This window comes from Bubalus bubalis, chromosome 8 (assembly GCF_019923935.1).
Source record: "Bubalus bubalis isolate 160015118507 breed Murrah chromosome 8, NDDB_SH_1, whole genome shotgun sequence".
Taxonomy (NCBI): Eukaryota; Metazoa; Chordata; class Mammalia; order Artiodactyla; family Bovidae; genus Bubalus; species Bubalus bubalis.
In genome coordinates, this window is record NC_059164.1 from 7,420,452 (window position 1) to 8,573,884 (window position 1,153,433).

The 1,153,433-nt window shown below is 41.7% G+C and overlaps 6 protein-coding genes, 3 long non-coding RNA genes, 2 other non-coding genes and 1 pseudogene across 26 annotated transcripts; 6 read left to right on the forward strand and 6 right to left on the reverse strand.

Annotated features, from left to right (window-relative positions):
- Window positions 1–7,058: 7,058 nt before the first annotated feature.
- Window positions 7,059–36,512, reverse strand: C8H7orf57 (chromosome 8 C7orf57 homolog). Of its 2 annotated transcripts, XM_006074683.4 has the most exons (9): window positions 36,370–36,510; window positions 35,977–36,144; window positions 27,958–28,140; window positions 26,045–26,153; window positions 25,449–25,605; window positions 12,772–12,869; window positions 11,025–11,224; window positions 10,031–10,045; window positions 7,059–7,942 (listed from the first exon to the last, which is right to left on the reverse strand). In XM_006074683.4, exons 2-9 carry the CDS (start codon window positions 36,029–36,031, stop codon window positions 7,896–7,898), a joined length of 864 nt encoding a protein of 287 aa, XP_006074745.3. In that variant the 5' UTR covers window positions 36,032–36,144; window positions 36,370–36,510; the 3' UTR covers window positions 7,059–7,895. The 2 variants fall into 2 exon arrangements, with proteins under 2 accessions (XP_006074745.3, XP_006074746.3); XM_006074684.4 differs by lacking the exon at window positions 10,031–10,045 and having other exon boundaries at window positions 36,370–36,512.
- Window positions 36,513–36,617: 105 nt separating this feature from the next.
- SUN3 (Sad1 and UNC84 domain containing 3) lies at window positions 36,618–83,735 on the forward strand. 3 transcript variants are annotated; one of them, XM_044946418.2, is made up of 10 exons: window positions 36,618–36,783; window positions 48,319–48,380; window positions 58,003–58,106; window positions 68,052–68,092; window positions 69,619–69,790; window positions 71,067–71,151; window positions 73,616–73,731; window positions 76,156–76,323; window positions 81,534–81,626; window positions 82,824–83,734. In XM_044946418.2, the coding sequence occupies exons 2-10, from the start codon at window positions 48,344–48,346 to the stop codon at window positions 82,941–82,943; spliced, it is 936 nt and encodes a 311-aa protein (XP_044802353.2). In that variant the 5' UTR covers window positions 36,618–36,783; window positions 48,319–48,343; the 3' UTR covers window positions 82,944–83,734. The 3 variants fall into 3 exon arrangements, with proteins under 3 accessions (XP_044802353.2, XP_044802352.2, XP_006074744.3); XM_044946417.2 differs by lacking the exon at window positions 36,618–36,783 and adding an exon at window positions 38,618–38,677; XM_006074682.4 differs by lacking the exon at window positions 36,618–36,783 and adding an exon at window positions 42,927–43,257 and having other exon boundaries at window positions 82,824–83,735.
- On the forward strand, window positions 65,633–65,736 carry LOC112586680. Its single transcript, XR_003111176.1, has one exon. It is a non-coding gene; the product is annotated as a U6 spliceosomal RNA (small nuclear RNA).
- Window positions 83,736–100,142: 16,407 nt separating the features above from the next.
- On the forward strand, window positions 100,143–114,293 carry CLDN12 (claudin 12). Its single transcript, XM_006074681.4, has 3 exons — window positions 100,143–100,280; window positions 101,763–101,850; window positions 110,936–114,293. The coding sequence occupies exon 3, from the start codon at window positions 110,973–110,975 to the stop codon at window positions 111,705–111,707; it is 735 nt and encodes a 244-aa protein (XP_006074743.1). The 5' UTR covers window positions 100,143–100,280; window positions 101,763–101,850; window positions 110,936–110,972; the 3' UTR covers window positions 111,708–114,293.
- A 37,248-nt stretch (window positions 114,294–151,541) lies between these two features.
- On the forward strand, window positions 151,542–240,504 carry PTTG1IP2 (PTTG1IP family member 2). The gene is made up of 7 exons (XM_045166344.1): window positions 151,542–151,848; window positions 158,495–158,541; window positions 165,895–165,988; window positions 167,547–167,640; window positions 171,344–171,405; window positions 173,749–173,814; window positions 240,400–240,504. The coding sequence occupies exons 1-6, from the start codon at window positions 151,701–151,703 to the stop codon at window positions 173,760–173,762; spliced, it is 459 nt and encodes a 152-aa protein (XP_045022279.1). The 5' UTR covers window positions 151,542–151,700; the 3' UTR covers window positions 173,763–173,814; window positions 240,400–240,504.
- On the reverse strand, window positions 203,000–203,098 carry LOC112586683 (annotated as a pseudogene).
- Window positions 240,505–281,032: 40,528 nt separating the features above from the next.
- CDK14 (cyclin dependent kinase 14) lies at window positions 281,033–943,038 on the forward strand. 12 transcript variants are annotated; one of them, XM_044946419.2, is made up of 16 exons: window positions 281,038–281,422; window positions 287,045–287,076; window positions 432,763–433,011; window positions 449,484–449,578; window positions 488,689–488,768; window positions 547,196–547,290; window positions 582,140–582,202; window positions 604,112–604,235; window positions 649,878–649,998; window positions 682,877–682,970; window positions 738,820–739,038; window positions 754,440–754,503; window positions 786,990–787,038; window positions 831,251–831,390; window positions 839,835–839,976; window positions 939,657–943,038. In XM_044946419.2, the coding sequence occupies exons 1-15, from the start codon at window positions 281,332–281,334 to the stop codon at window positions 839,948–839,950; spliced, it is 1,632 nt and encodes a 543-aa protein (XP_044802354.1). In that variant the 5' UTR covers window positions 281,038–281,331; the 3' UTR covers window positions 839,951–839,976; window positions 939,657–943,038. The 12 variants fall into 12 exon arrangements, 11 of the variants coding, with proteins under 11 accessions (XP_044802360.1, XP_044802358.1, XP_044802359.1 ...); XM_044946420.2 differs by lacking the exon at window positions 939,657–943,038 and adding an exon at window positions 895,937–897,713; XM_044946425.2 differs by lacking the exon at window positions 432,763–433,011 and having other exon boundaries at window positions 281,033–281,422.
- Window positions 407,713–411,517, reverse strand: LOC123334631. The gene is made up of 3 exons (XR_006552615.2): window positions 411,260–411,517; window positions 407,974–408,151; window positions 407,713–407,843 (listed from the first exon to the last, which is right to left on the reverse strand). It is a non-coding gene; the product is annotated as an uncharacterized LOC123334631 (long non-coding RNA).
- On the reverse strand, window positions 880,664–880,736 carry TRNAY-AUA. Its single transcript has one exon. It is a non-coding gene; the product is annotated as a tRNA-Tyr (tRNA).
- On the reverse strand, window positions 890,878–905,492 carry LOC123334632. Its single transcript, XR_006552616.1, has 3 exons — window positions 905,442–905,492; window positions 891,468–891,498; window positions 890,878–890,984 (listed from the first exon to the last, which is right to left on the reverse strand). It is a non-coding gene; the product is annotated as an uncharacterized LOC123334632 (long non-coding RNA).
- A 46,962-nt stretch (window positions 943,039–990,000) lies between the features above and the next one.
- On the reverse strand, window positions 990,001–1,056,848 carry LOC123334634. Of its 2 annotated transcripts, XR_006641301.1 has the most exons (4): window positions 1,055,542–1,056,848; window positions 1,053,222–1,053,353; window positions 990,297–990,402; window positions 990,001–990,134 (listed from the first exon to the last, which is right to left on the reverse strand). It is a non-coding gene; the product is annotated as an uncharacterized LOC123334634 (long non-coding RNA). The 2 variants fall into 2 exon arrangements; XR_006552617.2 differs by lacking the exons at window positions 1,053,222–1,053,353; window positions 1,055,542–1,056,848 and adding an exon at window positions 1,017,050–1,017,239.
- Window positions 992,936–997,120, forward strand: FZD1 (frizzled class receptor 1). The gene has a single exon (XM_006078358.4). The coding sequence runs from the start codon at window positions 993,424–993,426 to the stop codon at window positions 995,359–995,361; it is 1,938 nt and encodes a 645-aa protein (XP_006078420.1). The 5' UTR covers window positions 992,936–993,423; the 3' UTR covers window positions 995,362–997,120.
- Window positions 1,056,849–1,153,433: the final 96,585 nt, after the last annotated feature.

The following is a 1,153,433-nucleotide window of genomic DNA, read 5'->3' on the forward strand; positions in this document are numbered from 1 at the left end:
ATGTTATTTCATTGTTTCAGCCATTCTAATCCTCGTGCCATGATACCTTATTGTGGTTTTAATTTGCATTTATTGATGGCTAATGGTATTGAGTGTCTTTCATTTGTATCCTCTTAGAAATTGTTGTTCATGTCTTTTCCTTACTTTCAAATTGCTTGTTTTTTTCTTTTCCCTATTCATGTTGAGTTGTGAGAGTTCTTTGTATGTACTAGACACAAGTTCTCTTGGAGATACCATTTACAGTTTCTCGAAGTCTGTAGCTTGTCTGTTTATCCTCTTGGTATAGATTTCACAGGGCAGCTTTTTTTTTCTAATTTTGATGAGATTTTTATCCGTTTTCCCTTTTACAGGTCATGCTTTTGCTGTCAAGTCTTAAAAACTCTTGGCTGCATCATAAATCCTGGGGATTTCCTCTTTTGTTGTTGTTGTTTTCCTAAAAATGTTACAGTTTTAAGGTAAAACTCATGTTTATGATCCCTTTTTAGATGTGATGGTTGGGTGAAGTTTTTTGGGTTTTGATTTTTGGAGTTATTTTTGGTGGGGCTCCAGTACCACTTGTTGAGAAGGCTGTATTTCCTGCACTGAATAACCTCAGCCTCTTTGTCAGAAGCTGGTTGGTCATGTTTTTGTAGGCATTTGGGGCTTCCTATTCTATAGAAGCTGTGGTCATCTATGTGTCAACATTGCCTATTCTGATTACTGTAATGACCTAGAGGCTTTTCTACTGGGTAGAGTGAGTCAGGATCCTGAGTCTTCCTCCCGACCAGGCACCACCGTGGGCTTGGCCTGCTCGTTCCAGGTTTAGCAGGAATCCTGATGAGTCAATTTAGTGAGAATTCCCCACCCTTGGTGTTAGGGACTGTTTACGTCACCCAAGTTCCTCTGTTGAAGCTCTAACCCCTAATGTGATGTGTTAGGAGATAGGGCCTTTGGGAGGTTGTTGTGATTGTTCACTCTATAAATCATATCCAACTCTTTGCAACCCCATCAACTGCAGCACACCAGGCTCCTCTGTCCTCCACTATCTCCTGGAGCTTCCTCAAATTCATGTCCATTGAGTTGGTGATGCTGTCTAACACATCTCATCCTCTGCTGCCCACCTCCTGCCCTCAATCTTTCCAAGCATCAGGGTCTTTTCCAATGAGTCAGCAGTTCACATCAGGTGGCCAAAGTATTGGAGCTTCAGCATCAGTCCTTCCAATGAATATTCAGGGTTGATTTCCTTTAAGATGGACTCGTTTGATATCCTTGCAGTCCAAGGGATTCTCAAGAGTCTTCTCTAGCACCACAGTTCAAAACCATCAATTTTTTGGCACTCAGCCTTCTTTATGGTCCAATTCTTAAATCCATACATGACTACTGTCAAAACCATAGCTTTAACTACTGGACTTTTGCAAAGTGATGTCTTTGCTTTCTAATATGCTGTCTAGGTTTGTCATAGATTTTCCTCCAAGGACCAAGCATCTTTTCATTTCATGACTGCAGTTACCATCTGCAGTGATTTTGAAGCCCAAGAAGATAAACTCTGTCACTGTTTCCACTTTTCCCCTTCTATTTGCCATGAAGTTATGGGACCAGATGCCATGATCTTAGTTTTTTGAATGTTGAGTTTTAAGCCAGCTTTTTCACTCTCCTCTTTGGAATTTGCTACATAGAAAATCATGTTATTTGCAAATAGACTGGTGTATTTCTCCCTTTCCCATCTGTGTATCTTATATGAGTCAATTCTGGTTGACTTCCACATGACTCCTGGGTGGGACTTGTCACCAGAATGATTAAGCTATGAAGATGGCTGAACATTTCCCTCCCACCTCCTATCCTCCAGATAGGGGAGGGAGGTTGAAAATGGAGTTAAGGCCTAAGTGATGAAGCCTGCATAAAAGTGCCTGAAGAACCAGGTCCAGACATCCTCCAAGTTGGTGGACACATGGAGGTGCTAGGAGGCTGATGTGTCCAGATAGAGAGGACTACTCTGGTGTTCCCCTATGCATACCTTGCTTCGTATATCTCTTCCACCTGGATGCTTATCTGTATCTTTTATCACATTCTTTTATAACAAATGGGTTTCCTGGAGTTCTGTGAGCCATTCTAGGAAATTATGAAATCTAAGAAGGGGATCATGGGAGCCCCAATTTATAGCAGTTTGACCAAGAGTAGAGGTGACAACTTAGACTTGTGATTGGGGGCATGGGGTGGGTGCTGGAGGCAGGCAGTTCTGTGGGACTGAGCCCTTGACCTGTGGGATCTGACACTATTTCCAGATAAGATAGGATCAGAATTAAGTTAATTTGTAAGACACCACCTGCCATTGCAGAGAATTGCTTGTTGGGGGATAAACACACAGTTTATGACCAGAAGTATGGGAAGTGAAGCATTCTGTGTGGGTTGTAAGGGAGCAGGAGAGAAGTGAGTACTTCCACCACATTTAGGGCAGTTTTAGTTTCATAGAAAAATCGAGTGACAAGTGTAGAGAGTTTTGTGTATCCCATGCCTCCTGACATGCACAGCCTTCCCCACAAGTGACATCCCACACCAGATGGTACATTTGATACAATTAACAAACGTGTATTAACACATCATAATCACCTAGAGTCCACAGTTTTAAATTAGGGTTCACTTTCAGTAATGTACATTTCTATGAGTTTTGACAAATATTTAATAACATGTATCCACCATTATGGGCTTCCTCAGTGGCTCAGGGGTAAAGGAATTTGCCTGCAATGCAGGAGACACAGGTTCAATCCCTGGGTCAGGAAGATCCCCTGGAGATGGGAATGACTACCCACTCAAGTATTCTTGCCTGGAGAATCCCATGGACAGAGGAGCTCGATTGGCTACAGTCCATGGGGTCACAAAGAGTCATATACGACTGAGTGTTTGAGTATATCCAGCACTATCATTCAGAGTAGTTTTGCTGCCCTGAAAATCCTCTGTGCTCCACCTACTCACCCACCCTCCCCAACCTCTGGATATCTCTGATTTTTTAGTGTCCCTGTAATTTTGTGTTTTTCCAGAATGTCATAGTTAGAATCATATAGTTTGGAGCCTTTTAGACTGGCTTCTTTTCTTAGTCACACATGTCTAAGGCTCCTCTGTGTCCTTTCAAGTCTTGATAACTCATCTCTTTTTAGCACTGAGTGATAGTTCATTGTATACATGGACCACAGTTTATTTGTCCACTCACATACTGATGAAGAATTTGGTTACTTCTAAGGTTTGATGATTAGGAATAAAGCTTCCATAAATAACCAGTGCAGGTACATGCGTAGACAAGTTTTGGACTCATTTGGGTAAATACCAAGGAGTCTGAACACTGGATCCTATGACAAGAGTATGTTTAGTTTTGTGAGAAATTGCCAAAGTGCCTTTCAAAGTGGCTGCACCATTTACATTCCCACAGCAATGAAACAGTTGTTCCTATAGCTCCATATTCTCCCCAGAATTTGGTGTGGTCAATGTGGGATTTTGTCCATCCGTATAGGTGGTATCTCATCTTAATTTGCATTTCCCTAATGACATCTGACATGAAACACCTTTTCATGTGCTTATTTTCCCTCTGCATATCTTCTTTGGTGAGGTGTCTATCAAGGTCCATTTTTCAATCAGGTTGTTTGTTTTCTTGTTATTGAGCTCTAATATTTCTTTGTATGTTTTAGATAACAGTCCTATATCCGATTCATCTTTTGCAAATATTTTCTCCTAGTCTTTGTTTTGTCTTATCATTTTCTTAACAATGTCTTTCCCAGAGCAGAAGTTTTTCATTTTAATGAAGCCCAACTTATCAATTATTTCTCTCACACCTTATTCCTTTGGTGTTATATCTCAGTTCAGTCGCTGAGTCGTGTCTGACTCTTTGCAACCCCATGGACTGCAGCACACCAGGCCTCCCTGTCCATCACCAACTCCCAGAGATTACTCAAACTCATGTCCATTGAGTTAGTGATACCGATCAACCATCTCATCCTCTGTCATCCCCTTCTCCTCCTGCCTTCAATCTTTCCCAGCATCAGAGTCTTTTCAAATGAGTCAGTTCTTCACATCAGATGTCCAGAGTATTGGAGCTTCAGCGTCAACATCAGTCCTTCCAATGAACCCCCAGGACTAATCTCCTTTAGGATGGATGGACTGTTTGGATCTCCTTGCAGTCCAAGGGACTCTCAAGAGTCTTCTCCAACACCACAGTTCAAAAGCATCAATTCTTTGATGCTCAGCTTTCTTTATAGTCCAACTCTCACATACATCCATGTATGACTCCTGGAGAAACCATAGCCTTGACTAGACAGATCTTTGTTGGCAAAGTATAATGTCTCTGCTTTTTAATATTCTGTCTAAGTGTATTAATTATTATTGTTGGGGGGAGTTTGTAATTTCCTCAGTTCTGCCTTGCCGTAGCAAAAATCTGAAGTGATGAATGGATTCATCTAAGTTACAGCTAAGTTTTATTTGGCAAGCAAAGGAAAATACATCCTCAAGGCATGAGGGCAGGTTGACCCAAAAGAAGCACAGAGTGGAGAGGAGAAGCCTGAGGCTCAATTTTGGCTCCTCTTTTTGTTTTTTCTCCTCCTCCTGAGCCTGCCCTATGTAAATTGGGCTAGCCATGAGGGCTGTTTGTTTCACCTGAGGTTCTCACTCTGGTGCTTGGACCTTTCTTTGTTCAATTTTCATGGGCTTTTCTTTTCTTTATCTTTTAGCCTCATGGGAGGCATAATTCTTTGGGAATATGGGTGTCAAGGTCTTTCTGGCTACTGCTTCCTGCTGAGCTGGGATGGTGAGGGGCATTGGGCCTCCCCGTCTTGCTAGTCTCAAGCCTCAGAGTCCTTATAGCGGTGTCCATCTAAGGGTGAGTAATATTTTCCAGCAAATTTGGAAAACTCAGCAGTGGCCACAGGACTGGAAAAGGTCAGTTTTCATTCCAATCCCAAAGAAAGGCAATGCCAAAGAATGCTCAAACTACCGCACAATTGCACTCATCTCACACGCTAGTAAAGGAATGCTCAAAATTCTCCAAGGCAGGCTTCAGCAATACGTGAACCGTGAATCTCAAGCTGGTTTTAGAAAAGGCAGAGGAACCAGAGATCAAATTGCCAGCATTTGCTGGATCACATGAGATCTTCCCCTGTGGCATATGAACTCTTAGTTGCTGCAGGCAGCATCTGGGCTCTGGTTCCCTTACCAAAGATCTAACCTGAGTCTCCACATTGGGAACATGGAATCTTAGCCACTGGATCACCAGGGAAGTCCCTATTTTAGGATTTAACTCGCTAATATTTTGTTAGAGATTTTTGCAACTATGTTCATGAGAGATATTTTAATTTGCATCCATAATTTTCTTGTAATGTCTGTCTGAATTTAGTATCCAGATAATGATGATCTCATGAATGATTTAGGACTTATTCTTTCTGCTTCTATCTTCTGGAAGAGATTGTAGAATTAGTATAATTATAATTTATTCATATAATTACAGATTATAATTATATATTTATAATTGTTTATATTATATATTAATCATAAATTTTAATTATAATTATTTATAATTATAAACAATTACATATAATTGTTTTATATATTATATAATTATAATTAAATTATAATTTCTTCAATGTTTGGTACAATTCGCCAATGAATCCATCTGGACTTTCTTTTGCTTTTTAAGGTACAGTCTGGCCAATTTTTTAAACTGTTTCTTGGACTCAGGTTAAGCCCATCGAGGGGTTCAGAGCCTCATTCTCTTCCATCATCATGTCTGCTCTAACTCCTGACACTCACTTCCGCTTTCTCTCCATGCTGCCTCACAGTTGCTTTTGTTCTGCATTCTCCTCCTTGAAGCGCTTCTCTGGTCTTTTCACTTTTCCACTAATTTCTGCTTTGCTTTCCATGGGCCCATTTCAGGCAGTTCTCAAGGCTGTGTATAAACGGAAAGTAAACCAGTTGACAGAGGTAGGAATCACAGCTTTTTCCAGGGACGCAGGTTTTCCTTTGTGAGTCTGGGGCTCCCTTCATTGGTAAGCTGACCACCAAACGGAGCACTGGATCTGAAAGCTGAGAGAATGATTGAGTACTGTGTCAGATGTTGTGTCAGGAACCTCGTTGAACCTTATTTTGGTTAATCCTCACAACAGCCTTTGGATAGGACGTATCTCTTTTTGAGAAAGAAGGACACCGAGGCTCGGAGCTAAGCTCTGAGAGCAGTCTGTGGTGAGCTGAGGTTGCCAGATGCTTGTCACAAAAGCATGAGGACCTGGAAGGGTGTGTTTGCCCATGTCTGCATGCACATGTGTGTAAAAGAAGTATTTCATTAAACACTTTTTTTGCTGGTTGAAGCTGACAATTTTTCCTTAGAATGATTTTTCTGTATTTTCTTACTTTTGGCAAAAGCCCTTTGCTTCAAAATAATTGGATGGAATGTGCAAAACTTCTGTTTTCATAAAGTCTGTTGTTTATTACCAAGCAGAAAGTTAACTGCAGGTTTGTTTTTTACCAGTAACAAACACCAGAGACCCTGCATGGAACCAGGGTCTGGTCATAGGTCTCTGCTCCAAACTCTGTCCTCTCCCTAAACCACAGGTTTCTGTACTCTAATACCCTCAAAAGAGAATTAAACAGTCATAAGCTACTGTTTGGGGCTTCCCTGGTGGTTCAGACAGTAAAGAATCCGCCTGCCATGCAGGATACCCAGGTTTGATCCCTGGATCGGGAAGATCCCCTGGAGAAGGGATCTTCTCCCACTCCAGTATTCCTGCCTGGAGAATCCCCATGGAGCCTGGTGGGCAACAATCCATAGGGTCACAAAGAGTTGGACACGACAGAGCAACTAACACTAAGCTACTGTATCTGTTCCTGATGGTTTTTTCTTGAGGAGGGAAGGGTGAGGATGGGGTAGGTTTTAAAGAAGAGGAAGAAAAAGGTGACAAAGGAAAGAAAGTTGGCACCTTCCCCTAAAGCGAACTCTCTCTGTTCGGCGCACACACCACTCACAATCTCCCTATGGCTGATTCAAGGATACAGATCAATGTGCTGAACTCAGTGTCCTTAAATGAAGAATTAACTGAAAACCTCAATTTGAGGTGAGCAAGTACATGATAAGTTTATTCTGGGAAAGAAGCTAAAATATCTCTGGCTTTACTTGGCTGTCTGAAAATCTTCCAGCAGAAAATTATTATTTTATTAATGAATTAAATGTACAAAATGTAAAACTACATTTTATGCTAATTACTTACATTTAAATGGCAATGAAATTTATAAAATGAGAGCACTGTCTCTGTATTAAAACATTTTTGTTAAGAATACTAAATTAAGTATTTAAACATTTTTATTTAATGCAAAACAATAAATGTTCGCTACTATGAATTTCAGTTGATGCAAAAAATATTATCAAACATTTAAAACTAGAAAATGCTGCAATGTTTTTATATTAAATGTTTAAAACTTCAAGGTATAACAAATCAATCTTTTTCTTAATATAAACTGTATCACAATATTCTGGAATTAAATGCTGTTTTGTAACAGAAAAATTATTTCTACAAAAATTTCAGGACCAAAACAGTGAAAAAGCTTTTGGGTGAGTTTTTTCCAGTTAAGCATCTAAACCGCTGATTTCAAAAGAGGTAGGGCCCACAGAGGCTCACACAGCAGGAGGTGACGTGCTATCTGCTGAGGATGGGGAGGAAGCGGCCCTGAGACATCCCAGGCCAGCAAGGCGCAGCAGGGCAAAGGCCACTTGCCTGCCATCCCAGAGAGACGCAAGAAACAAAACCCAACACCAGCACCGCCATGCAGCAGGGAGTTCACATCTGTTCTAAGACGGGTCACTCTGTAAAATCTGTGTTAATAAACTATAACAGGGGACTTGTGACTATAGCCGTAACATAGATCCAGGATGCCCTTTACGTCCGGGTTTATTTGAGCTCCACGGGCGTTGAGTCAGGTGGAGGTGCTGCTGAACCTGCAATGTAAAACAAAGAGTTGACGAGAAAGATATTAAGATGGCCTGTTTAATAAATTTAAAAATCTAACCTATTAATTGTATTTTTTTTTTGCAAGCTAATTTTTTTTAATGTGTACCATCTTTTGGGTTTTTTTTTGATAGGTAAGAAGTGGGTTTATTTAGAGAGAAACAGGGTCCCCAGACAGAGTGTGGGCCATGTCAGAAGGTTGAGAGGCTCATGTGTACCATTTTTTAGTCTTGACTGAATTTGTTACAATATTGTTTCTGTTTCATGTTTTGTTTTTTGGGGGGCCAGGAGGCAGGTGGCATCTTAGCTTCCTGATCAGAGATCAAAGTTGCAACCCCTGCATAGGAAGGGGAAATCGACCCCTGGACTGTCAGGGAAGTCCCTAACTTATTAATTTATTTTAAATAAAAGAAAAGAAATGTCTCTGTACTGATTTACTAAAGTAGTAAGCCTATTTACCGGATTATAACTGTAGTCTACATAAAATTCCAGTGTACTGTCCTACCCACAAGGACTAATCACGTGTCAGAAACACCGGCTTCCAAGTCGCAGGCAGCTGGTGGTCCCTGAGTCAGTCCCGCATGTGCTGAGAAGGCTCTGCTGACCAAAAATGCTCAACACAGTGCCGCTCACCTAAAGGCAGCTGCCTGGCAGTGTCAGAAACACCTAGAGTGGCTGCAAAAATTGCAGTGAAAAACAGTAATTCTGTGTCTAGTTGAGGGAGAACACATTCAAGAAGCCTTGATAAGGTCTAGGCTTGCAGCGGCTGGCTGTGGTGGAGGGCAGGTGGTGCTTTCCATGGAAAGAAAAGACATGCTCCGGGTGGGCAACTGCTGTTTATCAAGTGAAAAGCCGATATGGACAGGAGAACCAGGAGGCCTTGGGCAGTGTGGCCGAGGTCAGCCGCAGCACCCAGCAGATCAGAAGTCTTGGTGAGGGAGGGTCGGCACCAGGTAGGGATGCTCAGCGACCCAGGAAATGCTCAGAGGCCGGTTGGCTCAACTGCATGGTGATTCTGCCAAGTTACAGGGCCTTTCCTGCCAACTCGGTCTTCCACTAATTTTTTTTTTTTATTTTATTTTATTTTTAAACTTTACATAATTGTATTAGTTTTGCCAAATATCAAAATGAATCCACCACAGGTATACATGTGTTCCCCATCCTGAACCCTCCTCCCTCCTCCCTCCCCATACCATCCCTCTGGGTCGTCCCAGTGCACCAGCCCCAAGCACTAATTTTGAACTGTGAAAAATTTCCTCTGAGGTTCAGAGGGTCTTGCTGCAATTCAAACACATGGATATTATATAACACGTGCAATGATTTATTTCCCAGTTGGAAGTATATAACCTTAGACTAATGTTCTTTAACCAGATAAGATATTTTGGTGGTGGTTAAGTAAATTCTATCTACTTCAGACGATGCAGAAAAACGACAATAAAACCCCTTGGAGACCGTAGGCGGGCCTTGGTGCCTGCCACATCTGTATTTAAGTTGGGGCCCTCTCGTGGCCTTTCATTCTTTGTGCTCAGTTGCCAAGTCGTATCTGACTCTTTTGTGACCCCATGGACTGTAGCCTGCCAGGCTCCTCTGTCCATGGGATTCTCCAGACAAGAATACTGGAGTGGGTTGCCAGTCCCTTCTCCAGGGGATCTTCCTGACCCAGAGGCTGAATCTGTGTCTCCTGACTGATTCTTTACCGCTGAGTCATCTTGGAAGCCCCTTTCACTTCTTTACCATTATTTAAACCCACATCTCTCACACAGTGCCTAATAAAATGTAGGTCTCTAAAGTGAACTGAACTATGCTTTATCTTGTGTGATGTGCATAAAAGACTAATCTTATTGTAATAACGTAAGTGCTCCTTCTTTTGCTGTCCCCAGACCCTGTTGCTAGAACTCGATTTTTAAAGGGGTAGATGGCACCAGCTTTCGTAGTTAGGACACCAGCAGTTTGGAGAGGGATCTCACAGGCTTCTGAGATACATCAGCTTCAGGTTCGAGAACTATGTCCATCAACTGTTCTGTGTGTCTGAGACACGTTTTCTATTTGGACGCAGGTCAGTTTCTAAAAATACTCACTCGGAGGAGCAGACTCTGGAATAAAGAACAAGTATGTTAGTTTTTCAATTCAATAAGAGAGGCTAATTTTAAAAGAATTACTTTTAATAATTACTTAAAAATTAGTAAAAGGTTGTATGACTTAAGATGGCATCACGGTGACAGTGGAGACAGCGTGTCATTAAGACAGTGGCTGGGGCAGTGAGGTGCCCACTGGACAGGAAGGTGCACAGAGATCACACTTATATATAAAATCTCACATAAAACACTTGAGATGCTTGGAGAGACATAACACAGTTCCTGCCTCCTTAATCGAAGAACTGAAGCCTCAGGGTGAAAATATGTTTCCTAAAGGTAAACAGTCAATAATTCCTAGAGCTACCTACTCTGGGAGACAGTGAAGGACAGGCAAGCCTCGCCTACTGCAGTCCATGGAGTCGCGGAGCTGGACATGACTTGGCGACTGAATAACAGAAACTAAGCATAGTACTCGATAGACTTGAAGACGGACATGGCCAAAAAATAAGACCAACTGTCCCTGTGACTGCGATTGTTAAAAATCAAATAGAGTTTCTGGGTAGCAAATTTCAGGGAAAGGACTAAACTGTTGACATGTAAAGTTTAACGACAAAGTGTAAGAAGTGCTGAGAATGGCACGACTTCAACGTGAACTGCTGGTGCTTCTCAGAAACCATGGCTTTTCCTGAAGCTGCCCCAGAGAAGGCCGATCATTGCTTGGGTCAGAACCTTTTGGATCCAGGAGACTAAAATCGATATTATGGGTGTGGTACAACACAAGAAGCGTCGGAATTTTCAACAACTAAAAGAAAATGTAAAGCTACAGAAATAATGACTTTTGCTATTCATCCAAATAAAGAGGGGAAAAAATAAAATACATATTATCCTCATGTGTGCCTGTAACCTCGATACTTCTGTAGGTTTTTTATGTGGCTTTTGGATCGCTCATTATGATACAGTGAATGAGACAAGGGGCCTCGGTGGCCACGCTCCTCACCTGCGGCTTCCGTGGTGTCTCCGGGAGCCTCTGGGTCTGCGGGCGGCTCAGCGTCCAGTGGGGACGGAGATGAGACAGAGGACTGAGGGGTCTGCAGGGCCCTCTTGTCTGAGTCCGCTTGCTGCTGTAACCACTCATCCTTATATCCATTGCTAATCAGTTTCGAAAAGTTTGTAGGTGAACTGGGTCTTTGACCAGGTCTCAAAAAGAGAAAAATTAAGTACTTAAGTAAAAAGGTGAATGAAAATCCAGAAGCAAACATATCCATGGTAAATTACATGTGTTATTGTTCCTAAAGACATAATAGAGACGGTTCTCTTCTCTCCCTGCCTCTCTCCACCTCTTTCTCAATCTCTCTCCACTTTTAAACATAAAGAAGTGACCAGCAAGCACGCCCTGGACACTTATACTTGGTTCAGCTCACACTTAGTTCAGCTTCCAAAAGCTTTTCTTCAGAACAGCCAATGAGAAGAAGCAGAATTCCAGTATTCTCCGGAAAGCTTTCTCCTGAAAGCACTGCCCTGTCCCTGGGGAAGGATGAGTAACTCAGACTCTACCAATTTGCAACAAATTATTATTTTCTTAGTGAGTTCTGCCCAGTTCACATTACAGATTATCTTCTGCTTCTTTGCACAGCTTTGCCTTCTCTCCATTTACCTCTGTGGCTGTATATTTACAGACCTATCACAACCTGCGTTCGGAGAGGCAAGGAGATCGACATGGCCAAAGCAGCACTGACTCAGGTGTCAAACAGGGCACCTACATCACCTGTTCCCTCTGAGCCTCAGGCTCTGACTTGTGAATCAGTCTGTTGTTATTAGGGGTCTTCCTAATGGCTCTGAATGGCTCTCCCTGTTTCTGTGTATAGACAGAGAGATAGACATGGAAATATAGATATAGATAGATGATAGACAGATGGGGGTATGGATGGGTAGAGAGGACAGAAAGATGGATGACAGATAGATGATAGATGATAGGGGAATATATAGAAGGACAAATGGATAGACAGAGAGATGGACAGTTAGGTAGATGATAGAATTTTTTTTCCCTCATAGTCTGAGTGCAGCGCTCTCATGACATTTGTCACACATAATGTAACTGATTGATCGCTCCCCTTCCCCTCCGCCCACTAGCGGAGAAGCCATTTGAAGAATTAGTCAGACAATTAATGGCATTAGTTCTGGCACTAAAATGGGATTCTGGGAAAGTGAAGAGAAATAGAAGGCATCAGGGGCCCTCTCTCCAGCCGGGCAACTACCCACACGTCAGGGCACCTAATGGATGCTCCAGCGGAATGCAGAGTTGGGGGCTCACTTGCATGGACCCCGGAGGCCAGGCCCCAGGGACAGAAGGCGGCAGGACTGAGCAGCACACACGTATTAGGCCGAGTGGTCCCAGGTTGACAGGGTGAGCCTGGGTGAGGGGGTTCCTGAGAGGGGGAAGGCAGCACTCGGGCTGATGGAGGAGAGAACTCAGCCTGCGCTCACAGGCGCATGAGACGACAAGGGGACAGAGGGGGCCACAGGGTCCGGGGGCGTCAGGAGGGAAGGGGAGATGGGAGAAGAGGCCAGTGGACAGGCCGGGCCGTGGGAGGTTGTGCAACTGCAGGGACACCCCTGAAGCCTGCTGCTGGGAGGTGAATAGCCTTAGGCAGCATCTGCCTGTGGTGTGGGAGGGTGCCTGTCACCTGGACCAAAGACCAAACCCACACCGAATCCAGACTGCGCTGCCCAGCCCATGCACTTACATGGGTGGAAAGGACAGTTTGCTTCCTGAAGGCTCTCTGTGGCCAAGAGGGGTCCCCACTTTGCTTGGATACTTGGACTTGATGGCTGGCAGCCTCACCTGTGGAGAAGGGAATGGCAAACCACTTCAGTATTCTTGCCTTGAGAATCCCATGAACAGTATGAAAAGGCAAAAAGATGGGACGCTGAAAGATTAACTCCCTGGGTCGGTAGGTGCCCAATATGCTACTGGAGAAGAGTGGAGAATTAACTCTCAAAAGAATGAAGACACAGAGGTGGATGAAACTGGAGCCTATTATACAGTGAAGTAAGTCAGAAAGAAAAACACCAATACAGTATACTAACACATATATATGGAATTTAGAAAGATGGTAATGATGACCCTACATCCAAGACAGCAAAAGAGACACAGATGTAAAGAACAGTCTTTTGGACTCTGTGGGAGACGGCGAGAGCGGGATGATATGGGAGAATGGCATTGAAACATGTAAAATATCATATGTGAAAGGAATCGCCAGTTCAGGTTTGACTCATGACACAGGGTGCTCGGGGCTGGCGCACTGGGATAATCCAGAGGGATGGGATGGGGAGGGAGGTGGGAGGGGGGTTCAGAATGGGGAACACGTGTACACTCATGGCGGATTCAAGTCAAAGTATGGCAAAACCAATACAATATTGTAAAGTTAAATAAATAATTAAATAAATAAAACTTAAAAAAAAAAAAAAAAAAAGAATGAAGAGACGGAGCCAAAGCAAAAACTACGCCCAGTTGAGGATGTGACTGGTGAATGAGAAGTGGCCAAACCAGAGATGGCAAGAGTGAACACTGACATTTTAGGAATCAGTGAACTAAAATGGACTGGAATGGGTGAATTTAATTCAGATGACCATTATATCTACTACTGTGGGCAAGAATCCTTTAGAAGAAATGGAGTAGCCATCATAGTCAACAAAAGAGTCTGAAATGCAGTACTTGGGTGCATTGTCAAAAATGACAGAATGATCTCTGTTTGTTTCCAAGGCAAACCAATATCACAGTAATCCAAGTCTATGCCCCAACCAGTAATGCTGAAGAAGCTGAAGTTGAATGGTTCTAAGGAGACCTACAAGACATTCTAGAACTGACACCCAAAAACCCCCCAGTAATGTCCTTTTCATCATAAGGGGACTGGGATGCAAAACTAGGAAGTCAAGAGATACCTGGAGTAGCAGGCAAATTTGGAGTTGGAGTATAAAATGAAGCAGGGCAAAGGCTAACAGAGTTTTCCCTAGAGAATGTACTGGTCATAGCAAACGCCCTCTTCCAACAACACAGGACACAACTCGACACATGGACATTCACCAGATGGTCAATACCAGAATCAGATTGATTATATTCTTTGCAGCCAAAGATGGAGAAGCTCTATATAGTCACCAAAACCAGGACTGGGAACTTACTGTGGCTCAGATCATGAACTCCTTATTGCCAAATTCAGGCTTAAATTGAAGAAAGTAGGGAAAACCACTAGACCACTCAGGTATGACCTAAATCAAATCCTTCATGATTATACAGTGGAAGTGACAAATAGGCTCAAGGGATTAGATCTGATAGACAGAATGCCTGATGAACTATGGACAGAGGTTTGTGACACTGTACAGAAATCAAGACCATCCCCAAGAAAAAGAAATGGAAAAGGGCAAAAAGGTTGTCTGAGGAGGCCTTACAAATAGCTGAGAAAAGAAGAGAAGCGAAAGGCAAAGGAGAAAAGGAAAGATATACCTATTTGAATGCAGAGTTCCAAAGTAAAGCAAGGAGAGATAAGAAAGCCTTACTCAGTGATCCATGCCAAAAAAAAAAAAAAAAGAAAAGAAATAGGAAAACAATAGAATGGGAAAGACTAGAGATCTTTTCCAGAAAATCAGAGATACCAAGGGAACATTTTATGCAAAGACAGGCACAATAGAGGACAGGAATGGTATGGACCTAACAGAAGCAGAAGATATTAAGAAGAGGTGGCAAGAACACATAGAAGACCTATACAAAAAATATCTTCACAACCCAGATAATCATAATGGTATGATCACTCATCTTGAGCCACACATCCTGGAATGCAAAGTCAAGTGGGCCTTAGAAAGCATCACTATGAACAAAGCTAGTGGAAGTGATGGAATTCTAGTTGAGCTATTTCAAATCCTAAAAGATGATGCTGTGAAAGTGCTGCACTCAATATGCCAGCAAATCTGGAGAACTTAGCACTGGCCACGGGACTGGAAAAGGTCAATTTTCATTCCAATTCCAATGAAGGGCAATGCCAAAGAATGCTCAAACTACCACATGATTGCACTCATTTCACACACTAGTAAAGTCATGCTCAAAATTCTCCAAGCCAGGCTTAAACAGTACATGAACTGTGAACTTCCAGATGTTTGAGCTGGATTTAGAAAACGCACAGGAAACAGAGATCAAATTGCCAACATCTGTTGAATCATAGAAAAAGCAAAAAAAGAAAAAGCATAGAAAAAAACATGGAAAGAGATGGGAGTACCAGACCACCTGACCTGCCTCCTGAGAAACCTGTATGCAGGTGAAGAAGCAACAGTTAGAACCAAACATGAAACCACAGACTAGTTCCAAATTGGGAAAGGAGTACATCAATGCTGTATATTGTCACCCTGCTTATTTAGCTTATATGCAGAGTACATCATGTGAAATGCTGGGCTGGATGAAGCACAGCTGGAATCAAGATTGCCAGGAGAAATATCAATAACCTCAGATACGCAGATGACACCACCCTTATGGCAAAAAGTGAAGAGGAACGAAAGAGCCTCTTGATGACAGTGAAAGAGGAATGAAAATGCTGACTTTAACTCAACATTCAGAAAACTAAGATCATGGGATCCAGTCCCATCACTCCATGGCAAATAGATGGAGAAACAATGGAAACAGTGAGAGACTTTATTTTCTTGTGCTCCAAAATCACTATAGATGGTGACTGCAGCCATGAAATTAAAAGATGCTTGCTCCTCGGAAGAAAAGCTATGACCAACCTAGACAGCATATTAAAAAGCAGAGACATTACTTTGCCAACAAAGGCCCACCTAGTCAAAGCCATTGTTTTTCCAGTAGTCATGTATGGATGTGACAGTTGGACTATAAAGAAAGCTGAGTGCCAAAGAACTGATGCTTTTGAACTATGGTGTTGGAGAAGACTCTTGAAGAATCCCATGGACTGCAAGGAGATCAAACCAGTCAGTCCTAAAGAAAATCAGTCCTGAATATTCATTGGAAGGACTGATGCTGAAGCTGAAACTCCAATACTTTGGCCACCTGATGTGAAGAACTAACTCATTGGAAAAGACCTTGATGCTGGGAAAGATTGAAGGCAGGAGGAGAAGGGGACGACAGAAGAGATGGTTGGATGACATCATCGATGGACATGAGTTTGAGCAAGCTCCAGGAGTTGGTGATGGACAGGGAAGCCTGGGGTGTTGCAGTCCATGGGGTTGCAAAGAGTTGGACATGAGTGAGCAACTGAACTGAACTGAGCCTCACCTGTGCAGAGAAACACAGGATAGAATGGGCTTGCTCCCCACACTTTCTCAGCCCTGCACTTTCTCAGCCCCTGGATGACCCTGTCCATGGTTTGGGGGCAATGCAGCATTTCAGCCTTTAACAGGGCATGTGCACCGACCCTGTTTACCATCTATCCGAAGGCTCTGGGTATTTCTGGGAGGTGTTGCCAGGAACATGCATGTTCCTGAGAGCAGCTCATTCAGTGATTCTGCAAATGCCAAGACGCAGGTTCAGGGCTGGGACTGGGTGTCTTGGGGGCAAACAGCCAGCTAAATATAGGCAGCTGACCCTGCACATGGGGCTCAATTTTCCAAGCCCCAAAATAAACTTCCAAGGGTTCTCCTCCAACTAGACACTGGGAAGTGGGCCGCAAGGCTACTCCCTGGCAAGGCAGGGTTGTTGTTGTGTGTGTGTGTGTGTGTGTGTGAGTGTGACGGTGGCAAGGCTGGCTCATCACCAGGACACGGCTGCTAGTTTTAACATGAACATCGCCAGCTCACCCACAGATCCCCACGTCCCGGGAGCTGTGACCAATGGCCTCTGAACTGAAACACCACCATAAAGCCACCAACCAGGGATGGCCTTCCATGGCTCCCGTGAAACAAAAATGCCTTGAAAGTGTGTCACCCTGGAGCCAGCATTCCTTCAAGGTCAAATACACCTGCAGGGTTTGTGCAGCTGCGAAGCACTGTCTCCTCTTCCCTTCCTGTCCACACAGTATTCTGGGGAATTTTACCTTAAACCGTCAAACAGAATGGGCTCGTTCAGGAACTGGATAACGCCCTTCCTATCTGGGCAGATGAGAAGTGGTGGCCAACTTTCCCCATGTCAGCTCCTTAAACAAAAGGCAGTCTCACCTCACAGGTTTGATGTTCATAAAGAGAAAAGGGGCGGGCGGTCCTGAGATGGCGGAGGAATAGGATGGGTAGACCACTTTCTCCCCCACAGATTCATCAAAAGAACATTTAAACGCTGAGTAAATTCCACAAAACAACTTCTGAATGCTGGCAGAGGACATCAGGCACCCAGAAAAGCAGCCCATTGTCTTTGAAAGGAGGTAGGAAAAAATATAAAAGACAAAAAGAGAGACAAAAGAGGTAGGGATGGAGCTCTGTCCTGGGAAGGGAGTTTTTAAAAGAGAGAAGTTTCCAAACACCAGGAGACACTCTCACTGCCGAGTCTGTCATGAGCCTTGGAACCACAGAGGGCAACATAACTGGGAGGAAAAATAAATAAATAATTAAAACCCACAGATTACATGTCCAGCGGTAACTCCCCCAGTGGAGAAGCAGCGCAGACGCCTGCACCTGCCACTAGCAAGCAGGGGCTGGGCAAGGAGGCGCGGGCTGCATTGCTTAGAGTAAGGACCAGGCCTGAATGCCCCGAGGGCAATCTGAGGGAACTAACTTGCCCTAGCAAACCAGACTGCCCGAGAGCTACCACGCCCAAAGCCCTAACCTAAGACACCGTCAGGCCCGCTCACAGAACAAAGGACTAAACAGAGCTAGCCGGCTGCAGACCATCCCCCTCCAGTGACAGGCAGCCAGAGCTGGAAGGGGGCAATCACGGCCCCAGAGTGGCATTATCTACCAAACTGCAAGCAGGCTTCTTCACTAACTAAGACTTCTTGGGATTCTGGATGGTCAACATCCGCCTGAGAAGGTGTGCTGGTTGTACACCCAGAAAACCGAGCGGCAGGGATGGGGAAGGAGATAAGTTGCAGCAACCGCACTCGCCAAACACCTGGTCACCTGAGCTGCTCAGACCTGGGACAGGCACAAAATGCAGGCCCAACAGAGTCCGTGCCTCTGAGGACTACCCGAGTGCCTGAACCTGAGCAGCTTAGACCTGGGAGGTGCATGCAGCCCAGGGCCGGCCTCAGACGGTTCCCGGTGAAGCAACCTAGAGCCTGAGCAGTGTGGGCAGGGAGGGCACACGCACCATGAGTGGGGGCAGGCCCAGTGTGGCTGAGACACTGCGAGCACATGCCAGTGTTATTTGTTAGCAGTGTCCCTCCCTCCCCACAGCACGACTGAACAAGTGAGCCTAAAAAAGTGTCCACCACCGCCCCCTTGTGTCAGTGTGGAAATCAGACACTGAAGAGACCAGCAAACAGAAGCTAAAACTAGGGAACCGCCTTGGAAATGACAGGTGCAATAGATTAAAACCCTGTAGTTAGTACTGACTACATAGGAAGGGGCCTATAGATCTTGAGAAATATAAGCCAGACCAAGGAACTATCCGAAAATGAACTGACCCCACACTGCCCACAACAACACCAGAGAAAGTCTTAGATATATTTTTACTATTTTTACTATCATTTTTTTAAATTTTAAAAAATTTTAAGTCCTCTATTACACCTTTAATTTTCATTTTTATAACCTATTATTACTTTGCAAAAAAAAAGAGATCCTATTTTTTAAAAGCAAACTTCATATATATATATACTTTTTTAATAATTTTTGTGACTTTTTTTTCTTTTCTTTAATATTGTATTTTTGAAAATCCAACCTCTACTCTATATTTTTAATCTTTGCTTTTTGGTATTTGATATCAATTTTGTACCTTTAAGAACCCAATCTTCAGTACCCATTTTTACTTGGGAGCAAGATTACTGGCTTGACTGCTCTCCCTCTTTGGACTCTCCTTTTTCTCCACCAGGTCGCCTCTATCTCCTCCCTCCCCCTTCTCTTCTCTACCCAACTCTGTGAATCTCTTTGTGTGTTCCAGATGGTAGAGAAAACTTGGGGAACTGATTACTGGCTGGATCTGTCTCTCTCCTTTTGATTCCCCCCTTTTTTCCTCCTGGCCACCTCTGTCTCCTTCCTCCCTCTTCTCTTCTCTGTATAACTCTGTGAACATCTCTGAGGGATCCAGACTGTGGAGTACACATAAGGAAGTGATGACTGACTAGCTTGCTCTCTCCTCTTTTTATTCCACTTCATCTCATTCAGGTCACCTCTAACTCCCTCCTCCCCCTTCTCTTCTCCATGTAACTCTGTGAACCTCTCTGGGTGTCCCTCACTGTGGAGAAGCTTTTCATCTTTAACCTAGATGTTTTATCAATGGTGCTGTATAGATGAAGAAGTCTTGAGGCCACTGTAAAATTAAGACTGAAAACCAGAAGCAGGAGGCTTAAGTCCAAATCCTGAGAACACCAGAGAACCCCTGACTCCAGAGAACATTAATCAACAGGAGTTCATCAAACGCCTCCATACCTACACTGAAACCAAGCACCACCCAAGGGCCAACAAGTTCCAGAGCAAGACATACCATGCAAATTTTCCAGCAACACAGGAACACAGTCCTGAGCTTCAATATACAGGCTGCCCAAAGTCACTCCAAACCCAATGACATCTCATAACTCATTACTGAACACTTCATTGCACTCCAGAGAGAAGAAATTCAGCTGCACCCACCAGAACACCGACACAAGCTTCCCTAACCAGGAAACTTTGACAAGCCACCCATACAACCTCCCCACAGTGAGGAAACTCCACAATAAAGAGAACTCTACAAACTGCCAGAATACATAAAGGCCACCCAAACACAGCAATATAAACAGGATGAAGAGACAGAGGAATACCCAGAAGGTAAAGGAACAGGATAAATGCCCACCAAACCAAACAAAAGAGGAAGAGATAGGGAATCTACATGATAAAGAATTCTGAATAATGATAGTGAAAATGATCCAAAATCTTGAAATCAAAATGGAATCACAGATAAATAGCCTGGAGACAAGGATTGAGAAAATGCAAGAAAGGCTTAACAAGGACCTAGAAGAAATAAAAAGAGTCAGTATATAATGAATAATGCAATATATGAGATCAAAAACACTCTGGAGGCAACAAATAGTAGAATAACAGAGGCAGAAGATAGGATTAGTGAAATAGAAGATAGAATGGTAGAAATAAATGAATCATTGAGGAAAAAAGAAAAATGAATTAAAAGAAATGAGGACAATCTCAGAGACCTCCAGGACCAATGTTAAACATCCCAACATTCGAATCATAGGAGTCCCAGAAGAAGAAGACAAAAAGAAAGACCCTGAGAAAATACTTGAGAAGATAATAGTTGAAAACTTCCCTAAAATGGGGAAGGAAATAATCACCCAAGTCCAAGAAACCCAGAGAGTCCTATACAGGATAAACCCAAGGCAAAACACCCCAAGACACATATTAATCAAATTAACAAAGATCAAACACAAAGAACAAATATTAAAAGCAGCAAGGGAAAAACAACAAATAACACAAAGGGGATTCCCATAAGGATAACAGCTGATCTTTCAATAGAAACTCTTCAGGCCAGAAGGGAATGGCAGGACATACTTAAAGTGATGAAAGAAAATAACCTACAGCCCAGATTACTGTACCCAGCAAGGATCTCATTCAAATATGAAGGAGAAATCAAAAGCTTTACAGACAAGCAAAAGCTGAAAGAATTCAGCACCACCAAACCAGCTCTCCAACAAATGCTAAAGGATCTTCTCTAGACAGGAAACACAAAAAGGGTGTATAAACTTGAACCCAAAACAATAAAGTAAATGGCAACAGGATCATACTTATCAATAATTACCTTAAATGTAAACGGGTTGAATGCTCCAACCAAAAGACAAAGACAGGCTGAATGAATACAAAAACAAGACCCCTACATATGTTGTCTACAAGAGACCCACCTCAAAACAGGGGACACATACAGACTGAAAGTGAAGGGCTGGAAAAAGATATTCCATGCAAATAGAGACCAAAAGAAAGCAGGAGTAGCAATACTCATATCAGATAAAATAGACTTTAAAACAAAGGCTATGAAAAGAGACAAAGAAGGACACTACATAATGATCAAAGGATCAATCCAAGAAGAAGATATAACAATTATAAATATATATGCACCCAAGATAGGAGCACCGCAATATGTAAGACAAATGCTAACAAGTATGAAAGGGGAAATTAACAATAACACAATAATAGTGGAAGACTTTAATAACCCACTCACACCTATGGATAAATCAACTAAACAGAAAATCAACAAGGAAACACAAACTTTAAATGATACAATAGACCAGTTAGACCTAATTGATATCTATAAGACATTTCACCCTAAAACAATGAATTTCACCTTTTTCTCAAGCACACATGGAACCATCTCCAGGATAGATCACATCCTGGGCCATAAATCTAGCCTTGGTAAATTCAAAAAAATTGAAATCATTCCAAGCATTTTTTCTGACCACAATGCAGTAAGATTAGATATCAATTACAGGAGAAAAACTATTAAAAATTCCAACATATGGAGGCTGAACAACACGCTGCTGAATAACCAACAAATCACAGGAGAAATAAAAAAAGAAATCAGAATATGCATAGAAATGAATGAAAATGAAAACACAACAACCCAAAACCTGTGGAACACTGTAAAAGCAGTGCTAAGGGGGAGGTTCATAGCAATACAGGCACACCTCAAGAAACACGAAAAAAGTCAAATAAATAACCTAACTCTACACCTAAAGCAACTAGAAAAGGAAGAAATGAAGAACCCCAGGGTTAGTAGAAGGAAAGAAATCTTAAAACATAGGGCAGAAATAAATGCAAAAGAAACAAAAGAGACCATAGCAAAAATCAACAAAACCAAAAGCTGGTTCTTTGAGAAGATAAATAAAACTGACAAACCATTAGCCAGACTCATCAAGAAACAAAGGGAGAAAAATCAAATCAATAAAATTCAAAATGAAAATGGAGAGATCACAACAGACAACACAGAAATACAAAGGATCATAAGAGACTACTATCAGCAATTATATGCCAATAAAATGGACAACGTGGAAGAAATGGACAAATTCTTAGACAAGTACAACTTTTCAAAACTGAACCAGGAAGAAAAACAAAATCTTAACAGACCCATGACAAGCACAGAAATTGAAACTATAATCAGAAATCTTCCAGCAAACAAAAGCCCAGGTCCAGATGGCTTCACAGCTGAATGCTACCAAAAATTTAGAGAAGAGCTAACACCTATCCTACTCAAACTCTTCCAGAAAGTTGTAGAGGAAGGTAAACTTCCAAACTCATTCTATGAGGCCACCATCACCCTAATACCAAAACCTGACAAAGATGCCACAAAAAAAGAAAACTACAGGCCAATATCACTGATGAACATTGATGTAAAAATCCTTAACAAAATTCTAGCAACCAGAAACCAACAACACATTAAAAAGATCATGCACCATGACCAAGTGGGCTTTATCCCAGGGATGCAAGGATTCTTCAATATCCGCAAATCAAGCAATGTAATACACCACATTAACAAATTGAAAAATAAAAGCCATATGATTGTCTCAATAGATGCAGAGGAAGCCTTTGACAAAATTCAACATCCATTTATGATAAAAACTCTCCAGAAAGCAAGAATAGAAGGAACACACCTCAACATCATAATAGCTATATATGACAAACCCACAGCAAACATTATCCTCAATGATGAAAAATTGAAAACATTTCCCCTAAAGTCAGGAACAAGACAAGGGTGCCCACTTTCACCACTACTATTCAACATAGCTTTGGAAGTTTTGGTCACAGCAATCAGAGCAGAAAAAGAAATAAAAGGAATCCAAATTGGAAAAGAAGAAGTAAAACTTTCACTGTTTGCAGATGACATGATCCTCTACATAGAAAACCCTAAAGACTCCAGAAAATTACTAGAACTAATCAATGAATATAGTAAAGTTGCAGGATATAAAATCAATACACAGAAATCCCTTGCATTCCTATGCACTAATAATGAGAAAATAGAAAGAGAAATTAAGGAAACAATTCCATTCACACTGCAATGAAAAGAATAAAATACTTAGGAATATATCTACCTAGAGAAACAAAAGACCTATATATAGAAAAGTATAAAACACTGGTGAAAGAAATCAAAGAGGACACTAATAGATGGAGAAATATACCATGTTCATGGATTGGAAGAATCAATATAGTGAAAATGAGTATACTACCCAAAGCAATCTATAGATTCAATGCAATCCCTATCAAGATACCAACGGTATTTTTCACAGAGCTAGAACAAATAATTTCACAATTTGTATGGAAATACAAAAAAAACCTTGAATAGCCAAAGCAATCTTGAGAAAGAAGAATGGAACTGGAGGAATCAACCTGCCTGACTTCAGTCTCTACTACAAAGCCATAGTCATCAAGACAGTATAGTACTGGCACAAAGACAGAAATATAGATCAATGGAACAAAATAGAAAGCCCAGAGATAAATCCACGCACCTATGGACACCTTATCTTTGACAAAGGAGGCAAGAATATACAATGGAGAAAAGACAATCTCTTTAACAAGTGGTGCTGGGAAAACTGGTCAACCACTTGTAAACAAATGAAACTAGAACACTTTCTAACACCATACACAAAAATAAACTCAAAATGGATTAAAGATCTAAACATAAGACCAGAAACTATAAAACTCCTAGAGGAGAACATAGGTAAATCACTCTCCGACATAAATCACAGCAGGATCCTCTATGACCCACCTCCCAAAATATTGGAAATAAAAGCAAAAATAAACAAATGTGACTTAATTAAAATTAAAAGCTTCTGCACAACAAAGGAAACTATAAGCAAGGTGAAAAGATAGCCTTCAGAATGGGAGAAAATAATAGCAAATGAAGCAACTGACAAAGAACTAATCTCAAAAATATACAAGCAACTCCTGCAGCTCAATTCCAGAAAAATAAACGACCCAATCAAAAAATGGGCCAAAGAACTAAACAGACATTTCTCCAAAGAAGACATACAGATGGCTAACAAACACATGAAAAAATGTTCAACATCACTCATTATCAGAGAAATGCAAATCAAAACCACAATGAGGTACCATTTCATGCCAGTCAGAATGGCTACGATCCAAAAGTCTACAAGCAATAAATGCTGGAGAGGGTGTGGAGAAAAGGGAACTCTCTTACACTGTTGGTGAGAATACAAACTAGTACAGCCACTATGGAGAACAGTGTGGAGATTCCTTAAAAAACTGGAAATAGAACTGTCTTATAACCCAGCAATCCCACTACTGGGCATACATACCAAGGAAACCAGAACTGAAAGAGACATGTGTACCCCCAATGTTCATCGCAGCATTGTTTATATAGCCAGGACATGGAAGCAACCTAGATGTCCATCAGCAGATGAATGGATAAGAAAGCTGTGGTACATATGCACAATGGAGTATTACTCAGCCATTAAAAAGAATACATTTGAATCAGTTCTAATGAGGTGGATGAAACTGGAGCCTATTATACAGAGTGAAGTAAGCCAGTAAGAAAAACAACAATACAGTATACTAACGCATATATATGGAATTTAGAAAGATGGTAATGATAACCCTATATGCAAGATAGCAAAAGAGACACAGATGTATAGAACAGTCTTTTGGACTCTGTGCGAGAGGGAGACAGTGGGATGATTTGGGAGAATGGCATTGAAACATGTATAATATCATATATGAAACGAATCACCAGTCCAAGTTTGATGCATGATACAGGATGCTTGGGGCTGGTGCACTGGGATGACCCAGAGGGATGGTATGGGGAGGGAGGTGGGAGGGGGGTTCAGGATTGGGAACACGTGTATACCCATGGCGGATTCATGTTGATGTATGGCAAAACCAATACAATATTGTAAAGTAATTAGCCTCCAATTAAAATAAATAAATCTATATTTAAAAAATGTTATTATAAAAAAAAAGGAGAAAAGGAAGTTAATTTATTTTGGCCTCTGACCTTTGTATTTTCCAATACTTTGGCTATCTGATGCGAAGAGCCAACTCACTGGAAAAGACTCTGATTCTGGGAAAGTTTGAAGGCAGGAGGAGAAGGGGATGACAGAGGATCAGATGGTTGGATGGCATCACCGACTCAATGGACATGAGTTTGAGCAAACTCTGGGAGATGGTGACAGACAGGGAAGATTAGTATGCTGCAGTCCATGGGGTTGCAAAGAGTGGGATATGACTGAGCGACTGAACAACAACTGGCCTTTGAAAAAATCAAACTTAAAAGGCAGATTCCAGGGCCACGAGACACACACAGCTGACAAGCAATGCCATGCTATCTATCTGGTGCTCCTGTCACCTTTTTTTTCTTCTTTTCAAGTTCCTCGGCCTCTCTTTGCCAAATCGTCTTCATGTCAAAGTCAAAGGGACCCATTCTGGACTCGAAGTTGCCAGTGGCCTGATCTGGGTTAAACTCTTCATAAACCATGTAGTCAGGTATGGACACAGCAGGGACCCTGCAGAAACAAAGGGAAGGGCCCCGGCCAGCTGCTTAGGACCACCTCCGGATTCCCCCTCCCCTGCTTCCCCAACTCCAGCACCCGGTACTGACCTTCTCCAGGCCCCACCCACCTCCCCCACCCCTCATTTTCTTGGCTCCTCATTCAGCTAGGATAAACTTCCAACTCTTAGCTGGGGGAAAGGAGGAAGGGAAGGGGAAGAGTTGAGAGGGGGAGGGAAGGGAAGGAAGAAGGGAGGGAAAAGACAGCAGGGAAGGGGGAAGCCTCCGGGATGCAGGGCCCAGGAGAAGCTGGGCAGCCAACAGAGTGCCAGGAAGGGTGAGAGAGAAAAGGGCTGCAGGGGCAAGGAGGCTGCAGGCGGAGTGGCCGGGAGCGAAGTCAGAGGCTGAGGGTGCCGGGCTGGGCGGTGGCTGCAACGTGGGGTCAGGACACTCACTGTCTCTGGTCTGCTGTCGGCGGCTTGCTGTGGTGGATGTACCAGTCTGGCAAGGAGTAGGCCACCGGGGAGCCCTTCATGGTCCCAGGGGCAAAGTGCTTCAACAGATCTCGAAGGCAAAAAGATGCGGCGGTGAGCATCACCACCCCCATCCGAGCCTGAGCATCACCAGCCAGCAGGTCCCTGCTGCTGACAAGGGAACTGGGCTTCCTCCTGGGCTTCTCTGACTGGGGTCGGGGGGCGGGGGGCGGATGTCAGGGTGTCCCTGGTTCTCACCTGCCAGTGCTGCCTGGTGCCCAGAGAACAGCCCCTCCCTCTGCCCCGCCACCTCCTCCTCCCATCCAAGTGTCCCTGGAGGAGGTGGGGGGTGTCGTTGCTCCAGGCCAACGACTGTGGAGACAAAACTCATTGGGCCGGGGGCCAGGGGGCGGCTTGCTGTCTCCTCTCTCAGCCCAGGAGGGTCTGTTCTGTGTCCCTACTCCTTCACACCCGGGGCATTTCTGGGGGTAAGCCTCCAGGTTTCTGATGAGAAGCGGGCACCAGCCCCTCTAAATCATGAGAGTAGGGGTCCTGTTAACCAGTGTCCCCTTCAGAGCCAGGCTGAGAGGCACAGAGACTCACTCCAGCTCCCAACCCACCCACTTGCTGCCAGGTCTTCGTCCCCCTCCCCCAGGCTGGAGGCTTTTCACAGGGGCGGCTCAGGCAGGGGGTCGACAGGCCCCAGCTGGGAGTGACTGGTTTGCCTGCTAAGCAGGTTTTGCCTGCTAAGCGGGGCAGTGGCCGATACTATTAGTAGACATTTGAAACTTTTTTATTATTTGAACTTTCATTTTTTAAATATTTAAAATGTAGACAAAAGTTCCCTCAAATGGTATGAATTCCGCTATACCTGTCACCCAGATTCCCCAAACACCATGCTTCGTTTCCCATTTGCTCGTTCTTTCTCTCTCTCCCCCATTAGCATTGTCACTGTCTGTTGCTCTTTGGGGGACCACGTCGGGTGTTTCCAGTGACAGTTATGACATAATCACAGCGCAGTGATCAAAATCAGGAAGTCAGTGTGATGCAATCCTTTTATCCAATTACAGATCTTATTCAGATTTCGCCAGCTGTCCCACTGATGTTCTTTTAGCCCGAGGCTCAGAGTGAGGAGGGGACCCTGCTTCTGTGCTTCACACACAACGAGTCACACAGTCTGTTCTGGGCTTGGTAGCATCACGGCCCAGATGCCACCATCTGCCACATAGCCCACCTTCTCCGCGACAACCTTCACGGAAGGAACGGCGGCCAGAAAGAGAAAGGTCAGCGTTTCTCAGGGTTGCTCTCCACAAAGGCCCGGCAGAAGGTGTTCCAGACGTGACTCCTAACCTGAGCAGCAACCTGAGTTAGCACAACTGAGCAAGACTTTCTCAGCGAAATCGTGGATAAAGGTCGGATGTTGGTCAGCGTCACCGCTGACACTCATCAGTCTCTACCATGCAGAACATATTAATACACCCCTGAGGGAAGAGGAGACCGAGCAACAGGAAGCAAAGACGCTTCACGGGCAACTGATGAAGGGGCAACGCCTTCTTACCCCCCGAAGGGTGACCTCAGTCAGTGCAGAGACCACGACTCTGCAGTTAGACAGTGAGGCTGGCGTGGGAGTCACCCCAGGGTGGTGCTCAGGAGAAATCCAAAGAAAATCCCAGTCTGGTGAATGCACAGTCCAGCCGGTCTTTCCCATAAACGGCAGTATGTCCCTGAAGAGTCTGCACCCTGGGCTGTGACAGGTGACCTGGATGTCCTATGACCTCAGGCAAAATTCCTACACTTGACAGTAACATGTGTCCAGATCACAGTTGGCATCTGGATGTCCAGACGACAAGGTCACACCACCTGCCCACCGCCCCCACACACACAAAAGCACTCACCAGGGCGGCCACCTTGCTTGGCCAGCTTCACGTACTCCGAGTCTGTCTCCTTCACCCAGTACCTCCGCAGCCCAAGCGTGTGCCCAGGGGCTTCCCTCGGGTCGCTGAGGCCAGGAATCTGTGATGCTGGCGGGGCGTCCACGGCCTTCTCTGACTGCTTCACAGGAAGGTGGTAATACCAGTCTAGGGAAGAGGAGGCCCAGGGTCGGGATGTTACTCACAGAACCCAAGCTGGCTTGGTCCCCTGCCCAGGAGACATCAAGGAGGCTGTCTCACCCTCCCCAGGACACAGGCAAAGGAGAAATTGCCCTCTTCTGAACACCTGTTACCTGACGCGTCTCCCTGCGGTCATGTAGTCGGCAGATCCTAAAGGCCACCAGCAGCAGCCACAGTGCCCAGCAGGAGAACACCCTCGAGGGGGCCGGCTGGCCTCTGCGCCCAGCTGCCCCGCTGTCCCAAAGCAGTGAGACCAGAGCCCTTCCCTGGGAGTCTTAGCCTCCCAGTGAGGTTTCCAAATTCCCTAATTGTCTATCTCTCTTCTCCTTCAATCTTCCCTGAATTGGGACTTGACTGCATTTCTGGATATGCCAGGGAGTATGCATTCCTGATGGAGCAAGAAATGGCAACCCACTCCAGTATTCTTGCCTGTAAATCCCATGGACCCAGATGGGCTATACAGTCTATGGGGTCGCAAAGAGTCAGACACGACTGAGCATGCATCATGTACCCACACATTCCAGAAAGATCCAAAATCACTTAAACATGGGCAAGTCTCTGGACTATGTGGCCAAAAGTTGGCCAAGATTTGATCAACTTAGACTTTTAAAACACTGAGATTTCATGATTAAAAACTCTCACCAAAGTGGGCACAGAGGGACCTATTTCAACATAATAAAAAGCTACTATGACAAACACACAGCCAGCATAATACTCAATGGTAAAAAGCTGAAAACCTCCCCACTAAACACTGGAACAAGACAGTGATGCCCATTCTTACCACTTCTATTCAACATAGTACTGGAGTCCTAGGCAGAGCAGTCAACAAAGAAAAATAAATAAAATGTATTCAAATTGGTCGGAAAGAGGTAAAATTGTTATTATACACAGTGACATGATACTACATACAGAAAACCCTAAAGACTCCAAACAAAAACTACCAAAAATGATAAATGAATTTAACCACATAGCAGGATACAAGATTAGCATACAGAAATCTGTTGCCTTTCTTTATACTAATAATGAAATATCACAAAGTAAAAAAAAAAATCCCTTTTAAAATAGCATCAAAAATAAATAAATAAAATAAAATACTTAGGAATAAATCTGATCAAGGAGGCAGAAGACACATATGCTGCTAATTGTAAGGGAAATTGAAGATGATTTAAAGAAATGGAAAGATATCCCATGCTCCTAGGTTGGAAGAATTAATACTGTTAAAAAGACCATACTACCCAAAGCAATTTACAGCTGTAACGTGATCCCTATCAAATTACCCATGACATTTTTCACAGAACTAGAACAAATAATCCTAAAATTTACATGGAATATTAAAAGATCCAGAATTTTCAACCAATCTTGAGGAAAAAGGAAAAGCTGGAGACATAATTCTCCCAGACTTCAGACAATACTACAAACCTACAGTAATCAAAAACAGTGTGGTACTGGCATAAAAACAGACAAACCAATCAATGGGCTAGAATAAAGAGCCCTGAAATAAACCCACACACCTGTGGTCAACTAACCTTTGACGAAGGAGGCAAGACTATACAAGGGGGAAAAGACAGTCTCTTCAGCAAGTGGTATTGGGAAATCTGGACAGTCACATTTAAATCAATGAATCTAGAACACACTTTCTCACCACACACAAAAATAAACTCAGAATGGCTGAGAGAAAAATATGACATGACACCATAAAGCTCCTAGAAGACAGCACAGGCAAAACATTCTCTGACATAAACCATAACAATGTCTTCTTAGGTCAGTTTCCAAAGGCAATAGAAATAAAAACAAAAAGAAACAAAGGGGACTAATCAAACTTACAAGCTTTTGCACAGCCAAGGAAACCTAAGCAACATGAAAAGACAAACTATGGACTGGGAGAAAATACTTGCAAACTATGTGATGGACAAAGGCTTCTGTCCAAAATACACAAACAGCTCATATAATGCAATAACAACAACAAAAACCCCCAAAAAACCCAATCAAAAAATGGTCAGAAAAGCTAGACATTTCTCCAAAGGAGACATACAGATGGCCAATAGGCACATGAAAATACACTCAACATCATCAATTATTGTTGTTGTTCAGTCACTAAGCCATGTCCGACTCTGTGACCCCACGGACTGCAGCATGTCACACACCCCTGTCCTTCACTGTCTTCCAGAGTTTGCTCAAGTTCACATTCATTGAGTTGGTGATGCCATCCAACCACCTCATCCTCTGTCACACCTTTCTCCTCCTGCCTTCAATCTTTCCCAGCATCAGCGTCTTTTCCAATGAGTCAGCTCTTTGAATCAAGTAGCCAAAGTATTGAAGCTTTAGCTTCAGCACCAGTCCTTCCAATGAATATTCAGGGTTGATTTCCTTTAGGACTGACTGCTTTAATCTCCTTGCTGTCCAAGGGACTCTCAAGAGTCTCCTCCAGTGCCGCAGTTTGAAAGCATCAGTTCTTTGGTGCTCAGCCTTCTTTATGGTCCAACTCTCACATCTGTACATGACTCTTGGAAACACCATAGCTTTGGCTTTTTTGGCCTTTGTCAGCAAAGTAATGTCTCTGCTTTTGAATATGCTGTCTAGGTCTGTCATAGCTTTCTTTCCAAGGATCAAGTGTCTTTGAATTTCATGGCTGCAGTCACCGTCTACAGTGATTTTGGAGCCCAAGAAAATAAAACCTGTCACTACTTCCACTTTTTCTCCTTCTATTTGCCATGAAGTGATGGGACTGGATCTCATTATTTTAGTTTTTTGAATGTTGAGTTTTAAGCCAGCTTTTTCACCTTCATCAAGAGGCTCTTTAGTTCCTCTTCACTTTCTGCCATTACAGTGGTGTTATCTGAGGTTACTGATATTTCTCCTGGCAATCTTGATTCCAGCTTGTGCTTCATCCAGCCTGGCATTTAGCATGATGTACTCTGCATATAAATAAAATAAGCAGAGTGACAATATACAGCCTGACGTACTCCTTTCTCAATTTTGAACCAGTCTGCTGTTCCATGTCCAGTTCTAACTGTTGCTTCTTGACCTGCATACAGTTTTCTCAGGAGGCAAGTCAGGTGGTCTGGTATTCCCATCTCTTTAAGAATTTTCCAGTTTGTTGTGATCCACACAGTCAAAGGTGTTAGCGTAGTCAATGAAACAGAAGTAGATGTTTTTTTGAATTCTCTTGCTTTTTCTATGATCCAACGAATCATCTGATCTCTGATCTTTTGCCTTTTCTAAATCCAGCTTGTACATCTGGAGGTTCTCAGTTCATGTATTGCTGAAGCCTAGCTTGAAGGATTTCAGCATAACCTTTCTAGCAGGTAAAATGAGCACAACTGCACTGCAGTTTGAGCATTCTTTGGCATTGCCTTTCTTTGGGATTGGAATGAAAATTGACCTTTTCCAGTTTTGTGGCCACTGCTGAGTTTTCCAAATTTGCTGGCATATTGAGTGCAGCAGACAGACACACATCAAAACTACAGTGAGGTCATCGTAGTTTTGTAGAATGGTCATCATCAAAAAGTCTACAAACAAAAAATGCTGTGGGTGGGGAGGAAAGGGAACCCTCCTACACTGCTGGTGGGAATGTAAATTGGTGCAGCCATTATGGAGAATACTATGGTGCTTTCTTATGAAACCAAAATAGAGCTTCCATACAATCCTACAATCCCACTCTTGGGCATATATCTAGAAAAGAAGAAAACTCTAATTCAAAAAGATACATGCACCCCAATGTTCATAGCAGCACTATTTAAAATAGTCAGGATATGAAGACAACCTAAATGTCCATCAACAGATGAATGGATAAAGAAGATGTGGTGCATATGGAATACTACATAGCCATAAAAAAGAATGAACTAATGCCATTGCAGCAACATGGATGGATAAATGATACAAATAAACTTAATTACAAAACAGAAATAGACTCACAGACATAGAAAACAGACTTAATGATTACCAAAGGGGAAAGATGAGGGGAGGCATAAATTAGAAGGTTGTGATTTACATGTACACACTGCTATATATAAAACAGATACTCAATAAGGACCCACTGTATAGCACAGGGAATTATACTCAGTATCTTTTAATAACCTATAATGGAAAGAATTTGAAAAAGAATGTATATATATGTGTGTGTGTAACTGAATAACTTTGCTGTACATCTGAAACTAGCACAAACCACATTGCAAATCAGCTGTATACTTCAATTAAAAAAACATACTGAGACAGAAGTCACAGCTTTAGTGAACGTGTTTGCTAATTTGACAGGAGCAGGACCGAGTGCCACCTCAGGAAGGCTGGATGGTGAACAACCTGACCTGACACCCACCCCCCAGGGGGGCATCCTGGCAGGCCCTCCTCCTAGACGCTGGTCGCACCCTCTCCACACAAGCCCCTCAGCTTTCCTTTTGCTCGAGGCGGGAAGCAGGACATCCCGAGAGGTCAGACAGAAAAGGGGCGAAGCACCCTGAAGAGTTGCTGAACAGAGAGGCAGGGGCTTTGCCCTGCCCTCTCAGGCTGCAGACTGATTGGGGGCTGAGTATGGTTCCCGTGGAAACATCCAGTTGGGTCCCGCAAAACTGACGTGCGATGAGTACAGATAAAGGGTGTGTCCAGTGGTTAAAAATCCGTCTGCCAATGCAGGGGATGTGAGTTCGATCCCTGGTCTGGAAAGATCCCTTGTGCAATCTTGGAGCAACTAAGACCACGCACCACACTACTGAGGCCACGCGCTGCGACTCCTGAAGCCTGTGTGCCCTAGAGCCTGCGCTCTGCCGACAGGAGAAGCCACTGCAGTGAGACGCCTGCTTACCACAACTGGGGAAGGTCCGTGCAAGCAGCGAAGAGACAGTGCAGCCAAAATAAACAAATACGTTTTAAACAGTGTGTGAGATTTCTAGGATCTGAGATCGGATAAAGACGAGGGTGGGAGGGCAAAGGGGGGTAAGAGAAGGCCAGCTTACTCTCTCACCTCCCTCCCCATTGATCTGTTGATCCCTACCTCCCCCAGAGAGTGGTCATGGGTGGTGAGTAGAACGGGCCTTGCAGAGCCCTGAGGCCCCTCAGTGGGCACCCAGGACAGAACCCTGCAGGTGGCTTTGGTGACCACCTGTGAGGGTCTCTGCCAGGAGCAAGAGGTGTCAGCAGAAGCCCAGGGACCTGCAGTTATCAGGTCCACTCATAATCCCACAGAGAGAAGACACTCGGGCTGTTGGTGTTCTGGTAACACTTTGCATCTGAAAACGATGAACCCACGTGTCCAAATATAAGAACAGACATCACAGCTGACTGAGAACTAGGGGAACAAAATCTAGGAGGGATGTGAAATTAAAAAGATGCCACTACCATGGCACAAGTGTCTCTAGAATTTAAGAGCTTACTGGAACCAGCTGTCCAAAATGTATGGCAGTCAGGGTCTAACACAGGACCAGCTCCTGGCAGGTGCGATGGGTGATTTCCTGCATCCACTTGGCTAGGCCACAGTTCCCAGACTGAGGTCTCCTGAGAAGGAAGGAATTCTGCCCCCAGACGGCCTTCCAACCCAGGACTGTAGCATCAGCTCCTTCTTGGCCTGCTCCACAACTGTGTGAGCCAGTTCCTTAAAATAAATCAATGTCTCAGTCAATCTCCCTTTCTCTTTCTACACACACACACACACACACACACATATACACACAGGCACAGATGTTGTTGGGCTCTGGAGAATTCGAGTGATACAGCAGGATCACAGGAAAACAGGCTGAATAAGATGGCTTTACACAAGCACACACGGATCCCAGGAACAAGAAGTCACCTTCTTCCATAGCTAAAAGTTAGCCACACAATTTCTACTTAGAACTAAAGCTGAGTTCACTGCGTAAAAAATGAATGTTCATGGAAAAATCTTTAAAATATCTAAACAACAGTAATGAGATGAAAACTATAGCGAAAACACAATAGAGGGAAAAGGAGAAAAGAGAAAGGGGGTGGGGGAAAAACCCAACAGGAAAGCTTTCAAGAAGTTTGCCTGAGCTCACAGAGTTACTTTTAGAACCAGGAGGAAGGGCTTAGGAGCATCATATCTGATTGTCTTCAGCTCAAGTATTTTCTTTCAGAGGGAAAGCATTCAGTTCTTGCTTTATTTTTCCTCTCTGTGTTTTGATTACTAATTAATCCACAGAGAACAGTTTCTACATCTCATTACTGGAAGCTTCGGGCAGGAACTGAGCTCTAATTTGGTTGGCAGTTTATGATGGCGTGCCCTGCAGAGAGTCAGCACATGAGTCACTGTGAACCAACTGTCTCACAAACACACGTGTGCACACACATGCACACACACACACACATGGTTGAAGGAGTGAGAATTATCTTGTTCTCAACGGAGAAGGCAATGGCACCCCACTCCAGTACTCTTGCCTGGAAAATCCCATGGATGGAGGAGCCTGGTGGGCTGCAATCCATGGGGTCGCTAAGAGTCGAATACGACTGAGAGACTTCACTTTCACTTTTCACTTTCATGCATTGGAGAAGGCAATGGCAACCCACTCCAGTGTTCTTGCCTGGAGAATCCCAGGGATGGGGCAGCCTCGTGGGCTGCCTTCTATGGGGTCGCACAGAGTCGGACACGACTGAAGCGACTTAGCAGTAGCAGCAACCGTGATTAGTACCTGTCTGGCACCGGATCACTCACGACCGTGTAGATTTCTTTACCCGCTCCCCTGTCTCCTCCTGGCTTCCTTTATCTACAAGGAGCCCGGCTCAGAGATGACTGTAGGGTGACTCAATCCTGCAGTTCTCTGGTCTTTGAGCCACGAGAGGCAACCCAAAGGCAGGATCCTGGCAACCAGCCTCAGCCTTGGAGAACAGGGCAGCTTTTTGAAACTCTAAGCCTCAGGTTTCTCATCTGCAAACCAGAGCTAACAACCCCTCAGCAGGCTGTCCTGAAGTTCAGTGTTAGTGTGACAGTGTTTAGCACACAGGGGGGGCTACGCAGTAGGGTGCTGAGACACCAGAAAACCAGGCTGAGAGCCCACAGTGGAAACTGGGACCCAGGCCTCCTGTGCCCCTTCCCCTCCATTCCAGCACAGCCACAGCCTCATCAGTAGCGGCCACAGTAGAGCTCTGGGCAAGAAGCACGGGGAGACTGTGAAGGCCACACTCGGGCCCCGCTGCCTGCAGTCCAACCCCTACCCTGCCTCTTCCAACAGAGCTTCAGGACCCTCTTCTCCATCCTCCTACTCCAGCCCTTCACGAGATGCGGAAGAATAAAAACAAAGTCAAAATCAGACCGCAGCAGCTAGGTCTTCTTCTTTCCCTTCTTCCAACTTCACAATGAGAAGCCCACTGCAGTGCCAACCTCCACTGGAGGCTTAATTCCTGTGTTCATCCACTTAAAGCAGGAGACAGTTACCCTGGTTGGAGTCTAAATTAGGAGCAAGAGATAGGTGATCAATGAAATACATAAGGATGCAGCTGAAAATGAAAGTGTCCAAGTCAACACATGGTTACTGATACAGAGAAATTTTCAGAGATGCTATTGCTCCAAGAACTGAGTAGCTCTAACAGCAGTGGGCCGGTACCCTGGCTTTCTTTTGTTTAAAATAAGGAAACAAACGAAAAAACCCCAGAAGTCAAGCTCCCCTCTACCCCTAGATCCCCACCTTACTTTTAAGCCTTACTTCCACCCTGGGGCACAGGGGCAGTGTGTAGCTTTCTTTGATGGTACCCCATGTTAGTCCTGTCCCCTCCCCACCGCCTTCTCCACATAAGCATGCAGAATACAGGTGAGCCTGTCCAGTAGCAGAACAAAGGCAAATCTTCTCTCCTCTGGTCACTCACCGCAGGGAGCATAGCGGCTCGCGGCCCCATGCAGCTCCTTGCTGGTATTCCTCATGCCCTGAGACACGCTGGGCCGGGTGTTCACGGGTGAGCCAGGAACCGTTGCCGGGGCTGAGCTGCAGAGGCTGGGGCTGGGTCCGCACCCCTACTCGGTCCGTCCTCCTCCACCTGACAGGTATGCAGGAGTCTCACCATTCAGGTAGTGCGCGCATGCCCAGGCAAGCCATCAACAGGGGCGCGTCCAGCCAGGGTATATGCATCATGGGCACACACGCAGAGTAGCCAGCAGGAGACAACAGGTTCCGAAGTCCCGCCCCAGCCCGGTGCTTCCCCATTTCAGGAGCCAGGGGTCCCTCCCGGTCCCGACCCCACTGGCCGTCTGACCCCGCTCACCTGCCGACCTAGGGTCTGGGTGGGTGCCACCTGCAAAGTCTGAGACCAGTCTGTTCCCGCTGGCGGCTGAGACCAATCCCAAATTCCCAGAGAGGCGCGGAACTACAGCAACCCGCGTCGCCAGGGCAACGGCCTGGGCCAACCGGCGGCCGCAGAAGGAGCACAGGCAGCCAATCGGCGCAGTGTGAGGGCAGGCCAATCGCGTCAGGGGCGTGGCTTGGGCGCCTACAGTCAACTGCCCGGGGCTTGGGGGTTGTCGAGGTGGAGGCGCCGGCTTGGCAGCGTGGCTGCTGGGGAGTGCCAGCCTCAGAGTTCTCCTGGTGAGACCTCCGCCCACCTGACGTCCTGGAAAACCCAACAGCGGTTTTCTTGTCCATCTCCGGTTTATTTAATACATTGTTAAAAAGAGGACGAGTAAGTACCTGGGAAAACTCAAAAGACAGCCATTTTTGCCAGTTGTGTATTAGTAGGAAAATTACTATGCACACGTCTTTCCTCATACGTTATTTTTTCAGTATTTCTGGTTTGGAAACTTGGTTTATAGTCCTCCTGTGATTCCACCAGCCCAGGCAGCAGTTGGAGCTAGGGTTGTCTTTTGCTAAAATAGAAAAATCACAATGTCTTAACGGTGGTCATTTGGCAACTTTAAACAAGGCGCTGCTTTTGCTACTACACAAGTTAAGCATTAGAAATCTAGCAGAAGAGAGGTGATGTAACCATTTGGTAGGGAGAAGAGAATTCTTGTGATGGGAATTTACTCTCACTGTGAGTTATCCAGCTCTCATATAATATTTTCAGGATCCTCAGCTGACCCAGTTTTGAAAGTAAGCAAGACGTCACTTCTCAATGTCAAATGTTTGTCCCATTGCAGGTAGACATGTAGACTCTCACTAAGTATAACAGGGTTTCCTTTTGCATAAGTCAGGGCATTGTTTACCCAGGGAACTGTGCGCCAAGAGAAGGTGATTTTTTAAAACAGTGTATCCTACTGATTGAAGCCATCCTGCCTAAAGAATATCTTTCTCTCTTTCTGAGCTTGGTTAACAGAAGAGAAGGAAACTTACTCAAGTTGACAGCCCTCTTTACTAGTTGAAATCATGATTTGAGTTATAATGAAGAGTGATCATTCCTCAGAATAAAGTTCTGACTTTTGGAATTTGACTGAAATCACAAGTATTTGCAGATGCCAAATCAAATAAGAACGTAAGTGAGCTGCTATACAAATGAAAACATGGCACAAGAAAAATCTATTGTGAAGATTTCTCTGTTTATTTGCTATACTTTAACACATATGATCTTTCTTTCATACAATAGCCCAGAGTTTTTAGAAGGATCCAGCCTTTCCTCATATACAATCTCACTTCATGTACAGATTTAGTCAGCAGTTTATGGAGAAAAAATATTCAATTATTTGTAGATGTTTGTTTAAAGTATATCTCTATTTTATATATGGATAAATTCTTAGAGATTTATATCTTACATAGATATTGTATATGATTATAAACTGTTTATGAGTTTTTGGGGAAGAGGAAAACATGTATTTGAGTATAAATTCCGATTTTTTAACAGCCCTCAGACCCTTCCTTCTTGCCTGCTCTTGGTTTGCTCATGTTGTTGACTGAAGCTAATATTTCTAAACTCCTAAGACACATCTTCAGGCTCAAGCCCATCCTTGTTTCATCTTCCAACCCAGTAGATAAATTCCTTTCCCTAAACATCATTCCCAGGAGACTCAATCCTCCATAATATGCAGCACATTCCTTAGACTACGGTTTCATAAAATGGGGGGGATTTCCAAATTTGGTGTTTTCTGTTTGATGATAATCTAATCATTTCAAGACAAATGCTTCCTTTTTGACACATTTATGTATTTCAGTATTAGGTAGCATTTTGGGTTTTCAGTCCAGTTGAAAACCGAGATTATCATCTATGGAAACAAGATTATCATCTATGGTTGGCACAGAATGAGACAGGATTTCTTTGTGTCCTTACCAGCATCTCCCCTCCATTATGCATTAAAGTGATAATGATCTTTCTCTTTGGTAGAAAAACTTCACATTTTATGATAAATTTAAACAGATTACCTTTCTTAAGATGTAACAGTAAAATGTTTTGAAAAAGTGACAGAGTAAAAAAATATATGAAAGTAACAGAACAGTTTAAATCGTTTTAATTTAAATTCCTATAATGCAGGAGTTGGTGATGGACAGGGAGGCCTGGCGTGCTGCGATTCATGGGGTCGCAAAGAGTCGGACACCACTGAGCAACTGAACTGAACTGAATGCAACAATTTATATATAATGCTAAGGTAATTGTATTAGTTTTGAAGAAATACTTCATATTTGAAAAATAGTAAGACCATTTATCATGTATGATTTATTATTGATAAAGCTAAGTTGTTACAGGCTATCAGAAACCAATGTTTTTTTAATTTTTTTGGCCATGCCACTTGGCTTTCAGGAGGAACTCCCTGGACCAGGGGTCGAACCCACAGCCCCTGCAGTGGAAGTACAGCCTTAGTCACTGGAACGTTAGGGATTTCCTGGACATCTGTCTCCATGTGCTGCCTGCATTCACTGCCAGCCCTACTGTATGAGACAACTCCCAATTTTTTCTGCCAGTTACAATGGGTTTGATCACTGGTGGGAGAACTAAGATCACAAGTGGAGCAACTGAGCCTACATGCTGCAACTGCTGACCTGTAGACCTGCACGGTGTGATGAAGGTCCTGCATGCTGTGACCAAGACCAGCCAAATAGATAAATAAATATTTTTTAAAATAAATAGTTACAAATAGGTTGGGGTCTTCTGCCAAATATAAGCTTTGGGGTTGTGGTCTCCAGTTCAGTTCGGTTAGTCTCTCAGTCATGTCCAACTCTTTGCGACCCCATGAATTACAACACACCAGGCCTGCCTGTCCATCATCAACTCCTGGAGTTCACCCAAACTCATGTCCATCGAGTCGGTGACGCCATCCAGCCATCTCATCCTCTGTCGTCCCCTTCTCCTCCTGCCCCCAATCCCTCCCAGCATCAGAGTCTTTTCCAATGAGTCAACTCTTCGCATCAGGTGGCCAAAGTATTGGAGTCTGAGCTTTAGCATCAGTCCTTCCAATGAACACCCAGGACTGATCTCCTTTAGAATGGACTGGTTGGATCTCCTTGCAGTCCAAGGGACTCTCAAGAGTCTTCTCCAACACCACAGTTCAAAAGCATCAATTCTTCAGCACTCAGCTTTCTTCACAGTCCAACTCTCACATCCATACATGACCACTGGAAAAACCATAGCCTTGACTAGACGGACCTTTGTTGGCAAAGTAATGGCTCTGCTTTTGAATATGCTATCTAGGTTGGTCATAACTTTCCTTCCGAGGTCTCAAGTACCTCCTGTTTCCAAACTTATAATGGCAGTAGATGAAATGCAAATAGAAAATAATTTACATCTCTGGAAGTCATGGGAGGCCAATAAACACAGAGGATCAGAGACGAAGCAGAGTGAAAATAGGAAACTCTTCACTCAAAATAAGTCTGCCGTGCACAACCCTAAGTCACTGTGGAGACAAGCCGTGGAAAGATGGTGACTCATCAGAAAATAAGTACTCTCCAGACAGATTTTATTTTTAATTCAGTTGCTTGAAAAGGGCTTTTAAAATAAGTACATACTTAAAGAAATAACTATACACTTCAAGACATAAATGAGGGCTTCCCTGGTGGTTCAGTGGTTGGGAGACCACCTACCAATGCAGGGGACACGGGTTTGACCCCTGGTCTGGGAGTATCCCACATGCAAGCGAAGCAGCTAAGCTTGTGCGCCCCAACTGCTGAGCGCCAGTGCCACAGCTGCCAGGGTCCATGGGCCTTGGAGCCCAGGCTGTACAGCAGCAGAAGCCACTGCAATGAGAGGCCCACACACTGCAGCTGGAGAGTGGCCACCCCCACCCCGGCTCCTGGCAACGAGAGAAAGCCCACGCACAGCAACGAAGACCCAGCACGGCCAAAAAGAAATAAAAATTTAAAAAACAAAGACCTAAGTGAAAGAATGATAATGAATTTAAAAATACATTTCCAAGCAAAAGAAACAAAGCAAAAACAGGTAAACAAGAAAAGCAGAACCCAGGAGAATGTGGGTCTTAACCACGTGGGGGGAAAAGCTCAAACTCACTCATCAGAATGCAAAAAGAAACTCTCCTGAGGTACCGTTTTTACAAAGCTATTCAATTGGCAAAGATTAAAAGGTTGATAATACACCATGTTGGTGAATAAGAGGAAAATATCATAAATTCCAGTGGAAACTTAGCTGGCAGAGTCTCTGGAGAGGACAAAGGCAACATTTATCAAAATGACAGACACGGAGAGACGTGGACCCAGCTGTTCTTCCTCTGGCTATGCGTTCTTGCAGATGCACTCAAACATGCAGAATAACTGCAGCATGTGGTTAGTATTGCACACTGAATGCAATATAGAAACGCTCATCAGGGTAAACAGATTGGTGCACATTCGTACACCGAAACCCTAGGCAGCCGTGAAAGAAAAAGATCAACTCAGGGTGAGTCAGAAAAACTTCCAAGGACCTTCTTTGGGGGCCCAGTGGCTAGGGCTTCGTGCTTCCAATGCAGGGGCCCAGATTCGATCCTTGGTCAGGGAACTAGATTCCACTTGCTGAAATGGAAGATCTGTGTCTATGCCACAACAAAGACCTAGTACAACCAAACAAAGCAAAACAAAACCCAAGATATATTTTTTCCTAGTATGAATTAATTTATTATGCTTGGCAGATTTTACAATATGTTTTTAAAAGATTAAAAACTCTTTGGAACTTTCATAAAACATTTACTGAGAGAGAAAAGTTACTACCGTAAAATCAAAGCTATTTGATCAAACAGCTTTGATAATCAAATTATTTAAAATTTCTTTTTTTCATCACCACCACCACCACCATCTTGGTCACCAAGATATATTTTTACCTGAAAACAGCAAGGTGTAGAACATGGTTTCTAACAAGTTTCCTTTTACTTTCAACAAAGTGAAGAGATGGATATATAGAGATAGACAGATGCACACATAAATTTGTACATAAGTACATATATTTTACATAAATATATGCTGGGAGGGATTGGGGGCAGGAGGGGAAGGGGACGACAGAGGATGAGATGGCTGGATGGCATCACTGACTCGATGGACATGAGTTTGGGTGAACTCCGGGAAGATTAGGTAGGATTTTTATCCCCAACAGCCAAGTCCAAGACTATGAATAGCATCTTCAAAAGACTCAGAGGAAAATAACTGTCAGCCTGCAGTTTTATGCCCCAAGTAAGCATGCTCATCATTCCAGCAATTCCATTCCGGAGGTTCACCCAGGGAAGCCCTTGTGGTGTGCAGGAGACAAAGGCAGGCATTGAACTTTGATCGTGTTGCTAAAAAACCAAAAGCAACTGATAAAAGACTGGGAGAGTGAATTGTGATGTGTTGCCTGCCATTCCAGTAAAGAAGGAATGCTGCCTGACCATCAGGCCACTGCCAACAAGACTCACAGTGGAGAAAAGCAGGATGCTAGCCCTATAGAGTTAAGGTCTATGTCAAAGGCATGATTTCAATAAGCCCAGGCTCTTGCATCTTCCCATTAATGGAGAAGCATTAATCCATTAATTCAGATGTGTGATTAGCAGTCATCTTTCGATATTCTACTGCATGTTAGTCTGTTTGATTTTCAGCAAAATCCCCTATATATCTTAGCTCCTTCCTTTTTTTTTTTTTTTTTTTTTTTCTCCTTCCTTACCTCTTCTGGACAGTTCCTCAGAGCTACCTGAGAAATTTTGTGTTGGTCTAGTCCTCAGGGCATTTGAGCTCAGTCACTTCAGTCGTGGATGATTCTTTGCAACCCTGTGGACTGTAGCCTGCCACTCTCCTCTGTCCATTGCATTCTCCAGGCAAGAATACTGGAGCATGTTGCCATGCCCTCCTCCAGGGGATCTTCCAGACCCAGAGATCAGACCCATTTCTCCTGTGTCTCCAGCATTGCAGGCTGATTCTTTACCACTGAGCCACTGGGAAAGCCCAGCCCTTAAAAAGGCCACTGAAAAAAACTTTCAGATTGTGAATTTGTCTGTCATCGACAGATGTATATGTGATAAAATACTATACAGCAGTTAAAATGAGTAATCTGAAGTGAGTATTTCTCAAGACCAGTAATCTAAGAAAGCTGAGAGTAGCTTATCATTTGAATTCACAGCATGAAAACATTTATGGATACATATTTATGTGGAAAAATATCAAAAACGTTTTGTATATCAATTTTCATTTTTCTGCAGGAAAGAAAGGAGGGGAGTGGTGTTCTAGGGTCTTCCCAGAACATAATATGTTCGTGATATTTAATTTTTTGAAAAAGTACTGAAGCAAGCACAGTGAAACAGAGATTTCTTGTGGCAGAAGCGTGGGGCCTGGGGGACCCTGGCATTTCGCGGTGTGTCTGGGAGCCGCTGCCGTGAAGCCTTGTGATACACGCTCGGGCTGGGTGCTGGCTGGTGGGGAGGCCGCGTGCCCTCTGCCTGGGCGTCCAGCCATTGTGATGTGTCACAGAAGGTGATGCAACAGAAGAGCCGGGGCGCCTCCTCCAAGGTTAGTTCACTCACAGTTTCCGCCTCGAAGGAGAAACAGCCGAGAAGGAAGAAGGCAAAACCCCAAGCCAATCCCAAACCATTTTGTATCACCTCATGTTTTCCATCAAGTAGCAAAGAGGCTGCCAGCAATCAGCTGCTCGGCTGGGGGGGATGAGTGGGAGACCCAACTCCAGGGGGAGCTCCAGGCTCTTCAGGGCTCCCTCTGAGGACGCCAGCAGCGGCTCCAGTGGGAGCGCTGTGCTCCCACAGCAGGAAAACCCCGACGCCAGCGGGTACGTAACTGCAGGGTGATCTCCTTAAGATTTGATAGTGTACATGTCATGTATCACGTGTGCTCGTCCCCCTGGAAAATAACCTTCCTTTATAGAGAGAAACTTTGAAGATTTCTCTGGATCCCAGTACTTTCTGCTCTGTTGTCTCCTTCTGTGGTAGGGGTTAAGGTTAATTACAGCAAGTGGGAGGGAAGATCTCCTGGAGGAGGGCATGGCAACCCACTCTAGTATTCTTCCCTGGGGAATCCCCATGGACAGAGGAGCCTGGTGGGCTACAGTCCACAGGAACACAAAAAGTCGGACATGACTGAGCAACTAGGCACAGCACACACAGCAAGTGGGGGACGAAGTTTGTGGAAGAGAAGACATTCTTTTTAAAGGAATGAGTCTCACCGGCAGTGTGAAGTTATGACTGCAACCTGCAGCCTCATGGGTCGATCATTTGTCAGTGGCCTCCTGCTCAGTCTCTGCCAGGTGCAAGGTCCAGCACCATGCTTTACAAGTCTTTACATGGAGGGCGCTTGTTACATCCCTGGGTGAGAACTGGCTACACGGGCTGTTAGTGGGTGTACGTTTTGAGCTAACAACTGTGCCTCCTCTAACTGGAAGAAGGGGAGACAGCAGGAAATCTTGGACCACTTGGATGGCCCCAAAACCCAAGCCCCATCAACTTTGCCCTTGGCACTGCCTGCTGGTCAAACAAAGCAGAGAGTAAAGAAATAACCACCCCACAGATAACAGCTAAGGTTTAATGAAAAAGCTTAGTGAACCTTTGGTTAATGTTCATTTAAGCCAGTCCCTTGGGAGGATCTTATGACCTTTGAGTAACTCTCTTTAGACAGTGGATCCCTCATGTGACCAGTGAGATGTGAAGGATGGTGGTTTCAAGATTTCGTGTCCCTTCAGAGGAGACTCTTGGGAAGACCTTCTTCTCTGTTGCTTTTAGCACATGTCTACAACAAACCAAGACAGTGTATTAAAAAGCAGAGATATCACTTTACCGACGAAGCCCATATAGTCAAAGGTATGTGTTGAAGCAGTCCAAGCTGGGATTGGAAAAGGATTTCCAGAGTATTGCAGAAAGGAGAGTTTATTAAGAACAAAGAGCAGAGATAATGTGGGCACTGCAAGCGCAGCAGGCCAACCTCCTGACAGACCAGGGAGGGTTGACAGTTGTTGTGGGTTAATAGCCAATTTTTATAGCCTCAAGGCAAAGAAAATTCCTACAGGAAAGCTGACACTAGTTGATTGGTTGGGCATCTTTGCCTAATTGGGAATCAGGAAGCTTGTTAGTGATTGTTAGGGGGCTTTTGGCAACGGTTACAAAGGGGGTTAGTCAGCTTCAGAGGTGACCTTGATTCTGGGCTCTGCTTCTGTGGTTTTGGTGCAAAGCCTCCCACCTATGGCCTGGGGGACAGGACTCAACACTATGATTTTTCCACTAGTCATGTACAGATGTGAGTGTTGGACCATAGAGAAGGCCAAGTGCTGAAGAATTGGTGTTTTCGAACTGTGGTGCTGGAGAAGTCTCTTGAGAGCCCCTTGGACTGCAAGATCAGACTACTCAATCCTAAAAGAAATCAACCCTGAATATTCATTGGAGGGACTGATGCTGAAGCTGAAGCTCCAATACTTTGCCCACCTGATGTGATGTGAGGAGCCAACTCATTGGAAAAGACCCTGATCCTGGGAAAGATTGAAGGCAGGAGAAGAAGGGAACAACAGAGGATGAGATGGTTGGATGGCATCACTGACTCAATGGACATGAGTTTGAGCAAACTCTGGGAGATGAAGAAGGACAGGAAATCCTGGCGTGCTGCAGTTCATGGAGTCACAGAGTCAGACACAACTTAGCGACTGAACAACAATAACAATAACACATTGGACAGACAATGGGCACTATTGCTTTCTGTAAGTGGATGAGCTACTTAGAGATTCCGTACTGGGTGAAATTAGGTGGCTTGTGCTTCAGTTCAGTCACTCAATCGTGTCCGACTCTTTGTGACCCCATGAACCACAGCACACCAGGCCTCCCTGTCCATCACCAACTCCCTGAGTCCACCCAAACCCATGTCCATTCAGTCAGTGATGCCATCCAACCATCTTATCCTCTGTCGTCCCCTTCTCCTCCTACCCTCAATCTTTCCCGGGATCAGGGTCTTTTCAAATGAGTCAACTCTTCGCATCAGGTGGCCAAAGTATTGGAGTTTTAGCTTCAACATCAGTCCTTCTAATAAACATCCATGACTGATCTCCTTTAGGATGGACTGGTTGGATCTCCTTGCAGTCCAAGGGACTCTCAAGAGTCTTCTCCAATACCACAATTCAAAAGCTTCAATTCTTCAGCGCTCAGCTTTCTTCACAGTCCAACTCTCACATCCATACATGACCACTGGAAAAACCATAGCCTTGACTAGATGGACCTTTGTTGACAAAGTAATGTCTCTGCTTTTTAAAATGCTGTCTAGGGTGCTCATAACTTTCCTTCCAAGGAGTAAGCGTCTGTTAATTTCATGGTTGCAATCACCATCTGCAGTGATTTTGGAGCCCCTAAAAAGAAAGTCTGACACTGTTTCCACTGTTTCCCCAATCTATTTGCCATGAAGTGATGGGACCAGACACCATGATCTTCGTCTTCTGAATGTTGAGCTTTAAGCCAACTTTTTCACTCCTCTTTCACTTTCATCAAGAGGCTCTTTAGTTCTTCTTCACTTTCTGCCATAAGGGTAGTATCATCTACATATCTGAGGTTATTGATATTTCTCCTGGCAATCTTGATTCCAGCTTGTGCTTCCTCCAGCCCAGAATTTCTCAGGATGTACTCTGCATATAAGTTAAATAAACAGGGTGACAATATACAGCCTTGATGAACTCCTTTTCCTATTTGGAACCAGTCTGTTGTTCCATGTCCAGTTCTAACTGTTGCTTCCTGACCTGCATACAAATTTCTCAAGAGGCATATCATGTGGTCTGGTATTCCCATCTCTTTCAGAATTTTCTACAGTTTATTGTGATCCACACAATCAAAGGCTTTGGCATAGTCAATAAAGCAGAAATACATGTTTTTCTGGAACTCTCGCTTTTTTCGTTGATCCAGTGGATGTTGGCAATTTGATCTCTGGTTCCTCTGCCTTTTCTAAAACCAACTTGAACATCTGGAAGTTCAAAGTTCACGTATTGCTGAAGCCTATGTTGGAGAATTTTGAGCATCACTTTACTAGCCTGTGAGATGAGTGCAGTTGTGCGGAAGTTTGAGCATTCTTTGGCATTGCCTTTCTTTGGGATTGGAATGAAAACTGACCTTTTCCAGTCCCATGGCCACTGCTGAGTTGTCCAAATTTGCTGGCATATTGAGTACAGCACTTTCACAGCATCATCTTTCAGGATATGAAATAGCTCAACTGGAATTCCATCACCTCCACTAGCTTTGCTCGTAATGATGCTTCCTAACAAAATTTGCCCCCCATCATGCAATAAAACTTTCTCTGCTCCAAACTCCACCTTTCTGTATGGTCTGGCCTCATTGTGTGACCGGCACAGTCGGTGACAGCTTCACCCCCTTTTCTGAGCTGTGACCCAGTGCTTCTCCTGCTACATCAAGGTGCCTTCTGTAATTAAATGAATGACTCATCATCAACTGGTTTTTATATGTTTTAAATAGAAATTTCAATTTGCTATCTTAGAGTACTTTGTCCCAAAGCTCCTAGCCTTCTGTTTCAGTGAGATTAGTCTATTTTAGCCATTTTCTTTTTTTTTTTTCTCCTTTAAAAAAAAAAAATCTTTAAAGTTGGATGTGGAAATGTCACTGCAATCACTTTGTAAAACTCTTTAGAAAGATCTGCTGAGACCGGATATGCACAAACCCAGCAATTTCTGGTCCAACAGAGCAGGACCCCATGGTGCTTGTCCCAATGCCCCTTGTCCTCCGCCTACCTTTTGTCTGTGGAAAACTTGAGTCAAAGAATAAGTTTAATCAGGGAAATGAGAAATACAGAAACAAAGGAAAACGAAGGAGCCCAGATAATAATGTAGTCATTAAGCATAGTCAAGGACCTTTTAGTTCCTTCTCTTTTAGTTCCTAATATTCTGAGCCATATCCTGTGAGCTGTCTTATAGATAATGAAACCTCAGATAGAAGGAGTTAACTGCATAATGACCAGACTTTCCAAGGCGAACCCATGACTTAAACTGCCGAAATTCTGAGAACTGACCTCAAAGACATGGGAAAAAATGGACCCTGAAATTGAAGATTAACTGTACCTAAAACAATCAGGATGATGCTGGTCAGACCACCCGTGACCAATCTGAAGACAACTGTCGGAGCTGACTGCTGTTTCTGCATGGAGCCGCTGCCTCCTGTCTACAAAAGCTCTTGTCCCCCTGGTTGCCAGTGGGAGGGTGGAGTTGACCTTTGGATCCACTGAGCTGTGCCATGATCTGTGCTTTTTTCTTTATGTATGTTGTATTTCAATAAAAAGTGAGGGAAAGGGTTAGGATTGCTTTAGAGAATTTTATCAGAATTTTATGTTCATTGACATAGTTCTCTGGACTTCCCAGCTGGCTCAGCAGTAAAGAATCAGCCTGCCAGAGCAGGAGACACAGGTTCGATCCCTGGGTGGGGAAGATCCCCTGGAGTAAGAAATGGCAACCCATTTCAGTATTCTTGCCTGGAGAATACCATAGACAGAGGAGCCTGGTTGGCTCAGTCCAGACTCTTTTTTCTTTTTTCTTCTGGGCTCATGATACATTGCAGACCTCTAGGATAACCTCTTTTGCTTTCTTCTTCATAAGCATTTATAGGCATAAAAACCTGCAACAACAGGGCAGTAATATGTGTGAAAGAGAGGGCTGTATGTGTATGGTGTATGTATGTGTGAATATGTATATATACCACTCTGAATACTGTTTTCCCTCAGTTTCTCAGTGGATTAGGAACTAAATTAACTCACATGCTCAGCCTAGTCATGTCTGTCGACTTGGTTGTAGAGGTTAAAGTTCAAATTAAAGGTTAAGAGTGGTGTATTGCTAAATTCTTTTTGCTGTTATTTTTCTTCTTTTTAGGTTAACTCGATCATGGAAGGCTGTCATGGGTATGGTGTTTATACTGACCTTACTTCTTCTAGGTGAGTCTTACTAAGCAACGATCCTTGAAGCCATTTCGCAGGGTGTGTGTGTGATGAGAGAGATGGCAGGGGAATGACTCACATTTGCAATAAATGCCCCAGAAACCTGGAAGTGACTGCATGCTCTTGAACCATTCCTTCCCCCTGCTCAACATTTATTTATTAATCTGTTTGGCTGCATCAGATCTTAGTTGCGGCATGAAGAGTCTTCGTTGCATCATGCAGGATCTTCCTTGTGGCTTGTGGGCTCAGTGGTTGCAGCACTCAGGTTCTCTTGTAAAAGTGATTTGGGTTTCCTTGTTGAAAACTTAGGCGGATTCGTTTTGATGTTTGGCAAAACTAATACAGTGTTTGGGGTTTAAAAATAAAATAAAATTAAAAAAAAAAAAAAAGAAAACTTAGTGAGAACTTTATTTCTCTTAGAATTGTTACCAGGCCTAAGCTCGTTCTGTTTGACACAGAACAGGTCAATAAATCGGGAGGCAGGGTATCAAGGCAAGAAATAGAGACTTTATTCAGAAAGCTGGGCATCCGAGAAGATGGTGGATGAGAGTCCTGGAGTACTATGTTACGGGTCTGGATGCCAGTTTCTTTTACAGCACAGAGGAGGAGGAGGAAAGGAAGTAAAGTAAAAAGACCATGAAGTGAGAGTGTAAGTCACTCGGTCCTGCAGTGCCGGAGTAGTAGCAGTAGCGGTCGTGTTAGTCACTCAGTCGTGTCCCACTCTTTGAGACCCCATGGACTGTAGCCCACCAGGCTCCTCTGTCCATAGAATTCTCCAGGCAGGAATACTGGAGTGGGTTGCCAATCCCTTCTTTCTCCAGGGGATCTTCCCAACCCAGGGATTGAACCCAGGTCTCCTGCCTTGCAGTCTACTCCAGTATTCTTGCCTGGAGAATCCCATGGACAGAGGAGCCTGGCAGGCCACAGTCCATGGGGTCGCAAAGAGTCAAACATGACTGAGCGACTAACACGACCACTACTCCTGCTTTGCAGGCAAATTCTTTACCATCTGAGCCGTCTGAGAAATCAAAAGGCCGTAAGTGTTGCAAAATACCTCCTGGTTTGGCCATCCTCAGGGAAGGGATGCATTCATTTCTTTTTCCTGCTGTCATTCACAAGTTGGGCAGGGTCAGAATATCTCCCAGTGAGCTGAACAAAGACACTTTAGTTTAACATTCATGCAGTAGGGAGGGGTTCCCCAAGGCAAGCCATTATGTATAGACAATATCTTTTTAATGGACAAAAGCCATGGGAAGCAATGATTAAAGTAAAAGAAACAGATCCAATATGGAGTCAGATTTTTTTCTTCCCTGTTACAGAATCATGGTTCAAAATAAGAGAAGTTGCTTTGAAGTTAGGAATCCTTGATATTTTTACTGCAAATACACAGAATTGATCTTTTCTAAATCTGGGTGACTCATCTTGAAGGATTTTGACAACCAGAGACTGACTCATCACGGGGTTCTTGAAGAAATGCTAGAACACATGCTTTGCCATTTTCTGGCTGTAAATATCACACACCATGAATCCTAGTACAATGAGGAATTGTTCTGTGGTACGTGGACACCTTGAATTGCACAGTGTCCAGGGAAGTCAGAGTTTCACCCAGCTATCGCCACAAAATGCCGTTTTACGCAGCAATGGGGGCTGTTCAGTTGGGCTTGCACGTGGATACCTGGACTGAGGGCTCTCTGAAGTCTGTGCCAGTCTTCCATCAGCTGCATCTTAGTGCCCTGAGCACCCATCCCATCTCAGCAGACCTCGAAACTTCATCTTGAAGTTTCCAGTTCTACTGAGAACTGCACGCTGTCTGGCTCTGTTGCTTCCATCTGGCCTTCACCTCTGCTGATTTCAGCCTGTGAGCTGCAGGAGCCCTCCCTGGACCCCGTCGCTGCTGCCGGCTCCCGACTCCCGAGCCCTCTGCCCTTGAGACTTCCTGCAGCCCTACCCCAGCCCTGAGTCCAGTGATGCATGCCTGCTCTTCTGAGGCTCCACCGCCCTGCCTGTATCAGGAACACGCCCTGTGAACAGTAGAACTGTTTGTGCTCAGAATTTTCCTTGTTTTGGAAACGAATGCCCTATATCCCTTAGACTTTTTTTTTTTTTTGATGATTTTTGTTGATGTGGACCATTTTTAAAGTCTTTATTGAATTTGTTACAATATTGCTTCTGTTTTACTTTTTTTTTTTTTTTTTTTTTTTTTTGGTTGAGAGGCATGTGGGATCTTATTTTCCAACCAGGGACTGAACCTGCAATCCCTTCATTGGAAAGGAAAGTTTTAACCACTGGCCTGCCAGCGAAGTCTCTCCTTTGACATCTTTTAAGATTGAAATATATACATCTTCTTAGTGTGTACAAACTGCTTCTTTGTCTTTCCCCACTCAGGTTCAATCGCTGGGTTGGGAAGATCCCCTGGAGAAGGCATGGCAACCCACTCCAGTACTCTTGCCTGGAGAATCCTATGGACGGAGGAGCCTGGTAGGCTACAGTCCATGGGATCACAAAGAGTCGGACACGACTGAGCGACTTCACTTTCACTTTTCACTTTCACTGTAAGGTTACTCATTTGCTCACAAAAGTGCCAGATCCTTTTTAGCCACCACTGATGTGTTAATGATTTCAATGGAATTAAACTGAACTTGCATCCATTTTTATTTGCTAGGGTGAAATCCACATAATATAAAACGAACCATTTTGACATGAACAACTCAGTGGAATTTAGTGCATTCACAATGTTGTGCAAGTACTACTTCTATTTCCAAAATATTTTCATCAACGCCAAAAGAAACCCCACACCCCTTAGTCAATCCCAGCCCCACCTCCCCCCACCCTCTGGCAACAACCACCAATATGCTTTCTGTTTCTAAGGACACACGTGTTCTGAGTGTGTCATATAAATGGAATCATACAATGTAAGGCCATTTTTGTTGGGCTTCTTTCACTAAGCTTATGTTTTTGAGGCTCATCCCTGTTGTAGACGGATCATTCCTTTTTGTAGCTGAATAAAATTGCAATGTATGGATAGACCACAGTTTGTTTATCCATTCAGCTACGGATGAACATCCACTGTGTCCACCCTTTGAGTGTTGTGTATAGAACTGTGTGTACATGTATTTGTTTCAATCAGTTCAGTTTAGTCACTCTGTTGTATCCGACTTGTTGCAACCCCATGAACCACAGCACACCAGGCCTCCCTGTCCATCACCAACTGCAGGAGTCCACACAAACTCATGTCCATCAAGGCCGTGATGCCATCCAACAATCTCCTCCTGCCCTCAATATTTCCCAGCATCAGGGTCTTTGCAAATGAGTCAGCTCTTCGCATCATGTGGCCAAAGTATTGGAGTTTCAGCATCAGTCCTTCCAATGAATATTCAGGACTGATCTCCTTTAGGATGGACTGGTTGGATCTCCTTGCAGACCAAGGGACTCTCAAGACTCTTCTCCAACACCACAGTCCAAAAGCATCAAATCTTCGGTGCTCAGCTTTCTTTATAGTCCAACTCTCACATCCATACATGACCACTGGAAAAACCATAGCCTTGACTAGACGGACCTTTGTTGACAAAGTGATGTCTCTGCTTTTTAATATGCTGTCTAGGTTGGTCATAACTTTCCTTCCAAGGAGTAAGCGTTTTTTAATTTCATGGCTGCAGCCACCATCTGCAGTGATTTTGGAGCCCCCCAAAATGAAGTCTGCCACTGTTTCCACTGTTTCCCCATCTTTTTGCCATGAAGTGATGGGACCGGATGCCATGATCTTTGTTTTCTGAATGTTGAGCTTTAAGCCAACTTTTTCACTCTCCTCTTTCACTTTCATCAAGAGGCTCTTTAATTCTTCTTCACTTTCTGCCATAAGGATACTGTCATCTGCATATCTGAGGTTACTGATATTTCTCCTGGCAATCTTGATTCCAGCTTGTGCTTCTTCCAGCCCAGTGTTTCTCATGATGTGCTCTGCATATAAGTTAAATAAGCAGGGTGACAATATACAGCCTAGATGTACTCCTTTTCCTATTTGGAACATGTCTGTTGTTCCGTGTCCAGTTCTAACTGTTGCTTCCTGACTTGCATACAGGCTTCTCAAGAGGCAGGTCAGGTGGTCTGGTATTCCCATCTCTTTCAGAATTTTCCACAGTTTATTGTGATCCACACCATCAAAGACTTTGGCATAGTCAATAAACCAGAAGTAGATGTTTTTCTGGAATGCTCTTGCTTTTTTGATGATCCAACAGATGTTGGCAATTTGATCTCTGGTTCCTCTGCCTTTTCTAAATCCAGCTTGAATATCTGGAAGTTCACCATTCACGTATTGCTGAAGCCTATGTTGGAGAATTTTGAGCATTACTTTACTAGCGTGTGAGATGAGTGCAATTGTGCAGTAGTTGGAGCATTCTTTGCAATTGCCTTTCTTTGGGATTGGAATGAAAACTGACCTTTTCCAGTCCTGTGGCCACTACTAAGTTGTCCAAATTTGCTGGGATATTGACTGCAGCACTTTCACAGCATCATTTTTCAGGATTTGTAATAGCTCAACTGGAATTCCATCACCTCTACTAGCTTTGTTCATAGTGATGCTTCCTAAGGCCCACTTGACTTCACATTCTAGGATGTCTGGCTCTAGGTAAGTGATCACAGCATCATGATTATCTGAGTTGTGAAGACCTTTTTTGTACAGTTCTGTGTATTCTTGCCACCTCTTCTTAATATCTTCTGCTTCTTTAAGGTCCATACCATTTCTGTCCTTTATTGAGCCCATCTTTGCATGAAATGCTCCCTTGGTATCTCTTAATTTTCTTGACAAGATCTCTAGTCTTTCCCATTCTATTGTTTTCCTCTATTTCTTTGCTTTGATCACTGAGGGAGGCTTTGTTATTTCTTCTTGCTATTCTTTGGAACTCTGCATTCAAATGGATATATCTTTCCTTTTTTCCTTTGCTTTTCACTTCTCTTCTTTTCACAGCTATTTGTAAGGCCTCCTCAGACAGCCATTTTGCCTTTTTGCATTTCTTTTTCTTGGGGATGTTCTTGATTCCTGTCTCCTGTACAATGTCACGAACCTCCATCCATAGTTCATCAGGCACTCTATCAGATCTAGTCCCTTAAATCTATTTCTCACTCCCACTGTATAGTCATAAAGGATTTGTTAGGTCATACCTGAATAGTCTAGTGGTTTTCCCCACTTTCTTCAATATCAGTCTGAATTTGGCAATAAGGAGTTCGTGATCTGAGCCACAGTCAGCTCCCAGTCTTGTTTTTGCTGGCTGTATAGAGCTTCTTCATCTTTGGCTGCAAAGAATATAATCAATCTGATTTCAGTGTTAACCATCTGGTGATGTGCATGTGTAGAGTCTTCTCTTGTGTTGTTGGCAGAGGGTGTTTGCTATGACCAGTGCATTCTCTTGGCAGAACTCTATTGACCTTTGCCCTGCTTCATTCTGTACTCCAAGGCCAAATTTGCCTCTTTTTCCAGGTGTTTCTTGACTTCCTACTTTTGTATTCCAGTCCCCTATAATGAGAAGGACACCTTTGGGGTTGTTATTTTAGAAAGGCTTGTAGGTCTTCATAGAACCGTTCAACTTCAGCTTCTTCAGCATTACTGGTTGGGGCATAGACTTGGATTACTGTGATATTGAATGGTTTGCCTTGGAAACGAACAGAGATCATTCTGTCATTTATGAGATTGCATCCAAGTACTGCATTTCAGACTCTTTCATTGACTATGATGGCTACTCCATTTCTTCTAAGGGATTCTTGCCCACAGTAGTAGATATAATGGTCATCTGAGTTAAATTCACGCATTCCGGTCCATTTTAGTTCGCTGATTCCTAGAATGTCAATGTTCACTCTTGCCATCTCCTGTTTGACCACTTCCAATTTGCCTTGATTCATGGACCTAACATTCCAAGTTCCTATGCAATATTGCTCTTTACAGCATCGGACCTTGCTTCCATCACCAGTCCCATCCACAATTAGGTATTGTTTTTACTTTGGCTCCATCCCTTCATTCTTTCTGGGGTTATTTCTCTACTGATCTCCAGTGGCATATTGGGCACCTACCGACCTGGGAGTTCATCTTTCAGTGTCCTATCCTTTTGCCTTTTCATACTGTTCATGGGGTTCTCAAGGCAAGAATACTGAAGTGGTTTGCCATTCCCTTCTCCAGTGGACCACATTCTGTCAGACCTCTCCACCATGACCCATCCATCTTGGGTGGCCCCACACAGCATGGCTTAGTTTCATTGAGTAAGACAAGGCTGTGGTCTGTGTGATCAGATTGGCTAGTTGTCTGTGATTATGGTTTCAGTCTGTCTCCCCTCTGATGTCCTCTCTCAGTACCTACCGTCTTACTTGGGTTTCTCTTACCTTGGGTGTGGAGTATCTCTTCAAAGCTGCTCCAGCAAAGCACAGCTGCCGCCCCTGACCTTGGACGTGGAGTAGTTCCTCTAGGCCACCATCCCGACCTTGGACATGGGGTAGCTCCTCTCGGCCACTCCTGCTCCATCGCAGCCGCTGCTCCTTTGTTTGAATACCTGTTTTCAATTCTATGGGTTATACACCTACTAGTAAATTGCTAGGGAAGAATTGCCACTGTTTTTTGGAAAAACTGCACCATGTTATTTTCCCACTAGCAGTGTGTGATGGTCGCAGTTTTCCCACATCCTCAACCAACACTTGCTATTCGTTTTTTTACAACTGTAGCCATCCTGGTGGATGTGAAGTGCTGTCTCACTGGGATTTTGTATTTTTTATTCTGTACTTTATATTTCCCTAATGACTGGTATCTAGAGAAGGACATAGCAACCCACTCCAATATTCTTGCCAGGGAAATTCTGTGGACAGAGGAGCCTGGCAGGCTACAGTCCATGGGGTTGCAAGAGTCGGACATGAGTTAGTGACTAAACCACCACCACCACCAATGAATGATATAAACTAATATTGAGCAACTTTTTACATACTTGTTTGCCATTTATACCTCTTCTTTGGAGAAAATTTCTTCTAATCTTTTGCCCATTTAATTGGGTTTTTGTCTTTTTGTTGTTGACTTGTAAGAGTTTTTTAAAAATATATTCTGAATACTAGACTCTTCTCAGATACATAATATTTCCCTTTATTCAATAGATTGTCCTTTCACTTTTTAAGTAATGTCCTTTGATGCATAAAAGGTTTCAATTTTAATGATGTCATATCTAAGAATCCATTACTAAATTCTAGGTCATGATGGCTTACCCCCGTGTTTTTTCTGAGAACTTTATGATTTTTACTGTTATGTTTAGCTAATCAATCCATTTTGAGTTATTTTTTATATATAATATGAATTTTTAAATTTCATATTTTTAGCAAATGAATTTAAAATGAACCAAATTCATTTTTTAGCAAATGGATATCTTGTTGTCTCAGCATCATTTGTTGGAAAAGATATTTTCCCCCATTGAATGGTCTTGTTACCCTTGTCAAAAAATTCAATCAGCTGTAGATGTATAGGCCTAACTCTGGATTTGCAAGTCTCCTCTTTCTCATCACACTTGATAATCTCAGTTGTTCTATTTTTGAGTTCACTGAATCTCTCTGTTGCCCGCTAATATCTGCTGTTGAGCTTATTTAGTGAATTTTTTCATTTCAGCTATTGTACTTTACGTCTCCAGAATTTGTACTTGTTTCCTTTTGTAATTTTTCTATTGATATTCTCACTTCATTCATACTTCATTTCTTTGGTTTTCTTTAGTTCTTTGTCTATGGTTTCCTTTAGTTTTTGAGCATATTTAAGACAGTTGATTTGTAAAGTTTTTGTTCAGTGAGTTCAAAGTTTGAGCTTCCTCAGAGATGTAAGTCAAATTTTTTTCCCTTTAATGAGCTATACTTTTCTTTGTATGCTTTGTAATTTTGTGTTGTAAACCAGACATTTCAGTTTTATAATGCAGTAACTCTAGGAATTGGCATTTCCCCTTTTCCAAAGGTTGCTTTATTACTTGTTGAGGGCTGTAGTCATTTGTTTGTTTAGTGATGGTCACTTTTCTGATATCACAGTGGTCAACCAACGTCCTGACAGGTTTCCTAGGATCAATGAATAAGAAAGAGAGAGCAAGGATGTGAGAACCACTCTCCCAGTCTGGGCTGTTTGGCTCTAAGCTGGGACACTATTTCAAGGCCAAACTGGGCCACCCACAACTCTGTCATAATCTTCACTTCCTGTTTGCATGCAGCCCACAGATCCACCTAAGGTGCAAGCCTGGGGTCTTCTCTGGGATCTTTCTTGAGCATGTGTCCAGTCCTGGACACTCACACCACACTCTCCCTTCCCTTCCAAGCCCTTGTTCCCACATGAGCCTTCATCCTCTGCCTTCTCTCTCCCATAATGTTGGATCTGTCTGCCACTTTCTCCATTCACAGTCCCTTGCTCAGATGATCATGGCCAGTTTATGTCTTCAATTCTTTCAACAGTCATTATACCCTCCCAGAAGATTTTTCTAGTGCATGGGAGTGGATAGAAATGAAGATTGGCCTCTGCACTAGACAATCAGGGCAACACCAGGCAGATAAGCACATAGAGTCAAAGTAGTTGAAGAATAAGGTCTGTGTTAGATCCCTGGCACAAGCAAGCTGCATCAGAAATATTGGCTGCCACCCACAAAGCCACTGCCACCATTCTGGGAGATAGTATGCAAGTGAGTGATAATGCCACACTGCTCTCTTGCCAAAAATAATCTGCCCTTTCCTTCAGTCCTCTGGTTGATGCAAGCTTGTGATTAGGTTTTGGAATTCCAATAAAGTTGATCTTGATAGTCTTTGCCAGCTGATGATTGTGTCAATGGAGAAACAATTTTTTGAGCACCTTTTGCTGCCATTGAAAATTATTGTCCCTCAAGAACCTGACATAGGACTTCCCTGATGGTCAAGTGATAAACAATCTGCCTGCCAATGCAGGGGACATGGGTTTGATCCCTGGCCCGGGAAGATCCCACATGCTGAGGAGCAACTAAGCCTGTGAGCCTCAACTACTGAAGCGTGTGCACCGTAGAGCCTATGCTCTACAACAACAGGAGCCACTGCGGCGAGAAGCCTGAGCACTGCAACTGGACAGGAGCCCCTTTGGTCTCAACTAGAGAAAATCCCCCACAGCACCGAAGACCCAACACAATGAAAAATTAAAAAAAAAAACTAACTTGCTATAGCTTCCCGCCTTAGAGAAATTTCTATTAGTATATGTTGTCAACAAAAATTCAACTAACAATCAAGTTAAGAAGAAAAAAGAGGAATTTTATCCAAGCTAAACTGACAATTATATCCCACGAGACAGACTCTTAGAAGCTCTGAGACCTGTTCCATGTGTTAGAAGTTGAAGGCACAGTCATATACATTTTTGAGACAAAGGCTCATATGTTAAAATGACATACTGATATTTATATAAAGTTCATCCCCATCTTTGAGGCACTCTGATTAATGGTTAATGTGCATGCACACCACACATCAAGGAGGGAGGGACGAGGCCTGAATGGACACAGAGAAGGAACTTTTATTTTTTTCTTGGGCTGCCTAAAAATATAAATTGTTTCATCAATGTAAAATATAAGTATTTCCAGATAAACTCTTTAATCAAATTTGATCTTTTCTTTAACAGGATTTATAAATCACATGAAGTTTAAAGAGAAAGCGTTTCCTCAGAAATCCAGACAAATTTATGCTGTAATTGCAGAATATGGTTCACGGCTTTACAATTACCAGGTGATGTTTCCTTAAATCATTTTGTCTGTTACTCATTTAAAATTTAATGTGCTACAAAGAGAGTCCAACTAGACATGTGTTATATTGGTTTTGCATGTGAATATCTAATAAAACATCTAATAGGTGTTCAAGCTGGATTTAGAAAGGCACAGGAACCAGAGATCAAATTGCCAACGTCCACTGGATCATTGAAAAAGCAAGAGAGTTCTAGAAAAACATCTACTTCTGCTTTATTGACTATGCCAAAGCCTTTGACTCTGTGGATCACAACAAACTGGAAAATTCTTCAATTGATGGGAATACCAGACCACCTGACCTGCTTCCTGAGAAACCTGTATGCGGGACAGGAAGCAACAGTTAGAACTGGACATGGAACAACAGACTGGTTCCAAATAGGAAAAGGAGTACGTCAAGGCTGCATATTGTCACCCTGCTTATTTAACTTATATGCAGAGTACATCATAAGAAATGCTGGGATGGAAGAAGCACGAGCTGAAATCAAGATTGCCTGGAGAAATATCAATAACCTCAGATATGCAGATGACACCACCCTTATGGCAGAAAGCAAAGAAGAACTAAAGAGCCTCTTGATGAAAGTGAAAGAGGAGAGTGAAAAAGCTGGGTTAAAACTCAACATTTGGAAAACTGAGATCATGCATCTGGTTCTACCTCTTCATGGCAAATAGATGGAGAAACAATAGAAACAGTGAGAGACTTAATTTTTCTGGGCTCCAAAATCACTGCAGATGGTGGTTGCAGCCATGAAATTAAAAGACGCTTGCTCCTTGGAAGAAAGTTATGACCAACCTAGACAGCACTTTAAAAAGCAGAGACATTGCTTTGCCAATGAAGTTCCATCTAGTCAAGGCTATGGTTTTTCCAGTAGTCATGTATGGATGTGAGAGTTGGACTACAAAGAAAGCTGAGCACCAAAGAATTGATGCTTTTGAACTGTGGTGTTAGAGAAGACTCTTGAGAGTCCCTTGGACTGCAAGGAGATCCAACCAGTCCATCCTAAAAGAATCAGTCCTGAATATTCATTGGAAGGACTGATGCTGAAGCTAAAACTCCAATACTTTGGCCACCTGATGTGAAGAACTGACTCATTTGAAGACCCTGATGCTGGGAAAGATTGAAGACAGGAGGAGAAGGGGACGACAGGATGAGATTCTTGGATGGTATCACCAACTTGATGGACTTGAGTTTGAACAAGCTCTATGAGTTGCTAATGGACAGTGAAGCCTGGCATGCTGCAGTCCATGGGGTTGCAAAGAGTCGTACACAACTGAGCAACTGAACTGACTGAGTGGTAAAGAATCCACCTGCCAATGAAGGAGGTGTAAGAGACGCTGGTTCGATCCCTGGGTCAGAACAATCCCCTGGAGGAGGACATGGCAACCCACGCCAGTATTCTTGCCTGGAGAATCCCATGGACAGAGGAGGCTGGCGGGCTACAGTCCATAGGGTCTCAACTGAAGTGACTTAGCATGCATGGATATGTATAACTGCTTCACTTTGCTGTACTCCAGAAACTAACATAGCATTGTAAATCATCTGTACTCCAATAATTTTTTTTTAAATAAATAATGTTGGGACTGGAGATCTACTAAGTGGTTTTATGACTGCTGCTGCTGCTGCTGCTAAGTCGCTTCAGTCATGTCCGACTCTGTGCAACCCCATAGACGGCAGCCCACCAGGCTCCCCCGTCCCTGGGATTCTCCAGGCAAGAACACTGGAGTGGGTTACCATTTCCTTCTCCAATGCAGGAAAGTGAAAAGTGAAAGTGAAGTTGCTCAGTTGTGTCCAACTCTTTACGACCCCATGGACTGAAGCCTACCAGGCCCCTCCGCCCATGGGATTTTCCAGGCAAGAGTACTGGAGTGGTTTGCCATTTCCTTCTCCGGTTTTGTGACTAAGAGACTCTAAAAATCCTCCACAGTCTCCAATCCCTGTAAACTCCTGCCACAGATTGGATGTTTCTGATCCATCAATTTTTCTGCTTCCCAGTTTCTCCCTTTTGCGATGGGAATGTCTATAGTATGCTGATCCCACTACTGTATTTTGAAAGTACACAATTTGTTTGATTTCACAGCATCTTAGCTGGAGGGGAGGTTGCTTTGGATGGATTGTATGCGGGGTCTCATCCGTATCTGACTTGGATGATATTTAGTTGAGGCATTGAACTTTAGACATAAGTTGATGCTGGAATGAATGAAGGCTTTGGGGTCTGTTGGGATAAAAGGATGTATTTTGCATGCAGGAGCATTAATTTGGGGGGCGAGAGTTAGAAGGTCATAGACTGATTGCTGTGTCACCTCCAAAATTCATATGTTGAAACCTAATCCAAGGCATTGGAGAAGGAAATGGCAACCCACTCCAGTGTTCTTGCCTGGAGAATCCCAGGGATGGGGGAGCCTGGTGGGCTGCCGTCTATGGGGTTGCATAGAGTCAGACACGACTGAAGTGACTTAGCAGCAGTAGCAGCAGCAATCCAAGTATTAAGGCTTCCCTATTGGCTTAGTGGTAAAGAGTTCACCCGCCAATGCAGGAGACTCAGGTTCGATCTCTGGGTCAGGAAGATCCCCTGAAAAGGAAGTGGCAACCCACTCTGGTATTCTTGCTTGGAGAATTGTGTGGACAGAGGAGCTGGCGACCTACAGTCTGTGAGGGTCAAAAAAGAGTTGGGCATGACTTAGCAGCTAACCAACAACAACAAACCCCAGGTATTAGGAGGTGGGTCCTTTGGGAAGTTATTAGGTCATAAGGGTGGAGCCCCCTGACTGGGATTAGTACTATAAAGAAAGAGAACCCAGGACTTCCCTGGTGGTCCAGTGGTTAAAAATCCACCTGCCAATGCAGGGGACAGGGGTTTGATCCCTGGTCTGGGAGGATTCCACATGCCAAGGAGCAACTAAGCCCGTGCCCCACAACTACTGAAGCCCGTGAGCCTAGAGCCTGTGCTCCGTAACAAGAGGAGCCAGCCCACTCACCACCGTGCAGAGTAGCTCCCCTTTGCTGCAGCTAGAGACCTGTGCACAGCAGTGAAGACCCAGTGCAGTCAAATGAATGAATGAATCAATACAACGTAAAAGAGAGAGAGACCACAGAGGGTATGTCTCTGCCATGTGAGGACACAGTGAGGAGACGCTGTCTGTGGACCAGAAGTGGTTCTCATCAGACACCAGTTCTGCTGGTGTGCTGGTGTCTTGATCGTGAAATTGCAGCTCCAGAGCTGTGAGAAATCAACTGTTCTTCACAAGCTGACCAGTCTCTGGTGTTCTGGTGCAACCCAAACAAACTAAGCTGGCACCCCAAGGAAGCCCTGGCAGATAGAACTTCAGTTAACCCCTGCCTGGAGCTCTGGACAGAATGGCTTGTGTCGGTCCTGGAGCTAGCTAGAGGAGAATGGACCAGACACGGGTGTTTGCTCTCTGGTGCATGCCCTGACTCTCCAGTGTGCCAGGAGGAGCCTTGTCCATCCTACACTTTGGCCTCTGAAGACAAGAGAGGGGAAGAAAGGCAGGAGCTTCAATCAAGTCAACCACTGCTCTGTCGGAGGAAGGGACAGATCAATGAACTCACCCCGTCAGCAAACTTGACCTGAGTTCCCTTGGGGCTTTTGAAATTCTCTGTTTCCTGGTTCATCCAGCAATTTCTGAATCTTAGGGTGCTTGTCATGAGGAGCCCCTAAAGGGGAAGATGGAGCGCGTGTGGTCCCTGCAGCTTTCCAGCCTAGTGAGGATCATTCCTCGGGGAGTTCACAGGTCACACAGAAAGCACCCACAAGCTCAAGGAGGCTGCTCATTTTGCCCACACTGAGAATCTGTGAGAATCAGGTCCCAGATGGAAGGGCATCTCCTTGTGGGTTTGTGGAAACCCAAGATAACTCTAGTCTAGATGTTACTCCGAAGGTATATTTAAAGTAAGTTTAACATTTAAATTAGTAGACTTTGAGTAAAACCGATTATCCTCCATATGGTGGGTGGGCCTCGTCTAATCAGTCGAAGGTTTTAGGAGAAAAAGACTAAGTTCTCCTAAAAAGGAAGACATTCCACCTCCAGATGCCTTCAGACCTGCGCTGCAACATCAGCTCTCCTCTGAGTCATGGACCTGCTGGGCTGCCCCACGGATGTTAGACTCCCAGCCTCCACAATCACATGAGCCAGTTCCTTAAAGTAAGTCTGTGTAAATACACACATCCTGCTCTGTTTTTCTGAAGGACCCTGACTAATACACTCCCTCTGCCTATGATATTCTGCCCCAGATCTTTGCAGGAGTACCTCCTCTCTGGCATTTCAGCCCAGCTCACGGGTCACCTGGGAGAGGCTTCTGTGGCCAGCCGCCTACTGGTGACAGTCCCTGTACCTCAGTCTCTACTTCACCGTGGACTCGTTGGAATGAGCAGAGAGCTTGTGCAAGCCTGACACCGTTCCCGGAATGCGGAGGCTCCACAGACACCAGCAGGAGTGGATGAAGGAGTGAATGAGAGTGCTATCATTTTTAAAGGTCTCCTTCCTCTCCACTTCGCAGGTTTAGATGGATCAGCACACTCAACAGTGCCTTCTCCTTAATTTCTAAGGCTGAGCATATAAAGCCGGTATTTTTCACGCGGGTAGCGTTTTACTGGGTCTCCCTGGTGGCTCAATGGTATAGAATCCGCCTTCCAATACAGGACACACAGGTTCCGTCCCCTGCTGGGGAAGATCCCCTGGAGAAGGAAATGGCAACCCAGTCCGGTATTCTTAACTGGAAAATCCCATGGACAGAGGATATCCGGCAGGCTTGGGGTCTCAAAACAGGTAAACTCGACTTAGCAACTAAACAACAACATCAGCGTTTTACTATGATCAGTGACCAATGGTTAACCTGTTTTTCACACAGAAGAGAGTTCTGTTAGAAATCATATGAATCTGTGACTCATTTCCATGTGACTTCTTTATAGATCCCAAGCTACATGCAATAGAAGCTGTTTCTCAGCCTTTTTTAAAATTCAACTAACAATAGATTTGAAGATGTTCCCCTGTCTTTAGACATTATTATTTTAAAAAATATTTATTTATTTGGCTGTGCTGGGTCTCAGTTGTAGCATGCAAGATCTAGTTCCCTGATCAGAGATAGAACCAGGGCCCCGCACTGGGAGCGTGGAGTCTTGGCTACTAAGCCACCAGGGGAGTCCTTAGATATTACTTTTAACAGCATTTGATTGCTAACTAATATTCCTATGGATAAATAATATATTTAACAAATACTTATTTCTCAACAATCGAATTGTTTTCAACTTTTCAATATAAATGTCATTGTTGCTGAATCTTTTCACTCATTCTTGATTTTTTACTTAGGATAAACTAAAAGAAGGATACAGGAAGGATATTCACAATTTTAGGTGAATCTTTTAATCTTTTAATAGTGAATCTTAATTAATCAATATTGCTTTTTTTGCCACAAGGCATATAGTATTTTAGTTCCCTGACAAGGGATCGAACGCATGCCCCCTGCAGTGGAAGCATGGAGTCCTAACCACTGAACCACCAGGAAAGTCCCAATACTGCTTTTCAGAAAGTTAGATGTACCCCACCCCCCAGTCTCCCACCATGGAGAACAGGAGGATAATGCGCCAGAAGTTATTGTAAGTACATTAAATACAGGTATCACTTTATCCTCCAATGGGAGTGAATCTATTTATAGATCAGGATGCTGGATCAGAACAATTGAGGGAATTTCTGTGTGTGCCTAAAGCCACACAGCTATAAATTCCAGAGATGAAAGACAAACTCCAGCTCTGCCGCGCGTGGCCATTGGCCTGTCCTGTTTACTTACGCTAAGGACACAGTTCAGCTGTCACACACGGTACAGTCTCAGTGACCATATACTCACCATCACAATGAAGGGCTTAAGACCAATGATTGCAAATTACTTGCTCCAAATATTTAATTGGTTTAGATCTAAAACTCTATGTAAAGCAGCAAGCTTAATGATCTAACTGCAGGTGCAATCTGCAATCATTGTATTAGGCTAGCCAAAAAGTTCCTTTGATTTTTAGGTGAATTTTCATTTTCACCAAGAACTTTATTGAATGTATTCATCGTTTTGTTCCACTATCTTTTGCCATTTTTCAGGCAACTTCATAATTCCATTTTCCCAAAATGTTTTTGAAACTTTTTCCATTAAGAGAATTTTATAAAGACTGAAATAAATGGAAATCCAAAGATGCAGTGTTTGGCGAATAGAGCAGATGAATCAGAACTTCCCAGCCAAGCTGCAATAGTTTTTGCCTGGTTATCAAAGAAACATGCTGTCTTGCATTATCATGATGGAAGATTACGGGCTTTCTGTTGACTGATTCTAGACACTATTTATTGAGTACTAACTTCAGTTGGTCTAGTTGAGAGCAGTACATATTCATTTGGTGTGGCTGGTGGTGGTTCATTTCACTTGCCCCACAGTCTCTTCAGCTTTTCATTGTTCATCACAATTTGTTTTAAAAACAGACCACTTTCATTATGTTTCAATAGAGAATCACAGGTGGAAATATGGTCAAGAAGGCTTTATGTGGAACCCTAACATCAAAGCGATTAACATAACCAAGTTGGTGCAAATGATTTTCAACACTTGATTCGGATATTTTGAATATGGTGGCTATCTCCCACATGATGTAACATTGAGTAATCTCACTTCATGTCGCGATTTAATCCCTGTCAACTGGTCTACCCAAACGTGGAGCATCGTTCAGCCAGAAATCTCCAGCGCAAAACTTCACAAACCACTTTTGACATGTTCAATCACTCACAGCAGCTTCTCCACAAATCTTTGTGTTTCAGTTGCATTTTTATCTTTCTTGATATATTAAATATGCCCAAAATGGTATATGCATATTATGCCAAACATAATATGCCAGAAATGTTCCTTTTTTCTTCTGTCTTCAGTATTAAAATGGCCACACAAAAATTCACCAATTTGATAAATTTTTTATAAATGCACACTGATATATCAGCAGTTACAATACAACCTAACAAAATTGTTTAAAACAAAGTTAAAGACAGCTAAACACTACTAGAGCCATTTTACAGGAAAAAAACTGAACGAACTTTTGGCCAATCCGATAGCTTCCAGGATTCACCTGGAAGTTACAGGGTTTAAAATTAGATAACTTGCATGCATGCTCAGTTGTTCAGTCCTGTCTGACTCTGTGACGTAAGGACTGAGCCTGCCAGGCTCCTCTGTCCATGGGATTCTCCAGGGAAGAATATTAGAGTGAGTTGCCATGTCCTCCTCCAGGGGATCTTCCGGATCCAGGGATCCAGTCGCGTCTCTTCTGTTGTCTGCATTGGCAGGCAGATTCTTTATCACTAGCGCCATCTGGGAAGCCCTAACTTGTGACAGTTTTGTCTAAAAAAAGAAAGAAGTACTGGCCACGTGAGGCATTTGTGAGCTCTTGCATCCAGTCTGTCCTAGCTCTAAGTGTCGGAGCCACAGTCTAAGACATAAAGTTTTGGATCTCAATCAACCTTACCTGAAAAAACAAAACAGCGCTCAGCTTGGCAGCTCATATACAAAAACTGGAACAATGCAGAGATCAGCTCAGCCCCCAAACAAGGACGACTTGCAGATTTGTGAAGGCTTCCATATTTTTAAAAATCGTTATTTATTTTTAATTGATAAGTCTTCCATGTTTTTAAGGGTAAAACAATGAAACAGCAAGAAGAAGCAAGGCTGTGGCCCTGCCCACAGCTGTTCCTTTGCGTTCTCTCCTTCACCTTGTCATTTCTCAGGAGGCTGCCAATTCTACACCCATTCAACTGACTGCAGATGCCCACTGGTCCTCCTTTAATGGGCATGTTTAGGGTTGGCCAGCAGGTGCTTTGTTGGAGTTGCTGCAGAGTCTTAATGAAGACTTTGGACAGCTGTCCTAACCTTCCATGGGGCTCTGCCCACCTGCCAGGAAGGAAGCCCTGGGAAAGTTCTTAGGAGACACCCAGCGCGTTCTTATCACAGGAGCCTCATGGAAGGGATGGATTACCAGCCATAGGCAAAGCAGCCTCTGCCACATCTTTGAGGTTTTCTTTTTTTCCCTGTGGACCGCTGCCAACTCTTGTCTCCCCCATTCCCTCCCACCCACACCTAATTCCGCTGTTAGAATGTTAGGAACAGATGTAGGGCCACAGCTGAGAACTCCAGGAATTGAAGTCACACCCATCTTTCACATGTTTTCGTCCTTTTCCAGTCCTTGTTTTCTATTCACTTTCATTGCCTCACTTTTTTGTTCAAAGACTTTTTATTCTATGTTTGTTCATAAAGTGGAAGCCACCTGAAGTCCTTTTGGGAATGAGGCAAATGCTTTTAAAAATTAGGAAAATGTTAGCTTTCAAAGAACTCTGAAATTCATTTATCAGCAAATTAGTGAAGGCATACTTTCTATATGTTCTTTTAAGGGTAAAACAGAAAAAAAGTAACAGAAATGCAAAACACTGTCCCTAGTGAGAGGAAACCTATTCAAACAGCAACTGAAACACTGGAAATAAGAATTTATCCCTACCAAAAATCAGCTCCCAACTCCACATCTCTGTACAAAGAAAAATATTGAGGAAAGCCTGTAATAAGTTAAATTGCTCACTAATGAGAACCTACTGTATAGAACAGGGAAGTCTACTCAGTGCTCTGTGGGGACCTAAATGGGAAGGAAATCCAAAAAAGAGGAGATACATGTATACAGGTAGCTGATTCACTTTGCTGTACAGCAGAAACTAACGCAACGTCATAAAGCAACGATACTCCAATAAAAATTTTTAAAATGAAATTAAAATGCTCAGCAGGAAAAAAAGAAAGTGAGGTAATTGTTTTCTGTATGGCACACAGTGGCATGGATAAGATGTTCCTCGTGCCTTGAACCATTTTAACAGCACACTGATGGGAAGCCAGAGTTTTTGAAACATGGAAGCAGGCTTGTCGGCTGAGAGGATGGGCCTTGTTTGTCAGAGAACACATGGATGGTCCCTGCGGTGAAAGTGAGCCCCGAGAAGCTATTTCATGGCCCAACCCCCAGAACCCGCCCACAGGACCTTTATTTGGAGAAAGAGTCTGCAGACATAATTGGGGATCCTAAGATGAAGTTGTCTCCCTCTCCCAGATGGTCTCTCAAGCGCACTGAGACGTGTCCTCATGAGAGATACACAGAGGAGAAGCAGCCGGGGGCGAAGGGCCCGTGGGGACGAGGCAGAGGCCTGGGTGGTACCGCGCCAGCCAGGAAGCCCAGGGCCGCCGGAAGGTGGAAGAAGCAAGAAACAGACTCTCTCTGGAGTCTCAGCAAAGTACAGCCCTGCCCACAGCCTGCCTTTGGACTTTCGGCCTTCAGGCCCATGAGAGAATTCACCTCTGTCAGTTTAAACTGCTAGCTTTTCAGCTATTTCTGGGGGATCCAGGAACCAGAGTGGCATGTGGAGCCTCCCACACAGAGGAGCTGGTGGGGGGAACTGGAGTGGGAGCGGGAAACGGCAGCCTGAGCAGACCCTCGGTCCACTGTCCCTGTGTGGACTGCCTCCACTGAGACCCTGTACATCCTCGACATCAGAAGCATCGTCAGCCTGGCTGGGGCACCACCTGTTCAAACACAAGACGGTCCTTCTGAGACCCCCTGTCGGTGTTAGATAAGCGTCTGTGATCCTCCTGATGTCATGGCTAATGGACTCCAGCAGCCAGCTTCCTCATGTACAAAGGGATGCTCCTCACTGTTTACAGGGACAAGCCTCAGGGCTGGATGTCTCTGCATCTCCTCTAAACATCACTCTTTGCAGGAAGATGCAGGTGTCTTAGAGACTCTGGGTCCTGCTGGCCAGGGGTGTCTATGAAGGGTGGTCCTTGATTTCCTTCCCCTCCACAAATAAGAAAAACAACTCCACCCGAGTAGGCAGGATTTGGAATGATTTGGTTTTGCTCTGTTTTATTTTCCAGGCCAGGCTTCGAATGCCAAAAGAGCAACTGGAACTTTTAAAGTGAGTGAGATGTTCTCGTGTGTGTGACTTTCTGGCGTGTGTCCAAACACTGAAATGCTTTTGTAAAATTATAAAACTAATTTCTACTTCTGTGGATCCTTCTTGAAGGGAACGTACTCTGGGAGGTGCTTTCAGTATTATTTATTATTTTTTTTAATGGGATAAAATTAGAAAAATAGACCAGGGTTTAAATACCTGGAATGGAGAATTATGAAGCCATTAAAATAATTTAAAAATATATTTGGTTATCTGAGAAGTGTAGTGGGACACAAAATTATTTTGTTATTTAATACAACTTTTTTGCATGGGATAAAAACTTTTACAAAAACTATTAACAGTTTCTATTTCTTCAGCAGTTTTGTATTTTCCAAATTGTGAACATATATTGATTCATAAGTTTTTGGTTTTTTGTTTGTTGTTTTTAGTCACTAAGTCATGTCTGACTCTTTGCAACCCCATGGACTGTAGCCCACCAGGCTCCTCTGTCTATGGGATTTCCCAGGCAAAAATGCTAGAACGAGTTGTCTCTTCCTTCTCCAGGGGATCTTCCCGACCTAAGGATTGAACCTGCATCCCCTGCATTGGCAGGAAGATTCTTTACCACTGAGCCATGAGGGAAGCCCATTTCATAAACTGGGGGGAAAGAAGTGGCTTCCCTGGTAAAGGGAAGGCCAGCGGTAAAGAATCTGCCTGCTAATGCAGGAGACATGAGTTCAGTCCCTGGATGGAGAAGATCCCCTGGAGGAGGAAAGGACAACCCACTCCAGTGTTCTTGCCTGGAAACTCCCATGGACAGAGGAGCCTGGCAGGCTACAGTCCATGGGGGTCACAAAGAGTCAGGCACAACTTAGTGACTAAACACACACACACACACACACAATAAGTATTAACAGTACTTACATTTTTTCAACATAAAGAAATACCCATTGGTTTGACATTTTCTTATTCTCTCTATCAGTAACTCTCAAACTGTACAAGTAGCAGAGCCGATTCTTGGGAAGTAAAATCTTGCACCCTTGAGCTGGTGAAAGGCAGCTGCCCCACCCCCACCCCATTCCCCTAAGCCCCCACCCCTGGGCCCCTGAATCTTTCAGTCACTCGTCTCTAAAGGCTGTTTCACAGAATTTCAGGGCTTGGTTGGCATCCCCCTGCTCCGTACCCCACTCAAAGTGCAAGGTGCCCTGCCCCTAAGGTGGTGAGAGGGGGTTTGGGGCACTATTAAGTTGCTCAAGTCAGCTTGGCCTCAATCCCCGAGGGAAGAATGGGATGAGTGAAGGCCTTTGAGCCCCCCTTCCCTGCACAGAGCACAGCCCATGCCTGCGATGCCCTCAGGAGTGCTTCCCGAAATGTCTTTGCTCCTCATGCACAGCGCAGGGCCGTTCTCTAGGAAAGGGGGCACCCCTCACTCAGGGTTCTCTCTTCTGCAAGGTAAAGCACTGCTTGGTTTTGCTGACCCTGAAGCCCAGCATGGGGCTGGCAGGGAGTCCACTGCTTCCTCCTTTCACAGTGAAGGTCTCCATTCACAGGAAGGAGAGCCAGACTTTGGAAAACAACTTCCGGGAAATTCTCCTTTTAATTGAACAAATAGATGTTCTAAAGGCATTGCTTAGAGACATGAGGGATGGTCTGCACAATTATAGCTGGAATGCCGACATAGACCCCGCTGAAGGCTGGAACCACACCGAGGTCATCAATGAGGTAAGTGAGCCTGGGAGGAAGGCAGGGGCGTGTCCACTTCCAGAAAGTGGACAACTTATGTGATGGGGAAATGTAATGATGGCTGGGATGTGTGGTCTGTCTTCTTTCTTCTTGAAAATTCCTTTTCTACATTAGCTTGTAAAGTGAAGTGTTAGTTGTTCAGTCATGTCTGACTCTTGCAACCCCTTGGACTGCAACCCGCCAGACTCCTCTGTCCTTGGAATTCTCCAGGCAAGAATACTGGAGTGGCTAGCCATTCCCTTCGCCACAGGATCTTCCCAACCCAGGGATCGAACCTGGGTCTCCTACATTGCAGGCAAACTCTTTACCATCTGAGCCACCAGGGAAGCCCCTACTTTACTTTTACTAAGGCTCACCCCTAGAAGCACACTTTTTCATAATGGCTGTGTCACAGGGAAGATTTTGTATTGCAGTAAGACTGACTTTCCACCCAAATAAGTAACTGACTCTGTTTTATTTTGCAGTTAAAAAAAAAAAAAAAAAGACTGCTCATTCACAAATGGCAGTCTCTGAATGTTTATACACAAATACTTAAATAGTAAAATATTTTTATTCAGGGACCTAACGCTAGTGTATCTGACTGGATGAGCACCAGATCAGGCAACATGATGATGAAGACCAAGAGCTTGGTTTTACTTCTTCTCCTTCTCTTAGCACTGGCTTTGTTTCTTTTTCCTGAGATTCTGTTTTTTGAAGCACACATTCTGCTGACGCTGACCACCACTGCCTCCAAGCCCCCATCCTCACGGCCCTGGGACAAAGTGCTTTGTTATTTAGAACTCAGACCGTTACATTCTCTCAGGATGCTTGGTTTCTTAAGACTGAGAACATCCTTATAACCCAATATTGATTTAAAAGAGGAATAATTTCTAACACAAGCAATCATGTGCTCTGTGTAAACTGCCTTCGATTCCCAAACAGCTACAGAACACTCCAGTCTTCATTGCTAAGCAGGGGGGCCCAGCAGGTCGCACACATAACCTCACTGGGCTGTGCGAGCATTTTGGGGTGCTCCTCAGGGGACTGACATCCAGCCTTCCTCCATGACCTTGGCGAGTGGCCCAGCACCTCTCAGCTCCCTGATACCTCAGCTGCCTGTGAAACACGGATCCCACTGATCTGTGGAGGGGAGAGGAAGAACCTGTGTGTGTTTGGCCGATTAGCAAACGTAGGTCCGAATCAATAGAGTAAATTGTCAAGACTCAAGAAGGTGATGGAGATTCTTAACAGGAAACTCTTTTTACAATTTGTATAGGAAATGTCCAACTTGGTGAATTACATACTGAAAAAGCTGAGAGAAGATCAAGTCCAGATGGCTGATTATGCCCTTAAGTCGGCAGGTGAGTAAAGAAACGTTAAGCTCGATGTAAAAAGTCAGGACTTCAGAACGATCTCCGTTCACTAGCGTCTGTGAAGAGGACCACAGAGAAAGCCTGCCTGCCACAGCAAGTTTGCGTAAGCATCACAAACTTCGTTGCATTTTGTCTTCTACATACAAAAATGACTGCTAATAACTAGTCTCAATGCACCATTAGTGATTAAGTGATAGTGTCTCAACTCTATGTAACGTCCTTTTTTAAAAAAAAAAAAAAAAAAATACTGGTCTGCACTGGGTCTTTGCTGCTGTGCCAAGTTTTCTCCAGTTGCGGTGGGCGGGGACTACTCTCTGTTGAGGTGCACGGGCTTCTCATTCTGTTGGCTTCTCTTGTTGAGGCGCACAGGCCTGCGGGCTTCCCTAGTCGCAGCACGTGCGCTTCGGTAATTGCAGCACGTGGGCTCGTAGTTGTGGTGCACAGGCTTAGCTGCTCCGTGACTTGTGAACCTGGACCCCCTGCCTTTGGAGTGCAGAGTCTTAGCCGCTGGACTGTCAGGGAAGTCCCTGATGGGGTTTTAATACATGTAGATGTGACAAGTCTTGAGGGAAGGTCAATGGGTGAGGTTAAACTCTATGGATATAAAATTTTGAATTTTACACATATTGGTAAGGTATTAACTGTAAACTGACTTTGAAAAGTTAGTTATGTGTATTAACATTGCCAGAGCAATCACTAAAAAGAACACAAAGTATATAGAGGGAACCTACCTCAACATAGTAAAGGCATCTATGACAAGTCCACAGCTAACATCGTACTCAGTGTGAAAAGCTGAACGCTTTTTCCTCTAAGATCGGAATCTGGACAAGGATGCCTGCTCTCACCACTTTTGTACTTTTGTTCAGCATTGTATTGGAAATCCAAGACATAGCAATCAGAGAGGAAAAGAAGTAAAAGGCATCCAAATGGCAGAAAAAGAAGTAAAACGATCGTGTCAATTTGCAGATGACACGATACCATATATAGCCATAAAGACTCTGCCAAATAATTATTACTTACATAGAGATTTACATAGAGAATCATCAAAACTCTATTAGAATAAGTGAAATTAGTAAGTTCAACTGTGTATATTTCATTTTTAAATGCTCATGATCAGAAATTGGGAAAAGAAAATTTAAAAACAGTCTTATTCACAATGACAGTGAAAGACATGAAATTCTCGGGTGTAAATTTAATAAAATTTTCATAGGATCTGTGTGCTAAAAACTGGACAGATGAACAAACAAAACCCACAAATGGAAGAAATAACAGAAGACCTAAATGCTGGACAGATCTTCCATGTTTGTCGATTAAAAGTTTCAATATTTTTAAGATGGCAATTCTCTAACTAGTTTGTTGATTCAATACAATCCTGATCAAAATCCCAGCACAACTGTTTGTAGACGTCTACAAACTGTCTCTAAAATAGCTGAAGCAGTTTTGAAAGAAGAACAAATTTGGAGGATTCCCTGATGTTAAGCTACAATATTATAAAGCTGCAGTAATGAGAGTTTGAAATCAATGGAACATAATAGGAAGTCCAGAAATAATCCCACACTAATTAACTTTTGACAGTAGGGAAAAAGCAAGTTGATGGTGCTCAAAGAGTTGGACATACAGTTCCAAAAGGAAAAGAATGGATAATTTGGGCTTCATCCAAATTTAAAACTTCTGCTTGGCAAGAAGATATTGAAAAGAATGAAAAGACAAGTCATGGGCTGGGAGACAGTATTACAAACCACATTGTTGACAAAGGCCTTTCATCCGGAATTTGTAAACACTCTCAAACTTCACTATTAAAATCCTGCCTCAGAAAAAGCACTGGTGATTTGATATTCACTCATACTTGTGTTTTTTTAATGCTGTATTTTGATACCCAGATGGAATTTAAGGAAGTGATTTGCATTTTATTTCTTAAAACACCTTTTACTTCTAAAATGAAGTAATTTGAAGGGATAATATTTGATGAGTATATTTTTTATTTCGATTAAAATTAAAGCTCAATGAATCTGAAGAAAGGCCATTATAAATACAACTTGTTAGTATATTTATGACACTGTTGGTTTTTCTGCTTTTGTTTTTGAGTGAATCGGGTTTATTTATCACAAAAGCTGTTAAAATGTGGGGATCTAGATGTTTCTTTAGGTAATAAACACAATCCACCTACTAGTTCCATGTCTAAATCAGTGGCTCCAGATTTATTTTTTTTTTATCATAATGTCAGTTCCAGAAATTTTGTGAAACCACAGAACAAACATGATTTTCTCAAAGTGACAATATTTCAGTGGTAATGAAAGCTGAAAATCATACTTTTACCACCAATTTCCTGGTATGAGTTTTACCTCATCTGTAAGTTGCCCAGTAATAGTTTTCCAGCACCATTAAAATCTAAATGGTGTTTTGAATTGTGTGATTTTTTTTTTTAATTTAAAAAACGATTTTATCTTATCAGGAGCCTCTGTTGTTGAAGCTGGGACCTCAGAAAGTTACAAAAATAATAAAGCAAAACTGTACTGGCATGGGATCGGCTTCTTAAATTATGAAATGCCTCCAGACATCATTCTCCAGGTAAGAGTTAGATTAAAAATAACCTGTTTATATTTTAGGATCTTGTTCCTATTATTTATCATGAAAATATTAATGTCTGAAAGAGACACAGCTCTGAACTTGTCAGAGAACCTGAAACCATCTCCTTGCATTTTTATAGCCATCAAAATACATTATGTCTTATTTTATGGGCAGAAAACTATGATTAGCTAATTGATTCTTATTTTAAGGTCAGTGAACTAGACTATGTACTTCTCAAATAGGACATACACATTCCATATCTTCTCTTAAAGCTGATTCTGTAGTCTTCCTTTTCCACCAAAAACCTCAGTCACTTGACAAATACCTGTTGAAGGTGCATGACCCCTGACTGCAAGTAGTGTACTTTGTGCTCTTCAGGTCACCACATTTTTATAAAGCCCGATTTTAACAGCAGAAATTTCCAAGTAAGATTTTCTTTTTGTTTGTTTGTTTGTTTGTTTGTTTTTAATTTTATTTTATTTTTAAACTTTACATAATTGTATTAGTTTTGCCAAATATCAAAATGAATCCGCCACAGGTATACATGTGTTCCCCATCCTGAACCCTCCTCCCTCCTCCCTCCCCATTCCATCCCTCTGGGTCGTCCCAGTGCACCAGCCCCAAGCATCCAGTATCGTGCATCGAACCTGGACTGGCAACTCGTTTCGTACATGATATTTTACATGTTTCAATGCCATTCTCCCAAATCTTCCCACCCTCTCCCTCTCTCACAGAGTCCATAAGACTGTTCTATACATCAGTGTCTCTTTTGCTGTCTCGTACACAGGGTTATTGTTACCATCTTTCTATCCAAGTAAGATTTTCATTAACATTTCAGTTCAATTCAAAAGGCCTTTGATACCAACTGACAGTAGAGCTCTTAACCATAATTACACACCTGAATTTATTTCTAATTTAGAAATACCTTCAGGGGCAAACCTATAAATCTCAGTCCAGAGTACAGTCTAGATCTAGAAAATGATGGACATCATTTTTCTTCCTTAGCACCAGTGCCAGGATCACTGTCACCACCGTTATCACCTCTATTATCTCTATTATCATCAGCACCACCATCACCACCATCACCACCATCATCACCAACCACCATCATCATCATCATCACCCATCGCCACCACCATCACCACTACTGTTATCACCACCACCACCACCACCACCACCATCACCACCACCATCACATTAACCATCATCACCATTACCCATCACCATCACCACCACCACCACCATCACCATCACCACCACCATCACCACCACCATCACCACCAACCACCACCACCATCATCATCACCCATCACCACCACCATCACCTACCATCACCACCATCACCAGTACCGATACCACTATCACCACCACCATCACCAACCATCACCATCACCATCATCACCCATCACCACCACCATCACCACTATTATCACCACTATCACCTACCATCACCACCATCACCAGCACTGGTACCACTATCACCACCATCATCACCAACCATCATCATTATCACCCATCACCACCACCACCACCACCACCATCACATTAACCATCATCACCATCACCATCACCGTCACCACCACCATCACATTAACCATCATCACCGTCACCATCACCACCACCACCACCATCACATTAACCATCATCACCATCACCATCACCACCACCACCACCATCACATTAACCATCATCACCGTCACCATCACCACCACCACCACCATCACATTAACCATCATCACCGTCACCATCACCACCACCATCACATTAACCATCATCACCGTCACCATCACCACCACCACCACCATCACATTAACCATCATCACCATCACCATCACCACCACCACCATCACATTAACCATCATCACCATCACCATCACCGTCACCACCACCATCACATTAACCATCATCACCGTCACCATCACCACCACCACCATCACATTAACCATCATCATCATCACCACCACCACCACCACCACCATCACATTAACCATCATCACCGTCACCATCACCATCACCACCACCACCACCATCACATTAACCATCATCACCGTCACCATCACCACCACCACCACCATCACATTAACCACCATCACCGTCACCTGCCGTCATTGTCACCTCTCTCTTCATTACCACCACCAGCACTGTCTTCACCAGTGCTATCACCACTCATACCAACCGGCTGCATCTAGCAGCCTACAGTCTTAAGTAGAGCAACAAAAGAAAACATACTCATGAAATAAAGGTTCTGATTGACGTCAGCACACCTGTGGGAATCTGGAAGCTTTGCTGTTTGATACGTCTCACACAGTGCCTTCATATTATAGGCATAAGCAAGATCTATCGTCAGTGGTGCTTAGCTGGCCAACCTTGTAGGAGTGGATATATATAAGCAAGTCAGGGATTGATGCAGTGCTTTCTTTCCAGCCGGACGTCCACCCTGGGAAGTGCTGGGCCTTTCCAGGCTCCCAGGGTCATGCCCTAATCAAGCTTGCCAGGAAGATCATACCAACTGCTGTTACCATGGAGCACATCTCAGAGAAGGTGTCCCCCTCAGGAAACATCTCCAGCGCACCCAAGGAATTTTCTGTCTATGTGAGGAGCTGTCTAAATCTTCCTTCAGAAGGGGTTATAGGAGGTGATCAGCTAGGAACTGGGAGCTGGGGTCTCATCTGAGCTGTGCAGCTAAACATTTCTATTTCTGTGTATTACTTCTAGTATCTCAGCTTTGTCATCTACAATGTGAGAGGGTTGGACCAGATGATTACTACTACTTAATGCTATTTTTAAAAATTTTATCCAAGTTATACGTGTACAATTCCCATAGATGAAAATGAAACAAGATTTTCCCTTGTCCCACTTCTCCCACCAATTTTTACTCCCTGGAAGCTTTCACTTGCCAGAGTTTGGGCTGCTCATGTGGATACTGCCTTCATATTTGCTTTTACTATTATTCCTTGATTTTTCAGTTTTGATTGTTACTGTTGACTTCCTTGAATGGATAATGGAGATTAGTTCTCTTCCATGCCTCTCCCAATTCTCCCAAAATGTTTATGTCTTAACTTAAAAGAAAAAAAAAAAAAAAAAACAGGTTTATTGAGATATAATTCACACATCAGCAATTCAGTCAGGTACTAAGTGTACACTTGGTAACTCTTGGTATATTCACAGAGTTGTGTAACCATGATCATGATCAATTTTAGAGTATTTTTACTATTCTCCAGAGAAACCCTGCACCCCTTATCTGTCACTTCTCATCCCCCACCTCACTGCCCTAGCCACTGACAACCACTAGTCTCTTTTGTATCTATAGATTTGCCTCTTTCAAATGTTGTCATTGTTGTTTAGTCACGAAGTCATGTCTGACCCTTTGCAGCCCTTTGGACTACAGCCTGCCAGGCTTCTCTGTCCATGGGATTTTCCAGGCAAGAATACTGCTCCAATACGGGTTGCCATTTCCTTCTCCAGGGGATCTTCCCAATCCAGGGATAGATCCCATGTCTCTGCTTAGCAGGCAGATTCTTTACCACTGAGCCACCTGGGAAGCCCTATTTTGGATAGTTCCTATAAAATGGAATCATATTATATGTGAATGGTTTTTGTGAATGGCTTGTTTCACTCAGCATAATGTTTTCAAGGTCTGTGTAGGCTAAAATATGTCAATATTTCATTTTTAATTGCTGAATAATACTTTACTATATGGATAGACCCCTTTTTATTTATCCATTCAGCAGTTGCTGGACATTTGAGTGGATCCCACTCTTCTGACTGCTATGAACAATGAACAGTGCTGCTGTGAGGCGCTGGGTACAAAGCTTTCTGTGGACCTCGGTTTTCATTTCTCTTGAGTTTGTGCCTCGGAGCGGAGTTTCTAGATCACATGATAAATCTGTGTTTCATGTGTGAGACACTGGCAGATGGCATATCTCAGCTTCAGTATACATCCAATGTGTTCATTGTGACTCTGTGAACAGTATTGTTCTTAGCTGAGTCATACAATGACCTTGAATACATTTTCTTTTTTTTAAACCTTTTAATTTTGTATTGGGGTGAAAGGTTGTTGTTGAGTCACGCGAATACACTGGGATTCTTGGCCCCCGGAGGAGAAGAATTCAATCCAGGGCCAGAGACGAGGCTTGATCGCTCAGAGCTTTTGTGTAATAAAGTTTTATTAAAGTATAAAGGAGATAGAGAAAGCTTCTGACATAGGCATCAGAAGGGGGCAAAAAGAGTACCCGCTTGCTAGTGTTAACAATGAGGTTATATAATCCAAAGAATGTCTGGAGGTTGTAAAGACCTCATCAGACCTACTCCCATAATTTACATTTTAAGGTAACACTTTCCTCAGGCAAGATACATCCTTGTAAAGACCAGGTCTACTCCCATAATTAACATTTTAAGATAACAAAAGGTTGAATCCAAAGACTGTCCTTAGGCAGGATACATTATTGTTAAATAATCCTAAGGAATGTGGAGAAAGAAAAAAAGCTTGTCCGTTCTTCCTCCTTGAGGATTCCAGACCCCTCTCTCCTTGGGGACCTCTAGACTCCCTATCAACTTGCCTAGGAACTGACTCTCTCAGGGGTATAGCCTATTAATAATGTGATAGTTTCAAGTGAGCAGCAAAGGGACTCAGCCGTACATATACGCGTATCCATTCTCCCCAAACTCCCCTCCCAACCAGGCTGCCACATCACTGAGCAGAGTTCTTTCTATGTGCTCTACAGCAGATCCTTGTTGGTTATCCACTTTAAATGTATCAGGGTGTACGTATCCATCCCAAACTCCATAATTATCCCTTCCCTGCATCCTTCCCATGGATCGAACCCATGTCCCCTGCATTGCAATGCAGACTCTTCACCACTAGACCACCAGAGAAGTTCCTTTATTTTTTAAAGATATCCCTCAGGAGCACTCTGCTCCTATCTCTTCCCACCTGGTGCCTGGTCAGGCCTGCTGCACAGCTGTTATCAGGGGATTTCAGCTCCACTCTCTAAGGATTTGACTTGTTTTAAATCTGTTGTTTTAAAAATGTTTTTAATCTTATGTTTCTTCTTTGGTTTTCTGTTTTACTGTTTGGAATATCTAATCAATTTATATTTTAAACCTAATTTTGAATATTTAAATTCTGCTGTCATGATTATTCTGATTTTTTTTTTTTTTTTGGCAAATGCTCCCTTTTCTAGAATCTAAATATCTTCCTTTGTGGTTCTAATACCTTCCCTCCAACGTCTGAAGATATGAGCAGATGTAGATTTGTTCCATGTTTTCAGCTCCTTCACATACTCCCAAGTACCTCCCTTGCTATTTATAATATGGGCTCCATCTTCCTTGCTAAGTGCTTTCCTCGTGTATTTGGTGATGCTTGTCTGTCTCATTTAAGAGCTGAACAGTCAAAAGCTGGCTTTTTCTGCACACATTATGGGCAAGTTGACAGCAAGCTTCACAGCTCGATGGTCTGGTTGGAGACCCCAGAGTGTGGTTTCTAGAAGGTTGACCCCAGGAATCCTACAACCTTGTGCCCAGGGGTTTTCAGCTCTGCCCACACCCTGGGTGTGGCAGGGCACAGCCCATCATTCTTGATAGGATCTACCGTCCCCTGTTATTTCTGCAGGATGCTCTTGAGGTCAGTTGTCCTGGAGGTGGGAAGAAAACGACAGTTCTTTTCTGCACCAGGACAGGAGTGATGGTAGGCTCTAAATGCTCCTTAAAAAGACAATCAGAGGAAATTCCCTGGTAGTACAGCTGATGGGAGTCTGCCTGCCAATGCAGGGGACACGGGTTCAATCCCTGGTCTGGGAAGATTCCACTTGCCAAGGGCAACTAAAGCCCACACACCACAGGTACTGACCTGCACACTGCAACTACTGAAGCCTGTGTGCCTGGAGCCCATGCCCTGCAACAAGAGACGCCACCGCCGTGAGAAGCCCGTGCGCAGAAACTAGAGAGTGGCTCCTGCTCGCTGCAACTAGACAAAGCTCTCACACAGCGAAGACCCGGTGCGATGAAAACTTAATCAGTTTTTAAAAAGATCATCAGCCCACCCTCAGATGAGGGGACTCCCAGCTTCATGCTTGGCTTCCACACCATGGCCCCACCTCTGGCCCTTTCTGAACTCGGAGTCAGCACCAGCTCCAGCGTGCTGCTGGTTGCCCCCTGCAGCCGGAGCGACTTGAGTTTCCTCTAGGCCAGCGCACCAGCCACCATTTGGCCCTCTCCAGGTGCTTTTCTCTTCGGGTCTGCGCCCATGTTTCCCTCAGAGGTTTATGCCTTACTCCATCCCCTTGGGGTCCCTCTCTGAAGGGGACTCAGCGTTAAACACGGCGCTTACCTGCCTTGTGTGTCGTTGGAACACCTTTAGGTGCTGTGGGTCTCAAGTTATAAAACAGACTGCCGTCCTTAGATGCGAGCCTGCTGGCACTCACAGTCGGTTTCTACAGACACTTGTAGTTGAGTTATACTGGATTGGAGCAGGTCAAACCCTGTCTCCAAAAAGTGCACACAGTTGCTCATTAGAGAGGAATTATGAGTGAATCCTTCAGGCAAGAATCCTTTAAGAAATTGACCATATTTAAAGAGTGAAAAAAAAAAATCCTTTTAGTAAGACAAAATACTTGTCACTGTTTTTCTCAATATTAGCACATTTATGAACCAAGTGAAATTAAAACAGGATCATAAAGAAGGTTTGAAATAAAACTAGCATGCCTCTCTGAACAGGCTAAAGGAACTATATGAGATGAGATATATATATATATGTCAAATATGAAATATGTATGTTTATATATGTCAATATATAGATGAAAAGTATATATAACTGTGGGGCATTATTTAATCATGATGTATCCAGTTCTTTTAGTTATCCATTTATTTCTGGCTGCACAGGGTCTTCTCTGCTGCATGTGGGCTTTCTCTAGTTGCAATAAGCAGGAGCTACTCTGTTGCGGACTGTGGGCTCTGGGCTTGCGGGCCTCGGTAGCTGTGCGCACAGGCTTGGTAGCCTCAGCTCGCGAGCTCTGGAGCAAGGGCCCAGTAGTTGTGGCCCACAGGCTTAGTTGCCCTGTGGCGTGTGGGGTCTTCTCAGATGAGAAGTCCAACCCGCATCCCCTGCGTTGGCAGGCAGAGATCTTAACCACTAGATAACCAGGGAAGTCCCAATTCTTTTATAAAATTGACTCATAGTTTAAATATTACGATTTTCATTACAAAATGATTGAACTCATGAAACTTTATTTTTTGTTGTGGTGCTGCGATTCAAAGACTCTAACCATAAACTTTAGATTTGCAAGATAAATTAATGTCCACCAGTGTGCTCTCTCTCTGCTCAAAAATCTTCAGCTTTAAAGGGTAGAGAAGAAAGGTCAAAAGCACAAGGGAAATTGCATACACATATCAACAAAAGCTTACTTTTTGGATGGAGCTATTTGTGTGATCAAAGTTCAGCAAACTGGTGAAGTTTAACGCATTTTGGGTCGATGTTGGGGCTCATTTTTTGGTTTATTTTACCCAAAGCGTAGTAAATACAGTTAGGAGGTCAAAGTCAGTGCTGACATGGGCTGTCATCTGTCTCTTCATCCTGTCTGTCTGTCTCTCTCCATCTTAGTCTGTTCAGCCCTTTGATTAGGCTGGTTCTTGCCTCACAATCCTCCCCCCGGCCCATACCCAGTACTGACATGCAGCGCAGCAACGTGTCCCTGGTGGACACCCAAAGATGTCTGGGGAATTGTTACTTATCAGACAGTTGACTCCGTTTATTTTAACAGAACACACATTCATTACAACCTCCCTGTCTGTTGCTTTCTTTATAGGGCATCTTGAAACACTGTGAAGGAGAAGAAATTTTTCTAGGTCAGTTTGTATATAACAAAACAGGGACCACCATCCAAACATTTGCACTCCAGGTAATGAGAGCCTTGGGAGAAGGTGCGGTATCCATGCTTCGTCCCCAGGAGGGATTTGTGGGGTTGCTTGATGTAAAGTGGTGGGAGAAGGTGCGGTATCCATGCTTCGTCCCCAGGAGGGATTTGTGGGGTTGCTTGATGTAAAGTGGTGGGAGAAGGTGCGGTATCCATGCTTCGTCCCCAGGAGGGATTTGTGGGGTTGCTTGATGTAAAGTGGTGGGAGAAGGTGCGGTATCCATGCTTCGTCCCCAGGAGGGATTTGTGGGGTTGCTTGATGTCAAGTGGTGTGTGAGAATGACTGTGACAAAAGTGTGAGATAAGCAAGCCTTGTCTGAATTCCAGTTCTTAGCTCCAATCATGTTCATAAGTTTTAAAGCAAAAAAACAGGCAAATATAATACAAAAGTTGTTTCCGAGACAAATTTTTTTATTATTTGCCATTACTTTTATACACACACACACACACACACACACATACTCTTCCTCAGTCCTTATTTGTCAGATTCCCTTGATAATATTTAATCTGACAGTCACTATTGTCTTCCTTGGGTAGAGGGGGTGGGGATGATGGTACAAAACAAGATGATTGGAGGCAGAGAGGAACTCAGAGAGAATAGATATTTCACACCAGATAAGAAAAACTTCTTAGCCTAACTCAAAGGGGAAAGAATACCAGTTGGTAACTTATAAATCCCTAAAAGTCAGTAAGGGATAAGAAATGTATTTCACTAGTTCTCATTAGTCACAGGAACTAGCGAAAAGACATAGAAGGCACCTCAAGCCATGTAAACACAAGTGTGTTACGCCTCTTGGCCAGTGGTGAGAAAATCTAAGCTGAAAGCAATGTATGTGTCAGAAATGAATGCCCTTACCGAGTTTTACAGTCAACTGTACATCCACGTCGCTCCCTGGCCCCTCCCTGGGGCAGCCAGTCAGGACCACCACGGAGGCAGGAGAAGGCAGAGAGGTCCCCGGTGTGCAGACCACCGTGCTATCTACCTTCCCCGTGTCTGCCTTTTTATCAGCTCTTTCCTGATGGTAGACCAGGATGTCATCCATTAGACTGGTGCTTGAAAGTACGTGAGTTAAGAAGGAAAGAAAGTGTTCTAATTTTTTTCATTTATATCAGCATTACTTGAGATTCTTTGAGATAGTTCATTTGATAAGACGTTAATTTTAATCTTTTCTATTTTTTCAGCATGAAGCTCCTGAATTCTTGTTATGTGTGAAACTTAAAATTCTCAGCAATTGGGGACACCCAAACTATACTTGTTTATATAGATTCAGGGTTCATGGCACCCCAAGAGATGACAGCTAGAAGAACTGGTGCAGGCAGCCATGATCACAAGTCCAAAATAGTCAGGTACTCCAATTCCCTTTGATTATATCACATCCATAGGAATCAAAAATCAGAAGTGGGAGAGAAACCTTAAAGTGGTTCTTACCTGCAGTAAAAAGTGAATGAATTTTACTATTGAAAGTATGAAAATAAATTCAATCTCTGCATTAGTGTGGCTTCTGAGGATGAATCATGTTGTTGAAGCACTGAAAAACGAGTTTGCATTTAGAAGAAGATGGTAATTCTCAACACTCTTTCTCGTAATAGCATATTTGCTTTCATTTATTAATTCATCCATACCAGGCATGGATATCTCCTGTTACCACTATTACTTAACACTGATCTGGACACACTCTGTAATTAGAGAAGCTAAAGAAATTAGAGGTAAAATTTAAGAAGGCCAACTATAATTCATTTGCAGATGACTTGATGAATTCCTTCAAAAGCAATAAAATCAATGAAAAATACATTATAAACAAAGATGGATACAAAATTATCATATATAAATCAAAATAAAAAATATAAACCACAACCAGTAAGAGGATATAATTTACAAAAGCCTCAATGGAAATTTAAAAAAAATCAAATGAAAGAATTAAACTGTATGAAGACCCAATAAAACAGCAGTGGACAATGAAAAGACCTAAAAAAATAGAAAGACATAACCTGTCTGTGGATACAAAAACTTCACTGTCAAGAAGTCGATTCTGTCTAAACTGATCTACAAATTCAGTTAAATCTTAATTAAAACCCAGAAAAAAAAAATTCTGGTATTTGGGCCATATGTGAGGGCTTGTGGACTGCCTCAAATAGTGACAGGATTTCAGAGGCCTGTTTAGTATCTTTATTGTTTGAGGTTAGAAGCCACCTTTCTTTCCAGATTGCCCAGTGAACCTGTCCCACAGAGAATGCATAGTGGGAGCCCGTGTATATATCAGCCAGGAGCTGATTTCTGCCTTCTGAGCTGAGCTCCCTGGGGGCAGGGCTTTTGCTTTAATAATCCCTTTAAGTGTTACCACTGCATACCCAGGGGCTTCCCTGGTAGCTCAGCTGGTGAAGAATAAGCCTGCAATGCAGGAGATCACAGTTCGATCCCTGGGTTGGGAAGATCCCCTGGAGGAGGACATGAATTTGAATTAACGCCCCAAGGCTTATACCCTATCTCTCATGTATATACAGTTTGAAATGCTTTTTAAAGTCTGGGAGTGCTAAAGCTGGGGTTGAGAGTAACTTTATTAACATTTTTATTGTTTCACAGACCGTTTGGCACTCTTTAGTCCCAAACAGGGGTTCAAGATCACGTCCCTTCAGTGCCCCGTAGAGGGGTTTTCGCTGTGAGCCTGTAGTTTGGGATCTAAATCCGACAGAACCCTGCCATTTCCAGAAACCCTCTCAGTTGGCTGTGGGTCTTGCTGCAGCTGCTGCTAAGTCGCTTCAGTCGTGTCTGACTCTGCGAGCCCACAGGTGTTCCCAGTTCTGCAATTGCTTGCTTCCTATGAGGCCAAAGACCCCCGCTGTCCTTCCGAGAGAGCAAAGCCTGGATACTTGCTCTTTGCATATCTGGGCCTTTTTCTGGGAGGCCTTATATCCACAATTGGCCAAACAGTTCAGGGTCCTGATGGTATTTTGTACACATTTGTCACCTGTAGGACTCGCTGTGAGCAAGTCATGCACATATGGGAGTAAGAGTCCTTCATCCAATCTTAAATTTCTAAAGACTCTAGCTGGCATCTCCCCAAACAAGGTAGGGAAATTCCTAAATCCTTGAGGCAGAACTGTACAACAATACTGTTGGACTACCTGTGTTTCTGGGTCCTGCTATTAAAAAGTAAATAGATGGCTGTGATTTTTCTGTAATTGGAATGTAGAAGAAAGCATCTTTTAAGTCCAGGACTGAGAACCAGCCATATTCTCCTGCAATAGTTGTAAGCAGGGTACATAGGGCTTCCCTTGTAGCTCATTCGATAAAGAATCTGTCTGCAATGCAGGAGATCTGGGTTTGATTCCTGGGTCGGGAAGATCCCTTGGAGATGAAAATGGCAACCCACTCCAGTATTCTTGCCTGGAGAATCCCATGGACAGAGGAGCCTAGCAGGCTATAGTCCATGGGGTTGCCAGTCAGACACGACTTAGTGACTAGACCACCATGGATTAGGTTCCACAGGGTATAAGACTTAATTAACAGCCCTCGAGTCCTGGACAGACTGATAGTCTGTCAAGTCTGGCTTCTTGACCAGGAGGATTGCTGCTGCTGCTAAATCGCTTCAGTCGTGTCCGACTCTGTGCTACCCCGTAGACGGCAGCCCACCAGGCTCCCCCGTCCCTGGGATTCTCCAGGCAAGAACACTGGAGTGGGTTGCCATTTGTTATATGCAGACCTGCAAGGTTTAATCAGTCCTATTTTCAGAAACTTTTCCAGAGTTGGCTGTATTCCCTTTTGGGCTTCTTATCTCAGAGGATATTATTTTAGATTAGGTGTCCCAGAATCCCTTTTTGATGGGATTTGTATTGGTCTTGCTTTTTTGGCCTTCCTCAGAGTGCTATCAGTAGGTGAAGAATCTGCCTGCAATGCAGGAGACACAGGAGATGCAGGTTCAATCTATGAGTTGGGAAGATGTCCTAGAGAAGAAAATGGCAACCCACTCCAGTATTTTTGCCTGAAAATCCCATGGAGAGAGGAGCCTAAAAGGGGTCTAAAAGGGTCGCAAAGACTCAGAAATGACTGAGAGACCGAGCACACACACAGTGCTGTCAGCCCACACTTCTGGCCTTACCTTTTCACAGACCTCGGTGGGGAAGAGCTCTGTCTCCTCTGGGGTTTTCATGAGCATCATTTGTAGGCTCAGCACATGCTCCAGTGGGACCCTGGTGTCAAGCTGTTCTTGGTGGAAAAAGTTACTTGAGCATTTAATTTACAAAGGAGATCTCATCCCCAAGGGGGCGCTAGGGCGCTCTGACACATAAGTTGTGTTTCAGGCTGAGATCCCCTAGTTGGCATTATAGAGGTTGTTAAAATGAATGGTTTACTACTTGTCCAGAACTCCCAAGACTGGGATACACTGGGATGTTTTCTGTGCCACCGTGGTGTTCACTGCAGAATATGTGGCACCTGTATCTATTAGAAAGCCCATCAATTTGTTCCCCTCTGGCAGAGTCACCCAGGGCTCCTGTGGCGAAATTAGAATCAGATGCATGAAGTCTAAGGGAGCCCTGGGACTTTTCATTCATTATCAGAATATCCCCCTCTTTCTACTACCATATGAGAGGCTCCTGTCCTCCTGATATACTTTAGGGCCATCATTTTTCCAGTGCCCATCCTCCTTGCAGTAAGCACACTGTTCCTCCCCCAGTGGTGGTGGCTTACCTCATTTAGGTTATTCGGCTTCTGGGAATCCAGTACTGCTGCCAGAAAAGCTGCCTTCTGGTTTCCATCTTTCTTGCTTCTGCTCTTGTTCGCTGTGGTTGAATACTCTAAAAGCAACATCTACTAATTGAGAAGGGCTCATTCTAAACACATCATCTAATTTTTGTAATTTTCTTCTTATGTCTGAGGCACTTTGCCCAATAAAGGTCATATTTACCATCCTTACATTCTCAGGGGCCTCAGGGTCTGTATCCAACACCATGCACCTCTTGATATGATGCAATGAGAAGGTCAGATCATTGCTTTTGTCCTACTTCCACTAAAAACATCGCTTGAAACTCATCTTGAAGAATCGTGTAGCTTATCAGTTGTGCTTTTGTTTTTGCTTCCTTCTCTACCTCTCCTGATCTTACATTTACACAGTAGTGCCTATAAGTTTGATGAATCCTTTCCAGAAATTCTGATGGATCTTCATTTGGTTTTTGTTTTACCTTCTGGATTTTGTTCAAGCTCCTTTGTTCAGGTATCCCCTTTTCAGATCAGATCAGTCGCTCAGTCATGTCTGACTCTTTGCGACCCCATGAATTGCAGCACACCAGGCCTCCCTGTCCATCACCAACTCCCGGAGTTCACTGAGACTCGCATCCATCGAGTCAGTGATGCCATCCAGCCATCTCATCCTCTGTCGTCCCCTTCTCCTCCTGCCCCCAATCCCTCCCAGCATCAGAGACTTTTCCAATGAGTCAACGCTTCACATGAGGTGGCCAAAGTACTGGAGTTTCAGCTTTAGCATCATTCCTTCCAAAGAAATCCCAGGGATGATCTCCTTCAGAATGGACTGGTTGGATCTCCTTGCAGTCCAAGGGACTCTCAAGAGTCTTCTCCAACACCACGGTTCAAAAGCATCAATCCTTGGGCACTCAGCCTTATTCACAATCCAATTCTCACATCCATACATGACCACTGGAAAAACCATAACCTTGACTAGACGAACCTTTGTTGGCAAAGTAATGTCTCTGCTTTTGAATATGCTATCTAGGTTGGTCATAACTTTCCTTCCAAGGAGTAAGCGTCTTTTAATTTCATGGCTTCCGTCACCATCTGTAGTGATTTTGGAGCCCAGAAAAATAAAGTCTGACACTGTTTCCACTGTTTCCCCAACTATTTCCCATGAAGTGATGGGACTGGATGCCATGATCTTCGTTTTCTGAATGTTGAGCTTTAAACCAACTTTTTCACTCTCCTCTTTTACCTTCATCAAGAGGCTCTTTAGTTCTTCTTCACTTTCTGCCATAAGGATGGTGTCATCTGCATATTTGAGGTTATTGATATTTCTCCTGGCAATCTTGATTCCAGTTTGTGTTTCTTCCAGTCCAGCGTTTCTCATGATGTACTCTGCATATAAGTTAAATAAACAGGGTGACAATATACAGCCTTGACGAACTCCTTTTCCTATTTGGAACCAGTCTGTTGTTCTATGTCCAGTTCTAACTGTTGCTTCCTGACCTGCATACAAATTTCTCAAGAGGCAGATCAGGTGGTCTGGTATTCCCATCTCTTTCAGAATTTTCCACAGTTTATGGTGATCCATACAGTCAAAGGCTTTGGCATAGTCAATAAAGCAGAAATAGATGTTTTTCTGGACCTCTCTTGTTTTTTCGATGATCCAGCTGATATTGGCAATTTGATCTCTGGTTCCTCTGCCTTTTCTAAAACCAGCTTGAACATCAGGAAGTTCACGGTTCACATATTGCTGAAGCCTGGCTTGGAGAATTTTGAGCATTACTTTACTAGCATGTGAGATGAGTGCAATTGTGTGGTAGTTTGAGCATTCTTTGGCATTGCCTTTCTTTGGGATTGGAATGAAAACTGACCTTTTCCAGTCCTGTGGCCACTGCTGAGTTTTCCAAATGTGCTGCCATATTGAGTGCAGCACTTTCACAGCATCATCTTTCAGGATTTGGAATAGCTCAACTGGAATTCCATCACCTCCACTAGCTTTGTTCATAGTGATGCTTTCTAAGGCCCACTTGACTTCACATTCCAGGATGTCTGGCTCTAGGTGAGTGATCACACCATCGTGATTATCTGGGTCATGAAGATCTTTTTTGTACAGTTCTTCTGTGTATTCTTGCCATCTCTTCTTAATATCTTCTGCTTCTGTTAGGTCCATACCATTTCTGTCCTTTATCGAGCCCATCTTTGCATGAAATGTTCCTTTGGTATCTCTGATTTTCTTGAAGAGATCCCTAGTCTTTCCCATTCTGTTGTTTTCCTCTATTTCTTTGCATTGATCTCTGAAGAAGGCTTTCTTATCTCTTCTTGCTATTCTTTGGAACTCTGCATTCAGATGTTTATATCTTTTCTTTTCTCCTTTGCTTTTCACTTCTCTTCTTTTCACAGCTATTTGTAAGGCCTCCCCAGACAGCCATTTTGCTTTTTTGCATTTCTTTTTCATGGGAATGGTCTTGATCCCTGTCTGCTGTACAATGTCATGAACCTCATTCCATAGTTCATCAGGCACTCTATCTATCAGATCTAGGCCCTTAAATCTATTTCTCACTTGCACTGTATAAGGGATTTGATTTAGATCATACCTGAATGGTCTAGTGGTTTTCCCTACTTTCTTCAATATAAGTCTGAATTTGGCAATAAGGAGTTCATGGTCTGAGCCACAGTCAGCTCCTGGTCTTGTTTTTGCTGACTGTATAGAGCTTCTCCATCTTTGGCTGCAAAGAATAGAATCAATCTGATTTCCGTGTTGACCATCTGGTGATGTCCATGTATAGAGTCTTCTCTTGTGTTGTTGGAAGATGGTGTTTGTTATGACCAGTGCATTTTCTTGGCAAAACTCTATTAGTCTTTGCCCTGCTTCATTCCATATTCCAAGGCCAAATTTGCCTGTTACTCCAGGTGTTTCTTGACTTCCTACTTTTGCATTCCAGTCCCCTAAAATGAAAAGGACATCTTTTTGGGTGTTAGTTCTAAAAGGTCTTGTAGGTCTTCATAGAACCGTTCAACTTCAGCTTCTTCAGCATTACTGGTCAGGGCATAGACTTGGATTACTGTGATATTGAATGGTTTGCCTTGGAAACGAACAGAGATCATCTGTTGTTTTTGAGATTGCATCCCCTTTTGAAGACCCGTTAAGATACATCTCCTGCAGTGTTCTAAAAGTGGAATGCCTCCATTATTAGGATCCCAGTAAGGCTCCACAATCGGAGAAGGCAATGGCACCCACTCCAGTCCTCTTGCCTGGAAAATCCGTGGGTGGAGGAGCCTGGTAGGCTGCAGTCCATGGGGGCGCTAAGAGTCGGACACAACTGAGCGACTTCACTTTCACTTTTCACTTTCATGCATTGAAGAAGGAAATGGCAACCCACTCCAGTGTTCTTGCCTGGAGAATCCCAGGGACGGGGGAGCCTGGTGGGCTGCCATCTTTGGGGTCGCACAGAGTCGGACACAACTGAAGCGACTTAGCAGCAGTAGCAGCAAGGCTCCACAATAGGGACTGCAAGATTTTCCTTCTGGAGTTCCATTTGGATCCGCTAGATGGTGCTGGTGCACTTTCTCTCCAACCTTGTTAGTGACCATCCTCCTTTCATCCCTGCTACTGCTGCTGCTGCTGCTGCTGCTGCTGCTTCTCCGCCTTTCATCCCTAGTAAGCATTATATTTATAAAGGGGTCAATGTCTGCCCAAGTGGAGTCAGTTCAGTTCAGTCGCTCAATCGTGTCCAACTCTTCGCGACCCCATGGACTGCGGCTCGCCAGGCCTCCCTGTCCATCACCAACTCCCGGAGTTTACTCAAACTCATGCCCATGGAGTCGGTGATGCCATCCAACCATCTCATCCTCTGTTGTCCCCTTCTCCTCCTGCCTTTCATCTTTCCCAGCATCAGGGTCTTTTCAAATGAGTCAGTTCTTCGCATCAGGTGGCCAAAGGATTGGAGTTTCAGCTGCAACATCAGTCCTTCCAATGAATAATCAGGACTGATTTCCTTTAGGATGGGCTGGTTGGATCTCCTTGCAGTCCAAGGGGCTCTCAAGAGTCTTCTCCAACACCACAGTTCAAAAGCATCAATTCTTCAGTGCTCAGCTTTCTTCACAGTCCAACTGTCACATCCGTACATGACCACTGGAAAAACCATAGCCTTGACTAGATGAACCTTTGTTGGCAAAGTAATGTCTCTGCTTTTTAATGTGCTGTCTAGTTTGGTCATAACTTTCCTTCCAAGGAGTAAGCGTCTTTTAATTTCGTGACTGCAGTCACCATCTGCAATGATTTTGGAGCCTCCCAAAATAAAGTCAGCCACTATTTCCACTGTTTCCCCATCTATTTGCCATGAAGTGATGGGACCGGATGCCATGATTTTCGTTTTCTGAATGTTGAGCTTTAAGCCAACTTTTTCACTCTCTTCTTTCACTTCTTCAAGAGGCTCTTTAGTTCCTCTTCACTTTCTGCCATAAGGGTGATGTCATCTGCATATCTGAGGTTATTGACATTTCTCCCGGCAATCTTGATTCCAGTTGTGCTTCCTCTAGTCCAGCGTTTCTCATGATGTACTCTGCATATACGTTAAACAATCAGGGTGACAATATACAGCCTTGATGTACTCCTTTCCCTATTTGGAGCCAGTCTCTTGTTCCATGTCCAGTTCTAACCGTTGCTTCCTGACCTGCATACAGATTTCTCAAGAGGCAGGTCAGGTGGTCTGGTATTCCCAAGTGGGACGGTGGCTGGCCAATACGGAGGTGAAGAGTTCAGTGGTACAGAGTGGGTCCTCTTGGCAGGCAGGGTTGTGGTTTCCCCTTGGTTTCCTTTCAGCAGTTGCACCACAAAGTGGCGGTCCTGTGAGTCCTCTTCCTCCTGATGTGAGCGCATAAATGCTTCTGCATACGAAATCTTATCTCTTTTTCCTGCTCTTTTGCAAAACACTTCCAACTGCGAGATCGTAAAATAACTGAAAGAGCCGTTCAGGGGCCATCACTCTTCTGATCCTCATACACATTGTGTACAAATTCCATTATAATAGTATATCCCGTCTTTCTTAGTCATAGGCTCATGGATCTGTCTGGCCCATTTATCTAATATACACCACAAAAGGCTCTCCTTCAGGACAGATGGAGTGTTTACTATTTTTATGTTTGGTAGCACCAAGCAGATCCAACATGGAATCGGGTCTTCTATGTAACAGGAGGATCAATAAAAAGGTTTGGCCATTAAATGATCACTGAATTTAGGTACTGGTTCACAAGGTTTCAGTTAATACTATTCTGTCTACATTTATATATGTTTAACATTTTCCATTTTAGCAAGTTTTTAAAAGATTAAAACACATATACATAGAAAACCAAAGGGATGTGTTTTCAACCAAATTGACTCTAAAATTTCAATGGAAATATAAACTCAGTGGGAAGCTGGAGAAGGTGTCACCAAAGAATGAGACCGTTAGACATCAATAGCATCACTGACTCAATGGACATGAATTTGAGCAAACTCTAGGAGATAGTGGAGGACAGAGGAGCCTGGCATGCTGCAGTCCATGGGGTCACAAACGGTTGGGCAGACTTAAATGACTGAACAACAACAAAAATAAACCTTGAAAAAAATGACAACAAAGGGAAACAGCTGTATGACTATTATACTGTGATTTACAGTAAGAAATATGCATTTGGTTTTCTTCCCAGTTTATGGGCTTCCCTTGTGGCTCAGTTGGTAAAGAATCCACCTGCAATGCAGGAGACCTGGGTTCGATTCCTGGGTTGGGAAGATCCTCTGGAGAAGGGAAAGGCTCCCCACTCCAGTATTCTGGCCTAGAGAATTCCATGGACTGTACAGTCCATGGGGTTGCAAAAAGTCAGACATGACTAAGTGACTTTCACTTTCACTTCACTGCGATGCAGAGCTCCGAAAATCCTTGGAATTTCCAAAGCCATAAGAGTGATCAAGGTGTCTTTTATTGTGTCAATGAGGTACCTTTGGAAAGGATGGGGGATTGTTTCCAGGAGAAGCAACCACTGATTAGAGGATTGGGACTTTCAATCTCAGCCCCCAATGTCTGGGGACTGGAGAGGAGATGGAGGCTGAATGGAATGCCAATGGCCAGTGATTGAATCAAACCGATCACACTTATGTAAAGGCACCTTCATAAAAATCCGAAAGGTTGAGGTTTGGAGAGCTTCCACACTGGTGAACCTTTGGAGATTAGGGAATGCTGGCCAGTTCTGAGGGATAATGGAAGCAGTGAGCCCCTTCATCACACCTTACTCTATTCATCTCTTACATTTGGCTGCTTCTGAGTTACTTCCTTTTGTAGGAAGTAAGTAAAATGTTTCTCTTGAGTTCCGTGAGTGGCTCTGGCAAAATATTCAAATCCAAAGAGGGGATCATGGTACCCCAGTTTACAGCCCGTGGATCAGAAGGATAGGACTGTGACGGGGGGGAGCTGAATGAGGGGGCAGTCTTGTGGGACCTGTGGGGTGTGTCAGACTTGATTCATAGGACACCCGGCTGGTGTTGGAGTATTTCTTCTGGTGGGAGGAAAAAAATCCACACATTGGACTGGTTTTCCAGAATTATTAGTGACATAGATATAAATAATTTAAGTTGTGTGGCACTGGAACGCTGACAAATCAATGGAACAAACAAAAAATTCTATTTCTGATATTTAGAAATAGATTGATATCTACATCAAAATGTAATATTTACATGATAAACGTGGCACTTTTAAAAGGATAGGGAAAAACAAATGGCTTGGAACAATTACCTTGTCTTTAAGAAAAGAGCATTCCATTCATACTTCTCAGTTGGTGAAAGAAAAGAAAGAAAATGAAAGTGGAGTCGCTCAGTCATGTCTGACTCTTCTCGATCCTATGGACTGTAGCCCTCCATGCTTCTCTGTTCATGGGATTTCCCAGGCAAGAATACCGGAGTGGGTTGCCATTTCCTTCTCCAGGGGATCTTCCAGATCCAGGGATCAAACTCAGTTCTCCCAAATTGCAGGCAGACTCTTTACTGTCTGAGCCACCAGGGAATCCAGTTGGTAACATGTTGAATTCCTAATATGGTAAAAAATTTACAGGTGCAACAGAATCAAAACATACTATAAAATTATAACAGGAAAACTTGGAAGAACTCTTGTATGACATTGGATAGAGGAAGACCTTTGTAAATATGACTCAGACTTCAGAAGTCACAAAAGGGGAAAAAAGGTTCTAATACATCAAAATGAAACATAGCAGGCACCCAACAAGGCTTCCCTGGTGGCTTAGTGGTAGAGAATCTGCCTGCCAAGACAGGAGATGGGGGGTTGATCCCTTGGTCAGGAAGATCCCCTGGAGAAGGATATGTCAACCCACTCTAGTATTCTTGCCTGGGCAATCCCATGGACAGAGGAGCCTGGTGGGCTACAGTTCATGGGGTCCCAAAGAATCAGACACAACTTACCAACCAAACAGCAACAGGCACCCAACGAACACTGGACATCAGTTCTCCTGGGTGGAGGGGCTCCTTCCTCAGAGCCCCAGCCCCCAGCACTGTACCTAACACTTCTAATGGGCTCCAAAGATGGTAAGGTTCTAAAGAATTATGAAATGCATTGATGTATTTTTCCTTTAACATCTAAATGATGAAGAAGAATTTCTGAAGAGTTGTTTAAGCAAAATCTATCATTAAAGTAGTAAAAGAGTAAAGAGGCAGAAGATATTAAGAAGAGGTGGCAAGAATACACAGGAGAACTATACAGAAAAGATCTTCATGTCCCAGATAACCATGATGGTTTAATCATTCACCTAGAGCCAGACATCCTGGAATGAGAAGTCAAGTGGGCCTTAGGAAGCATCACTACAAACAAAGCTAGTGGAGGTGATGGAATTCTAGTTGAGCTCTTTCAAATCCTAAAAGATGATGCTGTGAAAGTGCTGTAAACAATATGCCAGCAAATTTGGAAAACTCAGCAGTGGCCACAGGACTGGAAAAGTTCCATTTTCATTCCAATCCCAAAGAAAGGCAATGCCAAAGAATGTTCAACTTTCTGCACAAATGCACTCATCTCACACGCTAGCAAAGTAATGCTCAAAATTCTCCAAGCCAGGCTTCAACAGTACATGAACCATGAAGTTCCAGATGTTCAAGCTAGATTTAGAAAAGGCAGAGGAACCAGAGATCAAATTTCCAACATCCACTGGATCATCAAAAAAGCAAGAGAGTTCCAGAAAAACATCTATTTCTGCTTTTTTGACTATGCCAAAGCATTTGACTGTGTGAATCATAACACACTGTGGAAAATTCTTCAAGAGATGAGAATACCAGACCATCTTATCTGCATTCTGAGAAATCTGTATGCAGGTCAAGAAGCAACAGTTAGAACTGGACATGCAACAACAGACTGGCTCCAAATTGGGAAAGGAGTCTGTCAAGGCTATTGTCACCCTGCTTGTTTAACTTATATGCAGAGTACATCATGAGAAACACTGAGCTGGAAGAAGCACAAGCTGGAATCAAGATTGCCGGGAGAAATATCAATAACCTCAGATACGCAGATGACACCACCCTTATGGCAGAAAGCGAAGAACTAAAGAGCCTCTTGATGAAAGTGAAAGAGGAGAGTGAAAAATTTGGCTTAAAACTCAACATTCAGAAAACGAAGATCATGGCATCTGGTCCCACCACTTCATGGCAAATAGACGGGGAAACAGTGACAGACTTTAATTTTTTGGGCTCCAAAATCACTGCAGATGGTGACTGAAGCCATGAAATTAAAAGATGCTTGCTCCTTGGAAGAAAAGCTATGACCAACCTAGACAGCATATTGAAAAGCAGAGACATTACCTTGCCGACAAAGGTCCATCTAGCCAAAGCTATAGCTTTTCCAGTAGTCATGTATGGATGTGAGAGTTGGACTATAAAGAAACCTGAGTGGCAAAGAATTGATGCCTTTGAACTGTGGTGTTGGAGAAGACTCTTGAGAGTCCCTTGGACTGCAAGATGAAACCAGTCAATCCTAAAGGAAATTAGTCCTGAATATTCATTGGAAGGACTGATGCTGAAACTCCAATACTTTGGCTACCTGATGTGACTGACTCATTGGAAAAGACCCTGATGCTGGGAAAGATTGAAGGCAGGAGGAGAAGGGGACGACAGAGGATGAGTTGTTTGGATGGCATCACCGACTCGGTGGACTTGAGTTTGAGCGAGCTCTGGGAGTTGGTGATGGATAGGGAAGCCTGGGGTGCTGCAGTCCATGGGGTCGCAAAGAGTCAGACACGACTGAACTGAACTGAAAGTAGTATAATTCTCAAAAGACGTTCACTCATGCCACTTCTGCAGTACACTTTCCCTCATTTTACAGTTTTCTCATGTAATAGGAAAAAATAAAGACAAATGCTGCCCATCAGGATTGCCACAGTACCTCTCAGCTATGTCAGTCTTTCCCCTTGGGTAATTTTTCCGACATTAACTGGTAACTACAGGTCTGCAAATAGCCTTCCTCAGGAGACTGGGGACTGAAGTGAGGAAGCAGGTGCCTGACAGACACTGGTACAGCTTTTGGTAAGAGCTAATAAATACATGGGCTTCCCTGGTGGCTCAGATGGTAAAGAATCCACCTTCAATGCAGGAGACCCAGGTTTGGTCCCTGAGTAGGGAAGATCCCTTGGAGAAGGGAATGACAACCCACTCCAGTATTCTTTCCTGGAGAATTCCATGGACAGAGGGGCCTGGTGGGCTACAGTCCAGGGGTCGCAAAGAGTCGGGTGCAACTGAGCGCAAAGCACGCACATAATAAATAGTTATCCAGGTAGAGTTTACTATCCTGCAATTATGAAAAGGTTAGTTCCTTACTTCCAACTCCACACCCAAACTGTTCTTCACTCTAATTGATGACTCTAATCACTCTATGCTTCACTCTAATTGCATTTCCGATCAGGGTATTTCCTTGCACAATAAATAAACATAATGAGTAGCGTCCACACTGCTCCCCAGCTCATTTAATCATCTACACGGGAAAACTATGTATTAGATAGACCAGAAACAATGTGAATATGTTGTAGGAAGGGGGGCCCCTTCCAGGGCCTGAGAGTGGGTTCTTGTCTAACACTTAGAAATGAATTGTCTGAGGAAATACATGTGCTGACAAAGCAAGAGATTTTATTGGAAAGGGGTGCCAGGGCGGAGAGTGGCAGGGCAAGGGAACCCAGAGGAACTGCTCTGCCACATGGCTCCCAGTCTCGGGTCTTACAGTGGGTGATGGGACGAGTTTCTGGGCTGTCTCTGCCCACTGATTCTGACTCAGGGTCCTTCCTGTGCTACACGCATTGCTCAGCCAAGAAGGATTTCAGCAAGGAGGATTCTGGAAGGTAGTAGGACATATGACATCTCCTTTCATTCTTTCCCTAATTCTTCTGGTTGGTGTTGGCTTATTAGTTCTGTATTTCTTACCAGGACCTCCTGTCGTAAAATAACTTATGCAAACATTCACTACAGAGCCTAGTCACTGTGGTTCCCGTAACACTAGGGCATGTAAATATTTCATCTTTTCTGTACCGAAGGCAAGCTAACCATAGACCTGCACTTGATTAATAAGTCTAGAAACAGAGTTGTCTTCGCTTCTGTTTGTAGCTTAAAAAAAAAACTGCTATCAGCTACATATACATCCCAGCTAAAGTCTGCTGCTGCTGCTAAGTCGCTTCAGTCGTGTCCGACTCTGTGCGACCCCATAGACAGCAGCCCACCAGGCTCCCCTGTCCCTAGGACTCTCCAGGCAAGAACACTGGAGTGGGTTGCCATTTCCTTCTCCAATGCATGAAAGTGAAAAGTGAAAGTGAAGTTGCTCAGTCGTGTCCGACTCTTGGAGACCCCATAGACTGCAGCCCACCAGGCTCCTCCGTCCATGGGATTTTCCAGGCAAGAGTACTGGAGTGGGTTGCCATTGCCTTCTCCGAAAGTCTGCTAACCAGATTTAACTAATCATCAATGATTGCAGAAAAAATATATATAAAATGATTTTTGTACACAGTTATCTGCTTCAGTTCCATTGTCTACATTAGAGAACTGAAGTTCAGAGCAAAGAATCCTGTGTCGTATTGTTCTTGCCCGTCTGCTATTACCAGAGCTGGCCTGCAGCCCAGACACTTTCTGTTCCCAGAGTTTCTTTACTATCTAATGCTGCCCTCTTTCTCACTGCTACATCTCTTGGCCTGGCTTTGGGGTCAGATTGCTTCTGGTTTTTAATCATCTTGCATTCTCTGAAGCAGTGTGGCAGATGAGAAAGTGGTAGCAGTGCACAGATAGTGGCTTTTTCCATAACTAATAAATAGTCCCGTTGTTACTAAAGCAACAGAAAAATGGTAATAGCAAACACGTACAGTCCTTATTGTGTGCTAGACACTATTGCAAACTTTTCTGTGTTATAGCAACTCATTTAATCCTCACTGCAGTTTTTTATATAAATAATTATTACAGATGAGATTCTGAGGTACAAACAGGTTCCTTACTTTGCCCAAGGTCATACAGCGGCAAAGTGGGATAGGAATGGATGCCATCCTTTACTTTTATTTACAACTATGAAGCTTTTTCTCAAACTTTTTATTTTGAAAAATTTCAAAAGTATGGAGAATTTTAATAGTACAATGAACACCCGCATACGTAACTCTCTCTCGATTTAACAGTTACGAACGTTTGCCACACTTACTCTATCTGCATTTATGTGTGTGATCATGACACTTCAACATCTGTCCTGGGCAGGTCACCCCCAAATATGCCTCAATGGCATACCCGTTGTTTTGAAGTAAATTTACTTCAGAAACAGCAGGTGGGGAAAAAATGATATACTTGGGATGGACATGTACACCCTGCTATAATGAAAATGAATAATCAACAAGAACCTACTCTACAATACATGGAACTCTGCTCAATGTTATGTGGCAGCCTGGATGGGAGGGGAGTTTGGGGTGAATGGATCCGCATATATGTATGGCTGAGTCCCTTGCTGTTTACCTGAAACTATCACAGCATTGTTAATGGGCCATGAACGTGAAAGTGTTAGTGCTCAGTCCAGTGGGACTCTCAGTGACCCCATAGACTCGTGGCCCACCTGCCAGGATCCTCTGTCCATGGGATTTCCCAGGCAAGAATACTGGACTGGGTTGCCATTCTCTTCTCCAGGGGATCTTCCCAGCCCAGGGATCGCACCCAAGACTCCTGCATTACAGGTGGATTTTTTACCATCTCAGCTACCAGGGAAGCCCAATAATGGGCTATCAGATCAGATCAGATCAGTCGGTCAGTCATGTCTGACTCTTTGCGACCCCATGAATCGCAGCACGCCAGGCCTCCTGTCCATCACCAACTCCCAGAGTTTACTCAGACTCACGTCCATTGAGTCAGTGATACCATCCAGCCATCTCATCCTCTGTCATCCCCTTCTCCTCTTGCCCCCAATCCCTCCCAGCATCAGAGTCTTTTCCAATGAGTCAACTCTTCACATGAGGTGGCCAAAGTATTGGAGTTTCAGCTTTAGCATCATTCCTTCCAAAGAAATCCCAGGACTGATCTCCTTTAGAATGGACTGGTTGGATCTCCTTGCAGTCCAAGGGACTCTCAAGAGTCTTCTCCAACACCACAGTTCAAAAGCATCCATTCTTCAGTGCTCAGCCTTTTTCACAGTCCAACTCTCACATCCATACACGACCACAGGAAAAACCATAGCCTTGACTAGAGGAATCTTTGTTGGCAAAGTAATGTCTCTGCTTTTGAATATGCTATCTAGGTTCATCATAACTTTCCTTCCAAGGAGTAAGTGTCCTTTAATTTCATGGCTGCAGTCACCATCTGTAGTGATTTTGGAACCCAGAAAAATAGTCTGACACTGTTTCCACTGTTTCCCCATCTATTTCCCATGAAGTGATGGGACCGGATGCCATGATCTTCATTTTCCAAATGTTGAGCTTTAAGCCAACTTTTTCACTCTCCACTTTCACTTTCATCAAGAGGCTTTTTAGTTCCTCTTCACTTTCTGCCATAAGGGTGGTGTCATCTGCATGTCTGAGGTTATTGATATTTCTCCTGGCAATCTTGATTCCAGCTTGTGCTTCCTCCAGCCCAGTGTTTCTCATGATGTACTCTACATATAAGTTAAATAAACAGGGTGAAAATATACAGCCTTGACGTACTCCTTTTCCTATTTGGAACCAGTCTGTTGTTCCATGTCCAGTTCTAACTGTTGCTTCCTGACCTTCGTACAAATTTCTCAAGAGGCAGATCAGGTGGTCTGGTATTCCCATCTCTTTCAGAATTTTCCACAGTTTATTGTGATCCACACAGTCAAAGGCTTTGGCATAGTGAATAAAGCAGAAATAGATGTTTTTCTGGAACTCTCTTGCTTTTTCCATGATCCAGCGGATGTTGGCAATTTGATCTCTGGTTCCTCTGCCTTTTCTAAAACCAGCTTGAACATCAGGAAGTTCACGGTTCACATATTGCCAAAATAAAAAGTTTAAAAGCAAATAAATAACACTCTGACCCCCCACCCCCACCCCACCTCCGCAGTGGGGCGGGGTAAATAAAAAGTGGTAAATAAATTACTTACTGGGAAATATTTATTTGGGTACCCAACTCAAAATTATTTTTAGCTCTGTTCCCTCTAACTGTTTTGTAGACCTATAACCCAAATCTAAACGTAAGTTAAGGTGTTAAAGGAATGGGGGAGGTGGGAAGCAGAGCAGAAAGGCGGGAGGTGGTCGCAGGATATTGCCTGGGACTGCCAGCTCAGTGGATTTTGGGAATTGTAGTCTGCCAGTCATCCAGGGCATTCCTGTTTAGGGAACCTGACTACGAGTCCCAGAAGCCTTTGGAGCGGCTCTCTGGGAACGCACTTCCTGGGACGCCGAGAGGAAGACGCTCTGAGAGGCTCCTCAGTGTGGGCGAGTGAAAATGCCCTGGATGTGAGAAACAGGTAGGTGTGGGCAAGAATGTTCTGGTTTCTGGGTCTTTTGCATAAGTAGTTGAGGATTTTGTGTAAGGTTGCTTAAACGAGGAGAGTCACTCAGCATTGGAACGTGCTGACCACCTTTGTGGACATGAATGCTGAATGAGGAGGTGTTTGATGAAGCTCTCAAAATTACTTTGGACCCAGTAGTATGAAAATGTCGACGTGTCTGGCCAGGACTAGGGACTTGGCTGGCCAGGTGTGTGCTGTGGAGGTGCAGGTTGCTATTTTTGAATCACTAGCTCATGCTGGTTGTGTAATGGTGACCTGCTCTCTGTTCAAACCCACTTAGTGGTGCAGGGATGAGCTTGTTCCGACAGCGTTCAGTCACTGTTGCTGTCTCTTTCCACTGGCTCTAACCAGGAAAGCTCTCTCTCTCTCTCTTTTTTTCCAACCTCCTCTGTCTTTCTACCAACTCTGATGCTCCTGAGGACACAGCTCAAAGGGAGCGCAGAGAGGGTAGTGGGGAGGCGGGCTTCTCTGGAAGCCCACTTTGCTTTTCTCTGAAGCCCCAGTTCTGTGTTACAGGCTTTGCAAGGGGCCCGTCGTGACGTTAGAAGGCCAGACTTGGTGACCTGACTTTAAAAGGATTGCTCAGAGATCCTATTGTGTGTTTATATTACGAAAACTTAACTTTGAAGTAAGTAAGCAACTGTGATTGAAACCAACCAGACATGTATTTAGAAAAGAAAAAAAAAAAAAAAAATCTGGTTGAAATCCCTTTCCTGCAGACTGTTGGGAACATCATTCTACTTTATGATCATTGTAGGGCTAGCAGTATATATGTATATATATATACATATATATACGTGTATATATCTGTATATACACGCCTTGAACCAGGAAGTTCTTAGGCATTACAAGTTTTCCTTCTCATCCTTCTACTTGAGGTAATTAGTGTTTGAAGAGGAAGTTGTTGATGCTTAAGAAAGACATATGAAAACATTTAAATGGTGGGTTGAGCTGTTGGTGGAACTATAAACTGAAGAGAAATTCTAGTTGCAAATTTTAGGGGGCATGGTAAAACCAAGCAACTTTGACTAGTTTTGTTGTCAGTATCCTTTTAAAAGGAATAAAAGAAACCTCAGGAATGTGTTTTATGCCAAGACAACTAATTACAGAGTGCTTCATCAGCCCTCCTTATTCTTTCACTGTAGTTATGAAAAGATTTCCAAAACAGTGAAGTGATTTTCATCCTTGTTTTTCCTATCTTCTTAAGTCACAAAATGAGAGTTAGTTTTTTCTTCTGTAGCTCACAAATAGATATTGTGTGAATTTAAGAATAAACTACTTTTTTTTTTTTTTTTTAACTTACTGCCCACCTTTTTTTGGCTTAAGATTTCTTTGGTTTTAGATGATTGGTAATTATTTTTCCTAGTTCCATATGAATTCAAATTGAGTTTTTAAAGAAGTGCTATATTAATTTGGAGTGCTTTTCCTGTTCTTTAGGTCCAGGCCATCTTGACTGTGTTCAAATGTGCATACATTTCTTCTAAGTTGATTAAAGTTGTTTTGGAACTATCAAGTACCTCAAAGAGTAAGTACATGTCCTGATTTTATTTCTTCCTTTTACTTCCATATATATGACACTTTTTTCTCTTAACAAAATAAAGTTATAGGATAGATCTCCATTCCAGGTGCTATGTTGATGATCTATATCTTCTAAGAAAACCCTTCTAAGGGAGACAGTACCTTCTAAGGTAGAAGGGACTGCTAGTGTTACTACCGAGGATTAATGTAGCTGCTATTACAGATGTGTTCTCATGTAGCTATTCCTTAGAATTGTCTCTGAAAAAAATACAATAATGGATCTGAGAATTCTTAAACCTCTTCGACATTATTCCTGCTCCAAACTTCTTTGATCTCATTCAGACCTACAGGAAAGATATTCTTTGAAAAATATTTTTATTTGAAATATCTTTGATAACCTTTAATTGTGTACCATCTCCTCTGCAAGTCATTGTGGAACAGTCAGATGTGAAGTGGGTGTTTCGAACAGAGGCCTTATCTGATTTGGTCAGTAGCTATTCTCAAAGAGAATGCTCTCAAATAAACCTACCAATAATCGTCACAGACTTAAATTTCCCACCCTATTCTGTTTTACGAAGGGTTTTACTGTTTATGATCTCACAACTATCTTGGGGGACATTTGAGAAATTTGAGATGCAGAGGGCATAGGACTTGCTCGGTTTGCAAATGGTGGTTTGTGACCGGCGTTTGAGTCTTGGGTCACCTGGGCTACAATACCACGCTGCCTCCCAGATGGAAACAGCAGGCCCACACATCTGTATATACAACTCAGCTCAAGACCTGTCGCCCAGCTAGTGTTCGTGGGTGCTCCTCAGATTGTTAAAGTGTATTCTTAGCCTTGCACATCTGCTGCAGTTGCTAATAAGGGGCTTTCAAATGGCAAAAAGATGTTTATTTTTTTTCCTCATTGGGAGAAATATTTTAAAAAGGAATAGAAATACAAGTATAAAAAATTGTTTAACTTTGATAAGCAAACATTAATTCAGTATATGAACCAGTAGTCTTAAAGGCACATCCTGTATGTAACATACCTATTAAGTTGAAAACACGAGAATCAACTGTCGTAATTGATTGTCTAGCCACGGTGGGAATTAACCAGTGTCGCTAAACTTATATATGTTCCTAGAAGCAGAGGCTGCATATAAATAACCTGGGAATGGCCTCATCTTTCTTAGGAGATTTCTGGGGGAAGAAAATGAACTTCATTTTTAAAAATGAGAGAGACTTTGGCCAGTAAAGAGTGGAAAGCAGGGGCACATTCTAGAAGCAGTTTGGAGGCTTCAGAACACAGAGTATGAATGACTGTAATGAGTAGAACTGATCCTGGAGCAAATGGATAACTCTCTGTGTCCTCACCGTACTCATATGAACCTTCTATTTGTTTTTTTGTTCATTCATTAAACAAATAATTGAGTGCCTTCTACGTGCCAGTGTTGGACACAGTGAATAAAACAGAAGGCTCTCTGTCCTCCTGGAATTTACAGTCTGGTGAGACGGATAAACACTGAACAGAGAATATAAGCAAATTTACTGCTATCAAAGAAAAATTACAAAGGTGCAACCAGGGCGTGTAACTAGGGATACGGGAAGGGGGAAGGGTTGGAGAGGAGAGGGGAGGTTTAGGTCCAGCCTCCCTGGAAACTAGAAAGTTAAGTACATGTCAGCTAAGCAAAGAATACGATGTGATTAAGAAAGTTTTAGGAGGAAACACAGCATGAGAAAAAGCCCACATTGAAAAAAAAAATTTGAAAAGTTAAAAGAAAAGCATTATGGCTACATAGACTAATATGTAAGGTAGGAAACTGACTCAGTAAGGAGACTAATATACTGGCAGGAATCAGACGGTGGGAAGTAAAACTTTGGAAATTATGGGAAAGATATGAAACTTTGGAAACTTTATTCTGAGGAAACTATTCAATAGAAAGCTGCTACTGCTGCTAAGTCGCTTCAGTCGTGTCCGACTCTGTGTGACCCCATAGACGGCAGCCCACCAGGCTCCCCGTCCCTGGGATTCTCTGGGCAAGAACACTGGAGTGGGCTGCCATTTCCTTCTCCAGTGCATGAAAGTGAAACGTGAAAGTGAAACGTGAAAGTGAAGCCGCTCACTTGTGTCCGACTCTTCGCGACCCCATGGACTGCAGCCCACCAGGCTCCTCCATCCATGGGATTTTCTAGGCAAGAGTACTGGAGTGGGGTGCCACTGCCTTCTCCCAATAGAAAGCTATTGAATGGTGAAATATACTGAAATGATCAGATTTGCAATTGCAAAAATAATGCATGGTTTCAAATTAATTGGTAGAGCTCCAAGAGTCAGCATATCTTTCAGTTTTAAATCATTGAACATATTCCTTCTCTCACTATCCCTATAAGATGTTACTTTATCCCTCTATGGGATATACTGGTGCTGCTGCTGCTGCTAAGTCACTTCAGTCGTGTCCAACTCTGTGCTTTGTATCAAATCATACACATGTAGAGTTATGAGCAGGGTATAAAATGTAAAGCAGCCAAAGAAAGTTACAAACAGTGAGGACATTAATTCCAGCACCGAGATTGAAATTCAGTTAAATTAAGGTTCATAATATTTCCCTTCTGAAAAATGCCATATACTTGTTCAGTTCAGTTCAGTTGTTCAGTCGTGTCCGACTCTTTGCAACCCCATGGACTGCAAAACACCAGACCTCCCTGTCCATTATCAACTCCCATAGTTTACCCAAACTCATGTCCATTGAGTCAGTGATGCCATCCAACAATCTCTTCCTCTGTCGTCCCCTTCTCCTCCTGCCTTCAATCTTTCCCAGCATCAGGGTCTTTTAAAATGAGTCAGATCTTCGCATCAGGTGGCCAAAATATTGGAGTTTCAGCTGCAACATCAGTCCTTCCAATGAACATTCAGTACTGATCTCCTTTAGGATGGACTGGTTGGATGTCCTTGCAGTCCAAGGGACTCTCAAGAGTCTTCTCCAACACCACAGTTCAAAAGCATCAATTCTTTGGTGCTCAGTTTTCTTTATAGTCCAACTCTCACATCCATACATGACCACTGGAAAAACCATAGCCTTGACTAGATGGACCTTTGTTGGCAAAGAAATATCTCTGCTTTTTAATGTGCTGTCTACGTTGGTCATAACTTTCCTTCCAAGGAGTAAGTGTCTTTTAATTTCACAGTTGGAGTCACCATCTGCAGTGATTTTGGAGCCTTCAAAAATAAAGTCTGCCAGTGTTTCCACTGTTTCCCATCTATTTCTCATGAAGTGATGGGACCAGATGCCATGATCATAGTTTTCTGAATGTTGAGTTTTAAGCCAACTTTTTCACTTTCCTCTTTCACTTTCATCAAGAGGCTCGTTAGTTCTTCTTCACTTTCTGCCATAAGAGTGGTGTCATCTACGTATCTGAGGTTATTGGTATTTCTCCTGGCAATCTTGATTCCAGCTTGTGCTTCCTCCAGCCCATTGTTTCTCATGATGTACTCTGCATGTAACTTAAATAAGCAGGGTGACAATCTACAGCCTCGACATACTCCTTTCCCTATTTGGAACCAGTCTGTTGTTCCATGTCCAGTTCTAACTGTTGCTTCTTGACTTGCATACACATTTCTCAAGGGGCAGGTCAGGTGGTCGGGTATTCCCATCTCTTTCAGAATTTTCCAGTTTATTGTGATCCACACAGTCAAAGGCTTTGGCATAGTCAATAAAGCAGAAATAGATGTTTTTCTGGAACTCTCTTGCTTTTTTGGTGATCCAGCGGATGTTGGCAATTTGATCTCTGGTTCCTCTGCCTTTTCTAAAACCAACTTGAACATCTTAAAGTTCACAGAAGCCTGGCTTGGAGAATTTTGAGGATTACTTTGCTAGCCTGTGAGATGAGTGCAATTGCGTGGTAGTTTGAACTTTCTTTGGCATTGCCTTTCTTTGGGATTGGAATGAAAACTGGCCTTTTCCAGTCCTGTGGCCACTGCTGAGTTTTCCAAATTTGCTGGCATATTGAGTGCAGCACTTTCACAGCATCGTCTTTTAGGATTTGAAATAGCTCAACTGGAAGTCCATCACCTCCACTAGCTTTGTTTGTAGTGATGCTTTCTAAGACCCACTTGACTTCACATTCCAGGATGTCTTGCTCTAGGTGAGTGATCACACCATCGTGATTATCTGGGTCGTGAAGATCTTTTTTGTACAGTTCTTCTGTGTATTCTTGCCACCTCTTCTTAATATCTTCTGCTTCTGTTAGGTCCATACCATTTCTGTCCTTCAATGAGCCCATCTTTGCATGAAATGTTCCCTTGATATCTCTAATCTTCTTGAAGAAATCTCTAGTCTTCCCATTCCATTGTTTTCTCTATTTCTTTGCATTGATCCCTGAAGAAGGCTTTCTTATCTGTCCTTGTTATTCTTTGGAACTCTGCATTCTAATGGGTATATCTTTCCTTTTCTCCTTTGCTTTTCGATTCTCTTTTCACAGCTATTTGTAAGGCCGCCTCAGACAACCATTTTGCTATTTTACATTTCTTTTTCTTGGGGATGGTCTTGATCCTTGTCTCCTGTACAACATCATGAACCTCTGTCCATAGTTCATCAGGCAGATCTAGTCCCTTAAATCTATTTCTCACTTCCACTCTATAATCGTAAAGGATTTGATTTAGGTCATACCTGAATGATCTAGTGGTTTCCCTACTTTCTTCAATTTAAGTCTGAATTTGGCAATAAGGAGTTCATGATCTGAGCGAAAGTCAGCTCCTGGTCTTGTTTTTGCTGACTGTATATAGCTTCTCCATCTTTGGCTGCAAAGAATATAATCAATCTGATTTCAGTGTTGGCCATCTGGTGATGTCCATGTATAGAGTCTTCTCTTGTGTTGTTGGAAGAGGGTGTTTGCTATGACCAGTGCATTCTCTTGGCAAAACTCTTATTAGCCTTTGCCCTGCTTCATTCTGTACTCCAAGGCCAAATTTGCCTCTTTTTCCAGGTGTTTCTTGACTTCCTACTTTTGCATTCCAGTCCCCTAAATGAAAAGGACATCTTTTTTGGGTGTTAGTTCTAAAAGGTCTTGTAGGTCTTCATAGAACCATTCAACTTCAGCTTCTTCAGCATTACTGGTAGGGGCATAGGCTTGGATTACCATGATATTGAATGATTTGCCTTGGAAACAAACTGAGATCATTCTGTTGTTTTTGAGATTGCATCCAAATACTGCATTTTGGACTCTTTTGTTGACTATGATGGCTACTCCATTTCTTCTAAGGCATTCTTGCCCACAGTAGTAGATATAATGGTCATCTGAGTTAAATTCACCCATTCCAGTCCGTTTTAGTTCGCTGATTCCTAAAATATTGATCTTCACTCTTGCATCTCCTGTTTGACCACTTCCAATTTGCCTTGATTCAGGGACCTAACATTCCAGCTTCCTATGCAATATTGCTCTTCACAGCATCAGACCTTGCTTCCATCACCAGTCCCATTCACAATTGGGTGTTGTTTTTGCCTTGGCTCCATCTCTTCCTTCTTTCTGGAGTTATTTCTCCACTGATCTCCAGTAGCATATTGGGCACCTACCAACCTGGGGAATTCATCTTTCAGTGTCCTATCTTTTTGCCTTTTCATACTGTTCATGGGGTTCTCAAGGCAAGAATACTAAAGTAGTTTGCCATTCCCTCCAGTGGACCACATTTTGTCAGACCTCTCCTCCATGACCTCTCTGTCTTGGGTGGCCCTACACGCATGGCTTAGTTTCATTGAGTTAGACCAGGCTGTGATCCATGGTGTGGTCCATGTGATCAGGTAGGTTAGTTTTCTCTGATTGTGGTTTCAGTCTGTCTGCCCTCTGATGCCCTCTCTCAGCACCTACTATCTTACTGGGCTTTCTCTTACTTTGGACATGGGGTATGTCTTCACGGCTGCGCCAGCAAAATGCAGCCGCCACTCCTGACCTTGGATGTGGGGTAGCTCCTCTTGGCTGCTTGCCGCGCAGCCGCTGCTCCAGGTATACTTGTTGGCTCTCTAAAAATATGACTTTTAGTTAGTTTCTGAGATCTGAGCCAAGTATAATTGAGCAGAAGCCAATTCAGGGGACTGATCCAACATCTGGATTGATATGATTCGTGATAAATTTGAACACACTTAAAACTGAAATAGATTTTAAGTATTGATCCAGCTGTGTTTATTAGTGTCATTTGATAATCCATAGGCTAAGAACTACAAAAATTTATTTCTTAGTAATAAAATTCATTCTGATCTTGTTTCTCATTTCGTTTGTAGGAATCAGGGGTACAGGGGAGCTTGAATGGAAAAAACTCAATTATACTGATAATCCAAGTATTTGTCCCCTACCTCTGAAAACAGGAAGGAATTGTGATTGGGTTAGGACTTAGCAGTGGTGATCTGAAGGCGTTCTGAAGCTTTGAAAGGAATTGAGGGAAACTTTTTTTACATCTTCACAATGTTGATTAAGTCTTCTTTCTTTTCATTGCTCAGTTTTTCTCTAACCCTGAATTATTCATTTTTATGAACTTGTATATCTTATTTGGTTGATACCTAACAATGATCACTTAATATGTAGTTATCAGATGCCTTTTTCATTATCAGCACTTTGAGTTTTGATAAAACAGCATATTCTTTGCCTCAGTCTGGTGGTTAACATATTGGGGCAAAGTCCAGATCTTTATGGCCTTGGTGTGCCTCAAGGACCTAACAGCGTGTTTTGCGTGTGCTGAGTAGTAAATCCCTGCTGAATGAATGATGCTTAGTAATGGCTACTTCCTTGTCCAGTTCTATATCATTAAGAGCCTACCTTTTTAAGCTCCTGTGGTCTTGGGTCAGAGCCTAGTATTTATTTATTCAAATATTTCTAAAATGACTTGTGTGCAAGTTGCTCTCAGTATACTGGGGAGAAGATACATGAGCAGAAACCAACAGGAAGCTGGGTTCTGGAGACTGACAAAACTAGTGGCGTTTTCCAGTGTAAACGTCCTCACACCTGCACCAGTTTCCATTGTTGGACTCGGGCTTGGTTGGTTGCTAAAATCAGGCATTTAAAATTCGCAGGAAAAAAAAAAATTACGACCATAATTCCTCCAAGTATTTTCATCCATAACATTTTTTTAAAAACAATTACTACTTTTGGTGATATTGACAGAAGACAACATGATAAACAAATAGTAAACTAAGAACAGAAAAACTTACAACTAGTTATTCTTGAGGACTTTAAAAAATGGTCACTTTTATATTTTACAATATAAAAATCACTTAAACTGATTTTTATATTGTACACTTACATATGTGTGTGTGTATAAGTATGTTCAGTTCAGTTCAGTCGCTCAGTCGTGTCTGACTCTTTGCGACCCCATGAATTGCAGCACGCCAGGCCTCCTTGTCCATCACCAACTCCCAGAGTTCACTCAGACTCACGTCCATTGAGTCAGTGATGCCATCCAGCCATCTCATCCTCTGTCGTCCCCTTCTCCTCCTGCCCCCACTCCCTCCCAGCATCAGGGTCTTTTCCAGTGAGTCAACTCTTCGCATGAGGTAGCCAAAGTATTGGAGTTTCAGCCTCAGCATCAGTCCTTCCAATGAACACCCAGGACTGATCTCCTTTAGGATGGACTGGTTGAAACTCCTTGCAGACCAAGGGACTCAAGAGTCTTCTCCAACACCACAATTCAAAAGCATCAATTCTTCAGCGCTCAGCTTTCTTCACAGTCCAACTCTCACATCCATACATGACTACTGGAAAAACCATAGCCTTGACTAAAAATTATTCCCAGTTTTTGTGATTGGACTAAATATATAGTAAATTAAAGCAGTCTGTTCTGTTGCCTTGCAGGAGACATGATAGAAAGTAGAAAAAATACATTTGAGTGGTGTTTGGAGAGTGAGTTTCAAACTCCTGAAGAAATAAAGCTGAATAACATACTGTGTTTTTTTTTTATAATATGTCATATACAGATAAAGAGTCTAGCCTTTTAATTTGAGATGAAGGGTCTTGCTAGCATTAATAGAGATAGGTTGTCATCTCAGAAATATATGAGCTGTAATAGTAGACTAGCCAATAGTAGTATGTCAGTTTTATAACCAATAACCAATAGTTTAATCTGAAAAACATGCCAGCCATAGTGAATCAGCGAGGAAGTGATGACGCAGAATAATGTCAGGGACCTTTTTCCTGTCTTTTTGCTTTGACTAACTCATTGGAGAGGAGTCTATTTACATTTTGTGTTTTCTGGTATGCCTAGTACATAGGAATGAGCTGTCTGCTTTTTCTTATTTAACATTTACTCCACAAATGTTCTTTGAACTGCTCCATGATGCCAAGCACTGAGCTGATCACTGAGTGCTTAGAATAGTTGACACTCACATCGCACTTCCAAGGCGCCAGGTATAATTTTAAGCACTTGATGTCATATTAATTCATTGAATACCTAGAAAAGCTGTGAGTTAGGCACTGTTACTTTCCCCATCTTGCAGATGAGGAAGGTGAGGCGCACAGAAGTAGTGTTGCTGATCCAAAGCCACTTGGATCACTTGGCTAGTAACTGAGGAAGCAGGGATTTGATTTCAAGCCGTCTAGCTCAGCGTCTGCCTTTAGCTACTCCGCTGCCCTCTCTTCTCACACCTTTGCCTGTTTTGCTAGTCTCCTTTTACATCTGTGTGAGCATCGGAGGCCGAATTTGTGTTTGGAGTTGATGGTGTTGTGTTTGTGGATGGTGCTGTGCCCTGCATATTTGAGTATCTGACACACCTAAGTGCTTGATAACGCGGGTGTCGAATGAGTGATTTTTGAAAACTGAGAGAATTTTGGATGTGACGTTAAGTGAATTTGGAATTATGTTGGTTGTTCCTCTGATTCACCGGATAGAAAAATGCTCGTGTGTGAAGACTCTGGTTGCTGTATGAGCAGTTATTAGTGAGCAGGGGTGTGCATGTACGCCTGTGCTCTGCGGTCATGGCACGTGTGCTCATATCCGTTCCTATTGCATATGGAGACAAGGGACAGAATTCCCCTGATTCCACATCCCTGGTTGTGTTCGCAGACAGCCCCATCCTTCCTGCTCTGCTCTCCCGGGGTCCCCTCATGATCTCTCCTCTTCTGTGTCCCCCTAGTCTGACTGGCAGTACTGTACACGCCTGCCTGCCTGCCATGGGCTGTCGGGATGTCCACGCGGCCACTGTGCTGTCCTTCCTGTGTGGAATCGCCTCGGTAGCAGGCCTCTTTGCGGGCACACTGCTTCCCAACTGGAGGAAGTTACGACTGATCACGTTCAACAGAAACGAGAAGAACCTGACCGTCTACACAGGCCTGTGGGTGAAGTGCGCCCGCTATGACGGGGGCAATGACTGCCTGATGTACGACGCTGCCTGGTACTCCTCCGTGGACCAGCTGGACCTGCGGGTCCTCCAGTTTGCCCTGCCGCTCAGCATCCTGATCGCGATGGGCGCCCTGCTGCTCTGCCTGATCGGAATGTGTAACACGGCCTTCAGGTCCTCCGTGCCCAACATCAAGCTGGCTAAGTGCCTGGTCAATAGTGCGGGCTGCCATCTGGTGGCTGGGCTGCTGTTTTTCCTGGCGGGTACTGTGAGCCTCTCCCCGTCCATCTGGGTCATCTTTTACAACATCCACCTGAACAGGAAGTTCGAGCCAGTCTTTGCGTTTGACTATGCTGTGTACGTCACTGTGGCTAGTGCTGGGGGCTTGTTTATGACGGCCCTGCTACTATTTATTTGGTACTGTGCATGCAAGTCCTTGCCCTCTCCTTTCTGGCAGCCCCTGTACTCCCACCCTCCCGGTATGCACACGTACTCACAGCCCTATTCAGCCCGTTCCCGCCTCTCTGCCATTGAAATCGACATTCCAGTAGTTTCCCACACCACCTAATGGGGAAGTCGTTGTTCAAGAAACCTTCTAGCCTCACATTTCCCTCGTGAAGAAGCTGTTTTGGACCTATATCCATTTTCCTCGGTTCCTGATCAGTCAGTGAAGCCAAATCTGTATGTCTTGGTAGGATGAAGTGCTGCTAGTTTTTATGAAAAGTACAATATTTTAAATGTGAATCATTCCTTTTATCTTGCTTCTTGTGCTCAAAGCATTTTTAACCTCCATATTGATATCTGATCAGTTATTTAGGTAGAAAGGACCTGTGTCTCAATTGAGGTGATTTAGAGCCACATAGTAAAAAATGATTATTAAGAGGAGCTGTTATATGCGATCCTTAGAAATATTTCAGAATGTCAGAATGTGTATCGCCCTTTTTCTATAATACCTTAAATTGGTGGGAAAAAATGGACAATTTCAAATTAAGATTTTTTTTTTTCAGGTAAGGGTAATAGTTTATCAGTAGCCAGTCTACCAGCTTAGGCTGTAACTTTTCTTACTTCTTTCTCGGGGCTAATTGTATTGAATAGAGTTTGGTATTTTGAAGATGACTTTCTTTTGTGAGTTCTTATCTTCTACCTCATGCCTACGTTTAAAAATAAAATGTATCTTAAGTGATGTCAGAATAAGCCTAACCTTTAAAATATCTATTAGTATGGATAACATTTAACCTAATTATAAAAGTTAATGGTTCTATAAGTTGTATTATTAGAGTTAAACTGTGCCATGTGATGGGTTGGTGCTTCCTTTGAGGCAAAAAAAAACACCTTTTCTTTTTCCCAGATATCATCAACCAGGTGGCACTCAGGCCCACATGTAATCTCTTAGTGACCAAGAGAAAGAAAGAGGCCCGAGTGGTTAGTTCTGCTTCAGATAGTGGCAGGGGACAAGCATCTGTTCTTCGGTGACAGCTGCAGAGATTCATCGGGGTGACTGCCTTTTGGGTGATGGGTGGAGTGAGGCATGGCCTCCCCATGACCAGGTTCCCTCTTGATTCAGTTCCCACCCCATCACCGATTATTTCTGTGAGCGTATATCTTTGCCCAGCACGTTACTAGGTGCTGTAGAGAATACATGGAAAGTATGAGATCTCATCCCATCTACTAAGAAATTTTACTTCAAGATAGAAGATCATACGGTTAACTGACCTCAGTGGCAGCTGGTCTTCACTCAATCATTGTTCCTGGAGTACATTTCACCCAAAGACATGGCTTTCTGACAGTCAGGCTTATTGTAAATACCAGCAATATTTGGATCCAGAAATTCAGTTTGTTGGACCCTTTAGAGCACCTACCTTTAGTCTTGATGCTGTGATAACAGGGTATCAGATTCATGAGAACTGGATGGGCCACAGTGGTAAAAAAAACAACCAAAACAAAACCCACCAATTGTTCCCTTTTCACCTCTAAAAATATGATGGCATATCAAAGAGGGAGAAGTATCTAAATCTCTCTTCTAATGAGATAATGCTTAGAGGAAACCATGTTAACACCGAGATGAATGCTTATAGATTCAGGGATATTGGGTCTTTACCCTTAGGAATTTGAGCTGCTTGCTTATTTGATGTCATTTGCTCCACATCAGTGCTGTGTTCATGGGGAATTTGTTCTATTACCCGTTACAAATCTCACATACAACTAGTTGCATGATTGACACGTTATTGTGCCTCTTTTGCAAATCTGAGTATGCTTCTGGTACTTCTGTGTATAAAGCAGTACTTTCGTTTCTAATTCCAAACACTGGTTTATGTAAATAGCAAGTACATCCAGTTGTATAATTTTTAAATGCCTTCAGTTAAAAGCATGCAAAACTCTGGTTTTTAAGCAATAGCTTCTGATTTCCTTCAGTTCTTTTTACTCTTCTTGGATGTAGCTGAGTTTTGATCATTCCAAGACAACAGCAGGTAAAATTTTAAGATTAATATTAATTTTCCTTTTACTAATTAATTTCTGTTCCCATTTTCACTGACTTTGTCCAGAAGTGTCAAGAATTCCACCATTCTTTGTATAAGTAATGTTAAAAGCAGACCAAGCCATTAATATTCTAGACAGTTTTTAGTCCATGGGACCATATATATAAATATATATAAACTGTTGAACTTTTACTACAAGCATTTTTTGGATTATTTTCATAACCTGTGGCCTCAAATTAGTGTTTATTATGGATTCACATGGCAATAGAAACAGGTGTTTCCCTTATTGTCATTAATATTTCAGATTTGCTGTCAGAAACTATTCTTATTCTTCAAAGCCATCAAAGGAATCCATATATTTATAATTTTTAAAATAACTTTTGAGCATTCATCAGGCTATCATTGTGATGGGGGATATCTTTCTTTTGTTGTTGCAAGTCTCTTCATGTTAAAGGCCTTTTACAGAAGCTTGGGAAACAGTTTGGAAGACCTTAAATGTAGTCTGATGCACCAGTTTTGGTTTATCCAACCACGGGAGGAAAAAACGCCTGAGTTTACTTTACTTGTAAATAAGTATACACTATAATAGATAATATGTTTGCTGTAAACTGCAGTGTAAAACTTCGATAAAACTGCACTGTACTTCTTGATGTTTATTAAAAGATGTATTTTTACAATTTTCTGTTTCTGTCCTCATTTTCATCAGTGCTTTAAGGTAAAATATTTTGAGAAATGTTTCTCAAATATGTGCAAATTGTAAAAGACACAACCCCTTTTAAACCCCTGTAGAATAGCAGTTGGAATCAGAAAACTTGGCATTATTGTTTCAGAAGCATCAAGACCCTTCATTTCTAAGAATGGTCTTAGGAGTTCACTGGACTATTTCAACATTCCACAGAAAAACAACAAATAAAGTCAAATAGGCCAGACTTGCCTCATCAGTGTAGTTTTCCAGCCACCTGTGCTCTTGGCGATTGCGAGTTCACAAATGGTTAAGTGGGAGGACCTTTCTTCATTCTTCAGAACTCAAGGTTGCCAGGAAAAGTGGTCCTAATAGGTAAGCACCTCAAAATTTCCAGGACCTGGAATGAGCTTTTAGTTTTTGGCCTCCCAGTGATAGCATTCACAAGCACCCCTCACTGAACCCATGGCTCTGATGGGACATTGGATGCCAGAGCTCTTGCACTAGAAGTGTGAAGCCATTTCAGGATGGCCATCCCCATAGCTGATTATACTAACACACTACAGTCTGGAGTCTGCCCCCAAGTTGCACAAGCTCCCTGAGGGTGGCCAAAATGCTGGAGAAACTCTTCATGCTAACCAAATTCACAAGTGATTTACCAACCAGAAGTGAAAAATATAGATGGCTTGCAATCACTATCCAAGACCAATTTTTAAAAATATCCCCTACACAGAGCTCTTTGGAGAAAAAGACTGATTCCAGTCCTGGGGTAGGAAAAGTGCAAGATGAGCCCAGCACATTGTCTTCTGCAAAAAGAAATGCTCGAAGAAGGATGGGGACTTAAATTACACAGGACCCGGCTTAAAGAGGTTCCCACTGGTTCAATCTGGGACAATCTAAGCATCAAAATAACATGGAATCTATTGAATAAAGCAAAAAGCCATGCATCCCTACCGATAGAAATAGGAAAAAAGAAAAGTTGCTTCTTCAGTAAACTACCAAATGATCAGTATAGAAAAATAGATGGAGTTGGGGAAACATCAATGGAATTAAAACTGGTGAAAGTTTGACAAAAAATAGGATATTTACATAATCTCAAAATACTGCTCCACAAATTACTAGTTTCTGAAGGGAAAATAGTAACAATGGATCAACTTGGTAGTCGCAGCTTTAACCAGGTGAATAAATTTATCACCAATGTTAAACCAACACCATGCTCCTCTTGATATGATGCAATGAGAAGGTCAAATCATGGCTTTTGTGATAGTTCCACTAAGACCATCGCTTAAGACTCATCTTGAGGAAACATGTAGCTTGTCAGTTCTGCTTTTGCTTTTTGCTTCCTTCTCTACCTCTCCTGATCTCACACCTCTTCATTTTTATAAAAAAGCAGAAAAACTTACAGTCAAAATTATCTCTAAAATATTTCATGTTTAGGAAAGAATTTGAAGAGCTTGCGTCAGGTTTCTCTGGAAAAAATAAAAAGGTCCTTGCAGAAGAGATATAAATCAAAGTGACAGAACCACAGGACTCAAGGGATCTGAATTAGCTGTCCCATTTCACTGATTATCAATAACTGCAATCCTGAAGCAGACTGACAGGTTAGCCTAAGGGCTGTCCCCTCCCCTCCCCTCCCCCACACTGGAGAACTTTTCTAGGAGACAGTCATTCTCCCTGTCCCTGCTGGGTGTCTCACCACCCTCCAGCCAGGAAGGTTCTGTGTCAGTGCCATAGCGTGCCAGAGCCCTTTAAAACCTCACGGTAGGACTGGAACTCTGCAAGAAAAAGGCCATTGTTGGGCCTTTTTCTTATTCTTATACAAGTCTGCGATTAACAGGGAATTTAGGGTTTTTTCACTTTGTTTGGAAATGGGCCAGCCTTCCACGCTGTTCTGTGAAACAAATGCTTCAGCAAATTTTAATGAAGACAATGAGATGGTGGATGAGGAAATTTTTTATTTTCACATTGTGAAAAACCCAGTGTGACTGGGTCCTATTAGTAATAATGTAGTAATCATAGTTTTGAGTGGTCCTTGTTCACTTAAATCCTCTATAGAAAAAAATATATATGTAGATTCATGTCTCCAGGGTTATGCTTTATAGAAAAAGGTAACAGCTTCTCATTAAGAGAAAAGGCATAGTAATACTTTAACTGCATTATATATCTAGTGGTGTTGCTCCACAATTCATTCTTAATAGTTTGAAAGGCTGTGTGTGCTGTGCTTAGTTGCTCAGTCATGTCTGACTCTTTGCGACCATGTGGACTGTAGCCTGCCAGGCTCAATCTGTCCATGGGGATTCCCCAGGCAAGAATACTGGAGTGGGTTACCATGCCCTCCTCCAGGGGATCTTCCCAACCTAGGGATTGAACCCAGGTCTCCTTCATTGCAGGTGGATTCTTTCCCATCTGAGCCACCAGGGAAGACCATGAATACTGGAGTGGGTAGACTATCCCTTCTGCAGGGGATCTTCCTGACCCAGGAATCAAACTGGGGTCTCCTGCATTGCAGGCAGATTCTTTACCAGTTGAGCTACCAGTAAACGAATACAGATAATTCACTTAAATTTAAAAATACTTTTTGCCCCTATGCCCATGTCCTTTTTCTTGTCCTTACTCTTAGGCTAATTCTATGGTCTGGATAGTCCAGGTTGGGAGTTGAGTACCAGGATGTTTCTGAAGAGAGTGAGGAAACTGGCTCCTGACTGATCCCTTCTGGGGTGAGCAGGTGCCTAAGAAGTCTGTCTTCCCCCTTGCTGGCCATGTGAGTGAGGACTTTGGGTCATGTTCTGACCTACTGACCTGCTCCTGGATGCTTCTGCTTAAAGAGCTTGAAGGTAGCAGTGGGTGCTGGAGCCTGGTGGTATCAGCCAGGTGTACACATCTCTTCCCAGCTCCTTGTCCAGTGAGATCATGTTTGTAGTTTGCAGTTGGCCATGGTGAAAGTATTGATGCCACAGAAATTAGCAGATACTACAGAGTTTTATCTTTTCCCTTTTTGTCTTCTTTCCTCCCCTCCCTCCCTCCTTCCTTTCCTTCCTTCTTTCCTTCTTCTCGTTCCCCACCCTCCTCAGCTGTTATTAAACACTAAATCAGCACATACCATTGCTCAGGTGAGATTAATTTGCTGAGCTTCAACTTAGTTAATGAAGGAGCTGGGAATTATAACAAGTGTAACACTTTATCTGTGATAAAGGGACGCTCTGAAACAGACTTTTAATGGGCCTATTTCCAGTATTGCTCTTTCTTCCTCCCCACCACCAACCCATCCCGTATACTGACAACAGAAGGAACCTAATAAAATCCAAACATGACCTTGTCTCTCCTCAGCTTTATTCAGCAGTTAGTTACCTCTCAGAACAGAATCTGCATTCTTGCTCTGAGACTGAGTGGTAGGTCTTGCGCAGCAGTAAACAGAGGAGCACATCATGGAACATGGAGCCAGGAAAAGCACACTGCCTGGCATAGCACAGCCACACACATTATCTGGAGAGGTTGTTTTTTTCATTGTGCCCATCATTGATCAGACTTTTGGCAATTATTGACACTAACAATATCTTAAAAGTTAGGGTTAGTTATTGAATGCAAATTCAATAATAAATAATAGCGACTATCCCTTCTCGGGGACCTTTGGATTGGTCACATACCAATGCAAATTGGTCACAAGAGAGAGAGGCCTCACTCTCTCTTGGATCATGTCCTCTGGGGCAAAGCCAGCTTCCATGTTGTAAGGATGTACACAGCCCTACAGTTAATTTAGGAAGAACTGAGACCCCCTACCAGTTTTCCAACCATGTAGGAAAGCCACGTTGGAAACAAGGAATTTCTGATTCCTTTATGATGGAAAGAGTGGCATAATGAATGTGATAGCTAGCCTTTAAGATGGTCTGCAGTGATCCTTGCCCCCTGGGATTCACATCCTTATGCAGTCCTGCTCCCATACTGAATATACAGAGTCCAAGCTCTCTCTGCTCGCAGCATGACAGGCCAATAAACTTGGAGATGAGGTGTTGAAACAATGAATACAACTTCATTCGGAAAACCAACTGACAGAGAAGGTGGCAGACTAATATCTCAAAATAACCATCTTATCTGGATCTAGATGTTAGGGGGTGAGGAAGTAAAGTAAAAAGGCCATTTATCCTGCAACATAGGAGGGGATGTGTTCATTTCTTTCCTGCAGCCATTCACAGGTGGGCTGGAATGCCCACCTCTGCATTCCATTCAAGTTGTCTCTCTGTGAGCTGAACAAAGGCACTTATAGTCAGGCAGAGGGGCAGGGTCCCCAAGGTAGGCCATTACGTATGATTATAATAATAAAGTAACGAAAAGCAAACCAAAGAAACAGATCCAACTAGGAGTCACAATTGGCTCTTCCCTGCAGCAGGGCTGACATGTGTTACCAGTAAGACTTTGCAGAAATGATAGCTTGTGACTTCTGAGGTTATAGGTCATAAAAGATGTAGCTTCTGCCTCTCTCTCTTGGATCACTTCTGCTGGGGTGAAGCCAGCTGCCGTGTTGTAAGGACATACACAGCCCCTAGAGTTAATTTAGGAAGAACTGAGGCCCCCTACCAATTTGCCAGCCATGTTGGAAACAGGTACCAGATTACTGCAGCCTTGGCCAAAATTCTCAATTGCAACCTGACTGAAAGGTCCCAAGCCAGAATCTCCTGGCTAAGCTGCCTCAAGTTCCTGCCCCACACATCCTATGTGAAATAGTGCTTACTGTTGTTTCAAGATGGTATGTGTGGAGCTGTCAACTTAAAAAAATAATCACAACCTAAAAGTTGAGGGTTGTGTTTCATTCAGTGGGAATTTTCAGGACTTCAAGCCCAGGAGGCAGCATCTCAAGTAATCCTGAGAGAACTGCTCCGAGGCGGTGCGGGGAGGAGGCAGCTTATATAGAAGTTTGCAACAAGGGGCAGGTAGTCTGAACATCATAGGTATGTGGTGAATTAAAGAAAACCAGACATCTCAGGTTAAGGGATTTAGTGCTTTTCTGTATATGGGAAGATTCGAGAGTCTGAGCTCACTGGCATCATTCCTTTGACATGCACCTCAGCTATCTGGGGCCAGTATCCTGCTTTGTTCACATCCTTAGTTCTCATTGATCACTGTAGGGAGTGGCTGTGACCTGGTGGCTGCCAATGATGCAGGCATCGTTCTGCCTCCTGAGTGCCTCTAGGGCTCAGGAATTCACGTTTGGAGAGCCAGAATCACTGATGACTGTGACATCCTTGTTTACTGATATGGCAGGAAATACTCCGTTTCTCAGGGGCAGTTTGTTATATGGCAGTAGATGACCTATACAAAGAGCATAAAGCAAACGCGGGGGTAACCTTGAGGAATGTTTGTCTTTACGCTATGAAGAGGTATTGTGAGCTTTCCTGGCTCCATGTCAGAAAAAAATCTCTCTCATGATCCCAGATTCCCTTAGAAAATGCTGAATATTTATTACCAAAATGTGGTAAAACAGCCTAATCTGGGTGGGAGGTGAGAAATACCTGGGTTTAGGTTGGGAGCAGAGTCCTTTCTAATTCTGGTTAGGTTATAAGTGACTGCCTCTGTTACCAGGGAAATAAACTGAAGAATAAACACTCATGGGATTTGGAATAGATGTTAAATCGTGCGTTTACAGTCAAACTACTATGATATATAGGAGAAGGCAATGGCAACCCACTCCAGTGTTCTTGCCTGGAGAATCCCAGGGACGGGGGAGCCTGGTGGGCTGCCGTCTATGGGGCCGCACAGAGTCGGACACGACTGAAGCGACTTAGCAGCAGCAGCACTATGATATATAAGAAGTGGAATATTTCCTGCCGTATCAGTAAACAAGGGAGGTCACAGTTATCAGCAATCGCAACCATCACAGTGGAGAGCTGGTGAGCCCTGAGGGAACTCAGGAAGGAAGGAGTACCTGCCCTCTATCATAGCAGCCATCAGACTACAGTCACCTCCTGCGGTGAGCCCTGAGGAAACGCAGGATGTGGAAACACAGGATACAGGCCCCAGACAGCTGAGGTGCATACCAAAGGAATGATTTCAGTGAGCCCGGACTCTTGCATCTACCCATACAGCCATCCAGGCAAACCACCACCATGGCTCACTGGTGGTGCAATAGCTTGTCAGCGGTCTCCAGGATCCCACCCTTTTCCTGTATCATTAATTCTCTGCCCAGCAGTCAGTGGTGGGGTGGTTTAGTTGCTAAGCTGTGTCTGACTCTGTGCAACCCAGTGGACTGTAGATCACCAGACTCCTCTGCCCATGGCATTTCCCAGGCAAGAATACTGGAGTGGGTTGCTATTTCCTTCTCCAGGGGATCTTCCTAACCCAGGGATAGAATCCTGTTCTCCTGCATTGCATGCAGGAGGATTCTTTACTGACTGAGCTACCAGGGAAGCCCTCCCATACATAGAAAAGCGCTAAATTCCTTAACTTGGGTTATCTGGTTTTCTCTAATTAACAATAATCTCTTGATGTTCAGCTTACCTGAAATTTTTCTGCAAAACTTCTATATAATCTGGCTCCTCCCCTCGCCTCTTGTGAACAGTTCTCTTAGGGTCTCTTGAGATACTGTCTCCTGGGTTTGAAGTCCTAAAAATCGCTGCCGAATAAAATGTAACTCTCAACTTTTAGGCTGTGAATTTAAGTCCACATATACATAGTGGTTGGGGCTTCCCAGGTCACACTAGTAGTAAAGAACCCACCTGCCAATACTGGAGAAGTAAGAGACTCAGGTTCTATCCTTCAGGAAGATCCCCTGGAGGAGGATATGGCAACCCACTCCAGTATTCTTCCCTGGAGAATCCATGGACAGAGGAGCCTGGTGGGCTACAGAGGAGCCTGGTGGGCTACAGTGCATAGTGTTGCAAAGACATGGACGTGACTGAAGCGACTTAGCACAGCACACATACATAGTGTTATGTTGGTCTATGGTTATCAGGAACAAATAAACCATCCCTTAAAAAAATATATCGTTTGTTTTTATCTAATGGTCAATTATTTCTGGGGTCAGCCTTTCAGGAAGAAAAATAAAGCTGATAGTTTCCTAGGTAGAGGAGGAAATAGCTGATTCTAAGATTCACCAGGCAGTTGAGTTGACAAGCAAAACCTTCCTTTGGTAGAACAAATGGCAAGATAAAATCCTGTGGCAGAGACTTCCCTGACAGTCCAGTGGTTAAGACTTCGCACTTCCAGTGCAGGGAGTGGGGGTTTGATCCCTGGCTGGGGAGCTAAGATCCATATGCTGTGCAGCCAAAAGAAAAATTAAAAACTTGGTGGCAGCAATTGTGAGATCAGCATTAGGAGCGGGAAGCTGAATTGTATTGGTATTTCAGTACAGTGAAGTTAATCTGATTGCTTTCCTAATACTTAGCCTGAAAAGGGCACAAGCTAGGTAGCTTAGGACTCCCAGAGCGGGGAGCCAAAGGACACTGAATTCCTCTGTTGGGGAATAAAAGAGACTGAAAGAAAATGTGACCTGAGAGGTGGGGGTGGGGGTGGGGGAGAATGGCTCAGCCAAAGAATGGAAAGCATCAAAAGCCAACTGTCCCTACCCTTCTTAGACTGCTTCTCTCTCCACCAGCCGGTACAACTTTGGCAGGCACAGAGGGAGAAAAAGCCATTAATGCTAATAACATGGAGTTAGGCAGTGTGTGTGTGTGTGTGTGTGTGTGTGTGTGTGTGTGTGTTCAGTTGTTCAGTTGTGTCTGACTCAACCCCATGGACTGGAGCCCGCCAGGCTCCTCTGTCCATGGAATTCTCCAGGCAAGAATACTGGAGTGAGTTTGCCATTGCCTACTTCAGGGGATCTTCCGGACCCAGGAATGGAACCCTGTCTCTTGCATCTTCTGCACTGGCAGGCAGATTCTTTACTACTGGGAAGCCTAGAGTTAGGGAGAGACTGATAAATTTCCCCTAAAGCAGAACCACCATGACCAGGAACAGAGCAAAAATTAAGGAAGACCTAACACTGAAAAGTGGAAATTATCTAAAGTTCTAAAGTTCAACTCAAGTGAAATTCTTGCTTTTAGAAGTGGTACCATGAAAGGATGATGAATAGAAATTCAGTTTATTCAAAGGACAAAAGTATGATTGTTAAGGAAGTAAAGGAATCAAAATTTAGGATGCTCCAATGAGAAAAATGGCAAAGAAAAAAGAAAATCATCTTACCCTGATGTTTTACTTGGGAGCCCTGCTATCAACAGTCACCCTTCAAGGGACTGGCAGCCTTTTTTCCTGTGTTTATGTATTTGTTTTTGTTTCTACAGATGCCTCTGAATTTTTTGTTGGAAGTAAAGTCACTCTCCCTGCCAAGAGAAATTAGCAATTCTTTTACTGTGGCATATGCACAAGCTGTACCATGGACACATAAGAAGCACTCCCCGGGCCCCCCGAGACCCAGCTGGATCTGTGCTTTGGGAAGGCACTGTGTCATGAGAGCAGGGCTTTGTGGGACCCGTGCAGGCACATGAGGTCCTGGGTTCAGAAGGGCTCTGCCCTTGGTTTAATAGTCTGGATGCCGTCTGGAAATTCTCTCTTTCTGTATTCTTTTCTGGCTGTGCTGGCTCTTCATTGCTGCTCAGGCTTTCCTCTGGTTGTGGCAGGTGGAGGGGGGGGCGGGGGGGGGTGTGGGGAACACTCTCCAGCCACCGTGTTCATGCTTCTCATCACCGTGGCTTCTCTTGTGGCGGAGCACGGGCTCCAGGATGTGTAGGCTTCAGTGGCTGCAGCTCAGGGGCTCGGCTGCTGTGGCACATGGGCAGAGTTGCCCCGCAGCATGTGGAATTTTTCCAGACCAGGGATGGAACCCGTATCCCCTGCGTCGCCAAGGCAGATTCTTAACCACTGGACCACCGGGGAAACCTTGCCTTGAAATTCTTAATTTGTTTCAGTGGGAGGCAGCAGAGGAGCCCTGGGTGTGGAGTCAAGAGCACTGAGATCCCTGTAGTTCCGGGTCTCCTCTCACTAAGTAGGCGATGGGCAGGTGTCTGAGAATCCCAGCTCCTGTTTCTCAGTTTCTACATCTGCACCTTGACACAGTATTAACCACTTTAGTAGTAGTCTTAGTCATCCAATCGTGTACTACTCTTTGCAACCCCATGGACTATAGCCCACCAGGCTCCTCTGTCCATGGAATTCTCCAGAAGAATACTGGAGTTGGTAGCCATTCCCTTCTCCAGGGAATCTTCCTGACCCAGGGCTCAAACCCCAGTCTCCTGCATTGCAGGCAGATTCTTTATTGTCCTAGCCACCAAAGAAGGCTAATAGCCACCACACTTCTTTTCAAAGATGGTTGTGAGGGTGCAACGGACTTTCCTTAAGTTCTGTTTGTGTGTGTGTGTTCGGTCACTAAGTCATGTCCGACTAATCCAACCATCCCATCCTCTGCTGGCCCCCTCTGCTTTTGCCCTCAATCTTTCCTAGCTTTGGTGTCTTTTCCAATGAGTCGGCTCTTCGCATCAGGTGGCCAAAGGATCAGAGCTTCAGCTTCAGCATCAGTCCTTCCAATGAATATTCTGGGTTGATTTCCTTTAGAATCGACTGGTTTGATCTCCATGTTATCCAAAGGACTTTCAAGAGTCTTCTTCAGCACCATAATTTGAAAGTATCCATTCCTCAGCACTTAGCCTTCTTTATGGTCCAACTCTCACATCTGTCTGTACATGACTACTGGAAAAACAATAGCCTTGACTATATGGATCTTTGTCGACAAAGTAATGTCTCTGTTTTTTAATGTGCTGTCTAGGTTTGCCATAGCTTTCCTTCCAAGGAGCAAGCATCTTTTAATTTCATAGCTGCAGTCAGTGTCTTCAGTTATTTTGGAGCCCAAGAAAATCTGTCACTACTTCCACTTTTCCCCCTTCTATTTGCCATGAAGTGATGGGACCAGATACCACAATCCTAGTTTTTTAAATATTGAGTTTTAAGCCAGCTCTTTTCACTCTCCTCTTTTACCCTCATTAAGAGGCTCTTTAGTTCCTCTTCACTTCCTGCCATGAGAGTGGTATCATCTGCATATCTGAGGTTGTTGATATTTGTCTTGGTAATTTTGTTTCCAGCTTGTTTCCAGATTCATCCAGCCCAGCATTTCGCATGGTGTACTCTGCATAGAAGTTAAATAAACAGGATAACAATATACAGCCTAGACTTACTCCTTTCCCAATTTTGAACCAGTCTGTTGTTCCATATCTGATTCTAACTGTTGCTTCCTGATCCACATACAAGTTTCTCAGGAAGGTTATGTGGTCTGGTATTCCCATCTCTTTAAGAATTGTTCACAGTTTGTTGTGATCCACACAATCAAAGATGTTAGTGTAGTCGGTGAAGCAGATGTTTTTCTGGAATTCTCTTGTTTTTTCTATCATTCAACGAATGTTGTCAATTTGATCTCTGGTTCGTCTACCTTTTCTAAATTCAGATAGTACATTTAGAAGTTCTCAGTTCCTGTACTGTTGAGGCCTAACTAGAAGGACTTTGATCATAACTTTGCTAGCATGTAAAATGAGTGCAGTTGTACAGAAGTTTGAACATTCTTTGGCATTGTCCTTCTTTGGGATTGGAATGAAAATTGACCATTCCCAGTCCTGTGGCCAGCACTGAGTTTTCCAGGTTTGCTGACATATTAAGTGCAGAACTTTTAACGGCATCATCTTTTAGAATTTTAAATAGCTCAGCTGGAATTCCATCACCTCCACTAGCTTTGTTTGTAGTAATGCTTCCTAAAGCCCACTTGACTCCACCTCTAGGATGTCTGGCTCTAGGTGAGTGACCACACCTAATATTGGAGCTGAGGATGAAAAAGGTGATGCAAGGTAGCATGTTGCATATCAGAATCTTCCTTTACAGATGCTTGTCCAGAAAGAACGGTAGTGCGCTCCATGATGATATTTGAATTTAGATGATGAGAATCGAGCATGTTCAGTCACTTCAGTCATGTCCAACTCTTTGTGACCCCACAGCCCCCCAGGCCCCTCTGTCCATGGGAGTTTCCCAGCAAGAATGCTGGAGTGGGTAGCTATTTCCTACTCCAGGGGCTCTTCCTGACCCAGAGATTGAATCCGTGTCTTCTGCATTGCAGGTGAATTCTTTACCATGAGCCATGACAGAGGCCCAGATGAGTATGACCCTATTCAAAATGCATTACAAGGACTTCCCCGCTGGTCCAATGGTTAAGAATCCACCTTGCAGGGAACATGGGTTTGATCCCTGGTGTGGGAAGTTTCCACTTGCCTTTGGGCAGTGAAGCCCATGTGCCACAATCACTGAGCCCATGTGCCTAGAGCCTGTGCTCTGCAAGAAGAGAAGCCACCACAGTGAAGCCTGGGCACCACAAGCAGAGAATAGCCCCGCTCACCACAACTAGGGAGAGCCCACGTGCAGCAACGGAGACCCAGCGCAGCCATAAATAAATAAACAGAATTTTTAAAATAACCTCAAAACAAAATAAAAAAAAAACCCAAAATGCATTACAAGTTTAAAGAAACACAGTATCACACTTCAGCTTTTTCTCGTTAAACTAGCCTTCTTAAATAAGTCAAAGTAATTGAGCCAAGAGTTATGAGACCCACCTCTCCCCTTTTGCTATGATTTTTAGGGGGGAATACAAGAATGAGAAACTAATTAACTCGGGGAAGGGCCCAGTGGAAAGTTGATGCTGCTATTATGCACAGGAGTTTGAGTGGGTGGAGGAGACACTATAAAGGATTCAGTCGTTGGTGCTGGTTACACAACATTCGGAATGTATTTAATACCACCGCACACTTAAACATGATTTAGAGAGTAAATTTTATGTTTGTGTATTTTATCTCAATAAAAAAATTTTTAAGGAAAGATAAACAAGTGGTGGGCTGGGTTTGGCTGGGTTGGATTTTGTGGATCGCTGCCCTGATGGATCATAATGGCTGCATCCATGCTTAGAAGACCCCTGGTCTACAAAACTGTGTGTTTGCACAGTTCTCCAATAATATGACCTAAGATAAACTGGGTGGGGGAAAAGACCCAGCCCTTAACCAGTTTAGAGCTACCACACTGCTCTTCCATCATGTTAGGATAAAGATGTAACCCTTACCATTTAGTTCAAGGATAAGAAAAAATGGATGATGGCATGGTGAAGGAAAAGGTATTACTACTTATTCAGTTACAAACCATGGAGAAGGAAATGGCAACCCCCTCCAGTATTCTTGCCTGGAGAATTCCATGGACAGAGGAGTCTGGCAGGCTATAGTCCATGGATCGTAGAGTTGGACACGACTGAACAACTGACATCATAAACCATGTCCATTTGAAAAAGACATGAATGAGCTAGAGCTGTGAGGCCAGGGGAGGTAGTTAGGGGACTGGGTACTGATGTCATCTCTAGCTTTAAAAAATTTTGCCCACAAGCAATCAGTTCAGTTCAGTTCAGTCGCTCAGTCATGTCTGACTCTTTGCCACCCCATGAATCGCAGCACTCCAGGCCTCCCTGTCCATCACCAACTCCCGGAGTTCACTTAGATTCACGTCCATCGAGTCAGTCATGTCATCCAGCCATCTCCTCCTCTGTCGTCCCCTTCTCCTCCTGCCCCCAATCCCTCCCAGCATCAGGGTCTTTTCCAATGAGTCAACTCTTCGCATGAGGTGGCCACAAGCAATAGGCAGACTTATTTTCCTCTTTCTGAAATGCCTAAGGTTAAAGATATTTAATTCAGTTGGACCTATAGGTTGGATGGAGAAAATTAATTATAGGCTGATAGTACTTTTTATATCAATCCAAAAAAGTCATTCTATAGGAGAAAATCAAAGAAAGTATGAAAATCTGCTTTGAAAATTGTAGACAGTACCATGGACTAAAAGTATTAATATGGAGCTGACTAATATCTAACACTAAATATACTTACATATATCACTTTGTTAATATTGTAACAAATGTTGTAATTCATTACAAATGAAAAACTTTCAAAAAGCACCTGAATCTTCAGGTTTGATATTCTGTTTTGCTTTGCCAAAGTGAGACCTTCTCAGCCCTTTCATTACCGATTGTATTTTATATCTGATATAAAACTAGTGAGCAACTATTTGTAAAAGTTATCACCTAACACTGTTGATTTGCTTTCCTATTCAGTTTGCACCTCCTGCTTCTGTATTTGATGAAGAAATCCTGATTTTAAAGCCAAACGTTTATTTAGCCTTCTGTCTGTGTGCAGTTGCTTTTATTTGGAACTTCTTAATCGAAAACTAAATATGGGCTTGGTTTCAACATTTGCTTTGACTATTAGTTTCTGAGTACAGAAACAAATAAATGATATGTATTTCCTAATATATTTGTGTGTATTTACTTTAGATCAGCATCAAATATGCACTTGATATAAGGGAAATAAGGGTGACATTAGGAAAGCGTTGTGAGAATACAGGTTTTGATAAGCCCCATGTTATCTAGGGTCTTAGGGTCCCCAAAGTACTCGCACTTCTCAGAAGTAGATCTCAGTGAGTTGTGTCACGCCTAGCGTAAAGGCCGACCAGGTAGGCATGCAAAGCCCAGCCGGAGCCGCTTTCCAGCATGCTGGCACCCCGCCCCACCTCGTCTCCTGGGCACTCATTTTACGTTTCTTTCGCAGTGGGCTTTGTTCTTGTTTAAAGCTCAATAAATCTTCAAAACTATTCAGTAATAGTGCTCAAAGGGTCACCTCATTCAGAGATATTTTACAGTTAACACTTCTAAAGATTGGAAACTCTTAAACTCCTCAACATTAATCTTCCATAGCGAAATTTTAGGAATTATACATGTTTGTGGTGAGATTCTTTGAAGCCTGAGTTCCTCCTGGAAGCTCCCAAATCACACCACAAAAGCCTACTCCATTTTAGTGCATTTTAGAATAAAGTTTTATAAAAGCATATAAAAACCCACTGAGACTTCTTTGTGATAAATTTTTTTTAATTTTTTCTTATTTTTAATTGAAGGATAATTACAATGTTGTGTTGGTTTCTGCCACACATCATCATGGATCAGTCGTAGTTATGTATACATATGTCCCCTCCCTCTAGAGCATCCCTCTCACCTCCCTCCCCATCCCACCCCTCTAGATTGCTGCAGAGCCCTGGTTTAAGTTCCTTGATATGAGAAAAACATTTTTTAAAAAGAGAATTTGAAGATCAGTTTGTGAAATACTGTTTTACAAAGTACTTCGTGATGTAAATTGTCCTTGTTGAAGAGTTGGGTGGCCTGGATAAGCACCAGTTATCTTGAAGTGAAAGCCTATATGGGGGCTTCCCAGGTGGCTCAGTGGTAAAGAGTCCACCTGCTAATGCAGGAAGCACAGGAGACGCTGGTTCCATCCCTGGGTTGGGAAGATTCCCCTGGAGGAGGAAACGGCAACCTACTCCAGTATTCTCGCCTGGAAAATAACATGGACAGAGGAGCCTGACAGGCTACAGTCCATGGTGTTGCAGAGTCTGACATGACTGAGCACGCACACATGAAGGACTGTATATACAAAGTTCTTTATTACCTTCAAATTTGTTGACTTTGGCTATAGCTTTATTTTTGTGCAACAATTGTGACATCTAGTGGTTATTCTAAGTAATTCTAAGGAATGGTTTCATGTGTTTTCATTAAATGCATTCAAATATGAGAATTTGCTATTTAAATAACACTATAACAAATATCCTTATAGACACCCTTTTACATACTTAATTATATGGGATAAAGACCAAGGAACAAGCTAGTGGTGGTGGTGGTTTAGTCTCTAAGTCGTGTCTGACTCTTGTGATCCCACGGACTGTAGCCTACCAGGCTCCTCTGTCCATGGGATGCTCCAAGCAAGAATACTGGAGTGGGTTGCCATTTCCTTCTCCAGAGGATCTTCCTGACCCAGGAATCAAACCTGGGTCTCCTGCATTGCAGGGAGATTCTTTACCAACTGAGCTATGAGGGAAGCCTAGTGGAGGTGACGAAATTCCAGCTGAGTTATTTAAAATCCTAAAAGATGGAGCTGTTAAAGTGCTGCACTCAATATGTCAGCAAATTTGGAAAACTCAGCAGTGGCCACAGGACTGGAAAAGGTCAGTTTTCATTACAATCCTAAAGAAGGGCAATGCCAAAGAAGGTTCAAAGTGCCATACAGTTGTGATCGCCTCACATGCTAACTAAGTTATGCTCAAAATCCTTCAAGCTAGGATTTGACAGTACACGAACCGACAACTTCAGATGTACAGGCTGGGCTAAGGAAAAGCAGAGGAACCAGAGATCAAATTGCCAACATTCATTAGATCATGGAGAAAGCAAAGGAGTTCCAGGAAAACATCTACTTGTGCTTCATTGACTATGCTAAAACCTTCGACTGTGTGGATGACAACAAACTGTGGAAAATTATTAAAGAGATGAGAATACCAGACCACCTTACTTGTCTCCTGAGAAACCTGCGCGTGGATCAAGAAGCCACAGTTGGAACCGTATGTGGAACAACAGACTAATTCCAAATAGGGAAAGGAGTATGTCAAGGCTGTATATTGTCATTCTGCTTCTTAAACTTATATACAGAGTACATCATGCAAAATGCCAGGCTGGATGACTCACAAACTGTAATCAAGATTGCCAGGGGAAATATCAATAACCTCAGATATGCAAATGATACCACTCTAAGGTCAGAAAGTAAAGAGCCTCCGGATGAGGGTGAAAGAGAAGACAGAAAAAGCTGGCTTAAAACTCAACGTTCATAAAACTAAGGTCATGGCATCTGGTTCGATCACTTCATGGCAAATAGGAGAAAAAGCAGAAGCAGTGACAGATTTTATTTTCTTGGGCTCCAAAATCACCAACGATGCTGACTGCAGCCATGAAAGTGAAAGATGTTTGCTCCTTGGAAGAAAAGCTATAACAACTAGACAATACATTTATAACCAGAGACATCACTTTGCCGACAAAGGTCCATATAGTCAAAGTTATGGTTTTTCCAGTAATCACGTATGGATGTGAGAGTTGGACCATAAAGAAGGCTGAGTACCAAAGAGTAGATGCTTTCGAACTGTGGTGTTGCAGAAGACTCTTAAGAGTCCCTTGAACTGCAAGACCATCAAACCAGTCAATTCTAAAGGAAATCAACCCTAAATACTCACTGGAAGGTCTGGTACTGAAACTGAAGCTCCAATACTTTGGCCACCTGATGGGAAGGGTTGACTGATTGGAAAAGACCCTGATGCTGGGAAAGATTGAGGGCAAGCTGAGAAGTGGGTGACAGAGGATGAGATGGTTGGATGATATCACCGACTCAATGGACATGGGTTTGAGCAAACTCTGGGAGATAGTGAAGGACAGGGAAGCCTGGTATGCTACAGTCCATGGGGTCACAAAGAGTTGGACATCACTTAGAGACAAATTACAACAACAAAACTGAGGAGTGGAATTTCTGAGTTAAAAGATGTATTTAGAATGTTGGTATTGTCAATTCACCCTCCAAAGAAGATTGTACCAGTTTATACTTCTGCAACTGTAAGTACAGAGTTCTTTGCATCTAACCAACGATGACAGTTACCAAATGCATTCATCTTTATTTGATTTTCATTTCTTTATGAATGGGCATTTCACCTTTTTATGGCTGTTTTTCCTTTTTCTTTCTTTTGTTTTTATTTTGTTTGGCTACTTATTTTTCTTTATCCCTGAAATGCCAACACACACTGAGGAAATTAGTCATTTATCTATAATTTGCACTGAAAATATCATTCTCAGATTTTCATTTATTATTTATACCTAGTGATTTTTGTTTGTTTGTTTCACTTTGCAAATGTTTGAGATTTATGTAGTCAGGGATATCAGATTTTTCCTTTATAATTTTTACTTTATGTCATATTTCAAAAGGCTGTCTCCCAGGGGATAAAAATTAAAAGTTATATATCTTTATTTATGTAACATTTATAGTGTTTAAATTTACATGATTATGTTACATAAATATATTACTATAAATAACACTATATATATAACATATATTACCAAGAACATGTATTATGTATGTTACAAAAATTATTTTATTTAACACTATAAATTTAAATTATTTTATTTAACACTATAAATGTTACATAATTTATAATTTAAATTTATAGTGTTATTTACTTAGTAAATATATATATGTTACATTTATAGTGTTTTAGTATTTTTACTAAATAAATAAAATAATTTTTGTAAATACATAATACATGTTCTTGATACTATATTCAAATAGTAGAGCGCCATATGGAGACACAAGTCAAATCCCACTTATCCCACCAGTGTCTCACGGGCGCTCCCTGGACGTGCCCACTGCAATAGTTCAGTGTGTGCATGTGTGTGTGTATGTGTGTGTACATCCTTTCAGATATTGTCTGGGCCTTTGCAGGGAAATTATTTTTCTACATAAAAGGAATCATATTATCAATATTACTCTACCCTTTACATATTTTTGACATCTTTTCTCATCAGTATGGAGACCTACCTCAATTCTCTTAAGAGCTATAGTTCCATTTACCAACCTCCTTTACGCATGCACACATTGAAATATTGCAGTGGGCACTTCTAGGGAGTGCCCGTGAGACGCTGGTGGGATGAGTGGGATTTGACTTGTGTCTCCATACGGCGCTCTACTATTTGCATATATTACCAAGAACATGTATTATGTATGTTACAAAAATTATTTTAAAGTAATAGTTAATAATATGGGAAGATATTTAGGATCTGTAGTTAACTGAAAAAGCAAGTTATAAACAATAAGTAAAATATGATCCCATTTTAGAAAACAGAAGACTGTCTGTGTCAATAGAAAAGACTACATGGATATACACCAAACTGTTAACAATGATCTCAGAGTTGATCTCAGATTTGGGTCATGTGTATTGCTTTCTTTTGTAGTAACCTCTTTTTCCCAAATACTTTACAGTGGACACACATTTCATTGTGATTATAAAAAGTAAATATATATTTGTATATATACACACACACACACACGTATATATACTAGAATTGATTAATTCTTGTAAGATACATGAACTGTACTTTCACATAGCTTATGGTTTACTTGGACTTCCCAAGTTGCGATAGTGGTAAAGAACCCACCTGCTAATGCAAGAGATGCAGGTTTGATCCCTGAGTCCGGAAGATTCCCTGGAGAAGGAAATGGCAACCCACTGCAGTATTCTTGCCTGGAGAATCCCATGGACAGAGGAGCCTGGTGGGCTACAGTCCACGGGGTCATGAAGCGTCTGACACAACCGAGTGACTGAGCACACAGCACATGATTTACTCACCAAAAGCCCTAGCACTGTCCGCTCCTTCTTCCCCACTCCAGTAACCTATTTTATCATTAAGAAGTTTGATTTGATGTTTGATCAGACATTTCTTATAAAATAAGATGATATGCTCTTTGATACTTTTAAAGGGAGAAGTTTCTGGTTCATGGAGCCAGAAGATAATTGAATACAAAAATATCTGACATGAAGGTTATTTCTTCCCCCAAATTTCAGTCATGCAAGACTGCTTAATCCTAGGGTTTCTCCTCCACACTTGACTGATTTCATCTATATTTTATGTGGAGTAAGTAGCAAATACTTTTGACGTTCTTCGAATTCTTTTAAAATTATTTATATAATTTTACTCAGTCTCGTTCCAGAAAGGATTTAAAGTCCTTACTAAAAAAATACACAAGTTTTAAAAATAAGTAAAGTGTAACCAGAGAAAGGAAAATGTGAAATAAGTGGGTGGAGAAATCAAGATAAAACAGGACAGAAAGAAAGAGAAAATGAAATCACAAGTTGAAATCTATCCCTTAAGAGCCATTTTTTCTAAATAGCTCCCTCACCCTAAAAGAAGGAGATCAGAGTTGGGGAGGCTCAAACTGTTCTGAGATTGAGGCCAAAGGGAAACGAGTCAGTGCGTGAGGTTGATATAGGACAGTAACAGTGGCCACAGCTTCTACTCAGGCTCCCTGTGGCTCAGAAACCAGGCTAAGCTCTGTAACTCATTTTTTTTTTTAATTGATGTGTTGGTTTGTGCCATACATCAACACAAATCAGCCACAGGTAAACACATGTCCCCTCCCTCTTGAACCTCCTTCCCATCTCCCACCCCATCCCACCCCTCTAGGTTATCACAGAGCACCAGGGTGAGCTCCCTGTGCTATACAGCACTTCCCATTAGCTTTCTCTTTTACACATGGTTATGCGTATATTTCGATGCTACTCTCTCAGTCTGTCCCTTAGCGGTATATGCCCAGTAGTGGGATTGCTGGGTCACGGGCAGTTTTATTTCCAGTTTTTAAAGAAATGTCTGTACTGTCCTCCATAGTGGCTCTATCAATTTACATTCCCACTAACAGTGCAAGAGGGTTCCTTTTTCTCCGCACCCTTTCCAGCATTTATTGTTTGTAGATTTTTTGATGATGGTCATGCTCACTGTTGTGAGGTGATTTCTCACTGTTGTGAGGTGATACCTCACTGTAGTTTTGGTTTACATTTCTCTAATAGTAAGCGACCTTGAGAATTTTTTCTGTGCTTATTAGCCATCTGGATGTCTTCTTTGGAGAAATGTCTGTTTAGGTCTTCTGCCCATGTTTCGATTAGGTGGTTTGTTTTTCTAATGTTGAGCTGCATGAGCTGCTTGTATATTTTGGAGATTAATCTTTTGTCAGTTGCTTCATTTGCAGTTATTTTCTCCCATTCTGAAGGTTGTCTTTTCATCTTGTTTATGGTTTCCTTAGCTGTGCAAAAACTTTTAAGTTTAATTAGGTCCCACTTGTTTATTTTTGTTTTTATTTCCATTACTCTGGAAAAGGTCAGTTTTCATTCCAATCCCAAAGAAAGGCAATACCAAAGAATGCTCAAACTACCACACAATTGCACTCATCTCACATGCTAGTAAAGTAATGCTCAAAATTCTCCAACCCAGGCTTCAGCAATATGTGAACTGTGAACTTCCTGATGTTCAAGCTGGTTTTAGAAAAGGCAGAGGAACCAGAGATCAAATTGCCAACATCCACTGGATCATGGAAAAAGCAAGAGAGTTCCAGAAAAACATCTATTTCTGCTTTATTGACTACGCCAAAGCCTTTGACTGTGTGGATCACAATAAACTGTGGGAAATTCTGAAAGAGATGGCAATACCAGACCACCTGACCTGCCTCTTGAGAAACCAATATGCAGGTCAGGAAGCAACAGTTAGAACTGGACATGGAACAACAGACTGGTTCCAAATAGGAAAAGGAGTACGTCAAGGCTGTATATTGTCACCCTGCTTATTTAACTTATAGGCAGAATACATCATGAGAAACGCTGGGCTGGTAGCACAAGTTGGAATCAAGATTACCAAGAGAAATATCAATAACTTCAGATATGCAGATGACACCACCCTTATGGCAGAAAGTGAAGAGGAACTAAAAAGCCTCTTGATGAAAGTGAAAGAGGAGAGTGAAAAAGTTGGCTTAAAGCTCAACATTCAGAAAACGAAGATCATGGCATCCGGTCCCATCACTTCATGATGGGGAAACAGTGGAAACAGTGTCAGACTTTATTTTGTTGGGCTCCCAAATCACTTCAGATGGTGACTGCAGCCATGAAAGTAAAAGATGCTTACTCCTTGGAAGGAAAGTTATGACCAACCTAGATAGCATATTCAAAAGCGGAGACATTACTTTGCCAACAAAGGTCCGTCTAGTCAAGGCTATGGTTTTTCCAGTGGTCATGTATGGATGTGAGTGTTGGACTGTGAAGAAAGCTGAGTGCCAAAGAATTGATGCTTTTGAACTGTGGTGTTGGAGAACTCTTGAGAGTCCCTTGGGCTGCATGAGATCCAACCAGTGCATTCTGAAGGAGATCAGCCCTGGGATTTCTTTGGAAGGAATGATGCTAAATCTGAAACTCCAGTACTTTGGCCACCTTATGTGAAGAGTTGACTCATTAGAAAAGACTCTGATGCTGAGAGGGATTGGGGGAAGGAGGAGAAGGGGACGACAGAGGATGAGATGGCTGGATGGTATCACCGACTCGATGGACGTGAGTCTGAGTGAATTCTGGGAGTTGGTGATGGACAGGGAGGCCTGGCATGCTGCAATTCATGGGGTCACAAAGAGCCGGACACGACTGAGTGACTCAACTGAACTGAACTGTGGGTCACAGAAGTTCTTGCTGTGATTTATGACAAATGTTCTGCCTATGTTTTTTTTTTTTTTTCCCTAAGAGTTCTATAGTTTGTGGTCTTACGTTTAGATCTTTAATCCATTTCAAGTTTTATCTTTGTATATGGTGTTAGGAAGTGTTCCAATTTGATTCTTTAACACGTAGCTGTCCCATTTTCCCAGCACCACTTATTGAAGAGACTATCTTTTTCTCCATTGTATAGTCTTGCCTCTTTTGTCAAAGGTAAGATGCCCGTAGGTGTGTGGGTTTATCTCTGGGCTTTCTGCCTTGTTCCATTGGCCTATATTCCTGTTTTTATGCCAGTACCATACTGTCTTGATGACTGTAGCTTTGTAGTATTGTCTGAAGTCAGGAAGGTTGATTCCTCCAGCTCCATTCTGCAAGTCATGGTTCTCCTTCACCTTTACAATAAAACCATTCTTAGTGGGGAACTTTTTTTTCCCTATTTACTGTGTTTCTTCTCCACTCTCCAGGTCACTTTGGGAGTGACTTGTTGGGCTACATAATCTTCTCCTGTGTAACTCCTTCCTCCTCAGGATGAACTTGGGAGAGTTGGTGGTTTAAGAGATGGGAAAGAAGCTGCAGCTTATTCCCTGGGGAGGCTGTGCCCCAGCCTAGGGGATTCTCAGTCCCTCTGTACACACTCAGAACCCTGCCCCTGTACTTCTGGGGTTCTGATGTGTTCCCCAATTCAGCTTTATTTGTAATGTACCTGACACTACACAATTCCTTATCTGAAGTTCCTGGGACCTGGTGGGTTTCAAATTTGAGAAGTTTTCAGACTTCAGAAAAGTTATATGTCTTACTTACAGGTTCTGAGACAACTCCCCATTATCAAACACTTTGTTATTTATGCAATAAAAGGTATGAATGTTCATGCACAGTTGGATAAATTAATGAGACAAAGTTGGATAAATTAATGAGACTATGTCTCATTAAGTCAGACCAGATTTTATTGTCAAATGAATTCAAAGATTTTGGATTTTGCTGCCAAATGAATTACAAAAACTCTTTTGGGTTTTAAAACTTTTTGGATTTCAAATTGTAGATAAAGGATTGTTTGGCTGTATTTTGATCTCCAACGGTGTCTACTTTCTCAGTTGGTTCCTGGTTTGGAGAATAGAGAAATGTAGAAGTAGATAAGGGCTTCACAGGTACCATTCAGTTCAGTCACTCAGTCGTGTCCGACTCTTTGCAACCCCATGAATTGCAGCACGCCAGGCCTCCCTGTCCATCACCAACTCCCGGAGTTCACTGAGACTCACGTCCATCGAGTCAGTGATGCCATCCAGCCATCTCATCCTCTGTCGTCCCCTTCTCCTCCTGCCCTCAATCCCTCCCAGCATCAGAGTCTTTTCCAATGAGTCAACTCTTCACATGAGGTGGCCAAAGTACTGGAGTTTCTGCTTTAGCATCATTCCTACCAAAGAACACCCAGGACTGATCTCCTTTAGGATGGACTGGTTGGTTCTTCTTACAGTCCAAGGGACTCTCAAGAGTCTTCTCCAACACCACAGTTCAAAAGCATCAACTCTTCGGCGCTCAGCTTCCTTCACGTCCAACTCTCACATCCATACATGACTACTGGAAAAGCCATAGCCTTGACTAGACAGACCTTTGTTGGCAAAGTAATGTCTCCGCTTTTGAAAATGCTATCTAGGTTGGTCATAACTTTCCTTCCAAGGAGTAAGCATCTTTTACTTTCATGGCTGCAGTCACCATCTGAAGTGATTTGGGAGCCCAACAAAATAAAGTCTGACACTGTTTCCACTGTTTCCCTATCTATCTGCCATGAGTGATGGGACCAGATGCCCTGATCTTCGTTTTCTGAATGTTGAGCTTTAAGCCAACTTTTTCACTCTCCTCTTTCACTTTCATCAAGAGGCTTTTTAGTTCCTCTTCACTTTCTGCCATAAGGGTGGTGTCATCTGCATATCTGAGGTTATTGATATTTCTCCTGGAAATCTTGATTCCAGCTTGTGCTTCCAGCGCAGCGTTTCTCATGATGTATTCTGCATATAAGTTGAATAAGCAGGGTGACAATATATAGCCTTGATGTACTCCTTTTCCTATTTGGAACCAGTCTGTTGTTCCATGTCCAGTTCTAACTGTTGCTTCTGGACCTGCATGCAGGTTTCTCAAGAGGCAGGTCAGGTGGTCTGGTATTGCCATCTCTTTCAGAATTTCCCACAGTTTATTGTGATCCACGCAGTCAAAGGCTTTGGCATAGTCAGTAAAGCAGAAATAGATGTTTTTCTGGAACTCTCTTGCTTTTTCCATGATCCAGCGGATGTTGGCAATTTGATCTCTGGTTCCTCTGCTTTTTCTAAAATCAGTTTGAACATCTGGAAGTTCACGGTTCATGTATTGCTGAAGCCTGGGTTGGAGAATTTTGAGCATTACTTTACTAGCATGTGAGATGAGTGCAATTGTGTGGTAGTTTGAGCCTTCTTTGGCATTGCCTTTCTTTGGGATCGGAATGAAAACTGACCTTTTCCAGTCCTGTGGCCACTGCTGAGTTTTCCAAATGTGCTGGCATATTGAGTGCAGCACTTTCACAGCATTATCTTTCAGGATTTGAAAAAGCTCAACTGGAATTCCATCACCTCCACTAGCTTTGTTCGTAGTGATGCATTCTAAGGCCCACTTGACTTCACATTCCAGGATGTCTGGCTCTAGGTGAGTGATCACACAATCGTGATTATCTTGGTCATGAAGATCTTTTTTGTACAGTTCTGTGTATTCTTGCCACCTCTTCTTAATATCTCTGCTTCTGTTAGGTCCATACCATTTCTGTCCTTTATCGAGCCCATCTTTGCATGAAATGTTCCCTTGGTATCTCTAATAATCTTGAAGAGATCTCTAGTCTTTCCCATTCTGTTGTTTTCCTCTATTTCTTTGCATTGATCATTGAGGAAGGCTTTCTTATATCTCCTTGCTATTCTTTGGAACTCTGCATTCAGATGGGAATATCTTTCCTTTTCCCAGGTACCATTAATGATAAAGAACCCACCTGCCAATGCAGGAGACATAAGAGACGCAGGTTCAATCCCTGGGTTGGGAAGATCCCCTGGAGGAGGGCATGGCAAACCACTCCTGTATTCTTGCCTGGAGAATCCCATAGGTAGAGGAAACTGGCAGGCTATGATACATAGGATCGCAAAGAGTCAGATATGCCTGAACCCTTCACTGGCCTTATAACTTTGTATTTATAATTTTATATTCTTTCTCTTTTTTAATTTAAATTGATTTATTTTAATTGGAGGCTCATTACTTTACAATATTGTATTGGTTTATATTCTTTCTCTTAAAGAGATCCCTAAAAAATACAAGCTTCAGACCCCATAAAACCTAGGGCCACCCCTGGGGAGAGCTATGATCGCCTTCTCTAAGACCCAGTAGCCTAAAGTTAGGTACCATCATCATCATCGTTTTTCTTAGGAAGAGACTGAGGCAAAGAGGTTAATAAGTTGGCATCAATTATAAGTAGCAGAGTCTGGAGTCAAACTCAGTCAGTGGAGCTAATGAGTCTGTGCTTTTAACCACTGAGTTTCTACATCTGTGGATAAAAAATAGTTGACAGTCTCTTTTCAGTTAAAGTCAATCCTGGAGGATAGCCCTTGTCCCACAAAAATAACCTAAGGCATCTTAATTGCTACCAAACAACTCAGCCTGATAAGAGAAGACGGAAATTCTTCAAATAATGTCCTCTAGTAATGTAGAGGGAAAAAAGCACGAAAATTAACATCTCTGTACATGTTCTTCTAAAGAGAATCCTTGGGATTAAATTCTGTTCATGCATGATTATTCCCCTGATATTGTGCCTTTGATATCAGGCAGAGTTTATTCTTTTTCCCCCCAAAGTGATTGTCTTTGCACTCCCCTGACGTCTTAACTACACTTGCTTTTTATAACGTTCAGCCTGAAAATCAGTGAAAATCATGTACATAGGATCCTCTGTCACATTTGCATCACTCCATTTACTCTGCACAGCAAGCCTGTGCGAAGGGGAAGCAGGGAATACCCACGTGTTACAAATGAAGAGACTGAGGACAGGAGAAAGGAGCTTCTCCGAAGACACCAAGTAGTGGCACAGCTGGCCCCCAGACTCAGGACATTTTCCTCCCTAGTCCAGGGCCACTGAAACCATGTCTGTTTCATAAAAGCTGGAGGGATAATTTTCTCCTTTAGGGGAACTGTAGGAGGTTGTTTTTCTAAAGCATCAACTCTGGTCATGTAGGTTCCGACTTATTGCATGTTTCATCTCTGGCTAACTTGTTGGCGAATTGCCTAAGAAAAACAGAACTGTTCACTCATTCAGACTGATTCTTATTTCACACTCAGATCCTCCACTTGGTATAAGAGAACAATAAAAAAAAAATCTTTTTGTGCCATTCCTTACAATTACAATGGCATTTAAACACATTTTTATGAAATATAAGTAGTTATAGAAAATAATGATGATCCCTTGAAGAAAACAATGATATTCACCACACAGCTACAATACACATGATCATTTTACCATATGTTTGCTTCAGATTTTTTTTTTAAGTAATAAAGTCCCAGTGAATGTTTCTCCAATTCCATTCTTTACTTGCACCTTCCAGAAGTAACCAGCAACCTAAAATTTTTATATTAACCCATAAATGTTTATATAGTACTTTAGCATGTAAATTTTTAATGCCAGTTTTGTACTTATATAAAAAGATAAATTTATCAATTTATATGAATATCTATCCTGTATCTACCATGCTGTAGTTCGTTTTTTACATTCAATGTTATTTCTGAAATTATGTTGATATTTAAAGCTAATATATTTATATCTTTAGCTTTTATGATATTGTAGATGGGACCTTTGTTTCGATTACATTTTCCAATTGGTTTTGACTAGCGTATGAGAACATTGATTTGAAATCAAGAAAACTCTTTGAACTCATTAATTCTCATAACTTATAGATTCTCTTGGATTTCCCATGTGAGCAATCATCTGAAAATAAGAAGAGGCAAGCATTTTTAGAAGGATCATATTTCTCAGTGTGACCTGCTGTTTTACAGAATAGCAAGCTAAAGCTGAAACTCCAGTACTTTGGCCACCTCATGTGAAGAGTTGACTCATTGGAAAAGACCCTGATGCTGGAAGGGATTGGGGGCAGGAGAAGGGGACGACAGAGGATGAGATGGCTGGAAGGCATCACTGACTCGATGGACATGAGTTTGAGTGAACTCCGGGAGTTGGTGATGGACAGGGAGGCCTGGCGTGCTGCAATTCATGGGGTCGCAAAGACTTGGACACGACTGAGCAACTGAACTGAACTGAACTGAAGGTTATCCGATTTCTGAAATAAAATCAGTATCCAGTATCTACAAGCATATGTTCCAGCGATATTCAGGATATCCCAAATGTTTCTAGAAGTATATTAAGGGCTTCCCTGGTGGCTCTGATGGGAAATAAGCCGCCTGCAATGCAGGAGACCTGGGTGCAATCCCTGGGTTGGGAAGATCCCCTGGAGGAGGGCACGGCAACCCACTCCAGTATTCTTGCCTGGAGAATCCCCATGGACAGAATATCCTGGGGATTACCGTCCATGGGGTCACAATGAGTCGGACACAACTGAGTGACTACGCACAGTACACACATATGAATATTTATAATCATGTTCTTTTCTTGCTCTGTTGCTCAAAGCCTCTATTCTTTGGTGTGACTTCAAATGGACCAGCACAAAACCAAAGAATTGGAAGCAAATGGGTGATACTCAGAAGAGTATAGTAGCCCACTTAATATCTGTGATTTAAAAAAAAAACTATTTATTTGACTGCACTAGGTCTTAGCTATGATACTCAAGATCTTTGATCTTTGTTGTGGCATGTGAAACCTTTTAACTGAGACATATGGGATATTGTTCCTGACCAGGGATGGAACTTGGGCCCCCTGCATTGGGACTGTGGAGTCTTGGCCACTGGACCACCAGGGAAATCCAATACCTGTGATTTTTTTAAAGAACAGAAATCTTCGTGGAGAAATAGTCTTTAGATTTATGTAGCTCCTAATCATATTTCTCTGTAAATAGAATGATACAAAGCAGTTCTCTCTTTGTTGATTGGTAAAAACAATTTGGAGGAGAGATGTGAAGTCAGCATCATCTGTTCCCTTTGAGAAGTAACATAATGTCATATAATGAAAGTCAAGGTCAAAGACCCATTATCTTTGTGACCATTTATTCTGACCACCTGTCAGTGCTAGGCAAAATGATCAGTAGTCTTAATAAAGCAAGAGTCTCCTGGGAGAGCATAGTCTGGTTTCCATGTGAACTTGAAGCCACAGATTTACTGCATGTCCTTTCTTATTATTTTCAACTGACATTGTTAAGGGACATTTCCCCCAGATTCTGCTCAATAGAAAACATTATTGGACCTCCCTGGTGGTCCAGTGGTTAGGAATCTGCCTGCCAATGCAGAGGACATGGATTCGACCCCTGGTCCGGGAAGATTCTACATGCAGAGGGTCAACTAAGCCTGTGCGTCTCAACAAGAGAAGCCAGGCACCAAAGCTAGAGAAAGCCCATGTGCACCAACAAAGAGGAGCCAAAATCAAAATACATAAAGTTTTGAAAGAAGATAAAAACATGACATTATCAAATAAACTCTATATGTCAATTAGAATTCTTTGGATGAAAACAATAGGAACTAACTTCGCCTTTATAGATTGGTGCAGTTATCCTTGATTTTATTCCATGGTGCTTGCCAGATCACGTAACTTTGAATTCCAATCTATGAGCATGAAAATGTGTGTGCATGCATTGAATGAGAGAATGAGGAGGTTCTAATATTTACTGAATGTTGCACGTCAGATACTTTGCTAGGTTTATTTATTTATTTATTTTTGGGGGGTAACAAACAAAAGCTAAGATTTTTCTGAAAAAGATTTTCAAAGCTAGATGCAAACATTTCTCTCAGAACTGCAAACATTCTGCTGAAAGAAGGGGCAATTCAGCCATCCTCCTGAGAAATTTGAGCCTCATTTAAGACTGAAGCAAGGATTTAGATTTAATTTTCCTGTTAGGAATAGGTAAATTCTCTGCCAAAGACATGACCTTCAGTTTCCCACCTCCCCCTCCAAAACAATGTCTTTCAGAGCCTGCAAAACAAATTCAGCTCACATGAGAATGTAAATCAAGTTAGGATATGAAATCACATATGCTGCTTCCAGGCTCCATGGAAGTTTGACAGTAGAATTTAGGTTGCAACAAGTTTCGAGGTATCTGAGAAAACCTTTCATTTCAGGGCTTAAAATGATTAGATGCTTCAAATTGCTCTTTAATAATTAAACATGCCATCTGTATAAGGCAGAGTGTGACCTTTCACCCAAGGTCTCTCAGACTGTTCTAGAATTTCTGCAGTTGGCACATATGGTATCAGAAATCCATTGCTAGTCTTCCTTTGAAATATTAGAGGAGCAGACTTAGAGCAGCTGTTTTTGTGCTGCCAGGTTTCATTGAAATGTGGGTTTTAAAAGCCCTTGGCTTGTCATTTTGAGTTAGCTTACCTTAATCACAAATTTCACCATAATATAATCCAACTGATGCCTGAAACTCAGTATCACAGAACATTTGATGAACAATGCATTTAACAACAGTGTCCAGCCAGAATGTACATTCTCTACTGAAATGTTCTTTTCATGTTATACGTGCCCTCAGAAATGTCCAACAAATCATAAACATTCCTTTTTTCTGTAAAAACAAAATACCAAGAAAACAATCCCCACTGTGCTTTCTTTCCACTGGTTGGGAATGTAAAAAGAATGTGAAGTCTAGAGAAATGTCTACTGTATTACCGAAGCACTGCTTAAAACTGGCGCAACCCTGTCACTGAGCCAACAGCAGTACTAGACAGTAAGTAATGGGTCCAATTGCACGTTTGCCTTAAACGTCATCTCACGCAACTTTCAAGGCTCAGTGACCCACAGGTGAAAAAGGAACATCAGTCACCAAAACACAATTTCTCTATACTTTGGAGGGGAAGGGACATCGATACCAACTTTAACAGTATTCACTAATTATTCCAGTAGTATCCTGGAGACTTTTCACCTGCTTGCCTTCGATAAGCAGTTTAGTTATCAAGGTTTGGCTGTTAGACAACATTTGAATGCTTTAAATTTTCACTTTAGTGCTTCTTTTGGCGATAAACTCAATTTTTCACTTCCATTAGTAACCTATATTGGAAAAAAATCTGAAAAATAAAATATTTGTATGACTGAATCACCTTGCTGTACATCTGAAACTAACACAGCATTATAAATCAACTTTTCTCCAGTATAAAATTTAAAAATTAAATTCAAAATAAGAAACAAAAATGTGGACTTTCAAAGCCAAAACCAAAGATAAATAAGCTAGTCTTATTTTTATAAATAATGGGAAATTAATTTTTAAAAGCAAATTGTGGTATAAATTCTTAGATTCTGCTGTGTGTTTCTCATGTCTGCATATAGCCAGCAATCAGGAACAATTATCCTGTTTTTGTTATTGACATCTTTATTAGGAGCCAGATGGAATTCATTGGTCATTAAAATGTAACACAAAATTAGTGTACATTTTCCCTTATTCCCCCAGCAAAATTTTAAGCCATGGAGACAGACAATAAGTATTCATTCATTTAGCTATTCAAAAATTATTTATTTATTAATTTCTCCTATAATGGGTACTGGCATACTTAACACCATGAATGAGGCATGTAAGAACTGAGTCTTGATTTAGTAGAGGGAGCCAAACACATAAAATGAAAATTCATAATACAGCATGATTTTATATACAAATACATATTTGAGTATAAGTATATATCAGAGGAGAGGGCTATTTGTTTTGTGAAGTAAAGGTATAGATTATTCACCAGCTAAACTTTCAAACCCATTCTCCACCCTCCTCTGCACTGCCCTGACATCCATCGATTGGATTGCATTATTACCTGAGTTTCTTTGCCTCTTTGGCTTTGGGAGGCTTGTTGTTGTTCAGTCGCTCAGTCATGTCCTACTCTTTGTGACCCCATGGACTGCAGCATGCCAGGCTTTCCTGTCCTTCACCATCTCCTGGAGTTTGCTCAAACTCACGTCCATTGAGTTGGTGATGCCATCCAACCATCTCATCCTCTGTCGTCCCCTTCTCCTCCTGCCTTCAAGCTTTCCCAGCATGAGGGTCTTTTCAAATGAGTCAGTTCTTCGCATCAGGTGGCCGAAGTATTGGAGTTTCAGCTTCAACATCAGTCCTTCTAATGAACACCCAGGACTGATCTCCTTTAGGATGGACTGGTTGGATCTCCTGCAGTCCAAGGGACTCTCAAGAGTCTTCTCCAACACCACAGTTTAAAAGCATCAATTCTTTGGTGCTCAGCTTTCTTTATAGTCTAACTCTCACATCCATACATGACTACTGGAAAAACCACAGCCTTGACTAGATGGACCTTTGTTGGCCAAGTAATGTCTCTGCTTTTTAATATGCTGTCTAGGTTAGTCATAACTTTCCTTCCAAGGAGTAAGCGTCTTTTAATTTCATCTGCAGTCACCATCTGCAGTGATTTTGGAGCCTTCAAAAATAAAGTCTGCCACTGTTTCCACTGTTTCCCCATCTATTTGCCATGAAGTGACAGGAACAGATGCCATGATCTTAGTTTTCTGAATGTTGAGCTTTAAGGGAACTTTTTCACTCTCCTCTTTCACTTTCATCAAGAGGCTCTTTAGTTCTTCTTCACTTTCTGCCATAAGGGTGGTGTCATTCTGTATATCTGAGGTTATTGATATTTCTCCTGGCAATCTTGATTCCAGCTTGTGATATATAAGATACATATATACATATTTGGTCTTCATCCTATTTCTGGCATAGAGCTCCTAAAACTCGGAATTTCCTTCAGCCATTATTTTGTGATAAGTGTCAATGGAGTACAATCTGTAAAAATATTGACTCACTATGCTGTACTCCTGAAACTAGTATACTATTATAAATCAACTATACTTCAACCAAACAGTCCCTTGGAATTTCTAAGTAAGGACCATGATGGCTGCGTGCGTGAATGCTCAGTGACTTCAGTTGTGTCCGCCCTTTGCGATTCTGTGGAATGTACCCTGCCAGGCTGCTCTGTCCAGGAGATTCTCCAGGCAAGAATACTGGAGATGGTTCCTTACTGCTGAGCCACCAGGGAAGACCCAGGACCCTGATAAAGGTGCCTTTTTAATGTAAATGAAGTGACTTTTGGAGCCTCACCTAAGTATGGGAGCTGATTGCCAATCATCCCCTCTTCCCTCCTTTTCCAGCCCCGCCACTCCCCTCCACTCAAGAGAGGCTAGAGGTTGAATCAGTTGCTTATGGTCAGTGACTTAATCAAACACACCTCTGTAATGAAGCCTCCATAAAAACCACAGAGGAGTGGGAGTGAAGAGCTTCCCAGTTGGTGACACGGGGAAATGGGAGAGTGGTGGGGCTGGAGAGCACGTGGAAGCTGCTCAGCCTTTCCCCATACCTTGTCTTACATATCTCTTCCATCTAGCTGCCCCGGAGTCGTGTCCCTTTATAATAAACTGATGACTTTTAAGCACAGCGTTTCTCGGTGCTCTGTGAGCCACTCTAGTAAATTAACTGAACCAGAGCAGGATGTTGTGGGAACCTCAAAAGCACAGGTGATAGCATGGACTTGTTCTGACTTGTGTCTAAAGTGTGTTGGGGTAGGGGTGCAGTCTTGTGTTATGGAACCCTTCCCTGAAGAATCTGATGCCACCTTTGGATAGACAGCATTGGAATTTAGTTGAATTGTAGGGCACCCAGCTGTTGTCCAGAGCACTGTGGGGGAAATATCCCCCAACATGTTGAAATTGGTGCCCCAAACCTAAAAGAGTTGTGTTTTTTTCCCCATATTTTACAAACAATTCTCTCTACCCAATAAACACGAAAGCAGGGAAAGTACTGAAAACCATTTTCGTAGACGCACATTTGCTTTTGATAAAGGCAAGAATACAGATGAGCTGGAAAAAATGTAAACGAGGGAAAACAAAGTTTGCATGTGCACAAGGAATGAATTTTTTGACAGGAATAATTCTGAAGGACAAAGAGTGAATCTCAGGATGAGGGGAAAGTGCTATGTCTGACTGTTAGGGACAGAATATGCCCCTCAGATTTATATGTCTACGGGATTTCTCAGGCAAGAATACTGGAGCGGGTTGCCAGGCCCTCTTCTGGGGATCTTCCCGACCCAGGGGTTGAACGTGCCTTGGCAGGTGGATTCTCTACCACTGAGCCACCGGGGAAGCCCACGCACACCCAGAGGAAAGGCCACATGAGAACACAGGATGAAGGCCTCGGGAGAAACAAATGCTGCCAGCACCTTGAACTTGGACTTCCAGCCTCCAGAACTGGGAGAAATTAACTGTTTAAGCCACCAGTCTGGTATATTGTTATGGCAGCCCAAGCAGACTTATGCACTAATCAATGGAAAACAATCCACAAGAGACCAGGACAAGTGACTAAAGCAATTAAAAAATGTTTGTGTATGTGGCTAAAGGACTGTGATTAATATCAAATGACTGTTAGCCTTTGGAAAGGGCTAGGCATTTGTCCCAAAATTAAAGCTGAGGAGTGACTCTGAGGTTTCCCTCTTAGGTGATTGGATGGATATTGGTGCTGTGAATCAAACTGGGAAGACAGGAGGAAGGAAAAATTTGATGGGAAAAAATGAGACTGACCTTGGGCATACTGGGCATACTGAGACATCTGAAGGATGTTCAGGTAGAGATTTCTTGCAGTATAAGACCAGAGCTAAGATGATGAATGCTTTGGGATATAGATTCAGTTTGAAAAATTGAGCTTGTACTATGTGCTAGGCATTCTTCTAATGTTTGCATTGTTATCGGTAAACAAAAGAGACGGAAATCCTCACTCTGTGGAGTTTGTATTTCCAGTGGACAGGAGAAAGGAAAAAAGCAGTAACATAAGAAGCAAATTTTATAGTATTTTAGAAGTTAATACAAAGCCTAAAGACAACAGAACATGCTAAGGGGATTGGGAGGACCGCTATAAGCGGGTGTGGCTTGCAATATTCTCCAAGGGGGTTCAGGTGAAGCCTCGCTGAGCAGATGCCATTTAATCAGAGACTTGAAGGAGCTGAGTGAGTTAACCAAGGGGCTATCTAAAGGAAGTGCGCTCCAGGCAGAGGGAACACCCATTGTAAAACCCTGTGCTGACAGCATAGTGAGTATATTCTAGAAACAGCAGAGATGCCAGCATGGCAGGAGCCTAATCACACGAGGAGAGAAAGAGAGTAGCTGGTGCCAGAGGGGCCAGGCAGGGAAGTGTCAGACCACACAGTCATCAGCTTTCTGTAAGGAGCTCGAGTATTACACTCAGATGGAAGTTTCCAAGTAGAGATGTTACCTGGTCTGACTCTTAACAGAGTTACTCAGTTCAGTTCAGTTCAGTTCAGTCCCTCAGTCATGTCCAATTCTTTGCAACCCCATGAATCACAGCACGCCAGGCCTCCCTGTCCATCATCATCTCCCAGAGTTCACTCACACTCACGTCCATCGAGTCGGTGATGCCATCCAGCCATCTCATCCTCTGTCATCCCCTTCTCTTCCTGCCCCCAATCCCTCCCAGCATCAGAGTCTTTTCCAATGAGTCAACTCTTCACATGAGGTGGCCAAAGTACTGGAGTTTCAGCTTTAGCATCAGTCCTTCCAAAGCTGCTGTGTTACTGACAGGCTGGGAGAGTAGGGCAGGACAAGGTTGTGAGCAAAGAATAACAGAAGAGGAGGGAGAGGTTTATTCATCTGAAGACAAGAGGTAATCTGCTAATGAATTTGGGTGCAGAGTTTCAGAAAATAAAACAACAAGGATGACTTTAAGGTTTGGGGACTGAAAAATTAGAAGGATAGGAACATGGATGGAAGATCATAAATTTTGACTGTCTAGAGATAAGATGTTGTTTGAAGCTGTTGAATAGGCATTTTGATATATTTGTCTGGAGTTTAGGAGAGAGGTCCAAGTTGAAAATAGAAATTTAGGAGTCAGCAGCACATTGGATGATATTGGCCATGATATTTAAAACCATATCACTAGATGAATAAATGTATTTAGAAAAGAAAACCAAGGATTCACTCTAGACTATGCAAATATGAACAGGTCTTGGAGAAAAGTAGCATCAAAAAAAAAAAAAAAAAAAAAAACAAGCAGGAATAACCTGAGGGGTATAACATTCAAGAGAGCTTGGTGACCTAGAAATGAAGTGAGAGGGGGTATCAAGGAAGATGGTGCGAGCAACAATGCCAGTTGTTGGCCATCAGTCAGGGAAAAGGAAGGTTGAGATCTGATCATTGGATTTAGTACATGGAGATCATTAGTGTCCTTGACAAGAAGCTTTTTGGTGGAGTTGGGGTTGGGGAATATGATTAGAGAGAGTTTAGGAGACAATTTGGACTTTTTTGGGAAAAGACCCTGATGCTGGGGAAGATTGAAGGCAGAAGGATAAGAGGGTGACAGAGGATGAGATGGTTGAATGGCATCACCGATTCAATGGACATGAACTTGGGCAAACTCCAGGAGATGGTGAGGGACAGGGAGGCCTGACGTGCTGCAGTCCATGGGGTCACAAACATGAGTTGGTGACTGAACAATAACAACAACAAGAGACAATAATGGATGAAAATTGAAGTCACTAAGTATAGGCTCCTCCTGAGAAATGAGGTGATACCTAATAAAAGAAGTAGAGTTAGGACAAAGTTTGTATATGATTTTAAAGACAGAATCAATAAGAGCATGTTGTATACTATTGAGAATGAACCAATAGAGACTGAAAAACAAATAATGCAGAATAAAAAGAGGAGAGTTGGTGGAGCAATGCTATGGGAGAGACATAGAGGGTGAAATCTAGCCCCCTGGAGCAGCTTTGCCTTTGAACAGAAGCACAAACAATTTCTCTATGGTTACAAACAGGAAAGCAGAGAATGTGAGTGCAGATGCTGGGCTAAGTGTGGAAGTGGAATCTAGGTAAATTTCCTTTGGACTGGTTCCATTTTCTCTGGTGTAGTAAACAAGGCCATCGGCTACAAGTGGAAGGCGATGAGTAAGTGGCAGTTGTTATGTCGGAGTATATGAGGCTGGTTTCAGTTCAGCCAGAGTTGGGGCAACCTCTCTGGGCATGATGGTACTTGTGATGAGGCAATAAAACCTAACTCGTGAAGTGCCAAGAGACTGAGGTCAGTCCAAGAGTTTTAGGCGTGCTGGGTGATCACATCACATTCTCATCCCTCTGCCTGAAGTGGGATGCTGCAGTTATCTGAATAGATTCAGGGACTTCAGAGCTGCTGAGGTCCACATCAGGACAGGGAAGGCATTAAGTAGGCACAGGAGAGAGATACCATGGGAGAGTGTCCTGACCAGGAGCTACGGTTCTGCTCTAGAAATTAGGGGTCTCCTGTGACAATCACAATGTTCTGTTCTGAATGTGGGACTATATAGAAGTGGTACCTTTATCTTGTATGTATTTGGATAGATAATTTTGCTTATTTGGATAGGTAATTTTGTATGTGTATGTACATATGCAAATGAGTGTATACATATGTACATATGGAAATGTGTATGTAGATAGAAAGAGCAAGAGCGCAAGCTTCATTTATGAACAAAAGGAGCTTCATACATGGGATCTGTCGAGTTACAGATTCCCTTTCCTCGTTGCAGATATTCACATCAACTCCAGGAAGGAGCACAGGGACTTTGCAGTTTAAAAATAAAATTAAAAAAAAAAAAAAAAAAAAAAAAAAAGAACAGTGTCACAAATCTGTAACCACCGCTTTTCCTTCCTAGGAGGAGTCTTGATATGTTGCTGTTGAGGAATGCTCAAAAAGACAGAAAACATAACTCAAATTGGCTTAAGCAAAAGGAGACTTATTGAGTCAGATGATCGAACAATTTGATTCCAGGGATTGTCTGATTCAGTGTCCAAAGGATCAGCAGGGACTTATTTCTTCTTCTGAAATGACTATTGTTTTTCCTTCTGTCCTTATCTTGTCAGTTTATGTGCATTTTTCATATTATATTAACAGCTCTATCTGTCCTCTGCATTACAAAGAGGTGAGGAAAAGAGACTCCGTGCTGGTCCCGTTCACCATCTGTATTGTCAATACTGGATTCATCGTCCTCAGCGTGGTCTAGATCAATGTGTCAAGGAGGCCATGGGACAGCTCCATCATTCAGCTTTAAAAAACAAGAGACTTCCTGGGTGATCCAGCAGTTAAGACTTCACATTCCAAGGCAGGGGTTTCAGTTTGATCCCTGGATAAGGACCTAAGATCCCACATGCCTTGGGGCCATGAAACCAAAACAAAAAAAGATGCAGTATTGTAACAAATTCAATAAAGACTTAAGAAACAACAAGATAGACCCTGATCAAGCAGAGGCCTCTATACCCTGTTCCTTCCCACCATACCCCTGGGCACTGGGGCAATATTGCTTAAGTTTCAGTCATTCTGGAACCACCTTCACAAATTTTGCCTTATCCTTTAAATCATACTACTTATATTTCTGAAATGTGACATTTTTACCTAGATTATTTTAAAAGAATAGCATATATTGTTGCCAGTATATCATTATGACTTTGTCGTTGTTCAGACTTTGTTGTTCAGTCGCTCAGTCGTGTCCGACTCTTTGCTACCCCATGGACTGCAGCACACCAGACAGGCTCCTCTGTCCTCTGCTGTCTCTGAGTTTGCTCAGATTTGTATTCATTGAGTTGGTGATGCTATCTAACCATCTCATCCTCTGCTGGCCCCTTCTCCTTTTGCCTTTAATCTTTCCCAGCATCAGCATCTTAACTACTAGTTATATTTTCCCCATCACTTTAAAAATAAAAACTAATAACCAGGTGAAGAAAGCTGCTACTGCTTTCTAGCTATTGAATGGTGGAGCTTAGAATTCAGGACTTCTTCAAAAGCAACAACCCAGCAGGGAAATGCTGTGGGTTTGGGAGGGTAATGGACTTCGATCGAGACCAGTGACAAAGTGTAGGTGGTGACCATGGCAGGCCAGTGTTGCATGATAAACATTCTGCATTCTGGCTGGAACATTAGTGGTACTAAAATTCTGTGAATTTTGCTGGAGTCCAAGGCTCTGAAAGAGCTGCCTCGGAAGGGACTGCTGGGACGGCTCATGGTCCGTGAGTGGGCCCGCAGGTCCAAATAAGTACCTGATGACTATCACAGTCCCTCTGGCCAGCAACTGGTGGCACCCAGGTCCGAGGAGCTATGTGCTGCCTGCGGTCGTGGAGCCAAATCCTCCTGCCAGTTTTTATCTCTCTCTTTCTCATCCAACTGTTTATCAGCTTCTCAGAAAATAGCTTTCCCCAAATCTCCAGATACAAGAACAAGCACAGACCAAAAGCTATGGATGATGGTAGGTAAGCCGTCCTGAGCCCAGAGGTGTGCCATGGCTTTTATATTTGAGCCTTCCTGGAAGGCTGAAATTTTCACCTCTAAAGTTGCCTTTGGGTGTTGACAGTGTTGACTAAAAAGATGCACAACATGTGAGATACTAATGAAGTTTTTGAGGGGCAAAATAAGGACTGCAGCCTGGGAGACAGCACCTCAGATAGCTCTGAGAGACCGCTCCAAAGAGGCAGTGGGGAAGGTCAATATATAAGGTTTTGGTGAAGGGGGAGCTCAATGCAATCAAATGCTTTCTTTACAAGAGGTTTTCTGCCAGTCACCAGGAGCTGATGTCACCATGAAGGGATTTAGTGATTTTTCTATATATGAAGAGATGTAAGGATTAGGATTATGAAATCAGTTTGTGAAAATATCTAACTATCTAAAGACCTGTCCCACCAGATTCCTTGGAGCACAGAGTGCCTCACTCCACCCTGAACTCCTTCAGGGGTGTTGAAGTTCAACAGCCGCAGCACAGGGTTCAGTCTCCTCAGAGGCAGACGGCAAATGCCCTTGGCAAGTGCCAATTTGTAGTTGACAATGGGAAGACATTTGTAAAAGATCTTCATGTTTTTGGTGAAATCCAGTTAAATTGGGGTCTTCCCAGGTGGCTCTGGTAAATGGTAAAGAATCCACCTGTAATGCAGGAGACAATTCTTGGGTTGGGAAGATTCCCTAGAGTAGAAAATTGGAACCCACTCCAGTATTCTTGCCTGGAGAATCCCCATGGACAGAGGAGCCTGGAGGGCTACAGTCCACGGGGTCACAGAGTCAGACAAGACTAAGCACGCACACAGTCTTTTTTTAGTGTTTTAAGGTCTTAACTAATACATTCTTAGTTTGGGTTTTATCAAGTCAGTACTTTGGTTTAGAGACTTCCCTTGATTCCCCTCCCCAACAGAAGAAACGCTGAAATGTTAAAAGCCTTACTGAGTTAAATTTATGAACCTGGAGATGAAGTCTCCAGTATCCTAAACTGGAATTGTATAGATAGAATAAGGATGAGATTTGAACTACTTGGAAAATGCCCTATAAAGCCAAGGTTGCCATTTTTATGAAGACTCTGAGACAGAATAATTACTGCTTTCTGGTTTTCAGAGCCAAAAAGATAGTATCTATAACCAAGTTTGTCTTCCTTCCTAAAACCGAACCGAAAGCTCTTAGCTTTGCCCTGAAATGAGAAGTTCCTTTGAGAGGGTGGGGGTTGGGGGCGGCTGAACCGGAAGACCTGGCTTGCTTCCTTGGGTTTCATCTCTCCTGTACATGTTTCTCTCACTTAACCTCGCAATCATTCCTATACATATTTTAAGTGAAACAATGTTCTCTTACCACACCTGCCACATTCTCCCCACAAAGAGTGCCTAAAAACATAGGCTGAACGTAGAAACAAATCTTTCCCTTTGTCGCTTAGCAAATTGGAGTCATACTAGAATTTTTTAGAAAACCATGTTAAAATACTGAGGAAGAACAAAAAGGAGGAAACAAAAATAAATCAAGAATCATAGATGACAGCCATGAAATTAAAAGAATGCTCCTTGGAAGAAAAGCTATGACAAACCTAGACAGCATATTAAGAAGCAGCGACATTACTTTGCCAACAAAGGTCTGTCTAGTCAAAGCTATGGGTTTTTCCAGTAGTCATGTATGGATGTGAGAGTTGGACTATAAAGAAAGCTGAGCACTGAAGAATTGATGCTTTTGAACTGTGTTGGAGAAGACTCTTGAGAGTCCCCTGGTCTGCAAGGAGATCAAACGAGTCAATCCTCAAGGAGATCAGTCCTGGGTGTTCATTGGAAGGACTGACGCTGAAGCTGAAGCTCCAATACATTGGCCACCTGATGTGAAGAGCTGACTCAATTAGAAAAGACCCTGATGCTGGGAAAGCTTGAAGGCAGGAGGAGAAGGGGATAACAGAAGATGAGATGGTTGCGTGGCATCACCAACTCAATAGACAGGAGTTGGAACAAGCTCCAGGAGATGGTGAAGGACAGGGAAATCTGGTGTGCTGCAGTCCATGGGGTCACAAATAGTTGGAAATGACTGAGTAACTGAACAAATCGATAACAGAGTCTGGTCTTCTGCCAGCTTGGTTCTGGGGCTGACCAATCTTGGTCAGTGTTTCTAAGAAAACAACTTCTCTTTTGAAGGGAAGACCTGGTTCAGCCTATTTCTGAGCCTCTCCTGAGTGTTGGCTTCTTAGCGTGGGGTAATTTCCCCTTTGAGCTCACATTCAACCTTCCCCTTTTATAAGCATGTGGTTTCTTAGACATGATACTTTCACTTCCAAAACCTCTTCTAACCTCTCACAGGAGATTTCCACCTCTATCATTTCTTTTTTTTTTTTTTTTTTAATTTTTTTTTTTTTTTAAACTTTACATAACTGTATTAGTTTTGCCAAATATCAAAATGAATCCGCCACCTCTATCATTTCTAACACTCCGAGTGATAGACCTTCCCACAAGTACCCACAGGACTCTGTGAATGATCCCACATCAAGTGAGATCTCCTACTAAGTGGGTTACTTTGATCCCCAGAGCTTTTAACCCTGATGTTCACTTACATTTGAGAGTTTAGTAAGCAATATCTGAAGAAGTTCTAGTTTACTCTTGGTACTTTGAATTAAGAATCTTCTTCTCCAATACCTAATGAGTGAACAAAAAAATACTAAACTGTAGAGAAGTTCTCTTACTGGGAGCAATCAGACAACAAAGGGCAAACATGGAAAGAAATAGAAGACTCTGGATCAGAAGAGAACAGCACAGCATGGCCACACTCCAAATGCCACCATCACCCCTTAGAAATGACCCAGTCACTAAATTCCAAAAATGTTCATTAGTACTCCCGGATCTAGAGAGATGCAAACTGATTGGGTGTCCTATTTTTCACCCTGTTCTGAAGAACAGAGAAATAGTTACAGAGAAGAAATAAGGAAAACAGAGAAATTGAACAATGGATCTGACTCTGATGGAAACACAAGTTCCTGGGCTATACACTGGATTTAGGGAGCAGATCAACAATTCAAAGATATCCCCTGTTTGGAAATTAGCAATTTTAGCAATTAGCTAGAGTGAACCCTGGCAGTGGAAAAATGACAAAAGCTCAGAAGAGAGTATAGAGTCCAGATACCATAACAAAGTCTGGTGGCACAGACTCACATGAGTTCTCTCCCTTTGTCAAATGCTTAGAACGGCCAAGTGAAAAGAATGTGCTGTTGTGTGTGTGCTCAGTCATTCAGTCGTGTCTAACTCTTGGCAACCTCATGGACAATAGTCCACCAGGCTCCTCTGTCCATGGAATTTTTCAGGCAAGAACACTGAAATGGGTTGCCATTTCCTACTCCAGGGGTTCTTCCTGACCCTGGAATCAAACCTGCGTCTCTTGCATCTCCTGCATTCGCAGGCGGACTTTTTACCACTAGCGCCACCATAAAATATGGTAAAACTAGTTTGTCAGAAGAAAATTTCCAAGGACAGTGGTAAGGTGGCCAAGATGTCACTTATACTATGTCAGCACACATGGAAGTTCTGAAAGAAGCTGTCAAAGCATTAGTAAGGTGAAAATGGACAATATAGAACCTAAGCAAACACTGCACAGCTAACAGTAAATAGTGAAGGACTACATGATCATGTGGGCTTCCCAGGTGGCTCAACGGCAAAGAACCCGCCTACCGATGCAGGAGATGTGGGTTTGAGTCCTCGGTTGGGAAGATCCCCTGGAAGAGGAAATGGCAACCGGTTCTCTAGTATTCTTGCCTGGAAAATTCCATGGACAGAGGAGCACGGTGGGGTACAGTCCATGAGGTCGCAAACAGTCAGACACAGCTGAGTGACTGAGCACACACATACGGCCACATGCAGAAAAACAGATAAACTGCCCTAGAAGAAAGCAAAACTCAAGGAACAGATGACAGTCTCCCCCACAAGGGCTGAGCTAGGAAACCACCAAAGCAGAAACAGATTCGGTGAAACATATCTCAAAGTCAGAATGAGATGACAAGTCAGGCCTCTCTCCAAGGAAATAAAATGAAGGCTACATATTTGAAAGGGAGGCAAGGCTTGCAGGTTTTCTCTTTATTTCTATAGTATATATTTGTTTATTTCTGCTAATGGTGAATGCACCAAGAATATCTGTCATGCAGACTCTACATATACTTATTATATTGGATTCTGGTAGCTGCCTCCTTCCTCTGCTCTCTAGCATAGCATGTACTGATATCTGGGGTGAGCTGGGTCTTCACTGTCTTCCTCCTGGTAGATTTCTCAATCTTTTCTATCACCTGGGTACCTCATTCCTATGTATAACCTATGTTATATGTAATCAGAGTGACTTCTGTCACTCTACAGACCCTCTCTGAGAAACGTGTGCTCAGGGATATTGTTCAGCAAAATGAAAATGAACTAAGGGGAAATGTGGGGTTCAAAAAAGAGTAGTAAGCAAAGAAACCAGTGAAACAGAATTAATTATAAGTGATTGATTGCAAGTTGATAGCAATGTAAATGCACTGATAGTCTAATAATAATTGATAACTAATAATTATTAAAATTCCAGATGACTTCTTCCTGGGGAGTGGTGTGGGAAGGGAAAGGAAGAAAGTTAAAGCACATTAAGATCCTTGTATAGGTGGAGAATGTAGATCTTGATGAATCAATGATAGAAAGAAGAATATAAAACATATCTCAAAAACTTTTAAGGAAACAGAAACCGGTGTGACTGCAGGGTGTGACTAGAGGAAATAAAGGAACAAACAATAAATTGATGAAATAATATATACACTGCAAATGCTAATGAAAAATAAAGCAAGTGTAGCAACATAGTTAGATAAAAACAGAATTTAAATAAAAAATATTTAAGGAGAATAATAAGCAATATTCCATACTGACATACAAACAGCTCAATACATGGAGATGACATTATGAACCTAACAATATAATTTTGAAATATAAACTGTGAAATAGAACTACTTTCTAGCCAAAGCTGATAGAAACTTTAAAAAGCACTTAACAAATTAAAAAGCCCATGGACTCAATTTACATGCCTATATGAGAAATCAATAAAGTAAATAAAATATAAAGAGGTGGTCTAGAGAATAGTAATATATGAAATCTTATTATCCATTGCCTAAATTTTTCTCTTACCTGTTTATCAAAAAATTTTGATTCCAAAAATATTTTTACTCATCCTAGATAAACTTGTCAGATTCAGTTGTTCAATCTTTTAGTTATTAATTATTTGCAATGCCAATCAAAAATAAAGCTTTTGCTTTGATATGGGGTATAATATATTTTGATGCCTGGCGTCTCTAGGTATTTGAAATTGTGATCCCTCATGGAAGAAGAGAAGAAGACCAAGGATGGAACTTTATGGAATAGCAACATTTTAGGCATAATTAGAGCAAATGGAACCAACCAAAAAACTCAAAAAGAATGGCCAGAAACATTCCAAGAGAACTAGGAGAGAGTGATGCTGCAGGTATTAGGAAAATTATTCAGGAGGACAGAAGTGATTAGATAGAAAACAAATATACACAAAAATCAGTCTTTAGAGTACAGGGAGAATCTGGCCCTGAGAATGCTGTGGAAATAGCTGGTGTCTCTTTCTTCAGGCACAGAGGAAAAGAAGGAAAGAACTCATTGCTTCATGTAGCCGATGGTCATGTAGGTCAGCTGCCCTTCACTGGTTTTTCAGTAATAGGAAGAAAGACTACAAGAAGGACCACTGGTTAGTTCTACAAAGACTTAGTCTAAATCTCTAAGATGGACCCAGATCAGCTCATTCCCTGACCTGAAGTGCAGGCTGCAGAGAAAGGAATGAGGCCATAAGGAGCAAATAGATTTGGAAAACGATGGAAATGTCATGAAAAGTAAAAGTCTGAGTCATGCCAAAATGCGAACGAGAGGAAAGGAGAGACGATTCTAGTCTCTGACTAGATTTAAGATTTTTAAGTATTCAAAAATTTAAGATTTAATGGTTGCAGTCCTCTGTAATGATGGCAAAATTCAAATTTAGATCATGGTAATAATTTGTTTAAAATAAGATGAAGCATCAGAATTTCTCTGGATGGTGAAATTTCAGCTGACTTTTGATTTTTATGTATCCTTATTTCTTATATTGAATATGTATCACTTTTATAATTACACAAAGATAAAAATCGTATTTAAAATTTTGAAGAGTTAGAGACCCCTAACCTTCAAGTTCCAATCTGTAAATCATGGAAGGAGGCTTCTGATTGGTCTGACTTGGTCAGATTCCTTCTCCCTGGATCGGTGAGTGCGGTATGGGATTAGTCCAATTTGCTTCAGAGGTGTAGCCTTCGATGTCTGGTGGGACCAGGGAGTTAGTGTAGGAGAGGGAGGTTGTTTTTTTGAACTTTACTTGTCTCATCGAAGTCGGATGATGCTATCTCATTTTTTTCTGAGTTTAAGAGGAGAAAGTAAGAAGGAGTTAGGGTTTAAATAGTATCAATGAGAAAGTGTCTAGACTTACGAAAATAATAAAGGAAAATGCTCCAGGTATGGATACATTTGCCATGAAACAGGAATGACTTAACAAAATGCATTTTATCTAAAATCGAGCAATAAAAATATTTATATTTTTGTACTTAATTTTTTTTTCAGAATGTGCTGCAGAGAATGATTGTCAATCATGTATAAACAGAAAGAAAGTAAGTTAACTTTTATATGAAGAAATTGTCTTGGGAGTATTATAAAGTCATGTAATTTACAGTTGTAGTCTAAAAGGTAGTCCAAACTTCATTTTACACAGTTCTTTAATAATAGGAAGGACTGGTCACAGTTATTAAGATGTATTTCTGCATTTCACACCATTCCTTGAGAACCTAGAAATAAAAGAAAAACTTAGTGTGAACATGTACTTCCTTCTAGAAAATTATACTTCAAAAACAAAATAATTTTTTGTTTGAAAAAATTATAATTCAATTTTTTATTATTATTTTTAAATATAAATTTATTTATTTTAATTGGAAGCTAATTACTTTACAATACTGTAGTGGTTTTGCCATACATTGACATGACTCCGTCATGGGGGACATGTGTTCCCCATCCTGAACCCCCCTCCCACCTCCCTCCCCATCCCATCCCTCAGAGTCTCCCAGTGCACCAGCCCCAAGCATCCTGTATCATGCATCGGCCTGGACTGGTGGTCTGTTTCACTTATGATAATATACATGTTTCAATGCCATTCTCCCAAATCATCCCACCCTCACCCTCTCCCACAGAGTATAATTCAATTTTTAAAAAGAAAAGAAAAAACACACTCTGTAGTCTGGTTCAAAGTCCATCTCCACTTGAGAAAAGTTTGCCTTTCCCAATAATCCCACAAAATCCCATGATGACAAGTCTCACTCCTACCACTGTGGAAGCCTGTTCTTGTGTATACATGACTTTACTGGTTTGTCTTTGGCTGTGCTGGGCCTCCGTTGCTGCTTGGGCTTCTCTTTGGTTGTGGAGCGCACGGGCTACGGTCTCGTGGTGGCGCTCAGGCTTCACCCTATGCTGGCTTCTCCTGTTGTGGAGCACAGGCTCCAGGGCGTTGGGGCTCTCAGCGGTTGTGGCACATGGGCTCTGCAGAGCCCATGACGCTGTGAGCTCTAGGCTCCCGGGCTCAGCAGTTGTGGTGCAGGGGCTTAGTTGCTCTCAGGCATGTGGGATCTTCCTGGATCAGAGATCGAACCTGTGTTTCCTGCACAGGCAGGCAAATTCTTTACCACTGAACCACCGGGGAAGCCTGAAACCTGTTCTTTTTTTTATTATTATTAATTGGAGGCTAATTACTTTACAATAGTGTAGTGGGTTTTGCCAGACATCAACATGAATCAGCCACGGACTAACTTGTGTTCCCTATCCAGAATCCCCTTCCCACCTCCCTCCCCATCCCATCCTCTAGGGAGCCCTGAGTACCCTGTCTCAATGCATAGAACCTGCACCGGTGATCCGCCTCACATATGATAATATACACGTTTCAACACTACCCTCTCAAATCATCCCACCCTCGCCCTCTCCTACAGAGTCCAAAAGACTGTTCTTTGCATCTGTGTGTCTTTTGCTGTCTCACATATAGGGTCATCGTTACCATCTTTCTAAATTCCATATATATGCGTTAGTGTATTGTATTGGTGTTTTTCTTTCTGGCTTACTTCACTCTGTATAATAGGCTCCAGTTTCATCCACCTCATCAGAACTGATTCAAATGCATTCTTTTTAATGGCTGAGTAATATTCCATTGTGTATATGTACCACAGCTTTCTCATCCATTCGTCTGGTGATGGACATCTAGCTTGCTTCCATGTCCTGGCTATTGTAAATAGTGCTGCGATGAACATTGGGGTACATGTGTCTCTTTCAATTCTGGTTTCCTCGGTGTGTATGCCCAGCAGTGGGATTGCTGGGTCGTATGGTGGTTCTATTTCCAGTTTTTTAAGGAATCTCCACACTGTTCTCCATAGTGGTTGTACTAGTTTGCATTCCCACCAACAGTGTAAGAGGGTTCCTTTTTCTCTGCACCCTCTCCAGTATTTATTGCTGAAACCTGTTCTTTATTCTACTATAGCTTCTGTGTCTAAAGCCCTCCCTTCCTATATAGATTTTTACCTATTCTTCAAAACTCAGACAAATTCTTCCTATTTTCTGAAAGAAATCTTATATAGTTAATCAACTAGGAGTGAGTACTTTCTCTTATGAACTACTATCACATTTATTATCTGTTCCACTCCTTTCAAAATTATATTTTTCCACTTAGAGACTTTTTTTTTTAAATAGAGTGGACATATTGTATCTGCTAGTTAAATTTTCAGCCTCTAGAAAACAATACTTTAGGGCTTCCTTGCTAGCCCGCAGTGGTAAAGAATATGCCTGCCTATGCAGGAGACACCCAGGTTCAATCCCTGATGCAGGAAGATCCCACATGCCACGGAGCAACAAACCCCCTGCACCACAACTATTGAGCCTGCACTCTAGAGCCTGGGAGCCACGATTACTGAGCCCACGCGCCCCCAGAGACTGTGAAAAGTCACCACAAGGAGAAACCTGAGCACTGCCACTGGAGTAGCTCCCGTTCGCCAAAACTGAAGAAAAGCCTATGCAGCAATAAAGACCCAGTACAGTCAAAGTAAATAAATGAATAAAATTATAGAAAACAATGCTATTTATATCAGTGTAACCTAACCTCTATTATCTCTAACACTTGGCCTTAAATAATTAGTAAATACTCTTTATCCTCTCTATGTCCACTACTATAAAATCCCTCTTTGCACAATAAGTACCTTCCTCCTCTCTGCATTTTTTTCCATTCTAATGATACTATCCATCAGTCTAAAGTCTGTTAGCTGACTTCTCACTTGTCAGTCTCTGAAGGGTCTCTGGTTGGCATGGCTTTGTGTTTATACAGGTCATCTTCCTTAGCTACAAGAAAAAAAAATCCTGTAATTTGTCTTAAATTATGCATTAGTAATTTAGAGAGATTGAATATATTCTACAGTTCTTCTGGGTAATTTGAAGTTCTGTTCTTTGAAGACTTTTTAGCCTCAGTTAAGGAATTAGATCTCTTTGTGGTAAGTGACAGACACCCAGCTCAAACTAATTTAATCAAAAGAGAATATATTGACTCACAAAACTGGTAAGTCCAGGATGGCCTTGACTTCACACACAGCTGAGTCTAAAAGGCTGTTATTCACATTTCCTCTCTTTCTTTTTATCTCCCAGCTCTGCCTCCCTCTGGATGTACTCAGTCGCTTCAATCATGTCTGACTCTGCCATGCTATGGACTGTAGCCCACCAGGCTCCTCTGTCCATGGGAGTCTCCAGGCAAGAATACTGGTTTGGGTTGCCATGCCCTCCTCCAGGGGATCTTCCCAACCCAGGAATCGAACCCAAGTCTCCTGTGTCTCCTGCACTGCAGGCGGATTCTTTACCGCTGAGCCACTGACCTCATTGTGTTCTATGGTGAATGAACATTCCACAGAGCCGGGGAAGAGGCAGGCTCTTAGCAGATCTCTCCCAATGTCTATACAATTCCCCGGAAGATTCTGATCGACCCTACTTGTCTCTCCTGTCCAGTTCAGCACTAGTTACTGGGCCAGAGGAACGGGCTGCTCTGGGTGCCATCACCCACATCCGGTGATTCCAGTAGGAAGAAAGTGCTGGAGCGGAGCTGGCTGATTGCTGTAGCACCCCAGAAAGTTGGGGAAGAGCTCCACAAAGGAAAGAGGGTACGGTTACCAGAGGAGGCAGGGTGGTGAAGAAGGCTAGGCAGACAGAGAAGAAACAAAGAAACTACCTTAGGCGCCTGTTTCATCCTTTGACCTTTAGGAGGCACATATTCTATCTTCCTCATCCCTACATTTTAAAAAATGCTCCTGGCAAAATAATGCATCTAGCCCTCAAGTAAAATTGGAATTATTCAGAATCATTGTCAGTTATTGCCTCCCACTCCCACCCGGCTATAACTTTGGAATCTCAGGGAAATGTGCAGATATTCCCTGACCAGGCAGTAAGTTATTGATCACCCAGTCTGGCTGCCGCCCACCCCGCCACCCCCGACCCCCTGGCTCAACCTGCAAAGCAGGTCCCTCTTCCACTGTTCCCTAAGCTCCTATCAAAGAGAGGGGCAGGGGAGAACGTCTCTTCTGGGGGCTGCACTGCCTTAGACGCTCACATGCTGTGAACCTGGTGTCCTGGGCCAGGGCACCAGTCTGGTGCTGAGTGACCACAAGCTCCTCTCTGACAGGTTCAGGTTTTTCCTGGCAACTCATCTCCCATAAAACCCTGCTAGAGCTGCCCCGATGGTCCAGCATTTAAGAATCTGCCTGACAATGCAGGAGACGTGGGTTCGATCCCTGGTCCAGGAAGATCCCACATGCCGCAGAGGAAATAAGCCCCTGTGCTACAACTGCTAAGTTGCCCTGGAACCCGTGCACCACAAGAGAAGCCACCGCAATGAGAAACCTGTGCACCATGATGAAGACCCAGCACAGCCAAAAACAAAACAAAAAACCCCTGCTAGATGGCATGAACTTGATTCTTAGAAACTTCAAGATCTAATAACCAAGGCCTGAAGTCTCCACGGTGTAATCTTTGATCTTAGCCCTTGACTTTGAAGTTCCAGTCTTTAAGCAAAAGTCCAAGAGGACAGGACCCATTTAGCCTAAATGATTTCAATCTGAAACTTACCTTCACTTGACCTTTGATCTTGGCTAACACAAAACGAAAGCTGACCTGTGATGTATCTCTTGTTCTCAGGAAGTGTCTGAAAAGTGTTAGTTGTTCAGTTGTGTCCTACTCTTTGTAAGTCCATGGAGTGTAGCCCTCCAGGCTCCTCTGTCCATGGGATTTCCCAGGCAAGAATACTGGAGTGGGTTGCCATCTAAGGAGTGACTTTTTACATTGGAATGTATATCCTGCTGGTCTCAGGATATCCAGCAGGAGGAGATTGGGAGGGGTCTGGGAGCAGTCTCATAGGATTGGTTACCAGCATAGAATCAGATTGGTTGCATTAGAACCTACGCTTCCCTATTTACTAGATGTGTGACTTCATGCGCGTTGCTGGACTGCTCTGCGCCACATTCTGCTCCTCTATAAAGTGGACATAACAGTCCATAGCTTATAGGGTTGTCATGAGTGTGAAGTGACTTAATACATATACAGGGCTCAGAATAGTGCCTGTCACGTGGTGAGCCTTATGTAAGTGACAGCCATTTTTACCACTCTGCTGTCCTTATCTTTTTTTTTCTTTTTATTCGTCTAGATTCTGGTCTTATCTCCCATCAGTGGTTGCCACCGTTATACCTTGCTTTTACTTACTTCAACAAGGGACTTAGAATTCAGCTTTCCTATTTACGAGTGATCATCAACCACCAGAGAACAAAAAGGGGAAGGGGGCAAGGCACGGCTGGTTGACAGCACCTCCAGGCCCATGTATAGTAGAAGAGGAACCCCCAGAGGAAAGTGAGAGTGCTGCAGACAAGGGGAATAGGAAAGAGTGTTCGAGGGAGGGACCAAAAAGCAACCTATCTACTGAAATCCTTATTAATGGTCTGTGAAGTAACGTGTTAGTTCACTAGGGCTTCCCAGGTGGCTCAGTGGTAAAAATCCATGTGCCAATCAATGCAAGAGACACAAGAGACTCAGGTTCGATCTGTGGGTTGGGAAGACGCCCTGGAGGAGAAAATGGCATTCCAGTATTCTTGCCTGGAGAATCCCATGGACAGAGGAGCCTGGTGGGCTACAGTTCATGGGGTCAAAAGGAGTCGGACATGACTGAGTACACTCACACAATCTAACAACCGCAGAGCCTGAGAAAGAATCCAGGAACATGTGATTCCTTGAGTGACTGCTGTTCAGCAAAATTATTAATATGAAGGAGTAAGGGACTCAGAGAAACTAAGGGACAAGAGCCAAGCTAAGATGTGATCTCGTCCAAAGCCTACAACTTGGCCTGAACCCTGGGCAGCCCTGGGGCAAAAGGTTATATAGCAGATTGGTGCCTGCCTTGAGGCAAGCAAACCCATCATTCAGAACCCCGTATACCTGTCAGTTGGCAATGCACAGTGGCTCAAGTGATGAGGAATCCACCTGCCAATGCAGGAGATGCAGAAGACATGAATTTGATCCCTGGGTCGGGAAGATCCCCTGGAGAAGAGAATGGCAACCCATTCCAGTATTCTTGCCTGGAGAATTCCATGGACAGAGGAGGCTGGAAGGCTACAGTCCATCATGTCAGAAAGAGTCAGACGCGACTGAATGACTAACAGTACTTTAATCTCTAGATTGGTAAACTATTAGGCCACTAGCTTATTTTTTTCCTTTATCTCTAAACTCATTCCCAGGAGGTATCTCAACAGAAAAAAAAAAAAAAAGATCCTTCAGGCTACTGTTTCTGTACAAATACAAATAGTGGGTAGCGGGGACGGTTTATTGTTTGAGTTTCAAGAGTTCCTTATCAAAAAGACAAGCAACATTTGCTGGGAAATCAGATCTCCAGCACTTGGAAACTTTATCTCCTCTCAATACTATTTAACTTATCAGCCTGGTGTACCTGAAAAATGAAACCAGAGGGCAGAAGATGAAGTAGGAGCCTAGGGGTTCCCCATTCATACTAAATACACAAAGTGTCACTCACTCATATCAGCTCTTTGCAACAAACAATTATGAATTCAATTTACCTGATGGTATCTGAAGAAAACATGGGTTTGTGAGAAAAATTTGTAATCTTTCACTTTAATTAAAAAAAATACAATATTACAGATATAATTTAAAGATTCTTTGATGATTGAGATGAGTTTAGTTCTAGGGAATCATTCTTTTTGATTGGCAATTCTCAGTATTAAACACATTAGCTGAGAAAATATAAATTATAATAACACCACTGGGCTCAGTATGTCCTCATCCCCAGGATTAGCTTATAAGAAACTCCTGGAGTTCCTGAAGCAACTTAAGAACACAACCCTCCTTTCACTGGATTATAATCATTGTAAATAGGAGTATTTTAGAGATGAAATCTGAAGTATTTAACAATCGGTAAGGTAAGGCACCCACCAATCAGAATAAAGGTTGACCTAGTTTGGAAGCTAGTTTGGAGAAGGAAATGGCAACCCACTCCAGTATTCTTACCTGGAGAATCCCATGGACAGAAGAGCCTGACAGGCTATAGTTCATGGGGTCACAAAGAGTTGGATGTGACTGAGCACACCCATGCAACAACACAACATACCTGTCAGTTACTGATGGAGGTGGAAGTAACCTCAGAGGCAAGCTGGTACCTATCCATGAGGACAATGCAAGAAAAAGGGCAGCTTGAGCCACTGTCTGTCACACACTGCAGCTGGGTTTGTGTGCGTGGGCCTGGTAAAGCAGATCTGAGCAGACCACCAGCAGCATCAACTACAAATAATAATAATATGATGATGATGATGATGGCTATTATAAATTGAATACTTATCAAACTAGTACCAGAGACTTACTGAGATTGTGATTATTATACTTTTTTTTTCCTTCCAACACAGTGTTTTTGGTGCAGTGAAGAAAAGGCTTGCAAAAAAATTTGTTTTCCAAATTCTGAGTGTCCTGTCAGTTGTTCATTTTGGTTAAACTGTCAAGGTGAGTTGTCCTTATTTGAATTTTTATGCACTTTTTAATAACAGACTTGCAAACACTAGTGATTTGCTACAGTTGAAAAATTATTACCTGCAGAAAAAAAAAAGAAAAATTATTATATTTACTTTATTAAAATACAGCAAATCTGTTCATTTCTGTTTCCCCTGATTGCTTCCAACCAGCTTCCAAATTGCTGCTGCTAAGTCGCTTCAGTCGTGTCCGACTCTGTGCGACCCCATAGACGGCAGCCCACCAGGCTCCCCTGTCCCTGGGATTCTCCAGGCAAGAACACTGGAGTGGGTTGCCATTTCCTTCTCCAAACTAGCTTCCAAACTAGGTCAACCTTTATTCTGATTGGTGGGTGCCTTACCTTACCGATTGTTAAATACTTCAGATTTCATCTCTAAAATACTCCTATTTACAATGATTATAATCCAGTGAAAGGAGGGTTGTGTTCTTAAGTTGCTTCAGGAACTCCAGGAGTTTCTTATAAGCTAATCCTGGGGATGAGGACATACTGAGCCCAGTGGTGTTATTATAATTTATATTTTCTCAGCTAATGTGTTTAATACTGAGAATTGCCAATCAAAAAGAATGATTCCCTAGAACTAAACTCATCTCAATCATCAAAGAATCTTTAAATTATATCTGTAATATTGTATTTTTTTTAATTAAAGTGAAAGATTACAAATTTTTCTCACAAACCCATGTTTTCTTCAGATACCATCAGGTAAATTGAATTCATAATTGTTTGTTGCAAAGAGCTGATATGAGTGAGTGACACTTTGTGTATTTAGTATGAATGGGGAACCCCTAGGCTCCTACTTCATCTTCTGCCCTCTGGTTTCATTTTTCAGGTACACCAGGCTGATAAGTTAAATAGTATTGAGAGGAGATAAAGTTTCCAAGTGCTGGAGATCTGATTTCCCAGCAAATGTTGCTTGTCTTTTTGATAAGGAACTCTTGAAACTCAAACAATAAACCGTCCCCGCTACCCACTATTTGTATTTGTACAGAAACAGTAGCCTGAAGGATCTTTTTTTTTTTTTTCTGTTGAGATACCTCCTGGGAATGAGTTTAGAGATAAAGGAAAAAAATAAGCTAGTGGCCTAATAGTTTACCAATCTAGAGATTAAAGTACTGTTAGTCATTCAGTCGCGTCTGACTCTTTCTGACATGATGGACTGTAGCCTTCCAGCCTCCTCTGTCCATGGAATTCTCCAGGCAAGAATACTGGAATGGGTTGCCATTCTCTTCTCCAGGGAATCTTCCCAACCCTGGGATCAAACCAGGTGTCCTGCATTGCAGGCTGATTCTTTACTGTCTGAGCCACCAGGGAGACAAAGAACATTTTTTAGCAACCCAGATTATTTTCAGATGTTAGTGACGATTGCGTTAAAGATGGTTTTATTGGAGTGTATAATGTACGTTACTGTATAATTTTTAACAATGACCTGTGAATTTGTATTTAAGAATCAGACTGCATGGTAGTAGAAATGATGAAACTATGAGAAATTAACCTTCTATCAGCTTAAAATATAGTTCTTTTCATTCATTTCAGTTGACATGTTTGGATTCCTGATGCTTCTACTTCTTGCAATCATGGTTATAGCGTTCATTTGTCAATTCTGCATTTATCAATATTACCTACAGAGGTATGTTCATTTTATTCTTAGTAAGAAAACACTTTGGAATAATATCACTGAAGAGAATGAGCTAGTAATCAAGGAATGGTTTACCTTTTTCATGTAATAAAAATAATACATGTATCCATATGATAAGGGCACATCACTTTTTCGAAAAGTACAGAAAATTGTCAAATAAAAAGTTTAATTTTCCCACTCCCCACTCCACCTCTGACACCTCCTCTCCAAAAGCGATCCTTTTAGTATGATTCTATTTGTGGTTCTTCTTTTGGTTAACTCCAAGTCTTTGAACAATATGGCTTTTTCTCTTTTTCATGATTTATTGGCTTTAGATATTATCTATCTGCTCCCCATCATGAAAACTGAAAAATGTATCTTGCACGATCCATATTTGTTTTTGTTTTTCCCTGTTACAGGATATTATTACTTTGCTATTTTAGAATTGTAACTATCCTTGTTCACTACTAGCTGTTAAGATGCCTAACATTTCTTCTGTTGGCCATCCTTTTCACTTTGAGGAATCTATTCAGCCCTCTATTTCTCTGCCTACCAATACTTTTCCTGTTAATTAAGATCAGAAAATCTGGAAACCTGTTTCCTTCTATTTGTCTTCTTCTCTCTCTAACTCCTGAATTCAGTAAGCTTTCTCACTCATTTGACTTTTTTCAGTGTATAGTATTTGCATTCTGTTCTGTAACTTTATTTATATCTTGAAATATTTACTCTATAATTTGAATCTAAATTTTTTTAACTATTAAAAAGAATAAAACACATTATGATTGTGTAAATAATGTTTAGGAAAGAACGGAAGTGGAAATATGCTATGCTATGCTAAGTCACTTCAGTCGTGTCCGACTCTGTGTGACCCCATGGACGGCAGCCCACCAGGCTTCCCCGTCCCTGGGATTCTCCAGGCAAGAACACTGGAGTGGGTTGCCATTTCCTTCTCCAATGCATGAAAGTGAAAAGTGAAAGTAAAGTCACTCAGTCAAAAGGTAGTTCTATGTCACAAACCTGTATTGCTTAACAAAGAATTACCTAGTGTTCCAACCAAAGAGTCTCTTTCTTTACTCTCCATTTCTCAAAATCCTGATACATTTCAGCTTGTTTCATGTTTACATTGTAACTTTCTTATACAGCTTTTGGATTTCCGGGAGTTTTAGCTACCTTTATTATTTCTTGACAAAAAGGACACAGGACACGTGTATCTTTATTCCTAACACTGTGATTACTCATTTCAGTCACTTCAGTTCAGTTCAGTTGCTCAGTCATGTCCGACTTCTTTGCGACCCCATGAATCACAGCACGCCAAGCCTCCCTGTCTATCACCAACTCCCGGAGTTCACCCAGACTCATGTCCATCGAGTCAGTGATGCCATCCAGCCATCTCATCCTCTGTCGTCCCCTTCTCCTCCTGCCCCCAATCCCTCCCAGCATCAGAGTCTTTTCCAATGAGTCAACTCTTCGCATGAGGTGGCCAAAGTACTGGAGTTTCAGCTTTAGCATCATTCCTTCCAAAGAAATCCCAGGGCTGATGTCCTTCAGAATGGACTGGTTTACTCATTTCGTATTTGGTAAAATATGTTCATTTTCTTCTTATAAATATTCTTTTAAAAGTCCTCTGACTTCCTGTTATAATTTACAAAAATTAGTTTCTTTTCACTGCTCTACTGAGTTAGAAGAACTTTTTGAATCCCATATCTTCCTTTTTTTAGAATTCATTATTTTTTTCTTTTGCTGCTGTGTATTTTCAAGTAACTTTTTCAAAAGGAGTTCACAAACGGTATGGAAAATATTTTCATAGTCCATACACTTTGAGAAGCTTTTCTCCATTCTCCTTCAAGCCAACACAATATTATTTTCTTTCTTCAGTTTGTGTGCCTTTTTCAAGAAGAACCCATAGACAAGATAGAAAGATCCATAGATTAGGCAGAGGTTCATTAATAGGCCCATCTGTAAGTAAAATGTGCCTGTATGAAAAAATAAGTGTTGGCCAAATGTTCTGTTCGCTTACTTAAGACCACTAATTTGTCCAGGACTTTGTATTTTTCTGGCTATGAGGCTTTTTATCCTCTTCTTATTAACATATAAGGAGAAAAGAAACAGTAAGATAGAAGATAATTCCTTATTCTTTACATCTCATCACAAAAATATACCCAGAAGGAAGAACCAAAAAGTGTACATTACATTTGTGGCAAGAGGCTGTAACAAACTTGTTGCTTTTTAAAAAAATACCTATATTTTCCCCTAGGGCCCCGGTCTTCTATAAGTGTCATCACTTTTTTGCATAGCTGCTTATCAGTGAAGTGGCTGATTGTTCCCACACGAGAAGAGGGGCCCGAGCAAATATCCATCACTGAAGCTTCTGCAGTTTGAATGGAAAGCTCTGAAACCCCTGCAACTATGGGCCAACAACTGCCCTCATTCTGGTTTTGCTCTGCTATACACCTGCTATCTATCTCTTCTTTTTTCGTTTTCATTTAGAGATCTGTTGTTGTACAGTCACTAAGTCGTGTCTGACTCTTTGTGACCCCGTGGACTGCAGCACACCAGGCTTTCCTGTCGTTCACCATCTCCCGGAGCTTGAGCAAACTCAGGTCCATTGAGTCGGTGATGCCATCCAACCGTCTCATCCTCTGTCTCCCCCTTTTCCTCTTGTCCTCAATCTTTCCCAGCCTCAGGATCTTTACCAATGAGTTGGCTCTTTGCAGCAGGTGGCCAAAGTATTGGAGTTTCTGTTTTAGCATCAATCCTTCCAATGCATATTCAGGGTTGATTTCCTTTAGGATTGACTGGTTTGATTTCCTTTCTATCCAAGGGACTCTCAAGAGTCTTCTCCAGCACCACACTTCAAAAGCATCATTCTTCGGTGCTCAGTCTTCTTTATGGTCTAATTTTCACATCCGTGCATGACTACTGGAAAAACAACAGCTTTAACTACACAGACCTTTGTCAGCAAAGTGATATCTCTGCTTTTTAACACACTGTCTAGATTTGTCATAGCTTTTCTTCCAAGCATCTTTTAATTTTGGAAATCTTATTAATTCCATGAGAACTGCATCCTCTTAGGGAAATTTGTGTTAAGGACTTATTGTGCTTCATAATACAAAGATTCTTCTTGGGTTCCAGAAACATCCATTTTTCAATTAAAAAATGAATGAGTAATGGGGCATTAAAATATTGATTATTACATCTGATCTAATGGTCTTATTATCTAGCAGATATGCTTCTAAGTTAAAGCACTTTTTAAACTTCCAAATGTCAGATAACATAAATGTTTAACTGTTCATGTACTCAATGCCTCCTTGACTCTCATCTGTTTCAGTAAATATTTACTGAGTATTTATTATGCCTTATGTAACGTGGTTGTCACTAGGGACATAATTATAGCAAGAAAAGATAAATCCTTGCCTTCACAGAGTTTACATCCTACTGAGAGAAGATGTGGAGAAGTAAATTAGCAGTTGTTAATTCTATTGCTAACTTACTGAAATTTTAAATGACATTTCATTAATTTTAATTCCATTACCATATCCTTAATCAAACACTTTAAGTCTCCTGATGGATAAATATAAGGAGAATTTAATATGTGATAAAACAATGGCAATAGAACATTACATAAATGTAATCTAATGAAATAAAATAACTCCAATGATAAATTTATTTTCAAAATAAGCCTCACTAATTTCAAATTTATCATCCTTTTGAACAGAACTCCTGTCTATATTGGTGGAAGACCACACACAGTTTACATGCCTCATGGGGGTGATCCTGGCAAGTATTTTAATTTATTGGATGAAATGCCCCATACTCTTTCAGTAACTCACAATTGAAATTCTTCCCCTTACTTATTCCAGGCATCAAAATTAAAGTATGAATATTAAATACTGTTCTCATTTCTAAAACATATTCTTATAACCTCAATAGCTAATCTAAGATGGGTAAAAACCATCATATTGATAGAGAAGACTAAAATTTCCAGTCAGAGTTGGGTATTAATAGCTTTCCCAGTTCCCCCTACTCCCACTCCACAAAAAGAACTCAACAGAAAATTAACTTTGCTTTAAGAAATCCTTGAAGACTTTTCCCAAAACAATTTGCCTTGCTTAGTCGACTGACCCTGTCTCTACTTTTTTTCAGCTTGATTCTTTAAGCCTTCCCCTACTTACAAGATTCCTCCTTACCCAGAACTCAAATCTTAGCTTCCTTCCACTAAACCTGGACAGCTCTGGGTAGGTTCTCACATGCTTGCACCCATGCCTGGACCCTGGAAAGGGAAAGTGAAAGTCGCTCAGTCATGTCCGAGTCTTTGCGACCCCATCAACTGTCCATGGAATTCTCCAGGCCAGAATACTGTGAGTAGCCTTTCCCTTCTCCAGGGGATCTTCCCCAACCCAAGGATTGAACCCAGGTCTCCTGCATTGCAGGCAGATTCTTTACCAGCTGAGCCACAAGGGAAGCCCAAGAATACTGGAGTGGGTAGCCTATCCTTTCTCCAGGGGATCTTCACGACCCAGGAATCGAACCAGGGTCTCCCGCATTGCAGGCGGATTCTTTACCAACTGAGCTATCAGGGAAGCCCCTAGATCCTGGAAGCCCAACTAAAGTCAGAACCATAGCACCCTTGTTCACCTGGATGACTGAACCATAAAATATTGACTGATGAAAGGGTACTGCAAGGTCCTTTATAATTTCCATTAAAAATAATGTCGGGATATCCAGGTTATTGTGCTGTTTTGGGCCTCTGGGACATGATACCATATCTGAATGAGAAGCAGGGTAAAATTTGTATGGTTTAAGGATCAACTGTCAAGCATGTATAGACTCCATTGCTAACCCCTAGCTCTTGTTACATAGAAATTGTTTCGATGGTAACAGGATCATGAACTATTTGGAAAAGCTATTTAAGAGAGTAGCATTAAAACATATACATTACCATATGTAAAACAGATAGCCAGTGGAAATGTACTGTATGATGCAGGCAGCTCAAAGCTGGTGCTCTGTGACAACCTAGAGGGGTGGCATGGGGGGTGGGAGGCGGGAGGGAGGTTCAAGAGGGAGGGGATATATGTATGCCTATGGCTGATTCATCTTGATATGTGGCAGAAACCAACACAACATTGTAAAGCAATTATCCTCCAGTTAAAAATAAAAAAAAAAAAAAAAAAAAGCTGTTTAAGGAGAGGAGCTGAAGTGCTGCTTCCTAGGATTGAAATCAAACCAGAGGACTGCAGAGAACGATGTGGCATTTCAACTTGTGTCTATCCACGTTCAATTCCATAGCAACTGGGCCAGGAGAAATGCTTTGAAAAGAGCACAGGGTTGTATGTATGTGGCTGAGTTGCTTTGCTGTGCACCTAAAACTGTCACATTGTTAATTGGCAGTACTCCAATACAAAATAAAAGGTTGGTATTTTTTTACAAAAGAGCACAAGTTTGGATATTTATTCATTTTAGGTAGAAGCAGTTATGTATTCACATTTTGAGAACAGTTAGTTACAGGAGATTCATTGTAAGAATATAATGTAATCAAATTCACAAAGCAGCTTTACTTTTACCCAGAAGAAACTTCTCAGGCTTAAGGGACTGCCTGTATTAAAAGGTTGAATAAAGGAAACAAGACTCTTCAAAAGGAATTCATTGAGCATCCACAGGCTGTCATCAGAGACAAGTCGTCTTGTGGTCACCACCAGATATTTGGCCTTTTTCTCTTTGTTTAACTCCCACCCAATTTGATAATACCTTACGTCATTTCAGTCTTAAATATTAAAATAGCAGTTGGGTGGCTCAGCAGTAAATAATCTGCCTGCAATGCAGGAGACGTGGGTTTGATCCCTGGGTCAGGAAGATCCCCTGGAGGAGGAAACAGCAACCCATCCCAGTAATCTTGCCTGGAGAATTCCAATGACAGAGGAGCCTGGTGGGTTATAGTCTGTGGGGTCGCAAAGAGTTGAATACAACCTTGTGACTAAACAACAATATAAAAATCTCAGAATAGAAATCATATGATATTCATAAATATTTTATGTTTAGCATTTTTTTTGAAAATTAGGTAAGTCATCATTGACTTTGCCTAGGAAGACTTTGAAAAGGTAAACTGATTGTCTCTTCTCACAGTGTATAATGAATAGATAACTGAAAAGCTGGATTGCCCAGATAGAGAAGAAGGAAGTTTCTTCAATGGTAAGCTTTCAAATTATATTGCATGAATTTTCTGCATGACTTCCCTCCCTTCTATAATGAAGCTTTTCAGAAATGTAATCAGAGTGGTTCAGAAAGTAAATGGAAATAAAATCTGTGAAATGTAAAGTGATTTTCAGTGCCTGAAACATGAACCAGAAAATGGAGCTATAACAGCTCCTAAGTCAGGAGTTGAAATCTGGGCTCCATTTACTAAGTATGTCATACTAGACCACTAACTTGGCCTGTCTGTGTCTTAGTTTGCTTATTCATTAATACTCTCTAGTAATTGTGACTAAATTAGTCATTTTGTCTGAAGACAAAATGAGATTTTTATGGGCAAAATTTTCAGAATTTCCCTCATGCTCAGTAAGCCCTTAATAGATGTTCACTGTTTCTAGGGGAGTCACAGAACCTCAGCCCTTGGAGACCAATAAAGGTCGCCCTGCTCAGCTCCTGCTCCAGTGCTAGGACCCTCTTGCCAATATCGCTGGCATGTTGGATGGTGAACAGCTGGGGGCTGTCACTTGGATTTAAACAATTAGTCATGTGGCTTTGTGTGGTGTGTGTGCATATACGTTGTGTGCACACACAGGTGCTTGACTTTCAACAGGATGAACACACAGGCATACTTTTATTGTTACCTCCTACATCCAGCATCCGCGTACAGAGAGAGGGAGTCCCTACCTAGAGGCATGCTGCTCCATGAGTCTATGACTCTGCCGTTGTCAGTGCAGGTGAATAAGGAAGGGGGGAAAGAGAATGCAGGTAACTCCCAGAAGCCTGTAGGCCCCCTAGAAGCCAGGATGGTCTCCAGGAGAAAAACTAGAGTTTAAAGGACCGATGACACCTGGATGACCGTCTGTCATCCAAACCATTTTGAAAGTAAAAGTGGTAGTACTACCAAGTACGCTGGGAGGACAGGTATACACCAGGAGTCTCGTGCACAGGTGAGCGCGTGCAGCCGCGCTGGCTGGTGCCCACCGCTGCGAGGGACACGCGCCTGTCTGTTTGCTGTCGGAGGGGCTGGGTATCTCTACAAACTTTAAAAAAGGAAATCTGACAATATCTGTCGAAACCTTTTTGAGTTACTCTATGACTTGGTAATTCTGTTATTAGTTAATGGAGATGTTTCCCCTTATGAATCGCCAAAATTATACGTATTAGTTGAATCATTTGAAATTTCTAGATTTGTCCATTTGTGACATATTAAAGGAGCAATTGCATATAGTTTAATAAAATGATCCGGAGTTGATCTTGGTGGTGTGGGGTCTGAAACTTATGGAATTTGGAGACCTTCCTAAAAATTGTTTTTATATCATCCTTTTCTTAATTTTACAAAAATGTTTGATAACACATATTCCCAGGGTCATGAAAGGCCTAGGGCAACTGAGGGCTCCTAAAGCTTACTCTCTACCACACACATATTTTATTAAATGTTTTAAAAAATAGGACACAGTTCTTGTCCAGGCTTGAATAAGAATGGAACTGACATATACTACATTTGGGAATATAATTTAGTAGAAGAGTTCTAAAAATCAGTTTGCTAATATGAATCAAGAACCTTAATCTTTTTTACTCTTTAAATCCCAATAATGTCACTTTTGGGAATTTATCCTTTGAAAATAATCTGAAATAGTTTCATTTTTTAACATTTAGCTCTATGATCCATTTGGAATTAGGCATAATATATGATGTGAGATTCAGTTCAAGTTTTGTCTTTTTCCAAATGGCTATCCAACACAATTTATTTTAAAAGTCCATCTTTACATCAGTGATGAGATGGAATCTTTTTCATACATTAAATTTCCATACATATTTGAGTGTATTTTTGTATATCTATTGACTGCCATTGGTTTGTCTGGCTCTTCATTCCCTAACACCTTAATTAATTATGGAGGATATGTAAATTATTTTAATATCTGGAGATGGTGTTAAGCTTTTCTTCCCACCTCACATAACTTTTTGTTTCCATTTTTTTCTTAATTTTAAGTTCAAGCGTAATAAAGATGAGTTGTTTATTCTAACTTGCATGAATGCTGGAAATTTCAAAAAATTAAACATTTGGTATCTGGAAAAGATAATCTTTCTAGAACTTCAGAGGTTCTGCACGTAAAGTAACTCATGATTTTACAGTAATTTCCTCTTGATTTGTTTGAACTTGGTTGTCCTTTCCTGTCCTGTCTTTCTTCCTCTTCCTCTTTTTCTCTTCTTCTTGCTCTCTTTTCTTTTTCCTCCAACCTTCATTTTTTCCTTTCAGAGCAGACTTACCAAAGAAAAATTTGATGATATTAGTATATCTTTTAAATTTAGGTCTTCTTATGCTGCCTTGCTGTCCAACTTTTGTAGCAGAGCAGTTTGTTTTGAATAAATAGCTATTGCAGAGGGAAAATGTTGTTTCAGAAGAGGTTTTACTATGCATTTGACCATATAATCATCATAGAAATACTTTCAAATGCATAATATAAAAGTTACAATTTTTAATGCTTTTTGGTTAGATATTATGTTAACAAATAAAACTGTTGAAACATTTAAAAAATAGACATGATATTCCAGCCCCAAATTGTCTTCTATAAGGCAATATTTTGAGATCTTAAAATAAGACATAAAAATATACTAGCACAAATTATAGAACTACTTTTCAATTCTTGTTCATATCTAACCAGTAAATTTGAAGAAAAGGTAATGAATTCTATTGAGAGGAAAAGAATTGACCCAGGATTGTGAGCAATCAGGACTTTTGAGCAGAGAGGAATAAAGAACTAGAAAGACTGAGATTCAGGGAAGCCTTTGAGTGATGAGAATGGAATGAGAGAAAGAGGATTAGAAGAGGGAGCTATCTTAAATTGGGATAGGCTCCAAGGCAGAGTTTTTCCTATAAGAATTTATTGGAGAATGCTCTTAGGAATAACTCATGTGTGGGAGACAGAGAAGGAGACTTGGGCAGGGGGAAAATAGTCATAGAATCACAATAGAGACCTCAGTCAATTTTACGGAGAGTTCTGGAACCTGGTAGGCCTCTCTAATTGAGACAAAGGGGCTCAAGCCTCTGTTTCAACTGTCATTAAATGTGGAATGCTCTTCAAAAGGAGACTTAACTTTGAGTGGGGCAGCTCCCTTTGACTGAGGGCAATTACCAAAGAGAGCCTGGCCGCTGGAGGAATGAGTACCCTGCTCTGGAAAGGGAGGTCCAGGCATCGGCCACAGCAGCTGTCATTGATTTGGGGGGATATTGAGATTAGCAATGCTGGGAAGATAGGATTTGAAATGTTCTTCTTGTTGTTCAGTCACTAAGTCATGTCCGACTCTTTGCAACCCCATGGACTGCAGCATGCCAGGCTCCTCTGTCCTCCACTATCTTCTGGAGTTTGCTCAAATTCATGTCCATTGAGCCAGTGATGCTCTCTAACCATCTCATCCTCTGTGGCCCCCTTTCCCTTTTGCCTTCAACCTTTCCCAGTATCATGATCTTTTTCAGTGAGTCAGCTTTTCACATCAGGTGGCCAAAGTATTGGAGCTTCAGCATCTGTCCTTCGAATGAAATATTCAGGGTTGATTTCCTTTAGGATTGACTGGTGTGACTTCCTTGGTGTCCAAGGGACTCTCAAGAGGTCTATTACTCTTTAAAAGCACACTCCTCCATTTAAACTTTTACATTTTCTTTACAACCCAAAGGAATATGAACATTTCTTTCAATTATATCTTTCCATTACTGTTATTTTGATTGACCTTATGCAGAGATTGGGCCACATGTGACTATATTTAAATAAATTTTGGAATAGACTTAATTGTGATACCGAGAAGGGAAAACTATGTAAGCAGAAGATGGTAGATTTACTAGGAAAAGAAGGAGATTGAAAAATGGTTGTCTTGGAGAAGTAGAAATAAAAACAGATCTAATGGGACAGAGAGTGGGGTTGTAGGTTTGTCACCAGGGATTACAGTGTCTTCTAGAACACTAAGAGATGGGACAGTTTAGGAATTAACAAACTTTTTCCATACAGGGCCAGATAGCAAATACTTTAGGCTTTGGGCGTTTTCTGGTCTACTCAACTTCCCTACCATTCTGCTACATCAGCCATAGACAATATATAATTGAATGTATGTAACTGTGTTCCAGTAACATTTTATTTGCAAAAACACAAGAGGGTCAGGTTTGGTTTACCAGCCACAGTTCATGGATTTCTGGCTTAGATGATGAGAAAGACCATTGCCTATCTCATTACATTGACTTGTAACAAATATTTTCAAAGATTCCAAATAAAATAGACAAAAGAAGACACAAAAGGAAAGCCCAAATAGGGTAGCCATTATGTAACTAATGATCCCATCAATTTTGTTACATGGTTAATATTGTATACACAGGCTTTCATTTCATGATTTATTAATGTTTCATCTTCCATTTTTATATTCTTACTTCTAAATACTGAGTTTTCTGAGATAGAAGCAAAAATTAATCCAGTCAATATATGCCACCCTGATAAATTCAGACAGGGTTTGGCAAACACATCTTGCTGCTGCTGCTGCTAAGTCGCTTCAGTCGTGTCCGACTCTGTGCAACACCATAGACGGCAGCCCACCAGGATCCCCCCTCCCTGGGATTCTACAGGCAAGAACACTGGAGTGGGTTGCCATTTCCTTCTCCAACGCATGAAAGTGAAAAGTGAAAGTGAAGTCGCTCAGTCGTGTCCGACTCTTAGCGACCTCATGGACTGCAGCCTACCAGTCTCCTCCGTCCATGGGATTTTCCAGGCAAGAGTACTGGAGTGGGGTGCCATTGCCTTCTCTGAAACACATCTTAAAAAGTAGCTAATCTCATAAGAAATGTAGCAGTAATCCAAAAGTAATAAATTAGACTTCTGAAATATACATGTGATAGGTGTCTTTCCACTTAATTTGTGTGATTCTTGACAAATCTTTTACCTTCTGTACTTTATTATTCAACTGTCCAATAAAAACACCTTTGATACTTTTCCAGAGTTTTGAAATCTACATGACAAATTTTAAACTACTTTGAAAAGGATGTTCAATGCCTTTTTGGAATAAGGCAGTATTTTCCACATTCAAGTTGCTGCCTGGCCAAATCCACAAACAGGAATGTTATTAAAGAAAGTCTTCGTTGGATTGTAGGTGAGATGAGATGACCATAATCATCGCAACTGTGCAACCAATAGAAATTTACTCCAAACTTTCACTTATTCTTATAAATTGGGCCCTCAAATAATAAAAAGGGAGAATAAAAAGAGATGCCTTTATGTCACTTCTGTTTTTTTTGTTTTTGTTTTTTTTTTTGGTAAACATATGCTGTTGAATTACCTGTCAAGCGTGCCAGAGCCTCATGAGCAAATTTGTGACTGAAAATCATGGAGGTAGATTTAACTTTCTGTTTCTGCTGGTAGAAGAGAGCCGACAGTTAAAAGGCTGAGGGTGAGTGGCAGACAACAATAGCTTTGTTAACCTGACTCTGTAGATTAGATGATCATTGCCCGAAATGCAAACTTCTGGTTGGCTATAAGAAAATGCCTTTTTTTCATTTCACTCACCAGCCTTCTCTCCCCCATTTAAATGGTAATTATACATTTATAATGCATTGCAAATATGTCCAGTTTTCCTCAGAATCTTCTAGAAGCTCTGGAATCTGGTGCTTTCATAATGAAGGTTACTATAACTCCACTCTTTTGGAGTTATTCTTTGCTTGGGAAGATCTGGGTTCTATTAATTTTCTTCTACTTTCACTTGCCCGTTGTTTCCCCCCCAAACTAGTAGGATATTTCCAATCAAATAGTGAGCGCTGGCAAAAGGGAATAATGATATTCAAGTCATGTAACTTTAAGTAATATCTTCTAAGTATCTTTTGATCAACTTGGAAGTTGCTGCATATTTACTTGGTATTATTGCTTTCCCATAAATAAGTCAGACTAATTTCCAGTAAAATCACCCCCGCCTCAAGTTTTTCCTTTTCAACGTTGTATTCTTATAAACTCTTAAATAAATCTAGTGTTTGACTCTGATCCTGCATCTTTCCTTTTCCCTTTCTTCTTTCTTTGCTTGGCATTTAGTTCAAGATCTATTTTGGTATTCATATCAGTGCCTATTGTTTAGGTTTAGTATTTTATCTTGACCTTCCAAATAACTTGAATATAATAGAAATACAGCACAACCCAATTATCTGGTGAAATTAATAATGACAAGTACTAAGTGTAAATCTCTCAACATATGCCTGACCTAGTATTTACTATTTTTTATATCAATGTAAGTGTATATAGTGATACTTTCTGTCAAAAGGGTGTCTAAATCATTTTATATCAATAACTTTTTCTGACATCAAGGTCGTTTTTATGTAAATTTCTATCAAATTCTTTGGGGAACAATCATTTTTCTGCCAAGTTATTTATAATAGGCAGGATTAATAGTTGATATATAAAGATAAAAGTTGATAAAATATAATGCAGGGATTGACTTTTTTCTATTCAATATAAATGTATATAGTGATACTTTCTGTCAAAAGGGTGTCTAAATGAAATATAACAACCTAAATGAGACTCTGGGAAGGCAGTAACATTTTTCTAAAAGGACTCTCCTAAAATGTGACAAGGCTTTTGGGAAAATGGGGGAGTTCAGAGGTCAGATTTACAAGATGTGTCTGGAATTTATTCACTGTAAGATCTCAGGTAAATTGCTGAGCCTTGATTTCTTCATGCATATAGAAATAATGGGCTTCCCCAGTGACTCAGCAGTAAAGAATCTCCCTGTAATGCAGGAGACACAGGTTCGATCCCTGGGTTGGGAAAATCCCCTGAGGGAGCACATGGCAACCCACTCCAGTATTCTTGCCTGGAGAATCCCATGGACAGAGGAGCCTGGTGGGTTGCAGTCCCTGGGGTTGCACAGAGTCAGACATGACTGAAGCAACTGGGCACATCAATTCAGTTCAGTTGCTCAGTCGTGTCCAACTCTTTGTGACCCCATGGACTGCAGCCCTCCAGGCTTCCCTGTCCATCACCAAACCATAGAGCTTGCTCAAACTCATGTCCATCGAGTCAGTGATGACATCCAACCATCTCATCCTCTATTGTCCCCTTCTCCTCGTGCCCTCAATCTTTCCCAGCATCAGGGTCTTTTCAAATGAGTCAGTTCTTCACATCAGGTGGCCAAAGCATTGGAGTTTCAGCTTCAGCATCAGTCCTTCCAATGAATATTCAGGACTGATTTCCTTTAGGATAAGAATAATAATAACTATTTTACAAGGAAATTGAGGGAAAATGTAGGAGAAGCTCTTAGAATATAATATACACTCAGTAAGTGGTAGCTACTGGGCAAGAGAAAGAGCCTGGCAAGATACTACCATGAAGTAGTCTAGTCCCTGAACCAACAGGATCCTAGGTTCTCATCTCAGCCCAACACTTTTGGGCTGTTTGCTTGCACTCTCAGTCATGTCTGACTCTTTGCGACTCTTTGGACTGTAGCTCACCAGGCTCTTCTCTCCATGGGATTTTCAGGCAGGAATACTGGAGTGGATTGCCATTTCATCCTCCAGGGGATCTTCCTGACCCAGGGATCGAACCCACATCTTCTGTCTCCTATGTCTTCTGCACTGAAGGCAGATTCTTAACCCGCTGAGCCACTGGAGAAGGCTTTTGAGCTGTTTAATGCTAAGCAAGTTATTTATTTATTTTTCGGTGTTCACTTTGGTCTTTATTGTAGATTTTACTATAGAGTAATAAAAATTGGATAATTAGAGAGACTGATTATAACGATTTTAATATATTATTAAAAACCCAACATGAATCAGCCATAGGTAAAAACCCAATTAAATGATAGAATATTATTAGTAGTAACTAAAAACAATTCTTAACACCCAAATGTTTACAGTGTTTGTTTTGCAGTGGTGGGATTCAGAACAATTTCACTTTTTTCATTTTCTAAATTTCCTCAAAAATATTTACTATTTCATAATAAAAAATGAAGTATACTTCAAAAATTATAATAAAACTCTCATAAACTTAAATTCATGAATTTTAAAGTTGAATTAGATTTTTTGCTTGCTTGTTAAGCAAATTATTTAAATACTAAGTCATTCTACAGGAAAGGGAAATAGCAATACTAAAAATGTTGTTGTGAGAAGTAATGTTTGTAGTGCCTGGCATATAGTAGATACTCAATAAGTGGTTCTGTTACTGCCTGTTATGTCCCTGTATGTCTGTAGGTGCTGTAGAAACATATGGAAGAACCTTACAGGTTACCTTTAGACACTTAAAACCTTTTGAGGAGGACAAGGTCTTAAGATATACAAGTTTTAGTTTAGATAGTACAAATAGTAGTAAAGTCAAGTTCCACAACAGGGGTCCATAGGTGCCCCGGAGTCGAGTTAAAGTCTAGATAGCTCATATTTGTAGGCGTCAAGTAAGTCCTTCATGGCCACAATCATGGCAGCTCAGTTGAGTTTGAAGGGGGCACCCGCAGAGATTAGAGCTGCTAGGGGACAGAGTTTGGGGGAAAGAAATCAGAAGGATTGATGAGTGCCATGAAGGTGGAAAAGCACAATTATACATGAATAAACTAGTAAGCCAATTCTGTTTCTTTAATGTATAAGGAGCAGGGAAGGGGCGTGATTAACCGCTGAAGGTTGCTGGGCACTCACTGCCCTGAGGGCTGTGATTCATTGAATCCTCACAGCAGCCCCATGAGAAAAGCCTTGGTACTAGCTGCACTAAGTGTGAAAGGGACCAGAACCGTAACGGTGCCTCTACGTGAAACGGAAAGTGGTGTCCCTTCTTCTGAGCCTGTAGAAGCCCTGTTCTGAGGCATAGCTGGGTGAGTGGAGGGCTACACTTCTACCCCTGCTCACACCTCGCCCTCAGTCACTCGGGACACCTCAGCCTACACGAATGCAGGCAGCAGTCCTTCTTAGTGGCTCAAAGCTGGGCGCTCTGGCTCTAGGGTCTGAGCTTTTAATCATGATACTATGTAATGAGAAAGGCATCTGGTCCTTTTTCCTGGAGCAGCTTGAAATCCCCACTTAGGAATTTGAGCTTCATTTTTAAAGTAAAAAGAGATACTGACTTTATTTTGAAGAAACGTAGAAGCATGCTTTGGCAAAGGTGAAGAATAGCAATCACATTTGCAAGGAAATATATCTCAATAGTATCACTGAGGGGAGCAGGACAGGAGATGGGGTGAATGGATGATTTAGAGAGGGGAGATTGAGGCAGGAAGACAATTTAGGAGAGTGTCAGTCATTCAAGTGAGCACAGCTGACAGCATGAAATGGGGAGGAGACTTGAATGACATTTTAGATTAGAATTCACAAACCTCCTTGATCATTTCGGGCTTCCCTGGTGGCCCAGATCGTAAGGAATCCGCCTGCAATGCAGGAGACCTGTATTCAATCCCTGGGTTGGGAAGATCCCCTGGAGAAGGGAATGGCTACCCACTCCAGTATTCTTGCCTGGGAAATTCCATGGACAGAGGGGCCTGCTGGGCTACAGTCCTTGGGGATGACAAAGAGTTGGACACAATTGAGCAACCGAGCATAGGAGGAACTCAGGCTTCAAAGAATATCATCACTACCATGCATAATACCTAAAATTCCACCACAGAAGATTAATTTACATTCCCAGCTGGCTCAGAGGTAAAGAATCCACATATGGGGAACCCAAGAGATGCGAGTTCAATCCCCGGGTCAGGAAGATCCCCTGGAGGTGGAAATGACAGGCCACTCCAGTATTCTTGCCTGGGAAATCCAATGGACAGAGGAGCCTGGCGGGCTACAGTAATGCGGTGGCAAAGAGTTGGACATGACTTAGCGACTAAGCAACAAAAAACCAACAAAGTATTGTTAAACTACTACAATTCTGTAAACATCAGATCCTAGTTTATCATATACGTCAATTTTTTTAAGAATGCAAATGACCCCTCATGATTTTGTAGCACAGTTTTCCAATGAGGCTTGTAAAATGAAGGCTGAGTGTGAGGCACTCTAGAGTGCATGAATGAAGACAAATTATATGCATTCAATAGGATAAATTAGGGAGAATCACCCCACACCTTCAAGTCGGTTGGTTCCTAATACAAGCATTAGAGTGGGTGTGTGTGTGGGTGTGTGTGTGTGTGTGTGTTGTTCGGGACTTTAGATAAAGGTTATGATGGGAGAGTGGTGAGAATATGTGAAGAAACTGAAGGTGATTGGTTTTTACAAAAAGTGCAAGAAAAGTTATTTAAATTTCTCCAGTCAAGAACTTTGATTATAGAAAGCCCTAGATAGGGAACATAAAAAAATGGATGCTGCGTTGGATTATTCACTGAGAAGAATTCATAGTAAGTACATTAATAAAATTTTAGATGAGACTCTTTGCTGTTCTATGTAAATAACTGTTGCAAAGAAGCTTTTATTCTATAAGTGTTCTTTATCATAGAAATTTACTGTTCTTAGTCTTAAAAAAGTTGTCCATAAACACTTTTGGAAAATGTCATTGTAATTTAAATACCTATTGGAGTTAATTTTTAAAATAATTTTGCCTTATGGAATTCTAGAGCTCTAGCCCTTTGTATTAATATTTCTTCTAACATATCTGCTGTACTACATAAATTTACACAAATCAATGCATCTCTCTGTCAAAATATAACTCCTTAAGGGCAAGGGTGGTAAGTTATCATTGACATCACTATGTGTAATGCCTCTCCCTGGTCTCTCTGACTTTTCTTCTCGTCCACTGACGTTTTCAAGAGTCAACTTTTATAACCCCGCTGATGAAGGTGTAAGACAAAGGTTGTTGTTGTTTAATCGCTAAGTCGTGTCCAATCCTTTTGCAATCCCATGGACAGAGGAGCCTGGTGGGCTACCTGCATCTTCTGCATTGCAGGTGGATTCTTTACTGCTGAGCCGCCAAGAAATCCCGTAAGACAAGGGTACAAGCCATCAAAAAACTTAAAATCCAGTTGATGAGAGAACAGTTACTAGAAATAGGTATTGAACAAGGGAGTAACTTTTAACTTACAGAATAGGTCCAGGTAACTGATATTTTAAAACACGGATTACATTTTCATTCTTTCTTTAGCCATACGTAAATTCCCTGGTGGCTCAGATGGTAAAGCACATGCCTGCAATAAGGGAGACCTAGGTTCAATCCCTGGGTTGGGAAGATCCCCTGGAGAAGGAAATGGCAACCCACTCCAGTACTCTTGCCTGGAAAATCCCATGGATGGAGGAGCCTGGTAGGCTACAGTCCATGTGGTCGCAAAGAGTGGGACAGAACTGAGCAACTTCACTTTCACTTTCAAATTCTCAATGATGTAGGCAAAGACATACACAATTGGGTTCAAAAGATGGGACAACATATAGTAACTCTCCTATTACTATTTCCTGTGCCTGCTTGCTGTCTCTTTCCCTGTATTTTTGTTCTCACTAAGTTTTTTTCTGATGTGGACCCTTTATACCAACTCCTCATATTCATTTGTCAAAATGCTTTTTTTTTTTTTTTTTTTCAAATTTTGTCTTAAATGCCACCTTCAAACACAGTTTCCTGGTCTCCCTTAAGCAACTGTTATCTCTTCCCTTTGCATTTGCAGATCACTTTCGTTTTCCCTCTCCGTCGGTGGAAATTCTGTTTTATTGGATAGAATACAGAATTTCAGTTTTATCACAGTTTATGATATCTGGAACACATATTAACCTCTTTCTGTCTCAGCTGCCTCATCTTTCAAATAGGGATAAAACTAGTTTTTTACATAGTTATGGGGATATAACGTGATATCACAGGTAAAATACTTCTGGCACGTAATGAATACTCAGTAAACAGTGGCTGTCATGGCTGCACCTTACAGTCGCTGCATACATTAATAATAGGTGTGTGTGTTGCCTTGAATAATAATGATATTTGAATAAATGACAAGTTAATTTTGCTCTGAGTCCAATACGAACAAAGGGAGTTAGAAAAAGAGCAGGATAGGATGAATGGCACCCGACTCCAGCACTCTTGCCTGGAAAATCTCATGGACGGAGGAGCCTGGTGGGCCGCAGTCCATGGGGTCGCTAAGAGTCAGACAAGACTCAGCGACTTCACTTTCACTTTTCACTTTCATGCATTGGAGAAGGAAATGGCAACCCACTCCAGTGTTCTTGCCTGGAGAATCCCAGGGACGGGGGAGCCTTGTGGGCTGCCGTCTATGGGGTTGCACAGAGTTGGACACGACTGAAGCGACTTAGCAGCAGCAGCAGGATGAATTTGATTGAATAAGCATTTTTTGCATTTTGCTTTGTGGCCGGTCACTGGGCATACCTTGTAAACAAGACAGACAACATCAGGGCAAAGGGGGGCTGTTGGTTAAAGGGTACAAACTTCCAGTTACAACAGTAAGTTCTGATGATCTAAGGTGCAGCATGGTGATTATAGCTAATAATATCACATTATATACTGAAAAGTTACAAACAGAGCAGATCTGTAATGTTCTTACCCCAAGAAAAGAATGATGTTTATGCAAGGTGATGGATGTAATAGCTAGGGTCATCATTTTGCAATATATAAGAGTATCAAATAAATGCATTGTATACCTTAAACTTATGCACTGTTTTATATCAATTATATCTCAATAAAGCTGGGGAAAAAAAAAAACAACCATGATCCCAGGATAAGTACAAAAGAAGTGAGGAGCAAACAAAAATAATTGAAAAATTGTGACACTGCTGGAAAGAACGAAAGGGCTGAAATTGAGGGAAATTAAGGTGGTGAATGTACTTGCGATAAATAGCAAAGGCACCAGGGGAGCGGAGTTTAAACAGGGACCCAGACATGATGAGGAGCAGTTGGGGCAGGAGGAACAGCCCAGGTGGAGACTCCAGAGTGAGCCAGAGCTCGGGGTTTTGGGGAAACTGAAGTTCAGTGTGGTTGGAGTGAGCAAGGGTTAAGCTGGAAACATAGGCAGGGATCAGATTATGTGGGAATTTATAGGGTATGGACCTAGCAGAAACAGAAGATATTAAGAAGAGGTGGCAAGAATACACAGAAGAACTATACAAAGAAGATTTTCATGATCCAGATAACCACGATGGTGTGATCACTCACCTAGAACCAGACATCCTGGAATGTGAAGTCAAGTGGGCCTTAGAAACAGCACTACGAACACAGCTAGTGGAGGTGATGGAATTCCAGTTGAGCTATTTCAAATCCTAAAAGATGATGCTGTGAAAGTGCTGCACTCAATATGCCAGCAAATTTGGACAACTCAGCAGTGGCCACAAGACTGGAAAAGGTCAGTTTTTATTCCAATCCCAAAGAAAGGCAATGCCAAAGAATGCTCAAACTACTGCACAATTGCACTCATCTCACAGGCTAGCAAAGTAATCCTCAAAATTCTCCAAGCCAGGCTTAACCATGAACTTCCAGATGTTCAAGCTGGTTTTAGAAATGGCAGAGGAACCAGAGATCAAATTTCCAACATCTGCTGTATTATATAGAAAAAGCAAGAGAGTTCCAGAAAAACATTTATTTCTGCTTTATTGACTACGCCAAAGGCTTTGACTGTGTGGATCACAACAAACCGTGGAAAATTCTAAAAGAGATGAGAATACCAGACCACCTGACCTGCCTCCTGAGAAATCTGTATGCAGGTCAGGAAGCAACAGTTAGAACTCGACATGGAACAACAGACTGGTTCCAAATCGGGAAGGAGTACATCAAGGCTGTATATTGTCACCCTGTTTATTTAACTTATATGCAGAGTGCATCATGAGAAATGCTTGGCTGGATGAAGCACAAGCTGGAATCAAAATTCCCAGGAGAAATATCAATAAACTCAGATATGCAGATGACACCATATCTTTTTTATGGCAGAAAACAAAGAAGAACTAAAGAACCTCTTGATGAAAATGAAAGAGGAGCATGAAAAAGTTGGCTTAAAAAAAAGAAAAGAAAAAGTTGGCTTAAAACTCAACATTAAGAAAACAAAGATCATGGCATCCAGTCCCATCACTTCATGGAAAATAGATGGGGAGAAAATGGAAACAATGAGAGACTTTATTTTGGGGGGCTCCAAAATCACTGCAGATGGTGATTGCAGCCATGAAATTAAAAGATACTTGCTTCTTGGAAGAAAAGTTATGACCAACCTAGACAGCATACTAAAAAGCAGAAACATTACTTTGCCAACAAAGGTCCATCTAGTCAAAGCTATGGTTTTTCCAGTAGTCATGTACAGACGTAAGAGTTGGACTATAAAGTAAGCTGAGCACCGAAAAATTGATGCTTTTGAACTGTGGTGTTGGAGAAGACTCTTGAGAGTCCCTTGGACTGCAAGGAGATCCAACCAGTCCATCCTAAAGGAAATGAGTCCTGAATATTCATTGGAAGGACTGATGCTGAAGCTGAAACTCCAATACTTTGGCCACCTGATGCGAAGAACTGACTCATTTGGGAAAGACCCTGGTTCTGGGAAAGATTGAAGGCAGGACGAGACGGAGACAACAGAGGATGAGATGGTTGGATGTCATCACTGACTCGATGGACATGAGTTTGAGTAAACTCTGGGAGTTGGTGATGGACAGGGAAGCCTGGTGTGCTGTAGTCCATGGGGTTGCAAAGAGTCAGACACGACTGAAAGACTGAACTGAACTGAACTGAAGAGCTTCCCAGGTGGCATTACTAGTAAAGAACCTGTCTGCCAATGCAGGAGACATTAGAGACACAGGTTCAATCCCTAGGTATGGAAGATCCCCTGGAGGAGTGCATGGAAACCCACTCCAGTATTCTTATCTGAAAAATCCCATGGACCCAGGAGCCTGGCTGGCTATAGTCCATGAGGTTGCAGAGTAGGACACAACTGAATTGACTTAGCAGCAGCAGCAGCTTAGGTCATTAAAAGGAATTTGGGTTGTGTTAGACATAACTGAGAGGATCGGATTTTGTTGACTTTGTTGTTGTTTAGTCACTCAGTCATGTCCAACTCTTTGCAACCCCATGGACTGTAGCCTGCCTCCTCCATCCATGGGACTTTCCAGACAAGAATACTGGAATGGGCTGCCAATTCCTCCTCCAGTCAGCTCACTTTAAGACTATGTAAAATGTAGAGAAATATTTGGGATTAGGCGTTTGAGATGGAAGAGCAAAGCCATGAGGTTGTGAGGAAGAATGGTGTCAGGAGATGAAATAGTCTGAAGTGGAGGAGTTGCACTGGGGATTATGAGAAACTACTCTCTTTTGGAGGCTATCAGTCTACAGAGCAGCTGCTGCCTTACAATAATGGACTGGACAGGATTTTTATCACAGCAGATGAAAAGTCGAGCCGACGTGGTAACCTTTTGGAATAGATGGTTTCTTTTCTGCCAAGTCAAACCTTTTCTGGGAGTATTTGTGCTGAGTAAGCTCCCTGACCTTAGAGCAGGGCGGATAAATGCTATCCTTCCTGAACATTCAACCCTTTTCCTTTCATGTCAGCAGAAGGAAATAAATCACTTATGTTAGTTTGAGTAATTGAAGGAGCTTTTCATTTCCAATTTACCCTGGTGTGTGTGTGACTAATTTGAGTTGATAATCACTATTACCCATGCACAGCTTTTCAAGGGAAGGACCATGAGTTGGAGAACATTATATTTCTATGAAAATTGGTGTAATGGCCTTGAACTTAAGCTTTCTAGTCTAACGTGAAACCTGAGAGTTAACATTGTATTACATTTCCAGTAATGACTGTGTCCTTTTTCTTTCAGGCTTCCTTTAGGGTTTTAATCATCCATACAGCCTCTATGAGAATGGTTGAACTTCCAAATTCCCTTAAGTTAAAAATTTAAATTCTATTGAACACTTTTGTAGAGTATTTCATTACTTTTACATTATGACTTGTGAAGTAATTTGTGATTCTAAGGGTTGAAAAAACTCTTGAAACAAGATTTTATGGTTAGTTTAAAAAATTTTTTTTAAACTTTTGAGTAATCTCCTTCCTCACTAGCTTTATAATCTTAATATTCTTCCCTTTGCATATAACATGGAATAAATATAGAATGTATGAGCACCTGACATGTAAATCTATGCATGGCAGAAAGATTAGTGGCTACACTCTCTGTTTATATGGGCTTCCCCAATGGCTCAGCGATAGAGAATCCACCTGCAATGCAGGAGATGTGAGTTCCATCCCTGAGTCAAGATCTCCTGGAGGAGGAAATGACAAGCCACTCGAGTATCCTTGCTGGGAAAATTCATGGACAAAGGAGCCTGGTGGGCTCTGGTCCATGGGATCGCAAAGAGTCAGCCATGACTGTGCACGCAGCACCTATGTTTGTGTCTGACGTTGCTGTGATGACCAGACAATAAATAAAGATTCTGATCTTGCTTACATTTGTCATTACAAAAATGCTCCACTAGTCAAATCTTCCCTACAGTAGTAAATTTTAAGTAATGATCAATGTTATTAGAATCTGTGTTGATGAATATATATCAATGATAATATATTTTTAATGCTATAGATAGTTTAAAAATAAAAGAGATAATGTGATTGCCAGGGGGAAGGATGGGGTGGGGGATAGTTAGGGAGTTTGGGGTGGACATGTACTCTCTGCTATATTTAAAGTGGATAACCAACAAGGACCTCCTGTACAGCACATGGAACACTGCTCAATGTTATGTGCCAGCTTGGATGGGGGTTAGTTTGGGAGAGAACAGATACATGTGTATGTATGGCTGAGTCCCTTCACTGTTCACCTGAAATTATTACAACATTGTTAATTGGCTATACCCGAATACAAAATCAGAGGGTTTTTTTCTTAAAAAAAAAGAGATAATGACTCTTAACAATGTAAGAAAAATACTAGAGGATTTTTTAATAGAACAAAATTATGCCAGTCTTGTTTCAATACCAAATAGTTTCTTCACTAAAATTCAGTAATGCTCTGAAATATTCATTAAGTGGGTTTCACCAACATTTTTTTTAAACTTTACCTATTAGGCAGAATTTGGAAAAAAGAAGGCATAAACTTATATTTGATAGTTTTGCTACTTGCAGTACTTTCATGTAAACTAACATGGCTTCAGTCAAACTGGGAGTGGGGGATGTGATATAAAGAATTGTGAAGAAAACAATTATCATTATAGAGTGAATAAAACTTGATTCTGTATATATTTAGAAGCACTTCTCGAAGCTATCAAGGCTGGAATAACTTGAGCGAGGAAAAAACAAATTTAAGTTGATGTGGCTGTAACTCCAGCAAAACAGATCTTTCACTGGATCAAAGATTGATTTCTATGCTAGGCAGAGACTCCATCTGCAATCGCCGCGGGTTGGATCCCTAGGTTGGGAAGATCCCCTGCAGGAGGGCGTGCTACCAATTCCAGTATTCTTGCCTGGAGAATCCCTTGGACAGGGGAGCCTGGTGGGTTACAGTTCATGTGGTTGCAAAGAGCTGGACACCACCGAAGCAACTGAGCATGCAGTGAACTGTAACAGCAATGCAGAAGTAAGTAACTCTTTGTTCCACCAAAATCTGAGAAGTGAAAGTCATTCAGTCGTGTTTGACTCTTTGTGACCCCAAGGATTCTACAGTCCATGGAATTCTCTAGGCCAGAATACTGGAGTGGGTAGCCATTCCCTTCTCCAGGGGATCTTTACAACCCAGGGATCGAACCCAGGTCTCCCTCTTTGTGGACAGATTCTTTACCGGCTGAGCCACCAGGGAAGCCCAAGAATACTGGAGTGGGTAGCCTTTCCCTCCTTCAGAGGATCTTCCTGACCCAGGAATCAAACTGAGGTCTCTTGCCTTGCAGGCAGATTCTTTACCAGCTGAGCTACTAGGGAAGCCCAAAATATGAGAACTTCCTGTCTTTTTCCCTCATGAAGTAACAACCCTGACCTTGCTCCTCTCTGTCTCTCTTTTTGCTTTTGCTTGTTTCCCAATGCTTGTCCTCACTTTAGTTCCTTTGACCTAGCTTTGCTGAGGTATAATTGACAAATAAAATTACATATATAGGGAATTGCCTGCTGGGCCAGCGGCTAAGACTCTGCACTTTCACTGCTGAGGCCCCGGGTTCAATCCCTGGTTGGGGAACCAAGGTCCTACAAGCCACACGGTGTGGTGAAAAAGCAAATCACATATATAAAACAGTACAGCATGATGATTGATATGCATATATATTGTGAAATGAGTACCATAACCAAGTTAATTCCTACATCCATCACTTCACATACTGATGTGTGAACGTGTATATGTGACGGGAAAGTTTAAGACTATGCTTTAATTTCAAGTGTAAGGTACAGCATTATTAACTACAGTCACTATATTGTGCATTATATCTGCAGAATTTATTCATCTGATGACCGAAGGTTTGTATCAGTTACCCCCAGCCTCTGGTAACCACCATTCTACTCTGTTTCTATGAGTTTGACCTTATTTTTTTTTTTTAATATTCTACATGTAAGTGATATAACACACTATAATGTTTGTCTTTGTCTGGCTTATTTTAGATAGGATAGTATCTTCCAGGTTCATCTATGTTGTCACAAATGGCAGGATTTCCTTCTTTCTCGTGACTGAATAATATTTTGCTGTTATGTATACATATTGGAGTAGGAAATGGCTCCAGTATTCTTGCCTGGGAAATTCCATGGACAGAGGAGCCCGGTGGGCTACAGTCCATAGGGTCGCAAAGAGTGAGATGCAACTGAAGCAACTTAGCATGCATGCACATATACACATAACATACATATACATATGCAACATATGTTGACTATTTATACAATTACCATTGCCAGATTGAAATATATCCTTTTTATTAGAGGAATTCATATCTCAATAGCATGCTAACTTTCAGAATGTTAAAAATACATTCATGATTAAGTCGCTCAGTCGTGTCCAATTCTTTGTGACCGCGTGGACTGTAGCCCACCAGGCTCCTCCATCCATGGAATTTTCTAGGCAAGAGTACTGGAGTGGGTTGCCATTTCCTTCTCCAGGGGATCTTCCCAACCCAGGGATCGAACCCAGGTTTCCCGCATTGTGGGCAGACACTTTACCGTCTGAGCCACCAGGGAATCCAAAAATTAACACAAAAATACATTCATTTTGTGTTAATACAACATTTTAAAATCTTTCAAAATCTCATTAATTAATATTTGGAGGGAGTTTCTTTTTTGTTTGTTTCACCAAGATAAATTCCAATTTAGGTTCTTAGTTCAAAACAATTAGGTATAGGCTATATTATCTTCTGTAGAATGTCATGTCATTTCTACTAAATTGTGAAAAAAAATCATCTTCCAGTTGTATAATCTGAGTATGGCTCTTGATTTTCAGTTATCTAAAAGAGGGCTTCTATAAATACCAAAGAAAATAATAAAATATTAAGCCATACTTATTTTATTTAATAGACTTTTTCAATTAATTTTTTCATGACTGTTCCTAATTAATTCATTTTAAAATTCACTATAATTCTATATTTATAAAAATGATTTACTAAATATTTTAGAAGTTTTTTTCTCAATCACTTACTTTATATAGTCAGATTGAATAATTATCAATATATCATGATTCCAAATTGAATACTATATTTTTTTAACAATACTATATTTAAAGGATTAATGACTTTGAAGTTGTTTGGCATTAAGTGAAATTATGAATAACCTTGCTCTCTGTGCTCTGTTTGACATTTTCATTTCATCACCTATCAGGGAATCTATAAAAAAGTAAAGTGCAACTCAGCTGGATGTCTTTGAAGAATAATAATTTGAGATGAGAGTAAGTTGATAGTGTAGTAATGGTCTGGTGATAGCTTTCCCAGGAGACATCTTATGCAAAAATGATGGAGACCTGCCCATCACAGCACACGGAGTGCTGACGTTCTTGACTTTAATAGGAAAGCTTTTATCTTTTGCACCTGCTCCAGGACATGAATAGCTGTCATGCTCTCCATCAAGAGAGAGGAGAACTGTCACTATGATTTACAAAATATGCATTGGTGTAAGAAAAAGCAAAATATTTTGAGCACTTAGAATTTACTTTTCTTGCTCTATTAAGCCTGGTTTCTACAGTGAATTATTTAAATTATGTTTAATAGTATTAGAATTTTCCTATTGAGTTCATCAGTATGACTTCATCATTATAGAAAGCTCTTTGAATTATTAAAGAGACCCTGTGTGTGTGCATCAGGAGTAAAAGATTGTGCATTTATGATTACCGGATTTTCAGTAGTATATAACAAAATGAAGTACCTAGATAAAATGTAAATGTAGTCTTCACAAGTTTATCAGTAAGACAAAATTTCCTTATAAAGTTTTAAAACTTATTCCTAAAAGTTCATTAATTTAAATGAGTAAAATAAGGGAGTAAAATGCACACTGAAATTGATTTATTGGAAAAACAGAAGGTTTTCTTAAAGGCTTTTAGATTTCTGACAACTTGACAATGGAACCAGAGCCTTTAAATGTGTTAAAATACTGCAATATTACTGCTTTTCTGCAACACTTTTGTTTCTAAATATTACTGCTTTACTGGGTGAAATTATGAAGGAAGGCTGTCAGATCTTTTTTACATTTATGTTTTCCCAGCAGGTGTTTCCTCCCATGGCATTTTACATGCTGATTTTTCTTCTCTTGCTGTCTTTCAATTTTAACTTTCCTTTTTAAAATACACAAGAGATTTCAAGATGATGTACATGAACACGCAGTGTGTGTATGTGTGTGTATATATTTAAGGTATAGCTATAATTTAATCTGAATCATCTTTTAATACTAAAATTAAGAACCAAAATTAATTTTCTCCCTTGAGGATATTCACTATTTGAAATTATTCACGTATTTCACTTCTGATGTTACTTGAAATGTCTTTAAAAACCTGCAGAACATATAAAAAAACATCTTCAGTGGTGGCAAGTCATCATATTTTAAGGATGGTTAAGAGATGGGAACAAAGAATTTGTTTTTGAAATAGCAGATAGGCATTCATACCCATATGTGATGAGGACAGGTAACTGATCGCTTTAGAAAATCCATTTTTGGTCCAAGTCAGGGATAAGCTATGAAAAACTTGGAAAAATGAAAAGACAGGGAGGAAAGGGAGGGGCTGAAATTGATTATGATAGGATAGCAATTTGAAAAGAAAAATTCAGAACAATTTCAGCAGTTGTTGAAAAAACTTTGAATTTTCAATGGTGACTGTTTGGAAAGGATGCAAACATTTGGAAGTAGTGGTGGCGCATGAAGTGCTGAAATTTTCTATGATTTTAATTTGTACTTCTGAGTTCATATCTATATTGGGATTCAGAGTAAACAGCATATAAATCAAAACTGAATCCGATTAGTTCTTCCCAAGGCTCTTCCATTCACCTGGCATCAATCTGGACCAAAGCCTAATTCTCCAGCTTGCACCAGCCTGTTTGATTCTTACTAGGAAGACATCTTAGCCTTCTTAAGTTTCTGAAAACTCGAGTTGCATCAGTGCAGTTCAGTTCAGTTCAGTCACTCAGTTGTGTCTGACTCTCGGCAACCCCATGGACTGCAGCACGCCAGGCTTCCCTGTCATCGCTAACTTGAGTTGCATAGATGATGCTGAATCAAGGTGACTCCAGAAAACATTAGCTTTGATGAGAGGAAGCAAAGTAATTTTATAAAGGAGGAAAGGAATTTAGATTCAGAGAGAGAGAGTCTCCATTCCAAATCAGAACTTTGGTTTACCTTGAAGAGTGAAAATGCTAGTTGCCCAGTCGTGTCTGACTCTTTGCGACCCCATGGACTATAGCCCACCAGGCTCCTCAGTCCATGGAATTTTCCAGACAAGAATACTGGAGTGGGTTGCTATTCCCTTCTCCAAGGGATCTTCCTGACCCAGGGATCAAAGACTCGGGGTCTCCTGCTTGCAGGTGGATTCTTAACCAAATGAGTCACCAGGGAAACCCATGGTTTTCACCTTAGAAAGATATAATCTGCAGAGGGATCAAAAATGATCATTTTGATACAAGCTGCTAGCTGAAATTTCATACTGATTATTCAACTTTCTCTGTCTTAACCTCATGAGATTGAGTGGTATGCTTGGAAGAGGTGTTCAAATTTCAGATTTAGGACACCTGGTCCTAATTTCAATTTTTTTTTAATTGGAGGAAAATTTCTTTACAGTGTTGTGTTGTTTTCTGTAGCACAATACAAATCAGCCGTAATTATACATATATCCTCTCTCTTTTAAGCCTCCCTCTCCTCCCCTCATGTGATCCCCTAATTTTGATCCTGACCCCAAATTATTTGTGGTCAAGACAAATTAATTCAAGAAAATGGTGTTTTTCTCATTTTCTAAATGGCTATTTTGAATTAGACAGGTACTAGTGCCTCTATTTTATAAATAAGGTATTTAAACAAGCAAGGCTCTTCTGTCTGTGGGATTCCCCAGGTAAGAATATTACAGTGGGTAGCCATTCCCTGCTCCAGGGGATCTTCCCAAGCCAGGGATCAAACCTGGATCTCGTGAATTGCACCTGCATTGCGTCTGAGCCACCAGGGAAGTCCCTTAAACAAGCCAGCCACAGCAAAATGAGTTGTCCAACATCATAATGGGTTTAAGACGTGAAGGTAGGCTTGGAAGGACACAGCTTTTGTCACGTAAAAAGCTGCTTCTCAGTGAGATAATACCGCAAAAAATTTCTTTCCATTTTTCTAAAATCATGCAAAAAAAAGGTTATTGTGCTATTAAATAGAAAAGACTTTCCTCTCAGTGAAACTGAACAATTCTAGAGGAAAATGCCTTTTCAACTCTACAAGAGTAAACCAGAAAACTTGACGCTTAGTTTTGAAGTGAAGGACTGGTATGCTTTTTATTACCCTTTAGTTGGTTCAAACACTTCCACTGACTTACAGCTCAAATGTTTACTTTGTTCATCATGGTGAAAATTCTAAATTTCCAAAGATTATATTAAAGACAGTCTTCTAGCCATCTGGAAATCATATACTAAAACCTTAGTGAAACAGGTTCCATTTTGGGGAATAGTTTTGTGCCCAGTGTTTAATCCTAACAACATTTGAGGCCCTGCTCTGTACAAAGCATTATAGGTTGTTCATAATAATTGCAATAACAGTGCTGCATATAAAGTATGACATAATGCCCCAGACGTCACTCACTGAAGATACAGATTCTAGCTAGTAGGATGTTTTCATGTTTGCTTGCATGCTCTAAACTTCATGCTCTAGACAATAGACAGGTTATTTCATCTTAAAACATAATTACACATAGAAAAAAAATCCGTGGAATATACACAAACATCAGCAATTGCCAATATTTTTTCTAAGTCTATGTATTTTTTCAGTCAGTAATAAAGATATTTTATCACATATAACTCCCTTTTTTTGTTCCAAAATCTTCTTGACTTGATTTTCTTACTTGAAAATTCTTCTAACATTTTCCTTAAAAAAGAAAACAACAGATAAGGACTGTGGATAGTCTCAGTCTTTCCACAGCTAGAATGCTTTTTTCCTAATCTTGTATCAATCCTCTATGTTGAGAAATGTGAGTTAAACAAGATTTTTTAAAACAGATACACACTACCATATATAAAATAGGTAACAGCAAGGACCTACTCTATTAGCACTGGGAACTATAGTCAGTATCTTGTAACCTATTACATATTATGACCTATAATGTATATATAAGTATATATTATAACCTGTAATGGAAAAGAATCTGAAAAAGGATATGTATATGTGTGTATAACTGAATCACTTTGCTGTACACCTGAAACTAACGTAAAATGGTGAATCAACTATACTTCAATTTTTTTTAAAAGCAAGGGGAAAAATGATTTTTTAAAAATCCAATATTTGTTTTGTCTTTTATAAAAAGAGGACAGAAAAACAAAAAATCTATACTTCAAAATGCATGATACTAATAAGTATCTTTTAGTCTCTTCAGCTGTCTCAAAGGTGACTGGCAGACTTTCTCCAAAGAGCCCTAAGCATTCTATAATCTTACACGTTCTGGCTTGTTGCACTATGGAAAAAAGAAAGGCTAGAATTGATTTAGGAAGAAGAACTACTTACAACGTCTATGAAATTGAGCCCTTTTAAGTGCAGTGTTATGAGATAGTACATTTTACTATTTCGTATATACCGTGTTGTTGTTTATTTTATTTTTTTTAATTTTATTTTATTTTTAAACTTTACATAAGTGTATTAGTTTTGCCAAATTAGTCACTACGTTGTGTCCAGCTCTTCTGTAACCCCGTGGACTGTGGCCCGCCAGGCTCCTCTGTCCCTGGGATTTCCCAGGTAAGAATACGGGAGTGGGTTGCCATTCCCTTCTCCAGGGGACCCTCCTGACTCAGGGGTTAAACCTGCATCCCCTGCACTGGCAGCAGATTCATTACCTGTGAGCCACCAGGGAAGCCCTATGCACTATCTAAACCGTTTGATATATATTATGTGTGTGTGTGTGTGTGTGTGTAAATTTTAAACATAGCAGTTTGCTAACTTTCATAAAAATTTTGAATCTGGGATCCCTTAATCAAGAATGTAACATTTACCATATTTTTCTTTGGGGAAAAAATCAACTTGAATTATTCTTACTAGCTTATATAACAAAATAAAATTTTATACAACTTTATGTTAACAAGCATTGCCAATGAAGGGCTTTTTTTCTTCTTTGTCTACATCACTCTCCCTTTCTCTCCTTCATTCTTCCTTCCTCCACTCCCCCAGTTTTTTGACATTTAGTTAACATGTAACATTGTTTTAGATATTCTGTATAATTATTTGATACATATGTGTATATGTACATATGTACATATATAGCAAAATGATGACCACATAACTATAATTTTGGGGGGTTTGCTATAGAGTTGTAACAATTTTTTATATTTTTTGAATATAAACTGTGGGAAATTCTGAAGGAGATGGGAATACCAGACCACCTGACCTGCCTCTTGAGAAACCTGTATGCAGGTCAGAAAGCAACAGTTAGAACTGGACATGGAACAACAGACTGGCTCCAAATAGGAAAATGACCACATCAAAGCTGTATATTGTCACTCTGCTTATTTAACTTATATGCAGAGTACATCATGAGAAACGCTGGGCCGGAGGAAGCACAAGCTGGAATCAAGATTGCCGGGAGAAATATCAATAACCTCAGATATGCAGATGACACCACCCTTTTGGCAAAAAGTGAAGAAGAACTAAAGAGCCTCTTGATGAAGGTGAAAGAGGAGAGTGAAAAAGTTGGCTTAAAGCTCAACATTCAGAAAACGAAGATCATGGCATCCAGTCCCATCACTTCATGGCAAGTAGATGGGGAAACAGTGGAAACAGTGTCAGACTTTATTTTTTTGGGGCTCCAAAATCACTGCAGATGGTGATTGCAGCCATGAAATTAAAAGACGCTTACTCCTTGGAAGGAAAGTTATGACCAATTTAGACAGCATATTGAAAAGCAGAGACATTACTTTGCCAACAAAGGTCCGTCTAGTCAAGGCTATGGTTTTTCCAGTAGTCGTGTATGGATGTGAGAGTTGGACTATAAAGAATGCTGAGTGCTGAAGAATTGATGCTTTTGAACTGTGGTGTTGGAGAAGACTCTTGAGAGGCCCATGGACTGCAAGGAGATCCAACCAGTCTATCCTAAAGGAGTTCGGTCCCGGGTGTTCATTGGAAGGTTGATGTTGAAGCTGAAACTCCAATACTTTGGCCACCTGATGCGAAGAGCTAACTCATTGGAAAAGACCCTGATGCTGGGAGGGATTGGGGGCAGGAGGAGAAGGGGATGACAGAGGATGAGATGGTTGGATGGCATCACCAAATCAATGGACATGGGTTTGGGTAGACTCCGGGAGTTGGTGATGGACAGGAAGGCCTGGTGTGCTGCAGTCCATGGGGTCACAAAGAGTCGGATACAATTGAGCGACTGAACTGAACTAAACTGAACACTTCATCAGACCTATGATTTGTGAATATTTTCTTTCATTCCACAGGTTGCCTTTTCACTTTGTTAATGATTTCTTTTGTTGTTCAGAAGCTTTTTGTTTTCATATAGTCTCACTTATTTTTGCTTTTGTTATCTTTGTTTTTGGTGTCAAGTTAAAAAAATCATTACCAAGACTGATATCAAGGCACTTTCTGCCTATGTTTTCTTCTAGAAATTTTATGGTTCAAGTCTTGCTTTCAAGTCTTTAATCCATTTTGAGTTGATTTTTGAATATGGTTCAAGATAAGGGTCCAGTTTTATTCTTTTGTATACAGCCTGTTCAATTTTCCCAATACCACTTATTTCCTCAATGTATATTCTTGGCTCCTTTCTTGTAAATTAATTCACCATATGTGCATGGGTTATTTTCTGGGCTCTCTCTATTCTGTTTGATTGGATTATGTGTCTCTTTATGCCGATACCATACAGCTTTGGTTACTGTAGATTTGTAATATAGTTTGAAATCAGAGGGCATGGTGCCTCCAGCTTTGTTTTTTCTCTCAAGATTGCTTTGATTATTCAGGGTCTTTTGTGGGCCCATACAAATTTTAGGATTATTTGTTCTACTGCTGTGAAAGATACCACTGGAATTTTGACAAGGGTTGCATTGAGTCTAGATTCAGTGTCTTGGGTAGCATGGACATTTTAACAGTATTAATTCTTCCAGTCAATGAACTCAAAATATCTTTCCACTAATTCATGGCTTCTTAAGTTTCTTTCATCAATGTCATAATTTTCAGTGTATAGGTCTTTCACTTCTATTGTTACATTTATTCCTATGTTTTTTATTCTTTTTTAGATTTAAATTTATTTCCTTTTAATTGGAGGATAATTGATTTACATTATTTGTTTGTTTCTGTTATATATCAACTATTTTATTCTCTTTGATGCAATTAGAAATGGAATTGTTTTCTTAATTTCTCTTTCTTATAGTTTGTTATTAGTGTATAAACATGTAACTGATTTTTTAATATTGCTTTTGTATCCTGCAACTTTACTGAATGCATTTATTATTTCTAACAGTTTTTGGCAGACTCTTTAGCATTTTCTTTATGTAAAGTTATGACATCTGCAAATAGAGACAATTCTGACTTTTTTTCTTCTTTCTTTTTTGACTACCTGTTGTGGCTTGGACTTCTGGTACTGTGTTGAATAAAAGTGGCAAAAGTTTCAGATCTTAGTAGAAAATCTTTCAGTTTTTCACCGTTGCACATTTTAGCTATGGGCTTGTCATACATGTTGTATCACATACACCATGTTCAAGTGGGCTTTATTCCAGGGGTATAAGGATGTTTCAGCATCCACAAAGCAAACCTTCATTTGTCTTTGTTTAGGCCACCATATGTCCCAATTTGCCTGGGACACTTTTACTTTATGCTTGTATTCTTAGTGTAATTAAAAATAGTGCCCCCTCAGATAAGCTCATGAAAACATGTTCAACATCATTAGTCATTAGGAAAATGCAAATTAAAACCAAAATAAGATACACAGTCACTAGAATGGCTAACGTAAAAAACATTAATCATAACAATTGTTGGTGAGCATATGGAGAAAGTATAATTTTAATACAGGGCTATGTGACATTAAAGTGTTAGTCACTCAGTCGTGTCCATCTGACTCTTTGCAACCCTTGGGACTGTAGCCCACCAGGCTCCTCTTTCCATGGGATTTCCCAGGCAAGAATACTGGAGTGGGCTGCCATGCACTCCTCCAGGGGGTCTTCCTGACTCAGGGATCAAACCAGTCTCCTACGTCTCCTGCCTTGGAAGCCAAGTTCTTTACCACTAGCACAACCTGGAAAGCTCTCCAATAGCTTCTTAAAAACTGAAATGCATCTACCATATCACCCAGCCATTCCACATGTAGATGCTTATATAAGAATGAATACATATGTTTGTACCAAAACTTTTACAACAATGTTCATAGCAGCTTTATTTATGATAACTCCAAACTGGAAACCCAAACATCCAACAATAGAATGAATAAACAATCATGATTTAGCCATACAATGGAATATTGCTCAGAAATCCATATGAAAAAAATTGTTGATACATAACATACAATGTTTAAGAATCACTATGTGGAAAAAAGTCAAACAAAAAAGAATGTAGTGTATGATTCTTGAAACAACACATTAACAAAATGAATTTTAAAAGCATATTATCATCTCAATAGATGCAGAAAAGACCGTTGACAACATCCAACCTCCATTCATGATAAAACTCTCAGCAAACAGTATATGCTGCTGCTAAGTCACTTCAGTCGTGTCCGACTCTGTGTGACGCCATGGACTGCAGCCTACCAGGCTTCTCTGTCCATGGGATTCTCCAGGCAAGAACACTGGAGTGGGTTGCCATTTCCTTCTCCAATGCATGAAAGTGAAAAGTGAAAGGGAAGATGCTCAGTCATGTCCGACTCTTCACGACCCCATGGACTGCAGCCTACCAGGCTCCTCCATCATGGGATTTGCCAGGCAAGAGTACTGGAGTGGGGTGCCATCGCCTTCTCTGATGCTATTCAGAGCTTACATTTAAAATAATAAATGACTGCCTTTTGCAATAGACATAAATCTAACAATTATTTCCTATTTATGTAACATTAGTTCATGTATCAAGTAAGCTTCCCTAGTTTTAATTTGCTAATACATGTGGCCATTCCATTTTCTGACCCATAGTCCTTCAATTCTCACTTTGCTGCTGCTAAGTCATGTCAGTCGTGTCCGACTCTGTGCGACCCCATAGACAGCAGCCCACCAGGCTCCCCCATCCCTGGGATTCTCCAGGCAAGAACACTGGAGTGGGTTGCCATTTCCTTCTCCAATGCATGAAAGTGAAGTCGCTTAGTCGTGTCTGACTCTTAGCGACCCCATGGACTGCAGCCTACAAGGCTCCTCCATCCATGGGATTTTCCAGGCAAGAGTACTGGAGTGGGGTGCCATTGCCTTCTCCCAAACAGTGTATAGAGGAAACATATTCAACATAATAAAGGCCATATATGACAAGCCCATAGGTAAAATGTGCAGTGGTGAAAAACTGAAAGCTTTTCTACTAAGATCTGATTCTGTCAATATAAAATTCTATAAAACACAAATGTGACAGAAACCAGATGAGTGGTTGTCTGAAGATAGGGATGGTGGGGGTGAAAGGAGAAGTTACAAAGAGATACAAGGAAACTTTTTGAGATAGTGAATATTTTTATTATTTTGTGGTGAATAGTTTCACAGGTATATGCCAAAACTCATCAAACTGTAAATTTATTTTTTTATGATTATTTTATTATTTTTAAAATATGGAGTGCTCCACAAATTCATGTCATGCCTACACAGGGCTCATGCTAATCCTTTCTGTACAATTTTAGTATATGTGCTGCTGAAAGGAGGACAAACTGTAAATTTAAATATGCACAGTTTATTGTATATCAATATACCTCAACTGGCTATTAAAAAATAATGCCACCTTTCATTCTCAAAAATGTTTTGGTTTAGGGAATTCCCTGGTAATCCAATGCTTAGGATTTGATACTCTTACTGCTGGAGCCCCAGTTTGATCCCTGGTTGGGAAACTAAGATCTCAGGTGCTGTGCCAAATACATTAAAAAAAAAAAAAAAACATATCTGAGCTTTGTTGGTCATACTCTATTCCTTAGTCTGGGTACTGATTTTATAGATTTTTAAATCTGGTTATTTCATAATAAATCTATTTCATAGATATATTCAGTTTTTGAAAATCCACTTATGATCCACTTTTCTATATATGTATTAAACTTCAAGCCAAACTTCCCGCATAAAAGGACCTGAAAGAATGTCTGAGGGAAACATGCAGAAAGTGTCCCAGCTGGACAATAAGTTATAGGCTGACCCTATGCTTTGCCTGGAGAAGGAAATGGCAACCCACTCCAATATTCTGGCCTGGAGAACTCCACAGACAGAGGAGCCTGGCAGGCTACAGTCCATGGGGTCGCAAGAGTTGGACACGATTTAGCAACTAGAGAGAGAGAGAGAGAAAGAGATTCTTTGTATTTTTATTTTTTCTACTGTAGAGAAAAGAAAAGTAAGATTTAGGAACAGCTTTCAAAAGGCCACAGAAATAGTCAATATCTCAGTGTAGACTTCAGCTAGGTTTTTGTTTCCTGAAAAATCTAGGTGCTTTTCTGTGCCTTTTAGCTCAGTGAAAGAACTGGCTTATCTTTAACGAAGGTTTGTTATGTTAAATAATAATTAGCCTAATTTTTTTATAGTCACTACTTATATACATTTATATCATAATGCTTGATGATTTACGTTTTATTCCTTCAGAGCTGAAGAATAATACTCATTTCCATTTTTATAGCAGGTTTTGGAACACAAAGCAACTGATGCCTTGTTAGTTAGTACGACAGCACCGATATGGTTGTCAAGACAAGGAACTGTAATTTTAAAAGATTTTAAGGAAATGAGAGAACTCCCTACTAGAGGAGAAGGTAATTCTGATTATAGAATGAAATGACTAGTAGAGAAAATAATACATTCACTAGCATTTCGAGGTACAGTGAATACTTAAGGAAAAACTCCCTGCACTGATGTGGATTCTTATGTGTCTTGGTGGCACCACGTGTGTGCTCAGTCATGTCTGACTCTTTGCGACCCTTTGGACTGTAGCCCGCCAGGCTCCTCTGTCCATGCGACTCTCCAGGCAAGATTCCTGGAGTGGGTTGCCGTTTCCTCCTCCAGGGGGTCTTCCTGATGCAGGGATTGAAGTCTCCTGTATCTCCTGCATCACAGGCAGATTCTTTACCCGCTGAGTCATTGGGGAGACCCTTTTGGTGGCTGCAACTCGGTGTAAATCTTTTGGAAGATCTGTGATTACCAGGGTGAAAAAAAAAAGAAACAAACAAACAAACAAGTTTTGGTATCAAATAGCAATTTCATTACTATTATAAAATAATTAAACTGACTTAAAGAATATGGTTTATAGTGTTGTAACAAACACACCCCAAAGATTGTTATATTAGTGTGATGCTTTGCATACGGTAGACCCTGAAAGTCGTATACGCTAGTTTTAGTTCACAACCAGTTTGGGGAAAACGTTGGGAAGGAGAAAGTGGTGAGGCAGAAAGAAGGAAAAAGAATTATTTGGTTATTTTTGGCTGTCCTGGGTCTTCACTGCTTTGGTCGGGCTTTCTCTAGTTGTGTCGAGTGGGGGCTACTCTGTTTGTGGTGTGTGGGCTTCTCACTGCGGTGGCTTCTGTTGTTGAGCATGGGCTCTAGGTGCGTGGGCTCCGTAGTTGTGGTGAATGGGCTTAGTTGCCCAGTGGCATGTGGGATCCTCCTAGACCAGGGATCGAACTCATGTCCCCTGCATTGTCAAGTGGATACTTAACCACTGGACCACTAGGGAAGTCCGAAGAGGAAAACTTTAGGTGTAACAAGGCAAGAGACAGCAAAGAAATGCTCTGCAGGTTCTAAAATAAATCATTTCCAGTGATCTTCAGCTGTTGCTTGAGGCTTGGGGTGCCTAATAGATTTTAGAAGATTTTTTTGGTTGCCTACTCAATATTTATTTCTCTGCACACTTGTGCTAAAATGACCCAGGTTTTGTTCAAAGAGCTACCCTCCTCCATGTGACCACCTACTAGTAGGAGGCTGGCCCTATTCTAGCCCAAGAAGGTAAATCATAATGGTTCAATGACACTCTGATTTTATTTGCCATTGGTTTAGGAAGGATACATGACCCACTTCTGACCAATCAGAAATGAGAAATCTGCTGGACTCCTCTAAGAAAGGCTTTCTTACTATTAAAGACACCTTCCTCGTTTTCAGTTGGGCAATATTATATCTAGCTGTGATTCCCAGAGCTGCTCCACATACTTTCCCAATCATTGAGATAAACATGTGGAAAAAGTGAATACCTTGAAGGAGGCAGAACTGAAACTGGAAAGAACCCAGGTCTTCAGGGATGTCATTGAGCCACTCATTTACCCATCCTTGGGGTTGCTACCAACCAGCCAAGGGATCTGGGCCTCAGCTTCCTCAACTATAAAATGAGGAAGATGATTTTTCAACCCATCCATCTGGGACCTTTCTGCTGAATCATAATTCCATGCTTTTTGCAATCCACTAACCATGAAACTGAAGTTAACTGTGTCCCTCTTGCTGGTGAAAATACATAACCTGGAGAATGAAAACATCATTGAGCTCTAATATGATTTTCTGTGTAGTTTCTAGAAGCATGAGTTTTAAAAGTTGCCTAGGGCTAAGTTATTAAAAGATTTCCAGGCATTTCAAAAGTTGATATGTGCCCCATGTTGATATAATGTGAGAAATAATTGGTAAGAACGTTGAGTAGGTGCCGAGCAGCAAAATCTAGACTGGGAGTCCCAGCATCCCAATACTGGCCTGTCTCTTTTGCTTTCAGTGGTATTGCTGCTGCTCCTGTTGACTTACATCCAGTATTTCAAAGCCATTTTCTCCTTGTTAATGATGTTTCAAAATTGCCTAACCTTGCAATAACTTTCAAGGCAATAAAAAAAGGATTCTTGCATCACATTGGGTTTTAAGCCAACTGATCTCCAAGGCCTTGTCCCATTCTTGAGAGTTCCTGAGAAGTAAACATTTTCTCCAGTGGAATTTTTTCTATTTTCAAAACAACTATTAACATGTCTCAGTTATTGATAGAAAAAGCAATTTTTTAAGTTTTAACCCATCTCAAGCCAGTTTTATATGTAGACAAAGAAGTGATTTTCAGGTCTTTCAGGATATTCCCATTATCTAGTACTTGCCTTTGAAATGCCTGTGTAGAGCAGTTAACTATCTGAAGATTTCTCCTCCTCTGTAAAGAAAAGATGGACAAGAGAGCTTTCCAAATATTCTTCTAGGCTCAAGTTTCTATGAGTCAGTATGATATGAATTAGGACATTACTAATCTATCTTACTTCCTTCTATCTATATAAATATATGATTTATAAATTATATATTTGATAATTATATATATGATAAATATATGATTTATATGGAAGAAAGTCTATCTTACTTTCTTCCATATAAATCATATATTTGATTAGTCCCCATAATATACGAGTTGTGCGTTTGTGCTGAGTCTCTCAGTCATGTCTGAATCTTTCTAAAACCATGGCCTGTAGCCTGCCAAGCTCCTCTGTCCATGGAGATTCTCATGGACTGGGTGGGTTGCCATGCCCTCCTCCAGGGGATCGTCCCAATCCAGGAATTGAACCCAGGTCCCCTGCATTGCAGGTGGATTCCTTACCATTTGAGCCACCAGGGAAGTCCATGAATACTGGAGTAGGTAGCCTATCCCTTCTCCAGGGGATCTTCCTGACCCAGGAATTGAACCGGGGTCTCCTGCATTGCAGACAGATTCTTTACCAGCTGAGCCACCAGGGAAGCCCAATATATGAGTTACTATAATTTTATTTTGGGCTTCCCCAGTGACTCAGCAGTAAAGAATTTGCCTGCAATGCAGGAGACGCAGATTCAATCCCTGGGTCCGGAAGATCTCCTGGAGGAGGGCATGACAACTCACTTTAGTATTCTTGCTTGGTGAATCACATGGACAGAGGAGCCTGACAGGCTACAGTCCATAAGGTTGCAAAAAGTTGGACACAACTGAAGCAACATAGCTCGTAGGCACACAACCAGAAAATTAACCCAAAAGAAATGGAAATACCCTTAGAAATCCTCAACAAAGAAAGCAAATGATAGGGAAGGAGTTGGGAGTAAATCCTGCAGTATGTGGATTAAATTTAGTTGTACTTTAGTTCCCCTTCTATGTAATGATAATAAATTGAATATATTTGATTATTAATAAAAACCACCTGTGTATAAAGGGCTTAGAATTTTATGAATTATGGCAAAGCGAGCATAAACATGACTTGGGGATCTTAAGACTAATAATATTCTCATCTAATGCCTTTTTTATAAGTGTACAAATTCTGTTTTGGTCATAATGATTCTAACATTGCAAATAACATACTCAAGAGACCAGCTTTTCTTTGAAGAGTATTCTCTCTGGAAGTAATGTCAGGGAAAGCCAGCCTGGTTTCCTCCCTCTGACTCACCATCCTTTCTTTGTATTTTCCACAGATGTCATCTACTCACAGACACAGTTTCACCCATATGCTATGTCCAAGCATAGACTCCCAGACTATCTGCAAGCCTTTCAGAATTAATTGATCATACCAGACTTGGTGTGTTGTGGATGCCTGGGCACTCCTGATCTAGAGCTTTCTTCCTTATCTCCCCGCTGAGTAGTTCCGTCCTTCCCCTGGTTGGTTTGTCCATGGATACAAGTCTGCCTCTAGTTGCCCTGTCTGCCTTCTCACCTTCCTTACTAAGAGTGGTGTCCCTCCTCCTAGGAGCCACCAGTTCCTGCCAGGCCATCCTCTGAAACAAGCCATCAACATATTACAATTGAGAACCAGATACAATTTCCCAGTATCATGGCTGGCCTTCTAGCTTAAACACACATCCCTCTCTCTAGCAACAGTTCCAGCTTTTGCTTGAGATTCAGCCTTCACCCATTTTAGTCTGAGTAGACTAGGTGGACCTCAGTTCTAAGTCCTAGGCAGTTTGGGAGCCAAGATATCCTATTTGAAAACAGTGATTGGTTCAGAGATGGGAATGTGACCTAAAAAAGACAAGCAGAGAAAACGTCAGGACTTCCTCTGAAAGTTGTAGGATAGTTGGCCCATCTTCTTTGATTAAATTTAAACCTGAAAGGTTATAACCTAAACAGATAATATGTGGAAGTCACAGAGCAAGGAAACAAGAGGAGGCTTATGTTCTAAGCATAGAACCATGTGCTTAAATATGTAAAATCTCACACAATGTTAAATACTAATTGTTCTTTTGCTCTATTTCTCTGGTGGCTCAGGCGGTAAAGAATCCGCTCACAATGCAGGAAACCCAGGTTCGATTCCTGGGTCAGGAAGATCTCCCGAAGAAGGGAATGGCAACCCACTCCAGTATTCTTGCCTGGGAAATCCCACAGACAGAGGAGCCTGGTGGGCTACATCCCTGGGGTCACAAAGAGTTGGACATGACTGAGTGACTAATACTTTGACTTTTGGACAAATATACTTTCATAATGACCTTGAAGGCAAGGTTCAAATCCTCAGACTCTTCAGATTTCTACTCTGAAACACAGCTGGATGAAAAGATCTGCACACCATGGTCCAACTGCTTCTCTTCTTACTCCTGCCTCAATTCTGTGCCAGAAGGGGACTCATAAGACATGTAAGAGAACCCCATCCTGCTCATCTAAATTCCATATGCATCATCTGCAAGCAGCTCACTCTTGAGCCTGAAGATGTGCAAGTTGTCAGTTTCGCTCGCCTTCAGGGGGATGGACTAAAGCAGAGTTCCACTCAGGACTGAGAGCTAGCTTGCAGATTTGGGGCAGGGAATCCTTGGGTCCGTGGTACCCAGAGTGTGACCTAGAGGGATGTGAGAAGCTTCTAGGGGAGTGTGTGCCTTTGGCTTCTGAGGCTCTTTGCCCCATAGGGAAGGGCATGGCTGAAGGAGATCCAGAGAAGAACTCCCTAGAGTACAGGGTCCTGTGAGCTGGGGCTGGGGGGTGGGGGTCCCGTTTCAATTGGACTGAAGGATGGCACTGCTTCAGGAAGCTGTCTCACAACCATAAGGGTAGGATGTATCGTAAATCCAACACATCAGAGACTTCCGTGGTGTCTTAATCTTAATCTTGGTTAAGATTTGGCCTTCTAATGCAGGGGGCATGGGTTCAATCCCTGGTTGGGGAGATAAGATCCTACATGCCTTACAGCCAAAAAAATATAAGAGAAGCAATATTGTAACATTCAATGAAGACCTTTGAAAAATGGTCCACACCCCCCCCCAAATTTTTTAAATCCTACGTATCAGAGAAGAACCAAGCCAAACCAAGAGATGGAGAGAACTGGATTATGGTTATATCATGTAAATTTCCACATAAGCCACACCTACACTCTCCTGGGACTGTCCAGTTTATGAGCTAATTCATCTGGGTTTTGCTCAAACCAATTTGGGGTGAGGTTTCTATTACTTGCGACTAAAAGAATCATGTCTGGTAGATTTCTTGATGGTATTGCATGAATGACTCATGTCTGGTCTGCTCTGTTTGCTAAGGCTGTGGATTAACCTCGATCCATACAATCTCTGCAAATGAGAGAACTCCCCCATCTAGCTCCCATGCACCTTGGTAGAACAGGGTTCTACATCCAGTGTAAATCCTCTTCCTCATCAGCTCTATTCTGTCTTGGTACCAACCTGCCTCATACATATGTCCTCCTAGTTTCCAAGGGGAATGAGCTATAAGCTGCCAAACAATGATCCACTCTTAAAAGTATTGGTAAATTTATAACCCCCAACAGATGGGCCAATTGAAAATATGCTACAGTGTGATAGATGTCAGAGAGAGACTCAAATAATTTCATGAACTCTGTGTTCTTGAAAGCATCAATTCTTCATCATCAGCTTCTTCAGAAAAAGTACTCTAAACATGTGGGATAGAAATATACCTACTTTGAAAACTGGTTCTTCTGTTTATTGACAACTGTTGTTTAAGATGTATATATGAGTGCAGGGCTTCCAATGGGGCATTAGTGTAAAGACTCTACCTGCCAATGCAGGAGACCCAGGAGATGTGAGTTCTATCTTTGGGTTGGGAAGATCTGTTGGAGTAGGAAATGGCACCCCACTCCAGTAGTCTTGCCTGGAAAATTCCATGGGCAAAGGGACCTGGCAGGCTACAGTCCACAGGGCTGCTAAAGAGTCAGACACGACTGAGCAGCTGAGCACACACACACACACACACACACACATATGAAAGAACTCTGCTTCTCATTCCCCATTGCCAATGGTCTGTTTTATTTCAGTACCAATCAATAAAGGTTCAGCTCAGAATTTTGGTACCTTAGGGCTTTCCTGGTGGCTCAGTTGGTAAAGAATCCACCTGCTATGCAGGAGACCCAGGTTCTATCCCTGAGTTGGAAAATCCCCTGCAGAAAGAAATGGCAACCCACTCTGGTATTCTTGCCTGGAGAATCCCATGGACAGAGGAGCTTGGTGGACTACAGTCCATGGGTTGCAAGAGTCGGACATGACTTAGCAACTAAACCATCACCAGCAGAGACTTTAAATCTCAGAAATTAACTTGAGGTCACAGGGAACACTACATGAAAACAGAGCTTTATCAACTTCAGTTGACTTTGTTCTCTAGGAAATCATACCCTAATCATCATCATACCCTAATGAATGTGTGATTTTTTTTTAAGGTTAAATGTTGTTAGCTTTAAACAATTAAAGCTTAAAAAAAAAAAGAACAAATAAATCGGTATGAAATTTCATTAGTCTTCTCAGTGAAGTTGTAAAAATACAGTGCCACTTAGTCTTATAAACTCTTGAACCTGTCTAGAAGTTCACACGTAGTATTACATAAAAATGCACAATGAGATGTCTTTAAATGCACAATGAGATGATTTTTAAAAAATAAAACCACCTCATAAATAAAATTGCCTTGAGAAAATTTTCTAAATATAGATTCTTAAGTGGAGTCTAAATAAGACTTCACTTTTTCTTTTCTAAAAGGAAGATAGTATTTTCCCCATGTGTTGCCTGCAGGCATTGTAGACTGCCTTCTCCCACCTTCTATGTTTTTTTGTTTTTTTAAAACTCTCTCAGAACAGTCAGTAAGATTTTACCCTCTTCAGGTTATATCTTTTTTAAACTTTTTATTTCATGTTGGAGTATATCTGATTAACAATGTTGTGATAGTATTAGGTGAACAGCAGAGGGACTCAGCCATACATATACTTGTATCCATTTTCCCCCAAACTCCCCTTCCATCCAGGCTGCCACATAACATTGAGCAGAGTTCCCTGTGCGTACAAGTAAGTCCTTGTTGGTTATCCATTTTAAGTGTAGCAGTGTGTATGTATCCATCCCTAACTCCCTAACTATGTCACCTTCTGTTTTTGATCTAAGTTAACAGAACTGCAAGCTCAATTCATTTTTCTTCAATTTAATTTTTTTGTGTGTGTATGATAAAATTATGGATTTGTAAGCAAGATCTTTTAGAATGCCCAGCTCATGTTCATTTTGTTTCAAAATCACAATTTATTAAAAAAATTAGGAAGACGATGTGAATTTTTAAAAGTATTTATATTCAGCTACCAGAAGTGTGTGATTTTTCTGACAAAGAAAAATGTCAAGGATGAGAATGCATACATGTGGATTTTTTTAAGTGAACGTGAGAACATAACCTTTTGAGGGTATTAGCCCAATCACAGATCATCTCCAGTTCTCCAAGAATCAAGGTCCCCTGCTCCTGTAGGTGGAGGGTACGTCTGCTCTGTGTATACAACGTGCCTTACAGCTACCACTTCCACCTTTGACCACAGAAAGCAAGAGAGGAGGGAGGGGATTGGAGTGGAAACAAAGCTGAATAAAGGAACAGAGACGAGACAGCAAGGGAGTCCAGAGAGAGACATACACCACGAAAGAGTAATGGTGAAGATCGCGGTCACCAGAGGCCACATTTAGTTTCTCCCTGTTTATTCTGAGAAACTCCCTGTAACTTTCCAGTAAAATATGTTTTTTGTATACTCTTTAGGTTTGTACTGCTTTAAGTGAAAGTTCTTAACAAACACCTACTTTATAAAAGTCCGTCTTCTAACTGGAGTACAGTCGTGGATTTTTAGCTCATTAAACTCTAAAGCAAATCTGAAGAGTGACTTTTTTGGTCTGGGCACATCCTGAAGTGCCACGATTACTGTTACTTGAGTGAGGATTTGCTCCTCTGCTACATAAGAAAGTTCTATTTAAAGCAGTCATTTTTACCCTGGATAATATGAGTGGTGCAATTTGCAATGTTCTCGAGGATTTTAAAATAAAGATCTTTCCTCTAAACATCTCAGTGGTAATTAGATTTCTGATCAATTGCTAGGTCCACAAGTGACTCAAGTGACTCAAATCTTCGGCAAACTTGAAACTATTGAACTTTACCTTTTAGTTTTAATGGTCTGTTTTTACTTTTTAGTTAAGTGATTCTAGCACACATTGAAACTGTCCTTGAGTAAAAGAAGAGAAAAGTTCTCTATCTACCTGTTTTTGCTAACCTTGATTAATGCTCCAGGCCTTCTTTTATTTAAAAAAAAAAAACTTTTATGAAAATCTCTCTATGATTTAAGCATTTGTATTAGTTGGCTGGTGCTGCCATAACAAAGAACCACAGACTGGATGGCTTAAACAACAAAAATAAGTTTTCTCTAAATTCTGGAGGCTAGAAGTCTGAAATCAAGGTGTCAGTGGGGTCGGTTTTTTCTGAGGCTTGTCTCCTTTGCTTGTAGGCAGGATAGATGGCTGTTCTCTCCGTAGGTCTTTATATGGTCTTTCCACTGTGCTTGTGTCCAAATGGCCTCTTACAATGACCATCAGTCATTTTGGATCAAAGCTCACCCTAATGACCTCATTTAATGTTAACTATCTCTTTAAAGACTCTTGTCTCCAAACACAGCCACTTTCTGCAGCACTTGAGGGTTAGGACCTCAACATAATAATTTTGGGAGGACACAATTCAGCTAATAACAGCATTTAACCAATATATTTTGAGTGCAAAATATAAGCTGCTCTGAAGATTGGGGACAACTATGAAAAAGAAAAATCTTCCCACCCACCCTTGTAAAGGTCCGCTCTTGAAGGGTACGTTCTATCTACAATGCCGTGTAAGCCTCTGTGACAGACCCCAGAGTGGAAGAGATGGAACTTTCTCTCCACACTGGAGTCCTGAGTGGGACAGCTAAGCCCGCAAGACGGTTGTGTCATCTTGACTTGACTTCCCCTTTGGTCACAGGGCAGCTTCCTGGCTCTCAACCTATGCGGTACGGTGGAAAGGGAAAGGCACACTCCTGTTAAGAGTCTGACCTAGAATTTTTACTTAACTATTTCTGGTCAAAAGAAAGTCATAAATCCACAGGTGGCAGCAAGGAAGGCTGAAAATGTAGTGTATATCTAAGTGGTTATGCCAGCGTGGGCGCTCAGTTGCTTCAGTCCTATCTGACTCTTTTACAACCCCATGGACCATAGCATGCCAGGCTTCTCTGTCCACGGGGTTTCCAAGGCAAGAATAATGGATGGGGTTGCCATTTCCTCCTCCAGGGGATCTTCCTGACTCAGGGATCAAATCTGTATCTGCAGCATTGCAGGTGGATTCTTTACCCATTGCACCACTTGGGAAGCCCCTAAGTAGTCAAGAGTCCAGCTAAACATGATTTCCTGCAGATACAAGGGAAAATGGATATTAGAAGCCGATTACTGAGGACAGAGACGATGACACGGGCAATGATTCCCTCGAGTATAGTAAGTGAGAAAGGGCTAGTATGTACAGAAGCAGAAAAGGCTGTTATAAAGAAAGAGATGGGAAAAGCCAGAGAAGTCCAGAAAAGTGGACACCAGAGACCAAAGACCAGCGAGGGCAAATGAGAAGTCGTCTGGGTGCCCAGGGCTTTATTAGATTCTGGTTCTTATCCCTTATATTGTAGGAACACTTTCTTGTTCCTTATATTTTTTAATTTTAATTTGCATTTTTCTGATTACTAGGCAGTGATTCGTTACATGTTTACTAGCCATTTGCTTTTTTTTCTTCTGAATGGCCTACTCATAGTCTTTGTCCAATTAAAAAAAATTATTTATTTGTTTGCTTGTTTACTTTATCTGTGGTTGTGCTGGGTCTTCCCTGCTGTGCGAGGGCCTTCTCTCGTGATGAGCGGGGCTGCTCTGGTTGCAGAGCACAGGCTCACTGTGGTGGCCGCTCTTGTTGTGGAGCACGGCCTCCAGGGCAGACAGACTTCAGCAGCTGTGGTTCACAGACTTGGTTGCCCCTCAGCATGTGGAATCTTCCTGGACCAGGGATCAAACTGCTGTCCCTTGAATTGCAAAGAGGATTCTTAACCACTGGACAGACAACTAGGGAAGCCCTGTTTCTTATTTTTCAGTCCTAACTTCCTTATAAATTCAGGTTTTAATTTCTTTTCATAGTGGCTTTCCTGTTTACAATGCCCGGTTAGCTGCCAAACAAGTACTTTCAACCAACAAGTCAGAAAACTAGGTCTCATTGCTTATTCGTACTGGAGAGTAATTGCCAAAATAGAAAATGGGAAAGGAGTCAGCTCCACAATTCCTTGATAATATGTACTGGTATTTTAACTTAGTAATAGTAACCACAAAATATATATAATATATATAAAATATATAACCACATAATATATAACCACTTTAGTCAAGATTTAATATATATATATAACCACAAAAGAAGATATGTATAGTTTTTAAAAAGCATATATAAAAGATTCTGAAAATTATTGGTAGGGCTTTCTGTTAAACCCTTGTATTTTTTAGTAAGACATTGTTTTAATGACATAGTCCTTTTAGAAAAGGTTTCACGCATGTTAAAAATTGCTACTCCAGGATTGTATAGGTTTTTAAGCAATAAGGCTTTCCTATATGGGATAACAAATACCTGTAATACATCCCAATCAAAAGTCTTGATCTACTAGTGGTTGTTGAAAGCCATAAAGCTCAGATAATATTACACAATTTTAAAAGGGAAATTCACTTATGTATTTCCAAGATAGGTTTATAAATGGTGGTTTGTAGAATACTTGTAGCTAAAAAGAAATATGACATTGCAATATTACTCAGCCATAAAAACGTATTTGAGTCAGTTCTAATGAGGTGGATGAACCTAGAGCCTATTATGTAGGATGAAGTGAGTCAGAAGGAGAAAGACAAATATTGTATATTAATACATATATATGGAGTCTAGAAAGATGGTACTGGCACCATTGGAGACGCAGATGAAACAGACTTGTAGACACAGTGTGAAAAGGAGAGGGTGGGATGAGTAGAGGGAATAGCATGGAAACATATGCATTGCCATGTGTAAAACAGACAGCCAGTGGGAATTTGCTGTATGGTGCAGGGAGCTCAACCCCAGTGCTCTGTGACAACCTAAAGGGGTGAGATAAGGAGGGAGGTGGGAGGGAGGTGTAAGAGGGAGGGCACATATGTATACCTGATATATGGCTGATTCATGTTGATGTATGGCCGGAACCAACACAACATTGTAAAGCAATTATCCTCCAATTAAAAATAAATTAATTGTAAAAAGGAATTATGAGATTCCAAAATACGTTCAGTCCGTAATCAGTATCAGTGAAAATTCACTGAAGGCTGTTAGATTTTGCCTATAGATATTCAGACATTGGGCACCCAATATTCAAGAAGCACTGGGGTGCTTACCAACTCTTCAGTCTCCCTTGGGAGATGACTCCCTCTGCTTTGGAAATACTTCTGGTAAGATGATAAATTCAAGTGCCTTCCCTCCCTCTATGGAAAGAAAGGGGCCTCTGGATGCTCTTTCACCCAGATCCTTTCATTCAGTAAGCATATGAAACTAGAGGCCAGCACTCCATGTAGGCTAGGTCAATTTCAGGCTCAGTCCTGGGAATTTAAATCTTGACTAGAGTGTTAATGAAACTGACATGGTTGGAATTTACTCATTCTTGCACCAGCACTCTGACCACTGAACTGAGACCTAGGCTACTGCAGATTTGCATAAATTCCACAAGTTCCCATTTTCCTTTATTCTAGTACATTTGATTTCTCTTTGTTTTAAGATTTTTTTTCATGTGGACCCATTGAAAGTCTCTACTAAATTTGTTAAAACATTGCTTCTGTTTTATGTTTTGCTTTGTTTTGTCTTTGCCATGAAGCATGTGGGATCTGAGTTCCCTGACCAAGGATCAAACTCACACTCACTGCATTGCAAGGTGAAGCCTTAACCTCTGGGCTGCTAGGAGAGTCCCTACTGGTTTTCATCTAAAGGCCCTAACTGATTCACTTTTATGTACTGACTTATAATTTGACCATATTGAACTATGATGTAAGACTAGAACATACACACACACATACCACCACTAACAACAACCTGTAATCTGTAATATGAAGGAATTTAGGCAGGGAATGTCAAGATGGACAAAAGGGGAGAAGTATGAATAAGCTGGTGATGGACAGGGAAGCCTGGTGTGCTGCAGCCCATGGGATTGCAAAGAGTTAGACACAACTGAGTCACTGAAGTGAACTAAACTAACTGTTCTCAAAATTTTCGAACATCTTTACAAACAGGGCAACTAGGCCTAGTAGAAAAGAAAAGAGGAAGTATCAGAGTATCACAGAAAGTATTACATACACCAGAGGGTCTACATCATTACTAATCAAAGAGAAGAAAATGAAGCTAGATATCAACTTTCCCCCACAAAATTCAAAGTGACCCCAAATAGCAATGCTGTTGAGATGGTGATAAGATGGGCATTTTCATAAACTTCTGGTGAGTCTATAACTAGTTATGAGTTATCAGGAACACAATCTGGGGATGTGTAGCAAGAACCATTAGGATGCTCATATCCTGGACTAGTCAGGCAAGCAGAACTATGAAGGCTACGGAGCCTGGGACTGGTTACATGAAGAGATCTTACGTGACTGTGGGGAAAGCTGGGGGAGTGAAGCCCTGACAGGGGTTTGAGTCAGAGAGACACTAACCAATCCACGGGGGTGGGCGAGCATGGCAGAGCAGATCCTGCAGATCCAGCACGGACACTGCTGTGGACATTCAAGGGCGGGTTTGGACCTGTCAGGAGATCTCTGGGAGGCCACTGTTTTGGGGACCCACAGCCAGGATTTGGGCAGCCAGTCTAGAACCCCTGTCCATCCACAGGGCCAGACGTCAGGAAAAAGGACTGATGCCAAGAGAAGAGTGAGGACAACCTGGAACTCAATGGGCAGCTCAGCTTCCGACGACAAAGACCTCTGAAGAGGAAGCAAAGCTGCTGCCAAACCCCACGCTGAGTTCCTCTCTCAGCCAGTTCTACCTCCAAGCGTGCAGGGAAAGGAATTCTGGGGACCGCAGTTCCCAGCACCACCAAGTTGAAATTAGAATAATCTGGCACTCATATCTTTTGATCCTATAGTTTCATTCCCCATAAAGGAATGGATCCTAATAAGGTGGGAAATGCCGCCAAAGATCCAATAAAACTAACTATAGTCGCCACAGGTAAAATAGAGAACACTGGAAATAAGTTAAATTCCCAATAATAGGATGGGACACTACCTAGCGAGTGAACAACAACAAAAATAGGAGAATGGTGAAATAAACTAAGGTAAGACACAGAGAAGAGTTTCTTGTTTAATTGCTAACTCATGTCCAACTCTTTGTGACCTCATAAACTGTAGCCCGCCAGGCTCCTCTGTCTGTGGGATTTCCCAAGCAAGAATACTGGAGTGGGTTGCCATGCCCTCCTCCAGGAAATCTTCCTGACTCAGGGATTGAACCCAGGTCTCCCGCATTGCAGGCAGATTCTTTACCATCTGAGCCACCAGGGAAGCCCCAAGCATTTCATGCATTCACTTAAAAGTTGTTTCTTATAACTCTTAATGATAGAATTATATCCTTGTGATGTGGAATGAAAAAAGCAGACCCAAAAGTGTACCTGCATTAGAAAGATGATTTTGGTAACACATTCATAGGTTTGATTTTCTTTTTAATACTTTCATATACCCTTCCCTATTCATTCTTCACAAAGAAGCCCAAGTCATCTTTTTTTAAGAAAAAATTTTATCGAAATACTTGTAGTTAATTTACAATGTTGTGTTAGTTTCAAGTATAAAGCAAAGTGATTCAGATATATATATGTATTCTGTTTTATTATAGGTTATTATAAGATATTTAGTACAGTCCCGTGTGCTATACAGAGGGTCCTTATAAGTTATCTATTTTATATATAGCCCCACTCCAGTACTCTTGCTTGGAAAATCCCATGGACGGAGGAGCCTGGTAGGCTGCAGTCCATGGGGTCGCTAAGAGTCAGACATAACTGAGCGACTTCACTTTCACCTTTCACTTTCATGCATTGGAGAAGGAAATGGTAACCCACTCTGGTGTTCTTGCCTGGAGAATCCCAGGGATGGCTGAGCCTGGCGGGCTGCCGTCTATGGGGTCGCACAGAGTCGGACACGACTGAAGCGACTTAGCAGCAGCAGCAGCAGAGCATATATTTTAATTCCAAACTCCAAAGTTATACCCTCTCAGTTCCCCAAAGTCATCCTTTAAGAATGTGGACCAGACTTCCTTGGTGGTTCAGTGACTGAGAATCTGCCTGCCGATGCAGGGGACATGGGTTCCGTCTCTGGTTTGGGAAGACTCCACGTGCTGCAGGGCAGTTAAGCCCAGGCACCACAACTTACTGAAGCCTGCACATCTAAAGCCTGTGCTCCACAACAAGAGAAGCCGCCGCAATGACAAGCCCGTGAAACTGGAGAGTAGCCCCCACTCTCCCCAACTAAAGAAAGCCCACGAGCAGCACAAAGACCCAGTACACCCGAAAATAAATAAATCTTTAAAAATACATGGTGTTTAAGAAAATGTGGACGAATGACATGTCTTCCCTGCCTAAAATTCCAACTTGGCTTTCGGTCGCCCTGGGAACAAAATGCTAATCTGTGCCACCATCTGCAGGGTCTTTCCTCATCCTGCCTTTGCCAACTGTGCAGACTGAATCTCCAGCAGCTCTTTGCTTGGCTCATTCAGCCCCAGCCCACCAGGCTGTGGCCAGTTCCTAGCCTTGGCTAAGGTCTCTCCCACTCTTAAGGGCTTGGCAAATATCACTTTCAGGGTGTCCCCAGTGGTTCAGTGGTAAATAATCCACCTGCCAATGCAGGAGACACAGAGATATGGGTTCGATCCCTGAGTTGGGAAGATTCCCTGGAGAAGGAAATGGCAACCCACTCCAGTATTCTTGCCTGGGAAACCCTGTTGCCAGAGGAGCCTGGTGGGCTGGAGTCCTTGGGGTTGCAGAGTTGGACACGACTGAGCAACTGAACAACAAGTATTACTTTCACTTAACATGCCCTTCTCCCAGTTCTGATTGATGTGTTCTCATTATTCAGATCTCAGCTTAGCTGTCATCTCTTCTAGGACTTTTTCTAAGCACCACATCTGCTGTGTCTCCATTTCACACCCCGCCCAGCAGTCAATCTCCATCTCGCTGCTAAGGAATGATAAGGAATCATTTTTTCCTTAATTACTGTATTACACTTTTGACTTAGCAGTCTCCCTCACTAGTAAGCCTGGAACTTTCTGTGTCATATTTGCTGTTGTATCCTTGTGACTCCAACAAAGCCACCAAGGCTTTGTGTTTTCACTGAAGGAAGGGGTAAATGGATGGGTCGGTTTCCCAAATTTTCAGTGAGCATTTCCCTTTCAGTAGTAACTAAAAGATATTTAGAAGGAATATCTTGCTTGAAGGGCATTCTTGTTATCAGGAAGGATTTTTACCTGTTATATAACTTGTTCAGATGCTCAGTTGTATCCGACTCTTTGTGACCCCATGGACTGCAGCACAGCTTCCCTGTGCTTCACTATCTCCTGGAGTTTGTCCATCGGGTCAGTGATACCATCCAACCATCTCATCCTCTGTTGTTCCCTTCTCCTCCTGGCCTCAATCTTTCCCAGCATCAGGGTCTTTTCCAGTGAGTCAGCTCTTCACATCAGGTGGCCAAAGTACTGGAGCTTCAGCTTCAGCATCAGTCCTTCCAATCAATATTCAGGGTTGATTTCCTTTAGGATTGACTTCATTTCAGTTCAGTTCAGTCACTCAGTCATGTCCGACTCTTTGCGACCCCATGAACTGCAGCACGCCAGGCCTCCCTGTCCATCACCAACTCCCGGAGTCCACCCAAACCCATGTCCATGGAGTTGGTGATGCCATCCAACCATCTCATCCTCTGTTGTCCCCTTCTCCTGCCCTCAATCTTTCCCAGTATCAGGGTCTTTTAAAATGAGTCAGGTCTTCGCATCAGGTGGCCAAAGTATTGGAGTTTCAGCTTCAACATCAGTCCTTCCAGTGAACACCCAGGACTGATCTCCTTTTGAACCACAGTTCAAAAGCATCAATTTTTCAGTGCTCAGCTTTCTTTATAGTCCAACTCTCACATTAATACATGACTATTGGGAAAAACATAGCCTTGACTAGATGGGCCTTTGTTGGCAAAGTAATGTCTCTGCTTTTGCATATGCTGTCTAGGTTGGTCATAACTTTCCTTCCAAGGAGCAAGCGTCTTTTAATTTCATGGCTGCAATCATAATCTGCAGTGATTTTGGAGCCCAGAAAAGTAAAGTCAGCCACTGTTTCCACTCTTTCCCCATCTATTTGCCATGAAGTGATGGGACCAGATGCCATTATCTTAGTTTTCTGAATGTTGAGTTTTAAGCCAACTTTTTCACTCTCCTCTTTCACTTTCATCAAGAGGCTCTTTAGTTCTTCACTTTCTGCCATAAGGCTGGTGCCATCTGCATATCTGAGGTTATTGATATTTCTCCTGGCAATCTTGATTCCAGCTTGTGCTTCTTCCAGCCCAGCGTTTCTCATGATGTACTCTGCATATAAGTCAAATAAGAAGGGTGACAATACACAGCCTTGACGTAGTCCTTTTCCTTTTGGAACCAGTCTGTCGTTCCATGTCCAGTTCTAACTGTTGCTTCCTGACCTGCATACAGGTTTCTCAAGAGGCAGGTCAGGTGGTCTGGTATTCCCATCTCTTTCAGAATTTTCCACAGTTTATTGTGATCCACACAGTCAAAGGCTTTGGCACAGTCAATAAAGCAGAAATAGATGTTCACTTAATCTCTCTCAGTTGTCGTATCTAGTGATTATTCAGGCCTACTGTTGTTGTTTTCAGTATTTATTTGGCCATGCTGGGTCTTAGTTGTGACAGGTGGGATCTTTTTCCCCAGCCAGGGATGGAATCCAGGCCCCCTGCACTGAGAGCTTGAAGTCTTAGCCACTGGACCACCAGGGAAGTTCCCAGGCCTATTTTGGTTGCTCTGTTCTTCTTACTGGGCTTCCCTGGTGGCTCAGCTGGTAAAGAATCCACCTGCAATGCAGGAGACCTGGATTCGATCTCTGGGTTGGGAAGATCCCCTGGAGGAGGGCCCACTCCAGTGTTCTTGCCTGGAGAATCCCCACGGACAGAGGAGGCTGACGGGCTACAGTCCATGGGGTTGCAAAGCATTGGACATGACTGAATGACTAAGCACAGCACATTCTTCTTACAAAATCTAGGTAGAGGTCTCCACTCTACAGAAGAGAAGTGACTATATCTCTGTAAAAACCACAAGAATCTGGAAAGCTTTCTCCCATATAAATCATGTCATGCATATCAGTTAGTGGGTAAAAGCCATTATATCATGATAACCCTGTAAAACTCCCGGAGAGCATGGGTTCAGTCCCATTTAGGGCTACAGCTGCCTCCCCTTCCAGCTCAGGGGTTCCTCCACCCTCAGCACCTCAGCACTTCGGGTCTGCTTCATCAACACCACCCACCCACGGACCACTCTACCCTCTTCACATCCCTCAGGCCCTGATGCCCCCATCTGCCCCCGTCAGGATCCATGTGTCAGCCATGCTTACTGGCTAATCCTTACCTCCTTGTTTCACTGCCTTTCTTTCGCTGCCTGAGAAACTCTCAACTCTGGAGAAATCCAACAGCCCATCTTCTCTCCATGTTGGTATCTTGGCTTTAAGTGGTCTCTGGTTTAGGAAAATTTTATCTCCTGCCTTACGATGCCTCCTTATGTTCCCGTCTTTGGATGTCCTTTGTTCACTAAATGCTTGACTCTAAAACAACAGGTGAGTCAAGGCTGAGTGATACGGAGCCTGAATATTTTCACTTTTTCAATATTGAAACATTTTCAACATTTCACTTTCATGATCCAGCAACACATGCACACACAGGTGAGAGAGAGGGCTGTGTGTGTCAGTTTTTATCAAAGCCTTCCCTTCACTGATGCAGTGGCCAAGCATTCACCAGGCGTGGTGCACTCACTTGGCAGAGAACAAAAGGCTGATAGCTACTCCCTGTCTCCAGACAGGCCTCCGGTCTAGGGAAAATTTCTCATTCTTCTTACAATAGGGCTAGTTCTTCTTCTTCTTTTTTTTTTTCCCCCATTCTTGACTTCATTTATTTATTTATTTTTAAATTTTATGTATTTATTTATTGATTTTTGGTTGTGCTGGGTCTTCATTGCTTTGTAGGCTTTTCTCCCTTTTCTCCCTTTGTGGCAAGCACACTCCCCAGCTGCAATGTACCTGCCTCTCACTGACGTGGCTTCCTCTGTTTTGGAGCATGGGCTCTAGGGCATGCAGACTTCAGTAGCTGCAGCTCACAGGCTTAGTTGCTCCAAGGCGTGTGGGATCTTCCTGGACCATGGATTGAACCTGTGTCTCCTGCATTGGCAGGTGGACTCTTTGCTGCTGAGCCACCAGGGAAGCCCAGAAAAGGACTAGTTTTATATATAAGAAATGAAAGCATCAGAGTAGAGCTTTAATTAGGTTTTATTAAAAAGGTGAAGTTAACAGGTGAAACTATTTCTCAAAAATTTGTTTTGGGGACTTTTCATTAAAAACAAAAGATCTTCTCCAAAGTAATCAATGAGGAGTTTCTAACACTCGCCTGTTGTTGGTGGATTTAACTATCTTTAGCAAGCATGAATTCCAGTGAAGGCAGACGAATAGACAACTTTATGGCATATAACTTAGGAACCCGGCCTATTTTGTGCTAACCTGACTCTCCATGAATTTGGCGGCAAATGAAACTGTGACAGATTCCTTTTTTAGACCCTGACACTGACAGCTGCTTGGTTCAATTTTATGGTTATATAAATTTTGGTGTCAGCTTCAGCAATTTTTCATGCTTTCCATGTCACCCTAAGGGAAAGTGGGCAATCATCAGAAAGTAGCCATGGAGAACTTTCTCTTCCCTTTACTAAGTGTTGCTGGAGAAAAATCACCTTCTGGGCAGATTGATTTGGCTATAAATTTGTGGATACCCTCTTCAGCTGGGCTCGTAACATTCCTACTCAGTCCTCTGTTTCCTGGCTCACTTCTTTATCTTATACTCAACAGGGATTGTTTCAAAGCATCTGTACTATCAAAACTCCAATTTCCTCTTGTTTCATTTAAAAAAAAAATAGACCATGTGTCTTACTTGGCATAGAAAATAGAAGCCATCTGAACAGAAATCTCTCCATTCTCACTACAATTATCTGAAACTACCCAAATCTAGATCCGACTCTTCCCCCTTCATTCTTTATCAGGGAAGAGGTCTCCCTTTTTTCTTGATAGTTTATTACTCTGGTAGCTCAGACGGTAAAGCATCTGCCTACAATGTGGGAGACCCAGGTTCGATCCCTGGGTTGGAAAGATCCCCTGGAGAAAGAAATGGCAACCTATTCCAGTACTCTTGCCTGGAAAATCCCATGGATGGAGGAGCCTGGTAGGCTACAGTCCATGGGGTTGCAAAGAGTCAGACACGACTGAGCAACTAAACGAAACTATTACTTTGTGACTGGCAGTCTGTAAACTGGCTCCAGTGGCCCCTACTTAGCGATATTCATCAGCTTCCCTGGAGGCTCAGGAGTAAAGAATCCACCTGCCAATGCAGGAGACACAGGAGATGTGGGTTCCAATCTCTGGGTCGGGAAGATCCCCTGGAGGAGGAAATGGCAACCCAATCCAGTATTCTTGCCTGGAGAATCCCATGGACAGAGGAGCCTGGCTAGCTATAGTCCATGCAGTCGTAAGAGAGTTGGACATGACTGAGTAACTGAGCATGCATGCATACAGCCATAGTCATGCTCTGTAAACCCCTCTCCACTCAAATGACAGTCAGACATAGGTAACTTCTTCCCTAAAATAGAATACAGTCAAAGTCATAGAGTGCCTCTTCTATGGCTAGGTTAATAAAAATATTATGACTTCTGTCTTGGGTACTCTCTAGCTCTCTCTTCCTCTCTCACTGACTGATCTTGGAGAAAGTCAGCTGCTATATTGTGAGGTGCCCTCTGGAGAGGTTCATGGGCCAAGGAAGGCCTCTGGCTGACAGGCAACAAGGAACTGAGGCCGTAGCTCAGCAGCCTCTGAGGAACTGAATGCTGAAGATAATACGTAAGTACAGAAGCAGATCCTCTTCCCTCCTCCCCCTGCTACTGTTGAGTCATCTGATTAGACCACAGACCAAGCAAGTAGCCTGACAACAACTTCATAAGAGACCTTGAGCCCTAGATGTGCCCTGGTTTCTGACACACAGGAATTGTGAGATAGTAAATATTTACTGTTTTATGCTGCTAAATTTAGGGATAAGTTATTATGCAGCAATAACTAATCAACCTTCATCTGTGCTCTGAATCCTTCTCACTTGCTTCTCTTTTTCCACATCTTCAAATCTTCTCTATCTACCTTCTCCTTCTAACAAGCAACTACCAATGGAAAAACGATTTAAAACAAAAGAAACCTTCAATTCCAATTTCCCTTCCAGCTACAGCTACATTCCTCCCCTCCTCTTCAGAGCCAAACTTGTTGATTATCCCCACTCAATTTCTCTTCCCCTCATTCCCTTCTCTTCTCTTTCATTCCATTTACCTCCTGTTCATTCCCTTGCTGTGCAGTCATTAGCTCCAAGAAAATAGAAAAAGTTCTCTCACAGTGTGGCCAATGAATGTAGTGGGGATGTTCAGACCTCATCTTACTTGACATTTCTTAATCATTCAGTATACACTTCAGTTCTCTCAAAAATGTTTTCCTTCCTTCTTCCTTTTATGTCATAGCAAATGACACACTACCCGAGTAATACTAGCTCATGCCAGAAGAGTGATCGACTGGACTCCCATCTGTTCATGTACCAAATTGTTTCTCTTTTCTTAATAGTTCACAGTTCTGTCTACTTTTCTCCATGCACAATGCCACAACTCTAGGACACCACTGTCTCTCACCTGTAACAGCCTTCTAACTGGTCTTCAATTCATTATTCTCTCTGAAGTCTTAAAGGATTGTTTCAAAACTCTTTAACAATGTCAATTCTCTGCTTAAAATTCATCAGTCTCAAAAATAATCATCAATCTCTTCCCATTTGGAAAAAGTCAAAGTTTTGCCTGTAGGAAGTATGGCCATTTAATTTATTGTCCAAACAGGACACTTTGGAGAGTGAAAGGAAGTGCTGTTAATAATTATGAAGGAACAAGTGTGTATTCTGAGATTGTCTGAGAAAATGGCCTAAGAGGTCACCCTATTTATAAAGCCCTGTGACATCTGGTCCCTGACAACCTCACTGCCCATCTCCTGTGTTACCACACACTCCAGTCATTCTGAGCTTCATTCAGTTTTCTGAACTCACCGTAACTCTCTTATTTTGGGGGTTTGGGACATATTGTTGTATTTCCCTGGGAAACCTTCTGCCCTTCCTGTTCTGAAAAACTCCTATTCATCCATATGGACTCATCTTAAATGTCCCCTGTCTGGGAAGATCTTTCTTGACCTTTAGATTCCTCTGCTGTGGGTTCCTAAAACACACAGTACACCTCATATCATGCCTCTTATTGCTCTGTATTTATAATTTACTTGAGGAATGATTTTCCAGCTGAACTCTAAACTCTTTAAAGGAAGATACTCTCTCTGTTTTGTTCATAGGAAAGACGTTTATGGAGGTAAAACATTCAAAGTCCCAGTGTGGGATCTGAGAAAAACACATTCTGGGAAATTGCAGTAGAGAAGCAACAGTTAGAACTGGACATGGAACAACAGACTGGTTCCAAATAGGAAAAGGAGTACGTCAAGGCTGTATATTGTCACCCTGCTTATTTAATTTTTATGCAGAGTATATCATGAGAAATGCTGGGCTGGATGAAGCACAAGCTGGAATCAAGATTGCCGGGAGAAATATCAATAACCTCAGGTATACAGATGATACCACACTTACGGCAGAAAACAAAGAAGAACTAAAGAGCCTCTTGATGAAAGTGAAAGAGGAGAGTGAAAAAGTTGGCTTAAAGCTCAACATTCAGAAAAAAAAGATCATGGCATCTGGTCCCATCTCTTTATGGGAAATAGATGGGGAAACAGTGTCAGACTTTATTTTTTGGGGGCTCCAAAATCACTGCAGATGGTGACTGCAGCCATGAAATAAAAGATGCTTACTCCTTGGAAGAAAAACTATGACCAATCTAGACAGCATATTGAAAAGCAGAGACATTACTTTGCCAACAAAGGTCCGTCTAGTCAAGGCTATGGTTTTTCCAGGGGTCATGTATAGATGTGAGAGTTGGACTATAAAGAAAGCTGAGCGCTGAAGAATTGATGCTTTTGAACTGTGGTGTTGGAGAAGACTCCTGAGAGCCCCTTGGACTGCAAGGAGATCCAACCAGTCCATCCTAAAGGATATCAGTCCTGGATGTTCATTGGAAGGACTGATGTTGCAGCTGAAACTCCAATACTTTGGCCACCTGATGCGAAGAGCTGACTCACTGGAAAAGACCCTGATGCTGGGAAAGATTGAGGGCAGGAGGAGAAGGGGATGACAGAGGATGAGATGGTTGGATGACATCAGTGACTCCATGGACATGAGTTTGAGTAGGCTCTGGAGTTGGTGATAGCATGCTGCAGTCCATGGGGTCACAAAGAGTTGAACACGACTGAGTGACTGAACTGAACTGAACCCAATCTTCTATTTCTTCTTCTTCTGGTCTCCATAGCCTAAGACAAGCGCAGGAGGAATTTTTGAGGATTAAGATTTCAGCCCCAGAATTTCTGACTCAGTTGGTCTCGTGTGGGCTCAAGAAACAGTACTTTAAAAAGTCTCACAGGCTTCCCTGGTGGTCCAGTGGTTAAGAATCACCTTCCAATGCAGGAGACACAGGTTCTATCCCTGGTCATGGAACTCAGATCCCAAATGCCGAAGGACAATGAAGACCCCACATGCCACAACTAAGACCTGATGCTGCTAAAAATATAACAGATACTTAAAAAAATACAGACTCTTAGGTCCCATACCAGTTTGACTGAGTCAGAATCCACATTTTAACAAAATCTTCAGATTATTTGTATGAACATTAAAGTTTTTTTTTTAATTTACCAAGGTATAGTTGACATGTATTAATTTCAGAATGAACATTAAAATTTGAGAAGCACTCACTTACATGGTTTTGTGTAAATCAGACAGTTCCAAGGTTGCCTTGTGAATACTTTTGTGCTGTAGAATTACTCTCATACCTTCATTTAGCTTTTGCCTTTCAAGCTGCTTTTTTAAAAAAGAGTCAAATCATGTGTGACCCTACTCTTTGCTTCATTAATTAATTCTCTAGATCTAAATTTTCTTCCTGAAAACACAGAAATCCTCAAAATAGATACATGATGCCTCACAAGAGATGGAATATGTTACATCTAAACCAGACACTTGGTATTATTGTCTGTGGTTTATATTCTGCTAGCAAAGCTTTGCAGCTTATTCTTCAAACTTTTCACAGGTTACCTTTCTTGAGGTTGCTTCCTGCTGCCCTTTCAATTTCACTCCAAGCTGAGACACTTCTCCCTTTTGAACTTAAGGCAATGGCACCCCACTCCAGTACTCTTGCCTGGAAAATGCTATGGACGGAGTGCCTGGTGGGCTGCAGTCCATGGGGTCGGACACGGCTGAGCGACTTCACTTTCACTTTTCACTTTCATGCATTGGAGAAGGAAAGGTCAACCCACTCCAGTGTTCTTGCCTGGAGAATCCCAGGGACGGGGGAGCCTGGTGGGCTGCCGTCTATGGGGTTGCACAGAGTCGGACACAACTGAAGCGACTTAGCAGCAGCAGCAAGCAATATCTAGCTATAACTTTACCAAGAACTTAAGAGTCTATGGAATGGAAACACAGGCAGAAAACTAGCCACTGGAAAAGGGTGCTTCTGGGGCTCACAGCTAAACCTTTCTCAAGGAGTCCGACCTTTGATTTTATTACTGTGCTTAGTTGCTCAGTTGTGTCCGACTCTTTGCGACCCTTTGGATTCTAGCCCATCAGGCTCTTCTGGCCATGGGATTTTCCAGGCAAGAATACTGGAGTGAGTTGCTGTTTTCTCCTCCAGAGATCTTCCCAACCCAGGGATTGAACCCAGATCTCCTGTGTCTCCTGTATTTTAGGCAAATTCTTTACCCACTGAGCCACTGGGCAAGTCTTCACATTGCTAAAATGCTGCTCACCTACCCGCCCTCCCCACCCCTTGACCCCTGACTTCTACCCCATATTTGTGCCTCCTCCAAAGTACTGCCAACCCAGAGCACAAACCCCCATCTCATCTGAGGGCCAATGACAGAGAAAAACCTAGTTTCCCTCCCTTGCCCTGATGGAAAGCCTGTCCCGGTCCACCTTGTGCCACCATGCAGTCTAGTTCCGAGAAATCCTTAAAACTCCAATTTAGAAGAGACTTGAGCTTTATTTTTTCAGAGCCAAAAGATCCACTTAAGCCCACCCCTGCCTCCAAAATATTTAACTAGCTTCACAGGCACTTAGTGAAATAGAAAGATGCTGCAAGTTTTCAAACAAGTCAGGATTCTGCTGCAGATAGAGCACACTTTCCATATAAAATAGCTTTGTTAGTTCATTCAGAGGAATAGCACTGTCAGAAATGCAAATGTGTGGCTGTATTTTTTTTTTAATATCGAAACTTCCCTGACAGCTCAGTGGATGATGATGACTTCATTATCCAGTGCAAGGGGAATGGGCTTGATCCCTGGTCCGGGAGCTAAGCTCCCACATGCCTCCAGGCCAAAAAACCAAAATATAAAACAGAAACAACAATGTAACAAATTCAATAAAGGATTTAAAAATAGTCCACATCAAAAAACCTTAAAAAAAAATTAGTGGTCTTTTGTGCATGTTTGTTATATGAGTTCAAAGAATGACTTAAGTATGAGTCAAGTGCCCTCTTTACTCTTAATTTCCCTTTTTTCAGGAATCATTTAAAATTGTCCTGTTTCTTGATGTAATTTCAGTGAAGTTAATCTTGAATAAAGTAATTTCATCAGACAGTGCTGAAACAACTAGATATTCATGGGGGAAAAAAATGGAATTCACTTCATACCTCATCCCATACACAAAAATTAATTCAACATGGATTATAGCCCTAAACATAAATTCTAAAACAATAAAGATTCTAGAAGAGATCATAGGACAATATCTTTGCAGTACTGGGGAAGGCAAAGATTTCCTGAGGGAAAGGGAGAGCACTGACTACAAAAGGAGAAAAAAAAAAAAAAACATTAAATTGGACTTCATCAAAGTTAAACACTTTCAAAAGACAATGTTACTAGAATGAATAGATAAACCACAGACTGGGAGAATACGTTTATAGCACATGTGTCTGACCAAACATTTGTACCCACCCCAAAAACCCCCCTACAATTTAATAATATAAAAAATCTAATCTTAAAATTAGGCAAAAAAGTTTGAACAGTCATTTCACAAAAAAGATACATAAATGGCCAATAGGCACTTGAAAACTGCTCAACATCTTTAAGGTCTTATAAAAATACAATTTTAAACCACAGTGATACAATGCACACCCACTGCTGCTGCTGCTAAGTCACATCAGTCGTGTCCGACTCTGTGCGACCCCACAGACAGCAGCCCACCAGGCTCCTCTATCCCTGGGATTCTCCAGGCAAGAACACTGGAGTGGGTTGCCAATTCCTTCTCCAGCACACCCACTAGAATGGCTTAAAAGAAAAACTCCAAACTCTTCATGTTTTGCAAATAAAAGTATAAAATGATATAACCATTCTGGGAAATTGTTTGGCAGTTTCCTGTAAAGTTAAACATATATTTATGGGGCTTCCCTGGTAGCTCAGTGGTAAAGAATCCATCTGCAAATGCAGGAGACACAGGTTCAATTCCTGATCAGGGAAGACCCCACATGCTTCAGGCCCATGTGCCCCAACTACTGAGTCTGTGCTCTAAAGCCCAGAAGCCACAACTACTGAAGCCCAAACGCTCTAGAGCCGATGCTGCACAAGAGAGGCCACCACAATGAGAAGCCTGAACGCCACAACGAGGAGTAATGCCTGCTCACCATGGCTAGAGTGAAGCCCGCACATCAACGGAGACCCAGCACAGCCACATAAGCAAATAAGTGACATTTTAAAAAGATACATACTTATCACGCAAGTCAGCAGTCCCACTCCTAAATACGTGTCCTGGAGAGATGAAAAGATGATTACACATCGAGGAACCCAGAATTGAAAGAGACATGTGTACCTCAATGTTCATCGCAGCACTGTTTATATAGCCAGGACATGGAAGCAACCTAGATGTCCATCAGCAGATGAATGGATAAGAAAGCTGTGGTACATATACACAATGGAGTATTACTCAGCCATTAAAAAGAATACATTTGAATCAGTTCTAATGAGGAGGATGAAACTGGAGCCTATTATACAGAGTGAAGTAAGCCAGAAAGAAAAGCACCAATACAGTATACTAATGCATATATATGGAATTTAGAAAGATGGTAATGATAACCCTGTATGCGAGACAGCAAAAGAGACACAGATGTATAGAACAGTCTTTTGGACTCTGTGGGAGAGGACAAGGGTGAGATGATTTGGGAGAATGGCATTGAAACATGTTTAATATCATACATGAAACGAATTGCCAGTCCAGGTTTGATGCAGGATACAGGATGCTTGGGGCTGGTGCACTGGGATGACTCAGAGGGATGGTAGGGGGAGGGAGGTGGAAGGGGGGCTCAGGATGGGGAACATGTGTATACCTGTGGCGGATTCATGTTGATGTATGGCAAAACCAATACAATATTGTAAAGTAATTAGCCTCCAATTAAAATAAATTTAAATTAAAAAAAAGATGATTACACAAAAACCTATACATAAATGTTCATAGCAGCTTCATTCCTGGTGGCCTTCACTTAGAACCAGTCCAGGTATCCACAAACAGGACAAGAGATAATCTGTGATATAATCTTACAGTAATACAACGCAGTGATAAAAAGGGACTCTCATACAACCACAGGGATGAGTCTTACATACATTGTGCTTGAGTAAAAGAACCCAGATTAAAAAAGAGTACATATTATACTATTTAGTATGAAGTTCAAGAACAGGCAAAACTAATCTATGGTTGCAGAAATCAGAATAGCTGTTGCCTGGGGGTAAAGGTGATGGGCATAACCGGAAATGAGCTGAGAGAAATTCTGCTGTGTTAGAACATTCTTTATCTTGATAAAAGTGTGGATGAGTGCAGGTGCCAGAACTGAAGCCTGTTGGGAATTTTGTTAAAACTGACAGGACTATACACATAAGATCTGTGCATTCTCACTGTTTAAATGATATCTCAATCCTTAAAAACTTGAGCAGTTTAAAATAATATAATAATTGCATATAGTCTCTGTCATAACCAATGATTCATAGATCCTACTAATTCTATTGCTGCTGCTACTACTAAGTTGCTTCAGTCATGTCCGACTCTGTGCGACCCCATAGACGGCAGCCCACCAGGCTCCCCCGTCCCTGGGATTCTCCAGGCAAGAACTCTGGAGTGGGTTGCCATTTCCTTCTCCAATGCATGAAAGTGAAAAGTGAAAGTGAAGTCGCTCAGTCGTGTCTGACCCTCAGTGACCCCATGGACTGCAGCCTTCCAGGGTCCTCCATCCATGGGATTTTCCAGGCAAGAGTACTGGAGTGGGGTGCCATTGCCTTCTCCTAACAATGGTCAATTACTCAATGTTGCTGATGAATAACAGTTCATATGTTATCTAAGTAGGTTAAACTATTGTTGACTTGGGCTTCCCTGGTGGCTCAGGGGTAAAGAATCTTCAAGCCAATGCAGGAGACATAGGAGACACAGTGTCGAGAAGATCCCCTGGAGAAGGAACTCGCAACTCACTATTCTTGCCTGGGAAACCCTATGGACAGAGGAGCCTGGTGGGCTACAGTCCATGGGGTCACAGAAGAGTTGGACATGACTTAGCAACTAAACAACAACATTTGAATCTTCTGAATTTTGCAAAACATAGCTGCACATGTATTTCTGTTTCTACTACAACGTCTTGTATATTTGTTCTAGAAGATGACTGATTTTCAGCTCAGTTCTCTTAGTGCTTTACACAAACATGCAATCCACTTACATCTTTTTGTTCATCTTTATTTTCTGATCTGAAATGTTTTCAACAATAGATTCTTTGCCACCAAAATACCATCAATCTATCACAGCCCAATTCAAGTGCCATTTCCTCTATGAGGCTTTCATTCCCCGCTGTAGCTAATGTAGCTCTTAATTCTTTCCTGAACCATTGGAACACTTTTCCTCTCAAGTCCTAATTCTCATGATGTTGCAACCGCTTAAAATGTATTTGGAACTTCTTTTCCAGAAATGGCCATCTTTTCTAGAGTGCAGACTACACAGCGTTAGGCACACAGAAGGTACTCAAATACTTAACTAAATATTTGAACTTAAAAATGTTTAATGTAAATCTTAGGTAATGAGGATCTCCTTTCCCTCTACAGAAGAGTATACATGTAAGACAAATAATTTAATGTGTCCAAATAGAACTTGCCTTTTTCTAAAAAGAATAATAATAAAATTTGAATAGTACTCCACCTTTTAAACTCTTACAGCTAAAATGTATCGTTTTTGTAATCACAGTCATTTTGTACATTACAGTCATTATACTAGAGAAAGTTCAACAAAATAAAACAAAAGTGACTATTTCCTTTTTATTATCAAAAGACAAGAGGCTGGTTTGACTAGAAGTATGTTTTCAACAGGTACATCCTGTTTATCTTTGGCTGGAAGTTAAAAAACAGCTCTATAAAATTATATGGAGCAGTGACAAACGTAGCCAATTCATTAATGAGAATATTTTATTATTGTGTGATATGAGAGCCTTTAGCACGTATTAGGGACCATTACTTAATAAATGTATTCTAGCTTTCATGCAGTTTCGATTGTTATATTCTGCATTTTATGATTAAAGCTTGTATCAGTCATTCTTGTATTGTCATGATAATAAGAGAAACAATGGTAATAACTGATGATTTGTTATACGGGATGTACAAACTTAGATTCATGAATTATCATATTGTTTTCACCATTTCTGGACACGAGGAAGTGTCCATTCTTCTCAAATGAATAAATATTTCAAAGCCCCTGCCAAATAAGTACATTTAGAAAATATGAATTAATACGGTATTGAATAAACCACAATACCTTAAAGTATTACTTCACATCAGATACTAAGGTAGTTCAAGATATTTACTAAATTAAAAGCCACCAGAGGGCAGCTTAATACAATAGTGATGCAATACTTTTAAGTATGGTAGCAGTATTTTTAAAATAATTCCAAGAGCTAGATATTACAGATACAGAAAGTGAAAAGAGACATATTTAATAAAATATTTTAAAATTTCAATTATAATAAATGTTTCTGAGTTTTATATATTTGTACTATATTTTATATATGGTGCACTTTTTAAGTTGATCTTCAAATGCAACTGTGAATTAAATTTACCCCCTCACTTCTTTTTTGGAAGCACTGAGAGTAGCCATGAAGTCAAGCAATTTGGTCAATATGAACATTTTAAAATATGATCTTAGGTTACCCTCTCTCTATGGTGACTGGTGTTCCTCCTATAAGAAGGAATTGGAGAAGGGAATGACAAACCACTTCAGTATTCTTGCCTTGAGAACCCCATGAACAGTATGAAAAGGCAAAAAGATAGGACACTGAAAGATGAACTCCCCAGGTCGGTAGGTGCCCAATATGCTACTGGAGATCAATGGAGGTATAGATCCACAAAGAATGAAGAGACGGAGTCAAAGCGAAAACAACACCAGTTGTGGATGGGACTGGTGATGGAAGCAAGGTCTGATGCTGTAAAAAGCAGTATTGCATAGGAACCTGGAATGTTAGGTTCATGAATCAAGGCAAATTGCAAGTGGTTAAACAGGAGATGGCAAGAGTGAACATCGACATTTTAGGAATCAGCTAACTAAAATGGACTGGAATGGGTGAATTTAACTCAGATGACCATCATATCTACTACCATGGGCAAGAACCCCTTAGAAGAAATGGAGTAGCCATCATAGTCAACAAAAGATTCTGAAATGCAGTACTTAGATGTGATCTCAGAAACAACAGAATGATCTCTGTTCATTTTCCAAGGCAAACCAGTAAATATAACGGTAATCTAAGTCTATGCCCTGATCAGTAATGCCAAAGAAGCTGAAGTTGGATGGTTCTATGAAGACCTACAAGACCTTTTAGAACTAACACCCCCAAAAATATCATTTTCCTTATAAGGACTGGAATGCAAAAGTAGGTAGTCAATAAACACCTGGAGTACCAGGCAAATTTGGCCTTGGAGTACAGAATGAAGCAGGGCAAAGGCTAACAGAGTTTTACCAAGAGAATGCACTAGTCATAGCAAACACCCTCTTCCAACAACACAAGAGAAGACTCTACACATGGACATCACCAGATGGCCAACACTGAAATCAGATTGATTATGTTCTTTGCAGCCAAAGAAGGAGAAGCTGTATACAGTCAGTAAAAACAAGACCGGGAGCTGACTGTGGCTCAGATCATGACCTCCTTATTGCCAAATTCAGAATTAAATCAAAGAAAGTAGGGAAAATGACTATACCATTCAGGTATGACCTGAATCAAATTCTTTATACAGTGGAAGTGAGATATAGATTTAAGGGACTAGATATGATAGACCGAGTGCCTGATGAACTATGGATGGAGCTTCATGACATTGTGCAGCAGACAGGGATCAAGACCATCCCCAAGAAAAAGAAAGGTAAAAAAGAAAAATGGTTGTCTGAGGAGGCCTTACAAATAACTGTGAAAGAAGAGAAGCTAAAAGCAAAGGAGAAAAGGAAAGATAAACCCATTTGAATGCAGAGTTCCAAAGAATAGCAAGGAGAGATAAGAAAGCTTTTCTCAATGATCAGTGCAAAGAAATAATGGAAAACAATAGAATGGGAAAGACTAGAGATCTCTTCAAGAAAATTAGAGATACCAAGGGAACATTTCATGCAAAGATGGGCTCCATAAAGGACAGAAATGGTATGGACCTATCAGAAGCAGAAGATATTAAGAAGAGGTGGCAAGAATACACAGAAGAACTATACAGAAAAAATCTTTACGACCCAGATAATCACGATGGTGTGATCATTCACCTAGAGCCAGACATCCTAGAATGTGAAGTCAAGTGGGCCTTAGAAATAGCACTACGAACAAAGGTAGTGGAGGTGATGGAATTCCAATTGAGCTATTTCAAATCCTTTAGGATGATGCTGTGAAAGTGCTGCACTCAATATGGCAGCAAATTTGGACAACTCAGCAGTGGTCACAGGACTGGAAAAGGTCAGTTTTCATTCCAATCCCAAAGAAAGGAAATGCCAAAGAATATTCAAACCACTGCACAATTGCACTCATCTCACAAGCTGGTAAAGTAATGCTCAAAATTCTCCAAGCCAGGCTTCAGCAATGTGTGAACTGTGAACTTCCAGATGTTCAAGCTGGATTTAGAAAAGGCAGAGAAACCAGAGATCAAATTGCAAACATCCGTTGGATCATCAAAAAAGCAAGAGAGTTCCAGAAAAACATGTATTTCTGCTTTATTGACTATGCCAAAGCCTTTGACTGTGTGGATCACCACAAACTGGAAAATTCTGAAAGAGATGGGAATATCAGACCACCTGACCTGCCTCTTGAGAAATCTGTATGCAGGTCAGGAAGCAACAGTTAGAACTGGACATGGAACAACAGACTGGTTCCAAATAGGAAAAGGAGTACGTCAAGCCTGTATATTGTCACCCTGCTTATTTAACATATATGCAGAGTCCATCATGAGAAATGTTGGGCTGGAAGAAACACAAGCTGGAATCAAGATTGCCTGAAGAAATTTCAATAACCTCAGATATGCAGATGACACCACCCTTATGGCAGAAAGTGAAGAGGAACTAAAAAGCCTCTTGATGAAAGTGAAAGAGGAGAGTGAAAAAGTTGGCTTAAAGCTCAACATTCAGAAAATGAAGATCATGGCATCTGGTCCCATCACTTCGTGGGAAATAGATGGGGAAACAGTGGAAACAGTGTCAGACTTTATTTTTCTGGGCTCCAAAATCACTGCAGATGGTGACTGCAGCCATGAAATTAAAAGACACTTACTCCTTGGAAGGAAAGTTATGACCAACCTAGATAGCATATTCAAAAGCAGAGCCATTACTTTGCCAACAAAGGTCCATCTAGTCAAGGCTATGGTTTTTCCAGCAGTCATGTATGGATGTGAGAGTTGGACTGTGAAGAAAGCTGAATACCGAAGAATTGATGCTTTTGAACTGTGGTGTTGGAGAAGACTCTTGAGAGTCCCTTGGACTGCAAGGAGATCCAGCCAGTCCATCCTAAAGGAGATCAGTCCTGGGTGTTCATTGGAAGGACTGATGATGAAACCGAAACTCCAATACTTTGGCCACCTCATGAGAAGAGTTGATTTATTGGAAAAGACGCTGATGCTGGGAGGTGTTAAGGGCAGGAGGAGAAGGGGATGACAGAGGATGAGATGGCTGGATGGCATTACCGACTCGAGCAACATGAGTTTGAGTTAACTTGGGAGTTGGTGATGGACTGGGAAACCTGGCGTGCTGCGATTCACGGGGTTGCAAAGATTGGACACAACTGAGCAACTGAACTGAACTGATAGTGTTGAGAAATGGCATATTTCCTGCCATATTAGTAAACAAGGGTGATTACAGCCCTCCACTTTGAGCTGGTGAGCCCTGAGAGCACTCAGGAAGGAAGGAATACGGGCTCTCTAGCAGCCACCAGACTGCAGCCACTCCCCATGCTGAGCCCTGAGGAAACTCGGGATGTGGAAACACGGGATACTGCCCCCAGACAGAGGACCTCATACTAAAGGATTGATTTCAGTGAGCCCTTTGTATGTATGTACCTTTCCATACATAGGAAAGTGCTAAATTCCTTAACTTGAGATATCTGGTGTTTAGACTACCCATAATTTGCTTCAAAACTTCTGTATAACCTGTCTCTTCCCCTCACCTCCTCAGCGCAGTTCTCTCACGGTTAATTGAAACTCTGCCTCCTGGGCTTAAGTCCTAAAAATTTCCACCTAATAAAACATAACTCAACGTTTAGATTGTGAATATTTTTTTAAGTCGACAGTATGTAGATCCTCTTTCAGAAGAGAAATTTTTGATTAAAAATTATGTTGTTTTAGAGACTTCCCTGATGGTCCAGTAGTTAAGACTCGCGCTTCCAGTACAGAAAGTGTGAGTTCAATCCCCAGTCAGAGAACTAAGACTTCATAAGCTGTGTGGCGAGGCCAAAATACATTTTTTTCAAGTTATTTTAGTCTGTAATTATATGGTCACTTGGGAGATGAATAAACCTCTCTATTGAGGATACCAATAATTTATCATATGATTTATCATATCATACTAAAAATTTTATCTTATTTTCCCCACTTTGGTATTTTATCAGGTACCAAACTCATCTGTGAGTACAACAAAGTGTCATGGATATATAAACATGCCAGTAATGACAAAAACCAATAATTGTGTGTGTGTGGGGGGGGTGCATGTGTGAATGTACATGGTGTGTGTAGCCAAACGTTTTATGCAAGTGTAAAGAATTCTTTTTTACACTTCAAAAAGTTAACCATAGTCCAGAATAGGAAAATCTACAGAGACAGAGAGTAAATTAGTGGTTGCCAGAAGCTAAGGGGAGGGGAGAATGGGGAATGACCGCTAAAGGGTAGAGATTTCTTTTGGGCATGATGAAAATGTTCTGGAATTAGTCAGTGGTATGATTGCACAACTTTGTGAAACTGCTATAAGCCACTAAATTGTACAGTTTTAAGTGGGTGAATTTTATGGTATGTGAGTTACATCTCAGTAAGTCCATTATTTTAGAAAGTCAATAAGCTTATTTCTCGAATAACCACTTGAAATTTCAATTTTAATAAAAATGACAATGTGTTTTAAATCATTTTCCCAAGGCAAAAGAAGGAGCAGAGGCATGTAGGCTTACGGATCCAACCGTAATTCAAGGGTAAAGGGTACAGGATTTCTATTTGAGGTTATGAAATTCTTCTAGAATTAGATGTTGATGATGGTTGCTTAGCCTTGTGTGGATACTAAAACCCAGTAAAATGCACACTTCAAAATGGTGGGTTTTATGGTATGTGAATTATATCTTAAGTTTTTAAAAGTTTATTTAAAAGGTTGCAAGTGCTACTATTTGGCCCAGCCATTCCACTCCTAGATATTCAAGATGGGACTTCCCTGGTGGTCCAGTGGCTAAGACACATGCTCCCAATGCAGGAGCCTGGGTTTGACCCCTGTTCAAGAAACTAGATCCCCCTCACACATGAAAAAAAGAAACTAGATCTCACGTGCTGCAACCAAGACCCAGCATAGCACCCTCTCCCCAGAAGATATGCACTCAGGAGAAATGGGTATGTATGCCCACACAAGAACTTGCACATGAGTGTTCATAGCAGCAGTATTCAAAATAGCCCTGAAATGAAAAGCACCCAAATGTCCATAGCTTGATGAAAGAATTAATAAAATGTGGTGTAGTCACACATTGGAATATTAACTCAGCAACAAAGAGAAGTGAAACATAGATGCATGCTGCAATAAAATGAACCTTGAAAACACTATGTAAGTGAGAGAAGCCAGTCACAAAAGACCACATATTACATGATTCCCTTGTGTGAAATGTCCAGAACAGGCAAATTTATAGATGTTAAGAGAGTAAATTAATGGTCTTCCTAGGAGAAGGATGGGAAATGAGGGGTAACTGCTAATAGGCAAGGGCTTCTTTTAGGGGTGATGAAAATGTTCTGGAATTAAATGGTGGTAATGGTTGTAACAATCCTGTGAATATTCTAAAAAATTTGAATTGTATACTCTACTTGGGTGAATTACATGGTATGTGAGAACTGTAGCTCAGTTAAACTGTTTAAAGAAAGAAAAAAATGCTAACAAATAGTTACAAAATGTTGAGATAAATGTTGAAGAAAAACAGATGGTAAAAGATGGTCTCTGCTAATATAATGTTAAAAAAAAAAAGAAACAAAACACACACAAAAAAATCCCTTTTTCACTTTCTCAGCCTTCTCTATGAATTATAGAAAACAGTTGCCAATATCTTGAATCTATAATGATGCTTTATACTCTTTTCTCCTTTCTCATTCCCTGCGGGGGTTCACTGTTCACATTGCAAATGTCCTTCTTACTCAGAGTTTATGAAACCCACATGCAATTTTTTTTTTTTTTTTGGCTAACATTATTCTGTGCTATGACTCGATTAAGACTTTAATACCATCTTCAATTTTTTACTTTTACCGTGAACTTTTTTTTTTTTAATAGAAATTCTAAATAGTGTTAATGTTATACATTCATGCCAGATAGTCACCAGCATGGCTGAGTCTGCCAAGAGAACAGCATTTCCCATGGGCCTCTGATTCTTGTTATTATTCAACTCTTTCTTGAAGAAAATTATGTTTCCTTAGTAATTGAGTTGTTTTAACTATTGTTTTGACTTTTAGTAGCCTTAGAAGTAGAATTGTGTCAAATGTTTTAAATTATAGAACTTGCAAATTCATTCAGCAAATATTTATTGAGTACCTGTTATTGACCAGGCACCATTTACTTACATTTATTTATAACGAACACTAGAGAACACTAGTTGGTTAATCAAGTATGATTTTTTTTTTCCTTACAGATACTGGTAAGAGCACTCAAAAGATGTGAATCAGTTTAATTCAGGGCTGTTGCTTCTAGCAGATAAGCCAGCCTACCTGCTGTTGAATGACGTGCAAAAAAGAAGGTGGGTAAGAAGAAAGTCATTTGAGTAAATTCTTTTTGCATTTGTAGAGCGCTTTTGTTTTTTGGGATTTTTTTTTTTAAAACAATAACATTAAAAAAAAAAAAATCCTCACGAGAACCTTAGGAGTGGTGCTGGGCAGCACTTCCCACGTGATTCTTCCATGAGAGAGGTTATGTGATGGTCTTGCTTGGATACACACAGTGAGAAATGGAATGTTTCCCGTCCTATCAGTAAACAGAGAAGTCACAGTCATCAGCAGTTGCGGCCACTACAGTGGTGAGCCGGTGAGCCCTGCGGACACTCAGGATGGAAACAATACCTGCCCTCTAGCAGCCATCAGACTGCAGCCACTCCCCACGCTGAGCCCTGAGGAAACTCAGGATGTGGAAACACGGGATCCTGGCCCCAGACAGCTGAGCTGCATACCAACGGAATGATTTCAGGGAGCCTGGACTCTTGTATCTTCCCAGACAGAGAACAGCACTAAATTCCTTAACTTGGATTATCTGGTTTTCTTTAATTAACAGTAATCTTTGGATGATCAGGCTACCTGATCTTTTTGGTAAAATTTCTATCTAACCTGGCTCCCTACCCCACCCCCCTGCCCAGTCTTGGAGCAGTTCTGTCAAGGTTGCTTGAGATGCTGTCTCCTGCTCTTGAAGTCCTAAAAGTTCCCACCAAATAAAGCATAACTCTCAACTTCAGAGAGGCACCCTGGTGGCTCAGATGGTAAAGCGTCTGTCTACAATGCAGGAGACCCAGGTTCAATCCCTGGGTTGGGAAGATCCCCTGGAGAAGGAAATGGCAATCCACTCCAGGACTCTGATCAGTCGCTCAGTCGTGTCCAACTCTTTGCGACCCCAGGAATCGCAGCACGTCAGGCCTCCCTGTCCATCACCAACTCCCGGAGTTCACTCAGACTCATGTGCATCGAGTCAGTGATGCCATCCAGCCATCTCATCCTCTGTCGTCCCCTTCTCCTCTTGCCCTCTATCCCTCCCAGCATCAGAGTCTTTTCCAATGAGTCAACTCTTCGCATGAGGTGTCCAAAGTGCTGGAGTTTCAGCTTTAGCATCATTCCTTCCAAAGAAATCCCAGGGCTGATCTCCTTTAGAATGGACTGGTTGGATCTCCTCGCAGTCCAAGGGACTCTCAAGAGTCTTCTCCAACACCACAGTTCAAAAGCATCAATTCCTCGGCATTCAGCTTTCTTCACAGTCCAACTCTCACATCCATACATGACCACAGGAAAAATCATAGCCTTGACTAGACGAACATTTGTTGGCAAAGTAATGTCTCTGCTTTTCAATATGCTATCTAGGTTGGTCATAACTTTCCTTCCAAGGAGTAAGCGTCTTTTAATTTCATGGCTGCAGTCACCATCTGCAGTGATTTTGGAGCCCCAAAAAATAAAGTCTGACACTGTTTCCACTGTTTCCCCATCTATTTCCCGTGAAGTGATGGGACCGGATGCCATGATCTTCGTTTTCTGAATGTTGAGCTTTAAGCCAACTTTTTCACTCTCCACTTTCACTTTCATCAAGAGGCTTTTGAGTTCCTCTTCACTTTCTGCCATAAGGGTGGTGTCATCTGCATATCTGAGGTTATTGATATTTCTCCCGGCAATCTTGATTCCAGCTTGTGTTTCTTCCAGTCCAGCGTTTCTCATGAGGTACTCTGCATATAAGTTAAATAAACAGGGTGACAATATACAGCCTTGATGTACTCCTTTTCCTATTTGGAACCAGTCTGTTGTTCCATGTCCAGTTCTAACTATTGCTTCCTGATCTGCATACAAATTTCTCAAGAGGCAGATCAGGTGGTCTGGTATTCCCATCTCTTTCAGAATTTTCACAGTTTATTTTGATCCACACAGTAAAAGGCTTTGGCATAGTCAATAAGCAGAAATAGATGTTTTTCTGGAATTCTCTTGCTTTTTCCATGATGCAGCGGATGTTGGCAATTTGATCTCTGGTTCCTCTGCCTTTTCTAAATCCAGCTTGAACATCAGGAAGTTCACGGTTCACATATTGCTGAAGAAATCAGATTAATTATATTCTTTGCAGCCAAAGATGGAGAAGCTCTATACAGTCAGCAAAAACAAGACCAGGAGCTGACTGTGGCTCAGACCATGAACTCCTTATTGCCAAATTCAGACTTAAATTGAAGAAAGTAGGGAAAACCACTAGACCATTCAAATATGACCTAAATCAAATCCCTTATGATTATACAGTGGAAGTGAGAAATAGATTTAAGGGCCTAGATCTGATAGATAGAGTGCCTGATGAGCTATGGAATGAGGTTCGTGACATTGTACAGGAGACAGGGATCAAAACCATTCCCATAGAAAAGAAATGCAAAAAAGCAAAATGGCTGTCTGGGGAGGCCTTACAAATAACTGTGAAAAGAAGAGAAGTGAAAAGCAAAGGAGAAAAGGAAAGATATAAGCTACTGAATGCAGAGTTCCAAAGAATAGCAATAAGAGATAAGAAAGCCTTCTTCAGTGATCAATGCAAAGAAATAGAGGAAAACAACAGAATGGGAAAGACTAGAGATCTCTTCAAGAAAATCAGAGATACCAAAGGAACATTTCATGTGAAGATGGGCTTGATAAAGGACAGAAATGGTAGGAACTAACATAAGCAGAAGATATTAAGAAGAGATGGCAAGAATACACAGAAGAACTGTACAAAAAAGATCTTCATGACCCAGATGATCACGATGGTGTGATCACTGACCTAGAGCCAGACATCCTGGAATGAGAAGTCAAGTGGGCCTTAGAAAGCATCACTACGAACAAAGCTAGTGGAGGTGATAGAATTCCAGTTGAGCTATTTCAAATCCTGAAAGATGATGCTGTGAAAGTGCTGCACTCAATATGCCAGCAAATTTGGATAACTCAGCAGTGGCCACAGGACTGGAAAAGGTCTGTTTTCATTTCAATCCCAAAGAAAGGCAATGCCAAAGAATGCTCAAACTACCGCACAAAAACTACTGCACAATTGCACTCCAGGACTATTGCCTGGAGAATCCCATGGACAGAGGAGCCTGGTAGGCTACAGTCCATGGGGTCGCAAAGAGTCGGACACGACTGAGCAACTTCACTTTCTTTCTTTCTTTCTCGACTTCAAGGTTGTGAGTAATTTTTAAGTCAACAACAGGAATCCAGAAAGTCTGGCTCTTACAGTTTTATTTCAGCTTGACCTCTAGAAGCAAGAAAGACTGATGATCAAGCTGCCCTAATTTTTTCTAAACTGTTTATTTTATTCAAGCTTGATTCTAATCTGAAGTTGCCTTTAATGAGAAAAGAGCCCCTCCTAGCTTTTGCCCAGTGGGATCTGGTATTCCATCTAATCTCCTCAGGTTAGTGTGTAAATGGACCAAGGTTAAAGAGAAAACAAAATCTTTCATCAATGTCTGGGGATTGTGGAGTAGGACAATTTATCTGTAAAGCAAAAAAATAGTAAACTGTACCTCTGCTTTTTGGTAAGAAAAATTCTGAAGTGATTGTGTTTTGTTAATGAAAACTTCACAGTACTTCACAGTACTTACCTTTGGCTAGAGATTAAACATGGAAAAATCCATTCACTCAAAATCATAATTTTTATAAAATTATACGTAGTGAAAATGCATGGATCTTATTCTTCACCGGTTGCTGAAATGTTACAGCTTCAAACGTTGTGTCTAAATGCTTTATTTGGAGTCATTTCATACTGTCTTACTTGTACCAGGTACTAATTGTGTGCTGCTGCTGCTAAGTCGCTTCAGTCGTATCCGACTCTGTGTGACCCCATAGACGGCAGCCCACCAGGCTCTCCGTCCCTGGGATTCTCCAGGCAAGAACACTGGAGTGGGTTGCCATTTCCTTCTCCAATGCAGGAAAGTGAAAAGTGAAAGTGAAGTCGCTCAGTCGTGTCCGACTCCTAGAGACCCCATGGACTGCAGCCCACCAGGCCCCTCCGTCCATGGGATTTTCCAGGCAAGAGTACTGGAGTGGGTTGCCACTGCCTTCTCCGACTAATTGTGTAGAGAAAATCTAAACTGCCCCTGTGTATCTCTTTTACTCTCACACTACTACCACACTCACCACACTGCTGACACCAGCTATGTGGGTTTTTTCCCCACAATATGCAGTCCTACGACACCAGCTTCATGTCCTACAATTTAACTCAATTCTGACACCGTTTGCTTGGAGATAGCACCAGATCCCACATGTTAAAGGCTCAGTCCTACAGGACTGCCCCTGCCCTCCACCACTTTAGATGCCACTCACAAGTAGTATTGTTGCAGGAAGGGGGACCCCTTCCAGGGCCCGAGAGTACTCTCTTGTCTAACACTTGGAAATGAGTTGTGTGGGGAGACATATGCTGAGAAAGCGAGAGACTTTATTGGAAAGGAGTGCCTAGACAGAGAGGATCAGGGTACGAGAACCCAGGAGAATGACTCTGCCCTGTGGTTCGTGGGCTTTATGGTGATGAGATTGGTTTCTGGCTGTCTCTGGCCAATCATTCTGACTCAGGGCCCTTCCTGTGGTGCAGACAATGCTCAGGCAAGACAGATTCCATCAAGGACTGTGGGAGGTGGTAGGAGATGTGGGATCTCCTTTGGGCCTTTCCCGAATTCTTCCGGTTGGGCGTGGCTTGTCAGTTCTGTGTTCCTTACCGGGACCTCCTATCATAAAATAACTCACGCAAATCGTGAGTGTGGTGCCTGGCCGGGTGGGCAGTTCTGGTCAGTGTGTTTCCCCTGGCAGTAAGCGCTCAGGTTACCCACAGCCTGCGTCTAACTTGGCTACAAATCAAATGTTCTCAAGAACTCCTCCCCTTTGGATTTGATTATTTTCTAGAACGGCTGACAGAACTCAGGAAAACACATTTACCAGTTTATTAAAGGGCATGATAAAGGATACTGCTGAACATCCAGATGGAAGAGATCTGAAGGGCAAAGAACGTGGGAAGGGGTGCAGAGCTTCCACGCTCACTCTCCCAGCACCTCCATGTCTTCCACAACCTACACTAGAAGCTCCTAGAACATACCTCAGGGATTTTTTTTTTTTTTAGGCTTCATCATGTAGGCATGATGGATCTTTAACTCCCTTTCCAGCCCTTTTCCCTCCTCTAGAGAATGGGATGTGGGTTGAAAACGCCACACTTCTAATCATGCCTTGGTCTTTTTTGGTGACCAGCCCCCATTTGAGAGCCCACCAAGAGTCACCTTATTAGAACAACGATATTGCTATCCCTCAGGAAATTCCAAAGGATTTAGGAGATTGGTGTCAGGAACTAGGACCAAAGACCAAATAGTAGAACAAAAGATGCTCGGAGAAGGCAATGGCACCCCACTCCAGTACTCTTGCCTGGAAAATCCCATGGACGGAGGGCCTGGTGGGCTGCAGTCCATGGGGTCTCTAAGAGTCGGACACGACTGAGTGACTTCACTTTCACTTTTCACTTTCATGCATTGGAGAAGGAAATGGCAACCCACTCCAGTGTTCTTTCCTGGAGAATCCCAGGGACGGGGGAGCCTCGTGGGCTGCCGTCTATTGGGTCGCACAGAGTCGGACACGACTGAAGCAACAGCAGCAGAGCTCTTATCACTTAGGAAATTAAAAGGGTTTTAGGAGCTCTGTACCAGGGACTAGGGGTAGAGTCCAGTATATGTATATTTTCTATTATCTCACATTTACTAACACCTATTATAAGTGGTTTATAACTATTAACTTCTCTAATTCTCACACAACACAAGAGCTTCATATGACGAAACTGAGGCACAAAAAGAATGAGTTTCTTGATCAAAGTCTCATAGCTATTAAACATTAAAATTTGAACCCAGCACTTAAGCACTACCTTCTTCCATCTTATTTAGATCAAATACTCTCATGTTAAGCACATATTCTTAGTTCAGATATTAGCAGTCTTCCCTGTACTCAGCAGCTTCCCTGGTGGCTCAGATGGTAAAGAATTCTTCTGCAATGCAGGAGACTCAGGTTTGATCCCTGGGATCACAAAGAGAGGGACACAACTTAGCAACTGAACAACAATAACAACCTTACTTATCAAAAGCAAATAGCTCACCAACACCAGGCTTTTAGTAAAATTTGAAATCTTTCTTCAGCATGTTTCCATTTCCCTGCATTTGCCCATGATTTCCCTTCTTCTGTCCTCATCTACCCCTTTCCCTCTTCCCATGGGCTTCTCCCAAGCCCTGGCCCCACAGCCCCATTGAGGGCAGCCTTTCCAACAAACTGACCTGAATATTTTTTCTGAATCTAAATTGCCTCCGCTATTGCTTCAACTATTATGAAGAAAGCCCAGTAGTATTTTATGTCTACAGAGGAACCTGTTGCTTAGGCCAGGGCAACAAAGTCTGGTCAGAACTTGAAGGTGACTGGGACTTCCCTGGTGGTCCAGTGGTTAAGACTCGAGCTTCCATGATCCCTGGTCGGGGAACTAAGATCTCACATGCTGTGAGGAGCAGCTAAAAAAAAAAAAAGAAAAAGAATTTGAAGGTGATTGAAAACAGTGAGTTAGTGAGTTCCTTAAGGTCATTTTCCCTATGGCTTATTCCAACCTGGTCAGAGAACAGTGCAGAGGGTAGACGAGACATTGTGGATGCAGAGGAGTGGCCACGACTGTCCACTACCTTCTCAGTTCCCTACATAATGTAAGACTCGATGGGATTTCCTAACTACAGTGAAACAGCAGTAGAGCCGAGGAGCCCCACACAGGGGCCCACTGCCCGTGCTGTGTGCGGTGGGGAAGAGGTCACATCACAGCTCGAGGGCCTGCCCTTTCCACCGGCTTGCAGATGCTCGCTGCTCTCACACTCATGCTCAGTCGCTTCAGTCGTGACCGACTCTTTGCGACCCCATGGACTATAGCCCACCAGGCTCTTCTGTCCATGGGATTCTCCAGGCAAGAATATGGGAGTAGGCTGCCGTGCCCTCCTCCAGGGGATCTTGCCAGCACAGGGATTGAACCCCTGTTTCCTGTGTCTTTTGCATTGCAGGCAGATTCTTTTCCCACTGAGCCCTGGGGAAAGCCTGCTTGCTACTCTACAGTCATTTAATTCTATGTTCTAAGTTTCAGGGCCTACAGAAAAATTGACAGTAAAGCTAATAACATTTAAACCTCAGGACTCCTCACATCCCAGGCCCCTGAGAGTGGTGGGAGTTGCTTGGAGTTGTAGAAGGTTCCAGGTGGGGAGGGGAAGCTGGTGCAGTCAAGAAGCATACCTCTGAAGGTATAGTTCCCTAGAGACCTCAGAAGAAAGGGACTTGAATTTCCTAAGCTCCAGGATTTTACTGTGATTTCTCATTCTAAGTAAATAGCCAGCTTTGTACCAAATTTATATTTGTGATTCTGCTTTATTTGTTTGTTTGTTTTATAGAGGGCTCACAAAATTGCATCAGGATCGGGGCCCACAAAAATGTGGAGTCACACCTGGGGCCTGCCTGGTCCTTACTGTTTTATCAGAACTGAAAAGGAACCAAGTTTGCTGAAAAGGGATTTGGGAGCAAGCTGCCTGGGCTTTTCTGATGGCTCAGATGGTAAAGAATCTGCCTGCAATGTGGGAGACCCGGGTTTGACCCCTGGGTTGGGAAGATCCCCTGGGGAAGGAACTGGCAACCCACTCCAGTATTCTTGTCTAGATAATCCCATGGACAGAGGAATCTGGCGCCAAGAGCCGAGTCAGAATGTTTGAATCCACCGCCAATGTTATGTATGGATTATGAAATACAAATTGTATCATTTTGTGATTCTTCATCCAAGTTAAATGCTCTTATACTGCATTTAAAATTGACGCTGCACAATGTAAGTGGTAAAGTTTGTACTAATCACTTAAACTTTTAATGTTTTCTTTATTTAAAATGGTGTGAAATAGAAAAAAATTTAAAACATGACCCATCAAGTGAAAGGGAATGAGAGATGGTGAAAGAAAAGCTCAAGTTTTAGATTTCAAGATCTTCAATTACTTTTTTTTTTTTTGATTTTTCAGTTTGCACTGGGCTTCACAAATTTATGTACTGGTTCATAGTTAATGATTCTTCCACCCAAGGCTGCAGTTCCTGATGGAGGCCCTTCCCTGCCACAGGCCTCCCTGGGCGCCCAGAGATGATCCCTCTCCCTTGCACCTTCAAGCCCACCGCTGGTAGTACCTGCCACTACTGCCAGTCTGGTGGGGAGAGGTGGGGAAGGAGATAGCACCTTCCCTGATTTTCCTTTACCCTCTGCCCAGACCTTTAAATGTAAATCACTTTCACTAGTCCTTCTTCCCTGGTAGCTCAGACATAAAGAATCCGCCTGCCAATGTAGGAGATGGGGGTTCGATCCCTGCATCGGGAAGATCCCCTGGAGATGGACATGGCAACCCACTCCAGTATTCTTGCCTGGGAAATCACACGGACAAAGGCGCCTGGCTGGCTTCAGTCCAGCAAAAGAGCTGGACGCAAGTGAGTGGCTGAACAAGACCCTCTTTTCCATGCTTCCATTTTCATATATCTTAGGATAGTCTATTTCAAACACAGACGAAAAAAGAGAAATTAGTATAATGGATGCCCGCATACTCACTACCCAGGGTCAATGATACTTCTTTCATTTCTTTGGCGAGTGCCATCTGTTTCTGGCTGGGATCCTGACTGATGTAGGGCCTCCCTATGCACTTGAATTACTATTCAGAGTCATTAAACCTCTCTCTTCAACTAGGACAGACTATTTCTGAGAAGAACCAAATGGACGTTATCCCACAGGTTAAAATAGGGCAAGTGGCTTTACACATATTTCCTGCCTGTTCAATGCAACTTGGCTCCCTAACTCTGCCCCACCGCTTCCCCGCCCCAGGCATCCTGGCTCATCCAGGCTTTGTTTTGTACCCAAAGCTGCAAAGAGAGGGCATACTTGGTGCCATTCAAAAGAAGTGAAAGATACTAATCAACAGTATATTTATTCCCACAGATTAATACATGCTTGTCATTTCACTCAGAAGAGAATAGGAAACACTTGGAAGAAATTTTTCTTTGTGATGTGGTCCTCTTTGTGAATAGTTTGTGGGGCTGCAAAGAATCTGACGTGACTGAGCGCACATGCGCAAGCCTCTTTGCGAGAGGATTGATTAGGCGGTCATAGGTCGGCAATATATTTGTCTTCCACAATTTCAGGAAAATAATTTTGTCATTAATGAGATTTGCTTGTAAAGCAGAAAAGTCATATCCACAAGGATAGAGTCATCTGTAATATGAGACCTGTGTCTCTTAGCAAGAAAAAAGAATCACTTCAGATTTAGTCTGTTTATTAATAGACACAATAAAAGTAATATACTCATCTATACGTGGGTATTTGGAATTAGACTCTTGTTCATCACACCCCATCAGGGATACCATAGAATTGCTTGAATCGATAGGAAGCTATAGAAGGAAGGAGTGAGGAAAGAACTAATATTTACTGAATGCCTTCTTTGTGCTATAAGTGCCCTCAGGTTTATTATCCACCTAATCCTCATGGCAGTCCTAAGAGGTAGATGTTATTATTCCTGTGTTATGGAGGAGGAAAGTGAGGCTCATGGCAGATAGGTTGCCCAAGGGCCATAGTTACATGGTAATTAAAATAGCCACTATTTATGTATGGCTATGTTTGACTCTGGCTTCCCTTGTGGTGCTAGCATAAAGAACCCACCTGCCAACACAGGAGATGTAAGAGACGCGGGTTTGATCTTAGCCTGTGTGCCACAACTCCTGAAGCCCACATGCCCTCGAGCCCATGCCTGGCAACAAGAGAAGCCGCCAAGTGAGAAGCCTGCACACTGCGACTAGAGAGTAGCTCCCGCTCCCTGCAGCTAGAGAACCTGTAACCCGGCCTCTCACCACCCTGTAAGAGAGCAGGGTCAGCGTGGCAACCCACTCCAGTATCCCTGTCTGGAGAATCCCATGGATAGAGGAGCCTGTCGGGCTGCAGTCCATAGGGTCCCAAAGAGTTGGACACTGAGCGACTTAGCATGTGTGCATGCATGCTTGACTCTATGCAAAGCACTTTACACTGAATGTGTGAAACTGAACCCTGTGTGGTAAATCATTCTATGCCCATTATACAGATGAGGGGGGTTAAGCATCTTGCCATGGTCGAGTCAATAATACTGTCAGAATCAGAATTCTGAGTCAGTTCTGGCTGACTCAAATCCTTGTTACTTCTCCTGGCTTCCAAAGGAAATGCGTACACTGCTACAACTTTTTTCCCATCTTTTTAAAAACTATGTATTTACTTGCTTTTGGCTGTGCTGGGTCTTCACTGCTATGTGGGCTTTCTCTGGCCGCAGGGAGCGGGAGCTACTCTCCAGTTGCAGAGCGCAGGCCTCTCACTGTGGCGGCTCCTCTTGTTGCCAGGCATGGGCTCTAGGGCATGCGGGCTTCAGTAGCTGTGGCGCACAGGCTAAGCTGCTCCGTGGCATGAGGGATCATCCTGGACCAGGGACTGATCCTGTGTCCCCTGAATTACAAGGCGGATTCTTAGCCACTGGACCACCAAGGAACCCCTTCTTTTTCCATCTAGGGCTTCTCTTCCTCTTTACCAACATCCATTCCATCATTCTTGTTAGATCTTTCTCTCTGATAAAGGACATGAAAGAAATGTGAAGAGACAGGTCCTTTGTCATCATATTTCATTGTGCAATCGGTCTCAATAGCAGGCCTGTTCTTCCCTTCATCATTTTCTTATCTAACATAATTTTCTCCTTTCGTTGTTTCTGGATGTGTCCACTAAAGTACTCCTAAAATATTTTAAGATGCAATACATTCCTCACCACATTTTTAAGTTGATGCCTAGAATTTTTACCATATCGAGCTACAAATATATATGTACAAATATATATATACAAATATATATATATATATCCCAGCACACTATAAATAATGACATTTAAAAATATTTTTATTAAATATTAAATATCACTATTTAATATCTATCCAGTTGAATCTAAATAATATAGCAATTTGATGACCCATCATACGTTTAAAATACACATAATTTCACAATTTGTATGGAAATACAAAAAACCTCGAATAGCCAAAGCGATCTTGAGAAAGAAGAATGGAACTGGAGGAATCAACCTGCCTGACTTCAGGCTCTACTACAAAGCCACAGTTATCAAGACAGTATGGTACTGGCACAAAGACAGAAATATAGATCAATGGAACAAAATAGAAAGCCCAGAGATAAATCCAAGCACATATGGACACCTTATCTTTGACAAAGGAGGCAAGAATATACAATGGATTAAAGACAATCTCTTTAACAAGTGGTGCTGGGAAATCTGGTCAACCACCTGTAAAATAATGAAACTAGAACACTTTCTAACACCATACACAAAAATAAACTCAAAATGGATTAAAGATCTCAACGTAAGACCAGAAACTATAAAACTCCTAGAGGAGAACATAGGCAAAACACTCTCTGACATACATCACAGCAGGATCCTCTATGACCCAACTCCCAGAATATTGGAAATAAAAGCAAAAATAAACAAATGGGACCTAATTAACCTTAAAAGCTTCTGCACATCAAAGGAAACTATTAGCAAGGTGAAAAGGCAGCCTTCAGAATGGGAGAAGATAATAGCAAATGAAGCAACTGACAAACAACTAATCTCAAGAATATACAAACAACTCCTACAGCTCAACTCCAGAAAAATAAATGACCCAATCAAAAAATGGGCCAAAGAACTAAATAGACATTTCTCCAAAGAAGCATACGGATGACTAACAAACACATGAAAAGATGCTCAACGTCACTCATTATCAGAGAAATGCAAATCAAAACCACAATGAGGTACCATTTCACACCAGTCAGAATGGCTGTGATCCAAAAGTCTACAAGTAATAAATGCTGGAGAGGGTGTGGAGAAAAGGGAACCCTCTTAAACTGTTGGTGAAATGCAAACTAGTACAGCCACTATGGAGAACAGCGTGGAGATTCCTTAAAAACTGGAAATAGAACTGCCTTATGATCCAGCAATCCCACTGCTGGTCATACACACTGAGGAAACCAGAAGGGAAAGAGACATGTGTACCCCAATGTTCATCGCAGCACTGTTTATAATAGCCAGGACATGGAAGCAACCTAGATGTCCATCAGCAGATGAATGGATAAGAAAGCTATGGTACATATACACAATGGAGTATTACTCAGCCATTAAAAAGAATACATTTGAATCAGTTCTAATGAGGTGGATGAAACTGGAGCCTATTATACAGTGTGAAGTAAGCCAGAAAGAAAAACACCAATACAGTATACTAACGCATATATATGGAATTTAGAAAGATGGTAACAATAACCCTGTGTACGAGACAGCAAAAGAGACACTGATGTATAAAACAGTCTTATGGACTCTGTGGGAGAGGGAGAGGGTGGGAAGATTTGGGAGAATGGCATTTAAACATGTAAAATATCATGTATGAAACGAGTTGCCAGTCCAGGTTCAATGCACGATACTGGATGCTTGGGGCTGGTGCACTGGGACGACCCAGAGGGATGGTATGGGGAGGGAGGAGGGAGGAGGGTTCAGAATGGGGAACACATGTATACCTGTGGCGGATTCATTTTGATATTTGGCAAAACTAATACAATTATGTAAAGTTTAAAATTAAAATAAAATTAAAAAAAATAAAAATAAAAAATAAAATACACATAAATAAGTTCTTATTTGTTGCTGTTGTTCAGTCGCTCAGACATGTCCGACTCTTTGCAACCCCATGGACTGGAGCAGGCCAGGTCTCCCTGTCCTTCAGCTCCTGGAGTTTGCTCAGACTCAGGTCCATTGAGTTGGTGATGCCATCCAACCATCTTGTCCTCTGTTGTCCCCTTCTTCTCCTGCAAATGATACAACAATTTGATGCCCCATCATACTTTTAAGATACACAGAAATAAGTTCTTCTTAACCCATCAGAAATTTTCTTTGTTTTTCTTCTTGATATTGTATTTCCATTCTATTTCCTAATATATTTTATACTTTAAAGTATTTCATGAATAACATACTTCTATGCATGTTAAAAACATGGAAACATGGAAAAAATGGGAATAATTTAAAATGTCTATGTGATCATAAGATTCTGAGTGTTAGAAACCTCTACACAATTTCTCAGAACAGCATAAATATATTGCAAATATTGATGAACCATTAGTAAACCTAAAATGTAAAATTGCAATGGAATTCCAGCTCTTCATGAGACAAGTAAAGCCTTTCTGCCCATGTATCCAGGGATAAATATACAGGAGTCAGCATCAATGCTGAATGCGTGGTTTGGCAGATAGTTGCTAAGAAGCTCTTCACCCAAAAAAGTAAATGGGAGCAATAGAGTTTTATTATAGAACAGGACTCAATTCTTTGGATTCTTCTCAGTTATATACCCCAAATTACATGGTAATACATCATCAAGATTATTTTTAGTAATCTGTCATCTCGACAACTTAATTAGGTGTCTTTCCTCTTTGTGGAAAGCAGAGAATTGTAGTCCACTTGAGTAGCACAGGATTAAGTACCCTATTATTAGAGTCATTCGACTCTCCTTTCTTCAGCACCCTAGAGGCTTTTACACTCCAGGCAATGCCTAGACAGCATATTAAAAAGCAGAGACATCACTTTGCCGGCAAAGGCCCGTATAGTCAAAGGTATGGTTTTTCCTGTAGTCATGTACAGATGTGAGAGTCAGACCATAAAGAAGGCTGAGATCCCAAGAATTTATGCTTTCGAACTGTGGTGCTGGAGAAGACTCTAGACAGTCCCTTGGACTGCAAGGAGACCACACTAGTCAGTCCTAAAGGAAATCAACCCTGAATATTCATTGGAAGGACTGGTGCTGAAGCTGAAGCTCCAATACTTTGGTCACCTGATGCTGGGAAAGACTGAGGGCAGGAGGAGAAGGGGGTGACAGAGGATGAGATGATTTGATGGCATCACTGACTCAATGGACATGAGTTTAAGCAAACTCTGGAAGCTAGTGAAGGACAGGGAAGCTTCGTGTGCTGCAGTCCCTGGGGTTGCAAAGAATCATGACTTGGTGACTGAACAACAATAACAATGCCTTAGTAGGTTTGGGGTGAGTGTGAGGTATGTCTTTCTATGATCAATTGATAAAAGAAATTGAGCAGAAAAGATGGGAAAGGAGAAACAGCCTGAAGTCTGGACACAGGAGCTTTCTTGGGTCAATCCATTCTAGGAAAGCTTATCTGAAAACGAATTCCCTTGAAACAATTTGTGCCCACTTACCCATTGGTTATTCTTCCTGTATCTCCCCTCCTCTAGTTGAAGACCTTGGTGTCTAGCATTTGTTTTTCTAAGCTTTAGTTCATTTGGCACTTTAGCATCCTAGCATTGCTGATAAGCTCTATGGTTAGTCTTTTATATTTGTCCTGTGAAGAGGGCCTTTTTTTCTCCCCATCTCTTGTACCTATTTTCTGAAACTTTAAGGTCTTCTGAAAGCTCCTATAAGGTCTTATAAGTAAGGCAACTCTATGAACACAGATATTTAACTATCCCGGGCAATCTAATAGAAAGAAAGAAAAAATAGAGAGGGAGGGAGAAAGAAAGAGAGGAGGAGGGGGCTTCCCTGATGGTCCAGTTGTTAAGAATCCACCTGCCAATGCAGGGGACATGGGTTCGATCCCCGGTCCGGGAAGATCCCACATGCCGTGGGGCAGCTAAGACCATGTGCCACAATTGCTGAGCCTGTGTGCCCTACAGCCCATGCTCAGCAATAAGAGAAGCCTCTGCAATGAGAAGCCCGAACACCACAATTATGGAGTAGCCCCTGCTTGCTGCAACTAGAGAAAGCCCAAGGAAGCAACGAAGACCCAGTGCAGCCAAAAATAAATAAGTAAATAAATTTTCTTTTTTTAAGAGAGAGGAGGGATGGAAGATCACAAATACTGTTGAAGATACAGATGGGATTTTAAATTATAAGAGTCTGATTCCATATAGCAGGGCTATGCATCAGGCTGCAGTTATTCAGGATTCTCAGGCTCACACAGACTTTGATTGGATGTCTCCATTCAACAGCTCTTCCTCCTTTTGAAACTGAGCAGGGCAGTGCAGGGCTCGCAAGTGCGAAGGCCTTTCTTTCTCCCATTTCTTGTAGGCAAGACTCCAGCCATTATGACCTTCCCTGAGTTTCAAAGGGCAGATCTGAACAGTTGCTAACCAAGGGAGGGGCAGCGGAAAAACCAGCTGAGCCGAGATTAAAGGGGCCAGAGACGCTCCTCAAGATGAGGAAACCCCCTGAGACCCTGCTCACATGCTAGTCTTGTCAGGGACCCCTGTTAACAGTTGACTCACTGTTATAAAACCCTCAAGTTCTTTGGAGTGAAGACACACGGCTTTTTGAGGCAGAAGCCCAGTGAGTCCCCCTTTGCCTGGCAAAGCAAGCAAACTATTCTTTTCTCCTTCACAAAAAACTTCATCTCCGGGATTTGATTCAGCACCAGCTTACAGAGAGGCCTAGCTTTCGGTAACACTTCCCCCCAGTGCAAGTTCCCCCAACTCATTCTCAGTCACAAGGGTTGGTGACTGATCCCATCTTAGCCCTGTGGTTCTGACGTGGTCATTGACCTAGGCCAGTGTATCCCATATTCTGTAGGAATTGATTGGTCTGAGAGAGCACATAATTCAATCCAGGAGATTTTCCCCAGGCTTCTAGGGAGAAAGAAAACATAAAAAATTCAAATATATGTTTTGGCAGAAGCTGCTGGCAGAGATGCTTCCTTTGCTTTTGGACATGAATGACGAGAACAAGCCCCAAGCATCTCCAGTAGCCGTCTTGCAAGCACGATGGCTATTGTTGTTATTCTGTTGTAAGTTGTGTCCAACTCTTTGCGACTTCCTGGAATGTAGAATGCCAGGCTCCTCTGTCCACGAGGGCAGAAGTCTTTTAAAAACAGATCCAACACTATTTGTTTGTAGTACAATTTTTTTTCTTTTTAATTGAAGGATAACGTTGCTTTACCATGTTGTGCTGGCTTCTGTCAAAGAACAGCGTTAATCAGCCCTAAATAGGTATATATCACCTCCCTCTTGAGCCTCCTTCCCCCACTCCTCTTCCTCCATCTGTCCCTCTAGGTCATCACGGAGTGTAACAGGAGGGAAAGGGGCAGGGCGCAACTTTTGAAAGAACGGCATAGGCCAAGCACACAACATAAACCAATCAGAATCAAATGGAGCCAAGATGGCAGACAAGGCTAGACCTTGATCCTCAATTAGCAAGTGAAATGACACACCCAGAGGTGCCATGACAGTTCCAGTTCAGTTCAGATCAGGCGCTCAGTCGTGTCCAACTCTTTGTGACCCCATGGACTGCAGCACGCCAGGCCTCCCTGTCCATCACCAACTCCCAGAGTTTACCCAAACTCAAGTGCATTGAGTCGGTGATGCCATCCAACCATCTCATCCTCTGTCGTCCCCTTCTCCTCCTGTCTTCAATCTTTCCCAGCATCAGGGTCTTTTCCAATGAGTCAGTTCCAAGGCACTGTTAAAAGTCTAAGGAGTGGGCAGTGGCCCAAGTCCTGGAAATCTCCACCCCTTCCCCAAAATAGTTGGAATAGTCCTCCCACTCATTAGCATATGAAATTACCCAGCCTATAAAAACTAACCAGACCACATTTCAAGGCCACAATCGCCCTCTGCAATGGCCCACAATCTGTCTGTGGAGTGTGCTTCTCTCTGAATAAATCCACTTCTTACCTATCACTTTGTCTCTCACTGAATTCCTTCACTGATGAGACATCAAGAACCTGAGCTTTATTAGGCCCTGAAACCAGGTACTGTGTGTGTTGGCTGGGTTTGAGTCCCAGCACAAGGGTTCGAGTCCCGATCTGAGGTAAAGGGTTTCAAGAGCACTGGACTGAGATCCCTGGAAGTTATACAGCAGCGTCCCACTAGCTATCTATCTCATGAATGTGGGTGTATATATGTCAATGCTATTATCTCATTTCGTCCCAGACTCTCCTTCCCGCCCTATGTCCACAAGTACAATTTCTTTTTCCATCTTGAGCTTCTCAGAGCTCTTGGCAGAAACCAGAACTCCTCAGAGTCATTTAATCTGGGACCATCCTCTCCCAGATACATATAAATTCCCAAATTCTGTCATGTGACCTAATGAATTTTTCTCATTGCTTGCTAATCTGAGTTGAGTTTCCTGTTACTTGCTACATTAAAGTGATAGTTAATATAATCACTACTGTAACCAGGACATGTCTGCATTTATTTTGTTAGGGTTTTTTTTTTTTTTTTCTATTCCCATGTATTGGGACTAACATACATGGTTAAAAGAAAGGATATCATGCTTAAGACAATTGAAAAGACACAGACCTAGATTTTCATAAATTTTAGGGAAGAGGTATTGGTGTTTATATGGGTCAGTATATACAGTATATAGTATGTTCTCTTTTCTTTACCTGGTCTCCAAAGACAGTGGGCTCCAGTTCAAAATGTTAGTCTTCTTACAGATGGAGCTGTGTGGTCATTGCTTAGCTTATGCTTGGAGCAAGTTTCCTAATACTTTGGGCCTGAACTTCACACTCAGCCACAGGCTATGCTGAACCAGCACACACCGGTCTTACGAAACTCCTGACAAGGGTGCCTAGGCAGATATATACTCAGTAGACAGGCTAGCTTCAGGAGAAGGGGAGAAGACGAGGCATGGCTGCAGCACCCAGTGGCTAACCCCAACCAGTTTGTCAGCCCTCTTACCAGGGATGAGATGAGTGGGAGGCAGGGGCTGAGAGTCCAGAAGGCAGATCTACTAAAAGACCTGGTTGGAATTGTGGCTCATACCAGGAAGGAAACAAACAAAGCCTTGTGAAAAAACTGAATGGACAAGGATCCTTTCAAAGGGGTAAGTAATCTGGCAAGGCTCTGTGAGATGACATCTGAAGTGAGACTTGAAAGATGAAAAGAAGCCTGTCGTTCAGATGAGGGGACAAGATGGGGGCTTTCTTGGTAGAAAGTGAGCAAGCAGAAAAGCCGTAAGGTGTAGAAGAATGGGGATGGTGGGGATGGGAAGTGGCACAGGATGAAGCTAGAGAATTAGGCGAGGGCCGGACCACGTGGAGCTCGTGAAAGATGGTCACGTGTTTGAGCTCCCAAGTGCAATGGGAAGTGGTCAAGCCACTAAATAGTTTAAATAGGAGAGTGACATGAACTGATATATGATTTTAAAAGATCCCTTTGGTTGTTCTGAAAATGAGGTGAGCAGATACAAGTGCAGAGACAGTACTAACCCAGAGGCTTCCCTGGTGGCTCAGATGGTAAAGAGTCTGCCTGCAGTGTGGGAGACCAGGGTTTGATCCCTGGGTCAGGAAGATCCCCTGGAGAAGGAAATGGCAACCCACTCCAGTATCCTTGCATGGAAAATCCCACGGATGGAGGAGTCTGTCAGGCTACAGTCCATGGGGTCGCAAAGAGTTGGACACGACTTCACTTACGGTAGTAACCCAGGTTACTACTGGCAGTAACCCAGGAAGGATGTAGTAGTAACCCAGAGAGAACGATTTCCTGATCTAGAGCAGTAGCAGTGGAGATAAGCAGAAAGTGAAGGGTTTGAGACACATTTTGGAGCTGGTCTATACAATTTGCTGATGGATTAAATATGGGAATATGGGAAGTAAGAAGCATCTTATTTTTGCTTGGAGCAAAAATATAATATGTCCTTTCTTCTTTCTTTCTTTCCCCTTTCTTCTCCTTCTACTCCTCTTCTTTATCTTTTTTATTTTTTTGGCCATACCTCACAGCATGTGGGATTGTGGTTCCTCAACCAGGGATCAAACCCACGTCCCTTGCAGTGGAAGCACTGAGTCCTAATACCCTGCACTATCAGGGAATTTCCTCCTCTTCTTTTATCATCTTTTTTCTTATTTCTCTTTGTATGGGAGGAATACACCAATATTTTCTTTGTAGACATGTTAAACTTAAGGTACACAGTTGAGATTCAACTATATGGATCTATTAGTCTGGAGTTTGCATTTGCGATATACATTTGGAATTATCAGTGATTAGATGGCATTTAAAGCTATGGGAATTGAGAGCGCCACCTGATGCAAAGAGCCAACTCATTAGAAAAGACCCTGATGCTGGGAAAGATTGAAGGCAGGAGGAGAAGGGGACGACAGAGGATGAGATGGTTGGATGGCATCACCGACTCAATGGGCATGAGTTTGAGCAAGCTCCAGGAGATGGTGAAGGACAGGGAAGGCTGGCGTGCTGCAACCTATGGGATCACAAAAAGTCAGACACGACTGAGAGACTGAACAATGAACAACAACAAGGGAAGAAGAAGATAAAGAGAAGAGTCTAAGGAATCAGAGGATCCCCTATGTTTAGAGGTCTGATGGAAACCAAGAAGTAGGGGGAGGGGAAAATTGAGAATGAGCAGCCAATTAGTTAGGAGCAAAACAAGAGTATCGCCGAGAAGCGTAGAGAAGGGAGTATCCCAGGACTGCAAGAACACTCTTAAGATGAAAACAGAGGTCTTCTGTATTTGGCCCCAGGAGGTCTTAGCTGGCTCAACAAGAGCAATTTCTGTGGGGGAGGGAAATCCAATTGTCCTACAGTTGAAGAATGAATGGGAGAAGAAGTGGAAACAGAGTTATCAGCAATGCTTTTGAAAGACATTTTTGCGAAGAGGAATAGAGAAGGTTACAAAGAGAAGGGAACGGGGGCCACGGAAGATTGTGTGTGTGTGTGTGTGTGTGTGTGTGTGAATGATGGGAGGTTTTAGAGCCATTTGCTGATGGAGATGATCCAGTAGGGCGATGGTGACATGCAGGGGAGAAGGGCGAGGGGAAGCAGTGAGGTCCTTGGGGAAGAGCATGACTCCAGAGCATAAGAACAGAGGTTGAACATTGAGAGGGAAGGCCTATCATCTACCTAATAGAACAGGGAAAAGGAGCGGGGACCAGACACGAGTGGTCAGAGAAGATGAGGGAGGTTCTCTGTCTGATTCTTCTGTTTTCTTTCTGGTGTTCAAGGCCTAGGACAGAGTAATATAGTTACATCATCCCCAGTAATTCCAACATCTTATCGTAATATTATGTTAGCTGTAAATCAAAATATGATTTAATTTATAACACTGTGAGACTTTCCATAGATAGAAATTCACAAAGAAAAACAAATTTCTTGATCAGGATATGTGTGCAAATTTTTTCACTATAAATAGCACATTCTAATTGACCATATTTAGAATTAAATATAAAAGAGCCAAGAGTATCCTATAATTATGATTACAGATATAATCCCTGACATTTGGAATCCGCTTGCTTGAGTAGACCAGATAATTAGAATATCATGTTAAATATTCTGAGGTGCAAACATGTACAAGACTGAATGCTTTGCACAGAGAAAAAATTTCATGGCTAGAGAACTGCATTCTTAACCTGGGCCAGGTATTTAGAAAACATGCTGTTTTGGTTATAAGGGAGTACAGGGAGTGGGTGGAATGCGTGGGGAAACACTACAGAAGCTTTTGTGCAAACTCATCTGCATTGTTGGATAAACAACACAAAACCACGACCAATTCAGTAACATTATCTTTGGCCTCTAAAGAACAGTACATGTTTTGGCTGACTGTCATCCTCAAAAATTTATCTTGTTGTTATATAATATGTTTCCTTAAGAAAACTCAAAGAACCCTACACAAGTTATGTCATTTGTCTTTATAACATTCTGAAGCTGAAAACAGAAGGGAAGTTGTCTAGACCAGTGCAGTCCAATAGAAATATAACACGAGCCAAATAGAAAGTAACTAGAATTTTTCTAGTAACTACATTAAAAAAAAAGTAAAAAAAAAAAGTTAAAAAGGTGAAATTACTTTGAATATTATAATTAACCCAATATATCTAAAATATTATCATCTCAACATATAACAAAGATAAAAAGTTGGCCGTGAGTTCTATTCCGTTCTTTTGCTGGTACTGAGTCTTTGGAATCTGGTGTGCATGTCACACTAAGCACATCTCAGTTTGGACTGGTCACATTTCAAGGGCTCTGTAGTCATGTGTTAAGTCACTTCAGCCGTGTCCGACTCAATGCAACCCCATGGACTGTATCCACCAGACTCCTCTGTCCATGCGATTCTCCAGGCAAGAATATTGGAGTGGGTTGCCGTGCCCTCCTGCAAGGGATCTTCCTGACCCAGGGATTGAACCTGCATCTCCTTCTTGCATTGGCAGGCAGGTTCTTTACCACTAGTGCCACCTGGGAAGCCCCGGTAACATCTCAGTTCTAGAGAAAAGTGGAAAGGGTGATGGTCACAGAATCCAAAGTCTGGACTTGATTGCAAGCTAATGCAGTGTGAGTCAGAGTTTGTCGTCGTCCTGCTCAAAATCCTCCCAGCTTCTCACCACTCCCCACTTTTGCGAGGCAGAGCGTGCTATGGCGCTGCCTCCCTTGGCCACCATCTGGCTTACCAATCCCCCCCCTCATTCTGTGTGCCCTCTGCTCCCGCCCCCATCTCAGGATTGTGCCGCTTCCTCCTTCAGCTTGGAATGCATCTTCTCCTGGCTCCATCCCTGAGTTCATTTAGCTTTTTGCTCAAATATCATTTCAGGAAGGCCTGTGATCTAAAATATAGCTCTCCTCGCTAGCCACTCTCCAGCTATTTACCTTGATTTCTTGGTATTCGTGACACTAAATACTGAGAGTACACAAGCTGTTCAAAATTTTGTTTACCATCTATGTCCTCCAGTAGAAAGTAGGATTTGTGAGGTCAGGGCGTTGTTACGTACACTGCTGGATTACCAACACCTGGAGTAATGCCTGGCACACAGTACGTTTGTTGAATGGACAAGGGAATAGTATTATTTTTGGCAGATTGTTTAGAGGGTATAGTGAGTGCAGTGTTGAAGACTGTACAATCTGGAGTCAGACAATCTCTTTTTGAGATCAAATTCCAGCCAGTCTGTTTATCATCTCTATTCTTTTGAGTAATTGCTTAATTTCTTTAAACTTCAGGATCTTTATCTGAAAAATGGGGGTGTTAACAATAGTATGTATTTCGTAGAGATGATGTTGTTTTGGAAATTAAATGAGCTAAAGGATGTAATGTACCTAAGTCAGCATGTTGCCATAATAAGCACTCAAGAGAATTTCCTATTATCTTTTAAACAGTGATGAAAATGAGTGTCCTGACTCACAAGTATTCTTCAGCCTGCCTACCTGCTCCGCAGACAGGGCTCTTATCAAGGGTATTTACTTTCCCTCCTCTTTTCCTCTCCAGCGTACTGCGGTGTTCCCTTTCAGCTCCTTGGATATGGCTGAACATTCTCTTCCCTGACTTCCTGATGTACAGAGACCTTGCTATTGCGTCTGCACCTATTCCCTTTTCCTCCCCTTTGCCAACTCCTCTTCCCTGTTTGTATTCGTTCAGGCTTTGTCTTTGGTGCTGGTTACTCTAGCCTACTCCCTGAACAGTCTCTCACTCCCAGGACCTCAGGGCTATTCCTATGCCGCTGATGCCAGATCTCCATCACCAGCGGGGCTTTCTCTCCTGAGCCTGAGTATATCCGATACTAAAGTCATTCTATTTCCTTCAAACCTGCTCCTCTTTTGGATTTTCTGGATGATCCCCTGGAGGAGGGCATGGCAACCCACTCCAATATTCTTGACTAGAGAATCCCATGGACAGAGGAACCTGGGGGGTTACAGTCCATAGGGCTGAAAATTCAGACATGACTGAAGCAATTGTAAAACAAGTTGACAATGTTGTTTCTGTTTGATGTTTTGGATTCTTGACCATGAGGCATGTGGGATCTTATTTCCCCAGCTCAGTTCAGTTCATTCGCTCAGTCGTGTCCTACTCTTTGCGACCCCATGAAGCATGCCAGGCCTCCCTGTCCATCACCAACTCCCAGAGTTTACTCAAACTCATGTCCATCGAGTTGGTGATGCCATCCAGCCATCTCATCCTCTGTCGTCCCCTTCTCCTCCTGCCCCCAATCCCTCCCAGCATCAGAGTCTTTTCCAATGAGTCAACTCTTCGCATAAGGTGGCCAAAGTATTGGAGTTACAGCTTCAGCATCAATCCTTCCAATGAACACCCAGGACTGATCTCCTTTAGGATAGACTGGTTGGATCTCCTTGTAGTCCAAGGCACTCTCCAGAGTCTTCTCCAACACCACAGTTCAAAAGCATCAATTCTTCGGCACTCAGCTTTCTTCACAGTCCAACTTTCACATCCATACATAACCACTGGAGAAACCATAGCCTTGACTAGATGGACCTTTGCTGACAAAGTAATGTCTCTGCTTTTCAATATGCTATCTAGGTTGGTCATAACTTTCCTTCCAAGGAGTAAGCGTCTTTTAATTTCATGGCTGCAGTCACCATCTGCAGTGATTTTGGAGCCCCAAAAAATATAGTCTGACACTGTTTCCCCATCTATTTGCCATGAAGTGATGGGACCAGATGCCATGATCTTCATTTTCTGAATGTGGAGCTTTAAGCCACCCTTTTCACTCTCCTCTTTCACTGTCATCAAGAGGCTTTTTAGTTCCTCTTCACTTTCTGCCATAAGGGTGGTGTCATCTGCATATCTGAGGTTATTGATATTTCTCCCAGCAATCTTGATTCCAGCTTGTGCTTCTTCCAACCCAGCATTTCTCATGATGTACTCTGCATGTAAGTTAAATAAGCAGGGTGCCAATATACAGCCTTGACGTACTCCTTTTCCTATTTGGAACCAGTCTGTTGTTCCATGTCCAGTTCTAACTGTTGCTTCCTGACCTGCATATAGATTTCTCAAGAGGCAGGTCAAGTGGTCTGGTATTCCCATCTCTTTCAGAATTTTCCACAGTTTATTGTGATCCACACAGTCAAAGGCTGTGGCATAGTCAATACAGCAGAAATAGATGCTTTTCTGGAACTCTCTTGCTTTTTCCATGATCCAGGGGATATTGGCAATTTGATCTCTGGTTCCTCTGCCTTTTCTAAAACCAGAGGGAACATCTGGAAGTTCACGGTTCATGTATTGCTGAAGCCTGGCTTGGAGAATTTTGAGCATTACTTTACTAGCGTGTGAGATGAGTGCAATTCTGCAGTAGTTTGAGCATTCTTTGGCATTGCCTTTCTTTGGGGTTGAAATGAAAACTAGCCTTTTCCAGTCCTGTGGCCACTGCTGAGTTTTCCAAATTTGCTGGCATATTGAGTGCAGCACTTTCACAGCATCATGTTTTAGGACTCGAAATAGCTCAACTGGAACTCCATCACCTCCACTAGCTTTGTTCATAGTGATGCTTTTGAAGGCCCACTTGACTTCACATTCCAAGATGTCTGCCTCTAGGTGAGTGATCATACCATCGTGATTATCTTGGTCATGAAGATCTTTTTTGTACAGTTCTTCTGTGTATTCTTGCCACCTCTTCTTAATATCTTCTGCTTCTGTTAGGTCCATACCATTTCTGTCCTTTATCGAGCCCATCTTTGCATGAAATGTTCCCTTGGTATTTCTAATTTTCTTGAGGAGATCTCTAGTCTTTCCCATTCTGTTGTTTTCCTCTATTTCTTTTGCATTGATCACTGAGGATGGCTTTCTTATCTCTCCTTGCTATTCTTTGGAACTCTGCATTCAGATGTTTATATCTTTCCTTTTCTCCTTTGCTTTTCACTTCTCTTCTTTCCACAGCTATTTGTAAGGCCTCCCCAGACAGCCATTAGTTCCCCAACCAGGGATTAAACATGTACCCCCTACAATGGAAGGCAAGGTCTTAACCAATGGACTGCCAGGGAAGTCCCTGGATTTCGTATTTTAATAAATGGCACCCTACTTACTCATGGTTCAAACCAGAAAATGCAGTATTAGTCTTCAGTCTTGAGTCTCTTCCATCTCACAGTACAATCAATCACCATCTTAGTACTGCTACCTACCCCTGTAGCCATACCTGAATCCAGGCCAACTTCCTGTCTGGATTTCAGGCTAGACTAGCTAAGCTTCTTGATAGACACCACCATGTGCATTCTTTCCTTCCTTTGAGTCCTCTCCATAAAGTGACAAGAGTAATCTCAATGAAGTCCAAACTGATCTCATGATCATGCTCAGAGCCTCATCGCTTAGATCACCAAGGTGATGGGTAGCTCCCCATTGCCTTTAAGATAAAGTCAGATCTGAGGGGCAATTTAATTATATCTGTTTGAGAAGTTACTCATGCACACTTGTTGCAAACGAATCCTCCCCAGCACTGTCCTCTATTTCTTATGCTTCAGCCTCTTTGGGGCATGCATGCATGCTGCATGCTAAGTTGCTTCAGTCATGTCTGACTCTTTGTGACCCTGTGGACTGTAGCCCTCCAGGCTCCTCTGTCCATGGGGTTCTCCAGGCAAGAATACTGGAGTGGTTGCCATGCCCTCCTCCAGGGGGTTCTTCCTGACCCAGGGATCAAACCTGGGTCTCAGGCATTGCAGCCAGATTCTTTACCCTCTGAGCTACCAAGGAAGCCACAGATGTGAATAACATTTCAAAGTCATATCAGTGTAGCTACTGAAAGTAATATAGTTAACTCATGGCCATGTTGAGAAGATGAGAAATAGAGAGTGTTCACACACATGGTGGTGTTATAGGGCTTAGGGAAAATAAGCTCACTCTTCATTATCTAGAGTGGAAGTCACTGAAATTGTTTTAAAATAGCAAAGAATACTAAGCTACAAATATTTTTCTTTTCCTGTACTAACTTTTTTTGTTGTTTTAGTTAATAACTCCCCTGCCCCATAACTTGATTTTTATAATGAAGAGGCTTGATTCCATTTTTAAATTATTGTAAAAAATATTTATTTTTATTTATGTATTTGTGCATAATCTTTAGTTGCAGCATGTGAAATCTAGTTCTCTGACCAGGGATTGAACCTGAGCCCCCTGTGTTGAGAGCACAGAGTCTCAGCCACTGGACCACCAGGGAAGTCCTTGACTCCATTTTTGATGTTTGACTCTTGGCAGCTTTCAGAGCCCAACCCCTCTTCCCTATCTTCCCCACATCTGGGCAACCAAGATGAGAAGACCTGTGTAGGTCTTTACAGTTAAGTCACTTTAGTCATGTCTGACTCTTTGCAACACTAGGGACTGTAGCCCTCCAGGCTCCTCTATCCATGGAATTCTCCAGGCAAGAATACTGGAGTAGGTTTCCATGCCCTTCTCCAGGGGATCTTCCCAACCCAGGGATTTAAACCAGGTCTGCTGCATTGCAGGCAGATTCTTCACCATCTAAGCCACCAGGGAAGCCCCCAAGAGTCCAAGGGAATTTCAAATAGGGCAGACTTTAGCTCATGTTTAGGAAAATTCCCCACCATGCCAGCTCCACCCTTTAACCACAATAAAAGCCCCCAAACCACCCTTCAACCTTTGTCATTTCCTCATCAAACCTCTATATGAGCTCTTTTCCTGCTGGGAACCCCAGTTTAGTATTCTTTATTATATTCGTGGGTGGATGCATTATGTCAAATGTGTCTGGACATCCAGATAAATTCCTAAGGGGAGTGCTCACCTTTGGGCAGACTGAACTATGTACTTTCTATCTATGCTCAGTTGCTTAGTCGTGTCCAGCCCCATTTACTGTAGCTCACCAGACTCTATCCATGGGATTTTCCAGGCAAGAATACTGGAGTGGCCTGCCATTTCCTACTCCATTTTTTCTGGATACTTATCATCAATACATTCCCAAATTGCCTCACCCCCTGTTTTACTACTTCCTTCAGCATTCTTTACATTCCACTCTCGTTTTCTTGGTGCTCACTCTCCATGGCCTCTGTCCTGCTCCAGCCCAGCAGATTGGTTGATCTTTAGGCTTCCTTCAGAGCTGTGGTCTTAGATTTTCTCTTCACTATCACCCGGACTTTCTCTTGTATCAGAATTCCTTTCCCTGGATTCTGTCTTCTCTTTTCTTATTTTAATTGAATAAAGTATCTCATAGCTCCCTGAAAAATGGACCGATCAGGTAGTGTTTTTGCTCTTTCACATCAGAAAAATACATATTCTGTCCTCTCAGTTAGTTACTAATTTGCCTGGGGGACTCTACATTAGAAGTCTTTTCCTTCTACTAGTTTCTAGCATTCAGTGTGGCTGCTGAGAATTCTAAAGCCATTCCCATACCTGACTCTTTTTAAAATCCTGTTTTTCTTTCCTGAAAGTTTTTAGAATATTCTGTGTGTCTACAGGGTTTACAGTTTCATGATGAATGTGTCTCAGGGTAGGTTTATTTTCATCCATTGTCTTGGAAGCTCAACAGGCTCTTTCAATTTGGAAAGTCAAGTCCATTCATTCTAAGAAATTTTCTTGAATTGGTTCTTTGATAGTTTCAGCTCCTCCATTTTGTCTGTTCTTTCTTTCTGGAGCTCCTTTTATTCAGATTTTGCACTTCATGGACTAGTCTCTGCCTTTTTCATGTTTTATCTCCTCTTCTCTTTCTTTTTGTTTTACTTTCTGAGGGATTTCCTCAATTTTATACTTTAAACCTTCACTAGAAATTTTCTTTTATACTATGATGCTTTTAATATCCAAGAGTTCATCTTTATCCTCTGACTGCTACTTTTAAAATCATTAATACCATCTAGCTCTTATTCAATGGCTGCAATATCATAATGTGTCAGTATCTTTGAATCTTTAAAGTTATTAATAATACATTTTATTTTTCCCTCCTGCATCATCTTTATTTCTTCTTTGTTTCTTTTATGTTAGTTTTGGCCACTGTCTTCCTTATTAGAATATTCTATCAACTGTCTAGAGATCCTTGGCTGTCCACCCATATCTAGAAGAGAGGCTAGAAAGTCTGGGGCAAGTTCAGTTTACATGGTTGTTGACTTGTTAACTGTGGGTTTCACTGGAGGGCAATCTATTGGGCAGAAGTATGGAAAGAAAGTGAGGAAAGAAGTCTAGGTGTGTCTTTGAGACAGGAAGAGGGCAGGGCACAACCTTTAAAAGAATGACAAGCCCAAGGACATGACATAAACTGATTTGAACCAACTAGGTCCAAAAGGTCAGAATCAACTTCCACCTGACCTCAACCTCAGTATATGCTCCTTGTAATACATTGCAGGTACCTCGATGGTTCCAGGAGTGACCGCAGAAGGTCAGAAAGTGGGTGGTGGCTCAATTCCTGGAAATCCCCACCTCTTTCCCAAAATAGCTGGAATACTCCTCTCACTCAATCAGTTCAGTTCAGTTTCTCAGTCCTGTCTGACTCTTTATGACCCCATGGACTGCAGCACGCCAGGCCTCCCTGTCCATCACCAACACCCAGAGCTTACTCAAACTTATGTCCATTGAGTCGGTAATGCCGTCCAACCATCTCATCCTCTGTTGTCCCCTTTTCCTCCTGCCTTCGATCTTTCCCAGCATCAGGGTCTTTTCAAATGAGTCAGCTCTTCGCATCAGGTGGCCAAAGTATTGGAGTTTTAGCTTCAACATTAGCCTCACTTTCATCAAGAGGCTCTTTAGTTCTTCTTCACTTTCTGCCATAAGGGTGGTGTCATCTGCATATCTGAGGTTATTGATATTTCTCCCAGCAATCTTGATTCCAGCTTGTGCTTCTTCCAGCCCAGCATTTCTCATGATGTACTCTACATATAAGTTAAATAAGCACGGTGACAATATACAGCCTTGACGTACTCCTTTTCCTATTTGGAACCAGTCTGTTGTTCCATGTCCAGTTCTAACTGTTGCTTCCTGACCTGCATATAGGTTTCTCAAGAGGCAAATCAGGTGGTCTGGTATTCCTATCTCTTGAAGAATCTTCCACAGTTTGTGGTGCTCCACGCAGTCAAAGGCATAGTCAATAAAACAGAAATAGATGTATTTTCTGGAACTCTCTTGCCTTTTCGATGATCCAGAGGATGTTGGCAATTTGATCTCTGGTTCCTCTACCTTTTCTAAAGCCAGCTTGAACATCTGGAAGTTCATGGTTCACGCATTGTTGAAGCCTGGCTTGGAGAATTTTGAACATTACTTTGCTAGCATGTGAGATGAGTGGAATTGTGTGGTAGTTTGAGCATCCTTTGGCATTGCCTTTCTTAGGGATTGGAATGAAAACTGACCTTTTCCAGTCTTGCGGCCACTGCTGAGTTGTCCAAATTTGCTGGCATATTGAGTGCAGCACTTTCACAGCATCATCCTAAAGGATTTGAAATAGCTCAACTGGAATTCCATCACCTCCACTAGCTTTGTTCTTAGTGATGCTTCCTAAGGCCCACTTGACTTCACATTCCAGGATGTCTGGCTCTAAGTGAGTGATCACACCATCATGATTATCTGGATCGGGAAGCTCTTTTTTGTACAGTTCTTCTGTGTATTCTTGCCACCTCTTCTTAATGTCTTCTGCTTCTTTTAGGTCCATACCATTTCTGACCTTTATTGAGCCCATCTTTGCATGGAATGTTCCCTTGAGGAGATCTCTAGTCTTTCCCATTCAATGGTTTTCCTCTATTTCTTTGTACTGGTCACTGAGGAAGGCTTTCTTATCTCTCCTTGCTATTCTTTGGAACTCTGCATTCAAATGGGTATATCTTTCCTTTTCTCCTTTACTTTTCACTTCTCTTCTTTTCACAGTTATTTGTAAGGCCTCCCCAGACAGCCATTTTGCTTTTTTGCATTTCTTTTTCGTGGGGATGGTCTTGATCCCTGTCTCCTGTACAATTGCATGAACCTCCATCCACAGTTCATCAGGCCCTCTATCAGATCTAGTCCCTTAAATCTATTTCTCACCTCCACTGTATAATTGTTAGGGATTTGATTTAGGTCATACCTGAATGGTCTAGTGGTTTTCCCTACTTTCTTCAGTTTAAGTCTGAATTTGGTAATAAGGAGTTCATGATCTGAGCCACAGTCAGCTCTTGGTCTTGCCTTTGCTGACTGTATAGAGCTTCTCCATCTTTGGCTGCAAAGAATATAATCAATCTGATTTTGGTGTTTACCATCTGGTGATAATGTGTAGAGTCTTCTCTTGTGTTGTTGGAAGAGGGTGTTTGCTATGACCAGTGCATTCTCTTGGCAGAACTCTGTTAGCCTTTGAAGCTCCTCTCACTCATTAGCCTATGTATTACCCAATCCATAAAAACTGACAACCCTATATGCTTGAGCCTCTTTTGCTTTCTGAGATGGTCCACAATCTGTCTATGGAGTGGTCAAGAATCTGCCTATAATGCTGGAGACCCAGGTTTGATCCCTGGGTTGGGAAGATCCCCTGGAGAAGGGAATGGCAACTCATTCCAATATTTTTGCTGGAGAATTCCCATGGAGTGAGGAGCCTGGTGGGCTATAGTCTGTGGGGTTGCAAAGAGTTGGACACAACCGAGTGACTAACACTTTCACCTTCTTTCACTTTGTATGGAGGGAGTGTGCTTCCTTCCTAAATAAACCTTCTTTCTCTTTATCTGGTTCACTCTTGAATTCTTTCCTGTGTGAAGCCAAGAACCCACACTTGGTGGCTGTACCTGGGACCCAGATGTGACCATCCTCCCTGCATCTTGACTGGCAGTTATAAGCTTTCAGTAGGTTGCCTCCCAGGCTGGCCAACTGCTGGCTTAGGAATCAGCTTTCTTGGGACTGGCAAGTCTATTACTACTCAACCATTATTTTTCCAGTTTCCAATTTTTTTTGGTGCTATTTTTCCTTTCAATATCTATCTGCTGGTGGACTTACAGTCTTAAAAAAAATGCATTCATTATCATTTTCGTGGGTTTACAGGAGGAACAGAGACTCCCCTGAGTGTTCTTGGACATTCTAATAGGACTTAGAGCTTACATGGTCTTTACTGTATGATTATTGAAGTGCCTACCCTTTTGGCCCTTCTGAAATTCACTAGTCTTATCTCGTGTCCATTCTCTACATGGGCCACCTTTCGTTTCTTGAACGCACTACAGTCTCCCTTTATGCCATCCGGTCCCCACAAGTGCCGATCCCTCTTCCAGGAGCTCCTGCTTGTCCCTCAAATGCCTCCATGGATCTTTTATGTCTCAGTTTATGTGTGATTGCTCAGAGTGGACATCACTGACCCTCAGCTTAGGGTGAAATCTCCCTGCTGGAATATCCAGTCCTTCCCCTATTTAAAAATTTTTAAATTATTTTTTGGCTGTGTCATGCTGCATGTGGGATCTTAGTTCTCCAAACAGGGTTCAAACCTGCACTCCCAGCAGTGGAAGTGCAGGGTCTTAACCACTGGATCACCAGGGAAGTCTCCTTCCCCTCCCGTAAAATGGGCCACCTTTTATTTTCCCTCACTAGTCTGTTAAGCTCTGTGGAGGCAGGGCTTGTGACCATGCTCTGCTGCTTTCACTGCAGGATATCCACCTCTTAGCACAGGGCCTAGGACACAGTAGGTGCTTGGTTTGTATCTGATGAATGGACAAATGAAGACAAGTAAAAGGACTCGCTTGTGATAAGAGAACAGAGTTAGTACTGGAAATCCATTCTTTCAATCTTTTCAACTATATTGGCCTATTCCTTGGTTAGAAGAAATCAAAATAGACTTGATTTGGGAAAGGAGATAACAGTCCCTTAAATTTGTATATAGGCAGTACCAGGATAATTGTCTATCTTTGCTATTAACAAAATCCAATAGACTAGGTGACTTAAAAACAATGAAAATTAATTTCCCACAGTTCTAAAGGCTGAAACTCCAAGATCTTGGACTTCGCTAGAACTGTCTATCTTTGGTTTATAAATGAGGAAGCAGAGGATTAGTAATATTATACAAGTCATGAGAGAAGGTTCTAGAACTGAGAATTAGTTCTCTTCTGGCTCCTAATCCTGTTTTGTTTTTTTACTGCTTGAGACACATCTAGGATTTATGTCTCCAAGCTTATTGCCTTTTATGCTTCACGGATATTTTTGTGTTGTTCTCCAGGTATACGGAGAAGACGATGGCATCCCACTCCAGTGTTCTTGCCTGGAGAATCCCAGGGACGGGGGAGCCTGGTGGGCTGCCGTCTGTGGGGTTGCACAGAGTCGGACACGACTGAAGTGACTTACCAGTACCAGCACCAGCAGCTAGGTATACTTAACTTTCATCAAATAACTACCATCATGTTGCTATTTAAAGACTAAATCAGTGATTCTCAACCTGCTGCAGGTTGTGCAGAGTCATCTTGGAGGGTTTTTCAATCTCTTTATGCCCCATTCCTCCTCCTCTCCCTGCCTAGTGGTCCTTTGAAAATGCTGCCCAAGTGCTAAGGACTGAGTATTCGTGTTCCCCTGCCCCCACCACCCAAAATTCATGCTTTGAAAACTGACTCCCAGTGTGACAGTATTTGAAAGGTCACAATGGCACCCCACTCCAGTACTTTTGCTTGGAAAATCCCATGGATGGAGGAGCCTGGTGGGCTGCAGTCCATCGGGTCGCTGAGGGTCAGATGCGACTGAGCGACTTCACTTTCACTTTTCACTTTCATGCATTGGAGAAGGAAAGGGCAACCCACTCCAGTGTTCTTGCCTGGAGAATCCCAGGGACGGGGGAGCCTGGTGGGCTGCTGTCTATTGGGTCGCACAGAGTCGGACACGACTGAAGCGACTTAGCAAAAAGCAAAGAGAGATGATTTGGGTATGAGAGTGAAGCTGTCACAAATAGGATTAGTGCCCTTACAAAGAGGTGCTGAAGAGCTTCCTCATGCCTTTTGCTATATGAGGACACAGTGAGAAGTTGACAGTCTTCAAACCAGAAGAGGGTTCTCAGCAGAACTCAGCCATGCTGGCACCTTGGACTTGCAGCCTCTGGAAGTGTGGGAAATTAATTTTTGTTGTTTTACCCAGTCTGTTGCATTTTGTTATAACAGCCTGAACAAAGACACCAACTAGTTTTGATATGACTCATTTTCATGGACACGAAGTATTGGATTAACTATTAGTTATGAGCAAAACTGCATTAATCCATTACTAACACATGGGAGAAATATCAATAACCTCAGATATGCAGATGACACCACCCTTATGGCAGAAAGTGAAGAGGAACTAAAAAGCCTCTTGATGAAAGTGAAAGCTCAACATTCGGAAAACGAAGATGATGGCATCTGCTCCCACCACTTCATGGGAAATAGATGGGGAAACAGTGGAAACAGTGGCAGACTTTATTTTTTGGGGCTCCAAAATCACTGCAGATGGTGATTGCAGCCATGAAATTAAAAAACGTTTACTCCTTGGAAGGAAAGTTATGACCAACCTAGATAGCATATTGAAAAGCAGAGACATTACTTTGCCAGCAAAGGTCCGTCTAGTCAAGGCCATGGTTTTTCCAGTGGTCATGTATGGATGCGAGAGTTGGACTGTGAAGAAAGCTGAGAGCTGAAGAATTGATGCTTTTGAACTATGGTGTTGGAGAAGACTCTTGAGAGTCCCTTGGACTGCAAGGAGATCCAACCAGTCCATTCTGAAGGAGATCAGCTCTGGGATTTCTTTGGAAGGAATGATGCTAAAGCTGAAACTCCAGCACTTTGGACACCTCATGCGAAGAGTTGACTCATTGGAAAAGACCCTGATGCTGGGAGGGATTGGGGGCAGGAGGAGAAGGGGACAATAGAGGATGAGATGGCTGGATGGCATCACTGACTCAATGGACATGAGTTTGAGTCAACTCCGGAAGTTGGTGATGCACAGGGAGGCCTGGCGTGCTGCAATTCATGGGGTCGCAAAGAGTCAGACACAACTGAGTGAACTGAACTGAACACATGCTACAATGGTTGAACAAGTGATACTTTTAGAATGTTCAGTTCATTCATAAACACTAATTAAAACACTATTTTTCAAAGTCAAGTGTATATCTCGACTCTGCGACCCCATGGACTGTAGCCTGCCAGGTTCCTCTGTCCGTGGGATTCTCCAGGCAAGAATACTGAGTGGGTAGCCATTCCCTTCTCCAGGGGATCTTTCCTACTCAGGGATTGAACCTGAATTTCCTACACTGCAGGTAGATTCTTTACTGTCTGAGCTACCAGGGAAGCCCTATCTTTTAACATCACACTTGTAATTTCTTCCCCTAAGGTAGGAAAAGGCAAAACACAGCACTAGAGTTTAGAAGTTTTGATCCATCCATTAGCCTGTTTGAGTTTGGCCAGTTCCTTGCTCTCTCTCTGCTTTAGAATAGTTCCTTTCTATATAATAAGGACAACCATAATTATATCCAAAATATACCAAAAGAAAAAGAAGACACCACACAAGTTGTTAGAAAAATGCTTTATGAAAGAAGAGATTTTGATAACCAAAGTGTGTCTCAGTGTAATACTGGAACCTGTGTAATGTTCTGAGAGATAGTCTCTTGGCATCCCTAGGCCCATTTCCTTTATGTTACATAGTGATAATGATAATGTCCTTGGAGTAGTATGGGTTAAAATAAGATGAGATCATCAGTTTATAGCCCAGTATAAAGCCATAAGTTATTCTAGTTATTTTACAATTATATATAGTAAGCCATTTTAGCTAGGAACTATGATATGTCCAATGACACCATCAATACGGTTATCCTATGGATAGTTTTTCTGGCTTGTAAGCACTTGATTAGAACAGGCATGTGAATGTAGATGAACTGTCAAGGGCCTTGGGAAGAAGGATTAGAATTTTTTTTTAACTTTTTTTTTTTTTAAAGACTAGGATAGTTTTGGTAAAAAAGCTACATTTCTAAATTTAATTACTCTTAACAGGACTTGTGTAGACTGACCAAAAGGCACCGGGTTTGGGTTCCCTGGAAGTATGAACTGCTGACTGCTTTTGCATCCATGTCCGGAGCTCAATCACAGTACTGGCCTCTGAAGTTTCATTCTGATGGGTGCAGCATGATGCAGTGAGACTGACGACAACCATAAACAAGGACTCTCTAGTAATGACACGTCTGTAGCACACACACAAGCAGCACCAAAGGGCTAACTGAGTGAGTCGCGACTTAGAAATGACAGCAGATAGTTTCTCATACAAAATTCTATTGTACAAATAATACCACAGTGAAACATAGGAATGAGAGGCCATTCTTATTTTTAAGTTTGGTTTAATAGGGGGCTTCCCTCATGGCTCAGCTGGTAGAGACTCTGCCTGCAATGCAGGAGACCCGGCTTTGATCCCTGGGTTGGGAAGATCCCCTGGAGAAGGGAATGGCTACCCACCAGTATTCTTGCTTGGAGAATTCCATAGATAGAGGAGCCTAGCAGGTGTGGGCTTCCCTGGTAGCTCAGATGGTAAAGAATCTGCCTGCAGTGCAGGAGAGCCCCAGTTTGATCTCTGGGTCGTTTACTAGATCTTTAATGATTTAATAGGAGAGGGGAATTTATCAATATTTCAAGGCACACTTTGACCTCAATAGTTTATTTTCTTCAAAACTATTCTGAGCTAATTTATCCTTGACACCATTTGAATGGGTTTGCAACTTTTTTGTTCTTTCTGCAATCATTTGCAAGTAGGTCAGCTGACTTACATCCCTCGGTCTCCTGAAATACATGATGAAAAAAATTAGAATTACCTGCAAAATAATCAAATATAGGTTTTATTCCTGAACAAACTGAGAGGTTTGTGTCAGCACTGAGTTATTTCTGTGAAAGTGAAAAGGATTTGAATTATGAGTGACTAGGTAATGGATCGGAGAAGGCAATGGCACCCCACTCCAGTACTCTTGCCTGAAAAATCCCGTGGACGGAGAAGCCTGGTAGGCTGCAGTCCATGAGGTTGCTAAGAGTTGGATACGACTGAGCGACTTCACTTTCACTTTTCACTTTCATGCAGTGGAGAAGGAAATGGCAACCCACTCCAGTGTTCTTGCCTGGAGAATCCCAGGGACGGGGGAGCCTGGTGGGCTGCCGTCTATGGGGTTGCACAGAGTCGGACACGACTGAAGCGACTTAGCAGCAGAAGCAGCAGGTAATGGATGGCTGATAGAACAGAAGAGAAGGAGGCAGGAGAGCCTCTATTTACCTGAGCGTGAGAAACACTGGTTTCTGCGCCCTTCCATTTCCCTCCCTTTTTTTGATTTTAATTAAAAAAATTGTTTTAAAATAATTATTATTTGTTAATCTATTTTTGACCATGCCACACAGCAGGTGTGTGGGATCCTAGTCCCCGACCAGGGATCAAACCTGCACCCCTGGCAGCAGAAGTGCAGAGTCTTAACTGTTAGACTGCCAGGGAGGTTCTCCGTTTTTTAATTTTAATTTTCTCTTTGTCAAAACAACAACAATAACAAAAAGGAACCCGTAAGATTGGACATTACCCAACAGCTGGGACATAAAAGTCAGTGGCGAGAGCTCTGAATTCCATGTTTCAGTCTCACTGATGACTCACTGGGAACTTGGTATCGGTCACCTAAACTTGTGCTACTTCAGTTCCTGGATGTGTGGGAAAAAAGGATAATATTTGATCCTAAAAACAATTAACTAGGGTAACCGTTTAGAGTTCAAAGAGGATATTTAATTAGGTAAGTTTCCACGACTTTAATAACTACACTCAACTATATGCCATAATCATTAGCTATCTACCATAATTAAATACTAAATATTTACATTAATAAACATATATTTTCACTTTAACTTCACTTTCCAACTCTAGTCCCCACATCCTTGTTTCATGGCTTTCTTTTCTCTGATACCATCTTCTGATACTGTTTCAGATCAGTAAATCTGCTTCTACGGGGACTTAAGATTCTAATCAAATCCTGTATATTTCATCTCATTTGGATTAAGATTCATTGTCTTAAAATACTGCCAGCATATGAGCCTACTATTTTTCTTATATGAACAAGATCCATTAATAATAAGAGCATAATTTATGTATAACATGACTAGTGTATCTTAGTTAAATTTCACAACTTTTTTATTAGTGGATCTTTGTCTATCTTCCTTGTGTATTAATTACTCTTCCTTAATGTGTCCCGGTGTATAAGCTGAGAGAGGGGAAGTGTCACCATTCAACTTAGAATTACAATTTTGCAGCTATGGACGACCCTAGAGGTCAGCTAGTTGGAAATCATCATTTCATAGATAACGAAGTGGGTAAGTCACTTGTCTAAGGCCACACAGCATCTGGGCATAAAGTAGGGATGAGAACCCATGAGTCCTGGGTCTCCAGCGACCCACTGGAATTACTCGAGGCCTAACTAATACCCTTTGATCCCTGGGTCAGGAAGATCCCCTGGAGGAGGGCATGGCAACCCACTCCAGTATTCTTGCCTGGAGAATCCCATGGACATAGGAGCCTGGTGGGCTACAGTCTACGGGGTCACAAAGAGTCAGACATGACTGAGCAAATTAATACACATACATGCTTTAACTGATGAATTTGATTCAGTTCCACCCGTGCTGGGTTCAGCCCCTCAGTAAGCTTATCTGTTTATAGGCAGATGCTACACCTTTAATTCAGGCCAGAGAGAACTGGCACAGATCCATTCTCCCTCTGAAAATACATATGCCATACAGATGCTGGAGAGTCATCTTTGCTTCTGAGGACAACACATAACTTCTCAGTGGCAGCAATACATTCTGAATTCATCTGAAAGTGAAAAGTAAAAGAAAGTATTAGTTGCTCAATTGTGTCTGACTCTCTGCGACCCCATGGACTGTAGACCCCCCAGGCTCCTCTGTCCATGGGATTTCCCAGGCAAGAATACTGGAGTGGTTTGCCATTTCCTCCTCCAGGGGATCTTCCCGACCCAGGGATTGAACCTTGGTCTCCAGCACTGCAGGCAGATTTCCTACTGTCTGAGCCATGACAAATATTTAATTCACATCCACTATGAAATAGGTATTATACCTTTCATATCTAGGGCCCTACAGTCCATGGGGTCACAAAAAAGTTGGATATCACTTAGTGAGCAAACAACAACAACACCCAAGGCCCTAACCCTTGGGGAACTTACACTGTAAAATGAAGGCAAATATGGAACAAAGGACCATACCAAGAGTTGAGTCTGGGAAAGCCCTGGTGGCCCAGTGGTTAGGACTCGGGGTTTTCGATGCAGAGGGCACAGATGCTAGTCCTAGTCTGGGAACTAAGATTCCGAAAGCTGGGCAGCACAGTCAAAAAAAAAGATGAATCCTATAACTTAAGTGTACATATCTTAAAAGCATCCAGTCAAAATTTCCTTTTTAATATCACAGTTTCTTGGAAATTAGCCATTTTAATTTATAACCGATGAAGGGAAGTTGATTTTTCATACTTGCCAAGCCTTACATGGTCCACTACTAACAACTGTTTCTCCTGCAAGATATACCATGGCAGTTACGTGAAATTTTTTTGGAGTGGGATATGTAAAAATGTAGTAAATATTATGTTTATGTTTTAAATTATATTTCTATTATTATAAAATTAATGCATTTTGGGGGTAAAGCATTTAAATTATATTTAAGGGTACAAAGTGCAAAGAAAACATTCTCTCTATCCTGAGTATACACACTCAGCTTTTTGTTCCTCTTCCGAAATTTTCTAAGCATTTAGAAACACATATATGTCTATTTTTTCTTATAACTATGAACATGGGTTAATGGTAAATATAGTTTTTCCACTAACCCGAGACATATTTATATATTTATTGGTTATATATATTTATTGGTTATATACATTATATATATTTATTGATCTGTTTCATTTTTTAAAATGTTTACCTACTATACCATAGACTACATATACCATAATTTATTCAAACAGAAGTTGATCTTTTAAAAAGTCAATGATACTAAATACTGGGAAGGTAAAACAGAGAACATGAATTATATATATGTATACACACACACACATATATATATATAAACATATTCACACACACACACACACACACACACACACAACATTGTCAGAGTGAGCAATAGGATTAATAGGCTAGCCACAGAGGCATAGTTGTCAAAGTCCATTCAGTTAATGACTACCTCATCGCTGTTGACTGGTAGGTACAACCCATCAGTATCTTGATTGGTGCCTTCAGACTTTTCATTCAAAGCTGCTGCTACCTTTCTCCCCAACTAACCTGATGTAGTGGTAAAAGTCAAACCTTCTCCTGAGGCCACACGTGGTGCTGTCAGTAACATCTTGTTAGAGGCACCAGGACCCAACATCCATTTTAACTCATCAGTTTAACTTTCTTAAGGAATTCCCCACCCTCTGCTCCCCACTTGCGTTGACTTCCTGTCTTTTATCAGTCGCCATTTATCGAGACCCTATAAAGTGCTCAGTGCAGAGCAGAACCAATCGAAGTGTTCCACCTCACAATTTAAGGAAGGCAGGGGGCTAGTTTTTGTTTTCAGATAAAAGTCTATTAATAAAACATAAACTCCCTAAAACTTCCTGTAAACCAAATAGCATTGTCACATGCTCACAAACTCTCATTACTTTCATAGCCAGATGACTCAAGATTACTACATTTCTATTCATAAGGACTTTGTTGGCCCGAAATCAACACAGTCAGGCCTTTCCCCCATCTTCCTTCTCTCTCTCTTGGGAAACAGACTTTTGGAGGCTAGCTCCAGAATGAAGACGATGTGTGTCTGCTGCCTGAACTGTAGGTTCTGGGATTTTATAAAGCCCGAAACCCACTTTTAAAATTCATGTTTTGAGATTGGGGAAGTGGAGGTCTGAATTTTTTTTTTTTTTTTGCCTCTAAGCCTTTCAATTTAGAACCATATTCTAAAAATGGTAAATAGACTGAGGCCTTCTGCTTGCTACTTACTATAGAACTGGATATTCATATCAGAAATCAGCCGCGTCTACATTACCGTCTGTCACTCAGCGTGACGCGGGATGAAAGGAACAGACCACCAGCCCTGCCCTGCCTGGGGAGTTGAACACTTGAAGCTTCTGCTTTTGCAGTTGACTCTCCTAAAAAACGGGCTCACCTTCCTGTTTAGTTCTTTCGCTTCACAGTTTCCTTGTCAAAACTGAAGAAAAACAAACAGTCACCGTCAAACCTGGGTGCATCCCCGAGGCTCTTCCACTCCTCGGACCGAGAGGAAGCGATCTCGGCCGACCCCACCTCTACCCCCACCCACCCCGCTCTTTTCACAAGCGATCGCGGCAGGGACAAAACCGCTGTGATAAACGATCCAGGCTCACCCCCTTTCTTTTCGGGGCCTCCCCACAGCGCGAGACGGGGTTCCTAGCGGCGGCCGGCTCCCAGCCTCGCCCGATCGCGTTTCTCCGCAGGCCGGGGTCCTGGACCGCGCGGGCAGGGCCGGCCGCCGGGAGAGGCGCGCGGGGGCGCGAGCGGGCCGGGGAGGGCGGCAGGGAACGTGGGGTCCGGGCCGGGGGCCGAGGTCGCGCCGGGGTCCCGCGCCCCGGGGGCCTGCGCCAGGGGGAAGGCGGGGCCGAGGCGGCGGCGGCGGCGGCGGCGGGAGGGGGTTGAGGGCGGGGCGGCTGGCGGATCCGCGCTGCGGCTTTCTCTCCCGAGCGCCCGAAACTCGGGGCTGAGAACTTCTCCCTGCCCGCGCCCCGCGCGCTCGGCGACCGCCCCCCAGCCCCGGCGCCCGCACCTTGTCCCCGGCCCGCCCCCGCCCCCGCCCCGCCTCCGCCCGCGCCGCCCCCACCGCCGGCCGCCGGCCGCGCTTCTCTCGGTTACAAAGGAGGGAAAATGAGCTGGGCGGCGGCGGCGCGGCGCGGGGCCACCACGGAGGCGGCGGCGATCGCGGCCGCCCCCGGCACCACGTAGAACGCCCCCGCCCGTCCAGCCGCGGCCCAGGCCCGAGCCGAGCCTGCTGCTCCTCGCTCGCCTCCCCAGCCCTGCGCTTCGCCTCCCGGTCCGAGGAGGAGGTGGAGGAGGTGCAGGAGGCGGAGGAGGCGCCGCCTTCGCCGCGCCGCGCGCCCTTGCCGTTGTCTGCGCTCCGCTCTGGACCAGTTTGGGGAAGTTGCCCGAGCCCCGTGTCGCCCAGATGTGCGACCTCATTGAGCCGCAGCCGGCCGAGAAGATCGGCAAGATGAAGAAGTTGCGGAGAACTTTGTCGGATAGTTTCAGCCGCATTGGTAAGTGGCGTGCTGTCCCGGGCACCCGGCCCGGCGCCCTCGGCCCCGCGCTTCTGGCACTAGCGGCTCAGGGGCCACCCGGGACTGGCGTGGGGTGCGCTGCGCGCAAAGGGTGGGGGGAACAGTGCCCGGGACCTGGGGGAGGGCGACGACAAAAAGGAGGGACACCTCTTCCCCTCATGATCGGAGGGTTCATTTCTGCATGATTTTAAGCCTACGACTTGGGTTCCCTCTCCTCGCCACTAGCGCTCCTGCCTTCGCGCCCGCGGGGGACAGGCGAGGGTACGCTCCGTCCCCCGCTGCTCTCCCAGCTGCGCGGCCGCCTGGGTCACTTTTTTTTTTTTTTTTTTTTTTTGCTCTCAGGCCTTGGTATTGGGTGTTTAGTCAATAATTTAACTCTGGGAATTGGTGAAATGTTGAGTTTGTGCCATGGTATTGTTTAACATCCAGCCTAAAGAGAAGTGGGACAGATACCTTGGGATCTTTTGTTCGGTACTTCGGGTCCTCGAAACCGAGATTTGGTTGTTGAGTCCCGAGTTCTCTGAATCTTTCCATTGCTGCAGAGAAATGTGCTCTGTGAACCTGTCTGAACATTTTAGGAGTAAGTCTCCCAAACTTCTTCCATATACTGGAGCTCCAGGGCTATTGTCTTTAAATCAGCCTGCCCGTTGACCGACAGATAGCCGACCGAGAAATATTCGGGACATTTAAGAATAAATCCGTGTCACAGACTATCACAGGCTGACAACAGTGTCACGTGGAATGGGTTGGCTCGATTTCTAGGGTTGGCCATAAAACCCCCTTTAACCTGACAACGGCGGCTACCTTTTCTAACATCTGAACTTTCATTTACACAGGCAACTGTTTTCAGCAGGAAAATGGTACAAGTACTAAAAATAATACCTCGGAGTCCCTAAGAAGCCTTTTGAGTCCCTCTAGCCTTTGTTTCGCTTGTTTAACATGTCATCCATGTTAATGAAGGTGTTAATGGAAATTAAACGTAAGGTGCTTCATGCCTTAAACTAAAACCGTGGAGTGCATTTGAGTATTGTCCTTGTCCTTCCATCCATTCATTTAAAAATAGTGGTATAAGTGCATCGTGAAATATGCAAACTTCCCGCAAGTCAAAATATGTTTTTAGTCTAGGTTTCTTTGTTGTCTTCTAACTTAAAAAATTTCGTATTGGTATACATAATCTTTCCCAAGATGACCATAAAGTTATGGTATGAAACCAATATTTAGCCCTGGTTTATTTATTTTGTGTATTGGGTATTTGCAGTTTTATGAGTTAGGGATGCCTATGAAGAGCCCTTGCATTCAAATGAAGTTTGAAGCCAAAAAGAGTGTGAGAGAGCAAGGTGTTGAGTCTCTGTGCATTATAAAGAAGGATGTTTCAGCCCCCGACCCAAACTATCACAGAGGCAGATTCTGGAGTCCATTAAGCCCTGTTCTAAAAGGCACTAAATGTATATTTACTAATGCTAATGACTCTGTTGGAACCCATCCAGTTTTGTGTTAAATAATTCATTGCAATTGAGTCTCAGTAAGAAGCCAAGGACATTAATATAAAAATTCCTTATGTTTAAATAATTTCCAGGTTTTGATTGACAATCAGTAAAATTAGGATTAACTATAATGCTGGCAAATGTGATATTGTTGTTAACTGGATTTTATAGCTTACAGAGATTTAGTGATGTGGAACTCCTTTTGATTCCAACTCTTGTGAAAATGTCTTCTAGGTTCTGGTAGATTTTTACCTCCTTCTTTTCAGAAGCAGTACAGTGCTGTGAACATACCTGATTATTTCTTGTATTGATGGAGGGCCACGATTCTGAATAGCAAATCTCACTCTGGAATACTGTAAAAGGAGATAAGGAGGGTTAAGTGACTCTGGTAGTACACCAAGCTCAAGACATTCATTAGAAGTAGCATTACAGAAGAGAAGTCTTTGTTATCTACATATTTTTTAAAGTTTTATTTGCAAAATCAAAAAGCAATGAAATCGATCCCAGTATTGAAGGATTTTTAAGGTACTGGAGGCTGCTGAGTTGAAGCGTCACTATGGGGTCACCTAGTGTATAGATTAAAGGTATGGGCTGTGCGTCAGGTGGAGTGGGGTTTCCCGTGTCATCAGTTATAGTGGAGTGACCTTGGACAGGTCCCTCATCTCTGAGCTTGCTTTTCGAGTCACTTTGTTATTGGCACTTAGTTAAGTAACGCATAAGATGTCCTGTGTTGTATGGGATTGAAGACTCCATAGATGTTCCTAATGTGTTATGTTAATGATTACAACATCCTGACATATGGATCTTCTGGTGGAAAGCAAGAGAAAAGAAGTGGCCATTGACCTGATAGTAGAGTTAACCTGAAAAATGGATGGGTGTAGGAGTTACGCTGATCTGGGTTCGAATCCCATTTCTGTTGCTATCTGTGTGCCTTGGCCAACTAGCAGAGTTTCCCTAAATCCCAGAGTCCTCATCTGTCAGTTTTCCTAAGGCCGTTATGAAGATTAAATCAGGTAAAATACATAAACTATCCAGTGAATATCTTTCCCGTGGTGAAGATTGATCCTGGAGGCTGTTACTGTTCCTTCTGATTTCTCAGTTTATCTCCTCTATCTTCTTCCTTTCTTTGTTGGTACTTCTTGAGGAGATCAAAGAGTGAATGATTTAGTCCTGCTGAGTAATTCAACGTGTCAGTATATTCATTCCCTTTAACCAATCTACTATGGGTTTTGAAATAAACATACTGACTTTATTTTGCTTTTTTAGTATTATTCAAAAGTATAGTTTGTTATAGGGTAAAATATATAGTATCATTGTTTAGCCATGAGAAATTAGTAATCATCTACAGAAAATGAGGACAGTTTTTGAAAGTCTGTGATTTTCATTAATTATGGATTAATAATCCATTATTATAAAAGATTAATAATAATAACTCTACAATGTCAGTGACATTGCTAATGTTTAATTTACTTGCACATGCAAGATCAGCCAACTTTGTTACTACCCACTTCAAATACAGCTGATCTGAGATTACTCTATTATAAAAGGTCTAATAAAACACACTGGTTTTCAAGCCATAGCACTCTAATTTATGACATTTGCCAGGGAGTGACACAGCTATGGTTCTTTTGTAAGATGGGTGTAATTGAATTTCAAAGTCATCCATTGATTTCAGTAGTGAGTATTTATGGTTTTTTGCTAAATAGTGTTAGTGTGTTCACTTATTAGGAATTACTATAGTTGTGTCACTTTAAAAAAATTAGCATAAATAGAGACAAATGGGAAATTGATTGTTTAAATATTAAAATCCATTTCCTCTTTTCTTTCCTTGTTTCTTTTATTTTCAGATGACTGCTTAGAAGGAGAAAGGCTTTCTGTAATACCTAATGTGAGGTTAAGGTTGAACTGATGTTTCTTCATATTCGTTTGAATGCATTTCTTCACACTTACTTGGATTATCTCCCTGAGAAAGGAAGTTTATACTCTGTGCTATTTGAGATGAACCCTATGTATACCATTTCTTTAAAAGATGAAGCTTGTGAGATAACTGAAAAAAAGGAAGAGGCTGTGGTTACGTTGAAATTGGGGGTTTGTTACCTTGTTCTGTAAGAGTGTAATTTTAGAGTCCAGCTGTCACTTGATAAATCCATTCTGTCAAAAAGAGAAATGTAAGGTTAAAGGTTCACATGCAAAATTGAACTATTGCACCATATCCTCCCCTTCCCCATGCAGTTTCAAAAGACTTTACTTTGAAAACTGTGATATGGAATTTATATCTATGATTCTTTCATAAGAGACAATACTACCTGGATTCTTTCATAAGAGACAATGGTACCTGGTTTTCATATGCCAAAACTTAATGTATCTCAAAGGGTAAGATGCTATTCTTTTGCCCTTGAAGTACAGCTCATTAATTCCACAAATAATTATTGAGTACCTCCTGTGTGCTGGATATTGTGCTGGTGTTCAGAGTCTGTGACCACTGATACTGGTTCCTGTCCCTCAAAGACTTTAAGAGAAGACAGGCCAATGAATGAGCATTGACAAATTCTACCAGAAAGATTCGCATCATTTGCTGTTGGGAGAACATAGGAGGGATACCATTTTGGTCTTAGTGAGATCATGGAAAGACTTCTGGAGGGAGCAGGGTCTGAGCAGAGGACTGAATAGAATATCTGATTTTTTTAGATGGCTTAATATATGCCCCTTTGTTAACCCAGAAAAATGTAATATGCTTGTTATTCCATGATATCCTTGAAGACAGTTGTGAGTTTGTATTTACATGAATGATTAATGACAAGCAGGGAATGTAATCAATAACGAGATGTTGTATGCTTGTTTAGGTCAGAGTTTCATCAGTGACCTGATAAATATTTGGCAAAGACAACTTTAATTGGTCTTTTTTGTTACCACTAATTGCTCTTCAGGGAAGGGATTCAGTGTTTAAAAGAAACAGTGCAAGGTGTCAATTTAGTAATGAAGTGTTCAATGAAGGGGTAGACTTCTTGGTCTTAAAATATTCTCCCCTGTGGTGTCCTGGGTTTGAGAATAGTGTATACGGGAGATTATCTGGCTTCCTTTTCTTTATATGTTAGAAAATACACCTGCAATTCCCCCCTTCTCTTTCCTCCTTTTCTTTCTACCTATAGATCCCAGCCCTTTATCCAGAAGGTTGGAGGAATTGGTAAGACTTAGGTGGCAAGAAGGAAATAGTCCAGTCTGGATGTTAAAGATTTTCTAGTTTCTATTCTATTGAGCCTGAATAGAACTTTAGAGTATAGACCAGTAAGCCCCTATGCACAACTGTGTACATCTGAAACGTTTCTCCAACTCATGATTTCAGTTAAATTTGCTCCTTTGTGCATTCTTTTTAATCTCAAATATTCTAAATAATTGTAGCATTTAAGGACCTAGGTGTTTGTCAGCTAAACATGAAATACTTCTCTTTCTCTTCAGAGTAATTAAATGCCTGTTCTGAGGGTATAAATATTTCAAGTAAATTTCAAGTATTTGCTTGTTCCTGCGAAACACCCCAAATGTATTGTTTCCTTTGGTGATAGCCTGTTAGAAAAGTGATGTTGAGAATGTTTGAATAATGTTTCTGCAGTGCTTATTTTGCACATCTTATCTTTCATCATCAAACTTAAACTTCTCTCAGTATGAGAATCTCATTCGGGGCCCTGTGCAGAGTCGGTGTCTTCCTGACAGTTGGTTTGGGAGTTTCAGCCACCCACTGCATAATGGTAGACGAGCAAACAACAGAAATTTAAGGGGAAATTGCTTTCAGATTCCTTTTTGATTCCTTCATACTTTGATGAAAACATTTTTCTACTAAAGGAGAAATAGAGGAAAGATATGCCTACTTCTTTTGCATGGTTGGGAGTGTAGTTTCATTTACGTATTTATGAAAGTGCTTCACAAAGATGCGTGCTATGCAGTTCTGTCGTTTGCAGCTTTCATATTTGTATCGTAACATTGTTATTCAGGTTGGGGTACAATTTTACTTTCTGAAATGGAAACACCATGCTACTTCTTTTTTAAATTTCCTAGAACTTAGATACTTGGCCTCTTTGAGATGTTTCACAATAATTGTTTCCTTTCCCCTTTTATTTTATAGCCTTGAAGAAAGACGACACCACCTTTGAAGAGGTAGGTTAAATTTCTTTATCTAACGTTAGAAGTGTTTGATTACTGCCAGGTAAACTCAGTAGGTGTCAACTTTACACTTAGAAGCAAACAGTCTTAAAAAATGCCTTAGAAAAACAGACAAGCGATGGCATCTTTTTATTTACATTGTATTTTCCAATTTTAAATAACTGTTCAGATTGAATTTTGTTATCAGTCAACAGAAAGGTGTCTTTTGAAATTAACAAGTGAACACAAGACCCCTGCGAGCTTTGTTTGGTTGCTTTGCTGACGATGGTGCTGCTGGTGAAGCCCAGTGTGATGTGTGTGCTCAGGGCAAGTCTGGAGCTGTTGGCAGGTTGGGTCCCACTGCTCCGAATGAGGGCATGATGCGATGCTGACGCCACAGATCGTCTGTCAGACTCCCAAAGGAGGTGCTGTCTTCTCTTGTTCTAGTTTTCCTGGTCTTTGCCTATCAGATCTGTCTTTATCTACTTGCCGCAAAGTAGCATTGTTCCAGAAAGGTAGGGGGCTCCTATGTAATTAATAGCACTCTGCATGTGATTTTTCAGTTGTACTCTCTCTGAATTTTTGATAGTATCTGTGGGGATCACTAGACAAGTAACATGTTTCCAGAATGTTCTCAAGAGCTCTGTAGAGTGAAGTGTTTCATTGTTGCCATTAAAGCCACTGTCATTGATATATGTTGTAAACGGGGCCGTGTGTGTGTGTGTGTGTGTGTGTGTGTGTGTGTGTGTATATGTATATATGTGCTCAGTCATGTCTGTCTCTTTGCAACCCCAAGCACTGTAGCTCGCCAGGCTCCTCTGTCCATGGGATTCTCTAGGCAAGAATACTGGAGTGAGTTGTCATGCCCTCTGGCAGGGGATCTTCCCAACACAGGGATTGAACCCAGGTCTCTCATTGCAGGTGGATTCTTTGCCATCTGAGCCACCAGGGAAGCCCAAGAATACTGGAGTGGATAGCCTATCCCTTTACACACACACACATACACACACACACACAGTATGTTTATGTGTGAACATGTATGTATCTACACAATGTACTTATCCTGTAGCCTGATGGAAGAATAGATGAGTTTGGTTGTGGTTTGATTTGTCTTAACAGTTGCAAATTCCACGAAAGAGGCTACCTGACTCCCCTGTGCTGCAGTGCTTCAGAGAGGAAAGGCCACATGTGCTAATGGAAAGTTCCCTGGGCCATGTGGCCGGCTGTGGTGCAGGACAGAGGCACTCAGGGAGAACCTGCACCAGACCGGGATTTCTGGAAGGTGCCCGAGACATTCAGCTCTCACGGTCTGCCACTTCATCTGTTGCACCTGTTCTTTTTTCCCCACTGGGTCCAGCTCTACACATGGCTTCCCCGGTGGCTCAGCGGTAAAGAATCCTCCCGCTGATGCAGGAGACACGGGTTCGATCCCTGGGTCGGGAAGATCCCCTGGAGGAGGAAATGGCAGCCCACTCCAGTATTCTTGCCTGGAGAATCCCATGGACAGAGGAGGCTGGTGGGCTACAGTCCATGAGGTCGCAAAGACTGAGCGACTGAACAACAACAAGCTCTACAAAGCTGCGTGTCCCTGGACTCCAAAGCAACTTTCCCTGCCAACATTCCTGAGATATGCTGTGAAATTTAGTGATTCTAGACCTGAAGCAATAAAGGAGTCTTTTCTTTCCCATCCATAGTGGGTCATAATGCTATTCTCCTTGAAACCTGTCTTTCTGGAATTTCTGCAGTGTTACCAAGATGTTTTCCGGAGAGTATTTTCTTTCTTCTTGGAAGAAATCAGTGTGAGAATATTGAGCACCTTTTCTGTATAAAGAAAACTCTCCCCTCTAATAATGGAGGTAATTTAAGTTTACATTAAAAAAAAATAAGGAAAAAGAGAAGAAAAACCTCCCCAATCCTATCATTCAATTACATCTGCTATTGAATGTCCTTGCCTCCTTTCTTGTGTAAAGAACAAACAAAAACAACCTCTGCCCCCAAAACTGTAGCCCATATATTTTATCCCACTTTTTTTTTCAACCTCTATTTTTGAGTATTTTTACAGATGACACCTAATCTTTGTTAGAAAATTTTAAAAACCTGTTGTCTTGTTTAAACACCATGAATGATTGTGTGTTATTCTGCCACGTGGTGGTGACATCAGCTTTCAAAAACACCTGAGGCTGGAACCTAGATGGAAGTTCAGGACGTATGAGCGAAATCTGTAACTTCGTGCCCTACCTTACCCCCACGCCTCTGCATAGCCGAAGGTCTAGATTTTGCAATTTGGGGAAAAGTTATCCTTAGCTTTTTTTAGAAAAGAATTAATTGCTTAAGTTTTGGCAGTGCTGGGTCTTCCTTGCTGTGCAAGTTTTTCTCTAGTTATGGTGCAGGGGCTTCTCACCGGGGTGGCTTCTCTTGGTGCAGAATCCAGGCCCTGGGGTGCAGGGGCTTCAATAGTTGCGGTGGGTGGGCCCTAGAGCACAGGCTCACCAGCTGTGGTGCACGGGCTTAGCTGCTCCTTGGCATCAGGGATTGAACCTGTGTCTCCTGCATTGGCAGGTGGATTCTTTACAACTGAGACACCAGGGAACCCCTATCCTTAACTTTTATAAAGCCATTTTTTTCCTCTGCTAAAGGAAAGAGATTGGATAGATAGCTTACGTCAGTAAATCACGGAATGTTCCATCTTGAGGAGACGTTGGAAATCAGATGGTCTACTTCATTGTTTCGAAGGTGGAGGGCCGGGGCGGGAGAACAGGTGATTTTTATTTAGTCAGGGGAGGACCCAGGGCCAGGAGCCTGGGAGACAGGATTAGTAAAGACATGCTTGAACGTCAGCCCCAAATCAACCACCCTTTCAAGGGCAATCAACTTCCTTTCCCCAGGCCTTTTATAAAATAGAGATGTGATAGTACCTCCTTCCTAAGGTTATTGGGAGGATTGTGTGTGTGTTAGTCACTCAGTCGTGTCTGACTCTTTGCGACCCCATGGACTGTAGCCTGCTAGGCTCCTCTGTCCATGGAATTCTCTAGGCAAGAATACTGGAGTGGATTGCCATTCCCTTCTCCAGGGGATCTTCCTGACCCAGGGATCGAACCCAGGTCTCCTGCACTGCAGGCGTATTCTTTACCATCTGAGCCACCAGGGAAGCCCATATTGGGAGGATTAGTTAAGCTAAGTATATAAAGATTCCAGAATAGCCACTGGCACATAGTAAATGTCTTATATTTCATCGTGTCATTGTCCTTGTCTTCATCATTGCCATCATTATTGATGCTCTTACCATGACATCTGCCTTCTGTAGTTGAAGGGCTACAAGGAGGATGGGAAGATTAAATTCAAAGGTAAGTATTAGGTCTATGAGGAGAATTATTTTCAGGTGTTCCCTTAAAATTTCAAAGACTTCATGTGATGATTTGCATATTAAGACTGTAAAACTACTATCTAAAAACCCACCATTTTTTAGATTCCCTGAAGGGATGACTGCCTGCGTTCAGTTTTGTAGCTCCTCTGTGTCTTGCATGTGGTTAATGTTCAAAAAATAGCTATTGAATGTGAGTGAATATATGTTGCAAATGAAGAGAAAGTTCATCCCAGGGTCAGCCAACATCGGTTCTCATTTGCCACTTCCTACCTATTTGTGCAGGTATTTACTTTACCCAGAACTCAGTTTTCTCATTGGTAAAACCAGTCAGTAGGACTGTGATCTTCAAGTTGCTTTCTCTCTGTCAGTGCAGCACAGAATCCTGCAAAACAGTCAACATAAAATTACAGTTTTACCAAGATCAGAAATGTGTACCAGATCGGTGCATATGTAAACAAGAAGTCACTGAGGTTTTGTATGATCATTTTCAGATTATAATGGTAGACATTTTCTTGAATTCCTTTCATGGTCTTCCACTTCTCCTGTGGGAGTTGGGGAACTCACAGTCCACTGGAATCCAATTAAGATTTGAGTCTTGGAATCTGGGGGCTGGGTGCAAGCCTTAGATATGCGTGAGGTGTGGCGACTCCTTCCTCAGTGTTTATGAGCTGGAGAGTGCCTTATCTCAAGGAGTGGCTTTCTCTAGAGTGCCTAGACGGGGAACGTGGTAGCTGCTCCCTTATTCATGTAGAATATTTCTGTAGGTTGTGTAAATGTTTGACTTTGAACAGAAAGAGAAAAAGAAATGTGGATTTCTTTGGAAGAATTTTTTATTTTTCCTTCCCTTCCCCCCTCTAACCCTCCTTACTTTCCTTCTTTCTTTATTAACTTATAGTATATTATTAGTTTCAATAATGATTTCGTGTTTGTACATACTGCAGAGTAATCACCACAATAAGTCTAGTTCACATCTGTCCCTATACATAGGTACAAAATTTTTTTTTCTTGTGATGAAAACGTTTAAGATTTCAGTTCCGTTCAGTTCAGTTCAGTTGCTCAGTCGTGTCCGACTCTTTGCCACCCCATGAATCGCAGCACGCCAGGCCTCCCTGTCCATCACCAACTCCTGGAGTTCACCCAGACTCTTACTGTCTTAGAAACTTTCAAATGTGCACGACGGTGTTATTAACTGTAGTCACAGGGCTCTACAGTACATCTATTGGTCATCTGTATGTCTTCTTTGGTGTTTGTTCAGATTCTCTGCTCATTTTTGAAATAGGATTGGTTTTTGCCGTTAAACTGTATTACATCTTTATATATTTTGGATCGTAATCCCTTACCAGATACACTATTTGCAAATATTTTCTCCCATTCAGTGGATTGCCTTTGCAATTCTTTCTATAATCCAGTTGCCTTGTTGATATGCCTTGTTGATAGTTTCTTTTGCTGTGCAGAAGCTATTTATTTTTGCTTTTGGTGTCAGGTCCAAAAAATTATTGTAAAGATTGATGTCATGGAGCTTACTGCCAGTGTTTTCATCTAGAAGTTTTAGGGTTTCGGGTCTTATAATCAAGTCTTTAATCTATTTGAGTTATTTTTTGTGTATGGGGTAAGATAGAGGTCTAGTTTTACTCTTTTGCATATAGTTGCCCAGTTTTCCCAAAATATTAGAGTGTCCTTTCCCCACTGTATATTCTTGGCTCCTTTGTACGTTAACTGACCATAGATGTGTGAGTTGATTTCTGGGCTTTCTATTTTGTTCCACTTACCTATGTGTCTCTTTTTATGCCATACTGTTTTGGTTACTGTGGCTTTTTAATATAGCTTGAAATCAGGGGCATGATGCCTCCAGTTTTGTTCTTTCTCAAGATTGCTTTGGTGATTTGGGGTCTTTTGTGGTTTTATACAGATTTTGGAATTGTTTACACTATTTCTATGAGAATTGTGAAATTAGATTCTATTTGCTATTTTGGGTGATGTGGACATTTTAACAATATTATTTCTTCCAGTCATGAGCATGGAATATCTTTCCATTTCTTTCTTTCATCAGTGTCCTATAGTTATCAGTATACAGGTTTTTTTCACCTCCTTGGTTAAATTTATCTCTTGTTATTTTAGATTCTTGATTAAGTTGTAAAGTGAATTGTTTTCTTAATTTGACTTTCTGATAGTTCATTATTTGTATATAGGGCATTGATTTTTGCATCCTGAAACTTTACTGAATTTATTTATTCTTTATTTAAAAAAATTCTTTATTTTTGTTTTTGGCTGTGCTGGGTCTTTGTTGCTGTGTGTGGGCTTTCTCCAGTTGCAGGGAGCAGGGCAATTAGTTTCTCTCGCTGCAGCTCTCTAGTTGCAGGGTGCGGGCTCCGTATTGCGAGGGCTTCTCCTGTTGCACAGCATGGGCCCTAGGGCGTTCAGCTTTCGGTACGTGTGGCACGTGGGTTTAGTAGTCACTGTACATGAGTCTAGTTGCCCTGAGGCCTGTGGAATTCTCCTGGACCAGGGATTGACCCCATGCACTCTGCACTGGCAGGCTGATTCTTAACCACTGGGCCTCCAGGGAAGTCTTCGTTTATTGCTTCTAGCAGTTTTTTGGTGGACTCTTCAGTTTTCCATATCTAGCATTATGTCATCTGCAGGTAGTGACAGGTTTACGTTCTTTCCAATTAATGCTTTTTATTTCTTCTTCTTGCCTAATTGCTCTGGCTAGGACTTTCGGTACTCTTATAAGAGTGGTGAAAAGGGCTGTCCTTTTCTTGTTCCTGATTTGAGAGAGAAAGCTTTCACCGTTGAGCATGATAGCTTTGACTTGTCATATATTCTCTTTATTATGTTGAGGTACACTCCCTCTATACTCACAATTCCAGTGTTTAGGGACTCTGAACCCCCACACAGTCAAAAATCCATGTGAACACTACAGTTATTTCTCCATATGGGGGCTTCCACACCCATGGATTCAGCCAGCCCAGATTGGGAGATAGATGGGGCATTGTACATTGATCTCAGTTTCTAGTTCTTGTTCCTCTTTTGTTATTTTGTATAAAAGTATAACTCTACTGCCCAAGATGATAGATATGGCAGTGATTTTTTAATGTGAACCAGAGTCTAGGGGTTAGGTACAAATATTTGGGGGATATTCCTGGTGATTCTTTTACATCCTTTGAGGGTGGCAGAAGCCTCTGCGTTCTTTTTTCACCCTAACTGTCTTCATCGCTGGAGCTCTCAGTGTCTTGTGAATGATGTGTGTGTTGTATACAATATTGCAGCTTTGCAGTTACCTGACTTCTCATCTAAAATACTAAATTTTGATAACAGTGGTTCCTTAGCCCTCTTGCTGAGGTTATACTCCTTGTATCTCTTCTATGCTGGTTTCCAGTTTGCAGAGGACCCCTCCTCTGCCTACCTTGCCTCCTTCTTCCAGCCCACACCTGATCCTCCCTTCCCTATTTCCTTTCTGTTCACTCATGGTATATCTCTCCCTTGACAGTATCCTCAATGGCCTTACCCCTTTGTACTTTGCTTGTGATCTACTCTGCCAGCTCTCAATTTTGACCTGGCGTCTTCTCCTCTCTTACCCAGTGGCTGCCAAAGCTGCTTGAGGAAATCACTCTGTAAATAAATCTATTGTCTCCGTTCTTTGCTGGAACCCGAGGCAGCAGTGCGCAGTCTTGTACTGTGTGGCTGACCTGTTCTGCTGAAGCATTTCCACTGCCCAGCCCACTCCAGTGTTCTTGCCTGGAGAATCCCAGGGACGGGGGAGCCTGGTGGGCTGCCGTCTATGGGGTCGCACAGAGTCGGACACGACTGAAGTGACTTAGCAGCAGCAGCAGCAGCAAACCTTCTAACCGCCCTCATCCAACCCTCCTTCCTTTTCTGCATGACTTTCCCTCTCTGTTTGCTAGAGTTTCCATAGAAAAACATCCACAAACTCAGTGGCTTAAACAACAGACTTTTTATTGTCTCACAATTCTGAAGATCGGAAGTCTGAAGTCAAAGTGTTGGCAGCTTTGGTTCCTTCTGTGGGCTGTGAAGGAAGCATCTATTCCAGGCTTCCTCCCTTAACTTGTAGATGGTCCTCTTTTCCATGTGTTTTCACATCATCTTCCCTCATTGGTGTGTATCCAAATCCCCCCACCTTTTTTTAAATAAGGACCTCAATCATATTGAATTAGGGGATCACTCTAATTAGGGGCTCACTCAATCTCTGCTCTGGTTTATTGTTGTTCAGTCGCTAAGTTGTGTCTGACTCTTTGTGACCCTCTGAACAGTAGCATGCCAGGCTTCCCTGTCCTTCACTATTCTCAGATTCATGTCCATTGAGTCGGTGATGCTATCTACCCATCTCATCCTCTGCCGCCCCCTTCTCCTCTTGCCTTCAGTCTTTCTCAGCATCAAGGTCTTTTCCAGTGAGTCAGCTCTTCACATCAGGTGGCCAAAGTATTGGAGCTTCAGCTTCAGCATCAGTCCTTTCAATGAAATTCAGGGTTGATTTCCTTTAGGACTGACTGATTTGATCTCTTTGCTGTCTGAGGGACTCTCAGGAGTCATCTCCAGCATCACAATTTGAAAGCATCAATTTTTCAGCGCTCAACTTTCTTTATGGTCCAACCCTTACATCCATAAATGACTATTGTTACAAATTCATCTTAATTTAACTAATTACATCTGCAGTGACCCTGTTTCCAAGTAAGATCACATTCAGAGGTACTGGGGTAACTTAAGACTTAAACATAGACATTTTTGGTAGATACAATTCAACTGATAGCAACCTTCTTAGAGCCCTTAACAACATTAGGTATTCGCCCCTTGCCTATATATGTACATTATTTGCTACAATCATACTTCATGTTTTTCTCTACCTGAGAGGAAGATATGTCTTTTTTTCCTCTTCTGGTTTCTCCTGATTCCTTCCCCTTTTGTCCACTCCAGAAGCTTGTGTAATTGATTATTTACTTTATTTGTATAATTTATTTTATTTTAAAATTTATTTTAAAGTAGAGTGTAACTGCTTTACAATGCTGTGTTAGCTTCTGCTGTTCCGCAGTGTGAATCAGCCATTTGTATACATATGTGTCCTCCCTCTGAAGCCCCGCACCCACGTCTTCCGGGCACCACGGACCCCGGCCGAGGCCCCTGTGCTGCGCTGCAGCCCCACCAGCTCTCTACACGTGGGAGAGTGTATGTCAGGGCCACTCTCAGTCTGTCCGCCCTCTCCTTCCCACCCTGTGTCCACAGCCCGCTCTCTATGTCTGCGTCTCTGTTCTTGCCCTGCAAGTAGGTTCATCAGTACCATTTTTCTAGATTCCATATATCTTCGTTCATATTTGTTTTTCTCTTTCTGGCTTACTTCACTCTGTATGACAGACTCTAGGTTCATCCACCCTCTTACACTGTTGGTGGGAATGTAAATTGATAACAATCACTATGCAGAACAGTATGGAGGTTCCTTAAAAAACTAAAGATAAAACTACCATATGACCCAGCAGTCCCACTACTAATCATATACCCTGAGAAAACCATGATTCTTTACTTCCTTATCTGCCTTTCCTGTCTCTTCCCTTTTACAGGTATTTCAGCAGAGGCTCTGAGCATGGTTAAGTCTATCCAGCTGCCCATTGGATGTTTCTGCTTCTGTATCTTGTAGTCACCTGGATTTCAGTGCATCAAATACAGTTGGCCTTCTAATGACATGGGTTTGAACCACAGCGGTTGGTTCACATATGGATTATTTTTAAAGCAAATGCAGTTGGTTGAATCTGTGGGTGCATAACTGTGGATATAGAGGGCTGATTATCAAGTTATACTCAGATTTATTTTTTTAAGCTTTATGTATTTCTCTGTTTTTGGCTGTGCTGGGTCTTCGTTGCTGCATTTGGGCTTCCTCTAGTTGCCGAGAATGAGGGCTAGGCCTGGGCTTCATGCTGTGGTGGCTCCTCTCGTTGCGGAGCGCAGGCTCTGGGCGCACGGGCTCAGTAGCTGTGAGCGCAGGCTCTGGGCGCACGGGCTCGGTAGCTGTGAGCGCAGGCTCGGTAGCTGTGAGCGCAGGCTCTGGGCGCACGGGCTCGGTAGCTGTGAGCGCAGGCTCTGGGCGCACGGGCTCGGTAGCTGTGAGCGCAGGCTCTGGGCGCACGGGCTGAGTAGTTGAGTACAGGCTCCAGGTGCTCGGGCTCCATCATTGTGGCGCAGGGGCTTCATTGCTCCTCGGCATGGGGGGAGTCTTTTCAGAGCAGGGATCGAACCTGTGTCCCCTGCATTTTCAGGTGGATTCTCAACCACTGGACCACCAGGGAAGCCCTATATTCAAATTTTTGGCTGAGCAGGGTGTTGGTACCCCTAATTGTTCAACGGTCACCTGTGTTACTACTTCCTATATTCTCTAAACGTGCATCATTTCTCTTTCCTATCTCAGTGGTTGCTTTCACAGCCACATGATTTTTGAAGGCGGAAACATGACCCCATCCTACACATTCCTCTAAGCCCCACATCCATGCTTTGGATTGGTTCTTGTTACCTCGTGTTCCGTCCTTTCCCACTGCTGAGGTAAGCATTTAGCCTCTCTTGTCTGGACAGCAGTAGCCTTCTGACTGGCGTTTCTGCCTACAGCTTGCCTCCTATTCTAATAGAATGACGGATCTGAAATACAAATTGTGCTGTGCTCCTGCTTAATGCTTTAAAAGCCCCATGTTAGCTGCAGGTTCAAGTCCAAACTGACTTTTAAGGCCTTTCATCATCCATCTCTCACCTGCCTGTCCACCTTATCAGACAGTCATCTCTTATTTTAATGCTTTATTACCAGTCCAGCTGCTGGCACTTCAGGTCAGGACTATATCACCTTTACTTGTTTTACGCCAGCAGCCTTTCATTGGCCTTACTGCTCCGTCTCTCACGCCTCCACTCCAGCCTTCCCAACGCATCTTTCTTGTTATGTTGTTATTAGTCACTCAGTCGTGTCCAACTCTTTGCAACCCTGTGGACTGTTGCCCACCAGGCTCCTCCGTCCATGGGATTCTCCAGGCAAAAGTACTGGAGTGGGTTGCCATTCCCTTCTCCAGGGATCTTCCCAACCCAGGATCGAACCCAGGTCTCCCGCATTGCAGGCAGATTCTTTAGCATCTGAGCCACCAGGGAAACAAGATCAACTTGTCATGATCCTTTCCTAATCAGAGCTTTGTGCAGCAGGCCTTCACAGTCAGCCCTCCCTCTCTATGGCTTTTGTGTCCATGCATTCAACCAACCTTGGATTGAAAATGTTTGGGGGAAAAAAAAATCCCAGAAAGTTCCAAGCAGTGAAAGTTGAATTTGTTGCATGCTGGCAACTATTTATGTAGCGTTTACATTCTATTTACAACTATTTACATAGTATTTACATTGTAGTTGCAACTATTTACATATCATTTACATTGTATTAGGTATTATAAGTAATCTAGAGATGATTTTAAAGTATAGGGGGAAATGTGGAACTCTGCTAAATGTTACGTGGCAGCCTGGATGGGAGGGGAGTTTGGGGGAGGAGGGGTACGTGTGTATGTATGATGAGTCCCTTCACTGTTCACTTGCAACTATCACAACATTATTAATTGGTTACACCCCAGTATTAAATAAAAAGGGAAAAAAAAGTATACGGAAAAAAATAAAATATATGGAAAAATGTGTGTGTTATGTGCAGATACTATGATGCTTTTTATAGGGAACTCAGCATCCATGCCGGTGATACTGAGGGACGGCTGAATCGATGTCTGTTTTACGCCAGGCTCTGAATGTGCTCAGAACCCGACTCTCACTCTAGTTGATCTCAGAAGATCATGCCACTGGCATTCACAGATTGACCAGCCCCTGTTGGCTTACAGCTCTGGGCTTGGGCACAGACTCAATATGTCTCTTTATATTAAGATTTTATATTACTTTATATCCTGTTTTCCTCTTGCCATGGCCATGTTTGCCAACCTGGGATGCTATGAACCTGTCACCTGCAAAGAGGTCTGGAAATTAACAGACAGTTTCCTGATGATGTCAGTACTTTGGTAAGTCATTATCTTTCCAGTTCAGCATTTTAGATGGCTGAGAAAGAACATCATTTCCTCTTTAATTCTCTCTTTGGAAATTGCGTTGAAATTTTCGGATTCTTAAAACTTTGTGCTTCATTTTTTCCTTTCTATAAATGTTTGATCACATTTACCCTGTCCCTAATTATGGTAGACATAATTGCCATAATTATATCTAGTCCCAGACAGTGGCTAGAATGTCTGGGTAGTGCTCTAAAGGTTCAGAGAGGAGGTACATGTCCCAAAATGCAAAACGTATGACAATTTGGGAGAGTTCGTCACTTTGATAGTCTTCATTCTCCAAAGACACAATGTTATGGAAGTGGAAAGCGCTGAATAGCATCCTCTCTTTCTCTGTGGGCACTGTGCATCCTGACAGCAGGTGCGTTAGACTGTAGGAAGCCTCTCCTGTACGGCGGCGGGTGTTCCCTTACGGACAGTGCTTTCATTTGCGTGTTTGAATTCACTTACAGAAAGCTGACCTCTGGCTTAGGAAGTCTCTCTATGTAACCCAGGTACTTATGCTTTTCCTCAACAGGTTCAAAATGGATCCAGCTATAGGAAGTACGTTATACCCATTTTCCTTTTGACTGAAATTTGAACCGCTAATTTATAATCCTCAAATCCTTAACTTGCTTGGTTGTGTTGGTCTTCCTTGGCAGCTCAGCTGGTAAAGAATCTGCCTGCAATGCAGGAGACCGGGGTTCAATCCCTGGGTTGGAAAGATCCCCTGGAGGAAGGCCTGGTAACCCACTCCGGTATTCTTGCCTGGAGAATCACCATGGCCAGAGAAACCTGGTGGGCTACTCTGGGGGGCTAGTCCATGGGGTCACAAAGAGTCGGACACGACTGAACGACTAAGCACAGCACACAGGTTTGAAATGGCCTCTTATTCATGGAGCCGTAACCATGAACTAAGCCAGGGGTGAGGGTTCTCTGAGGACTGGAATCCTCGTCTACACTCGGTTGGGAACGTGCTGACCTTTAGGGCTCTGGGATACCTAAATGATGCTTCTCTGAGGATGATACATTTATTAACTTTTTTTTTAACAGTTCAAAGGTGATTCTCAGGTGGCACCCACTGTACTATTCTTGGCTGGAGAATCCCATGGACAGAGGAGCCTGGAGGGCTATAGGGTTGCAAAGAGTCGGACACACCTGAAGCGACTTAATGCTCACGCACAGTCCAAAACGCTCATGACTCTTCTTATTCTCTGTGTCATAAAATTTACAAAAGGCTCAGTTATCAAAACTTGGAACCAGCAAAATGCTGGTTCCAAAATGCAAGTTTTATTTCTCCAGAATGGATCCGTGTCTGGGTTCCTGAAGGAGCTCTTCAGGAAGGAATACTCACTTTTTCCTTCTGAGTCAATTTTATTTTCAATATATAAAGTTGTTGTTGTTCAGTCGCTCAGTCGTGTCTGACTCTTTGTGACCCCATGGACTGCAGCATGCCAGGCTTCCCTGTCCTTCCCCATCTCCTGGAGCTTGCTCAGACTCAAGTCCATTGAGTCGGTGATTCCATCCAAGCATCTCATCCTCTGTTGTCCCCTTCTCCTCCTGCCTTCAGTCTTTATTGATATCAGGGTATTTTCTGAAATATAAAGTAGGTTCTGCTTATTCTTCAATTTTTTATTCAGTTTTAAAATTTTAGTTTCTCTTACTTTTTTCTGCCATCCTTTCTTTCTTTTCTTCCCTCCCTCCTTCCTTTCTCCCTTTCTTCCTTTCTTTCCCCTTCTTCCTCCCTTTCTCCCTTCCTTTTCAATATACGAGTCTGGGCATTTTCTTAAAACCGTTTAAGTTTTATGATCTGAAAGTATGACAGTACTCTTTATTACAGTGTCTTACACTGGCACATTATATACTTAAATTTTAAAATAACGAGATTAATAGCTTTTTGTGTAAGTTTTTAAAAAAATATTTCTTTTTATTTGTCTGTCTGGCTGCACTGGGTCCTAGCAGCATGTGGGATCTAGTTCCCTCACCAGGCATCAAACTCAGGTCCCCTGCACTGGGAGCAGAGAGTCTTAGCTATTGGGCCACCAGGGAAGTCAATGTGTAAGTATTTTAAATAGCTACTCTAAATTTTAAATTACATGATGTTATATCTTACATGCATGGCTAACGAATGTGTGGGGAAAACTGTTTAAACACTATTATGACCATATAGTTAAAGTAGAAAATCTGCTTCAACATGTAATTGTAGACTCAGCCTACATTGTATCAGGTAGAGTATTTATTTGACTTTCCAAGGATAGTTTTTTCCAACCTGACAAATCAGAAGTATTGAAAGAGACTTGGAACTGGATGGAGCGTCTGGGAAGGTCTTGAAGTCTTCAGTTCCATGTGTTTTCGAATCTGTGGATTGTGTTATCTCAGTCTCTGCATACTCTCATGTGAAATGCCTATAAAGTGTGATGTTTACAATGTATCTTCATATTCTGTGTTTTGCTGTGTTCTGATCAGCTGAAATATTAACTATGCAAATAGCTTCCTATAAAAAAGTAGCTGATTGAGATCTCTCCATTGTGTTTTGATGTATTTTCTTGAGTGGGAAAGAATAGGGCTGAGTTGCAGTTAGAGGACCAGGAGTTTGGCACATTCCCGAGTTTGCCCGTGGGAATGTGCCAAGTATGAAACAATTACCCATGACATATGTCTTCGTGGAAACCAAAGAAATATGTTCCTTTAGTCTGTTCCTTGCCGTAAGGCTGGGCTATGACTCTACTTATCTCAGAGCATGATTTGTTCTATTTTAAAGGATTTTCAAAAATGGGGATTGCACCAGCTCTATAAAACAGTGATGGTGTGGAGGGTGGACGTTTTTTTAATGCTCCCTGAATAGAGATTGGGGGAAGGAAAATTCCTCCTCTCCCAGATCACACACCTTGAGAATGCTGCTGCTATAGTTAGTGCAGGTCAGGTTTTGAGAGTGTGTCGTATCCCACAAGTGTGTTTCATGATAGAAATGACTGAGACCCACTCTTCTAAATTATCTGTTACTGAACTATTAGAAGTGAGTTGAAGATGGGTATTGGTACAATCACATGCAGTCTGAATTTTTTTGAACAGCTCTTGATTTTAGATCATGTGTCCTAAGTTTTGGTCCTGAAAATAGAGTCTTAGTTCTACAATTGTGTATTTCCTAACATCACATTAATTTTCTAGGTATTTTAGCTACAAGAAAAGTGCAAGAGTACCGGAGTGGGTTGCCATTGCCTTCTCCAAAGAAAAGTGCAGACAGTGATAAAGAAATGTTTAACAAAGAAGGGACTAAGTAGATAATATCTACAATAGATTAAGAAGGAGTAAGAGTAACTTATGGTTATTTTTCAATTTTAATGAAAAATGCATTAATTAAAAACATTATAGGTAAAGGAGAGATAAGATTGGTGAAATAAAATTGTATGTTAGTCACTCAGGGCATGAATTACATCTTTTGTGTTATTGATGCTCATTTATTTTAAATTCTATTTATTTGACCTCACTGTGCAGCATGTGGAGAAGGCAATGGCACCCTACTCTAGTTCTCTTGCCTGGAAAATCCATGGACGGAGGAGCCTGGTAGGCTGCAGTCCATGGGGTCACTAACAGTTGGACACGACTGAGCGACTTCACTTTCACTTTTCACTTTCATGCATTGGAGAAGGAAATGGCAACCCACTCCTTGCCTGGAGAATCCCAGGGACAGGGAGGCCTGTGGGCTGCTGTCTATAGGGTCGCACAGAGTTGGACACGACTGAAGCGACTTAGCAGCAGCAGCAGCGGCAGTGCAGCCTGTGGGATCTTAATCTCCTGATCAGGGATGGAACCTGCGCCCTTGTGAGGAAGTGTGGAGTCGTAACCACTGGACCACTAGAAAAGTCCCTGATCATTTATTTTAAGTCTTCTTCAGCTGTATAGCTCGCCTTATATTGTCTTCAGGTGAATATGATGGAGAATGTTCTGCAGTGCTTGATTCTCTTCTCCTAAAAGGCAGACTATTTAATTTTATGAATGAGCATCCTTGGGTCATTAGGTATTGGGGTTCAGGTATGCAGAAGACTTGGTAACATATGGCCTGTTCCCAGATGCCCTAATTGAGCTCAGAACTCTCCCCAGGAGATTTGCATTACTTTACCTAAATGGTGTGTTACATGAACAAGAGCTTTGTCCCATGAAAGAAAAAGATAAATATGTACTTTGCAAGATACGCAAATCTATCTTTATGTTACCCTCGCTACACTTATTAGAAAATAAAAATGTTAAAACCTGTATGAAACACATTAATTGGATGACCATAATTATGGGTGATTCACTTTTAGTATCCACAATGTTCCTTTTCTGTCCCTTATTATGATGTTATATATATGTGTGTGTGTGTGTGCTAAGTCACTTCAGTCGTGTCTGACTCTGTGTGACCCCATTGACTGTAGCCCTCTAGGCTCCTCTGTCCATGGGATTCTCCAGGTAAGAGTACTGGAGTGGGTTGCCATGCTCTCCTCCAGGGGATCTTCCCGATCCAGGAATCACCCACATCTCTTACATCTCCTCCATTGGCATATCCATTGTGTAAATGTATATATACATTTATGTATACATATACACACACATACACATATATATGTGGCTTCCCTGATGGCTCAGTGGGTAAAGAATCTGCCTGTAAATGCAGGAGACATAGGAGATGTGGGTTCGATCCCTGGGTTGGGAAGATCTGGAACAGAAAATGGCAACCCATTGCCATAATGGCAACCCACTCCAATATTCTTGCCTGGAAAATCCCATGGACAGAGGGCCCTGGTGGGCTAAAGTCCATGGGTTGCAAAGGGTTGGACATGACCGAGTGACTAACACTTTCTTTCTCTACACACACACACACACACACACTTTTTTCTCTCATTTAAATATTTTTCGTTCAGGCAACACAGCATATTGAAGTCACCCTGGACATTTTTTTTCTGATTCACAATTTTCCCTTCTTATCACAATTATGTATTCATCACTGAATAGTTTTAGTGTTTCTATGAAGAAAAGTAAGGATGCTCGTTGCAGAAAATTTGTGAAATACTAAAAAATAAAAATGACTATGTTAAGTGAAAGCAGCCATTGTGTATAAGTCTGATCTCAGCTTTGTAGAACGTATGTATTCTCTATATGGGGGAAACATCAGAAAAAAGGGAAAACAATGAAAGGTTAATATGGAAATTGAAGTTCATTGACGCTGTGACTTGCTCAAAGCCCCTTAGCTAGAAACTCAGTTAATCTGTAAGTACAAGATAGTCTGTCTGATGCCAGTGTGTGCTTGACGTTTTTCTAGGCTGCTTCCTAGGAGAAATGAAAGTTAAAAGTGAAAGTCGCCCAGTCATGTCTGACTCTTTGCGACCCCATGGACCATACAGTCCATGGGATTCTTCAGGCCAGAATACTGGAGTGGTAACTGTTCCCTTCTCCAGGGGATCTTCCCTACCCAGGGATCAAACCTAGGTCTCCCACATTGCAGGCGGATTCTTTACCAGCTGAGCCACAAGGGAAGCCCAAGAATACTGGAGTGTGTAGCCTATCCCTTCTCCAGGGGATCTTCCCAACCCAGGAATTGAACTGGGGTCTCCTGCATTCCAAGTGGATTCTTTACCAACTGAGCTATGAGGAAAGCCCTCCTAGGAGAAGGGAGAAGCTATGCACAGGGACTGTGTTGTGGTGTGTTGCAGATAGATGGAGAAAGGACCCCACATTCTTACAAAGGTGCAATTCATGTTTGGTAGTAATTCTAATAGATGAATGGTTTTCCTAATAAGGCACAGGGAGTGAATGAGCCTAAAAGATTCCTGCAGCCGAGCTATGCCATTTTTGAACCAAGTTACATGTAACCATTTTACAGAGGGGAAACTGAGGTCCAGGCAGATGAAATCAATTGTGAAGAGAATTTGGTTGGTTAGTGTGAGATCCAGGAGGTCTCTTGTCTAAATAACTCTTTACGTTTTAGGTTTCAGTTTCATGCTTTTACTAAAACTGTGCTTGGATTGCCATTTTTTATCTGGATATAGATGGGGACTAGGTGGAATGGTTTGAGACATAAGTTGATCCTTGATCATTTAATACAAATTTCCAGTTAGACATTTAGGCATTGCCCCAGTGAAGGGTATGGAAGGTTATCTGTTGCGTGAGGTGCCCTGGATCACCAACCAGCCTGCCAGTAGGTTGGTTGGAGCTGGGAGACATGAGGGTGATGCTGGTGAGGGTTTTAACTGGTGTGTTCAGAAAACAGTGTCAGAACACCTTTCAGAGGGTGTACATTGCCTTCCTCAAATAAGGTAGATAGTTAATATTGAACAGAAAGTGTCAGATGATAAATTCATTTCTTTTCTCCAAGTTCTGGCTATGTATACACGTGGGATTATTAGCTTGTGCATGTGAAGTGACTCTAGCTTCATTTTTATTTCCAACTGTGACAACTGGAATGTTTGTGAAGGCTAAAAATAAAGAGAAAACAGGCAGATCTTTTCAATAGATCTTAGTAAGAAAAAAAAAGGCTTGTAGGTGGGCATGGAGAGAAATACTGAACGCTTCATACTCCTTTTTATTAGTAGGATGGGTGCTGAGAAAAGAGACCATTTCTGCCTCCTTCCCTCCTCCCTTTCTTCCTTTCTCCCTTTGCTCCTTCCCTCCATCCCTCTTTCCTTCTTTCCTCCCTTCTTCCTATGCTTCCAGTATCATTGGGTTTTCTTTTTTTTCCTGAAACTGCTTGATCTTGGTGGGCACCCTCCGAGGCTCCTTCTTCTCTGAAGCAAGTGATCTAACTGGCAGCCACTGGGCTTTCTTTGGCCTGAGCTCTTTCCCAGTCCAGGCACTGGGTCTCATCCATTGAGTAACCTTTGTGGCTGCTTGTACATCCTCCCACTGTGACAAACGATTCTTTTCTGGTGCGTGACTGGTGCGGGTAAGGGTAGAGATGCAGGCAGGTGAGGCAGATGCCCTATAATGATTGACCCCTGTTCTGCAACTGATCAACAGAATTATACCCCCTAAAAAAAGACCTGAGCTTCCTTATGCTCCCTGCTGCGTTTCATGGACTAGTTGTGGCATGTGTATTATTGGATTTACTTTATCTTTCTGCTTTTACCGCTAATCAAGTTGGGAAGTTTTGAGTACTCAGATGTAAGGAGTGATTTTTATTTTTTGATTTATTTATTTTTACATTTAATTTAATTTAATTGGCTGTGGCAGGTCTCAGTTGCTGCATGTGAGATCCAGTTCCCTGACCAGGAATCGAACCCAAGACCCCTGCATTGGGAGCTTGGAGGGCTTAGCCACCGGACCACCAGGGAAGTCCCGAGAGTGACTTTTAGATTTTTCTCTGGTACTTGTCAGTGGGCTCAGAACTAGAAGAATGTGTGCCTTCTTAGTATTTTTTTTTCTTTTTTTGATGAGAAGGCGCAGGGAAGTGAAAAATCTCAAGAGAGCAGTATCAGTTTTCCGGTCACCAAGCTCATTAAGTTAATATTTACTTTTAAAATGAATGTATTTGCCAGCCCTTCCTGCTGTTTGTTTGGGGACCATTTAGCTCACATGTGAGAGCCTCTAACTGGTTTCCATTGCCACTGGGCCTTTCACCTCTGAGGCCAGTGACTAGTCCGATGGGCTGATTCCTGTCGTAACACCTGTTTTTTATTTTAAAGCTTCAAATTACATTTATCTTGAGACTAAAGGAAGGGAAAGAAATGAAACTTTGTCAGTTTTCTCATGTTTCTCTGTGTCTACTGCTCAGTCTTGTTAAACTTATTTCTGATATTAATAATTCAATTCACACATATTTAGAGGCTTAAAGAAAACTGGAAAATTGATTAAAATACAGCCTCAAAACTCAAAGATGTTTTGAGTTTGAAGGCTTTTGATATTTTTACCATTAATTCTAATACTGTTGTAGTTTTACATTGTAAAGTAAACAGCTGGTCATTAATGAAAATGTAAAAAAATACAGATAGTATAAAAAAGGGAAGTTTAAAATATTAAGTTTTATATTTAGTAAAAAGTTTTCTTTTAACGCTATTAAACTATCCTTTTCAAACAGTTTATTTTTTTTTTAAATCCAGAAACAGGATATTCTGATATCATTTAAGCCTTTTGTAAAAAATAAAAATCTCTTCATAAAGTGTTACAGTTTAAAAAATTTTTATGACCTGCTTTTTTATTTGTCAATGATGCTATTTTGAGACTTCTTTTAAAAAATAATTGTTAGTTAAGAATGAGGATTAATTTTTATCTTTTCTGCCTGTTTCTGTAGATTTTTACATGTTTATTTTGTATTTTGTTGTTTTACTCAACTCTGTTAGTTCCACTGTTCTTCAGAGGTTTCCTTTGGGTTTTCTTGGTATATAATCATGTCATCTGCAAATGATTTTTTTATCTCTTCCTTTCCCATATTGCATGAAATGATATTATCATTTTTTTTTTCTCTTGATGTTTGTAACTTTCTAAATGAAAGCTGTCATTTTTCTTCAGGTCGTAGAAGAGTTTTTTCAAAATAAAGAAATCTAGTGAGCATAAGATATTATTTCAACTTCTAGATATTTAATAATCAAAGGGTCCTCAGATACATGTTATAGTAAGTTTTGTTGGTGACTTTTTTAAACCTTCTGTGTTAAAGAACTGCCAGTTATGTTTGATTATTTGAAGAATTCTTAAACTTACTTTTGAAAAAGAGAGAGATACCTTTTTGTTCAGTATCTTCTCGATATTCTGTTGGTCTTAGGAGTCTGTCTGTGGAATGGTTCTGTGATGAAAGCCACAAGTGTGCCCTGGGTCACCATTAGCCCAGGGTGTTTTTAATCTCGTCAGAAACCTGAAAAATGTGTATGAACTCTCTGTGGCACATGTACTGCCATTTCTGAGATCAGCAAAGATCACCAATTCAGGGACGATTCTCAGGAACTTTTCATTCAATAATTGATGGGTTGGGTATTTTTTTTTTTTGAGATTAAAATAACTTTTCAAGCGGTTGGTGCTGGCTCTCCGTGTGCCTGCAGCGCTGCGTGGCTCTTCTCCATCCCCAGCCCCGTGAAGCAGAGTGGAAAGCACAGGGACAAGAGCTTTGGGGTCTCACTTCTTCCGCAGTCCAGTGGGGTTCTCCACCCCAATGCCCCAGACTTCGTGCACCTCCTTCTCCTTATCTGTGCAGCAAGGATAGTGTACCTTGCAATGTTACTATTAATATATTTTTAAGTGCAAAGTCAAAGTGTTAGTTGCTTAGTTGTTCCCGACTCTTTGCGACCCCATGGACTGTAGCCCGCCAGGCTCCTCTCTCCATGGGGATTCTCCAGGCAGGAACACTGAAGTGGGTAGCCATTCTCTACTCCAGGGCATCTTCCCGACCCAGAGACTGATCCCGGGTCTCCTGCATTGCAGGCGGATTCTTTACTGTCTGGGCCACCAGGGATGCTCTAAAGGGGACTCTGGCTGCAGGGCCGGGAATTGAACCCAGGCCTCCCGTCTGGCAGGCAAGAATCCTACCACTGAACCGCCCCTGCACCACTACGTTTTTAAACTTTTATTGTATTTATTTTCTTTTTGGCCGCTCTGGGTCTTCCTTGCTGCAGGGGCTCCCTCTAGCTGAGGCGAGCAGGGGCTCGTCTCTTGCTGTGGTGTGCAGGCTTCTCTTGTTGTGAAGCATGCGCTCCAGGGCCTGTGGGCTCAGCAGTTGTGGTGCACAGGGCTCGTTGCCCGGCAGCATGTGGGATCTCCCTGGACCAGGGACTGAGCTCGCGTCCCCCGTACTGGCAGATGGACACTAACCACTGGACCACCTGGGAAGGTCCTGGCAGTGTTACTATGTAACCAGCTAATACCTGTCCATCCTTTGTCAAGCTGGGCACATGGCGGGCACTCTGCTTACAGGGCTCCGTTGTGCCACTCACAGCATCCCTCATGCTCAGGGACGCCTGTGTCATCCTTCTCTCAGTGTGAGCTCTCCCATCTATGGGGAGGCGAGGCGCTCTCACAAGCTGGGGGTCACACGATGGCTGGCTTTATTGTGACATACCTGTGCTAGAATTTAAGAAACCTCCTTATTTTAAAGATAAGGGCTCTCTGAAGTCCAGGCTGAGTCTTCCGCCTGCCACTGCCCCCTTCTCCATCTCAGTGGCCTTGCCATGGCCTTAGGGAGTGTCTACTGGTGAGGTGTGTCAGCTCTGTGGGTTTTGGTGGGTGGACTTTTGTATCCTAGGAGACAGTCATGGACTCTGCATTGGTAAGAATTCTTCTTTTTTATAAAGAAGATAAAACTTTTTATTTTGTACTGGGATGTAGCCAATTAACAATGTTGTGATAGTCTCAGGTGAACATCAAAGGGACTCAGCCATACATATACATGTATCCATTCTCCCCCAAACTCCCCTCCCGTCCAATCTGCCATATAACATTGAGCAGAGTTTCCTGGGCTGTACAGTAGGTCCTTGTTGGTTATCCATTTAAAATGAAGCAGTGTGTATATGTCTATCCCAAACTCCCTAACTACCCCTTCCCTCCATCCCTCCCCCACCCCACCGGCAACTCTAACTCTGTGAATCTGTTTCTGTTTTGTAAGTAAGTTGATTTGTATCATTTCTTTTTAGATCCCACATAGAATGGATGTCATAGAATATTTCTCCTTTTCTGTCTTATTTCAGTCAGTATGACATTCTCTGTGTCCATCCATGTTGCTGCAGATGGCACTATTTCCTTCTTTTTTATGGCTGAGTAATATTCCTTTGCATGTATGTACCACATCTTCCTTGTCTACTCCTCTGTCAATGGACACTTGGGTTGCTTCCATGTCGTGGCTGTTGTGGTGAGCATTCTTAACCAATGTTTTAGTAGGAAACAGTGGTCACATACATCACATCTACAGTGTGTGTCTGTTGACAGTTTCCAGAAAGATCTCCAGGGTTTACCTTAGCTATAGAGCGAGGAAAATCTTCCCATCCTTTCCCACTTCTGGGTCAGTGCTTCCCCTGTAGTTTCTCTGGATGATGTCTGTGTGGTTCTCTTCCTTGGTTACCAATATTTTTCCTGGAACTTATTCATGATCGGGTACAGCCCTTTGTCCCTTTCTGTCTGTCCTGTGTCCATGTGTTGAGGAATTAGTTTTTTTTTCCCCCATCAGGATGTTATCCCGTCATAGGTGCTTCTTATTAGGATCTTGGGACCTGTTACCTGAGCAGATACTCACATCCTTAAAATCATCTTTTATTTCCCCAGCAAGAGTGTTTGGCTCCAGGGGTCAGAGGTCATTTCTCACTCTTTCTAAACCTTTGTTTAACACTGTGCTTTGTACCTAGTATGTGCTGAGTAAGTGGTACTTGAAACAATAAGTAGAAGACACATTTGGGGTCTTTTTGGTGAGTTTATTTCCATAATTCACACAATATATTTTCTTTCTCTCTGTCCTTTTTTGGAATTCACTAATCACTTATTGATGGTGAGACTTGAGAAAAACCCAATAAACTGTTTAAATGATTGTTCTTTCTGCACATTATTTAGTCTTCCCAATAATATTGGCATTGCTGTTTCTACTTTTGCAGATAATATTGGCATTTAGTATTTCTACTTTTGCACATGGGGAAATGGAAGTTTGGAGAAGTTAAGCAACCAGCTCAGGATCCCAGGGCTGTGAAGTGGCAGAGCTGGGGGTGACCTCCACAGCCCCCTTTCAGACAGCTAAAGAAGCTGCTGGGAGGGACTTGTGGGATTGTTGGCCTTTTAAAAGGAACACCAAGTTCCTTGCATTTAAATGACGATTAACATTCATTATTGAATTGTGTGAATTTTAAAGTTGCAAATGAATGCTGAGAGTATATTAGAGTAGCCCCTGGCTGAGGGGCTAATTGAGAAACAAAATGGAAGTACTGCAGACACAGTGATTTTCCTGCTTAGAGTGGGGGCTTCCTCCCAGCCCGTCCGTCCTGTGATTTTCCCACTTAGAGTGGGGGCTTCCTCCCAGCCCGTCCATCCTGTGATTTTCCCACTTAGAGTAGGGGCCTCTTCCCAGCCCGTCCATCCTGTGGCATTTCCCCAAAGGATCCTTTCTTCTCCAATTAAACGGTACAGGCCAGATGTTATGTGTTGTCAATAATTTAGTAACCATGTTTTTTGCCCCTATGGTTAGTTTGGAGACAGCAAGTTAGAATACTCTGTGCACATATTTTAAAAATGTAGAATGACTGTCCATTGGCGTAGTCGTGTTTTTGCTCATCTAGAGCTTGTGGGAATTTTGTCCTTATCTTGAAACCGTCCTCTAGAAAGACTGTCTGTCCAGTGTGGTGTCTTTTCCCAGAAGTCTCTAGCTTCTCATGGGGGAAACAAAATCTGTGATTCTTTTGGTTTTTATTTTTTAAGACTTTTTTTGATGTGAACCATTTTTAAAGTCTTTATTGAATTTGTTACCATCCTGCTTCTGTTTTATGTTTTGGTTTTTCTGGCTGCCAGGCATGTGGGATCTTACCTCCCTGACCAGGGATTGAATCCTCGCCCCCTGCATTAGAAGGCGAAGTCTTGCATCTTTGATTTTTCCTCCTATTCTTAAGTTACATACAAATTAAACTTTCCAGATTGCACATCAGTGTGCTGGGTTTTTCTCTGGGCTTGTCCCTTCTCTAAGTGGGGAGTTGGGGATGTGAGGGGTGTGGCAGTGCTTAACTAACTTTGGTAGTAATTAGGAGACTGCAGCATTCTTAACCCAGACATCCAGAGCAAAGATGACCCCAAATGTGCTCTTACTGAGAGCTCTTCCTGTCATTCTGGGTAATTTTATACTGTTTATTTATTTACCTTTTTGTAAGGAAATTCCTTCTTTACTGTCCTATCTTATCTTAGATCAAAGTTTCCACCCAGGAACCCTTTCTTAAATAGTATTGTCTAAGGCGCTCTGTGTTTTCTTTCCTTCTTTCTTCTTCTTTTAAAAGCTTTCTGAGTTTTTGCTCCATGAGCACTCTCTGGTATCCTTTCATTCTATTTATGACTATTGTGTAATGAATATTCATAGTTTCCATCATTAACGTAGCAGCATGTCATTTGTCAGCGCGCTGGCTTCCTTGTACTGTAATTGTTTAAAATTCTGTTTCTTTTATTTATTTTAAAAATGTTGGCCTCTGTCTTAAAAAATTTTTTTTTTCCTAAGGTTTGTAATCATGTGAGTTTTCTGTCTCTAGCTGAGGCATATGTGCAAGCCTAAAACTACACTGTGCAAGATGTCAAATGGCTTAAAAGGATTTCTCTTGTGGCCTGAAAGAGTGGCTCTGTCTTCTGATGGTATAGCCTGACCACATGAATACCAATAATTAGGCATCCTTTATTTTAAGAGAGGGGCAGCTGTTACTGGAGTTGAATTAGAAGATCTTGAGCTATTTTGCTCCTCTTTTTAAAGGGCTGTTCCCCATATATTCATCTTCTTGGCATGTTTGGTAACAGACTTTGCTACTGGCGTGTCGATAATGTGATACATGGAGGAAAAATAAAAACATCTGAAAAACCTTATCTGAAGTGTTCTGAACATTCAATTTTAAGGTATTGGTTTGTTTTCCCAAGTTTTTTTTGTTGTTGGTTGATTTAAAAAAAACGTAAAGTATCTAAGCATTGTACATGTCATTCATTTTTAAGTAATTTTAAGGTAAAATCCTTCATCTTGCACTTGATCAAAGGGTCTAGCAATGAAAGCGCCCCTCGAGCATCCTTAGACATCTCTTGGAGATTTGATTAGGAAGGCACTTGCTGGGGTGATTTGCCTTCCGGAGTTTGTAAGCCTTTTATTTAAATCCGTGTTTATTATCTCTTACTGTTGTTTAAAAACACAGCTCGTGACCTGAGAATCCGGTGGTGAATTCACCTGGAGGCTGAGTTACTGGGTTTGTGGGATGAGAGGAACAGACCCGCGTTCCCCCTCATCGTCATCCGAGGTCCTGAAACCCTTTCTCATGCTGGCTCATACCAGGCAAGAACATCACTGTGTTTTCAGAACAGATTTTATAGGGCTTCAGGGTTTACAAAACAATTTCACATGTTACTTCAGTCATTTCTTGCAACAACCCTGTGAAGCAGTGGATAAATATTTTCATCCCTGTTTTGTGGAGGGGAAACTGCATTCCAAGAAGGGCCGTGCTGGGCCCCAGGCTACAGTTTTGTATTCTCACAGTGGAGCTGGGTCTGCAATCAGGGTTTCCTGTCCTCCTTCTTTGACCCCATTATTCTGCTTCACCCACCAAAGTCAGGATTTAAGGATATTGCATTCAGGATCAAATCAGGCAAGCTCTAATAATGTGGCCTCCAAAGTGGTATTGAATTTCCTCAATCTTATAATTTTAATGAGAATTAATGTGACTCACCCACTAATTTATCCATTTGGACAGATGCATTTGATTTTCGATATTCCATGACAGATTTTTAGACCTGAATACTTACTTTTACATAAAAGTACTTTTACATTACAAAAAAGTAATGAAGAGGGCTTCCCCGGTGGCTCAGTGGTAAAGAATCCGCCTGCAGTACATGAGATGGAGATGTGGGATCGATCCCTGGGTAGGAAAGATCCCCTGGAGGAGGGCATGGCAACCCACTCCAGTATTCTTGCCTGGAGAATCCTGTGGACAGAGGCGCCTGTTGGGCCACACTCCACGGGGTCACAAAGAGTCAGACAGGACTGAAGTGGCTGAGCAGCAGCAGCAGCAGCAGAGCATCGATCCTCTTTTGTATTTTTCAGATGCCTCAAGGGCCAGCAGCTCAAACTGTAGTAGGAGTCTTGGCAGTTTAGCTAAGCGAACAGAAGGGAGAAGTGGCTAGCCACTCTTCCCTGGGGCATAGGGAGAACATACTTGTCACAGCTTTACAAACTGGGCCAAAGGTTTGGTGCAAACAGGAAGCTGCTTTTGAGAAGAATTCAGCGTTTGGTATGGGTGTGAGTCCTTGCTCCTCTCTGCAGGCTCTTTGTTAGGACGGACCGTCAGTCTCTGGATCCCTCTGAGCCTCTGTCTCCTGTCTGAGGGTGAAGGCTGTGAGGCAGTGCCCAGCGTTAGGTGAGAGTTCAGGGTGCCGATGCGGCGGGTCTGACGTCATAAACCTGCAGTCCCATCCAGGCTCCAGCACCTCTTGGTCGTGTGATACTCCACCTCCCCACGTATCCTGAACAGGGGGACGCTGATAACACCTACCTCATGGGATTCTGAAGATCCGCTGAGAAGGAAATGGCAACCCGCTGCAGTATTCTTGCCTGGACAGAGGAGCCTGGCAGGCTACAGTCCATGGGGTCGCAAAGAGTCGGACACGACTGATGAGCGACTGACATAACTGAAACATAACCTGAGGTTGTTAAGATCATATGAATTTTAATACATGAGTGACTTATAAGTTTCTTATCAAAAGTTAGTCATTCCCTACAAGGTAGGGAAGTACCTGGTGCTTCTATTAAGCTCTCAGTATGTTGGTTTCTTTTTCTCCCTTATAGATTTGTTGAGGTTTAGCCTAATGAAAGGAATTTAAAAACCTTTAGAATATATTTTCATATAAGCACTAGCCTCCCTTATGTAGTTATTGGCCTCCTACACATTGGACACTTATGTTTTAAATGTGATATTTTTGTATTATTAAGCTCTTAAAATACTGTGTTATACCATGTCTAGGAAATTCATGATAAGCCTTTTGAAGAGAGAAGGCTTTGTGATAAAAGCCAGCTGCCCAGACATTTCCACCCTCCTCGCCCATCCCCCAGCCGACTGCAGAAGCAGAGCCTTGGCAGAGATCCAGGCTTCCTAAGTGATGGGATTGTTCCCAGGCGGGAATGAAAGGAATCTGCCCAGATTGGATATGGCTTCAGCTCCTCTGCTAGTTTCAGATTGGTAGCCCCATTCCCAAACTGACCAACCCAGCACCATTTTCCCATTGTTGGGGATACTGTTTTCACACTGGTGTGTAAGGTCTTATTAAAAAAAACTTTTTTGAATCTACTTTTTAATCTCATGGAAGTTTTTCTAGTTTTTATTTGTAGTGTGCAAGAATTGTGAATTCATTTTCATTTATAGTTTCATCTCTGCAAATCAGTATGGTCAGCCCCTGGTGTTCTCCATGCCTGACACCTTTCTTGATTGGATCCATGTATTGAGCTTGTGGTTTTCACCTTTCCCATTTTAGGGGTGGAAAGGTTTGGGATTTGAGTGGCTCAGGCCAGGAAATTATTGGCTATTGTCAGTGGAATTTGTTTATCTTTTCTACGCCTCTGCATTCCTGGACTCTGAGAGAACTCATCATCGCTGGGGGATTGCCTTTCAGTTAGTGTCGGCTCCTCCCCTTGCTCTATTTTTATTAAACACTTGATGTTTCTCGCTTCTTTGGATTTAAATTCAGGGACCCCTGCCCTACCCGGCCCCCACCCCCCGGCCCCCTCATTTCAGAAAGGACTCACTTGCTCAGCAGTTGTTAAAAAAAAAGATCTGCTGAACACTTGCCATCCCCTTTTAAGTTTGGCTACCTCCTAAACACGGTTTCGGCAGTTATTCTCTAGGACTTATCCATCTCCATACTTACTTTAAACATAGGGCTGATGCATGTATAAGTCTAATGAACTTCTTGATCCATACTCTCCAGTGGATCTATAATGCAAGTCACATTAAAACTTACTAGAAAATGAGAAGTTTTCTAGTAGTCACATTTAAATATAAAAAGAATAGGTGACTAATTTTATATAATATTTAACCCAGCATATCAAAGTATGATTTGGACTTTATTGAGGCCTCCCTCCATTGATGCTTTCGAAGTGTGGTGCTGGAGAAGACTCTTGAGAGTCCCTTGGACTGCAAGGAGATCAAATCAATCACTCCTAAAGGAAATTAACCCTGAATATTCATTGGAAGGGCTGATGCTAAAACTGAAGCTCCAGTACTTTGGCCATCTGATGTGAAGAGCCAACTCACTGGGAAAGACCCTGATGCTGGGAAAGATTGAAGGCAGGAGGAGAAGCCGGGGACAGAGGATGAGATAGTTGGATGGCATCACCAACTCAATAGACATGAGTTTGAGCAACCCTGGGAGGCAGTGAAGGACAGGGAAGCCTGGCGTGCTGCAGTCCATGCGGTTGCAGAGTGAATATGACTTGGCAACTGAACAACAAATGGTGAGACTTAGCTGTCTGAATAAGACTCAGAATTTAGCACGGTCTCTGGATGCTCTGCCTTGCACGGAAGCTGGGGAACTCCTACTGCAAAGCTGTGAATGTCGTTTGTGATGGACACCTGCCTCCCATGTTTCAAGTTTATCAGGTTTAAAAGGTAAAAGAAGATTGATCCTTGTGCCAGCTCATGTGCTTTATCTTTCATCCTGTGTCCTCGTCTTTCCAGGATCCCTCTATTACTATTTTAGATAAAAACGGTTCTTGAGGATTAAAGATCATTTTTGAGTCACCCGTGTAGATGGTTATGGCCGAATTTCAGCCATTGGAGGGTCATTTTCTATTCTAGGACACTGTTTCTCAAACTATGATGTGGATGTGAATCACCTTGTTAACAGATTTAGGTGCAGTAGGTTTGAGATGGGGCCTGAGATTTTTGCCTTTCTCGGAAATTCTCTAGTGATGCCGATGTTACTGGTCCAGAGGCCACACTTGGAGCAGCAAGGATTTTGTGCTATGGTCACAAAATGCCAATCTTTGTTTAAGTTTTTCCTAGCCTGCAACAAAAAGAGAAAAATAATAATGCAGTGAGTAAGGTTTTCCACTACACTAAACATGTTCTTGTTTTAGCGACTCTTTTAAAATTCAGAAATTATTTCTTTCCTGCCTTCTTGTTACCATGGTGATGGTAAATGGTAGTTCTTATTTTTTTTTTTTTAAATGATCTTTCATGGCAAAATCAAAAAACCGACAAACCTATTTATGTCTCCAAGTTAATAAAAGAATATATTTTCACTGATCTGCAAACTTCTAAAGTCTGATGCCACCCCACCATCTAAATTATTAGTTTATTAATTTTCTTTCATGGCACAGAGTGTTTTATATTGACGTAATTACTTGGGTGTTGTTTAACTTCACTTTCTCCACTGTGCTCTAGGTTCTTTTTTTTTTCAAGTTTTTTTTAATAGATATTTGCTGTAGTTATTATCCTGTTTTTAAAAACATTGATTTATTTGCTTAGTTTTGGCAGTGAGTCTTTTGTTGCTGCCCCTGAGCTTTCCGTGGTTGCAGAGAGCAGGGACTCCTCTTCTTTGTGGCCTGAGCTTCTTCTGCCGTGGCTTGTCTTGTTGGGAAGCACAGGCTGAAAGGTGTGCAGGCTTCAGGAGAAGCAGCACATGCGCTCAGCAGTTGTGGCTCCGGGGCTTAGTTACCGCAGGGCACGTGGGATCTTTCCGGACCAGGGATCGAAGCCATGTCCCCAGCTTTGGCAAGTGGATTCTTAACCCCTGGAGCACCAGGGAAGTCCCTACACTTTGTTGTTTTTTTTTCACCACGTTGCTCTAGTGTCTTGCACTGGGTCTGGAGCCTGTTAGTCCCCAGGCAGTACTTTTCCGTAGAGCTTTATTCACTGGGTCTCAGTGGGAGGGAGACTGCTTCCTCCAGGAGTGTTTTGGAAATCGGTGGGAACTGACTCTGGTGGTCCAGGAGCATGGAGTGCGTGACTGGTGTTGGGTGGGTAGGCGACCAGAGATCTAGGCATTTTGTAGTTTAGAGAACAATAATAACCAAACAAGTGAAAGCTTACTCTGAGCATTCTGCAAAATCTTGCTGCTGCTGCTGCTGCTAAGTTGCTTCAGTCGTGTCCGACTCTGTGTGACCCCATAGACGGCAGCCCACCAGGCTCCCCCGTCCCTGAGATTCTCCAGGCAAGAACACTGGAATGGGTTGCCATTTCCTTCTCCAATGCATGAAAGTGAAATGTGAAAGTGAAGTCGCTCAGTCGTGTCCAACTCTTAGTGACCCCATGGACTGTAGCCCACCAGGCTCTTCCGTCCATGGGATTTTCCAGGCAAGAGTACTGGAGTGGGGTGCCATTGCCTTCTCCCCTGCAAAATCTTAGATTATCCTTATTGGGGGTTTGGTGAAATACCTGTCTGTAATTACCAAAAACCTAACCCTATTTGACATATAAAGACAAAATTTGGGGGACCCAGTTTTAATATTAATATATGTTGAAATTTTCGGAAAATGTGACCGCTGAATACTTAGAAAGCTGTACTTTGATTTCTGCCCATAGCTTTCATTCCAATCCCAAAGAAAGGCAATGGCAAAGAGTGTTCAAACTACCACACAGTTGTACTCATCTCACACTCTAGCAAAGTAATTCTCAAAATTCTCCAAGCCAGGCTTCCACAGTACTCGAACCGTGAACTTCCAGATGTTCAAGCTGGCTTTAGAAAAGGCAGAGGAACCAGAGATCAAATTGCAAACATCCACTGGATCACCGAAAAAGCAAGAGAGTTCCAGAAAAACACCTATTTTTGCTTTATTGACTATGCCAATGCCTTTGACTGTATGAAAGTGAAAGTCACTCAGTGGTGTCCGACTCTTTGGGACCCCATGGACTATATAGTCCATGGAATTCTCTAGGGCAGAATACTGGAGTAGGTAGCCTTTCCCTTCTCTAGGGGATCTTTCCAACCCAGGGATCAAACCCAGGTATCCCGCATTGTGGGCGGATTCTTTACCAGTTGAGCAACAAGGGAAGTGGGATCACAACAAACTGGAAAATTCTTAAAGAGATGGGAATACTAGACTACGTGACCTCTCTCCTGAGAAATCTGTATGCAGGTCAAAGCAACAGTTAGAACTGGACATGGAACAACAGACTGGCTCCATATCAGGAAAGGAGTACATCAAGGCTGTATATTGTCACCCTGCTTATTTAACTTATATGCAGAGTATATCATGCAAAATGCTGGGCTGGATGAAGCAAAAGCTGGAATCAAGATTGCCTGGAGAAATACCAATAACCTCAGATATGCAGATAACACCACCCTCATGGCAGAAAGTGAAAAAGAACTAAAGAGCCTCTTTATGAAAGTGAAAGAGTAGAGTGAAAAAGTTGGCTTAAAGCTCAGCATTCAGAAAACTAAGATCATGGCATCTGGTCCCATCACTTCATGGCAAATAGATGGGGAAACAATGGAAACAGTGAGACTTTATTTTTTGGGGTTCCAAAATCACTGCAGATGGTGAGTGCAGCCATGAAATTAAAAGACGCTTAGTCCTTGGAAGAAAAGCTATGACCAACCTAGACAGCATATTAAAAAGCAGAGCCATTACTTTGCCAACAAAGGTCCATCTAGTCAAAGGTATGGTTTTTCCAGTAGTCATTTATGGATGTGACAGTTGGACTATAAAGAAAGCTGGGTACTGAAGAATTGATGCTTTTGAACTGTGGTGTTGGAGAAGACTCTTGAGAGTCCCTTGGACTGCAAGGAGATCAAACCAGTCCATCCTGAAGATTTGAAATCATTCCTGAATATTCATTGGAAGGACTGAAGCTGAAGCTCCAATACTTTGGTCACCTGATGCGAAGAACTGACTAATTGGAAAGATTGAAGGCGGGAGGAGAAGGGGATGACAGAGGATGAGATGGTTGGATGGCATCACCAACACGATGGACATGAGTTTGAGCAAACTCTGGGAGTTGGTGATGGACAGGGAAGCCTGGTGTTTTGCAGTCGATGGGGTGGTAAAGAGTTGGAACATGACTGAGCGACTGAACTGACTGATTGATTTTGATTTATTGGTAACTTTTCAAAGACATGTCCACCTTTTGGTAAATCCCTTCACCTGTGGCAGTGCTGTTTGTGACATCTGAATTGTATCAATACATATTTGTGGGCAATATAATGATTATTAATACACACACACACACTTAGCCTTTATTTAAAAATATCCAACTTATGGACATGGGGAGAGGGGAGGAGAGGGTGAGATGTATGGAACGAGTAACATGGAAACTTTCATTACCATATGTAAAATAGACAGTCAAGGGGAATTTGCTGTATGGCTCAGGAAACTCAAACAGGGGCTCTGTATCAACCTAGAGGGGTGAGATGGGAAGGGAGTTTCAAAAGGGAGGGGATGTATGTATACCTGTGGCTGATTCATGTTGAGGTTTGATAGAAAACAGTAAAATTCTATAAAGCAATTATCCTTCAGTAAAAAAATAAATAAAAGCAAAACAAATAAAAATATCCAATAAAAAGCATTGAACATTTTCAGGTGAATGCATCTTACTTCTTTTAAGTTCAGACTCATTTGAAATAGTTGCAAGCATCTTACATCATTATCATTAAATCATTTGATGTGGTCATGTCTGTTTGCATCTCCAAATATGTATACATGTAATTTACACATACAAAAGATGGAAATAGCTATTCCCTGTCATTTTCCTTTATACTACAGATTTCTCTGTGTGTGTGTGTACACATTCTCTGTGGATTCCGAAGGTTTGATATCTAAAGGTGGCACTGGTCTGGTAGGGTTGAGAACCTTTGTTCTTATGGAAACATCATGGAATCAAGGATTCTTGCATTCTATCTTTGGCTTATTTTTCCAAGCCACTCATTTAATGTCTCTGAATTCACTAGATGCTCTACATCATTCCCGGTGGCTCTGACGGTAAAGAAACCACGTGCAGTACAGGAGACCTGGGTTCCATCCCTGGGTTGGAAAGATCCCCTGGAGAAGGAAATGGCAACCCACTTCAGTATTCTTGCCTGGGAAATCCCATGGACAGAAGAGCTTGGTGGGCTACCATCCATGGGATCGCAGAGTCTGACACGACTGAATGACTTTAATACTTTCACTTCTACATCACACGAGTTGTAGTAAATGATTTGTGACTGACTGAACACGTGGTAAAATGTCTTAGCTTACTTGGTGACTTCTTGCCTGGAGCTCCTCAGAAAGGCAGAGTGCCCACCTGAGACCCACTGTTTTGCTTCCCTTGTGTTTTTATTAATAATAGGGAAGACAGACTGTGTCTAATCCCTGGAGGAAGAGATTAGGAAAATGCTGAGGTGTGAAGGGGTGTGGAAAGTGCTGGCAGTCATGGAGGTTGGGAGTTTTATGAATTAAAGTTCAAGGGTCAGGTGAGTAAAAGTAGAATGTGTTTTGGTTTTCCAGGAAGAATTGAAGATTCTTAGAGTGGGGGCCACTATTATAAGAATTTTTTGACAATTACATGTCTGTTGCTGCTGCTGCTAAGTTGCTTCAGTCGTGTCCGACTCTGTGCGACCCCATAGATGGCAGCCCACCAGGCTCCCCCGTCCCTGGGATTCTCCAGGCAAGAACACTGGAGTGGGTTGCCATTTCCTTCTCCAATGCATGAAAGTGAAAAGGGAAAGTGAAGTCGCTCAGTCGTGTCCGACTCTAGCGACCCCATGGACTGCAGCCTATCAGGCTCCTCCGTCCATGGGATTTTCCAGGCAAGAGTACTGGAGTGGGGTGCCATTGCCTTTTCCAATTAAATGTCTACTCCAGAGTAATTAACAATGGGATCTTTGGAATTCACGGACCGGGGAGGCTTGTGTGTCTTGCTCAGTGGTTGTCTTGAGTGAGTCTCAGGGCACGGGGAGGGGGGTTAGTATACATAGCCCATGCTTGGTTCTGGGAAAGGCTCCTGGGGCTGAGCTGGAGCAAGATGACTGTGGGGCCCACAGGAGAAGTACTGCAGGTGGGCTTAGATCTGGCGAAAACGTTGCTCATTAGTTGGAACTAGAAAGAGAGAGGAGGCTCAAGGACCGTTGACCCTGGAAAAAGGTCTCTAAAGGTGAACCCACTGGAATGAAGACTGACATTTCATGATTACTGTGCATATAAAGTGTGATTGGGATTTGGTCTTTTAGAAAATAAACTGATCATCATGAAAATAAAGTTCATTTTAGTTTTTACTTGCAGTTAATTAGAAAAATATGTGCCAGTAATTAGGGGAAAAAAATGAATAAGGTTTTTGGGAAAAATCATTCCTGCAATTGTATAATAACATATATGTTGTTGTTGTTTAGTCGCTCAGTCACGTCCAACTCTTTGCAACCCCATGGACTGCAGCATGCCAGGCTTCCCTGTCTTTCACCATCTCCCGGAGTTTGCTCAAATTCACGTCCATCGAGTCGGTGATACCATCTCATCCTCTGTTGCTCCCTTCTCCTCCTGCCCCCAATCATTTCCAGCATTAGGGCGTTTTCCAATGACTTTTTAAGTATAATCATGAGGAGGGTCTTATTTATTTTCATTTCTCTAAGAGATGAAAAAATTTGATAATTATATTCTCTTTTAAAGTATCTATAAGCTTGTAGGTTTTAAAACCTTTAATTGTGGATTATAAAGAGAATCCTGTGGTCCTCTTCTTTCTGTGGTCCTGTGCATGACAAGCAGTTTTCCAAAGTCACTTTAATTAATCTCATGAAATGTTCTTTATTTGGCGAGATTTGTAGTTGATTTGTTTGAATTTTCATGCCACTACAGAAAGGGCAGATGGGAGGGAATGTTTGCCTGCAGAACTTAATTTATAAGTCATCAGTTCCCCAGAGGGTAGTTTTGAATGAAGACAACCTACGTTTGGAGATAAATATTAGTATCACAAATCCCCTTATAGCCCTCGGATTCTTTGGGTATTTCGTTATTCCAGTTAGGTGATAGAATCAAGGGTTGAAGTGTGTGTATGATCTCTATGTCTGTCATTGAATAATATGCAAGGAGAATTAATAAATACTTGTTAATGGAATTATTTTGAATATCATGAATTTATATTCTTCTGTGACTTCATATTTGCAGATGTTCTCCAAGTTGCCAAAGGTTGCCATGGTAAAATTTAGCGTAACATCTTTTTTATGTTATACTTTATAAGGTAACAATTTCATCTAATATTTGGATCATGACTGCTGAATGTTTGCTTCAAATAGGACAGTTTGTTCTTTGAAATTAATAATAATTAACCGCCCCCCACACTGAATAGCATCTGTGCAGGGATCTTTCCCTTCAATATTATGAGCAATTATGAATCATGACCAAAGAGAGACCTTGTAAATTATGAATAATCTGAAAACAATGAGGCATATTCTCCTGCTACAAAGATAACACCAGAGTTAATGGAAGTGCCATATGCCTAGAGGGGGGCTGCCATCAAGACAAACATGTTGTTTGTCAATGTGACGTTTAGATGAGTGTAAGCAATATTAATCCAGTCATACACTTGTCAAGCTTAAGCCTGATTTTCAAAGTATAGGTTTTAGGCTAATTTTATATCTGTCTAGTGTAACAAGGGATTTGAAGCCATCAAACTTTAGAGTAAAAGAGAAAATTGCATAAAATTAATCAGCACCTGGATCTCTTCTTGGATGTGTGTGTTTGTGTGTGTGCTCAGTCAGTCTTGTCTGAGCCTTTGCAACCCATGGACTATAGCCCACCAGGCTCCTCTGTCCATGGAATTTTTCAGGCAAGAATTCTGGAGCGGGTTGCCATTTCCTTCTCCAGGAGAGCTTCCTAACCCAGGGATTGGATCTGCATCTCCTGCATTGGCAGACAGATTCCTTACCTCTATGCTACCTGTGAAGCCCTTAACTATGAGTTGTTATAATAAAATACACAAATAAAAAATAATTAGAAAAATTGAATGTAGAAGAAAAACATTAAAGACTAGATTTTGTGGTCACAGGAGATCAAAGGCATTTAATTTTTAAGTATGTATGAAGCTGTTACACAGAAGTACAATAGAGTATTAATAAATCAGAAGACTATCAAGCATAAATACATTAGGATGAAATTCTGAGGGAGAAGAGGAATGAAATATTTCAAAGAGAAAAGGGTATGATGTAAATTTTCTGGCCTTTGTTCATGTCTGTTTTATATGGACTATGGTGGGAATGAAATATCCATGATATTTATGCTTTTCTGGACACATTTAAAAGAACAGTGTTAAGAAAGTGAAAAGACAACCCACAGAATGGGAGAAAATTTTTGCATGTCGTATATCTGATAAGGGGTGAGTATCCAGAATATATAAAGCACTGTTACAACTCAGTTATAAAAGACAAATAATCCTATTAAGAATTGTCAAAGGATGTGAATAGATGTTTCTCCAAGGAAGATATACAAATGGTCAATAAACATAAAAAAGATGCTCAGCATCATTAGTTATCAGAGATTTGCAAGTCAAACCACAGTGAGATACCACCTTACACCTACTCGGATGACTGGAGTAAAAAAGACAGATAATTACAAGCGCTGCCACAGATGTGTGTAATTCAGCTGCTTTTGAAAGCTGTCTGTAGTTCCTCAAATTGTTAAACATACAGTTACGATATAATCTAGTAATTCCACTCCTTAGTGTGTATCCAGGAGAAATGAAAACAAGCCCATACAGACTTCTATACCAGTGTTCATAATAGCTAGGAAGTGAGAACAATCCAAATGTCTGTCAGCTAATGAGTAGATAAGAGAAAAGTGCTCTATCTGTGCAATGGAATGTTATTTGTGAATAAAAAGAAGTATTGATAGATGCTGCCATGAATGTGTTTTGATAACATGATGCTGAAAGAAATAAGCCGGTCACAAAGGACTGCCTAGTGTATGACTCCACTTATACAAAATTTCCAAAATAGGCAAATCTGTGGATATGGAAAGTAGATGAATGGCTGCCTGGGACTTGGTTAGGAGGATGGTGAGAAGGTCAGGGACTGACAACCAGGGAGTGTGGGGTTTCTTGTTGGGGCAGCGACAGTGTTCTCAAATTCACTGTGTGGATGTTTGTTCCACTTTGTGAATGTACTAAAAGCCATAGAGTTGTATACTTTAAATGAGTAAATTGTATGGCATGTGAACTGTACCTCAGTAGAGTTCCTTAACAATAATGTAATAGTTCTGTTTTTAAAATGTCAGTGGTTGGAATATGCCAGAAATGACATACTTTGGATCCTTTAAATAAACTTAAGGTAAATTGTTCCAGATGTAACTTTAAACGCTGGGGGAAAAAAAGTGCCATATTTCTGCAGTCATAAATTATCAGTTTTTTGTTGCATAATATTTCATTGAATTGATGCAGACTACTTTGCTTACTCTCTTCCTATATAAGGATTTTCTCATATTTTGATATTTTAAATAATGAAACTTTCCAGACAAGCTGTTTTTTTTTTTCCTTCAGTTATTTTCTTTGGATAAAATTCTAGCTGACTCTCAGGAATGAATGGATTGCTGAGACTTTAAATAGGTAGTGCCATGTTATTTTTCGGAAGGGTTGAAGAATTTTTTGAACATTTAAAATACAATTTTGCTATTTTGTTAAGTATAGTGTCCCCTACCATTGTCCAAGTTTCTTTAAATTGTATTTCTTTGACTAAACAAATTGTTTTTAAATGTTTGTTTCTTTGATTACCTCATGAATGATAGGCTTTTTTATTTATTCAAGAGTGTTTACTGAACACCTCAGAGGCTCTGGCGGTAAAGAATCTGCCTGCAGTGTTGGAGACCTGGGTTCGATCCCTGGGTTGGGAAGATCCCCTGGAGGAGAGAATGGCTACCCACGCCAGTATTCTTGCCTGGAGAATCCCACGGACAGAGGAGCCTGGTGGGCTACAGTCCCTGGGGGCTCGGAGAGTCAGACACGACCGAAGCGACTAACGCTTCCACTTGGTGTCAAGACTTGTGTCAGTTGCTGGGGACACGCAAAGATGAGAAAGCCTTATTTAGCTTGTGCACTCAAAAAATTCCATTTCTCATGGGAAAATAATTAGTTATAGTAGGTACAATGAGCGCTTCACTTAAAGTATAAGAAGGTGTTTACGGAGGAACCTGGGGAATGTGGCCAGCATAGGAGCGAGGTTATGTATATGTGCAGCTTGAATCTGTGCTGCTATCTTCGCCTGAAGGGAGGAACGATGAGGGGCAGAGAGAGTGTGAATTATAGACAGCCACCAAGCCCTGTGTTGTGGGCAAGGAGTTCCCAAAGCTTCCCTCAGGATGAAGAACTGTTAGGTCCTTGGTGTTTTCTGTGTATTCATGAGTACATGCCTCCATTCTGTTCAGATGCTAATATTAGTGTTAATTATTGTCACGTTTAAGACAGACATTCTGTTTTAGTCTGTTCTTTGACTTTTGATTTTAGTTACTTTTCAGTTTTACTTTCTCATCACATAGAATTATGATGACTTGTTTTGATTCATAAAATTACAGATTTGGCTGAAACAGCAGCAGCGAAATCTTGTTTCTGAAAGTGGTTTCCCCACTAAGTGGTGAGAAGGGTTATAAAATGTATGTGGAGCCCACCATTCCCACACTCAACTCTTTGCAGGTCTTACTCCTTGATGGTAAACAGCCTTGTATTCTTGCTGAGTTAGCGAGCCAGGAGACAGTGTCTCTCTCTCTTTTTTTACTACATCTCTAGGTTGAGTGGCTTTATGTGTTTGACTCAGAGAGCCAAACCAACAACCGTATCCTCTCTGGGTCTGTAGCAGCAGGAAAGGGACAAACTTATTCACATCTCGACAGCCTGAGGTTTTTAGTCTTCCAGCAATATAGCAGATACTAACGCATGAGAGGATCAAAAGCACGTGAAAGGGGGCTTGCTACCCGCTGATTGTGTCCTCCCTTAATTGCTGTGCCAAAACTTTTCCTCCAACATGACTGTATTTGGAGGTGGGCCTTTATGATGTGTTGTTTTCTGGTCACTAAGTCATGTCCTACTGCTTTTGACCCCATGGACTGCAGCACACCAGGCTTCCCTGCCCTTCGCTAGCTCCCAGAGTTTGCTAGAACTCATCTCCATTGAGTCAGTGATGCCATCCAACCATCTCATCCTCTGTTGCCCCCTTCTCCTCCTGCCCTCAGTCTTTCCCATCATCAGGGTCTTTCCCTACTCTTCTCATCAGGTGGCCAAAGTATTGGAGCTTCAGCTTCAGCATCAGTCCTTCCAGTGAATACTCAGAGCTGATTTCCTTTAGGATTGACTAACTTGATCTTCTTGGTGTCCAAGGGACCCTCAAGACTTCTCCAGCATCACAATTCAAGAGCATTAATTCTTTGGCCCTCAGCCTTCTTTATGGTCCAACTTAGGTCATAAGATAATTGATAACATTTAAATGAATGTTTTTAGACAGTTACAATTTATTTGTTGTGAGATGAACAAAAGTGCCTCACCTGTGAGCAAATAAAGCCCATTTTAAGACACAAAAGTTCTCATCTTTAACATATTGGACCAAAGAGAAGAAATGTTCTTTTGTTTTTTTCACAATCCAATTTTATTTATTTTTTTTCGTTTTTGTTTTATACTGGAGTATAACTGATTAACAATGTTGTAATAATTTCAGGTGAACAACAGAAGGACTCAGGCATACATACACATGTATCCATTCTCCCCCAAACTCCCCTCCCATCCAGGCTGCCGCATAATATCGAGCAGAGTTCCCTGTTCTATACAGTAGGACCTTGTTGGTTATCCGTTTTAAGTATAGCAAAGTGTCCACATCAATCCCAAACTCCCTGTCTCTTCCCCTCAAAAGAATGTTCCTTCTGAATGCAGTTTCCCTTCTGTGTCACACACCCTGAGAATAATTAACCACCACTTACTAGACTTCTTTTCAAAGAAGATCACTGATCTGGGAAGTGCTCACTTAGTCTCAGGAAGGGTTTGGCCAACAGAGAAGAGGATCACGTGAGGCTGGCATTTATGGGGGGAGGCTGTCGGCGGGGGCTGCCAGCTTTTTGACAACAGCTGTGTGCTCTGGACCAGTTAGGACCATGAATGCTGACTCCTTTGTATTTCTTTAACCTTGCCGCTCTTTGCCTAACATTCAAAGTAAGGCAGCTCTATCACATTTCATGATTTGTGATGCTTAGGGCAGGAAGATGATCGTCTTGTGGAGCCCTCCTGTCTTTGAGTTAGTGGTTTGCATTAAGATGGCCAGAGAGCTCTGGTTCTGCAGTTAATGAGGGGCACGCTGACGGTGTGAAGTACCTTTTTTTCTCTCAGAGGTGATTTTTAACAGTTGAATGTACATGTGAGTGTCTTAAACACAAAGCCAGACTCCGGCTACTTGGATGGACTGTGTTTTAAATTACTTGGAAAGTAGCTGTAACTTAACTCTTTATTTTTTCTTTTGTTCTTTTTTCTGCATTAAGCGTCCCCCCTGCCCACACACACACTTTAAAAAAATTAGAGTGTGTGCATGTACAAATGAGCATATAGCAAAAAGATTTCCTCCTTCCAAGTAATTAGTATCCCTTCCTAGTGGCAAGTGGGAACGGCATTTTAAAAACTCCTCCCAGGCGTTTTCTGTGCTTTGGGTCTTCCTCCCTCTTATATTAAGACATATCTTGTTTTTCTTTCTAACAGTATACCTTGACAGTGTTTCCTATCAGCCTGTATATAGATACAACTCATTCTGTTCATAGATTGTATGCTATTCATTATATAGTTGCAATGAAATTTATTTACCCCCTTTTAAAATTGGTAAATATTTAGATCTTTTATAGGATTTTGTCCTTACAAATAGGAGAATGGATAATTTTGTTTACAATGGAAAGTGCCGAGTCACATGGACTGTTGGTTTTCACTTGCTAAGTTGTGTCAGAGTCTTTTGCAACACCCTAGACTGTAGTGTGTCCATGGGATTTCCCAGACCAGGCAAGAATACTGGAGTGAGTTGCCATTTCCTTCTGCAGGGAATCTTCCCATCCCAGGGGTTGAACCCGCATCTCCTGCATTGGCAGGCAGATTTTTTACCACTATGCCACCTGGGAAGCTCCACACATGCTATGATGAGTTAAAATTTTAATATACATTGCCTGAATTACTTTTTGAAGAACATTCATCAATTTACCTACCCCCCTCCCCATACAATGGCAACCCACTCCAGTACTCTTGCCTGGAAAATCCCATGGACGGAGGAGCCTGGTAGGCTGCAGTCCATGGAGTCGCTAAGAGTCGGGCATGACTGAGCAACTTCACTTTCATGCATTGGAGAAGGAAATGGCAACCCACTCCAGTGTTCTTGCCTGGAGAATCCCAGGGACAGAGGAGCCTAGTGGTCTGCCGTCTATGGGGTCGCACAGAGTCGGACACGACTGAAGCAACTTAGCAGCAGCAGCAGCAGCAGCTCCCCATGTCTATTTCTCTACCCTTTGCCCTAATGTCTTTTCTGGAACTGGAAAATTTTCCAACCGGGCACATGTAAATTAATGTTTGACTAGTTCTGTTATTTTTGCATCAGTTACTAATAGGCTGAGCATCTTTTTAAGTTCATAATGGCTTATAAGCCATTTTAATTCTTTATTTCCCTGTGAACTTCAGGCCTCTTTCAATACTTTGTTGTAACTAATGAGAATTATGTCACAGTTTTTTGGGGAGCATACCCAGAGACTTGCATCTTAGAAACTTCTTAGTGTGATTAGAAACCTTATAGGCCATCTGGTCCCACCTTCCAGTTGGTGTAGGAAGTACTTTATAACCTTTGATCATCTGCTTGAATACTTCCAGTATTAAAGGGGCTTAAAACCTCATGGGCATCTAATTCCTCTGTTGGCTTAGTTGACAGAAAATTCAAAATATCTTAAAAGAGTAGTGGAATAGATAGAGAGGGTGGGAGCAGCTGGACTCTTTAAATAAACCATCTTAATGAAACTGGAAGATTCTTTCAGTCCCAATCAGGAGACTGGGAGCAATGCCTATGAAGCAAATCTTGTCCACTTGACTAAAGAATATGACCAAGTAGGGCTCAAATCCCAGGGACGGGGGAGCCTGGTGGGCTGCCGTCTATGGGGTCACACAGAGTCAGACACGACTGAAGTGACTTAGCAGCAGCAGCATCAGGGCTCTTTAAGGGTATGTTAATTAGCTACTGCTCCATAATAAGTTACCTCTGATCTTAATGCCTTAGAACAGTAATAAAAATCTGTTATCTCAGAGAGTTTCTGAGGGTCAGGAATTGGGAATCAAAGTCTGCTGGGTGGCACTGACTCTGGCTGCCTCAGAGGTTGTAGTCGGGACGATGGACCTGCAGTCATCTGAAGGTGCGACTGGCTGGAGGGTGTGCTTGTACGTGGCTCATGTAGAAGGCCTCAGTTCCTTGCCACATAAACATCCCTACAGAGCTACAGTGAAGGTCCTTGCATTCCAGCATCTGGCTTCTCCCAGAGTGAGCAATCAGAAAGAAAGCAAAATGGAAGCCAAGATGTCTTTTCTGACTTGAAAGTCATGAATGGCTGTCCCTGCAATACTCTTGTATTGCGGTTCCACTGGTCAGCCCTATTCGGTATGGGAAGGGACCACACGAGAGTGTGAATTCCAGGAGACATGGTTCACTGGGGGCTTTCTTGGAGACTGACTGTTCACCTTCTGGCCCCCAAAGATCTGTATTTCTCTTACCTGGAGAACAAAATGCACTCCTTCTCAGACCCCCCCTCCCCCATACACACACACACGCGCACACACACACACCCCTCATCCCAGTGCAGAGGCCAACTCTTTGTGTAGGAGAATTAGGGGATACTTATTTAAACAGATTTTGGAAATGCTAGAAGTCTATTAAGAATTTTCCTTTGTTGGAGGAGAAGTTGGTTGTATTTGGCTAGTGTTCTCTGTTATAACAATCATTCTTTATGCTCTATCTTATAAAATTTCTGTCCCAAATAAATAGGAAATATTTATAATCCTGAGAGGGGAAAAAGGAGTTTTAGTGAAATATTCTAACTGATTTTCAATCAGAAAAGCTTCATGACAGTCAGTGTTTCTCAAAAAAATAAAAAAATCAGGGTTGGGTTCCTGGAAAACCAATATTAGAGTTTTCCATTGAAGAACCTGAAACCTAATAGGGAACATGTGGATATCCCACTCTGCTGGCTCTTCACTTGTGGTCTCAGCCTCAAGCCCACCATTTTCTGCTTTGTTTTGTGAGGCTGGGGCTGGAACTCTGAGAAATCCATCTCCCAGATCCCCTCACGTCTCAGTTTATGTTGGTTTCTGGCAGGAGGAGACTCCGGTGGAAGATTGAAACATAGGAGCAAGGGGGAGAAGGGGCTTGGCTGTTTTCAGCTCTTGTCCGCGTTTCTCCTCTGGCCAGCGATAGCTCTATTCTGTAGTTTCTTTAGGAATTTTTGGCAGCCGTTTACCGTGGTCCCAGCCAGTTTCCAAGTATCACTTATTCTGTGTGTGTTCTGTTCTCCCCACCCTGCTTCTTTCGTTTTTTATTTTATTTATTATTTTTGACTCTGCTGGGTCTTCGCTGCTTCTCGAGGACTCTCTCTAGATGCAGTGTAGGCTTCTCGTTGCTGAGCACAGGCTCTAGAGCTGGGGCTTTGGTAGTTGTGGTGCATGGGCTTAGTTGCTCCAAGGCATGTGGGATCTTCCTGGACCAGGGATTGAACCCTTGTCTCCTGCATCGACAGGTGGATTCTCAACCACTGGACCACCAGGGAAGTCCCTCCCCAGCCTGCTTTGAGTCCTATTAATAGTCCCTCCCTTGAGAAGCTAGGTTCTGGTTATCCCACATCTTCCCTTTTGTTTCTTGAGCCCTAAGGTTAAGGCTGCTTCTTGCAGTGATGGATATCAAGGTTATCTCTGTGTCCCTTTTTCACTTTTCTAGTCTTTTAATACCTATGTAACCAATTTCTTCTATTAAATCTCTGCCATTGAAAATACATAATGTTTCCGCATTCCCACTGACTGAAAGTTACTCAAGTTTCTAGGTATGTCATCCCTCACAATTGTCATCTCTTTGAAGTTATTTTCTCTCTTGCAAGGTCAGAGCTGAGAGGCATTGATTTGCCTCATGTGGTTCTTAGTCCAGATGTTTAGTGTTCTTCTGTATTTTAGCACTTACAATTCTTGACTTCGTTTTATGGGTCTGCGCACATGGGCAGACCTCTGGGATCCTGCTTCATTGTTTCCATAGTGGTCTTAGAGATGCAGATTATCTGGGATGCCTGAGTGGTTTTGTTTAATCTATTCAACCCCAGTATTTTCCTCTTTCTCTCCTAATACAAAAGAGCATCCACTGAATAGCCGTGGCTTTACCAGGTCTTGCCTGAGCATCTGCTGTTTTTCTCCCCACTTCTTGAGCTTCCCAGGTGACTCAGTGGGTATCCTCCTGCCAATGCAGGAGACACAGGAGACGTGGGTTTCATCCCTGGTCTTTCCTCCAGGGAAGATCCCCTGGAGGAGGGCATGGTGACCCACTCCAGTATTCTTGCCTGAAAAATCCTATAGACAGAGGAGCCTGGCGGGCTACGGTCCATGGGTTGCAGAGAGTCAGACACGACTGAGGGCTGAGCACACCGCATCTACACAGCACACGTTTAGTGGCCTCCTTCCTCGCAGACACTGCCCACCAGTGGGCAATGGGGGATCCACCCTTATCTTTCCTCATCTTCTTTCATTTTTCCCAAGACTTTTACTCCTACTCTGCCATCTGCTTTATATCCTTTTCTATTCCCAACTCTAGTTTCCTCTTTTTCTTATTATCCCCAACTGGAATGATGCCAAGTTTGTATATATTAAAATTTGCTTGAAAAGAGATATCAACTTATGAATCAAGTGAGTACTTTATAGGCCAGAGGAAACGTCTAGTGATTTCATTAGTGATGCTTCTGTTCTGCAGGTTAATACATTAATTAAGCCTTTCTCTTTTTATTGGAGGGGTTATGTGTTTCTTCAGTAAATGTTTATTTTGTTGCCCTGTTTACTCAGCTCACTGTATCAGGTAGGTGCATTGGGGGATAGCAAAGAAATAAAATGTCCCAACTCTTGCCTGTCTTGAAAGACTATACAGTGTACCTGGAGAGACAGAACATATACATTAAACAGCTAAGGGACAAAAATAAGTGTAAGACTATGTGCTAAAAACTGTCCTTAAGTGTGTGTTGTGGGGCATGTAATAATGTCACTTCCTGTTCACAGCCACTAAGCACTCTGTTCTCATTTAATCCTTGCAGTTCTCAAGCAGTCCCTCTAGCTAGTTCTGTTTTGCAGGTGGTGAATCTGAGGCTTAGAGATTAAGTCATTTGCCCAAGGATACTCATCAATGAAGTGATGGGAATTAGGAGTTGAAGGCTAGGTTGGTTTGAGTCTACAGACTCTTATAAGCAGAAGGGGAGGTTGGGAGCGCTTGGGGCATGCTGGTGTGCCTTTGTGTTTTGCGATGTGCTGGGTGTCTTCCATTTACTCCCCTGGATGCAGTCTTCATCCTGCCCATCCTGCTCTGTGCCTTGGATGGCCGACCTGTGTGGGTTACACCAGTGAACGCTTGCCCTCTGCTTCCAGACTGATTCCACCAATGGGAAGAAATAGGAGCTCTGAGGGCAGGTCAAGAGTGACGGGTGTTTATTCCTTCAGCTTTTTTCTACTGGGTCCCAGCCTGTTGGCTCCATACTTTTACCCTCACGGCTTCGTGCTTCCCTCCTCTCTCTGTCTCTCTGTCAATTCCAGGAATCGCTTTCACCCCTTGACCCTTCCAGTCCAGAGTGAGTAACATAGCAGGAGCCCTGCCCTGCCTTTAAAAGTGGTATTTCGATCAAACTAAATTTGAATGCATGATACCCAGTTTGAGTGTATCGTGTGTTTCTGGTTGAGACTGATAATGAGCAAATATTTGTAAAGTGTCCCTTCCTTTCCCCATGCCTTCCGCCTTCCGTCTTTTCTCAGTATGTTCAGTATTGAGGGTAAAAGATAGCTAAGGCACGGCCCCTGCCTTAGGGGAACTAACGTGTGTGTGCTCAGTCACTACATCGTGTCCGACTCTTTGCGACCCCATAGACTGTAGCCCGCCGGGCTCCTCTGTCCAAGGGGTTTCCCAGGCAAGAGCTGGAGTGGGCTGCCATTTCCTCCCCCCAAGTCTCCTCCTCCCAATCTTGATGCGGGATCGAACCCATGCCTCTTGCATCTCTTACATCGGCAGACGGATTCTTTACCACTCTGCCACTTGGGAAGCCTCTGGGAACTTATAGTGTAGGTTAAAATTTTCATAATAATAATAATGAAAAGGAAAGTGGTAATGGACTTGAGAAGCAGCGTGACTGAAGGGACCATCTAGCACCCAAAAGTGAGTTGATAACTCAGGTGAAATGCGGCCAGCAATGTGAAACCTGCTTACTGATTCTGTCTACCTGTACATTAGCTTTGTCTCCTGCCCAGAATTTTGAAAATTGACAACAAAGAGGAGACTATAGTTTTTTTAAAAAGTAGCCAGAAGTGTGGTTTTTAGAACTCATCATATTTACTAAAAGGCCAAGTTCACCAGAAAAGTTGTCAATCAAATAAAATTCTTTACTTGTGTCCTTGGATTTAAGATGTATATGAAGTTTGGGAAAATCTGTCAGGCTTCTGTTTTTTTAAATTAATAGACTATTTTATTGGAGCAATGTTAAGTTTACAGAAAATAGTTCTCATATCATTTCTCACTTTAATTTCTCTTGCTCCTAACATCTTGGATTTGTGTGATACATTTATTACAATTGGTGAGCCAATATTAACTGATTGTTATTAGCTAAAGTCCATCGTCTACATTAGGCTTCACTGTGTTTACAGTTTTGTGGGTTTGGACAAATGTCTGATGACATGTATCCACTGTGCAGCATCATACCCAATGGTTTCCCTGCCCTGAAGATCTCCTGGTTCCTCCCGTTCATCCTTTCTCCTCTTTCCTGAAGGCCTAGCAACCACTTTTTACTTTTTACTGTGTCCATAGTTGTGCTTTCTTCAGAATGTCATGGAGTTGGAATCATACAGCATGGAGCCTTTCTAGAGAGCTTTCTTTCACTAAGCAGTATGCATTTAAGGTTCCTCCATATCTTATGGCTTGGCAGCTCATTTCTTTTTATCACTGAATGATACTCCATTGTCTGGATGTACCACAGTTTTTTAACCATTCACCTATTGAAATGTCTATCTTGGTTGCTTCCATATTTTGGCAACTACGATGAAAGCTGTTGTAAACATTTGTGTGTGGGTTTTTGTGTGGACTTAAGTTTTGGACTGGTGTCCCAGGATTTAAGATGTAGGTGGAGTTTGGGAACATAAATCTTTTCTTAACAGCCAGGAGAAATGTAATTTTTTTCTCTGTTAATGTTCGGTTCTCACCCTATTATAATGATTTCTATATTAAACAAGCACTAAGGCAAAGACATAACATTAAAAGGTAACACAGGAAAAGGAAGTATACTACCTACTCAGATGTAAAGTCCAGACTCTAATCCTGAAGAGGGGTTTCTTTGACTAGTCAGAGACAAAGGCAGATAGTTGCTTCTTTGCCAGACATACCAAGGCTTAATTAATTGCTTAATTAATCACATGCTAATACATGACCTGAGAATTAGAGGTGAAATACAAACTGAATATCTGACATCATAAATCAAGTATAAAATACTTATCTGCTTTATAATTTTATATGAGCAATTTTCTAGATGACTTTTATTTCAAACTGAGGAAAGTAAACACGTTACAAATGCATGCTTGATGTATGAACACATCTTTGGGATGTTAATGCGGCTTTCCCTTTCTTTTGAGTAAGCAAAGAGCCATTCTTTCGAGACTTCCTGTGGCCACTAATAATTCTGCCAAAGGGGCTGACATCCTGGGAATTTGCCAACCTTTCCTCAGAGGGTTTAACTCAGGCTGAAACACCCCTAAGAGTTTCTAGTGGTCGGTTTAAATCTTCTGGTTCAGGGTATGTGGGTGCTGAGCCAGAATCTATAAATTCCCATCTCGAATCACCTAACTCTGAGTGGTGTAACTTCATAAAAATCACTTCAACTTTTTTTGTGTGCTTTTGAGCATACCAAGCTTCTTTCTGCTGCTGCCTAGGGATATTATAAAGGTGGATTGGCCCATGTTTTTAAAGCACTTAAAGCTCCCCAGGGAAAAGTGCCTTGCAACTTCCAGGCATAATTACTGGGTGTATTCTAGCTGGAATAAGGCCAGCAGAGCCAAACACTCAACCCTTTTCTTCTGAGGACTCCCATTTAATTCCTTCAGAAGGGTAATGTATTTTGAATGTGAGAGCATTTGAGTTGCAATGGGAGAGATTTTAATTATTACTCAATATTTCATCATAAATTGGTACTCTTGGTCCTTTTGGTGTGTCTGTGCTCAATCGCTCAGTTGTGTCTGACTCTGTGTGACCCAGTGGACTGTAGCCCTCCAGGCTCCTCTGTCCATGGAATTTCCCAGGCAAGAATACTGGGGTGGGTTGCTATTTCCTGCTCCAGGGGATCTTCTGGATCCAGGGATTGAACCTTCATCTCTTGCCTCTCCTGCATTGACAGGTGGACCCCTTACCACTGGGCCACCTGGAAATCTGCACCTAAGGGTGTCATATGCAATGGCCCAGAATTTTCCTTAATCTAAAGTGGACAGGTGCTTTTCCTCCCTGTTTCTGAAGATCACTAGCAGACTGAGCTTCTTGGTCTGGTTTTGCCTGTTTCATGGAACCGTTCCAGTCTGTGGATTCTCCATGTTGCTCAGAGCATCTAGTGTGATAATAAAAGTGAGAAACACTGAGGGATGACTTGGTCATTTTTTACAGTTGTTAATAAAAATCATAAACAAGATTTTTGTATCTATAAATTGGATCTATTTTTTGTTTCCTAGAAAATGGCTGGGAATCTGCCAGCCTTTCTTTAGAGACTTTGACTCATGCCCTTAGAGTCTCTAGTGGTCTGTTGAGAGCTTCTGGTTCAGGGTTATATGGGTGCTGAGCCAGAACATAGAAATTCCCACCTTGACTCACCAAACTCTGAATGGAAATAACCTCAATTTTTTGTGTTTTCAGGAGTACCAATCCTCTCTGCTGCCTGGGGATATTATAAGGTGGATTAGCCCATGTTTTTAAAGCACTTTAAAATACTTTTGTATTTAAAAATATGACACAGCATCTCTTGGAGACTTAAGCCTCCTTTTGTTGACATCAGTTGATAAAGCATGAACTGGAAACAGCTGCAGAGAAATAGATATTTTAAAATATTTTCTATAAAAGTGTAATTTATGAATGAGAAATTTGCATCACAAGCATTCAGAGATCGCTGTTGCTGACTGACTTAATTCCTCCTCCTCCTCATTTTGTAATTATAGGAGACTGTCAGACTTTCGCACTTTGGCAGGGCTTATTTAACAGCCCAAACAATGCAACTGTGATAAGGACTTTGGTTGCAGTTTGATTTGTTTTTATTTCTTCTAGTTTGAAATATGTCTTGCAAGTATTTTCTGTGAACATTCCTTAATTTCCCCTCTGTCTTATCATTGTCTTGACAGAACTTTTAGTAGCTGATGCTTGCAATGTTTTCGGCTAAGTGTGAAAGTTTAAAGTTGAATGTAAAGTGTGTTTATTTTTACATTTAACGTGATCACGCATTGGAGCGTCTTCAGGTCTCTAGTGCCGTGATGGTAAGTATGTTCTAGAGCTGCAGAAATTCATCGATTGATATTTTTCTGGGTCGGTGCTCTTACTGTAGTTACTAGACTTTTGTGACTATTAAGCACGTGAAAAGCGTCTCCTGGAACCGAGTTTTTAAATTTTAATTAATTTAGATTTAAAGAACCACACGTGGCTAGTGGTTACTGTGCTGGACAGCACAGCTCTGGTGAGTCATGTTTTATTTTAACGTCCTCACATGCTTAATAAGAGCAACAAAAATAAAAATTTGTGGAGCATCTGTTTACTTTGTGCTAGAGACGTTGCTGGGTATGTACTGTTCATGATTTGTAGCAAGCTTGTGAGCTCCTGTTCTACTGTGGGGAAGGCAAGGCCCAGGGAGCATGGGTACCATGGCCAAAGTCACCGAGCTGCTCCACGGGGCTTGCTCATTCTTTGTCAGCACAGGATCTAATTTCAGTTCAAACCATGGCATCAGTTATTTTATAGGAAGTCACTCAATTTGGGTCTGTCTGATGTTTTCTTATGATTGGAGTTTTTTTGTGTGTCTTTTTAAGAAACATGTTAATGGGAGGATAATTGCTTTACAATATTATATCGGCTTCCTCTGTACAAGAACATGCATCAGCCGTGTGTGTGCGTGCACGCTCAGCATGTATACACGAAGGCCCTTCCTCTTGAGCCTCCCTTCACACCCCCCGAGGTCGTCAGAAGCACGGGGCTGAGCTCCCTGTGCCTCCCGGCTGCCCCCTGCTGGCTGCTTTGCACATGGTGGTGCGTACGTCAACGCTGCGCTTCCGGTTGGCCCCACCGTCTCCTTCCCCAGGACTGAAGTTTTATAATGTTTCATTACTCTAAAGTGAAACCCTGACCTGCTAGCAGGAATTGCTCCTCATCTCTTCTCTCCAGCCCCTCACAACCACAGAACTACTTTTCGTCTCTATAAATGTCCTTATTCTAGAGATTTCACATAAGTGGAATCATATAGCACTCTATGTGGTCTTTGTGACTGACTCCTGTTGAAGTATGTGCGAGTCCTTTTTTCCTTTGTATGGTTGAATAATATTCCACCTTTTGTTTATTCAGTCATCAGTCACTAGAGACTTCGGTTGTTACCACTTTTTGGTTGTTATGAGTAATGCTGCTATAAATGGTTATGCATGAATTTTTGTGGGGCCATATGGTTTCATTTTGTTTGGGTGTTTACCCAAGAGTGGAATTGCTGGTATTTAGCATTTCTGGGGTAAGGGTGGTTTCTCTTTTGATACATATGATTGGCTCCTCATTGTTTCTTGGGTTTCTGTCCACTAGGGAATTCGGGTTACGATAGAATGACATTCAAGACAACAGCAATAGTGTATCTGATACTCTCCTTTAGTACCCGGTAAAAAATTTATAAAAATAATCAATACTTATTTTCAGATTTCTGCCCATGCCATTGAAATTTTAAAAAATGCATGACAAGGACTTCGTTGGTGGCATAGTGGGTAAGAATCCACCTGACAGTGCACGGGACATGGGTTTGATCCCTGGTCTGGACAGATTCCATATACGTTGGAGCAACTGAGCCTGTGCCCTGGAGCTGAGAGCCACAGCTCCTGAGAGCCCGCGAGCCTGTGCTCCCCAGCACGAGAAGCCACCACAGTGAGGAGCCTGTTCACCACAGCTGGAAAGAGCCCCTACTCCCGAAGCTAGAGAGAGCCCCCACGCAGCAATGGAAACCCAGTGTAGCCATAAATAAATAGACCAGGGTGTACCTGTCAGAAAATTTTAAGTCTTATAAAAATTCATGACAGTCTTCCTTCTTATCTCTTTTTTCATGTTTGAAAATATATAGTATACATATATAGGCTGGTATTTATGTAAGTTGTAGTCTTAATGTCATGTGGACAACTGGAGTCTACAGATTGTTGGTAGAATAGCAGTTGAAGTAAGAATCTGCACTTTTGAGCATTAATGGTATCTGGGAGGAAAGTTTATGAACCCAAAGCAGTACAATAATCTCTGTTGGTTTATAGCATTTTCTAGGCATTATTATGTTCAGACCCTAAAGGGTTGGACTACATGCCTCCCTACTGATCTGTCTGCAAGAAACAGCAGAATTTTAAAGCAGCATAACTTTTTTTTTGGCTCAATAAATAGACATTTCTTGCTGAGATGACAGAAGCCTTAAACTACTCTTTAAAAATACACATAGTTTAACTCTGAATGTTGCCAGAAATGATCTTATGATGTACTTTCTGCAAAAATATTGCCCTCCATTATGGTACAGTTAGTTTTTTTTTTTTTTTTTTTAATGTCCTGGGATAAGAATCTCCACATTTTTTTGTGATATTGCTTTGATTTCCTGTGTTTCATCCCAATATTTTCTACTATATATTTTCTATCCTGGGTGCTGAGGAGACCATAACAGTGGCATGTTGTTCCTGTCTTCAAGGAGCTTATGGGAATAATGATATAAAGCAGAAATGAGGAGAGGCTCCAAGAATGATTCAGAAGGCTGTGGAGAGTTCATTAGTTCAGAAAGAGCTCAGCAGTCTAGGAGGCTTGAAGGGGTTGGAACCCTGGAGCTGGGGACTACATGTGGATATAGATCTTTGGATTGACTCTTTTCCCCCCAAACATTTTAGTTTTTTTAGAGGAGTTTTAGATTTACAGTAAAATTGAGAGCTACAGAGATTTCCCAAATATACCCTTCCCTATCCACACATAGCCTCCTCATTATCAGCATCACTCACCAGAATGTAATATATATGTATGTTATCAGGGACCTTGAATTGATTCTTTACAGTAAGAGTGTGCATGTGTGCTAAGTCGCTTCAGTTGAGTTTGACTCTTTGCAACCCTGTGGACTGTAGCCTGTGAGACTCTTCTGTCCATGGGCACTCTCCAGGCAAGAATACTGGACTGAATTGCCCTTCCTTTTCCAGGGGATCTTCCTGACCCAGGAATTGAACTCATGTCTCCTGCGGCTCCTGCATTGCAGGCAGATTCTTTACTACTAAGCCACTGGGGAAGCCCCTATAGTAAAAGTGTACCTTATGTATTAATTTGAACTCCAGTTAAGGAATTTTGAGGAAATATTGTGTAAGGATTGAATTTTAGATAGAATTTTCCAAGAAACTAGTGGCCTCAATGACATAAAGTGAATGTTTGATTCATTAGAATGTAATGGTTTAAAGGAGAGAAGAGAATGGTTTGAACCACTCGGTAATGAAGGACCCACACGTTAACATTCCAGCAGCGTGTGCTGAGTCTGCAGAATGTGGAGAAAGAATAGTGTGATGGCTAAGACCATAGATGCAGACATCAGACTTTCTGGATTCAGACATGCTCTACTATATACTAGCTCTGTGGCTTGGGTGAGTTAGTTAACCTCTCTGTGCCTCAGTTTCTTCTGTAAGATGGGAATAACAGTTTTGCCTACCTTATAGCATTGCTGTGAGGATTGAATGTTAAATAGTTAGATCCATATTTGGTGTCCAATACGTACTCATTAGGGCTTCCTAGGTGGTGCCAGTGGCAAAAAAATCTGCCCGCCAGTGCAGGAGACTCAGGTTTGATTCCTGGGTCAGGAACATCCCCTGGAAGGAATGGCAGCCCACTCCAGTGTTCTTGCCTGGAGAATCCCATGGACAGAGGAGCCTGGTGGACTGCGGACCATAGGGTCACAACGCATCAGACACAACTGAAGTGACTTAGCATGCATGCACACACTCATTTTATTTTTTGAAATTTTATTTATTTTTGACTGTGCTGGGTCTTCATTGCTGTGTGAGCTTTTCTCTAGTTGTGGTGAGTGGGGGGCGACTGTCTAGTTGCGGTGCGTGGGCTCCTCATTGAGTGGTTTCTCTCATTGCAGAACTTGGGCTCGAGGTTTGCCGGCTCAGTAATCGCGGCTTCTGGGTTCTAAGCGCAGGCTCAGTAGTTGTGGCACATGGGCTTAGTTGCTCTGCTGCATGTGGGGTCTTCCAGGATCAGGGATTGAACTGGTGTCCCCTGCATTGCAAAGTGGACTCTTAACCACTGGGCCACCAGGGAAGCCCCACATGTTGACTGTTATTAATGTGTTCCTAGCACTGTGCTAAGTGCAGTGAAGAGATATGAGAAAATTTCTGGGGTCAGAGGTCTTACGGACTAGCAGGTAAAATAGCGCATATTGATATAGAATATATATATACGCCTTCAATACAACACAGAAGAGCCAGGTGCGGGCTTTCTTTGTTGTGATTTAACAACTAGCGTCAATTCAGGGGACATTCCAAAACCTAGCTTGAACCTCTTCAGATAACATAAAAATAATAAATTTTCTTATACCGTGCCCTGTGGTTTAGACTTTTCTGTAAGTTCTGATGACTTTCTCCTAGTTGGATGGATTTCCTAAGATTGGACTATCTGGCCCACTGGGGAAATGCACACTAACTTCACCCTGACATCTCTGGTGAATGTACCAAGTAGGAGGAGATGCTCCTATTTCTTGAAGTTTTGGTTACAGTTCAGCGGCAAATGAGTGGCTCCCGAGTCTGAGGAAGGAGAAACTGGGAAAACCATGGAGCGCAGCTACTGCATGAGGCGACTTCAGCCTCATTAGCTGGCACGTAGAGACGGAACAGACGTTGTCCTTGGGTCATTTCCCAAGGATTCTGAAACCTTTCATGGTAGAATGTGGAGACACAGGTCAAGTAAGTCCTATGTCTGCATAGGAATCCTGTGAAAAGGGCTAAGATTTGCCCGCTGAGGTCTGTCTGCTTAAGGTGAAGTTAAGAAGCAGTATACTTTGCACTGCTGCTGCTGCTAAGTCGCTTCAGTCGTGTCCGACTCTGTGCGACCCCATAGACGGCGGCCCATCAGGCTCCCCCGTCCCTGGGATTCTCCAGGCAAGAACACTGGAGTGGGTTGCCTTTTCCTTCTACAATGCACAAAAGTGAAAAGTGAAAGTGAAGTTGCTCAGTCGTGTCCGACTCTTCACGACCCCATGGACTGCAGCCCACCAGGCTCCTCCATCCATGGGACTTTCCAGGCAAGAGTACTGGAGTGGGGTGCCATTGCCTGTGTTTAAAATGGAGAGCCAACAGTATCCCGCTATGTAGTGCAGGAAGTCTGCTGGATGTTATGGGGCAGCCTGGGTGGGAGGGGAGTTGGGGAGAATGGATGCATGTGTATGTGGGGCTGAGTCCATTCACTGTTCACCTGAAACTGTCACCTCATTGTTTGTTAATTGGCTCTACCCCAGTACAAAATAAAAGGTAAAAAAAAGCAAGAACCAGTGTACTTTGCAAAATTTCTGTTGACCAAAGCTCGTGGCTGCTGCTGCTCTCTTTCTGGCTTTGTTGCCATTTTAGAAGTGTGCTGAGCCAGACCACTGGGGTACACAATACCAGGGGACAATATTTATTAGCTAGTTTATGTACAGTGTGCGCCCTGAAGTTGTGAGGGACGAAAACTGCACAGCTGCTAAGGGCAGTCCTTGTCCCGAATTTGACTCTTACTTTTGTTCTCGGAACCTGTTGTTACAAGTCCTTTGGAATGTATCCTGGTCTTATGGATGAAATTGGACCTTCAACTGGTCGGGGTGTTGAACTCTAAATACTTAGATAACCCACTTGCCTGCCCTGTCTGGTTTGATGTTAATCCAAACTCTCACTGTTGTTACCCAGGTTATTAGGACAGGTCTTACCACTCTAATCATTTGGTGACTGGTTTAAAGGAATGCGAACCCATGTGTGCTAGGAACTTCACTAAGCATTCTTCACTTCTGAGCCTGATTTGTGTTCCTACAGCTGCTGTTGCTGGGATTGATCCTTCTGGAAGGTCTGTGGGGTTGTAAATGTATTGATGGTGTGTGTAAGAGGTTGCTGGTCTCCTGCAGCAGGGCGGGCCATGCCTCCAGCTGCTCCAGGCGGGGTCTCGAGGACCTCCAGCAGCTGCCCTAGGAGTCTGCAAAGCCCTCTCCTGCGTTACACCAGGATTAAATCTGCTATTTGCTAGAGCTGTGTCTGGCAAGAGGCTTAGAACACTTCCAGGAAAGAAAAACAAAATTGTGTTTCAACAAAGGAGAAGGAAATGTTGGCACTGATCTCTATGAGGTCACTTGAACTGGGACAAAAAGTTTGTGTTCTCTTTATTTTAACCAGTTTTCTAGGTACTTCAGGGAATACTTTCAGCTTGTGATTCTAATTTAGAGAACTTAGGAAAGTGAAAAATAACTTTGGGGTGATTGGAACCAGGATAATACATTTTGCTTGTAGAGGTTATAATGAATTTATATTTATTCATCAACTAATTCAGTGGTAAAGAATCCGCCTGCCAAAGCAGGAGATGCAGCTTCCATCCCTGGGTCAGGAAGATCCCCTGGAGAAGGTAATGGCAACACACTCCAGTGTTCTTGCCTGGGAAATCTCATGGACAGAGGAGCCTGGCGGGCTAGTCTTTGTTGGGGTCACAAAGAGTCGGACAGGACTAACGCAACTGAGTGAGCACACACACACCCCCCTCCCCACGCCCGCACACACGCACACCAACCAAGCAGATCACTGCCCAGATTTCTTTCCTTTTTCCTTCCTTCTTTCCTTCCTTTCTTTTCCCCCCACGTGTTCGGCAGTTAGGAGTGTGGGTGTTAAGCAAGTCTGATTGATTTAAACCACAAACAAGTTTAGAAGTTCTGGTATCATTTATCACAAGCTCTTTTTAAAAAAATTAATTAATTAGTTTACTTTTGGCTGTCCCGGGTCTTTGTCGTGGTGTGTGGGCTTTCTCCAATTGCGTAGAGTGGGGGCTCCTCTTCGTTTTGGTGGCCTCTCTTGTCGTGGGGCACAGACGCTTGGCGGCAGGCTTCAGTAGTTGCGGCCCACGGGCTTAGTTGCTCTGCAGCATGCAGGATCTTCTCGGGCCAGGGATCGAGCTGGTATCCCTTGTGCTGCAAGGCAGACTCTTAACCACTGAGCCACCAGGGTAAGCCCTGTCACAAACTCTTCCTTTTACAGGTGTCAGAGCTGAGTCCCAAAGTGGCAGAACTGACGGGTGGTGACAGAGTCTGAGCTAGCGCCCAGACCGCACTGTGCCAGGGAGACCCACGTCCTGCTCAGTTCTCCCTGACTCTGGGGCCCTGGAGAAGCCAGAGACCTGTGGGGGTTATTCAGAGAGCCTCTCTGTGTAATTGAGGTGATGCTCATTTGAACACTTTATTGGAATGGTGTGGAATATGGTTATAAAGGCCATGTCACTTACTGGAAGAGTGACCTTGGACAGTTCGTTTACCTCTGTGAGCTTCAGTTTCCTTTCCTACTAGTAGAGATGCAAGGATGTTGTGTGTGAATACTTGTAATTCCGACAGTGTTTGGCATAGAGTAGGTGCTATACGACCATGAGCTGATAGGATTATGTGTTGAAAGTTTCCTTTTAATTTTTTAAAACTCGCATGTGAGCGAAAGTATCTGCAGAAAAGCTTACACAGTCATCTTGAGACTTTGTTTGTAATACGAGGTTGAGGAGGGGAGAAACTTTGGCATCAGGTAACCATAAATTTCAGTCTGGGCTTCTTGACTTGCTAGCCATGCAAATGGATTCATCTCATGCCACTGGCTTGGTTTGCTTATGTACTAAGGGGCTACATGCTCATGAGGTTATGATGGTTAGAGGAAATGCATGTGCAACTAGCCTTAGCACACAGGTGGCACGTGCTTTTTGTTCCCTTTGCACTGAGTGCAATGTCTACACACACACAGACATGCACACACACACACACGCACACATGCACACATGCACACATGCACACACGCACACTCTTAGGTGGAGTTCTGTTTCTTCTGTGAGTCCCCCTTCCCCCAACATTCTCCAACATTCATAGATCTCTCTTTGTATAAACTATGACACACCTGCCCGACTTTCTTTCACTTCATGTGTATTATCTTGAATTATTTAACATCATTTGTCATGTATCTGCTTTCTCTCTCTGAGAAAGAGCTTTAAGAAAAGAGAAAGTAGAGCTTCCCTGGTGGCTCAGTGATAAAGAATCTGCCTGCCAGTGCAAGAGACACAGGTTCAATACCTGGTCCAGGAAGATCCCACACGCCGAGGAGCAACTAAGCCACTGTTGAGCCTTTGCTGGAGAGCCCTCGTGCTGCAGCTGCTGAAGCCCAGGTGCTTTAGAGCTTGTGCTCTGCAACAGGAGACGCCACCGCAGTGAGAAGCCTGTGCACCTCAAATAGAGAGGAGCCCCTGCTCTCCATAACTGGGGAAAGGCCTGCACAGCAAGGAAGATCCAGCACAGCCAGTAAATAAATACAGTCAAGAAAAAGAAAAGAGAAAAACGTATAAATGCATATATATGGAATCTAGAAAAAAGGTACGATGAGCCTATTTGAGGGGCAGGAATAGAGTTGCAGATATAGGTAATGCACTTCTAGACAAAGAAGGGGAAGGAGAGGTGGGGACACATTGAGAGAGTAGCACTGACGTGCATACGTTATCATGTGCAAAACCGATAGCTAGTGAGAAGCTGGTGTGTAACACGGAGCCAGCCTCGTGCCCTGTGATGACCTAGAGGCATGGGACGGGGTGGGGAGACTCAAGAGGGAGCAGTCCTCGTGACTGATTCACATTGTTGTGCAGTAGAAACCAACACAACATTGTAAAGGAATTCTCTTCCAATTAAAAAAAAAAAGATTTGTACTTATTTTGGATTACCCTCACCTTGGTACCGAGTGTGTGAAAGGTGCTCAGGAAGGAAATGTTGGTGTTGATGGAACAGTCCATCCAAGTGACTAAGGAGTGGCTCTTCTCCTGCCAGCATGTTGGGGGCCTGCCCTCTTCAGCCACTATTTTTAATCTCAGTATCTCTGTGTTAGATGAGGACCTTCTGCCTCTCATCTCCAGAAGCCATTGTTCCTTTGTTTCTGTGGTTCTAATGTTAAAAAAAAAACACTAGAGATATTCCCAGACATTGACTTGTTATGAGCAAAGTTTCTGCATAAGATTTTTGGCCATTGTCTTCTATTCAGAATGTCTCTCTAAAAATTTATTGCAAGCTTTAGTCACCTTTAATAAAACAAAAATGAATTTCCATTGCTTTCCTGGTTCTGGAGATCTTTGGTAATGCACGCATTTTATAGTACCTTTTCTCTGCAGAATAGAAATTGCTTTCTAAAAAAGTATTGAGTTTTTACAGTTATAGAGTCTGAAACCAGTGGAGAAAGTATTTACATTCTCAATCTGGAGCGCTTTTAAATATAGTATTTTCTAATACTTTTTATTGTAACACATTTTTGCTTTTTACTTCCCACATTTTGCTTGAAAACTTTCTAAATGCATCTTCCCTGAGTGTTGCTTAAAATTATATTGTTGTTAATAGTATTTAAGGATCATTCATTCATCCAATATGTATTATGCATTCTATGGCAGGTGCTATTTTAGATTCTAGGAATATAATAGTTAATGACGCAAAGTTGCTTTAGACTTTGAGGAATTTACAATGTAGTGGAAAGTAGGGAAAAAAAAATAGCCTTCAAATGAAGTAATGGGTAAGGAAGAATTAAAGTCAGCAGAAGTTGCTAAATTGTACTATTAATAGTACTGAAACTAATGAATATTTTTTAAAAACGTTCAAGATGTGATGAACTATGAAAATAGGTCAAGACAAATATATCCCCCTCCCACTACCGCCAGGATTGTTTATACTTGTACAAGGACTTTTATAAATTACCTCTAAACTTTATGTGGCATGGAAGCTGAAGGATCTTAGACATTATCCTGTGGCCAGCTGACATCCACAACAAATTTAACTCCTTGGAGCAGAGTGTTTGAACTTCAATGTGAAGCAGATAATGGAAAGGAAAAAGCAACTTTCTCTGAAATACAAGCCCGGGAAATTCCATGGACCGAGGAGCCTGGCGGGCTACAGTCCATGGTGTTGCCAAGGGCTGGACTCCTTAGCGACCAAGTCACCACCATAAAACACAAGACAACCGGGAGAGACCAGGTGACTTTTCCGTTTCCATCAGAACATGGGTAACCCCACATTGAGGTGAGATTTCTGGTGCCTTTACTCTGTGCTGGATTTATCTGATAGGTATAATGCTGAACAGCCAGTCACTCTCTTGGCTAAAGCGTCACAGCCAGTCTCCTGGCTAAAACGTGAGCAAGTAATTTCTCCTCGTTCCCTTTGTTTCTTCATAGCTTGATGATATTTTGAAAGCTATGTACACATCCAGTGTAAAAAGTTTTCTTTCACTTTTTTGAAAGAGGTATGGAGGAGTGACTATTAAGACTGAGTTAACTAAAGGAAAAGTCAATAGAGCTTCATACCTTTGATAAGGTTTATTGATCAGAAATGATTTATGGCCTTTATGTGCTATTAGACATTACCTACAGGGTTCAGATGGATAGCCCACCGCGAGATCACAGAAATATGGAGTCTGCTCTGGGTTGAGATAAATTGTAAAGATCTGAAGATTAAAGCTAGTTGAAGGGGGACTTCCCTGGTGGTCCAGTGGCTAAGATTCCTCACTCCCACTGCAGGGACCTGGGTTTGATCCCTGGTCAAGGAACTAGATTCCACATTCCACAGCTGAGATCTCACAGCTGAGATCTCACGTGCAGCCAAATAAATAAAAAGAAATATTTTAAAAAATAATGAATAAAATAAAGCTAGTTGAAGGAATTCTACTCTGGGTGGAGGTGTTTGGGATTCTGCTAAATCTCAGTTGATCAGCTCAGCCTTACCTTGGAATCCTAAAATTTTTTACTTGTGGAAAAAGAATCTGAAGTCATGTTTTACTTAGACAAAGTCAAGATTCAACTGCAGTAATTACTTGCTGCATTTTGTGTAATTATATCCCCCAGATGCCTGGAACTCTATTTGCTTGTTCCGTTTAATTGGTGGGTATTGTTTTTATTGTTAATGATCCTGTGTTATGTATTTAATTTGATAAGCTGCTTAAATTTTTTTGGATGAAATTTAAGTCAGTATGAAAAGTGAAGTGAAAGTGAAAGTGTTAGTTGCTCAGTTGTGTCCGACTCTTTGTGACGCTGTGGACTGTAGCCCTTAAGGCTCCCCTGTCCATGGCGTTCTCCAGGCAAGAATATTGGAGTGGGTAGCCATTCCCTTCTCCAGGTCAGTTTAAACCTATTTAATAAAAATACAACCAGGCAGCACAGCCCACACTTCATGAATGTGAATGTGCAAAGTGCAGGGTGGTTGGGGTGCTTTTTGTATTTTGAAGGCTCATTTAAGGGGTGCTGTTATTTTTTTATCTCTGGCTGATTATATCCCTGCAAAAATTCAAGCTCAGTATTGCCAGCTCTATAAAAATATCAAGGAACTCAAGAAATCCAGACTTTATGTTAAATCACTAGATGGTTAAATGCTCTTAACTAATTATTATCATTTATTTATTTTAAGAGCTCAATGGATGGTAGACAAACCAGTGAAAAAGCAAATCCCCAGCCACACAGTAAGGGGACCGTCTTTAACCTCAGCTGCAGTCAGGATCAATAATTGAAAGTACAACACGGGAAACGACTGGCGAGGATAGCTTTTAAGTAATGAAGGGAAATTCTTTCAAGTGGCAGCATATCCTGGAAGCTTTCTCTTCTTTCTAGAAATCCAAGCATCAGAGAGAAAGAATGAGAGACAGCGAGAGAATTTTAGAGAGGTATGTTCCATGCGTGCAGTACAGGGGAATAACACATTTAAAATTTTTTGCATTTGCAGCCAGTGGTAGAATGAGTTGGAAAGAAGACCTAAGTGGATTGAGCCTACGCTGAAGTTTGAGTAATTGTCAATGTGGACTGGGGAATTGCTTCATTTGGCAAATCACCTCTTTTGTTTTTGTTTTAAATTTTATTTATTTATGTTTGGCTGTGCTAGGTCTTGGTTGCTGTGCGGGCTTTCTCTAGTTGCAGAGACTGGGGGCTGTTCTTTGTTGCGATGTGTGGACTTCCCGTTGCTGTGGCTTTTCTTGTTGCGGAGCACGGGCCCTAGGTTGCATGTGCTTCAGTAGTCGCGGCACATGGGCTCAGTAATTGTGGCTCTCGGGCTCTAGAGCACGGGCTCAGTAGTTGTGATGCATGGGCTTAGTTGCTCCACGGAGTGTGGGATTTTCCTGGACCGAGATCGAGCCTGTGTCTCCTGCATAGGCAGGTAGATTCTTACCATTGAGCCTCAGGGGAAGCCTGCAAATCAGTTTTCATATAGATACATGACTTAACCAGAGCAAATCACCATGCTTCAGGGTAAATGCATCTGTATCTGGGGACACCAAAAAGAATTGGAGGTTTGACCACATCCTTCCTATCTAGTCATTCAGCGACTTTCCACTGCTTACACGTTAACCATACCAGCCTAGCAGAGTCCTTCCTGACCTGGCCCCTGCCTGCCCCTTTGGCCTCATCTTCTGCCAGCCCCCTTCCCTCATGTATTCCTGCTTCCCAGAATAGGGGACTAATCTCAGTTCACAAATGCTTCTTGCTTTTGCATCCCTGCACTTGTTATTCCCTTTGTCTTGAATATAATGTTGCCTGATTAGCTTCTGTGGTTTCCAGACTCAGCTTAAGTATCTTTTCTTAAGCAAATACTTTCTTATCTCTAACCCAGCATTTCATAAACTCTGGTTCAAGTCAGAGCTTAAGAAAACAGAGAAAATTGTATTTACATCAAGCTGAAGAAGAACCCTGACTCTCTGCCAGGGTTGCAAGATAAGCTGAATAAATAAATGGAAGGCTTCCCCAGTGGCTCAGATGGTAAAGAATCTGCCTGCAATGTAGGAGACATGGATTCGATCCCTGGGTCAGGAATATCCCTTGGAGAATGGGATGGCAATCCACTTCAGTATTCTTGCCTGGAGAATTCCATGGACAGAGGAGCTTGGCAGGCCACAGTCCATGGGGTGGCACAGAGTCAGACACGACTGAGCCACTAACACACACATGAATCAGTGGGTTGACGTGAGCTTCCCAAATGAGGCATATAGTAGGTCCTTTTGAATGGCTCACCTTGTGCTTGCGAGCATAGCTACAAGTCACAATATTGTTTGAGTCAGTGTTTCTCAAACTTATTTGACAATGGAACACTGTTCTTTGAGAACATTTATTAAAGTCTTGAGGGAAGGCTGATTTGGGAACATGGTTTGGGGGCAATCTTGCCTTAAAATGTGGTTTTGCTTAATATGAGGAAATATTTTAGAAAAGAATGTCTCTGGAATGATGCAGAGACCAAATAGATTTTGTCCATTTCTTTGAATGGACTTCACAACTGCATTTCAGTATTTCAATATTTGCATCATTTTTAGTACAGACTCCTTATTAAAGCCATGGCTTCCCTGATAGTCACACAGTCCAACCACAAGAAATACAAATTTGTATCACAATCTCTTAATAATGTTTTATTTGAAAAATTTCAAATATACACGGAAGTAGAGAGGAGAGTATGTTGAACCCACATATGCTTATTACCAAGATTTAACAGTTATTAAAATTTTGCTTCATTTTTTCTTTATTGTCTATCCTCCTTTTTTGCTGAACTGTTTTAAGGCATATCCAAGACATCATATCATTTCATTCTTTTACTCTTTCAGTGTGTCTTCTCTAAAGTGGACATTGCTTATATTACTTGCAATAATATTGTTGCACTTATCAAAATTATGGTTATTTCTTGGGAATGTCTGTTACCCAGTTCATGTTCTAACTTTGAAAAATATTGAGATATAGTTCACGTAACATAAAAGTTAGTCTTTAAATAGAAAATTCAGTGGTTTGTAGGATATTAAAAAACATATGCAACCATCACTCCTATTTTCAGCATCTTTTTATCAGCACCCAAAGAAACCCACACTCGGCAATCACTCCCCATTTTCTCCTCCCTCCATTAATCTAATTCCTGTCTCTAGATTTTGCCTATTCTGGGCCGTATCTGGTCTTTTCTGACTGGCTTCTTTCTATTAGCTTAATGTTTTCAAAGTCCATTCATATTTTAGCATGAATTGGTATGTTATTCCTCTCTATGTCTGAGTTATGTCCCATGGTATGGATATGTTACATTTTGTTTACCTATTCACCAAATGTTGGTGGACATTTGGGATGTTTCCACGTTTTGTCTATTTGAAACACATCATTATGAACATTCATGCACATTTTTGTGTTGACATATGTTTACATTTCTTGTGTGTATATCCCTAAGAGTGGAATGGGTAGGTCATATGTTACTCTATATATAACTTTTTGAGGAATTGCCAAACTGTTTTCAAAGCGATGGCAACGTTTTCCATTCCCATCGTCAACTTTTGAGAATTCTGATTGCTCCACATCCTCACCTTTACCTGTTACTTATTGTCTGTCTGTGAGATTTAGCCGTCTTAGTGGGTGTGACGTGGTATCTCATTGAGATTTTGATTTATGTAATCAATTATAAATATAATTTATATAAATATAAATCTATATAAATTATATATTATAAATATCTAATATATAATTTATAAATTATAAATATATAATATATGCTGCTAAGTCGCTTCAGTCGTGTCCAACTCTGTGCGACCCCATAGACGGCAGCCCACCAGGCTCCCTCGTCCCTGGGATTCTCCAGGCAAGAACACTGGAGTGGGTTGCCATTTCCTTCTCCAATGCATGAAAGTGAAAAGTGAAAATGAAGTCGCTCAGTCGTGTCCGACTCTTAGTGACCCCATGGACTGCAGCCTACCAGGCTCCCCCGTCCATGGGATTTTCCAGGCAAGAGTACTGGAGTGGGGTGCCATTGCCTTCTCTGATATAATATATAATAATTATATTTCCCTAATGACAAATATTAAGAACCTTTTCGTTTGTGTATTGTCCATTTATATTGCTTCTTTGGAGAAATACTTACCGAACCCTCCCCTAGCTTTTAGGTGGGTAATTTGTTTTTTTACTATAGAACTGCAAGAGTTCTTTGTATATTCTGAATACCAGGGCCTTGTCAGATGTATTATTTGCAGGTATGTAAATCTCATTCTTCAGGTTGTCTTTTCACTTTCTTGATGGTATCCTTTGAATAACAAAAAATTTCAAATTTTGATCAAGTCCAATTTACCTGTTTTTTGTTGCTTTTGGTTTTGGTGTTGTACCTAAGAAACCATTGTCTAATCCAAGATCATATAGATTTATGTCTATTTTTTGTGTGAGAGTTTTATAACTTTAGTATTTATTTTAGGCCTTTGATACATTTCAAGCTCATTTTTTTGTGTGTATGATATAAGGAAGGGGCCACACTCTTAAAATTCAAATTTTAGCTTTAGCCTTCAGGTTGACCTGGAAAGACAGTTGTTTTCCTTCTGCCTGCATGTCCTGGTGGACCCCACACCCCATCCCAACTCTTCCATCCTTAGCAAATCAGGACACAATTTATTAGAATTTCTTTGTGTATTAGGGAGCAGTGTAATCAGAGTATGAGAGGACAAAGTCTTCATTACAAATTTGATTACATTTAATTAAGCAAACAAGCACGTTATAATAGACATCTGGTGTTTTCGTCTTCCTCCTGTTTGGTTTGTTTGTTCTTGCCTTCCTTGCTTGGTCACTGTCATGTTCGCCTCTTTGCGACCCTGTGGACCGCAGCCCTCCAGGCTCCTCTGTTCATGGAATTCTCCGGGCAAGAACACTGGAGAGGGTTGCCGTTCCATCCTCCAGGGCATCTTCCCAGCCCAGGGATCGAACCCAGGTCTTCCACATTGCAGGCAGATTCTTTACTGACTGAGCTACCAGGGAAGCCCTTTGCCTTCCTTGACTACTCCATTTTTCTGGAAATGGCACGTGGTTTGTGGAGTCGGCTTCCCACAGTCCCTGTCTGTAAGCTGACCTTACAGCACATACGCCTGTTCAAGGAGTGGGCAAACTGTGCTGACTTGGCCAATGAGAATTTAACATCTGCTGCCATGGTGATTGGTTCAGAGACGTACACAGAACCAAAAAGGATCAAGAGAGATGTATGCGGAAATACTGGGAAAGTAAGCAGGTGTAGCCTGGAAGTCCTGCTGTCTTAACGTCAGAAAGGGGTACATTACGTTCAGTTGCTTAGTCATGTCCGACTCTTTGCGACCCATGGACTGCAGCACGCCAGGCCTCCCTGTCCATCACCAACTCCCGTAGTCTAGTCAAACTCATGTCCATTGAGTCGGTGATACTATCCAACCATCTCATCCTCTGTTGTCCCCTTCTCCTCCTGCCTTAAATCTTTCCCAGCATCAGAATCTTTTCCAATGAGTCAGTTCCTCGCATCAGGTGGCCAAAGTATTGGAGTTTCAGCTTCAGCATCCGTCCTTCCAGTGAATATTCAGGACTGATTTCCTTCAGAATTGAGTGCTTTGATGTCTTTGAAGTTCAAGGGACTCTCAAGAGTTTTCTCCAACACCACAGTTCAAAAGCCTATTATACAGAGTGAAGTAAGCCAGAAAGAAAAACACCAATACAGTATACTAACGCATATATATGGAATTTAGAAAGATGGTAACAATAACCCTGTGTACGAGACAGCAAAAGAGACACTGATGTATAGAACAATCTTATGGACTCTGTGAGAGAGGGAGAGGGTGGGAAGATTTGGGAGAATGGCATTGAAACATGTAAAATATCATGTATGAAACGAGTTGCCAGTCTAGGTTCGATGCACGATACTGGATGCTTGGGGCTGGTGCACTGGGACGACCCAGAGGGATGGTGTGGGGAGGGAGGAGGGAGGAGGGTTCAGGATGGGGAACACATGTATACCTGTGGCGGATTCATTTTGATATTTGGCAAAACTAATACAATTATGTAAAGTTTAAAAATAAAATAAAATTAATTAAAATAAAATAAAATATACAATTCAAAAAAAAAAAAAGCATCAATTCTTCAACACTCAGCTTTCTTTATAGTCCAACTCTCGAATTCCTACATGACTACTGGAAAAACCATAGCCTTGACTAGATGGACCTTTGTTGGCAAGGTAATGTCTTTCCTTTTTAACATGCTGTCTAGGTTGGTCATAGCTTTTCTTCCAAGGAGCAAGTATCTTTTAGTTTCTTAGCTGCAGTCGCCATCTGCAGTGGTTTTGGAGCCCCCCCAAAATAAAGTCTCTTACTGTTTTCATTGTTTCCTCATCTGTTTGCCATGAAGTGATGGGACTGGATTCCATGATCTTAGTTTTCTGAATGTTAAGCTTTAAGTCAGCTTTTTCACTCTCCTCTTTCAGTTTCATCAAGAGGCTCCCCAGTTCTTCACAGAAAGGGGTATCTGTCTGTTAATAAAACCAACATGTTGTATGGCAGAAACCAACACAACATTGTAAAGCAGTTATCCTCCAATAAAAAACCAAGCAATATGAGGAAAGGTGAGTTGAGAGATGGGTTCTTACTATCCACTCAACAGCAGGACCCAGCTTTGCCTGAGGTTTAAACTATTTCTGGACCTTCTGAATGCATGAGATACACAGATATTCCTTTTTAGATTCACAGCTGAAAGACTTGTGGTTCTGCCGCAGATAGAATGATGGAAGCTGAAGACACAGACTGTAGAAAATGCTTTGTGCCTTTTTGGACTTGACAACCTAGAAGGGAAACCAAGAGAGAGAAAGAAATAAATGTAAGACAAATGCATGAGCAGACCCCTGAATAAAACAGGTGAACAGCACAACTACTGGGGAGGGAACTGGAAAAAGTCTTCAAAAAGATAATTACTGATTTGGGGTTGAGAAATGAACTGGCGTTCACTAACTTGTTTTGCAAACAACAGAACCCATTCTTCCACCACGGCTTACAGAAATCATTTCCATTATGTTGTGGAAGAAGGACACTTTGTTACACTCCACCAGTAGTATGGCAGCGACTGTGAGATGGTTCACACCGTGGCACCTTTCTAATGGCCATGGAGAGAAGTTGGGGACTGAAGTACCAGGTTGTTAGAAAATTCGTAATTTGGGAAGTGGCATTAAGGTTTTGAGAGCCTTACTACATTTTACTTAGTGCATTAAAAAAAAAACGCAAGCTTCCCTTTTGCTTACACGGTTTCGCTGCTGTGCACAGACTCTCCCTGGTGGCAGCACGTGGGGCTCCTCTGGCTGCAGCGTGGCTCTCATCGCGCGGCGTCTCCTGTTGCAGAGCACAGGTCTAGGCGCACGGTTTCAGAGGTTGTGGCGCACGGGCTTAGGTGCTCCACAGCGTGTGGAATCTTCCTGGCACAGGGACTGAACCTGTTTCTCCTGCATTGGCAGGCGGATTCTTATCCACTGTACTACCAAGGAAGTCCTATTTAGTGTAGTTTTGAGATAAAGGCCCTGTATAGTATTGTGCTTTGTGTTGTTTTAACCCTATAGACTTAGGATCATTCAGTCCAACTCTTTCATTTCACTGAGAAAAGAAATTATAGCCCCTCTAGAGTGTACCCCGGAGAAGGCAGAGGCACCCCACTCCAGTACTCTTGCCTGGAAAACCCCACGGGCGGAGGAGCCTGGTAGGCTGCAGTCCATGGGGTCGCTAAGAGTCGGACATGACTGAGCGACTTCACTTTCACTTTGCACTTTCCTGCATTGGAGAAGGAAATGGCAACCCACTCCAGTGTTCTTGCCTGGAGAATCCCAGGGACAGGGGCGCCTTGTGGGCTGCTGTCTATGGGGTCGCACAGAGTTGGACACGACTGAAGCGACTTAGCAGCAACAGCAGCAGCAGCAGAGTGCACCCAAAGTCACACAGCAGGGAAGTAACCATAATCTTGGTTTCTTTATTCTTAGTTTAGTCTTTCTTCTATTTCATATCTTTTATTGAGGCTTCTGCTGAAGGAAAAAAAAAATCACTTTCTTAAGGACAAAAGCTGGTGAGACTAGCAGTAAAATTCTTGAGGAGAAAGTAAAGAATAGGGCAGGATTTTATGGGGATGAGCCTTTTGTTTAGCAGATTGCCAGCTGGGTGTTTTCTTCATTCTGAGATTGGTATCCGGACTCCACTGGAATGGCTGGATGGCTGCCACTTTTCATCCAGATGGTGCTCCCCCTGTCTGTTAAATCAGGCGGGAAACTGTGGTCCTTACGCAGATTCTTTTCACACCTATTTCCAGCACACAGGATTCCCAGCATACTAAAACTGACATCAGGCAATTATTAGAAGTCTCATATTCCTTTTTTCTCTCGGGAGATGATTTTTTTTTTTATCTTCTTTACTGAACCATCTTCTCCCCTCTGCAACTTGCATAATAAGAAGGTTATACAGACCCACTACAGCTTCAAAAAAGATGATCAGAGATTAGCATAAAACTATTAAGATGTAAGCAGACAAAATAAAGAAAAGTTAGAATTTTTTTTCTTCAGAAAAGTTGATGCTAATGTTTGGTCCTTTCTGCTGGGCTCTCAGGGGTTTCCCAGGTGGCACAGTGGTAAAGAAGCCACCTACCAATGCAGAAGACCCGGGTTCAATTCCTGGGTTGGGAAGATCTCCTGGAGGAGGAAATGGCAACCCACTCCAGTATTCTTGCCTGGAGAATCCCATGGACAGAGGAGCCTGGCAGGCTACAGTCCATGGGGTCACAAAGAGTCAGACATGACTGATTATGCACACAATTGACTCTCAGAACCTTTGTATAGAATAGGGTCAGAAGAGGAAATCTGTGTGATAATTAAGATGACGTGTCTTGATGTTTCGTGTAGATAGCAAGCCCGTATTTTCTTATTTTGTGTGTGTCTGGGGTGGCTGAATAGAGGGCCTCCGGTGGAGTCTGGGGAGACAGGGTGATGATGCCCTTCTCTCTCTCTCCTGTAGCAGACTTTGGTGTTTAGCACCACTGGCTGTTCTTTCATGTCTTTCCTGAGGCTCAGTGGAAGTGTTTCTAATGAGTTTCCCACTATTGCAGTTATGAAACTTGCCTAACACATGGAAAGTTCCTTTGGCACATTTCCTAGTAGTATGTCAAAAGAAAAGTGAAATTCACATGACATGCACTCACTACAAGTTTGCTGTCTAAAACTGAGGATGACCCAGAGAGACAAATGTGTTTAAGCTAGCTGCAAATTATTCTGTTCACTTTGGTGTCCAGGAACCATTTGCTAGAGCTTGGGAAATTGAATAGCTTGTCAGTTATACTCACCGTTGGATGTAGTTTGTCTTGGTGGATAAGTGAAATGGAGGGAAAATACAACTTTTGGAATTGCTTGGACCTAGTGTAGAAGGGAAACTGGAAGAGATGAAGTCTGAGTGAAGCTGGGAGAGAAGAGTATAGGCATATAGAATATAGGAATGTAGAAAATTCTGTGTGTGTGTGTGTGTGTGTATATATATATATATATATATATATATATATATATAGTAATAGCTGTATTGAGATATAATTCACATACCATACAACTTCACCCATTTAAAGTTTTTCAGTGGTTTTTAGTATATTCACAGAATTGTGCAAACAATACCATTTTCAATCTTAGAACATTGCATCACCTCAAAAAAAAGCCTCATGGGATGAATTGAGAGAGTAATGTTGAAACATACATTACCGTGTGTAAAACAGATAACGAGGAGGGGGGGGTTGCTGTCTATAACACAGGAAGGCTCAAGAGGGAAGGGATATTTGTAAACTTAGGGCTGATTCACATTGTTGAATGGCAGAAACCAGCACAATGTTGCAGAGCAATTATCCTCCAATTAAAAATTAAAAAAAAAAAAGAAACCTTGTATGTTTTGCCTATTGCAGCCCCCCAGCCCTAAGCAGTCACTGTTTTCCTTTCTCTGTGTTTGGGTTTCCCTACTCTGGACACATTTGTATTAACGGGATTATAACGTGAGTCTGAGTGAACTCCAGGAGTTGGTGATGGACAGGGAGGCCTGGCGTGCTGCGATTCATGAGGTTGCAAAGAGTTGGACACGACTGAGCGACTGATCTGATCTGATCGTAACATTGCAATACGTGGCCTTTTGTTTCTGGCTTCTTTCATTTAGAATAAAGTCTACAGGATCCTTCTGTGCTATAGCAGACCTCAGTGTCATATTCATTTTTATGACTGAGGAGTATTTCATGGTGTGGATATATCATATTTTATCCATTCATCAGTTGATCCACATTTGTATTTTGTTTACCTTTTGGCTATTAGGGATAATGTTGCTATAAGGATTTGTTTATACATTTTATTTTTACACAGATGTGATACACAGGTAAGTGGGAAATTATTCTATTAATAACAAAGATGTCAGAAATATTTTAGCTTACTGTAGTTTCAATACTAATTGATGTTTTATAATGTAAAACCTGTGTATTTATTTCTAAGGAGTAGGTAAAAAATTCAGAAGTCTGATTTTAGTTTAGTTATGGAGCTGAAACTTTTTTAACTGGTTCCATTTTAAGAAATTATTAAACTGTTCCCCCAGACACATCACTATCCAAGATATTGGTTCTCACACTCTTATCATTTCACTCTGAATAAGGGGTAGGAAATAGATGGGGAAACAGTGGAAATAGAGTCAGACTTTATATTTTGGGGCTCCAAAATCACTGCAGATGGTGACTGCAGCCATGAAATTAAAAGACGCTTACTCCTTGGAAGGAAAGTTATGACCAACCTAGATAGCATATTCAAAAGCAGAGACATTACTTTGCCAACAAAGGTCCATCTAGTCAAGGCTATGGTTTTTCCTGTGGTCATGTATGGATGTGAGAGTTGGACTGTGAAGAAGGCTGAGCACCAAAGAATTGATGCTTTTGAACTGTGGTGTTGGAGAAGACTCTTGAGAGTCCCTTGGACTGCAAGGAAATCCAACCAGTCCATTCTAAAGGAGATCAGCCCTGGGATTTCTTTGGAAGGAATGATGCTCAAGCTGAGACTCCAATACTTTGGCCACCTCATGCAGGGAGTTGACTCATTGGAAAAGACTCTGATGGTGGGAGGGATTGGGGGCAGGAGGAGAAGGGGACGACAGAGAATGAGATGGCTGGATGGCATCACTGACTGGATGGACGTGAGTCTCAGTGAACTCCGGGAGTTGGTGATGGACAGGGAAGCCTGGCGTGCTGCGATTCACGGGGTCGCAAAGAGTCGGACATGACTGAGCGACTGAACTGAACTGAAAGGGGTAGGACCTTCTTCCATCAGGCGCTGGGGCTGGCTCCATGCTACTGATGCTCCTGTAGCAAGGAGATGCCATTAGTAGGAGAAATTAGCACGTGGATAGATTTCAGTATGTTGGATGGCATTGTGGGGAGCTGTTACTGGAGAAGGAAGAGGAATGATGTCTTTACACCTGGAAGGGTCAGTGAAGACTGCATTTCACAAATGTGGTCACATTCAAATTTGAGTTTTCCAAAAATGAATTAGAACCTTTTTTTTTTTGCCACAATATAAAATAATTTAAATTTTTGCTTGCTACTTTCTTGTTACCATCATAATCACTATTATTTAACACTCAGTGTGTTTTCTTTTTTTATTAGGGAAACAAAATAAAATGAATCATGTTCACATAACAAACTACCAAACCTTGTCAGTTGTACAAAATTAAAATTTCTTTTTCTGTGGACTTACATTATTTCTACTTTCTTTTGAGCTATTTTATATTTATATTAACATTTTGACAAGCTTTTTTGTTTTTTTTTATCCATTTATTGAACAGAAAACTTGGATATTAATGAAGTAGAATAGGGGTAACTTTATATGGAAAGATGAAGTTCTTAGCATTGACATCATGTATTTTACTAGAGTTTAAAATTAATACAAATTTTTTCTTAAGTTTTTTTCAGCATATGTTTGGTACACAAATAGTATTTTGAAGTCTAGGTTAGTTTTTAAAGAATAATTAATTATTGTCTTACTTACAAGTGTTGTGAAAATTGCTTATTTTGTTATATCAAAAACTATGGAATTTGAAAGAAACTCTTAAAATTGTTTAGTCCATTGCCCAGAGACAAAATAGATGGTGCTTATTAACAAGATTTTCCCTAGAAGTCTTCTAATTTCAGTATGACAATGATTCCAATATGTATCATTGCACTGAGAATAATCTGTATGTGAATAACCACAAGTTCATCTTTTATAAATCACAAAGCTATAAATATTAGGCCTTATTTGTTTGTAACACATCCTTACTTTGCTTTCATGGTTACTTCTGATTGCACTGGTAAAATGATGAAATACTGTAATTGATATATTTTTAACTATTCTGGCATCCACTAAATTTATATCAAAGTTAAAACTTATTGTTATGTGGATATTAAGACTCTAATAAACTGAATTAACTTGTTTATCACTTGTTTAAGCAGCCTCCACATACATGCTGTTTATTGCTTTTATAGAATGTTCAATCATGCTGATTGCATTGAAATGAGTGCTTTGTTATGAAAACACTTTTTTGGACATTTAGGCATTTAAATGAAGTTGGCTGTTTTGACCCCTACTTCCGTGGTGAGATAGCCTATTGTTCATAATGAAGGGGGATATAAAATTGCGAGGAAATTTTGAATTAGTCATATGAAAAGGCTGCTTCCAAAGATGGAACAGCATTTTTAAGAATGTGGTTATCTATAGCAAGAACATTAATACAGCCTCTGAAACAAAGCCATATATTAATTATTGGGCTATGGGCCCACCAGGTTACAGTCATGAGGGAGACCTCTGGCTGGTGGAGGTGGCTGGGGATCACTTGGTGGGATTGTCAGAGTTTGGATTGGTGGTTTCAGCCTGAACAAATCATATCCGTCTAGAGAGAGCCTTGGAGAAGGAAATGGCTGCCCACTCCAGTAATCTTGCCTGGGAAATCCCATGGACAGAGGAGCCTGGGGGGATGTAGTCCATGTGGTCTGAAGAATTGGATATGACATAATGACTAAATCACCACCACCAGAGACAGCATAGTCGTAGCTAGAGAAGAACGACCAATTAGTAAAGGTGGGACCACAGATTCCTCTAGAATTCCTACAGATTCAGACGTGTCCAAGGTGAGAAGAGAAATGAACTGTTGAGTAACCTCAGCAGCTTAGTGGCTTCCATAATTATACTTGGAAATGGGGAGGTAGGACACATTTAAACTTTTAGATTTTTTTTAGATTTACATATTTAAGGGATGATTCTCTTCTCAGAGGGCTAGGAAAATATAAAATGCATAATTATGGTTTGTGTAAGGATATTTTTCCAAAACATTTTGTCTAGGCAGTTTTGGAAATGGTGGGTAGAAACCACAGTGACATGCTTGCCTCCCCGCCCTGGAAGCACCGGCTCCTACCCTCCGCTCTGGCAGCTCCAGACTCCTGGGACAGGTGGAGCCCCCTCCCTGCACTCCCCAATCTGGCTGTGAAACCGAGCCAGGCATTTGTCTTTTCTTGCCTCTCCTTCCCTCCCTGGATGGGCCACACCACCCTGGTCAGAAGGTAGAATTCAGCCCTGTCCGTCTGGGATTTATTTTGATCTAGGGTGTTAAAGGGGCTTCCTTGGTGGCTCAGTGGTAGGAATTCTGCCTGCCAATGCAGGAGACATGGGTTCAATCCCTGGGTTGGGAAGATGCCCTGGAGAAGGAAATGGCAACCCACTCCAGTATTCTTGCTTGGGAAATCCCAAGGAGGAGCCTGGCGGGCTGTAGTCCATGGGGTCGCAAGAGTCGGACATGACTAAACAACAATTATATAAAAGACTTAAATAGGCTCCTCTCCTCCACCCCCTCCCCAATAGTCAATTTTAGGAGCCCCATTTATTAAGTATAGTTCATTCTCATTGTGTGGTGTTTGGTTGTGGTGGGAGAAACATACTGACTTATCAACAACATGGAGCTCATTAATATTAAGATGGCTTGGGGTTGGGGATGACTTTGTGGATTAGAAAGCCTGGAATCCTGCCCATTCAACATTCCCTTTACATATATCAAGTTTCTGTATGTACATAGTGAGTTCGGTTCAGTTGCTCAGTCATATCGGAGTCTTTGTGACTCCATGGACTGCAGCATGCCAGGCCTCCCTGTCCATCACTAACTCCCGTAGTCTAGTCAAACTCATGTTGATTGAGTCAGTAATGCCATCCAACTATCTCATCCTCTGTTGCCCCCTTCTCCTCCTGCCTTCCATCTTTCCCAGCATCAGGCTCTTTTCCAGTGAGTCAGCTCTTTGCATCAGGTGGCCAAAGTATTGGAGTTTCAGCTTCAACATCAGTCCTTCCAATGAACACCCAGGACTGATCTCCTTTAGGATGGACTGGTTGGATCTCCTTGCAGTCCATGGGACTCTTAAGAGTCTTCTCCAACACCACAGTTCAAAAGCATCAATTCTTCAGTGCTCAGCTATCTTTATAGTCCAACTCTCACATCCATACATGACCACTGGAAAAACTATAGCCTTGACTAGACGGACCTTTGTTGGCAAAGTAATGTCTCTGCTTTTTAATGTGCTGTCTAGGTTGGTCATAACTTTTCTCCCAAGGAGTAAGTGTCTTTTAATTTCATGGCTGCAGTCACCATCTGCAGTGATTTTGGAGCCCAGAAAAATAAAGTCTCTCACTGTTTCCACTGTTTCCCCATCTATTGCCATGAAGTGATGGGACTGGATGCCATGATCTTCATTTTCTGAATGTTGAGTTTTAAGCCAACTTTTTCACTCTCCTCTTTCACTTTCATCAAGAGGCTTTTAGTTCTTCTTCACTTTCTGCCATAGGGGTGGTGTCATCTGCATATCTGAGGTTATTGATATTTCTCCCAGCAATCTTGATTTCAGCTTGTGCTTCATCCAGCCCAGCGTTTCTCACAAGTTAAATAAGCAGGGTGACAATATACAGCCTTGATGTATTCCTTTTCCTCTTTGGAACCAGTCTGTTGTTCCATGTCCAGTTCTAACTGTTGCTTCCTGACCTGCATATAGGTTTCTCAAAAGGCAGGTCAGGTGGTCTGGTATTCCCATCTCTTTCAGAATTTTCCACAGTTTATGGTGATCCACACAGTCAAAGGCTTTGGCATAGTCAATAAAGCAGAAATAGATGTTTTATAGTAGGGTTTGTTTTTTTTTTAAACCTTGAGATACTGTTTTCCATTTATCTACATGTCTGTTCTTGTGCCAAAACCGTGCTGCTTATTGTAGGCGTATAAGACATTCTAATAACTGGTATGGCCAGGCTGGCCTTTAATTCATTCTGCTTTCAAACTTTTTGAACTATTTTCATTTGTTTGAATACTTAGTTTTTAAGATCTGAATATAGGCTTCCCCCACCATGCCAAATGAGCATTGATCTAGACTGTGTAGAGAGCTTTTGTTCTTGAAATACAAATTTGGCCATTGCTGACAAACTAACCATAGTTAATTTGGGGGTATCATGAAGTTGATAGCAAGGGACATGCTCTGAAAAATAACCAGACAACTGTAGCTCTATTAAAGGGTTTTTATGCTTTACCTTTTTAACAGCACCTTCTTGAATTACACTCAGAACTGATTCAGCGCACCAGTGCAATTTATCTTCTTTTCTATGTGTGTAAAGTATGTACACAAATCAGCTGTTTTCTACATCAGTTAATATCAGTCACCCCTTGATGAACTTCTGATATGATTCAAAGATTGCAGCAAGGTGGAAAGAGAGAGAAAACCTTCCACGGGAACCATGGTCTTCTATTTATTGATTGCTTTACATCTGCTTGCTTTCCCCAACAATTTCAGGTTGCTGATAATGAATGTCCACTTTCAAAAAGACCTAAATCAGTGACTACAGGAAAGCAGAAGAAAACTGAAAAAGGAGGAGGTGGGTGGTGAGGCTAAATGTCAAGAACTTTGGGTGAGGCAAAGGTCCTGTGTGGTCACCCTAGCAAACTGTACAGCTTGGCTAGAAGACAGACTGGTAGAACCATCTAAGCATAGTCTTTATATAGATTTATTCATTTATTCAGGAAATATCTATTGAGCACATACTCTATGCCTGGTCGGAGAAGGCAATGGCACCCCACTCCAGTACTCTTGCCTGGAGAATCCCATGGGCGGAGGAGCCTGGTAGGCTGCAGTCCATGAGGTCGCTAAGAGTCGGACACGACTGAGCGACTTCACTTTCACTTTTCACTTTCATGCATTGGAGAAGGAAATGGCAACCCACTCCAGTGTTCTTGCCTGGAGAATCCCAGGGATGGCGGAGCCTGTTGGGCTGCCGTCTATGGGGTTGCACAGAGTCAGACACAACTGAAGTGACTTAGCAGCAGCAGCAGCAGCAGCAGCTATGCCTGGCATGAGAAACAAAGTAGTCAGCGAATCAGACACAAATCCCTGCTCTCCTGGAGCTTCCATTTCAGTGTAGGAAACATAATAATATACAATCTATGTTGTATATTGGATATTAGTAATTGCTAAGAAGAAAAAACTCAAACCTGAAGGGAGGGGAGGTAAAAGATTGGGGAGGATACTTGATAAAGTGGTCGGGGAAGGTCTCCCTGAGAAGCTGTCTTTGGAAAAATGACCAGAAGGCTGTGAGGGTCTGGTGGGGATATTAGGGGAAGAGAGATGCTGGCTGTGGGAACAGCCAGTTTAAAGGATGGTGTCCTTATAGGAGGCTGGAGGGAGGGGGTGCTAGGCAGAGTGCTGGAAGGGTTGTGGTTAGCGCCTGCAACTCCAGGAGCAGACCTAGATGTTTTCAAGGCCCTTTGGGTAATACAGGGCAGGACCTCGAATAAAAACAATCCCACTTCTGTGCATGTGTCCAGGGAAACTCTAATTTGAAAAGACACATGCCCCCAGTGTTCATAGCAGGGCTATTTATAATGCCAAGACATAGAAGCAGACTGAATGTCTGTCCACAGACGAACAGATGAAGAAGATGTGGCACATGCATACAATGAAATGTTACTCAGCCATAAAAAGGTATGGAACGGTGCAACATACAGCAACACGGATGGTCATAGAAATTGTCATGCTGAATGAAGTAAATCAGACAGAGGTGAAATATCATATGTTATCCCTTATATGAGTAGTGAAGTTGCTCAGTCATGTACGACTCTCTGCGATCCCATTGACTGTAGCCTACCAGGCTCCTCCATCCATGGCATTTCCCAGGCAAGAATACTGGAGTGGGTTGCCAGTTCCTTCTCCAGGGGATCTTCCCAACCCAGGGATGGAACCCAGGTCGGCCACATTGCAGGCAGCGGCTTTACCTGCTCTGTGCCCCCAGGGAAGCCCAGAAAACCCCGGGGAAGCCCAGGGAATCCCTTATATGCAGAATCTAAAAAGAAATGATACAGATGAACTTATTTACAAAACAGAAACAGACAGACTTAGAGAATGAACTTATAGTTATGGGAGGAAAGACTGGGGGAAGGGATAGTTACGGAGTTTGCGATGGACGTGTACACCTGCTATATTTTAAATGGATAACCAACAAGGACCTACTGTATAGCAAGGGGAACTCCACACTGAAAGTCATTTGGCAGCTTGGATGGGAGGGGCGTTTGGGAGAGAATGGATACAAGTATATATATGGCTGAGTCCCTTTGCTGTTCACCAGAAACTATCGTAACGTTGTTAATTGGCTGTACTTCAATATAAAATAAAAAGTTTTTTTTTTTTTAAAAACAAGGAAATTAGCCTTGTCATACTTCGTAATTTTTATTCAGTTGTATATCAAGTTTTTCATGTGCTCAGAGTTTCCGATGCTTGGAAGAATGAAGAGACATACTGGTGTGTACAGGTACCAGTTTACAGTTTCTTTTCTCTTTACTTTGACATAGACCATTTTGAAGTTTTAGCAAACATTTTAGGATGTCCTTCTACATTTGGTACATCACTTTTTATTTTGGATGCAAATAAGAAAAGACCTCCTTGGATCCATTTGACATTATGAATACTTCGATGCCCACCAGAAGAGTATTGTGCTCTAAGCTGGTGAACTCTGTGCTTTGTAATCTCATTTAAGGAGTCAGAATTGCAGATAATGATCCCTGAAATATAATTTCCTGTCATTCACCTACCTGCCAATTTCCCTCTAAATTTATGGGTTCCTATAAAACTTACTGTGAAACTCAAGATGCTTGTAACAAGTCAATTTCAGACTAATTTTATACTTTTTTTTTTAAGACAGAGATACCTTTGTTCGGGTCTTGTAGTCATTTTCACACTGTCTTACTGTGTTGTTGGCTTTTTGTTATCTGCTTATTTAGAGAAAATAGAGTGAGGTTTATAAAATCATGGTTTTAGTTCCAGAATCTAACCTGATAGTCATTTTACCGAGGTCTCCTCTGTATATTCACTAAGGAGGAAAATATCAAATCACTTGGCATTTTCGAGGCAACGAGAAAAGAATACATAATGTATTTCCTTGGAAGCTCTTCTTTCTTCATGTGAGTAGGAGGAGGAAAGTCCACCATCTGCACCCTCACACGTGTGTAATCAAGCCTGATTCCTCTGAAGTTGATGTTTGGTATTTACAGTGACTTGATTTTTCCGCCTTAATGACATTTGTGATTTTTATCACTTTGTTTATGGAAAGGGGAGATAGGGGGCGGGTGTTAATGCATGTCAGGTCTCTGTGGTTGATGATTAGCACCCCACTCCAGGGCATGTTGCTGACTTATGCTGTCAGGGGAATGGGTTAGGGAGATGCCCAGTGGTGCCAGCTGATGTGGCTGGCAGGCAGCTGGGCCATGGAGGCGCCTCTTTGGCGGAGTTAACAGTTGGGCCAGAAAAGGCTGCAAATCAACGATGAGTGTAAATATTAGTTTGAATGGTTAGGAGGAGCAGAGCTTCTGGTCTTCGGTTATTAGCTGATTATAGGAGTGCAGTGGTGGAAAGCTGCAGCCTTTGTTGGAGAACAGTATTACTGGAAGCAAATAAAATAGGGGCTTTCAGAGAAGGAAAGAAAATGTCCTCTATTTTTTGTTCAGAATATCCAGCAAAGCCGCGATGTTGGAGCATAGGCACTCAGTGGGCTCTGTGAGGCTGAGCAGGATAGCAGATGGGAGAGAGCGTAAGTGGCTTGCCTGGCTCCTTTGGCCAGTGCTTGGGCTGAGAGTGGAGTGTTGGTTGCTGAGACACCGCACAGTCACACCAGTCGCTACATGAGTGGGGAAACTTGATGCACACCTTTAGGGGAGGAGGGGGAGGGAAGCCAAGGGAATAGCATACAGGACTACACACATGCATTATTTGTTTGTTTTATTATTTATTATTATTATTTATTATTATTTGTTTACATTTTCTCTCTCCTCCACTGGACTGTGGATGCCCTGAGAGAGATGTTCATGCATCTTCATCTTATATCAGCATTGTTTACTGAAATGAACTGAAGAGTGGGGTGAATTTCCCCTTTTAATGTCATCTTTTATTTATTTATTTTCATCTTTTTTTTAAATTGGGGGATGATTGCTTTACACTGTTGTGTTGGATTCTGCTGTACAAATGGGAAGCAGCCATGCTGTGCTGTCCTCAGTCGCCCAGTTGTCTCCGGTTCTTTGCTACCGCATGGACTGTAGCCCGCCAGGCTCCTCTGTCCATGGGGATTCTCCAGGCAAGAATACTGGAGTGGCTTGCCATGCCCTCCTCCAGGGGATCTTCCCAACCCAGAGATTGAATCCAGGTCTTCTGCACTGCAGGCAGATTCTTGAATGTCTGAGTCACCAGGGAAGCCTAAGAATACTGGAGTGGGTCACCTATTCCTTCTCCAGGGGATCTTCCTAAGCTAGAAATCGAACCAGGGTCTCCTGCATTGCAGGCGGATTCTTTACCAGCTGAGCCACCAGGGAAGCCCAAAGCAGCCATAAGTATACATATATCCCTGCCTCTTGAGACTTCCTTCCACCCTGCACCCCATCCAACTCCTCTAGATTGTTCCAGAGCACCAGGCTGAGCTCCCTGTGTTCTAAAGCAATTTCCCACTAGCTATCTGTTTGACACTAATGTCATTTTTAACCTCTTCAGTTTGATGGTAACTTGTTTTTCAGCTATGTTCTGACAGTGTGTAAATTTACTCTCTTCCTTTTGAAAGTATGAGCTTTAAGGAAGAAGGATTGTACAAGAGCAGAGGACAGGACCATCTTGATATAAACGCAGGAATCATCACTGATGCATTGAATATCCATCCATTCATTCATTCATTCATTCATCAAACGTCTTGGATACCACCTATTAAATGCCAGCTCCTGGGGATACAAAATATAATCTCATCAGTGGCTTATGAAGGACCTCACAGCCTTCTTTATTTGAAATACAAAGAGCAAGAGAATAATTATCCATCTAAATTATCTCCAAAGGAATTGTGTTATGTAGAGTTGAAGGAAAGTTGGGAACAGTTCTTAAGAAATGTAACTCAGAGATAATTTTGTGTGATCCACTTAAAATATATTAACTGATAGCAACTTGAATTAACAAAATAATTTCAGTTACATGTTCAGATATAACATTTGAAAGCTCATTACTTTAGATACATTTTTCTGATAATTTACTCAAAGTACTTCTTTTTGTATAATAAAACTGATGCCTTATTAGGGTAAGTAATACATTGTCTCTTTAATATCCTGTAACAGAAGTTATTTCAAACTGAATTAATGTGTATTTTGTCAAACTGTGAATCTTTTACTTCTTACAAGGACCTCTAGAAACATTAGTTCCCCAAAGCAGTTTCTGTCTTTTCTCCTTTGTCTTCCACTCACATTGAGATATAATCTACATATGAAAGTGTCTCAGTCGTGTCTGACTCTTTGCCACCCTATGGACTATACAGTCCATGGAATTCTCCAGGCCAGAGTACTGGAGTGAGTAGCCTTTCCCTTCTCCAGGGGATCTTCCCAACCCAGGGATCGAACCCAGGTCTCCTGCACTGCAGGCAGCTTCTTTACCTGCTGAGCCACCAGGGAAGCATGTACCAAGCACTGTATAAGTTTAAGGTATATAGCATAATGATTTGAGTAACATACATCATGAAATGCTTACGACAGTAAGTTCAGTAAATGTCCATCATCTCACACAGATACAGAATTAAAGAAACAGAAAAAAATTTTTTCCTTGTGATGAGAACTCTGAAGGTTTATTCTCTTAACAGCTTTCATGTATAAGTACAGTAGGGTTTCATTATATTTGGCATGTGCATTACACACCTAGAATCTTTTTTTTTTTTTATCTTACACCTGGAAGTTTTTACTTTTTGACTGTCTTCATCCACATTGCAAAGAATGGTGAAAAATCCAACTGATGTGATTTTTTTTTTTTAACCTCTTAAAATACTCTGTGTATCGTGGCTCTGGAAGAAATACTCTGAAGTGACCCCAGTCGTTTTACTGGATGAGAGGAGGTAGATTTTTCTTAAAAATTGTTTTATCTTATTATTATTTTTTAACAAGTCAACTCACCTTTGTTGGCAAAATGCAGCTGTATCATATGATTTGCTTTATAAATCATTGAAGCTCTCATTTTTAAGAATGACTTTTAAAGTGATCTTTTGTCATATAGATTCATAGTCACCATGGCTATTAAAGAGATTGCCTCGGTTGATTCTGCAACTCAGAAATGTGTGGTGACTCTCAGAGGCCATTATCTTCATTATTTTTCCCCTGGTAATTTAGATGTGATTAAAAATGCTTCTATGTAATTGGGAATCAGGGGCTATAGCATTACTATTCCCCCTTTTTATATATAAATTTATATAAACTATAATTTTTATATATTTAGTACACATATATTTTATATACATATTTGTTTATGTATATTATGCATATATTTGTGTGTATATACACAAATATACTCCATATACATATATAGAGAGAGAAATTTGAGGACTAAATAGAAAAATGTCTCCATTCAAGTAGTAGTCTCGTGTAGCATCTGACCTTCTGTATATTGTGAGATATTAGCTCAACTAATGATCATTAGAAATACACCAATTTATATCTTCTGTAGAATTTATGACAACCTCTATGAGGTGAACTCAAATTTTGTTGTCTCATTGTATATATTTTCTGATGTCTGATTTTAAAATACTCAATGTTGTCTTGAAATACTTCAATGTTGTCTTACATTGTCAAGTATTATTTAATATAATTAAATTTCTCCATCCATGAGTGGATGGAAGAGCATCAGTTCTTCATTGACTGGACGAATAAAATATAGCAAGAATAATACATTTAAAAATCACAGCAAAGAAAGAGCCAGATGAGACCTGGAGTCGGACAAAATGAGCTTCTATTTGTCTTGCTCCTGAAGACCTGTAATATGGAAATCTGTTGGGCAAATTAATCAAATTCCCTCTGTCAGCTCTTCATAACAAGATAGTGCATTCAGTTGCATGTCTCGTTTTCATCACATATCGGATATGCATAACAGGTAGTGATTCAGATCGGCTGCTGTGGCGTTTGGACACTGTTGTTCCTTTGAGTCCTTGAGGGTGGAGAAGAGGTGGATGTGATAGAAGTTAGCTCCAGTTACTCAGACAGTGATCTTTATTTTGTTGAGACATAATTCTAATGGAGACACAGTTGCGATCCTAGATTAAAAGACTAAATAACTTATTTTTTAAATGCATTTTATGTATTTGTTGATTGCACTGGGTCTTTGTTGCTGTGTGTGGGCTTTCTCTAGTTGCCACAGGTGGGGGCTACTCTTTGTTACAATGTGTGGGCTCCTCACTGCAGTGGCTTCTCTTGCTGTGGAGCACAGGCTGGAGGCACACAGGCTCTAGGGCTTCAGGAGGTGCAGCACGTGGGCTCAGTAGTTGTCCTGCAGGGGCTTAGTTGCTCCAAGGCGTGTGAAATCTTCCCGGACCAGGGATCGAACCTGTGTTCCCTGCACTGACAGGCAGATTCTTATCCACTGTACCACCAGGGAAGTCCTAAAGAACTTATTTTAGTGGTTTGAAACTTTGTAGGGCTAACCAGGTTTCCACCATGCCTGAGTGCACTTTAGAATATGACCATGAGTGTAATTAACACATTTTCTAAAAACTCTGTTGGAAAATTAAAGCCCCTTTTATGGATTCTACAGAGATAGATTCTGCATTTGGAGGTAGTGTACATGTCAAAAGTATGGATGCTTGAATTTATTTTATAAAAGAGCATTAGGGTCTTTAGCTTATTTTATAAGAGAGCATCAAGGTTAAACATCAAATTTTAACTCTCCTCTTGTCTTATATTCTTGTTATTCCCTTTTAGCCCGTATATTTCTGTTTTTAATGAACTATTTTAAGACTTGGCTAGTTGGGGGTGCAAATTTCAAACTGTTGTATGTTATTTAGCACCAGACATTTCTTCTCTCTCATATTGCTGGTCTGTAAGAACACCGGGATGGTCTCAAAGAGTCCACTTACCTATAACCTTGATCAGATGTCACTTTAATCCCTGTGCACTTCTGGCAGCGTAAGACCTCTTTATGAAGTGCTTAGTTCACTCGTTTGAAATGAGTGTTTTCATTACCTGGTAGAGGTGACTCCAATTCGGTATCTACCTGACACTGTCATAACTAATCTCCACCTAGTAGTCTTGTAAGACTAACAGGAACTGTCCATTGCGTCTAAGAAGATTCTGAGCACCTAAGCCCCCTTCAGCTACTGAGCCTGCTTGCCACAACTAGAGAGTCCATGGACTGCAACGCAGGATTTCCAGTGATGCAACCAAGACCCAACACAATCAAATCAATAAATTAAAAGTATGATCTTATTTCACCTTAATTTGATTTGCTGTGTTTTTAGGAGTTGTGACTTCATATTCATAAATGAGATTGTTTTAGAGTTTAAAATTTTGCATTACTTTTGTCATGTTTGGACATGAGGGCTCTGCCAGTGACCAGGGGATTATCTGTTCCATAAAGATTCGGTAGCATTTGCCTCCAAAGCATTCTTTCGGTAGCTAGATCTTTGATGACTTTTCAATTTCTTGTATATCAACTTTTTTATATCACTTAGATTAATTCTGATAATTTATATTCTTACAATATCCTCCATTTATTTTTTTCCTCCACAAATTTAGTACTGAATGTTTCTTTTGTTTTTCTTTTTCCATTCAATGCATTAAATTCTGCTGCTGCTTCTTTTTTTTCCTTTTTTACCCCATTATCCTCCCACCTACTTGTTGGAGCATAACTTTCATGTGATCACTGATGTTCTGCTTTTTTCATCCAAAGGCCGTGCACATTTTTCAAAATTTTTAATTGGAGAGTAATTCCAACATTGTGATGGTTTCTGCCATACATCAACATGGATCCCTGTAGGTATACGTATGTCCCCTCCCTCTCAAACCTCCCTCCCACCTCTGAGCCCATCCCTCCCTCTGGGTTGCTGCAGAGCACCAGCCATGCACATTTTTTGAAGCAATAGATACTTCATCATGTAAAATCACAATTGTGATACATCATGATTTATTTAGCTAATTCCCTGATAGTGGACAATTAAATTCTTTTTGCTTTTCTGCTATTAAAATTAATGCTATAATTTGCATCCATATTTTTGTGTATGTTTCATCTCTCAGAATAAATTTTAAGAGAATTAAGTCAGTGTGAAATTATATTTTAATGGAAATAATCAAATTGTTTTCCAGAAAAATTGTACCAAGTTAACTGTATAGGAGCCTTATACCATTGCAATTTCTAGATCTTCTTCTTTGCCTAAATTGACATGGTGAAAACATTTAGTTTTTTATTTGTATTGCCTTGATGTCTACTTGATGTCTACAATTGCACTCATCTCACACGCTAGTAAAGTAATGCTTAAAATTCTCCAGGCCAGGCTTCAGCAATACGTGAACCGTGAACTTCCGGATGTTCAAGCTGGTTTTAGAAGAGGCAGAGGAACCAGAGATCAAATTGCCAACATCCGATGGATCATGGAAAAAGCAAGAGAGTTTCAGAAAAACATCTATTTCTGTTTTATTGACTATGCCTAAGCCTTTGACTGTGTGGAGCACAATAAACTGTGGAAAATTCTGAAAGAGATGGGCATTCCACATGACCTGACCTGCCTCTTAAGAAACCTGTGTGCAGGTCAGGAAGCAACAGTTAGAACTGGACATGGAACAACAGACTGGTTCCAAATAGGAAAAGGAATACGTCAAGGCTGTATATTGTCACCCTGCTTATTTAACTTCTATGCAGAGTACATCATGAGAAACGCTGGGCTGGAGGAAGCACAAGCTGGAATCAAGATTGCCGGGAGAAATATCAATAACCTCAGATATGCAGATGACACCACCCCTATGGCAGAAAGTGAAGAAGAACTAAAAAGCCTCTTGATGTAAGTGAAAGTGGAGAGTGAAAAAGTTGGCGTAAAGCTCAACATTCAGAAAACTAAAATCATGGCATCCGGTCCCATCAATTCATGGCAGATAGATGGGGAAACAGTGGAAACAGTGAGAGACTTTATTTTTTTGGGGCTCCAAAATCACTGCAGATGGTGATTGCAGGCATGAAATTAAAAGGCGCTTACTCCTTGGAAGGAAAGTTATGACCAACCTAGATAGCACATTAAAAAGCAGAGACATTACTTTGCCAACAAAGGTCCATCTCAGTCAAGGCTCTTGTTTTTCCAGTGGTCATGTATGGATGTGAGAGTTGGACTGTGAAGAAAGCCGAGCACAGAAGAATTGGTGCTTTTGAATTGTGGTGTTGGAATAGACTCTTGAGAGTCCCTTGGACTGCAAGGAGATCCAACCAAGTCTGTCCTAAAGGAGATCAGTCCTGGGTGTTCATTGGAAGGGCAGATGTTTAAGCTGAAACTCCAACACTTTGGCCACCTGATGTGAAGAGCTGACTCATTTGAAAAGACCCTGATGCTTAGAAAGATTGAGGGCAGGAGGAGAAGGGGATGACAGAGGATGAAATGGTTGGATGGGACCACCGACTCAATGGACATGGGTTTGGGTGGACTCTGGGAGTTGGTGATGGACAGGGAGGCATGGCATGCTGCGGTTCATGGGGTCACAAAGAGTTGGACACGACTGAACGACTGAACTGATGTCTACTGAGGTTGAATTTTTTTCAGTTCCGTATTGGTCATTTGCTTTTATGTGTGTGTATGTGACTTGGAGAAGGCAATGGCACCCCACTCCAGTACTCTTGTCTGGAAAATCCCATGGACAGAGGAGCCTGGTAGGCTGCAGTCCATGAGTTTGCTGAGGGTCGCACACGACTGAGCGACTTCACTTTCACTTTCCACTTTCACGCATTGGAGAAGGAAATGGCAACCCACTCCAGTGTTCTTGCCTGGACAATCCCCAGGGACGGGGGAGTCTAGTGGGCTGCCGTCTATGGGGTTGCACAGAGTTGGACACGACTGAAGCGACTTAGCAGCAGCAGTGTGTATGTGACTAGTCTGTTCTTAACCTTTGTCAGTTTTTCCATTGAAATAGTACTTTTTCTTATTATTTCAAGAACTAATTCTTTTTCTAGGGACGGCCATCTTTACTTTCCATATTTGTGTAGCAAATAATTTTTTCCAGTCTGTCATTTTCCCTTCAAATCTATATAGATTTTTTTTATGTGAAGACTTTTTTTCATTTTCAGGGAATCGTATCCATCAATCCTATTATGGTTTCTGTATTGGAATCATGTTTATAGAAGTTTTACCTACACTACTATATAAGAAAAATGTTGTTAATTTCTTCTGATAATTTCATCTTTACATTTATATTTTTTAGTTATATGAAATTAAAATTCAAATAAATTTATTTGAAATAGGTGGGTTCCTGCCTCAAACCTTATCCACCTATTTCAAATTGCTTTTCATTTGTCTCAATAGCATTTATTGAATAATCCATCTTTTTCTCACTCATTTGAAGGGCCACTGTTATCATAAATTAATTTTCAATACATACTCCAGACTGTATCTTGGTGATATTACATTGATTTGTCTTTTTCTACCTGTGTCAGTACCACTCTTTTAATTACCAAAACATGCTGATACATTTATCATGCATTTAGTCATCCAACGAATATTAGAATTTCGTTTTCAAAATAGAAAATATTTCATACTGAGATTTTGACTAGAATAGCACTGAATTTAGAAATTGACTAGGAAGGATTAAGAATATTGAAGTCTTTCTGTTCAAAACTAAGTTACCTTTCCAATTATTTGTTTTCTTCTTTGTTACTCACCTGTATTAGTTTTCGTCAGGTCGGTACTATGGATTTCTTATTTACTCCCTGATGGTCTATGCTTCCTTTCTTGATAGCTTGATTGTGCTTCGTACTCAGCTGTCTTTTCTGTCTTTTAATATTGGTACGTAAAAAAAACTGTTTTAGTCTACATACGAATTTTAATAAACAGTAGAGCACAGTGTGTGTCTTTGGGCAGGTTACTTGCTCAGACTTCCTCATCTTTAAGATGATAGTTGTAACTGCTTCATAAAAATTGTTTCAAGTTTAAATGAGATGATTTTTAATTAGTACATTGTAGTTCTCGGCAAATGTTAATTGCTGTTATGATGATTCTTAGTTTTTGACAGGTTTCTTTCTGCATTTTCTTAGTGTTTCCAGTAGTTTCTTTCATTTAATTTTTCTATAATTTCCAAATATTTATTCCCTTACCCCTTTATAAATATTTTGTTTTCTTTTTCAGATCAGGTAAGATTTCAAAGTACCTTTCTGCAAACCAGTTTAATCAGGGAAAACGTGTCCTGGATCATTACCATTTTCAATTGTCTTTGACTTCTCCATCAAAATATCAGCTATCTCCTAATGTGATTGAATTTGGGGAATTAACTAGTGAAGAATGAATGATATAATAGGCGTTGTTTATTTCTTTGAGAAGCTTTTGGGAGACATGGTCGGTAAGCAGGTGTGCTGTCCAGAATGCCCCAGTTAAAAGCCAAAGTCAACATCAGCTTACTAAAAGGGGACTCTCTTGTTTCTTAGTGTATCTCCTCTCCCTCAAGAGTGCTGGTAAACCTTATTAACTAAGAGGATGAACCAAAAATAATTATATGGAGTGCAGAAGATGTTATAAAAATGATTGCTATTATTGTTTTCTAAAAGTAAAATGTTTTTGGGGAAAATGATGAATTCAGATTGCTTCTAGTAGCCATCAATCCTGAGACAGAGATTTGTTGAGAAAGTCAGCGAAATATTATTTTGTCTCCAATTAAAATCTTCCATGTGTTAGACATTCTGTCATGCTTAAAGTGAATTTTAAGTGAGTAATGCAGTTGCATTATATTGTATGAAGAAGAGAAAATGAGATACTCTAACCACATACCAAACTGTTCGTGAACTAAAGACGAGGGAGGAAGACAGACTTAAAAATCCATTCATCATGGTTGCCTCTCACAAGTGAATGCATGATCTAATTGTGAATGAATTTTTTTTTTTTTTAAGCAGCAGCTGTGACTTACAAAGTTTAGAAATGTTAACTTGCAACCAGATCAAACCATTCACATCAGGCAGAAGGGATCATGGATTAAAAAATGGATTTCAGTATTTCTTAATCCATGATCTGGGTGGACTGCAAAATATACATGAGAAATAGGAAGATTTAAGTAATGAAATGTGTTCTTTTTTTTTCCCTGTAAACCAAAAAAAAAAAGAAATCATTTTCAATATGGGTCTGTTATGCTAATCACCCATTGTTAAGGGTTTCAAGGACAAGGCTGGGTAAGAAGAAATCATTGGATAGTATTTTTAGGTTGAGGGAGGCTAATTCAAACAAGAACTGTGAGGGCAAAAGGCTTTGATTTGAGTAGAAGGTTGAAGATGTGAGTAGAAGGTTGGAAAAGGAGGGCTTTCTGGACAAGAGGGAAAGATGAGCGTGATTGTATTGAAAGTGGAAGGAATAATGATGTGTGAGAGCCAGGATGGGTCTGGATACATATTAACAACTCAATGTGTAATGGGCTGGGAAACCATGTGCTAAGTTTTTGGAGTGTCTTGGTTGCCAGGCAGGTTTTCTCCCCATGTCCCTGAAGAAGGATTGAGGCAGTTCTATAAGCATGGCATTTTACCTCTAAAATCTAATTAACTTTTTCCAAAGGAATTTGAAAGACATTATTAGTCACAAAGAAACTTCACTTGCTTTAAAAAAAGCAATTTCTGAGATACTCTGATAAATAAAATAGTAAAATAGTGGCATCTTTTGCTGATGATCTAAAACAAACAAGAACAGTGCTGGTAGCTTAAAGCAGTAGCCGCCGAAGGGCAGAAAAGGCAGTCAATAAATACTCGATTTAAGTCACCGGATTTGACAACTGAGAAATATGACTTAGAATTATGATGTCTTTTTTTCTCTGTGTCACCTGAATCAATACCAACAGTATTAGAATGATAAAGTATAAAGTTAAAAAGCTCAGGCCACAAGAAAGATATTAGGAGGGAAATTCAAGAAATCCAGGTTGGATCGTGCTAATCACAGAGCAGTCGGAGCCCACATTCCTGTGCCCTTTCCTGCATCTAAAATGAACTAAACACAATTTTTGCTTCACAGATTTCCTGTGGACATCCAATATCTGGTTTTGACAGCTGGGATCAGTCGTAGACCAGTGAATACAGATTTAATGGGAGTCAGTAATGACACCTTCAGAAATAAATAAGAAATAGACATAGAAGAGGAGATAGCATGTCTCTTGTGATCATATTAAAAAGCCTAACAACCTGAAGATTTAACCTTCACTTGAGTCAATTATTGTTTGGTTGCTAAGTCGTGTCCAGTTCTTTTGTGACCCCATGGACTAGCTCCTCGGTCCATGGGATTTCCCAGACAGGAATACTGGAGTGGGCGCCATTTCCTTCTCCAGGGCATCTTACCGACTCCGGGACTGAATCTGCCTCTGCTGCACTGGCAGGGGGCTCTTTACCACCGTGCCGAGCCCCAAGTGTGGTGCGTTCCAATTTGAATTCTAGCTCTACAAGAATCCCAATAGAGTAACTTACTTTTTCAGTGCTCTTGTTTCCTCATCTGTAAAATGGGATAACAGTGGTACTTACCTAACCTCAAAGGACCGTTGTACAGATTAAAGGGGCTTCCCAGGTGGTACAGAATCCACCTGCCAATGCAGGAGACTCAGGAGATGTGGCCTGATTCCTGCATCAGGAAGATCCTCTGGAGTAGGAAATAGCAACCCACTCCAGTATTCTTGCCTAGGAAATCCCATGGACAGAGGAGCCTGGTGGGCTACAGTCCGTGGGGTTGCAAAGAGTCGGACATGACTGAGCGACTGAGCACAATGGCAGTGACAGATTAAATAAGGTAATTCATGTAAAATGTTTAGAAGTACCTAGTGTTATTAATAATATTAACTTCTGTCACTATATGTATGTAATTGTGATTTAGAAAGTATTTATTAAGTGAATTAGATAAAATACCACAATGTAATTTATTTTATCTTAGAAGGAAATTCCTTTACAAACATTAAATACTGCACTTAGAGCAGTATTCAATATAATAGTGTGGTTTCTCTCACCTTGAGCCAGATGGCGTTCTCTAGCTACAGAAAAAAGAATCCTTTATCTGTGTGTCTCTTTAGGAGCAATCACATACATTAGTTTAAAATGAAATTAATATGGAATCAAAACATTGACAATCGGGCAGCCGTATAGAATTTTCCACTCAGTTGTAAATAATTGTTTTCACATACAAGTATTTTTAGAGCATTAAAAGGTCATTAAGATAATTACACTGGTAACAGCTTCTTTTGACAGAGATTACTTTGGAAAGTAAGCAAATAAAAGCAGAACCAAAAAAAAATCTTTTAAGTTTGATTGTAAATGTGACCATGATTCTCCTGATGCTCAACTCTGATTTAAGTCCTCAGTGTACTCTGGACTGTGATTCTTATATTTTATTTTTATTCATGATAGTAATTACTTGAAAGTGCATTTAAAAATATTTATTTATTTCCCTGCGCCAGGTCATAGATGAGTCCTGTGGGATCTAGTTCTCTGAAGAGGGATTAAACCCAGGCCCCCTGTGTTGGGAGTGTGAGTCTTAAACCGCTGGACTATCAGGGAAATCTCTACTAAAAAATATTTTTTAAAAACTGTAAATTGCACTCACATGCAATTTGGTGATTTGCAGATAGAAGTTACTTCATTCCTGGGTATTTATTGAGCATCTAGTATGTGTCTATCTCAGGGCTGAACAATGAAGGTACAGCCGTGAACAAAGCAGACAGAAATCCCTGCCATGGTGGAACTGAGTTGTGAAGGGAGGCAGATGAGAAACCCCTAGGCAAAGTTTGTTTGTCTGATGGTGTAGATACCATGGGGAGAAATAAAGCAAGGGAGTCTATAGGGAAGTTGGTCATTTTAATTAGGAGGGTTGAAGAAAACCTCACAGGAAGTGTGATTTGAGGGCCATGAGGGAGTGAGCCATGTGGCTCCTTGGGGGAAGAGTATTTCAGGCAGAGGGAACATAAGGGAGGCGGTTGTGGGTGCACAGAGTGAACAAGCGGGAGAATGGCAGGAACGAAAAATAAGCTACACCAGAGAGGGCTTATTGGCCTCTGTAACCCTGACTTTTGTTCTCTATGAAATGAGAAGCCGTGGAGAGGGCGGTCATATTTGTTTTTGGCCGCCCCGGGTCTTGGCCGCCCCGCGGGCTCTCTCTGGCCGCCGTGAGCGGGGCCGCCCTCTGCGGCGCGCCGGCTTCTCCTTGCGCCGGCTCCTGTTCTGGAGCACGGGCTCTAGAGCGCAGGCTTCAGCCCTTGTGGCTCACCAGCCTCGTTGCTCCGTGGCATGTGGGATCTTCCCTGACCAAGGGTCGAACTCACATCTTCTGCATTGGCAGGCTCATTCTTCACCCCTGGAACCCCAAAGGAATCTGGAAGTTTTTGAGCAGAATAAAGTGACCTGGCTTCCATTTGAAAAGAATCACTTCATGAGCTCTTCTGGGAAAAGAAGGGAGGGAGCAGCAGGAGCCCAGTTGAGAGGCTTCTTCAATGATCAATTAAGACGATGGTGGATCACATCACCTTCCAATTAGAGTCACTGCTCTGGAGATACTGAGAAATGGGTGGGGTCTTGATACACTTTGAAAGTAGAGTCAACAGGATTTGCTAACATATTGGATATCAAATTAGAATCATCCAAGTGCTGGGCAGAAAGTGAAGAAGAACTAAAGAGCCTCTTGATGAAAGTGAAAGAGGAGAGTGAAAAAGTTGGCTTAAAGCTCAACATTCAGAAAACTGAGATCATGGCATCTGGTCCCATCACTTCATGGGAAATATATGGGGAAACAGTGGAAATAGTGGCATACTTTATTTTTTAGGGCTCCAAAATCACTGCAGATGGTGACTGCAGCCATGAAATTAAAAGACGCTTACTCTTTGGAAGGAAAGTTATGACCAACCTAGACATCATATTAAAAAGCAGAGACATTACTTTGCCAACAAAGGTCCATCTAGTCAAGGCTATGGTTTTTCCCGTGGTCATGTATGGATGTGAGAGTTGGGCTATAAAGAAAGCTGAGTGCTGAAGAATTGATGCTTTTGAACTGTGGTGTTGGAGAAGACTCTTGAGAATCCCTTGGACTGCAAGGAGATCCAACCAGTCCATCCTAAAGGAGATCAGTCCTGAGTGTTCATTGGAAGGACTGATATTGAAGCTGAAACTCCAGTACTTTGGCCCCCTGATGCAAAGAGCTGACTCATTGGAAAAGAGCCTGATGCTGGGAAAGATTGAGGGCAGGAGACGACAGAGTATGAGATGGTTGGATGGCATCACCAACTCAATGGACATGGGTTTGGGTGGACTCTGGGAGTTGATGATGGACAGGGAGGCCTGGCGTGCTGCAGTCCATAGGGTCTCAAAGAGTCAGACACAACTGAGTGACTGAACTGAACTGAACTGAAGTGCTGGGTCTAAATATAACTTGAATGATGGGATTACTGTTAATGGACCCTTTGAAAGACCGTTGAGGAATCTGTTTTAGGATTGTTGTGGGGCAGCGGCTCAGCGGTTTGGTTTCTGATGTGTTCAGTTTCAGGGGAAAGGTGCAGGTTTCTACATGGAATCCCAGAGCACATGTATTATTGCACTTACAGGTTACTTATACAAATTACATTTTTTAAGAGCTTAACACTTTCTCTTAACACTTAAGAGAAGGTAGCATTGATGTAGGTACACTACCATGTGTAAAATAGATAGTTAGCGGGAAGCTGCTGTATAACGGGGAGCCCACCCTGGCGCTCTGTAATAACCTAAAGGGGTGGGATGGAGTCGGGGGAGGGAGGCTCAAGAGGAAGAGGATATAGATATACATATAGAGAGTATATATATAAAATATATAGTTATGACTGATTCGTGATCTTGTACAGCAGAAACCAACACAATATTATAAGACAATTATCCTCCAATTAAAAGATAAATATAAGGGAAAATGAGATAGGTTGTGCTCCAATTTGAGAAATACATCATTTACAGTTTGAATTCCTTTAAAGATTTAGAGATTCACTTGATTGCAGATATTTAGGAAGCCATATTTCTAGTTTGCTTCCTTATGTCATTGTTCTAACATTTCCTTTCTGGTAAGCCAAGAATGATTTTTTTGTTTGTTTGATTTTAGGCAGATATACCCAAACATTCCATTGCATATTTATCTTTAGGGACTTATCTTTCAAGCATAATCTACGTTGGATAGCTGTGTGTTTATCCCAAAATGATGCCACAGTTGCTCAAATATTTTTGGAATTCTGTTCTTATATTAATTCACAACTAGCTTGTAAGCCACACGGGAAAATTAGTCTTTTAAAGAGAGTTTCAATTTTTAGACATTGACTTTCATTCAACCTCTGCTTTGGCACATTGTGCATTGATACTCCTTAGGAGCCAACAACTTTGCATGTGCCAAATTTAGTCTTAAACTCATCAGTAGGCTAATGATGTGGACAGATGAGCCTGCATGAGACTTTGCCTGCTAGAGCCTGTGCTGGGGAGGGGGCTAGGCCCTCCTTGTCCTCTGCTTCCTGCCCCAGGATTGCAGGGCACCTGCACTGTCCTCATCTTCAGGGCCAAGGGGAGAGGGGTCTGTAGGCATTTAATACCTTCTTATTTCTCTGAAATAGGTATTAGATATTAAAAATCTCTGTATTCCCAATAGATTCTTTTAAAATAAATGAGGCATATTGCTGTGTTTGTATAATTCTTTTATTGGTGGAATCCTTGCATAGTTTTTCTTGTTTCCTATATCAGAATTTGGGCTTCCCATGTAGAGCTTGTGGCAAAGAATCCGCCTGCCAATGCAGGAGATGTGGCTTCGATCCCTGAGTCGGGAAGATCCCTGGGAGAAGGAAATGGCAAGCTACTGCAGTGTTTTTGCCTGGGAAATTCCATGGACAGAGCAGCCTGGCAGGCTACAGTCCATAGGATCACAAAAACTCAGACATGACTGAGTGACTGAACAGACATGTCAGGATTTAGTTATAATTTTCCTGAAAATAATGGCTCTGTTTTAAAAAATCTATGGACACTAAATCATGTCACTTATGGCTGCTAAAAGCCTACTGTCAAATTTGTTGTCTAGAAAATGTGAAATGCTTTTCTTTTGACTTAAATTTTCTCTTGCACTTATTTTTAAATTTAATTTTCTTTTGAATTATGGTAAAAAACATGTAACATAAAACTTAACCATCTTAACTTTTTTTAAGTGTATAGTTCAGTTATGTTAACTCTACTTACATTGTTGTTTAGCAGATCTCTAGGACTTTTTCATCTTGCCAAATAGAAACTCTCATCTGTTGAACAATTCCCATTTCCCGCTCTCACTGGTTCACATAGTTTTAAGGATTACTTTAAAAAAAACTAATGTATGTATACAGAGCACTAAAATGCGAAATCATTCTAAATATTCATTGATTGTGAGAAAAAAACAGTAATTTCCTATTTTCCATGCACACCTATGGTTTTCTCTCTCCCTCTGCTAGTTCTTAATCTATGTAGACAACGACATTCAGCTCTTTTTATGTAGTTTGTCAAGTGTTTTTAGCTTCTGTCACCATTCTTATTTTAAAAAGTGGTGTATATTTGCATTATGAAGACTGCATTAGCGTTTACTACCCAGTGCAGAGGTAGACTGATACGTTGCCACTCTTGTACAACTCTGTTTCAATTTGAGTTAATAATTAAGACTTTGTTGCCCATTTGGTTACTTTTCTAAACCCTTACCATTTCCCCCTTCAGATGTGAAGGCTATCTTTTAAATGATTGACTGCTCTGGGGGACTTCTGTCCTGTAGCTCTCACTTTTGGGTCACAAGAGTCTCCATTATTCTGGTTCTTCTGTCAGCGCTGCTTTAGGATCCTCAAGATCCCATGCCTTCTGCTTTCTTGTTTGGCAGAACACTCAATCAGTAGTTTTCTAAGGAAAGGGATATGGGGTGCTAATTTTTTGTTCCTTAAATGGCTAAAGGTCCCTTTATTCCTGGTCGCACACTTAAATGATAGTTTGGCTGGGAATAGAATTCTGTGTTGAAAATAATGTTTTCCTATAGAATTTAAAAATCAGTGTTCTGTATTGTCTTCCAGATTCCATTTTTACTTTCAAAACTCTGTTATTGTAATTTATAGTTAGATAAGTCTGTATGTGTCTTACCTTTTTTTTTTCTTTGGGAGCTCTTTGAGTCTTTTGGATATTATTATAATCTGGTATGGTACAATGTCATAGTAATTTTCCTTATAGGTCTCCTTTCGTTTCTTCATGCTGAGCCCTTGGTGAGTTCTTTGAATCTGAAGACTTATAACAACATTTGGTTCTAGGATAAGTCTGCAGACTTTCTGTTCTGGGAATTTTTTGGTTCTTTACTTTACTAATTGCCTCTTCCCAATTTTCCCTATAATTGAGGAAACTTCTGTTAGTTAGATTTGGGGATCTACTGGACGATGGGATTGGTATTCTAATATTATTTGTTCACTTGTGTTTACTGTTCCTTTCTCTTTTGTTTCTGCTTTCTGGGAGATTTCCTTGACTTAGTTTTCCAATATCTTGTTTTAAAATTTTAGTTATTAATTATATTTTAAATATCAGGAATATCTTTCTTTGTCACTGATGATTCCTTCTACATAGCATTCTATCCTTATTATATGATTTCTTCTTTCTCCATTTAATAGAGAAGATATTAATTTTAGGTTCTTTTTGGGGGGGTCTGTGTTTAAATGATTCTCTAGGCAATATTGAATATAATTTTTAAATAAAGAATTTCTCTCTGCTTTTAAGGTATTCTTCTGTCTGTGCAATTTCTTTGTTACATCCATAGCACCCCCCCCTTTTTTTTCTGTTTATTTTGGTATGTTGCCCTTATATGTTGGAGACTGTTCTTAAGTGTATAGTCATCATTCTCTATCAAGTGTTTTTTAAGATTGAGTGCTGACCAGCACCCTTCCTCTGTGTATACAGTTTTTTGGCAGGTTATTTTGGCTGTATGGTGATGAAGTGGGAAGCAGGTGCTTCATCACAGGACTGACTCATAACTGTCAGTATGTGAAGCCTTTTTTCTTAGAAAGATCGATTTTTTCTAGAGGAGACTCTTTCAACCTCATAGATGGGGCATTTGAGTCCTATGTGTGAGAGCAGATCAGGAGAGTTAATCTGAGACTCCTTGTGTCTTTCTGTTTGCAAGTTTTCACTCACTCACTCTTTGTTCAGCCCTGGTTTTCAGGCCTTATTTCCTTCATAATAACTCTGATCTTCAAGCCTCTAAAGGTAATTTTCCTTTTTTTAAAAAACGATTTATTTATTTTTCATTGGAGGATAATTGCTTTATAGTGTTGCATTTCTGCTGTAAAGGTCATTTTCTCCAGAGAATAACCTGGCTGTACTGACTGAGGATGAGAAGGGGGATTCAGTTCGCCCAGCCCTCCTGCTTACAGTTCTGCTCCTCTCTCTCTGCTCGGTCAGCCTGACCTGTCAGAGTTTCGTGTGGGAGTTGGCTCACATCTCACTGGTATCCCCCTGACAGACACTTGACCAGCAGCTTTCTAGCCTGTCAGACCTATAATTGTTTCTCCAGCATTGTTGAAATGTTTCTAAGTTTCTTTTTGTCCTGGTGCATTCACTTTCTGTCCCTTTACTGGCATATGTTTTGAGAGAGAAAGAAGACAGAAGGTCTGGGTGGTTATCTGCCGTGTTTTATCAGATGTCCCATTTGGCTATTAACATTTTCGTTTTATCTTGCTATAGTCTGAGTATTTTCCTGTCCACCTTAAAAGTCATTCTGGAATACGGCTGGGTACAAAATGCTTTAACAGCTCATTTTAAAGGATAGTGTTGTGAATGTAGATATAGAACTTTAATATGCATCAGAACACAAAATAGAGAGATCCATGGAACATTAATATAGTGATATGTTAGGCAGTGTTAGCGTTAGTCGCTCAGTCGTGTCCGACTCTTTGTGACCCCATGGACTGTATCCACCAGGTTCCTCTGTCCATGGAATTCTCCAGGCAATAGGATTTAGTTTGATTAAAGGCAACCTTTGCAGTTTTAGATGTCTGAAATAGGTTATCACTGTTCCTTCTACATAGGCTATTCTCCAAAAAGAAGAAAAAAAGAAAGGAAAAAAACTGCTAAAGAATAATGGAGTATGCCTGCAGGCACATTTTGTTTCCATTGCTCTCTCTTTCCCTGCTTTGTGAGTTCTTTAGAGGTGTGGGGATTTTGACAAATAGCTGTGTGATTTTTTTTTTTTTTTTTGCTGATCACTGTGTATTTTTTTCATTACTAAAAATAGATTGTAAAATAAAAGAAATTCAGATTTTGTAGTTTCTAGGTTTGATCTGTGTTTATTTTTCTTTGTGGCAGAAGTAGTCCATGAAAGTTCGCAATGATGAATTATGACCCTGTTAAATTTCAGACATAAATGCAATCTTTGGTGTCCTGAGACTTAAATCTAGGTAGGCAAGTGAAATTGTATAAGAACTATTTTATATTTGTGTTTACTCAAATAGGGTAACTGAGATGATCTACTTGTATGGAATTTAGTAATAAAGAGGCCAAATTCTCCTTGTATTTGTTTTCTATGCATTGGATAGATTTAACATATTTTTGTGTACATCTCCTAAACAGGGAATAATGCATTTATTTAAGAGTAGTTTCCTTGCTGAAGGGCATTTCTGATAATAATATATAGATATAAAACATCTTATTTGAAGGTTAATTAGCTTTGGAGCACATAGTAATTGGATTTTCCATCTCACTGCTTAGTGCATTGGCAAAAGTTCAGTATTTGGCCAGAGGTGTTTTTATGTTTGTTTTATGTAATAAAGACTTATATAGTGTTTAGAAAGTTTAAGGCATTATTATAAGTTCCTACAAAGATGAACTAATTTAATTCTTACAGCAGTTGTTTGAGGTTGGTACTATTAGTATCTCTATTTTCTGGCTAGGAAATCTCAGAAAAGTGAAGGAATTTGCTGGAAGTCACATAGCTGGTAGATGAGAGTCCTGATGTAAACCCAGGCAATTTAGTTCCCAAGTCCATGATCTTGACCGTTATGAAATAAAATAGTAGAATGGTCACTGTGTGTCAACATAAAGTTGTTAACAGCTCCCCTTCAGTTTTCGTTTGAACCACAATATTTGTTAAAGAGCTTGTGGCATACCCATAATAGTGTGTGTGTGCTCATTCATGTCCGACTCTTTGCGACCCCATGGACTGTAGCCTGCTGGGCTCTTCTGTCTATGGATTTTTTCCAGGCAAGAATACTGGAGTGGTTTACTGTTTACTACTCCAGGGAATCTTCTGATCCAGGAATCGAACCAGCATCTCTTGTGTCTCCTGCATTGGCACGTGGATTCTTTATCACTGCACCACCTGGGAAGCCCAGAGGAACCATAAGATTCCAAATGAAGTAAAAGTCTGGGCTTCCCTAGTAGCTCAGCTGGTAAAGAATCCACTTACATTGCAGGAGACCCCAGTTCGATTCCTGGGCCAGGAAGATCCCCTGGAGAAGGGGTAGGCTACCCACTCCAGTATTCTTGGGCTTCCCTTGTGGTGATAAAGTGTCTCCACCACTCACATGGCCTTGGACATGCTGCTTGACTTCTCTAAGCTTCATTTTTCTCATCTATAAAATGGGGAGAATAATAGTACCCATAAATGTCCATAGGATGTCAATAGGATTGAATGGATGTTATGAAGAAGCCTTTAGTACCATGACTCACGTGTTGAAAACACAGTATATTTTGGTGATAATAGTGTTAGCTGCAGCTAGCAGCAAGGCAGTAACATCTCCCTCTCCTTCACGTGCTCACCCTGCTGCTTTCGTTTGCAAACGTTTCTCAAATTTCTTTTCTACTCCACTAACCTCATGGCAACCCACTCCAGTACTCTTGCCTGGAAAATCCCATGGATGGAGGAGCCTGGTAGGCTACAGTCCATGGGGTCGCAAAGAGTCGGACACGACTGAGCGACTTCACGTACTTCACTTAACCTCAGTCAAAGTTTTCGTCTCTCACCTAGACTCCTACAGTAGTGCCTTGTCTGGCTTCAGTCACTCATTCTGTGCCTCTGAGATCGAGCCTCAAAATTCTAGCTAGTGATCACATTAAAACTCAATTATGCCATTGCCCCTCAACTGCTAAATCCCTTTCAATGTACTTTATAGCCTTCAGGATAAAGGTGATCCTTCTCTTAAGTGCGGGAGGAGATTCTCTACCCAGGTGGTTTTTTTCGGCTATTCCAGACTGTCATTCACAGCCTTGGAGAAAGGGATGAAGCGTTCTGTTTCCTTGCTACATCTTAGATCATAAAGGCAACCACTGAGCACCCCTCATTGCTACACTGCGCGGCCTTATGAAAGAGCGATAATGGCCATGACACCTCCTCCCTGCCCACGATCATCTGCCCACGATCATAAGCCAAGTCAGTAAGCATTTATGAACTGCTGGCCATGAATTAGACTGGACTTGTTCTTTCTGAATCTCTGTCTGATGCCCTTTTCCTTTGATAAGTGTCGAATTTATTGTGGGTTGGAAATTTTATTGGAATGTTAAAGCAAGTACAGTCTATGTACTAGTTTTTTTTTTTTTTAAATCTTATTTTGTCTCCTCTTGAATTGCTATCTATCTGTTAAGACAACATAGGAATTTTCGGATGAAGGCTGGTTGTCAGGATTGGCTTCCCAGCAGGAGGGTTCCTACATTCATAGGATTATTTTATATTTTCTTTGTTTCAACTGTGTGAACTCTAAAGTTGTAGATCTGCTGTCTTTGTAGACACAAACCCGTTTCATTTTCTACCTTATAGCATCGACTTGCATTTCTCATTATGTTTTGCATAGAGGTCACTGCACTCTTATGATGTGAGAGAAAAACTGCTTTAAATTCAAGGCCTTTTTTTTTTCTGTCAAGTTAAAAAAATTTTTTTCTCCCCAGAGAGAAGCATTTTGCCAGCAGTGTTCTGTAGCTTATGGGGTACTAGGAAAGGGTGCATAAAAATGTGAAGCACATGAAGGAAAGAATAGTTCATTTAGCTTGTGTGTGAAAAGCTAGATTTCTTTTTCATGCTGTTACAGGAAGTATTTCCAATTTTGTATATATTTGCTTTTTTTCCATTTTGAAATGGTTGCTCTGTGTCTTCTTCCCAAAGGTACTTAAAATGTGATGACTTCTGTGGAATGTAAATATTAAGGTTGATGTCTAAAGGTCATTTTTAAAATTTAAAACATCTACGCTCCTTCATACTTAAATATTTATGGAACAGAAATTGTATAAGTTATATAAATGGTAGTGAGTCCTGGAATAGACCCCCGTCTGTGATGCCCACTAAGAGTTGGAGGAAATGGGCCAAGATTAACACCCACTCTGTAAGTATTCCCAACTGGAGACAGACATCTTTAGGGGTTTTCCTGTTTTCCTATAATTTGAATCTTCCTAGTGAATAGCTATGCAGATGCCATTCCTTTTGGTTTTCCCTAGACACCCTAGGGGCTTCCCTGGTGGCTCAGTGGTAATGAATCCACCTGCCAGTGCAGAAGATGCTGGTTCTATCCCTGGGTTGGGAAGATCCCCTGGAGAAGGAAATGGCAACCCACTCCAGTATTCTTGCCTGGAAAATCCCATGTACAGAGAAGCCTGGCAGGCTACACTTCATGGGGTCGCAAAAGAGTCAGGTACAACTTAGTGACTAAACAATAGCAAAACACCCTACTCTCATTGTTAGGAACGGTTCCTTAGGGAAGTGGAGGAGGAAGGCATAAATTGAGCTAGCTTGCACTACAGCGTAACTGTGGCGTGTACCCTCTTTGTCCCTAGACTCAGTTCAGTGAATGTCTCAGGCACACATGAAGAAGTCTCAGTGACAGAAAATCCACTTGGTCATTGACTTTGGGTTCTGCCTTTGTTTATTCTTGCTAATTGACTCCTTTTCTAGATCCTCTATGACTTGATATTAACCATAAACCTGCTTACTCAGCAGTGACAAGTTATTTAAGTTGTCTCTAATACCATACCTTGTTTTTCCTCTGAGTTATTTTGCTTCCTTGAATATTAAAGTCCTTTTGCTTCTTGAATATTAAAACCAAGCTATTGTTTTAATCTTAAACATCCAGTACTTTCTATATGCCTCTTGTCTAGATAAACTGAACTCTTTTTTACTTTAATTTGAAGTTTGTATTGGATAAACTGTAGACTCTTTTGCTATCTGAATGATCAGATGCCAGTTTTTCACTAATTTAAGAAAAACCCCATAATTGAATTTTCTTGTTAAATATTTCACTACGCAATATAGTATTAATGTTTAGTATTGTAAGTTAACTGATTCACTGTGTGTATGTGTTAATTAAAGACTGTCATGTAAGTGTTCTTGAATTGGAGAGCTAATTGATTAAAAGCTGAAAATATTCAAATAGGAAAATGCTGAGAAAATATTTCATTAGGAAAATTAGTTACAGGTTTGTGAGCCAGAAACTATGAATTCCTTTTAGGTATGAAAAAGGGTTAAATAATTGTGGCTCAGATGGTAAAGAATCTGCCAGCAATGCAGGAGACCTGAGTTCGATCCCTGGGTTGGGAAGATCCCCTGGAGAAGGCCTGTGGAATTCCATGGGCAGAGGAGCCTGGAGGGCTGTAGTCCATGGGGTTGCAAAGAGTAGGACACGACTGAGAGACTAAGCACAGCACAGCACAGTTTTTTAAGACTTATGTGGCATGTCTTATTTCTATATATCTTATGTCTATATTTCTTGAGCAGCAAAATTGCTACTTGAACTCAGAACAGACATGATTATGTGTGTTATATAATCTATGTGACCAGAGTATTTTTTTTCCAAATGAAATTCTGATTGCTGTTTCCCTTTTTATGACTCCCTATTGCCTACAAGATAACACTTGAAACCCAGGCCAACACAAAAGATCCTTCATGGTTACCCTTTATTTGCTTTCAGCTTTATTCCAAGCTTCATCTTTTACCTATCCTGCTTTCTTTTCCCCCCAGCTTTCCTCAAATTTTCTGTAGGAAACTACCCACCTTCCCATTGTTGTTGTTCAATCACTAAGTCCTGTCTGACTCTTTGTGACCCCATGGACTGCAGCACACCAGGCTACCCTGTCCATCACCGTCTCCCAGAGTTTGCTCAAACTCATGTCCATTGCATTGGTTTTGCCATCCAACCATCTCATCCTCTGTAGCCCTCTTCTCCTCTTGCCCTCAATCTTTCCCAGCATCAGGGTCTTTTCAATATATAAGCTCTTCGCATCAGGCGGCCAAAGTATTGGAGCTTCACCTTCAGAATCAGTCCTTCCAATGATTGGGTCCTAAAGGGTTGATTACCTTTAGGATTGACTTGTTTGATCTTCTTGCAGTCCAGGGAGCTCTAAGAGTCTTCTCCAGCACCACAGTTCAAAAGCATCAGTTCTTTGGTGTTCAACCTTCTTTATGGTCCAACTCTTACATCCATACATGGCTATTAGAAAAACTATAGCTTTGACTAGATGGACCTTTGTTGGCAAAGTGATATCTCTGTTTTTCAATATGCTGTCTAGGTTGGTCATAGCTTTTCTTCCAAGGAGTAATGGTCTTTTAATTTCATGGCTTCAGCCACCCTCCACAGTGATTTTGGAGCTCAGAAAAAGAAAATCTGCCCTTTTCCCCCATCACTCTACCATGAAGTGATGGGACTGGATGCCATGATCTTAGTTTTTTGAATGCCAAGTTTTAAGCCAGTTTTTCACTCTCCAGTTTCACTCTCATCAAAAGTCTGTTTAGTTCCTCTTTGCTTTCTACCGTCTCCCCATAAATTTGTTGTAATATTTTCTACCTTATTTATTTTCCTCATGCTATTGTTTCTGTCTAAAAATCTGTTTGCTCTCAATATGAGGCTCTAAAAAAATAAGTTGAAAAATATTTAATGATTCCTTTTGACATTAATATGTATTAAAGTATAAACAATTGAAATATATATACTATACCCCAGTAAGAATTGAGTCGGTGTTGTTTAATTGCTAAATCATGTCTGACTCTTTGCGACTCCATGATCGTCAGCTTTCCAGGCTCCTCTGTCTTTGGGATTTTCCAGGCAAGAATATTGGCATGAACTGCCATTTCCTTCTCCAGGGGATCTTCCTGACCTGGTGATTGAACTTGTGTCTCCTGCTTGGCAGGCAAATCATTTACCACTGCACCACCTGGGAAGCCAAGAAACGAGTAAGAGTATAGAAATGATTCACTGATGTACTCATTCAAGAAATAATTTTGGAGCACTACTATTTGTCAGGCATTGTTCTTGGCCCTGGAGATTTAAGAGTGAGGCAGATAGAGAAATCCCTGTCACCATGGAACTTTTGCTTTAGTGGGGATAAGAAGCAGATGTATGTGCTAAGTTGCTTCAGTTGTGACTCTTTGCGACCCCATGGACTGCAGCCCTCCAGGCTCCTCTGTCCATCAGATTCTCCAGGCAAGAATACTGGAGTGGGTTGCCATGCCCTCCTCCAGGGGATCTTTCCCGACCTGGGATCGAACCTGAGTCTCTTACATCGCCTGCGTTGGCAGTAGGTTCTTGACCACTAGCACCGCCTGGGAATCCCTAAAAAGCAGATAATAGACACATATAATGGTCAGGCAGACGTGCAAAGAGTACAAAACAAGGCAAAGAGAAAGAAAGACATGGAGGAGAGTGTTGATAAAATGGTCAGGGATGGTATTTCTGTGGTCATGTTTGAAGGTAGATTTGTAAGAACGGAGGGAGCAAATTGTGGTCGTATCTGGAGGAAGAGGGTGCAGCAGCCTTGAGGTCTAGAGGGGCTTAATGTTCTTAAGAAACAGGAAGTGTGGATGCAGTGAGCAGGGGACTGGTGAGAAGGGCAGAAAGGTAGTACTGGGTGGTCATGATTAGAGTGTAGCATTTTATTCTAAGTCAGAAACAGCTTTTCAGCAAGAGACTGGTAGTTTTTTTTTACTTGGAAGATAATTGCTTTATAATGTTGTGCTGGTTTCTGTCATATAATAGCGTGAATCAGCCATAAGTGTACACATATCTCCTCCATTTTGGAACTGCCTCCTAGCCCCTACCCCCATCCCACCCTCCACCCCCCCATCTCTGCCCCCACTCCCCATCCCACCCCTTTAGGTGGTCACAGAACACTGGGCCGAGCTCCCTGTGTTATACGGCAGCTTCCCACTGGCTGGCTATTTTACACATAGCAGTATATGTATTTCAGAGCCTCTTTCATTTTGGTCCACCCTCTCCTTCCCGTGCTGTGGCCACAAGTCTGTTCTCCATGACTGCTTCTCTATTCCTGACCTGCAAATAGGCTCATCAGTACCATTTTTCTAGATTCTGTTTATATGCATAAATCTATGATGTTTGTTTTTCTCTTTCTGACTTACTTCACTCTGTGTAGCAGGCTCTAGGTCCATGCACTTCAGTTCAGCTGACTCAAATTTGTTCCTTTTTATGGCTGAGTGATATTCCATTGTCTAGATGTACCACAACTTCTTTTTCCATTCATCTCTTGATGGACGTCTAGGTTGCTTCTGTGTCTTGGCTATTATAAATAGTGCTACATAAACACTTGTCTTTTTGAAGACAAGTAGTTCATGCCCAGTAGTAGGATTGCTGGGTCATATATTAGTTTTATTCTTAGTTTTTTAAGGAATCTCCACACTGTTCTCCATAGTGGTTGTATCAATTTACATTCCCACCAACAGTGCAAGAGGGCTCTTTTTCCTCCACATCCTCTCTAGTGTTTACTGTTTGTAGATTGGCTATTCTGACTGTGTGAGGTAATACTTCATTGTAGTTTTGATTTGCATTTAAGACAGTGGCTTTTTCAAAAACTTTGGTTGTTGTGTGTGGATTGGGGCAGAGAAAAAGATAGGATAGTGCAGCAGAAAGACAAGTTAGGGAGCTGTTGTGCCCGTCAAGTTCCATGGTGGCTTGGAGTAGGAGGGAATCAGTGAAGGTGCTGAGATGTTCCGAAAGTGGAGCCAAGGGAACCAAACCAGTTGCTGGATCGGACGTGGGATATCAGACACAGCAATCGCGGACTCTCCAGTTTTGGACCGGAGACATCGAGTATGCTAACGGCAGATATAATGTTGGGAACCCTCAGTGTGTTGATGTCATTCAAACCATGGGACCCGTGACTCTTGACTCACCTAAGGAGGGAGTGTTCAGTTCAGTTCAGTCGCTCAGTCGTGTCCGACTCTTTGCAACCCCATGAACCACAGCGTAGACAAGATGAAACTCCCATCTTTAGAGGATGGGAAGAGAGGCCTCTAGCAAAGGAGACTGAGAAGGCAGAGCCCATGAAGTAGCAAGAAAAAACAGCCTTGGAGCCCAAGTAAGGAAAGAGTCTGAGGATGGAGGAGGGGTCAGGTGTGTCTGTCACTGTTGAGGGGTCCAGGGGTGCACCCATGGCCTTGGCAGGGTGGAGGCCGTGGCTGACCATTGCAGGCATGAGGGGTCGAGGCCTGAGTAAAATGAGTTTAAGAATTAAAGAGAGTTTTGAGAATTCCCTGGAGAGCTAGTGGTTAGGACTCCATGCTTCTAACGCAGAGGGTGTGAGTTCAATCTGCGGTTGGAGAACTAAGATCCACATGCTGAGTGACACAGCCAAAAAATAAAATTTAAAAAGGAAATGAAGAAAGGAAAGGCAGTTTTGGCTATTGTTGCATTTACTTTTGGTGTCAAAAACCATTGCCAGTACTGATGTATGGTAATTATTTTCCATATATATGTGTGTGTGTGTAGTGTGTGTGTATATATATATATATATATTTTGCCATATGTGTATATATGTATATGTAATACACATTATGTTATAAACCTAAAACTAATAAAATGCTATATGTCAATTATAGCTCAATTTAAAAAACAAACAAAAAGCAATAACAGCGAGAAAAGGCACTGAAGCCAATTAGGATTAATTAATTCAATTAGCAAGCCAATTAATTCTTCCTGAGGAATTTTGGTATAAAGGGAACAGAGATGTGAAGAGGGGAGGGGTTCAGAGATCAGGAAGGTTTTAAGGAGGAAGATAACTTTGGGAATAATGGCAATTTCATTCCCCTCCCCTCTTTTTTTTTTTTTTTTTTTTTTGTTGAACAACAAGAAGACGTTCCATAGCTGAAGCATTCCTTAGCTCTAATGTCTACAGGTCCTATAAAAAGAATGACAAGAACTATCATGGAGAGAGAGAGCTTTTTGCATTCTTTCTGGTGTTGAAATCTTTTAATGTAAAGTATTAGATTTCAGTGCACTTGCAATGTGGCTTTCATCTTTAACTTTCCAGATATCAGATTGTATCCTTGAACTGGTATAAAGCTGAACTACCCTGTGTGAGATTTTCTGTGAACCAGAAGTAATTTCAGAATAAAATTTTTAGAGAGGACTTCTGTGTCTGAAACAAAACTGGTGACAGAGTACTCTAATTCTTTAGAATTCCTCATGTTCATGCCAGTTGTGTCCAGCTCCTTGGGACCCCACGGACTGCAGCCCGCCAGGCTCCTCTGTCCATGGAATTCTCCAGGGAAGAATACTGGAGTGGGTTACCATTTCCTTCTCCAGGGGATGGATCTTTCCAACGTATGCAGAGTTAAACGAATCAGACATTTTCCCAATAAAAAGAAGTGGTAGATGGATGTGCCAGTTGTTTAAAAACATTAGAAAAGTACTTAAATACTTGAAGAAAATTAGCTGATACGTGCTATTCGATGTTTGTTCTCATAGGTAGGGTTAGTTTTAGTTGAAATTAATTGTCCACATGATTATATGCTCATCTGGCATTTCAGTGTGTTGGAGGGAAATCTCTTGGAGAAGCCTTCTTCTGAATCCTGTGGTTGGTGGCATTTCCACCTGTACTTGGATATTGCTGTTCTAACACAAATTGCTTCTTTTAAGGGTTTATATTTTCACTTTAATTTCATGGTAATTGCAATGAGAGCTCAGTATTGAATTCTATGTATAAATTTCTTACCTACTAATAAAATGCAGTTTCGAAGTTGTATTACCTTAGGCTACCTGCCCATAGCGGGAAGGAAATACTTTTGTAAGTGAGAGGAAGAGCAGATTGGTGGTGGGTTCACATGATGAAGATTTAGCACCTGTGGGTAGACTCTGCTTCTACATAGAGATTATCAGGGATGATTTTCCAAATGTTTACAAGAAAGCCATTTATTTGTATATATTTTGAAAGTTGGTGCATCAGAATTTTATTTCTTCTTTGATCACACAGAACATTTTGTTTAGTACAGTCTCAGAAGACAGAGTCCTGCTTCCTGATTGGCATATCTCAAAACAGCATCCCACGCTTTCTTTTTGAAATGTGTGCCTTCCAGTTTTAGTTCAGTTCAGTCGCTCAGTCGTGTCCGATTCTTTGCGACCCCTTGGTGAGCAGGGACTACTCTCTAGTTGCGGTGCCTAGACTTCTCACTGCAGGGGCTTCTAGGTGCGAGGGCTTCTGTGGTTGGGGCACAGGGGCTCAGCAGTGGTTGGGCTGCACTGGTTTTGTTGCTCCGCAGCATGTGGGATCTTCCTGGACCAGAGATCAAACTGGTGTCTCCTGCATTGGCAGATGGATTCTTTACCACTGAGACACCGGAGAAGCCCGAGAGGAATTATCTTAACCAGGGTGGGTTGCTCAGTTCAGTCATTCAGTAGTGTCTGACTCTTTGCGACGCTATGGATTGTAGCATGCCAGGTTTCCCTGTCCGTCACCAACACCCGGAGCGTACTCAAACTCATGTCCATAGCGTAGGTGATGCCATCCAACCATCTCATTCTCTGTTGTCCCCTTCTCCTCCTGCCTTCAAAATTTCCCAGAATCAGGGTCTTTTCCAGTGAGTCAGTTCTTCTCATCAGGTCGCCAGAATATTGGAGTTTCAGCTTCAGCATCAGTCCTTCCAATGAATATTCAGGACTGATTTCCTTTAGGATGGACTGTTGGATCTTCTTTCAGTCCAAGGGACTCTCAAGAGTCTTCTCCAACACAGTTCAAAAGCATCAATTCTTCTGCTCTCAGCTTTCTTTATAGTCCAACTTTCACATCCATGCATGACCACTGGAAAAACCATAGCCTTGACTAGATGGACCTTTGTTAGCAAAGTGATGTCTCTGCTTTTTAATATGCTGTCTAGATTGGTCATAGCTTTTCTTCCAAGGAACACGCATCTTTTAATTTCATGGATGTAGTCACCATCTTCAGTGATTTTGGAGCCCAAGAAAATAAAGTCTCTCATTGTTTCGTTTCCCCATCTATTTTCCATGAAGTGATGGGACCGGATGCCATGCTCTTCGTTTTCTGAATGTTGAGCTTTAAGCCAACTTTTTCACTCTCCTCTTTGATGTTCATCAAGAGGCTTTTTAGTTCCTCTTCACTTTCTGCCATAAGGGTGGTGTCATCTGCATATCTGAGGTTATTGATATTTCTCCCGGCAATCTTTGATTCCAGCTTGTCCTTCTTCCAGCCCAGCGTTTCTCATGATGTACTCTGCATATAAGTTAAATAAGCAGGGTGACAATATACAGCCTTGACGTACTCCTTTCCCAATTTGGAACCAGTCTGTTGTTCCCTGTCTAGTCCTAACTGTTGCTTCTTGACCTGCGTACAGATTTCTCAGGAGGCAGGTCAGGTGGTCTGGTATTCCCATCTCTTTAAGAATTTTCCAGGTGGGTTGCTACATGGTTGTATTTCCTTGAAATCAGGTGGTCCTGCCTGTGCTGCAGTTCAGTTCAGTTCAGTCGCTCAGTCGTGTCAGACTCTTTGTGACCCCATGGACCACAGCGTGCCAGGCCTCCCTGTCTATCACCAGTTCCCAGAGTTTACCCAAACTCATGTCCATTGAGTCGGTGATGCTATCCAACCATCTCATCCACTGTTGTCCACTTTTCCTCCTGGCCTCAATCTTTCCCAGCATCAGGGTTTTTTCAAATGAGTCAGCTCTTTGCATCATGTGGCCAAAGGATTGGAGTTTCAGATTGAAGCCCTGTAGTTACTCTGTACTTTTATAAGAAACTAATTGTGATGGGGTCATCCAAGAAGAGTGAATGGAATTATTTTGTTTTATTTTATTTTTTTAGGAACTTTTGTATGGACTGAACCTTCCTTCAATGATTAGGAGAAACAGTGACTATTGAGGCAATCAGATGCTTCAGAGGAGAACTGGTAAAACTAAATAGATAGGTTTGGCCTTTGTTTTGTGAAAAGTAAAATTCCACCAACCCTAAATTAGAATCAGTATTGGAGAGAGGAATCAGAAGTAAAGATGCTCCCTGAGTTTCTTGTGACTTGCTGTTGCAACAGTTTTCAAAGGTCAGTTTTCCTTAAGCAATACGAAAGAAGAATTTGGTTTTCTGTGTCCAGGGTAACTAGGAGAAAACACATCTTTGAACCATATGGTCAGACCGTGTACATGGAGTCCCTGGAGTCCATCCAGATAATCTTCCACCAGAGGGGAGAAAAGAACCATTGTTCATGAGGGTTCAAATCACGGAAGTTGTTCAAGTCTTCTAAGCTGTACTCCTATGGTTTTACAAAGGGTCTTTGTTAAATTATCAAATTACATCCAAATATTGATAACAGTTATTGTGCCAGGAGTGGTCATTGCTAGTGTTTGGATGTACACTTCTCCCCAACATTTTACCTATTAAATTCTTTGTAAGTCTAGTACGCATAGTTTTGATGACTTTAACTGAAAATCTGCCAATTTTGCTTGGCCTCATTCAGAGGCTCCCTCATGGTGAGCCCTCCCTCATTCTGAACTCCCTTAATATTTTATTTTCCTTATTCTATGGCAGTTGTTACTTGTATTATATTTAATATTTGTATAAGTATCTGTGAGACCAGCAGATTCATTCATCTTGAATGCTTAATATCAAGTTAAGAAAAAGAAATCCTTTCTTGATGAAATACAGAAAACGTAGTTTCCTTTACATCTTCTTAGCACTTTCTTTACAGACTCCACCAGTCCCTCATGTACTCTTGTGGCTTTTTCCAAAATCCCCTTGCTGTTAGGTCTTTAATTTTTAATAACCCTCTTTCCTTCATGGCCAGAAATCTTTAATGCCCAGGGTTGGTATAACAAACTGATTTCCCTTTCATAATTCCTGTGACATTTCTTAGCTAGTTGTGGGTACCAACGATTTATAAGTCAGTCAGTTTATTTCCCTTTAGGTGCCTAGAATGTGAATTTATGCTGTTATGGCACCTTGGATGCCTGGGTACAGTAACTGGTACAGGCATTCAGATATCCTACAAATACAGATAACTGAGTAATAGGTCATGCTCCATGACTTATGGTAGTTATATAAGTTCTCCTGTAAATTATAAGAATAAATAAGTAATTTTAACATATATGATAATTGATTAACAGTTTATAGAAATACTATATATGGTAGGTTTATGAGATAGCTAAAACCTTTGCCTGCTATTAAACCCTCCTTTCCTGCCATCAACATCAGCCTTAAAGTCAGCATCAGCCTTAAATCCTCTTTTCCTAGAGTTTAAAGCAACACATCTCTTGTTACTCAGCTCTAGCTCTGACATTAGTGTTTCCCAGTAGCTCTGCATCCTTCTACATGTATTACCATGTGAAATGACGCGAGACTCTGGGTTACAAAGAACTGACAATCAACTTGAAGTCACTAAAGAAAAAAATGAGATTTATTGGGAAGGTGCTGCTGCTAAGTCGCTTCAGTCATGTCCGACTCTGTGCGACCCCATAGATGGCACCCCACCAGGCCCCGCCGTCCCTGGGATTCTCCAGGCAAGAACACTGGAGTGGGGTGCCCTTTCCTTTTCCAATGCATGAAAGTGAAAAGTGAAAGTGAAGACGCTCAGTCATGTCCCACTCTTGGCAACCCCATGGACTGCAGCCCACCAGGCTCCTCCATCCATGGGATTTTCCAGGCAGGAGTACTGGAGTGGGGTGCCACTGCCTTCAGTGTGACAGAGTAGACAAGGACTTGACAGCCAGGCTTTAGAAAGTCAGACATCCAGCTGGCTGGTCTTCAAGGGCTAGGATCCCGGGTTCCACGTTATCTGTGCTCTCTCTTGCCCTCGTCTTTACTCTTAGTACTTGGTAGTTCAGCATCCCTGTCCCGATTCTCTTACCAGGCTGGAAACACTGACACGGGCTGCTTATAAGCTGGTGTTTTCTCTGCTTTGCTGCCCTCAGAGGTGCAGAGGTGAGGTGCAGCTCAGTTTTGGTTGGAGAAGTCCCAGAGAATGACTGGCCCAAGTGGGATCTCTTGTCTGCTGCTAGACAGGGCACAGCGCTCCCAAGACTGTGGTGGGTGGCAGCAGGGAAGATCCATTGCAGGCAAAGGGAAAAGATGTGCTGGCCATTCAGAACTTCTGGTTCTACTTCTTCTTAGTAATAGGTCATGCTCCATGACTTATGGTAGTTATATAATTTTCCCTGTAAATTATAAGAATAAATAAGTAATTTTAACATATATGATAATTTAACATATATGATATTAGTAGCAGTTTATAGAAATATTATATATGGTAGGTTTATGAGATAGCTAAAACCTTTGCCTGCTATTAAACCCTCCTTTTCTGCCATCAACAGCAGCCTATTTCAGTAGGCTATTTCAGTAACCAGAGAGTGAGCATGATTCTCTGGCATCTTCTGCATTGGCAGGCAGATTCTTTACCACTGCAGCTCCTGGGAAGTCACTATTTTAAGGGGAAGTTAAAGCATTTCGGAGTTGTTAATATCCTTGCTACTTAGGCACATTTGTAGCAAACGTTATTCTCTGTTGGACCAGTGAGATTGGAGTGGTAATATGATAGTAACATGGTGATTCCTCCTTAGATAAATGATCACTTTGATTTGCTTTCTCTTCTTTGAGGATGATGTCCATGTGGTTTCAGAATGACCTAAATTATATCAGTACTAACTTGAAAAGGCAAATATCAATACTAAGACATTTTCCACAGCAGTTAATTAGATTACTTAAGGGAACATGTTTTCATTTCAGTTGTGAGTTTCTTTAGTTAGTCATCTTTATATTATCACGAATGTTTATTGTTGAAGGTACAGCATTGCTTTCCATTTTTTTCCCATGGTCTCGCATCGTGTTTTATTTCTTAAGTGTCTAGATGAGACAAAGGAAAGATTGCTTAATGAATACTCTGTTTTAATATTTGAAAGTATATATGAGTTCCTGAGTTAGGGTTATTTCTAGATTTAAGAATGCCAAATATAATTTAATTTAAAGTTATTTCTGTAAGTCTGTTTGGCAAGCTCTTTAAAGAAAGTTTTTTTTTTCATTTTGGGATTTTTCTGATTTTCTAACCAAGTGAAATTTTAGAAAGCTGGATAAAGTCCTTAAAAGCAAGAAAGCTGACTTTTAACCCTGAACTAGAAAATTTGTTCTCCTCTCTTCACAGTTAACTCAAAAACTTGGAGAAGTTAAAGAGAGAGACAGAGAGAGAGAGAGAGAGAAAGACGAAAGACTTGGTTCCTTAAGAAGCTTTTGATACTTCTGGCTCTGTAGCCTCTGTCCTTACAGGAATCTTGACATCAGGAAGGGAGACAAACCCTCACATCTTTTCTCAATGCTTTTGCCTTTCTTCTTGAATCCTCTACCTGAGGATTTTGTGTCGGCCCCTGCAGTCTTGTAATTTAATTCACGTTTCTCAAATCATATTCGTTCTACATTTTTGGAACTCTCTGATACTGTTCTTTTGTGAATGTGGTTATAACAAAATCTCTTCTGGATCTGGATTCCTCTGCTTTATCTCACACCACATCAACAATCCTGTTGTGTTTCTGCTCGGGCGTTAATAGAAAACATTCTACTGGGCCATGGGCATGCCCGTGCATTTTATAGATCACCTGAATAATAATCAAGTTCATAGATGTGTGTGTATATTTATGTAAAAACCATATATGTTTTAGTGCAAACACAAGTCTTATGTGACAGGGATTAGAAAAGGAGAAGCAAAGACTGAGATGCAAACAGGTTGTTCAGTTCAGTTCAGTCGCTCAGTCGTGTCTGACTCTTTGTGACCCCATGAATTGCAGCACGCCAGGCCTCCCTGTCCATCACCAACTCCCAGAGTTCACTCAAACTCATGTCCATCGAGTCAGTAATGCCATCCAGCCATCTCATCCTTTGTCGTCCCCTTCTCCTCCTGCCCCCAATCCCTCCCAGCATCAGAGTCTTTTCCAATGAGTCAACTCTTCACATGAGGTGGCCAAAGTATTGGAGTTTCAGCTTTAGCATCAGTCCTTCCAGAGAATACCCAGGACTGATCTCCTTTAGAATGGACTGGTTGGATCTCCTTGCAGTCCAAGGGACTCTCAAGAGTCTTCTCCGAAACCACTTTTCAAAAGCATCAATTCTTTGGCGCTCAGCTTTCTTCACAGTCCAACTCTCACATCCATACATGACCACTGGAAAAACCATAGCCTTGACTAGACAGACCTTTGTTGGCAAAGTAATGTCTCTGCTTTTGTATATGCTATCTAGGTTGGTCATAGCTTTCCTTCCAAGGAGTAAGCATCTTTTAATTTCATGGCTGCAATCACCATCTGCAGTGATTTTGGAGCCCCCAAAATAAAGTCTGACACTGTTTCCACTGTTTCCCCATCTATTTCCCATGAAGTGATCGGACCAGATGCCATGATTTTAGTTTCCTGAATGTTGAGCTTTACGCCAACTTTTTCACTCTCTTTCACTTTCATCAAGAGGCTTTTTAGTTCCTCTTTACTTTCTGCCATAAGGGTGGTGTCATCTGCATATCTGAGGTTATTGATATTTCTCCCGGCAATCTTGATTCCAGCTTGTGCTTCTTCCAGTCCAGCATTTCTCATGATGTACTCTTCATAGAAGTTAAATAAGTAGGGTGACAATATACAGCCTTGACGTACTCTTTTTCCTATTTGGAACCAGTCCATGTCCAGTTCTAAGTGTTGCTTCCTGACCTGCATACAGGTTTCTCAAGAGGCAGGTCAGGTGGTCTGGTATTCCCATCTCTTTCAGAATTTTCCACAGTTTATTGTGATCCACACAGTCAAAGGCTTTGGCATAGTCAATAAAGCAGAAATAGATGTTTTTCTGGAACTCTCTTGCTTTTTCCATGATCCATCGGATGTTGGCAATTTGATCTCTGGTTCCTCTGCCTTTTCTAAAACCAGCTTGAACATCAGGAAGTTCACGGTTCATGTATTGCTGAAGCCTGGCTTGGAGAATTTTGAGCATTACCTTCCTAGCGTTTGAGATGAGAGCAATTGTGCGGTAGTTTGAGCATTCTTTGGCATTGCCTTTCTTTGGGATTGGAATGAAAACTGACCTTTTCCAGTCCTGTGGCCACTGCTGAGTCGTCCAAATTTGCTGGCATATTGAGTGCAACACTTTCATAGCATCATCTTTTAGGATTTGAAATAGCTCAACTGGAATTCCATCACCTCCCCTAGCTTTGTTCATAGTGATGCTTCCTAAGGCCCACTTGACTTCACAGTCCAGGATGTCTGGCTCTAGGTAAGTGATCACACCATCGTGAATATCTGGGTCGTGAAGATCTTTTTTGTACAGTTCTTCTGTGTATTCTTGCCACCTCTTCTTAATATATTCTGCTTCTGTTAGGTCCCTACCATTTCTGTCCTTAATTGATAACAGGTTGTTACCGGGGGTAATTGAGGACACATACCCAGGAATGCACAACATACAGCAAGGAAGAAAATTGTTCCCTAAAAAGGATTAGACTAAAACCTTGCATAGGAGCAGAACTGTAATCAGACCTCAGATTTTTGAAATACAGGCAAAAATCCAACCTGTCTTAATTATTGTAGCCTGTTTCTGTTTTTAGATTCCTGACTCTCTACCTTCCATGATGTTTTTTAGCAAATGTAACCTAAAGCTCTGCTGCTCTAGCTTTATTTTTGGACTTTTTCAACCTAGAATGAAATTCATAACTGAATTGTTTTCACCTGGACTTGTTTTCTGCAGTTCACAGAGAGCAGCACAGGATTTATCTCTAGCCAAGAAACATTGATAGTGCCTCTGTTGTATGCAAGACCTAATATCGGCACTGTAGGGAATTCAGAGAGGAGGAGGATGTGGCCTGTGTGCGTGTGTTAAGATTTTTTTTTTTTTGCTTGGTCAAATCAGAGTTTTATAAATTATTAAAATCAGTAAGTGAATTTATCAAAGTCAAATTACATGTAAATTAATTATATACTTAATTTAGATGTAAATTAATTATAAAATTAATTTACATGTATTGGGAACAGACATTTAGAAAATTAAATAAATTGAGAAAAAAGGAAAGATTGTTTCTGTTACACTGTTAGAGTGATCTGCATCCTACCTAATCACATAAACAGAGCCTAGAATAGACATTTTACAATCAGCTCTGAATTTTCAGTTATGCAGAAATGTTCTTAAGGAAAATATTCAAGCAATTTCCTTGAAAAAGATTGTGATGGTAAAGAATGTCCTGTGACCATTTATAGAGCTTTGGTAAGTTATCCTCTGATGGTTGATAGCTTTGGTTTTCAGGAGAATAGTGCATCTTCCCAGAGAAGGCGATGGCACCCCACTCCAGTACTCTTGCCTGGAAAATCCCATGAATGGAGGAGCCTGGTGGGCTGCAGTCCATGGGGTCGCTAAGAGTCGGACATGACTGAGCGACTTCACTTTCAGTTTTCACTTTCATTCATTGGAGAAGGAAATGGCAACCCACTCCAGTGTTCTTGCCTGGAGAATCCCAGGGATGGGGGAGCTGCTGTCTATGAGGTCGCACAGAGTCGGACATGACTGAAGCAACTTAGCAGCAGCAGCAGGTGCATCTTCCATGAGGAGCCATGCTCACGCTCAGTTGCGTCCCACTCTCTGTGACCCCATGGACTATAACCCCCTAGGCTCCTCCATCTATGGAATTTCCCAGGCAAGAATACTGGAGTGGGTTGCAGTTTCCTCCTCCAGGGGTTTATTATTATTTTTTTATTAGTGCTCTAGGTACATGGGTTTTGAATAGTCTGTTTTCAGTCTTATTTTCCCAATAAATAACCTTGTTTTCATGGTGCAGTTTAATGGAATGCAATGTTTTTCAGGGACAAATGTATTGGTTGATGGAATTATCCAAATTTACTGATAAAATTGGTTCATTTTTCTCCCTCCAGAATTTAGAAAACATTCAAAATTGTGTAATATTAAGGAGAAAATTCCATGGACAGAGGAGCCTGGCAGGCTACAGTCCATGGAGTTGCAAAGAGTCAGGCATGACCGAGCAGCTATCACTCAAGGAGAAAATTGCAAAGTTTCTATGAAATGCCATGAATGACATGTCGATGTTTTCAGTATGTGGTTAAGAGATGACTTTTAAACGTTCAATTCAAAGTCCTCCAGAGTTTCACAGTATTTTGAGATTTAGTTGATTTACAGTGTTGTGCTTATTTCAGGTGTACGGCAAAGCGGTTCAGTTACACATGCATATGTATCTGTTTTTTTCAGATTCTTTTCCCTTATAGGTTATTACAAAATATTGAGTATAGTTCCCTGTGATACACAGTAGGTCCTTGTTGCTTATCTATTTTACATATAACAGTGTATATATGTTGATTCCAAACTCCTAATTTATCCCTCCCCCATTCTCTTTTGGTAACTATAAGTTTGTTTTCTATGTCTGTGGCTCTATTTCTGTTTTGTATATAAATTCAGTTGTATCAGTTTTTTCCGTATTACACATGTAAGTAATATCATATGATATTTGTCTTTGCTTGCTTCACTTAGTATGATAATCTCAAAGTCCATCTGTGTTGCTGCAAATGGCATTTCATTTTTATGGCTGAGTAGTATTCCATTGTATAAGCATACATCTTCTTTATCTGTTCACCTGTTGATGGACGTTTAGGTTGCTTGTATGTCTTGGCTATTGTAAATAGTGCTGCATGTGTGTGTCTTTTCAGATTACAGTTTTCTTCAGATATATGCTCAGGAGTTAGATTTTAGGATCATATGGTAGCTCTATTTTTAGTTTTTTAAGGAACCTTCATACTTTTCCATAGTGGCTGTACCAATTTACATTCCCACCAGCAGAGTAGTTGGGTTCCGTTTTCTCCACATCCTCTCCAGCATTTATTATTTGTAGACTTTTGATGATGGCCACTCTGACCATTGTGAGGTGATACTTCATTGTAGTTTTGATTTGCATATCCTTAATAACTAGAGATGTTGGGCATCTTTGCATGTGCCTTTTGGCCATCTGTATGTCTGCTTTGGAGAAATATCTATTTAGATCTTCTGCCCATTTTTTGATTGGGGCATTTATTTGTTTTTTGATATTGACTTGTATGAACTATTTGTATGTGGGTGTTAGTCACTCAGTCATGTCTGACTCTTTGCGACCCTATGGACTATGGCCTGCCAGGCTTCTCTGTCCATAGGATTCTCCAGGCAAGAATACTGGAGTGGGTTGCCATTCCCTTTTCTAGGGGATCTTCCCAACCCAGGGATCGAACCTGGGTCTCTCGCTTTGCAGGCGGATTCTTTCCCCTCTGCGCCACCAGAGAAGCCTCCTGTTTGTATATGTTGGAGGTTAATCCCTTGTCAGTTACATCATTTGAGAAAGTATTTTAAATAAATAACATTTCAATGAATATGTGGGAATTAGGTAATGACTGACACCAGAGGAGAAGTATTAAGTCATAAAGTTTTTAGGGCTTATTAAAAAGTTAAGGTTTCACTTCAGTTCAGTCGCTCAGTCGTGTCCGACTTTTGTGACCCCATGAGCCGCAGCACACTAGGCCTCCCTGTCCATTACCAACTCCTGAAGTCCACCCAAACCCATGTCCATCGAGTCGGTGGTACCATCCAACCATCTAATCCTCTGTCGTCCCCTTCTCCTCTTGCCCTCAATCTTTCCCAGCATCAGGGTCTTTGCAGATGAGTCAGCTCTTAGCATCAGGTGGCCAAAGTACTGGAGTTTCAGCTTCAGCATCAGTCCTTCCAATGAATATTCAGGACTGATTTCCTTTAGGATGGACTGGTTGGATCTCCTTGCAGTCCAAGGGACTCACAAGAGTCTTCTCCAACACCACAGTTCAAAAGCATCAATTCTTTGGCGCTCAGCTTTCTTCACAGTCCAACTCTAACATTCATACATGACCACTGGAAAAACAGGTTTACTGAAATATCCTGAACATTTGCAAACCAATCATAATGTGAACATTTCGCTGTAAAGGTTTACAATAGAAAGAAATTGCTAGGGTTTCATGGAACTATTAAAATTGAAATTGAACCTCTTTTGGGGAAATTTCAATCTTTTCTCTATCACTTTTCAAAATAAACTGTGTCCCCTAAGTATTTAATGATATTAATTCATTAAGTAAATGACATTGTATTAGAGTTATATGCATAAAGTAACCTTTTTCTCTTAACCCTTTTCCTAATCTTTAAACAGTTTCCTTAATGTTTTCTTTTTTCAGTTTTTTAAAAAACCTTTCTCTATTCGTTTTTTCTGGATTTTCCAGATGGCATAGTGGTAAAGAACCCGTCTGCCAATGCAGGAGATGCAAGAGACATGGGTTCGATCCCTGGGTCAGGAAGATCTCCTGGAATAGGAAATGGCAACCCACTACAGTATTCTTGCCTGGGAGATTCCATGGGCAGAGGGGCCTGACGGACCACAGTCCATGGGGTGGCAAAAAGTCAGACATAACTGAGCATGTGGGTGCACACGTGTGCGCGCGCACACACACACACACACACTTTCTACCCGCCCAACCCCCCACCCACCTCACCCCCTCTGCATCCCTTTTTCCAAGTACCTGTTTTCTCCAGGTTTAATCTTCTTTGGTCCCATCTGCCTATATGGCTCTACTTGCCTGAAGATCAGACATCTGGCAGCCTTATATGTCTGAGCTAGCTCCACATAAGTTGATACGAAGCAAAAGTTTCTGCACAGATGAGAACTACCACAAAGCCTATATGGTAAAGCCTGTGGTCAGTGGATGCCCGAGCTAATATTTCTCCACTCAGGAGAAGGTTCCTAGTTCTGCTTTGAACATACCCTTTGACTCAGACCTCTCTTCACCTGGTGTTCTAACAAGCCTGTTTCTCTAAGCTGCCCAGCACAGGGATGGTTGAAGAATCTGTGGCAAGACTGAGAAGGGTGTGGTGGTGTTAGAAGGAAGTGGCACAGTTACAGCTGTAAGAAGGAAAGCTTAATGGCAAAGAAAGGATGAAGCATCTCAGTGAAGCAGAGGAGCTCACAAATATCGATTATTGAGATCAGGAGGCAGTGGCCCTGTATACTTGCTGTTAAAGCCTGCTGGCTGTCACTGGTTCATAATTGACCCCATCATCAATTGAAGATTAGTTTTGGTTTATTATGTGATATTTAAAATGTTATAGAAGTGCATAGTACTTTTTAGAATTAAAAATTTATTTTTCATAAAGGCAGGCATTTCAAGAGATCAAGTTTTGTTTACTTGTAAATATGACCAAAGCAGATGTTAGTACAGTATTTTTGTTGGTTTCTTTCCCATCTTTTCCTCTATGTCCACTGAGATGGTGTTTTTACAAAAGACTTTTGTCTCTTCTCTTTGAAGACAGACCCTTTATCTTAATTTCTACTAATGCTCTTCTGTGGTGTGGTTTGATAGATACACCTCTGCTAACTCCTAAGTCGCTTCAGTCGTGTCTGACTCTGTGCGACCCCATAGAGGGCAGCCCACCAGGCTCCCCCGTCCCTGGGATTCTCCAAGCAAGAACACTGGAGTGGGTTGCCATTTCCTTCTCCATTATACACCTCAGTGTCCCCTAATAAAGATAGTCTTCATAGCAGTAGATAGCGAATCCTTCCTGTAAAACATGAGCATACTGATTAATTTTCCACAGCTTCTCCTTCAGCCTCTCTCCTTACTTTTGTTACATGGCCAAGCTTGTTGTTAACCTGTGTGTATTTGGTGACACTGTTCTTTCCCCCACACACCTGTCAAGCTTCCCCATCCATTTCCACTCTACAGGAGTCCACAGAGTTGGCTTGAACTACTGGCGTCAGCAGATCCTCCTAATATTGATTGATTTACAAGTGCAGAGGCTGTTCTAGGCGCTAGGGAAACACAGGAGAGCCAATGCGTAGAATTCCAGGTTCTTGAGTAGTTTGTGTTCTAGTGGGGGAGGAAGACAAACAAATAATTTAGATAGTGAAGCAAGAACAGTGCAGTGTGCTGGGCTGAGGGGGCACCAACGCAAGAGGGGAGCCCCAGGAGGGCTCTGAGGAGGAGCTACCTGAGGACCCACCCAAGTCAGGAGGAGTCTTTGATTGTAGAGAGCATGGCTGCTCATCGCTGGGTGCATCGGTGCCTATTCGTTGAATGAATAAATGAAAGAATAAAGCAGAAGATTATTGTGTTAAGTTTCTTGGGTTTTATACAGAATAGTTTAGTGAACACAAACACTGTACATGCCCTTATCTACCAACTCTCTAGAAAGAAAAAACACATAGGCACTACTTAAGTGAAGAAACTAAAGCTAACACTTCTGATGTGAGGGGAGATTAAGCCTTAAAATATGGAGTTGGGAAATTCACTAATTCTTAAAATTTTTAATTTAAAATTTGCTAGATGTGTAGCAGTGTGTTAACATGCTATGGAGGAGTAAAAAAAAAAAAAAAAAGAAAAGATGAAATTAATGTGAATTTGTTCCTCAATGGCCTTCATGGGGGGAAACACCAGTACTATAGGAGAGTTTTATGAGACAGCATATGGTTAATGATTCAAAGGCTTAAATGATTCAAGTAAATGTTGTTGGTTATGAAAAAGGAGAGTCTTTGTGGGCTGGGGCTTGAGCAGTCACAAACACAGCTCCAGAGTCTTGAGAGACTTATTGAAATGAAGTCTGCTGCACAGAAGCAAAGTGCATATAACTCGATAGTTTTCCCATATTAAGGAGATAACTTTCTGTCCTGGCTTTTGTGAAGAGCAAGCTACATACTATTTGTGTTTGAAGAACTTTTCGTAAGATTTTTGGATGAGCTTTGGTGTTGCAGAAAAATAGTTCAGTGTCTTCCCATTGTCACTGAGGAGGATGAGGATGAGGATGGTTTGCAAATAGCGGATGCGGGAGATGATTCCTTTGAACCAGTTAGCATGTAAAGGGAAAGCACTTTCCTCTGGGATTTCTTTTTCTTAATTTATTTTTAATGGGAGGATAATTGCTTTACAATGTTGTGTTGGCTTCTGCCATACAACAGGAATCAGCCAGAAGTATTCGTGGGTCCCCTCCCCCTTGAGCCTCCCTCCCACCCCTCTCGGTCGTCACAGAGCACAGGTTCCCTGTGCTGGAGAGCAGCTTCCCATCAGCCTCTAATCTGCACATGGCATTGCATATATTTCAATGCTACTCTCCCCCTGAGGTTACTGATATGTGTGCACTAGTCCTGGGAGCTATGGAAATATTTGACATTGTTGTTACCTCTTCTTGTCCTTTGATTTCTTAACTAAGTGAATATATGAGGTCAGATGTCATGCCTGACTTTTTTGATTTGTTGCCTAATGTATTTCTTGGCTGTGTCCTAATCTACTTTTTTGCCCTTTTGCAATTCTGTCTTCTGAGGATAGGAGATAACTTGAAACAAGGGTGAGTTGTAGATCAGTCTCTCTCCTGTAGGGGTCGCTACGAGAGTGGCAGTTTGGGATCTTTGCTGGTCACCCAGCACCGTGTGGCATGACTTGACACAATTAGCCTAAGGATTGTGAGATCTGGTTTGTGTTGATATTTTACTTTTGAGGGTCATATGAGCTGTAACTCCCATCAAGAATTCTGCAGGCTCATTACTATGTATTTGATCACTTTGGTTCCGTAAATGCTACACCTGTGCATTTTTTTTTTTAACCTCTCATATTTGGTGCATGGTTATTTTAGAGTTCTCATCATGCCCCATTTGCATATGAGAAATCTATGCACATAGATACATTAAACGTTTTAGTGGCTTTTGCAGCACAAATGCAAATGATGGCAGCCTAAACTTGGCCTTCTCTAGGACCTCAGATTACTGTTTAATGGGTTTGTCACTCAAGACACTTACTGGCTGGCCCCAGTGCTTTTAAAAAATTGAATCGAGCATGATGAGGTGCATCCCCTTGATTAAATGTTTTTCCTCCTATGCAATCACCATTATCTGTTTGGCTCCCATTCTTTTGAGGCAGCCCTGCATTGCAAATCAATATCTTTCTGAAGAGACAGTGTCTTGTGAATTGCCTGGACAGAATATGCACGGTTACTTTGGCTGCAATGCTGCTGCAGAGCCCGGATTACTCTGTCTTCCTGGGAACTCCACAGGCAAGTCCATCGTGTTTAGAGGAAAAAAAAAAAAGAGAGATTCTTTTGGGAAAAAAAATTAAAGTGTTAAAGCTATTGATCCTGAATGTGAGCATGTCCTTTGTGTTCTTCTGCACCATTTTTGGTCTTCTTCCATGGAGATTAGCTTCTCGAGGTATTTCTGGGTGTTTTTTTTTTTTTTTTCTTTCCCCTGCTTTTGCTTCCCCCTTTCTTGGTTGTAGTACGGCCGTACCATTTCAGCTTGCTAGTGCAGAAAGATGTGAATTCAGTTGCTGTATGAGCCTGGCCTGGTGCAAACACATTGCTAGAGACATGCTAAAGAGTTCCAGGTGATTCGAGCCTGAGAGAGACAACAGCGAAACGGTAAGACGGAGCATGCTTAAAATTAGAGCAGGGGGTTTAATTTGGAGCATCTCTGCAAGTCTGAATCCTGACTCACTCATTTACAACTTGAAAAGGATTCATTTTGTGCATGTCATTTTACTCACTCCCTTCTATTTAACTGCCAAAACCCATCACAGGTTGATCCAGGGGCTATTTAAACTAAAGATCTGACAGGAGGTTACCGACGGCAGAGTCTCTTGAGGTTTCCGAGGCTACTGCTTGTACTTTGTAAACACCAGAAGCAGCGATAAGATGAGGAAAAGGTTTGCGACTGTGCTTCTTTGCCGGAGCTGAATGTTATTTCTTCTGAAACTCATCTTATTTATTATAGCTTAAAGAGATCTTATGGATTGTTTTGCCCGGCTATGCTTGGCTGAATGCCCTCTGAGTCGAGCTGGTGAAGGACGGGAGACCACTTTTCTCATTTGGATAAACGGATGTCCATGAATTAGCTGGAATGGCTCTGAGTGCAATAAACATCTCTAATATATTAGGGATCTGGGGCTTCCTCCCTGCTCCTCCGCCCTCCCTTCTGGAGCACGGAAACGCACCTGCTTTAAGTGTTTGCTGCCTGGCAGAGGTCAGTGTGCTGGCATTTTGCATCTGCCCACCTGGAGTGGTTGTGCTTTCATGTACAGAAGTGGGCATCCTTCATGCAGCTCTGCTTGAAGTACTGACTCTAAGAGTGGACTGTTAGCATTTTGGATGCTAATGGAGAACTCCTGCAGGCATGAAGGTCCGGGCAGCAGAGAGGCGCCTCCAAAATGATGCCCACCTGCTTGGGGAGAAGATAACAGCTGAGAGACAGAAATGTAATAAACCGTGATCTCTGCAGAGGTCGAATTCCTATTTCCGTTTGTTAATGGGCACCTTGTCTTAGGGGTGGGGGTGGTTGAAGTTGAAAGACATGTTTTAATATTGTTCAAAGTGAGACTACTACATTGCACGGTTCTGGTGATTTTATAAGGTTCCAACTGTTGTATAGGTACTGGATGTTAAGGATGTCAGCATTTGAATTTTTTGCCTTTAAAAATGTTCTCCTTATGTATACTTTAACTGAGTACTTCATGTAAAATGTAAATGATGATGATGGTGAATATTAGTTGAGAAAATCATCAGTAACTTGGTGTGGCATGTTGGTCATAAGCCTGTTGTAGGTAATTTTGTGACATAAGTATTTCTAAGAAAGAACACTAGATTACTTGTAGGCTAGTTGAGAGAATTAGTGATAATGTTTGGGTTCACTAGAATTTTTTTAAGGGGGACCTTAAATATTCTTCTGTATTCACTCAACTATTTATTGTAAAGGTCAGACATTAATTTTTGGCAAGGAATATTTGGATTTTCTTCCAAAGATAGTTAAAATTTTCTGTTATTTTTGACCATTTATTTTTTCCTAAAAAATGGAGATGAACTATACAAGCTATCTTTTCTATACTTTAGTTGTTCCTTTTAAAAAAAGAAAACAACTTTTTTTTTCTACTCAGAACATGATGTGCCTGTGTTTGCTGTTTCTTTTCCTGAGAGTGATATCTTCTAGTTATTTATATTTTACCTTCACTTTTTGTAAGCTATGAGGTTTCTTTTTTTTCGTCCTGTGGCAGGAGTTGTATGATTGCAAAAAGTAAGTAATTTTTTAAAAGGAGAATAGTAGAGCAGTTAATAAGATTGATTTTCCTATCAGTTTTTTTTAAATTCCTCATTCTGCAAACATTTATCAGCCATTTACTCTATGAGGCATCGTGAGACGTGCTGTGAAGGGAGTAAAGATGAAGTAGATATACTCCCTTCCCTGAAGGAGCTTAGGGATCGTAGCTTTGGTATTTTTCTCAGGAATATGCCCCATTATACTCTTTCATGAATAAGTAAATTTGATGCTTTTTATACTTTTCTACTTAGGAGAATTGTCCTCTATTTATATCTTTTAATCATTTATTTATTAAACAAGCATTTATGGAGAGTCTACTGAGGAGCAGTGTAACTGCTGAGACGCAGCTAGTCCCTGTCCTCAGGAAACTTACAATCTACTCCTTAAAATAGTTCAAGGAGACATTTTTAAATTTTTTCATTTTGAGCAATTGTGAAACATACAGTATATGCTTTGATTTTTTTCCATTTTAAAAATTGTGGTGAAAAATATATGTAACACAAAATTTTCCATTTTAACCATTTTTAGGTGTGTAATTTATTCGCCTGAGTACATTCCCAATGTTTTGCTATCATCATTGCTGTCCAAGTGCAGAACTTTTCATCATCCCTAATAGATATTCTGTGTCAATTAAGTGATAACTCCCCAGTCTCCGTCTCCAGCCTTTGATAATCTCTAGTCTACATCTGTGTCTATGAATTTGCCTTTTCTTGGTATGTCATATCATATTAAGTGGAATCATAAGGTATTTCTCCTTTTGTGTTTAGTTTATTTTATCCAATGCATTTTCAGGATTCATCCATGTTGTACCATGTATCAGAATTTCATTCCTTTTTAATGTATGCTTTAATTTTTTTTAATATGGAAAAGACAGCAGTCTCCACCCCCCCCATATAATTTCAATAAAGCAAGTTCCCATATCGACTTCTATGGACATCTAATAAATATGGATAATTTAGAAATACTAAAAAGCCTAGAGGAAAGTGTAGAATTGAGGAATAGAAATGCACTGATCTAAGGAATGATCCAAGGATATATTCATTTGGATTCTTTACATGGCCTGGTAGTTGAGCATGGTAATTGGGCTAGTTAGATTTTCATGTGAAGTTTTTGCTTACAGAAAGCAACTGTCATCTGAAATATATAGTGGAAGGCTGGACTGTGGGTTTTGCAATTGTGAACATTCAGATTTTACCCACTCTGCTTCTAGTCTGTTAATTAAAAACTTTATAAGCAAAGGTTGATCATGTTGAGATCCTCTTGCAGAATCAGAGACTCTTAGAACTTGGAGGTACTTCAGCAGTCAGTCGTTTAACCAGTTGACTCATCTTCGTTTCATCTGGCCAGTTGGAGGGTGAGACTGCACTCATCTCTCGATGCCCACCGCAAGTCTTCTCCCACTCCCCAGTGCTGTTCTCAGTGTACACCCAACCCCCAAATCACAGATCTCCTCTGAGTTAGAGGGGGATGAGAAAGGGGACAAGATTCATGCCCATTAAGCAGATTTCCACTGGATGAGGTCAGCCTGGCTTCATCAGTGTAGCATTCTCCTTCTCACATTTCTTCCTGATGATACTATTAAATCTAAATGACTTTCTCATAGATCTTTTTTAGAAAGCTGAGTTAAGGCTCTAGAGCCTCTGTTTATCTACCATTGACCAATATGATGATTCTTAGATGGGTTCAATCAACACTTTAAATCCATGCCTTTAACATACTCTTCAGGAAACACAGGGCTTCCCTGGTGGCTCAGAGAGTAAAGAATCTGCCTGCAATGTGGGAGCCTTGGGTTCGATCCCCGAATCAGGAAGATCCCCTGGAGTGAGGAATGGCAACCCACTCCAGTATCCTTGCCTGGAGAATCCAATGGACAGAGGCTACGCCCATAGGGTCACAAAGAGGCAGACTCGACCGAGCAACTAACACTTTCACTTCAGGAAACACAAACATACATGGGAAGAGGCCTGAGCCTTCCCATCTTCCCCATCAGTCTGTCCTTCTTAATAAATCTTTTGCTTTCTGCCCCAACCCACATACACCCTAATACTTTGATTTTCAGCCTTGACTTTTGATATGCAGATCAACTTTTGATAAGATTAACAGCCAGATTAGTCAAAAGCATGTTAAATTTACATGGTGGAAGTGATGAGGAGGTGGCAAGGATGGGTCGGAAAACCTCAAAGCACAGAGCAGTTACTTTGCTCAGTTCTAAAAGCACTTTTCTTTTGTATCAGGAGAAGAAATAGTGAGAGAAGTGTGGCAGGTCAGATCTGTGCTTTCCTTATTTCTCTCAGGATCTAAGTCCCAAGGGACATGTAAGGAAGATAACCTGGTGGTCAAGAGCTTGGGCTTCACAGTCAAAGTCCTGAAATAATTCCCGTTTCCTGTGCATGCTCTGTGTGATCTTGGACATGTTATGTAACTCTTGTGTGCCTCAATTTAATCATCTGTGAAACCGGGATGATGTCGTAGAGATTAATTGAGAAACTACTTATGAAACTTTTAAAATAGCATCTCATTTAATAAGAGTTTAATAATAGCCATCATCCCAGGTGGCTCAGTGGTAAAGAATCTGCCTACTAATGCAGACACGCAAGAGACACACGTTCAATCCCTGTGTCAGGAAGATCCCCTGGAGGAGGAAATGGCAACCCACTCCAGTATTCTTGCCTGGAGAATCCCATGGACAGAGGGGCCTGGCGGGCTACCGTCCATAGGGTCACAAAGAGTCAGACATGACTGAGCACACACAGTAGCCTTCATCATCATTGTCATGGTCATCTAGAAATCCTTGATCTCCATCTCTCTTTTCTATCAATTTATATCAGATCTTGCCCAAGATCCTTCTCCAGTTTGCTAGTTTATTGGGCATATGTGACAGTTTCTTAATGTTATTGGGTTTGGGTATAAAAGGTGAATAAAAGAAAAAATTCTTCAGTATTCTAGTTACAATCTGGCAGGTTTGGGAAGGATTATATGTTCTGTAGATTTCCTCTTCGACCCAACTGATACAAATTTGCTCCAGTGGCTTATTCTGTAGCTAAATGAGATCTTGCTAAAAATACAAAGCTGACAGTGAAATGTTCCTGGAAGCACTGGGGCTTGTTTTCAGGTGGCAGCCAAACAGCAGGGTGTGTGTATCCCACTGTTCTGCTCTCTTCACCTTGAATATCTCAGTTAGGATTCACTATTGAATTTTGTCAGTCATGGGAAAGGTTTACAGAACCAGCCCTCATGAAAGCAGTCAGGACTTCATTATTAATGGATTGCTGTCAAATTTATGATCGTCGAAATTTTAGTTCTTTACAAAAGATGGGCCAGCTGTTAAAGCTACATTGAGAGATACTTCCATTTTCTGCCCAGAGGTTCATTGTTCCCTGTGTTTCTCTTCATGAGCTCTGTGTGGTTAGTGACCCATATATGATTCTCTGAAAATTTTAAGAGCTTCAGAAGTCAATTCTATATTGAGTGGTGCCCTATATATTTCTGAATTCTTTGGTGAAGTTTGCATCTAGATTTATTTTATTAGAATAAAACCATTAAACTTCTAAACTTTCTAGCATCACTCTCGACATTGATCACTATTATTTCCCAAGCATTAATAATACATTTAGATGTTATTAAAAAAAATGGTTATTATAGTTGAGGAGATAGAAGTTGTGTTTATTTATACAGCCATCTGTTTGAGAGTAAGAAGAAAGTACACAATTTTATTTCTCCTTCAGGGAAGGAATTTAAACATATTTATAATCTTTATTTTTAAACGCTGTTCATATGGTTACCAGGGGAAAGAAATTCAGGTCCTGATGGATCAGTAAGTACCTGCAGTACTGTCTTGTTTCAGCTTTATATTTTTAATGTTATTTTACCTTCTGGATGCTTTATCTTACATGAGGGACAGAATAGTGAGCTACAGATATTTGAAACGTTTAAACATGAAGGAAGAACTAGGCTAGTTTAGTACAAAGAAGCTGTGGGTGGTGCAGTGAGGCTAGGAACAGAAAACAGAATTCAGAAGGCATTGAGACTCTTGTTTTCACAGCCTTTGAGACACATGACAGTTTCTCTTGTCCTCATGATGTTAAAACAAACAAACAAACAAAAACCCTCAAATGCTAAGCATATGTGTACAGAAAGCAGTCTGACCATGTTATTGATTTTAAACATCTACGACTCTGAGTTCAGCCTGGTCTCTTTATTGGTTGTTAGTGCTTCTGAAATGAACAACCTTTAACATTGCCCCAGTATTAGTCAGCGCCCCTCCCTGGGTTATTTTGTACCTCTGCATGGTATGGGGTCCTTTGAAAACACAGCCTGGTTTCTCCTTCTCAGGTAGGACCCCAAACAAAACCTAATACAGAGAAAAGCTCTATTTAAACCTGTAAATTCTATGAGAGAGGTGAGGAAAAGTCCCTATTTGCAGGAACAGACTTTTTTCTAGAGTAAGAGCTGTAAGGGAGTAGTGTCTTGGTGAAGAAACTAATTAGCCATGTTGTGTGAACCGTGTTCTGTAGCTCAAGTCTCCTGTTGCGTCGAGGGTGGGTAGTCCAGTTCCCCACTGCAGCTGTGGGAGTTTTGTGGGTTAGAATAGGCTTTTGCTTTGTGGAGTCTCAGTAAGGCCACTCCTGTTTCGTGCATGCGCATTCTCATTTCATGTGTCCATTTCTGAGCCTTCTGGCTCTAGATGGGAGGGGGGAAGCAATATAGATGTCAATGCTAACATTTCACCTCCCAACACCCTGTGTTCATGTGGCTTATGATATGACCGTGATACTCATGGCTCTCTTTTTTTCCATGATGGAATTTTTAAAAAGATCTGTTTATTATTTTTATGGCTTTGGTGGGTCTTTGTTGCTGCATGCGGGCTTTCTCTCGCTGCAGCAGTCAGAAGTCCCTCTCCACAGCGGCGTGCAGGGTTCTTGCCGTGGCTTCTCTTGTGACGGAACACACACTCTAGGAGAGTGGACTTCAGTTGTTGTGGCTCGTGGGCTCTAGAGCTCTGGCTCAGTACCCGCGGGCCCGGCCCTCAGGTGCCCTGTGGCGTGTGGAATCTTCCCAGAGCAGAGATCAAACCCGTGTCTCTCGCATCGCAAGGCAGATTCTTAACCGCTGGACCACCAGGGAAGCCCCTTGATGGAATTTTAACCAGCATATAATTATGGTTGTCAAGTGAGAAGCAGAAAATTCACACATCGTCTCCTTTCCCCCTCTGGACCTTTTGGAGATATTTTGTAAGTTTTTACTGGAAATAGTTAGGAAAGAGGCCCAGACTTGCAGAGAATTGTCCGTCCTTCTGTTTGGGAGTAGGGGTTCCAGTCCTTTGTCTAGACTAGGGCAGGAAATGAACAGTTATGTCTCATAGGCAGAGGGCTTTTTTTTTTTTTTTTTTACCTGTTTTATACTACATGGCACTGTTCACATATGTAAGTGCCTTTTAAAATTTCACTTTTGGATCCTAAAGTGACTTCCTTTGAATTCTTTTTTTTTTTTTTTTTCTTTTCAAAGTTACCACATAAACTCTGGTAGATAAAGAATAAAGTGAAATTCTCTATTCAATTCTCCTTAGAATACTTACGTGGTAATTTTTTTCACAGATAATAGTGGCCCAGAGCAAAACAATGGCTTCTGCATTAGAAACACATAATTCCACAAGTTTCTACGCAGGAAGTAATGTTACTTGTGTTCTTACAATCTCTGTGTAGTCTTCTCTACTCCTCATGTGCTCCAATCCCATTGCTTTTTAAAAATTCATGTATATATTGGGTGTATCTTATTGGAGAATTTGTCTTCAGAGTTCAAAATTATATAAAAGAATTAGCTGAAATTACCATGATATTTGTTGGGAAGCTTGAGCAAAAATGCTACCCAAGGAATGTTGAAATGATTATCACTTATTTTGTACCCAAAGACAGAAACAGATTTTGCCTCTCGAACGCTTGACTTCTTTCACAATCTCAGTTCTTTATTTGACCGTAGCGGCAGACTTTATTATTCTTCCATGCGTTAGAGCATTGCACCTCAGACTTTAATGTCCACACAGATCCCCTGGGTGTCTTGTTAAAATGTAGGTTCTGATTCGGGAGAACTGAGTTAAGGGTGGGGCCTGTGATCCTGGGTGATGTCTGCGCTGGTGCTCTGAGGGCAGCCAGGGGTAAAGACTATTCCAGATGAAATCCTGATCACCCAAAATAACCACATTCCAAAAAACAGACAACAACTAACAGCAGAGAGGGCATTTCAGCCCTTACTGTGAGTGTTCATTCAACCTCATGTTAGATTTGTCATTATGAAATCATGGAATTTTAACCAGCATATCATATTGGATATCAAGTGGGAGTCAGAAAATGTCAAATGTCTTCTTCTTTCTTCTTTTGACCTTTTGGGGCTAGTTAGTTTTTAGTGTCGAAATAGTATAAAATAAAGAACCTAGAGGTCAGTAAATACATGCCTCTGTCTATGCCAGCCTTTAAGCAAACTGAATCTCTTACATTTAAATCAAGTGTATAATTATACCAGAAGGGAAAGCAACTCAATAAAATCATTTTAGTAATGCATATTGAAGTTTAAAAACTCCTGGGAAGACTACCTACATATTTCATAATACAGTCAGGAAAACCACGATTGAGTCTCTTGGTGATAAGCACTGAAGCCCAGGAAGGACGTGATGAGACTACAGTCACTGAAGCGGCATAAAGGAATGTGATGTCCTCAAGAGTTCTCCATTCAGCTGTGTCCATTAGCCGACAGATTCAGACTGAATGAAATTAGGTCAGACCCCAAAGAAACCGGTCAGTAGAAAAATAAAGCATTTTAAAGTTAAATTCCAGTAACGGAATTCTGGCGAGTGGAAACGGCTGGTGAAGCCTTTTCATTGACGGGGAAAGAACTGGTCTCAGAAGGTACCTCGCTGTACTGTACGCAGTTTCTTAGGACTCATTTTTGAAATGGCCTATGTTTAGTTAAAAGGGCAGGCTTAAACTAAGGAAAAAGGAAACAAGAAGGAAAACAACCCATCTCTGAATAACTATTATCAGAGTACCCATTTCCTGCTGTCTTTTGAGTGCTGAGAATATGAAAAAAATGGAAGGTGTGGTTTCTCTGCTCAGGTGTTTGCAATCTGGTTGTGGAAATAGAAATACATGAGCAACAGAGCAAGACAAACGCCTCCTCCCACCCCAGCAGATAAACCAAATGCATGAGAACAAATTCCATAGTAGCTTATATGAAAACACATTCAGTTCAGTTCAGTCGCTCAGTCATGTCCGACTCTTTGCGACCCCATGAATCGCAGCACGCCAGGCCTCCCTGTCCATCACCAACTACCGGAGTTCACTCAGACTCACGTCCATCCAGTCAGTGATGCCATCCAGCCATCTCATCCTCTGCTGTCCCCTTCTCCTCCTGCCCCCAATCCCTCCCAGCATCAGAGTCTTTTCCAATGAGTCAACTCTTCGCATGAGGTGGCCAAAGTACTGGAGTTTCAGCTTTAGCATCATTCCTTCCAAAGAACACCCAGGGCTGATCTCCTTCAGAATGGACTGGTTGGATCTCCTTGCAGTCCAAGGGACTCTCAAGAGTCTTCTCCAACACCACAGTTCAAAAGCATCAATTCTTTGGCGCTCAGCCTTCTTCACAGTCCAACTCTCACATCCATACATGACCACAGGAAAAACCATAGCCTTGACTAGACGGGCCTTTGTTGGCAAAGTAATGTCTCTGCTTTTGAATATGCTATTAGACGGCATGTATTTAAGTGACAGGTTATGAGGTACAGTCTAAATAGGTGGTGTTCTTATTGCGGGCATTTTTGGTTGCGACAATGACCTTGACACAGGGACATGACTAGCATTTAGTAGACAGGACTGGGGTTACCAGTGTCCCACAGTGTGACTGCTGCCGTGTGCTGCTTGCTCATAACCAAGCCCTCAGCCAAGAGGCCCCGGACACTGTCACTGAGACAATGCCAGGACTAGAGAGTTAAGGAAGATCCATGGAGGCTGGAGCTCTCAGGAGAGGAGTTCCTGGTGTGAGCCTGTCTGCCTCCTCTCTAAATCTTAAAATCCCAAGAGAAAGAAAAGGTAAAATGAAGCACAGAGAAGTGAATTTATGTGTCTGGTCTTATCTTTGTAGTTGTTCTACTTAAAATCATTTACCAGCAGTGACTATTAATAGTAATTTATAGCAAAGGGGAAAAAGTGGAAATGGTAACAGATTTTATTTTCTTGGGCTGCAAAGCCACTGTGGACAGTGACTGCAGCCAGAAATTAAAAGATGCTTGCTGTTTGGAAGAAAAGCTATGACAAACCTAGACAGTGTATCAAAAAGCAGAAGCATCACTTTGCCGACAAATACCCATATAGTCAAAGCTATGGTTTTTCTAGTAGTCATGTACAGATGTGAGATTTGGACCATAAAGAACGCTGAGTGCCAGAGAATTGATGTTGCTGGAATTTGAATTGTCGAGCTTCAGAAGAGTCTTGAGAGTCCCTTGGACTGCAAGAAGGTCAAACCAGTCCATCCTAAAGGAAATTAACCCTGAATATTTATTAGCACTGATGCTGAAGCTCCAATACTTTGGCCACCTGATGTGAAGAGACAACTCATTGGAAAAAACCCTGATGCTGGGAAAGATTGGGGGCAGGAGGAGAAGGGGGAGGTGACAGAGGATGAGATGGTTGGATGGCATCACCAGCTCAATGGATGTGAGTTTGAGCAGACTTTGGGGTATGGTGAAGGACAGGGAAGACTGGTATGCTGCAGTCCATGGGGTCACAGAGGGTCACAGAGTCAGATATGATTGAGCGACTGAACAAAAACAACCTCCAGCAGTAAGTTGAGTTGCTGCCTGGAGTTTGTAATGGAACGGTTGAGCTGTCAAAGGCCTGAAGAGTCGTTTGCTCCAGCTGTGTCACATTACAGATGAGAAGACTGAGACCCAGGGAATTGAAGCGATTTGTTCTGAGACACTTGTAGTTTAGTTGCAAAGTCCTGTCTGAGTCTTTGCAACCCCATGGACTGAAGCCTGCCAGGCTCCTCTGTCCATGGGATTTCCCAGGCAAAAATACTGGAGTGGGTTGTCCTTTCCTTCTCCAGGGGATCTTCCCAACTCGAGGATCAAGCCTGAGTCTTCTGCAGTGACAGGCAAATTCTTTACCATTGAGCCACCAGGGAAGCCCTCTGAGTAGTATGGGTAATATGGGTGGCATTCTTGCCTATATATTTGCTAATGTTCTGAAGGTGATTTTAGGCAAGATGTTGGTTCTGATAAAATAGAGTTGTAAGTAAAAGGACTCTCAGGCATATATCCCGTTATATACATACAGATCGTGCATTCTGGTTTTTTTTTTTTTTTATTGTTCCATGTAGTCATTCACACTGCCACACAAACTCATACACACAGAGGAGAAAAGAGAAGGCTATAACCAAAGAGAGGACAGCATGCTTTTAGATCTTGCAGGTTTAGGTTAGAGATGAAAGCAACTTAAGAATTGATTCTAGTGGCATTAGAAATTACTCCTATACTCTCCCCCTTCATTCGCCATTCACCAATTCTTTACAGTGGATGAAGCTTTTTATCCTATAATGCTTAATGTTCAAATAATCCAGGGAGAGGTGATACTCTGATTTTAAGTGTTCAAAGACTTGTGAATGACTGAGGATTGCTTTCTAATTGGGAGCAGATTTTGAGAGAAGACGATTTTTGTCTGAGTAAGACAAAGCCACGAGGCCCTCACTGGGTAACAGATGAAGGGAAAACAAATGGAAGAGGTTGTTTCCGTGTCAAGAATTGTGCTGCTTTCAGTTTTGCATTGAATCTGGCATGGATATTCCTTTTATGAATGTCAGAAGATCATGATGGAAGCCGGTTCTTTTTCTGGTGTTTGCCTTCATAGAGTGTGGAGTGAAGTAGAGATCACCCTCTGAACCCAGTAAAACGCCGCTCATCAGAAAATGGTTGATTCAAAGGGACAGTTTTCGGCCCCAATGAATGTGCTTGCAGTGAGTGCCAACCTTAACAGAATTAAGTTGTGCTGTTTCAAATCCACTGCTGTGAGTTTGGGAGACAGTTGTCTGGATTTTACATAGCTCCAAGCGAAAATTGTAGGTCAAACTGTGACTTTTGGAGCCTCCAACACAGTTTGAATTGCTAACAATTTTTACTGAGTTTTGAGTCTGTGAGCTTATATACAGACCCCTCTTAATGATGAGTGAACCGAAGTAATGGATTCCAAGGAACGTCTAAATGGGTGGGTGCATCTCTAACCATGTTTGAAATTCTGGGTTCTGTTGAATTTACCGGAAAAAAGAAAGGAACAGAAGTTTATTTTGGTATTTGTGATGATTTCTTTTTTTCTGTTTTCAAGTACCATCAGACATCCCTGCTTATGTAAATTTTGTCACTTCAGTTTCTAAGTGGATCAAGGAAGTGTGAAAAAATGCCGTCACAGAGAAAACATACCCTGTTTCCTGGTAACACTGGAATGTCTGTTGTTTTCAGGCAGTACTGCTGGTGTAGCTATTCAGTGTGATTGGCTTGGTCCAGGGCTTGGAGTAAGAGGAAGTCTATGGCTTGGTGTGCCCTGTGCTGAGCAAAGGACAGTGAAAGCTGATGGTGAATATCACGTCTACGAGTCTTCTGTGCCTGGAACATCCCCAGCTAGTGCCCACATCATTAAAAATATATGCAGTTAATGTAATTTTGAAAACCAATTTGTCTCAATCTATTTAAGTACTGATTACTGCCTTAATTAAATTCCCTTAATTTCAAATACTTAGTGTGACAGATTATCTTAACATATTTCAGATACTTTTTAAACAAGGAAAACATGCACAAATATTCTTGCACGTTATATTACCACACTTATGCTCATCCTATGTTAAAACACCAACACTGGGTTTAATTAATTTCATATTATTTCTATATTTCTTTTTATGCCTTCCTAAGAATATGGGTCTACTTAGTTAGATTCCTTCTAAGGGTTTCAGTAATAATGTTTTTGAATCTTCTTGGGATTGTGTAATCTTTTCTGTTGTTGTAGTTTAGTTGCTAAGTTGTATCCAACTCTTTTGCAACCCAATGGACTGTAGCCTGCCAGGCTCCTCTGTGCATGGGATTTCTGAGGCAAGAATAAGTGGATTGCCATTTCCTTCTCCAGGGGATCTTCCCAAACCAGGGACTGAACCCATGTCTCCGGCTTTGGCAGCAGATTCTTTACCGCTGAGCCACCATGGAAGCCCGTTGTGTAATCGTTACAAATCCACAATTAAAACAATGTCTTCACAGAATAGCTGGGGTTACAAGATCTGGAGTTGTAAACTGTTAAGTTCAGTTGCTCAGTCGTGTCCAACTCTTTGCGACCCCGTGGACTGCAGCATGCCAGGCTTCCCTGTCCATCAACAACTCCTGGAACTTGCTCAAACTCCTGTTTGACTATTGTGGTCCACAAAAGTCTTGGTTGATTTTTTCCAGAGTGATTCAGATCTGAGTCATTGGTTAGCACTTGAATTGAATTTTCTGTTTAAGGGTTAAATTTCACTTAGTTTTAAAAAGTTAACTTATTTCCAAAAAATGTCTTCCATAATGACGTCACATTTCTTTACCATCTGGTCTCTCTCCACTAAATGTATTCTTTGTAAAACATTGCTTAGGCCCTTTAGTTTATTGCTGTGTTATATTGACCTGGTCTGTTATTGAAACATCCTGCCTTGCTGTTCTTTGTGCACTTGGGCTGTATAGACCCTCTTTGCACAAGCCTTGAGCGCCCACTCCTGTGTTGGGTACAGCTCCTACTTTTTCTGGCACTGCTTGGCTCACTCACAGTTCCACATGTGAAAACCAGTTGTGGATCCTGTTATTTTCATCCTTCCTCGAAACTGCCATTTGTCCTTTAATATTGACTTTTCTCTCTCAAAATCAGAATGAACTCAGGGTCTTTCCATAACTCACTTGTTCCGTTTAACCATAATTTTATTTTCTCTTTGATGCTCAATTATGTAATCACAGCTTGACCAGTAGGAATCCCTATATCCAGATTCCTTTGTCCTTCTAACATTGTCCCTGACATTTTTGAAAGAATCTTAATTTTCTGGTAACAGCTGGGTATTTCACAGCTGTTTTGTGCTTCCTACCCTGTGACCTGGAATCAGGTTGCTTCCAAGGATTCCTCTTTCTTCACAGTGGAAAATTGGAACATAGACCAGGATCTGGGCACTGGGGCTGCACATGAAAGTTAACAGTGGATCAAAGGACTACTGTTCTGTAGTTGAAAAAAAATCTGCCTTTTTGAGGTTATGGGTTCCTGCTGATTTTTTTTTTTCCAGTTTGACATATTATGCTTTTATCCTCTGCTTTTCTTATGAGATTCTGTCACCAAGACTTCTACTGCACCAACCACAAGCATTTTGTTGGAGAAGAAAGACAGATTCTATTTGGGAGCGCAAATGTAGCCCACACACTTTCTGGGTGACTCAGTTGTAAAGAATCTGCCGGCCAATGCAGAAGTCAAGGAGATGTGGGTTTGATCTCTGGTTCAGGAAGATCCCCTGGAGAAGGAAATGGCAACCCACTCCAGTATTCTTGCCTGAAAAATCATGTGGACAGAGGAGCCTAGCTGTCTACAGTCCATGGGATTGCAAAAAGCTGGACACAACTGAGCAGCTAAGTGCGGTGTGGCGTGCACGCACAGTGTGGCATGCACGCACGGTGTGGCACGCACGCTCGGTGTTTATTTAGATTGCTGACAGGTTGATGGAAGGATTAAAGCAAAGCCTTGGGCACTGGAGCGTAGCCCCAGTGTATAATCTGCCTTCTAGAACCCTCTTTTACACTAGGACTCTTGTCAGCTCACCCTTTTCTTCACGCACCATATGCACTTTAATAATTTAATTATATGGTGGTGGTGGTTTAGTTGCTAAGTTGTTTCCGACTCTTGTGGCCTCATGGACTGAAGTCCGCCGGGCTCCCCTCTCCATGGAATTCTCCAGGCAAGAATACTGGAGTGGGTTGCTATTTCCTTCTCCAGGGCATCTTGCCAACCCAGGGATGGAACCAAGGTTTCCTACATTGCTGGTGGATTCTTCAACCAACTGAGTCACCAGGAAAGCCAGAAATGGCAGCTAAGGGGAATGAGGGCCACTCTTCATTCACCTTGCCTGGCTCCTTGTGTGGGCAAGATCCCTCCCTGATGAGCTAATGAGATCAGCGAGGCTGCTTCCCTGTATCCTTCTGCAGGGCCTGTATTCTGCTCTCTGTTGTGCTGTGGTTAACAGAGATGGCCAGATCCAGTTTAAGTTGTTGGTCCTAAATACTGGAAACTTGAAACTTTTCCAGAACAGTCACCTTGCCCTATGTGGAAAACACAAGTATGGATTACTCTCCCTGGATGAGGGTACCTGCACAAAGCAGGCCTGATACTGGTTTTATTCATACAAGCCCAAGTGAAGGGGACATAAGCATAAATTGTGTATTAATTTAGTTATGTGGAGAATTTGTTCATGGGTTTTATATTGCTGATGGAGCTGTGTCATGCAGAAAGCTCCCAATAATATGGTCATTTACGGATAGCAATCCTTAGAAATGTTGCTTATCTCTCTTGGATCTGATACAGTCTATCAGGTAGAGAAAGTGGTACCTGCAACACGTTTCTAAGAACATTCTGCTCAAATATCTGAGCACTTCAGGCAATTTCACTAAAGTGAGTTTATTAGTTTTCTGTTGTTATGTAACGCATTGCTATGTACTTACTAGCTTATTGTCTCACAGTCTGTAGTTTAAAAGTCCAGGCACAGCATAGCTGATTTTTCTTCTCTAGGTCTCACTGGGCTGAAGTCAAGGTGTTGGCCATGGTTATGCATCTCACCAGCGGCTTGGGATCGACTTACAAACTCACTAGTTGTTGGCAGGACTCGTTTTCTTGTGGTTGTAGGACAGTGGTCCCTTTTGTTCCAGTTCTCAGTAACTACTGTCAGCCCTTAGAAACCACCCTCTATTCTGTGCCCTGTGGCCCCCATAGGCAGTCATAGCATGAAATGTTGACTTTCTTCCAGGCTAGCAAGATCATATCTCTGCCTTTCTGTTCTGAAGCCAACTGGAGAAAATGCTCTGCTTTTAAAGGGCTCAGCTGATTAGGTCAGGCCCAGCAGGCCACTCTCCCATTTGTCATATCACATAAAGGAACCGTGGTGTGATGTCTCATCAAAGTCACTCTCAAACGGAAAGGTATTATTCAAAGACTCTCTCATAGCTCAGTGAGTAAAGAATCTGCCTGCAATGCAGGAGACCTGGGTTCGATTTCTGGGTTGGGAAGATGCCCTGGAGAAGGAAATGGCAACTCACTCCAGTATTCTTGCCTGGAGAATCCCATGGACAGAGGAGCCTGGTGGGCTAAAGTCCATGGGGTCACAAGAGTTGGACACGACTGACCGACTAAAGAGAGAGAGAGAAAGGTGAATTGGATGTCGTAGAATTCTGCTGATCACAATGAGCTTGTAGTTTAAAAATACTTTTACTGATAGCATTTTATGAATATATATGTATGTTTATTTTTTGTGTGTCAAGATTGCTGTGTGGTTTTTTTTTTTTTTTTGGTTTGTTTGTGACAGTAGATCTTGAATAATAAATACTGCAGAACTTCAGCCCTTTTAGCAAGAGAGCATGAAGACTGATAATTTGGATGAATCCTCTTAACTCTGGTGGATTAATTCTAGAGAAACTTGTTGCTCTTTACTGTGGGCCAGGCACTGAGCCAGTAAGGAAGGGTTAAGTGATATATACAACATCCTTGCCTGCATGGAAATGCATCCGGAGATGCTGAGTCTCCCGTGTGTTCTTCTGATGAGCTGCCTGGAAAATCTGACTCTCTGTAAACCACCGCAGAATATTGATACCTTTCTAAATTATCATATGAATTAGAAACTGACTAGCAAGAAGTGTGGTTGTGAATGTAGTAAGTAAAGTAACATCCAAGGCATGTATTTGAACAAGTATACTGTTTCCCAGAAGTTTATTTTGCATTTGTAGTTGTTTTCTACTTGTATTTAGTTGTTTGCTAGTAGATAGCAAAAATGATAAACATGAAATATTTAAGAATGTTTGTGGGAAGTATTTTAATTTTAGAAAATTTTGTTGAAATACTTTTTCCTCTTAAAAATTAGAATTGGGCTGCCTTTTTTGTCTTCATGGCTTTAGAGAACTTGGTTTTCCACAGGTGTACACTTTACACTGATGTTTACAATTATCGTGCGTGTCTCTTTAGTAGGATGCTACCCGACTGAAAACATGTTAATGTAGGCCTCTTAGTATAAGGCATGAAGAAGGAGATAAGGCTTTAATCACAGTATATTCTGTAACAGTTTCTCTTAAAGAGTTATCAGAATTTCCGATCCAATGTACCTGTGTCTCTTAAAGTTAACAAAAAACTGTGTGAATATTAGTTTTCTCAGAGTTGGAGGCAGGAAGCAAATGAAAGGTTTATATGAGTTTATCATAAACTGGCTAAGAAGTAAGTTTGTTCCTTTTTAGCTTTGAAGGTGCCCTTATAGCTCTTCTTCCCTCTGCCAACATGTTGAAGTGACATTTGTCATTTTACCTTCTCCCCCGCTATGGTGTGCTGGTGTATGTGTGCTAAAATATTATATTTTATAGTAAAATTTCCCTATACATTTGCAGGAATTTTTCCCCATGTATTTCCTCATGAATATGGCAAAAAAAAAAAACTTTTTTGATAAAGTCAAATTTACTAAGGTAGTTCAAAGAGCTTGAATAAAAAATAGAATGTAGAGTTAAGTACGGTGCTGTGTCAGCTCCATATTCTCTTTGGCAAAATTAAGAGTTTCCATGGGGTTTCTACTTCCTGATGCTACTTTGAAGGATAGGGTTGGAGTTCAAACGTGGTCATCATTTTCCCATTATCGTTGTATCAATTCAACCCCCATTTGTACCTGTTTATGTTATCATTTTACACACATTTATCACCTTGCTTGATAGTTATATGTAAGTCTTCTTTTAAGAAATTCAGTATTTTATGGCTGAAACACAGAGGTTAACTTCCTTCTGAAAGTATCACAGTGGATTGAAAGACCCGTGAGTTGGTTGGTCCCTTTGTTTTATTTTTCTCAAACATACTTTATAGTTTCTGTGTACAGATTTGCACATATTTTGTCAGATGTATCACTAAGTATTTTATATTGCTTGAAACTTATAAATGGTGTTATTTTTAATTAAAATTTCTGATTGTTATTAATATCTGAAAATACAAATGATTTTTGTATGTTCGTGTTAAATCTTGCACCCTTTAAAATTAAAGATAAGCATGTTAATTCTAGTGTTTTTGCTTTTTTCTTGGTAGATTTCATTCAACATAGATGATAATGTCTTCTGTGAATAAAGTTGGTCTTATTTCTTCCTTTTCAATGTGGATGTTTTTTATTTCTTTTTTCTTGCCTTGTGGCGTTGTCTGGAGCTTGTAATACAATGCCAAGTCAACATGATGAGAGTGGACATCCTGTTCTTGGGAGAAAGGCATTCAGTGTAACCGTTACTGTTGGTTTAGAATCTAGGACTTCTTACCTGAGTGCCTGTGACTCAGAGTCTTGTATGAGGTTCCAGTCAAGCAGGGGCAGGGGCTGTGGTCACAGTTGAAGGTTCAACTCATGTGGTTGTTGGCAGTCCTTCTCATAAATGCGCCTCTCTATAGAACCACTTTCTGACGTGGCTGCTGACTTTGCCTTGGATAGTGATCTAGGAGATAGGGGATGGGAGTGTGGAGTACCAATACAGAAGCCACAGTCTTTTTATAATCTTCTCTCAGAAGTGATAGCCTGTGATTTCTGCCATATCTGTTTATTGGATCTAAGTCAGCAAATACAGCCCACGTGGAAGATCTGCAGATGAAAGAAGAGTGTGGCTGCCTGAAAGTGGCCATCACGGGGAGCCATTTTAGAGATTTCTGATGTTGTATAATAAAATGGTGAATTACACGATTTTGAGTATTAAGCCAACCTTGCCTTCCTGGAATTAATGCTACTTTTTCCTTACTTATTATCCTTTTTATATGTTGTTGGATTCAGTTTGTTAAAAATGTGCCAATAATTTTTAATCTATATTCATCAGAGAAATGGATCTGTAGTTTTCTTATTTTTATCTGGTTATAGTGATAGAATGATGCTGGCTTCATATAATGAGTGAGGAAGTATCCCCTTCTCTTTAATGTTTTGGAAGGGTTTCTGTGAAATTGGTGTTTTTTTTTGCTTAAATGTTTGGTTTACTTCACCAGCAATCTTTTCTGGTCCTGGCATTTTCTTTGTAATAACGTTTTTGGTTACACCTTTGATTTCTTTGAAATTGCTTTGATTTCAAGTGAACTTTGGTAGTTTTTGTCTCTCAAGGAATTTGTTTCATCTAAGTTGCTGAACTTAGTGGCATAAAGTTCTTGATAATATCTGTTGAATGAGTAGTGATGTTGTCTCTCTCATTTCTGTTATTGGCAATGCATGTTATCTACCTTTCTTTCTTATCAGTCTGGCTAGAGGTGTATCAGTTTGTTTTTAACCTTCTCTGAAAACTAGCTTTCGGTTTCATTGATTTTCTTTGCTGTTTTTCATTTTCTATTTCATTTATTTCCATGATGATATATTTTCATTATTTTAATTCTCTGCTTATTTCAGGTTTTAATAAATGTTCTTTTTCTGGCTAGTATTTTAAGGGGTACTCTTTTTTAAAAACAAGTTTATTTATTTATTTGGCTGCCTGGGGTCTTAGTTGTGGCATGCAGGACCTTCTGTTGCAGTGCGTGGGCTTTCTTGTGGTGGTGGATTGGCTTAGTTACTCTGAGGCGTGTGGGACTTAGTTCCCTGACCAGGGATCAAACCCACATCCCCTGCATTGCAAGGCAGATTCTTAACCACTGAACCACCAGAGTAATCCCTTAAAGTGTACTCTGACTACTTTGAGGCTTTTTTTTTTTTCCTGCTCAATGCATTTACTATTATAAATTTTCCTACAGTTAAAATACTATTTAAGCTGTATCTATTTTGATATTCTGTTCAAGAGATTTTATTCAATTAATTCAAGAGACTTTCTAATTCCCCTATTGTTTAGTTCCCAAATATTTCCTGTCTTCTCTTTTAAAGTACTTTTTTCCTTCTGGCCCCTTTTTAAGATACTCTCTTTTTTACTGGTTTTAAGCAATTTGATTTTGATGTACCTTCGTGTTATTTTCTCTAGATTTCTTATATTTAGGGTTCATTGACTCCTCAGGTTCATGCGTTTATATGTTGCAATTCAGTTGCCTCAGTGAGATGAGTGGTTTCATATCCATATCACATCTACTGCTTTTTGCTTTCATATCTGTATGAGGAACACATGAACTCTTAAAAGTACTGAATGCATTTAGTATTGTGATAAATCATTAGCTCTTGATCAGGAGTAGAGGACTCTGCCTTGTCTTTTAAAGATATCTTCAGCAGTTTTGTGATATTGTAAAAAGTATGTTGATCTCCTTCTTATTGGATTTAATTAAAATTCAACCTATGCTTGGTAGTTCAGATACACTCATAGGACAGAGTTGATACTTGGTATTTAATCCAAATTTTGCTTCAATAACTTGAAATAATTTAATTATACACTTTACTATTTTCAAAAAATTACATGTCAAGCATGTTTATTATACAGTTCAAAAAATACAGGGGTATGTAAAAAGTAAGTAATCTTACCCTTTGCCCCTTCAGGTCTGCTTATCTGGAGGTATCTTAACACTTTGGTGTATTTCCTTCTATACCTTTATAATAATATATGCTCATACACACACACACAAATATCTCTATCTGTAATATATATATATTTATCTATTTATATCCATACACATAGTTTCATTTCTTTCCAGTATGGAATCATCCCATATGTATTGCTCAGACACTTAAATGTTTACTTTAACAATATGAGATTTTCTTAGATACCGTCTGTTTTCCTGCTTTCTTAAATAGGAATGTGGAAACTTTTCACAAGATAAAAAAAAATAAAACTTTAAAAGCAAATTCAGAGTTATCTTTTCTTTAGACTGCATAATAAAGTTACCTTACTTTACAGGCAAGCTAGAGGCCATGAAGTTGCTACGTAAAAATGTCTCGAGAATATATGGAGAATGAATGAGCTGGAACATACAGTGGAAAACAAGGAGCAAAAATCAGAGAGACTAAAATAAAACGAGAGGGGTTCAGATTATGCTGGAAGAGAATGAGTAAAATTGAGAAGGAAATAGGGGTATAGCAGAGTAATACAAACAAAATTTTGAAAGGAGTGTCATTCCGTGTTTTTCTTTGTGGTATCATTTTTCCTTTTCATCTGTTAGTTTTAGTATTAGAAACAACATTGCTTTCAACTTTCAGTATCTCTAGCCATTAGCCGTTTTATATGCTCCATTCTAGTTTAGAGATGAAATCAAGATAGGGATAGATTTTAAACATGTATTCAAGCTTTAAAGTTTTGAAGAACATAGTGATGTTTTTCTCTAGCCGTGTTAGTTGCTTCTGTGATGGCCCATCAATTAAAATGATGAATTAATTGAACTGATTTTTTTTAAAAAAAATAAAGGCAATTTATCCATCTTTTAATGATTCAGAAATAATGCCACTTGCAGTCAAGGTAAAATAAACGACAGAGTTCAAGAACCACCTCAGGGCACTAGCAGTCCAGGTTGTTAAGCTTCCTGTTTTAGAGATAACATTTTTAGTGTCAGCCCTCAGCAAATATAATCCAAGTGTTAGTTGCTCAGTCTGTCCGACTCTTTGCGACCCCGCCAGGCTCTTCTGTCCATGAGATTCTCCAGGAGTAGGTAGCCATTCCCTTCTCTAGGGGATCTTCCCAACCCAAAGATTGACCTTGGGTCTCCTGCATTGCAGGCAGATTATTTACTGTCTGAGCCACCAGGGAAGCCCCCAGCAAGTATGGTAAGTGGAATGATGGCAACGAGTTTTTCATATTGTGGTTTAAGCTGGTGTAGCTTTTAGAATGGAGAAGGCAATGGCAGCCCACTCCAGTACTCTTGCCTGGAAAATCCCATGGACAGAGGAGCTTGGTAGGCTGCAGTCCATGGGGTCGTGAAGAGTCGGACACGACTGAGCGACTTGACTTTCATTTTTCACATTCATGCATTGGAGAAGGAAATGGCAGCCCACTCCAGTGTTCTTGCCTGGAGAATCCCAGCGACGGGGGAGGCTGGTGGGCTGCCGTCTATGGGGTCACACAGAGTTGGACACGACTGAAGTGACTTAGCAGAGCTTTTAGAATATAGCCTTTGGGGGTATTTCCTGAAATAAAAATGGGCATGCTTTGTAGGATAATAAATCCTCTTGTGTTAAAGTTTCAGTGGAGTGATCTGAATTTAATTTCTCTTTCTCTTTTTCCTCCAGATATGTGTCACAAAGATGTCCACACGAAACTGCCCAGGAATGGACTCAGTGATCAAACCCCTGGACACAATTCCTGAGGATAAGAAAGTCAGGGTTCAGAGGACACAGAGCACTTTTGACCCATTTGAGAAACCCACTAATCAAGTAAAGAGGGTGCATTCTGAGAACAATGCTTGCATTAACTTTAATAAGAGCTCCTCCGCTGGCAAAGAGTCTCCTAAAGTTCGGCGGCACTCCAGCCCCAGCTCGGTGAGTGCGGTCTTCTGACTTACCAACGGGTGAGCAGAGCAAGTATCTCTCTGGCACGCTGTGCAGGGAGACAGCAGGTGGCTTTATCAGTGCATTATTATGCATTCTCTCCTTAGGTGGTTCAACATTTTCTGGAAGAGAGTGTATAGGCATGCGCAAGTCCCAACTACATATACAAATTCTTGATTCACAGGCACCCAGCAAGCCAATGAAAAATGATTAAACTTATTTTTGGAAAAATTATTTTTTTTCCCTAGCTGTTTCCAGTTAGAAGAATTTGTCATTTAAACTCCTTGGGTAATTCAAACTCTTGGAGAGGATTTTCAAACTTTACAGTGTTGGCAGGCAGATAGTTTTGAATTTGACAGATTCACAAAGAATTTCATTTCAGAATACTTGTTAAAAGTTGTTCACTTGTCTTATTATAGTTGGTTTTCATTGTCAATATTTTAAAAATTAGGAGCTAGACATTGAAATTGATCTTATAAAGAGAAATCTTATTCATCACAAGGAAATTTTCTGAGGTCATTCTGTATTAAAGCAAGTCTTGCCTTTGGGCCCAAGAAGGTATAAAGTTCTGAGATGATTGCTGCTTTTTGACTGTAAAGAATTTTACTGAAACTCATCTTTCCAAGACTGGCCTGCATTTAACATTGTTAAAAAAAAAAAAAAAGCCTTATGATCTTTTGAAATTCAGTAATTTTCCGATTTAACCCACACTTAAGAACTTTATGACATAGTCTAAGAATTTAAAGGGTAAGAGAAGAGTGCTAAGAGAATTTTGATTCTGTCATTTTGCTAAGAAACATATTCCATTTCGCAAACTTTAAATATTAAATTCCATGATGGTCAAAAAAGAGCAAGAAATGTCAGCTGCTAGAATATTGACACTTCAATTTAATTAAAGTGTGGGATAGTACGAAAATCTTGTGTCACAGGTTTTTTGTTGTTGTTGTTAATGAAGTGAAAATAAATATTGTTAATGCAACATTTTTGAGGAGAATTGATTATCTGGGTTTCCCCAAATTGGTCCCTGTAATCTTATCTATGATTGCAGTATAGTGTCTGTCTAGGTCACACATACAACACTAACACTTGGGAAAACTTTTAGATTCAGTATCACTTAGAAGAAATGAAAAGAATCTTTGAGAATGATTAAACTTCTATTATGGCAAGAGAATTATATATATATTTTACTATATATACTATTTGTTCAGGGCTTCCCTGGTGGCTCAGAGGTTAAAGCATCTGCCCACAGTGCTGGAGACCTGGGTTTGATCCCCGGGTCAAGAAGATCCTCTGGTGAAGGAAATGGCAACCCACTCCAGTATTCTTGCCTGGAGAATCCCATGGACAGAGGAGCCTGGTGGGCTACAGTCCACGGGGTCACAAAGAGTCGGACACGACTGAGTGACTTCACTCACTCACTCACTTAGTATTTGCTCAGTTGTGTCAGACTCTTTGTGACCCCATGGACTGTAGCCTGCCAGGCTCCTCTGTCCATGGAATTCTCCAGACAAGAATACTGGAGTGAGTAGCCATTTCTTTCTCTAGACCCAGGCATCAAACCTAGGTCTCTTGCATTGCAAGCAGATTCCTTACCACCTGAGCCACCAGGGAAGCCCTATTTTACTGTATAGTTATCTTAATAATGTTATTTGTCACCCTACATGATATATAGAAATTGGCATTGAGATATTGCAATGAGGCAAACATATTCACTGTTTATATGAAAATCAAATTAAACTAGTTATTCTGTGTTTTATCTTCAATCCTAGTTATTGTCCAATGGTGCATTATTTCTTTTGTTGCTCAGATTGTTCCTGCTTTAGTCGTTGGTCAGTGGGAGCTCTTTTAGGTTGGCCCCTGTGTCCTTTTGAGATGTCTCATCCCCCTTATTTTAAAATTGTTGAAATGTTTATTATTTATTTACTTATTTTTAATTGAAGGACAATTGCTTTACAGTATTGTGCTGGTTTCTGCCATGTATCAACATGAGTCAGCCTTTGATAAACTGTGTCCTACCTCTTCACCCTCCCTCCCACCTCCCACCCCATCCCACCCCTCTAGGTTGTCACAGAGCACAGGCTTTGAGTTCCCTGTGTCACACTACAAATTCCCACTGGCTATCTGTTTTACATATGGTAATGTTTGTGTTTCAATGCTACTCTCAATTTGTCCCTGCTACTGCTGCAAAGTCGCTTCAGTTGTGTCCGACTCTGTGCGACCCCATAGACGGCAGCCCACCAGGCTCCCCCGTCCCTGGGATTCTCCAGGCAAGAACACTGGAGTGGGTTGCCATTTCCTTCTCCAATGCATGAAAGTGAAAAGTGAAAGTGAAGTCGCTCAGTTGTGTCCGACTCTTAGCTACCCCATGGACTGCAGCCTTCTAGACTCCTCCATCCATGGGATTGTCCAGGCAGGAGTACTGGAGTGGGGTGCCATTGCCTTCTCCGATTTGTCCCATGTACCTTTAAAAAATATATTAAAAATTTTTTTTTAATATTTTAAAAAATATTTTATTATTTTTAGTTGATCGATGATTAGTTTATAATATTGGTTTGATTTCTGTCATGCATCAACATGAATTAGCCATAGGTGTACATATGTCCCCTCCCTCTTGAATCTCCTTCCCACCCCTCTAGGTTATTACAGAGCCCCAGTTTGAGTTCCCTCAGTCATATTGCAAATTCCCAAGGGCTAGTATGCATTGCAGCACTGTTTACAATAGCCAAGACATGGAAGCAGCCTAGATGTTCATCGAGAGGTGAATAGATAAAGAAGCTGTGCTACATACATAAAATGGAGTACTACTCATCCATAAAAAGGAACCCATTTGAGTCAATTCTAATGAGGTGGATGAAGCTAGAGCCTATTATGCAGAGTGTTTTTTTAGCACTTCAGTACTTTCTTGTCCTACAAGTTGCTCTTGGCTTATCTTGTATTTTCCTAGCCCCAGACCCAGATTCAGCCATTTCTCCAGAGAGCCCTGTTTCCTTTTATTGAAGCCTGGTATTTAGAAACCAGGATTGGGTGTTGGGTGTGTTTGCTGCTACTAGGGGTCATGTAACCTTAAAAGTCAATGTGTACTTCAGAGTATAAATAACAATGGGGGGATTTTGATATTTAATTATAATTTGAAATAAGCAATCAGCTGAAATTCTTTTCAAGGAAAGTTGAGACTTGTCTGATACATTCTGTATTTTTCTTTCTTTCTTTTTTTGTTGTTGCTGTTGTTCAGTCAATAAGTCTTGTCCAACTCTGCGAGCCCACGAACTGCAGCATGCCAGGCTTTCCTGTACTTTACTATCTCCCAGAATTTACTCAAACTCATGTCCATTGAGTCAGTGATACCGTCCAACCATCTCATTCTCTATCACCCCCTTTTCCTCCTGCCTTCAATCTTTACCAGTATCACTGAGTTGACACTTCTCATCAGGAGGCCAAAGTATTGAAGCTTCAGCTTCAGCATCAGTCCTTTCAATGAATAGTCAGGGTAGATTTCCTTTAGGATTGACTGGTTTAATTTCTTTGCTGTCCAAGGGACTCTCTAGAGTCTTCTCCAGCACCATCTTCTTTCTTTTACTTTTTATTTTATACTGGAAAGTGAAAGTTAAGTCACTTAGTCGTGTCTGAGTCTTTGCGACCCCACGGACTGTAGCCTACCAGGTTCCTCCGTCCATGGGATTTTCCAGGCAAGAATACTGGAGTGGGTTGCCATTGCCTTCTCCAGGAGATGTTCCCAACTCAGGGATTGAACCCACCTCTCCTGCATTGTAGGCAGACGCTTTACCGTCTGAGCCACCAGGGAAGTCCAGTCCTTTATAGGTTATGAATGGAGCATTCCTGGTAGCTCAGCTGGTGAAGAATCACCTGCAATACAGGAGACCCTGGTTCAATTCCTGGATTGGGAAGATCCCCTGAAGAAGGGATAGGCTACTCAATCCAGTATTCTTGGGCTTCCCTGGTGGCTCAGATGGTCTATGGGGTCGCAGCGTCAGACATGACTGAGCGACTAAGCTCAGCACAGCATAGGTGATTGATAATGTTATGTTAGTTTCAGGCGTATAGCAAAGTGATTCAGTTATACGTTTACATGTTATCTATAGTTTTTCAGGTTATTTTCCCATTTAGGTTGTCACGTAATATTGAGCAGAGTTCCCTGTGTTGTACAGTAGGTCCTTGTTGGTTATGTTTTAAATACAGCAGTGTGTGTGTGTCACATAGGGGCAGACTCAGGGAGGGTGGCTGGCAACATCGACAGCAAATGAAGAGGAGGCGGTTTCTCCGGGAGCCTCAAAAGAGGAGTGAGGGGAACAAACTGTGCGCAATGTTAAGAAGCATGTGCTATCAGAAAGTGTAGTGGAGGAAGCTCAGGAAAGGCCAGGGGACTACTCTCAGAGCCAGGAAGCCCTAGCATGGCCAACGGGGGCATGTTGAGGCCTCGTGAGGACAGCAGCCGCGCGCGGAGGGGACTCTGATGCACCTGTGGGCGGATGCGGGCCCAGAGACCACACGGTGTCTGCTGGTCTTTCTCCTTGCGTTCTCTAGAATATCAGATTGAAGCACCTTTTCAGGGCAAAGCCTTGTACTGAGTAGACTTCTGTGCAGGGCAGGTTCAATAGGGAGAAAGAAATTCCAGAAAGAAGTGTTGAAGTGAAGCAAAAGGGGAAATCTCAATGTGTGTGATATATATATATATATATATATATATACATTTTTTTTTTTTTTTTCTTTTTACTTCATGAAAACAGAGCAAAGAACTTTATTCCATAAAGCTAGAAAAGCTATCTTGGTCATACCCTTCTCAAACTACTGAAACATTCCTTTTCCTTAAAAATAACCAATAGAAAAATTGTTGGTTGAATCCCATACAAACCTGTCAAAAAGAGGGAGAATAAGGAGTAGCATATCATCTCTACAGATAATGAAAGCAAATGAGAAGGGGCACAGTTTTCCTTATTGCAGATTTATGATGCTATATTTGAAAAAACCAAAGAATCAGTGGAAATACTACAAACAATGAGAGAAGTTAGATTGCAGATTGTAACATTAATATACAAAACCCAATAGATACCACTATAAGGACAAATAAGAATTAGTGTTGAGGTACTTCCCTGGTGGTCTAGCGGTTAAGATTCCAGGCTTCCACTGCAGTGGGTGCTGGGTCAATCCCTGGTAGGAGAACTAAGATCCCACATGTTGTGTGGTATGGCCAGAAAAAAAAAGAAAAGAATTAGTGTTGAAAACTGGTAAATAAAGCAGATGATTAAGCATTTATTTTCAGTGATTTCTATATGAAATTCACCCTCAAGGTAATCTAGTCATCAATGAAGGGAAGTTTCTCTTTTAGAAGTGTTAGTTTCTCAGTTGTGTCTGACTCTTTGCGACCCCATGGACTGTAGCCCATGAGGCTCCTCTGTCCGTGGAATTCTTCAGGCAAGAATCCCGACCAGAGATCGAACCTGTGTTTCCTGCATTGCAAGGCAGATTCTTACCCAATGCACCACCAGGAAGTCTCCTTCCCTACTTTTTGCCTTTAGTTAATATACAGTATTTACAATCTTGAGATGATGTGAATACCATTGTTAGTGAGGTCACATAATGTACTATGATTAACTTTCTTTGCTTGCACAACTTTTTGTTTTTCCTGGTTGTACTTACCTTTTCTTTTCACTTGTTTGCAATTAATTAATAGAATTTTAATCACAAATTGAGGCCCCAAACTATTTGACAAAACTAGAAAACTCCTCTGAAACAAATCAGAATGAGGCAATCTGTCGGGTTTTCGTCCCCTGAGGTTGTCCTTATGGTCCTCCATTGGCCTCATCCAGTCTGGACTGGTCCATCTCCTAGTAGCTGTCAGGAGCATCCTTTCATTCCTCCAAAGCTGAACGACCAATCTAGATTTTAGGATGTAAGCCTAGTTGCTGTTTCCTGAGATGATCAAGAAGGGGCTCAGGCCCTTTTTTGTGCATTGTTTTCATTCAGCCTGATTCTTAATCCTGATTTTCATAATTCTTGGTGTCCCAGTTACAAGCCTTTCATGTTCAACCTCTTCAGAGAATAAACCTTTCCTGGGATCAGGGATGGGCAGACACCTGATTGGGAGAGTCTAGGGGAAAGAACTTGTTCTTTAAATCTAATCTGACCAATCATTTTGGTTTTCACCCCTCCTTGAAGTTCAGCTTCCGATTCTTGAGTGTTTCAGGGATTCTGAAGTGGGAATGGACTTATTTCTCATTGACTGCCACCCTTGGTTTCCACCTGTGGTCATTGTCCTTGTCAGTGACCTCCTATCCATTTGTTTCCCAAAGTTTGTTTCTCAAAATTTTTGTTTGTATCTTGTCTGCAATCTTCCCCTTATTCATTCAGTTGCTCTTCTAAGTTATAACTTTGCTTTCATTTTAATACAGATTGGTGTATGGGGGAGAAATAAATACTTGTGTTCAAGACACCATGTGCTCAGTTGCTCAGTCGTGTCCAACTCTTTTGCGACCCCATGGACTGTAGCCCTCCAGGCTCCTCTGTCCATGGGATTCTCCAGGCAAGAAAACTGGAGTGGGTTGCCATTTCCTTCTCCAGGGGATCTTCCTGACTCAGGGATCAAACCCGAGTCTCCTGTGTCTCCTGTATTGGCAGGCCAATTCTTTATCACTGTGCTACCTGGAAGCCCTGTGTTATTCTTTAACAGGAGGCTTACCAAAGGAACAGATTGAACAGCTGTGTGGGGTAAACATACACATATGCACAACATTATTAAAATGTTGAAACAGAGGAAATCCTGCCCTGGAATTCCAGGCTACCATGTTTAACTGGAAATGTCCACTATTTCTCGCCCATTATATTAACTTCCTTTAGATCCTCTTTCCTGAGAGTTTCTTATTGAGTTTATCCTTTTCTGGTCCACTCTGGGATGCCTTTCTTCTATATCAGGGCACTTCTATTATTGTGTGTGGTAAATGCTTTGCTTTCTTTTCATTTTGGGAGCTTTTTCTTCCATTCAGTATGCCCTGGAAAAAGGCCTTTGCTTTTTCTTGTTCAGGCTGGAAATAGTTTTCCTTTTTTCTCTTTTAGCATGACACCACAGTATTCTGTTTTATTCTAAGTCCTCCCTGCCCACTGCCTTTTTGTTCTCGCCTTGATTGTAGTGGGAGGGGGAATTTTATCATACTCATTTTCACAGGAAGACTGTTTTCCTTTAGATTCCTCACTGGGCCAATAATGGCAGTTTTTGTGCAGCCTCCTGTCCTATAGGTATGGGACATTGATCAATTCATACTCAGGGGGACATTGAGATAGGATCTTTATGGAACATTTGATCATTTCATACTCAATGGCATGAGAGTTTTATGATATGTTTTATTTTTAAAGATTTTTTTTTAAAGACTGATGAGCGTCCAAGGATATCCTTTATCTAAAGGCCACCAAGATTAACGTTATATCTTTATTTTACTGTTATTTCTTTGAAAGTATTAGGTATCTTGAATGGGCTCCAGGAGTACCGTTGAGAAGGAGGGGGAAGTGAACAGCAGTGTGGCGTTGCTGCCCCTGTTTTTATGAGGAAGCAAGGTAGCCACTCTTGTTTCTTGAAAATACTGTGGTAGAAACAGTTATGCACTATTACATCTCTCTGCTATTCATATACTGGTCATTGTCTATGTGAGGAGTCATGACTAAAATTATGAAACTAAGAGTGCCTTAGCCTTAGTGACCATCACATTCATCTGAACTTCCTGATTCTGTCCAGACAGTGGCACTTTAAAATTCAGACTCAGAGAACAAACTTACGGTCACCATGGGGGAAGGATAGGGGAAGAGATAGTTACGGAGTTTGGAATGAACATGTGCACTCTGCTATATTTAAAATGGACAGCCAACAAGGATCTACTGTATAGCAGATGGAACTCTGCTCAGTGTTATCTGGAAGCCTGAATGCAAGGGGAGTTTGGGGGAGAATGGATGCATGTGTATGTATGGCTGAGTCCCTTTGCTGTCCACCTGGAACTATCACGACATTGTTAATTGAGTATACCCAATATGAAATAAAAACTTTCAAACAATAGAGTGAAATTCAGGCAGAATATTATGGATGGTATTTTATTTAAATGGGTATATTTCAAGAGGTGTTTGACAGATTTTGTGTATTTGTTTCAGATGAGTTTTGAGTGCCTACTCTCCCTGGGTCCAGTCCCTGGGTGGTATTCAGCACTGTCCCTGACAGGACAAACTTTTGTTCCCTTTTTCTTACCACCTCCTCCAACCAGGCTGTGCCCTTCAGTAGCTAGAAGTATTGGCAGTGCGGCAGGAGACTGTCTTCTTGGTCCAATTTAGAAGGGATTTCATTGAGCTGTGCTATCATAAGCTGAGCTTAAAGAGAACATATTTTCAGAAATTCATGTTTAGATTAAGATCCTCTATGCTTTCTGCAGATTTCTCCCGAATTTACTTCCTTTCAGCCAGAGTGGGGGTGGGGAAAGCTGCATCCCGTGACAGGCAGGCTCTTTTTGGAAAGAGAGAAGGAAGATGAAAACTTGAAGATGAGAGTCCCACTACAGTTCTCTGATGCTCGTCCTTGGGGATCTCATTTGGCATTGCCTCCTCCTTACGGGGACTAGGAAACTCCCAGATGGAGCCCCGCCCGGGACTTCCCTGGTGATCCAGTGCTGGGACTCCACATTCCCAATGCAGGGGGCCTGGGTTCAATCCTTGATCAGGGAACTGACCCCACAGCCCACAGCTGGAGTTCGAGTGCCCACATGCCCTCAGGAAGATTGAAGATCCCGTGTGCTGCAGCTGAGACCCAGTGCTGTCAAAGACATAGACAAAAAGATAAATAGAAGAACTGAGGCCTCTTGTCAGGTTGCTAGTATGTGGGGAGCTTGGGTCTGTTGTCCTGTCTAGCATCTAGATCTATTTTATAACCAAGTTACCCATCAACTATGAATTATCTCAATGTTGCTATGTTTAAAAGGGCTGGAAATGAGCAGGATGATAGAGCCTGTTGTGAAGATCAAAGACGAAAGAAAAATTAGCCAAGGAATGTTTGACTTCAAAAATCCTTGTTGTTTAATGAGGTCAGATCTTTTTTTAAAGAGAAACTTATTTATTTATATTGGGCTGTGCTGGGTCTTCACTGTTGCGTGCAGACTGTCTCTAGTTGCGTCAAGTGGGGGCAGCTCTTCCAGCCGGCTTCTCCTTGCAGTGACTTCTCTTTTTGCAGAGCGTGGACTCTAGGTGTGAGTAGGTGTGGTGCACAGGCTTAGTTGCCCCACGACATGTGGGACCCCTCCCCCCGGGACCAGGGGTCAAACAGATGTTCCTTGTATCGCAAAGCGGATTGTTAACCACCAGATCACCAGGGAAGCCCAGGCCAAATAGTGCTGATTGAATCTGTCCCACTTTCCCCTCACCCAGTCCCACACTTCTTTAGTATAATGTAATAGAGCAGTGATTCTTACTTGTGGTTTTCCTACAATGCAGGGATCATCAGCAGTCTTAAGTAAGGGATTATGTTTGAAAGTTAAAGTAAATTTTCAGTGAATTCAGTGTAAAACTGTGTAGCCATGTCACAGTATCACTGCAGTGAACACTCAGATATACTCGTGCAGTTTATTAAAATCTGGTAAAAACCCCATCCTTGTTTCCAAGAATGGGACTTCAGTGGATGATAGACTTAAGCATGATTTAAATCTCCTCCATTTGGGTGGGAGTTAGAGCCTACCAATGTAGTAGTACAAAGAACATAAGTTCTCAATTCCAGTCAACTTGGTTTGAATTCTAGCTCTAGCGCTAGCTCTAAGATCTTAGATGAGTTACTTTATTTCTGCAGTCTTATATTCTTCGTATTCAAAAAGGGGTACCAATAGAACCAACTTCAGCGTGGTGTTAACAGGGTTTAAATTTAGATAATGAATGTAAAGTGATAAGCTCAAAGCACGGACCATAGTAAACAATCCATATTAGCTGATTGTTTTTGTTGATTCCATAGTGAACCTAGAGCAGCAAGGGCCAGGAGCATCTCCTTCAGGACAGGGTGATAAACACCATTCAGCTGGAATATTACCTTGACTTTTTCATTATCCATGCCAGTGTTCCCCTTCACTGATCCAGACAATTGACAGTTCTCTGTGCCTTTATTCTGTTAAAAAAAAAACTGTATTAACATTATCTCATTAAATTCCATGTCTCTATGCATGTAGTGTCTGTTAATAATTGCTGATTAGCCCTCTGTATATCCAGTTCTCTAAAGTGCTATCTCAAACCTGCAGTCTAAATGGAGGAAGTGATTAAGCAGAGAATAGTGGCCCCATAAAGCTATTTCCATCCGTCCATGCACCTGACATCAAAGAGCCAAAGATAATGTTGGGGTTAACTGCTTATTGGTTTGAGCTAGCATCTTTATTTAAAATGTGATGATTTAATGAAGTTTCAAGGGAAAAAAGAAAAAAAAAAAAAAAGCAAACCAAAGGCCTGGGCTTTAATTATCCAAGAAAACAGGACTTCTTCTGAATTATTCTTAGTTGGCTCCTTTGATTGGAAGTATTTTAATATTGGCCTTTCAAAACACTTGGCATTTGAGTTCCTTATTTATATGCAAAATAATTAAGATCAGAACATTTCTGTTTACTTAAAATAGGAGATTAACTTTACAAGAATTTAACTCTTAAAGCTCAGACCATCTCACAGACATGGCCTGTTCCATGGACCCATTCTTTGGCAGACTAAAATCACTTTTAGAGAGCCACTACCTGTGTGTGATTCTTTCTGTCTTACAGCATGATTGATCTGTAAATTGCAGTATATTTCCACAGTGTGTTCATATCAGTTGCACAAGGCAAATCACATTGACTGTTTTCCCACCCAATGTGGCAAAATAATCATTTTCTGCCATCGTATTGTTAATAGAATGTACTTTAAGCATGGCAGTTAATGCATCCAAATCTACTCAGTTAGATAAATAGAATACTTTGTGTCATTAACATCTATTGCTTTATTTTTTCTTATGGGTAAATGAGATATAGCCTAAAAAAGAGTATTATCCTTAGTTTTTGAATTTTTTTAATTCAGTTTCCTCAAATAGTAAGTTTAATATGGTCCATATCTTAAAATTACATAAACTAATACAGGCAGTTTAGGAAGAGTGAAATATATCATTTTTGGAAAATTATCTGCACCTTTCCAGAAAGATAAAATAGTAGCTCCCTATTATGTTACCAGCTTTGTGTGACGTGTCTTGTCCTTGCTCTCAGTACACATTAGCAGTTTATCCCCTAATAGGACTAAAGAGGTAATTTTCTGCTGTTTCTTTTTTCTTTAACTTCGATTGAATTTAGTCTTAAAGGAGCACAAAAGCAAACATACAGACTCCTCATTCTGATTTTAAATAATTTAGAGTGGAACTGTGAACACAATATTTTCCCCATTGAAGATCATTTTATACTGAAGTTTAATATAGGTTTTAAAATTTCTATTTAAAACTTGGGCTCAGGAGGGTGATGGTAAAGTGTGACATTCTCAAGCTGTTTCTTGGTGATGAAAAATGCATGAGAACATAACCCACACAGGACTAGTCAGGCGCTTTTGAATGTAATTTTCCATCAAGTTTTACTTGATTCAACTCAACATGTGCTTGATGCTTTACCAGTTTCTTGAAGAAAAAAGAATAGATGGTCCATTGTCTATTAATTTCTTCTTGTAATGTTTTTTTTTGTTCATTTTCTAACTGCAGTTAAATATCTAAATCATAATACTTTCAACCTTTCTTCTTTTCTTGTGTGTACACATTTATTTAAATTTTCTTTTAGGTATAGATTTGCCTGCATCCCATGGGTCTTAAAATGTCATGTCCTCAGTGCCGCATATGTACTTATGAATTTTCAATTTAGATTTGCTTTTTAACCCATATGGCTAGACTATTTATTTTTCTTTTTATTCTTATTAATAATTTCTAATTTGTTGCATTGTGTTCAGAATAAGTAATTTGAAGTGTTTCTTACAGTTTTGATATTGAGATTTTTTTTTTTGGTGGCCTAATCTTTCACCATTTTTTGTGAATGTTAAATGTGTGCTTAAAAAGAATATATGTTAATATGCATATGTTAAAATGTTATTTCTAATACTCAAGCCCATATATCTCTTACTTATTGGTCATCTGCCTGCTCTGTTGGTGTCTGAATGATGAGTGTCTGTCTTGCATTATCACTGTGGATTCCACATTTCTCATTTTATTGTTACCAGCAATTGTTTCATACGCTGCAAAGCTATGTGGTTAGGCTCATACTGGTGTATGATTAGTACATTTCTTGGTGGATTTTAACAAGGACCTACTGTGTAGCACAGGGAACTCTGCTCAATGTTATGTGGCAGCCTGGATGGGAGGGGGTTTGGGAATGAATGGATGCCTGTATATGTACATGGCTGAGTCCCTTCCCTGTTCACCTGAAACCATCCCAGCATTGTTAATCGGCTATAACCCAATGCAAAATAAAAAGTTTTTTAAAAAGTGAATCTCTTGTTGGATTTTATTGGAGAAAATAATCTATCTGCTGTTTTGTGAATTCTGTCTTGTCCTCCATCAGTGTTGCTATAATGTACAGTTTTGCAAAAATACTTTTTTTGGCTAGATTTCCCTTTTTATTTTCAGATTTGCTCTTTTTTGTGTGTTTTTTTTTCATTTGTTTGTTTGTTCTTTTGTCTTTTCTCAATAGCACATTGCTAGATTGTCTTTCCAATCTGAGAACTTTCTTTTAGTAGGGAAATTTTTAAAGTTTTATTTATTATAAACATTAATATGTTTGGATATAACTTTCTTATTTTATGATTTTCTACTTTAAATGCTTTGTTATTGAGTATATGCCCCTTCTCTAGCTTCTCCATTCTTTTCCCTTTTTTCCCTTCTTCTTTGCACTTTTCTCTTACATTCTTTCTCTTCTTGTTTGGGATTTGTACATCTTATTTATTCTAGTAATTACCATCTAAGTCGTAAGAAATGTACTGAAAATTATGCATATGGAGTTAATTAGTATCTGTAATCTGTCTTTAACAATCCAATAAATCCCAGTATGCTTTTATTTTTATTATTCTACTGTCTCTTGCCTTCATGCACTTCCCCCATCACTCTAACTATAACTTATTTGGAGATAAAATGGAATTTTGTACCTTTTCTTTCCCTGTGGGTGGTAAAATTGCAACTTTTCCATCCCAACTGATACTCAGCTATCTTGAGTATCAGTTGCTTGGTTGTCTTTTTTCAGCCATTGTTAAATCTATAAAAATACTATGCTGGTTGAAAAAAATTTCTGTTTAAATGTAACTTCTCCCTAGAGTTTTTTTTTTTGTGAAAATTCCATTCAGACATTGAACTTATTACTTTTTCACCTGTGTACATTCTTTTAGTTACAGCCCATACATGTTTTATTTCATTAATTAAATATTTAATCTCTAAATCTGTTTCTTTTTAAAGGATATAATATCTTCTTGGATCTCTCTTAAGATAGTGGCTATTTTTATTCAGTGTTGTTACTTTTTCAATAAGATGTTGGTATTCCTGAAATGATGTGTGATTCTTCGTTGTATACTCATTTTTGTATTTTAGAATTGCTCTCAGCTTATTCCGTTTTCTGTACCTTGTCTCTGGTGATTGTGTGAGAGGCAGGGACTGACTACATTTTGAGGAAGTAGATGTTTTATTCTTTCTCTGGGTATTAGCCACTTGAGTCCTCGCTCTGCCCTTCTAGCCTGAACACCCACCTTCTCAGCTGTCTCCTCTGCACATATTCCTGCAGTTTGCTGGGAGGACATTATGTGTTCGGCTCTGTTGATTAGTCTCCTACTTACCTAGTAGTAGTGTTAGTCGCTCAGTCGTGTCCGACCCTTTGTGACCCCGTGGACTGTAGCCGGCTGGCTCCTTTGTCCATGGGATTCTCCAGGCAAGAGTACTGGAGTGGGTTGCCATTCCCTTCTCCAGGGGATCTTCCTGACCCAGGAATCGAACCTGGGTCTCCTGCATTACAGGCAGATTCTTTACCATCTGAGCTATAGGGAAGCCCATTTACCTAGAGGTTCCTAATTCTTTTATCTGTACTAGTTTTCTCCTACATATTAAGGCTCTACGTCCCCCCAGTTTTTTTGAAGTTTTGATTCAGATTACTTTTTGTATTTTAGAATTCCTCAAAATATGTGATTAGAAATTGACACTCTTTTTTGTTTCCCTTTTGTATTTCTGATTTATTATTTTTGAAAAGTTTCTTTTTAGTCATTCTGTGGCATTCTGGGTAGGAAGGAGGTAAACAGCATTGCTCAATTTGCTGCATAGCATCTTTATAAACTGTAGGAGTCAGATTCATTGAGGGTAAATTGTGTTTTTTCATAAGTGGTGTAAGAGCACATGGTCAAGAGTAGCGTAACATGAAGTTCTTTCCCTAAGCTTCTAAGACTGGTTTCTTACAGAGTACCCCACAGTCACTAGTAACTTTTAATCAGTTACAAATATACTTAAAATTGTGATTACATAATACTTTCAAGAAGCTATTAATTCCTTATAGAATTATCATTTTAATGTGTTTTGGTACTATCTTTTTATAGTGACATTAAAATAACAGGTAATTTATCCTCATAGAGGGCAGCACTCCCTTTTTCTTGCTGTCTGGTGAAAGTGGGGTGGAAGTTGACCGCAGCAAGAGTGATGAGACCACTTGCTCTTAGCACTTTTGTGGTCACGAGAGGATGTACGGTTTCTAAAGGGAGAATGATTTTGTTGCAGCTTAACCTTAAGGATTGGTGTATGTAGACATAAGAGAGTTCATTTTGTAATAACTAATGTTATCTGAATGTATTTGATTATTTGTATTATTGCTAAAAGGTATCAGAGAGGTAACTTTATATGACTGAATTTTATACAGTCACGATTTATAACAGGGGTCAGGTAGTAAATATTTTCAGCTTTGTTGGCTATATGATCTTTATAGTAACCATAATTCTGCTGTAGCTTGAAAAGCTTAAAAGTGAAAAGTGAAAGTGAAGTCGCTCAGTCATGTCGGACTCTTTGCGACTCCGTGGACTGTAGCCTACCAGGCTCCTCCGTCCATGGGATTTTCCAGGCAAGAATACTGGACTGGGTTGCCATTTCCTTCTCCAGGAGATCTTCCCAACCCAGGGATTGAACCCGGGTCTCCCACATTGTAGGCAGACACTTTACCGTCTAAGCCACCAGGGAAGTCGAAAAAGCATAAGCAATATGTAAATGAATGAGTGTGACTGTGTTCCAATAATGGGCTTCCCTGGTGGCTCAGTGGTAAAGAATCTGCCTGCCAATGCAGGAGACCTGGGTTCCATCTCTGGGTCTGGAAGATTCCCTGGAGAAGGAAATGGCAACCCACTCCAGTATTTTTTGCCTGAAAATTCCATGGACTGAGGATCTTGGCAGGCTACAGTCCGTGGAGTTGCAAAAGAGTAGAGCACAACTTAGCGACTTAAACAACAAATGTTCCAATAAACTTTAGGTCACTAAAACTCGATTTTCATATAATTTTCACATGCTATGAAATTTTATTCTTTTTTAGATTCCCTCTGCATTAAAAATATATAAAGAGTTTTCTTAAGTTTACGAGATATGTAAAACTAGGTGATAGGCTAAATTTTTTAGCCCCTAATTTAGTTTTTCCAGTAGTCATGTATGGATGTGAGAACTGGACCATAAAGCTAAGCACCGAAAAATTGATGCTTTCAAGTTGTGATGCTGGAGAGGACTCTTAAGAGTTCCTTGGTGTCAAAGGAGATCCAACCAGTCCATCCTAAAGGAATTCAGCCCTGAATATTCACTGGAAAGAAGATGCTGAAGCTTGAAGCTCCAATACTTTGGCCACCTGATATGAAGAGCCAACTCATTGGAAAAGACCTTGATGCTTGGAAAGATTGAAGGCAAAAGGAAGAAGGGGGTGGCAGAGGATGAGATGATTGGATAGGATCACCAACTCAATGGACATGAATTCGAGTGAACCCCGGGAGATGGTGAAGGACATAGGAGTGTGTGCTGCAGTCCATGGGGTTGCAGAGTCAGACACGACTTAGTGATGAACAACAACCACAATTTAGAAGACTATATAATAACATGGGAAATATTCCTTTTGAGTGAAAAAAGCAGGTTACAAAACAGTATCTGTAGTGTGATCTGTAGTGATGAATGTTAGAAAGCCTTCATCAGCGTACAGAGAACACTAGAAGACGAGTCATTGATGGTGGTTCCCTGTTGGTGATTAGATCATGGGTAAATTTAAACTACACTGTGTTCATTTGCATTTTCTTAGTTTTGTATCCTGAATATTTATCATGTTTTTAAAAATAAACATTCTTATATCAGAGAAGAGTTATGTAAAAACGGATGGAGAATCTACATTTTCAGCAAAATTGGGTTATTTATTGTTAATTAGTTTGATACAATCTGTTTTGTTTACCCTCTGCTTCATTTTTAGCCAACAAGTCCCAAATTTGGAAAAGCTGACTCATATGAAAAACTGGAAAAACTAGGCGAAGGATCTTATGCTACAGTATACAAAGGGAAAAGCAAGTAAGTTCACTCAGTTTTGAATATTTCACAGGGACAGTATACCTGCTCTCTTAGTACAAAATAACAGTGTATTTAAATAATTTTCACAAACAATAGACTTTCCTCCCTCAGGTTTTCTGTTATTTGTTGTTGTCATTGTTTTAACAAATCATTAGAATTGGTTTTTTTCTGTGAGCAAAGTTTTGCAGACTTGCCCAGTTCCTCTTTTCTATGCTACCCCTCCCCCATCTTTATTTTCTCTTTCTCTCCTTGGAGGTGGAACCCTCCAAAGAGAACTCATTTCCAGGTGAATGATGTGATTAATTTCTTCTGGAGGTTTAGGGTTTGCTTAGGAATAAGAGGACTGATTTCACAGAGTCAGATGTATTGACCATTCTTGGGACCTTTTTAAGCTGAGCTTTTACGCCATCTTTCAGAAGTAATTAAACTACAAGCTCTTTCTTCCTGTCTCCTTTGACCTCACGCTGTAAGTATTTCCACAGAGAGAAGTAACTCTTCTTCTTTCCCCCATGCGATCCTGGGATCAGGACACAGACTTGGATTCTTTTTTTAATTTTTTTTTAAAAATGAGGTAATTTTAAATTTAATTTAATTTGGTGATTTATTTTGGCCTTGGTAAGTGGCATGTGGGATTTCTGACCAGAAATTGAACTCGTGCCCGATACAGTGGAAGCATAGAGCCCCAACCCCTGGACTGGCAGGGAATCCCACAAATTTGGGTTCTTCAGAAGCTTGCCACTGTATGTTCCTGATATGCCTTCTCCCTCTCCCTTTTTTATTAACACTGAGTTACTGTATTTGGTAACATGTAGCATGTAAACTGTCCTTGTTTTTGTCTCTCTTTTAAGTCATTATGAAAGATAGGAAATTCCAACTAAGCGATTAGTTAGCAATAATTGAGTTACTCATTAAGGTAAGTAATTAAAGAGCTATAGAAGACAGTTCTGTGAAGGATCATTCTAAACTTGTAATTGGAAATTTTGACTATTTGCTTATTGAGGTACTCTTTGGCTTTTCTGGAAAGTAGTCTTACACCCCTGTTCATAGTTTTCAAGTTAAGAAGGTGAAGCAATATTCCTGATAAAGGAAGATATGTAAGTATGGAAATTCAGGAATGCTGTAGAGCAAAAATTGAGTGTTAATCTTGAGGTTTATTTTTTTACTTAAGAAAGCCTTATAAATTTTGAGTAGGAAAAAAATATGGGGAATGAAGTAAGAAAATCTAGAGGGCTGTTGATGACTTCATTCTGTCACTTGAGCATAATGAAATATCATGAAAATGGCTTCACTGGTTGAGTTAATTTCAACAGTGGTTGTATCCCAGGTTTTTTTAATTTTTTCCTAAGGAAAAATAGCATTCTACTGTATAAACATAACTTGCACCTTTGATGTTAAGAAGGTGAAGATAACTACATTGCATTAAGCAACTGTTTTGTATGAAGTATGATATATTCATAGTCTCAGTTACTCCTCATGACACTCTGTAAGATAGGCCCCATTATTATATTATTGCCATCTCTGCTGGACCAGGCGTCTTGGTGCCTAGAGAAATTTAGTCCCTTGTCCAAGTCCCTACACGTTATTAGTGACAGAGCTTGTCTTGGCTCCTGTCTATCTGGTTTGAGGTCGTCTTTTCCTAACCATTGTCCTTCCACAGGATAAGGTCTTCTTGGAAAGACTTGGTCCTGCGTAAGTATTCCAGATGGTTCTCCTGGATACTCTGACTTATTTTAACTGTGAATCAAACTGAAGCAAACATAGTATTTCGTTATATGGAAATGAACCAATCACTTTGCAGTGCCCTCCCACCAAAGATGTGCTCACCTGGTTTCCAAGTGCAGGATTACAACTCAGATGCTTAAGATTTATGACAAAATCTTGAGACATAGTTGAAATGTTCTTTGTTTATTATGCCTGAATAAGACAAAGACTGCTTTTTAAGTACCTACAGTCTTTGAGAAGGATCCTTCTGGACAGTTAATACTTTTCACTCCAGCAGGTTTCAGTGTAACCTGTCAGCATTTCTTGAGCAGTTTAAAACTCTCTGGTCACGTGAACCATTTACTTTCCTCCAGCTGGAGATGGAATCCACTGACCACTCACCTGCTTTAGGAGATGACAGGCTGCTTGGCTTATTTGCTTTACAGTGGCAAGATCAGGCCAAAGAACAATAGTCGCGTGCATCTAGCAACATTGGAGAGCTGAATTTGGTGTGTCTTCTGAAGCACTACATGATTTAAAGAGTCAACTGAATGTCGGGATTCTTGTTGCAATACTACTCACTCTCCCGTAGCTGTCTGCATCCCTACTTCCTTCTTTTTTTTTTTTCAATTGTTTATTTAATTTATCTGTTTGACTGTGCTGGGTCTTAGTTGTGGCATATTGGATCTAGTTTCTTGACCAGAGATCAAACCCAGGCCCCCTCCTTTGGGAGTCTTAGCCACTGGACCACTAGCGAAGTCTTCCTGCTTCCATCTTTAAATATTGTCTTTAGCATCATGCTCAAGAGCAGCTATCATTACATTGCAGTAAAGCTGCCTGTCATTTGTAGAGATACCACTGATGCTTGGATGGTGAGCATTTTACATATGTGTAAAATGTCAAGTTTGGATTTTGCCATAGAGCTCATTTTATTAGTTTGCTAGACTGCTAAAATAAATAGCATAGCTTAAGCATGGCTTAAACAGCAGAAACGTATCATCTCCTGGTTCTGGAGGCTAGATCTAAGATCAGGGAATTGGCAGAGCGGGTGCTCTTACGGCTGGTGCCGTAAGGCAGAGTGTGCTCGTTGACTCTGTCGTAGCTCGTGAGGTGTCCGGCAGTCTTTGGCGCTCCTGACTCGGTGCCGTGTCACCCTGATGTCTGCCCTCATGCTCACGTGGTGCTCTCTTCCGACATCTTTGCCTCCACATCCCAATTTCCCCTTTGTATAAGAACGCTAGTCATTTTGGATTAGGGCCCACTATAATGACCTCATTTTGCTTGACTACTTCTGTAAAGATGCTGTGTCCATATAAGGTCACTTTCTGAGGATTTAGGACTTAGAACTTCAGCATATCTTTTTTGGAGGATACAGTTGAATCCATAATACTCATTCATTTCAGACCTCACTAATTTAGCATCAGTGTGCATGGTAATATTCTTCTTTACCATCTCCATTTATGGTATAAGTAAGTCATCTTTTATTTCATGGTTCAAATAAAATAGGCAAAGAATATCCCCCCAATCAAAAGACTTGTGTAAATTTTTGACTTTGATACTGTTGCCGTTAGCCATTGTTTAGAAACCTGAGTAGAAATAGAAAGATTTTTTATTACTCTTAAATTCACTTGGGTTTCTTATTCCTGTAACAGTACATAGTCTGGGGAGAAGTTGTCTGAGATTCCTATACTGTGTAGCTTTTTGGTAAGGAACTTGCCTCTAAAAAGTGTGGCTGGTTAACTGCAACCATTTCAACGTACAACACTTAAAAACAAGTTTTCTTATTTAAAAAAAAAAAAATTTTTTTTTGAACCCTCCCACAGTTCCATGTTTGAGTAGAGATTTGTTTTGCTTTGAAACCAGTGTTCTCCAGCTTCTTAATACTTTCTTTGTGCTTATGTGTGTTTATGTTTGGGATGGGAGGCAGTTTCTCATCACTCTTGTTACTAATCTTTTTCCTGGTTTGATTTCCTGGTTTTGTTCTCTCGTCTAAAACCCTGTAACATTTAATATAGGATTTAAAAAAATCATGCAGTGTATAATACTCTACATTTTAAAACTGTGGCATTTAAAGATATCTTTAGTTCAGCACCTTGAAATCATCTGTTTTCCAAAAGACTTTTGTACATTCAGAGACTTGTTCACATTTTTTGAGTTTTTAAAACTAATGGTGAATGTTCCTGATGTTGTTTTTATGCTCTTTCTATGCTGTGGGTGGATAGAAAGAAACTTAGTTACAGATTCTGCCCTCAGGAAACAACAGTTTTGAAGGGAGATGGTCCATATACTATAAATAAATCTGTATAAGTTAGAATGTTGTTATTGTTGATTAGTCACTAAGTTGTGTCTGACTCTTTGTGACCCCATGAACTGCAGCTTGCCAGACTCCCCTGTCTTTCACTATCTCCCAGAGTTTGATCAGATTCATGTCTATTGAGTCAGTGATGCCATCCAGCTATCTCAACCTCTGTCGCTCCTTTCTCCTCTTGCTCTCAATCTTTCCCAGGATTAGTGTCTTTTCCAATGAGTTGGCTCTTCACATCAGGTGGCCACAGTATGTATCTATCTATCTGTCTATTTACATATGTGTACATAGTATATTCTATATAAGCTAGAATGCAGTCAGAAAGGCCCAGGGGAAATGGTGTGAAATTTCAAAAAGAAGAATGTTGAGTAAAGTATTTATTCTCTCCAGTGGTGACTGGTTGAATTCATAGCCTCATGTGCTTTTAAATCCAGCCTCCCTCGTCACTGTGTGTTATTTGTAGGACTCCTTGGGAGAGTTTTTGTATGGGACTTGGTCCTCTAGGCACACACAATGACATTTTCACTCTTGGTTACCAAACTCTTCACAAAGTCTGTGAAAGCCTGAGGGCCATAAAGTAAAAGCAAGCTGCTTTATTTGAATTCTTGTGCAAATTTAAATAAAAGCACTAGTGTTGTGTTTGAGTGTTAGCGTGGGATTGGCGTTAAGCAATAGAACTTGAAAGGGTTGGTGAGTTGTTCACGGGTGAGCTCATGAATGGCTGCCTGTTGTAGGTAGGAGCTGTGAGCGCCAGCCACTCCAGCTCCCAGACTTGGAGTGTGGTGGGCTTGTGTGTTCCTCACTGCGCTGGGATCTGCTGGGGGGGTGCACCCGTGTCTCCTCCTCACCCCAGATGCTCGAGTTTTCCCGGCTTCCACCCCCTGCCGCGAGTGGTGGGAACCTTTACTCTTGCCTGGGACAGACTCCAGACTCCTCTCTTTTCCTTCCTGTTTTATCTAGAGAGGATGGAGACTGTGGCTGCTTGTTTTTAAATTAATGCATTCCTTCATTTGGCTGCCTCAGCTCTCTGTTGCGGTACTGGTTTAGCCATGGCATGCAGCGGGAAGCCGGGCCCGCTGTGCTGGGAGCATGGAGTCTTAGCCCCCGAACCACCAGGGAAATCCTGTTGCTGCTTGGTTTTGATTTTCTCATACTTCTCGTGTCATTTAGAGGAAGAGAAACTTTGTTCTCTAGTTCCGTCTCTGGAATTAAGAGTATGGGACTTAGTCATCCCATGGATGCTCCTGATTTCTGGTCTTTTTTTTTTTTCGCCATCTCGTCAGTTTCTGTTGAGGTGAAGGTACCCAAACCTTCCTCCTGCAGGAGCCTGCTCGACAGAGAAGCCTGCCCATGCTGGTGTGTGCCAGCTCTGAATCGTTATCTCAGAGGTCAATAGGAAGGAACAATGGAGGAATTTGCTCATTTTGTGTAACACAAGACTTATGTGATTGCAAACGCCAGTCTTCTTTTAGCATTTCTTTCTGCCAATTTGTGCCGAATAATTGAACTTGAAATCAATGACCTCATAAATTGAGAGACTACAGCCAAACCAAGGCTGAGCCATACTAAATACGTTTCAAAGAGCTCTTCAAAGGCCCAGGAGAATTAGGGGAAGAAATGCTGTTAATTAAAACAAGCAGTAGCAAGAAGAAAGGCAGTGGCAGTTAACCACCTTTTCAGAATATGTGAGATTAAAGAGGGGCTGGCTCTTACTGCTGGGCCCTGAAGGTCAGCTCTACTGAAACACTATCAGCAGAGTGTGAAGCATTCTAGAAGTCAGAAAACCCCAGACGCAGAACACTGGACTCCGGGTTCACTGAGGTTCTGGTCTTCAGTGTTGATACCTGGACTGTCATACCGACTTTCAACATCCTGAGAGGTTATCTACCCACAAACAGAAGCTACAGACGAGAGGCAAATCTGATTACTTTTTATCGGCTCTGCTGCTCTCCGTTTCTCATTAGGTCTGCTCTGATGTCTTTTTGACTTTGGGTCCATAGGCTTATTGTCACAGCTGACTTCAAAGATCAAGCCTGTAAGCACACTATTCGTCACATGGTGTGAAAAACGGCAGCCTGCTATGATAATGCAATCCATGTTAGTTTTGTAATTTAATGCACAAAGTACGGTATTACAGCGTACATCAAGAGACACTGGATTAAAAATGGAATGGATGGAGTTGGCACCATGTAATTTCCAAACGGGGGCTCCTTGTGTACAGATGAACATTGGAAAAGTAGAATTTTTTATCCTTACTTAGTCCGAGGAGGATAACAGCCCACCCACCGGCATCTACTAATTTTATTTTTCAAAATCTTAAAGCCTATTCAGATTGCAGACTCAGCCCAGACTTCCTTTGGAAGAAGAATGCAAGGCATTGCAAGCTGGTTCGTGGGCACAGCTGGTTTCCTTTAGTTTGCAGCAGATACACAAACAATACCTAATCTTCTTGACAAAAGTGACAATGAGGATATTGTTTAAGCAAGAAGCATGATTTCAATTGTTAGACTACACTGCACTGGGATAGCTTTCCTATTAGACAATATTTTAATGATGGCCTCCGTTAGCCATTTTCATTATCAGGGTTCTTTGATCATTTGATTAGGAGACCCTCAAAATAATAAGTGATATTTCCTGTCTTTAGGGTTGTAGTCTAGCTGGTGAAAATGGAGGCATTCTTTGGAAATTAGGAATCCTTTGAAAGAGTTAGTGTAGAATATCCAATTATCATAATGTCAGGGCTCTTAGACTCTCTTGCAGTTCAGCTAAAGTGGTTTTTGAGGAGGGCTTGGAATGACATGATAAGATTGGTTTCAGTTTAAAGCAAGCCCACATTCCTGAGTTGCTTCATTATCATTGTCATCTTTCTAGTTTAAACCAGGATGCATTTGCTGATGCCTGGAGACATTTTTGTTTTCATGACTGGGGGAGTGGTAGTGGTGGTATTGGCATCGAGAGGCCAGGGGTGTTGTGAAGCATCGTACAAATGAACAGGACAGTCTCACGCAACAAAGACTCGTTTGGACCCCAAGTGTCGGTAGCGCCAAATCTGAGAAGCCCTGGTCTCAACAAGGAGTGTATAGAGGCGTTGCCCATTTCAAAGAGTTCTTTCCATTGGAGACGTTTCCTAAGCTGGTACCGAGTTTGGGGTTCTGGGCCAAGCAATGGATCTGTTGTTGTTGTTCAGTTGCTAAGTCGTGTCCAACTCTTGTAACCCTGTGGGCTGCAGCACCCCAGGCTTCCCAGCCCTCCACCATCTCCCAGAGTTTGCTCAAACTCATGTCCATTGAGTCAGTGACGCCATCCAACCATCTCATCCTGTCACCCCCTTCTCCTTAATGGTGGACCAAAGAGAGTTTTGCTTTCCACGGGGCCTGTCATCTAGTGGGGAAGGCAAAAATGACTCAAGTCAGCAGCCTGAGTGCTCATTGCTCAGACGTGTCTGACTCTTTTGCAACCCTATGGACTGTAGCCCACCAGGCTCCTCTCTCCATGGGGTTTCCTTGGCAAGAATACTGGAGAAGTATTCTGCTACTTCCTTCTCCAGGGGATCTTCCTGACCCAGGGACTGAACCCATGGCTGTTGCATTTCCTGTGTTGACAGGTGGATTCTTTGCCACCATGCCACCTGGGAAGCCCCAAGTCAGCAGACAAATTACAGCAGATATAGTTTTAAATCACATAAAGGAAAAGTGAGCTGCTGCTGCTAAGTTGCTTCAGTCGTGTCCGACTCTGCGACCCCACGGACTGCAGCCCACCAGGCTCCCCCGTCCCTGGGATTCTCCAGGCAAGAACACTGGAGTGGGTTGCCATTTCCTTCTCCAATGCATGAAAGTGAAAAGTGAAAGTGAAATTGCTCAGTTGTGTCCAACTTAGTGGCCCCATAGACTGCAGCCTACCAGGCTCCTCCGTCCATGGGGTTTTCCAGGCAAGAGTACTGGAGTGGAGTGCCATTGCCTTCTCCGAAAAGTGAGCTAGGAGAAATAATTAAGGTAGCGGGTGGTGGTTTCTATGTTTATGTCAGGGACAGCGGTAGGCAGTGCGTCTACCTTAGATGAATGGCCAGTGGAAGCCTTGCTGATGAGGGGACATTTACACTTAAGTCTGAAGGAGGAGATGTAACCAACCAAGTAAAGATCAGGGACAAGAGAGTTGCACGTCAGACCCTGGGAAGAGCTTGGTGTTTTCTGCAGACTCAGAGAGCCCCATTGTGACTGGGAGTTCAGGGGAGGTTGATATGATTTGAGCTTTGAAGAGTTGTCAAGGACTTGAGGATAGTCTTAGGAATGTTCTGCTTATATATTACTGCAAAATGAACTACCTCAAAGCTTAGAGAGTTAAAACAGCAGCTGCCATTTGTTTTCCTTATGAACCTGCTATTGCGAAGGGCTGGACGGGAAAGGGTTGTAGCTGTTCCATATGGTGTCATTTTTCACAGCTGAACCGGGAAATGAGGGGTCTGTATATAATTCACTAAGTGGATATAAAATGCTCAATAAGAGGGGGAAGAAAAAGAAGAAGGAAAAGGATAAAGCAATGAATAGAAAACAGTTACAAACAGGATAGATATTAGTGCACTTATATGAAAATCACTTTGAATGTAATTGGTCTAAATACTCCAGTTGAAAGACAGAGATTGTCAAACTGGATAAAATACAAGATCAAACTAACTATATGTTCTTTATCAAAAACCCACCTTAGGTATAAAGATTCAGGTTAAAAGTAAAGTAAGAGAGAAAAATATACCATGCTAACTCTAATTAAAAGAAAGCTGGAATTAGTGATATTCATTTCAGACTAAGCAGACACTTCTGATGATTCTAAAGACCATCAGGGATAAAGAGGGGCATTCCATAATGATAGAGAGGTCAGTTTTCTAAAAAAGACACAAAAGTTCCTAAAGTGTATGTATCTGACAATAAAGTGTCAAAATACATGGGGCAAAAACTGATAGAACTGAAGGGATTGATAGGCAAACCCCCTGTAGTAACTGGAGACTTCAGGACCCGTCTGTCTGTCAGTAACTCATAGATCAAGCAAGAAGGAATATTAACAAGGAATAGAGGCCCTGAGCAACAACAGAATACAGAAAGTGGAAGCCGCCTACATGGTAAGACCCATGCCCGGCACTGGAGGGGTCACTGTGAACTTCATCAATCAACTGTTGGAAGAGACCAGATTCACGGGAAGGGCATGCAGACTGCACTTCTCAGCGAAAAATGTCAAAGAATCTTTGGGCCATGTTTTTAATACCTCACAATACTGCTTGGATTTCATTTTAGTCTGGAATTCAATCTTTACTCCTACCTTTGCACAGAGTTCTTTCACTTGTCTTTTCATTGACTACTTTTTGGATTACCCTCACTCATTTTGTATCATATTCCCAAGAGGGACAAAGGTGTTTTGGTGTAAGGTGCTTTTTGGAAAGGAGGACCTTATGTCCTGGTTTGCTTGGGACAGTCCTGATTTATGCTTCCTATCTTTGTGTAATTATTTATTGCTCATTTTTGCTAATTCAGTGTTTTTTTTACTATTCGCTGTCTCCATTTGGATGATAAAATATGTGATCACCTTCCTTATGTAGTGCTTTATTCTTCTAGAACTTGACAAAACATTTTGCCAAAAACAAAATTCCTTTAAAGTATTTCACTGTGGAATCCAGTTGAGTATTTAGAAGCATCAATTGCAGTAAACCTTGGAGATGTTTTGAATTGTTTGTGATTATCATTGAACCTCTAATGAAGATTTGTCAATTGATTTAAAAAGTTTCATAGCTAATTACTGAGTTTTAGGTATAGCACATGCTCTAGGACAGCAAGGTATGGAGGCTAGACTTCAGGAATTTTGTAGCAACTGATCAGTCTAAAATTCATATGATTTACCCAGATCCCTTACTACTCATGCCATAAAACATAGGCTCAGAGCCACTCAAGGTAAGAGAAATATTGAACAATATTGAAACATGCATTAATGAGTAAGCTGGGGCTTGGGTGAAATCAGGAACTTTTAGAGCCCAAAGCTAATAGTTTTTACTGTCAATGAGTTTTAGTCAAATGCTGACTGTCTGTTTAGCACTGACGTGTACAAAAAGAGTATATTAAACCATTACGTGCGTCACGTCAGTCAAGTCTGACTCTTTGCGACCCTATGGCCCGCCAGGCTCCTCTATCCATGGGATTCTCCAGGCAAGAATCTGGAGTGGGTTGCCATGCCCTCCTCCAGGGGATCTTCTCAACCTAGGGATCAAAACTGACTCTCTTGAACTTCCTGCACTGGCAGACGGATTCTTTATTACTGGCACCACCTGAGAAGCCCTCACTGTACCTTTAGGAGCAATTACAACAATGGAGATACGTCATGTACTTGACAATTTCAGACTACAAATTGTATAGAGTAATTGAATGCAAAATTGGATTGTAGACCCTGTTGATGGGGTGACTTTTAAGGAATACAAGATCTGGTAGGTCAGGGGTTTGATCTGATTCTTTCCCTCCATATGCTTGAGTTGCCCCTAAAGTTCAGCTTCAGGCTCTTGTTTTTTTTGGGGGGAGTGGTGTACCCTGTGGCATGCAGGATCTTAGTTTCCTGACCAGGGATCGAACCCATGTCTCTTGTGGTGGAAGCGTGGAGTCTTAACCACTGGACCACCAGGGAAGTCCTCCAACTTCAGGTTCTCGTTTGTTGCTCCGTTATAATTAACCGGAGAGTGTTATCTACCTTTGTCAGTAAAATTTGGAAATGGAAGAGATAATACACACTCAGGGGCTTTTATGAAGAAAAATATCCTGAGCTCAACAAATCTCAGACAGGAAATTATTTTAAACATCCCAGGCATGAGACATTTCTCATGCTTAATGGTTGATTCCAAGCAAATATGTGCTCCCTTCCTTCTACGGTTCAAGGAGACAGATATATATATTTCCCTGTATAAACAAATTCTTTGAAAATTTAAAAGATAATTCTGTTTCTAGTTTGAAATGGTCTCCCTGGGATTGCTGTGTTTTTAACTATCTCTGTTTTAAGGGATTTAAATAAATGATCCTACAGATCCACCAGCACTGACTGAGAGGAAGGAAGACTGCAAACACTAGGAACTCTGGTTACCAGTTGAAAGCCCTGTTCTAACTCAACTGAGAATAAGATAGACGTCATTCCTAATTAGCCTGATGGGTGAGACAAGGCAAAGAATTTTGAAGCAGCTTGGTAGGCAGCGCAGGTACCGACAGACAAGAAAACCCAGAGGAAAAGGAACCAAAGGCCTTTGTTGTGTGTCTGATGAGACCTCTTAGGAGAAAGAAGAAGGAAATGGAGATACTGAGAAACCAAATCACTGTTACAAACAAGGCCTACTGGGGATCCCAGAGGAAGCTGAGTTCCTAATGAGAAGGCAATGGACTTGGTTAAACAGAGTGACACTCCTCCGCCCACTCCCCTGATTCATGTCCTGGGAAAGTTTCAGTGTCAAGCTCTGAAGAGTTGAGGGCACCTGGGATTGGGCCCAAAGTGAAGCATAGAGGATGATTAAATTAAAACTGAATGAGAGTTGCTGAAAAGTGTGGATGACGATGTCAGATATTTGGCAAAGGCAAATCAGAAGGGTCCTGAAAAGAAGCCGTTACAATTAGGAAGGTGTTTCTTAAGTATGTGTAGGGGACTGATGAGGGCTACAGACCTAATTGCTTTGGTTGAAGAGAGAAGGGGGAAAAATGGAGGATGAAATGCAAGCTCCTTTTTTTTTTTTTTTTGGCCATGCCACATATGGTATCTTAGTTCCCTGACCAGGGATCGAACCTATGCCTCCATTTGGAAGCTTGGTGTCCTAACTCACTGGACCACCAGGGAACTCTGCAAGCAATTCTTTTGAGGGTGAGGCAGGGGAGAAAAGGAGAATAAGAAGAAAGGGCAAAAGTGCTTTGTGACAACCTAGAGGGGTAGGATAGGGGTGGGGTGGGAGAGAGGTTCAAGAGGGAGGGGAAAAGTGTATATTTATAGCTGATTTGTGTTGTTATACAGCAGAAACCAACACAACATTTTAAAGCAATTATCCTCCAGATAAAAATAAATTTTAAAAATAATAGCTAAAACTGGAATATAAGAATGGGAATAAATATAGCTAACATGATTTCTGCTCATATTTTTAGACTTTATCTTCTACTCTATGTACTTGAAAATCATTTATAAGATATATAATTTATTATTCAAAAAATTTTAAACTAGCATAGAAAATACATGACAAATTAGGAATATAGCTATAGTAAGAGTGACTACATATTATGTTTTATATGTAAAATACTATGTGCGGTATTAATAAAAGCAATATTATTGTAAAAAAGTTCTTGAAAAATAAGAAAAAGTAGCAAAATTTCAGATGGCTAAAGAACATGAAAAACAACCCAACAAAATGGACACAAATGGCCAATAAGAACATGGATAAGAAAGAACAAGGAGAAAGGGCAAACATGTTTTCGATGTTTTGGCTTTAAACTAAATGGGAAGGAGCTGAGTGTGTGTATAGATTATAATAAAGGAGCCAGTAAAAGGGAGAGAAGAATTGATTAAAGAATCACTTCTGGATGCAGAAATTTGAGGTACTCTCTTTTCTCTGTCACTTGAACTTTATTCGTATGTCCCTGATAATTGGTCTTGCCCTTTCTTATTCTGATAATATATAGGTCTGAAATCATTGTTTTTCTTGCCAGCTTTGTCTCATTTTGGACTTAGACATATGAGAACATAAAGCGTTAGTTGCTCAGTCATGGCCGACTCTTTGCGAGCCCGTGGATTGTACCCACCAGGCTCCTATGTCCATGGAATTATCCAGGCAAGAATATTGGAGTGGGTTGCCATTTCCTTCTCCAGGGGATGGGATTGAACCCGGGTCTCCTACATTGCAGGCAGGTATTCTTTACCATCTGACCACCAGGGAAGCCCATGAGAACATAATCCTTCTTAAATATCTCTTCTCCTTTTATTTGTGTTCCTTAAAAATTCAGATACATTACTGAACTTTCTGTGTAGCCCATTGGTTTCTCTTCTTGGTCAATTTTTCTTCACTGGTACTAGTTAAGATTTTAAAATAACACCAATTTATGTGAATCTTCTATTTTTTTGATACTACCTATCTCTTGGTGATTAGGGTCATGATGTAAAGCTTATATTTATTGAATGCTGGATTAAGCCTGATTTTCTCATCCGTGAAAGTAGGGCTGATAATGAAATTGGTTTCACATGGTTTTGAAGAGTGTCTATGAATGAATATCTTTGGAGTGTCTATAACTGTGTCTCACGTGTTAAATGAATGTTGGCCATTACTTTTTTCTTTGTTTCTATTAACAATACTAGAAAAGCTTTGAAATGAGGTTACTTTCTTGTTTTACAAATGTAGAAACTGAGGTCCATAAAGTTTGAGTAACTTGTCCATGATCACACAGCTCAATGACGGAGCTGGTTACTCCAACTGAAGATCCAAGTTCTTAATTTTTATCTCCTTTCATTTTGCAGGGGGTGTGGGGGTGATATTTTAACATCTGTTTTCTTAAAATCTATGCTATCGGGACTTCCTGGTAGTCCAGTGGATAAGATTATGCGGTCCCAATGCAGGGGGCCCTAGTTCAGCTCCTGGTCAGGGAGCTAAGCTCGCACGTGCCACAGCTAAGACCTGGCACAGCCAAATAAATGAATAAATGAATAAATAAAGAAAAATATTTTAAAACATCTGTGCTATCTATGATCACTGTATCCCTTGTTAATGATCAACACTAGGGGTACTTAGCCATTTTTTCCCCTATGATTATTATATCTTTCCTCTGTGTCATTTTCATTTATCATTCGTATTCTCCACTATTCCGGGCAACTCTACAGTGACACCATAGTTATTTTTCCCTGTATTTCACCAAGTGGTTTATGGCCTTCCAAATAGTAGGTGCCTGCATGAAATAGAACTCTCACTGTTCTCTTTTGTTGTCTGTTGGATACGTTTATTTTGGACAAGGTTTCCATCCCATTGCTCCCTTTTCATTGTGAACCACAGACCAAGGTTTGATGGCACCAATTTCTCTTACCACTTTTTAAAAATTCTTTTCATATGGCAGACATAACTCCCGATCTGCCAGCACCTTTACAGCCCTTTTATCCTTCTCATAAATAATGGAGCAACTGATAATGGTAGTAAGAATTGTACCTTAACAAAATAAAATGCTTTCCAATAGGTTTTTGAGTAAATCAGAAACTCAATACCCTTGAACCCCTACTCAAAGTGTATTCCCAGCACCAGCTATGAATATAGTTTGGCATTCCAACCTAGAATTAAGAGGAGAAAACAATTCTCTATACCTATTACATCCTTTGAAAGTCTTGTCAAATTTTCATGGGCCTTGTTCTTATATTTAGTCACTTCTTTTGTGTTAGTATCTAAGCAGTTACCTTTTTTGAATATATTTGTTCACCAGTTTTCAGGTGACTTGATTAATTTCAAATCATTTTTAGAATGTTTGACATGACCTGAGCTTACTTGGCATTGACTCATCTGTTAAAACAGAAGCCTGCTTAATTAATAAGACCTGGAGAGAACACCTGTAGTTAAGGTTATTTTGCCTAATAATTATGGTTATGTGGATGATGCTTCATCACAAACACAATTACTGAAGCTACGTGCATGCTCAGTCACTCAGCTGTGTTTGACTCTTTGTGAACCCCCTGGACTGTAGCCTGCCAGGCTCCTCTGTCCATGGAATTTTCCAGGCAAGAATGATGCAGTGATTTGCCATTCCCTTCTCCAGGGGATCTTCCCAACCCAGAGATCAAACCCACATCTCCTGCGTCTCCTGCATTGATAGGCAGATTCTTTACTGCTGAGCCACCGGAGAAGCCCTGCTGAAGCTGACACGGCCAGATTTCTATGTAGAGACAGTGTTGCTGCTGCTGCTGCTAAGTCGCTTCAGTTGTGGCTAACTCTGTGCGACCCCATAGACGGCAGCCCACCAGGCTCCCCCGTCCCGGGGATTCTCCAGGCAAGAACACTGGAGTGGGTTGCCATTTCCTTCTCCAGTGCATGAAAGTGAAAAGTGAAAGTAAAGTCGCTCAGTCGTGTCCGACTCTTAGCGACCCCATGGACTGTAGCCCACCAGGCTCCTCCGTCCATGGGATTTTCGAGGCAAGAGTACTGGAGTGGGGTGCCATTGCCTTCTCCGAGAGACAGTGTTAGTAGCTACTTAATAATTAGCTTGTATAGTTTTATTTCCCTTTATATATGTCAAAACCTTTCCCTTGTATTATATATATTCATATAGCATATTAATATAGAGGTATTCATATATGTGTATGTATATGAAAAGAAAGTGCCAAGAGGTTGTAGTAGAGATTTTCTTTGAAAGTAGAAGAAAGTAGAGTTGACAGGTTGAAAGATAGGTGCAGGTTTATAGCTCTGAGTAGTAAAATTTCTTCACTGAAAACTTGTATCTCAGCTTCTCATCTGATACTTTCTTACTGTATTGAAGAGTTGGAGTCATTCCATCTATCCAAAAATGAGTTAATCTTTCTGTTTTTTCAAGTCTCCTGTATAATTGAGTCACACTTTCTCCTTCAGTTCAGTTAAGTTCAGTCACTGAGTTGTGTCCAATTCTTTGTGACCCCATGGACTGCAGCATGCCAGGCTTCCCTGTCCATCACCAACTCCCAGAGCTTACTCAGATTCATGTCCATTGAGTTGGTGATGCCATCCAACCATCTCATCCTCTGTCGTCCCCTTCTCCTCCTGCCTTCAATCTTTCCCAGCATCAGGATTTTTTCCAATGAGTCAGTTCTTCACATCAGGTGGCTGAAGTGTTGAGTAAGCTATGAGCATAATGACTGAATGCTTGCTTGATAACATGATTAATCCTGTCCTCTCAATTTCTAAAGTTAATAATTTCAGATTATTAGTGGTTTGGATTTCTTTTTTGACGTGGACTGTTATGAAAGTCCTTGTTGAATTTGTTGCCATATTGCTTCTGTTTCATATTTTGGTTTTCTGGTCAGGAGACATGCGGGATCTTAGCTCTCTGACCAGCCATTGAACCTGCACCCCCTGCATTGGAAAGTGAACTATTAACCATTGGACCACCAAGGAAGTCCTCATGGCTGGGATGTTTAAAATAAGGGTTAAAAAGAAGAATAAGCAGTGTTCAGTTCAGTCGCTCAGTTGTGTTCGACTCTTTGTGACCCCATGGACTGCAGCATGCCAGGCCTCCCTGTCCATCACCAACTCCCGGAGTTTTCTCAAACTCATGTCCATTGAGTCAATGATGCCATCCAACCATCTCATCCTCTGTCATCCCCTTCTCCTCCTGCCTTCAATCTTTCCCAGCATCAGGTGGCCAAAGTATTGGAGTTTCACCTTCAGCATCAGTCCTTCCAATGAATATTCAGGACTGATCTCCTTTAGGATGGACTGTTTGGATCTCCTTGCAGTCCAAGGAACTCTCAAGAGTCTTCTCCAACACCACAGTTCAAAAGCATCAATTCGTTGGTGCTCAGCTCTCTTTATAGTCCAACTCTCACATCCATATATGACTACTGGAAAAACCATAGCTTTGATTAGACAGACCTTTGTTGGCAAAGTAATGTCTAGCTTTTAAATATGCTGTCTAGGTTGGTCATAACTTTTCTTCCAAGGAGCAAGCGTTTTTTAATTTTGTGGCTGCAATCACCATCTGCAGTGATTTTGGAGCCCCCCAAAATAAAGTCAGCCACTTTTCCCAATGTTTCCCTGTCTATTTGCCATGAAGTGATGGGATTGGATGTCATGATTGTAGTTTTCTGAATGTTGAGTTTTAAGCCAACTTTTTCACTCTCCTCTTTCATTTTCACCAGAAGGCACTTTAGTTCTTTGCTTTCTGCCATAAGGGTGGTGTTATCTGCATATCTGAGGTTATTGATATTTCTCCTGGCAGTCTTGATTCCAGCTTGTGCTTCATCCAGCCCAGCGTTTCTCATGATGTACTCTGCATATAAGTTAAATAAGCAGGGTGACAATATACAGCCTTGATGTATTCCTTTCCCAATTTGCAACCAGCCTGTTGTTCCATGTCCAGTTCTAACTGTTGCTTCCTGACCTGCATGTACTTTTTCTTTAAATATTTGTGTATTTAAAAACAGAGAAACAAGGAAAGGAAATTAAGCCTTATTTGAACCCTCTGTGTTGTTTGTGTACTGTGAACACAGGAGATTAGTTTTCTAGTATCCATTTTCGTTGTAATTTTATGTATTTCTTTTTATTTTGTGCTGCCCTGGGTCTTCATTTCTACACGCAGGCTTTCTCTACTTGCAGGGAGCAGAGGCTGCTCTTCCTGGCAGCGTATGGGCTTCTTACTGTGGTGGCTTCTCTTGTTGCCAAGCCTGGGCTCTTGGCATGCAGGTTTCAGTAGAGGTGGTGCATGCAGCTTAGTTGCTGTGCAGCATGTGGGACCCTCCGGGATCAGGGATGAAACCTGCATCCCCTGCCTTGGCAGGTGGACTCTTAACCACAAGATAACCAGGGAAAGTCTTACTGTAATTTTAATATAGTGACTTTCCATTTTTTTTAAACAAGAAAAGAGTATAAATATTATAAAAGGAGAGGATGTAGACAATTACTAAGTGAATAGATATCTGTGGATATTTGACAGAAACATTTAGGTATGTGTGTTTAATTTACCCAAGTTACAGATGTACTATTTTTTAAACTCATTGTAAGGTAACACATTGCACTAGCTGAAGCCTCATTTATTTTCTGGGCTAGGATTTGTCAATACGATGCTGTTATGGAAGAGTTCTTCAACTGGATGACTACTGATGATTTCCCATCTGCTTCAGTTGGAAAAGAGTCATGGCAGTTGTATTCATCCCTCATTTTAGATGAAAACCCAGCAAATATTTAGTTGCTTTTGAGTATATTGTTGTTCAGTCGCTTAGTTGTGTCTGACTCTTTGGGACCCCATGGACTGCAGCACATCAGGCTTCCCTGTCATTTATTATCTCCTGGAGTTTGCTCAGATTCATGTCCATTGGGTTGATGATGCCATCCAACCATCTCATCCTTTGCTGCCCGCTTCTCCTCCTGCCCTCAGTCTTTCCCAGCATCAGGGTCTTTTCCAATGCATCAGCTCTTGTAGGAAACCTGAGTTTGGGAATTTCTTACTTATAGAAATTGTTCTATCAGGAGAGCTGATGTAAAGTCCTGTCTATATTTGTTTCCTAGTTTAGTCCTGGTTTGAGATAGTTGACTTTGTTCATTCATGCGTGCAGTATTATTGGAGCCAGACTCCATGAAAGCCATAAAACATGATTTCTCCGTAGAATGGCTAGATTGTTTCATCTCACTGAGTAGAAATTAGATTTCTTATTAGGAGTAGATTTGGTGGGCGAGCCTTAACGTTACTGAAAGTAATTTAAGATCTTGTCAGTTTTCCTGACTCTGTAGCACCAAACCTAGCAAAACAGATTGCTGTGTGTAGAGAAAGGATGCTAATGTCCTGTTTGATGGTGATAAACACATGTTACTGCTTGGAAAGCCTTGAAAGTAGCATAGTTGGATTTAACAAATTGTATTCAGCTTTCTTTCTCATTACAGTGAAGATTTGCTACCAAATATTTTATAGTTCTGTATATATTTGTAGCTATAGCATTTCAATCCTAGAAATGTATTAATATTTGTTGTGGTTTAGTCGCTATGTCCAACTCTTTTGTGAGTCCATGGACTGTAACCCACCAGGCTCTTCTGTCCATGGAATTTTCCAGGCAAGAATACTGGGGTGAAAAAAAAAAAGAATACTGGAGTGGGTTGTCATGCCCTCCAGAGGGGAAGGGGAAGAGGGAAGAGGGGAGCTTCTTCCCTGGAGATGTAAGAAACCAACTCGCATCTCTTGTATTGGCAGGCGGATTCTTTACCACTAAGCCACATGGGAAGCTATATTAATATTTAGTAGGTTTTAATTTATATTGATAACTGTATTCATTTTATAGTCTGTTTTTAATCTCTGCATATATCATGGAGATATATTTAATAGACTTATAAGCTCTGTTAATTTACCTTTGTTGGTTGGGAATAAAAATGCGTATTTAACACAGGGAGCTCAGCCCACTGCTCTGTGATGACTTAGAGAGGTGGGATGGGTGAGAGGTTGGGAAGGAGCCTCAAAGAGGAGGGGACATACGTTTACTTACTGCTCATTCATGTTGTTGTATGGCAAAAATCTGTACAACGTTGTTAAGCAATTACCCTCCAATTAAATTTTTTTTAATGTAAAAATTAAAAAAAAATTTTTAACTTTAGAAGCCTATTTGCTTCTTTCAAAGCTCTACCCTGAAATATGTAGGCAGATAATGAAGATACTGCTGTCTAATAAGATCAGATATCTGATTGCTGGTTCAATTTTGTAGGCGACCTGGTGTCTGCTTTTCTTGCCTTATGTCCTTCTGCTTCCCTAGTTTCTACTCTCTGTGCTTTGAACGTGCCTCCCCCCGCCACCCCCTGTACCCCTCTGCATCTTTATGATGGATCCCTTTATGTAAGCTGCTTGCCTCCTCTTTTTACATGTCCGCGTTCTATCCCATCTTCAAGTCCTGTTCATGTTATGAGCTTTCCCTGGCTTCTGACAAGATACTCTCTTGGAATAAACTTCAATTATGTTACTCTAAGGGCTTCCCTGATAGCTCAGTGGTAAATCTACTTGCAATTCAGGAGACGCAGGAGACACTGGTTCGATCCCTGGGTCGGGAAGATCCACTAAAGAGGGGCATGGCAACCTACTCAAGTATTCTTGCCTGGAGAATCCCATGGACAGAGGAGCCTGGCGGTCAACAGTCCATAGGGTCCCAAAGAGTTGGACAGGACTTAAGCAACTGAACACACACGTGTTATTCTAAGCTCTCTTTTGACTGGGCCTTGACTTTGCCACTCCCTCCCCAGCCCTAGCCCCGTCCTTGCCAGGCCTGCCTGGCCCAGTTTTAGCAAGGATCCTGCTAGGTCCATTTAGAGAAAATCCCCCTACCCTTGATATCTGATGGCTCTGGACTGTTTTTAGCAGGAATCTTAATAGATCAGTTGAGCAAGTTTCCCTCCTACCCTTGATGTCTCCTCTTAGTAATTTTCTGTCCATCTGCTCTTTGGCTATAAAAACCCACCTGTTGTTGCTGTATTCAAAGTTGAACTGTATCTTTCTTTCCACTGTTGCAACAGTCCTGATTAAAATCTTACTTTTTAAGCAAATATCAGAATAGTTTTTTCCTTCTTTTTCATAATTCAGTTACTGCCTTGCTTGGCAGCTACTTTGCCTCATATGTATGTGACATGTTCTCGTATGTATATACCTTATTCTTCAGCACCTGTTATAGTACTATTAATAGATGCTTAATAAAGATTAACTATGTGGGGCTTCCCTGGTGGTTCAGTGGCTAAAACTCCATGCTTCCAGTGTACGGGGTCTGGTTCGATCCCTGGCTGGGGAACCAGATGCCACATGCAATGAGTAAAAGATCTCGCCTGCCACAAGTAAGACCTGATGCAGCCAAATAAATAAAATATTTTAAAAAGTATGTAATGTTTGGGGGACATGTTTAGGAATGCTGTCAGCAGGCTCTTTAAATATGAGAAGAGACTTAGACATTCGGCTCTTGTGCGGAGAGATTTGTAGTCAGGACTTATGAAGTTCTTTCTTCAAGTACACATTTGATTATCGTGGGGCTCCATTCTTCTAACATCATGTATCTGGCTTCATGGAGTTATATATGCTAGAATGTCTTTCCTGGAGGTGACTTACGTGATTCTTTTCTGTCACTGGGTTGGAGCACCCCCTGAAGACGGAATTCCAGTCAGGCTGACTCGGAACAACTGTGCCCCGAAGGTTCTGCCCCTTGTTGCTGTCGGACCCATATACTCTCCTCATTCAGGCCTCCATTGCTTCTAGCAGAATTACTTTCATGAGTAAATCACAGTACAGGAGTCATGAGATTTCATGAACTAGAGAAGTACTGGGACCATTTACCTTCAAAGGAAAATGTGGGCTTGTTCAAACTTGAGGCTTCCTGGTTCTTACTGCAGCCCATCCAGTAAAATAATGATTTTTAAACTACAGCGGAAAAGTAGATGACCAAATATGGTAGGACACCATTTATAAAAATCTACAATAGGGGAAAAAAGTCGAGAAGATACTTTTGTTGAAGACTTTATCACTGAATACTGGGATTATTGTTGATGTAAATTTTTTTTCCTGTATTTTCCAACTATTCTCTGATACGCATGATAATTAGGGTAAGACTTATTAATGCCATTCTAAAGTATATTGGTTTATTTTGATAATGTTTACAAAGCATTAGAAAACACAAAAAGTAATGACGTTGCTTTGAGAGTAAGTAATATGTGTCTGGTGTAAGCAGAGTGCATCTGTTGAAGGGAGAATGTGAGGGTATGGGCCACACACCTTTATTCTGTAGTTCACACTTTAATTATTGCTACTCCACAGAGAATTTATGAATATGGGCCTTGACGTCTAGTCTCCTAGGTCCAATTTGTTGACCTACTGCTTCTAATATGTGCCTCAGTTTCTTTATAAACATGGAGATAGTAATACTGTCTACCACACAAAGGTGATGTAGTGACCAAATTAGTGTAAATAAATTCCTTGTCCCAGGCCTGCCACAGTTAAGGTACTGTGGGTACCTTAATAGGAGCATTTAACACGAATGCTATTTTTAAGTTAAAGACAACTATCTTGATTTTAAACTTACTGGCGGTATAAAAAGTCATTTTATTCCAAATCAGGCTGACTGATTTATACTGTTGATAGGATTTGGAAGTAAGACTAGCATAGATCGTATCATATCAATTATATATAATTTTTATAAAAGTCTTTCTTTGTGTAATCAGCTTCCCTGGTGGCTCAGATGTTAAAGAATCTGCCTGCAATGCAGGAGACCCAGGTTAAACTCCTGGGTTGGAAAAATCTCCTGGAAAAGGGAATGGCTACCCACTCCAGTATTCTTGCCTGAAGAATCCCATGGACAAAGGAACCTGGCGGGGTACAGTTCATAGGGTGGCAAAGAGTCGGACATGACTGAGCAACTAATATTTAATGTTTAAATATATTTAATATTATTTACTAATATTTAATATTTAATCAGTTCTTTCCCAACATATGAATCAATATAAACCCTGATCTTCAGCATGTATAGGTCAGTTATTTTCAACATTATAGTTAGGAGAATCATTTTTTTACTTTGAGACTCTACTTGCCTAAAAAGCAATCCAGTTGAGTGTCACTTTAATTTCTAGAAGTGCAGCCTTTTAGATTTAGATAATTCGTGATGCTGTAACATTTTTGTCCCATCATTTTTGTCATAAAGACAAGTCAAACTAGATACATTTGGCTTTGCTTGATATTTTTGTAAATTTTCATTAAAAACTTAGAACAATGACAGATTTTATATAATTATGAAAGTAAGACATTTTCATTGGAGCAAATTAAAATCACTCATAATCTCTTTGACTTGATATAAGTCTTCTAGTCCTTTAACGAAGTTTCAGTGTATTTATAATAATTTTCTTTGTTGATCCTTCATGGTCTGTCACAGCCAAACCAAAAAAAGAAAACATTAGCTTGCTGTCCTGTTTGTAACATAAGCTGGAAGTGTGGGGTGTGTGTGTGTGTGTGTGTGTGTGTGTGTTTGCGTGCGCATGCACACATGTCTTTATTAGAATGGGAGAATGGGTTGAAAATAGTCTGAACTCTGAATACCCCTGCCTTAATGGCTCTCCTGGGCTGCTTTAATTGTTTAATCCTGCTGTTCCAAACTTCACTTAATTTTGTAAGGCTGTGTTTGAATGGAAAATACAAGATCTCTGTGGTTACCATTACTTGGCAATGAGTATTTGGGGACTTCTCAGAGTCTCTTGGTGAATAGATGATGGGCTTTTTGGCGCATCTCATTTAACTTCTTTGGAGATGCTTTTTTCCTGAGAGTGGAAGCTTGACCTCTCTCTTAGGATGCTGAACATGTATGTCTTTCCTAGAGGAGGGGGAACATTTATGACTCTCCTTGAGAAACGGGAATATCATCTTTTAAACATACCTTTGAACTAGGAAGCTTGAAATGCTATAAGAGTTAGTATCAGACTTCATCGTCTTTTCTTTAATCCCAGCTCATGTAATGAATGACTCATTGTCATTCTGATGCTGTAGTTAGACTTTTTAAAAATTATGAATTATTTTTATTTTTAGATATATTGATAGTATCAGATATTGTTATTGTTCAGTTGCTAAGGCATGTCCAACTCTTGCTGCCCCATGAACTGCAGCACGCCAGGCTTCCCTGTCCTTTGCTATCTCCCTGAGTTTGTTCAAAAATATAAGAGATGCCATGTAAGAATTATCCAGGAAATAGTAATCCAAGATAGGTAAAAATGATAATATCATCAAGAAATATGTCCATTTCTTTTCTGCTTTTTTGGGAGCATTTACTATGGGGAAAAAAAATAGCTACTGAAGATAAAAATCATTTTGAAGTGGCAACTTGACCTCAGAAGAAGAAAATGTGATTTCTCTAGAAATGTAAAATGCAACCTTTCCAAAGACCTCAGTAATATGTTTCCTAAGACAAGTGTTCTTGAAAGTGGGGCTAGAGAAAAACAAAGCAGAAAAAGCCCTACTGCTGCTTCTTTTTATTCCTTGATCTTCCCATCATGCCCTAATTCTTAGTTTTCATCTATATGTGTACATATAGATGTATGTTTAGGGATATGAACTGCAGTACGTTAAAGATGAAAACTTACAGAACCAATATAGTTAGCTTCAAATCTCACTTTGTGTGAAAAATCAGTCTAAAAACTCCTCATAATAAATTACATTTACTTAGGTCTTATGAAACCCTCCCATCTCATCAAATAAATAGTTCTTCTCCAGTAACTTCAGGAGTAGTGTAACCAACTACCTTTACATCTATGGGTGTCCTGGGTGTTGTTTCCAAGCTTCTTGCCTTTTCTTGAAAAGTTAATTCTTTCATTCCTTGTCTTTGATAAATTTGCTTTACTTTTTTTTTTGGACAAAGAACTTTTCTTTATTATGCATTTAAGTTGCTTGATACTGTCTTATTTATTCTTTGGCTGGTAATCTCCTCAAGTACTGTATGCTGGTAACTTTTGCTCGCCCCAGAATGGTTCCTTGCAATTGGAGATATTCCAGAAGAATCCTGAGATGTGTACAGTGGTTTCCCCTAAAACTCTGGAAGGTTAACATGTCAACATGGGTGATAAAAATCTCTCAAAAGCCAACAAACATCAAGATAACTACTATACAGTCCAGCTCAATGATGGAAGGAGAGGAAGTATTAATAATTCAGGAAAAGCTCAAATTTGACGTTTGCAGACAAAAGATGCTGTTGGACTAGAAATAAGTGCAATTACTCTATGTTTTGCTGACACCATAATGCTGGGAAGAGTTCCTTTTAAGCCCCAAAGTGCAAAGCAAATGTAGGAGTGAATTAAATTATCAGATGTCTCAGGAAGTCTGATCGTACTATGGTTCTCTGAGGGATTCTGATTTAGGGTCTGAGATGTCTGTTCACAGACTTTTAAAGAAGTTGGGAGTTGAGATTGCCCCATCATTGCTAGTCATCTTTGAGGATCTATGGAAAACTGGGGAGCCAGTAGCAGCCTTGAGCTGCCCAGATGTTCACAAAGAAGGTGGAACGGCCACCCCACCCTTGTATGCCTCTTTTCATTCCCCCTCCTCCAGCTGAAAATTTTAGGACAGATGATCCACTCAGATGATTTGAGTAAGTCAAAATAGAAAGAAAAATAGTGTTCCAGGAGTTCATACGGAGAAGGCAGTGGCACCCCACTCCAGTACTCTTGCCTGGAAAATCCCATGGACGGAGGAGCCTGGTGGGCTGCAGTCCATGGGGTCGCGAAGAGTTGGACATGACCTAGCGACTTCACTTTCACTTTTCACTTTCATACACTGGAGAAGGAAATGGCAACCCACTCCAGTGTTCTTGCCTGGAGAATCCCAGGGACAACCCACCTCCCAGAATATTGGAAATAAAAGCAAAAATAAACAAATGGGACCTAATTAACCTTAAAAGCTTCTGCACATCAAAGGAAACTATTAGCAAGGTGAAAAGACAGCCTTCAGAATGGGAGAAGATAATAGCAAATGAAGCAACTGACAAACAACTAATCTCGAGAATATACAAGCAACTCCTACAGCTCAACTCCAGAAAAATAAATGACCCAATCAAAAAATGGGCCAAAGAACTAAATAGACATTTCTCCAAAGAAGACATACAGATGGCTAACAAACACATGAAAAGATGCTCAACATCACTCATTATCAGAGAAATGCAAATCAAAACCACTATGAGGTACCATTTCACACCAGTCAGAATGGCTGCGATCCAAAAGTCTACAAGTAATAAATGCTGGAGAGGGTGTGGAGAAAAGGGAACCCTCTTACACTGTTGGTGGGAATGCAAACTAGTACAGCCACTATGGAGAACAGTGTGGAGATTCCTTAAAAAACTGGAAATAGACATGCCTTATGATCCAGCAATCCCACTGCTGGGCATACACACTGAGAAAACCAGAAGGGAAAGAGACACGTGTACCCCAATGTTCATCGCAGCACTGTTTATAATAGCCAGGACATGGAAGCAACCTAGATGTCCATCAGCAGATGAATGGATAAGAAAGCTGTGGTACATATACACAATGGAGTATTATTCAGCCATTAAAAAGAATACATTTGAATCAGTTCTAATGAGGTGGATGAAACTGGAGCCTATTATACAGAGTGAAGTAAGCCAGAAAGAAAAACACCAATACAGTATACTAACGCATATATATGGAATTTAGAAAGATGGTAACAATAACCCTGTGTACGAGACAGCAAAAGAGACACTGATGTATAGAACAGTCTTATGGACTCTGTGGGAGAGGGAGAGGGTGGGAAGATTTGGGAGAATGGCATTGAAACATGTAAAATATCATGTATGAAATGAGTTGCCAGTCCAGGTTCGATGCATGATACTGGATGCTTGGGGCTGGTGCACTGGGACGACCCAGAGGGATGGAATGGGGAGGGAGGAGGGAGGAGGGTTCAGGATGGGGAACACATGTATACCTGTGGCGGATTCATTTTGATATTTGGCAAATCTAATACAGTTATGTTAAGTTTAAAAATAAAATAAAATTAAAAGAAAAAAAAATAAAAATAAAAAATTACTTTTCTTAAGTAATAAAAAAAATAAATAAATAAAAAAAAAAGAATCCCAGGGACAGGGGAGCCTGGTGGGTTGCTGTCTGTGGGGTCACACAGAGTCGGACACAACTGAAGTGACTTAGCAGCAGCAGCAGCAGCAGGAGTTTATAAAAGATTATGTCATACCTAAATAACTTTAATTCCTCTTTTTGAGGAGATAGTTAAGCTAGTAGACTGGAACACTGTAAATGCTGGATATCTGCTTGTTTTTCCAACATGGGTAAATGTTCTGATTATGTTCTGGTAGGTTAGAGGGCCACAGACAGTTGAGTGATCTGCTGTTTCTGGTGGTAGATTTAAAACAGGCTGATCAGAGTGGTAGGATTTCGAGTACTTCTTTTATAAGGTAAAGGGTTCACTCATTCATTCACCACTGAACACCGTGTGCTACATGCAGATTTTCCAAAACAGTCCAGTGGTAGAGGTAGAAGGTCAGTGTAGTGGTTTGGGACAGAGTGTCCATGGAGAGGAAGGGCTGGGTTAAAGAGTCTGAAAGGGAAAAGGGAAGGAGGAAGGGGAGAGAGAGAAAAAAAGAGAAGACAGTCAATGAAGCCAGGTCCCCCAAAAGAGAATGGGGTGGGTGTGTCAAGAGTGTGGTGTCAAAGAGCACTGCCCTGGGGACTTCCTTGGTAGCTTCCAGTGGCTAAGACTCCACACGCCCAATGCAGGGGGCTGGGTTCCTTCCCTGGTCAGGGAGCCAGATCCCATATGCCACAACTAAGAGTTTGCATGGCTAAAACTAAAAGATGCCATGTGCCGCAGCTAAGATGCCATGTGAAACAAACAAGTATATAACACACACACACACATGTGTGTATGTATATATATATATACTTTTCTTTTTTTTTTTAAGTACTGCTCTGGGCCTCATCCTGTTCAGTGTTTCCACTCTGCTTCAGATGAGGACACTTAGAACACTGGGCGGCCATGGCTTGTCAAAAACAAGATTGAATTTAGAGCAGACGTGAAAGGTGTAAGCTGTTGGTTGCTGCTGACAAGTTGGAATATTATTAGGGACAGATCAAACTCCTGAAGGGGCTTCTCTGGTGGCTCAAATAGTAAAGAGTCCGCCTGCAATGCAGGAGACCCAGATTCAATCCTTGGGTTGGGAAGATCCCCTGGAGAGGGGCATGGCAACCCACTCCAGTATTTTTGCCTGGTGAATCCCCATGGACAGAAGAGCCTGGTGGGCTATAGTCCATGGGGTCTCAAAGAGTTGGACATGACTTAGCAACTGAACAAAAGCAGCAAGGATGTTTCTAACAAATATGGATGCTAGAACCCCACCCCACACCAGTTAAATCAAGGATGGGGCCAGGCATTGTGGAAATCAATCCTAAATATTTATTGGAAGGACTGATGCTGAAGCTGAAGCTCCAGTACTTTGGCCACCTGATGCACAGAGGCAGCTCATTGGAAAAGACCCTGATGCTGGGAAGGATTGAAGGTGGGAGGAGACTGGAGCGACGAAGGATGAGATGGTTGGATGGCATCACCAACTCAATAGACATGAGTTTGAGCAAACTCTGGGAGATGGTGAAGGACAGAGAACCCTGGTGTGCTGCAGTCCATGGGGTTGCAAAGAGTCGGACATGACTGTACAGCTGAACAACAACAAATGGGTTTTAAAATGTAGACAGCGGTGAGATCCTGTACTTTGGTCTCTTGTGCAGCTGCTGGGCTGGCCCTAACCCACTCCAGGCCTTGCCTCACACATGCAGGGGTTGCTTTGCTGAGTAACAGCCAAGACAGGATGGACTTGCCTCTGCCTCACATGGCAAGTGTGGAGTCTGGCTGCTCACTGCTCAAAAGCCAGTGAAGAGGCCAGGTTGGTGGAAAGGAATTTTGCTTTTTTTTGGATGCTCGCAACTGGTCCAAAGGCCGACAGTCCCCCAACTCCCACAGCCCGCAGACAGCCAGCGCACAGAGCTTATATAGACAGAGGGAGGGGGCTCCATGCAGAAACAGCACTGGCAGCTTTGACAGTCATCTTCAAATTGGTCACTGGGGTCTGACCAGTGTCCTTTTGGTTGTTTTAGGTTCAGTTCTAGGGTCAGTTTGTTTCCTTTTTTTTTTTTTTTTAGGTCAATTCACAGAATTGTGGCAGCGTGTGTCATGGGTAGAGTCTGGTCATCATGTGGTTAACTTTTTCAGCCTGGTGGAGGTTTCAGTATCTATAAGACAGCTCACAGGATATGGCTTAGAGGAACTAAAGCCTTTGAAAAGCTATTGCCCTTGAGACGGAACCAAAGGTCCTTGACTTTAATGAACATATTGTTATTATTTGGTCTCCTTTGACTATTTTCCTTTGTTTCTGTGTTTTCTCACTTCTCTGACTATAAATTTATCCTTTGGCTGAAGTTTTTCTGTAGACAAAAGGCAGACTGAGGACATGGGATGCAAGGACCATAGGGTTCTGCTCCATTTCAGTACCGCTGTTTGCTACAGTGCTCAGTCGGTTCATTCGCTCAGTCGTGTCCACTCTTCGCGACCCCATGAACTGCAGCACGCCAGGCCTCCCTGTCCATCACCAACTCCTGGAGTTTACCCAAACCCATGTCCATTGAATCTGTGATGCCATCCAACCTTCATCCTCTGTCGTCCCCTTCTCCTCCTGCCCCCAATCTTTCCCAGCATCAGGGTCTTTTCTAATGAGTCAGCTCTTCGCATCAGGTGGCCAAAGTATTGGAGTTTCAGCTTCAGCATCAGTCCTTCCAATGGATATTCAGCACTACCTGTGGTATATAACTTCCCGGTTTTCTATCTACTGCTTGGTAATCTGTCTGTCTATCTGCCTGTCTGTCTATGTATTTATCTGTTACCACAGCACCACCCGTGGTATACAGCCCCCTTGCTGTATAGGTATACAGCTATAAGGTATACAGCTCCTTGGTATACAGCCCCACCTCCCTTCTCGCTGCTCCCACTGTTGGGTTCCTTCAGTCTTTTCTCCACACCATAGTGAGGGAGCTGCAGGCATGTAATTTAATCATGCTATCTCTTTTCTGAAGAGTCCCCAGTGGTGTTTGTTTTAATCAGGCCTTTCTGTGGCCCTTAAGACCTCAGACCTCAGAACTTTCTGTGGCCCTCAGACCTCACTCCTGTATTTCTTACTCTGTCTCCTACTCTGTACCTACCCCTGTCCTTCAGACTCTTTTCATGTCATCTAGATCTAGAATACCATACTCTGATTCTACCTTTTTCTTAGTGTTTTCTTTACTCCTGCTTTAACAGAAAACTGGCTGTCTTGAGATTATTGCTTCCCTTGAACTCCTCCAATGATTCACACATTTTTATGTCTAGCTTAGATTTTTGTACTGAGACCCAGACTCATAAATATGAATGTTTCTCTTACGTCTGCACTTGGTCAATTCTAGACTACTTTCCTCCCAAACAGACTCTTGGACCTCTATCTAAATCTCTTCTGTAGTTTCCCTTGCCTCAGTACACATACTTCTATCCACGCATACATTGAAGTCAGGACATGTGGAATCATCCTTCACCACTTGCCCTACACCCAATCCAGTTTATGCTTATAGACTGTTGAATCTGTCTTCAGAATATTGTTTTCCTTTTTCCCATTGCTTTTGCCAATGCTCTGGTTCTTGGTGGCGAGCATCTTTTCCCTGGACCAGAGCAGTCACTGTCCCACCTCCCTTCTCGCTGCTCCCACCGTTGGGTTCCTTCAGTCTCTTCTCCACACCATAGTGAGGGAGCTGCAGGCATGTAATTTAACCATGCTATCTCTTTTCTGAAGAGTCCCCAGTGGTGTTTGTTTTAATCAGGCCTTTCTGTGGCCCTTAAGGACCTCTGTGATCAAGCTTTCCTGTCCTTCTCTCCACGTTCCCCCATCCACGTACCCTACCCACCAGTAATAACAAGCCTCATCCACTCTTTCTTATATTTTTGTTTAATGCATTGTGTTCTCTGCCTTTGGGCTTTTGTACAGGTTGTTCCATCTGCCTGGAATATTATTTACTTACTCTTGCTATATTTCTTATTTCAGCTCAAATGTCACACTCAGAAAATCCTTCTCTAACTGTCTAAAATAGGTTATTTTTTTAAAGAAAAACTAAGGTACAGTCAATTCACAATGTTTTAGGTGTACAAAGTGATTCAGGTATACATATGTATATATCCTTTTTTAGACTTTTTTCCCATTTTAGAAGATATTGAATATAGTTCTCTGTGCTGCACAATAGGTCTTTATTGCTTATCTATTTTATTTATAGCAGTTTGTATCTGTTAATCCCAATCCCTAATTTATCTCTCCCCTACTTTTTCCTTTTGGAACCATAAGTTTGTTTTCTGTTAGTCTATTCTGCAAGTAGAAGGCAATGGCACCCCACCCCAGTACTCTTGCCTGGAAAATCTCATGGACGGAGGAGCCTGGTGGGCTGCAGTCCATGGGGTCGCGAAGAGTCGGACATGACTGAGCGACTTCACTTTCACTTTTCACTTTCCTGCATTGGAGAAGGAAATGGCAACCCACTCCAGTGTTCTTGCCTGGAGAATCCCAGGGACGGGGGAGCCTGGTGGGCTGCCATCTATGGGGTTGCACAGAGTCAGACATGACTGCAGCAACTTAGCAGCAGCAGCATTCTGCAAGTAAGTTCATTTGTATTTCTGTTAAAATAGGTTCTTTATTTTCTTTATGGCATGCTGTGATTTCCTTCATGGCATTTATCTCAATTTCTATTGGGAGTATGTTTTCGTTTTTAAAGAACATACTATGGAAAATGAGAAGAGACTGGAATTCTCATAACTCCCCATGATGCCATCCTTGACAGCCTGTGTGTTTCGTCTGTCTTCATTCCTCCCAGGTATTTTGAAACAAACCCTAAACATCATTGTATATTTTTTCTTTGAAAGATAAGAACCTTGTTTTAAGATAAGCACCTAATCACAATACCATTATCAAGTATAAAAATTTTAGCAATTTTTTAAATCATCAAATATATAGTCAGTGTTAAAATTAGCTTTGTTGGAATCAAGATAACATTGCAGTTCATTTCAGTTAGTTGATATCTCTCTCTTTTAAGTTGTGGGCTTTCCCCCACCTTTTTTTTTCTTGAAATTTATTTGTTGAAGAAACAGGTTCCTTTCCCTATAGTTTCCTATAGTGTAGATTTTTCTCACTCTATCCCAATAAGAAATGGTGTTATTTATTTAATAAATTGTTCCTTTGTTTTCTTAAAATAAGGGATTAGATGGTACTTGGTCACATTCAGATTGAATTGATTCCATTGAGGTGCATGAGTGCTCCCATCAGGAGGCACTTAATATCTGGTAGCCTTTTTTTGTGATTTCAGCAGCTGTTAATGTTGATATTCAAATTTTGTCATTTCCCCTTCATTTTTCACACGATGCATCTCTACAGAGAAATTTCACATATCAACTATCTGATCACACTGAGGTATAGGGTGTATGGCATGCTGCAGTCAGTCCATGGAGTCGTAAAGAGTCAAAGCAACTTAGCAACTAAACAGTGACAACACGTAGTGTATAGGAAGGTATATGAAAAGGGAAGCAAATGCTTGACATATTCTCTTTAACAGTTTTTAAACTAATGAGTGGGATCCATAGTACTCTCCAAATGTAACTCGTGAGTTTCTTCTAAAGTCTCATTATAGGGGACTTCCCTGGTGGTCTGGTGGTTAAGACCTCACCTTCCAATGTAGGGAGTGCAGGTTTGATTCCTGCTTAGGGAGGTAAGATCCCACATTTCCTCATGGCCAAAAAACTGGAACATAAACCGCAGAAGCAGAGTGTAACAAATTCAATAAAGACTTTAAAAATGGTCCACATCAGAAGCTGCCCTATAGCATAGTGAGCTCAGCCCAGTGCTCTGTGATGGTGAGTTCGGGGTGGGTTAGGGGTGGGTTCGGGGGATTGGGTATAAGGGTTGGAAGGGAGGTTCAAAATGAAGGGATCTATGTATACTTATAGCTGATTACCTTGTTGTATGGCAGAAAGTAACACAACATTTTAAAGCAATTATCCTCCAATGAAAAATAAATTGAAAAAAAGAAAAAGAAACTTAAAAATGATCCAAATCAAAAAAAAAAACTTAAAAAAATAGAACTTATAAGTAAATAATATCTCATTGTAAACTTATTGATTTAAACATATTTAATGCCTTTCAATCACAGGTATTAGTTTAGTGATGGTTAAGTTGTCCCATTTTTGGCAAGCGAGCATCTCCTGCCCCGCTTTGACAGCTGTCTTTGTAGATGCATGTTTTACATCTATCTCCTCCCTGAGCCCTAAGTGCAGGGACCGTGTCTGGGTTGTTTATTCTTTATCCCCAGCACAGCTTGACATTCTGTCAATTAGTATTTGTTGAATAGGAGGCAGGATAGTAAAACTTCATTAAGTGGAGGGCTGTCTTGAGGAAGAGCATTTAGTTTAGTCTTTGTGGACTCAGAACTTGATTGAGAGTAGAAGTTGCAGGAAGCCAATTTAGGCTGAACATAAAGAGGGACTAAAAAATGTGGGCGTTTTAGGGGATTTGAGTTCCAACAAAGTCTTATGAGGGAGTGCTTTGTCCCTGGGAGTGACAGAAAATCAACCCAGTAAGAATTTTTTCATTTTGAGTGATCACTGAGTTTACTTCTGTTTTTTTAAATTAAATTTTATAAATTGAAGTACAGTTGATTGACAGTGTTGTGCCAATCTCTGCTGCACAGCAGACTGGCTCACTTCTCAGTTACGTTATACACGTGTATACATTCTTTGCTATGTTTTTTCCATTGTGTTTATCACAGGATAGTGAATATTGTTCCCTGTGCTGTACACCAGGACCTTGTTTATCCATCCTAAATGTAATAGTTTGCATCTGCCAACCCCAAATTCCCAGTCCATACCCTCCCTCCACGGAGGTTACTTTTTTAAAGTTCTAAGATTCTCAAATCCTTTACTGACAGACTTTATTTTAGGAAAAATGCAAGTTTTAAGTTATTGAAATGTAATTGTTTTCTTTTCTCCCATGAACGATATATGTTCCTCTAATTTTATGTTTCAAAGTATTATGAGTTTGTACGTTTAATGAAGCATCATTATCAATATTTTATCAAACATACAATCTCATAATAATTGTTGGTTGAGTGCACCCTTTTTCTCATTGCGTTATTAGACTTTTTGCATTGTTAATCACATCTTAATAAATAACCATTATGCCATTCTTTTATAAGTCTTTTTTTTATTTTTAAAAAGAAATCAATTTAACAGAAATAACATTAGTCTTCTTCCTGTTCTTTCTGTATTGTTTTGATAAAGATTAGGGTGAGGTGTGATTACTGACAACTTAACCTTGAAATTCTAAATTTACTTTTCCAGAATAAATAATGTACTTTTAGAATATTTCTGAATATCAAAGGTTAAATAGTACTGAGATGGTTTCTCTTTTATACCTGAATGAAAATTGAATTTAGGTGGAGATGGCAAGACCATGAATATTTAGTTGCTTTTAATTTTTGAAGTGTGTATGTGATACAGTATCATCAGCATTCCAACCAGTGTCTTAAGAGAGAACAAATGAAAGAAACACTGATGGTAAAACCTTTAAAATATTTTTAATGACTTTGCCAAAAAGGTGTAAGTTCAGTTTAAAATATTGTCCTGGATGAGCTCAGCCTTGCCATTGCCACTCTCTGAGTAGTAACTACATTTCCTTCTGTTGCTTTAAACCAACACAGCGAGGAAACAAAAGCTGTGTATCTCCGTGCACTCGGTATTATTTTCCATAGCAGTTTCTCTTGAGACAGACTCATAATGGTAGAGAGAGGCAGAATATATTAAATTTGCCAGAGTATATTAAATTTCTTTTAGGTGTATTGCCTTAATTTCCTTTATATCCTCTAGACATAATTTCTCCTAGGTGTTAGCACATGAACACTATTTTCAGAGATGACCTAGATAATGTTTGTTATTTTGTTTTATTGTACAAAGTTATCTTACGAATTTGCGGTAACTAATCTGATAGAAAACCTTTAGGCTTTCCTTTGAGAATTGTCCATTAGGAAATTCTCTTCGTGCATCGTCTTTTGAGCCTGGAAAATTGACCCTGAGTGGGAAAGTTTTGCTTTGTAGGGTTCATGAAATGTCAAAATAGCACATGCGTGCAAAAATGAATAGGCCATTCTCCTTATTCAGAACTTCTCCGTCTTGCTTCACCCACACAAGATAATTTTATTATTTACAGACTTATGGGCACACATATCTGTGGACAGAATTTTTGAAGTTGGCAGAGATTTGGATTTGTGGTTAGAACCAGTTTGAAATCACTCATCCTTGAGCATGCATTGAGCTTCACAGGGAGGCCAAGCTGGGAATGGCAGTTCTTGGAAGAATTAGAGAGTGATAGCTAGTCTCTGAAATTAAAACAGCTCCCTGTATGGCTTAGAACAGCTAGACATGAGACTGGCAATTTCTCCAGCAGAAGGTTCTGTGGTAGTATTAACACAATTTAAAGCATTTTAAAAATGTTATTTACCTGGGTTAATGTCTCCGTTGCCAATCAAGTCTTGATTGCCTTCTATTCATTAGCCTTTGATTTAATTAATAAGACTTGTTAAAGAGGAATCTTCAGTGTTTTCCTGTAAACAGCTCTAATTTATTGATTCAATTTGAATTTTGTAATTATTCTAAAGAACTTAAATCAATGTTTGAAGTATGTGTTTTGCATATTTAATTGAACAGTTTAACCAAACAAAGTAATTATTAGATATGCTCCAAAGGTTGAACATTAGAATATTTGTAATTATTTTTTCAAAAGATACCTTTTCCAAAAGTTCAGCCAGTGACTTAATGTTTTTACTAGACTTTATGCTGAGGGATTCAGTAGTTGGTAAGTGTCTAGACGTGTGGAGAAAAATTAAGAAAACAGTCACAATGACTCCTAGGTTAAAGAACAATTTGATGATCAATACGGTTCTTAATGGGAAACCAATTAAGCAGTTGAAAAAGAGGGAGAAACCGATTAGTGGTCTGAGCTCAGATTATTGAAGATACTGAGGGGTTTGAAACAGGTCTGTTGGGTGAAAAAGGTTAATTAACAAAGAATTCTATAAATTCTAAAACCTTAAGGAAATGAAAATTTTATATATCTGCATGCATCATCAAAAACAAAGAGACTCCACCTTTAATTTGAAAAAATAAAATATTTATTTGTTTGGCTGAACTCTCCAGCACGTGGGATCTTAGTTCCCCAACTAAGGATTGAACCCATGGCCCCTGCAATGGAAGTGTGGAGTCTTAACTGATGGACCGCCAGGGAAGTCCCAAAATAAATATTTAAACTCAAACATTGAGAGTTTTGTGATTGACAGGAACATGCCAAATAGATGACCAACAAGGACCTACTGTTAAAAAAAAATTAAATGTGAAAGAAGATATTGAAATCTTTTAAAAAATGTGATATATCTGAAATCTTTGAAAGCAATAATTTTTACATTTTATTCTTGAATTATCTTGCAAATGTAAGGAAAGAAATGTTAGTATATTAACATTTTTAATATTCATTCAATCAAATATTTTGAGTGTATTCTGTATGTCAGATGGTTTTAGGCATTGGGCATGTAACAGTTAACAAAACAGAAGAAAGTTCCTTTGCTCCTAAATCTAATAGTCTACTATAAATTTTAAGGAATTTTTTAGTTTCACATAAAATCTCAGTGTCTTTAACTCCTGTGATTATCATAACTGTAAGAAATTGATAGTTGGAGGTTTAACTCATGGAGCATTATGCTTCAGAATCAGGATTCTGTTAACCCGGATCTTGTTCTTTTAGGCAGTTTATCATAGTAAATATGTTGAAGGTTTATTTCACCTCAGAAATGATGCACACAGTCTATGAGGTTGCTTAAAGGTGTTCCTTCTCTGGTTGCATTTAAAGTGTCAAGGCTGGTTCAGTTAAAGGCTCATCGCCTTTCAGTGTATTACAGGGGAATCATAGCTTCATGGTCTGCATCTGTTTTAAGCTTATAGCCTTCCAAAACCATAAATTCCCTATATTCCAGAATTCAGTTTGTGTAAGCCAGCAATCTCAAGGGAGATGGAAAAGCTTTGTGGGAAGAAGGCTCTGTGTGTGTATGTGTTATGGGTGATGGGAGACTATCTGTAAATGAAGGGAGAATTCCAAGCAGTTCTTGGCCTCAGTTCCCACCTCCTTAGGGAGCCAGTGATGAGCTCAGCTGGGCTGAGAAAATCTGTGCAGATGTCAATACTGACTGCATTCCAGCCTCAAGCCCGGCTGGAGGCCTCCCTCAGCCATAAAGAGCAAAGTGGAGAGGGCAAGGTACAGTCCGTCTCCAGTTGAACCCCATATGAATATTAATATTTTACTTGCACCTGGTACCTAGAGCATAATCAGGATTAGAAAGACATCAAGGTGACATACTCAGGAGAAGAGAATTGCAGAGCAGAAAAGTGCCAGGCCTGTCCTCCCAGCTGAAACACAGGGGAAAATAAACCAGCCCCCTAACCTAGAGGAGACAGCACATTGCAGAGCCTTATAATCAGATGTCCTTTGATTAGTGCAACCAGTAATGTATTTGAACAATCAGTTCGATGAGGGATGCCATTAGGATGGCTGGGCTGTGATAAATCCCTGACCTTTCAAATTCTGTGTCTGTGGCAGGATTTTTTTTTTTTAATAAAAAATAGACCAGTTGGATGCAGTTTACAAGAAAGAGACTTTCAGATTCTTTTATTTCAGACTCAGCCACTGGATTCTCTGGGACGCATGGGCTCGCTGTTGATTCCATAAGCTCTAAAGACTTTTGGTTGCAATTTAGACTACAGTGAGAACCGCTATTCCTCCATCAAGTTGGCCAAATCAGTGGTCCATAACCTAGGATCTATCAGTAAAGGGGGAACTCAAGCTCCTATTTGCTATAGGTAGTAGAAATTGGTACAACCTGTGTGTAGGATAATTTCTTAATGTTCCACTAAAAAGCTTGATGGACAAGGAAATGGCACCCCACTCGAGTACTCTTGCCTGGAAAATCCCATGGACGGAGGAGCCTGGTGGGATTCAGTCCACGGGGTCGCTAAGATTCGGACACGACTGAGCCACTTCACTTTCACGCATTGGAGAAGGAAATGGCAACCCACTCTGGTGTTCTTGCCTGGAGAATCCCAGGGACAGGGGAGCCTGTTGGGCTGCTGTCTGTGGGGTCACACAGAATCGGACACGACTGAAGCGATTTAGCAGCAGCAGCAGCAGAGGATTGGAATTAAGTTAAGCGTACTACACTTAGACAAAGGAACACCCTGTGGTTTTCTAAAAACAAAAGACAATTTCTATGAGTTTATGAGGAAGTCACCCAAATATATTGAGAGATAGAAATAATATACACTGTACCCTGTATGGCATATTACCATTTGTATATGTGTGTGTTAAGTACACATATCAAGCTAAGTTACCTGAGTTAAGTGGGTGGGAGCTCCCACCACACTCAGAGGGTGGGAGCTGGCTATGGCAGGGAGATTTACTTTTCATTACAGCTTTCTTGTAGCTTTTACATTTTTAATATGTGCTTATTTTACTTATTTTATTTAAGTATATTAGTATGAAATATGTTGGTAAGCCTAGTCAAGGTAGAAGTAGAACATTCAGCTGGAAGAATGTCTTTATTTTATTAACAGAATTGATTGTATAGAAAGTTACTTGCCTAGTGTAATCTTACTTTTAATTAGAGCTGATACACATTTAGAATGTGCCTAGAAGAACCATCTGTTTTGTATGGGTCTTGTATAATTTTGTAATAGTAAAATATTCTTAACTTTTATTGTGATGATATATAGCATTCTAAAACATCATCAGACTAAATACAACTTTAGGAGACTCTAGCTTAAGAAAATGGCAAAAAAGAGAGAAACGGGTGGTATTGATAGAGACAGAGAAAGAAGAGGGGAGAAGCAAGAAGCCAGGGTCAGTTTTCCGTCTTTGGGGACTGAATGACGTCAGCTTAAGACTGGAAATGAATTTGTTGTTGTTCAGTCACTCAGTCGTGTCCGACTCTTTGTGACCCCATGGACTGTAGCCTGCCAGGCTCTTCTGTCCATGGAATTTCCTAGGTAAGAATACTGAAGTGGGTTGCCATTTACTTCTCCAGGGGATCTTCCTGACCTAACCTGTGGTCTCCGGCCTGGCAGGCAGATTCTTTACCACTAAGCCACCTGGGAAGCCCTACAGACATTTGATCCTAAGAAACAAAGGAGCTACTGGAGAAACAAAAGGAGAGTGTTATTCTGAGTACTTGATTTTTAATTAATCTGAATAATTGATCAAACACAGTGTTTTTTTTGTTAAGCACTAGTTACATGTTGGAAGGAACATCGAGTGAATCACAGAAAACTTGAGTTAAAGCTTGGACTATGCAAGCGTGAATATTTAAAATGTGAATGTTTGAAGTGTGAATATTTATGATGATGATATAGGGTTCCCAGCCTTACTGAAGTTAGTCTTGTGGTGGTGGCATAATTGAGTCACTGCCATTTTTAGTGCAAATCCATAAAATACAAACTGTAATGAAGACAATTAGAACAGTGTATTAAGTCCCTTCAGTCGTTTCTAACTCTGCGACCCCGTGGACTGTAGCCTGCCAGGCTCCTCTGTCATGGGATTCTCCAGGCAAGAATACTGGATGGGTTGCCATGCCCTTCTCCAGGGGATCTTGCCAACCCAGGGATCAAACCCGTGTCTTTTACGTCTCCTGCATTGGCAGGTGGGTTCTTTAACACTAGCGCCACCTGGGAAGCCCAATTAGAACCGTAACAAGACCATATGTTCATGGATTTCCTTCTCTTCTTCTGTTTCTCTGTTTCTCCAGGGTGAATGGAAAGCTGGTAGCCCTGAAGGTGATCAGGCTGCAGGAAGAGGAAGGTACACCTTTTACAGCTATCAGGGAAGGTAGGCATTTTCCCTTGTTATCCTTGCTTTTGTGTTTGTGTGATGCCCATAACTGTTTAAATATTATACACCTCTGAATATGCTGTTTCTAAATTATATGGCTATATTTCTAATTGGAATGTGTAAACTGAAATATAAAACCAGCACCTCTTACAATCACATCAAGTCATGTTAAATAAAACTATCCTGCTGAGTATTCAGCTGTGGGGGCAAAAAAGTATGTGCTGATGGTGAGACTGTCCTGGCTGAGGGATTTTATACGTCTGATTTTGTTTGCAGAGTTCTTAAGGCACGTGTTAATCTAAAATTACTCTATACTCATGACTTTGAAGAAAACTTCTTAAAAATGGGGGGAATTATGCTATCTTATTAATCTTTTGTACTTCATCTTTCTTGATTTCTTTTTTCCTATTCTTTATTTTATATTGGCTTTTCTTATTGATTTATAGATGCTCTTTATGTATCAACATTATGTTGTAATATTTTATTCCACTGTCATTTTTCTAGAAAGTATTCTTATTTTTTTAGATTAAAAAAATACTTATTTTTGGCTGCACTGGGTCTTCATTGCTGTGAGCTAGCTTTCTCTAGTTTGGGCTAGCAGGAGTTATTCTCTATTTGCCATGGGCAGGCTCAGTAGTTGTGGCCTGCAGGCTTTGTTGCCTCATGGCATATGGGAGCTTCCAGGAGCAGGGATCAAACCCACGTGCCTTGCATTACAAGGTGGATTCTTAACCATTAGACCACCAGGGAAGTCCTAAAAAGTCTTTTAAACAGTTATTTGTTACATATAATCTTTTATAAAGTTGCTCTATTTTTGCTTTATACCTTCCTGCATAGTTTTCTACTTCAAGGGAATAAATCACCTTTTATTAGTGGGATCTTTTAAGTTCACTTGCAGAACGTTTACTTCTACTGCATGTTTTTAAAGTAGAAATAATCTTGAAATAAGACTTTGGTTTATTTTGGCTTTGCAGGAACTATGACTACTTGTCTGCTGATCCACAATAAGATAAATAATAATGATTTACTTCAATAGTATTATTAAGATATTGATGAACTGAATGTAGTGTGTCACTGGTCTGATTTTTTTTCCTGACCAGGGATTGAACTTGGGCCACAGAAGTGAAAGCCCAGTATCCTCACCACTGGGCCACCAGGGAGCTCCGAAGAAGTCTACTTCCTACTTTCACTTTCTCACCGTTCATTCTCCTTTTCATCTCTCTTCAGTTTGGTTTCTGTCATTCCTGTTTAGCTGGAAATATTGGAAGGTTCATCAGTGAACTCCTTATTGTCACTTTCAGTAGACACCTGTCTTATCTTATCCAGCCTTTTATCAGGTTGTACGTGGTTAAAACATTCTCTTCTATGACACCAGATTTTCCAAGTAGGTAACTGTTTCTCTTTCTCTTGTGTTGTCTCCTTTTCTAAGTGTTACGGAGTTTTAAACAGGGAAAGGACCTTCTTTTCTCCAATCAGCACTCTTTCCCATGTGATTTTATTCATTTCATGAGTTAAATAGCACCCATAATGTGATGACCCGCACATACCTCTCTTGAGCTAAGGTTCTGTCTTTTGTTTCCATTCTCACATATCCTTCTGTGTATGTGGCATTTCCACTTGAATCCAGTAATGTGTAAACATGATAATAGATCACTGTCAGGTGAGATTTATTCCAGGAATAAAATGCTTGTGTTCAGTCTGATGGAACTGGAAACCTTGGGCTGAGATAGGGCAGTGGGTTCCCATTGACCTGAGAAGTTTAATTATGGTAGACTCTGAATGTTAGGAAGTAGGAGAGTGCCAAAGAGTTGCTGGGCCACGAGAGAAGCAGAAGGGGAGTGATTCTGGGCAGCAGGCATGCTCCTTAGCATGTGGGGCATGTGCTGGAGTTAACCAGCTTAACCTTGCTGATGTCTTCCTAGATTCAAGGTTAAGAGGAAGATCCAGTTTTGACAGTTTGGTCCACCAGTGGGAAGCTCAAGAGAAGAAACAAGAAGTAGGGTCATATTAAGGTTTTTGATGATCTGTGTGTTCACACTGGCTGGGTATGAGGCAAGGCCTTTGGGCACCTGGTATACCTTGAGATAAGCTTAGAAGCTGGCCCTGAGCTGAGGTTCTGTTGTAGAATGAGGGTATCATAGTTGGGACCTGTTCTGTGGCTTAGAGGGCCTCTGAAGACTTTTGAGCTGAGTTTATTAGGAGGATAAATCTGGTATTAGAATATGATATAGATTAGAGACGGAGGAAACTGGAAGTGGATAAATCAGTCATTCAAAGCAGTGTAGATTTGAAATTATGAGAACTCAGGTTTATTAGAAAGCGGGGACAAACAATGATGCTGTAGAGGAAAAAAGGTCAGATCTAGGTGAGTGATTGGTTATAGGAGATTTCAGAGGGAAGTACCAATGGTTTTGAGTTTGAATGAGTAAAAAAAAAAAAAAATGGTGCCAGAGAGAGAAATAGCTTGTCATTGCATGGTCAGTTCAGTTCAGTTGGTCAGTCGTGTCCGACTCTCTGTGATCCCATGAACCACAGCACACCAGGCCTCCCTGTCCATCACCAACTCCCGGAGTCCACCCAAACCCATGTCCATTGAGTCGGTGATGCCATCCAGCCATCTCATCCTCTGTCGTCCCTTTCTCCTCCTGCCTTCAATCTTTCCCAGCATCAGAGTCTTTTCTAGTGAGTCAGCTCTTAACATCAGGTGGCCAAAGTATTGGAGTTACAGCTTCAAAATCAGTCCTACCAATGAACACCCAGGACTGATCTCCTTTAGGATGAACTGGTCGGATCTCCTTGCAGTCCAAGGGACTCTCAAGAGTCTTCTCCAACACCACAGTTCAAAAACATCAATTCTTCAGCACTCAGCTTTCTTTATAGTCCAATGCTCACATCCATACATGACTACTGGAAAAACCAGAGCCTTGACTAGATGGACCTTTGTTGGCAAAGTAATGTCTCTGCTTTTTAATATGATGTCTAGGTTGGTCATAACTTTCCTTCCAAGGAGTAAGTGTCTTTTAATTTCATGGCTGCAGTCATCATCTGCAGTTATTTTGGAGTCCCCCAAATAAAGTCTGACACTGTTTCCACTGTTTCCCCATCTATTTCCCATGAAGTGATGGGATCAGATGCCATGATCTTTGTTTTCTGAATGTTGAGCTTTAAGCCAACTTTTTCACTCTCCACTTTCACTTTCATCAAGAGGCTCTTTAGTTCTTCTTCACTTTCTGCCATCAGGGTGGTGTCATCTGCATTTCTGAGGTTATTGATATTTCTCCTGGCAATCTTGATTCCAGCTTGTGCTTCTTCCAGCCCAGCATTTCTCATGATATACTCTGCATGTAAGTTAAATAAGCAAGGTGACAATATACAGCCTTGATGTACTCCTTTTCCTATTTGGAACCACTCTGTTGTTCCATGTCCAGTTCTAACTGTTGCTTCCTGACCTGCATACAGGTTTCTCAAGAGGCAGGTCAGGTGATCTGGTATTCCCATCTCTTGAAGAATTTTCCACAGTTTATTGTGATCTACACAGTAAAAGGCTTTGGCATAGTCAATAAAGCAGAAATAGATGTTTTTCTGGAACTCTCTTGCTTTTTCCATGATCCAGCAGATGTTAGCAATTTGACCTCTGGTTCCTCTGCCTTTTCTAAAACCAGCTGGAACATCTGGAAGTTCACGGTTCATGTATTGCTGAAGCCTGGCTTGGAGAATTTTGAGCATTACTTTACTAGCTTGTGAGATGAGTGCAATTGTGCGGTAGTTTGAGCACTCTTTAGCATTGCCTTTCTTTGGGATTGGAATGAAAACTGACCTTTTCCAATCCTGTGGCCACTGCTGAGTTTTCCAAATTTGCTGGCATAGTGAGTGCAGCACTTTCACAGCATCATCTTCCAGGATTTGAAATAGTGCAACTGGAATTCCATCACCTCCACTAGCTTTGTTTGTAGTGATGCTTTCTAAGGCCCACTTGACTTCACATTCCAGGATGTCTGGCTCTAGGTGAGTGAGCACACCATCGTGAATATCTGGGTCGTGAAGATCTTTTTTGTACAGTTCTTCTGTGTATTCTTGTCACCTCTTCATAATATCTTCTGCTTCTTAGGTCTCTACCATTTCTGTCCTTTATTGAGCCCATCTTTGCATGAAATGTTCTCTTGGTATGTTTGATTTTCTTGAAGAGATCTCTAGTCTTTCCCATTCTATTGTTTTCCTCTATTTCTTTGCAGTGATCACTGAGGAAGGCTTTCTTATCTCGCCTTGCTATTCTTTGGAACTCTGCATTCAAATAGGTATATCTTTCCTTTTCTCCTTTGCTTTTCACTTCCCTTCTTTTCACAGCTATTTGTAAGGCCTCCTCAGACGGCCATTTTGCTTTTTTGCATTTCTTTTTCTTGGGTATGGTCATGATTCCTGTATTCTGTAAAATGTCACAAACCTCCGTCCATGGTTCATCAGGCACTCTATCAGATCTAGTCCCTTAAATATATTTCTCACTTACACTGTATAGTCATAAGGGATTTGATTTAGGTCATACCTGAATGGTTTAGTGGTTTTCTCCACTTTCTTCAATTTCATTCTGAATTTGGCAATTAGGAGTTCATGATCTGAGCCACAGTCAGCTCCTGGTCTTGTTTTTGCTGACTGTATAGAGCTTCTCCATCTTTGGCCACAAAGAATAATAATCAATCTGATTTCGGTGTTGGCCATCTGGTGCTGTCCATGTGTAGAGTCTTCTCTTGTGTTGTTGGAAGAGGGTGTTTGCTATGACCAGTGCCTTCTCTTGGCAGAATTCCATTAGCCTTTGCCCTGCTTCATTCTGTACTCCAAGGCCAAATTTGCCTGTTACTCCAGGTGTTTCTTAACTTCCTACTTTTGCATTCCAGTCCCCTATAATAAAAAGGACATCTTTTTTGGGGTGTTAGTTCTAGAAGGTCTTGTAGGTCTTCATAGAAATGTTCAACTTCAGCTTCTTTAGCTTTACTTGTCGGGGCATAGACTTGGATTACCATGATATTGAATGGTTTGCCTTGGAAATGAACAGACATCATTCTGTCATTTTTGAGATTGCATCCAAGTATTGCATTTCAGACTCTTTTGTTGACCATGATGGCTACTCCATTTCTTCTGAGGGATTCCTGCGCACAGTAGTAGATATAATGGTCACCTGAGTTAAATTCACCCATTGCAGTCCATCTCAGTTCGCTGATTCCTAGAATGTCGACATTCACTCTTGCCATCTCCTGTTTGACCACTTCCAATTTGCCTTGATTCATGGACCTGACATTCCAGGTTCCTATGCAATATTGCTCTTTACAGCATCGGACCTTGCTTCTATCACCAGTCACATTGACAACTGGGCGTTGTTTTTGCTTTGGCTCCATCCCTTCATTCTTTCTGGAGCTATTTCTCCACTGATCACCAGTAGCATATTGGGCACCTACCAACCTGTGGAGTTCCTCTTTCAGTGTCCTATCTTTTTGCCTTTTCATGCTGTTCATGGGGTTCTCAAGGCAAGAATACTGCAGTGGTTTCCATTCCCTTCTCCAGGGGACCACATTCTGTCCGTCACATTCTGTCATTCTGTGATTGTGTGGAGAATTGCTTTGAACACCTTGCAATTTGAAAAGGCTGTTATCCAATTTAACCTTCCTTCACATTCGCCCTTTGAAGGTTTTTTTGGGAGGGGCAGATATAGAATTAATATTGTTGGTACAATTCATATTATTAATATGGAATTAAGGCTTGGAGAGCTTAGACGACTTGTCCAAGGACTTGAATCTTGTACTTAGACTTTCTTAGATTTAAAACCTGTGGCGGATTCATTTCGATATTTGGCAAAACCAATACAATAGTGTAAAGTTTAAAAGTAAAATAAAATTTTTTTAAAAAAATAAAAAAAATAAAAAAAATAAAACAGTGTCCATACTAACTTTGTGGAGTATTTGATTGGGATTTTAGACATTGGGGTTTGAGTTCACCTCTATGTGAAAATCTCTCTCTGGGATGTGGAAGTGTAGCTCCCGAGAGTTTAACATAAACAGTGTACATTGACATGGTCTTTTACAAGTTGAACAAGTGGTAGGATTTTTATGGGAGAGAAATTTGAGTGGAAACAGAGAGTTAAGTTGCAGGACAGGGCACTGAGTTGGAAAGCCTCATGTTAGAGTCTTCAAAGCTGGGTTTTAATCCTGGCTTTGTTTTGCATCACTGTGCTACTTTGCTAGGGCTGCCTTAACACAGACTGAGTGGCTGAAGCAACAGCAATGTATCATCTCATGGTTCCAGAGGCTAGACTCTAAGGTCAAGGTGTCTGGGCGCTCCTCCTTCTGATCCCGAGGGAAAGGCTTGTGTCAAGTCTTTCTTGGCTAATAGATGACTGTCTTCTGCTTGTGTCTTCAAGTTAGCTTCTCTCTGTACCTTTGTCCAAATGTCCTTTACTTATAAGGACACCAGTCATACTGGATAAGGTTCTACTCTGGTGACCTCACTTTAACTTAATTACCTCTGAAAAAAATTCTATTTCATATACTGTCATAACCTGAGGTGCTAGGGTGTTGGGACTTCATATGCATTTTGGGGGACACAATTCAATCCACAACATTTCCTAATGGCTTTAGGCCTCAGTAACTCTGTGCAGAAGGGGCTTCCCCAGTGGCTCGGTAGTAAAGAATCTGCCTGCAATCCAGGAGACACAGGAGACCCCAGTTCAATCCCTGGGTTGGGAAGATCTGCTGAAGGAGGAAATGGCAACCTACTTCAGTATTCTTGTCTGGAAAAAGTCTTGTGGACAGAGGAGGCTGGTGGGCTGCAGTCCGTGGGGTCGAAAAGAGTCGGATATGACTCAGCGACTAAGCGTGAAGTACAAACCTGTTATGCAGAACATGGGAGTTGGTTTGTGCCATTTCTCGGGCACCACCTAGCTCTGCATTGTGGCTTTGATTTCCCAAGGAGTTCCTAAATTCAGAGTTCTGAATGCTTTGGAGATGAATGGTATAAGAATTGTAGAGGCGTGTAGAAACTGATCACAGTGAGACATTGTATTTTCCCTTTGAATAAAATATTTTAAGATTTTCCTAATAAAATCTGACTTCCAAGTGATTTTTAATGGAGATAAATAACCATATAAGAAGAAGAATTAAACTCTAGGCAGTTTTGGTTATGTTCCACTCTTGCCTCTTATAAGTCTTATTTTTCTGCTATTTATGTGTGGACGCAAGAGCAATCACCATTGCTCATTCCCTTTCGGTGTTACTAATCCTAGAAATCCATGCACAGAACTCCTCTGTGTTTCCTATGGTAGAACTTGGAATAGTTAGGACGAAGGTGGTAGATGCTGGGGTTATGTTCGTTTTTACATTGTTGAGGGCTCTGTCATGGCTTGTTCAACTGAGAGGAAGCACTTTAATTTGAGTTTGCCCCTTTTCTGCTGTTTTGGTCAATTTTCTCTTTCACCAAATGTCAATAGCAGGAAGATTTCAAATGAGGAAAGCACTGTGCATCGTAAAGTAGTCTTCAAGTGGCTGCTTTCCAGTTATAAGCTTACCTGGGAATTTAGATGTTAACGCATAATTTCCACCTAAAGTGGAAACACTTGTAAGCAACCCTAATCTTACCTAGATTTATGTCCAAAGATGGACTTTGACTTTTATCTCATAGAGCTAGAGTGCTTAATGGCTTTAATTCAGGTTCAGGTGCTTTGAAACTCATTCTGTCTTTGATGGGAGCTTAGAGAAATTAAGTAGCTGTGCTGAGAGCAGCTTTTCTATTTTATTCTAAAATCCTTGTATGATACTGTCATGAGTTTTGATTGTACTGATAAAGCATCAGGAGGTACAAGAAAGGTTTGAAAGGAAGTAGCTGAAATGTCTTAGGATACAAGAAATGAAGCAGTTACAGAAAGGAAAAATAGTACGTTCAGTCTTGACTTGTTAAGTGTGAGGTCTGACATTCACACGGCAGTTGTTTATATGGTTTGCACCTTAGATGATAGGTCGGTTGCATGTAAATTGGAGACATCATTCATCATTTCCTGAGTGATTTCATTTAATCTTTCACCACTGTGAGAGAAGTTGATGTTACTGTCTTCGTGTTAAGAGGTTTTTATGAAGCTGGGATCTAAAGAGATTTTTGTCCAAAGTCACACACATACTTTGTGACAGATAGGGAGTTCAGCTTGGGTCTTCCTACCCAGTGCCCAGAACTGTGCCTGACACATGATAGCCGTTCCGTGCATGTTGAATCAGTGAGTGACTGAATGAGTGCGAAAGTCCCAAATCCTTACTGATCCAATTGTACATAGAGTCTTTCAGGCTGCTAAGAAATAAAGAGGTGAAGTTCCATATAGCAAAGTTGTGGTGAAGACTGTGCAGCTACCTATGTATCATGAGCAAGTTACTTAACGCATTTTGTCTTTGGTTTCTTCATCTTTGAAGTAGAAGACTTGAACTGTCTGATCTTACGTTGTTGTTGTTTAGATCAGTTCAGTCAGTTCAGTCACTCAGTCGTGTCCGACTCTTTGCGACCCCATGAATCGCAGCACGCCAGGCCTCCCTGTCCATCACCAACTCCCGGAGTTCACTCAGACTCACGTCCATCGACTCAGTGATGCCATCCAGCCATCTCATCCTCTGTCGTCCCCTTCTCCTCCTGCCCCCAATCCCTCCCAGCATCAGAGTCTTTTCCAACGAGTCAACTCTTCGCATGAGGTGGCCAAAGGACTGGAGTTTCAGCTTTAGCATCATTCCTTCCAAAGAAATCCCAGGGCTGATCTGGCTGATCTCCTTCAGAATGATCGTGTTCAATCCTTTGTGACCCCATGGACTGTAGCCCGCCTGGCTCCTCTGTCCATGGAGTTTCCCAGGCAAGAAGACTGGAGTGGGTTTCCATTTCCTTCTCCAGGGCATCTTCCTGACCCAGAGACTGAACCTGGGTCTCCTGCATAGGAAGGTGGATTCTTTACCACCGAGCCACCTGAGAACCCCCATATGCATCATGATTAAAATACTAGTACCAGCATGAGTCTTTGCCTGGACAAAGGATCTATAATTGTATCATCAGTATTCTGCATCCACACATTCTGTAGTGTGATACACATTACTGTGCTCAGAATATTTCTTTTAAACCTTCTAATAATAACCTTTTATGTCTGTCACTGAAGAAATTAACATCAATTGCTTCAGAGCATTTGACAATTGACAGACAAAATTTTTTTTTAATGGAAGATAAAAATCTATGAGTATAGACTTTGATTCTAAGTAAGCTTATGTAAATTTCCAAAATTGTTATTCTTTGTAAGTCAGCAATTTGATGAGTGTCTGCCAGTTGATACCAACAAAAAATTTGCAAGCTGTTAGATCATGTGACTTTAAAAACTATAAAAACCATGTCTTATCTTTTTCATGTCTTTAATTTTTAAGGATAAAGTTTTTTTTTAATGAAACATCTATTCTTGTCTGCCTTAAATTTTTAAGAAGTTTTATATTTTGTCTTTTCTATTTGGAAGTAATAGTTTTCAGCTTATATTTGGAAATATACATTTTATTGGCTATATAAATAAACATACATTAAATTAAACATAAAATAAACATTTTATTGGAAATACAAATTGAGTTCTGATATATTTATATTGAAAACACATTTAGGAGAACTATATAACTGTTTCTAATTTGAAGGCATTTATAACTGGCTAAAATTTTTTATTTATTTATTTAAAGCCAGTTATAAATGTGTTCAAATTAGAAATAGTTACATAGTTATTTTAAATATGGACTTTTTTTGGTGCCTGTAATGCTAAGAACCTTTTAAAAATGTTATCTTATTTAATTCCCAAAATATCTCTTGTGTTAAATATAAATATCAGTATTTCCATATTACTGATGAGGTAATTGAGGTCCAGCAAAAATAAACTATCCTCTGTTATAGAGTTTACTAGGAAACAGGTAGGGCTTCCCTGGTAGCTCAGCTGGTAAAGAATCTACCTGCAATGCAGGAGACCCCAGTTCAACTCCTGGGTCGGGAGGATCCCCTGGAGAAGGGATAGGCTACCCACTCCAGTATTCTTGGGCTTCCCTTGTGGCTCAGCTGGTAAAGACTCCGTCTGCAATGTGGGAGACCTGGGTTCAATCCCTGGGTTGGGAAGATCCCCTGGAGAAGGCAAAGGCTCCCCACTCCAGTATTCTGGCCTGGAGAATCCCATAGACTGTATAGTCCATGGGGTCGCAAAGAGTCAGGCACGACTGAGCTACTTTCAAAAAAAAAAAAAAAAAAGCATGTATATGGAATCTAGAAAAATAGTACTGATGAACCCATTAACTGGAAAGAAATGGAGAGGCAGACTTAGAGAATGCACTTGTGGACACTGTGAGGGGAGGAGAGGGTGGGATGAATGGAGAAAGCAGCACTGACGAATATACACTAGCATGTGGAAAACAGACGACTGGTGGGGAGCTGCTGTGTGCCGCAGGGAACCCAGCTTGGCACTCTGTGATGACCCAGAGAGGCAGGATGGAGGGAGGGGAAGCAGGCTTCAAAGGGAAGAGTCGTATGTAGTATAGTGATGACTGATTTGAGTTATCGTGTGGCAGATACCAACACAACATTGTAAAGCAGTTTTCCTCTATTAAAAAAAGTTTTAAAAAAGCAAAAAATAGAAAGAGTTGAAGTCTTCTAGTTATAAAGGTGACATTATCAATTCTGAAGGTTTCCTCATTCCAGGAAGGCAGAGGGCGAGTAGGAGCAATTTCTGTGAGCTGAACTGATCTTCTCTAACCACTTGGGAGAAGGAAAGAGACATCCTATACAGTCGCACCAAAGAACTTTTGAAGCATGTTTTATTGCAGTCGGTTTTTGACAAGTAGCTTTAATCACAACACGCTATTTGTTTGGTGAGAGAAAATAACCCACTAGAAGTAAAAAAGTCATTGTATAACTTATGGAACCAGGAAGCTGTCTGTAAATGGCAATTGACAGATTGTACCTTTATGACTACCCAGTGGAGAAGCGGTCAGAGAAGAAGCTGTATCTCACAGGAAGAAATGTCCCTTGCCCTGCCTGAGTCCTCCCAATGCCTCCTCAGCTCTGCTTGAACCATCTTTTAAGACCTTGTTGAAGTCCTGTCTCTTTCCTGAAACCCTTTCGACTTTCACAGAAATAATCTTTTTTCCTTTTTGGCTCTTCTGGCTTGCTCTGCTTCTGCTGCTGTTGTTCTTTGTACACTTATCTTTTAGCACGTACTGCATTGTACTTTCGGAGAAGGCGATGGCACCCCACTCCAGTACTCTTGCCTGGAAAATCCCATGGACGGAGGAGCCTGGTAGGCTGCAGTCCATGGGGTCGCTAAGAGTCGGACACGACTGAGCGACTTCACTTTCACTTTCCACTTTCATGCGTTGGAGAAGGAGATGGCAACCCACTCCAGTGTTCTTGACTGGAGAATCCCAGGGATGGGGGAGTCTGGTGGGCTGCAGTCCATGGGGTCGCTGAGGGTCAGACACGACTGAGTGACTTCACTTTGACTTTTCACTCTCATGTATTGGAGAAGGAAATGGCAACCTACTCCAGTGTTCTTGCCTGGAGAATCCCAGGGACGGGGAAGCCTGGTGGGCTGCCGTCTATGGGGTCACACAGAGTCGGACACGACTGAAGCGACTTAGCAGCAGCAGCGGCATTGTACTTTATGATGTGGTCAATTCAATTGTAAACTAACTGATAACCTCTGGGCCTCTTTATTCTGAGGATTGTGGTATGAAGCTGGCATTGACTTGTCATGTCCCAGCTCTTTCTCTGCTCCATCAAAATGAAACTACTCAAGAATCCAGTTAGTGTTTGAATGGAGTTTAAACAGTACTAAAAATGGCTGTAGTAGTGTTGGGATTAAAAGGAAAGCGATCTCTGGTGTGGACATGGAAGAGATGAGATTTGGGCTGAGCTTAAGTCATAGTATCATGGCTTGGGCTGCTATAACAAAATCCAGAGACCAGCAGCTCATCAACAGCAGAAACATATGGCTCACATTTCCGGAGGCTGGAAGTCTGAGATCAGAGGGACAGGATGTTTGAGTGAAGGTCCTCTTCCAGGTCAGAGACTTCTCATTGTGTCCTCATGTGGTGGAATTGGCGAGAGAGCCCGGGGCAGCTCTTTTTAAAGAACATTAATCCTGATTCCCTGGCAGTCTGGTGGTTGGGACTCTGGGGTTCTACTGTGGGGGGCATGGGTTTGATCCCTGATTGGGGAAGTAAGATGCCACACAGCACACACGGCAGGGCCAAAAAAAAAGAGGACTTCTCTGGTGGTTCAGTGGTGAGGAATCCACCTGCCAATGTGGGACACGGGTTCGGTCCCTGATCTGAGAAGATTCCACATGCACTCCAACTATTAAGCCTGTGTTCTAGAGCTGGGGATCTGTAACTACTGCAACTACTGTGTCCTTGTGCTAAAACTGCTGAGTCCTGTGTGCTCCAGAGCCCGTGCTCCACAGCCAGAGAAGCCACTGCAGTGAGATGCCTGCTCACCACACCAGAGAAAGCCTGAGCACAGCAGCCCGGCACAGCAGCCCAGCACCGCCAAAGATAAATAAATAAAATTATTTTAAAAATGAAATAACATTAATCCCATTCATGAGGGCAACACCTTTTTGAGCTAATCACCTCCCAAAGGCCCCACCTACTTCTATCATCACCTTTGGGAATTAGGATTACAACATATGAATTTGTGGGGAGTGGACAAGGCACAAACATTCAGACCATAGCTGATAGGTAGGATTCACATGAGGAGAAATGAAGAGAAAATAAAGAAAACTGAATGCCAAAGAATTGATGCTTTTGAACTGTGGTGTTGCAGAAGACTCTTGAGAGTTCCTTGGACTGCAAGGAGATCCAACCAGTCCATCCTGAAAGAAATCAGTCCTGAATATTCATTGGAAGGACTGATGCTGAAGCTGAAACGCCAGTACTTTGGCCACCTGATGCGAAGAGCCAACTCATGGGAAAAGACCCTGATGCTGCGAAAGATTGAAGGTGGGAGGAAAAGGGGATGACAAGGATGAGATGGTTGCATGGCATCACTGACTCCTTGGACATGAGTTTGAGCAAGCTCCAAGAGTTGGTGATAGACAGGGAGGCCTGGCATACTACAGTCCATGAGATTGCAAAGAATCAGACACTACTGAGCAACTGAACTGAACTGGACTGAAGAGAAGAAAGCATGCCCATTAGAGTAGTTATCTAAGGTAGGATGAATCACTTTCTCCCCTCCACCTCAATCCCATCACCAGTTTGCGGCCATTGAGGAAGTAAATCTCTTGGCAGTGGTGTGCATGGGTTGTTCCTAAATGTTTTCTGAAGAAAACTGTACCTGTTCTTGTGTTTGTTGATAGTCTACTAAAAAGATAATTTGCGTATTTTTCTGTGCAAAGATTTTGTTTCTAGGACTTTTTTGTAAATTGTTATTTTTTTCATTTGTTCTGTTACTCCAGTATTTGTTTCTGTGTGTTTCATGGTTGAACCCAGATCATTAATGTGGCCAGGACATGTGGGATAATTGATGAGGAGAAAACCAGGAGACCCAGGGATCTGTAAGGGAATGCCATGGAACCTGAGAAAGGGGATCTAGAACAGTATACTGAAAATGAAGAACATACCCAGTTGAGGGGGATTGATAAGGCGCAAAGGACAATTTGAGTGTCTTGGGCAAGAATTGAGTTTGAGGTTGATAGAACCTACATTTATAGAAATTGGAAGCCAGAGGTGCGTGCATGCATGCTCAGTCGCTTCAGTCATGTCCAACCCTTTGTGACCCCATGGACTGTACCCAACCAGGCTCTTCTGTCCATGGGATTATCCAGGCAAGACTACTAGTGGGTTGCCATGCCCTCCTTCAGGGGAATCTTCCAGATCCAGGGATCGAACCCTTGTTTCTTAAGTCTTCTGCATTGGCAGATGGATTCTTTACCGCTAATGCCACCTGAGAAGCCCTTGAAGCCAGAGGTAGCAGCAGATTTATAGTCAGAGCAGTTAAATAGATGTTACATATGCTGAAGTTGAGGTGAGAGCCATTTATATGAGTTAGAAATCACCAAATCATAGGATTTTAGAGCTGAGAAGATCTTCAGTGAGTCTGTCATCTGGTTCCTTCATTTTGCAAAAGAACAAGCTGAGTCCTGGAGAGTTCAGTAGACAGTTTATAACTACCAAGATCAGGACAGTTAGGCCTGGAGTGAAAGTCAGTTCGAGTCATTATTGTAGAGAAGATGCTCAGAGATCTTGGCAGTGAATCACTACTTAAAAATGCAGCTCTCACCACAGATTATAACTGATCTCTGTGGGAAGTGCCAAAAAGATACGTCATTTCAGTTTTCCTCTATTTCTCATTTTCTTCTGTCACTTTGGAATGTGATGGAAGCCTTCAGAAGACCGATCAAATAATTCTGATTTTGGTTCTTTAAAAAAGAAAATTAATCCCATATGTGGAGAAGATGTACCAGTTTGTTGTGGGAAAACTTTAGAAGTAGAGAGTTCAAGGAAATTTTAGTATAGGACATTTGTATGTTTTGGACACATGCCATCCCAGTCAAGTCCCTGAGTATACGCAGAGGAATTGATTTGATAATAGCACTTTTTAGAAGCACGAACAATTTGAATAGAGCCCAAGAAAAAGAATTAAAGGAAATAATAAGCATGAACTTGGCAGTGGTTCTGTCATCTGTGAGCTGATAGTTCTTCCTTCTGTCCTGAAGTTTAGGACTAGGGTAGGCAGGAGCCCACAGTATGGTCAGTTTTAATGACAACGACTTGGTTTCACAGAACTACTTATGATTATAAAATTTTCTTGTTGAAAGACCAGGATTAATTTTTCTGCAGGGACATTTTTTTTCTTTTTCCTCAGAGATTTGAGAAAGTATGCATGATGAGCAGCAGATTGGTTGGGTTTATTTATTTAAGATGATCTGGGTAGTATTTTAAATATTCTACATGCATTATAGGCATTCAATAAACAGTTATCTATTTCACTGCTTTCTAAGTGCCTTTAAATGTATTTTTAAAATTGTAAGCCTGTGGGAAACAGTTAAGCATTTCCTTTTTTATTATTTTTGGCTGCTTTGGGTCTTGGTCCCGCATGCAGGGTTTCTCTAGTTGTGGTGCGTGGGCTTCTCGTTGAGGTGGCCTCTCTTGTTGCAGCACGTGCTCTAGAGCACAGGCTCAGTAGTTGCCCCGTGGCCTGTGGGATCTTATTTCCTGAACCAGGGACCGAACCTGTGTCCCCTGCATTGGCGGGCAGATTGTTAACCACCGGACCACCAGGGAGGTTCCACAGTTAAACATTTCTACTTTTTGACTTCCAGGGTTGATTTGGCTCCAGAGTATGTCCTTCCCTCTGCCCCTGTTAATACGTCTGGACTATTACAGGTGGTTGATGGTGTTGTAGGGAACCAGTAATTCCTACCACCTACCCATTCTAACCAGCAGATTATAAACCCACAGACTTGACTACCTGATGAATTTGAATGCAGGTCCATCTGCCTCTATAGCACAGCTATTAACAGGAGAATGTACCACTTCCTAGAGGCAGGATCATAGAGATGAAGATTTAACCTGTCAGTGATTTGTGCTTGATTGGGCCAGAGCCACAGATCAGTTCCCCAGTTCCTGTTCCAACTTTCCTTTCTTAGCCTAATACATGCAGTCTTCTCTAGTAGAATCATGAATGTGTTAGAACAGAACTGAAATTTGCCTGGCAGGATTCACCCATAACCAATTAACTGTTGGAACATAGATAAACCAAATACTAGATATCTTGCTAATTTTAAGGTGATTAATATTGCAGAACTTATTGATACTGCCCTTAGTGGAATAATTAGTGCAAAAGAAAATATTTTTAAAAGTGTGATTTAGCTCCATCCGGGGAGGTAAATCAAACTGAAAATGGAAAAACATGAAAACACAGCTGTTTACCATACAATTTTGATTTCAGACACATACTTGAAAGTTTTCAGAATTAGGGATTGCTGGTAGCTTAGCTCCTGCTTGAAAAACTGGACTTCCAGATACTTCTTATATTTCCAGAAGAGTTTTACCTCAGTAGTAGATTATTGAAAATACTTGACTGACAAGCTTATGCTATTATCATTTAAGCTTTACCTAAACTGTTAAAAGTAAGGTCATAAACATATTCTGCACAAGTGATCTTAAACTTGGTTCATTAAGATTGTCAACTTTGAATTTTGTCTATGGGATAGAAAAATTACCGGTGTGAAACACTGCAGTCTTTAACCAGAAGTTCCTGCCTTCTTTAAGTAAAAACTTCATCAACGTATACTATTTTAAAAATTAATAAATTATTAATTTATTTTTGGCCACGCGAGGTCTGCGTTCCAGGCGCGGGCTTTCTCTAGCTGCAGCATGTGGGCGCGAGCTCCGGTTGCGGTGCTGGGGCTTCTCATTGCTGGGGCCCCCCGTGTCATGGAGGAGGGCTTTAGGCACGTGGGCCTCCCTGGTTGCAGCATGGATTGCGGTTGCAGCAGGCTTACTAGTTGTGGCAGATGGGCCTGGTTGCCCCGCAGCATGTGGAATCTTCCAGACCCGGGATCAAACCCACGTACCCTGCGTTGGCAGGTGGATTCTTAACCACTGGACTACCAGGAAACTCCTATAATGTTTGGGTAAAGAACAGTCTTAAAACTTACAAAGAACAAATGGCCATTTTGTGTATGTGTGTATATATATAATTTATTACCCCAATTCTTTATTTGCTGCTGTGTTATTATACATATTGCTGTACTTGGAGCAAGAAATATGACTGGAGAAATATATGGTTATGTTATTTCGATGATTTGATAAACCCATGTTTTGCTTTTGGGTTTCATAAAGCATCTAGGCAAATCCTTAAGTATGGTGATAGATTACCTTGGTCTCTGAATGGAGTTGTTAGTGGAAGCTTTATGTGTCATTGGAGGGCAGTACATGGCCTTTTATATTTCAGGGATGAAGTATAATGCAAAAGCTAATTTGAGATGACAGTCAAGAATTGAGATTTTCAAACCTGTGGACTTTTCTTAGGGAGAATGTTTGCTTTTCTTTGTTTATAAGGAAGTAACCGAAATGATTTGTTTTGCATATATGGCCTAGGGGATATCTAGGAAGGTTTCTTCAATGCTAATATTTCCTAGCTACAACCCTTTCTGTTATATATGCACATGAATATACACATCGACACATTTCTGCAAATTAAAAGCCTATTTTAGATATATCATGTTTAATAAGTGCAATTCATGTTTTCCATTTCCCTGGGGGGGGTGTGTGTGTGTGTATGTATGTGTGTGTGTGTGTGTGTGTGTTAATTTCATAGACATAAACATTTAAGGAGCTGTCTTCCTTTTTATTGCTGTGGGCCCCCGGAGTTCCTGGTATCACTCTAAGCAATTTGTAGTCTTTAAGAAGAGCGAGAAGACATCTTTTAAAGGTTTTAAATGGTCATTTAAAATGCATATATTAATGTAGAAAACCAGTCTTTTGAGAAACTTCCATATTTTTGAGCAATCTTAACCTTCCCCTAGTTGGAAGAGGAGGATTTCTAATGCTGAACATTTGTCCTTTCCCTGGAGAAGGGGTAAAATGCCCTGCTCCCCCCTCCCCCAATCCCAAACAATTTTTGTAAAAGAATAATTTAACCAGAAATCGAAATGTTAAGAGAGCACACATTGTCATTCAAAACACAGGGATCAGTCTTTTATAGGATTTTTCAAATAAAACCTAGAATGTTTTCCCTTAAAGGTTACCAGTGACTTCCACTTAGCAAAAACTCATGACCTTTTCAAATTCTTGGTCATCCGTAATACCATTTTATTATTTGACACTGTTTGCTGCTGCCACTGAAGAATTGTATGTCCCTTGCGTTTCACTGGGCATGCTGTATTTTTATTTGCTAAAGCTGGCCTCTCGTAGAACCCTTTCTTTTCTGCAGAGACCTTCTCTTTTGGCTTCTTAAGGGCGTCCTGCAAATCCACGGTGTTGGCTCTCCTCACTCGCTCATGGGAGATCATGATCCTTCGGTACCAGCTGTCACTTCTCTGGGCTGATTCCCCAAACCACAGCTCTAGCCTTGACTGTGTATGCCACCGCCTTCAGATAACCTAGTTTAACTCATTAAAGGTTCTGTTGCTCTCCTCCAGCCCAACCCAACCCAACAGTTTTAGATGCGTCGGGACCAGCGTGTTTCAGGCATAACATTATTTCCTTTGACTGAAACACATCAGGTTATCTACGCTGGGTCGTGTTATATTAGACTCCCCTCTTCCCTCCTAAGTAATCTGCCTCCACTGCAGGGTTTTCCTCACAACGGCGTCCACTCTCATCCTCTTCCTTTTCATCTTTCTTGTTGTTTTCCTGTCCAGATATAAAGTCGTGAAGGTCCATGAAGTGGTTTCCTCTCTGGGCCCCTCTGGTTCATGGGGCCATCCTTTCAGTTTCTTCCATTTTCTGCTGCCGGATTCATCCTCCTGAAGCACAGTCTTTGGCTGGGTTCCCTGGAAACAGACTCAGAGGCCAGGTTGCATGCAGGTTAATGGGAAGTGAAGGTGCTCTCACCTGCAAGGAAGTGAGAAGACAGGTTGAACGGAGAGAAATTTGCCTGCAGTGAATTTGTAGCTGAGCCCACAGAGCGCTCACAAATGGAGGCAAAGGACCAGACCCTTCAACACCCGTGGCTCTACCAAGACGTCCCTGCTGTGGTTCATTTCACAGGCCCTAGCTTCCTCTCCTGTATGGCTCTGTTTGCTTTGCTGTTGCTCTGTTGCTTAGTCATTCAGTCGTGTCTGACTCTTCGAGACCCCATGGACTATATCCCACCAGGCTCCTCTGTCCATGGGGATTCTCCAGACAAGAATACTGGAGTGGGTTGCCCTGCCCTCCTCCAGGGGATCCTCCCGACCCAGGGATTGAACCAGGGTCTCCTGCATGGAGTCAGATCCCACTGAGCCACCAGGGAAGCGTTCTGCTCTGTGACCTTGCTGCCTCCTCGTGTGCCTGGCTCTAAGCCAGTTACCCCCACTGAGAGGGGGCAGGGACCAGTGAGTCTGTTCTGCAGCCAGGGGCTCCTCGTGATAAGGGACACACGGTGGAGCAGCCTCTGAGAGGTGAGTGTGTTGATGCTGAAGGGGGCTGTGAGCCCAGCCCCACGAGACTCACTCCAGCCACGCTGAGCATCTCTCTTTCCCGTGTAGGAACCTGCATTGCTTCCTTCCTGCCTGCTTCAGGGTCAGTGTCTCAGCCTGACTGCGAGGGGCCCTCCGTGATCTGGGCCCACCGTATCTATTACTGAACTCAGCGTCCCACCGTCTTCCCTGCCCGCCCTCCAGTGCAATGAAGGTTGACCTCGGTGTCACCCGAGTGGTCAAGTCCGCTCTGTAGCCCCCTTGAGATCCCTGTCACCCTCATTCAGGGTGACTTGTGCTGTCCCCTTGCCTGCAGCGCCCCCTCCTCTAAGTCTGTCTTTTCACGCCCAGAGTCTTAGTCCTGCTTCTAGTTACACTGTACAATTCTGTAATTTATTGCGTATATTATCGTATTTCTTCAGTAGCTTGCGATAAGCTGTTCTCATTTTCAGTGTTCTATTAATTTGGAATGTGGCACATAGTACTTCACCTCTTGAGTGTTCCTGGCAGAATCTAGCAGCATGTTAGCTTCATAGTATAGGGTCCATGAGAAACTGTTTGCTTTCCTGATTGTTTTTGTAGGTGGCGCAGCCAAAAAATTGAATCTCAAGAGTGATGACTTAAGGTGGAAGGGGCCTTCTAGAAAGATTGTGTTTGAACTCAAGGGATGAAATTTGTCTTGCAGAAAATTTCAGAGTGTCCGAGTTACAGGGTTTGCATGGCTCCTGGGTGGATGAGCTTTACTATAATCATGAATTCTTAGCAGTTTCCTTCTCTTCTTGTCCTGGCTCACTTGCTCACATTGTCCTGGGGCCACTGCAGCCTGGACTTCCTTCTCTGGGATTCTCGTCCCCTTTTAGGAATGCTGTGTGGACTCTGGGATTGGCACATAAATACCTGCTTTATATGTTGTCAAATCCACACAAGTTCCCTGTGGGGTGTATGCTGCCATTTTATAAAACAAAACAAAAAAGCCTTCAAGGAAAGGGGTGCAACCTGCTCAGAAACACACAGTTAGTGAGGGAGTGGGACAGGTGTTCAAAACCTCTGTAGCCATCTGAATCATCCTAAGAGTGAACACAGCATCTGTGGGGGATGGTACTGAAGTTGGTTTGGAAACAGTTGCTCCCAGGGGAACTGAGAGTTGATTCAGTTCAGTTCAGTCACTCAGTCGTGTCTGACTCTTTGAGACCCCATGGACTGCAGCACGCTAGGCCTCCCTGTCCATCGCCAACTTCCAGAGTTTACTCAAACTAATGTCCATCGAGTCGGTGATGCCATCCAACCATCTCATCCTCTGTCGTCCCCTTCTCCTCCCACCTTCAATCTGTTCCAGCATCAGGGTCTTTTCCAATGAGTCAGCTCTTCACATGAGGTGGCCAAAGTACTGGAGTTTCAGCTTCAGCATCGGTCCTTCCAATGTATATTCAGGACGGATTTCCTTTAGGATGGACTGGTTGGATCTCCTTGCAGTCCAAGGGGCTCTCAAGAGTCTTCTCCAACACCACAGTTCAAAAGCATCAATTCTTCAGCACTCAGCTTTCTTTATAGTCCAACTCTCACATCCATACATGACCACTGGAAAAGCCATAGCTTTGACTAGACATACCTTTGTTGACAAAGTAATGTCTCTGCTTTTTAATATGCTGTCTAGGTTGGTCATAACTTTCCTTCCAAGGAGCAAGTGTCTTTTAATTTCCTGGCTGCAGTCACTATCTGCAGTGATTTTGGAACCCAAATAAATTCTGTCACCGTTTCCACAGTTGCCCCATCTATTTGCCATGAAGTGATGGGACCAGATGCCATGATCTTCGTTTTCTGAATGTTGAGCTTGTAAGCCAACTTTTTCACTCTCCTCTTACACTTTCATCAAGAGGCTCTTTAGTTCTTCTTCACTTTCTGCCATAAGGATGGTGTCATCTGCATATTTGAGGTTATTGATATTTCTCCTGGCAATCTTGATTCCAGCTTGTGCTCTATGCAACCCAGCATTTTTGATGATGTACTCTGCATATAAGTTAAATAAGCAGGGTGACAATATACAGCCTTGACATACTCTTTTCCCTATTTGGAACCAGTCTGTTGTTCCCTGTCTAGTCCTAACTGTTGCTTCTTGACCTGCATACAGATTTCTCAGGAGGCAGGTCAGGTGGTCTGGTATTCCCATCTCTTGAAGAATTTCCCAGAGTTTGTTGTGATCCACAGAGACAAAGGCTTTGGCATAGTCAATAAGGCAGAAGTAGATGATGACTTTCTGGAACTCTCTTACTTTTTCGATGATCCAGTGGATGTTGATAATTTGATCTCTGGTTCCTCTACCTTTTCTAAATCCAGCTTGAACATCTGGAAGTTCGCAGTTTATGTACTATTGAAACCTGGTTGGAGAATTTTGAGCATTACTTACTAGCGTATGAGATGAGTGCAATTGTGTGGTAGTTTGAGCATTCTTTGGCATTGCCTTTCTTTGGGATTGGAATGAAAACTGACCTTTCCAGTCCTGTGGGCACTGCTGAGTTTTCCAAATTTGCTGGCATATAGAATGCAGCACTTTCACAGCATCATCTTTCAGGATTTGAAATAACTCAACTGGAATTCCATCACTCTACTAGCTTTGTTCATAGTGATGCTTCCTAAAGCCCACTTAACTTTGCATTCCAGAATGTCTGGCTCTAGGTCAGTGATCACACCATCATGATTATCTGGGTCGGGAAGATCTTTTTTGTACACTTCTTCTGTGTATTCTTGCCACCTCTTCTTAATATCTTCTGCTTCTGTTAGGTCCCTACCATTTCTGTCCTTTATGGTGCCCATCTTCGCATTTCTTTTTCTTGAGAGTTGATTAGGGGGTTGATAGTTCTATCTCTGCTCTTCTACAGCATTTATTTCCTTGTTTCTAGCGGCGCAGCATCTTCGCTGCCGTGAGCAGGTTTTCTCTGGCTGCGGTGCTCGGGCTTCAGTAGTCGGCACACAGGCTTAGTAGTTACAGCCGTGGGCTTGGTAGCTGTGCTTTGTGGGCTCCAGAGTGTGGGCTCAGTAGTTGTGGTGTGTGGGGTTAGTTGCTCCGTAGCATGGGGGGGTCTTCCCAGGCCAGAGATCAAAACCGTGTCCCCTGCATTGGCAGGTATATTCTTAACCCCTGGACCACCAGGGAAATCCCCATGAGGCAGTAGCTAATAAACGGTTAGCATGTTTCCATGGAAAGGATGTGGAGAGAGAACTGGTTTCAAGCCCTTGCCACTCAATAGCTTTTCTGTAGTCTTGGATAAGTTACTTAACAAAACAGGGTATCTATTTCTTTTAAATATCTTTAAAGAGGGTTAATGGGCTTCCTTGGTGGCTCAGATGGTAAAGAATCTGCCTGCAGTGCATGAGACTGGGTTCAGTCCCTGTGTTGGGTAGATCCCCTGGAGAAAGGAGCAGCAAGCCACTGAGGTATTCTTGTCTGGAGGATTCCATGGACAGAGGAGCATAGTGGACCACAGTCCATGGGGTCACAAAGAGTGGACATGACTTCCACTTTCAAAGAGGGTTGAGAAATAATGTCCTTTGCCTTTTTGTTCTATGGGACTACTGTAACCAAACTCTTGGGTTTATGAATTGTCAAGTGCTACAAAAGAAGTTATTTTTGTTAACAGTGTAAAGTAATACACATGGTGATGCTAATAATAATTATATGTTGATGATGCTTTAATAACAATCATAATAATAATGATTTAAAATAGTAAAAAAAATAGTAATAGCTTTGCATCAGATGGCCACAGAGATTGAACTTCCCTTTGCTGGCCATATTTCAAATGTTTGTTGATTAAGTTCTTTTGGTAGATTTTCAGCTTATGCCCTTCTTGGCTCAAACAAGCAATTAAATTCTCCTCAGGAAATTGTGAAAGGTCACCTTTAGTTGTACAGTCTATGCTCCTGAATTTTGGCGTCAGTTCACAATTCATGGCCAAATTAACATCTGAATCACTTGAGACCTATTCATAAAGAATGGGATTATGTACATAACTTGTAGTACTTAGCTATTAAGGAACGTGAGTTTCACAGTGTAGCCAGGAGGAAGAGAATATACTTCTTTCTATACTTTGTACTCTGACTCACAGGCTGAAGTGTGGCCATATGAGCCTGTGTTTAAATGTAAGTGAGCATCCCATTTGGGCCGGAACTTGCCGATTTAACGGAGGATGCCTCCAATTTAGCATTTGAGATTTGTAAAGGATCCCTAGGGCCTTCCAGGAAAATTTTTGTATAAATGAAAGATAATAGCAACATTTTAGTCATTTGCAAATCATCTCTTTTAAGTAAAATGCCTTATGGAAACCAATAAAGCCATATAATTCCTTCTAAAAATAAAATTCAAATACTCTTAGAGGGAATTCTTCAGAGCTAGAAAACATTTACTTCATATTTTTGTATTGGTTGCCGTTGATTTTCTTTCTTGCTGTGGTATAAGTAATGGAGACATGTATAAAAGCTGGTAAGTTAGAAGTGATTATTTTTGGATCAAAAAATTGGGGGATGAATTAAAAAAAAAAAGCTTTGTGTGGGTATGTGCTGCCGCTTCAGTCGTGTCCATCTCTGCAACCCTGTGGACTGTAGCCCTCCAGGCTCCTCTGTCCGTGGAATTCTCCAGGCAAGGATATTGGAGTGGGTTGTCATACCCTCCTCCAGGGGATCTTCCTAACCCAGGGATTAAACCAGTGTCTCCTAGGTCTCCTGCATTGCAGGTGAATTCTTTAACCCTGAGACACTGAGGAAGCCCTTTAATAACTCGGTATGCAATTTATAGCAAATACAGTCCTTATGGAATTTTTCACATAGTATGAACTTTAATATTAAGGACTTGGCAAATGTGTGATTTTTTTTCATGAGTTGTTTTGCTAATAAGACTAATTCTATTTGACTAGATTTCTATATCATACATTTATTCATCATTTAAAAATTTAATTACTCGTATTTTGGAAAGGACTCTTTAAAGGTAAATTCACGTCAGAATGACCAGAGTGTGGTAGGTATGCTTCTGTTAGTCAAAACTCCTAGCAGTTTCATTTTTTTTAGATTAAAGACCTGATTAGTCATCTGGATAGAAATTTTAAGAAACTGCTTTTGCAATTATAGCTATTTTAGAGGAATTCCTTCCAGAGAAATTGAGCAAGAATGGCAATTAATTCCAGCTGTTGGAGTGAACTAGATGTAAATGTCTGAGTTCAAGCTCTAGTAAGTTGCAGGGAAGCCCCTCAATCCTATGATTTAGCAGCCGTTAAGCTTTGTAGACCATTGTCCACTCATTTGATGAATTCTTAAGTGAAGCCTTGATTTCTTCATTTTCTTTTTCCATGAGCTCAGTATCCCTGACACTACTGACCATCTCTGTGGAGGCAAAGAGAAGAAAGAGAGGGAGGCTTAATTTTTAAAATTCTTACGATTTTTAAATTCTCTTTTTCTCTAGAAAGTGGCTTATGTGTGCTTTTAAAAAAATTAATATACTTTTTTTTTTTTTTTTAGAATAGTGTTAGGCCTACAGAAAAGTTGAGCATAAAATGCAGAGATTTCCTGCACACCCTTCTCCCCAGGCCCAAATTTTGCTTCAGTTAGTGAATGAAGTCATGATTAACTGAAGTCCACAGCTTACGTTAGACTTCACTCTGCATTGTACAGGTTTATGGTTTTGACAAATGCATGACAATGTATTCATGATTACTAAGGGCTTCTCTGGTGGCTCAGATGATAAAGAGTCCACCCGCAATGCAGGAGACTGGGGTTCTATCCCTGGGTTAGGAAGATTGCCTGGAGGAGGGCATGGTAACCCCGGAGACTGGGGTTCTATCCCTGGGTCAGGAAGATCGCCTGGAGGAGGGCATGGTAACCCAGGAGACTGGAGTTCTATTCCTGAGTCAGGAAGATCCCCTGGAGGTGGGCATGGCAACCCAGTCCAGTATTCTTGCTTGGAGAATCCCGTGGACAGAGAAGCCTGGTGGGCTACAGTCCATGGGGTTGCAAACAATCAGACACAGGATTATTTAATGGCTTTGCTGCCTTAAAAATCCCTTGGGCTCCATCTGTTTATCCCCTCACTAATCCCCTCACTACCTTACTCTCATCTAACCCTTGACAGCAACTGATCTTTCACCATCCCTCTAGTTTTGCCTTTTCCAGAATCATATAGTTGGAACCATATTGTATATAACCTTTTCAGATTGGCTTCTTTCCTTTATTAATATGTATTTAAGTTTCTTTCATGGTTTTTCAGGGCTTCATAGCTCATTTCTTTTTATCACTAAATGATATTCCATCGTATGGATATAACACAGTTATTCATTCACCTACTGAAGGATGTCTTGTGTGTGTGTATGTGTGTTAAGTCGCTTCAGTCGTGTCCGACTCTTTGTGACTCTATGGACTGTAGCCTATCAGGCTCCTCTGTCATGGGATTCTCCAGGCAAGAGTACTGGAGTGGGTTGCCATTGTCTCCTCCAGGCGATCTTTCCGACCCAGGGATCCAACCCATGTGTCATGTCTCCTGCATTGGCAGGTGGGTTCTTTACCACTAGCGCCACCTGGGAAGCCCTAGGACATCTCAGCTGCTTCCAGCTTTTGGTAACTGAGTAAAGTTGCTCTAAGTGTTCTGTGCAGGATTTTGTGCAGAGGTAAGTTTTCAACTCCTTTGGGTACTTAGTTTCTTTCTTTAAGATGCTATGGAAATACCCCAAAGAACATTTTGGCCAACCCAGTACCTAGAGAGCGAGTAGACACTGGATATGTAGATGAGAGTCAAGATAAACACACCATTGTTTATGGGAGTGGGAGGCTGGGATGGGGGAAGATTGATCACTTTAAGGTATGAGTCCAGCACTGCAAACGCCAGTCTGTCTCCGCTAGTGGATAAGTGGACTTAGGGGAGAAGTTGGAAGGATGCTTTCCTGCTTGGTTACAGTTCAGAACAATCAAGGGGAGTGCTAATAAACAGCCTTAATCAGTCCCAGTTACAGGCCTAGCTAATTAAGTTCCCATAAACACTTTAAAACTGCATTTATAAATTTAATGTACTTGGTTCTTCTTAAGTGTTCAAGGACCTTGATCTAACAACTGGAACTTCTCCAAGTACTTGAACTTTTCTTATAAACCTAACACAAGTTTTTAAGTCCATCTTAAGAATTCCAGTGCTTGGAGCATCTAGTAAAACCCTTTTACACCTTTCAATTTATTTATTTTTAAAATATTTATTTATTTTTATTTGATTGATGGTTGGTTTACAATATTGGCTTGGTTTCTGTTATATATCAACATGAATTAACCATAGGTTAATATGTCCCCTCCCCCTTGAATCTCCCTCCCGCCTCCCACCATTCCCACCCCTCTGTGTTATTACAGAGCCTCAGTTTGAGTTCCCTGAGTCATACAGCAAATTTCCATTGGCTATATTTACATATGTTACATACATATGTTACACACATATGTTACATACATAGCATTCATGCTACTCCCTCCATTCATCTCTCCCTCTCCCTCTTCTCCCTAACTCTCGGCCATAAGTCTGTTCTCTATGTCTGCGTCTCCAATGCTGCTCTGCGAACAGATTCATCAGTTTCATCCTTTTAGATTCCATATATAAAAGATATATAGATTCCACCTTTCAATTTAAAGTCACAGATTCAAATAAACAGAGATTACAAGTATAGTCTGTTAACATATCAAAGGGTCTTAAACATAAAAAACATGTTATCAACTAAATATTGAACCTGTCCATGCTGGAGTGGGTAGCCATTCCCTTCTGCAGGGGATCTTCCTGACCCAGAGACTGATCCGGGTCTCCTGCATTGCAGGCGGATTCTTTACCATCTGAATCACCAGGGAAGCAAGTAATGATTACACTATGATTCCTAAACTTAACATCGGAGATTTTAATACCTAGGGTTAGATTTGATCATTACGTATCTATTGAAAACTAAAGATTCTTGGAGTTCTTGTCACCCAGAGTGATTTAGAGTTGCCATCCCAGGAAGAGTCAGGCTCCTTGTGTAAAGCGAGGTCGGTCACTTACCAGCCAGAGGTCTGAGACCTGGTGGAGGGCGTGGGTGTCCCAGCTCTTCTTCCCCAGGCACTGAAGGATACACTGCACCATCTGTACCATCAGGATAACAGCAGGAGGATCCGGGTCTCTATTCTTAAGTAATTCTTTGATCTTATTCGACCCTGCAGTCCTCCTAATCAGAGGCACTTGAGTTCTCTCACCTAATCTCTCTTCCTCCTTGTGGAATTGTATTATTCTTTTCATATTTTTCTTGTCTGGTTAGGTCAGAACCCTTAAAGCTATTTTAATCTGGTGCTACCGCTGAATTCTCTGTATCTCTCACACCTCTGTCTGTCTCAAGCCACGACACTAGAATCTGGCTCGTGACAGCCCTGCTGAGTTTCCAGCCGTGTGTGACTGGGACGCTTGTCTGCTCATTGATTGAGTCACTGAGGAAACGGTGATCGTGAATCATACTTAGTAAGGAAGGTGAAGTAGTAGCGTTCTAGAGTTCAGATATTTGAAGTCTTGCGTAACATTTATATTATATGGAAATATATTGTTCTAAAAGTGCCAGGGTGATTTTCAAATCCAACTAAAGGCTTTTCACAAAAGATTTATTGTGAAGGACAGTTTTGAGATGAGGTTATTGGGGATGAACTTGCTTTTTTCTCTCACCTCCTGCGTCTAGTCCATTGATAAATTCTGTTGGTTCCACAGGAATCACCAGCTTTTCGGCGCCTCCTTGGCCGTTGTTATATGTCACTTGGGCTCTATTGTTAGATCGCCTCCTAATGTATTTTTCTTGTTTGTTCATTTTCCTTCCACAGTAACCCCACTCCTGCCCATAGTCTGTCTTCCACACAGCAGCTGGCTTGATCATAAATTAGATGAGTAACCTACTCCTGTCAACCCTCCAGTGGCTTTATTTCCTTATTTTTATTTTTGATGGGAGGATAATTGCTTTACAATGTTGTGTTGGTTTCTGTCACACAACACTGTGAATCAGCTGTAAATATGTATCTGTCCCCTCCCTCTTGAGCCTCCTTCCCAGCGTCCCTCATCCCACCCCTCTAGGTCACCTTCAGTCTTTCATCATATTACTAATAGACTGGCATCCAGATACTTTCCCCGTATGTCCCAGATCCTGGCTTCTTGGTGACCTCACATCCAGGCAGTGTCCTTAGCCAGACTGGGCTCCATGTTTGTTCCTTTACTTGAGGTTTCACCTCAGCACCTTTGAACTTGAGTGTGCCTCTTCCTGCGACCTTGTGTTCTATAATATTAGCATTTACTGAACACTCTTCTCTGTAAAATTAATAGTAATTTCGATGTCCCTCACATGAAGAATTACCTCCTTAGAGACATGTTCAGGGAGTGCGTCTGACCATCTGATCACCGCTTTCTGATTTAAACTCCCTCTCTGTCCCCCCTCACCTCCCCTACGTTGTACCGTCGTCATCACCTCTCTGTGGTTTCTTATGAATTAATTTTTATTCATAGTCCTCACCAGCAGTTGGCATTGTTTTTCTTGTCTGTTTATTCATTTATTGTTCCAAGTTCATTACTATACCCTCAGCACCTAAATAGGTCCTGGTGCCAGTAATTATTCAGTATCATTTTAACATAATATACTGCATGAATGAATGGTTTTCTCATTAGGATAAAAGTCCAATAGGGCTTCCCTGGTGGCTCAGTGGTGAAGAATCCACCTGCCAATGCAGGAGACATGGGTTCGATCCCTGATTTGAGAAGATCCCACATGCCACGGAGTATTGGAACCTATGCAAAAAATAATAAGAAAGAAGAATGAAAACCTAATGACAGTAAGGGCTATGCCTGTCTCAGTATAGCTGCATCCGCAGGACTTGACACATACAAGCAAGCACTTGATGAATATTTATTGAGTGAATGATGGACTGGTTTGAGTTCAGATCTCTGTGAGGCATTTCCATTCCCAGTCTTAGATGCCCTTGACCATGTCCTACTCACTGACAGTCACTTTCCTTTCTGCCTCCCTTGCTGCTTGCTCCCCTTCCCAGTGATGAAGCAGTTGAAGGAAGTCTTTTGTAAGTTACATATAAGAGACTCTAATTGAAACACGTGTCAGTGGACCCTTTGCTGATTTCATTTTCTTCTTGTACTGCTTTATAGCATCTCACACCAAATGTAAAATTAGTGGTGTAAGCACAAAGCTGAGAACAAAATAGGATACTTGAAATTATTTGAGCACTTAGAATTGCTAAAGTAACTTATGGTCTTCCACACGGAGTGTACATTAGACACTGCCATTTATAGTTTTTTTAAGCCACTTTTCATACAGAGTAATTTATAGTAAAATACTTAGTATTTTACAAAAAGATAGCCATGCTTAAAATATATACCTGAAATCTCTTAAATAAGTTTGAATTTCTAAAATAGCATCTCAGACTGGAAAAAAAAATGTGTTGCTAAGTACTGAAGTATCACTGAGGATACAGTAAACTCTTATGTTTTAATAGCGTCACACAGTTCATGGAGCGCTCTCCTCTGCTTTATCTTAAGCAGGTGTGGCCCTGGGATCGCGTCTGATAAAAATGCTTTCCTTCAGAATGGAGATCATGAAGAGAAGCCTACGTAGAAGGCTCCGAGGAGGTTCCTTTAGAGGAAGGTCCTCAGAGTGGTGGGTGACTGAGCCTAGGATGGCCCATGGAGATGAGGAGGCTCCTGTGTGTTAGGACCTGGGGAACTTTCTGGAGCTGTCAATGGTACCTGCTGAGTCTCTTCTCATGCGTGTAGGCCTCTGCTTCCCACACCTCCTGTCCTCACCTTGCCATCCACCATGTCAGCACTCAGCTCTTTCTTAAAAAATAGTTTTATTTATTGTTTCATTTTTGTTGCCTGTGGCTGCCCTGGGTCTTTGTCGCCACGTGCAGGCTTTCTCTAGTTGCGGCAAGCAGGGGTTCCTCTCTGGTTGAGCTGTGTGGGCTTCTCATTATTGCGGAGCACGGGCTCTGGAGTGTGGGCTTTGGTAGTTGGGCACACAGGTTCAGTTGGTCTGCAGCATGAGAGATCTTCCCGGACCAGGAACTGAACCGCTGTTCCCTGTATGTCAAGGCGGACTCTTAACCACTGGACCATCAGGGAAGCCCCGTGCTTAGCTCTTGGTACTTCCTGAGCAGTGAGATCATGGGACTCATGATCACCAGGCCTGTTTATGACTTTGGCTCCGCCACTTCACCATTTTACAGCCTTTTTCCATTTCAGATCTCATTCATGTTCTATAAAGATGGGATTACATCCAATGCTTAGTTGACTGATAATGGAAACTGACTGATGTCTAAAATTTGTGAAACCCTTAGTAGACTGTCATGATAAGACACCGTGTCAGGGCTCTGAGGCTGCGATTCGCCAGTATTCCATGCATGAGGATCCCTTGGGGAACGGGAGAGTGGCTCCACACAGATCCCATGGTGCACCCAATTGTGCTGAGTCAGAGCCTTTGAGGCTTCCGAGCAGGGATCTCAGTGGTAAAGTTCTGATGTTTGAAACCACTGTTCTGGGGACAGAACAAGAATTTTAAGGCATAGTCTCTGCCTTCAAGATACTTCTATCTCATCAGAAAATGAAAGTAAACACGAATGGCATAGTTGGATTTCTGTTTATTTGACTGATGTGTTTGCAGGGGAGTCTGGATACGACAGCATTGGTTTGAGTGTCCTTGATTTATTCCCGGGGTAGAGAGTTTGGGTAGAAATGTACCAGATGGTCTGACTGGTATAGCATGGTTTATTTTAGCATGTCAATCATTACTTTGGCTTCCAAGCATATATAGGGTTAAGTAGACTTTTAAGTACCGCCCCCACCCCCCTCTCTCTCCCTAAGCTGGTAAGATTTTTCAGCAATGACTTAAAAATAGACCCAGTCATTTGGTTAACTTTGTTGTGAAAATAAATTCCCTCCCCCACATGTTTTATAAATTTAAGTTGCATCTCTTTTCATCTTTGCATTTCTATGCATACCTTAGAATGTGAACTTTGCGTATTGTATAATAGTTCCCGTGATCTTAGCGAAAATTTAAAACTGTGTGGCATCTGTATTATCCACTTGCTTTATTATGAACTGTTCACACTGTGACTAAGAGACCCCTTCCTTACTGGTGATGAAATCAATTATTAGCTATTGGTGTTTGTCTTATGGTCAGAAAGCTCAGTGGCTTTCTAAAGCTTTAACTGTAAAAGCTTTTATAAGTAAATGATCTGAAAATAAGATAGAGTCAATTAGAGGGCGTGTCACTACTTTGTATCTTTCACATTGCATATATAATTAGTGTATCTTCCTAGAAAAGACTTTGAAAAGCATATTAATCAATGATGCCAGTACGGATTCTCTGAGCAAAACCTTGATTATCACATAGATTTAGTTTGTTAAAATAATAGTACTATATCTGGATGTAGATTGACTTCTTTGAAAATAAAGCATAGAGACTGAGGCAGAGGGAGCAGTCAGGTAAAGTAGGACCTTGTATGTAAAAAGCTATGATTTTATTATGAGTACAATGGGAAGCCATTGGGGTAATTGGCAAGGAATTGAAGGATTTGTTTGTTTACAGGGGAATGATATAACCTGATTTAAGTTTTAAGAGACTTCTTTATATTTATAGTAGACCAGGAAGAAAGACGTTGGTAGTTTAAATTAGGGTAATAGTCTGGAGAAAGAGAAAAGTAAATGGAGTCTGGATATATTTTGTTGATGTTACTACTGCTGGATCAGAGTGAACTAGAAATCAAGGTTTAGCATTCACTGAAATGTGATATGTTGTAAGAATAACGGGTTTGGAGACAGACCTGGAGGAAATGAAGCATTCATGAGTCATCCAACTTGACATATGTTTTTTGGCAGCTGGATGGATAAGACTGGTGCTCAAGGAGACACTGGGGCCTCAGGGAAAAACTAGAGATTTATTAGTGAATTAGATGGTTTTAAAGCCACAGAAATTGGTAAATCACCTACTGAGTGAATGTAGGCAGAGACGAAGAGTCAGGACAGAGTTCAGCGTTTAGAAGTCAGTCAGGAAAGAATGCAGAAGCAAAAGTGACCAAAGAGAGGGAAAAAGGTAAACAGGAGAATAAAGACATTGAAAGAGGGCGTATTCAAATTTGTTAGTTTTTTTTTTTTTTTTTTTTACAAGACAGAAATTGACTAAAAGTAACGAAAAGATGGATGCCAGACTGGGTTGTGGGTCAAACAGGAGATGATCAGAGGAATGAGTAAGGATTGGCATCTCTGAGCAGGAACTAGAAATGGTTGTCAAGGGTGGCAGGTGTGGGCTGAAGAACTTGAGGTCAAGGAAGTACTTTTTTTTAAGATGACACTAGGGTGTGTTTGGTATGACTAGTGCATTCTGTAGGCAAAACTCTGTTAGCCTCTACCCTGCTTCATTTTGTGCTCCAAGACCCAATTTGCCTGTTATCCCAGGTATCTCTTGACTTCCTAGTTTTGCATTCCAGTCCTCTATAATGAAAAGGGCATTTTTTTGGGTGTTAGTTCTAGAAGGTCTTATAAGTCTTCATAGAACTGTTTGGCTTCTTCAGCATTACTGGTTGGGACATAGATTTCAATTACTGTGATATTGAATGGTAACATAGTTTTGCCAAGAGAACACACTGGTCATAACAAACACCCTCTTCCAACAACACGAGAGAAGACTTTACAGATGGACATCACCAGATGGTCGACACTGAAATCAGATTGATTATATTATTTGCAGCTGAAGATGGAGATGCTCTATACAGTCAGCAGAAACAAGACCACGAGCTGACTGTGGCTCAGATCATGAACTCCTTATTGCAAAATTCAGACTTAAATTGAAGAAAGTAGGGGAAACCACTAGATCATTCAGATATGACCTAAATCAAATCCCTTACAATTATATAGTGAAAGTGACAAATAGATTCAAGGGATTAGGTCTGATAGACAGAGTGCCTGAAGAACTATGGATGGAGGTTCGTGACATTGTACAGGAGCAGTGATCAAGACCATCCCCAAGAAAAAGAAATGCAAAAAGGCAAAATGGTTGTCTGAGGAAGCTTTACAAATAGCTAAGAAAAAAAGAGAAGCTAAAGGCAAAGGAGAAGAGGAAATATACACCCATCTGAATGCAGAATTCCAAAGATTTATAAGGAGAGGTAAGTAAGCCTTCTTCAGCGATCAATGCAAAGAAATAGAGGAAAACAATAGAATGGGAAAGACTAGGGATCTCTTCAAGAAAATTAGAGATACCAAGGGAACATTTCATGCAAATATGGGCACAATCAAGTACAGAAATGGTATGGACCTAACAGAAGCAGAAGATATTAAGAAGAGGTGACAAGAATACACAGAAGAACTGTACAAAAAAGATCTTCATGACCCAGATAACCACGATGGTGTGATCACTCACTTAGAGCCAGATATCCTGGAATGTGAAGTCAAGTGGGCCTTAGGAAGCAGCATCACTATGAACAAAGCTAGTGGAGGTGATGGAATTCCAGTTGAGCTATTTCGAATCCTAAAAGATGATGCTGTGAAAGTGCTGCACTCAGTATGCCAGCAAATTTGGAAAACTCAGCAGTGGCCACAGGACTGGAAAAGGTCGGTCTTCATTCCAATCCCAAAGAAAGGCAATGCCAAAGAATGCTCAAACTATTGCACAATTGTATTCATCTCACACATTAGCAAAGTAATGCTTAAAATTCTCAAAGCTAGGCTTTAACAGTATGTGAACCATGAACTTCCAGATGTTCAAGCTGGATTTAGAAAAGGTAGAGGAACCAGATTTCAGATTGCTAACATCCATTGGATCATTGAAAAAGCAAGAGAGTTCCAGAAAGTCATCATCTACTTCTGCTTTATTGACTATGCCAAGGCCTTTGTCTGTGTGGATCACAATGAACTGTGGAAAATTCTTAAGGAGATGGGAATACCAGACCACCTGACCTGCCTCCTGAGAAATCTGTATGCAGGTCAAGAAGCAACAGTTAGAACTGGACATGGAATAACAGACTGGATCCAAATAGGGAAAGGAGTACATCAAGGCTGTATATTGTCATCCTGCTTATCTAACTTATGTGCAGTGTACATCATGTGAAATGCTGGGCTGGATGAAGCACAAGCTGGAATCAAGATTGCCAGGAGAAATATCAGTAACTTCAAATATGCAGATAACACCCTCCTTATGGCAGAAAGCGAAGAAGAACTAAAGAACCTCTTGATGAAGGTAAAAGAGGAGAGTGAAAAAGTTGGCTTAAAACTGAACATTCAGAAAACTAAGATCATGGCATCTGGTCCCATCATTTCATGGCAAATAAATGAAACAATGGAAACAGTGAGACTTAATCAGTGCAGATGGTGACTGCACATGAAATTGAAAGATACTTGTTCCTTAGAAGAAAAGTTATGACCAACCTAGACAGCATATTAAAAGCAGAGACATTACTTTGCCAACAAAGGTCTGTCTAGTCAAGGCTATGGTTTTTCCAGTAGTCATGTATGGATGTGAGAGTTGGACCACAAAGAAATCTGAGCACCAAAGAATTGATGCTTTTGTAACTGTAGTTGGAGAAGAGTCTTGAGAGTCCCTTGGACTGCAAAGAGATCAAATCAGTGAATCCTTAAGGAAATCAGTCCTGAATATTCATTGAGAGCACTGATGTTGAAGCTGAAACTCCAATACTTTGGCCACTTGATATGAAGAACTGACTCATTGGAAAAGACCTTGATGCTGGGAAAGATTGAAGGTGGAAGGAGAAGGGGATGACAGAGGATGAGATGGTTGGATGGCATCACCGACTCAATGGACATGAGTTTGAGTAAGCTCTGGGAGTTGGTGATGGACAGGGAAACCTGGCATGCTGTAGTCCATGGGGTTGCAAAGAGATTGAACTGAACTAAAGGGTGTGTTTGATGGGAGTGATCTAGTAGAAAAAGAAATATAAGTTATCAGAGAGAACCGATCCACTGTCCCTGCTCACTTTCCTTATCTTCTCCTCCTGCCTCTTTCCCACCTCCACTGTGTGTGAGTGTGTTTGTATAATGTTTCTCCAGCTATGAATAGCAAGTAGAAGGTTCATCTCTTTTCAATTATAGACTCTTGAAATCTGATGTAAGCATTCAGTCTTCCTTCATCAGGAAAATATAAAACCATAAACATTAGCACACATGTCAAGGGTTACTTGAACACCAGGGGCTTTCCTATCTTCCCCACATTAAGACTTGGTTCTTTACCATCTGAGCCTTGAGCGAAGCCCAAGACTCAGTTCTTGAGTTTAATGAAATGATGGGGCCATTTTCCATCAGTCTTATGGACTTCAGAGCAATGAGTATTTCTGGGCACTGTGATCAACTATGAGGTTTATGTGAGAGAATGTCTACGTGCCGTGGAGAGTTTCTTGTAGATGTGCTGTACTAATACAAGGGCTTCCCAGGTGATACTAGTTGTAAAAAAAATCCACTTGCCAATTTAGGAGATGCAGGAGATGTGAGTTTGATCTTTGAGTCGGGAGGATCCCCTGGAGTAGAAATGGGAACCTGCTCCAATATTCTTGCCTGGGAAATTCCATGTGAAGAGGAGCCTGGTAGGCTACAGTCCATTGTACTGCAAAGAGTCAAACACAATTGAGTGAGCACATACTAATGCAAAAATATTTTTAGTAATATTTACGAATGAAATACAATTCTAGACAACAGAATGATAGGCTTTGTACGTCAGAACATGGTGTCAGAGTCATTCAGATAACACAGAGGGAGGGAGAGACGTACCTGCCGCCACTCTCCCATCAAAGATTCTGTCTGTCTGTTGCCCCCTGGTTTTATAGTCAAAGGCTGGGTGTGTTCTTTCTTTTCTCCATAAAGGGGAAAGCATGCTGGCCCGAGTGTTAGAGATGGACTTATGAGCCCATAGAGCCTGTCCTTCTTTGACTTTTGCAGCTAGACTTTTGCCTTTTTGTTCGATTTGCCCCAGTCGGAGCAATTAGGCAGAGGTTCGTGTGGATACCATCTCTTTTCCAAAGATGTGCCTCGGTTTTGTAGGATGAACTGTAGATTTCCAGAGTCTCAAAACATCAGTGTCAGAAAGCGTATTGAACATCTTTTATTGTAATGGTTTTCAAACCTTGATTGGTTGCACGTTAAAATTGTGGTGGGGAGGGGAAAGCAGGTGTTGTTTGGAAAACCACGTATAGGATGCCTGTTTTTATGATAGGAATGACAGAAGAGACACTGACCAGAATTCCCTTGGCTGCGGCACACGTGCTGGCAGTCAAGTGAGGAAGTTTGGCAGAAAGTTTGGATGAAAACATGTTGAGATCTGGTCCCGCATTCATTTAAGAAGTAAGCAAATGAATCAAGTCCCAAAGGTGAACTGACTTACCCCGGATTCCATAGCTAATAGTGTAAACTGGAGACTGTAGCTTGTTCTCCAGAGTTCTAACTCTCCGTTTTTCCCCTACTGTGCTTATGCCCCTGTGTGTGTGTGTGTGTGTTGTGTGTGCGTGCACACGCTTGCACATACGTGTGCGTCTGCTCAGTTGTGTCATGCTCTTTGCAGCCCCATGGACTATAGACTATAGCCCCTAGGCTCCTCTGTCCATGGGATTATTCCAGGCAAGAATACTGGAGTGGGGTGCCATTTCCTCCTCTGACCCAGGGATCAAATCTGCATCTCTTAGTGTCTCCTGAATTGGCAGGTAGATTCTTTACCACTGGTGCCACCTGGGAAGCCTCCCTACAAAAAGTTCATTAATCATAATGAACTTGCTGTTCCAGTGTGCTAAAAATCACAGCAAGCTTGCTTTTTAGTAGCATAGGTTGTAAGCGGAGAACTCTGTTTGCTTATTTCCTCCCACCCCATCTATTCTTTTCCTTAGAATACAGTACTTTAATGGTCTCTACTTAGCACAGAGTATCTCAAGATTCAGACAAGGATTGGGAAAAAAAAAAAAGAAATGAATGGCTAATTTGTTCCTCAGGGGTCTTAGAAAGGTTTTATAGAAACCCTACAAATTGCACCTAAGAAACAAATACTTGTATTTTCTGGTCATCTTGCAGATTTCTTCCACATAGCATCACCGGATTCTGTGCTTACGTTAACTTATCTAGCATAAACCGTTGGTTTTACTGAAACATAATTATTACAGACAAGAGAGTATTATACAGTTTTCATTCAGAATAAAAATGAAATGTGTGCCCAGATGCTTATGAATAGTGAATTTTTTCCCCTTTTAAAATTGTTTCCTAGTATTATGGTGATTCCTTGTCCATCCTTTCTGAAGCGACACACAGGTTTGCCTGCTGGGACATTCAGTTCAGAGCAGCCAAAACTTATACCCACTAGAGACATCTGGAAAGATACAGGAAGAATGAAGAGTGAGAGTTAAGCTGTCTATCATTTACACTTTGGAATTGATGGATGAGAGGCAGGAAATAACTTGTTTCAGAGGACAGGCTACATCTATTTTCCTGCTAAGAAGGACTGTCTTATTGCCTGTCTTATTACCTTGTCAATGTCACCAGAAGCTGTCAGCCTTTCAAGCTAAGATGTTCTTTTCTCCTGTCTTTTCTAGCCCAGCAACCCCTATCTTTGTTTCAATGCCCTGTTTTATTTTAAATGAGTGAAAGAGATATTGAGTGTAGTTCCCCACTGGAGAGACTGGCAGAGTGATTTTCAAGAATCAGCAGATGATCGGAACTCCAGTCTTATCAACTGAATTGTAAAGTTTGGAAAGTTTCAGTCAATTCAGTTTATTCGCTCAGTTGTGTCTGACTCTTTGCAACCCCATGGACTGCAGCACGCCAGGCCTCCCTGTCCATCGCCAACTCCCGGAGTTTTGATCTCAAGCTCATGTCCATCTAGTTGGTGATGCCATCCAGCCATCTTATCCTCTGTCATCCCCTTCTCCTCCCGCCTTCAATCTTGCCCAGCATCAGAGTCTTTTCCAGTGAGTCAGTTCTTCACATCAGGTGGCCAAAGTATTGGAGTTTCAGCTTCAGTATCAGTCCTTCCAATGTGTATTCAGGACTGATTTCCTTTAGGATGGACTGGTTTGATCTCCTTGCAGTCCAAGGGACTCTCAAGAGTCTTCTCCAACACCACAGTTCAAAAGCATCAATTATTCAGCACTCAGCTTTCTTTATAGTCCAACTCTCACATCCATACATGACTACTGGAAAAACCATAGCCTTGACTAGATGGACTTTTGTTGGCAAAGTAATGTCTCTGCTTTTTATATGCTATCTAGGTTGGTCATAACTTTTCTTCCAAGGAGTAAGCATCTTTTAATTTCATGGCTGCAGTCATCATCTGCAGTGATTTTGAAGCCCCAAACAGTAAAGTCTGTCACGGTTTCCATTGTTTCCCCATCTATTTTCCATGAAGTGATGGGACCAGATGCCATGATCTTCATTTTCTGAATGTTGAGCTTTGAGCCAACTTTTTCACTCTCCTCTTTCAATCTCATTAAGAGGCTCTTGAGTTCTTCTTCACTTTCTGCCATAAGGGTGGTGTCATCTGCATATCTGAGGTTATTGATATTTCTCCCGGCAATCTTGATTCCAGCTTGTGCTTCATCCAGCCCAGCATTTCTCAGGATGAACTCTGCATGTATGTTAAATAAGCAGGGTGACAATATACAGCCTTGACATACTCCTTTCCCAATTTGGAACCAGCCTGTTGTTCCATGTCCAGTTCTAACTGTTGCTTCCTGACCTGCATACAGAATTCTCAGGAGGCAGGTCAGGTGGCGTGGTATTCCCATCTCTTTAAGAATTTTCCACAGTTTACATAGGCACTTAATACTGGAGGCTGGAGGAATAGGCCTGTGGAAGTATAGTCAGCTTGGGATGTTAGGAGAGGTGAGTTCAAAATCTGATTTCAGTAAACCTTGATTTTGGCCAAGGGATTTGACACTCCAGGATCTCAAGTTGTAATCTACAAAATGAGGACTTTGGTCTCACTCATATGAAAGCTCCCTTTCAGCTCACATGGTGTTCATCTACAACAGATGGTGAAAAAGAACATTGGTCTTAAAGCTAGGAGGCAAGGGTTATAAATTCCTGAACTGGGTTTCAGTCTCTCCTTGAAAATGAAGGATGAAGCCAGATTATCTTCTTGGAACGTCTAGAGAGGACATTCTTTATTTTCTCTGTTCTCTACTTTCTCTATGTTCTGTAATTATGGAATAGTTATGTTCTAGTTGCACAGATTTTCAAAGAGGTGGTAGGAATGATGACCGTGTTTCATCCTGGCCTCCAGATTGCATGGTTCAGGTGACCCTGCCCCTGTCTGAGGTCAACAAATGATGATGAGAAAGTCTCAGTGCCATCTGAGTCCTTTTTCTCCTCAGTGCGCATTACACTCTAACAAACCACATATTTTGTACGTTTCTTTTTTCTTTTTTTCTCTCTGTGGTCTCTCCTCACCAGAATATAGGCATCATGCAGGCAGGGAGTTTGCTCGCTCTGCCTTTTTCTCACTGCTGTGTCTCCAGTGCCTCTCATGCAGTAGTCACTCAATAAACATCCACTGAGTGAATGAATGAATTCATGTGACATTTTAAAAGCAAGTATTTATTGCATGATATGTATCTGTGCCCTTTAAAACCACATTTTCCATAGTTTAAGATATTTAAACGCTAGAAATCACTTTAAGTAAATCTGGTTAAACATATTTTGACATCAGTGTTTTTACCCCACTTGTTCTAAAGGCTTTGTTATATTCTTCATCTTTTGTAATCATTAACTGGAAACATTATTTTCTAGGTGAAATTTCCATCCGAAAATTGAGTAAGCTCCTTATCTGAATTCTTCTTGCAATCCATTTTTCATCACAAATGAAGTGGTAATTTAAAACTGGCAGGAAATAATATGTCCAATTTCAAACGTACAGTGTGTAGGCAAGTGGAAATTGTTTTTGCTGGCTTTCTTTCCTGGTGCCACTCATTTGAATATGTTCCCAACAAACCTTCTTGTTAGATTTGTTGTGGTAAATTATATTATTTATGTGACAAGTAACAGGTACCACTGAGTGCTAACCTTTTATTAGACATGTACATTTTCATTTCAGTTAATGTAATACCTGTCTGACATTTTCTGAAAAAATGAAATGAGAATTGTTTACCCCCTCCTTGGTGGCAGTATTATGTCACTGAGGTAGGAGGGCAGTTAGTAATCTAGTTTCTATCCATTAACATCTGTTTGCCAAACGGTCACTAGAAGAGTACATTCAGGTCATTAGTTTTATGTGAAAAGGTGTACCCTTTTTAGATGACAGTCCACTCTCTGAATCTTCTAGAAGTGCAGGTCCTGTATTACCCTCCCCTCTTTTTTGTATGCAATAATATAGAAAAGCCATGGAGGCCCAATCCTTTGTTGCTAACCTTGTCTCCATTTCTTTTCTTCATACATTTTCGTTTTCTACCCAAATAAACTACCAAACATTTCCCCATTTAGGACACTTGTTCTTTGAAAGAAAGTGAGTGTTAGTCTCTCAATCATGGCTGACTCTTTGTGATCCCATAGACTGTAGCCTGCCTGACTCCTCTGTCCATGGAATTCTCCAGGCAAGAATACTTGAGTGGGTAGCCATTCCATTCTCCAGGGGATCTTCCCGACCTACGGATTGAACCCGGGTCTCCTGCATTGCAGGTAGATTCTTTACCATCTGAGTCACCAAGGAAGCCCCTCTTATTCTTTCCCAACCCTCAATTTCCTTGAGGTTAGAATGTTCCATCTTCCTATAGCACACCCATGGTCTCCTCTAGAGAAACTCTGATGCCTGTCTTATGAGATTCCACACTTGGCTCCCGTTGGGAGTTCTCTCTCCTTCCTCTTCATTGCGTTAGTATTTCAGTTGTCCAGTTACTAGTCTTTCATGGCACTTACACAGATCTCTGATCGTTTATTGTGTGTTGCTTCTTGTCCACTTGAGTGTGCGTGTTTTATATAAAGTGAGGATCTGGGTGGCATTCTTCTTGGAGAGACCACAGTCTGTGCTGTTGCTGAACACTCTGTAGAATGTTCTGGGACTGTGGGCAAGAGACCAACTCAGTGTGCTGAAAGCAGCTTTCCTGCCCATTTCCATCAAACTGTGCAGTACCTCAAGATTTAAAAGGGGACACAAAAATCTACCTGTTTATTGAGGCAGCAGGAAAAGAGGAAGAAGATACAAACACATCAGTTGCCCAGTCTCCCACACCAGAGTAGGTTAGACCTGTGATCTGGGCAGAGGATAGGTGTGGCCAGCTTTGGTGTGATCAGTCATTACCTGGTTGTAGGCCCATTGTTGACTGTGGCTTTTATGAGTGATTCACTGGGAAAGAGATGAGCATCATGTAAGTAACCAAAATGGTACCCAGGAGTCTCACAGTGGGGCCTTGCTCCTGTGTGGAGTCATTCCCTGCAGTTTCCATCTCTCCCTTCCCTTTACTCTTTGTCGGTAGCAGTTTGTTTTCTGGCTGGTCCATTTCACCAAAGCTGTTATGTATGAATGGAGGAAGGGCAAAGGGAACTTCAGCTCTCATTACAGTCTTTCCTTCTACAGCTCCATCAAAGAATTTGGGGGACGGGCTGGGGGAGGGGCTGGCAACATGATACTTATTTCTTTTTTCATTTAGTTGCTTTATCTTAGAGAAGCAGAGCTAGTAATTGTACTTATCAAAACATTTCTCTAGGCAGAGCCTACCAAGCAATAGGTGTTGGTTTTATATGCATGTTTATTCCATCATTAACCCACACAGAGTATGACATCCAGGGTTAGATAGTCGCAAATAAATCACAAGACTTCAGTAAATGTTAGTTGAATGAATGAATAAGTAGTTTGTTAAAGAGATGCCCACCTAACAAGAGAGCAGAGAGCAAAGAATTTTGAATTTTTTTCATTAAATTTTTTATTTAATAAAAAATTTTATTTTTATTAATATAAAATGCTAGCTCTAGATAAAAAAAAACATTGAACAATAATAAATGTAAGAGAAAAGTAAACTACCATTCCACCCACACTTCTGCTGAGCCCAGTGTCATTTGGTGCAGTGTTCATAGATTCTGGAGAACTGTTGTTGTTCTTTAGTCGCTAAGTTGTGTCTGACTCTTTGTGACCCTATGGACTGTAGCCCACTAGGCTCCTCTGTGAGATTTCCCAAGCCAGAATACTGGAGTGGGTTGCTGTTTCCTTCTCCAGGGGATCTTTCTGACCCAGGGATCAATCCTGTGTCTCCTGCATTTGCAGGCAGATTCTTTACCACTGAGCCCCCAGGGAAGCCCTTCTGGACTATATCCACCCCTTCCACTTCCCTTTTGAACACAGACCACTTTGAACCTGAGCCTTTTTTCCCCCACTGAGTATATCTTAGGCATTTCAATATTACTGCTTATAGTAACTTACTGCATTCTTTTTAATGGCTGTGCAATTTTTGTCATATGAATGTGCCGTATTTTATTCAACAAAAACACAATGGCTGGGCAGTTAGTTGCTCAATCAAGTCCGACTCTTTGAGACCCCTTGGACCGTAGCTCACTAGGCTCCTCTGCCCATGGAATTCTCCAGGCAAGATGCTGGAGTGGGTTGCCATCTACTTCTCCAGGGGATCTTCCCAACCCAAGGATCAAACCTGGGTCTCCCACATTGCAGGCAGATTCATCTGAGCCACTTACTATTTATTAAGAACATTGAAGAGAACATTCTTGGCAATGTATCATGCTTAACTTGGGTCTTTGTCTATATATTCCTTGAAGAAATGCTGGCTCAGGGGCTATGAGAAGTATTTTCATTTTTGATAAATTTTGACTAGTCTCCATTCCAACCCCAGTAATATCTGGTCTCAAAGTGTATGAGTGTGTTATTTCCTTACAACCTTGTCAGTAAGAAATATTATTTGCATTAATTATTAATGATTTGAGTTTCTTGCTTTAGGTTTCCTCTCTAATAAGTGCCTTGCCCCTCATTTATTTCTTTTGTTTGTGCATGGGGGTAAAGGCTATCAGGCCCATGAGCTTTACCTGTCATTCTCTGACTTGAAACTCTGCAGGTTTATAGGCAGAAGCCTTAGCACTGTGGTTTGGGAATCAGAGATCTGGCTCTTGGCCCAGCTTGGCGCTTGACTCACTCTTGCTACCTTGAATAAGTCCATTTTGTTTGTTTACTTCTCATTTTTCTTAGGTGAATATCAGATGTTTAATGCCTACCTGATTTTTCTTTTTTAATCAGTGTCTGAGAATGAATTGGAGAAAAGGGGCTAGAGAGGCGAAGTGATATACCAAAGTATATGGCTTTTGACAATCTCTCTGGGCCAAGGTATTTTATCTGAAAAAGTGCAAGTGTTGGACTAAATACCCTCTGAGGTCTGTATAGATCTTTCAGATCTATATTTGAAACGATGTGAAAAAGAAGTCCTGTGCTGTAACCGTAAGGGCGTTACCTCTCCCTAGTGTGTTTCATTGGCACTTTGAGCTGTACCATTTGAAATGGGCATAATTTCATTTCCGTCTATTCTTCTTTGGTAGGCATTGTGACTTTTCTGTAGTTACAACTTCTTCCTTGTTCTCTTTCTAGTTCCCTTTCTCTCTCTCTTGTTGGTCTGTGGGACTCATAAAACCCACCTTGATTGGCTGCTTCCAGTTTCCTCATAATTATTACTTCAGCTTGTGTGATCCAAGTAATCTTGGATTTTTTTTTTTAATAAAAGATGTATTAATTTTTGGCTGAGCTGGGTCTTCGTTGCTGTGCGCAGGCCTCTGCTTTAGGTATAGCGAGCAGGGCTACTCCTTGTCAAGGTGGGAGAGCTTCTCATTGCTGTGGCTTCTTTTGTTGCGGAGCACGGGCTGAGTTGCCCTGCAGCAAGTGGGATCTTCCCAGACCAGGGTTCAAACTCACAACCCCTGCGCTGGCAGGTGGATTCTTAACCACTGGACCATGGGAAGCCCGATGTTGGCTCTTTAACACATGAAATATTAATTCATAGATCACAAGTGTAAAGGCTGGAAGAGCCCCTGTCACTCTGGAGGACAAGGAGGATGGGAAGCCGTAGCAGTAGTGTGTTGTGTAAGGACCCGTTGTGTAGACACAACTTTTACCCACACCTGTTACTTCCGAAGAGCCAAAGTTGTGCATTTTATGTGAAAACCTCAGATTCTTCAGTACTTATTAAATCTCTAAAACATTTTGCAGGGCAAACAAACAAAGCCATGGGTTGGCTTTGACTCTGCTGTAAACCCACATAAGGGTTGAGAACATCTTCCTTCTCTAATTGGGACCACCTTATTGTTTTTGAGATTATCTCATGCTGGGTAAAAATGTGAGGATGTAATTTTAGTTTTTAATAGGAGTTTTAAGAAATAGAGTGTGGTTTAAATCTTTTACCATCTTTCCATAATCTGAAATATGAGTGGAAATAAAATCCTGCCTTTTTAGTTGTAGCATTGTATACAGCATTCCACCTCCTTATGAAAGGAAAAGGCCTGGTGACATCCTATAAGATGTTTCCTTGCTTCTTTTTAAAGTCAGTGAAATATATAGCCTCAGTGTGTTTGTCAGTTACTACAAAGTTTAGAGTGGATTTATTTTGATCAACATATCCAGGCAGAACTAAAAGCATTGAAGTAAGATAACCAGTCCACAGTAGAGCTCAGTCTTAGGGACTATTCTTGCTGATGGCGATTTATGGGAGATCATGTCAAGATTTTATGTTTCTCGTTCATGCGTATTATTCAAGCTGCACTTAATAGGCATCTTCTGTAAATTCAGCACTGAAGGGATTGCTGTGAGAATAGCAGGCGCATGCGTGTGTGCTAAGTTGCCTCAGTCATGTCTGACTCTTTGCAACCCCCTGGACTGTAGCCCACCAGGCTTATCTGTCCATAGGCTTCTCCAGGCAAGAATACTGGAGTGGGTTGCCATGCCCTCCTCCAGGGGATCTTCCTGACCCAGGGATCAAACTCACATCTTTTATATCTCCTGCACCGGAGCAAAAGCAAATGATGAGTGAGTGGAGGATACAGACAGGTGGAGTTAGGTCACTGGGTAATTATAACATTGGGATAGGACAACTGACCGAGCTCAGAGACTGACAGAAAATGAATGCTTCTAGCTTGAGCTTGGCGGTCAGCAGACCCTTTCAAAGGAAATGACAGCTAAGTTGAGCTCTGAAGAGATGGCAGAGGTGTCTGAGGCTCAGAGACTATGAGGAAGGGAGCAGAAGAGATAGCATCCCAGAGGCCTGAGAGGATGAAGTGAATTGGAAATGTGTAAGAAGCACAGTGCTTTCTCCGTGGCTCAGCAGTAGATTCCGCCTGCAATGCAGGAACTGCAGGAGATGCGGGTTCTATCCCCGGAAGATCTCCTGGAGGAGGAAATGGCAACCCAGTCCCGTGTTCTTTTCTGGAGAATCCCTTGGACAGAGGAGCCTTGCAGGCTACAGTCCATGCGGTTGCAAAGAGCTGGACATGAGTGCAGTGACTTAGCACACACACCCAGACAAGAAGTGCCATATGGCTGGAGTTCACGGTGTAGAGGGAAGTGGAGCCTCTGAAATTAAGAGCCTTATCGCTCAGGTCGTTGGGAGTCCTGTTAGGCAGCCATTGAAATGTTTGAAGAAGAGGAGGGACTTGATCAGAGAAAGGTGAGTTTTTTTAAAAATAAGATGGATATTTTGGCCATGCTGGGTCTTTGTTGCTGTGTGCGGGATTTTTCTGGTTGTGGACAGGGGCTCCTCTCCTATTGCGGAACATGGTCTGTAGGTGAGCGGACTCGGTAGTTGTGGCTCATGGCTTAGTCACCTTGCGGCATTTGGGATCTTCCCAGACCAGAGGTCGAACCCGTGTCCCCTGTATTGGCAGGCAGATTCTTACCCACTGTGCCACCAGGAAAGCCCTAAACATGATTTTAAAAAGCCAATTTGAACAGCCGTTGCCCCCTTAGCTCTCTTCTTTACCTATTACTCTCCTTTGAAGCCTCTTTAGTCCAGGTGATGATGCTCAGGTGAAGAGTGTAGACAGGTTTGTGATATCGGATGTCCTTCTAGTCTTCTTAGCTTCAGGCTTTTCTGCCTTTAACACCTGGAAAGAAACAAAGATAAAGGGAAACCATGATCACAGCAAAAGACAAGGAGTGAAGAGGAGAGAACCAAGACAGTGAGAGAGAGGATAATGCTTTTGATTACAGAAACAGAATTCTCCTGTGTGAAGGGGTCGGGAGGGCAGGGTTTGAGTCTTGTGACCAAACTTCCATATATGAATTTCCTCAGTTGTCAGATGAAGGGTTGGATTAGATGCTCTTGAGGATGACATTTGGCTATTATGAGGACTGTTTGAGCTGTGATTGATGACTCAGTCACCTTGTGTTAAGTGAAAGATGTCTTTTCATGCTCTAAGATTTACATATCTGTGTATGTATGAGTATATGTGTGTGTGATGCATATGAAACAAGGTGAAATTTCATTAACAAGGAACATGTGGGTCCACAGGAGATAGAATGCATTTGAGAACACGGCAGTCATGCCCATCATGGGGGGATGTTTGTCATAGTCCAGGAGTTGACTCCACATATGGAGAGGCAGGTAGTGTGAACAGGAACTGTTGTCGGTACCGGTCTCAAGTCTCAAGTGTGCCTTGCAGAGACACTAAAAAATTCTGCCCAGTCACAATTTTCGAGGACCAAATGTTGAGCCTACCTTGGTAAGTGTAAAACCCAGTTATCCCTTCCCCTAGTTCCTCTGGTTGGCAGTATGGAAGACAGACATACAAATTTCTTGGAAACTTTGAGATCATAGTACTATTTTTCTTTCCCCTTGTCGTTTTCTTGCATGGCTTTTTCTTTTTTTTTTAACTGCCATGAGAGTCTGAAGTAGCCTTGCTAATTTAGAAGTATAAAATGTGTAATGTACAACTTCCTTGTCTTTAACTTAACTTGTATAGTTATCACAGCAGATAGATGTTCTGTCTTAAGCAATCCTGTGATACCTTGCATGAAATCGAGTACTTCTAAGATGTTGCCAGTTTCTTTCAAATAGCTAGTGACTTTAAAAGGATGAGACTCTAAAAAAAATTTTTTAAGTTACTATTTTTGTACTGAAGTGACTTTTTGAGCATAGAAGCAATTTAGAAAGTTCTTATTTTCAGAAGAGGTTGGGAGGAACCCCTCCCTAAACTCATTAAATACCATTTTGCCCATGTGACTTTGCATTAACAGTTTTATTATCATCATCATAGAATTCTAAATACTGAATGTTTAAGATGTCACTCTGCCTTTCATAGGTGTGTTTGTTTTCCTGGATTTCCAAATATAGAAACATCTCCTTCAAATGCTCCCGTAGCCAAGGCCATATGAAGCAGGAGCGTAGTGAGAGCTCTCAGAGATGGGGTTTGCTAGCCTCTCTTTGTACAGTTAGAAGGCAATCCCTGAGTGAGTCCTTAATTGCTTTTCTTAAGTATCTTGTAAAACTCCTGAACATGTGAGTGGTACTGTGTGTGTGTGTGTGTGTGTTCATGCTCAGTCGTGTCTGACTCTTTGTGACCCCATGGACTGGAGCCTGCCATGCTCCTCTGTCCGTGCAATGTCCCAGGCAAGGATACTGGAGTGGGTTGTCATTTCCTTCTCTAGGGGATCTTCCCAATCAGGAATTGGACCCGCATCTCTTACAGCTCCTGCATCGGCAAGTGGATTCTTCACCACTGGTGCCCACCCAGGACGCCTGTTAAGTGGTGCTAGAACCTGTCAACTGTTGTGCCATCAACAGCTGAGCATCAGCGGAGACCAAGCATAGGGACCACGTGACTGAGGGAAGCAGCCTGGGACTCAGCCTATTAGCAACCTTCTCAGAAGGGGCAGAGCTTCCTTGGCTGAGATGAACTTGGCTTCTCACCTGGACCACCACTGATTAAGCCCGCATGAAAGGAATTCAAGGTCTGGTCCAGGCCCAGGGACAGCGGGATGAGTTCTGTCCTGGGGAGGTCGAAGTGAAGGTGACGTGACTGCCTGAAGCTGAACTAATTTTGTGAGAAACGCGGTGCTCTGGGGCTGTGTACTCTCTACTGAGTTCTGCTTTCATTTGTAATTTTTATAACCTTGACTTTCTTGTTCAGTCAGATGAAGTGATGTTATGTGTGAAGTTTCAAGTCAGGGGATATTCAAGGGTAGAAATGAACCCCCACTGAGATTCGTGTTTGTTTTTCATAGTCCCCACTTCTCCTTCTTTGCTCATCGTCTGTTTACAATTATCTCCAGACCTGCTGTTTATCAAAGCTCTGGTGCTGAGGCAGTATGTATTGCAAACATTTTATATAAAACTTAGCTCTTTCACAGATTTTAGAAATTGTAGTGGAATTGTAAAGAAAGAAAGAAAGTGAAGTCGCTCAGTTGTGTCCAACTCTTTGCGACCCCATGGGCAGTAGCCTGCACCAGGCTCCTCCGTCCATGGGCTTTTCTAGGCAAGAGTACTAGAGTGGGTTGCCATTTCCTTCTCCAGGGAATCTTCCTGACCCAGGGATCGAACCCAGGTCTCCCACATTGTAGACAGACGCTTCACCAGTGGAATTGTAAAGGCCTTATAAATCATGACCTTTTCAACCTTTTATTCATGTTGAAAATATGACCTCACATTTTTGGGGTTTTTGAAATGAGCAGGAGAAAATCCACATACATCAAAATGCCATCAAATCTTCAGAATAAAGAATTCTCTTTGTTTTCTAGGCCAAGACTATATTTTTTGGTGGAATCTATCTTCATGACTGTGTGTGAGTGTGTGTGTGTGTGTAAGAGAGAGAGAGAGAGAGAGAGAGAGAAACAGATAGACAGAAGTAGATACTAGGTACATTAACTGATCGAATTGCTGTTTTTATTTATTTGCTCTTGGAACAGTGAGTAGATGGCAGTGTGACTAAGTTCATAGGCACACCCTCACTCACAGACACACCCCCCCCTCAAGTAGTTACCCACTGTATTTAAAAACCATGACACAGCACTGCGATTTTCCAACTTTAGGAGATGTAAGGATTGAATAGAAAACTTGGTTGACATATAACATACAAGTTCATGAGAACAAAAGCGTACATGTTTCCCTGTGGTGATTGGCACATGGTAGACGTTGACTACTTGTTGGGTGATTCTGGGGCCCAGCGCCCGTAGCCTTGGCTTTGGTAGATTTGTGGTGGGGCCTCATTCAGTGGCCACTTGACTTTGAGAGGTGGCTGAAGCACCACCCTTAGCGAAGCACCTCCTGGTGGGACCACGGTCGTGGCTGTGGGGAGCAGGGGGTGGAGAGTCCTGGTCTGAAAACCTGCCCTGCTGTGTGGTGGAGTCCGACAGTGCTTTCGAGGGCCAGAGTCTTAGGTGCAGGTCCTTAGACTAGGACTTGCAGGCATGGCAAGGAGTATATTTTATGACTTTAGGCTTATTTTAACTTTTGTAAAAGAATACAGTGATAGCAATTCACATAATTTTATGTGGGGAGAGGTTATTTAAGTCTAGTCAGACAGAGATAACCATTAATGTTATGATATAAATGTTTATTCTTCTTAACCAGAAAGTGTAAGGGGATTGATGCCAAATCACATTTTTTTTTGCATACTTTGCAATATTCTTTCTGTCTATACATGTAACCCACCATAATAAAGTGTAAAAATAGTTCAAAAAAGTAAATTGCCTAACAGCTTTTATACCTGGTTTTTATGGCCAGACGAAAACAACTGTGACCACGTCTTTCAGTAACCCTCAGCTCCTCCATGGTCTCTTTCCTGCCTGAAGACAGCACAGGGAGCATGACCACCACTGTCTCCAACCCTGTTTGCTTGGCATGAGTTTTTTTTTTCTTTCTGCCGAAGGTACTAGTGAGGTGTTTACATTTGAGAAGAACCGCGTGTCTTGCACTCATGCACAACCTATATATGCATGGCTGTGTCCAGGGACACATAGGAACAAGATTAGCTGGAGCAGAAAGGCAGCCGGTGGGTCATTTATAGGTTCAACTGGGAGCTGTTTAGTCACTAAGTTGTGTCCAACTCTTTGAGACTCCATGGACAGTAGCCCACCAGGCTTCTCTGTCTGTGGGGTTCTCCAGGCAAGAATATTGGAGTGGGTTGTCATTTCCTTCGCCAGGGGATCTTCCCGACCCAGGGATGGAACTTGTGTCTCTTGCATTGGCAGGGGGATTCTTTATGACTGTGCCCCCAGGGAAGCCCTGAATTGGAAGTAGTTCAAAACAAAAGTAGAAGTCTTTTGCAGTAAGTTAATCTTAATGTGGGAAAGTGACCACTTAGACAAGAAAAACCTTCAATATTTTGGATTTCAGTGCAAATTAGAGGCCTCCCAAGTTCCAGGATATGAAAAGAAACCCTCATAATGCACGGATTGGCACCACTCCCTTTGTGAGAAGGGGTCAGTAGTGAAGGGCCAGCCTACGGTTATAATCATTCATTATTATAGCTGCGCATTAATTGTGAACAGCAGCGTACCTTTTGTAAGGCCTTCCTAGGTGATGATGGAGGTAAAGAACCTGCCTGCCAATGCAGGGGACGAAAGTGCTGCAGGTTCCATCCCTGGGTTGGGAAGATCCCCTGGAGTAAGAAGTGGCAACCCGCTCCAGTGTTCTTGCCTGGAGAATCCCATGGACAGAGGACCCTGGTGGGTCACAAAGAGTCAGACATGATTGAAGTGACTTAGCACACAAAATACTATTTTATAGCGTTATTTCAATTTTATTTGGCCAATCTTATAGTGTTTTTTCAGTTTTCTTTGACCAATCTACTGTAATAAACAACTTTTCCAGATATCTCATACAAATTGTTTCTATATCCCTCCCCTCATCAATAACCATAGTTTCACGAACAGATTCTTCCTTTTTTTTTTTGTATTCAGGATCAATTATTGACCATTTGGCAGCTGATTAATTGGTTTCAATGTTAACGATGGGAAAAGTAACTATGCCTCTGTGAAAAAGTTAAAATTGGTTTGAACCAGGTAAACTCTATTGGGTTGAGCCACTGGAAATTGCTGTGTTAATAGATCAAAAATGTCAAATATTGGCTGTTTCATGTGGTTAAGCTGTACTTTTAGAGGAATCTCTTCTTTTAATGATTTCGGGAGCAGTCCATGTGGTCCTGTGAGGCTGCAATGTGGAAATAGACCCCAGATGACTGATCTTTGCCAGTAGTCAAGAGGATACACAGGTATTGATGGCAGGGAGAATAGTTGAGGTTTTAATGTCGGGATTACATTTCAGGTCTGTGACGTTGGGGAAATTGGGAGGGGAATGAGCAGGGGAAACATGTAGTGGGGTTGAAGTTAGTCTATTCCCCAACAGCAACGCTCAACTAAGGAGCATGTAAAACAGTATACTTTTTGGTAGATGGAAAACAAGTTTTGTGATATTTATAAAGTATTCCTAACCTGTCTTATTATCCTTCCACATTTGGACAGCATCTAGTGAGTGAAAAACATGTCTCTAAATCCTTAATGTGATTTTAGCTAATTTAAGTCTATAGGGCATCACATGCATTTTAACTTTGTGTTCTGGATTAGCTGTGGTCTCTTTCCCCATAACAAAAAGTTAATGCTTTCTCATGTAAACTTGGTATGTGCTGTGCTTAGTTGCTCAGTCCTGTCAGACTCTTTGCAGCCCCATGGACTGTGGCCCGCCAGACTCCCCTATCTGTGGGGATTCTCCAGGCAAGAATACTGGAGTGCGTTGCCACTCCTTCTTCCAGGGATCTTCCTGACCCAGGGATTGAACCCACATGTCCTGCATTGCGGGCAGATTCTTTACCATCTGAGCCACCAGCAAAGACCGAGATACTGGAGTGGGTTACTCTATCCCTTCTCCAAGGGATCTTCCCAACCCAGGAATCCACTGGGGTTTCCTGTGTTGCAGGCAGATTCTTTACCAGTTGAGCTACCAGGGAAGCTCAAATTTGGTATATATGTGTATAAAAGTATAAAAAGTAAACATGAAGTGAAAAATACAATTCCGTTTTTTTTTTTCCACCCGATTCTCTCACTTTTTCACTTCTTGGTTTATGGTTTGTGCGAGTATGTGTGTTTTAGATCAGATCTCATTTGGGGGAAAATTCAGAATTGAGCAGGAATACACTATTTCTCCTAATATGCAGCCACAGTGCGCAGCATACCTTCTGGAACCATGCGCAAGTTACCCTGGAGCTGTTTTCAGGGCAGGCATGAGTTCCTTTAAGCACTTTCGTCTTTCTGTGTTTATCTTGTTGTTCTTATTTGCCTTTAAGTTTTTCCCATTCAGAATATTTTTGCTTTCAAAATATTCAGAATCCAGTAGCAAGTAAGTGAGAACTTCTTGCAGAATATAAATGAATAGATAAATTAGGAGTTTGTGATTAACATATACGCAGTACTGTGTATTAAATAGGTAAACAACAAGAACTACTCTATAGCTCCGGGAACTATAGTCAGTGTCTTGTAATAACATATAATGGAAAAGAATCGGAAAAAGAATGTGTGTGTTTGTGTGTGTGCGTGCGTGTGTGTATACACCTGAATCACTTTGCCGTACACTTGAAACTAACACAGCATTGTAATTAGCTATGCTTCAGTGAAAAAATAAAGTAGGCAAAGAAAGGAAGTATACTATTTCTAGTATAAGGTGAATATCAACAGCTTTAGATCTATCTGGGCTTCCCTGGTGGCTCAGACGGAAAAGATCCTGCCTGCTGATGCAGGAGACCTGAGTTCGATCCCTGGGTCAGGAAGATCCCCTGGAGAAGGGAAAGGCTACCCACTCTAGTATTCTTGCCTAGAAAATCCCATGGACAGAGGAGCCTGGAGGGCTTCAGTCCACGGGGTCGCAGAGCTGGACACACCGAGTGTCTAACACACACAGAGCTGTCTACCTGCGGGCTTGAGGAAAAAGTTTAGTCTGTTGGGGTTGTAGTTTGAAATATGGTTGCTTTCTTGGGTAATAATAAGTAATAATCTTTGTTTTCTGGGAAAATCAGGTAGCAGCACCTCCAGTCCACACCACTGGGGTTGACACAGAAAGGGAACACGTAAAATGATGAGGGGAGAATGTGAACACACTCATTCCTTCCAGAGGCTAAAGGGGAGTGAGCAAGCTTGGATTGCATTTATTTGTGATATCTCCTTTCCTAGCAATAAGGTGTCAAATAATGACCTAGAAGACTATTTGACTTCATAAAGAAAGGTTCTATTTTTCATTTCTTTGTTAACATTACTTTTAAAATAACCCCTTCAGTGAAAAAATGAACACGCTCTGAATTTTTCGATAACATAATTTATTTTAATCATGATGAGGATGGTGTTTAGGCTGAGCGCCGAAGAATTGATGCTTTTGAACTGTGGTGTTGCAGAAGACTCTTGAGAGTCCCTTGGACTGCAAGGAGATCCAGCCAGTCCATTCTGAAGGAGATCAGCCCTGGGATTTCTTTGGAAGGAATGATGCTAAAGCTGAAACTCCAGTACTTTGGACACCTCATGCGAAGAGTTAACTCATTGGAAAAGACTCTGATGCTGGGAGGGATTGGGGGCAGGAGGAGAAGGGGACAACAGAGGATGAGATGGCTGGATGGCATCACCGACTCGATGGACATGAGTCTGAGTGAACTCCAGGAGTTGGTGATGGACAGGGAGGCCTGGCGTGCTGCGATTCATGGGGTCGCAAAGAGTCGGACACGACTGAGCGACTGATCTGATCTGATCCCATCTGATCTGTTTCACCTCAGAGTGGAAACCTAGGATGTTTACCCTGAAAGCAGAAGGTCGAGGTTTGTATATGGTGGATGAGTGGGTATCTGAACTTGTTCCCGCACTAAGGGGCGGCTCTCTATGTCCTGTCCTGCCAAGACTTTGCGGTTATCTTTATGAGCAAAGTGTTTTTCTGCTTTTGTATTGTTTCAACACGGCCCCAAATTGATTGTTAGAAATTTTACCCTCAACCTTAATTACAAGTCCTTTATGTCATGTAGAATCATACCTTTCCAAGCCTCACTGGTGAAATGAATTTAAAATGTTTGCCATATGTTTGCTTAAAATTTGCGGGAAACCAAGTGTGCTGGGATTGTTAAAGCCAGTGTTACAGAATTTGTTTTGTATGTAAACGATGAGAAAATAACATGTGGTATATTTGAGATATTATTAGGATTACATGGAGTATTATTTTGACAGTGTTTGTCTTGCAAAGGGAGACACAGTGGCTCTGGGACTTGTGGTGTTAATCACGCACCCGCTTGGCAGCCAGGAGGCTTCCTCGCCTTGGCAACCAGGAGGCTTCCTCGCCTTGGCAACGGCAGGAATAACAGTATCTGGCACCTGGCTTGGAGCAGAGACTGTTGTGTTGGCAGCTTTCAAGTTAGTCAGGTCTGCCATCTACCCTCATGTTGGTAGATATTGTGGACGGTTTTGTGCCCTTCAATGCCATTTTTCTGCCATCAGTTTTGAAATTAATGGCTTATCCTTTTCCAAATACGAGTTCATTATGTTAATCTCAAAAGAAAAAGGGCTTGCTTTCAAACAGTTCTTGGTCATTATTTAACCGATAGTGTGTTTTTTAAACTGTATGTATATATAGTTAGAAGTCTAAAACCTATAATAATTGAGAGTTAATACATTGAAATGTGGAGGCTTTGAGTGTTTCTGTAGAAATGGTAAAAAAAAAATACCATGTTTAAAAAAAAATGAAATGACAGGGACTTCCCTTGTTTTTCAGTGGTTAAGACTCTGCTTCTAATGCAGGGGTCATGGGTTCAATCCCAGGTTGGGGAACTAAGATCCTACATGCCATGGGGAGCAGCCAAAAAAGAAAAAAAGGGCATGGCCTTTTTTTGTATAATATCGGTCACAGTTAAGAAAAGATGTTTTTTCACAGGATGAATGATAGCAGAGATTGGATTTTACTGAAATTGTAGGAAAAACACAATGGGAAATGATGGGCATGAAGTCGTTGCTTTGAGAAATGGGAAACAATTTAGGTCTAAACGGTCAGAGAAGCAGGGTGATAGTGGGAGAAAAGTAATAATCATCATAATAAAAGCAACAACAAAATTCCTAGGCAAAGGGTTCTTAGAGCGTGGATCGCCCATGGATTGTAAGCTTCAGTACCTTTTTGGAGGTCTTGCTGATAAGGATGGATCAGCGCTTGACAAACTGAGGGGATAACTTGAAAAATAAAATTGGACAAAATTACAAATGATATATCTTTCCAAAACTTGCCTCACAAAGCTAGGTTCCTTTCATAAGCGTGATACCCATGAGGTCCTTAATTCATTTCACCTATGTGTATTCCCACACTGTGTAGGAGTGAAGTACTGTGCCTGGCCATCATTTCCAAATATCCTGTTGTGGTTTGAAATCTTTTTTTTTTTTTTTTTTGGCAGGCATGTATATATTTATTTCAAGTGATTCCAGGGTTATTTTATACACATATATAAGCTAATGCATACATCTGGTCTCACTTCCACACCCTTTTTGTTTTTTTTTAATTTTATTTTATTTTTAAATTTTACAGAATTGTATTAGTTTTGCCAAATATCAAAATGAATCCGCCACAGGTATACATGTGTTCCCCATCCTCCTCCCTCCCCATACCATCCCTCTGGGTCGTCCCAGTGCACCAGCCCCAAGCATCCAGTATCGTGCATCGAACCTGGACTGGCAACTCGTTTCATACATGATATTTTACATGTTTCAATGCCATTCTCCCAAATCTTCCCACCCTCTCCCTCTCCCACAGAGTCCATAAGACTGTTCTATACATCAGTGATCTCTAAGGATGAGTCTGTCTTAGAAGACTAATGTGGGACCAAGTGTCATTTTAAAAATGAGCACATTGAAGCTGGTCCCCAGATTAATGATGAATGCCTGGAAATTAGCCATGTAATACACTTCAGTTGTTTGAGGCTGATGGTTGAATAATTAAATATTTGAATAATTGAAAGAAGATTGTAAATTATTGGAATCAACAATACTAAACTCTGTCATACATCTTTGTGGTGCTTATTTCTTCAAAGTTTGTGTGCTGTACTGTTATTGTTATAGTTATTTTTGGTAAGTATTTTGTCGTGAGTGCTAATTTTACAAAGCTCTGATAAATCTGTAAATATTTCATGTATGTATTTTATTTATTTATTTTTGGGTACCCCAGGTCTTTGCTACCATGCACGGGCTCTCTCCTGTTGCAGTGAGTGGGGTCTCCTCCCCAGCTGCAGCGAGTGGGGTCTCCTCCCCAGCTGCAGCGAGTGGGGTCCCCTCCCCAGCTGCAGCGAGTGGGGTCCACTCTCCACCTGCAGCGAGTGGGGTCCACTCTCCACCTGCAGCGAGTGGGGTCCACTCTCCACCTGCAGCGAGTGGGGTCCACTCTCCACCTGCAGCGAGTGGGGTCCACTCTCTACCTGCAGCGAGTGGGGTCCCCTCCCCAGCTGCAGCGAGTGGGGTCCCCTCCCCAGCTGCAGCGAGTGGGGTCTCCTCCCCAGCTGCAGCGAGTGGGGTCTCCTCCCCAGGTGCAGCGGGTGGGGTCTCCTCCCCAGCTGCAGCGAGTGGGGTCCCCTCCCCAGCTGCAGTGCACGGGCTCCCCACTGTGGTAGCTCCAATGTCTGTGGCACTGAGCCTAGTTTCTCTGCTGATATGAAACCTTCCCGGATCAGGGACTGAACTTGTGTCCCCTGCATTGGCAGGTGGATTCTTGACCACTGAACTACCAGAGAAGTCCAAAATATTTTTACTTTTTTGTAGGACTTCCCTTGGATAGCTTAGACTTCCCTGGCCTTGGGCAGCACATGAAGCTGCCAATTCGGTTTCAGAGGAAACATACTTCTTCGTGGTCTTCTGGTGTTGGAACCAGCCACACCAGGGAATTCTCAGTCTGAATGGCCTTCTTTGGGCCAATTAGGTATTTATTGATGTATATCTTGGGATTAAAGATATATTACCGTCCTGAAGTAGGTTTGCCTGGTGAAGACAGTGGAAATTCAAGGCAATAATAACTAAAAACAGGAGCTTGCATTCATGGGAGTCATACAAGAATGTACTAGTCTCCACGTTTTCTCTCTCTCTTCTCTGGGGACTGTCCTGTACAGCTTTTTTTGCATGATGACTCCATATCTAAAATATCATTTTATTTGAGTGAAATATTAGATCATCTAGATTTGTTTCTTTTAGTATGTTAAAACATAGGTATATCTTTTTATTTTTTAAAATAGACTTTATTTTTCTAGAGCAGCTTTAAGGTCAAAGCAAAATTGAGTGGAAAGTGCAGAGGATTTTCCTGTACTTTCTTCCCTGCCTCCCACCCCAACCCTCCCTACTGTTGGTATCTCTCACCAGAGTGGTGCATTTGTTACGATAGAGGAATCTACCTTGACACCTGATACTCACCCAAAGTTTGCATTAGGGTTCACATTTGGTGTTCTAAACCCCCTTTTAAAGAGCTGGGCTTGCAACATTATTGAGAATCAAGGGTTTGAGGTTTGTCCAGGGCCATCAGTGTCAGTAACTAGGCTCTCAATAAATATTTGATGAATATGTGAGCAATTACAAGTTCCTGATAGAAAACATGTAAAACATGTGTTTTGCGTTTCTCTTTTCTCTTTAGGGTATATACCAAAAACCAAAATTGAAGACACAGTGTTACTAAAATAATTAACAATGATAGAAAAAGCTTCTGTTCTTTAAATGTTCTACCTGAATGGTCATTGGTATAGGCCAAAAGAAAAAAAAAAAAAAAAAATATATATATATATATATAAAAGATACACCATATGAACACTAAACAAAATCAAGCTGAAGTGGCAATATTAATATCAGACAAAATACTTCAGAGTGAAGAAAATTACCAGGGACAAAGAGATGCTTTATGTATTGATAAAAGGGCCTGATTCACAGAATGCAACAATCTTAAATGTTACATGTAGCAAAGTACAGCTTCAAAGCACACAAAGCCAAAACTAAGAGAATTCAAATAAGAAATGGACAGATCCCCAATTATGGTTGAGGATGTCACCATCCCTCAGTCATTGAAAGAAGAAAGATCTCTCCAGAGATATAGCACATATATTGAAGAATTCAATGACAACATCAACCAACAGGCTGTAACTGACACTTACAGAAACCTCCATTCAACATCCACAGAATATATATGTCATACATATGGAGATAAGCCATATCTATATTGGCATAGAAAGTGGAAAAATAGGTATATTTCATCTGATGATGTACCAGTACAATAGAAGAAGCTTATCCGTTGGTTATTACCCATAATAACGTATCTGTTTGTTCACTTTATCTTACAGCCTCTCTGTTAAAAGGACTAAAACATGCTAATATAGTGCTGCTTCATGACATCATCCACACCAAGGAGACGCTGACACTTGTGTTTGAATATGTGGTAAGTAAGATGAGAATTCAGATTTTATAATTATGAGCAAAATTCTTATAGTATCATCATAGAGTTTTGTCTTGAGGTAGCTATACTGAAGCATTTTATCTGAGTACATGAGACTTATTTTGCATGCTTTTGAATGGTATGTGTTTTAAAGAAAAATCCAGAAAAAATGTTCAGTTGAAGTTTCGCTAGCTATATGATCTGTTATAACCTGTTTGTTACTAGTACACTTTCTAAATTTCGGCTTTATCAAGTAATATAAAACAATATGATGGTGATCACTCTATCAAAGGAAGTTCACAGACAACAAAAATGTTTTCTCCTTTGGATTATAACTTGGGTTCAGAAAAGCATCCTTATTCGGGTGATTTTTGTAGAGAAAAGGCTGATACTTACAATTTAGACTTCACAGTTTTTCCCCTTGGTTAGTATTTCAGCTATTAATTAAAACTTCCAATTTGCATAGCACACAGTGTAATGATCTTATTGTGTTGAGACTTGGGCTTGAACTCATAATTAATCTTTCTCCGTTTCTCTTAGAAAAACATATGGTATTTGTGTAACACCATTTCAGCACTTAACTGTGGAATCATGAAATGTAACCATGATAATGAACATCCCAATTTTCACAGATGGATCTGAGAACATGTAATTTACAAGATACAAATGACATTGGTGGAGACTTTTATTGAGAAGAGTAGCTGTGGGTATTGTGACTGTATTAAGATCCCATTTTGTAATTACCAACTACTTTAAAAAAAAATTGAAATAGTCTCCATTTTTCCTTAAAAATATATAATAGAATGAATATTTACAACATTTTATCTTGCTAATGTCTGCCTAAGTCTGTTTGTCATTTGAAAATTGTTGTCTTATGAAAAAGCCATTCATCGTGTCTATTTACATATAAATGATGGATACATTTGAATAATATGGTAATGTGGCTACAAGGACAGCTAGAACTGAGCAGTTGCATATATTACATGCGACCAAGAATGGATGCAGATTCAAACATCAATGCAAATATAATTTCTTTTGTTTAATTGATGATTTGGGGGTCAATAATGTATTCAGCTGATGTAAAATTGGAATTTTTGTTCCGTATTTTCCAGTATGTCTAGTTGCAGTATTTCCGTTAAATCCAAACTTTTTTCTCAGTATACTTCAGTAACTCATAAAAGAGGTTTCAAAAATATACTTGTTCCATCCCCCCAAATTGGATAATTTAATTGAGAAGAAGAAAAATTTAGTTTGGTCCCTAAAATCAGTAACACTGATAGAGTAATGAACAAAAATAATGTGAAAATGGGTCTTTCGAATCTTAAAAGAAAATGAAATATATTTGTGAGGCTAAAAATATGCCCAATGAGGCACACTGTCATGTGATGCTTTTATATTCTGTGGAAATTGCCATATACAAGGAAGGAAATGCACCATCCTGCAGTATTTGTCAACTGATTGCGACTGACTGCTAAACATTCTTCTTTGTGTGAATGAACTTCTCCTTGGCCCCAGTTCTTGTGGAGACATGCCAGCTCCTCTTCAATAAGCCATATAATAGCATGCACATATGCAGTACTCTGTGGGCATTTCATGCCTTTCAGAAATGGAATATTGCCTGCCATCTAGCAGCCGTCAGACTGCAGCCATGCCCTACCGTGAGCCCTCAGGAGGCTCAGGATGTGAAAAACACAGGAAACTGGCATGATGTCAGTGAGCTCTGACGCTTGCATTGTGCCATCCTGGTGGCTCAGTGGTAAAGAATCCACCTGCAATGCAGGAGACTTGGGTTCAATTCCTGGGTCTGGAAGATCCCTTGGAGGAAGAAATGGCAACCCACTCCCATGTTCTTGCCTGGAAAATTCCACAGGCAGAGAAGCCTAGTGGACTACCGTCCGTGGGATGACAAAGATTCAGACAGAGCTCAGCGACTGAACACATTATAATACATACGCACTGAATTCATTAACTTGGGAATTCTGGTTTTCTTTAATTAACAATGATCTTTTGATGTTCAGACAACCTGCCCCTTGTTGCAAAATTTCTGTATAACCTGGCTCCTCCCCTCGCCTCCTTGAAGCAGTTCTCAGGTTCACGTGAGATGCTGTCACCCAGGCTTGAAATCCTAAAATTTCCTGCCAGATGGAACATAACTCTCAACCTTTGGGTTATGACTATGTTTCAGGTTGACACCTAACTTCTCTGGGGCAGCGAAGATGTAGATTTCCCTGTTCTCTTTTAGAGAATGGGCACACTCATGTCATTCATTTCTTATGACTGCCCTCCTTGCCTCATCTCTAGTTCTTTTTTTCAGCTTTATTTCTTTATATTCCCAGTGTTCTTTGCCTTTCTCTTCACTGCCTTTCTTTGTTATTTTCTATTCACTTCATCTCCTACCCTTTTGCCTCTCTGATGAAGTTAGTACTTCTTGTTGCCTCAACTGTAGTTTGTTTGGCTTTTGTTTATTCTAAGTAAAATGTTCCATTGAATGTCTGAAATCAGAGTTGGGGAGGCTGGGACAACGGGCTGGAGAGGGGAAGAGCTCTGTGCTCTAGAAATTCCTTAGAAGAGTTTTCCAAGTTAGAGTTGGGAAGGTGTAGACTCCTTGACAGTATTAACCTGACTCAATGATAGTTGCCTAATACAGAAATAACTTCCTGAGTATTTCCTAAAGCTTTTGTTTTCTTACACTGTTTTTCATTGCTTGTTTTTTTTTAACATATGCCAATGGAAAATTAAGATTCTTACATACTTTAATGAATTAATTGGGGCTTCTCTCATAGCTCAGTTGGTAAAGAATCTGCCTGCAATGCAGGAGACCCCAGTTCAATTCCTAGATTGGGAAGATCCACTGGAGAAGGGATAGGCTACTCAATCCAGTATTCTTGGACTTCCCTTGTGGCTCAGCCTGCAATACATTTTTATATGCCAATGGAAAATTAAGATTCTTACATACTTTAATTGAATTAATTAAATCAGATTGCTTTCCTCACAGTATCTGGCAGGAATAAATTTTCTTCTCTTGCATGTTTCACAGCAGTGGAAGGGTGATAGAAATTTCAAAGCATGATATGCCACAGGAATTAGAGCAGATCTAGTGGAGGGATGCAGAGCAGGAAACAGGAGGCACTTGTAGATTTGAGATGATGAGTGAAGGGGTCAGAAAGGGAGGTGAAATAATGTTTAAGACAAGTATGACCACAGTACTGAAAACCAGCAATGAAAACGTATTGAGTTTTATGCTGGGCACTGTGCTGGGGGTTTTACATTCATTTTCACTTTTGATGTTCTCAGTAGTCTTATGGATCTGTGACTATTGCCACTTTACAAAGAAGAAACCTAAGGATTTGGGAGATGAAATGCTTTTTAGGATTTTGCAGCAAGAAAGATAGACTCAGATCCATTGCACTTTGAACCCTAGTGGCAATATTGTATCTCCTGTTTATGTTCCACTTTACTTAGGGTGAGCCTTTGGTCAGAAGGAGGAAAGGAAACTCTTTTTTCTTTCCACAACTCTTCCTTTTTCTGCACTTAAAGATATAGCTGTATTTAAATCCCAAATATGGTTCAAGTGCTTTACAGTTTAAATAAGTATTATAGACTCGCTGAAAACCCAACCCATTTAAAATTCTAATTATGAAATGTTTTATGTCTCCAAAAGGCAAACTTATAAGTGACATGTACATGCCTGATGTGTTTCACTGGGGTCTACTTAATACACACACACAGTCTTGTTATTTAGCAAGACCTAAATAAGACTCAGCGACTTCACTTTCACTTTTCACTTTCCTGCATTAGAGAAGGAAATGGCAACCCACTCCAGTTTTCTTGCCTGGAGAATCCCAGGGACGGGGGAGCCTTGTGGGCTGCCATCTGTGGGGTTGCACAGAGTTGGACACGACTGAAGCAACTTAGCAGCAGCAGCAGCAAATCAATATCAGGCTTCCCTTGTGTCTCAGCTGGTAAAGAATCTGCCTGCAAAGTGGGAGACCTGGGTTCAATCCCTGGGTTGGGAAGATCCCATAAAGAAGGGAAAGGCTACCCACTCCAGTTTTCTGGCTTGGAGAGTTCCAGGACTTTTAGTCCATGGGGTCACAAAGAGTTGGACACAACTGAGTGACTTTCACTTTTCCCTGATATCTCAGTTGGTAAAGAATCCACCTGCAATGCAGGAGACCCCAGTTTGATTCCGGGGTTGGGAAGATCCCCTGGAGAAGGGATAGGCTACCCACTCCAGTATTCTTGGGCTTCCCTTGTGGCTCAACTGGTAAAAAATCCGCCTGCAATGTGGGAGACCTGGGTTCAGTCCCTGGGTTGGGAAGATCACCTAGAGAAGGGAAAGGCTACCCACTCCAGTATTCTGGCCGGGAGAAGTCCATGAGGTAGCAAAGAGACACGACTGAGTGACTTTCACTTTCAAAATCAATATCAAACATTTTAATCTGCAGTTTCCCAAACTTAATGATGATATAGCCACATTTAAAAACTGTTAACATCAAAGTTATTTTCTAAAAGATATTGATTTTGTAGTTCTATGTAATTAACAGTATCTTTTTTGAGGGAGTAGACCAAGTATGTTAAACAGTGTAGGAAAATCCATGCCTCATACCATTAAAACCTAGATGTGCAGGGAAAGTAACATAATTTAAGATTCATTAGTTATTATTGGATCTTTCCTTTGGACTTTATTAACTAAGTTATCAAGGGTGTTTTGGAGGTATCTATGAAATTTGTTCCACAGTGTAAAAGATTCTTATTTATGGTAGTGTACACACTGTATATAGTTCTATTTTTGTGCTTTTAAAAAAGAGCTCTAAGCCTGGCTGCTTTATATTAAAATTCCCATGAATGGTATTTTAGGTTACAATAAAGTCTGCTGAAGGCCAGAATAATTAAATAAGTGATGAAAAGTTAGGGATGTGAAAGAATATTTGAGGAAATGACTTTGGAGGTCACTCTTAACATGATTCTGAGACTTCCCTGGTGGTCCAGTGGTTAACACTCTGCCTTCCAATGCAAGGGGTGTGGGTTCGATCCCTGGTAGGGGAGCTGAGATCCCACATGCCTTGTGCCCCAAAAACCACAGCACAAACTAAGAAGCAGTATTGTAACAAATTTAATAAAGGCAATCACTGCAGATGGTGACTGCAGCCATGAAATTAAAAGACGCTTACTCCTTGGAAGAAAAGTTATGACCAACCTAGATAGCATATTAAAAAGCAGAGACATTACTTTGCCAACAAAGGTCCATCTAGTCAAAGCTATGGTTTTTCCAGTAGTCATATATGGATGTGACAGTTAGACTGTGAAGAAAGCTGAGTGCCAAAGAATTGATGCTTTTGAACTGTGGTGTTGGAGAAGACTCTTGAGAGACCCTTGGACTGCAAGGAGATCCAACCAGTCCATTCTGAAGGAGATTAGTCCTGGGTATTCATTGGAAGGACTGATGCTGAAGCTGAAACTTCAGTACTTTGGCCACTTGATGTGAAGAATTGACTCATTTGAAAAGACCCTGATTTGGGGAAGGATTGAGGGCAGGAGAAGGGGACGACAGAGGATGAGATGGTTGGATAGCATCACTGACTCAATGGACGTGGGTTTGAGTAAACCCCGGGAGTTGGCGATGGTATCACTGACTCGATGGACATGAGTTTGAGTAAGCTCTGGGAGATGGTGAAGGACAGGGAAGCCTGGCGTGCTGCAGTCCATGGGGTCACAAAGAGTCAGACACCACTGAGCGACTGAACTGAACTGAACTAGGAAACAAGATCATTAAAAAAAAAAAAAGAAAGAAAGTGATTCAGTGGATAAGAGGAGATCGTTAGTGTAGGCTATCTCAGAGTATTGGGTAGAACTCCTAAAACATCTGAAAGTTACTTTCTTACACACTTTCAAAATGTTTAGACATAGGGATCTGCAAGCTGCAAGGTTGACATCCACTTGGACATGTGCCGCCCACACTGCTCATGACTCTTGTGTAGCCTGTGGGTCCCCTGGTTGGTCCTTCCTTCTTCCAGTTTTTAACCAAGCAGTGACTCTTATTAGCTTGGAAAGGTATGTGGTTTCATAATGGTCTGAAATATTATTATAGGCATGTTCTTTCTCTCCATAGGTTTGAAACATGGAAGAGAAATATAGAAAATGTGAAAATGCTAATAAATATTTTTCCTACTTAAACAGGAAGTTAAGCAATGTAGTTTTTACTTTTTTTTGCCAAAGACAAGTAAGTGCCACGTTGCCCTACTTAACACCATGCTAAAAAATCTAAAACAGACTCTGTAAGTGGAAATAATATCAATAAATTAGTAAACATGATTATGTAAATAAATATTACCATTAGTTAAAGTGTACAACCGTTCTGTTCTATTTTAAATTGCATGAGAGCAAAGTATGTGTAGCAGCATTCTTCATTACCTATTTAATAATTATGTACAAGAAGAAAACCAGCAGGCTTATAACTAATCATAATTATTCTTTCGAGCAATCATTTTATTTCTTCTACTGTGAAAAATTCCAAACTAATATGCACCATTATATAAAAGAAAAATCTGTATTCCACATTAAAAAAAAACAACTATGTCACCAAAAGTCATATAAAGTGATTTATGAGTCACCAAAAAAATCACATTTTTTCCCCTTTTTTTTCACATAAGGTATTTTTTATAGTGTTTTACATTATTAAAAGGACTCTCTCATAAATGTTATTCCATTCAATTCCATCTTTCAAGCGCTCTTGCTCAGGCTTGTCTGACACTTTGCACCCCTGTGGATGGGGATTTCCCAGGCAAGAATACTGAATAGGTTGCCATTTTCTTCTCCAGAGGATCTTCCCAACCCAGGAATCGAACATGTGTGTGCCCTGTGTCTCCTGCATTGCAGGCGGATTCTTTACCACTGAGCCACCAGTGAGGTACATAAGACCTGTATTTTTGTTCAGTTTTTTTCACTGATAGGGAGAAAGAATGCTTTGAGAAATTAAGACTTACTGAATCACCTGGATAGGCTAAAGGGTAAAAGATAAAACTTTAACCCATCTGTGGTGTCTAAAGATCTTTATTACTCCATTTTATCCTGCAGCCTTCTGATATTAACCATCTTCCTAGTTTTTTTTTTTTAATTTATTTTGTATTAGAGTATAGCTGATTAATGATGTTGTGATAGTTTCAGATGGACAGCAAAGGAACTCAGCCATATATTATACATGTATCCATTCTCCCCCAAACTCCTCTCCCATCCAGGCTGCCACATAATATTGAGCAGAGTTTTCTCTGCTACACAGTAGGACCTTATTAGTTATCCATTTTAAATGTAGTAGTGTGTACATGTCCATCCCAAACTCCCAAACTATCCTCTCCCTTCTTCTCCCCACCATTAACCATGAGTTCATTCTTTAAGTCTGTGAGTTTTTTTCTGTTTTTTAAGTAAGTTCATTAGTATGATTTCTTTTTAGATTCCACATATAAGGGATGTCATATGATATTTTTCCTTCTCTGTCTTCACTCTGTGTGATAATCTCTAGGTTCTTCCATGTTGCTGCAAAAGGCATTATTTCCTTCTGTTTTGGCTAGTTATACTGATGGTCTGAGGTATGTATTATGTTATGATATGAGACTGGCAGCTGAAAAGTTATGTTCTGTCTTTTCACCCTGCCACACAATTTACCTAATTACTTGTTTTCTGTGCCTCCTACATTTTGATTTCTAAAGATAATAAGAATGCTTTAATTTGCATGATTTTATATCACATCTGTTCTCAAAAATGAGCTCTCCATCAGTCTTCTCATTTCCAGATTAAACTATCCCAAGGCAGTTGAGAATTTTTCTGCTTTCCTGTGAGATCCAATATATGTACACACACATGTGCATGTACAACTTTAGATTGTGTTGATCAGGGAAGACCTTGCTGAGAAGATGAGAGGTCTTTCAGTACAAAGGGAGGTATAGAAGGAAGACATACATATTCTAGTCAAGAACTTTCCAGATAGAAGGCTTGTGTGAGGAGCAGCAGGGTTCCTATGGCTGAAATGAAACGGGCAAAGGGGATGGTACAACAAGACAAAATGCAAGACACAGAGGGGTCCAGATTGCTTCAGGCCTTTTTATTTAAAAAAAACTTTACTGAAGTATAGTTGCTTTGCAATGTTGTATTGGTTTCTACTGTACTGCAAAGGGAATCAGTTATATGTATATCCCCTCTTCTGTGGATTTCCTTCCCATTTAGGTCACCACAGATCACTGAGTAGTGTTCCCTGGGCTGTACAGTAGCTTCTCATTAGTTACGTTTTCTTGTAGTGTTTTATTTTGATGAATTTTGCTTTTGCTTATAATGAGATGGGAAACCAGAAAAGGATGCTCAGCAGAGAAATGATCGGTTCTGACTTTCAGTTTAATTGAATCTCTCTGACTGCTTTCTTAAGAATAGATGGGCCAGTTCTGAAACAGGGAAACCAATTAGAAGGCTGTCACAGTTGTGTGGCATGATGTCGGCAGTGGAGGTGGTGAGAAGTGGATGAATTGTAGACATTTTTCTAAGGTTGATCTGATAGCATTTGGTGTGGGATTTGAGAAATGAAGACAAGACAAGGATGATCCCAGTGATTTTGGCTGTTGTTCAGTCACTCAGTCATGTCCGACTCTGCGACACCATGGACTGCAGCATGCCAGGCTTCCCTGTCCTTCACCATCTCCCAAAGTTTGCTCAAACTCATGTCCATGGAGTTGGTGATGCCATCCAACCATCTCATCCTTTGTCATCCCCTTCTCCTCCTGCCTTCAATCTTCCCCAGCATCAGGGTCTTTTCTAAGGAGTCAGTTCTTCACATCAGGTGGCCAAAGTATTGGAGCTTCAGTTTCAGCATCAGACCTTCCAATGAATATTCAGGGTTGATTTCCTTTAGAATTGAGTGGTTTGATCTCCTTGCTCTCCAAGGGACACTCAAGAGTTTTCTTCAGCACCACAGTTTGAAAGCATCAATTCCTCATTGCTCAACCTTGTTTAAAGCTGAAATGGCTATAATAGTGCAGCTGCTATAAGGAGACACAAGGCAGACTGCAGGAAGATGCCACTCAGCCTTTGCGGGGTTTAGTTTGAGATGCTTCTTATATATGCAGGTGGAGATGTCACAGGGCTGTTGGGTATATGGATCTGGAATGTAGGAGAGAGATCACAGGTGGAGATTTGCAAGTTGTCTGCATTATGATATTTAACAAAGGGATTAGATGAGATCACCAGGTGCGGTCATTGTTACCTTGTTGGCTCTAAAGGAACCTTGCCTTTGGATACTCACGCCTTTGTGTACTCCCTGCCCCTTATGATTAGGCTGGGCTTGTGACTTGCTCTAACCAATAAAGTAACATGCTGGAAGTGAGACAATGCCGGTTGTGGTCCTGACAGCTTCTTTGCCCTGTTGAGCACCTGCTCAGCCATGTTAGAATTCCAGTTGTTCTGCTGGGGAGCCCATGAGAAGAGGCCCTTGACTGTATGGAGAAGAACTGAGAACTCAGAAGACAGTGTGAAGTTAGACCTGAGACGTAGACCCCAGCCAAGCCATTTGCCCAACAAGCCATCGTGCTTCTTGGGTGGGGGCAAAGGGCAAATTCCAGTCTCATGGACATTGTGTGGAGCCAACATGGTTTGTCCCCTGCTCTGCCTTTTCTGAATTTTGACCCAAGAATCATTAGAAGTAATTCACTGGTTGTTGATATAAGCCACTAAACTTTGGGTTAGTTTCTTGTCCAGCAGTCAATAACTAACCTCTGTGTGAGCAGATGGACCTAAAATGTAGAAGAGACGTTCAAGGACTGAGCACTGGGGCACTTCAACTTTCAGCGTAACATTAAGGCGTCAAAGTGATGAAGAACACCAGCAATGGGTATTGAAAAGGAATGCCAGGAAGGAAGGGGATTTTTTTGTGAACTCTGATAAAGCTGTTTCAGCTGAAATAGCTAGATAGACTGGGGTTTTACGAGAGCAGAGACTGCCTCTCCAGTGCCTGGCAGAGTGGCACATAATATTAGCCAATTGTTGTTGTATGAATGAATACGTGACATTTGAAGCAGGAAGAGCCAGCAACTATAAGGGGCCAGAGACTGCACAGGCCCCTTAGAAAGTGTCTGGCCTTTCGACTTTTGTCACGACAGGGAAGTCTTGCCTTCCATCAAAATTCATGAAGCAGAGGATTTTCTCAATAGAGTGAATATTTTCAGATGTAGGACTTAAAGTTCCTTGCTCTTCCCAACCTCTCTCCTTCCAAAAAAAAAAAAAGAAGAAAAAAAAACTTATAAACATCCACTTCAATAAGTTCATTATGTAGTCCCAGATAAATGACATCTAGAATGTGAAAAAAAATACTATTGCATGTAATCTTTGAGAACTCATCAAGAATGGAGATGAGGTTTTTAAAAGGTGGTAGGAAACAAACCTATAAGCTTACTATAGAACATGAGTGAAATGCAAAAATAGATTTTTAGACATTCAAGTCTAATTGTTACCTTTTATAAATAGTAAGGAACATTGTTACTCCCTGATTTCAGCCAAGATTGTGACAGGGACTCTCATGAGATCCTTATAAACATTAACAGTGAAACTCAACTATTCAAAGATTATTCTTTCAGTTTATTCTGGTTGAACAACTTCACCCAAAGCCAATTGATTAATGAATTGACATCAGGATGGAGAAAAGTCTGTTGGGGTATGCTAGAGGGCGTTGTCCTTGGCCTTGTCCTATTTGATATTTTTATTAATGACTTAGTTGAAGGCACTGAGATCATGTGCTTGACCTATTGCATATGTGTTGTCGCTGGGAGCCATAATTAACACTTGGATGATGGAATCAGGGCTCAAAAAAGATCTGATGAAATGATAAGTGGAACCTACAAGGTGAATTGCTGTGGGGATAAGTAAAACAGTGTATTTGATTTAAAAAAAAAAGACAGCCCAACATAATACAGAAAAATAAGGCTAAAAGCAGTTTATGTGAAAAAGTCTAGTAATTTATTTGGTTCAGAGAATTGAAGTGGACAGGAGAGTGCGCTGAGGAGGGCTTTATGAACAGATACAACATGGAAATAGTAAAGATGCCAGGATTTAGGAGAATTGAAGCCGTTTTGGGGAGAGCAGAGAAAAGGGAACATAAATATTCCAGATAGGATAAGAAAGCCAAATGTGAGAGTTCTGGAGAGGCTAGTTTCGGCTTAATCCTGGGGAGAATGTTAAATGCTTTGTTACAAATTTAAATTCAGTGCCTTGAACACCTTATCACTAAAAGCATTCAGTAGAGGATAAGTGGATTTACATCGAATATTGTAGGGAGGGTTCCTAACCTGTAGTTATGCAAGGGATTGAAATATGTAACTTAGATGTGTTATTTCATATAGTTCCGACTGATGCCATGAAGTGGGGAATCCCTCCATTTTGCAGATGAGGAAATTCATACCTAGATGTTAAGGCTCCATGCACGCCCTTTCCAGTGGCTGCACCATATCGTATCCTGTGTTGAGTGTGAATCTGCGTTACTCCAAGTTTACATAGCAAAGGACTGCCCAAAATTTTTACATTGCTGTTTAAACTAATCCTGTTTGGTATATTTTTGGGAAGCAGAAATACAATTTGCTATAAACTTTTACCTAATAATTCAGTTTTTCCCCCTCCAACACATATAGACTGTCTTCTCTATGCCAGGGACTGTCCTTAAACTCAAGGGATATAAATATATAGCCCTTACTTTTAAGAAAATTTTCAATTGGAGAATAGTTGCTTTACAATGTTGTATTGGTTTCTGCCATACAGCAACATAAATCAGCCATAAGTATGCATGTATCCCCTCCCTGTCCAGCATCCCTCCCACCGTCCGCATTTCTCCCCTCTAGGTCATCGCAGAGCATTGTACACAGAACATTGTACAGCCCTTGCTGAAGAGGTTGAACTATGGTGATCGCAGATAATATCTCTGATCTCGGATAATCTCCATGTGCCATTTGAGTTCTCAGTCACTGTTACAGATCTTCATGTGTCATGGACTAGAACGTATTTATGTTTTAGTGACAGCAGTAAGAAGACGATTTGACTCATGGACTTTTCTTGATTGAAAAACTTTCAAGGATGACTCAGTTTCATATATGGAGAACTAGTTACGCCGCGTGATAGTATGATCTTATATTCTGAAAGGGTGAGTTGCCGTGCAGAACCGATTACTGCAAGTGAACAGATGTAAACATTGTGGATGACAGAGCGTGCACACAGCATAAGATACAGCTATTCTGAATCATAAGGAGAAAGTAAAGAAATGAAAACAAACCAGCTTTCCACCATTGCTCTGTTGGGAATGTTCTGTTTATCTGATTGGTAGGACAAAGTCCATTATCTTCTTTTCTATCCTTTTCCGTCATGGCTTTTTCGCATCTGATAGGAGTCATGGTCTCCTTTGTGCTGTGCTGAGCTGTTAGTCGCTCAGTCGTGTCCGACTCTTTGCGACCCCATGGACTGTAGCCCACCAGGCTCCTCCTTCTATGGGATTCTCCAGGCACGAATACTGGAGTGGGTTGCCACGCCCTTCTCCAGGAGATCTTCCCAACCCAGGGATGGAACCCAGGTCTCCCGCAGTGCAGGTGGATTCTTTACCAACTGTGCCACCAGGGAAGCCAATGAATAGTAGAGTGGATAGACTATCCCTTCTCCAGGGAAATTCCCAACTCAAGAATCAAACCAGGGTCTCCTGCGTTGCCGGTGGATTCTTTGCCAGCTGAACTACCTGGGAAGCCCTTAAGGTCTCCTTTGAAGTGCAGTCACTCAGTCGTGTCCAACTCTTTGTGACCCAATGGACTGTAGCCTACCATGCTCCTCTGTCCATAGGATTTTCCAGGCAAGAGTACTGGAGTGGGTTGCCATTTCCTTCTCCAGAGGATCTTCCCAACCCAGGGATTGAACCTGGGTCTCCCGCATTGTAGGCAGATGCTTTACCATCTGAGCCACCAGAAAGTTCTCCTTTAGTCATTTTCAAATGTGTTATTAGTTCCTTATCACACTGGGTGCTGAGATTTTAGTTACCTCATACCTATCTTTTCTGTGTCCTATTTTATTTCATACGGTTGCCATCCATTTATTAGAAGGTCTTGATCATAGTTGAGTATTTTAATCTACAGGATTTAAGATGGAACTGTGTCTGATGTTTAACTATTGTGATAGTAAATACCTGCTTATTTACAAAGATACACAATTTATGAGTACCTTCCACTATAGATGGTACTTCCATCCATTTTTAATTGGAGGATAATTGCTTTACAATGTTGTATCAGGTTTCTGCCATACCACACTGTGAATCAGTCATAACTATATATATATATCGCCTCCCTCTTGAGCCTCCCTCGCACCCACCCCAATCCCACCCCTCTATGTCATCACAGAGCTCCAGGGTGGGCTCCCTGTGTTCTATAGCAGCTTCCCACTAGCTGTCTATTTTACACACAATAGTGTATACATGTCACTGCTACTTTCTCAAGTTCGTCCCCCTAATTCCCCTGTTGTGTCAACAAGTCCATTCTGGACAACTGTGTCTTCATTCCTTCCCTGCAAATAGGTTCTGAATCAGGCAACTTTTATGAGACTACACTATGCCACTATGGCTTCTTTAAAAATTATTTTTCTTACTCTCATTTCGAATTTCATCATTTAAACTACAGACATGTAGTGGGGAAGTTGCTATAATCTGTGACATGTGGAAAGAGTGGACTGAAAAAACAGACTTCATTGGTAGAAGGAAGTCATACAGAAGATAACAGTAATAAAAAGAGAATTCCTTTAGAAAGGAAAAAACATATTTCACATATTAATTGTTTTTTTTCCTCACAAAAATTGTTTTCATGTTTCCTAAGTTAAGGAAGTAATAATCTTGAAAAAAACCATGCACACATCATGGGGCAGGTGGAAGCAGGAAAGAGATGCATTAATAAGTCTGACAATAATAATCAGCTTGGGTGAAGAAATTGGACAAATGTTCCAGCTAAAGTACTAAAATTGCCGTCTGATGAAAGTACTCAAGACCAGGATGAAGATGATCAATAATTCCAATTACCTTCACATTATGTTTGAATAGACCATGAAGTAATTGGAGAAAAAAATCATTAGCAAATCTATCTCTAAGTGAAGTATAAATTATTATATATCATACAAAATGGAGTGCCTACAGCTTCTCACCAATTTTCAAAATCAGTAATTTGATAAATGCATATCCTTACAATGACCATTATAATGAATGATTTTCTTTCATATGATTATTATTTATTACATTTCAAATTCATTTGTTAGCATCATTTTAGTTTTGTGCTTTGGTAAAAGGCAGTTAAAAGTCAAGTCATTCATGTCTGTTTCTGTGATGGTTGTTCTATGCACATTGTACATCGTATGTGTATAAAGAGCCAGTTCATTCTGTGGCTTGTTATGAGAAACAGCTGTTTTTATTTTCAACTCTTTTACCTGATTCTTTCAAATTTTTCTCTAAATACCTTAATAAGACTTTCTTTTATTGCTACTTCTTAATTTTTCACCTTTTGGCATCATCCATTGATTCCTACAGTGAAAAATGGGAATTTTTAAAATTAAAAAAATTTTTTTCTCCACTTTCAAACAAGTGAACCCATCCTATTCTGCCACTGTCCCAACCTTCCATCCTCTCAATATGGGTATATTATAATTTTTATTAGATCACAAATTCAGTATTTACATATTATGTCAATATAAATATTGTTTATAGCTGAGGCATGTAGTACATTGTGTAATGAAAAATGGGAAATTATTAATGTCAGGGAAACCAAACTGGTAAAGAATCCACCTGCAAGGCAGGATACTGGAGTGGGTAGTCTTTTCCTTCTCCAGGGGATCTTCCCAACCCAGAGATCGAACCCAGGTGTCCCACATTGCAGGCAGATTCTTTACTAGCTGAGCCACCAGGGAAGCCCAAGAATACTGGAGTGGGTATCCTCTCCCTTCTCCAGTGGATCTTCCCAACCCAGGAATCGAACCAGGGTCTCCTGACTTGCAGGTGGATTCTTTACCAGTTTGGTTTCCCTGAAATTAATAATTTCCCATTTTTCATTTCTACTGTTAATTCAAGACCTTCCCCAGTCTCTGCCTGCTGTATCTCGTCACTAATTTCCTGGGGTGCCCTTTCTATCACTACTAGGTTGGAGCTGTTTTTCTTCTATCCCATGTTTTGTTTGGGAGTGGACATAATTTCTGATAGCTTTCTGGGAAAGAATGTGGGGGAGATTTTTATTTTTTTGAGATGCTGCATTTCCGAAAATATCTTTATTCTGCACTTACATTTGATTGGCATTTTGGCTAGATATAGGTTTCTTGGTTAGAAATAATTTCAGTAGAGTTTCAATGTAGTTGCTCCATTATTGTCTAGTTTCCCTTGTTTCTGTTAAAACACTTCTCTTTATTTCCAGTGTTCTGAAATTTCATGCTGAATCAAAAAGTTGGTCAAGATATAGCTTTATTTTCTTTGGGTGCACTTTTTCATTCTGGAAACTCGTGTGTCTTTCCTTTTTTTTTAATACAACTTTATTGAGATACAATTCACATAACAAAATTTACTCTTTTAAATAAGCGTAAAATTCAGTGGTTTTTAGTATATTCTCAGAGTTTGGGAACCATTACTTCTAAATTTTAGAAAATTTATCACCCTGAACAGAAGTCCTATACCCATTAGCAGTCACTCTGGAATCTCCACCCTTCTAACTGCTAGCAACCAGTAATCTACTTTATATCTTTATAAGGATTTTCCTGGACATTATATATAAATGGAATAATTAATATGTGACTTTTTGTGCAGGCGTCTTTCACTTATTATAATGTTCTTGGAGTTCATTCATGGTGTAGCCTTCATTCTTTTTTATGGCTGAATAATAGTCCGTAGTATGGCTTGATGACAAATTGAAATGATAATGATATAATCATAGATCAGGCATACAAAAACAGTGTCAGGCAGTCATTGAGGATCTGGTTTCAGACACTGAGGCTTTGAATTTTCTCTGAACTCAAGTCAAACTGTATGACCCCACCACCTGTGTTTAGAACATCATCCCTTAACTGCAACTTTGTGGGTTCAAAGTCCCGCCTTGTAACTACACAGCCATTTCAGACCCCAATCCATCCTTGCTTAATACGCATCCTTAGTTCTTGCCAGTTCAAATTATAATTCTTGACAAACAATTTATGTCATTAACTGTGGCCTTGCAATTTCTGCCTTTATAAGTTTCCTCCGTTTTGTGCTGTAACAGAGCACAATTCAATTGTGTATAAGCGCCTGTTTTCAGTTCTTTTGAGAACATACATAGGCGCAGGAGTGCTGAGTCATCTGATAACGGTCTTTAAATTTTGAGGGACCATCTTAAGACTGTGTTCCAAACTGGATGCACCATTTCACAATGTAAGCTGCAGTGTGTGGGGTTTCCAGTTTACCCACACTCTCCCCAGTGCTTGTTCTTGTCTGTCCTTCCTGGTGCAGGAGGTCTGTGCCAGTTTCTCATATTCACTCCTCGTGACTTAATTTTTATTTTACTTATTTTTTATTTTATTTTAATTGTCATTCCTCGTGACTGGTGACTAATGAGGTTGAGCTCTTTTAAGGTCCTTCTGGTGCAAGAAAGTATTTTAAATTATTTTGAGTTCTTCACTTCACTTTTTCTTTTTCTTTTTAGCTCTTTTATTATGTAAATGTCAGACCTCCTGGATTGCTCTTCCAATTTTCTTGCCTTTCCTCTCCTATTTTCTAATTATTTTTTCCTTTAGCTCAGCATTAAGGGACTCAACTTTGTGTTTCATCTATTTTATTGAAATTGAAAATTTCCATATTAATTTCTTAGAGACCTTTTCGTTCTCAGAATATTCCATTTTATAATAGCCTTTTCTTGTTTCACGGTTGCTATACCTTTTCAAATGGTGCGGTAACAACTTGATTGGGAGCTCCAAGTGCGTTGGATAGCTGGTTCACCATGAATTTCACTGTAGGAATTGTCTCAGCCATTTTGTTGAGACTCCTTTGATATCACTATCTTCCCTGCGGTGCTGTAAGAGTTCTGGTGAAGATTCTCCTAAAACCCTGCCTAGAAGATAAAGTCCTAGCTGACAATCTTCTGAAAGCAAAATAGAGGACAGAAATCCACTTAATCCTCCTGTTTCAAGGTGGTATGCCTGTCCTTAACTGGCTGGGTTTCCCAGTTAACTGTTTTACCATCTCTGGGTTTCGGAGAGGCAATTACCTGTGTAAGCAAAGTGGGATATAGGTATAACGATTAAAATCTACTGAAAAGGTTTCCGACTACTCTCGCATATTTCTGACCTCTATATGTAGACCTCCTGTTCATTTTCACCTCCGGGTGCCAGCTCTGAGCCATTTGGTTGTTCTGTCATACAAATAAGGTCGCTTCTAGGCTTTCCCTGCTGCCATTGTAATAATCCACTGTTGTTTGTTTGTCTTTTGCTATGCTGAACTTGCTACCCTCTGTTTCAGAGCTCCTAAAATTTTGGTGAGTACCTATTCAAGAGTACAGAATGGGTATGCATGTCCAGCTTGCCATCTTTACCTTCAAATTACATCCATTCTTCAGTTTAAATATGAACAAATGTTTGAGCTTGTCACTGTGTAAACCACTGTGTAATTAGGAATTTTTTCACATCGCTGGTTGTGAAGCATATAAATCTTTGCTACTTATCAGAGTTTATCACATGTGACAAGGCTAGTGGGGAGTAAAAACATTTGAATTAACTGTTACTAGATTCCTTAGCGGCTCAGACAGTAAAGAATCTGCCTGCAGTGCAGGAGACCTGGGTTTGATCCCTGGGTTGGGAAGATCCCCTGGAGCAGGAAATGGCAACCCACTCCAGTATTCTTGCCTGGAGAATTCCATGGACAGAGGAGCCTGGCGGGCCACAGTCCATGGGGTCACAAAGAATTGGGCATGACTGATTGACTAACACTTTCACTTTCAGATTATTATCCCATCAGTAAAATTTTAGGCACACAATCAGTGTCTAGAGCATGAATATGCCTTTATTAGGATGCCTTGTCTTGATGAAAAATATTTACTATTATTACTTGGTCCATGAGTCATTTTGCTTTTTTTTTTATTATAGCTTGTTCTGATGATTGTAGGAAATTGATAGCCTGTATAAACACACACTCACACATTTGAGAGCATTTTAAAAGTTATTAAGAACTTTTTTACAATGCAAGTTGTATGTATAAGGAATGAACAATGGTGAAGGCTTCTGATTTTAAAACATAATTAAGAATGTATAGGTTGCTCATTTTGAAGATTCATTATGCTTTTGATAGGTGTATAGTATGAGAATCTCCCTTTTGAGAATATGAACTTTAGTGCTCTAAGTTAACTTCCAGCTTCAAGTGAGTCATTTACTCCTTTTTCCCTGGCAGATACCAGTTCAGCTATAAAATCTCTGACAGATGCTCATGGCTCATTTTGATTTCATAATTCAGAAGCTGAAAAACTAATTTGTCATGGCAGCTATTTGCTAAGTAAAGAATTTTCCATCTTCTGGGTCTTTCCTTTTTTCTTGAATATGTGCTCTTTGTTTTAAAGCTTTGGATCTCAGCTATTAGTTTTCATTTTGGCCATCCTCAGGGACATTTGAAAGACTGACCTGGTCTCTTTTCTCCTCTTTCTTTTCTCTTCCCTTTCTATTTGGATTAGAAGCAACAGGGAAATATGATATGTTGAGTATTTTAGCCAGGATTTCAGGAAATGTGTTGAGGAACAGTGTCTAATTCTAGCAACAAGATAGAAAACTAGCAATGCTGAGGGGAAAGGGTGTGGGGCGGGGTGATCAATAACAGAATATTTATTAATCAAGAAGACAAGAAAGGATTAGTTTTTTTGCTTGGTTTTCTTTAAATCAGATTTCACCAGCATAAAAATACAGTGAACTGAGTGGTGTCTTGTAAAGGGTGAGCAGGGCAACAGGAGTGTTCCTGCCTGTCGTTCTGACATCTGTGTGAGATGCAGGAGCAGCTCCTCTTCCTGAGCGCGGCGGCGTGTTCCTCGTAGTACGTAGTATGTCTCCTAGTACAGTTACAGTAGGCACTCTATAAATCTTTGCCAAATTGTTATATTCTTTTTTCCCATAAAATAAATGCATCAGATGTGAGTGTGTGTGTGTGGGTAACACAAATGTAGTCATTTTTCAAGGATTTCATTAAAACACCCTTATAGAGATACGGGCTCCATATCCTCTTTAAAGGGGAGCGCGCTGACTAGCTACAGCTGCTGCTGCTGCTGCTAAGTCGCTTTAGTCGTGTCCGACTCTGTGCTACCCCATAGACGGCAGCCTACCAGGCTTCCCTGTCCCTGGGATTCTCCAGGCAAGAACACCAGAGTGGGTTGTCATTTCCTTCTCCAATGCAGGAAAGTGAAAAGTGAAAGTCAAGTCGCTCAGTCGTGTCCAACTCTAGCGACCCCATGGACTGCAGCCTACCAGGCTCCTCTGTCCATGGGATTTTCCAGGCAAGAGTACTGGAGTGGGGTGCCATTGCCTTCTCCGACTAGCTACAGCAAGTATAGCTGTATGTCGCCAGAATGCATCCCTCAGCAGCAGCTCAGGCTCTGACCAGGGAGGAGGGGCGTGTCTTGAATGAGGTCGTGCCTTCCCCCAGGCATCCTGTGTCTGGTGACTGTGTGAAGTGGGGGTGGAGAGGCCTGACCTTGCCTGCCTGACACAGGGCAAATTCTGGTACTCGGTCGGCCAAGGCTTTATTGGCTCACATCACACTTTCTCATCCTTTGTCTAACCCTGCTTCCTTTACATTCCTTTCACCTAATGAACATATATTATTTTTATTAACCTAACAAGGGTGCTATGGCCCCAAATTCCACCTGGAGAGCCAAACCTATGACCTGGTGTCATAAAGATGGGTTTTATTTTATATTTTTAACTTTTTATGTTGGAGTATATCAAATTAACAATGCTGTGATAGTTTCCGGTGAGCAGGGAAGGGGCTCAGCCATGCGTACACATGTGTCCATTCTGCCCCAAACTCCCCTCCCATCCAGCCTGACACATAACATGAGACAGGACTCCCTGTCCTGTACAGTGGATAAAGATTAATTTAAAATTTAATAAGAATTTTTTTTATCTTTTAGGGGAATTCCTGTTAAAAGGTGGGGTTCAGATTTACATATCCAAGAATATCAGGACATCTACCAGAAAAAAATCTAAAGATTTTTCAGAGTTTAGAGGGGAAATAAATAACCTGGGATAGCAGGAATTTCTGGAAAAGTTGACTTTGGATGAGAAATAATTGAGTTCATAAAATTGTACAATCCTTTTGAAATTATTAAATCCTTGACAAAAGTTTCTTTTAAAATTCAGTGCAAATATATGTGTATATATATTTATTATTCTTACTATGGTAGTGGTTTAGTCACTAAGTCCTGTCTGACTCTTGTGACCCCACGGACTGTAGCCTTTCAGACTCCTCTGTCCATGGGATTCTCCAGGCAAGAATACTGGAGTGGGTTGCCATTTCCTTCTCCAGGGCATCTTCCCAATCCAGGGATCAAACCCAGGTCTCCTGCACTGAAGGCAGATGCTTTACCAACTGAGCTATGAGGGAAGCCCTATTCTTACTATATTCTTAGTATAGTAGCAGTTAAAAATGAATATAATTTGCTTAATATAGATAATTATATTATTATTTTCTAGTATTTGGATTCCAACTCCTGCAGGAAAATTATACCTCTTTTCTCCATTAAACAAGGGTGTGACCTTGTGACTTGCTTTGGCCAATAAATTGTGAGCAAAAGTTATTTGTTATCACAGTATAACTTAGCCTATCCTGACTGACATATTCCAGATTACTTAGTATCCAGCCACCCAAGAGAAAGCTAATGCTAATGTTTTTTTTTTAAAGACTTCTTTTATGATTCATGCTCACATGTTGTTGGCATGTGTATATGTGTGTGTGTATATATATATATATATATGTACGTATATGTACACTATAATTTATAGTACATATACGATTTTTTAATCTTTTAAAAAGCTTTCAGAAGTTAATGCTACTGTTGTTTCAAATCACTAAATGTGGTTATGTACCAAAGTCTGCCCACATTTTAAAATTCACACACCCTTTGTGTTAATATAAAATTCCCATGCTTTTCTTTGATACCATTTAAAATTTTGGATAAATTTGAAATTCTTAATAAAACAAATTTAAACAGTGATTTAAAAAATATTTTATTAAGCGCTTGATTCTGGTTTTTGACAAAACTAAATGTTTTATCAGTGAGGGCACTAAATCAGCATACTTACCACAAGTTTTTGTGTGATAGTGTCAATGATCAAGTACAGATATGGTCACCTTCTATGTCAAGAATGGTTTCTGCTGTTTTTCTTGATAGAAATGGTTACAACCATGTTTATATATTGATTATAGTAATTACATGCTAGGCCTACTAATTTATTTTAAGGTAAATACAGGAATTTTTGCCTCAGATTCTCCACTATGATTTTCTAAAAATTTTTTTCTAATTGATTTAAAATTTAAGCACTAGTAGCTTTTATTAAATTTTGCTAAGATTGACTTAAAAATAAATTTATTTATTTTTAATTGAAGGATAATTGCTTTACAATATTGTGTTGGTTTGGGTCATACGTTGACATAAATCAGCCATAATGTACATATGTCCCCGTCCCCTCCCTCTTGACCCTCCCTCCCGCCTCCCACCCCATCCCACCCCTCTAGGTTGCCACAGAGCACAGGTTTGAGCTCCCTCTGTCACACATCAAATACCCACTGGCTATCTATTTTACACATCCTAACTTTCAAGTGGTATTTTCAACCACAGAATCAGGAAAGCACTACCTGAATTCATCCTAGACAGACTTGGTGAGATTTTATTCTTTCTCTTGAATTTTTTTTCAGTAATCTTTTTATGGCAAATTGCACTAAGTCAAGAAAATATATTTTTAGCTCTGATTCACTGAATATATAACTAGATTTTGGCATTAAAGTTTAAAACATATCATGAGGAGCAATAATGTTGGCCTTTGCTTCTTGAAGTTTCAGAATTCATATTCAAAATATCAACTATATCTGCCAAATATGTCAAGCTCTTGGGAAAGTTATTATCTTGGCAAGTTTGCAAGTGTCTAATGATGGAGGGGAAAAAACGCAGTCTGTTTCCAGGGTATCTTTAAGTTCATACTCATGCATGGCAAGGAACTAAATATATTTCCTTTGTACATGGATTAAGCAAAAAGCAAGTAGATAAAGAAAAGAAAAACAGTGATGATTTGATCTTTGGTAATTTTTTTTTTTTTTTTTAATATCAGGTAAGTCAGCAACTTGATTTTGGTGGTGAAACCTAAAAAAAAGATACTTGGGAATTTCTGCTTCATTTTAACTTTTGGTAAAAGGCAGAATACAAAAATTCTTTTTTTTTTTTTTAACCCCCTCTTTGATATGAGATCTTTTTATTCTTTGGTATTAAAAGAGCTACTTCAAGCAAAACTTTTATAATTTTTTGTGGCCCCTTAATAGTCTGCTTCACTACTCTTCAATTTTTCATGCTTCAGAGCATCAAAACCTCTAAGTAAAAGCTTGCAGTAAAAAAATAATAATGTTGTTGTGATTCTTTTACTCATAGAATTTGAGGAAACCTAAATTACTTTTTGGAGAAGGCAATGGCACCCCACTCCAGTACTCTTGCCTGGAAAAACCCATGGGCGGAGGAGCCTAGTAGGCTGCAGTCCATGGGGTCGCTAAGAGTCGGACACGACTGAGCGACTTCACTTTCACTTTTCACTTTCATGCACTGGAGAAGGAAATGGCAGCCCTCTCCAGCGGTCTTGCCTGGAGAATCCCAGGGATGGAGGAGCCTGGTGGGCTGCCGTCTATGGGGTCTCACAGAGTCGGACACGACTGAAGTGACTTAGCAGTAACAGTTAGCAAATTACTTTTGCCACTTTATGTACTATATTATAATAATTTAAATTAGTGGAAAACAATAGATCGTACCTGAGTGTATTTGTAATGTGCTTATGCTTCAGGTGTGCTACAGGAATAGCAGTATGACATCTCTTTCATCATGTATGACAAACATACATTTCATATATGTCTCTTTGTCTTGCTTTGCCTGAAAGCTTTATCATTCTATATTCTTTGTATTGCCACCAGCCACAGATTTAATTGAAACTAATACAATTATGTAGAGTTTAAAAATAAAATAAAATTAAAAAAATAATAATAAAAAAGGAAGTTTAAAAAAAAAAAGAAACTATAAATGAATTTTATGTTTGTAGTACAAATTTATTTTTCAAACTATTTTATCAATTCAAGAGATTTTGATTTGTCCCATTTTGGAGTCTGTAGCACACAACTCCTGCTCCATAAATAATGAGATATCCATAACCATCTTTAGAAACTTTAAGGTATTTTGCATTGTAAAATCTTAATAATGTTGCTTCTATTACATCCCTCTGTATTTCCTCCCTCCTTGGGAGGAAAAATGCCTAACATTGCCACTAGTTGTTCAAATGATAGAACACTGTTATAAATGTTTCCTTTAAGATAAGGGAGGGAAAAAAAAAGAGATAAGGGAGAGAGTATTATTGATTTATCATTATTGTTTCCCTTGTAGTCATTGGTAAGCTGTTAAAGAGTGAATACTGTTTATCCATTTCTATCCATTTTACAATGTTTTACCCATTTTGGGTTTCAGAGTATATTTTGAATATCAGTTGGTATGCCAAACCAAAAGGCAGGATGACAGAGTTGAACAGTTGTAATTGTTTAATGTTTTCCTAGTGTGTTCCAGAACTGCTATTTTTAATATTAAAAATAACATGCGCTGTTGTAAATCAACTATATCCAATAAAATTTTTAAAAGTAACATGTACTGAAAGTTCATTGCAGTATAATTCATAGAATTGTCTGAAACACACATCTGGTTTGATCTGTCCTTATGTGGGTGTTACTCTTACCCACTGGGCTTCACTTGTGGGTCAGTGGTAGATAACCCGTCTGCCAGTGCAGGAGACATGAGTTCGATCCCTGAGTCAGGGAGATCCCCTGAAGGAGGAAATGGCAACCCACTCCAGTACTCTTGCCTGGGAGATCCCATGGACAGAGGAGCCTGGTGGGCTGCAGACCATGGTGTCTCAAAAGAGTAGGACATGAGCCACTAAACAACAGCTCTCTATTTTGTAGCCAGAAAACGTTATTCCAAGATAGCCACCATTGATTCCTCTGTCCCTTCTCCCTCTCTTTCTCTCTCTTCTCTTCCATTCTAGCTCTCTGTCTCTAATCTTTTCTCTCATGTTGCTTTTACCCTATAATTTCGGAATCTCTCTTATTTCCAGCAGGGCAGCTCCAGAGGGTGTTTTCAGAGTTAATATTGTTCCTGAGAACTGTTCAGTTCCTTTTTCTTTTTTTCTGTCTCATAGTTTGACTCCAGAAAATGTTTCATGGCCCACTTTGTTAGCCTTTTTTTTCTCTTCAAATATTTGAGGGTTTTGGATGATCAGAGCATTCCATTCTTCATACCCATTGGCTTTTTCCCCCTTTAAACTTGGCTTCAAAATAGCATGAAAATCTTTTTAAAGTGGCTGTTTGACTCTGTTAAAATTTATTAAATGGTTTAGGCTTGTGAATGGTGTGCCAGAGGGCATATAAACCAAACAGAGTAGTCCTTTCCTTCACTCTTTGAAGAGAGCAGGTTTATACAGTCTTGTAACGCAGCAATAGCATTTAGTTCTGTAGAACCCCAATGTTCTTCTTCTAGAAGATTTCGTCCAGTTTTTTGAAACATCCCAACTCTATACTTTGAATTTATTTAAGAAAGAATTATCATTTGTACCTTGTAGAGGTGTTATGCAGTGATGTGGACATAGATATATGTTTGTTTTATGAATTAGCCCCTGTAATATTGAAACTACTTCAGACATTTGAACTATTGGAAAATAAATGTCTGCATTCTTTTTATCGGAGAAAAATGACTCCCAACAGTCTTACTGCCTGGGTAAAGATATACAGCCTTTCTACCCATAATGTCATTGCCAGAAGCCAAATAGTACATTTTTTGTTTTAATGGAAAAGATCTTTCAGGTTGCTGGTTTTACATGGTTAGAAATGCTTCCTGCTCCAGTCTCCAGCCCCAGGCTGCCCGTGTATTTTGAATTCAGAAATGACAGCTGAAACCAATTCGGCAGAATTAGGGGATCTCTAAGTCACATATAGGTTATGTCTAAAAAAGAGAACAATACATTATATGATTAAAAAAAGAAGCAACTAATTTAATTAGGGCTAAGCTGAGGCAGTATAATTACTATAGGGGATTTTTATATAGTATTTTTCTGTATTTTAAAAAATTCTTTGTTTAATTGGAGGATAATTACTTTGAATACTGTGATGCTTTTTGCCATACATCAGCATGAACTGGCCACAGGCATACATGTGTCCCCCATCCTGCACCAACCTCCCACCTCCCTCGCCGTCCCACCCATCTAGGTTGTCACAATGTAATGACTATGGGGGATTTTTATATAGTATTAACTACCGTGTGTGTTAGCTACCCTTGCCCTCTTTAGGAAATAGGTGTGGGGTTTACTGGTAGAATTTTAAACATTTTCTAAGTGGCATAAAAACAGCTGAAAATAAAATAACCTAGAAACAGGCTTTGGAATATGTAAAGTAAGCCTTTGCAGTAACAGTGGAATATTTGAGAGTATTCCATTTAAGAACATATTTTACGTATGATGGGATAGATCAGAAGACCGTATTTTTCTCTTATTGTCATATCATGTCCTGTGATACAACTTGAGACACAGTAATTAGAATTTCTATTAGTACTTCAGAGGGAAGAGATAGTACTTCTGACGTTGCTCATGAATGTCTTGTTTTTGTCATTAAAGATAAGGGATTTCAGTTCATTTGCAGAATACCTAAATAACATATAATGGAATACTTACAAACTTTTATTTTTTAACCACTGTTTTAAAAATGGACCCTTTGGTATATAGTGGATACAGACCTTTCTATAAGGCACCTTGAATGGCTATGATTTTGTTTAAATGGAAAGTTGATTAATATTTCTTTTCATTTTTTCTCACTAACGAATAGTGCTCACATGTTTGAACCCACATTAAAATTTTATTTATTATAATTTGGGAATAAATAGATGAATACTACAAAGCTGGATGGGGGGAAGTGCAATTTCAAAGTCAATTTAAACCTGTGGACTTCATATAAGAGCAGTTAGAAACTAACTGCTCAGTAATTTGATGTATTAATTCTCACAGCAATGTAGGCTGATTAAAACAGAGATTATAGCCAGAGGAAAATGGCATTGATTGCTGTAGAAGAAAGGAGGGCTCAGCTTCTAGAAGTTTTCTTCAACTGCCTCTAGCAGCAGCCATTCCCCAGAGAATCACTTGACATAAATGAGCTACAGGTGAAATATTGATAAATTAAAAACTAAAACGATAGTGAGATCTCCCAAATGTATTACTGTCTGAGAGGTGTGGTTTTAGTTAAAATGCGTGTGGTGTATCCCAGACTGTAGTGAAGGAGATACTGGCCAAGAGAAGAGTAAGTATCACAAGTAAGCCTCTGCCTTGGATACATGGACAGTTAGCATTGTTGCCATTCATTTTGGGACCCTATGGGGTACCACTGAAGAGTGGAAGGAATTGCTCTTGAATGCTCTTGTGCTTTAGATATTTGCAAATTTCTTAATATGCTCTCTCACCAATAAGAGTAATATTCAAAGTTTTTTTTTTTTTAATAGTGGATCACTTACCCATTATAAGGAAGAGATTAGGGTATAATCAAACTGGGATGAGGAGCAAGGAGCTCCTTAAACAATAAGGATCAGTCTGGATAAGGAGGGCTCGATATTTTTGTGTGCTCTATATTACTGTGCCTTGGCTCTATATTTCCAAGGGGTACATGTTATCAACTAGTTCTTAACATATCTGGTGTGTTTATTTTTTTAATTTATTTATTTGGGTGTGCTGAGTCTTAATTTTGGCACGCAGGATCTTACTTGTGGCACGTGGCATCTAGTTCCCTGACCAGGGGTCAAACCCAGGTTCCCTGTGTTGGAAGCACAGAGTCTTAGACACTGGACCACCAGGGAAGTTACCCTCCCCCCATCTTTTTGTTTTTTTAAAAATTCAGGTTTTCACCTAATGTTTCATTTTTTTTAAAACGAGTATTCGTTGATTTCCAAATAAAAGTATAGCTGAGGTGTGATGCTTGTTTTTTAAATTAATTCATTTTTATTTGGAGGATAATTACTTTACAATATTGTGTTGGCTTCTGCCATATATCAGCATGAATTTGCCATACATTAACATGAATGAACTGTGGTATTTAAATGTAAAATAAGCCTATTCCTCAAGAAGAAAGAAATTCAGAATTAGTTTTATTATCTCTGGAATCTTTCCAGTATTCCTACTATTGTGAAGCAGTTTTTTTTTTTTTTAATGCTATAAGATTACATGAATCCTGAATATACTGACTTCTGTCTTGCTGTCAAGATGGAACACTAACATGAAAAGAAGTCAAGAATATGGAGGGTGTGAGTGGCAGAACTTCAAAATGAGGATTTCTGTTGGTTATCCCCATGGAAAGACTTTCTTATTTTTAGCCTAGATGCTAAAAATAGGGCTGTGCTACTTTCAACATCACATTTTGGCAGTGCTTCTGAAAAACATGAAAAATTAGCTGACAAATATTGTAGACACCATGCTTAACATAAGAGGGTGGGGGGAAAGAGTGTGTTGGGGAAGGTGCTCTATTTAGATTCCTGCTTAATGAGTAAAGGTCAGTCTGAAATTCATTGCTGATATTAAAGCATAATTTCTCTGAGGAACTTGGCATCTCTTGAATAAGAAGTTTGATCTTTTCAAGGAAAAGTAATTGGAAAACCTCATTTCATTGATAATACATTGATTACAAAGAAACATAAACCCATACCAACAGCTTCCCTGGTAGCTCAGATGGTAAAGAATCTGCCTGCAATGCAGGAGACGTGGGTTTGTTCCCTGAGTCAAGAAGATCCCCTGAAAAAGGAAATGGCGTCCCACCCCAGTATTCTTGCCTGGAGAATCCCATGGACAGAGGAGCCTGGTTGACTACTGTGCCTGGGATCACAGAGTTGGACACGACTGAGTGAACTAACATTTTCACTTTCAAACACATACTAAATGATGAAGCCTACTTAATAACTGACTTATACTTATTTCTTCCCTGATCAGCTTTCATGTCCAAAAGCTTGTCTGACTCTGGGGTCTTCTGAGAGCCTTTTTACCAGTGGTGTTCAGTGAAAGCATATTACTTCTTTTCCCTCACCCAAAGTCAGTTTTAAAAGGAGTAAGGAATGGAGAATTCCAGAAAAACATCTACTTCTGCTTCACTGATTACGCTAAAGTCTTTGACTGTGTGGATCACAAAAAACTGTGGAAAATTATTAAATAGGTGGGAATATCATACCACCTAACCTGCCTCCTGTGAAATCTGTATTCAAGTCAAGAAGCAACAGTTAGAACCAGACATGGAAAAACAGACTGGTTCAAAATTGGGAAAATAGTACATCAAAGCTGTATATTGCCACCCTGCTTATTTAACTTATATGCAGAGTCCATCATGCGAAATGCTGGGCTGGATGAAGCACAAGCTGGAATCAAGACTGCTGGGAGAAATATCAATAACCTCAGATATGCAGATGACACCACCCTTATGGCAGAAAGCGAAGAGAAACTAAAGAGCCTCTTGATGAAGGTGAAAGAGGAGACTGAAAAAGATGGCTTAAAGCTCAACATTCCAAAAACTAAGATCATGGCATCCAGTCCCATCACTTCATGGCAAATAGATGGGGAAACAATGGAAACAGTGACTGATTTTATTTTCTTGGACTCCAGAATCACTGCAGATGGTGACTGCAGCCATGAAATTAAAAGATGTTTGCTCCTTGGAAGAAAAGCTATGACCAACCTAGACAGCATATTAAAAAGCAGAGACATTACTTTGCCAACCAAGGTCTGTCTAGTCAAAGCTATGGTTTTTCTGGTAGTCATGTATGGATGTGAGTGTTAGACCCTGAAAGAGGCTGAACACCAAAGAACTGATGCTTTTGAACTGTGGTGTTGGAGAAGACTCTTGAGAGACCCTTGGACTGCAAGGAGATCCAACCAGTCCATCCTAAAGGAAATCAATCCTGAATGTTCAGTGGAAGGACTGACGCTGAAACTGAAGCTCCAGTAGTTTGGCCACCTGATGCAAAGAGCTGACTCACTAGAAAAGACCCTGATGCTGGGAAAGATTGAACAGGAGGAGAAGGGGATGACAGAGGATGAGATGGCTGGATGGCATCACCCACTCGATGGACCTGAGTTTGAGCAAGCTCTAGGAGTTGGTGATGGACAGGGACGCCTGGCATGCTGCAGTCCATGGAGTCACAAAGAGTCGCACACGACTGAGTGAACGACAACAAGGAATGGAGAATGGAAAACAGAAAAAGGTGAAGGTCATAGTCCAGCTTGTTTCTCATCTTTTTCTTTGGCTGGATTTTTTTTTTTTTTTTTCTGGTTATCTTTTGAAGGGATGTTCTCCACTCAGGCCTGTTTAAAACTGTCATCATGTTTATAATTTATCTTCACAGTTTCCTTTCATGTCTTTCTCTTTAAGTTTCATGGGTGTGTTCTGTGGTCATCTAGTTCTCCAGTCTACATATGATTGAAATTAACTGAGACTCTGCTGTGTGAAAGTGCTTATGAAGAAAAAGTCTTTTCTTCAGTATTTTATGGTCTTTCTATATGCTGCTTTTTTACAAAGAAATATCTGTCTTCTGCCTTCTAAACTGATCCTGCCACAGTGTAATGAAGTCAAGATGGAGAAACCCAAACTATAAATGTGGTTCTTTCACAGAAAACGTTTATGTTCAGGGGATTATGGTTTCAGATATGTTCTTCAAATTCCTTCCCCTTGAAACATGCCTGCACCTTTGTAAATCCTATAATAAATGCTGCGTACATGCATGCCAAGTCACTTCCGTCATGTCCGATTCTTTTGTGACCCGCATGGACTGCAGCCCACCAGGCTCCTCTGTCCATGGGGTTCTCCAGGCAAGAATACTGGAGTGTGTTGCCATTTCCTCTTCCAGGGGATCTTCTCTACCTAGGGATCAAACCTGCGTGTCTTATGTCTCCTGCATTGGCACTTATGTCTCCTGCATTTACCACTAGAGCCACCTGGGAACCTTAAATAAATGCTACTGATGGGTAATCAACAATGAGGAAAGAGGAACCCGATTTTGAAAGAAATGTATGCAAGTGTGGGGATTGAACCTTCCAGCTTCTTTCTGCTCTCACTCTTCTGCGTGGTGTACAAATCTAGCCACACTTGATAGCTTCATTTAAAATCACACACTCTAGAGGGAAGACTGGCGAAGTATTCTTAGGCATTCAGGTATAAACCTGTCAGACACAAGTACTTCTGAAAGCATTGCCCAGAAGAACAGCAGCAGTTGTTGAGTGAATGAGAGGGAGATGCAGGAAGATGAAGTGGAGCATAATATAGTGCAGGCCAGAAGAGATGCTAGCCACGAGCCAAGATAGAGACTGGGGGGCGGAAGAGTGGCTGGGTTTGGTCTATAGTTACCAGGCACCTAGTCTAAAGATATTCCTTTTATTTTTGGAACAAGAAATGGCCAAAGATCAAGCCAGATGGATCTGAGACTATGTGCGTCTCATCAGTGGATAGTGATCTGTTGGTCATGTGCCATAGGGGCCTTCTGTTCAGAACTTGTATGTGTAGGATGGCTTTAAAAAGTGTAATAACAGAGAATTACCTCCCAGCGTGATTGTTAAGGTTACTTCTGTTATTTCTGGACCAGGAAAAGTCACAAGGGTCACATAATCCAGTGAGTTGAATGAAGGAGAGAAGTTAAAATGAAGAGATGTAACGAAATTTGTAATTTAGGCACATCTAATATAGTTGGACTGTGAAGAAGGCTGAGCGCCAAAGAATTGATGCTTTTGAACTGTGGTGTTGGAGAAGACTCTTGAGAGTCCCTTGGACTGCAAGGAGATCCAACCAGTCCATTCTAAAGGAGATCAGCCCTGGGATTTCTTTGGAGGGAATGATGCTGAAGCTGAAACTCCAGTACTTTGGCCACTTCATGCGAAGAGTTGACTCACTGGAAAAGACTCTGATGCTGGGAGGGACTGGGGGCAGGAGGAGAAGGGGACGACAGAGGATGAGATGGCTGGATGGCATCACTGACTCGATGGACGTGAGTCTGAGTGAACTCCGGGAGTTGGTGATGGACAGGGAGGCCTGGCGTGCTGCGATTCATGGGGTCGCAAAGAGTCGGACACGACTGAGCGAGTGAACTGAACTGAATGTAGTTCCAGGCATAGTATTGTATATTAAAAAAAAAAGACTGGGGTGGGGGGAGAAAGTTTTTAATTAAGGTAAAATGGAAATTTGCCAGGATACAAAATAAGACCTTATACCACCTTTTGTCTTTTCCTCCATTTGAGGTTCTCTAGATTCTCACCCCTAATCACCCAGAGCAATCTGAGATTAATGATGTATTTGCTAGAAGTAGTCTCAGAGGTTGTGTACGGAGAGCTGTGGAGTATGAATGAGAATGTCTGGACGTACAGAAAGGAAGAACACATATAATAAGAATGAAATGTTATGCCTAAGAGTTCCAGTTCTCAAACGGTATTTAGCATTTCGTTTTGAATTGCAATCCTCCAAAATATCCCTTCATAATCTAAACACACTACAGAAAATCTTCATCACCATCATTATCCTCATCATCACCTGTACATCTACCCTGTGCTGGGCATTATGGATATTTACATACTAATTTTCACAATATCCATATGCAGTAGCTGTGCTAGGATTATCCCCATAACACAGATGAAGACACTGATACCCAGAGGTTATGTGACCCACCTAAGGCTACATAGCTAGTGACAGCCATGTGTGTGCATACATACATGTTCATGCCATACAGCTGAGGGAGTACAAATTTAAAATTTTTAAAGGTTTGGGAAAAATCTTTTTGAAATTTCCCAAGATCTCATTTCCGCAGAAGCCTCCTTGTTATTCATGTTGCAGTATCATTGGGCGTGCATATATACACAGAAGAATATAAGGTATACGTGAGAATCAGGAACTTTTCCCCCCATTCCTGATATATTTCCATCCTCATAGTTAAGTGGGGATTTTGTTTGGTTGGTTGGTTTCAAACAAAATGCTTGAGTACTTTATTCTTTGAAAAAAGTTACAGTAATTTCACAGGTATGTAAAAATCCACAGAATGTTTGAGTTCTCTGAAAGCAGAGACTGTCATTTATTTATGCACAGTTTGCATTTAATGCATATATGTCGAGTAGAAAGTACAATGGAAGCTTTGTCCCTAACATCATTTCACTTCTTTAAGCACATGTAGCATAAGTTTATTGGGCATAAAATTAAACATGCTTTTTAGCTGTTACTCATATCCTTTATATAACCTCCTTTTTACTTTTTAATTTTTTTGTCAATTTCATTGGTTGATGTTTTTTTTTAAAGAAGTAACCTTCAAGATTTTGTGAAAATTTGAGCTGCTTCTTTTATTTTGATCAGTATTTGCTTATAGTGATATGCCATGTTGCTAGGTGAATAAATGTTTAATCCGTGTTCTTTGAATTCTATTATGTTTAACATTTACATTGATAAGTTACTCTTTGCTTTTTATTGGTATTTGCCAGTATAAATATCATATATATAAATAACATCAATATATAATATGATGTATTATTCCTTTACTTTCAGGTTTTCTGTTATTTTTTGTTGTTTATTATATTTAGCCTTTATCTTGGAAAGAGTGTGAGTTTGATTTTGTTTTGTAAACTGAAAATTTACATTTTTAAAAGAGATTTTAACATATGTTTATGTAATTATTGTTATGATTAGATGTACTTTCTATTTACCAGTTTATTATGTGTGAGACAATGAGCACATTATAGTTGTATATCATGTTATATATTAAAAAGTACTTTTTCATGGACCATTTTATATGTTCTGTTATAGCATTGTTAATTGGCTATGCCCCAGTACAAAATAAAAATTTTTTAAAGTATATAGTTTCTGTCCTCAGTGTGTGGAAAAGAGAAAGGCAATACAGTCTTAGAATATATCCAAGAGCATTTCTTCTATCCCATGTTCTTTCCCTTTGCTCTTCCATGGCTGAGCTTTTTCATTCTCTATTCAGATCTTATTTGAAAGTATCACTTACCGTGGCCTGTCTTTAGCAGGCATTAAGTGCCCCCCTCTATGTCCTCAAACACTGCCCAGTAGTACTCCTAATGTACAACTTACTGTACAGTCATTACACATATCCTGGTTTTTTTCCACCTACATCTGTTTCCTTGAATTCTGTATCCTTACTGACTAGTGTCACTAAACTCCAGAGCTTTCTTTGGCCACCTGATGCGAAGAGCCAACTCATTGGAAAAGATTCTGGGAAAGATTGAAGGCAAAGGAGAAGAGGGCAGCAGAAGATGGTATGGTTAGATAGCATCGCTCACTCAACGGACATGAGTCTGGGGAAACTCTGGAAGATAGTGAAGGACAGGGAAGCCTGGCATGCTTCCCTAGTCCATGGGGTAGTAAAGAGTGGAACGTGATCTAACAACTGAACAACAGCAATAAAATGACTGGTGTAGTGCCTGGAAGATAATGAGCTGAGAAATACATGGTGAACAATGAATGAATGCTAAAATCTGCACTGTATTCTCAGCAGTTACCAGCTGGCATGCAATAAAAACTCAGTAAAGGAATCTGAACTGTTACCATCATGGCTACAACCACGTACAGCTTTATGAATGTGTCAAAAACTTATAATTCCTCAACAATTGCAACCTGATAATGGGGCATAAATAATCATGGTTACTGGTTTTTACAGAGTGATTAAATCATAAAATTGTTACCGCCAATAAATAAGATTAGGAAAATTTATATAGCAACTCTACATGTTTTTTTAGAAATTTTATGTAGCTCATAATATAAACAGAAAAAGCATTAAAAAGAAAATATACAATTGTATGCAAATTCAACTTGGGATATTTGGAAAAATTACACTATAAGTTGCTATCTAGGGATATTTCTTTTTAAAATAAATCTGGATGTATTTGTCTTAATTTATAACTTTGGAAGTATTTGCATTGATTTAGAAAGTAAATCATTATAAAGTTTTATAAAATAAATATTTTTCAAATATATTCAAGAGTGCTGAGAATCTGAAAAGTATCTTTTAATGAATATAGTTATGAAAAAGTAAATACATCCAATGATTAATTTTATTAGAATGATCTGTTTGTAATATTTACATGTCATACAAAATAAATAACCATCACCTTCATTTCCACTTGAAAAATGCAGGTAATTGAAATTGTATTTGGATTGGTTAACTGTATGTGTATGTGCTTTTAGTTGAAGTTAAGGTATATATATTTTAGGTAAGTTTTCTTCTTATTCCACTTAAGAGATACATATTCAATGTGAGAATTAGGCATTTAACAGATTAACAAATTGTGGACATAAATTCTTTCTAATGCACAGATATGTTTAACATAAGATAGAATCTGGAGTAATGATTCAGCTGTGGTTATAATGGAGGGTGGAGGAGCGTGCAACTGCATACACTAAAAATTCCACCCGCTTGCCTTATATTTGCTTAGTTCAGAAAGTAGTGATGACTTTGAAACAGAAAAATATTGATTCATTGTTTTATAGCCAAAGGGATGTTAATACATTTTCCTTTTTTCCTTCTAGCATACTGATTTATGTCAGTACATGGACAAGCACCCTGGGGGGCTGCATCCAGATAATGTGAAGGTAGGAAAAGATCTTTTAAGTCAAGGCTTAGCATTCTTCATGTGCATTTTTTGAACCAGAATCTAATTCCTCTACTATATATATATTTTTTAATTGTGTAAAGAGAAGTGATACTGAAGTGAACCGTAGTCATTGCTTTGACAATGAAAGCCATGCTTTGGCATTAAATATTTTCACTGGAGTATTATTATTTACACTGTACCCTATTTTTCCTTCATGGAGAAGCATTTGCCAGTAATGAGAGGGATCTACTGGAATCCTGCCAAAACTATGTTTTCAGTAGAGAGGAATCTCCAGTCGCTCTAGCTTAGAGCTCAATACTGAAATACCAATTGGTTTCAAGAAAATGTATTATTATGATCCAAAACAGTGTTATGATGAGTTCATGGTGCATATGTTTTCATTTGTTTGTATAAACAGATAAAAAAGATTTTTCCTTCAGTTTTCTTTTATTTCTTTTACCAGATATTGGATTACTCTGTGTAAAAAGAATTAAGCTTTTCTAAGTTTTGACCTAGCAACCATTTTGGAAAATTTTCCCCATATTTCAAACTTAAAAGAGATTCTTTTCTTGGCAAATGTTAGGGAGTTAGAAGATACTAAAGTTTATCAGTGGGCTTAATGATGTGCTTACATTTTAGTTTTGAAATGGCTACATTTCAGGATCCTGAGAATCCATTTAGCGATATAAATGCATTTGAAGTGTCATTATTTGTCTCCTTTTCATCCCATTCATTATCTGCACCTTTCTTGCAGTGTGGCATGGTTTTTCTGTTGTACTTTTCCCTTTGCTAGTAGAGGTAGATTTCACATATAGCATTACATGTGTTCATTTCTTTTTGCTTTATAAAAATAATATTTTATTGTATATAGTTTCTTATTTTTTTGATATCTAGTTAATGGGTTTTCTTTATTAATTAGAGATGTGATGTCAGTTGTAATGAATTTAATTGAAACATTTGCCCACATGGTAGTAAATGACAAAAGGATTTTTTCTCTACATTCCCTAGGACTGACCAACCAAGCATTAAAACTTTGCCATTCTGACGAGTAAAAATGAAATGTTTTTACATTGGCATTTTCTTGACTGCTAGTGATACTGGGCATCTTTTCATGTTTCTTGACCATTTGTAATTCTGCCATTACAATTTGCCTGTTCTTATATATTGTTCAATTTTCTATTGCATTGTTCTTTTCTTAATAAATTGAAGGCTATTTTTAATAGTTGTAACATTAATGATGGTGCTTTTTAAGGTGATGATTTTTGTTATACAATTTTAAAATGTGGGAAACTGTAGGAACTCTGGCAAGACAGTCTTTTTAAAAGAAATACTAGAATCAGTATGGTACTTAAAGTATTTGTTGACTTTTTTCATATACGTCCTTTTCATTGTTATGATTTTTTGTTGTATTAAATTTTTATTTAGATTCAGTTTTTTGACTATTCGCTTTTCTTAAACATCTGTATTCGTTGACGTAGATTTTTAGTAGTTGCATTGGGCAAGAAATTTTAACAGGCTAAGAGATTTTTTTTATTAATCTTGTTTAATACTAATTAATAGTATTATTAATTACAATACTAATGTTTAATGACCACAATTTTTTTTTAACATCAAACATCACCAACTCGATGGACATGAGTTTGAGTAAACTCTGGGATATTATTAATTACAATACTAATGTTTAATGACCACAATTTTTTTTTAACATCAAACATCACCGACTCGATGGACATGAGTTTGAGTAAACTCCGGGAGTTGGTGATGGACAGGGAGGCCTGGTGTGCTGCGATTCATGGGGTGACAAAGAGTCGGACACGACTGAGCAACTGAACTGAACTGAACTGAATATTTAATGACCGCAATTTTTTTTAACATCCAAACATCTCAAGTCGTCTCATTACTACATTTAATGTTCTCTGTTTAGGGTTGATTGGGTTCAAAATCAACAGTATGGTACCTCCTTACTCCTATCTTCCACTTCAGCTCAGGTAATCTGCAGAGAGCTCAGCTAGTGAAAGCCCAGCTAGTGAAAGCCCAGGACCTACTAGAATCAGTGGAAATCAGAGGCTACTCTAAACTAACTTTGACCTCCTGACTTTAAATTCAGTGACAGGATTGAGATTAAAGAGCTGACCCAGGCTTTGCGAAGAACACAGGCATCACTGGATTTCCATTATCCTGGTTTGGTCTTCTCACCAACACTTTGTTGCTATTATTTAGTCACTTAGCCATATCTGACCCTTTGTGACCCCCTGGACTGCAGCACGTCAGGCTTTCCTGTCCTTCACTATCTCCTGGAGTTTGCTTAGACTCATGACTACTGAGTCAATGATGCCATCCAACCATCTCATCCTCTATTGCCCCCTTTTCTTGCCCTCAATATTTCCCAGCATCAGGGTCTTTTCCAGTAGTCAGCTCTTCGCATCAGGTGGCCAAAGTACTAGAGCTTCTGCTTCAGCATTAGTCCTCCCAATGAATATTCAGGACTGATTTCCTTTAGGATGGACTGGTTTGATCTCCTTGCAATCCAAGGGACTCTCAAGAGTCTTCTCCAACACCACAGTTTGAAAGCATCAGTTCTTTGGCTCAGTCTTCTTTATGGTCCAGGTCTCACATCTGTATAAGACTACTGCAAACACTATAGCTTTGACTACATGGACCTTTGTTGGCAAAATGACATCTCTGCTTTTGAATACGCTGTCTAGGTTTGTTATAGCTTTCCTTCCAAGGAGCAAGCATCTTTTAATTTCATGGCTCATTAGTTATGGGTAAGAATTGGTGGAAAACTGTATCTGTGAAGCAGAGAAAGAGAGCTCTTCCCACAGAGCATTGCTGTTTTCAGCTCAGGCTGGCATCATTGGTGATTTCTGTAGCCTTTGTAGTAAGTTCTGCTTTTTCCATTACATTACATTTTTCCTTACTTTCTTGATAGTCACGGAGAGATTGAGCTTATAGGTTACTGATTTTTGGTTACTAGGCTGCACTGCTTGAAATTGTGTTTCAATAACTCTTACCCGTTTTGCAAGCTTTTCTTTCACCCCATGATCAGTCATCATATACTTAGTATATGTATATATATATCATTCAAATATTTAGTATGTATATCTTTGCAAATATGAGAGGCAGCAATAGGTATTGATATGTAAGTATCCCTTTCCCCATAGCTATTGAGGTCTTGGCTTCTTTGAGGATTTGCCAAAATGTTCTTGATTGTCCCAGTTCTTGGAATACTTAAGGGGGCAAGAAATTTTGGATGGCATCGAAGAGGTCTTCAAACTGGGCTCCATAGCATAGTCATCTGTGAAATTAAAAAAATATACATATATGTATGTGTGTGTATGTATATCGGAGAAGGCAATGGCACCCCACTCCAGTACTCTTGCCTGGAAAATCCCATGGATGGAGGAGCCTGGTAGGCTGCAGTCCATGGGGTCCCTAGGAGTAGGACACGACTGAGCGACTTTACTTTAACTTTTCCCTTTCATGCATTGGAGAAGGAAATGGCAACCCACTCCAGTGTTCTTGCCTGGAGAATCCCAGGGACGGGGGAGCCTGGTGGGCTGCTGTCTATGGGGTCGCACAGAGTTGGACACGACTGAAGCGACTTAGCAGACTTAGCAGTGTGTGTATATATATGTATACATGGGTTTCCCTGGTGGCTCGGTGGTAAAGAGTCTGCCTGTCAATTCAGGATATGTGGACTCCATCCCTGAGTTGGGAAGATTCCCTGGTGTTGGAAATGGCAATCTACTCTAGTATTTTGCCTGGAGAATCCCGTGGACAGAGAAGCCTGGCAGACTACAGTCCATGGGGTCATAAAGAATGGGACATGACTGAGCAACTGAGCACACACACACACTCACACACACACATATATAGTCTCTTTTCTTTTCCCAGAATCAAAATTTTAAAAGCACCCTAAGTAGGAAATGGGCTTCCCTTGTGGCTTAGCTGGTAAAGAATCTGCCTGCAATGGGGGAGACCTGTGGGTTGGAAAGATCCCCTGGAGAAGGGAAAGGCTCCCCACTCCAGTATGCTGGCCTGGAGAATTCAGTGGACTGTATATAGTCCATGAGTGACTTTCTCTTAAGTAGGAGATGGTGGGCATTTGCTCAGGCCAGGGCTGAGAGGCCTGGCTCCTCGCACAAGCCCCAGCATCAGCTGCTTTCCTGTGGCCTGTTGGTGTTTGCCTGCGGCTGGGAGTGCTGGTGGTGGTGAGGGCCTGTGCTCTCTCGAAGCCCCGCAGCCTGGCTGCCTCAACAGCTGATGCTCTGCCAGAGAGCTGGTTGGTGGGGTGTCCCAGAGAACAGCAGGGGTTGGGCAGGTAAGAGGGGATATGGGTGCTTCATAAAACAGGTCTCAGACCCAGGCCTGAAGACTGAAAGCATCTTTTATGGGGCATCGGGTCAGTCCAAGAGAACGGACCTAAAGGATCTAGGTAACACTACAGCAAAGGCCCCGCTTAACAAATAAGTGACTCAGAAGAAGCAAGGTTGGTTTGTTTTGATTAGACAGAGAAGGAAGCATCGAAAAATTATCAATAATAATATCTAAGAGGCAAAAGAGAATCGTAAACCTATAAAGCACAATGCTGCATTACTTTTGTTGTTCAGTCACTAAATTGTGTCTGACTCTTTGAACCCCATGGACTGCAGCACACTAGGCCTCCCTGTCCTTCACTGTCTCCTGTTATTTTAAACAGGATAAATCAGTGAACATGAGGTAGCTTTGGCAATTAAAAATATGATGACAGAAATTAAAAACAACAACAGTAAATTTTAAATGGGAAGCAGGATTACTTAGGATGCAATTTACATCGTTGCTGTAGGTAAACTTTGAAATTTACTTTTGTATTTTATTTCCTCTTCAGGTTTCTATTTTCACTATTTAAGTTAAGCAAAGTCTACTTTCTTCCACTTTTCTTCTTTGTACTTTCTAAAATAAAATGAAGTAATTACTAATATAATGAAATAAACAACAGTCATAAAAGTGGATGGAAGAAAAAGTTGGAGAATTGTACCAACTTATGCTTATGCACAAAGTAGAGCATAAGATAGAAATCTGAAACATGAGACAAGAAGTATTAAAAAAATTTAGAATCCAGTTCAGGAGATGGGCCATCTGAATAATTGGAGAAAATAGGATGGAGTTATTAAAATAATAAACTTTGAAATATGCTTCTTCTAGATGTGAAGGATGTGAACTTCAAGATTAAACAGATCTTTTAAATGCCCAGAACATTTAATGAAAATAGAAAAACAGTAGTATTTATTATTGCAGAATTTCTGAACATGATTTCAAACACAGATCCTACCAAAAGGAAACAGATTTACTGCTAAGAATCAATAATTACAGTGGCGTCGTCACCATTTAGGGGGTTTTTCCTGGTGGCTCAGTTGGTGAAGAATCCACTTGCAATGCAGTAGTTCAGGTTTAACCCCTGGGTCAAGAAGATCCCCTGGAGAAAGCAATGGCAACCCACTCCAGTATTCTTGCCTAGAAAATCCCAGGGATAGAGGAGTCTGGAGGGCTATAGTTTATGGGGTTGCAAAGAGTTGGACATGACTTAGGAACTAAACCATCACCACCACCTTCACCATTTGGACTTCAGCAGCAGCCCTAGAAGGGGGACAGAAGTGGGACAATGACTTGACAATTCTGATGTAAAATTGTCCAATATAGTATAATATGCAAACTATCAATGAAGTGTGAAAGCAGAATAATTATTTTCAGATGTTTAAGGAGTTGAAAATTTTGCATACCTTGCATCCTTTCTCAGAAAACGACTTGAAGATATACTCCCCTCTGTAACTCAGGGAATAAACCAAGGCAGAAAAGAAAAGGAAACCTGGCAATAGAGGCTACCTCAAAAGAGGGATGGAGATCCTTGAGATGATGAAAAGAATCCCAGAATAACTGTGGTGCATCAGGCTGGAAGAGTAACCAGTCAGTCCAATCGCACAGGTCAGAAGACTGCAGGCGAGATTTCTAAGATGGAATTATCAGATAGAATATCAAATGTGTTTGAACAGATTTACAAGTTGGAAGGGGCTTCCCCGGCACCTCGGTAGTGAAGAATTAGCCAGCGCAGGAGCCACAGGAGATGCGTATTTGATCCCTGGGTCAGGAAGATCCCCTGGAGGAGGAAATGGCAACCCACTCCAGTATTCTTGCTTGGAGAATCCCATGGACAGAAGAGTCTGGAGGGCTCTAGTCCATGGGGTCACAAAGAGTCGGACACAGATTAGTGACTGAGCACTCAGGCACAAGATGGAAGAAGAATTTGGTGTTGAATTAGTGATAACCCCAAGGAAAACTCAACAACGGCAAACCAACCAACCAACAAAAGATCTAGATTGTTACACCAGGAAAAACAAATTATTGTGCAGCAGAGAAAAGTATTCATATGAAACGTAATGGCTCAGCTGCAAATAACATTTACATGATTATAATACAGTATTATAATCAATATGTAATCAATATTACATGTTGATGTATTACATAGTTAAAAAAAGACAAACACCTCTTTAGGATTCTGCTATAGCCAGCCTCATTCCAGGATTAGCATCCTAAAACAGTCTTCCATTTCAACTGCCACATTTGATATAAAATAAAGATCAACATCATTTTGTCAGAGCATTTTGACTCTCTGTCCAATGTTCTTTTCCTTACATTGCATGATTCGTTTATTAAATTACTGCAATTAGCGTTTTTATTTGTGACTTTATGTGCACTCAGTCACATAGGTTTGTCATCGTTTTCATAGTGAAGATAATAGTTCTACCTTCTCTGAGGGTACGGGAAGTTAAAAAAATAGAATGCATCTTGTTAATGCCTGTGTTTTGGCATCTGAATTGCAGTGCATGGAAGCAGACAGCCCTTATTACCATGTTGGTTTCCATGGGAGGCCACTCAGCTAATTACGCACTGGCATTTCTTCACAGTTTGTCTGCATAGAGACAGTGCCCTCCTCTAGGGCTCCATGTAGGATCTGCACTGCAGGTGAAATTATTCTCAAAGAAGCCTGACTATGACACAGTGGCAGAGGTCTCATGGGTATTTCTGTGTGATGGATTAATGTATTTTTTTCATGTGGTGATATTTATTGTCACATAAAATTTCTGAATGCAAAATGAAGAACCTAAGAATAATATTTACTAAGTTAACAGCTGTTCATAATGCTGTGCTGGATGCTGATAAGAAAAACAGCTGAGCTAAAATAAGATCTTTTAATGGGTCTCTATAAAGGCAGGGTGTGAAATCAAGGTGAGATAAACGATTGTCTTTAAAAGAGCATGTTCTTGCAATAACTCTGAAGCTCTGCATTTGGTTAAATACTTCATGGATTATTAAAGGGTTGGATGTGATAAATAGAAGATATTGATTATGGTGAACAGAAGGAAAACATACTGATCAAATCTCCTTGCTTCTAAATTTGACAGTTTTGACTTTTGCTCTCATCACTATGTGGCATGATGATATGGAGAAATATTTTAAACATTTCTCTCGGATTATAAAAATGTGCATATCTTTGTTTAGATTTCGTATAACTTGTTTATTGTAAAAAGCTGGGATACCATGCATCTAAGAATTCAGGCGATTTTCCTTTACGGTAAATCAGGTCAGCTTGCAAGCATTACAGAGGTGATGTATCACTGAGGAATGAGGGATAGAAAGGAACAAAGGAAAGAGTACATAGCTAGTGATTTCATAATAAGCCACAGAGTAGTCTATGGTAATTTTGTACTAAATCCCAGCAAAACATCTGTTAAAGTTTTATCTTTTGTGCTATATATTCCTTGTAAGCGTTGGAATAAGCACATCAGAAAAAGATTGTTTCAGTGTTAACTAAATTTCTGTAGTCACTCTGCTGCTTTAATTGCCTACAAACTGAGTCTGTTTGCAATATGGTTCTGAAATAAATATTCGCTGTTAACTAATGGTCTGTATTGTAGCATAATATCAATTTTAGACAAATGGGTAATTTTAGCAGTTAATTACTTAGAGGGCAATGTAAAACCTGAATGGAAAGCCTGAGGACACTGGCCTTGTTATAAATATTTATGATGATTAAAGGCATAACAACCAATTGCTAGAACATGATAATTGGTTTGTAAGAATTTGGGGGGAGGGTAGTTCATTTTTCTCCCCTTTACAAACCATTCACTATGAATTTTATTGGGTGTTGACTATCATAGTTGAGTTGAAGACAGAACCTGAAGTTCTTCACTGTATAATCCTCAGTGATTTACAGATTGATTGGTTTTCTAAAAAGTGACCGTGACAGTCTAAATCTCTTTCATTCAGTTTTTTGTGTGTTCTTTAAAAAATGGTAAGCATGAGAGACTGAAAATTGAGATTCATCTTTAAAAAAAAGATTAATTGATGCTGTCTCCAGCTCATATCCAGAAATGTAGATGCTTACATCTTATTACCATGACAACCCTGGATCTTCCTGTATTTTTTATGTAATTACCTTCATTTCCATGTTATCGAAATGACTTTTCTAGATAATTTTTTTCTAAAAACACATTTGTCTTTTTTTTTTTTTTTTACAGAACTGTAATCAAAGATATCCAAAGTAATTCTGAATTCTCTGCCTTATTCTCTGAAGCATCTGAAATTCTTTTGATGTAAAGCTGTTTTATTTTGTATCTAAATATCTGTATTAATTAAAAAGACTTGAGGATTATTATGATTGAAAAATTGCTATTTTTCTTTCATAGTCCAGAGAACAGGCAGGTGTATAACAGTCAGAATAATATTATGCCAAATTAAGATTGTCTTATACAGATGGCACAGTGAATGGATTCCTAAATGAGAATTTCTAATGTTGAGATAGGAAATCAGATAACACCTGACTTTCTCCATATTTTGCATTAGAACTTTCATTTAGTTGGTAATGATTCCCTACTATGCATTATAGTGAATATTATAAAGCCTTTCCTTTTTCTGTATTTTAGGAAATATGGTTATTCCATGAAGTCATTCCAGTGTTTTAAAAATTTGACACCTAGTCTCAGCACCTGTCCAGTTTTCTTTTGAACCTTTTCATCCTATTTCTGTTATAACAAAATAATTTTCCATATCTAGAAAGTGAAAGATTAACAACGAAAGAGTGAAATCCATGTGTCAATTCATACTGTGTTGGATGTTGAGAGGTAGTCTGAATAGTGAATTTCTGGCTAAGATGTGGGGCCTGCATTTGCTTGTTGAGAACATGTCTTTTGTATCCTTGGCATCATCTGCTGATCTGCTTATAACAATTTGAATCAGACAAAGAAATCAAGGCAGCTAATTAAACAGCCCACTCTTTCCTAGAGGCGCTTTAAAACCCAGATTGAAAAGGAATTACCCCAAAGATTGATGAAATTCACATAGTCATTAGAATAATGGCATGTGATATTTTAATTGTCAGATAGAATTACCCAGCTTAGGGGGCAGATATCCAGGGGGAATAGGAAAAACACCCTCCTGGATTTTAAGCTTCAAGCCGTTCACCTTGCCCGTCTCCTATTTAAGATGGATCTTGACCCCTTTGTTGGCATGTTCTCCTAGACAAACAAGAGAACGCAGGAGCGAAATTAGCTGAGTGGTAGTGTGTGTACACACTCCTGGGGATTTTCCTGATTGTTTTAGACAGGTTCTGCCTCCATGTGACTAGCCAGTACATTTCATAGATATTTTCTCATTAATACAGAAATTCTTGTCACTTGTGACCTTTCTAAAGAGGATGCAGAGAAGTTTGTTTATCATACCTATCAAACTCAGAGTCTTTACTGCATGCCACTTGAAACATATTTTTCTCTATTGTATAGCTTGCAGATGTGATCTTTCTCTAAGAATCTTATACTCAAGATTCATCAGCTCCATCAGTTTTTCAGTCTGCATCTCTCGCTCTCATTTTTTTTTAAAGTTACATTGACCTTATCAAATGATATTAAGACAGTTCATGCTGATAGTGTCTGAGATGTTACTTTAGGCAGTAAAACCATTTTGTTGTTGTTCAGTCACTCAGTTGTGTCCCACTCTTTGTGACCCCATGAACTGCAGCCCACCAGGCTTCCCTGTCCTTGACCATCTCCTGGAGTTTGCTCAGACTCGTGTCTATTGAGTCAGTGATGCCATCCAACCATCTCATCCTCTGTCGCCCCCTTCTCCTGCTCTCAATCTTTCTCAGCATCAGGGTCTTTTCCAGTGAGTCAACTCTTTGCATCAGGTGACCAAAGTATTGGAGCTTCCGTTTCAGCATCAGTTTTTCCAATGAATATTCAGGGTTGATTTCCTTTTGGATTGACTGGTTTGATCTCCTGGCAATCCAAGGGACTCTCAAGAGGCTTCTAAATTCTATTTTTTTCTTTTCATCTTGTGTAAAAAGAATGGCTCTGAAGTTGGGGAAGCAGTGCATGCATTCACAAGTGAAGTTGAGTAAAAATTTGTATTTCATTCTATTTCTTTTTGGTTTCAAAAAGTACATATCAGTAAGGTCAATGTATACTCAACATTATTTTGTTATTTGAATTCCTTGAAACAACTGTTTCCGTTTTTCTCTTGGAAAATCATGTTGGGTAACTAATAAGCCAGTAGCTTAAATCTGATTGTCTTGTTTCTACTCAGGTAGGGAATATTCCTAATACTAAGTTTAGGCTACTGAGCAACTCTTTGTTTTTTTAAATAATTTTTGTTTATTTGTTTTATTTTTAGCTATGCTGGGTCTTTGCTGTGTGTGGGCTTTTCTCTAATTGTGATGAGCAGGGGCTACACTCTAGTTTCAGCGTGCAGGCTTCTCGTTGTGGCGGCTCCTCCTGTTGTGGAGCGCAGGCTCTAGGGCACAGAGGCTCTAGGGCACACAGGCTCTAGGGCACGCGGGCTCTAGGGCACGCAGGCTCTAGGGCACAGAGTCTCTAGGGCACGCAGGCTCTAGGGCACAGAGGCTCTAGGGCATGCAGGCTCTAGGGCACGCAGGCTCTAGGGCACAGAGGCTCTAGGGCATGCAGGCTCTAGGGCACACAGGCTCTAGGGCACGCAGGCTCTAGGGCACACAGGCTCTAGGGCACAGAGTCTCTAGGGCACGCAGGCTCTAGGGCACGCAGGCTCTAGGGCACACAGGCTCTAGGGCACGCAGGCTCTAGGGCACAGAGTCTCTAGGGCACGCAGGCTCTAGGGCACAGAGGCTCTAGGGCACAGAGTCTCTAGGGCACGCAGGCTCTAGGGCATGCAGGCTCTAGGGCACGCAGGCTCTAGGGCACAGAGTCTCTAGGGCACGCAGGCTCTAGGGCACGCAGGCTCTAGGGCACGCAGGCTCTAGGGCACAGAGGCTCTAGGGCATGCAGGCTCTAGGGCACGCAGGCTCTAGGGCACAGAGTCTCTAGGGCACAGAGTCTCTAGGGCACGCAGGCTCTAGGGCACACAGGCTCTAGGGCACACAGGCTCTAGGGCCTTCATGCTTCAGCAGCTGTGGCACGTGGGCTCTGTAGTTCCCCTGGGCTCTAGAGTGCAGGCTCAATAGGTTCAATATTTGCGGCACACAGGCTTAGTTATCCCACAGCTATGGGGGTCTTTTTGGATCAGGGATTGAACCCATGTCTCCTACATTGGCAGTCAGATTGTTTACCACTGAGCCACCAGGGAAGCTCTGACCGACCTTGTTAAATGGAAGGTTCTTGTCCTCAGCCCTCCCCATTTCATCATCATACCTACAAACCCTCATAACTGGGAAGCCTACTTAGTATCTAATATATTATACGTTAGTGTGACATATTAGGGTTCTAAAAAAGCTAATGAACTTCTTTCAGGGAGCATGGACAAACCAGGCTCTGTTTTTGCCATTTGACTCCTTGTAAGTATCCCAGTTCTAGATCCCATGAGTCCAGTCACCTTCCTCCCTGCAGGCATCTCGGAGCTTAGAATAACCCCTTGCTGGTGTCCTCCATTGTATTGAGGCGGGAGGAGTGGGCGGAATGGGAACCAACTTAAGGAGCACAGAAGGTGTGCAATATCTTTTCTCCCAAGACTTTGCCCCAGTACTTGAAATTCTTATTCTCTGAGTTATTCCCTTTTCCAGAAAGTTATCATTTTTAGTATCGAAGATTAATGTACAAATATATTAGAGAGTGCAAGTTAAATTTTGGTTACTTTATCTGGAAATGATGAAACGTGTTACACATCTCAGCAATTTGAAGGAGTGGAATGAAGAAGCAGAAAGTTGACTAGATGAACTCAAATAGAACAAAATGTGTCAAGGCAGACTCCCCTAAATCCTCAGATTTTCTGAGAACTGAATCTATCTGTGCATGTGTGCATGCTAAGTCGAGTCAGTCATGTCCAACTCTGTGCGACCCTATGGACTGCAGCCTGCCAGTTTCCTCTGTCCATGGGATTCTCTAGGCAAGGATACCACAGAGGGTTGCCATTCCCTTCTCCAGGGGATTTCCCCACCCAGGGATCAAACCTTCGTCTCTTACATCTTCTGCATTCGCAGGTGGCTGACCACTAGCACCACCTGGGAAGCCTGAATCTGACTGTAGTACATGGCAAAAAAGGGGCGCATCTCTGATCCGATGCCCTGGCATAGATGTTTGTCTTACACCATCCCAGGAGCACGGTTAATATGTTCAGTATGTCCAGAGTGACAAATTATACCATAGCTTTTATTACCTGGACTTTTATTTCTATCTCCCTTATATCTCCATATAACTTTCTTAGTATTCTTTTTTTAAAAAATCCAACACATAAAATTACAAAGATGCTTTATAAAATAGAAACTATTTGGACATGAATTATGTACATTGCATTACAGATTCGGATTTGATATTTGCATTAGGTATTTTCAAATTTGAAACTCAACTTAATGAATCATACTTTGAAAAATTGAAGAAGACCTATTATTGCAGTAAAATCATTATCTGATTCCTATTAGAAAGTATTTTACTATTCACTAGATATTTGAGGACTCAAATTTTAAAATTATTTTTTACTCCTAGAAAGTTTGATATATTGAGTAATTTAATGCTTGTGCATCTGTGGATTTTTAAATAATATGATACTAACCATGAGGCATATTATTTGAAGCGTTTATTACCCATGTGCTACTTTGGTTTCTTTGCTAGTGTCATATTTCCTATCCTTGTAGTCACACAGTGTATTACTTTTTGTTACCGTTTGTTTAATCAAATGGTATACATACGTTTTTGGTAGCAGTATTTTAAATTTTGGGTGTCAGAGCAAGACGAAAATGGGAAATATAAGTACTGGGAATGGGAAATGGACCTCTGCTACATGTGCTGTGTCTCCCTTTTTCCAATTCATGTGATTTCTCTGAGCCTTTATTTCTTTATCTGTGAAATAAAGATAATAGGATCTGCCTAGCAGAATTGGTGGGAAGATTAATTTACTATTAAGTACTTAGTAAACAGCAGTTACTACAGTTGCTTAAATATCGGAGTCTCTTCTATTTCTGTTATCCATACAATTATGAAATGAGACAGTTTTATAGCTTGGATAAATATTAAGGGCATGTGAGAAAATTAATCACTTTCAAGGTGAGCAACTTAAGATGACGGGTATTTAACCTTGGTGTGCAAGTGACAGAAAAGTAGCTTGACTGTCTCTGTAAGAATTAGTGCTGTTCAATGAATGGATGAAGAAGTTGGGGTATGTATGTGGTACATACATACAATGGAATATTGACCATAAGAGGGAATGCATTTGAATCAGTTGGAGAGAGGAGGATGAACCTAAAGCTTATTATACAGAGTGGAGTAAGTCAGAAAGAGGAAAACAAATATATTATATTAAAGCTACATAGATGTATATGGAATCTGGAAAAAATGGTACTGATTAACCTAATTTGCAGTGAAGGAATGGAGATACAGATGTAGAGAATGGACGTGCAGAGTGCGAGGGAGGCTCAAGAGGAGGGGATATATATATATATATATATATATATATATATATGTATATGTATATATATCCTGCCTCTCTCTGTATATATAGTTATGCCTGATTCTCGATGTTGTATGGCAGAAACCAACACAAGATTGCAAAAACAATTATCCTTCAATTAAAAATAATAAAAAATAAATAAAAAATTATGGCATGGTCAGCGGAAAAAAGCACTGAGATTTTACTCTTCATGAAGAAGAATTAGTGCTGTCCATGCTGCTGCTGCTGCTAAGTCGCTTCATTCGTGTCCAACTCTGTGTGACCCCATGGACAGCAGCCCACCAGGCTCTTCCGTCCCTGGGATTCTCCAGGCAAGAACACTGGAGTGGGTTGCCATTCCTTCTCCACTGCATGAAAGTGAAAAGTGAAAGTGAAGTCACCCAGTTGTGCGCGACCCTCAGCGACCCCATGGACTGCAGCCTACCAGGCTCCTCTGTCCATGGGATTCTCCAGGCAAGAGTACTGGAGTGGGGTGCCATTGCCTTCTCCGTGCTTTCCATAGGCCTTTCATCTATTGCAGGTTGCTCCAATAAACACTAAGAGATGATGGACATCCCTCGAAGATAGTGAACCCTTGCCTAGAAAATCTGCAAATGTTCACCGTGCTGAGTCTCATATTAAATGGACCCTTATACATTAAATAATGCATGCCTTTCAGACCATTCATAAATCTGATTGTAAACATTGAGACAAAGAGCATCAAAATCAGAGATCCTTAGATTTTGAGGGGGGATGAGGGGGGTAAAAAATTTGTTGCTCACTGCAAGTGCCAGTAATTCTTCTGAGTAACAGATATAACCTACTGAGTCCAATGATGTGTGTGTGCTTTTAATCAACTTGTTCTAAATGTTCTGATCGAAAGCCTTATCTTGATATTTTTTTTTTTAATCTACTCAAAGTCCAAAGAGTTTCAGAAGAGACTAGAAGGAGTATTAAGGATATTCCCAAGCAGTATCTGCCATGGCCGCGAGGATATGAGTTGCTTTCTGCTGGGGATGGCAAGACAGCAGGGTTATAGATAGATCTCCTGCTGGCAAAATGTCCTTGTTCATCACATCATTGCTATTTTAGGCATTTTCCCATTGGGGTTCTTATTGCAAAAAGTGAACATATTTGAACTGGAGTATAACTCTTCAGTGATCACATACTGAAGAATTTGAAGACCTCTCCTTTCATAAAGTTGAGTATGGCCCTCTGTGATGACTGGGAGGGGTGGGCTGGGAGGCGGGGAGGGAGGGAGGCTCAAGAGGGAGGGGATATATGTATAATTATGGCTGATTCACACGGTTGTACAGCAGAAACCAACACAATGCTGTAAAAATAAAAAAATAAAAAAAAAACACAAAAAAGCGGCCTGAGGGGACAAAATATTCTTAGGAAGACCCTATGGTTACTACAGTAGATAATAAGCAGATAGAAAGGAAAATATGTTAATTTATCAACTTCAGTATATAAAGCTTTCTGCTGCCATAGTATTTACTTCTAAGAGGATTTTAAATAGCAAAAATAGACATTCAAGAACCATATGCTTATTACATACTACATTAATTGAGACTTTTACAAACTTGGGTTCACTTAATAAAAGCACTTTGATTATATTGGGTGTATAGCTGTATTCATCCGTGTGTTTAGTAAGCATCATCCTTGGTTAAGATAATGAGGTGTAGTGGAAAGTTCACAAGTGTTGTGTGATGGTTGGATTGACTGAGTACGTTTCTTGGGCTTTAAGAGCATTAGTTTTCTCATTTGCTTAAAAGAAAAGGAAAAAATAGGAGATTATAAAAGATACATAAAATTACTTAGTCTTTTTTCAAGTTTATTTTATTTATTGCTTATACCTCTGGCCGCTCCGGATCTTAGTTGCAGCACTTGGGGTCTTTTAGCTGCGGCACACTGGGGCTTTTGTTTGTTCGGTTGCAGCATGTGGGATCTAGAGGGCTTCCTCGTGGCTCAGTGGTAAAGAATCCGCCTGCAGTGCAGGAGACTTGGGAGACACGGGTTCAGTCCCGGGGTGGGCAGGATTCCCTGGAAGATGAAATGGCAACCCACTCCAGTATTCTTGTCTGGGAAATCCCATAGACAGAGGAGCCTGGCAGGTTACCGTCCATAGCGTTGCGATGAGTTGGACACGAGTGAGCGACTAAGCATACTTGTGTGCACGTGGGATCTAGTTCCCTGAGCAGGGATTGAACCCAGGCCCCCTGTATTGGGAGTTGTAGAGTTCTAGCTACTGGACTAGCAGGAAGTCCCAGAACAGTCTTCAAATGAGTGTAAACCTTCAATTACTAAGAGTCTGTCTTCCGTTTTTTTTTTTTTTTTCAGTACCTGAGATCGCGTCGACGTTCACCAAGTTTTATTAGCGAGCCACAAAGCTGATGTTTCCTCTTCCTCTGCATGCAGCCCCGCCTTTGGTGGTCCTTCTAGTTTTCACAGTACCCTCTGGTGTTCACAGAGATCAAACTTAGCTTGTTATGTGGTGATTTCCACAACAACCCAGTGAACTGGCTTTCTTAAAAATTTACACGGGCCAGTCAGATACTTGCCTGTATGTCTAAAGAAAGAAATCCCCAAGACTTGGGTTCTCAAAAGATTCCCAAGGAATATTCTATGGCACATTCTGTTAAACTCGGAATGACTGCTCTTTCCTTGTCCCTTGAAGGGACAATATAATTCACTGAAACCATGAGTAAACTTGGTGTTTTAGAAATAACATTTTAAGGTGTTTAACAGAAAATGCTCCAAGTTTCCTCATGGTTTCAGTGAATTATATTGTCCCTTCATACCATTACTATTATGATGGTGTGTTGATGGTTTTACAGTTTCATATATTGTCAGGCCAGAATACTGGAGTGGGTAGCCTTTCCCTTTTCCAGGGGATCTTCCTGACCCAGGAATCGAACCAGGGTCTCCTGCATTGCAGGCGAATTTTTTACCAACTGAGCTATCAGGCAAGCCCTTACCAATGGTTTCAGTGAATTATATTGCCCCTTCACCACCATTATTATGATGACGGTGTGTGTTGATCGTTTTACAGTTTCATATATTGTCTTCTTTCCATTAATTACAATTTTTCTTTTTATTAATTTATCTGTCTAGTGATTTCCTTGCTTGGTTTCCTCAGTTTTTTCCCTCAGAAAAGCAAGAGGTTTGTCGTATAATACATCGTCTTATCTTGTGCATCTAACGAATGCTCCTTTCCTGCTACACTTTTATGCGTAATGAAGTGTCCTCCCTCCTGTGGGCCTTCAGTCACGCTCTGCGCAGCTGTCATAGTGCTGCTGCTGCTGCTGCTAAGCAGACCTCTTTAAATGCAGTTAATATGCTTATGTGCTTCCCAGGTGGGGCTAGTGGTAAAGAACTGACCTGCCAGTGCGGGAGATGTAAGAGACATGGGTTCAATCCCTGACTCAGGAAGATCCCCTGGAGGAGGGCATGGCAACCCACTCCAGTATTCTTGCCTGGAGAATCCCATGGGCAGAGGAGCCTGGAGGGCTGCAGTCCACAGAGTCTCCCAGGTCAGACACAACTGAAGCGACTTAGCACGGATACACAAATCTGTTTATGTGTCTCTCATACCCAGTGGGCTGTGAGTTCCTCAAGTCAAGGAACTACATCTTACATCCTATTCATCTTGGCATCCCTCTTACATGATAGCACCTGGCAGATGGTTGGCACTTCGTAAATCCTGAAGGAATGTATTATCCGGGGATTTGTTCTGACTTAACTTTGTGCATTGTTCAAAGATCTAAAAGTTTGTCTGGGGCTCTCCTTTGATGCTCGGGGCTCTGTCTGTCTTATTTGGAGCTTAGTTTGTCATGTATACAACTGTAGTTGAGTGTGTGGTTGCATCTTTCCCTAACACTGATTTTCTTAATCCTCTTTAATCTGCTATCCTATTTGAATAGCTTCTGGATTAACATGAGGATTATATATTTCTACTAATTAGTAAAGGTGTTAAAAGAAGAGCCCTTTGGGACTGTTTGGTCTTCCCATTTCTGCTCTTAGCTTCTAGAAACTCTCATTCCAGGAGTCTATTCTTTTTTCTATCTGCTTCATCCAGATGTCCCTAAATCCTGTTCAGTCATCACATTACTTAGTAATGAGTGTCAGCTGTGGGAGCAGATTAGGAAGATGGTTGAGGCAAACAGTCTGAAATTAAAAGACGCTTGCTCTTTGGAATAAAAGCTATGATGAACCTAGACAGCATATTAAAAACTAGACATCACTTTGCTGACAAAGGTCCATATAGTCAAAGCTATGGTTTTTCCAGTAATCATGTATGTATGTCAGAGCTGGACCATAAAGAAGACTGAGCGCTGAAGAATTGAAGCTTTTGAACTGTGGTGTTGGAGAAGATTTTTGAGAGTCCCTTGGACTGCAAGGAGATCCAACCAGTCCATCCTAAAAGAAATCAACCCTAAATATTCATTGGAAGGACTGATGCTGAAGCTGAAACTCCAATACTGTGGCCACCTGATGCGAAGAGCCGACTCATTGTAAAAGACCCTGATGCTGGGAAAGATTGAGGGCAGAAGGAGAAGGGGACAACCATGGATGAGATGGCATTACCAGCTCAATGGACATGAGTTTGAGCAAACTCCAGGAGATAGCGAAGGACAGGGAAGCCTGGCGTGCTGCAGTCCGTGGGGTCACAAAGAGTTGGACATGACTGAGTGACTGAACTACAACAATACATTCTGGGGAGACAGGGGAATCCCATCCTGTGATAGACAGATGTAGCAGCTGCCCCCGGAGCACCGAGGAGGAATGCCTCACACAGACCTGCAGGGAGACTGAAGGCCTGGGGTCTGCAAAGGCACCAGGGAGGAGTGGCGTTTGAGGAGAGACCTAAGAAACACAGGGAGATTAGCAGGCAAAAGTGAGACAAGGCTTTTCTGTGAGAGAAGACGTAAGAACGAGGCAAAAGGGTTGAACAGCAATATGCTTTGAGAGTGCTTGGGGTCAGGAAATGTGGAGCAGTGATGCCTGGGCACCCAGCTGGAATCAGGGCTCAGCTCAGTGGCCTCGAAGGCCATGCTGTTAGATGCCTGTGCTTTTTCTTGTCGATTGCAGGAAGCAGCTTCTATGTGGACACTGCCCACTTGTGTTCTGGCCAAGATTCCTAGAGTAGAGTGGTTAAGGGAGTAGATTTTGGAGTCAAATTTCTTGGATTTGAGTCCTGGCACTTAAACTGATTCCAGTTTCCTCATCACTGATACAGATAGGATGTGATGTGTGTGTGTGTGTGTGTGTGTGTGTGTGTGTATGTGTATGGGCACAGACGTGTATATTCATTTGTGTCTGACTCCTTGTGACTCCATGGACTATAGGAGCCCTCCAGACTCCTCTGTCCATGGGATTTTCCAGGCAAGAATACTGGAGTGGGTTGCCATTTCCTTTTCCAGGGGATCTTCCTGACCAAGGAATCGAATCCTCATTTCTTTCATCTCCTGCATTGCAGGAAGAGTCTTTACCAGCTGAGCCACTAGGAAAGCCCGGAATAGTGGTACCATCACCATTAAAATTGTTACAGAGGTCAGGGACTACCCTGGTGGTCCAGTGGTTAATACTTTGCCTTCCAACACGGTACGGATTCAATCCCTTGTCAGGGAATGAAGACCCCACATGCCTTGGGGTCAAAAAAACCAAAGCATAAAACAAGCAGTGTTGTAACAAATTCAATAAAGACTTTAAAGAAAATATGGTCCACATCAAAAAATCTTTTTATTTATTTTTTTGTCAATATTTCTTATTTTTTTTATTTTATTTTTAAACTTTACATAATTGTATTAGTTTTTTTACAGAGATCAAATGAATTCATATTCTATGATGTGTAGAATAGCAGCTGGCACTTCGTGTCATTTGCTTGTTCAACTAAAATATATTGCTGTGGTTAGGTAGATAATCACAGTCTGGTAAGTCCCAGCTAGCACCTTGCAGAATGCAGACTTTCAAAATCAGTTTATTTTTGAAATTCAGTTTATTTGTTTTGCGATCTGCCTATGTGACTGATTGATGAAAAGCTTTTGAAAATACAAAGTGGCTTTATTTGCTCATCCTTTCTCCCTTCGGAACTGAAGGGATTTGGATTTTCTTTGAAATTGTAAGCTTTTCTGCTTCAGGATGCAGGGGGTTTTAGAAGTGAGGAATGAGGCTGGAAGCTGCTGCTGATGGCGTTAAGTCTTTCCATCTGCTACACAGGAAGGACTGAAAGGAGGAGTCCAGGAGAAGTTTACTTCCTGCGATTCTTGAGCCAGTGATTTAATCCAGCCTAACACAGAACAGGTGTTTAGTTTCTGGTACTTAGATTCTGGAAATAATGAATCTAGGCCTTCCCAACACCATAGCTTATTATCACATACAAAGATTTTGAAGTGAATTTATCTACTGTCTTTCATGCTGGGAAGGATTGAGGGCAGGAAGAGAAGGGGACAACAGAGGATGAGATGGTTGGATGGCATCACCGACTCGATGGGCATGAATCGGGGCAAACACTGAGACTTAGCGTAGGACAGGGAAGCCCGGTGTGCTACAGTCCATATGGTGGCAAAGAGTCGGCATGACTTAGCAACTGAACCAATGTTCCAAGGTATCCCCCCTCTAAACGTTTTACTTGGCTTTCAGAGCCCCTAGTTAGTTGGAAAATATTCTGAAATGTTAGCTCCCATGGCCCTTGAGGAGTTGCCAGTCTTTTTTATGTGAAGATTCTAGAATCCTTGTCCTACCAGTATGCATGCTAAGTTGCTTCAATCATATCTGACTCTTTGTGACTCCATGGACTGTAGTTAGCCAGGCTCCTCTGTCCATGGGATTCTCCTGGCAAGAATACTGGAGTGGGTTGCCATTCCCTTCTCCAGGGAATCTTCCTGAAGCAGGGATCAAACCCATTTCTCTTATGTCTCCTGCATTGGCAGGTGGGTTCTTTACCACCTATTGCCACCTGGGAAGCCCTATCCTACAAGTATTTGGCAGCTAATTCCTTTACAATTTCCCAGAAAGTGCATTTTGTTACTAGCTGATTACATAGACTACAGTATGGATGGCACTTAAAACCACTTGTTTTTAGTTTTGTTTTAGGAGATTGTTTTTTAAAAACTATGTCAATTAGGATTCTTTTGGCAAGTACATAGTGTAAAGATAGTCCTTTTTTTTTAATAAACAGAGTATTGGAAAGCCTAGTGGATCACCTTTTTTGTTATCAAAATGGAAATATTTATGATGATCCAATATGAACGTAAACAGAGAAGACCATCAGTCGCTTCTTAATTGTATTTCTTATGAAACTTTTGCTCTTGAATTCTTGATTTCTCTGTTCTCTGTGATTCCTGTCCCTTTAGGTTGGGTCTGTTCTGTAATTAGCAAAAGTACACGTCTGTCTTTAGGCAACAACGTAATCTCTGTGGCCATATGTGCCGAAGCAGTGTAATTACAGTGTAGTAATAATTGGACCCCGTGACTGTTTCTGTTTTAATTATTTGAAATCATCTTATCTTTCTATTCCTTAAAGCATGTTATTGAGTGAATCACTAGATACCATGTTTATATCATTTCCATGGAATTAAATATATGTTCATTAAATTTACATTAAAAAATTCTGCTTCCTTTTATAACATTCTGAATAGGGTTTTTTCTCTGTCTCAAGCATCAGTTCAGACCTGAGGAAATCAAATATTATTTAGAAAACGGTTCTTTACATTCCGCTTAATTTCTAGAACAAAGATTGGATTATAGATCTTTCTGGCTAAGGAACTCTGGGTTGACATAATAGGTTGTTAAAAATTTTCAGATTTAGTTTGTGCATTAGGAATTTCCATACATGTATGCAAATTCTGTTTCAATAGTTTGATAGAAAATTTAGTGATGGGTACCCATTTTCAAGAAATACAAGTACTTGGCAGACTGTATGTAGAAAGTGGCATTGGACTGTGTTTGTATTTTAACTTTTCTCTCCCTGTTTTTCCAGCTGTTTTTATTTCAGTTGCTGCGAGGGCTGTCCTACATCCACCAGCGCTATATTTTGCACAGAGACCTGAAGCCACAGAACCTTCTGATCAGTGACACGGGGGAGTTGAAGCTGGCAGATTTTGGTAGGAAAGCAGTTAATTACCAGTCTGTTTTGTCACACTGTGAGAGTGCCAGGCATATGGCGGCCTTGCGTTCATTTAGGTGCACGTCTTCTATCGTTATAGATCCTGGTAACATTTTTTCAGGAGTGAAGAAATTTTTTTTATGATCAACATCGTGCTTGATGGATTTTTTAAAAAGTCTACATTGCTTATTAAAGTCTTAAATAAGCACAAATCACATTTCATATATTTCCAAAGTTGAAGTCAGTATAATTTTGAATATAAAATACTTTGAAAGAAATCTTTTTTTTTTAATTAGGAAAATGTCAAACGCATTCTTAAGTAGGATACCTTAAGGGGTCTCCCTTACTCTTGATCCCGCTTCAACAATTATTGTCAAACCTGAATTTTAAACCTCTGGACAGTTTCAGAGCATCATAAAATACATTCAGTAGTGTTTGTTGTCAGAAATCTAAGGGCATTGTTAACCTTTCCAAAAATGACTGTTGTTTCAAAAATTCTAAAGGAAGACACTGATGCCAATTTAAAAGTGGAGGTCCTGGCCCAGCCGCATTGTAAGTCATCCCTCCCTGAAAGGTTTTGAGATTGGCCTCTTCCAGCTTAGAAGCTGTCCTCCAACACTGACTTGAGTGCCCAAAGGGGCACAGAACTGCTGTGTCCTGCTTGTTGGTCTGATGTGTCTGCACTGCCCGCGCTCTCTGTCACACCGGTGTGCAGAGTTGATTCCCAGCATCGGGAATGCTGATGGCAGCATGATCTGTTGACATTGCATTGCCTCAATTATTTTTGGATACATAGTCTGATTAGAAATTTGTTCCATTAAGAGTGGAATGGAAATATTACCCTTGGGACGTAAGGACGCATGAGATTGAGATACGGGCTTTTCCAGAATATGATTATCTTTTCCCACTCCACCAACCCCCCCGAGAAATAAAAGAGAGCAGGAAATGTTTATTGCTTATTTCAAGGTTAGGAGAGTGTTCAGTATGTTTGGAATTAATCTACTCTTGCATTTTGTATATTCTTTTCTTCTAAAATGGAAACAAAAGTTAACATCATTGGTGATATATTGCAGGACATTTTTTGTTCTTTTCTTATTTGTGAAAATTATGAAACTGTGTGTGTGTATGTGAGCTAGAAAGTTGTTTGTTGTCAAGTTTTAGCATCAGAATAATACTAGGTGGCTAGATGTAAAGTGTTTCAGTTCAGGGTAGAAAATGATGATGAGAGAAGAGGTGTGGAGGAGAGAAGATTTGCAGTTCCTCAAATTCAAGGTTATTATGTTCACCATGAACATATTTTTTTAGTTTGTTGATATTAGTATTAAACTAATAAGAATTCATAGTGATTTTCTTCTGTTATCTTAATATATAGTATAAGGTATATATTTGCATAATTTATTGTATTGAACATTTAATTTTGCTGAACGTGGTTTTCTTTTGTATATTTATAGAATGCATTTTTTTATTAACTTTATTTTGTCTGTATAACTAAGGGAATAATAGGATTGTATCTAAGTGCTTACTAGGGATTATTTTTTAATTTTATGATGACTTTTTTATTATAATGGGTAAATTCATGTTAAAGGATTCTTACGAATCTTTAAAACTGACATTTTGTAATAGATTCAGAAATAAATTGCAATGTAATTTTAACCAACTTAGAAAACTTTTTAGAATAGGAGAAAAATCTAGAGAGTATGAACTACTCTGAGATTACAAATGTTAACATTTTTATTGTATATTTTCCCACTGTTTCTCCTCATTCTTTCTTTTTCTTCTTCCATTTATTATGTAATCCTCAAAAGAAGAAACCCACACTGTTTTGTAAGCAGTTTTCACTTAGGAATATGTCATGGACATTTTCTCATCTTATTCAATATGAAAAAACCATTTGTTACAATGTAGATTTTCCCTTAATGGCCACAACCTAGGCCTTTTACTCAGTCCCCCATCGCCGAACGTTTTGGTTCTTTCTGATCGTCATGGTTATGTGCCATCCCTGTGTTGAATGTCCTTGCAGAGCAAGCTGGCTATACTCCAGCTGCAGTGCTGAGTGTTTTAAAGTGTTTGACCAGAGTGCTCTGCAGAAAGGTTGAACCTCAGTGTCACAGACGGAGTCTTCTTGCCTGGAACACAGACTTGGCATGCATCCTGTGCACGGAGTGTAATGAGCGAGACTCACTCACCAAATGACAATTTCCTCCAATTAATTGTGCATCATTTTTGTCTTTTAATTGAAGACATGCAATTAACTGTGATTTACTGCGCTTGGGCACGTGTCTGGGTCTCAGATGAAGGCAGTACAGTGGAAGCCGTGGAGGAGCTAGACAGTCAAAATGGGACGGTTCCAGGCAGCAGAACAATTAGAAACACCGGGTCTTAATTCAGTTTGATGTGTCAAGAGCTATAGCACTGGTCCCTTTGTCCTACCTTTTTCTCTCATGTGAAAAACACCATCAGATTCTGATGAGAAGAGACAGAAGGAATCTGTACAAGCATAATTCTTGTATTGTTAATGCTATTTTTATTAGAGAAAATATATGGGAGGGGGGACAAACACTAAAATTTACTGAGTTTATTGTGTGTGCCAGACCCTTAGAAATTCTTATTTAATTGTCTCATAAACCTAGGAAGTTATTCTAACCTACAGTTTTGAGAGAGCCAAGAAATTCAGAGAGGGTTAGAAATTTGCCCAAGCTTGACTGTATGAGGGGAGCTGCTCTCATACAAAATTCCACAAAACTGGAATTCAGATGCTTGATCCATATCTTTCAAATTCAGGTGGCCCAGGGTCTTCATATTTATTTACATAGATATTTTACCTTATAAAACTGCCTAATCTTCCAATAAATTATTGATCATCACATGTGTTTATATTTGTATATCAGTACTATTATTAACCAATGGCAAATTATTAACCATTATATGTGCTTTCTACATACAACAAATATGACACTCATGCTATGAATATAGATTGCACTAAACCCCCCCCCCAAAAATGCATCACATAATTTAGTGAACATTTTGTCATTTGTAGTGAGAAGTAGTAATTCAGTAGTGAGTGATTTCAACCTTAGTCCTTTGGAGCTTTTACCTACTGGACAAAGTAAGCCAGAAGATAATTTACCTGCTGGACAAAGTACCCAGATGATAATTTATATGTAAACCCATTCAGATTTAAACAGAATGCAGTTCTGAATTCCAGTTGGTCAAAGTACTGTACTATTTTTTTTTTTTTATTTTTAAACTTTACATAACTGTATTAGTTTTGCCAAATATCAAAATGAATCCACTATTTTTCTTGTAAACAAAGTCATATTGAAGCACTTACCTGAGACTTATTTTCTATATGCATTTGGAAATAAGTAAATTATACATGATTTAGAATCACTGTGTTTTCCTAATGCAGAAGTTTGTCCCATCTGTATATAATAAGATAATAAAATTGGGTAGAATAAAGATTCATTTCTAAAAACGGGTTCATCTTTACATTATCTTTGGGAAAAAATATTTCAAACCCCAAATGTGTCCACACATCAGAACCTCTTACTTAGCTTTTCCCATTTCCTGGAACACTGTTCTCCCTGCTTCTCACATGGCTGACTCCTCATCACACAGCTGATAGATCCTATGTTACTTTTTCAAAAAGATCACCTCTTGAGAATTCCCTGGTGGTCCAGTGGTTACGATTCCACATGTTCATTGCTGAGGGTTTGATCCCTGGTCAGGGAACTAAGATCCTGCAAACTGTGACATGGTCAAAAAAATTTTTTTTTAAATAAATAAATGAAATATTTTTTTAAAAGGCCACCTATCCAAAATCATCCAGTTCAACTTCTTCAATAGCACTTAAGGTGCACTGAAATAATTTTGTCATTTGTTTATCTGTTAATTTTTGGCTTGTGCTATTCGATTGTAAATCCCATAAGATCAGGGACTGGGCCTGTCTTGCTCACTCTTATCTCTGCTATGTCTGGAACCTTAGAGGTGCTCAGGAAATACTGCCTGAATGAAGAAACAATATGTGTAACAAAATTGAGTATTAGTGTAAAGACCAAGACCCACCTACATTTCCTAATTTTCATTTGATTCATTTTAGCAAACCAGCAGTTTACAAATTAATTCTCTCTTCATGAGTCCTGTCCTGGCTGGGCACAGTCGAGAGTGCAGATGGAGTTAGATGACCTCAGTATTGAGAGTGTGGGAGCCTCAGGAGCGTATCGAGGCTCTTACACATCAGCCTTGTATACCTGCTTGGTATTATTATATTTGTAACCTCAGGCTGCAGAAATAAACACTCAGTGAATATAAACATGTACAAAAGATGTATAAGATTTGACGTTCCTACTCTACAGACCTTAAATGATTGATTGTACTATTGTTGAGAGCAAAGCGTGTTGAGCCTTGAATTAAGAGGCTTGACTCTATAAGTAGCTTTTGGCTATAACTGTCTATAACTAGCTTATGACTTCAAGCTAGTTTTCCCCTCTGAGCTTTATACTCCTCAACTAAAAAATAAGTGCATTGAACAGATACTAAGATTCTTCTCAGAGCTGTTTTTTTTTCTTTTTTTTACATTGTACATTTCTGAAATGAATTTATTTTCTAATGATCAGGTATTCACTGGTGGATAAAAATCAGTTGAGTGAATCCCTAATCAGTGCTACACCATCCCTTCCTAGGACCTAATTTTTTATTCTGGTTTCTGGAAATTCAAGTAGATGAGAGCCACACTTTTGTGATATGCGTTGAGATCACATTAAAAGAAAACTGTTGAAGTGTGACAAGTAAATGTATAAACTCACCAAGAAACTAATGTTCATTGGCAGTATGATAGTATGAAAACCAAAAGATATGTTTCCATATAAATGAGATTAAAGCAAAATAGATGAGTCTGTAGAGTAGCAGCTTCTTGCAATTTTTTCAAGAAGATGATGGTGTCACACACATTTTCCAGCCATTCTTCTGCTATTTTACGGGGTCATGGCCTTGCTCTGGGGCGTCCCAGGTGGCTCAGTGGTAAAGATTCCGCCTGCCAATGCAGAAGATGCAGATGTGTGAGTTTGATCCCTGGGTTGAGGAGTTCACCTGGAGGAGGAAATGACAACCCACTCCAATATTCTTGCCTGGAGAATCCCCAAGGACAGAAGAGCCTGGCAGGCTACAGTCCATGGGGTCGCAAAGAGAAGGACACAACTGAGCAACTAAGCTTGCATGCATGCATGCACAGCCTTGCTGCATGGAAAGACAGCTGGGTTAAATTTGCCTCTGAGGAAAAAAAGACTGTGCAAACTCTGTGATACAAGCATTTAAGGTCTTGGATTATTTTACTGGCTTTCCTAACACAGGAACAGAGTTAAACAGTTCTGTGGTTTTAATCAAGTAAAATTACACAGGTCTCTTTCCCACCAGAGGTCTAAAAAATATGACCTTCCTCATGTTGGTAGTTTCCTCCTCCAGGCTGTTCCTTGTCTTGATTTGAGAAAGGAAATTATTATAAATCACATTTTAGATTAATTTGCAGAACACTCCAGAGATGTAACTCTGCAGAGGCCATGGTGAGTGCAGGGTTTGTTTGTAATCTGCCTCTCAGAATTCATGTAGAGAATAGTAGAGAACAGAAAGAAGTCAAGAGTAGTGTCTATCGACTTGATAAAATCTAAAGTCTCTGAATAAGAGCCTGTTAGTCCCCAAATTATAAACTTTTAACTATTTTTTTGTCATTAGCATATACAATTTGGGATTCCCAGATGTTACTAGTGGTAAAGAACCCACTTGCCAATGCAGGAGATGTAAGAGACAGGGGTTCAATCCTGGGGTCACAAAGATCCCCTGGAGAAGAGCATGGCAGCCCACTTCATGCTTTGTCTTTTCTGCCTTGTTTCCATTAGTATGATGATCTCTAAGTCTATCCATGTTGCTTCAAGTGGCATTATTTCATTCTTTTTGGGGCTAATAGTCCACTGTGTAGATATACCATGTCATCTTTATTTATCCATCTGTCGATGGACACTGGGTTGCTTCCATGTCTGGCTATTGTGAATAGTGCTTCTGTGAACATTAGGGAGCATGTGTATTTTCAAATTAGAGTTTTCCCAGGTTATATATGCCCAGGAGTGGGATTGCAGGATCGTATGACAACTCTTTTTAACTTTCTGAGGGAACTTCATGCTGTTTTCTATACTGGCTGTACCAGTTTACATTTTTATCAACACTACAGGATAAAAATTAATTTTTAATGGGATAATGATGGTCATTCTGAGTAGTGTGAGCTTGTACCTCATAACAGTTTTGATCTGCCTTTCTCTAATAAGTAACAATGTTGAGCATCTTTTCATGTGCCTGTTGACCATCTGTATGTCTTCTTTGGAGAAATGTCTGTTTAGTTCCTCCACCCATTTTTTGATTGGGTTGTTTGTTTTTGATTGTGCTGTATGAACTCTTTGTATATTTTGGAAATTAACTCCTTGTCAGTCACATCATTTACAAATATTTTCTCCCATTTGGCTTTTCATTTTATTTATGGTTTCCTTTGCAATACAAGAGTTTGTCCATTTGATTAGGTGTTATTTATTTTTGCTTTTATTTCTATTGCCTTGGGAAACTGACCTAAGAAAACACTGGGCAAATTGTGTTGGAGAATGTTTTGCCTGTGTTCTCTTCTAGGAGTTTTATAGTGTGATGCCTTATATTTAAGTCTCTAAATGGACTTTACTTTCAAGAACAATTTTAGATTCACAGTAAAGTTGAATGGAAAGCAGAGAGGATTTCCATATACCTCCTGCACTCACACATGCATAGCCTCTTCCATTATCAACATCCCCCACCAGAGTGTTAACATTTGTTACAATTGATGAACCTACATGAACACAGCAGTATCACCCAAAGTTCATAGTTTACATTAGGGTTCACTCTTGATGTACCTCCTCAGTTTTGACAGATTATAATGCCATGTAATATATTTGCCATTATTATATCATAGAGAAGAGTTTCGCTGCCCTAAAAATTGTCTAAAAACTTAGCTATATTTTTTAAGTTGTAAATGGGAACAGGAGAGAAACTTATATAAAATGCAATTAATAAGCATATTCTCCTCTATATATGAGACATCTCTCTGTTCAATCACCATAAAGCAGATTGAAGCAATGTGGTGAGGGGTTGATTGCTAAGAATGGCAGCTTCAAACTCCATGGAAATGAGAAAATTCAAAAGTGTTAGTTCATTTTTAGCCAAATCATGCATGTGAGGTAACGAGACATCTTAAAATGCAGAACAGACGCTTCAAATAGAGCTGATCATCTCATTCTCTACTCTTGATGGAAACCTGCTGGGCAAAAAGATTTCAATAGGCAAAATATTTTTTGTTCTGTACAATATGAGGGCAGATTTGTTGGCAGCAAGTCAGATAAGGAATGCAGACTGAGTTGAAATACACCAATATATCTTTTCAAAATCTACATATGAGATGACTGGAACCCTAAGGGTTGGCAGTGATGACCAGAGTGGAAGTATTATGTGATGTCAAGAATAGCACTGTAATGAAATTTAGAATTAGGTAGCACTCGCTTGCCATTTATGGAGAAGGAAATGGCAGCCCACTCCAGTGGTCTTGCCTGGAGAATCCCAGGGACGGGGGAGCCTGGTGGGCTGCCGTCTATGGGGTCGCACAGAGCTGGACACGACTGAAGCGACTTAGCAGCAGCAGCAGCAGCACTTGCTGTTTAAGACGACTGTGATTACACTTGAACATGAGTCTTCATAATCGTTGGGTAAGTGCAGAAGCCATTGATGTCCCTTATTTATGGATCTCCCTTTATCTTCTGCTCTTTGCCTTCCAAGAAGCATTTTAAAATACAGCCAAAGTCAAACTTGACTGATGCATGCATCAATACTCTGATTTATTCTAGTATCGTGGATGACAGTGAGTCATTGCAGGCGAAGGCATATGTTTTCTAAAAATTCACTAGAAGCAAGAAAAGCTTACCATCTACTATGAAAAATCCCAGATATACTGTAAATTCTGTAGGTTAGACATACTTGAAAAATTTGTGATTTTGATTTTTTTGTGTGCTTTAATACTATCAGTTCAATATTGGTTTGCTTTCCTCTTGTTTGCTAAAGATTTTTAAAATGCTGTATGTGTTGGTTTATTGCTTTTGAAATAGTGCACATTCATATTAATATATACAACCCACAACTACACACAGTGATAAAGAGGAAAGAGGCCAGATACAGGAGGGTACAGAAGAGTACATGTTGTAAGATTCTACTTATATAGAAGGCTTCCCTGGTGGCTCGGTTGGTAAAGAATCCACGTGCAGTATAGGAGACTGACCTCAGGAGACCCAGATTTGATCCCTGAGAAATCCCAAGGACAAAGGAGCCTGATGGGCTGTAGTCTCTGGGGTCTCAAGAGTCAGACATGACTTAGCAACTAAACCACCACCACTTATATAAAGAATGAAAACAGACAAAAACTAATCAATACTGTTAGATATCAAGACAGGGATTCCCCCTTGGGGGTGAGTAGTGACTGGAAGTAGGGGAGGGCTGAACAAAAGAGGGGTTTCCAGGGGAATATGTACTTTAATAATAATTATTAAGATAACATTCAATGAAGGACACATGTATTTTGGAAAAATAATTCCCTTCTCACCTTGAATGGTTTCTTCCATTACAATAGATAATCATAGAAAGCTCAGGCCTTTTTTGCATTTTAATGAAAGAATAAAGTACTGCTGCTGCTGCTAAGTCGCTTCAGTCGTCTCCGACTCTGTGCGACCCCATAGACGGCAGCCCACCAGCCTCCGCCGTCCCTGGGATTCTCCAGGCAAGAACACTGGAGTGGGTTGCCATTTCTGTCTCCAATGCGTGAAAGTGAACTCACTCAGTTGTGTCCAACTAGTAGCGACCCCATGGACTGCAGCCTACCAAGCTCCTCCATCCGTGAGATTTTCTAGGCAAGAGTACTGGAGTGGCTTGCCATTGCCTTCTCCAGAATAAAGTACTAGACAATTAAAAAAATAAAGTACTAGACAATTAAAAAAAATTTTTAAATGCAATTGAGAGCTAATTTGCTGAGGAAATTCAGTTACATGTCTGGAAAAGTATGTTCATTTTATCACATACTTTAAATATGGAGGAGGAAATGGCAACCCACTCCAGTGTTCTTGCCTGGAAAATCCCATGGACAGAGAAGCCTGGCGGGCTCCAGTCCATGGAGTCACAAAGAGTCAGACACAGCTGAGCATGCATGCATGTCTGTATGCATAAGATAACCTTGATGTGTGTAGTCAAGGCTGCAGATCTGAGATAGTGTAACCTTTTTCAGAAGTTCAAACTTTAAAAATGGAGCATCTGTCTAATAAATATCTGTCAAGTTTTTTGACATTCTAATTTTTAATCTGAAAAGATAACTGATATGAAAGGCAAATTGAATTGTTTCTTCTAGTTTTGAAGTAGCAGTGTCAGCTAAAGAAATCAATTGAGTGAAACAACAGACAGCCCATCCTAAGTATGGAGAAAGAGTGCTGAGGACCAGCCCAGAAATCGTGAACTGATGGGCAGTGGATGAGAGAGGTCAATGAATTGGCTAAATTGAGTGCTCCCAGCAAGAGAATGGGACAACAGGGCATGAGAAAAGTTGGAAGATTCTGAAAAGTTACCAGTAAGCTCTCCACATACTGAAAATAAGTTATGAGCATCTAATGAGAATCACTAATATGAAGATTATAAGAACAATACAAAATAAATATGATATGCAAGTATTTGGTGACAGAATTGGAAGCAGAGTATGGTGTTTTTGTTGAAGTCATCATCTAGCTTTTGACTGAGTGATATCATTGAGAAAGTTTTGTTCTTTTTGTTTTTCAGAATAAAGATAACTCTAAGGGGAAGGCTGAAATAAATCTGTTGTAATTGTATAATTAAAAAGGAAAACCTGACATTCACATTTACAGAAATTTTTTATTTTAGATTTTTCTCTGGATTTTGAAGGAACCCCACATTATCTAGTCCAAACTCCCCTCTTTTCAAAATGTATATTCTTTGGCCCAGAGGCGAAAACCCAAGTGAGTATCGTGCCTGTTACTTGGCAAGTGTTGTGTTAAGTTATTATTAATATTGGGCTGCGAGGTGCTCCAACCAGTCCATCCAAAGGAAATCAGTCCTGAATGTTCATTAGAAGGATGATGCCGAAGCTCCAATCCTGTGGCCACCTGATGCGAAGAGCTGACTCATTGGAAAAGACCCTTATGCTGGGAAAGGTTGAAGGCAGGAAGAGGAGGGGATGACAGAGGATGAGATGATTGGGTGGCACCACTGATTTAATGGACCTGAGCTTGAGCAAACTCTGGGAGATGGTGAAGGACAGGGAGGCCTGGTGTGCTGCAGTCCATGGGGTCGCAAAGAGTCGGACACAACTGAGCGACTAAACCAGGGCAAGTATTATTATAACCAGTGCCTCTACAGCCCTAGTGTAGTTTCCAACAGGCTATTGATAACTTAGCACATGTGTGGATGGTCTTAGCCCCCAAATACATGAGAAGGTACAAGTGCTAACCAGATATCCAGGTCAAAGTAACCTTTGCCAGCCTGGTGACCTGAATTAGCTGAACAGTGAGCCCATTCCATACTAAACACTGGAACTAGGACATGTGTCTTGAGGAAACTGCAAGAAACAGCACAAAGAACATAGCTCACAGCAGACCTGTAGAAAGGCTTGTTGAAAATATAAATTGGAATAAAGGCTTGGTGATTTATGAATTAGAAGGAACTACTTTCTTTCATTATATTCCTGGGATAAATTAAAGCATTGAGAAGCCCTGTGAACAAACGAAGGCTGAATTGATTTGAACGATGTTCCCCTTTAATAACAACTCAGCAGTTCAGTTCAGTTCAGTCGCTCAGTCATGTCCGACTCTTTGCGACTCTATGAACCGCAGCATGCCAGGCCTTCCTGTCCATCACCAACTTCCGGAGCCCACCCAAACTCATGTCCATTGAGTCGGTGATGCCATCCAACCATCTCATCCTCTGTCGTCCCCTTCTCTTCCTGCCCCCAATCCCTCCCAGCATCAGAGTCTTTTCCAATGAGTCAGCTCTGTGCATCAGATGGCCACAGTATTGGAGTTTCAGCTTCAACATCAGTCCTTCCAATGAACACCCAGGACTGATCTCCTTTAGGATGGACTGGTTGGATCTCTTTGCAGTCCAAGGGACTCACAAGAGTCTTCTCCAACACCACAGTTCAAAAGCATCAATTCTTTGGTGCTCAGCTTTCTTCATAGTCCAAATCTCACATCCATACATGACTACTGGAAAAACCATAGCCTTGACTAGATGGACCTTTGTTGGCAAAGTAATGTCTCTGCTTTTTAGTATGCTGTCTAGGTTGGTCTAACTTTCCTTCCAAGGAGCAAGCAGTACTAGGTTAAAAATGCCCTTGATACCGCCCCCACCCCCCGCCAGTGGGAGGAGTCTCTTGTTCAAATCTTACCTTTTCCAAAGGCTGGAAAGAAACAGTACACAACTGCAGGGCAGATGGAGCTGTAATAGAAGTACTAAGTAAAATGTTGGGTTGGAAAGAGAAGACTCTTTCCATGGACATGAATAAACCCACATCAAGTAACAAAATAAAGAAAAATATTCCAGAATGGTTAGGGTGCAGATTCTGGAGTCAGATGCCTGAGTTTGAATCCTGTCCCTGCTGTTTACAAATTGTGAGTTACTCAAGTTCTCTGTGCCTTAATCTATCTGTTTGAAAGTGAAGCTAACGATGGTAATACTAAATTATAAGAATTAAAGCAGTTGATACTGTAAGTCATTTATAGACAGTGTGTGGCTTGTAGATGGTTCATATAAATGTCATGTTTATTTATAATCTTTAGAGTTGCTGCTGCTGCTGCTGCTAAGTCACTTCAGTCTTGAGGGTTGAGGATTTTTTAATTAAAAACACTTAAAATTTTTTATTAGATTTTCTTCATATATGTTTTTAAGATATAATTTTCAAATGTTAAATTCCATGTACAGTTGTTACAAAATATTTGCTACATACCCCATCTTCTTTTTTATCCATTTATCTGTTGATGGACATCTAGGCTGCTTCTGGTTTCAGTTCTAGTGAGGTGGCTGAACCTAGAGCCTGTTATACAGAAGGAGGAAAAACAAATATAGTATATGATGGCATATGTGTGGAATCTCTAAAAATGGTGTTGAAGGAACCTGTTTGCAGGCGATGCAGATGTAGAGAATGGACTTGCAGACACAGTGGGGGAGGGCGAGGGTGGGAGGAAAGGAGAGGTGGCGTCAACGCATGTACACTATCAGGTGTAAGATGGTGTAAGGTGTAAGATGTGCTACCTGCCGTGTAGCACAGGGGCCAGCCTGCCGCTCTGTGATGAGATGGGAGAGCAGGAAGGCAGGGAGGGGAATGTATGCACGGTTATAGCTGATATGTGTTGCTGTATGGCAGAAAGTAACACAGCATTGTAAGAATTAAAAAGAAAAAACATCTTTACTATACACACTGTGTTTGCAGCCAGCCCTACGCCCAGGAGCTTATGTCTCCCCTCTCCTTACAGCCCCCACTGGCAAGCCCTAGTTTGTTCTCTGTACCTATGAGTGTTTCTTTTTTGTTTTGTTCACTAGTTTGTGGTAGTTTTAAAATTCCACATGTCACGTTTAAGTCATATCGTACAGTATGTCTTTCTTTGTCTGACTTAATTCACTTAGCGTAATACCCTCTAACTCCATCCATGTTGATGCAGCTGGCAACATTTCATTCTTTTTTATAGCTGAGTTATATTCCATTGTGTGTGTTTGTGTGAGTATGACATCTGTATCTATTCATCTGTTGATGGACACTTAGGTTGGGTTTAGAGGTTAAGTGTTCAAAATGTGTTTATTTTTAATTTTTCCCCCTAAAATATACAACATGATTTCTTGCTTTCTTAAACAAGGATGTGATATGGACTGTTATTCACTAGTTCATTCAACAGATTTTTACTGAGTGCCTGCTGCATACTCAGTGGTATGCTTGTGTCTCAGTGCACAGTGGGAAAGCCAGGCAATGTGGTTTTTGCAATCCCACTCTAAGCTTTCCTTACCATTTACAAATTAATGTTAAAAATTTCCTGTGGCTTGTATTTCAGATTAAAGAATATCTCTATGACAGTGCCATTCACAATGTCACTATCACTCTATCACAGTGCTTCCCTGAGAAGGGGACCTAGGATAATTTAATAAAAGGGAATTATTACTGTGATAAGAAATGTTTATCATAGATTTGTAGTACTAGTGCCATTCTTTGAGGAAAAGATTATACTTCATGTTAATTCCTTTAAGAGGTTGAACTTTGTTAATCAACCAAAAATTCACTAGTATTATACATATCTCTTCATAAGCAGCATCTGAGTGCTTCTGTCAAATATTTCATTAGGAGAGACCTGTGAGATGAGAAAATTTTTGCAAATCACAAGAAAAATAAGTCTTAATGAAAAGTATCGTTACACCTTGGTGTACAGTTCAGTAAAGAAATGAGTAAACCCTCGAAATGTCCAGAATGAAGACTACTTCCGTGCAGTGTCACTGTTGGTAGTCTCTTAGAAGATAATCTTGCTGGAGGAATTGCTTTCAGATTGTCATACAATCTTAATGCAAAATGGCATATTGTTTTTTAAGGGTCTTCAGAGGTTTGCTGCTCTGTAAAACAGTGAAAGTAGTTGGTAAGAAAACTATGTGTTACCATTATAAAATGTATTCTGAGACCTGGTGGCAGTTTTCTGAAAGTTAGACTTGATGTCAAAGTTCATTTGACCAGTCTTTTAAAATCTTAAGAGGAAATATAGGCAACAGAAATGTGTGTAAATGAAGGAGTACACTTGTAATTTTCAAAAAGGAGTATGTGTAGATGGTCAAAATTAATGATTTAAGATAATGTTAGTTTCCTTAGCTCATTGAGAAATCAAGTGCGTGTATCTTCATTCCAATAAAAATATCAATACCCTACATTTCGTATCAGCCTCAGCTATGATAGCAAACTTAGTCACTTCTTAAATTTTAGGAATTGTTTTTTAGTTTTTTTTTAAGTGACTTGCCTGTGATCTGCTTTGGATATGGGCCTCTGTCCTGTGCAGAGTTGAAACTGAGGAGGATCATTTTGCCTAGAACAAGAATGTAGAAGTCGCTGCAGACTCCAGAGTCTGAAAGCATTCTTATTTTTTAATATTAAATTTAACATTTGGAAGCATACTGGTAGTTGCATGGGCCTTCCCTGGTGGCTCAGATGGCAACGAATCTGCCTGTGATGTGGGAGCCTGGGTTCAGTCCCTGGGTCAGGAAGATCCGTTGGAGAAGGGAATGGGTACCTGCTCCAGTATTCTTTCCTGGAGAATTCCATGGACAGAGGAGCCTGGCAGGCTACAGTCCTTGGGTCACAAAGAGTCAGACATGACTGAATGACTAATGGTTGAATCACTGAAACATTTTATTTGAAGACCTTGACATTAGATTGCACTTAGGAAATGAAATTGATTCCAATCTCTGTTGTTTCTAATAATAATAATAGCAGCACTTTAAAGTTTCATGAAGTGATTTCATAACTCTTATTTTGTTTTATTCTTATAGTCCTGTGTAGTGGATGGTACAGGTCTCATTACCCTCTTTTAATTATGAGAACATTGATTTGTGCTTGTAATATTAACTCAACCTCTGGGTATCAGAATGACTGATATTTTAACACTGGCATTTCTGTTGAGTCTATAGACAAAAATAATTTGTCTCGAAATCATTTTACGAGATCATATGGCTTTTTTCTATCTTTTAAATAATGGCACAAAGAGCGTTCAAGTTGTTCAGATTGTCATTATGATCAGTGATCTTCTAAATATGACAATTATAGATAAATACATTTTGCTATCCAGCCCTTATCAATGGGAATAGGTATACATAAACTGTTTGATATCCCTCTGAGAAAAGGAAAAATTTAATTCAAGTTTAAAATTGGTCTTGAATCATTAAAAGTGAAAGTGATAGTCACTCAGTCTTTTCCAACTCTTTGCAAGCCTGTGGACTATACAGTCCATGGAATTCTCTAGGCCGGAATACTGGAGTGGGTAGCCTTTCCCTTCTCCAGGGAATCTTCCCAACTCAGGGATTAAACCCAGGTCTCCTACATTGCAGGCAGATTCTTTACCAGCTGAGCCACAAGGGAAGCCCAAGATTACTGGAGGGAGTAGCCTATCCCTTCTCCAGGGGATCTTCCTGACCCTGGCATCAAACCAGGGTCTGCTGCATTGCAGGTGGATTCTTTACCAACTGAGCTATCAGGGAATGCCAAAATAATCATTAGCACTTTTGCCCACTGGCACTAAATGGTTATCTAAAACTGTAGAACAAAAACATTAAAGGCAGTAAAACATTCTACCATCTGTGTACTTGCCCTTTCATTGCCAAAGACAGAATTTCTGGAACTCAGAGAGGCATTCAAAACCAAAACCAAAACTCCAAACCTTCTTTTTAACATATGTGACACCAAGCAAGGTGCTCGTTAGACTGTAATCTGCCCCTTCCCTTCCTCTCTCCAAGCTGCCCTGTCCCATTCAAGCTATCAGTTCGCTGACAGTCACCATGGATGCTGGTAACATGTGACGCACATCACTGTTGTGACGGGGAAACGAGCGGAAAGAATGAGAACTACTGTTTGGTCATCTTCATAGCTGGGAATTGTTGAGAGACAGAAGTGTATGATTCATTTTATTCATAAAAATATCATGCTTGGTATATTTAGAGTGATGAAAGACCAGAAAAGACTAGAGAAATATTGAAAGTGAAATTTCTTCATTTTTGTATAATATTATTTCTTGAAGGAGCCACAAAGCTCCCCCAATTAGTTGGATGGCTCTTGTCTCTTTATACACTGAGCCAGCCAGAGCCAGCTTTTGATTGCTATTTCTTTTATTGCTTCTCTAAACCTGAAGACTTTTTAAAAAAATTGTGACCCATTTAGCATTAATTAATGAAAAATGGTTTTTAAAGTTATTAAAACTTTTCTTGGTCACATCAGTTTTGGGTGAGCTGTGTGTATTTTTCCCATTTACCCACTCCCAGTGGAATCACAGCATATATTAGCTAGTGATTAAAAGATTCTTGATCATGCTGCAGTTAAAATCTGACATTACACCTCCTAGATTTATTTCATTAAGGACAGATTTTTGGCTTGTGGATAGTAAGTCGGAGAAATGTTGGTGTATTAGTTATCTTACTGCCATGTAACAAATTACCACAAAGTAAGCTTGTAAAAGCCTCTTGATGAAAATGAAAGTGGAGAGTGAAAAAGTTGGCTTTAAGCTCAACATTCAGAAAACGAAGATCATGGCATCCGGTCCCATCACTTTATGGGAAATAGATGGGGAAACAGTGGAAACAGTGTGTCAGACTTTATTTTTGGGGGCTCCAAAATCACTGCAGATGGTGGCTGCAGCCATGAAATTAAAAGATGCTTACTCCTTGGAAGGAAAGTTATGACCAACCTAGATAGCATATTGAAAGGCAGAGATATTACTTTGCCAACAGAGGTCCGTCTAGTCAAGGCTATGGTTTTTCCTGTGGTCATGTATGGATGCGAGAGTTGGACTGTGAAGAAAGCTGAGCACTGAAGAATTGATGCTTTTGAACTGTGGTGTTGGAGAAGAGTCTTGAGAGTCCCTTGGACTGCAAGAAGATCCAACCAGTCCATTCTGAAGGAGATCAGCCCTGGGATTTCTTTGGAAGGAATGATGCTAAAGCTGAAACTCCAGTACTTTGGCCACCTCATGCGAAGAGTTGACTCACTGGAAAAGACTCTGATGCTGGGAGGGACTGGGGGCAGGAGGAGAAGGGGACGACAGAGGATGAGATGGCTGGATGGCATCACTGACTCGATGGACGTGAGTCTCAGAGAACTCCAGGAGTTAGTGTTGGATAGGGAGGCCTGGCGTGCTGCGATTCATGGGGTCGCAAAGAGTCAGACACGACTGAGCAACTGAACTGCACTGAGATGAACTGAAGCTTGTTAAGACTACCCAAGTTTATTATCTCACTTTTTCTGTGGATTTGGAATCTGGGCATGGCTTAGCTAGGTGCCTCTGCTCCCAGGTCTCTCACAAGGCTGCAGTCTGGGTGTCATCTGAAGGTTCTACTGGAAAAGGACCTACCCAAGTTCACATGGTTCTTGACAGAATTCAGTTCCTAGCTGTCTGTAGGACAGAGGGCCTCTCTTCCAAGCTAGCTGCAGGCCAGAAGCCACTCTCAGCTTCTTGTTATGTGGACCTCTCGCGTGTGGCTACTTGCTTCACCAAGAAAGCAATGAAGAGAGTCTGCAGCAAGCTAAAAGTTATAGTCCTATGTAAACTGAATATTATAAATGATATCCCACTGTCTACGCCATGTCCCATTTTTTAAGAAACAAGTAACAGGTTTCACCAGTGCTCAAGGGGAGGAAATTCCCCAAGAGCATGAATACCAGGAGTCAGGGGATTGTGAGAACTACCTTACAGCCTGCCAACTTGATTTAAAAGTACTGTCCAGTTATTTTATGGTAGATATGCTGTTTGATATGATTTTCCGTAAAGAGTTAACAATGAGCTGTGCATATAAACCCTATACGGTGTAAAGATGTATAAAGGGTATTGGTGATGATGGTAAATGGTGATAATAAATAAGCATTATTGATTGGCATTGTGTCAGATAGGAGCCCTCTGCTTGTGTATCTTTCTTGATCCTTATATAAGCTTTCTTTGTCCAGAAACCAAAATAGAAGTTTGAGAAGTTAAGTAAGCAGTAAGTCTGTAGGTTGTTCTCAAGTGACTTACTGAGAATAGACAATTCATGCCGCTAATTACAAAATTTTCACTTCTCTATACAGAATAGGGGCCCAGAAAAAGGTGCCACACTTTTTGCTGGGGAGACTTAGATGGTACAATGTAAAGAAGTCTTTTGAAAGAATGAGTAGGATTTTATGAGGTTTCTGAAACAAGTGTAAGTTCTGAGACAAGTTGACTTATACACGGTGTAAGTTAAGAATGGTAATGTCAGGTTGGTTTATTTCTCTCCCTCTGTTCTTCTCTGGTTATAACAAAGATTGGATACAACATACTAGTTACAGCTCAGTTATAGCTCAAGCAGGTAGAACTTTATTAAACAAATAGCACACAATACACCCTGAAGACATGACGGTGGGCCAGCCCCAAAGGAATGGCTATGATTCCGCTTGGCTTCACGTTTTTATACTCTCCAGCTCTCTGATTGGTTTAGCCTTATGCAAAATAGGGCTTGTACCCACCACTAATTAGGGAAGGGAATGCAAACGGTTGCACTCTTAAGACTAATCAGTGAAGAGGGTTGTCTTGGCGGGGGTTGGGGCGGGGCGGGGGGGGGCTGTTTTCCTGCCAGAGGGTCTCAATCCCGCCCTCTGCTTCCTCTTTGTCTGCCCGCTCTCCGCTGTGGTGTTTCTAGTTGCCGCTTTCTGCAGTCGCCATCTTGGAGTCCTTTTTCTCCCCAAACTACCCACCATTAGTATTTACAGCCCCTCTCCAAGTACCATGACAAAGGACAAAGCTTTTAGTGTTTAGCCGCAGGTAGAGATGCTGGTGGACACGTGGGCAACAAAGCCAGACAGCAGATTAAATGTCAGTCAGGTGGTGGCACAGCAGCAGATGGCAACTGTTTGGTTTATTTTTTTATTATTTATTATTCCTCCTCCGCTTTCCAGAATGGCCCTGAAACAGCTGCTAATCTGATGGTCCACTTGCTTTATTCTTCTTTAGCCTGAGGCTGTTCTGGGCAGACTTGTTTCTGCCCGTTTCCCCATCTCCACTTTCCATCTCTGGGCTTCATCTCCAGTCATGTGTGTCTGCAAAGGCACTCTTGCCAGCGCCTGGAGGCCCCAGAAGCTGCCGCACAAGAGGGTTTAGCACTCATTTCTCTGGCCTTCTATCAGCTATAACCTACTGCCAGTCAGCCAGGACCTGGGCCAGGCCCAACCCCTGCGCAGAAGAGCCCCTGGGGCCGTGAGAGGGCACTGAGCCAGGTGCCTGCAGACTGCGGTTTGCCACTCAGAGCCCCTTGACAGATCCGGAGAGGTCAAAGCTGAGAGAGTAAGTCCTGGTTGGGTTTCCAATCCCCTAGGTCAGAACAGTGACAGCCAACCCCACAGCAAAGACTGTGGGTGAAAAATTAGGAACCCGCTGGAACCCCTCCTTTGGAGAGAGATGGCAGCCCTGCTCGTTCAGCAGTGAAATTTAGTAAAAAAAACATGGTAGCAGGGTGATAAGTCCATGTGCTTGTTCTAACATTTTTACTAAATAGTTGCTTGATCCTGGACTTGTCACTTAAATAGTTCTACTTTCTGAAAATTAAAAAAAAAAAAAAAGTAAGACTTCATTTAACATTCTTTAAGCTTTAAGTTCCAGGTTTCAATATTTTTAAATATCCCTTAAAAAACTATTCTTCTAAATAAGTTTGTTCTCTATTGTATACACACAGTTTGTGGTCATTTTCTTGTAGATAACTTTGTCAGCTTCAAAGTAAACTGCTTTCCCCGTGAAAATGCAAACCCAACAGAGACAGAATTATTTGACTACTGGCCTTATTTAGAGCAGAGTTTTTATTACCTTTCTTAGTATGATAATTCTAATGTCTGTAACTAGGAAACAAGGAAGAAAAAGAAGAACTTTTAATGCTTGTGGAAAGTGTCATTTTTAAAAGTAAATTCAAGGCATATCTTTACGTTACACCCAAAGAGAATGCACAGTTCTTTTCCTCCTGCCCTCTTAATTGTTCTCAACACTGAGAATAAGATGACAGGACCAAAGGAAACACATTTAAAATCATAAGCTTGTGAACCTAGTCCCAGTAGTTATTTTAAAATTTTCTAAAAACTTTTAATTTATTGATAACATGCATATATATCTTCACATTTTGTTGTTGTTGTCCAGTCACTAAGTTGTGTCCGACTCTTTGTGAGCCCTTGGAGTGTAGCCTGCCAGGCTCCTCTGTCCATGGGATAGTCCAGGAAGACTGGAGTAGATTGCCATTTCCTTCTTGAGGGAATCTTCCCTGCCCAGGGATCGAACCCAGGTCTCCTGCATTGGCAGGTGGATTCTTTACCACTAAGCTACCAGGGGAGCCAATTATCTTCACAAAATAACAATTATATATCATTGATAGCATGGATTCTGTTTTTATCACTAACATAGAGAAAATCTTTATATATGATTTTTCTATATTAACTTTAAGTCATGCATGTTCTTTGTTTTAAAATAGACATTATAGCCTGCTGTAAAGAAGAAAAGAAACATTATATAAGTTTCTTTTTTTTTTATAACATAGGCTCTGTTAACATACCTCACAGTTATTTTGTATACTTAACATAATGAAATATTTTTCTTTAAAAAGGTAAATTGCTTAATTTTTTAATGGTACATACATTGCTTTTTAAGGCTATATAATTTTATTACTTTTCTCACCAATCACCAGTTTATTAGTTATCCAAAATGATGTTTCTGGTATGGTGGATATTTATGTAACGTACCAGAAAAGCAATAGACAAGTGGACAAATGTTTTTCCATAAAATGGTCACAAACTTTATATTGAAATACAGTAACATTGTATTACAATACAAATAAACCTTTTGCTACCTTGTACGTTCATATACATGAATATACTATTCAGATTTTTAACAAAAACTTTTGTACAAAAAGCTTGACCTCCTATTAACGCTGTTTCTTTCTTTTTTCTTTGAACTGACTGTAGTTATTAGATTGTTTCTTTTTTCATTAAGAATTTTTATTGAAACATAATTGATTGACAATATTATATCAGTTTCAGATTTTCTACATAGTGATTTGATATTTTTATACATTATGAAATAATCACCACAAGTCTAGTTACCAGTCAGTTGCTTAGTTCAGTCATTCAGTCATGTCCAACTCTTTGTGACCCCATGGACTGCAGCACGCCAGGCCTCCCTGTCCATCACCAACTCCTGTTTACCCAAACTCATATCTGTTGAGTCACTGATGCCATCCAACCATCTCATCCTGTCATCCCCTTCTCCTCCTGCCCTCAATCTTTCCCAGCATCAGGGTCTTTTCCAATGAGACAGCTCTTCGCATGAGGTGGCCGAAGTATTGGAGTTTCAGCTTCAGCATCAGTCCTTCCAATGAACACCCAGGACTGATCTCTTTCAGGATGGACTGGTTGGATCTCCTTGCAGTCCAAGGGACTCTCAAGGGTCTTCTCCAGCACCACAGTTCAAAACCATAAATTCTTTGGCGCTCAGCTTTCTTCACAGTCCAACTCTCACATCCATACATGACCATTGGAAAAAACACAGCCTTGACTAGACGGACCTTTGTTGGCAAAGTAATGTCTCTGCTTTTTAATATGCTTGTCTAGGTTGGTCATAACTTTCCTTCAAAGGTGTAAACGTCTTTTAGTTACGTGGCTGCAATCACCATCTGCAGTGATTTTGGAGCCCAGAAAAATAAAGTCAGCCACTGTTTCCCTATCTATTTCCCATAAAGTGATGGGACCGGATGCCATGATCTTCGTTTTCTGAATGTTGAGCTTTAAGCCAACTTTTTCACTCTCCTCTTTCACTTTCATCAAGAGGCTCTTCAGTTCTTCACTTTCTGCCATAAGGGTGGTGTCATCTGCATATCTTGGGTTATTGATATTTCTCCCAGCAATCTTGATTCCAGCTGTGCTTCTTCCAGCCCAGAATTTCTCATGATGTACTCTGCATATAAGTTAAATTAGCAGGGTAACAATATACAGCCTTGACATACTCCTTTTCCAATTTGGAACCAGTCGGTTGTTCCATGTCTAGTTCTAACTGTTGCTTCTTGACCTGCATACAGATTTCTCAAGAGGAAAGTCAGGTGGTCTGCTATTCCCATCTCTTTCAGAATTTCCCACAGTTTATTGTGATCCACACAGTCAAAGGTTTGCATAGTCAATAAAGCAGAAGTAGATGTTTGACTGGAACTCTCTTCCTTTTTAGATGATTTAGTGGATGTTGGCTATTTGATCTCTGGTTCCTTTGCCTTTTCTAAAACCAGCTTGAACATCTGGAAGTTCACGGTTCATGAATTGCTGAAGCCTGGCTTGGAGAATTTTGAGCATTACTTTACTAGCATGTGAGATGAGTGCAATTGTGTGGTAGTTTGAGCATTCTTTGGCATTGCCTTTCTTTGGGATTGGAATGAAAACTGACCTTTTCCAGTCCCGTGGCCACTGCTGAGTTTTCCAGATTTGCTGGCATAGTGAGTGCAGCACTTTCACAGCATCATCTTTTAAGATTTGAAATAGCTCAACTGGAATGCCATCACCTTCACTAGCTTTGTTTGTAGTGATGCTTCCTAAGGCCCACTTGACTTCACTTTCCAGGATGTCTGGCTCTAGGTGAGTGATCACACCATCATGATACTCTTAGTCCTGAAGATATTTTTTGTACAATTCTTCTGTGTATTCTTGCCATCTCTTCTTAATATCTTCTGCTTCTGTTAGGTTCATACCATTTCTGTCCTTTATTGAGCCCATCTTTGCATGAAATGTTCCCTTGGTATCTCTAATTTTCTTGAAGAGATCTCTAGTCTTTCCCATTCTGTTGTTTTCCTCTTATTTCTTTCTACTGATCACTGATGAAGGCTTTTTTTTAATCTCTCCTTGCTCTCTTTGGAACTCTGCATTCAAATGGGTATATCTTTCCTTTTCTCCTTTGGTTTTCACTTATCTTCTTTTCACAGCTATTTGTAAGCCCTCCTCAGAGGGCCATTTTGCTTTTTTGCATTTTTTTTCTTCGAGGTGGTCTTGATCCATGTCTCCTATCCAATGTCACAAACCTCCGTCCATAATTCATCAAGCACTCTATCAGATCTAGTCCCTTAAATCTACTTCTCACTTCTACTGTATAATCATAAGGGATTTTATTTAGTTCATACCTGAATGGTCTAGTAGTTTTCCTCCATTTCTTCAGTTTAAGCCTGAATTTGGCAATAAGGAGTTCATGAACTGAGCCACAGTCAGCCCCTGGTCTTGTTTTTGCTGACTGTGTAGAGCTTCTCCATCTTTGGCTGCAGAGAATATAATCAATCTGACTTCAGTATTGACCAACTGGTGAACGTCCATGTGTAGAGTCTTTTCTTGTGTTGTTGGAAGAGGGTGTTTGCTATGACCAGTGTATTTTCTTGGCAGAGCTCTATTAGTCTTTGCCCTGCTTCATTCTGTACTCCAAGGCCTAATTTGCCTGTTACTCCAGGTGTTTCTTGACTTCCTACTTTTGCATTCCAGTCCCCTATAATGAAAAGGACATCTTTTTTGGGTGTTAGTTCTATAAGGTCTTGTAGGTCTTCATAGAACTGTTCAACTTCAGCTTCTTCAGTGTTACTGGTTGGGCATAGACTTGGATTACCGTGATATTGAATGGTTTGCCTTGGAAACAGAGATCATTCTTTCATTTTTGAGATTGCATCCAAGCATTTCGGACCTTTTTGTTGACTTTAATGGCGACTCCATTTCTTCTAAGGAATTCCTGCCCACAGTGGATATTGTGGTGCATATATCTTTTCAAATTAGTGATTTTTCTTTAGCTAAAAACCTAGATGTGGAATTGCTGGACTGTATGATAGTTTTATTTTTTATTTTTGGAGGACCTTCCATATTGCTCTTCATAGTGAAGGCAATAGTTTACATTCCTACGAACCATATACAAGGGTTGCCTTTTCTCCACATCTTGATCAACATTTGTTATTTCTTTTTATTTATTTGTTTGGGAGAAGGTGAGGGTGGGATGATTAGAGAGAATAGCATTGAAACTTCCGCATTACCGTATGTAAAATAGATCACCAGTGCAAGTTCAATGCCTGAAGAAGGACACCCAAAGCTGGTGCTCTGGGACAACTCAGAGGCAGGGTGGGGAGGCAGGTGGAAGGGGGTTTCAGGACGTGGGGCTCCCACGTGTCTTCCTGTGGCCTTTCCTGTTGATATGTGGCAAAAAACCATCACAATATTGTAAGTATCCTCCAGTTAAAATAGATTATTTAAAAAGAAAAGGAAAAGACTATTGCTAATAATAGGGAAATATATGAAGGAAAAACATCTCACTGTTAAAGCCAAATATATTCAGTAAAGGCAATAAATATGCCAGTTTAAAAGCTTGTATGACGAGTGGACAAAAATAATAAAATTAGCTATAGTTATAATGAGTAGTTATGTATTTTAAAATATGTAAAATATGTCAAAAACAGAAAACATGGAGGTGGGGCCTAAAAATGTGCTATTAGACAGTATTCAAACTCAAGTGACTATCAGTTTAAAACAAACTGATACATATATACACACACACACACACACACACACATATTTATATATATTGCTGTTTTTCAGTTGCTCGGTCGTATCTGACTGTTTATGACCCCATGGACGGCAGCACACCAGGCTTCCCTGTCCTTCAGCATCTCCTAGAGCTGCTCACACTCATGTCCTTTGAGTCAGCAATGTCATCCAACCCTCTCGTCTTCGTCGCCCCCTTCTCCTCCTCCCCTCAGTCTTTCCCAGCGTCAGGGTCTTTTCCAGTGAGTTGGCTCATCATAAATGGTGGCCAAAAGATTGGAGCTTCAGCTTCAGCATCAGTCCTTCCAATGAATATTCAGGGCTGATTTTCTTTAGGATTGACTGATTTGATCTCTTTATATATGATGAAGTATATGAACCTCATGGTAACCAAAAACCTGCAAAAGATTATTTTAATGTAGATTTGTTCAGTCCTGTTAAGTGGCCATTGTTTTAACTTGAATGTGTGTTGTTGTTGTTCAGTTGCTAAATCTTGTTCAACTGTTTGTGACCCCATGGACTGTAGCACACCAGACTCCTCTCTCCTCCCCTATGTCCCAGTGTTTGCTGAAATTCATGCATCTAACCATATCATCCTCTATCGCCCCCTTCTCCTTTTGCCTTCTGTCTTTCTCAGCATCAGGATCTTTTCCAATGAGTCAGCTGTTTGCATCAGGTGGCCAAAGTATTGGAGATTCAGCTTCAGCATCAGTCCTTCACTTGAATATTCCGGGTTGATTTTTTTTAGGATTGACTGGTTTGATCTCTTTGCAGTCCAAGGGACTCTCCAGAGTCTTCTCCAGCACCACTTTGGTGCCCAGTCTTCTTTACGGTCCAGCTCTCACGTCTATACATGACTGCTGGAAAAACCATAGCTTTGACTATTTGGACGTATGTTGGCAAAATGATGTCTCTGCTTTTTAATATGCTGTCTAGGTTTATCGTAGCTGTCTGCTTTGTGTATCTCAGGCTAAATAATTCTTTAAAATCCTTCAGTTGTGAGACTTTATCTTGGGTGCCATCAGGAAGGGAAGAGTCTTCATCACAAAATAATTACTGCTCTGTGATCTCCTTCTTGGTACGTGGATGGATAATCATGTTGTATCTGACATCCAAATTAAAGTGTTTTTAATAATTCAAGGTGTAGGGCATTGTAAAAAATGGTTAAGAATAATTTTTCATAGTTCTACATTGTTTTGTATTTAATAATTCATATAATAAATTATAGAAACATTTCTACCAGAAATCACAAAATCAGATTATTAGCTTATTTTCTTTATTATGATCTTGTAATACCTTTCAGTTTAAAATTTTTTCCATCTATAACAGTCAATTTACTTCAAATGTTATCCTTGAGTATTTTTGTTTGTTGCATTATATTTTACATAAAATGAAATTTGCCATTTACAATTTGACGAGTTTGATAAAGGTATATAATGATAATACTACCTCCATAACCAGGTTATAAGAACACTTTCATCACCTGAAAAAATATTATAGCTGTCAAGTAAATACTGCTTTTCTTACTATTATTTTTTAACTTTTTTCAGGCCTTAGTCAATCTTAGAGACCCTGAATAATAAAAAGTACTTGGAAAAGAAAATTACTGTCTTATGAAAAATTCTAAACTGGGGTTAGCCAACTTTTTCTATAAAGAGACAGATAATAAATATTTTTGACCCTGAAGTCTCTATCACAACTATACAATTCTATTGCTTTAGTGAAAAAGCAGCTACAGACAGTATTTCAACAAATGGATGTGGTTGGATTTGGTCCATGAGATGTAATTTTTCAACTGCTGCTCTAGACCTTTGAAACTCAGTATTTCTTATTAATATAACCAATGAGCTGGTAATAAAACATTTAGTTCAGTGAGCTTTTCAAAGCAATACATTAGTTAATAAAATAATTTGTAGCATTTTAATTTACCATACTTGTCTTTTATAAGTTATTAGTTCTGAAAATGTCCAATATATGAAATACGCCAACAACCCACGAAGTATAATTAGAATAAATTAACTTTATTCAATTTTTTTGTAGTAACAAAGAGATAATGAAAAAAGAGTTGTTTGAAATTAGTATTAGTACCAAAAGCTAAAACCTGGATTGTACATCGTAAATCATAGTACCAACCTACAAAATCTTTACAAATGCTTAACATCTGTCATACTGTATTTTCTCGTAGTATTGCTGCTCTGAATGTCATAGTGCCTTGTTTTTGAGTGAATAATCTGCCTTTATTTTGTGAGTGTTCTGCAACCATTTGAAGAGTCTTACCAAGTCCTCAGGGTTCAAGAGCTTGATGCAGGAGAACAATGGTGCCATTTGGGATGACTGAGCATACTTACAGACTAGGCTGTGACGGAATGCTTTTCCAGGTTGGAGTTTTAGCCTCTGAACATAAGACGTTTGTCATAGTATCTTTTCTTTGCTCAAAGTCCAAGTTTATAATGTTATATTGTCTTCACCAAGCAGCTTTTAACTTAAAGCCTAGTAATATTATATATATATAAAAAATCAGCTGTAATTTACTAATTCGCACATCATTGAGGAAGAATAGGTTATCATAGCTGCTGTTGTTGCTGTTTAGTCGCTAAGTCACATCCGAGTCTTTGCATCCCCATGGACTGCAGCACACCAGGCTTCCCTGTCCTTCACTATCTCCCAGAATTTGTTCAGATTCATGTCCATTGAGTTGCTGATGCCATCCAACCATCACATCCTTTGTTGCCCCCGTTTCATCTTGCCTTCTGTCTTTTCCAGCATCAGGGTCTTTTCCAATGAGTTGGCTCTTTGCATCAGGTGGCCAAAATATTGGATCTTTAGCTTCGGCGTCAGTCCTTCCAATGAATGAATATTCAGGCTTGATTTCCTTTAGGATTGACTGGTTGGATCTCCTTGCAGTCCAAGAGACTCTCAGGAGTCTCTTGCAGCATCTTAGGTGCTAGGTAATCAGTGATTTGTAATAGGAAATAGTCATTTGTGACTTTGTGATAAGAACATTTCAAAAACTGGACATTAACATAGAAAAAGTGTTTTGGGGAAAAAAATGTTATATAAGACATCTTACCTTTCTACTTAAAAGTAAGTAATGTGTAAATTACCATTTTTTAAGGCAAAAAAAAAACCAAGTTCATAGAAAATGATTTAGTGTAAAGGATATCTTTTTTAGAAAGCATGGATGATTTGTTTTGAAGATAAATTCCCTCAAAATATATTTTTAGAAATATATACTGCATCTGTTCATAAAATTTGATGTTGTTGTTGTTCAGTTGCTCAGTTGCATCCTACTCTTTGCAACCCCATGGACTGCAGCACGCCACACGACCCTGTCCTTTGCTGACTCCCGGAGTTTGCTGAAACTCACGTCCATTGAGTGGACGCTGCCATCCACCCTGAGTCGGCTCTTTGCATCAGGTGGCCAAAGTATTTGCTGTAGGGTCATCTTTAATGGTGTGTATTGCTTTAGAGTCATTCAGTGTCCATGAGATACTGTCTCATACTTTTCGATTTTATTTTTTTTCTTTTCGATTTTAATATACAATCATGATTTCAAAGGTTAATCAATCTACACAAGTACTAAATTGTACCTGACTTCCAGATATGTATTTCAAGTATTTTTTCCCTTCTGTGCTCCTTTAATGAAGGGTTTAATGAAGGAACGAGTAGGATCAAGAAGAGAGTAGATAGCAAAACCCAGAGTACTTCATGACTCTGGAACTCAAATTGGTTGGAAGAAAGTTTCTAAATTTAAAATGCCTTAAGTTACATTGTAAGCTTTCAAATAAAGCTTCCCTGGTGAAGATAAATGCCTTGAAGAACGAGTTATTTGGACTGACAAGATGGGGATATTTAAAGTATATTTAACAGATTCTAAAAAGGACATGTGCTTCAGATGGTAGGTTTCTGTCTTTAAGTCTTAAAGGATAAGACAGTTGTCTAGTATAGCACAAGATGAGTTTACATTTCATTACTGACAGCTCTTTTAAAACCACGGCAGTCTTTTGTGAACACTCCTGGTCCTCTCAAACTTAGCATGTGTGATTTGTGCTGACAAGTGAGGATAAATAGATTGTCGGGCTACTGATTCTGAGTTCAGACTTTTCAAAATCTACCTGATACTCTTAAAGCCATGAGTCCTGGGTTATTTATTTAGAGAGTGCCATGCCTTCGGGTGGGTTAACTGAATGTAGAAGTGAAACCTTCATTGCATGAGTTGTAAGAATTTAAAAATCCTAGCTGCTCAGGCAGTCTTGACACTTTCATCTTAGGGAAATGTATTCTAAGTACTATACTTTGAAGCACGTTTCCCTTTAAGGAAGATTTTTTTTTTTTAAACTTCAAAATTGCCTGATGATTCACATTACTCATGCAAGCCTATCATCGGTCTTAGTAGCTAAACTGGCTATTATGCAGACAGACGAGAGCTTTAGAAGGCAGCTTGGTTGTAGTGGTGAGAATATCTAAATAATAGTTTATTTCTGCCTGTTCCACCCAGTCATTAACTCACCGCCACCAGCCATCAGTTTTCCTGCAGCACGAGAAAAGCCTGTCATTTACAACCCATGACTATTTTAGGACCAGCTCTATAAAGTATAAGGAATAGGCTGAAACTTTAGGGTGGAGTTGAAAAAGGGGGCGCTAAGACTGCACAGGGCTGAGTGAGGACATATTCAATCTCTTTTATTTCTCTTTTAAAAACCAGTATTTTTGTTCAGTCGGAACATGTGCACAACAGTAATGGATACTTCCAAGAGGAGAAAATGGGCATTTAGTAAAAACAGTGTCCTTCTCTCTCCTGTCGCCATGGTTCCGCACAGGCAGGTCGCTTCTACCTGTCTCTTTTCAGAGACATCGTATACATGTATAAGCACCTTTCTTTTTATGCAAATAGTAAATATCATGCTCACTGTTCTTTTTTTAAAGAAAACGTTTTATTTTGTGTTGGGGTATACTCAGTTAACAAACAGTGTTGTAACAGTTTCAGGTGACCAGGACAGAGGGGTTCAGCCTTACATGTATCCATTCTCCCCCGAGCCCCACTCCCATCCAGGCTGCCAAAGCCCTGAGCAGAGTTTCCTGTGCTGTACCGAAGATCCTTGTTGGTTGTGCATTTTAAACATAGCATTGTGTACGTGTCTATCCCAAACTCCCTAACTATTCCTTCCCCCTTCTTTCCCCCCTCCCCACCCTCAGCAACCATAAGCTCCTTTTAGAAGTCTGGGAGTCTGTTTCGTAAGTTCATTGGTATCGTTTCTTTTTAGATTCCACATATAAGGGATGTCGTATGATATTTATGCTTTTCTGTCTTGCTCACTGTTCTTTATTTCGCCTTTTCTCTTAGGAGTATGTCATTGCTGGTTCCATATTAGTACATGTAGATTTAATGGCCTCATTGGCTGCATTTTGTACTATAATTTATTTAGCTAGTTTTCTCCTAGAATTTGAGGTTATTTTTAGTCTTTTAGTATAAAAAGCACCACAGCAGATATCCACGCACATAAGTCTTTGTGTGTATAAACATGGGAGAAAGATGCTGTTGATCACTTTTTGAAACTTACTTCGGAAACACACTAAGTGACTTCCAAGTTCAGTTCAACCAGCCACCTCTGGGAGCACGTTACTCACTCTGGGCCCCGTCTAGGCTAGTCCTGGGGACTGTGCGGCGTCAGGCATGGTCTCCGCCCTCCACAGGGCAGTGTCACTCCTCAGTGACCTCAGTGCTTCGCGATCTAGTGCTGAGTGACCAGTGAGAGGGGCGGCAGACTACAGTGGAGACCCACAGCTGGGGGGAGTGACTTCTGATGTGGGGCTCAGGGAATAATGGAGGGTGGGTTGGAATTAGACGTCCATGTCGGAAGTGGCATGGACGTGTGAGAAGGCATATGGAGAGGGTCCAGGAAGGTGGGTGCACGGCCCTCCACACGGGGCCTCCTCACCAGTCCTGCCTTGTGCCAGGCCCTCTCCCACTTCAGAACGCTGGCACTTATTTTCCCTTCTGCCTGGAATAATACTTCCCTGAGATTTCCTATTTGGCTGCACCATGCAGCATGTAGGACCTTAGTTCCCCAACCAGGGATCAAACCCACGCCCCTTACAGTGGAAGCGTGGAGTCTTAACCACTGGGCCACCAGGGAAGCCCTTCCCTGAGATCTCTTGATGGCTTGTGTTTGAAGCATCAAGATGCAGCTTAATTTCACTGCTTGCCCCAGAACAGTGGGTAGGGACTTGCTTTACTTTTATACAACAGAAGTTGCCATTTATACAACATAAATTGCCATTGTTGGATTTCTTAGACTAGAGGAATAGTTAGCCTCAAAGGTAAATTCAGGTCTCTTCCTGTCAGTAAAACTAAACATCTGGAAGCTTTGAAATGAGTGTTTGTACTTCTGCTCATCAAGGGTTTTTTTGTTTGTCTGTTGGTTTGTTTTTAAACTCTCAGGGCTGCACATACCTCTTTCCATGTTTAAGTTAACTTTTTGAGCGGCAGCTAAGGTGCCATGCAGAAATCAGAGTCACTTGCTGTTGATACAGTTGGGATCTAGGCTGGTTTCACACACAGGAGCCGTGCAGTTCACAGGCAGGGGTTCTAGTAAGTAGAGGCAAATCGATCCCGTGTCTGAACGTGCGTTAGTCTAGTGTTATTATTTCTTTTGGCCATGCTGGATCTTCCTTACTGTGCACAGGCTTTCTCTAGTTGCAGCAGGCAGGGCTCCTCTTCAGCTGCAGCGAGCAGGCTTCTCATTGTGGTGGCTTCTCTTGTTGCCGAGCGCAGACCCCGGGGTGTGCGGGTTCCAGTAGTTGGAGCTCCCAGGCTTAGCTGTCCCACGGACTGTGGGACCTTCTCAGACCAGGGATCAAACCTGTGTCTCCTGTGTTGACAGACAGATTCTTTGCCACTGAACCACCAGGGAAGCCCTTGAGTATGCTTTAGGTAGTCTTGTCTAAGTCCTGTGTTTTACAGGAGAGTCTGTTTATGTTGGGATGAAGAAGGGGGAAGTGGTAATAAGAAATGGGCAATCATAGGGAATTAACATTGCTCATAGGGAGCTTATAATATATAACAGATAAACATATGAATAAAACAGTTTTATGTACTTACTGTCAAGTGAGTTGACTAGAGAGTGAGATATGATTTTAAAATTTGGAGGAGAGATTGACTAGTTCTTGAGGTTTCATTGATCTAAATTTTAAAGATCATATTAAAGTTTGCGACATCATGGAGTTTGTTAGGAAAATAAATTTATCACTTACATTGCTAACCGGTAGCTTGAATATTAATAGCATTATGGTATGATACCCCTTGTTATATCTTTATTTTAACATGTTTATGAACATCATAAGTGAATTAAAGCATCTTATAAATATTTTGAGTTTGTGTGTGTGTGTGTTAGTTGCTCAGTCATGTCCGACTCTCTGCGACCCCATAAACTGTAGCCTGCCAGGCTCCTCTCTCCATGGGATTCTTCAGGCAAGAATACTGGAAGCAGGTTGCCATTTCCTGTTCCAGGGGATCTTCCCAACCCAGGGATCCAACCCCCTTTTCCTGCAGTGGCAGGTGGATTTTAAACCACTGTGCCACTTAGGAATGTATCTTGTTATTATAGACCAAGTGCACTATTCATCACTTTCCATGCATTTCTCATTTAATTCATAGAAATACCCTATGAGTCAGGGGTGGTCATTGTATCCGGGATCCTACAGGAAAACAAAGGGCGACTCTCACGGGTGATTGAGGAGGGGTGGATGAAGGAACTCTGTATGAAACTGTGCTCAGGGCTAAAGAAGTGTGCCCTCACTCAGCCCTGCAGGATTAAGGGAGAAATACATTCTAGAACCGACTGAGCAAGAGTGTATCCTTCCAAGAGAGGACTTAGCCATGGCCATTTCCTGTCCAGCTGGGAAGCAGCCAAGGGGAAAAAAAAATACCCCAACCTCACTTTTTTTTCCTTCTCTGCGATTTTTGATCCCTTTGCCTCCCCCTGGCCAAACCCAGCTTGAGGCCAGGGGACCTAAGACTCTGTAATTACAGGCCCATTAAGGTCACCCTCTGGGGAGCAGAGAACAGGAAGGAGGAAGAGTCAAGAATGCGTCAGGAGAGGCAGACAGAGAATATCCAGCAGGGTTACCGTGTGCATCTCATATGTGAAGCAGCTACAAGCCAGGTCAGTTAATCACTGGCCCCGAATCACACAGCTTGTGAATGGAGGTCCCAGCTGAGCTCACAGGGGAAGCTTGCACACATTACAGGGAACCGTCTCGTCCTCAGATTATGGCAAAGGACTCGGAAGGGCCAACCTGGCAGCTGGGAAACCAGTGAGGAGCTCTTTCCAAGATTCAAGACCCAGAAGGATAAGTTTGAGGGCCTGAAATGCTACTGCCATAAAGACAGAAAGAGGGGACAGGATTTGAAACAGTGGAGGCAGATTGGATAGAACTGTAGGCCTCCACTTCCTCCTAATGAGAAATGATAATATAGGGACTTCCCTGGTGGTCCAGTGGCTAAGACTCCGCCTCACCCCCCAAATGCAAGGGGCCTGGGTTCAATCCCTCGTACAGGAACTAGATCCCATGAGCCACAGCTGAAGATCCCGTGTGCTATAGCTAAGACCCGGTGGAGTCAAATAAATGAATACTTAAAAAAAAAAAAAAAAAAAAGAAGTAATGTAGAGAATAGCTGTCTTAGATTCTTTCCAGCACGAAAGCTGTAAGACTCATCTCTGCAATGATTGTGATATATGTTTCTTTTATGCAATTAAAGTATCTTTAAAATATTCCCTGAATGCTTAGTTTACCTGCTTTTGGAGATTTAAAGTTTATTTCTGTATTCAGTTCAGTTCAGTCACTCAGTTGTGCCCGACTCTTGGCGACCCCATTAATCGCAGCACGCCAGGCCTCCCTGTCCATCACCAACTCCCAGAGTTTACTCAAACTCATGTCCATCGAGTCGGTGATGCCATCCAGCCATCTCATCCTCTGTCGTTCCCTTCTCCTGCTGCCCCCAATCCCTCCCAGCATCAGGGTCTTTTCCCGTGAGTCAACTCTTGGCATCAGATGGCCAAAGTACTGGAGCTTCAGCTTTAGCATCAGTCCTTCCAAAGAACACCCAGGACTGATCTCCTTTAGGATGGACTGGTTGGATCTCCTTGCAGTCCAAGGGACTCTCAAGAGTCTTCTCCAACAGCACAGTTCAAAAGCATCAATTCTTCTGCACTCAGCTTTCTTCGCAGTCTAACTCTCACATCCATACATGACCACTGGAAAAACCATAGCTGCCGAGGTCCAGCCCCGGCTGATCCAGGGTATTCGAAGGAGAGATGGCTAGGCGACCTATTCGGATGTTAATTAGAGATATAAAGAGTCATAAAAAGAGGATATCTCAGTAGGAAAATTCAGTGGAGAAAAGAAGCTGAGTGGCTTGGTTTACGCGGAAAATCAATATAACCCGTGATACCAGGTTAGCTCTGACCACGGAGGCCGCAGGCGGCCTCTCGAATAGCGGAAGGTGCCCCACCTTAGACACCTTCTCGAGTGGGTCTTAGAAGCCCAGGCAAATAAATGGTCGCAGAGGATATCCGTGCTCCAGATGGACACTCAGCTGGAAGTTAAAGGGAAGAATGACATGGGGAGACCAAGCGTTGGTGAGCAAGGCCCGTAGCTTTATTTTCAAAAGGGGCTTTTATACCCTAAGTTACACATAGAGGATAATAGGGGATGCAAAGTCAGCAGTCTTTGATGCTTATCAAAAACCAGGATTTCTTTCCTGCAATTTTATCGTATACAAATGGTTTAGGTGATTTACATCATCTTCTGGCCAGAGGCTTATTAACATTTTATGACTCTTGACAAGGACTTATCAACAAAGACTTATTTTCTCTAAGAGTAATTATTTTAAGGTTTGGCGCCATCTTTCGAAGATAAAATTACATTCCTATAGGGCAGATGTGTAATGGGTTTACAAAGGAAAGAATTTATTACCTTAAGGGTCTAAAGTTACTAACACCAAGGCCACTTCTTATTTTTTCTACATACCAACTATATTAATTAATACACATTCAAGGATACAATACAGGGGATGTGGAAACAAGCATTGGCTCATCAATGAAATCTTTTACTAGTTTTATTCTGACAGTTTCTAACTCTCTGAGGCTCTAAGCTATTTGAATATCTTAAGCTTCCCGTGCCTCTCGAGGCTGGGAGACTGTAAACAATCGTATGCATAGCTGTAGGTGTCCGGGTAAACTTGTCAGGCGAGTTAGAGAGCCATCTGAGGGGTTTGGATTTAAACACTCCTAATTGCCCAGGAACTTTATTAATTGGAGCTGTAAGTTAACTCTTTGACAGAGAGAGCGAGATGGTGGTGGGGGACAGCCCCCAGTAAAGTCAGAAGTGAGAGCACAAAGCAATAAAGTAGGCAGACTCTGGTTTTTTGGGGGTAGATGCTCGAGAATATCCGGGGGCACTCCCGAGGCTCGATCCCGCCTTTGCGTATGCCGAGCCTCCTTCCTCATGACCTTTGTCACGAGTGGAATGTCTCTCGTCGGCTCCCGGCACATAGCCTTGACTAGACGGACCTTTGTTGGCAAAGTAATGTCTCCGCTTTTTAATATGCCATTTAGGTTGGTCATAACTTTCCTTCCAAGGAGTAAGCATCTTTTAATTTCCTGGCTGCAATCACCATCTGCAGTGATTTTGGAGCCCAAAAAAATAAAGTCTGACACTGTTCCCCATCTATTTCCCATGAAGTGTTGGGACCAGATGCCATGATTTCTGTATTAGTAATGCTCAATTCCAGTATCAGGACAACCAGGATTGTCATTGGGTGTCATAAAACATGTTTTGAAATCATCCAAGTAAAGTTAAAATCATCAAAATAATGTTCATGTATTTTCATAAACATTTTCTTCTAATGATAATGTCTGAAATCCTGTAGTGAGTAGTACAGTGTTGAAACCCCAAAATATAACTTGACCTCTGTTCAAATAGTAGGAAAAGAAAAAAGTAAAAGAGTGGGAGAAAATAATTCATAAAAATCGGGCAAGAACCATAACATTTTAGAAGTTTCATAACGACTTAGTATAGCCCAAGCCACTCCCCTCCCCCCTTGGCATTGGCTTGGTGATTACCTCATTAATTGGAACTCATTTAGTTGGACATTTACCTTTATAAAAATAGAAAAACCTCTTAGTTCAAGTTTGAGAGTAGTGGCCTACTTTCATCACATGGAATATTTTAACATTCACTTCAGTAAGGACACCCCGGAAGAGCTTTTTGTTTACGTGTTGCTACTACATATTCTTCAGGTTAGCTTAACTGCACTCAAGTTTGAGGTTTCTGAAGGAAAACATGGGCCTTGGGTGTCTGTAAGATAAATAATGCCCCCGCCCCCCCAAAACTGAATTGCTAGCTGTTACTCTCCAAGTTACCGCAGCCTTCTGGCTAACTACTCCATTTCTGGGGCCACTGCTTTCTGCCAATTTCCATTTTAAAAGACAAGCAAAGCAGCTGATAATAATTATTCTCATTTCGGCAATCAGAGCCTAACTTGAACTTCCTAAGCCATTTCTCTTGATCAAATGTCTCTTTGCTTCGAGGGCTTGTCTGTTCTGTGAGGCTCTCTAGACAGCGTCAGTCATTTTCTGTTGAGTTTATGTCTTTGGAGCCTCCTTTCAGCAGAACTAGCTGTGTTTTCTCCTCCCTTTTCCTTCCAGTGTCCCCTGCCTCCCTGTCCTCACCCCAACCCTCTCCCTCTGTCACAAGCCTGACTTGTCACCGTTTTGGGGCTTTCAACCCACTCAGGCTGTGCTGCTGCCCATCTGGAGCTCAGGCACAAGGAAGTCCCCAGGTTCCCAGTCTTTCCCAGGAGACGATCACACTGCCTGCCTTCAAAGCCTAGCACAGCCACTTATTACCGTATGGCCAGAGGTGAATGAGTTTCCTTTGTGTTTAACTGTGATACTAAAAATTATATTAGGGCTTCCCAGATGGTGCTAGTGGTAAAGAACCCACCTGCAAATGCAGGAGACACAGGAGACCAGGTTTAGTCCCTGGGTTGGGAAGATCCCCTGGAGAAGGGAATGGTAACCCACTCCAGTAATCTTGCCTGGAGAATCCCATGGACAGAGGAGCCTGGCGGGCTACAGTCTGTGGGGTCTCAGAGTCGGACATAACAAATTTTAATGATTAAGTGATATCACACTTTCAAAACTCTCAAAATACCCAGCAGATTGTAACTGTTCAAGAATTTCTCATCAGGTTTGCCACTATATTATAAGCATTAGCATATCCACTGATCTTCGTATTTTTATATTATCTATAATAAGACTAGAATATTGTCCCTCCCCTATTTTTACAAAATTCTAGGTGGGTTAGGAAGGAAATGGAAATAATTTTCGCATATATCTCCAAAAGGAACACTCACTCTCATTTATTATCTTTCTTCAAAATTAAAGAACGTAGGTTATTTTGAATATTATGTATATATGATAATTTCATCTTTATACATAGGCTTCTTTCATATTAAGCACAAAGCATACATTTGGCATAATACTGTAATTATTCCAACAATATAGGAATATATTGTTTTTATCTTCTATGCAAAATAGAAAATAAAATCTTCTTATATATAAAATTTAATTATAGTTACAATTATTCAATAAATAATCTCTTTAAAACATATAAGTGCATACTCATTATATTTTTGTTATATAAATATATTTATAAACAAATGGTCTGAAAGTTCTGAGTATTACAGCTTGATTTAAAACTTGGATTCTTATGATAAATTTAGTATGTTTTGCCTTTAATTTTAAAAAACTGGAAACAAGCATGGATATGGAAATTCATCAAAATTGCCAATTTAGTCAAAGTTATAAAATTCATTTTCTATATTGTGTTGTCATCTAACCTTGGAATAATAACTGAGTTTCATTAACTGAGAAGCAGAAACTAGAAAATGAAATGTAAATCAATGAACTGTGAAAATGATGATATATTCACGTATACTCTCTTGAAAATGATTTTGCATTTTCTGCTAATGCAGATGTGATGTGGGATCAGTGAGGTGGAATTATTGACTTCAAAGGGCTTTTTAAGAACTTGAGCATATATGATCTACATACATTTAGTGAACAAAATTCTTAGTAATATTTTCTTAGAATCCCTGTTTTAGTACCTGTATGGACTTGAGGATTTTCTTAGCCTGACCCATAGGTCAGCAAACTTTTTCTTAAAGGACCAAATTACTAAATTTTGTAAATTTACAGGTTATGCTGTGTGCTAAGTCGCTCAAGTCCTGTCTGACTCTCTGTGACCCCATGAACTGTAGCCCACCAGGCTCCCCTGTCCATGAGATTCTCCAGGCAAGAACACTGGAGCATGTTACCATGCCCTCCTCCAGGGGATCCTCCCCACCCAGGGATCAAACCCACCTCTCTTATGTCTTCTGCATTGGCAGGTGGGTTCTTTACCGCTAGTGCCACCTGGGAAGCCCTTATAGGTTATACAACTCAGCTTTGCTGTTGAGTGCAAAAAAGCCATAGACAATATGTGAAGGAACAGCTATAATTGTGTTCCAGCAAAATTTATTTACATAGACAGGTAGCCTGCTTGTAGGCTACAGCTGGCTGACTCTGATCTCAGCCCCTTTATTTTACACATAGCATAAGCGAGAGAGCTTAAGTGACTTAAGGGCACACAGCTAGCTGGCTAGTGTCAGAACCACGATCGGGCCTTAAGTTTTTTCTTATTGCAAGTCTTCCAAAATGCAGAATACTGCTCTGGTAGCAAAAGCATGTTTTCTACATGGTAGTCGGCCAAAAAACTCTGGCTAATTGGTCTTACCACCTCACCTATCAGTTTCATGTAAAGCAGTATTTCCCAGAGGAATGTATTGCTTTTTATCTTCTATGCAAAATAGAAAATAAAATCTTCATATATATAACATTTAAGTATTTGAAATGTTCCTTTCTTATTTAGAATGTCCTTTTTAAAATATTATGATCCTTCCTGTTATTTCAAAGGAAAGATAAAAATATGTGCCCTTGTGGATAGACAGAGCTAGGCATAATTTATTAACTTAATTCAAAGATAATTAAATAATAGCAAAATAAAATATTGCCTTAAAATGTGTTAATGTCTTGTGGGCTTAATTTCATTTTAATCAGAGTTTGTTTTCAGAGATTACTCTTACTTAGTTGAAAGCCTCTGACAAATGCCAGTCATAACATTTTAAAGGGATTTTGGTATCCTGTGAAGAGTACCTTCTGTTAAAGTAGAAGTCTGGACAGAAACAAAAGCAAAGATGTTTCATTTAAAGGAAATAAAAGGAGATTATAATTGTTATCTCAAAACTTTTTTCTACCTTAAGAAACAACATGTGATATCAAAGGTATTAAAAAAAATAAGCCTGTCCTCCAAATGCTCACATTTCCTGCCTCCTGATATGGCAAATATGAGGCTAGAGAATTGGAGGGTGCTCATAGGGGGATATTGGGCATGTAAGTCTTTTATTATTCACATTGAAGATTGTTCCAGGTAAATTTTAATTTTCAATACAATTAATCTCAATGCATGTAGATCATTTATTGTCCAGAATATATTTCAAAATTGCTGTTTGCCATGGATGAACCTGAGGCTGCAATTACATTCCTGCAAGAGATGATGATAATCTGAGGAGAAGAAAGAAAAGAGAGAAACTATGATGTAAAATCCATTGAATTTTTAGAAGCTTTTATTTATTTGTTTATTTTTGACTGCTCTGGGTCCTTGTTGTTTTGCACAGGCTTTCTCTAGTTTTAGCAGGTGGGGTTGCTGTGCACGGACTTCTCGTTGTGCTGGCTTCTCTGCGGAGTACAGGCTCTAGGGCGCGTGGGCCTCAGGACTTGTGGCACGCCGGCTCAGTAGTTTGAGCTCGTGGGCTTGGTGGTTGCGTCTTGGGAGCTCCAGCACCAGGCTCAGGACTTGTGGCACACAGGCTTCATTGCTCCGTGGCATGTGGGATCTTCCTGGACCAGGGATCGAACCTGTGTCCCCTTGTCCACTGTGCCACGAGGGAGATCTTCCATTGAATTTTGTAATTTTGGAAGTGAAAGGAGGCTATCATGAAACAAGACTGCCAGCTTTAGTGAATGGATGGATAGTGACATTTAGTGGTAACTTACAGAACACTGGAGGTGGTAGTACTGTTTGGGGAATTGGGACCAATAAAAATAAACATGCATACGGAGGATCTAATTGTTATTTTTATATAGAAATCTTAAGTTTTAGGGGAAGATTGATAGTAGAGATGCATATTTGGGATCTTCAGCAGATAGGTAGTAACTGAAGACATGGGGGTAAACCACATCCTCCAGGAAAACCAATCAAGTGCAGAGACCAAAGGTCAAAGCCAAAACCCTGCACATCCCTAGAAGAAAGTACTTTTCTCTTTTGTTTTGTTTGATAGATGTTTATTGATATACTCTAAGAGCATGGCATCTGGTCCCATCACTGTGATTCATGGGGTCGCAAAGAGTCGGACGCGACCGAGCCACTGAACTGAACTGAAGAGTGGAAATAATGAGCTTTACAAATTAATTTAACCGATCATCAGATACTTAATGTAAATCCTCTGAGAGGGAGAGAATGCCATTAAAAATATCTATTTGTAAAGAAATTCCTGGACTTCCATGGTGGCCCAGTGGTTAAGAATCTGCCTGCCAATGCAGGGGACATGAGTTCAATCCCAGGTCCAAGGAGATCCCACATGCCGCAGAACAACTAAGCCCATGCACCACAATACTGAAGCCCACACGCCTAGAGTCCTTGATCTGCAGCAGGAGAAGCTACGGCAATGAGAAGCCCGCACACTGCAGCTAGGGAAAGTCCACACGCAGCAGCAAAGACCCAGCGCAACCAAAAATTAGAAAAAAATTCCTGGCCAGGTCCCGGGACTGTGCAATGGGAAAGAAATGTAAAAATCTTCTTCTGCCCTTACTCCATGGATTAGCGGACAGAATAGAGAAAGTCTTTTCCTTTTCAGCCTGACAGCCTAATGGTAAAATGTTACCCAAGTATGTCACATCTGTTTCAAATCAAGTATTGAAGAAAGGAGCCCCTGTCTTAGAAATATCACGTTGTGATTAGGAGCAGAACATTCTTTTTCTGATCATTCAGTTTGGGGAATGAGGTATGGTAAGAGAGACCTGTGGGAATTGATCTTAAATGAAAGCAAAACCACTGAGAAGCGCTGAACAGTGGCACGTCCTCTGGAAAGACTGAAGTGGTGAAAGATGTTCCTTTATGTCGTGTTTCAGTCGGCTTTCACAAGGCCATCTAGCTTTTGCCATTGCTCCACTTAGTTTGAAAGAGACAAGTCAATGTTGCCAGTTCTTTCGCAATTCCTTAGTCAAAGCAAAAACATGGAAGTGAGCATTCTTGAAGCCCAGTTCTTAGTTTAGCCACTTTCTTCATGGAGTCAGAGGGCGAACTCAAGTTTCCAAGCAGGGTTACCACCTGTAAAAAAGGAGGCATCAGGATTTGAAAGAATAATTAGATGTGCATGGAATAGAAATCTATTGGACATGACTGTGCAGCTATTAATAAAAGAATTTTTACTGTCTGGGGTTCTTAAAACTGTTTACTAGTAAATTGCCATTTGACGCTGGACTCCTAGCACCTTCCCTGTATTAATAATACAGTTTGCTGTAGAGACTTGTGGTTGGTGTCCAGTTTAGTGCCTGAAGTACATCCCCATTCCTGTACTTGGAGAAAGAAATGGCAACTGACTCCAGTATTCTTGCCTGGAGAATTCCATGGACAAAGGAGCCTGGCAGGCTATAGTCCATGGGATTGCAAAGAGCTGGACACGACTGAGTGATACTGGTGAGGAATTGGGTAAGCCCATATCTGAAGCCCACACAGAAGTATGAGCTGGAGATAAAATCTTAAGAGAAATCTCCTAAGGATGACAGTTAAAACTTGGCATGAGCCACAGTTATCCACAGAGTGTATGCATTTAGAAAGCATTGGTTTAAATATGTAGCTGTAGACAAGTCCATCAGTTGTGGAGCAGATAGAGGAAGTTCCAGAAGCCAGCCAAATCACTCCTGTTATCTCTTCCATAACTGAGAAGTCAAGGGAATAAATTTAAAAGATTAGGAGGGAAATTTGGGGGAGAATCGTTACATGTATATATATAATGGCTGAGTCCCTTTGCTGTTCGCCTGAAACTATTACAACATTGTTAATCAGCTGTGTGCATGCATGTGTTCGTGCTAAGTCCCTTCACTCATGTCCATCTCTTTGCGACCCTGTGGAGTGTAGCCTGCCAGGCTCCTCCGTGCAAGGGATTCACCAGGCAAGAAAACTGGAGTGGGTTGCCATGCCCTCTTCCAGGGGATCTTCCCTACCCAGGGATGGAACCCACATCTCTTACATCTCCTGCATTGGCAGGTGGGTTCTTTACCACTAGCACCACCTGGGAAATCCAATCAGCTATACCCAAATACAAAATAAAAAGTTAAAAAAATAAATAACCTGCCATGTGGAAGATATATATTGTATTACATTTCATGCTTGTATGCTTAGTCACTCAGTCGTGTCTGACTCTTTGCATCTCCATAGACTGTAGCCCACCAGACTCCTCTGTCCATGGGATTCTCCAGGCAAGAATACTGGAGGAGGTTGCCATTTCTTCCTCCAGGGGATCTTCCCGACATAGGGATCAAACTGGCGTCTCCTGTGTCTTCTGCATTGCAGGCAGATTCTTTACCTGCCGAGACATTTTCTAGACTATTATTGCATTATATTACATGTCACATAATTGTATTTGCATATTATTATACATTTCATCTTATGTTACATATAATAATAAAGTGAGATAACAAAAAGAAGAATGGGAGTGGTCAACTGTATCCATTGCAGCTGAGAGAACTTTTAAGATAAGGTCTGAAGAATCTCCATTGCTTGATGCCAGAGGGTTAGTTTGCTTAAGGCAAATGTTGGAAGAACTGTCACATGACTTCCTTTATGTCCCTGCCAGAGGGTAGAACCAGACTCAGAAGGGCAGCAGAAGTTAGACCATGTTACAGAGATATGAAGAGGAATTCTTTCCTTGGGAAAGAACTTACCTGTAAAGCTTCTGAACTCTTCTGGAAATCTAAGATCCTGCTATGCTAACTCATATTAAGGTTGCCCAAATTTGAATAATTGGCAACAGGGCTTGAATATTAGGATTTTTAACTCTGCTCTTTAGGGATCTTTCCTTAGTTAGAAGTGGTAACATCTTTTCGTTGGATACTCTTAAATGGTTATGCAAGCCAATTTAGGTGCCCAAAGGAACGTGCACCCTTTCATATACGCACGCTCAGCCAAAGCAGCAGCATATAAATAACCTATACTCATCTACTTAGCATTTCACTTTGCTTTTTTGACTTTTAATTCAGACTAAACATTAATATAAGAAGTTTTGATAATAACCCCTGAACTTCATCCTTTTTAGAAGGTAATGTAGCTCTCTTCCTGTAGGGTAACCATAGCAACTGACAGGGAACAGAGAAAGAAAGCTTTCACACATGCTGTGCTAATTAATCCTATCCTACAGATTCCCTTCAGCTAGAGGATACAGTTTAATAAATTTTGCATGAGTAAGTGTGTTTTGGTGCATGAACTATATAAATACATAGGAGTAGCTTTACTAAAAATATTTATTTTAAAAATGTGGTTGTGTATTTCTGCTTCAAGGTGTGCTTTTTTTTTTTTTCTTTTGAATCATTGATTTAATAATTTGCTCCCTCTCTGAAAAGTTTGGGAATTTATCTCTTTAACTGAACAGAAATATTTTTAGGGTGAAAAACTTTTGTTTAACAATATACAAGACATTTGCCCCAAGAATATGTTTTAATTGACTCTATGATATATTGAGATGTGAGTTTTTCTCAAGTGATGTTAAAAATATAACATTATTCAATGTAACACATTTACAGGTGAACCATTTTAAGACACTGTCTTAACGCATTGAAGAGTTAGAATATCGAAAACTCACTTTCCCTGATGATTTGGAAAGTTATATGACCCATGTGAATGGAGTTTGGGCAGTCCTTGACTGAAACTTGGGGCTTCCCTGGTGGCTCAGAAGATAAAGAATCTGCCTGCCAATGCAGGAGACATGGATTTGATCCTTGGGTTGGGAAGTTCCCCGGGAGGAGGGCATGGCAATTCACTCCAGTATTCTTACCTGGAGAATCCCATGGACAGAGGAGCCTGGCGGGCTGCAGTCCGTGGGGTCGTAAAGAGTCGGACACAACTGAGCAACTAAGCACTCACACAGTTGACCTAAACTTGAGATGGAGAAAAATAATGTAGACAAAGAGCCTTTTCTGTTTCTAGTTTTTCAAAACTATTTAATAAGTTTTACAGACTTATATTCAGAGTAAGCATAATTGATTTGGAGTCATACATCATTATTTAGATTTATACTACTAGGTTATTTTGAGGTCTGGTTCTCTCTTTAAAACTGGGAATATCATAGTTTTCTATAACCAGTGTGGTCTTCTGAGCTGTCAAAGAAAATCTCAGATTTTTAAATTCTCCTATCCCTCTGGCCTAGCTTTCTGTCAACAGGGCCTTGGCAAAACCAAGAAAACCCAGCCTGAATGTTTTTGGCATCCCATTTGCCTTGACAACAGCATATGGAGCAAGTCAGAACCGATTTTGGGACTTACGCTTAGCTCCTTGGTCTGTATAGAAACATGCTCATTTGAGGAAGGAAACCCTTTGATGGTATTACAAAACTCTGGAAACACTTTAATGCCCTGATTGTTTTATCTGTTGTTCAGTTTTGCCTGCTTTGAGGTAGGATAAATCCTTGCAGAAAAAAGGAGAAGAGGTTATTATGGAAATCTATTTTCAGAGATAGTCATTCCATTCATGTGTAGAAGAGACCATATATGTGTATGTATGTTTGAATGTGTCAAATCTGTACACTTTAATATGGAATACTTGTAACACTAGTCAGTTTATAATATGCCATTGTATGGTTATAAAAACTGTATGGTAGGGAAAATTGAATTATTGTAACCAAATTGAACTAATTAGAAATACTTCATCTTACCAGCTACCCTGTTAATTTTAATATTTACATATAATACAGTAAAGGAAATGCCATTAAAGTGTTTAATAAACAAAAAAGGTAATATTCCTAAGTATTACATAAAAACTTAATCAAAACATTAAAATGAATATGTTATGGTAGGTTCACTGTAAAAATGCTTGTTTACTTAGAGCATCACAGTGATAGATAAAACTTTACTCTCATCACTAATGAACATACTCAGAAAACTATCATACAGTTTTTTTTTCTAAAAAGAATATCTGTAATTTGTGATTTTTAAAGGAATCATGTATTCATTGTATAAAACTTGGGAAAAATTCAGAAAATGTATTAAATTAAAAAAACTAAATATTTCTATATTCAGAACTAACCATTGAAGATATTAAAATATATTTTTCAACAGTCTTTTTCCAGTGCCTAAGTATTTATGATTGTGAGGTTAAACTGTACATAATTTATCACTTAATATATTATTTTGACCACTTTCCCAATTTTTAAACATTCTTAGAAAACTTTAATTTTATTACATGATATCTCATCTCCATGTACCAGATTTATGAACTATTCCTTTATAATTATTTATTTTTGTGTTTCAAATGACGCTCCTGAATAGCATTTCTTAGTGTTTGACAGAACACTGGCACCGAAAGAAATTTTGGAAAAGACCTTTGAGGAAAGAGTCATATTCTCTTCTTTCTGATTCATAATACATGTTAAAAAAAATTAAGGGCACTGAGAAGTCTCACAGTATACAGACCTGTTTTACTTTTTAAACCATCTTTTCTCAAAGTTATTCAGTCTTGGAACTTTTTCTTATAATACTTATTTTTAACTGTCAGAACCAAAGTACCATGAAACAATCTTTGGAAATCCAGGAGATTTCTAAGCTTCTGTATAATATCTAATAGTTTATGAATCATTTGTTTACTCTTTGGGGATTTTTTTTTAGGTTCTTAGTGCTTTATAGGAAATATAAAGGATTTATTGGTTATTAGCATGTATTTGAAACATATAGACCAAAATATGCTTTTCCCAACCTTTTGCGTAACTTTGACACTGCATTCGTGATTCTGTATTATAATATCACGTTTGACCTTTTAAAACTGTGAACATCCAAATTTAAATTACTTTGATCATTAATGTCTATTAAACTTCATGTTCTCTGTAACCCACAGGTCTTGCAAGAGCAAAATCCGTCCCCAGCCACACATACTCCAATGAAGTGGTTACCTTGTGGTACAGACCTCCGGATGTCCTCTTGGGCTCGACAGAATATTCCACCTGCCTTGACATGTGGTGAGAAATGGAGCTTTACTTGAGCTAATTTATCCGTAGTGCTTGGTCTGGGTCAAGCCTAGACAAACATCCTAACAGTCTGAATGAAGATTAATGGTACTGGAGTGTTTGCCGGTGTGTGGCAATACCGCTGGAGTTTTTGAAAACATAATTGGGAATGTTCCCTAATCAGGGGCTCTCTTACAGATGGTGTCTGGTAATGGTTCTTGATGGACAAGGGCAGAGACATTTTTCTAGCTGTCAGTTCAGTGATTTTCTCCCTAATGGTCTTAATTTGTGGCTTTGTTTTATAACAAGGGAGTATATATCTCCAAACAGCAGTATGAGTAGGAAGTAGTAGAAGCATGTTTAAATTCACAGCAAAATTCAGATAAATGGTCTGAACATTTTGTTATAACTGTAAGGTGCTAAATTTGGAGCACCTGCATTTACCCTGAAATGCATTTCAGCATTTACCCTGAAAACTGTTGGTGCCAATTATTCAAGATGAAATAAAACAATCACTTTTAAAAAAATGTCAGAGTAAGTTTAATTCCAGTAGAGTCACAGTTCTGCACAATGGTTTAGCATAACTTAAAAATCTGTTATAGGAGGCGCAAAGACCGGTGAGATTTAATGTATGATTATTATTAATGATAAACTTTAATGAGTTTCCAGTCTAGTATGATCTAGTTCAAATAAGGGAATAATCTTTTTAGCTACCAGGGAAGGCTTAATAGTGAATGTTAAAAATGTCATTTATTAATAGAAAAATTCCTTTTCTAGACTCACAGTTGTGTTTAAAGTAAAACAGTTCATATAGCACATAGTTTTTTAATAGCAGGAATCATCTTCCATGAATGATGATGGCCCACATACAGAATTCAGCTACATGTTCACATGATGTTTATGACCTCAGTAAAGCTGCAGCGTTTGTCATTTATCTTCTTGCCATGTAGTTACTTCACCGCTCTACCCTCAGTAATCTTGGCTTTTAGTTAATTAGGCTGTGATGTGGCCTGGCTGTCTTCCCTGATGTTTCTGATCCAAACACTTTATGGGGAGAAAACAATGAAGTTTCTTGTGATGTGAGGCACAGTATAGATTTACTTAATTTAGATTCCAGCAACTCCCTTGGACATGGGATTTGGGGATCTATGAAGCCACTGAAAATCTATGCAACATTTCGTGTACACATGGGTGTATTTATTTTTATGAGGTGTAGATCTCTAGCTTTCAGTAGAGCTATAAAAGAATCATTTTGATATTTGGCAAAACTAATACAGTTATGTAAAGTCTAAAAATAAAAAAAAGAATCTGGGTCATCAAACAGCCTAAGCTCTATTGCCATAGGTTTTGTAATGCCTTATAATGAATCTAATACCATTGTAAATCCATGCTCCAAAACACTGAGAATAAAGATGACCGTCTATCATTAAGGAGCCGAGCTAATCCATTTTTTACATCAAACTTCCTGACTTTTTTTTTTTTTTTTTTTTTGGACAATTGTTTACACAATTAGATTTTTTTTTTTTCTTCCAAAGCTAAGCAGGGGCTTGAGCAAAACAGCTATTTTGGTCATTAGCTGTAATGGAGGAAAAGATTGGAAATAAAGGTCAATGAATGCATCCATCTGAATATCAGCTACTGTCTCATTCCCTTCCTCCTTCCTGCCCTTATAGTTGCAAGTTGGCTATGCAAATAATCATTACTTAATATTCTGAGTTAGGGAGTGTTTTTCTCCAGTTTTTGAGAATAGGAATTCTAGATTGTCTTTCAATGAGGTCAGTCAAGGACTCTGCTAACAGAACATAGTTTGGAAACATTTGTAACTTGGAGCCAGTCTTGTCTTAGTTGCTTGGCAGGGCACTTCAAGCTCTACCCTTAGACCAGGGAGAAGCTATTTTTTTATACGCTAGTGGCTAATTTTCCCCAAAGCTTTGAAAGTGCTTTGTAAAGAGCAAAGAACTACATGGATTATGACTTGCTAATATGTCTGTTTCTGACGTGTAGTGCTTGATGTCCAGTCTGTGTCTTTCCACTGCCCCCAACCCCAGCCTTTCTTTCTTTCACATGTGTGTGCCTGTTGGTATCCATCCTTTTAAGGAAGAAGGTTTGGTTGCTTTCTGCCAATTTGCTTTAACAGAGACATAATGAAGCCTAAGAAGAAGATCGTAATTTAAGTGGAAGGGGGGAAAACTGATATGAAATAGTAGACCCCAAATGCCCTTTTCTCTGCATGCCAAGATTATTCATTGCTATAAAAACATAAAATAAATGTGTTATGTTGGAGCACTTTCCCACATTATTGGCTGTTCATTTCTGAGTTATGTCTATGCTATGCCTGTCACTCTGAATCTGATTTCATTCCAAGCTGTTTTCTAACAGCCATTTTGTTATTTTCCAGGTAAAACGTATGTATGTTTCCAGTCAGAGAAAAGTTCACAGGGCACTGGTTTTTGCATCATTGGTAACCTTGATGCTGGATATTGAAAGATCTAGAAATGGGACTATGGTTGAGTCTTGGCTCAGCTACACCAAAGAGCAGTGCAAATATTAATCCATAGACAATAGCGGGGAGGCAGGTGGCAGTGGTCTCAGGCTGTTTTACAGTTCATTTACCTTCCTGGGACAGCAGGGTAGTAACTAAAAACTAACGATCCCTACCCAGTGTTACAGTTTCCAGTGTTCTGTTTAAATAGCTTCGGGCAATAAAAATATTAATGAAGACACTTATGCATTAACATTGGCAGCAAGTGATGGAAATCAGAGCTCTCCCGTTGTGATTTACTGCTCTAGGTCTCCAGCATGTGGGTAATGTATAGATATACTGGGCAGTTTGAGAACTCATCAGGAAAGGTAGTTTTTGGTACCTTCACTGCCTCCATGGAGGAGGACTTAAGCAAAGGAATCAAATTGGACTTTGTGTGGTGTATAACTTCCCTTAATTCTTGGATTTTAGAACTCTTTGTTTAAGTCCAGGCATAGGAAATCATCTTTAAGCTTCTAAACCAAAAAGGCTTACCAAATACTGAAAACCACATTAAGAGAAGTGCAGATGTGCCAGTGAGCTAATCTGTGTAGTCCCTCCCTTGTCAAGGAGTTCTGCTCTAGCTGTCCAGGTCATTGCTCTAAACAAGCTTTATATTGCTTTATAGAAGCTCATAAATATATTTAGAGTGGCGTTTGTTTTCTAAAGCAATAGGTCACTTGGGATTGTTTTAAGGGATTAAATTTTAACATAGGGTGACAAAATTATCTGTAGCTAATAAATATCTTGTCAAGATCATGCTGCTTTTGGGAAGGGCCACAGTGTAGAGTGGTACCACCTTATGTCAATTCCATGCTCCCCAAAAGCATGTCAGTCTCCCCCTTTCATCATCTTTTTCAAAGCTAATTAACATATTAACTATGCTTGTCAAGATGTGGGGCGAGTCGTTTATAAATAAGCCTGTCAAATGTAATGAGATTGCATATTAAATCACCCTTTCTCTATTACATCTCTGATTTAGGATTAAAATCAATTTATTTAACATTGTAGCAGCTGGGTGGTTAGAAAAAAAATTTTCCGTACTGATCTTGATATATAGAAAAATGTCTGCATCAAAATTGATTTTGCATATATCAGAAAAGAAATTGCCTATTTATTGAGTATTATAAGGCCATTTAGCATTGCATTTTATTAAAGAAGCCTAATTACCATACATATTGGCAATATAGCGTTCTGCCCTCATCCTTAAGAGTCTCTCCTGAACAAAGGACATTTATGTAATAAAGTTTCCTAAGGACTCAGGTTTGTTTACCACTGTTTTAAGAGAAAGAATCATAAACGAATCCTACCATAGTGCCTACCCAGGAAAGAAATGTGTTCCATGTGAGATAATATCTTGAGTAATTGGCTAGTAGTAATAATAATAATTAAGTCTTAGCATTAGTAATAACAATGGTAATAATAAGAGATACTTTTCTTAGACCCAAATTGTATTCTAAGCTCCTTTATACATTAAAAAAAAAAATATGCAGTGTTTATTTTGTCCTAATACTCTTTTTTTTTTTGAAGAGTATGGTTGCTTGACAATGTCATGTTGGTTTCTACTGTATGGCAAAGTGAATCAGCTACATGTATACGTATATCCTCTCTTGGGGGGATTTCCTTCCCATTTAGATCACCACAGAGCCTTGAGTAGAGTTCCCTGTGCTGTAGAGTAGGTTTCATTGGTTATCTGTTTTACACATAGTATCAATAGTGTGTATATGTCAATCCCAATCTCCCAATTCATCCCACCCCCTTCTTCCCCGTTGGTATCTTTACGTTTGTTCTCTCTCTGTGTTTCTGTTTCTGCTTTGTAAATAAGATCTTCTATTCCTCTTATATATTTTAATTACTTACCTACTGTTCCATGATAAAGTGAAAGAAAGCAAAACCTGGAGAGACTAAATAGAATAATAAAGGTCATATATTTAGTAAATAGAGTCAGCATTCAAACTCAGAGCTAACCCACTCCAAAACCTTTTCTCCCTAAAACATATTACATAGTCTCCTAAGTTGATTTATAAACAACTGTTTTTTTTCATTTTACTAGTAAAGTGATTCCAAAACACACATCAGTAAAATACCTCTTTGAGAATTTAGGTTATGCTCTGAATCATGTTGGGTCCTTTGCATGCTTCAAACCAAGTGGATGGCTTGCCTCTCAATTTTATTCAGGGTGGAGCTTTTTTGAAATAAACTTAAGACTTGACTCATTGGATTAAATACATTTTCGTGGGACCAATATCTATACTGGCAAGTATTTTCCCAACTCCTAACCAATACTCATTTACCACTTCTGCTAAAATGAATGTATCTATTTGAAAAAGAAGGCTGGTTAAAAATGAGACTTTTTCATGGGCTACATAAAGTCATCTAACAGTTCACATTATTTACACATTTTCCAATTAATCAGATCATAAGACCAAGGAGGATTCAGATTAGTCACTGTCCAAAGTAACATCTCTTTAGGAGCTCTTGAGAGCTGCTTAAATAATACATGATGCAAATGACTTATTGGTATTGCCACAGACCGGGCAATGCCACAGAAACAGAACAGAGGTAGTCAGGAGGGTGTTGGGGGGCAGGAGGGAGGTGAAAGCTGAACTCCTGGTGCCGACCATGGTTTCTGAGTCCCTTCTACTATTGAAATTCTTTAAAAGTAGGGTGACCATAGAGTATATTGTCCATACTGGGATACCTTTCAGAGTTAATAATTCTGCTAGGACAATGTGTATAAAATGGGGATTTAATTGTGACTTGTGGGCATCTTACTCATAGCACTGGAGTGTAATTGCTAAATACTGGTAGTCAGAACAGACAGTGCATTTGACTGCTTGTTTCACACCAAAGGAAAGCTGGCTGCAAAGTTCTGTTCCATTGCTTTGTAACAAATCATCTCCAGAAGTGCAGTTCTCTCATATGAGATTGTTATGACATTGGGGAGTGGCTGCCAAAGTGCTGTCTTTAGGGAGGGTTTTCAAATGCTGATGGGAACCAGTTCTCTTACCCTATCAAAAGTTTAGCGTGTTTATGGTTCTTACATCCATGTTGATTATCTGTGTGTGTGTTTGTGTGAGAGAATCTATGTGTGTTCTCAGGGAATATATTTGGTCACTTGTTATATAATGGGTTAGCTGAATCATAGCATATAAAATGAGACGTTGCATGTATATTTCACTACTAAATATTTTACAAACAAATAAAAATTCCCCTATTTGCATCAAAGTTGGCAAAGTAATTTATACAGTGAAAGTGAGAAGTAGATTTAAGGGCCTACATCTGATAGATAGAGTGCCTGATGAACTATGGAATGAGGTTTGTGACATTGTACAGGAGACAGGGATCAAGACGATCCCTGTGGAAAAGAAATGCAAAAAAGCAAAATGGCCGTCTGGAGAGGCCTTACAAATAGCTGTGAAAAGAAGAGAAGCAAAAAGCAAAGGAGCAAAGGAAAGATATAAGCATCTGAATGCAGAGTTCCAAAGAATAGCAAGAAGAGATAAGAAAGCCTTCTTCAGCGATCAATGCAAAGAAATAGAGGAAAACAACAGAATGGGAAAGACTAGAGATCTCTTCAAGAAAATTAGAGATACCAAGGGAACACTTCATGCAAAGATGGGCTCGATAAAGGACAGAAATGGTATGGACCTAACAGAAGCAGGAGATATTAAGAAGAGATGGCAAGAATACACAGAAGAACTGTACAAAAAAGATCTTCATGACCCAGATAATCACGATGGTGTGATCACTGACCTAGAACCAGACATCCTGGAATGTGAAGTCAAGCCGGCCTTAGAAAGCATCACTGCGAACAAAACGAGTGGAGGTGATGGAATTCCAGTTGAGCTATTTCAAATCCTGAAAGATGATGCTGTGAAAGTGCTGCACTCAATATGCCAGCAAATTTGGAAAACTCAGCAGTGGCCACAGGACTGGAAAAGGTCAGTTTTCATTCCAATCCCAAAGAAAGGCAGTGCCAAAGAATGCTCAAACTACCGCACAATTGCACTCATCTCACACGCTAGTAAAGGAATGCTCAAAATTCTCCACGCCAGGCTTCAGCAATATGTGAGCCGTGAACTTCCTAATGTTCAAGCTGGTTTTAAAAAAGGCAGAGGAACCAGAGATCAAACTGCCAACATCCGCTGGATCACGGAAAAAGCAAGAGGGTTCCAGAAAAACATCTATTTCTGCTTTATTGACTATGCCAAAGCCTTTGACTGTGTGGATCACAATATACTGTGGAAAATTCTGAAAGAGATGGGAATACCAGACCACCTGACCTACTTCTTGAGAAATCTGTATGCAGATCAGGAAGCAACAGTTAGAACTGGACATGGAACAACAGACTGGTTCCAAATAGGAAAAGGAGGACATCAAGACTGTATATTGTCACCCTGCTTATTTAACTTATATGCAGAGTACATCATGAGAAATGCTGGACTGGAAGAAACACAAGCTGGAATCAAGATTGCTGGGAAAAATATCAATAACCTCAGATATGCAGATGACACCACCCTTATGGCAGAAAGTAAAGAGGAACTAAAAAGCCTCTTGATGAAAGTGAAAGTGGAGAGTGAAAAAGTTGGCTTTAAGCTCAGAAAACGAAGATCATGGCATCTGGTCCCATCACTTCATGGGAAATAGATGGGGAAACAGTGAAAACAGTGTCAGACTTTATTTTTTGGGGCTCCAAAATCACTACAGATGGTGACTGCAGCCATGAAATTAAAAGACGCTTACTCCTTGGAAGGAAAGTTATGACCAACCTAGATAGCCTATTCAAAAGCAGAGACATTACTTTGCCAACAAAGGTCTGTCTAGTCAAGGCTATGGTTTTTCCTGTGGTCATGTATGAATGTGAGAGTTGGACTGTGAAGAAGGCTGAATGCCGAAGAATTGATGCTTTTGAACTGTGGTGTTGGAGAAGACTCTTGAGTCTCTTGGACTGCAAGGGAGATCCAACCAGTCCATTGTGAAGGAGATCAGCCCTGGGATTTGTTTGGAAGGACTGATGCCAAAGCTGAAACTCCAGTACTTTGGCCACCTCATGCGAAGAGTTGATTCATTGGAAAAGACTCTGATGCTGGGAGGGATTGGGGGCAGGAGGAGAAGGGGACGACAGAGGATGAGATGGCTGGATGGCATCACTGACTCGATGGATGTGAGTCTGGGTGAGCTCCAGGAGTTGGTGATGGACAGGGAGGCCTGGCGTGCTGTGATTCATGGGGTCTCGAAGAGTTGGACACGACTAAGCGACTGAACTCAATTGAACTGGCAAAGTAATTGGTTGCCCACAACAGGTGTTTGGATGACTTTTTTTTGTTTGTTTGCTTACCTCAGATATTTTTATTGATTTCTGAGTTCACAAAGCAGTATAGCAGATGTAAACTCAGTGTTAAGGCCATGTGTGAGATACCTAAAGAGTAAGAGTCGAATGGAAGTGCACACTGCTAGGCTGACTGAAAGAACAACTGGGAGAACTGAAAATCTGACATAAAATTCCAAAATATACACTACTCTGGAAGCAGGAGTGTAGGACCAAATAGCCCTATAAAATCCAAAACACACCGGAGGACTCACTATATTAGAACTCAATACATTAGCGTGGTCATTGGATGAGTTTTAAATAGCCAATTGCGATGACTAACTTTCGTGTTACTAAGATTGCCCTTGGTACGCTTAGCTGCTTCACTGGTTGATGAGAATAGCAAGAGATGGGTAAATGGGAACTTCTTTAAGAAATACGCGACTCCATAAATGTTGAAAATGGTGTATCGGCCAAGCTAAATTTTTTGCATTTCTATTAAAGTAAGCTGTGGACAGGCACTGTGGGATATATTAAAGAATTAGAAGCTTCTGTATTTTGGTTTTAGGGAGATTAAGACACTGTCTGTGTCTAGAGAGTTAGAGAGAAATTTGGCCCAGGATGTTCTGATCTTACATGTGTATGTGTGTGTCTGTGTGTGCACCCATACATTTAAGTTGGAAATATATGTTAGTGCTCAACATTTGGAAAATACTGGATGCTTACTAGTGCTTTTAATGTTTTGTAAGTTGTGCATTTTTTTTTTTTTTTTTCATTTACAAGTCGATTCTCTGCTCCTGGTAACTGGCAGTGGTTTGCTGTTTAAGGAGGCTGTATTATAGCAGAAAACACATCAAAAGCCCAAATTAGGTTCTGACTCTGCCTGTCCTTAGCTGTGTGAACATAGCTGATGAAATTCCTTAACTGCCCTTCTCTTCACTTTCCGAATCAGAACACTTTGATAGTTAAGTCTACCTTAGTTGTTGTTGTTCAGTCGCTCTGCTGTTGCTGCTGCTGCTAAGTCACTTCAGTCGTGTCCGACTCTGTGTGACCCCATAGACGGCAGCCCACCAGGCTCCCCCGTCCCTGGGATTCTCCAGGCAAGAACACTGGAGTGGGTTGCCGTTTCCTTCTCCAATGCATGGAAGTGAAAAATGAAAGAGAAGTCGCTCAGTCGTGTCCGACTCTTAGCGACCCCATGGATTGCAGCCCACCAGGCTCCTCCATCCATGGGATTTTCCAGGCAAGAGTACTGGAGTGGGGTGCCATTGCCTTCTCCGGTTCAGTTGCTCAGTCGTTTCCAACTCTTTGCAACCCCATGGACTATAGCCTGCCAGCCTTCCCGCTCTTTCACTATCTCCCTCTCTTCGCTATTTGAGAGTTTGCTCAAATTCGTGTCCATTGAGTTAATGATGCCGTCCAGCCGTCTCATCCTCTGTCGCCCTCTGCTCTTCCTGCCCTCAGTTTCTCAGTTATAACCAGTAGCTAACAGCTGCCACAGTTACAGTGGGCAGCCATCTCTTGCCCCCTCCTACTCACCCTCTAATCCTGTTTCTCAGAAGCTACTACTTTCAACTCTTAGGATCTGTCTCCATGTGTCTTAAATAATTATACTGCTACCCATTCATTTACTCTTTTAGACATGTCTACTAAGTAGGTGTATAGTAGACAAAGATTTAACTTTCTTCCATCAACCTTCCCTCACTCCACCTTCATCTCACTGTGTCAATATAGAATTTATATCACATTTTGAAATATTAATATGTGCATATTATTCATGGTGAAGTCTTATAGTATTCATAATTGTATATCCTTTCTTGTACAGTGTTTTGCTCTTCTTAAACTTTATAATTGTCTCTGATTTTTTTTAGTTTACTTGTCTTTGTCCCTGCTGTTATTTATAGGCATAAAAGATTTGTCAATTACACATGAAAAATATTTTCCAGATGCTCAAAAGCATCTGCAAATTTGTCAGTCCCTTTTAATTGTCTTGACATCTCCCTTTCCCACTCCTTAAAAGCTTCCTCTCCTGGCTGTGTGATTTCTTGCCTTAGTACAGCTGAATGGCTCTCATTTCAGGACGTCCATTTACACTCTCTCCTGCTGTTATGGGTCCTTATTTCATTATTTTCTGTCTCCTGCCATATCTGCTGTGTACTCCTTCTGCCCTGACCTAGGTCCTGGATGGCTGACCACTAAGGAATACCTCCTCCAAGCGGCCTTCGCTACTGGTTTCCAACTGAGTTCAGGCAAAGGGCATGTGAGAGGGTTGGGTATTCATCCTTACTTCTTCCCTGCTTTAAACCATATTTCTGGGAATGGCTGACTACAATTTCTGTGAGAAAGGACCTCTGTCATGGCTCTAGCTGTGAATCATGCTTGTGCCCAGTCATGTCTAATTCTTTCTGACCCCACGGTCTGTAACCCACCAGGCTCCACAAGAATACTGGAGTGGGTTGCCATTTCCTTCTCCAAGGGATCTTCCTAACCGAGGAATCGAGCCCATGTCTCCTCTGCCTCCTGCATTGCAGGTGGATTCTTTACCTGCTGAGCCACTGGGGAAGCCCCCATAGATGTCAGTATATTTCAGTGACACCTGACCTTTTTGATCCTAGGGTCAGTAATGGCTGTTAGTTATAAGGCAGGTAATGACTGGCTTCCTGCTGTTACTAGCCTCTCAGTGTTTCAATATGTCTTCTTCATACTTACACCTCTATAAGTAGTAAATTCATTCTGTCCTGGGTTCCATTCCTTTTCCTTCTGACCTTCACTGATCATAGATTCTCTGTTCCCTGGGTTCCTTGTCTTCCTCCTTTAGTTTCCTGAGAAAGAATATATGAAAGATGCAAGTTTTCAAATTCTTGGTTTTCTCAGAATGTCTTTATTCATCTCCCACACATGACTGATAATACTTTGGATGAGAATGTAATGAGTTCCCCACCCCCCTCAGAATTTTGAATGTATTATTTAATTTCTTCAGAGTTTGTAGTTTTGCTGCTGAAAAGTCTGATTCCATTCAGATTTGTGGTCATTTATGTGCCTCATTATACTTTCTCTCTGCAAAGTATTAAGTTCTTTTGTCTAACCCTGGTACTCTGAAATTGCTTGATAATGAGCTTTGCTGTTTATTTTATTACCTATTTATTTTGGCTGCACGATGTGGCAAGTGAGATCTGAGCCCCCTGACCAAGCACTGTGCCCCCCGCCCTGGGAGTGCAGAGTCTTAGCTACTCAACCACCAGGGAAGTCTCCAAGAGTCAGCTTTGACTGTGTCTTTTTCTCTTGGTGCCAATAGATACACAGATCAATTAAACATGTTTTTTACTAAATTTCCCCCTTTTCAGCTCTGCCTCACCCTGCTCTCACTACTTATCCTCAATTTGAGCCTTTTGGGATTTAATTTCTCCAGATGATAAACATCGGGTGTCTCGCTGGTGGATTGGGTGAGAAATGGTCAGAGAAGGCCTGTGGGTTAATTGCTTTGTACACACTTCCAATCCTCCACCTTATTTCCAGATGTTGATTCACGTCACACTTTCTAGAACTGAGTCTCCAAGTCCTGTGCCTTTTGTAAACTGCTGTACGTGAATGCTTTGTCTGTAACTTGGGTAGTTATAACTGCCTGTGGTCTGCCTAGATAGCCACACCTATGTTCACAACTGAAAAAAACTCTCTCTCATCCTCTTGTGTCTCCTCATCTGTTTCGTGTGCTCAGCTGTTTGTGATCCCAGGGGCTGTAACTGCCAGGCTCCTCTCTCCTTGGGATTCTCCAGGCAAGAATACTGGAGTGGGTTGCCAGGCCCTCCTCCAGGGGATCTTACTGACCCAAAGATGTGAACACGCATCTCCTGTGTCTCATCTCCTGCATCTATTTTATCCTTGTTTAAAATGTTATTCCTTAACTGACGCTTCATTCACTTTGGGGGCAGGACAGCAGGGTTTTGTGTACATTTTACTAAATGTCCTACTCTTGTTAATTTAATATCGACCGCTTTACTTATGGACAATTGACTGCTCAGGTCCTCGTCCTGTAGAAAATTGTGATTTTTCTTGGCTACAGATTTGAGTTGCAAGTGTTGATGAGTTGGAGCCAGTCAAACAGCACAAGGCAGGCAGGAGCATCTTGACTGCCAGAATCTAAGTGTGGTGGTAGAAATTTGTAATCCTTGCCATTTAACTGAATGCAGTCACGACAGCTTTGTTAGGAAAACAAACATGAACAGAGAGCCATGTACTTTTTGACAAGCTAATGATGGAAAGGAATAGAAAGGGCAGTGATAATTTTTTCAAACATAAAAATTTTCCATGAATTGAGAGAAGTGATTACAACACGTAGCTCTTTGGATCAACGGCGTGTGTGAATCCAACAGGAGCTTACTATTAAAACAAGCAGAAACAACTAGTCTAACTCAGCAAGTGTTCCAGGCGATATAAAGTTTTTAATCCAATAAGGGTAAAAAGGTAGCCTGTTAACTTATATGCGCAAGAAATACATGATTGAATGGAAATGTGATTGGAGAGAAGCTAGGAGCTTGTATAAACATAATTGTTGGTAAAGGGATCTAGGTGTCAGAACTGTTCATTGAAGGACAAAAATGGGGACTTCGTGTGGTTATGACATTTGTGAATTAACTCCTCAAGACAATACTTTATCTAGCATGCACTTTAATTAGAAATCCCATTTTCATTTACTGGTATTCTGCTGTATGAATTAATGTAACTTAAATATACTAGTAGCTTTCTTAGTTTTAGACTATATTATGTAATTGATAAACTTGAATATTTGTGTTTCTCTTTTAGTTTTGCTCTTCAAATGTAATGTACTTAGATTCTTATTGATCAAAGATATCACTGGAGAAATAGAGAAATAGTACAATAATTGAAAAAGAATTAAAGTCAAACTTAACTAAACTAGACTATCAGTGGCCAAGAAAGAGCCTGCTTTAAATTCCATTAAAATATAAAACAAAATTTAAATATAGTCTGTCTTAATTATAGCCTGTCTAAGGAACAAACGCAGTCTAAGGGACTTAGTAGTTACTGAGGACCAAATCTGAGTAGCTTCCTGTTTTCCTCTACACATGTGGATTATTCATCTTTTGCTATGGCATTTTATATTTCTCTGTATTTCCGTGTGAGAGAGTACAATTCTAAGAATGACATGTTCACATAATTGCCTTGTCTGCAGAGCTTGGCAAACCATTTCTGTTCTCTCTCATTGATAGTTTGGTGGTTCTTCCCTGATAGCTGGCTTTCACCATGTTTGCTTCTGAAGACAGAATATATTCATAGCCTAATGTAGACTCAACAAATTGAAAACCTTTATTATATCAACTATATACATTTTTGTCTGTCATATTTAATCATGTTTAATTTAGAAGCGTTTCAGAATTTTAGAAGAGCTGACTCATTGGAAAAGACTCTGATGCTGGAAGGGATTGAGGGCAGGAGGAGAAGGGAACAACAGAGGATGAGATGGCTGGATGGCATCACCGACTCGATGGACATGAGTCTGGGTGAACTCCGGGAGTTGGTGATGGACAGGGAGGCCTGGCGTGCTGCGATTCATGGGGTCGCAAAGAGTCGGACACCACTGAGCGACTGAACTGAACTGAACTGAATGACATCGATTCATAATTTTATTTTAGTTTTATGGACATTTTATACCCCTGCCTCCCAAATCTGAAGATTCTTGGTTGTTCTGTTCAGAGTAGCTGGTTGGTTGGGGGAACAGAGGGAGAAAGAGCTTCTTAGAATCCCAGAGTAGCCCCCTTCCCATAAAGATCTCCCTTACACATTGTGATTATCTTTAGTCATCCATTCATTTAACAAACCTTACAGAATGTCCAGAAGTTCAAGAGTGAAGAAGACCTGGTCCCTGCCCTCAAGCAGTACCCTCTAGTTAAGCATGATGCCGCCCCAGGGGCCATCATCCGCATTGTACGCAGTGTCTAGTCTGTACAGTCACATTCTAGGGCAAGTCTTTGAGTATATTCCAAGAAGCCCACAGACTCCACCAAAAATTGGACAATAAGGATTTATAGTGGGAAGGTTTTTGCCTTTGGGTCTTCCATATATTATCTAAGATGGTTGTCATAGCAGATGGTTGTCAATCATTTCATTGTCAAATGCCATCCATCTAGTTGTATATCTAAGTGGTGCTCATTCCAACGTTCTTAACCATTGACTGTCCAAGTCCAGCTGTGCCATTTGATAGCTAGAACTAAACACATCAGCTTAACACTCTGTAAATTGAAGTTCAGAATTCTTTCAGGAGAGCAGTTTACATGACGATTTCAGCAGTGATTTGTCCTTGTGATTTGCTAGATATAGTTTCTCTAAAAAGATTGCTTCAATGTGTCATTTACTTTGATCTTTAAGATAATTGCCCACAAATAATTTTTTTCCTAATTCCCCACATTATTCAGGATGATTAATACATTTGGAGGGAGAAATCTTATGACTTCCTTGTTCTGCCTCAGCTGTCACATAAACAGGAATTAAAGATGTGTGAAGCTTATTAATTGGTTTTTTCTTGTCCTGCATGGTCTACAGTTATTCCCTGGAGATGTGCTCTCAGTTGTAGAATTTTAAATGACTGATCAAATGGAATCTATCTCTTCCTTTATGGTTCCATAGTATAAGAAATAATATTTCTCAGCTATTCGATGAGATATGCTGATTTTTACATTTTTTCCCCCTATTGTAGTCCTCAGTAAGGGCCTTTCTTACTTACATTTTTGTAATGATTGTTACTGGTTTCTAGATATAACTAGTCTCAATATTCCCAGTTATCTGTGTAACCTGTGGCTCTTGTTTTAAGACTTAATCTCTGGAGTTTTCATTGTCTATGGACTTCTGTTTTCAACTTTCAAATATCCTTGAACCCCCATCTTATTTTCTGTACACTATCAACAATGATAGACTTCAGTTCTTAAGGATAGTTTTCTTGTTTTTTCCTGCCCAGACCTTAATTTTGAAGGCTTTCCTTTTGATTTTATCTTTATCCTTCTCAGCATTTGTTACCAGGCTCGAGAACGAATTTGCCATCTCTGTTTCTTCTTTTTTAATCTGACCAGATCGACCGCACAAAAACACACCATTCTAGTTGAGGAGGCAGTGTGGCTTAATGCTCACTGACCCAGGATTCTCAGTCACATTTTCAGGTTCTGGGGTTGACATTTAAACATGTAATAGGGTTTACTTGCATGTAAAAATCAAAGCATCATCTTAGGAATTCTGTAAAGCCCCTCTGTCTCTAACTTTTAGCAATCAAATAAATTGTACTGCTGAACCAGAAGTTTCCATGGAGACGGTTGGAATTCCTTTGGAGTGACATAAATGAAATTTGGGTTTAGATATTTTGGTGTAACTGAACTGATTTTTTTCTATTTAATTTTATATGGTGATATTGGATCTAAATCAAATTCCTATCTCTATTTCAGTTGCTTCTGTGCACTCCTCAGAACAGTTTGTTTAATTCATTCATCAATTCATTTATGTGAAAGCTATTTATTGAACACTTAATTCTGTGTCAAGCACCAGGTTAGGTCCTGGGGCTTATAAAGATGAGAAAGATCCTTCCATGCTTTCAAGATCAGAAGGAAAAATGGTGTAATAAGCCATTGAGAGAGCTAGAGCTGAGGACACATTGGCCAGGTCATGAACAAAAATACCCCGCCAGGAAGTGAAGCAGCTGTTTGTGGGTAGGGAAGAGGGACAGTTTAAGAAGCAGACAGAGAAAAAGGAAAAAATGGAGAGGGGGGAAAGTGGGTGGAAACCAGAATGGAGGATCATTTAGAAATAGGAGGTGAGAACTTGATTGAGTGAGAGTGATAAAGGAAGGGCAAGGGTTTTAGATGATTCCTGGATTTCTGGCTGAGGTGACTGGACCAGAAAGCAAAAATACAGCTTTGTGATTACTCAGCCATAGAAAGGAACAAAGCTGGGTCATTTGTAGAGGTGTGGATGGACCTAGAGCCCATCATGCAGAATGAAGTATCTCAGAAAGAGAAAAACAAGTATCATGTATTAATGCATAATATGCTATTTAGGAAATGGTACAGATGGAACCTGTTTGCAGGTCGGGAACAGAGAGGCAGACATAGAGGATGGACAGATGGACACAGGGGCTGAGGAAGGGGAAGGTGAGACGGGTTGAGAGAGTGGGATTGACATGCGGGCATTACCATGTGTAAAATCGAAAGCTAGAGGGAAGCCGCTGCATAGCATGGAGAGCTCAGCTCAGTGCTCTGGGATGATCTGGAGGGCTGGGATGGCGGGGTGGGAGGAAGATGCAAGAGGGAGGGGTTATAGGTATACTTACAGCGGATTCACTTCACTGTGCATCAGAAACCAGCACAACATTGTAAAGTGATTATACTCCAATTTAAATAAATATACATGTATGTATGTATATGTGTTTTAAGTATACATTTCTATATTATATTTAATACATATATTAATTATATTTTACACAAATATATAAAAAGTATGTATGTACACACATCCACATGCACTAAAATGCACATATGTGTACTGGAATACACACACTAAAATATTATTGACATAGAAATATGCATATTAAAATGTGTGAGCAAAAATCGTCATTGTAACTTCACAAACAGTGTTGCCAGTTGGTACTTTAAGGTGGCCAGGCTTCTAGATCTTTCTGGTCAGTCTTACTTCAGTGGACCATTTCATTGTGGACCATTGCCTAATCTCTCCTCTCGGGCCAGCAGCAGGCCACCCTGGGCCTTGGCTTCATTGAACTACCTTACTTCACACACTTCATTCTTTGCTTTTATTTAATTTTTATAAGTATCATTCTTGGAGAATTTTGCTTCCTAGTTTGAAAAATAAATCTTAAAGTTTCCCCGTATAGAAAAAGTTGGTTGTTTTGAACTGAAGTTTCTCTGAGATGGGCTTTTATCCACAGTCTAGTGTTTGGATTGGTTTTGTTTTCATTCTCTGAGAGCTAAGTACTCCATAGAAGTATTTGACTAAGATGTATTGTGCCTATCTGCACCTAATGAAGCACTAACCGCAGTAAATGATGAGTGACAGTTTAATCAATTCAATTCCTTCAGTAGTCACCAAGGGCACATGGGCTGTAATTTTTTAATCTTTCCCTTTTCAAATACTGCAAATGCCAACATGAAAAGATCACCTTTGTTATGTGGCATACATTTTCTTGCAAGTTTAACCAAAAAGCCATTTTTTACAGAAAGTCTTTCATCTTTTAGAAGCCTAACTCATAGGGAAATAAACCTCTTTGTTCTATTTTGCAATTATATAACATATTCCAGCAGAGAAAAGTAAGATAAATAAATGGCCACCTTGTGCATCAGCTTGCACTAGCTTTAATTGCATAATGGTATATTTCAGTGAACCATGACTAAATAAAATTACCTATTAGGTTAATTAACGTGAAACCTTTCTGAGTTAGTAATGCATCCCAGTGTGTTAAATTCTGGTTCTGTTTAGCATTTAATCTAACTTACTAGTCTATTGTTTCTTTGTGGTTCCCTTGGATGGATGCTGAATATATATTTAGAGAATTAATCTTAGTTATAAAACTCCTTTCAACAGAGAATTACTTTCCTTTAGATTAGAATTAAAAAAGAATTAGTTTCCTTTAGATTCCTGCTCTTCACTTTCTGGTCTTGTGAACAACAGCAGTAGCATTGCTGGGAAGCTTTGTTAGAAATGCAAGATCCCAGAGCTCCACCCAGACCAAGGGGTCAGAATCTGCATCTGACCAGTTCCTCTTTTGGACCTGCTAAAAGGTGAGAGGCACCGCTTCAGATGCAGTTTTTTTGTTTTGTTTTGTTTTTTTCGATTTTATTTTATTTTATTTTTGTATCTATAGCATATGAAAAAAATTTTTTTAAACTTTACATAATTGTATTAGTTTTGCCAAATATCAAAATGAATCCACCACAGGTATACATGTGTTCCCCATCCTGAACCCTCCTCCCTCCTCCCTCCCCATACCAGCCCTCTGGGTCGTCCCAGTGCACCAGCCCCAAGCATCCAGTATCGTGATGCGTTTTTTTTAGTGGACACATATGCTTGGAGATCTTGGAGGAGATTTCTGGTGCCCTCATAGTGCTGAAAAAGAGCAAGGCAACAGAACTCACTTGTGCTCAGTAATGGTTCTGCTCAGGGCTTTCCCAGTGGCTCAGTGGTAAAGAATCTGCCTGAAGTGTAGGAGACCCAGGTTCAATCCCTGGGCTGGAAAGATCCCCTGGAGGAGGGCATGGCAACCCACTCCAGTATTCTTGCCTGGAGAACCCCATGGACAGAGGAGCCTGGCGGGCTACAGTTCATGGAGTCGTGAAGAGCCGGACACGACTGAAGCGACTGAGCACAGCACACGCATGGTTCTGCTCATCTGCTGTCATCCTGCCAGAAGCACTCTGATGCTGGCTTTGTGCACAGCCTTCTTTCCAAAGGTTTTGACAGTGCAGACGGTTCTCAGTGGCTCTGAATGACTTCCCACGAGCTGAGGCCTTGTAACTTTCCGTGAGGGCCGGCCTCCCTTGTGGTCAAAGCGTGAGCTGGGTGCAGGGCTGGCGGCCCCTCTGCTCCCGCTCTGGGGCATGGGCTGCATCATAACCCATAACTCCTCCCGGGCTCTGAGGCTGAAGAAGCTGCCACTTGAGAGTAACACTGGCGCTCTTTGCCTAAAGCTCTGGGTCCTAAGGAATCTCAAACCCTTACTAATGAATGAGGAAACTAGAAGCTAAAATTTAGGAGGGTGGGATTTTTGTTTTAATTGCACCATATTTTAAAATGTTAAAATCTTTCTACAGTATCTATTGAGATTGAACCAAACTGTTGTCCAGAGACTTGGGGAAGAAGGAGAAAAACGTTTTATTTTTTGATTACCGAAAGAACATTCATGTCAAGTAGATAAATAATAACCTCTGCATTCTATTTTATACTTCTCCAGGTGGGATAACCACTTACTGGGTTATTTACATCTTGCAACAGTGTCTTTGTGGGGAAATTGGGTACCCGTCACATGAAATGTGTCAAATGCAGGTATTACTTCAATATGAGAGGTGATGGATCTAATTAATACCTATTTTAGTTGAAAGATGTGGTGATCCTGCACCATAACATCCCAACAGGATGTAGGCTTGTGGACACAGCAGGGGAGGAGAAAGTGGGATAAACTGCGAGAGTCGCATTGACATATATACACGACCATGTGTAAAAGAGGTAGCTAGGAACAGCTAGATAGGAAGCAGATGTATAGCACGGGAAGGGTCAGCCCAGTGCTCTGTGACTGGGATGGGGAGGCGGGATGGGGAGGCGGGTAGGAGGGAAGCTCACGAGGGAGGAGGAGATATATGAATACTCATGGCTGATTCACGTTATTGTGTGGTGGAAATCAGCACAATGTTGTAAAGCCATTATCCTCCAGTAATTTTTTTTAAAAAAACCTATGGGAACTTTGCAAAAATAAATAAAATTCACTTCAGTGATTAAAAAAAAAAAAACAAACTAATCAGTTGAATTACATTGCGTCTTAGCTGGAGACTATGATAACTATCAGACTTGGACTTCCCTGGTGGCTCAGATGGTACAGCATCTGCCTGCAATGCGGGAGACTCGGGTTCAATCCGTGGGTTGGGAAGATCTCCTGGAGAAGGAAATGGCAACCCACTCCAGTATTCTTGCCTGGAAAATCCCATGGACGGAGGAGCCTGGTAGGTTACAGTCTATGGTGTGGCAAAGAGTCGGACACGACTGAGCGACTTATGACTATTATGACTGATGACCTAATCCTGTTTCACGGTCTGGGTGGGCAGCTATGTTGTGATAACCCCTCTGACTCATTTGAACTATGTCTTAAAAGTGAAAGAGCAAATTCTTGTTCTGAGAAAGAGGACAGTGATGATTAACAAGTAAATAAATTACAGTTGGAGGAAGGCATATGAGAAGTGTTGGAGTTAGGGGACCTAACCTAGTCTGGTTGATCAGGAAACCTTCCCAGGGAAGTGACATTGAACTTGATGTCTCCTGCTCTGATTGGGAGAAATTCTTGCCCCTTCCCCAGGGAATTCTTTTTTTTTTTCCCTCTGCATTCCACTCTCCACACCATTACCCCAAATTTAGTAACTTAGATAAATGTCATTTTGAGTTCCTTTGCCATGAAGTGTATACATCAGTTTTCAAAAACCTTCACATCTAGTTTAATTAATCTTTAACTGATTTGCTTCCCAAGTTATTCAAGGTCGAACTTTAACTGACATTTCACATTCTGGTCCACAGTTCTCGATGGCTAGTGTTGATTCCAAGACAAATTTATTAAAATATATATGAGTTCTTTTTTCCTCATGTGGGGAAAACCCAAAATACCATGGGTCTTCCACTTAAAATGATTAGTTCTACATATGGTCCCAAGGAGATGCTGTTCTTCTTCATTTCACCTTTCTTAAAATAAACTTAATTTTAGAGGCGTTTTATATTTATAGAAAACTTGCAAAGATGATAAAGACTTCTTCCTACCTATTCCTCACCTGGTTTCCCAATTGTCAACATCTTACATTACTACGGTACCTTTGTTGCAACTAAGAAACCCACAGTGGTATGTTACTATTAACCACACTTTATTTTTACTTTACTAGTTTTCCCCTAGTTTCCTTTTTCTTTTTAGGATCCCATTTAGGTTACCACATTACATGTGTTAATAGTTGCTGTGTTTCCTTAGCCTCCTCTGGGATATGATAGTTTCTCAGACTGTCCCTGTTTTTCTTGACCTTGACAGTTTTGAGGCATCTGAGATATTTTGTAGAATGTCCTCAATTTGGATTCATCTCATGTTTTGGAAAAGAAGACTGCAGAGGCCAAGTGGCATTCTTGTCATACCATGCCAAGACTATACGCTATCAGATGCCTTATCACCGATGATGCTAATTTAATCACATGATTAAGGTTCTGCTTTCCAGTCTTCTCCATTATAAAGGTACAATCCATCCCCTACCCTCACCTTCATACTTTACTCTTCGGAAACAAGTCACTAAGCTCAGCTGTCCCTCTGGAGTGCAGAGGGAGGAGGAAAGTACTGCTTTTGATTATTCATTCAAGAAATATCTTTGAGCCCTTACTATATGCCTGACACTCTGCTGTGCCCTGGGGACAAGGTGATAGCCACAACCTTGTCCCTGATCTTAGAGGTCTTTTATCTGGCTGAGATACAACCCTCGAAAGCAAAGACAGACGAGCATCCTTTGAGTGTAATGAAGGAAACAAACTAGGGAAAGAAGGGCGAGACATGGGGCCTTGATAATAAGGAGGAACCCACCTTACATATGGTGCTGGGAAAGACATTTCTCAATAGAGCCATTTCAGTTGACCCCCTGAATAACAAGAAACAATCGCAATGGAATATTACTCAGCTATTAAAAAGAATGAAATAATGCCATTTGCAGCAACATGAATGGACCTAGAGACTGTCATACTGAGTGAAGTAAGTCAGACAAAGAAGGAGAAATATTATATAATATCCCTTATATGTGGACTGTCAAAAGAAATGATATGAAAGAACTTATGGTTAATGGAATGTGGAGTGGCAGAAAGGGATAGTTAGGGAGTTTGGGATGGACATGTACACACTGTTATATTGAAAATGGATGACCAACAAGGTCTTATTGTAGAGCACAGGGAACTCTGCTCCATGTTATGTGGCAGCCTGGATGGGAGGAGAGTTTGGGGGAGAATGGATCCATGTGTATGTGTGTCTGAGTTCCTTTGCTGTTTACGTGAAACTATCACAGCATTGTTAATCGGCTATACTCCAATATAAAATAAAAGGTTAAAAAAAAAAAGAAGCAATTATCCGTGCAAATAGGGAGGAAAATGTGTTCTGGGTGGAGGGAACAAGTCATGCAAAGATACTGAAATGGGGAAGAGCTTGGCATGTTTTAGGAGCAAGACGGCAGAGCAGCCTGACTGGAGTCTCAGAGTCATGTCATGGGTAGAGATGCCATGTGGACGCTGGAAGGCATGTCAGGTTTCGCTCTCTCCAGTCTCCATTCTTGATTTTCAGGCAGAAAAAAAGCCCAAGGTATAATTTGTAAAATCTGTCTTATCTCCTTTTATCAACATAGTATTCATGTATACAGCACATAAATGAGTGGCTGGATCTGTGCTCCAATAAAACCTTGTTTATGAACACTGAAATTTGAATTTCATATACTATTTATATGTCACCAAATATTCTTTCGGAGAAGGCAATGGCACCCCACTCCAGTACTTTTGCCTGGAAAATCCCATGGATGGAGGAGCCTGGTAGGCTGCAACCCATGGGGTCGCTAAAGTCAAACACGACTTAGCGACATCACTTTCACTTTTCACTTTCATGCATTGGAGAAGGAAATGGCAACCCACTCCAGTGTTCTTGCCTGGAGAATCCCAGGGACGGGGGAGCCTGGTGGGCTGCCATCTATGGGGTCGCACAGAGTCGGACACGACTGAAGCGACTTAGCAGCAGTAGCAAATATTCTTTTGATTTTTTTGACCATTTAAAAATTTAAAAGCCATTGTTAGCTTGGAGGCTGTTTAAAAACAGGCCCTTGGAGGCATTTGGCACACGGCCTTGTGGAACCCTGTGTATTACTGTGTGATGCCCCCGCCGTGCACCCAGCAGAGGAAGGGCTTATAATACTGCTGGTCTCATTCCTTCGCTGCCATGAGTGGGAAAGAATGAGGTAGCTTTGCAACTAGTGGTTGTAATTGCTTCTGTCCTCAAAGCTATTAAAATAAGCAGGTTCTGGACTTCCCTGGTGGTCCAGAGGATAAGAATCTGCCTGCCAACGCAGGCGACACCAGTCCGATCCCATCTGGGAAGATCCCACATGAGCCCATGTGCCCCACTGCTGAGCCCGTGTTTCAGAGCCAGTGCTCCGCAGCGAGAGAAGCCGCCACAAGGAGCAGCCCACACATAGCAACTAGAGAAAGTGCGTGCAGCAGCAAGGACCCGGCACTGTCAAAAATAAATGAATGAAATGAAAGGACTGGATTCCTCATGGGATATTTGCCACAAGTATTGGGATATAGGAAAAAGCGAGAACTTCTAGCCCGGGGAATAACACACAAATTCTTAGAGTAGCGTATGGTCTGTGGCTCTCTTTTTAACTTCTTCCATTTTCCATGCAGAGCCATGACACCAGCACTCGGCTCTGTCAAGATTCCTCAGTTGTTGGCTCCTGTCTTCTTCACCTGAAATGCACTGTTCTCACTCCTGGCTCCATCACTTCATTATCCGTCAGGTTCCACTCATGCAAATGTTTTCTCACCACCCCCCATCCCCAACACACACACACACACTGAGCTGTGAGTATGTCCTTTCATGCTTCTTTGGTAACTTTTCACTGGAATTGTGTATAAAGTTTTAGAATTCCTATATTTATAGCATATATACTCGAAAGACATGTGATAGACATTTCCCCACAAATGACAATAGTCCTAAAAGTTTGTGTGCTGGTACCAATAATAAGTGAAGCTGGAAAAAAAAACAAACAGAACTTTTTCCATTTTGTTGTTGTTCAGTAGCTAAGTTGTGTCCGACTCTTTGCAACCCCAAGGACTACTCATAATGACAAAGAATAATCGATTCTGCTTAAAATCTTGATTTGAATTTTAATGCAAAAATATTTACACAGCTGTGGCATAAAATTAAATCAAGAAATTTTGATTTCAAAAGAATTAAAGATGTGTGAGCATGGGTGGGTATTTTATATATCACCTTGCCTGGTAACTAATCCGAAAATAAGAGTTTGAACACACTGCATTCTCTGACACCTTTAATTGTAAGCTTTTGTAACTAGTTTTTATTTTTGAAAATTTTAAACCAAGTGCTTGGTAATTACACAATGATTCAAATTCCCAATAGAAGCAAATTAAGGAGACATTTGCTGAAATAAAATTACATGTCATAAATATAGAGCTTAAGTGGATGAATTCTTTCTCAGTAAACCACTCAGGGAAGTCAGCTTAATCCATTAAGACAGGTAGCACAGCTAATGGAGGGTAACAAAGGAAAAAGGGGGGAAAAATAAAGGGAAAGCAGGCAATAGTCCTTCCATATTAAATTGAAGTGTTTATTGTTTAGCAGTAAAGGAGCTCTAGTCATAAAGTATTCTGCTGTGTTAAGATGTTGATGTGTTTTATATTTCTACTTTTTAATTTTTTTGTGCTTTCTATCTCTTTTTGTAAATCCTTTACATATAATTCTCTCAGCTTTATTAGTATCTCCTCAAGCATCCATTAGAAATGAGAGTTCAAATCCTTTACCCGATAAGCAGATAAGTGCCTATAGAAATGCTGTATCATTTCATTGCAACTGAGAATTACAGCATAGATTTAACTTTTAATTGTTCTAAGCATCAGATCATGAAGATATTATGGACCAAGTACAATCAATGGTAAAAGAATTTCCATTAAGGAGTTCTGACAGCGTAAAGGTTACCTCACCAACCAGCTTAGCAGAGTTCACAGTGGGGTGGGTGGTTATGGCTTCCGCTGAGGGTCTTTGCACTTAGTTGCAGCTTGTGTTGGGAAAGACTAAGGTCGATACACGAAGAATAGAAGGTATATTCAGAATAGAATAAAGGAAGGTGCTGCTGCTGCTGCTAAGTCGCTTCAGTCATGTCCGACTCTGTGTGACCCCAGAGATGGTGGCCCACCAGGCACCCCCGTCCCTGGGATTCTCCAGGCAAGAACACTGGAGTGGGTTGCCATTTCCTTCTCCAATGCATGAAAGGGAAAAGTGAAAGTGAAGTCGTTCAGTTATGTCCGACTCCTGCGACCCCATGGATTGCAGCCTACCAGGCTCCTCCGTCCTTGGGATTTTCCAGGCAAGAGGACTGGAGTGGGGTGTCATTGCCTTCTCCAAGGAAGGTGCTGTTGGCTGTTAAAGATTTAAGATATTTTCTGTATACTTGTATACATATATACTGTATGTATATTTTATGTGTACTTGCCGACAAAGGTCCATTTAGGCAAAGCTATGGTTTTTCCAATAGTCACGCACGGATGTGAGAGTTGGACTGTAAAGAACGTTGAGCACTGAAGAATTGATGCTTTTGAACTGTGGTGTTGGAGAACACTCTTGAGAGTCCCTTGGACTGCAAGGAGATCCAACCAGTCCATCCTAAAGGAAATCAGTCCTGAATAATCATTGGAAGGAATGATGCTGAAGCTGAAACTCCAATACTTTGGCCATCTGATGCACAGAACTGACTCATTGGAAGAGACCCTGATGCTGGGAAAGATTGAAGGCAGGAGGAAAAGGGGATGGCAGAGGATGAGATGGTTGGATGGCATCACTGACTCAATGGACAATAGCTTGAGCCAGCTTTGGGAGTTGGTAATGGACAGGGAAGCCTGGCATGCTACAGTCCATGGGTCGCAAAGAGTTGGACATGACGGAGCAACTGAACTGAACTGATGTGTACTTGTACATTTTTCTCTATGAGTTTGATTTGTGTGTGTGTGTACTCAGTCATGTCCGACTCTTTGTGACCTAATAACTGTAGCCCACCATGCTCCTCTGCCCACGGAGTTTTCCAGGCAAGAATATTGAACTGAGTTGCCATTTCCTTCTCCCGGGAATCTTCCCAACCCAGGGATCAAACCCACGTCTCTTGTGTCACCTGTATTAACAGACAGATTCTTCACCACTGCACCACCTGGAAGGCCTTATATAACATAATAAGAAGGAATAGAAATGTAGGTCAGTGTCCTAGAAAAGAATTCTTGGTATAAAAAATGTAAAAAACCATCAAATTGAAATCTTAGATCTAACTGGATATTTGAAGCCCTAATAGCTATAAGAATATCATTACATTTTAATATACAAGTAAATGAATTCTTAATACCAATATAGGTATTTAATCTTTTAAAATTTTTATTAGTATTATTATTATCATTGTTAATTTTATACTTTTTAGTGAGGTGTACTTGATTTACAAGATTGCATTACAGGTGTACAAAATAGCGATTCAATATTTGTATATGTTCTACTCCATTTGAAGTAATTACAAAATAATGGCTATATATATCCCTGTGCTATACAATATATCCTTTGTTGCTCATTTACTTTGTACATAATATTTTGTATCTCTTAATCCTATACCATTTTCCTGCCTCTTCCACTTCCCTCTTCCCACTGGAAAGCACTGGTTTGTTCTCTGTATCTGTGAGTCTGTTTCTGTTTAGTTATATACATTTATTTTATTTTTTAGATTTAACACATTAGGTGATAACATAGAGTATTTGTTTGTCTCTGTCTGCTTATCTCAATAAGCATAATACCCACTATGCTTAGTGATTTATCTGTGTTGTTGCAAGTGGCAGAATTTCATTCTTTTTCTGGCTAATATTCCGTAGTATGTATGTGCGTACGTATGTATTCACATCCTTTTTATCCCTTCGTCTGTTGATGAAAGCAACTAAGGTTGCTTCTGTGTCTTGGCTATTGTAAATAATGCTGCTACCAACATTGGGGTGCATGTATCTTTTCCAAAAAGTGTTTTTGTTCTCTTCAGATATATGCCCAGGAGTGAAATTGCTGGATCATAGGTTAGTTCTGTTTTTAGTGTTTGAGGCATCTCCGTAATATTTTGCGTAGTGGCTGTACCAATTTACATTTTCACCAAGAGTGCACCGGGTCCTGTTTTCTCAACACCCTCACCAGATGTGTTATTTGCACACTTTTGGATGGCAGGCACTCTGATAGCTGTAAAGTAATATCTCCTTGTGCTTCTGATTTGTGTTTCTCTGACAATTAGTGATGTTGAACATCTTTTCATGTGCCTGTTGGCCATCTGTATATCTTTTTTGTACAAATGTCTATTCATATCTTCTGCCAATTTTTAAACTTTTTAAAATAGTAAGTTGTATGAGCTATTTAGTATTTTGGATATTAATCCAGTTTCAGTCATATCATTTGAAAATATTTTCTCCCATTCCGTGCTTGCCTTTTTTTTTTTTTTGGATCATTTCCTTTGCTGTGCCAAAGCTTTTAACTTTAGTTAGGTCCCATTTGTTTATTTTTGCTTATGTTTCCTTTTCCTGAGAAGATTGATCCCCCCAAAATTGCTATATTTATATTAAAGAGTGTTCTGCCTATGTTCCCTTCTAAGAGTTTCATGGTTTCATGTTTTGTGTTAAGGTCTTTAAACCATTTTGAGGTTTTGTTTTGTATATGGTTCTAATTTCATTCTTATTTATGCAGCTGTTCAGTTTTCGCATCTCCACTTAGTGACGAGAATGTCTGTTCCTCATTGTATATTCTTGTCTCCTTTGTCATAGATTGTTTCAGATTGAGGCTCCACTTCTTTAATAACCTTGGTTTTAGTCAGTTTTGTCGAAAATACTGAAATTAAAGCATTGTGATAAATATTCTGGTGAAGATGTAAATGTATTAATATTAGTCAGGAAAGATACCTTTAAATATATTTCAAAAGAAAGCTGCATTTTTCTCATTAAGCACTCATTTATAAAGATTCAGAACACCATGAAAAGGGCCCCACCATAAGTGCATGGGTTTATTTCTGGGCTGTCTGTTTTATTGATCTATTTTTGTGCCATTACTGTGCTGCTCTGATTACTGTAGCTTTGTATTATACTTCAAAGTCAGGGAACTTTTTTCTTTTTTCTCCTTTTCAATTTTTTAGAATAGTTTGAGAAGAATATATATTATCTCTTCATTATATGTTCAGTGGAATTCCCTTGTGAAGTTGTCCAGTCCTGGAGTTTGTTTGCTGGGAGTTTTTGTTTGGTTTGGTCTGGGTGTTTTGTTTGTTTGCTTTTAACCGCAGATTCATTTTCACTACTAGTGATTCATTCAGAATATCTGTTTCTTTGGTTCCGTTTTGGAAGGTTTTATGTTTCTAGAAATGTATTCATTTCTTCTGTATTGTCCAATATGTTGGCATATAGCTGTAGTATTCTGTTCTGATTTTTTAAATATCTCTACCATGTCAGTTGTTATTTCTCCTTCTTCTTATTTTGTTTGGATCTTCTCTGTTTTTTTCTTGATGAGCCTTTCTAAAGATTTATCAATTTTACCTTTTAGAAAAACCAGCTCTTGATGTCATTGATCTGCTTCATTGTATTTTGGCTTTCTATTTTATTTCCTCTCTGATCTTTATTATTTCCTTCCTTCTGCTGACTTTAGACTTTGTCTGTTCTTCTTTTCTAATGCCTTTAAATAGTAGGTTAGGCAGTCTATTTGAGATTTCTCCTATATCTTGAGGTAGACCCGTATCCCTATAAACTTCCCTCTCAGAACTCCTTTTGCTGCATTCTGTAGATTTTGGAAAGTTGTGTTTTCATTTTCATTTGTCTTGAGGTATCTCCTGGTTTCCTCTCTGATTTCTTCATTGACCCATTGGTTTTTAGTAGCATGTTGTGTCTTTCTCTCTTTAAATTAGGTGAACAGTTGCAGGTTATGGTCTTAAAGGGGTATCCTTATGTGGAAGCATCCTTGTATAGTCTGTGTGTGCCCATTGGCTTTGGTGGGAGAACTGGATCTGTTGTAAGCATGAGTCATGTCTTTCCCCAGAGTGTGCGGGCAGCTATCACTTGTTAGGAAGAGGGGCTTGAGATGGAGTGGCTAGAGCAAGAGCCAGGGCTCCCTTATCCTTAGTGGCCAACTCTACTCTACCGGGGGCAAATTCAGCTCCCAGGCTGCTGAGTGGAGTTCTGAGGGTCAGGTCTGAGCTGGGTCAATTCCCTCTGACTGTGTCTGCCTTCTCGCAGCACCAGTACCCTTGCCAGGAGGGGCTGGCTGGAGCAGTCACTCAGTGTGGATCTGGGTGTGGGCTGTGGCAGAGCACTGGACTGCTTCTGGTGCATTGCCCACTGAGGTGCCACATGCCATCCTTACCCCATTCAGATGCCACTTGGAGTCTGAGCTGACTGGCTCTGAGTTGCCTCCCTCCCTCACCAGCATGGGCTCTGCTTGTCCATGGCAGCTCTCACCCAGTGTGGAGTGGCATTGCAGAGCAAGTGGGGCCAGAATGAGCTCTTGGCTCAGGCGGGGGTACGTGCCAGGGCAGTTGTGGGAAACTGGCCGAGTGCAGTGTGGTTTCCATTTGCTTTCTCGACCTTGTCTTGGGAGTAAGGATGTGTGTGTGCACTCTGCACAAGTGGAGTCTAGGTTTTTACAGTCCTTCTTGAAGTCCCACTGGTTTTCTAACCAGCTGAAGAGACTCATCTTTCTTCCTACTGTTGGACCCCAGAATTGGGATGCTCAGTGTGTGACTTGAACAGCTCACTCCCCAAGAAGGAAGGATCTCCCTCTTCTGAGTCCCCTCCCAAGGGCACAAGTCTTGACCTGATTGCTTCTCTTCCCTTCCTACCCAGTTCCATCTGGACTGTTCTTACGGGTTGTACAAAAGCCTTTTTGCAAGTCTTTGGTTAGTTTTCACTGACAATTGCTCCATGTGTAAATGTGTGTGTGTGTATGTGTATGAATTTTATTTTTACTTTTTTTTTTAACACAAAAAGCATTTTGTATTGGGGTCTAGCTGATTAACAATGTTGTGATAGCTTCAGATGAACACTGAGGTGACTCAGCCATACATATACATGTATCCATTCTCCCCCAAATCCCCCTCCCATCCAGGCTGGCACATAACTCGAGCAGAGTTCCATGTGGTATACAATAGGTTTTTGTTGGTTATCCGTTTTAAATACAGCAGTGTGCACATGACCTTCCCAAAGTCCTTAACTGTCCCTTCTCCCTGGCAACCATGATTTCATTTTCTATGTCTGTGAGTCTCTGCTTTGTAAGTAAGTTCATTTGTATCATTTCTTTTTAGATTCCACATATAAGGGATGTCATGTGATATTTCTCATTCTCTGTCTGACTTACTTCACTCAGTATGGCACCAGATCCATGCATGTTGCTGCATATGGCATTATTTCATTATGTGCCTAGAACACTGATTTTTTTCTAATATTTATTTATTTGTAGTTGATTGATGATTGCTTTATAACACTGGTTTGATTTCTGTCATACATCAACATGAATCAACCATAGGTGGACATATGTCCCCTCCATCTTGACTCTCCCTTCTCCTCTAGGTTATCGCAGAACCTAGAGTCTATTATACAGAGTGAAGTAAGTCAGAAAGAGGAAAAGAAATACCATATATTAATGCATATATATGTATATATATATAGAAAGAGAGAGAGAGAGAGTCTAGAAGGATGATACTTATGAGCCTGTTCACAGCACAGCAATGGAGACACAGATATAGAGAACAGACTTGTGGCCAAAGGTGGGAGAGAAGAGGGAGAGGGTGAGATGAACAGAGAGGTTAGCTTGGAAGCACATATACTAACGTAGGTAACTAACTAACATACACGAACAAAGGAAAATAGATAGCCAATGGAAATTTGCTGTATGACTCGGGGGACTCGAACTGGAACTCCATGATCACCTAGAACAGTGATTTTGAAATTAATTCTTTATTACTAAAATAGAATTATTTTTATGATATAAAGTCACATTTGTTTTCATTTTGACTCTATATACTGTTGGTGTTTAATTTGGATAAAAATTATGCGATGTGATAGAGAAGTGATTTCTGCTGATGTATTACCTTTTAAATTCAAGATACTATTCACATACAACTGGTGCAGCTACAGAGAAGTGAGTCATCGTCTTTAACTTCTGGAGGATCTGAAATAAGTACACAAGGGATTGCTCACTCTAAACTGAGTATGAGGGACGCCCCTGGTGGTCCCCTGGTGAAGACTTCACCTTCCAGCGCAGGAGGTGTGAGTTCGATCCGTAGTCAGAGAGCTCAAATCTCACTTGCCTGGTGGCCAAGAAACCCAAAACATTAAAGAGAAAGCAATATTGTAGCAAATTTAATAAAGATTTTGAAAATGGTCCACATCAAAATATCTTTTTAAAAAATGAATTATGAGTGCTGCAAGTGAAGAAGTGTCTTACTATCTTTATGATTTTATTACGGTCTTTTCAGGAAACATAAACTCCTTCAAGGTAGAGCCATTTAATAAAATCATAGAGAACTGTAAGAAGTTAGAGAGATCTAGCAAATACAGTGGATTAATCCAGGTCTTCAGAAGGTGGGAATCAGGTCAGTTCAGGGAACTTCATCTGCAGGAAGCTGGCCATTTTTTTGCCAGCTCTGCCATTAAAGTGATTTATTTCATCAACATGTGCTAGTTTCTTTCCGTCCTGTTCCCAGGTGACTTTATCTCTAGACTTTCAGCAGAAGTGTCTGATTTACTTTCTGCCTGTTTGTTTAACAAACAAACTCAGAAGGGTAGCCGTCCTGTCTGCAGAATGTTCATGGAAGACTTTGTGGAAGAGATCGTATTTGTTGTTGTTGTTTAGCCGCTAAGTTGTATGCAACTCTTTGTGGCCCCGTAGACTGTAGCCCACCAGGCTCCTCTGTCCATGGAATTTCCCAGGCAAAAATATTTCAGTGGGTTGCCATTTCTTTCTCTAGAGGATCTTCTTGACCCAGGGATCAAACCCACATCTACTGCATTGCAGGCAGATTCTTTACCACTGAGCCATAGGTTGGGTTGTATTTACATGTCAAGAGCAAACAGGTAAAGAAAAAAGGAGTTCTAGGAAGTGGAGCAGTTCGGGCCGAGTTGTCTAGATTTATACTTGGCCCATGGGCAGATCAGTCTGGTTCAGAGATCCTCACTGTTCAGTTCAGTTCCATCGCTCAGTCATGTCCAACTTTTTGCGATCCCATGGACTGCAGCACACCAGGCCTCCCTATCCATCACCAACTCCCGGAGCTTGCTCAAACTCATGTCCATTGAGTCGATGATGCCATCCAACCATCTCATCTTCTGTCGTCCCCTTCTCCTCCCGCCTTCAGTCTTTCCCAGCATCAGGGTCTTTTCCAATGAGTCAGTTCTTCTCATCAGATGGCCAAAATATTGGAATTTCAGCTTCAGCATCAGTCCTTCCAGTGAATATTCAGGACTGATTTCTTTGAGGATTGACTGGTTGATCTCCTTGCAGTCCAAGGGACTCTCAAGAGTCTTCTCCAGCACCACAGTTTAAAGTTCACAGATCCTCACTGTAGTTGCCCTAAATCACCTAAATGCCTGACCTCCAACTGATTGAAACCAGGTCTCTGGAGTTTGTGTTCAGATCATCTGCTTTGTTTTAAAAGTTCCCCCACTCCAGTGCTTTTGCCTGGAAAATCCCATGGATGGAGGAGCCTGGAGGGCTGCAGTCCATGGGGTCGCTGAGAGTCGGACACGACTCAGCGACTTCACTTTCACTTTTCACTTTCATGCATTGGAGAAGGAAATGGCAACCCACTCCAATGTTCTTGCCTGGAGAATCCCAGGGACGGGGAAGCCTGGTGGGCTGCCGTCTATGGGGTCGCACAGAGTTGGACATGACTGAAGTGACTTAGCAATAGCAATAGATGATTTTGATGCAAAGAGAGCCCTGGAAAGTTGGAGAGGACAACACATTATGAATTTGTGAAATCGAGTTGGAAAAGCATGGTAGAATAAGACTGTGGAGGCTTTCTATATTAGGCTAAGGAGTTTCTTGATTGTATCCTGAGTGAAGGTGAGTCAGTGAGATTTATACTTAATTGGGTTCCACTATTTTCTGAGCCTGGTGTGAAACAGTGAAAAGTGAAAGTGTTAGTCACTCAGTCATGTCGGACTCTCTGTGACCCTGTGGACTGTAGCCCACCAGGCTCCCCTGTCCATGGGATTCTCCAGGCAAGAATACTGGAGTGAGTAGCCATTCCCTTCTCCAGGGGATCTTCCCGACCCAAGGATTGAACCCTGGTTTCCCACATTGCAGGCAGATTCTTTGAGCTTGGTATAGTTGTATCTGTTTGGAACCCTTTCTGGGCAGTAGACAGAGAAGGGCAACAAAAGTTATGGGGTCTAGGTGAGAATGTTATTTATTCGCTCTTTCTCTTTGTAGGAGTAGATGTTCTAATTGCAGATTTCGTTTTCTAAGCAGAATATATTGAGGTTTTTGTCACAATTCTTTCTTCTGTCTTTAGGGGAGTCGGCTGCATCTTTGTTGAGATGATCCAGGGAGTTGCTGCTTTTCCAGGAATGAAAGATATTCAGGATCAACTTGAACGAATATTTCTGGTAAGTTGTTTACAGAATGCTTCTGAGGAATGTTGCTTCTGAATGCATTCCTTAGTGACAAATCCTACAGTGATAGTGGAAAATAATTCCAGATTTGCTGGTTGTCACATTTAATTCTAACATATTTTGGGGACCTTTGCAAAAGCAGGAAATTAGTGAAGAATTGTGTTTTTAAACTACTGCACATGAATAATATGCCAAAACACTAAGAAAAGATAGAATGTCAGAGGCAATATAGAAGAGTGGAATAAAAATGAAGGCTCTGATAGGAAAATGCCAAATAATTTATTTAGATAGCCCCTGCTTCACACCCTGTTGCTGTGTCTTGACTCCCTCCCACTCCCACCCACTTTTTTCCAAAAAGCAGAGCATGAAAAGAGAGAAAGGGAAGATGGTAACTTAGAATGGAGAAGCTGGGCAGCTAATACCCCAGCCTGGTCTTCAAAGTTGAGATCATCAAAGGGAAGTCACACTGAGAGCATGTACCCTTTGTATCAATATACTGAGGATGGCACTTTGCTTCTGTGGTCTTCCTCCCAAAGTTATAACTCCACTCTAATCAGGAAAAGACATCACACAAACCCAGATGGCAGGACATTCTACAAAACACCTGACTAGTACTTCTTTTTTTTTTTTTTTTTTTTAATTTTAATTGGAGGCTAATTACTTTACAATATTGTGGTGGTTTTTGCCATAGATTGACATGAATCAGCAATGGCCGTACATGTGTGCCCCCATCCTGAACACCCCTCCCCTGACTGCTGCTGCTGCTAAGTCGCTTCAGTCGTGTCCGACTCTGTGCGACCCCGTAGACGGTAGCCCACCAGGCTCTCCCGTCCCTAGGATTCTCCAGGCAAGAACACTGGAATGGGTTGCCATTTCCTTCTCCCCTGACTAGTACTTCTTAAAACTGTCAAGGTCATGAAAAACAGAAAGTCTGAGACACTGTCACAGCCGAAAGAGGCCAGGAGACATGAGAACATAATGTCATGTGGTGTCCTGCATGGAATCCTGGGAGAAAAAAAGAGCTTTAGCAAAAACGTAGTGCAAGCAAGCGAGGTGTGCCGTGTAGCGCATCCGCGTTGCAGGCGATGCTCCTCCCATGTGGTGGCTGTTCCGTGTAATGTCAGGTTTCAGCAATCGGGGAAACTGGGGTGGCGTAAACAGGAACCCTCTGTACTGCTGTCCACAGTTTTGTATAAATCTAAAACTATACTAAAATTTAAAAATTTTTAATCTGCACAAAATAAAAAATGTGTTCTGTAGCTAGATGACCTTGGTTTTGCCACCTACTCTGTCACTTTGGGCAAGGAACTTAGCTCGCTGAGCCTTAGTGTTTCCCTGGGCAAGATGAGGTTTATTATATACCAGGTGGCTCAGTGGTAAAGAACCCGCCTGCCAGTGCCGGTGACGTGGGTTCGATCCCTGGATCGGGAAGATCCCCTGGAGAAGGAAATGGCAACCCACCCCAGTGTTCTTGACTGGGAAATTCCATGCACAGAGGAGCCTGGCAGGTTACAGTCCGTGGGGTCTCAAAGAGTCGGACACAACCAAAGCAACTTACTTATTAGCATTATAGCAGCAGCACCGAAAATTTTGTTTCATGAAAGCATAGTTTATTGATACAGCTTAGTCAGAGTTTTAATTTTCAGTATTATTTTTATAATGTAAGCATTTCCAATAGGTACTATCTTGTTGAATTGTTTCTTATATGGAGATCTTGCAATTATTTCTTGATTTTATAGCAATTATTTCTTAATTTTATGGATATTCAGATACCTTTGAGCTCTGATGAGGCTTTTAATAAATCATTGTAAATTTTGTGTGGAAACATTGATAAACCAAGCTATTGTTTGCTCTTATTAGAGCACAGAGACCCTTAAATGCAGATAGGTATCGTGATTTATCATGATAAATATTTATCATAATTTATCATGCCTTCATTTACTGTAATTTTTTTTACATGTGTAATGATTTTTACAAGTAAAAGTCCTTTAGTAATTAGATAAAGATCCTCATCTATATAAAATTGCTGCTTTAGAATTAAATAATGTTAAGTTTTACCCTAAAGAATTAGATGTGACCAAAAAAAGAAATCTACAAACTTCTCTTGACAGTAAATGTTATCATCTTAAATATTTTATTTCCTCCACTGACTTCTTTAACTTTGCACGTATTAACCATGTGACGCATTAAACTAGCAGACTCTCTTAGGAGTTGTGGGATCACTGGAAGAAGAAATTTTAGTAAACCAGTATAGTTGAATCACTAGGAAAAAATGCTTTTCCTTGGTGACCTTTCATGTCTGGTCTGAAGAGGAATGACTTAAATGTGATTAAATCCACATTCACAGGCTTCCCATGTGAACTGCCAGAGACTTTTCTAAAGCAGCATATCTGGCCTCTGGGAAAGCATTGTCAAGGAGGTAATGAACTCTGAAAAGTCATGAAACGTGGGATTGTTTGGTTTGTTTTGCGTTTTAATACAGAGATTAAGTCCATTCATTTGCCTGTGAACTGTATATAGAAAGGTGTTTAATAACTTGGAAGCACAAAATTAATAGCTTGTTACCCATCATCACTAACATAATTAACTCCCGCACATTGAGTCTTTATGTGAAAAGCAACCAAGATCAGTCACTAGAGCCTTTATATTTTTCTTTTGAAGGTTTTCTTTCTTCTGATGTTTTTCTTTTTTCTTCCTTTGATGGGAAGGAGCACTTCACATTTTTTAACAAGTCCAGTGCATTCACTTCCACGTACAACAACAGTGTTGATATATGTAGGGTGAGCTGGCTGTTCTACAACTTGAGATTTCACCATTAAATCATTTCCCTTGAAACTGTGATGCTCATATATGAGAAAAGAAGGAAAGTAATGGAATTTTGACAAATTATATTCAAGACATTTTGAATCACCAGGTGAATGGGTACCTACTTCTCTAGCAGTGACTCTGCTATTAGAGGGAAAGAGTGATTTATTTTATTTCTTCAATGTTACTCACTTTTTAATGTGCCATGATGTTTTCTATTTACCTTATTAGTTGCAAAAATAAGCAGTAGATGTCTACACCCAGGTAAATACACACTCAGAGTGGCAAGATCATAACTAACAAGAAATTTTGTATTCTAATCATATTGTTCTGAGTTGAAAGAGAAATCTACTTGATGAAACCCTGGGAACATTCTTCTGTCATTTCACAACAGCTGGACAAATGGCAGAGAGTGCTTGCTCAGCTGTTTGAGATCTTGGCAGATGCTCCTGGGTTTGTGTGGCTCATGACCCCGGAGTACCGCAGCCAGGACGGAGAGGCTGGCATGATTGTGTCTTGAGGGCATGTCCCAGTTCTTCTTGCTTTTGAATGTTGATTAACCCCAGAGGTTCACCTTTCCCTGTCTCCTGGGTCTTCTGGCTTGCAATGGCATTTCATCCGCCAGTTATTTGTTAACACATTGTACATTATTTGATTGGTACCCTTGTTAAGTGTTTCTCTTCCTCGCATATGTCATTCAGAATTTAAAAGAGTGTGCATCTGTGTATGTGAAAAGAGCCACTTGCAACTTTGAAATCTACTGCTCATCCTGGCTTTTGAGTCAGATCCTTCTTTGAGCTTATGTGTTTCGCAGTGAACTGGCTGCAGAGATGTCATCTGTGGACCCAGTTCCAGTCCCTGTTTTCTTATCCTGGCTCTCTTTCCAGGATCTTTATTTATTTTTTTTTAATTGGAGGATAATAACTTTAAATATTGTGTTGGTTACTGCTGTACAACAATGCGAATCAGCCATAAGTATACATATATCCCCTTCCTCTTGAGCCTCCCTGCCCCCGCCCCTCATCCCACCCTTTGGGTCATCAGAGAGCACTGGGCTAAGCTCCCCATGTTATGTAGCAGCTTCCCACTAGCTATCTGTGTTTCACATGGGTAGTGTATATGCGTCAGTGCCATCTTAACCATAACCCTGAGGTTTCATGATTGGCTAGAACAGCCATGTAGTATGTAAAAGAAAGTTTCCACCACTTCCTCTCATGGTCATTACCAGCCAGCTGGATGTAGCAGCCATATCGTTAAGATGGAATATTGCTGTCACAGATTTGTATCTTCACTTCCATCGCTGGGTTGCTTGAGGTGATTTCCGCCACATTTCTTCAGCACTCACTCTGCAGCACTGGGTACAATGGAGATGGAAAGGAATCTATCTGCCATGCTATCTGCCCTGGAATAAATGAGGACGATCAAGATAGGCAGGCTAGACATACCCTTGGGAATGGAGTCATGAAAAATTGCTGAGCAATTGCTCAGCAGATGGGAGATCCAGTAATTGTAGGTCCTGTATTTGTTAAAATACTTAACTCTTAAGAGTTCAATATTGAATTCCTGAACAAGCCATCTTTTCTAATTGGATTGTAGTTTCTGCATCTGTAAAGGGAGAAGTTGAGCCAAATTATTTTAATAATGTCTTGCTGCTCTAACCTTTTTTAATTCTAAAAATGCATGATATTACAGGATTATGCATAAGGGCTGTGGGCGTTCTGATAAAATTGCTAAGAACATTTTCGTTAAGCATTGAAGAAAGGATAAGGTTTGAAGTGGAGTAAGGGAGATGGGGAGTCCAGGAGTGGAGTAGGTATAGTAGGCGTCTGTCTTATATGCCTGGAAGGTGACATTGGACATTGAAATTTGGACCCTGAGTGATTGAGGACTTCTTATTTTATTTTGTTTTATTTTATAAGTAATAAGGAGACAGTACAGTGTTTAACAAAAGAATAATAAAGGTTAAAATGACATTTCAGCAAAATTAATATGATATCATGATAAATTCAACTGTATAAAGGCTGACAGAAGCAGAGAACTAAGCAATGGATCCTGGAGTGAAGAATACTAAAAATATTAAGCAGTTCTTTTGCCTCAGATGGTAAAGGACCCACTTGCAGTGTAGGAGATGCGGGTTTGGTCCCTGGGTTGGGAAGATCTCCGGAGAAAGGAATGGTTACCTACTCCAGTATTCTCTCCTGGAGAATTCCATGAGGAGCCTGGAGGGCTACAGTCCATGGAGTTGCAAAGAGTCAGACAGGACTAAGTGACTTACACTTTCACTTAGGAAATCCAAGTCAGGAAGATGGGTTATAATACTGCTCACCTGGAAGTAAATGCCTTTTCTAATTTGTGCATGTTTGTTTCAAGCCTTCCATCAAAAGGCATAGTTATTTCCATGGTGGTAAATTTTCTTTAGAGCATTAAGTTTTTTAAAAAATAAAGCAGTTAGAAAAAATTTTAAAGCAGTATGAAAATAAGTAAAAACCACCATTTAGAGATAACCAGTGGTAAATATTTTTATATTTTCTAGATTTTCACAACTGGGTTAATAATAAATTTATGGTTTTTGTGCTCATCTTCTCTTTATTTTCATGTTAAACAGGGAGCAATTTCCATGCCATTAATATACGCTTGAAAATATTTTAATTATGCTATAATATCTTATTAATGTGCCCACACATTGCACCATCACTGGGTAATTTACTTGAAGTTTTTATGCTATAGTAAACATCACACATTTTTATTCCATTCACTTATTCTTTCATCAAGAATTGTTAGGCATCTATTCTGTGCCACGCGCTCTGCCTACAGCCAGTGGGAAACCAGCAGACACGGTCTCTGCTCACCTCAAGTGTACTGTTAGCTGCGCACATTGGAATAGCTTCTAGAAAGTCAGATCAGAAGGATGTTGTCACAAAACTGTGGTGATCCATAATGATTCGGAAGAGAAAGGAGGCAAAGATGACTCCAGAGTGTCAAGCTTGTGGAACTAAGTGAGCCATGAAGTCATGGAAAATAATGGGGACGGTGGAAAGGAGTGCCATCGGAGGGAGGAGAAGAGAGGTCCAGATAGTGGACTTCAGATGATAGCAGCTGACCCCGACGGAGACATCTAGCACCCATCTCTTACCGAAGGGACTCGGGAGCTAAGTGCGGATCCAGGGATCATCCACCAGGACCAGACAGCGCTAGGTCCTAAAGCATGCTCGTTCTTGAATAACAAGAAGCTGGAGGAGAAGGAGAAAGGCCCCGCCTAGCCCTCGGGGATGCTTATGGTTTGTGGGGGTGGGGTGGGGGCGGGGAACCAAACCAGGAGAGAACTGGGACAATGACACAAAAGTCAAGGTAAGGGCAGGCAGCAAGGACGTGAGGATAAAAAAAGGAAAAAAAAATCAGTCCCTTGAGGGAAATTATAGATCTACTCAGGTGCATTTATCTGGTGGGTGAGAAATGCCGAGACCAGTGCCCTTCGTTTCTGTGTTTCTGCAGCATGGCCCCCTCACTGCCTACAGAGTATGTCACACACATACTGTATTTTTACTATATTTATGCTTTTAACCCGGAGGATGAACTAAGTGTCCTGTTGGAGAAATGGAAGAGTTGACATGGAAAATGCATCTGAGTTTAGTTAAGGAAGCATAGCAGACTAGCCACAGGGCTTCCCAGCTGGCACGGTGGTAAAGAATCTGCCTGTCAGTGCAGGAGATGCAAGAAGATGCAGGTTAGATCACTAGGTCGGGAAGACTCCTGGAGGAGGAAACAGCAACCCTCTCCAGTATGCTTGCCTGGAGAACCCCACGGGCAGAGGAGCCTGGAGGGCTGCAGTCCACGGGGTCGCAAAGAGTCACACACGACTTAGCACAGCACAGCGCTATCTAGGGTTTTCACAGGAGACTTAACGATTCTCCTCAGTGTCTCATGGATGCTGGAATGAAGGTGAGCAGGGGAGCAGGTTCCAGCCCCTCCACTTAGGACTCTGTTTCATTAAGGTTTTGTATGTGAAATAGGTCTCACTGCTGAAAGGAAGATTAGAAACCCTTCGGCTAACAATACCTTAAGTTCCTCCCAGGTCAAGAGTTCTATGAAAAAGAAAAGTCCATGTGGAAGAAAAATGATGGAGAGAAAGCAAAGATGTTAGAGAAATAAAAATTGAGCTTCTCCCACATGTTCTAAGAAAGAAAGTTCTGTGCTAGTAAGCTAATAGAAAGTTTGGTAGCAAACTTCAGTAAGATCATTTCGGTTGAGAAAAAAAGAAAGATAGTGGAATGTCCTACTGTAGAATAATCACATTACTTTTTGCAAAGAAAGTTTGATTAAGCTGGCTGTTACCCAAATATATGAATTGACTCACATGGTGAAAAACATACTGTTTTACCTTGAGGGTTCTTACATTTATTTTATAATGTTACAAACTTTCTATACATGGAAATGAGAACTTTTTCATTAAATCATTCACTTTGTAGTTGTTATGCATTTTTCAACAAATATTTATTATGTGGTTAGCTGCTCAGTCATGTCCAACTTTTGCAATCCCATGGACTGTTGCCCATCAGGCTCCTCTGACCATGGGGATATTCCAGGCAAGAACACTGGAGTAGGCCCTCCTCCAGGGGATCTTCCCAACCCAGGGATTGAACCCAGGTCTTCCACATTGCAGGTGGATTCTTTACTCTCTGAGCCACCAGGGAAGCCCCTACTATGGGCTAAATACTCTTCCATGTTCTAGGGAGACAGCATTGCACCAAAGCGTGTGGTCTCACGAAACCTATATTCCTGTGAGGGAAAATAGACAACGAGCAAATTAATATATAATGTGTCTCCTGAGTGTTGCATGAGAGATGCCACTTTACATATGGCATTCCTGGGAGGTCTCTTTCAGAAGGGTGGTGGTACTTGCCGAGTGAAGTTAATCAAGGCATGAGACATGCAGGTACCAGGGATCAGAGCATTTGGGTGCAGAGAATAGCAAGTTGGTGCATAAAATCAGAGTTCTCAAACCTGAATTTGTTGAATTAAGGATGGTTCTTCTCAGTGCATCAAGGTGATGCTAGTATTCTTGTGGCTTTGACCTCCTATGTAGAAAGCATTTTTTTATATGAGAAGTCCTTGCTTTGTGTGAAGCATTAAATTCCTGTATAGGTTGATATTCAGACATCAGATTGAGCAAATCAATAAGAGAGTTTGAAGTACACCTGTGTGCCTGTTTCAAGTCAGAATTATGGTGGAGCAAGAGATCGGGCTTCCTGATTTAGTTCGTCGGAAATGTTGGTATAGAGAGAAGAAGATGAGGAATGTTTCTGTTGGAATATTTGGAGAGTAGATAATGATTTAGAGGAAAGAACAGAGAAAGAATACATACAAGTCAAAGAAAGCCAGTGAACACTTTAAAAAAAAAAAGTCAAAAGTAGAAGAATTTCAGGAATTCCCTGGTGGTCCAGTGGTAGGACTCCAAGCCCTCACTGTCTGCCTAAGGCACAGTTTCAGTCTCTGTTCAGGAAACTTAAATTCCCACAAGCCACATGGTGCAGCCAAAAAAAAAAAAAAAAAAAAATAGAAGAATTTCAGAAAGAAAGCTTTATCAACTGTGCCAAATATGACAGTGAAGTCGGTGGAAAAGGGTGCAGTGCTGAGAAAAGACCACTGGTGGTACCTTTTAAAGGAATAGGTCTGATAGTGTTGGCTATTTGAAGTCAGGTTACAATGGATTTAAAGAGTAAGTGTGCAGCAAAAAGAAAATTGGAAACATTGAGTATAGACAACCTCTTGGAGAACTGTCTGAGTGAAGAGGATTAGAGATCACCTTAAGGGTATTTTTGAAATCAAGACATAAATTTTATAATCTGTCATAAAGATTTTTATAATCATGAGGACAAGAAGGGACACCAGAGATCTAAGGAAGCATATTTGATGGGTCAGGGTACTGGTAGGCAAGAGTGGATGGGTGGAAAAGACAGGGTCTTCAAAATGGGGATGAAACGATTTTCCAGAAGATCAGAAAGAAGAAAGGGAAAGAAGAGGAAGATGTAAATACATGTGGTAGAGGAGGAAAAAAGGAAGCTGAAGATAACGTGATCTGTATGATTCTCAATGAAAGGGACAGTGTGTGACTGATGGTGATGCACATCTGTGGGGATAAATGTTGAGGGAAATGGATAATATTTGCAAAGCTCCTGTAACACCAAATGGTATTATGATTTCTGATATGACAAGGAAGGAGGGCATGGCTGACCACATTTGTTAATCAGTTGATCTGAGACATATTATAGGAATAAAAATGCTCTATTTCTAATTGTTACAATTTGTAACCATTTACTTTCCTATTATCATAAGATTACTTTTAGACATATCCATCTTCACTGTTAATGTTTCCCAATTGTAATAGTTTTCACAAAGACCTTCCTGGAGGCAGTGGTTCACATATGTTGTCTAACAGTCTTAAATGTTTGGAGAATATTTTAACCTCATATACCCCTCTTTGATATTACCATTTTCTTTATACATGACTTTATTGTCAGATTTATTGTGGGATTACTTACTGGCTGTTACAATTATCTCTTGTTATGTAACTACCTCAAAACAGTGGGCTAAATCACAACAGTTGTATTTTTAAATTATCTGTCATCCTTTCAGGGTCAAGAATTCAGTAAGGGGTGGGCCAGGCCGTTCTGGACTTGGGAGGAGGATCTCTCATATGGTGACATATATTATGGTTGTAGACCAATGATGGCTGGAGCAGAAGCAATCAGAAGCTGGAGCAGTTGAGGACTAGCCAAATTTCTCTCTCATTGTGTTCTTGAGGCCCTGTGTGGGTTTTTCTCTATGTGGGCAAGTTTGAGCTTCTCATTGGGCTTCCCTGGTGGCTCAGATGGTAAAGAATCTGCCTGCAATGTGGGAGACCTGGGTGCAATCCCTGGGTTGGAAAGATCCCCTGGAGAAGGGAACAGAGGCCCAGCCCACTCCAGTATTCTTGCCTGGAGAATTACATGGACAGAGGAGCCTGGTGGCTACAGTCCATGGGGTCACAAAGAACCAGACACAACCGAGTGACTTTCACTCACTCACTCATGGAATGGTGGTTGCATCCCAAGAGTGGATTTCCTGAGGACCAGATAGAAACTTCTTAGTTTCTCTTAGCTTCAGAGGTCTTACAGTGAGTCTCTCAGTCAAAGTCATCACAAATCTTATGGCACAGGCAAGGGGAGGGGACATAGACTCCAGTTCTAGATGGAAACGAGTGTCAAGAATCCTGGGGCCATGTTTTAAAACTGCTGCATTGCTTATGTACATTCCCGTTAGCATGTATTGCCATTTTGAGCTGATAAAACAGCTTTGTAGGGAAAAAAAAAAAAAAAAAACAATCTGGGAAACAGTTTTTGTCAAGTTTCTAAAATTGTTGTTATTTTTTCCCATACTCCTTATGGCCGTCACCATACTGCTTCTCATGATAAATATGAAAGTGCGAATTGTCACAGAGTGTTACTTGATGGGTCATGAGGTCCCTTATTTGCTCATCCTCCTTTTCTTCCTTTTTTGACTAACAAGTTCACAGATGTGTCAGCCTGAAAAAAAAAATCGTGATATCCCGCCATAGGCTTGCACATATGAGGTGAGTGAGAAGGCGGTGACGCTTAGCAAATTCTCAGAATGTTATCCATAAAGTAGATTTCTGTAGCTCAAATCCTGCCTTATTTTTTTTCCCATTTGGAACATGTTTCCATATAGATCTTTCATTCCTCACATTGTCACATGTCATCTCTTGTGGTATGGCGCAGGTCATCTACTACGGTGCCCAGTGACCCCCACCTCCTGGTATTTATGCCCTTATGTAATCCCCTCCCCTTGAGTGGGGACTGGACCTAGAGACGTGCTTCCGATGGATAGACTATGACAAAAGAGAATGGGATATTACTTCAGCAGCTAAGTTACAAACCTGCTACTCCCTTCTTGCTCACCCTCTCTTACTGTCTCACTGGCTCACTCTGGGGGAAGCCAGCTGCCATGTAAGCTGGAGAGCCCCTCGTGTCAAGGAACTGACGTTTCCAGCTGGCAGCCAGTGAAGACCTGAGGCTGGGCGGCAGCAGTGTGAGTGCGCTTGGAAGTGAATCCTCTGCTGGTTGAACTCCTTATATGCGAGATGCTAGTGACGCTGTTACTCAGTCGCTCAGGTGTCTCTGACTCTTTGGGACCCCATGGACTGTAACCTTTGAATCTCCTCTGTCCCTGAGATTTTACAAGCAAGAATGCTGGATTGGGTTCTCATTTTCTTCTTCCAGGGGATCTTCGTAATCCAGGGATCGAACCTGTGTCTCTTGCATCTCCTGCCTTGGCAGGCCAGTTCTTTACCACTTGCGTCACTTGGGAAGCCCTTCCTATGTGAGACAGCAGCCGTAATTAACACTTTATTCCTTTAGATGTTTATTAATTTGTTTGGCTGCACTGTGTCTTAGCTGCAGCATGTGGGATCCTGTTCTCTGATTAGGGAACAAACCCGGGCCCCCTGCATTGGGAGTGTGGGGTCCTAGCCACTGGATCACCAGAGAAGCCCCAGTTAACACTTTAACTGCTACCTTTTGAGAGACTCAGAGGCACCCACTTAAAGATATTACCACCAAAATGGCAGTGTTCTCAAGCCTTGTCCCCCGAAGGAAAGAATTCAGGCAAGAGACATAGTAAGTAGCAAGAGTTTTATTAGGCAAACAAAAGTGGGCTCCAGAGAGACAGAAGGGGGAGTGAATAGTCTGGAAACCAGAAGCAGAACTGCAATAGGGGTCTGGTTGGTGACAAGCCCCTCTCTGTGTCCTGACATTTGACTGACAGGGCGATTGACAGCTTTAGGTTATGTCTCTTTTCTCCTCGTGCACAGGCTCTTACACACGAGCACACAAGCATACCCTGCCAGATGGGTGGGGGTGGGGGAGGCGAAAACCTCAATGCTAATTTATTACAAATACAGCACAATGAACCTCAGTTTCCCAAAGACCTTTTTAGATCTTTGTGTATCTGTGCCAACCTGTGCTGGTGGTGGTGTTTTGGGTTTTTTTTTTTTCTCGTTTGGTCCTGATGAGGCTGGAAACTTAGTGGTTCTCGTGTACAGAAAGGGAAGATCTTCGGAATCTTTCCTGTTTTCAATTTTATTTATTTATTTTTAAGCAGTATAAAAATTTATTTTTTCTCATATCATGAGTAATCTGGGGTAGGCAAATGCTGGCATTGGCTTAGTGTCTCCATAATATCACAGCAAAGTCTCCATGTTGGGAATCAATTCCTGAATATACATGCTTAGGCCCCACTCAGGGCTTCCCAGGTGGTGCTAGTGGTAAAGAACCCGCCTGCCAATGCAGGAGACGTAAGAGACGCAGGTTCAATCCCTGGGTTGGGAAGATCCCTTGAAGGAGGAAATGGCAACCCACCCCAGTATTCTTGCCTAGAGAATCCCATGGACAGGGAGCCTGGCGGGCTACAGTCCACAGGGTTGCACAGAGTCAGACACAACTGAAGCAACTTAGCACGTGGCACAGGGCTTTGAGAATCAGAGTTTCTGGGGATGGGACTTTGTGTATTCAGACAAACAAGCAGACCCTAGTTGATGAGTCCTCCTGATTAAGAAATTCTTACTTTAAAAAGATGCATGTCATACTTTCAAATTATGCATGTTTTAACTTTTCTGGCCTGATGTGACAACCTAAAAACATAGGTAGTATGGCTTTCCTATCCAGAATACAGAAATCATTAATCAGTCAGACCATGTCCTGTGTTTCTTCCTTTTGATATGTTTCTCAAGGGGCATGCCTAAAAATGAGTATATCTGGGGGCTTCATTCACATGACTTTGTATTCATAATATTATGTAACTGTTATTAGAATGGTGTACACAAGCAAACCGAGATCTGTAATCATCATATCCCAGATGCTGTAACTTCTTCTCTGGCCTGATTACTTGATTAAAATTTTGGTTCCCTCCCTCATTTTGCAACCTATCTCTTCTTAGGCCTCAGAAGACTTTACCCAGAAGGCTAAATCTGTCCATGCTGTTCATCTTTTTGTGAGGCATGAGTTTATTTAAAACCTGACCTTGTATCATCTCTTGCTCTACCCCTACAAGGCAAAGGAGCATCCTCAAAACATTCTGTTGTAAATTGCCTCATCATTTTATATCTTGAAAGAAAGCTGTGGCTGTTTGATTAAAATTTATCATATAAAATAATCTACCTAAGTCATTGGAGTATGTCTCCCAGAGAACAGTTTAATCCTAAGTCGGGTTAACAAATATGACCTTGGAGCTGAATTTGCTCTTTCACTTGCCTCTTTCAAACATGCCAGGCATACATCTGACAGGTAGTGTGTGGACGATTGCATTTTTAAAATTCTTCCTAAAAATCCCTTTATCTGTGAGTTTAGTTGTACTGGAAAAGTGTTGATAAGCATGTATCATAGTTTTTGCCATTTATTTATTTTATATCCCTAGTTTATTTAGTGTATAACTAAAAGTTTGCACAGTTCGACCCCTCCCTTCACTCATTTTATCCATCTCTCCCCAACTAAATACCCCCCCTCCCCTCCTACATTCCTGATAACCACCAATCTGTTCTCTGTGTCTACGAGCTTGGTTTGTTGTTTGTTTTTTTAGATTTTCACATATAACGGAGATCATACACTATTTGTCTTTCTCTGTCTGACTTATTTAACTTAGTATAATGCCCTCAAGGTTCATCCATGTTGTCACAAATGACAAGATTTCGTTCTTTTCTATGACTGAATAATATTTCATTGTATATATTACCATATTTTCTTGAGAACTATTTTAAATGTACCATTCAAAGAATTTTTTCCTCAGTATTGTGTCCAATCCTCAGACTTTTGTTAGTTTTGGAAAACTCTACATATTAAAATCATCAGTGAACTTGAGTTTCTGCTTGGAGGATATTATTCTCCATGGTCAGAGCAAATGATAGTCTTAGCCTTTGCTTTTCATCTTGGCCAGGCTTTGGTAAAGAGGCAAGAATTGGTATAGAAATACATCCTCAAAGTTCTATGCCTTTACCCCCATCAGGAATTCCTCCTGTCTCCAGCATCTAAATCTAACCCATTCTTCTAAATATTAGAAATGTTTTCCCCCTAATGAATTTTTCTCTGGTTTCCCAATTACCAATTCTCTCTCTTTCTTTTGAACTTCTTGGTTCTTCCCCTAAACCCCTCTGCTGTCTCTCTTGTTTCGACCTTGTCTTGTGGCTGTTTTTGCTCTTATTCCCCTGATAGAGTTTAGGATTTGGGAGTAGGGGTGGGGAAGAAAGGAGTACTTTGTGCAAATTAAGCATTAGTGTGTTCCCTAATGCTACAGAAGTAAACTCATGACGAGAGAATCATTGCATTTTTAAAACTTCACTGTGTTCTTTTTAAAATGCGTCTTTTGGGGGATCTCTGTGGCAATGACATTAAGAACCACTTTAAAAATTAAAGACAATTTTCCTTCCTTCATTTGTTTGTTTGTTTTAAAATAATTATGAGTTCATATTTTTCTTTAGTTTCTTCTTTTGCAGTTCCTTGTTCTAATAATATGTAAATCACTCACAGCAGATAACATTTAACATTCAAATACAGAGCTCATTTTATTGAAGCTCAGTACAACAAATTACCATCAATTTGTTCTCAGTAAAATTCAGTATTAAAAATTTTTCATGTTTGCCAAGTGAAAAGTAAATAGCTGAAAGGTGTTAATAAAACCTTTTTCCGAGAGTAATGTTAGGCTCATTTTTGGATCCCACCTTATTACCAATAAAATGAAATATTGTTTGTCTCTCACACAGATTAGTAATGTATGAGCATTTCAATCTGATTATTGCCTCTTGGGATGTGATTCAAAGCACTTGTGAGTACCTATTATATACCCAGAAGTGGGTTTCAGTAAATTTCTATTTTGAAGAAGTTTGACAAAAGTTTCATTGAGTTGTCTTTTTAGTACTTTGCACTGGGAGTGCCACTCTGAGGAAATCAGGAAGCTAAAACCATAAGGGAAGTAAATTTGATTGCTAATTCCTTATTAATTTTTTTCTTGTAGTTAAAGTCATTTTTAGACATAATCAAGTAATATATAGAGTGACTCTTCTTATAATTGTGATCTTCCTGATATACCATAATGTCAAATTGGATGTAAAATGGACAAGGCGTTAACGTTGGTGAAATTATAACCTTCTATCTGGTGAAAAAAAAATTTAAACAAATGTAATACAATTTCTTTTTCATTGTTCCAAATACTAAGCTCAATTTTTGCAAATCATAAGGTGCTATTCTATGGAAATCTTTGTACCTTCCGGTCAATTTTGCTGTGAATCTGAAACTGCTCCGTAAAATAAAGTCTATTAGAAAGAAAAAAGAAAAGATGCCATAGATGAATCAAAGCAGAATACGGTTCTCAAAAATCTGTTCTCCTCTTTTGAGTCAATACTAAGATTCAATAGTAATTCTAGGAATTATACCTTTTTTTTTTTTTACCTGCCAGGGAGTCACTGTGGAAGGGAGTAGACAATTAGGCAATAAAAATATTTATTTCATGGCAGTTTAATGGAAACTGTGCTAAGTGGAGCCAGGAAATGCAAAGATAAGCCAATATCAGGTCGTGAAGCAGTTTGGCCGGCAGGATAGTAACAAGATCAAGGTGAGGCATTACTTGGTACTTTGAGAGTAGGGAGTATGGTTAGGGGACATTGCTGGTGATCATTCCTCTTCCTGTGTGTGTTTAAGTTGATGTGAGTTAGATATAAGGGGTGCATTCATTCAGTTGAATGAACTTGCGTCAACATTACTAAAAAAAAAAGGTAAGAGATTCTACAGCATGTTGTCTATCACACAAAATGCAATGACGTTAATAGAAATTAATGAACACTTTACCTTTGAGCTCTAAGGTAGAGAGTGGTCTATTTGTTAAAACATATATATTTCTGACTTACGAATTTTTAAAATTTTTGATTGGAGGATAATTGCTTTACATTGTTCTGTTGGTTTCTATTGTACAACATGAATCAGCCATAAGTATATATATCCCCTCCCTCTTGAGCCTCCCTCTCACATCCCACCCCACCCTGCCTGACTTACAAATATTGAATTGTTACTTACTAGCAAATAATTGTCTCAGCCACCACTTTATTTATTTTTAAGGTTTATTTTTATTTATTTGGTTGCAGCAAGTCTTAATTGCAGCACCCAGAATCTTCAGCTGTGGCATGTGGGATCTAGTTCCCTGATCAGGGATGAAACCCGGGGCCCCTGCCTTGGGAGCTTGGCGTCTTGGGTACTTAGTTCTAGTTCATGAACCACCGGGGAAGTTCCCTTAGCTACCACTTTAGCATTTCTTTAACACCAATTTGAGAAACAATAATGACTCAGGCATAGGATGAAATGGTTTCGTTCTCTCTACTGATATATGAGTTTCTTTGTCTTTGAGTTGCCAAAGAGATGATTTTATTCATGAAAAGACTTCAAGAAGCAAGCTGTGATTTTTAAATAAGCCAACTGCTTGCTATTTCTTTGCTCAGAAAGTTAGGGAGCTGAATGAACCACAACAGAACGCTCGTTTCCTCTTGCCTTTTGACTTAACCAGCCCAAGAACAGAGTCTGACAAATGCCAGGAATCTAGCTGATAATTTGAGTTTAGTGTTCAAAACCCTATATTAAAGTCCAAAGAACTACAGATATGTTGACTGGAGGCTCCTTCCATTTCACTGCTCAATATTTGATTGTGCTTTCTCATCCCCTGCGTCCAAAGCAGCTGTGCTGATGTGCACACTTATTCCAGATTGTTTGCACTGATGTCAGCTGGGCCTGACAAGCCAAGCCTTTTGTTTATAGCACTAGCATGGGATCCAGGAAGGTCTTAGAAGGATGTGGCCACCCCTGCAGGTACAGAAAAAGAGGCTGCGAGTCCCACTGCGGTATGTGTGTTAGTCGCTCAGTTGTGTATGACTCTGACCGCATGGACTGTAGCCTTCCAGGCTCCTCTGTCCATGGAATTCTCCAGGCATGAAATCTGGAGTGAGTTGCTATTCCCTTCTCCAGGGGATCTTCCCAACCCAGGGAATGAAGCCAGGTATCCTGCATTGCAGGCAGATTCTTTACCGACTGAGCCACCAGGGAAACCCACTGGTGTAAATAGTTCATTAAGATGTTGCTCCAGCGATAAAGAAGGGTACCCTGACGTTTTCCCTCCAACATACCCCAGGCCTGCTCTTTAATAATCTTTTATGCTTCAGGCCTGCCTTACAACAGTATTTAGGATGAGCTTTAGAAAGTAGAAAAAAACAAGACAAAACAAAAGTAAGAACTCATTTTTAAGAGGCTTTTTCCCAACCCCCTAAAAAAGGAGATATTCAAATGAGAAACTGCACATTTAGTGACAACTTCACAAGAGTAGCTTGTAAAGGGTAGGATTCAGGATGCTTCTCCGAGCTTCAGGAAACCCTACTAAGACATCAACATATTAACTAAGAGGATTGTGCATTTTAAGAGCCACGGCATCTTTAAATCTTTTTACTCGTATTTTGTCTTCACTTGAATAAAGTTTATGGCAGCAAGGTAGTCCTCCTGTGGCAGATTAGTTTTCAGAAATGTGTAATTAAATGCAGAAATAGCAAGTACAACTTAGCAGGCAAAAATATTGTTGCAATTAGTTTTGGTTTTTAGTCTTCGCATTTCCCAAAATTCAGTACTTCCCCTTGTACTCTTCGGCAGCTTTTGGTTAGAAATGTTTTCCTCGTCTTTTGTTCTGGTTCATCTATTTATGATAGCATTTTATCCTTAGTGAAATAGGCTTTTAAATACTGTGAAGGAGCGGTACACTGTCTAGGATGACAGATTAATTACCTTGTTTTCCCCTTAAGGGAGCCTAGTAAGAATTGGAAGATGTATTGGCACTGAGAGCTTACCCCTAAGGTCTGCGTGTTCTACCACAAATAATGAAAAAAGGAAATGCATTCCTGCTATTCACTCTCAGGATACACAGCTTTGATAATACCAGCCTGTCGTTTCAGATAAGATTAAAAAGAAAAATCAGAAAAGAAAGAAGAAAGCAAATGAAGGGATTTTATCCACAGAACCTGCTGGAGGAAATAATACAGTGATAATGAAAGCATAACATGAAGGTACCTTCAGTTGTACCCTGCTTTCTGTTTTTTCCTTTCTTGGAAAAGGCAATACCTTTTTCAAATGTAAATATAAAAAGATTTTTTTTTATCCTATCGCTTTGTCCTTTACTTCTGATTAGTATTTAATTAATTCCACTGAAACCTCAGGGGGAAAATTAGGATATGTTACAGGAATTTCTGTGTTCACCTCCTAGTAGTTTGAGCAACAGAGTTGGTTGACCTGAATGCTCTGTGCTCATCCCTTAAAATAACTCATGCGTACGTCTTTGCTGTAACTGTAGCCAGCGGAGCGTAAACCCCGATGTTGCCTTCAAATCTCTTTCTCGTTGCATTTTACTGTGTTTAAGCCCAGTATAAGCAGTACAACCATCAATAATAAACTTATGAAACTTATGACCCTACCAGGCAATAGATAGTAAATATAAAAGTATGTTAGTTGTATTCTTAGATGAATTCTGGAATGAAAGCTCACAATCTCTGGACTGGCTATTGGAATATCCAATTTCTGTGTCATAATTCGAATTGTGGCATGCTTAAGTTCAGCTTCTTCATCTGTAGGCTAGAGTAAACATAACTTGCCAAAAAAATTTTTTTAATAAAATAGTTTCTTTTTTGAAGTAAAATCTATTCCCTAATGGCTCAGTGGTAAAGAATCGCCTACAATTCGGAAACCTGCCTGCAATGTAAGAGACATGGGTTCGAGCCCTGAAGGTGCTCTGGAAGAGAAAGTGGCAACCCACTCTCTATACTTGCCTGGAGAATTTCAAGGACAGAGGAGCCTGGCAGGCTACAGTCCATGGGGTTGCAAAGAGTCGGACACGACTGAGCAACCAATTCACCTGTTATCCTGAAATCCCAAGTCCCACCCGCTTGACCTCCTCGCTTTGTCCCCACAATAGTCCTGATGTGCCTCCAAGAAATTGTATAATTCCAAGGAACATAGTGTGAGAACCGCAAGACTAGATGATCTTCATGGTATCCCCACAAATTGTGAGTTTCCTCCACTGTACTTAATTTTGTTGTATCAGTTCAGGTCAGTCGCTCAGTCATGTCCGACTCTTTGCGACCCCATTTATCGCAGCACGCCAGGCCTCCCTGTCCATCACCAACTCCCGGAGTTCACTCAGACTCACGTCCATGGAGTCGGTGATGCCATCCAGCCATCTTATCCTCTGTTGTCCCCTTCTCCTGCCCCTAGTCCCTCCAAGCATCAGAGTCTTTTACAATTTTGTTATATAGTATCTCTTATACATTTTTAACATTAATGTCATAAAGGATCCCTTTATGCCTCAATAGATTTAAATATATTGCCTTCATTAAAATCCTTATCCTTGTCTTCTGATTTCCTTTCGTTACTTAGTTAACTATTTTGATCAGTGTGAAGTGTAGATAAGTATTTTGATCCCATAGCAATTTTTTGTATAGCTCATAGTATGACTTGCCTTTCACTAAAACTCAGGATCACGCAGCACTTAGTGACTGAACAACAGCAAAAACTAAGAATTCATGGACTAATTCACCAGCATTTATTGAATATCAGTTTTATGAAAGATACTGTATTAGAAACGAGGATGTAAAAATAAATAAGACATTCTGCGACCTTTGAGGAACTCATAGTCTGGCCAACAGACTACAACTCATAGGGAAAAAAACAAGAAAGCAGATCACTAAGATACATTAAGGCCTTAGGAAGCATCACTACGAACAAAGCTAGTGGAGATGATGGAATTCCAGTTGAACTATTTCAAATCCTAAAAGATGATTCTATGAAAGTGCTGAACTCAATGTGTCAGCAAATTTGGAAAACTCAGCAGTGGCCACAGAACTGGAAAAGGTCAGTTTTCATTCCAATCCCAAAGAAAGGCATTGCCAAAGAATGCTCAAACTACCACACAATTGCACTCATCTCACAGGCTAGTAAAGTAATCCTCAAAATTCTCCAAGCCAAGCTTCAGCAATACATGAACCGTGAACTTCCAGATCTCCAAGCTGGTTTTAGAAAAGGCAGAAGAACCAGAGATCAAATTGCCCACATTTGCTGGATCATCGAAAAAGCAAGAGAGTTCCAGAAAAACATCTATTTCTGCTTTATTGACTATGCCAAAGCCTTTAACTGTGTGGATCACAATAAACTGTGGAAAATTCTGAAAGAAATGGGAATAACAGACCACCTGACCAGCTTCTTGAGAAACCTGTATGCAGGTCAGGAAGCAACAGTTAGAACTGGACATGGAACAACAGACTGGTTCCAAATAGGAAAAGGAGTATGTCAAGGCTGTATATTGTCACCCTGCTTATTTAACTTTGTGCAGAGTACATCATGAGAAACTCTGGGCTGGATGAAGCACAAGGTGGAATCAAGATTGCCAGGAGAAATATCAATAACATCAGATATGCAGATGACACCACCCTTATGGCAGAATGTGAAGAACTAAAGAGCCTCTTGATGAAAGTGAAAGTGGAGAGTGAAAATGTTGGCTTAAAGCTCAACATTCAGAAAACTAAGATCATGGCATCTGGTCCCATCACTTCATGGCAAATAGATGGGGAAACAGTGGAAACAGTGGCTGACTTTATTTTTCTGGGCTCCCAAATCACTGCAGATGGTGACTGCAGCCATGAAATTAAAAGATGCATACTCCTTGGAGGCAAAGTTATGACCAACCTAGACAGCATATTAAAAAGCAGAGACATTACTCTGTTAACAAAGGTCTGTCTAGTCAAGGCTATGGTTTTTCCAGTGGCCATGTATGGATGTGAGAGTTGGACTGTGAAGAAAGCTGAGCACTGAAGAATTGATGCTTTTGAACTGTGGTGTTGGAGAAGACTCTTGAGAGTCCTCTGGACTGCAAGGAGATCCAACCAGTCTATCCTAAAGGAGATCAGTCCTGGGTGTTCACTGGAAGGACTGATTTTGAAGCTGAAACTCCAATACTTTGGCCACATGATGCGAAGAGCTGACACTGGAAGAGACCCTGATGCTGGGAAAGATTGAAGGCGGGAGGAGAAGGGGATGAGAGAGGAAGAGATTGTTGGATGGCATCACTGACTCAATGGACATGAGTTTGGATAAACTCCAGGAGTTGGCGATGGACAGGGAGGCCTGGCATGATGTGGTTCATGGGGTCGCAAAGAGTCGGACACAACTGAGCTACTGAACTGAACTGAAGTGCTGAGTGCCAGCCTCATGTATCCAATTTCCTGAGTAATCCATGCACTTGGATGTCTAATAAGAATATCAGACGTAATCCATCTAAATCATGACTCTTGATATATCACAAATAAAATCATTCAAATCTTTTCCTCCGCAAGTTTTCCTTTGTCAGTGTTCCTGATGCAGTGGTTCAAGCCAGCAATTTAGAAGTCATTTTTTAATTTCTATCCTTTACTCGTTCCATGCATCAGACTTATCAGCTAGTCTTCTTTTTTTTAAATTTAATTAGTTTATTCATTTTTGACTGCACTAGTTTTTTGTTCGGAGAAGGCAATGGCACCCCACTCCAGCACTCTTGCCTGGAAAATCCCATGGATGGAGGAGCCTGGTAGGCTACAGTCCATGGGGTCACTAAGAGTCAGACATGACTGAGCATCTTCACTTTCACTTTTCACTTTCCTGCATTGGAGAAGGAAATGGCAACCCACCCCAGTGTTCTTGCCCGGAGAATCCCAAGGACGGGGGAGCCTGGTGGGCTGCCGTCTATGGGGTCGCACAGAGTCAGACACGACTGAAGCGACTTAGCAGCAGCAGCAGCAGCAGCAGATTTTTGTTGCCATGCATGGACTTTCTCTAGTTGCAGTGAGCAGGGGTGATTCTCTGGTTGCAGTGTTTGGGCTTCTCCCTCTGGTGACTTCTCTTGTTGTGGAGCATGGACTTTAAAGTGTGGACTCTGTAGTTGTGGTGCTCGGGCTTAGTTGCTCTGCAGCATGTGGAATCTTTCGGGATCAGAGATCGGAAGAACCCATCTCTTGCATCGGCATGCAGATTCATACTGGAACACCTGGGGATTCTAGGATTCTATTCTAAAATAGATTTTCGCTTGATCCACGATTCTCTGCCATGCTAGTCCAAGTCACCATTATGTTTCACCTGGTGAATGCAGAAGTCTCCATCTGGACTCATCTTGCCCCCAACCCTTCACAATACTCTTGTGTCTTTCGAATAGCAGTGAAAGTGTATTATGTAGCATATTAGTTGGCTACTTCCAAAGAGGCAAAAATAGCTTGTCTTAGAGAAAAATAAATGGTTCTCTTGTTCATGTATAGTACAAGCTGGTGGTTCCATGAGGCCATCATACTAGATGAAGAAAAAGAATCAGTTAGAATTCCATACCCATCCGTGGTCAAAACTCTAAGAAAACTAGAAATACAAGAAAATGTCCTTAACTTGATTATAGATATCTACCAAAAAAAACATTATACCTAATGGTAAAATTCTCAATGTTTTAACTCTAAGGTTCAGAACAAAGTATGTAATTCCCTCCTTCCACTCCTGTTCAACATGTGACTGGAGGCAGGGTGCTTAAGACAAAAGAATGGAGAGGGGAGGAAAGGAGAGCAGAGGGGAAGAGAGGAGAGGAATACAAGCCATAAAGGTTGGAAATAAGTAACACTTTCCATATTCACAGGCATTATGTAGAACATCCCAAAGAAACTACAAAAAGCTACTTAAAAAAACAGTATACAAAATCAACTGTATTTTTATATACTAGCAACAATTTGAAAATTTAAAATATCATTTATAATAACATCTAATTAATGAAATAGTTAGATATATTTATCTCTCTCCAATAAAAATGTTACACATTTGCATTCTGCAAATTATAAAAACTACTGATTGAAACTTAAAAGATTTACATACATAGATATACCATGTTCATCAGCAAATAGATCCAGAGTTGTTGTGAGGTCTTCTAAAATTGATGTCCAGGTTTAATCTGTTGGGAGAAAGAAAACATGGGGCAGTTAACCATAAGGAAGATCTTGACTGATAAAATCAAGAATATAAAACAAGTATGTTATATATCATGGGTATTGGTAAGAATCAATTTCAGCTTTTTTTATGAAGCTGAAAAGAATGTGAGCAAAATCAAAAGGAGGACAATACAGGAATTTAAAAAATTGGATTCTGATGGAAGCTCCCACTTTTTCTTAAAGAGTATTATTTGGTGTCATTTTCTGCTAGTAAGTTGTTGGTAAGCTTAATGAATTGGAATCTCAAGGTCACAAGCTAAGGTCTGCAATAACCTGGTGGATGGTGTGCCATAACAACGGTGAGAAATGAAGGATGAAATTAAGGAACAGCACTGAGGTAACTAGAGGTTAAAAGTTGCTGTCTTCTTCAGGTGATGGTTATCAGTTAAGATCCAGTCTGGAGTTACAAGCCACACTGTCATTTGAAAAGGAATGATTTAATATAGAGGGATTTGCTTGTAAGAGGGTATAAAAGAGAATTCTAAAGACTATTTTAGGCTGAGGGAAAGAACTCAAGAAAGGAATGAACTTGGAAAGGCTCTCTTTCCCATTTGAGGTTCAGACCTCATTGGAAAAGGTGTGTCTGAAACTCAATGGAACTGGCAGAGAATTCCATGGGATTGCCCCAGACCAGAATTGGTTCATGGCTGTAGGACAGAAGCTGACTATATGAAACTGTCAGCCAAGACTAGCTTTCCTGGTGGCTCAGATGGCAAAGAATCTGCCAGCAATGTGGAAGACTCAGGTTCAATCCTTGGGTTGGGAAGATCCCCTGGAAAGGGAATGGCAATCCACTTCAATATTCTTGCCTGGAAAATTCCATGGACAGAGGAGCCTGGAGGGCTACAGTCCATGGGGTTGCATAGAGTCAGACAGGACGGAGCATGCATGCATGCACATCAGTCGAGACTGGCTAGCTGGGAGCGCCCCCTCTGGGCTGCCAGCGAGCCTAGCCTGGTGGGCGGGGTATTGTGTGCAGGAAATCCCTCCTGGGTTCTGACTGGAAGCAGGGCAACCAGGAATCTTCTCACCAGGGCTGGAAAGCTGGAAGGTGAACACCACGAGGTGGCAGAGAGAGTCACCTGCCACTGAATCAAGGGAAGATCCTTCCTAGTCCAGGGTACCTCCAGAGCCATCTATGGATAAAACTTAAGATTGTGCCAGCTGGCAGAGGAGAAATATTCCAGTATCACAGGTGGGCAATGGAAAGTGCATTCAGAGCTACTTGGCATGACACTGATACAGCAAGCAGTTCCTGACTTTGTACTGCAGCCTTATTAACAATTTCAGAGATTTTATTTCCTTTTAAGTCACATGCAAATACATATGCTAATTTTTTAATTAAATGGCTTCCCAGGTAGTGCTGCTGGTAAAGAAGCTGCCTGCCAATGCAGGAGACTCAAGAGACGTGAGTTCAATCCCTGGTTGCAAAGATGTCCTGGAGTAGGAAATAGCAACCCACTCCAGTATTCTTGGCTAAGAAATCCCATGGCCAGAGAAGCCTGGCAGGCTACAGTCCATGGGGCCATTAAAGAGACGGACATGACTGAGTGACTGAGCACATTGTTAAATACAAGAAGAAAATATCTTATAGACTGTGAAGCTAAGAAGAGAAAGAGCATGATTCAATTCCTGTTAGGACTCATGGTCAACAAGTCTTAGGACATAAGCAATTCAAAACTGCATTTGCTACACTTGGCAGAATTTTGCACTTTACAATTTCACATTCCAGGGTGTGGCCACTGAACTGTTCCGACACAGAATTAGCATCTCCAGTTAATGTTATGTAAAACAGAGGCCCGTGAGGCGGAGCCCTAGGAGATGGTTCCTAGTGAAGCAAATAGTATTTTTAGGACCAGACCGGATTTTTCCTTTAGGGTCCACATGGCACTAAGCAGATGGTGCCGTGGGCGGCTGTGGTTTAAGATCTGAGGCAGTTCATCCAGACACTGGGTCTTGTCCTAGTCCCGCCCTGGAGGCAGTGATGGCTGAAGGCTGGTCCAGGCAACAAGACGGGGTGAGCCATCCCTGTAGGCCAGCCCTGCTGGACCCTGCAGACTGGCAGCACCCTCGACTAGACTGCAGGGCAGCTGGGAACTCAGCCTGCTGGCATCTTCAGAATCAGCATAATCGTGCCTATTTTAATCTGGAAAGGGCTTGGAGCTTTTTTCTCCCCATAGTGCTCTTTAGCTTTTTTCTTTTTCAAAACATCTTTTATTTGTTTGGCTGCTTCGGATCTTGGTTGTGACATGAGGGATTTTCTTTGCATCATGCAGGATCTTCGTTGTGGCGTGTAGGCTTAGTTGCTCCAGGGTATGTGGGATCTTAGCTACCAGATCAGGGATCAAACCCTAGTCCCCTGCATTGCAAGGCGGATCCTTAACCTCTGGACCACCAGGGAAACCCCTTTAGTTCTTAAATGTGTAAAAGTGTTGAATCTCCCCTTCCCCAGAGGTCCTCTCTTTTAATTGTTCTTTAATTTCCTATGGTCTGTGATTAGGCTGCATTTATCTAGAAACTTGCATTCTGGTTGGTTGATGGCTAGGGAGGAGAGAGAAAGTCATTTAACATGTGCTCATTTTTTCCAGAAAAAAAAATTCTGTATTCTCTTTCATAGACATTTCTACTCCCAGCATCTGTATTACCAAATTCACTTTCATAATTTGATCCCATCCCCCCTTTTCTCATTCATTCTGTATGTCAGTCTCCTGTCCCATTTATTTCAGATTGATTCGATCTTGTCTTATTTTTTATTTATTATTATTAATAATTATTACTTTATTGATTATTATTAGTTAAAAATTAAGAAGCACTCCAGATTCCACTATATCATTAAAGTATGTACATATAAAATTAAAACTTATCTCCAGCATCACTGTAATCCCCTCCCTGGTAAGCTTTATGAAAAATTTCATGTACGTTCTTTTTCCTATTCCTATGCAGTCATGCACATAAATAGTATTTGTGAGTGATGTGGGTTTCACCAAAACATGTTGCAAACTTTGTTTTCAACTGGCTCCACTTTGTTTTGACCATTGCATGATGATGCTTTCTGTGGCTGTTACACGTTTATCTCACCAGTCCTGAAAATTCCTAGTTTTTTATCATCATAGAGGGCAGCATCCTGGTTTATACCCAATACTTTGTGCACTCATACATTATCTCTGCAAGAACAATCCCTAGAAGATGACTACTAGGTGCCCTTTGAACATTTTTATAGATTTTGGCCAGCCATCCTCCGAAAATGTTGAACCGGTTTTTGCTCCATCAGCAATGGCGCAGGAGCTCTCCTGTCCCACTTTTAATGCTTCCATCACTGATTCTTCTCCTGCTCCCGCGGAAGCTGCGCTCCTGTGCCCTGGGGCTGGTAGGCGCTTGAGTCAGTGTCATTGTTCAGCCCATTTTCTGAGATAGGATTGTAGAGGAGGAAAAATATATTTGTCTCTACCCTTCTGAGTTCTTAGCCGAGACTCCTGCAGTAAAAGACAGATGAACAAGAGAAAAACGAAAGTCCGTTAACATGTCTGCCTCGTGTATATGGGGCGGTAACCAGGGGAAAATGACTAACTCCCTGATGCGGTTTTGAACGCAGACCTCAGTACCTTCTTAGTAGGAAAAGAGGAGGAGGTCTAAGGCTCTTAGAGGAGAGGGAATGATTTGTAGAAAGGAAGAATGGGCCCTGAGAAGAGCAGATGAGAGGTATGATGGTTCATGACCAAATGTGTCAGTGTTTGGCATTCACTTCTTTTTTAAAATTTACTTTTAATTGGAGGATAAGTGCTGTAAGATGTTGTGTTGGTTTCAGCTGTCCAACAACATGAATCAGCCCTAAGTCTACTTCTGCACTCTCCCTCTCCAGCCTCCCTCCCGCCTCCCATTCCGTCCCCCTCCTCTAGGCCACTGCAGAGCACTGGGTTGAGCTCCCTGAGTCACGCAGCAGCTAACCGTTAGCTATCTCTTCTACATACGGTAAAGTACATGTTTCAGAGCTACTCTCTCAATTTGTCCCACCTTCTCCTTCCCTCTCTGTTTCCATAAGTCTGCATCTCTATTCCTGCCCTCCAGATGGGTTCATCAGGACCATTTTTCTAGACTCCATATATATGTGTTAATATACAATATTTGTTTCTCTCCTTCTAACTTACTTCACTCTGTGTAACAGGCCCTAGGTTCATCCATGTCACTGGAACTGACTCAAGTTCATTCCTTTTTATGGCTGAGTAATATTCCATTGTATAGGTAATATTCCATTCTATATATGGACCATGTCTTCTTTATCCATTCATCTGTCGATGGACATTCAGGTTACTTCCATGTCCTAGCTATTGTAAATGGTGCTGCATCAAACATTGGGGTACACGTGTCTTTTTCAATTATGGTTTCCTTGGGGTATATGCCCAGCAGTAGGATTGCTGGATCATATTTATTCCTAGTTTTTTAAGGAATCTCTGTACTGTTCTCTATATCGGCTGTATCAATTTACATTCCACTGACAATGTCCATTTCTAATCTTCCTGTTGTAAGAGTCACTCTCCTCTGGCTGATGAAACTTTTTCCAGGAAGGTGATTTAGGACAATTGAATTCCTCGTGGAGAATCTGTCTTCAGGCCATGAGTTCAGAGAAAGCCTGTCTTGCATTTGCTGTTTTTCAAGAGCCTACAGCATAAGAAATAATCAGTATGCCAAAGTGGTGTCTTTTGAAGTGTTGTGTTCTGCTAACCCTTCAGAATAAACCCAGCGAAAGCTTATTTCCTAGTTCAGATAACTGCCACAGTATCATCCTTCCTTGGAGACAGTAGTCAGCCCAGACCTTCCTGGGAGTTACTATAACACATGCGATGTGTGTAGTGAGGTCTTGATTGCCTCACTAAATTAAGGCAGGGTCGGTTTTCTTCATCCTGTGAAATGCCAGATAAAGTTAGGATAGCTTTTTACCTAAATTATATACATTTCCAGACAGAACACTGCCAGACACATTTATAAGATAACAATCAGATAACTGTTACCCGTAATTGGCAGTCAAGCGCATCTCCTACAGCTCCAACCACCCACCACAGGAGCAAAATAAATTTGTTATTTTTCCTTTTTTCCCCAGATGAATAGAAGCCTCAGACTCATTTCAGCTGGATGGAATAAAAGAAAGCTTCAAGCCAGCAGCTGTCAATAAACCTTTTTTTTCCCCTCTATAAAGACAATATCACATCAATAAAGATAGTGAAGAGAGAGGGGGGAAAAAGCTCTAACAACTACCTTATTTTCATTTTTACACCTGTCCTTCTCACTTTTATCCATGTGTCAAGATTTTTCATGATTGAAATCCTTTCATATATACAATTTTACATTCTTTTTTTTTTTTTTTTTCACTTTAAAACTGACCTTTTGTTAGATTCTCCAGTAGCTGCATCCTTTGTGGTCAGTGGGTTCGGGTAAGGATGGTCGTGGCCTCCTTAGAGAAGAAGTAGGCGTCTCTAAATGTCTTGCTTCTGGACTAGAATTGCGCATTCTGGGCACAGCAGAGCCTCATGGAGGGTCTGGGAGTGTGAGCCAGGGGAAGGAGAAGACCAGGAAACAGTGGCAGCGGCCTTAGTCGGGATGATTCCAGTAAGGAATCGGTTGTCTGACGCGTCACAAATCCCCGCTGACTCAAGGGGGAGCCAGCCAGCAGCTGAAACTGTGAGTTTAGTGTGGCCGGAGGGATAATCAGAGTAACCAGGGGTGAGGGAGGGACGGGCAGGTGAAGGAAAAGGAATAGGCAGCTACCTAAACTAGCATTGTGGCTTTTGATTCGAGTTTCAAACAAAGGCCAAACCGAACCAACACCAAACTAAGCTTGAGGTCGTTCTTTGAAGCTTCCTGTGTGTTTGGTATTTGTTGTTAATTTTCTCTCTCCCTCCCTCCCTCCATCTCCCTCTTTCTGTCGCTCTCCTTCGCCTCCTTCCTTCCAAATGCCTATCTGGCAGTTAACTCTTTTCTCAAAAACTTAAAAATTATAATCTCAGAGGAACTGGATTATATCAAAGTGAGTGAAGAATTCGCAGTTTGGAAAAGCATGTTTAGTTACCTCTTCTTTGTTCCTGTTAGAATACTTAATTACTTCTGAAGATTTAAGTAACATTTGTAGGCGGCATGAGGATGTCTTTCAAAGAGGTTACTGAATTAACTAAAGTCTTAGAAACACTGCTCTAGAACTAAAGTGCCAAGTCTCATTTTACGCTGTTTTCACCTTTTGAGGCTGTGTTGTGTCTCTTATAAAAGAATTGTCATTACTTTTGAGGGATAATTGACACACTGTATTTAAAGTATACAATATGATAAGCTTTGCCATTTGTATACACCCATGAAGCCATCTCCACAATCAAGACAGTAAATATATCCATCATCCTTGAAAGTTTCTTTGTACTTCTTTTTAATTCCTCCATCCCTTCTCTCTTTAACTCCTCCAGCTCCAAGAAACGTTTTTTTTTAATTATTTATTTTTATATATCCATTTGGCTGCACTTAGTTGCAGCACTCAAGATCTTTGATCATTGTTGCAGCATGCCAGTTCTTTTTTTCAGTTCAGTTCAGTCACTCAGTCGTGTCCGAGTCTTTGCGACCCCATGAATCGCAGCACACCAGGCCTCCCTGTCCATCACCAACTCCCAGAGTCCACCCAAACCCATGTCCATTGAGTCGGTGATGCCATCCAACCATCTCATCCTCTGTTGTCCCCTTCTCCTCCTGCCCTCAATCTTTCCCAGCATCAGGGTCTTTTCCAATGAATCAGTTCTTCACATCAGGTGGCCAAAGTATAGGAGATTTAGCTTCAGCATCTGTCCTTCCAATGAATATTCAGGACTGATCTCCTTTAGGATGGACTGGTTGAATCTCCTTGCAGTCCAAAGGACTCTCAAGAGTCTTCTCCAACACTACAGTTGAAAAGCAACGATTCTTCGGTGCTCAGCTTTCTTTATAGTCCAACTCTCACATCCATACATGACCACTGGAAAAACCATGGCCTTGACTAGACGGACCTTTGTTGACAAAGTAATGTCTCTACTTTTTAAAATGCTGTCTAGGTTGATCATAACTTTCCTTCCAAGGAAAAAGCGTCTTTTAATTTCATGGCTGCAGTCACCATCTGCAGTGATTTTGGAGCCCAGAAAAAGAAAGTCAGCCACGGTTTCCCCATCTATTTGGTATATAATGGTATTTATTTGCTTATGTTTGGCTGTGCTGGGTCTTCACTGTTGAGCCGGCTCTTCTCTAGCTATGGCAGGCAGGGGCTACTCTCTCGTTGTGGTGGACAGGCTCCTCTCGTTGTGGAGCACAGGCTCTAGGGCCCTCGGTCTTCAGTAGTTGCGGCACGTGGGCTCAGTGGTTTCGGGTCCCGGGCTTTAGAGCACAGGCTCAGTGGTTGTGGCTCACGAGTTCAGCTACTCCATGGCATGTGGGATCTTCCCCGATCAAGAATCCATCCCCTGCCTCCTGCAATGGCAGGTGGATTCTTTACCACTGAGCCACCAAGGGAGTCCTCCAAGCAACCATTGATCTGCTTTTTGTCACTGTCAATTAGTTTACATGTTCTTAAATTTCATATAAATGGAAATACAGTATATACTCTTAGTTTGTGAGGGGGGTGCTCTGGTTTTTTCCAGTGAACATAACTGTTTTTCCATTCATCTGTGTTGTTAGTGTCAGTAGATCATTCTTCATATTGCGGAATGGTATTCCATTGAGTGAATGTTCCCCATTTTACTTATCCATTTACCTACTGATTGACATTTTGGTTGTTTCCGGTTTTGTTGTTTCTGGTTATTACAAGTTAAGCTGCTGTGAATATGTCTTTGTGTTGAGAAAGATTGTCTGTTCCCTTGGGTTTGTACCTGTGGCTACAAAGGTTGGATCATACTGTTGGTGCATGTTTATCCTTTTTTATAAAGTTGATGTATCATTTTACATTGTTATCAGCAATGTATGAGCGTTCTAACTTCACATCTTTGATTTTAGATATTTTTGGAGTGTAATGATATCTCTTAGCAGGTTTAATTTGCATTTTCTAATTACTGGACATTTTATTATATTGAATTATTTGGGACAGTTTTTCATACCATCCCTGTCTTCTTTGAGAAAGTGTTCTTTCAAATCTTTGGCTCATTTTTCTTTTATTGGATTACTTTTTTCCCCCCAAGCATTGAGATTTGAGAATTCTTTATATAGACTAGATATGAACTCTGTCAAATGTATGATTTGCAAATATTTCTTAGTTTCTTTTGAAGAGCAGAATTGCATAATTTTGATGAAGTCCAAAGAAATTTTGACCTATCCTGTAGCCACAAAGATATTTTTCTGTATTCTTTTTCCCTGAAGTTATAGCTTCAGGTGGGTCTGTGATTCATTTTTAGTTAGTTTTTGTTTGTGATGCCAGGAATAGATCACAGTTCCTTATACACCTATCCTGTTCCAGCACAGTTTGTGGACACGTTCATCCTTTCTCCCCTGAACTGCCTTTGAAAGTTCAATTGGGAATCAACAGTCAGTCTCAGTACTGTAACCTCAGTGCCTTGAGTATTATGAGGCTTTCTCCTCTGGCTGTTGGCAAAGTACACTGTTCTCCTGGGCGTTGTTCTCTCTAATCATCTGAATGGTGGTTTTTCTCGTGTTGAGTAGTTTCCTTAACTTTATGCACTGATTATTAATTTACTGAGTCACCAGTTAAGATCTTGAGTTTTCTCTCAGTACAAATATTTCCTCTCTGATAGCCTGCTCTGCACGTTCTAGCAGCCTTTGCTTCGGAACTCCCAGCTGCATATTTTAAACTGCTTTAGAGGTTCCTAAGCTCTCCCTCATTTTCCTTTCTCTACATCATGACCTAGAAATTTTCCCAGATGGTAAATTAGAGCAGTCGTAGATTTCACCTTGTTTCTTTCCTGCTTCTCAGGAATCACTGTCCTTTACTGCCTGGTATTTAAATACTTGAGAGCCATTATTTTATATATTTTCTTTATTCTGTCTTTATTGCTTAATCTTGGCTAAGAGTTATGACTGTTTCTTAATATCTCCTAGCATTCAGCATGCTGCTAGGTCCATAGTAAATAGTCCTCAGAGACTGACTTACAGATAAATGGGTGGTGTGAAAGAAAAGAAAAGAAAGAAAGTGAAAAGACAAGAAAGTGAAAGGAAACAAAATGTAAGCTGTTGAACGGGTATGACAGTAAGTAAGAAGTGTCACATGCCAGCGCATTTCTGATCAGGCTTTCCTGGGGTCTTCCTGGACTGCACCTTGCCCTGGCTGGTCACTCAGGGCACCAGGGCCTCTGAATTTGACCTGTTTCCAGCACTGCCGAACAGCAGAAGCAGTATGGGTGTGTAACTTAATTTGTCACCTAACCTGATTGATCAGAACCAATGGGAGAGGCATCAAGTCACCACTCCTCTCCCCAGAAAAGCCCCACAGATAGGCTCAGATTTACAGCGCAAACAAAACTGAAATTCACTGGTACCTTCTGTGTTCCCTTGTACTCTGCCCAGCTTCCTGCCCAGTGCCTCCCTCGGGGATGTCTCTCGGCCTCTGATCTGTTCTTCTGTGAGAGACGTCGCTGCTGTTGAATTAATCTATTTTCACTGTCCTCTTACTTGGAATTCTGCTTCCAGGCAGGGGATCGTTCTTCGCTTGTGCCTACTTGCTTCTACCAGTTATTAGAGCTTCTTTGTATTTTATTTTATCACCTATGCCTTTCCAAATTTTATAAGCCCAGAAACCGAGTCACGATTTAAGGAAAGACATTGTGGAAATCGTCAAAGGAAACTACCAGGTTATTTCCCACATGAGAATTTAAAAAAAAAAAACCCACTCCAGCATTGAGAATATTTGAGCTGCTTTTCTTCATTAACAACTCTAGTCTTGCTAAAGCCTAGGTTCCTCTCCTATCAATTTACCGATGTGTTTAAGGAAAGATGTTGAACCCACAGTGTCATTATCTTTGTGTTTTTTCTTATTGCTTCTTCCTAATTACCTTCTTCCTGACTTAAGGTAAGGAAAGGCAGTTGGTTGTAAGACAGGAGAATCTTTGTGTCTGACTGTAATAATCACAAACTTTATGTAACACAATTAATTTGAGGTTATATTAAGTAAGATTCAACCTAAAGAGGGTTAGCTCTGCACAGCTGAAAATGCTGGAAAGTGTTTTTAGCCTTGTATGAATCTGTGTGACTAGTGAAATAGCCCTTCAGAATTGGATAGTTGGGCTGGAAAGTAGGTGACCTTATTTTCTTTTCTTTTATAATCACAGACGTGTTGAGATTATCTCACAAAAACTCTTCTAGTGTTTAAGCTGATGATGTTTTTGTTACTTGTCAAGATAGTAGAACTTTAAAGCATTGCATTAAGCATATCATTCTGCTGGTTCCATCACCAAACTTCGTTTTCAGTTTCGTGTCATCTGATGCTGACTTTTATTATAGACAGGAAAAAACAGAAACACAAAGGTCATTCCAGAACAGAAGTGGAAATTATTTCACAAATTCTTCCTTCTTTTCTTGGAATCAAAACATGAGTTGAGTTGATGTTTAGAATGGTGGGCCATCCCATTGTTTTCCCTCCAAGGTTTAAAAAAATTGTTACCCACGGTATGGCATTAAATATGCCATCACATACAATGATGATAATTTTTTTCCTCCTCATTGTTAGAATATTGTCACCAGGTTACATGTCATGTAGAGGTGGTGAACTAGCCGAGCATAGGGATTTGTTATTAATAGCACCATAGAAACGAACATTTTAAGCAAACGTGCCAGTGGTTAAACTGGATTAGCTGCCAATAACGATTAGTTGTCATTATTGTTACTTAAAGAGGCTGGTTTGATATGAGATGTGAGTATCCAGTGCCAATGGTTTGTACCCCCAAATGTGTGAATGGACAGCCTGCTCAGGTTCCACAGCCCAGGTGTCCACTTGCCTAGCAGTGTGGACCAAGCGTTTATGCAGAATCACCATCAACTGGGACAGCTGGGAAAGGCCCTTTCTGCTCACAGAGTCTTTGAGTTTCTTATTCATATTAAAACATCCTTGAAACTAAGTTTTCAGAAGTTCTTTCCACGGTCACTGAGATTTATTAATGTGCTTCGTAATTTTCCTTCCAGCGTGTTATCGCCATCTGACAATGTTCTGTTAATGTGTTCTTTGACTTTGCCTTAGTCTATTTGTGCTTTTGCTTGTTGTCTCTCTGCATTAGGTGAAGTCCAGACACCTTCATCGCTTCTTATCTGACTCGAGCTCCTTGCCCACTGTCCCTTCGTATCGACTCTAGTTGGTGTCCTTAGTGACCTCCTTATTTGCCAAGCTCATTCGTATCTCGTTTTCTCCAGCCTTCACCGCTTCCTCCAGGCACTTCCTGATCTCATTCCCTTAGCCACGTTCTGTGTATTCTTTGCCACTATGCTGTGTGCAGCCTTGGGAAGTTCTTCGGTTACTAATTCTTCATTATTCACAGTGCACATCACACATGGGTTGTGTTTATCCTGCATGCTGTGGGCAGCCAGCATTGCTGACAGTAATTGCAAGTACATCAGCAGCACTTCTCTTCCCAGTGAACAGGGTTGCTTTTTTATCTTGTTTTGTTTTTCCCCGGTAGAACACCTCTACTTCTTGGAATATAGGTATGACTCAGTTCTGTGTTTATATACAAAAATTGTGTATGAACATCTGTAAAACTTTTGTTTGCTTTTACAGAAAGTATCCTAAAATGATGGTTGCCCACTGATATCATTAAACTACAATGTTTTAATTACATTTGGGGAAGTTGATTGTGGGGTTTGGGGTTTTGACATGTTGGCATGTCAAAATTTCTCTCACTCTCAGTTAAATTTATGGGAAATAGACTCTCAACAGGGCTTCCCTGGGGGCTCAGACATTAAAGAATCTGCCTCCAATGCAGGAGCCTGGGTTTCCATCCCTGGGTCAGGAAAATCCCCTGAAGGAGGGCATGGCACCCACTGCGGTATTCGTGCCTGGGAAATCCCATGAAAAGAGGAGCCCGGAGGACTGTAGTCCATGGGTCCACAAAGAGTCACACATGACTGAATGACTAACACTTTCACTTTTCAGGCTGGTATCATTTTCATGCAGAACTCTGGCTTTTTGGAAATGGATTACCAACATAACATGAGCAATTTTTATACTAACCACGACTAAATATATGGACTTCCCTGGTGGTTCAGATGATAAAGCATCTGCCTACAATGCAGGAGACCAGGGTTCGATCCCTGGTTCGGGAAGATCCCCTGGAGAAGGAAATGGGAACCCACTCCAGTATTCTTGCCTGCAGAATTCCATGGGCAGAGAAGCCTGGTAGGCTACAGTCCATGGGATCTCAAAGAGTCGGACAGGACTGAGCAACCTCACTTTCCTTTCACAACTAAATAAACAGACCCCAACTAACTGTGGCACTGCAGCATGCTCTGTGGAGCTACGGAGAGCTGCCTCTGGGAAGAGCAGCCCTGCAGCTAGTCTCCACCTGCAGAACTCTGCCTGCAGATTAAAGCTTCTGCCCATATGACTTGTTTTAAAGATTTATTGTTTATTTTTGGAGCACGTGTATTAGGTCTGTTGCCCTGCACCGACTTCCTCTAGTTGCCGTGAGCGGGGGGCCACTCTCTAGTTGCAGTGCGGGGGCTTCTCCTGAGCCAGAGCACAGGCTCCAGGCACACAGGCTCGGGAGTTGTGGCTTAGTTGTTCTGATGCATGTGGAACCTTCCTAGAGCAAGGACTGAACCCATGCCCTCTGCATTGGCAGACAGATTCTTAACCACTGGGCCACCAGGGAAAACCACCCATGTGAATTTAGATTTGAGAATATTTGAAATCTGACATGTTTTCTCCACTTTAATGAAGACTTATTCCAAACATGCTTCAAGCATTCATGAAAATCCATCAAGCTGTTTTTATACCTGGTGAAATCAACTGGAGGGGTATTTTATCCTTGTTAATTTATATTCTTAATAGATTATACTCTGTTTAGTGTGTGCTACATGGTTCCATGGGGCTTCCCAGGTGGCGCTAGTGGTAAAGAACCCGCTTGCCAATGCAGGTGGACATAAGAAGCACAGGTTCGATCCCTGGGTTGGAAGGACTCCCCTGGAGGAAGGCATGGCAACTCACTTACTTGGCTCTTACTTGGAGAATCCCATGGACAGAGGAACCTGGCGGGCTACGGTCCATAGGGTCGCACAGAGTTGGACACAACTGAAGGGACTTAGCAGGCACGCCCGTGTGCACGTGGCTCCATTGGACTAAGAAATTCTGTTAAGGTGTGAATTGTGCATTTTTGCTGCTCCTCCTGAACCCACCCGACCCAGCCTCCAGTCGTCTATTCAGTAAGGACTTCTTAAGGGAATTTCAGTCTAGGTCAGGCGCAAAATTGCAACATGTGTTTGAAATCTAAATAACATATTTTTTAACCTCAGGCTTTGCTGTGATAAATCCAGTGCTGTTATACATAAGATGCCTTTTATATGCATCACTTATGGCAGGTTTTAATGTTTTAGAAACTGTATTCTATAGGAGGAGTTGGGGGGGGGTGTGGAGGACATGTGTGTGAATGAATTTTTATTCGTCTGTCAAAGTTTCAAACAAAACTAGACAAAGCACTGTCTATGGTAACTTCATGTACACTAGCCCTGTAGAGGCACAGAAAGTGCCTAGAAGGGACTTTTGTTAAGGCTTCCCATAAATGTCAATACGCCTGTTGTTCCTGTTAAGTAAAAGAGGAAATGGGAATAAAAGCAGAATCCAAATATCGAGGAAGAAGACAGAGTTGAAACCCCTAGGGCACTCTTGTTTGTCTGTTCTTGGGTCCTGTGATGTTTCCTTTCTTCACGTTTTCGGTTGGAATCCATTTGTAATGAGCAAAAATGGTTTAAGAAGACAGGTATATTTTCTCTGAAGTTAATACTTCTTAGCGAGATACATTTCATTTTCAAAAGAGACTGACCTAAGGCTTGATTCCCCACTGTTTTCTCCAATATGGAAAGATTCTCAAGATATGTAAAAGAAAAAAAAAAAAGTATAAAATAGGTCTATGTGCCCATTAGTGGAAGAAATAGAGAATGTTCTGCTAAAAAGAAGAACATGATATGATGTCCAAAGTGTGCAGGGAGCATTTCCAGTTGGTAGTTGCCCAGCCGGCTCAGGAGTAGGCCTGGGCTCTCTCACTTTGTATCCAACATGCTTCTATACTGTCAATTATTATCATTTGGTTACTTGTATATGCACTGGGCTCCCCAGGTGGCTTAGTGATAAAGAATCTCTCTGCCAATGCAGGAGACGCAGGCTCAATTCCAGAGTTAGGAAGATCGCCTGGAGAAGGAAAATGGCAATCCACTCCAGTATTCTTGCCTGGAAAATTCCATGGACAGAGGAGCCTGGCAGGCTACAGTCCATGGGGTCACAAAGATTCAGACACAACTTAGCAACTAAACAACAAAATTTACATATGATCATTCATAATACATTTTTTTACAGCTGAAAGTTAAAAACAAAGATTTTAGAAAGGCAGGTCCCTTAAGACAAGACATATTCTGGTCAGCATTCGTAGGAACTTCCAGCTCAGCAGGACTGGCTGCTCGGTGATGCTCCTCAAATGCTGGACTTGGGTGTGTGTTGCTGCCATTGATGATTCTAGCTGCCTGAATGGGTGTTTGTGTTTGACATAAGCAGGACAAACAGGCAGTGCCATGTGACGAATGAGTGTGAGCGCTTCTTGAAGGCCTCTGCATTCAAAGTGCTCTGGGAGGAAGGGCCAACACCAGTGTCTTCTGTTACTCCTGTGTTCTGTGAAAATGTGAATCTGTGCACAGAGATAACAGAGCATTTTGAATTACAGGGCCACTGGAGTACAGAAACTAGCCTGCCTTCCAGATTATTTCCATAACTAAAGAATGGTGCTGCTCTCCAGCTTCATCCAATTTCAGGGCTTGGATGACATCAAATTAGATTGACTTTGCATCAGCCAGGGGCAAGCCGTGGACAAATGTGGCATTGCTTCCTGCACAGAGGCATGGGGATGGTGGGATTTTTGAGGGAATTGTTATATGAGTCCTGACATTAGTGATGGGTATAGGTAAGTTCAAAAGGAGCAAGAAGAATCAGAAAGGAATGGAAGCCATCTTTGTTCAGAAACTTTTGGAGCAGGTGATGGTGCAGAAAGAATCTAAGCCTTCAGGTCAGAGCTCTGTATTCTTTCCTCATCCTCTACTTACTACTACCAGTTTGCCTTCTTACATCAAACTTCACTTCTGAGTCTTTCTTTCGTGAACACAAGAGTATCTTACTTGTTGATGTCACTGTGGTGATTGTGTACACACACACACAATCACACACGGCTTCCCAGGTGGTGCTAATGGTAAAGAACCTTCCTGCTAATGCAGGAGACGTAAGAGACGCAGGTTTGATCCCTGGGTCGGGAAGATCTCCTGGAGGAGGGCATGGCAACCCACTCCAGTATTCTTGCCTGGAGACTCCATGGACAGAGGAGCCTGGCGGGCTACAGTCCATAGGGGTCGCAAAGAGTTGGACACGACCGAAGCAACTTAGCGCGCGCGCACACATGTTCCAGGAGAGGGAGAGCCTGGCATGTAGTAGGTCCCAATCAGTAAGAATAACTTGGCTCTTCTTATTGGCAAAAATGTAGCAGCCTCGGTGCTAAGCTTGCTTCTGGTCCCATTGTCTGCATCAGTGCCTGTGGACCTGCTCAGCTCTGTGAAAGAATAATTCCATCCATTTAACAGCTCCCTGGGACTGCTTCTTTCAAGTCTGTAATATTCAGCTTTGATACTCCGTCTACAGCCTTACCCAGGGAAAATTACACCAAATAGACCTAACTTTGATCTATTTTCGATTTTACTAAATTATGGACAATAATACTGTATTTTAAAGTATTAGCCAGAGACTCCAGGCTACAAGAATTCAAAACCTTTTTAGTCTTTTCAGATCTTGAAACCAGATGATTAACCATTGTCAGCTCTACATGGACTTGGGCTCTCTTAGCTATTGAACTCCTGGCTCCAGTTCACACCTTCATTCTCCTTTAATCTCAAATAATTTTTCTGTAATGCTGTAATTTCAGAAGTGCATTTATGCATTGGTTTTTTTATTTTAGCGGAATTATGATCTTTGGTGTGTTCTAACCTAAAATCTGCTTTTCTCATAATGGTTACAAAGTATCCTATAACCAACAGAAAGGACTGTTAAAGCATCAATTTTATCTTCCTTTACTTCTAGAGCTTTCTTCCCCAGAATGCCAGTGTTGTGAAATTCCACATCAATAAGACCTTGGGTAGACTAAAAGTGCAAAAGAGCTCCTTAGTGCCAGGCATTGTTCTGGGTGATGAATACAGCAGTGAATAAAACAGTTCTTGCCCACAGAGATCGCACATTCTAGCCGGAGATAAACAATAAATAAATGTGTATATGTTCATGAGTGTGTAATAGGTCACAGAGTAAAAAGTGGGAGAATCTCTCTCCAGGCTCCTAAGGCGTCTACTAAGACAGTCTTACAATCATAGGAGTGACCCTTCTATCACCAGTTCCATATACTATCAGCTAGAAGCAAGTCACAGCACTCTTGATCATCTGAACTGGATATATTCTCCATCATAGTGGGCTGTCTTGCACATCGTGCTTAACAGCAGACCCTGCTCTCTATCCTCGTCTTTAAATGCCCTTGGCAATCCCTACCCCCAGTTGTGACAACTAGAAATGTCTACAGATGTTGCCAAATACAGGCTTGCCAGGTGGCTCAGTGGTAAAGAATCCATCTGCCAGTGCAGGAGACACAGGTTCGATCCCTGGATCTGGAAGATCCCCTGGAGGAGGAAATGGCAACCCACTCCAGTATTCTTGCCTGGAGAATCCCATGGACAGAGGAGCCTGGCAGGCTACAGTCCATGGAGTCGAAAAAAAGAGTCAGATGTGACTGAACACAGAGAGTTTCCCAATGTCCCAGTATATTTTGTATATATTTCCATTTTACATAGTTATGAATGTTTTAAAAAATAATTAAAATGTGCATAATTTTAAAAAATTCAAATAGTACAAAATAGTAACCAGTGAAAAACATACCTCTTAGCCCAGGACCCCTGTACCAGATTTCTACTCCAGAGACAAACATGTCACCATCATTTAGGTCACAAGAGATCTCCAAGATTGCACTGAGATTTATATAAATATGGTTGGGTGTCTAGTTCTTATAAGACACAGGCACGTGTGTTATATTTTTATTAGCAACTTTTTTTTCTCATTTGTGTTCAAGATGAAAATGACCCAAAAGAATCTCTTTTAGTTTGTTTCCAATGTACTTAAAAAAAAAAAAAAAAGCTTGTCAGCGCCTTCTAGACTGACATATGACCTCTTAAGGAGAATTATTCCCTGCAGTATGAGACACTGCATCGCCTTAACTTTCCTGTAGCTTCAGGAGCCTCTTACCATGATCTCCTTTAAGACTGATGCTGTGTGGCGGTAAGGAAGAACTCTTGGGGGCATCAGTATTTTAAGCCCTGGAAGGAGACACTTTTCATCTAATGAAACAACTCAATCTTTCCAAAGTACTAACAGCCCCTGGTTTTTCGTTGGAAGTATGTGAACTGTGCTTTTTATTGATTTCCTTGTCCTGTTGAGGACGCAGTGTGCGTCCTGAGGTCGTATTTTTCCTGTCACAGGACCACCCTCTCAGATGGTGGAAGGTGGTGTTCTCATCAAGGCTTGTTCATTTGTCAGAGTGTATGGTTTACTGCCTTCATAATAAATGCATTGTGGCTCCTGCTCCTGAGGCATCTATTTTCTGTATTATGGTAACACAGAATTTCAGTTTGATTTTTGCTGGTCTTAATCATGGTAATGGTGACCACCACATAAAGTTGACTTCCACAGCTACAGCCAGATATATTATCCTTCAGGGAAGATTTTTCAAAACAGTCACTCCTGTTCTTGGCAAGATGAAATACATACTCTCAAACTCTTGGTGGGATTATAAATTAACACATGGTTCTGCAGAAGAAGTTAGGAAAAAATGTTAAATATTCATATTATTTGCTGTCAAAATAAGACTTCTTGGAGTCGCTAAACAGTCACAAGATTTCTGAATAGAAAAGTGCAACAATGAGGAAATAGATAAATATTTCTAATACCTCTGCTACTACCACCATTGAAAGTGAAAGTGTTAATCGATCTGTCATCTGATTCTTTGTGACCCCATGGACTGGAGCCGGCCAGGCTTCTCTGTCCATGGGATTCTACAGGTAAGAATACTGGAGTGGGTTGTCATTCCCTTCTCCCAGCGATCTTCCTGAACCAGGAATCAAACCAGGGTCTCCCGTATTGCACAAAGATTCTTTACTAAAGCTACACAGTAAGCATTTTTTATTCATTATCTCATTAACTCTCACAATGTTGTGAAATAGATGCTATTATTATCCCATCACCATAAAAGAAAACTGTGTCTTAAACCTATTAAATGATGGTGATGGTGGTAATAGTGATACTTTGGCAGCTAATCATTGGGTGCCAGTGGGTGTCCCATGGGGCTCTAAGTACTTTGCATAGATTAGCGTATATCTTCTTACCAAGAACCCGATGAAGTAGGTACTCTTTGTTATCAGCATTTTACCAAAGAGGAAACTGGGGCACAAGGAGGTTAACTGACTAGAATGAAAGAGTTAAGTTACAGCATTCACAATATTAAGTAGAGGTTTGAGTACAGATAGATTGATTTTGGAGGCCATGCTCCTCTCACAGTGCCTACCGCAACCTTTGTTTGGTCAGGTCTGGTAGACAGTCTCTTAATCACTGAGCGATATAGCTGATTACTTAAGCTAATTCCATTTGCTGGATTGTCTGGTAGACCATAATGCGATTATTTACTCTTTTCAGAGCTAAATGGGAAATAGCATGAAACACACGGAGGCCATTAAGGACAAGGAGGAGATGAGTTCACTAATCATATTAAAGTTGCCCCACTCCCCCACCCCCTCTCTTCCCTAGCCTCCTCCAGGATGTGATGGTAGCTTCCCAGTTGGAAAGATGACTGAGTGGGGGTGGACAGTTTCATCCCAGAAGGAAGGATACAGCCTGAGCCTAGCACCTAGAAGCAGGATCATATTAAATAAGGAGTTAGAGCCAGATACCCCTTTCAAATCTTGCCTCCTCTGTCTGCATGGTGAGGTCTTATTTAAGTCTTTTAGCACCTCTAAGCCTCAGTCTCCTCATCTGTAGTATGGAGGCATATGACCTGCATGAAGGCTTTGTTAAAAGAATTGAATAGATGATGTACCAAAGACACATGTACCCCTTTGTTCACATCAGCCCTGTTCACAATAGCCCGGTCATGGAAGCAACCTAGATGCCCAACAGCAGATGGATGGATAAAGAAGATGTGGTACATATATGCAATGGAATATTACTCAGCCATAAAAAAGAACAAATCTGAGTCAATCATAATGAGGTGGATGAACCTAGAGCTTATTGTACAGAGTGAAGTAAGTCAGAAAGAGAAAAACAAATACCCTATTTTAATTCATATATATGGAATCTAGAAAAATGATGCTGATGAACCTATTTGCAGGGCAAGAATAGAGACACAGACATAGAGAACGGGCTTGTGGACACAGCAGAGGGTGGGAGAGAGTAGGACAAATTGAGAAAGTAGCACTGACATGTAGACACTGTGCTGTGCTTAGTTGCTCAGTCATGTCCGACTCTTTGCAGCCCTATGGACTGTAGCCCACCAGACTCCTCTGTCCATGGGATTCTCCAGGCAAGAATACTGGAGTGGGTTGCCATGCCCTCCTCCAGCAGATCTTCCCAACCCAGGGATCAAACCCAGATCTCCCACATTGCAGGCGGATTCTTTACCATCTGAGCTGACGGAATACTTGAGTGGCTAACTTAACCTTTCTGCATGGGATCTTCCCAACCCAGGAATCATACCAGGTCTCCTGCATTGCAGGCAGATTCTTTTACCAGCTGAGCTACCAGGGAAGCCCCCATATATACACTACCATGTGTAAATAGATAGCTGGTGGGAAACTGCTTCGTAACACAGGAAGCTCAGCTCGGTGCTCTGTGGTAACCGAGAGGGGTGGAGAGGGGTGGGGAGGGAGGCTCAAGAGGGAGGGAACATATAATTATGGCTGATCTGCGTTGTTGTACAGCAGAAACTAACACACCCGTGTAAAGCAGTTATCCTCCAGTTAAAACATAAGGCAATGTATCAACATGTCCTGCACCAAGGGAACACCTGTTGATCCTTCCTTTCCCTCAGCTCTCAGCTGACACTCTCCAAACACCTCTCCTGAGTAGCAGCCCTTGAGTATGTCAAGCTTTCATCGTGCATTCTGAAATCTGCAACTGCGAGCATTTCTTGTTATCAACCTTCTACCCTACCCTCTTCTCCAAACACAGTCGAGCCTGGCCTCAAATGCAGGTAATGTCGAGTAACTTTAAAGCCACTTTAGAATTGGGGCTCTGTGTCCTGAGGCCTTTTGCTTGTCTACCTGCCTGGCCACTGGCATCACCAACAGTGGATGAGGTCCCCTCCGGTGCTGGCACCTAGAAGCATACACCTCTTCTGGAGATGACCTAAGTCACATGGTTCCACTGGCGCGTACTACCTCAAGACAAATTCCCCTACCAAGGAAAATATTCATAATATAGCATTAAATAAGAATACTGTCACATAAAACATGACTAGTGTGAGTAAAAAGACAAATTGTTAATGGTGCTATTTGTGAGTGATTTTGTTATTTATACATATGCCTTCCTGTTTAACTGTCTGTGAGTAAAATATATTAATTTATAATAAAGTGCATAATAATTTCAAGAAGAAGTGAGGTCTTGGTTGGGTCTTAGTATTTTCAAAGTGTTTGTTTCTAATCCAGTTTGTTTCTAATTCTCATAGGACATGTGAATGAGAGAATCCAAGTCTGTTTTATGTTATGAACATGCCATAACAAAACTGAATTGCTTGGCACTGTTTGGATCTTTTAACTCTGAAATCAGTGACAGAAGAGCCAATTAAGGAAGAGATGGGTTTCTTTCAGGGGATGGTCTAAAGATGGAAAGGATTTTCAGAGGCATCTTGGGGAAACCTAGCTTTTCAGTTCAAGCAGGAGGTGGTTTAAGGCTTCCTCAGTGAGTAAGCTAGCAGAGGATAGTGAGTTTTATTGCACTTATGTGAGCATGGTCCGTGGAATGAGAAAGTGCTGAAAATGATGGTGATTGTACTTGGACTCAAGTCCGGTGCTCTAAGGGACTGTAGATGACCTCGATCATCTGCCTTCTGCCCCTTTTGATAATGCTTGTAGGAGAAAGAAAGGCACAAATGTTTTGTAAATTACAGTGCAGTCTGAAAATGTATCCACTGAGGGCAATCTTGTGCAAGTGAGACTGGGCCACCTGCACGCGCGCTGTCTCTAAAGCAACGTAGGGAAGTTAGAGCAGCAGTGAGTGTTTCCTTCCGTTTTTAATTCGATTTCACTTATACCAAAAGAATGAGTCCCTTGGACTCTTAGGCAGCAGTGCTGTCGGCCAGAATTCTCATTTTTTATCTTTCAAAAATGCCTATCCAAACTAACGATGAGCTACTGAATAGCACAGGGACCTCTGCTCAGTGTTACGCGGCTGCCTGACGGGAGGGGAGTTTTGGGGAAATGGATACATGTATATGTACGGTCAAGTCCCTTCACTCTTCACCTGAAACTGTCACACGTTGGTGATCAGTTACACTCCAGTACCAAAAGTTAAAAAAAAAAATGCCTGGCCACCCTCAACCTCTGTTACTCAGCTTGTTGCAGTGGGAGCCTCTTTTCATCATAAGAAACAGAGGCGACTGAGTGTTAGAAAGTCTAGGAGAGCTCTTTGAAAGAACTAAGTCTTCTGCCTTTTTAGTGACTGTGGTCATTAGGATGCTTTGTGCCTTGTGTGGACTGGTCCTTTGCCCCTTTTGTCGACAGGCAGTCTTGTAAGGTTGTCCTTTGTCCCCTATAACCTTCAGCGGGAGAATGGGGCACAGCGGGGAGGAAATGATTGGACGCTGCCTTCTTGAGAAAGGGGAGCTAAAGCGGCTACTGACAGCTGCCATGTGACGAGGCCACGCGTGTCAACGTGGAGATTCCGAACTTGGGGGAAACTTTCTCCTTTACTGAAAATGATAAACCATGCCAGCAATCTTTTATGATGTATTGATAATCCAGGGTAAAAACAGCTTCTCAAGAAATAACAAAACAGGATGGTCTTGGAGAAGTATGCTGGGGAATAGGAAGAGATGCCATTGCTGGCTAACACCTCATTTATCTGGGTATCTTTAACCCCCTTTTTATCCTTCAGATGAGGATAAAATTCATGGTCAGAGGTCATCACGAGTATTTAAATTATTTTTACAGGATAATTGAATGGCAGGGAGCCTGTTAGGTCTCTAGAGTTCGGAGACTATCCCTCTCCCCTCCCCACACCTGTCACCCTTGGCTGGGCGGTGGTTGTAAGTCACTCGACCTATCTCAGACACCATCTGTATGTCTTTGTATAAATCAGAGATCCCCATTTAGGGCTTTTTTTCATTATGTCACTTTTCATAGTCAGAGATGCTGAATCCCCCCTCCCCCCAAGCCCTTTGAACACTGTAAAGTCTCTGTCCAGACTCGTGTGATGCAAGATGAACAGTTTGTGTTTCTCACCTGAACCTCCCCTAGGATGGGCGCTCACTTCCTTTTCCTTGGCACACTCAGGCAGGCGAAACATCTCATTGGCCTACCAGCCCGTGCTTTTCTATCTAACTGTGGAGATAACTCTAAGTTCCTGTGTCTTTTTTTAAAAATGAGCCCTGCTCAGTCACTCAGTCCTGTCTGAGTCTTTGCAACCCCATGGACCACAGCCTGACAGGCTCCTCTGTCCATGGGATTCTCCAGGCATGAATACTGGAATGGGTTGCCTTTCCCTACTTCAGGGGATTTTTCCAACCCAGGAAAAATCAAACCCACATCTCTTGTGTCTCCTGTATTGGCAGGTGGATTCTTTAACACTAGCGCCAGCTGGGAAGCCCAAGTGAACTCTGTGCTAGTCGCTCAGTCGCATCTGATTCTTTGTGACGCCTTGGACTATAGCCCGCCAGGCTCCTCTGTCCATGGCAATTCTCCAGGCAAGAATACTGGAGTGGGTTGCCATGCCCTCCTCCAGGGGATCTTCCTGACCCAGGGATCGATCCCAGGTCTCCCACATTGCAGGCAGATTCTTGACTGTCTGAGTCACGAGGGAAGCCCATGAATACTGGAGTGGGTAGCCTGTCCCTTCTGTAGGGGATCTTCCTGACCTAGGAATTGAGCCAGGGTCTCCTGCATTGCACGCAGATTCTTTACCCGCTGGGCTCCCCGGGAAGCCCTAAATGAACTGTAACGCCTTTGCTTCTGGCGGTGCCGGCCTCCCTTCCTCCGAGTGGGCCTTCTCGAGCTGCAGCGGCGGGGCCGCTCTTCGCTGCAGGTGCGGGCGTCTCACTGTGGCGGCTCCTCTGATGCGGAGCACGGGCTCTAGGCCTCGACGGCTTCAGCAGCTGCAGCACACAGGCTCGGTGGTTGGGCCTCTTGGGCTTGGTTGCTCCACGGCATGTGGGATCTTCCAGACCAGGGATCGAACCTGGGTTTCCTGCCTTGGCAGGCGAATTCTTATCCACCACACTACCAGGGACGTCCAGCGTGAGTTTCCTAGTCACTGCCAACTGCCGTGACAGAATGCCATGGACTGGTGGGCGTATGTAACGAATGCTTCTTTCTCAGTTCTGGAGGCTGGAGGCCCTAGATCAGGATGCCAGCACAGTCGGGTCTTGGTGAGGCCCCTGTCGATGTCTTTACATGGCCTTCCTTGGACTGTGCACACAGAGCAATCCTGGGTGGTCTCCTCTTTTTATGAGGACCTTAATCCATCATGAAGGCCTCATCCTCTTGACCTAACATAGTCCTAATTATCTCCCAAAGACTCTACCTCCAAATACCATCACATGAGGGGTTACAGTGTCAACATCTGAGTTTTGGGGGACACAAGATTCAGTCCATAGCAACAAGTATATGAAAAACACAGATTAAGGGGTAAAGAAGAATTAGGTATATATCTGCTTTGGCATTAGTCTCTTAGCTGACTCGTTTATAACTCACAATGCACAACTGTCGTGATTTCTAGTTATTGGAAATTGGCCACATATGCATTTGGTGCAGAAATGAATTAAAATATAATGTGGAGTTAACAAGATAGCTCACAACAATCTGATACTAATGAAGGTAAATTAATACCAGATTAGAATTTAGAATTAAGGATAACAGCAAACTGAAAAGTTACAATGAACTCCTTGTAACACTGATGAACCTTTAGCTCAGTGCTGTCCAGAGAATGGCAGAATTCCAACTCTCATGATGTGCCAGTGGTTGTCAGGAATGTCCAAAGTTGTCAGGACTTCAGTGGCTGCCATACTTCCTGATCGAGTGCCTCATTTTCCACTCTAAGTAATTTACTGGTTTTACATTGTGAAAACTAAATCTTAGCATTGGTATTCTAAATACCAGTTCGTGACCCGCTTGGTCTCTTAGGAATAAGTAATCCATTTGTAGGGGGAAAGTCTGTGATATTTCATGTCAGTTGCCAAGACAGTGTTGTGTTGAAATTGGGAATATATTCTTGACCAGGAAGGAGCACGTCCCTGGAGGACCTGGAGTTTATCATAAAGATCACATTTGTCAAGGACTACCTTTTCCATAGTTGCATCCCAGCTTCTAGCACAGTCCTTGGCAATAACAAGTTCACAATAACCATTTATGAATAAATAAATACTGATATTTAGTCACTAAGTCGTGTCTGACTCTTTGTGACCCCATGGACTATGGCCCACCAGGTTCGTCTGTCCATGGGGATTCTCCAGGCAAGAATACTGGAGTTGGGTTGCCATTTCCTTCTCGAAGGAATCTTCCCAACCCAGGGATCAAACCCACATCTCCTGCGTTGACAGGCAGATTCTTTACCCCTGAGCCACCAGGGAAGCCCCGAATAAATGAATACTATTTAATAATATACATATATATGTTGACATTGTAACTGCATATATCTGAATAGTATATACACAGTTGCCAGAACTATAATAAAATATTGCAAATGTAGCACATGCTATAGAACTAGCTTGACCTCAATTTCTTAACAGCTTTTTTATGGGTAAACTTACCAGAGGTTTAGTTGTAACTAACACATTCCTGCATACCCCATTCGAAGCTGTAAAAATAACCGCATCCTTTTTTAGCACAGGTGAATGTATGGATTTCCTTTTGATAGGCAGCCCTGACCTATATACTCGGGATACAGGCTCAGCCCTTACTCTCTGCACAGCTGCTGATGCCATGCTCTTCTCCCTTCTCCTCCTCCGCCCCTCCCTGCCCCCACCAACGCAGACACAGCACAGGGGAGGGGGCACCTCCTTCTCATATTTGCCCCTTCTTTCAGGAGCTCCTCCAGTTCTACCTCTCCAAAACCCCATCCTCAGTGCAAATAGGTACCTCTGTGAATGAAGACATACACAGCCTGCGAGGAGAGAAAGAAAACCCAAGCCTGTCACCCAGTGGAGACACCTCAAGGGCAGCCTCCCGCCCCGCCCCCATTGCTTTGCCCCCCATTGTGCATGCACACGTGCTTGGGCGTTCAGTCATGTCTGACTCTCTGCGATCCCATGGACTGTAGGCTGCCAGGCTCCTCTGTCCATGGGATTCTCCAGGCAGGAGTACTGGAGTGGGTTGCCAAGTCCTCCTCCAAAGGATCTTCCCAACCCAGAGATTGAACCTGAGTCTCCTGCGTCTGTCTCCTGCATTGCACGTGGATTCTTTACCACCGATCCACCACTCCCCATTAACCGGTACTAACCAACGCAGAGAAAATGATTTACTTTCTGGCAACCCCTCACCCTTTCTGCCAGAGTGCTGGTCATTTCTTCCAAGTCACAACTCCTGCCTCTCCTTGGCTTCAGTCCGCATCCCAGCCTCTCCGTGGACTTGGAAGCCTTGGGCCAGCCTGGTCTCCCTCCTCTGGGCTGGACTCTCCGCCCCCCACTTCCGCATGGGGAGTCTTGGGGACAGGAGCCCTGTCCTGCTCCCTGGCCACCTCCATAGAAACCACTGTGATTCCCACACAGCTCCATCTTGATCAGAAGCCCTATTGTACAGAGTGGTTTGGCTCCATGGCACTTTTTGGTTTGTTATAAATTCAGCAGGCTTTTGTGCAACAGCCAGGGGAGAGAATTGTTATTTTGGGGAAATATGTTTGAATCCCAAGCAGTTCTCAAACTGTTAGAACGCAACTCCATCTTAGATGCCAATATTTTATTTTTTGTATTATGGAATCTTACAACAGTGAAAGGATAATAAGATCTCTGCTGAGCTTTCAACTTAGCATTTGTCCATCATGCGATTCTCCTTCCCCAATACTGTACAGAAACTTATAACAACACAAATGCCTGCCTGTAAGAGCATGGATGAATAATATTCCATTCACATGATAGGATAGGGTTTGGATGAATCTTAGCAATAAAATGTGAAGTCAAAAAAAATCTCAGAAGATTGGCTACAGTTCTGTATCCTGTATGGGCTTCCCTAGTGACTCAGTGGTAAAGAATCTGCCTGCAGTGTAGGAGACGCAGATCGATCCCTGGATTGGGAAGATCCCCTGGAGAAGGAAATGGCAACCCACTCCAGTAGTCTTACCTGAAAAGTCCCATGGACAGAGGCGCCTGGCAGACTACAGTCCACAGGGTCCCAAAGAGTTAGACATGATTGAGCATGTGTGTATTCACATATTATGTTTAGAAATTTTTAAATAATTAAAAATATTTTATGATCTTTATAAGGACAATAAAACTACATTTCAAAGAATGGCATAGTAATGAATGTGCTTCAGGATGAAGCTTACAGCTGGTGGGGGTGGGGAGGCTGGATGATCACATGGAATCCTGAGGATTAGATGTAGCAGTTGTTAATTAAATATTCTAGCTCTTGTCTGAGGTGATGAACTCACAGGTGCTTATTATGTTAATATAAACAAAATTCTGTTCATTAGGTCCAAAGAAAGAAAAAAATAACAGGGTTGTTTTTTTTTTTTTCCTTTTGGTTTTGAGGGATAAGCACTTCATTAACAATCCTCAGGGTTGAGTAAGAATAAATGACAAAATCAAATTTCTTAGTAAATAGCTATGGTGGCGCTAGTGGTAAAGAACCCAGCTGCCACTGCAGGAGACATAAGAGACCCAGGTTCCATCCCTGGGTCAAGAAGATCCCCTGGAGGAGGGCATGGCAACCCAGTCCAGTGTTCTTGCCTGGAGAATCCCATGGACAGAGGAGCCTGGCGGGCTACAGCCCATGGGGTCGCAGAGTCAGAGAGGACTGAAGCGACTGAGCACAGCTATATGAGAGCATCTCTCCTTGACTTTGAAACCCGTCTCAGTATGTCCAGTAGGTCAGCAGAAGCATAGGCAGCGCCCGCTGGGAGGAAAGGGGCTGCACAGCTAGAGAGGTTGCCTGGCTCCAGTCTTTGCTGGTCTCACATGTGTAAGGAGCTGTAGGGGTCAACTGAGGGGAATTAACAGTTCTGTGAACAGTCTTGCCCTGGCGTCCAAGTGACGTGAGAAGGTCATCAGACCCAAATCCAGGTTGTGTCCTGGCTCTGCTGCTCTCTTCAAGGACGCTGAGGCAGGCGCCTTGCTTTGCAGTTTTCTCACCTGCAGCGTTGCCAATATTGTCCTATTTTATTGGCTTGATCACAGCTCGTATGAAATAATAGGTGTGACGTTGCAAACAATCAGGCGGCTTATGTGAAGTTATTGCTGCAAGTAGACGTGGTTTCACAGCATTTGGGTTTCCTTCATGTTGTATATGTGGAAATTCCACTTTGAGTATCATTAGAAATAGTGTCTGGTAAACGGTCATTCTACTCTGTTGTAGGCTACATAGCGAAAACAAAGGACATGAGCCCCTGGTCCCCAGACCTGTAATTAGACCTTATTTAGAAAATGGAGTTTTGCAGATGGGATTAAGTTAAGGATCTTGAAATGGGGAGATTATCCTGTATTATCCAGGAGGGGCCTCAGTGCAGTCAGCAGTCTTTCTAAGAGAGAGCCAGAAGATTTGATACAGAAGAGAAGGCGGTGTGAAGACTAAGGCAGAAATCAGAGTGGAAAATGCCCTTAGCCACCAGAAGCCGGGTCAGGCAAGAGAAGAATTCTTCCCAGGAATCTCCAGAAGGAGGGTAACCCTGCTGACATCTTGATTTCAGCCCAGTGATTCTGACTTTTGACTCCAGAACCTCAAGAGAATTAAATGTCTTGTTGCTTGAAGCCACCTCCTCTGTGATTGTTAAAGCAACCACAGGAAACTAATACTTTCACACTAAGATGTTTTGAAAATTATATTATTTTCTAAAACACTCTCAAGGATGTCAGAGTTTCCTAGTGTTATGAATCGGTTCAACGGCTTTGTCCTTTTTAATGTGAATGTAATAAAAATGAATATTTAAAATACTGCATTTTCAAGAGCAAAATGTAGTTACACATTTTTCTGTCTCCCAGTAATCGGCACACTGCTTGCAGAGTCAGTGCTCAGTAAATAGGAAAACTACTTTCATGCAAGAAGATGACAATCCATCTAGGCATGTGTTTTATGTCACATATGACACATTTATCTGCCATCGGATTTTAATTGGCCTCAAGTTTGCGGACCAAGAACATCAGTGGATGAATGGAGTATTTCTTTCATTATTATTGTTCTTCACATCCTGCCAGTATTGAGAGATAATTTTAAGCGTTTTGCTGTAAGAGACACCTAGGGTATAAGACTATTAAAGTAAGGACAGGAAAGCCGGTGCTGGTGGGCGAGCTCTGACGTACAGAGCGCTGAGCCACGCTCCCTGCGGTTTTTGTCATCTGCACGAGTTCCTGATGGGAGGCGCCCATCTCTCTCTTCTGAATGCTGTCTGAACAAATAATCTTCCATGGGAACTGGACGTGAAGGTATATCTGGGGTGATAACTTCCTGCCTAATGCTTGGACTTTGTTTTCTTGGTTGAAAATTTCAGTTAGAAGGACTTCTTTCAAAGCGGCTCAGCTGACACTTAAGTTGGAAGCACGGTTCGTGTTGAGCTAGAGATTCCGACTCCTCAGGTCAGGAGCAAGGACTGAGCTTTCTTCCGCAGGTGATGCTGCTCGTCCGGGGGCCCCTTTGGCTCTGGCGTCCAGTGTTCTTGCCTCCAGGTGCCTCTCTCTGGACTCTGCTTTTCTCCTCCTCTTCTGTGCAGCCGCCTCAGGCAGTCAGCCTCATTCTGCTGCATCTGCTTTGGCAACATTGCCCCCTCCAGCCTCAGCAGCCTCCACCCTCAGGCTCTTGAGCATCGCGTAGGTGTCCCTGCGGCTCCCACAGCAGGGGGCTGACATTCTGCAGCCCTGTCACATCCCTGTCACAATATCATCAGTCAGTGAAAAGAAGAGAGAAGCCTTGAGATGAGAGTGAGATCGATGAGGGCGCCGAGGCCAGAGCGACAGGAAATTGGAATAGCAGGAGAAAAGAGAGAGAGAAAAATAAAAAAATTTTTGTTGGAGGAAAACATATTGTAAATTCCTTTCGCTATAGAATGTTCCAGGTTCTGAAAGCACTTTCTGGAGTAGTCTCGAATTTAACTGCAAGTTAACCTCTGATTTCTCTAATAAAGAGCCAACTGCTTGTTTTGTTCATTCATCTACTGAAAATCTTTTGTAACCCTCTGGACTGAGGCTGAAGACTTAAAAAAAAAAAAAAGACCTATATACCGTCTGACTGAACGGAGGGCCTCAGAGAGATGGCCTAGCTCGATGAAGGCCAGTCAGCAAGCCAAGTCATCGCTGTAACATTAGAAGCACTGGGGAGGTTTGGAAAATTCCACATACCTAGCCTGCACCTTGGACCAGTTAAACCAGAACCTTTGAGGTGGGTCCCAGGCCGTAGTAGTATTTTTTTTTTAAGTCTTTATTGAATTTGTTGCATCTTGTTTGTTTTTATGTTTTGGTTCTTTGGCCATCAGGCATATGGCATCTTAGCTCCCTGACCAGGGATCGAACGCACACCCTCTGTATTGGAAGATGAAGTCTTAACCACTGGACCACCGGGGAAGTTCCAGAAATTTTTTTTTTAATCTGTATTTTTTAATGCTTCCCGAATGACTCCCATGTGCAGCCAAGCACCACTAAGTCAGGTCTGTATGGTCTAGCCCATGAATTGAACCCATTTTAAATAAAACTCTTAAGGGCCGGCCTTTCCATATCTCAGTTCCTTCCCATCTAAGCCTTTGCTGTGTTGGAAACTCCACAGGGTATTTTGGAAACACGATCTTTTTCAATCCAGCAGCTTCAGTTGAGCCGCTGATTTCTGCTTTCTGCAGCTAAGGCCCAGTGGCTTTTCATTTCCGTGGTCCAGCTGCTCCCTCTGCTGGCCAGTCGTAGGTAAAGCTTCCTGATCTGCAGAAGCTCACCGCAGTCTGCTGCTCTAACCTGGAATCACACAGCATGTTAAAGCAGCTTTTCTAATCCCGCATTCAACTCACATCTCAGTGGCCACTGCCAAAAATGAAGCATCTTAACACACTAACCCCTTATCCAGTGGCACTTGTGTTGTTTTTCAGTTGCTAAGTCATGATTCCTTTGCAACCTCCAGGCCTCCTTGTCCTTCACTATCTCCTGGAGCTTGCTCAAACTCATGTCCATGGAGTCGGTGATGCCATCCAACCATCTCATCCTCTGTCGTCCCCTTCTCCTCCTGCCTTCAATCTTTCCTAGAATCAGGATCTTTTCCAATGAGTCAGTTCTTCACATCAGGTGGCCAAAGTATTGGGGTTTAAGCTTCAACATCAGTCCTTCCAATGAACACCCAGGACTGATCTCCTTTAGGATGGCCTGGTTTGGTCTCCTTGCAGTCCAAGGGACTCTCAAGAGTCTTCTCCAACACCACAGTTCAAAAGCATCAATTCTTCAGCACTCCGCCTCCTTTATGATCCAACTCTCACATCCATACATGACTACTGGATAAACCATAGTTTTGACTATATTGGTAAGGCATAAGGCATGATGGTGGAAAGAAATTAAATGTGTGTGTGTCTGTGTGTGTATATACACAGATACAGCACACACACACCCCATATGCATGCAGATATTTTGCTTATGTTGATACCAGAAGGTATGCTGACATTAGCCATTGATTGTACTTGTTCCCTGCAGAATAACTGACTTTGACATATACTTGAGTTAGAAAATAGAGAAGGAACGCTTTCATCCATACCTTCTCTACCCACTTTCATATATCCCCTATCAGCTCACTTCTCCCATCTGCCTTACAGTTTATCATTATGGCCAAATGCAAACGCAGGTAGATGTAAACAGGTGACCTCATCTCGTGGCCCAGACTGGCAGCATTGTACCAGATGTTCACTCTGCAGAACCCTTGTGCCTGTGGACACAGAATTGGATCCTTGCTCTGTCTGCAGGCCAGATGTGGTGCAGCCCAAGCCTGGGGTCTGATGGAGCCTCCTAAAGCTGTCTACTCCATGTTTTATAGCTCTGGTCATCCACATGCCCTTCTTGGGCCTCGACTCATATCTCACCCCATTGTTCCTACTTGTTCCTACTTTAAATATTTTTGTAACGCTGGCTCAGCCATCAGAATGTGACACGGCCCATGCTTCCCTGGTGGCTCCGTGGTAAAGTCTGCCTGCTGGTGCGGGAACCACGGGTTCAATCCCTGGTCTGGGAAGATTCCAGGTGTTGTGGAGCAATTAAGCCCATGTGCCACAACTATTGAGCCTGTGCTCTAGAGCCGGCAAGCCACAACTAGTGAGCCTGTGAGCCTAGAGCCTGTACTCCTCGACAAGACAAGCCACCACGATGAGAAGCCTGCCCCCTGCCACTGGAGAGGAGCCCCCACTCACCAGCAACAAGAGCACGCCTGCGTGCAGCAGCAGCGAAGACCCAGCGCAACCAAAAATGAATAAAGAGATAAATCATTAAAAAAAAAATTACACATCCCTTCTGTTTTGTGTCATCTGAAAATACAAGGTATTCACTGATGAAATGCTGAAGAGATTGGTAATGGTACCTAGCCTGTGTGTGTTGGACTAGAGAGAGAGAATTAAAAAAAGCCTTGCTCCTAATACTCAGAACCTCCTTCCAGAGACAGGCTAGTTGGCTGTGAATGATTTAACACCATCTGAGCCACATTCTCTGATCACCTCCCTCCGCCCCCAGGGCATGCAATGGCACAGCTCTTAAAAGCATAGTCTCCCTAATCAAACCAGCTTGATCTTAAATTCCAGGTCCACCCACCTGATACATTATTCTGCTAGGGAGTGCACGCACAGGATGAGAGTTAGGAAGTTCTACTTTCTCCTCGGCTCATCTTTGATCTTTATACCATCTGTTCCAAGCAGAGTGTGTAACATCCAAGCCCAGTTCTGTGAATCTTCTTCACAAGTTGGCATTGAGGACTCCTCACCGAGGAACCAGAAAAAACATCTTCCAGAACCTAAAGTAGCACACAGCTGTGAAGCAGTCGTGATTGTAGAGACACTGTATGCGTGGACTTTTGGAGAGTCAGTTTCAAAATCATGGAATTTAGTCGATCGTTCTCCATTCCCTTAGCCCCATTGCTAACTCAGTTTGGAATCGTCAACATGACTGTAGAAGACGCAGCTTGGAAAACTGAGCATTCCACCTGGGACCCCAGAACGTCCCATGCTCATCACTTCCTTAGGGCAGCCTCGTATGTAGCTGTCTTGTGTGATACGCTAGAATTCCCCTGCACTGGAGTCTCGGTTAGAGACCTCCCTAACCCCTGGGTCCAGGAATGCTATTAGCAGTCCTTGTTCTGTTTCAGTGCTTCCCAGGTGGCTCAGGGGTAAGGAATCCACCGCCAACACAGGAGTTGCAGGTTCGACCCCTGGATCAGGAAGATCCCCTGGAGGACATGGCAACCTACTCCAGCATTCTCGCCTGGGAAATCCTATGGACAGAGGAGCCTGGCGGGCTACAGTCTGTGGGATGGCAAAGAGTCAGACACGACGGAGCGCGCGTGCATGTTCTATTTCAACCACAGGTATTATTCCGAGGAAGCCCAGGAGCTCAGTTTTAGCAGCTCTGGGACCTGTGCAAAATCAAAGACTAGCAAATGTGAGAATTAGTGGAAGAGCAAGTCAGTGTTTCTCACAGACTTAGAACATTCTGAGCTCTGAAAGTTAGGAACTCACTTTTCTCCTGTTATTGGTAAAGGAGGTGTTTGAGCAGAGAGGCCCACTTTTTCTCAGCATCTTCCTCTGCCCATCAGAGAGGCCCACCTGGTAGGTGGGATTTATGCTGTACCTGTCAGCACATAGGTGAGACCAGATGAGTAAGTTTGATGTCATAAGTCATAGTTCCTCTTCTGGTTTATCCCAGAACACTGCATATAGTTCCCTGTGCTACACGGTCATAGTTGGCATCTACTAACCCAGAACTCACAGTCCGTCCTTCCCCTGTGAGCCATGTGATAAACGGAAGTAATGGTCATGTTTATAAGATACGTTGGATATGTTCTTATTCTGTTAAAGTTTAATTCGATTTTAAATCACATCTTTTTTTTTAGGCAGAGCATTTTAAAAGAAAGCATAAACTCTTGACAATTACAATGAAAATATTTAGAAAACTTTATTTGAAAATGTTATTTTCAATGATGGTTAAAAAAATCAGAGTTCCTCAGGGTCAAATAGTGTCAACTTCTACTGAGAGAGTAAGATAGTCCCTTGTTTTTTTCTTGCCAGAGGCTTAAAAGTCCAGGAAATCACAGAGATACCTTCTGGGAGCTGTGTATGTATGAATATAGGGAAGGGAGACCATTTGGTACCAATAGCTGGTATTTGGGTCTTTGCTTTCTGCTACTGTATATATGCTAAATGTTTTTCTTGATCTTAAATCCCTCTCTTATTATCCATGTCTGTATTCTCTCCTGTCCTTTGAAGGCCCTTTTCCGTGCTGTACAGATCATTGAACACTAGCAAAAGGTTTTCTCTCCATCTTTGTGTTGTCATGCTATAGCAACTGAGCCTATCGTGAAGATAGGTCAGCTATACTGTGGAGCTATTTAGTTAGTAGGGAGAATCGATCATAAGAGACATCTAATAAGAATGAGGCTTCCCACTACAGTGACGTAACAGACAGCTAACCGCAGCTTCTGACCCAAATTCCAGTCCTGGGGTGTGACTGAAACTAGTCCTGTAGCAAAGAGCACAGCAATAATACCAGTCAGCGATGGAGTCCAGGGTTGACAGTGAAAATCCATTGATATTCTGATAGCCAGATCCTTGGCTGGCGTCGTTTTTGCGCACGAGTCACATCTGGCCCTGATCTGGACACACAGGGTTGGGAGCTGAGGAATGAAAGTAGCTGCTCAGTAAACTCTCCAGCGCAGTTTTTCCTAAGGGAGTTGTCTCATGGTGTTGTTTTACCAGCTGGATTGTTATTTGCTGAGGACAGAGAGTCTTTGGTCTGGGAGCTTCCACCAGCCCTCTTTTTCTTTTATTCCTCCCTCATTTAGAGCCCATTGATCTTCCTTGGTGTATCTCGGGGATGGAGGCAATTCTGGTGCCAAGAGAACCTTAAAGATTGACCTGGGGCCAACTCTGGGGATCGGTTGGGTCGCCGCCTCCTTGGCTGCCTGGTCAGCCAACCAGTTTCCTTTGCTGATTGGATCAGTTCCTTGTTGATGTCCTTTACAATGGATGACTGTCACTTGGGAAGGCTGTCAGACTGCTTCTAACAACTGAAGCATTTCTTTTTGGCTTTCAATCTCCTTTCCCCTTGCTTTCAATAGTCCCCTTTCTTTATAAATGGCTCTATGTACATAAGGCATACCTTGAACCAGTATAGATGCTGACTCGTTTCCCTTCAGCATGCCTTAGCGCCTGGGCGAGTGCCCACAGCTCAGCCTGCTGTGCTGACCACCCTTGTGGCAAGGTCTCAGCTTTCGCTATCTCATCAGTTGTTGCTATGGCAGAGCCTGCTCTGCACTGCCCGTCTTGATGAAACTGCTTCTGTCAGTGAACAGTTCCAGTTCTGGGTTCTGGAGAAGAATGTCTGTCAGGACCGGCCGGCTTGAGTCAATTTCACCATGAGCTCCTCACAGTTATGGTCAGGGGTTCCCGCTTCCGTAGGTAAAAATGTGGCGGGGTTCAGCATCCGCACAGTCTCGAGTTGGACCTGTGGGTTTTCGCAAAGCAGTCCTTGACAGCGCGTCACCCAGGAGCTGGTCAGCCACTTATGCCCCTGGCTGTTATCAGTGCAGACATTTACATTTTGTCCTAGAGTAGGCTTATCTGCTTCTCTGACCAAAACCACAGTGGCAGCTACTGCCTGGAGGCATGCCGGCCACCCTGCGGCCGCTGGATCCAGTCGCTTTGACAAGTTTGCAACTGGGCGCTGCTTGGCCCAACTGTTTGTGTGAGGACCCCCAGTGCAGTGGGATTTTTCTCATGTACAAAGAGGTTAAATTCCCGTGTCACATCTGGCAGCCTTAATGCTGGAGCGCTGGTCAAGAGTCTCTTTATCTCCTTGGAGGCCTTTTCCTGTTGAGGTCCCCACTCTAGGGGGTCCTTACCAGACCCTGCTGTGGCTGTAAACAAAGGCTTGGCAATTTCAAAGAAACCCAGTATCCAGATTCAGCAGAATCCGGCAGCCCCAAGGAACCCGCGGACTTCTTTCTTGCTGTTCGGCCAAGGTATTGAACAGATGGCTTGCTTCCTCTCATGTCCAAGCTCCCGACTCCCTTTTAGATGACAAACCCCAGGTACTTGACCTCCTGTCTGCCGGTCTGAGCATTTTTCCATGACACCTTGTACCATGTGGTGGAGAGTAGGGCCAGTGGGGCTTTGGTGCTTCTCCAGCAGTCCCCTTGGGCGGGACTGCTAGCAACAGGTCATCCACGTACTGGAGTAGGTGTAATTGAAAGTTTCTTCGGGAAAGGTAGCAAGGCCTGCAGCCAGAGCTTCACCAAACAGGGCAGGTGAGTTTTTGAAGCCTTGTGGCAATCAAGTCCAAGTCAGCTGTTTCTTTCTCCCGGTGTGTGGGTCCTCCCATTCAAATGCAAACAAGGGCTGGCTGGCTGGTGACAGGCAGAAGAAGGCGTCCTTGGGATCGAGGCAGGTGAACCAGCTTGCCTGAGTGGGTAAGAGACTCAGGAGAGTGTAGGGATCTGGGACCACTGGACGGATGGTGACCACTGCGCTGTTGACGGCGCGGAGGTGCGGGACAGGGCAGTAGCCATTGCTTCTAGACTCTTTGACTGGCAAGAGCAGAGCGCTCCAGGGAGACTGACTTTTGATTGGGAGACTGACTTTTGATTAGAATCCCGGCATCTCGTAGGCGCTGGGTGTGGTCCCGCGTTCCCAGGCATGCCTCCCGTGGTCCTGGATATCGTTTCTGTCCAGCAGGAGTGGACAGAAGGACTGGCCTCAGGTCCACTACAGCGAGGGCATGGTTTTGGGCCAAACCTTGGGGCCCTTTCTCTGCCCAGACATCAGGGAATTCTTTTGGCAGCCTGGGGGATTTATTTGTTCCCTCCCTGAGGAATAGAGACACCATTCATCTTCCCTGGGCATGGCCATAGCCATGATCAGAGCTGATTGGCTCCCCAGGGTGAGGCTCGTGGGCCTTCTGGGGGCAAAGGTGATTTGCACCCCCAGCTTTGTCAGTAAGTCTCTACCCAGCCGGGAAATGGGGCATTCCGGTAAGGACAGAAATTCATGAGTCCCCAGATGGCCCCCTAGCTGACTCAAATGGGCCTTGCAAAATGAGAGGGCTGCCGTGGCCCCTGTGGCCCCAACAACAGTTGCTGTTCGGCCTGTGAGGGGAGCCCAGGTGTGGTTACCACGGAGTGTTCAGCTCCGGTGTCCACCGTAAAAGTCATTGATTGGCCCCCAACTTTCATCGTGACCATGGGCTCCCAGGGGTCCAGGATCAGGGAGCCTGGTCTCCCCTAGTCTGAGTCTGCTCTGGCCGATCAGGTTTTGGACAGCCGGCTCAGGCTGGTACCTTTCGTTGTTGGATGGACTGAACTTCTTTGACCCTTTAGATGTCCCTCTGCGATGAGGGCACTCATTCCTCCAGGGTCCAGTCTCTTTGCAGTGGGCGCACTGGTCGTAGCATAGTGGCGGTCTCTGCTTAGTGTCCCCTTTCCACGAGGGAACGGTCTGTTCCTCTGGATCTGAGCTCCTCAATGCCGCTGCTAGCAGGGCCGCTTTCTGTTTCATTTTTTATCTGCTTCTCGTTGGGGTTCACGGTCTCCGTCCACAGAGACGTTATTTGCTACCTCCAGGAGCTGTGTGGCATTCATCCCACCGAAGCCTTCCAGCTTTTGGAGCTTTTGTTGGATGTCTGCACAGGATTGAGCCACAAAGGCAGCCTTCATCATCCGCTGATTCTTGGTTGTCTCAGGGTCAGAGGGGGTGTATGTCTGAATGCTTCACACAGTCTTTCATAGAAATCGGTGGGGGAATCTCATCCCCTTTTTGGATTACTGTTGTCAGTTAGGACATACTGGTGGGCTTTCTGGCTCCCGCTCGAAGTACCTGTAGAAGGGCATCATATGTTGACCCCAGGTTTCTTGTCCCTCTCTGGTATGGAAGTCCCAACAAGGTCTTATCTCCGGCATCGCCTCTCATGCCCATCCTTCCATATCTAAGACCGCTGTGGTGGCTTGACCTCCGAGCCATTTTTGGGCTTCTGTCGAGATGCATCGCCTTTCCCCAGTGGTGAAGAGAGGCATAAAGAGCTGGTGACAGGCATCCCAGGAGGGCTGATGGGTGTGGAAAATGGACTGTAGGAGGTCGGTCATGGTCTGTGGTTTATCAGAGTATGCTGGGTCATGGTGTTTCTGGTTTAGGAGATCAGTAGTGCTGAAGGGCTGGTGATAGAGGAGGGAGCGACCAGCTGGACTGAGCCAGCCCCGTTCACTTGCTGAGGACCTCGAGTTTCTTGCAGTGGCATCTGATGGGCCGCGGCCAGCTGGTTAGATAGTTGGGCTGAGCAGAGCCGCGTCCCTACTGGCTCGGGGCTGGAGTCTTGCTGATGAAGTGGTGCGGGGGACATGGTGGGAGGCGGACTGTCTGGCAGTGGGTCCGGCGCTGGCTGTGCCCGGGCTTGTGGAGTCAGGGGAACATATGGCAGGGGCAGCAGTGGGTCTTCTATGGGATCGCCCTGGAATATAGGTTTTTTCCTTCTTTCTTTTTTCTGAGTGGTTGGGTCACAAATACCATACTCTGTCCCTGTCTGTTAGTGCAGACTCTTGCCCAGGGGGCAGATTCTGTGCTATTAGAAGCCAGGAGTCTATGAATGGAAGCTGACCTGGATGTCCTGGACTCCCGGAGACTCCCTGGCGCGCTGCTGGGACAGCGGGCAGGTCGAGAGTGCCCTCTGGTGGCCATCCAATGTCAATGGCTGGCCAATCCAGCTCACATAAGTTCTAAAGCTTCCTGGGGGCCAACTTGAATGCAGCTCCTCCGTCCATGGGATTTTCCAGGCAAGAGTACTGGAGTGGGGTGCCATTGCCTTCTCCAATCTCCTGCAAAGCCCTTCTTAAAGTTATCATGAAACCTAAAACTGTTGGCTTAGAGGAACCTCCCATGTTAACAAATGTAATCTACCTGGCAGGGTTTTCAGGAAAACTTAATCTCTTAGATGTCAGCTCAGGGAGTCAGTCCAAAGTAGAGGGTGGTTCATGGTGGAGAGGTCTGACAGAATGTGGTCCACTGGAGAAGGGAATGGCAAACCACTTCAGTATTCTTGCTTTGAGAACCCCATGAACAGTATGAAAACGCAAAATGATAGGACACTGAAAGAGGAACTCCCCAGGTCGGTAGGTGCCCAATATGCTACTGGAGATCAGTGAAGAAATAACTCCAGAAAGAATGAAGGGATGGAGCCAAAGCAAAAACAATACCCAGCTGTGGATGTGACTGGTGATAGAAGCAAGATCCGATGCTGTAAAGAGCAATATTGCATAGGAAACTGGAATGTTAGGTCCATGAATCAAGGCAAATTGGAAGTGGTCAAACAGGAGATGGCAAGAGTCAACGTCGACATTCTAGAAATCAGCGAACTAAAATGGCCTGGAATGGGTGAATTTAACTCAGATGACCATTATATCTACTACTGTGGGCAGGAATCCCTTAGAAGAAATGGAGTAGCCATCATGGTCAACAAAAGAGTCCAAAATGCAGTACTTGGATGCAATCTCAAAAACAACAGAATGATCTCTGTTCGTTTCCAAGGCAAACCATTCAATATCATGGTAAACCAAGTCTATGCCCCTACCAGTAATGCTGAAGAAGCTGAAGTTGAATGGTTCTATAAAGACCTACAAGACCTTTTAGAACTAACACCCAAAAAGATCTCCTTTTAATTATAGGGGACTGGAATGCAAAAGTAGGAAGTCAAGAAACACCTGGAGTAACAGGCAAATTTGGCCTTGGAATACGGAATGAAGCAGGGCAAAAGCTAATAGAGTTTTGCCAAGAAAATGCATGGGTCATAGCAAACACCCTCTTCCAACAACACAAGAGAAGACTCTACACATAGACATCACCAGATGGCCAACACCAAAATCTGATTATATTCTTTGCAGCCAAAGATGGAGAAGCTCTACACAGTCAGCAAAAACAAGACCGGGAGCTGACTGTGGCTCAGATCTTGAACTCCTTGCCAAATTCAGACTGAAATTGAAGAAAGCAGGGAAAACCACTAGACCATTCAGGTATGACCTAAATCAAATCCCTTATGATTATACAGTAGAAGTGAGAAATAGATTTAAGGGACTAGATCTGATAGATAGAGTGCCTAATGAACTATGGAATGAGGTTCGTGACATTGTACAGGAGACAGGGATCAAGACCATCCCCATGGAAAAGAAATGCAAAAAGTCAAAATGGCTGTCTGGGGAGGCCTTACAAATAGCTGTGAAAAGAAGAGAAGCGAAAAGCAAAGGAGAAAAGGAAAGATATAAGCATCTGAATGCAGAGTTCCAAAGAATAGCAAGGAGAGATAAGAAAGCCTTCTTCAGTGATCAATGCAAAGAAATAGAGGAAAACAACAGAGTGGGAAAGACTAGAGATCTCTTCAAGAAAATTAGAGATACCAAGGGAATATTTCATGCAAAGATGGGCTCGATAAAGGACAGAAATGGTATGGACCTAACAGAAGCAGAAGATATTAAGAAGAGATGGCAAGAATACACAGAAGAACTGTACAAAAAAGATCTTTATGACCCAGATAATCACAATGGTGTGATCACTCAACTAGAGCCAGACATCCTGGACTGTGAAGTCAAGTGGACCTTAGAAAGCATCACTACGAACAAAGCTAGTGGAGGTGATGGAATTCCAGTTGAGCTCTTCCAAATCCTGAAAGATGATGCTGTGAAAGTGCTGCCTCACTATGCCAGCAAATTTGGAAAACTCAGCAGTGGCCACAGGACTGGAAAAGGTCAGTTTTCATTCCAATCCCAAAGAAAAGCAATGCCAAAGAATGCTCAAACTACCGCACAATTGCACTCATCTCACACGCTGGTAAAGTAATGCTCAAAATTCTCCAAGCCAGGCTTCAGCAATACGTGAACCGTGAACTTCCAGATGTTCCATCTGGTTTTAGAAAAGGCAGAGGAACCAGAGATCAAATTGCCAACATCCACTGGATCATGGAAAAAGCAAGAGAGTTCCAGAAAAACATCTATTTCTGCTTTATTGACTATGCCAAAGCCTTTGACTGTGTGGATCACAATTCTTTGGAAAATTCTGAAAGAGATGGGAATACCAGACCACCTGACCTGCCTCTTGAGAGACCTATATGCAGGTCCGGAAGCAACAGTTAGAACTGGACATGGAACAACAGACTGGTTCCAAATAGAAAAAGGAGTACATCAAGGCTGTATATTGTCACCCTGCTTATTTAACTTATATACAGAGTACATCATGAGAAACGCCGGGCTGGAAGAAGCACAAGCTGGAATCAAGATTGCTGGGAGAAATATCAAAAACTCAGATATGCAGATGACACCACCCTTATGGCAGAACGTGAAGAGGAACTAAAAAGCCTGTTGATGAAAGTGAAAGAGGAGAGTGAAAAAGTTGGCTTAAAGCTCAACATTCAGAAAACTACGATTATGGCATCCGGTCCCATCACTTCATGGGAAATAGATGGGGAAACAGTGGAAACAGTGTCAGACTTTATTTTTAGGGTCTCCAAAATCACTGCAGATGGTGACTGCAGCCATGAAATTAAAAGACGCTTACTCCTTGGAAGGAAAGTTGTGACCAACCTAGATAGCATATTCAAAAGCAGAGACATTACTTTGCCAACAAAGGTCCGTCTAGTCAAGGCTATGGTTTTTCCTGTGGTCATGTATGGATGTGAGAGTTGTAATGTGAAGAAAGCTGAGCACTGAAGAATGGATGCTTTTGAACTGTGGTGTTGGAGAAGACTCTTGAGAGTCCCTTGGACTGCAAGGAGATCCAACCAGTCCATTCTGAAGGAGATCAGCCCTGGGATTTCTTTGGAAGAAATGATGCTGAAGCTGAAACTCCAGTACTTTGGCCACCTCACACGAAGAGTTGACTCATTGGAAAAGACTCTGATGCTGGGAGGGATTGGGGGCAGGAGGAGAAGGGGATGACAGAGGATGAGATGGCTGGATGGCATCACTGAGTCGATGGACCTGAGTCTCAGTGAACTCCGGGAGTTGGTGATGGACAGGGAGGCCTGGCACGCTGCAATTCATGGGGTCACAAAGAGTCGGACACGACTGAGCGACTGAACTGAACTGACTAATTTCTCACTACCTGTGTTTCCCACCCTGAGTCGGTGGTGCAAAGACAGACAAGGGTGGGCGCCCCCTCAAAGAAGGAGACCATTCAGGTGCCCACTTGGCTGCGTCCCTGGGGGGAATGTAGATCCCTCTTAGCACTGGCAAATCAGTGTAAACCTCTGATCTGTCTCTCTGGTACCCCAGAGGCAGACACAGCCTTGAGCCGTGTGAGGTCACCACGGAACCGCAAGCTAGGGCCCACTGGGACTCTGTAGCCACGAAGGCCCTGAAGCCACACAGTGGAGCCTGAAGCACAAGCGGATCAGGCTGCACACTCATTCCCGTTCATTTTTCGTCTGCCTGGCCGCTCTCCCAAGGGAGACTTAAGACACCTCTTAGCATTGGGAGGTCAGTATAAACCCCCGACCCGGATCAGCCTCATAGGGAGGGATCAAATCCCCCAGAGGCTGGTACTGCCTTTCAGCCTTATGAGGTCGTCACGGGACCACAGGCTTTGGACCCTTTCAGGCTCCGTAGCCTGAGGACTTTGGAGCTCACTTTCACTTCCTTCAGTCAGCAATCACGCATACATAACCACCCAGAGGTCACGATACCTCCCTTTTCCGGAGGCCCCAGGTCTCCCTATCTGATGCTCCCTTCCTGAGAGCTCCAAGGAAGTGATCCGTCTCCTCTTCTACCCGTCGGGGTAGCACCTCCTGACTAGGGACTGGCCCCAGGGCTTTACCTGATCCTGTGGCCATTCCTGGTGAGTTGGTCCGTCCCTTCAATGAGTCCGGTCAGCGCTCGGCCATCCAGAGAGTCAGAACGCCCGTCCGAAAGAGAACGCAAATACCGTCAGGCGGCACGCCTCCTCGTTCGTCTCCCGGCACCTCCGATCAGGTCCAGCCGAGTCACCAGTCTGCCTGGCTCAAGGGGCAGGTGTGGTTGGAATCTCACTGGGGCCTCCAAAAATGTTGCAGAAACCAGTACTCCAGAAACCAAGCACCACACTAGGAGAATTGGAGAACTCAGGTTTATTATGAGTTAACACTACAAGCTCTGAGCCCCGAACAAAGGGGTTACAGAGTTCTTATTCACCCAGACAGGCATGATTAAGCAGGTGGGTTTGCAGGGGCTAGGGGGATTGCAAAGAGCAGGACAAGGGTGGATGAGATAGGCTCCAGTTCCTAGTATTGTGAGTCCCCATTTTCTGAGACCTACATCATCTAGACTTTGCAAGGAGCAAGCTGAGTTACAGAGGCAGAAGGAGAAGGAGGTAAAATTTTAACTTTTCCTCTTTAGTACAAATGTGAGAGTTGGACCGTAAAGAAGGCTGACTGCCTAAGAACTGATTCTTTTGAACTGTGGTGTTGGAGAAGACTCTTCAGAGTCCCCTGGACAGCAAGGAGAACAAACCAGTCAATCCTAGAGGAAATCAACCCTGAAAATTCATTGGAAGGACTAATACTGAAGCTCCAATACTTTGGCCAACTGACGCAAAGAGCTGATTCACTGGAAAAGACCCTGATGCTGGAAAAGATTGAAGGCAAAAGGAAAAGAGGGCCACAGAGAATGAGATGGTTGGATAGCATCACTGACTCAATGGACATGAATCTAAGCAAACTCTCACTTATCCAAGAGAGAGTGAAGGACAGAGGAGCCTAGTATGCTGCAGTCCGTGGGTCCACAAACTGTAGGACACAACTTAGTAATTGAACAACAATAACAACGGCACAAGTTTCACTGTAATATACCGGCTGCTGTTATAGAGCTTGAGCCATTGAAGGGTTTTCAGTGGTCCTTATATATGATCTGATGTCCTTGAACTTGTCAGTCTTGCCTTTATGATTGATGCCTGAGAATATTGTATTTTCAGTGCTTTGCCATGGGCAGTGTTTCCTGCAGAAGCAGCGTTGACTTCTAATTCTTCTTTTCCTTTGTCCACTTTCTGTCTCCTGTGCAAATGGCCTAGTAGTCGTAGACAGGGGAATATTTTTTTGTGACGTGAAATCTCACCAGTCAATGTTCTAATGACTGAAAAAGAAAGTCTAATGTATTTTTTCTTTGCAGGTGATTTTTGTGAGATGAACATGGTATTATCACTTTGAAATGAAACTCTGGTTATGGAGGAGGATAGTGCTGGTTAAAAAGCTTTGTAACATAAACATTGTAGAAGCAGGTACAGTCAGGGTATCAATTATACCTTTATTAGGACTGAGAGAACAAATTTCACATTCTGGCTGTACTAGCCATTGTTTATAAGACTTGGTTGTTACTGTTGTTCAGTCCCTAAGGCATGTCCAACTCTTCGCAACCGATGGGCTGCAGGGTTCCCTGACCTTCGCTATCTCTGGAGTTTGCTCAGACTCATGTCCATTGAGTCAGTGATGCCATCCAACCATCTCATCCTCTGTCATCCCCTTCTCCTCCTGCCCTCAATCTTTCCCAGCATCAGGGTCTTTTCAAATGAGTCAGCTCTTCACATCAGGTGGCCAAAGTGTTGGAGTTTGAGCTTCAACATCAATCCTTCCAATGAACACTCAGGACTGATCTCCTTTAGGATGGACTGGTTGGATCTCCTTGCAGTCCAAGGGACTCTCAAGAGTTTTCTCCAACAACACAGTTCAAAAGCATCAATTCTTCGGCACTCAGCTTTCTTCATAGTCCAACTCTCACATCCATACATGACCACAGGAAAAACCACAGCTTTGACTAGATGGACCTTTGTTGGCAAATAGTGTCTCTGCTTTTCAATACGCTATCTAGGTTGGTCTTAACTTTCATTGCAAGAAGTAAGCGTCTTTTAATTTCATGGCTGCAGTCACCATCTACAATGATTTGTGAGCCCCATAGAATAAAGTCAGCCACTATTTCCACTGTTTTCCATCTGTTTGCCATGAAGTGATGGGACTTCATGATGTCATGATCTTCGTTTTCTGAATATTGAACTTTAAGCCAACTTTTTCACTCTCCTTTTTCACTTTCATCAAGAGGCTCTTTAGTTCCTCTTCACTTTCTGCCATAAGGGTGGTGTCATCTGCATATCTGAGGTTATTGATATTTTTCCCGGCAGTCTTGATTCCAGCTAGTGCTTCCTCCAGCCCAGTGTGACAATATACAGCCTTGACGTACTCCTTTTCCTATTTGGAACCAGTCTGTTGTTCCATGTCCAGTTCTAACTGTTGCTTCCTGACCTGCATGCAGGTTTCTCAAGAGGCAGGTCAGGTGGTCTGGTATTCCTGTCTCTTTCAGAATTTTCCACAGTTTATTGTGATCCACACAGTCAAAGGCTTTGGCATAGTCAATAAAGCAGAAATAGATGTTTTACCAGAACCCTCTTGCTTTTTTGAACTTGATCTCTGGTTCCTCTGCCTTTTCTAAAACCAGCTTGAACATCTGGAAGTTCACGGTTCACGTATTGCTGAAGCCTGGTTTGGAGAATTTTGAGCATTACTTTACTAGCGTGTGAGATGAGTGCAATTGTGCAGTAGTTTGAGCATTCTTTGGCGTTGCCTTTCTTTGGGATTGGAATGAAAACCTTTTCCAATCCTGTGGCCACAGCTGAGTTTTCCAGATTTGCTGACATATTGAGTGCAGCACTTTAACAGCATCATCTTTCAGGATTTGAAATAGCTCAACTGGAATTCCATCACCTCCACTAGCTTTGTTCGTAGTGATGCTTCATAAGCACCACTTGACTTTGCATTTCAGGATGTCTGGCTCTAGATGAGTGATCACACCATCATGATTATCTGGGTCATGAAGATCTTTTTTGTACAGTTCTGTGTATTCTTGCTACCTCTTCTTAATATCTTCTGCTTCTGTCAGGTCCATACCATTTCTGTCCTTTATTGAGCTCATCTTTGCATGAAATGTTCCATTGGTATCTCTAATTTTCTTGAAGAGATCTCTAGTCTTTCCCATTCTGTTGTTTTCCTCTGTTTCTTTGCATTGATCACTGGAAGGCTTTCTTATCTCTCCTTGATATTCTTTGGAACTCTGCATTCAAATGGGTATATCTTTCCTTTTCTCCTTTGCTTTTCACTTTTCTTCTTTTCACAGCTGTTTGTAAGGCTTCCTCAGACAGCCATTTTTATTTTTTGCATTTCTTTTTATTGGGGATGGTCTTGATTCCTGTCTCCTGTACAATGTCACGAACCTCTGTCCATAGTTCATCAGGCACTCTGTTTATCATATCTAGTCCCTATGAATATTAGTGTTAATTAATGGAGAAGGCAATGGCACCCCACTCCAGTACTCTTGCCTGGACAATCCCATGGACAGAGGAGCCTGGTAGGCTGCAGTCCATGGGGTCGCTAGAGTCAGACACGACTGAGCGACTTCACTTTCACTTTTCACTTTCATGCACTGGAGAAGGAAATGGCAACCCACTCCAGTGTTCTTGCCTGGAGAATCCCAGGGACGGCGGAGCCTGGTAGGCTGCCCTCTATGGGGTCGCACAGAGTCGGACACGACTGAAGCGACTTAGCAGCAGCAGCAGCAGCATACAGAGAAAAGCACTAAATTCCTTAACTTGGGATATCTGGTTTTCTTTAATTTGCAAAAAACAAAAACTTTTGAAGTTCAGACTCCCTGACCTTTGTTGTAAAACTTCTACATAACCTGACTCTTCCCCCAGCATCCCTTGTCTCCTTGGAGCAGTCCTCTCAGGCTCACTTGAGATGCTGTCTCCTGGGCTTGAAGTCCTAAAAATTCCACCAAATAAAATGTAATTCTCAACTTTCATGTTGTGAATATTTATTAAGTGGACGTGGGGATAGAAAAGTAGATGGTCGGCTAGAAAGGATGTACAACTTGAGAGTCGCACGTTAAGTTTTATTCGGGACAAAATGAGGACACTAGCCCAGGAGGCAGCACCTCTGATGTCTCTGAGAGACCGCTCCAAGGAGGCAGTGGGGGAAGGTTGGTATATGAGGGTCTGGTGAAGGGGGAGCTCAATGCAATCAAACACTTACTGTACAAGAGCTTTTCTGCCAGTCACCAGGAGCTGACGTCACCATGAAGGGATTTAGTGATTTTTCTAGTTGGGAGAAGGCAATGGCACCCCACTCCAGTACTCTTGCCTGGAAAATCCCATGGACGGAGGAGCCTGGTAGGCTGCAGTCCATGGGGTCGCAAAGAGTCGGACACAACTGAGCGACTTCACTTTCACTTTTCACTTTCATGCATTGGAGGAGGAAATGGCAACCCACTCCAGTGTTCTTGCCTGGAGAATCCCAGGGACGGGGGAGCCTGGTGGGCTGCCGTCTATGGGGTCGCACAGAGTCGGACACGACTGAAGCAACTTAGCACAGTAGCAGCAGCAGCTAGATATGAAGAGATGTAAGGATTGGGATTATGAAATCAGTTCCTGAAAATATCCAACTATCTAAAGCCCTGTCCCAGCAGATTCCCTGGAGCACAGAGTGCTTCACTCCACCCTGAACTCCTTCAGGGGTGTTGAAGGTCAACAGATGCAGAACAGGGTTCAGTCTCCTCAGAGGCAGATGGCAGACACCCTTGTTGTTCAGTCACTGGCAGTGTTCTTGTGATGTGCTGTATACTTAGTCGTTCAGTGGTGTCTGACTCTTTCCGACCCCATGGACTACACCTCTCCAGGCTCCTCCGTCCATGGGATTCTCCAGGCAGGAATACTGGCGTGGATTGCCATGCCCTCCTCCAGGGGATGTTCCCAATCCAGGGATTGAACCCTGGTGTCCCGCATTGCAGGTAGATTCTTTACCATCTGAGCCACCAGGGAAGCTTGGCAAATGCCAATTTGTAGTTGACCATGAATGGAGAAGGCAATGGCACCCCACTCCAGTACTCTTGCCTGGAAAATCCCATGGACGGAGGAGCCTGGTGGGCTGCAGTCCATGGGGTCGCGAAGAGTCGGACACAAGTGAGCGACTTCACTTTCACTTTTCACTTTCATGCATTGGAGAAGGAAATGGCAACCCACTCCAGTGTTCTTGCCTGGAGAATCCCAGGGACGGGGGAGCCTGGTGGGCTGCCGTTCATGGGGTCGCACAGAGTCGGACACGACTGAAGCGACTTAGCAGCAGCAGCATGGGGAAAGAAACTGAAAGTGTGGAAAGGAAAAGCTAGTGTAGGGAGAACAGTATGTGGGGGTGAAGAAGCTGTGTGTCACAAGACTAAAGCTGTTAACCAGAACAAATAGGGCGGCCAGTGCAGAATGTAAGCATCCCAAGCCGTCTGTCCTGTTTCCTTGAAACCTTGTGCCACCCAGAGAGCAGATGTGGGGGAAGAAGTTACAGAATTCTTAGCACTGTTAAAGATGACATGTCTGATAGCGCCGTGAAGGACAAAAGCTCTTGAAAGAGTCAGGAGGGGCACATACATACTTTATTCAGTTCTGTGAAGATGACAACTCATCCTTTGCGTGCCAGGCCTACTTCTTAAGTTTGGAGTTGATAAAACGCAGCAGATTTAACTTGCCTTACCGCATTTAGCTGCATTTGTTAAAACACAGACATTCGACTCGGGTGGCTCTTTAGCTGTTTTTACTGAAATAGAATCCCTGGCACACAACAACGGAAAAAAGGAAATCAAGAGTTTCATCATATGCAGTGTATTGTTTTCTACACTGGAGAATCTTGAGTGCTTTGGAAATAATAAGTCTGTCTCCACAATTTCCTGCTCTCCACTAGGTCCTTGGAACGCCCAATGAGGACACGTGGCCCGGAGTTCACTCTTTACCACATTTTAAGCCAGGTATGTTTCACTGATTACAAGACTGCTTCTGACATGCGAACGGTGAACGTATAGAAGTGCTCCCTGAGGCTAATATCTTACCTGGAAAATTCTGGTTACGTTTGCCACTGTGTACTCTACCTCTTACTGGAGTTGTTTCGTCTTCACGGTTTATTTGTTGGTGAAAATAGACTGAACGACTTCCCCCATCAGTGTTTCACCATATGTTTTTTGTTTGATTTCACTGGCTAATCTTGAAGTGACCTCTCATTTCATCCTCAGTTAGACTAGCTTCCATGTCTGTAAAAAAACAAACTTTAAATCTAGCTGCTATAATCCATCTGTGTGATTTCTAGTAATAATACTAAAAAAGTGTTAAATTGGAAAAAGTAAAAATCATATTTGATTTATGTTTAAAAACTCTAGTAATACATGGTCAATTAATTTGAGTTTAGACATAGAAAATGTTCTATATGTCCAGCATTCCACTTAAAAAGAAAATGTTAAAATATTTACAGCCTGAACCAGAAAATCTGAGAGAAAATGTGAAACTTTTAAAATGCTGTCAGTTTTTTCTTACCAGTAGGTGGCAGTCAAGAAACTTCCAGTTTCAATGACACTCGGAAGAAGAATCTCAAAATGGTCTATGTAATTTTTATAGGCAAATGAAAGCTTTAGCATTGGAAACTTAATAAAAATATGTGGGATAAATTACTGTAAAGTATGCTTTTGTTTTTATTTTCTCGGTTAAAAAACATGAATTATAAAATGCAGAAAGTTAACGTTGTTAGTTGCTCAGTCGTGTCCGACTCTGCAATTCTTTGACAGACTGTAACCCACCAGATTCCTCTGTCCATGGAATTCTCCAGGAGAGAATACTGGTGTGGAGTACCATTTCCTTCTCCAGGGTATCTTCCCAACCGAGATATCAAACTCGGATCTCCTGTGTAGCAGGGAGAGTCTTTACCATCTGAGCCACTGGGGAAGCCCTACCATTAAATTACCGAAAGGAATTTTATGGACGATCTAATGGTCTATTGCTTTATAAGGGGAAAGAGCTATGAATAATTACTGATACAGGAGTCAAGTACATTCTTTTTCTCCCCTTCCTCTCTTCTGGGGCACCATCAGGAATTAACTTATCAATCCCAAAGAATGACTGAGATGGGAAACTAGTTTTATTCTTAATATTTCTCTTCTGAAGGTATACAGTGTGCTGAGAATTCTTTTATCTTCTTTGGCTGCCCCAAGGACTCTTTGTACTTTTACTGAATATTTTAAATAACCTCTGTGTCCTGAAAGACTATAGAAAGTTATCAATTGAATGTGGATTTCTCTTTCTTTAACTGAGCAAGAAGCATTCTCTAACTACTTTTATTGCGTTTACGGGAGAACAGAGCTCTTAATAAATATTCCAAATGTGGGGTCTTGAAGAAGGCTAGCTTCCTTCTGTTAATATCTAAAACCTTAAGTCCTAGGGAAATAAAACAGAGAATATGAAAAGAGTTGAATAAAGTTAGATGCAGAAAGGAATAATTAAGATAGTCATTTGGTCTGCCAAGTGTCTGGACAAGAAAACATGGAGTAAGTGGTTTATCTTGGTGTGAATAGGTTTATCTCCATCAACAGCATACAAAAGCACTTATTAAATGTGTTCTGGGAAAGTATTATGATGTGATTCAAATTGAACTAACAGTTTGAGAACTTCATGAGATTAAGGACGCGGAATAGTACATATTTTGGTTCAATAAATGTCTGTTTCCCTGAATTATATTAAATGTTTAAGCATTATTTATGTGACTCTGATGATAGACATGTATAAATTAAGGTATATGTATATATTAAATGTTAAAGCATTATTTATGTGACTCTGATGATAGACATATATAAATTAAGGTATATGTATGCACACACACACATATATATATGTTTAAGTTATTAATTTTATGTATAAGTGCAACCACAGATATATAAAAGGTAAGGGGGGATTTCCCTAGTGGTCCAGTGGTTGAGAATTCTGGTCCCAGAGGATCCCACAGGCCTCCAGGCAGCTAAACCCCTGCACCACAACTGCTGAGCCTGCACACGCTAGAGCCCAGGCTCCGCAGCAAGAGAGGCCATTGCAATGAGAAGCCTGAGCGCCACGACTGGAGAAAGCCTGGGGGCACAGCAACAAAGACCCAGGACAGCCAAAAATAAATAAGTAAAATTAAGAAGAAGAAGAAAAAAAAAGTAACGGGGATCCAGAAGAATAATGTGTTTAGATGTGCATAAGGTATGGATGCTGACAAGCAAAAAACAGCTCCACATAATGCTTAGGGCTTGTGGGTGAGAGTAGATGAGATACATGCTTCCTGAGTTCCCTTGGGCGGAGTCAAGGAGACAAAATAATAGACTGAGACAAAGGGAGTCTTCTGAGACCATCAGGGAGTCCTGGGGAAGGAGTTACGTATTCCCGGAGGGGAAATTCTAGTCCTAGGGCCTACCTGCCCCACCCCACTTTCCCCCTCCGCATTCTGTCCCCAAAGAGTGCCTCAATAAGTCTCAGGGATGATAAGAACGTCTGAGCCTTGAAGACATACTTTGTTTTGCTTTGTTTGATAGACTTTCTTTTTTAGAGCAGATTTCGGTGCATAGCAAAACTGAGCAGAAGGGGCAGAGACTTCTGGTATACCCCCTGCCCTGACGCATGTGCAACCTCCCCCATTTATCAGTGTCCCCCACCAGCTGGTACATTTGTTACAGTCTGATGAACCTCCACTGACACATCATTATCCTCAGTGTCCAGATTACATTAGGGTGTGTTCTTGGCGTGGTACACTCTACGGTTCTGTGCGTGTATGTTCTGAGTTGTATCCAACTCTTTGAGAACCTCATGGACTGTAGCCCGCCAGGCTCCTCTGTCCATGGAATTTTCCAGGCAAGAATACTGGAGTGGGTTGCCATTTCCTCCTCCCGGGGTTCTTCTCAATCCAGGGATTGAACCTGTGTCTCCTGTATTGGCAGGCGGACTGTTCACCCCTGAGTCACCTGGGAAGCCTCTAATGACTTTTGGCCACCACTGTGGTATCGTACAGAGTAGCTTCACTGCCCTAAGGATCCTCTGTGTTCTGCTTCTTTACCCCTCCCTCTCTGCTCACCCCTGGCAACCCCTGATCTTTCTACTATCTTCATAGTGGTGCCTTTTCCAGAATGTCATGTAATTGTAATCATGCAGGATGTTGCCTCTTCAGATTGGCTGCCTTCACTTACTAATATGCCTTTAAGGTCCGTCCAGATCTTTTCCTGGCTTGATAGCTCATTTTTTTTAGCACTGAATAATACCCCATTATCTGGATGCACCCCTGCTTATGTAGTCATTCACCCACTGAAGGACATCTTGATTGTTCCAGGTTTTGGCACTTATGAGTAGAAATGCTATAAACATCCCTGCACAGGTTGTCTTTCTTCTTCATCTTCTTTTTTAAAAGTAAATCAAGTTTATTTTTTAAAAGGAAAAATTAAAAACCCCTCAATGGCACTGATTTTTAAATTGGTAGAAAGTCGTTATGGTGTTTCATAATGGACCAAGAGGTATAAGATATCACAGGATAAACACTTTCCAGATTACTTTAGTTCATTTTCCCCTATTAAAAATAATGTTTATAGGTCTGTCTAACCTGTGAAAACAATTTCAGTCTAACTACATGAAATCATTCCAGAAACACCGATGGGCCCTTTGGACATCCAGAGACTGGGCTGGCTGAAATTGTTATCCAGTTCTGTGCAGGGTTTCCGGTGGACATGTCCACGGGTTCACTTCTCTTGCCTCCTCTGTCCTGCTCTGTCCACCTTCCCTTCCCATGGCCCTGCTCACTCCTAGCTGAGCCTTGACATAGTTCTTCTGTTGTTGTTATTTATTTATTCCTAGTTAGTTATTTCAAAGACTTTATCTTTTAGAGCTGTTTTAGATTCACAGCAAGATTGGCCATAAAGGACAGAGATTTCCCATATATTCCCTGCCCTCACGTGTGTATAGCATGAAGAATTTTTAGGGCAGTGAGACTGCTCTGTGTGATACTGTAATGGGGGATACATGTTTACGTATGATTTTCAAATCCAGAGAAAGTACAACATCAGGAGTGAACCTGAATATAACTTGATAGTGATGTGTCGACGTAGGTTAATCAGTCGTTAACAGAGGTACCACTCCGGTAGGGAATGTTGATAATGGGGAAGCTAAGCCTGCCTAGTTTTCATGTGCACATATGTTTTCAGCTCCTTTGGGTAAATACCAAGGAATGTGATTACTAGGTTGGACATCCTTTGCCCAGGTTTTGAATAGATAATAAGTTTAAGCAACTCACAATATCTAACAGTATTATAAAGGAACACAGTGCAAGGCCTCCCACCCCTTTCTGCCCCCTGCCCTCTTCCCCAGAACCACTGCCCCTGCGATAAGCCCCCATTTCGTTAGTTTCCCTTATATTTCTTTCATGTATGTAAATGTAAGAAATTGTGAATGTCTGTTTTTGTATTTCCCGTATTAAACACGATTTGGGGTCTTGCTCTTCTCATGAATGCATTCTGTAGGTCCTTTCCTGTCACCATATAGAGGAGGTCAGTGGTGGCTTCCCTCTCTTCCTGCAGCCACATAGCTTTACACTGGGTGGATTTAACCTGTCCCTGGGCTTCCCAGGTGGCTCAGCAGTAAAGAATCCACCTGCCACTGCAGGAGCCACAGGAGATGCAGGTTCAATTCCTGGGGCAGGAAGATCCTCTGTTGTAGGAAATGGCAACCCACTCCAGTATTCTTACCTGGAGAATCCTAGCTATAGTCCATGGAGTCACAAAGAGTCAGACACAACTGAGCCACTGACCAGGCACGAACCTGTCCCTACTTGTGGATGTTTGGGTTGTTTCCAGTGTTTTGCTATTGTAAATTATTGCAACCCTATACATATATACTCATAAATATGCACATTGCATGTATGCAAGTTTTTCTGAAGGATAAATGACCAGAAGTAGGGTTCAAGATTTAATAACTGTACAGTGACCATTGAACAACATGGGTTTGAGCTGTATGGGTCCATTATACATGCATTTTTTCCATTAATACACTCTGCAGTATGGTTGGTTGACTTGCGGAGGTACAACACAGGTATCAAAGGCAGCCTGTAAATTATAGGCATATTTTCAACTGCACAGAGGGTCGGTGCCCCTTACTCCTTTGTTGTTCAAGGGTCAGCTGTATACGGTTACAGTTTTGAACACTTCTGTGAAATTGTTGTCCAAAGTTCAGTTCAGTTGTTCAGTCATGTCCGACTCTGTGACCCCATGAACTGCAGCACACCAGGCCTCCCTGTCTATCACCAACTTCTAGAGTTTACCCAGACTCATGTCCATAGAGTCGGTGATGCCATCCAGCCATCTCATTCTCTGTCATCCCCTTTCCTCCTGCCCTCAATCTTTCCCAGCATCAGGGTCTTTTCAAATGAGTCAGCTCTTCACATCAGGTGGCCAAAGTATTGGAGCTTCAGCTTCAACATCAGTCCTTTAGGATGGACTGGTTGGATCTCCTTGCAGTCCAAGGAACTCTCAAGAGTCTTCTCCAACACCACAGTTCAAAAGCATCAATTCTTTGGCACTCAGCTTTCTTTATAGTCCAGCTTTCACGTCCATACATGACTACTGGAAAAACCATAGCCTTGACTAGACGGACCTTTGTTGACAAAGTAATGTCAACAAAGCTTTTTAATATGTTGACAAATTTTAATGTTTTTTTAAATTTTAATTTAATTTAAATTTTAAAATTTTAATGTTGACAAAGCTTTTTAATGTGCTGTCTAGGTTGGTCATAACTTTCCTTCCAAGGAGTAAGCATCTTTTAATTTCATGGCTGCAATCACCATCTGCAGTGATTTGGGAGCCCCCAAAAATAAAGTCAGCCACTGTTTCCACTGTTTCCCCATCTATTTGCCATTAAGTGATAGGACCAGATGCCATGATCTTAGTTTTCTGAATGTTGAGCTTTAAGCCAACTTTTTCACTCTCCTCTTTCACTTCCATCAAGAGGCTCTTTAGTTCTTCTTCACTTTCTGCCATAAGGGTGGTGTCATCTGCATATCTGAGGTTATTGATATTTCTCCCGGAAATCTTGATTCTAGCTTGTGCTTCTTCCAGCCCAGCGTTTCTCATGATGTACTCTGCATATAAGTTAAATAAGCAGGGTGACAATATACAGCCTTGACGTACTCCTTTTCCTATTTGGAACTAGTCTGTTATTCCATTTCCAGTTCTAACTGTTGTCCAAAGGGATGGTACCATTTGGCTGTTATGAGCAATGCATGAGAACTTCTTCTTCACTCCACGGGGTATAGTCAGACTTTTTGATTTTGCCTGTTAGCTGACAAAAAAGTTTTTAATATAGTTTTAATTTGCATGGGTTGAGCATCTTTTCATATTTTTCAGAATCTCTTGTATTTCCTTTTCTGTGACCAGCTAATCACTTTTGCCCAATTTACAGTTGAGTTATGTGTCCTTTGTCATTTTCTTAATTAATTTCTAGGAATTCTTTATATATTAGAGAAAGTATCCCTTTTTTCTATAAAAAGCTTTTGCATCTCTGGAATTTTTTAAATGATTGTTTCTAACTTTTAACCAATTTTTAAAATAAGCCTCATTCACGTATCTTACTAGATTTGTTTAAATTGTTTTTGTTTACTAGAACAAAACAATTTGTTTTGTTCACATATCTTACTAGATTTGTTTAAATTGTCTCAAGAGTAAAGAAATCTGTGTGGCTTAGAACAGTACAGTCATTATATTTTTTAAAAAGACCATGAGTCTCTTGAATGTAGCATCTGCTCATTTAATTCCTAATAGGGCTTTTTAAAAATTCATTGATTCATAGTTTATTTCTATAGAATAAGTTAAACTTATTTATTAATGCAACAGTATGTGCTGAGCACCATTTGTATGGTTAGCAAGTGGGAAGATTGCAGTGAACAAAACACACAAGACCCTGGTAGGTGGGAGAGGTGTATGGTAAGTAAAGTAGATTATGAAGTGGTAGAGAGTATACAGAGGGAAACAGAACAACAAATGGGTACAGACAGTTCCAGGGAAGGGAGTGACTTACACTTTTAAATTGTAAACAGAATCAAGGCCGTCATCACTGAAAGGATAATGATTGACTGAGGGACAGGAAGAGAGAGAAGCAGGCAGGTATTTGAAGGAAGAACTTTCCCGAGAGAACAGCAAGTGCAAAGGTCCTGGGGTGGGAAGGAGAGCGGTGGAGAATGAGGTCAGAGGCAAGAGCACGGGGGCAGGTCAGAAAGAACCTTGAGAGGAGACCTTCACCCTTTACTCTGAGCAAGACAGAAAACACAGGGCCATTTTGTACAGGATAGCCCATGACCTGGGTCACATGATGGTAAAATCATATCACACTGGGTCTTGTGCTGAGATTGGCAGCCCATGCAGAATCGGGGAGGTCAGTTAGGAGACCATGATGTAGTCTAGGCGGGAGATGAGGAAATGTGCATGAATAAGATGGTCTTACTTTCTCAACTGCTCCATTTTAGCTCAGAGCTTAACACGTTTTCCCTTGGAAAGTATGGTCAAAGTGAAGGAACATTTTGAGAACAATTGTTAAGATATTAAAGGAACAGTTAGATAACAATTGGGATTTATTCTTTAGTATTTAGCATGAATGTGTCCTCCTCTGCACTTATATTTATGCTAACACAAAATTCCTTTACCTCTGGTCTCCATAGCAACCAGGCAGCGGGGACAGGCCGCAGCTGCAGAAAATAAATAAATATATGTAACACACAGGTGCACATGTGCACACACACGTGCGTGTATTACATGTAATAAGGAATCCAACCTTGGAACTTTCATCATTCACTTCTCTTTAAATTTCTCTCTAAAGAATTGGGAAGTGAGTCTGTCTTCTTTGAACCTGACTGCCTTCTCATTTCTTTTCGCTCAGCCTCAAGTTCTGTGGTTTATGATCTCCAAATGAGAGGTCTCTCCATATATGAAGTTAACCCTAAAAATGCATGCCAGTATACAGTAGGTATAGACAAATACTGTTTGATTCCACTTATATGAGGTACCTGCTGCTGCTGCTGTTTAGTCCCTAAGTCGAGGCCGACTCTTTGCAACCCCATGGACTGTAGCCCACCAGGCTCCTCTGTCTGTGGGATTCTCCAGGCAAAAATACTGGAGTGGGTTGCCCTGTCCTCCCCCAGGGGATCTTGCCAACCCAGGGATTGAACCTGCATCTCTTGCTTGGCAGGCGGCTGTACCACTGCACTGCCTGGGAAACCCTCCATTTGTACAAGGTACCTGGAATAATCAAATTTGTAGAGTCAGAAAGTACGCCGGCAGTGCGGGGGCAGGGAGGGGGAATGGGGGCTTAGTGCTTAATGGGGCCAGAGTTTCAGCTTAGGAAGGTAGAAAATTTAAGAAGTGGATGATGTTGAAGGCTGCATTAGTGCCACTGAAATGTACAGTTAAAGGCGGTTAAAAGAGTGTGTTTTATATTATAATTATTTTATATTTATAAAATATAAATATAAAATATTTATATTTTACCACAATAATAAAAAAAATTAGAGGTCTGTCCCCCTCTGCCTCTCCCTTCGGTCCTCTCTATGTTTCTCTCCCCCCTCTCCCCCTTCCCCCCACCTCTCGTACCAGAGTGGCTCCTCTGCCACCATCTCCAGGATGCTTGCTGTGGATCAGCCTCAGAGGTGCGAGGTGACACCCTGGTATTCTTAGCGCTACATTCTGTCACCTTTGATGAGATTCATCACCAGCCAAACCTCATTGTCTATCAAAAGTAAGAGTCCATCGCAAAATGACGACATTTGCCCTTTCGCTTGGTTCACCGTGACTCACTCCCAGCATGCTTTTGTGTCATGCCCTCTGCTCCATTTCCTTCTGGGACAAGAAGAGTCTTCCCATCTGGGTCCCAGGACCACTCTGTCCTGCCTGCTTTACATCAGCAGAGGCCACATGGCTCATATACCTCTGATGAAGTGATGCTTGGAATTTTGGGTTATAAGGCAGAGCATTAATATTTTTAAAAAACATCTTGTGTATGTTTTGGAGGGATTGATTGGATTTTGTAGAATTGTGGGGCTTCCCAGGTGGCTCAGTGGTAAAGAATCTGCCAGCAATGCAGGAGACACAGATTTGATCCCTGAGTCAGAAAGATCCCCTGGAGTAGAAAATGGCAACCTACTCCAGTATTCTTGCCTGGGAAATCCCTGGACAGAGGAGTCTGGTGGCCTGTAGTCCAGGGTGTCACAAAGAGCTGGACTCAGCTGAGCTGGAACACTGCCTGTCTGAAGATAAAGCCAGGATGCTGGACATCCTGCCTTGTGTGAGGCAAGCCCACGTTTGCCTCGCATGACCTGCCAGTCTGTAGGGAACAGGCCTGAGAATTGTGGTAATCCCAGATCAGGGCAGAATATAGGTTCTATAGGCAGGTTATAGGCATTTGAGGTTCTCCAGACAGGTAGAATCGGTGTGAGGAACAGAATTCTGAAAAGATTTTGCAGTTCCCTGCTGTCAAGGAAAACTGCAGGACTCCTTGAGCTGGGAGTGAAAGTGGTATTTTGGTTGTGCCTTAACTACTGAAGCAAGCTGAACATTACAGCAGAAGGAAGTTCCACGGGGCGTCTCGCCCTGCTCAGTCTTTCGTAAGGCAAGGAGCTGAGGTCAGAGATATTAAAGGACTTCCCCAAAGTCACTGTCAGGTGGAAGTAGATCCCAGGAGATCTCAGCCTGGATTTCAATTCAGGGCTCTTTTTTTACAGAATGAACCATGGGGGATCATGTTGCTGCATCTATATTATAATTTCTCATTGACATTCTTCTAATGGACAGTTTCTTGACAATTAGGCTAACAAGAAAGTAGCCACAAAAAAAAAAAAAAATAGAAAGATCTGATTTCTGTATTTAGAAACCACAAACATCACTTTTACATGAAATAGTTTGGGCCCCAAATAACATGTAGAGTCCATGTATGATACTTGTATTCATCTCTTAAATGCTTCCAACACAGGGGGCATTCAGCAACTATTTCATGACCAGTTATTATTCAGGAGTTTAGAAAAGGAAGCCACTGTAAAATTCAGGGAGAGAAAAATGTTCCTAGACCAGAAGCAATTCAAAGTAATGAAATTAGACTGAAATAATTCTGTTTTCCTGAATCAAGCAAGGAAACAGAGAATTTCTAAAGCGATTATATTATTCTGAAGAGAAGTTATCTAATCCAAGAAGCAGCTTGAGGAAAGTTTGTTAAAGTCTGCAAGAATTTCTTGCAGTAAATGCAGTAAGATAAAAACAAAAGAATTAGCTGTTGGAAGCAAATTGCAAGATGATAATATTTTAAACATTTTGTGCCCAAAACTAAGCCCACAGACATACTGACCTTGAAGGCAACAGGCGAGTTTGGATTTAGTTGTACTCATTTTCTGTAATGAGGTAAAAAACTTGTTAGTCCTGCCTATTCACAGGCCGAACTGAAGTCCCCAAACTAAATCGATCCAGACTTCTTAATTCCAGAGGGAAGATGTAAATTATTTCAGGAATAGATACCATGATGATAACACCTTATATTTATGTTGTATTTTAATCAATACTACTTACAAAACATTTCAACATATTATCTCATTTGGTATTTAGAATAACTGAGTGGTTATCATGTTACTTGCTAAGTTACCCTTGGTGGTGGTGGTGGTTTAGTCTCTCAGTCGTGTCCTACTCTTAGTGACCGCATGGACTGTAGCCCGCCAGGCTCCTCCATCCATGGAATTTTCCAGACAAGAACACTGGAGTGGGTTGCCATTTCCTCCTCCAGGGGATCTTCCCAGGGATCGAACCAAGTCTCCGGCAGCTCTTGCGCAGACAGGTGGAGTCCTTTCCCACTTGAACACCTGGCAAGTTACCTGCTAGTGTTACCCTCTGTGAGTAGGGGTATCTTCTTTGAAACTTGTGCTTCCAATAAATTGTCAACTCCAAACTCCCTCTGTGGATGTTTCCTTTTAAATGTCCAGTCCTTGGTACATGTTATGGGAACTGCTCCGTTTCATGATTTGCAGACCAGAGGAGATCTGAAGCCTAAGCCTTTGTTCCCCTCAGGACTTTCCCCTTGTCTTTAAAAAGGTGATGGGAAAACTGCAAGCAGTAAAAATTGTTCAGTGGGATGTTCAGTGCAGGGAGGTTGAGAGGAGGGCAGTTTCCTGACAGGATGTTGGCCTGCAGAGACCACACCTGCTGTTAGGGGACAGCTGTGGACATGCGGGGTCATCTTCCTTACTTTTCTGGAAGCTTCCCATCCACTCCCTCCAGCTCACAGAAGCCCTGTGGCGGTTAAATGAGATCATCCATTTTTACATTCTGTTTACCACCTTTTACATACTTACTTTTAAGATTTGAACTAATATAAAGGTGCTTTTAAATTGTTAAGAGCATGTATCTACAAACTAGGATTTTGTACCATTTATATTGTGTCCTTTACCAGGTATTTCCTTTCCCACTTTATGCTTTTCCTCAAGAATCCCTCTTTATGTCTTTTTTTTTTTTTTTTTTTTTTTGAGTGCTTGATAGTTAATGTAACAGTCATGGGTTATGTCTGAATATTCAAGGGCGTAACTATGTGACGGTTATAAAGATTGACTTGAAAGATTCTTCTGCAAATCTATAGCCATCATCTCAGATTTTTTATTAATTTGTGTATTATCCATTTTTGGCCGTGGTGGATCTTCATTGCTGCCTGCGCTCGGGCTTTCTCTGCTTGTGGCGAGCAGCGGCTACTCTGCAGTTGTGGTGGGCAGCCTTCTCACTGTGGGGCCTTCTCTGGTGGGGCTTGTGGGTTCAGTAGATGTGGCATATGGGCTTAGTGGCCCCATGGGCATGTGAAACCTTCTGAGACTTGGGGATCAAACCTGTGTCCCCCAAACCTGCATTGGCAGCCAAATTCTTAACCACTGAGCCACCAGGGAAGTCCTATCTCAGATTTTATTGCTAAAACCTTGTGGGTCTGCCTGCCCTAAGGCTCAGGACATTTAAAGCTGTCTCCCTGCACCATCGACCACCACCTTTTTCAACTCTGTGCTTCCTCATCCCAGTAAATACCACTACAGTTCCACAGTGAAAAAGCCAGTTAATTAGTACATTTAGGGGGTACATGAACTTTACAGAGCAGAGGAAGTTAAACAGTGTTAAACGTGACCAGAAGGGTACACTGTCTGGACGTTCGGACTTTCTGATCCTGGCCCTCGTGCTGTGAGTCACGGGCGGCTGTGAGCAGGGGAGAAAATGCTGGAGCCGAGAGCTCACGTTTCAATCAGCAAGAGCCAGATGCTCCAGACACTCTCATGTACTCGGATTCTTAACAAGTGCTCCCTGGGTGCCAGGCAGCCTTGGAGGTGCCAAAGACACAGTTGCGAACAAAGCAGATAAGCCCGTGGTTTATGAGGCGTCCGTGCCAGAGGGGAGACAGGTAGAAGACAAATTACAAGTCAGCGCGAATGGAGCAGCAGGGGTGGGTTCCTGATGGCCAAGGTGAAGAGCTAGGATTTTTACTCGAAGTGCAAAAGGAATCAGCGAAGGGTTTTTGAGCAGAGGAGGAAACTGATATTGTATGTTTTCTGAAGGACCTGCTGGCTACAAAAAGTCACGAACCTGTTTCAGAGATGGAAAGGGGCTTCATCTCAAGTGTGAACTCTTCTTGATTGATGGTATCTGCCCACGACTCTGGGCTGAGAAGGGTGCATAATAGCAAATCCAGGCTCAGGGAGTAATTATTTTCACACCAGTTAACAGTGATGCCATAGACATGGGCTGTAGGCTTTTCCCCATAGGTCCGTTTATAACTGACTAAGGATTTGATATGCAGAAAAAAAAAGTCATACATGTGGCCAACACTATAAAATAAAAATTTTAAATAGCCAAAAATCATGATAATTACTGAAAATGTAAACTAATAATTCAGCTCTTCTCCCATAGGCAAACCTGTTGGGGGGAGATATCTTTATAAATTGTAGAAATTCATTTCAGTGCAAGGAAGGGTCTGTCTATACTGACTTTCTGGGTATCTGCTTGAAGAATTTCCCATTTATCTTCACTAGAGGGCATCCATAATGAGGGAGACAAACATTGTCCAAGAAATGCCAGAGAAAATGTAGTGAGATTACATGTAGTGAAATTCTTCTGATAATGATTGTGTGCATGCATGCTCAGTCACTTCAGTCATGTCCGACTCTTCTTGACTCCTTAAACCCGCCAGGCTCCTCTGTCCCTGCAATTCTCCAGGCAAGAATAATGGAGTGGATTGCCATGCCCTCCTCCAGGGAATCTCCCCGACCCAGGGATCAAACCTGAGTCTCTTATGTCTCCTGCAATGGCCCTTTACCACTAATGCCACCTGGGAAACCCCTTGATAATGACTATGGAACAATAACTCTTTTGCTAATGTAGAGGTAGAAGGAAAAGAGCTTTTTTTTTTTTTTTTTTTTTGAAGATTTCCAGTTCAGTTCAGTCACTCAGTCGTGTCCGACTCTTTGTGACCCCATGAATTGCAGCACGCCAGGCCTCCCTGTCCATCATCAACTCCCAGAGTTCACTCAGACTCATGGCCATCGAGTCAGTGATGCCATCCAGACGTCTCATCCTCTGTCGTCCCTTTCTCCTCCTGCCCCCAGTCCCTCCCAGCATCAGAGTCTTTTCCAATGAGTCAACTCTTCGCATCAGGTGGCCAAAGTACTGGAGTTTCAGCTTTAGCATCATTCCTTCCAAAGAAATCCCAGGGCTGATCTCCTTCAGAATGGACTGGTTGGATCTCCTTGCAGTCCAAGGGACTCTTAAGAGTCTTCTCCAACACCACAGTTCAAAACCATCAATTCTTTGGCGCTCAGCTTTCTTTACAGTCCAACTCTCACATCCATACATGACCACTGGAAAAACCATAGCCTTGACTAGACAGAGCTTTGTTGGCAAAGTAATGATCTGCTTTTCAATATGCTATCTAGGTTGGTCATAAATTTTCTTCCAAGGAGTAAGCGTCTTTTAATTTCATGGCTGCAGTCACCATCTGCAGTGATTTTAGCGCCCCCCAAAATAAGTCTGACACTGTTTCCACTGTTTCCCCATCTATTTCCCATGAAGTGATGGGACCAGATGCCATGATCTTAGTTTTCTGAATGTTGAGTTTTAAGCCAACATTTTCACTGTCCTCTTTCACCTTCATCAAGAGGCTTTTTAGTTCCTCTTCGCGTTCTGCCATAAGGGTGGTGTCATCTGCATATCTGAGGTTATTGATATTTCTCCTGGCAATCTTGATTCCAGCTTGTGCTTCCTCCAGCCCAGTGTTTCTCATGATGTACTCTGCATAGAAGTTAAATAAGCAGGGTGACAATATACAGTCTTGATGTACTCCTTTTCCTATTTGGAACCAGTCTGTTGTTCCATGTCCAGTTCTAACTGTTGCTTCCTGATCTGTATACAGATTTCTCAAGAGGCAGGTCAGGAGGTCAGGTATTCCCATCTCTTTCAGAATTTTCCACAGTTTATTGTGATCCACACAGTCAAAGGCTTTGGCATAGTCAATAAGGCAGAAATAGATGTTTTTCTGGAACTCTCTTGCTTTTTCCATGATCCAGCATATGTTGGCAATTTGGTCTCTGGTTCCTCTGCCTTTTCTAAAACCAGCTTTAACAACTGGAAGTTCATGGTTCAAGTATTGCTGAAGCCTGGCTTGGAGAATTTTGAGTATTACTTTACTAGTATGTGAGATGAGTGCAATTGTGCAGTAGTTTGAGCATTCTTTGGCATTGCCTTTCTTTGGGATTGGAATGAAAACTGACCTTTTCCAGTCCTGTGGCCACTGCTGAGTTTTCCAAATTTGCTGGCATATTGAGTGCAGCACTTTCACAGCATCATCTTTCAGGATTTGGAAGAGCTCAACTGGAATTCCATCACCTCCACTAGCTTTGTTTGTAGTGATGCTTTCTAAGGCCCACTTGACTTCACATTCCAGGATGTCTGGCTCTAGTTGAGTGATCACACCATCGTGATTATCTGGGTCGTGAAGATCTTTTTTGTATAGTTCTTCTGTGTATTCTTGTGACCTCTTCTTAATATCTTCTACTTCCGTTAGGTCCATACCATTTCTGTCCTTTATCGAGCCCATCTTTGCATGAAATGTTCCTTTGGTATCTCTGATTTTCTTGAAGAGATCTCTAGTCTTTCCCATTCTGTTGTTTTCCTCTATTTCTTTGCATTGATCGCTGAAGAAGGCTTTCTTATCTCTTCTTGCTATTCTTTGGAACTCTGCATTCAGATGCTTATATCTTTCCTTTTCTCCTTTGCTTTTTGCTTCTCTTCTTTTCACAGCTATTTGTAAGGCCTCCCCAGACAGCCATTTTGCTTTTTTGCATTTCTTTTCCATGGGGATGGTCTTGATCCCTGTCTCCTGTACAATGTCACGAACCTCCATCTGTAGTTCATCAGGCACTCTATTTATCAGATCTAGTCCCTTAAATCTATTTCTCACTTCCACTGTATAATCATAAGGGATTTGATTTAGGTCATACCTGAATGGTCTAGTGGTTTTCCCTTCTTTCTTCAATTTTAGTCAGAATTTGGCAATAAGGAGTTCATGATCTGAGCCACAGTCAGCTCCTGGTCTTGTTTTTGCTGACTTTATAGAGCTTCTCCATCTTTGGCTGCAAAGAATATAATCAGTCTGATTTTGGTGTTGACCATCTGGTGATGTCCATGTGTAGAGTCTTGTGTTATTGGAAGAGGGTGTTTGCTATGACCAGTGCATTTTCTTGGAAAAAATCTATTAGTCTTTGCCCTGCTTCATTCCATATTCCAAGGCCAAATTTGCCTATTACTCCAGGTGTGTCTTGACTTCCTACTTTTGCATTCCAGTCCCCTATGATGAAAAGGACATCTTTTGGGGTGTTAGTTCTAAAAGGTCTTGTAGGTGAACCGTTCAAGTTCAGCTTCTTCAGCGTTACTGGTTGGGGCATAGACTTGGATTACTGTGATATTGAATGATTTGCCATTTAAGATTTTAGTTAAGTAATATTTTACCCCCCAAATATTTAAGTAACACATAATAAATGGACTACTGACAATTAGCTCAGTTTTAAGATAGTGGTGAAATTTCCTTCACTTACACCCACCCTTGATGAGCCGCTGTAGGGGTGAACAAAGTTGAGATTATTCAGAAAAGACATAAATGTGTATGTGCACAGATGGTTTTGCCTCTGGAGCCAGCTTTGTAGCGTCAACTCATAGTCTCTCAACTAAAAAAGGACAATTGATATTGTCTCAGAAAGCCAATCCTTGCTCTCCACTAGTGCGTTAAAATCATAGACTCACAGGAGTTTGAAGAGTATTCACCTGTCTGTGATTTTTATTCGTTTCTTTAACTCTTGCCACAGAGGGTAATTTAGAATAGCTTAAGTATTTACCCTCCCTGGAGTAACACTGCTTTCAATATACCCTATGTCTGCCTTGTGTATTTACAGCATAACGGTACAAGATGATCTGTTGTTAAAGCTTATTATTAATAGTAATTTCCAGTGGTAGCAATAGCTAGCAGATATCGAAAGTTTCTTATGCGTTAGACACTCTTCCCAGCTCTTGAGGGGATTTTCTTATTGAAGATTCACAATAATCCTAGGAGGTAAATACTGCTATTTCTCCCATCTGTGAAGGAAACTGAGGCACTGAAAGATCTGTCTTTTTTCTTTTAAGTAATATGTCCTGGATCGCTGGAACTTGGCGGACATTTGTCTGGCATTTCGCATGAACACAGGACAGATTTGCTCTAAACTAAAAGGCTGAGGCTCTGCAGCGTGTGGACAGGGAGTCGGGGGTGGGGCGAGTACTGCTTGTGTCCCTGTTGCTTTTTAAAGTCGACTTCATCGTTTGTTTCTCTGTTTGGCTGTGCCGGGTCTTCTGCGTGTGGGCTTTCTCTAGTTGCAGCAATGGCGGCCACTCTCCAGTCGTGCCGAGCGGGCTTTCTCGTGGCGGAGCATGCGCTCTAGGGCCCACAGGCTTCAGTACTTGCAGAGCATGGACTTACTTGCCCCACTGCATGTGGGATCTTCCCAGACCAGGGATCAAACCGGTGTCTCCACCACTGCCAGGCGGATTCTTAAACACTGCACCACTAGGGAGTACAGTAGACTTAAATTTTTTTAGAGCATTTTAAGGCTCACAGCAAAACTGAGCAGAAGGTAGAGAAATTTTCCATACGCCTGCTGTCCCCACACAGGCCCAGCCTCCCCCCTTATCAAGATCCCCCACCAGGGTGGTGCATTTGTTCAGCTGATGAACCTACATCATTATACGTCAGAGTTCATGATTGAGGGTTTTGCTTTTGGTGCTGTACATTATGTGGGTTTGGACAGATGTATCAGGACACATGTTTACCATGCAGAGTAATTTCACACTCTTGAAAAAATCCTGTGTCCTCCCCTCATTCATCCCTTCTTCCCCCCTAGCCCCTGGCAACCAGTGATCTTTTCATCGTCTCTAGTTTTCTGCCTTTTCCAGAAGGTCTTATAGTTGGAAGTGTGCATGTTTTTTTAGTTAAAGGAACTTTGATCTGCTGGTGCTGATGCCAGCATTGTGCATTGCTGAGGTCAAGCTTCACGTCTCTTCCAGTGGAGACATACAGAGGTGTCATGGTGTCCTGGCTGCGAGCCTCGACTCCACATCCAGATCCCAGCTCTGCCGCTTGTGAGCTGTGTGACACAGACAAGGTGCCCAGTGTCTCAGTGCCTCGGTTTCTCTGTGTGTCAAATGGAGAAGATCTTATCCCCTCGCCCACAGTGTTGTTATGTGGACTAAATCAAGTTGCAGACCAGTAGGACACAGGACATGTGTGCTAAGTATCAAACAGGAGGCTTGGATCACCCAGCTCTTTGGTAACAAGTGATAAACCAGGAGCTGAATCCTGTTTCAGCCTCTGCCACTTGCCTGTATCATGACCTCAGGCAACTCAACCTTTCTAACCTCAGTTTAGTCACTGGTAGAAAGAAGTGATCAGACCACAGTATGTCCCCTACATACGAACGCATTCTATTCCGAGAGTGTGTTCTTAAGTCCAATTTGTTCATGAAGCCCAACAAAGTTAGCCTAGGTACCAAGCTAACACAGTCAGATATAGAGTACTGTACTGTTATAGGTTTATGAGACTTTTCACATAAATAATACATAAAAAGCAAACAATAATGAAAACATTTTTAATCTTAGACTGTAATACCTTGAAAAGTACAGTAGTACAGTATACAACAGCTGACATGCGGGGGCTGGCATCGACTGAACAGGCAGGAAGACTAGAAGAAGGGGAGGAGGGGGAGGCAGTGGAGCTGAAGGACTCTCAGCAGGAGGAGACGGGGCAAGCTGCAGCTTCACTCACACCTGACATCCCTTGCTGGAGCCAGACACACATTCATATCTTTGAAAGTTCGCACCTTGAAGGTTCATATGTAGGGGACCTGCGGCACCTGATGGCTCACATTTCCCCTCGAAGGTGCCATCTTCCTGATCTCTTTCTCCCTGTGCAGAGTTTGCATGGAGGCATGGGTGGGGATGCATGGAGACTGAGACACAAAATCTCTCTTCTCCCTTCTTTTCTGGGAGCTGTAAGGATTCCATCTCATTGGTGACTAGTACAGTTTGTGATAAATGCCCAACAGATTAAACTTTATTTCTCTAAAGAAAATCATCTTATGGCAAGAGAAGTGTCCTGTAAGTTTTAGGTTGAGAAAGGTGTGGCTGGTGTGAAGACCTCAGCTGGGAACGTGCATACACGAAACCATGTTTGTTTATCTGTTAGGAAAACTAAATGCCATAGGAAGTAAGAATGTTCAATGAATAGAGTAGATGTCTGTTTCTAGAAGTTGCTCAGAGATTGTTCTTTTTTTTCAATTTAATTAATTTATGTATCTGGGCTGTGCTGGGTCTTCACTGCTCTGTGCGGGGTTTTCTCCAGCTGCGGTGTGCAGTTTTCTCCTTGTGGAGGCTTCTCCTGTGTTGTGGAGTGCAGGCTTTAGTAGTTGCAGAGCATGAGCTCAGTACTTGAGGCTCCTGGGCTGTAGAGCACAGTCTCAATTGTCGTGGCACATGGGCTTAGTTGCTCTGCAGCATGTGGGATCTTCCCGGACCAGGGATCGAACCCCTGTCTCCTGCATTGGCAGGTGGATTCTTTACCACTGAGTCTCCAGGGAAGCCCAGAGATTGCTCTCTGAAAACGCACTCCGTTGGTAATGAACAGATGATTTGCTGCAGCCGGGTCACACGGCAGGGTGCTTCAGTCCCCTGTTTCCAGGACTGAAGATGGCTACTCGGCCTTTGCAGGAAACCCCTCCGGGTTTTGCAGCAGGGCGGTATGATTCTGTTCTGAGTTAACGTGTCACATCAGAGCTTCTCGCTGGTAACGCTGGGGCTGTGTCAGATCACAGCCAGTATATATTTGGGGGAAAGCAAGTGTTTTAAAGCTGTGAGTTGCAGTTGTGCAGACACACAAAGTATTTCTAAAATGCCTTTTTGGATTACTGTGCTTTTTTGGAGTTGAGACATCTAAAAATCCCTGTATTTTGGAACAAGTGTAGCCCTCTCTGGGATAGACTTTCATCTGCCTGCGTGAATGCCTGTTCAGTCCCTCAGGTGTGTCCGACTCTTGGCGACCCTGTGGACTGTAGCCCACCGGGCCCCTCTGTCCATGGGATTCTCCAGGCAAGAACACTGGAGTGGGCTGCCGAGCCCTCCTCCAGGGGATCTTCCCCAGGGATCAAACCCAGGTCTCCTGAGTCTCTTATATTGGCAGGCAGATTCTTTACCACTGAGCCACTTGGGAAGCCCCAAACTCTCATCTGTTATGCATGAACTCTTACTTCCGGTCTGAGGACTATAGATATTTTAGATCCAACTTTTCTATATCTTGGCCAGAATATCAGCTGAAATGTTGACCACTGGGTTGGTTTTCCTAATAACTATAAGAAAGTCAGTGTTGCATACAGATTCTTTTTGTTTGTTTGTTTGTTTTTAGTTATTTATTTATTTATTTTAATTTTATTTTATTTTTTAAACTTTACATAATTGTATTAGTTTTGCCAAATACCAAAATGAATCCGCCACAGGTATACATGTGTTCCCCATCCTGAACCCTCCTCCCTCTTCCCTCCCCACACCATCCCTCTGGGTCATCCCAGTGCACCAGCCCCAAGCATCCAGTATCGTGCATCGAACCTGGACTGGCAACTCGTTTCATACATGATATTTTACATGTTTCAATACTGATGTATAGAACAGTCTTATGCATACAGATTCTTTTGAAAGCCTGTAAATAGAACTCTCTCCTATGGATGGCCCCTTGACGCTGGCTTCCATGAGTCACTGTAGGCTGCGGATGACCTTGTAGGCTTTGTGCGCTGCTTTTCCAGAGTGCCTGGCAAACAGTATGTACATGAGAAGTATTTGTAGAGCAAGTGAGCGAATGAGGACTACTCATGTCTTCTAAAGGATTCATGGCTATAATCTGCCACATAAGCAATTAGACAGATAGTTGGGAACATCAGAGAGTGAGCCGTAACTTTGTTTACTGTTCATCCTTGCAGAGGACTGGACCTTTTTTGCTCCACTGAAACTGTCTTGAGACAGGCATCAGGTTCAATACCTGAGCCAGATGATAGCTTGGCCACAGCTCTTGGCTTCAATCATTACTACTTTCTGACAGGCTCCGGAGGCAAGAGTAAATGCATTTGTTAAAATGCAAAATAGCCCTAACGAATGGAAATTTTGAATAGATGAATATATGGTTTAGAGGCACTCATTATAAAGTACATCTAACATTTCCTAGGGCAATTTGGATGTACTCATTTTTATATTGATTTACAGTTATTCCAGGATATTATTTAAAAATTCACTGCTATTAAATCCAAAAAGAGAAAGAGAAGTGTTCTTAAAAATCCTGGGTTAGCCTTCCAAGTCCCTTGAACATTATTGGAGTTTTTAGTTGGTTGGTTTTTTGACTACTTACTTATAAGTTTTCCCATTGTTGAAGTTAAAAACATAGCAGTGTCTTATGAGATCCAAAAAATACGCTGGTGAGAAGGCAATACGGAGAATAAAAATTAAAAGTACCCTCCTAGAGTATACAGTACATCCATATAAGCAAATGGGAAAATTCCAATTTAGGTTTTATTTGTTTTCTCACTGCCTCAAGCCATTCAGGTTTAGTTCTTTTTCTTCCCTTTGCTCTTTGCTCTCTTATTTTTAATTAAATTAATTTTTTAATTTAGAGCATACTTGCTTTACAATGTTGTGTTAGCTTCTGCTGTACAGCAACATGCGTTGACCATATGTTTACATATATACCTTCCCTCTTGAGGCTCCTTCCCACCACCCCCCATTTCACCCCTCGAGGTCATCACAGGGCGCCAAGGTCATCACACAGCACCGAGCTGAGCTCACTGGGCTATACGGCAGTTTCCCACTAGCTATCTGTTTTGCACATGGGAGTGTATATATGTCAGTGGGACTCTCTGAATTCATCCCATCCTCTCCTTCCTACCCTATGTCGACAAGTCCATTCTTTATGTCTGCATCTCAGATGTAGCTCTTTTAAGCTGGGAAAGTTCAGAATGTATAGCATTGTTCACCAGTATTTTCCCATGAAATTGCAGCGAATCACTGCCTATAAGCATGGCAGTGTGAGCAAAACCTTTCCAGCCTCTGTCCCCCACCCCCATCACATCGCAGAACAAGCTATTTCTTCTCTCTGAGCTCTCCTCCCTGGCTCCCTGCTGGGTGCGACCATCCTCTGTCGCGTCCCTGCAATAAGAGAAGGTGAAAATCAGCCTGCAGGTTTAAATTAATTGCACTTCTCAGTTACACTGTGAGTTAGCCAGTGCTTTAAATCACCGCATTCTAAACTTCTAGTTTAAACATAATTGGAAAGAGAAGCTGACGTTAAAGTAGTGACAGAATAAACCTAACTGAAGGAGAACAGTGTGAGGCACTCCTAATCAAATACTGGAATAATCTGTGAAAATCGTGCATAAGCAGTTGACTGTTTTATTAAATACACCTCTTCCTGATTTGGGACACTAATTTAAGCCCCTTTTTGTTTTCAAAACTTACCTAGTGAATTAGGTTGCTTTCATGCTAATGGAACATTATTTTTACTCATGATGCAATGGTTTTCAAAATAGAATTTAAAACATCTAATTCTAAACGTTATCAGAAAATGTTGGAAATAGCTCTGTTTGAAATTGTGTGCTTTGACAGTTAAGATCTGAACGATGTTGGATGCAAGAGATCAGGTCTTGTGTTACCAGCAGTAGCTTCAGATATTTGAGTTTATCCTGTCTTCATTTGGAAAAGAAAACAGATGCAGTTAGTGGCGCTGCCTCTGGGCTCCCAGGGGACTGTGTCCATATCCACACTGAAGCACTTTTCACCCTGTGTTGGTAATTCTGTATTTACTTTGCTGGGCCACCGAATTATAAGCAGGATGTCCTCATTTCTGTGTGCCCATGGTGCGTGGAGTGCCTGGCATACGAGCCAGTGGCAGGTGACATTGCTAGAAGAATTTAGAGTTTGACGTCCCTTATATGTGGAATCTAAAAAGAAATGAGACAGAGGAACTTAGGAAACACACAGAGACTCACAGACAGAGAATGAACTTACAGTTGCTGGTGGGAGGGATGCGGAGAGGCGATAGTTAGGGAGGTAGGGATGGATATATACACACTGCTGTACTTAAAATAGATAAGCAGCAGGACCTACGTAGAGCACAGGGAACTCTGCTCAGTGTTACATGGCATCCCGGGTGGGAGGGGAGTTTGGAGGAGAATGGGTACATGTGTATGTATGGCCAAGGCCCTTCGCTGTTCACCTGAATCTATCACAACATTGTTAATCGGCTGTGCCCCAATACAAAATAAAAAGTTTTTAAAAAAAGAGTTCATGTGAGTAGTAACGGAAAGTAAATGAAGGAAGACTTTTTCCTTTGTTATTTTTTCCACTTTCATGTGGCATGTTTTGCTATCAATTTTGGCTCTTTTATGCATAGCTAAAACTGACATATTGTATTTCTGAAAAAAAATTTTCTATTAGCATATCCTGTCAAACTCTAAATAGAGGCAATCCTTAGAGCTCATATTTGTGTGCAGTCATTAATTGCTAAGAATGATAATTTATTAGGAAATGCAAGATTGTATTAATGTTATCTGGAATGGAATTCTTCTTCCTTCCTGAAATCATAGCAAATTATTAAAATTGTATGTGGGGAGTACAAAGTTAAGGAGATCAAATTTGTATTACAAGGACATTTGAGGTAATTAATTTTTAAGTATATCTTGCTTTTAAAATACCAGACTATATTTATTATACATAATAATAATTTTTCTAAACCTCCATAAAAAGCTGTTCTTGCCATTTCTCCTTTCTTTGTCAGTTAATTCTCAAACCTAGAATATGGCTTTATGTTTCTGTTCTACACCAACTGACTGAATTATGTTGGGTCTTATATAATGCAGTCTAGTAGAGAATAAATGCAAATGTTACACATTCTTGTGAACCAAATAAGTACATAATTGTTGGTGAGCGCTTTTGCCTGTAGCTTTAAAACAGTGAATGTTTGTAATCAGGGCTACTCCTTAGCTAGTGCACACCACTGAAGCATAATGGCTAGTTTCTGTACTGATTGGTCCAAGCCTTGCAGAGTATTAAAGATTTTGACAACTACCTCTGCTTAAAAGATGACTGAAACCCATGCAAATGTCAAATAGTTTCGGAGTCATCATGGGAGTATTAATGCATTCTCAGAGTAATATCACCTGATGCGAAGAGCTGACTCATTGGAAAAGACCCTGATGCTGGGAAAGATTGAGGGCAGGAGGAGAAGGGGATGACAGAGGATGAGATGGTTGGATGGCATCACCGACTCGATGGACATGAGTTCGGGTAAACTTGGGGAGTTGGTGATGGACAGGGAGGCCTGGTGCGCTGCGGTTCATGGGGTCGCAAAGAGTCGGTCACGACTGAGTGACTGAACTGAACTGATGAAATTCCAAATCTCTGAAACGTGGAAATTGGAGAGCGATAATTGCTGCACGAGTCACCCCAACCCCTACCTTTCTGTCACCCCATGTCCAGTTCATCAGCAAATCTTACTTGCTCTACCTTGAAAATGTTTGCAGCTTGTCTTCTCTCTCTACGTTCACTCTGTTGCCATAGCTCGTGTCCCGTCCTGTCTCTCCTAAACTGTTGTGGTAACCTTTATCGATCTCCCAGCTTCCATCTTTGCCTCCAATGGTAGTGTATTCAAACAGAGGCCAGAGTGAACCTTTAAAAAAAATTCTAAATCACAAGCTAAAGGCCACAGAATCTGTGTGAGCCAGCCCTCCACCCGTCTTCCCGGGCTGCCTGCTCCAGCCACTCTGTTCTTCCAGGTTCACATCCCCTCCTGGAATATGAGCGGCTTGCGGGCAAGAAGGTCTTCTCTCTGGTTCTCTCCCATATCTTCCATTCCAAGAAGTATATTGGCATGCAGTAGTTGCTCAATGAATAGTAGTTGAATGAATGAATCATTGCACAGATTTCTAGTCATTTCTTTTGAATGAACTCTGTATTTAGAGATAGGAAGCTGAGTATGTTCTTAAATTTCTTTTTGTTCTTTTTATCTAACAGTGTTATTACATGTGAAACATACCAAAGGAAAAGCAATATAAATCATTTGGATTCTCTTCTTTAAAAACTTATAATTCAAAGCAGATAACATCAACAAAAGGTACCAACTAATATAAAGCAGAATTAAGTCTATTAAGTATTAAATTATGAAAAAGAAATGAGATCAATATGAAAAAGAAATCACTTAATTCTGCTGTATGCACAAATCCTTTCTAAATGGAAAGATTTAAAAAAATAAACATTTTTCTGAACCTTTATCAAAGTACACTCTTTCCTGTATTTTATATTAAAAGCTACGTTTGGTGGAGGCTTAGTCACTAAGTTGTGATCAACTCTTGCGACCCCGTGGACTATAGCCCTCCAGGCTCCTCTGTCCATGGGATTACCTAGGCAAGAAACTGGAGTGGGTTGCCATTTCCTTCTCCAGGGGATCTTCCTGATTCAGAGATTGAACTCTGGTCTCTAGCATTGCAGGCAGTCTACTGCATTGAAGGCAGATTCTTTACCAAATGTGCCACCAGGGAAGTCCTTAAAAGCTAAGTTTAAGAGACACTGGCGTGTCTCACACGCTAGCAAAGTAATGCTTAAAATTCTCCAAGCCAGGCTTCAGCAATACCTGAACTATGAACTTCCAGATGTTCAACCTGGTTTTAGAAAAGGCAGAGGAACCAGAGATCAAATTGCCAACATCTACTGGATCATCGAAAAAGCAAGAGAGTTCCAGAAAAACATCTATTTCTGCTTTGTTGACTATGCCAAAGCCTTTGACTGTGTGGATCACAATAAACTGTGGAAAATTCTGAAAGAGATGGGAATACCAGACCACCTGACCTGCCTCTTGAGAAACCTGTATGCAGGTCAGGAAGCAACAGTTAGAACTGGACATAGAACAACAGACTGGTTCCAAATAGGAAAAGGAGTACGTCAAGGCTGTATATTGTCACCCTGCTTATTTAACTTCTATGCAGAGTACATCATGAGAAACACTGGGCTGGAGGAAGCACAAGCTGGAATCAAGATTGCCGGGAGAAATATCAATAACCTCAAATATGCAGATGACACCACCCTTATGGCAAAAAGTGAAGAAGAACTAAAGAGCCTCTTGATGAAAGTGAAAGAGGACAGTGAAAAAGTTGGCTTAAAGCTCAACATTCAGAAAACCAAGATCATGGCATCTGGTCCTATAACTTCATGGGAAATAGATGGGGAAACAGTGGAAACAGTGACAGACTTTATTTTGGGGGGCTCCAAAATCACTGTGCAGCCATGAAATTAAAGATGCTTACTTCTTGGAAGGAAAGTTATGACCAACCTAGACAGCATATTAAAAAGCAGAGACATTACTTTGCCAACAAAGGTCCGTCTAGTCAAGGCTCTGGTTTTTCCAGTAGTCATGTATGGATGTTAGAGTTGGACTATAAAGAAAGCTGAGAGCCAAAGTATTGATGCTTTTGAACTGTGGTGTTGGAGAAGACTCTTGAGAGTCCCTTGGACTGCAAGGAGATCCAGTCAGTCCATCCTAAAGGAGATCAGTCCTGGGTGTTCTTTGGAAGGGCTGATGTTGAAGCTGAAACTCCAACACTTTGGCCACCTGATGCAAAGAGCTGACTCATTGGAAAAGACCCTGATGCTGGGAACGATTGAGGGCAGGAGGAGAAGAGACGACAGAGTATGAGATAGTTGGATGGCATCACCGGCTCAGTGGACATGGGTTTGGGTGGACTCCGGGAGTTGGTGATGGACAGGGAGGCCTGGTGTGCTGCGATTCATGGGGTTGCAAAGAGTCGGATATGACTGAGTGACTGAACTGAACTGAGTGTGTGTAAGTTAAATAAATAACAAGGATTTATTGTATAGCACAGAGAGATATAGCCATTATTTTGTAATAACTTTAAATGGCATGTAATCTATAAAAATATTGAATCCCTATGTTTTACACCTGAAACTACTATAGTATTGTAAATCACTGTTCTTCAATGAAAAAAAGTTGTTTGATAAATATTCTTGTGCATATATTTTTGTTCACTTGACTTTTACGTTCAATTCACTTTTTAGGTAAATTCCTATAGGTAAAATTGCATGATCAAAAAAATGTTTTAATAAATGGAAAGATGCAATATATTTTTATATACAAAAATTATATATCAGCCTTTTCAGATAAATACATATTTCAATGAAACTCCACTGAGGTTTCTAGTGGGATCTTTGTTTATTGTGTTGATTGACTGTTTTCTTTGAAATTCACCTTCCTTTGCCACCCAACCCAAAGTGTCCCTCACACTGTACATCAGACCTCCATGTTTTATTTGGTAGAACAGCGTCTTTTCCCTCAACTTTATTGGGTTATAACTGACAGCACTGAGTAAGTCTAAGATACACAACACAGTTATTTTATATGTGAATATATTACAAAATGCTGCCATAAGTTTGGTTAACACAGCCATTACTTCACATAGTTTCAATTTTTTATTTTGTAGTGAGAGCTTTCAAAATCTACTCTCTTAGCAACTTTCAAGTAAATATGCAATGCAGTATTGTAAACTAGAGTCACCACACTTTACATGACAGCCCCAGAACCTACTCATCTTATAACTGGAAGTTCATAGCCTTTGACTACTTTCATCTCTTTGCCCATCTCCAGCCCTACGCCTCAGCCACATCTGTTGTCTGCTCTCTGCTTCCATGAGTTTAAGTATTTCTTTAGATTCCACACAGAAGACAGATCATGCAGTTTCTGTCTTTGACTTATTTTGCTTAGCATCCTGCCCTCAATTTCCATCCATGTTATTGCACATGGCAACATTTCCTTCTTTTTTATGACTGAATATGTATGTGAAAGTTGGACAATAAAGAAGGCTGAGCACTGAAGAATTAATGCTTTTGAACTGTGGTGCTGAAGAAGCCTCTTGAGAGTCCCTTGGACTGCAAGGAGATCAAACCAGTCAATCCTGAAAGAAATCAAACCTGAACATTCATTGGAGGGACTGATGCTGAAGGTGAAGCTCCAATTTTTGTACCTGATGCAAAGAGCTGACTCATTGAAAAAGATCAGAATCCTGGGAAAGACTGAGGGCAGAAGAAGAGGGTGACCAAGGATGAGATAAGCATCACCAGCTCAATGGACATGAGTTTGAGCAAGCTCGGGGAGATAGTGGCAGGACAGGGGGGCCTGGTGTGCTGCTGTCCACGGGGTCACAAAGAGTTGGACACAACTTAGCGACTCAACAACAGCAACATTTTGGTGTGTACATAAACATTTTCTTTATCCATTCATCCACCAAGGGATACCTATGGTGGTTCCATATCTTGGCTGCTATAAATAATGCTGCAGTGAACATAAGAGTGTGGAAATCTCTTTCATTTCCTTCAGATATAAATACATACCCAGAAGTGAAATGACTGGATAATGTGGTGGTTCTGTTTTTTAATTTTTTGAAAAACCTTTATACTCTTTTCCATAGTGGCTGTACCAATTTAAATTCCCACCAGCAGTGCCCAAGTGTGTCCTTTTCTCTACATTTCTGTACATTCTAACAGGTGTGAAGTGAAATCTCACTGTGGTTTTGCTTTTCATTTCCCTGGTGTTTAGTGAGCTCAAGCACTTTTTCACATACTTGGTCGTGTGAATATCTTCCTTGGAAACGTGTCTATTCAGGCTCTTTGTCCATTCCTTAATTGGATTATTTGTTCTTTTGCTAATGACTTGTATGAGTCCCTTCTATATTTTAGATTTTAGCCATTTTTCAGATGGGCTTCCCAGGTGGCTTAGTGGTAAAGAATCTGCCTGCCAGTGCAGGAGACACAGGACACAGGAGTTCAATCCCTGGGTTGGGAAGATCTCTGGAGGAGGAAGCGGCAACCCACTTCAGTATTCTTTCCTGGAAAATTCCATGGACAGAGGAGCCTGGCAGGCTACAGTCCAGGGGATCACAAAGACTTGGACACAACTGAAGCGACTGAGCTTCAGCACCACTATTTTTCAGATATGTGGTTGTAAATATTTTCTCCCATCTTGTAGCTTGCGCTTTCATTTTGTTGATTGCTTCTTTTGCCATGCAGAACGCTTTAGATTGGTGTAGTTCCGCTTGTTTATTTTCGTTTTTATTCCCTGTGTTTGGTATTGTAACTATAAAATCATTATGAAGACTAAGGTCAGTGAGCTTTTTCCTGGTTTTCTTCTTTGGTTTCAGGTTTTGCGTTTAAGTCCTTAGTCTTTTTCCAGGTTTTTTGAGTGATATTAAATAGAGGTCCAGTTTTATTCTTTTTCATTTGAGTATCATTTTTTCCCCAGCACCACTTATTAAAGAGACTATCTTCTCTCCACTGAGTATGTTGGTTCTCTTGTCAAACGTTGACCATTTTATGCATGAGTTTACTCCTGAGCTCTCGATTCTGTTCCACTAGTGTTCCACATGTCTGTTTTAATGCCAGTACCATGCTGTTCCTATTGCTGTAGCTTTGTGCTATAGTTTGACATTCAGATCAGATCAGGTCAGATCAGTCGCTCAGTCATGTCCGACTCTTTGCAACCCCATGAATCGCAGCACGCCAGGCCTCCCTGTCCATCACCAACTTCCAGAGTTCACTCATTAGGAGGTATAATAACTCCAACTTTGTTCTTCTTTCTCCATATTGCTTTGGTCTTTTGTGGTTCTGTGTGAATTTTGCCATTTTTTTCCTATTTCTGTAAAAAATGCCGTTGGAATCTTGATAGGGATTATGTTAACTCTAGAGATGGCTTTGGGAGTATGAACATTTTACCAATGTATTAGTTCTTCCAGTTATGAGTATGGAATGTCTTTCCATGTATTTGTGTCTTCAGTTTCTTTCATCAATGTCTTATAGCTTTCAGTGTACAGATTTTTACCCACTTGGTTAAATTTAAACCTAGGTGTTTTATAGGTTTTGATGCTGTTGTAAATAGGATTGTTTGTTTCTCTTTCAGATTAGTCATTGTTAGTATATAGAAATGTAACTGATTTTTGTTTATTGAATTTGTGTCCTGCAACTTCCCTGATAGTGTTGATTAGTTCTGACAGGTTTTTGATGGAGTCTTTAAGATCTTCTATGAAAAAAAAAACCGTGTCATCTGCAAACATCAACAATTTTACTTCGTCTGTTCCAATTCAGATGTGTTTTTTTTTCTTTTTTTTTTAGGGGTGTGTGGTTGGTTGGCTTCAGTTATTTTTGTTGTTGTTGTTAGTTTCTTGCTGATTGCTCTGGCCAGGACTTCCAATACTGTGTTGAATTGGAATAGTGAGAGTAAATACCTTGTCTTTTTCTCTAAGAGTTGTACCTTTCACCATTGAGTATGACACTGGCCGTGGGCTTGTCATATATAGACTTTACTCTGTTGAGGTATGTTCCACCCATACCTAATATATTGAGAGTTTATATAATGAATGGGTGTTGAATTTTGTCAGATGCTTTTTCTGCATCTATTGAAATCATCAGGTGATTTTTATCTTTCATTCTGTTAATATGATGTAGCACATTTATTCATCTGCATATATTGAACTGTCCTTGCATCCCAGGGATGCATAATATGAAACATTAATTTTTTGTCGCTGGTGGGAAATGAAAAGTAACCATCTACTAAAGTTTGAAATATGCATACTATTTGCCAAGCAGTTCTATATTGAGGAATCTGTGTAACAAAAAAGAAAGCACCAGTATACAGAAATAGATGTGCAAGGATTATTTAGTGAAACATTGTTTTTAAGACAAAAAGGGACTGGAAACTACCTAAATTTTCATCAGTAGGAGAATGGTCACATAGTTTCTGTAATTCTATCCTCTGGAATATTACACAGGCTTGAAACAGTTGTTAAATATTTTTCATTTGAAGGACTATTCAATATATATTATTAGATGCCTACAGAATTTCAGAGAATGTTTTGTACAATCCATTTAAAAATTAAAATAGTATATATATTTGTATATATGGATAGATTTTTATTTATAAACATAAACATGTGGAAAGAGACATACCAAGCCATTAACCATTGCTATATCATTAAAAGTGAAAAATGGGGAGCAGGAGAAAATATTATTAATATATATTTTATGCCATTTTATTGTTCAGCTTCGTAAAACATGTACGCTTTCATTTTAAAATTTTAATAAAGATTGTTCAATGGTAAATGTAAATATTCACTGTAGGACATTGGTGGTTTGGCTCTGCATATGTGTAAATACTATATAGTATGAGCAGGGAGGTCCAGCACTGTTGTATTTGGTCAGGGATACATTCGTATCCTATACATTCGTATACCTATCACTGATTTTGTTGATATATGGCGGAAACCAACACCATACTGTAAAGCAATTATCCTCCAATTTAAAGTAAGTAAATAAATTTTTAAAACTAAGACTGCTGCTGCTGCTAAGTCGCTTCAGTCATGTCCGACTCTGTGCGAACCCCACAGATGGCAGCCCACCAGCTCCCCCGTCCCTGGGATTCTTCAGGCAAGAACACTGGAGTGGGTTGCCATTTCCTTCTCCAATGCATGAAAGTGAAAAATGAAAATGAAGTTGCCCAGTCATGTCCGACTCTTTGCGACCCCATGGACTGCAGCCTACCAGGCTCCTCCATCCATGGGATTTTCCAAGCAAGAGTCCTGGAGTGGGGTGCGATATGACCTCATATTCTAGAGAATATACAAACATTCCAAGTCCTGAACTACAACAAGAATAAAGGGAGTCCTTGAAGTAGAAGAAAAGGACCCCAGACAAAAATGTGGAAATGTAGGAAGAAATGAAGAACCCAGGAATGAACTAACATGGATGGACTTGGAAGGCATTATGCTACGTGAAATAAGACAGAGGAAAAACAAATGCTGTATCACTCATATGTGGGATCTAAAAAAATACAACAAACTAGTGAAAATAACCAAAAAGAAGCAGACGGATGGATACAGAGAACAAACTGGTGTTTACCAGTGAGGTAGGGGGTGGAGGAGCAGTGTAGAGGTGGGGAATTGGAGGCACAAACTGCTGGGTATAAGATAGGCTCAAGAATGTATCATACAAACGGGGAATACAGCCAATATTTTGTAATAACTGTAAATGGAAAGTAACCTTTAAAAACTGTATAAAAAAATTTTAATTAAATATAAACATTTTAAAATGTTAAAAAAAAAAAAAGATGTCTTCATTGAGAAAACAGCAGGTTTCACTGGACTGATGTGGCAGTATTCTTCTAAAAATGTACCTATAGTTTTCAGGTTTGGAACTTGAATTTCTTTTTTCAACCCAGTTAAAACTTATTCTAAGAAAGAATTACTAGGAAGCCAGGTTATGAAACAAGTCACTCTAGACAAAAGAAAACAATCTTTCATTGCTTAAAGTGTTAAGCTCTTCTTGGTTGACTCTTTATAACTGTTTAATCTGAGGTGAAGACCTAGTTTATCTAGCATACTTCTGCTGCTGCTAAGTCGCTTCAGTCGGGTCCGACTCTGTGCGACCCCATAGACAGCAGTCCACCAGGCTTCCCCGTCCCTGGGATTCTCCAGGCAAGAACACTGGAGTGGGTTGCCATTTCCTTCTCCAATGCATGAAAGTGAAAAGTGAAAGTGAAGTCACTCGGTCATGTCCGACTCTAGCGACCCCATGGACTGCAGCCCACCAGGCTCCTCCATCCATGGGATTTTCCAGGCAAAAGTACTGGAGTGGGGTGCATGGCTAAATCCAACAGTAACATTTTAAAAGTTTTTTTTTTTTTAAACATACTGTCAATATGGACATTTGAAATAAAGACTGTTTATCATTTTTCTTTTTTATTTCAGAACGCTTTACCCTGTACAGCTCTAAAAACCTTAGACAAGCATGGAATAAGTAAGTTTTTAATGCAGATTATGCTTTCTCTTTATCTCTCTTAATTTTTAAAACTCTCCTGATAAGTTCATGACATTCTTTCATTTGTTCACCCAATTATCTAGTCATCCATTCATTTAGCCATTAGACAGTTATTTAGTCCTATTCGCCAGCCCCTGTGTTTCACCTGAGCCAACACTCTTCTATGAGCAGAGTGAGGTTGTATTCATTGCTTTAGAGTTGTTAATTTTGAAATTCACTGTGGTCTCTCTTCTTCTAACTAGATTCCAAGAAATGTTTTAGCATCCTAAAATGATGTTTCTTAAGTATAATATATCCACTGACTTTCTGATCTGATTAATGTTGGTGACAACCTTTGAGCTAGATGAAACTGATCTTTCAAATGTTTTCAGTTTACCTAATTTTTTTTCCCTTGAGCCTTAATGGGGAGCTAAGTACATGTGCCACTTGGAATATATGTACACTGTTGATTTAATTTCTATTCTGTCATCACACCTTGTTGAAATTGTTTTATTGATTGGTTTCAAAATTTGGTGATGTCTGATGATCTGAGTGTCTCAAGTGATTCAGGGTTTTTTTGTTTTTTGTTTTTTTTTTGTAAGCCAGACTGCTAGTAAATCTTTGAAAGTTAGGAAGCAGAGTAATTGAGTCACTCCCATTTGGTTGTGAGCATCACATCTCAAGAACTATGTTGGGGGAAAAGGTAACTGGTTCTGCTTTGATTAAGTTAACTATTATTTGTCATAACAAAATTTTGTCTACAGGGAATTTAGTGTTATTGTCTCCCTTTTTACTCTTTTGACATGTTTAATTTTATATGTCATCAATTACGGAAAAAATAGAAACTTTTTATAATAAAAATGCCTTTAATCAATGATGTCAGTAGATAACATCAGACAGCTTATTATGAGGAACTCATGAAATGAATACATTAAATTCTTCAGTGGACTCTTTGAAAGATTTGGCAGTTTATTTTGATTAAATTCATACTTAGAAGAACACACCAGTATAATTATTTTTGTCTAACACAGAACTTCACATTTCCCATTTGAAAGGTCAGTTCTTAATATCTACAGTCTCCCCTGGGCAGCACGCCCTCAGCTGGGTGGGGACATTCTGTGTGTGTTCCTCACCCTTTTAACCTCCTCCACCCTAACTTCACTGATCAGTGGTCTAACATATTTTAATTAAGTGCTTTCATATACCAGGTACTATCTTCAGTATACAGTTCCCATTTTAATTAAATCATCAAACACGTTTCTCATAACTGCTCAATAGTTTTGACTAACCTGGTATCCATTTTATGAAACAATTCTTGATAAAGCAGTTGAATCTCCTAACTCCATCTCTGAAGTAACAGAAAAACTGGCGAATCTATACAGAGTAGCGTTTGTGGAGAACAGCCTTCAGTTTAACTAACCCTCCATTTCCTTCCTTCAGAGGGACAGAGCTGAAATGACTTACAAATCACACGGGAAAATAAATGGCAATTTTTATCCACTTAGAGTAGCTGAGAAAGGACAGGGCAGGAAGACATCAAGATTTTCTTGGAAGCGTTTGTTCTGTCATCCTTGGTGTTACAAAGTGGCTGTAACAACTCAGCAGCATTTCTTCAAATGACAGTGTCCAGAACCAAAGCAGGAAGCAAAGTAGACAGCAGTAAAGGAACTTTCTCCCCATCCTGCTCGTATCAGGGAGGAATAACTTGGAGATGCCCAGAGAGATTTATCCCTATGTCTCTCTGATGGGGCAGACCGCATACCCTCCCTTGGCTGGGCATTGGTAAAAAGGGAGGGGTGGACCACTTTGTCCCCCGGCCCTGACATCTTGCTGCCTGTAAGGCAGGGTTTTGTTAGTAGGGAGGAAACAGGAATGGCAGTTAGGTACAGGCAGTCCATGATAGCTGCCACCATGATTCGGAAATACTGTCTATTGTAGTAAACTAAAGTACATCTAGGTAGGCTTTTCTTTAATGCTCAATTACCTTTTCTTCTTCTAAATAAGTCAGTTTTAATATTTTAGTGCATATTCATTCAGACCCCAAAATTGTATATGTTACATGTGAGAATACAAACATGCTGTTTTATCACATGCTTTATCTCAAAAATAAATACAGTTCTTCTATGTCAAAAGAAAAGAAAGACAAGGGAGGGGAGGGGGAGGGCAGCTGATAATGCTACATGATGTTGGGTCCGCTCCTCCTGTGGATGGTACCCCAACAGCATCTACACCTGACCCACTCCAGTCTCATCTTTGCATCTTATATTCAGCACCTACCATCTGTATGCCCAGATGGATGGCCTCTTTTTGTTCAACCATTCATAGTGACTAGTGGGACACCTCTCAGAGAAGATACTTTTGTCCATTTACATCACTCTGTCTCAGGAGAAACTAGGCTGGCTCGTGTCTTTCAAAAAGAAAAAAACAATGGAAGTACTATTCAAGCTTTGCATTGCTTTGCTTCATTCTGACCATCTAAGACCTGATGCTTTCCTTTCTCTGAGAGGTGCTGTTCATGTCACAGTTCCTGTTCAGTCGTTAAGATGTGTCTGACTTTGCAACCCCATGCACTGCAGCAAGCTAGGCTCCTCTGTCCTCCACTATCTCCCAGAATTTGCCCAAACTTATGTCCATTGAGTCGGTGATGCTATCTAATTATTTCATCCTTTGCCGCCCCCTTCTCCTTTAGCCTTCAATCTTTCCTGTATAAGGATTTTTTTCCAATGAGTCAGCTCTTTGAGTCAGGTGGCCGAAGTATTGGAGCTTCAGCTTCAGCATTAGGTCTCAATAAAAATGATAAACATCACTAACAAAATTTGGCTGGCTAACACTCCAGTATTACTGCTGTAGAAATTTTGAAAACTGGACATTGTGCTCAATCTTGAATTTTTTCTTAAAAGATGCTAGACTTAGTAAATATGATTTTACTTTTGAGAAGAATGGCATTTAAGGACCATTAGGCAAATGCTGGCTTTCTCCTTCGCTGCTAACTAATTTGCTTGTCGACAGCACAATTACGAAACCAAAGCAATTGCTAAATTCTCTTGTACAGCAGTAATAGGTTCAAAATAAAGTGAACTAATTTGCAAGGGCTGGCTTGAATTCAGTTTAGACAGGTTAATATAAGATGGGCAGGTTAAGAGAGAAGTGTAAGTCACTGTTCAGAATTAAGAATCACAGTCTTTAAGAATATGTATTAACACAGCTGTTGAAGCTAGTGGGTATGTTAACCTGCCTAAGAGAATAAGAATTTCTTGAGAAATGAAGCCTTACATCTCTTTGAACAGCTGTAACAAGTGACCCAGTTTATTTTGGGACCAAGTCTGCCCTAGGTAACTCCCATGCAATTCCCTGCTGACTTCATTTATACCAGTGACCATGGGCATAGTTTTATCCTTTGAAAGATTTTTTTAGTATTCTGGTGAAACAATGCAGTGATCGGAGAAGAATATCAATAAGATTCAGCAGATATCTAAACCGAAAAGGACAATATAAAGAAGAAGTCTTAATTATAGGATCGAGAATAATAAATACATATTAATACAGAAAAGAAGGTCCTTTTATTCCTTCCTACTGGAATTTCATGATCCATGTGGTTTCTCTCTTGCTTGAAGGGGATTTTGGACTAAAGAGAGACAAATCTTAATTTTATAAATACATGTTCTGTTTTCCAGTGGCCTTCAAAACATTCCATTTTATTTCCTTGGAGTTATAAAGACTCCCCCTATTTTTCTTCCAGATCTCTCTATTTATAGTTGTCTGACATTGGCATGCATGTGCAATCAACCAAGAATTCCACCCACTTAAAAGATCTTTTATTATTTTGGCTGGAGAAGAAGCCTTAGTATATATTATCCAGCAAAGTTAAGGGTAGGATTCCAGGAATGCATTTGCTTGTTTTGGAACTTTTTAGCAGCTGAACAATTTTGGAGGTTTGAAAGTAGCAAAAAGAGAACTAAGGATAAACCACCAAGTCAGATTTGGAAAACAAATTTCATGGCTGATAAAGCAAAGCATGTCCACAGACACTGAACAGGTGTTAGCCAGCCTTTTCTACTCCCTCCACCCCCATGCTTTAGTTCTGCTTATAAGCCTTCTAGTTAGTAAGTCCAACTAGATTTCCCTAAGAATTCAAAAAAAGAAAAGATGACACTTTAAGATGTGCAATAAATTCAGAGACATTACAGTGAGGATACCCTAACGGAAATGCAAAAATAGAGACGATAACATATACCTGCATGTATTGTCAGATACCAGTAGAGTTGCAAACCCTCATTTAGGAGCTTTAGAAGTGTTTTCTTGCTTGGCATTCTTGAACTTTCTTTGAATGTTTTATCTGATTTGATGATTAACTTCCAAAACATATTTTTAAAGTGGCAATGGCTTGCTAGAAAGTTGTGCTCCATGTTCATAAAGCACAATGTATTTAAAATAATATTTAGAGGAGTAACATAAATCTCACTCTGTATATTTATATTGGTGGTTCTCTACTGTATATTTCTTATCATATGTTATTGCATTCCATTAAGATACAAGTAGGTGACTTCTCAAGAAAGAAAAGCCCTGTTTTCTACTCTGCCTTATTGTTCAAAGTCGACCTAAAATTTTCTAAAGTAATAATGTATTGCAGAGGAAGTCCAAGCTTTCAATTTCTCTACAGTTGCTTAGAAATCTTAGAGGAAGGTAAGAACAGTTTTTGACACTAGGAGGAGCAGTTGAGTTGAGCCAGATCTTTGAATCCTCTTTTTCCAGTTTCACTTTTTTTTTTTTTCCTCATTGTTGATCATTTTTGTTATAATTCTGTTTACTTCAGAGTGACAGTTTTAATATATTTAGTGCCTGGAGATTTCTTCTCAGCATATTTTCAAAGAGATGGTTCTTTGCATCATCCATCACCTTTTTAGGGATAGGTTTATTAAGGTGACAAGCAGTAAAGCGGACAGTAAAGCAGACGTTCTGGAATTCCTTTCTCTTCACTCAGAGGATGAACTGAGCAGCAGTTGTCAGCCGCCCAGCTCTGGGGATTTGAGTCCAGCATCGGAGGCTACGAGGGATGTAGTTCCTCTCCACACCCTTAAAAATGTGATTTTTAACACTTGGACAGTCAAATCCAAGCAGGTCTCTTGTCCTGACCTTGGACACCCACACAGGGTATTGTTCAGAAGCTCCTGGTCTCACCTGCCTGCTTACAAAAAAAATCACAGTTCAGAGCAGTTTCTGGGGTGACTTGTTTTCAGAAGGATGAATCATTAGTTCAGTTACTGAAAGCATTATGGAGGTGTGATGTTTATCTGATCTATTCACCCCCTTGCCACTGAACAGAGAGCAATTCTTCTAGAAAACCAAAGAGTAGATTCTTGAAGAGGAAAGAGGAGGAGGTCCTCAAGTAGGAAATGCCTTCCAGGCTCTGGTGGGAGTCAAAGAAGACAGCATAAAAGTCTGTCCAGAGATGCACGTTGGAGGCAGCTACCAGGGGATGAAGAGAAGGCTGTCTAAGCAAAAGCTGGCAAATCTGTCAAAGGCCTAGCCCTGATCACTGATAGTAGCTACAGCATAAAGTGATAACATGTGAGAGGCACCTGGTAAAAAGCCTGACACACACTCACTAATCCATAGTCCTGAGGCTGCTGCTGCTAAGTCGCTGCAGTCGTGTCCAATTCTGTGCGACCCCATGGACTGCAGCCACCAGGCTCCGCCGTCCCTGGGATTTTCCAGGCAAGAGTACTGGAGTGGGTTGCCATTGCCTTCTCCGAGTCCTGACTGTGATGGGTAATAAACCATCGGACAGCCCTTTGCAATATAGAATTGGCTCTCACATATGTTGGGCCATCTTCATATGCTTATAACAATATTGGAAGGTAGGGCAGATATTATCATCTTTACTTTATAGCTTGAAATAAAAAGCATGCCGAGGACAGTCGATCCATGCTATTGAGAGTTACAACTTAGATGGTATGCCCCAGAGTGAATCTTAGGAAGTATTGTCATGTTGAAAACCCTGATATTCAAACAGGGTTATCGGTGCCGGATTTTTGTTGTTGTTGCTCTCACTGTGACTCTGGGTCAGGAGATCTCTTCTGGGGCCTGGTGTCGTTCATTCCAGATCTAGGTTTTCAGCAATGGGAGAGCGGGGATGGAGTACAGACCTGATTTCCTCTCTCCTGCGGAATAGTGTTTGTAGCAGGCCGACCACCCACACCATCAACCAAGGAGTCTCCTGCCACTGCCGAGTAATGTGCCATTGGCATGAAGGCGGGTTGGTGACAAGCCAAGGGCTGGAGATGAAGGGCCTGCCAGCCACCCACTCAGACCCTGCTGGTGGAATTTGTTGCCCATTCCACACAACTCCCACTGCCCCAAGAAATTACCTTCTGTCATTTCGTGTCATTGCCAGATTTCTTGTCCACATCTTTCTTTGTGTAGCAAAGAATTCGCTGACATTAGTAACTCCTGGTGAAGGCCGAGGGCAGGCCCCATGCCTTTTGCTACCTTTTAGAACAGGTTTTTCGTTTCCCTTCTGATAGGCAGAAACCATCCATCTTCCCTCTTACTAATTGGCAGTACGTGCCAGGCTTGGGAGTTGGCAATAGCCGTTGTTTTTCATCCTTTCAGATTATGTGTTGGACTGTTCATTCAAAAGTACACACTTCTGGTGCAGCTAAAACCTTCTTTCTCCCATCAGCTTATTAAGGGATAAAACCCAACCACACTTCTGAAACAGCAAAAAGTTTCCAAGAGCAGCTGGGCTGCTCGTTTCCCTGAAAGGACGATAGAATTAGGCTTTCTTGAACTGTTCCCCAAGACAGATCCTTGAACTGTGAACTGAGGAGGCTGTCTGCTTCTCCACAATATAAAATGGTGTATTTGTATTCTGTGGCTGCTGTAGAAAATTACCACAAATTTATTGATGTAAGACACCACAAATGTATTGTCTTCTCTTGGGCAGGAGCCTGGATGGGCTCAGCTGGTTTCTTTGATCTCGGTCTGACAAGGCCAAAAACAAGGTATTGGTAGCTGGTCCTTGTCTCAGGGCTCTTGGGGAGAATCTGCTTCCAGCCTTATTCAGATAGTTTGCAGAATTTAGTTCCTTATGGCTGTTGGACTGAGGTCCCATTTCCTTTCTGGTTGTCAGTTGGGGACCTACCCCAGCTCTTGAAGGCCATGTATATTCCCTGTCATCATGCCACCTCCTTCTTTAAACCAGCATCCATGCAACAAGTCTCCTCATACTTCAAACTCGCTCTCTCTCTTGCCCTTCTGTCCCATCTATTCTGCCTCCAGGAAGAGAAAGGTCCCTTCTTCCAAATTGTACAATCCAGCTTAACCTTTCTATTTTAAGACCTTAGTTGTACCCTCAGGATGGGTCCCTTTTGCTTGAAAAGTAACACATTCACAGGCTTCAGGGGTGGATGGGTGAGAGGACATCATTGGGCCTTTCTGCTTTTCATGAGTTTTACTGGGGTTTCCTACTCAGTGATGAGTTGTACTGGGGTTTCCTACTCAGTGATGAGTTGTACTGGGGTTTCCTACTCAGTGATGAGTTGCGGGGTGAGGCAGAGCAGAGAAGGCAAACCCAGCCGTCATCCGGTCAGACACTGCCTGTTTTGCCCAATCTCTGGCTAATCAGGTGACAAGCATAGGCCCCTGACCCTAAAGGTTCCATATCGCCTGGTTCACATTAGCTCCGCTCAAAATTATGTATAAGGAAAAAGCCTGTTTCCATCCTAGCAAAGAGAATAAAAGAGATTATTCTCAGGAAAGCTCATCGTCTCTAAGAAAGTAAAAATTTGGCCTGACATTTCTTTCCCCTGTAGGTCAGTGCCATCCAGCGGAACCTTCTCTGTTGATGAAAATCTGTAATCTGCACTGCCCAGGGCAATAGCCATTAGCCCACCGTGGCCACTGAGTCCTTGAAATGTGGCTTAGGAACTGAATCTTAAATTTCGTTTAAATTTAATTACCGTAAGTGCCCTACATACCAACAAGTTCCATTCTGAGAGCGTGTTCGTAAGTCCGATTTGTTTGTAAGTCCAACAAAGTCAGCCTAAGTACCCAAATAACACAATGAGCTATAGAGTACTGTACTGTAACTGGTTTATAATACTTTTCACAGAAATAATATGTAAAAGACAAACGCAACACATAAAGAGAGCATTTTTAATCTTGCAGCATATAGTACCTTGAAAAGTTCAATAGCACAGTACAGCAGCTAGCTTACAGGGCACATTCACGTCTTGAGCGTTTGCAGTGTGAAGGTTCGAATGTGGGAGACGTACTGTAATTTAAATGTAAATAGCTGGCACTGGTAGCTACCAAACTGGGCAACACAGCTGTGGCTCAGCATGTAAACTATCCATTTATTTTAGGTGCCCACCAATGTAATTCAAGTGTGGGTGTCTGATGCTTGGAAACTCTGTGCTCAGAAGTCCTTGCATTTTACACTCAAGTGCCTGAGGATCGTGCTCGATGTGCTTGCTTCTCACCTCTGTCTTTTGTTTGTAAAAACTCTGGGCCTCCCTAGTGACTCAGATGGTAAAGAATCCGCCTGCAATGCAGGAGACTCAGGTTTGATCCCTGGGTTGGGAAGATTCCCTGGAGAAGGGAATGGCAACCCACTCCAGTGTTCTTGCCTGGAGAGCTCCGTGGACAGATGTTCCCGGCGGGCTACAGTCCATGGGGTCACAAAGAGTCAGATATGACTGAGAGGCTAACACTGAAAAGATAATAGCTCTGGAGGACCCAATAAGTGTGATAAATCTGCAGAGGGAATGGTGGAAGTATCAGGGCACCCAGCAGACATGCTGCCCCTGCCCCTCCTTCCAGGGGCCATGCTCTTCCTTCCTGAGAGCTCTGCCTACTTCAGGTGTCTGCATCCCTTCTCCTGTTCACCCTTCATCCCCTCACCCTGCATTTCCTTCTCCTTTTCTCTCCGCTCTTTGCTGTTGGGAACTTCTAGGGGTTAGACACACAGCTCTCTACCCTTTTTGAACTCCCTGAAGAATTCACCTCTTTGCTGTTTTCCCGGCCTCCTTGAACTCCCTCAACTCTGATCAGAAAATGCAGAAAGGCTCAACTTCCCCTTATCCACATATGAGATGCTATTGAGAGGAGCTCCACCTACTAAATAAGCCTCTCATGGCCCCTGTGGGGACATATGTTAATTCTTTAACTTCAGAACATTGTAAATTGCCGCATCTGAAGTAAGTTGGAAAAAGATAAATATCGTATTCTAATGCATATATCGGAGAAGGCAATGGCACCCCACTCCAGTACTCTTGCCTGGAAAATCCCATGGATGGAGGAGCCTGATGGGCTACAATCCATGGGGTCGCTACCAGTTTGACACGACTGAGCGACTTCACTTTCACTTTTCACTTTCATGCATTGGAGAAGGAAATGGCAACCCACTCCACTGTTCTTGCCTGGAGAATCCCAGGGATGGCGGAGCCTGGTGGGCTGCCGTCTATGGGGTTGCACAGAATCGGACACAACTGAAGCGACTTAGCAGCAGCAGCAGCAATACATATATACGGAATCCAGAAAAATGGTACTAAAGGATTTACTTACAGGGCAGCAATGGAGAAACAGACATAGAAAATAGACGTATGAATATGAGGAGAGGGGAGGAGAGGGTGAGATGTTTGCAAAGAGTAACATGGAAACATACATTACCATATGTAAAATAGATGGCCAATGGGAATTTGCTCTATGGCTCTGGAAACTCAAACAAGGGCTCTGTATCAACCTAGAGGGCTGGGATGGGGAGGGAGATGGGAGGGAGGTTCAAAAGGGAGGGGATATATGTATACCTATGGCTGATTCATGTTGAGGTTTGACAGAAAACAGCAAAATTCTGTAAAGCAATTATCCTTCAATAAAAAAAAATTAAAAAGCCTAAAAAATTTTTTTCTATTAAATTGGACAATTACATTGATACATTTTCAAAATGTTAAATCAGTTTTACTTTTTGGAATAAAACTGCCTTGGTGTTGAAAGAAAAAATATGCAACATTTTTAAGCATGAACAGAAATGCAGAAAATTGTATTGCTCTTCATTTATTAAAAATTGCTGGCTTTGAGATCCCTTTCCTCAGCACTTATTTTTTTCATTTTTCTTTTGATTAAGCAAATATTTATGAATTTAGTGAATCGTCAGCCTCTAAATTAATATGAGCATAAGTTGTCACTGGAAAGGATGGCTTGAACAACAGTGTCATCTCTTGTATCGACTGTCGTCCACTTCACACTTGACCTTGGTTGATTTTCATGAAAATTAGGATTGGACAAGGGACCCAATCATTTGTGAGGACAAGGGGCCCCCCTCATCCTTTGGGGAGACTTTCTGTAAAGCTGGGGCTCAACTTCCCCTCATTGTGAAGAGACAGTTAATAGACTGTTCATGTTGACAAGTGCCTCTGACATCTGCTCGGCAGCCAGTGGTCCTACTGATCTGGTAAAAATACAGTCAATAAATATTGCTGATACAAATCAAAAAAGAACAGAAAAGGGGAAAGATGCCCATGAAAGCTCATTATTGGTGCAAACGGCCAGAAATCACTTGAAAGCCACATAAGCTTTGGTATAATAGGGGCCAAGTTCCAATCTTAGATCTACTTCTGAACCATTTAATATTCAGGAAGCTCACTAGCCAGTCTGAGCCCCAGATTTTCAGTCCTTAAGACCCTTGGCAGGATTACATTCCACCCCCACCCCACTTGTGTTTTTCAACATGCCCTGCCCTTTCCTTCCAGTCCAAGGGTTTCATTCATTTCAAGAAAAGTAATTGTCCTTGAAAATGAGTACCACTGCTATAAAGGGTCCTCAGATATCTGGAATATTCCTTCTGCCTTTCTAGAAATTCATATGCTGAATTTCTTGGACACCAGATAATTTTTTAAAAATACTTCTTATGTAGAAACAAGAATCCTCTTCCCCAGCAGTTCCTTCCTAAGAGTGATATGTTAGCAAATAGTGTTGTACATAATTCATGGAAAACTGTGATTTACCCTAGGTCTTGAAACTCATCTTATTAGACAGTTTTCCTAATTAAAGTGAAAGAAGCCCCATAGACAAGCACTGTTACCAAGTTCAAAGCCTCTTTTAGACCTCTTCCGTACATGTACATGAACTCTGTACATAAGCTGCTGGGTAAGCCCAAACCAGTTACATAGAACCTGGGTGTGCACTTGACCTGAGGGTTTCATTTGTGAGACTCAAAGTAATTATTCTTATTGACTGCAGCTCCTACGTGGGGAAGACTTATGTTTAGAAACACAGAGAATAAAGGCTGGGAGCATGACTTTAGTCTGGTTCGCCTGTCATCACTGACAATCAGATGGGGAGGGGACACCAAAGGAAACTGCCTTTTTTTTCAGACACTGAGCCAAGTCCATAACCCAAGGCACAAGGCCCATGTTACTTTGTTGTATCCGTCATGGGTGTGACTTTAACAATAGATTTTATTTCGTCTTTGACAAAAACAATAAAGATACATGAAAAAGGCTTAAACACACATATATACAATCTGCAGGTCAATTATTATTTGTCTTATCTGAAAGAGTATTTTTAGATCATTTCTACATTTTGGGGGGTAGCAGAAAAAGCCAGTGGTGATTTAAAATGGAAGTCTCAGAGTGAGAGATGTGTCTGTGTGTGGTTGTTATTACTTACCCTGACTATAAATGACATATATACGAATAGAAATGTTAACACAAAGGGATCGATATTCTGGCCCTCACTGCATTATTAGCCAGCATATCTTTGTGTATCTGTATGTGGATTCTCTGCTGGTCCTCAGCTGAATTTAATCCCTCAAGACTTGATATACAAAAAGAGTGCCAAATAGAGAACTTCCCTTGAATTATTCAAGTCTCCCCATAAGTGATTTCCCACTCTTCCTGCAATGGAAAACATTTGATCATAAATTCAATTAAATCAGCCATCATCTTTGTGATGTTTGTCCAGCTAAATCCTTTAGTGAATAAACCAATAAACATGCCAGCTGTGTGTGTGTGTGTGTGTGTGTGTTTATGGCATGATCGTTGGGGAAGAATTGATTTGAAGTCAAGATGAAGAGTAGTTCTCATTTCTTAGGCCAGATTTTGACCACTTTACTGCAGCCAAGGTTTAAAAGATTAAACTCTTAGCAGGGATAAAATCACGTGCACTCCTTAAATTTATCGGCTTTTATTCCCCATCTCAGGGCCTTGTTTTAATATAATGTTTCATATCAAAACTAGATATACTTTGGAGATGTTAATTAAAATGGTCATGCCACACAATCATTTTTCTTCCTCTTACTTCACACTCTCTCCTCCCTAGTTGAAACGGAGGAAACATGACTGTTGACATGCTTTTAAATTTCTCCAGGAAAATGCCATTATAGGACTACAGTGCTGTTTATGATTCTCATATTTATGTCAGCGAAAGAGGTAAGGTTTATTGTTGATGTTGTTCGATTGCCCAGTTGTAGCCAACTCTTTGCGACCCCTCACGTCCATTCCATCAGTGATCTCATCCTCTGATGCCCTCTTCTCCTTCTGCCCTTAATCTTTCCCAGAATCAGGGGCTTTTACAGTGAGTTTTCCATTCGCGTCAGATGGCCAAAATCCTAGAGCTTCAGCTTCCCCATGAAGCTCTAAGGTTTATTCAAGGTTTATAAATGTTGGTTGCTTCTTATCTTTATCCTAAAGGCTTTTGGACAATAGATGTAATCAACCGCCTCCCTTCCTTTTCACTATATTTACTGCTGATGCTATTAATTTGGATATAACTGACCTGTATTTATGCATTATCTTTGAAAAAATTGGAAGTGATAGTGTTAATTGTTTGGTTGTGTCTATCTCTTTGTGACCCCATGGACTGACCAGGTTCCTCTGTCCATGGGATTCTCCAGGCATGAATACTGGAGTGGGTTACCATGCTCTCCTCCAGGGAAATCTTCCCAACCCAGGGATCGAACCTGGATCACCTGCTTTGCCCGCAGTCTTGACTTTCTGAGCCACCAGGGAAGCCAGTGCGTTGTCTTCACATATGTGTATATTCTTGTGGCCTCTAGGGGGCAGCATGGTCTGGGAGGGAAAAAAAAGGTTAGAAACCAGCTACTTATCTCCGTGAACCATGAACTTCCTGATGTTCAAGCTGGTTTTAGAAAAGGCAGAGGAACCAGAGATCAAATTGCCAACATCTGCTGGATCATGGAAAAAGCAGGAGAGTTCCAGAAAAACATCTATTTCTGCTTTATTGACTATGCCAAAGCCTTTGACTGTGTGGATCACAATAAACTGAGGAAAATTCTGAAAGAGATAGGGATACCAGACCACCTGATTTACTTCTTGAGAAACCTATATGCAGCTCAGAAAGCAACAGTTAGAACTGGACACGGAACAACAGACTTGTTCCAAATAGGAAAAGGAGTTAGTCAAGGCTGTATATTGTCACCCTGTTTATTTAACTTATATGCAGAGTACATCATGAGAAACGCTGGGCTGGAAGAAGCAGAAGCTGGAATCAAGATTGCTGGGAGAAATATCAATAACCTCAGATATGCAAATGACACCACCCTTATGGTAGAAAGTGAAGAGGAACTAAAAAGCCTGTTGATGAAAGTGAAAGTGGAGAGTGAAAAAGCTGGCTTAAAGCTCAACATTCAGAAAAAGAAGATCATGGCATCTGGTCCCATCACTTCATGGGAAATAGATGGGGACACAGTGGAAACAGTGTCAGACTTTATTTTTGGAGGCTCCAAAATCACTGTGCAGCCATGAAATTAAAAGATGCTTACTTCTTGGAAGGAAAGTTATGACCAACCTAGACAGCATATTAAAAAGCAGAGACATTACTTTGCCCACAAAAGTCCGTCTAGTCAAGGCTATGGTTTTTCCAGTGGTCATGTATGGATGTGAGAGGTGGACTGTGAAGAAAGCTGAGCGCCGAAGAATGGATGCTTTTGAACTGTGGTGTTGGAGAAGACTCCTGAGAGTCCCTTGGACTGCAAGGAGATCCAACCAGTCCATCCTAAAGGAGATCAGTCCTGGGTCTTCATTGGAAGGACTGATGCTAAAGCTGAAACTCCAATACTTTGGCCACCTGATGCGGAGAGTTGACTCATTGGAAAAGACTCTGATGCTGGGAGGGATTGGGGGCAGGAGGAGAAGGGGACGACAGAGGATGAGATGGCTGGATGGCATCACTGACTCGATGGACATGAGTTTGAGTAAACTCCGGGAGTTGGTGATGGACAGGGAGGCCTGGTGTGCTGTGATTCACGGGGTCGCAAAGAGTCGGACGTGACTGAGTGACTGAACTGAACTGAACTGATCTCCGTAAAATATGTAAGATAAGCAACTGATTTTTTTTTCAACCTTTAGCAAAACAAGATATCTCAAATAGAGAAGTCAGTGTTTCCCCATGGTTTGATTGGCTGCACCTGTCTGCCACTTTGGGCATCTACTTGGATGGCCAACATTTTTTTTTTTAATGCTTATTTATTTGGTTGTATCTTAGTTAGACTTCAGGGCTTCCCTCATAGCTCAGTTGGTAAAGAATCCACCTGCAATGCAGGAGACCCCAGTTCAATTCCTGGGTCGGGAAGATCCACTGGAGAACAGTTAAGGTACCCACTCCAGTATTCTTGGGCTTTCCTTGTGCGTCAGCTGGTAAAGAATCCACCTGCAATGCAGGAGACCTGGGTTTGTTCCTTGGGTTGGGAAGATCCCCTGGAGAATGGAAAGGCTACCCACTCCAGTATTCTGGCCTGGAGAATGCCATGGACTATACAGTCCATGGGGTTGCAGAGAGTTGGACACGATTGAGCAACTTTCCCTTCACTTCACTAGATTGAGCGACTTTCCCTTCACTTCACTAGTTAGACCACACAGGATGTTCTGTGTGTGATGCAGGGTCTTTTGTCCATGCGGTGCCTGGACTCTGGTTGTGGTGCACTTGTGTTTAGTTGCCCCATGGCGTGTGGGATCTTAGTTCCCTGATCAGGGATCAAACCCGCATCTCTTGCATTGCAGGGCAGATTCTTAACCACCGGACCACCAGGGAAGTCCCTGAATGGCCAACATTTTTTATATATTGGCTCAGCTACCTTGGAGGCTACTTAAATTAGACCAGATTCCATGCCTTTGTCTCCAAATGGAACTAAATATATATTATTTTTATAAAGATGAAGACAAATGGGATTTTTCCATTTACCTCTCATTTCTGGTCACCCTTGACTGAAGGTTAAAATTGTACCCCGAGTTCTAATTTTATCCAGTGGTCAAATCAGGCTTTACTCTCCTTTCTTAGAATTCAGCTATCTCACATTCCTCACTTTTAAGTTGTGATGCTGAAAGAATTCTGATGTCTCTTCTTCCCAAGGAAGTGAAAAATGTTTCCACGGGGATATCTTCCATCCATCAGGATTTTAGGCGTCTTCTCTTACCAGCCACATCTTTGGAGTAATCCCTCACCTAGCCCTCTTCTCTGTATCTATATTCACTGATTTTCTCAATCCAGTCTGTATTCTTCATCTAAAGAATAAAATCATCCTGCTGTATAAATGACATAATTCTTTTTTTAAATTATTCTTTTAGAAATTTCTAGAAGCTGCAGCAGATATTGGAAAGATCTTTATTTATGCATTGATAGAAATGTTTTATATCTATACTGTCTGATATGGTACCTACTGGCCATATTGGGACATTAACTTAAACTGTGGTTATTGTAATGGAGGTACTAAATTTTGGTCCTGTTTCATTTTAATTAATTTAAATAGGCATCATTATCTTATTTAATTTTAATTAATTTTAATTTGATAGTCATCTGTGACTTGTGGCTACCAAATTACATGGTGCAGAACAGAGCATAAATTCTGATCAGTTTCTAACCAGTATCTCACCAGAATATATTGTGAGGGGATTAGATTTTGCTGCTGAAAACCTCCTGTCCAGGCTTTTATTCTCTTGCTTCTTTCTTTCTCGTGTAGCTGTAGGCTTAAACCCAAATCCTCTGACTCTGCCCCAGGATTTTCTCTCTCTGAGAACATCTGAGAAATTTTCAGTTTTCAAATTCTTCGATTTTGTTGAATATTGAACATATCTCTCCTGGGTATCCAGAATGGAATTTCAAAGCATGGCATATGACAGCCCTGATTCCAGGGGCACTGGCCATTTCACCACCTCAGCCCTGCCACCTCTAGATCTGGTTTTTCCTAAATATAGGAAGAAAACTTGGGAATGTGTTAAAATGTGCCTGAAAGCTGCATAGGCTTGGCGCAAGTTAGCATACTTCCTGGATTCGAATGCCCCCCCCCATTATATGTGGGGCTCTGCAGGTGGCTCAGACAGTGAAGAATCTGCCTGCAGTACAGGAGACACAGGTTCAGTCCCTGGGTCAGGAAGATCCCCTGGAGACTGGAGTGGCAACCCACTCCAGTATTCTCACCTGGAGTAAGAATGGACAGAGGAACCTGTCAGGCTACAGTCCACGGGTTGCAAAGAGTTGGACACAACTGAGCGATTAACACTTTCACTTTCTTTCATATATAAATATATATATATATGCAACAGTTATTTACACTGACTACCAAGAAAGCCTACGTTTGTTCCATCCACTCTAAAGTGACCTCAATATTCTTTTAAAATTTTCTTACTAGTTCCCAAGTAATCATTTTTAAATGCTTCCATACGTTTACACATGATCTGTAAATGCATGTCTCAGTTTTTTGCAATATACTGATATTGCTGATTTTAAGACACAGAAGAGGTTTATTTTTTTTTTTAATGCTTTGTGTCATGGCTCTGACTTCTGCCTCATGTTGGACACATGACTAAATCCACCCTTTCTTCCATATACCTGGCCGTTCTAAGTACCTGGACCCCAGATGATAATCAGTGTGTAGTTTTTAAAATTCTCTCCATTTATCGTTCTCTTATTTCAGCTGTAAAGATAGAATTAGAGCTCAAGAAAATAAAGAGCTCAGCAATTATGCCAGTTTGGGGGGGACCTCTAAGCCCAAGTGGGTATGGAATAGCATCTTTGCATTATAAACCACTTTCTATAAAGAGGTGAATGTAGCATTAAGGGCAAGAAGAAAGAAATGTGCAGCCCAAAGGCTGTGCTCACTTTCAGTAAAGACAGCCTCAGCCTATTCTGTGCTCACCGTCTATCCACTCTTGGTAGCCCAGATCCACAACGTCCTCACGCTGTGGCAGAGCGGGAGCCACATTGTTCTTTAAGAGACTGGCCTCTTGGAAAAGCCTAGGCACCCCACACCACAGGGCACGAGGGAACAAAATAGGAAGGGATCATGAGTTTCTGGTCAACACCTTGTTAGTAATGGGCTTTGTGTTTTTAATTGGAGTATACTTGGGTTAGTTTCTGCTGTACAACAATTTGAATCAGCTATAAGTATATACATATATCTCTTCCCTCTTGAGTCTCCCTCCTACTCCCATCCCCCACATCAAGGTCATCCCAGGGCACCGCACTGAGCTCCCTGTGTTTTACAGCAGCTTCCCACTAGCTATTTATTTTATACGTGTGTGTGTGTTACACGCTCAGTTGTGTCCGACTCTTTGCGACCGTACAGACTGTAGCCCACCAGGCTCCTCTGTCCATGGAATTCTCCAGGCAAGAATACTGGAGTGGATTGCCATTCCCTTCTCCAGAGGATTTTCTCGACCCAGGGATCGAACCCTGGTCTCCTGCTTTGCAGGCAGATTCTTTACCGTTTGAGCTACAGGGAAGTCCTTATTTTATACATGGTAGTGTATTTATGTCAGTTGTGGGCTTTAAGACTGGGCTCCCATGCACAAAGCACGTTCCCTGCCATTTTAAGACGGGTTGACCTCCTGTTAATGGACATGGGAGTCATCTGCAGGGAAATCATTGGCCTGAAGTCTCTGTAATGTAGTAACTACTTCTGTGCGCGAACAGCTGTTTGCAAACTCCAGAAGCTCTTGTACTCTATTTGATAACAGTGATGTAATCATGTGCAGATTCATACAGGTATAGAGACCAAAAATGAAAGGTCAGAGGCAAAGGCTTAGAACTAGGAGAAGAATGTAAGGGACCAGTTCTTAACTCCTCTGCAGTTGGAATGCACCCTGTAGGTTCATTGCTGAAAATCACTCTCTAAATTGCACATTCTAATGTAAGGGGAAATGCTGTGTTTTAATGAAAATATATAAAATAATCTTTCTAAAAATTAAAGACAATCTTTCCTCAGATCGTTCTTGTATTTATAACATACATCATATCGCAGAGTAGGATAAATTATTTTCCAGGCCTTGAACCACAAAACAAAAACAAACACAGTAAGAAATGTTTTCTCCAGACTAAGTTCAGCATCAGTCCTGGACATGTAAGTAGTTAACAGTAATCCCTCTCCAAACACGCAAAGCAGTTACTCAATATTTCAGTGCGTGTCAGCTTGATGTTCTGCAGCTCTGGAGGCCCTGGTTCACAGTGAGGGTGAGTCACTCTGTTTGGGGGCCATTTGGACAGGAGGGTTGGGAAGAGAAAAGGAGGAATGAGGATGGCAGAGTAGAAGAAAGGCTTTTGCTTTGTTGTCTTGATGAATCTGAACTTGAGGTCAGCACCCTAGGTCCTGGTGTATGTATGTATGTGGTAGTCGCTCAGTAGTGTCCGACTCTTTGGGACACCATGGACTGAGGCTCTCCAGGCTCCTCTGTCCATGGGGTTCTCCAGGCAAGAGTACTGGAGTGGGCTGTCATTCCTTTCTCCAGGGGATCTTCCTGACCCAGGGATTGAACCTGGGTCTTCTGCATTGCAGGCAGATTCTTTATTGTCTGAGCCACCAGAGATGCCCAGGGCCTGGTAGGTAGAAGGAAATCAAGACATGTAAGATAGGACTTCCCCCGTGGTCCAGTGGTTAAGAATCTGCCTGCCGATGCAGGAGACATGGGTTCAATCGCTGCTCCAGGAAGATTCCACCTGCCAGGGGCAACGACACCCACAAGCCACACCTAGCACCTTGCTCAGCGCCAAGAGAAGACACAGCAATGAGAAGCCCTTCTTAAACCGCAGTGCTGGTATAGAGAAATGGACCCATTTATTTACTGCTGATGGCACTAGAAACTGGTAAACAATGTAGAAAACGTTATGGAAACATGTTAAAAGCTGTAAACATATTCATTTATGGCACATTCAAGAAATATGGCTTAGCATCGTCTAAACGTTCTGGATATTTGGGAATGCACAGATGACGATCTTGTTTTCATAGAGTTTACCTTCTAGAGTATCTAGGACAATAAACAAGTAACAAAACGAACCAAGTAATCTCAGAGAGTGATGAGTACATGAAGACAATAAAACATGGCAGTATGACTTTTTTTTTAAAAGAAATAGCATTGGCAAGTTGTAAGCCATAGGAAAGCTGAAATTTTGACTATTTTGTTTCTATATCCTTTGAACCTATGACATAGTCCATCACATAGTAGGCACTCAAGAAATATGTGTTTAAGAACGAAGGTGGTAAGAGTGTAGTAAGTGTAAGGAGAGTGAAAGGAGATGGGATTAGAGACTGGAGGCAGAGGCCAGGTGAGGAAAGGCTTTGTAGGTTATAGTTGAGAGTGAGTGAATGTTAGTCACTCAGTCAGGTCCTACTCTTTGTGACCCCATGGACTGTAGCCCACCAGGCTCCCCTGTCCATGGAATTCTCCTGGCAAAGATGCCGGAGTGGGTTGTCATTTCCTACTCCACAGCTGAGATGTGACATCCAATAGGAAGCCTAGGGAATCAAGTTTATGACCTAGTAATCTGACTCTTTTGGGGGGCCTCCAAAATCACTGCAGATGGTGACTGCAGCCATGAAATTAAAAGACGCTTACTCCTTGGAAGGAAAGTTATGACCAACCTACACAGCATATTAAAAAGCAGAGACACTACTTTGCCAACAAAGGTCCATCTAGTCAAGGCTGTGGTTTTTCCAGTGGTCATATATGGATGTGAGAGTTGGACTATAAAGAAAGCTGAGCACAGAATTGATGCTTTTGAACTGTGGTGTTGGAGAAGACTCTTGAGAGTCCCTTGGACTTCAGGGAGATCCAACCAGTCCATCCTAATGGAGATAAGTCCTGGGAGTTCATTGATGCTAAAGCTGCAACTCCAATACTTTGGCCACCTGATGCAAAGAGCTGACTCATTTGAAAAGACCCTAATGCTGGGAAAGATTGAGGGCAGAGGGAAAAGGGGACAACAGAGGATGAGATGGTTGGATGGCCTCACTGACTTGATGGACATGAGTTTGGGTGGACTCCAAGAGATGGTGATGGACAGGGAGGCCTGGAGTGCTGTGGTCCATGGGGTCACAAAGAGTCGGACATGACTGAGCAGCTGAACTGAACTGAATCTGACTCTTTAGTGCTTCTCCCAGGAAAATAAATGATGGAATAAAAACCTAGTTGCCCAAAGAATCTCATTACTATGTTGTACTTTTAAATTTTTAAAAGTAAAGACTTAACCAAGTTTAAGGGAATAAGGAAATATTTAATATGTCATGACTCGTGAACCCAATGGAATATTTTTAAATATTTTTTGAGACTCTTTTGGGGGGCTGCTTTAGATCTTAATTGCGACATGTAGGACCTTTCATTGCAGTGCGTGGACTTTCTGGATGTGGCGCATGGCTTCAGAGAATGAGGGCTCAGTAGTTGCGGTGTGTGGGCTTTGTTGCTCTGCGGCATGTAAGATCTTACTTCCACAACCAGGGATGGAATCCACATCCCCTGCTTTGCAGGGTGGGTTCTTAACCACTGGAGCACTGGGGAGGTCCCAACCCCGTGGAATATTACACAACAATGTTAGGATGGTATTATGAAAACTGTGAAAACATAGGGAATGCTTCAAATTATTTATGGAAAAAAGAATAAAAAATTATATATATATTGATATATTAACTTGAAAATTATGTCTATGAACTGTGACTGAAGTGTAATATACAAAATAGCAGATTTTGAGATAATTGTTTTTCTACTTTTCAAAAATCGTCTTTATTATTATTGTCACATTATTTTAATAAAAGTGTTGCTAAATTGATATAGATTTCCTATTTGGGGTGATGAAAAGGTTTGAAGTAGACACTGGTGATGGTTGAACAATATTGTGAATGCAGTTAATGTCACTGAATTATACACTTGAAAATAACACATTTTAAGTTACATATGTTTAGTCGTTGTTATTGTTCAGTCGCTAAGTCATATCTGACTCTTTGCAACCCCATGGACTGAAGCACACCAGGCTTTCCTGTCCTTCACTATCTCCCTGAGTTTGTTCAAGTTCACGTCCATTGAGTTGGCGATGCTATCTAACCATCTCATCCTCTGCCGCCCCCTTCTCCCTTTGCCGTCAATCTTTCCCAGCATCAGGGTCTTTTCCAATGAGTTGGCTCTTCACATCAGATGCCCAAAGTATTGTCACTTCAGCTTCAACATCAGTCCTTCCAGTGAATATTCAGGTTGATTTCCTTTAAGATTGACTGATTTGATCTCCTTGCAGTCCAAGGGCCTCTTGAGAATCATCTCCAACACCAGTTTGAAAGCATCAATTCTTCAGGGCTCAGCCTTCTTTATGGTCCAACTCTCACAGCCGTATATGACTACTGGAAAAAACAGCTTTGACTATACGAACTTTTGTCAGCAAAGTGATGTCTTTGCTTTTTAATATGTTATCTAGGTTTTCATAGCTTTCCTTCTGAGGAGCAAGCATCTTTTAATACCATGGCTGCAGTCACCATCCACAGTGATTTTGGAGCTCAAGAAAAGAAAATCTCACTGCTTGTGCTTTGCCACAGTTAGAAAAGCACTAGATCTCTTCTCCAGTCGTCAGTATGGTGTAGCAGTCTCTGAGATGGTCCCCCAGTGAGCCTGTCTTCTGGTCTTCACACCCTTGGGTGGTCCCTCTCTCTCTGTGCTAGGATTGGTCTTGGTGACCAGTCACATATGGCAGAAATGATGGATTGAGGCTGCCATCTTGCCGCTGACTGCCCCCCTCCCCTCTCCGTTCACCGACTCTGGGGAAGTCAGCCACCATGTCTTGTGAACACTTCCTCCGGTGTGGGAGTGGCCAACACGGTGAGGAACTAAGGCCTCCTACCGACAACCATGTGGCCGAGCCACCTGGAGTGGGCTCAGCAGGCCCGGTAGTGCCTCCGGTGACTGCAGCCCTGAACACCACCTCGACTGCAGCCTTGGGAGAGCCCTGGAGCCAGAACTACCCGGTGAAGCTCTTCCTGGATTCCCGACCCCCAGAAACTAATGTGACCTCAGTATGGACTTAAGTTTGACTTTCAGGAATTTAAAGAGGGCTTTTTAAATTTGGATTTTAAAAGGTAATTTTATGTGAAAAAAATGTATACAGGGGTTTTTTTGTTACTGTCATCATTTAATTGTTAATTCATGTCTGACTGTTTTGCCACCCCATTGAACTTAGCTCGCCAAGCTCCTCTGTCTATGGGATTTTCCAGGCCAAGAATACTGGCAGGAATACTTCTCCAGGTGATCATCCTAACCTAGGGATCGAACCTGAGTCTCCTGAATTGGCAGGCAGATTCTTTACCACTGAGCCACCAAGGAAGCCCATGCAGTGATAAAAATTGCAAAGAAGTAAAATGGTGTATTTGCTCAGACCTATACACACAGTGGGAGAAGGCAGTGGCACCCCACTCCAGTACTCTTGCCTGGAAAATCCCATGGATGGAGGAGCCTGGTGGGCTTCAATCCATGGGGTCACTAAGAGTCAGACACAATTTCACTTTCACTTTTCACTTTCATGCATTGGAGAAGGAAATGGCAACCCACTCCAGTGTTCTTGCTTGGAGAATCCCAGGGATGGGGGAGCCTGGTGGGCTGCCATCTATGGGGTCGCACAGAGTCAGACACGACTGAAGCGACTTAGCAGCAGCAGCAGCAGTATACACACAGTAGTAAACAATGAATTGATTTAAAAAAAAAATTACTATCTCTAATTTATAGAGATATGAAATGTTTTATTTTCTTTTATATGTTTCAAGATTTTGTAAATTCTCTAGAGTGATATGTCTTACTTTTATAATGAGGAGGGAAAGATATAAATAGAGACTCTAGAAGGGTGATATAGAGAAGAGAGCTCCTGCATTCGAGACATGTAACATGTTTTACCCCCACTTGCTATGTGACTCTGGCTGTGGGCTCCTCCCCTCTGAGGCTCAGTTCCCTCGTCTATAAGAAGAGATAGTAGTGATCATCTCATAGCTTGGAATGCTGAATAAGGGAGACTGTGTATGCAAAGTCACTAGCACATGTGAATCTTCAATAAAAGCCTTGTCTCCTTTGTGTACCTTCCTATAGTATTTTTTTTAACATGTATTCATTTATCTGGCTGCATTAGGTCATATTTGCATCATGTGGGATCTTTCATTTTGGCACAAGGGCTATGTAGTTGTGCCACCTAGCTTCCCGAGCCCAGAGGCTCGGCCAGGTTCTAGAGCTTGGACTCAGTAGTTCCACGGCATATGAAATCTTAGTTCCCTGATCAGGGATCGAACTCTCCTCCCATGCATTGCACAGCAGATTCTTAACCACTGGAACACCAGGAAAGTCCCTCCCATAGTATTTAAAACAAAGGTGTCTGTTGCTGGCTGGTCATGTCTTTTGTGACAATCAGGGATGAATAGATAGTTCAGCAGGTAGTTGGTTCATTGTGCGGCCAACAGGACACTCTTTGCAGGAAAGATAGGAGGCTTAGGAGCAATAAGCATTAAAAACTATTTGACTTTTCTTCCTAAAGATCATCAGCCTCTCGTAGAGGCCACCCAACTTGTCAGTCTTAATCCAAGTCTTGTTTTAGATATAAACACACAGGCCACCACTTCTTTACATCATAATGAAATCATATTTTCAAATTCCAGATGCAGTGTCATAAGATAAAGAAACAGAGAGTCTCTAGAAAATTATATTTAACATTTGCCTGGAACCAAACTTTAATAACCCATGAGCTCTGACCTAACTGAATATTCTTTCATATGAATTTAAATGGAGAACTGGCTTTGGTGATTTTCTCCAATCCTAACCATTTAATATCTTTAACCTACAAGGCAACAATTCCTTTTTTTTTTTTAAGGGGTAGGGAAACATTATCTCTTCTATATCATCACAGGATGCTAAACTGTATGTTTGCTTTAAAAAAAAAAACTTTCCTTTTTACATTTTTCTTGTTATCTTGGATCATGTCCAGTCTCTAAGGAAATAAACATGCGAAGAAAGAGTTATGTGGAATGTTAACTGCACTGATATTTTTCTTCCTTTTATCATGCCTCCAAGATTTGCCAAAGTTGATATAAATTCACCATGCCTTCTTTAAAAAGCACAACAGCAAGGCATTCTTCCTGTAGGAATCGGACTGTAAAAGGTGATTTCCTTTTAGTCCATTTGGTTTAAGCCTGTAAAAAGCATTAAGTGAAAAATCTGATATATTTGTTAGGGCATTTATTGCATTACTAAGTTATATTTTCAGTTCTCAGTGAAAGGTTTATTGAGAACATAAACTTTGAAGAGGTTTTGTTCAGGATTAAAGAATATTTTTTTATTCTCTTTTGGTGAAATATTATCACACAAAATGATACCTTTCAGGAGCTATTTTTAGCATTGTTTACAGTGAAAGGACACAGGGATCCATTCTAGCAAAGCAAATATCCGCTTCCAATACCAGCCTCTGATGATGAGATTTGTAGCTTCTCTAGGGTTTCAGAGGCATGAAAGGCTGTGAAGTTACCATTTTCCATTAACTCAATTTACCCCAATATAGATGCACCAATAAGTTAAACTGTTTTGCAGGAGTATTTTAGAGTGAAAATGCTTTTCATATTGGACTAAATATTTATGACTGATCCATCTGAAATGTAAAAACATGAGCCATTGCTAAACTTTAATGTGGATTGATTTCTTTTTTGATAGAGGAAGATTTGAATTTAATCTCTTGGTGCAATCTTCTATCATCAAAAAAATGAGAGTTGTCTTTTTCAGATGAAACAGTGCTATCATCAGCCACTTTGAATTCAGGAAAATTGGATAATCTTCATTCTCTCAATAACATAAATATCAAAAACATCACAAGGGTAGAAAATTCATTAGCAATTTACTTTGCTTCACTCTTGATTTACTAAAAATGTTTGGAAAACTTGTGAAATAGGTGAAATAATATGATACTTTTAATTGATTTCAACAAGTTTGGGTAAGAAAAGATCAATCTTTACAACAGTCCTGTGGAGTAGAAGAGGGCTAGTAATTTTATCCTAATTCTGCATGCAGAAGTCAGAAAGTTTACGAGTGTTGATATCCTTCAGATAACAGTGGAATTTTACGTGGGGGAAGGTCACGTGGTTATGAAGGGTTAGAGTTTATGAACTCTAACTGAACAATAAGCAAAATAACTGGGAGGCTGGAAATGAATTCTGTTGTTGAATGCACATCCTTTGGGTTTTGAAGACATTCTACACCTATTTGTGAGTTTAGAATTTTTTTTAATATACTATAAGTTTAACCTTCTGATTACAAGGATTAATTATTATTTCCATATTTTTCTTCATTTATTTTACTCAAAGAAGATACTTCCTTTTCTACAATGTCCTTCAATCAGAAGATTGAAAAGTCGCTCTTTCTGCCTCTTCTGCTGTTCACCACATTATTAAAGTAAAATACTAAACAAAAATATAATGTCTTATGAATACTATTCAGCAAAATCTAGGAATGTTTTCTAAAATGTAAGTATAATGCCTGACAGCTTTGTGCTATTCCTATATAAGAAAATTGTCAGTATTTGGCAAGCTGTAATAAATCTTCAATAAATTTTTAAAAATTATGTAGTGAGTAGAATTAGAGGTGAGATGCATGGGGGTTGTAGTGTTTTATATAAACTACTAAAAACCACAATTTTACAACTCAAAAAAGTCACTGCTACTGTGTGCTGGGGAAGTGGCATCTCTGCAGAAAACAGTGTGGTCAACCAGTTAGCTCTTCCTTTCCTATGAGCAGGTTGCATGGGAGCATGATCTAAATTTGTGGTAAAGTAAAAGTAAGTGTAAATACACAGGGCTTTTGTTGCAAAGAATATAACAAGGAGTTCACTTATATTAACTGTTCCCCATGAATATTTAATGATAATATCTGCATCTTAGATTTATGAAATGTAACTATGAAAATCTGTAGCTCTGTAGTTCCGTTCAGTTCAGTCGCTCAGTCATGTCCAACTCTTTGCAACCCCATGAACTGTAGCCCACCAGGCTTCTCTGTCCATGGGATTCTCCAGGCAAGAACACTGGAGTGGGTTGCCATTGCCTTCTCCGAAAGGCTAGTATAGTTACAGACAAAAGTTAACCCTGGGTCAGGACGATCCCCTGCAGAAGGGAATTGCTACCCATTCCAGTGTTCTTGGGGCTTCTCTGGTGGCTCAGATGGTAAAGAATCTGCCTGCAATGCAAGAGACCAGGGTTTGATCCCTGGGTCAGGAAGATCCCTTGGAGAAGGGAATGGCTACCCACTCCAGTATTCTTGCCTGGAGAATTCACTGAACAGAGGAGCTTGGTGGTCTGCAGTCCCTGGGAGTCCCAAAGAGTCATACACTGCTGAGTGACTAACAACCAATTTTTTTAAAACGAGACCACTCTATTTGATTTCAGACTGAACTTAAATGTTTAAATTCAATGACATCTCTTATTTTCTGGGGAAGGTAGAAAATTATAATAAATAAAATCAAAGCAGAAATTGGGGGTAAATAGCTAAGCTCTGAAATCCAAAGCAAGAATTTAGCGTTTTCCTTTTTCTGGCACACTTTTTGGCAGTTTGTAATACTCTTGGTCAGTGCTAGGGTTTTCAAAAACTCGATTCATTCACAGCCTTCTCAGGGCTCTACAGCACTTTCTGTATTTTTCCACCAGATAGAGTTTACTGCGAGGGCGACCATATGTTGAGTAAGGGTTAGATCTGAAAGAAAGACCCAGCAGTGCAGATTAGTATACTGGCTTTGGGGTTCTTCATCTTGTTCATGTTAAGGCTGGACTTTCCCTGTTGTCTTAGTATCTAGTAAGGGCACTGAAAGTGTTGGCGAGAATAAAGGAAGAATAGTCTCTATAGCAATAGAGTTCAGAATTAAAGGAAGAGAAATACAGAAACAGGTAAGGTGTCCTTAAGAAATTTAAAGTAATCCAGTAATCCCTTTACAAACTGAGTAATGTATAGCTTGGTGTATGCGTATGTATGTATGTATATATATATATATATAATTTATATGTATGTGTATATATATACACATGAAGAAAAATGAGATGAAAGGGTAGCCACTCAGTCATGTCCAACTCTTTGCGACCCCATGGACTGTAGCCCACCAGGCTCCTCTGTCCGTGGGATTCTCCAGGCAAGAATACTAGAGTGGGTTGCCATTCCCTTCTCCAGGGGATTTTCCCAACCCAGGGATTGAACCCAGGTCTCCCACATTGCAGGCAGATTCTTTACCATCTGAGCCACCAGGGAAGCTCATATATACTTACATACATATGTACAATAAATTTTTGGCATTATATATAATAACATGGATGTGAGAGTTGGACTGTAAAGAAGGCTGAGCACCGAAGAATTGATGCTTTTGAACTGTGGTGTTGGAGAAGACTCTTGAGAGTCCCTTGGACTGCAAGGAGATCCAACCAGTCCATTCTGAAGGAGATCAGCCCTGGGATTTCTTTGGAAGGAATGATGCTGAAGCTGAAACTCCAGTACTTTGGCCACCTCATGCGAAGAGTTGACTCATTGGAAAAGACCCTGATGCTGGGAGGGATTGGGGGCAAGAGGAGAAGGGGACGACAGAGGATGAGATGTCTGGATGGCATCACTGACTCGATGGACATGAGTCTGAGTGAACTCTGGGAGTTGGTGATGGACAGGGAGGCCTGGCGTGCTGTGATTCATGGGGTCACAAAGAGTCAGACACGACTGAGCGACTGATCTGATCTGATCTGATATGATAATAACATGGGTTTCCCTTGGTGACTCAGATGGTAAAGACTCTGATTGCAATGCAGGAGACCCTGGGTCGGGAAGATCCCCTAGAGAGGGGAATGGCAACCCACTCCAGTATTCTGAGGAGCCTGGAGGGCTACAGTCCATGGAGTCGCAAAGAGTCGGACATGACTGAGTCTAATCCAATAATCCCTTTACAAACTGAGTAACATATAGCTTGGTGTATGTGTGTGTATATATACATTATTTGTATGTGTTCACATATACAAACACATATATATATATATATATATACAGTAAATCTTTGGCATGACAGATAATGGACACTAAAGAGTCAGAAATCTCGACACTTTCCATTTTGTAAGTGTAGCCTTTGATGATCTGGGTCAAATAAAATTGTATGTGTGAAAGCACTTCATAGACCATAGAGCTCTCTGTATATATCACTATCATTATAGCATTTTAACAGTCACGTAAGCTGACCCTTATGGGAATGAGGGTCTTCCAAGGCGATTGTATCATTAAGCAGTTTAACAAGAGTAGATGGATGAGAATTGAACAATTTTCTGTGCACAACAAAACTCAACCTATTCATAGAAACTCATATAAAAATGTTATCTGTTTACCTTTGAAGGGAGGACTCATTATTATTGTTATTATTATTATTTTAACCAGCTGTGCATTGACAAGGAAAGTCCCAGCGTTAAACAACTCTGTCTTCATGATAGAACCTTGCCTCTCTAATTTCATTGCACAACCCAGCACCTGGACTTGAGATTCACAGCCCAGACCTAAATCTTGCCTTATATGAGTGTTTATTGTCTTCCAAGAGTTTATTCCAGTGTAAGGGATTCCCTTCATCTTCTGCTTGACCAGTTACTAACCCCTCTTTGCAAAATGAATAAAACCTGTTTGCTTTTCTTTTTAGTAACTCATTTTGTGAAAGTTTTATGACCACGGTCTTCCCTCTAAGTCAGAACTTTGATATGAAGGTGATTAAATGAGCATTTGGCTCATTTAATAGATGAGAAAGTGCTGTTTCTGACAGTTCTGGTCGGTACAGCTGAGGAAACAGTCAGCCTTGTCTTTGTGGGTGGGTGGGCTTCTTCACAAATCATTTTCAAGAGCTCAGTTGCGGTCTATTCCAGTGGCCAGCGCCCATGTTGGCATCACTGCGGCAGAGATAAGATGTGCACTGCCCAATGCATGGACCCAGGTCCTCTGACTTTGCTCTGTGACAGGAGTGGCCGTGAGTAAAGCATGAGTATGGACCCTCCCGATCATCCCCTCCAGGTCACTCTATCTCCAGCTCTGTGAGACCGAGCATACTCCTATGCTTCAGACATCAGCCCGCAGAGTACACCGTTCTTTTCCATCACAGAATGCAAGTGAGGAATATTCTAGAACTTTCTCTTCTTTTTCCATTGCCTTTTAAGCCGTTTTATGGAAATAGGTATCTCCACTGAACACCTTAATATGCATCTTGAACTTGCTACACCTTTACTCTTTATGTCCCGCTTTCATGAGCTAAAAATGTTAATAAATCCCAGTCAGGATTTTTATAGAGATATTTAGAAGTCAGCTCTTAGGAACAAAATGTAACTTGTTTTAGTTGTTGTACAAGCCAATCATCAGTTTTAGAGGGAGTCACTTGAAACTACAATGTGGAAAAAAAGAAAACAACAAACAAATGGAAACCCTTGCTGTCCCAGTTTATAAAGTGACTTTAAAAACACAAGGATGAATTTCCTTCCCACTTAAAAAACAGTTATTTCTGAAGTGTGTTTACTTTGAAGATGTTCCGTGAGCACCAGAACCTGGCCTTAACATGTTTTCACCCCAAAATGATTGTTTATTTTTTAAATTCATGTGTCTCAGGTAAGGTAAAACCTCTGTAAGTATGAAAATGAATACAGTCAGTTCTCAAGGAAACACTCAGTTGTTCAACACATACTGTGTCCCCACACTGTACCAGGAACTCGCAATATAAGAAGTGGTCCTCTTTTCCTTGCCATCACCCAATTCTTCCTCTTTTTTGCACCATTGTTTTCATCCTCTACTTTCTTGGTTTTTTTTTTGACCACAGCAAGCAGCATGTGGGATGTAAAGTTCCCCTCCCAGGGACTGAACCTGTGCCCTCTGCAGTGGAAGCATGGAGTCTTAACCACTGGACCGCCAGGGTGGTCCCCATCCTGTACTTTCAATTTTCTCTACCCAGTGATAACCATCTTCTTTAGTGTGACAAAGGGCTTTGGATTTGTTTTACTCTTTATTTTCAAGATGGCTTAGAAACCTGGGTGAACTTGTAAAGCAGTTCGTTGACAGACTGGGTGAAGGGAAGTGAGAGGCCCTGCTTGGACCGTTGTCCGGACGTTAGAGGAGAAAGTTGTGGGGGATGCGCGGCGGCCAGCCAGCACAGCTGTACGCATGCTCCCTGCCTCCCAGCCACACTCAGGTTCTTCCGAGGTCAGAGGACACCTGATGTGAGAGCCCCGCAGCCCTTAACGACCGTCTGTTCCATCTGCCTCATTTCTAAGGTGGAAAAAACTGCACAAGGGATGAAGAAAATATCCTGCTCTCTAGTCATATTTTTTTGCTACTCATGTTATATCCTTGCACATTTTTTTCTACCTCAGGTAAAGTGTGTGAGTGTGTGTGTGTGTGTGTGTTGCATAGGTAGGGACTCGGAAAAGGATGCAAGTTTGTTATGATTTAAACAGCAGAATGCTGTTATTTTCAACTATATTAAAAGCATTTGTCTGAAAGTCAATCATAAGACTCTCTCCACACACACACACAAAAACCTCTGAATTCAGTAGATATTGTTTTTCTTCATTGTCACACAGATTTATAATTTTGAAATTCCTTAAGATTTTTCCCAGAGAGTTTCCACAAACAACAAACACATCTTTTACTTAAAAAAAAGAAAAGAATATATGGGACTTCCTTGGTGATCCAGTGTTAAGACCCTGCACTTCCACTGCAGGGGGCAGGGGTTCGCTCCCTGGCTGCAGAGCTCAGATCCCACATGCCACCTGGTGTGACCAATAAATAAATGAGAAATAAACATGACAGTTTCTGTCACATGTACCCTTCCTGATTTTTGTGACCCTCCAGGAACTTGGAGCTGGTTGAGCTCACCCTGTGGGCTGACAGGCGTAGTTCCAACAGCCTAAGGCAGACCCCCACTCAGTGACCTGGGATCCAGCACTGAACTCTATAGCTGGGGAGACTCACCATTAGCAGTTGAATCTCCCCATTTGCTGGGACATCCCTAGAGGCATCAGGGCTCTCCTCGGACACAGAAGTCCCAATGTCAGTCACTCACTGTAGCCAGCCTCCACCCATGATACCTAAATATTCCTTGTGACAAACCTGTAACACTTCATCTCTCCAAACTGCTTCCTTCGCTGAATTTCCTTGACAGATTCCCCTGACCCTACCCTCTCACATCTCTAGATGCCCTGATCTCTGTCCCCCCTTGATCAAAACGTAGAGCCATTTGAAAAATATCCTCTGGTGCCCCTTTCTTAACCTCTCCTACCTCCAGGTTTAGACAATCTCTGATTACTTTTCTGTTTCTATAATTTTGCCTTTTTCAGAATGTCATCTAAAGAAAATCATTTGTATGTAGCCTTCGGCTTCTTCCACTTAGGAAAATGTGCTTGAAAGTCATCTATAAAGTTGAGTGGTGGGGCTTCCCTAGTGGCTCAGTGGGAAAGAACCTGCCTACCAAAGCAGGAGACACAGGTTCGATCCCTGATCCAGGAAGATCCCACGTGCTGCAGAGCAACTAAGCCTCTGTGCCACAACTATTAAACCTGTGCTCTAGAGCCTGGGAGTCACAGCTACGGACCCCCTGTGGCACAGCTACTGAAGCCTGCGAGCCCTGGAGCCTGTGCATGGCAACGAGAGAGGCCACCTCAATGAGAAGTCCCCGCTTGCCATACTAGAGGAAAAGTCAGTGCAGCATCAAAGACCCAGCACAGCAATAAATAAATTTTAAAATTATTTTTTTTAAGCTGCATGTAGAAGGAACATTAGCCTGAAACAACTTCACTTAAGCTAGTTTTCAAGGCTTAATAGAGGTGACCTAAAAGAATTAATTAAAAAAAAAGAGGTGAAATAGCAATACCAATTTTTGACTATTCCAAGGAGAAATGCCTAAAAAGTGCAAGTGTAGATGATTTTATAGTAGCTACTTAGATCATAGAGTATGAGTGGGGAGTAGGAAAGTCTGTTCTACTACCACTAAAAATCACCTAAATGCAAGATAAAATACAAGCACATCCATTCAAATGTGTACCCATAACTGAACCAAGAAGACATTACGTGAAATCTCCAGGGGCCAAGAATGGAAAACACAGAGTGATAAGTAAGGGCTACAGTTGGAGCTGCCCTGGAGGTGTTCCTAAAACAGGACCATGGAGCCATCTGGGGGTCAGGAAACAAGACTTTGGGCCTGAGAAAGTTGGAATGGTATAGGAGTTGAGATTCCCCACAGAGAGTCAAGGCCTTCAAAGCACTTCAGTCAGTAATGGGCTAGCTTAAAAAAAAAAAAAAAAAATCTACTTCCAGCAAAGAGAGACTGCAAGGACCGTTGTTTTTGTTGGCCATGGCTCTGACTAGGGATGAAAAAGACTCCCCTGAGAATCCTACACATTTAGGTTTGAGTTTACATAACTCACTTGGTCTTGCAAGCCAGCAGAAAGAACTTGGAGTTCGTAGATGTTGAGAGAGCTCCAGGGCTCCTGGCAGAAGCATAAGAAAATCCATATAAAGAAACATATTCTCAACCCAGACACCTCAGGAGCCCCACGGATTATCAAAGCCAAGCATGAGCCCCAAATCCAGAATTATAAAACATGAAAAAGTCATCGTGAGTGACGCTCAGTAGCAAAAGCAACAAAACTGGACTCCTCCATCTCACCCAGAACTTCAGGTATTAGAAATTATCATAGAACAAAACTATATTTAAAATATGCTTCTCTGTCCATGGGATTCTCCAGACAAGAATACTGGAGTGGTTGCCATTCCCTTCTCCAGGGGATCTTCTCAATCCAGGGTTCGAACCTGGGTCTCCTGCACTGAAGGCGATTCTTTACCATCTGAGCCACCATGGAAGCCCAAAAAAGTAAAAGATCACATTAAAAACTTGAACAGGAAACCATTTAAGTTGAAAATGCAAATTTGTCAGAGATTTAAAGAATTTATAAGAACAAAATGACTAGGTAAAACAGCATATTAGATGGCCCTGATTAGAGTTAGTTGAGCTGGAAGATGGCTCTGAAGTCATTACCCAGAATGGAGAACAGAGGGACTAACAGATGGAAAATATGAAAGAGTAACTGAAGACATGGAAAATTTAATAAGATGGCATTACATTGGTGTTATTAATACAAAATGAGGGAAGAGAGAATTGAACTAAGGCAATATTCAGAAAGTAATGACTGAGATCTTCTTCCAGAATTGATGAAAGACATGCAACCTCAAATTCAGGAAACACTGTGAATACCAAGCAGGTTAAATCAAAAGAAGCCCATACATCACACCTACAGAACTCTGAGCAGGAAGAGAAGAGCTAACAGGCATCGAGAGAAGCCTGTTTAATGGTATCTTCTGAGTTAAGGGAAAATGCTTTAAACCTAGAATTATATCACCGGGCAACCATTACCCTGTATGAAAACAAAACAGAGAATTTGCCACCAACCTCCGAGGTTAAAGCATCTGCTCGCAATGTGGGAGACCTGGGTTCAATCCCTGGGTTGGGAAGATTCCCTGGAGATGGAAATGGCAACCCACTCCAGTATTCTTGCCTGGAGAATCCCATGGGCGGAGGAGCCTGGTGGGCTACAGTCCACGGGGTCGCAAAGAGTTGGACACAACTGAGTGACTTCACTTCTTTAGTTATAGTACTTGTAAAGTTTGTATTTCAGATACAAAAAAGTTACCTGGAAAGGAATGCCTAAAACGTGCAAGGAAAGCTGATTAAATAAATGATAAACACAGGTAAACTTTAATAATAATAAAGAAAATAGTGTTTAATGTGTGTCCTTGTGTAGAAAGCAGAAATAAAATATTAGACAGTATAACATGAAAGAGGGGACCAGTGTCATCAATATTCAAGTGTTTCTATTTTTTGTCATTGTTGTTTGGCAGGAGGGTAAAGAGAAGGTGTCACTTTGAACTTCAAGTATTTAGAAAGTTAAGGAGCCCCACACACTTGGAGAACCAAAGGTGGAGGTATATAATGTGGAAGCTTTTATGATGCGCTTGATGGTATTAAAAACACTAAGCTAGCTTACCCTAAAGAGAACTCCGCTGGCTGTAGATTGGGCAATCCTGTGATGTTCTTGGTCACATATTTGTTTTCCGGAGTGCAGTGGAGATTCTTGCTAGGAACACAGCATGACCTGTAAACAGACAAGTGAACTATAGAAATTCATTACTGTGTCACCAAGAAGATCCATCAGAGGGCTTAACTAGGACCCAGGAGGATTGACTTAAAACCAGGAGAGCAGGTTACAAGAGCTCTGGCCTAAGAAAGAGAAAAGCAAATACTATGTATTAACACACATATATGGAATCTAGACACCACTGTGCTGATAAATCCATTTGCAGGGCAGGAACAGAGACACTGACTCAGGAAGCGGACTTGTCACAGCGGCGCAAAGACGGGGTGGGACGAATTGAGAGAGCATGTTCCACCCTCTCCTCCCTCGCTGTGACCACCAGTCCGTTCTCATGTCAGTGTCTCTATTCCTGCCCTGCCAGGGCAGGTAGACATAAGAGACACAGGTTTGATCCCTGAGTCGGGAAGCTCCCCTGGAGGAGGGCATGGCAACCCACTCCAGGATTCTTGCCTGGAGAATCCCATGGACAGAGGAGCCTAGCTGGCTATGGTCTATAGGACTGCGAAGAGTCGGACACAACTGCAGTGACTTAAGCATGCACACATACATACAGCTAGTGGAAAGTTGCTGTATAGCACAGGGAACTCAGCCTGGTGCTCTGGGATGACCTAGAGGGGCGGGATGGGGTGGGAGGTTCAAGAGGAAGGAGACATATGTATACCTATGGCTGATTCATGTTGATGTAAGGCAGAAACCAACACAACATTGTAAAGCAAGTATCCTCCAATTATAAATATATAAGTTGTTTTAAAATTAAAAAAAAAAAAGAGTTCTGACCTAGGTGAGCTAAACTTAAGGAGCTTCCTTTCTGTTGCCTCATTACTGGATTACAGATTTGCTAGGGCTCGCCAGGAAGATCGTTTCACTTCCCATTACTCCCAGCCTCATACACAAAACACTGAGAGTTTCAAATTTAGTGTATTGAAGTGGGTGTTCATTTCCTTATATCATCCTTTGCATCACTTCTGTGTTCTATATGCAAAATTTTTATTTTCATATAATCCCATTGAGTATTTTTTTAACCTAAATTAATGTGGCTCAAATGGAGAGACCACCTCTTGTGAAGACATACACAGGACAATCCAACTAGTGTGCCTTTAACAAATGCATCAGTTCAGTTCAGTTCAGTCACTCAGTCGTGTCCGACTCTCTGCAACCCCATGAACCACAGCACGCCAGGCCTCCCTGTCCATCACCAACTCCCGGAGTTTACCCAAACTCATGTCCATTGAGTCGGTGATGCCATCCAGCCATCTCATCCTCTGTAGTCCCCTTCTCCTCCACCCCCAATCCTTCCCAGCATCAGGGTCTTTTCCAATGAGTCAACTCTTCGCGTGAGGTGGCCAAACTACTGGAGTTTCAGCTTTAGCATCATTCCTTCCAATGAACACCCAGGACTGATCTCCTTTAGGATGGACTGGTTGGATCTCCTTGCAGTCCAAGGGCCTCTCAAGAGTCTTCTCCAACACCACAGTTCAAAAGCATCAATTCTTCGGCACTCAGCTTTCTTCACAGTCCAACTCTCACATCCGTACATGACTACTGGAAAAACCATAGCATTGACTAGACGGACCTTAGTTGGTAAAGTAGTGTCTTTGCTTTTTAATATGCTATCTAGGTTGGTCATAACTTTCCTTCCAAGGAGTAGGCATCTTTTAATTTCTTGGCTGCAATCAACATCTGCAGTGATTTTGGAGCCCCCAAAAATAAAGTCTGACACTGTTTCCACTGTTTCCCCATCTATTTCCCATGAAGTGATGGGACCAGATGCCATGATCTTAGTTTTCTGAATGTTGAGCTTTAAGCCAACTTTTTCACTCTCTTCTTTCACTTTCATCAAGAGGCTTTTTAGTTCTTCCTCACTTTCTGCCATAAGGGTGGTGTCCTCTGCATATCTGAGGTTATTGATATTTCTCCCAGCAATCTTGATTCCAGCTTGTGCTTCCTCCAGCCCAGCGTTTCTCATGATGTACTCTGCATAGAAGTTAAATAAGCAGGGTGACAATATACAGCCTTGATGTACTCCTTTTCCCATTTGGAACCAGTCTGTTGTTCCATGTCCAGTTCTAACTGTTGCTTCCTGACCTGCATACAGGTTTCTCAAGAGGCAGGTCAGGTGGTCTGGTATTCCCATCTCTTTCAATGCGTAGAGGAACAAATGCATAGAGGAACTTAAAAAGTGTGGTGTTAGCACACGGTAAGAATATGTGAAGCAGCTTACAATACTGCTTTTGTGGAGAAAAGTCATCAGGTTTTTGGTTGGCTGAAGAATGGTGATGCCCTGCCATCTAGCTGGACTGTGGATGACTGATTGTGTCTTGTAAAATGAAGTTTCCTGGGACTTCCCCCGCGGTCCAGTGGTTAAGACTCTGTGCTTCCAATGCAGGGTGCAAGGGTTCAGTCCTCGGTCAGGGAAATAAGATCCCACACGCTGTGTGGTGTGGCCAAAAAGAATGAAGTTTCCTAAAGAATTATCAGTGTGTTACAGGTCTGGGCAGAACTCTAACGTTTGTTGTCTTAGCATAAATTGAAAGTGTATTAGCTGCTCAGTCGTGTCCGACTCTTTGCAGCTCCATGGACTGTAGCCCACCAGGTCCTCTGTCCATGGGACTTCCAAGACAAGAATATTGGAGTGGGTTACCATGCCCTCCTCCAGGGGATCTTCCCAATCCAGGCATCAAACCCAGCTCTCCCACATTGCAGGCAGATTCTTTACTGTCTGAGCCACCAGGGAAGCCCCATTAATTGAAAGCAGAGTGGAATATGAAGATGCAGTAAAATTTCTGAAAAAAAGTGGAACCAAGATTTTTAAAAACAAGCACCTTTTGTATATGGGGAAGCATTGTTCTAAAATCCAGCTGCACTTCATGGATACTAGCCGTCTTAGACCCTACTGTTGTAGTCAGTAAGGCTAGACTCTTCTATGTCTAGACTCTTCTGTGTCTTAATTTCCTTGGAACTGGAACCTTGGACTGGATGCAATTTATTGTATGTGTTAGCCAACATGTAGATGTGGTGTGCCGGGGTCCAACCCTGGCTGATCCAGGGTATTCGAAGGAGAGACGGCATAGGCAACCTATTTATTTATTTATTTATTCAGAGATATAAAGAGTAATACAATGAGGATAGCTCAGTAGGAAAATTCAGTGGAGAAAAGAGGCTGAGTAGCTTGGTTTACGCGGGAGACCAATAAAACTTCAAGACAAGAAGTTTGCACCACTTACCTAGGCCGCAGGCGTCCTTCCGTTCTCCCGAAGGAGAGGAGACACTGAGGCCTCCCCGGTCGGATCTTAGAAGCCCAGGCATAATTAGCAAGCATGGCGGGTTCCGCGTTCCAGATGGAGACTCAGCCAGAATTTGAGAAAGAGAGCGACATGGGGAGACCAAGTTTCTGTGAACAAGGCCTGCACTTTATTTTCCAAAGTAGTTTTTATACCTTAAGTTGTGCATAGAGGATAATGGGGGAAGGGGTGGAGTCATGCAAGGACAGCAGTTCCTGGTCCTAATCGAAGCCAGGCTTTCAAACTTATCATATGCAAAAGTTCAGGTGAATTACATCATCTTCTGGCCAGGAGGCCTGTTAACATTTTAAGAAACTTATTTTTCTCTAAAGATGATTATTCTAAAGTCAGGCACCAGCCTCCAAAAAAGCACTGGACAAAGCTGCATTCCTATAGGGCAAAGGTGAGGTGGGCTCAATCAAGAAAAGAATTAACTCAAGGGTCCAAGCTTACAAACATTGAGGCTACTACTTAACAATTCTATACACCCATTATATCAATCAATACACTGCCAAGGACACAGTAGGTAAGGAGTATGGAGACTTAGCAGCAAACATTGGCTCAATAAGTGAAAAACTCTTCACCAATACAATTTCTAATCAATCTTTTAACTACTCAAAAGAATCTGTGTTTAGACAGTTTAGAACATCTCCTGCCTCTCACAGTTGGGAGGCTCTGAACAATCACATGTGGCCAGAAAAACCTATTCAGGCAGGCTAGAGGACTTCCAAAGGAGTTTGTAGGTTGAAACACTGTCACACCCAGGAATTATTAACTGGAGCTGTAAGCTAACTCTTTTTTCAGAGAGAGGTAGTGGGGGACAGCCCCCCGTAAAGTCAGAGGTGTAGGTGAAAGCACAAAGCAGAAAGTAGGCAGACTCTGGTTTTGGGGGTAGATGCTCGAGAATTTCCAGGGGGACTCCTGAGGCTCGATTCCGCCTTTGCGTATGCCGAGCCTCCTTACTCATGACCTTTGTCATGGGCGGAGTTCCTGCTCCCGGCAGTGATAGAATTCCAGTTGAGCTATTCCAGATCCTGAAAGATGATGCTGTGGAAAGTGCTGCACTCAATATGCAATATGCACTCAATATGCAATATGCCGGCTCCTGGCAGTGGTGAATGATAAGTCTAATGAAGCTTTCACACGAGCGCTGATAAGCATTTTTATCAGGCCTCAAGCTTAGCAGAATTGCAGCCTCTGTGTTTGGATTACAGTCAACATGTTTGGAAACTTAGCAAAAAAATATTGCTATTCAGCATTTAAAGATGCTTATCATTTTGATCAATTGACCTTCCCGAAACCATGCAGTATTGGGTTATAAGTCTTCAAATCTATTCCCAGTCCAGAATCTTATCAATACATAAGAATTTTAGAGAGACTAGGTGCTGAAATACCCAGCACGATACTTGTATGTTTTTAATATCGTGCAGATTTAAAATCCCAGGAACTGTCCTCTGTGGTTTATCCCTTCGGTCATTTCAGACATTGGTAGGAGGGCCTGTATGACTACTTGCCTGCTCTTTTATGTCTGTATCTGCCATATTTAAAACAGTATACATAAGATTTGTATAACCACAGATTTTGTTGGCCTTTGATCAAATTTTATGTTGATTTTTTAATTTGTTCTTGTCTGGTTGCTAAGTCCTGTCTGACTCAGCGACCCATGCCAGAAGCATGCCAGGCTCTCCTGTCCTTTACTAAATCCAGGAGTGTGCTCAAATTCATGTCCTTTGAGTCAGTAATGCTGTCTAACCATCTCATCTTCTGTCTGCCCCCTTCTCCTTTTGCCTTCAATCTTTCCCATCATCAGGATTTTAATGTCTTTCTATAAATTTCATTTCATGTTGTTATGAAAAGCTCCATTTTTAAAATCACAAATCTCTGGTTGTAAAGTTCATGTAAAGTCCACATTGTACAGAAGTACATATTTTAATGTCTCCAGACAAAAATGTCTTAAAATTAATTTAATGTTTACACTTCAGGGTGCAACTTAAAAGAGAAGGCCTGAAAACAGACTGGGAGTGAGCTGTTAAGTATTTTTGGCAAAACACTGTGTTTGTCTCATGTAGGACATATGGAATATGCCCCTTAGTTTAGCCAATATTTTTTTAAAGGTAGACATGATCTGTTGTTTTAGCTAAAATAATTCTAAATCAAAATTTCTGAAAATCCTTTAATTTTTTCCAGTATTTATTGGAAATTGTTTACCTACAGTTGTTGTCAGAGACTGTAAACTTTTTTGCTTCTTTCTGTCTTTCTTACAAAAGGAGAAATTTGTTTCTGTTGACAAATTGAGCAGACGTCTAACATTTTATATTCCTGTTGAGGTGTATAACTTAATATTTGTACACTTGATATTTTGTCTGATTATGTAATTGGTAAAATGGTGCTATATATGGATGTTAGTTCAATCATATATATACTCTCTGGGTTATATGATTATAGTTCTTTGGAAAAATACTTTGTCGCAATACAAATTATGAAACTTACTGCTCGACTCTAAACATTGAAATAAATATATTGAAATGAGAAAAGTAAAGGAAAGAGTAACAAGTAAACACATGGAAATGGAATGTATAACTTCTAAAATAGAAGATGGAAAATGTTGAATTTTAAAACTCAATCCAAAGAAGATAGGGAAAGAGGGAAAACATAAAAGCAGGACAAAATAGGAGGCAAGATTAAAATGGTAGCAGTAATTCCAAATATATCAGTAAAGTAATCATGACATATAAATGGACTAAATTTTCTCCTTAGAAGACAGGGATTATGAAATGTTTATGAGAGACACCTTAAAATTACTGGTGTGAAATAAAAGAGGGTGACAAAAGGTATACCAGGCAAATACTAAACAAACAAAAAAGCTGAGGTCATTACATTAATGAGAAAAAAAGAATGTTAGCTCAGAAAATTTTATTAAAGATAAACAAGGTCATCACAGAAGGATTAAAAACTGAATATACCAGGAAGAGATAACAGTGCTAGAGAGCTAAGCTTTTAATTATCTAACTTTACCATATATAAAACAAAATTTGGCTCCCATCACAGTGGGTGACCGAAAACAGCCACAGTCATTCTAACATCCTGATCAAGTTAACTAATTGCTTGGGATAAAACTTCCAAATAAGACATCCCAGAAGTATCATATCTCAGACTATTTAAATGGACTCAAAAAGGGGTTCTGGTAATGATGAAGACTGTGATGTGGTAAGTCCATGTGGAGAGTTGGAGTGGACATGGTCATTTGTTTGTTTCTGGCTGTGCTGGGTCAGGCTTTTCTCTAGCTGCAGCGAGCAGGGGCGGCTCATAGTTGCGGGGCCTGGGCCTTTCATTGCGGTGGCGTCTCCTGTGCAGAGCACCAACTCCTGGGCACGTGGCTTTCAGTAGTTGTGGCTCGTGGGCTCCGTAGTTGCAGCTTCTGGGCCCTAGAGCACAGTAGTCGTGGCACACCGGCTTAGCTGCTCCGTGGCACGTGAAGTCTTCCTGGTCCAGGGATCCAACCCACGTCTCCTGCGTTGGCAGGAGGATTCTTTACCACTGAGCCACACAAGCCCAAAAAGTGGTTCCTAAAATACAAGATAGCAAACTCTCCAAATTAAAATTTTATCAGATCAGATCAGATCAGTCGCTCAGTCATGTCCGACTCTTTGCAACCCCATGAATCGCAGCACGCCAGGCCTCCCTGTGCATCACCAACTCCCAGAGTTCACTCAGACTCACGTCCATGGAGTCAGTGATGCCATCCAGCCATCTCATCCTCTGTAGTCCCCTTCTCCTCCTGCCCCCAATCCCTCCCAGCATCAGAGTCTTTTCCAATGAGTCAACTCTTCGCATGAGGTGGCCAAAGTACTGGAGTTTCAGCTTTAGCATCATTCCTTCCAAAGAAATCCCAGGGCTGATCTCCTTCAGAATGGACTGGTTGGATCTCCTTGCAGTCCAAGGGCCTCTCAAGAGTCTTCTCCAACACCACAGTTCAAAAGCATCAATTCTTCGGCGCTCAGCCTTCTTCACAGTCCAATTCTCACATCCATACATGACCACAGGAAAAACCATAGCCTTGACTAGACGAATAATTCAAATGTTTGTGCATAAACTGAATAGCATAAATACACATTTTATTGTTTTATTGACTTTATTAACAAGTTTGGTCTATTTGGGGAAAGGGAAATGTCTTCATGGTTAATTACCTATATTCAGGTGTATATACATTAAATCTAGATATTTATCATAAATATTACCAATTTATCATACTTAAATATTATTTATGCATTTACATTAAATCTAGATACTTATCATTCTTCAAAAGAGTGAAAGCACACTGCAAGGATGATTCATGGCCTGTTGAGGCTGGAAGGACTGCAGGCGTAATGTGGTTCATCTCGCTTGTAACAGAGTCAGGCCAAAACTCATATCTACTCTCAGTCTGGCTCTGGTGTTGTATTTTATCAAAACTGTATAAAATTGATACCAATATGTTATTCACTGTGATTACACATAAACTATACATTCAATATAATTGAAGTTTTTACCATGAAGTCTACCTATCTCAAAGTTTGCATTTGATGTTTAGCAACATGTTAATGAAAATGTTTTACTAGCGAAATAGTCTTAGTAAGAGGAAAGAATGACTTGGATGGTCCTGGACCCTATTAAAAGAAAGAGAAAAAGCACAGAGAATTTTAAGAACGCCTCCTTTTCCTTTAGACAGGTTTCTCTTTGCCAGGTAGAAATTTAAAACCAATACGCTGATCAGTTTTTTAAAAACATCCCTTGCAATAGCCAAACACTGAACCCCCATCAGTGAGACCTGTACCTACAAAGATTTAGAGAGAAGGTCGCTTAGACTAGATCTTTGGATACTGTAATATTTTTCTTTGCTCTCCTCCTTTTCTCTTTTTCTTCCCAAACTCATGAGCTCTTTTCCTCTTCCTCACCCCTAACCCATCCTCCCCCCCAACACACACCATTAATAATTTTAAATCAGCCCTTAAGAGATGCTTGAGGAGGGGGAGGGAGAGAATTTTTGGTCATTGAGGAAAAATGTTTATTGGTTAATTGCATTTTTTGAAGTGTCAGGGCTTTTGAAAGAATACCCACTAGCAGATGCAGCTTTTCTTCACATTCTTTTGGCTGTCTCAGAGCCACTGACTTAACTGCATCTTACTGCACAAACTCTGGAATCTGTGGATAAAAGCCTTTCGAAACTTTCTGAGAGTTTTGGTACGTACAAACCACTTTAGAGTCAACTATTTCTAGATGGATTGGAATCCTTTCAACCTGCTAACTGGGCAACTTATTACCTTCTCTGACTTTCACTTAGCTCCCCCTGATATCAAGATGGAAACAGAGTTATCTTGCCAAATAATAAATATGAGAGTTTGTGAAAAGTGCGTAAGAATGTGCTTGACACATGTTCAGCTACTCGTAAATGGTAGTCACTCTTAGGAAGAGTTTAACCATCATCTTTAGGTTAACTCTCTGGGTTTGATTGCTCTGCGAGGTGAAAAAGAGATTCCATGAAAAACAAGGCTGGGCTGTACAGTGTGGTCTGCTACTCATTTGAAAGTTGTACCACATGGAAAATTTTACTCTTCTGTTTTTTTGGTAATCTTGAAACACGTATTTTCTATCTACTGTTGTTTTAAAGGTCACCTTGAATTGATTCAGTCCCATATGGTTTAAGCTCATCCCCTTTGTTAACCTGCACATTAATATTACAATTGTTAATATTTGAAAGGGCATTTATTCCAATAATTTTTCATTCAATGTAAGAAAATGTAAATCCTTCGAGGAAAAGTAACTTTAGTAACTAGAGAATTTAATAGAAGATTTAATTCTCCTGGTTATTTTATATTAATTTCCTTGTAAATATATCCAGATGTGTATGCAGTACATATACTCTCTGAGCAAATTGTGGCTACTATTTGATAAATTATGTTCTGAAATTTTCTACCTGGGGACCTAATTCTATATTGAAAACATCAACCCTCAGCTCATAGTAGAAATATGTTAGATCAATGAGGATACTAAGAGTAAAACCTGGTTTAGAGTAACAGATACTTTAAGAACTACTGTGAAGGCTGCTTCTTTTTACTTTCAAAGGCCAATTTAATTTGTTTTCTTGTCCGGGAATAAATAAGCCCAGAAAAATTAGGTGAGCCTCATGTCTCAATCTTAAAGGAAATCAACCCTGAGTATTCATTGGAAGGACTGATGCTGAAGCTGAAACTCCAATACTTTGGCGACCTGATGCCAAGAGTCGACTCGCTGGAAAAGACCCTCACGCTGGGAAAGATTGAGGGCAGGAGGAGAAGCAGAAGACAGAGGATGAGATGGTTGCATGGCATCTCTGACTCAATGGACATAAGTTTGAGCAGGAGATAGTGAAGAACAGGGAAGCCGGGTATGCTGCAGTCCATGGGGTCCAAAGAGTCAGACACGACTTAGCAACTAACAACAGCATGTCTTACTTGGACTTTCTGTTTGTTCTGATTTCTCCCTTTTTTGCTTGTGTTTTCAGGCTCAGCTATGTGAATCATGCAGAAGATCTGGCCTCCAAGCTCCTCCAGTGTTCCCCAAAGAACAGACTATCAGCTCAGGCTGCCTTGAGCCACGAGTATTTTAGTGACCTACCCCCACGGCTATGGGAACTGACTGATAGTGAGTATGACAAGTTTGGAACATCTAATTGAAGCCGGGGCATGATTTTAGCATCCATGTGTAACATACATGTAGAGGGGTTCACATGTTTGTGCTTCCGTAATATTATGTGTGTTTATGTTAATATATGCATTACACGTGTATGTGTGTATGTGTGTGTGTATACAAAGAGAGAGAGATGGAATGGGGGAAGGGAGGTGGTGTGCATATGTATTTAGTAGAATCCTGCCATTCAATTGTGAGCTTACCAGACACAGGAAGAAAATGGATTCCTTATTTTGCTATCTCTGCTCTGCAGTCAGCAGCTGCATGTCTTTGTATTTGATTATGTGTGTGTCCAAAAAAATGATCTGAGCAGTCATAAAGGAGAAGGAAAATATGATTTACATATTTAGTACTTTATGCGTACAGTACTTTTTAACTGGCTGCAGAACACGGAGTAGAAATGATTCATTTCTGTTTGATTCTCAGAGACTATCTTGGTTGTAACAATAACCTTAAAAAGGGCTGCTATGTAGTGAGCTGACGAACAGAGTTGGCAATTGGCTAATGCACTGAATTGACATGTAAGAACTGAAGACATGTAATTCATTTTAACTACAAATGCTCTTGGTATTCATACAGAGTTCTTCTCTGGGTCTTTTAAAACAAAACACATTCCTGGGTGGGTTTTTGTTTTGTTTTTACAAGTGTTCATATTTACACAGCCTTTTCCAATTACATTTTAAATATTTGGGGGAGGATTTATGACTGGGAGGATCTCATCTTTCTTCCAAAGTGTGAAACAAAATTCTTGTGAAATTTTGCAAAATGCTGTAGCAGTAAGAACACTTTTGTTCAGTGGTGATACATTCTTTCCAAATGCCAGTGAGAGATATTTCTTCTCATACTCTTTTCTTATTCCTTTAAAAATTCATATACTGCATATATGGATGGCTATCTATAATGTCATTGTTAATCCTTGAATATACATCACTTACCATGGACATGGGCTTCCCAGTTTGCACTGGTGGTAAAGAACCTGCCTGCCAGTGCAGAAGATGGAAGAGAGGCAGGTTCGATGATCCCTAAATTGGGAAGATCCCCTGGAGGAGGGCATGGCAACCCACTCCAGTATTCTTGCCTGGAGAATCCCCTGGACAGCGGAGCCTGGTGGGCTATGGTCCGTAGAGTCACAAAGAGTCAGACATGCCTGAAGCAACTTAGCATGCACACATGCACCATACATAAAAGTTATGTCTTTATTCTCTTAGACTTTAGACTTCCCCCAATGATAGCACTGGAATCTCCTTGACAACAGTAACCTTTTATTTGGCAACTAAATCCCAAGTAACAACTCGAGGTGTTCCTACCCTAAATCTTTTCTATCTCACAATGAATTCTAATTACCTTTTTTTTTTTAACTCTAAAGTGACTCTAGACTCTAGTAGTATTAACCCACTACTACCCTGTACTAATCTTCTTCAGTAGTTTATATATTCCAAGTCCATATTATCCGATATTCCCTACTTGCTTTCCAATAGTCTACCCATTGATCATTACTACTGCTATCCCCATTAAGAAAAAAAAAAATTAAAGATGAAATCCCTGTAGAAAAATAATCAATTCGTGACACATCTTCCCATACTGAAAACAAACTAATGAGTTTCTGGCTCATCGAATTTGAACACGTGATTTGTTTTCCCCTTTAGTATAACTTGTAACTTGATGGCACTCCTCCTTGGTGACATCTCAATCCCATCTGACTTAATGATTGAGTTTAAGCCAGGATTTTGATGGTCTATGAATTCTGAATTCTGTAGTAGTACTTTTTTGTTAATATGGACTTATTACCCACTTGCCACTTAGTTTATCAGCCGGTGGTTAAATCCGGTTTCTATCAGTAAGTAAATGCCTCCACATTATCACTCGGCAGCAGGCTGCCAACGGAGACAGCCTTGTCCCCGTCATTAACAAGCACAATGTATGCAGAACACCAGAGGGGAATTAAAACCACAAAAAATACCTCAGGGTGGTATTTTTAATATGAGAATTTAATTTGTAATTTCACAGATTAAGAATTTTGGCTGCATTAATCCCTTTATCAGCTCACAGCAGGCTATTTGCAGAAGCATAACCATAAGGCGATATTCATTGGCAGAAACACGCCTTTGCATAACGTTGAACATCAGGGGCAGTGAAACCTTTTGAAGGGGGGAGAATAAAGATGAAAAATCATTATATTTTTCAAGCAAGATTCTGCTAAATGCCTCCGGTAACAATTTTGAGTTACAGAAATGCTATTTCTGTGTCTAGTAGATAATCATTATGAAGCATAAATCCAGTCGCAAGAAAGGACAATCCCAGTCTTAAATACCACAGTCATTTCCATCTCGAACAACGTGGTCATCCTTGTAAACATGTTTACAAAACAAAGAATTTCTAGGCTCTGGAGACTTTGGGAACTAGTTTCTTTTTAGGTGAAATGACTGGTTTTGGTGACTGTTATCTAGGTTAATATTCTGCAGAATGTATTTAGAAGTTCTTGAAGTTCTTAAAATTAAATCTTATGTTAATGTGGAGTCTTGTAAAAGTTCACCACCTGGCAAATGGCAGCAGCAGCAGCAGTGCCAGTATCCTCATATCTTCATATCCTCATACCCTCCTTTTCAAGGAGATTTGGAAAGAGGGCCATCTGAAAAGAAGTGTTGCAGAACCGATAAATGGATTGTCTTAGCAACCAAGTCATGCTTTAGACTGACCAGCTTTAGGAACCTCACTTTAATACATAATCTGCTCAGGCTGCAATAACAACATAATATAGACTGGGGCTTAAACAATAAACATTTATTTCTCACATTTCTGAAGGCTAGAAGTTCAAGATCAAGGTGTCTGCAAAATCAAGGTCCCCGATGAAACAGCTGCCTCCCTTATCATCACATGGCAGACAGAGAAAAACCGGGACATCTCTCTCTCTTCCTTTTCTTATAAGCCACTAATCTCATGCTAAGGGCCACACTCTTATGACTGCATCTAACCCTAATTTCTATCCAAAGACCTCATCTCTAAAAGCTTATCACATTGGGACTCCAGGATTTGAATTTTGGAGGGATACAATTAAGTCCACAGCATCACATTCTTAAAGATAGATCATGGCATTTTTTTTTTTAAAGAAAAGAATGTCCACAAAGAGAAAACACTTATGCAAGCAGAAAGCAAACCCAGGTAAAGAGAAGAAGATTGTAACAAAAGTAAGTTCAAAGTGGGCTCCAGCCTTCTTGGCCTACTTTTAATGTAGCAGACCTTTCGAGATGAGTATCAAATGTTATTAGAACCTTGGTTTACCCAGAGCCCTGTAGTCATTCCATGAATTCTTATAAAAATGAAGTTATATGCTGATGCCAGACTGTTATTTGCTTTGGAAGAACGTATAACAATATAATGTCTTTATTGTGCTAGTCCTTAAAACCTCACCAGTTTACATAATACCAAAATTTAGAAGTAATATATTAGTGTGCCACTGAAGAAGGAATTATAAATTCATCAAGCGAGAATTATGGCACAGTTACCTGGGGATCTGACGGTTAAAGCTGGCTAATTCTAGGGGCACCCTGTCATTCTCCCTCTATCCCAAAACCCCAACAGCCTTGCCCCACTTCTTCACAAAGATTTAATTGCAGGGAAGTAAATCGAGGGCTGATTTAGAAGAAATTCATTACTTTCCCCAAATACACCACAGGGCATTCTCCTGTGTATACTATCAAGTTACATAAATTATTGAAGCTGAACTACCCTTGTCAAAGTAAATGAACAAAATACACTTCATAGCGCAGAGTCCTTGATTTTATTACATTCATTTGCTAATTCACAAAGCTCAGATCTACAGTAAAAGAAGGCCAACAAATCGGTGCAGTGTGAGGAGCGCTGGACTGGGAATCAGACCGCCTGGACTCTAGCTTTATAGCATCAGCTCCACTATTAACTAGCCAGGCAACTTCGGACAAGCGCCCTAGTCTCTGTGGGTTTCCGGCTTCTCATTTAGAGACACAGTGATCCCTGAGGACCTTTCCAGCTCTTCTGTTGGTAGGGTTTCTAACCTATTCCTACATATGTCCTGTATATTATCCTAAAACATCATGCCTTGAATGGATCTCCATGCCATCTTTTTAAAAATAAAACTCACCCTGTTGAAATATACTCACTGCTCCAGTTCCTAGACTTCCATTTTCTCTTAAATCCTTTTGTGCCAAACTTTTGCACCCAAGATGCCACAGCTGTCCGTTTCAGGCTCTATCCGTGGATCTTTGCCCTCATCTTGACCCATCAGCGTAATTCACAACTGACCACCATCTCCTCCTGGTAATATTTCCTTGACTTGGTTTCCAGGACAGGACATTTTCCTTTCACTCGGCTAAACATTTCTTTTTTTTTTTTTTTTTTTTTTTTTTGATCATTTTGTTATTTATGTTTAAAAATTTATTCAACTTTTATTGAAGGATAATGGCTTTACAGAATTTTGCTGTTTTCTGTCAAACCTCAGTCATAGGTATACATATATTCCCTCCCTTTTGAACCCCCTCCCATTTCCCTCCCCATCCCACCCCTCTAGGATGATACAGAGCCCCTGTTTGAGTTTCCTGAGCCATACAGCAAATTCCTGTTGGCTATCTATCTTACATATGGTAATGTAAGTTTCCATGTTACTCTTTCCATACATCTCACCCTCTCCTCCCTTCTCCCCATGTCCATAAGTCTATTCTCTATGTCTGTTTCTCCATTGTTGCCCTGTAAGTAAATTCTTCAGTACTGTTTTTCTAGATTCCGTATATATGTGTTAGAATGCAGTATTTATCTTTCTCTTTCTGACTCAATTCACTCTGTATAATAGGCTCTAGGTTCATCCACCTCATTAGAACTGACTCAAATGTGTTCCTTTTAAGGCTGAGTAATATTCCATTGTGTATATGTGCCACAACTTCTTTATCCAATAATCTATTGATGGACATCTAGGTTGATTCCATACTCTAGCTATTGTAAATAGTGCTGTGATGAAAAATGGGATACATGTGTCTCTTTCAATTTTGGTTTCCTCAAGGTATATGCCTAGGAGTAGGATTGCTGGGTCATATGGTGGTTTTATTCCTAGTTTTTAAAGGAATCTCCATACCATCTTCCATAGTGGCTGTATCAATTTACGTTCCCACCAACAGTGCAAGAGCATTCCCTTTTCTCCACACCCTCTCCAGCATTTATTGTTCGTAGACTTTGTGATGATGGCCATTCTGACCGGTGTGAGGTGTTATCTCATTGTAGTTTTTTTTTTTTTTTTTAAATTTTATTTTATTTTTAAACTTTACATAACTGTATTAGATTTGCCAAATATCAAAATGAATCCGCCACAGGTATACATGTGTTCCCCATCCTGAACCCTCCTCCCTCCTCCCTCCCCATTCCATCCCTCTCCTTTGCAGATTTCTCATCTGCCAAACCTCTCACTCTTAGAATGCCCTGGGGCTTAATCCTCAGATCTTCCCATCTGCATACACTCCCAAGAGCCCAGATGATCTTATTTAATCTCATGATTTAGATATCATCTGTGTATACTGACAGCTTCCAGATTTCAATCTCCAGGCCCATCTTCCTTGATTGCAGACTTGCATATCCAGCTCCTACTTAACATCTCCATTTGGATATCTAGTAGGCATCTCCAGCTGCATATTACCAAAACTGAACTCCTTATCTTTTCCCCCAGACTTGCTCATTTTGTAGTCTTTATCTTGTTCATAAATGGCAATGTCATTCTTCCAGTTGTTGGAAGTTACCCTGGATTCTTCTTTTGTTACACCCAAACCCAGTTCTTCCATAGACCCTGTTAGCACACCTTCAAAGTAGATCAGTAGACCATCCTAACTTCTCCCCTGCCATCACCAACCCCATGCCACCTACCATCGTCTTTCACCTGCATTTTTATAGTAACTTCCTAATTGTTTTGCCTCTTCTCCTTAGAAAGGCTTTGATGTTTGCTCTTTCTTCAGTTCATCCTTGATCTTCCTCTAGATCTTGCTATGACTTGCCCTCTCATCTTTTCTGCTCAAAGGTACCTTACCTGGGAAGCTTTCACTGACCTGCTTCCACCACAGCACTTCCTGTTTCTTGTCCCTGCTTTATTTTTCTTCATAACACTTAAAACTACTTGATTTATTTGTCTGAGTATTTATCATCAGTTCAGTTCAGTTCAGTCACTCAGTCGTGTCTGACTCTTTGTGATCCCCATGGATTGCAGCACGCCAGGCCTCCCTATCCATTGCCAACTCCTGGAGTTTACTCAAACTCATGTCCATTGAGTCAATGATGCCATCCAACCATCTCAGCCTCTGTCATCCCCTTCTCCTCCTGCCTTCAATCTTTCCCAGCATCAGGGTCTTTTCAGTGAGTCAGCTCTTCACATCAGGTGGCCAAAGTATTGGAGTTTCAGCTTCAAATCAGTCCTTCCAATGAACACCCAGGACTGATCTCCTTTAGGATGGACTGGTTGGAACTCCTTGCAGTCCAAGGGCCTCTCAAGAGTCTTCTTCAACACCATAGTTCAAAAGCATCAATTCTTTGGAACTCAGCTTTCTTTATAGTCCAACTCTCACATCCATACATGACTACTGGAAAAACCATAGCTTTGACTAGACAGACCTTTGTTGGCAAAGTAGTGTCTCTGCTTTTGAATATGCTGTCTGCTGCTGCTGCTGCTGCTGCTGCTGCTAAGTCGCTTCAGTCGTGTCCAACTCTTGCGACCCCATGGACAGCAGCCCATCAGGCTCCCCCATCCCTGGGATTCTCTAGGCAAGAACACTGGAGTGGGTTGCCATTTCCTTCTCCAATGCATGAAAGTGAAAAGTGAAAGTGAAGTCGCTCAGCTGTGTCCGATTCTTCGAGACCCCATGGACTGCAGTCTACCAGGCTCCTGCGTCCATGGGATTTTCCAGGCAAGAGTACCGGAATGGGGTGCCATTGCCTTCTCCATTATGCTGTCTAGGTTGGTTATAACTTTCCTTCCAAGGAGTAAGCATCTTTTGATTTCATGGCTGCAGTCACCATCTGCAGTGATTTTGGAACCCAAGAAAATAAAGTCTGCCACTGTTTCCACTGTTTTCCCATCTATTTTCCAGGAAGTAATGGGACCAGATATTATGATATTAGTTTTCTGAATGTTGAGTTTTAAAGCCAACTTTTTCACTCTCCTCTTTCACCTTCATCCAGAGGCTCTTTAGTTCTTCTTCACTTTCTGCCATAAGGGTGGTGTCATCTGCATGAGGTTATTGATTTTTCTCCCTGGAATCAATCTTGATTGATTGTGCTTGTGCTTCATCCAGCCCAGCATTTCTCATGATGCATATCAGTTAAATAAGCAGGGTGACAATATACAGCCTTGACATACTCCTTTCCCGATTTGGAACCAGTCTGTTGTTCCATGTACAGTTCTAACTGTTGCTTCCTAACGTACATACAGATTTCTCAAGAGGCAGATCAGGTGGTCTGGTATTCCCATCTTTTTAAGAATTTTCCAGAGTTTGTTGTTGGTCCATACAATCAAAGGCTTTGGCATAGTCAATAAGGCAGAAGCAGATATTTTTCTGGAACTCTCTTGTTTTTTTGATGATCCAGCAGATATTGGCAATTCGATGTCTGGTTCCTCTGCCTTTTCTAAATCCAACTTGAACATCTGAAAGTTCACAGTTCACATACTGTTGAAGCCTGGTTTGGAGAATTTTGAGCATTACTTTACTAGCATGTGAGATGAGTACAATTGTGTGGTAGTTTGAGGATTCTTTGGCATTGCCTTTTTTTGGGATTGGAATGAAAACTGACCTTTTCCAGTCCTATGGCCACTGCTGAGTTTTCCAAATTTGCTGGCATATTGAGTGCAGCACTTTCACAGCATCATCTTTCAGGATTTGAAATAGCTCAACTGGAATTCCATCACCTCCACTAGCTTTGTTCATAGTGATGCTTCCTAAGGCCCATTTATCATCTGTTTGCCCTAAATGAAGTCTACAAACACCAGAGTTTCTTTTCCTTCTGATTTATACACTACAGGATTCTGAAAGCCTGAAACAGTATGGGGCTCAATAGATACTTCTCCAAACAATGAATGGAAGAATGGCACAAAGAAAGGGCAAAATATTTCATCTCCAAATTCAAGCTAATTGCTCTAGATCAGAGAAATATGAGAGGTCAACTGAGCTGTGGTTTGGAGGGGAAGTCAGACTGTCCTGTCATATGTGTGTTTGTGTAAATCTGTGTGTTTGTGTGTGGCTATGACAACTTGACAATTTCAAAGACCAACGTATGCCATTTTGTTTCATGTACTGGACGTCCAGCATTGCATTTCTACCTCACTTTTTGAAAGAGATGATTATATATAAATATATAAATGGAAATATATATATGGAAACTTTTTATTCTGTCCACAGTGTCTTCTATTTTTACCGTCCCAAATGTAAGATTGCAACCGGAAGCTGGAGAAAGCATGAGGACCTTTGGGAAAAACAATAGTTATGGCAAAAGTCTATCAAATAGCAAGCACTGATGCGCACAGCATTCTCAAGAGCACAGGTAGGGTGATCTACTCTACATGGAAAATAATTGTGAAAAGACACCAAGTCGATCTTTCAAATGAAATATTTCAGATTTGTTTTTTTCTATCCAGTGACTCTTTTATGTTCGTTATGGCCTTCGTTACAAGTTGAAGTCATTTCCATATTTCTAGACACCTTCTGGATCCTGACCAAAATGGTATTTTATTTATATAGGCATAGGCAAAGCATTGTAGTCATAAGCAAATCATTTCCCTACTCACACATTCTTCACTGAGGTTAGGAATGGTTAATCTTGGAGGATATCTAAGTCACAGAGCTACTGTGTGTGGCCCATGCCATTTTTTTTTTCCCTTGGTTGCTCTCATTTTAAAATTGGGTAATTTTACACAATGTCTAGATGTCTGGCTTTTCTTGAAAAATCGGCAACTCTAGCCGTATTGCACTCACACTCATGCCAGGAGTTTGTGTGTAGAGCTGAACTGTCTACCTCCTTGGAAAAGGACATGGGCTCCCTACGTTTGCTTAGTGGCCATTTGGGTCACTTCACCCCCTTCTGATTCCTGCGTGGCCCCTGGTACAATCCTTATCATGGCGAACCTTTTCTTTTCCTTCTTTCCGATTCTTTGACCTTTACTGTTCTGCAGATGGAAAGTAGAACCTAAACGAGACAATCTCTAGGCATGTCAGACTGTCCCAGTGGTTATCATATAGGAATTACAGAAACAAGCATAAGCTGGCAACCTCTGAAAAGGCTGTGTCTTTATTGCCAGTTGGGAATGTCTGGGTTATTTGGAGGTTTATGCTGATATATACCTTTTTGTTTAATGCAACATAACTCTGAAGGATATAGGGAATCAGCTTTTTTGTGGGGAAGGCTTTTTATTTGCTGGCCCATATGTTACTTGCTTGTGTCACTGTTCAGTCATTAAATGTTCCAGTGAATCCAAAGATACAGACAGTATTGCAGGAGCTCCTCTTTCTTCCTCTCACTCTTAATTTGAAATATATTAACAGGCTGAACTATCAGAAGATTAATTGTCCACATTGTCTACTGGGTGATTAGACTATACCAGCGGACTCAGCTTTTGAGGACTCTCAATGAATGTGGGGGTCAGTTTTGGCCTCTCAGGAGTTCGGTGGTGATTTATGAGTGATTGGAGAGTAGATTCCCAGATTGATAAAAGATGGTGTATAAATGCCAGTCAGGAAGTATTACTAGTAGACTTGCCATTTCATTCATAAGAGTAAGATTCTTCCTTCTTCTGCTTATTTCTCTATATTGGATGAAAAGCTACCAAGAAGCATAGCTTTATTTGCCCAGCAGCATTTACAGTCTCTCTTCAATTGGTCGGACAAAGCGTGGGGCTGCGTTTTTGACCAGTTATCCCCTGGTTCTGAGAATGGTTTTAATTCCTGAGGGTTACAGCAGATGCTTTTTAAAGTATTTAACCTGCATTACCATAATGAGAGCCCCTGGCTTTATAAACCCCTTAATTCAGTAGAGCAAAACAAAAAGTGAACTTCATTTGTGCTGCTGCCTCATACACACACACACACACACACACACACACACGCAAGCCTGAATTTCCATCGCAAGGCTGTATCCTTTCTTCTGTGCTCTTTGGAGGTCTCTCTGAGCTGAGCCTGGCCAGTCAAAACTGCTAGAACGTGCTTTAGGTCAGCTTTTCCATATAAATTAAATCAGGCTCACTGGACAGAAGCGTTCCCCATAAGGTCTCAAAAATTGCTGAGCAAAAAGGGATTTGAAAGAGCTGTTCAGAACTAGTCATCGGTATTCAAAAGCCTTTACAAAGATGATTTTTCTTTGTAGTATGCTTTTTAAACTAGATTCTAGAATATATCTAGAATCTCTTCTAGAATTATCTAATAATACTACAAATATGTTCTCTATGAATTTTGTCTTTTTCACATCAACTTTTAAAGCTTTAATATTATTATCATTATTGTCTTTGTTGTTTTCTTTGAAATCCAAATGCCTCTGTTTGATTCAACATTATATTGAGGAAACATCTAATTATTTTTTCTCAGAAAAGCTGCATGGAAGTTGGATTTTAAGAGTTTTCTGTCAGTAAAAAAAAATAAAATAAAATAAAAAGAAATCACTTAAATTTTTTGCCTTTCTAGGGTTTTACATTAATCAAATGGGTTTCTCTTAGAGATTAAATAACATAGCCTATATATTGGCCTGAGACATCCTGCATAGTGGAGCTGATTCTGATCAATAGCTGAATATCAGTGTCTATATTGCAGACATTATAGAGTCAAAAGTCTATATAAATAAGGGTATTTGTAAGGAAAATATATATTTCCCTAGATTTTGATGTTGATGAACTAATTGTTTAGAGCAAGCTGTGGCATCTTAAATTTTCCTGAAATGTCCCAATTCTTTATAAACCTTAGAGAGATTGGGAAAAAGAGGAAGAGGGAAGAGGTTGAGGGCTCACAGAGGCTCAAACTGTAATCTAGCATTTTAACTACCTTTCTTTGGGGAGTTAGAGGTAAATATGGAAAATGCATTGTATCACTTCTGATTTTGAAGTGATGGACAGTAGGAGTTCAAGTCTTAGTTTTTCTCCTATACCAGTGCCCAACTATTTCTAAACTTGCATACTAAGGTCACTTCAGTCATTTAGTTAATAATTCTGGATTTGCATAAACTGGCCTTATTGGAAAAGCTAATGAGGAGCATTTTGCTTTGCAATAGAAAGCAATTTTGGTTTCAGAGTCTTGTAAACAAATGAAATGAAAAGAAAACCACATGCCCCAAAGTTTAAAAATGGGATAGGAGGCAATGGATGATCAAAATCCTGTGCTTCCTACAGTTTGTTATCCTCTAAAGATGTGAATAGACCACAGATTGCATAGGTTGTCCCATCTTTTTATCAGCATGGAAGGATAGGATTTTCTTGAAGTCTGAGAGCGCCTTAAATGTGCATAGACATGTTCCCCAAGGGAAAAACCAGAAACTATATTGAATATCACATCCATTAGTATCACTTATATTTGTGCACAGCAATACCAAATACACCCCATGCTGAGCTTAATTTTCCAGTCATTCTAAATTGAGACAGGAAGTGCATAGTCACTCTGTCTGCTCTCCTTTTGCTGAATACAAGGGATAAGAATGGTCTCTGATCTTTTAGACAGACGTTTTATAATTTTCCTGAAATAGTATATGCTCATTATGGAACATCTCTTTTCAATGAATGCACTGGTCTTCAAACCCTATTAAATTCATAATAAATATACAAATGTCTGTCTGGTGCATGAAAAAGCTGTATTGGGTTCAGGTGCAAGAATTAACTGCTCACATATTTTGGTGACGCTCTCCTTGCTTCTAGTATATATCTTTGCTAATCAACGGTATGTAAGTATGAAATGAAAATGGAAGAAAACATGTAGTAGACTTTTTCTGTTTGACTCAGTCATCAAGCAATAATTTCCTGAAGTAGGCTGCCAGGTAAATAGTAGGATGTAGACATTGCCCCAAATTTTTGATTAAATAAGACAAGGATTTTTTTTTTTAAACCAAACTCCAGACAAAATGTAATGCATTGGTGCTTAAGACTCTGGCATCGCTATCTGAACATCCAGTTGATTTGTTTGCTTGTTTACTTATTTATTTTTGGCTGCACTGGGTCTTCCTTGCTGCTTGTGGACTTCCTCTAGTCTTGGTGATGGGGGGCTGCCCTTCATTGTGGTGCGTGGTTGTCACTGAGTGGCTCCTCTTGTTGCAGAGCACGGGCTCTGTGTGCTCAGGGTGAATAGCAGCAGCTCACGGGCTCGAGAGCACCGGCTCCGTAGTTGGGGCGCACAGGCTCAGTTGCCCCGTGGCGTGTGTGATCTTCCCAGATCAGGGATGGCACCCGTGGCCCCTGCATTAGCAGGGGGATCCTCATCCGCTTGTACTACCGGGGATGTCTTCCCTAGTGAGTTTTTAAAAATCTAGGTTCCTGGAGTACGTGAATCTGCATTTTAAAACCCCAAAGAATGTTGATGCAGGTAGCCTTTGAACCACATATTATGACCTCTTCAGTAAATATTTAAGAATTATACATTAATGAAGTAAAGTAATTAACTTATTTGGGTCAGGACTAGATAAAGACAAAATGGGAAAATCTATCCCTTCCTTTCCCTTCTTTTTTTTTTTTTAAAGGAAGATTAGTAAGTTGTGCTTTATTACTATTTATTAATAAAAGTTGTGCTCTCCAACAAGGTAACCACTAGGCACCTATCTATCTAAAGTAGCTAACTAAAGTTTATTTTTAATTAATTAAAATTAAACTAAATTACAACTCTGTATCCCCAGGAGCAGTACCACATTTCAAGTGCCCATGACCCACCTATGACCAGGGGCCACGATATTGGACAGGGCAGAGAGAGAACCTTTTCAGCATCACAGAAGGTTCTGCTGCCCAGCAATGGTGAAGGGCATTTCTCCTGCCTGCTTTTGTGAAGAGGAATCAGGGAAATTAAACTGAATTCACTCAGCAAAATTATATTTCAGTTTTAGAACATAATGACTTCAGAGGAGCTCAGAATGTTTGAGAGAGAGACATACTCAAGTGAGGAAGAAGTTGGGTGACACAGAGAGGGACAGAGATGAAGATTGGGTGACATGTTCCATGCCCCCAGGGACAGAAGCCCCTGAGAGGAAGCATGGGTAGGGATCCTCTGAGGGAAGGAAGCATGGTGAGGTTTCCTCGGTTGACTGTGGTCTCGGCTGAGATTGTGTGGGAAAGTAAGGAAGAACAGGTGGACAGTCTGAGAAGCTGCATGGACAGACCTCACAAGAGACTGAATGTCTGTCAGGATCTGACAGGAGCTGTGGTTTGTCTGCCATCAAACTCAGCCATCCTCTCAACTCTCGTACCTGCTTCTGGAGAAACAGCCCCCTCGCTCTCCACCAGCCTGTGACCTCTTGTGTCTCTGCATTGACTGCTGCTGCTGCTGCTGCTAAGTCGCTTCAGTCGTGTCCAACTCTGTGCAACCCCATAGACGGCAGCCTACCAGGCTCCGCCGTCCCTGGGATTCTCCAGGCAAGAACACTGGGGTGGGTTGCCATGTCCTTCTCCAGTGCATGAAAGTGAAAAGCGAAAGTGAAGTCGCTCAGTCGTGTCTGACTCTTATCGACCCCATGGACTGCAGCCCACCAGGCTCCTCCATCCATGGATTTTCCAGGCAAGAGTACTGGAGTGGGGTGCCATTGCCTTCTCCGCTGCATTGACTAACAGTGCTTTAATCTCCTCTGCATCTCATGGCTTCTGCTGACCCATCTGCTTCTTCATACAGCTCGCTTCTCTTGTCTCTCTTGTTTCTGGGGTAGCCTACTGCTGAACTCTTTCCTTCAGATTCAAACCCTCCTCCAGAGCCGCTCTACTTGGTGTCCCCATCATCACGGAGGGAGAGCATGGCTGTTGAGTGGGTCCAGTCAGATGATGGGTGGCCAGCCATTCCTGAAACAGCCCCTCAGAAGAGGACTCTGGGCTTGGCAGCCTCTGAACCTTCTAGAAAAGGTATAGCCAGAAGGCGCTTGGCCTGGTCTGTACTCTATCAAGGCAAAATCAGACAAGTTTGAGCAAACTCCAGGATAGTGAAGGACAGGGAAGCCTGGCATGCTGCAGTCCATAGGGTCACAAAGAGTCGGACATGACTTAGCAAATAATAACAAAATAGAGGGAAACTCCAGTTTTAATGGAGTAAAAATGTCCTCAGTGTGTGATTTATTAATCAATTGATTGACTGATTTGGCTGCATGGGGTCTTATTTGTGGCATGCAGGAATCTTCGTTGTGTGGTGTGAGACCTTTTCCTTGTGGTTCAGGGACTCTCTAGTTGTGGTGTGTAGGCTTAGTTGCTCCGTGATATGTGAGATCTTAGTTCCCCAGCCAGGGATCAAACCCATGTCCCCTGCATTGCAAGGCAGATTCTTAACCACCAGACCACCAGGGAAGTCTCATGTATGATATTTTTGACTAAAGGTCTTATTGAGCCATGTTACATTTTCATAACGATAAGACACAAAAGGAGATAACACCCATTAGTACTTCACTTTCACTTTTCACTTTCATTCATTGGAGAAGGAAATGGCAACCCACTCCAGTGTTCTTCCCTGGAGAATCCCAGGGATGGGAGAGCCTGGTGGGCTGCCGTCTATGGGGTCACACAGAGTCAGACACGACTGAAGCGACTTAGCAGCAGCAGCAGCAGCAGTACTTACCACAGTATAAGAAATTCAAGTGTTGGATCTAGTTTTGTTTCAGTAGCGGGAAGATTTATGATTTTTTTTTTCCCCTGCAAGAACTGTTCTTGTCTACATGACTCTGCAAATTTTTTTCCTATCAAACAACTACAGTTTTATCTCTGTTGTCTCCATAGTTGTGGAAATAACAGGCAGAGGGGGAAACAAGCCTGAGTCTTCCTCTCAGGTTTCATTTGAAAGAATCCCTGGTTTTTGTCTTTACTTCCTCGTTACTGCAGATTAAGAAATCTTATTCGGGAAATGGACAGTGCTTCGAACCATTGTGAACACTTGATTGAGAAAAGGCTGGGATGTGGCTTATTTTCCCCACCCCAACCCCACCTTTCTTTCCTTACTTTCTCCTCTACCCTAGAGAGTCTATTCCCTCCTCTGAACCCTGATGCAAAATAAGAGGCTATGGGGCATCTGCAGATACTTGTCTGCTGTCTTCTCTTCTCTTCTCTCCTCCTTTCTCTGCCTCTCCACTCCCCTCTTCCTTTGGCTCACCTCTGCTCTGTACCCGACACTCCATCAGCTTTGTGAATGGGCTCACCAAAGTGCTTTACTACCTAATCTGCTTAATTACATCCTGGGATTGTCACAAAGCAGAATGAAAAGAACGTTTACTGTATCCTGCTTCGTGCATCCAGAGTGCATTTTTTAAAGGATATATTTTTCTCTGTATGGACATGTTTTCAGATTTACAGAAAAGTTGCAGGAGTAGTAGTACCAAGAATGCCTGATACCCATCACCCGCTTCCCCCAAATGTTCGCTTTTTACTCCATTTGCTGTATCATATTCATTCTCTTGCCTCTCTTTCTCACAGATACACACATGTGTACACATCCACATTGTTTTTCTAAACCAGTTTTTCTTCACATGATCCTCCATTACCTCTAAACATTTCAATGTTTTTTCTTAAACACAGAGAATTCAGAGTTAATATTTTTTTACATTAAAACTACAGGTTTTTTGCTTTTGCCTTTCCCTTTCCTTTCTCTGACTGAGAGTTTTTAAATGCGAAATGGCTAAAAGAGAAGAAACTGGTTTGATGCTCCACAAACTGGTTCATCAGCCCATGGAGGCTCAAAACTTGACTATGTTTTTGTGATTCAGTGTTTCCAGGTCAGATGAGCTTTCAAATTGAGGATTGGGGGGATGGGGAAGAGGGGGTGGTGAGAATAGCCCTGCAACTTGCGTCTTCTGTTCTTTTTAAAACCTAAATTAATTTCTTAGGGACTCTTTAGCCAGCAGCATAATATGAGCGAAGTTTTCTTATATATAGTGGGCACAAGATGCAATAAAGCTACTAGCAAGATCTCTGTTAGACTGCTTGGCCAAACTATTATCAAGTTAGCTGTCACATAGAACAAGGGGTTATAATCAGTCCAGGTGCTCTATTTTGCCCCTTCATTTAATGTTGATTCTTAAGAGTTTGGGATACAGAGGGACTTGTCTGTGCCCTAAGTGCACTGTATTGTATTATTAATACCAGTAGAGCGGCTGAGTCCCACTACACAGTCTTTGTGGTCTGCAGATGCTCTAAGAAGTGTCTGAGCATAAAAGGAGTCTGTTTGAGTTGAAGTGGGCTGATGGTCTGGGATGACATTTGAACGCGTGGAGGACAATGTCTAAATGACAGTGCCGAGAAGGGAAGGCAAAAAAAGAAAAAAAAAGCTTGAAACTATTGCCATTGTCCCCAAATGCTCACCACTCTTGAGATACTCCTCACAGACGAGCTTTGTCTGGGAAGAAATGGGAGAGGGAACCAGGAGGGTTAGACATTGGGGCCCTGGGACAAAAGCCAGGGATTCGGTCCTTAGACACATTAAAATTCTAGACAGATAGCCAATGTGATGAAAACCGCAACCTGAATGGATTTCACGTCTTACAAAGTTAAACATTTTAGCTAAATTATTACAAATATATTTAACAAAATGTTTGCAAAACTTGGACATGCTTCAATGAATAAAGCTTTTAAGAACATCAAATTGGTTGTGCAAATGAATAATATAGTGGGTCTCCTTTGGAATTTAGGATAGCTGTCTCCTCTACCACACACACACACATACACACACACATACATACATAACACATACACTCTGTACACTCACCCAGCCAAATGGAATAATTTGTCAACAGCCCTAGAATCGTTAGGATAACATCATAGATTAAACAAAGGATAACTTCTCCAGCTGATAAAATAGTGCACAAGTTCTAGAACAAAAACAATGCAGAAGTTTGAGGAATCGATGGAAATTTGTCTCAGAATAAATTCTACCTGGTATGCCAAGCATGGAGTCAAATACTGTGCTGTTAACTTCCATACTTGGCTGAATTTTTTTCCTTTAAATTATCACCATTCTTTTAATGTAGTTTGCACCATGTATAGTGCCCTTGGATTTTTAATTGCTCTGGATTATCATTTTCAATGCAATTAGTAAAATGCCCTCAATTACATATAATAATTACTGTAAATGGGGCTATTGGCCTAATTGTTATAAATGGGGAAAGATGTTTGATTATCATGTGCAATGAAATCATGTACAGTATTTATTTTACATTATTACGTAAATGGTGTAATGATAACACGTAATTATATTGTATCATTCCTCGGTCAACAAATCTACTTCATGTCAAGATCTCTAGAATTACGATACATTACCAAAGATCCACATAGTGGATCTTTTTTCCCAAAGTAATTGGGTTATTCTGTGGGTTGGGAACCCACTTAATAAACCGATTATGCACAGGGAAGAAAAATCTGGAAAGAAAAAAAACTATTTTACCTCCCTTTAAAATCAAGAATGTCCAGATTATCCAATGTTGTCAGTCTTAAATCCTCCCGGAGCCCAGTGCCAACCTTCACCACATCTATTTGTTTTTATGTAAACATATGAAAATCAACACCCTCCTAAATGGTGGCAACATTTAAAATATGCCTGGGGAAGAAAAAAAAAGAGGTCCTTTCTTCACTGTGGCCAGCATGATAATCATCCTTAGTTTACAGATGCACATTTAACGAGCTTACATCACATGATTAATTCTGCAAAGGAGGCTGTCTGACAGAATGGGATTATGAGAATTGCATATTGATAGTGGCAGGAGAAATACATCTATTTTCTCAGTGTAAGGTAGGGTGTTCTTGTGTTCTTTAGAAATTGGCACATCTCATAGGTGTTGCTCTCAAAATGATCTCAGGATGGAAAGAAATCAGTAATTACAGAGCCAGGCATTCAGTTGTGTCCTAATTTTCCCACCAGTTTTTCAGTGTTTCAGCTGCCTCCGAGACTTAAAGTATTCTCATTAGGTAGCTGCAGAGGCAGCCGCTTGCCTACTCCCTCATTCTCTCACTTGCGCTTCCCTTTTTTTTTTTTTTTTCTCCATTCCTGCCTTGGGAGTGACTGTGAAGATCATTTGCTGGAATGATTGGCAGGTTAGAGGATTCGATCAGATGAGTTCCTCTTAGCGCAGGTCAAAAAGGCTAGTTAGCAGGAGCTGTCGAAAAATGCCAGCAGCATTCGAAATGGGAAATGTCATGACTTCGAGGCAGGGGGTGCCACCTGGAACAGAAAGCCCCCAGCTCATTAGCAAGTTACAGGATGCGGGCTTAACTGGAGGGAGCAGAGAAGGAAAGATAATACCCAATAGGGAAAATGATTGTGAAGTGGAATTGATTTCATGTATAATTTGTTTATCACTAGAGGGGACAAATGCTGTCCTTCTGACATGAGCCGAGGAGTGTGGACTATGAATGAAGCAGCTTAGCATAATCTCCAGGTTGAGCTTTGGATTTAAAAAATGCAAACTTCTTTATTCTTAACTGTGGAAATGATCAGGTCATGTTACATTAATTAAAGCTGACATACTCTCAAATGTTTTATCTGGGCAGTTGTGGCAATTCCACAGAAATAGATGGAGATAGGCAACTTTAGAAAATAAGACGGATTTTTTTTTTTCTTTTTGCTCTGCTGGTGTGGAAGACTAGCTCGGTTGCATATGGAATTATAACAGGCTTGGTGTTTATCTTCAGTGGTTAGCTAGGCTGCACAAATCAAACCGGGTTCCAGATTCTCATGCAATCTCATTTACAGAGGAGTGTGTTTGCCCTTTGGGAGATTTAGATCTAATCCATGTTAAAATATATATGTATATTTTAGAATATGACTATATCATATTTTGGTCCAATGTTGACATGTTTATCTTCCTTTTTTTTAAAGGAACAGCTCTCCAGTTTCATTCCTGCCTAGTTGTAGTTAATCTATAATTTGATATTTTATCATAAAATCAACAACTTACCAGTAGCCATAGTTCAAAAACAAAGCTAAAATAAAAAGGTGTCCTTATAGGAAGAATTAATCTGCAATTTGTAAAGAGAGTGTAGTGGCAAAACAGAAAATCAAATTGCCTAGCATGCAGTTAAAACAAATGCCAGATTTAAAGGTTCCAGTATTTTTACTGTATATTAAATGGGCTTTAGTGTAAAGCTTTTTCCTACATAAATTGCATCAGAAAATGTATTTGCTTTTGATAAGAAAGTTTTGCAATATCATTTATCTTTTACATGGAGGTCTTCACTGTATTTTTTTAAGTGACAGCTGCCTCACCTGCAAGTCTTTCTGGCTGAACACTAAAGGATGTTTACTTAGCATTCCAGATTTTGGTTACAACATATATTTTCAAAATGTTTTTGTCTTGAGTTTTCTCTTCTCTTAAATATTGGGACATTTTATGAGGCAGTTACGAAATAGCCAGTACTTGTTTTATCAAGCAGCTTCAGACTGCTGTCTGAAATGAATAGGAATCCTAAAACCTCCTAGTTGAAACACTGGTGGAAAATTCATTCTGTTCTGTATTCAGCACAAAAAGCTTAGCATTAAGCTACTGAATATAGCTGTCAAGATTGCCTGCATTACTTTTGTCAAATCTAAAAATTTAAACATCAGTGTGAATCCACTCATCCCCTCATTTGGGGGCTTTATTGTGTGGTCCAGGAACTGGCCTTTAAAAAAAAAAAAAAAAAGATTTTTGAAATGGTTCATCTAAACTTAAGATTTTTTATTCTTCCATAGTAACTCAATTTGTTAATGACTGACAGATCTATTAGAAATATGAATAAGTCAATTATTTTGAGAGAAAAGATTATCAAAAAAATGTTTTTAACAGGAGATTTGGGTCTCGTTGTCTTCCCAAAGACTTCTCAGCCTTCAGAAGCTTGAAGTAAGGTGCCCTTACTACTTCTTAAGACAGGCCAGCCAAAGACATCTGGCCATGAAGAGCTGGAGGTGAATGGCAGCTTTTGTTCATGTCCAGTCTCATTTCTCACCCTTTTCTGCATACTCTGCCTTCACCTTGGCCTTCCAAAGTCAGCTCTGCCTTCACAGACTTTGAGACTCTCCACTTTGTTGCATTCTTCGCAGTTAATCTCCTCTCCATCAACTAGAATAATATCTGATACATACTGATGTTATATTTATTATTCTCCTTGTTGAATCCTTTTATTTGAACAAAATATAAAGATTCTTATTTGTACCTACATGTTGTTGCTGTTCAGTCACTAAGTCGTGTCCAGCTCTTTGTGACCCTGTGGTCTGCAGCATGCTGGGCTTCCCCGTCCTCCACTATCTCCTGGAGCTTGTTCAGACTTACATCCATTGAGTCAGTGATGCCATCCAACTATCTTACCTCTGTCGTTCCCTTCTCCTCCTGCCCTCAGTCTCTCCCAGCATCAATGTCTTTTCCGATGAGTCGGCTTCTTTGTTGAATCTTTCTATAACTCTGTGGATTAAGTGACCTTGTTGTTGAAAGTTTCACCATCGGATTTGTGGATTCCTCTTAGATAAGTTTTCTAGTTCCAAAGACAAGAAATGGTATCCTTATAATTGTCCCCTTTATCTCAGTTCTCCTGTGGTCTATATGCCCTGGGGATGCCCAGAAGCTCCCTGGGGGTCCAGACTAACTTCACGACAATACTAAGATGGTCTTTGCCTTTTGCACTGTGTTGGCATTTGCACCAACGATGCAAAAGCAACGAAGTAACGCCACTGGCTCTTAACATGGATCAAGGCAGTGGCACCAAACCGTCTTCCTAGGCACTCTTTTCTCTACCGTCACACAGTGGCAATTGTTTTTAAAGTCCAGTTTCACTTAATAATGTTCTTGGTGAAACAATAAAAATGATTAATTTTATTAAAACTCTGCCTTTGAATAGATATATTTTAAATATTTTTTTGTGTGTGCCCAGTCCTGTCTGACTTTTTGCAACTCCGTGGACTGTATAGCCCGCCAAGCTCTTCTGTCCTTGGAATTTTCCAAGTAAAAATACTGGAGAGAGTTGCCATTTCCTTCTCTAGGAATTTTAATATTCAGTGTGTCTAAATGGGAAGTTTGCATAAACCATCTCCACTGTGTACCTAATTACTCTGGTTGTCTCAAGGGAAAGCTGGGGTGCAAGTCTTTGGGTTGTAAAGGAAACTGGCTGTTTTTCCCCTGAAAACATGGTCTTTAATGGATGACTGACTGATGGTGGTTACTGGTTATGGTGATTCAGACTTGAATATTTGGCAGACATTTTCTCAAAAATGAATCTGTCACCCCAGGAAAACAACCAATAGTATTTTCTTCGTAAGATAAAATTAAAGCTTCCAATGGAAAATTGGGATTTGGGGAAATCACAGAAAACTTTATTTGCTACCATGAGCTTGAGATCTTTCCAAACATTTTTCCAATGAGATGGGTGGTGAAATAAGCAAACGTGATTTTGTGATATTGTATAGTGAAATGTGTCAACATTTGAAAGACTTAGATAAATTATTGAATCAGTACTTTCCAAATGACCAGTGCATAATTGTACAAAATCGTTGCATGGATAAAATGTTTTCTAAAAGTACAAAAGACACCAATTGATTTTAAAGTAACAGAATATAAAGAATTCGTTGATATGGTTTCAGATTTCCCAGTGCAACTAATCTTTAAGAAACTACCACTTGTTGAGTTTTGTTATATTATAAAAATATATATAACCACAATGACCTGAAAGGACTATTAAAATACTTCTGTTTTTTTCCATCTACTTATCTGTGAGAGGCCATACTTTCTTCAGTTGCTTCAACTATAACAACATATCATAGAACAGATTGAATGCAGAAACCGTTATGAGAACCCAGCTGTCTACTAATCAGCCAGATATTTAAAAGTTTTGCAAAATTGTGAAACAGTATAACCCCTCTTGCTAAAGAAAATATGGTTATTTTATCAAAATAGTGTTTTATGTTAACATGCTTTTAGGTTCTTTTTAAAGAATTAATAAATATTTTTAAATTTAAATTTTAATATCAAATACGGTAAACATTGATGCTGGGACAGATTGAAAGCAGAAGGAGAAGAGGGCGACAGAGGATGAGATGGTTGGATGGCATCACCAATACAATGGACATGAACGTGGGCAAGCTCCAGGAGATGGTGAGGGACAGGGAAGTCTGGTGTGCTTCAGTTCATGGGGTCAAGAAGAGTTGGACATGACTTGGTGATTGAACAATAACCACAAATGGTAAACAAATCCATAGAAACAAATGCTTTTCACAGGGTGGTGGTGGGGGGGGTCCTTTATAATTTTCAAGAGTATAAAGGGTCCATTAAGACCCAAAAGTATGAGAGCTGCTGCTCTCTGCCCATACTGTTAGGCATTAATTCTGACATGCTAATTATTCTAGTAACATTTTCTCCTCCCTTGAATATATTACTGAAAGGTTGTTGTTGAATCACGCGAATACACCGGGATTCTTGGCCCCCAGAGGAGAAGAATTCAATCCGGGGCCAGAGACGAGGCTTGATCGCTCAGAGCTTTTGTGTAATAAAATTTTATTAAAGTATAAAGGAGATAGAGAAAGCTTCTGACACAGGCATCAGAAGGGGGTAGAAAGAGTACCTGCTTGCTAGTGTTAACAATTAAGTTATATAATCCAAAGAATATCTGGAGGTTGCAAAGACCTCATCAGACCTACTCCCATAGTTTACATTTTAAGATAACACTGTCCTCAGGCAAGATACATCCTTGTAAAGACCAGGTCTACTCCCATAATTAACATTTTAAGATAACAGAAGGTTGAATCCGAAGACTGTCCTTAGGCAGGATACATTATTGTTATATAATCCTAAGGAATGTGGAGAAAGACAAAAAAGTTTGTCCTTTCTTCCTCCTTGAGAATTCCAGACCGCTCTCTCCTTGGGGACCCCTAGACTCCCTATCAACCTGCCTAGGAACTGACTCTGTCATTACTCTTCACTGTAGTATTTTTGTTTTGCTCTATAAAGTTATTCCAGTTCTATCCATCTAATTGACTATCTCCATTTTTCTGGGTACAGTTGATAAAATTCCAATTCTTGTGTTCACACAGATGTCATCTGGAAATTACAGTTCAGTGCCATTAAAATCTATGTCCTTAATGATTAGAAGGCTAATTCTTAAAGGATCTTTGCTGTATATTAGTTTGGGAGGCTGTAGTGCAGTTCAGTCGCTCAGTCGTGTCCGACTCTTTGCGACCCCATGAATTGCAGCACACCAGGCCTCCCTGTCCATCACCAACTCCCGGAGTTCACCCAGACTCACGTCCATCGACTCAGTGATGCCATCCAGCCATCTCATCCTCTGTCGTCCCCTTCTCCTCCTGCCTCCAATTCCTCCCAGCATCAGAGTCTTTTCCAATGAGTCAACTCTTCACATGAGGTGGCCAAAGTACTGGAGTTTCAGCTTTAGCATCATTCCTTCCAAAGAAATCCCAGGGCTGATCTCCTTCAGAATGGACTAGTTGGATCTCCTTGCAGTCCAAGGGACTCTCAAGAGTCTTCTCCAACACCACAGTTCAAAAGCATCAATTCTTCAGCGCTCAGCCTTCTTCACAGTGCAACTCTCACATCCATACATGACCACAGGAAAAACCACAGCCTTGACTAGACAAACCACTGTTGGCAAAGTAATGTCTCTGCTTTTGAATATGCTATCTAGGTTGGTCATAACTTTCCTTCCAAGGAGTAAGTGTCTTTTAATTTCATGGCTGCAGTCACCATCTACAGTGATTTTGGAGCCTCAAAAAAATAAAATCTGACACTGCTTCCACTGTTTCTCCATCTATTTCCCATAAAGTGATGGGACTGGATGCCATGATCTTAGTTTTCTGAATGTTGAGCTTTAAGCCAACTTTTTCACTCTCCTCTTTCACTTTCATCAAGAGGCTCTTTAGTTTTTCTTCACTTTCTGCCATAAGGGTGCTGTCATCTGCATATCTGAGGTTATTGATATTTCTCCTGGCAATCTTCATTCCAGCTTGTGTTTCTTCCAGTCCAGCGTTTCTCATGATGTACTCTGCCTATAAGTTAAATTAGCAGGGTGACAATATACAGCCTTGACATACTCCTTTTCCCATTTGGAACCAGTCTGTTGTTCCATGTCCAGTTCTAACTGTTGCTTCCTGACCTGCATACAAATTTCTCAAGAGGCAGGTCAGGTGGTCTGGTATTCCCATCTCTTTCAGAATTTTCCAAAGTTTATTGTGATCCACACAGTCAAAGGCTTTGGCATAGTCAATCAAGCAGAAATTGATGTTTTTCTGGAACTCTCTTGCTTTTTCCATGATCCAGCAGATGTTGGCAATTTGATCTCTGGTTCCTCTGCCTTTTCTAAAACCAGCTTGAACATCAGGAAGTTCACGGTTCACATATTGCTGAAGCCTGGCTTGAAGAATTTTGAGCATTACTTTACTAGTGTGTGAGATGAGTGCAATTGTGCGGTAGTTTGAGGATTCTTTGGCATTGCCTTTCTTTGGGATTGGAATGAAAACTGACCTTTTCCAGTCCTATGGCCACTGCTGAGTTTTCCAAATTTGCTGGCATATTGAGTGCAGCACTTTCACAGCATCATCTTTCAGGATTTGAAATAGCTCAACTGGAATGCCATCACCTCCACTAACTTTGTTTGTAGTGATGCTTCCTAAGGCCCACTTGACTTCACATTCCAGGATGCCTGGCTCTAGGTGAGTGATCACACCATCATGATTATCTGGGTCGTGAAGATCTTTTTTGTACAGTTCTTCTGTGTATTCTTGCTACCTCTTCTTAATACCTTCTGCTTCCGTTAGGTCCATACCATTTCTGTCCTTTATCGAGCCCATCTTTGCATGAAATGTTCCTTTGGTATCTCTAATTTTCTTGAAGAGATCTCTAGTCTTTCCCATTCTGTTGTTTTCCTCTATTTCTTTGCATTGATCGCTGAGGAAGGCTTTCTTATCTGTTCTTGCTATTCTTTGGAACTCTGCATTCAGATGTTTATATCTTTCCTTTTCTCCTTTGCTTTTTGCTTCTCTTCTTTTCACAGCTATTTGTAAGGCCTCCCCAGACAGCCATTTTGCTTTTTTGCATTTCTTTTCCATGGGGATGGTCTTGATCCCTGTCTCCTGTACAATGTCACGAACCTCATTCCATAGTTCATCAGGCACTCTATCAGATCTAGACCCTTAAATCTATTTCTCACTTCCACTGTATAATCATAAGGGATTTGATTTAGTCACACCTGAATGGTCTAGTGGTTTTCCCTACTTTCTTCAATTTCAGTCTGAATTTGGCAATAAGGAGTTCATGATCTAAGCCACAGGCAGCTCCTGGTCTTGTTTTTGTTGACTGTATAGAGTTTCTCCATCTTTGGCTGCAAAGAATATAATCAATCTGATTTCGGTGTTGACCATCTGGTGATGTCCATGTGTAGAGTCTTCTATTGTGTTGTTGGAAGAGGGTGTTTGCTATGATCAGTGCATTTTCTTGGCAAAACTCTATTAGTCTTTGCCCTGCTTCATTCTGTATTCCAAGGCCAAATTTGCCTGTTACTCCAGGTGTTTCTTGATTTCCTACTTTTGCATTCCAGTCCCCTATAATGAAAAGGACATCTTTTTGGGGTGTTAGTTCTAAAGGTCTTGTAGGTCTTCATAGAACCATTCAACTTCAGCTTCTTCAACGTTACTGGTTGGGGCATAGACTTGGATTACTGTGATATTGAATGGTTTGCCTTGGAAACAAACAGAGATCATTCTGTCGTTTTTGAGATTGCATCCAAGTACTGCATTTCAGACTCTTTTGTTGCCCATGATGGCTACTCCATTTCTTCTGAGGGATTCCTGCCCGCACCCTTTTTTGAGATACATTCTCAGTTCAGTCACTCAGTCATGTCCAACTCTTTGCAACCCCATGGACTGCAGCGTGCCAGGCTTCCCTGTCCATCACCAACTCTCAGAGCTTGTTCAGACTCAGGTCTGTCAAGTCAGTGATGCCATCCAACCATCACACCCTCTGTCAGCCTCTTCTGCCCCTGCCTTAGATGCATTAGGTTTGACCTTAGATGACAGAGGAGCTCTGATCCTTAGTACTAACTCATCAGGCCATTTTACACGGCTCATTTATACGACTCAAGAGGACTTTGTGCACAGCCACCTGAGCAGATTCGGCGTATATTCAACTTCTTTCAGGAGAACAGACTCTGTCTTTCCCTCCCTGCCTATTTGTTGTTGTTTTAGTTTAGTTACTAAGTCAAGCCCGACTCTTTATGACCCCTTGGACTGCAGCACGCCAGGGATCCCCGTCATTTACAATCTCCCAGAAAGTGGAAGAAGGGAGTGAAAGTGTTAGTCACTCAGTTGTGTCTGACTCTTAGTGACCCCATGGATGGTAGACTGCCAGGCTCCTCTGTCTACGGAATTCTTCATGACAAGAATACTGGAGTGGGTAGCTATTCCCTTCTCCAGGGAATCTTCCTAACCAGGGATCAAACCCAGATCTTCTGCACTGGAGGCAGATTCTTTACCATCTGAGCCACCAGGGAAGCCCACAATCTCCCAGAGTTTGTTCAAACTCATATCCATTGAGTCGGTGATGCCATCCAACCATCTCATTCTCTGTTGCCCTCTTCTCCTCCTGTCCTCAATCTTCCCCAGCATCAGGTTCTTTTCCAATGAGTTGGCTCTTCCCATCAGGTGGTCAAACTATTGGAGTTTCATCTTCAGCATCAGTCCTACCACTGAATATTCAGGACTGATTTCCTTTAGGATTGACTGGTTGGATCTCCTTGCAGTCCAAGGGAGTCTCAAGAGCCTTCTCCAGCACTACAGTTCAAAAGCATCCATTCTTCAGTGCTCAGCCTTCTCTATGGTCCAACTCTCACATCTGTATATGACTACTGGAAAAACCATAGCTTTGACTAGATGGACCTTTGTCAGCAAAGTTATGTCTCTGCTTTTTAATATGCTGTCTAGGGTTGCCGTTGCTTTTCTTCCAAGGAGCAAGCCTCTTTTAATTTCATGGCTGCAGTCACCATCCATTGTGATATTGAAGCCCAAGAAAATAAAATCTGCCACTGTCTCCATTTTTTCCCTTCATCTATTTGCCATGAAGTGATGGAACTGGATACCATGATCTTAGTTTTTTGAACTGCCATGAGGTAGCTCATGAAAATCTGAGTACATTATGGGGTTTGGAACTGAAAGCAACAACTCAGCATGACTTGCAGTCAGTTTAGGGTTATATTTGTTAACTCTCTATTTTGAAATATTTTTATATTTATAGAAGAGCTGTAAAGACAGTACAGAGAGCTATAGCCTTCACCTAAATTCTAAAATTAATAACCTTGTTCTTCCCTGGTGGCCCAGTGGTTAAGAGTTCAGTTCACCTGCCAGTGCAAGGGACATGGGTTTGATCCCTAATCCAGGAAGATCCCACATGCCCTGGGGCACCTAAGCCCCTGCACCACAACTACTGAGCCCTTGCTCTGGAACCCAAGCTCCACAACAAGAGATGCCACCTCAAGGATAAGCCCATGCACCACAACTGGAGAATAACCCCGACTCTCCGTAACTGGATAAAGCCCAAGCGGCAACAAAGACCCAGCACAGCCAGAACTAAATAAATTTTTTAAAAACAAAATCAAATTAATAATCTTAATAACAATGGTACATTTAACAACTTTCTAAAGTAACATAGGTACCATACTGTTAATTAAACTACAATGTTATTTATAGTTCACCTGTTTTCACACATGCATGTCCTTCCATCCTAGAAGTCCATCTAGGGTTCCACATTGCATTTAGTCCCCATGTCCTCTTAGCCTCTTCTGGTCTCTGGTAATTTCTCACTCTTCCCCCGTTTCTCATGTCCTTGATGCTTTTCCAGAGTATATTGTTCAGGTGTTGTGTGGAATGTCCCTTGTGATGGTTTCTCTTGTTTAGTCTGGGGTTATGAGTTTTGGGGAAGATTATCACCAAGGTGAAGTGTTCCTCTCATCGTCACGTCAGGAAGTCCATGATGTCCACCTGGCTTCTTACTGGTCCTGTTGACCTTGATCACTATGAAAGTGAAGTCGCTCAGTCGTGTCCGACTCTTTGCAACCCCATAGACTGTAGCCTACCAGGCTCCTGCATCCATGGGATTTTCCAGGCAAGAGTACTGGAGTGGGGTGCCATTGCCTTCTCCAGAGGATCTTCCTGACCCAGGGATCAAACCCAGGTCTCCTGCATTGTAGGCAGACGCTTTACCATCTGAGCCACCAGGGAAGCCTAGGTAAAGGCAAGTGAGACCTTAAAGCCAGTGTAATATCCAGAAAGTAAAATCAGAGAAACAGGAGTTCCGGCACAAGTTCTCAGTTAGATGGAAGGAATTCAAGACCAGTGATCGGGGCTTTCTCAGCAGGAGAGAGAGAAGTTACTCTCAAGACTCAGACTGAAAATGGGTAGAAATGGGGAGAGGAGTCCCTGACAGAAAGGACAGTGTCTGAATTAGGAATCCTGAGATGTTCCAGCCTCTGACTGAGGATCAGTGAGAGTTTAGCAAGATATCTGGCAGAGTATGAAATGATTTTTGTGAACACAAATAAATGTATGGCTACTTTACACTTGTTGGGAACAAAGTTTGAGTTTCAGCCCCTCTGTATTGAAGTCAGCTGTTATTTTTGTGTCCTCCCCACTGACATCTAAAGCTAGAATCCAGGAATCTGTTTACTGGTTTTTCCTCAATTCATAACTTTGTCTCCATCATGTAGTATGGCACAAAAGTTCAGTTCAGTTGCTCAGTCATGTCTGACTCTTTGTGACCCCATGGACTGCAGCACGCCAGGCCTCCCTGTCTATCACCAACTCCCAGAGTTTGCTCAAACTCATGTCCATTGAGTTGGTGATGCCATCCAACCATCTCAGCCTCTGTCATCCCCTTCTCCTCCAGCCTTCAATCTTTCCCAGCATCAGGCTCTTTCCAATGAGTCAGTTTTTTGCATCAGGTGACCAAAGTTTGGAGTTTCAGCTTCAGCCTCAGTCCTTCCAATGAATATTCAGGACTGATTCCCTTTAGGATGGACTGGTTGGATCTCCTTGCAGTCCAAGGGACTCTCAAGAGTCTTCTCCAACACCACAGTTCAAAAGCATCATTCTTTGGCGCTCAGCTTTCTTTATAGTCCAACTCTCACATCCATACATGACCACTGGAAAAACCATAGCCTTGACTAGACAGACCTTTGTTAGCAAAGTAATGTCTCTGCTTTTCAGTATGCTGTCTAGGTTGGTTATAATTTTTCTTCCAAGGAGTAAGTGTCTTTTAATTTCATGGCTGCATTCACCATCTGCAGTGATTTTGGAGCCCAAGAAAATAAAATCTGTCACTATTTCCACTGTTTCCCCATCTATTTGCCATGAAGTGATGGGACCAGATGCCATGATCTTAAGTTTTCTGAATGTTGAGCTTTAAGCCAACTTTTACACTCTCCTCTCTCACCTTCATCAAGAGGTTCTTTAGTTCTTCACTTTCTGCCATAAGGGTGGTGTCATCTGCATATCTGAGGCTATTGATATTTCTCCTGGCAATCCTGATTCCAGCTTGTGCTTCTTCCAGCCCAGCGTTTCTCATGATGTACTCTGCATATAAATTAAATAAGCAGGGTGACAATATGATTTATATTGTCATAATTTATGCCCATTCAGTTATGGAATTAGTGGATGTTCACCTGACCCACCATACTATAATCTTCTGTCCTTTCAACAAGCATTTTTTGGAGCAGCCATTGTCTTGGAGCTGTTCTGTTGCTGTTGTTGTTTAGTGACTCAGTCGTGTCTGACTCTTTGTGACCCATGGGCTGTAACCCCCCAGGCTCCTCTGTCCATAGGATTCTTCAGGCAGGAATACTGGAGTGAGTTGCCATTCCCTTCTCCAGAGGATCTTCCCCCCGACCCAGGGATCAAACCCACATCTCCTGCATCAGCAGGCAGATTCTTCACCACCGAGCCACCAGGGAAGAGTACAGCTCCTTTAGTATACATTTTCAACACGTACATAAGTGCGTTTCTTGAAAAACTATGCATGAAGTCATCATTTTAGTTGAAAGAGTATGCCTTCTTTGTTAGCATACTTTTTGTAAAATGAATAATGATCCCCTTAATTTAACTTTTGTGAATAAGTAAAATTTCACATATTTAGACACACTGACAACACTTAGGGGAAATGCAAAAACTAAAGAATGATATAACTGATTTTCCAGGGATAAAAATTAAAGATGATTTTTGAAGTTGAAAGAAATGCTTAAGAATTTAGTCATTTTTGAATTTGAAAGAAATGTTTCAGAATTTAGTATCTTCATGGTCTAACTTGTAATATGCTCGGCACTGTGTAGGTATGCAGATATGTTTTTATGAAAATTCATACTGATGTTTATGAACTTAAAGCTCCTATAAGAGTTAACGGTAGTTTTCATGCCCATTTGTGCCTAAAGCCAAATAAAGTGTAAATTATTTGAAAACCTTAAAGTGAGTCTTAAATTCCGTAAAGCCACCTAATATTTAGGAATTCAGTAACTTTTTTGAATGATGATGATGATGACAAAGAAAAAATGCTAAGATGGCTAAAATAAGACAGATGGAACATAAGTTTTTTGGAATAGACCACTTAAAGTATTTTTGAAAAGGAATTATTAGGTAGACCAAACTGGAATATTACGCAGTCTTAAAAATGACTGTCATAAAGGGGCAAATAACATGGAAAAATACATGTGATAAGTGGAAAAAGAAGACTAATTCTATGTGTATGTGTACACTTTATGTGTAAGGAAAGTGACAAAGGAAATACATTACCCTGGCATTTCATAGGTGGAGCAGAAAAAACATCTCCTGATCATAGTAGTGCTGGTCTGCCTGCAAGAACGTAATATTAATACAATCCTCAGTGGCCCATGCCACTTGCCAAGACTTTAAACATTTGCAAGAGGTCAGAGTTTAAGATTCTTGACCTTCTCTTGCTCTTGTCTGCAACTGAAGGATAAAGAAGAGAGCTGGTGAGACAAAATCGTTACCTTGTATTTGTACCTTTTATTTGCACTTCTGGGTGAAAATAAATTTTGAGGGAAAAAAAAAATGTGTGTCCAAAAATAAATTTGTAGGATTTTCATATTGTGTGTGTACACAACATATTTGGGGCCTGAATCCAGTTTATTATGTGGTCATTTAAAATAAGTAATATCCAAATATACATATGTATGGGGCTTCCCAGGTAGTTCAGTGGTAAAGAATCTGCTTGTCAATGCAGGAGATGCACTTTCAATCCATGGGTCAGAAAGATCCCCTGGAAAAGGAAATGGCAGCCCTCTCCAGTATTCTTGCCTGGAGAATCCCATGGTGGTCTACAGTCCATGGGATCACAAAGAGTCAGACACAACTGAGCACACGCTTAGGCACTTCAGTCATGTCCAACTCTTTGCGACCCCGTGGACTGTAGCCTGCCAGGCTCCTCTGTCCATGGGATTCTCCAGGCAAAGATACCTGCTGCCATTTCCTCCTCCGGGGGATCTTCCTGACCCAGGGATCGAACCTACGTCTCCTGTGTCTCCTGCATTGGCAGGCGAGTTCTTTACCACTAGCGCCACCTGGGAAGCCATGAAAGTCAAAGTCCCTCAGTCTCCTACTTTCTAGGAGACTAGAAATGGAGAAGGTGATGGCAACCCACTCCAGTACTCTTGCCTGGAAAACCCCATGGATGGAGGAGCCTGGTAGGCTATAGACCATGGAGTCGCTAAGAGTCGGACACGACTGAGGGACTTCACTTTCACTTTTCACTTGCATGCATTGGAAAAGGGAATGGCAACCCACTCCACTGTTCTTGCCTGGAGAATCCCAGGGACGGAGAAGCCTGGTGGGCTGCCTTCTGTGGGGTCGCACAGAGTTGGACACAACTGAAGCGACTTAGCAGCAGCTGCAGAAACTAGTAACTAGTTGCTACCTTTCCTACTCTTTGCCACTCCATGGACTATAGAGTCCATGGAATTCTCCAGGCCAGAATACTGGAGTGGGTAGCCTTTCTGTTCTCTAGGGGATTTTCCCAGGGATCGAACCCAGGTCTCCCGCATTTCAGGCAGATTCTTTCCCAGCTGAGCCACCAGGGAAGCCCTCGGAAGCCATATATTATATATATATATAAACACTTGTGTCAGCAAAACAATCTGTTTCCTTTTTAATTCTCTTTCAGTTTCTTTGACTTCTCATGCACTCCTTCAGCATTCAGTCAGTTTTGCTTTTTTGAACTGTATGCCTGTAATTTCCAATTTTCACCTTCATCCCATGTCTTTTCTTGAAATGTTAGCAGCGAGCAGTAGAAAAAAGAAAAGTTGTGTGTGTGGTTGGGAGGCTGTGGTGGTGTGAGGTGAAAAGAAGACAGGGAGAAAAGACTGTTGAAGGGGGAAAAAAAGATTTACTAGAGAAGGAGAATGAATGCTTCACTTGTTGGCTTTTAGCACAATTACCATACCTTAGGAAATATGCAAGGAATCATTAATTACGACTAAATGAGGCTCTTTTAGAGGCTATGGCAGGCCCTGGGAGCTGACTGTCAGAGCAGTGAAAGATGTTGAATCTGAAGGCTGGACTCTGTGTCAGGCAGTGGATGGTCCGCCGGGGAGCCAGACAGAGAAAAGATAGCTGTTGAGAGTAGCCTGCAATTGGGGACCCGTGGCTAGCATTTGCATACTTTTCCTGCAAAGGGAGTTTAATCCAAAGAAAGAAAGCGATTTCAGTATTGTCAGGCAGGCTTTGTTCGGGGTGAAGAGCAGAAGGAGATCTGCTGAAGGGGCCTTTCTCAAAGGCTTGGTCTCAGCCTTGAGGTTGTTCTTGTAAAGTTATGTTCTCGAGGGTTGTTTGCACACTATTGTATGTCTAAAGATCTTCAAAACCCAAAGGGCTCGGGGTATCCCCCTTCGCCAGCACAAAGGATGGGAATTTGTGTGGTAAGAATGACTCGTGTTGCAAAATGAACCCCAGCACCCTTTGTTCTTGCACAGAATACTCTGAAGTTCCGAGGATGTCTTTTTGAGCCACACGGAGTGAGTCACACTGTAAAAGTGTTTGCAGGCTAGCAGACGAGGTGAAACCAACCCAGACTTGTGTCTTTTTTTTGCAAACTCAATGAAGGCTTTAATGCAATCACCAGAAAAAAAAAGCTCAAAAAAAAAATATGGCAGATAAAAAGCTTTTTATTGCCATGCATCATTTTGCCTTGTTTCCTTTCAAAATGTTCTGAAGTTCAAATATTTGAAATTAAGACAAGTTATTTAGACAACTAAGTCGAACGCATTTTCTCACCACCTAATCAACCTTATGTTTTATCTGGTGAGAAGTGGAGAATTTCCTGCTGTGGAATAGTTCCTGCCATATCAGTAAACAAAAGATGTCACCGTGATCAGCAATTGCAAATGCCACAAAAGGTAAGCTGGTGAGCCTGAGGGAACTCAGGAAGGGAAGAATACCTGCCTTCTAGCAGCCATCAGACTGCAGCCATTCCCTCCAGTTAGCTGGTGAGCTACATGGAAGCTCAGGATGTGGAAAAAAAAAAAAAAAAAGAATACTGGCCCCAGATAGGTGAGGTGTACATCAAAGGAATTATTTCAGTGAGCCCAGATTCCTGCATCTTCCTATAGGTAGAAAAGCCCTAAATTCCTTAACTTAGGATATCTGGTTTTCTTTAATTAACAATATTCTTAAAAATATATATATATATTCTTTTGATGTTTAGACTACCTGCACTTTGTTGCAAAACTTCTATATAAATTGATTCCTCTCCCTACCTCCTCCTTGGAGCAATTTCTCAGAGTCACTTGAAATGCTGTCTCCTGGGATTAAAGTCCTGAAAAATCCCACCAAATAAAATATAACTCTCAGCTTTTAGGTTGTGGTTATTTTTCAAGTCAACACTGGCAACATGAGTTTATGACTATGGTCTGTTTCCAGTTTTCAAAAGATGCCTTCTTTGCTAACCCAAGAAGAACTAGATGGTGTGCAATGGTCTATTCTTCACTGTAAGTTTTTCTAATAGTCTACACATCTGTATTGAGGAGTGTGTATCTGTAGTACCTGCTTACATGTTAAATCATCACAGTATTTGTGGGTCAGACACCAGGACTCATTTCAACTTCACTAGTTGGTCTATATTTATACACACCCATAATCCTTAGAGTTCAGGAAAGTATGTACTCAAAATACAAAATGGGAGTTTTTAAAAATAGCAGTTTATTTGTTTATAAGGATAATGTGGGCAGTTGTGAGTGCCTTTCAAATTTATGATCTTCTACATGGAGCTTAAAACTTCAAAAAAAATCACCCCTGGTTTGATTCCTGGGCCGGGAAGATCCCCTGGAGAAGGGAACGACTACCTGCTCCAGTATTCTGGCCTGGAGAATCCCATGGACTATACAGGGTTGCAAAGAGTCAGACACAACTAAGTGACTTTCATTTTCACTTTCACACATTGCTTATAGTTGATCAAGCAGGATATACTATAAAAGTTGACATTGGAGATTAGGGGGAAATATGTGTATTTTTAACAGTAAAAATACATAACACATAACATGAATTTAGCTTAAGATTTTTTTTAATTAAGGATAGTACTTTAGGATATTTTTGTTGTTGTTGTTGCTTATCCCTTTGCTGGATTTTTGGCTCATTTGGAGACCTGCATAGAAGACACCATACAAATTCAAAATAAAATGAGCAATGAAAAATCTGCTTGTCTAAGAGTCTAAAAGACCAGGAAATGTCCATCTGCGTTTCAAAATAAAGGCAAAACCTGGGACTTGTAGAAAGAGAAAGCTTACTTTGAAAGGAACATGAGCCAGCTTCTAAGAGAAAATGTTTGCCTTCTTCCTTGGTAGAATAATTAGGAAAACCTTTATCAGGTCATATTTGGGGATTTCCATGGATGTGAAAAAGACAGTGAGCATGGTTCACAGGCGAGGTTGGAAGCAAACACACTGGTGATGGCCAGATAAGAGTTTTCTGAAGTTATTATAAATGAGTGAATACAGTGATGCTTGTCACTTTACTACACACTTTAATTTTTTGTTATGATTGAGATGCTGGTGTCTGATCTCAGTAAACTCTGCTTTGCTGGAAGTGGTGCTTTTCTGCCTCCTGCTTTGCATTTCGCCCTGTGAGAAGCGTGTCTGAGTTGGGAGGACCTGAATATACCTCTTTGTTGCTGAGCTTGTCAAGCACAGCACTGTGTTCTCTTTCCCACCAGGAAGGTCAGGCCACTGGGGGCCGATCTGCTGTCTGAAATGAACCCTACTGCCTGTCCCTGGTGTCTGACAGATTGAAACAGTTGTCTGTGTTACAGCGCCTTCAATGCTTTTTAAATGCCTCATTTTCTGAGAGAAAGGTAATGGATGTAGGCTCCATTGAAAAGATAAATTTTTTCCAAGGGCTGGATTTTGGGTGTTAATATTTATCTAAAAGGAAAATTTAATTAACTTTCTAAGAACATATTTACAGATTCAGGAAGTTAAGTGTGTGCACTGTATGGGCACACACACACACACACACGCGCACACTTGTACCAAGATAAGCCTTCACTTATGAGTTCTACTTCTAAAGACTTATATTGTGGGTTTTTTTTAATTGGAGTAATAAAATTATGAAGTATGGAACTGTTTCAATAGTAGAATTGTCAAAGTAAGGGTCTTTTGTTCACTGAGATTTCAGTTTCATGTGTTTTGATCAGAGGTATGTATAAAGCCTGAAGAAATTTGTACTGTGCTGAGCCTCAATTCAATACTCTCCAGATAATTGAGCTAATTAAATCTTTACCAACATTAACACAACTCCAGCATTCCTTGGACAGTGGATAATTATTGTATGAACATGGCGAGCTTAAACTAAACAGATGAAAATAGAGTTCTGTGGAATGGGTATTGAGTTTATTCTTTATTCATCTTTTGATAAGGTTTAATTAAAACTGCCTCTCTCCATTGTGGTGAGAATGAATGTGCTTGTTTTCTTAGTGAAAAGCAAATTATTCACTTCAGCCATGGTTCAATAATCAAAGCCTTTGCAAAGTTTTGGGTTATAGTGTAGCTATGGGGATATAATTGCTGCAATTCTGTATGAAGGCTTTATCTTTTTTTTATTACTTTCTCTTATTTATTTTTGTAGAAAGAAACTTATAAAAGCCCATTTTGGGATTTTGTGTGGAAGTACATATGTTTGAAGTCTTATTATAGGTTGGCATGGCTAGATTTTTCATTTTAAGGTGTATTTCTTACAACCTCTTGTTTAAATGAAACATAGAAAGGGACACATCTTTAAACAGTTGGTGTTTGAGACTGATCTTTCAAGTTAGTGAAGAAATTCAATAATGCCTTCAAATCCTGTGGCTGCCACTAGATTGGCATGGTGACAGTCCTGAGGGTGGAAAAGTAATTGACACTGGGAGTTCTCTTTCTGCAAATATGTATATTTGCATTCTCTTTAACTTTCTTTAATTCAACAAAAATATTTTCTGTACTCTTCTTTTAAAGGGTTTTTTGTTTTTATGTTGGTGATACTTTTGTAGCATAAATAGATTTTATGTATACTAATGACAACTTATTTTCAAACTTACTATCATGACTGTGCTAGACTTCTTTCTTTCTTTCAATGAGAGAAGTAGCTTTATTTAGAGAGATACATACTCCACAGACAGAATGTGGGCCATCTCAGAAGTCAAGAGGCTGTGCTAGGTCTTCTTGTCCTTTCTTTCTTCTTCTTTTTAATAGAATGGGAGATTTCAAGGATACAGGATGTTTATGGAACCAAGGACAAAAAGAAAGCTGTGCCTTGGGCATAAACCGGAAGTCCATAAAAGGAGTCAAGTACAGACACACTCTTTCTCCTTTTCCATCTTTTAGTTGTCTTGATTCTGACTTTGCCTGCTTCTCTGGCCATGCAGTGGAAATGAAGTTGACTTGTCCCAAGGTTTGTCATAAGAAAAGTTAAAAAGACATCTCTCTTGGTCAGCATTCCAATTCCCTGCAAAGGAAATCTGTCCTTCTTAGATCAAGTGAATCAGCCTGAAATCCAAGTTTTAGTGCCTCCACTTACCACTTCTTTTTATAAATGTTATTTATTTATTAATTTATTTTTTGGCTGCGCCAGATCTTCACTGCTGTATGTGAGTTTTCTCTAGTTGTGGGGTGAGGGCTTCTCGTTTGGGGGCACAGGCTGCAGGCACACAGGCTCAGTAGTTGTGGCCCACAGGCTTAGTTGCCCTGAGGGGTTTGGGATCTTAGTTCCCTGACCAGGGATTGAAGCAGAGTCCCCTGCATTGCAAGGCAGATTCTTAACTACGGGACCATCATGGAAGCCCACTTGCCACGTCTTTATCAGTTTCTTGGAGAGGAAGGGCATGCAAATGTGAGCTAAAGTTTCTTCATCTTAGAATTTATTTTGAGGGTGAAGTCATTGAATGCCGTGTTCTTCAACTTACTCTCAGGGGCAATGATATCAATCTCATGGACTGGAAATAGTGTTTCTTAAATGGAATAGTCTAGATGAGAAAGAAAACTGTTAAAGATGATCACATGTAGTAAGAATAAAGACTTTTCATCCAAGTTTTGTCTTAGTGTGTGTTTGTGTGTATGTAACTGCTCCTATACTGAGTTACTTAGTCAAACGTGTTTTGACAGTGAGTTGTGCCCAAAACAAGTTTGCAAGCCAGTGGCTGCTCCTCAGATCCCCTTCAAGATTTTTCTTGGGAGGCAAGGGAGGGAGGCGCCCACTGGGAAGGAGTCCAAGCCCCTCACTCTCCCCATCAGAGCAGCTCCACTTTAATCAGCTTTGTACTCTGTTTCCACCTAAAATATCTTTTAAACAAAGGATGCAGCAGCCAGAAGTTTGCATAAGTGATTTCCCAGGTCCCTTCTTGGGATTTTTAGAGCTAAGTACAGTAACCATCAGGAGCGGATCAGGAATTATTTTGGTGTTCTGTGTGAAGGATGGCTTGAGAAGCCATCCAGCCCTCATTTGCTTGAGGTATTTTTTTTCCCCTGTCTTTCTAACACTGAAATGCAGTTTCCCTACTTAATCCTATAGAAAACTGTGAGATTTAGCATATAACCAAGACAACACTAAATCTGAATGGACTTGAAGCAGCCTTATGATTTTTAAAAAAGGAAAAACAGCGAGTCCTCCTCCCGGCGCTTCCCCCATCCAGTTCTTTAGGGAAGGATGAAAGGCAGAAGAGAGCAATGGCAACATGAGAGAGAAAGAGGTTGCAGCTCCATCACGTGGTCCTCAGAGAAGTGAGCATCCTGGGGAAAGACAGCTTCTTTAATACAAATAAATAGTGTGAGAGTGGAAGTTGCTAAGTCATGTCCAAGTCTTTGTGACCCCAGGGACTGTCCATGGAATTCTCTAGGCCAGAACACTGGAGTAGAAGGGATAGGCTACCCACTCCAGTATTCTTGGGCTTCCTTTGTGGCTCAGCTGGTAAAGAATCCGCCTGCAATGCGGGAGACCTGGGTTCAATCCCTGGGTTGGGAAGATCCCCTGGAGAAGGGAAAGAAGAAAAAGGAAGTAGTAAGAAAATAAGACTAAATAAGAAAACAAGCTAAAGGGGCATCTTATAGAACCTCCTTTGGGAAGTTGCAATAGGTTTAGCTAGTCCTTGTTTCTGCCCTTGATGTTGTGGAGGGGCAGACGGTCCTAAGAGCTTTGATCTCATGTTGAGCTCTTTTATTTAATTTTAGGTCCTGTTCTGCCTATTTGCATACACACCCAAGAGTGGGACCTTATGTTGGTGAACATTTGGTTAGTCATTCATTGCATTCACAATGTCCTGTTAGCAGTGGACTTCACTTGGTCCAGGCAGCTCTCTTTAACTCACAGAAGCTGTGTAGGCTAGGGATGAAGATCTTTGACTTGGGTCAGCCATCTGGGCTTTGAGACTACACTGCGCTACTTAACAGTTCCGTGACCCGGGCTAAGTCTTAACCTTCCCAAGCCTCCAAGTTTTTCCATCTGTAAATCGGGACTAGAAATAGTGTCTGTGTTATCAGCTTGTTGTACAAATTAAATGAGATGATAATGTATTTAGCATAATGGCTTGCTTGGTTCGTAACAGGCACTCAGTAACTGTTATGAATCCCAAATTTCATGAAGACTGTGATACAAAAGACATATTGACTTGAATTCTTTCTGATAATCATTTTTCATTTGTCTTTCCATTTGCTGCTGTTGTTTAGTCTTGAAGTCATGTCAGACTCTTTTGCAATCCCATGGACTGTGGCCATCCAGGCTCTTCTATCCTTGGGATTTTCCAGGCAATAATACTGGAGTGGGTTTCCATTTCCTTCTCCAGGGGATCTTCCTGACCCAGGGATTGAACCTGTGTTTCTTGTATGGGCAGGTGAATTCTCTACCACTGAGCAACCTGGGAAGCTTTTACCTAACATGAAGAAAAGCTAGAATTCTTACAGTGCAGCACATTTCTTGGTACAGATCATACATAATCATGAGCAGAGGAAGGGCATATTGGGACTTGGTTTGGCATGAGTTTTAAAGAGAATGAAAAAGAGGGATTTGGGGAAATTGAGAAGAGATATTCAAGATATTCTTTAGAAAGTCAACAAGAAAGCACAAGAGGAGAACTGAATGTGTTACATCCAGGGGATGTGCAATATGAGTGGGGGCAGTCTGGAAGAAAATTTGTTTGTTTCGTGGCCCCAATAGGGGTTGTTGAAAACCATTCCAAGTGAAAGGGGCTTCCCTGGTGGCTCAGACAGTAAAGAATCTGCCTGCAATGCATACTTATTAATGCAGCATAGTCATGTGGTTGGACTTCCCTGCTTGTAAACAACCCACATGCCAGTGCAGGAGAAACAGGAAACTCGGGTTCAATCCCTGGGTCGGGAAGACCCCCTGGAGAAGGAAATGACAACCCTCTCCAATTTTCTTGCCTGGAGAATCCCATGGACAGAGGAACCTGGTGGGTTACAGTCCATGGGGTCGCCAAGAGTCAGACATTTTTTAACGACTGAACAACAACAGAGAATTTTTTAATGACTGAACAACAACAAGAGATCTTACATAAAAATCTTCCTTTTGCTACAACTCACTAAAACATAAATAAAAGGGTGAATGAGCCATTCTGGGCATTCTCTAACCACAGTGTCGGGCAAGGGTTGAGTAGAGGCTGCCCTTTTAGGAAAGGCTGTGTTCTGAACTTTGCTACAGTCCCTGGCTCTCACAGGTGTCCTGCCAGGGAGGGTGAGAAGCAGTTGCTATTTACCTTCATCTTTTTTCTGTTGTTTATCTTACAGTAGAGGGAAAAGAAAAATGAAATATTTCTTATAACTATATCTCTGTCCTAAATGACAAATGTGAAAATAGCCCAAAGGAGCCTTTGTTGCAAGAAGAATTGGCAAGAACATACTTCTTTGTATAAGTAACTAGCGCATTTCACTCAGTAGTCTCTTGGCCCTTAGAATCTTTTCTAACTATTTAACAATTAATCAGGTTTACTGTTATATGTGTTTATGTTTGCGTATAGTTTCCAGGGAACCAGGAGCAAAATGAAAAGAGTTTAGCAAGTTTGTAGGGAAGAAAGATATTCGTGGAAGTAAAGGGCCCAGATGAATGAGAACCAGAAGAGAGCTGGCATACATTTATGCCAACAAATCCCATAGATGGCTTTGGGAGAGAGACCAGGACACGGTGGTGCTAGTCAGCTCAGGCTCCTGTAACAAAATACCATGACTCGGGGCTTTCAATGACTGGCTTGACTCCTGAGGAGGGCTCTCTTCCTGGCTTACAGACAGCCACCTTCTCACTGCGTTGTCACATAGCATGGTGGGGGGTGGGGGAGTGGATATCTGACCCTTCATATAAGAACACTAATTCTGGGGCTTCACTGGTTCTCCTGTGGTTAAGAATCCACCCTGCAATGCAGGGGGCACGGGTTCCATCCCTGGTCCAAGAAGATACCACGAGGCAACTGAGCCCATGTCCCACAACTACTGAGCCCATGCTCCGAAGCAAGAGTAGCCCCCACTCACCAAAGCTAGAGCAAGCCCACACATCGCAACAAAGACCCAGCAGAGCTGAACATTAAAAAAATAAGTATATAAAATTAAAAGAAAAAACATGAATCCTATTATGGGGATCCCACCCTCATGAATTCATCTAAACCTAATTGATCTACCAAAGGCCCCGCATTGGGAATGAGGGCTTCAACATGAATCTGGGGGGGCACGTTCAGTCCATTACAATGGTCACCATTGTCAAGCAGTTTACAAGGCAGTAAATGGCATGAGATACAGAGGATTAACTCAAGGTAAAGCGTGAATACTATTATACAGGCCTAAAAAAAAATGCAATCAAAAGAGGAGGGGCAGACCTCACTGAGTCAGGGGATGCTTCATGGAGAAGATAGCATCTGGGCTAGAGCTTGAAGCCTAGTGGGAAGCTGCTTTGGACCACAGGAAGCTCAGCTCTGTGCTCTGTGATGACCTAGAGGGGTGGGATGGAGAAGAGTGGGGAGGGAGGGCCACAAGGGAGGGGATACATGTATACATACAGCTGACTCGCTTCTTTGTACAGCAGAAAGTAACCCAACATTGTAAAGCAATTATACTCCAATAAAAAATAAATAAAACTTGAAGCCCAACATCCCACAGCTGAGAGGGAGCTGCATTCATAGCCCTAGGCAACAATGTGCTGGAAATGGAAATGAGTCCCGTGTCATCCCACTGCACTCACCATTGGTCTTCTGATTTTTGACAAGCCTGCTTTATTTTAGATGTTTCAATCACAGTCAGTCCAAGCCTATGCAATTATTTAGTTGCTGATGTCTAGAGGAACTTTGACTACCTCTGGAGATAAAATTAGAGCTGCGAGAACTGCACTGCCCCCCAGCCCCTTGTCCAAATTGAGTTAATTAATCTGTAACTTGAACACCCTAAAGGCCCTATTTAAATACAATTTCACTCTTCATGAGAAACTCCAGGAACCATGATTAAAACTGAATGCAGTCAGAAATAAAAAGTGTGAATCTGTCTTTAATCTGAAATTCTCAACATGAAAATGTGGCGTAAGTTTCATATTGTTTCAGCTGGCTCTTAAATACATATCACAATTATTAATAAAATGATAATATTCTATATAAACTTCATGAACATACAATTGGTCTGAAAATATCTGAGATTTCCACATAAGCACTTGTTTTTAAAAATATACACAAGATGCTATCATTATGGGCCATATTTAGATGGTATTATTCTTTCATGAATATTTCAGAATTAAAAACACAGTGTATGCATGCTAAGTTGCTTCAGCCATGTCCGACTCTTTGCAACCCCGTGGATGGACTGTAGTCCACCAGACTTCTCTGTCTGTGGGAATCTCCAGGCAAGAGTACTGGAGTGGGTTGCCATGTCCTCCTCCAGGGCATCTTGCGCATCTCCTGCACTGGCAGGCAGGTTCTTTACCACTATCGCCACTTGGGAAGTCCAAAAATGCATTGCTGCTGCTGCTAAGTCGCTTCAGTTGTGTACAACTCTGTGTGACCCCATAGACAGCAGCCCACCAGGCTCCCCTGTCCCTAGGATTCTCCAGGCAAGAACACTGGAGTGGGTTGCCATTTCCTTCTCCAGTGCACAAAAGTGAAAAGTGAAAGTGAAGTCACTCAGTCGTGTCCGACTCTTCGTGACCCCATGGACTGCAGCCTACCAGGCTCCTCTGTCCATGGGATTTTCCAGGCAAGAGTACTGGAGTGGGGTGCCATTGCCTTCTCCACCAAAAATGCATTAGGTACATAGAATTCAACTGCAGCTTTCATCTCTGACTAGTTTTCATAGATTCAGGCAGCCCTCCCGTATTTATGTCAATGCAAGGGAGAGGGGACACAGATAATCCAGAAGTCATTTAGAGGATGCTTTGTTTGAACTGCAGCTGTCCTTTCAGAGTAATTTTCAGCATGGTCTAATAGTAAAATGAGTTTGTGCTTCTTAAAATGGTAACTATTTTGGAGCGGGAATTCCAGAATGTGTCGATACCTAGAGCAAGGCCACAAAAGGAAAAATCCACTGACAGATATTAGAGGGTTTTTAAAAATGTATATTGAAAGCAAGCCCAGTGAAGGATCAAAGATGAGAAAAGAAGAACCGGAAGATGATCGAAAGAAGAGAACATAAGCTATTTCTAGCTTTTCATTTCTACTCTCAGACTTTTAGGTTATGTTCTTAGAGTTAGATAGGTGTTGCAGACCAGGGGGCAGGAAAAGAGAAAGGAATTCCCTGGTGGTCCAGTGATTAGGCCTCTATGCTTCCACCCCAGGGAATCTGGGATTGATCCCTGGTCTGGGAGCAGAGATTCCACAAGCCGAGCAACCCTGCAGACAAGCTTTTCTACATGGAAATGTGAACATTGAGATAGTGTTACTGTCTTGTCATTCACACTCTTTTTATCCTTAACTAGTTGCTGAAACTTGCCTGGGGAAAGCCATAGGTTTTTGCTGCCCAGATAGAGAGCAAGCACTGCCGGGACTTCCCTGCGGTCAGCAATGAAGACTTCAGCTTCCAATGCAGGAGGTGTGGGTTCGATCCCTGGTCTGGGAGCTCAGATCCCACATGCCTTGAGGCCAAAACACTGAAACAGTAGAAACAGAAGGAATGCTGTAACAAATTCAATGAAGACTTTAAAAAGGGTCCGCATCAAAATCTTAAAAAAATAAAATAAAAAAAGATGTCAAGTACTCTTAAAAACAAAAAGGAATGAGTCCTAAGAAAAACACTAACTGGGTGGGACAGAAGGAGAGGTAACCTGTTCTCTTCAGTGTTGTAAGATTTCCCGCTGATGTTGATAACCAATAAATGTGAAAACCTGTTCTGATTGAGCAATCTCACTGCAATCCATACAGTGCCTTATTTCTTTATACATACCTTTTTAGAGGGCTGAAATGTAAATTAATAAACCAGCCAGGGCTGCATGCCAACATGACTTGAAAGTTAACTGGAATTTATTGATCTGCAGCCTACAAGCTGTTCTTTGCTGCACTGCACATAAGAAAGTCAGTCTTTAAAGTCGGCCAAATTTTTTTTTTTTTTACCTCGAAAAAGATCGTTTACATCTTGAGATAGCACTGCTGTTTGGCGGGTACCTTCTCCCTTCTACCCCTCTTCCCCTCCTCCCAAACTGGGTCATTAGGGACTAACGTTGACAGCAGTGATAACTAATGCAAGCATCATAATTCATGCTTCATTTTCTGCATCAGTAGAGGGGAAATGAAACTGTGGCTCACCAGGCTGGCTGCTTTTCAGCCCCTGTCTGTGAGGGGTGTAGGGGAGGGGAAGTTTAAAACGTAGGGGGACAACAGAAAGCTCCTGGTTGCCTTTATTAACCTGTTAAGAATCTGGGCTCCCTGGATGTCCCAAACGCCTTAAGCCCATTTCAGTTTTTCACTAGACGCTTTCTCTTGAAGAGCCACCTGTTGGGTGAATCTAAGCCCTTCCTATCAGGTGTCCTGAAAGAGCCTTTTAAACTTCAAAGGGGTTTACCTGGCTTTACTGTTCAGACAGTGAGTATAATAGACACCCGCACGTGTGTCCTTTGTGATTTTATAAACTTTTCCAGTTGCCTCTCTCAACTTCTGGTTTTTCTAAGCTGAACAAACCAACAGCCTCCATTTTCCTATTGTGTTTCTTCAGTCTCTGTTTTTCTTTGATCTCTTCACATACACACACACACACTCACACAAGTGTTGAGGTTTTTTTCCTTCCACTCTCTAAAACAGTACCTAAGACATTTTATTTTCCCAGTTTCACTGGACTTGCCTAATCAAGTACATTTCAAGACATAGTAATCAAACCTGCACATATTGGGTAACTGCTGATAAGCCAGTCTGGTATAAAGAGCATCCTTTACTTCTCATTTTTCTGGTCCCCTAACTGCCCTACCTCCATCAACACCTAAATCTCTCTGTCTCTCTCTGGCTGTATCATGCACGCAGATCTTTCCATGACTTTAGGCATTCTTTCACCTGCAAGAGGTAAATGGATTCTGCAGATAAAGCATTTTCTTTTTTTTTTTAAAGTGTGCTCGCTCTCTCTCATGCCAACATAATTTTTAATATTAAAAAGAAAATACAGCTGATGCTGGCTACTAGTTACTTTTAATACTTCTGTGATGGAAAATGTTGGTTCTACTCATCATTTCCCGTCTTTAATCAAGTCCTCTCTCCATGAGAAAACACTTTCCCCAATCCCATGTTAACTCCGCTTTTATAAACTGTCTTTGATGTGGAACCTTGTCAAAGGATTTTGAAAGTTTAAATAAATTATGTGCTCTCTCAAATTATTTACCCTCTCAAATAACTCAGAATGATTGGAAAGACATGCCCTCTCTCTGTATAAAACATGTTGCCTTTCCCCTAACAGATTATGTTTGCACATATGATAAATATCTTATACTTTATCATAGATGTTACTGACTTGCCAAATATGAAGTGAAGCTTTGAGTTTCAGGATCCAAACTGAACTCATTTTTTTTTCCCCCTTAAAAATCTGGATAATGGATAAACAATCCAGGAAAACAACCAACTCTGAAATTATTTCTCTTTTGCTATGATAATGCTGCTGCTGCTAAGTCGCTTCAGTTGTATCCAACTCTGTGCAACCCCATAGATGGCAGCCCACCAGGCTCCCTGTCCCTGGATTCTCCAGGCAAGAAGACTGGAATGGGTTGCCATTTCCTTCTCCAATGCACGAAAGTGAAAAGTGAAAGTAAAGTCTCTCAGTCATGTCCAACTCTTAACGACCCCATGGACTGTAGCCCACCAGGCTCCTCCCCCCATGGGACTCTCCAGACAAGAGTACTGGAGTGGGTTGCCATTGCCTTCTCCGTTTCGTATGATAATACTTAATATAATTCTTTATTCTTCTAATCTACACTTCTAATTATATTTAACCTTAAAATGATCATGTTTAATGGTAAAATCACCATAAGGAAATCAGTCAAGAAGTAAAAAGGGAGCAGTTAAAATTTTGTTTCTTTATCTTTTTGTGTATCAGTCTGTCTATATATATATACATATGTACATATATAACTCATAACCAGATTCTAAATAACGTGTGAATGATACAAAATAATTCATTTTAAAAGAGAATTTGCAAATCAGATAATGATATGCACATAATTACATTTTACTCATACAGGAATTCTGCATTTCCAGTCCCTTTAATAAGATGGGATGGCAGCATCTTTGGTTAAATGTGAAGTTTGTGAGGTAATAATTAGTCCCTTAGGTAGAAAGTGGAGTGCCCCCTGTAAGTCCAGTCCTTTTCTGGATGTTTAGACTACAAAATCAAGTTGGCCTTAGTGCCCATCTTTTGGGATACTGCAGTCTTTCGGGGAAGACAGATGGCAGTCATGAGTCTGCCCAGAGTCATGAGGAGTGTGGTCAGGGACGCCCAGGAGTCCCAGAGGAGCATGAGGAGGGGGGTGTGAACACGGTTTCTGGTGTCGTCATTGTTTAGTCACTAGGTCGAGTCTGACTCTCCGTGACCCTGTGGACTGCAGCACGTCAGGCTTCCCTCTCCTTCACCATCTCTCAGAGTTTGTGCAAACTCATGTCCCTTGAGTCAGTGATGGCATCCAACCATCTTGGCCTCTGTTGCCCACTTCTCCTCTTGCTTTCAGTCTTTGCCAGCATCAGGGTCTTTTCATTTCTGTTTAAAAGTAGTACATCCAAGTCAACAAATGCTTATTCAGTCCTTGCTGTTGGCCAGGCATTACAGGAGACAGGATATAGCTGCTGTCTATAAGGAGTCTGCAAACTAACAACAAAAGTTGTTGAGATTTTATATAAAGACATAACACACTATATATATATATATATATATATATATATATATATATATATATATCTCCCTCACAGTTAGGGAGACTGTGCCCTAGATTAATGGCCTAATGATTTTCAAGTGCTCTGGATGAACCAATAGTCCCAGCTCATTTTTAGTAGTAATATTTGTTCGATGCTCAGACTTTTACCATACAACAATTTTGCACTGTTTTAATTTTATTTGTTTTTCTCCTAGTTTGGGCTGCACTGGGTCCTTACTGCTGCAGGCAGGCTTTCTGTGTGGCAGTGAACAGGGGCTGCTCTCGTCCCAGTCCGAGGGCTTCTCACTGCAGCAGCTTTTCTTGTTAGGGAGTGCAGGCTCTAGCCGGGCAGGCTCAGTAGCTGTGATGCACGGGCTTAGTTGCCCCTAGGCATCTGAAGCTTCCCGGACCAGGGATTGAACCCGTGTCCCCTGCCCTGGCAGGCAGAGTCTTATCCACTAGACCACAGGGAAGTCCCAATTTTGCAGTCTTGAAAAAGAATCATGATGTGAATACACGTGAAAGGACGATTAGAGGATACTGAGTATAAGTAGCCCTGCCAATAGAGAAGTAGACATAAGTTATGAGATATTATTTAAGGGGGATGAAGGGTTTATTCCAAAACATTCCTTCCCTGTTCTGAAGGCCTTTTCTGCACATGCCCTTCGCATTGGGAGCTTCTTCAAGAAAAAAGCACCACGTTCAACACACGATACAGCCTATTTCTTTGTGTCCTTCCCTTTTTGGCTGTCCTCCCCTGTGCCAAGCTTCCCTGCACCCCCCATCCCCAGGCACCTGCGCACACAGGATTCCAAGTGAGGAGAAGGCCTGCTGGTTGCACGTGATGTTCTCATAGTTCTTGGTGGTCATGTTCTCATAGTTAGTGGTTCAGACTCTCCTTGCTCCCTCTCACTTAGCATGTAGCTAATGCATAAAATGTTAATACCCCTTAGGAAGAACATATGTTACAGCCTCAGTGTCTTGTCAAGCATACTCTAATCCATTAACAATTTTAGACCTGACCAAAAGCTTATTCTTGACCGCGTATCTGTCGCTACACTCTTTCCCATTATATATCCCGTACAAGTTCTGAGTACAATGATGACTTTAAATAGCATGTGTTTTGATTTTGTTAGCTCTAACCTTCTTATATGAATATGCTAATTTCACTATATGAAATTAAATTTGTCGTTTATGTGTGTTCCGGTTGCCCTGAAACATTAATTTTATTCATCTCCATTTTCCCCATCTTTTTATTGACCCAATGCATCGAGATCTATAATGTCAAAAAAAAAAAAAAAAAGATTGATTGACTCGGAGAGTGGGGAATTGGAATGTAGTGATTTCACGCTCAGCTGTTGGCTAACAAGGCACCGTGGTCTTTATTTAGTGAGGCCGCAGTGGTAGGAGATGAAGAATTGTGTAGGGCCCAGCTGCCGTGGCTACAGAGCGGGCAGCTTAAAGGGCTTCAGGGTTCCAAGTGTGAGGGGAATTGTCTCTTCCCAGCAGGTAAGAGATAGATCTAGACAGAGTCTGTCGTGTTCAAGATGCTGACTAGCCCGGCCAATTCATAAATCCTAAAAATTACAGCATCCTCTGGTTGGGAGGAAGTGGGAGAGGCATTTAGTAGAGCGCTTAACCCTTCTAATGCCAGGGAAGTAAGGCCTCCTGACTGATGATTTTTATGAGGGGACAGTTTGTGTTTAAATCATTTTTAAAACTATATTTCCCTTTTCCAGTCTCCTTTTAGATGAAAATATATTGTCAGCTAATTAATTATCTCTTTAAGTGAAATTGGAGAAGGAAATGGCACCCCACTCTGTCCATGGGAGCCTGGAGACTCCCATGGACACAGGAGCCTGGTGGGGTGCTGTCCATGGGGTCACACAGAAACGGACACGACTGAAACCACTTAGCAGCAGTAGCAGTTACATGAAATCTTGTCAGTCCATCCAATTTACTTTTACTGCTCTGTAGCAAAATAGTGTAATATATTTATATTATTTTTCAGACAATTGGTGGGTATTTTTTTACACGTTGGCCTAAAATAACTAGAAAGACCTATTGTCTTGGTTGTGTGTGTGTGTGTGTGTGTGTACATACACCACACATACATATATGAAGTGAAGTGAAGTCTCTCAGTTGTGTCCGACTCTTAACGACCCCATGGACTGCAGCCTACCAGGCTCCTCTGTCCATGGGATTTTCCAGGCCAGAGTACTGGAGTGGGTTGCCATTTCCTTCTCCAGGGGATCTTCCCAACCCAGGGATTGAACCTGGGTCTCCTGCATTATAGCCAGACGCTTTTACCATCTGAGCCACCTGGGACTCCTAAATTTATACAACTTTTTAAACATTTAAGCTTTGGTATAATACATAATGGGCTTCCCTGGTGGCTCAGATGGTAGAGAATCTGCCTGCAATTCAGGAGACCCCGATTTGATCCCTGGGTTGGGAAGATCCTCTGGAAAAGGGAATGGCAACCCACTCCAGTATTCTTGCCTGGAAAATTCCATGGACAGAGAAGCATGGTGGGCTACAGTCCAGGAGGGGTTGCAAAGAGTCAGACACGACGGAGCGACCAACACTCGCACTTTCCTTTTTTCATAATGCATAATAATTTTTGGTAAGGCAGTGTCTATGAAAACTAGTTTGCTAAGGCAGTAAATTTTCTGAAAAGAATGCAAAGGACAGTGTTTACCCTATTAAGAAAATTATTTTCAAGCACATTGAAGTTACTGTTAATGTGCTTATACCAGGTGAGCCCAGGAAGGACCTCTCCTTGGCAGATTTAGCCCTCCTCTAGTTTCTGTGCATCCTTAGAGATAATATGATTGCATCTCTTTAAACAGTGTTAGACCTTAGATTTTGATTCAGACATGTCTTTCCGGCCATCGATCCAAATTAGGTTTTACTATTACACATATAAGATTCTTATTTCCTGATTTTGTTTTTGCCTCATTAATGATTAAAGTATTTTTTAATTTTGTTGATATGGAGAAAGGACACCAATATCATTATTTTTGTTGTTCAGTTGCTAAGTCATGACCAACTCTTTGCAGCCCTATGGACTGCAGCACACCCGGCTTCTCTGTCCTTTACCACCTCCCAGAGTTTGCTCAAACTCATGTCCTTTGAGTCAGTGAATCCATCCAACCATCTCATCCTCTGTCATCCCCTTCGCCTGCCTTCAGTCTTTCCCAGCATCAGGGTCTTTTCTAATGAGTTGGCTCTTCACATCAGGTAGCCAAGATATTGGAGCTTCAGCTTCAGCATCAGTCCTTCCAATGAATATTCAGGGTTGATTTCCTTTAAGACTGACTGTTTTGATCTCCTTGCTGTCCAGGGGACTCTCAGGAGTCTTCTCCAAGACCACAGTTCAAAAGCATCAATTCTTTGCTGCTCAGCCTTCTCTACGGGTCAACTCATATCTGTACATGACTGCTGGAAAAACCATAGCTTTGACTAGATGGACCTTTGTTGACTAAGTGATACCTCTGCTTTTTAATATGATTTCTAAGTTTTAGCATTAGCATTTTTAGCATTCTTTTCAAGGGAGCAAGCATCTTTTAATTTCATGGCTGCAATCACTGTCCTCAGATACCATTATTAATGTTCCTTATTTAATGCCTGCCATGTCCCAAGGATCATATATCCCAGGAAACATAGCTTGTTCTGAAGACTGGAGTTCCCTTGTGGAGACTGCTCCATTTCTTCTGCTCTTCTGTTCCGCTGGTATTCTCACTCCCATCTTGCTTACACTCTGATCTTCAGGCTGTCTCATAATTTGGGACAGAACTCAAATTCCCAGTTCCAAAGTGAGTCTCATTTGTTACCATAGTTACAGGTCCAGGAGGAGCATCCTCATCCCAGGGTCCATTCGGTGCACATCATGTCCTCAGTACAGAATTACCCTACTCATAGTGGCCCATTGTTATTCAGATCCAGATAACTCTGGGTGTCATCATGTCCTCATTTCTGCAGAACATAACTTCACCTGAGAAAAGCCTGAGGGAATGTGATTTGCCTGTAAAGTGCGGGATTGGACCTGAGCTTCCTTCTAGAGTTATGATGGGTTCGTCTTTTCTTTACTTTTTAAATATTTTGGCCATGCTTAGAGGCATGTGGGATCTTAATTCCCCCACCAGGGATTGAACCCCCTTCATTGGAAGCTCGTACTCTTATTAAGCACTGGACCCCCCTGATGGGGGTTCATTTTAAACTATGCCATTTTTATTTCTCTGGTTGAACTCTTAGGAGTTCTATTTTAAATCATGTTTGCCATACTTTTGCCACAGTCTAAATAAAAACTGGTTTGGAATGACTTCTCTCTTGGAGTTCCTCATTTGGTTCCAGAAGGGTACATTTGTTCCTTATTCCGTAGATGAAGAGGAGGAATGCTTTCCTTCTCTTTCTCTGTGTATTCTCCCTCTGGTCCAGGTTCACACCTAGCTGGATAACGGAATCCACTGGTAGCTAAATATCTACATTTCATGGCCTCGTGGTCATAGCTAAGATGGAAAGCAGAGACTCAATTTTTCCCACTTACAACGTAATGTTAGGACCCATAGAGCTCAAAGAGAGAAGTGAAGTAGTCTAAAGAAATGGAAATTAGGGCCAACGCGAGGTGGAAAAATCCTTGCAGTATGCAGACTCAGTTGGAGTTATACCCATGCATTATATAAAACCAAGCCTGTGTATTTAGGATTACCATGTTCTTAAACGCAACCAGTGGCTTGATTGGCTATATTCACCAGTCAGACTTTCCTCGTGTGGTTATAAAGCCCCACAGGAAAATTATAGCTCCCATCTAGACCTCTTATTCATACAGCATTCTGTCTTGTCAATCGTGGTGTGATCTTTTGGTTTCCATAGATACACAGCAACTTAAGGGTAATTTAGGATATAGTCAGGGGAAAGTAACAACTAGAGTTACCCATTTGGGAATTTTCACAACCGGTAAAAGTTCTTTTTTCCTCTTCCTTCTCCCCTGATCCATTTTATCACTAAATCTCTAGGTGGGAACCATCTTGCCATGTAAGAAATTAATATGATGGGTAAGACTTCAGTTCAGTTCAGTTCAGTCGCTCAGTCGTGTCCGACTCTTTGCGACCCCATGAATCACAGCACGCCAGGCCTCCCTGTCCATCACCAACTCCCGACTTACATGTTCCAATACTTACGGCTGATCCATGTTGATGTATGGTGGAAACCAACAAAATCTTGTAATTATCCGTCAATTAAAGATAAATAAATTTAATAAAAAAGACTTACATGTTCCAGTTAGCTTTTATGCATCTCTTAGTTATCTGGCAAAGCTAAGTGGGCATAGGTCATATTCTCAGCTTTAACAGTATCACATATGGAGATTTTCAACATTTCTGGTGTTTAGTGTTTGGTGTTATGTTCTGGTCATCAGTCATGTGAAAGTTGCTTCCAGGATTTTCCTCAAGCAACTTAACTTTAAGTACAGATTCCCCCATTTCCTCTAATCTATAATTTATTCAATAAGTATTAGTTGAGTAGCTACTATGTGCTATGTGCCACAGCTATAAAGCCTAAGTAGATGTTATTAATGAACTCAAGGAACTGGCAAAAGAGCAGAAGAAGCATACTTGTAATTACACCCGATTGATCGAGGTGGGAAATGCTGTCACTCAAGTGTGAACAATGTGGTAGAGGAGACAGCAAATAGCAATTAAGACCAGCGTGTAAATAACAAAGCTTCAGCACCTAAATGTGGGAGATGTCATTAGTGGGCACTGGCCTGGCTTGTATATGGTAATGATGACTTTTTATAATAACTATATGGTCCATGGGTTGAGAGTCATTTTCCACACATGGTAAAACTACAAAGAAGTACCAAATGATTCTGGACAAATCCAAGTTATACTCTAAGAATCCAATGGAGGAACTGATGCATATGTGTCAGTGAGGTGTGAGTGATGGAGCAGGGCTCTGGCTGGACCATGACCCACCACGGAGCTGGTAGCTGATGGTAAGACAGCATACCGAAGGGATCAATTTGGCTGAGGTTTCCTGGAAAGACACAGAGGTTGGGACTAGAGAATCAAAGAAGCCTAGACCCAGGGGCTTTAATTGTAGGTAGAGAAAGTCAACCAAAGCTTAACAGACAGTAAGTATTGTCTTCTCCTGGGAAATGATACTACAGAAATAGTGGGATTTGAATATTATTTTTAAAATAACATTTATCACAAGAGGGAGCTCTGATAATGAAGTATCATATATTCATTAAAAATTTGGGGGAAAGCATGAAAATAAATCCTTTATGGTCCCAGTACCTTAGAAACAATTTTGGTTAACATTTTAGTATATTTTAGGTTTTGTTTTGGTTTGGAGTTTGGGGGTCTTTTCCTTTTTTTAACTAAATTGAATTCATGTTCCATATGGCTCTATATAATTTATAATCTGATCCGCCCAACACTTGGTAAGTCTTGAACATTTTTCCATGTCATCAAATACTCTTCTGCAATGTCATTCTTTTTTTTTTTTTGTATGATTTTATTTATCTACTTATTATTTGGGGCTCTGTTGGGTCTTTGTTGCTATGCAGGCTTTTCTCTAATTGCAGCAGGCAGGGGCTACTCTTGAGTTGCGGTGTGTGGGCTTCTCACTGTGGCGGCTTCTCTGGTGAAGCGCAGGCTCTAGGGTGTTCAGGCTTCAGAAGTTGCGGCTCCCAGGCTCTCGAGCACAGGCTCAATAGTTGCTTAGTTGGGCTTAGCTGCTCTGCAGGATCTTCCTGTACCAGGGGTCCAGCCCATGTCTTCTGCATTGGCAGGTAAATTCTTTTACCCCGAGCCATCAGGGAAGCCCAAGAGTGTCATTCTTAGTGGAGTAGGTAGGTTGGTGCGTGCTCTGTGTCCGACTCTTTGTGACCCTGTGGACTGTAGGCCACCAGGCTCCTCTGTCCACGGAGTTCTCCAAGCAAGAATAGTGGAGTAGGTTGCCATTTCCTCCTCCAGAGGATCTTCCCAACCCAGGGATCATCAGACCCGCACCTCCTGTGTCTCCTACAGGCACACACATCTTTACCATGAGCCACCTGGGAAGACCTCTTCATGGTGTACAGTTCCTCATATGAATGTGCCACAATCCTGTTCCAGTTTGAACTATCATTTTGTGTTGAAGATCCCTAAAAATAAATCTTTTCATACATTGCTAATTATTTCCCTAGGATAAATTTCCAGAAATTTTTACTCAAATTTTCAGCCAACAGATATGGGTCATGGAAGTTGCTAGGACTACTGCCACATATAAAACACTATTTTAGGAAAATATGCAGTGGATGTAGTGTGCAGCATGGCTTGGACAAGAGATTCTGTGAGAAGCAGTTTAATCTGGTGCTGAAGAACTAGACAGCTTTGATTCCTATCGCAGTTCTCCTTGCTGTGTGACCTCAGTCAGAGAAACTCATCTCTGTGCCTTGATTTCTTCCTATGTAAAGAGTTCTAATTCATATGAAGCAATTAAAGCAGTGCTGGGCACATAACAGCTGGCATTATTGAGTTACCGTTAGTATTATTATAGTAATCAGTTAGGTTTTAAGTGCTAAGAGCCTAGATCGAATTGAAAGGAAAACTACAGAGAGACAAATCTGTAGGACTCCATGACTGATGGCTATATTGGCCAAAGGAGAGAAAACAGTTTTTTGAAACAAAAGTCAAAGTTTTTAAGCCTGGAGGAGTGAGTCTCTCAGAGTTGAGGTGGCTTTGGCCACTGAAGTTGACACAGTGGGAGAGGGACAGCAGACAGATTGAGGAAGGGCACGTTGCTGTGGGATGATCAGAAGCAACCTGTCAGCGTAAGAGACTGAGCTCCCAGGAGAAAGCAGAGCTTGGACCACTGAGGGTAGGAGGAGAGAGGCAGGGTCAAGAAGGCAGACAGACCAGACCAGCCAAAGAGACTGAAGAGATGCCATTGCAGAAGTGGACAGAGAATCAGATTTGGGGCACCAGAGAAGGATAAATGTCACCAAGCGTGCGTACTCATTGGTGTCAAAATGGCAGAGTTCAGAGATTGGGAAGGCCTGGTAGCTCAGTGGTAAAGAATCCGCCTGCATTGCAGGAGAGCCAGGTTCCATCCCTGTGTCAGGAAGATCCCCTGGAGAAGGGATGCCTACCCACTCCAGTATCCTTGCCTGGAGAATTCCATGGGCAGAGGAGCCTGGCAGGCTACAGTCCATGGGGTCACAAAGAGAGTCAGACATGACTGAGCCATTAAAATTTTCACTTTCTTTCACTTTCAGAGATTGACAGGAGATAAAAACCTTTACTAATTCTAGTTAGTAAATTGAAGGTAAAGAAGTTTGAATTTTCTTGATGTGCTCTGTGGTGATGGTCTTTTCATTAGTTTTTCTTCCAATATCTTAAAACTTTGTGAATTTTAGTCGCTGTGTGTTTTGGGTCATTTACAAACACTACTTAGAATTCTTTTTTACCCTGTAAGTTACATTTTCGGAAAACTTGCAAAGCAGTTTTCCAGCTTGCCTCCTAAGATATCTTTGTTTCTCAATCATAATCATCTTCGGCACAGTTGCCTAAGCATTTGGTTCATGTAACCATTAAAAACGCAGGGACAAAAATGCTGTAAAATAAACAGGACTGCAGATTTTATGCAGTAATCCACTTGCCAAGTTTCCCCTTTGAAACCGAAGCCATTTTTGTGTCATTGAAATATAGTAGAATGACCTATAAACAAGATTTCTGTTGCGTTTATATATTACAACAGATGAAATCATTTTAAGTAAAATGTTAAAAGCATTTAGTTCCTAATTCAGACCAAGCTTGATCCAAAAAATATTCATCGTTCATCCAGAATTTTAAAAAATGAAATATAACTGCATTTTGATGCTCAGTTCATTTGCTTTTTAAACCTGGAAGGACTTTGCAGATATAAAAGCTCCATCATGAAAGTAAATCCTTTCTTATTTCTTTTGTTTCTTTCCACTTTGTGCAAGTTGTTTTCACATGATCATTTCACTCTTATTATATGTTAAGGCTTTTGGCTTATTGGCACTCGCTCACCCCCTTCTCACTTTGAATGTTACTCTTACTAGAACTGGCCCCCAGACCTCTCATTACTAGTTACCTGCCTAGTAACCAGACATCTGATTGGTGTTTTCCATCAAGCATTAAAGGACACTTTGTTTTGTTTGGGGTTTGAATTTAATTTGAAGAATAATTTTCCTCAAGTCCTGGTCTACCTGACTTTGCATTAAATCATTTCTGAGTTTGATTTTTGCCTCAAAACACGTGTTTGGATAATTTTTAAATCTCTTTGTTAGATTCAGCTTAAACTGTGTTTTTTTTTTTCCTCCTGTTTCCTATTATTTCATGGGTGCTCCACACACCACCGAGCCCAGATGGATTCTTTATAATGGCTGTTTGACGATTCGAAGGAGGGAGTGAGGAGATTCTTTCTTTTTTTTTTCTCCTGTCTACAGCTGCTCTCAATATGGCTCATCATAACTGAAAGGAAATGAATAAAGATGAGTTATCTGAACCGAAAATCAGCCACAGAGCAGAAGCAGCTCGTCCACGAATCCAGTAGGAAAAGGAAGTCATTGCTGTCGTTTATTTATTCATATATTTTTAATGGTGGCAGGATTATTTTTTTAAATCTTGTACCTTTGAGTCATGGCCATTTGGAGCATTTGGGAAGGACCATATGGTTCCAAATGAGATTCCCATCACATTCTGTGCATTTGAAACCATTTATGCTGCGCCTCTTGGCACGACCTACTCCTGGAGGATGAGCAGACACATGCAAGAGCTGTAGACAGAATGAGAGAACATGCAAATAGCATTGAAGGAAATGTTAGTGGTTTGACTTGCCATTTTTGGATCAGCCTTCATTTGGATGAGACAACCTATATTTTATTTTAAGCAGTGATTATCTCCATATTTTGTGCATTACATGTCTCCCATGATTAATATCTACCCTCGTGACTTAGGGACCAGCAGGGCTCCGAAGCATTTCAAGCAGGGGAAACATGTGGAAAGAGAGTTTTGAGTGTGAGTCCAGATTAGGATGGAGGCTAAGGGTCATCACAGAACTTGCTGAATCACATGTTTACCCTGTAAGCAGAAAAGATGTGGGGCTTTCCCAGTGGCTCAGTGGTAAAGAATCTTTCCGCGAGTGCAGGAGACACAGGTTCGATCCCTGGTCCAGGAAAAACCAACATGCCACGGAGCAACTAAGCCCATGAGCCACAACTGTTGAGCCTGTGTTCTTGCGCCCAGGAGCTGGAAGTACCAAAGCCTGCAAGTGCTGGAGGCTGTGCTTCACGGCGAGAGAAGCCTATCGCGCCAACGAGGGAAAAGCCCGCAGAGCAACAAAGACCCAGCACAGCCCCAAATGAATTCAATTATAAACAAAAAAATTATCAAAAGCAGCCAGCACACACACACAAACAGAAGGAAAAAAGAAGAAAAGATTTAAGTGTGAAAGGCAATGTCTAACTAAAGTAATTCGTGTCCTGTGGGATTTGCCAATAGGAGCACCTAAATTCTGGCCACAGTCAGCTTTTATTCATAACAAACAAGAGACTCTCTGTCGGAAGTCACGTAGTGGGTCTGGTTGTACTTCAGATTCACACAGACCCAGGGTCAAATCCCAGTAGCGTCATTTCTTGCTTTGTGTACATGAGCAAGTCCCTCAGTCTCTCGGAGGCTCGCTTTCTTCATTTCCGGTATGCATAATAGCACTGATCTTGCAGGGCTGTTGGAGAATTATTTGAGAGAGCAGCGCCTCACATTATGTGGAAGGCATTGAGGCAGTGTGGCATGGCCATTCGGAATTCTGGTTTCACAGTCAACTGTCCAAGTTCTTCTATTTAAAAAATATATTTATTTACTTATTTGGCTGTTCCACGTGTTAGTTGCAGCACGTGGGGTCTTTTAGTAGTAGAAAGCAGGATATTATTCCCTGACCAAGGGTCAAATCTGGCCCCCCTGAGTTGGGAGTGTAGAGTCTTAGCCACTGGACCACCGGGGAAGTCCCCAGCTGTCCCAACTTCTGACACTTAACTTTGTGACCTTGGAAACATAGCCTGGTAATCACGTTCACATCTCCTAGAGCTGTGATGAGAAGTCACAGAGAGGTGACCCGTGTACGGGACTTCGAGCAGTACTTGCCCAGTATTTGGAAGTGCTCACTACTCTCATATGCCGACCTCGCAGAATGGTCAGGCAGATGCGAGTTTACGCCTGTGATTCTTGGCACATTATGAATGAACAATAGTGGAAATTGCTGTCCCTGTCATGTAAAGTAATCCAATGTGGAGTCCCACCTTGCCAGGAGCACCCTTGATGAGACACACCTGGCTCCTCATTGTGGAGTTCCTCATGGCCACGGAAGCATCTGGTCCGGCACTGAACATCTGTCATGATCCTTCTCCAAAGCCAGGATAAGCTCTACAGCCCCCAGGAAACTTTTTTTTTTTTCTTGCCCAACTCACAAGTTTTTGACATCCCATTAGGCTATGGCATTTCCAGGCTTGTTACATTGGAGATGTAGAATTGGTCACAATGTACATATTCATGAAATATGAGGCATTCTGTATTCTGAGTAGTTCTTCCTGCAAAGTCATGTGTCCTCTCCACCATAAGTTACATTATATTAAGCACAGCTTTGGAAAAGGAGGACTGTGAGAAGGTCATTCCAAGGCAGATGTATGAGTGAGGGATCTTTCCAACCTGATGCAGGTAAAGAACTGGTGGCCAAAGGGTTGACGGTTCTCTCCAGCTCTGATATAGTCAGGTCACAGGCAATGGGGAGCTTTCGATGGTCTGGCTATCTTGAAGTAACTCAGAAAAATTGCTGTAAACTTCAGGGCTCCAGGAGAGAAGGGAAATTATGTTGCATTTTCAATAATGTGGCTTACCTCATAGCTCAGTTGGTAAAGAATCCACCTGCAACGCAGGAGACCCCAGTTTGACTCCTGGGTTGGGAAGATCTGCTGGAGAAGGGATAGGCTACCCACTCCAGTATTCTTGGGCTTCCCTTGCGGCTCAGCTGGTAAAAAATCCGCCAGCAATGCAGGAGACCTGGGTTTGATCCCTAGGCAAGGAAGATCCACTGGAGAAGGGAAAGGCTACCCACTCCAGTATTCTGGCCTGGAGAATTCCATGGACTGTATAAGCTCTCAAAGTTGTTAGTTATTCTGATTGTTTTTTTTTTCTGAAATTTACTGAACCATCCTTCTTATTGCCGAATGCTTGAATTGCTTCCATTTTTCTCTTTTTGTTATTGTAGCTAACATTGGTAGAAAATGTAAATAAATAATAAGCAGTGGCTAGAACTGGGATTGTTTCTATGTCTTTATATCTGAAGTCAACAAATTGATGGGGCGGATGGCTTCTGACTTGGAAGACTGCTGGTAGAGGTGGCATTTGACCTGGATCTGGACAAGGCAGCAGGAGTGTGGATATTGAGGGGCAGAAGTGGGTGGGTGGGCAGCAAGGACTCAGCCAGGTGCGGGGACACCGGGTCTGTGGCAGGCTGGCCAGGGCGTCCTCTCAGGGCAGCACGGGGCAGCGGCTAGAGGGCGGGTTTCTTAGAAAGAGTGGAAAGTAAAACTGAAAAGCTGAATTCACTTATTTTAGAAATCAAGACATTCACTGTATAAGTTCCAGTGTTTCCTGAGAAAAACCTGACTGGTGAGACTCCTGAATTGCAGGGTTTATTGCGCAAAACAGTACATTTTTCTTTAATACCAGAGCTGAGTGAGGAATAAGTTTATATTTTGATTCCAGGTAACAGCACAAGCTATTTCTGTGATAGGCTAATCCTTAAACAGCTATGGAGTGAAGGTACCCAAATCCTGCTTTTACAATGGAGTCAGTCAACCTCTTCATTATTTTAATTATACTCTTGTTAATGAACTGCAATAAACTTTACTGTTTCCAAACAGTTTGAACAAGACAACTATTTAATAAATAAAAAACCAAATGAGCCAAAAATGGCTTTTTAAATCTAAGATATGATTACAGAATAAATAGTTAAGCCAAATATTAAAACAACAAAGTGTGTAGATACCGTTAAAGTCCTCTTGGCGTTCAGCGCTTGGCTAGAACATAATAAATAAAATATTAGTCTTAGTTTTTCCCCCAATTTGTGAGTCAATAATTTCTATTAACAGTTCATAAAATAGCACGTCAACATGAAATGTAAGTGCATTTCTTACAGAATGCTGAAGTAATAAAATCTCCACAGAAGTCGAGAAAGCAAATTAGCTATTCTCCCTTCTCCTACCTTGATGTTTAAGAAAGATTAACTTTTCTCTTGGTGTCGCAGATGTTTGTTATTTTTTAAAAAGTCATGAAAGAAGCACATAAAAGAGAACAGTCACTGCCTTCTTTGGCAGGCTGCGGGCATGAGCAGACTTGTTAGAAAACCCGCAGTGGAGGACTTTATAACACGTGGAAACATTAGATTATACACATTCTCACAAAATGGTCTTTCTTTCAGAAGAGCATCTTCTTAAAGGCAGCCAACAAAAACATCCAAGTGTAAGTTTTCAAAAACCTCTGTTAAAATTCCACAGTCCCAGGTTGACTTCATTCATTCGGCCACTGAATACGTATTTATTTATTGCCTCTTGTATGTACAAGAGGGGTTTCCCTGGTGGCACTGACAGTAAAGAATCTGTCCACATGTGTAAGAAAGCGCACTGGGTGCAACGGTTTCCTTAAGCACTGATTTCTCTAAAAATATGTATGTGTATTAGTGAGTACCTTTTCATTTTTTTACATTAACTGTTTCTTCTCTGTGTACTCCTAGTAATTATTTAAGCTTCATATGGAAGGGAAGTGATTTGTGTGTGTGTGGTTGCTTCAGTGATACCTTTGCACTCATTCCTGGGGAATGCGGGTAGGAAGACTTTTGGAAAGGGATGGGGGATGTAGTAGGGCTTCCCCGATGGCTCAGTGGGTGAAGAATCTGCCTGCAGTTCAGGAGACTTGAGTTGGATCCCTGGATCGGGGGAAGCAGGAGGCAGGAGACTGGGGAGCCCAACCCAGCCCTGTGCAGGCTCCCCCTGGGGAGCAATTGGGAAAAATGGATTGCTGTGAATTGGGCTGGGCAAAGGGCAAGGGAGCCAAGGACCGAAGGCACCTATAGACATGGGACAGGATGAACAGCAGAGGCCCCAGGATCAGAGTTCAGATCCCAGCCTTACCACTTCTGACTCTGTGACCTGGACGATTTGCTTACCTCTCCACACTTCTCCTTTGTTGTTGTTTTTTAGTTGCTAAGTCATGTCCAACTCTTGTGCGACCCCATAGACTGTAGCCCTCCAGGCTCCTCCGTTCATGGGATTCTCCAGGCAAGAATACTGGAGTGGGTTGCTATGCCCTCCTCCAGGGTATCTTCCCAACCTAGGGATTAAATCTGCATCTGGAGGTGGATTCTTTACCACTGAGCCTCCAGGGAAGCCCACATCTCTGCTTCCTCATTTAATAAAAGGGAGGAGATAATGGTAGTAATAATAATAATTGGATCTACCTCGTAGGCTTGTTGGGAGGGTTAAATGGAGTCAATATATATATAAAGTTCTTAGGATGGTGTCAGACATGTAGTAAGCGATGGATAAATTTCAGCTGTTATTATGGTAGAGGTCCCCTTAGGGAAGGCCATGCAGTCAGAGAGGTCAGCCTGAGCTGGGATGGCGATGTTCTCAAAGCCGTTCCAGACCCCTTTCCTGGAAGATGTGCATACAAGGAGTGCATTTAGTATACCTACATCATTGCTCCTCAGTTATCTCTGTCTTCCAAAAAACAAGTTTATCTGTATGAACAAACACAGAGTCTACAGCATACATCCTATAATCATGTGCTGACGTAGAAACTGTAAGGAATCGGTGTCATTTATCTGTCTTTCATCACATTTAGGGTGATAGGGTGAATGAGCACCATGTTAGGAGTCCAAAGACATGGGTTTGGGACTACATCTAAGCTTGTCACTGACTAGCTGTGACCTTAAGCATGTCCCTTCTTCTGAACGAGGTCTCTGACTCCTTTTCTGTAAAATGAGGATAGCCTTTGGGGCTCCCAGAAGCCCTTTCAGCTCTAATAGTCTGTGCTAAAGCATTACTAAGTTATAGCTAATAACAGTTTCAAGTGGGAATGGTGTTCATTCATCACACTATACTGAGTAAAATCAGAGAGCAGGAAGACCAAGGATGCGGACCTCCTAAAGGTGGCACCCAGGAGCTCCATCCCCACTGCCCCCAGGAGTGAGGACAGGAACTCACCCCTGACCAACGAGGCGTTCAGTCACATTTCAGGAACTGTGTCCTACAAGCCTGTAGCAGGCGAAAGCAGCAAAGAAGATCTTATTGCTGAAATGTAATTATGTTGCCTCCTCGGGCCCCTGACACTGCTCTGTATGTCCATTCTGTGTCCCGCTGGCCCCGAAGTCTGGACTGAACCAGCGCGAGGGCGTGTCCAAGCCCCACAGAAGCCAGTGCAGCGGCTGCCGGGAGGTTTGCAATGTAACCGTTTCTAATCGTAGGTTAAGTGTTTTAAATGGAGGGCCTTGGGCCCAAGGGGAAAATAACAATGCAGTTATTCTGAATTATCGCAGAATTAGATGATCTGCACTGTAGGTGGCGCTAGTGGTGAAGAACCCGCAGGAGACTTAGGAGACGTGGGTTTGCTCCCTGGATTTGGGAAGATCCCCTGAAGGAGGGCATGGCAACCCACTCCAGTATTCTTGCCTGGAGAATCCCTATGGGCAGAGGAGCCTGGTGGGCTACAGTCTATAGGGTCGCAGAGTCAGACACAACTGAAGCAGGTTAGCACACACACACACACACAGTAAGAAAAAGTTTAGATAATGGAGTTTGCAGCTTTACATGCACAAGTTTGTTGCTGTTGTAGCCGCTTTGGTGTCTGAATCTTGGGCTCGCATGTAACACTGAACTAGTTGTGTGAGCATATCGTATTTATATCGCCTAAGTCTTTGTTTCTCCATTTGGGAAAGGGCAATATTAAAAGCATCCACCTCATAGGGAAGCTGTAAGGACAGATTTCTAGAAGTGGCAGGTGACATAGAGCTTTATCTGCATAGCCAGGACGTTGGAAACTCAATGTTGAATAATACGTGAATGGTTGAGCCAATTATTGTACAGCCATATGATGTTCATTAGAGTAACAAGCCATTCTTTCACTGATGTAAAAGTAATTACAGCCAGCTGAGATCCAAAATGATGAGGAAGTCTTAACTTGGTAGAGGGGAAATAATAATTATAATCACTAATATTTATATAGTGGTCGTATGCCAGATCCTAAGTAAGCCTTGCATTTGTAACTACTCATTAAATCCTCAGAACAACCCTAAGAAAGAGCTACTATTATTATATAAACTCATTTTGCACATGAGGCTACTAGGGCAAAGTAATATTTAAATATCTATTGAGGGCCTCCCTTGTGGTCCAGTGGTAGAGAATCTGCCTTGCAATGCAGAGGACACTGGTTCAATCCCTTATCTGGGAAGATCGCACATGCCACTGGTCACCTAAGCCCATTCACCGCAACTACGGAGTCCGCGCACCTAGAGCCCACGCTCAACAACAGAAGCCACCGCAGTGAGAAGCCTGCACGCCACAACTAAAGAGCAGTCCCTGCTCGCCGTGACTAGAGAAAGCCCTGCGTGCAGCAGTAAAGACCCAGCGCGGCCAAAAATTAAAGTTTGGGTTTTTTTAATTAAAGAAAAAAAACCCATATCTGGCCAGTAGGTAGCCAGGCCAGAATTAGTATAAAGGAATTGCGGGATGTGTGTGTGGTTAGGAAGCAGAGTGGACGAAAGATGTCTCCGCCAGGTGTCACCTAACTAAGATTTCCTTGCTAAATGTAGAAGGAACATGGCTGTGTTGCAGATGAATGAAACACACCATTATGGCAGTGCCGGCATCGGAGCCTAGCAGCCCGCCCAAAATACAGATGGAAGCCGCCACACTCTGCGTGGAAAGCCCTCCACGTATCAAGCCTGGAGGCTGATGGTTCCGTAAACTTAATATCCGATTGCAGACCTTTTTTTTTTTTTTTTTTTTTTTTTGCCTGCCTGTTCTACGCTGCCTGCCTTTCTTTACTGAACACAAACTGTGACGTCCTGAAGGAATCCAGGATAAATTTGTAAGACACCATGTCAGGCCCTTTTTAGTCCCAGTACCCCCTGGTGATCCAAGGTTGGGGTCTAAAAACTAGAACAGAACAGAGACAAGGAAGAAAACACCGACTTGCCACAAATACATGTAGAGCGAAGGAGGTATTTTCGTTTAAAAGACAGACAGCTGAGAAACAGTTTATTTGATCCCTGCTGCTTGAGGGACAGTGGGGAAAGAAAGGTGTTTTTGTGATCACTTTTCAGCGTTCCCTGCACGGCTTGGTTCGCACAGTCACGACAAGAACATGAGCTCTAATAATACATCACCACCAACCACAGATATGTTGCTGGCATTATGCATAGTAGTAACTAACATTCAGCCCCCTTTTGATTACTTCCAGGCCTGTGACATTCAGATGGCTGCACATTTCTTCTAACCTCAGAAAGTTCAGAGTTGACGGCATGCATCCCATAATCACGTGCTGACATAGAAACTGCAAGGCGTCGGTGGCATTTATCTGTCTTTCATCATGTTTAGGGTGATAGGCGGAATGAGCACCATGTTAGGAGTCCAAAGACGTGGGTTTGGGGCTGCGTCTAACCTTGTCACTGACTAGCTGTGACCTTGAGCGTGTCCCTTCACCTCTACAAGGCCTTGCACTCCCTTTCTATAAAATAAGGCTAAAGCCTCGAATAGTCTGTGCTAAGGCATCACTGAGTTCCAGCTAATAACAGTTTCAAATGAAAATGGTGTTCATTCATCACATTCCACTAAGTAAAATCACAGAGCAGAAAGACCAAGAAAGTGGGCGTCTCAGATGCTTGTAATCTTCACCCGTCAGCTGGCAACGGCTCATGTAGTTCTCCAAGTAAGCCATGCGTCCCCTTTTCTGAAAGGAGACATGGGAATGTTAACGTGCATTTAAGCATCGTAATGTCAAATGCCTCTGCGTTGTTTCTTTTTAAATGTTTTTAACTTTATTTTTAATGGGAAGGTAATGGTCTTACCATGTTGTGTGGGTTTCTGCCATGCATCAACATGAATCAGCCGTAAGTGTACGTATATCCCCTCCCTCTTGAGCCTTCCTCCCACCCCACCCCCTCACATTGTTTTTTAATTTCTTTTTATGGACTCATCACTCTCAAAGTTAGTCAATCGCAGCATTATCGGGAAAGATAAACATGATTTTTTTTAAAAAAATATCACCTAAGCCTCTCCTATACTAAATTGTATTCTATTACAACATGCTTGAAAATGTGTGGTTTGTAGGTTTGGTCAGCAAGTGCCTACTTTTTGAGCAAACTAACGTATAATGTGAAAATAATAGTTTTCCCTATTTCCCACTTCTTGTATTTGTGGGTGCCCTTCAGTGGTAACTACACCAGTTCCCACAAGTCACTCCGCATGCACTGTTTGCCAAATACCTGTTTCCCTGGTCAGGGAGCCATGTGTTAATGACAGCCTTCTGTGTAGACTGTCTCATGCAGAAAGACTCATAAATGCGTAACTGATTTTCTAGATTGATTTTTTTTTTCCCCACAAAAGTCTAACAAATTCCTGTACTCAAATCTTAGGGACACACGTGTGTTTGGTAGCTTGCGCCTGCTGCCTGGACAGGCCCTGTGTGTCTGCTCCGAAAGACCAAATATCATCCCAGCGGACCTGACCTAGTTGAACATAAATACACCATTGAGGAGCGACTGGCTTCAGAATTAATAAAATTTATAAATAAATAGGATGGCCTTGCAAAGAGGCTAAACTTGAAATGCTTTGTAATTAATTTTCTTAAGGCAGGGCACTAGGCTTTAGCTGCCTTGCTAGTGACAGAGTCTGTGAAATGAAATTGTTTGGGAGGAGGCAAGCAAATTGTTCATACTTTGCAAGGTTAGAAAATGAATTGAACCCATAAGAGGATCATAATACAGAGCCTTATATTTTTTGGTAAGGTGCTAATCAAGCCTAGAAGGTCAGGGTTTGGGCTGGTTTTACTACTCAAGTAATTTGACACTCTTCCTTTCAATGTTAGGTCTCTGAGTAGGTGTGAGTATGTTTGTAAGTCAGTTCTAATGAGGTGGATGAAACTGGAGCCTATTGTAGAGTGAGTCAGAAAGAAAAGCACCAATACAGTATATTAACACGCATATATGGAATTTAGAAAGATGGTAACAATGACCCTATACTCGAGATAGAAAAGAGACACAAATATTAAGAACAGTTTTGGACTCTGTGGGAGAAGGTAAGGGTGGGATGATTTGAGAGAATAGCCCTGAAACATGTATATTACCATATGTGAAACAGATGACCAGTCCAAGTTTGATGCATGAAACAGGGCACTCAAAGCTGGCACGCTGGGACAACCCTGAGGGATGGGATGGGGAGAGAGGTGGGAGGGGAGTTCGGGATGGGGGACACATGTACACCCATGGCTGATTCATGTCAATGTATGGCAAAAACCACCATGATATTATAAAGTACTTAGCCTCCAATTGTAATAAATTAATTTTTTTAAAGAAAAGAGCTTCTCAATTTCAGTTTTTGTTGCTTATAGAGTACACTCACTGGTTTCTCTAACCTCCTAGCAATACAGCTCCGTCTGCATCCGAGATGCTCACTGATTAAAATTTAGAGAGGTGAGCAGCCGCTGTTCTCCCAGACCCGCCAGTGAAGCCCATTAAAGAATCAACTGAAAAGAAGGCACCCATCATGGAGGCTGGAAAGGAGGCACCGTGATCTCACTTCCCTTGAGGATATTATTCAGAAAAGAGGAATATTTTTCACTTCTTGCCACCTAAGCTGAATTTTAAGAAGTAACCATACGAGATGAAGCTGAGAATTATTATAATTGGGTCTTTGGTAGAGACAAACTGTACTGTGTCTTTTTTTTATTTTAAATTTCTCCTGAAAGGTCACTGGATACAAAGACAGTCTCTGAATTTATTGAAAGGAAAGCTCCAAAGCCGTTATATGCAGCTCTGTCTATGCCTATTTGTGTCTCACACTCTCTTTTGTCAACTAGTGGCAAACAAACCAAATGGAATTCAACCTGAGAATTTCTCTACCGTCTTCTAAAGATTTACCTCAAGGACTTATTTCCAAACAGTAAGGGAAAATACTTCTAACTTAAAAGAAGGAAAAAACAAAGCCCCCCACGCTTGTCCCGTTACGTGGTATCCTTTCCACCTTCAGAGCGGCAGATGTTCAAAGTTCGCCTGGGTGAATGTGGACAGAAGGTCATTGGGTATCTCGTCAGCTCCTTTGCCAAGGAAGCGCATTTTTGACATGGCGGCCATTGCTGCATTTGAGCTAAAAAGGCTGCTCTAATGTAAGCAGGGCTGTGCTTGCATTATAGTGTGAACCCAGTCTCAATGCAGTGATACATTTTGAGCTATTTTCTGAGGGACTAGTTAGGTCTCAACAGTGTGTCTCAGTTTTGGATTCCAAATTAGCTAAGTGGGCATCATGACGTTGCCCCCCAGGTAACAGGGTCTTTGGGTCCCTGTGATGCAAAGAGATGGGAAAGCGTGGTGAGAGCCAGGCTTCTGTTGCTGTCTAGACACTCAGTCATGTCGGACTCTTTGCAGTTCCATGGACTATAGCCCGCCAGGCTCCCTCTGTCAATGGGATTTCCCAGGCAAGAAAATGGGATTGGGTTGCCATTTCCTTCTCCAGGGGATCTTCCTGACTCAGGGATGGAAGTCGTGTCTCCTGCATGGGCGGGCAGATTCTTTACACTGAGCCAGCTGGTATAGCCAGGCTACTTGAGTATGAATCCTGGGTCTGACACTTGGCTGCTTTGGAAATTGCTTAACTTCCTGGGGCGTAGGATTCTCATCTTTAAAAACATGTGAAAACAGTGGTATCTAAATCATAGGATATGAAATGAAGTTGTTTTGCAAAAGATACTTGACTTGTTCACATTTTACAAGATTAAAAAATGTATTTAACCCAAAAGGAGATCATAACACAGAGCCTGATACTTTTTGTAAGAAGGCAGCTGAGCCTAAAACCTGATCACTGGGGCCAATCTATATGTGGTCATGTAAATTAAATAAATTAATTTTTGTAAAGTGGTTAGAACAGCACCTGGCACATAATAAGTATTTTGTTAGTGTTCGCTATCATTATCAGTGTAAAGTCAGGAGTATGCTAATCACAGTCAAGGAGTCCCTTGCAGAAGTCATAATTGAGAAATAAAATATTAAGCAAAGTTTTTAAGCTATTTAAAATTTCACTTGTCAGGCATGGTGTTAATCATATTATATTCATTGTCTTGTTAAAGACTACAAGATTCCTTGAGGAATACATATTTTACTCTGTTAAAAAGAAAATTAAATTACATATATATATATATATTTAAAATAGAGAAGGCAATGGCACCCCACTCCGGTACTCTTGCCCTTAAAATCCCATGGGTGGAGGAGCCTGGTAGGCTGCAGTCCATGGGGTCGCAGAGTCAGACACGACTGAAGCGACTTAGCAGCAGCAGCAGCATATATTTAAAAAGAAAAAAAATTAAACAATGAGCTTTGAAGGAGTATGTATTTTCTATTTTTATATGTAGACCAAATACCCCTTAATACAAGTTAAATTTCATTTCTTAAATATTTCTTTAATACCACACATTATCCCATCATGCTGTATTCCTTTTGACTTTTCGAAAGTCCTTTCTCAGGAATCCTTGTTTGCTTGTTTGTTAGTGTGCTTACCCATCTGGAGAGGTAGACAAGTCTTATTATTTTACATTTACAAAAGACGACACTGAGTTTTGTGTAACCGAGGGGACCATCCAAGATCATAAAGTGAGTTCTGGTCCAGGGCCATAGCCGTAACCCAGCTCCAGGTCCTGTGGGGCCTCGATTACAGCCCTTGGCTGTGCTGGGCCGGGGACTGTGGCGGCCTCATTTTGCATCTGCCAAACGACCTTTACCGAGAACTGAATAAAACTACCAGCTTTGCATGATTTCCAAAGCTATTGATTGCACACCTATTCTTCATTCATCTTGTGGATAGTAAATCCATCCATTTAAGGACAAGAAGAATTCAGTGTTCAGCTGTGATCTGCTACACACATGTCCACTTTCCTTCCATTTTCTTTGAACGGAGCACAGTAAAACCTATTGTACGGCTCACCGGCGTGATATCGCTTTGATAGACACTGAGTGACCTAATATACACACTCCAGTGTACTCTAATCTGTGGTCTCCCAGCTCCCACTCGGCAGGAATTCTGAGATGTTGATGGAACCCCGTGATTTAACAGAGCAGCCGAGCTGCCCTTTGACCCCTCACACTGCTTCTGGCAGCTGCCTGCCATGTGTAGAGAAAAACCGCACAGGCTGAAACCCTGTCGCAGAGGAAAGGTCCTTGAACAAACATACAAGCATGATCATGCTACTATTCTAAAATTAAATTGCTTTAAAAAAAAAAAAACTGAATTTGCTGTGGGAAAAGTTTACAGCTGAAGACCCAAAGCGCCCCAGAGTGTACCAAGTACCTTCTCCTTTTAAAAAAGAAAACAAAATCACACACATGTACTTGAGTTACCTATCTTTTTCAAATGGGTTAAGCCAGTTCATCAATGCCCAGATTTTTCTACTCTGACACAGTAACAGGCCTGCCAGAAATGATGGGGAGCATTTCCTGGATCGGTTGGGAAACTTGATTTGCGTTGAAGCTGTCAATTTAATCCACACTGCCTTTTTACTTTTAGCGGGATGTTCTTCAGGTAGAAAAGAATGGAAGGAGCTTTTAGGCACGACTACTATCCTAAATATAAAGTTGGTTTAAAAAAAAAAATATCCCTGCTCGGCCCAAATAGCACGGTGCTTTATAATTCATTCTTTTCACATACAGTACCCTGCGTTATCATGGCTAATGTTTTCCTGCTGCGCCGCCATCATCTTTTGTCAAGCTGTCAGGGTATTAAATTGATGTACCTTCCACATTTGGATAGAGGTCATTATCCTGTTGCCTGGTTGCATTGCCTCTGCTGAGCAGGTTAACTGCTTGAGGCCTTTCATCTAGATAAATGTTCGCCAGCACTTCTGCTCTGTGATGACATGAGCTGTTCCTTCAAGGTCAAATAGTGATGCTATGATAAGTTGTTCCCTTTGAGTTCACAGATTCAGAAAGAATGAGAGTCCAGATTCCATCATTGGTCTAAAAATAATGATAAAGGCCCATTTTGGCATATTTCTCGCTGAAGTACTGGACTTGGGACTCTTTAAAAAATACATACTTGTGCTTTAATTTTTTATATATATAGAGAGAAAATTTTTGCTTATAAGTATTTTGTTGTTTGAGTATCATCAGTGATTCTACTGTGTCAGAATTGACTCTTTAGTTCTGATGATGGCAGAAGTGAATTGTGTGTGTGTGTGCATGTATGCGGAATAGATAAAATACACGGTAAATTTGCAGGTTTGCTAATCTTAAAATACTATTTTAAGAGCATTTTGAAGACTACAATATTAGACACCTTTTACCATCCAAATAGGAAGACCGTTTTTAAGTGGGGAGATATAATTGTCTTTTCACTTTACCTATATTTGATTTGTGAACTAGAAAGAATTCTGTATGTTGTTGCTTAGTCAGAAAGTCGTGTCTGACTCTTTGTGACCCCATGGACTGTAACCTGCCAGGCTACTCTATCCATGGGATTTCCCAGGCAAGAATACTGGAGTGGGTTGCCATTTCCTACTGCAAGGGATCTTCCCCATCCAGGGATCAAACCCACATCTCCTGCATTGGCAGGTGGATTCTTTACCACTAAGCCACCAGGGAAGCCCCCCCAAAATTTTAGTGCTTTTATTTCATTTTTTTAATGAAGAGTATGCAAAATAAAAGGAAAAATAATTTTAAGAGATTTTATTATAACCCAAAATGACTTTTGTAAAAAGCTTGTTTTTTATTCAATTTTTTTTTAAAAAATTTTATTGTGGTAAAAGTAACAAAATATACCTTGTTAGCCATTTGGTGCCTCAGAAGGTAAAGAATCTGCAGTGCAGGAGACCTGAGTTTGATTCTTGAGTCAGGAAGATCCCCTGGAGAAGGGAATGGTAACCCACTCCAGTATTCTTGCCTGGAGAATCCCATGGACAGAGGAGCCTGGTGGGCTATTTAGTCCATGGGATCTCGAAGAGTTAGACACGACTGAGCCATTAACACTTCACTTCAGTGGTAGCAAATATATCTCCAGAATTTTTTTTTTAAGTGGTTTTCTTAAAAAAATTATTTATTTATTTATTTATGACTATGCTGGGCATTCCTTGCTGCACAGAGGCTTTCTATAGTTGCTGCGAGTAGGGTCTTCTCTCTAGTTGCGGTGCTCAGCTCCTCTCTGCAGTGGCTTCTCTTGTTATAGGGTGTGGGCTCTAGAGCGCCTGGGCTCAGTAGCTGTGGGGCACGGGCTCCTCGCTGCAGCGGCTTCTCTTGTTATAGGGTGTGGGCTCTAGAGCACCTGGGCTCAGTAGTTGCAATACTCAGCTCCTCGCTGCAGCGGCTTCTCTTGTTATAGGGTGTGGGCTCTAGAGCGCCTGGGTTCAGTGGTTGTGGGGTACAGGCTTAGATGCCCCCCAACATGTGGAATCTTTCTGAAGTAGGGCTCAAACCTGTGTCCCCTGCATTGGCTAGCAGATTCCTGTCCACTGCGCCACCAGGGAAGTCCTAAAGTCCCTGGTTTTCCAACTGAAGCAGGCCTTCCCTCTCTATTTACCACGCTGTCATATGAGCTAAAAGATACTTTTATGAGTAAATAGGACACATTTTTAAATAGCATCTTTTTTTTAATGCTACTTTAGGGCTTCCCAGGTGGCTCAGTGGTAAAGAATCCACCTGCCAATCCAGGAGGCGTGGGTTCGATCCCTGGCCCAGGAAGTTTCCACGTGTGGTGGGGCAGCTAAGCCTGTGTACCACAACTGTTGAGCCTCTGCTGTAGAGCCTGGGTCCCCCAACTGCTGACCCCCTTGTCATTACTGCTGAAGCCAGGGCTCCCTAGAGCCCATACTCCACAAGAGGAGCCTCCTCAACAAGAAGCCCATGCCGAAACTAGAGCAGAGCCCACACAGCAACAAAGACCCAATAAAGCCAGAAATAAATAAATCAATAATCTAGAAAAAAAAATAAATGCCATGCCACTTTAAACTATAGTCTCTTTTAAAATGTAAACACATTATCGCATGTAGAATTAACTGTCTTGACTCTGTAATTTTAGGCCAGTGCTTAATTTCAATATTCGATGGCTGCATTTCCAATTGAATGGTGCAGTCTTCTAAAAATGTTTATGTTTAGTTTTTTTTAATACGTATTATTATTTTCAACAACTGGACTAGATTTTAAATTACTGTTTTATTATTAAGGGTCAGTTTTTAGATTATTGTTTTATTATGAAGGGTCAGTTATAAGTTGTCCACAAATTTTATCATAAAACAAAATTTAAAACCTGCTTAGATGTGCCGTCTTGGGGAACTTGGAATTAGTGAGGTCAAATGTGCTGATAGTTTATTTATGTATTCACTAATAACTGTCAGGTGGTGTAGAAACAAAGATGAGGAAAATGTGAGCCCTGTCTTCAAAGGGAGCTTTTGTATTCCCTTTGCTATCTGTAATTATATCAGCGGCACAACTGCCCAACCAAGAGGGTTCAGCATCCTGCTGATGGGCCGACATTGAGTGAACCACCAAGACCTCCAATCCCTTCTGAATAATATCTTAGCTCTTCTATACTCCACACTGTTTTGTAATCTTAATCGAGGCCCTGTTTATCCCCCATCTGCTACCTAAGTTGTTTCTCTGCATCTAGTTACTCCCCCTCCTGTCCCTCACCACCCTCCACCTGCCTTATTTCCAAGAGAGTATTCTTTCCAAAACACCAATCTGATCAGTCACTCCCTGCTTAGAAATGTTCTAGACCAGGGATCCCAACCTCTAGGAGCTAATGCCTGAAAATCTGAGATGGAGCTGATGTAATAACAAGAGAAATAAAGTACACAACACCAATACAATATTGTAAAGTAATTAGCCTCCATTAAAATAAATAAATTTAAATGTTAAAAAAAGATTAAAAAAAATAGAAATAAAGTACACAATGAATGTAAAGTGCTTGAATCATCCTGAAACTACTCCCCAGCCCCAGTCCATGGGGAAACTGTCTGCCGTGAAACCAGTCCCTGATGCCAAAAAGGTTGGGGGTCGCTGAGCTAGTGGGTCCTATTGGCACGAGGGTGAAGTGAAGAATACAGAACCCTCCCATTCTGACCATGACTGACCTTTCCATCTGATCTTCCAAACCCATTCAGTGCTTCAGTCAGGGGGTGCTGGGGGTGATGCTGATAAACGCACCTCACCCCACTGCGTCCCGAGACCTTGAAGGTGGTGTGGAGATGCCTCCTTCCTTATTCTCTCAGACTTACTCTTCTAAGAACCTTTTTTACTTCCCCATTGTTCTTCCTCTTTGACCTTGTACCTTACTACTGCACTCACATTAAATTTTATTTTTGTTAAATAATAAAATTATAATTAATAATATAATTATATGATATAATTTATATAAAATGTAATTTGTATACAGTTTAATTTATATATAATAATATATAAATACAATTTTATTATTTAACATATTATTATATGTCTCCCCCATCAAATTATGAGTTTCTGTAAAGCATGGATGTCATCTTATTTCTGTAGTTTTCCAACTATGATAATTGTACCCCTTTATACCCAAACTCTTCCCTAATTTCCTCTTCTGTTCTAAAATTGATCTTCTTGAGAATACCTCCTGATTCTCCTTTCCCAATAGCCTCTCTTCCATGTTAGCAAAGAAAGCGTCTTCTCATCCATCCCAACCTTATCATGTCGAATTGTCATGAGCTGTGCAGATCTCCAGGTAACGAAGCGATAGAGACCCACCTTATGCTCAGTCACTCAATTGCGTCCGACTCTTTGCAAACCCACGGACTGTAGCCCACCAGGCTCCTCTGTCCATGGGATTCTCCAGGCAAGAATACTGGAGTGGGTTGCCATGCCCTCCTCCAGGGGACCTTCCTGACCCAGAGATTGAACCCACATGTCCTGTATTGTCAGGTGGATTCTTTACTACTAGTAACACCTGGGAAGCCCTTTGGACTCACTTTAGAGGCCCAGAAAGCCTCCTCTAATTGAAGCACCCAGACTCACTTGAACAGTAAGTGCTCTGTTTCTAGGGATGCATCAGCTAACTTGGGGAGAAGAGAGGCCACCCTCAACTCCCTCATTAAGAGATATGTTTCCAATAAAAGTTTAATGTTCAATACTTACTTTCTGTTTTGTAGTATTTTGACCCTTTGATCAATTTGTTATAGGAAAATTTTTTAATTAAATTTGATTCCTGTATATATTTATGCTATTGAGTGTTATAGAATGATAACATAATTCCATGATGAGAATGTATTATATTGGGATAAAACTCTGTTTAGGGAAGTGGGATGGGAATACTAAAGGAGAAAAAAGTATGATGTAAAATTTCCAACTGTTAAAGAATAACTTAATCATGTGCTTTTGAAACTGGAAGGTGATAGATTAAATATACTGACATTACAGTGGACCAAGTTTAAAGAATGATATAACATCTTTATTTGAAAATGTCAATGTTTTCAATAAGCCAAACATTACACCTTTTGCTACTATTAAATTTATGATAAAAATATCCTATTTCAGCTTTGAAATATGCAAGAAGAGTACATGGTTTAACAAAAACATTTATGGAGTAGTCATGCAAAAAAGATTGAAGCATATTAAATTGGAATAATCAGATTCCAGTCCTAGAAATGCTGAGCAAATACATGGAATGTTTATCCCTTACACCTTTAAAGAGGTTGTTTTTTTCACCATTATTTTATTTTACTGTTATTAATAGACAAGTAGGCAAACTCACTTTCCTCCCAATTATGCTGAACAGTAAGTATTATCCAAAGGCTAATCAGTAGCCACCAGGGACACAAGGCTTCTGCAAATCTCTGTAGCTGGGCCTGCTCCAAAGGGCCTCACTAATCTCCAGTGGGTGCAAAACTTACTGGATTTCTTATGTAAGCACATGACTACTCTTCCCAACTTTATTAATCCTGTCCTTGCTGCTTATCTAGCATGAAAGAAGCTGGGGCAAGAGTTCAGTCTTCTTATTTGGATTTAGAATTATATAGTTGAGAAATTAATGACATCCAACATTGTCATTAAACATACAACTTTCTAGCCTTGATTTTTTTTTTTTTTTTATTACACTCAAGTACCAAGAGCTCATAGCCAGGACATTGGGGTGGGTTAAAAGTGTAATAGGATCATTTTTCCACCAGTAGAAAGAGAGTGTCTGCAGAATCCCATGGACAGAGGAACCTGGCAGGCTATGGTCCACAGGATCTCAAAAAGTCAAACACAGCTGAAGTGTCTTAGCACACTATGCATGCAGGATCATTTTTCATGGATCCACAGTTTTCAGATTTCCCCTGTCAGCTGAGATACCAAAGCACAACCACCTGACTAACTCAAACAGATATTCCCCCCGAAGGAGACATCAACATTGATCATGAAAGAATCTCTGCTAGATGCTTGGGATGCAAAATGCATTATGAATTCACATCATTCCTGCCTTCAAGGAGTTTACTTTCTAGTTTTGGTGGAAGGTTTAAATAATAATGCACTCCATGCCAAGGCTATTAAATAGTCCTTAAAGTAATAATTCATGACATACTGAAATGTTCTCTGTGCCCATCACTGAGTGCAAACAGCAGGATGTAAACAGCTCCGTATAGTAAAACTCCGTTTCAGTAACAGAAGTGGACTCAGATATGCTTGAAAAAGAGGGTGGAAAATTGTAGGCAAAATGCTAACAGTCTTTCTTGATCAGGTACAACTGTGTGGGAGTTTAATTGCCTTTTCACATTGATAACTTTTCCAAGGAGAAGATCCCTTTGATAATAAAGCCATTGTTGGTGGGCCTGGGGTGACTCTACATTTTAGGTACGAGGCTATGGGCCGTAAGGGCTTCCCTTGTGGCTCAGCTGGTAGAGAATACGCCTGCAATGCGGGAGACCTGGGTTCGATCCCTGGGTTGGGAAGATCCCCTGGAGAAGGGAAAGGATACCCACTCCAGTATTCTGGCCTGGTGAATGCCATGGACTGTATGGTCCATGGGGTCGCAGGGAGTCGGACAAGACTGGGTGACTTTCACTTCACTTTATGGGCTGTGAACAGGGGAACAGACTCTTTAAGATGAACATCCCAGACTTCCCTGGTGGTCCAGTGGCTGAGCCTCCACATTCCCAATGTAGGGGGCCCAGGTTTGATCCCTGGTCAGGGAACTAGATCCCACAGGCTGCAACCAAAGAGCCAGTGTGCCACAAGTAAGACCTGGCACAGCCAAATAAATAAGGTAAAAAAAATAATAATAATAAAAGATAAACAACCCTGAAGATCATCTTTGGAGGCCAGATCCTCCAAACGTCCTCTAATCCGACCTGTAGAGAGGGCCAGGCACCCATCTGCTCACTGCCATCAGCCCAGCTTCTTGTCCGTGTTCTCCGGTGACCCGTCCATCTTTGCTGGGACACCACAAAGGACTGGAGGCAGAAGTGAGCCATCCCATGAAGCTCTTACGCGACACACACTTAGCCCTCTGCCCGCTGTCACCTCCAGGACTAAGTGCCTGAAGGAGGGCAAGTCAGGGTCAACATATACGGTCCGAGGGCCCCGTTTTCTGCAGCCTCTTTCCCATATTTCTTTCAACTTTTTTCCAGTTACTGAAAAGTATTTTGACATTTTCCCTTAGGGGTAGCAGGAAAGGGAGCTTGTAGAGAGAACTTTGTATTGCTGTAGAGGCCTGGCTCCAGCCCTTACACGCTCGCTAGATCATCTGGAAAGTTCCTTCATGTCTCAGTTTATATCAGGAAATACCTTTCAAATGGGAATTGTACCACCTGCCATGCCTCTTTAAAGGAAAATTTGAGACAACAAGAAGAAAGCCCTGTTTTTAAAAAAAACAGAAAAAGACCTACTCAAACACAACAGATTCATATTAGAAAAGTTAACTTTACATTGAGTGATTTATCCAGAGACTCAGTTCTTATTGATATTTTAACCAAGTCTTATTTCCTTGAAAATGTTGAGGAATAAATTTTGTACCAGAGAGGGAAAGAACCTACTTATTACCTTAGCGGCAGTTCCGATTTCCAATACAGATCCGTTTCCATGAGACAAGCAAACATCAGCTCGGAGATTCATGCTGCAAACCTCTAATGCTTAGACTTCTAAGGGACTTAATCAAGCAACAGGATATATGATTCAAAGGACAAAAAGTAAAGTGATTAAGAAAAATCTTCTCTGTGGCAAGAAAAAGGCAGAAGCAGATTGTTTCCATTCATTTTATGAGTAATTTTGTTTTTGTTGGCAGAAACTTAAACCCAGGGCAGGGGTGGTGCCCAACGAGAGGGAAGACTTCTTGGAACAGCACAAGGATTGTGTCACAGGCTTGCCTTACTACACAGTGACTTAGGCACGCGTGAGTGCACATGCCAGCCCCTGCAACTCAGTGCATTCGAAGAGGGGCTCTTCTCCCGAGATAAGATGGCTCCCCCTCTCAGCTTGTGTCTTCTCATCCTTGGTCCCACTCTGCTCGCTGTGGCTTCTCTCTCCTTTCATCTTCATCTCCTGCTGGCCTCCAGGGCCTGCCCATCATTGCCCGGAACGGTCTCTTAATGTCTGTACTTTTCTCCGTTCTCTCACCTCACACCTGTGTTTCTGCAAGAGATTCTCTGGGCTCCACCAGTCACACAGCAAACATTTATTGAGGCCTTGCTGCATCTAGAAGCTCCCCTTGTTCCTCACCACCTGGAATGGTGACATCTAACAGGTCATCCTAAATGCTGTTTTCATCGCTTCATTTCCTTTCTCAGAGATCTGAAGGGACTGTCTTTCTTTCCACCACAAGTCTAGCCTCTTCTGTTTAGATTTCAAGGCTTTTCACAATCTGAGTCCACCCTAATAGAAAGTGAAAGTCGCTCAGTTATATCCAACTCTTTGCGACCCCATGGACTGTAGCCTACCAGACTCCTCTGTCCATGGAATTCTCCAGGCCAGAATACTGGAATGGGTAGCCATTCCCTTCTCCAGGGGATCTTCCCAACCAGGGATCAAACTCAGGTCTCCCACATTGCAGGTGGATTCTTTACCACCCAAAATCCCACTTTCTCTACCCTGATCAGGTTCTGTTTCCATGATTCATTCATTCATTTTCTCCATATGTTGTATACCTGCTACACACACACACACATATGCCAAGCGTGGTGCTAGGCACTTAAGAATATCTTGTGCTGTATATTGTGTTGTATACCTTCTAATGGTTCCATCCATTAGAAGCTCCAAAAGTCCAAAGGTGAAACGATGTAAGGAAACAACATAATATGATATGATCAAGGTTTCATAAGGGTTTGTATAGTGTGTTGCATAGGTTCAAAGAGGAAAAAGTGCTGATTCCACCTGAGGAGGCAGGCTGATGATTGTGTCTAGAGGGGCCAGGGAAATGGTCCAAAGGAAGCCAAGTCAAGACCAAAGGAAGGGAACGCTGAGAGTCAAAAGCTGATGTGCCTACTTCATACTAAAATCCAGATCTAAATCCCATGAATAAGAATAAAACTTCAAATGAGGAAGGAGTCAAGAGTCAGATGGAAGGGAAGTCAGAATGGGAGCATAGGAGGACGAGAGGTTGTGTCCTGTAGAGCCAATGAGTGTTAGTGTTAGAATGTGGAGGCTTGTCTTTTTTCAACCGTAGGTATTGGTGGGATGAAGGCAGTATTAGGAGCCAACACATGGAAGAATAGGATTACTATGATCTGAGCACAGAATAGGTTTGGAAATGTTTATGATGGCACAGGAATATTAGGGTCACATTGAGAAGGGCTTTGATGGCCAGCCCCAGATGCATGGACTTTATCCTGTTTGCAGTTGGGGTGGGACCATCACAAGGGAGGTTGGCCAGGCAGCAGGATCGGGGCAGCTCATAGATAAACTCATGATTAACTCTCCCAAATACAAGTCCTAGAGAGAAGCTGCATCAACCTAGGAGAAGGGGACCCCTTTTTAAACTTACATAAAGACACACATTGGGAAAAGGATTCCAGTAACACACGTTTGTTCATGGATTCAGTTTATATTTCTTGAGCACGCCCTGTGGTTCAGACATCATTCTAGACCCTGGGGACTCAGTGTAAATAAGACAGATCTGTCTCTACCCTCAGAGCCCAGAGAAAATAGACAGTGATTCTAGAAATAAAAGAACTCTTTCAAAGGCTGTTGTCCTCCTCTTGGCCTTTCTTTATCCAGTTTTAAAGCCCACCTTTTAAAGCTCTATTCCAACCACCTTCCCCAGTCATAGTCCTTATTTATCTCCTCCAGAACTTATACTGTAAAAACGTCTTTAAAAACTCTGATACTTAACTTTTTTCTGAAATAACATATTCAGAAATAACATATACAGAAATAACATATTCAGTATACAAATTCAAAACAATGTAAGTACCTAACATAAAGAGAACATACACTCACTAAAAAGAACCACTTTGCATTAATACATATTCCTCTGATATTTTGTGTGTGTGTTTAGTTGCTCAGTTGTGTCCAACTCTTTGCAAGCCCTATGGACTATAGTCGGCCAGGCTCCTTTGTCCAAGGGGGTTCTCCAGGCACAAATACTAGAGTGGGTTGCCATACCCTTCTCCAGGGGATCTTCCCAATTCAGGTATTGAACCCAGGTCTCCTGCATTACAGGCAGATACTTTACCAGCTGAGCCACCAGGGAAGTTCCTCTAATATTTTACTTCTATGCAACCACCAATGTATTTTTGTCATCATCATCTTCATCATTATAAACTGATGCTAAAGCTGAAACTCCAATACTTTGGCCACCTGATGAGAAGAATTGACTCATTGGAAAAGACCCTTCTGTTGGGCAAGATTGGAGGCAAAAGGAAAAGAAAGTGTCAGAGTATGAGATGGTTAGATAGTCTCCCTGACTCAATGGACATGACATTGAGCAAACTCCAGGAGATAGTGTAGGACAGAGGAGCCTGGTATGCTATAGACCATGGGGTCACCAAGAACCATACATGACTTAGTGACTGACAAACAGCAATCTAGAGAGTACATGGAATTCTTTTACTTTTACAACTTTATTGAGATATATTTCACACCCCATAAAATTCACCCATTAATTCACCCATTTAAAGTGAGCAATTCTGTAGTTTTTAGTATATTCACAGAATTGTGCAAATTATCACCACAGTCTAATTCCAGAACATTTCATCATCCTGAAAAGAAACCACATACCTATTACCAGTCATTCCCTATTCCCATTTCCCTGCATCCTCACAGCCCCAGACGACCACTAATCTCCTCTCTGTCTCTGTGGATTTGGAATTCTGGACATTTCATTTCAGTGGAATCATACAGTATGTGGCCTCTTCTGATCGGCTCTTTCACTTAACATAATGTTTTCATGTTGCAGCATGCATCAGTGTTATATTCTTTTTCTTTTTTCAAAGTCATGTCCATTCTGTGGATACAGCACATTTTAATCTATCCATTCTTCAGTTGACAGACATTTGGGCTGTTTCTATTTTGGGGCTATTATGAATAATGCTCTTATAAATATTAAGGTGACTGCATCATTTTTACATCCCTACAAGCAGGGGATGAGGATTCCAATATCCCCACGTTCTCATAGGATTTCTTTGAAAGAAGATGCCCCTACTCTGGAATAGAAAGGTTTGAGGCTGGATGGCTGCTAATCTTCTATTCATTGTATGTGTACATATTACAAAAACTTTGTCTTCCAAGTTTGTGATAAAGTCTAAAAAGGTACTTCTGAATGAATCCTTCTTTTGGTGGGGGCAGGGGGGGCAGGCAGGATATGTATTTGGGTTAATGTTCTTCACCGAAGAGTTATATTTGATTATAGTCTTTCAGCAACCATGTGAATCCAAAATGTGGTTGGGGTTTTTTTTTTTTTTCTTTAAATTCTGAGACAGGGAAAGATCATGAATTTAGATACCAAGAGGTCTAGACTCTTGATGACCCCACAGAGACTGTGATAATTAAAACATTCTCTTTGAGAGTTAGTTAGTTATACCCTTTAAGGGAAAAATATGCACATGAGATTTTATACTTGGTAACACTCCTGGAAAATAACAGAGCTACAAAAAAATCTGTAGGAGGAAAGAATCTCCAAAAACAGGTTAAAAGTAAAATATTGCTTCAATAAAGTAAGAGAATAGGACGAGAATTAAATAAAGCAGTCATAGAGAACAGTTAAATTATTTAAAACGGTACATAATTATATCTATATCATTTCATCTCTTTAAATTTAAATTTAATAAATTCTAACTCATTTAAGGGATTCCCTGGTGGCTCAGGTGGTAAAGAATCGACCTGCAATGCAGGAGAACAGGGTTAGATACCTAGGTCGGGAAGATCCCCTGGAGAAGGGAATGGCTACTCCCAGTTTTCTTGCCTAGATGATCCCGTGGACAGAGGAGCCTGGGGGCTACAGTCTGTGGGTCACAAAGAATAAGATATGCCTGAGCAACTAAGCGCGCAGCACACAATTCATTTAAATATAATGATTACTCTTTGCTCTCGTAATAAAATATTCTATTTTGCTTAAAAACATATGTGTGCTTAGTCACTCAGTTGTGTCCGACTCTTTGTGACCCCATGGACTGTAGCCCCCCAGGCTCTCTTGTCCATGGGAATTCTCCAGGCAAGAATACTGGAGCGGGTTGCCACGCCCTCCTCCAGGGGATCTTCCCAACCCAGGGATCGAACCCAGGTCTCCCACATTGCAGACGGATTCTTTACCATCTGAGCCACCAAAACCATATAGTTAATCAATAAATAACTAGTGAGGACATATTGTATAGCACAGGGAACTCTACTTAATGCACTGTAGTGACCTGTATTGGAAGGAAGTCCAGAAGGTGGGGGTGGGGGGTATATGTGTATGTATGGCTGGTTCCTTTTTCTGTACAGTAGAAACTAACACAACTTGCCAAACCACTATACTCCAACAAAAATTAATTTAAAAAGAAAAAATCATGCAATACGATTTGCAGACATAACACACACACAGATATATAGTGAGGTACTCAGAAGCACTCTGGTGAGCTCTCTATCATAGTTAAGACATCCCTCTCTTTTTCATATTGCAGTCAAAATCCATGAGAATCAGTAAACAGTTACCTCAGCATTAGGGTTACATCCACACTCTATCAAGGACAAGTATCACAAGGAGTATGTAGAAATCTCTTAAGACAGATGGTCTGTAACTTCTTCCAAACATATTTCTGAACACAGTAATAATGTTCTTTTCACCACTCATGTGGTAATTTCCTCCCTTCTTATTATGAAGTATTACTTTCATTTGTTGAGGATAGTGGTCATTTTCAGATCAGGAAGAATGAGGGAACCGCATTGAATGATCCCAGAGTGCTGAGATTTATTTTGTGATTCATAGTCATGTTTTTAAAAAAGAAATTTGATTTCCAATAGTTACATAAATATTTTGAGGAATATTATTTAATCATTCCTCATGTATTTTAACTCACACCCTTTATTACTGATGAACAAACAGTATGAGAAAATGCAGATGTTGATCAACCCTGATCACCGGGAGTTGGTGATGGACAGGGAAGCCTGGCATGCTGCAATCCATGGGATCACAAAGAGTCAGACATGACTGAGCGACTGAACTGAACTGATCAACCTGATGTTATTGAGAGGAAAGAAGTCGTGGAGAGCATCTAGTGTTGATCCCCTCCCCCCTAAGCAGGTGGCACCACTATCTAGACAAAGCAGAACCCTCCCTGGTAGTGGAATTCCCCAGTGAAGTAATGGGGTTGTCAGTTTCTTCCCTTCAATTCTGAGCTCACCAGCAAAGAGCCACTCAGGACCAAGGCACAGTATGTGTGCAGATACAGAGGTGGCTTAAATATTTTTAAGACAAATAGATGATGGACAAATAAGCAGAAGAAGCATGCTGCTGTTATATTTAGAGTAAGATTTCCAAAATCTGTAGTTTAAGTTTTAGATAAAAATTACGGAGTCCAAATCTTTTGTCTCGGTGCTCAGTATGGAATGTGAATATAAAAAAATTAGTCATTGCATGAAGAAGGTAATTCGATTGCCTTATTGTCAATGCTGTATCATACCTTAAGATCAAGTATGACTGTGGAACAACAGTTTATCAGTATGTTGAATAATTTTTGATCAATTTAGAAATAAGAGATTCAAACCTTGTTTCCTCTCTGTAAATAAGAGGATAAAATTAAAACATCTTGAATTTGAAGGGTTAATTTAATATTAACCAAATTTTAGTGTCTGAAAGGTGTACTTATTTGATTTTCTTTCTTCATACATGTGTCTTAAGTGTTTCTGTTAAAGTTTTGAGCAACATTTGACATTCATGATTATTTTCTGTTTAGATTGATATCTTAGCTCTTTTTTCCCTCTTTATCATTTCATTTCTAATACATTGAAAAGATGTCATTACCCCCAAAAAATCACAAAATAATTCAATTTCTCTATACAATGTGAAGGATGAAACCTATTTCATGTCTTCCTTCCTTTTCTGAACAATTCTGTCTTCAACATAAGGATATTTCACAAGGCTTTAAACAGTGCTGAACAAGTTTAGTCTGTCATTGCAATTGCCAGATATTAGCCATCTCACCAAATCAGCAGCTATTCATCACATTGTGTATATATTAATTATAATAATAACTAAGAGCTGGGACTTCCCCGGTGTTCCAGTGGTTAAGTCTTCGCCTTCCAGTTCAGGGGATGCAGGTTCAATCCCTGGTTGAGAATACAGATCCCGCATGCCTGAAGGCCAGAGAACCAGAACATAAAACAGAAGCAATACTGTAACAAATTCAGTAAAGACTTTTAAAAACACTTCATTAAAAATAATAGTTAATAGTTATTTATTCCAGTCATTAAATTTCAGTAATGGATTTTTCATACTGGAAAGGATTCAAATAACTCACAGAAACATGTAGTAAAGCTTTAAAATTCTCAACCTGCAGAAAATCTGGATCCCTTTCCAGGGTTAGCCACTATTAATAGCTGGCATGTATGTTTCCAGATTCTTTTTGATATACATGACATCTTATGCTTATAATTTCAAAAGATACTGTTCCTTAAATTTTTACTCACATTCAAATTATATAAAATTCAAATTACCCAACCTGAGAGTGATATTCATATGAGAATTCCAATTTTTGCACCAGATATCTAGAAACTTTCCTATTGCTAAAATGGAGAAATAAAAGCAAAAATAAAATAATGCTTGACAGATGTACCCAGTTGCTGCTATTCATTTTTTACTACAAAAGCATGCATTTTCTTCTATGGCTTGTGGTATTTTTCTTTTTGCCTTATCAGATTCTGTTCTATTGCTTTTCAGAATTGAATCCTCTCTCCTGCCCACATCGTTTAAGGGTTACTACCATCATAATCCCTAGTGGCTCAGATGGTAAAGAATCTGCCTACAATGCAGGAGACCTGGGTTCGATCCCTGGGTAGGGAAGATCTCTTAGAGAAGGGAATGGCTACCCACTCCAGTATTCTTGTCTGGAAAATCCCCATGGACAGAGAAGCCTGGCAGGCTATAGTCCATGGGGTTGCAAAGAGTTGGACATGACTGAGTGACTAACACTTTCACTTCACTTTTCACCATCATGATACAGTAGAAAAAGTATGGGATTTGAAGTAATAAAATCTGGGTACAAGTTCCAACTTGGCCACTTACTAGCTGTGAGTTCTTAAGTAAATGATGTGTGTTCTCCACCCCTCATTTTCCCCATTGTAATAAGGAATGGCCACAAAAAAAAAAAAAAAAAAAAAAAAATTGCTGCCTCACAAGGATTGTTTTTAAGAGTAGATAAGTTGCAGTTCTTGCCCAAGGACTTGCAATCCAAACTAGACATAATAAGCATTGTGTCGTTCAGGATAGACTCCGTTTTCCTGTGGCTTAATTAATAAACCTTTATTTCTGGTTGATGCTGTGTGGTCATATGACTGTCAAGGGGCTCTGCTCAGGGATGCAGGATAACCAAGGGTGCATCTCCATACAGGCTTCTTCAGCCAACTTGGCAGGGGAAAGAGAGATGGCAAGAAGATTACTGGCTTTAAAGGCAGCCACATGGATGGGTACATTTTATTGGTCAGAGCAGTTTGAATGGTCATGTCTGACTTCCACAGTTGATGAAAAAGGCATTCCACCCAGGGTCCAGGAGCCAGGGAGCTGGAAATTAGTGAAAAGCACGGATGACCAGCACAGAAATGTTTACAAACATTAGCGATAATATAAAGTGTTTTAGGGGAAGGGTGGAAAATCATTCTTTGTTATTTTCTTAGACAACAAAGATGTTCAAGAAAGATTTCCAAAGGAGTCTGGGGACAAAGATAGAAACCTAGTATGGGTGTCAAGCATGGTAGACGGGAACACAGGGTGAGGAATTCAGTAAGAAAAAGTGAGAAACTTCCCTGGTGGTCCAGTGATTATGACCCAGAGCTTCAATGCAGGGAGTCAGTTCAGTTCAGTCACTCAGTCGTGTCTGACTCTTTGCAACCCCATGGACTGCAGCACACCAGGCCTCCCTGTCCATCACCAACTCCCAGAGTCCACCCAAACTCATGTCCATTGAGTTGGTGATGCCATCCAGCCATCTCATCCTTTGTTTTCCCCTTCTCCTCCTGCCTTCAATCTTTCCCAGCATCAGGGTCTTTTCAAATGAGTCAGCTCTTTACATCAAGTGACCAAAGTATTGGAGTTTCAGCTTCAAATCAGTCCTTTCAATGAACACCCAGGACTGATCTCCTTTAGGATGGACTGGTTGGATCTCTTTGCAGCCCGAGGGACTCTCAAGAGTCTTCTCCAACACCACAGTTCAAAAGCATCAATTCTTTGGTGCTCAGCTTTCTTTGTAATCCAACTCTCACATCCATACATGACTACTGGAAAAATGATAGCTTTGACTAGACGGACCTTTGTTGACAAAATAATCTCTCTGCTTTTTAATATGCTGTGTAGGTTGGCCATAACTTGCCTTCCAAGGAGTAAGCGTCTTTTAATTCCATGGCTGCAGTCACCATCTGCAGTGATTTTGGAGCCCCCTCCCCCAAAAATAAAGTCAGCCACTGTTTCCCCATCTATTTGCCATGAAGTGATGGGACTGGATGCCATGATCTTAGTTTTCTGAATGTTGAGCTTTAAGCCAACTTTTTCACTCTCCTTTTCACTTTCATCAAGAAGCTCTTTAGTTCTTCACTTTCTGCCATAAGGGTGGTGTCATCTGCATATCTGAGGTTGTTGATATTTCTCCCGGCAATCTTGATTCCAGCTTGTGCTTCTTCCAGCCCAGCATTTCTCATGATGTACTCTGCATATAAGTTAAATAAGCAGGGTGACAATATATAGCCTTGACATACTCTTTTTCCCATTTGGAACCAGTCTGTTGTTCCATGTCCAGTTCTAACTGTTGCTTCCTGACCTGCATACAGGTTTCTTAAGAGGCAGGTCAGGTGGTCTGGTATTCCCATCTCTTTCAGAATTTTCCACAGTTTATTGTGATCCACATAGTCAAAGGCTTTGGCATAGTCAATAAGGCAGAAATAGATGTTTTTCTGGAACTCTCTTGCTTTTTCAATGATCCAGCAGATGTTGGCAATTTGATCTCTGGTTCTTCTGCCTTTTCTAAAACCAGCTTGAACATCTGGAAGTTCACAGTTCACGTATTGCTGAAGCCTGGCTTGAAGAATTTTGAGCATTACTTTACTAGCATGTGAGATGAGTACAATTGTGTGGTAATGTGAGCATTCTTTGGCATTGCCTTTCTTTGGGATTGGAATGAAAACTGACCTTTTCCAGTCCTGTGGCCACTGCTGTGTTTTCCAAATTTGCTGGCATATTGAGTGCAGCACTTTCACAGCATCATCTTTTAGGATTTGAAATAGCTCAACTGGAATTCCATCACCTCCACTAGCTTTGTTCGTAGTGATGCTTCTTAAGGCCCACTTGACTTCACATTCCAGGATGTCTGGCTCTAGGTGAGTTTTCACACCACTGTGATTATCTGGATCATGAAGATCTTTTTTGTACAGTTCTTCTGTGTATTCTTGGCACCTCTTCTTAGTATCTTCTGCTTCTGTTAGGTCCATACCATTTCTGTCCTTTATTGAGCCCATCTTTGCATGAAATGTTCCCTTGGTATCTCTAATTTTCTTGAAGAGATCTCTACTCTTTTGCATTCTATTGTTTTCCTCTATTTTTTTGCACTGATCACTGAGGAACTCTGCATTCAAATGGATATATCTTTCCTTTTCTCCTTTGCTTTTTGCTTTTCTTCTTTTCACAGCTATTTGTAAGGCCTCCTCAGACAGCCATTTTGCTTTTTTGCATTTATTTTTCTTGGGGATGGTCTTGATCCCTGTCTCCTGTACAATGTCACAAACCTCTGTCTATAGTTCATCAGGCACTCTATCAGATCTAGTCCCTTAAATCTATTTCTCACTTCCACTGTATAATCGTAAGGGATTTGACTTAGATCATACCTGAATGATCTAGTGGTTTTCCCTACTTTCTTCAATTTAAGTCCGAATTTGGCAATAAGGAGTTCCTGATCTGAGCCACAGTCAGCTCCCGGTCTTGTTTTTGCTGACTGTATAGAGCTTCTCCATCTTTGGCTACAAAGAATATAATCAATGATTTCAGTGTTGGCCATCTGGTGATGTCCACGTGTAGAGTCTTCTCTTGTGTTGTTGGAAGAGGGTGTTTGCTATGACCAGTGTGTTCTCTTGGTAAACTCTATTATCCTTTGCCCTGCCTTATTCTGTACTCCAAGGCCAAATTTTCCTGTTATTCCAGGTGTTTCTTGACTTCCTGCTTTTGCATTCCAGTCCCCTATAATGAAAAGGACATCATTTTTGGGTGTTAGCTCTAAAAAATCTTGTAGGTCTTCATAGAACCATTCAGCTTCAGCTTCTTCAGCATTACTGGTCAGGGCATAGACTTGGATATATTAAATGGTTTGCCTTGGAAGCAAACAGAGATCTTTCTGTTGTTTTTGAGATGACATCCAAGTACTGCATTTCAGATTCTTTTGTTGACTATGATGGCTACTCCATTTCTTCTAAGGGATTCTTGTCCACAGTAGTAGATATAATGGTCATCTGAGTTGAATTCACCCATTCCAGTCCATTTTAGTTCACTGATTCCTACAATGTCGACATTCACTCTTGTCATCTCCTGTTTGACCACTTCCAATTTGTCTTGATTCATAGACCTAACATTCCAGGTTCCTATGCAATATTGCTCTCTATAGCATCGGACCTTGCTTCCATCACCAGTCACATCCACAACTGGGTATTGTTTTTGCTTTGGCTCCACCATTCATTCTCTGTAGTTATTTCTCCAGTGATCTCCTACCGACACTAGGAGTTGGGCACCTACCGACCTAGGGAGTTCATCTTTCAGTATCCTATCTTTTTGCCTTTTCATACTGTTCATGGATAAAATGTGGTGCAAGGAGAAGGGAGTACAGGGAGCACAGATTCTATTCCTGGTCGGAAAACTAAGATCCCACATGCTTACGACACGTGACCTAAAAGAAAGAAAGAAAAGAAAGTGAGAGAAGGGATGAGATAAAAGTGAAACAAGCTAAGTTTATATGTGACAAGAGATTAAGCCACAGGTTTCTAGGTCTGAAGAGGGTTGCAAACTACAGCCTAGGTGAACTCTTCCTCAATCCCCTTCATGGATTACCAGATGTGGGGGACTTCCCTATAGGTCAGACAGTAAAGAATCTGCCTGCAATACAGCAGACCTGGGTTCGATACCTGGGTTCAATCCCTGGGTCAGGAAGATCCCGTGGGGGAGGAAATGGCAACCTACTTCAATATTCTTGCCTGAAGAATCCCATGGACAGAGGAGCCTGGCGGGCTACAGTCCATGGGGTCTCAAAGAGTTGGACATGACTGAGCAACTAACACACACATCATCAGATGTAGGATGCCTGCCTCACACAGAAGACCTTAGAGCCACTTCACTCCACCTGTGAGCTCAGTTCCTGCTGTCGCCTCTGCTCTCTGGCATTATGGTCTTGCTCAGTTCTTGCTCCTCCCACTGAACTGCTCCCTGGTTCAGGTGATCTCTCTCGCATTGACAGTTCCTAGGGCTCTTTGTCATGGCAGATCACTACCCAATCCATGTTGGCAGTGCCATGGCCAGCAGGCTTCAAAAGCCACTAAAACAGTAACAGCAGGGTTTTCTTTCTGTCCCCTCAGATTCTCTAAAGAGCATCGTGTTTTTCTCTGATGCTTTAAAATCAAGGAATTAAGCCTCCCTTATTATTTAAAAGGAAGGCATGCCAACTGCAATGGAGAAAGTTTAGATTGCTTTATTCCACATCCTGTTTTGCCTAAGATTCCTCTGCGTGTGCGTGCTACATCGCTTCAGTCATGTCCAACTCTTTGCAACCCTATGGACTGCAGCCCGCCAGGCTCCTCTGTCCACGGGATTCTCCAGGCAGAACACTGGAGTGGGTTGTCATGCACTCCTCCAGGGGATCTTCCCGACCCAGGGATTGAACCTGAGTCTCATCATGTTTCCTCCACTTTGGCTTAATTGTAGAAGAGTTACAAATCTCCAAGATGCTTAGGCTCCCATTTCTATAAGTTTAGAATTTCTCTGATCAGAATGTTTCTTCAAAAATTTCACCAGCGGGCACTGGAATGGTGTGGGTGCGTATTTGCGTGTGTGAGTGGGCTGAGGGCAGAGCCCATATGGAAGAGGAAATGTAAAGCTTCAAGAAGAGTAAACAGGGAATGGTCTCGTTGCATTTGATCAGTGGAAAAAACCATGGTCAAAAAAAGTACGTGTGTTTTGTTTTTGAAATTTTTCATCTCTATTTTATGGTCAAGGGACAAAATGGTGTAAAATTCAGTTGTATAAAAGTAAAATTATGCAGATGAGAGAACTGAAGCAATTCTGTGCGGATTCCCTTGATCACCTGAAGCAGCGAGCAGATCAGTGGGAGGAGCAGGGTGGAGGGACAGTTAGATGCAGTTGCCATGGCAACCATGTGCGGATTGGAATAAGACTGAGGCATCTTGATTCATCCCTGGCTCTGCATTTTCCCTTACCTTTTTCTTAACTGGCTCTTGAGGATTTGCGGTCCTTGGAGTCTGGGTGCTATCAAACCAGGTCACAGAGAGACAACATATAGCCTGAGGTAGCTGTCCCCTAGCCAGGAAGGCACAGATTCTTCCTGTGCCTCGATAAACAGGGAATAAGTGTAAGGTTTAATCAGGGAGACGAAAGCGAGCAAGAATCACCAGAATGCCATGCTTCCAGGCCAAGTCCTGGAATGCCGCAGTTCTGAAATGTAAGGCTAGAGAAGCCAGATGAGTCTGTGAAGTGCAGGTATAAAAGACCATGAGTTCATTTTCTGATGTTAAGAAGAAACTCTGGTGTTGATACGAGAGACAAAGCTTTGTCCAGAGAGTAGGAGTGGGAGGCACTTTTCCAGCACGGATTTCTAAGCTTCAGCTTTCTTATCTGAAAGATAAAATAAAAATGCCTGCCTTGAAGGTTGTCATGGGGACTAGAGACCCAGTATATCCTCCTCAGCAGCTCAGATGAGTTGCCTGTGACCCTTTCAGAGGGGGAAAGCATGGGTGGCCATATTGAGAACAATTGCAAAATCTCAGCTGATAGTGTTTCTACCTTAATAGGGACGATAGAGGTTAGCATCATCCATAAAGCTGTGAAAAGCCCTCGTCCTCTGAGGATCACCTCCTTAGATCCCTACTTAGGGGCCCACAACGCCCATTTGTGCTTCCCCTGTGGGCAGTTGCCTTCATCAAATAACATAGACCAGGGTCCACCCCTCTTGAAACATGATGCGTGCATTAGGTGAGATTTTTATTTTGCTTTTGTTTGGTTGGTTTTCTTTTTATCATCTAGGGAGGGTGTAGGAAATTACATAAGCCTGGGTGTGTGCGTGTGCACTCAGTTGCTCAGTCATGTCTGACTCTGTGATCCCGCGGACTGTAGCCTGCCAGGCTCCTTTGTCCATGGGATTCTCCAGACAAGAATACTGGAGCGGTTTGCCATTCACTCCTCCAAGGGCTCTTCCCAACCCAGGAGTCAAACCCCCGTCTCTTGAGTCTCCTGGCAGGTGGATTCTTTATCATTCGTGCCACCTGCAAAGCCCATGTCAGCCTCCACCCACTCTAAACAGGCGTGTCCATAGTCTGTGCCTCTTTTCAGAAGGAATTATACCTTCAAGTACATAACTTTCAGGGAAAGTTATTCCTTCTGCATACTCTCTAGAATTTCAGCTCAGTGGTGGACTTGCTGTTTTATGCTCCACATTCAGCCTTTCCAACCCTAAAGTTCTTGACCTGCAGCACATGGGTCTGTGAATGGAATTCAGAAGGTCTGTGACTACAACAATTTTCATACAATTTCTGCAACTGAAATTGTATGAAAAAAACCCTGCATGTGGTTATATACACAGATGGAGTTTTCTGGAGATTCTCGGGGTTGGCAGTGACTCTGAAAGTTTAAAAATATCACAGTCTAAGTGTTCTGTGCCTATTCTGTTGTTGGTAGTCATACTCATGTGTTTTGCCCACTGAGGAGTTTGTAAGAGTAGAAAAAGAGGGATGTGATTAAATAATTTTTAGTAAGAAAAACCATATTCTCAGATTCCAAATTAAAACTGAATTCTCTATTACCTAGCACTGTGGCAGTTCCTGTGTAATACCACTAAAACTTCATCAAATAATGTACTCAAAATCTGTGCATTTTACTGTAGGTAAAAAACAGTCCCTGGTGGTTCAGACAGTAAAGAGTCTGCCTGAAATGTGGGAGCCCCGGGTTCGATCCCTGGGTCGGGAAGATCCCCTGGAGAAGAAAATGGCAACCCACTCCAATATTCTTGCCTGGAAAATCTCATGGACTGAGGAGCCTGGCAGGCTACAGTCCATGGAGTCGCAAAGAGTCAGACACGACTAAGCGACTTTACTTCTTCTTCTTCACTATAGGTAAAATTTACTTAAAACCATAAGTATATAATGGGCTCTAATTAATAATATGCATATTTAGGGGTGAAGTACTGATATCGGCAACTTACTTTGAAATGGATCAAAATAATAAGATAGGTTAAGTGATGGATAAAAGCATAGACAGAAGAAGAGATATGTTACAAAACCAATGCATCAAAATATTAATTGTAGAATCTTTGTAGTAGGTATATAGATGGTCACTGTATAACTCTTTTGTTTTTCTTGAAAAGTTTAGTAAAATGTTGGGAAAATACATGATCATAATGTTTAGAGTACATACAACTCTATATATAACACATAAGACAGAATAAGGCTTGAAAGAGAGACTGGAAATTGATTTTATAACTTTGATATTGATTGGTTCAGTTTGGAGGTAATTGTTTTTTGTTGTTTTTTTGTTTTGTTTTTGAGGTAATTGTTTAATACATAGAATTAAACCTACAAATGTTCAGATTTCAAGTGCAAAGAATTCCTGGTCAAGAGGAATTACTGTGGTGTATCTGTGTGTGTATTAGCAAGACAGCTCTCCAAACAGTGACCATTATTGCCTATTTTTCCCTAGATTTGGTAAGATCTTTTCATAGTTTTATTTTGGAGCTTATTCTAACACAAAGCTCCTCTTGCCATTAATTATTTTCTAGTCTCTCTAAATATTTCTTTGCTTGATTTCACACCATTAATCTTAGTAATTTCCTTCTACCTACCTACTTCAGATACATCTTATCTTAACCACCCATCTCTAGTGTGTTGACAGTCTTCACACACTACACCTCAGTGAATGAAAGACTTGCCGTGTTCTTCTTTACATTTTACAAGGCATACGTCAGTCTCTAAAAATCAACCTGTTAGAATTTTTCCTTAACAAGAGAGTACTAAACAAGATGAGATTTAATTTTACCATGTTAATCCAGGCATGAGTAGTTTTATTATCCTGCTTGGACCTACATGCTTAATAATTGATCATGAGAACCATAGAAACTCGAGCACTAAAACTCAGGAAGTTACTAATTAAAAAACAAAGCAGTTTTTCCACTTTAGCATGGCAGGCCCTGGCTCACTGTGGGTGACAGCTCACGCCAAGCCACTGCATCTAAGAGCAAATGGAACAAAAGGAGCAAAACCAAAAGAGCTTATTGGGACAGATGAGGTGGTCTTGTTTTTACGTTTGTGTGCTTCATGCAGTATTCATTATAGGTAATTGTTGTTTTCACTGTTGCTTAGCTGCGAAGTCATGTCCGATTCTTGCGACCCCCTGAACTGTAGCCCACCAGGCTCCTCCGGGTCCGTGGGATTCTCCAGGCAAGAATACTGGAGTGGGTAGCCATGCCCTCCTCCAGGGGATCTTCCATATCCAGGGATCAAACCTGCATCTCCTGCATTGACAGTCAGATTCTTTACCACTGAGCCACCTGGGAAGCCCAACAGTTAATTATTATGTTTCAGATAAAACTGTGGTGATTTTTTTCCCCCATGACAATAAGCAACAAAGTCACTAGATCTGTTTTTTTTTTCCTTTTCCTTTCAAATGACCCCAATGTTCAAAGTCAGATCTTTTGAAAAGGACTTAGAGCATCATGAGACGTGATAGGTGCTTGGAGTGCAATTTTAATGCCAACAGACTGGAAAACAAACAGCATAACGCAGACAAGGGATGACTTTGTTCTTTAGCATCTGCGTGAAAAGGAAATCAGATCTTTCTGGGTTGTGCTCCCGCTCACAGGTGGGGAAGAGAAGATGTCAGTTCCCGACTCACCGCATCGTGGGTGGGATTCCTGTTTGGGAGACAAGGCAACGGGCTGTTGCATTGTCTCTCACAATAAGAGCTCAATTCACCTAACTTCGTGGGTGTTTTGTTTCAGTCAGCCACAAGTGGACATTAAAAAGGCATGAAGCGTCCCTTAATCCCATGAGCCTGGTATGTGCTGGCTCTTGTCACTGGCATTCTCCAATTCTGTTGCCAGTGGAAGTGAGAGATTGACCCCAGGCCTGCCACCAAGCCACTGAGCTGCTGTCACTTTAATTGTTTTATACCAGGAGGAAGCCAATTGTGTGGATGTGAATGTCTTATTCATCAGACATTACAGGCTTCACATTTTCAATGAGCTGAAACTCCCAAGTCCACAACGTGTAACCGCAGTGAATCGAGACAAGCGTGCCGTGATGACGTTTTCTAATTTATTGCAGTTGCTCTTTAAAAGATTTGACAGTGTTTCAGAATTCTAAACACCACAGTTTGGAAGTCTGTCTGAGGTTGTGTGCTAATGAAAAACAGTAAATCATGTTTGACTTATAAAGGACAGCACAGTAGTAAAACTCAGAGTTAGTGCATATTTCCCCTCTTTTTTGAATGTATAGACAAATACAGACACTCAAGTGAGTAGACAGTTTATCAAGGACCTACAGCATCTTTCTGGTGCCTGAAAATGTCCAAATTATCCCCATGGGCTACGTTTCAAAAATGCAATTATTGTAAAGAAACTTCGTTTCTGTGTCACCCAGAGTCCAGGCCTCTCTGGATGTTTCTCATGGGCAGAATAAGGCCTTTCCACACCAGGTACTACAAATACAGCGCTTTATGAGCCTACTGCATTATCTGATTTGATGTCGTCCTGAAAAAGACAACTGTTTACCCATCAGTTTCACAGAGGCAGCTGAGACCTCACGTGTGGGTAGCACACAGCTGCCCTTGGGTTGCAGATGGGCGTGGCAACTCCCCTGGTAAAAAGCCTCCAAGACCTCCTCCCTACATAAAAAATAAAGCCCACAATGCTCAGCAGGACATGTGAGACCCTCCATCCCACCCTTACCTACCCTGCCCACTTCCCCGCATCTATTTCCTGACATCCAAACACATGCCTGCCCCATAGGCCGCTCGTTGCATCCCAAAGCACGCTAGGCTATTTGAGACTGCCTTCCTTCCTCCTTTCTACACGTTAAACTTTTTTGCAATTTTTTAAAACTAATTTATGTATTTACTTTTGGCTGTGCTGGATCCTCATTGCTGTGCGGGCTTTTCTTTGGTAAGCAGCGGCTACTCTCCTTTATATATTTATTTATTCTAATTGGAGGATAATTACTTTACGATATTATGATGGTTTTGCCGTACATCAGCATGTGTCCCCTCCATCCTGAACTCCTCTCCCGCCTCCCTCCCCAGCCCATCCCTCAGGCTGTCACAGATCACCCGCTTCGGGTGCCCTGCATCATACATCAAACTCCCACTGGCTGCTTTACACATGGTAATGTTTCAGTGCTGTTCTCTCAAATCATCCCATCCTCTCCTTTTCCACTGAGTCCAAAGTCTGTTCTTTACGTCTGTGTCTCCTTTGCCGCCCTGCATGTAGGCTCATCAGAACAATCTTTCTAGATTTTCTTGTTGCAGACCACTGGCTCTAGGACATGTGGGCTTCAGGGGCTGCAGTTTCACGGGCTCTAGAGCCCAGCTCAGTGGCTGTGGTACATGGGCTTAGTTGCATCGTGGCACGTGAAATCTTTCCGGATCAGGGATCAAACCCCTATCTCCTGCATTGGCAGGCAGTTTTTTACCACTGAGCCACCAGGGAAGCCCTAAACTTTTATTCGTCTCTCAAAGCCCACTTCTTCCTCACTGCCTTGGTCCCTCTGGGATAACACTGTTACTTTCCACTGACTGAGAGGTCGTTGTTGTCCTGGCAATAGTCAAGGGCAGTAGGGAGGTGCTGGTAATGTTTAACAGCCTTCTCCCCAGAAAGAGCAGAAAAGCCCTGATTGGTCAGTTGTCCGTATCCCATGATGTAAATACACCTCCTTCCATTGCCAGTTTCAAGGGTGGCTGTGTTTAACAACAGCTTGCAAAATTCCTGAAAATGTTAACATCAGGCTCTCTCACAAACCAGTTCATGCCAGCTTCAGAACAGCCCTGGGACCTCACTTTAATAGTCTTTGTCACAGTCTCTTCCCCCACTAAACACTGGACTGCCTTCAAAATAGATGCTCAGTGTTTCCTGAATTGAAGTAGGCAGGCTCAGCCACTGGTCAGTGAGTGTGGTGTCATTTGCCACAAAGATTCAGGGGATGTTTGCACTTCTTGTTACTTGAGAGTGGTGGCCTTAGCCTTCTCCTCCACGCAGCACCACACGGGCATATGTGAATTTAAACAGATGGAGTTATTGGAAGTGCAGCTGAGAACTGCGGTGAGGAGCAAGTTGATGGTCTTGAATTCAGCAACCTCATTAGAACACAATGTGATCTGCTGTGGCGTCAATAAAACACTTACAGAGGAAAGCCTGAAATACAGATTCAGAGAGATGAATGACAAATCCTTTGAGGGGCTGAGAGGAGAGAAGGCTGTAAGTTCAGTTCCCACCTTCTTTTCAACAGATCCTTTGCCATTCTTGACGTGGAACCTTTTCTTACTCTTGTGGCTCACAATTTGGGATTGGAACATCAGCATATTTTAGTTCATGCAGTAAAGTGCAAAACTGGCTGGCTCTGTTTTTATAATCAACTTGGAAATAACAACATATCAATCCTGTTGTTCCTATCAGGGTGACCAACTCCCTCTGGTTTACCCCAGATTTGAAATTGGAAGTCCCGAATCCTGGAAACTCCTTCAGTCCTGACAGAGTGGGACATTGGCCATCCCAGTGCCTGTAAAGGCTATGCTTCGTATAGTGAGCGCTCTGGGTCCTTAGACTAGGAATATACCTCCTGCGGCTGGTATGTCAGGAGACACTGGAACCAGTGACTAGAACTTTTTTGAAAGCCCAGTTTATAAAATCTGTTCTCCTCTTAGGGTTATGGTACTATTTTTCAGGCACGTTCTTTAAGTGAGAAGATACACAGAAATGCTACATGTGCACAAAAAGTTGCTATTTATTTCTCATAATGATATACGTGTCCCAAATCTACTACATATTCTCAGAACTTGTCTTAGGTAGGAGAGAAATACAGCAGCTTGTTATGATGGGATAACCAGTCTCAAAATCCTTTAAAATAGCATATTATGATTTTGGGGGACATACATATCAGATGATACTTCCCAGGGGGCTCAGTGGTAAAGAATCCACCTTCCAGTGCAGGAGACACAGGAGATACTTTTGATCCCTGGGTTGGGAAGATCCCCTGGAGGAGGAAATAGCAACCCACTCCAATATTCTCGCTTAGAAAATCCCATGGACAGAGGAGCCTGGTGGGCTATAGTCCATGGGGTCACAAAGAGTTGGACACGACTGAGTGGGCAGATGCACACACATGTATCAGATGACTTTGCATGTGGAGAGTCTGAACTTCCATCAATCAGCCCTCGGTGGTTTGTCATTCAGTAGCACTGTTCATCGGAGAAGGCAATGGCACCCCACTCCAGTACTCTTGCCTGGAAAATCCCATGGACGGAGGAACCTGGTAGGCTGCAGTCCATGGGGTCGCTGAGGGTCAGACACGACTGAGCAACTACACTTTCACTTTTCACTTTTATGCATTGGAGAAGGAAATGGCAACCCACTCCAGTGTTCTTGCCTGGAGAATCCCAGGGACTGGGGAGCCTGGTGGGCTGCTGCTGTCTATGGGGTCGCACAGAGTCGGACACGACTGAAGCGACTTAGCAGCAGCAGCAGCAGCACTGTTCATATGGTGAACACGGGAAAGAGTTGGTGGGGAGCTCCGCTGGGTGTCCAGTGTCCGAATCCTTCACATGACCTTGTTGGACCATCCTCGCTGTCAGCAGACATTTCCTGGTGGAAATGATGTGTTGTGGTCATGTCCACAGCGTGTTACTTTGTGACAGTATCAGATTGTGCCCCACAAGAATAGACGCTTCTCTTATGATATGACATATGTGTTCCTAACTGTGTTTAGCAAACTGCCACAGTAAAAATTGTGCAGTTTACAGGAAGAAAGAGAGTAAGGTGCAACACACTCAGAAAGTATTCAACATAGTGTTTTAGTATGTTTGAGCTGCTATAACAGAATGCCATAGACACAGTGATTTCTAAACAATAGAAATTTCTTTCTCACAGTCTTTGAGGCTTGGAAGTCCAAAGTCTAGGCGCCAGCAGATCTAGTGTCTAGTGAGGACCCTCCTCTCTCTCCTTGCTGAGTCCTCAGCTTGACAGAAGGGACGAGAGAGCTCTCTGGGATCTCTTAGTTGTTTAGTCGCTAAGTCGCTAAGTCATGTACAACTCTTTGCGACCCCATGGACTGTGGCCCATCATATTTCCTGGAGCGGGTTGCCATTTCCTCCTCCAGGGGATCTTCTGAGCTGGGGATCAAACCCACATCTCTTGTGTCTCCTGCTTTGGCAGGCAAATTCTTTACCTCTGAGCCACCAAGAAAGCCCGGAATCTCTATATAAGGGCACTAATCCCATTCACATGGACTCCACGTGAAATACCATCACACTGGGGCTTAGGTTTCAACCTATGAATTTGAGAGGGGATACAGAGATTCAGTCTATAGCACATAGCACTCACAAGAGCTATGAAAAAAACTACTCAAAATACTAGCATAGTTTACAGGTGAAGGAAGTTTGGTGGAAGGATTGAGGCTGCCAAATTTGGATCGAAAGGGCAAAATGTTCAGAGACCCAGGAGAACTATACAATAAACAATACCAAGGGTGGCCAAAGCAAGCCGAGATGAAAGCAGACAGCATGTACAGTACTGTAGGCCCTTCCAGCTTGCACGCAAATGTGTTTATCTCTCTTGCACAACGGCTGCTCTGACTTAGTGGCTCAAAACTGTAAGAGCGGCAGGAACTCGCTCGCATGAACCAACACGACTTCTGGTTTATGCTGACACTGTTGTCTATTTACCAATCAAATGTGATCTAGAAATACATTTTAGCTTTGCAGATTTCTGCTGAATAAGATGATTCATGAGACAGATTCAAATTGTAGGTGATCATATATATTGAATTCAAAAAAAAACCCTGAGCATGAAATTTTCTTGTGCTTCAACACTTTGGACAGTAATAACTAGACAGCTTTTAATTTGAAAGAAAAAAAAAATCCACCCCAAATGAAGTCACATCTCCTTTCAGATCTTTTAATTAAAGTCAGACATGAACCCTCGTGTTTCTCTGACTGCTAAATACTTAGAAGTGGTTTTATGAGATTTGTGTGTGTGTGTTTTAAGTTGTAAAAAATGCACACACTGCTGGGTTACATGACTTTGGTTTATTTAAATACAGTTTGGTAGGACTGTAATATATAAGGAAGGTGAAGGGGTCAGAATTCTGTTTAATTAACTTATACCTACTTGGAACCAGTCAATTATAAAGGTATGCTGAACAAATAAAGCTTCACATATGAAATCCCTGTAAAGAATAAGCCCCAGTGGGCCCTGTCTGGTGGTCCAGTGTTTGAGACCTCCCCTTCCAATGCAGGGGGTGCAGGTTCGATCCCCGGTCAGGGAACTAATATCCCACATGCCTTGTGTCCCAAAAACCAAAACATAAGACAGAAGCAATATTGTAACAAAGTTAAATTTTACAATTATAATATTTGTAATGAATCATTATAAAATTAATATTGTAACAAAATTAAACAAATTGCAATATTCTAAGCAGAATTAAAGATAAAGGCTTTAAAAAAAAATCATTCACACCAAAAAAAAATCTTAAAAAAAAGAATAAGCCACTTTGGTGAAGGCGTTCTTATTCTTAACTTTGTCATTAAAAGTATTTCTATGAGGTATTTCCACCTTAGATTACATGTATATATGCATATGTGTGTATATGATTATATATATGATTTTTATATATTTATGATTATATATGATTGAATATATATATGAATCTTTAAAAGATTAAAATATGCCTTGGTGACTCTCGAAGACCCCAGCACTTCCCCTGCACACTTTTTGCCTTTACTGAGATAGGACGTACTCCCAGGATTGCTGTCCTTTAATCCACATGTGTCAAAAATATGAGTAGTGTTTCACATTTACATAAATCTGATTTAATAAGCAGTCACACCATTAAACTAGAGATTCTTTTCAAACCTGGCTAATTACATATCATATAATGCCTGGTCTTTAATGAGGATTTCAATAAATGTTTGTTGATAATGATGATTATTAAAATGATATGTAAAGTCAGTCTCCCTGTACAAGAAATGCTTTGTTTTGAAATGTTAGACTTAAAGCTTTGCCTAAAAATTTTTAATTAAAATCACCACTTTGGCAAGAGGCTTAAAATGTGCAAAGTTGCTGCAATTAGTGCATTGTGCATCCATATGGATGTTACCAAACAGCTTTCAACTTAAAGGATTTGGGCTATTTTGAGTGATGGACCTTCTGTTAAGCTTAAAACAAAGCCCAGCTATCTCTACATTCGTTTTAATTAATATTCTCTTGTTAGTCTCCAAGATGCGTTCTCTTCTGGGGAGTACTGCAGGGATTATCACAAATCAGAAACAAGTTACAGAAGCGGGTCTGACTCATTTGCTGCTCCCTTCTGTCTCATAGCATTTCTCCCCCCGACCTGCCCCCGCCCCAAGCAGCTTCAGTGCAATGTCAGAGTCACTGGAAATCACGGATTTCAGATGTTCTCAAAGAAATCCTATATTTCTAGCCAAGTCACAGCATAATTAAACTCACCAAAAAAAAAAAAAGAACAAATTAAGCTGTCCCTAGATCTTTGGAATTCTGTGTGAAGTTTAAAATATATCATTTTGAGTCCAACATTCCTATAAAATCTACAGGGTAAAATTTGAGTGTATATGTTGTATAAATACAGCTGAGTCCATGTGTAATATATGTGTATATTTGTATATATACATGATATTTTTACTTCAGAGAGGTTCATAGTTGCCTCGGTGCTAAGGGTTTAGCAACCTTATTTGTGTGGATTTAATTTTCTACAGCAAAGAGTTGACTCATTGGAAAAGACTCTGATGCTGGGAGGGATTGGGGGCAGGAGGAGAAGGGGACAACAGAGGATGAGATGGCTGGATGGCATCACTGACTCAATGGACGTGAGTCTGAGTGAACTCCAGGAGTTGGTGATGGACAGGGAGGCCTGGCGTGCTGCGATTCATGGGGTCGCAAAGAGTCGGACACGACTGAGCAACTAAACTGAACTGAATTTTCTACAGTAGCAAGCTCTGCTGGAGGATTAATTAGCTACAAAAGATTAATTTGATTGTTTCAGTTTAGTATTTTAAGCAAAATCAAATTCAAAATGGCACAGCCTGGTGGGTTTTTGGTTTGTTTTTCTTTTTTCCCTGGATATTTTTCATGTGAATCTTATTAATATGGCACTTGGGGAAGAAAAGCTTTCTGGTCTTTTTTTTTTTTCTTTCATTAAGTCAGAAGAAATTCTGTAGGTGCTTGTGTGTTTGTTGAGGCCCTGATTTTTTAACTATTTTCAAACATCTCCCCTACAACCACTCTCCATATGCCTTCAGAAAGATAATCACTCCAATGACCTCTGGAGTCCTCTGACTACCGGAAGGCCCAGTTTAGGCCAACTGTGAATGCTGGTTTCAAAAGTAGACAGCTAAACTGATCCCCCCAAATGTTCATCAAATTCTTAAGAATAAGATAAATGTGAAAATTACATGGAGGCTTCCCTGGTGGCTCAACAGGTAAAGAATTCACCTGCAGGGCAGGAGACATGGATTCGATCCCTGGGTCAGGAAGATCCCCTGGAGGAAGAAATGGCAACCCACTCCAGTATTCTTGCCTGGAGAATCCCATGGACAGAGGAGCCTGGTGGGCTACAGTCCACGGGGTCACAAAGAGTTGGATACTACTGAAGTGACTTCACACAAAACAGAATTGTAATTTACCAGAACACATGGGTAAAATAATTCATCCAATATATGAGTGGAAAGGCATAAAATCATTAAGTCCACGCAGTCCATGGGGTCACGAAGAGTCGGACACGACTGAGCAACTTCACTTTCATTTTTCACTTTCATGCGTTGGAGAAGGAAATGGCAACCCACTCCAGTGTTCTTGCCTGGAGAATCCCAGGGACGGGGGAGCCTGGTGGGCTGCCGTCTATGGGGTCGCACAGAGTCGGTCACGACTGACGCTACTTAGCAGCAGCAGCAGCAGCAGAACACACCATAGCAGGTTCTGTTTCTTTTTTTTTTTTTTTAATTTTATTCCAGCATTATGGAAATTCATTCCCTCTAGCCACTAGATTTGGGACAAAGATACTCTGTTTTTCCCATATTGCCTGAACTTTTCATTTTTATTTCCTTTTTGTAAGCATGTGATTAATTATATACCTATCTTTAAATTCCTCCTTACATGCTGGTCTTTTGGGTACTACATTTGAAGTGAAGGGAATAATGGAATTAGTTTTGTTCTAGATGAGAAATAGATAAAAGATAAAGATGGTCGAATAGCACACACTGGTTTTCTTGAAGGGAGGCTAACTATTTTATAATTCTGTACTGTCTTTGCTACCACAAGGCAGTTTCCTATCAAATTTCTTCCCTTTCTGTTAGGCATCTTTACAAAGAATTCCCTCAAATAGAAATGAGTGGATTACCCTGCAGCTTCACATACATCCTGGTGAATATCCCCTTCACAATTTAGGGGATGAAAGGAAAACCTACAGTTGTTTTAATTTGGAGGAAAAATAATCACTTCTCTCCAGTGAGGCTTGGTGGGGGTGGGAGGGGGGCAGCAAAAAATGGGGCAGAGCCTTCCTGTAGAAAAAAGGAATACTTTGTGGAGGGGCAGTGCAGCAGGGTTAAAAAAAAAAAAAATAGAAAGTAAAACAAACACAGAACCTTCGAGTGGGTAAAGAGGCCCGTGAAAGACCATCTGGTACAGGCACCCTGAGCTGGGCTCCTTGGGCTGTGTTGTCCCGCCAGCATGTAAACTGCACGTATGCACGTGTGTGTGTGTGTGTGTGTGTGTGTGTGTGTACACATAGAGATTTAACAGGGAGCACAGAGGGAATTAGAAAGAGCCTGGCCCATTTTTAATTTGGGTCTGTTTGCTTGCATTGAGCACTTAAGGGCTTCTACATTCAGTTTGCTCAAAAGAGTGATGAAGCGCTCCTTGCTTATGCCTCAAATCAGAAATGCATGAAGTGCGGCTGCAGAGATAATACATTTTCCCCAAAGGCTTTGGCTGAGCAAATTAGGTGTCAATGGGGTGCCTGCGCAGGCAGTACTCTCTCTAATTAGTCTCTTGAGCCTAGTTGGTGGCGGGTATGAGATGATCTAATCAATTGGTCTGTGTCTGATGGTTCGTGTAAAAACCCTACCAGGCAGACTCTCTCCCACAGGTCACCCACCTGCACAGCGGGGCTGCTCATTTTCATTTTTCATCTCTTCCATCACATGACGCTGACAGTTGGTTTTAAGAAAATTGAATCCAAAAAATATCTAGTTCATAGGGCACATGGGTCAGAGCGAAGTTGCATTATGGGTACCAGCGATCCAATTAATTAATATTTATAGCCGAGAAGTTCTATGTAGATATTTCTGAATAAGGATTTTATCAATAAAATGCAATTTCCGCTTTAAAACATTCGTTTCTAGAGAAAGAACGTTGTGAAAACAGAAAGCAGGATACCAATGGCATCTGTTAATCTTATGGTTTCTACACCTCGGAGTCGATGTGTGTGTAGTTGAGCCTATCATTGATGTTCAGTTTCATTTTTGTTATTGTGCAGTGCATTTGAATAATCTCTCGCATAAATGTAAGGGCAGGATTTTGCTATTGCACCTTGCTTCCCTATGAATGTGGTGTGCCATCTCTCCTTCGTCCCTATCCCCACCTGTCAAATGCATGACTACATTTAGACTTTAGGGACTTTTTCTACCTCATATGCAGTCCTTGAAATCTGAAATGGATGCTGATGCTGCCCAAGGATGAAGAATGGCCATCCCGAGCTGCCGGTGACCAGCGTCAGGCAGTGAAGCGGGCACAGTTTGGGCTCAGCTTCTCACAGAGATGGGAAAGAGTCTAGCTCTCACGGGCACCTCCCTTCTTTTCATATTATTGGCTCCTTCTATTGAATGTCTGGGCCTCAACCTAAGTAATAGACTTTTCATCATCACTGTTTTCACCACTTACTATCCAATTACAATTAGTATGTTTATCCTATATTCCCCAACTCTGCTTATGCCCTGGGTTAGGTCCGTAGGATTCTCCTAGAGTTTACGGCCGAAGAATCAGGGCAAAGGCAAGGACACAAACAATCAACGTGTCTCTGAAATCAGTCCAATAGGACAGTTACATGCTGTGGACAATTTATGAAATCAAATATGCATGCGTACTATGTCGCTTCAGTCATGTCCGACTCTTTAGAAGGCCCATGGATTGTAGTCCGCCAGGCTTCTCTATCCATGGGATTTCCCAGGCAAGAATACTGGAGTGGGTTACCATGCCCTCCTCCAGGGGACTTTCCTGACCCAGGGATTGAACTCACATCTCTTACATCTCCTGCATTGGCAGGTGGGTTCTTTACCACTCCAGCCACCTGGGAAGCCTGAAGTCACATATACTGAAAATCAAATCATTTCTTTCTTTCAAATAGAATGTCATGGAGTTAAAAAGTTCAGCCTATAGGCAGGTGTTAATTGGACCCAGGCTTCTCAGCCTGCAGGGTATGTGGAGATGGCCTGCTCTGTTCCCAGCCCTTTGGTCTTTGGGCAACAGCAGAGGCACAGCATTCGCCCCCTGTCACCATGCCAGGGGGAGTTTAACATCTGAGGACATATTCCACTCCCTGGGTCTCCAGGGCTACCTTTCTCCTTCCTGTTCAAACCATAGCTGTTCACTGAGGACCTGCGCTGGATCTGGGCTATGCTCTAGGGACATGATGGCCAGCAAAACCAAGCCTACTCAGGAACACAGTGACGCCACCTGCTACCCTAGGCACTCCCCCACAGTAAATGCCCCACACCTCAGGAGCACTGCATGAAGTCTCTAGTTCAGAAGGTCAGCTTGGGGGCCAGGTCTGCATTCTGCCGATAAAAGTGGTGGAGTGGAGGAGAGCCAGGTAATGACTGTTTCTCCTGGGTGTGGCTGTCGGAACTCTGTCTTGGCAAGCAGACGTCAGGACAAATCCCGACTCCCGTTTGGCCAGGGTGGGCAGGCCTCCTGGAAGAACGGGCATCTCTTAGAAGAAAACAATAGGGGTGAACTTTCATGACCTTAGATTTGACAATGGATTTTTAGATATGACATGGACCTCTCAGGTGGCTCAGATGGTAAAGAATCTGCCCGCAGTGCAGGAGACCTGGGTTCAGTCCCTGGGTCAGGAAGATCCCCTGGAGAAGGGAATGGCAACCCACTCTAGTATTCTTGCCTGGATAGAATTCCATGAATAGAAGAGCCTGGCAGGCTACAGTCCATGTGATCACAAAGAGTTTGACACAACTGAGCCACTAACACACTAAAAAACCACAAGCAACAAAAGAAAAAAAAATGGATAAGATGGACATCATCAAAATTAAAATGTTTGTACATCAAAGGACACTATCAATACAATGAAAAGGCATCCCACAGAATGGGGGTATATATTTGCAAGTCAAGAGATTACCATCCAAAATATATATTTTTTTGAAACTCCTATAACTCAACAACAAACAACCCAATTTAAAAATGGGTGAAGGACTTGAATATTTCATTCAAAGAAGAAATATATATTTCTTCAAATGAAATATACAGATGGTCAACAAGCACATGAAAAGGTGTTAAGCATCACCAATCATAAGGGAAATGCAAATCAAAATCACAATGAGATACCAGTTCACATCCACTAGTTTTTCTATAATTAAGAAAAAGCAAACACACAAAAAAACAGAAAATACCAAATGTTAGCAAGGCTGTGGAGAAATTAGAACCTTTGTGTATTTCTGGTGGGATTATAAAATGTTGCAGCCACTGTGGAAAATGATTTGCCAGTTCCTCAAGAAGCTAATGGAGAAGGCAATGGCACCCCACTCCAGCACTCTTGCCTGGAAAATCCCATGGACAGAGGAGCCTGGTAGGCTGCAGTCCATTGGGTCGCTAGGAGTTGGACACGACTGAGTGACTTCACTATCACTTTTCACTTTCATGCACTGGAGAAGGAAATGGCAACCCACTCCAGTGTTCTTGCCTGGAGAATCCCAAGGACGGGGGAGCCTGGTAGGCTGCCGTCTATGGGTCGCACAGAGTTGGACACGACTGAAGCGACTTAGCAGCAGCAAGAAGCTAAACAGAATTACTGTATTGCCCAGCAATTCCACTTCTAATTGTTACCCAGGGAGTCAAACAAATATTTGTATGTGCATGTTCATAGCAGCACTATTCACAATAGCCAAAAGGTGAAAGTAACCCAGATATACATCAATTCATGAATCGATAAACATAATGTCTTATATTCATATAATGGAATATTATTCGGCCATAAAAAGGAATGAGGTACTGGGACAAGCTACAACATGGGTGAACTTTAGGAACATTATGTTAAGTGAAAGAAACCAGACATCGCATATTGTATGATTCCATTTACATGAAATTTCCAGAATAGGTAAATATGTAGAGACAGAAAGTAGATTCATTGCCGCCAGAGCCTGGGGCAAGGGAAGAATGGGAGTAAAGGATACAAGAAATATAAGTAAAGAATATAAGCTATCCTTTGGGGGTGACAGAAATGTTTTGGAATTAAATAGAGGTGCCAGCTGCACAATGTTGTGAATGCCCTAAGTGCCAGTTAATTATATGCTCTGCGTGCATGCTCAGTCGCTGAGTCGTGTCCGACTCTTTGCAACCTCATGGACTGTAGCCCGCCAGGCTCCTCTGTCCGTGGGATTTTCTAGGCAAGAATACTGGAGTGGGTTGCCATTTCCTTCTCCACAGGATCTTCCCAACTCAGGGATTGTATACTTGTAAGATGGTTAATTTTGTGTTATATGAATTTCACGTCAATTTTTAAAACAAGGTGGAAAGTTAACCTTTTAAAAATCCTCATAGCAGGTGGGGGGAGGGGGATGAGTAGAGGGCGGAAAGGATACTATTCTGATGGTTGTTCACAGTCAGATGGGAGCTTTCTGCTTCCTTGGTCAAGGACGTGCCATTCAGGATGACATGCTTGGCAGGCAGCACAGCCTCCAGGGCAGCGGTAGCAAGTGTACTGTGAGGTCTCGACAGGGGCCGTGGGGTCCTGTCTGCCCAGGAAGGGGACCGTGTGGCACTGTGGAAGGGGACAGGTGACCTCCAGCTTCTCTACTGAGATAATGAGTTGGTCCTGGGCCTCCATGGAGCTGATGGATAGAATCTCTCGGCTGTGTGCCTTGACCTTGGCAGCATTTCTTTTCACCCTTCCTAGCAAGACATTCTTTTCCTGTCCTAGAAACTCAATGAAAATGCTGAAGAGCCAAAAAGAAACAGAGAGAGAAGCAGAGTGAACATTCCTCCTTTCTTCTGGAATGGTTCACATTCCATTCGGAAGCAGTTACCAAATTTAAGCAGGCATCACTGGAAGCCCACAGTTGTATGCAGGGTGGTGGGAAGAGCCTAGCAATTCAGGTCATGCTGGCCAATTTTCATTCTGCTGAAACTAGGTCTGATAGTCGGCACCGTGGACTTACATGCAACTGGATTTAAAAGAAAAAAGAAAGAATGTGATCCGTTTTTCTATTTCGTGCCCAAAAAATGAATACGATCTGTCCTTTTAATGATCTGTATGATGCCACAGGCACTTAATTAAGACCAGAATTAGTGCTAATGACTTGGGGAAGGAGATTTGCTGAATTTCTTTTTCTCTAAATAATCCAAGAGGAGGTTAGACCATTTAAATTCATGGAGTTGAATTATTTTAATGGAAGAAAATGCAATCAGAACATTTGTTTATCGTATTATAAGAACTGTCTTGGCTAAAGAGAATGCTCAAGGTAGCTGTGGGGAAAAAATGGACAGGCTCACTTTGGCCTGAGCACTTTCGATGTCTTGTGTGATTTTGGAAAAAGAATGCTGTAAGATTTGTTTGTTTTGTTTTTTAACATATAACAGTTTTCTCTTTTCCTCCTTCCAGGATTAAGTTGTCATCGTTCTGGGGAGAAAAAAAAAAATTAATGAAGTGGCCAATAATACGAAGGGATTCATGGATCAGTTTCCTTTCACTCCCTGGGGTGGATTTCACTTAGAAGAAAATTGAAGCTGGCAAGACCCTGTTTTCTCCGCAATTTATTTAAAACCTTGCACGCATTTGGATACCTTGTGATTTCCAAGAACTATGTGAAGATTAAGTTTTGCTTACTGATACATGGCATGTATTCTTTTCAGTCTTTTGTGTTTGATTTTGTTTGATTTCCCTCTGCACCACGGTGTCTCTGTAAAGGTTTTTATGCTTTCACCAGCCGTGTCTTAAATACATTAAGACAACACACTCGGTGTTCACACTTCTTCAGTAATGTCTGTACTTGAAAGCCACACAGTGGCATAAAACAATGTGTGTTTTCTTTGAGAGCAGTGCACATTTTGCAGCCACCAGGAAGGGAAATTGTAGCTGAAGCAAACCCATGTTCTCTGACTGACTTGACAACTTAGTCTCTGGTGGTGGAGCACCACTTGTCTCTTCCCTTTTGAGAACGTTTGCAAATGTGCTTCCCCCCCCCCCCCGCCCCCCTCGGAAACAACTGCACATTTATATAAGATATCGGAATCTGCTTAGCATTTTCAAGCCACATAGCATGACTGTTCTCCGAGCAGGCTGGAAGTGAAGAAACAAATAGGAAACATTAAGAACAAAGACAGGGATAAATCGCTTCCTTTTGAACCTCTGGAAATCGAGGTAACTTTTTACATGTTTTCTGGGTCTTGTCAACATCTTATTTTTTCCACCCACTTTGTTATGCTTTGTATTTTCTAAATGGTGAAAAGTGAGGAACAGAATGTTTAAATCATGGGTGCAAAAAGAATTATATCTTCTGGATGAGCCCCGAATACTGTCTTTACTAGTCAACATTGAAAAAGCAGATTACCAAGTTATCCAGAGTGTGAAATTTTCCCGTTTACACCAAAGCACCTTTGAACCACATTTTTTTTTTTTATTTTAAACATTCCAAGCTGATTAGAAGGCATCATTGGGTACCCTAACTGTAAACAGTCTCTGGGAATAACTGTACGGATGCAGGTGTTAGAAACAAGGCAGGAGTCTTGCTTTAAAGATGGAAAGGGGTGGGGAATAGAAAGGCCTGGCTTCCCTTGTTTAAGAAGCTGGGAGACCTTGGAGGATGAAGGTGAATATTTGACACGGCGCGAGATGTGGACTGCGCATGCGGACTTGGATCCGGGGGGAGCGCTACCTGGCACAGGTCTGTTCCTGGTGGGGCAGCCCCTGCTGCAGATGCCAAATAACACTGAAGCTAATGGGGAAGTTAGGAAGCTTCATGTAGAGCGTGAAACCTAGCTCCTCAGGACACCAGTTCCTATGGAAATCCCGGCGTGTACCTTGTTTTACATTTCCTGTTAGAGAGTCGCACTTTCTTGGGTCAAGAATAGGAATTACCAGCCAGCTTGACAAAGACTTTGCCCTGCGCGTCAGGTGAAGGAAAAGCTTTTCCGTGGTCAAACCCAGGACGCATAGGAAATCCGACCCAGAATTTCTTAACATTAAAACGGTACTTTCCCTGGAATGGGATGTGAGGATAGATGTTAAGGTCACAGTCCATCTTGTCCCCAAAGTAGCAATCATTGTAAGCTTCTAAGTGCTAAGCCATTTACTGCTTGATTTTAAAGAGAGGAAAAGTTATCCAAGGCCAGAATGTTTAATCTTTGCCACCTAGAACTCCTTCCTGTTCTTCTTTCACACATTCCAACTCTTTGGAAGTCTGCAGAGGGATTTTGACTTAATGTGTATTTACGTTAGGATTTCTTAAAGTAAACATGGAAAGAAAACTTGACCTGCAATCAGAAAACAAGCCTTTCCTGTGATTTGTTTGAATTATTCATTCTGTGGGAGAGGCACAGCTTTTGTACTTAATGAAGTTTAAACCAAGGGCAACTGATGATGAAGTCTTGCTACATAATAAGCTTTCTAACTTGAAAATTTGAAGATATTTAATGTTGAAAGACTTCAGTTAGAAATGTTAAGTTATGCACAGATCTATGACCCTATTACTGACAGTTTCTCTTGCAAAATGAAATGTGATACTTCTCAGTAGAAGGAATATGTTTTATTACAGTGACGTGTTTCAGAAGGGTCTCACTTAGGAGACTTCTGGTTCCCCTTGCTTGCCGCTGGTACAGGACATCCAAAGTTTCCTTCTCTTTCCTCTCCCACTTGCAACTACCTTTTCCTTTTTTTCCCCCTCCTCTCACTGAGGACAGCCGTGAAAATCACTCCAGACTGTGTTCATGAGCAGATTGATTATTCTGTTGAGAAAGCACTGGAATGTTTTGTGAGATATTTTTATATGAAGGAGTAGCTTCAGTTCAAACAGCTGGAATAGTTAGAACATGTTAGCATGGTAGCTATATCCACACGACCGCACACACGGTGCTCCGAAAGGAAACCTGGGACTTCGTTTCCATTGTCTTGAAGGAAGAGTTTGGTTGACTTAAAAATACAAGATGCACAGGACGTGGAAAAACAAAATGTATGCAGTACTCAGAAAAAAAAAACAAAACAGGGGTATAAGGTGGGAATGGCTGTCCATCCAGTGACCCAAGGGTGAGAAGCTATTCCTACCTCCCAAGAGTGACAAGAAGAGTCCCCTGAGGAGCCGCCAAGCTTGCAGAAAGCACGGTCTCTTGGTATCCTTTCCTCAGTGTGTACATGATAGCCAGTGTAATCAATACCTTAGGTAATGAGTCTACACAAGATAATCATCTGTGAATATTACTGGTTTTGTAATCTTTGTTATATAAGAGGATGTTTAGGCTGTACATACTGGGGTAGATTATTGCCTGCCCCTTATACATAGGAATATGCTGCATAATTGCATAGAACTTCCATCTCCCTTCCCAGCTTGTAGGCAGAGGAAACCATACATGCTACTAACTTGTAATTTTCTCAGACACCAAAAACCAAACCAAATAAAGTCAAATCAAATAAGCAATCTCCTCATTCCCTTCCTATAGCAGCATATTTTAGAGGCACATACGAAATCTAAAGTCTCTAGCTGGGAGTGGATTTTTTTAATTTTTCTTTTATCTTTTTTTTATATATATATATGATACACTGAAATGTGTACTTCCTAACAGGCGGTTGGTACCTAAGAAATGAGCTAGCATCATTCAGAAAACTGTTATCCTTCAAAATGACACATAGTAAAGGAGAATGGAATAATACATGTTGCATATTTGTTACCAATTGTAATTTGTCTGTATTATGAAAGACGTAATGGTTTGTCAGCGGTCACTGTTGTTTTCTTGTAACATGATATGGAATAAAGTATAGCAGAATCTCTGTACATTTTCTTGGGACATCTTCTTGGTGAGTCTCAAATAACACCTTATATTCCATCAAAGAAACATTATCTTAAAAACTCTTAGACACAACCATGCTTAAGACAAACTGAAACTAAAAATCACACCCCCATTTCCTCCATTAGTGTAAAATGGACTTTCCAGCCCTTTTTAGGATTACAACTAAAAATCCTCTGACCTATTAACTAATTTAATCCCTCTTCTTAAAAAGTACCCACAGCCAAACATGCACATACACAAACATATAGTTGTTTCCTAAGAGTCACGTTCTAAGAAAAATTGCCAGAACTAACAACTTGTTAAATAATATCAGAGGCAAAGCATATTGGGACCAAAATTTTTAATAGCATGTTTTTGCATCAATTAGTCATGTAATCTGGATGATAATATTTTGGTTACTTCAAAATTATCATCAAAAGACTTTAGCTTTTTCTGAGTCCATTGTAAATTTTAACTGATTTCTTTTAGTGTTTCTCACTGCAAAAGTGTTTTTAACTTTTTAAGGGAATTGAGTTGGAAAACATCCATGACAAATCAAAGAAGCCATAATTTTTAAAGGTCGGTTCTTTAATATTATGTGTTTATTCAAATTCAGCACACTGTTTTGAAGTGCTTCAATAAATGTTTGTTGAATAAATGAAAAGATAAATGAAAAAAAAAAAAAAAGAGTATAGGGATATCCCTGGCAGTCAGTGGTTAAGGCTCCCAGCTTCCAGTTCAGGGGGCCCAGGTTCAATCCCTGACTGGTGAACAAAGATCCCACAAGCCACACAGTGTGGCCCAAAAAAAGAAAAAAAAAAAGGTGGGGGGAGGAGGGGAGGGTGGAGAATAAAAAAAATAGTGCAAATAAGAGACCAAGTATACAATGCTTTTGGATGTGCAAAGGAGTGCGTTAGCTGGGATGTTCCAGGTATCTGTTAAACTCTCCCTTTGCTTGGTTTGCTCAAACTCATGTCCATTGAATTGGTGATGCCATCTCACCCTTGGTTGATCTCTTCTCCTCCTGCCTTCAGTCTTTCCCAGCATCAAGGTCTTTTCCAACAAGTTGGCTGTTCGCATCAGGTGGCCAAAGTATTGGGGCTTCAGCGTCAGCATCCGTCCTTCCAATGAATATTCAGGGTTGATTTCCTTTAGGATTGACAAAGGCAAAGGAGAAAGGTGAATAGGTTACCCTCCACTGAATACAAATCAAAGCCTGAACGTGCTGACATTCTGTCAGAGGCATTACTGTTTTGGGAACAGAGCACACTTCTGTGAACCCTGTCAAGCGGGTGCCCACACCTGACCCAGCACGGCTGGGCGCTGCACTGGGAAAGACCATGCCACCTGGGGGGCCAGTCTCATATCTATTACCACCTCTTCTTTCTTGTTGGATCTTCATAACCCCAAACAAATCCCCATGAATTGATAATAAAGTTCACACCAGATAGAGTCATCAACTTCTAGATATGCAGTTGGGCGATCATTAAATGTTTCTCCTTAAAGAGAAAATATCAAAATTCATATCTCATGTTAAGAGGAGCTGGACCCCTGGCTTTCTCCCCCTGAGCAGACCCTCACCCACCAGCAGCAGGTACTTCAGGTGTCCCTTCCCTGGCTCCTTTGCCAATAACTCCTGTGATGTTACGGTTTATAAGCCCCCACAAGCTGACACTGTCACAGAACCGAATTTAAGTCTTCTCAGTTGATGTGAATTGTATGCTGCAAGACTGCATTTCCAGCCCTCAACTGCCCTTGCTGTTTCCCTGAAGCATCTAGTCATCTATGTCACAGGCACGTACGTTTCCACACAGTTCTGGCCTCCCCAGTGGGTTCTGAGACGGGGAGTGGGTAGAGCTGCAGTCCCCAGACTTTTTGGCAACAGGGACCTGTCTCGTGGAAGATAATTTTTTTCCATGGACAGGGGCTGTGGGGTTGAGGGGGTGGGGAGGGAAACAGGATGGTTCAGGTGGTAATACCAGTGATGGGGAGCGATGGAGAGGGGCAGATGAAGCTTTGATCAGCTCACCCACCACTCACCCGCTGTGGTGGGCTTCCTAACAGGTCATGGGCTTGTTTGTGGGGAGGGTTGGGGACCCCTGGTGTAGAGGCAGACTTCATGGTAGCCAAGGTGGAGATAATAGGCACATTTCTTAGTTAAATGGGAGCCACGAGTGACCTTGGAAACTGATTAGAACTGTACAAGGGTTGGAACAATAACATGTTCCTTGCGGCTGTTTCAAGGGAGCAAAACGTCCGCCATCATCCCACGTTGGTGATTGACAGGAGAGCAGATAGATGCCCGTTGCTGACGTCATTCCCAGTAGCCTGGGGGCGGGGCGGGGCTCTGCTGAGTACCTGGGGTGACGTCATCCCACAAGCAGTTGGAGAGCTGGGATTCACAGGAGGCCAAAGAAATAGCTTTGAGAAATAGTTCCAACTTTTTAAATGGGGCAGTAGAGATGACGATCATCTTTCCGCTCCATAATTGCCCAGTGTCTCGCTGTGCTTTTTCAGCAGGTGGGGGCCGGGGGCGGTTCCAGCTCGGCCAGGTGAGAGCATGTGATGTAGGCTCCTTGAGGCAAGCGATGCGAGTCAGGGGGGCGGCACTCCTCCACTCGCTGTTGGTCCCCAGAGGAAAGAGAAACCAGAGGGGAAGGTGTTGGAGCAACCCGGTGCCACTTAGGTTAACACGTCCTGGTCGCTGAAGAATGGCGGGCATTGTGAAAACTCTGCCGCGAGGCCCCACCGTGGTCCAGTAGCCTGCTGCTACCAGTGGGTGGTGGCGTTATGGGCATTAGCTTTGAGGAGCTTATACAGCAGAGGGGGCTGGGATAAAGGACACAAATCAGGAGAAAACTGACAAGATTTGAAAAAAAAAAAAAAAAAAAAACAGGCTTCGTATTTACTGTTCATCCCTGTGCTCTCGGTGTGCTATATTGTCTGCGTTGAGTCATGCTGAGCCGAAGCCAGGCACAATAATAGCGCAGAGCAGGCCTGCAGCCCCCGAGCCAGCCTCCCCTGACGGTGCTGAATGTGCCGGGGGAGAATGGGATTCTGATAGAGTTGTCTCTTTTCTCCTTCCCTGCGAGACCACCAGTAATTACAGTGGGCACGCGGCAAAGATGGGGTAAGGATTCCCTGTTGGAGTGAATCCTGAGAAGGGACCCGGCGGGGGTACCTACTATAGCAGGCAAGGTCTGCCTGCCCGAGTGATGTGGACAATGCTGGGGACATCCGGGGACATGTGTTTGAAGCACCAGTTCAAGGATTTAGGTTCAAATGCAGCTTAGTTTGAGGGCTTCCCAGGTGGTACTAGTGGTAAAGAACCCATCTGCCAATGCAAGAGATGTAAGAAACATGAGTTCCATCCCTGGGTGGGTAAGATCCCCTGGAGGAGGATCTGACAACCCACTCTAGTATTCTTGCCTGGAGAACTGACAGTGGAGCCTGGCAGGCTACCATCTATAGGGTTGCAAGGAGTCAGACACAAGTGAAGCCACTTAGCTTGCTCACACACAGCTTAGCTAATACCTCCTTCTACAGTGTGAAACAATGGCTCTTCTCTCCCTCCATCTTTGGCCAAATGGAGTAACTGGGTAGCTTGCAGAGCCTTGGGGCAAGCAAGAACAAGTTCTTATTCTGCCGAACATTTGGGAAATTCAGACCCTCAGATATCCAATCCCCTCAGCCCAGTGGCTCGCAGCTCTGGCTCTCATTAGAATCATGGGAAGGTTTGGAAGGCACCCAGACCCCAGACCAATTCATTCTAGAAATACGGAGGGTGGGTCCCTGGCACTGGTCTATTTAGATGCTCAGCAGGTATTTCTATCATGCACCCCACGTGAGAACTGCAAGACTCTTCCCTTCTTCCTGTCTGTCTGCTCCTCCAGGAAGCGAGCAGACAAACTTTCTCTAAGAGCCAGACAGTAAATATATTCCACTTTCTGAGCTGTACAGTCTCTGTCTGCTCACAATAGGGTTGACTCACTATTCTGTTAGAATGTGAAAGCAGCCATGCCCAATACATAAATGAGTGAGCATGGCTGTGTTCTCATAAAACAATTTATGGGGCACTGAAGTTTGAATTTCATGTAATTTTCATATATATATATGTTATTAAATATTTTGCTTTTGATTTTTAAAAGCTGTTTTAAAAGTAAAGCCCATTGGTAGCTCACAGCCTGTATAAAAACATGCAGTGGGCAGGGATTTGTCCCAGGGGCTGTGGGTTGCTTTCCTCGGTTTAAAATGGGCCCTGGTGATGGGGTAGGCCAGGACCAACCCTGACACTTGCAGGACCCAGAGCAGACTCAAAATGGAAGCCTACTTACCATATAACTATTTCAAACTCTAAATGCAACTGAAAAAATATTTAATAAATCCTATTCTCTTACCTTGACAAATACATCCTCATAATGACCTAGAAAGCCAGGTTTGCACTTAGAATTCTTCAACTTGTCTCGGTTTACCAAAACCTGGTGGCATGTAGCATGCGTGCGTGTGAACACCCCAGTTCCCTGCATCACAGCCTGTCCATATCCTTGGCAAACAGCCCCTCCTAGGCCAGCCCCTGGGCATCAGCTGTATACGTGTTGGGAGGATGTTTCAGGGGAAAACTCCATGGTGGCTCAGACCACCTGCGATGGTAAAACATCCACCTGCAATGCAGGAGACCTGGGTTCGATCCCTAAACTGGGAAGATCCCCTGGAGGAGGGCATGGCAACCCACTCCAGTATTCTTGCCTGGAAAATCCCATGGACAGAGGAGCCTGGCAGGCTACACTCCATGGGGTCGCAAGAGTCAGCCATGAGTGAGCGACTAAGCACATACTCATGTCAACCCACACTGACAGCTGGCTTTGCACACGCTCCTGGGTTACCATCTTGCTGAAGAACCCCAGGGATTCCCACTTATGCAGAATAAAATGTGACTGGTACCCCAAGTTCTGATTATCTATTGCTGCTTAACGACTCACCCCAAAATTTAGTGTCTTAAAAGCAACAGTTACTTATTATTAATATCTCTCATAATTCTGTGGGTCAGGAGATCAGGAACAGATCAGTTGGGTTGTTCTGGCTTGAGATTTCTCATGAGACTGCAGTCAGATGGTGGCTTAGCCAGGGTCATGTTTAAGGCTCATCACTCACAAATCTACAGGAAATCAACTCTGAATATTCATTGGAAGGACTGATGCTGAAGCTAAAACTCCAGTCCTTTGGCCACCTAATGCAAAGAGCCACCTGGTTGGAAAAGACACTGCAGCTGGGAAAGACTAAGGGCAGGAGGAGAAGGGGGCAACAGAGGATGAGATAGTTGGATGGCATCACTGACTCAATGGACATGAGTTTCAGCAAGCTCTGGGACATGGTGAAAGACAGGGAAGCCTGGTGTGCTGCAGTCCAAAAAGAATCAGACATGACTGAGCGAATGAACAACTCATATATCTGGTGCCAGAGTTGGGAAGTCTCAAAGAGCTGGGAGCTGAAACACCTAGGGCAGAGCACCTCTAACTGAATGTGATTCCTCCACAGGGTCTCTCAGGCATGATGGCTCAAGTTCATACAGTGGGTCAAGGCTCCCAACACATGCACCAAGAGAAGAAGAGAACCAGGGAGAAGGCGTACTGCTTTTTATGACCTGGCATTGCATCTGTTAGAAGTGAGTCACAAAGTCCAGCCTATATTTAAAAGGGAGGAGAATTAGACTCCATCGTTTGGTGAAAAATGTCAAAAAATTGTGGGTATGCTGTAAAACCACAACGGCCTGCCCTCTGACCACAGGTTATATATATTGATCCCACATGCAAAATATACTCGTGAGTGCATGCTAAGTCTCTTCAGTCATGTCCAACTCTTTGTGACTCTATGGACTGTAGCCCACCAGGCTCCTCTGTCCCTGGAATTCTCCAGGCAAGAATACCGGAGTGGGTTGCCACACCCTCCTCCAGGGGATTTTCCCAACCAAACGATTGCACCAGCATCTCTTACGTCTCCTGCATTAGCAAGTAGGTTCTTTACCACTAGTGTTACCTGGGAAGCAAAACACACCCACCCCTTCCCACATATCTCTTGTGGATGGCATCCATTCACACAAGGTGCAGTGTTCCATCATCCAAGTCAAGTTCAGGTGCTGCAGACCAGGCTCTGTAAGTGTGGACTCTCAGTGACAGCTTCCTGAGTCCAGTTCTTGAGCTGAAGATCTGTGAACTAAAGTGACAAGTTATTTGCTCCCTATAGCCGACATACTTTGTATAGGTATATAGCTGTTTGGTGGGATAGGCATAGGAGAGCCACTGCAGACATTTCTGAGTCTCTAGCAATCACGTAATGAGTCTGTAGCATTCTAAAATCAAACCAGGCACATGTTACCAATTCCTTTTATTTATTTATTTTTTCAACTTCATTTATGTGTTTATTGAGCTTCCCTAGTGGCTCAGTTGGTAAAGAATCTGCTTGCAATGCAGGAGACCCAGGTTCTATCCCTGGGTCAGGAAGATCCCCTAGAGAAGGAAATGGCAACACACTCCAGTACTCTTGCCTGGAGAATTCTATGGACGGAGGAGCCTCGTGGAATTGCCAAGAGTCAGACACAACTGAGCGACAAACTCTCACTTTCACTTTTGATTGCATTGAGTCTTAGTTGCCACTCTGCGCTTTCGTTGCCCCAAGAAGTGTGGGATCTTAATTCCCTGACCAGGGATCAAACCCCATGTCTCTTGCATTGAAAAGCAGATTCTTAACCACTGGACCACCAGGGAAGTCCCCGCCAGTTCCTTGATTAGAGCTCAATATGGTTCCCTAAGGGCTTCCCTGGTGGCTTAGATGGTAAAGAATCTGCCTGCAATGCAGGAGATGCGGGTTAGATCCCTGGGTCAGGAAGAACCCTGGGTCAGGAAGATCCCTGGAGGAGGGCATGGCAATCCCCTCCAGTATTCTTGCCTGGAAAATTCCATGGACAGAGAGCTTGGAGGGCTATAGTCCATGGACTCGCAAAGGAGTCGGACATTACTGAGCGACTGACACACACGGTTCCCAAGTAATGATTCTCCGTGGCTCTTGACTTCATTCTCTGGGCTCTTGTGGCCTCCCTCTGAATTATCCCTCCTGTTCTACAAAATTTTTATAGCTGTGTAGTTATCTCAGCCTGCTTCTTTCCCGTAGCACTCTTGGAGTCCAAAAGCCTCTTTTCATTGTATAGCACCTCTGCTCCTTATAGACTGAGTTGGCAATGTTCTCGTTAGTACAAGCCTCCTTCATATTTTGTTTCTCATCGGTCTTGTTAGGACTGACACAAGCTTTTCTCTCCCTTGTCTGTGGGCTGTGGGTATGTGTACCCAATCACTCAGTCATGTCTGGCTCTTTGCAACCCCCTGGACTATACCTGCCAGGCTCCTCTGTCCATGGAATTTTCCTGGCAAGAATACTGGCGCAGATTGCCATTTCCTTCTCCCGGGGATCTTCCCTACGCAGGGATTGAACCTGCGTCTCTTGCATCTTCTGCACTGGCAGGTGGATTCTTTACCACTGCTTTTCCTCCATGGCTACAGCAGGACTGTGCCCTTAAGATTTTCTAAAGTATTTTTGTTTAATGAAAACATCTAAAAAGCATGCCTTTCATATCTTTCAAGGGACTTTTGATGGTTTGAAAGAATCTATATGGCACAACCTCCAATCTGGTTGAAATCTTAACATAGGGTTCTTCACCATTGCCTTCATCTTTAGATATAAATGACATATTTTAATTTTAGCCTCATTAGCCATCCAGAGAAGATTAAAATGAGGAATAGCTTTATTTTTTGAACCCCCAATCTTGGCTCTTTTATAATTAACAATTCTTTATTTAGTTCATCTTTCTCCTCCTGTATTTCCCACGGGCAGCTGGAAGAATCAAGTGTGTCTTGAACACTCTGCCTGGAAATCTTACTACATCATGAGTTTCTTAGATATATTTTCTATTTCTCATGTTGTATGTCAGTTGCTCAGACTCTTTCGCAACCCATGGACTGTAGCCCGCCAGGCTCCTCTGTCCATGGGATTCTCCAGGCAAGAAAACTGGAGTGGGTTGCCATTTCCTTCTCCAGGGATCTTCTCGACCCAGGGATGGAACCCAGGTCTCCCGCATTGCTGGCAGATTCTTTACTGTCTGAACCACCAGGGTAGTCCCATTTTTCATGTTACCATTGGTGAAAGTATTCCTAGATTTTCCACTATTTCATAAGCAAGGGATCCTTTCCTCCAGCTTCCACCACACCTTCCTCACTTTCCTTTAATCCTTCTCCAACAACCTCTTCAAAGCTCTTCCCATCTCCACCCTCTATCCAGGCCCCCAACCACCGCTGCATGTTTTTAAGGTTTGTCATGGCAAGGACTCACTTCTAGGTACCAAACTGTTTCCATTCGTCTGTTGTTTTGAGACAAGTCACCCCCCAAATTGGTAGCCTAAAAGCAGCATTCAGCTGTGTTCTCTTTCATGGTTTCTTTGGATCCAGCATTCTGGATCAGCTTGTTTGGGTGGTTCTGGCTCAAGAACTCGGAGGTTGCTGGGGCTGGAGCCAACTCAAGTGCTTCTGCACTCACGCATCTGGCTCATGGGCTGGGAAGACCTGAACTGCTGGGTCTCCAAAGGCATCCTCTGTCTGTCTCTACATGCTCTCTCTCTGCGGTTTCTCTGGCATGATGGTTTCCATGCCAGAGAATATGCCTCCAGAGAGAGAGAACCAAATAGAGGGCCTACCACCTGATGAATTAGCCTCGAAAGCCACACAGACTTATTTCTCCTACCTACTCTTAGGGCTTCCCAGGTGACTCAGTAGTAAAGAATCCACCTGCCAATGCAGGAGACACAAGAGAGGTGGGTTCAACCCCTGGGTCAGGAAGATCCCCTGGAGGAGGAAATGGCAGCCCACTCCAGTATTCTTGCCTGGAGAATCCCCTGGACAGAGGAGCCTGGTGGGCTACAGTCCGTGGGGTCGCAAAGAGTCGGACATGACTGAGCACACACGAACAACTCTTAATTAGAAGCAAGTCACTGAGACCAGCCCCGTATTTAAAAGTAAGGGAATTAGACCTCCTGACGGGAGTTGTTTCGAATCATATGCAGACTTGTGTAAAGCTGCCGCGACTCTTACAGGCACTGTACTAGTACGTGTTTGCTTACTGATCTGGAGTTTGGTAGAATGGGAGAAAATCCAAGACTGGGATCTTCTTGGAGTCCTGGGAGCTAGGTCTCTGCTTTAAAAATTACTTGCAACTGCATGTTATCCCCCATAAGCACTTGGGAAACCTTTGCTTTTGAATCTGGAGGTGATAACTGCCTGGGGTCCCACTTTCCTCAGCGGAAACCACATGTTATACAGAGGAGTTTTGTTCTCTGTTCCTCATTATTTCCTTCATCCCTAAGCCGGGCAGCCACTATCCCAAAGGATAAAGCACCCTGCTCAAGTAGCCAACACTCAGTGTTCCCTCCATCTCTAGTCTCTAAGATTTGCTAATGCATAGATTTGACTTAGCCTGAGTAAGGAGCTTTTTAATACTAATTTTTTAAAAAACCCTGCTGTGCCAAAGAATTAAATAAGCATGTGTCTAGCTTTAAATGCTTTGCAGGGGACTAAAATAACATCTTCAAGGACAATCTGGGTTTCAACTCCATCCCATTCAAGGCTTCCCTTGTGGCCCAGTGGTAAAGAATCTACCTGCCATTGCAGGAGACACAGGTTCAATCCCTGGCTTAGGAAGGTCCCCTGAGGAGGAAATGGCAGCCCACTCCAGTATTTTTGCCTGGGAAATCCCAGGGACAGAAGAGTCTGGCAGGCTACAGCCCAGAAGAGTTGGAAATGACTTAGCAACTAGATAACAACAACAAAAATAACATCTTCCAGGACAATCTGGTTTTCAACTCCACCTCATTCAAGGAACAAAATCGCTCTTCTATCAGGTTTGATTCAGTGGCCATAGCTCTAAGATTGTTTGCCAACATTTTCCAAGTGTAGAGAATTTCTCAGGGTGCAGAGATTTTTCTCTGCAGGCTGACAAATGAAAGGGTGTATTTTGATGTCTGAGGGTATTGTCAGGGAGTGATGGCTCAGCCCTCAGAGATTACTGGAGTCTCTGTTTCTATATTTAGACTGTATCTTGCATTTCATGAAAATGAATTGCTTGTTCTTTTTCCTCTACGTCATTCTCTCTCTGCCCTCTACACTCCCCTGGGTTTATTTATTTATTTTTAGAAATAACTGAGTTACAAGTGATTCCTTCCTAAAGCTTAAGACTTGTTTTTAACAACTTGCTCAAACACAAATCCTATTGTTCCCATCCTTAGGGAGAGTGAGTTACTCCAGAGGGAAAAAAGGAGAGATTTCATATACTTGTCTTATTCAGTGACTAATTTACATTAAAATAAATGGTACAGAAAATGTCAAAATCTTTGCATAATCCAAAGATTACCATATTGAAATCAGAAGGGAAATGACTGGAATCCACAAAGCTTTAGAGGGAGCAGAGCAGGGAAGTTTTCTTTCAAAGTTTTCCAGTGATGTCTTCACCGTTGTTTTGAAAACTTAGGTTCTATTGTTCCAGGAGACACCTTCCATGCCATCTTGCTCACTTTCTCTTGCCCAGGGTTAACAAGTGTTTGGACTCTAGAAAGTTTTGACAGAGACTCAGCTAAGGTAAGGGCTTCCCAGGTGGCACTAGTGGTGAAGAAGCCACCTGCCAATTCAGGAGACGTGTGAGACGCAGGTTCGATCCCTGGGTCAGGAAGAGCCCCTGGAGGAGGGCATGGCAACCCACTCCAGTATTCTTGCCTGGAGAATCCCATGGACAGAGTTGGTGGGCTACAGTCCACGAGGTTGCAAAGAGTCGGACACGACTGAAGTGACTTAGCACGCACGCACACACAGCTAAGGTAAATCTCAGAGATCATTGATTTTTTTCCAGATGAATGAAAAAAAAAAAAGTGTCAGCGGGGGAGCAGAATGAGTGAGAAAGAGAAGCAGTAAGTTATGATGACAAAGAATCTTATTGGATCAGATCGCTTCCTGCTCTTTGTCTCAATTTTAATCACATCTTTTCTTCTTGGCTATCAACAATATTGCTGCCAAAACCCTACAGCTATGGGAGACATAAACATTTAAATCTTCCAGAGACAGATGGCAACATAAATCTCCATTGTTGCTCCCTTAGAGGAGTCCCAGTGCTGCTTCTCTCTTCGGTAAATGGGAGGTGACTTTTTCCCACAAGGGCTCTTTTCAGATTTACTTTCAGGAAGTAACGATGCTTCATTGTTTTAGGGGGAGTTTTGTTGGCTGCGATTGTGGGTATTACAACAGCAATAGGGTGCCAGTGCTGGAAAGAAATGAACCAGTTTGCAGCTCTACCACTTCCTTTCTGCTCAGCCCCTAGGACAACAGATGTGGTTGTAACATCTGGCCACCTTTATCCAAAGGGTTTGTTGGTGACCATACAGAGTGGCCAGACTAATAGCATTAATTATAACAAGGGAAAGCCTGATAGTCTAGCCCTGTTTTTGATCAGAGAATCTCAAAAATTAAATTTGAATTTATGATCCTGCACTTCACCAGAATATGGCCTTTTGCTGAATTGTCTTTACTTTTTAAAAGTCCCATTTTTGTGTTCTGTGACAACCTTTGGTTGATTGAGCTTCACTAAATACATGGCAACATTAACACTTTTTTGAGCTAGAACTAGGATTTGGGCTTCCCTTGTGGCTCTGAGGGTAAAGAATTGTCTGTTATGCAGGAGACCTGGTTCAGCCCCTGAGTTGGGAAGAGCCCCTGGAGAAGGGCATAGCAATCCACTCTGATACTCTTGCCTGGAGAATTAGCTGGACAGAGGAGCCTGGCAGGCTACAGTCCGTGGGGTCACAAAGAGTCAGACAAGACTGAGAGCTAGGATTTACTGTGTTCTATTTAAAACACTTTGTGTGGTTGATTTTTAAAATCAAAATCTGCATATCTTCTATAATTATTAACAGCTTTCACTATATTTGACATGTCAGGAAGGGTGACAGAGCTATGTCATTACTCTGAATGGGCATCATCATGTTTTCTGGTGATTGGCACGTTGACATCTGTTTTGAGTGCCAATAGAGGAGCAAAAGTGGCTCATGTCTGTCTTAGCAGAACAGAGGGAACATGAGGCAGTCGAATTCAAAAATCCTACTGCGAACATTAAGAGGCAGAGTAGAGATTCCTGACACTATTCAAGGAGGCATGTGGAGTGAGAAACAGTTCTGGATTCAGAAGAGACGACGCTCCATCGTCTTTGATTAAAACCTCTTCCACCATAAACATAAGTGTTAAAACAAGCAACTTCTACCAGCTGAGAATGCCATCTGAATTTAAACATTTCCAGGGATGGATTTTCAGGACAGAGCCTAGCACAAAAAGCCATCTGGCAGCAGAATCCTTTATGTAGAAAGATAGTGGAGCCTTTCTAGAGATCAAAACCAATTACACCAGAACACCTGGGTCTCACAGAATACCTAGAGGAAATGATCGCTCTCAGGGTTTCCTCAGCACTAAGCTCCACTGGACTGGACCGTCAGTGTCCACTGCCTCTGTGAGCCTTGGGGTCTCAGTATTCCCAACCGAACAGTTTCGAGTGCTCTTCCTGCCTCCCACCCATTCCCCTTCAAACCCTCCCCCGTGATGTGGCCAACGGAACCTTTGGGAACCCCTTTCTGCTGCACGCCTCCACTGGTTTCTCCTGCCTTCTGCGTTCAGTGCATGCCAGGCATGAGAGCCTTTCTGGTGGCACCCTCTTCCCCTTGTCTCACTCCCCAGCCTGATCCTTTGCCTGTCTCAACCTCTGTCCTCACATCTGGGTCTTTGCTGTGTATCCTCGGGGCAGGTTACTAGATCATAACAACTGTTTTTTATATAGCCCATTTTATTATAAATGTCCTCCCTGCACAACTCTGCCTCTCGGCCTGAGCCTTGGGTATGGAACACTGTGAGCACTTAACAAAGATGGGTGAGTGATGGGGTGAGTGGTGCCCACACTGTGCCCATCCTGCCACCTAAAATACCACTTTATCCTCAGCCATCCTGCAAAGCTGCCCCAGGAAACCAGCCTGGATCCCTGCCCCTGCCTTACTTCCCCAGTAGCCCATATATAACTTTTCCTTCATTTTATTTCATCGACTTAGATTATAAATACTTATGTTTTTACTTATACGTCTGCTGTTTCTGTAGGTCAAAAGGCCCAACTATAGGCAATTTCAATCCTAATACAAAAGCAAGAACCCATGGTGGGTGTATATAGACAGACCTAGGTGAAGGTTGGAGAAGGCAATGGCACCCCACTCCAGTACTCTTGCCTGGAAAAGCCCATGGACGGAGGAGCCTGGTGGGCTGCAGTCCATGGGGTCGCGAAGAGTCAGACACGACTGAGCGACTTCCCTTTCACTTTTCACTTTCATGCATTGGAGAAGGAAATGGCAACCCACTCCAGTGTTCTTGCCTGGAGAATCCCAGGGACGGGGGAGCCTGGTGGGCTGCCGTCTCTGGGGTCGCACAGAGTCGGACACGACTGGAGCGACTTAGCAGCAGGTGAAGGTTGGAGCTGTCACTTCACTTGCCGTGTGTCCTAGTCACGATCATCAGCTTCTCCATGTCTTAGTTTTCTCATGTGTGAACTGGAAATAGTAATAACAACTAAATCCTAATGCTGTCCTGAGGATTAAATGAGGCACTTCATGCTAACATGCAGACCCTAGGGCTTGGCTCCTATGATAAACTTTAGCTACTCTTAGTCAAGACATAACTATTTCCTGAGGTTTACTGTGTACTAGGGATAGTAACAGTTGAGGAGGTACAAAAGATAAGAGAAGAGCAGATTTGCCTTTGTGGTGCTCATAGCCACTAAAAGTGTGGTACCGAGTCTGATCTATGCTACAGATGAAGAAGAACTGAGTGCCAAAGCTGCCTCTTTCTTAGCTCTGATGCTAGCCCATCACTGGCCAGAGGTGTATCAATGCATCCTTTGTTACCCAACGGACTTTCTGGTAGCTCAGCTGGTAAATAATCCACCTGCGATACAGGAGACCCCAGTTCAATTCCTGGGTCAGGAAGATCCCCTGGAGAAAGAATAGGCCACCCACTCCAGTATTCTTGGGCTTCCCTGGTGGCTCAGCTGGTAAAGAATCAGCCTGCAAAGCAGGAGACCTGGGATCAACCCCTGGGTTGGGAAGATTCCCTGGAGAAGGAAAAGGCTACCCACTTTAGTATTCTGGCCTGGAGAATGCCATGGACTATACAGTCTGTGGGGTTGCAAAGAGCCAGACATGACAGGGCAACTTTCACTTTTGTTACCCAATATTATTGACCCGATTCATAGCAATACGTTTTCAGAGTGATGCAAGTAACATCACTGCAAAGTTGTTAGAGCTTAAAATTGATCAAGGGTTCATTATACAACTTATGATTGTTGATATCATTCACATTTTGATCATTTTTGTTCCAACCTTGTGTAAAAGAGATGTTAAATTTTCAAAAATGATGTATTGAGAAATTTTGAATGAAGGAGAATTTTTCTGTGAATTTTAAGCAGATATTTTCTCTGATTATCCAAGTGACATATATACTATTGTCTCAGAAGATGATAATTCTTCAGAATATAGTTCCGATTTCAACAATATGAATAACAGACCAACAAAAAAGACTTAGTGATTGATTCTGATACAGAAAGTGAAAATGAAACTCATGGTGCTGGAGAATGCTCATTTGCTTCTACAGAAGAGTGGATTGAAGACAATGTTTCATGAAAATTAGAAGACTTTACAGGTGTGTGGGGTGTAGCTATTGAATGTAATAACCTACAAAGTATTAGTGATATAACAGAATAAAGTTTTGGCCAGCCAAAATAAAAATTGTCATCCACAGGCATTAGTTCTGCAAAAATCCCCCTGTCAATAATGAGCTAGCATGGAATCGTCTTGACACAACTCTGGTTACCCAAGTAAACCATGAGAGGTTTTAACTATCTTTCCCCCTGGTATATGGTGGATACTATAGTTCAGTGACTAGCATAGAGTGGATACTCAATAAATGTGCATTGAGTGAATCAATAAAGGAATAAACTAAAAAATAAATGAGCTGTTGCTCCAGGTCTAAGCACATAAAAAACAGAAGTCTCTCAAGTAGGCATTCACAGCCAAAACAGCTGGGATTTCTTCCTTAGAACATTGGAGTTGTTCATAACGCACGATCAGGCTGAATGACCCCTCTTTTTTTTTTTTTTTTTTGCCATTTCTATTAAAAATAGAGTCTGGCTCATAAAACTTCTGTTTTACTACCAGAATGGCAAAATGGGTCACTCAGCCAGATCCTGGGTTACTATTTTTTAACTTTTTTTGTGGCAAACACACAAAAATGGGTTTTTGAACATCCCTATTTTTGTAAAGTCTAATCATAAAAGCAAACAAAGAAGAGAAAATGAGAGATGACTTTTTTCAGCTCACAATTGACTCATTCATTTATTCAATTTATGCGTCCCGTGAGCATTCTATGAGCATTCTATGTGTACATAGCAAATGTACAAAGTGCAGGAAACAGCCAGCCCCCAGCCACACCCTTTAGTGACCCTCTGCTTCAGGATCTTGTTTCTCTTCTCTCTGAACTTATTTCATTGTGCACATTTATTCATTTATTTGAGGAAGCAGCTCTATACCCGGCCCTGAGGACTCTGTGATAAGTCAGCACTCCCCCAGTCTCTTTTTCCCTTAAACTTGGAGTCTAACACAGGGGAGGGCAGACAGTATCAAACAGTTGCATAAATATATAATCAAACTGCAATTACTGCAGCAAAGAAAAAAAAAAGAGAGTGCAATGAGAAGATACGGCAGGGTGCCTGACCCAAGGAATCAAAGCTCTGAATGTTGAGAGGAGGAGACGGGAGCCAGAACTGAGGAAAATGGTGTGGGAGTGCAGGGGGTGAGGGGCCCATGGAGATGAAGTCGGGGGCTGGACAGGGCCAGGGAGACTCACACCAAATAACAAAGTTTTAAGAATGTTAAAAAGGGTTGTGATCCGCTCAGATTTACATTTCTAACACTGTTCACTGTCAACGAGATTGTGGGTTCTTTCTGTTCTGAGGCTGTGTCATACTCCTTTTACATCTCGGACCACATCCAGCAGAGGGCTTTGGATGCAATAATTTGGTGCTCAATTAATGCTGATTGGATCTGTAGAAATGATGCAGTGATGTGATCTTGCACAGGGAGGTTAACAATGATCTCGCTCAGTGGATTCTTGTCTCCCCAAACCAAAAGACACCCCTAGAATCCCCAGGCTTTCCGCACCCGCCCCCCCCCCCACCCCAGCCGTGCCGGTGAATGAGAAGGGCCATGACACTCTGTTTTGAACCTAAATGTTTCAGTTTGTACTATTTCCCTGTAAGGGAAAGAATTCTTATCGATCCCCTTGCTTGGATATGCATTAGGAGAATTGCTAGTTGGTCACAGTCTCAACTGCAAAACGCGCTGATCATCATTCTGATGACTGGAGGCCAGCAAGAGTGGAAAGTAGAGGTAGAAATGGAGATTCTCGGGTGACTCTGTGGTAAAGAACCCACCTGCAATGTAGGAGATGCAAGAGACAGGTTCAATCTCTGGGTCTGGAAGATCCCCCCTGGAGTAGGAAATGGCAACCCGCTCTAGTATTCTTGTTTTGAAAATTCCATGGACAAAGGAGCCTGGTGGGCTTCAGTCCACGGAGTCACAAAGAGTTGGACATGACTGAGCATGCCATGCCACACCAGGGGTGGAGAGTGGATTTTCTCTCCCTAGTTCTTCTAGTTCATCTCTTTCACTCCATCTGATCATCCGTGTGGGGTTTCATATCCCTGACTTGGCTGTTTCACATTCTGAAGGCCTTTGCTGCCCACAAGCCCATCTTTGGGATTACAGGTCATCCGTGTGGGATTTCATATCCCTGACTTGGCTGTTTCACATTCTGAAGGCCTTTGCTGCCCACAAGCCCATCTTTGGGATTACAGGTGTCCCTCTGGGACTGGGACTTCTGTGGAACTGACAGCTCTGAGATTTGGAGACTGACGCTTGGCTGTGGCAAATGCTCTCATCCTCTGCTAGAGAAACACTGCCTTGGTGCTCATGAATGGTACACTTGCCACCTCCATCTTCAGATACTAAGGGAAAGGCATTTTGGAATAGGGACAAGAGATGGAGACAGGTTTCAGGGGCCCTTTTCACACCATGATGATTCTCTCACAATGGAGCCAGGTTTCAAGGATCTTTGTCCCCTCCAGTGAGGCTTTCCTTCCCAGTGTGTGGCGAGTATGTGAATGTGATTACACAAATGCAGCGGGAAGATGTACTCCCAATCTACTCTATACATCATCTGAGGCTGGCAGTGATCTCACTTTTAAAACCATTGGTAACCACGAATGGTGGCTAAATCACTAACATAGTCTTAAACAGCTTCCATATTTATCTGTTTGCTGTTTTCATCCCTTCTTCTCCCTCGTGCTATTCTGCAATACGGCCTCAGCCTCAGAGATTCAGAGCAAGTGTCTGCTGAACACATGAATACTAAAGACTCGGTTTCCTTAGTAACAATAACCATGAAGCAGCTCTCAGGACTGCCTGCCTTTCTGTCTGTCTGACTCTTTTCTGTTGGCCACATAGAAAAAGATGCCCAAACCAAGCCTGCCCAGAAAAGAAAGTGAAGTGAAGTTGCTCAGTCATGTCCAGCTCTTTGCAACCCCATGGACTGAAGCCTACCAGGCTCCGCTGTTCATGGGATTTTCCAGGCAAGAGTACTGGAGTGGGTTGCCATTGCCCAGAAAAGAAGCACATAAATATGACTCCTAAGCAGAAAAGGGGGCTGCCCTGGTAGTTCAGCAGTAAAAGAGTCTGCCTGCAATGCGGGCCCGTGGGGTTCAATCCCTGGGTTGGGAGGATCCCCTGGAGAGGGGAAATAGCACCCCACTCCAGTATTCTTGCCTGGAGAAGCCCATGGACAAAGGAGCCTGACGGGCTACGGTTCATGGCGTTGTAAGAGTCGAACACGACTGAATGACTAAACCTCCACCACCAAGTGGAAGGGAGGCCTGTTTCTGCTGAGATCACATTCCCTTTCTCCACCCGTTGCCCTCTTCTGTACAGTTAGGGTTAACTCAGAGCGCCTGCAAGTCCATGCCTCCCTCAGAACTCTTTCTTTCGAGTCGAAATCTGGAACCAGAAAACCATCATGCAAGCCACGTCACCAAAATGACACTTTCTCTGTGGGAAACTGACATGGAACTTACCCCCAAAGAAGATCTTCTTTCTCTCCACAGTATTGCGAATTATAACAAGAAAATGGGCAAGTAGAGAAACTTTGTTGATTATCCAGGATATCTTTTTTTCCCTCCCCTGTCTGTTTGTTGTGAGAAATCACCCTGTTTCCTGCCCCTCGTCCCAGCTGTAGTTGGAATGAACCCCAGCAGCTACGCTGAGAGGGAGCCGAAGGGGATGTGCCTTAGGAAGCCTGAGGGTCCCGTCCTGCACCCGGGTGCTGACCGTGTTGTCCAGATGCTTCTGATGGATTCTGCCATCTCACCTCCTAGGCACACACTGGGTGCCTGACCCTTTGTGGCCCCATCTCCTGGTCTGGATTCCCAGCTGTGCCCACAGAGGCATCAGCCCACCTGGCAAAGCACACACTTGCTCCTTCTTGCCTCAGTCATCTTCCTAGAGCTGCATCAATTGATGTGCACATACCAACTGAGCAACACTTGGGCCTAGACGGGATGCCAGATGCCGTGGGTCTGGGAATGTGCACACACAGTCCCTGCCCTTATGAGGTTCGCAGTCTGAACAATAACCTGGACGCAGGGCAATAATTAGAGTACACTGCAATAGGAGCGGGAGAAGGCAATGGCACCCCACTCCAGTACTCTTGCCTGGAAAATCCCATGGGCAGAGAAGCCTGGTGGGCTGCAGTCCATGGGGTCACGAAGAGTTGGACACGACTGAAGCAACTTAGCAGCAGCAGCAGTAACGACACCGGGGTGATGAGGGCCCCACGAGAGGAGTATCTAATGCAGCCTGTGAAACTGGAGGCAGAACAGAGAACCATTCCTGGAGAAAGTTAAGCCTAAGCTGTCTTAAATTTTTTTTTTAAAAAAGGGGGATTCCCTAGTGGTCCAATGGTTATGGCTCTGTGCTTCCACTACAGGTTGGGGAACTAAGATCCATCATGCCTCGTGGCCAAAGAATAAAAATAAAAAGAATAATAATGTCCTATGGATACAGGGAGGCCTGGTGTGCTGCAATTCATGGGGTCACAAAGAGTCGGACATGACTGAGCGACTGATCTGATCTGATGGATATTAAAAAAAGCTAATAAGAATAAAGTAAAATATGTTTAACACGTATTTGGATCTTGACTTGTGTGATACCTGCGTTATTTAATTCAATTCCCACAGCGGTGTCCCGTGAAGCACGTTCCATTACCACTCCCACTTTACAAACTGGGGCTCAGAGGACAGATTCCTAGCCGATCACAGAGCTAGGAATTAGAGGAGCCCGCCGTCAAACCCAGAGGTGTGACGGTAAATCCAGGATCTTAAGGAGGGGGTCCTGACTGCTCTGCAGTGACAGGCCCACAAGCGGCTGTTTTGTCAGAATATGAGTGGAGGGTGAATCTTGGCAGGCTTGCCGATGAACTTGGCCTTGGTCTTCAAGGTGAGGGCCAGATGTTGAAGGGTTGTAAGTGATGTTTGCATCTAGGGAAGACAATTCTGGCAATGGTGAGGAGGGTGGATTTGAGGCACTAGAACTGGTGGCAGAGAGATCACTTAGGAGCCCCTCACAGTCATTCATCCCTGTAAGACTTGATGCTGGCCTCACGTGGGTGACGACAATAGGGAAGCTTTTCCCACGAAGCTCCACCTGCTGGACGTCTGCATCCGACAGCACACCTGCAGCTCAGGCTCCAGGCCTGCTTGTGATCTGGTATCTTCAACTGATCCACCCAGTCCATCCTAAAGGAAATCAGTCCCGAATATTCACTGGAAGGACTGATGCTGAATACTTTGGCCACCTGCTGCAAAGAGCTGACTCATTGGAAAAGACCCTGATGCTGGGAAAGGTTGAGGGTAGGAGGAGAAGGGGGCAACAGAGAATTAGATGGTTGGATGGCATCCCCGACTCAATGGACATGAATTTGAGCAAGCTCTGGGAGATAGTGAAGGACAGGGGGAGCCCGGTGTGCTGCAGTCTGTTGGTTACAAAGAGTCAGACATGACTTAGCAATTGAACAGCAACAACAAATAAATAGGTATTAATAGTATCACTTCCTCTGCCTTGAATTTGACTCTAAGAAACAAATGTCAAACAGCTAGAAAAGAAAGAAGCAGAACTCCATGCAATTTCCTATTTACTTAGATATAGAGGCAGTGATGAACTCTCTCTTCACATTTTTCCCAATTAAAAATTGAGCCAAGTCTGGTGGGAGGATGACAAGTTGAACTGGGCAAACACACACAAGCACGCGCCTGCGCGCGTGCGCACACACACACACACACACACGCACAGATGGCTGAGACGTTCTAATGAGTTGAGGACCTATTGTGTAGCATTTTGAAGGTAACACAGTTTACAGCTAATAATTTGAATAGCTTCTCCCATCTGGTCATCTTAATTTGTCCTGAAGGAGTAAAAAAATGTAAAAGGAAGTACAACCTGCACACAAATGTTTATAGCAACTTAATTCATAGTTATCAAAACTTGGAAGCAACGAAGATGCCCTTCAGTAGGTGCATTGTATAAATAAACTGTAGTACTTCTAGACAATGGATTATTATTTAGTGTTAGAAAGAAAGGAGTTATCTAGGCATGAAAAGATATAGAGGAAACTTTAATGCATATTGCTAAGTAAAAGAAGCTAATCTGGAAAGGATAATTACTGTATGATTTCAACTATGGAACACTCTGGAAAAGCCCAAACTATGGAGACCGTGGGGTGGGCATGAAGAGGCAAGAATTCCTCATTTTTAGGGCAGCAAAACCATGTTGAATGATATTATCCTGGTGCATATAAGTCATTATGTGTGTGCGTGCTAAGTTACTTTAGTCGTGTCCATTGCGACACCATGGACTATAGCCAGCCAGGCTCCTCTGTCCATGGGATTCTCCAGGCAAGAATACTGGAGTGGGTTTCCATGCTTTCTTCCAGGGGATCTTCCCGACCCAGGGATGGAACTCACGTCTCTTATGTCTCCTGCATTGGCAGGCAGGTTCTTTACCACTGGTGCCACCTGGAAAGCCTGTACATCATTATACTTTTCTCTAACCCATAGAGTGAAAGGTAATGTAAACTGTGGACTTGGGTGATTGTGCTGTCTTGATGTAGCTTCATCCTTATTAAAAAATGTACAAGGACTTAGCTGGTGGTACAGTGGATAAGAATCTGCCTGCCAGTGCACCGCAGGGGACAGTTGTTTGATCCCTGGTTGGGAAGACGCCACATTTCTCGGAGCAATTTAGCCTGTGCACCACAACTACTGAGCCCGGATGTGGCAACTGTTGAAGCCTGTGTGTGAGTCTAGAGCCTGTGCTCCGCAATGAGAGAAGCCACTGAAATGAGAAGCCCTAGCACGGCAAGGAGACCCAACCAGTCCATTCTGAAGGAGATCAGCCCTGGGCTTTCTTTGGAAGGAATGATGCTAAAGCTGAAACTCCAGCACTTTGGCCACCTCATGCGAAGAGTTGACTCATTGGAAAAGACTCTGATGCTGGGAGGGATTGGGGGCAGGAGGAGAAGGGGACGACAGAGGATGAGATGGCTGGATGGCATCACTGACTCGATGGACATGAGTCTGAGTGAACTCTGGGAGTTGGTGATGGACAGGGAGGCCTGGCGTGCTGCGATTCATGGGGTCGCAAAGAGTCGGACACGATTGAGCGACTGAACTGAACTGAACTGAGCACGGCAACAAAGAGTAGCCCCTGCTCACTACAACTAGAGAAAGTCTGAGCCAAAGCAGCAAAGACCCAGTGAAACCAAATTAATTAATTAATTAATTAATGGCGTGAATTTTTAAAAATGTACTAACTGGTGAATGATGTTGGTTCAAATAAACATCAGGGGCTCCAGTCTTTCTGCTTTGTTTTTTTGTTTGCTTGTTTTTTCAAGAAAAGAGTTAAATTGGCTTAAAGGGCATAATGGGCTTCCTAGGTGGCACAGTGGTAAAGAACCCACGTGCCAATGTAGGAGACACAGGAGTCGCAGTTTCAATCCCTGGGTCAGGAAGTTCCCCTGGAGGAGGGCATGGTAACCCACTTTAGTATTCTTGCCTGGAGAATCCCATGGACAGAGGAGCTTGGTGGGCTACAGTCCATGGGGTCGCAAAGAGTCAGACAGGACTGAAGTGCCTTAACGCACACACATATATGTCCCATGCCCATTGTTAGATAGCTTCCTAAGAACAAACCTGAGATGGACAAAGGATTCAGGAACCCAACTTGTGTGGGACCCTATCCTCTTTTGTATGACAAGATGTATTCCTGTTTAAAAAAAAAAAAGAAAGAAAACCTGCAAATAAATGAAAAGGGGGGAATTAATGTAATTCTTTTCCACCTTAGGAAGAGCCTTGTGGCCTCTGACTCACTAGCAAAAGGCAACAACTCAAAGAGACACAGGAAAATACAACCAGCTCTTCAAAAAACCATAAAATAGCAATTACCATATTTTAGCATAAGTTTCTACACAGAATTATCTCACAGTTATAATTAGGTTGCTAATGCCACACAGAATTGGACGATACACTAATTTGGTATACCCTTTATCTAATCTGATAGAAATGTAACATTTAGAGGGCTTGACTTTTTTTCACAAGCAATTAAAAAGGACTTCTTCAGCTTAACTTTAATATCACATTTTACAAAATTGTGTTGCACTTTATAATGTGTGTGTGTGTAGTGGATAAGACAGAGATAAAAAAAAATAGGGGAATTCCAACCCAGTTATAGGCACAAGCCATACCCTTTAGTCTCTGATTTATTTCCACCATATAAGATTCTTTTCTTTCTTGCTTGCCTTTTTAAAATCTTTTTTCTTTTTTGCCTTTGGTAAATTAAAACTGTATTTTCTTCTCTAGGACAATTCTCCATTCCAGTCATAGTAAATACCAATTTCATTTCCATCCCATTATTTTTCTAATTAAGCATTTGTCATGCAAAAGGAGATCTGAGGTGCCTGCACTTTTCATTATGCAAAAAATTCAGTTATGATAATAGCTTTGGGATGGCATCTTGAAGGTGTTATGGGAAAAAATCAGGAGAGAAATGAAATAAAATAAACTGTATTTTACTTTCGGCTTTCACCTATTTATTTTTTGCCACAATTGTGAATATTGACAATGTCCCTATGTTAGGATGGACACAAAATTAGCATCCTTTAATAAGGAGAATTCTATTAAATCTTCATCTAAACATTTTAGAGTTTGAAAATGTCACCCTGCCTCTCATTTTTTTCTCTTCTGTTCACACTTAGCAAAACCTATAACTTCTACACTTGATGAAATGTGCTTCTGACTCAAATTGTTTCAGAACAAAGTAAGAATGTGCCAGGAGGACCATCTGATATTTCTTGGAAACTCTTTCTTCCTTCTTATGACAAATCCCAAGGGCCTAGGCTCTGTCAAAGGAGAATTTATTTTCTAAACCCTTTGAACACAGAGCTTTTCCATGTTCTGTGGCCAGATATTTTTCCCAGACAAACATTAACCACTGCATCTTATAGCTATATTTATATCCACACGTACACTACATATCCATATGCATATATTCTGCATTCTATATTTCTATATGTATATTTTAATCTATTGATTTATAAAATCTAAGGTTTTTATTTTTTCAGTTATTTCCATAGTTTGCACAGAATTAGCTGGGCAATTCATTGGAGAAGGAAATGGCAACCCACTCCAGTGTTCTTGCCTGGAGAATCCCAGGGATGGGGGAGCCTGGTGGGCTGCCGTCTATGGGGTCGCACAGAGTTGGACACGAGTGAAGTGACTTAGCAGCTGGGCAATTAGATTTTTTAAAAGTGGGACTGTTTCTTCTCAATGTCTCAAAATGTAGACCAACTTTCTGGTTTGGGGAGGAATGAATGTATTGTCTGAAATTGCCGTCTCCTGAAAGACACTGTGTAGTGTGTGTGTGTGTGTGTGTGTGTGTGTGTGTGTGATGAGATAGTGCTGTTGGTTGACCTCACTGTGATCCCATGTGCTCAGTATTTTCAAAGATGCTTCGTGGTGGTTCCTCCCAGACCCTGTCTGTTCGCTGTCATCCCCAAACTCTGATCTCGGGTGGCCTCGGCCTGCAAGAGCTTGGAGCAGGGCTTGGGATCCCAGCTGGAGACTGGGCTGGGTTGTGGTGGCGAGAGCACCCTTTGGCTTTGCAGAAGAGAATCCCCACAAAGATGGCAAGGAGTGAAACAAAGTACACATTCAGAGGAAAAGAGTACAGAATGTGTAGAATGGCACAGGGGTGGCCTCAGAGGGAGAGTCCCTAAGTTGTGCCCTTGTGGCAGTTTGAGTTACTCTTATGGGGTATTTCTTCCAGGTTTGCTTTGGCCAATCATTTGATTTGCCTGGCTTGCGCTCCATAACTGGTAAATATCTCAGGATCCTCCCATGTGTGCACACGGATCTCTTAGCCAAGACAGATTTTACCGAAAAGGCATCTGGGTCGAGCATCCCTTGATATAGCTTTCCTCTGGCCTCTAAGAAGCCTTTTCTGCATATGTGTGGTTAACAGAGATCTCCTGACTTCAGGAATAAGAAATAATGTGGTTCTGGCAGGGCCTAGCCTCCTCCCTCGGAGAAGACAATGGCACCCCACTCCAGTACTCTTGCCTGGAAAATCCCATGGATGGAGGGGCCTGCAGGGCTGCAGTCCATGGGGTCGCTGAGGGTCGGACACGACTGGGTGATTTCACTTTCACTTTTCACTTTCATGCATTGGAGAAGGAAATGGCAACCCACTCCAGTATTCTTGCCTGGAGAATCTCAGGGACTGGGGAGCCTGGTGGGCTGCCGTCTATGGGGTCGCACAGAGTCGGACACGACTGAAATGACTTAGCAGCCTCCGCCCTAATTGTCTATTCTTGTCTTGGAGTTTTTGTCAATAGAGAATGAATCTCCAATTGCTTTACCCCCGGGGGGCATTGGAGGTGGGTGGGAGGGCATCTGCCTTCTGCCTCAGTTCCACCAGTTGCTCTGCGTTTTGGCTGCTGAAGGCTCACAGGGAAAGTTGTCCTGGGCTAAAAGAGCAGCCGCCTCACTCAGGAAGTTGGTTGGGGGAGGCCGCAACCAGTGACTGATTGGGAAGGCTTACACACGGCTCACCTAGGCGGCGGCCCAGGAAGGAACAGTTCTGTGGGTGGTTAAGGTCCACAGCCCTCCCCTCCCCAACGCTGCGGACACCGGTGGGCTTTTTCTGACACCACATCTGCTCCCTGCCTCTCCTGCTTCACCCCTTCCCTCACAGAATTTTTCCTGAAGGACACTTGCTCAAGATCATGGCACCCAAGTCCCTGTCTTCAACTCTGTTTCTGGAAATTTTCTTTCGATTTTAGACATTTAATGTCCTGGTCAATAAAATGTGGATAATAACCCCTGCTTTGTCTATCTCTCAAAGTTGGGGTACAAATGGTGTGGAAAAATTTTGTCAACAGTCAAAGCAGTAAAAATATTTTGCAGGCAGCACGATATATTATTTGTTTAAATATTGAACCTTCAGTGGGACTTCCCTGGTGGTCCAGTGGTTGAGACTCCACTTTCCAAGGCAGGGGGGTGTGGGTTTGATCCTTGGTCAAGGAGCTAACATCCCACTTGCCTCACAGCCAAAAAAAGTTTTTTACTTTGCATAAAACAGAAGCGGTATTGTAAGTAATTCAGTAAAGACTTTAAAAAGGTGGTCCATATTAAAAACATATATATTTAACCTTTGGTTTAATGAGAGTAAGGTTGATTTCTCCCAACTTGGGTTTTTTCACACTTCAGGCTGATGTCCACCGTTCTGGCTTTACCACACCCTGTTGAGGGCGGATGTGTTAAGAGCTGCTGATCGGTGCGCACTTCCCTCTGAACCGGGGCTTTCTAAGGCAGGTGAGGGAGAGACAGGAACCCAGCAAGTGGCTGTGTTGACTGGAGAGCACACAGTCCCTGCTAAAGGCCAACTAAGCAGGAACCCTAAAGAGCCTGCCTGCAAATGCGTGAGATGCAAGAGACGTGAGTTCGATTCCCATGGTGGGCAAATCCCCTAGAGAAGGCACTGGCCACCCACCCTGGTATTCTTGCCTGGAGAATCCCATGGACAGAAGAGCCTGGCGGGCTACAGTCCACAGGGGTCACACTACTGAAGCGACTTAGCACACAAGCAAAGTCAGACACCAGATTTATATGTAAAACCTCCAGCTTCTTAAATACTAATCACACATTTTTTAAAAAAAACTTTGTGTGGGCACTCGGTTGCTCACTCGTGTCCAACTCTTTGCGACCCCATGGACTGTAGCCCACCAGGCTCCTCTGCCCATGGGATGTCCTAGGAGTGGGTTGCCATTATGGAGAAGATCTTCTCCATAAGATCTTCCCGATCCAGGGATCAAACCCAAGTCTCCTGGGTTTCCTGCACTGGTAGGTGGATTCCTTACCACTGTGCCACCTGAGAAAAAACTTTAACACTCCACTGTTCAACCAGAACATAACTGGAGGCCCAACTGGGCTAGCAGTGTGTTAGCTGTGTCCAGATTTCAGTGCCTGAAGTAATAGAGCAGGTGATGCCCGGTGAGGTCTCAGCTCCAGCTCAGCACCCAGCACCTGATCCATGAACGATCTTGGGTGTACAGGATCACCATTAGCAGCGCTGGCTTCCAAGGAGTTAAAAGAATGACCACTAGTTTTAGTGAATAGTTTTCTACTTTGTAAAAACCACTTAGCATATGATTCTTTTCCCTAAACAGTATTACAACATGTGCAGATTTTTATTCACTTGCCAGCTTGCTCTTGCACAACTTTTCAAGGACACTTAGTCTGTTTCCTTGTCTATGAAACAGAAATAATTATGCCTGTTCTGAAAATAAGCAAAAGGCATGTAAAAGGACTTTGCAGACAGTGGTGATCAATCCAGCTGTAAAAAATCACTGCTCCCTAGATTCTGCCCTGGGATCTAAATCCCACACTCAGAAATCTGAAACAAACAGAGGCTCTCTCTTATCTTTCTTCCAAGGTGATGCTTCCTTCGGTCATGATTTTTGCTGTAAAAACTGCATTATTATTTTCTACTACTGTTAATTACTTTCTACTACTATTAATTACTATTAATCTTTTCCTTTAAATCCAATATTTTTTTTTACTTACTGCCAACTATCTTCTTCAATTACCAACTTTATTCTTGCCTAAGCAACAATATCCATGAATACACAGGTTTTATGTCCTAGTATTTAATTTTTCACACACACATATAAATGTATATGTACATGTCTATATACACTTCTATATGTGTTTGCTGTAAATACATATGGGCTTCCCTGGCAGATCAGTGGTAAAGAATCCACCTGCCAATGCAGGAGATGTGGGTTCAATCCCTGGGTTGGGAAGATCCCCTGGAGAAGGAAATGGCAACCCAGTCCAGTATGCTTGCCTGGGAAATCCCATGGACAGAGGAGCCTGGCAGGCTACAGTCCATGAGGGTCGCAAGAGTCAGACACGACTTAGTGACCAAACAACAACATTCATCTGTATATTACCTGAGTGAGTGAGTGAAGTCGCTCAGTCGTGTCCGACTCTTTGTGACCCCGTGGACTGTAGCCCACCAGGCTCCTCCGTCCATGGGATTCTCCAGGCAAGAGTACTGGAGTGGGGTGCCATCGCCTTCTCCAGGGGATCTTCCCAACCCAGGGATCGAACCCAGGTCTCCCACATTTCAGGCAGACGCTTTAACCTCTGAACCACCAGGGAAGCCCAATTACCTGAAAGGTGTTTATCATCTTGCTTAAAACCAACTACATGTTTGCCATTTTGGAATACTCTATCTTTTCAGGGATAGTAATATTTTACAGAAAAATTTTTTGTCTCTATCAGTTCATTAACTTACTCATTGAGTATTTGTCACCTACGGTCTATCCCGTGTAAACCTGGAACAGGCAGGAGAAGACGAACATCACTGGTTTCACAAAACTTTAAACAGCTCTAAAAAGCTTTGTAAGCCCATGCGGCTAATGAATGTTGATAGGAAAATTCACAACCCAAATCTTCCCGTTCCAGATTCCTGTGGACTTGGGAGCTCTCAGGGATCACAGAAGCTAACCTGAGAGAGAGAGAGAGAGAATGGCTAAACCTCTGCCCCAGGGGAATCCTGGGGGCGCAGCTAGTGAGTTTGAACCCAGCACAAAGCCATGGTACCTTCTGAACAACTTTCACACAGGAAGCTGTCTGGGGCCATGTTCCTAACCCTCCAACCACCCAACACTATAATTTCTACGATTGGCTTTAGTCATTTAATAAGATAATGGCATTCAAACCAGTCACCATTAGAATACCAAATGATGTTAATAATTACAATCTGCGTTTAGGTGGCACCTCTCCAGGCAAGCACTAAGAGTTCTACAAGCATTATCTCATTTTCATCTTCATGACACCCTTGTGAAGCAAGCCTTTTTTATAGCATGACTAGAGAGAGCAGCGGAGGCACGAAGAGGTGAAACACATCCCCCAATCTGAGAGCGCATGTGTGATCACACTTCTCAAACTTGGTTTGATGTTGTCTTGAGAAAATCTCTGTAGTTGTGTTCACGTAAGAGTTTCACACTAAATGCAAGGGATGTCTCTGAAAATATTTACATTTAGGTCTGTAAAGGCATGGGCTCTTTAAACTCTGTATTCAGTGTATTGAATTAGCAAACAAACAGAGTCTAAGTGGAGTTCAACATACTGAATACTATCTTGCCAGATAACTTATTTAATAAGTCATTATGTAGCACTTGCATGTACCTGATACTGTTTCAAGTGTATTATAATTAATAACTCCTTGACTCCTCATAATGACTCCGTGAAGGAGATGCCGGCATGTTCTTCATTGAACAGGGGAGAAAATCAGAAAGTTAGACAACTTGTCTAAGGTCCCAGAGCTGGTAAGCAACAGAGCTGAGAGAAACACTGCTATATTTAAAATGGATGACCAAAAAGGATCTAACATATAGATCCTTGCAGCAGCTTGGATGGGAGGGGAGTTTGCGGGAGAAACGATACATGTACATACACGGTTGAGTCCCTTCAGCTGTTCACCTGAAACCGTCACACCATTGTTAATCAGCTGTACCCCAATACAGAGTAAATTTTTTTTTAATACACACAGTTTGGTCCCTGAGTTCCCATCTTTAAACCAGAACATTCTGTAACTATCAAGCTTGTAATAGTTATTTGAAAATATACTGTTTCTCTCTTTTTCATGCCGGTCAAAGGTTTTTGTCCCCCCAACCCTGACCCCCACCCGCTAGGTTGGTGGTTATCCACTCCAGCCTATTCCAGGCAGAATCTCCCTATGTGGCAAGTCATCCTGCCCGCATCCTCACTGTGCTTGAACTCCAGGTGTATAACTTGCTGGTACATCGGCTGAGAGCCTAGCAAACAGGGTTTCAGAAGCTCAGCAAGTCACAATCCATTCCATACAGAGTCCACAAGGCATTGCCCTCAAATACTAAGAATTCCTTTTCTTCATTTGTGCTTTGGGGAAGGAAGAGTAAAATTCTCCCCCTAGTTCTGTCCCAGGACTGGGATGAGTTTTAACAGTAAGCAGAGATATTTTTCACAAGTGACTTATGCAATATACATTATGCTTGGAGACTGCTTTCAACGTGTTCTATGTATTCACAAGCTCATTTGATCCTTACACAACAGCCGGTGAGATAATGGGGAAGCTTCTTTCATAACCACCATTTTACAGATGAGAAAACTGAGGCTCAGTGTCATTAAATAAACTTGTCCAAAGTCACCCAGCTAATGAGCCACCGGAGCAGAATACATCCAGTGTCATGTGTTAATAAAGCCTATAAATTACCTCATCACATATTAAGCTTAATCACTTCTAAGATCAGACACTTAAATAAAATTCAGAGTGATTCCTCCTCAAGGGTGCAGACAGGACAGTTGAGAATACTTAATGATTTCCAGGTTCAGCTCTCTTCTCCTTTTTGAAAGAACGTGAAACAGACTTTCCAGGGTCATTAAAAGGAGAAGAGCTTCACCACATGGCCCAGCAATCCCACTCCTGGGCATATACCCAGAAAAAAACTGTAATTCAAAAACATACACGGGGACTTCCTTTGTGGTCCAATGGGTAAGAATTCAGGTTCAATCCCTGGTCCAGGAAAATTCCACATGCCTCGGGGCAACTAAGCCTGTGCAGCACGACTACCGCGCCCATGCTCTAGAGACCATGAGCTGAAGCTGTTGAGCCCACATGCCGCAGTTGCTGAAGCCCAGCAAGTCTACAGCCTGTGCTCTACAGGAGAAGCCACCACAATGAGAAGCCCACACACGGCAACAAGAGAGCAGACCCTGCTCCCCACAGCCCGAGAAAGCCCAGGCTTGCAAAGACCCAGTGCATCCAAAAATAAATAAGTAACATCTTAAAAAACCCTAACAGTGTCCATTTAAAAAGACACATGCATCCCAATGTATATTGCAGCACTATTTCCAATAGCCAGGATGTGGAAGCAGTCTAAATGTCCATCAACAGAGGACTAGATATGGCACTAGTCCTCTGGATGGTTACTCGGCCATATAAAGGAACAGACTGCGCCCTTTGCAGCAACGTGGATGGACCTAAAGACTGTCACACAGACTGAAAAGTGAAATGAAGTCGCCCAGTCGTGTGCGACTCCTAGCGACCCCATGGGCTGTAGCCGACTAGGCTCCTCTGTCCATGGAATTTTCCAGGCAAGAGTACTGGAGTGGGTTGCCATTTCCTTCTCCAACAGACTGAATGAAGTAAGTCAGAAAGAGAAAAACAAATATTGTATAATATCATTTATATGCAGAATCTAGAAAAACAGTAGAAATGAACTTATTTGCAAAGCAGAAGTAAAGACACAGCAATCAAGAACCAACTTATGGATACCAAGTGGGGAGAGACAGATGGGATGAATTAGGAGATTGGGATTGATAAATATATATGTTGATATTATGCAAAAAATAGATAACTGATGAGAACCGACTGTATGGCACAGGGAACTCTACTCAGTGCTCTGTGGTGACCTAAATGGGAAGGAAATCCAAAAAGAGGGGGTATATGTATATATACAGCTGACTCACCTTGCTGTATGGCAGAAACTAAGCCAACATTGTAAAGCAGCTATACTCCAATAAAAATTTTAAAAGTGGCCTTGTGGCCACTTCCCCCACATGGGTATGTGGTACTCATACCTGCTGACTCATTCAAATGCCCACTGCCTGAATGAAAGGAATTCCTAGGTCTCCAGAAGAGCCATCTGTTCCGAACATGTCCCTCCTCCCTTGCTTGTAGACACTGTGTCCTGAGAATTAGCTGCACTAAATAAGGAAGGAAAAGGCAGTTCATTCAGATGAGTTATGTATGAGTTATATACGTGCCAGGCATTGGGCCCTTGGAGGCCCAATCTGCCAACTTTTACTTTCTCTATACAATGCTGACTTTTCTTTTTCAACTGCTAGAACAATGGCAGTGAATCATCACTTGTGATTTAAGATTTTTTATACTGAGTCTGCCTATTTATTATTATTTACTTATTATTGATATTCTTCCAAATAGGCTATTGCTGAAACCACTGGCTGCCCTCCTCCTCTGCCTATGATCTTACTGCCAACTGAGTGGGATCCCACCGTCTGATGACATGAGCTTCTTCAGCTTTTCTCCCTGTCTCAGGATTTCCTAGATTTTCTCCCATAGTCAGTCTCACTTTCATGGGAAGAGGTGGCCTCCTCCTTTCCAAGGCTAAATCAACCCCTTTTTCTGCTAGAACCCCCTCCCTGTCACCACTTCTTTGAGGGCTTCCCTGGTGATTCAGAGGTAAAGAATCTGCCTGCAATGCAGGAGACCTGGGTTTGATCCCTGGGTCAGGAAGATCCCCTGGAGGAGGAAATGGCAATCCACTCCAGTATTCTTGTCTGGAGAATCCCAAGGACAGGAGAGCCTGGCGGTCCACAGGGTCGCACAGAGTCGGACACGACTGAAGCGACTTAGCAGCAGCAGTACCACCACCTCTTTGAGAATTTCTCTCAATCAGTGACAAATGTCTCTCCCTTCACTCCCATCCTACGGCATGCCTCAGCCTTTCTCTCTTACCTGGAATACGTCCCTTTATCCACCAAGAAATTTAAGTCTTTTCAATGGCACCATCTCTTTGCTGGCTTCTATGACATTGTAAGTCATAAAAAAAAAAAATCCAGTGCCTCCCGAAGAAATGGAAAAGAAATCCACATGGAACTCTTCAGTGGCTATTGCTATGTAACAAACTATCCCAAAGCTGAATGGCTTAAAACACGACAATTTATGATGTCTTATGTCTGTGGATTGACGGGGCTCAGCTAGGCAGTTCTTTGGTTCACAGGGGTATAACCAAGATCAGTTAGGAGCTGCACTCAGCTAGGAGTATGGCTTCAGGAACCTCAGCCTCTGGGACCTGTCTGTTCCCTCTCACCCTCTAGTCCTGGACTCCTTGACAGCATGGCGGCTGGCTTCCAAGAGGACAAATCAGGAACTGCCTGCCTTCTGAAGGTCTAGACCAGCAATTATCATAGCATTGCTTCCTCTTCATAGCATTACTGGTCAAAGCAAATCTCACGGTCAACCCAGGTTCAAGGAGAGGGGAAATAGATTCCATCTCTCAATGAGGGGAAGGGCAAGGAATCTGTAGTCAGCTTGAATCCAGCATAGATGTCCATGTTTTATCAGCTCAAATCACCTCAGTAATCACACTAGCTATTTGGTATTATTCCCTGAAGTTTTAATAAATCTGAGTTAGATCATCTTATGTAACTCATAGTATTACTGCTTCTCCAAAAGAACAAAATAGCTCAACTTCTAGACTTAGGTTAATAAGAAAGTAATTTTTATAGACTCTTAAAATTCAAGACCTGCTTGAAGAACTATTTAAAATTCAGCTAGAATTTATATAGGTCTGTTTTATAGATACAAAGATCAGATACCATATCTATAAAATCTAGAGAAAGTAGGTGAAGTGAATTTTAATCAACCTTTTTTTGTTTTGTTTTCCCGAAAGAAAAGCCAATATATTTCTGTAAAGAAGGTGAATATTTCTGAAAGACAAGAACAGCCATAAATCAGAGGTGTCAGCTAGCTCTACTGCTGAGCAGTAGGGGAAGAGCTTGCTCTAGCCGTAGGCGCCCTTCCCAGGAATTCAGCAGTGCCCTTACTGGCCACTAGGTGTCCCGTTGGTTTCCTCCAGCGGGTGGGGGCGGGGGTTGCTGATGGAAGGGATGTGAGGATGGACATAAGACCACCAGTCCATTAGTCAAGATATGCTATTGGCTACAATTGGACTTTCCAGGTGCTGCTAGTGGTATAGAACCTACCTGCCAACGCAGGAGACAAAAGAGACATGGGTGGCGTTCGATTCAAAATAAAGTGCACAATCAATGCTACGTGTTGAATCATCCCGAAACCACACCTCCCTCCTGGTCCCTGGAAAAACTGCCTTCCACAAAACTGGTCCCTGGTGCCACAATGGTTGCAGACCGCTTCTGGGTGACGGGATTATATCTCTCATCCACAGAGAAATCTTTGAGCCCACCTGCTTCCCAAAATTAGGTCAGATGCCAATTAGGACCAATCCTACCTCTGTTGTATAAATAGTTTTGCCGAGGTTGCCTTACCCCTTCTCTGGGGTCTTAACCCATTATTCAGGGGTGGCCCCCAACAGTGTGTATACAGTGAGACCAGCTTCCCTGGTTCTGACCCATGAGGCAGACACTAACCTTAAGATGGACCATAGACATTTCCTTCTGAACTGAAAGATGTGGCGTTTTGATCACTAGTTACATTAGTGAAGCACATCAGAAGGAAGATCTATAAATTTTTGCCAAAGAGGGAGAGCTAATTTGCCTCTTGTGCTTGTGTATCTCTTCCTCGTATTCTGTTAGACACCTGTATGACTTTCTCATGGATTCTGTTCTTTCCTGAAATGCTCCAGAATTTTCTACAACTCAAAGACTTAAAACAATTTATACTAACTGGAATGAACTCACTTATGCACGCATAATGACTAGCGTATTTGTTCTGCACCCTTTTCAGTGCTGGAATGATGGTTCTGTGGAAACAAGAAGATGCCTACCTTGCTTGGCACTGTGTCTTGAACACCAAGGGAAGTGGTTGACACACGATAAGTGGCCCATAAATATTTATTGAATGGATAAGTGGAAGCATAAGACTGATGCAGGACTTGCCTGGTGGTCCAGTGGTTAAGAATCCACCTGTCGATGTAGGGGACACAGGTTTGATCCCTGGTCTGGGAAGATCCCACATGCCATGGGGCAATTAAGTCTGCACGTCACAACTACTGAGTCCACACTCTAGATCCTGTGCTCTGCAACAAGAGAAGCACCGCAGTGAGAAGCCCCGGGCACCGCGATGAAGACCCAGGGCAGCCAAAAATAATAAATAAGGACTTAAGACTAATGCAGCTCTCCAGGAAATGCCTGGGAGAGAATGAGGCTTCACAATGGCTGGGTGGGAGGACTAAGGGACCATTGTGGGTTTGGATGCCATGTTGGCAAGAAATGTTTTAAATGGAGACTCTTGGTCGAATCGCTCAGGTTTGGAAAAACATCCTGTATTATCTGATGACAGAAAGAGTCAAATACAAAGACCCTGTTTACCTTCGGAATGCCAAGACTAGCTGAAGCAGAGAGAGTGAAGTCACTCAGTCGTGTCCGACTCTTTGCAACCCCACGGACTATAGCCTACTAGGCTCCTCCGTCCATGGGATTCTCCAGGCAAGAGAGCTGAGGCTGAAGCTGAAGGAGCTATAGTCAAAAAGAAAATCTCTGTAACTTGGGTAGTGCAGGAGAGAAGGAGGGTAGCTCTGTGAAGCAGTGGACCCTGCAGGGCTGTGTGACTCCTCATAAACTGACGGGAGAGAGGGCAGCCCTGAAGCAGGAATAACGCCAGAAGTCTCTGGTGGTCAGGGTGAGGACAGAGCAGCCATGACAGCCATTTGCAGCAAGGAGAGTGAATGGGAGTGGATGGAAGTGAAAGGCTAGAGGAGATCCCATTTCCTGTCTTCTGTAGTTCCCTGGAAACAGCGCAGGGAGGGTATACATTCAGTATCCATATTAGCTCTAAAGCCACAGAACTCTGGGGTCGCTCACTACACCTTGGTGTTTCCAGGCCGGTGTCATGGATAGAGGAGCCTGGCAGGCCACAGTCCATGGGGTTGCAAAGAGTCAGGCCCAGCTGAGCACGCATACACAGGGCTCTCTATCTAAGTTACAGGCTGAAAGATTCTAGTAAGAAGCAGGGTTTAATTCACCACAGAGGTGTGTCTCTGCAATTTTACATTTTTTTGGAGGACGTGAACCTGCTAGCTCACTTGTCTGATGTGTGGATATTGAGTTCAAAAAATGAGAGCTTTGTGTCTCTGTGTTATGGCTACCTACTTTCTAACTACCCTGAAAGATGAAACAACTTTATATCAGAATATGTCTTCATAACAGCCAAATTCTGAATGGAAAACTATCTCTGAATTTTGGAATGATATCCAACTAAGAGTCCAAGAGGAAAATCTGATTTCCCAGCAGTCACAATCCAGGGGCCTTCAAGCCCTGTGAGTCACCTTATCCTTCTTGGGGTAGGTTCCAGCTCTACCAGTTAAATGTGTCCAATCTTGCCAAGAAAATACTCTGCCAATGTACAGGTGTCTTTGGAGAGCTGAGATATTTTGTTCAATTGCGATGGGTCTGAGACTACCAGTTCTGTCTTAGTAACAGTTGTATGCAAAATGCTTCTTAATATTTGTTGAGGGCTGTCAACTACAAATTGGCACTTGCCATCTAGCTCTACAAGGATTAAATCATATGCTCCTGCAGCTACTGAACTTTAATACCCCTTGAAAGGAGTTGAGGGTGGAGAGCAGAAATGAGCCACTCGGTGCTGGGGGAAAAACTGGCAGCACGGGTCTTCAGATATCTTCAGGAGCCACTTTTATGAGCCCAATTACTGTATCTCCCCTTATCAAGAAAAGCACTAAAATTTCATGGTGATGACTGTTCCTTGTGACTAGCAAAGTTTCATGAGACTAGTAGAAACCTTCTGGGAAAATATGTGCTTGATTGCATATATTCCCTCTTCACCAAAATCACATTTATACTGACCTTTCCCAGTTGGCTCTTTGAAACAGTGTCTTAGAGCTATCTGAGGTGCTGTCTCCCAGGCTTGCAGTCCACATTTTGCCCCTAATAAAACTTAGCATTTTCAACTCATGCTGTGCAAACTTTTTAAGTTGGCAGGTCCATAACTTTAATTTTTTTGTTTAACAATTCTTGAAAAACTTTGCTCTAAGGCGCTAAGGAGGAAGGCTAGAGCCCAGTGATGAAGCGCCTCCAGTCTATAGTCAGATAACCCTGCTTCAACCTTTGTTCTCCTGTTCAGTGGGGTGTGGCCAGTTCCTTACCCTCCCTAAGCCTCATTGTCTCCTCTGTGAAAGGGAGATAACAAGAGGACATCCCTCAAAGAATGAATGTGAGAATTAACTTGCACGTAGTAAGCACTCAGCAAATGTTATTACTCTAGCTATCTTTGTTGTTTTTGTTCCGTTGCTAAGTTGTGACTGACTCTTTGTGACCCCGTGGACTGTAGCACACCAGTCTCCTTGTCCTCTGCTATCTTCCAGAGTTTTCTCAGATTCATGTCCATTGAGTCAGTGATGCTATATAACCATCTCATCCTTTGTTGCCCCCTTCTCCTCTTGCCCTCAATCTTGCCCAGTATCAGGGTCTTTCCCAACGAGTCGGCTCTTACATCTGGTGGCCAAGTATTGGAGCTTCAGCAGCAGTCCTTCCAATGAAGGACTGTATGAAAATGGCTATCGTTGCTGCTGCTGCTGCTGCTAAGTCGCTTCAGTCGTGTCCGACTCTGTGTGACCCCATAGACGGCAGCCCATCAGGCTCCGCCATCCCTGGGATTCTCCAGGCAAGAACACTGGAGTGGGTTGCCATTTCCTTCTCCAATAATATAAAATAAAATTATTTTATAAATTCAGATTTCTTAGTATGGCAGTTTTTTAAAATGATTATAAATCCTTTGACACTGCTCCCATGGAAGTGGAGTCCAGGTCTCTTCCCCTTGAATCTGACCAGGCTTGTGACTACTTTGACTCTAGAATACATTGGCAGTGACCCCATGTGGCTTCCAAAGCTTGGTCATGAAAGAACATGCAGCTTCTGCCTGGCTAGCTGGGCCCCTGAGCTGCCCCGTGCAGTCTGATGACCCCAAGGCTTCCATGATGCTGGAGAGGCCACAGGCCATCACTCTGACTGATGGTCCCATCAGAGTCTGGCATCCCTCCCCAGGGGCCAAGCATTCTGAAAGTGGATCCTTCAGCTCCAACTGTTCCAGCCCTCAACCACCTGAGTCCCCTCTAGCTGCTAGAGTCCTCCCAGCTGAGTTCCCAGACCTTGAAGACATACAGACAAATCATTCTGTCTGTCCTTGTCCAAATTTCTACTCCACGAATCATAAACATAATAAAATGACTATTATTTCATGCCACTAAATCTGGGGTGGTTTGCTATACAGCAATAGGTATATGGAAACATTCAGAAAATAATAGATTTGAAGGGAAACAATGGGGCAAAAGAGGAAATTAACCATATCAAAATCATCAGATCCTGGATGTCCATCAACAGATGAGTAGATAAAGAAACTGTGGTACATATACACAATGGAATACTACTCAGCCATAAAAAGGAACACGTTTCAGTCAATGCTAATGAGGTGGATAAACCAAGAGCCTATTATGGAGTTAAGTAAATCAGAAAGAGAAAAACAAATATCATATATTAATGCATCTATACGGAATCTAGAAAGATGGTACTAATGAACCTGTTTGCATGGCAGCAGTGGAGACCCAGACATAGAGAATGGACTTATGGACCTGGGGCAGGAGAAGGAGAGGGTGGGACAAACGGAGAGAGTAGCAGGAAACATATACACTACCATGTGTAAAATAGACAGCCAGGGGGGATTTTCTGTATGACTCAGTGAACTCAAATCAGGGCTCTGTGACAGCCCAGAGGGGTGGGATGGGGAGGGAGGTGGGAGGGAATTTCAAGAGTGAGGGAACATATATATACTATGGCTGATTCATGTGGATGTACGGCAGGAACCAACACAATATTGTAAAGCAATTATCCTCCAAATAAAAATAAATAAATTTTAAAAAATCATCAGATCCAACCTTGATCTGTGGGCATAATTTTCAAATATCACGTGTTTTTTAGTGGACCATTTTTAAAGTCTTTATTGAGTTTGTTACAATATTGTTTCTGTTTTATGTTTTGGTTTTTGGGCCATGAGGTATGTGGGAACTTAACTCCCTGACCAGGGATCAAACCTACACCCCCTGCCTTGGAAGGTAAGCCTTAACCACTGGACTACCAGGGAAATCCCTCTATCAGATTTTACTGATGGCAAAATTTAATTTCTTCTTTCTAAGCAGAAAGTCTGTGTTCATCTGAAGAGCCTGCAGCAAACAGAATGCCATATGAACTTCACACACTGCAGGGCCCCAAAGGGAAGCTCACGAGCCCGTGCAGACAGGTACTCCTCTTACTTCTGTTCTTGAGAGAACTGAGAGGGCCTGAAAGCTGAAAAGCAAAGCTCTTGGTTTAAATGGACCCCAATTGCATTTCAACTTATCAGATCAATAATGCAGAGATTCCTAAAATCAATGTGCTGAGGCATTTTACCAAATGCAGTAGCCTATTGATTAATACCCTGACTTTTAAATATAAATGTGCATATTTCTTTGTTGTTGTCCAAATTACAGCATGCAAAAGCCAGGAAACTACATAATCTAATGGGTATTCATTAGATTATCATCCTAATTTTATAAATGAGAAAACCGAGGCTTGGGAAAGCAGGAAAACTCACCATGATAAAAGAAACGCAGGGGCCTTTTGTTGAGCACAAAGAATACCCCAGTGTCCAAGCTTTTCTTCTGATGCAAAATAAATGTAAGGATGGTGAGTATATCCCCTAAAGGTCTACCCATGGATCAGATCAGATCACAGGAAAGCTGCATTTTGAATTTATTTTTCTGACTCCTTATGGAACGCCTTCCCTCATCTAAAAGTCACCGTTATTTCTTGGGTTTTATCATGGGTGGGCACGAGAAATGGCCATGTGACAGTCACCTGAAGTGTTTGATGTCCTTTACACTCAAACATCCAAATAACTGTCTGAGGGCTAGATTCTAGGCAGAATTTTGGATTTCCTAATGAGCTTTATTTATTTATTTTTTGAACTTTTAATTTTGTATTTAGATATAGCCAATTAACAATGCTGTGATAGTTTCAGAATGGCCGAAGGGACTCAGCCCTACATACACATGTATCCATTCTCTCCCAAACTCCCCTCCCATCCAGGCTGCCGTACAGTAGGTCCATGTTGGTTATCCATTTTAAATATATAGCAGCATGTATATGTCCATCCCAAATCCCCTAAATATTCCTCCCCCTTCCCACCACCCCTGGCAACCATAAGTTCATTCTCTAAACCTGTGAGTCTCTTTCTAATGAACTTTATTTAATTAGGTCATAGAAGCCGTGGAATCTTACCCGGTTTCCCTGGGTATGCTGCTGTGGTAATGCAAGTAGCAGCTGCGTTTGAATTTTGGTTCCCATGATGACAGGCTAGGTGAGCAAGTCAACATCTAAAGCCTCCGTTTCTGCATCTGAATCGAGAGTCATCATCAATGCTACCTTCATCAGTGCTCTTGTAAAGATTAAGTCAAGTACTAAGACACGACAACTTTCATAAGAAAATAATGCTTCTTTCTCACTTCTTTTCATGTATTAGGATCTCTCTCACTTTAGATGTCTAAGAAACTACGAACAACCCAGTGCTTTGCTTTACTCTGTCCAAAGAAATGTTGGATCTAAATGAAAATGCCTGGTTGCTTGTTCCATTTTTTCTTAATCATAATTCCGAAGACGTTAATTTAAGAAGAAATTTTACTAATACTTTAGACACCATGGATTAATTTACATGTTATCTTCAGCCAGAGGATTTCAGGTTAAAGCAAGCAGCAAGTAAACATACAAACAAACAAAAAAACGAATTTGATAAGTCTATGGTTTTAAAAATATGTATAATATTATTTCCCAATCCCTTCCTTGACAAAAAATGTCAAGTCCTCCAGAAGGGAAAGCAGACATACTTGCTTACAGAAGTACAAGTTTTACTCGTTCTCTTAAAAAATTTTTTTCTGTACCAAAATGATTCCAAACTCGGCTCCCCACATCTTAGCAAATCAGAGAGGCCTCTTTAAAGAAACATAAGGTTTTAATTTACAAGGGATCATCTATATTTCTTTCCTAGGGCTGCACAGAAGGACTGCATTCTAAAACCAAGACAAATGCCTATATATTTTACAAAAGTTTTCCCAGATAGCGTACACCATCTCCAATGACAAAATGACAACAGAACTCAAAGCACAATCATGAGATAGCACTTTGCATTTTAAAGTGAGATTTAAATAATACATTTAGTAAAACCCCCTTTTATAGTTTAATCTTTGAATTATAAGAAAATTTGGGGTAACAACTACCTGATCTTGTTGATGATAATTCAATAATAGTGATTTTGTTTTCCTTTCATACTTTTATTTTTTTTAATGTGTTTTGTGAGATTTGTGCCTACGGAATCCATGATTCATACCTAGACCTAGTGAATAGACCCATTTATATTAAATCTTTGAATCTTAACAATGTTTAAAATGTAAATTCTAACAAATTTTGGCCGACTCAGAAAAAACAAGTTAGTTTAGGATCTTAATACAAACTGGCTATAAGTGCCCTGTAAGATAAAAGTCAACATAGTGAAATGGACTGTCTCCTTCAGTAAGTTGCCTTAGGGAAAGCAATATATATTTTTAAAAGATAGACTTTTCAAAGAGAGTCTATAAATTGAGGTTCTGTGTATAAATGAATCCAAGAACCATCTCACCAGTGTCAAGAACAGATCTGAGTAAGAATGACGGAGAAAAAATAATAAAGAAAAGACATTTAGTTTTAGAATTCTTACAACATTTTTTAGATGTTTTGGCAATTAAGAATTAGTTTATGTCATAATTCCTGGATTCAAGGAAATTCAAGAAGAGAGAGGTAGAAATCTATGCTGAAAGTTTACGCAGATCTCTGCAAAGACACTATAATAGGGCTCCTCGGGTGGCTCGGTGGAAAAGAATCCTTCTGCCAGCACAGGAGACACAGTTTGATCCCTGATCCAGGAAGATCCCACATGCCATGGAGCAGTTGAGCCCGTGCACCAAAAGTGTTGAGTCTGTGCTATAGACCCTGGGAGCTACAACTACTGAGCCACGTGCCACAAGTGCTGAAGCCTGCATGCCCTAAGCCCCTGCTCTGGGCGCAGCAAGAGAAGTCACCGAAATGAGAAGCCTGTGCACTGCAGCTAGACACTAGTCCCTGCTCGCTGCAGCTACTCTGAGAGAGTAAAGCCCACACAGCAACCAAGACCCCAGACGCCAAAAACGAATACATAAATAAAATTAATTTTATAAAGACAATATAATAGATTCTTAGATGATGCCTCAGAGTAGGGCAGGAATAGCATAGTCCAGTCTTTCTTTCTTTCTTTTTTTTTTTTCCAGCTTTCTTAATTACTACCAGCTCCTGAACCAATCAATTTCCCTTCACTAGGAATTCAAAGATAAGGTTCGGGAACTCAAAGCATAGTAAGCCAAGTTCTCACTTTATACTCCTAACATATGAAAGTGACACAGAGGTGCCAGTCCAACCTTACAGAGTTTAGTTTTAAAATACCTTAGATCTATCTAATCCAAGGTTTCTCATCCTGAATTATTCAGAGCATGATGTCAAGCTGTCATGTGTGTGTGTGTGTGTGTGTGTGTGTGTGTGTGTGTAATCCCCAAAGTGGGAAATACCAGGTAAGACTAGTTTTAAAAGGGTTCTTAACCTCAGGACTTCTCAAAGATTTCATTAGGCTAACATGGATCTCCAGTAAGGACATAGAGTATGGCCTTTTCCCAAACTTAGTTGAATTTTTTTTTTTTCCACAGAACATCTTTGGGGGATGATGTTGTATTTCACAGAAAAAAATTAGGAAATGCTGATACAACTCTTCAGTGAGTCCCAGCATTAATGCATCCAGATTCTGGTATAAAAGACTATGTTGAATATTGAGGAATCACCATGATCTGCACCCAGAAACCACATTTTCTTCTATAATTTTTAGAAGAGGACATGTTCACATAATGCTACCAATGGAAATTCATGGACTTTGGTTACACATAAGGCTTACTCTGGCACTTCTTGGCTATGGGAACTTGAACATTACTTAACTGCTTTGAGCCTTAGATTCTTCATCTATTAACAGAAGATAATAATTACAACATACTTCAGAAAGTAGTAAAGTTTACGTGTTGTTGTTTTGTTGTTCAATCACTAAGTCACGTCTGACTCTTTGCCACTCCATGGATTACCAGGCTTCCCTGTCCTCCACTATCTCCCAGAGGAGTTTGCTCAAACTCATGTCCATTGAGTCGGTGATGCCATCCAACCGTCTCACCCTCTGTCACCCTCTTCTCCTCCTGCCCTCAATTCTTCCCAGCATCAGGGTCTTCTCTAAGGAGTTGGGTCTTCAGGTCAGGTGGCCAAAGTATTGGAGTTTCAGCTTCAGCATCAGTCCTTCCAATGAACACACAGGACTGATCTCCTTTAGGATGGACTGGTTGGATCTCCTTGCAGTCCAAGGGGCTCTCAAGAGTCTTCTCCAGCACCACAGTTCGAAAGCATCAATTCTTTGGCACTCAGCTTTCTTTATAGTCCAGCTTTTACATCCATACATTACTACTGGAAAAACCGTAACTTTGACTATATGGACATTTGTTAGGCTAAGTGATCTCTCTGTTTTTTAATATGCTGTCTAGGTCTGTCATAGCTTTCCTTTCAAGGAGCAAGCATCTTTTAATTTCATGGCTGCAGTCATTGTCTGTATTGATTTTGGGGGCAAGAAAACAAAATCTGTCACTGCTTCCACTTTTTCCCCTTCTATTTGCCATGAAGTGATGGGACCAGATGCCGTGATCTTAGTTTAAGTGTACATAGTGTATATTAAGAAAAGCAATGCCAAATACATATGGTAGGAGTTCAAAAATAAGAGCTTAACCTGTGTTGTAATCTCCAGTATTCAAGAAGACAAAGCAATCCTGCCACCCACAAGCCAGCAACAAACAACTCACCTAAAAGCTCAAGGTCTGCCTGATTGCACTTGGAGCAACTGGCGTGTCCATGTCCAACCAACTGTAATTGGCACTGGTAACTATCCATATTCAACCTGATATAAGCAGTCTGGAGAATCTTCTGAAGATTTGGGAAAGGGCTGATAAAACAAGATCTTTAATAGAAGAAAAGTTGACCCGTTCTGCAAGACATCCTGATAAGCATAAGGACCTTGGCGTTTCAGAAAGCCCTGTGTCCTGGGAGTCACCTCAAAGGCACCCGCCCCCTGGCCCATCACACACTGCATGTTCCTGTGGAACCTGGCACTAAGCCATTCCTAGATGACCTGCTTCCGGGTCTGGGTTTCCTGCATAGCAGAGCAGCTCCCTTGCTGCAATGTCCTGAAAAATCAGCCCTGGACACAAGGATTTGTTTTAGAAAAAAAAGAAAATTTGACTGAATCCGATGCTTGAAGAATCAGTATCAAGGAGGAAATGGGTTGTGTTTATAGTTTATACCTGATTGAAATATTTTTATCATCAAGTTCATAGTAGTTCATACTTAGTAATTTTTATCTGGATCTCAAACCCTTCCACTGTATATGAAAAAATAATATATTTTAGAGTCAAGATATGCTGTTCATATTTTCCCTCTAATGTTTTATTATTCACTGCCTTCACCTCCCCAAAAGACCTTCCATAACACTAACTGTTCTTGGTTAGAACCCTGAATTGTTTGTTTTTAAGAGTTTTTCCTCTGTATCATGTAGGTTTGATAAATGAAATAACATATTGGTATAAAAATAAATAGACAATCCAGGTTTTTAAAAAAAAAAAACTTTGGAAGATAAGTCTTGGGAAATGATTTCTTGTTTAGACAAGCCATTGAGAGAGAACGTCTACAGATGCACATGTTGACAGCAGACTTGTGAGCACAGTGAAGAGAGGGGGAGGGTGGGGCAAATGGAAAGAGAAGCGGGACATATACGCACTACCACCTACGAAACAGCTAATGGGAAGCAGCTGACAGCACAGGGAGCTCAGCTCCTCCCTCTGTGACAGCCCAGAGGGGTGGGGTGGCTGGGGCAGGGTGAGACGAGAGGGAGGGGATCTCTGTACACAGAGTCGATTCACTTCTTTGCATGGCAGAAACTAACACAACGTTGTAAAGAAATTATATGCCAATAAAAATGTTTAATAAAAAATGCAAAGAATGATAGCTACTCAAAAGAACATGCAGGTTAAGTCACTCAGTTATGTCTAACTCTTTGCGACCCTATGGACTGTAGCCCGCCAGGCTCCTCTGTCCATGGGATTCTCCAGGTAAGAATACTGGAGTGGGTTGCCATGCCCTCCTCCAGGGGATCTTCCGTAACCAGGGATCAAGCCCACGTCTCTTCTGACTCCTGCAGTGGCAGACAGGTTCTTTATCACTAGTGCCACCTGGAAAGCCCTAAAAGAACATTGAAAGTGTTAAAATAAGTGTCTAATGAAATTTAAGCCAAACAAGGCCATTTACCCTGTAGCTCTTCCTTTAACATCTCTGGTATTTTTAACTATAAACTAAAGAAGATTAACTAGTTCCTAGACAATATTTTTGGTTCCTTCCAGTTCCATGATTTGGAAAAAAAATGACTTTTTTTTTTTCTTTTTAACTCTTACTGCTCTTCCGAGCCTCCTCTCCAGTAAAGTCCCCTGTCCAGTGGAAGATAAAACAAGGTCAAGAATTTCAAAAGGAGAGGCCAGGACGAATGGAGGAAGTAGCATCAACATATGTGCTAGAACAGATAACTGGTGAGAAGTCGCTGTAGAGTACACGGAGCCCAGTCTGGTGCTCTGTGATGACCTAGAGGGACAGGATGGGCGGAGGGGAGGGAGGCTCGAGAGAGAGGGGTTATACGTATACTTACAGCTGATTCACGTTGCTGTACGGCAGAAACCAACAAAACATCGTAGAGCAATTTTCCTCCAATTAAAAACAAATAAAAGAATGTCAAAACAACAACTTTGGAAGCAGTACAGTGTGACCTACTGTGAGGAACAGAACTGCCTTCTGCCAAACTCCCTGTGCCCCACCCCCCTGGGGAGAAGAGGAAGCGCTTGGAGTGATGGTGGATGTTTAATGCATGTGATGATTCTTGGTAAGTAATACAGTAGAATAAACTCATTTTTCCCAAGCCCAGTCACCAAGAATGACCTTGAGAGAATAGAACATAAGACAGAGACATCGTTACACGAGAGGAGTGGCAGAAGAAACATGGCTTTATAAAGTTTCTAAGCATGGGATGCTATCAGCAGAAGAAAGAGCATCAGGGCGGGAAGCTAGAGAAAAAGGGTCCCTGGGAGGCTTGTGGAATGGGATGCTGGGGGAGAAAATGAACGGCTATGTACCGTGAGTGCTCAAAGGACCTCAGAGAGCACCTGTGCTTCCCAATCTCCCATTCAATATCATTATTTATGAATTATTGCCAACACACACACAGACACACACACTCTCATTCACATATGATACCTGTTGTACAGCACATTATGATACCTGTTGCATTTTCTTTTAAAAATACTAGAAATCCAGAAATGGTTTAAGACAAATATGAACTTTAAGAATTTACTACATCCATGAATATCTGAAAAATAATAACATAGGTATCTGAGACAAATACACATCATTTTGTTTTAACAGGCAAAGATACAACAGCACAATCTTTAGAGACACCAACATACGGGATGATGAAATTCACAGTGCCCCGTCAGTATGCCGTACAAGTGACACTCACCTTAAGTAAGTAGTGTCCTTTCCTTGTTTAGTTGCAAAGTCATATCTGACTCTTTGTGACCCCATGGATTGTAGCCTGCCCCTCCTCTGTCCATGGTATTTCCCAGGCAAGAATACTGGAGTGAGTTGCCATTTCTTACTCCATGGGATCTTCCCGACCCAGGGATTGAACCTGTGTCTCTTGTGTTTCCTGCACTGGCAGGCTGGTTCTTTACCACTGAGCCACCCTTTACATCTAGACTAAAGGTTTTTTTGTTTCTTTAAATATTCATTTTTTTAATTTATTATCTGGCTATATCGGATCTTAGTTGCATTATCCAGGATCTTCCTGTGAGGCGAATGGACTTGAGTTATGGCAAGGGGGCTGAGCTGCTCTGCCTCATGTGGGATCTAATCCCCAACCAGGGATCAAACCAGAGTTGCAAGGCAGATTCTTTACCACAGGGAAGTACTGTCTAGACTAATGTTTAAGCTTCCCAATGACACTGCCCCAGGTTCCCTCTTCCCCAGTCATCCTGAAGCCACTGGTTGAATTACTGCAAACCTCAGAAAAACTCTGGGGCTCTTAAGAGTATTTGTGAATATTGATGAATTGAGCTTTTTTTCAGTGGGAACGTTATCCAGATGGAACTACCTTTTAAGATCCATCCTATGCATTATATGAGAATAAATAATTTTACTTCCAGTTGAGTTTCATGCTTCATGATTTATTAACAAATGATTTATGAATGAGGGCTTTGTGTTCACTCATCTCAACTCTTGGCAGGTTGGTGGTCTGATCCATTCTCAGGAATTAGATGATCAATTCAACTGCGTAGATCTGGTGACCAAATTGATTAGACAGCAAATGATCAGGCCAAATATAAATTACCATTTAGTATCAACTACTATGACAATTCTAAAATGGAGTTGACATCAAATGTTTAATAAAGTGTTCAGTATAGAAAAGAACACAACAGTTATTCTCTAGCATCAGACTCACCTGGATGTCAGACTCAGGAAGGCCTAGGTGGGGCAAGAGAATTTGAATTTTTAACAAGTTCCCAAGGGCTGCTGCTAGTTCAGAGATCACACTTTGAGGAGCACTGCTGTTTAAAAAAGAAAAGAAAAAGCTATATTTTAGTTGAACTTAACATATCAAACAGATATGAATTATAACAATATTGTTCAGCCACCCCTGAAGCCACTCCCCGCTCATGTGGGGAAAAGTCAGCCTCCACAGCTCCCTACTGTCTGTATAATTTAGCCCAAATGTTTTCAGTTCAGTTCAGCCGCTCAGTCGTGTCTCTTTGTAACCCCATGGACTGCAGCACGCCAGGCCTCCCTGTCCATCACCAACTCCCAGAGCTTGCTCAAACTCATGTCCATCGAGTTGACGATGCCATCCAACCATCTCATCCTGTCATCCCTTCTCCTCCCACCTTCAATCTTTCCCAGCATCAGGGTCTTTTCAAATGAGTCAGTTCTTTGCATCGGGTGACCAAAGCATTGGAGTTTCAGCCTAAGCATCAGTCCAATGAATATTCAGGACTGATTTCCTTTAGGATGGACTTGTTGGATCCCCTTGCTGTCCAATGGACTCTCAAGAGTCTTCTCCAACACCAGAGTTCAAAAGCATCAATTCTTCAGTGCTCAGCTTTCTTTATAGTCCAACTCTCACATCCATACATGACTACTGGAAAAACCATAACTTTGACTAGAGTATGGGCTAAAATTTTCTCCTGCCATAATATCTCAACCACACCCACCCCATCTCCCCCTTTGGCAATTTAAGCACTTTGGAGCTCCTGTCTTTTGCATCTTCCATCCACCTCACCATCAGATCCCTCCCCACCTTTTCCACTGGCTGGCTGCTCTCCTATGTTCCTTGAGCTTGTGTGTGTTTAGTGGCTCAGTCGTGTCTGACTCTTTTCGACCCATGGACTGTAGCGCCCCCAGGCCCCTCTGTTCATGGAATTCTCCAGGCAAGAATACTGGAGTGGGTTGCCATGCCCTCCTCCAGGGATCTTCCCCATCCAGGGATGGAACCCAGGTCTCCTGCAACGCAGGCGGATACTTTACCATCTGAGTCACCAGGAAAGCCCCTCCTTCAGCTTGCTGCTGCTGCTAAGTCGCTTCAGTCGTGTCCGACTCTGTGCGACCCCATAGAGGGCAGCCCACCAGGCTCCCCCATCCCTGGGATTCTCTAGGCAACAACACTGGAGTGGGTTGCCATTTCCTTCTCCAAGGCATGAAAGTGAAAAGTGAAAGTGAAGTCGCTCAGTCGTGTCTGACTCTTAGAGACCCCATGGACTTCAGCTTAGGGATGTGCATTTAGAGAACTGATCTTCATCTCTGTGCCCTGCTGCACTCTGCTACCTGTAAGGCTAGGCCAGGTCTTGCCTATCTGTGTATTCTACTACCTAACAGTGCTTCTAGGACAATAGGAACTTGGTAAGTATTTATTAAACAAATGAATGGATAAACAAAAGACAGAAAATAACTGTAGAAAAGGATCCCAAGAGACAGTCTAATCATAGGCCCACAAAACCTAGGTAGAATTAATAATACGGTGGCATTTTATTGATAAAACTGAGTCACTGGTTAGACCATTACTTGAAAATATCTTACAGGAAAACAACAACAAGGATGTAAGTGGGCTGAACTGTTCTGTTTTTTTTTAACTGGCATCCCGCTGTTCTCCGTCTGAGTGGAACACCATTCTGCAGCCCAACCCAACTGGCCCAGGTCTGACCCTTGCACACTTCCCCCGGAGCCGTGGGCGTACCGGCCTGTGGAAGCCTCCCTGAAGCTCCCCAGGGTCCAGGCTGCCCCCAAGTCCAGCTTTGCCCTAAACCCCCTCTGGAGTCTCAGGCATCCAGGACTCTCTCCTCCTTGGTCGGGCTCTCAAGGTTTTCTCTCGAAATATTTAATGGGTAGTTTCCCTTTGCTTCTGTTTCTGGATTGATAAAAAGGAGAAAAAAGGAGTTTGACTACAGAAAAGATAGTAACAGCGGACAGTAGATCTGGCTTTACTTTTTAAATGCTATGGAAGTTTGTGTTTGGTTGTGGTGGTTTTTCATCTGACGGCGATCCGGCGAACTTCTTGGGGGAAACGGCGCGCCCAAAGCCCGCCAAGCCCAGCCTGAGAGCTCTAGGATTTGAGAGTAATATTTTAAATAAAACCTCGACAGATACAAACTCGAAGGAAGCCGTGCGTTCCTTAAGTCAAAGGAATCTATTCGGATCGAAGTGCTCGGTCTGCTGTTTGTAACCAGCGTTCAGAGCAGGATTTTTAAACACGAAAATTGATAAAAGAAAAGAAAAGCTAAATCGCGCGGTCGGCCGACTCCTATTCATTATCTCCAGCAGCATATGGGACCATTCTCCTACTTGTCCGCGCCCTTTCTTCCGCAAAAGCAAAAGCAACCAAGCCTGTCCCGCTTCATAGCAAACCCACTCTTTGTGCCCGAGCGGTGCCTCGGCCACCGCTCCCCCTCCCGCCTCCTCCTTCTCCCGCCCGCCGCCGACTTTCGCTCTGGGAAGCAGGCGGCGGGGGCCCTTTGCGCCGGGAAGCCAGTGCAGCGATTGGGCGACGGTCCCTGAGCCTCCAGTTCCGCGTCGGTTTCAAGGCTCCTCCCTCCTGGTGAAAGACAGACTGCGGGGCGCCTGGAAACCGGTCGGAGGGCGCGCGAGGGAGAGCAGAGCGAGCGAGTTGAGGGATTGACACAAATGGTCAGGCGGCGGCGGCGGAGGAGGAGGCGGAGGCTCAGGGGGGAGCCGAGGCTGCTGGGTTGCCGAGAGTTGCGCGCTCTACCCGGCCGCCGCCACTAGCGCGGCGCCGCTTGCCAGGAGCCAGCTAGCCGAGGGCCAGGAAGGCGGGACGCGACCCTCGGCGCGCCCGAGCCACCCGGGCTCTCCCCGCAGCCCGCGCTTCATGAATCGCAAGTTTCCGCGGCGGCGGCGGCTGCGGGACGCGGAGCGGGAGCCGGGGGAGCGGGCCGAGCACGGCTCGGGCTCGACGGAGGGCACCGGCGGGGAAGAGATCGCCCCGGCCGCAGGGGGAGCATCCTCCAGCCGCGCCACAGCCAGCTTCAGCCGAGCGGCGCCAAGAAAGGAGCCGAGAAAGTATGGCTGAGGAGGAGGCGCCTAAGAAGTCCCGAGCCGCCGGGGGCGGCGGCGGCGGCGGGAGCTGGGAACTTTGTGCCGGGGCGCTCCGCACTGTACCGGCAGCGGAGGGGAGCGGGGACGCGGGCAGCCGCCGCCGCCCCCCGGCTGACTCCCGGCGCTTGGCGCGCCGGCTACTACTACTGCTTTGGCTGCTGGAGGCTCCGCTGCTGCTGGGGGTCCGGGCGCAGGCGGCCGGCCAGGGGCCCGGGCCGGGGCAGCAGCCCCCGCCGCCTCAGCAACAGCAGAGCGGGCAGCAGTACAACGGCGAGCGGGGCATCTCTATACCGGACCACGGTTACTGCCAGCCCATTTCCATCCCCCTGTGCACCGACATCGCGTACAATCAGACCATCATGCCCAACCTGCTGGGCCACACGAACCAGGAGGATGCGGGCCTCGAGGTGCACCAGTTCTACCCGCTGGTGAAGGTGCAGTGCTCCGCCGAGCTCAAGTTTTTCCTGTGCTCCATGTACGCGCCCGTGTGCACCGTGCTGGAGCAGGCTCTGCCGCCCTGCCGCTCGCTGTGCGAGCGCGCGCGCCAGGGCTGCGAGGCGCTCATGAACAAGTTCGGCTTCCAGTGGCCCGACACGCTCAAGTGCGAGAAGTTCCCGGTGCACGGCGCCGGCGAGCTGTGCGTGGGCCAGAACACGTCGGACAAGGGCACCCCGACGCCCTCACTGCTGCCCGAGTTCTGGACTAGCAACCCCCAGCACGGCGGCGGAGGGCACCGGGGCGGCGGCTTCGCGGGGGGCGCCGGCGCTTCGGAGCGAGGCAAGTTCTCGTGCCCGCGCGCCCTCAAGGTGCCCTCCTACCTCAACTACCACTTCCTGGGGGAGAAGGACTGCGGCGCCCCCTGCGAGCCGACCAAGGTGTACGGGCTCATGTACTTCGGGCCCGAGGAGCTGCGCTTCTCACGCACCTGGATCGGCATCTGGTCAGTGCTGTGCTGCGCCTCCACGCTCTTCACCGTGCTCACCTACCTGGTGGACATGCGGCGCTTCAGCTACCCTGAGCGGCCCATCATCTTCCTGTCGGGCTGCTACACGGCGGTGGCCGTGGCCTACATTGCCGGCTTCCTGCTGGAGGACCGGGTGGTGTGTAACGACAAGTTCGCGGAGGACGGGGCGCGCACCGTGGCGCAGGGCACCAAGAAGGAGGGCTGCACCATTCTCTTCATGATGCTCTACTTCTTCAGCATGGCCAGCTCCATCTGGTGGGTGATCCTGTCGCTCACCTGGTTCCTGGCAGCCGGCATGAAGTGGGGCCACGAAGCTATCGAGGCGAACTCGCAGTATTTTCACCTGGCCGCCTGGGCCGTGCCGGCCATCAAGACCATCACCATTCTGGCGCTGGGCCAGGTGGACGGCGATGTGCTAAGCGGGGTGTGCTTCGTGGGGCTCAACAACGTGGACGCTCTGCGCGGCTTCGTGCTGGCGCCCCTCTTCGTGTACCTGTTCATCGGCACGTCGTTCCTCCTGGCCGGCTTCGTGTCCCTCTTCCGCATTCGCACCATCATGAAGCACGACGGCACCAAGACCGAGAAGCTGGAGAAGCTCATGGTGCGCATTGGCGTCTTCAGCGTTCTCTACACCGTGCCGGCCACCATCGTCATCGCCTGCTACTTCTACGAGCAGGCCTTCCGGGACCAGTGGGAGCGCAGCTGGGTGGCCCAGAGCTGCAAGAGCTATGCCATCCCCTGCCCCCACCTCCAGGCGGGCGGCGCCCCACCGCACCCGCCCATGAGCCCCGACTTCACAGTCTTCATGATCAAGTACCTTATGACCCTCATCGTGGGCATCACGTCAGGCTTCTGGATCTGGTCCGGCAAGACCCTCAACTCCTGGAGGAAGTTCTACACTCGGCTTACCAACAGCAAACAGGGGGAGACCACCGTCTGAGACCGGGGACTCAGCCGGTCGCCAGCCCTCGGCCTGGTCCCAGCCCCGCTGGCCCTATGGAATCCTGGCCAAATCTGGCTACTCTCCCTAGCCATTCACTGCTTTTAACAAGGCTCCTGCAAAAGCTTCTGTCCCCAGGGGCACAGGGACCCGAGGGCCCAACTGCCAGAGGCGGGGGGATGCACAGACCTTTCTTGCTCTGGTACCAGGACTGTACGCTTTTATGACTTGTAAATAGCCTGTGTAAGATTTTTGTAAGTATATTTGTATTTAAATGACCGTTCACGCGTTTTTCTTTTACTCTCCTTGTTTGTTTGTTTAATTTTAATTATTTCGGGCGGTTTGACCATTTTTCCTTCTAGCCCTTTTCAGAGCAGCACAGAGAGAAAACCACAGCGCAGCACTCGGAGCTTCTGCGGGTGCTGGCGCGCCCCTCCCTGCAGCGGGTGGGGAGCGCCTGGGCCGCGCCGCCTTCCCCGCTCCTTTCTGCTCCCTCCCTCCCTTTCTTTGCTAGGGTCCGGACTCTTTCAGGTACAGAAATCCACAAAGCTTCCACACCGGAAGGTGGGCCCCGGCCGATCCCAAGTCTGCTCTTGTCCGGAGCCAAATTGCCAAGACAGGCCCTTAGACTATCCGAAGCTGAAATTTTCACTGTCCAGAACCTTCCCCGGCTTCTAGGAGGCCCACGGATGTGGGCAGGGGCAGCCCTGGGCTCCTTGGCTCAGGCCTCCAACGCCCAGACACTCCCTCCTTCCAACTAAGTTGGTTAGAGGGTGAGTGGGGTAACCAATGCCAAACTTTTTTAAGTCTCATTTTTGGTGGATGAGCTCATTTCATTCTCTAGCGTCTAAAACCTGGTATGGGTTTGGCCAGCGTCATGGAAAGATGTGGTTACTGAGATTTGGGGAAGAGGCATGGAGCTTTGTGTGGGTTGGGAGAGACAATTCTAATTGCATACGGATGCCTGGCAAACTGCCTCTTAAGATTGAGAGCACCCCTGTTTAGATTTACCTTTCTGAAAAGTGGAAACACTAGGTCACCTGGAAAGCTTTGTTAAGGAGCTAATGATCTTGGCTTTCCTTAACAGGAGAGCAAGACCGTAAACTTGAAGGAGATTTCAGTGTAATGGATGTCCTCAAAATGAAGTGGTACTTTCTTATTTTCAATCAAATAATAATTAGACATATGTCAGAAAGTTTAAAATGTACATTGTACACTTGTACATTGTAACATATTATTATGATTATTATTCAACAACACATTCTGAGGGAGGAACAATCCACATCACTACTAATAACCTGGTAAGATTCCAGGAAGTAAAGGAGGTGGAATAATTGATGGGATTAGCCACCGAAATAAACAAAATATGGGCATGTATGCTAAGGGGAGAATGTGTGCTGCGGGTCTACTGCACTAAATCCTGTGTGTTCCTTTTTGGATTTACAGAAATGTGCCCAATGTAATCTTTCAAAGCCATTGAAAAATATTCACTTTAGTTCTCTGTGAAAAAGAGGAGAAAAGCAATCTTCCTGATTGTATTGTTTTAAACTTTTAAGAGTTTTATCAAAATGCCCGTACTTAGGACATAAATCTATGTCTGTCATACCCTAAAATGACAATGCTCGTTGAATTTGGTATGCATTTATTCTGTTCACTATCACAAAATCATCTATATTTATAGAGGAATAGAAGTTTATATATATATATAATACCATATTTTTAATTTCACAAATAAAAAAAATCAAAGTTTTGTACAAAATTCTATGATTTTTGCGCCTGAAAATAATAGAGCTGGAACTGTCTGCACTATGCACTAACTGTCTTTACATTTTATAGTGTCTGTAGCCAAACCCACAGTATATAAATTCAGGAATTCAATGAAACAGTCTATCTTTAAACCTTCAGACCAGTCCTTCCAAAAAATTAACTGGCTTCCATTGTAGTGATTGATGATGTGAAGTCCCTAGAAAAGATCTGTTTCCATGACACTAACAATGTAACAGAAGTTTGCAAATTATTTCCTTACCTGCAGAAGATTATTAAAAAGAAAACCCTAATTTTATTATAGTTTTTTTTCTGTAAAGAATAAATTTGCATAACTTTCTATAATATGGAGGTTGATTTTTAAATGATCAGCCTCATCTTTGTCACAATTTTTATGAGGTGTTATTCCAAAACCATAAACAGGCAATCAATAAATGGTTACCTGTGTGTTTATAAGCATTTTAAGCAGCAGCTAGGTGGATAAGGCTGTTTTGTTGTTTGTTTCTGAAGACCCATTTTTATATTGTTCAAAGAACTTGCCCTAGAGGAATTATCTGGTTGGTCTACTCTTGGAATTTATATAAATGTATAATATGTAGAGTGTATATAAGTATATATCTATGTCTATGTATAAAATATACACATATACACACTAATTTTTATAAATTAAAGATACAAAGTTTACTTATATATTTTACAATATGGAAATAAGGTTATGAGAAAAGGAGAATTCCAGATGGAAAACCTCAAATATCTTTGGAAAATAAGTCTCTTATCCCTTTATGCACTAAAAATACCTATATTAAATTTTCCCATGAAAGCATTTTGTGATAAAATGACAAGGGGCTGAAATGAAGACCTTTATACAATAGAGTTAGTTTCATGGTTGTAAGGCAGTCGTCACATAAGTCATCATCATCATTTTAAGGCAGATGACAAAATTAAATCTAACTGAAAATAAGAGCATTCAATTTCAATTACCAAGGTGCAATTTTATGGTTCTTTTTCTTTGTTACATTAATCTAGTATTAGATAATATTGAAGAAGGTTTTATTGTATTGGCACACAAAAAATAATGCTTAGGCTAAATTAAAAACATCTTCTCACTAGATAATTCAACAGATAATTTCTGGAAACAAATTTAAGATTATTAGTCTCTATCCAAATAATAAATATAAAGCATTCTTATTATGGGTGTTCTTAAAATGATGTAACTATAAATTTAATGCAGACAGGTTTTATAATGCTAGCTTTAAGCAACTTTAAAAGACAGTTTTAAGTCGCCACCAGGCTTTGTTTTTAGAAAACAACTTTTAAATTGTGTAGCACATAAAAAAGCCAGTGTATTCTTTTGTTTCTTGTAACAGTGATGGCAAAATAAGACTTGCCTGAAAAACCATAAAGCTACTGGGAATATGGTCCCATTAATACGCTGTTTCCATGACAGACCCTATTTTCAGATTATTTGGTTTGCCTATTTTATTTTTTTAAGCCAGCTATCAAGTGGAGTCAATTTTCCCCCTTACAGTGTGTGTGCTTGGTTCAGCTTTTGTAGTAAATCTATGCATAGTATGAAAGCTTTCTAATACTCTGTTTAAAAAAAAAAAAAAAAAAAAGGCCAGTTTTTACTTATATTTTGTGGGGGTCAGAAAGTCATATTTTTAATCTCAAAGCCAGTCAGTGTCAAACATAGGCAAAACAGCTGGACTGGATTTTTCAGTTTGTCTGAGGCAGTCACTTGTTAGCCTGAGTTGGTCTTGGTTCTTTTGTCTCCTCAGAGCACTGAAGCCTTCCGCTGTAGCTGCATCATTCTCAGTCTAGCAGTGAACTAGGAAAGGAGACCACAGTGAGGAGTTGGTGGCCAATTAAAAAAAATGCCTAAACCACAAACCATTTCAGGACTTGAGTGACTTCAGATCACTTTCCATGATACCATGTTTCGATCCTGGTACATATTTATTTTTTTAAAGGATGTCATATTTTTCAGTGTGTATTTGTGTTCATCTTCAGCTGCTCTTGCTTTTATTGCTTTCTCATCCATCTGTTGGCTATAAGCCAGATTTTATGTAATGTACATGCAATTAATTGAAACCAGTGTTATGGCACTGGATAGCTCTGATACATTTCTGATTATAATGTTCTGTGTAACTGGGGCCTAAGAGATAATCAAAATGTGATCATTACATATGTCTTGAGGTGGACACTAGGAATATTGTCAATAAATACTTCATGGAATATATTCATACAAACATAAAAGGCTTGCAGGATTAAGCTGTAGAAATCAAAATAAGATGTGGACTACATATAAGAGTTCCCCAGTTACATTACTAAAATGGAATTGCAATACAACCTTAAATTCAGGACTTACTTTAAGACCCTTACATTTGAAATGGGGTCTTACAAGGGAAGGGCCAAACATGATAAAGTTAATTCTGGTGAGTACTAGGATTTCTATCCATATTTTGAACTGTTGGCAGATACCTTTAGAATTTGAGAAACAGTTTTTGAGCTTCATGACTCAGAATTCTGTAAAACTTCTGGGGCTTAAATATTTCTATTCAGTTTGGTCATAACTTTGACAATGGATGGATAAAACCATAACTATAGTGACAAAATGAATGATTGGTAACCTGGTGATAAAAAGAGAGACTCCAGACTACTTTTCTCAAGTTTTATCATGAGCTGTGGTGACACGTGTCTCTACTCTATTACAGAATTAAGTTCCTGTTTAATAACACTTCCATTGGGGACTTTTGTTTATAAGTTGGTTTGGGAGCCTAATAATGGATCAAGTACAAGGATTGATCACAGAAATCTTTCTCATGTAATGAATAGGATCAAGTATAATCTATATCTTACAATGAACGTATAATAAATATTCTGAAGGTTATCATCAGTTTTATAGGTCAAGCTGATTCTTAAAATTGTTTGAAAAGATGACATTTTCCAAAAGCAGTTTCTCTAAATAAATCCTTTTAAGATAGTGATATTCTAAAAAGGTATAATTTTGAGTGATAAAAATAAAATGACACTGAATTTTCTAAAGGAATCATTAATACACTAGTTGAATGTCATATTTATATAGTTAATAATCCTAAAAGCAAAGTACTAGAATAGCATTGATTTGCACATTTTATACATGCATGCTACTTTTTAAATCAATTTGCTTGAAGACAATTTTTAGCTTTTAAAATTGGTAATATGCATATTTCATATAAAGATGATCTCAAGAAATTTCATTCACAATATAGACTTTCAAAACATGTTCACAGGACTAGAGTGATTACCATGAAAAGGAAACACTATTGCTGTTTCGAGATAGTTCTCAGTGGCCTGGTTTTCTTTTCTTTCCTTTCCTTTTTAAAATCCAAGTATCCTCTAATTTGTGGATATCTCCATGTTTCAGATCTCTATACCTGTTTGAATTAAATTTGCAGGGGAATAACTGCAGGATCCCCCCATAGACAAAGTGTGGCCTTTATTTCTTTTCAAGTTGGCAGCGTGTCCTTGCTTAAATGAAACACTCAGAGACAGACTGTTCTCTTGCCCTTGGAAATGCTCATCTTCACAAACACAGCAGCAAATACCTGGAAGTCATACAGGCTAGTTAAATGTATATTCCAAATGCCAAGTGCTACTTGATTGTTAGAAAACAGAGAGTTTTTTTTACTTTAAAGGCAGATTTAGATACTGTTCTTGACCTTATCTTTCCAGCTCTTGGAAGATACTTTCTAAAAGTTGGCTTCAATAAATATTCTGTCAAAAACTCATAAGTCAGACTGGGTACCACTGTTTGGGTTTGTCCAGGACTGAGGAATTTCTCAGGATGTGGGATTTTCAGTGGTAAAACCAGGAAAGTCCTGGGCAAACTGGGATGATGGATCAAATTGTGCTTCCAAGATAGAGTAGAAGCTGTGGCAGTTACCAGTCCAGCATTAAAACTATTCCACTGTCGTTTTAGCCTCATTCATTACTGGATGAAAAGCCAGTGAATACAGCCCTTTGTAACTGGTCTTGACAGTGAGTACCAATCACCAGAGGCTGAGTGGAACATGAAGGTATATTGGAACAAACCACACTGATATCTTGGCCATTCTGTCTCTGGCTTCTGAAGAAATGGGGCATAGAGATAGAAACGTAAGTGGCCACTTAGAGCCCTATTCTTGCTGCTTATGAAACCAGGTCAAGTAGCTATTTTTATAAAAGACTCTCAAAAGTATTCCTTTGGAATACAATGTGTTGTTGTTGTTGTTTTCTGATTGATGTTAGAGTTTATCAGATTGTAAGGAATTGTTAGACTTTTGCATATGGTTTTATTTCTTTTATTTTTCTGTCAGTACAGTTCACTGTAATGAGATTACAAACTCAAGCAGGGATCACCCCAATGGCCATACATCAACACTTAATTGTCATACTTCTTCTCAGAGGTAAATAGGTTTAGAATCCATGTTTTCCCCCCAAATGAAAAGTTGTATCTACAGGAATGAAAAAGAAGTAAATAAATTTAAAATTCTACGGTGATTATTGGGAGTTGGAAGAGGTAGGGTGTGGACCGGGAAATCCATGGCATTCTCATATCTATTTGCATGAAACTCTTCAAATTGGTCTACGCCTTTTTATATTGACTTCATCCTTCTTGTCATCCTTCTGATTCATCCATTCCTATCAATCTTCTTGTAAATACACATAAATTTTCGCTGCCTTTGTCGCTGAACCAAAACACTATTCTTGCTATCTTTGAATTAAACTCGATGTAAATAAATAAAAAGATGTGCAGATAATGTAATTATTTCAGGAGGTACCTACACATTTGACTCTAAAGCCAAAGTTCTCAATAGGGACCAATTTTGGCCCCAGGAGATATTTGGCAATATCTGGACTCCTTTTCAACTGTCATAACTGAGGGGTAGATTACTACCGGCATTTAGTGAGTAGAGGCCAGGCAGGATACCAGACATTTCACATGCACACAACAGCCCCTAACAACCAACAACTATCTGATTCCAAGTGCCAAAGTTGAGAAACGCTGCTTTAGAGGAATACTTAAAATTGTGAACACGTATTTTTAAATAATTAAACATTACATTTATGAAATAGGATTGAGAAAAATATGGATTTACTTGTGCCTGCAGCATGGGCTTTACTTTTAACTTGCAAACATTGTAAACACTGATGAATACCCTGATGACATTGTATCGCAGTCATAGTCAATGTCTTCATCTGCTTAGGCTGCTGTAACAAAATACCATGGAGAGGGTGGCTTAAACAACAGGCAGCTATTTCTCATACATAGTTCTGAGGTCTGGGAAGTCCAAGATCAAGATGCCAGAGACAAATTTCCTTAAGTATGGAACCCTCCCTCCAAATACCTACACGGTGGGGATTAGGATTTCAACATATGGATTTTGTGGGGAAGCAAACATTCAGCTCATAACAGTCAATAAAATAAATGCTGCTTTTATTACTTCAATCTAGACAAGGACACAGAGTATCATAATTTTAGTGGGGAAAAAATCTGTAAATTAGTTTATTGGAAAATCTCTTTAAAGTATTAGTATTATGCTCTTATTCCTCATATTTCACATTTCTAGTTTCTTTATGCAGGTCCCTGCATCACTGAAGGTTCTTCTACAGAGGAGGAACCTTGGCCTGGGGGGCAGAACACCGGGGTCCAGTCTGGACTGAGCTAAGCATGGTGGAGTTCCTTGAGTGAGTCTGACGCACAGGATTTCATGAGTCAAATGGAGACACTAATGAAATAATAGACTGCAAACCCTAAACAGTGAGTGAAGTGTGAAAGTCGCTTAGTCGTGGCCGACTCTTTGCAACCCCATGGACTGTAGCCCACCAGGCTCCTCTGTCCATGGGATTCTCCAGGCAAGAATACTGGAGTGGGTTGCCATTTCCTCCTCCATATAAACAGGGAAGCTCTGTACAAATCCTAGGGGTTTCCACTCTCTCTCACACTGAGCTAATTAAGGAGGAGATTGAAACATCTTGAAGACTCTTGGCTTTGACTACTCCCTTCCACTACTTTTGTAAAAGGACGTTCCAGTCACTGAAGGGACTCAAGGAGACCGGGGGTCTCTCTGCAGTTTTCTTGGTCACGGTCCTCTGACTTTATCACTACACTTGGGTTCTCCGGGTCACACACAGGATTTTCCCCAGTTTTTATGAGACTGTGGTTCTATTTAGGATAAACTGATCTGCAGTGCCTACCGCACTGAATGAGGTTGAGTCCTCATGAGGAGAAAGAAGGGTTTTGTTTGAGAGGGCTGGTGTGGGGCAAGAATTCAGCTCCAGGAGTGTTTGAAGGTCAGAACCGTAGGAGGGTTAAGAATATGTTCCAGGTCCAAAAGCGACAAATTCACAGGCAGACACTCCGGATTGGGAGCCCTCACAGAGCAACACAGGTGCCTCAGGAACTGTCAGCTCCTTCATTAAGGAAGCTGGGGTAGATGTGTGAAGCAGCTTGAGAGAGTCTGCTTGATGTCCTCAAGACAGACAGGTTGGGGTCATTTGGCACTGGAAGCGGTGCAAAAGAAAGGGATATAATGCAAACCAAAGCCAACCAGTCTTTCTCAGAACTGAGTCTCATGGGAGTAGACAGAGTGGTAGCTGAGTGGACACATCTGGTGAATAAGGCCGTAATCCTGAGTTGGAAATATGACCTTTCCTCTTCCTCTTTTTCAAAAAAATCAATTTCAAGATAATAGACTTGTGGACACAAAGAGGTTGAATGTCATCTTGGAAAAGAATTTTGGATTTGCAAGATGTGGTTTGAATCTCAACTAGCTCTTGGCCTCAGATCCATTCTCTAAAATGGTAGTAATAACAACGTTTTACTAATTCATATGGTTGTTGAGAGGATTAAAGAAATAAAGTATATAACAGCATCTTAAGCAGGTGGCTCAGAGGTAAAGCCTCTGCCTGCAATGAAGGAGACCCGGGTTTGATCCCTGGGTCAGGAAAATCCCCTGGAGAAGGAAATGGTAACCCACTGCAGTACTCTTGCCTGGAAAATTCCGTGGGCTACAACCCATGGGGTCGCAAAGAGTCGGACACGACTGGGTGACTTCACTTTCACTTAGGCACTAGATCTAGAGATGTTAGCCTTCCTCTCCTCACTGCTCATTTCTTTTCTCTCTTTTTCTTTATTCTTGCCTGGAGAATCCTGTGGACAGAGGAGCCTGGTGGGCTACAGTCCATGGGGTTTGCAAAGAGTCGGACACGACTGAAGCGACTTAGCACACACATAATTCTAACTATTATTCTCCCCTCCTTACTTCCCCTCCTCACTCTTCTCTCCTGTAATTCCCTCCCCTTCCCTTCTTCCCTCTGTAAGTTATGTTTATCGCTGATGGAAATTGAAAATGCCTAATGCAAACTAATATATTGTTCCTGCATGCTCTTTTCAGGCTAAGCATGTTTTACAAGACTTATTCAGATGAAGATTAAGTTAATGGGCAACCTTAAGGTTAAGTGACACAAATAAGGTTCTGTATATTAGTCAACTAGTGATGTTGCTGTTATAGCGTAAGTGCGTTTTTCTGCATTCCATACCCACCGTGGGATTCACCGTTTCAAATTCAGTTTCTTTGTGGATGCTAACAATTCTGACCTAGCTGGTAGGTTGCACACTTGGGTAGCATGGCAGCAGTTCTTCAGCGCTGCTCTAAATCATGACCAGGAAGACAGTCATACCTTCCTTTTAGAAATAAGCTCCTCTACCAGACTGCTAACTAATTGAATTGCAGGAGTCCTATGTCCCTGTTGACTATGTTGCCAAAGGGAGCTTGTTCGATAGTGATTGTGAAAATGTTGCTTTGATATTACTGGAACATACTGAATGTATTTTAATGCCTGAAGTGTAGCAGGGTTGAGGGCTTACATGGGGGCAGTTAGTCATTTCATTATTTTTTATATAGAAATGGCGGCTGGACATTCTAGTGCCTTGGTGACCCCCAGGGTCTAGAGTATTGGTTTCTTGTTGCTGCTGTAACAAATTACCATACACTTGAAAAATACAAATCCGCTGTCTTACAATTCAGAGTGTGACATTCATTGGGCTATGAATATCAAGGTTTTGCCTGGCTGTGTTTCTTTCAGTAGGCTCTAGAGAAACATCAATTTTTTTTGCCTTTTCCGACTTCTAGAGGCTGCTCCTGTGACTCTTGACACGCTTCTCCCATCCTCAACCCAGCAATATTGGATCAAGTCTTTTCTCTCACTGTCTGACTCTCACCAGCTGGGACTGGTCCCCTGATTTCAAGGACACATATGACTAGATCAATGCAGGACAAGGCTCTAAGAATCAGAGTGCTTGAATTCCACCTGCCACATATACGTTTAACTGTTGGAAACAGCTAGAGGATCTTTTTTTTAGAAGAAGTATTCCCATAATATTCTCATTCTTCACAATTCCAATTTTTAGAAACTGGCTTCCTAAATTCCTTCTGTTCTTCATTTTGTCCTCTCAAAGCATGTTTCTCTCAGTGGTCAATTCTTCACTGATTGCCCTACACCCCATTTTCTGTTAAGTAGGCTGCACATCATCTCTCATCCTCTAATTCTACCAGATTTCCTTGTATTCCAGATGTCATCTTTCTTCACGTTCCTTGCTATGTATCCTCTTGTTTGCTACCCTTTTTGTTACCCTATATGTCTTTTCAATACATTTCCCTCCAGATTCATGTTTTATGTCTGTCCTAGAAATAGGTCAGAAAGAGACAATGACTGACTATTGTCAAACATCTTCTTCCAAGTGAACAATAATATAATCCCACTGTTTTTTAATTGCAGGTGATAAAACTCTATGGTTTTCATCAGAAACACACCTGTCAAAATGATTGTAGTTTTGCCCTTTAGGGAAGCACTGGATGTGAGAAACGGTTTACCTAATTCACCCCATTTCAGATTAATTTGATCTGTATTTCTAGCTGTGACTAAAGATTTTAATTCTTTATGAAGTTACCACCATGTTCATAGAGAAAATTTTTTCTCATCGTTAAATTTAAACATTTTGTTGAAAAAGAAAAATGTCAATTGCCTGGGTTGCATTTTTAGACAAATTCAGGTAATGAGCACGCCTGCCCTAATTTAAAATGTTATGTTTACATTTTTGGAGGAGAAATTTTTCTAGCATTACAAATGCGTCCTTAAAAATGTTCTCTAAAATATGACTTTTAGCCTACACTAGAAACAAACTGCAAGATTTTTTTTTTCTATCTAGAGTGTTATGGCTAAAAGTACATATTTTCCTCCCATATACATATAAATATGTCTGAAAAAATATGCCTTTTTCAGCAAGTTATTTAAGAAGGATTTCAAATATTCATATTTATTGCCAAATATGCATTATTTGCAAGCATCTGCATTCGCAGGGATAATATAGGGATACAGAGAATTTCTCAAAATCAATAATGAGTTAGCATGTACAAAGTTATGGCCAAATAAATCTATCATTTATCTCTTTTAAAATTTACACCATTTATCCTCTCTATATTTTTTCCCAAGTAGAGATAATTTGATTAAAGTTCATTTGAATGCAGCAATTGTTCTATAAAGATGTTTTTATTAATATACAGCTTCATTAGAGTCAAGTTGAATTAATATAGGAGGTATAGGGTGTGTTTGACGATCTCAGATAAGGCAAGTTATAATGAAAACTCATTCAATGCTAACTGAAATAAAACTATATGATCCTCAAAACATGCAATATTTATCAAGGATGGTAATGGATTATTAGAAATTCTTAATATTGAGTGTACAGTAGAACCACTCAAGGAGCTTAATAAATATGAGGCTTTGGGGCATCTGATTTTGTTGGCCAGGGGAGGAGGTTCCCAAAGCTCCATTCTAGTGATTTTGACACAGGTGGTTCTTGAGTATATATATTTGGCTGCATAGGGTCTTAGTTCTGGCACTCAGGATCTAGTTCCCTGACCAGGGATTGAACCCAGGCTTCCTGCATTGAGAGCGCAGAGTCTTAGCCACTGAACCACCAGGGAAGTCCCTTGAGGTGTTTTGATTGAAACATGTGGATTGGGCAAAGTTAAGGAAGTGAGTATTAATAAAAGAGTGCTCAGTCCAGGAAGAGAGCTAGCTTGGAGAAGGAACGCCCTAGCAGACTGAGTCAGGGTAGTGGGACCTTGGATGGACCTGGTGACTACATACACAGAAGGGGCAGTGCCAGTAGGACCCTCTGCTCTACCCGCCTTTCCCTCAGTTTTTGATGGGGACAGCTGAGGTGTCTCAAGCTTGTGTGAAGGGTTTAACAAACACAACCTCAAGACAAGTCCCTAGCCCTTTCTCCTGTCTACAAACCTCCTTTTATAAAGACTGTTTGGAAAATTCACTGGACTCAGAGCCTGAGAACTCTAAGAACTAGCTTTTTAGAACTCTCAGCAGGGAGGTGACTCATCCTGCTTGCCTTTGTCCCTGAAGATCAAAATTAGAAACAGCCAGGTGCCAGTCTGGTGTGCCCAACAGGCCCCACTCCAAGGCCACGTCTAAAACTCTTATATATATATAATATATATATATATATATATATTTTTTTTTTTTTAAAGGATAGGGCTTTAATTCCATAGTGGAGTGAAAGTTGCTCAGTCATATCTGACCCCAACTCTATGGACTGTAGCCTGCCAGGTTCCTCTGTCCATGGAATTCTCCAGGCAAGGATACTGGAGTAGGTCCTTCTCCAGGGTGTCTTCCTGACCCAGGGATCGAACCCAGGCCTCCTGCATTGCAGGCAGATTCTTTACCTCTGAGCCAGAGGTTAACTTAGAGTGACTCCTTTATTAATAGAAGACTTTCAGAATCCAGTCAGTTCACTGATCACGAGGTAGGGAAGAAAGGTCTCCTTCTCTCACTTACATAGAGCATCTAACAGCAAAACGGAGAGGGAGAGAGAGCAACAGGTGGAGGGTTGATGGGCAGGCAGAGCAGGGATTTCAAAAGGCTCCTGTTTCCCCTCAGCCTGGGCCCTTCATTTTCAGCCAGGCAGCCACTGGCAGAAGCTGAGCATGGAGGCCTCTTAGGCAACTCAGCTTCCCATCCATTCTGATCTTGTTTGTTTAGGTTTTTGATACAACTGACTTCTTAGAAGGCCCTTTCTTCCCAGGGAATTCACTAATCAAGGTGATACTCTATTTATTTCCATAAACAAAGCCTTATGAAAGAGCAGTTCATTCATTAAGAAATGTGATCATTTCCACTGTTGTACCTGAGTACTTCAAAGCACCATTGTTATTCACATCAATTAAGCCAGGTAACTGGGAAATATGAGTAACACAGGACTAGAATATATCCCAGCTGATTTTACAAGATTAAAAAAAACCCACCAAACCTAGGATATCTAAAGTCATGTTGTCTTGAGCATGTTAAGAACTTGCTTCATAGGGAAGAATAATCAGTGTTACAGAGGAGAGGACGGTCACATCTTTTTAGAATGAAGTAATTTTATTCCATATAATTTACCGAAGCTTAGAAAGTTCCAAGTGGCTTCGTCCTTTGTGCTGGGAATATACCAGAAAGTAACACCTCCTCTTGGAAGAGTGAATGCCATGTTAGCATCCAGCAAAGGAGTGTGCAGCTTCCCTGGTGGCTCAGTGGTGAAGAATCTGTTTGCCAGTGCTGGAGACTTGGTTCGATCCCTGGGTCCGGAAGATTCCTCTGGAGGAGGAAATGGCAATCCACTCCAGTATTCTTGCCTGGGAAATTCCATGGACAGAGGAGCCTGGCGTGTTAGAGTCTGTGGGGTCGCAAAAGACTCGGACACGACTGAGCGACTAAACAATAACACATAGAAAGAGAAGTCTTTCAGTCGTGTCCTACTCTTTGCGACCCCATGACCCCATGGACTGTAGCCTATCAAGCTTCTTCGTCCATGGGATATTCCAGGCAAGAGTACTGGAGTGGGTTGCCATTTCCTTCTCCAGCAGATCTTCCCGACCCAGGGATCAAACCTAGGTTTCCCGCATTGCAAGTAGACGCTTTACCATCTGAGCCATCAGGGAAGCCACAATAACACATGAGAATATGAAAAACAATTTTTGATCAACATTTTTATTATTAAAGTGTTTTTGTGGTCTAAGTAAAGATGGATATTAAATTTCAAAAACAAATATTAGATTTAACTAATTACCTATGCTGTTGTTGTTTAGTCCCTAATTTATTACTTGTACATAGTCTTAATTCAAGGGACAACTCATGACTAAGAAAGAAAAAATGTCATTAAACAATCATCCCCTCCAGTTAACAAACTGTACACATTTCATGGCGACAGAAAACAAATTTTGTGACGAGTTTTAAAGAAAGTTACAGTAGAAAGTACCTGAAGTAAATAGAGATGGTTGAAGTGGTAATCAGTTAAAGCCTTTACAGGAAAATAAAATTGACCTCTCTCTCACGCCTTCCACTTGCCCCAACTAATTCTTTCAGTCTTTTTCTATTGAGATGTAATTCACACACCACAAAATTTACCCTTTTAAAAAGTGTAAAGTTCAGTGGCTTTTGATATTTCACAAAGTTATACAACCTCACAACTACCTATTTGCAGAATATTTTATCACACCAAAAAGAAATCCTGACCCTTTAGCAGATCCTTCTCATTCCTTCCCGCCCCCACCCCACTGGCAGCTATTAATCTACTTTCTGTCCATATGTATTTGCTTATTCTGGATATTTTATATGAATGGAACCATCCATGTGGCTTCTGTGTCTGGTGTCTTTTACCTAGCATAAGGATTTCTAGGTTCATGCGTGTTTTAGCATGTACCACTACTTCACTCCTTCTTATGACTGAACAATATTCCACTGTATGAATATAACACATTTTGCTTATTAATTCATCAGTCCATAGATACTTGGGTTGTTTCCACTTTGGTATATTAGAAGAATGCTGCTATGAATATTTGTGTACAAGTTTTTGTGTGGACATATGTTTTCAGTTCTCTTGTGTATACTTTTAAGAGTGGTGCTGGCTCATAGTAACTCTATGTTTTGAGGAGCTACTCAACTGGTTTCCAAAGTGGCCTTACCATTTTATATCGCTGCCAACAATGGATGAGGGTTTCAATTTCTCCACATCCTTGCTGAGACTTGTTATTGTCTTCTTTTTTGTTATAGCCATTTTAATGAGTATGAAATGGGATCTCACTGTGGTTTTGATGTGCATTTCAATTTTGCCTCTTTCAATGTTTTGAAATTGATTCAATGGTAAAAAAGGAAGGAAACTCATGATAGTTTCCATACCTCCAAATAAACTGAAAAAGGAAATTCTAGGGTTAGATTCTAGAATTGGTTCATAGCTTACCTATTTCTTTATATATAACTCTATTAATAAAAGGAAGCCTATAGCTTATCAAAATGTATAACATAAACATAGGAAAATATAAAACATTGCTACAAGTAATATAACTGTGTTGGGTGAGTAGAAACTTAAAATATGCAATGGGTGTATTATAAGGTTTTGTTCTCAGGTGGCGTTAGTGGTAAAGAACCCACCTGCCAATGCAGGAGACATAAGAATCTCCAGTTCCATCCCTGGGTTGGGAAGATCCCCTGGAGGAGGGCATGGCAACCCACTCCAGTATTCTTGCCTGAGAATCTCATGGACAGAGGAGTCTGGCAGGCTACAGTCCATGGGGTTGCATAGAGTAGGACACAACCGAAACGACTTAGCATGTGGGCACACTCACTAGAGGAGTGTTAAGTTTTTGTCTTTGAGCTTCCTAGGAGCCAGAGTAAAGTGATGAACTATAAAATTTGTAACATTCATAAAATTAAAAACAAGATAGACTCCATTAATGCCACCATAGCATCATTATTTTTAGCACAAGCCTTCCAGTGTCGAGGAGAGGCTAAATCCTGATGCAGTCCCTCCCACTGCTGACTCTTCCAGATGGTAGACCTAACAGCAGCCTCTGAAGTCCTTGTGCCCAGCAAGTCATCTTCACTCCCTCTTTGTCCTGCCCACCTTTTCCACTGAGGAGATCCAAACGTGGGTCTTCAAGGCCAAACCCATATGTGACTGTTTTTTCTTGGTCGATCCTTCATGCCCCCCAGACAGAATCAATCTTCCTTTCCCTGTGCTGTCACAGAACTTTGTAAGCAGCCACCATATCAACTTTCTGGGTGTCATTTGCTTAGGAGTCAGTCTTCCCTGGTGGACAGTGATGGGTTTCACGGGGAAGGCGTTGTCTTCACTTTCCTGTCTTCAGTGCCTGTCACAGAGCAGATCTTCAGCGAAGGGCACTGTGCCAGCTTGCTTTTGTCAGTCAGTCCTGACTTCTCACCCTCCCATAGACGCACCTCAGTTCTTCACTGTCCGTCTTTAGAAGCGATCCCCAGAGTGAAAACAACGTTTTCCAGATTTTAGCCCATCAGGGTGCCGAGCGCCCATCTGCTCTGGAAACCGGGTTTTCTTCAGCTTTCACTTTCTAATCTAAATGTGAGCCTTTGTTTGTATCCCTGATAAATGTCATCTTGTTCCCTGCAGGAACGGACAACTTCATCTTGCCAGACCAAATCGAAAAATCTCAGTGGTAACTCTGTCACGTGTCACATCTGCTCTATCAACTAGCTTGATGTCATTGTGTGTGGGAGGATAATGTGAAATATATGCATTCGCCTTTTTAATTTAATTGTGGACTTAATGCCAAAAGAGAAAATATCCAGTCAGTCTAGTTTTTTGTTGGGAAATTTTTTTATTGTCCTTCTAATTCAAGATTCTAGAACAAAAACAAAAACAAAACTACATTCCTCTCTCCCGCCATCCCTCATCAAAACTTCAGATAGATTTGGAAAAATACGTCATTTAAAATACATGTTCTCTGCCTGATGACTCCCTGACCCTTACAGACACTTTTTTTTTTTTTTTGGTGGTAATTATTTTAAATTTATTTTTAATTGGAGGATGATTGCTTCACAATGTTGTGTTGGTTTCTGCTGTATAATAACATGAATCAGCCATAAGTATACATATATCCCTTCCCTCTTGAACCTCCCTCCCTCTCCCCCCATCCCACCCCTAGGTCATCACAGAGCACTGAGCTGAGCTCCCTGTGCTATACAGCAGGTTCCTACTAGCTGTCTATTTTACACATGGTAGTGTAAATGCTTCAGTGCTACTCTCTCAATTCATCCCAACCTCTCCTTCCTGCCCTGGATCCACAAGTCCCATGTGTCCCAACTGTGCACTCCAACAGCATCTTGTAACTCACCATCAGAGAGCTTGCATCATAGTTTGTATCATTGTCTCTATCCCTTACCCATCTACAGTCTCAATATCCAGATTTTACTCAGCATCTCACTAGCTTTAGCACATTGCCTGGCTAGAATTTTGAGTCAAATCTAATTTAGATCAATTAGATAATATGTATAAACACTATATTCTTTTGTGTGGTTCCACCACTGACTGGGCGGCTTCCCTGGTAGCTCAGCGGTTAAAATGTCTGCCTGCAATGCGAGAGACCCAGGTTCGATCCCTGGGTTGGGAAGATCCCCTGGAGAAGGAAATGGCAACCTACTCCAGTATTCTTGCCTGGAGAATCCCATGGACAGAGGAGCCTGACGGGCTACAGTCCATGGGGTCATAAAGAGTCAGACACGGCTGAGCAACTTAATTTGGCTTTTGACTTTGACCACTGACTGGATCAGTCACTAAAAAGATGGGGTAAGTTATCTTAAAGTAACAAGTGACATTATTTCAGGGAAAGAAAGGCAGTCAGCAGATCACATTATTTCTCTGATAGCAGCTTTTCAGGTTCCCATAAGCTAATCAAGTGATGACTTACATTCAGCAAAATCGTAAACCTCCTAAAATGCAGAACATAACAATTTATCAATAAACAAAATGTCAATTTGGAATGGACACATTTCAAAGTGTATTTGTTGCCCTGAAATGTCTGCATAACTCTAGGCTGCAGTGCTGAGTTTCCAAGTTGGGGCATCTGAGGCACTACTCAAGGGGTTTTATTCCTGGAGCAGGAAGGTCCCCTGGAGAGGGGAATGGCAACCCACTCCAGTATTCTTGCCTGGAGAATTCCATGGACAGGCCAGGGAGTCGCAAACAGATAGGCACGACTGAGCAACGAACACTTTCTCCTCACATTCCCGGAGCATTTAAAAAGATGTTATTAAAAGCCACTTACCCCCTCCCAAGGAGGTCCCATGGTGGGAAGTCTAAAGGGGTGTTCTGGTGAAAACTCAGTATAATTTGGTTTTTAAAAACTCTCCTCTGCAAGACATCTCCATGATATAAATATTCCTAATTAGCACAGAATTTCAGTTTCTTCATACAAAACGCTGCAATGTGACTTAAGCCTGCTTAAAATGATCTTAACTTGTCCCATTTGGCAGACTAGGCCGGGGTCTTAGGAAGCCCAGCCCCGCAGCGTTCAGGAATGTGAGCTGGCTATGCGAGCTCTGTCCGGATCTGAGAGAGCCTTTTTGTTGACCTTACCCTGAATTCTTATATTCGAATACATCATCAGAATGCAACAGCCAGCTACTGGCTAACTGACAAGAGAAACTTTGGGAACACCAAGGCAGAAAAATGTGAGAAGTGGAAACCTACCCAAACCGAAGCTTTCCATGTATGGTTTGCTTCTTAACATAAAGCAGCCCTAATGAAAAGTAGGCTTTCCATGAGCACATCATGAAGAGACAAAAATACTCTTCTTATTTGTTCTCTTCCCCTTTGGTCAGCTGTTGGATGCCATGAAAAAGAAAATACATCTCTATTTCCCAAACCCACCCAATCTTAATATCTTGGCATCTATATTTATATTCTGTCAAAAAGTTAGTAATATGAAATGCATGCCAAGTCGCTTCAGTCTTGTTCAACTCTTTGTGACCCCAAGGACTGTAGCCCGCCAGGCTCCTCTGTCCATGGGATTTCCCAGGCAAGAATACCGGAGTGGGTTGCCATGCCCTTCTCCAGGGGATCTTTCTGACCCAGGGATCACACCTGTTTCTCTTATGTCTCCTGCATTGGCAGGCAGGTTCTTTACCACTAGCGCCAACTGGGAAACAATAATATGAAGAATTTATCATAAATCCTTGAGTTATGTTTTCTGAACCAGAACTTCAATTACTAAGGATTCATATGTGTGTGGCTCTGAGTCTGTGTTATGACATGGTCTTGTTCTCTAGAACTTAACAGTTGACAGATTTTTTACATGAAAGATTTTCCCCCATACTTTCTTCTACCACCATGAAAAAAATTATAAGAAGTCTGAGAATTAACAAAATAAACAAACGTTTTTGAGTCGCTAAATCATGTCTGACTCTTTTGTGACTCTCTGAACCGTGGCCTGCCAGGCTCCTCTGTCCATGAGATTCTCCAGGCACGAATACTGGAGTGGGTTGCCTTGCCCTCCTCCAGGAGATCTTCTTGACCCAGTGATGGAACTCCCATCTCCTATATCTGCTGCAGGGGGATTCTTTACCACTGACCACCAGGGAAATGAACAGATGGTACAGTAATAAAAAAAAAAAAAAAACCCATGGGGCTTGGGAAGCCTGAATGGAAGGTGGGACAGGGAGGCAAAAGGTAAAGAGAAAGGGGCCCATGAGTATAAATAGATTAAGAAATTCTTGCATGTGGTAAATAAGATCAGGCTATGATTTAAACGTGGCTGCATAGTAAGGGCACCATGGGGAATGTGTTTTAATTAGGACCAAGGCACCTCCTGGGAAACAGCTCATCTTAGGCTGAGAGTCACATGCCCCAGCTTGATGGAAAATTAGTGCCAGAGTTTTGGAGTGGGACGTATGAGTGTATTGCCCTTGGATGGATTCTGATGGAACCTTCTCGAAAGCCTACCAAAAGGGAAACCTGAGAATGAACGTGAACAGTGCTGTTTTCATTTAAGCGAATCGCCAGTCCAGGTTCGATGCATGATACAGGGTGCTCAGGGCTGGTGCACTGGGATGACCCAGAGGGATGGTATGGGAAGGGAGGTGGGAGGGGGGTTCAGGATGGGGAACACATGTACACCCATGGCGGATTCATGTTGATGTATGCAAAACCAATACAATATTGTAAAGTAATTAGTCTCCAATTAAAATACATAATTTTTTTTTAAAAAAGAAAATCTGTGAAAGATACTAGCGGTTCATTTTCCCACTTCACTGACAAAGCGTTACCATGAAGGGGGTGCCCTTGGTCACTTGAGAGTTCATCTCGACTTTGGGTTGCTGAAAGCATTTACATGCTTGGCAATTTGGTTACATTTGGTTTACTTAGAGCTATCATGCAAGGAATGTGAGAGACCTGGGTTTGATCCCTGGGTTGGAAAGACCCTCTGGAGGAGGGCATGGCAACCACTCCAGTATTCTTTTTTTTTTTTTACTTTATTGATTTTAATTGAAGTATAATTACTTTATAATATTGTGATGGTTTTTGCCACACATTGACATGAATCAGCTGTGGATGCACATGTGTCCCCCATCCTGAACCCCCCACCCACCTTCCTCCCCACACCATCTCCGGGTTGTCCCAGAGCACCAGCTCTGCCACTCCAGTATTCTTGCCTGGAGAATCCCATGGACAGAGGAGCCTGGCGGGCTACTGTCCATGGGGTTGCAGAGTCGGACACGACTGAGTGACTAAGCACAGAGCTATCACGCCACAGCCTCATCAGTGCTGTAACGGGTTTTGACATGACACGGAAGTGGCCCAGTTCCAATGCGGCAGCAGAGGAGTTGCAGGAAAGCCTTCATAGAACTTCTGTGGGTGCTGCTGACTCAGAAGCACATTGAGGGAAGAGGAAGTTGGTGCAAATCATACAAGAGTGGTGAGGGCAATGGTCTTGAGTACATGTGAGATGGCTTTCAGAGCCACTGAAATTCATAGGTGAGTGAATTTTGAAAATGGACTGAAAGAGTTAACATATATAAGTCTAGAGTGTCATTATGAATAGACTAACAAGTAATTTGGGTTTCCCAGATGGCTCAGTGGTAAAGTATCTATCTGCCAATGCAAGAGTTGCTGGATTGATCCCTGGGTCGGGAAGACTTCCGGAGAAGGAAATGGCAAACCACTCCAGTATTCCTGCCTGGGAAATCCCATGGACAGAGGAGCTTGGTGGGCTAAGGTTCATGAGGTTGCAAAGAGTTGGGAATGACTTAGCAACTAAACACCACCACCGCCAACAACAACAAGTAATTTGTCATCCAAACAGGATGACTCTGAGAATGAAGGGTATGTTATTAATAATGCTAAGACAACTGAGGTCAAGTAAGAACACCCCACAGGCAGAGGAGCCTGGCAGGCTATAGTCCATAGCGTCAAAAAGAGTTGGACACGACTGAGAGACTTAGCACAGCAAGAATATCCTGGACAAACTGCCATGTAGAGTCACAAATAGTTTCTCCTAGGAACTGTCACTTCCACTCTTAGTTTTATAATGTTGGCAGTTTAATCCTATGCATGTATGTTTTAAATCAGAAAAATATATAAAATTACATAACTTACACATCTAAAGGGCTTCCCAGGTGGCACTGGTGCTAGAGAACCCGCCTGCCGATGCAGGAGACATAAGAGATGAAGGCTTGATCCCTGGCTTGGGAAGATGCCCTGGAGGAGGGCATGGCAACCCACCCCAGTACTCTTGCCTGAAGAATCCCATGGACAGAGGAGCCTGGCAGGCTATAGTCCATAGGAAGATAGAGAGTCAGGCATGACTGAGTGACGGAGCACAGATACACACATCTAAATGAAGCAAGAGGAATGAGGTCTCACAAGAGGGACAGGGCAAAGATAGAAGCAGTATTCTATCATTGTTCCAATAGTCACGTTGTTATTTTGACCCTAGTACCCCACTTCCTGATGCCATATTATAGTCTAGAAAGTTATGTCTGTAAACTCATTGTCAGTTATTCTTTACCCACTGGCAACCCCAAAGTGGCCTACCTTGCATAGAATGGTCAGGCTGTCCCAGTGGTCGTGGTATGCCCCACTGTAGCTATTTGATCGTACTCTCTGCTTTGTTTTCTCTTTCAGGTAGTAGCCTTTCAAGGTCCAAAAGGATGTTTTTATGTTAAAAGCCTGGCAGTCCAGTTTAGAAACACGTCACTTCTCATCACAGCTGGCCACATCAGTCCTGTCAAGACACTAATGGTAGAAAATCTCTTTAGAGTACCCATGAGACCAAGATCTAATTTACTTTGTTCCTAATTCACAAAGTTGACTTCTTTTTTTTTAAACTAGCTGAGGTTTTATCTGTAGTGAATTTTAACATGTAGCTAGAAGTTTCCATTGCAAAGTGTACTTGTTTGGTTTTATGCTCTTTCAAGTGACTTTTGAAAAGTTTTGGCATTGTAGATTGAACTCTTCCTCTGTCCATAGGACTGGTAGAGAGAGAAGTGTGCAGTCTCTGGCCGCTGTCCCAGACCACTTCCTTGAACAACTGCCTTTATGAGGGAGATGAGATGTGGCGACTGAGCTCCCCACTGCTCTCAGAGGTTTGAATAAAGCTGGACTCGGTGCCCTGTATGAGAGCATCTGGGCCACCAGTCCACTGATTCTGTACATGCTCAGTCGCTCAGTTGACTCCAACTCTCTGTGACCCCGTGGACTGTAGCCCGCCAGGCTCCTCTGTCCATGGGATTCTCCAGGCAGGAATACTGGGGTAGGTTGTCATTTCCTCCTCCAGAGGATCGTCTTTACCCAGGGATCAAACTCAGGTCTCCTGCCTGCATTGGCAGGCTGATTCTTTACCACTGAACCTGGGAAGCACCCCCCACTGACTCTGAGTCTGATGCGTTAACCTTTCATCAGTGATCAGGACTGGTATCATCTGCCCTGGGATGCTTTCTCTGTGAAGAAATGGCAAAGTTCTGAGAGAAGGAGCCATGGGGCGGGTAAGTTTGATACTGGGGCACAAAGTGCATCAGAGCACAGGACAGAGCCTGGAAGGGGGCAGCCCCATCCTGCTAGGGGGCTCACTGTAAGTGGACAGCCACTGGGCGGCCAAGGTTGAGGGGTTGGGGGAGCAGGATGTGAGCAGAACAGCACGGAGGCCCCTACAACCAAAATATCTATTGTCTCAGTTCAGTTCAGTTCATTTCAGTCGCTCAGTCGTGTCTGACTCTTTGCAACCCCATGAATCACAGCACGCCAGGCCTCCCTGTCCATCACCAACTCCCAGAGTTCACTCAAATTCAGGTCCATCGAGTCGGTGATGCCATCCAGCCATCTCATCCTCTGTTGTCCCCTTCTCCTCCTGCCCCCAATCCCTCCCAGCATCAGAGTCTTTTCCAATGAGTCAACTCTTCGCATGAGGTCTCTATTGTCTACCCGGGAACAAATCATGTTACAAAGATGAGAAGGTCAGCATTATTCTCAGAAGGTTTTCAACTTGGGACACAGTTCAAGTCCTCTTTGGTTAGGTTCCATGTCTGAAAGACTTGGGTCAGCTGTAGAAGCTTAAGTTGGCTTAGAATTTGTACTATTAATATTTGCACATTTGGTAATAATAATTCTTATACTTTACATATGTATAATGCAGTGTATATTATTCAGTTCAGTTCAGTCTCTCAGTCGTGTCGACTCTTTGCGACCCTATGAACATGTGTATATTTTATATATATATATATATATATATATAATGTGGGGCTTTCCTGGTGACTCAAGTGGTAAGGAATCTGCCTGCAATTCAGGAGACCCAGGTTCAGTCCCTGAGTCGGGAAGATCCCCTGGAGAAGGAAATGGCAACCCACTCCAGTATTCTTGCCTGGAGAATCCCATGAACAGAGGAGTCTGGCAGGCTACAGTCCATGGGATTTGCAAAGAGTTGGACACAACCGAGTGACTAACACTTTCACTTTTCATATATTATGTATATAATCTATTTGGTCTCAATAACTCTGTGAGGTACATAGGGCATGTAATAGTAACTCTATTTGGTATACGAAGAAACTATGGCACAAAATATTAAGACGTAACAATAGTGGTAGAAGCCCCCAGAGATGGGGATTCAAACCAAGGCTTTCTGACTTCAGATTCAAGGATATTGTTTAAACCATACTTGCCTGATTCTCAACCACAAATTAATTGGTAGCATCTGGCAAGCTGAAACACAAAATTGTTTTGAGTATTTTTTTTTTCTTTTGTCATTAAATAGAAAAACCTTCTGGGTGCTACCAGCTTGTCATCTGTTAAATATACTAATGGAAGAGTAAAGTAGTTTTATTCTCTAAACCAGAAGTTCTGGAGGAGACATACCAGAAAGAAAATATTAGGATTCTTACCTTTATATTTTTGGATGTGTTGGAATGAGCATAGTATATCACTGCAGTATACCTTAACACATATATACATAAATAAACACACACATACATATATATATGCCAATAAATGTGTATAATTTATAAGTAAGTATATTTATAAATATTGAGACAAATTCTTTAAAAACAACAACAACAACACAGAATTACAGGCTCAAAAGTGCTTGGAAATCATTCTTCCTAACTGGTAACAACCTTCACTAAAATGTCTGCACCATTTTTAGCTAACCGCATTCCTCCTTCTGTTTTACCGGATGCTTCCTGCAAGAGTGCATGGCAGGGGCTGCTGTAACCAGAGGAACAGAAGCTTTGAGTGAGAAGGGCCTGGAGGGATCAATTCTCCTAACTCTTTCATTTGACAGAGGAAGAAACTGAGGCTTACGGGGGTTAAGGGATTTGCCCAAGTTGACAAGTTTAGGTTGAGCCCAACAGTATGGGAAATCCAGTTAAAGCTTAGTTAGCCATGGTAATGTGTCATGGGCCTGGCTTGCAGAAATTAAATCCGTTAATAATCCCCAAACCTTATTTTAGCCAGAAGTTTTACACGCCTCACCTATCAAACCTTTTACTAAAGATGATAATGTAAGGGGTTTGTTTCTCTGGGTACCCAAAAATGTCTGCATTAAGCAAAAATGTCACACATACACTGCTCGCTGGATATCTGGTTATATACAAATGTGAGGAATATATGTAGACATTTAATTATATACAGCATTTGGTAAAAACAATTGTATTGAAATAAATATATGCTCCATCCTGCCTGCTGTAAAAATGGAACCAAATTACATTATTCCCCAACAGGCAAGTAATCACTCAGAATCCGGTGAATTTTGAAATACTTTGTCTGCTTCTGAAGGGACCATCATCTCCTTGGAATTTAAGACCAGGCCAAGGCTGAACTATTATCAGATGCTAAATTCCAGTGTATATTTGGTTCTATTTCTATTAATAGACTCTCAGTTCTCTTCCACTGATCTGGCCATGTATTTAATTATCAGTGCACAAGGGTTTTATTTACTGTAATATGGCAGATAAGACTAGTCCCCCTGTGTTATCTCTTAATTTTAAAAATGTCTAGACTATTATTGAATGACTTACTCCCACCATGAACTTTAGAATCACTTTTCCTGTTCAAAAGCAAAACAAAGCAAAACACTCTAAAACACCAACACCAACAACAACCTCATCTTTATTGAGAAACTTGTGAAATGTAGAGATTGGTGTAGGGAGAACTGACTTATGCTGTTGAATCATTTTTTTCCCCCTAAATATTAGGCTACTTAATTCATTTCAGTTAAGATATATCTTTTTTTTTTTTTGTCATTTTATGGCACCTTGACAGATTTGCTTCTTAAATTCTATTTTCTATTGGATTGCACATTGTATGTAAGAAAGCTGTGAACATTTTTACAAATCTTATAATCTGTCATTTTACTGAATTTTCTTGTTTTATATATATAATAGCAGGTTTTAGTTGATTCTCGGGGTTTTCTACACAGATGTCCATCTCATTTGTGAATAATGACTATTTTGCCTCTTCTTTTCCAATTTTTAGGCTTCTTATTTTGTTCTCTTGTATAACTGTATCAACAAGTACTTGTAAAGCAATTATATACCTAAAGCTCAATTAGTGACCACTTAGAATAATGTTGTGGTGAACATTCACAACAGAGTTTGAGTAGTTTGGGTCATTTCCTTAGGATAGATTCCTACAAGTGTAATTTGTTGGGTCAAAAGATTTAAAACTTTTAGACTTTTAATACGTTTTATTACATGACTTTCCCCAAAGGGCCTATCAATGACTATACACCCCCTTCCTGCTCTGTTCGCAATCCCAAGGTTCCTGTCACAGACATCCTCTCATCCCAGCCCTTCCTCTGTGTGCCCTCCTTGGCCACCCATGGAGAAGATCCCCAGGGAGTCCCAAACCAAGCCCCCTCCCCAAACCAAATAAGAGCAAAACACAAGAACAAAAAACTGCTACCAATAATTATTATAGTGTTAGTCCCTCAGTCGTGTCCAACTCTGCAGCCCCATGGACTGAATGTAGCCCCCCAGGCTCCTCTGTCCATGGGAGTCTCCAGGCAAGAATACTGGAGTGGGTTGCCCTGCACTCCTCCAGGGGATCCTCCCTATCCAGGGATGGAAACTGAGGCTCCTGCATCAGCAGGTGGATTCTTTACTATCTGAGCCACCTTAATGAACTTGGAAACGAAATTTAAATGCTTTGGGGATTACTTGTTGATCTTGCAAGTTACCTAGATGCCTCCTTTCCCGGATCTCTCACACTCTAAAGCCACAGAGTCCAATAGGTTTAACCAGACTACCTTCTCTCCTATCCACTTTGTTTTTCATCCACACCATTATGCCTCTAGTTCAGGAACTCATCCTCTCTCTCCTCTGGGCTGCTATAATCCCATCTAAGTGATCTTACATCTACTGTGCAGTGCTTTCTCTGCCCCCACTCAAAACACTCAGTGGCAGCAGACACTGCAGGATGGCCATCATCTGTGTATCTCTCCAATTTCTCACCTTCACCTCTATCTCACCACTACCTGCTAGCCAGACCAGACTATTTGCAGTTCCCTGCCAGGCATGATTCTAAATCTCCCTGTTTCTACTTGTGCCCTTCCAACCACAAGAATGTTCTCCTCAGCACCTCACACCTCCAGCCCCATTTACCTAGGAAACGCCTGTTTACGTTTAAGATCCAACTCAAGGGGTTCCTCTCTGGTGAAACAATTCCCATTTCACCCCTCGCCCCCCACCCTACAACTATCATAGGAAGGGCTGTTCATTGGATTGAGTCTGGCAATATTTCCTGAGATTCCTTTCGTGCCCAGTTTGCCAGAGTTCTGATGGAAATGCAACAGAGATCGGTAGGGACTGGCATTTCCCCTCTTTTTGGTGAATCGTATTTGTTTAAACGTGACTTAAAGGTTACTCGATACAAACCTATCCCCACCATCAGTATAAACGCAAGGATAGGCACTGCAGAAGGGACCTGGATCGTGAGCTGGGGAGGAGGCTTGAAAGGTAAGAAGGCGCTCTGCCCCTCCTGCTTGCTCGTGCCTCGGGGCACTTGCCTTGCCGACTGTTAATGACCACCTTAGGCCCTGAAGCACAGGATGAGAGACCCCCAGTGACTAGTGCAACTTCAGACAAAGCTGTTGGTTGCCCATCCTCCCACCCTTTTTTTTTTTTTTTTTGATGGAAGAGAGATTTAGAAATCCTATGAGCTAGTTTCATAGAAAGGTAAAATCTTAGAGCTGGAAAAGGGCGGGGAGGTCAGCATAACATCTAATGCAGTTCTTTGCTTCCAGAAAGACTAACCAGTACCTCCAGTTTTTAAAGGTCTGTGGCACCCCACTCCAGTACTCTTGCCTGGAAAATCCCATGGACAGAGGATCCTGGTAGGCTGAAGTCTGTGGGGTCGCGAAGGTCAGGCATGACTGAATGACTTCACTTTCACTCTTCACTTTCATGCATTGGAGAAGGAAATGGCAACCCACTCCAGTGTTCTTGCCTGGAGAATCCCAGGGACGGGGGAGCCTGGTGGGCTGCCGTCTATGGGGTCGCACAGAGTCAGACACGACTGAAGTGACTTAGCAGCAGCAGCAGCAGGAAATGAAAAATCCTTTGTTTTTTTCAGCCAGCACCTGTCAGCCCTCATTGACAAGGAGTCTCTGGCTCTCACTTCCTGCCCGTGCCCACCACCCATCTCCTTATCTCCTCTAACTCCATTTCTGGCCTCTAGGGTGACTGGCTTCATAGCTCCAGGTTCCAGGGGCTGCCAGGAAGCAAGAGGGCTCCCCGAACACGCCAGTTACATGTTTCGAACTTGTATCAGAGCCTCCCTCGGATTCATGTTCTCAAAAGTGGGTGAGGTTGGGGCTGGAGGAGGGCGCCAGCGTGGAAAGCCTCAAGTGTAAACACGGCTCTGGCGATTCATGGCGGAAACGGAAGGGGTGTTCCCATCGCACACCTGGGGGATAGATTTTTGCTTCGCCCAGCACAGCTGCCCTTCTGCAGACTGTTCCAAAGCCGGCCGGTTTATTCCAAATTCCACTGCGAATGTTGGTTAATATCGAGTGAGATGTTCAAAGCCAGTTAACCATCTACGAGTTACGGGGGGTTGCTCTTTTTTTAAGTGGATTCATTGAGAAACACAGACAAAACTGCTAACACATGTTTCTGTTGTTCGGCCTTAGTCTTATCACAGTTTGAAACTGTGGAAAATCAATTACGTGCTTTGAATTACTCCCTGCCCTGGCACCAAAGTGCTTCTTCATTCTTTCCGGACAGTGAACAGTTTGCAACATCTACCAACTAACAGTCTGTTAGGATTCTCTGCTAAATGGATGTCGGACAAATAAACGGAACAGAAGGCTGGTGGAATGCTAAACATCCCCGCTCCCCTCTGTTGTGGCCTCCGTGCAGCTTGGGACCTTTCTGACTTGCTGCTCAACATCTGGACGGCATTCGCGTTGCTTCTCAAGGACACAGGCATGCACCTCCGGTGAATTTCAACTTTCAACATCTCTCTGGCTCTAATCTATATTTAATGTTTCATGACTGGTAGTCAAAGAAGCTTCAGCTAAATATCAGGTTGGAATGAAAATGATCCTTGGGAGAACATTTGCTTCCAGCGTGCGCCAGCAAAGTGTCTGTGACAGAAGCTTTCCCCAGAGATATGTCGCCCATTCTCTTGCAGTAATAATAATTACGCCTTATGATTGCTGTGCACACATAATCAAAGATCGCTTCATCAAATGTGGTCCCGAGGGGCCGCTGCCTCCGCTCCTAGCGGGATGTCAGTCACAGAGAGCAGCACCCCTAGGGATCCCCAATCTTTCGCTTGCCCTTTTCAGTCCTGTGTTGTTAGCATTGTGTTTCTTCATTTTCTTCTCGATGCAAATGATGTGTAAATCATGCCCTCCAGAAGGCACATGTGGTGAGGGGGAGAGGGTGGGCAGGGGGTGGGGCTGGTGTATTCTTCTCCCCCGGCCCCCCTCCCCAACCTACCACAGGGATTTCTGGCATGGAACATAATTACATCTGTGCCATATGGGCTCATTTATATTCTATTACAGGTTAAGCTAATACGACTCAGAAATATGCTAAAAATACCTCAAAGTATTCTAGAGCTGTCAAAACACTTGTCAAGTCTTGCTCACCCTTTTGATTGCTAGTGTTTTTGTTTTTGTTGGGAGATACAGAGAGTAAGAAAGCATGCTGGCATGCTGGTGACCAGTCTATAAATATAGTTTAATTTCCTGTATTATTGCAATCCGCGGGCTTGCAAAGAAAAGATCTTTCTTAATAAACCTGGAATGGCCCCAAGACATGGGCAATGAAGCCCCTGCACGTGTAGATTTTAATTTCCCAAGAGGTAGAAAATACAGATTTCAGATGTGTGGTTTTGTCAGCTTTAGAATATTTCTTGTCTTTGTTTGATGTAATTATTCATTGTGATAGAGAAATACCTGCAGTGGGCTGACACAGGAGAAGCATGCTGCTACAGTTAGAAGAGTTGGTTTGGATGTCAGGCAAATCTTGCCAAAATTTTACACGTGGCATGATAATGAGAAGTATAATCTGCAATGAGTAATGAGTTCAATAATGATTTACAAGCCATGTTGGGTTGTGTTCATGCAATGGTTAAAGCCCATCCACCCATTCATTTCTACTATCATTTTGGAAAATTGGTGGGTCATGCCTGTGTAGACTCTTAACCTCACAGTATATCTTTCATTTTTTCATTATGACTATCAACACATTAGTGGAAATTAATAAAGTTTGTCTTCGGAACAGGAGAGCACGCAGAAATGTTTTAATGTTCCATGCTTGACAAGCAACATTTCCGAAGCATATATGGTGCTAATTAGGCTATCAGCCATCAGATACACAATCCATTCTACTGAGAACTGAATTCACACAAAGGCATACTTTTCCAGTTTTCCAGTCATTGTTCTATGCTATCTGGTTGAAGGAGTGGTTAAGACTGCCTGGTTCCAATCTCAAACTCTGCTACTCACTGACTTGTTATCTTGGCAAATTCTGTAATTTTTCTAGTTCCCCCATCTATAAAATGAACATAATACTAGCAGATACAAACCATGATATACAGAATGGGTAAACAGAAAGACCCCACTGTAGTGCACGGGGAACTCTATTTGATATCCTGTGATAAAACATAATAGAAAAGAATGTGAAAAAGAATGCATATATATGTATAGCTGAGTCATTTTGCTATACAGCAGAAATTAATAAACGTTATAAACTAACTATACTTCAATGAAATAATTTTTTTAAAAAATGAGCATAAGAACAGTAGTTCTCTCCATGGGATTTTTGGAAATACTGAATGAGAATGTATGGGAAATATTAGGCACAGTTTCTGGCATGTAGTAAATATTTATTATTATTGTTGTTGATTTTAGCTTTAACATAAGCAGCTTCTTTATACAGCTATGCTGCTGCTGCTGCTAAGTCACTTCAGTCGTGTCAGATTCTGTGCGACCCCATAGACGGCAGCCCACCAGGCTCCCCCGTCCCTGGGATTCTCCAGGCAAGAACACTGGAGTGGGTTGCCATTTCCTTCTCCAGTGCATGAAAGTGAAAAGTGAAAGTGAAGTCACTCAGTTGTGTCTGACTCTTCGCGACCCCATGGACTGCAGCCCACCAGGCTCCTCTGTCCATGCAATTTTCCAGGCAAGAGTACTGGAGTGGGGTGCCATTGCCTTCTCCTTATACAGATATAGGGCTCTTTTAATAAGAAAAGTATATTTTTGCCAATATCATATTAGTTGCATAAACTTCCACTTATCTTAGATCATGCAGGCCAGAGTTTCTTGGTACTTCTGGACTATGCAGCCAAGTTCTTACTTTAGAATCAACAGAAATTTCATAAATTGGCATGGGAAGAAATAGAAAAATTCAATGTTAATATATTAAAAACTGTTTTTGGATGTCTATAATTTTTAAATATTTGTACATTTATGATTGTTCAGAATACAAAGTGTCTGAGCTAATGCAATTGAAATGTTCGATTTAAATAAGAAAGAATTCCAGTTTATAGTGGGCAGATGTTTTAACCAGTAACTATAACTAAATTTTTAGTTTTTGCTTCTTTCTGTCCTTAATATAGAGCTATCTCAAGACTTTGAAGGTGTGTGTGTGTGTGTGTGTGTAGAGAGAATCTATACTGTAGATACATGCACACAAGAGAATCTAATTTTGACGTCTTCATTCAGCCTCATGTACTTTCCTAGTCTGTAAGATTGGGCTCTTTATTACCCCTCAGGTGTTTTCTCCTTTCAGGCTGTTTATACTCCCATAAATGGGCTTCTCAGGCAGGGCATTGGTAAAGAACATGCCTTCCAATGCAGGAGGCACAAGAGATGCGGGTTCAAACCCTGGGTCGGGAAGATCCTCTGGAGTTGGAAATGGCAACCCACTCCAGTATTCTTGCCTGGTGAATCCCATGGACAGAGGAGCCTGGAGGGATACAGTCCATGGGTTCGCAAAGAATCGGACATGACTGAGCGACTCAGCACACATACTACCATAAAAGTGGAATTTTAAATATTGGAATTATTATAAAAAGGGCTATAAGTCACCTAGACACCTCAAACATATGTCTTACATAAACTTGATGTAGAAATAGGAGTCTTCTTTTTCATTTGCTTTGACCTTGTAGTTAGGGATCGAGACAAAGACGAAACAGGTTACAGGCGATATTTTACAGGGGGAGCCACTCCATCTTCCTCCCTCCTCAGGCTGAGGCATTAAGTTTTTGAACCAGGATACCAAAGATTTGGGGCTTCCCAGGTGGTTCAGTGATTAAAAAATATCCACCTGCCAACGCAGGAGATAAAGGAGACATGGGTTCTATCCCCGGGTTGGAAAGATTGCCTGGAGTAGGAGACAGCAACCCACTCCATTATTCTTGGGCTTCCCTGGTGGCTCAGTGGTAAAGAATCCTCCTGCCAGTGCAGGAGACCCGGGTTCGATCCCTGGGTCGGGAAGATCCCCTGGAGAAAGGAGTGGTAACCCACTCCAGTATTCTTGCCTGTTGAATTCCATGGACAGGGGAGCCTGATGGATTACAGTCCACAGGATCACAAAGAGTCAGACATGACTGAGTGACTGAGCATGCATGCAGGCCAAAGATTTAAAAGGTGCAGTAGCCAGGGAAACAGCCATGTGACTCTAGGCCCTCATGACTTATGAAACTTCATGTTTAAAACTAGTATCGTTCAGCTCTCAGAAAATGTTTTTTTTTTTTTTTCCTCTCAAAATCACCCCCAGAGATTTTTCTGCAGAGACGACTAGACACACAAACTTTTGATGGTTAAAGTTCAGTCATATTTTCTTTTTAGTTTTCTCCTTTCAGTTGTAAGTTGCTTTAAAGTAAAAATAAAAGTTTTCCTCTTTAATCTTACATGTTAAAAATAAAATAAATCTCTAAAATGGTAAATGGGATTTGTTTCTCAGGTTGGGTCAGTGTGAGATTAATGGGTTCCAAAATGTCATATGGTCTGACCCTAAGTCTTTTCTTAGAATATCTTGCCTCACCTATTCCTCTATTGTCAACATGAGACTACAGAGGGTGTTCGAAATAAGGGCTGGTGGAAATCTATTCTACTGAGAGTCAAAAGCAGGTCTTTCTCTTTTCCCCTGTAGTTACCCTTAATAGGTCAGGAAAAAAATGATCTGGGAAAGCTGGAAGTAAAGGTGAAACAAAATAAGACAACCAGTTAATTCACAAACACGGAAGTTTATTTGTCCCTGGTAGGGAATAAGTATGTTTGTGCTAATTACTTAATTATAATTTTTATTAATAAATGAACTGCATTCTCTTTAAAAATGCCCAGCTACAAGGAACAAAGACACGTCCCCCTCCCCCATTCGAAGCCTTGTTCTCCCAACTTAGCCTCTTTTTTCTTTAATTGGAGGATAACTGCTTTATAATGCTGTTGGTTTCTGCCTTAAAAAATGCATAATTATATATGTATCCCTGCCCTCTTGAGCCTCCCTCCTCCTCCCATCCCACCCCACTGGGTGGTCACAGAGCACCAGGCTGGGCTCCCTGTGTTACAAGCAATCAGGTGAAAGTCACTCAGTTGTGTCCAACTCTTCGCCACCTCGTGGACTGTACAGTTGATGGAATTCTCCAGGCCAGAATACTGGAGTGGGTAGCCATTTTCTTCTCCAGGGGACCTTCCCAACCCAGGGATCAAACCCAGGTCTCCCACGTTGCAGGCGGATTCTTTACCAGCTGAGCCACCGGGGAAGCCCAGCAGCTTCCTGCTAGCTATCCGTGTAACGCATGGTAGTGTGCATATGTCCACACTGCTGTCTCAGTTCCCACCCTCTCCTCGCTCTGCTGGGTCCACAAGCCTGTTCTGTCTGCCTGCGCCTCAGTTCCTCCCCTGCAAATAGGTTCATCAGTACTGTTTCTCTAAATGCCATATATATGCATGAATAGATATTAGTTTTTCTCTTTGGGACCTACTTCACTCTGTATAACAGGCCCTAGGTTCATCCGCTTCACACACAACGGATTCAAATTCATTCCTTTTTATGACTGAGTAATATTCCACTGTACATATACCACAGTGTCTTTATCCGTTCATCTGTTGATGGGCGCCTAGACCAACTTAGCCTTGAACAGCAGAAGCTCTTAGAGAAGTGACCTAAGTTATAGCCATTCCGGCTCTCCACGCCAGATCTGGATGCTTAAAGCTTTAGAAATAGAACTGTGTGCTCCCATATCCTCTGTAAAAAATAATTATCCTATCTAGAAGGAGAGATCATTTCAAATGTGAACATCCATTTATAGAACTCTCAGGAGAAATTTCTAGAGTCCCAATTTGTCCCAATTGAGACACATTCCTAGAGTCCCAGTTAACTGAAAAAACAAACTATTGTATGAAAAATTCTCTCTGAAGATAAAAGAAAATGTAAACTTTAACCATAGAAGTGTGACATATTTCACATAACCTATGTAAGATATCATCTAGAAGTCGGTGAGAAACCTGAGAGTTGTGACTAAATTTTTTAAAAAATACTCAGGAAGCTTAATGCACTGGAATTATAATTTAATGTTACTGTCTTGTTTATTCTCTTTTTAAAATGCTTTTTTCTTGTGTTGTATTGTTTTGGGGAGGGGGTAGATTTAGAAAAATCACAAATGATACAAAGCAAAAAAATAAACTTCACATCAAGATAAACCTCCTGGACATTTTATCTCCTTCTAGTCTTTTCTCTATCTGTAAAGATATAATTTAAGGTAATTATGTACTGCATACAAAATTATAGATCTTAGATTTCCCCCCCTTTGGCATTCTTTCATTTTCTCATATCTTTAAATATTTTCCCCAAATTCTGTTTTTAACAATTGCATAATATCTCATTGCACAGTAGTACCGTAACTTTGTTTACTTTGCCATTTGAGATTTTACCTTCTTGGTGATTTCAGTATTGCGGTGAATGATCGTTTCAGGGCCTTGGGTACTCAGATCCCTGGCACCTTTTCCCTAGAGGTGGTGCCCTCCCTGCTTCAGTCACCCACTCCCCCGGGCAGACCCTACCAGGCCATGCCATTCCCACTCCCCTGGTGTCGTGTATCCCACTCTGACCAACATCTTCTGACTTTCTGGATCACTCCCTTTAGTATTCTTTTTTTTTTTTTTAATTTATTTTTAATTGGAGGATAGCTGCCTTACAATACTGTATTGGAGTCTGCCATACATCAACATGAATCAGCCATCAGCACATATACACGCCTTCCCTCTTGAACCTCCCTCCCGCTTCCCACCCCATCGCACCCCTCTATCCTTTAGTGTTCTGACTATGATTCTTTGACCCCACTGGGGCCTGCAATTCTAACAGCTTTTCACTGTCTCTTCCTCCTTCACGTCCGGACTCCTCTTGACCAGCTGAATTCCCTCCACAGCAATCAGCGCCACTGTGCACACCTCCAGGTTCCTTGCCCTCTGTTGTTCTGTCTTGTTTGTTTGGTGAAGCCGTAATGTTGCCTAAATACAGCCCTTTGTCTACGTTGGAGGGTCACTTGTCATGGCTGGAGAAGAACACGACTGTACTGATTGATCTCACTTCAAATTCAGAAGCACACACTCGGTGCACCCTTAGTACTCACTGTACCCTTTCTATACCCTTCCAGTCCCTTCACTCACCTATTCACCACCTATTTGACATCTTCTCTGTCCTCAAACCTCCAAGGTCTTTCCCCCCATCTTCATGAGGATATTATATCCTAGTTTACTGAAAAACTGTAGATATTAGAAGAGAACTTCCACTGACTCTAATCACATCTCCACCCTCCACCTTCCACAGTCACAGCTTCACCCTCCCATCTGTCCCCTCCTACACTGTTGTCCCATTTGCGATCAGAGATGAGCTATCCAGACTCCTGACTACACGGACACTGGTTCCCATCCTTTTTCACCTACTTGCCTTAGCAATTGTTCTCTCTCTCCTGTATTATCTGGGAGACAGTGAAGGACAGGGAAGCCTGGCATGCTGCAGACCATGAGGTTGCAAAGAGCCAGACATGACTTAGCAGCCGAACAACGTCTATATTATCAAGATGTTAGTTCTGCACTGGACCATTTCCAGTAGCACACCAACATGCTGCTCTTCTCCCATCTTTCCTTTACGAGCTATCACGTCATTTCTTTGGGTACTTCAAAATGTGTTGAAAGGGATGTCACGACCTTCCGTTTCTGATTCTTCTTCCTTCTTCACCAGAGCCCTCTCCAATCAGATGTGCACCTCTTTCCACTATTTCACTGAGACCGCTCTTATCAAGACCATGAATGATCTCCCTATTGTGAAATCCAATGGTCAGCTCTCGATTCTCACTTGAGTCCACCTTTCTTCATTTGGCTTCTGGGACACCACCCTCACTGAATTTCTTTCTGCCTTACTAGTTGTTTCTTCTCAGTCTTACTTACTGGTTTTTCTCCCCCCCCCGATCTCTTTATATTGAGATCCCTGGTGTCTATGTTCTTGATCCTCTTTTCTTCTCCATCTACAGTTACTTTCTTGGTGACTTTTTAAAGACTCGTGACTTTAAATACCACTTTTAAAAAGATTCTTTTTAGGTGGACCATTTAAAAGTCTTTATTGAATTTGTTACAATATTGTTTTTGTTTTATGTTCTGTTTATTTCTTTTTTTAACCATGAGGCATGTGGGACTTAGCTCCCTGACCAGGTTTCGAACCCACAATCTCTGCATTGTAAGGTGAAGTCTTAACCATTAGAGGACCACACTTAAATGCCTAGGACTCCTAAACTCATCGCTTCACCCTAGACCTCTTCCCGGATCGCCAGGCTCATGTATGGTTACCAACCACATTGTCATCTGGTTGTCTCAAACTGAACATACCCCAGACTGAGCCCCTGACACCCACACTTGGATCCCCTGCAGCTGTCCCCATCTCACTTAAATGGCAATGAAATCTTCCTGAGGCTCAGCCACAACTTTGGCAGCATCCTTGACATTTATTTTTCCCATGCCCTATAGCCAGTTCAGGCTTCCAAGGTGGCGGTACTGGTAAATAACCCACCTGCCAGTGCAGGAAACATAAGAGACATAGGTTCAGTCCCTGGGTCGGGAAGATCCCCTGGAGGAGGGCATGGCAACCACTCCAGTGTTCTTGCCTGGAGAAGCCCATGGACAGAGGAGCCTGGCGGGCTGCACTCCATAGTGTGTCAGAGCATTGGGCGTGATAAAGTGACTTAGTGCGCACGCATACCCAATTCATCAGAAACTTTCTCCCTCTGCTTCCGTCACGCATCCCGAGCCTGACCATTTCTCAGCAGCACTTCTGCTGCCATCTTGGTCCACATCACCATTACCAGCTTCCTAACCTTCCTTGTTTCCAGCCTTATCCCTTCCAACATCTATTCTCAGCACAACAGCCAAGTAACCCTCTTGTATCTAAATCTGATCAGATTACATCTCTGCTCAGAATCTCCTAAGGACTTCCCAGTTCAACCAGATTCGAAGCCAGAATCCTTGCAGTGGTCTTTGGGGCCCTATGTGTTCTGACTCCAGTTCCCTGGCTGAGCCTTTTTTTTTCTCCTTCTCTCCCCTAAATTCACTTCCCTTCAGCCACACTGGTCTCCTTGCTGTTCCTTACACATGCCTGGCTAATTCCCACTTCAGGGCCTTTTGGGGGGCTGTCACTTTTGCCTGAAAAAGCAAATACTCTTTATACAGATGTCAGCTTATCAATAAAACCTGCCCCCAGCACCTTATTTTATATTGCACCCTCAACACCTCCTGTTCTCCTGATCCTCCTTATCCTGTTTTCTCATTTTTTTTTTTAATTCAACATATGCTCTTTTTTTTTATGTTTGTGAATCAGTAGTTTTTATTTTATTTTTTCTGGCCATGCCATGTGGCATGTGGATGCCGGGAGCCAGCATCGGAGATCCCACCCATGACAAGGTCGTGCGGAGGAGACCTGACAGGCAAGGCGGATCAAGACTCGAGGGGCTCCCTGGACCTGCTCGAGCATCTACTCCTAAACCAAAGTCTATCTGTCTACTGTTTACTATATTATGCCTTTCACCAACTCTTCTGACATTAACAGGGGGCTATCCCCGACCACCTTTCTCTGAAGGAGATCAACTTAGGGCTCTAGTTAATAAGTCTCCTGGGCATGAAAGGAGTATTTCAATTCAAACTCCTGTTGGCATTCTAGCTTGCTTGGCAGGTTTATCCATACTCTTGCAAACGCAACATCCCAACCATGACCTTCGAGCAGTGAAAAAGTTTTATTAGAATAATACTGCATTGTTGAGCAAATGCTTGCTTACCCATTGTGTGCCTGGGTGCATTAGTTGATATAGTTGGAATGTAGGAAAAACAAGTAATAGCCTTGACATTAGCAACATAAGACCTTTGAGTTAATAAGTTCTTTGTTGTAACCCACTACACTTTTGCTCCGTAAGAATGTAACTTTACTTAGTACTTTCTGCATGACTCTGCATCTTTCACTTCTGGAAATGTGTAACTCAAGGTATAAAAGCTCCTTTTGAAAATAAAGCTGCATATACACAATGGAGTATTACTCAGCCATTAAAAAGAATACATTTGAATCAGTTCTAATGAGGTGGATGAAACTGGAGCCTATTATACAGAGTGAAGTAAGCCAGAAAGAAAAACACCAATACAGTATACTAACGCATATATATGGAATTTAGAAAGATGGTAACAATAACCCTGTGTACGAGACAGCAAAAGAGACACTGATGTATAGAACAGTCTTATGGACTCTGTGAGAGAGGGAGAGGGTGGGAAGATTTGAGAGAATGGCATTGAAACATGTAAAATATCATGTATGAAACGAGTTGCCAGGCCAGGTTCGATGCACGATACTGGATGCTTGGGGCTGGTGCACAGGGATGACCCAGAGGGATGGAATGGGGAGGGAGGAGGGAGGAGGGTTCAGGATGGGGAACACATGTATACCTGTGGCAGATTCATTTTGATATTTTGCAAAACTAATACAATTATGTAAAGTTTAAAAATAAAATAAAATTAAAAAAAATAAAAAAAAAGAAAAGAAAGCTGCAGACCCCACTTCACCTAAGCTTGATCTCCCCGTGTTATCTCTCTCGCCGATGCCGTTCATCCTGAGGGTATCCCTGGACTCTGCTGAGGCTGGACCCCAGCATGTGGGATCTTAGTTCCCTGACCAGGGATTGAAGCATCACCCCTGCAGTGAAAGTGTAGAGTCTTAACCACTGGACTGCCAGTCCGGTATCACATAGGAAATTTCTTAACAATCTGCGTAATTTATTTATTTATTGCATTTGTGTTTATTCTCAGCATTCCTATCTGAAATGTAAGCTCTCACAGTTTCAGAGGCTTCATTTTCTTCATTGTGATACGCTGAGCACTGAGAAAAATGTCCAGCACATCATAAGTGTTCAATAAATATTTGTTCAAAACTTTAATAAACAGAGAAAAGGCAAACATTTTAAAGGTATGTTAATCTTCTCACTTCAGTCAACATTTGTTTTGAAAAACTTGCTGTCTGAGTTCAAGTGTAATTTCTAACTTTGGTGTAGAACCCCTTACTTGAAGCTTCACCTTGCCATTCGTTGGAGGAAATGGCTTTCAGAAATGTTTTGATGATGGATGAAATGAGAACGAATAGCCAGGCACACCGAAAAGTCAAGTGAAAAATTATGACAGCCATCTGGATATTTCAGCTACATGGACTCCAGCCGGGAACCCCTGTCATCTAGCGGAATATATAACTCCCAGCAGAAACACTTTAATTTGTGAATTGGGGCATGGAGGGTGGTGAGTTGGAATGCGCATGATGGAGGGTTGGCCGTGAAAAGGAAGTGGCAAGTAAAATGGCAGGAAAATGATGCATTGGAGAAAGCAGCAAGCACTCAACCCTTGTCAGTGACCATGCGTGTAGTTGTATACGCTGGCAATGCCTGTCTTTCTGGCCGACAAGACAGTGATAGGCATTACTGCACAGCAGAGAAAGGCTGGCCCTTCTCTTTTGCTCAGATCTTAACTATTGTGTTGGCTTTGAACTTCCACTGAGAATCGAACTGTACAAGGTATGCTTAAACTTCTCTCCCACCGCACGATTCAGAGCCTGAGCACATGCTGCTATAAATCTGCTGGGGGAACAGATTGAAGGGATCCTTTTCAAGTATGAAGGCATTCAAATCCAGGCAGGGGGACAGGAGGGGCAGCCACTACGCAAACACATGCATTCATCAAGAGGCACTCCGAAACAGTGCTGGACCCACCTAGGATTTTGCAAAGGAAAAAGCTGGCTTCCACCAAAGAGGAAAATAAAATTGCTCACAGGAAATCAGTCATGTGTGTGCCACTCTGTAGCCATTTAAAATCATTTCCTCCTGATCTGCTTTAATCAGTTTCCTATTAGTTTCTTTTCCCCCAGCTGAGAAAAATTACATTATCATTTATTTGGTGGAGAGGGTGGGGGAGGAAAGGGGCAGAAGTCAGGGATGGGGGTACCCAACAGAGTAGCCACTCTCCTTCCTGAACAGTGCTGTGTTACTTGTTTGGGAAAAACAAAGGAAAAGAAAATAAATATTTTACTAAGGATGCTAAGGCTTCAGAGGGGCAATAGGCAGCCAGGGTAGCTGTTGTTCGCTTGCTCAGTTGTGTCCGACTCTTTGCCACCCTATGGACTGTAGCCCACGAGGCTCCTCTGTCTATGGGATTTCTCAGGCAAGAATACTGGAGTGGGTTGCCATTTCCTACTCCAGGGGATCTTCCTGACCCAGGAATCGAACCCATGTCTCCTGCATTGGCAGGCGGGTTCTTTACCACTGACCCACCTGAGAAGTCCAGTGTAGCTGAGTACAGTTTTTTTCTTTTTCTTTTTTTTTTTTTTCAGGAAAACGGAGAAACTGACAGGTAAGGTGTGTTGGGGGAATACTGCAACTTTCAACAGAATGGTCAGACAGTGATTTACTGATAAGATGACATTTGAGCCATTACCTAAAGGGAGAGAGGTCTTAAGTTGCAGGAAGGAAGAACATTCCAAGTGGAGGAAACAGCAAAGATTTCAGAATGGAAACACAGTGTGGGCTTGAAGAACATCAGGGATGTGATGAGTGATGAGCTCCACGGACTCGAGCTGAGTGACACTGCTTTATTTCTCCCTATAACACTCATCACCCTCTGACATGCTACAGGTTTTCTTATTGATTCCTTTATTGCTCATTCCCCTAGATCTACAATAGTGCCCGTGGTGGCACATAGTGGGCACTGCAGTAGGTGCATGCTTCAGGGATGAAGACTACTAGAAGTCCTGCAAAGGAGAGACCTCATGGGAGATTGCCTACAGCTTAGACAGTTGCAAGGGGTCACTTCTCCTTCCCATCTGGTAAGACTGATCAGTGCAGGGGAGAAAGGTCTGTATGCCATGCCCACCTTGGGACCACTGTGAAGGACCACCCAAGTTCCAGACCTCTCCATGGGGTTGGCTGAAGCCTTCCTTAAGACTGCATCAGTGTTCAGGTTTTTCTTCTGCCCAGTTCTGCTTCCTTCCTCTCCTTTCCACAGATGTGGATTTCAGGAACATTTTCTATTTGACATGCTGTCTGGTGAGCTACAGTCCATGGGATCCCAAAGAGTCAAACATGACTGAGTGACTAACACACACACACACTGCTTAAGCTGGGGCTTCCCAGTTGGCTCAGTGGGTAAAGAATCCACCTGCAATGCAGGATATACAGGAGATCCGGGTTCAATCTCTGGGTCAGGAATATCTCCCAGAGGAAGGCACGGCAACCCACTCCAGCATTCTTGCCTGGAGAATCCCATGGACAGAGGAGCCTGGCGGGTTATAGTCCAGAGGTTCACACAGTCAGACACGACTGAAGTGACTCTTCACACACACACACTGCTAAGCTCTGTCTCATAGTCTGCTTCCAGGGAAACCCAACCTGAGATGACTCAGGAGTGGCACCGAGGAAACAGATGCTTAAATGGGATGTTGGAGGTGAACCACCTGCCAACCGATAGGCAGTGAGGACTCCAGCATGGATGGGATGTGGCACGTCCCTCACACTAGGTAGCAATTTAATGGTGGTAAATCAGGATTGTATACTAGTGAAAATAAAGGCATTAGTTGGTACATTGTAGAGGCATTTGAGAAGTATGGGAGAAATCATATCTATAAGGACTTTGGAATTGAGTGGTGATTTATTGCTAAGCTCAGTTAACACTCTGGGAAAAGATTTTTTAAAACATGCTAAGGGCAATTACTCAGCAATTAAAAGTCAAGTTTGAAAGCCAAGGGGAGTCTTCCTGGTAGCATATGAAGAATCTCCCATTTCCTGCAGTGGAAAGATGTAAAAAGCTGAGGAACAGGCTTAAGATTTAATTAGAAGACGAGCTCTGATGAATACTAACTCCCAACCGAGTGTGGTCTTCTATCCCAAGGTCAGGACCTTCACTGTTAGAGAATGGACCCTGACACAGGGCATAGGACTTCTAGGTTAATGTCCTGAAATCTGAATCCCTAGCTTCAGTGAGTACTGGTAAGGGTCTACCAACTGGCTCTCCAATGTACTTCTTGGACACACTTTTAAGTTTACTGTCTGTCATTACTTCTCCATCACTTTCTCAGTCTGGACAATCAAACAGACAATAGTGAATTAAGCCCTGACTTATAGTGCTGTCTAATTTCCATGGGATAAATCCTCCCACCATAGCCACTGTCAGAGTGACATCACTGAACATGGAGTTTAAAAGGCTATTCATTAGCATCCCATTATATATATATATATATATATATATATATATATATATATACATATATGCACATAGTGAATAGTGTGAAAGTTACTCAGTCGTGTCCAACTCTGCAACTCCATGGACTATACAGTCCATGGAATTCTCCAGGCCAGAATACTGGAGTGGGTAGTCTTTCCCTTCTCCAGGGGATCTTCTCAACCCAGGGATCAAACCCACCGCATTGCAGGTGGATTCTTTACCAGCTGAGCCACAAAGGAAGCCCAAGAATACTGGAGTGGGTAGTCTATCCCTTCTCCAGGGGAATCTTCCCATCTTTCCAACCCAGGAATTGAACTGGGGTCTCCTGCATTGCAGGCAGATTCTTTACCAACTGAGCTATCAAGGAAGCCCTGTGTGTATGTGTATATATATATATATATATATATATATATATATATATATATATAATTCTGCCATACAGATACAATAGATGTAAATAACCTCAAGAGCATAAATAACAGTAAAATACAATCAAATTACTAGGAAATGATGATGAGTTTTGAATATTTATTTCCCTTATGTTTATCTGTAATTTTTTATAATCTTGTTAATAATAATGGGTGCTTTTACAACTGGTTCACAAAATTCCTGAAAATTTAACAATTGGCTCTTGAGAGCAGGAGGACACTGGTATAGAATTCTAACTTGATTGAAAAACTTATTGGGATCTAACACATTAAGAGAAAGTGAAAGTGAAGTCGTTCAGTTGTGTCCAACTCTTTATGACCCCATGAACTGTAGCCAACCAGGCTCCTCCGTCCATGGGATTTTTCAGGCAAGAGTACTGGAGTGGGGTGCCATTGCCTTCTCCAGGAGATCTTCCCAACCCAGGGATTGAACCCAGGTCTCCCACATTGTAGGCAGATGCTTTACCGTCTGAGTCACCAGGGAAGTCCTACACATTAAAATTTTCTTTACACAGTTAATGCACCAGTGAACGGTAGATTATAAATTGACTAATCCCTTAGGCTACCATTTTGCCAACTTCATTTGGGAATAACTGAGTTTTAAACTGTACATACATTTTTTAGAATCTGTCATCTTTTTACATATGCAAGAATCAATTCAATTCCCTTAAACAGTAGAACACAACAATTGTTCTCTTTTCACCGAAATTTTGCCAACAGCAATGACTTCTCAGCGACAGAATCCCTGCAGTTGGTTAGGGATTATTTTACAATGTGACAAAAGATTGCAATATAAAATTTGTTCCAATTAACATTCTTAAAATGTTTGCCTGCCAGAGAAAGGACTTTTCTTTAAAGTGCTATGCATTAGTCTCTCAGTCATGTCCAACTCTTTTCGACTCCTTGGACTATAGCTTGCCAGGCTCCTCTGTCCATGGAATTCTCCAGGCAAGAATACTGGAGTGAGATGCCATTCCCTTCTCCAGGGGATCTTCCCGATTCAAGGATCGAACTCAGGTCTCCTGCATTGCAAGCAGACTCTTTACCATCTGAGCCACTAGGGAAGCCCCTTAAAGTGCTATGGATTTTCATTTAACATGTTTTAGTTTAAACCTCCTGTTTCAGCTTAGTGGAGTTGGCCCTAAATAGTGGGATGAAGCCAGGAAATCTGGTTTAAGACAGAAACTACTATGACCATACCCTTAGGTTGCAAAAATAAATCTTGAACAATGATAACATTTGGAGTTATTTATTATTGTCCTATGTTTTATTTGAGCATTTCTTCACTGAGCTATGGAATTAGGTAATCCATCATTCATTCATTCCTTTAATGACTATTTGTAGAATGCCCCATGTTGTTCAAGACACTATGAAAACAGTTGAAAATCATTTATCTGGGGGATCTTCCCAACCCAGGGATCGAACGTGGGTCTCCTGCATTAGCAGGCAGCCATCAGGGAAGCCTCATTTATCCAGAGGCAACCTAAATAAAGAAGCAAACTGAGGCAAGCTTTAAATAACCAGAAATTGAGTTTATTTGGCAACAGCAGAGGAAATACAGTTCAGGAAGCACAAAAGGCAACCAGCTGAGGGCGTGTCTGGGGAAGGTTGGAGGTGAGCTGCATCTGTGAGCGAGGAACATGAAGAGGGAGCATCCAGCCACAGTCCAAGTAGCAAGTTCATTGACTTGAGGATGGGTAGAGATGCTGGGATGTTTCTTGATCAGAATAAAGGATTTGGTTTTTCTAGGATGGCTTTGTATTTCCTTGATGAGTGTCTGGCACAGAATAAGAGCTCTGTGATTAGTTTCTGAACAAATATATAAGTGAATAGGGAATTCCCGGATGGCCCTAGTGGTAAAGAACCTGTCTGCCAATGCCAGAGATGTAAGAGATGCAGGATAGATCCCTGGGTTGGGAAGACTGAAAGACTGAAGGACCCATTCCAGGATTCTTGCCTGGAGAATCCCCATGGACAGAGGAGCCTGGCAGGCTACAGTCCATAGGGTGGCAGGGAGTCGGACATGACTGAAGTGACTTAGCACGACACACACATAAGCGAATGGCTTTGAGTTTCTGTGGTATATTCTTCACTGGGAGTCCCATGATGGATTCTAACATTTAGGTGATATATGTTTAGCTTATGCACTTAACATTCTGAATGCTGAGCCAGCTACTTACTGGTTGTCACAGTCCATTTAAAAACATTAAGGGATTTGTTACCATGACCAGGTTTGTTTTAGACTTCTATAGGTCAAGATTTTCACCGAACAGTGCCTCTCTCTTCAAAATATTTATAGACTTTGTAGCATCTGTCTTATTGTGTTATCACTTTATTTGCAGTGATAATTTCAAATTAAACTTTTTAATTTAAAATAAAACTTTGTTTTACACAGCTGTTTATCTTGGATATAGCTTAGGGTTCCTAAGTATGGACTGAGTAAAGGACCAGAGATATAAGTGATCATGAGATGTATGACTGAAGCCTACAGGGAAATGTAACTTTTGTATCTAAATAAACGAGTTTGGGCTAAGAGGTCCAGGAAGTGAACCAAAACCTAGTCTAATCTAAAACAGACAAGTTGTAATTTATAATATCACTGGTAAACCTGCTTGAATCAGGCAGACCTAATTATGTCTTGCTTCACAGTTATTACACAACTGTGATATCTCAAAGAGCAGACTCTATGTGCCAATATTACCAGAAAGTTCACTGTTCTCCAGGGCTGCCCACAAAGACTATTTCCAAACACCCTGGGGGAAAACTCGTATTTCCAATTCCCTCTCATTGTTGCTTGCCTTCATGGCCATGCATCATATTGTAGACAGATTCTACAATCATTCCAAAACTGGGTTGCCAGTTCAATGTTCCTGACTTTGCTTTGTTCATAGGCCTGTCTCAACTTTCCCAACCCAGCTACTATCATGCAGTAACATTTAAGGAACCCTCCCAAGCAACTTGAGTATCACAAAATGGCCACAGCCAACTCTCTTATCAATTCCAGCCTGTTCCTGCACTGTGAAGATTGTTCACCTTCTGCTTTCCTTTCCCTGGCCCAGCAAGCGGAATTCCAAATCCCAAACCCTTCCCTCACTTTCAACTGATGTCTTCATGGCAATGTCCGATAGATTGAATTATTGGACCCAGTTCTTCACCTCTCCCTTTATCCCGTACCCTCTGCCTTACAGCTTTGTGTTCCCTCTTATTAAAGTCCCTGACTCTTGACTTGGGCTCCTCCGTGTGTTTTGTTTGGGGTTGAAGGATGTTAGCAGCTGCAATGCAGAAATCAGCTTGGAAAGTGTTCACGTGGTTGGGCTTGCCGCTTGATGTGCCTTTGCCATCACCCTAAGAATGTGTCCGGAGGAGCCCAGGGGGCCAGAGAAGATGAAAGACATGAGGGAAAGACCCGGAGTTGCAGATCTGCAGTGTGAAGCAAAACCAACCCAGCTGACGCAGATCTGTGGAAAAACAACAACTTCTGTTTCAGTCACTGCGTTTGGAGGTTTTGTGTTGTGCACCATTATTTTGGCAAAAGCTAATTTATTGAAGATGTAACTCTTTCCATGGTAAAGTCAAATATTGACATCTTTGTGCAAGGTAGTTTGGCTACTTACGGCCCCGAGAGTCCCCATTCCAGAGTAGCATTTTGGCTTTACTTCTGCATCATCAAAATGCATGTTAAGAGTGCTTTCTCCAAATAAGAACTCTTCCTATAAAGGTGAATTTTTCCTCTTACTGTAGAGACAAACCAAAACTACTTCTAAATGGCCACTTTTCCATCTTTGGGAAAAAAAAAAAAGTATAAACCTTGCTGAGCTCTAAGTTCCAGCTGAAAAGCCAGATTTGTCAAAAAGTTTCAGAGAAGAAGTGGTATTGGTGATCATTCTTAAAGACAAGCTAGGCTATGAGTTGACAGATAATAGACAGAAATATTGTTTAAGTAAGAAGTGAAGTGAATAAAATGTGATGACTAGAAATCACAAAGCTCATTCAGAACCATTTAAAACATAATTTACTTTACTCGTATCTATTTTATATTAATAACTTTATATTATTTTATATGATTTATATATATAAATTTAAAATATCTTTAATTGTCCAAATGAAGATAATTTATTATTGAACTTAAAGGCCAATCAATATAAATAGAACTTCTTAGGGTGTTGAAGAAAGTACAAGTGTAGAGAAAAACTGCCCCAAAAAAGAGCTATGTTGAAAATGGTAAGTAGATACATTACAATGCCAATGCAATTTCTATTTTAATCCTACTGTTCCCAATTCCCCTAGAAATTCCATTGAGATTTGCTTTATGTCAGCAATCTTTATGTCATTACTTTCTGTTTCTCAGACTTACCTTGAAGCATATTTGAATCACAAGGATTCGGTATATTCCATCTACCACTTATCAAACCATTTACATTATTTTGCATGTAGCAAGTGCTCAGAATAGTTTCTATTATTATTTTTAATTAACACACATTATTAGCAATAACTAATCACGTTGATTTATCATCTCAATAGCCCTGTGATGTGGGTATCAAACTTATGTCTCTTTTTTTAGTTGAAGAAATTGAGGCATAAAGAGATTAAATGATTGAGAGATGAAGTACCAAGTCACACAGGAGTAAGTGGCAACACCACGACTCAAGTTCAGATCCACCTAACATCAGCACCAATCAAGCAAATAAGCAAGCTATTTTGAATTGTACTGATACACATGATTTGAAAGACCATATAGAAGCTACTATATACCAGCCACACTTTCTATTATAGGCCATGGCCAAATATCATTGCAATACAAAGAAATGTGCTATACATTATATAAATGTATGTGTATGAATATATATAGGTTGATTTGCCTTTCTCATTTCCTAATGATAGAACGTGAAGAATAATTGTTTCTGTGACACATAAATTGTAAATGGATTTTTTTTTCCCAATTTGCATTCTCTGGAATGCTCATTTACCCTCTTCAGCTTGGGAATTACAGAACACTCATAGCTAGCAAGAGTGAGCTGCTGCTGTCTTAGACTCAGTGCTTAAAAATCTCATAAAAAATTGAAATTCCCACCTTTATTCAAGCCTGTCAGGAAATCTCCATATAGCCCTTTGTATTTGAAAATGCATTATAGTTTGTTTAAAGCACTGTGGGAAACAGTTTTACAGTTGCACATAAAATCATTTTGTGAGCTGCCAAATGCAAACTGGGAAAGCTCAGTGAATGGGGATGCCGCCTTCAAAAGCCCTGTGTGAAATGGAGGTGTCATGTTCCCTGCTTAGCTAGCAACGTGGTTACGTTATCTCTTCATTTGACTCCTAACTACAAATTAGGAATTCTTTAAGACATACCCATTAGCTAAAGTGAGACATAACCAATGGTAACTAGCAGAAAGGAGACAATGAATATCCCTCCAAAAGCTATTCTCACCAGGAAGGGTTCAGAGTTGAAATGGAGCTGTATTGGAGCAAAGTTTTTTATGCTGTTAAAATTAGGCTGGTATTAACCTAAACTAGCCTATATTAAGTTAAGATGTTTATTGTAGTCCTCAGGACAACCACTAAGAAACGAACTCCCAAAATACAGTAAAATAAACCACAATGGCACACTAAAAACATTTGTTTAATACAAAAGAAGGCAGTGATAGATCAAGCAAGGAATATACAAGATGAGACATGGAAAATAGAAAGTGCAACTGTAAATCTTAATTTGCCAGCAATTACGTTAAATGTAAATAGATTAAACACTTCAATTAAAAGCTAGAGATTGGTAGAAAGGGCTTAAAAAAAATCCAGCTACTTGTGCCTACAAAAAACATACTTTGTATTCAAGAATACAAATAGATTGAAGGCAAAAAAGATGGAAAAAAAATATGCCATGCAAGCAATAACAAATGCAGAGCTGAAGTGGCTATATTAATATCAGAAAAAAATAGACTTTAAGACAAAGACTGTTAACAGAGATAAAAAATAGTATAAAAGTTTTCATCTATGGTCAATCTGTCAGGAGGATATAACAATTATAAACATAAATGCATCTGACAATAGAACACCAAAGTACATAAGCAAAAATGGACAGAACTGAAGGGTGAAATAGACAATTCAGTAATCATAGCTGGGGAGGCCTCAACGTTCCACTTCCAATAAAGGAGAGAATAGGCAGAAGGGCAATACCAAAGTGGAAGACTTGACCAACACTATAAACTAACTAGACCTACCAGACATCTATAGAACATTCCAATCAACAGCAACAAAGTGCACATTCTTCTCAAAGTCAAATGGAGCAGTCTCCAGGATAGACCATATGTTAGTCACAAACAGGTCTCAACACATTAGAGAGGACTGAAATCATACAAAGCATATTCTCTGACTGCAGCGTAATCAAAGCAGAAAAAATATTAGGACAAGATTTGGAAAATTCACAACTAGGTGGAAAATTTTAAAAGACATTCCCCTAAAAAGCCAGTGGGTCAAGGGAAAGTAGAAACTGTTTTGAAAAAGTATACATCATGTTGAAAATGATGAGAGACAGCTAAGTCAGTGCTTAGAAGAAAATTTTATAGCGCTAAAGACCTGTATTTAAAAAGAAAGATCTCAAATCAATAACTAACCTTCCACCTTAGGAAACTAGAAGCAGAAGAGTAAGCCCAAAACAGACAGAAGGAAAAAGAAGAAAAGAGATGATTTTTCAAATGCAAAGAGTATTAGTGAGCTTTCTGTAAACTTTTAGTGGAATTTTTCATTTGAAGAGCTAATCTCTGTGCTTAAAAACGACAGTTGCTTGACCTGCCCCGCAATTTCCCAGCTCACCACTCAGCTGGGAAGCTGGGTCTGTGGGTAAACGCTCCTTGCATGTGCCATGCATGAGGATGTCGCCAAAATGGAAGCCATCTATGCTGGGGGACTCCTCCAAGGCTGAATAGATCAAAACACTGCCTAACTCCGGAGGAGAAGAATTTGGATTGCCTGTTTGTTTGTTTATTTGTTCATTTGTTTGCTAATGGAAAGGTAGAACACAGCAGGGAAGGTTGTTCTCTTGAGGAAAGAATCCACAAATCCTGTAAAATCGATGAACTGGACAGTTGACATATCGGTTCAGATGACAGACTTCCTCCCCTCAGATACGCCATGACCCGTTGTACTGTACAGTTCAGCCCTTGGCCAACATGTGTTTAGGGCCAGCCCTATCCTGTTCTCACTAAACCAAAACTTAAGAAATGTCTTGGGAACCTAGGAGAGTCATTTACCTTTAAAACACAACACATGACTAAAAAAGATTAAAAACTAAAGTTAATACAGTAAGTCCCCGACACACGAGCCTTCAGGTTGCAAACTTTCAAAGAGGTGAACGTGCATTTGCCTATTCATTCACGTAAGTTAGTTCGCCGGCCTGGCGTACGTCGTCACATGCGTGCATCCCTACAGGTGTCTGTGCTTACTGTACGGTACTGTGTTGTTGGTCAGTTGCTCAGTTGTGTCCAGCTCTTTGTTGGACCCCATGGACTGCAGCACGCCACGCTTTCCTGTCCTTCACTATCTCCCAGAGTTTGCTCAAACTCACTGAGTCAATGATGCCATCCAACCATCTCATCCTCTGTCGTTCTCTTCTCCTGCCTTCAATCTTCCCAAGCATCAGGGTCTTTTCCAATGAGTCGCTTCTTTGCATCAGGTGGCCAAAGTATTGGAGTGTCAGCTTCAGCATCAGTCCTTCCAATGAATATTCAGAGTTGTTTTCCTTTAGGATCAACTGGTTTGATCTCCTTGCAGTCCAAGAGACCCTTAAGGGTCTTCTCCAGCGCCACAGTTCAAAAGCATCAATTCTTCTGCACTCAGTCTTCTTTATGGTTCAAATCTCACATCATTACATAACTACTGGATAAAGGACTGTATAGAGCACAGTATTTCAGTATCTTTATTTCAGCCCAAGACATCTGGAAGCAAGTATAAAAGTAGTGATGATGTAGCTGCTACTGCTAAGAAGTGCCAAGTGACAATAATGGAAACAGCAGTGAAATAATTGAGTGGAGCGAGGTGAAAAGATGGTAGACATCACTTGTTCTTATACAGTATTACAGTACAGTACTATATAGCCAATTGTTGGGCACCTAGGCTGACTTTGTTGCTGTGAACAAATTGGACTTACACATACACTCTTGGAGCGGAACTCATTCATATGTAGGGGATTTACTGTATTTATTGATGGATTACTATGTCCCAAGCTTCCCACTGAATTCTCACAGTAATTCCATAAGGCCAGTATAGCTATCCAATTATACAGATGGGAAAAGGGAGGCTCAAAGAGGCAAGCAATTTGCCCAAGATGGCATGAAATGATAGAACCTGAACTTGAACCAGCCCTGACTCAAAAGTCTTAGCTAAGGCTTCATTGATGGCTCAGTGTTAAAGAATCCACCTGTCAGTGCAGGAGACACAGGCTCAATCCCTGGCTCTGGAGGATCCCACATGCCACAGAGCAACTGAGCCGGTGCCCCACAACTGTTGAGCCTGTGCTCTGCTGCTGCTGCTGCTGCTAAGTCAATTCAGTCATGTCCGACTCTGTGCGACCTCATAGATGGCAGCCCACCAGGCTCCCCCATCCCTGGGATTCTCCAAGCAAGAACACTGGAGTGGGTTGCCATTTCCTTCTCCAGTGCATGAAAGTGAAAAGTGAGAGTGAAGTCACTTAGTCGTGTCCGACTCTTAATGACCCCATGGACTGCAGTCTACCAGGCTCCTCCGTCCATGGGATTTTCCAGGCAAGAGGACTGGAGTGGGGTGCCATTGCCTTCTATGAGCCTGTGCTCTAGGGTCTGGGAATTGCAATTACAGAGCCCATGTGCTGCAAATTCTGAAGCCCACTTGCTCTAGAGACTGTGCGTTGAAAGAAAAGAAGGCCCCTGCAATGAAAAGCCCTCGAATCGCAACTAGAGTAGCCCCCTGCTCCCTCAGAGAAAAGCTGATGCAGCAATGAAGACCGAGCACAGCTAAAAAATAAATAAATAAAATTATATATTTGTGCGAGTGTGTGTGTATACATGAAAGGTTGGTAAACCTTTCAAAGAAGAGTCTTAACCACTATAACTATGCCAGATATCACATTTGATATCAGACATCGCACATCAGGGTCTTAACTATCCTACAATAAAATCTCTCCTGTAATCTGAATTAGTAAAACATTCGGAACTTCACTTTGTTTAATTACTTTTGAGGATATTCACAGAAATGAGGAATCAGGCTACAGTTGCCAGTAGAAGAGAATTTTTTTTTTAAAATTTTCATTGAATAGACAGCAGTGATTTATAATTAGTCACTGGTTTATCAGTTGATTACCCATTGATGGATGTTTCTGAAATAGTGAAGGATGCTTGAAGTGAAGTAGCTTCCCCACTCTCTTACAATCTTATTTACCCTATAATCTGCAAAATAAATCATTTATTCAGAGGTAATAAATACAGAAACTTCACTATAGCTCCTATCTGATTTCTCTCAAATGCAGAATTTGTGGAATCCAAACTAAGGACTTTAACTGAGAGGCTTTGCATTTCTGGTTTCTCTTCGACAGCACTGTCAGGGGGAGGGAGGGGTGGCAGGGAGAAGACAGTCAGCCGCAAGTGTGACAGAGGGCACTGACTGCTTTCTGGAGAGAAAAATCGATTCCGGGGACATTTACAGCCTGCTCAGAAGCTGTCAGAAAGCCTGGGGCTGGCCTTGCCCTCTAGTCCTCCTGCCCCGAGGGGGCTCCGGGACAAGCTCACACAGAGCCAGCTCAGCACTCACCGTGGCCTTGCACTCCCTCCCCTTATCTCACAAAGTCCAAGAGTCCCTGCTCCTGGAAAAGGTTGAATCAGCCTCTTCAATAAAAATTCATTTCCCAGTATCCTTCCAGAAGAAATTAACTACTTTGTTGCCAAGAAAGACCTATGCCACATTTTGACAAAATAATGGCAAAATATGCAAGTGTATATGTGTCTCTTTATTCTTGTAAGTCTTGAAAAGGAAATCTGATAAGGGATGATGTAGGACTCCTGGTTGGCTGCTTATTTCTTATACCATTTCCTGTAGCCCCAATCTTTGCCTTTTTCAATTACAATAGTAACCCACTTCCTAACGTTATTGTTATGAAAGGTGTCCAGCATGTTGTAGACACTGGCTGTTCAGTGGAATTCCTTGCTATGGGGAACCGCTGCCCCCCAGTTTGTGCCCCCACTTGTGCTTCCACTGCTCCCAGAGATGGGATCAGGAGCTTCACCTGCCATGAGCATGAACACTGGTCCCAGACCCAAGTCACGCTTCAGGAAAGGGCTTGATCCTTAACAGAAATGGGATGTAAATGTCAGAGTCTTAGCTGGGGTTCCTTTGAGAGCTAGCAGGAAATTTTCTTATTCTTTCAGGCCATTCTATCGGGAAGATCTGAAGTTAGCTTGTTATTGTTTAGTCGCTTAGTCCTGTCTGACTCTTTGCAACCCCATGGACTGTAGCTCACCAAGCTCCTGGATTTCCCAGGCAAGAATACTGGAGTGGGTTGTCATTTCCTTCTGCAGGGGATCTTCCAGACCCAGGAATTGAACCCAGGTCTCCTGCATTGGCAGGGGGATTCTTTCACCACTGAGCCACCACGGACGCCCAAAGTTAGCCAGCAGCCATATGTTTGAGCTCCTTGAGGGAGGCAGCTGTCTGGGATAAAACAGAGTGACGATAAACATGGAGGAAGGTGGAGTCAGTGGGGGAGACGATGAGGACATTACCCGAGCCCCCAACTTCAGCTACCCCTTGGGCCTGCTCTACCTGTGTGTTCCCAGCGATGGGAGCCAAACCCTTCCTTCTGCCTTAGGCTACATTCTCCTTGTTCTGAAACTTTTCTCTAAAGGGTCCTAGTAAAGCTTCCTTCCATGCATATTCAACACCTATTTCCCCCTTTCCTGATTTAACAAAGTAGGATCATTCTGTATATCTTACTTAACAATTTGCCTTTTCACTTAACGTGTCATGGACACTTTTCGAGGTGGTACATTTAAAGCAACCTCATTCTTCTCAGAAAAACAGAGCATGCCGTGTGAACACATCATTCCTCTATTATTTTTACATGGTTCATTGATGAGTGGACATTTTGATGGTTTCTGTTTTTGATATTACAACCTGCAATGTACTTCTTAATAAAAATAGGCACTTAGGCATATAAGATAAATTCATGGCGATGGCATTTCTGGGCTGATCATTTCATGGAATTCTTCATAGAAGTGGCCAAATTGCCCTCTAGGAAAGTCGTGTCAATACTAGGCTCATAGCAGCAGCATACATGAAAGGGGCCCGTTTTTCCACGTCCTCACCAAGGTGTAGGGTGTTGTCACTCTTTTTAATCCTTCGCAGTCTCTAAGGTAAATATATATCTCATTGTTTTCAGATGTGCTCTTTAAATGTTAGTGGGCTGAGACTCCTTCCTTCTGCTTAATGGTCATGTGTGTTTATCTGAGACACACTTGTCTGTTTTCTGCTGGGGTCCTCATGTTTTCCCTGCTGATGTGTGACAGCTTGCCGTATATCAAGTATATCAATTCACTGCCTGTTAATATAGCTTACCATTCTTTTCTAAGTCATCTCAGTTTTTAAAATTCTAATTTATGAAGTCTTCTGCTAGGCAGAAAATTTAATTTTCACATAGCCGAATATAGAAACACTTTGCTTTTATTATTCATTTAAAAAAGCCCTCAATAATGTTAGGAATTTACTCCTAACACTTATTCCAAAATCTTTTAATAACAACCTATAAAGAATTCAGTGTTTTTGGATAGAAGATTGTGTGCTAGCGCTTTCAGACTACTACATGTAATTAGTGATAATTTTGTGAGGAAATTACTATGTGTCTCTTTGAAAACTATTCTAATTCAATGTATGTGGTGGTTTTTCCCTCTGAAAAATCTGTTCATAGCCCACCCTTCAATTAAATAATGATGAGTAAGAGTTGAGATGAGGGCTAAGAGACTGGGGTCTAGCCCATCTCTGACCATCTTGGTCAATGACCTCGAGTGAATCATGTCAGCCCTGAGGTTTCAGGTTCTTCATCTGAAAGGAGAGGGTTGAATGAAATAAGCTTTGAAAAATCTTTCTAGCACCAAACTTTCAAGCCTCTATGAATTCTTTGCTCATATTTTTATTTATTTAAATATTGTACTAAGTGCTAAGTCATTTTCTAATACACAGCAAGCAGTATTCCATAGTTTTTTTTTAAGGTTTTTTTTGGGGGGGGGTGGTTAAAGGAAGGAAATTATATTTATTAAGTGCCTATCAGGTTCTACGCACTGTACATATATTGTTTTATTTAGTGTACACAACAAACTTTGAGATGGAAAATGTAAATCCATTTTACAAATGAGGAAACTATAGTCCACTGAGGTTGTGATGGAACAATTGGTGGACTTATGAAAAAAATGAAATAAAATACACCTTGACCTTTAACCGATACATATAAAATTTAACTCAGTATGGCTCACAATCCTAAATGTCAGAGCTAAGGCTATAAAACTTCTAGAAGAAAACATAGGAGAAAATCTTGGCACCTTTGAACTTGGCAAAGACTTTAAAACTCAACACTGAAAGCACAAAACCCAAAAGGAAAAGTCAGTAAATGACACTATATCAGAATTTTAAAGTTTTGCTCTTCAAACAACACAGTTACAAAAAGGATAAGTCAAGCCACAGCCTACGCAAAAATATTTGCAAGATAAATATCTAGCAAAGGAATTGTGTCTAAGCTATATAAAGAACTCATGACTAGTTAACGAGATAAACAACCCAATGGAAACCAGTACAATTTGAATAGACACGTCACTAAAGAAATATGGATGCCAAATAAAAACATGAAAAGAAGGACAACACTGGTATCCATAGGGGAATGCACATCAAAGCCACAATGAGATGGCACTTCACACACATCAGAATGGCTCTCCTGAAGGAAGCTGACTGGACCAAGCGTTGAGAGGACAGGAAGGAGCCAGGAATCTCACACACTGCTGCTGGAGATGCGAAAGAGGACAGCTGCGGTGGAAAACTGGCGGTTTCTTAAAAATTTAAACAGGCCCTTAACTATGACTCAAGAGAAAAGAAATCATGTGCTTATACAAAGATTTGTACATAAATGTTCACAGCAGCTTTATGAATGAAAATTAAAAACTGGAAACATCTTAAACAAGCATCAGCAGGTAAATGGGTAAACAAACTCTGGTATATCCAAACAATGAAATTAAATAAATAATAGGAATATCTGGAATAAGTAAGAATAAGTAGAATAAAAAGGAATAAATAATAATAGAAGAGAATAAAATACCAATACCCACAAAAATATAGATGAATCTCAAAATAATTATGCTGAGTGAAAGAAGTCAGAAAAAATAGAGTAGATATTGTATGACTCCATTCACATAAAATCTTAGAATCTATAGTGACAGAAAGTGAATCAGTGGCTGTCTGTGGATGGAGGACTTATAAAGGGGCAAGAAGAAACTTTGGTGGGTGACAGATGGGTTCACAATGCTGATTATGGTGATGGTTTCATGGATGTTTACAACCAACAAAGCATTAAACTGTACACTTAAGCATATGCAGCTTTTTAAGGTCTATCTTATCCACTTTAAGCTTGTAAAAACAAAAATATTCAGAGACAATTTCTTTGATGCAGTGCAACAGATAAACGTACTAGTTCTGAAGACAATGAACATCAACTTCATTTAAATAAAAGAATTTGCCAAGTTTTCAGCCTTTTATAAAAAAGTTTTTAATGGACAGTTTAGTTACTTATGTATAAAGAAAACTTTTAGTTAATCATTGCCTGTATATACCAGTATTCCCATGCCATGGATTCCTTGCATTAAAGTTTTTGATTAACCTCAGAATGACTTTCACTGATATTACCCCAGAGTGGTAATAAATTAATCTCTTAGGCATAGAGAAGAATGTTGGGTGTATCGACTTTTTTTTTTTTCCATCTGGAAAATAAAAAGAGCTTAAGATTCTTTGCCTAAGAGGTGATCTTAGAATAATTTCACTCTGGTGTTATTTGCAAAACCAATGTGTTTTTATTTTCTTAAAAAACAAAACTTCTTACCTATGATAATCAGATTTTAAAAACATAAACAGATTTTTAAAAACATAATCTCTCCCATTCTGTTGTTGAATTGATTTGTAAGCAAATACCTCATAATCATTAAGTTCAGATTAGAGCCCCTTCAAGGCAGCCATGCGTGAGGACACGTGTGTTGTTTCTTCTGCTGGTACTGCCCTTTCTCCAAACATTTTCAAAACTTTTTTTTTGGTAGAGTAGTCTTTGAGCCAAAAGGAAAATTAGTCTTTTTATTATAGTTAAAAATTGTCCAAAATATTATTGCAAAGTTTTTTAACCTAGTCAATCTTCCAGGGCTGGTTCCACTTCTCTTTAGACTATTTTCAAAAATTCCCCCAAATTAAATCCCCAAATAAAAATTTGCAATAGTGTTTTGAAAAAATTCTACTCTTACTAGACTAGACTAGTAGGTTGCTTGACCAATATCCTCATACAGGGGCATGTCTTTGTATTTTCAACAATAAAGAAACAAGGCATTTCATCTTTTACATTTAAAATGGTCATTAATACATTAGTTCTTCATGGAGGAACCAAGACTTAAAATACATGTACAATAATACAATGTTAATAAAAATAGAAACTACCTATACTAAGATCATTTTAGTTAACTCTTATAATTTAAATATTAGAAAATGAGTTTTTCTTGATCCAAATTAGTGAAATCTTAAAAAAAGATTGTCTCCAGAGACCATCATGTAAGAGGACAATGTCATTTTCAGACACATTCTGAAATTCTAACTCATTTAGCAGTAGACTTACAGAATAAGGTTTTAATTAAATTTGTTTCTCAAAAACCTGTCAGATATCCATTTCTTTGGGAGACACTTTCACCAGTTAGCTGCCCAATTGCCCAGGTTGAGCTTTATTCGTTACTATTAAGACTATTAGAGATATTAAGAATATTAGAGAGATTACATTTATTGCTTTTCATCTTACCAGAAAACACAGGCTGTCTTGCTAGACTCAATGAGTATCTTTAAAGGCAAGCAGGCACGCCATCCCCACAACAATTACAAGGAAGTTACTCAAAGTACCAGTGATGTCACCAACGGGCATATCTTGCCTCTCCTTTAAAAGAAGAAATGAGCAAGTTAAAACTGAAGCTACAAAGAATATGTAGTCCACTGGCATTGCTGTAGAGGGGTTCAATATGTCCAGGGCCCTGTTTAGATAACTAATCTGTGTGCTTACACAGACTGGGAGGCTTAGAAGCAGAACCCAGGCCAAGGGATGTCTCAGCTGAGTCTTCTCAGCAGAAAGCTCTTTAACACGATGCCCAAGCCTTTAACATAGCTAACTAAAAGCGCTCTGCTCACGGAATGACTAGAATGTTTGCTTTTGTGGCGAGTTCCTAACAAAGATTAACAAGACTACAGTGACCACGAGCATTGCAAAACCCACAAAATGTGGATCACCTCGCTCACAAGACATTTAAAGTCTCCACGTTCTCTTCTTCTGGAACACAAATGACTGTAACTGGAGATCTTCACAAGGACGCTGAGACATCCTAATGGAGGCCCTTGGGGACTGATCCGAATGCCTAAGCTGTGAACTTAGCCACCTTGCCAGCTCCCATGGAGAACGGTCCAACCACCACAACCCATTCTTTAAGATCTGCATGACCACTTTGACATGCTCTCACGGATCCTGTTCTGGTAAGTTGCAGGAGACCTTGTTTTTGTTGGTTTTATTTCGAAATGCAGCTTTCCCCAATAAAAATACTGGAGCTCATAGGCCATCCCAGACTAACACATAAAACTCATATAACCCAGGCTTTTGGATGTACCCATTGTTCCCAAGGAAGCTCCTACCAATCACATCGAGCACAGAAGAGAAACTTGGCATTGGAGCAAGTATGATTCAGCCTTCAAATCTCAGATTTTCACATCACTGTATAGGCTCACAGTCTACACAGCACCTTCATTCCTGGCCCTCTCCCCTTCTCTGATTTCATCTATGTGCAGTGGGAAGTGGGCACAGCCAGGGACACAGCTGGCCTTCGTATCAGGAAGTGACCAGTTGTACATCTCCAGGAGGATCCCCAGCCAACTCTGCTGCCACTGCTAGGATGAGATCGTACCCTGGTGGCACCTGTTTCTGAGCTGTGTAATCATAGAGTCAGTAGACACATATCTTATGGTTAAAAGGAACACACCATTGACTGTAAAGCTCAGTTTAAAAGGAGAAGGGTTCCCATCAAGCGTGTGGCATCTCAAACTGATTTCTTAAAAGGTGATCTGAACTTGTATGTGTGCATGTGTGTGTGCTTAATTGCTCAGTTGTGTCTGACTCTTTTGTGACCCCATGGACTACAGCCCACCAGGCTCCTCTGTCCATGGGATTTTCCACGCAAGAATACTGGAGTGGGCTGACAATTCCTTCCCCAAGGGATTTTCCTAAACCAAATCTAACCCAGATCTCCTACATTGGCAGGTGGATTGTTTATCATTGAGCCACCTGGGAAGCCCTTTGATTTGTATATTTGTGTGTATAATTCAAAGAATGAGATCAGATTTTTGTAAAGTGGTCAGAAAATCTCAACCCAGGAGATGCTAAAGGAAGAATCATCACAGAATGCCTCCTTCTTCACAACTACCCTTTCAGAATTGTTAATTTCCAATTCTAAGTATCAGGAAATAAAGACCATTGGAGATTTTGCTTGAGTATCTGTGCTCCGATAACTGGCTAGCTGAAGTGTCAGTCTTTCCATCTCCCTTTCCTAACTTCCTCAGTTTACACTTGATGCCAGCCCATGAAAGAAAGTCGCCTTCGAGAGGAAAACCAAAAAACCTTCCTGAGAAGCTCCTCCACCCAGAAACGCTCGCAGGCAGAATTTAAAGGAGACCATTAGTTTCTGCTTATTTTTCTAATGACTGGTCTCCCCACCCCAACTCCCTTTGCCCGCGGTCAGCACAAGTGCTCTGGATGCTTCACAGAGCCTCACTTCACTCTCAGACACAGCCCGAAGGGGCCGCATCCCTGAAGGATGGGAGAGCCCAGCGCTCGCAGCACTGAGCCCCTGGCCTTTTCTTGTCAGGGACGTGGCAGGCGAGAGCTGCGGGCCACGTACCTGCGTGGGAAATGGGGGCACCTTTTGCTGACTGTGCTGTCTCACAGCCTGTCATTGCAAAGTGAAACTTGCTGGGCTCCTAATCCAGAAAGGCAGCTGGAATCTTCATCCATCTGCTGTCAAAGGCACTGTTGATGTCACATTGGATTAGGTGATAACGCTGAGATAAATCCTGTCACGACTTACCTCACCCACACCACAGATAGAAGAGTGAAGCAGGACGGGCTAGGTAACCAGCCAGAGGGCAGCGAGAGGACTGCTTCCGGAGCCACGTTCAGATAAAGGAGGGCATTTGGTTCGCCGCCTGGCTTACCACGTGGTCCCTCTCCAGGGGCCTCGTGGCACGTGAGCCAAGGTTATTCCGCCCAGTAGGACTGACTTTCTCAGTTGGCTTCTTGATTTTCTAGGCAAAACACACCTATAAGGAAATAACCTTTATTACTTGCTACCACTGAGAGAGCCTGTCTCCATAACTGATTCTTTTCCCAGTGTGATTCTCCAGGGTGAAGGGTGGAGGGCTGGAGTGGGGTGAAGAAGCCAATATTTTCCTCTCACTTTTTCTCCCCAAAGAGCCTAGGGGAGAGGCCTGAGCCCTACTCACTGTTCATTTAATGATGACCTGTAACGTTTGTTGGGCTTCCCTGGTGGCTCAGTGGTAAAGAATTCGCCTGCCAATGCAGATCCCTGGGTCAGGAAGATCCCCTGAAGAAGGAAACAGCAACCCGCTCCAATGTTCTTGCCTGGGAAATCCCATAGACCAAGGAGGCTAGTGGGCTACAGTCCACGGGGTCACAAAGAGTCGGATTAGCAACTGAACAACAGTACGGTTTTTTGCTCTTTACCCAGTAGAGCAAGCCTGGGTCATCACTCATAGGAAGGAGTTAGTGAGAAGGAAACCATGCTGAGCTTGTAGGGAATCCTGGCTCCAGACCCAGACTGGGACTTCACCAACCATGGGAACATTCTGGACTTTGTGTCCTCATTCACAAACTGCAGAGATTCTTAGAATCTTGAGATTCTGAGAAAGTAAGAATCAAGTGAGAGGGGGGATATGAAAACACTTCATATGTGGAAAAAGAGATGTAAAAACATAAGGCTTTTATTACCGCCCACAAGTCCAAGGGTCCCAATCTGATCATCAGAGGGGTCTGGAAGCTTATTTAAAAAGAATGGACTGTATAGCGCAGGGAACCCTGCTCAATGTTACGGGGCAGCCTGGATGGGAGGGGAGTTTGGGGGAGAATGGATATATGCGTGTGTGTGGCTGAGTCCCTTGGCTGTTCACCTAAAACTATCACAACATTGTTAAACTGGCTATATCCCAATATAAAATTTAAAACCTTTTTATTAATAAAGACATCTGGAAAATGACCAAAAAAGCATGGAATTCTGGGGCCAACTCAGACCTACCAAATTAGAATCTCTGGGGATAAGGCCTGGAAATAAGTACTTTCAGAGCTTCCTGAGCAATTCTGATGCTTACTCAGGCTTGGGTTTGAACTTCTTAAAGATGAGGATTGTGTATCGTAGTATTTTAAAAGACCTGCACACCTAGCACTGGTATTTATATAACAAGACAGTGACCAAACGCTCACTGTACAAGCATTTAGCGAGAGCACACCAGGTGCCAAGCACCGTGCTGGCCACCAGGGAGACACACGGCAAAGCCTGGCCCTGCGCTGGGGCTCCGCCTGCGGGTGGGGTGGGGCTAGATGAAGGCACAACAGCCTTAGTGTGGCATGCCGGCCAAGGTCAGAGAGCTCAAGCCACTCAAGTGTTCTCAGCAGTCTTTTGATATGATCTGATGTCCTTGAGCCTGTCGGTCTTGCCTTAATGATTAATGCCTGAGAACAATCTATTTTCAATGCTTTGTTATGGGCAGTATTTCCTGCAGAAAATAGAAGCATGTTGGGGGAGATTGCTAGTGGAAATATGAAGTCTGAATACCACAGGGGCAGAATAGGAGCTACCAAAGGACATGCCATGAAAGGGGAGAATGAGAAAAGAGATCTTCTGGGAAGATGAAAAGAATTTTCAAAACATAAGGAGATTGTGAAAAGAAAAGTTAAAATTCCAATATCTGTCTTGGGATGTGAAGAACAGCAGAAAGTTCTCAATTCAACCCCAAATGGCCCATCAACCCCAGTGTCTGGCTAACCCTAACAGAGCTGGCTGACCTGAGTTTTGCCCATCCCTTGAACCAAACTTGAACCCTATGTAAGTGCTGAAGTCATTTGGAAGATCATTTGAAATTATTTTCCTATCGTGGCCTCCTGGCTTGGACTGAGAATGCTTTAAGGAGAGCCCTGTGGAATCACAGGGGAGACAGAGTGCTTTCTTTCTATATTTATATGTGCTTTTTTGATGATTTCCTCGCAAGTGTTGGCCGGCAAATGAATGATGAGCATTGAGAGACTCCTTGATTTGTGCAGGGTGGTGTGAGCAAACACGGTTTTCCCATCAAGGCATTATGGTTGGAGAAGAAGCACTGGATTCAAACTGAGAAGCCATAGTTCTGGTGTCCTGCTCTAAGCCAGCCATTCGATACATGCTGCTAAAGGAAGGAAGGAGCGAATAAAGGAAGGAGAGCAGGTAGGTCTGATTAAGACATTTCAGCTGGGTTCTTTGGTTCGTTGGTACAGAATCTGCCTGCCAGTGCAGGAGACAGGGGTTCAGTGCCCAATCTGGGAAGATCCCACAAGCTGCAGAGCAACTAAACCCATGCACCGCAACTACTGAACCTGTGCGTTCGAGCCTGGGAGCCGCACCTACTGAGCCCATGCGACCAAGAGTTGTGCTCTGCAACAAGAGAAGCCACTGCAATGAGAAGCTCGTGCACTGCAACTAGAGAAAAAGCCCGAACAGCAGCAAAGACCCAGCACAGCCAAAAATGAATAAATTAAATGATATGAAGAAAGACTTCATGACACATGAGACTAAATTACAGCAACCACAGAAATCAAGGAGCAGGGGGTTACCATACTGGGGGTGTAAATGTATCCCAGATGCCGGGCTAGTAGTGGAAACTTAAGATGTTGTAGCCCCTTCTGTTCACAACCTGAGACCCACTGAGCGATAAATTCAGAATTCCACAGGCAGCTGGTACAAGGAGAGGTCTGATATTGGATGTGCATTGGGGAGGGGTTAGGACTCTGACTGAGTCTTGAAGAGAGAAGAGGTTTGGATAGACAGAAGAGAGGGGAAGAAAGCAGATTAAGTAACAGGCTAAGCAAGAGCACAGAAGTCTTAGAATCATGACGATAATGTTTATGAGACAGCAAGCTGACCCAGATGACTGAGGAGGTGCTGGGAGGTCACTGGGGAGCTGGTGGGCCTTGAAATGGGCAAAGAAACAAGTACATGGTGTAGCAGAAGCTCAGGAAGGAACAGGGCACCACTGGAGGCTCTTGAGGGGAGAGCAATGTCCCTGGATGGCTTCTCTGGCAGAGTGGGTACCTCCCACCCACTCCAGGATGAACTCTTGCTCCTTTGCTTGGCTGCTGAGGTTGATGGCAATTCAGCGGTCATGTCTGTGGCTCTCCAGGTGAGCAAGTCCCCAGACTGGCCCCTCCCATGCTCCCTTGTCCAAAAATTAACCAACATGATGGAGAGGAGATTACACACTCTCAAAACAAACCAAGAACCTCTTCCCTCTAATAGGATTCGCCAGATGACAGATGATGCCCATCCCTGTAATTACTTAGATACTTTAATTGACTTTCGGTGGCAGTAATAAGTAACTGGTGTTCGGGCTTGTAGAATTTCCTTCCTAATTGTGGCTGTTAAACTAGTCATTATAGGGATAAATAACACGCCACTTTATTTAAACCGTTTCCGCCGTTCATGCAAATTCCGGCGGAAGTGCCCCAACACTTGCAGGGCCTAAGAGAGCGGTTTGGGAGCGTGGGGCCTGGCGGAGCAGCTTTGGGAGGGCTGCTCAGGCTGGTTGTCTGCTTCATTTGCATTAACAAGCCACAAGCTTCCAACACTGACGCATTTCCTAGTACTTCGACTTTAAAAGGCTGTAGAAAGGATAATTGACCGCAGCTTGTCAGCACCAGCGATTTACTGTCATTAGTGAATTCTTTTAATATCATGGAATATAAAAAATGGGCGGCGAGTCTTCTTGCTCTGTAAGTTAAGACTACTTAAACAGCTTTTCACACTTCGGTTCTGCATTTGGATGTCAGGGAGAGAGGAAATCATAAAGGGCTCAGGAGTGGGAGTGGAAGACAGGGGTGGGACTCACTTGGCAGAAGTAAGGAAGAGTAGATTTCAAAATATCGGATCAGATCCAAGTCAACAGACCTCTCAGGGTTGCTTGTCTTCAGGGTGCCATAAAAGCTAAATAGGGATGAACCCACAGCCTGTCATACAGAGTGAAGTAAAAGGAAAACAAATATTGTATATTTACACATATATCCCTGGTGGCTCAGATGGTAAAAAAAAAAATCTATTTTCAATGAGGGAGACCCAAGTTGGATCCCTGGGTTGAGAAGATCCCTTGGAGAAGGGAATGGCTACCCACTCCGGTGTTCTTACCTGAAGAATTCCATGGACAGAGGAGTCCAACAGGCTGCAGTCCACAGGATCGCACAGAGTCAGACCCAACTGAAGCGCTTCAGCAGGCACACAATAGTGATTCCGATGTAGAGACTGGACTTTGGACTCATTGGGGGAAGGAGAGGGTGAGACGAATTGAAAGAGTAGCAGTGACATATATACACTCTCCAGGGGATCTTTCTGACCCAGGGATTGAACCTGGGTCTCCTGCATTGTAGGCAGATTCTTTACCATCTGAGCCTCCAGGGAAGCCCATATATACACTGCCATGTACAGAATAGTTAGTGGGGAGCTGCTGTATAGCACAGGGAGCTCAACTTAGTGATCTGTGACCTAGAGGGGTGGGATGATTGTGGGAGGGAGGCTCAAGATGGAGGGGATACATGTATACTTAAGGCTGATTCATGTTGTTGTAGAGCAGAAACCAGCACAACATCGTAAAGCAATTATCTTCCAATTAAATTTTTTTTAAAAAAAGCAGACCTGAAGCTAATAAAAAAGTGAAATAGACATTCTTTTAAGTTCTCAATATTGATTTCTGTTTTCCAGTGTAGTATTTAGAAAATTCTATTAAAACTTGTCTTCTTTGTGTCTTGGCCCAATGGTAGAGAAAAAGAACTAGAAATAAAGCAAGGTAGATTCTAAAACCTTTCTTACACCATAGATACAAGTTTGGGAAGCCTGAAATTTTTTTCACTCAGGGCCATGCAGATAGAGTCCCTTACATGTTCTATTTTGTTTTATTTGGTTTCTGAACCATCCATTCTTCTGAGGACTGTGTAAAAAAACAGCCAGTGCCCAAAAAAGTCAAAGAATGCCTGGAACTGGAGCAATTTATTTTTGTTTTGCTTGCCTATGGTTGTTTTTGCAAAAATATTTGCTGCCTAACTCTCAGAACCCAAGGCAAGCTTCCACTGGCAATTATCTCATTTCGATTTTGGGGAGGAGGGCTTTATTTCTGTCTGATCCTTGAATTTAGACTTTCTTTGCGGTCTGTCGCCTTCTTCCACTAAGATACAAACACACAGGCCTGGTTCCTGTTGTTCTATAACTGAGATGGAACTGATCTCACTCATTTCTGTAGGGCTCAGCACTGCAGGTGCATATCTCTGAATGATGTTGCCAATTACTGTTGCTCGACTGGCAGGTGGTAAATGCTGTTTGTTCTTCTCCCCTTTTTCTTTCTCCAACATGTAACATACCTGAGAGGTGAAAGTCATCGAACATCCCTTCTGAAAAGAGGGGAGAAAATTGTAACATCCAAGAGAGTATTTAGTTACTGGATACTTGATTGACTCCCTTTCACTGCTGAGTGTCATGGCAATAACATAGAAGGAGATGAACATTTCACTAAATGACCTCATTAGGAGCACCATTGTTTACACACATGAACTGCAGCCACAATGAACTTAAAGGCACTACTAGTCTCGGTCTGTCCTTGCACCGGTCCTTGTACTTGTACCAGGTCTGAAGCTGAGTGGTGTGGACTTCTCAGGATCAGTGAGTGGTAGAAATTCCAGAGACTTAGGGCTGCAAGGTCTCTCCCCGACTTCTGGTTTCTGATGTGTAAAGTGAGTTGTTGCTACATCTACATCCCATCAGTCTGGGGATGGCTCACTTCCAAATTGCTTTGAGAGAATCATGGTTTGAGTTTCCTGATTCCATTTTAAATATGCAACTGGAGGTGGGACAGCAGAGTCCCTAATCCCCTGGCTATTTGTCCAGACTTTGTACGTCTGTTTCACAGAGAAGGGCATCATATTTATATTTAAAGACAACAAGTCATATAAAGAGAATAGACTTAGGGTGAAGAGAGAGCTGAGGAAGTATAGTCAAAACTGTCCAAACCCAGTTATGAAATGTTTGCTCCTGCATCCACCTGCCAATGCAGGAGGCTCAGGTTCCATCCCTGGGTGGGGAAGATCCCCTGGAGAAGGAAGCAGCAACCCACTCCAGTATTCTTGCCTGGGAAATCCCATGGACAGAGGAGCCTGATGTGCTATAGTCCATGGGGTTGCAAAGAGTCAGACATGACTGAGCATACACACTCCAATCCCTACCAGACGGATAGTAATGGAACTACCTTTATCATGTGTGTGAAATGATGGCACTCTTCATAGGAGAAAAAGAACGTGGCAAGAAATAGTGGTGTACCTGACTAGGATGCATTAGCATGATGCTGTGTGGCTTAGTCAGGGCTCCTCTCAAGTTCTCCAACACAGATTGGATCTAGGCCTGACGAGGATGACAGCATTTCCTCTTGAATGGATGGCCGTGTGTTCCTTTACGTAAAATCTACACCCTCTGTCTCTGCCTAGCGTGTAGCTTTAACTGGCCCATCATATGCCTGGTGGAGTGTCTGAGCCCAAGGCAGGTTGGAAATAAGACAGCACAACAGACTAGAGATGCTTGCAGAAGGGTTGAAAGTGAAAGTGTAAGTCACTCACTCATGTCTGACTCTTTGCAACGCCATGGAATTTAGCCTGCCAAGCTCCTCTGTCCATGGAATTCTCCAGGCAAGAATACTTAGAGTGGGTTGCCAGTCCCTTCTCTGGGGGATCTTCTCAACTCAGGGATCAAACCCAAGCCTCCTGCATTGCAGGCAGCTTCTTTATCATCTGAGCCACCAGAGAAGTCCTTGCAGAAGGGGTGGGAAGAACAAACAAACTCAGTGCTGTTCATGCCCATGGTAGAGAGTGTGCAAAACAGACTTACTCCAGCTGTAGCACCAGGGTGTGGTGGGGGGAAAGGGAACATAGGCTTTTTGTTTTCACATCTATCTATCTTCCAGTTTTATTGAGATACAACTGCCAGACAACACTGTATAAGTTTAACATGTACAACATAATAATTTGACCTACATACATCATGAAATATTTATCACAATAAGTTTGTGTGTGTGCGTGCTGAGTCGCTTCAGTTGTGTCCAACTCCCTGTGACCCCATGGACCATGGCGCACTGGGTTCCTCTGTCCATGCGATTCTCCAGGCAAGAATACTAGAGTGGGCTGCCATGCCCTCCTCCAAGGGATCTTTCTGACCCAGAGATCAAACTTGAGTCTCTTATGTCTCCTGCATTGGAAGGCAGCTTCTTTACCACTAGTGCCACCTGGGAAACCCATCACAATAAGTTTAGTGAACATCTGTCATCCCATATAGATATAAAATTAAAGAAATTGAAAAAAGGTATTTTTCCTTGTGATGAGAACTCAGGATTAACTTTCTTAACAACTATCAAACCTATATGCAAATCAAGAAGCAACAGTTAGAACTGGACATGGAACAACAGACTGGTTCCAAATAGGAAAAGGAGTACGTCAAGGCTGTATATTGTCACCCTGCTTATTTAACTTATATGCAGAGTACATCATGAGAAACGCTGGGCTGGAAGAAGCACAAGCTGGAATCAAGATTTCTGGGAGAAATATCAATAACCTCAGATATGCAGATGACACCACCCTTATGGCAGAAAGTGAAGAAGAACTAAAAAGCCTGTTGATGAAAGTGAAAGAGGAGAGTGAAAAAGTTGGCTTAAAGCTCAACATTCAGAAAAGTAAGATCATGGCATCTGGTCCCATCACTTCATGGGAAATAGATGGGGAAACAGTGGAAACAGTGTCAGACTTTATTTTGGGGGGCTCCAAAATCACTGCAGATGGTGATTGCAGCCATGAAATTAAAAGACACTTACTCCTTGGAGGAAAAGTTATGACCAACCTAGATAGCATATTCAAAAGCAGAGATATTACTTTGCCAACAAAGGTCCGTCTAGTCAAGGCTATGGTTTTTCCAGTGGTCATGTATGGATGTGAGAGTTGGACTGTGAAGAAAGCTGAGCACCGAAGAATTGATGCTTTTGAACTGTGGTGTTGGAGAAGACTTTTGAGAGTCCCTTGGACTGCAAGGAGATCAAGCAGTTTATCCTAAAGGAGATCAGTCCTGGGTGTTCATTGGAAGGACTGATGCTGAAGCTGAAACTCCAGTACTTTGGCCACCTCATGCAAAGAGTTGACTCATTGGAAGAGACCCTGATGCTGGGAGGGATTGGGGGCAGGAGGAGAAGGGGACGACAAAGGATGAGATGGTTGGATGGCATCACCAACTCCATGGACATGAGTTTGAGTGAACTCTGGGAGTTGGTGATGGACAAGGAGGCCTGGCATGCTGCTATTCATGGGGTCACAAAGAGTCGGACACGACTGAGCGACTGAACTGAACTGATCATATATAACATATGGCCGTGTTAATTATTCTTTTAATATTGTACATTATATCCCCTGTACTTATTTATCTGGCAACCTTTAAATTTAAATATGGCAGCTTGCCACTCAGAATTGTTTAATGTCTCTCTGCAGGGATGGCTTGGCCCATATGACAGGTTATAAGACATGTTTGAAGTTCGAGAGAGGTGCTGGGATAGAGGGAAGGGGAGGGTGGAGGGAAGGAGAGGAGAGACAAAGGAAGGGGAGGGAGAGAAAGAGAAGGAAGGGAAAAAATAAAGGCTGGACTTTGTTTCTGCAGCTGTTTCACTTTTTACTACGGATGCTAAATAACCCGTGTTGAACGTTTCACCTGGTCGTGTCCTAATGGGCACGTACACTCCTGGATCTGATGGGCATATCATACATGGGCATGCTTTCCTGGATGTCATCCGCCTTGCAGAACACGCCCCTCTTCACTGTTGACTGCACTCCCCTGACAGCTCAGCGCATTTTTCTGCCAATAGCAAGACCACCAAGCACCAGCAAGCTGACCATGAATACTGAGGAAGGTGGAGGGGGGAGTGCAAATATTAAATCATAACAAGACAAGGCTGTGTGTGGAGAGACACCACTGGGAAAGAGCCAGCTGGCTTCCACAGTCACGGTTTCCCCGGATTTCACCACCTCACTGAGCTTGTGTGCGCAGAGGGAATTTGCAGTAACTGGACGTGGCCCCCGAGATGCTGTGGCATTGATGTTGATGGTGGTTGTTAGCACGTTTCAGTTTGGCTTTAATATCTGTATGGCCCCCATTGTCATGTGTATCCTCCCCCTCCCCCAATTTAAAGAGCTTCACTTTCATCCTCTTGCAAAGCAGTTCGTACAATGCAAAGAGGTATAAAGAAGTAGGAAAAATAACTGTTAGCCTTACTATCAGTAATAACACCTTTAATATTTTTCTGGATATTTTTTTCTGCGCATATATACACACAAACACATATAAACACAAACATACATATGTTGTTTCAAAAACTTCCTTTTTTATTTAGAAACACACATGTTCAAAACCCATAACTACATTCTACAACATTCTCTCAAAAAATTTTTTTTCTTTCTATTTTTGGCCTTGCCTCATGGCATGTAGGATCTTAGTTCCCTGACTAGGAATCGAACCTATGTCCCCTGCAGGGGAAACAGAGTTTTAACCACTGGACCGTGAGGGAAGTCCCTGGTTTCTTAGTATTAATCATGTGCTGTGCTGTGCTATGCTTAGTTGCTCAGTCGTGTTCAAGTCTTTGGGGCCCCATGGACTGTAGCCCGCCAGGCTCCTCTGTCCATGGGATTCTCTGGGCAAGAAAACTGGAGTGGGTTGTCATGCCCTCCTCCAGGGGATCTTCCCAACCCAGGGATCGAACCCAGGAGTATTAATCATACAGTTTCTTTTTTCATTATTATAAACTACTTGTGGATATATCTTTGAATACTTTTATAACATCTTTAGGATAAATCTCTAGAATTGCTGATTTGAAGATTAAAAACATTTGAAATTTAGGTATGTTCTGCATCACCTTATAAAGTCATATTAGTGATAAGTATCATGGATGAATCTATGGTGGATTTTTTTAAAGGATGTTTATATATTTATTTCCTGCCTTTCCATGATATAGAAAAAATATCTAATGACAATATAAGACTCTTTTAGAAGGAAAAGTCAGGTTATAGTCAGATGATTATTTTGCCAGGTCAATTTTTCTTTGACAGTTTCTGGGTCTTAGTTATTATTTGCTGCTAAGAAGTAAAATTATGAATAGTTATTTCTTTAAGTTCCTATGTGATTTTCAGTTATAATTTTGTGGTTTCATGCTAATGATGTTGTGTGGGCATGGCGACTCTGGGGTAGCGTGTAGGCAGACATATGTGGTTTTGGAGTTATATTGGAGTTATGTTTGGAGTATATGGAGTTATACTGAACCGCTAAATGGTGCCCATGGCCAGTGTATTGTGACTCCAGTATGAATGCACGGGACAGTTCCTCCCCCTTCAGTGTGAAAATGGTACCCAACCCCTTGACCAGCAGCCAGCAGTGTGTCTGTTCAGGCCCGTGTGTGTGTGACGACGTGTGCCAGGAAGACACAGGCAGATACAAAGTTCTTAGATCATTGCTAAAGAAACATGTCCACAGTCAGATGAAAAAACAGAAGACAGGTGAACTGAAAGCGTCACGTGTGAGTGGGAAGCGGGGTAGGGAAGGAATTATCGGGACTGAAAGGTATGAGAGACCTTGGGAAAACGTGGGGGAAATTAGGGAAAGTACTGCTTTCCCCAGAAAAAGCCATCATATGTAGGCTTTTTAGACATTAGCAAAATAATCAGATTAAAGTTGAAGAAATATAGTCTCAGTAGCAAAACTGAAACTCAGAAGCAAAACAGTTCTATCAATCCAATGAGTTTGGTTTTTATGGATTTAAATATATGTGGCTGTGAACTTGCATAGAGTTCATTGTTCAGGAGCAGGAAGGCATATATCACAGCATCTGATATACTGGATCATGAAGCAGCTCTTTGAACAGGAAGTCATAGCCGACCCCTCTGGGTGCAAGCAGAGGCTGAGAACCAGCTCAGCACTGCTGCCGTGAGCATCGGTATCTAGACCCTTCATTAATATTTATGGAGCCATAGACTAAACAGCGACCCCTCATGACGTAGGGAGCCAAGGCTGTACTCTGAAAACAGTTTAGTCTTGGCTTTTAATGTCAAAGTAAAAGATTCTACGTGCTTTCAAATTAAAACCAAAAAAGTGCCTCAAGTAAGATACAGTTCGGTTCAGTCGCTCAGTCATGTCTGACTCTTTGCAACCTCATGGACTGCAGCACGCCAGGCTTCGCTGTCCATCACCAGCTCCTGGAGCTTGCTCAAACTCAGGTCCATCAAGTCAGTGATGCCATCCAACCATCTCATCTTCTGTTGTCCATTTCTCCTCCTGCCTTCAATCTTTCCCAGCATCAGGGTCTTTTCCAATGAGTCAGCTCTTCGCGTCTGGTAGCCAAAGTATTGGAGCTTCAGCTCCAGCATCAGTCCTTCCAATGAATGTTCCCAGTTGTCGAGTAATATACACAGGCAAGAATATATTTACTGAAGCAGTTGGGGGGCTGTCCTTGGGATTCTGGATATTCCTAAAATGTGCTGAAACCCCATGAAGATATTTCAGTCAAGAAGCAACATGGTTTGTTTTTTCCAGAGCTCACTTGCTTTCCATGTGAAGGGTTTGCTGGAGGTGAGCGATATTGAGGTGGCTTCTTGCCGGGTGTAAGAGAGTATCATCTCACTGAACTCACAAATTCAGACTGCTCTGCTCCTCAGTCGATCAGAAAAGGCCACAAGGTCTAGCCTATCCCTAGTTAGGCTTTTGCTAGCATCTCTCTGGATTATCCTAACTTATCCTCTGTGGTTCTTTTCTGAGGTAAGACTCTCAATCTAAACATTTAAGTGGAACAGGCATGTGGGACCATCTGTAAGTCTTCTAAGCTGGTTGGAGCTGAAAGAGATAAGAGGTGGGAGGGAAGGCGAAAAACTGGCCCCCTTGGGTGGTCATCTACCTCCAATGATATAAATCCCTTCAGGATAAAGGGAGGAAAATATTAAGGACCAGACATGCTTTCAAGACACAGAACCCATAAAATCATGGAATTTTGGAGCCGAAAGAGACCTCAGGGAGCTGACCTCTGGTTTTCAGCAGGATTCTAGAAAAAGTATTAGAACTTGAAATAGAGAGCCTGGTGGACTTAGGACAGTTTGTGTGACTTTAGGGAAGTAATGGACAAACTCTCAGAACCTCAATTTTTTCCCCTAATTAAAGACAATAACACCTACCTCTCGAAGTGTTATGAGAATAAATTTTCTATGTGAAAAACATAAAATCATGTGCAAAACAGCTACTCTTTCAGATAAGGAAACTGAGCCACAGAGAAGCTGAGTGGACTTACAGAAAGGTGGTTAGGTTTCTTCCCAACCCTGACCTATGAAACCCAGCATGGCTTTTCCAAGTCTGTGAGCATTACCAACCTGACATTTAGTGGTAAAATCTTCTTTCAGGCCCTGTGTTCTCATGTTCTCTGAATTTTAAACATTTCTTGCTTTCAAACAGCTGATGCCACTGAACCCTGCCTGTCAGTCTTGATTTCGGTGGTGAAGACTTAGGGTGGGTTTTCAGCCAGCATTTCACAAGCTGCCTCGGGGTGCCTCAGTATCTCCGCGTCTCTTGAAATCCCTCTGTGGTTGCGTCTGGAGCCTCTGTGGTTGCATCTGGAAGGGGTCCCAGTGCTGACTTCACACAGGTGTGTCAGCACGCAGCCTCCCTGATCTGCCATTTCCTTCTCACTGTTGCCAGTTAAAAATGGCTGCCTGCCTGTTGAGGTAGCCATTATGCTCATCATGAGCAACTGAGCAAGAAGACAGGGTGATTCTCTTTACTGTTTCACCTCTTCAGCATCAGCCTGGTCTCTTCTTACTCCATGCAGACCTACCCTTTCTCTCCCTCAAGCCATGGCCTATTGGACATGAGACAAGTTCTTCACTTAGTCCAGTGGCTTGATTTCATCAAAGCGGGAGACACTCAAGATGCCAGTGAAAAGGATTAATTGCAAGAATGGGAAAGTGATCGTATTCTGGGAATGACTTTTTTTTATTAAAAACGCATTTTAAAAAGTCTTTTTTATTAAAGACTCACTGAAAACAATTCATTTTTTTCCCGATGATTTTGTTTTCTGCCTGGACAAGACTCCCATTTTGACTGTGATTACAAAGCTCCTACCGCTGCCCTGACCGATGGAGTTAGTCACTGATGGCTAGACCTTCCACACTGCAGTCCTGGATTTGATTATCCAAGAGTGGGGACGATTAACTCCTATATCTCCAGTGTCCACTGCAGCCTCCCTTCTACCCTGTTCTGCTGTCTTCCCTGTCATGATGACAATAACAAAAACAGCAATAACTATAGTTAATACTTACATTAGAGTTTCCTATATGCAGGGCACTTTCCTAAGCACTGTACCTATATTAACTCACCTAATGCTTACATACAATCTACTTTGTAATCTCAAGGAACCTGGGAACAGAAAACTGCTGGTCAGTGCTGAGATAGGGCTCGCTGTCAGATGGTAAGGACTTTTAGTACCAAACAATGGTTCTCAACATGGGGGGAGTTTGACAATATCTGGAAACATTTTTGACTGTCTCAACAGGGAGGTGGTACAGCATCTAATGGGCAGAGACCAGTGCTTGTGTGTGCATGTGTGTGTTCAGTCGCTCAGTTGTGTGTGACTCTTTGTGGTCTCATGGACTGTAGCCCACGAGGCTCCTCTGTCCATGGGATTCTCCAGGCAAGAATACTGGAATGGGTTGCCATTTCCTCCTCCAGGGGAACTTCCTGACCCAGGGATCAAACCAGCGCCTCTTGGGTCTCCTGCATTGCAGGCAGATTCTTTACCAGTAGCACCACTTGGGAAGTACTGGGTAGAGACCAGGGATACTGCTAAACATCCTACAATGCACAGGCCACCTCCCCCCACCACACACACACACAACCACCTGCAACAAAGAGATATACAGCTCGAAGTGTTGCTAATGCAGATGCTGAAAAACCCTGGTGCCACATTATTTAAATGCTCTTATCCAGATTGCCTAAATGCCAATTCTGCTTCTGTAACTTACTGCTGTGGGTCTTGGGCAAGTTGCTTAACTTTTTATTGCCTCAGTTTTCCCAGATTCACAATAGAAATGACTAGGGCATGGCAACCCACTCCAGTATTCTTGCCTGGAGAATCCCACAGACAGAGGCAGGATACAGTCCATGGGGTTGCAAAGAGTCAGATACAACTGACGCGACTTAGCACGTGCATAGTTGTATTAAGTTATGGTGCTGATGTTATAATGAGATGTACTAATACATGTAAAATGCTTAGCTCAGTCTCTGGCATGAAGTAAAGGCTCCCTGGGATAGCTCCTATTTTTATTATCCTTTCTGGCCTTAGGGAGACAAATTGGGTTTCTCTTTGTCTTGAAAGAACACCTTCAGTTCATGCCATCCAAGGGAATAGCTTTTCTCCATCTTAATCCTGAAAACAATATCCTATCTTAGCCTATTAGGAAGTGCAGGAAAAATGATCTTTGACTTGTTTCAGTGAGATAGCTCTCTCTCATCTTTTTCCCCCACCTCTTTTTTTTTTTTTTTTTTTTACAGAAGAAAGCCAAGGTTCTCTCTGTTGCACTTGTATTTTGTTGTTTTGCTGCCTCCATGCCTACCTACCATGCCTTAGCTTGTGTCCCTTGCTCCCCCTGCCTTCTCAGGCCATGTGCTATACTTCGTGAGAAGGGAGCCTCACTAAGACGCATGTGATAGAGTCAACATCCCCTCCGGGATGGGATAATCTTGCTGGAATTATCCCAGCACTGAGTTTGACAGAGGTTCACTGTCTTACCTGAATTACCCAACCAGTGAGTAAGTGAGGAATACACATAGCCTCTGGCCTCCCACTCAGTAAACGACGCCTGCATTTCAGGTCTTCAGGGTCTCATGAAATTATTAACTTTTTGTGTGTGTAGTGGAAGATATAATTTGAATATAAGTTGGAACAAGATTACAGCTCACACTGGCTAGGCATCTGTGAGTTGGTAGAGCAGGCCTGCTAGAAGATTCTACAGGGAGAGGGAAAGCTGCCTCTGGAGGGAACAGGAAGCTTGAAAAGTCCGCCCTGGTGCTGGAATTTCAGGGTTCCAGGGAAGTGGGGGTAGTCCTGAGAATGGGACGGTGTTGGTCACGTAGTTCATGAAGACGAGTCCTCTCTGAGCCCAAGGAGTTTATGTGTGAGTTGTGTGGTAAGCAGGGAGTAGATTTGGAAGATTTGTTTCAGGAAAATTTTGCAAAACTTTGCACCCAAGGAGCACAGCTGTGTGTCTACCTAATAGAATGTGAACGAGAACAAAACACTGAGTGGTTTGGCAAGTCGAGGTTTCTGGTGTGTGCGCTAAGGGGAAAACATCCGTGCTGGGAGGTATGGCAGAACCATCCGATGTGGGAGGAAAGATGGCAGAGAAATGGGAGGGTCCACTGGGGTGGACAAGATATCCTCACTCAAAACTCACTAGACATTTCTAGGAAATACTTCTGCAGGCAAGAGCCTGCGAGTTCTGATTTATAATGTGACCGCACTGGTGTATATAGGCCTAAGGAAATGGATGTTCTTGGAAATTTCCCAAATACTTTGTTACCTCAAAATGCTAACAAATATGGTGGTTTGTTATACTTTTTCTTTAAATCCTTCAACTTGGCATTTGCCTGTGGTATGCATTCTAGACTATTACTTTCATAAGTCTGCAACACATTGCTAGAAGTAATATACTTATGGAGCAGCCTGAAACCCTGGATGAATGCTTCCAAGATATCATTTATGAATTACCTCAGTATTAGACAAAGCATTCACAGCAATCAAAACACATTAATTTTAAACAATGTTCCATGTTTTAGACCACTGTCTATATTACACACACACATACATATGTGTATATATATATGTATATGTGTATATATATATATATAAAACCCACTAAGTCCATGTTGAAATAGTTTTAATACAATGGAGGTCCAGAGAAATGTCAGGCAAAATATAACTGCCCAAATTATAAGGTAATTGGTAAATGTTTGAATGGCAGCCAAAGGTTGGATTTTAAAAAGACAGGAAGGTACTTCCCCAAAGAAATTCAAACTGTGAAGCAAAGATATATTTTGGAATTTCATCCGGGTGGAATTCATGTATTTAGTATGTTGACTGCCCACGGTTGCCTGGCAGAGGTCAGGGTATTGTGAATCTACCAGGAGTAGATTGGTGAAGACAGTTAGTGTCCTAGTTATCTATTAATACTTAACAAACCATCTCAAACTTAGGAGCTTACAACAGTAATTCTATTACCTCTTACAATGGCCCCAGTGGGTTAACCAGGTTCTTCTCTCCGAGTCTTTCATGTGGTAGAGAAGGTGGCACAAGCTGAATAATTTGAGATGATTCTACTCATCTCAAGCATTGGCAGGGTTGCCTGGAAGGCTGAGATGTCTTTCTATATTAAGATGTCTCACTTTGGGGCTAACTTGGGCTTCTTTAAATAGGCCTCTTAAATCTAAATCTCAAGAGTGGGAAAGCAAAAGTAGCCAGATGTTTCAAAGGCTTAGACCCAGACTAGCAGAGTGTCAATGATGTCTTGCTTTATTGGTTGAAGTAGATCACAGGGTCAGCCAGATTCAAAAGTCAGGGGCTATACAAAGTTGTGGTTTCTGGGATATGTGGCTCATTGTGGGATGTCTCTGGAGCCTGCTTATCGTAAACAGCCAAGGTAATAGCATTAGAGACAAAAGACAGGGAAAGTGAGCTCTGAGCTAAGGCAGATGAAAAGAGTTCATTCATAGATAGATTAAAGCATATTAACTGTTAATAGTGTAAAGAATCTGCCTGCAATGCAGGAGATGCGAGTTTGACCCCTGGGTTGGGAAGATCCCCTGGAGGAAGGCATGGCAACCCACTCCAGTAGTCTTGCCTGGAGAATTCCATGGACAGAGGAGCCTGGTGGGCTACAGTCCACACAGCTGAGCATGCATGCAAGCATCGGTTACCCCCAGAGCATAGAAAGTTATACTCATGCTTGAATAAGGATCTTTTTAAATCCTGAAAGATATACTGCATGTCAAAGAAATGGATGAGAGTGATCTTGGGTTTCTAATTATGTTGCACCAGAAGAGAAGGAGGACCTTATTCATCTGGAAGGGGTAGAAGTCAGAGGAGAGAGTGACACTTTAATGCAGAGAAACTCTGGAAGGGTGAGACTGTGGAATTCATACTGAATGCCCTTTTTTTCCTGGGGTAGTTAGGAAAGTGAGTGTTTACTTGGGGTTGAGAAAAGCAGTTAAGTGTGGCATATGCTGTGGAAAATGGAAAATGGTTCCCAATGAAGGACATGGTATGCCGAGAAGCCCTGAGCCCAACTGATGCTGACCCATAACCGTGTCGCGTGGCCCATTAGCAGAACTGTTTGGCTTCCTTCCGTAGCACATTTGAAACAGGCGACAGAAGTAGAAATCGGTAGCTAGGTCTTCATGAAAGAACAGATTGTGAGTGTTGGAGGTATGTTCTTATTACTTTCTTCAGGGAAGACTGTAGGGAGACAGCTTGAGGATCTTGAAAACATCATCTTTTTTTTTTTTTTTTGGCATTTTCTCTTTCACCTTCCATCCCTCTGCTACTTCCACGAGGAGCATTCTTGCCTAGTACAGCTTCCTCCCCTTCAAAATATACTCTGCACACAAGATACAGCCTCTAGGACTCATTCTAGTTGAGTTCAAGATGGAAAGGATACTTCATAATTTATTTATTTCTGCAGTTTTTCCATATCAGTAATTTATAAAGTTTAAAAACTAATTTATGTAAGTAATGCATATTCATTATAGAAAATTAGAAAATACAGATGAGCAAATGACTCTTGAGAGTCTCTTGGACAGCAAGGAGAGCAAACCAATCAATCCTAAAGGAAATCAACTCTGAATATTCATTGGAAGGACTGATGCTGAAGCTGAAGCTGCAATACTTTGGCCACCTGATGTGAAGAGCTGACTCATTGGAAAAGACCCTGATGCTGGGAAAGCTTGAAGGCAGGAGGAGATGGGGGCAACAGAGGATGAGATAGCTGGATGGCATCACCAATTCAATGTACATGAGTTTGAGCAAACAGCTGGAGATGGTGAAGGGCAGGGATGCCTGGTGTGCTGGGGTCGCATGAGTCTGTGGGGTTGCAAAGAGTCAGATGACACGACTTAGCGGCTGAACAACAACAACAAGATGAGCAAAAGAAAAGAAAACTGAAAATCACCTTTTTCCCCAGAAATAACTGTGTCAATAATTTGACACTGACTTCAGCTTTTGTCTTACATGTATATACAAGTTGTCTTAAGTAAGTGGTAGACAGTGATCATATTCAGAACTAGCTACATAATTTGGGGGGCCCAGTGTAAAATTTGGCTTCCCAGATGGTGTTAGTGATAAAGAAGCCACCCACCAATGGAGACATAAGAGACACGGGTTCGATCCCTGGGCTGGGAAGATCCCCTGAAGGACGGCATAGCAACCCACTCCAATATTCTTGCATAGATAATTCCATGGACAGAGGAGCCTGGCGGGCTATAGCCCATAGGGTTGCAAAGAGTTGGACACGCCTGAAGCGACTTAGCATGCACACAGTGTAAGATTAAAATATAGGTCTCCTGGTTCAAATATTAAGAATTTGGAGATGTTGACAGAAGACCATTAAATCAATTGTGGGCCCTTCAAAGTGTGGGGCCCTGTGCAGCTGTACAGATTGCATGCCCACGAACTCAGCCCTGCTTCTCTCTTCTTCTCAAGCATAAACAACTCACTGGCTGCAGGACTTCCTCCTCTCTTCCCTTCTCCTGGCTTTCAGGGAAGCTCTGGGGCTGCCAGAGTGTTTGCAGCTACAGCTGTGGTTAGCCCATCCCAGGGACCCTCCTCAGGTTTCATCCTCAGCAACATGTAAAACAAGTAGTTTGTTTCACAGTATTTTCTGTTTTCTCCTTTCAGTTCATGCCACCCTCCCTTCAGCCGCATCTTCAAGGGCACCAGGCCCTCCTACAACTCCCTGGAGGCTCGGGTCCCTGAAGCCAGCCAGCCCAGCAGACAGAACATTCAGCCACAGAGGATTTTGACCCCCAAACCTAATGGAATTGGCCTTGCTCGGTTTCAGGCATGTCTGCAACCTGTCACCCATTTTTCCTCTCCCCGTTTCTACCTTTTGGCACAGGAATGCTTGTCATATGTGCGTCCCGTTGTTGTATTTTGGGAGCAGATAACTTGCTTTCTAGGTTTCACAGGTCCGGAGATGGAAAGAAAGTTTGCTCGAGGATGGACTGTGCCCAGAGTCTCACCCATACCTGAAAGTGTGAAAGTGAAAGTCTCTCAGTCGTGTCCAACTTTGTGACCCCATGGACTATACAGTCCATGGAATTCTCCAGGCCAGAATACTGAAGTGGGTAGCCTTTCCCTTCTCCAGGGGATCTTCCCAACCCAGGAATTGAATCCGGGTCTCCTGCATTGCAGGCAGACTCTTTACCAACTGAGCTATCAGGGAAACCCTACCCATACCTGATTTAAGATGATCTAGGAGACGAGAGTTGGGATCTGGGGAGTCAGTTATATTTAGATGAGATTTTAGACTTAGAATTGATGCTGGAATAGGTTGAGACTCTTAAGGATCTGAGAGGAGGTGAATTTTGGAGGAACAGATGTGAGTTTTAGAGACATCAGAGGGTTCACTGTATTTAGCTGAAATGTGTCTCCCCAGAAGATACAGTCAAGACTTAACCCCTGGTACTTGTGAATGTGACTTTATTTGGAAATAGGGTCATTGCAGACATAATCAAGTTAAGATGAGATCATACCAGCTTAGGGTGGATCCAATCCAATGACTGGTACCCTTATAACAGGAGGGAGATATGGACATAGGAAACACATAGGAAGAAGTCCATGGAGGCAGATGTTAAAGTGATCCAGCTACAAGCCAAGGAACACCAACGATAGCTGGCATTCTCAAGAAGCTAGAAGAGAGGTATGGAAAAATTTTTCAGAGCTTCTAGAAGGAACCAACCCTTGTCAATACTGTGAATCCAGAATTCTAGCCTTCCGAACAGTGAGAAAATAGAGATTTTAAGTACCACTTATGATCATTTGAAAATGATTATTATAGCTAAGCATGAAAAAAGGACTTTAGGGGAGGAAGAATATTGGTAAGCAGACAAGTCATTCCCCTGTGACTTACTCACTGGTCCATGAGAGGAGATGCTGGTGGCTTAGACAAGGGTTAGGGACTTCCCTTCTGGCTCAGATGGTGAAGAATCTGCCTGCAATGTGGGAGAACCAGGTTTGATCCCTGGATTGGGAAGATCCCCTGGATGGCTACCCACTCCAGTATTCTTGCCTGGAGAATCCCATGAACAGAGGAGCCTGGCGGGCTATAGTCCATGGGGTCACAAAGGGTTGGACACGACTGACCTGACTAACATACACACACACACACACAGAGGCATGACATTAAAATAGTATTAATATTTCTTAAGCAAAATTCTTTTAAAATTCAGTTAATTCTTTTTAAAACAACGAGCCCAAGGTAAACTGTTCCTCTGCTCTGCCTCCTCACCTGGACTCTCTCCCCTGACACTGCATCACTCCCACAGCTCAGGGAAGCAGCCGGCGTCCCCAGGTAACCGCCTCCTGGTAAAGCCAGTTCTCTCATCATATGCAGACCTCCAAGGCTGCAGAGTCAGGGCTCATCTGCCCACAGCTGGCTGGCACTTCACACCCCAGATCCTCAGGCTGCCTCCTTGGGGCTTCCAGCCTTTCCCCTCCCAGGAAGAGGGGCTGGCTCTTGTTTCTGAGGCACTGCTGGAGAGGAAGAGCAGGGCGAGATGGGGAGTATTGTTAGCTTCGCCTTATTAATAAAATAGGATCAATGATTTATTCATAGCTGGGACAATGGTGCTCTGCTCTGGGGAGCCATGCGGAACTGCTGCATTACAGAAGGGCAGCTGCCTGCCGGGGAAGAGAGGTGAGCTCTGAGGACTGGTCCCGGGCTGTTTCCGCGAGGCGGAAAGCAGGTTTCTCTGGCCAAGTGGGGGCTTGGAGGCAATTATTTGTGTACTGTGGCTGTTGTGGGATGAATGCTGGTGACAGAGGTCCCTGGGAAGATGCCTCCAACCCCCGCTTCTCCATTTCTCTTCTAATGAGTGTTTGTTCACCTTCTTGCTTTAGTCTTTCCTCCTCCTTGGTACCTGCAAGATGCCGGAGTTTGTAATTCAAGATGTGTTATCTGGGGAATATCTGTGTAGAACACACATCTGAACGTGATCCCCATCAAAGGGACCTCATCCTAGGAAGCAGAAGAGAGAAATGGTATTTGGGCTTTTCTGATGCCAGTCTAAGCACACACGATTTTTAAAGATTAAATCCTTTAAAATCACCTCTCTCTTTGCAAAATGGACTGTAGAATTTTTTTTAAAAAAATAAATAATTAGGAAAGTGGTTTAATCTACTGTGGGATCCTGATAAATAACTGGGAGAGGGAATTTTTTCTTAATGCCAATTACCACCACTTGTTAAGAACAGGATGGATTTCTGTTAGCTCCGTGGTTGGTTAGATGATCAGATGGTTGGTGTGGTTCAGAGGGCAAGGTGAAGCAGGATTTGACAATCTCCAAGAAAACAAAAGAAAGAGCACTCATTTTCCAGCAAACCAAATCAGCCTTAGCTGGAATGGGCAAAAATCAGATTTATATTCTATTGTTGCTATTTGGGCTTCCCCAGTGGCTCCGAAATAAAGAATCTGCCTGCAACGCAGGAGCCGCAAAAGATGCGGATTTGATCCCTGGGTCCGGAAGATCCCCCTGGAGGAGGGCATGGCAACCCACTCCATGGACAGAAGAGTTTGACAGGCTACAGTCCATGGGATCGCAGAGCCGGACATGACTAAAGTGACTGAGCATGCACGCATGCATGTTGCTGTTTTGGCTGCACTGCCCTTCATCTGAGCCTCCCCGGCCTCCCCCGAGACTTCAGGAGATTTAGATCAAATGTCAGAGAAGAGAGCTGGATATTTTTCTCCTCTGGTGCTTGGCTAGAGGGAGAAGTCAAGGCCATAGGAAGTACTGAAGAGATCTCCTTGTTGGTGTGTATTCTTCCACCCAGCAAGCCTTCCGGGGGGACTCCCCACCCCCTCTGCTCAGCTTCCTAGAGAAGAGATCAAATGTTTCAAAGCATTTCCACCTTCACTAATTTTTAATGCCTCTACCAGACTGAGACTTGCCCACTGGAAAAAAAAAAAAAAAATCCATGCTCGTTGAAACAGCAAAAAATAAAAGTGATCTTCTAACAGTAGCACATTTAACTTCCTCCATGACTACCAGCAGGAGCCAAGGCAGATAGCTTTGGCCCAGTATATTAAGCCTTAATAGTGTCCTGGGGAAACGATCACACTGGAAATCAGGATATGTTTCGACATAATTCACAAAATTCAGAGTCTCCTTCCAGAAGAATTGAAGAAGCTCTCACCCGGATCCTTCCCTGTAACTTCTCCACCCTGACCATCCTTTTCCTCTGCTCCCTTGCCAAGTTTCCCCCCAAAAGCCACCCACGAGGGTCCATGTGGGAGCCGAGACTGTAACCCCACAATCTGGTTTCCCAGGCCATCAGAAGATAACACTGCCTATCAGCCAAAAAATAAAGCTTCCTGACTATAGTTGCAATAATTACAGCTAATTACACACTCCATGCTTCCTGCAAAAGATATATATTTTAAGCTGCTGGGCTGACTTTCTCCCTTGGCTGTATTTAAAGGTTAGTTTCTGACCTGCTTCCTGGTTTTAATGGAATAGTTTAAATATTACAAATCCTTACTTGATTCTGATAAATTATGGCTCCCCTGACACCTCACAAAATCCTTATCATGCCAGAGGAAATAGTTGGAAGGAAGAGTGCCGTCTCCATGATAATAAACAGAATAACAAACCAGAGGGTTGCAGATTTGGGGGTCCCCGGCTTCTTGGGTGGTTGAAAGTGTTTGGCCCTGGCTTCACACTCGCCCCAGCACCTGAGGCCTGTGGCTAAAGCAGCGTGAACTTCACTCCCCCACCTCGCAGGACTGTTCACTTGGCCTAATTGTCAGCTCCTGCTGAGAACATGTAACATGTCATTTTCCCAGAGACAGTGGCAATGTTGAGCTTTGCTTGTAGCTGAGGACAGGTTTGTGGAGTTTCCACCCTTGATAGGCAAGTGCTGTGGATCGCCTGAACCTCCCTCCAGAGGATGTTGTTTAGGATAAATGAATCCCAGTTTCTAGTGGTGACCTGGAGTCAGTCTCTGTGTGTAATGGTATGTGGGTGGAGGGCCTCATCCACCTTATCTGTTTACAGTATATTGCCAATCTTATTAAATAGAAGAAAGTAACCAACACACACACATATGCAACCACAAAAGTGATATTCAAGGCATCAAGAAAAGGGCACGTGAAAAGCCCTTCTTCACTCCCCGGGAACTGGAGGGAAGAGATTCAAGTCTTTTGATGTCAGCAAAGCAGAAAGAAGCAAGACAAGACTGTGGAGAGGTCTGCCTTGACAGCTAAGTCCTGAATTTCCCTGTCTCTAGCTGTTGGACTAAGACATCCATATGGAAAGTGAAAAACCCAACCACGTGTACAGATGATTTGTTTTATGTGGTCCCAAATGTCCTGATTTCCCCTTCAGTGACTAGAGGATTTGAAAACAAAGTAACCACTTGAAGGACCAACTATGGGATCAGATCTCTCACTATATGAAATTTTCTTGCAGAATACTGAACTCTAGATAATAGGACTTTTGCAGTGCTTGATAACCCATAATTATTTTTTACAAAGGATGAGCCTTGTGAATGTATGGGTTTAAGTGGCTGTGATAAGACTCAAAGATCTACCCTATTACATGACCTGTTAAAAAAAATCTCTTACACTGCTGTGTGTAGGTATTTCCACCTTAGAAACAGATATGGTTTTTTTCTCAGGAGGTTCCCCCATTAAAATCCAAAGTCCTTGGTTCACCTTGGGAGGAGAAATCTAACATAATGGTCAAGGCAAGAGTCTGAGTGAAAGAGACACACTATCTATGCCTTGCAGAGAGGAGAGGATAAACGCAGAAATGTCCAACAGGGGCTGAAAGAGCTCCAAAGCAAGACTGACCATCTTTGCAACGTGCAGTGTGAGGATCAGTTCTCTTAAAGGCCATTAGCAAAAAGGAGACATGCCCTCCCGCTGGACAGTTATTGTTGCTGCTGTTGTTTAGTCGCTAAGTCGTGTCTGACTCTTTGTGACCCCATGGACTGCAGCTTCCCTGTCCTTCACTATCTCCCAGAGCTGTCTCAGACTCATGTCCATTGAGTCAGTGATGCTATTTAATCATCTCATCCTCTGCCACCTTCTCCTTTTGACTTCAGTCTTTCTCAGCGTCAGGGTCTTTTCCAATGAGTCGGCTCTTCGCATCAGATGTCCAAAGTATTGGAGCTTCAGCATCAGTCCTTCCAATGAATATTCAGGCTTGATTTCCTTTAGGATTGACGGTTTGATCTCCTTGTAGTCCAACGGACGCTCAAGAGTCTTCTCCAACGCCACATTTTGAAAGCATCAGTTCTTCAGCACTCAACCTTCTTTATTGTCCAACTCTCACGTCCATATATGACTACCAGAAAAACAATAGCTTTGACCTACATGAACCTTTGTTGGCAAAGTGATGTCTATGCTTTTTAATATGCTATCTAGATTTGTCATAGCTTTTCTTCCAAGGAGTAAACTTTTTTAATTTCATGGCTTCAGTCACCATCCACAGTGATTTTGGAGCCCAAGATAATAAAATCTGTCACTGCTTCCACTTTTTCACCTTCTATTTGCCATGAAGAGATAGGACCGGATGCCATGATCTTAGTTTTTTTTTACCATTGAGTTATTGGTCACTTCCAAATAGGCAAGTGAATACTCAAATGGAAAATGAAGGTTCTTTTGTATGTATGTACACACTACACTAGTAAAATTAGTATTTGGAGCCTTTTATTGTTAAGGTTGTCATTTCTGAGACTGAAAGAGAGTGAGTGAGCAAAAATAGAAAAAACAGGATCCTTGGAGTCACTTTCTCTGAGACAAGTTAAGTGAGACAAAAACTGTACCAGTGATAGATTTGAGGGTAAATACAATAAAAGCATAACTCAGTTTTCAAGGGAGATCACATCTAACAAAGATGAATGCCACGAAACTTGTTTTTGTTGTTGCTGTTGTTTTTCATTCAGAGCAGAGGAGGACGCAGAGAACTGGAGAAACCTCAGCTCACTTTTCATTGGGGAAGAACAAAGTGACTCACAGATTCCAGTTTGCTTTGGAAGGAGATGTATTTTGAGGGGGTGCTTCAGAATCTTCATAGCGCAGAAGGAAGGGTTTAACATAATATCTCCTTCAACAAACTAGTTTATCATACTCAACAGAAATGACAGAAGAAAAAAAAAAAAAAAAGGATGGGAAACCATTCTGGGGTGAGCAAAGGGTGACAGCTGGATGGGAAAATCCAGCTACACCAAGTATTTATTCATGCTTATATAAACCTCAATTAGCTATCTTCAAATGCTAAGTCTCTGCTGGAGAGAAAGAGCATTTGGAAATGTGACTTGGAAGTTGGTGGATGTCAGCTATTTTGCTGCATTGTTGATTAATGTAATTGAAGTATATATTACAGAAACAGAAAAGGAAATGTGACTTCTTCAGGGACCCATTAATTTCTTAAGGATAAAGTGTTTGAAGGTTCAAAGGCTTTGTTGAAGCTTATTTTAAATTTAAAATTTCCATTGCCAAGGGATTGATTACCATTCTTATATTAGCTTTGTCAAACACCAAGTTGATCTTAGTTCTTTCAAAGTTTTGTGGCACTTAACTGTTTTCAGAGCATTTTTTAAAAGAGAAGCCTGTCTTACAACTTCTTCCAAGGACAGACTTGTTTTCCCTTTACAAGAACAGCAAGATAAAAACTTTTAAAGTCTTGAAAAGAGCAATTCCCACTCTCCCCATCTTTGGGATTTTGAAAGTCATTACTGCCAGTCAGGTACAGGTACCTCCTCACTCAAACACTTTCCCGGATTAGTTTCTGTTTGGTTTTCCTTTGACTTTAAAACATCAATTTATTTAAGTGTCTTTGTGTATCTGAAGCTTAGTGATGTTGTTTAAGGACCCGCTGCATCAGATCAGTTAAGCTTTTCCCATCTCTCCACCCCCATGACTACACAGAGTTCTTTTTATAACTCTTCTCGCTTCCTCTGATCACTGTTTAAGGCACTCTCATAAACACCGCCCTTCGAAAGTGAGCCAAGATGTCCCAAGCACCCGTCTTTATTTGTGCTGTCCCAACAGTGAACTCGTTAGTTCAAGAAGTCAGACAGCAGCATTTCCGGCTCCTTTGAAACCCAGCCCAAAAGAAGACTGTGGTTTCACACAAGAGCAAGAACAGGAACGACGCCAGTGGGAAGTCAGGGTTAAGGTGCCATCCACCCAGGTGAAGTTGGTCTGAGGGAACTGGAAGGCTGCATTAGAAATGGAAGCATTATGGCCCAAGGATTTGCCACGAGCAAATCGATAACGAGAGTGCGGATAGCCTGAGAGCAGTTCCACAGAAAGTCTTTGTTTCTTACAGGGAGAAAGCTATTTTCTCCTCATCACTTTTGCTTTTCCCTGCCCTTCCGGTCCTGATTCTGCTCCTTCTGTGTGCTTGGTCAGACAGTCGTGTCCGACTCTTTGCGACCCCATGGACTGTGCCTCACGAAGCCCCTCTGTCCATGGAATTCTTGTCCAGGCAAGAATGCTGAAGTGGGTAGCCATTCCCTTCTCCAGCGCATCTTCGTGACACGAGGATTGAACCCGGGTCCCCCACCTCGCAGGCGGATTCTTTACAGGCTGAGCCACCAAAGCAGCCCCGACGTTGCTGCACGGTATTGGGAGTGTGAGGTCCAGCCAGCAGAGGGCGCTCTGTCGGGCTGTGCCTGCTTCTGGGCTGTCTCCGGGCCACACACTGGGTGGGAATCGCGGACTAACTGGTGGGCTCAGACCTCGAGAACTGTCCTTCCTCAGCAGCACCCAAGCCTGGATGCTCCTCCACGCAGCGCTGAGGACTGTTGCGCGTCAGCTAACGAGGACACACATCCTCCCTTCTGATGTGGGAGACTGCCTCGAGAACATGCCATCGCTCACATTGACTGTATTTTCAGTGTTTTTTCTATTTGAGCCCAATGATCCTGTTGCAAATATTTGGAGGGCAGCTCTGGGCTGGGTCTGGGTGGAAGAAACATGACTTTGAAGATGCTCCCCTCCACAGTGGTGTATTCTATGCCCCCTCCTTGTTCCAGATCTTTGTCTCAGCCTTCTCCCTGCCAAACCAACGCCCAGGCATAAACATCCTCCAGGTGCCTGCTTCTGAATCCCCAGTCCCAGAGAACTGGTAGGAGAATCTGGACTAAAATGGCTTTAATGTGCTCTAAATATCTAGGAACATTTGTTTATTAACTAGCTCTCTACCTCTTGGCTGAAAATAGTAAGTTGTGTGTGTGTGTGTGTGTGTGTGTGTGTAAATAGGGATAGTGGTGAAGACATTTGGGGATGGGGACGCTTGGAGAGCACTTACATGTTAAACCGGAAGTGGAGCTGATCCACTGTTGTACACAGACAGTCAACGCCCACTGGTGGGCCCTTAATAAAGGCAATGAATGATGGTGATGATGATTGGGACTGGGGAGGAAGGGAGAATGTGATATGGAAGCACGAAACAGAGGCTACGGTTTCACTGCTGCTAAAAAATATCCCCAGTGGGTGGCTGGTGGGCAGCATGGAGAAACACTTAAGGGGGCTGGGCTTTGCTGACCTTGTCAAGCTGCACCTCACCCCACTCCTGGGTATCACATTCCAGTCTGGCGAGCCCTGGAGGGAGTCTAAACTGGCTCTCTCATGGGCAGTTGAGAGGAGCTGGGATTCTACATCATTTTTAAACTTTGCAGGCTGGTTTCCTCTATATCTAAGCACCTGGGGACACCTTTGGCATTCTCCACTCTCAAAGAGCCTTCCTCTGTGACGAGCTGCAGGAACAGAGCTGGTGAGTGGCCTCTTCTCAGTGTTTTTGGTTAATAGTAAGAGGATAAATGCCCTGGCAGGTACTTCTCCCTCCCCATTTCTTCAGGATTCAACAGGCTCAGACCTACATCCTCATCCTAGGGTCAGGCACTGTCCTAGGTGTTCAGGATACAGGGGAGTACGTGGCCCCTGCCAGGAGCTGAGGATGTAGACTGTATTATCACCACTTGGCAGATGACAAAAAACAGTAGGAGAGGTTGAGTGGCTCAGAATCAGGGTCTCCTAAAATCAGAACCTAGTTTCCTTGCCAAGGGGGAAGGAAGAGGGGAAGGGAGAGTTAGGGAGTTTGAGATGGACATGTACACGCTGCTATATTTAAAATGGATAATGAACAAGGACCTATTGTAGAGCACAGGGGACTCTGCTCAATGTTATGTGTCAGCCTGGATGGGAGGGGCTTTTGGGGAGAATGGATCCATGTATATGTATGACTGAATCCCTTTCCTGTCACCTGAAACTATCACAACATTGTTAACTGGCTATACTCCAAAACAAAATCAAAAGTTTTTAAAAAATCAGAACCTAATTTCCTAATAACTTCGCTAGTTATTCAGCTTGAGAATTTGAAGGCTACGAGAGACCTTTACAGTTTTCACAGTCATTTCTCCTCCTGGGGAGAAGACAGGAACTAAGCCATGATACAACTCTTCCCCATCACATCCCCATTGAACAGGTGGAGAACTTGAGCAGAAGTGGTTGCGACCCGGCCAGCCATAAGCTACCAGGGCCGTGTTATTGCTATGCCTCTACCAGATCGTTCAATCTCAGTCACCTTCTCACACGGGCCTAGTCCCACCTTTCAGTCCCATCCTGGATCAATGAATGGTGATGATGGTGAATCAGAGCATGGCTGAAGCAATAAAAACCAGTCCTTCTGCTATGACCACTGTGTTTGTTGATACTGAATTCATCTAGGTGCCATTTTTGCTACAGTGCTGCATGAATATCAACCCTGCAGGTGTTTTTCTTATCACTGCAGTATAGTAGTTGAGCGCCTAAGCTTGTGAGTCAAACAGAGTGGGATCAGAATCATTATTTTCATGTTATAAATTTAGGAAACTGAAGCATGTAGAATTTTGTTACTTGACTGAGATCACATAGCTTGTACGTAGAAAAATCATGCCAAGATGTGACCTGTTTCTGTTTTTATTCCAGAACCCACACTTGCTTCACTATGGGATGCTATCTAATTAATCCCAGCATTAATTGATAATAGGAAAATTAGGCATTTTCCTGTATATCAGAAATTATGTATGCTAAGTCGCTTCAGTTGTGTCTGACTCTGTGTGAGTCTATGGACTGTAGCCTACCAGGCTCCTCTGTCCACGGGATTCTCCAGGAAAGAACACTGGAGTGGGTTGCCATGCCCTCCTCCAGGGGATCTTCCCGACCCAGGGATAGAACCCCATCTCTTATGTCTCCTGCATTGGCAGGTGGGGTCTTTACCACTAGTGCCACCTGGGAAGCCCCATCAGAACCTATTCAAAGCCCTATACATATATTGTCTCCTTGAGTTATCTTCAGTATTCTTTATAATTGCTTCCATTTTATGGAAGAGGGAAGGAAGCTTAGGGAGTTTAAATAATGTGCCATAGTTAGAAAGTAGCAGAACTCAAACTGGATCCCAGGAGTGTCTGACTCTGAAGCTCATTTTCTTAAGGACTGTGTATTCTGTTTTGGAGAAGGGCATGGCAACCCCCTCCAGTATTCTTGTATCCCCAGTATCCCCTCCAGTATCCCCCTCCAGTAATCCCCATGGAGAGAGAAGCCTGCAGGGCTACAGTCCATAGGGTCTCAAAGAGTCGGACATGACTGAAGGGACTAAGCACTCATGTATGCTGTTTAGACAAGAGATCTGGAAAGAAGTAATGGATTGCCGGGAGCCAGCATGGGAGATCCCACCCATGACAAGGTCATACGGAGGAGACCTGACAGGCAAGGCGGATCAGGACTCAAGGGGCTCCCTGGACCTGCTCGAGCATGTGCCCGGAAACCAAAGTCTGTCTGTCTACTGTTTACTGTATTATGCCTTTCACCAACTCTTCTGACATTAACAGGGGGCTATCCCCCGACCACCTTTCTCTGAAGAAAATCAACTTAGGGCTCTAGTTAATAAGTCTCCTGGGCATGAAAGTAGTATTTCAATTCAAACCCCTCTGTTGGCATTCTAGCTTGCTTGACAGGTTTATCCATACTCTTGCAACTAACGCACATGATTGTTCACAACATCCCAACCATGACCTTCGAGTGGTGAAAAAGTTTTATTAGAGTAATACTGCATTGTTGAGCCAATGCTTGCTTACCTATTGTGTGCCTGGGAGTGCATTAGTTGATATAGTTGGAATGTAGAAAAAACAAGTAATAGCCTTGGCATTAGCAACATTAGACCTTTAAGTTAATAAGTTCTTTCTTTGTTGTAACCCACTACACTTTTGCTCCATAAGAATGTAACTTTATTTAGTACTTTCTGCATGACTCTGCATTTTTCACTTCTGGAAATGTGTAACTCAGGGTATAAAAGCTCCTTTTGAAAATAAAGCTGCAGACCTGCTTCACCTAAGCTTGGTCTCCCCATGTCATCTCTCTCTGCCGTTCATCCTGAGGGTATCCCTGGACTCCTGCTGGGGCTGGACCCCAGTAATGGATCAGTGTCATATTTAAAATTTCCTTTCATCGCTGCATATAAGTTTCTATCACTGCCTTCTTGGATACAGAGGAACTAAATGTTCAGTTTAGAAATGCATGTTAGTGGTTAGCAGCACAGGAGAAACAAATATACAGAAACACAGGTCCTGGAATCATTAAACCTTTGATTTGAGGGGAACCTTTCAGATCATGTAGTCCAACTTGTTTTTTAGTTCAGAAAGTTGATGTTTTCATAGCCCTGCCTGCCAGATGGAGGAGAACTCATACCTAAAAAGGAGAGTTCCATCCTGGATTATCTAAAATGTATTTTGTTCTGAAATTTGATTTACTTAAAAGAGCCAAGATACTGAATATCAGATTGGGTTTGTTAATACTGATCAATGTGGTGCTATGTTTAATTAGCCTTGACTTCCAAACTGTGCAGGTTAACTGTGGGTCTAGGAATAAGGGATTTCATACTGTGCTTGTCTGTGGCAGAAAGTGAAGAGGAACTATAAAGCCTCTTGATGAAGGTGAAAGAGGAGAGTGAAAAAGTTGGCTTAAAACTCAACATTCAGAAAACTAAGATCATGGCATCTGGTCCCATCACTTCATGGGAAATAGATGGGGAAACAGTGGAAACAGTGTCAGACTTTATTTTTCTGGGCTCCAAAATCACTGCAGATGGTGACTGCAGCCATGAAATTAAAAGATGCTTACTCCTTGGAAGGAAAGTTATGACCAACCTAGATAGCATATTAAAAAGCAGAGACATTACTTTGCCAGCAAAGGTCCGTCTAGTCAAGGCTATGGTTTTTCCAGTGGTCATGTATGGATGTGAGAGTTGGACTGTGAAGAAAGCTGAGCGCCGAAAAATTGATGCTTTTGAACTGTGGTGTTGGAGAAGACTCTGGAGAGTCCCTTGGACTACAAGGAGATCCAACCAGTCCATTCTGAAGGAGATCAGCCCTGGGATTTCTTTGGAAGGAATGATGCTAAAGCTGAAAGTCCAGTACTTTGGCCACCTCATGCGAAGACTTGACTCATTGGAAAAGACTCTGATGCTGGGAGGGATTGGGGGCAGGAGGAGAAGGGGACGACAGAGGATGAGATGGCTGGATGGCATCACTGACTCGATGGACGTGAGTCTGAGTGAACTCTGGGAGTTGGTGATGGACAGGGAGGCCTGGTGTGCTGCGATTCATGGGGTCGCAAAGAGTCGAACACAACTGAGTGACTGAACTGAACTGAACTGATGTGTGTGTGTGTGTGTGTATGTGTATATATATATATATATATATATATATATATAATCACTCCCACAGTTAGAAAAACTGCTATTTTTATAGAGAAACAAACACATCAGATTTCATTAGTATTGCATGGTGAGGTGGAGACAGCAGAGGCCTCAGAGTTCAGCGAACCTGGCTACTGAATCCCTGTCCTGCTTTTGTAATTTGTGTGGCTTTAGCCTCTTTTTTCACCTCTCTGAGCATTGGTCTCCATCTGCCAGTGGTGTTTCTACCTACCTTCCAAGACTGTGTGAAACTTTAATGAGATATTGGTGTAACTCGCTTGTTAGGTCTCTTCCCTCCTTTTCCCCTTTATTCTTTTCACCAGTTAAAAATACAACTTCCAGCAGGTGAGGGCAGCTGGGAGTGGGGGTGGGGCAGGGGACTGTTAGATTAAAGCTCCTAAAAGTGTTTGGCAAATGATGAATTACAAAGTCCTAAGGTTCTTCCTACAATGTCTTGGGGATGGCAGCTAATGAACTCATAAACATAAAACAGATAAAAAGGAAATTGGACAAGGAGGAGGAGGAGGTAGCCCGAGATACAGTAAGAAAACATGTCAGGATTCTATAGCATTCTAATGTAAGTCCTCATCTGCATCTCATTATCTTAATAATCCAAAACAACAGCCCTTTGCTGGCTCACACAGGAGGATGCGAAGTGACTCCCTTGGACAGGGTCCCCAGCCTCTATCACTTTAGATAGTATTTCCAAATGCTGAGTGTCACGGGAGTGTTTCACATTCTCCTAACCATTAAATAGTTTGGCTTTCCTTTGGGACGGGACGAGTTTAGCAACCCCAGAGCAGCCTCCTGGAAGAGACTTCTCCGGGATTCCAAAGCCCCAGCAGCAACATAGCACAGCACGGTACATGGAGCCTACTCCATAAGAAGCATTTTATCCAAACCTGCATCCTCCTTTTAGGGTTTACAGACAAAACTCAGTTCAGTGGGCCATGTAGGATTTCTTTCTTTCTTTCTTTCTTTTTTTCTCCTGGGAAATATGATGTATGAGAACTATTTATTTGAAATATTTCAAACTTCCCAAGGACTTGCAGTAAGAATCCAAAGGATCTCATATGCCCTTCACACAAATTCCTCAAACGCTAACATTTAGCACAGTTGTTTTAATTATAATCTAATTATATATAATTATTATCACTTATTTTCTAAAATCATTTGAGAACCATTTACAGATATGAAGCCTCTTTACCCCTAAATAATCAGTGTATTTCCTAAAAATAAGGGCACGTTCCTACATAAACACAGTACAATTATCATCGCCAAGAAATTGGCAGTGTTATAGCACTGTTACTTAATCCTTGGCTCTTTTTCAAATTTCACTCTTGTCACAATGATAGACTTTATGACAAAAGCTTCCAGTCTGGAATCAGACATCGCCTTTCATCTCTTCAGTCTCCTTTAATCTTGAATTCTTCTTCCGTCTTTGTCTTTTAGGACCTTGACAATTTTGGAGACTACAGGCCATTCATTTTGGGGAATGCCCCTCAATTTGGATTTGTCTGATGTTCCCTCGTAACTATTTTCAGCTTATGCACATTTGGCAGGACTATCCTACGGGATGTTTCTCAATAGATCATTCCAGGAAGCACCTGATGTCAATTTGTCCTATTTCACCATCCTAACTGTGAGGTTGTTCTTCTCTTGTAATTAATAAAAACCTTGTAGGGAAATACTTGGAAACTGTTTAAACATTGTCTTTCTCCTCAAACTTTCCCCTTTTGTAATTTTTTGGCTAAAAATAACAAAGTGGTACTATTAATGAAAGTTCATCTCCCCAGAAAGGCATAGAGAAGAAGGATGTGCTTCGAGGTGCACGAGGCCATCCCATGACAGAGCCCAGACGCCCAGAGATCAGGCTTGTGTTAAGGCCCTGTGTCTTTTAACAATTCCTTCCGCTCCCCCTGGGAGAGAGCTCTTTCAAACAGTCCTCCAAGCTGGCGTTGGGACAAAGTGGCCCCCTGCCAGCCTCCAGAGAGTCTCTCATGCCTGTCTACTCCCGTCCCTGAGACTGCAGTCTGTGGCTTGTTTGGGAGGCTTTTTGCAGAGCTTTTGTCTTTTTGAATCTGTGGGTCTCCTTACGAGGGCTTCTAATTGTTTACATTGGAAATGGTTAGCTTTCGCCTCTAAGCTCCGAGCCCCATGTCTGAACTGGGAGACTAGAGTGATCACCAGTTGGGAGGCTATCAGAAGGGCAAGGAGAAGCCCCCCACCACCACCTGAGAGCTCAGGGTTTACTCTTCCGAAGACCCTGTGCAAATGCAAACAGCTTGCGAGCAGTGGCACCATAAGCATGGCAGGAGTCGCCAGGGCCCATCTGGGAGTCTTCCCGCCATGGTCCCCTGTATGTTCATCCTGTCCTTCCCCTAGGGGCCCGTGAAAATTTTAAGTGGCTGCAGTCCGCACTACCTGCCAAGCTCACTTGGACAGCACATGCTGAGCTGCCGAGCCCAGCCTGGGTGCCCACGGCCACAGCCCGCTTTGGAAAAAGCCACGTGCCTGCTTCCTTCCATCCTCCTTCACTCCTCCTCTCTTTCTTTCCTTCTTTCTTCCCCTTTATTTCTTTCCTCCTTCCTTCCTTCTTCTCTTTCTCTCTCACTTTCTCACTCCCCTTCCCCTCGCTTTTATAAAAAATCCATGATATGAATTGAAGTATAATAGGTCGTTTTTAAAATCAAGACATAGTTCACATACCATACTGTTTGCCCATTTAAAGTGTACAATTTGAGAGTATTAGTATATTCACAGAGTTGGGCAACCATCACCACAATCAAATGTAGAAAACACAAAGAAACTCAATACCTAATAGCTGTGACTCCCAAGGGGCAGTTTAAGAAGTGATTGGCGCTGCTTCTTGAGCTGAGCTTAACTGTGCAATCACTGTCTTTCAGAAGAGCTGTGCCTGCAGTGGGTTCTCTGAGAAGGCTTAACTGAAGGCAGCTATGCAATTGGGTTTCCTTCCCCAGTCGTGGCCCATTTTGAGCCACAATGCACGAACCTGAACTTGGCTTTCCAATTTAGAACTCCTTCTGACTTGTTCTCTGGAGAATCATGAATGGATTATCCTTAGGAGATGACAGGATTAAAGGAATCATCTTTTCTAGTATTTACAGTCTGAGTAGAACTTTCATAATACACAGTGTTACTTTTTCCCTCCCAAACAATAGTCACAAGTAAAAATAACAATAGACTTCACTTAATAAGTGCTTATTCTATGCTTGGCAACTCTAAGTGCTTCCCATACATGCATTAACTCATCTAATCCTCAAGCACCAGATGAGACAGGGCTCTGGTAAAATTAGCCAGAAATGCAGAGAGGTTAAATGATGGCAAGCCCAAGATGGTAGAGCTGGTAAGGGCAGAGTTGAGATGTGAGCATGTGCAGTGTGATTCCAATCTGAACTCTACATACCACTCTAATTGCCTTTAGCGTTCCCATTTGGGAAGCAAGGACTGAGGCTTTGAGAAGTTATACATTATGAGAAGAACTAGTTGGGACCTGAATACATGTATTTGGACCCCAAGCTTAATGCTATAATGAGGCAACATGCCTCCGCCACCATGCCAACTAACCAATGAGTTAGTTCAGCATCTTGCCAGGTACACAGAATCAAGTCCTTCAGCTAAGCCAAACAAACAAACAAACAAAAAGAAATAGAAAACATTCCTGGTTGAGGCTTGTTTTTGAGCCACAATGTCGTTATTGTGACATTATAAGATTGGCCCTACTTTCGGTGGGCCAGAAGCATTTTTCAAACCAATTTCCAAGGTCAGTTTTTCCTTCCTGTTTTTGCCTCGGTTTGCAGCTTCTCTTGATTTCTCTTTCTCCATGTTTCCTATCCACAAACAAGGAATGAGCCACATGGATTTAATAACTGGGGCAGTGATTCATGTAGACTTTCATTTAATCAGAAAGAACAGTGGAAGGTCCAAGAACTCATTTAGTTGTATATCATTTTAAAAGAGTTGACACACATGTCCTTTAGAGTAGAGAGAAAATAATAAAATTTAAAAAGCAAAAGCCAGCTCAGACCTGCCAGCTGCAATGACTGGTTACACAGAAGAGATCCATGGAATTCTGAAGCCATTTGGGTTTGTTATGTTTGCTGAAACAGCACCAACTGTGATCTCTACCTCTTTAAACGGTTTAATGACTTTTGGATAAGCCTTTGGAGTTAAATGGTTAAATCACCAAATGCTCCATAAAATAATTACACAAACAATTTTCTGGCTAATTATCTAACATGAACAGAAGCACACAGCTGCTAAGATATATAATTACTGTCTCATCAGGGCTAGCTATTGTATATACACGATTCCTTTACTGATCTCAGTGTGGTTTGGTGGGAGGCCACTAACATAATATCTCATGAAATGAGCAAGTTAAAATTCCAAGCTCTGGTCCAGTTAGTGACTCTTTTTGATTTTTTTTTAAAGGAATGGATTAGGGCCTCAAATCCGTCCATAATGGTCAAGCACATAACTAGTATGCACATTTATGTGGTCTATCTAAGTCTTGGACATGTGTATTTAAATGTCCAGTGTGGATAAATATAAGTATTCTAACTTACTGGGTATAAAATGTACATATAGAAAAGCATACATATCGTAATTGCCCAGTTTACAAATGAGCACTCTCATATAACCAACCCCCAGAGTATCACCAGGACCCCAGACACCTCTATTGCCCTCCTTCCAATCTCTACTCCTTCCAAGGGTAGCCACTAACCTCAGTTCTATCAACAGAGATTAATTGTACATGTTTTGCACAAATTTAAATGAAACCTTACAACTTATGCCCTTTGTGCCTAGCTGCTTTTACCATGTCTGTAGAATTTATCTCGGAGAAGGCGATGGCACCCCACTCCAGTACTCCTGCCTGGAAAATCCCATGGACAAGGAGCCTGGTGGGCTGCAGTCCATTGGGTCGCGAAGAGTCAGACACGACTGAGCGACTTCCCTTTCACTTTTCACTTTCATGCATTGGAGAAGGAAATGGCAACCCAGTCCAGTGTTCTTGCCTGTAGAACCCCAGGGATGGGGGAGCCTGGTGGGCTGCTGTCTATGGGGTCACACAGAGTCAGACAGGACTGAAGTGACTTAGCAGCAGCAGAATTTATCTATGTTGTTGCAATTTGTTGCAATTCTTATTGCCATGTACTATCCCGTTGTGTGACTACTATAGTTTATCACTCTACTGTTAACAGGTTTGGGGATATTATGAATAAACTGCTCTAAGTGTTGAACATATGGCTTGTAAACATATCCATGCCCTTGGGTCTACACGTGAGAGCAGAATTGCTGGGCTGTCTGGTGTGTGCATCTTCTGCTTTAGTAGACGCTGCCAGTTTCCCCAAAACAGTTGTGCCCCTCTGCACTCCTACCAGCACTAGAAGAAGCTGGGGTGAATGATGTGAAGAATTCTAGCCAATGCTTGCTAGATTTTATGGGATGGTACAGAGTGAGGAAGAAGTGTGAACAGCAGATCTAATGGAAAGTGTTCCTCACGACCTTGCAAGGGAAGGATAGGATTGAAGAAAGAAGCCTGGTGAAGGAAGCAGTCATGTTTAAGGTCATTTGGGAAGTAGGAGAAGACTATGGATCTTTATCACCCACTCTGCCTTTTTCTGTAGCATGTGACATGGTCCTAGAAAATCACCCCTCTCTTCTTTTTCTCTTTAGTCCGCGTGGCTTGGGCTCAAGGGTATGAAGGCCACTCTGGAGACTTGGGGGTGCCCTTCCTCTCATATGGCTGCCCTTGCTATGGTATATATATACTGTACACAGATGTCTGGCCCCTCTGAGGCTAGGGGCATGAAGGATGAGAAATGAATAGCAGGCAATGAGAAATCAGAAAGAACAGAAAGAAAATCTGAGTGGGGTCCAGTTATCTGGTTTTGCAACTTTAAGCAAATCACTTAAATCTTCTCATGGCTTTGGTTTCTTTAGCTACAAAAAATTGAAGGCAACCATTCTTAATTCACTGGGTTTATTTGATTCTCAAATGAGTTAAAAGAATATATACAGGAATGTTCTGGAAACTCTAACAAGCAAACACTGGCTATTTCTTAAGCTGATATTAACAATCAAACTGTCATGTTGAACAGGACTGTATCTCCAAGAATTGGCATTAAACTCCATTTTTCTATTCAAATTATAACATTTGCATTAACAGACTAAGACACAATCCTTCTCAGTAATATTAAAAAGAATAACAGATACAAATGTCTGAAATAGTGGCATTTACCCAGGATTACCTGGAATTCACTGGGCTCAGTCATCCAGCGCTCTATCAGACTTGCACCCGTTAATTAATTCTTTTAACAAATAGTTTGTTATTGAATACTCTTTTGTTTCAGTATGATTCTACACAGAGATTCACAACAGTATTCAAAGATGGACTTCAAGTTGTCCCTGAACCTATTGATCGTGTATGGAGGGGAATGTGGGGATGACTTCTGTAAAACCAGCCCCCTCTTCAAATCTAAAGTTAAGAAACACCATTTCAGGGATGTGTCAAGTAAAGGAATATGAACTCCATATAAAATAATGCAGTTATTTCTATAAAAACTGCAAATTAAGTTGACAACAGACTCCCCATTAGCAATAATAGATGCTACATAATAGAATAGTATCTTTAAAATGCTGAGGAAAAACAGAAATTAACTCAGAATAATACACTAAGCTTGATTATTATTCAAGCTTGATTATTATTCAAGCATTTTCAGAGAAACAAAGATTGAGAGTTTACCAACTCTAGACCTTTGCCAAAGTAACCATTCATAGATATCATTCAAGAAACAGGGATTTTTAAACCTAAGTAAAAATGCAAGAGGGAATGATGCACAGAAAAAGTTGTAAATGGTTGTAAATCTAAAGAAGCATGGTTTCAAAAAAATCAATTAGGAAGTTGTACAAACAACAAGAAACTGAAATGCTAGATGACAATAACATGGACAAAAGGGGTTGGGAGAGGCTGAAAGGATAAATTCCAAGTTCTGTATGGAGGAAGACGGAGATAGGCTTAACCTACACTTTAAGCAAGTATGCCTTTTAAAAGTTAGAAGTAATGCCTAAGTAATAGGGAAAAATGTGTAATTTTAAAAACAAGTACATGCAAAAGAAAGAATTAAAGAATTCTAGAATGATCTAATAAGAAACAGAGGAAAAATATGTGTAAAAGTTAAGAAAAAACAAAATATAGCAGAAAAAGTCTAGATATAATAGTAATCTCAGCAAACATAGATAGATTAAACTGATTTGTTCCAAGGCAGAGATCAGTTCATTTTTAAGAAACAATCCATTATGCGTTGTTTACAAGGGTTGTACCTAAAACATGGTGGTGCTAAAAGATTGAAAACGATAGGGAAAGATAAAACAAGTAAAGAATAATACTGCTGGAAAAGCAATGTTAAGGCAAAAAAGTGTCATCTGGAATAAAGTCACGATTTAAGGATTGCACAAGTATTATTCTAGGAAAGTAAAAGCAATGCTGAATCTGTATATTATGAACAAAACAGGCTCCTAGCTTACAAAATAAATTTGCCAAATTTCTCTTAATGGGAAATATTTTTGTAGGCCTATTTCATAAACTGATCAAGCAGTAAAAGTTGGTAAAGATATAGACACTTTTGAGCAGTATAAGTAACAGGACAGCCGTAAAGGAGGCCTGTATAGAAGAAGCCTGTATTCCTCACACAGAGAATTCACATTCTTATCAAGTACACATTGAAAACACTGACTTACAAAAGAAGTCCTAAGAAATACCAAAGAATTGATAACACTGACCACATTTTCTTTCTATAATGCAATTGTATCGGACATCAACAACAAAAAAGAGCCAAAAAATCAATATACTTGGAAATGAAAATAATCTTATAAATATTCATGAATCAGAGAAGAAATAGTAATGGAACTTATGAAATATTTAGAACTGAGTGACCACAAATTATCACCTAAAAAAAATTATGGGATGCCAGCCTGACCTTAAATTTGCAATTACTGAAATAATGTGGAAACTGCAATGATAAAAGCTAGGTAAGACTATTTTGGAGGAGGAGAAGATCGGGGAAGTTTTTAAAGGAGGAATGGCTGATCTAAGAATTAAAAGATAGAGAAGAAGAAGAGGTAGCGGAGGAATGTGAAGGAGAATATTCTTGAAAAAATAATCAGTGGTAAATTATACTGCTGCTGCTAAGTCATTTCAGTTGTGTCTGACTCTGTGCGACCCCATAGACAGCAGCCCACCAGGCTCCCCCGTCCCTGGGATTCTTTAAGAAGGAGCTATTTTGCCTAAACCGGAGAAGGCAATGGCAACCCACTCCAGTACTCTTGCCTGGAAAATCCCATGGATGGAGGAGCCTGGTGGGTTGCAGTCTATGGGGTCACTAAGAGTCAGACACGACTGAGCGACTTCTCTTTAACTTTTCACTTTCATGCATTGGAGAAGGAAATGGCAACCCACTCCAGTGTTCTTGCCTGGAGAATCCCAGGGACGGGGGAGACTGGTGGGCTGCTGTCTGTGGGGTCGCACAGAGTCGGACACGACTGAAGCGACTTAGCAGCAGCAGCAGCAGCAGTATTGTGCCTAAAGATACACTGGGTTTGTTGGAACTTTGTTTTAGACATATCCTCTGAGTTTTCTTACACAAAAAGTTTCTTTAAAGTTAAGACAGAAAGTTCTTTAAGTAATAAACCTATAATTGGATTGGCTCTTTCTAGCACAAAATAATTGGTTTGAATGTTACAAGGAGTTTAGAAATGTTTCATAAACCATTAGGTGGTAAATCCCTGAGCCAGCAGTAGGAAATGGTCCTTAGAAAAAGATCCTGTGAAGGAATTGGGATAATTGACATCAAAACTACATATTGGGGTTCCAATTCCTGTATGGAGAGAATAGCTTTTATTGGATTAATGCTTCTGAAGACACTACGTATCATGTCTGACTCTTTGCGGCCCCATGGGCTGTAGCCCACCAGGCTCCTCTGTCTATGGGATTTCCCAGGCAAGAATACTCGAGTGGGCAGCCACTCCCTTCTCCAGGGGATCTTCTGGACCAGGGATTGAACCCACATCTCTTGAGTCTCCTGCATTGGCAGGCAGGTTCTTCACCACTAGCGCCCCTGCGTAGCCCCTCCGCAGATACTAGACGATAAAGAGCTTGAAAGCACTTAACAGTGACCAGAAGTAGGCAGACACAGGGGAGCATTTGGCCCTTGAAACAAGGGAGCTTGTCCTCTGAGGAGATTCCCAGGCTGCACGCTACACAGGGTGCTAGAACGTAAACAAGAAAACCTACAATCATTTCTGCCTGAGGGATAAGTGGAATGGTTGGAAATGGAAGGTGTGGATCCCAGAAGTGAGGAAGCCCTGGTGAAGGAGGGGGCTAAGCTCTGCATATAAACTCCTTTCAAAACCATAATTGAGGCCTCCCTGGTGGCTCAGTGGTTAAAAAAAAAAAAAAAAAAATCTACCTGCCAAGGCAGGAGACAGAGGTTCGGTCCGGGAAGATCCCACATGCCACTGAGCAACTAAGTGCATGGGCCACAGCTGTTGAGCTGTGCCCTAGAGCTGGGGAACGGCAAGTCCTGAGCCCACGTGCCGCAACTACCAAAGCCCACACCCCCTAGAGCCTGTGCGCCTCAAGGGAAGCCACTGCAGTGAGACGCCCTCATGTCACAACCGGAGCAGTGGCCTCCTGCTTGCTGCAACTAGCGAAAAGCTCACACAGCAATGTGGGCTCAGCACGGCTCAAAATAAATAAATATAATTTATTTTAAAAACGACCATCATTGACTTCTGAGTAGTACAGGCACAAGTAGGACTCCAGATATCCTAAGGAGAAAATGACATCTAGGAGGCTGAGAGAGTCAAGAAAAATTGCTCCTGCTGGAAGCACAGGGGAAACCATTTGCAGTGTGAGTTATGACAAGTTAGAAGAGCTCGGTCGGAGAAGGCAATGGCACCCCACTCCAGTACTCTTGTCTGGAAAATCTCATGGATGGAGAGGCCTGGTGGGCTGCAGCCCTTGGGGTTGCTAGAGTTGGATATGACTAAGCGACTTCACTTTCACTTCTCACTTTCATGCATTGGAGAAGGAAATGGCAACCCACTCCAGTGTTCTTGCCTGGAGAATCCCAGGGACGGGGGAGCCTGGTGGGCTGCCATCAATGGGGTCGCACAGAGTCGGACACGACTGAAGTGACTTAGCAGCAGCAGAAGAGCTCGGTAAACACCTTGGATTTGCCATTGAAACACCAGAGAGACGTTAAGGGTAAAGACCATGTAACAAGATTAATAGGTTTACTCTGAAACTAAGGACAAATGAAAATACATCCAGTAAAGCATAAAACAAAATCTACAAAAGTTTATGATCAGTTAGTAATCTGACTGTTTGCTGGAACAAAGTTTAACACTCTTCAGGATAAGTTGGCAGGATACCGACTCTACAAGGTGATGTTGTGATCAGCAACCCAGAGAAAAATCAGACTGGTAAGTGCCCTGGATGTTGGAATTATGGGATGGGAATTTCAGGAGAGAGTGAAAGACTGAGAAGGAACCAGATGGAAATCCAAAAACAGAAAAATATGTTATCTGACGTTTAAAAAAAAAATCACTAAATGGAAATTAACAGCTTGTAGAAAAATCATTTTTTAAAAATCAAGAACCTGTAAGGCAGATGAATAGAAATTATCCAACCCAAATTGCAGAGAGAAAAAAGATTGGGAAGAGAACGCACATGTAGATCACTATCATGTGACTTGATACAGGTGTAAATTGATTTCCAGAAGGAGAAGAGAGAAATAATAGAGAGAAAAAATATAATTCAAAATAATGGTTCGATATAATCGCACTCATCTCACATGCTTGTAAAGTAATGCTCAAAGTTCTCCAAGCCAGGCTTCAGCAATATGTGAACCATGAACTTCCTGATGTTCAAGCTGGTTTTAGAAAAGGCAGAGGAACCAGAGATCAAATTGCCAACATCCGCTGGATCATGGAAAAAGCAAGAGAGTTCCAGAAAAACATCTATTTCTGCTTTATTGACTATGCCAAAGCCTTTGACTGTGTGGATCACAATAAACTGTGGAAAATTCTGAAAGAGATGGGAATACCAGACCACCTGATCTGCCTCTTGAGAAATCTGCATGCAGGTCAGGAAGCAACAGTTAGAACTGGACATGGAACAACAGACTGGTTCCAAATAGGAAAAGGAGTACGTCAAGGCTGTATATTGTCACCCTGCTTATTTAACTTATATGCAGAGTACATCATGAGAAACGGTGGACTGGAAGAAACACAAACTAGAATCAAGATTGCCGGGAGAAACATCAATAACCTCAGATATGCAGATGACACCACCCTTATGGCAGAAAGTGAAGAGGAACTCAAAAGCCTCTTGATGAAAGTGAAAGTGGAGAGTGAAAAAGTTGGCTTAAAGCTCAACATTCAGAAAACTAAGATCATGGCATCTGGTTCCATCACTTCATGGGAAATAGATGGGGAAGCAGTGTCAGACTTTATTTTTTGGGGCTCCAAAATCACTGCAGATGGTGACTGCAGCCATGAAATTAAAAGACGCTCACTCCTTGGAAGGAAAGTTATGACCAACCTAGATAGCATATTCAAAAGCAGAGACATTACTTTGCCAACAAAGGTCCGTCTAGTCAAGGCTATGGTTTTTCCTGTGGTCATGTGTGGATGTGAGAGTTGGACTGTGAAGAAGGCTGAGCACCAAAGAATTGATGCTTTTGAACTGTGGTGTTGGAGAAGACTCTTGAGAGTCCCTTGGACTACAAGGAGATCCAACCAGTCCATTCTGAAGGAGATCAGCCCTGGGATTTCTTTGGAAGGAATGATGCTGAAGCTGAAACTCCAGTACTTTGGCCACCTCATGCGAAGAGTTGACTCATTGGAAAAGACTCTGATGCTGGGAGGGATTGGGGGCAAGAAGAGAAGGGGACGACAGAGGATGAGATGGCTGGATGGCATCACTGACTCTATGGACGTGAGTCTGAGTGAACTCCGGGAGTTGGTGATGGACAGGGAGGCCTGGCGTGCTGTGATTCATGGGGTCGCAAAGAGTCGGACACGACTGAGCAACTGATCTGATCTGATCTGATATTTTTAATATTTAAATATTTTTAAATTTGATTAAAAAATAAACTCAGCATCTCATGTATCAAAGATGCTGAATGACCCCAGTGGATAAATATTAAGATCCCTGCCACAATAAACACTAAGATTAACCACTTATAGGAACATCATAGACAAACTGCTGAAAACCAGTAATAAAGGAAAATTCTTAGCACAATCACAGAAAAAGACAACTTTAATATAGGGGACAATGATTACTGCTGACTTCAGAGGCAGTTTAAGCCAGAAGATGATAGAATGACATCTTTTAAAACTCATCATCTAGAATTTTATATCTAGTGAAATATCTTTAAAAATTAAAGTGAAATAAAGACATTTTTAGATAAAAGCTGAGGACATTTGCACCAGCAGAACTGACTACAAAAGAGTACTAAAGATTCTAAATGTCTAAATTTAAAAAAAAATTAAATATAAAATGCTAAAAATTATTCAAAAGGGAAATGATGTAAGTTGGAAATTCAGATCTACAGGAAGAAAGGGTGAGTACTAGTAATGGTAAAGATGTAGGTAATTATAAAATACTATTTTCCCTCTTAAAAAAGTCTTAATAAGTCAGTTGATAAACAGTTTATGTGGAGCATTGTAACAGATGTAGCAATACAGTATTAATTCAACACAGACTGTGCTGAGTTAAGCATGTATATTGTAATTCCCAGGAAAAGATACAAGTGTAGGAAAAAAGCCAACAGAGGATAAGATGAAATAAAATACTAAAAATTCATTGATTATCACAAAAAATAATACAGGAAAAAAGGAAACAAAAGAATAGAGAGGGCAAATAAAAATAAACAGAAAGATAAGAGACTTAAACCCAATTATATTGATAATTAGATAAAACGTGAATGGATTAAAGACTCCAATTAAAAAGGAGAGATGATCAGACTGGGGAAAACAACAACAAATAAGACCCCAACTATATCCTGTTTATATAAGAGGTATTTTAAAATATAAAGACATACATTGAAAGTTAAAGGGTGAGTGGCTTCCCTGGCAATCCAGTGATCAAGACTTGGTCTTCTAATGCAGGGGATGTGGGTTTGATCCCTGGCTGGGGAGCTAAGATACCACATGCCTTGAGCAGTATTGTAAAAAATTCAATAAAGACTTTTTAAAAATGGTCTACATCAAAAAATCTTTTTTAAAAAAGTTAAAGGATGAAAAAAGATACACCATGTGAAGAATAAGTGTAAGCCATGTTAATATCAGAGAAAGTTGACTTCAAGGCAGAATATTATCAGAGATAAAAATACTGTATCATAATGATAAAAAGAACCAATTCATCTGTAGATGCAATAATGGTAAATGTGTATGCATTTACTAATTAGACTGCATATAAAACAGAGCTGAGTGGCAAAGTTGCCCCCCATTTTTGTGGGAGAGCTCCTGTCCTTTCTGCGGCTGTTGCATACCCAGGAATGATGTGAGATGGTTTACATAGTGTAATTGTATGGAAGTGTAATTGTATGTGTAGGTGTAAGTGATTGTCTGTGTAATGTAGGTAAATGGTATGCTTCTTCCTGCCTAGAAACTATATTTGGATTTCAGGTGGCAATTGTTTCTTTTTTATCTTGAAAATAAAAAACATTACCATTTCTGTGGATATAACCCCAAGTTCATGAAGTATATTTAGGGATCTCCTTTGCACACTTCTCTAGCCAGGAGTCGTGACGTTGAAAATAAGCTGGGTCAACAGCCCATAGAAGCCTATGTCATGGCCATAATGTTTCCTGTGGTGAGGCCATCCCCTTGGTGTTCTTTCTCCATTTTAGGCTCCAGTTGGTCCCATGAGTTGCTGAAATCCTGGCATTAAAGTGGAGATAGCAATCAGCATGCAGTCATGTTGCTCTACCATAATAACACATTGCATCATCCCACGATTCAACATCTCCCGAAGTTTGGTTGGCCATGAAGTTTTCTGGGATGCAGAAATAATTGCAAGTCCTAGGAAGACTCTCATACTGACCCACCAAAATGAACAAAAGGAGAACTTCAGGAAAGAGAGAATCAGAGATTCATTGAATTCAGAAGAATCCCTGTCAGTCATCTCAGCCAGCAGTTATAAAATTTAATGAACATTAAAAATTACCTGCAGAGGCTGTGAAAGTGCAGATTCCCAGATCCCATCTCTAGAAACTCAGATCTATGGTCTGGGATGGGGCCTAAGAATCTAAATGTTTAACAACTTCTCTGTGCAAGTAGACCTCAGACCACACTTTGAGAAACACTGATCTAGTTTCAACAGATCAGACGTGACAAGAAGTTTCCAGTGTTGGCTTGAACCCCCAGCCATGGTGAGCTCACCAGCCCACAAAGCAGCCCCGTCTCATTTTAGCAAGTTCTCCCTTGTTCCCAACACAAGTCAGTCTCTGCCTCCTTTATCATCTGATTCTTTCCTCTGAAGCTACACAGAAAAATCAAATATCTCTCCTATTATGATGACCCTTTATATATGTTTTTATTTTATTATTCTTAGTGTTTTTTTTTTTTTTTTTCATTTTTTGGCCATGCTTAGGGCATGTGAGATCCTAGTTCCTCACCCAGGGATTGAACCCATGCTCCCTGCATCAGCAGCTCAGAGTCCCAACCACTGGACCATCAGGGAAGACCCTATATTTTTAATGTAGCTATTGGGTTTCCTTAATAAATCCTTTTCTTTTCCAGGTTAAATATTACTAGTTACTGCAATAGTTTCTAAAACTGGTATTCTAGCTAGACACATCACCCATCTTTATGGTTGTAGTGTGTGTTTTAAAATGCACTATCAGACCTGATAAACATATTTAAATTTATCCTCACAACTGTACGGTTCAGTAAGGGTCATTACTGCCATTGGTTTGCCTTCAGGGATTTGCTTCTTTTTAGGAATCTCTAACAGGTTGTGTGATTTATCCAACTCTGTCCTTTTAAAACAATGTTTTGGCTCTTCTAGGCCCTTTGCATTTCCATATAAATTCACAATCAGCTTCTCAAGTTGTCCAAAAGAGCCTGTTGGAATTTGTTTGGATTCCACTAAACCTACACGTCAATTTAGGTAAAATGGACATTTTAACCATTTTAATTCCTGTGATTTATGAACACAATTTATTTAGGTCTTCTTGAACTTCCTTCTGAGGTGTTTTATATTTTTTGAAGTAGATGCCTATGTATTTTACATTTTTTATGTTATTTAAAATGTTCAAATTAAGTTTCCACTCGTTGCTAATATATTGACATACAATGAAATTTTATATATATATATTGTAAATCTGCTAAACTCACTTGCAGTAGTTTTTTGGTAGAGTTCATAGGATTTTCTATTTAAATTATAATGTCATATGTGAATAAAGACAGTTTTACTTCTTCTTTTCCAAATTGGGAAAAACATTTTTTTCTTACCTTATTTAACTGACAGGAACTTCTGACACCATTGTGTCAGATAAAGAATAGTGGGGAGAGTGTATGTTCGTGTCCTTTTTCTGATCTTAGAGAGTAGAGTAAGATCCAAATTTTCACCAATAGGTATGATGTTAGTTGTAGGTTTTTTGTAGATGCAGTATATAAGGTTGAGGAAGCACCCATATAATCCTACTTGCTGAAATTTGTGGGGTTTTGTTTCAAATCAGGAATGAAACAGAACTCAGCATTCCTTTTTCTATAAACAGACAAATACCTTAGGTTTTCTAGGACATATATTGTCTCTGTCACACATTCTTTGATTTTGTTGTACAACCCTTTAAAATATAAAGCACATTCTTAGCTTGTGGGCCATGGACTCTAGTTTGCTGATCCCTGACTTAACAGTTTGTTATGCCTGCTATTCTCACAACTCACATCAGGAGGCAGTAGTATCAAATTGCTAAGCCTCCACATTCCCAGTTTTGGGTACCAGAGGAATGGAATGAATTGACAACTTAATTTTAGCCTTCAAATATACTACTTTTCACTAAAGCATTCCCAGGAAGAGACAGTAATCACTATTTGCCTATATTGACATAATAGTATATAGAGAGAAGGCTAATGAGAACAGATATGAATACTATAATGAGTAACTGAAAATCAAAACGCCTTCATCTTTTGCTCGCCTACAAAGTTTTCAGTTATTAGAGTAATGCACTCTGTTCTCCGTTGGTCCAGATGAGCCAGTCAGTAATTGACTCAACTCTTTCAGCCTTTTTATATTTGTAGATCTGAATTATACCACTCATCTAAAGAAAGTTAAGGTCTTCTGAGATCTTTTGGACTCCTCTATTTTCTCTGTCTATTGCGTTCTACACCAGAGACTTGTTTCTCTATGTACAAATACTGAATATTTCATAATATGAGCTCTCACCAGAGAAGACAGAGCACCAGACCCTGTGAGGCTATGACATAACATAAAAGCAGGACAGGAGAGAAGCATGGTGAATGTGAAATAGCCCAGGCTTAGGTAAAATGAGACAGCTTTGGGATCCCATCCCCCTCCTCCACTGCTTCTCAAGTGTGTGACCCTGGGCAGTTCATTTGTATGGGCCTGACATGCTAAGTTCTCAGTAACTGTTAGCTTTCCTTGAAGAGAAGAGAAGACAGAAAAGTCTAGAACCATCATTTCCAGATACCTTTTTCCTTTTTAAGCATTGGAGTTTCTCCTTAAAATAATAGCCTACATGTCCAGCCCATAAAAATGAAACTTCTGTAGCAGAGTGGTATAGTTTCTGAGCCATATTTGTTGAATGTATTTCTGGACCCTACCCTTATCCCCTCAGCAATATCCACTAGGCTGTAGGATTTCAGGAAGCACAGTTTGAGAAAAAATTGTTTGCAGCGTGGATGTAGGAGATCCTGTGAAGGTAACCAGACTCCATAGAGCCAGAGCAGAGAAGTATTTACAATCTTGGGACTTCCCCAGTGGTCCAGTAGCTAAGACTCTGCACTCCCAAAGCAGGAGGCCTGGGTTCCATCCCTGGTCAGGAAACTAGATCCCCCAGACCACAGCTAAAGATTAAAGACCCGGAATGCTGCAACTAAGAGCAGCACAGCCAAATAAATAAATAGAAATAAATTATTTTAAAAAGATATTTATAGCCTTATTACTCAAAGTACAGCCGTAGGACCAGCAGCATCACCCGAATCAACAGCGTCACCTATCTAGACCTACTGAATCAGAATCTGCATTTTGACAAGATACTCAGCTGGGGCTGTGTGTGCTTTAGAGTCTGAGAAACCCTAGTGCAGGAGAGTGGGGGGAAAGCACCCAATAGTCATCACAAATGTAAGGCATACCAAAAGAACGCAGCTCAATCTTGCCAAAGCTGTACTCCATTATCCTCTTTAGAAATTTTATAATTTGTGTACTATTATTAGCATTTTTTTTTTCAAATTTCTTCGAGGAGTATGAGTTTATTAAAAGGATAATGTACGTGTATGCATGCTAACTTGTATCCGATTCTTTGCGACCTCGTGGACTGCAGCCCAGCAGGTTCCTCTGTCCATGAGATTCTCCAGGCAAGAATACTGGAGTGGGTTGCCATACTCTCCTCCAGGGGATCTTCCCCACCCAGGGATCGAACCTGCATCTCTATGTCTCCTGCACTGGCAGGCAGGTTCTTTACCACCAATGCCACCTAGGAAATCCTGAAAGGATAATACATTTTACTTTTCTCTTTTCTCTTTGACCCTTCAGACCATTTATGGATTTATAAATTATCTTTTGATTATGTCTACAACCTTCCCTGAGGATTAATGGGTTGTGATTATTTTGTTTAAAACAGCAAATTTTCCAGCCAGAAACAGAAATTCATAATTATCTGACTCTATAATGTGAGTTGTTAATGGAATATTAGCCATTTGAGTAAAAAGGTACTGCACACAAATAATTAAAAAAGACAAAGAACACCCAGGTGAAACTTTCTATTTCTTTTCCACAGCAGTGGTTCTGCAGCTCTCCATCTAGATGTTAGCATTCTTTTTGTAATGATTGATTTTCCCACATCTGAATACTGATAAATCTATAACCACTTCTGATGTTAATATTGTGCCAAGATGAAAAACAGAATAATAATAACACAGCAGGGGTTACAACACTGAAAGAGAAATTGAGAATTCAGCAAATGGAAAGGGGATTTATCTATTTCTTTGTGATCTGACCTGGAGGCCAGAAATCATGATGTCCTTCCAGTTCATTCCTTCATCTATGAAGTTTGGATTAGTTGCGTGTGTACTAAGTCACTTCAGTTGTGTTCGACTCTGCAATCCTATGAACTGTAGCCCTCCAGGCTCCTCTGTCCATGGGATTTCTCAGGCAAGAATACTAGAGTGGGTTGCTGTTTCCTTCTCCAGTGGATCTTCCCAACCCAGGGAGTGAATCTGCATCTCCTAATTCTCTTATATCGGCAAGCAGGCTCTTTACCACTAGCAATACCTAGGAAGCCTTTGGACTAGTTAGTGATTTCCAAATTGTTTTATAGCTATGGAACCCTTTGGGCAAAGGAAATGGTACAGGAAGCCTATATATGGAGGAAATTAAACAAAAAAAAGAGGGGGACAGGTTGGGAGTTGGAGCGACAGGTTTCAAACACCTGGGCATGCTGCTCTTTCTAGTGTTGCCTAACTCAGAAAATGGAGCAACACAATAAGCAGTGCTGGAAAATTAATGAGTTGAAGCCAATGTGTATTCATTTAAATAATACTTGTATTTATTCTTGATAAAAATGATTTTTACGTCACATTGCTGAGGGGCATCTCTGTTTAAGTTAATGGGTCATGGCATTTATTTGGTTGACATCAAGGAATCAAATTCCATCAGTTCTTTCTGAGCAATACATTTACCATTCATTCTCTTCTTGCAATTCTCACAGCCACCATCCCAGCTCAAGCAAACATAACTCCTGCCCGGATAATGATGACAGCCTCCCAAAGGGCTTCCCTCCACCTCCAAACCTTTGAGGGGAAAGCCAAGGTTTACACATGCCAAGCATGCAAGAGATCCTGCAATTTGCTCCTGGCTTTGTTACAAAGCCCTACTGCCGATGGAGAGCAGAGTCCAAAATCCCTTGGTTGGCATGAAGAACTCCCTGTGTGGCCTCTACTGAGCTTTCTGTTTCTCATGAGCTTCTTGGTTGGTACAGCCCCCCGACCTGGTCAACAGGAACTTCTCTCCTATTGTAATTTGCACACCAAGAGGTGAAGAACCTGCCCGCCAACGCAGGAGACATAGGGGACTCGCGTTCAGTCCTGGGGCAGGAAGATCCCCTGGTGCAGGACATGGCAACCCACTCCAATACTCTTGCCCGGATAATCCTATGGACAGAGGAGCCTGGTGGGCTAGAGTCCATGGGGTCGCAAGAGAGTCAGCTGCGACTGAGCACGGACACACGCAAGTGCCTTCTCTCATCACTCTCTTGGCCTATCATGTCTTACCCATCCTCTTTATATATCTAAATAATACCTGCCTTTGGAAGACATCTCAAATGCTGCTTCCTTTCTGAAGTCCTTCCTGAGTTTCTTCGTCCTTCCCAGTCTTCCCTGTCTCTGCTCCGCAGACTCATAATCACCCTGTGTGCATGCACTCAGTCATGTTCAGCTCTTTTCAACCTCATGTAGCCCACCTGCCTCCTCTGTCCATGGAGTTTTCCAGGTAAGAACACTGGAGTGGGTTGCCATTTCCTTCTCCAGGGGATCTTCCTGACCCAGGGATGGAACCCTCATCTCCTGCATTAGTAGGCAGATTCTTTACCAGCTGGGCCACAAGGGAAGCCCAGGAATTACCCTATTACTTAACGTATGTATGGACCCCACTCTGAGCACCTACTTTATTCCAATTTGAGTTATAAACTCTATACATTTAGCTCCCATTATTTTATGATTAGTTTTCCCACTGTCTTTCTTATTGGCTATCTGGAGCATGAACCTTGTCTTGTTTAATTCTAAATTCCTCATGGGGTCTAACACATGGCAGATATATAGCAGATAGTTGATGAACAAAATATGGTCTGCCTTCTATAATATGATTATTATCTCACTGAGAAAACCTATGTTACGAAAACAATAGTTCCAATAGGAAAAGGGAGTCGTGTGATGCGTGTGTCCTCAGTCACTTCCGTCATGTCTGACTCTTTGGACCCCATGGACTATAGCCCGCCAGGCTCCTCTGTCCATGGGATTCTCCAGGCAAGAATACTGGAGTGGGTTGCCATGCCCTCCTCCAGGGGATCTTCCTCACCCAGGGATCAAACCTGCATCTCCTGCACTGCAGGCGAATTCTTTAACCACTGGGCCACCTGGGAAGCTCAAAAGGAGGTTATGGCTAATAAATTTAGTTCAGTTCAGTTCAGTTCAGTTGCTCAGTCACGTCTGACTCTTTGCAACCCCATGAACTGCAGCACGCCAGGCCTCCCTGTCCATCACCAACTCCCGGAGTTTACCCAAACCCATGTCCATCGAGTCGGTGATGCCATCCAACCATCTCATCCTTTGTCATCCCCTTCTCCTCCTGCCTTCAATCTTTCCCAGCATCAGGGTCTTTTCAAATGAGTCAGCTCTTTGCATCATGTGGCCAAAGTATTGGAGCTTCAGCTTCAAAATCAGTCCTTCCAAAGAACATCCAGGACTGATCTCCTTTAGTATGGACTGATTGGATCTCCTTGCAGTCTAAGGGACTCTCAAGAGTCTTCTCCAACACCACAGTTCAAAAACATCAATTCTTCTGCGCTGAGCTTTCTTTATAGTCCAACTCTCACATCCATACATGACCACTGGAAAAACCATAGACTTGACTAGATGGACCTTTGTTGACAAATAAATTTAAGGTCACAACAAATTGTTTTTCTTATGTGAATTTCAGTAATATAACTTTTTAATATCTCTATGTATATTTTGCTACTGCAAGTAGATATAATATATTGAGTAAACATAACTCATCAAAACAACCTAAATGCTTCTCCACTGCCCTTTAATCTGCCCATTAGGAGTCTCTTGTCCTTTATCTCTCTTGATCCTGAACTTGTGCTTTTGCTTAAAAAACACTTCCCAACTAATCACAGTGAACCAAATCTAGGGAGGGTAATTGAAGGACGAGAGCAGAGAGACAAAGTAGTTCCTGTTGACCAGACTGTGGGGCTCACCAGGGCCACATGAGAAACAGAAAGCTCAATAGAAGTCACACAGAGAACTCTTCATGCCAACTAAGGGATTTTGGACTCTGCTCTCCACTGAATGCAACAGGGAAGTCAGTTCCCTGAATTAATTTTTTTTTTTTTTTTTTGCTTTGTATGGAAAATTATGATCCCATTGCACCCTGTAGGAAATGTTGAAAAAGGGAGGACTTTGGCTTCCCTGGTGGCTCAGACAGTAAAGAATCTGCCTGCAATTCAGGAGACCTGGGTTCAATCCCTGGGTCAGAAGAGCCCCTGTAGAAGGGAATGGTGACCCATTCCAGTATTCTTGCCTGGAGAATTCCATGGACAGATGAGCCTGGCAGGCTACAGTCCATGGGATCGCAAAGAGTCAGACAGGATTGAGCAACTAACATTTTTTTTTTATTCCTCACCTCACTTCCTATGTCTCCACTGGTATTCTGCCCTCTCTCTTCCCTTGGGGATTGTTGGGGACCTTCCCTCACCCTATAAGAGGAAGAGTGAGCTGACTTGGTCAGAACCGGTGTCATAGAATGGACAGAATCTCTCAACACTGTAGCTCACAGCCCCTTTCTGCTCCCAGGTCCCCGGCTGAGTGGGTAGGGAGGCTTGGAGGCCACTCCACAGTAGGAGTCAACCAGTCAAGTAAACCCTATGGTCTGGATTCAGGCGAGTGTTAGAATGACTCCACGCCGGCCTCAAGGTCACCCTGTGTTCTCTGATCTCTGTGTTCTCAGTGCCTGCATTGTGAGGAACAGTGGGTGTTTTCTCTGTCAGTTGCAAAGTCTATTCTCAGTCTGTACTGTTCTCTTTGGCTTGTTATCATTACACGTATTCCCTGTCAGTCTGAACATAGAAAAGGGGAGGGGTGAGTCGTGGACTCTCTAGCCTCTGATACAAAAACACTCTTGCATTTGTAAAATGTTTTATATATGACAAGGTATGTTTACTTCTAGCAGCTTGATGTTTACCGCTGGTAGCATGCTTATTTCCCTTGATTCTCACAGCCCTGAGAGATACACTAAGATCTTCTTAGCTTTGTCCATGATCTCAGAGGGTCCGAGTCCTTTGACACCAGAAAAATGTTCTCTGTACTTCATCTTGAAATTGGCCCTTGGCAGTGACTTGAGCAAATTTCCTTCTATTCTGTTTTCTGTGAGCTAGGGCTAGGAATTCTCTTCAGAAACACTCTCAAGCAGAGTTTCCCTCTGAACTAGGGGACGAAATGCATACAGAGAGGAAGATGTCTACAAAATGAACTTGAGAGGAAGAGAGAGGAAAAAGGAAGCTTCGAAATCCAGCAGCTATGGCAGAAATGCAGGAGAAGAAAGGATTTTGGAAGAGCAGGTCTTTATTCCTTGGTCCTCTGAACTTCAGGAAACCTGGAGAGTCTAGTTGTGGAATCTGTAATACACTGTAGTGTAGAGAGGGAGAGTTGAGACACGCAGAGACCTGGGAGACCATTGGGTCACGCCTATTGGTACTGGAAAGCAGTTAAATATCATTAATGACCCTGAATTGAATAAAAACAAAACTATCTCCTCTTCCCTTGATCTTTCCCATCTAAGCTAACACACACTGAGGGAGTTATCCAATGGACAGAGACAGACATGCTGCTTGAGCCAGCTTTCTATTTATTTTTCAAAAGCAATTTTTTATTTTTCTGAAACTGCTGCTTGGCAACTTGGATTTAAGCCTTCACCAACTGGATGCCATGCGTGTCATCTGCAGACAGGACTCTAAAGGAGAAGCTGTCAGCAAGCATGTATCTTGCAAGTTTGGGCTCTCAAGCTCTGGTCCCTGCCTTCTTGCTAGGACCCTTGGCATGTTTGTCTTCGATCTTTCCAGCCTAGTATTTATTTGTATACTTTTCTTGGGCTATTTCAGAGTAGATTTGCCATACACACCTTAAGAAAGAATAAAAGGAGAGAAAAATGTATCGAAATTCATCATTTTTTTCAGGCAGGATGCCAGGTGATTTATAAAAGTTGTCACATTTGCCATCATCTCTTAGACGAAACCAAGGCACCAAGTCACATCTCATATTTATAAAATCAACCAGTTTGCAGTTCATATAAATGATCCCATTTAATCTTCACAGTGTTGCTATTGTGAGGAGGGCATGATCCTCAATTTTATAAATGGAAAAGCTGAGACTCAGAAGGGCTGACCAATAAACCCAGGCTACAAGGAGAGTTTTAGGAGAGCTGACACTTGTGCCCAGATCACTGTTCATTCCACCAAGGCCCCAAAGGCCTGACTTCCATGTCTGACCTATTCTGAAGGCATGAGAAGGCAGGCTTCAGAATCATCTAGGCATGGGTTCAAATCCTGGCCCTGGAACACCCTAGTTCTGAGTCCTTGATCAAATCTTCTAATCCCATGGGGTTCCAGTTTGTCCATCCAAAATGGGGGAAACAGTATCTATCTCATAAAATTGCTATACAATTTAAATGACATTAATTATACTATGTGCTTGAAGCTTAATGCTGCTGCTGCTGCTGCTAAGTCACATCAGTCGTGTCCAACTCTGTGCGACCCCATAGACGGCAGCCCACCAGGCTCCCCCGTCCCTGGGACTCTCCAGGCAAGAACACTGGAGGGGGTTGCCATTTCCTTCTACAATGCATGAAAGAAAAGTGAAAGTGAAGTCGCTCAGTCGTGTCCAACTCTTAGCGACGCCATGGACTGTAGCCTACCAGCCTCCTCCGTTCATGGGATTCTCCAGGCAAGCTTAATAGTTTTTCACAAATGGTCCTTTCATCTTCTGTTAATCTTTAAGTAAGCAACAATGGAGTGGTAAGTAAGAGAAAGTCTAGGATCAGAGTCTGGGGTATATGATCAGAGATTTAATAGTGTTTATTAAAAGGAAGAATACACTTCAAAAGTTGAAAGTCACCATTTTAGAACTGATAAGTCTCCAAACATGTGAGCCAGTGTTTTCTTGTATACTTTTCTCATGAAAAGCCCCATGTTGGGTACAGAAAGGAATAGAAGATGCAGCCCTGCCTTCAGAGAGTCAGATTTGGTTTGCTATGAACATCTTTTCTCCCTCCAAGAACTGCTGTGGAATGAGGTGTAGACTCTCAGATTCAAGGTTATCCCCCATGTCTCTAAGCACTCCTTCCAACCTTGTGGGGTTTCTTAAGGAGTTTTGCCTGTACCTAAAGGGTTAAACAACAGAGGATGTATTTTAAGGGCCATAAGAAGCCTTTTAAATTTTCTCCCAATCCCACCCCTGACAATCCATTCGAACATACTTGTAACTAGGTTTGCTGGGTCTCTCCCCACTCTTGTCTTACGGTCTTGTGTCAGCCATGCTTAATTGCTCTGACATAGTTTTCTCCTTAGTGGGTCATGAAGGTAATTTAGTAAGTCTTGATCAGCATTTATTTTTCCTTTTAAAAAGACTTTCAGTTCAGTTCAGTTCAGTTGCTCGGTCGTGTCTGACTCTTTGCAACCCCATGAATCACAGCACGCCAGGCCTCCCTGTCCATCACCATCTCCCCAAGTTCACTCAGACTTATGTCCATCGAGTCAGTGATGCCATCCAGCCATCTCATCCTCTGTCGTCCCCTTCTCCTCCTGCCCCCAATCCCTCCCAGCATCAGGGTCTTTTCGAATGAGTCAACTCTTCGCATGAGGTGGCCAAAGTATTGGAGTTTCAGCTTCAGCATCAGTCCTTCCAATGAACACCCAGGACTGATCATCTTTAGAATGGACTGGTTGGATCTCCTTGCAGTCCAAGGGACTCTCAAGAGTCTTCTCCAACACCACAGTTCAAAAGCATCAATTCTTCAGTGCTCAGCTGTCTTCACAGTCCAAAGACTTTACCAGATTAGAAAATACCAAAATGCATTGTCTTTATTCTTAGTAACATTTGGTTCCCCCTCTGTGAAACATAAGCCTGTGTAGGATATTTTTTAGTACAGGTAGCCATCAAAAAAGTTTGAAAAACATGTCTTCTAAAAACAAGATCTTACCTTATGAGCACCAAGAGTACTTGTGGAATAAGTGGCAAGGCTTAGGTGCTAAGTTTAGCACTTTAGAAGTTATTTTCTTCTAGGCATTTCCACCAAAATGTATGTAACTGCCATTAGATAAATGGCTTTCTCTTCTGTTGTGGCACCATGAACCAACCAGCTAATTTTCTCTCAATATTATATTCATCCCACCACCGCCATCACACCGCCTCTTCCTCCTGTTTTCCATAGGAGAATCTCTGAGGTAGAGCCCTCAGATTTAGTCCCTTACAAGCTGAAGTATCCCAGCCCTTATCTTCTACATCTCCTGAAAATGGGTACATGATCAGTTCACCACCAGAAATAATCCAGTCTTACTCAAAGTTCCCGGAAATCCATAGAGTCCAAAGGATAGGATGGGCTCTTGTTGCCTGTGTTGCTGTTCTCATCAGGCCACCTTCTGCTGTGCTGTGTGGCATGGATGCCTGGACACACCCTTTCCCTTGGGATCCTCTCCTTCATCCGTTTCTACCCATTTTTCCCTGGAGATCTCAGCTTCATTCTGCCACCATTCCCTATATCCAAACCACTCAAGCTACCACTCGAGCTCATCCCACTGCAAGCTATCACCATTCAAACAGCAGATTCTTTTCACCTAGATCTTCCAATTCTTCAGAGTGGAGTCCTCCTAAGACTAAAACCTTTCTCTGACTGATACTACTCATCCTCAAGACATAACTCTGAGATTAAACGTGACAATGATTGGAAGGGACGAAGGGGATGAAGTGGATAGAGCATCTCATCCTGAAATACTTTACCTCATTAGATTGAATCTCTGGTTTCTGTACCACAGGAGTTCTCCACATGGGACTGAGCCAACACTGAGATTTCAAAGAAACTATGCTCTATCCCACTGAATATAGTTGAATCCAAGGATACTTAAAATACAGTACACATTAGGACTTCCCTGGTGGCACAGTGGATAAGGATCCACCTGCTAATGCAGGGAATGTGGGTTCAATCCCTGGTCTGGGAAGATTCCACATACCATGAAGCAACTAAGCCCATGTGCCATAACTGCTGAAGCCCACACACTCCAGGGCCCGCAAGCTGTATCTACTGAGCCTGTGTGCTGCAACTGCTGAAGCCCACGTACTCTAGAGCCACACACCACAAGTCCTGAGCTCGTGCACCTTAGAGCCCACACTCCGCAACAAGAGAAGCCACTACACTGAGAAGCCCATGCGCTGCAACCAAGAGCAGCCCCCACTCGCCGCAGCTAGAGAAAGCCCTCGTGGAGCAGCAAAGACCTAGGGAAACCAAAACTAAATAAATAAGTTTTAAAAACTACAGTACGCATTAGTCCCTTCCCAGTATCCAGTAGATCCATAAGTGTTCAGAGGACATGTTGCTGAGGATTTGAATGATGACAGAAGGCTTTGTGGAACAGATGAAGCTTAAAGAGAACCTGGATAGGTGGGCAGGGCTTGGAGACAGGAAGCAGCGGAAACGGGACTTGCAGACTAACAGGACCAACAAGCAGGGCAGGAAAGAGTCAGGAGACCATGCGTGCGTGAGTGGACCAGGCTGGTGGGATGGAGCGTTGGTTGGGAAGTCTGTCGGGAGGTAGAGTGAAAATATGGATTAAGACCAGAGCTTCATGGATATACTTGAATGCCAGAAAACAACTCTTTAAGCAAATGAAGATGGTGTTTCAGGGATATTAACATTCTAGTGTATGAAACAGGATTTGGTGCGGAGACCCCCAGGAGGGTGGATCACAGGAGGAATCCCTGTCGTTATCCTGGCTTGAGGCAAACAGGGCCCCAGCCGCAGTGAATCAGTGAGAACTGGGCGGGCAGCTCTTACCAGACAGTGTGCCATTGACTCAGAGCAAGCTAGTCAACAACGCTGCATTGGTCTTGAACCAGTTAATGTGTCCTTCAGATGTATCTTTCCTGAATATGTAAACTCTCTCATTAAGATACAAGCCATATGCCGGCTTTGAAGCAAAGCCAGACCCCACCTAATGCTGCCCCTTACCTCTTTTTTTTCCTCATTGGTAATCAGCTCACTGAAGCAGATGTTACTTCCTGACTCTAAAGATGCCAACAGCCTCAGAAAGAAATGGATTATGGAACCGGGGTCTGCACTCAGCGTGAGCCAACTCTGGAAATCAAGCTGAGCCTTCTCAGGCTCCATGCTTGGGAGGAAAAATGGAAAAAGGGCTTAACACTGGGCCCCAAAAGACACAGTGGTTACCAGAGCTGTAGTGGAGGCATTTATTTGCCCACAGAAGGTCTTGCCAGTAATAACAATTAAAGTCGATGGCATCCTTTCAATTTACCTTCATGGATTAATTCAGCAAATACTTTTTGGCTATGTGCCAGGCATTAAGCAAGGCTTTGGGGATAAAAAAAAAAGACACAAAGGACAGAGTTCTTGCCTTTGATAAAGTTTCCAGCTGAGCAGGAGAGACAGAACCATAAACAAGTAAATAACATTACAATGGCATCTTCAGCTCTCCACACCAAAAATTGTAAGATGTGATGCTAGAGAGATAGCTTGGGATTAAAGTCTTCCCATGGCATACTTTTCAGCAATCACTTGGGAGGTCAAGAAGTCACATATAAACACCTTACACTGAACCTTTTATCTGAATAAAAGCAGAAAAGAAAACTGAAGTCAACAAGTCCTCAGTAAAACCTGGGAGTTGGCCCCAGAATTATTTTGCCTTTTCCCCTGGGCCTTTATTTAACCCCAGTTGTGGTTATGCTGTCTGACCTTCTTTTACAGAAGCCTTGAACTTCACAGTGTGGAAGGCCCTTCCACTCCAGTCCCTAGGGTGAGTCAGACTGCTGGAACTTAGCAGGGGACAATTCCAACCAAGAGCCTTAGGAAAAGCAGGAACTCGAAGGAAGACAGCCAAGGAGAGCCCGTAGTGACGTCTTTCTGCGGGAGTTACAGACAGGTCTAGAGAGGTTTTGGTCTAGGAAGTTTGGGAAAAATGAAAACCTTTTTGGTGGACATTTAATCTTTTCTGTGACTTGTTATCATCTCTTTTCAGACAGAACCCTGTTCCTCAATAGGTATTGCTTCCCAGTGAAAACAAACCGAAGTCATCTGAGAAAAACCCAGCCCAGGATCACCAAGTAAAGAACAGATTTTGTTGTTAGTCGTTTATTTTTTTCTACAATAAACTGTAGGTCTTTGCTAAAAAACTAGAATCATATATGATCATGAGTCTTTTTTTTTTTTTTGCACACAGCCTTAGTCTCTCTATGGTATGTGGAATCTTCCCGGACCAGGGATCGAACCTGTGTCACCTGTATTAGCAGGCGGATTCTTTACCAATGAACCACTGTGGAAACACCTTTTATTTTTTTAGTTTAAACGAGGCGGTTTTTAGCGGCAGAGGTTATATGAGGTTGAGGTGGAAAAAAGCTGACAAAAAAGATGTTGATTAGAAATAAATGCTGTAATTATATTGGCTTTAAGGGTTATTTCAAACTTTAGGAAGAGAAGAAGATATTGAGTACTCTCTTTTTCTTTCTTTTTCCAGAATTTGTAGATACCATGTCTCTATATAGTTTCAGGCTAGTTTCCTTGGAAAACATACTGCTTCCTTTCCCCCACTCAGATCCTTGTTAGGTTTAGCTAAATCATAATGTGAGGGGCCAAAAAAGCTTTTAAAGCTGATTTCCAGCAGTTTGTGATTCCTTGCCAGGAACTAGAGGACTGATTGGCCATGCCCTCTGCAGTCTCTGGCTGTTTGTGAGAGTATTAAAACGAAACAAAGTACACATGCCTATACAGACACACACACACACACACACGTACACACACACACACACACGCATGCGCACGCGCGTGCACACACACACACACAGAAAGCTCACTGAGAGACAGTACCACAGAAAAATATGTTCACATTAACTCAATTTCGCTAAACTGGAAGTGGTTTTATGGAAGGACACGAAATCCCATTAGTAGACTGTTTCCTCTTCCTCAGATGGAGATGCCTGCTGATCACAGCACTTCCCAGAGAGGGAAGCCACAGACCGCCTTCGGCCACGGTGGAGAGAAGACCTGGGTCTTCTGTTGGTCAAGGACGAGCCAGAGTCTGTCCAGGGGGCCTGGGAATGTTGAGAGGAAATCACAGGACTTTTGTGCTCTTTGCTTTTCAAGTGAACATTAATGAATTCAACAGCTGTGATTTACTCCCCTTGAGTCCCTCAAACACCCACTCATCCCCGAAATCAGTTCAAGGGGTGCACAACAACGTAAGCAGTGAACTGTCTGTTCCGCTGTGCAGCCAAGTGCCAGGGGTGACCTTCTGCAGAGTTCAGGTGATTACTTATTCTGAGTAAGGCAGAACTCCACAGTTCCTCTTCTTGCTGATTTATAAGTTTTTCTCTTGTTAATCAAAAGAGCCTAGAAAACCGTATGAATCACAAAGGTATTGAAAAACATCAGTACAACACATGTCGAGCCAAAGTTGCCAACGTCTAACTTATTCTCTAGTAATGTTTCTACATAGTTTAACATTTTAAAGCATATGTTATCAGCCTTTCAGCAAGTCTAACCTGGTTCTGCCTGTGAGAAAGAGATGGTCTCTTTATTCAAATTCAACACAAAGGGTATAATTTCCCGTCCTCTTAGAAGGAGAGTGGACTTGCGACATTCTTTGGAGTGCTATACAAGGCAACTAAAGAAAGGGTTGGAGTTGTTCATTCAGAAAATATTCTTTGAGTATCAACAACATTTCAGGCATTACTAGTTGCTAGAGAAACAAACAAACACAGCCTTGGCCCTCATAGAGCTTCTACTCTAGACTTCTACATATCTGGGATGCTTACACAGCAGGAGGACCAGATTCAAATTATGCACACTGAAAAGGTGGCCAAGGAAGTCAGGGGTCTGGGAATTAAGCAATATAAAGAATGGTTGAAAGAAATTGGAAAGTTCAGGGACAGTGCAGGTATTATTCTCTGTGGCTCTAGAGGGCATAAGCCTCACCAAGAGGTGCTGGGTTTCAGTTCAATACAGAAAGGGTATAATGTTTAGAATCATCTCAGGGTGGAACGATCTGCGTTGGAAGGTGGCAGGGCACCCTACCCTTGTGTACTGAAGCAGCTGCCACCTTAAATGCCGCTGCTCAGAGCTGTTGTGGAGGCAATTTGTGCAACAGGCAAAGGTTTGCACTAGATGATTTCTAATGAGTCTTCTAGTTCTAGGGTTCTGCATTCCGTAAACCTGATGACCAATGACCACAGAAGCTACCAGTTTGGTTTAGCAATTCATTCTGCAGCCCGCATTTACTGAGGCCAATGAAGCACAGAAACTCACTCTTTGTTCCAGGTGAAATAACACCATAAAGCAATAGAAACGGCTCCTTCCACTCAGCACAGATTCATCTTTAAATATCATCTCTCTACAGAGATGGTTACTGACCAACAATTCTATGGAAAAGGTCTTCAAAATTATGTAGTAAGTTGTTCAAAGATACATAGTTCAGGAATCTCCCTGGTGGTCCAGTGGCTAAGACTGTGTGCTCCAGTTCAATCCCTGCTCAGGGAACTAGATCCCACATGCCACAACTAAGTTTGCCGTGAAGAATGCAGATCTTATATGTTGCAACTAAGACCTCACACAGCCAAACAAATAAATAATTTTTTTAAAGATATTAAAAAAAAAAGATACATAGTTCATTGATTGCAGAACTGACAATAAGTGTTGCTGTTTGAGTTCAGCTCATTTTCTATGACATGCAGATTGGAAATGGTGAATTTTGAATCATGATTTGAAGAGTAAGAGGTAGGAATATTTGATTGGGCTGATCACAGGCTGAGCCTAGTATATGGAGTCATTCAGTCCAACTCTTCATGTATTTGTTTAATTCCACAACGTGCCAGCACCCGTCTTCCAAGCTGCCTAGCTGTAAGATTCAGACCAGAAAAACCTTAAGCTGCTTTCCCTCCATTTGCAAGTCTCCTTCTTTTCCCTTTCTTCCAGCTCAAACTTGGAGGTCCCATGACTATTTATATAATCAGACACCGTTTCAGAAACTAATGTCTTTGTGAGGAAATGCCCTGTAAATGCTCAAAACCTCAAACAATTTTCAAATCTCTAGTTTCTTTTTTGAAAAATGGAAAGAACAATTAAAGAGATTTGAGGGGGAGAATCTGGCATGCAACACCCTCAGCCAATTTCCAGGGTATTTTCTTTGGAGGATGTGATTACAGCTGTTCAAACTTAAAATTATTTACATTGAACAAAAACCTTGATTTTAAAAAGTCATATGACTATGTATAAACTGAAACAGGGCACCGAATCAAACCCGGCATTTTTAGTGGACATACATTGCCTATGGGCTAGCGCTTCTGAGGGGAGATTTTCCAGGCTCTGGGTTGGTGGGAAATGATAAACGAAGACTGAAGAAAAGGAATTTTGCCTAGCGAGTCATACTGGGTTGCAGCTGAATTGGAAAACAGCAGGTAGTCATCAGAAAGGTTTATGTGAAATCTAATGAATCAGAAAGAGAAAGCAAGAGGAAATAGTTTCTTTTCATACAGAGCCAGATTCTCATCTGATGTAAGTTCTGGAGAATTAGCCGACATATGGAAATTATCCCCATGTGGTCATATGGGATGGCAGTATGAGGAATCATTAAAGGAATGGGAATATTTAGCTTTGTGAAAAGAAGATCTGGGTGGGACAGATAGCTCTTTTCAAATATTTAGAAGGTCAGCATGTAGAGAAAGGAGCATTGTGTGTTGGTCCTAAGGGCAAAACATGGGAGAAACTGGAGGGAAGGGCTGTAGTTGGCTGTTCTCTTGCTCCTATTAGGGCAAGCAGAACATGGCTACTTCCTCATAGCAAAATAGGCTCCTGCTAAGGGACAGAAAGATGTTTCTGGAGCTGTCCGCGAAGAACTGGGATGAGAACTAAGGAGGATGACGCAGATAAAGGACTGACAGCAGAGTTTCTGCCTTCCAGGCATTGGTGTTCAGTTGCTAAGTCATGTCTGACTCTTTGCGACCCCATGGACTGCAGCATGCCAGGCTCCCTGTCCTCCACTCTCTCCCAGAGTTTGCTCCAACTCATGTCCATTGAGTCGGTGATGCCATCCAACCACCTCATCCACTGTCACCCCATTCTTCTCCTACCAGGCATAGCTCAACTCCAAATATCAATATCCATACACAGGTCAGGCAAACGGGCAGCAAGCAGGAGTGGGAGGCACCTGGACTTTATAGAGTCTGAAGGGTCTAGATTGAAACCCTGGCCCTGCCGCATAGTTTCTGTGTAACCTGGGGAGATCTGCACAGCTTCTCTGAGTTGCAGTTTCCTAATCTGTAAAACAAAGATTATGTCACATTAGTCTGGGCTTCCTGAATCTGTGTCCTCATCATTATGCTTATAATTAGTCATAACTTCAGTCCATTTAATTGTGTAAGTCGACTATTTAATCAGTAAAATGATTGCTTGAGGTCCATTATTTTGCATTTTATTCAATGTGAAATAAAGTGCACTTGAAGCTGGAAAAAATAAAACAGGAATGATGTCACCTGTACTAACTGACAGCTGTTAGGTCCACTGGGAATTCACTCTTCCTGCTCTAGGAAAACCAGCACGATGTCCCCCAAGTCCAGCAGAGTCTTTGTGTCAACCAAGGTGGCATGCCTATTGCTGGACAATCAAACTTTGCCTCCCTGGAATTTTAAACCTGAGGGGAATGACCCAAAGATTGAGTTGATTCCTTCTGAGGATGACATCATGAAGGGACTGTGTCCGTCAGTTCCTGATGCCCACCCTCACCCTTGCTCAGGCCTCAGAGAGGGAGCAGGTGTGAAGTGGGCACCATGCCCCTCAGGGCATATTCGGATGGAGGGAAGGAAGGTGGGCACACGGCCTGAGTGTCTGCCCTCAGCAGAAGTACTGGGTGTGGGCTCTTGGGTGCAAAGGAGAGGAGGTATGGATGCTCACATTTCTTCCATCCACAGGCCTGATGGGGTTCTAGGACTCAGAGGGCTTCATCTCTGTCCCACAGGCCATGACACCTGCAGCAGCCAGGCAGCTGTTTAGTGGAAGGAAGGGAGCAAGACTGTTCAGTCAGGAGGACAAAAGACTTGAGGACGACTTATGAGATGGAGGAGGCATGTGAGAGTCATCTTCAAGAGAGACTAGGTTTGTTCTCTGTGGTCCCAGGAGCAGAACTCCGGGGTGGACCTGTGCCCAAGCCACCGTGACCCCCCCCTCCATGTGGCAGAGGCCTTTCCATCAGAGCTGTTCCAAGAAGGAAAGAGCTTCAACTGGAGACTGGGAACCCACCTCGTGGAGAAGTTGGGGAGGCATTTTGGAAACCCATTGGGTGACTGGGCAAGAAATGCACAGAGATTCCTTTCTCCCTCAAGAATCTAAGAAAACACAACCTGAGTCTGAGAGCATGTTGGAGAGGAAAACGAATCAGTTCTCTTTTTCTTAAAATGGGTTTTGTGAGGTCTTCATTAATGCATTAGGGATAATCATGAACCAAAGAAACCCTCTAAACCAAAAGCATGCCCATCACCAGAGTCAGCTGGCAGGAGTCTGGAGAAAGAATCCCAGAATAGCAGAACAGCCGACACACGCTGGACAGCATGGAGAACCGTGTTCATTCACCCTTCTGAGCTCCCTGCTGCACACAGGTGTAGGTATTGGGACAGTGACAGGATGTTTATGGCCCAAGGAAAGAATGATGTATTCGGAGAAAGGCATTTTTACCAACCCCAAACTCAGGATTAACACTGAGAAAATGTCAGAAATATTCAAATATAAAACAAGAGAGAGTGATTGAAGGGATTCCAGCTGTAACTTAGAGGGTTGGCATTCCCCAGGTCTGTGCTGCACCCAGGTGAACATTTTCCATGGGGCAGACCTACACTGTGACCACCCACATCTCCTGCTCGCCGGCCCGCAGCCCCGGCAGGGTGGGTGGTGGAAGGAGAAGGCGCTCTGCTCTTGGTGGAGACTTTCACTCACCAATATTTGGTTGTTGAAAGCAGCTCCTGTAAACTCTTGGTTTCCCTTCCCTGCTCTCTTTTTCTACTTTTTATTTCCATGGTGCTTTATTGATCCTTTGTCACCATCTCTCCATAGACTGGGGTGAGGGCAGTCATGGGACAGGCAGCAAAAGTGAATGAGTAATATTTCATTGCATATATGTACCACAACTTCTTTATCCGTTCATCTGTCAGTGGAGACACAGACCTAGAGAACGGACTTGCAGACACAGTGGGGAATGAGAGGGTGGGAGGAATTAAGGAAGTAGCATGGAAACAAATAAACCTCCATGTGTAAAATAGATAGCCAGTGGGAATTTGCTGTATGACGTAGGGAGCTCAAATCCAGTGCTCTGTGACAACCTAGAGGGGTGGGATGGGATAGGAGATGGGAGGGAGGTTCAAGAGGGAGGGCACAGATGTATACTGATGGCTGATTCATGTTGATGTATGGTGGAAGCCAACACAACACTGTAAAGCAATTATCCTCAAGTTAAAAATAAATAAAAATTTAAAAAGTGAGTGAGGCGAGAGAGAAGAAGTGAAAACACTTTCTGCCTCCCCTCCTCAGTCTGCCACTAAACCCTACTGTCCAGGTGATGTTAAGCCTCACAACGCCACATGAAGCCAGAGATGTGCCTCGTGATGTGAGCACTGCAAGCTGCCTCCAGATCCAATGAGCTTCTGCTTGATTGTGTTAAACATGTACACGCACACACACACACACACACTTTTTATTCAGGTTTAAAAGAAAGAATGACTCCATTCTCATTTGAACCAAATATTGGAGGACATATTTCTGACTTGAAAATTACTGCTTAATTTTGTATGCTTTTTGATTAGAAAAACACCAAGTCTGGAGGGCTTATATGCCAGAGAAGGGCATGAGAAGGAAGGAAGGTGAAGCCAGGAGGAACCCTTGACAAACAATTTCAATGGAGCTTTGTATTTTCAAAGCAGTTTTAAATCATGAAGTGGCCCACCCAGCGATCCCGGGAAAGTAGGTCAGCACAATATTTTCACAGGTGAGGAAACTGAGATACAGTGTTCAGGGGTTCACCCCACACGTGCGACTCGGGTCGGAATACAAATTTCCGGGTTTCCATCCGGACACACTCAAGTAGGCTGCCTTCTTCCCAGAAAGAAAATACAGGCAGTTAGCAGCTTATACTTTATATTTTTATATGCTAACTAGGCTAACACTTGGTTGCTAGAGACCAAGAAGTCTTATGAAGGAACACTGAATGGTGGATCTTTCCCAACCTGGTCAACAGTTCAGACACTCCGTTCCGGGCATATGGTAGCCACAGCCCCTGCTGCAGAATCAGATTGGGAGGCCTGGGTTCGAGAGAGCATGGCCTGCCTTTGCAAGAATCATTTAAAATTTGAGCCTTGTTTTTTCATCCTCAAACTGAAGACAATATTTTTGGAAAGTTTTGCATGTGAAAATGCAGAAAGACAGAAAACAGTCAAATCACTCATACTTTGTGCTTTCTGAAAGTGATAGTTGTTCAGTCGTATCCAACTCTTTGGGACCCCATGGACTGCAGCCTGCCAGGTCCCTCTGTCCACGGATTCTCTAGAATCCTGGAGTGGGTTGCCATGCCCTTCTCCAGGGGATCTTCCTGACCCAGGGATTGAACCCGGTCTCCGACACTGGCAGGTGGATTACCTCCTATCTGAGCCATGAAGGAAGCCCTGTGCTTTCTGAAGAGGGAGGGGCAGTGTTTCCTTCTCCTCCCCTTCAGTGTCATCCCACAGCATGAGGCATAGTTTCTAGGCCCATGCCAAGACATAATATATATTTACTTAAATGTATGTAAAAGTCACACATTACCATTTTTAATGAAAATGGAATCATGCTGTACATGTTGTTCTGTAATTGATTCCTTTACTCGATAGTGTGGCATCATCCCACTTCATACTGATCCTGCTTTAATGGTTGCAAAATGCTCCATTGCCTGGATGTTACATAATTTGTTTAGCGATTCCTTTTTCTATAGTCTTTTGTAAAATCCAAGGGAAATAATACATGAGAAGTGTTTTGTAAGGTTTGGTTTAAATATAGTGGATTCTTTTCATTATTGACCAAATATAAATGACCTAACTCTGTTGGTTTTAACTTCTAAGCTCTCAATGTATTTAACACTCAGTTGATATACAAAGAAAGAAGTATTATGCCTCTTGCAAGGCAGTCACCATCATGATTTGAAAGCTGATTTATTGCATGGATTTAGAAGAAACTGTTGATAGCTCAATGTACAAGGCAACATATAATGGGTTCTCTCAAAGGGGAAAATTCGTTTTTATCCAATGAGTAACCTCTACTTATTCAGCTGATAATTTATATTCTAAAGTAGATTATTTAAATCCCATACCTTATTCTTATAAGTAAATCAGCATTGAAGGTTAAAAACTATAAAGTCAAGTGTGTGAAAAAAAGGTGTATTGATGTGCTCTGATACACAGAATAAAGATGAGCTTTTGTTTCTTCGTTTTGTATATGTGTCTGCTATGTTTGTCTTAAATTGCCCCTGAACTAGCAGGGGAGTAATAGTAGGTCTTTTTTTGTCAAAGGACAGAATTGGAATTTTTACTAAGAAAGCAGAAGCTGAATATTCTATCTCTGATATGCTATCCACAAATTGAAAATAAAATGGAGCAGTAATATTCTTAAAAGCAAGCCTGCTTTTAAGAGGAACATGTGAGTCTTGGCTTTAAATTTCCAAGTTCCTTATATGTGTTAATTAATGTTGATTAACTGGACCATTCTCCACTTCATTTTGTCTGTTTAACACAAGAGATGGTACAAAACAGAATCTGCCTTACTTCCATGTCTTAGGCACTCCCCTGGTGGCTCAGACGGTAAAGAAACCTGCCTGCAATGTGAGAGACCCGGGTTTGATCCCTGGGTCGGGAGGATCCCGTGGAGAAGGGAGTGGTACCCAACTCCAGAATTCTTGCCTGGAGAATCCCCATGGAGAGAGGAGCTTGGTGGGCTACAGTCCATGGGATTGCAAAGAATCGGACATGACTGATAGACTAACACACTTTCATGTCTGAGGGTAAGCAGTGACATTTAATGGGACCTTCTCCAAAAGACAGAGTTGGCATATATGGTTTGTAATCCCCCTCAAAACCAATGCAATCATTTTTCTTGTCTAAGGGCTGAAAGACAGAGGTTCAAGGGCAAGTAGCCTTTGCCACTTGCCACTCCGGTAAAAGTTCAAAACCACAGGCTGCCCCTTAGATCTCTGAGGCCACACCCCCAAGTACTTGGAAGGGGTGTTGCTAACACTGTATCTGAGCCTTGACCCTGACCAGCAGGCCAGTGGGTGTGAGACAGCCATCAGCTCAGGGTGACTAACTTCTCAACCTTTATTCCTCCATGTCTTCATGGGAGATACTGTTCACAAGCACAGCCCACGGTCAGAGACACGCAGACTACAGGAAATGGCACCTTTGCTTTGACACCAGGCAAGAAAACACATCAGAATGCAATTGAGGGAACGTGACATTAACCTGGAAATAATCCTTAATCCTTCTGATGCAAAACTCTGACACTTTGTTCACAAGTGATTGTGACCCACCAGCGTAGGCCAGTGGGACATCTCGGGACCACTGGACAAGGTCAACGTACGCTGGTCTCTTTCTCGCCTGAACTTTCTGACTCTGTGAAAGAAACAAAGACCCCAGTCACAGCCGGGCAGTGATTCCTCACGGGCTTTTGATCGGCCACAGTGATTTTGTACAGAAACACCCAGAAAGCTGGCAGGGGACCAGTCTTTCTCACATGTAAGAGACAACATTTCCTAACATGTGGTCTGGAGAGAATTCTCCTCTGCTCCTTCACCCACTTCACAAACACTGAAAGACTTCTGCCTCAAGCTGCATGGAATGAGGTGGTTACAGATAACAGGTGGAAACCCAGTTCCACATCTTGTAAAAATGCATCTGAGGAAAGGCCCACAGAGGACAAGACCCAGGGAAGCCAAGAAGGCCACATATCACATATTTAACTATCAAATGTTATTTAAATATCTGAGAGCTCCTGATATCTCTGATATATCCCCCTACTCCATCTCTTTTTTTTAGTTCTAAGTCACTGATTAAAGGTTGTTTACAGATTGCCTCTTCTATTTAAATTCATCCAGAGAAGGTGGTATGGCACATGGAACTCTGCTCAGTGTCATGTGGCAGCCTGGATGGGAGGGGGTTTGGGGAAGAATGGGTACATGTATATGATGTACATGTATGGCTGAGTCCCTTCTGCTTTGCTGTGAGACTATCAACACATGGCTTACGTATCTGCTACGCTCTGATCCAGGGGCCTCCCGGGTGGCTCACATAGTGAAGAATCTGCCTGCAATACAGAAGACACACGTTCAATCCCTGGGTTAGGAAGATCCCCTGGAGAACACAGCAACCCACTCCAGTATTATTGCTTGGAAAATTCCATGGACAGAGGAATCTCCATGGGGTCGCGAGGAGTCGGACATGACCGAAGTGACTAACACCTCACTTTCTTTTGCCCCAATACAAAATAAAAAGTGTGTGTGTGTATATATATATATATATATATATGTAAAAAAAAAAAAGTGCTTCTGAAGTGCCTCTGAAGGTTCTCAGGCTGCTCTCACCCTGGGGGAAGGGAAGAGGGGCCTCTTTGCACAGAACTCCCCCCTTGCCTGTGGGCATGCATGCTCAGTCACTTCAGTCGTGTCTGACTCTTTGTGACCCCATGGACTGTAGCCTACCAGGTTCCTCTGTCCATGGGATTCTCCAGGCAAGAATACTGGAAGTGGGTTCCCATGCCCTCCTTCAGGGGATCTTTCTGACCCAGGGATCAAACCCGGGTCTCCTGCATTGCAAACAGATTCTTGACCGCTGAGCCACAGGGGAAGCCCCAGGCTCCCGTCACCCAACCTCAAATCTGTCTTTTCAGGATTGGTGAACGGTTCCATGTCTCCTGCTGGATGCTGATCTCACATGCACTCAAGTGTTCATAGGCAGAAGGGACATGTCACTAAACGCTGCTGCCCACTGAGCTCTTGATTTGCTGGGATAGGAGCCCCGTGCAATGGCCTGCTGAGAAATCGCCACAGCAGAGAAAACAGAGTGAGTTACCTTCAGCTTAGTTACTCTCATTCTGGAAGGCGCTCTCTATTCAGCCTTGTGTTTGTGAAACATGAAAGTACATGCTGTAAAAATGTTCTGCATATAAATGAAATAATGCAAAGCAATTATTATGCTTGTTAAGAAGGCAACAATATGATTATGACATGAAAAGTGCTAATAGTGAATAAAATATGTTTTGACTTGTTCAAAATGACTTGCCTGTTTCTTAAATGTGCTGTGTGCAAATAAAACACGGGAAGATGCCACATGGAAGGAGCATATAAGAGGCAGAAAGCGAAACACGATTGAGACAAAAGCCAAAACCCCCAAAAGTCAAGTTTACTGTGTTATCTATGCTGACTGACTGTCAATACTGTTCAAATTAGCAGGATAATTGCCAGATCTCCAGTTTACTTCAGGCTGTGAAGATGGAGTTTGTGTGTCAAAATTAGATGCTCCATAAATGGCTCTTTTGATAGTATCTTCAACTTCATCTCCTTTCCTAAGTAGGGCTATTAAAGTAGCTTCTACAGGGACAGCAATCTTTCCAGCTAAAGGAAAATAGCTTAAATGCTTAATGGGTCCAATTCTCTGGAGAAGCCCCAGGGTGAGGATGCTGGGTTTGAGTATTTAGCAAGTAGTCCCTACAGGAACCTGGGGTTGGGTAGAGCAGGGGGTCAGCGAGTAGACTGAGCGTCTCTGCTCCCACCTTCAGGGTGCTCTGGAAGCGTAATGGAGACCATGAATAATCAACCTCAGTCCTAAAGAGCTCTCAGCCTGGCAGGCCAACTCATGATCTTCTTCTTCTCGTATCTCCATTCTATTCAATCTCCAACCCGGTTCCCTGCCACACATTCCATGTCTCAGCCCATCCCACTCCCAGAGAAACATCAAAGGAATCACCCAGGAAGCCTTCCTCTTCTCCCTCCTTGCTTATATACCACTGCCCATCCACACACATTCTCTCTTCCTTCCACTGTCTGGGGTCCACCCCTATACCTGGCTTTCGGATCCCATCCCTTCATGATCCTCAGGGGCTTCAGATCACCCTCCAGCACAACTTCCCTTCTCTCCTTTATATTCAACTGGCCTCTTTTAACCGGAGAGTTTCCACTGACATTAAACATTGAAAATGCCATCTGACCAGAGTGGGCTTGCTGGGTTAAATACAGGGTGAACAAATGGGCCTCCCAGGTGATGCTAGTGGTAAAGAACCTGCCTGCCAATGCAGGAGACGAGAGACGTGGGTTCAATCCCTGGGTCAGGAAAATCCCCTGGAGGAGGAAATGGCAACCCAGCCCAGTATTCTTGCCTGGAGAATCCCATGGACAAAGGAGCCTGGTGGACTACAGTCCATGGAGTCACTAAGAGTCAGACGCAACTGAAGCAACTTAGCATGAACAACAAATAATCTTTTAGTATAAGTATGTCCCCAGTATTGCAGTGGATATACTTGTGCTGGAAAGTATTTGTTGCTTATCTGCAGTTCAAATTTGACTGGGCATCCTTCATCTTTGTGTGTGTGTGATATCTAGCAGCCCTACACCAGAGAGGTCTTTCTTGACCATTCATTGTATAAAATAATATTCCCCCTATGGATAGTTTCTATCACCTTCTTTCACTTTTTTTTGTCTTCACACACTATCATCAGTGGGCATGTTATGCATTTAAATGTTTAGCGATTGTCTCTGTCCCTTCTCACTAGAAAGTGAATTCCACTGGAACAAGGTTTCTTAAGTCTTTGCTACGTCCCTGTTGCCTAAATCGGGCTGAGTACAAGGTAATTGTCTGAGTACAGGTGATAGATATGTGTTGAACAAATATATGCTTGAATCTCTCTCTTTTTAAAACAGTGTCACACAACCCCATAGTCCTCCTAGATCTACTCCTCCATCTCCCCCATCCACTTCAGAGACCGATTTTGTAATAGATCTTAACACTCATTGTCCCTGTGAGTTCATCCTAGTTCCGCTTCTTCCCACTCCAGCTTGGCTCCACTCTTACTTTTCCATCAAAGCAGCTCGAAGGTCATGGGTTAATTTCAGGTTGTTAAATCACATGGCTATTTTTTACCCCCAGCTAATCTCTCCACAAAAGTTGATACTGTTGATCACTTCCTGCTTCATGAAATAAGCCCCTTATTTCACTGGTACTGCATTCTCTGGGTTTCCTTCCGCCTCCACAATCACTTCCATTGCCAGTTTTTCCTTCTCAACCTGGCTATTAAAGTTTGACTTTAGTCCTAGGCCCTCTTCTCTTTCCGGTTTATGTTCTCTCCTCCAGGTAAACTGTGTCTTCAACCACCATTTATTTGCTGATGACTCCCAAATCTGGGCTTCCCTGATAGCTTAGCTGGTAAAGAATTCGCCTGCAATGCAGGAGACCCAGGTTTGATTCCTGAGTCGGGAAGATCCTCTGGAGAAGGGATAGGCTACACACTCCAGTATTCTTGGCTTTCCCTTGTGGCTCAGCTGGTGAAGAATCTGCCTGCAGTGTGGGAGACCTGGGTTTGATCCCTGTGTTGGGAAGATCCCCTGGAGAAGGAAAAGACTACCCACTCCAGTATCCTGGCCAGGAGAATTCCATGGACTGTATAGTCCATGGGGTCACAAAGAGTCGGCTATGACTAAAATCTGTACATCCAGCCTGAAACTGCCCTCTTAGGTCCAGACCTATATGCCTATTTGGCATGTCCACTGAATGTCTCAAAGTTATCTCAGGCGCAAGTATTTAAGACTAATTTAATGTATCTCCTGCTTACCTAGGGCTTCCCAGCTGGCATTAAATTTAGGGCTGAAAGGTCTAATCCTTTCCTTCTAAATAAGTACAGGAAATAAAGTTCCAGAGAGGAGCATGGAATGACTAGAGCCACACAGCTCTTTAACAGCAGGGCTAGAAGAGAAATGCCTAACTCTAAAACCATACCTCTTGACCCAACTGAAGAGTGAATAACTAATGGGATATAAAGTGACTTGAGAATTAACATAGCTCTAAAGACATGGAAGTGGAGAAGGCAATGGCACCCCACTCCAGTACTCTTGACTGGAAAATCCCACGGGCGGAGGAGCCTGGTAGGCTGCAGTCCATGAGGTCGCTAAGAGTCGGACACAGCTGAGCGACTTCACTTTCACTTTTCACTTTCATGCATTGGAGAAGGAAATGGCAACCCACTCCAGTGTTCTTGCCTGGAGAATCCCAGGGACGGGGGAGCCTGGTGGGCTGCTGTCTACGGGGTCGCACCGAGTTGGACACGACTGAAGAGACTTAGCAGCAGCAGCAGCAAAGACATGGAGGAGGGATCAGAATGAGGCTGAGGCAGATGAAAGGAGTTGAACCGACCCACCAATCAACCAGCAAATGTTCCCACAAGAGAAACTAGTGAGCCTTCAGACACTGGAAGCAGGAACTTTGTCAAGGAGCTTTTCAACTAGATTGAAATAATTTCTGGAAAAATAGTCATTGTAAGTGAATTGGACCGGGTTGGGGGGCGGGGAGGTGGTGAACCAACTGCTCAGAATGTAAGGGAAACAAGTGGGTCCTGCCCAGACTTACCAAGTGGGAGTCCACCTTCTATTGAGTCAGCCATATAAGCCAACTGTTGTACGTGGGTAAGTTGCTCAGTCCTGTCTGACTCTTTGCGACCCCAAGGACTGTAGCCCACCAGGCTCATCTGTCCATGGGGATTCTCCAGGCAAGAACACTGGAGTGGATTGCCATGCCCTCCTCCAGGGGATCTTCCCAACCCAGGGATCGAACCTGAGTCTCCTAAATTGCAGGTGGATTCTTTACTGTCTGAGCCACTGGGGAAGCCCAAGCCAACTGTTACCACCTGAGATTTTCACAAAGAATCCTTTCTGGATTCTATGAGTCCCTGAAGAAATAAAAAATGTTCAACTTGATGTCCACTGAAAGTTACAAAGTTAGGGCCACAGATTCAAGGCACCACTGCTTCCTGACAATTAGGTAAAGCTATCATCAGAAAGATCCTGGTCCATTGCCTTTCAAAGGAAATCCCAAACTACTGAGCACAATTCATACTCAGAAATTAAACTTAACATTCAATGGCCAAGGGAAGCTTTCTGGAGGACACTGCTACTAAGATCAAGAGAGGCAGAGTAAATACCCTGTGTGTGCTTATCACCACAGGCCCTGAAGTGTAAATGAGTGTGAATATTGCCTTTTGGTGTCCAAAGAACTGACAAGATTCTTTTCCAAATGGGATTGAAATTATTAGTAAATCTGTTGAGCTGAGAGACACTCTTTATCAGCTGTAAGTATTTTTAATTGGTTTCCAGGGAACACCTGTGTTAGGGTTATAAGCATCAAAGGTGATAAACAACTTAATTATCCTCTTAGAACCATTAGGAAAAAGTATCACTGTTGGTGAGCTTCCTTTCATGCCTCCTTTTGAAATACCATCCTGCTACTATTGGGGGGTTATTTGTAGTTTGTTTCTCAGAGCTTTGATCCTTCCTTCATAAAAAGAAAAGGCAGTTAGAAGTCGATTAATGAAGTTAACAACATTTATACTGGTCAGATATATCTTAAGTTACCACTGGGCAGAGCTTCTTCTTGGAGAAGCAGCAAGTTAAAGAGAATCAGAAGACTTTGTGAGGAGGGATGAGGCATGAAAGCCTAGGAGGAGCTGGAAAGGCCTGGAGATGGGACCCATTCTTTTTATCATGATGGTTTCCATGAAAAAGGGAGTTGGCAACTGGGAGGTTTTTAAAAGGAGGGAAGGGAAGAGTTTCACATTTTGTATATTTCCAATCACTATTTTGGGGGCTTCCCTGGTGGCTCAGACTGTAAAGAATCTGCCTACAATGCAGGAAGCCACGGTTCAATCCCTGCATCAGGAAGATCCCCTAGAGGAGGAAATGGCAACCTACTCCAGTATTCTTGTCTGGGGAATCCCATGGACAGAGGGGCCTGCTGGGCTACAGTGCACGGGGTTGCAAAGAGTTGGACACCACTGAGTGTCTAACGCTGTTGCTTTCACTGATCACTGCCTTTAAATTTTATTCATGAAGAAAAATGGAAACATGAAAGTGGAGTATGGTAGTTGTTAGTAAACCAGACTCTGTTCAATGTACTTTCTTCCCTCAGGTTCCATCTTTGGAGCAGGAAGGTTTTTTTACTTTCTAGACTCTACTCATATACAACGTTCCTGGGAAGACTTATTTTTTTTTAATTTTGACTGTAACAGAGAACAATAACCTTTCTGTAGAGAACAAAGAACAAGCAGGAAGTGGGATTTGAATAGAGGCCAAAGATGGATTTTCCCAAATTCAGTTTTGCTCAGGACTAACACTGAGTTGCTTAGCAATTTGGTCTTGCCTCTTTTTTTTTTTTTTAATTTTTTTTTTAATTGAAGGATAATTGCTTTACAGAATTTTGTTCTTTTCTGTCAAACCTCAACATGAATCAACCACAGGTATACATATATCCCCTACCTTTTGAACTTCCCTCCCATCTCCGTCCCCATCCCACCCCTCTAGGTTGATACAGAGCCCCTGTTTGAGTTTCCTGAACCATACAGCAAATTCCTGTTGGCTATCTATTTTACATATGGTAACGTAACTTTCCATGTTATTCTTTCCATACATCCACCCTCTCCTCCCCTCTCCCCATGTCTATGTCTATTCTCTATGTCTGTTTCTCCATTGCTATCCTGTAAATAAATTCTTCAGAATCATTATCTAGATTCCATATATATGTGTTAGAATACAATATTAATCTTTCTCTTTCTGACTTACTTCACTCTTATAATAGGTTCTAGGTTCATTCACCTCATTAGAACTGATTCAAATGTGTTCCTTTTTATGACTAATATTCCATTGTGTATACATATCACTACTTCTTCATTCATTCATCTGTCGATAGACATCTAGGTTGCTTCCATGTTCTAGCTATTGTAAATGTGCTGCAATGAACAGTGGAATCCATGTGTCTTTTTCAATTTTGGTTTCCTCAGGGCATATGCCTAGGCGTGGGATTGCCAGGTCATCAGTTCAGTTCAGTTCAGTTGCGACCAACCCTTTGCGACCCCATGAATCACAGCATGCCAGGCCTCTCTGTCCATCACCAACTCCCGGAGTTCACTCAAACTCATGTCCATCGAGTCGGTAATGCCATCCAGCCATCTCATCCTCTGTCATCCCCTTCTCCTCTTGCCCCCAATTCCTTCCAGCATCAGGGTCTTTTACAATGAGTCAACTGTTCGCATAAGTTGGACAAAGTATTGGAGTTTCAGCTTCAGCATCAGTCCTTCCAATGAACTGATCTCCTTTAGGATGGACTGGTTGGATCTCCTTGTAGTCAAAGGGATTCTCAAGAGTCTTCTCCAACACCACAGTTCAAAAGCATCAATTCTTTGGTGCTCAGCTTTCTTCACAGTCCAACTCTCACATCCATACGTGACCACTGGAAAAACCATAGCCTTGACTAGATGGACCTTTGTTGGCAAAGTAATATTGCTGCTTTTTAATATGCTATCTAGGTTGGTCATAACTTTCCTTCCAAGGAGTAAGTGTCTTTTAATTTCATGGCTGCAGTCACCATCTGCAGTGATTTTGGAGCCCCCCAAAATAAAGTCTGACACTGTTTCCACTGTTTCCCCATCTATCTGCCATGAAGTGATGAGACCAGATGCCATGATCTTAGTTTTCTGAATGTTGAGCTTTAAGCCAACTTTTTCACTCTCCTCTTTCACGTTCATCAAGAGGCTTTTTAGTTCCTCTTCACTTTCTGCCATAAGAGTGGTGTCATCTGCATATCTGAGGTTACTGATATTTCTCCTGGCAGTCTTGATTCCAGCTTGTGCTTCTTCCAGCCCAGCGTTCCTCATGATGTACCCTGCATATAAGTTAAATAAGCAGGGTGACAGTATACAGCCTTGACGTACTCCTTTTCCTATTTGGAACCAGTTGGTTGTTCCATGTCCAGTTCTAACTGTTGCTTCCTGACCTGTATATAGGTTTCTCAAGAGGCAGGTCAGGTGGTCTGGTATTCTTATCTGTTTCAGAATTTTCCACAGTTTGTTGTGACCCACACAGTCAAAGGCTTTGGCATAGTCAATAAAGCAGAAATAGATGTTTTTCTGGAACTCTCTTGCTTTTCATATGGTGGTTTTACTCCTGTTTTTTTAAGGAATCTCCATACCATCTTCCATATTGGCTATATCAATTTACATTCTAACTAACAGCCCAAGAAGCATTCCTTTTTCTCCACACCCTCTCCAGCATTTATTGTTTGTAGACTTTTTGATAAGGGCCATTCTGACCGGTTTGAGGTAATATCTCATTGTAGTTTTGATTTTCATTTCTCTAATAATGAGAGATGTTGAGCATCTTTTCATGTGTTAATTATCATCATATGTATGTCTTCGTTGGAGAAATGTCTGTTTAGGTCCTTTTACCACTTTTTGATTGGGTTGTTTATTTTTCTGGTATTGAGTTTTATGAGCTGCTTGTATATTTTGGAAACTAATCCTTTATCAGTTGTTTCATTTGCTATTATTTTCTCCCATTCTGAGTGTTGTCTTTTTGCCTTGCTTATACTTTCTTTTGCTGTGCAAAAGCTTTTAAGTTTAATCAGGTCCCACTTGTCTACTTTTGTCTTTATTTCCATTACTCTAGGACCTGGGTAATAGAGGATCTTGCTTTGATTATGTCATTGAGTGTTCTGCCTATGTTTTCCTCTAAGAGTTTTATAGTTTCTAGTCTTATATGTAGGTCTTTGATCCATTTTGAGTTTATCTTTGCATATGGTATTAGGAAGTGTTCTAATGTCATTCTTTTATATGTAGCTGTCCAGTTTTCCCAGTACTATTTATTGAAGAGACTGTCCTTGCCCCATTGTATATTCTTGCCTCCTTTGTAAAACAAATAAGGTACCCATAGGTGCATGGATTTATTACTGGGCTTCCTATCTTGTTCCATTGGTCTATATTTCTGTTTTTGTGCCAGTACCATACTGTCTTGGTGACTGTAGCTTTGTAGTATAATCTGAAGTCAGGAAGGTTGATTCCTCTGACTCCAGTCTTCTTTCTCAAGACTGTTTTGGCTATTTGGGGTCTTTTGTGCTTCCATATGAATTGTGAAATATTTTTGTTCTAGTTCTTTGAAAAATGTCATTGGTAATTTGATAGGGATCACGTTGAATCTGTAGATTGCATTTGGTCATATAGTCATTTTCACAATATTGATTCTTCCTACTCAGGAACCAGGAATATCTCTCCATCTGTTTATGTTGCCTTTGATTTCTTTCATTAGTAAAATAAAGTTGCTCAGTCATGTCTGATTCTTTGTGATCCCATAGACCGTAGCCTACCAGGCTCCTCAGTCCATGGAATTTTCCAGGCAAGAGTACTGGAGTGGGTCGCCATTTCCTTCTTTCATTAGTGTCTTATAATTTTCTGTGTACAGTTCTTTAGTCTCCTTAGGTAAGTTTATTTCTAGATATTTAATTCTTTTTGTTGCAATGGTGAATGGGACTTATTCCTTAATTTCTCTTTTTGATCTTTCATTGTTACTATATAGAAATGCAAGTGATTTCTGTGTATTGATTTTGTATCCTTCAACTTTGCTAAATTCACTGAGTAGCTCTAGTAATTTTCTGATACTATCTTTAGGGTTTTCTAAGTACAGTATCATGTCATCTGCAAACAGTGAGAGCTTTACTTTATTTCCGATCTGGATTCCTTTTATTTATTTTTCTTCTCTGATTCCTGTAGCTAGAAATTCCAAAACTGAGTTGAATAACAGTGGTGAGAGTGGACACCCTTGTATTGTTCCTGATCTTGGGGGGAATGTATTCAGTTTTTCACCACTGAGAATAATGTTTACTGTAGGCTTGCCATATATGGCCTTTACCATGTTGAGGTAGGTTCATTCTATGCCCATTTTTTAAAGAATAAACTGTGGAAAATTCCAAAAGAGATAAGAATACCAGACCACCTGACCTGCCTCTTGAGAAACCTATATACAGGTCAGAAAGCAACAGTTAGAACTGGACATGGAACAACAGACTGGTTCCAAATAGGAAAAGGAGTACGTCAAGGCTGTATATTGTCACCCTGCTTATTTAACTTATATGCAGAGTGAAAGAAAGTGAAAGTGAAGTCACCCAGCTGTGTCCGACTCTTTGTGACCCCATGGACTGTAGCCCACCAAGCTCCTTGGTCCATGGGATTTTCCAGGCATGAATACTGGAGTGGGTTGCCATTTCCATCTCCAGGGGATCTTCCTAACCCAGGGATCAAACCCAGGTCTCCCACACTGTAGGCAGACGCTTTACCATCTGAACTACCAGGGAAGCCCCTATATGCAGAGTACATCATGAGAAATGCTGAGCTGAAAGAAGCACAAGCTGGAATCAAGATTGCCGGAAGAAATATCAATAACCTCAGATATGCAGATGACACCACCCTGATGGCAGAAAGTGAAGAGGAACTCAAAAGCCTCTTGATGAAAGTGAAAGAGGAGAGTGAAAAAGTTGGCTTAAAGCTCAACATTCAGAAAACTAAGATCATGGCATCTGGTCACATCACTTCATGGCAAATAGATGGGGAAACAGTGGAAACAGTGTTAGACATTATTTTGGGGGGCTCCAAAATCACTGCAGATGGTGATTGCAGCCATGAAACTAAGGGACACTTACTCCTTGGAAGGAAAGTTATGACCAACCTAGATAGCATATTAAAAAGCAGCAATATTACTTTGCCAACAAAGGTCCATCTAGTCAAGGCTATGGTTTTTCCAGCGGTCACGTATGGATGTAAGAGTTGGACTGTGAAGAAAGCTGAGCACCAAAGAATTGATGCTTTTGAACTGTGGTGTTGGAGAAGACTTTTGAGAGCCCCTTGGACTGCAAGGAGATCCAACTGGTCCATTCTAAAGATCAGTCCTGAGTGTTCATTGGAAGGACTGATGCTGAAGCTGAAACTCCAATACTTTGGCAACCTTATGTGAACAGTTGACTCATTGAAAAAGACCCTGATGCTGGAAGGGATTGGGGGCAAGAGGAGAAGGGGACGACAGAGGATGAGATGGCTGGATGGCATCACCAACTCGATGGACATGAGTTTGAGTGAACTCTGGGAGTTGGTGATGGACAGGGAGGCCTGGTGTGCTGTGATTCATGGGGTTTAAAGGAGTTGGACACAACTGAGTGACTGAACTGAATCATAAATGGGTGCTGAATTTTGTCAAAGGCTTTTTCTGCATCTACTGAGATGATCATATGGTTTTTATCTTTCAATTTGTTAATATGGTATATCACATTTATTGATTGATTTGCATATATTGAAGAATCCTTGCATTCCTGGAATAAACCCAACTTGATCTAAGTGTATGAGCCTTTTGATGTGTTGCTGAATTCTGTTTGCTACAATTTTGTTGAGGATTTTTGTACCTATGTTCATCAATGATTTTGGCCTGTAATTTTCTTTTTTTGTGTTGTCTTTGTCTGGTTTTGGTATCAGGGTGATGGTGGCCTTGTAGAATGAGTTTGGAAGTGTTCCTTCCCCTGCAATTTTTTGAAAGAGTTTTAGAAGGATAGGCATTAGCTCTTCTCTAAATATTTGATAGAATTGTCCTGTGAAGCAATGTAATCCTGGGCTTCTGTTTTTGGGGAGATTTTTGATCACAGCTTCCATTTCAGTGTTTTTCATTGGGTTGTTCATAATTTCTACTTCTTTGTGGTTCAGTCATGGAAGATTGAACTTTTCTAAGAATCTGTCCATTTCTTCCAGATTATCCATTTTATTGCCATATAGTTGTTCATAACAGTCTCTTATAATCCTTTGTATTTCTTCATTGTCTATTGTAACCTTTCCTTTTTCATTTCTAATTTTGTTGATTTGATTCTTTCCTCTTTTTATCTTGATGAGTCTGGCTAAAGGCTTGTCAATTTTGTTTGTCATCTCAAAGAACCAGCCTTTAGCTTTTAATCTTTACTATTGTTTCTTTCATTTCTTTTTCATTGATTTCTGCCCAGATATTTATGATTTCTTTCCTTCTACTAATTTTGGGGTTTTTTTGGATATTCTTTTTCCAGTTGTTTTAGGTGTAAGTTTAGGCTGTCTGTTCAATGTTTTTCTTGTTTCTTGAGGTAGGATTGTATTGCTATAAACTTCCCTTTTAGGACTGCTTTTGCTGTATCCCATAGGTTTTGAGTTGTCGTGTTTTCATTGTCGTTTGTTTCTAGAAATTTTTTGATATCCCTTTTAATTTCTTCAGTAACCTGTTGGTTATTTAGAAACACATTGTTTAATCTCCATGTGTTTCTGTTACTTACAGTTTTTTTCTGGTAATTGATATCTAGTCTCATAGAGTTTTTGTCAGAGAAGATGCTTGATATGATTTCAATTTTCTTAAATTTACTGAGGTTTCATTTGTGACCCAAGATGTGGTCTATCCTGGAGGATGTTCCATGTGCATTTGAGAAGGTGTATTCTTCTTCATTTGGATGGAATGTCCTGAAGATATCAATGAGATCCATCCCATCTGTATCATTTAAGACTTCTGTTTCCTTATTAATTTTGTTTTGATGATCTGTCCACTGGTGTGAGTGGGGTGTTAAAGTCTGCTACTATTATTGTGTACTGTCAATTTCTCCTTTTATGTCTGTTAGTGTTTGTCTTATGTATTGAGGTGCTCCTATGTTGGGTGCATAGATATTCACAATTGTCATGTCTTCCTCTTGGATTGACCCCTTGATCATTATGTAGTGTCCTTCCTTATCTCTTGTAATCTTCTTTATTTTAAGGTCTATTTTGTCTGATATGAGGATTGCTGCTCCAGCTTTCTTTTGCTTCCCATTTGCATGGAATATATTTTTCCATCCTGTCACTTTCAGTCTATATGTGTCTTTAGGTCTGAAGTGGGTTTCTTGTATACAGCATATATACGGGTTTTGCTTTTGTAGCCATTCAGCCAGTCTGTGTCTTTTGGTTGGAGTATTCAATCCATTTACATTTAAAGTAATTATTGATATACACATTCATATTGCCATTTTCTTAATTGTTTGGGGTTGATTTTGTAGCTCTTTTTTCTTCTCTTGTATTTCTCGATTATATAAGTCCCTTTAATGTTTGTCTCCATTCTGAAGGAGATCAGCCCTGGGATTTCTTTGGAAGGAATGATGCTAAAGCTGAAACCCCAGTACTTTGGCCACCTCAGGCGAAGAGTTGACTCATTGGAAAAGACTCTGATGCTGGGAGGGATTGGGGGCAGGAGGAGAAGGGGACGACAGAGGATGAGATGGCTGGATGGCATCACTGACTCGATGGACATGAGTCTGAGTGAACTCTGGGAGTTGGTGTTGGACAGGGAGGCCTGGCGTGCTGTGATTCATGGGGTCGCAAAGAGTCGGACACAACTGAGCGACTGATCTGATCTGAATGTTTGTCTTGTTTGGTGGTACTGAATTCTCTTAACTTTTGCTTGTCTGAAAAGATTTTTTTTCTCCCTCAATTTTGAATGAGATCCTTGCCAGGTACAGTAATCTTGGTTTTAGGTTTCTCCCTTTTAGTACTTTTAATATATCTGGCCATTCCCTTCTGGTCTGCAGAGTTTCTACTGAAAGATCAGTGTTAAGTCTATGGGGTTTCCCTTCTATGTAACTTGTTATTTCTACCTTGCTGCTTTTAATATTCTTTCTTTGTGTTTAGTCTTTGTTAGTTTGATAAGTATGTGTCTTGTTGTGTTTCTCCTTGGGTTCATTCTGTGTGGCACTCTTTGTGCCTCTTGGACTTGACTGACTATTTCCTTTTCCATGTTGGGAAAATTTTCAACTATAATCTCTTCAAAAATTTTCTCATACCCTTTCTTTTTCTCTTCTTCTTCTGGGACCCCTATAATTCGAATGTTGGTCATCTGATGTTGTCCCAGAGGTCTCTGAGACTATCCTCAGTTCTTTTCATTCTTTTTACTTTATTCTGCTCTTCAGAAGTTATTTCCACTGTTTTATATTCCAGCTCACTAATTCATTCATCTGCTTCAGATATTCTGCTGTTGATTCCTTCTAGAGTATTTTCAACTTCAGTAATTGTGTTGTTTGTCTCTGTATGTTTATTCTTTAATTCTTCTAGGTCTTTGTTAATGGAATCTTGCATTTTCTCCATTTTGTTTTCAAGGTTTTGATCATCTTTACTATGATTATTCTGAATTCTTTTTCAGATAGTTTGCCTGAATGTGTTTCTAGCTTGCTCCTTCATTTGTGTAGTATTTCTGTGTCTTTTCATTATTTTTTTTAAGTTATTGTGTTTGAGGTCTCCTTTTCTAGGCTTCAAGGTTGAATTATTTCTTCCTTTTGGTCTCTGCCCTCCTAAGGTTGGTCCAGTGGTTTGTATAAGCTTCATATAGGGTGAGATCTGTGCTGAATTTTTATTAGTTTGTTTGTTTTTCCTCTGATGGACATGGACGGAGGAGCCTGGTGGGCTGCAGTCCATGGTGTCACGACTGAGCGACTTCACTTTCACTTTTCACTTTCTTGCATTGGAGAAGGAAATGGCAACCCACTCCGGTGTTCTTGCCTGGAGAATCCCAGGGACGGGGGAGCCTGGTGGGCTGCCGTCTATGGGGTTGCACAGAGTCGGACATGACTGAAGCAACTTAGCAGCAGCAGCAGCAGCAGGGTTAGTTCTGTGGTAGTCTAGGGTCTTGGAATCAGTGCTCCCTTTCTAAAGGCTCAGAGCTTGATCTTTGGTCAGGAATGAAGATTCCAAAAGTGGTTTTTTATGGCATTAAGTGAAAGTAAAACAAATAACGAAAATGAGAAACCAAGGAAGAACCCCAGACAAATGGCAGTTATAAAATCTGGCAAATACTAATTAAAATAATGGAATATGCACATATACATATACACCCATGAGCAAAGTCAAAACAGTCCAACAAAAATAAATACAGTAGATTGACCTGGCAAACAAAGGAAATCAAAAATTATATTTACCAGTTAAGAACAAAACTAACTAAAGCACAAACTAGAAAATACGCTAAAGCAAGGTGCCAAGTGGGGAATAAAGCAATGAAAACAAAACTAACAAATCTGTTGAGAGGAAAGGAAAGAAAGAAAGAAAGAATAGATATGCAAAGTTTGATAGAGGCAGATGAAGCAGATTTGTATACACTAAAGGTTAACTGCAAGGGGAAAAGAACAGTAGGAAAGGAAAACAAAGGAATAAATGTAGAAAAAATATAATAGGCTTAAAAATATTAAAATTATAAAAAAGAGAAAAGAAAAAAAGGAAGAAGAAAGAAAAAAGTAAAAAAAAAAAAAAAAAAGAAAGAAAGAAAAGAAAACTCCACAGAACTGCAAAGCCCAATGCAGAGGCAGTGGTTTACAACAACAATAAAAGTGACTGAATATACACATATACATACACATAAGCAAAATCAAAACAGCCCAACAAAAATAAAGCACAATAGATTGACCTGGCAAACAAAGGAAACCTTAAATTATATCTACCAGAACAAAACTAATTAAAACACAAGCTGGAAAACAAAACTAAAGCAAGGTGCCAATTGAGGACTAAAGCAATGAACATAAAACTAACAAATATTTTGAGAGGAAAGAAAAGAAAGAAAGAAAGAAGAGATATGCAAAGTTAAATAGAGGTAGATAAAGAAGATTTATATACATTAAAGATTAACTGCAAGGGGAAAGAAACAGTAGGAAAAGCAAATAAAGGAATAATATAGAAAAAATAATAATAGGTTTAAAAAATAATTAAAATTTAAAAAAAGGAAAATTACACAGAACTGCAAAAGCCCAATATAGAGGCAGAGGTTTATAAAAACAATAAAAAATGTGACTGAGAAAAGAAAGGAAAAAAAGCTCAAAAGCTTAATTAGATTTCATAGTGCAAATAAAATTGATGATTACAACGGGTGGGGCAGGGGAAGGAGAAAAAAAGAAAAAGAAATTCAAAAGAATCTACAAAACAAGTCAAAACATAATCATCATAAATGTTTTTCTTGAGTCACTGCTGTCAGAGTCCCTTCGCTCTCTGGGAGTCACAGTCCACCTCGCCTCCCTAGGATGCCCAACACTGTGCTGTCTCTGGACCTGCTGTGGGGGCTGCTCAGATTCTAACCTGGTCCTACTCCTGTGTGTTCTTGCCTCCAATGACCACAGCTATCAGAACTAGTGCATTTTCTTTTTGTGGGAGCTCTCAGTGACCTTTTATATAGTCCATAGACACAGAGTCAGCCTTGTTGATCGTGTGGATTTAATCTGCAGCCTGTACAGCTGGTGGGAAGGTTTTGGGTCTTCCTTAGCCACACTTCCCCTGGGTTTCAAGTGTGGTTTTATTTCCACCTCTGCATGTGGGTCGTCCACTGGGGTTTGCTCCTGAGGCTGCCCTGGAGGACTTAGGTCTGCCCCTGTGAAGGCCAGGTGTGGAGGTGGTGCAGCTGCTTGGGTCACAGGGGTTCTGGCCGCACCAGGTACTCAGGGGAGTTGGCGGCTAGGGCAGCAGGAAATATAGTGTTCTAGAAGGATATGGCAACCAGTATTGGCCAATACGCACCAATATTCTAGTCTAGAGAATCCCCCATCCCTGACAGAGAAGCCTCCCTGACAGAAATAGTCTACAGGGTTGCAAAGTGTTGGACACTACTGAGGCGACCCTGTGCGCAGACACAAGACTTTTTTTGCCTGTGGCAGCTGTGCCCCAGTGAGAGCTGAGCATGAAGGTGGCGCAGCTGCTTGGCTTGCAGGGACCCTGGTGGAACCAAGTGTGCAGGGACATGGACTGCCTCTGTCACAGAAGTTATGGCCCTATCAGAGTCTTACCTTGAGACTCTTGTAGCTGGTGATCAGAAGGTCTCTTTGGCCAGTCTTTCTCCATAGCTCTGCCCATTCAGGCACTTAGAGGGCTCCCTTGCCTGGGGTCCTTCTCTGTTATTTGGTGTGTCAAGCACATAGAGGGGCCCCCCTGGCTGGGGTCCTACACTGTGGATGGGCACATCAGTCACTTACAGGGGCACCCTGGGTGGGTTCTACTCTGTAGTTCAGTGCGTCAGGCGTTTGATGGGCCAGCGTCTCTATTACTCAGCTGTGGATGGTAGCCTGTGGGGAGAGGGAGGGTGTGGTGATGTCTCCACCCACTATTCGTGACTCAGCAGTATCGCCTTGCTTCCATGGCTGCTGGGCCGTCCTCCACAGACATTTCCCACCACAATCTCCTCCCTCACATCCCCTCAATCTGTCTCTCCTCAGTCAACAGCAGCCCTCGCCCTGGGATTGCCCCACAATTCCTAAACTCCAGTTCCCATCTGCTGCGCCTTCCAGGGGCCCTGTGTCCCTGTCCAGGGTATGTATGGCTGCGGCAAGGACTGTCTGACTCCAGGGTATGTATGGCTGCGGCAAGGACTGTCTGATTCTCATTCCATTTAGGCTGCCACAGATTAGCTGTTTAACTCGCAGCCTTAACTGCTTCTCCTCTGACTCAGACAATTGCCCCGATGTGGGGATCAGACCCCTGCATTAGTTCCTCACCCACCAAGGGCATGTCCAGTCCTATTAACACTCCTGTTTTTCCCCCGTGTTCCTTCATTCTACCAAGTTGTGCATGGTTCTATATATTCCTTTCTGCTGGTCAGGTACTCCTGCCTGCTGTCAGCTGGTATTCTGCATGCACTTCTGTGTCTGAAGGTGTATTCCTGATGTATCCATGGAGAGAGATGTACTCCACGTCCACCTACTCCTCCGCCATCTTGTTTTCTCTTTCTTGTGTTTTTATAGCCCCAGAATGTCAAAGCTAAGGGTTAGTGACAGAACTGGAATTAGTCCTGGGGTGTTACCTTATTCTCTGAGTATAGGTAGAGGAAGCTGATGCCTGGAAATGCAGATCTGACATAGCTTGCCTCTTTTTCTTATTTCTCTGTTACATGGAAAATTTTTCTGGCTCTCACCTTCCCTCTTTGAACTGGGTTTATGTGATTAGACTTACCTATCTTTTTACTTGGCAGAAAATGAATGAGAAACACTCTGTTTTGAGTGTCTCAAAAAGTGATGCCATAGAGAATCAGGGGAATATACTACGATCATTTTTAGACATTTCATACTTTAAAAAATGTTAACCAAGATGAAAAGCAGAGTTGGGAAGGGACCTCAGGGAAGCTATTCTTGTCTCATTTTACGAACAAAGAAACTGAGGCCCATCTGGAATCAGCTATGAGCCCAAGGCTCCTGGAGAACTACCCCATTGCCTTCCCTCTTGATTCTGCTGAGGGAAATCTTGCACCATGGTAGGGACTAGAATCATATTAAATAACTGTCTCCATGTGATGTCTTTGATATTGAATAGAGTTAAAATGAAGCACAGTGCCACCATCCTTTCAACCCTGCCCCACACTGGCAATCTACCAAGTAGGCCAAAGATTAACTTCTCAAAGTCATTTTGAAGCATGGAATATTATATCATAATAAAAATGTCAGTTGGACAGTAAAAATAAGTGCTTTGGAAAAAAAGTATTTTCACATACCTGGCTTGATTGCTTTGGATTTAAACTGAGAGGCGAGCAACTGAGTAGTCTCTTCACGTGACTTGATTCAAAAGAAGTGGGACCTTCTCTGAGCATGAATGGGTCTATGGTAGAGACTGGGAGGGGTTCCCAGGTTGCTCAGTAGTAAAGAATCTGCCTACCAATGCAGGAGACGTGATTTCAATCCTTGATCCAGGTAGATCCCCTGGAGAAAGACATGGAAACCCACTCCAGTATTCTTGTCTGGAAAACTCCATGGGCAGAGGAGCCTGGCGGGCTACAGTCCATGGGGTCACAAAGAGTCAGACACAACTGAAGCAACTAAACAGCAACAACAGCTAGACTGGGAACTTACAGCAGGGCTTGCCTCCTTCACATTCTTCTCCTCCATCATCAGTTTCCCCTCTCCAGTTCCCTTGTCCAACTGGTCAGCTTTAAATTCTTTCTGAATATTGATGGGAATTGTTTGTTGAAGAACAAAAGGTCCAGCTATATCCATTTATATAATACAAGCTTTAAGGAAAGAGACAGTCTATTCCAATTGTATTTGGTATGGTATATTTTGTCTCCAGAAAGGCATTTTAAAAATCCTGGTTATCTCAGACAAAATCCCCTGAAGACCCTAACACCACTGCTCTATTTCCTACATATTTCTACCACAGCCCTATTTCTGAAATCTTTCTAGAGGGGGCAGATAAATGAGATCCTTCCTCTGGAGTTCAGTTTCACACCACAGAAAGACAGATATCTTCCTGCTATTATTATTATTATTGTTGTTGTTGTCAACAGGGAAAGCGCAAAGACTGCTGGTATGAGAGTATTTAACAAGCAAGCGGTCCACGGCCCACCATATTTGACTCCTCAGCAATTTCTGTCAGCTCGTGACAGAAAGTTGGTCATCGACGAAGTCACAGTATTGTGGGAGCTCAGCAGCCAAACTTCTGGTTTGCAGTAGAAACAATGCATAGAAAACACAATGGTTTTTAGAGACTAAAACCCATGTGTTAGAATTCTGCATTTTCAAGACATGTCTCAAGTTTTCCTCAAGCTCTTTCTGGACCCTAACTACAACAAAGAGATGTAATGCAAGGTGCCCAGTATCTGTGGCTGTCTGTGACCTGGCAGATGTTCTTAAGGGAGACTTTGTGCCCTTAAAATATTTGCCCTGATTTATTTATTAAATTGTTTTTCAAATATCTACTATGATTAACACTGCTAGAACTACTAGAAAGACAGTTACCATCCCAGTGCTCTTCTTCCCCGCCAGGCTCGGGTTAGGGCTTCAGAATGAACCTCAATACTTGTTGAAGACAGAGCTGCAATCCAGGTGATTTCCATCAAGGGAGATTTTTCATCTTTATATCTTATTTCTCTAGTAACCCCTTAGCATTTTTCCTCTCTGAATGGCCAATGGCAACCTCACTGTAGCATCTGATCAGTATCTGACCTCTCTAAACAATTCCTCTCACGTATGTCAGCACATCCTTTGCTAAAACTCTATCATCTTCCCAGATCATCTATGTTAACAAAACTTTAGCATGCTGTGTTCCTTTTTTTCAAGATCTTGTAGAAAACCATTAAGAGCTCTAAAACACCAGCACATAATAAGGTTACAAGGGCAATATTGTAAGCCCTTAAGAGTAGTTGCTTTAGAGTCAAATCATGATACTTAAAATACTGCATTGTAACTATGAATGGCCCAAAGAAAAGCTACTATTATGTACTGTTATTTATCAACAGCAGCAGCAGCAACTATTAATGGTATGATGATCACCCTCCCCAGTATTATAATTTTTATTCAGACTTTCAATGATTTTATCCATTAAAGTATATGTGTGCTAAGTAGATTCAGAAGTGTCCAACTCTTTGCAACCCCATGGACTATAGCCCACCAGTCTCCTCTGTTCATGAGATTCTCCATGTAAGAATATTGGAGTGGGTTACCATGCCCTGCTCCTGAGATTTTCCTGACCCAAAGCTGTGTTGGGTATTAAGACATGTAAGAGATCTTAACATCTCCTGCATTTGCAGGTGGGTTCTTTACCATGAGTGCTACCTGGGAAGCACCATCCATTAAAGTAACAAATGTGAAAGTTTCTGCCTACTAGCTGGCCAACTGGGGCATGGTCTTGCTGAGGTGTTTTCAATCCTTCTAATTCTTCTGTTCTGCATTGACGGCATCAGCCCTGATCAGTGGCAGGGCTCGGACAGCACACAGCGGAGAAAGAAATGGCCAGGAAGGGTGGGCTCAAATGCAGCCACTCCAAGTCCCCTCACTTGCTCTCCTCTCAGGAGCCACATGGCTGGTGCAGCCCTGAAATCCTCATGTTCCAAAGCTGAGGTTCATGAAGCATCTTTAAGCTCAGTGTAGGATGAACAGATAAGAAGACAAGGATTTTCCTTCCTCTAATTTAAGCCCAGCAGTCTTAATATTCCCCATGACAGTATTTAAGACTAATGAAGAATCCTTTGTCATGTGTGTGGAAGAAATAGGCAAATTCACACCCTTCCCTTTATCCTCAAGAGAGGCACAGGAATTGGCATCTCCTGAACCACTTGTGAATGAGACTCATGGAGTGGTGATAACATTCCAGAGCGGGCCATGGAGCCCTGCTGGTTCTGCGGATGGTGGGCCTTTGCTCTCCGGTGACCTCAGTCTGTCTGTAAGGATGCTGCAGTGAGCCATGTGCCCAGCACTAACGCCTTCTCAACTCTGGCTATCACGCTGTGCTGGCTCTAAAACAGAACGTATTTCTCAAGTGAGTTAATGCCCACTTGCTACTTTGTTGTAATGTGTAATTATCATAAATTACATTTAATTGTTTAATTACTAGACCAAAGGATAGATAAAGACTTGTTGCAAGCAAAATGTAAGACCAAGTTTCTCTCTCTGTAGAAAGGCATATGCATTGTATATGCATACGTACTGTGCATGTTTGTGCATGTCTAGAAGTATTTTATACGAGCATTTATGTGTAAATCTATACTTGCAGAGGCTTTAGACATATCCAGTGGTCAAGAGTCCGATCATTGTACATGTAGACCTCAGGAGAGACACAGGGTTGAGGAAGAAATGGTTCGGTTGGCCCAAGGGTGAATTCTTTGTGCACAGTTTGCAACAGTGTTGCTGAGGACTATTAGCATAGACACTGCCGAGAAGGGCTGATTCTGTCCTCTGGTTGCTCTCCTCTTTGAGAAAATAATTCACACTGCAGGGAAAGTCTATAGTGATTGGATTGCAGGAGTGTATTCTCAGTTGCCTCGGTCGTGTCTGACTCTTTGTGACCCCATGGACTGTAGCCTATCAGGCTCCTCTGTCCATGGGATTTTCCCAGTAAGAATACTGGTGCAGGTTGCCACACCATCCTCCAGGGGAATCTTCCCAACCCAGGGACTGAACCCACATCTCCTGCGTCTCCTGCATTGTAGGCAGATATTTTACCACTGAGCCACCAGGGGAACATGGCACCAATTCAAGAGAAATAGAAGGCGGGCCAGTGGAATACGATCTCTTACTGGAGTCTTACCCGGAAGAAGGAATATTCACTTAAAAATTCTCTGTGATTTGTGCTGAGCAGTACCTACAAGTCTTCAAGAATGTTGACCTCTTTCTTTCACAAAAGAAAAAGATAATGAGATCTGAGAAATTCAAAGCAGTTCTAGGCTGTGCTCTTCTCACAGCCAAATGTCTTCAGAGAAGCCGTTCCTTGTCACTCATTTCTCAAACACATTCACTGAGGCCCTTGGGAAGTTATTTTCAGCTTATAGCGCCTAATAGTAAGAGTACTAGCTCCTGTTAATTGAGCACTTACTATGTGCCAGAAGCTAAGCTAAGTGTTTTACCTGTGTTCACCTATGTATTTATTTCTTACAGTGATCCTACTAGGTGTATCCTACTTCTATCTGCAGTTTATAGATGAGGAAATGAAGACTTGGAGAGGGTAAGTAATGAGCCCATCACCACACAACCAGCAAGCAGCAGAAGCAGACCCTGAACCCAGGCAGTCAGGCCCCAGATCCCGTCACTTTAACCAACCACTTATATACTAGTACATCTTTTACTGGTTTGGGGCTGATGCTGAAGTTTTCAAAAACTCATAATTAGAAAAACCGGATTGGTTCTCACCAATTTTGAGTGTCCTCCTCTGCCAACGGGAAGTCTTGGAAAATATTTACCAAGAAAATGGAAACAACAGCAGCAGAGTTTCTGGTGAACCAGTGTCTCATTGCGACTCAGTCCTTAGGAACAAGTCAAAACTCCTATACTCGCCTGCTTGGCACTAACTACTGTAGCAGAAGCGGGAGGTTTCGTGGAAGTTAACTGTGGGATAACTGTGTTTAGCAGCTCCCACTGCTGGGTTTCATTAACCACAGAGGAGATGGATGATGTCAAACAAATGGTTAAGTCATGCAGGGAAGGACAGACTAATGACACTAGTCTGACATTCCCAAGCTGAAGGGTAAATTACATGTTCCCCTCAGAGGACACTTTTATTGCTGCCACAAAACTATTAGGGTTGTTAGAAAAAAAAAAAAATAGGTGAATCTTTATATTTTCTTGGCTGCCTAGTACTCTCATATGTGTATTCCCTATTCTTAGAAGAGTCTTTAAATATCATGAAATCCACAAGAGGATTTTACAATAATCATCTTATACAAAGTCCTTTCTAATTGCCTTCCAAATATATGAGGTGACTCTACTCATTTGACAACTGGATCAATTCCTGGATCAGGAATCAAAACTTGTGTCTCCTGCACTGGCAGGCAGATTCTTTACAACTGAACCATAAGGAAAGCCCTATTTTATTTTATTTTATCAATCATCACAATGATCTTGAAAGGTAGAACAGTTATTTCTATTTTCCAGGGACTGCTGCTACTAAGTCGCGTCAGTCGTGTCCGACTCTGTGCGACCCCATAGACGGCAGCCCACCAGGGTCCGCCATCCCTGGGATTCTCCAGGCAAGAACACTGGAGTGGGTTGCCATTTCCTTCTCATTTTCCAGGGACAGTTTCAGGTAAGTCAAGGATTTTGCTAAAGGACAAACAGCTTATGAGGTGCAGAGTCAGATTTTGACCCATTAAGTATATAACTCTAAAACTCAAAGTCCTTCCTCTCCACCTTTATGCCTAGATCAGTGATGACAAATGAGTTCTCAGAAAGAAGGCAATTGCCATGCTTGTATCATTCTGATAACCCCCTTTGTACTATTGGTGGTTGGTTTTCACTTTAAGATTTAATTTTTCTTTTTAGTATGTAAATTAGTACACAATGCACTTCTACACAGGTAAATATTGTAGGAAAGTTAAAGGGAATGGCAGGGGTTCATCACTTTGAAACGGGTGATGGAGGAAATCAGAGTGTTCTCTTTTATTGAATCAAGATCTAAGAAGTGAACACACAGATTAAGTAAAAAGTCAGCTCATTAAAACATTTTCTCCTTCAGGAAATAATTCACTTCTAAATAAATTCAGCACAATAAAAATATTAGAGAATAAGAAAAATGTCAAACCCTATCACATAATTTTAAGTTTGACTATGTCAGTGAATAAATTAAACGGCAGTAGAGGAGAAAGAAACATAATCCATAAAGGAAGTGACAAAGCTTAAAGCAGTCAACAGTAATTAAATGACCAAAAGCTGAGGGAAGTTGATCTGTATTAGCTGAAGGCCATTCCTGTCTTTTAGAATGTTATGCATCAGGAAAGAGAGAAAAAGAAGGCTTCCGCTATTTTGATATAGAAATATGTCAGTTCTGAGCCAAGGTCACTAAATCAAGACAGCAGTAGATTTCGAGTAAACATTCTAATGTTCCACACCTGCTGGCAGGTACTGAAATAGGAAAGATCCTTTAATAAAGCGGTGTGGGACTGAGTTACAAGAGCTGCATCGGAGAGCTGGCTGTTTGCCCTTGTGGAACCTAAAGGCAGATGACTCCATCCAATGCAAACAGAGGGGACAGTGGCAGCTCACGGTTTTGGCTGACATGGCATCTGATGGGTATCCTCTGTCCCCAGGCTTATATCTGCTCAACAGGGAATCGGATGACGGCAGGAGGCTGGGAAAACTTGCCCTCCACCTCACATTCTGTTCTGCTGTTGCCTCTAGATGTTAAACTTTCTTATGTAACATATCTAATAGGAAACAAAACTGCATGATGCTTTTCATTTTTAATATGAATGTGTGTGTTAGTTGCTCAGTTGTGTTCAACTCTTTACAACCCCATGAACTGTAGTCCACCAGGTTCCTCTGTCCATGTGACTTCCCAGGCAAAAATACCAGAATGGGTTGCCATGCCCTCCTCCAGGGGATCTTCTCGACCCAGGGATTGAACCTGGGTCTCCCATAGTGCAGGCAGGTTCTTTACCATCTGAGCTACCAGGGAAGCCTTATTATGAATGCTAACATTACAAATCATCAATCATTATTATTAATGATGATGACTACCATTTATTCAGTGCCTTCTATGTTCTATAGTCTACTCTGTCCTGGTTCTTTTATGTAGATATTGCTGTCCCTAGAACTCCGGAAAGTTCCGTTCAGTTCAGTCGCTCAGTCATGTCTGACTCTTTGTGACCCCATGAACCACAGCACACCAGGCCTCCCTGTCCATCACCAACTCCTAGAGTCCACCCAACCCATGTCCATTGAGTCAGTGATGCCATCCAACCATCTCATCCTCTGTCGTTCCCTTCTCCTCCTGCCTTCAATCTTTCCCAGCATCAGGATCTTTTTAATGAGTCAGCTCTTCGCATCAGATGGCCAAAGTATTGGAGTTTCGGCTTCAGCACGAATCCTTCCAATGAATACCTAGGACTGATCTCCTTTAGAATGGACTGGTTGGATCTCCTTGTAGTCCAAGGGACTCTCAAGAGTCTTCTCCAACACCACAGTTCAAAAGCATCAATTTTTCGGTGCTCAGCTTTCTTTTTTTTTTCCAGGTTTCTTCATAGTCCAACTCTCACATTCATACACGACTACTGGAAAAACCATAGCCTTGACTAGACGGACCTTTGTTGGCAAAGTAATGTCTCTGCTTTTTAATATACTGTCTAGGTTGGTCATAACTTTCCTTCCAAGGAGTAAGCTTCTTTTAATTTCATGGCTGCAATCACCATCTGCAGTAAATTTGGAGCCCCCCAAAATAAAATCAGCCACTGTTTCCACTGTTTCTCCATCTATTTGCCATGAAGTGATGGGACTGGATGCCATGATCTTAGTTTTCTGAATGTTGAGCTTTAAGCCAACTTTTTCACTCTCCTCTTTCACTTTCATCAAGAGGCTCTTTAGTTCTTCTTCGCTCTGGAAGGTAGGTATTACTATTATCACTTTCTATGTGAGGAAACTGAGGCTCAGAGGAAATAAGTGACTTGCTGAAAATTAAGGCTGAGATAGTAAATCAGTGTAGGATCCTCTCTACTTTTTACATTTTACAACATTGCTGCTGATTCACTCCCAGGAGGCCAGATTAGAAAGAGCAGACTTTAATAAAGTCCTTCATATCACCCAGAAGGTGTGTTATAGAGTAGAATTAATGCACATTTTTAGAGTGGTAAGTAAATATGATTAAGGCCATTGCCATACAGCATGGTTGAATCAATAACAACAACAACAACAAATAGAAATTCATTCACCATCATATTTGCGTCATATTCTCTATCAGTTATGTAAAAGACAGTCTCTTCAGCATATAGTGCTGGAAAAGCTGGATACCCACATGTAAAACAATGAAGTTAGCACATTCCCTCATACCATACAGAAAAATAAACTCAAAATGGCTTAAAGATGTAAGTATAAGACATGACACCATAAAGCTAGAAAACATAGGCAAAACATATGTTCTCACAGAAAAGAACATAGGCAAAACATTCTCTGACAAAAATTGTACCCATGTTTTCTTGGGTCAGTTTCCCAAGACGAAAGAAATAAAAGCAAAAATAAGTAAATGGAACCTAATCAAACTTATAAGCTTTTGCACAGCAAAGGAAACCATAAACAAAATGAAAAAACAACCTAGCAAATGAGCAAAAATATTTGCAAATGATGCAAGCAACAAGGGTGTAATTTCCAAAATATACAAACAACTCATACAACTGAATATCATAAAACCAAACACCATAGTCAAAAAATAAGCAGAAGACCTAAGTAGACCCTTCTCCAAAGAAGACATACAGATAGCCAATAGGCACATGAAAAGATGTTCCACATTGCTAATTATTAGAAAAATGCAGATCAAAACTACAATAAGGTACCACCTCACACCAGTCAGAATGGCTCAGTCAAGATGGGTACAATAAAAAATTCTGCAAATAACAAATGTTGGAGAGGGTGTGAAAAAAAGGGAACCCTCCTACATTATTGGTGGGAATGTAAATTGGTGCAGTGTGGAGGTTCCTTTAAAAGCTAAAATTAAAAAGTTACCATGTGATCCAGTCAGAGAAGGCAATGGCACCCCACTCCAGTACTCTTGCCTGGAAAATCCCATGGACAGAGGAGCCTGATAGGCTGCAGTCCATGGGTTCGCTAAGAGCTGGACACGACTGAGTGACTTCACTTTTCACTTTCATGCATTGGAGAAGGAAATGGCAACCCACTCCAGTGTTCTTGCCTGGAGAATCCCAGGGACCGGGGAGCCTGGTGGGCTGTCATCTATGGGGTCGCACAGAGTCGGACATGACTGAAGTGACTTAGCAGTAGCAGCAGTAATCCAGTAATCCCACTCATGGGCATAT

What these genes read in the sequence shown, in the direction of transcription:
- PTTG1IP2 (XM_045166344.1), top strand. Translation starts at nt 151,701, where the DNA reads ATGTGCTGCCTGCGGTCGTGGAGCCAAATCCTCCTGCCAGTTTTTATC. An exon ending in ACCAAAAGCTATGGATGATG is followed by an intron (nt 151,849 to 158,494) that starts GTAGGTAAGCCG and finishes TTTTTTTTTCAG; the next exon opens with AATGTGCTGCAGAGAATGAT. An exon ending in TATCAATATTACCTACAGAG is followed by an intron (nt 167,641 to 171,343) that starts GTATGTTCATTT and finishes CCTTTTGAACAG; the next exon opens with AACTCCTGTCTATATTGGTG.
- C8H7orf57 (XM_006074683.4), bottom strand. Translation starts at nt 36,031, where the DNA reads ATGAGGAATACCAGCAAGGAGCTGCATGGGGCCGCGAGCCGCTATGCT. An exon ending in TTGAAAAGAAGAAAAAAAAG is followed by an intron (nt 12,870 to 25,448) that starts GTGACAGGAGCA and finishes CCTTCTCCACAG; the next exon opens with GTGAGGCTGCCAGCCATCAA. An exon ending in AAACTGTCCTTTCCACCCAT is followed by an intron (nt 11,225 to 12,771) that starts GTAAGTGCATGG and finishes TCTCTTTTTGAG; the next exon opens with ACCTGGTCAAAGACCCAGTT.
- CDK14 (XM_044946419.2), top strand. Translation starts at nt 281,332, where the DNA reads ATGTGCGACCTCATTGAGCCGCAGCCGGCCGAGAAGATCGGCAAGATG. An exon ending in TCCACCTGCCTTGACATGTG is followed by an intron (nt 649,999 to 682,876) that starts GTGAGAAATGGA and finishes TTCTGTCTTTAG; the next exon opens with GGGAGTCGGCTGCATCTTTG. An exon ending in GCTATGGGAACTGACTGATA is followed by an intron (nt 831,391 to 839,834) that starts GTGAGTATGACA and finishes TTCTGTCCACAG; the next exon opens with TGTCTTCTATTTTTACCGTC.
- CLDN12 (XM_006074681.4), top strand. Translation starts at nt 110,973, where the DNA reads ATGGGCTGTCGGGATGTCCACGCGGCCACTGTGCTGTCCTTCCTGTGT.
- FZD1 (XM_006078358.4), top strand. Translation starts at nt 993,424, where the DNA reads ATGGCTGAGGAGGAGGCGCCTAAGAAGTCCCGAGCCGCCGGGGGCGGC.
- SUN3 (XM_006074682.4), top strand. Translation starts at nt 43,136, where the DNA reads ATGAGTGGGAGACCCAACTCCAGGGGGAGCTCCAGGCTCTTCAGGGCT. An exon ending in ACTGACCTTACTTCTTCTAG is followed by an intron (nt 48,381 to 58,002) that starts GTGAGTCTTACT and finishes TTTCTTTAACAG; the next exon opens with GATTTATAAATCACATGAAG. An exon ending in CCAAGGAATTTTCTGTCTAT is followed by an intron (nt 76,324 to 81,533) that starts GTGAGGAGCTGT and finishes CTTTCTTTATAG; the next exon opens with GGCATCTTGAAACACTGTGA.